The 1,153,433-nt window shown below is 43.5% G+C and overlaps 1 protein-coding gene and 1 long non-coding RNA gene across 2 annotated transcripts; one reads left to right on the top strand and one right to left on the bottom strand.

The window, feature by feature from the left end:
• Positions 1-267,124: 267,124 nt before the first annotated feature.
• GRIN2B (glutamate ionotropic receptor NMDA type subunit 2B) lies at positions 267,125-1,061,172 on the bottom strand. The gene is made up of 14 exons (XM_073644181.1): positions 1,061,016-1,061,172; positions 1,060,035-1,060,447; positions 799,748-800,161; positions 533,981-534,579; positions 442,120-442,234; positions 391,655-391,863; positions 377,766-377,937; positions 367,056-367,209; positions 366,732-366,857; positions 364,305-364,534; positions 316,038-316,198; positions 311,359-311,546; positions 282,038-282,276; positions 267,125-276,785 (listed from the first exon to the last, which is right to left on the bottom strand). The coding sequence occupies exons 3-14, from the start codon at positions 800,141-800,143 to the stop codon at positions 275,025-275,027; spliced, it is 4,350 nt and encodes a 1,449-aa protein (XP_073500282.1). The 5' UTR covers positions 800,144-800,161; positions 1,060,035-1,060,447; positions 1,061,016-1,061,172; the 3' UTR covers positions 267,125-275,024.
• Positions 665,692-671,163, top strand: LOC141157202 (uncharacterized). Its single transcript, XR_012247755.1, has 3 exons — positions 665,692-665,951; positions 669,462-669,637; positions 670,928-671,163. It is a non-coding gene; the product is annotated as an uncharacterized lncRNA (long non-coding RNA).
• Positions 1,061,173-1,153,433: the final 92,261 nt, after the last annotated feature.

Raw genomic sequence — 1,153,433 nt, 5'->3', positions numbered from 1 at the left:
GTGTCTGACCAGTCAGGGAGACACTATTACTGTTTTTTCTTTACAGCAAAAAATGCCAAAAGCAGGATAATACAGAGATTTGACACGTGGAACTGCAAAACCACAGTTCTATTTTTCTGGCCTACACCAGACTCTTTTAAACAGATATATTGGTGTTTGAGGGGGGGGGGTATACCAAAAGGTTAATAAGATGCGTATTTCTACTGTCTGACTGAGGGGAAAAAAAAGGATTTAGAAGAAAAAAAAAGGATTTTTCCTGGCCCCTGAGACCGGGGGATAAGTCTAGCAATTTGACCAACAGGAGCACACAGGACTGTAATGCAGCGTTTGCTGGTATAACCACTGCGTCTCCTATACAGCCTGCCTGCCTGCCTGATATCTGGGATGGATATTAGTCCTGAGAAGGACTGTTTGTTTGATTTGGCAGGCTTTAGAGACCCTACACTAACTATTTCGGAGTATAAATCTCTCCCTAGCTCAGCAGCACTGACCCTATACTGGCTGATCCGGAGCGACTGTGTCCAAGATGGCGGTGCCCGGTTTTAAATAATCGAGGTGACGCTGTGCGGCCAGCCAATCACTGTAATGCCCACAAACAACATGTCTGCGGCATTACAGTGACTGGCTGGCAATCCCTGCATGTTCATTGGCTCTGTAAAGAGTGCCAAATGTGTAGGACGGAGACCCGAGCTCCCGCTCGAGTAACCCGGAAATGCTCGGTGCTCGCCGAACATCCCGAGTAGTGAGATGCTCGGGCAAGTAACGAGCAGTGTCGAGCATGTTCGCTCAACACTAATAATTATATATATTTATTTCCATATATATGCATGGCCTCATAATACAACGATATGATACTATAGCATAATAATAACAGACAATAGCATAACGGTACAATAGCAAGATGCCATATAAAGCAACCGCATAAAACACAAACATCCCACCGACCCCTCCAGTCCCTAACTCCACCTAACTACACCCCCCTCCCTTGAAACCAGCCTCCAAGTTCCAGAGAAAGTCCTCCAAGCTTGGGACCCCCAAAGTCCAGATGGGGCCGGGGCCAGTCCAAGGTAACACATCCAACCCCTCAAACACCCCACCCTACCTACCTAAAGCCCCCCAAGATAAAACAAAACAATAACAGCCTCCCAAAGGGCCAACATGCTATAGCCCATATCCTTGCACCAGTTCGGTGCTTGCAAACCCTTTTCCATCATATTTCTGCTTCCTAAACAAAAAACTATAGTGAGAGCTTAGCCCACCACCAGGAAGTTTGGCGTACTCCAGAACTAGGGCATTCGGAAGTAAAAACCCCTCCAGAAATCAAATGCCCCCCGCGCACCCAGTCTTTCATACTCCAAAGAGCGCACTTTCACTAGGTCACCAAGGATGTTGCTACATACCTCACCCATTGGGAGGATTTTACTGCCCGTCGACACTAAGCACCGTGCATTCCAGGTGAAAAACTTAACCACTACGCTAACTAGAAAAAGAGAGCACTGGTCCTATACACCAAGGTCTCTGAACACCTCATAGGCCCACTCAGCATAGGAGAGACCTGCCAGCCTAGGCCAGCCAATGGAAGCGCCCACCCTGCTATATACCTCTGTATTAAAGGGGCATCGAAGCAGGAAGTGCTCCATGGTTTCAAGCATGTCAGCACAACTTTCACGAGGACAATTCCTATCCTCGGAGTTCCTGTACTTTAGATTGTACCTCGCTTACAGCTTACCCCGAAAGCAGCGCCAATTCAAGTCCCAATACTTCGAGGGGATCCGTTTCAAATTCAAAAGACGTAACTCAACCTCCAGACCCCCACTTGGGCAGTCCCTGAGGGCCAATGGTTTTTAGAAATGGGTTGACAAGATCCTCTCATCGAGGAGTTTCCTCGTCAGAGTCCTCACCTCCCACACCCCTAAACCCCACCGGCGGATCACTTTCAAAACCGGGGTAACGTAAGTCGGGAGATACCCATGTGGTGAGCGAAGATCCTTCACACTCCCTCCTGTCTCCCATTCCTGGAAGAAGGGCTGCAGCCACCCCCTACAGGAGTTTACCCACAGAGGAGCCCTCTCTTTCCAGAGTTTTGATACATTCAATATAAGAAAGGTGCATACCAAAAACACCTCTGGGTTGACCATATTCAACCCCCCTAGTCTCCTCTTACGGTAAGTAACCTCCCGCTTAACCAGGTTCAGCCTGTTCCCCCATAACAGCTGGAAAAACAGGATGTAGACCCGCATCCAGAGAGGCTCTGGCAAAATACATACACTGCCCAGATAAATTAACAATGGGAGCAGGAAACCTTTGCACAAGCTTATCCTTTCCCTCAGGGTCAAAGACCAACCCTTGCATTGATCCACTCTCTGGGCAGCACTTTTCAGCCTACCTTCCCAATTTTTTGTTGGGTAATCACCCTGGCCAAATTCAATGCCGAGGTCCTTTGCATACTCCTGGGGCTCTGGGAGGGTGTCCGGGAGATCAAAACCAGGATCTCCTCCACCCAGCCAGAGACTCACACACTTGCTCTGATTGACCATGGATCCGGACGCTCTGGAGTAGCTTTCCACTTCAGACATCACTACCCTCACCTCCTCTTCCAAGGAAACAAAGACAGAGACATCGTCAGTGTAGGCCACCACCTTCAGGGAGGCCTCATGTTCGCCCGCCTGGTCCATCCTCACCCCCGCCAACGGTCCACGATCCACCCTCCTTACAAAGGGATCAATCATGAACACATACAGCAGAGGACTGAGAGGACATCCCTAGCGAACGCCGGAGTCCACCGCAAAAGCCCATCTAATCCAACCATTCACAAGTGGGAAACTCTCAGCCCCCCTGTCTTCAGCCAGTCCACAAACCCCCCTGGCAGACCATACCTCAGGAGAGCGGACCACAGGTACTCATGATCAACCCGGTCAAAAGCTTTTGCCTGGTCCAAGGACAGCAGAAACCCCTTCCATAGACCCACCCTACCCTGCTCCACAGCCTCCCGGACACCGAGAACAGCAATAAAAGTGCTACGGCCTGGAACACAGCAGTGCTGAGACTCCGAAAGAAGCCTTGGCGCAAACTTCACCAACCTGTTAAAGAGTACTTTAGCCAGAACCTTTCTGTCCACATTGAGAAGTGCTATCGGCTGCCAGTTCTCAATGTGTGACGGATCTTTCCCCTTTGAAAGAAAGATCAAAGCTGACTTCCTCATTGAACTTGGAAGAGTGCCCGAGGAAAGACACTCATTAAATACCTGAGTCAGCAGGGGGACAAAAAGGTTCCTAAGGGTTTGTAAAATTCGGACGTTAAGCCATCCCGACCTGGCGACTTTTTGAGCCGAAGCCCATCAATAGCCAATTTCACTTCCTATTCTTTGATTTCATCTACCAAAATGCCAAGCGAAGGGTCTACCCCTGCTTTAGATCCTTCCTCCCCAAGAGATGCGAGTCAAATGATCTGACTACCTCCAGAATCCCTGATCTGGACCTTACCAGGAATCCTGTACTGTCCTTCAGACCCACCACAACCTTACTACTCACTGACATCCTACAGTTTCTGTAGGGGTCGGGCGAGCGATACCTCCCTAAATCCCTCTCAAAAACCAAGGATGTGTGCCTATCATACTGGCATCTCTTTAGTAAGATTTTCACCCTGGTGATGTCCTCTCAGCCACCCCCAGTCGAGACCAGCTGTTCGAGTTTCCTCCTCAGGCTCTGATACAGGCGATCCCTGTTCAGGCTTCTGAGGTTAGAAAGCTGGTGGAACAATCTCGCTACCCAATGTTTGAAGATCTCCCACCACTCCGACTTAGAGTTACTAAGGCCCAGTAATGGTACCTGACTTTGAAAAAAATCCTCAAAGGACCGTCTTACAGCTGCTTCCTTAAGGAGTGACAAATTCAAATTCCAAAGACCTCTTCCCATCCGAAGAGTTTCTGTAACATTCAGAGAAAACATAATCAAACAGTGATCGGAGAATTCAACCTCCACCACCGATAAAGGTGAAGAGATTGCCTCCTCCTTTAAATAAAACCAGTCTTTTCTAGACCTACTCTGACTACCTCTAAAATAAGTGTAAACCGAGTGGCCTGTGGTGTTCCGGATGTGGACATCCACTAGGCGAGCCTCACTAACTATGCTATTCAAAGTGACGCAGTCATAGGCCACCCAGTCTCTGGAACCTCCTCTGTCCTGGGGCCTCGAGACATTATTGAAGTCCCCTCCAAAGACCACCTGTCGGCTACAAAACAGAAAGGGTTTAATACTCATAAAAAGATATTTACGATCCCGGTTAGTCTGGGGACCATAGATATTTATGAGCCGAAGCTCCTGTCCCCTCATGAGGACATCTAAGATCAAGCACCTCCCCATTTCCAACTCAATAATCCGTCGGCATACTACATCTGCGGTTTTGAAAAGGAGCGCCACCCCGCTATATGGCTCAGCCGCAAGAGACCAATAGGAAGGCCCATACACCCACTCCCTCTTTGCTTTTTCGAGGGATGTGAGGTCCGCCAACCTGGTCTCCTGCAAAAACAAAATGTCGGCATCAAGATAGCCAAGAAAATGAAAGGCTGTAAACTTAGCCGCATCAGACTTTATGCTGGCAACATTAATGACTGCCAACATCAATGGGGTGAGTTCTGCCATCATCAATGATCAAGTTGGACAGCAAGCTTCTTCCCTCCACCTTACCCTTTACCTGTATAGCACCCTCCTCTTCAGAGGAAGAAATGACTCGCTTCAGACATACAGACACATCCATACCAGTATTGCCCTTATTAGGCACACTTTTAGCTGCCACCCTTTTGTCTTTATCAGGCACACTTTTGCCTTTATCAGGTGCCCCCTTACCATTGTCAGGCGGCCCCGGGACGACCCCCCCCCCACCAGGGACCCAGTTCCTTCGACCCCCGATGCAGAAGGCCCTGCGTCCCCTGCAGCCCCGACCTCCTTGTCCGCAACCATCAGCACCAGACCCTCCTCCTCCCCCCATCCGAAGAAAGGGGAGATTCACTTAGGGCCTGGTACTGATTTGAGAGCTCCATCAGAGGAAGGGTGGATGAACCTTTCTTTGACATTTGGCCCCGGGTGGTTTCTTCCCTCTGGTTACTCTGCTTCTTCACCTCTTTTTTTTCCCTCTTTCTTTGCTGTTGCCACCCATCCTTACCCAAACCTTCCCTGGATGAGGATAAACAAGCAGCGACCCCATCCTCTCTAACCATCCTCCTGACCTCCTCATTTATTTCGCTGTATGGGTCCTCAGCTGCAAGCTCCCCCAAACTAGGGACCAAGGGCAGGGACATAACCTCTTGCTCCCCCTCTGCCAGTCTCCTCCAGCACTGCACCTGCTTTCTCTCCTCAGGGGGAGGTCTGCTCCTCATCAGTCCCCCGCTTGAGCTGCCGCTGCCAGTACCTTCACCAGCTAGGTTGGTCCTCTCTTCCTCCTGACCAACACCCCCTGGATTCAAACCAACATTGGCATAGGAGCGTGGACAACGATTAAACGAGTGCCCTAAGACACCACACAGTTAACAACGAATATCCCGACAGTATGCAGCCAGATGACCCACACCCCCACACATTGCACACTTCTCCACCTTACACCCAGCGCTGAAATGTGAGGGGCTACCGCACCTGTGACAGAGCTTCGGCTGCCCCTGGTAGAAGATCAGGATTCGGTCTCTTCCCAAGAATGTTGAAGTGGGAATATGAGTAACCGAGTAGCCAAAGACCTTTAGTTTTACCATAAAGGTTTTTCTTAGGCACCTGGTCCACCTCACCATAAATACTGAGCCAGGTCATGATGTCAATACCAGAAAGAGATTCGTTACTGGTCAGAACGGTCACTTTCTTTACCGAATTCTGGCGAGAGATAACCTGGACAATGAACTATCGCCACTCAGGGCAACTCCGAGCCAGCTTGTACTGAGACCAGAAGAGCTCCAGGTCCTCCGGCCTCACAAAACTGACATCGAATAAAGTGGTGCCGTAGGGATGAATCAGGGCATAGATGTCATTCGCCCCAAAGCCCATCCCCAGAAGAAGCTCCACCACCTTGTCCCTGGAAGGGCATGCATTACTGCCTTCCCACCAGAGGACTGCATTCCTATGGACACCACCTTGCCCCCTCTCGGCAGTGACCACCTGATATTCTCTGCCCCTGTCTCGGAAGGCTGACAGCCCGTGACGGTCTATCCAGAATGACAAATCAACCCCCCTATCATCCACAGTGATGGATTCTTCACCCCTCCTCAGGGCCTCCAGGAGGCGCCGTTGCAAGCCACCACTCCTAGGGCCACCTGACAAGGGCTCACCACTACTCCCAGCGGCAACTCTCGCAAAAGTGTGAACATGCGAGCCTGTTGCCAATGAGGGTGCGAAGGAACCAGCCCCCTTATTTTTGGGACGCACACTCTGCCCCTCATGCACACTCTCACTCTGGCCCATACTCACATCCACATCCCCTCCAACCGCACCATTCACTTCAGCCACACCATCCACTCCTCCCATATCCATATCCTCACCTTCAGCATCACACCCTACACCACCCGCACTCACACCAGTCAGAGCAGGTGGGGAACTGTCAACAATATTTCCTGCAGTTGTCCCGGCATCACTGGGGGCAGGTTTCAAGACAGCTACCACAGACACCGCAGTGCTGTCCTTACTCCCTCTTCTTCCCTCCGCCATCTTGGGCTTATTACCAGTAACACCAGCACTATTACTATTAGCAGCATTAGCAACATTAGCATCCTGAGCTTCACTGGGGCCCGAACTCAGGGTGCCAGATTTCACAGACCACTTAGGCCCAAGCCCAGTGTCCCATTCGCCCCGACACCTCCACTCTCGGTACCCAGCCCCTCTGCTTTTTGTTTGGCTGCAACCATACCACCAGAGCCCGTAGTATCAGAGTCCATAACACCAATGTCCTTTACTCTGGCAGATGGAACCGAGACAGTAGCTCCCTCCTCCTAAACCATCCGCCTAACCACAGCCAAGATTACAGCATCCGAAGCATTAACAATTCCTGCCCCCTGTCTACCTGTGACACAGAGACCACCAGAGACAGGGATGGGAACTCTGCTTTGCTAAATATGTTTGGCGCCTCCGCCTGTACTGACACCTCGCCACCCCCACTGTTACCCGTGGGGATCGCCACACCATTACCCTTCTTAATTTTTTCTCCCCATCAGAACTGCGCCTCGGATCTACTGCAAGATCCAGGCACCCATGCCCAGCGGGAGTCACACAAGAGGCAGCAGCCATAGTACTAGTAGTACTAGCAGACACATAACGCAGGCTTACCACCTCCTGTGCCGTCTTCCTCTGCTTCCTCTTTCCTTTTCCAGGACCGGAATCCTCATCACCGAACATGAAGTGCTGGAGGTCAACAAGGGACTCCAAAGACTTAATGGCCCTCAGGAGCCCCCCGGGCCCCGATGACTCCTCCATGTCCTCCTCTTCTGCTGATGAACCTGATGATGCAGGTAAGGCCACTTGCTCTGGCCACAGACCGGTGTATATTATCTCCTGGGACTCCATGGCTGGCTGCGCTCACGGGGTCTCATCCACTGCCTCCTCCATGGCTTCCCCAGCTGCCTCCATAGCTGACAGCGGTTCCTCACCACCTCCCACAGGGCAACGCCCACCCCCCTCCTTCCTCTCAGCCCCCTCAGCCCCCACCATATCCTCAGCCCCTTCCTTTCCCTCAGCCCCCTCCTTTCCCTCCTTCCCCTCAGCCCCCTCCTTTCCCTCCTTCCCCTCAGCCAAAGAAACTCCCCTGCCTGCACCAGATACCGGTGGGAGGAGCACGGAGTGGAGCGCTGGGCGAGGTTTCGGCATTGGGCTGGGTTTCGCCAGCCAGACTTTCAACACTGGATGGAGCACTAGGCGGGATACAGGGCACACCGTTGGGTGGGGTTTTGTCGCTAGGCAGGGCCTCGCCGGCCCGGAACCCGGTGCTGGGCGGAACACTAGGAGGGACATAAGGCTCTGAACAGGAGTCTCGCGGCGTGTCCTCGCCCTCTGATGGGCCTCCTGCACTCGCCCCCGCTTTTCAATGCCAGGTTAACCCCTTCATAGCTGAAAAACGCTGGTCATTAGCAAACTTCTCTAGGAAAGGACCTGCGTTTTTTTCAATTTCAGCCTGCCGCTCCTCCACCTCAGCGATTCTCCCTCTTAGCTTCTGTATATGCACAGCTATCCCAGGGCGTTTTTCTGGACAGCATTGTTATACTGCACTTTAGCCTGCCGCAATTCCTCTTGTAATTTGGACAGTGCGGCTTTTCCCTTTTCATGGCACCTCGGCATATCCACTACTCTTGCGGTATAGGTTTCCATCGTCTTCCCAGGGATTTTTACTGCCCATGAGGCTACACCTTTTCCCGTTGACTCACCGCCTTTCTGTTTGCTTGAGCCACTCTTGTCAGACGCCTTACCAGCTGGAGTCGGCATGTTCTTCACCGCAGCTGCCTCTCTCTTGGACAGCCTTTCAGACCTCCGCACACTGTCCTCCTGGGACTCCACGGACCTTCCGTCCCCACCCGGCCCAGACCGGGAGGGCCGGAGCCCAAGGCCTTTGTTTGACACCCCTGCCTCTTCCTGGGTAAGCAGCGAGACAAGGTCCTGAGCTTGGTTTCCTCACTGGAGCCTTCAGAGAGCTCCACACCACACACCACATGCACTGCTTCCTTGGCCACGCCCCCAACAAACTTCTCCTGTTGCTGCTGACAGCAGACAGAACTGGAATGGAAGCTCTTGCTATATGCACTGCAGTCTGCCACATACACTGCCTGCCTGACTAGCACTGATATCTATGCAGCTGGATTAGTCCTCAGAAGTACTGTTAGTTGAGATGGATATGTGTATAATATATGGTGGTATACCTACACTAACTAAGAAACAAGCAAATCTCTCCCTAGCTCAGCAGCACCTCTCCCTACACTGCCTGATTAGAGAGTAGACTGTGACGAGCATGGCGGCGCCAGGTCTGATATAGACCTGATGACGCTGTGCGGCCAGCCAATCACAGTAATGCCACAACCAACATGGCTGTGGCATTACATTGTGTGGCAGACAATCCCTGCATGTTCATTGGCTCTCTAAAGAGCGCCAAACATGCAGGGAGGGGACCCGAGCTCCCGCCGAAGAACCCCAGAAATACTCGGCGAGCGCCGAGCATCTCGAACAGTGAGATGCTCGGGCGAGTACCAAGCGGTAGTGAGCATGCTCGCTCATCACTAATCATAACCCCTTTACTTAAAAAGCCATCCTTGGACCAAAACTGCACTGCTAACTACAGACCAGTCTCTAATCTTCCTTTCATCTCTAAACTCCTGGAACGCTTGGTCCACTACCGTCTAATCCGCTATCTCTCAGATAACTCTCTCCTCGACCCTCTACAATCTGGTTTCCGCTCTTCACACTCCACTGAAACTGCCCTCACTAAAGTTTCTAATGATCTACTAACAGCTAAATCCAAAGGTCACTGCTCCCTTCTGATTCTCCAGGATCTCTCTGAAGCATTTAACACTGTGGATCACCAGCTCCTGCTCACTATGCTCCGTTCTATAGGCCTCAAGGAAACCGTTCTCTCCTGGTTCTCCTCCTACCTCTCTGAGCGCTCCTTCACTGTATCTTTCGCCGGCTCCTCTTCCTCTCCTCGTTCCCTTACTATCGGGGTTCCACAGGGCTCAGTCCTAGGCGCCCTCCTCTTCTCTTTATACACTGCCCCTATTGGACAATCAGCAGATTTGGGTTCCAGTATCATCTCTATGCTGACGACACCCAATTATACACTTCTTCCCCTGATATCACCCCTACCCTAATGCAAAATACCAAGGATTGTCTGTCTGCTGTCTCTAACATCATGGCCTCCCTCTATCTTAAACTGAATCTCTCCAAAACTGAACGTCTTGTGTTTCTCCCCTCTACTAACCAAACTCTAACATCGAAATTACATTTGAGGGTTCAACCATAACTCCCAAGCAGCACGCCCGCGGTTTTGGGTTCATATTCGACACTATCCTTTTGTTTACTCCCTATATCCGATCACTCACTCACTCTTGTCACCTGCATCTTAAAAACATCTCCAGAATCTGACCTTTTCTCACTTTTGAAACTGCTAAAACTCTTACTGTGGCACTTATTCACTCTTGTCTGGAATACTGCAACTCTCTTCTGATCGGTCTCCCTCTTACCAAACGTTCTCCTCTTCAATCCGTCCTGAATGCGGCAGCCAGCGTCGAATTTCTGTCCTGCCGCTTCAATGATGCCTCCATCTTGTGGCGGTCATTACACTGGTTGCCCATTCACTACAGGTTCCAATATAAACTCATCGCTCTCACCCACAAAGCTCTCCACAGTTCTGCACTGCCTTATATTTCTTCTCTCATCTCTGTCTATCGCCCTACACGTGCCCTCCATTCTACAAATGACCTAAGGCTAACATCCCCCGTAATCCGAACCTTGCACCTCTGTCTCCAAGACTTCTCTTGTGCTGTGCCAGTTCTCTGGAATGCACTACCCCAGACGATCTGACTGAAGCATAGCCACCACGTCTTTAAGCTCGCTTTAAAAACCCATCTCTTTAAACAAGCCTACCACCTCAACTACTCAGTAAACCAACTTTCCCCTGTTCCCTCCTTCTAAATATTATTCAGAATCTGCACTCTACTAGTCATCTGTCTCCTCACCCTCCATGCACACGATAACTGCACTCGATTATTGCACTTAAACATACTGGCTGATGACCGGATTATGCATCTTTATATGAAAATCCCTACTTATTATAATTGCCATACCTGAAATAACAAGCACTTTTCACCTATTGTGTCCATCCATTTCCTTGTAGAATGTAAGCTTGCAAGCACGGACCTCACTCCTAATGTAACTGTTTTACCTTTTATTGAATTTATTGTATGTTAATGTCCCCTCTTAATTGTAAAGTGCTGCAGAATATGTTGTTGGCGCTATATAAATTAAAATAATTATCTTCTTTCTCCTGTGACCACATCTGCCCAGGACTCAAACCAGAAACTCAGTGTCCAGAGGATGCAGCTCTAACCACTGAGCTACAGCTCTCAATGGTTATATAGGAGGATTTAGTTAACTTGACTCTACAATACAGTCAATGAATCCAGAAGCAGCTCATACAAGTCCATAGAAATACATTGTGTATAACAATGTATTTTTATGGTGCCTGTTTACTGAGAAAATGATTTTTTTGATCCTATAAATAAAAGTAGTGCATTTGTAAGCAATTACAAAAATGTGTTTTTTTTCTGTAAGTCTCTGGTCTTGAACCCACAACCTTAAAATATTACTAACACAGACACCTGCAGAGCCACAAGCTGAAGTGATGTCATTGCTAGAATTCTGTCTACTTGATCTGTACTGCTGGATCTGACTAGGCTGATAGAAATACACTACTGTGTATAATGAATGTATTTTTATACATTGTACACAGCAGAATATGAGATTTTTTCAGCCTATAAAACTGCTAAAAAATAATAAAGAAAAACATTTGATAATGAAAAAAATAGTAATTTTTAATGTGTTTTGTAAAAAATCACAAATCAGCAGATAACACGGACATATTTGATGTCCCTGTAATCGTAACAACCCGCATAACAAAGCAATCAGATTATTTATGGGGATCGTTAAATGACGTAAAAAAAATGGCGTAATTGATATTTTTCTCCATTAAACCCATAAAAAATCTAATAAAATTAATGCTGACGCCGTGTTCACACGTATCTTTAATGCTGCGTTCTTTCTGCTGCTTTTTTCTGCAGGTGTTCTCACCACACGACACAATAACAATCTTCTATGACTATTGTGTGTTTGCTGCGTTTCTTTTATGCGTTTTCCCGCTTATTTGATGTGATTTTGGTGCAGATATGAAGCAGAGTTTTTAACACTTTTTAATAGTACAGGAAAACTTTGATTCTGCGCTTAAAAATGCAGCGGCTTTTTTTTTCTTCATGCGCTTTTTTCAGAAGAAGCCTATAGAGAGAAATGGCCCAAAACCGCAGAGTAGTGATGAGTGAGCGTGTGTTGTAAACCTTTTCGGCGAGCATGCTCGGGGGTTCGCCGAGTATTTTCGGCATGCTCAACATATACGTTTGAACCGCGGCGGTTGCATGTGTCATGACTGTTAGACAGATGTGACTACTGCAGCCACGGTAGCACTAACATACATGCCGAGCACGCCAAAAATACTCGGCAAGCACCCAAGCGTGCTCGCCGAAAGGGTTAACAATACACGCTCGCTCATCACAACCGCAGAGTTCAGCAGCGTCTTCAGACGCTTCTATGTGGAGCCTAAAAAAAGGCAGATACTTGATTAAGTGCAAAATCAAAGCTTTTCTGTACAATAAGGCTATGTGCCCACGTTGCATTTATGAAGCAGAAAATTTCTGCTTCATTTCTGCAAGTCCTCTCCCGGAAAAACGCATGCGGAATTCCGCACGCGTTTATCGCGCATTTTTCGCGCGTTTATCACGCGTTTTCCACATGCGGAATTGCCTTGCGTTTTTTATGCATTGGACAAAGGCAATTCTGCTTGCGGAAACGCAAAATTAAATGACATGCTGCGGATTTTTGAACGCAGCATAAACGCTGCGGAAAAATCCGCAGCATGTGCATAGAACTTGCGGAATCACATTGGGGACCATGGGGTGCGGGTTACCAAGCGTTTTACAAGCGTTTCCGCTGCGGAAATTCCGCATCAAAAACGCTTGAAAAACGCTACGTGGGCACACAGCCTTAAAAGCACCTTAAAAACGCGGCTTCACATCTGCACCAAAACGCATCAAATAAAGGGGAGAAGATTGTTCTTGTGTAGTTTGCTGCAGACATCTGCAGGACACACAGATAACGTTGCGCTGCCCCGGAAGATAAGAGATTGCGGCCTCCCTCCAGTCGCCAGGTAGCACTGAACTAAACGCTGGACCAGAGACCCGGGAATCCATCCACTCATCTTTAGTAGAGATGTGCTGTGTTCGACTAGAACTATTCGCCAATCTCAAATTCGAGATGTTTTGGGAAAATTCTCCTGCTGAAGCGCTGAGCGCTGAGAATTTTCCCACGCTGTCAGTGACATGCAGGAGGTGAGCCGAGTTCATTGGACATGAGCTCACCTCATGCACGTCACTGACAGTGTTGGAAAATTCTCCTGCACTCACCGCATGCGCAGGAGAATTTTCCCACGCTGTCAGTGACGTGCATGAGGTGAGCTGAGTTCATTGGACATGACCTCGGCTCATCTTTATGCCGTCACAGCCAGACACTGCAGAGCGCAAGCATGCCTGCGCTTCTCAGTGTCTGCTGCATGGCAAGCTGGATGGCAGCGTTCTGCTGCGGTCCAGCCTGTCATGTCAATGTAGCAGAGCTGAAGCTGTCGTGGGAACCATGGAAAGGTAAGGATGAGCTTGCTTTATTATTTTACTTTTATTGCAGGAGATCGTTGGCTTCAGCTGGAATGGGCGTGATGGTAAGTATGGTTTAATTTAGAACAATAAAGAATTGTGTGTTTATTTCAATTAAAGGACTTTATTTTGGGTGTTTGTGTTTTTTTTAACTTTGACTATGGGGTTAGTAATGGGGGTGTCTTATAGACGCCTCTCCATTACTAACCTGGGCTTGATGTCAGATGGCATTATAAGCTGACATCAACCCCAGCCCTATTACCCCACTGCCACCGCTACAGGGCAGTGGGAAGAGCGAGGCTAAGTGCCAGAATTGGCACATCCTATGGATGCGCCATTTCTGGGGTGGCTGACGGCTGGTGTTTCTAGCCTGGGAGGGGGCCAATATTCATGGCACTCTTCCTGGGCTATTAATATCAGCCCCCAGCTGTCTGCCTAGCCTTTGCTAGCTATTAAAATAGGGGGGACCTCACGTCATTTTTTTTGGGGTCCTCCATTTTAATAGCTAGTAAAGGCTAGGCATTCAGCTGGGGGCTGATATTAGTAGCCTGGGAAGCTCCGTGGGTATTACCCCCTTCCCAGGCTTCAAACATCTACCCCAGCCGTCTGCTTAACCTCCGCTAGAGACTAAAATTACGGGGAACCCCACGCCAATTTTTTTTTAATAAATCCTTTATTTTAACACTAAATGACAAGCACTGTAATCAACACTATCATTGTACTTCTTATATATGTGACTGAAATGTTTCTATCTATCTAATCTATGTGTGATGCTCTATTCTTTCTGTTATAAATTGTCGGGTACCGCTGCTGAATTGCCGGCCGGCTTTTTTAAAGAGACGGTGCATGAAAACACTATTATTTTTTTTAATAAATCCTTTAACACTAAATGACAAGTACAGTAAGCAACACTGTCACTGTACTTCTTATATATGTGACTGACATGTTTCTATCTATCTAATCTATGTGTGATGCTCTATTCCTTCTTGTCTAAATTGTCGGGTACCGGTGTATGTGACGCGCCCCTGGGCCTGTGTCGCGCAGCGTTGCGCACGCGGGAGCTTACCCGGAGCCGGATCTGTTGAGGGTTGTAGTCTTGTGGCGGTGATCCGGTCCGTGCCCAGGGAGTCAGACTAAGTGGCGCTGTATCAGCGGTAGATGTTGGACGACTACGCCACCCGTTGAGTACAGCTAAGGAGCTGCTGCTGCAGGGCAGACCGCTGAGGCCGGTGGTAGGATTGTGCAGCGTGATAGTATAACCCCCAACGGGAGGGGTATGGCCTCAGGGCAGCCGACGTGGATGATGGGGGTAGCAGGAACCACTCGGAGACGGTACGGTGTAGTTCAGGGTCTTTACTGGTGACAAAGATAGACCCTCCCGGAGTACTGGCTAGCGATTGGGGCCTGGTCAGTCCTTGAGCAGATGGGATCTCCCCTGGCCAGGCGGAGTTGTAGGCCTCCCAAACTAACGACACTCTTCTGGCTACCTTGCTAGAGGCGGGTATAAGTAGCCCACGTCCCTGAGTGTACCGTGTGGTGCTCACCCGTATGGCCGGTGACTCGGGGCCTTCTAGTAGCTTTCGCTCCACGACGGCGGTGCTGGTCCCACGCGTGTGACCGTGCCTTCGGGTTTCTGGGCCAGAGGACCTGCAATCCCCTGCCGGTCGGTTTCTGCTGCTGGATAGGAGTTAATCCCCACAGCCTCGGACTCCGGGTCCGGTGATAACTTCTCAGTCAGGGCGAGCTCTGCAGCTGCCAGCCCCTGACTCCTTGTAGCACTGCTCCCACAGAGCTCCTGTTGTTTCTTCCTATGCTGCTTCTCTTCTCTACTTCTTCTCTACTCACTAACCCTGCCTCAGCCCTAGGTTTATCTAGGGGAAGTTCTTCCCCTCCCAGGACTGGGCAGGAGGTGTGGCATGCATAGGATCCCTGACCAAGAGACCTCCCACCTGCTCTCAGACGTAATATCTCTATCACTGTGGCAACCAGACCCCTGGGGTGTCACATTCCCCCCTAGTGAAATTTAGTACTCCGGGACTAAACATATTTTTAGAAAAACATAACAAGGTATAAACAATAATAATACAATAAGAAAAACACATAAAGATGGTTACGGCGTGTCCGCAACCGGGTGCAGTTTTGAAGAAAACAAAGGTGTCCATTTCACCAAAACAGGGAGACGTAACCAGGTAGGGGTCTGTCCTGCCCCGAGTCCTTATCAGTCTTTTAGTCCATCCTGGGTTACGCTCCAACTAATTGTACAAGGATTCCCGGTAAATCCACCAAGGACTCCTAAAAATAACTAGAAACACATAATTATTTACAAGCAACAAGAAAAACAGGTAACCACAAATAAAACAATTTATACATTTCAAATCCTCCAACGTGCAGGTAACTGGCCTCTAGTGGCCCTAGTGGACCTACGGAGCTGACTGTCTAGCCCTGAACTACAGGGTGTAGGAGCTGTCAAGGGTAAACTGGGCAGCTGTCTACCGGCTCTTTGGCTCACTAGGGGTACGGCAGGCTCACTATAAGCAGAGGGTTGATCCTCCTGTTCTGCTTGTGTGGAGTCTTCTGCCTCCTGGACCGGCTGTTCTTCCAGCTCTACCTGTTGCTCCGTAGGTGCTTGGGATGCTGGTTGGAGGAAGGTGAGTACGGGTACCACAACTGCGCCATTGACTTGAGTCCAAGACCGAGGGAAGTCTCCGAGCACAGTACTAACCATGTCTTCCCTTTCCTCTACGGGTCGAGGGTCTTCTTGTTCCTCTTCAGGGTTCCGTAGCTGTTCAGGACACTTCTTCAGGTGATCCCGGGATACAATGGTTGTGGTTTCCCCTCCGTCTTTACTGATGGTACAGACCTTTGGGTTGTCGTGGCTTGAGGGCAGTACGATGTACGGGTCCTTCTCCCACTGGTCGTCCAACTTGTGGAGCCGCCTTTTCCTCTTCAAGACCTGCTCTCCGGGTACCAGGGGAACAGCGGGAGCATACTGGTTGTAAGTTTTCTCTTGTCTTTCCCTAGCTTGACAGAGACTTCGCTCCACGCTCTCCTGTACTTTCCGGTACTGCTGCTGCCTCTCTGTGTCCCAGTCTGCTTCTGGTGAAGTGTCCTCGGGTGTCAGGACTCCCATCTCCAGGTCAACAGGTAGCTTACCAGGCCTTGCCCTCATCAGGTAAGCCGGTGTGTAGTTGGTGGAACCTACCGGGATGTGGTTGTATAGATCCACCAGATCGGGCAGCTTCTCAGGCCACAGACTGCGTTCTTCCAGGGGCAACGTTTTCAGAAGATCCATTACCACCTGGTTCATTTTCTCACAAAGTCCATTAGTTTGCGGATGATAGGGTGTCGTCCTTATCTTCCGGCAGCCATACAGATTGCAGAATTCCTGGAAGACCTCCGCTTCAAAGGCAGGTCCCTGGTCCGTCAGCACTTGGTCCGGGTACCCGTGTGGACGGCAGAAGTGCTGCTGGAAGGCTCTAGCTGCTGTTCGAGCTGTTAAGTCCTTGACGGGGACGACAACCAAGAACCGGGAGTAGTGATCCACGATGGTTAGTGCGTAAACGTAGCCACTTCTGCTTGGGGTCAGTTTTACATGATCCAAGGCTACCAGTTCCAACGGCTGCCGGGTGACGATGGACTGCAGGGGAGTCTTCTGGCTGGCACGGTCCTTCCTTCTTAGGTTGCACGGGCCACAGTCTCTGCACCACCTCTCGATGGTTCCCCTCATGCCTACCCAGTGGAACCGCCCGCGCAGCAGGAACTCCAGCTTCTTCCATCCGAAGTGTCCAGCCCCGTCGTGGTATGCCTCCATCACCATGGCTGCGTCTCTCCGTGGCACTACTACTTGCCAGATTAGTTCATGCGTCCGGGAGTTAACCATTCTGCGGCACAACTTCCCCTTGTAAAGGAACAGTCGACTCTTCTCAGCCCACAGTTGCTTGGCTTCCTCCGGAGCGTCTGGGTCAAGGCGAGCCTCTGGCCGAGTCAACATCTCCTTCACCAGTCGGACGGCAGGGTCACTGTCTTGCGTTTCCTCCCAGTTGTAGTGAGGCAAGGGGTTAAACGTAGCGGCTTGCTTACTCCTTACCCGATGGGAATACTGGATAGTCCCATGACGGTGGAACGCAGGGAGTTCAACTTCTTCCAGTCCCTCTGGATCTTCTTCTACGTCCGGTAGGTTTGGCATCCTGGACAGGGCGTCCGCGTTGGTATTGGAGCGTCCTGCCCGGTATTTGATTGTGAATTCGTAGTTGGACAGACGGGCCATCCATCTCTGCTCTAGGGCACCGAGTCTTGCCGTGTCCAGGTGTGTCAACGGGTTGTTATCCGTGTACACGGTGAACCGGGAAGAAGCGAGGTAGTGCTTAAAGCGTTCGGTGACTGCCCACACCACTGCCAGGAACTCTAGCTTAAATGAGCTGTAATTCTCAGGGTTTCTCTCGGTGGGTCGCAGTTTTCGGCTGGCGTAAGCGATTACTCGTTCTTTCCCCTGCTGGATCTGGGACAGCACGGCTCCTAGCCCGATGTTACTTGCGTCGGTGTAGAGGATAAAGGGCTGGCTGTAATCAGGGTACGCCAGGATTTCATCCCCCGTGAGGGCCATCTTCAGCTGGCGGAAGGACTCTTCTTCTAACTTCTCCCATCTGAAGGGTGGCTTCTGGTTCTTGGCCTTCCGGGACTGGCCTATCAGGAGGTCCTGCATAGGAGCTGCCTTTTTGGTGAAACCGGGGATGAATCTGTGGTAATAGCCTACCAACCCGAGGAACTGCCGCACTTCCTTTACACTGGAGGGACTTGGCCATTCCTTAATTGCGGTGATCTTATCAGGGTCGGGAGCCACTCCATCAGCGCTCACCACGTGTCCCAGGTACTGCACCTTTGGTTTCAGGAGGTGACACTTGGAGGGTTTCACCTTTAGGCCGTAGCTTGCCAGAGCTTCGAACACTTCCGCCAGGTGTTTCAGGTGGTCCTCATACGTCTTGGAATATACGATGACATCGTCCAGGTACAACAAGACCGTCTCGAAGTTTCTGTGGCCCAGACAGCACTCCATTAATCGTTGGAAGGTTCCTGGTGCGTTGCAGAGTCCGAACGGCATGCAGGTAAACTCGCTAAGTCCCATCGGGGTGGTGAATGCGGTCTTCTCCCGGTCCGCCTCTGCTACAGGAACCTGCCAGTACCCACTAGTGAGATCCAAGGTAGAGAAGAAGTTAGCAGATCTTAAAGCAGCCAAAGACTCCTCTATCCTTGGTAAGGGGTACGCATCCTTGTGTGTGATACGGTTGATTTTCCGGTAATCTACACACATCCTCATGGTGTTGTCTTTCTTTTTGACTAAGACTAGTGGAGCTGCCCAGGGGCTACAGCTATCCCTGATCACCCCAGCCTCCTTCATGTCTCTAAGCATCCCCTTGGTGTGTTGGTAGTGTGCAGGGGGTACGGGTCGATACCTCTCTTTTATGGGAGGATGGTCTCCCGTGGGGATGTGGTGTTCTACCCCCTTGACTCGCCCGAAGTCTAACGGGTGTTTACTAAACACTCTCTCGTACTCTTGAACCACCTGATAGACTCCCTGTTTCTGGTGTGAGGGAGTGGAGTCAGTACCCAAATGTAGTTGCTGACAACAGTCCTCCATTGTTTTCTTAGAGCCGTTACCTTCCTCCGGGGAAGATGGAGGCAAGGGTTCTACGGACTGTATGGAATCTTGATTGATGGTATACAATTTGGCTAGCGTGGCATACCGGGGCAGGTACACTTCCCTCTTCCCGATATTTATTATGCGAACGGGCACCCTCCCATGGCGTACATTGACCACCCCCCGTGCTGTCAAAATGGTGGGCCTACTGTCTGAGTAAACTGGTTCTACCATTGCCTGGTAATCTCTACCTCTCAGACCAATAGCTGCCCGGCACCAAATCATCATTTCACTTTTCGGGGGCATGGCAATAGGGAAAGGGTCACACATTCGCACGCTACCAATCTCACCACCGGAGAGTTCTAGCTGTTGCCGTCGCATCAGTGCCCGGATCTCTTTCTGGAGCACTCGCTGCTGGCCGGAGCTGGCGTTCTTGGCAACCTGCTGTAAAAGGAAAATCACCTCTGCAAGACAATTTTCAATTACATTAGTTCCTAGAGTTATCTTTGGGTGACTCTCGTGTTTGTCAATGTCTACAATGATCAGTCCCTGTGCTGCCAATTCGACTCTACCGATTTTAATGGTCACCTCTTTAAATCCAATCTGTGGCACGGGCTGACCATTGCTGGCGATGATACTCAAGTCGTCGTCAGGGTAGCGGGTGATATCCGAGTCATTCCAGTACTGCTTGAAGAGCACGTACGGGATGGTGGTGACCTGTGACCCGGTGTCCAGTAGGGCACTCATAGGAATACCATCCAGTACCACGGGTAAGACTGGACGTCCTCCCACATATTTGTCGCGCCAGTTCGATGGGCCTGGTGATCTTTTTCCTGGGGGTTGGCCCTCTACCCCAGGTTGTGCCAGTTTAAAGGACAGTACCTTGCCATATGTCCGGGTTGATTGCAGCGGCGGCAGATGGGTCGTCCGTCCTCGTTGTATCGGTCGCTGGGTCTTCCTCTGGCCGTTGGGGTCCTCCTTGGTCGACGCCACGGGATGTCCTCCGGTCCGGATGCCAGCTGGATCTTCCCTGGAGTGGAAACCTGTAAAGACTGTACAGTTCGGGTTAGCGCAGCAACGCTTTTAGCTAGCTCTTGGACCTGATGGTGCAGGTCTGGAGCCGGGTCATTGTTCAAAGCCTGCGCATCAGCTCCCACAGGCCCTGCCGACAAGGGCGCCGCCTCCTGGTGGTAAGTGGTAGTGGGGCGTCTGTGGGTCACAACGCCACCTGGTGCCGGTTCTCGAAGCACCCGGATGGCTCTGTCCTTGAACTGTGCAAATCCCAGATGAGGGTTCTGTAAGGCCATTGCCCGCAACTGGGTTCGGTGGACATTGCAATATAAACCCTCTATAAATTGTTCAGTCAACAGCCTGTCCTCGTCTCCCACGCCGTCAGGGTCGGTCTGCTTAATGGCTCTCAGGGCCTCTTGTAGGTTCAGGGCATAGTCCCTTATACTCTCATGTGCCCGCTGTTTGCACCCGTACAATCTAAGCTTGATCTCGGCTGAGGTGCGGGTATCAAAGGTGTCCCTCAGCCGGGTTAGTATCCCTGCGACAGTCCTCCCCCCAGGTGGCCAGGACTTTACCTCCCTTTGGGCTGCCCCGGTTAATTGGGCCACCAGGATGCTCACTTTTTGCTCCTCTGTGAGGGGGTACACCTGGAAGAGGCTATCCAGCTTTTCTCTAAAGTCATGCAGGGTATGTGACTCCCCTGAGTACTGGGGTAGCCAGGCTGCCCCCGGGATATAGGGCATGGTGAAAGGCATGACCGCAACAGCGGTGGCGCTGGCGTGGGTTAAAGCGGTGAAGCTCTCCTCCGTATCCGACATCCTTCTCCCCCCTAGTGGACCGTGGCCTACCTTGCGATGATCCTCTTCCGTAGGCCGCGGCTCAGCAGTGGATCGTCAGGGTTGAGGACCTTCCGTCGCGCTCCTGTGTCGTCGGCGTCTGCTGGGCTCCTTCCAGGACCTTACGCAACGTTGGGACGTGAGGCGGGGCTTCAGTTCTCGCGCGCTTTCGGAGTCCACGCCCCTCTTCTTCCCGCGCGGCGTCCTCAAGATGGCGTCCAATGGCGGGAAAACTCCACGTGTGGCAGGAAGAAGGCTGAAGATGGCGCCGGATGGCGGGAAAACTCCACCGATGGCGGGAAGGAAGCGGAAGATGGCGCCGGATGGCGGGAATCTTCACCACAGGTAAGTTTGAACAGTCTTTTTCAGGCACGCAGTACCCGGTGGATGCGGGCACGAGATCCTGCCGACTACGCCAAAAGTTGACGCGCCCCTGGGCCTGTGTCGCGCAGCGTTGCGCACGCGGGAGCCTACCCGGAGCCGGATCTGTTGAGGGTTGTAGTCTCGTGGCGGTGATCCGGTCCGTGCCCAGGGAGTCAGACTAAGTGGCGCTGTATCAGCGGTAGATGTTGGACGACTACGCCACCCGTTGAGTACAGCTAAGGAGCTGCTGCTGCAGGGCAGACCGCTGAGGCCGGTGGTAGGATTGTGCAGCGTGATAGTATAACCCCCAACGGGAGGGGTATGGCCTCAGGGCAGCCGACGTGGATGATGGGGGTAGCAGGAACCACTCGGAGACGGTACGGTGTAGTTCAGGGTCTTTACTGGTGACAAAGATAGACCCTCCCGGAGTACTGGCTAGCGATTGGGGCCTGGTCAGTCCTTGAGCAGATGGGATCTCCCCTGGCCAGGCGGAGTTGTAGGCCTCCCAAACTAACGATACTCTTCTGGCTACCTTGCTAGAGGCGGGTATAAGTAGCCCACGTCCCTGAGTGTACCGTGTGGTGCTCACCCCTATGGCCGGTGACTCGGGGCCTTCTAGTAGCTTTCGCTCCACGACGGCGGTGCTGGTCCCACGCGTGTGACCGTGCCTTCGGGTTTCTGGGCCAGAGGACCTGCAATCCCCTGCCAGTCGGTTTCTGCTGCTGGATAGGAGTTAATCCCCACAGCCTCGGACTCCGGGTCCGGTGATAACTTCTCAGTCAGGGCGAGCTCTGCAGCTGCCAGCCCCTGACTCCTTGTAGCACTGCTCCCACAGAGCTCCTGTTGTTTCTTCCTATGCTGCTTCTCTTCTCTACTTCTTCTCTACTCACTAACCCTGCCTCAGCCCTAGGTTTATCTAGGGGAAGTTCTTCCCCTCCCAGGACTGGGCAGGAGGTGTGGCATGCATAGGATCCCTGACCAAGAGACCTCCCACCTGCTCTCAGACGTAATATCTCTATCACTGTGGCAACCAGACCCCTGGGGTGTCACATATGCCGCTGCTGAATTGCCGGCCGGCTTTTTTAAAGAAAGTGTCTTCTGAGCAGTTTGTCAGCTTTTGGACACCTTTGAAGGTGTTTTCTATGTGTTTCTATGTGTCTTTGTTTGCCTGCCATTGGTTTTAATGGTGTTTAACGGTGTTCGACGGTGTTCGAAGGTGTTCGACGAACAGTTCCACGAACATCCCGGTGTTCGACGAACCGAACCGAACCCGAACACTACGGGGGTGGCTCAACACTAATCTTTAGTCCCAACTGTCCTGGATACAGCGGACAGTCCTGGATTTGGGTCTACGACCTGCAGTCTCGGCCGTCTACTGAATTTCCCTCACTACCACTACTAATCTCATCCTATATACATCATATGAGTGCAAGGTTGTGTACAGAGGTGTATTAGGCTACGTTCCCACAATGAGTTTTTTTACGCTGCATATTTTCAAAAAATTGCTAGTAACCTATTTTAATTAATAGATGCAGAAAAACTGCAACATCAACAACTCACCAAAAGCTCATTGTAGGAACATAGCTTTACTGTTCTGTAATTCCTCTGACCTGTGTGAAGCGGTAACATAGCTCATGTAATATATCAGCATTATCATTCTTTAGGGCCTAAAATGTGATTTCATGAAAAGTTCTGACCTGAAGAGAGCTGGGACCACAGTCTCAAACATTACCGTTACTAACACACTACGCTGTCATGTATTAAAATCCTGCAGAGCACGCAAGTTCCCCTGCTCACACCATGTCCAGGCCCTTTTGAAGTTCGCCAATGACCATCTGGATGATCCAGAGGAGGCATGGGAGAAGGTCATGTGGTCAGATGAGGCCAAAATATAACTTTTTGGTATCAACTCCACTCGCTGTGTTTGGAGGAAGAAGAAGGAGGATTACAATCCCAAGAACACTGTCCCAAACGTGAAGCATGGTGGAGGAAACATCATATGTTGGGGCTGATTTTCTGCAAAGGGGACGGGACGACTGCAGCATATTGAAGGGAGGATAGATGGGGTCATGCATGGAGAGATTTTGGCCTAAACCTCCTTCCCCCACTAAGAGCATTGAAGATGGGTCGTGGTTGCATCTTCCAGCATGACAATGACCCGAAACACACAGCCTGGGCAACTAAGGAGTGGCTCCGTAAAAAGCATTTCAAGGTCCTGGAGTGACCTAGCCTGTCTCCAGACCTGAAACCCATAGACAATCTTTGGAGGGAGCTGAAACTCAATGTTGCCCAGCGACAACCCTGAAAGATCTGGAGAAGATCTGTATGAAGGAGTGGGCTCCCTGCTGCAGTGTGTGCAAACTTGGTCAAGAACTACAGGAAACATCTGACCTCTGTAATTGCAAACAAATGTTTCTGTACCAAACATTAAGTTCTGTTCTTCTATTGTATCAAATACTTATTTCATGCAATAAAATACTAATTAATTAAGTAAAAATTGTACAATGTGATTTTCTGGGTTTTTTTTAGATTCTGTCTCTCACAGGTGAAGTGTACCTACAATAAAAATTACAGAATTCTCCATTCTTTGTAGGTGGAAAACTTGCAAAATTGGCAGTGTATCAAATACTTATTTTCCCCACCATATATGCACTTGCACTTTATTAAATGATTGTATCTACACAATATTTTCTATGGAAGATTCAGTGCACCTTGTATTATTTTTAACTCTTTAGAGCAGCAATATGACTGCCTCATGGAATAAGAGTATGTAGAACCTCTTCATGGCACATGTATTCATAACATGATCATTATCTCCATTTCTATATATTTTATCATGTTTTTATTGGAACACCACTGTAATCACTAATAAAGTTATGCTTTTAATCATTGATTGACTGTTGTCACTTTGTTTTTAATAGCATTGAGCTTTGTGTGACGACTCTTTTATCTAGCTATTAATGCTCCCCTGACCATGTGTTTTACCAAAAATTGTAGGTTGGCAAATTCAATTTTTCCATATTGTGCATCTTCAAATGTAATTTATCTCATAGAGTGCATTTGCAGTTTGCAGACTGCGCATGCGTGAGCCTCGGTGGCCATATTGTGGGATGTAATTTTTCAGTTTTGAACTGAAATTACACAGGCAATATTTAAAACAGTAGGCAGGTCACTGAAAGCACAGTGACCTGCCAGAAGGCACAGATAGGAATACATGAATACATAATGAGAGCACCAGAGGACATGCATATCATTATGGCAGAACTGAAAATAAAGATTACAGAATCACCACTGGACGGATTTCATCATCAAAGGTATCATTTTACTGAGTGTAATGGCGCCCACCTGACAGTGTATGTAGTTTACTAAGCACAATCCTGCTGACAGGTGCGCTTTAAGGGACCCGCTAAGAATTCAAAGACTTTTTAAGACACATCTTTGGTTCCATTTTCTTTCTCACTGTTTTTTTTACCAAATTCAGTTTCATATTGACTGAACAATCCCAGCATCCCTGAATGTATACTTTCCAACTCTATACCATTAGTGTGTTCAGTCATGTAGAAGCTGTAGAACAGTGGGGGTATGTCCGCGCTGCCAACGGTATCAAATGCAGAGAGAATGTAAAAATTCAAATTTGAAGCCCACCTGCTTTTTCCTCAGGACAAACCACAGAGATCTCTGTGGTTTGTTCTGAGGAAGTAGCGGGTGTGCTTCGAAACACGTTGAATAAAAACCGCATTTGAATTTCTACATTCTCTCTGCATTTGATACCGTTGGCAGCGTGGACATACCCCCACTTTTCTCCAGATTCTACATGTTATACCATTGTGGATCTGCAGCAGCCTATACCTTTCCAAACTAACACAGGGGCTGTGACTTTCACAATCCCGCCAGATGAATATTTCCTCTGCCTTTGATTTTCTTTTTAACCCGGATAAGATCCTATTGCGATCTTTATCTTTCAAGATTCCTTTATAATTGTCGAATTATCAGTGTGTCCAGACCATCGCCCATCACTCAGCAACGCAAGACACAGGCACTACAGCTGCTAGTCACATTATACAGTCACATTGTGTATGCGCTCTGCCTGTAATCTCTGGGTTACTAAGCAATGCGCTGAGATGGAATAAAAAAATTTAAAAAAACTACCAAGCAACATTTTTAACATCCAATTTTGTCATTGACTATTTTGTAACTTGTCTGTTTTACATTTACATTTTTGTTGTATAAGTAAATAACCCGTTTTGTGCTTTGATCTGTAAAGCCATTTAGTGGCACCTAGTGAGCAGTACCACAAGCTTTTGACGCGGTTTTATTGTATTCAAATCTCTTGTTCTGAAATTATCTACTCTACTTGTTCTTGTTCTGAAACATTTTCTCTCCAACTTGAAAAAGGGGCCGGAGAACCCTGAAATATGTTGTATTAGGAGACTTTCTCAATAAAACTACTTCATCACTGTCATTGACGGATTCTCATCACTGGATGTGAGCTCCCTTATTGTCTAAGACGCAGACTTAGGTCAATTGTAACCTCGTCTAAGTATATATCTTCATTCCAAGTATAAGGCGGTTGCTATCCCACTGGTAAAGGACATCAGCATCGCATCAGCTCCTTCCAGTATTCATGTTTATACTGGAGTTATAGCCATCCCTGAGTAATCCTTTAAGCTGAGCGCTTTATTATTCATCATTACAGTTTTACATTGTTGTAACTTGTTTACCTGATGAGAAATTTTTTCTGTGTTTTTTTTTTCGCTATTTACTTTTGATTTATCAAGGTGTTTTCTTGGTCTGCAATTTAACTAGATCTCCAATTGAGTATCTGTGAGATGTGCTTGAAAAAGAAGTTTAATTCTCATGGAAACCCTAACAATTTGCAGGACTTAAATGATCTGTTATCAAAGTCTTACTGCCAGATGTCACATGGACACCTTTACAAAATGGTTATTTTGGTTTATCTTTAATTTTGGTGCACATACTTTTGTCCTCTCAGAACCTATACATATCAGTTACCACTGGTCATATTCAAAAATTATCAAGTTTATTTTACTGTGTCATTGCAATTTCTAATAAATTTGTGCTTTTTAATTATTGTTTGTGTGTTGTTACTTTGTAGGTTTTAGTAAAAGTTTTAATTTGATTTGTCTCACCTGTTTGTGTGGTAGTAAAAATATGTGCACAATTTGCTATATTGATTCTGTAGGAATACGGCACTCCTAGATATAGTCGATGTTCGGATAAGGTCCTAACCCATATGCAAAAATTAAATATAGTAAAATATAAATGTAATTTTCTTCTGAATACCATGTTGACATTTTCTCTTATATTTTGTAACTCTTATTTACTAGTTTAGTTTACATAATTTTTTCTAAGTTTGATTTTTTTTTCATTTACAGTATTTTTCGGACTATAAGACACACCGGACCATAAGACAGACCCCAAATTTTGAAGTGGAAAAAGGGAAAGAAAGATAAAAAAATATTATTTATAAGATGGAGGTCCGTCTTATAGTCCAAATAGGTATCTTTCTTGGGGAACGCTTGAGCCTCACAAGAGGCATGGGGGGGTTGCGGCGGTGGTGGAGTGGAATCGCAGGAAGCAGGGTCCCTCCCTCAGGAACCCGGCAGCGGCAGAAGTGGTGAGATGCTGCAGGGCCAGCGTAAACGGTGAGGCAGAGCGGAGTGCATTCTTTTTCCAGCGGACATCTTCCTGAAGCCATGGTCTACAGGGAAATGGCTGCGCAAGCTGGCACATGCACAGACTGGGATCTCAGCGGCCTTTCCCCCGAGGCCCACAGCTTCAGGAAGATGGCTTCCTGAAGTGGCTCATGCACAGCTAAGATCTCGGCTGTGCTGAGATCCCAGTCTGCGCATGCGGCCAACGACTTCAGGAAAATGGCCACGGGAAAGCTCTGCCTGGCCGCCGATATTGAGCCCACAGATGCATCACATCGCTTCTGCCGCCGCCGGGTTTCTGAGGGAGGGACCCTGCTTTCTGCGATCCAGCTCCACCATCGCAACTCACATTACATTTCATTCGGTCCATAAAATGCACCCTCCATTTTCCTCCCAAATTTGGGGGGTGAAAAAAAGTGCTTTTTATGGTCCGAAAAAACAGTATGTTACTTCTACAGTGTATGTTTGACAAAGGTCGATGCAAAACCAGAATGTCACGTATTGTGCACACTACTTGGACCACATAATAAATTTCTCATCTGATTTCACGCAATTCCCATTCGAGTGCCGAATTATTTATATGGTAATTTATCAATTTGCTGTATTACCCTTCATGTCTGGAAAAAAATAAAAAGAACAAGTTTTATCCTTTCTAGGTTTGTTTCTGAATTTACTTGGTGTGATTGTATTTTTAAAGGTATTGAATTTACGGCATGTAAGTCTAGATCTTTTGGGAATAATACCCTTTAAGGTATCCAAGATAGACCAATGTTTGACAAGAATTTTTATGATCTTAGGAAGTTGATATAAAATGTAGTTATAAAGTTCACATGATATGTATTTTATTATGTCTTTTTGCATAATGATATTTTTTCATCCATTAAGGCAATTGTGTAAGGGTGCTTGCTGTAGCCTAGGCTCGTACCACCAGTAACCTGAGGTACGCGTCTTATAAATATCTTTGTTTCAATATTGCACTTCAAATGATATATTGATCATCACCAGTGCAATTTCACCTGATGTGCTTGAATTGGCTAAATGGTACATTGTTTTTCCATTGTTTGTAGTGTGCGCTTTTGTAAGGTAACTGGTAGGTAATGTCTACCATCTTGAAAAATGTTTTTTTTAATAAATCTCTGATCAATGTACTATATTAATGGCAGATATTCAATTCGTACATCAGAGGGAATACTGGTAAATGACAAACCTTAATGGCTACTAATGGGTAATGAGATGTTTGATGAAATCACTCCTATTATTTAGTTTGTTTGTCACAAATAACGATTAGGTCATCGACATATATCTTTTGTAAAAAGATTATCTCTCTAGACCAGGGGTTTTCCTGACATATAATGTTCTTCAAAGAGGCCTAAATATAAATTTGTGAAACTCTGGGCAAACCAAGTGCCCATCGCGGTTCCTTCTGAGTTTGTCTATACATGGAGCATTCAGCAGTGAATACATTATGAGTAAGCATGAAGTGTATAGTATGCAGAGGAATTGACTCTGGAGGGCAGGCATAGAAAGATCGTTCTTAAGAAATTGCATGACATAATTAGAGATGAGCGGTGTTCGACTAGAACTGTTCACCAATCTCAAATTCGAGCTGTTTTGGGCGGTGTTCGAGTTGTTCGATGAACCCGAACGATTTGCAAAAAATTCGGCTGTTCGAGGTTATGTTCGATAACTGTTCATGCACCAAAAGCTTGTCCTGCATGTCTGGCGCTATTTAGAGCACCAATCATGCAGGGATTGTCTGCCACTCACTGTAACGCCACAGCCATGGTGGTTGTGGCATTACAGTGATTGCCCAAATCGATGGGAACAGTGCCAACAGTGAAACATGAAAAGCCGGCAATTCAGCAGCGGCATACACCGATACCCGACAATTTAGAACCGAAAGAATAGAGCTTCACACATAGATTAGATAGATAGAAACATGTCAGTCACATATATATGAAGTACAGTGACAGTGTTGCTTACTGTACTTGTCATTTAGTGTAAAGGATTTATTAAAAAAAATAATAGTGTTTTCATGCACTGTCTCTTTAAAAAAGCCGGCCGGCAATTCAGCATCTGTACCCGACAATTTACAACAGAAAGAATAGAGCATCACACATAGATTAGATAGATAGAAACATGTCAGTCACATATATATGAAGTACAGTGACAGTGTTGGTTACTGTACTTGTCATTTAGTGTAAAGGATTTATTAAAAAAAATATTAGTGTTTTCATGCACTGTCTCTTTAAAAAAGCCAGCCGGCATTTCAGCATCTGTACCCGACAATTTAGAATAGAAAGAATAGAGCATCACACATAGATTAGATAGATAGAAACATGTCAGTCACATATATATGAAGTACAGTGATAGTGTTGATTACTGTACATATCATTTAGTGTTAAAATAAAGGATTTATTTAAAAAAAAATTGACGTGGGGTTCCCCGTAATTTTAGTCTCTAGCGGAGGTTAAGCAGATGGCTGGGGCAGATGTTTGAAGCCTGGGAAGGGGGTAATACCCACGGAGCTTCCCAGGCTACTAATATCAGCCCCCAGCGGAATACCTAGCCTTTACTAGCTATTAAAATGGGGGACCCCCCCAAAAAAATGACGTGGGGTCCCCCCTATTTTAATAGCTAGCAAAGGCTAGGCAGACAGCTGGGGGCTGATATTAATAGCCCAGGAAGGGTGCCATGAATATTGTCCCCCTCCCAGGCTAGAAACACCAGCCGTCAGCCGCCCCAGAAATGGCGCATCCATAGGATGCACCAATTCTGGCACTTAGCCTCGCTCTTCCCACTGCCCTGTAGTGGTGGCAGTGGGGTAATAGGGCTGGGGTTGATGTCAGCTTATAATGCCAGCTGACATCAAGCCCAGGTTAGTAATGGAGAGGCGTCTATAAGACACCCCCATTACTAACCCCATAGTCAAAGTTAAAAGAAAACACAAACACCCAGAATAAAGTCCTTTAATTGAAATAAAGACACAATCCTTTATTGTTCTAAATTAAACCATACTTACCACCACGCCCATTCCAGCTGAAGCCAACGATCTCCTGCAATAAAAGTAAAATAATAAAGCAACATCATCCTTACCTTTCCATGGTTCCCACGACTAGAGATGAGCGTTGTTCTACTCGAACTGTTCGCCAATCTCAAATTCGAGCTGTTTTGGGCGGTGTTCGAGCCGTTCGGCGAACACGAACAATTTGAGAAAAATTCGGCTGTTCGAGGTTATGTTCGATAACTGTTCGTGCACCAAAATCATAACTGGATTTTTTCTCAGTAATGATGAAAATTAATGTTAATACGCAGTTTGAGTGTACAGCGGGGTGCGGGGAGGGGCAGGGGATGGATCTCTGCAGGAACAATGAAGATCTCCATTTTTTTTTCTCTTTCCCGCATTTGCAGTGGGGAGGTGCAATCTGTCAGCCTATCAGCAGTGCACACACGGAGCGAAGTGCTTTTTTTCACACAAGCAAGGGCATGTGTCATTGGCAGTGTATGTCACATGTCCTTGCCCTATAAGACCAAGCCATTTTCCCCGTCGCCACCATTTTCTCACTGCTGCAGCTGCGTGTTAGACGGCACCGCTGTTGCTGTGTGCGCTATACCTTGTTAATTTCAAGCCAATTTTCGCACAAATCTACAGATAGCTTGGGAGTAGGGAATAGTTGTGATTGCAGTCCTTTTAAGGACTAGGTTACAGCATTTCCTACGACTTTTATCAGGCAGGTCTGTGCTCTTAAATAGATAGATTGTGGGAGTAAAGACTAATTGTAATTGGAGTCCTTTTCAGGACTAGGTTACATCAGTTCCTATCAGTTTTTGCCAGGCAGGTCTGTGCCAGTGCTGTGCAAGTTTTTTTCACAGCATTTGGCTGAATCTAGCAAAGCTAATCCTTTTTGGCCTATTGCAGAGTGTGTTAGTCAGTGGAGTAGCCTATCTGTGTTGCAAGATATACCACCTGTGTATAGAATACCAATTTTTTTACTGCACCTAGTGAAGTAAAATCTTTTGGGCATAGCATCATTCTATTAGTCCATCTATACTGACCTCCATCAGGTTGCAAATTGAATATAATTTTTTTCTGCATCTAGCTCTGAAAAAATATTGGGCTTCTAGCTGTGTGTGGGACTTGTTCTATTAATCCATCTATACAGACCTCCATCAGGTTGCAAAATGAATATATTTTTTTCTGCATCTACCTCTGAAAAAATATTGGGCTTCTAGCTGTGTGTGGGACTTGTTCTATTAATCCATCTATAGAGACCTCCATCAGGTTGCAAACTGAATATATTTTTTTCTGCATCTACCTCTGAAAAAATATTGGGCTTCTAGCTGTGTGTGGGACTTGTTGTATTAGTCCATCTATACTGACCTCCATCAGGTTGCAAACTAAATATATTTTTTTCTGCATCTACCTCTGAAAAAATATTGGGCTTCTAGCTGTGTGTGGGACTTGTTGTATTAGTCCATCTATACTGACCTCCATCAGGTTGCAAACTGAATATATTTTTTTCTGCATCTACCTCTGAAAAAATATTAGGCTTCTAGCTGTGTGTGGGACTTGTTCTATTAATCCATCTATACAGACCTCCATCAGATTGCAAACTGAATATATTTTTTTCTGCATCTAGCTCTGAAAAAATATTGGGCTTCTAGCTGTGTGTGGGACTTGTTCTATTAATCCATCCATACAGACCTCCATCAGGTTGCAAACTGAATATATTTTTTTTCTGCATCTACCTCTGAAAAAATATTGGGCTTCTAGCTGTGTGTGGGACTTGTTGTATTAGTCCATCTATACTGACCTCCATCAGTTTGCAAACTGAATATATTTTTTTCTGCATCTACCTCTGAAAAAATATTGGGCTTCTAGCTGTGTGTGGGACTGGTTCTATTAATCCATCTATACAGACCTCCATCAGGTTGCAAACTGAATATATTTTTTTCTGCATCTACCTCTGAAAAAATATTGGGCTTCTAGCTGTGTGTGGGACTTGTTCTATTAATCCATCTATACAGACCTCCATCAGGTTGCAAACTGAATATATTTTTTTCTGCATCTACCTCTGAAAAAATATTGGGCTTCTAGCTGTGTGTGGGACTTGTTCTATTAATCCATCTATACAGACCTCCATCAGGTTGCAAACTGAATATATTTTTTTCTGCATCTACCTCTGAAAAAATATTGGGCTTCTAGCTGTGTGTGGGACTTGTTCTATTAATCCATCTATACAGACCTCCATCAGGTTGCAAACTGAATATATTTTTTTCTGCATCTACCTTTGAAAAAATATTGGGCTTCTAGCTGTGTGTGGGACTTGTTCTATTAATCCATCTATACAGACCTCCATCAGGTTGCAAACTGAATATATTTTTTTCTGCATCTACCTCTGAAAAAATATTGGGCTTCTAGCTGTGTGTGGGACTTGTTCTATTAATCCATCTATACAGACCCCCATCAGGTTGCAAACTGAATATATTTTTTTCTGCATCTACCTCTGAAAAAATATTGGGCTTCTAGCTGTGTGTGGGACTTGTTCTATTAATCCATCTATACAGACCTCCATCAGGTTGCAAACTGAATATATTTTTTTCTGCATCTACCTCTGAAAAAATATTGGGCTTCTAGCTGTGTGTGGGACTTGTTCTATTAATCCATCTATACAGACCTCCATCAGGTTGCAAACTGAATATATTTTTTTCTGCATCTACCTCTGAAAAAATATTGGGCTTCTAGCTGTGTGTGGGACTTGTTCTATTAATCCATCTATACAGACCTCCATCAGGTTGCAAACTGAATATATTTTTTTCTGCATCTAGCTCTGAAAAAATATTGGGCTTCTAGCTGTGTGTGGGACTTGTTCTATTAATCCATCTATACAGACCTCCATCAGGTTGCAAACTGAATATATTTTTTTTCTGCATCTACCTCTGAAAAAATATTGGGCTTCTAGCTGTGTGTGGGACTTGTTGTATTAGTCCATCTATACTGACCTCCATCAGGTTGCAAACTGAATATATTTTTTTCTGCATCTACCTCTGAAAAAATATTGGGCTTCTAGCTGTGTGTGGGACTTGTTCTATTAATCCATCTATACAGACCTCCATCAGGTTGCAAATTGAATATAATTTTTTTCTGCATCTAACCCAGCCAATAGTTTTGGCCTAATACCACAGTTTGGCCACTCAGCTCTGCTCGGTTCCCATCCATTGTTTTTTTGTGCAAACAACTCCAGAGTTGTGAATTAGTTAACCACCAAAATGAGTGGAAAAAGGCCTGCTGCTGGTGGAAAGGGGAATAGGCGTGTTGGGAAGGGGAAAAAAGGTTGTGTCCGTGGGGTAGGTGTTAAAGCAACAGTAACATCTGCAGAAGAAAGACCATCTTCCAGCCAAACTAAAATGTCTACTTCTTTTAGCGGACAATGTGATAAGATCCCTTTCTTACGGCCACACCAATCGCTACAAATTCCAGATGAGGCACAAAAACAGCAGGTGCTTCAACGGATATCAAGTGCTCCTTTAAGTGGGCTCTCCTCCACATCAACTTCAACATCACAAATACTCCAGTCCTCAAAGGTGTCACCCCAATCGCACTTGCTTCCTCACAGCTCCCAAATCTCCAGCTGCCCGTCTGAGTATGAGGTAGAACAGATGGTTGAGTCTGCAGAGCTGTTTACTCATACTATAGCCTGGGAATCAGAGGTCGACTCCAGCGCTTCTGTGAATCCAGACGAGGAAATGATCTGCACTGATGCCCAGAATCTTTATGAGTCGGATCCAGGACCAGACGCAGAAGGTTCTGACCATAATGTAGACCCTCATTCCCAAACTGTAACTCCTGTTGGTGGCGACAATGAGGAAGACGATGATAAGACTCAAATAACTGATTGGAGCGACAACTTTAGTTTTTTGTCAGGGCAGGAACAGGTTGGCTCTGAGGACGACGGGTGTGATAACGCACAGGGTGATGATGATGAGGTTGGAGATCCCACTTACTGTCAACCCACAGTCAGCCAAGAGATGAGGTCAGCAGAGGAGGTGGAGGAAGATGCTAGTGACGACGAGGTCAGGTTGCGCCTTCCTGGACAGAGACGTCATACTGGAAGCACGTCAACAACTGCATCCTCAAGCACAACTCTGCCTCTCACCACAAGTCGTGGTGGCTCTTCAGGTCGCATGGGTGCTAAGCCTTGCATAGCCTGGGCATTTTTTCAGATCGATAAAGATGACCCAACTCGTGTTATCTGTAACATTTGTCAGCAAAAGCTAAGTAGAGGCCAAAAAATACATAGTTTGAGTACTTCATGCATGAACCGGCACATGGACATGAAGCATAAGTTGCAGTGGGAAGCTCAGTGTGCTACAATGCGGCCTAGCCGGCCGGGCCAACCACCGTCTGCCATATCTTGTGCATCCGCGGCCTCTTCATCCTCTGTGACTGGGGGGACAGCAGTCACACCTGTTTTGGGGCGCAGACCTGCCACCTCTTTACCCGCAACAGCCAGCGTGATTGGCAGGTCATCATTTTCTTTGGAGGTGGTAACACCAGCTGGTGTTGAGCGCTGTCCGACATCGATAGCACCACCTTTGGATCAAGGCAACCTAACATGTCCGCCTGCATCTTCCTCACAGACCGGCAGTTTGCCGGGGACACCCTTATCAACCCCGTCTAAGCACAATAGCCAGCCCTCGGTCCCTCAGATGTGGACAAGTAAAAGACCATTTCCTCCTAGCCATGAGAAAGCTAAGAGGTTGAATTTCACCATCTGCAAGCTCTTGGCTACAGAAATGCTGCCTTTCCGCCTGGTGGACACAGAGGATTTTCGAGACCTTATGTCCGTCGCAGTGCCCCAGTACCAGATGCCCAGTCGGCACTACTTCTCAAAGAAAGGTGTGCCTGCGCTCCACCAGCATGTCGCACACAACAACACCGCTTCTTTGAGAAACTCTGTGTGTGACAGGGTGCATTTCACCACAGACACTTGGACGAGTAGGCATGGACAGGGGCGTTACATGTCTCTGACTGGGCACTGGGTAACTATGGTGACAACAGGACAAGGGGCTGCTGTCCAAGTCTTGCCGTCCCCACGAGTTGTGCGTCAATCCTCTTTATGTCAAAGTTCCTCCACTGCTTCTGCCTCCTCAACCTCCTCTCGGTCTTCCACCTGCACCCAAAGCCTGTCTGGTCATGCCACAAGCTTTCTAACTGCGCAGAAGGGATCCTGCACACCTCCTTACTATGCTGGCAGTAGGGCTCAACGTTATCAGGCGGTTTTTACATTGAAATGTCTGGGAAATGTGAGTCACACAGCTGAGGAGTTGTGGTCAGCTCTGGAGAACCAATTTCATGAATGGTTGTCTCCACTGGACCTGAAACCAGGGAAGGCCGTGTGCGACAATGCTGCAAACCTGGGTGCGGCCCTTCGCCGGGGCAATGTCACACACGTGCCTTGTATGGCTCACGTGTTGAACCTGGTTGTCTAGCAATTTTTAGCCCACTATCCCAGACTAGATGGCCTTCTGCAGAGGGCACGGTCGCTGTGTGCTCACTTCCGCCATTCGCATCCCGCAGCTCAGCGACTTACATCTCTACAGAAGTCGTTGGGCCTGCCACTTCACCGGCTAAAATGCGATGTGCCTACCCGGTGGAATTCAACTCTGCACATGTTGCAGCGACTGTGGCAGCACCGACAAGTCCTGGTGCAATACGTTCTGACGTATAGCCTGGGCCAACGAGATTCAGAGGTGGGGCAAATCACGCTGGAGGAGTGGTCTCAGATCAGGGACCTATGCACCCTTCTGCACAGTTTTGAAATGGCGACGAAGATGTTTAGTGCTGACGATGCCATTATCAGCATGACTATTCCGGTGATTTACATGCTGGAGCACATGTTAAACAGAATTCGGAGTCAGGTGGTGGCACAAGAGGAGGTGGAGGAAGTAGAGGAGGAGGATTTGTATGCGGAAGGGCTAACATCTGCAAGGTCCAGACGGTCGGCAGCACCAAGGCGGCAGGCATGTGAGGGTGGGGGAGATGGTTTTACCAGGGCGCATGGTAGCAGCCAAACTAGTGAGGAAGGTGCAGGAGCCCAGGAAGAAGTGGAGGACGAACTGATGGAAGACTCATCAGATGAGGGAGACCTTGATCACATTTCTGTTGTGCGAGGTTGGGGGGAGAGGACAGAGGAAGGAAGCATGATTGTTACCTCGCCACCAACACAACAGGGACTTGGTGCTCCTGGATGCGCAACACACATGAGTGCCTTCTTGCTGCACTAGCTGCAACATGACCCTCGAATTGTGAGAATTAGAAATAATCCTGACTACTGGGTTGCCACACTGTTAGATCCCCGGTACAAAAGTAAATTTGCAGAAATTATTCCTGCCATAGAAAGGGATGCACGCATGCAGGAGTATCAGCAGAGACTGTTGCAGAATCTTACATGTGCTTTTCCACAAAATACCAGTGGTGCACGTAGTGAATCTCACATTTCCAACTTGCCAACCGTGGAACCGTCAAGTGTTCAGCACTCAAACCGTAACAGAACCACAGTATCTGCTGGTAACATCAATTTTGCGGAATCATTTCACCACTTTTTTAGCCCATCCTTTGCAAGGCCACAGGAGACAAGAAGTCTGACACATAGTCAACGCCTAGAGACGATGGTAAAGGAGTATCTACAAGTAAACATTGAAGCCACGACTGTGTCACTGGACCCTTGCTCTTTTTGGGCTTCCAATCTGGATAAATGGCCGGAGCTAGCCACTTACGCCTTGGAGATCTTGTCATGCCCCGCAGCCAGCGTTCTGTCTGAACGTGTGTTCAGCGCTGCTGGTGGTGTGCTGACAGATAAGCGCACGCGGCTCTCCACTGATAATGTAGACAGACTCATGTTCATAAAGATGAACAAATCATGGATCCGAAACGACTTTTCTACCCCTGTGTCATCCTGGGGAGAGTAAAAGCTTGATGATTGGTTAAAATCACCCTACCAACTGTTTTAAGCTTTCAAATTACTAATCATGTTTATCTGTATCTTGGCTGGAAAATAATTTGGGCTTTGTAGCAGTGTGCAGCACTGATTCTATTAGGCCATCTATAATAAGCTCCACCAGATTTAAAATTACTAATCATGTTTATCTGTATCTTGACTGGAAAATAATTTGGGCTTTGTAGCAGTGTGCAGCACTGATCCTATTAGGCCATCTATACTAAAGCTTCACCAGATTTAAAATTAATAATAATTTTTAGCTGCATCTAGCCCAGAAAATAATTTTGGGGCTCCGAGATGCGCAAGACACATAAGTGCCTTCTTGCTGCACTACCTGCAGCATGACCCTCATATTGTCAGAATTCGAAGTAATCATGACTACTGGGTTGCCACACTCTTAGATCCCCCAAACTTTTCGATCAACCTTTTCATTTTAATAAAGACCAAAAAAATGGTCATTTTTGAAATTATAAGCATTAGCAGGTTGTTAGAAACTGAAATCAAACAGTTTTCAACTCAAAATTTTATTCTAGGTGATGTTACATTTTCACATAGGACCCCTTGTTCGAAAGGAGCTTCTGAACTCTCTCGTCCATTGAATTTGTCAGGTTTTGGATGGTTTCTGATTCAATTGTTTTGCATGAGGACAGAATACCCTCCCAGAGCTGTTGCTTAGATGTGAACTGCCTCCCGCCATCATAGACACTCCTTTTAATGATGCTCCAAAGGTTCTGAATGGGGTACAGGTCAGGGAAGCATGGGGGTCACACCATAAGTTTGTCCCCTTTTATGCCCATATCAGCCAGAGATGCAGATGTTTTATGTGCAGCATGAGATGGTGCATTATCATGCAGAAAAATGATCTTGCTGTGAAATACACGGTTCTTCTTCTTGAACCATGGCAGGAAGTGCTGTTTGAGAAAATCCACATACATTATGGAGTTCATCTTTAGCGCCTTCAGGGATCCTAAAGGGGCCGACAATCTCTCTCCCCATGATTCCAGCCCAAAACATTACTCCACCTCCTCCTTGTTGGCGCTGTAGCCGTGTTTGCGTGGGGTGTCCATCAACCAGCCATCCTCCACTCCATCCATCTGGACCATCGAGCGCTGCACGGCACTCATCCGTGAACAAAACAGTTTTGAAATCAGTCTTCATGTAATGTTTGGCCCACTGGGGCCGTTTCTGCTTGTGTGAAGTGGATAGAGGAGGTCGACAGGATGGCGTATGCACAGCTGCAAACCTCTGAAGGACCCTGCATCTTGTTGTTCGGGGGACGTTGTAGGCACAAACAGCTTCAAAAACTTGTCTGCTGCTATGACAAGGCTTTTTTGCCGCAGTTCTTTCAACCTGACGTAATTGCCTGTAGGAAAGAGTCCTCAATTTGCCCTTATCAGCACGCACACGTGTGTACTGTGAATCAGCTACATACTTCTTGATTGCCAAGACACTTCATCCTGATCATCGCACAATGTTGATTGTAGTCATGCCTTGACCTAAACACTCCACAATTTGTTGCTTCTCAGCAGCCGACACATCCTTTTTCTTTCCCATTTTGGCAGAAAATGTAGGCTGCTTAATAATGTGAGACAACCTTCTTAAGTAGTCTTGCCTTTCATTGGACACACCTGCCAAACTAATTAGCACAGGTGTCTGCAATTGCTTACAGTGATATAAAGAGCCCTGACACACATCACCATCAATGAGTTTAACTGACAAACAAACAAATTCTTCCCTTATCACTCCTAAACACTTTTTGCATAATAATTTGGAACGCAGTGTACATGTGCTTTTCCACAAAACACCAGTGGTTCACGTAGTGAATCTTACAGTTCTAACTTGCCAACCGTGGTCTGTATGGAGTTGTTCAATAAAGGGCCCAAAATTAAGATAACATAGATGGGAGAGGTCTCTATGAATAGGAATTCCTAAGTATTTGATACCCTGTGAGGGCCAGGCAAAGGGAAAGTTGGACTGGATGGAATCCTATATGGATTTGGGGAGGGAGACATCAAGGGCCTCAGACTTCGCTGCATTGATTTTAAAATTTGACCATGTAACAAAGTGATCTATTTCAGCCATAACAGCATGGATGGATATATGTGATTGAGTGATATATACTAGGACATCATCAGCAAATAGAGAGCACTTGTACTCGGTGCCTCCCACCTCAATCCACCTAATATTGGGGTTATGGCGAATTGATGAGAGCAGGTGCTCCGTCACTGGGATGTATAAGAGAGGGGACAGAGGACATCCCTGCCTTGTCCCATTGGTGATTGTGAAAGGTGATGAAAATGTTCTGATGCACCCCCTGGGCCTTGGGACACCCGGAGCCGGACCCTTTTTGGTGGATGCTGGTGGTTGTAGTCTTCGTGGCGGCGACCCGGTTCCTTGGCTCAGGGTGGTCAAACCAGTGGCGGAACTATTTATGTGGTTTTGATGTTTAAATGTCCGACTACGCCACCCGTGGATTGCGGTCAGAGTGAACCGCCGCTGCAGGGCAGACCGCTGAGGCTGGTGTTGTGGGTGCAGCAGAGCGTAGCATAACTCCCCACGGGAGGAGTATAGCCTCAGGGCAGTGTATGCGGAGGATGGGGGTGATGGTGCAGGGCAGCAGCAGTAACGACACGGAGTCAGTGATGCAGTCCAGGGCCTTTACTCACAGTTCTTATTATCCAGACCACGTCTGCAGGTAACGGCTGCCCACGTCGTACTGTGCTCACCAGGTGAGGGGCTCAGACAACTCCCAGATAACTTTGGAGCGCTTCACAGGACCCCCTTTGTGTGTCCTTTGTCTGGCCTTTCTTACCAACCCTTCTGTCCGGCTGCCTCGGGCCTCCTCTTGGTAAACTTGGCGCCAGTTTCCCTGACCCTATGTGGTGCCTTCCTAGCGGGTGTAGCGAGGGGCTGCGCCACATAAAATGTCACAGCCTCCGGTTTCTAGCTGAGGGTCGTTTCCTGCCTCCACTAGTTTCGGGGACCGGTCTCCCCCTTTGGCCTGACCCCTCCACGCAGGTGGATTCGGGCGTGCGGTGGCGACTTGCCCGTCCGCACCCCTGGGATCCCTTCATTCCTCGTTCCTGGAGCCTTCTCCGCTCCTCTTCCTTCCTTCTCCCTCTTCCAGGCCTGGGCCTCTGTTACTAGGCCCGCCTCCGGAGCAGAGCTCATGCAGAGCCCCTGTTCCCTGCCACTTCTGCTCAGACTTCTCTGCACTGAACTAAGATGGTGCCCACCTTTTATACTCCCTTCTCAATGCACCCAGGAACTGCTTCCTCCCTGCTCCTGCACTACAGGGTTCCCCTTCCTCAGTGTTCCCTACCCCCACTCCAGCCAGGGACAGGGACTGTCGTGCCCATCTCAGAGGCATATTGGTCGCCCTGCCCCACGGCAATGTGGTGTAATGCATGCAGGTGTCGGGTCCTGATCCATACTCCATCCTTACCTGAGAGTGAGATATCACACCTCTGGGTGAGGTGCAATACCTCTGTAGCAGCCGAGCCCTCAGGGTGCTACAGTTCCATTTATCTTCAGCCTAGGTGACGTATTGTGATACAGGGCCGTGATTTTGGCTATAAAAGGGTCCCCTAGACCAGAGGTCCCCAACCGCCGGTCCGCGGACCAGGACCGGGCCGTTGGGGTTTTTCAGCCGGTCCGCGGGGAGAGGGGGCCCCTCCAGCCTCCAGCAGGGCCGCCATCAGGGCATGACTGCCCTGACTCCAGTATGGGGCCCGGCCGGTAGGAGCCCCCTCGGAGCCCCCCTCTTGTGCGTCTCTCTCCTCATGGGGCCCCCGGCCGCATGCTAAGCTCCGGGGCCGGGACATCTTAGCGCTGCGCTGCTGCGGCAGCACCTTCATGATTCCCCTGACTTCCGGTCATGTGACGGCGCCGTCACATGGCCGGAAGTCAGGACAACCTGGTGTCAGCGATTTGGATGAGCGCCAGGATTCTGCAGGGATCGCATGGGGGTAAGTATAACAAGTTTTATTTTTTTTTAAATACAATTAACTAGGAGTGGGGGGAATGGGAGATGCACATGGGGGGAGGGGAGAGATGAGAGATGCACATGGGGGAGGGGAGAGATGAGAGATCCACATGGGGGGGAGGGGAGAGATGAGAGATGCACATGGGGGAGGGGAGAGATGAGAGATCCACATGGGGGGGAGGGGAGAGATGAGAGATGCACATGGGGGGGAGGGGAGAGATGAGAGATGCACATGGGGGGAGGGGAGAGATGAGAGATGCACATGGGGGGAGGGGAGAGATGAGAGATGCACATGGGGGGAGGGGAGAGATGAGAGATGCACATGGGGGAGGGGAGAGATGAGAGATCCACATGGGGGGGAGGGGAGAGATGAGAGATGCACATGGGGGAGGGGAGAGATGAGAGATCCACATGGGGGGGAGGGGAGAGATGAGAGATGCACATGGGGGGAGGGGAGAGATGAGAGATGCACATGGGGGGAGGGGAGAGATGAGAGATGCACATGGGGGGAGGGGAGAGATGAGAGATGCACATGGGGGGAGGGGAGAGATGAGAGATGCACATGGGAGGGAGGGGAGAGATGAGAGATGCACGGGGGGGTTGAGAGATGCACGGGGGGTGGATGAGAGATGCACGGGGGGGTTGAGAGATGCACGGGGGGTGGATGAGAGATGCACGGGGGGTGGATGAGAGATGCACGGGGGGTGGATGAGCGATGCACGGGGGGTGGATGAGCGATGCACGGGGGTGGATGAGCGATGCACGGGGGGTGGATGAGCGATGCACGGGGGGTGGATGAGCGATGCACGGGGGGTGGATGAGCGATGCACGGGGGGTGGATGAGCGATGCACGGGGGGTGGATGAGCGATGCACGGGGGGTGGATGAGCGATGCACGGGGGGTGGATGAGAGATGCACGGGGGGTGGATGAGAGATGCACGGGGGGTGGATGAGAGATGCACGGGGGTGAGCTGCACATGGGGGGGTGAGAGATGCACATGGGGGGGTTATGTTTACATAACTTTGTTGCCTTATGAAGGGCGGGGGGGGCCCCCAAAAATTTCTTGCACAGGGGCCCACTACAGTCTGTGTCCGCCCCTGGGATGAAGTAAATGCAGCTGAACAGCAGCTGTCAGGACAGCTGCCCTGTCCTGCTGCAGGGCGTGATGGGGCCTCAGTGATGCGGCTCCTGGCACAGCACATTATGTGGGGCTCCTGGCATAGCTCCTGGCGGGGACCTGGTCTACACTATATGATAAGTATGCACTAAACTCCAAATCCCTCCATTACCCCGCCCCCATATGACCAAAGCCCCGCCCACCCCACCCCCTCCTTGCTGGGCCATGGAAAAATGATCTTGCTTCAAGCCGGTCCCTGGTGCAAAAAAGGTTGGGGACCACTGCCCTAGACCCCTACCCCAAGCTTTTTAAGAGAATCATATATGGCGTGCCAGGAGACTCTATGGAATGCTTTCTCAGCATCCAACGAGAGTATCTAATTACAAATTTTTAACTGCATCTAGCCCAGGAAATACTTTGTGCCTAGTAGCAGTGTCTGCTAGTCAGCGGATTATCCCGGCTGTTAAGCAAGCTACACCACCTGTAGTTTAGACACTTAATTTTTTCAAAGGAAATGATTCGGGACCATGGGATACTCAGTGAAGAGCATCAGGCGGCACCCCAAGGCATAGGGGCTGGGACTGGCAGTAGGATGCCTTGCGGTGGACAGCCGAGCTCGATCCTTATAAAAGCTTTTTAACTGCAGCAGCTTTAGTGGACGCTACTGGAGCTGGAATTACGCGGCTGCTGGCATGAGACTTGCCCTCCAATAGATCCTTGTAAATGGATTTAAAGTGTATTCATTCAAATTAGAGAGACAATTTAAATTAAAAAGCTTAGAGCTGCCTCCACCACAGGGGGGCTCGCTCGACCCACCAGCGGACAGGCACCAGTATTGGGAGAGGGGGGCTGGCCATCCGGGTTCACCGCGGCTCTGGCACAAACCCGGCGACACGGAGGTGGCACGGGCAGGAGCGGACTGGCCGTGTCGGCTTCTCACTTTTTGGATTTTAGAAGGGCATGACATGCCTATATCTGTGTCTCCCCCTCCTTTTACTCCTCCACCTCTTTTATTTTCGCATGACTATATGTACTTGTCACTTTTCCATGTGTTAGTTATGTCTTCTGAGCAGTTTGTCAGCTTTTGGACACCTTTGAAGGTGTTTTCCATGTGTTTCTATGTGTTTTTGTTTGCCTGCCATTGGTTTTAACGGTGTTCGAAGGTGTTCGACGAACAGTTCGACGAACAGTTCGGCGAACACACGGGTGTTCGACGAACCGAACCGAACTCGAACACTACGGGGGTGACACTACCCACGACAGCTTCAGCTCTGCTACATCGAGATGACAGGCTGGACCGCAGCAGAACGCTGCCATCCAGCCTGTCATCCCGCAGACACTGAGAAGCACAGGCATGCTTGCACTCCTCAGTGTCTCGCTGTGACGGCATAAAGATGAGCCGACAATGAACTCGGCTCACCTCATGCACGTCACTGACAGCGTGGGAGAATTCTCCTGCACTCAGCGCTTCAGCGTGAGAATTTTCCCACGCTGTCAGTGACGTGCATGAGGTGAGCCGAGTTCATTGGACATGAATGAGCTCACCTCATGCACGTCACTGACAGCGTGGGAGAATTCTCACGCTGAAGCGCTGAGTGCAGGAGAATTCTTCCACGCTGTCAGTGACGTACATGAGGTGAGCTGAGTTCATTGGACATGACCTCGGCTCATCTGGATGCCGTCACAGCGAGACACTGAGGAGCGCAAGCATGCCTGTGCTTCTCAGTGTCTGCGGGATGACAGGCTGGATGGCAGCGTTCTGCTGCGGTCCAGCCTGTCATCTCGATGTAGCAGAGCTGAAGCTGTCTGGGAACCATGGAAAGGTAAGGATGAGGTTGCTTTATTATTTTTCTTTTATTGCAGGAGATCGTTGGCTTCAGCTGGAATGGGCGTGACGGTAAGTATGGTTTAATTTAGAACAATAAAGAATTGTGTGTTTATTTCAATTAAAGGACTTTATTCTGGGTGTTGTGTTTTTTTTAAATACTTTACTAGAAATTCATAGTGGTCATGTCTAATATTGGCGTGACCCCATGAATTTCGGGCTTAGGGCCAGCTGATAATGCCAAGCTGGCCCTAACCCCTTTATTACCCAGTGAGCCACCGCACCAGGGCCCTGGATGAGTTGGGTATAGCGCCAGAAGATGGCGCTTCTATAAACGCGCCATTTTCCGGGGTGGCTGCGGACTGCAATTTGCAGCTGGGGTGACCCAGAAAGCTTGGGCCTCCCTGCGCTGCAGATTCCAGCCCCCAGCTGCCTAGTCGTACCTGGCTGGACACAAAAATAGTGCGAAGCCCCACGTATTTTTTTTTTTAATTATTTCATGAAATTCATGAAATAATTAAGAAAAAAAGGGCTTCCCTATATTGTTGTGTCCGGCCAGGTACAAATAGGCAGCTGGTGGTTGGGGGCAGCCCGTTCCTGCCTGCTGTACCTGGCTGGACACAAATATAGTGCGAAGCCCCACGTCAATTTTTTTTAAAATTATTTCATGAAACTAGATGGTGGCCCGATTCTAACGCATCGGGTATTCTAGAATATGTATGCGGCAGACCCGGCGCAATCAGCAGAGCGGTGTTTAAATTTGGCGCCAAAATCGCTGACTGGTCGCGGCCAGCAACCGCGACCAATCAGCAAAGCGGTGTTGAAATTTGGCGACTATATCACTGATTGGTCACGGCCGGCGATCGCGACTAATCAGCAGAGCGGGGTTTAAATTTTGCGCCAATAATGCTGATAGGTTGTGGTTGCGACCAATCAGCAAAGCGGTGTTTAAATTTGGCGCCAATAATGGTGATTGGTCACGACCTCGACCATTCAGCAGAGCGGTGTTTAAATTTGGCGGCAACAATGTTGATTAGTCACGGCCGGCGGTCGCGACTAATCAGCAGAGCGGGGTTTAAATTTTGCGCCAATAATGCTGATAGGTTGTGGTCGCGACCAATCAGCAAAGCGGTGTTTAAATTTGGCGCCAATAATGGTGATTGGTCATGACCTCGACCATTCAGCAGAGCGGTGTTTAAATTTGGCGGCAACAATGTTGATTAGTCGCGGCCGGCGGTCACGACCAATCAGCAGAGCGGGGTTTAAATTTGGCGCCAATAATGCTGATTGGTCGCAATCGCCGGCCGCGACCAATCAGCAGAGCGGTGTTTAAATTTGGCGTCAAAATCGCTGATTGGTCGCGGAAGGCAACTGTGACCAATCAGCAGAGCGGGGTTTAAATTTGGCGCCAATACTGCTGATTGGTCGCGGCCGGCAACCGTGACCAATCAGCCGAGCAGGGTTTAAATTTGGCGCCAATACTACTGATTGGTCGCGGACGGCGACCGCGATCAATCAGCAGAGCGGTGTTTAAATTTGGCGCCAATAATGTTGATTAGTCGCGGCCGGCATCCGCGACCAATTAGCAGAGCGGGGTTTAAATTTGGCGCCAATCTCGCTGATTGGTCGCGGCTGGAGTCCGCGACCAATCAGCAGAGCGTTGTTTAAATTTGGCGCCAATCTCACTGATTGGACGCGTCTGTTGTCCGCGACCAATCAGCAGAGCGTTGTTTAAATTTGGCGCCAAGCTCGCTGATTGGTCGCGGCCGCTATTTAAATGTGGCGCCCAAATCGGTGATTGGTCGCGGGCAGCGTCCGCGACCAATCAGCAGAGCGGTGTTTAACTTTAGCGCCAAGATCACTGATTGGTCGCGTGCGGAGAGCGCGACCAATCAGCTAATCGTATTGGTGAGGACCGGGGAGCGCCGCTGCCTGGTCGGATACTTCCGTTGCGAGAAGCCGGGAGATGAGCGACTGCTCGCAGCAGATGTATCCCGACCCGCAGCTCCGCTCCCCAGTCCTCCCTTGACACCCTAGCCGCTGATGTCCCCACAGTATCCGCATAGTACATAGTACATAGTTAGTAAAGCCGAATAAAGACTTGCGTCCATCAAGTTCGACCTGTTAGTTCTGTAATTGCTAAGGTTGATCCAGAGGAGGGCAAAAACCCCAAATGATTTGGCCAATCTTCACCTGAGGAAAAATTCCCTCCCGACTCTGAAACCAGCAGTCAGAATAAATCCCTGTATCAACCTACTATTTTATTTTATTTTTAAGTATACGCTGAAATCTGCCTGGTATCTAGAAATGCATCCAGTCCCCGCTTGAACTGGTTTAGTGAATCCGACATTACCGTCTCCTCACTCAGTGAATTCCATATTCTCACTGCTCTTACCGTAAAGAACCCCTTCCTATGCTGGTGCTGAAACCTTTTCTCTTCCAGTCTTAGTGAATGCCCTCTTGCTACCGTAATATCCCTCCTTTTGAACAAATCCCGGCCAAGGTCTCTATACTGTCCCCTAACATATTTGTACACATTTATTATGTCCCCCCTCAACCTTCTCTTTTCCAGGCTGAATAGTCCTAGTTTTGCCAACCTCTCTGGGTATTGCAGTCCCTCCATTCCCTTTATTAATTTTGTTGCCCTCCTTTGTACCTTTTCAAGCTCATTTATATCCTTTCTATATATTGGGGCCCATAACTGGGCACAGTATTCCAAGTGTGGTCTGACCAGTGCTTTGTACAGTGGAAGAACAATGTTCTCCTCCTTTGCAGCTATACCTCTTCTGATACATCCCATTACCCTGTTTGCCCTTACAGCAGCTGCCTGACTTTGGGCACTCCAATTTAGTTTGCTATCAATCAAGATGCCCAAGTCCTTCTCCATCTCTGAATTCCCCAATGATTTCCCATTCAGTGAGTACTGGTGACTTCCATTTTTCCTTCCCATATGTATGACCTTACATTTCTCCTCGTTAAACCTCATTTTCCATTTAATGCTCCACCTACCCAGCTTATCCAAATCCCTCTGTAGGTCTGCACTGTCCTCTTTTGTATTAATTGTTTAACATAACTTTGTGTCATCTGCAAATATTGATATTTTACTATTTATCCCGTTGACTATGTCGTTAATAAAGATATTAAATAACATTGGGCCTAGTACAGACCCCTGTGGTACCCCACTAGTGACGCTAACCCAATCTGAGTATATTCCATTTATAACCACCCTCTGCCTTCTATCCTTTAGCCAGTTAGCTACCCACTTGCAGACATTTTCCCCCAGCCCCATCATTCTCATTTTGTATACCAACCTATTATGTGGCACGCTATGGAACGCTTTTGAGAAGTCGAGATACACGACATCCACTGGTTCCCCCTGATCTACTCGAGAGCTAACCTCCTCGTAGAAGTCAATCAGGTTTGTTTGGCAGGAGCGATTCCTCATGAATCCATGTTGGTTCGGGGTTAATAGATTATTAGCATCAAGATGCTCCATGATTGCCTCATTAATAAAGCCTTCCAAAATTTTGCCCACAACGGACGTCAGACTTACCGGCCGATAGTTTCCGGCGTCACTTTTCGCTCCCTTTTTGAATATTGGCACTACATTCGCCTGTCGCCAATCAAGTGGCACAGACCCAGTCTCAACAGAGTCCTTAAATATAAGATATAATGGTCTGTCTATCACATTACTTAGTTCCCTTAGTACCCGTGGGTGTATGCCATCAGGTCCTGGTGATTTGTTTATTTTAATGTTACTGAGGCGTTTCTGTACCCCAGCTTGGGTTAGATTTGTCATACTTAGTGGAGGATTAAGTTTGTCACTTCTCATTTCGCCTGTTAGTTCTTTTTCCTTTGTGAAAGTTGACGAAAAAAATTTATTTAATAGATTAGCTTTATCCTCATCTTTCTCTATGATTTTGCCTTCATCACTTTTTATCGGTCCAATATTATTCGATTTAATCCTTTTACTATTTATATACGTAAAGAACAGTTTGGGATTTGATCTACTTTCCCTAGCAATACGTCTCTCTGTTTCCTCCTTTGCTATTTTTATTTGTTTTTTGCAGGTTCTCGTTTTTTCCTTGTAACACATTAGTGCCTCCTTGCTGTTTTCCTGTTTTAATCTCTTGAATGCCTCTTTTTTGCTATTTAACGCCCCTTTTACGCTCTTATTCAACCATATTGGTTTCCTCTTATTTCTGGCCCTTTTATTCCCATACGGTATATACCTCTCGCACTGAGTATTCAGAATTCTTTTGAAGGTTTCCCATTTACTATTCGTATTCCTTTGATTAAGAACTTTGTCCCAGTCTATAAGTTGAAGGTTTTCTTTCAGCTGATCAAACTTCGCCCTCCTAAAGTTTAATGTTTTAGTTGTTCCCTTATTGATAACCCTACTGAAGGGCATTTTGAAATTGATAATATTATGATCGCTATTACCTAGGTGCCCCCCTATCTGTACCTCAGTTATTCTATCAGGCCTATTAGTCAATATTAAGTCCAACACGGCCTTCCCTCTCGTTGGTTCCTGCACTAGTTGGGAGAGATAATTATCCTTGATATTTGTCAAGAACCTTTTTCCTTTCTGCGATCTACAGGTTTCTGTTTCCCAGTCAATATCCGGGTAGTTGAAGTCCCCCATTACAATCACCTCATTATGTTTTGCTACTTTGTCTATTTGTCCTAATAGCAGTTTCTCATTCTCCTCTGTTATATTGGGTGGCTTATAGCAGACCCCCAGTAATATTTTATTATTATTTTTTGCCCCCTCTATCTCTACCCACATGGACTCGACCCCCTCTTCTCCCTCTCCTATATCTTCCCTTAGTCTGGGCTTTAGACATGACCTTACATATAAGCAGACTCCTCCGCCCTTCCCCTGTTTCCGGTCCCTTCTAAATAAACTATAATCTAATAAATTTACCGCCCAGTCGTAGCTATCGTCTAGCCAAGTCTCTGTTATACCTACGATGTCATACCTCTCCTCCGATATAAGCGCCTGCAGCTCATCCGCCTTATTGGTCAGGCTTCTTGCGTTGGTCAGCATGCAAGATAAAACTTTGGGGTTATTTAGCATCCTATTCTTCTCTAACGATCTAACTGTACTATCCCCACCCCCCTCTCCACCTTCATTATATTCACTTCTCCCCTTCCCCCTTGCTTGCCTCACATCCCACCTATTTCCTTGGTTTCCCCCCCCGTCTCTAGTTTAAAAACTCCTCCAACCTATTAGCCATCTTCTTCCCCAGCACCGCTGCACCCTCCCCATTGAGGTGCAGCCCGTCCCTACGGTAGAGCCTGTAGCCGACAGCGAAGTCGGCCCAGTTCTCCATGAACCCAAACCCTTCTGCCTTGCACCAACTCTTTAGCCACTTATTCACCTCCCTAACCTCCCGTTGGCGCTCCTGTGTGGCTCGCGGGATTGGTAGTATTTCTGAGAAAACTACCTTGGAGGTCCTTGCCCTAAGCTTCCTACCTAGATCCCTGAAATCATTTTTAAGGACCCTCCATCTACCACTCACTTTGTCATTGGTGCCAATGTGGACCATGACCGCTGGGTCTTCGCCAGCCCCACCCAGTAACCTGTCAACCCGATCCGCGATGTGCCGGACTCGAGCGCCAGGGAGGCAGCACACCGTTCGGCGATCCCGGTCTTTGTGACAGATTGCCCTGTCTGTCCCCCTAATAATAGAGTCACCCACTACCAGGACCTGTCTAGCTTGCCCTACACTTCCCCCCTCCCCCTCATTACTGGAGCATACACTCCCCCGGCGGTCAGAGGATCTGTCGTGCTCCAATAATGCCGGTTCTGAACCAGCCTTCCTATACTTCTTCCCTCTATCCCTTCTAACTGTTACCCAGCTCCCTGCCTGTTCAGCCTGCGCTTCCCCACTAAGCTCCACCCCCAGTGTTGACCCATTGAGTGTCTGCTCGGTGAGCAGCAAACTCCGTTCCATGTTGTCGATGCTCCTCAGTACCGCTATCTGAGCAATTTATCTGATATTTAAATTTGGCGCCCAAATCGGTGATTGGTCGTGGGCAGCGCCAGCGACCAATCAGCGATTTTTAACACAAATGTCCGGACCTTTGTAACACCATGCGGATACTGTGGGGACATCAGCGGCTAGGGTGTGAAGGGAGGACCGGGAAGCGGCGCTGCGGGTCGGGATACTTCTGCTGCGAGCGCCCGCTCATGTCCCAGGTTCTCGCAGCGGAAGTATCCGCACAGGCAGCGCCGCTGACATCCATGCGGCTAGGGTGTGAAGGGAGGACCGGGGAGCGGCGCTGACATCCAATTGGTCGCGGTCGCTATTTAAATGTGCGGCACAAATCGGTGATTGGTCGCCGTCTTGACCGCGACCAATCACTGATCTTGCCGCCAAAGTTAAACACTACTGTGCTGATTGGTCACGGACGCTGCCCGCGACCAATCACAGATTTGTGCGCCAAATTTAAATATAGGCCGCGACCAATCACCGATCCACATTTAAACAACGCTGTGCTGATTGGTCGCGGCCGATATTTAAATGTGGCGCCCAAATCGGTGATTGGTCGCGGACGCTGCCCGCGACCAATCACCGATTTGTGCGCCAAATTTAAATATCAGCCTCATGCACGTCACTGACAGCGTGGGAAAATTCTCCTGCACTCTGCGCTTCAGCGTGAGAATTCTCCCACGCTGTCAGTGACGTACATGAGGTGAGCTGAGTTCATTGGACATGAGCTCACCTCATGCACGTCACTGACAGCGTGGGAAAATTCTCCTGCACTCAGCGCTTCAGCGTGGGAGAATTCTCACGCTGAAGCGCTGAGTGCAGGAGAATTTTCCCACGCTGTCAGTGACGTGCATGAGGTGAGCTGAGATCATTGGACATGAGCTCACCTCATGCACGTCACTGACAGCGTGGGAAAATTCTCACGCAGAAGCGCTGAGTGCAGGAGAATTCTCCCACGCTGTCAGTGACGTGCATGAGGTGAGCTCATGTCCAATGAACTCAGTTCACCTCATGCATGTCACTGACAGCGTGGGAAAATTCTCCTGCACTCAGCGCTTCAGCGTGAGAATTTTCCCACGCTGTCAGTGACGTGCATGAGGTGAGCCGAGTTCATTGTCGGCTCATCTTTATGCCGTCACAGAGAGACACTGAGGAGCTCAAGCATGCCTGCGCTTCTCAGTGTCTGCGGGATGACAGGCTGGATGGCAGCGTTCTGCTGCGGTCCAGCCTGTCATCTCGATGTAGCAGAGCTGAAGCTGTCGTGGGAACCATGGAAAGGTAAGGATGATGTTGCTTTATTATTTTTCTTTTATTGCAGGAGATCGTTGGCTTCAGCTGGAATGGGCGTGATGGTAAGTAGAGTTTAATTTAGAACAATAAAGAATTGTGTGTTTATTTCAATTAAAGGACTTTATTCTGGGTGTTTGTGGTTTTTTTTGTAACTTTGACTATGGGGTTAGTAATGGGGGTGTCTTATAGACGCCTCTCCATTACTAACCTGGGCTTGATGTCAGCTGGCATTATAAGCTGACATCAACCCCAGCCCTATTACCCCACTGCCACCGCTACAGGGCAGTGGGAAGAGCAAGGCTAAGTGCCAGAATTGGCGCATCCTATGGATGCGCCATTTCTGGGGCGGCTGACGGCTGGTGTTTCTAGCCTGGGAGGGGGCCAATATTCATGGCACCCTTCCTGGGCTATTAATATCAGCCCCCAGCTGTCTGCCTAGCCTTTGCTAGCTAATAAAATAGGGGGGAGCCCACGTCATTTTTTGGGGGGGGTCCCCCATTTTAATAGCTAGTAAAGGCTAGGTATTCAGCTGGGGGCTCATATTAGTAGCCTGGGAAGCTCCATGAGTATTACCCCCTTCCCAGGCTTCAAACATCTGCCCCAGCCATCTGCTTAACCTCCGCTAGAGACTAAAATTACGGGGACCCCCACGCCAATTTTTTTTTAAATAAATCCTTTATTTTAACACTAAATGACAAGTACAGTAACCAACACTGTCACTGTACTTCATATATATGTGACTGACATGTTTCTATCTATCTAATCTATGTGTGATGCTCTATCTTTCTGTTCTAAATTGTCGGGTACAGATGCTGAATTGCCGGCCGGCTTTTTTAAAGAGACGGTGCATGAAAACACTATTATTTTTTTAAATAAATCCTTTACACTAAATGACAAGTACAGTAAGCAACACTGTCACTGTGCTTCTTATATGTGACTGACATGTTTCTATCTATCTAATCTATGTGTGATGCTCTATTCCTTCTTGTCTAAATTGTCGGGTACCGGTGTATGCCGCTGCTGAATTGCCGGCCGGCTTTTTTAAAGAGAGCGTCTTCTGAGCAGTTTGTCAGCTTTTGGACACCTTTGAAGGTGTTTTCTATGTGTTTCTATGTGTTTTTGTTTGCCTGCCATTGGTTTTAACGGTGTTCGACGGTGTTCTAAGGTGTTCGACGAACAGTTCGACGAACAGTTCCTCGAACATCCCGGTGTTCGACGAACCGAACCGAACCCGAACACTACGGGGGTGGCTCAACACTCTATTCCTTTGTCATTTGGGTTATTGGAATAGAAATCAGGGCAGATGAGGTCTTCCATAATATGTTGTGCAACAGACTTGCAGAATTTTTTAAGTGGGATTTGAGAATAAGCATGCATCCACAAAATGAGAAAAATTGCATATCAAAGATGATATGCCATACATGATAGGTCTATAAAAACTCACTTTTCTCACGTAACTTAGTGAACGTATGATAAATTGCATAGATGATGATCAATATATAATTAAAAGATGTGGTACTGATAAAAAAAAATCTTTCTATCAAGTGGGTAACCTAAGACACTGGTGGAGCAAGCAAAGGCTAGAGCGGGCACCATTACACAATTTTATTGCCTTGCGTGGATGTAAAAATATCATGCAAAGTAAAGCCCCATCTAAAATGTATAAAGTATGACATTTATAACTACCTTTATGTTAAATATCAATTACCCTAAGATCACCAATTGATCAAATTCCAGAAAACAGATATGACTATTTTGTGGTACTGTGCAGATGAGAAATGTTTTGGATTCATAAGCTAAATTTTATATCCCATTTAGGTTAAATGAATGGCTTGAAAGCTTTTTTAATATTTTTTTAAATTTTCCTCTTAAAGGAAACCTGTCACCAGTTTTGATATAGCACCTAAAAATATCACCTTATTCAGCATCTGCTCTGCATTCTTTAAATCCTTATATAACCCACTGACTCCCCCTCTATTCCCCCGAAAAACTTTTTTAATGTCTCACGCTGTATGCTAATCTTCTTGGTCCAATCCGATGGGCGATGCTTCGTGCCTCTCCATCCCTTCCCTGGCTGCTGCTTGCCGTGCTCCTGCTTTGATTTACGTGGGTGACGCCTCCTGTGTCATCCAAATAGCTGGGTGAAATCCCACGCTAGCACAGAGAAATCGCCGGCTCGCGCCTGGGCAGCATGCTTTGCCCAGCTGCGGGCAAAGCTGAGAAACAGAAGTGCACATGTGCTGGCACACGTATTTCCGACTCAAGTACCGGAAGTATTCTGCGGCCATTGCTGTGCGCATGCGCACTGATGTTTTCAGCTCTGCCCGCAGTAGGGCAGACCATAGTGTGCAGGCATGAGTGGAATTTTACCCAGCTATTTGGATGGCGCAGGAGGCGTCAACCATGTAATATTCCCTGTGATATTCCCACTCTCATCATGGAGGATTTTAACATCCCCATTAATGAGCCGCTTTCCCCATCTGCCTCTCATCTCTTTTCTCTAACCGCCTCATTCGGTCTCTCACAGCTTACTAACTCTCCTACACCTGAAGACAGGAATACTCTGACCGGGTCTTCTCACAACTCTGCTCCCTGCTTGACTTTACTAACTCCCCTCTCCCACTCTCTGACCACAACCTTCTTTCCTTATCTGTCAAGAATGGTCTCAACACCTAAGACATCCCCACTTACCATACACACAGAAATCTACGTGCCATCAATGCCCAGCAGCTTATGAATAATCTACAGTTATCTTTAGCTCCCATTACATCCAGACTCAGCGTTGTCACACCATAACAACACATTGCAGAGCGCCTTGGATGAAGCAGCACCTGCTACATGCTGAATGACCTGGCATAGACTGCAGCCCTGGCACACGCTGCAAACACGTTTTCTCCAGCGCTGCTCAAGGTGCGCTGAGTGTCTGTGTAGAAAATCATTTTCAACAGAAGACTTCATCCACTATAAGTATGTGCTCAAACTTATAACTCTGCTCTCCATCTTGCTAAACAAGCCTACTTCACCACCCTCATCACGTCTCTAGCCAACAATCCTAAAAGATTTTTTGAAACCTGCCACTCCCTCCTGAGCCCTAAAGTACAGACCCACGTCACCAACCTAAGTGCTGACGATCTGGTCACTTATTTCCTACAAAAAATCAATCATATCCATCAAGACATCTTTGCACAATCCCCTCAGAACCAGGATCTCCTTACATCCCACACCTCAAGTTCACTTTCCATCTTCGAGCCTGTCACAGAAGAAGTGACCAGACTCCTCTCTTTCTCTCACCCTACAACCTGCAACAGTGACCCTATTACCTCACATCTCCTTCAGTCCCTTTCCCCAGCTGTCACTACCCACCTAATTAAAATATTTAACCTCTTTCTTTGGGTATATTTCCCTCTTCATTCAAACATGCCATCATAATCCCTTTACTTAAAAAGCCATCCATGGACCAGAACTACGCTGCTAACTACAGACCGGTCTCTAATCTTCCTTTCATCTCTAAACTCCAGGAACTCTTTGTTCACTCCTGTCTCATTCGCCATCTCTCCGATAACACTCTTCTCAACTCTTTACAATCTGATTTCCGCTCTTCACACTCTACTGAAACCGCCCTCACTAATGTCTCTAATGACCTACTAACAGTAAAATCCAATGGTCACAACTCCCTGCTGTTTTTACTGGATCTCTCTGCTGCATTTGACACTGTGGATCACCAGCTCCTCCTCACTATACTCTGCTCTATAGGCCTCAAGGACACCGTTCTCTCCTGGTTCTCCTCCTACCTCTCTGACTGCTTCTTCATAGCATCTTTTGCTGGCTTTGCATCCTCTAACCTTCCCCTTAATATCGGGGTTCCGCAAGGCTCAGTCCTAGGCCCCCTCCGCTTGTATACTCCTTGTATACTGCCCCTATTGGACAAACCATCAGCAGATTTGGTTTCCAGCATCATCTCCATGCTGATGACACCCAACTATACACCTATTCACCTGTCATCGCCCCCACTCTAGTACAAAATACCAGTGCTTGTCTTTCTGCTGTCTCTAACATCATGTCCTCCCTCTTATCTAAAACTGAATCTCTGCAGAACTGAACTCCTTGTGTTTCCTCCCTCTACTAACCTACCTACACTGTATGCCTAATTATTAGGCAAATGCATATTTTGATTACTTCGATACTTTTCATACATGTTGTCCTACTCCAAGCTGCATAGGCTTGAGAGCCAACTCCCAATTAAGTAAATCTGGTGACGTGCATCTCTGTAATGAGGAGGGGTGTTGACTAATGACATCAACATCCTATATAAGGTGTGCTTAATTATTAGGCAACTTCCTTTCCTTTGGCAAAATGGGTCAGAAGAGAGATTTGACTGGCTCTGAAAAGTCCAAAATTCTGAGATGTCTTGCAGAGGGATGCAGTAATCTTGAAATTTCCAAACTTTTGAAGCGTGATCACCGAACAATCAAGCGTTTCATGACAAATAGCCAACAGGGTCGTAAGAAGCGTGTTGTCCAAAAAAGGCCCAAAATAACTGCCCATGAATTGAGGAAAATCAAGCGTGAAGCTGCCAAGATGCCATTCGCCACCAGTTTTACCATGTTACAAAGCTGCAATGTTACTGGAGTATCAAAAAGCACAAGGTGTGCGATACTCAGGGACATGGTCAAGGTAAGGAAGGCTGAAAAACGACCACCTTTGAACAAGAAACATAAGATAAAACGTCAAGAATGGGCCAAGAAATATCTTAAGACTGATTTTTCAAAGGTTTTATGGACTGATGAAATGAGAGTGACTCTTGATGGGCCAGATGGATGGGCCAGAGGCTGGATCAGTAAAGGGCAGAGAGCTCCACTCCAATTCAGACGCCAGCAAGGTGGAGGTGGGGTACTGATATGGGCTGGTATCATCAAAGATGAACTTGTGGGACCTTTTCAGGTTGAGGATGGAGTGAAGCTCAACTCCCAGACCTACTGCCAATTTCTGGAAGACAACTTCTTCAAGCAGTGGTACAGGAAAAAGTCGGTATCGTTCAAGAAAAACATGATTTTCATGCAGGACAATGCTCCATCACATGCATCCAACTACTCCACAGCATGGCTGGCCAGTAAAAGTCTAAAAGAAGAAAAAATAATGACATGGCCCCCTTGTTCACCTGATCTAAACCCCATAGAGAACCTGTGGTCCATCATAAAATGTGAGATCTACAGGGAGGGAAAACAGTACACCTCTCGGAACAGTATCTGGGAGGCTGTGGTGGCTGCTGCACGCAATGTTGATGGAAAACAGATCAAGCAACTGACAGAATCTATGGATGGAAGGCTGTTGAGTGTCATCATAAAGAAAGGTGGTTATATTGATCACTAATTTTTTTGGTTTTGGTTTTTGCATGTCAGAAATGTTTATTTCTAAATTTTGCGCACTGATATTGGTTTACCTGGTGAAAATAAACAAGTGAGATGGGATTATATTTGGTTTTTATTAAGTTGCCTAATAATTCGGCACAGTAATAGTTACCTGCATAAACAGATATCATCCTAAGATAGCCAAATCTAAAAAACACTCCACTCCAACTTCCAAAAATATTAAGCTTGGATATTTATGAGTCTTTTGGGTTGATTGAGAACATAGTTGTTGATCAATAATAAAAATAATCCTCTAAAATACAACTTGCCTAATAATTCTGCACACAGTGTATACCTGACTTTTCAATTTCCTTGTGTGGTGCCACCATAACTCCCAAGCGGCAAGCTCGCTGTCTTGGAGTCATATTTGACACACAACTTTCCTTTATTCCCCATATACAATCACTCACTCGCTCATGTCACCTGCCTTAAAAACATCTCCAGAATCCTACCTTTTCTCACCTTTGAAACTGCAAAAACTCTTACTGTCACTCTTATTCACTCTCATCTGGACTACTGCAACTCTCTTCTAATCGGTCTCCCTCTAAACAAATTCTCTCCTCTCCAATCGGTCCTGAATGCAGCAGCCATGGTCGTATTTCTATCATGCCGCTTCACCGACGCCTCTACCCTGTGCCAGTCATTGCACTGGTTACCCATTCACCATAAAATACAATACAAACTCATCTCTCTCACCCACAAAGCTCTCCACAGTTCTGTACTGCCCTATATCTCATCCCTCATTTCTATCACCCTTCCCATGCGCTCCGCTCTGCAACTGATCTAAGACTAACATCCTCCATAATCTGAACCTCACACCTCCGTCTCCAAGACTTCTATTGCGCTGCACCAGTTTTTTGGAATGTACTACCCCAAACTATCGGACTAATGTCTAGCCCCCATGTTTTTAAGCATGCTTTAATAACACATTTGTTCAAGCCTATCATGTCAGCTCACTAACCTAACTCTCCCCTGTTCCCTCCTAAATGTTCATCTTAATCTGCTCCTGCCAATTCATCTGTCTCCACATCCTCCATGCACCCAATAGCACACGGTAACTGCACTTAGACAGATACTGGCTGATGATCATGTTCTCCTATTATGTCCCCCTATTTCCATATACTGTAGATTGTAAGCTTGCGAGCAGGGCCCTCACTCCTCATGTAACTGTTGAAATGTGTTACATTGTATTGTTTTTATTGTCTGTACATCTCCCTACTTAATTGTAAAGCACTGCAGAATATGTTGGCGCTATATAAATAAAAATTATTATTATATTATCATGTGAATTAAAGCAGGAGGACGGCGAGCAGCAGCTGGGGGGAGGGATAGAGAGGCCAGAAGCATCGCCCATCGGACCGGACCAAAAAGATTAGTATACAGTGAGAGACATTAAAAAGGTTATTCGGGGGTATAGAGGGGGAGTCAGGGGGTTATATAAGGATTTAGGGAATGCAGCGCAGATGCTGAATAAGGTGATATCTTTAGGTGCTATGTCACAAAACTGGTGACAGGGTTTCTTTAGGAGGAAAATTTAAAAAAATATCAAAAAATGCTTTCAAGCCATTAATTTAACCTAAATGGGATATAAAATTGAACTTATAAATCCAAAACATTTCTCATCTGTACAGTACCACAAAATAGTCATATCTGTTTTCTGGAATTTGATCAATTGGTGATCTTATGGTAATTGATATTTAACATGAAGGTAGTTATAAATGTCATACTTTATGTATTTTAGATGGGGCTTTCCTCTGCATAATGATATTTTTACATCCACGCAAGGCAATAAAATTGTGTAATGGTGCCCGCTCTAGCCTTTGCTTGCTCCACTAGTGTCCTGGGGTATCCACTTGATAACAAAAAAAATCTTTCTTTCAGTACCGCATCTTTCAATTATATATTGATCATCATCTATGCAATTTATAATAAGTTCGCTAAGTTACATGAGAAAGGTTAGTTTCTATAGACCTATCATGTATGGCATATCATCTTTCATATGCAATTTTTCTCATTTTGTGAAGGCATGCTTATTCTCATATCTCACTTAAAAAATTCTACAAGTCCAGCCCGAGAAGATTAACATACAGCGCGAGAGACATTAAAAAGGTTATTCAGGGGTATAGAGGGGGAGTCAGGGGGTTATATAGGGATTTAGGGAATGCAGCGCAGATGCTGAATAACGTGAAAATTTTAGCTGCTATGTCACAAAACTGGTGACAGGTTCCCTATAAGTTGTGTTGTCTTCATTTAACTTTCATTTTCAACAATGGTTCTAAGTAAAGATATGCCATGTATACAGTAGTTTTGTAGAGTATTCATTTACTACACATAAATGCCTACTTACTCTAAATAAAAGCAATCAACAAAATCTACATTTTTTCAGCGGAACTCAGTTGTTCTTCTAGTTTTTGCTTACTAACTTATGAAATACAGTTTTAACATTACTCTTATCATCTTCACCATGACCAGTCACCCAGAAGAGATTGAGCTAATAAATAGTGTTGAGCCACCCCCGTAGTGTTCGAGTTCGGTTCGGTTCGTCGAACACCCGTGTGTTCGCCGAACTGTTCGTCGAACTGTTCGTCGAACACCTTTGAACACCGTTAAAACCAATGGCAGGCAAACAAAAACACATAGAAACACATAGAAAACACCTTCAAAGGTGTCCAAAAGCTGACAAACTGCTCAGAAGACATAACTAACACATGGAAAAGTGACAAGTACATATAGTCATGCGAAAATAAAAGAGGTGGAGGAGTAAAAGGAGGGGGAGACACAGATATAGGCATGTCATGCCCTTCTAAAATCCAAAAAGTGAGAAGCCGACACGGCCAGTCCGCTCCTGCCCGTGCCACCTCCGTGTCGCCGGGTTTGTGCCAGAGCCGCGGTGAACCCTGACGGCCAGCCCCCCTCTCCCAATACTGGTGCCTGTCCGCTGGTGGGTCAAGCGAGCCCCCCTGTGGTGGAGGCAGCTCTAAGCTTTTTAATTTAAATTGTCTCTCTAATTTGAATGAATACACTTTAAATCCATTTACAAGGATCTATTGGAGGGCAAGTCTCATGCCAGCAGCCGCGGTAATTCCAGCTCCAGTAGCGTCCACTAAAGCTGCTGCAGTTAAAAAGCTTTTATAAGGATCGAGCTCGGCTGTCCACCGCAAGGCATCCTACTGCCAGTCCCAGCCCCTATGCCTTGGGGTGCCTCCTGATGCTCTTCACTAAGTATCCCATGGTACCGAAGCATTTCCTTTGAAAAAATTAAGTGTCTAAACTACAGGTGGTGCAGCTTGCTTAACAGCCGGGATAATCCGCTTACTAGCAGACACTGCTACTAGGCACAAAGTATTTCCTGGGCTAGATGCAGTTAAAAATTTGTAATTAGATACTCTCGTTGGATGCTGAGAAAGCATTCCATAGAGTCTCCTGGCACGCCATATATGATTCTCTTAAAAAGCTTGGGGTAGGGGTCTAGGGGACCCTTTTATAGCCAAAATCACGGCCCTGTATCGCAATACGTCACCTAGGCTGAAGATAAATGGAACTGTAGCACCCTGAGGGCTCGGTTGCTAAAGACGTATTGCACCTCACCCAGAGGTGTGATATCTCACTCTCAGGTAAGGATGGAGTGTGGATCAGGACCCGACACCTGCATGCATTACACCACATTGCCGTGGGGCAGGGCGACCAATATGCCCCTGAGATGGGCACGACAGTCCCTGTCCCTGGCTGGAGTGGGGGGAGGGAACACTGAGGAAGGGGAACCCTGTAGTGCAGGAGCAGGGAGGAAGCAGTTCCTGGGTGCATTGAGAAGGGAGTATAAAAGGTGGGCACCATCTTAGTTCAGTGCAGAGAAGTCTGAGCAGAAGTGGCAGGGAGCAGGGGCTCTGCATGAGCTCTGCTCCGGAGGCGGGCCTAGTAACAGAGGCCCAGGCCTGGAAGAGGGAGAAGGAAGGAAGAGGAGCGGAGAAGGCTCCAGGAACGAGGAATGAAGGGATCCCAGGGGTGCGGACGGGCGAGTCGCCACCGCACGCCCGAATCCACCTGCGTGGAGGGGTCAGGCCAAAGGGGGAGACCGGTCCCCGAACTAGTGGAGGCAGGAAACGACCCTCAGCTAGAAACCGGAGGCTCTGACATTTTATGTGGCGCAGCCCCTCGCTACACCCGCTAGGAAGGCACCACATAGGGTCAGGGAAACTGGCGCCAAGTTTACCAAGAGGAGGCCCGAGGCAGCCGGACAGAAGTGTTGGTAAGAAAGGCCAGACAAAGGACACACAAAGGGGGTCCTGTGAAGTTCTCCAAAGTTATCTGGGAGTTGTCTGAGCCCCTCACCTGGTGAGCACAGTACGACGTGGGCAGCCGTTACCTGCAGATGTGGTCTGGATAATAAGAACTGTGAGTAAAGGCCCTGAACTGCATCACTGACTCCGTGTCGTTACTGCTGCTGCCCTGCACCATCACCCCCATCCTCCGCATACACTGCCCTGAGGCTATACTCCTCCCGTGGGGAGTTATGCTACGCTCTGCTGCACCCACAACACCAGCCTCAGTGATCTGCCCTGTAGCGGCGGTTCACTCTGACCGCAATCCACGGGTGGCGTAGTCGGACATTTAAACATGAAAACCACATAAATAGTTCCGCCACTGGTTTGACCGCCCTGAGCCACGGAACTGGGTCGCCGCCACGAAGACTACAACCACCAGCATCCACCAAAAAGGGTCCGGCTCCGGGTGTCCCAAGGCCCAGGGGGTGCGTCAGAACATTTTCATCACCTTTCACAATCACCAATGGGACAAGGCAGTGATGTCCTCTGTCCCCTCTCTTATACATCCTAGTGACGGAGCACCTGCTCTCATCAATTCGCCATAACCCCAATATTAGGTGGATTGAGGTGGGAGGCACCGAGTACAAGTGCTCTCTATTTGCTGATGATGTCCTAGTATACATCACTCAATCACATATATCCATCCATGCTGTTATGGCTGAAATAGATCACTTTGTTACATGGTAAAATTTTAAAATCAATGCAGCGAAGTCTGAGGCCCTCGATGTCTCCCTCCCCAAATCCATATAGGATTACATCCAGTCCAACTTTCCCTTTGCCTGGCCCTCACAGGGTATCAAATACTTAGGAATTCCTATTCATAGAGACCTCTCCCATCTATGTTATCTTAATTTTGGGCCCTTTATTGAACAACTCCATACAGACCACGGTTGGCAAGTTAGAACTGTAAGATTCACTACGTGAACCACTGGTGTTTTGTGGAAAAGCACATGTACACTGCGTTCCAAATTATTATACAAAAAGTGTTTAGGAGTGATAAGGGAAGAATTTGTTTGTTTGTCAGTTAAACTCATTGATGGTGATGTGTGTCAGGGCTCTTTATATCACTGTAAGCAATTGCAGACACCTGTGCTAATTAGTTTGGCAGGTGTGTCCAATGAAAGGCAAGACTACTTAAGAAGGCTCTCTCACATTATTAAGCAGCCTACATTTTCTGCCAAAATGGGAAAGAAAAAGGATGTGTCGGCTGCTGAGAAGCAACAAATTGTGGAGTGTTTAGGTCAAGGCATGACTACAATCAACATTGTGCGATGATCAGGATGAAGTGTCCTGGCAATCAAGAAGTATGTAGCTGATTCACAGTACACACGTGTGCGTGCTGATAAGGGCAAATTGAGGACTCTTTCCTACAGGCAATTACGTCAGGTTGAAAGAGCAGCGGCAAAAAAGCCTTGTCATAGCAGCAGATAAGTTTTTGAAGCTGCTTGTGCCTCCAACGTCCCCCGAACAACAAGATGCAGGGTCCTTCAGAGGTTTGCAGCTGTGCATGCGCCATCCTGTCGACCTCCTCTATCCACTTCACACAAGCAGAAACGGCTCCAGTGGGCCAAACATTACATGAAGACTGATTTCAAAACTGTTTTGTTCACGGATGAGTGCCGTGCAGCGCTCGATGGTCCAGATGGATGGAGTGGAGGATGGCTGGTTGATGGACACCCCACGCAAACACGGCTACAGCGCCAACAAGGAGGAGGTGGAGTAATGTTTTGGGCTGGAATCATGGGGAGAGAGATTGTCGGCCCCTTTAGGATCCCTGAAGGCGCTAAAGATGAACTCCATAATGTATGTGGATTTTCTCAAACAGCACTTCCTGCCATGGTTCAAGAAGAAGAACCGTGTATTTCACAGCAAGATCATTTTTCTGCATGATAATGCACCATCTCATGCTGCACATAAAACATCTGCATCTCTGGCTGATATGGGCATAAAAGGGGACAAACTTATGGTGTGACCCCCATGCTCCCCTGACCTCTACCCCATTCAGAACCTTTGGAGCATCATTAAAAGGAGTGTCTATGATGGCGGGAGGCAGTTCACATCTAAGCAACAGCTCTGGGAGGGTATTCTGTCCTCATGCAAAACAATTGAAGCAGAAACCATCCAAAACCTGACAAATTCAATGGACGAGAGAGTTCAGAAGCTCCTTTCGAACAAGGGGTCCTATGTGAAAATGTAATATCACCTAGAATAAAGTTTTGAGTTGAAAACTGTTTGATTTCAGTTTCTAACAACCTGCTAATGCTTATAATTTCAAAAATGACCATTTTTTTGGTCTTTATTAAAATGAAAAGGTTGATCGAAAAGTTTGGGGGATCTAAGAGTGTGGCAACCCAGTAGTCATGATTACTTCGAATTCTGACAATATGAGGGTCATGCTGCAGGTAGTGCAGCAAGAAGGCACTTATGTGCCTTGCGCATCTCGGAGCCCCAAAATTATTTTCCGGGCTAGATGCAGCTAAAAATTATTTTTAATTTTAAATCTGGTGAAGCTTTAGTATAGATGGCCTAATAGGATCAGTGCTGCACACTGCTACAAAGCCCAAATTATTTTCCAGTCAAGATACAGATAAACATGATTAGTAATTTGAAAGCTTAAAACGGTTGGTAGGGTGATTTTAACCAATCATCAAGCTTTTACTCTCCCCAGGATGACACAGGGGTAGAAAAGTCGTTTCGGATCCATGATTTGTTCATCTTTATGAACGTGAGTCTGTCTACATTATCAGTGGAGAGCCGCGTGCGCTTATCTGTCAGCACACCACCAGCAGCGCTGAACACACGTTCAGACAGAACGCTGGCTGCGGGGCATGACAAGATCTCCAAGGCGTAAGTGGCTAGCTCCGGCCATTTATCCAGATTGGAAGCCCAAAAAGAGCAAGGGTTCAGTGACACAGTCGTGGCTTCAATGTTTACTTGGAGATACTCCTGTACCATCGTCTCTAGGCGTTGACTATGTGTCAGACTTCTTGTCTCTTGTGGCCTTGCAAAGGATGGGCTAAAAAAGTGGTGAAATGATTCCGCAAAATTGATGTTACCAGCAGATACTGTGGTTCTGTTACGGTTTGAGTGCTGAACACTTGACGGTCCCACGGTTGGCAAGTTGGAACTGTGAGATTCACTACGTGCACCACTGGTATTTTGTGGAAAAGCACATGTAAGATTCTGCAACAGTCTCTGCTGATACTCCTGCATGCGTGCATCCCTTTCTATGGCAGGAATAATTTCTGCAAATTTACTTTTGTACCGGGGATCTAACAGTGTGGCAACGCAGTAGTCAGGATTATTTCTAATTCTCACAATTCGAGGGTCATGTTGCAGGTAGTGCAGCAAGAAGGCACTCATGTGTGTTGCGCATCCAGGAGCACCAAGTCCCTGTTGTGTTGGTGGCGAGGTAACAATCATGCTTCCTTCCTCTGTCCTCTCCCCCCAACCTCGCACAACAGAAATGTGATCAAGGTCTCCCTCATCTGATGAGTCTTCCATCAGTTCGTCCTCCACTTCTTCCTGGGCTCCTGCACCTTCCTCACTAGTTTGGCTGCTACCATGCGCCCTGGTAAAACCATCTCCCCCACCCTCACATGCCTGCCGCCTTGGTGCTGCCGACCGTCTGGACCTTGCAGATGTTAGCCCTTCCGCATACAACTCCTCCTCCTCTACTTCCTCCACCTCCTCTTGTGCCACCACCTGACTCCGAATTCTGTTTAACATGTGCTCCAGCATGTAAATCACCGGAATAGTCATGCTGATAATGGCATCGTCAGCACTAAACATCTTCGTCGCCATTTCAAAACTGTGCAGAAGGGTGCATAGGTCCCTGATCTGAGACCACTCCTCCAGCGTGATTTGCCCCACCTCTGAATCTCGTTGGCCCAGGCTATACGTCAGAACGTATTGCACCAGGGCTTGTCGGTGCTGCCACAGTCGCTGCAACATGTGCAGAGTTGAATTCCACCGGGTAGGCACATCGCATTTTAGCCGGTGAAGTGGCAGGCCCAACGACTTCTGTAGAGATGTAAGTCACTGAGCTGCGGGATGCGAACGGCGGAAGTGAGCACACAGCGACCGTGCCCTCTGCAGAAGGCCATCTAGTCTGGGATAGTGGGCTAAAAATTGCTGGACAACCAGGTTCAACACGTGAGCCATACAAGGCACGTGTGTGACATTGCCCCGGCGAAGGGCCGCACCCAGGTTTGCAGCATTGTCGCACACGGCCTTCCCTGGTTTCAGGTCCAGTGGAGACAACCATTCATGAAATTGGTTCTCCAGAGCTGACCACAACTCCTCAGCTGTGTGACTCACATTTCCCAGACATTTCAATGTAAAAACCGGATGATGACGTTGAGCCCTACTGCCAGCATAGTAAGGAGGTGTGCAGGATCCCTTCTGCGCAGTTAGAAAGCTTGTGGCATGACCAGACAGGCTTTGGGTGCAGGTGGAAGACCGAGAGGAGGTTGAGGAGGCAGAAGCAGTGGAGGAACTTTGACATAAAGAGGATTGACGCACAACTCGTGGGGACGGCAAGACTTGGACAGCAGCCCCTTGTCCTGCTGTCACCATAGTTACCCAGTGCCCAGTCAGCGACATGTAACGCCCCTGTCCATGCCTACTCGTCCAAGTGTCTGTGGTGAAATGCACCCTGTCACACACAGAGTTTCTCAAAGAAGCGGTGATGTTGTGTGCGACATGCTGGTGGAGCGCAGGCACACCTTTCTTTGAGAAGTAGTGCCGACTGGGCATCTGGTACTGGGGCACTGCGACGGACATAAGATCTCGAAAATCCTCTGTGTCCACCAGGCGGAAAGGCAGCATTTCTGTAGCCAAGAGCTTGCAGATGGTGAAATTCAACCTCTTAGCTTTCTCATGGCTAGGAGGAAATGGTCTTTTACTTGTCCACATCTGAGGGACCGAGGGCTGGCTATTGTGCTTAGACGGGGTTGATAAGGGTGTCCCCGGCAAACTGCCGGTCTGTGAGGAAGATGCAGGCGGACATGTTAGGTTGCCTTGATCCATAGGTGGTGCTATCGATGTCGGACAGCGCTCAACACCAGCTGGTGTTACCACCTCCAAAGAAAATGATGACCTGCCAATCACGCTGGCTGTTGCGGGTAAAGAGGTGGCAGGTCTGCGCCCCAAAACAGGTGTGACTGCTGTCCCCCCAGTCACAGAGGATGAAGAGGCCGCGGATGCACAAGATATGGCAGACGGCGATTGGCCCGGCCGGCTAGGCCGCATTGTAGCACACTGAGCTTCCCACTGCAACTTATGCTTCATGTCCATGTGCCGGTTCATGCATGAAGTACTCAAACTATGTATTTTTTGGCCTCTACTTAGCTTTTGCTGACAAATGTTACAGATAACATGAGTTGGGTCATCTTTATCGATCTGAAAAAATGCCCAGGCTATGCAAGGCTTAGCACCCATGCGACCTGAAGAGCCACCACGACTTGTGGTGAGAGGCAGAGTTGTGTTTGAGGATGCAGTTGTTGACGTGCTTCCAGTACTACGTCTCTGTCCAGGAAGGCGCAACCTGACCTCGTCGTCACTAGCATCTTCCTCCACCTCCTCTGCTGACCTCATCTCTTGGCTGACTGTGGGTTGACAGTAAGTGGGATCTCCGACCTCATCATCATCACCCTGTGCGTTATCACACCCGTCGTCCTCAGAGCCAACCTGTTCCTGCCCTGACAAAAAACTAAAGTTGTCGCTCCAATCAGGTATTTGAGTCTTATCATCGTCTTCCTCATTGTCTCCACCAACAGGAGTTACAGTTTGGGAATGAGGGTCTACATTATGGTCAGAACCTTCTGCGTCTGGTCCTGGATCCGACTCATAAAGATTCTGGGCATCAGTGCAGATCATTTCCTCGTCTGGATTCACAGAAGCGCTGGAGTCGACCTCTGATTCCCAGGCTATAGTATGAGTAAACAGCTCTGCAGACTCAACCATCTGTTCTACCTCATACTCAGACGGGCAGCTGGAGATTTGGGAGCTGTGAGGAAGCAAGTGCGATTTGGGTGACACCTTTGAGGACTGGAGTATTTGTGATGTTGAAGTTGATGTGGAGGAGAGACCACTTAAAGGAGCACTTGATATCCGTTGAAGCACCTGCTGTTTTTGTGCCTCATCTGGAATTTGTAGCGATTGGCGTGGCCGTAAGAAAGGGATCTTATCACATTGTCCGCTAAAAGAAGTAGACATTTTAGTTTGGCTGGAAGATGGTCTTTCTTCTGCAGATGTTACTGTTGCTTTAACACCTACCCCACGGACACAACCTTTTTTCCCCTTCCCAACACGCCTATTCCCCTTTCCACCAGCAGCAGGCCTTTTTCCACTCATTTTGGTGGTTAACTAATTCACAACTCTGGAGTTGTTTGCACAAAAAAACAATGGATGGTAACCGAGCAGAGCTGAGTGGCCAAACTGTGGTATTAGGCCAAAACTATTGGCTGGGTTAGATGCAGAAAAAAATTATTTTGAATTTGCAACCTGATGGAGGTCAGTATAGATGGACTAACACAAATAGTCCCACACACTGCTAGAAGCCCAAATATTTTTTCAGAGGTACTGTAGATGCAGATAAAAATTATTTTTAATTTGCAACCTGATGGAGGTCAGTATAGATGGACTAATAGACCAAGTCCCACACACTGCTAGAAGCCCAAAAATATTTTTTCAGAGCTAAATGAAGAAAAAAAATATTTTTAATTTGCAACCTGATGGAGGTCAGTATAGATGGACTAATAGACCAAGTCCCACACACTGCTAGAAGCCCAAATATTTTTTCAGAGCTAGATGCAGAAAAAAATTATTTTTAATTTGCAACCTGATGGAGGTCAGTATAGATGGACTAATAGACCAAGTCCCACACACCGCTAGAAGCCCAAATATTTTTTCAGAGCTAGATGCAGAAAAAAATTATTTTTAATTTGCAACCTGATGGAGGTCAGTATAGATGGACTAATAGACCAAGTCCCACACACTGCTAGAAGCCCAAATATTTTTTCAGAGCTAGATGCAGAAAAAAATTATTTTTAATTTGCAACCTGATGGAGGTCAGTATAGATGGACTAATAGAGCAAGTCCCACACACCGCTAGAAGCCCAAATATTTTTTCAGAGCTAGATGCAGAAAAAAATTATTTTTAATTTGCAACCTGATGTAGGTCAGTATAGATGGACTAATAGACCAAGTCCCACACACTGCTAGAAGCCCAAATATTTTTTCAGAGCTAGATGCAGAAAAAAATTATTTTTAATTTGCAACCTGATGGAGGTCAGTATAGATGGACTAATAGACCAAGTCCCACACACCGCTAGAAGCCCAAATATTTTTTCAGAGCTAGATGCAGAAAAAAATTATTTTTAATTTGCAACCTGATGGAGGTCAGTATAGATGGACTAATAGACCAAGTCCCACACACCGCTAGAAGCCCAAATATTTTTTCAGAGCTAGATGCAGAAAAAAATTATTTTTAATTTGCAACCTGATGGAGGTCAGTATAGATGGACTAATAGACCAAGTCCCACACACCGCTAGATGCCCAAATATTTTTTCAGAGCTAGATGCAGAAAAAAATTATTTTTAATTTGCAACCTGATGGAGGTCAGTATAGATGGACTAATAGACCAAGTCCCACACACTGCTAGAAGCCCAAATATTTTTTCAGAGCTAGATGCAGAAAAAAATTATATTCAGTTTGCAACCTGATGGAGGTCAGTATAGATGGACTAATAGAATGATGCTATGCCCAAAAGATTTTACTTCACTAGGTGCAGTAAAAAAATTGGTATTCTATACACAGGTGTTATATCTTGCAACACAGATAGGCTACTCCACTGACTAACACACTCTGCAATAGGCCAAAAAGGATTAGCTTTGCTAGATTCAGCCAAATGCTGTGAAAAAAACTTGCACAGCACTGGCACAGACCTGCCTGGCAAAAACTGATAGGAACTCGTAACCTAGTCCTGAAAAGGACTCCAATTACAATTAGTCTTTACTCCCACAACCTATCTATTTAAGAGCACAGACCTCCCTGATAAAAGTCGTAGGAAATGCTGTAACCTAGTCCTTAAAAGGACTGCAATCACAACTATTCCCTACTCCCAAGCTATCTGTATATTTGTGCGAAAATTGGCTTGAAATTAACAAGGTATAGCACACACAGCAACAGCGGTGCCGTCTAACACGCAGCTGCAGCAGTGAGAAAATGGTGGCGACGGGGAAAATGGCTTGGTCTTATAGGGCAAGGACATGTCACATACACTGCCAATCACACATGCCCTTGCTTGTGTGAAAAAAAGCACTTCGCTCCGTGTGTGCGCTGCTGATAGGCTGACAGATTGCACCTCCCCACTGCAAATGCGGGAAAGAGAAAAAAAAATGGAGATCTTCATTGTTCCTGCAGAGATCCATCCCCTGCCCCTCCCCCCGCCCCGCTGTACACTCAAACTGCGTATTAACATTAATTTTCATCATTACTGAGAAAAAATCCAGTTATGATTTTGGTGCACGAACAGTTATCGAACATAACCTCGAACAGCCGAATTTTTCTCAAATTGTTCGTGTTCGCCGACCGGCTCGAACACCGCCCAAAACAGCTCGAATTTGAGATTGGCGAACAGTTCGAGTAGAACAACGCTCATCTCTACTAATAAACTGTTGTGGATGGAATTTGAATACCATTTACATTGACTCTTTTTTTTTTTATTTGATCTGATTTTACGTGTCGATACTCCTTTCAAACCATCCAGTCATTCAAGAAAGAGAAATCATAATTCTACCCACATTCTTCCTGGTAGATTACTCAATTAATTATCTTCACTAGTTACTCTGATTATCAGGAGACTGAATTTTGTGAGTTATAAGTAATCTAGTGATAGAGAATCTATAACTGGCTGAAAGAGGTTGAACTTGATAGATCTATGTCTTATTTCAACCTACAGTGCCTTGAAAAAGTATTCATACTCTATAAACTTTTTCACATTTTTTCACACTTGGGCTAAGGGCAAAATGCAAAATGTCACGGAAAACTAACTTTGCAAATCCCCCTGAAAACACCATCTCGACCGTCAAACATGGTGGTGGCAGCATCATGCTGTTGGGGTGCTTTTCTTAAGCAGGGACAGGGAAGCTGGTCAGAGTTGATGGAAAGATCGATGGAGCTAAATACACTAAATACAGGGCAATCATGGAGGAAAATATGTTAGAGGCTACACAAGACTTCAGACTGGGGCGTAGGTTCATCTGCTAGCAGGAAAAAGACCCTAAACATACTGCCAAAGCTATAATGAAAAGGTTTAGATGAATGCATATTCATGTGCATGAATGGCCCAGTCACAGTCCAGACCTAAATCCCATTGAGAATCTGTAGCAAGACTTGCAGAGAAAAATGGGCAAAAATTTCAGCCTTTAAATGTGCAAGACTGGTAAAAACATATATAGCAAAAGACTTGCAGCAGTAATTACAATGAAAGGTGGTCCTACAAAGCATTGACTCAATGTACGTCACAATTTTCAGATTTATATTTTTAATATATTTAGAAAACTATGTATCATTTCCTTTATTACACTGCACAAATAATTGCTACCAAATGTTTGTATATAAGAAAAGAGAAAAGAACAACCGAACATACGGTCCCTAGATCAATAGAAAACAATTGAATAATGGCTAAGAATAAAAAAGCCTTTATTTGATATGTAGAAACAATGGTACACCATACAAGAGAAGAGTATGTGCGCAGCACGTGACATGTGTTACATTAATAATTAATAATACATATTCAACATTATGATATCACAGGGCAGGCAATTGATATATAGTGATCTAAGCTATACCATGGTGCCTAGATCTCACCCCAGCGCTCCACCAAAAAAAAGGAGTAATATGTGTTTGGTATGAGTCCGGATTAGTGTCACCAGCCGCAGAGAAAAGAGGGGACAGGTAAATGCACCACAGGCTAATAAGATTTGAATGACCTCTGAATAAAGGACAAACTATATAGACCATTGTATGTATGCCTAATAGATGTGTGCAGAGCCCTTATCTCCAATTGCATCCATGCCGGATCAACAATCAAATGGGTGTAAGAAAAACGAGGGGGAATGGAATCAATAATAACCAATGTATCTAAATGTACAATGACATACCTGTGTATCAGCAAACCACTGCGCAACGTACACCCCGATGCGCGTTTCGGACCGCCGTTCCTTATGTATCTTTACTAAATGGTCTGCCATTCTATGGTCCTTGTGCTGACTTCCATAATTTGGATTTCATGCCGGAGACTGGATTCCAATACATTCTCATACCTGTATAGTTTTCCAGTGTTTTTTTCTTACAAATGTTTGTATATCATATAAAATCCCCCAAAAATATAGTTGTTTGTGGGTGTAATGTGAAAAAAATGCAGAAAAGTTCATGGGTTAGGAATACTTTTTCAAGGCACTGTATATAACTATGTAAGGGTATGGGCAGACTATCCGGAGCCGGCTGCGGCCCTGAGACTGCGGAGAAGCTTACTATACAAATGAGCGGCGGACGTTTTTTTTTTTTCTCACATGCAGACTTTCCCCATAGAGATTAGGTCTATGGGGAAAGCCCTCATGCGGACCCGCCGGAGAAATTGACATGCTGCGGTCTGGAAAGACATGCCACGTGTCAGTTTCTGCAGGTGATCTGCAGACGTATAGTGGGCATGGGATTTGTATAAATCCCATCCACTATGCTGTAACATCTGCCCGCTGTGGGTTGCACGCAGCATAATTGCGCTGCATCTAATCCACAGTGAACACTGTTCGTGTGCACAAACCCTAACTATAAATTTGTGCATAGGATCAGTTCTCGCTTCCCCACTCAAAGTCATATTCTCACTCACCACTGTCGATGTGGCCATAGTGTCACCTATCACCAAGCAAAGTATGATGATAATTACATCATGTTGTCATATTCAAAGACTCGGTCACTTACATTTTAATCCACATCTCTTAGGTTCTATTTTATTCCTTGTTTTTTACCAAATGTTGTTTTATATTGAATGAACAATCCCTGCTTCTCTGCACATATACATTGCAATTCAATACCATCATAGTGGCCAGAGCATTGTCCGTCACCCAGCAATGCATGACACAGCTGCTTCAGCTTAGTACATAATACAGTCTCATTATGCATATGTAAGAGGGGGGACAAGGAGTCTTGTGCCCCTCAAGAAGATGTTGTGACCAGTGTGTTGAAGAATATCTTAGTATGAAATTATATTTCTGCTTACAATATATAAAAATGTATTTTATCCCTATGGCTGGTGTGTGTGTCAGGTTCCTATAGGGTTAACGACAAGGGAGTGTAGAGGGCAGCCCTATAGGGGAACCAATGGGAAGGTTATAGTGATATAGTAAGCATTCAGTGTTGAATAGGCTGTGTATTGGGAAGGAGGAGAAAGAAGGAGGGCAGGTTTAACGGTTGTGGAACTACAAGGCTCAGCATGAGAAGAAGCTAGTTACAGAGGCGGCAGGACAGCACAGGTAAGGAGGGACCCCTTCAGAAAGGAAAGCTTATAAATCAAGGATACATATGGTCCAGTGGAAAAGGGGGAGCTTAGGAAAAAGGTAGCGCCCTGCTGTGAGTGCTGAAACAAGGAGCATTGTCTCAACGAGCGGCTCCTGCGACTGACACAGCTAAAGACTCCGGGTACTAGGGTCATAGCAATACACGTGGATCAGTATGACCCTACCCCTTTGAAAATACAGGCAATTCGAACTTCTCCCCGTGCCCTCTGTGGTACCTGTTGCCGGGAACAAAATGCAAACTGTAACTCTGGAAGTAGAGCCGGTGTATTGTGTGGAAGATGGAAAATGTATAACCTGTTATCCCTTGTTCACCAGATTGGACATTGTTTTTAAGGACTGGTCTGGCTTATTGATTGAAAAGGTAAAAGGGAGTGGGATTGCACTAAGTGCATAGGAAACGATGGTGCAGCGGATCCAGGTACAATGCCTCACACACCCACCAACAACACTCAATTTTCTGTAACAGGTCCCAACGTGGAAAAGGCGGTCCACTCACACGACTACCGCCAGGGGCCAGCTTACACATGCGTACTGCTATTGGCATTCTCTGGGCTATTAAGTGACCCAGTGAGATATTAACAAATCCAACCACTAACTGTTTAGCCAACATTTTCAGTTTACAATTTTGTTCTTCTCTTTTGTCACTTGTTTTACATTGAAAGTTTTATTGTCTAAGTCAATAAATAATCAGTTTTACATTTTGAACTTTAAGACCATGTAGTGCTGCCCAGTGGACGGCACCACAGACCTATGACGAGGATTTATTGTATTTAAATCATTTGTTTTGAAGCATTTATACTTGTCTATCCTATTTGAAAAAGAGGCAAGAGAGACCTAAAATGTGTTGTATTAAGAGACTTTTTCAAAAAAACTAACGACATTGACGGATTCTCATCCCTAGTTGTTAGCTCCCTTATTGTCCATAAAGTGGACAAAGGTCAGTTGTAACCCTGTCTCAGTGTATATCTTCAAGTCCTCATCTTGAACTCTTTGTCACGTTCCTCAATCCTTTTCAGGACATTTTTTTCATTGTTGGAGGGGTTTATTATACTGCTAAAAGGGACCACTGCCAATAGGGAATACTCTTGCCATAAAGGCTTGCACTTTGTCTGCAAAGATGTTAAAGTAGTACAGTAGGTAGCATATGTACTGTGCTAGTAAGGTCCATGTGAATGTCAGGACCTAGGGTTGCCCAGGACAGCATTCTTCAAAGCTTCTAATAGCCTCTATCATTTCAATGTCTGCTGTCATCTGTCTTGCAGATGACACACTCATTTATTCTGGTACAGAAAGCTAGGCTCCTGCAGCAATGTTTGGGATTAGAGATTACCTCTTAGATGCAAAGGTATGGCTAGAGGTCCAGCTCAGGGTGGATGCAACATTTGAGTGGGTGCCTAACAGGTAACCCTGATTACAACTATGGTGGCACATCCTAATCATGGGTATAGGGGAACCTCAGCAGATGACCACACTGTTGCTGAAAATAAATCTACAAAAAGACCAACACCAATATTACTATCATATGATAACCATATACAGTTGTGCTTTACATACTCCGGCAGAATTTTTCCTTTCTTGATTTTGTTTCAGAGAAATATGAATGATAGCAAAAAAACTTTTTCTCCACTCATGGTTATTGGTTGGGTGAAGCAATTTATTGTCAAACTACTGTGTTTTCTCTTTCTAAATCTTAATGACAAACAAAAACATCCAAATGACCCTGATCAAAAGTTCACATACCCCAGTTCTTAATACAGTGTATAGCCCCCTCTAACATCAATGACAGATTGAAGTCTTTTGTGGTAGTTGTGGATGAGGTTCTTTATTTTCTCAAATGGTAAAACTGCCCATTCTTCTTGGCAAAAAGCCTTCAGTTCCTGTAAATTCCTGGGCTTTCTAGCATGAACTGCACGCTTTAGATCTCCCCAGAGTGGCTCAATGATACTGAGGTCAGGAGACTGAGATGGCCACTCCGGAACCTTCACTTTGTTCTGCTATAGCCAATGACAGGTTGATTTGGCCTTGTGCTTTGGATTGTTGTCATGTTGGAACGTCCAAGTACATCCCATGCGCAGCTTCCGGGCTGATAAAAGCAAATTTGCCTCCAGTATTTGCTGATAACGTGCTGCATTCATCTTTCCTTCAACTTTTACCAAGTTTCCTGTACCTTTGTAGTTCACACGTCCCAAAACATCAGCAATCCACTTCTGTGCTTTACTGTAGGAATGGTGTTCCTTTCATCATAGACCTTGTTGACCTCTCTCCAAGTGTAACGTTTAATTTTGGTCTCATCACTCCAAATTACCTTGTTCCAGAAGTTTTGAGGCTTGTCTCTGTGCTGTTTGGCGTATTGTAAGCGAGATACTTTGTGGCATTTGCGCAGTAATGGCTTTCTTCTGGCGACTCGACCATGCAGCCCATTTTTCTTCAAGTGCCTCCTTATTGTGCATCTTGAAACAGCCACACCGCTAGTTTTCAGAGAGTCCTGAATTTCAGCTGATGTTATTTGTGGGTTTTTCTTTCCATCCTGAACAATTTTCCTGGCAGTTATGGCCGAAATTTTTCTTGGTCTACCTGACCGTGGTTTGGTTTTTACAGAGCCACAGATTTTCCATTTGTTAATTACAGTTTGAATGCTGCTGATTGGTGTTATCAATTCCTTGGATATTTTTTTGTATCCTTTTCCTGTGTTATACAGTTCAACTACCGTTTCCCGTAGATCCGTTAAGAATTCTTTTGCCTTCCCCATAACTCACAATCCAGAAAAGTCAGGCTGGATAAAAGATGCAAGAGTCTGTCTGGATCCCAGAAACTCACTCAGCTTTTATGCACACACCCTGATTACAAGCAAACCGGTCACAGGTGAGGATGTTACCTTTAGTAGCCATTCAAACTCATTTGTGCCAAATTCTGTGCATGTTATCAGGCCAAAATCACCAGGGTATGTGAACTTTTGATCAGGGTCATTTGGATGTTTGTGGTTGTTATTAGGGTTGAGCGAGTATGTTCTGTCCGAGTATGCTCGGGCTGAGCTCCGAGTATTTATAGAAATAGACATTCCTCACATGTAATAAAACTGTTAAACAGTTGCAAATCATGCACACGGGAGCGATTCAACCATATCACCGAGAAGCTATAAATACTCGGAGCTTGGCCAGAGCATTCTCGCCAAAAGGGTTAATAGAACATACTCGCTCAACACTAGTTGTTATTAAGATTTAAAAATAGAAAACACAGTAGTTTGACAATAAATGGCTTCACTCAACCAATAACCATGAGTGGATAAAAAGTTTTTTTTGTTATCATTCACATTCTCTGAAACAAGGCCAAGAAAGTAATAAATTCTGCCGGCGTATGAAAACTTTTGAGCACAACTGTAATAGTAGATATCAGTCCTGCAGAGGATATAAGAGAATATAAGAGATTACAGTACAGTTATCGATAGTAACTTACAACTGACATTATTTCAGATGGAGTTGTTCACTTTTCCCATGTTTTCCATCTTGCCCAGACAGACTGCTTCCAGCCACGACTTGTCTGCAGAAATTATCACAAATACACATCTGATTTCTCACATTTCCAGCCCCATCCCCATCTATTCTCAACCTGCACAAATCACTGATATCCCAATGTTGAGTCATTGCTGCCATATGTGTCCGTATTACTGCACCTGATGTTTTGCACAATGCCAATGCTCCTCTTACTGCCCCACATAGCACTGCCCACCATTGTGCTCCTTACATAGTAATAATGCCTCATTTGTGCCCTTTAGATGGTAAAATCGCCCCCTAGAAAATATTATTGTCCTGTGCAAATGGAAGTCATGTACCGGGAGTGTTCTTCAGAACACTGCGGAGCAACGGGCTAGAAAACCAACTGTTAGGCTGTGTGCCCACTATGTGTTTTTTAAGCGTTTCCGCAGTGGCAAAAACGCTGCAGAAACGCTTAAAAAACGCATGGTAGAAGGCCTGCTATGTTCCCCAATGATAATCCGCATGTGCTGTGCACATGCTGCGGAAATTTCCCCTGCGGATTATCATTGCGGAAAAAACGCAGCACTACCAATTATTTTGCAGAAGCGCTGCGTTTTCGCCACCATTGGCTTGCATTAGAATGCGCCAATTCCGCAAGACTGCATCTGTACTTGCGTAATTGGCGAGTTCTAATGTGCGGATGGTACCCGGGTGTGGAGGACAGGAGACTCTCCTCCGGACCCAGGTACCATAAAAGCTGTAAAAAAAAGAATAATATAAAAAATAAAGATTATATTCACCTTCCGACGGCCCCCGGACTCCATCCCTGTGCTTGCTGATAGATCGCGCATGACTGAAGGATCTGCGGTGACGTCATAGTCATGTGACGGCAGGTCCTTCAGTACAGCGTACCGCGATCTGCTGGCAGCCAGCACAGGAGCGCAGCAATACTGCAGGGGCCATCGGAAGGTAAGTATAGGTTTATTTTTTATTTTTTGACACTCTATCGAGTCACGCTATATAAATCCATGCCGTTTGCATAGATTTATATAGCGTGAAAGAGTTGTCAAGCACTTTCCAAGTGATGCTAAAATCGCTTGGAAAACGCTTGTCAACCCGCGTGCGGAAATGCATGTGAAGAACGCTTCACATCCGCATGTCCCTGGCAGGAAAAACGCATGTACAATCCGCATGTACAATCCGCATGCGTTTTTTCTTCCAGGGAGATGCAGAAACGCTCAAGAAAAAATCCGGAGCATTTCTGCATCGTGGGCACATAGCCTTACACAGTTTGATTCCAAAAGAACTATTTTAGTTGTTTAAGTGAATATTTTCACCCAGACAATACAAAACATTTAAATATTATGCAAACATTAGTCAACAACTGGAACCTCTGTGCTATACAGCGTGGCACCTTCCTCTTCCTCTATTTCCCCAGCCAAATTTCCCTTTCCCTTCCCGTAGTGTTTACAGAGGAACAGTCCGTCCACAACTGTATCAAAAATACCCAAAACAAACTACGGTGATGGCTGTTTAGCCGTAAATATAGTCGTATGCAGTTGAATACCTGTCCAGTACTAAAATGCTGTGCAGAAACTTTCTCCTCTAACAAAATGGAGTTTAAGTATAGTCCGGAGTCTGTTGTGTGCCGTGTCGGCACCTCAAAGTGCATTGGGATTTTCTTAGTTATTAAACCAGCATAAACCGTGGCAGCAAATCCAAAAGTTCTGGACGCTGGTATTAGGAACAAACGTTGGTTGTGTAAAGAAGTTAATATACCTAACTACAGGCTATATCTTAGCCTTGAATATTTAGGCGCCAAAATGTTATATTATGCGTGAACAGTTACTCACTGTGAGGCCCGTTTAACAGGTGAGCGGTACCATTGATGCTTGTAGCTTAATTTCTCAGTGGTGTCCAACACCGGGCCTTTCTCATCTCTGGACAGCGTTTCTGACAGGAATTTCCTCAAACTTGGACAGGTTCCGGTCGTGAGCAAGCTCAGCTCCAATATGCTGGTTTTCTGGTGTCAATGGGGTGTTCTCACTAGCAGATGCTGTTGAGTTCCCTTCCAGTGCGTCCTCTTCAGTTCAGGACATATTCCTGACTACCCCCAAGATGGCAGCTCCACTTATTCCTGTCATGTACTTTTCAACTGTCCACTGGGAATTCCCCTGAGCACAGTAACTAAGCCCCTCCCACACTGGAGCTAGACCAATAACCAACTGTTTCCGTTGGTTGCTGGGCAAACTTCATCTTTCACTCTACTGCAGTCACTACACCTTAACAACCTGCACTGAACTTTTTATAATCAATACATTAACTGCTTATTCTCCTTATATAATCATGTAATACAATGCATTTTAAATCATTCACAGAGTTAAAACCTTACATCACAATATATATACAGTCTTTCAACAAGTACACTGTTATACTGGTGTAGATACTGATTTACACAATCATATCACCCTGGTGAACCGACACACATCTCACATAAATGCCCTAGAAAACAATGTCCACATTTTGCCCCTAGAAAGTAATAATGCCCCTGTACACCTTTGACAGTCACAATACTCTGAGTGGCTCCATAAAAATAATGCTTCTTAAGTGCCCACTTAACATTTAATAATGTCCCCTGAGTCCCCCATATACAGCTCCTCTGTATAGTATGGTTGGCCCACAGCTCCCCTATACACAGTACATTGCCCTCACAGCTTCATTATACACAGTATAATGGACCCACAGCTCTCCTATACACAGTATGGTGGGTCCACAGCTCCCTTACACAAAATATGTCTCCACAGCTTCCCTATGTACAGTATAATGCCCCCAATGCTCCTCTATACACAGTATAATGGGCCAACAGCTCCCCTATACACAGTATAATGGGTCAACTGCTCTCCTATACTCAGTATTGTGGGTCCACAGCTCCCTTACACAAAGTATTATGTCCCCAGAGCTCCTCTATACACAGTATGATGGGCCCACATCTCTCCTATACACAGTATGATGGGCCCACAGCTCCCCTATATACGGTATAATGTCCCCAATGCTCCCTTATACACAGTTTAATGGGCCAACAGCTCTCCTATACACAGTATAATTCCCCCAATGCTCTCCTATACACAGTATGATAGGCCCACAGCTCCCCTATATACAGAATAATGGGCCAACAGTTCTCCTATACATAGCATAATGTCCCCATAGCTCCACTATACACACCATGGTGGGTCCACAGCACAGCTATACACAATGATACCCCCACATCTTCCCTATACATAGTATGATGTCCCCACTGCTGCCAAAAATGCAGTATAATGACCCCCACTGTAGCCCTCATACTGTATAATGGCCCCCACACTGTATAATGGCCTCCACTGCAGTCCCCAGTAGTGTTGAGCCACCCCCGTAGTGTTCGAGTTCGGTTCGGTTCGTCGAACACCCGTGTGTTCGCTGAACTGTTCGTCGAACACCTTCGAACACCGTTAAAACCAATGGCAGGCAAACAAAAACACATAGAAACACATAGAAAACACCTTCAAAGGTGTCCAAAAGCTGACAAACTGCTCAGAAGACATAACTAACACATGGAAAAGTGACAAGTACATATAGTCATGCGAAAAAAAAAGAGGTGGAGGAGTAAAAGGAGGGGGAGACACAGATATAGGCATGTCATGCCCTTCTAAAACCCAAAAAGTGAGAAGCCGACACGTTCAGTCCGCTCCTGCCCGTGCCACCTCCGCGTCGCCGGGTTTGTGCCAGAGCCGCGGTGAACCCTGACGGCCAGCCCCCCTCTCCCAATACTGGTGCCTGTCCGCTGGTGGGTCGAGCGAACCCCCCTGTGGTGGAGGCAGCTCTAAGCTTTTTAATTTAAATTGTCTCTCTAATTTGAATGAATACACTTTAAATCCATTTACAAGGATCTATTGGAGGGTAAGTCTCATGCCAGCAGCCGCGTAATTCCAGCTCCAGTAGCGTCCACTAAAGCTGCTGCAGTTAAAAAGCTTTTATAAGGATCGAGCTCGGCTGTCCACCGCAAGGCATCCTACTGCCAGTCCCAGCCCCTATGCCTTGGGGTGCCTCCTGATGCTCTTCACTGAGTATCCCGTGGTCCCGAAGCATTTCCTTTGAAAAAATTAAGTGTCTAAACTACAGGTGGTGTAGCTTGATTAACAGCCGGGATAATCCGCTGACTAGCAGACACTGCTACTAGGCACAAAGTATTTCCTGGGCTAGATGCAGTTAAAAATTTGTAATTAGATACTCTCGTTGGATGCTGAGAAAGCATTCCATAGAGTCTCCTGGCACGCCATATATGATTCTCTTAAAAAGCTTGGGGTAGGGGTCTAGGGGACCCTTTTATAGCCAAAATCACGGCCCTGTATCGCAATACGTCACCTAGGCTGAAGATAAATGGAGCTGTAGCACCCTGAGGGCTCGGTTGCTACAGAGGTATTGCACCTCACCCAGAGGTGTGATATCTCACTCTCAGGTAAGGATGTAGTGTGGATCAGGACCCGACACCTGCATGCATTACACCACATTGCCGTGGGGCAGGGCGACCAATATGCCCCTGAGATGGGCACGACAGTCCCTGTCCCTGGCTGGAGTGGGGGGAGGGAACACTGAGGAAGGGGAACCCTGTAGTGCAGGAGCAGGGAGGAAGCAGTTCCTGGGTGCATTGAGAAGGGAGTATAAAAGGTGGGCACCATCTTAGTTCAGTGCAGAGAAGTCTGAGCAGAAGTGGCAGGGAGCAGGGGCTCTGCATGAGCTCTGCTCCGGAGGCGGGCCTAGTAACAGAGGCCCAGGCCTGGAAGAGGGAGAAGGAAGGAAGAGGAGCGGAGAAGGCTCCAGGAACGAGGAACGAAGGGATCCCAGGGGTGCGGACGGGCGAGTCGCCACCGCAAGCCCGAATCCACCTGCGTGGAGGGGTCAGGCCAAAGGGGGAGACCGGTCCCCGAAACTAGTGGAGGCAGGAAACGACCCTCAGCTAGAAACAGGAGGCTGTGACATTTTATGTGGCGCAGCCCCTCGCTACACCCGCTAGGAAGGCACCACATAGGGTCAGGGAAACTGGCGCCAAGTTTACCAAGAGGAGGCCCGAGGCAGCCGGACAGAAGGGTTGGTAAGAAAGGCCAGACAAAGGACACACAAAGGGGGTCCTGTGAAGCGCTCCAAAGTTATCTGGGAGTTGTCTGAACCCCTCACCTGGTGAGCACAGTACGACGTGGGCAGCCGTTACCTGCAGACGTGGTCTGGATAATAAGAACTGTGAGTAAAGGCCCTGGACTGCATCACTGACTCCGTGTCGTTACTGCTGCTCCCCTGCACCATCACCCCCATCCTCCGCATACACTGCCCTGAGGCTATACTCCTCCTGTGGGGAGTTATGCTACGCTCTGCTGCACCCACAACACCAGCCTCAGCGGTCTGCCCTGGAGCGGCGGTTCACTCTGACCGCAATCCACGGGTGGCGTAGTCGGACATTTAAACATCAAAACCACATAAATAGTTCCGCCACTGGTTTGACCGCCCTGAGCCACGGAACCGGGTCGCCGCCACGGAGACTACAACCACCAGCATCCACCAAAAAGGGTCCGGCTCCGGGTGTCCCAAGGCCCAGGAGGCGCGTCAGAACATTTTCATCACCTTTCACAATCACCAATGGGACAAGGCAGGGATGTTCTCTGTCCCCTCTCTTATACATCCTAGTGACGGAGCACCTGCTCTCATCAATTCGCCATAACCCCAATATTAGGTGGATTGAGGTGGGAGGCACCGAGTACAAGTGCTCTCTATTTGCTGATGATGTCCTAGTATATATCACTCAATCACATATATCCATCCATGCTGTTATGGCTGAAATAGATCACTTTGTTACATGGTCAAATTTTAAAATCAATGCAGCGAAGTCTGAGGCCCTCGATGTCTCCCTCCCCAAATCCATATAGGATTCCATCCAGTCCAACTTTCCCTTTGCCTGGCCCTCACAGGGTATCAAATACTTAGGAATTCCTATTCATAGAGACCTCTCCCATCTATGTTATCTTAATTTTGGGCCCTTTATTGAACAACTCCATACAGACCACGGTTGGCAAGTTAGAACTGTAAGATTCACTACGTGAACCACTGGTGTTTTGTGGAAAAGCACATGTACACTGTGTTCCAAATTATTATGCAAAAAGTGTTTATGAGTGATAAGGGAAGAATTTGTTTGTTTGTCAGTTAAACTCATTGATGGTGATGTGTGTCAGGGCTCTTTATATCACTGTAAGCAATTGCAGACACCTGTGCTAATTAGTTTGGCAGGTGTGTCCAATGAAAGGCAAGACTACTTAAGAAGGCTGTCTCACATTATTAAGCAGCCTACATTTTCTGCCAAAATGGGAAAGAAAAAGGATGTGTCGGCTGCTGAGAAGCAACAAATTGTGGAGTGTTTAGGTCAAGGCATGACTACAATCAACATTGTGCGATGATCAGGATGAAGTGTCTTGGCAATCAAGAAGTATGTAGCTGATTCACAGTACACACGTGTGCGTGCTGATAAGGGCAAATTGAGGACTCTTTCCTACAGGCAATTACGTCAGGTTGAAAGAGCAGCGGCAAAAAAGCCTTGTCATAGCAGCAGACAAGTTTTTGAAGCTGCTGGTGCCTCCAACATCCCCCGAACAACAAGATGCAGGGTCCTTCAGAGGTTTGCAGCTGTGCATACGCCATCCTGTCGACCTCCTCTATCCACTTCACACAAGCAGAAACGGCTCCAGTGGGCCAAACATTACATGAAGACTGATTTCAAAACTGTTTTGTTCACGGATGAGTGCCGTGCAGCGCTCGATGGTCCAGATGGATGGAGTGGAGGATGGCTGGTTGATGGACACCCCACGCAAATACGGCTACAGCGCCAACAAGGAGGAGGTGGAGTAATGTTTTGGGCTGGAATCATGGGGAGAGAGATTGTCGGCCCCTTTACGATCCCTGAAGGCGCTAAAGATGAACTCCATAATGTATGTGGATTTTCTCAAACAGCACTTAATGCCGTGGTTCAAGAAGAAGAACCGTGTATTTCACAGCAAGATCATTTTTTTGCATGATAATGCACCATCTCATGCTGCACATAAAACATCTGCATCTCTGGCTGATATGGGCATAAAAGGGGACAAACTTATGGTGTGACCCCCATGCTCCCCTGACCTCTACCCCATTCAGAACCTTTGGAGCATCATTAAAAGGAGTGTCTATGATGGCGGGAGGCAGTTCACATCTAAGCAACAGCTCTGGGAGGGTATTCTGTCCTCATGCAAAACAATTGAAGCAGAAACCATCCAAAACCTGACAAATTCAATGGATGAGAGAGTTCAGAAGCTCCTTTCGAACAAGGGGTCCTATGTGAAAATGTAACATCACCTAGAATAAAGTTTTGAGTTGAAAACTGTTTGATTTCAGTTTCTAACAACCTGCTAATGCTTATAATTTCAAAAATGACCATTTTTTTGGTCTTTATTAAAATGAAAAGGTTGATCGAAAAGTTTGGGGGATCTAAGAGTGTGGCAACCCAGTAGTCATGATTACTTCGAATTCTGACAATATGAGGGTCATGCTGCAGGTAGTGCAGCAAGAAGGCACTTGTGTCTTGCGCATCTCGGAGCCCCAAAATTATTTTCCGGGCTAGATGCAGCTAAAAATTATTATTAATTTTAAATTTGGTGAAGCTTTAGTACAGATGGCCTAATAGGATCAGTGCTGCACACTGCTACAAAGCCCAAATTATTTTCCAGTCAAGATACAGATAAACATGATTAGTAATTTTAAATCTGGTGGAGCTTATTATAGATGGCCTAATAGAATCAGTGCTGCACACTGCTACAAAGCCCAAATTATTTTCCAGTCAAGATACAGATAAACATGATTAGCAATTTGAAAGCTTAAAACGGTTGGTAGGGTGATTTTAACCAATCATCAAGCTTTTACTCTCCCCAGGATGACACAGGGGTAGAAAAGTCGTTTCGGATCCATGATTTGTTCATCTTTATGAACATGAGTCTGTCTACATTATCAGTGGAGAGCCGCGTGCGCTTATCTGTCAGCACACCACCAGCAGCACTGAACACACGTTCAGACAGAACGCTGGCTGCGGGGCATGACAAGATCTCCAAGGCGTAAGTGGCTAGCTCCGGCCATTTATCCAGATTGGAAGCCCAAAAAGAGCAAGGGTCCAGTGACACAGTCATGGCTTCAATGTTTACTTTGAGATACTCCTGTACCATCGTCTCTAGGCGTTGACTATGTGTCAGACTTCTTGTCTCCTGTGGCCTTGCAAAGGATGGGCTAAAAAGTGGTGAAATGATTCCGCAAAATTGATGTTACCAGCAGATACTGTGGTTCTGTTACGGTTTGAGTGCTGAACACTTGACGGTCCCACGGTTGGCAAGTTGGAACTGTGAGATTCACTACGTGCACCACTGGTATTTTGTGGAAAAGCACATGTAAGATTCTGCAACAGTCTCTGCTGATACTCCTGCATGCGTGCATCCCTTTCTATGGCAGGAATAATTTCTGCAAATTTACTTTTGTACCGGGGATCTAACAGTGTGGCAACCCAGTAGTCAGGATTATTTCTAATTCTCACAATTTGAGGGTCATGTTGCAGCTAGTGCAGCAAGAAGGCACTCATATGTGTTGCGCATCCAGGAGCACCAAGTCCCTGTTGTGTTGGTGGCGAGGTAACAATCATGCTTCCTTCCTCTGTCCTCTCCCCCCAACCTCGCACAACAGAAATGTGATCAAGGTCTCCCTCATCTGATGAGTCTTCCATCAGTTCGTCCTCCACTTCTTCCTGGGCTCCTGCACCTTCCTCACTAGTTTGGCTGCTACCATGCGCCCTGGTAAAACCATCTCCCCCACCCTCACATGCCTGCCGCCTTGGTGCTGCCGACCGTCTGGACCTTGCAGATGTTAGCCCTTCCGCATACAACTCCTCCTCCTCTACTTCCTCCACCTCCTCTTGTGCCACCACCTGACTCCGAATTCTGTTTAACATGTGCTCCAGCATGTAAATCACCGGAATAGTCATGCTGATAATGGCATCGTCAGCACTAAACATCTTCGTCGCCATTTCAAAACTGTGCAGAAGGGTGCATAGGTCCCTGATCTGAGACCACTCCTCCAGCGTGATTTGCCCCACCTCTGGATCTCGTTAGCCCAGGCTATACGTCAGAACGTATTGCACCAGGGCTTGTCGGTGCTGCCACAGTCGCTGCAACATGTGCAGAGTTGAATTCCACCGGGTAGGCACATCGCATTTTAGCCGGTGAAGTGGCAGGCCCAACGACTTCTGTAGAGATGTAAGTCGCTGAGCTGCGGGATGCGAACGGCGGAAGTGAGCACACAGCGACCGTGCCCTCTGCAGAAGGCCATCTAGTCTGGGATAGTGGGCTAAAAATTGCTGGACAACCAGGTTCAACACGTGAGCCATACAAGGCACGTGTGTGACATTGCCCCGGCGAAGGGCCGCACCCAGGTTTGCAGCATTGTCGCACACGGCCTTCCCTGGTTTCAGGTCCAGTGGAGACAACCATTCATGAAATTGGTTCTCCAGAGCTGACCACAACTCCTCAGCTGTGTGACTCACATTTCCCAGACATTTCAATGTAAAAACCGCCTGATGACGTTGAGCCCTACTGCCAGCATAGTAAGGAGGTGTGCATGATCCCTTCTGCGCAGTTAGAAAGCTTGTGGCATGACCAGACAGGCTTTGGGTGCAGGTGGAAGACCGAGAGGAGGTTGAGGAGGCAGAAGCAGTGGAGGAACTTTGACATAAAGAGGATTGACGCACAACTCGTGGGGACGGCAAGACTTGGACAGCAGCCCCTTGTCCTGCTGTCACCATAGTTACCCAGTGCCCAGTCAGCGACATGTAACGCCCCTGTCCATGCCTATTCGTCCAAGTGTCTGTGGTGAAATGCACCCTGTCACACACAGAGTTTCTCAAAGAAGCGGTGATGTTGTGTGCGACATGCTGGTGGAGCGCAGGCACACCTTTCTTTGAGAAGTAGTGCCGACTGGGCATCTGGTACTGGGGCACTGCGACGGACATAAGTTCTCGAAAATCCTCTGTGTCCACCAGGCGGAAAGGCAGCATTTCTGTAGCCAAGAGCTTGCAGATGGTGAAATTCAACCTCTTAGCTTTCTCATGGCTAGGAGGAAATGGTCTTTTACTTGTCCACATCTGAGGGACCGAGGGCTGGCTATTGTGCTTAGACGGGGTTGATAAGGGTGTCCCCGGCAAACTGCCGGTCTGTGAGGAAGATGCAGGCGGACATGTTAGGTTGCCTTGATCCAAAGGTGGTGCTATCGATGTCGGACAGCGCTCAACACCAGCTGGTGTTACCACCTCCAAAGAAAATGATGACCTGCCAATCACGCTGGCTGTTGCGGGTAAAGAGGTGGCAGGTCTGCGCCCCAAAACAGGTGTGACTGCTGTCCCCCCAGTCACAGAGGATGAAGAGGCCGCGGATGCACAAGATATGGCAGACGGTGGTTGGCCCGGCCGGCTAGGCCGCATTGTAGCACACTGAGCTTCCCACTGCAACTTATGCTTCATGTCCATGTGCCGGTTCATGCATGAAGTACTCAAACTATGTATTTTTTGGCCTCTACTTAGCTTTTGCTGACAAATGTTACAGATAACACGAGTTGGGTCATCTTTATCGATCTGAAAAAATGCCCAGGCTATGCAAGGCTTAGCACCCATGCGACCTGAAGAGCCACCACGACTTGTGGTGAGAGGCAGAGTTGTGTTTGAGGATGCAGTTGTTGACGTGCTTCCAGTACTACGTCTCTGTCCAGGAAGGCGCAACCTGACCTCGTCGTCACTAGCATCTTCCTCCACCTCCTCTGCTGACCTCATCTCGTGGCTGACTGTGGGTTGACAGTAAGTGGGATTTCCAACCTCATCATCATCACCCTGTGCGTTATCACACCCGTCGTCCTCAGAGCCAACCTGTTCCTGCCCTGACAAAAAACTAAAGTTGTCGCTCCAATCAGGTATTTGAGTCTTATCATCGTCTTCCTCATTGTCTCCACCAACAGAAGTTACAGTTTGGGAATGAGGGTCAACATTATGGTCAGAACCTTCTGCGTCTGGTCCTGGATCCGACTCATAAAGATTCTGGGCATCAGTGCAGATCATTTCCTCGTCTGGATTCACAGAAGCGCTGGAGTCTACCTCTGATTCCAAGGCTATAGTATGAGTAAACAGCTCTGCAGACTCAACCATCTGTTCTACCTCATACTCAGACGGGCAGCTGGAGATTTGGGAGCTGTGAGGAAGCAAGTGCGATTGGGGTGACACCTTTGAGGACTGGAGTATTTGTGATGTTGAAGTTGATGTGGAGGAGAGCCCACTTAAAGGAGCACTTGATATCCGTTGAAGCACCTGCTGTTTTTGTGCCTCATCTGGAATTTGTAGCAATTGGCGTGGCCGTAAGAAAGGGATCTTATCACATTGTCCGCTAAAAGAAGTAGACATTTTAGTTTGGCTGGAAGATGGTCTTTCTTCTGCAGATGTTACTGTTGCTTTAACACCTACCCCACGGACACAACCTTTTTTCCCCTTCCCAACACGCCTATTCCCCTTTCCACCAGCAGCAGGCCTTTTTCCACTCATTTTGGTGGTTAACTAATTCACAACTCTGGAGTTGTTTGCACAAAAAAACAATGGATGGGAACCGAGCAGAGCTGAGTGGCCAAACTGTGGTATTAGGCCAAAACTATTGGCTGGGTTAGATGCAGAAAAAAATTATATTCAATTTGCAACCTGATGGAGGTCAGTATAGATGGACTAATAGAACAAGTCCCACACACAGCTAGAAGCCCAAATATTTTTTCAGAGGTAGATGCAGAAAAATTTTTTATTCAGTTTGCAACCTGATGGAGGTCTGTATAGATGGATTAATAGAACAAGTCCCACACACAGCTAGAAGCCCAAATATTTTTTCAGAGGTAGATGCAGAAAAAAAATATATTCAGTTTGCAACCTGATGGAGGTCAGTATAGATGGACTAATAGAGAAAGTCCCACACACTGCTAGAAGGCCAAATATTTTTTCAGAGCTAGATGCAGACAAAAAATTATTTTGAATTTGCAACCTGATGGAGGTCAGTATAGGTGGACTAATAGAACAAGTCCCACACACTACTAGAAGGCCAAATATTTTTTCAGAGCTAGATGCAGAAAAAAATTATATTCAGTTTGCAACCTGATGGAGGTCTGTATAGATGGATTAATAGAACAAGTCCCACACACAGCTAGAAGCCCAAATATTTTTTCAGAGGTAGATGCAGATAAAAATTATTTTTAATTTGCAACCTGATGGAGGTCAGTATAGATGGACTAATAGAGAAAGTCCCACACACTGCTAGAAGGCCAAATATTTTTTCAGAGCTAGATGCAGATAAAAATTATATTCAATTTGCAACCTGATGGAGGTCAGTATAGATGGACTAATACAACAAGTCCCACACACAGCTAGAAGCCCAAATATTTTTTCAGAGGTACTGTAGATGCAGATAAAAATTATTTTAAATTTGCAACCTGATGGAGGTCAGTATAGATGGACTAATAGAGAAAGTCCCACACACTGCTAGAAGGCCAAATATTTTTTCAGAGCTAGATGCAGAAAAAAATTATATTCAGTTTGCAACCTGATGGAGGTCAGTATAGATGGACTAATAGAGAAAGTCCCACACACTGCTAGAAGGCCACATATTTTTTCAGAGGTAGATGCAGAAAAAAATATATTCAGTTTGCAACCTGATGGAGGTCAGTATAGATGGACTAATGCAACAAGTCCCACACACAGCTAGAAGCCCAATATTTTTTCAGAGGTAGATGCAGAAAAAAATATATTCAGTTTGCAACCTGATGGAGGTCTGTATAGATGGATTAATAGAACAAGTCCCACACCCAGCTAGAAGCCCAATATTTTTTCAGAGGTAGATGCAGAAAAAAATATATTCAGTTTGCAACCTGATGGAGGTCAGTATAGATGGACTAATACAACAAGTCCCACACACAGCTAGTAGCCCAATATTTTTTCAGAGGTAGATGCAGAAAAAAATATATTCAGTTTGCAACCTGATGGAGGTCTGTATAGATGGATTAATAGAACAAGTCCCACACACAGCTAGAAGCCCAATATTTTTTCAGCGGTAGATGCAGAAAAAAATATATTCAGTTTGCAACCTGATGGAGGTTAGTATAGATGGACTAATACAACAAGTCCCACACACAGCTAGAAGCCCAATATTTTTTCAGAGCTAGATGCAGAAAAAAATTATATTCAATTTGCAACCTGATGGAGGTCAGTATAGATGGACTAATAGAATGATGCTATGCCCAAAAGATTTTACTTCACTAGGTGCAGTAAAAAAATTGGTATTCTATACACAGGTGGTATATCTTGCAACACAGATAGGCTACTCCACTGACTAACACACTCTGCAATTGGCCAAAAAGGATTAGCTTTGCTAGATTCAGCCAAATGCTGTGAAAAAAACTTGCACAGCACTGGCACAGACCTGCCTGGCAAAAACTGATAGGAACTGATGTAACCTAGTCCTGAAAAGGACTCCAATTACATTTAGTCTTTACTCCCACAATCTATCTATTTAAGAGCACAGACCTGCCTGATAAAAGTCGTAGGAAATGCTGTAACCTAGTCCTTAAAAGGACTGCAATCATAACTATTCCCTACTCCCAAGCTATCTGTAGATTTGTGCGAAAATTTGCTTGAAATTAACAAGGTATAGCGCACACAGCAACAGCGGTGCCATCTAACACGCAGCTGCAGCAGTGAGAAAATGGTGGCGACGGGGAAAATGGCTTGGTCTTATAGGGCAAGGACATGTGACATACACTGCCAATGACACATGCCCTTGCTTGTGTGAAAAAAAGCACTTCGCTCCGTGTGTGCGCTGCTGATAGGCTGACAGATTGCACCTCCCCACTGTAAATGCGGGAAAGAGAAAAAAAAATGGAGGTCTTCATTGTTCCTGCAGAGATCCATCCCCTGCCCCTCCCCCCACCCCGCTGTACACTCAAACTGCGTATTAACATTAATTTTCATCATTACTGAGAAAAAATCCAGTTATGATTTTGGTGCACGAACAGTTATCAAACATAACCTCGAACAGCCGAATTTTTCTCAAATTGTTCGTGTTCGCCGAACGGCTCGAACACCGCCCAAAACAGCTCGAATTTGAGATTGGCGAACAGTTCGAGTAGAACAACGCTCATCTCTAGTCCCCAGACTTTATGATGGCCCCTGCATTAGCTCACACACTGTATAATTGTCCCCGCATTAGCTTCCACACTGTATGATTGCTCCCATGGTAGGCCCCAAACTGTATGAGAGCCCCTACAGTAGCCCTCAAACTGTATAATGAACACTACAGTATCCCCCAAACTGTGTAATGGCTCTGACATTAGCTCCCACATTATATAAAGGCCCCCAAAGTAGTCCACAAACTGTATAATGATTAGTGTTGAGCCACCCCCGTAGTGTTCGAGTTCGGTTCGGTTCGTCGAACACCCGTGTGTTCGCCGAACTGTTCATCGAACTGTTCGTTGAACACCTTCGAACACCGTTAAAACCAATGGCAGGCAAACAAAAACACATAGAAACACATAGAAAACACCTTCAAAGGTGTCCAAAAGCTGACAAACTGCTCAGAAGACACAACTAACACATGAAAAAGTGACAAGTACATATAGTCATGCGAAAAGAAAAGAGGTGGAGGAGTAAAAGGAGGGGGAGACACAGATATAGGCATGTCATGCCCTTCTAAAATCCAAAAAGTGAGAAGCCGACACGGCCAGTCCGTTCCTGCCCGTGCCACCTCTGTGTCGCTGGGTTTGTGCCAGACCCGCGGTGGACCCTGACGGCCAGCCCCCCTATCCCAATACTGGTGCCTGTCCGCCGGTGGGTCGAGGCCCCCCACGGTGGGGGGGGGGGGAGTAACATCTGCAGAAGAAAGACCATCTTCCAGCCAAACTAAGATGTCGACTTCTTTTCGTGGACAATGTGATACGATCCCATTCTTACGGACACGCCCATCGCTACAAATTCTAAATGAGGCACAAAAACAGCAGGTGCTTCAACAGAGTGCTCCTTCAAGTGGGCTCTCCATCACCTCAATTTCAACATCACAAATACTCCAGTCCTCAGAGGTGTCACCCCAATCGCACTTGCTTCCTCACAGCTCCCAAGTCTACAGCTGCCCGTCTGAGTATGGGGTAGCACAGATGGTTGAGTCTGCACAGCTGTTTACTCATACTATAGCCTGGGAAACGGAGGTCTGCTCCAGAGCTTCTGTTAATCCAGATGAGGAAATGATCTGATCTGATGCCCAGAATCTTTATAAGTCGGATCCAGGACCAGATGAAGAAGGTTCTGAGCATAATGTAGACCCTTGTTCCCAAACTGTAACTCCTGTTGGTGGAGACAATGATGAAGACGATGATGAGACTCAAATACCTGATTGGAGCGACAACTTGACTTTTCGGTCAGGGCAGGAACAGGTTGGCTCTGAGGACGACGGGTGTGATAACACACAGGGTGAGATAACACACAGGGTGATGATGACGAGGTTGGAGATCCCACTTACTGTCAACCCACAGTCAGCCAGTCGATGAGGTCAGCAGAGGTGGTGGATGGGGATGACTCGGTACCCGGGCATTTGCCTGGCCTTGGGGATGTCGCGGTGGTCGGCTCCCTGGCCCGTACCCTGGGGTCTCTCTTTAAAAGGGTGGATAATTGTTAATTTTATAAGAGTTCATGACGCCACCTGTGGTATCTGGTGACAAGCACCAGCGCTGCAGCAGTCCACTGAGGCCGGTGATAAGGCAGCTCGATTGTATAGCTCCCCACAGGTGGACCTAGGTCTCAGGGCAGCGTATGCAGGGGGAATGCAGGACAGGCGAGACCCAGCTGGGTCAGAGCAAGAACGGGAACGGACACGGTAGTCACTTCAGTACCTTTTACTGGTGGAAATTCAGGCACATCCCGGAGCAATGTAGGGTGAAGGGTGCATATCAGGATCCTCCCCAATGAGCGGGTGTAGGGCCTCCTGTTTCTTGCCTCTGCGTAGTAAGTTTCTGACCTGCCTGGAGCTAGGCCTAACTTTGTCTCTGTCCTGCGCTGGCTGACCTTGTGGTAGGGCCTTCTCTTGGAGTTCACGCTCCCAGTATGCGGGGCCTAAGCGTCTCCTGGCTCTGTTACATATCAGCACCTTAGCGATCCTGGGACTTGTAGTTCTCCAGGGATTCCGGTTATGCCTTACTGGGTCATAGAGATACCGGTAAGCTTGGATCCTGTGTCCGGTAAATGCTTCGGGGTGAGCTGGTTAAGCTCCTCTGCCCCTTATGTACTAACTCGCCACTCGCCTTCGGCCTACTCGGGCCCTCACTAGGCTATAAACACTAACGGCAGCTTGCCGCGCTTCACTGATCTTACGGCACCGGCACACCTTAAGCTCTATCTGGGCTCCCTGAATCTAGCAAGCAGGAGCCTCGTGCTCCACTGCTGAACTATTAACTGCGTTCTCTAGACTAGACTGAGCTCCACTGCAGACTGACCTCTCTTAGGCTTCTCTACTGCAGGAACTCTTCAGAGGAACTGAACTGCCTAGCTCCACCTTCCCTATTTATATCCCTAACGGGCTCCCTCTGCTGGTCTGAGGTGGAAGGTGGAGATGTGTGAATGTTTATGGGGGCCTCTTGTGGAGGATTCCATCAATGCACTCTTCTAGGATCTGTGATACCAAGCGCAGTGGGGCATCACAGATGCTATTGACGACGAGGTTAGGTTGCGCCTTCCTGTACAGAGACGGAGTACTAGAAGCACGTCAACAACTGCATCCTCAACCACAACTCTGCCTCTGACCACAAGTCGTGGTGGCTCTTCAGGTCACATGGGCTCTAAGCCTTGCATAGCCTGGGCATTTATTCAGATCGATAAGGATGACCCAACTCGTGTTATCTGTAATATTTGTCAGCAAAAGCTAAGTAGAGGCCAAAAAATCCATAGTTTGAGTACTTCATGCATGTACCGTCACATGGATATGAAGCATAAGTTGCAGTGGGAAGCTCACTGTGCTACAATGCGGCCTAGCCGGCTGGGCCAACCACCGTCTGCCTCATCTTGTGCATCCGCAGCCTCTTCATCCTCTGTGACTGGGGGGACAGCAGTCACACATGTTTTTGGACGCAGACCTGCCACCTCTTTACCCGCAACAGCCAGTGTGATTGGCAGGTCGTCAGTTCATTGGGAAGTGGAAACACCTGCTAGTGTTGAGCGCTCTCCGACATCGAGAGCACCACCTTTGGATCAAGGCAACCTAACATGTCCGCCTGCATCTTCCTCACAGACCGGCAGTTTGCCGGGGACACCCTACTCAACACCGTCTAAGCACAACAGCCAGCCCTCGGTCCCTCAGATGTGGAAAAGTAAAAGACCATTTCCTCCTAGCCATGAGAAAGCTAAGAGGTTGAATTTCACCATCTGCAAGCTGTTGGCTACAGAAATGCTGCCTTTCCACCTGGAGGACACAGAGGATTTTCAAGACCTTATGTCCGTCACAGTGCCCCAGTACCAGATGCCCAGTCGGCACTACTTCTCAAAGAAAGGTGTGCCTGTGCTCCACTAGCATGTCGCACACAACATCACCGCTTCTTTGAGAAACTGTGTGTGTGACAGGGTGCACTTCACCACAGACACTTGGACGAGAAGGCATGGACAGGGGCGTTACATGTCGCTGACTGGGCACTGGGTAACTATGGTGACAGCAGGACAAGGGGCTGCTGTCCAAGTCTTACCGTCCCCACGAGTTGTGCGTCAATCCTCTTTATCTCGAAGTTCCTCCACTGCTTCTGCCTCCTCAACCTCCTCTCGGTCCTCCACCTGCACCCAAAGCCTGTCTGGTAATGCCACCTGCTTTCTAACTGCGCAGAAGGAATCCTGCACACCTCCTTACTATGCTGGCAGCAGGGCTCTACGGCATCAGTGTTTACTTTGAAATGTCTGGGAAATGTGAGTCACACAGCTGAGGAGTTGTGGTCAGCTCTGGAGACCCAGTTTCATGAAAGGTTGTCTCCACTGGACCTGCAACCAGGGAAGGCCTTGTGCGACAATGCTGCAAACCTGGGTGCGGCACTTCACCGGGGCAATGTCACACACGTGCCTTGTATGGCTCACGTGTTGAACCTGGTTGTCCAGCAATTTTTAGCCCACTATCCCGGACTAGATGGCCTTCTGCAGAGGGCACGGTCGCTGTGTGCTCACTTCCGCCGTTCGCATCCCGCAGTTCAACGACTTACATCTCTACAGAAGTCGTTGGGCCTGCCAGTTCACCGGCTGAAATGCGATGTTCCGACACGGTGGAATTCAACTCTGCACATGTTGCAGCGACTGTGGCAGCACCGACAAGCCCTGGTGCAATACGTTCTGACGTATAGCCTGGGCCAACGAGATCCAGAGGTGGGGCAAATCACGCTGCAGGAGTGGTCTCAGATCAGGGACCTATGAAGTTGACGCGCCCCCTGGGCCATGGGGTACCCTGAGCCGGGCCGGTAGACGCTGGGGGTTGTAGTCACTGTGGCGGTGACCCAGTCCGTGACCCAGGGCAGTCAATCCAAGGGTAATTTGTATATATGGATTTTTGTCACGCTGTCTCTGTATACTGGAGGTAGGGGGCCTAAGCTGACCCTAAGCTGGGGCCCTGACTAATCCCTCAACCTGGAGGTACTGTTAAAGGTACAGAGGTCCAGGCCGCCAGCGTAACCCCTACCTCCTGAGGATCCCTGCACCTAAGTAATCTAGTCCTGAGAAGGACCCCAATCACAACAAAAGAGGACAAGTAATAATATGCCCACACACAGTACTTAGACGAACGAGACAGTACAAGGGAAAAACCAAAACCACCTTGCATACAAAAACTACACAACTACAACAGAGGGAACACCAACGGGAAAGGAGATAAATGATAAAGCGAGGAAGGGAAAAAACACTCCAAATACACTTATCTCAGAAACTCCAAATACCACGATCCGCTCTGTAAGTCTGTATGAAATGCTTTCACCGACACTTCCCAAACAGACCAGCAGGCATTTGAAGGAGACTCACTACAGCAGCATTGATTGCAGCTGGGCGAGGCTGGACCTCGTCTAGCACAGAGAGAGAGAGAATTAACTCCCTCACTGCCGAAAACACAAAGCACCAAAAAGTCAGCTGCGAGAAGTCAGGCTGTGTAATCGTGACGATCTTCGTGGCGACACACCCGTGACAATTTTATAATGTCTGACTACGCCACCTGTGGAGTGCGGCCAAAGGGGCCGTCGCTGCGGAACAGTCCTCTGAAGCTGGTGGTTTTGCAGCAACGGTATTATTACTCACCACAGGAAGAGTGTAGCTTCAGGGCAGTGTGGGTGGATTATGGTGGTTGTAGTGCAGGGAGTCAGTAATGAACACAGAGTCCGTGTGATGCCGTCTCAAGATATTACTCACAGTTGTTGTAGTCCAGATTACAGGTACCAGAGCAATCTCCCCCGTCGTGCTGTGCATACTCAGTGAGGGGCTCAGTCCACCCCCAGATAGCTCCGGAGTACTTAGCAGGACCCCCTTCTGTGTGTCCTTTCTCTGGCCTTCTCCCTGCACCTCACACCCAGTGACACTTCTATCCGGTATCCTCGGGCCTTGGCGGGTGACGTGTGTTCCGTCCCCTGGGTCCTATGTGGCTTCCTTCTTAGTGAGACTGGTGTGGACTTTGGCCTGCAGTACATGAAATGCAGCAGCCTCCGGTTTCTAGTTGAGCCTTGCTGTTTCTCCGCTAGTTGAGGGACCGGTTCCCCTTATCTGGCCTGACCCCTCTACCTCCTGGTAGCAGCGGGAGTACGGGTGGCCTTCTGCACGGCCCGTAGCCGTAGGGTCCCTTCGGTTCCTGGAGCCTTCCAGCTCCCACTCCTCTCTTCTCTCCTTCAGTCCTGGGCCTCCCAGGCTAGGCCCGCCTCCGGAGCAGAGCTCATGCCTAGTCTCTGCTCCTGTCACTTTTCCTCCTCTATCTGGCTTGCTCTTTCTAAGATGGCTTCCTATTTATACTCTCCTTGTCATGTGCTCCCCTAAGCTGCTCCCCTAAGCACCCACTACATAGGACCCTCAAACCAGCTAGGGACCTGGGACTGTGCTCTCCCTTAGGAGCAATCTCGCCCTACCCCCACTGCGGGTATGTGTTGGATGCAGGAGTCAGGGTCCCGAGCCATACGCCTTCCTTACCTGAGGGTGAGATACCACACCTCTGGGTGAGATGCAGTAACTCTGTGGCGACTGAACCCTCAGGGGCGCCACACACCCTTCTGCACAGTTTTGAAATGGCGACGAAGATGTTTAGTGCTGACGACGATGCCATTATCAGCATGATTATTCCGGTGATTTACATGCTGGAGCACACATTAAACAGAATTCAGAGTCAGGTGGTGGGACAAGAGGAGGTGGAGGAAGTAGAGGAGGAGTCGTATGCGGAAGGGATAACATCTCCAAGGTCCAGACGGTTGGCAGCACCAAGGCGGCAGGCATGGGAGGGTGGGGGAGAGGGATTAACCAGGGCGCATGGTAGCAGCCAAACTGTTGAGGAAGGTGCAGGAGCCGAGGAAGAAGTGGAGGACGAACTGGCGATGGGCATGGAAGACTCATCAGATGAGGGAGACCTTGATCACATTTCTGTTGTGCGAGGTTGGAGGGAGAGGGCAGAGGAAGGAAGCATGATTCTTACCTCGCTACCAACACAACAAGGACTTGGTACTTCTGGATGCGCAAGACACATGAGTGCCTTCTTGCTGCACTACCTGCAACATGACCCCCGGATTGTCAGAATTTGAAGTAATCCCGACTACTGGGTTGCCACACTCTTAGATCCCCGGTACAAAAGTATATTTGCCGAAATAATTCCTGCCATAAAAAGGTATTGACGAATGCAGGAGTATCTGCAGACGCTGTTGCAGAATCTTACATGTGCTTTTCCACAAAACACCAGTGGTGCACGTAGTGAATCTCACAGTTCTAACTTGCCAACGGTGGGACTGTCGAGTCTTCATCACTCAAACAGTAACAGTAACACAGTATCTGCTGGTAACAGCAATTTTGTGGAATCGTTTCACCACTTTTTTAGACCATCCTTTGCAAGGCCACAGGAGACAAGAAGTCTGACACATAGTCAATGCCTAGAGAGGATGGTACAGGAGAATCTCCAAGTGAACATCGAAGCCATGACTGTGTCACTGGACCCTTGCTCATTTTGGTATTCCAATCTGGAATAATCGCCGGAGCTCGCCACTCACGCCTTGGAGATCTTGTCATGCCATGCAGCCAGCGTTCTCTCTGAACGTGTGTTCAGCGCTGCTGGTGGTGTGCTGACAGATAAGCGCACGCGGCTGTCCACTGAGAATGTAGACAGACTCACGTTCATAAAGATGAACAAATCATGGATTCGCAAGGACATTTCTACCCCTGTGTCATCCTTGGGAGATTAAAAGCTTGGGGATTTCGTAAAATCACCTCACCAACCGTTTTAAGCAACAGTGGGGCAATTGATGCCACTTAACCCTAGAACGCATGACCATAAAAATCTACACTTTCACATACCTGGGGCCCTTTAGGCCCGTGTGCAAATAACATGGAATAACTCAAACTCAAATGACAAACAACTATATACATGAAGAATACCTAGAGTTTCAAAATTCTAACTAAAGTAATCTTGCAGAAAATAGAAAACAATTAACTGGGCGGGCCTGCAAGGCCACAGGTATGCGTTCTAGGGTTAAGTGGTGTCTGTGCCACAATTTTGGGAGTCCCCTTGCTGTGTCTTACGTGACGTTGGCATCGTCAATTCCAGGTGGGTTGGGTCGCACCCCCCCCCTTTTAACTGTAAGAAACTACATACACTATGGCTTGGGGTAACACAGATGGTTGAGTCTGAAGAGCTGTTTACTCAGAGGTCTGCTCCAAATCTTCAGTGTCTGCTAGTCAGCGTAGAATTTTTAACTGCATCTAGCCTAGGCAATACTTTGGGCGTAGTAGCCCAGCTGCGAAGCAAGCTGCACCGCCTGTGTATCTAATAAGAATTTTTAAATGAATCTAGCCTAGGCAGACTGTAGGGACCCCCAACCAAACCCAGACGCTCAGCCCCCCTACCGCCCCCCTTTCATGGACAATACAATAATGTAACTCTTACAACTGGATGGGTGAGGATCGGTCACAGCTTTATTAACTCTTTATACTCATTCCATTAGAAAGGCATTTTATTTCTAAAATAATTCAGCTTGTTGCAGCATGCCCTGGGTCCCCACTCCGGCAAGTTGGCCAACAAGTGTAACTCTCCAACATGTCCTTTCTATTTCCAGGCCACGGAGGATCCAGCGTACTCTTATGCAGGACTCTGATCCCCACCCATCACTCTTAACGCTTGTTCCACTCCGTCCTGGAGTCCTGACAGGAATATGTCCAGTCCAATATCTATTAAGTGAACACCGTCGGGCCGTATGAGGCCTGCTTTATCTCCTTCCAGTTGTCGGTGTCGTATCACTACACCGCCTCTGTCTCTTCTAAATTTTGCCATCCGAATATTTATTACCCGCCTTGTCCATTCGATGGCCGTGATGTCTCGCGCACCTTGCCATACCGCTATCGGCACAATCTCTGACCATACTATAGCTAATTTTGTGAAAAATTCTCTGAAGCGCTCAGTGTCTAGTTTCATTATTGCCATTAGTTATGCGCTCTTGTGATGACCTAGGTTGTTTCCCCCGGCCTGTATAACTAAGATGACCGGACCTCTTGCCTCTCTCCCTACCTTGATTACCTCCATTAGTACCTGTGGCCATAGCAGGCCTCTAATACCTCTCCAGTTGAAATATGTGTTATGAAACTCTAATTTCCTCCCGCCTGGGCGGGCTTTCGCCCGTTTTTGTGCCCAATATATATATGAGTGGCCTATCACTCACACTGTTGGCTTAGCGTCACCTGTAAAAGAAACAAACCACGTTAGGATAACAAGTCCGGTCTTATGTATCTCGCCAAACACGTGGATCGCCATCTCCCTATCCTCTGAACTTCCGTTTCTGACAGTCCTGCTCTTGCTGCTTCCATGGCCGCACCTATGCAGAATGAGTGTGTCCCGCAATCTTTGGGGTGGTTCCCTGCCGATGTTATGCATTTATTAAATATAGCTTGGAACAGGTATCTTGATAATGGCGTTCCATCAATGTGTGATAGGAAGAAATTACTTTGTGATCTGATGGTTAGATATGTTTTTACTATTGTTACCCGACTCAGTATACCGTTTGTGGGTGGTAGAAGTACCCAAGTACCCCTGCCCGCTGGAACCGTTTTCGATTGGTGTATGCGTAGACGTATTGCATTATTGGCTATGACTACGTCCTGGTGTAATAAGCCTCCACTGGTGGTAATTTTGGATTGAGGGACTAATTCGCTTATACATAGCGCCCCGAAGAAGGCGATCACAAATGCAGTAGACATTAGTGTTGCTTCAAATTGTGAGTGTCATGTTAATGGTGTTAGGGATATGATGTGAGAAATCAGTTTTAGTGACACGGGACGGGACGTCTACATTACTGACTTGGCTGACCCCTTTTCCACCCTTTTATGGATTGTCTGATGATGAATCTTTGTCACATCTCCCCAATTCAGTAGTTGGAAGTGAAATGCTACTCCGGTCAGACACCGCTGCGCTGACGCTCCTGATATGCCCCTCATCATTAGCTGGTGGAGAAATTCTATGGTGACTTGTGATCTGGCTTGTTCACATTGGTCAACCCATCTGCCTGCTACTAGTCGTGTCCACTCTTCCCATGCCTTACCGTATGCTTGCCACGTTGACAGGGCAACTGACGCTCTGATTAATGGCATCAACTATTCGCCACTAGATCCCATAGGGAGGGTGGGCAACTGTTGCCCGATGGGTGGGCGTTGTGGAAGAGCTCTGTGAAAATCTGCCAATTGAATTGTTATAAAGCGTTAGCAGCAGCTTTATACCCCTCAGCATAGTGGCTAGCGCGGACCCATACATTGTGTTTTAGGCACAGGAATGCTAGCCTGCGTAGTAGGCCTAGCACTGGGAGAGACGATGATGCCATCTTATTAATGCAGTGCGCTAGGCTGGTGTTTTGTGTTATGAAGCGTATATTTTTGTTAGCCAGGCGCGCGCCCCATATTTCTATTGCTACCACTATTGGGAAAAATTATTTTCAGGGCTAGATGCAGCTAAAAATTATTATTAATTTCAAAGCTGGTGGAGCTTGGTATAGATGGCCTAATACAATGAGTCCCACACACTGCTAGAAGCCCAAATATTTTTTCAGAGCTAGATGCAGATAAAAATTATTTTTAATTTGCAACCTGATGGAGGTCAGTATAGATGAACTAATAGACCCAGTCCCACACACTGCTAGAAGCCCAAATATTTTTTCAGAGCTAGATGCAGAAAAAAATTATATTCAATTTGCAGCCTGATGGAGGTCAGTATAGATGGACTAATAGAACAAGTCCCACTCACTGCTAGAAGCCCAAATATTTTTTCAGAGCTAGATGCAGATAAAAATTATTTTTAATTTGCAACCTGATGGAGATCAGTATAGATGGACTAATAGACCAAGTCCCACACACTGCTAGAAGCCCAAATATTTTTTCAGAAGTAGAAGCAGAAAAAAATTATATTCAATTTGCAACCTGATGGAGGTCAGTATAGATGGACTAATAGAACAAGTCCCACACACTGCTAGAAGCCCAATTTTTTTTTCTGAGGTAGATGCAGAAAAAAATGATATTCAGTTTGCAACCTGATGGAGGTCAGTATAGATGGACTAATAGAACAAGTCCCACACACAGCTAGAAGCCCAAATATTTTTTCAGAGCTAGATGCAGATAAAAATTATTTTTAATTTGCAACCTGATGGAGATCGGTATAGATGGACTAATAGACCAAGTCCCACACACTGCTAGAAGCCCAAACATTTTTTCAGAAGTAGATGCAGAAAAAAATTATATTCAATTTGCAACCTGATGGAGGTCAGTATAGATGGACTAATAGAATGATGCTATGCCCAAAAGATTTTACTTCACTAGGTGCAGTAAAAAAATTGGTATTCTATACACAGGTGGTATGTCTTGCAACACAGATAGGCTACTCCACTGACTAACACACTCTGCAATAGGCCAAAAAGGATTAGCTTTGCTAGATTCGGCCAAATGCTGTGAAAAAAACTTGCACAGCACTGGCACAGACCTGCCTGGCAAAAACTGATAGGAACTGATGTAACCTAGTCCTGAAAAGGACTGCAATTACAATCAGTCTTTACTCCCACAATCTATCTATTTAAGAGCACAGACCTGCCTGATAAAAGTCATAGGAAATGCTGTAACCTAGTCCTTAAAAGGACTGCAATCACAACTATTCCCTACTCCCAAGCTATCTGTAGATTTGTGCGAAAATTGGCTTGAAATTAACAAGGTATAGCGCACACAGCAACAGCGGTGCCGTCTAACACGCAGCTGCAGCAGTGAGAAAATGGTGGCGACAGGGAAAATGGCTGGGTCTTATAGGGCAAGGACATGTGACATACACTGCCAATGACACATGCCCTTGCTTGTGTGAAAAAAAGCACTTCGCTCCGTGTGTGCAATGCTGATAGGCTGACAGATTGCATCTCCCCACTGTAAATGCGGGAAAGAGAAAAAAAAATGGAGATCTTCATTATTCCTGCAGAGATCCATCCCCTGCCCCTTCCCCCACCCCGCTGTACACTCAAACTGCGTATTAACATGAATTTTCATCATTACTGAGAAAAAATCCAGTTATGATTTTGGTGCACGAACAGTTATCGAACATAACCTCGAACAGCCGAATTTTTCTCAAATCGTTCGTGTTCGCCGAACGGCTCGAACACCGCCCAAAACAGCTTGAATTTGAGATTGGCGAACAGTTCGAGTAGAACAACGCTCATCTCTAATAATGATGTCCACATTAGCTCTTAGACTGTATAATAGCCCCCAAACTTTATAATAGCCCCCATGCTGTAAGATAACCCCTTACATTTTATTATGACCCCCCCCCCAGATGTGCCTACAATGTATGAGAGGCCCACTGTACGATGGGGCTCAGTTAGGCCTGGATACTTGGTTCCAGAGTCCTATTCTTAGGATTGCATCTTTTAGCATCACAGTAATAAAGGAGGTAAGTGGCTCTCTTATCATATCGTCTCTAAGAATACGCTGTACAGCTGGGATCAGCAATCCCCTGGGAAGAAACAGAAGTGAACAGCAAGTCAGGAGCAGGGAGCCTGTTTACCCAGTACTTTTATATTTAACTAGCTATTGAGCCCGTTCTATGCCCGGATGGCGAGCATTTTTATTGGTATATGGTCTCCCATGCTGGTATTTGTGCTGCCCCCATCCTGGTATTTGTGCTCCCCAATCCTGTTCCCCCATCCTGTTATGTGCTGCCTTCATCCCTATACTGGTATGCATGGCACGCCTCATCCCTATCCTGGAATGCATGGCACCCTAAAATAGAGAAGAAAAGAGGACATGCACTACAGCAGTGATCACCACCAATAATCAAAGTTCAGATAATGATTATGTAATATCAAAATTTTTTATTCAACACATGGACATACCAACAAAAATCTTAAAACACCATTAAAAAAGGAATGAAGGATATGGCACCTTCCATTTCTAATCAATCCCACTACTTCAATAACCTTTTATGATTAAGACAAATCTTGGATGCAAAGCAGTACACATACTGTACATAGAATGAAAACAGGCTTTATGGTGACACTGTGATGGTCAATATTGCACTGGCCCGGGTAATTACTGCCCAAAATTGATGTATGAGTGATGCAGCAGTTAAACACTGTTTGAGATATACTAACCCTTAATTCAAAACCATATATTTAAAAATATCCCCGCGACTGAAAACATGAGTATGCAATGGTGAATATCCAATCCAAGAGACCCTAACGGTCTTCAATAATACAATCAAGAATAATGTTACTGTTATGTAAAAGCTGTTTTAGACACAAAATGCTGCATGAGCCCAATACATCCTAATCCAGGGATATAACCAGGCAATAGTGTCCGAAGTTGGAAAGGCCTATTTGGCCAAGAGGTGTGGAGGGATCCTAATGTCCCTCTGACCCACCACTACAGGGACCCTTCATGATTGAAACAATTTTTATAAACATGATATTGTACATTCATCAATAGAGCACAGGCTTTGTAAAAGCTCTGTGACGATCAATATTGCACTAGCCCGGAATATATGGTAAGAGGTAAACAATACAGGATATGATTCAACAAATAGCAGCAATATTAGGGTTCACACGTTCTTAATATCAGGACATGCATATGAACAAGCCACTGTAAATATACACATAAATGTGCAGTGGTTGATCCTGACCTCAAATAACCCTAATACTACCAAATAGCTCAATCAAAGGGGGTGTCCCTATTATATATGAGTTGCTGTAAAGTGCAGGGTGCTGCATCAACCCAATTCAAACCCAACCAAAGATATACCTAGTGAACAATGTCACATGCTGGAAAGCCTGTTGCACCGAAAGGTGTAAAGGGGTGCTAGTAACCCAACGCGTATCGCCACACACGGTGGCTTTGTCAGGGGTCTATACGATGTAAGTCCATGTGTTAGTGTATAAATACATTCAATAATAGCCAATTACCAGGTAGTCAGCTGATGCTCGGGAAGCGCTGAGACTGCGCGCATAACGAAGTAGCGGTGTGGAAGCCGGAAGTCTGAGACAGCCACGCAGGCGCACTGTGCGCCCCCGGACCGCGTGAGGTGTTCACTAGCAGAGATGAGCGGTGTTCGACTCGAACTGTTCGCCAATCTCAAATTCGAGCTGTTTTGAGCGGTGTTCGAGCCGTTCGGCGAACACGAACGATTTGAAAAAAATCGGCTGTTCGAGGTTATGTTCGATAACTGTTCGTGCACCAAAATCATAACTGGATTTTTTCACAGTAATGCTGATAATCAATGTTAATACGCAGTTTGAGTGTACAGAAGGGCATGGGGGAGGGGCAGGGGATGGATCTCTGCATAAATAATGAAGATCTCCATTTTTTTTTCTCTTTCCCGCATTTACAGTGGGGAGGTGCAATCTGTCAGCCTATCAGCAGCGCACACATGGAGCGAAGTGCTTTTTTTCACACAAGCAAGGGCATGTGTCATTGGCTGTGTATGTCACATGTCCTTGCCCTATAAGACCCAGCCATTTTCCCCGTCGCCACCATTTTCTCACTGCTGCAGCTGCGTGTTAGATGGCACCGCTGTTGCTGTGTGTGCTATACTTTCAGTGTTAATTTCAAGCCAATTTTCTCAGAAATATACAGATAGCTTGGGAGTAGGGAATAGTTGTGATTGCAGTCCTTTTGAGGACTAGGTTCCAGCATTTCCTACGACTTTTAGCAGGCAGGTCTGTGCTCTTAAATAAATAGGTTGGGAGTAGGGTCTACTTGTAATTGCAGTCAGTCCTTTTGAGGACTAGGTTACAGCATTTCCTATGACTTTGAGCAGGCAGGTCTGTGCTCTTAAATAGACAGCTTGGGAGTAGGGACTAGTTGTAATTGCAGTCCTTTGGAGGACTAGGTTACAGCATTTCCTATGACTTTTTGCCAGGCAGGTCTGTGCCAGTGCTGTGCAAGTGTTTTTCACAACATTTGGCTAAATCTAAGCAAATCCTTTTTGGCCTCTTGCAGTGTGTGTTAGTCAGTGGAGTAGCGTATCTGTGTTGCAAGCTACACCACCTGTGTATAGAATACAATTTTTTTTTTACTGCAGCTAGCCAAGTAAAACCTTTTGGGCATAGCATCATTCTATTAGCCCATCTATACTAAGCTCCACCAGCTTGCAAATTATTAATAATTTTTATCTGCATCTAGCTCGGAAAATAATTTTGGGCTTGTAGCAGTGTGTGGGACTTATTCTATTAGTCCATCTATACTAAGCCCCACCAGCTTGCAAATTACAAAAAAATTTTAGCTGCATCTTGTCTGGAAAATAATTTTGGGCTTGTACCAGTGTGTGGTACTCATTCTATTAGGCCATCTATACTAAGCTCCACCAGCTTGCAAATTACTAATAATTTTTATCTGCATCTAGCTCGGAAAATAATTTTGGGCTTGTAGCAGTGTGTGGGACTTATTCTATTAGTCCATCTATACTAAGCTCCACCAGCTAGCAAATTACAAATAATTTTTATCTGCATTTAGCTCGGAAAATAATTTTGGGCTTGTAGCAGTGTGTGAGACTTATTCTATTAGTCCATCTATACTAAGCTCCACCAGTTTGCAAATTACAAATAATTTTTATCTGTATCTAGCTCGGAAAATAATTTTGGGCTTGTTGCAGTGTGTGGGACTTATTCTATTAGTCCATCTATACTAAGCTCCACCAGCTTGCAAATTACAATTAATTTTTAGCTGCATCTAGCTCGGAAAATAATTTTGGGCATAGTAGCAGTGTGTGGTCCTCATTCTATTAGGCTATCTATACTAATCTCCACCAGCTTGCAAATTACAAATAATTTTTAGCTGCATCTTGTCTGGAAAATAATTTTGGGCATAGTAGCAGTGTGTGGTACTCATTCTATTAGGCCATCTATACTAAGCTCCACCAGCTTGCAAATTACAAATAATTTTTAGCTGCATCTAGCTCGGAAAATAATTTTGGGCTTGTAGTAGTGTGTGGGACTTATTCTATTAGTCCATCTATACTAAGCTCCACCAGCTTGCAAATTACAAATAATTTTTATCTGCATCTAGCTCGGAAAATAATTTTGGGCTTGTAGCAGTGTGTGGGACTCATTCTATTAGTCCATCTATACTAAGCTCCACCACCTGTGTATGTAATAAAATTGTTTTACTGCATCTAACCCAGCCAATCCTTTTGGGCTAATACCACAGTTTGGCCACTCCGCTCTGCTCGGTTCCCATCCATCGTTTTTTGTGCAAACAACTCCAGAGTTGTCAATTAGTTAACCAGCAAAATGAGTGGAAAAAGGCTTGCTGCTGGTGGAAAGGGAAATAGGCGTGTTGGGAAGGGAAAAAAAGGTTGTGTCCGTGGGGTAGGTGTTAAAGCAACAGTAACATCTGCAGAAGAAAGACCATCTTCCAGCCAAACTAAGATGTCTACTTCTTTTAGCGGACAATGTGATACGATCCCTTTCTTACAGCCACGCCAATCGCTACAAATTCCAGATGAGGCACAAAAACAGCAGGTGCTTCAACGGATATCAATTGCTTCTTTAAGTGGGCTCTCCTCCACCTCAACTTCAACATCACAAATACTCCAGTCCTCAGAGGTGTCACCCCAATCGCATCGAGCTTCTGTGAATCCAGACGAGGAAATGATCTGCACTGATGCCCAGAATCTTTATGAGTCGGATCCAGGACAAGATGCAGTAGGTTCTGACCATAATGTAGACCCTCATTCCCAAACTGTAACTCCTGTTGGTGGAGACAATGAGGAAGACGATGATGAGACTCAAATACCTGATTGGAGCGACAACTTTAGTTTTTTGTCAGGGCAGGAACAGGTTGGCTCTGAGGACGACGGGTGTGAGAACACACAGGGTGATGATGACGAGGTTGCAGATCCCACTTACTGTCAACCCACAGTCAGCCAGTCGATGAGGTCAGCAGAGGAGGTGGAGGAGGATGCTAGTGACGACGAGGTCAGGTTGCGCCTTCTTGGACAGAGACGTAGTACTGGAAGCACGTCAACAACTGCATCCTCAAACACAACTCTGCCTCTGACCACAAGTCGTGGTGGCTCTTCAGGTCGCATGGGTGCTAAGCCTTGCATAGCCTGTGCATTTTTTCAGATCGCTAAGGATGACCCAACTCGTGTTATCTGTAACATTTGTCACCAAAAGCTAAGTAGAGGCCAAAAAATACATAGTTTAAGTACTTCATGCATGAACCGTCACATGGATTTGAAGCATAAGTTGCAGTTCGAAGCTCACTGTGCTACAATGCGGCCTAGCGGGCCGGGACAACCACCATCTGCCCCACCTGTATCATCCTGGGGAGACTAAAAGCTACTGCATAGTCTTTTCCATAAATTTGAGGAAATTACCACGGGAATGGTTTGGAAGAGGTATAAGAGTTTAGGTAGGAGGTTCATTTTTAGTATACTTATTCTGCCGAACAAGGAAAAATCCTTCACCGTCCAAGAAGTAAGATCTTTATGGAGTTGTTCAATAAAGGGCCCAGAATTAAGATAAAATAGACGGTCTCTATGAATAGGAATTCCTAAGTATTTGATACCCTGTGAGGGCCAGGCAAAGGGAAAGTTGGACTGGATGGAATCCTGTATGGATTTGGGGAGGGAGACATCGAGGGCCTCAGACTTCGCTGCATTGATTTTAAAATTTGACCATGTAACAAAGTGATCTATTTCAGCCATAACAGCAGGGATGGATATATGTGATTGAGTGATATATACTAGGACATCATCAGCAAATGCAGAGCATTTGACTCCCACCTCAATCCACCTAATATTTTGGTTATCGCGAATTGATGAGAGCAGGTGCTCCATCACTAGGATGTATAAGAGAGGGGACAGAGGACATCCCTGCCTTGTCCCATTGGTGATTATGAAAGGTGATGAAAATGTTTCATTTATCTTCAGCCTTGCTGACGGATTGCGATACAGGGCCATGATTTTGGCTATAAAAGGGTCCCCTAGACCCCTACCCCAAGCTTTTTAAGAGAATAATATATGGCGTGCCAGGAGACTCTATGGAATGCTTTCTCAGCATCCAACGAGAGTATCTAATTACAAATTTTTAACTGCATCTAGCCCAGGCAATACTTTGGGCCTAGTAGCAGTGTCTGCTAGTCAGCGAAGTAGCCACCGCCTGTAGATCTAATTGCAAATTTTTAACTGCATCTAGCCCAGGAAATACTTTGGACCTAGTAGCAGTGTCTGCTAGTCAGCGGATTATCCCACCTGTTAAGCAAGCTACACCACCTGTAGTTTGGACACTTAATTTTTTCAAAGGAAATGCTTCGGGCCCCCGGGACACTCGGTGAAGAGCATCGGGGAGGCACCCCAAGGCACAGGGGCTGGAACTGGCGGTAGGACGCCTTGCGGTGGACCGCCAAGCTCGATCCTTATAAAAGCTTTTTAACTGCAGCAGCTTTAGTGAACGCTACTGGAGCTGGAATTCCCGCGGCTGCTGGCATCAGACTTGCCCTCCAATAGATCCTTGTAAAAGGATTTAAAGTGTACTCATTCAAATTACAGAGACAATTTAAATTAAAAAGCTTAGACCTGCCTCCACCGCAGGGGGGCTCGCTCGACCCACCAGCGGACAGGCACCAGTATAGGGAGACGGGGGCTGGCCGTCAGGGTCCACCGCAGCTCTGGCACAAACCCGGCGACACGGAGGTCGCACGAGCAGGAATGGACTGGCCGTGTCAGCTTCTCACTTTTTTGGTTTTAGAAGGGCATGACATGCCTGTATCTGTGTCTCCCCCTCCTTTTACTCCTCCACCTCTTTTATTTTCGCATGACTATATGTACTTGTCACTTTTCCATGTGTTAGTTGTGTCTTCTGAGCAGTTTGTCAGGTTTTGGAAGGTGTTTTCTATGTGTTTCTATGTGATTTTGTTTGCCTGCCATTGGTTTTTAACGGTGTTCGACGGTGTTCGACGAACAGTTCGGCGAACATACGGGTGTTCGACAAACCAAACTGAACTCGAACACTACGGGGGTGGCTCAACTCTATTCACTAATGATGAGCGAGCACTAAAATGCTCGGGTGCTCGAAGCTCGGGTCGAGCACATTGGAATACTCGGGTGCTCGACCCGAGCAACAAGCCCAATGTAAGTCTATGGGAAACTCGAGCATTTTTCTTGTGGTTCCCCCCGGCGGTCTGCAGAAGGTCAAAAATTGCCCAAATCGATGGGAACAGTGCTCAATTAAATGTCAGACAGGCAGAATATATAGGCAGACAAGCAGGCAGGGTATATAGGAGGGTACATGAAAAACATAGCAGGGCACTTGGAACACATTAGTGCCCTCCGATTTTCATGCACCCGTCTCTTTAAAAAAGCCGCCGGCAATTCATCAGCGGCATACACCGTTACCCGACAATTTATAACTGAAAGAATAGAGCATCACGCATAGATTGCATAGATAGAAACATGTCAGTCAAATATATAATAAGTACAGTGACAGTGTTGGTTACTGTACGTGTTATTTAGTGTTAAAATAAAGGATTTATTAAAAAAAAATAATAGTGTTTTTGTCTCTTTAAAAAAGCCGGCTGGCAATTCATCAGTGGCAGACATCGGTACCCGACAATTTAGAACAGAAAGAATAGCGCATCACACATAGATTAGATAGATAGAAACATGTCAGTCACATATATAAGTACAGTGACAGTGTTGGTTACTGTACTTGTCATTTAGTGTTAAAATAAAGGATTTATTAAAAAAAAATTGGCGTGGGGTTCCCCGGAATTTTAGTCTCTATCGGAGGTTAAGCAGACGGCTGGGGCAGATGTTTGAAGCCTGGGAAGGGGGTAATACCCACGGAGCTTCCCAGGCTACTAATATCAGCCCCCAGCTGAATACCTAGCCTTTACCAGCTATTAAAATGGGGGACCCCCTCCAAAAAATGACGTGGGGTTCTCCCTATTTTAAAAGCTAGCAAAGGCTAGGCAGACAGCTGGGGGCTGATATTAATAGCCCAGGAAGGGTGAATATTGGCCCCCTCCCAGGCTAGAAACACCAGCCATCAGCCGCCCCAGAAATTGCGCATCCATAGGATGCGCCAATTCTGTCACTTAGCCTCGCTCTTCCCACTGCCTTGTAGCGGTGGCAGTGGGGTAATAGGGCTGGGGTTGATGTCAGCTTATAATGCCAGCTGACATCAAGCAGAGGTTAGTAATGGAGAGGCATCTATAAGACGCCCCCATTACTAACCCCATAGTCAAAGTTAAAAAAACACAAACACCCAGAATAAAGTCCTTTAATTGAAATAAACACACAATTCTTTATTGTTCTAAATTAAACCATACTTACCATCACGCCCATTCCAGCTGAAGCCAACGGTCTCCTGCAATAAAAATAAAATAATAAAGCAACCTCATCCTTACCTTTCCATGGTTCCCAGGACAGCTTCAGCTCTGCTGCATTGACATGACATAACAGCCGAAAGCTGCCATCCAGCTTGCCATGCCACAGACACTGAGAAGCGCAGGCATGCTAGCGCTCCACAGTGTCTGGCTGTGACGGCATCCAGATGAGCCGAGATCATGTCCAATGAACTCAGCTCACCTCATGCACGTCATTGACAGCGTGGGAGAATTCTCCTGCTCAAGCGGTGCCGGCAAATAACGTCACCGCTTGAGCAGGAGAATTCTCCCATGCTGGGATGGCATTGAGATGACAGGCTGGATCGCAGTTGAGCGCTGCCATCCAGCATGCCATCCTTCATAGACACTCCAGAGCGCAGGCATGCTTGCGCTCTGCAGTGTCTCTGAAGGATGGCATGCTGGATGGCAGCGCTCAGCTGCGATCCAGCCTGTCATCTCAATGCCATCCCAGCGTGGGAGAATTCTCCTGCTGAAGCGCTGAGCGCAGGAGATTTCTCCCACGCTGTCAGTGACGTGCATGAGGTGAGCTGAGTTCATTGGACATGATCTCGGCTCATCTGGATGCCGTCACAGCCAGACACTGAGGAGCGCAAGCATGCCTGCGCTTCTCAGTGTCTGCAGCATGGCAAGCTGGATGGCAGCATTCGGCTGCGATCCAGCCTGTCATGTCAATGTAGCAGAGCTGAAGCTGTCCTGGGAACCATGGAAAGGTAAGGATGAGGTTGCTTTATTATTTTACCTTTATTGCAGAAGACATTGGCATCAGCTGGAATGGGCGTGATGGTAAGTATGGTTTAATTTAGAACATTAAAAAATTGTGTGTTTATTTCTATTGAAGGACTTTATTTGCAGTGGGTGGGGCCCAGAAAGCTTGGGCCTCCCTGCACTGCGGATTCCAGCCCCCAGCTGCCTAGTTGCACCTGGCTGGACACAAAACTAGAGCGAAGCCCCACATATTTTTTTTTTATTATTTCATGAAATTCATGAAATAATTAAAAAAAACTGGCTTCCCTATATTGTTGTGTCTGGCCAGGTACAAATAGGCAGCTGGTGGTTGAATTTCATGAAATAATTAAAAAAAAAATTGACGTGGGGCTTCGCCCTATTTTTGTGTCCAGCCAGGTACAGCAGGCAGAAACAGGCTGCCCCCAACCACCAGCTGCCTATTTGTACCTGGCCGGACACAACAATATAGGGAAGCCCTTTTTTTTTTATTATTTCATGAATTTCATGAAATAATTAAAAAACAAAAAAATACGTGGGGCTTCGCCTTATTTTTGTGTCCAGCCAGGTACAACTAGGCAGCTGGGGGCTGGAATCCGCAGCGCAGGGAGGCCCAAGCTTTCTGGGCCCCCCCGCTGCAAATTGCAGTCCGCAGCCACCCCAGAAAATGGCGCGTTCATAGAAGCGCCATCTTCTGGCGCTGTATCCAACTCATCCAGGGCCCTGGTGCCGTGGCTCACTGGGTAATAAAGGAGTTAGGGCCAGCTTGGTATTATCAGCTGGCCCTAAGCCCGAAATTCATGGGGTCACGCCAATATTAGACATGACCGCCATGAATTTCTAGTAAAGTATTTAAAAAAAACACAACACCAAGAATAAAGTTCTTTAATTGAAATAAACGCACAATTTTTTAATGTCCTAAATTAAACCATACTTACCATCACGCCCATTCCAGCTGAAGCCAATGTCTTCTGCAATAAAAGTAAAATAATAAAGCAACCTCATCCTTACCTTTCCATGGTTCCCAGGACAGCTTCAGCTCTACTACATTCATATGACAGGCTGGATCGCAGCCGAAAGCTGCCATCCAGCTTGCCATGCCGCAGACACTGAGAAGCGCAGGCATGTTTGCGCTCCTCAATGTCGGGCTGTGACGGCATCCAGATGAGCCGAGTTCATGTCCAATGAACTCAGCTCACCTCATGCATGTCACTGACAGCGTGGGAGAATTCTCCTGCGCTCAGTGCTTGAGCAGGAGAATTCTCCCCCGCTGGGATGGCATTGAGATGACAGGCTGGATCGCAGCTGAACGCTGCCATCCAGCTTGTCATCCTTCAGAGACACTGCCTGCCTGCGCTCTGGAGTGTCTATGAAGGATGGCATGCTGGATGGCAGTGCTCAGCAGCGATCCAGCCTGTCATCTCAATGCCATCCCAGCATGGGAGAATTCTCCTGCTCAAGCGAAGTCGATCGCAGCATTGCGGTGGCTAAGGGGAGGTGATTGCAATACTCACCTCCTCTTCCGGCCTCCAGCGCTGTCTGCCGCGGCTTCCCGGGTGTTGCCATGACGACCCGATGTCGTCATGACAACATCCGGGTCACCAGACAGCAGGAAGATTGTTTGGTCATGGCAAGTGCATGACCAAACACTCTTCTCACTGTGCAGCGCTGACTGCCTGCATAGCACACGGATGGTGCTCCATCCCTATGCTATGCAGGCGATCAGAATAAAAGAAGTGAAAGTCCCAGAGTGGGACAAAGTAAAAAAGTAAAAAAAACTTTCAGAAAGAAAAAAAATGAATTCAAAAAAATTTGTAAAAATATAAAAAAAAAAAGAAAAAAAAGAATCCACCAAAAATAAAAATATAATGTACCCATCAATAAATATTATTATGAAAAAAACAAACAAACAATAAAAGTACACATATTTGGTATTGTCACGTCCGTAAAGACCTTACCTATAAAACTGTCTCACTAGTTAACCCCTTCAGTGAACACGGTAAAAAAAAAAAAAAAAAAACGAAGCAAAAAACAATGCTTTATCGTCATACTGCCAAACAAAAAATGGAATAACATACGATCAAAAAGACAAATATAGATAAAAATGGTACCGCTGAAAACATCATCATGTCCCGCAAAAAACAAGCCGCCATACAGCTCCATCATCCGAAAAATCAAAAAGTTATAGCTCTCAGAATAAAGCGATGCAAAAAAATATTTTTTTCTATAAAATAGCTTTTATTGTGTAAAAGCGCCAAAACATAGAAAAACTGTATAAATGTGGTACCACTGTAAACGTACTGACCCGAAGAATAAAGCTACCTTATCAATTTTACCACACGCGAAGCAGAATAAAAAAAAAAAAAAAAAACAATTCCTGAATTGTTGGTTTTTGTGTATTCTGCCTCCCAAAAGCTGGAATAGAAAGCGATCAAAAAATGTTGGGTGCCTGAAAATGGCACCAATAGAAACGTCAACTCATCCCGCAAAAAACAAGCAGTCACATGACTGTCGGCCAAAATATGGAAAAACTATAGCTCTCAAAATATGGCGATTTTTAAAACTAGATTTTACAAAATATGTGTCTTTTAGTATGTGACAGCTGTCAATCATAAAAACCCGATATGATTCTGGTATCTCTGTAGTCGCACCGACCCAAAGAATAAGGTCGTCTAATCACTTATACCGCACTAGGAACGGCGTAAAAAATAAACGCTAGGGCTGGGGTTGGGGTTAGGGTTAGGGTTGTGCTAATGTTACGGTTGGAGTTAGGGTTGTTTTTTTTTCAAAAGTGAAAAAAAAAAAAAATGACGATATGGCAACTAGTGTTGAGCGCAAGTGCCCGCTACTTGAGTTTGCATCGGGTGCTAGGGTATGCATTGAGTATCGCGGGTGCTCGAGTCTCCGCCCCATAGGCTTTGCGGCCCAAAAAAACTCGCGGGGATTGCCTGCCATGCACGAGCGATCCCCGCATGTTTTTTTTGGGGTGTCTAATAACCGTGAAACATGCGGGCGGGGACTCGAGCACCCGCGATACATGGTGCATACCTGAGTACCCGATGCAAACTCAAGTAGCGAGCACTTGTACTCAAGACTAATGACTAGTGTTGAGCCAACCCCGTAGTGTTCGAGTTCGGTTCGGTTCGTCGAACACCCGTGTGTTCGCCGAACTGTTCGTCGAACACCTTCGAACACCGTTAAAACCAATGGCAGGCAAACAAAAACACATAGAAACACACAGAAAACACCTTCAAAGGTGTCCAAAAGCTGACAAACTGCTCAGAAGACACAACTAACACATGGAAAAGTGACAAATACATATAGTCATGCGAAAAGAAAAGAGGTGGAGGAGTAAAAGGAGGGGGAGACACAGATATAGGCATGTCATGCCCTTCTAAAATCCAAAAAGTGAGAAGCCGACACGGCCAGTCCGCTCCTGCCCGTGCCACCTCCGTGTCGCCGGGATTGTGCCAGAGCCGCGGTGAACCCTGACGGCCAGCCCCCCTCTCCCAATACTGGTGCCTGTCCGCTGGTGGGTCGAGCGAGCCCCCCTGTGGTGTAGGCAGCTCTAAGGTTTTTAATTTAAATTGTCTCTCTAATTTGAATGAATACACTTTAAATCCATTTACAAGGATCTATTGGAGGGCAAGTCTCATGCCAGCAGCCGCGTAATTCCAGCTCCAGTAGCGTCCACTAAAGCTGCTGCAGTTAAAAAGCTTTTATAAGGATCGAGCTCGGCTGTCCACCGCAAGGCATCCTACTGCCAGTCCCAGCCCCTATGCCTTGGGGTGCCTCCTGATGCTCTTCACTGAGTATCCCGTGGTCCCGAAGCATTTCCTTTGAAAAAATTAAGTGTCCAAACTACAGGTGGTGTAGCTTGCTTAACAGCCGGGATAATCCGCTGACTAGCAGACACTGCTACTAGGCACAAAGTATTTCCTGGGCTAGATACAGTTAAAAATTTGTAATAAGATACTCTCGTTGGATGCTGAGAAAGCATTCCATAGAGTCTCCTGGCACGCCATATATTATTCTCTTAAAAAGCTTGGGGTAGGGGTCTAGGGGACCCTTTTATAGCCAAAATCACGGCCCTGTATTGCAATACGTCACCTAGGCTGAAGATAAATGGAACTGTAGCACCCTGAGGGCTCGGTTGCTACAGAGGTATTGCACCTCACCCAGAGGTGTGATATCTCACTCTCAGGTAAGGATGGAGTGTGGATCAGGACCCGACACCTGCATGCATTACACCACATTGCTGCGGGGCAGGGCGACCAATATAACCCCTGAGATGGGCACGACAGTCCTTGTCCCTGGCTGGAGTGGGGGGAGGGAACACTGAGGAAGGGGAACCCTGTAGTGCAGGAGCAGGGAGGAAGCAGTTCCTGGGTGCATTGAGAAGGGAGTATAAAAGGTGGACACCATCTTAGTTCAGTGCAGAGAAGTCTGAGCAGAAGTGACAGGGAGCAGGGGCTCTGCATGAGCTCTGCTCTGGAGGCGGGCCTAGTAACAGAGGCAAAGGCCTGGAAGAGGGAGAAGGAAGGAAGAGGAGCGGAGAAGGCTCCAGGAACGAGGAACGAAGGGATCCCAGGGGTGCGGACGGGCGAGTCGCCACCGCATGACCGAATCCACCTTCGTGGAAGGGTCAGGCCAAAGGGGGAGACCGGTCTCCGAAACTAGTGGAGGCAGGAAACGACCCTCGGCTAGAAACCGGAGGCTGTGACGTTTTATGTGGCGCAGCCCCTCGCTACACCCGCTAGGAAGACACCAAATAGGGTCAGGGAAACTGGCGCCAAGTTTACCAAGAGGAGGCCCGAGGCAGCCGGACAGAAGGGTTGGTAAGAAAGGCCAGACAAAGGACACACAAAGGGGGTCCTGTGAAGCGCTCCAAAGTTATCTGGGAGTTGTCTGAACCCCTCACCTGGTGAGCACAGTACGACGTGGGCAGCCGTTACCTGCAGACGTGGTCTGGATAATAAGAACTGTGAGTAAAGGCCCTGGACTGCATCACTGACTCCGTGTCGTTACTGCTGCTGCCCTGCACCATCACCCCCATCCTAAGCATACACTGCCCTGATGCTATACTCCTCCCATGGGGAGTTATGCTACGCTCTGCTGCACCCACAACACCAGCCTCAGCGGTCTGCCCTGCAGCGGCGGTTCACTCTGACCGCAATCCACGGGTGGCATAGTCGGACATTTAAACATCAAAACCACATAAATAGTTCCGCCACTGGTTTGACCGCCCTGAGCCACGGAACCGGGTCGCCGCCACGGAGACTACAACCACCAGCATCCACCAAAAAGGGTCCGGCTCCGGGTGTCCCAAGGCCCAGGGGGTGCATCAGAACATTTTCATCACCTTTCACAATCACCAATGGGACAAGGCAGGGATGTCCTCTGTCCCCTCTCTTATACATCCTAGTGACGGAGCACCTGCTCTCATCAATTCGCCATAACCCCAATATTAGGTGGATTGAGGTGGGAGGCACCGAGTACAAGTGCTCTCTATTTGCTGATGATGTCCTAGTATATATCACTCAATCACATATATCCATCCATGCTGTTATGGCTGAAATAGATCACTTTGTTACATGGTCAAATTTTAAAATCAATGCAGCGAAGTCTGAGGCCCTCGATGTCTCCCTCCCCAAATCCATATAGGATTCCATCCAGTCCAACTTTCCCTTTGCCTGGCCCTCACAGGGTATCAAATACTTAGGAATTCCTATTCATAGAGACCTCTCCCATCTATGTTATCTTAATTTTGGGCCCTTTATTGAACAACTCCATACAGACCACGGTTGGCAAGTTAGAACTGTAAGATTCACTACGTGAACCACTGGTGTTTTGTGGAAAAGCACATGTACACTGTGTTCCAAATTATTATGCAAAAAGTGTTTAGGAGTGATAAGGGAAGAATTTGTTTGTTTGTCAGTTAAACTCATTGATGGTGATGTGTGTCAGGACTCTTTATATCACTGTAAGCAATTGCAGACACCTGTGCTAATTAGTTTGGCAGGTGTGTCCAATGAAAGGCAAGACTACTTAAGAAGGCTGTCTCACATTATTAAGCAGCCTACATTTTCTGCCAAAATGGGAAAGAAAAAGGATGTGTCGGCTGCTGAGAAGCAACAAATTGTGGAGTGTTTAGGTCAAGGCATGACTACAATCAACATTGTGCGATGATCAGGATGAAGTGTCTTGGCAATCAAGAAGTATGTAGCTGATTCACAGTACACACGTGTGCGTGCTGATAAGGGCAAATTGAGGACTCTTTCCTACAGGCAATTACGTCAGGTTGAAAGAGCAGCGGCAAAAAAGCCTTGTCATAGCAGCAGACAAGTTTTTGAAGCTGCTGGTGCCTCCAACGTCCCCCGAACAACAAGATGCAGGGTCCTTCAGAGGTTTGCAGCTGTGCATACGTCATCCTGTCGACCTCCTCTATCCACTTCACACAAGCAGAAACGGCTCCAGTGGGCCAAACATTACATGAAGACTGATTTCAAAACTGTTTTGTTCACGGATGAGTGCCGTGCAACGCTCGATGGTCCAGATGAATGGAGTGGAGGATGGCTGGTTGATGGACACCCCACGCAAACACGGCTACAGCGCCAACAAGGAGGAGGTGGAGTAATGTTTTGGGCTGGAATCATGGGGAGAGAGATTGTCGGCCCCTTTAGGATCCCTGAAGGGGTAAAGATGAACTCCATAATGTATGTGGAGTTTCTCAAACAGCACTTCCTGCCACGGTTCAAGAAGAAGAACCGTGTATTCCACAGCAAGATCATTTTTATGCATGATAATGCACCATCTCATGCTGCACATAAAACATCTGCATCTCTGGCTGATATGGGCATAAAAGGGGACAAACTTATGGTGTGACCCCCATGCTCCCCTGACCTCTACCCCATTCAGAACCTCTGGAGCATCATCAAAAGGAGTGTCTATGATGGCGGGAGGCAGTTCACATCTAAGCAACAGCTCTGGGAGGGTATTCTGTCCTCATGCAAAACAATTGAAGCAGAAACCATCCAAAACCTGACAAATTCAATGGACGAGAGAGTTCAGAAGCTCCTTTCGAACAAGGGGTCTAATGTGCAAATGTAACATCACCTAGAATAAAGTTTTGAGTTGAAAACTGTTTGATTTCAGTTTGTAATAACCTGCTAATGCTTATAATTTCAAAAATGACCATTTTTTTGTTCTTTATTAAAATGAAAAGGTTGATCGAAAAGTTTGGGGGATCTAAGAGTGTGGCAACCCAGTAGTCAAGATTACTTCGAATTCTGACAATATGAAGGTCATGTTGCAGGTAGTGCAGCAAGAAGGCACTTATGTGTCTTGCGCATCTCGGAGCCCCAAAATTATTTTCCGGGCTAGATGCAGCTAAAAATTATTATTAATTTTAAATCTGGTGGAGCTTAGTATAGATGGCCTAATAGAATCAGTGCTGCACACTGCTACAAAGCCCAAATTATTTTCCAGCCAAGGTACAGATAAACATGATTAGTAATTTTAAATCTTGTGGAGCTTATTATAGATGGCCTAATAGAATCAGTGCTGCACACTGCTGCAAAGCCCAAATTATTTTCCAGCCAAGATACAGATAAACATGATTAGTAATTTGAAAGCTTAAAACGGTTGGTGAGGTGATTTTAACCAATCATCAAGCTTTTACTCTCCCCAGGATGACACAGGGGTAGAAAAGTCGTTTCGGATCCATGATTTGTTCATCTTTATGAACGTGAGTCTGTCTACATTATCAGTGGAGAGCCGCATGCGCTTATCTGTCAGCACACCACCAGCAGCGCTGAACACACGTTCAGACAATGCTGGCTGCGGGGCATGACAAGATCTCCAAAGTGTAAGTGGCTAGCTCCGGCCATTTATCCAGATTGGAAGCCCAAAAAGAGCAAGGGTCCAGTGACACAGTCATGGCTTCAATGTTTACTTGGAGATACTCCTGTACCATCGTCTCTAGGCGTTGACTATGTGTCAGACTTCTTGTCTCCTGTGGCCTTGCAAAGGATGGGCTAAAAAAGTGGTGAAATGATTCCGCAAAATTGATGTTACCAGCAGATACTGTGGTTCTGTTACGGTTTGAGTGCTGAACACTCGACGGTCCCACGGTTGGCAAGTTGGAACTGTGAGATTCACTACGTGCACCACTGGTGTTTTGTGGAAAAGCACACGTAAGATTCTGCAACAGTCTCTGCTGATACTCCTGCATGCGTGCATCCCTTTCTATGGCAGGAATAATTTCTGCAAATTTACTTTTGTACCGGGGATCTAACAGTGTGGCAACCCAGTAGTCAGGATTATTTCTAATTCTCACAATTCGAGGGTCATGTTGCAGGTAGTGCAGCAAGAAGGCACTCATGTGTGTTGCGCATCCAGAAGCACCAAGTCCCTGTTGTGTTGGTGGCGAGGTAACAATCATGCTTCCTTCTTCTGTCCTCTCCCCCCAACCTCGCACAACAGAAATGTGATCAAGGTCTCCCTCATCTGATGAGTCTTCCATCAGTTCGTCCTCCACTTCTTCCTGGGCTCCTGCACCTTCCTCACTAGTTTGGCTGCTACCATGCACCCTGGTAAAACCATCTCCCCCACCCTCACATGCCTGCCGCCTTGGTGCTGCCGACCGTCTGGACCTTGCAGATGTTAGCCCTTCCGCATGCAACTCCTCCTCCTCTACTTCCTCCACCTCCTCTTGTGCCACCACCTGACTCCGAATTCTGTTTAACATGTGCTCCAGCATGTAAATCACCGGAATAGTCATGCTGATAATGGCATCGTCAGCACTAAACATCTTCGTCGCCATTTCAAAACTGTGCAGAAGGGTGCATAGGTCCCTGATCTGAGACCACTCCTCCAGCGTGATTTGCCCCACCTCTGGATCTCGTTGGCCCAGGCTATACGTCAGAACGTATTGCACCAGGGCTTGTCGGTGCTGCCACAGTCGCTGCAACATGTGCAGAGTTGAATTCCACCGGGTAGGCACATCGCATTTTAGCCGGTGAAGTGGCAGGCCCAACGACTTCTGTAGAGATGTAAGTCGCTGAGCTGCGGGATGCGAACGGCGGAAGTGAGCACACAGCGACCGTGCCCTCTGCAGAAGGCCATCTAGTCCGGGATAGTGGGCTAAAAATTGCTGGACAACCAGGTTCAACACGTGAGCCATACAAGGCACGTGTGTGACATTGCCCCGGCGAAGGGCCGCACCCAGGTTTGCAGCATTGTCACACACGGCCTTCCCTGGTTTCAGGTCCAGTGGAGACAACCATTCATGAAATTGGTTCTCCAGAGCTGACCACAACTCCTCAGCTGTGTGACTCACATTTCCCAGACATTTCAAAGTAAAAACCGCCTGATGACGTTGAGCCCTACTGCCAGCATAGTAAGGAGGTGTGCAGGATCCCTTCTGTGCAGTTAGAAAGCTTGTAGCATGACCAGACAGGCTTTGGGTGCAGGTGGAGGACCGAGAGGAGGTTGAGGAGGCAGAAGCAGTGGAGGAACTTTGAGATAAAGAGGATTGACGCACAACTCGTGGGGACGGCAAGACTTGGACAGCAGCCCCTTGTCCTGCTGTCACCATAGTTACCCAGTGCCCAGTCAGCGACATGTAACGCCCCTGTCCATGCCTACTCGTCCAAGTGTCTGTGGTGAAATGCACCCTGTCACACACAGAGTTTCTCAAAGAAGCGGTGATGTTGTGTGCGACATGCTGGTGGAGCGCAGGCACACCTTTCTTTGAGAAGTAGTGCCGACTGGGCATCTGGTACTGGGGCACTGAGACGGACATAAGGTCTCGAAAATCCTCTGTGTCCACCAGGCGGAAAGGCAGCATTTCTGTAGCCAAGAGCTTGCAGATGGTGAAATTCAACCTCTTAGCTTTCTCATGGCTAGGAGGAAATGGTCTTTTACTTGTCCACATCTGAGGGACCGAGGGCTGGCTATTGTGCTTAGACGGGGTTGATAAGGGTGTCCCCGGAAAACTGCCGGTCTGTGAGGAAGATGCAGGCGGACATGTTAGGTTGCCTTGATCCAAAGGTGGTGCTATCGATGTCGGACAGCGCTCAACACCAGCTGGTGTTACCACCTCCAAAGAAAATGATGACCTGCCAATCACGCTGGCTGTTGCGGGTAAAGAGGTGGCAGGTCTGCGCCCCAAAACAGGTGTGACTGCTGTCCCCCCAGTCACAGAGGATGAAGAGGCCGCGGATGCACAAGATATGGCAAACGGTGGTTGGCCCGGCCGGCTAGGCCGCATTGTAGCACAGTGAGCTTCCCACTGCAACTTATGCTTCATGTCCATGTGCCGGTTCATGCATGAAGTACTCAAACTATGTATTTTTTGGCCTCTACTTAGCTTTTGCTGACAAATGTTACAGATAACACGAGTTGGGTCATCTTTATCGATCTGAAAAAATGCCCAGGCTATGCAAGGCTTAGCACCCATGCGACCTGAAGAGCCACCACGCCTTGTGGTGAGAGGCAGAGTTGTGTTTGAGGATGCAGTTGTTGACGTGCTTCCAGTACTACTGTAGCACCCTGAGGATTCGGCTGCTACAGGGGTATTACACCTCAAGCCAGAGGTGTGATATTCCACTCCCGGGTAAGGATGGAGTGTGGAACTGAGCTCAGTAGGCTGCATGCACTACATACATCCCATTTCCGGGGGACAGACCAATGGTACTCCCACTAGAGAAATGTGCAGGTACGACAGCGTCTGTCCCTGGCTGGAGTGGGAGGGGGGTGGAACATCCCAGTAGTGTAGGGGCAGATAGGGGGAGCAGTCTGGGTAATGCTAGGAGCTCATTGGGTGCTGGTCACCTGAGCTCACACATAGAGGGAGTATATAAGGTGGGAACCATCTTAGAACAGGGTCTTTTGTAGAGGTTTGGTCAGACAAGCAGAGCAGCTCAGCCAGCTCCAAGGCCAAGAGAGTGAGAGAGAGGAGAAAAGAAGGACCCAGAGGGGGAGAAGAGGGAACTCCAAGAACCCAAAATTAGACCAGAGGGTGAAGAGTTGGCACAAGGGTACCGGATCCCAAGCTGGTGGAGGGCACTAATCCTTAGCCAGAGACCGGAGCTCGTGGGCAGGATCTGCCACGACCACCCACTAAATCCACCCGGAAGGCAAACCAAGAATACGGTCAGGGAACCCAGAGACAAGGGTGTACCCACCAAGAGACCCGAGGGAGCCGGACATAGGTGGATCCCTGGTGGGGAAGGCCAGAGAGAAGGACAAGTCAGAAAGGGAGCTCAGGAACACGCTCCTGAATCACCTGGGGGTTGGCCGAGTCCAGGACCTGGTGGACGCAGCACGGCTCGGGTGGTCACTCAAGGCCGGAGTGACCAACACAAAAGCAGTAAGTAAAAACCCTGAACTGCACAGCCCGACTCTGAGTTTCATTACCATCCTCACTGCACCTCCACAACCACCATCCTCTGCAACTGACCCCCTGAGGCTATACCCCTCCCGTTGGGGGTTATACTACCAGAAGCTGCACACACACCACCAGCCTCAGCGGACCCTGCTGCAGCGGCGGCCGTATTGACCACAAATCAACGGGTGGCGTAGTCGACACTAAAGAACATCCAGTAACATCTGTAGGACTGCCACACACTGAGCTTGACACCCTGGGCACGGACCGGGTCACCGCCACTCGGAGACTACAACCCCCATCTGATCCGGCTCCGGGTATCCCCCAAACAACACTGGCCCAGGGGGCGCGTCAACTTTGGCGTAGTCGGCAGGATAACGTGCCCGCAACAACCGGGTACTGCGTGCCTGAAGAAAAGTTCACCGTTACCTTAAAAAGAAGTCTCCCGCCGGTTCCGGAGGGTCCCCGCCAACGGACCCCATCACAGGTCGTTTCCCGCCTGTTGTCCGCCATTTGCAGCTTTTTCCCGCCATCCGTGGAGTTTCCCGCCACTGGGAGACGATTCCCGCCATTTCCAAAGATTTCCCGCCTTGGAAGAGCGGACGCCATTATGGGCGTGCCAGAGGGTGGCAAGAGGCCACCTCCCATCGTGGGCCAGGTCGAAGAATGGCGCCAAAAGCGGAAACCGCGCCCACCAACAGAGACTGTGATGCTGGAAGTGTCCATCAGCGTGAGAGAACTGCCCCTGGAACTGACAATCACAAAGTTGCCCCGGGACCACCTTCAATGTGGGCGGAGACAGAACAAGAGAACGAAGATGGGTGTCGCCTGGAGCAGTCTGGAGAGAGCGCACCCGGAGACAAGAAGTCTGGAGAGGAGTCCAGAGAAAGCCTACCCGGAGATGGAGGGAGAGTCAGGCAGCACCGACCCAGTGGTCAGGAGCCTGCTACAAGCCACAACCCCACTAGGCCTAGTGGAGGTCCTGGCACAGCTCCCCCGAGACCGGGAGTGTGCACAGACTGCGCTGGAGGGCCTCGCACGGAGGATGGCCCAGGTGCAGCGAGAGACGTTGGCGGAGTGGAGCCGAGAGATGGCCCAGCGGACCGAAACCCGTCAGCGGAGCACGCCACCCGAGACGAGGAGACAGACCGCCTCTGAGGATGGTGCAGGAGGACTCAAGGCCAGAGACGGCGCCGAGAAGGGAGCTGAACGAATGGAGGCAGGTAAAGTGGACGTCTCTACCCCGAGCCGGGAAACCGCGTGCCTGCCCCAGCTCCCCGTCGCAGAACCCGAAATTTCCCCTGCCGTGCCCGTCGCTGCATCATCACCGCCGCAGACTAGGCCTCAACCGGAAACCGCGGCCGCGACCCCTGTGACGTCACGCGCTTCGACCCTGAGCGCGGCAAAGCAGGAAATACCATCGGCCTGGTCGCAAGGCCTAGTACACCCGGGCGCCGCCATTCCAACAGCGCCCCCTACCTCCGCGGAGCCACCAGCCTGGTCGCAGGGCCGAGTAACCACGGGCGCCGCCGTTCTTACGGTGCCCTTTTCCTTTAGCGTGCCCCAAGCCTGGTCGCAAGGCCTGGTCAACCTGGGCGCCGCTACCACCACAGCGCCCATAACACCTAAAGTACCGCACCTGGGTGAGGACCTGTTCGCCCAGCATACGTGCCCGGATGGGCAGCCCTTCATATGGCCCCAGGAGTACTACCAACTGGAACTCCAAAGGGCAAGGCCCCTGTGTGAGCGCCTGATTCCGACTCCGAAGCCCGTCAGGAGGACCCAGCCCCCGCTAGAGGAGGCACAGTTTGAGTGGGACCCCACAGGAGGAGACCTCATGGGGTTCACTCAGGAGACTCGGGCGGCCGCAGCGGAGCGTGCAGAGTGCTGCCGCCAGCAGCTCGAGGTCTTCGAGAAGGAGCGGAGAGAGAGGCGGGTCCGGGAACAGCAAGCACAGATAAGGAGCGCGGAGCAGAAGAGCCGGACCAGGAGGAACCCCCGTGCAGCTCATGGTCCCCGTACCACCGGGACTGTGATTAAATTCAACCTGCAGCATGGGTGGGGCTTCATAAGAGACCATCATACCCCCGGCGACGTCTTTGTAACCCGCAGAGACGTAGAGAGCCATCTGCCGGAGGGACACAGAGGTCGTGACCTGTACGTAGGGGACGAGGTCACGTTCACCCGGCACAAGTGTGCCAAAGGACCCTACGCCCTCCATGTACATCGCCTGACGGAGGAGGAGCTGCGGTGTGAGGAGGAGCAGGAGGACCCGGACGGGTCTGAATCCAAAGAAGGAGCAGGAGGACGCCGTCGTTAAAGTACGGTAAAGAGACTGTAAATAGTTACCCATCGGGGTACAGTGAACTGTTGCTGCTTTAAATATGTCCCCGTTGGGACAAGAGTGAACTGTTAACCCATGTGTCCCTATTCCCATTACCTGGCCGAGGACTGAGAGTGGCCATATTCCCCCTGTATATAGTTGCGCTTTCTAAGGCGCCCTCTACAGGTTTTATAGGAAAACCGTGTTTCTAAAGGAGACTGTCGCACTTTTCCCGGTCACAAGTTGCACCGTGGCCGGAGGAGCAAGAGTGTTTACAAGGATGTTATTTATGAAAAGTTTTATATGAAAAGTTTTATTGCTGATAATATATGTGATGTTTTATATGTTTATGTTTATGAAAAAAATTGTATGTTTTGGATGTTTTTTATATCTTACAGCCCGAGGACGTGCTGTGGTTTACCAGGGGGGAATGTAGCACCCTGAGGATTCGGCTGCTACAGGGGTATTACACCTCAAGCCAGAGGTGTGATATTCCACTCCCGGGTAAGGATGGAGTGTGGAACTGAGCTCAGTAGGCTGCATGCACTACATACATCCCATTTCCGGGGGACAGACCAATGGTACTCCCACTAGAGAAATGTGCAGGTACGACAGCATCTGTCCCTGGCTGGAGTGGGAGGGGGGTGGAACATCCCAGTAGTGTAGGGGCAGATAGGGGGAGCAGTCTGGGTAATGCTAGGAGCTCATTGGGTGCTGGTCACCTGAGCTCACACATAGAGGGAGTATATAAGGTGGGAACCATCTTAGAACAGGGTCTTTTGTAGAGGTTTGGTCAGACAAGCAGAGCAGCTCAGCCAGCTCCAAGGCCAAGAGAGTGAGAGAGAGGAGAAAAGAAGGACCCAGAGGGGGAGAAGAGGGAACTCCAAGAACCCAAAATTAGACCAGAGGGTGAAGAGTTGGCACAAGGGTACCGGATCCCAAGCTGGTGGAGGGCACTAATCCTTAGCCAGAGACCGGAGGTCATGGGCAGGATCTGCCACGACCACCGACTAAATCCACCCGGAAGGCAAACCAAGAATAGGGTCAGGGAACCCAGAGACAAGGGTGTACCCACCAAGAGACCCGAGGGAGCCGGACATAGGTGGATCCCTGGTGGGGAAGGCCAGAGAGAAGGACAAGTCAGAAAGGGAGCTCAGGAACACGCTCCAGAATCACCTGGGGGTTGGCCGAGTCCAGGACCTGGTGGACGCAGCACGGCTCGGGTGGTCACTCAAGGCCGGAGTGACCAACACAAAAGCAGTAAGTAAAAACCCTGAACTGCACAGCCCGACTCTGAGTTTCATTACCATCCTCACTGCACCTCCACAACCACCATCCTCTGCAACTGACCCCCTGAGGCTATACCCCTCCCGTTGGGGGTTATACTACCAGAAGCTGCACACACACCACCAGCCTCAGCGGACCCTGCTGCAGCGGCGGCCGTATTGACCGCAAATCAACGGGTGGCGTAGTCGACACTAAAGAACATCCAGTAACATCTGTAGGACTGCCACACACTGAGCTTGACACCCTGGGCACGGACCGGGTCACCGCCACTCGGAGACTACAACCCCCATCTGATCCGGCTCCGGGTATCCCCCAAACAACACTGGCCCAGGGGGCGCGTCACTCCGTCTCTGTCCAGGAAGGCGCAACCTGACCTCGTCGTCACTAGCATCCTCCTCCACCTCCTCTGCTGACCTCATCTCTTGGCTGACTGTGGGTTGACAGTAAGTGGGATCTCCAACCTCATCATCATCATCACCCTGTGCGTTATCACACCCGTCGTCCTCAGAGCCAACCTGTTCCTGCCCTGACAAAAAACTAAAGTTGTCGCTCCAATCAGGTATTTGAGTCTCATCATCGTCTTCCTCATTGTCTCCACCAACAGGAGTTACAGTTTGGGAATGAGGGTCTACATTATGGTCAGAACCTTCTGCGTCTGGTCCTGGATCTGACTCATAAAGATTCTCGGCATCAGTGCAGATCATTTCCTCGTCTGGATTCACAGAAGCGCTGGAGTCGACCTCTGATTCCCAGGCTATAGTATGAGTAAACAGCTCTGCAGACTCAACCATCTGTTCTACCTCATACTCAGACGGGCAGCTGGAGATTTGGGAGCTGTGAGGAAGCAAGTGCGATTTGGGTGACACCTTTGAGGACTGGAGTATTTGTGATGTTGAAGTTGATGTGGAGGAGAGCCCACTTAAAGGAGCACTTGATATCCGTTGAAGCACCTGCTGTTTTTGTGCCTCATCTGGAATTTGTAGCGATTGGCGTGGCCATAAGAAAGGGATCTTATCACATTGTCCGCTAAAAGAAGTAGACATTTTAGTTTGGCTGGAAGATGGTCTTTCTTCTGCAGATGTTACTGTTGCTTTAACACCTACCCCACGGACACAACCTTTTTTCCCCTTCCCAACACGCCTATTCCCCTTTCCACCAGCAGCAGGCCTTTTTCCACTCATTTTGGTGGTTAACTAATTCACAACTCTGGAGTTGTTTGCACAAAAAAACAATGGATGGGAACCGAGCAGAGCTGAGTGGCCAAACTGTGGTATTAGGCCAAAACTATTGGCTGGGTTAGATGCAGAAAAAAATTATATTCAATTTGCAACCTGATGGAGGTCAGTATAGATGGACTAATAGAACAAGTCCCACACACAGCTAGAAGCCCAAATATTTTTTCAGAGGTAGATGCAGAAAAATTTTTTATTCAGTTTGCAACCTGATGGAGGTCTGTATAGATGGATTAATAGAACAAGTCCCACACACAGCTAGAAGCCCAAATATTTTTTCAGAGGTAGATGCAGAAAAAAAATATATTCAATTTGCAACCTGATGGAGGTCAGTATAGATGGACTAATAGAGAAAGTCCCACACACTGCTAGAAGGCCAAATATTTTTTCAGAGCTAGATGCAGACAAAAAATTATTTTGAATTTGCAACCTGATGGAGGTCAGTATAGGTGGACTAATAGAACAAGTCCCACACACTGCTAGAAGGCCAAATATTTTTTCAGAGCTAGATGCAGAAAAAAATTATATTCAGTTTGCAACCTGATGGAGGTCTGTATAGATGGATTAATAGAACAAGTCCCTCACACAGCTAGAAGCCCAAATATTTTTTCAGAGGTAGATGCAGATAAAAATTATTTTTAATTTGCAACCTGATGGAGGTCAGTATAGATGGACTAATAGAGAAAGTCCCACACACTGCTAGAAGGCCAAATATTTTTTCAGAGCTAGATGCAGACAAAAATTATATTCAGTTTGCAACCTGATGGAGGTCAGTATAGATGGACTAATAGAGAAAGTCCCACACACTGCTAGAAGGCCAAATATTTTTTCAGAGCTAGATGCAGAAAAAAATTATATTCAGTTTGCAACCTGATGGAGGTCAGTATAGATGGACTAATAGAGAAAGTCCCACACACTGCTAGAAGGCCAAATATTTTTTCAGAGCTAGATGCAGACAAAAAATTATTTTGAATTTGCAACGTGATGGAGGTCAGTATAGATGGACTAATAGAACAAGTCCCACACACTGCTAGAAGCCCAAATATTTTTTCAGAGCTAGATGCAGAAAAAAATGATATTCAGTTTGCAACCTGATGGAGGTCAGTATAGATGGACTAATAGAACAAGTCCCACACACTGCTAGAAGCCCAAATATTTTTTCAGAGCTAGATGCAGAAAAAAATTATATTCAATTTGCAACCTGATGGAGGTCAGTATAGATGGACTAATAGAATGATGCTATGCCCAAAAGATTTTACTTCACTAGGTGCAGTAAAAAAATTGGTATTCTATACACAGGTGGTGTAGCTTGCAACACAGATAGGCTACTCCACTGACTAACACACTCTGCAATAGGCCAAAAAGGATTAGCTTTGCTAGATTCAGCCAAATGCTGTGAAAAAAACTTGCACAGCACTGGCACAGACCTGCCTGGCAAAAACTGATAGGAACTGATGTAACCTAGTCCTGAAAAGGACTGCAATTACAATTAGTCTTTACTCCCAACCTATCTATTTAAGAGCACAGACCTGCCTGATAAAAGTCGTAGGAAATGATGTAACCTAGTCCTTAAAAGGACTGCAATCACAACTATTCCCTACTCCCAAGCTATCTGTAGATTTGTGCGAAAATTGGCTTGAAATTAACAAGGTATAGCGCACACAGCAACAGCGGTGCCGTCTAACACGCAGCTGCAGCAGTGAGAAAATGGTGGCGTCGGGGAAAATGGCTTGGTCTTATAGGGCAAGGACATGTGACATACACTGCCAATGACACATGCCCTTGCTTGTGTGAAAAAAAGCACTTCGCTCCGTGGTGCGCTGCTGATAGGCTGACAGATTGCACCTCCCCACTGTAAATGCGGGAAAGAGAAAAAAAAATGGAGATCTTCATTATTCCTGCAGAGACCCACCCCCTGCCCCTCCCCCCGCCCCGCTGTACACTCAAACTGCGTATTAACATTAATTTTCATCATTACTGAGAAAAAATCCAGTTATGATTTTGGTGCACGAACAGTTATCGAACATAACCTCGAACAGCCGAATTTTTCTCAAATCGTTCGTGCTCGCCGAACGGCTCGAACACCACCCAAAACAGCTCGAATTTGAGATTGGCGAACAGTTCGAGTCGAACAACGCTCATCTCTACTAATGACAACTTATTCAATATGATGACCTAATGTCATCAAATTCTGTGTCGTACCTCTGGGTTCAAAATGTTCACTATACCCCTTGATAAAATCCTTGAGGGGTGTAGTTTCCAAAATGGGGTCACTTGTGGGAGGTTTCAACTATTTAGGCACATCAGGAACTCTCCAAACGCGACATGGCGTCCGCTCTCGATTCCAGCCGATTTTGCGTTCAAAAAGTCACACAGTGCTCCTTCCCTTCTGAACTCTGCCGTGCGCCCAAACACTGTATTTTCCCCACATATGGGGTATTGGCGTACTCAGGGGAAATTGCACAAAAGTTTTTGGGGTCCATTTTCTCCTCTTACCCTTGTGAAAATAAAAAAATTGGGGCTAAAACATCATTTTTGTGGAAAAAGTTTGATTTTTTTATTTTCACGGCTACATGTTGTAAACTTCTGTAAAGGACTTGGGGGTTCAAGGTGCTCACCACACATCTAGATAAGACCCTGAGGGGTCTAGTTTCCAAAATGGTGTTACTTGTGGGGGATTTCCACTGTTTAGGCACATCAGGGGCACATCCGCTAATTATTCAAGCAAATTTTACAATCAAAAATTCAAATGGCACTCCTTCCCTTCCGAACCCTGCCGCGCGCCCAAACAGTGGTTTTCCCCCACATATGGGGTATCTGCTAACTCAGGAGAAATTGCACCCTTATGAAAATGCAAAAGTGGGGGCTGAAAAACATTTTTGTGGGAAAATGTGAAAATTTTATTTTTACAGCTGAATGTTATAAACTTCTGTGAAGCACATGGGGGTTCAAGGTGCTCACCACACATCTAGATAAGTTCCCTGATGGGTCTAGTTTCCAAAATGGGGTCACTTGTGGGGGTTTCCACTGTTTAGGCACATCAGGGGCTCCCCAAATGCAACATGGCGTCCGCTAATTATTCAAGCAAATTTTACATTCAAAAAGTCAAATGGCGCTCCTTCCCTTCCGAACCCTGCCGTGCGCCCAAACAGTGGTTTTCCCCCCCATATGGGGTATCTGCTTACTCAGGAGAAACTGCACAACAAATTTTGTGGTCCATTTTTTCCTGTTACCCCTGCGAAAATAAAAAAAATTGGGTCTAAACATTTTTGTGAAAAAAGTTAAATGTTAATTTTTTTCTTCCACATTCCAAAAATTCCTGTGAAGCACCTGAAGGGTTAATAAAGTTCTTGAATGTGGTTTTGAGTACCATGAGGGGTGCAGTTTTAGAATGGTGTCACTTTTGGGTATTTTCTGTCATAAAGACCCCTCAAAGTGACTTTAAATATGATGTGGCCCCTAAAAAAATGGTTTTGTAAATTTTGTTGGAAAAATGAGAAATCGCTGGTCAACTTTTAACCCTTATAGCTCCCCAATAAAATAAAATTTTGGTTCCAAAATTGTGCTGATGTAAAGTAGACATGTGGGAAATGTTATTTATTAACTATTTTGTGTGACATATCTCTCTGATTTAAGGGCATAAAAATTAAAATTTTGAAAATTGCTAAATTTTCAAAATTTTCACCAAATTTCCATTTTTTTCACAAATAAACGCAAGTGATATCGAAGAAATTTTACCACTATCATGAAGTACAATATGTCACGAAAAAACAGTCTCAGAATCAGGGGGATCCGTTGAAGAGTTCCAGAGTAATTACCTCATAAAGTGACAGTGGTCAGAATTGTAAAAATTGGCCTGGTCATTAACGTGCAAACCACCTTGGGTTGTAAAGGGGTTAAAGTTGCGTCTGAGTCTCCCTACGCAGAGGGAACCTAAACAGTTATCCGTACCAGTCTATGTTTACGAACTGTCCCCATCCTGTGAGTGAACTCCTGTCTCATAAGGAGTCCTGAGCCATGACCTCGTAGAGATGTCCAAACAAAGAATGGGGAATTGTAGCAGACACCATTTTAGAGCTAATACCGATTGTGCGGCAATGCACCATTATACTAAGATCAACGCAGAGGGCACATGGCCTCCATATCACAGTTTATAGTGCATAGCAGCATACAAAAAGTTCTGCTGCTAAGCTCACATCTCTAATTGTTTCACTTAGAGGTATGTTTATATAGGCAGGAAGTTGTGTTTTGGAGGCGACAGCATATAATGACATAGGTGATAAAAGTACAGTGTGATGCTATCAAACCATCCCGCACTTGGCAATTGACAGAATAGTAAATGTGGAAATAACTGGGCTTGTATTCTCTCATATATTGAGCCAATTGCAAGAGGCAACCGAAACTTTAGCAATTAGTATAGTAGTGATGATTTAAACCCGCGCCACATGTTGGTCTATGGGCGCGTGAAAAGCATCAGGCTGCACTCGGATGTAATCCGAGTGCAGTGCGGTTATCAAGCCCAAGCAGTAGGAGCTATGTTTTAATGCCTACTCCCAGTGCTCTGCACCAGTGTCCGGATACTCTTGAACAAAGAGCCAGAGCCCAATGCAATGGCGCCTTGATCAAGTGTTATCCGAATCTGGCACCGAAACGCATATCCGATCAACCCCGGTTCTGTTGCCTGTAAAAATCGGCAACTGTATGTCTCAGGCACCATGAACCAATTATCCAACAAATTGTAACCCCAATCTACAGCCGTGATCAAATAGAGGGGCACGTCACAATTGCTGGGCCAAGCAGTTGTGGATCCCCCAGACGGGTGATGCCATGTGGTACCGCAGTTAGGTAACCCAGTCAGAGGAAAGCAATTACCCTAGCCAGTCCAAAAAGATTGTGGCTCCCTAGCGTCTCAGAGGGGTACAGGTCCTGAATCCCTCCACGACCGGAAAATGCAGCAAGGTATGAATAAAGGGGCGCCATGCTCCCATTTGCTGGACCATACGGAGCTAAATGCTCCGATAATCTTCAAACAACCTTGGTCTATGTGCAGATATAAAATCTGGCATCACCAATAACTATCCACATATGCCTTGATTTTATTGAGCACCATCATAGTGCATAGATGAAATACACGATCCTGGGGAGGGGTGTTATGCTAAATCCCCCTACCAACCTGGATCTAGAAGGGAAAAGGCCCAAAATATAGGGGGCCAGCTGTTAAACATTGACCACCACAGAGATATACAATGTCCAGGGAGTGGAATCCAAGCCACAGATTTTTCTTGAGCGGAATGAGGGATATCGGAGCAAAGAGTTCTGAAGGTCATTTTCTTCTGTGGTCCCATAGTCCAATGATGTATCCTTCTTGCTGGGGGATATTAGGATAGGGTTCTGATTTAGTCCAAAGAATGATACTCATCTCTCATCCACTGTTCGGACCTGGTCCACGATATAAAACACCGGATGTCACCTCATGTTTTCCTTTATTCTTGGGCCACCCCATGGCCTTCTATCACCACCTCTTCCAAATGGCTCGACTATGGTTGGTTCACAGGATCCAAAGAACATTGTGAAACAGGTATTGCGTGCTTGATCTCAACCGATATCTCTCGGCATGTCCACCCTATAAGAGAGACACCCCTCACCCCCAATCCTGGTACGCATGGCACCCCTCACCCTCAATCCGGGTACGCATGGCACTCCTCACCCCCAATCCTGGTATGCATGGCACCCCTCACAGTCAATACTGGTATGCATTGCACCCCTCATCCCTATCCTGATATGCATGGCACCCCTCACCTCCATGTTATGTTCTGCTACCAAAGCTAAGGAAAGAGAGGAGATCTGTCCCTACTATAAGACTCAGCTGAATCCCTACGATGTAACAGGGAACCTGATCCTGCGATCAGACCTGCTAAAGTCCTAATCTAGTCTGTACGAAGACCTATAGATGTGGGGAGGGAATCCCTACAAGTACTAAGGACTGGGAGGAATATGGGACACCTCCTAACAGAAATAGTAGCAGACAGACGAACAAACAAAATAGATAGAACATAGAGGTCCGTAGACCAAGCAAACTAACAGAGTTAGATACAGAGCACAGGCTAGCTAGAAAGTAGATATACAATGAAGTCCAGCAAAGCCAGAAGGGCGGAGCAGGATTAAATAGGCCAACAAGGTCATGTGACCAGCAAAGGAAAAAAAAACTAACAGCAAGGTTCTAACAGTACCCCCCCTTCTAAGAGGATCCTCCGGATCCCCTAGGACCAGGCTTATCAGGAAATCTCCTGTGAAACGCTCTGATAAGTCTGGACGCGGAAACATCATCTGACCTCACCCAAGAGTTATCCTCGGGTCCGAAACCTTTCCAGGCAACAAGATACTGCAAACTACCTCTATACCGTCTAGAGTCAAGGATGCGAGAAATTTCATATTCCCCGTCCTCCACCACCGGAGGAACAGAGGCAGAGGCGTCACCATCCGACACAACAGCTTTTTTTAACAGAGAGACATGAAAGACCGGATTAATTCTCCAGGAGGTAGGAACCTCCAACCTAACAGCAGATTGGTTGACAACCTGAAGCACCTTAAAGGGCCCTACAAACTTGGGACCCAATTTCTTAGAAGGAATCCTCAACCGCAGATTCCTAGAGGACAACCAAACCATGTCACCAACAGCGAACAAAACCTCCTGTCGTTTCCTATCAAAGTAGTCTTTAGATTTTCTGTTGGCCTCCTGAAGATTACCACGCACATCCGTCCAAACTCTTTCCAAATCACCGGAAAAATTCTCCTCCTCAGGCACGGCAGATCCCAACTTGGAGAACGACCCAAACGACGGATGTCTCCCAGAACAACAAAAAAAAGGCGAACAACCAGCAGAAGAAGATGTATGATTGTTCAGAGCAAATTCAGCAAGTGGCAGAAACTCAGACCACCCCTCTTGATTGTCTGCCACAAAACAACGCAAGAACTGCTCAACATCCTGGTTTTTCCTTTCTGTCTGGCCATTAGATTCAGGATGATATCCGGACGAAAACGACAAATGAATTCCCAACCTGTCACAAAAGGCACGCCAAAAACGAGCCACGAACTGAGGACCCCTATCAGAAACAATGTCAGTAGGAACGCCATGAAGTCTGACAATTTCCTTGACAAAGGCCTTAGCGAGAGTTTTAGCGCAGGGCAGTTTGATGAAGGGAACCAAGTGACACATCTTACTAAAACGGTCCACGAGCACCCAGATGACAGTAAAACCCTCAGAGGGGGGAAGGTCAGTTATAAAGTCCATAGCCAAATGTGTCCAAGGAGCACTGGGGACCTCCAAAGGACAAAGCAACCCCGCAGCAGGAGTATGTGAGGACTTAGATCTAGCACATACAGTACATTGGCGTACCCACTTAATGACTTCCTTCTGCCATCCAGGCCACCAAAAACTGCGACCCACCAGTCTCTTGGTCTCAGAGATTCCGGGATGACCTGCCAACCGAGATTCGTGACACTCAACAAACAAATCTCTCCTAAAGGTCCCAGGCACAAACAACCTCCCATGAGGAGTGTTAGATGGGGCATTCTCCTGAGCTTTAAGAATCTCATCTTCCAAAACGGAGTCTAAAGCAGCTATCACAACACCTTCTTGTAAAATGTTTTCCTCTTTCTCAGCACCGACTATGGGAGAAAAACTGCGAGACAAGGCATCCGCCTTAACATTCTTAGTACCAGGGATGTAAGTAACGGAGAAATTAAACCGCGAGAAAAACAGTGCCCACCTAGCCTGACGGGCATTCAGGCGCTTGGCAGCGTCAAGATATATCAGATTTTTATGATCCGTAAGAACCTGAACGGGAAATTCCGCACCTTCCAAGAAGTGGCGCCAGTGTTCAAATGCGAGTTTAATAGCCAATAATTCCCGATTACCAATATCGTAATTCAATTCAGTCTCCGAAAATTTTTTTGAAAAAAAGGCACAGGGATGTAATCCATCCCCGTTATCCTGAGACAATACTGCGCCAACCCCCACAGAGGAAGCATCAACCTCAACCAAAAACGGCCTAGTAACATCAGGCTGCATAAGGATGGGAGCAGAGGTGAACCTCTCCTTGAGATACACAAAAGCTTCAATGGCCTCAGAAGACCACTGAACCGCATCAGCACCTTTCCTGGTGAGATCAGTCAGAGGTTTGACAATACTAGAAAAAATTTTTATGAATTTTCTATAGTAATTGGCGAAACCCAAAAACCTCTGTATCGATTTCAAACCAATAGGCCTAGGCCATTCCTGCACAGCCTGAACCTTAACCGGATCCATCTCAAAACCTTTGCTGGAGATAATGTAGCCCAAAAAACTAATTCTCTGTACAGCGAACTCACATTTCTCCAGCTTAGCAAAAAGCGAATTGTCCATTAATAACTGTAATACCTCACGCACGCTCCGCCAATGAGACTCCAGATCTGGCGAATAAATCAAAATGTCATCCAAATACACAACCACATTTTTACCGATCAAAGGTCTAAGGATGTCATTAATCAGATTCTGAAAAAATGCAGGAGCATTAGTAAGACCAAAAGGCATAACCAGATTCTCAAAATGACCCACAGGAGTGTTAAAAGCAGTCTTCCATTCATCACCCTCCTTCATGCGCAACAGATTGTATGCCCCCTTAAGGTCAATTTTAGAGAACCACTTGGCCCCCAATAACTGGTTAAACAGATCAGGAATCAATGGCAGTGGGTAAGGATTGCGTACCGTAATTTTGTTAATCTCACGAAAATCCAGACAAGGACGTAAACCGCCGTCCTTTTTTTTTACAAAAAAAAATCCAACCGCCACAGGAGACTTAGAGGGCCTAATGTGACCGGCGGCCAAACTTGTCTGTATGTATTCCTCCAAAGCCTTCCTCTCAGGAATAGTAAGGTTAAATTAAACGACTTTTAGGAAGAGTCGCTCCAGGCACAAATTCAATAGAACAATCATAGTCTCTATGGGGAGGCAAAACCTGCGATTCCTTCTCAGAAAAAACTCTCCAAAAATCCTGAATAGGAACAGGCAATTCTCCCCTATCCAAAGCTGCAATACGCCCGTTACAACACTTGTCATAACATTTATGGCTCCAGGATTTAATTTCACTGGTAGACCAATCCAGTACAGGATTGTGACATTTTAACCAGGGCAATCCCAATATTACTGGAGAAGGCAAGTTATTCAACACTACCAAATCCAATTTCTCATGGTGAACACCATTAATAGTGAGAGGAAATTCACAGACCTTGAGAGTAATATTCTTCAAAGGGGAGCCATCCACAGAAACCACAGCAATGGGGGATGATAAAGGTTCAGGTTTTAAATTGAGTTTTTCCACGAATCCCCCATCAATTACATTCAGTGTAGACCCGCAATCAACAAACACCCGAAATTCCATTAATTTTTCCTGAGCAATCGTGGAAGCAGCTAAAAATACACCCTTGGAATTTAAACAGGCAATACGGGCATGACTGACCATTTTTTTTTCTTTCTTCATACGAAGCTCACAGCCTTTAATCAAATGACCAGATTTTCCGCAATAGAAACACAAGCCTTTCGAAAAACGACGGTCTTTTTCTTGAGAGCGAGGTGCCACCGATCCAATCTCCATCGGTTCACCACTGTTAGTACACACATTATCATAACCAGAAACTGACATAGCAGAGGATTTGCTCTCATTAACCCTAGCACGCAGTCTTCTATCCACCCGTATAGCTAATTGCATAGCCTGTTGCAAATCCTCAGGTGTAGGATAAGCAATTAGCAGGTCTTTAACCCTTTCACTGAGCCCAGCAAGAAATAGACTTTTCAGAGCAGAATCGTTCCACCCTGTTTGAGTGGACCAACGACGAAAATGTGTACAATATTTTTCGACATTACCTGATCCTTGTTTTAAACGTCTCAACTCAGTCTCAGCTGATGCGACACGGTCAGGATCATCATATAATAGTCCCAAAGCAGAAAAAAAACTATCCACTGATCTGAAGCATGTATCACTAGGTTGCAAAGAAAAGGCCCACTCCTGAGGCTCTTTGCGCAAAAGTGACATTATGAACCCTACGCGCTGGGTTTCATCCCCAGAGGACTTGGGTCTCAAACGAAAATACAATAAGCAAGCATTTTTAAATGAAAAAAATTCTCGATGTTCACCAAAAAATAAATCCGGCAAACATACCTTAGGCTCCAAGAAATGTGCTCCAGAACAGTTACTCACGTGCTGACGGACCTCGGTCACTTCCAGAGAGAGGCCCTGCAGGCGATGAGCCAAATCCTGAACCGACACCATGATGGAACAGAAAAATCTTTCCTTAGAGAATTTGCTGGCTGGACTTACTGTTATGTTCTGCTACCAAAGCTAAGGAAAAAGAGGAGATCTGTCCCTACTATAAGGCTCAGCTGAATCCCTACGATGTAACAGGGAACCTGATCCTGCGATCAGACCTGCTAAAGTCCTAATCTAGTCTGTACGAAGACCTATAGATGTGGGGAGGGAATCCCTACAAGTACTAAGGACTGGGAGGAATATGGGACACCTCCTAACAGAAATAGTAGCAGACAGACGAACAAACAAAATAGATAGAACATAGAGGTCCGTAGACCAAGCAAACTAACAGAGTTAGAAACAGAGCACAGGCTAGCTTGAAAGTAGATATACAATGAAGTCCAGCAAAGCCAGAAGGGCGGAGCAGGATTAAATAGGCCAACAAGGTCATGTGACCAGCAAAGGAAAAAAAACCTAACAGCAAGGTTCTAACACTCCAATCCTGGTATGCATGGCACCTCTCACCACTAATCCTGGTATGCATGGCACCCCTCATCACTATCCTGGTATGAATGGCACGCCTCATCCCTATCCTGGTATGCATAGCACCCCTCACCTCCAATCCTGGTATGCATGGCACGCCTCACCTCCAATTCTGGTACGCATGGCACCCCTCACTTCCAATCCTGGAATGTATGGCACCCCTCAACCCCAATCTTGGTATGCATGGCACCCCTCAACCCCAATCTTGGTATGCATGGCACCCCTCACCCCCAATCCTGATATGCATGGCACCCCTCATCCTCAATACTGGCATGCATGGCACCCCTCAACCCCAATCCTGGCATGCATGACGCCCCTTATCCTAGTATGCCTGGCTCCCTCATCCCTCATCGTGGTATGCATGATACCCCTCATCCCTGTCCTGGTATACATGGTACCCCTCATCCCTATCCTGGGTATGTATGGCCCCTCATCCAAATCCTTGTATGCATGGCCCCCCCTGATCCCTATCCTGGTATGCATGGTACCCCTCATCTCCCAATCCTGGCATTCATGGAACCACTCATCCCCAAATCCTGGTATGCATGGTACCCCTCAAACCCTCAATCCTGGTATGCATGGCACCCCTCTTCCCCCAATCCTGATATACATGGCACCCCTCATCCCAAATCCTGGTATGCATGGCACTCCTCGGCCCCCAATTCCGGTATGCATGGTACCCCTCATCCCCCTATCCTGATTTTCATGGTACCGCTCATCCTCCAATCCTGGTATGCATGGTACCGCTCATCCCCCAATCCTGGTATGTATGGTACCCCTCATCCCCCCATCCTGGAATGCGTGGCCCCCTCATCCCCCAATCCTGGTACGCATGGTACCCCTCATCCCTCAATCTTGGTATGCATGGTCCCCTCATCCCCCATTCCTGGTATGCATGATCCCCTCATCCCCCATTCCTGGTATGCATGGTCCCCTCATCCCCCCAATCCTGGAATGTGTGGCCCCCTCATCCCTCAATCCTGGTATGTATGGTACCCCTCATCCCCCAATCCTGGTATGTGTGGCCCCCTCATCCCTCAATCCTGGTATGTATGGTACCCCTCATCCCCCAATCCTGGTATGTGTGGCCCCCTCATCCCTCAATCCTGGTATGTGTTTCTCCCTCATCCCCCAATCCTGGTATGTGTGGCCCCCTCATCCCCCAATCCTGGTATGTGTGGCCCCATCACCCCCCAATCCTGATATGCATGGTACCCCTCATCCCCCAATCCTGGTATGTGTGGCCCCTTCACCCCCCAATCCTGGTATGCATGGTACCCCTCATCCCCCAATCCTGGTATGCATGGTACCCCTCATCCCCCAATACTGGTATGTGTGGTACCCCTCATCCCCCAATCCTGGCATGTGTGGTCCCCTCACCCCCAATCCTGGTATGTATGGTACCCCATAACCCCCAATCCTGGTATGTATGGTACCCCATAACCCCCCAGTCCTGGTATGTCTGGTACCCCTCATCCCCCAATCCTGGTATACATGGCCCCCTCATCCCTCAATCCTGGTATGCATGGTCCCCTCACCTCCAATCCTGGTATACGTGGCCTCCTCATCCCCAATCCTGGTATGCATGGCCCCCCTTTCCCCCAATCCTGGTATGTATGGCACCCCTCATCACCCAATCCTGGTATGCATGGTACCCCTCATCCCCCAATCCTGGTATGCATGCTACCCTTCATCCCCCAATACTGGTATGCATGGTACCACTCATCCCCCAATCCTGGTATGCATGGTCCCTTCGCCCCCCAATCGTGGTATGCATAGTCCCCTCATCCCCCAATCCTGTTATGCATGGTCCCCTCACCCCTCAATCCTGGTATGCATGGTACCCCTCATCCCCCAAACCTGGTATACATGGTAACCCTCATCCCCCAATCCTGGTATGTATGGTACCCCTCACCCCTCAATCCTGGTATGCATGGTACCCCTCATCCCCCAATCCTGGTATGCATAGTATCCCTCATCCCCCAATCCTGGTATGCATGGTACCCCTCATCCCCCAATCCTGGTATGCATGGTCCCCTCACATACCAATCCTGGTATGCATGGTACCCCTCATCCCCCAATCCTGGTATGCATGGTACCCCTCATCCCCCTAATCCTGGTATGCATGGTATCCTCTGCACACATACAAAAATAATAAACACTTATACTCACCTTTCTTCCCTGTGCTCCAGCGCTGCTGTGTCTTCTTTTACTGGAGGCCGGGGGAGGAGTGCGACGCTGGAGCACTGTGCTGTCCGGCGCCATTTTGCTGAAGACACACTGTAAATGTGTCTTCAGTAAAATGGCGCCGGATAGCAGTATGCGCATTCGCCGATTCCGACGCCTTCACTCCTCCCCCGGTCTCCAGCCAGAAGAGAGGCGCCGCGGCAACGCTCCTCCTGGTCAGGTAAGTATGTAAGTATGGCGCCGGAGATCGCAGTATACATTCAGTGTCTACGCATACTGCGATCTCCGGCGCCATACACTATTCCTCTTACCTGTAACGGCTCCATGCGTTCTTCTGTCTGGATCCAGACTGCGCGTTGCGCATGCACAATTTGTGGGGCCTTCAGACAGAGGGACGCTTGGCCGATTATATTATAAATGATATAAGCACTTTTTGTTATGTACTTTGCTGGTTATATATTTAATGTTTTATGCATTTGGCTAATATATAAGCCTCAATATCTGACCAATATAGTACCTTTAACATATCTATATAATGTGTACTGTGTTTCATGGAATCTAACCTCCGACTGTTTTTTTTTTCAGTGAGCTTTTCCCACCTTTATTTATATTTGTTTGTTTTATACAACTAGTTATGAAACTATTTCATAAAATTACTATTTTATTATGATGTATTTATTGTATGGTATTTGTTTGTTTTTTGTTTGTGTTTAAGCCAGTACCAGAGGTGTCTCTTAAACAGATTTTTATCCTTTCCATTGGATTAAAATAAATGTTTAAAACTGTCATCTCTTAATGCACTTAGAAAAAGTAATAAAATATTTAAAGGGTGCCTGTCATCAGATTCATATTGCCCGAAACATGGGCAGCATGCATTATAGATTTAGCTTTATGATTTCTGCCAGATTCATCAATACCACAACATTTCGGAGAATACATACTGTGAAAAGTCATTTGGGGAATATAGGGAGAAACCTGACTAGTCCAATACAATCCCCAGCTTGCTTTTCCCCTTAAAGATCCTTACGACTGACAGATCTCTTCCCATGTAGATACACAGAGAAAGACCTGTGAATTAACTGTAACAGGGTGCGGATAAGATCGCATTGGACTAGTCAGGTCTTTCCCAATAGTCCCAGCTTTTCTCTGAAACGCCCCAGCATTTAAGAGTAGAACCTACCTGAAAGCAATTATGCAGTCAAGCTATGATTCATGCTGCCTGTGGTCCAGGCAGCATGAATCCATTGCTAGGTTCCCTTTAATTAAGAAAAATATATATTTATTATAAAATACCTTTTATTGTACATACATAACACCTAGATAAACATTAATCAATGAATTTATAAAAAGTTCTACAACATTCTAATGTACTTTATGTTTGAATTCCTCATCATTTCAATATATTAGTATGCCATCTGGAAAGAGAAGATCCCTTGCTTACATCTAGAGCTGAAATGTGGAATCAATTGTATTAGTATAGGCCATGTTCTGTGGATTAAGCATCAGACTCCAGACTGATACATTGTAGCAAAGTCACAGAGATTTTTGCTGCTGCTAATGTATACCTGGGCAAAGTATGGGCTTCGGGTGCATGTGGCTCTTTGGTTGTTCCAGTTCAGTCCACGGACCGGGCTTTATGCAGTAGTGTACCACAAGGCAAATCATCTCACTTTCACCGGTATCTGCATCTTCAGGATGCAGATACCGGTATATATAATTAGCTATTGAGCCCATTCTACGCCCGGGTGGTGAGCATTTTTATTGGTATATGGTCTCCCATGCCGGTATGTGATGCCCCCATCCTGGTATTTGTGCTCCCCAATCCTGTTCCTCCATCCTGTTATGTGCTGCCCTCATCCCTATCCTGGTATGCATGGCACCCCTCACCACTAATCCTGGTATGCATGGCTCCCCTCACCCCCAATCCTGGTATGCATGGTACCCCTCACCCCCAATCCTGGTATGCATGGCACCCCTCACCGCCAATCCTGGTATGCATGGCACCCCTCACCCCCTATCCTGGTATGCATGGCTCCCCTCACCCCCAATCCTGGTATGCATGGTACCCCTCACCGCCAATCCTGGTATGCATGGCACCCCTCATCCCCAATCCTGGTATGCATGGCACCCCTCATCCCCAGACCTGCTATGCTTGGCACCCCTCATCCCAAATCCTGGTATGAATGGCACCCCTCATCCACAATCCTGGTATGCATGGCACCCCTCATCCCCAATCCTGGTATGCATGGCACCCCTCATCCCCAATCCTGGTATGCATGGCACCCCTTATCCCCAATCCTGGTATGTATGGCACCACTCATCCCCAATCCTGGTATGCATGGCACCCCTCACCCCCAATCCTGTATGCATGGTACCCCTCACCCCCAATCCTGGAATGCATGGCACCCCTCATCCCCAATCCTGGTATGCATGCACCCCTCTTCCCCAACAGTGGTATGCATGGCACCCCTCATCGCCAATCCTGGTATGCATGGCACTCCTCATCCCCAATCCTGGTATGATTGGCACCCCTCATCCCCAATCCTGGTATGCATGGCACCCCTCATCCCCTATCCTGTTGTGCATGGCACCCCTCATCCCCAATCCTGGTATGCATGGCACCCCTCACCCCCAATCCTGTATGCATGGCACCCCTCACCAACCAATCCTGGAATGCATGGCACACCCCATACCCAATCCTGGCATGCATAGCTCCCTCATACCCAATCCTGGTATGCATGGTACCCCATCCCTCATCCCTATCCTGGTATGTATGGTACACCTCATCCTGATATACATGGTACCCCTCATCCCTATCCTGTTATACATGGCCCCTCATCCGAATCCTGGTATGCATGGCCCCTCAGATCCTTATCCTGGTATGCATGGTTCCCTCATCCCTATTCTGGTTTGCATGGTACCCCTCATCCCTATATTGGTATTCATGTCACTCCTCATCCAAAATCCTGGTATGCATGGCACCCCTCATCCCCAATCCTGGTATGCATGGTACCCCTCACCCCCAATCCTGGTATGCATGGCTCCCTCATACCCAATCCTGGTATGCATGGTACCCCATCCCTCATCCCTATCCTGGTATGTATGGTACCCCTCATCCTGGTATGCATGGCACCCCTATCCTGGTATGCATGTCACCCCATCCCTCATCCTGATATACAGGGTACCCCTCATCCCTATCCTGGTATGCATGGCACCCTTCATCCCCAATCCTGGTATGCATGGCACCACTCATCCCAAATTTGATATACATGGCACCCCTCATTCCCCAATCCCGGTTTGTATGGTACCCAATCCCTCATCCTGGTATGCATGGCTTCCTCATCCCCAATCCTGGTATGCATGGTACCCCTTATCCCCAATCCTGGTATGCATGGTACTCCTCATCCCTATCCTGGTATGTATGGTACCCTTATCCTGGTATACATGGCACACCTCATCCAAATTCTGGTATCTATGGCACCCCTCATCCTCCAATCCTGGTATGTATGGCCTCCTCACCCCCCAATCCTGGTATGGATGGCCCCCATCATCCCCCAATCCTTGTATGCATGGTCCCCTCATCGCCAAACCTGGTGTGCATAGTCCCCTCACCCCCCAATCCTGGTATGCATGGTACCCCTCATACCTATCCTGGTATGCATGGCACCCTTCATCTCCAATCCTGGTATGCATGGCACCCCTCATCCCAAATTTGATATACATGGCACCCCTTATCCCAATCCTGGTATGTATGGCACCCCTCATCCCAATCCTGGTATGTATGGCACCCCTCATTCCCCAATCCCGGTATGTATAGTACCCAATCCCTCATCCTGGTATGCATGGCTTCCTCATCCTCAATCCTGGTATGCATTGTACCCCTTATCCCCAATATTGGTATGCATGGTACTCCTCATCCCTATCCTGGTATGTATGGTACTCCTCATCCTGGTATGCATGGCACCCCATCCCACATCCTGGTATGCATGGTACCCCGCATCCGTATTCTGGTATGCATGGTACCCCTCATCCTGGTATGCATGGCACCCCATCCCTCATCCTGGTATGCATGGCACCCCATCCCTCATCCTGGTATGCATGGTACCCCATATCCCTATTCTGGTATGTATGGTACCCCTTATCCTGGTATACATGGCACCCCTCATCCAAATTCTGGTATCTATGGCACCCCTCATCCTCCAATCCTGGTATGTATGGCCTCCTCACCCCACAATCCTGGTATGCATGGCCCACCTCATCTCCCAATCCTGGTATGCATGGTACCCCTCATCCCCCAATCCTGGTATGCATGGTCCCCTCACCCCCAATCCTGATGTGCATAGTCCCCTCACCCCCCAATCCTGGCATGCATGGTACCCCTCATCCCTATTCTGGTATGCATGGAACCCATCATCCTGGTATGCATGGCACTCCATCCATCATCCTGGTATGCATGGTACCCCACATTCCTATCCTGGTATGCATGGTACTCCTTATCCCAAATGCTGGTATGCATGGCACCCCTCACCCCCCAATCCTGGTATGCATGGCACCTCTCATCACCCAATCCTGGTATGCATGGTACCCCTCATCCCCCAATCCTGGTATGCATGGTACTTTTCATCCCCCAATCCTGGTATGCATGGTACACCTCATCCCCCAATCCTGGTATGCATGGTCCCTTCACCCCCCAATCCTGGTATGAATGGTCCCCTCACCCCCAAATCCTGGTATCCATGGTCCCCTCACCCCTCAATCCTGGTATGAATGGTCCCCTCACCCCTCAATCCTGGTATGCGTGGCCCCCCTCATCCCCCAATCTTGGTATGTAAGCACCCCTCATCCCTTTCACGCTGCACACATACAAAAAAAAGCACTTATACTCTCCTTTCTTCCCTGTGCTCCAGCGCAGCGGTGTCCTGTTTTGCCAGAGGCCAGGGGAGGAGTGTGGCGCCGGAGTACCATACCGCGCTGCCCGGCGCCTTTTTGCTGAGGACACACTGCAAATGTGTCTTCAGTAAAATGATGCCAGATAGCGCTATGCGCATGCACCGACTCTGACGCCTTCACTCCTGCCCCGGTCTCCAGCGAGAAGAGAGGCGCCACGGCAACGCTCCTCCCGGTCAGGTAAGTATGTAAGTATGGTGCCGGAGATCGCGGTATGCGTTTAGTGTCTACGCAAACCGCGATCTCCGGCGCCATACACTCCTCTTACCTGTAACTGCTCCATGCGTTCTTTTGTCTGGAGCCAGACTGTGCATCGCGCATGCGCAGTCTATAGAGGCTTCAGACAGAGGGACGCTTGCAGAGTTATATTATAGATCATGAAACAGGGAGCCATTAGCTCCCTATTCCATCATTGAGCCTGTATGCCTGAGAAAATGCAGCAGCAATGATGTCACTACATTGCACCAGCAGTCCCTCAGTACACAGCGCAGACAGGAGCTATAGAGAAAAGGGGTTAGGTGAATAGCTCTTTTTATTACATCATTCTCTGTGAAAATGGGGAGGGGGCATAATATTGCGCAAGAGGGCTGTTTGGGGACTTCAATCTGCATGGGGACTGTGTATGACATTATACTGTGCAAGGGGGCTGTGTGGGGAAATCTTTCTGCATGGGGACTGTGTGGGACATCATGCTGTGCAAGGGGGCTTTTTGGGGACATCTTTCTGCATGGGAACTGTGTGAGGGACATATTACTATGCAAGGGGGCTTTGTGGGGATATCTTTGCATTGGGGTTGTGTGGGGACACCATAATGGTGTAAGGGGACTGTGTGGGTACCTCTTTCTGCACGGGGGTTGTGTGGAGACATAAAACTATGTAGTGAGGCTTTGTGGGCACTTCATATTGTTTAGGGGGCTGTGTGGTGACATACTATATGGGGTGTAACAAAATCACTGGCAAAGGATTGGAGGGGAGATATGCTTCACTGAGACTATTAGCTTCAGTGATCTGAAACCTTGTAGTTTTCTCCAGCATATTCTGTGCTGAGGGGGTTAATCAGCCATTTTAAAAGGGCTTGGTTTTTGGTGAATGACCATAGTGCGGGTGGGATGTTTTTCACCATATCTCCACCCCAGGGTGTGGTCTGGGATATGAATAGCCAGCCTTTTGAACCATGTTTTGTTCAGTGTACGGAGAGGCTAGCTCCAGAGAGAGGAGCTTGTGGTTTGGTGCTAACCTGGACTGTGTGCTTCTGTTAACCTGAGTGGCCAGATCCCAGCTGATGGAAGGACTGTGCTATACCTTTTCTTTTGCTTTCCCGTTATGGCAGAAGGGCTGAGTTTGATTTGATGAACTGTCCATTGGTTTATGCTGCACTTTAAATAAATGACTGCGAGATTTAAAGAGACAGCATTCCGTGTCTAACTCCGTGTGCAACCGAGTAAGCCGATCTACCACAGGGGACATAATACTGTGTTTGAGAACTGTGGGCATCTTATTGTATTGGGAGCTGATGATCAAAATACAGGTAATGAATATTAGGAGCAATATAACTTACTGATTTATATAAACTTTATAAAAAGCAGTAAGTTATATGTTTCGGATTAGCTGCTACAGATAAATTTATCTATTTGGTTTGGCCCTCCACAACAGTCACAGTCTCTCATGCGGCCCCTTGGAAAAGTTAATTGCCCAGCCCTGTGCTAATGCATTTACAGTGGGTATGGAAAGTATTCAGACCCCTTTAAATTTTTCACTCTTTGTTTCATTGCAGCCATTTGGTAACTTCTAAAAAGTTCATTTTTTTCTCATTAAAGTACACTCTGCACCCCATTTTGACTGAAAAAAAATCAGAAATGTAGAAATTTTTGCAAATTTATTAAAAAAGAAAAACTGATATATCACATGGTCATAAATATTCAGACCCTTTGCTCAGACACTCATATTTTAGTCACATGCTGTCCATTTCCTTGTGCTCCTCCTTGAGATGGTTCTATTCCTTCATTGGAGTCCAGCTATAAAACTGATAGGACTTGATTTGGAAAGGCACACACCTGTCTATATAAGACCTCACAGCTCACAGTGCATGTCAGACCAAATGAGAATCATGAGCTCAAAGGAACTGCCCAAGGAGCTCAGAGACAGAATTGTGGCAAGGCACAGATCTGGCCAAGGTTACCAAAGAATTTCTGCATTACTCAAGGTTCCTACAAGCACAGTGGCCTCCATAATCCTTAAATGGAAGAAGTTTGGGACCACCAGAAGTCTTCCTAGACCTGGCCGTCCAGCCAAACTGAGCAATCGTGGGAAAAGAGCCTTGGTGAGAGAGGTAAAGAGGAACCCTAAGATCACTGTGACTGAGCTCCAGAGATGCAGTAGGGAGATGGGAGAAAGTTCCACAAAGTCAACTATCACTGCAGCCCTCCACCAGTCGGGCCTTTATGGCAGAGTGGCCCAACGGAAGACTCTCTTCAGTGCAAGACATATGAAAGCCCGCATAGAGTTTGCTCAAAAACACATCAAGGACTCCCAGACTCTCTGGTCTGATGAGACGAATATAGAATTTTTTGGTGATAATTGTAAGCAGTATGTGTGGAGAAAACCAGGCACTGCTCATCACCTGCTCAATACAATCACAACAGTGAAAGATGGTGGTGGAAACATCATTCTATGGGGGTGTTTTTCAGCTGCAGGGACAGGACGACTGGTTGCAATTGAAGAAAACATGAATGCTGCCAAGTACAGAGATAACCGGGAAGAAAACCTCTTCCAGAGTGCTCTGGACCTCAGACTTGGCCGAAGGTTCACCTTCCAACAAGACAATGACCTTAAGCACACAGCTAAAATAACAAAGGAGTGGCTTCAGAACAACTCTGTGACCATTCTTGACTGGCCCAGCCAGAGCCCTGACCTAAACCCAATTGAGCATCTTTGGAGAGACCTGAAAATGACTGTCCACCAACGTTCACCCTCCAACCTAATGAAACTGGAGAGGATCTGCAAGGAAGAATGGCAGAGGATCCCCAAATCCAGGTGTGAAAAACTTGTTGCATCATTCCCAAGAAGACTCATGGCTGTACTAGGTCAAAAGGGTGCTTCAACTCAATACTGAGCAAAGGGTCTGAATACTTATGACGATGTGATATTTCAGTTTTTCTTTTTTAATAAATTTGCAAAAATTTCTACATTTCTGTTTTTTTTCAGTCAGAGTGTACTTTAGTGAGAAAAAAAATTAACTTTTTAGAATTTACCAAATGTCTGCAATGAAACAAAGAGTGAAAACTTTAAAGAGGTCTGAATATTTTCCGTACCTACTGTAGTTCATAGAATATACTGCTTGAATTGTATCCTCTTCTCAGCAACTGAAGGACAAGGTATGTGTGGTGCCCCTGCTGCGCATTGGTGCCACAAATCCCAGAGGGGTGCATCCATGGAATTCTCCCCAGTGGCCTCAATACATACAGACGCCTCCACCAAGTCCACCAGATGGAGCCCTGTCAGGTATATAAATACTGGGGGGTGAAGTTCAGGAAGTCAGTCAGTGGGAAGCAGACAGTGTGACACCATGCTGAAGCCCCAGACTAGCTGAAGTCTGTGTGGCTGAAGGCCAGGCTAGACCCAAGCTGCAGGCTAGTCTGGCCAGTGAGAGCCTGGAGCGGGCTAGAAGGCAAGTGAGAGTTCCTGTCAGGCACAGACAGGGACAGAACTCAGAGAGTCTGCTCACGGAGTCTGCATGAGAGAGTCTGCAGACTGAGGAGAAGGAGGAGAAATGCATAGGGTGCAGAGGAGCATAACAGGCTCACCCGAACCATATACCGGACACCGGGTCCGAGCCTACAGGGATCTTTATGACCAGTAGGAACTACCGGAATCCCTGGAGAACTACAAGTCCCAGGTTAACCAACCGCTGACCACAGCAACAGGGTTAGGTACCACTAAGGCTCCAGCGACCAGGAATAGTAGGAACCAGGAGAAAACACTACCGCCAGGTCAGTAGGTACAAGAAGGAAGCAGCAAGCAAGTCAGGCATAGCTCCAGGCAGGCCCGAAGCTCAGAGAGTAAAAGACACAGATCAGGAGGCCTTACACCCGCTCACAGGGGAGAGTCCAGAAGTGTACCCTTTGCCCTGAGTGCCCTGGACCGTACCTGCATCACCGCCAGTAAAGGTATTGAAGTTTACCCTTGTGTGTGTGCCTGTACTTCCCCTGGGACCGTCCTGCCGTCTCCCTCCTGCTTCCACCATCTTTCTACACCTCTACACTGCCCTGAGGCCTGCTCCACCTGTGGGGAGCCGTCCCATCATAGCTGCCCCTAACATCAGCCTCAGTGGACTGTCGCAGCGCTGGTAACCTTTTACCACAATCCACAGGTGGCGTCACAAATTATTCTAAAACCCCTATTAATATAATCATTCCCCATTTCACTGACCGCTCTGGGTCACGGACCGAGCCAGCCACCGTGATATCCCCCGGCAACCAGAGGCCCAGCTGCCGAGTACCCCACGGCCCAGGGGCCAAGTCATCCAATTGGCGTCACGAACAGGATCACGTGCTCATTGCCACCGGGTACTGTGCGCCTTTAATAAGAACTGTTTGTTTAACTGTGGCGAAGATCGCCGCCATTACTGTGTTGCCGCGCAGGAAGAAGGGCGTAACCGCGGGAAACTGAGAGGCATGCCTGCTGAAGCGCGCGAAGCCCAGGACACGCCCCACACCGCGACGACGAACCAGGAAGCGCAAGGTCCTGGAAGGAGTCCAGTGAGCGCCCTGACGTCAGACACGAGCGACGCAAGGTCCTGGAAGGAGACCGTCGCTTGCGGAGCTGCAGCCTACCGGAAGAAAAGTAAAGAAGGTAGGCCACGGTTCACTAGGGGGTGCAATGATGTCCGAAGCCCAGCAGAACACCGCGGCCCTCGACAACGCCCCCGCAGGAGAAACTTCGTCCGGTGCTGCTCAGGCAAAAGCAGTCGCCGCACCAGCAGGAGCTGTGGCACGGATAGTGCCCATGGCTCTACAGCATGCCCTAAAATGTTCAGAGGGTGAGGGAACTGTTGGAACAGGACACCCTGACTGAACGGGAGGATGACCAGGACGGGTCACCCACCTCCCATAACCAGGCTAAGCCCAGGAGGGGGCGCCCTTGAGCTACTAGTTTCCCGGTAGCTCTCATGTAACCTGAACTTGGAGTACGTGAACTATGAACGGTCCCACCATTGTACATAGTTTGCACCTCCTGAGGTGCCCCCTGGTAGTTTTCACAAGACCACCACCACTAAAACCTGCTTGGTGTGGCCAAACAAGTGGTCCTACACCAGTCCTGCAGCCCGCCCAGGACCTTCGTTGGGGGTTTGGAGCAGGTCCCCCACAAGCCAGCTTACCCGGATGAGAGGGACACACTCGAGGAGGGATCTCATCAAAACTGGTCATTGCAGAACGTAAAGTTGTGTTGCTGCTAATGTGCATGTGCAGCCCACAAACTGTTTCCTTGTACATAATTGCACTCCCTGGAGTGCCTCTAAAGCTACCTATGCAGTGAAATGGACATCCTGTTAGGGGACTCACTGACATTTGCTCAAAAACTTTAACTATTGTATATATGTGTATTATTGATTATGTTTTTGCAACGTTCAAGAAATGTGCCTCCCATAAAGAGAAGAAATGTTATTGTTAACCTGTTTTTGAAAATTGCTTCAGTCCAGGAGTACTGAGTTTTACTAGGGGGGAATGTGGCACCCCTGCTGTGCATTGGTGCCACAGATCCCAGAGGGGTGCATCGATGGAATTCTCCCCAGTGGCCTCAATACATACAGACACCTCCACCCAAGTCCACTAGATGGAGCCCGGTCAGGTATATAAATACTGGGGGGTGGAGTTCAGGAAGTCAGTCAGTGGGAAGCAGACAGTGTGACACCATGCTGCAGCCCCAGACTAGCTGAAGTCTGTGTGGCTGAAGGCCAGGCTAGGCCCAAACTGCAGGCTAGTCTGGCCAGTGAGAGCCTGGAGCGGGCTAGAAGGCAAGTGAGAGTTCCTGTCTGGCACAGACAGGGACAGAACTCAGAGAGTCAGCTCAGGGAGTCTGCATGAGAGAGTCTGCAGACTGAGGAGAAGAAGGAGAAACGCATAGGGGGCAGAGGAGCATAACAGGCTCACCCCGAACCATATACCGGACACCGGGTCCGCGCCTACAGGGATCTTTATGACCAGTAGGAACAACCGGAATCCCTGGAGAACTACAAGTCCCAGGTTAACCAACCGCTGACCACAGCAACAGGGTTAGGTACAACTAAGGCTCCAGCGACCAGGAATAGTAGGAACCAGGAGAAAACCCTACCGCCAGGTCAGTAGGTACAAGAAGGAAGCAGTAAGCAAGCCAGGCCTAGCTCCAGGCAGGCCCGAAGCTTAGAGAGTAAAAGACACAGATCAGGAGGCCTTACACCCACTCACTGGGGAGAGTCCAGAAGTGTACCCTTTGCCCTGAGTGACCTGGACCGTACCTGCTTCACCGCCAGTAAAGGTATTGAAGTTTACCCTTGTGTGTGTGCCTGTACTTCCTCTGGGACCGTCCTGCCGTCTCCCTCCTGCTTCCACCATCTTTCTACACCTCTACACTGCCCTGAGGCCTGCTCCACGTGTGGGGAGCGGTCCAATCATAGCTGCCCCTAACATCATCCTCAGTGGACTGTCGCAGCGCTGGTAACCTCTTACCAGAATCCACAGGTGGCGTCACGAATTATTCTAAAACCTCTATTAATATAATCATTCCCCATTTCACTGACCGCTCTGGGTCACGGACCGGGCCAGCCACCGTGATATCCCCCGGCAACCAGAGGCCCGGCTGCCGAGTACCCCACGGCCCAGGGGGCGAGTCATATGTACCAGCTTTCCACCTCTGAATGTCAGCAACAATCTTCTCATTCACTGACAGCAAACACATCTATTGAGCATAGTGAGAGAACAAAGCACAATTCATATTGGAAAGGTGTGGAACTCTTAAGGATTAAGAATTATTAAGATAAGACCACAACACCGCTATAAAAGACATACCTTCAGGCAATTTTTTTATATATATACTTAAATACATGTATTTTAGGGTTAAAAATACTTTTTTCAATTGGTATATGACCACATCGATGTCAAACTCAATTTGGATATGATTCACAGTCATAGAACGGCATAGAGGAATTCAGAAAAAGACTGATAGAAGAATTACAAACTCCCCATCAGAACAAACTCACTTATTGCTTCTCACTTACAAAAAAAACAAGAACCCAACAGCAAAATTATTTTTAGCCCATATTACTTGCATTTGATTAAAAAAAATGCCCCTGAAGGAGTCCATACACATTTAAGCTTAGATATTATTGTTAAATTCACAGTCCTGAGACTTATACTTTACTGTCTTGATTATACAGTTATTTGACATGCCTCTATAGCATTTGGGAGGGGTTGAAATTTTTGATAGATTAACCCTTTTACCCCCAAAGGTTGTTTGCACTTAATGACCAGGACAATTTTTACAATTTTGACCAGTGTCACTTTATGAGGTAATAACTCTGAAACTCTTCAACGGATGCCCCTGATTCTGAGACTGTTTTTTCATGACGTATTGTACTTCATGATAGTGGTAAAATTTATTTAATCTGACTTGTGAATGATTTGTGAAAAAATCGGAAATTTGGCAAAAATTTAGAAAATTTTGCAATTTTCAAACTTTGAATTTTCATGCCCTTAAATCAGAGAGATATGTCACACAAAATAGTTAGTAAATAACATTTCCCACATATCTACTTTAAAAAAAATTTGTTTGGAAGTTATAAGGGTTAAAAGTTGATCAGCGATTTCTAATTTTCTAACAAAATTTACAAAACCATTTTTTTAGGGACCACATCACATTTAAATTGACTTAGAGGGGCCTTTATGACAGAAAATACCCAAAAGTTACACGATTCTAAAAACTGCACCCCTCAAGGTGCTCAAAACCACATTCAAGAACTTTATTAATCCTTCAGGTGCTTCACAGGAAGTTTTGGAATGTGGAAGAAAACAATGAACATTTAACTTTTTCACAAAAAAAGTTACTTTAGACCCAATTCTTTTTTATTTTCGCAGGGGTAACAGGAAAAAATGGACCCCAAAATTTGTTATGCAATTTCTCTTGAGCACACCGATACCCCATATTTGGTGGAAAACCACTGTTTGTGCACACAGCAGGGTTCGGAAGGGAAGGAGCGCCTATTTAAATTTGCTTGAATATTTAGGGGATGCCATGTCGCATTTGGGGAGCCCCTGATGTGCCTAAACATGTAAAACCAAACCCCACAAGTGATGCCATTTTGTAAACTAGACCCCTCAGGGAGCTTATCTAGATGTGTGGGGAGCACCCTGAACCCCCAGGTGCTTCACAGAAGTTTATAACATTAAGCCGTAAAAATAAAATTTTCACATTTTTCCCGCAAAAATGTTTTTCAGCCCCCAATTTTGCATTTTCATAAGGGTAACAGGAAACGTTGCACCATGCCATTTGTTGTGCAACTTCTCCTGAGTAAGTCGATACCCCATATGTGGGAGAAAACCACTGTTTGGGTGCACAACAGGGTTTGGAAGGGACAGAGAGCCATTTGACTTTCTGAATGCAAAATTTGCTTGAATAATTAGCGGATGTCATGTCACGTTTGGGGAGCCCCTGATGTGCCTAAGTAGTGGAAAACCCCCACAAGTGACACCACTTTGGAAACTAGACCCCATAAGGAACTTATCTAGATGTGTGGTGAGCGCTTTGGACCCCCAAGTGTTTCACAAAAGTTTATAACGTAGAGCCGTGAAAATCACAAAAATGATCTTTTAGCCCCAATTTTTTATTTTCACAAAGGTAACAGGAGAAATTCGACCCCAAAACTTGTTGTGCAATTTCTCCCGAGATACCCCATATGTGATCAAAAACGAATTTTAGAGGCACAGTGCAAAGCTCAGAAGGGAAGAAGCACCATATTGGAGTTCATATTTTGCTTGGCTGGTTGGACGGTGCAATTTCACATTGGCAGAGCCACTAAGGTTCAAGAACAGTAGAACCCCCTATAAGAGACCCCATTTTACAAACTACACCTCTCAATGAATTCATCTAGGGGTGCAGTGAGCATGTTGACACCACGTGTGCCTCACAGAATTTTACACCATTGGGCAGTGAAGAAAGAATAATTACATTTTTACCACCAAAGTTTTGTTTTAGCCCCAGATCTTACATTTTCACACTGGGAAATGGGTAAAAATGGCACCAAAATTTATCACAATATTTTGCTGAATGTAGAAATACCCCATATGTGACTGTATAGTACTGCTTAGCCACACGGTGAGAATCGGGAGGGACGGAGCGCTATCTGCCTCCTGGAGAGCAGATTTTCCTAGAGTAGTATGCAGACTCCATATACACAGCTCCTACATAATTCAGATGAACGCCCGAGAGATCCATTCACTATAATGAGGCAGCAGAGTTAGGCCTTTCTCCCACGTCAGTGTGTCCAGTACCTGTGCTGACAGTTTCCACATGTACCGGAGACACATACACACGCAGACCCATTCAAATGAAAGGGTCTGTGCACATCAGTGTGTTTCCACGGACTGTGTGTCTGTGGGCAAAACACATTGACATGTCTATTTTTTCACACTGCATGGGCCGCTAAATGTCCCACACTGATAATGTCATCCGTGTGTCATCAGTGTGACACGTACCGGTGCCTGGGAATCACTGTACAGTTAGCGCTGTTTCCAAGTACCGGGTGCTGAACGCTGCCCTCATGATTGTCTCCTGTTTGCACTGAAATCAGTGCGAGCAAGGGACAATAATGAGAGTAGCATTCTGCTCCCGCTATGTCCTGGTGTAAAAATAAGAATAAAATAAATAAATCCTTATACTTACCTGTCTGAAGATGTCCCCCACTGTAATCCACCTGACCGCTCACGCAGAGGAGCCTGGGAGAATGACTCACTGCAGCGAGCCCCGAAGCTGCACTGAGCTCAGGGACAGGACACGGCTCGCTGATCGTAGCTCTGGGTCCCGCTCGCTGGAGCGAGTCATTCTCCCCGGCTCGAGCAGTCAGATAAGTTACAGGGGGAACATCCTTCGAGAGGTGAGTATAAGGTTTTTTTTATTTTATTCTTATTTTTACACTAGGACACAACGGGAGCAGAATATTACTCTCAACATTGACCCTTGCTCGCACTGATCGCAGCGCCGGCTGAGGGCAGTGTTCAGCAACTGGCGGTTGGGAACAGTGCTAATTGTACCGCTGATTCCCAGGTGCCAGTACGTGTGCTCCTGATGCGGCACACAGTTGCCACACGTATCTTTCACACGAACACGGACATGTCCGGTACTGTTTTTTCCTGTACCTGAAATATCAGGATGTGTGAAACTCTGGACTCCGCCTGGCCTATAGTGGTTTTCTTTTTTTCAGAGGCTCACAAAACTGTGGCCAACGACACTTTTATGTACCACTAATAAAAAGAAGGACACCGTGGGATCACAGGCCAGACGGCATCCACGGTGCCTCCATCTGCCTCCTTACAGGGAATCTTCTGCCTTGGGTTCCGTCTGAATCACATACAGGTGCTTCTCACAAAATTAGAATATCATCTAAAAGTTAATTTATTTCAGTTCTTCAATACAAAAAGTGAAACGCATATATTATATAGAGTCATTACAAACAGAGTGATCTATTTCAAGTGTTTATTTCAGTTAATGTTGATGATTATGGCTTACAGTCCATGAAAACACAAAAGTCATTATCTCAGTAAATTAGAATACTTTATAACAACAGTTTGAAAAATTATTTTAAAATCCGAAATGTTGGCCTACTGAAATGTATGTTCAGTAAATGCACTCAATACTTGTTCGGGGCTCCTTTTGCATCAATTACTGCATCAATGCAGGGTGGCATGGAGGCGATCAGCTTGTGGCACTGCTGAGGTATTATGGAAGCCCAGCTTGCTTTGATAGCAGACTTCAGCTCGTCTCCATTGTTGGGTCTGGTGTCTCTCATCTTCCTCTTGACAATACCCCATAGATTCTCAATGAGGTTAAGGTCAGGTGCGTTTGCTGGACAATCAAGCACAGTGATACTGTTGTTTTTAAACCAAGTATTGGTACTTTTGGCAGTGTGGACAGGTGCCAAGTAGTGATGAGCGAGCAAGCTCACAACTGCTTGGTGCTCGCCCGAGTATCTCACTGCTCAAGATGCTTGGCGCTCCCTGAGTATTTCCGGGGTTGCTCGGCAGGAGCTCGGGTCTCCTCCCTGCATGTTTGGTGCTCTTTACAGAGCCAATGAACATGCAGGGATTGCCTGCCACTCACTGTAATGCTGTAGCCATGTTGGTTGTGGCATTACAGTGATTGGCTGGCCGCACAGCGTCATCAGGTCCAGGGGCGGACTGGCCCACCGGAGGATCGGGAAAACCCCCGGTGGGCCCCCGGGTCCCGATGGCCACGCCCCCAAGCCACGCCCCTACCCCCCCTGGGCCCTGTACAGAAAACAGAGGGCCCCCCGGTTCGATAATCATATCGGCAGCACTGCCGATATGATTAGTGATGGGCACTATTCAGCGGCAAAGCAGGGAGAGCGATCTCCCTGCTCTGCCTGCTGCCGCAGTGCCCCTCTGCCTCCTCTGCGCAGCGCGACTCTGCCGGCGCGTGCGCAGGAGGTCAGTCTCAGGGCGATGACCTCATCGCCCTGGGACTGCTTCCTGTGCGCACTGTGGAGGACGGAGCCGGCGTCGCCCAAGGCAGCGGCAGCAGAATCTATGGGCTTCTACCAGGTATATATAATTGGAGCCAGCAGAATCTTTGGGCTCCTACCAGGTATATATTATTGGAGACAGCAGAATCTATGGACTCCTGTCAGGTATATATTATTGGAGGCAGCAGAATGTATGTGCTCCTGTCAGGTATATATTATTGGATGCAGCAGAATCTATGGGCTTCTGTCAGGCATATATTATTGGAGGCAGGAGAATGTATGGGCTCCTACCAGGTATATATTATTGGAGCCAGCAGAACCTATGGGCTCCTACCAGATATATATTATTGGAGGCAGCAGAATGTATGGGCTCCTATCAGGCATATATTATTGGAGGCAGCAGAATCTATGGGCTCCTGTCAGGTATATATTATTGGAGCCAGCAGAACCTATGGGCTCCTGTCAGTTATATATTATTGGAGGCAGCAGAATGTATGGGCTCCTGTCAGGTATATATTATTGGAGGCAGCAGAATGTATGGGCTCCTGTCAGGTATATATTATTGGAGCCAGCAGAATCTATGGGCTCCTTTCAGGTATATATTATTGGAGGCAGCAGAATCTATGGGCTCCTGTCAGGTATATATTATTGGAGGCAGCAGAATGTATGTGTTATGATCTGCTACAAGAACTAAGGAAAGATAGGAAAACTGTCCCTACAATAGGACTAAGCTGATTCCCTACGATGCAGCGGGCAGCCTGTTCCTTGTGAACAGACCCGCCTTCGTCCTCAGCTAGTCTGAACGCAGATCTATAGATATAAGGGAGGGGTCCCTAAAAGTACTAAAGTACAGGGACAAAATTGGACACCTCCTGGCAGAAGTTGTAGCGGAGCAAAAAGACAAACAGACAAAAATACTTAGAGGTCCAAGGACCAAGCAAACTATAGAGATAGGTACAAAGCACCTGGCTAGATTAAGAGTCAAAGTAACATTGAAGTCCAGCAAAGCCAGAAGGGCGGAGCTGGAATAAATAGGCAGCAGGTCACGTGACCACAAAATAGAAAAAACTAACAGGAAGGTTCTAACAGTACCCCCTCTTCTATGAGGATCCTCCGGATCCTCCAGGCCCAGGCCTATCAGGAAACCTCCTGTGAAACGCTCTGATAAGTCTAGGAGCAGAGACATCATCTGCCCTTACCCAGGAGTTATCCTCAGGACCGAAACCTTTCCAAGCGACGAGATACTGCAATCTCCCTCTATGCCTTCTGGAATTCAGGATACGAGAAATTTCATATTCACCGTCTTCCACCACCGGAGGAACTGTGACAGTGGCATCCCTATCCGATACATCAACTTTTTTCAACAAGGAAACATGAAACACCGGATTAATCTTCCAGGAGGAGGGAATCTCCAACCTAACAGCAGACTGGTTAACCACCTGAAGCACCTTAAATGGTCCCACAAACTTTGGACCCAATTTCTTAGAAGGAATCCTCAACCGCAGATTCTTTGAGGACAACCAAACCATGTCACCAACAGTAAACAAAACCTCTTGACGTTTCCTGTTAAAATACTTCTTAGCCTTTTTGTTAGCCTCTTGAAGGTTACAACTTACATCAGTCCAAACTCTCTCCAAATCATTGGAAAAATTCTCCTCCTCCGTCACAGCCGACACCAATTTGGAGAACGAACCAAACGACGGATGTCTCCCAGTACAACAAAAAAACGGAGAACACCCAGCAAAAGAGGATGTATGGTTGTTAAGAGCAAATTCAGCAAGTGGCAGAAACTCAGACCACCCCTTTTGATTGTTACATAGTTACATAGTTACATAGTTTATAAGGCCGAAAAAAGACAAGCGTCCATCCAGTTCAGCCTATTTCTTGTGCACTGCAGCTATTCTGCAGCGTTGATCCAGGCGAAGGCAACAAAAAACCATGCGGTATAGGCCAATTTACATAATTGAGGAAAAATTCACTTCCCGACACCAATCTGGCAGTCAGATTAAATCCCTTGATTAATTAACTAAGCATAAGATGTAATTTTATTGTTCTCAAGAAAGGCGTCCAGGCCTCTCTTGAACTCTTTAAGTGAGTTGGACATCACCACTTCCTCTCCCAGAGAGTTCTAGAGTCTCACGGCTCTGACCATAAAGAATCCCCTTCTATGCTGGTGCAGGAACCTCCTTTCCTCCAGACGCATAGTGTGCCCCCTCGTCTTTGTCACCATCCTTGGTATAAACAGGTCATGGGAGAGATCTCTGTACTGCCCCCTGATGTATTTATACATGTTTATGAGGTCTCCCCTAAGCCTTCTCTTTTCCAACGTAAATAGGCCTAATTTTGACAACCTCTCTGGGTATTCTAGTCCCTCCATTCCCTTTATTACCTTAGTCGCCCTCCTTTGTACCCTCTCTAGCTCCAATATGTCTTTCCTGAGCACAGGAGCCCAGAACTGTGCACAATATTCTAAGTGCGGCCTTACCAGCGCTTTATACAGAGGAAGAACAATGTTCTCATCATATGCCCCTATTCCTCTTCTGATGCATGCCATGACTCTATTTGCCTTCGCAGCTGCTGCCTGACACTGGGCACTCCAATTTAATTTGCTATTAACCAAGACGCCCAGGTCCTTCTCCATGTCAGATTTTCCCAACGGTTTCCCATTTAATATGTATGGGTGACTGCTGTTTTTCTTTCCCATGTGCATGACCTTACATTTATCGGCATTGAACCCCATTTGCCATTTTTTGGCCCAACTCCCCAATTTATCTAAATCCTCCTGTAGCTGTGCCCTATCCTCATCTGTATTAACTACTTTACAAAGTTTAGTATCATCTGCAAATTTGCTATTTTACTATGCAATCCTTCCACTAGATCATTAATAAATATATTAAATAATATAGGGCCCAAGACAGACCCTTGAGGCACCCCGCTAGTAACCCTGACACACCCTGAGCTTACTCCATTGATAACCACCCTCTGCTTTCTATCACTCAGCCAGCTATTTACCCACTTGCACACATTATCCCCCAGACCAAGCATTCTCATTTTATATACCAACCTTTTGTGTGGCACGGTATCAAACGCTTTGGAGAAGTCAAGGTATACAACATCCACTGACTCTCCCCGGTCCAGCTGTAAGCTCACCTCCTCGTAGAAGGCGATCAGGTTTGTTTGGCAGGAGCGATCCCTCATGAATCCATGTTGATATGGAGTTATGCAGTTATTATCATTAAGATATTCTACAATAGCATCTCTAAGAAATCCTTCAAACAATTTACCCACAACAGACGTTAAGCTGACTGGTCTATAGTTCCCAGGGTCACGTTTAGACCCCTTTTTGAATATTGGTACCACATTTGCTTGGCGCCAGTCTAGTGGGACAGTCCCTGTCCATAAAGAGTGCTTGAATATAAGATACAGCGGCCTGTCTATCACATTACTTAATTCTTTTAGTACCCGGGGGTGTATGTCATCTGGGCCTGGTGACTTGTCTATTTTGATATTATTTAGGCGTTTCTGAACTTCCTCCTGGGTTAGGTGGGTGATATTTAGCGGAGGGTTTACTTTATCACTCTGCATTTCCTCCGATAAATTGTTTTCTTTTGTGAAAACAGTGGAGAAGAAGCTATTGAGTAGGTTTGCTTTACCCTCATCGCCCTCTATGATTTTACCCAGGTTATTCTTCAATGGGCCAACTCCATCAGTTTTAATCCTTTTACTGTTTATATAGTTAAAGAACAGTTTGGGATTCGTTTTACTTTCCTTGGCAATTAGTCTCTCTGTCTCCTCTTTTGCTATTCTTATTTGCTTCTTACAGATTTTGTTTTTTTCCCTATAAGATATTAGCGCTTCCTCGCTGCCTTCTTGTTTAAGTTTACCAAAAGCCCTTTTTTTGTTTTTTATTGCCCTCTTGACTTCCTTATTTAGCCACATTGGCTTCCTCCTATTCCTAGCCCTTTTATTCCCATAAGGTATGTACCTTCTACAGTGACTATGTAGGATTGTTTTGAAAATTTCCCATTTTCTATCCGTGCTCCTATTACTGAAGATACTATCCCAGTCTATAAGGTGAAGGGCATCTCTTAGCTGATCAAACTTTGCCCTCCTGAAGTTCAGTGTTTTTGTGACTCCCTTGCTGGGCACCCTACTGAAGCACATGTGGAATTGTATAATGTTGTGGTCACTATTTCCCAGGTGCCCCCCGACCTGCACCTCAGTTATTCTGTCTGGCCTGTTAGTTAATATTAAGTCTAAAAGGGCCGTCCCTCTAGTTGGTTCCTGCACAAGTTGTGACAAATAATTGTCTTTGATAATTGACAGAAACCTGTTTCCTTTCTGAGATCTACAGCTTTCGGTTTCCCAGTCTATATCGGGGTAGTTGAAGTCCCCCATAATAATCACCTCGTTATTTTTTGCTACTTCGTCTATTTGTCTCATTAATAGACTTTCCGTGGCTTCTGCTATATTTGGTGGTTTATAACAGACTCCTATGATAATTTTATTATTGTTTTTTGCCCCATGTATCTCCACCCATAAGGACTCGACCTCCTCATTTCCCTCCCATACATCCTCCCGTATTGTAGGCTTTAGACATGTCTTTACATATAGACAGACTCCACCCCCTTTCCGACTTCTTCGATCCCTTCTAAACAGACTGTAACTCTGTAAGTTAACTGCCCAGTCATAGCTTTCATCTAACCATGTCTCGGTTATTCCCACTATGTCATAGTTACCTGTAGATATTTCTGCTTCCAGTTCATCCATCTTGTTTGTCAGGCTCCTGGCATTTGCTAGAATGCAGTTTACATGATTTTGTTTTGTTCCAATCTTCTCCCTGTGGATTGTATTAGAAATTTTCTTACCTCCCTTCCAAGTATCTTGTCTTGGACCTTCTTTGTCGCACTTCATATCTTTCATTAGTATGTTCTCTGGTTGCATGTTCGTGTCTGGCGTTTTTCTTCCCATCCCCTCTTCTTCTAGTTTAACGCCCTCCTGATGAGTGTCTGCCACAAAACAACGCAAAAACTGCTCAACATCCTGGTTCTTTCTTTCTGTCTGTCCATTAGACTCAGGATGATACCCAGATGAAAATGACAAATGGACTCCCAACCTGTCACAAAAGGCACGCCAAAAACGAGCCACAAACTGAGGTCCCCTATCAGAAACAATGTCGGTGGGAACGCCATGGAGTCTGACAATTTCTTTGACAAAAGCCTTAGCGAGTGTCTTAGCGCAGGGTAGTTTAATGAAAGGAACCAAGAGACACATCTTGCTAAAACGGTCCACGACCACCCAGATGACAGTAAAACGCTCGGACAAAGGAAGGTCAGTAATAAAATCCATTGCAAGATGCGTCCAAGGTGCACTAGGAACCTCCAGAGGGCAAAGCAACCCCGCAGCAGGAGCATGTGAAGCCTTTGATCTAGCACACACCGTACATTGACGCACCCATTTAATGATTTCCTTCTGCCACCCAGGCCACCAAAAACTGCGACCTACCAGTCTCTTAGTCTCAGAAATTCCTGGATGACCTGCCAACCGAGACTCATGATACTCCACAAACAACTCTCTCCTAAAGGTCCTAGGTACAAACAACCTCCCATGGGGAGTGTTAGATGGGGCATCCTCCTGGGCTTTCAGAATCCCATCTTCCAAAACGGAGTCCAATGCTGCTATCACAACTCCTTCCTATAAAATGCTCTCCTCCTCCTCGGTACCAACCATGGGAGAAAAGCTGTGAGATAAAGCATCAGCTTTAACATTCTTAGTACCCGGGATGTAAGTAACAGAAAAATTAAACCGTGAAAAAAACAGTGCCCACCTAGCCTGCCGGGCATTCAAGCGCTTGGCAGCATCTAGATAGATCAGATTCTTATGATCAGTGAAAACGTGAATGGGAAATTTAGCACCTTCCAAGAAATGACGCCAATGTTCAAATGCGAGTTTGATAGCCAGCATTTCCCGATTACCAACATCGTAATTAAGTTCGGTTTCAGAAAATTTTTTCGAAAAAAAAAGCACAGGGATGAACCCCATCCTTGTTCTCCTGAGACAAAAACGCACCGACCCCCACCGAAGAAGCATCAACCTCGACCAAAAAAGCTTGGTCTCATCAGGCTGCATAAGGATGGGGGCAGAACTGAACCTCTCCTTGAGGAACACAACAGCTTCAATGGCCTCAGTAGTCCACTGGACCGTATTCGCACCGTTCCTGGTGAGATCGGTCAGCGGCTTAACAATTATAGAAAAATTCTTAATGAATTTTCTGTAATAATTGGCGAAACCCAAAAATCTCTGTATCGATTTTAAACCAATAGGCCTAGGCCATTCCTGCACAGCCTGAACCTTCACCGGGTCCATCTCAAAGCCCTCGCTGGAGATAATGTAGCCCAAAAAATGAATTCTCTGCACAGCGAACTTGCATTTCTCCAGCTTAGCAAAAAGTGAATTGTCACTTAATAACTGCAATACCTCACGTACGCTCTGCCAATGAGACTCCAGATCTGGCGAATAAATCAAAATGTCATCCAAATACACCACCACATTCTTACCAATCAAAGGTCTCAGGATGTCATTAATAAGGTTCTGAAAAACCGCTGGTGCATTGGTAAGACCAAAAGGCATAACGAGATGCTCAAAATGACCCACCGGAGTGTTAAAAGCAGTCTTCCATTCATCACCCTCCTTCATTCGCAACAAACTGTATGCCCCCCGGAGATCAATTTTAGAGAACCACTTGGCCCCCACTAACTGGTTAAACAAGTCAGGAATTAACGGCAGTGGGTAGGAATTGCGTACGGTAATTTTATTAATTTCGCTAAAGTCCACACATGGACGTAAACCGCCGTCTTTTTTTTTTTCAAAAAAAAATCCAACAGCCACAGGTGACTTAGAAGGTCTAATGTGACCAGCAGCCAAGCTCGTCTGTATGTATTCCTCCAAGGCTTTTCTTTCAGGGATAGTAAGATTAAATAAGCGACTCTTGGGAAGAGTAGCTCCAGGAACAAACTCAATGGTGCAATCATAGTCCCTATGAGGAGGTAGAATTTGCGACTCCTCGTCTGAAAAAACCTTCCAAAAATTCTGAATAGGTACAGGTAATTCCCCTCTTTCCACAGCAGCAATGCGACCATTACAACATTTATCATAACACTTAGGACTCCAAGATTTAATCTCATTAGTAGACCAGTCCAGTAAAGGATTGTGCAGTTTTAACCAAGGCAACCCTAACACTACTGGAGAAGGTAAATTATTTAATACCACTAAATCCAAATTCTCTTGGTGAATACCATTAATAGTGAGGGGAAATTCAAAAACCTTGTGAGTAATACATTTCAAAGGAGTGTTATCAACAGCAACCACAGAAATAGGAGATGACAAAGGTTTAGGTTCCAATTTAATTTTTTCCAAAAATCCCTTATCAATCACATTCAATGTAGAACCACAATCCACAAAAGCCTGAAATTCAATCAACTCATCCTGCAATGAGGTACTCCCTGAAAGAAATACTCCCTTAGAGTTTAAACAAGCAATACGGGCGTAACTGACCTTTTTTTTTTTCTTTGCTTAACAGAAGCTCACAATTCTTAACAAAATGGTCAGATTTACCACAGTAAAAACACAATCTCTTGGAAAACCTGCGATCTTTTTCCTGAGAGCGGAGTGGCATCGCCCCAATCTCCGTCGTCCCAGCAGACCCTCTGATGACTAGGAGCTGCCATAGCAGGAGTTTTCTCCTCATTAACCCTGGCACACAGTCTCCTGTCCACCCGTATAGCTAATTGCATGGCTTCTTGCAAGTTTCCAGGTGCAGGGAAAGCAATCAGCAGATCCTTAACCCTTCCACTTAGACCAGCAAGAAACAAACATTTTAACACCGAAACATTCCATCTCACTTCAGAAGACCACCTTCCGAAGTGTGTATAATAATTTTCAACATCACCTGACCCCTGCTTTAAACGTCTCAGTTGTGTCTCAGCAGAAGAGACTCGATCAGGCTCGTCATACAACAACCCCATAGCAGAAAAAAAATCTTCCACTAATCTAAAACACGGATCATTAGGTTGGAGAGAAAAGGCCCACCCCTCTGGTTCCTTGCGCAAAAGTGACATGATAAACCCAATGCGCTGTAATTCATTCCCAGAGGACCTGGGACTCAAACGAAAATATAATAAACAAGCATTTTTAAAGGAAAAAAAATCTTGTTGTTTACCATAAAAAAAATCAGGCAGTTCTACTTTCGATTCAACAAAATGCGCTCCAGGACAGCTACTCACGTGTTGCTGGAGCTCAGCCACCTCAAGAGACAATCCCTGTAGGCGTTGAGCCAATTCCTGAACAGACACCATGCTGATCTCCGGATCTCGTTCCTTAGGATTTTTTTTTCTTTTGGTTTTGGGCTGGACTTACTGTTATGATCTGCTACAAGAACTAAGGAAAGGTAGGAAAACTGTCCCTACAATAGGACTAAGCTGATTCCCTACGATGTAGCGGGCAACCTGTTCCTTGTGAACAGACCCGCTTTCGTCCTCAGCTAGTCTGAACGCAGACCTATAGATATAAGGGAGGGGTCCCTAAAAGTACTAAGGACTAGGACAAAATTGGACAACTCCTAGCAGAAGTTGTAGCAGAGCAAAAAGACAAACAGACAAAAATACTTAGAGGTCCAAGGACCAAGCAAACTACAGAGATAGGTACAAAGCACCTGCCTAGATTAAGAGTCAAAGTAACACTGAAGTCCAGCAAAGCCAGAAGGGCGGAGCTGGAATAAATAGGCAGCAGGTCACGTGATCACAAAATAGAAAAAAACTAACAGGAGGGTTCTAACAGTATGGGCTCCTGTCAGGTATATATTATTGGAGCCAGCAGAATCTATGGGCTCCTGTCAGGTATATATTATTGGAGGCAGCAGAATGTATGGGCTCCTGTCAGGTATATATTATTGGAGGCAGCAGAATGTATGGGCTCCTGTCAGGTATATATTATTGGAGGCAGCAGAATGTATGAGCTCCTGTCAGGTATATATTATTGGAGGCAGGAGAATGTATGGGCTCCTACCAGGAATATATTATTGGAGGCAGCAGAATGTATGGGCTCCTGTCAGGTATATATTATTGGAGGCAGGAGAATGTATGGGCTCCTGTCAGGTATATATTATTAGAGGCAGCAAAATGTATGGGCTCCTGTCAGGTATATATTATTGGAGGCAGCAGAATGTATGAGCTCCTGTCAGGTATATATTATTGGAGGCAGGAGAATGTATGGGCTCCTACCAGGAATATATTATTGGAGGCAGCAGAATGTATAGGCTCCTGTCAGGTATATATTATTGGAGGCAGGAGAATGTATGGGCTCCTGTCAGGTATATATTATTGGAGCCAGCAGAATGTATGGGCTCCTGTCAGGTATATATTATTGGAGCCAGGAGAATTTATGGGCTTCTGTAAGATATATATTATTGGAGGCAGCAGAATATATGGGCTCCTGTCAGATATATATTATTGTAGGCAGCAGAATCTATGGGCTCCTGTCTGGTATATATTATTGGAGCCAGCACAATGTATGGGCTCCTTTCAGGTATATATTATAGGAGCCAGCAGAATCTATGGGCTCCTGTCAGGTATATATTATTGGAGGCAGCAGAATCTATGGGCTCCTACCAGGTATATATTATTGGAGTCAGCAGAATGTATGGGTTCCTGTCTGGTATATATTATTGGAGGCAGGAGAATGTATGGGCTCCTGTCAGGTATGTATTATTGGAGGCAGGAGAATGTATGGGCTCCTGTCAGGTATGTATTATTGGAGGCAGCAGAATGTATGGGCTCCTGTCAGGTATACATTATTGGAGGCAGCAGAATCTATGGGCTCCTGTCAGGTATATATTAGGTATATATTATTGGAGGCAGGAGAATGTATGGGCTCCTGTCAGGTATATATTATTGGAGGCAGCAGAATGTATGGGCTCCTGTCAGATATATATTATTGGAGGCAGCAGAATGTATGGGCTCCTGTCAGGTATATATTAGGTATATATTATTGGAGGCAGGAGAATGTTTGGACTCCTGTCAGGTATATATTATTGGAGGTAGGAGAATGTATGGGCTCCTGTCAGGTATATATTATTGGAGGCAGGAGAATGTATGGGCTCCAGTCAGGTATATATTATTGGAGTCAGCAGAATGTATGGGCTCCTGTCAGATATATATTATTGGAGTCACCAGAATGTATGGGCTCCTGTCAGGTATATATTATTGGAGGCAGTAGAATCTATGGGCTCCTGGCAGGAATATATTATTGGAGGCAGCAGAATCTATGGGCTCCTCTCAGGTATATATTATTGGAGTCAGCAGAATGTATGGGCTCCTGTCAGGTATATATTATTGGAGGCAGGAGAATGTATGGGCTTCTGTAAGGTATATATTATTGGAGTCAGCAGAATGTATGGGCTCCTGTCAGATATATATTATTGGAGGCAGCAGAATGTATGGGCTCCTGTCAGGAATATATTATTGGAGGCAGCAGAATCTATGGGCTCCTCTCAGGTATATATTATTGGAGTCAGCAGAATGTATGGGCTCCTGTCAGATATATATTATTGGAGGCAGCAGAATGTATGGGCTCCTGTTAGGTATATATTAGGTATATATTATTGGAGGCAGCAGAATGTATGGGCTCCTGTCAGGTATATATTATTGGAGGCAGGAGAATGTATGGGCTCCTGTCAGGTATGTATTATTGGAGGCAGGAGAATGTATGGGCTCCTGTCAGGTATATATTATTGGAGGCAGGAGAATGTATGGGCTCCTGTCAGGTATATATTATTGGAGGCAGCAGAATCTATGGGCTCCTGTCAGGTATATATTATTGGAGGCAGGAGAATGTATGGGCTCCTGTCAGGTATGTATTATTGGAGGCAGGAGAATGTATGGGCTCCTGTCAGGTATGTATTATTGGAGGCAGGAGAATGTATGGGCTCCTGTCAGGTATATATTATTGGAGGCAGCAGAATCTATGGGCTCCTGTCAGGTATATATTATTGGAGGCAGCAGAATCTATGGGCTTCTGTCAGGTATATATTATTGGAGGCAGCAGAATGTATGGGCACCTGTCAGGTATATATTATTGGAGGCAAGAGAATGTATGGGCTCCTGTCAGGTATGTATTATTGGAGGCAGGAGAATGTATGGGCTCCTGTCAGGTATATATTATTGGAGGCAGCAGAATCTATGGGCTCCTGTCAGGTATATATTATTGGAGGCAGCAGAATCTATGGGCTTCTGTCAGGTATATATTATTGGAGGCAGCAGAATGTATGGGCTCCTGTCAGGTATATATTATTGGAGGCACCAGAATGTATGGGCTCCTGTCAGGTATATATAATTGGAGGCAGCAGAATGTATGGGCTCCTATCAGGTATATATTATTGGAGGCAGCAGAATCTATGGGCTCCTGTCAGGTATATATTAGGTATATATTATTGGTGGCAGGAGAATGTATGGGCTCCTGTCAGGTATATATTATTGGAGGCAGCAGAATGTATGGGCTCCTGTCAGGTATATATTAGGTATATATTATTGGAGGCAGGAGAATGTATGGGCTCCTGTCAGGTATGTATTATTGGAGGCAGGAGAATATATGGGCTCCTGTCAGGTATATATTATTAGAGGCAGCAGAATGTATGGGCTCCTGTCAGGTATATATTAGGTATATATTATTGGAGGCAGCAGAATCTATGGACTCCTGTCAGGTATACATTATTGGAGGCAGCAGAATCTATGGGCTCCTGTCAGGTATATATTATTGGAGGCAGCAGAATCTATGGGCTCCTGTCAGGTATATATTAGATATATATTATTGGAGGCAGCAGAATGTATGGGCTCCTGTCAGGTATATATTACTGGAGGCAGCAGAATGTATGGACTTCTGTCAGGTATATATTATTGGAGGCAGGAGAATGTATGGGCTCCAGTCAAGTATATATTATTGGAGGCAGCAGAAACTATGGGCTCCTGTCAGGTATATATTATTGGAGGCAGCAGAATGTATGGGCTCCTGTCAGGTATATATTATTGGAGGCAGCATAATCTATGGGCTCCTACCAGGTATATATTATTGGAGGCAGCAGAATGTATGGGCTCCTGTCAGGTATATATTATTGGAGGCAGCATAATCTATGGGCTCCTACCTGGTATATATTATTGGAGCCAGCAGAATCTATGGGCTCCTGTCAGATATATATTATTGGAGGCAGCAGAATGTATGGGCTCCTACCTGGTATATATTATTGGAGCCAGCAGAATCTATGGGCTCCTATCAGATATATATTATTGGAGGCAGCAGAATCTATGGGCTTCTGTCAGGTATATATTATTGGAGGCAGCAGAATGTATGGGCTCCTGTCAGGTATATATTATTGGAGGCAGGAGAATGTATGGGCTCCTGTCAGGTATGTATTATTGGAGGCAGGAGAATGTATGGGCTCCTGTCAGGTATATATTATTGGAGGCAGCAGAATCTATGGGCTCCTGTCAGGTATATATTATTGGAGGCAGCAGAATCTATGGGCTTCTGTCAGGTATATATTATTGGAGGCAGCAGAATGTATGGGCTCCTGTCAGGTATATATTATTGGAGGCAGCAGAATGTATGGGCTCCTGTCAGGTATACATTATTGGAGGCAGCAGAATCTATGGGCTCCTGTCAGGTATATATTATTGGAGGCAGGAGAATGTATGGGCTCCTGTCAGGTATATATTATTGGAGGCAGCAGAATCTATGGACTCCTGTCAGGTATATATTATTGGAGGCAGGAGAATGTATGGGCTCCTGTCAGGTATATATTATTGGAGGCAGCAGAATGTATGGGCTCCTGTCAGGTATATATTAGGTATATATTATTGGAGGCAGGAGAATGTATGGGCTTCTGTCAGGTATATATTATTGGAGGCAGCCGAATGTATGGGCTCCTGTCAGGTATATATTATTGGAGGCAGCAGAATGTATGGGCTCCTGTCAGGTATACATTATTGGAGGCAGCAGAATCTATGGGCTCCTGTCAGGTATATATTATTGGAGGCAGGAGAATGTATGGGCTCCTGTCAGGTATATATTATTGGAGGCAGCAGAATCTATGGACTCCTGTCAGGTATATATTATTGGAGGCAGGAGAATGTATGGGCTCCTGTCAGGTATATATTATTGGAGGCAGCAGAATGTATGGGCTCCTGTCAGGTATATATTAGGTATATATTATTGGAGGCAGGAGAATGTATGGGCTCCTGTCAGGTATATATTATTGGAGGCAGCAGAATGTATGGGCTCCTGTCAGGTATATATTATTGGAGGCAGCAGAATGTATGGGCTCCTCTCAGGTATATATTATTGGAGGCAGGAGAATGTATGGGCTCCTGTCAGGTATGTATTATTGGAGGCAGGAGAATGTATGGGCTCCTGTCAGGTATATACTATTGGAGGCAGCAGAATGTATAAGGCTCCTGTCAAGTATATATTATTGGAGGCAGCAGAATCTATGGGCTCCTGTCAGGTATATATTATTGGAGGCAGCAGATTGTATGGGCTCCTGTCAGGTATATATTATTGGAGGCAGCAGAATCTATGGACTCCTGTCAGGTATACATTATTGGAGGCAGCAAAATCTATGGGCTCCTGTCAGGTATATATTATTGGAGGCAGCAGAATCTATGGGCTCCTGTCAGGTATATATTAGATATATATTATTGGAGGCAGCAGAATGTATGGGCTCCTGTCAGGTATATATTACTGGAGGCAGCAGAATGTATGGACTTCTGTCAGGTATATATTATTGGAGGCAGGAGAATGTATGGGCTCCAGTCAGGTATATATTATTGGAGGCAGCAGAAACTATGGGCTCCTGTCAGGTATATATTATTGGAGGCAGCAGAATGTATGGGCTCCTGTCAGGTATATATTATTGGAGGCAGCAGAATCTATGGACTCCTGTCAGGTATATATTAATGGAGGCAGGAGAATGTATGGGCTCCTGTCAGGTATATATTATTGGAGGCAGCAGAATGTATGGGCTCCTTTCAGGTATATATTACTGGAGGCAGCAGAATGTATGGACTTCTGTCAGGTATATATTATTGGAGGCAGGAGAATGTATGGGCTCCAGTCAGGTATATATTATTGGAGGCAGCAGAAACTATGGGCTCCTGTCAGGTATATATTATTGGAGGCAGCAGAATGTATGGGCTCCTGTCAGGTATATATGTGGCACCCCAGGGGTCTGGTTTCCACAGTAATGTAATGTTATGTCTGAGAGCAGGTGGGAGGTCTCTTGGTCAGGAATCCTATGCATGCCACACCTCCTGCCCAGTCCTGGGAGGGGAAGGACTTCCCCTATATAAACCTGGGGCTGAGGCAGGGTTAGAGAGTTCAGAGGGAGAGTTCAGCCAGGAGGGCTGACAGGGAGCTGTGGCTCCGGCTGGGCCCAGCTCCTGGGCCATGCCAGAAGTAGAGACAGAGAAGAGAAGGAGCTATGGGAAGAAACAACAGGAGCTCTGTGGGAGCAGTGTTACAAGGAGTCAGGGGCTGGCAGCTGCAAAGCTCGCCCTGACTGAGAAGAGTTATTACCGGACCCGGAGTCCGAGGCTGTGGGGACTAACTCCTACCCAGCAGCAGAATCCGTCAGGCAGGGGATTTCAGGTCCTCTGGCCAAGAAACCCGAAGGCACGGTCACACGCATGGGACCAGCACCGCCGTCGTGGAGCGGAAGCTACTAGAAGGCCCCGAGTCACCGGCCATACGGTTGAGCACCACACGGTACACTCAGGGACGTGGGCTACTTATAACCGCCTCTAGCAAGGTAGCCAGAAGAGTACAGTTAGTTTGGGAGGCCTACAACTCCGCCTGGCCAAGGGGGATCCCATCTGCTCAAGGACTGACCAGGCCCCAATCGCTAGCCAGTACTCCGGGAGGGTCTATCTTTGTCACCAGTAAAGACCCTGAACTACACCGTACCGTCTCCGAGTGGTTCCTGCTACCCCCATCATCCACGTCGGCTGCCCTGAGGCCATACCCCTCCCGTTGGGGGTTATACTATCACGCTGCACAATCCTACCACCGGCCTCAGCGGTCTGCCCTGCAGCAGCAGCTCCTTAGCTGTACTCAACGGGTGGCGTAGTCGTCCAACATCTACCGCTAATACAGCGCCACTTAGTCTGACTCCCTGGGCACGGACCGGGTCACCGCCACGAGACTACAACCCTCAACAGATCCGGCTCCGGGTAAGCTCCCGCGCGCGCGATGCCGCGCGATGAAGGCCCAGGGGCGCGTCAACTTTTGGCGTAGTCGGCAGGATTACGTGCCCGCAACCACCGGGTACTGCGTGCCTGAAAAAGACTGTTCAAACTTACCAGTGGTGAAGATTCCCGCCATCCGGCGCCATCTTCAGCCTCCTTCCCGCCATCGGTGAAGATTCCCGCCATCCGGCGCCATCTTCAGCCTTCTTCCCGCCATCCGTGAAGATTCCCGCCATCCGGCGCCATCTTCAGCCTTCTTCCCGCCATCCGCGAAGTTTTCCCGACATCCGGCGCCATCTTCTGCCTTCTTCCCGCCATCCGTGGAGTTTTCCCACCGTTGGACGCCATCTTGAAGACGCCGCGCGGGAAGAAGAGGGGCGTGGACTCCGAAAGCGCGCGAGAACTGAAGCCCCGCCTCACGTCCGGACGTTGCGTAAGGTCCTGGAAGGAGCCCAGCAGACGCCGACGTCACAGGAGCGCGACGGAAGTCCTCAACCCTGACGAACCACTGCGGAGCCGCGGCCTGCGGAAGAGGATCATCGCAAGGTAGGCCACGGTCCACTAGGGGGGAGGAAGATGCCGGATACGGAGGAGAGCTTCACCGCTTCAACCCCCGCCAGCGCCACTGCTGTTGCGGTCATGCCTTTCACCATGCCCTATATCCCGGGGGCAGCCTGGCTACCCCAGTACTCAGGGGAGTCACATACCCTGCATGACTTTAGAGAAAAGCTGGATAGCCTCTTCCAGGTGTACCCCCTCACAGAGGAGCAACAAGTGAGCATCCTGGTGGCCCAATTAACCGGGGCAGCCCAAAGGGAGGTAAAGTCCTGGCCACCTGGGGGGAGGACTGTCGCAGAGATACTAACCCAGCTAACCGAGGAGGAGCTGCAGTACTACAAATACGAGGAAAGCCAAGAGGACCCGGACGGGTCTGATGACTACCCTCAGGAGGGAGCACAAAGAGGACATAGCTACTGAAGGGAAGTAGCGTGAATAAAGAGCTGTACATAGTTACCCGTTAGGGTACAAGGACTGCTGCTAATTAAAATATGGTCCCCGTTGGGATTAGTGAATTGTTCCCCGTGTGTCCCTATCCCTTACCAGGCTGAGGACTGTGAGCAGCCATCCCCTATCCCTTACCAGGCTGAGGACTGTGAGCAGCCAATCCTTATCCCCACTGGCCGAGGACTGAGAGCGGCCATATCCTGTAAATAATTATGTGTTTCTAGTAATTTATAGGAGTCCTTGGTGGATTTACCGGGAATCCTTTGTACAGTTAGTGGAGCGTAACCCAGGATGGACTAAAAGACTGTTAAGGACTCGGGGCAGGACAGACCCCTACCTGGTTACGTCTCCCTGTTTTGGTGAAATGGACACCTTGCTTTCTTCAAAGACTGCACCCAGTTACGGACATGCCGTGACCACCTTTATGTGTTTCTTTATTGTATTGTTATTGTTATATCTTGTTATGTCTTTCTAAAAAAAAAATATGTTTAGTCCCGGAGTACTAAATTTCACTAGGGGGGAATGTGGCACCCCAGGGGTCTGGTTTCCACAGTAATGCAATGTTATGTCTGAGAGCAGGTGGGAGGTCTCTTGGTCAGGAATCCTATGCATGCCACACCTCCTGCCCAGTCCTGGGAGGGGAAGGACTTCCCCTATATAAACCTGGGGCTGAGGCAGGGTTAGAGAGTTCAGAGGGAGAGTTCAGCCAGGAGGGCTGACAGGGAGCTGTGGCTCCGGCTGGGCCCAGCTCCTGGGCCATGCCAGAAGTAGAGACAGAGAAGAGAAGCAGCTATGGGAAGAAACAACAGGAGCTCTGTGGGAGCAGTGTTACAAGGAGTCAGGGGCTGGCAGCTGCAGAGCTCGCCCTGACTGAGAAGAGTTATTACCGGACCCGGAGTCCGAGGCTGTGGGGACTAACTCCTACCCAGCAGCAGAATCCGTCAGGCAGGGGATTTCAGGTCCTCTGGCCAAGAAACCCGAAGGCACGGTCACACGCATGGGACCAGCACCGCCGTCGTGGAGCGGAAGCTACTAGAAGGCCCCGAGTCACCGGCCATATGGGTGAGCACCACACGGTACACTCAGGGACGTGGGCTACTTATACCCGCCTCTAGCAAGGTAGCCAGAAGAGTACAGCTAGTTTGGGAGGCCTACAACTCCGCCTGGCCAAGGGGGATCCCATCTGCTCAAGGACTGACCAGGCCCCAATCGCTAGCCAGTACTCCGGGAGGGTCTATCTTTGTCACCAGTAAAGACCCTGAACTACACCGTACCGTCTCCGAGTGGTTCCTGCTACCCCCATCATCCACGTCGGCTGCCCTGAGGCCATACCCCTCCCGTTGGGGGTTATACTATCACGCTGCACAATCGTACCACCGGCCTCAGCGGTCTGCCCTGCAGCAGCAGCTCCTTAGCTGTACTCAACGGGTGGCGTAGTCGTCCAACATCTACCGCTAATACAGCGCCACTTAGTCTGACTCCCTGGGCACGGACCGGGTCACCGCCACGAGACTACAACCCTCAACAGATCCGGCTCCGGGTAAGCTCCCGCGCGCGCGATGCCGCGCGACGAAGGCCCAGGGGCGCGTCATATATTATTGGAGGCAGCAGAATCTATGGGCTCCTGTCAGGTATATATTAGGTATATATTATTGGAGGCAGCATAATCTATGGGCTCCTACCAGGTATATATTATTGGAGGCAGCAGAATGTATGGGCTCCTACCTGGTATATATTATTGGAGCCAGCAGAATCTATGGGCTCCTGTCAGATATATATTATTGGAGGCTGCAGAATGTATGGGCTACTGTCAGGTATATATTATTGGAGGCAGCAGAATGTATGGGCTCCTGTCAGGTATACATTATTGGAGGCAGTAGAATCTATGGGCTCCTGTCAGGTATATATTAGGTATATATTATTGGAGGCAGGAGAATGTATGGGCTCCTGTCAGGTATATATTATTGGAGGCAGCAGAATGTATGGGCTCCTGTCAGGTATATATTAGGTATATATTATTGGAGGCAGGAGAATGTATGGGCTCCTGTCAGGTATGTATTATTGGAGGCAGGAGAATGTATGGGCTCCTGTCAGGTATATATTATTGGAGGCAGGAGAATGTATGGGCTCCTGTCAGGTATATATTATTGGAGGCAGCAGAATGTATGGGCTACTGTCAGGTATATATTATTGGAGCCTGCAGAATGTATGGGCTCCTGTCAGTTATATATTATTGGAGGCAGCAGAATCTATGGGCTCCTGTCAGGTATATATTATTGGAGGCAGCAGAATCTATGGGCTCCTGTCAGGTATATATTATTGGAGGCAGTAGAATCTATGGGCTCCTGTCAGGTATATATTATTGGAGGCAGCAGAATCTATGGGCTTCTCTCAGGTATATATTATTGGAGGCAGCAGAATGTATGGGCTCCTGTCAGGTATATATTATTGGAGGCAGGAGAATGTATGGGCTCCTGTCAGGTATGTATTATTGGAGGCAGGAGAATGTATGGGCTCCTGTCAGGTATATATTATTGGAGGCAGCAGAATCTATGGGCTCCTGTCAGGTATATATTATTGGAGGCAGCAGAATCTATGGGCTTCTGTCAGGTATATATTATTGGAGGCAGCAGAATGTATGGGCTCCTGTCAGGTATATATTATTGGAGGCAGCCGAATGTATGGGCTCCTGTCAGGTATATATTATTGGAGGCAGCAGAATGTATGGGCTCCTGTCAGGTATACATTATTGGAGGCAGCAGAATCTATGGGCTCCTGTCAGGTATATATTAGGTATATATTATTGGAGGCAGGAGAATGTATGGGCTCCTGTCAGGTATATACTATTGGAGGCAGCAGAATGTATGGGCTCCTGTCAGGTATATATTAGGTATATATTATTGGAGGCAGGAGAATGAATGGGCTCCTGTCAGGTATGTATTATTGGAGGCAGGAGAATGTATGGGCTCCTGTAAGGTATATATTATTGGAGGCAGCAGAATGTATGGGCTCCTGTCAGGTATATATTACTGGAGGCAGCAGAATGTATGGACTTCTGTCAGGTATATATTATTGGAGGCAGGAGAATGTATGGGCTCCAGTCAGTTATATATTAGATATATATTATTGGAGGCAGCAGAATGTATGGGCTCCTGTCAGGTATATATTACTGGAGTCAGCAGAATGTATGGACTTCTGTCAGGTATATATTATTGGAGGCAGGAGAATGTATGGGCTCCAGTCAGGTATATATTATTGGAGGCAGCAGAAACTATGGGCTCCTGTCAGGTATATATTATTGGAGGCAGCAAAATGTATGGGCTCCTGTCAGGTATATATTATTGGAGGCAGCATAATCTATGGGCTCCTACCAGGTATATATTATTGGAGGCAGCAGAATGTATGGGCTCCTACCTGGTATATATTATTGGAGCCAGCAGAATCTATGGGCTCCTGTCAGATATATATTATTGGAGGCAGCAGAATGTATGGGCTCCTGTCAGGTATATATTAGGTATATATTATTGGAGGCAGCAGAATGTATGGGCTCCTGTCAGGTATAAATTATTGTAGGCTGGAGAATGTATGGGCTCCTGTCAGGTATACATTATTGGAGGCAGCAGAATCTATGGGCTCCTGTCAGGTATATGACGCGCCCCTGGGCCTGTGTCGCGCTGCGTTGCGCACGCGGGAGCTTACCCGGAGCCGGATCTGTTGAGGGTTGTAGTCTCGTGGCGGTGATCCGGTCCGTGCCCAGGGAGTCAGACTAAGTGGCGCTGTTTTAGCGGTAGATGTCGGACGACTACGCCACCCGTTGAGTGCAGCCAGGGAGCTGCTGCTGCAGGGCAGACCGCTGAGGCCGGTGGTAGAATTGTGCAGCGTGATAGTATAACCCCCAACGGGAGGGGTATGGCCTCAGGGCAGCCGACGTGGATGATGGGGGTAGCAGGAACCACTCGGAGACGGTACTGTGTAGTTCAGGGTCTTTACTGGTGACAAAGATAGACCCTCCCGGAGTACTGGCTAGTGATTGGGGCCTGGTCAGTCCTTGAGCAGATGGGATCTCCCCTGGCCAGGCGGAGTTGTAGGCCTCCCAAACTAACGATACTCTTCTGGCTACCTTGCTAGAGGCAGGTATAAGTAGCCCACGTCCCTGAGTGTACCGTGTGGTGCTCACCCGTATGGCCGGTGACTCGGGGCCTTCGGGTTTCTGGGCCAGAGGACCTGCAATCCCCTGCCCGTCGGTTTCTGCTGCTGGATAGGAGTTAGTCCCCACAGCCTCGGACTCCGGGTCCGGTGATAACTTCTCAGTCAGGGCGAGCTCTGTAGCTGCCAGCCCCTGACTCCTTGTAACACTGCTCCCACAGAGCTCCTGTTGTTTCTTCCTATATTTGCTTCTTTTCTCTGCTTCTTCTCTACTCACTCACCCTGCCTCAGCCCTAGGCTTTTTATAGGGGAAGTTCTTCCCCTCCCAGGACTGGGCAGGAGGTGTGGCATGCATAGGATCCCTGACCAAGAGACCTCCCACCTGCTCTCAGACATAACATTGCTGTTACTGTGGAAAACCAGACCCCTGGGGTGCCACATTCCCCCCTAGTGAAATTTAGTACTCCGGGACTAAACATATTTTAGAAAAACATAACAAGATATAACAATAACAATAAAGAAACACATAAAGGTGGTCACGGCATGTCCGTAACCGGGTGCAGTCTTTGAAGAAAGCAAGGTGTCCATTTCACCAAAACAGGGAGACGTAACCAGGTAGGGGTCTGTCCTGCCCCGAGTCCTTAACAGTCTTTAGTCCGTCCTGGGTTACGCTCCAACTATGTACAAAGGATTCCCGGTAAATCCACCAAGGACTCCTAAAAATAACTAGAAACACATAATTATACACAAGCAACAATAAACAGGTAACCACAAATAAAACAATTTATACACTTCAAATCCTCCAACGTGCGGGTAACTGGCCCCTAGTGGCCCTAGTGGACCTACGAAGCTGACTGTCTGGCCCTGAACTACAGGGTGTAGGAGCTGTTAAGGGTAAACTGGGCAGCGGTCTACGGGCCCTTTGGCTCACTAGGGATATGGCAGGCTCACTGCAAGCAGAGGGTTGATCCTCCTGGTCTGCTGGTGTGGGGTCTTCTGCCTCCTGGACCGGCTGTTCTTCCAGCTCTACCTGTTGCTCCGTAGGTGCTTGGGATGCTGGTTGGAGGAAGGTGAGTACGGGTACCACAACTGCACCATTGACTTGAGTCCAAGACCGAGGGAAGTCTCCGAGCACAGTATTAACCATGTCTTCCCTTTCCTCTACGGGTCGAGGGTCTTCTTGTTCCTCTTCAGGGTTCCGTAGCTGTTCGGGACACTTCTTCAGGTGATCCCGGGATACAATGGTTGTGGTTTCCCCTCCGTCTTTACTGAGGGCAGTACGGTGTACGGGTCCTTCTCCCACTGGTCGTCCAACTTGTGGAGCCGTCTTTTTCTCTTCAAGACCTGCTCTCCGGGTACCAGGGGAACAGCGGGAGCATACTGGTTGTAAGTTTTCTCTTGTCTTTCCCTAGCTTGACAGAGACTTCGCTCCACACTCTCCTGTACTTTCCGGTACTGCTGCTGCCTCTCTGTGTCCCAGTCTGCTTCTGGTGAAGTGTCCTCGGGTGTCAGGACTCCCATCTCCAGGTCAACAGGTAGCTTACCAGGCCTTGCCCTCATTAGGTAAGCCGGGGTACAGTTGGTGGAACCTACCGGGATGTGGTTGTATAGGTCCACCAGATCGGGCAGCTTCTCAAGCCACAGACTGCGTTCTTCCAGGGGCAACGTTTTCAGAAGATCCATTACCACCTGGTTCATTTTCTCACAAAGTCCATTAGTTTGCGGATGATAGGGTGTCGTCCTTATCTTCCGGCAGCCATACAGAGTGCAGAATTCTTGGAAGACCTCCGCTTCAAAGGCAGGTCCCTGGTCTGTCAACACTTGGTCCGGGTACCCGTGTGGACGGCAGAAATGCTGCTGGAAGGCTCTCGCTGCTGTTCGAGCTGTTAAGTCCTTGACGGGGACGACAACCAAGAACCGGGAGTAGTGATCCACGATGGTTAGTGCGTAGACGTAGCCACTTCTGCTTGGGGTCAGTTTTACATGATCCAAGGCTACCAGTTCCAACGGCTGCCGGGTGACGATGGACTGCAGGGGAGTCTTCTGGCTGGCACGGTCCTTCCTTCTTAGGTTGCACGGGCCACAGTCTCTGCACCACCTCTCGATGGTTCCCCTCATGCCTACCCAGTGGAACCGCTCGCGCAGCAGGAACTCCAGCTTCTTCCATCCGAAGTGTCCAGCCCCGTCGTGGTATGCCTCCATCACCATGGCTGCGTCTCTTCGTGGCACCACTACTTGCCAGATTAGTTCATGCGTCCGGGAGTTAACCATTCTGCGGCACAACTTCCCCTTATAAAGGAACAGTCGACTCTTCTCAGCCCACAGTTGCTTGGCTTCCTCCGGAGCGTCTGGGTCAAGGCGAGCCTCTGGCCGAGTCAGCATCTCCTTCACCAGTCGGACGGCAGGGTCACTGTCTTGCGTTTCCTCCCAGTTGTAGTGAGGCAAGGGGTTAAACGTAGCGGCTTGCTTACTCCTTACCCGTTGGGAATACTGGATAGACCCATGCCGGTGGAATGCAGGGAGTTCGACTTCTTCCAGTCCCTCTGGATCTTCTCCTACATCCGGTAGGTTTGGCATCCTGGACAGGGCGTCCGCGTTGGTATTGGAGCGTCCTGCCCGGTATTTGATTGTGAACTCGTAGTTGGACAGACGGGCCATCCATCTCTGCTCTAGGGCACCGAGTCTTGCTGTGTCCAGGTGTGTCAACGGGTTGTTATCCGTGTACACGACGAACCGGGAAGAAGCGAGGTAGTGCTTAAAGCGTTCGGTGACTGCCCACACCACTGCCAGGAACTCTAGCATAAATGAGCTGTAATTCTCAGGGTTTCTCTCGGTGGGTCGCAGTTTTCGGCTGGCGTAAGCGATTACTCGTTCTTTCCCCTGCTGGATCTGGGACAGCACGGCTCCTAGCCCGATGTTACTTGCGTCGGTGTAGAGGATAAAGGGCTGGCTGTAATCCGGGTACACCAGGATTTCATCCCCCGTGAGGGCCATCTTCAGCTGGCGGAAGGACTCCTCTTCCAACTTCTCCCATCTGAAGGGCGGCTTCTGGTTCTTGGCCTTCCGGGACTGGCCTATCAGGAGGTCCTGCATAGGAGCTGCCTTTTTGGTGAAACCGGGGATGAACCTGCGGTAGTAGCCTACCAACCCGAGGAACTGCCGCACTTCCTTTACACTGGAGGGACTTGGCCATTCCTTAATTGCGGTGATCTTATCAGGGTCGGGAGCCACTCCGTCAGCGCTCACCACGTGTCCCAGGTACTGCACCTTTGGTTTCAGGAGGTGACACTTGGAGGGTTTCACCTTTAGGCCGTAGCTTGCCAGAGGTTCGAACACTTCCGCCAGGTGTTTCAGGTGGTCCTCATAAGTCTTAGAATATACGATGACATCGTCCAGGTACAACAGGACCGTCTCGAAGTTTCTATGGCCCAGACAGCACTCCATTAATCGTTGGAAGGTTCCTGGTGCGTTGCAGAGTCCGAACGGCATGCAGGTAAACTCGCTAAGTCCCATCGGGGTGGTGAATGCGGTCTTCTCCCGGTCCGCCTCTGCTACAGGAACCTGCCAGTACCCACTAGTGAGATCCAAGGTAGAGAAGAAGTTAGCAGATCTTAAAGCAGCCAAAGACTCCTCTATCCTTGGTAAGGGGTACGCATCCTTGTGTGTGATACGGTTGATTTTCCGGTAATCTACACACATTCTCATGGTGTTGTCTTTCTTTTTGACTAAGACTAGTGGAGCTGCCCAGGGGCTACAGCTATCCCTGATCACCCCAGCCTCCTTCATGTCTCTAAGCATCCCCTTGGCGTGTTGGTAGTGTGCAGGGGGTACGGGTCGATACCTCTCTTTTATGGGAGGATGGTCTCCCGTGGGGATGTGGTGTTCTACCCCCTTGACTCGCCCGAAGTCTAACGGGTGTTTACTAAACACTCTCTCGTACTCTTGAACCACCCGATAGACTCCCTGTTTCTGATGTGAGGGAGTGGAGTCAGTACCCAAATGTAGTTGCTGACACCAGTCCTCCATTGTTTTCTTAGAGCCGTTAACTTCCTCCGGGTGAGATGGAGGCAAGGGTTCCACAGATTGTATAGCATTTTGGTTAATGGTATATAATTTGGCTAGCGTGGCATACCGGGGCAGGTACACTTCCCTCTTCCCGATATTGATTATGCGAACGGGCACCCTCCCATGGCATACATTAACCACCCCCCGTGCTGTCAAGATGGTGGGCCTACTGTCTGAGTAAACTGGTTCTACCATTGCCTGGTAATCTCTACCTCTCAGACCAATAGCTGCCCGGCACCAAATCATCATTTCACTTTTTGGGGGCATGGCAATAGGGAAAGGGTCACACATTCTCACGCTACCAATCCCACCGCCGGAGAGTTCCACCTGTTGCCGTCGCATCAGTGCCCGGATCTCTTTTTGGAGCACTCGCTGCTCGCCGGAGCTGGCGTTCTTGGCAACCTGCTGTAAAAGGAAAATCACCTCTGCAAGACAATTTTCAATTACATTAGTTCCTAGAGTTATCTTTGGGTGACTCTCGTGTTTGTCAATGTCTACAATGATCAGTCCCTGTGCTGCCAGTTCAACTCTACCAATTTTAATGGTCACCTCTTTAAATCCGATCTGTGGCACGGGCTGACCATTGCTGGTGATGATACTCAAGTCGTCGTCAGGGTAGCGGGTAATATCCGAGTCATTCCAGTACTGCTTGAAGAGCACATACGGGATGGTGGTGACCTGTGACCCGGTGTCCAGTAGGGCACTCATAGGAATGCCATCCAGTACCACAGGCAAGACTGGACGTCCTCCCACATATTTGTCGCGCCAGTTTGATGGGCCTGATGATCTTTTTCCTAGGGGCTGGCCCTCTACCCTAGGTTGTGCCAGTTTAAAGGACAGTACCTTGCCATATGTCCGGGTTGATTACAGCGGCGGCAGATGGGTCGTCCGTCCTCGTTGTATCGGTCGCTGGGTCTTCCTCTGGCCGGTGGGGTCCTCCTTGGTCGACGCCACGGGATGTCCTCCGGTCCGGATGCCAGCTGGATCTTCCCTGGAGTGGAAACCTGTAAAGACTGCACAGTTCGGGTTAGCGCAGCAATGCTTTTAGCTAGCTCTTGGACCTGATGGTGCAGGTCTGGAGCCGAGTCATTGTTCAAAGCCTGCGCATCAGCTCCCACAGGCCCTGCCGACAAGGGCGCCGCCTCCTGGTGGTAGGTGGTAGTGGGGCGTCTGTGGGTCACAACGCCACCTGGTGCCGGTTCTCGGAGCACCCGGATGGCTCTGTCCTTGAACTGTGCAAATCCCAGATGAGGGTCCTGTAAGGCCATTGCCCGCAACTGGGTTCGGTGGGCATTGCAATATAAACCCTCTATAAATTGTTCAGTTAACAGCCTGTCCTCGTCTCCCACGCCGTCAGGGTCGGTCTGCTTAATGGCTCTCAGGGCCTCTTGTAGGTTCAGGGCATAGTCCCTTATACTCTCATGTGCCCGTTGTTTGCACCCGTAGAATCTAAGCTTGATCTCGGCTGAGGTGCGGGTATCAAAGGTGTCCCTCAGCTGGGTTAGTATCCCTGCGACAGTCCTCCCCCCAGGTGGCCAGGACTTTACCTCCCTTTGGGCTGCCCCGGTTAATTGGGCCACCAGGATGCTCACTTTTTGCTCTTCTGTAAGGGGGTATACCTGGAAGAGGCTATCCAGTTTTTCTCTAAAGTCCTGCAGGGTATGTGACTCCCCTGAGAACTGGGGTAGCCAGGCTGCCCCCGGGATATAGGGCATGGTGAAAGGCATGACCGCAACAGCGGTGGCGCTGGCGGGAGTTGAAGCGGTGAAGCTCTCCTCCTTATCCGACATCCTTCTCCCCCCTAGTGGACCGTGGCCTACCTTGCGATGATCCTCTTCCGTAGGCCGCGGCTCCGCAGTGGATCGTCAGGGTTGAGGACCTTACGTCGCGCTCCTGTGACGTTGGCGTCTGCTGGGCTCCTTCCAGGACCTTACGCAACGTCCGGACGTGAGGCGGGACTTCAGTTCTCGCGCTTTCGGAGTCCACGCCCCTCTTCTTCCCGCGCAGCGTCCTCAAGATGGCGTCCAATGGCGGGAAACCTCCACGGATGGCGGGAAGAAGGCCGAAGATGGCGCCGGATGGCGGGAAAACTTCGCGGATGGCGGGAAGAATGTAGAAGATGGCGCCGGATGGCGGGAATCTTCACCACTGGTAAGTTTGAACAGTCTTTTTCAGGCACGCAGTACCCGGTGGTTGCGGGCACGAAATCCTGCTAACTACGCCAAAAGTTGACGCGCCCCTGGGCCTGTGTCGCGCTGCGTTGCGCACGCGGGAGCTTACCCGGAGCCGGATATGGTGAGGGTTGTAGTCTCGTGGCGGTGATCCGGTCCGTGCCCAGGGAGTCAGACTAAGTGGCGCTGTTTTAGCGGTAGATGTCGGACGACTACGCCACCCGTTGAGTGCAGCCAGGGAGCTGCTGCTGCAGGGCAGACCGCTGAGGCCGGTGGTAGAATTGTGCAGCGTGATAGTATAACCCCCAACGGGAGGGGTATGGCCTCAGGGCAGCCGACGTGGATGATGGGGGTAGTAGGAACCACTCGGAGACGGTACTGTGTAGTTCAGGGTCTTTACTGGTGACAAAGATAGACCCTCCCGGAGTACTGGCTAGCGATTGGGGCCTGGTCAGTCCTTGAGCAGATGGGATCTCCCCTGGCCAGGCGGAGTTGTAGGCCTCCCAAACTAACGATACTCTTCTGGCTACCTTGCTAGAGGCGGGTATAAGTAGCCCACGTCCCTGAGTGTACCGTGTGGTGCTCACCCGTATGGCCGGTGACTCGGGGCCTTCGGGTTTCTGGGCCAGAGGACCTGCAATCCCCTGCCCGTCGGTTTCTGCTGCTGGATAGGAGTTAGTCCCCACAGCCTCGGACTCCGGGTCCGGTGATAACTTCTCAGTCAGGGCGAGCTCTGTAGCTGCCAGCCCCTGACTCCTTGTAACACTGCTCCCACAGAGCTCCTGTTGTTTCTTCCTATATTTGCTTCTTTTCTCTGCTTCTTCTCTACTCACTCACCCTGCCTCAGCCCTAGGTTTTTTATAGGGGAAGTTCTTCCCCTCCCAGGACTGGGCAGGAGGTGTGGCATGCATAGGATCCCTGACCAAGAGACCTCCCACCTGCTCTCAGACATAACATTGCTGTTACTGTGGAAAACCAGACCCCTGGGGTGCCACATATATATTAGGTATAAATTATTGGAGGCAGGAGAATGTATGGGCTCCTGTCAGGTATATATTATTGGAGGCAGCAGAATGTATGGGCTCCTGTCAGGTATATATTAGGTATATATTATTGGAGGCAGGAGAATGTATGGGCTCCTGTCAGGTATGTATTATTGGAGGCAGGAGAATGTATGGGCTCCTGCAGGTATATATTATTGGAGGCAGCAGAATCTATGGACTCCTGTCAGGTATACATTATTGGAGGCAGCAGAATCTATGGGCTCCTGTCAGGTATATATTATTGGAGGCAGCAGAATCTATGGGCTCCTGTCAGGTATATATTAGATATATATTATTGGAGGCAGCAGAATGTATGGGCTCCTGTCAGGTATATATTACTGGAGGCAGCAGAATGTATGGACTTCTGTCAGGTATATATTATTGGAGGCAGGAGAATGTATGGGCTCCAGTCAGGTATATATTATTGGAGGCAGCAGAAACTATGGGCTCCTGTCAGGTATATATTATTGGAGGCAGCAGAATGTATGGGCTCCTGTCAGGTATATATTATTGGAGGCAGCATAATCTATGGGCTCCTACCAGGTAAATATTATTGGAGGCAGCAGAATGTATGGGCTCCTACCTGGTATATATTATTGGAGCCAGCAGAATCTATGGGCTCCTGTCAGATATATATTATTGGAGGCAGCAGAATGTATGGGCTCCTACCTGGTATATATTATTGGAGCCAGCAGAATCTATGGGCTCCTGTCAGATATATATTATTGGAGGCAGCAGAATGTATGGGCTCCTGTCAGGTATATATTAGGTATATATTATTGGAGGCAGCAGAATGTATGGGCTCCTGTCAGGTATAAATTAATGTAGGCTGGAGAATGTATGGACTTCAGTCAGGTATATATTATTGGAGGCAGCAGAATGTATGGGCTACTGTCAGGTATATATTATTGGAGGCAGCAGAATCTATGGGCTCCTGTCAGGTATATATTAGGTATATATTATTGGAGGCAGGAGAATGTATGGGCTCCAGTCAGGTATATATTATTGGAGGCAGCAGAAACTATGGGCTCCTGTCAGGTATATATTATTGGAGGCAGCAGAATGTATGGGCTCCTGTCAGGTATATATTACTGGAGGCAGCAGAATGTATGGACTTCTGTCAGGTATACATTATTGGAGGCAGCAGAATCTATGGGCTCCTGTCAGGTATATATTATTGGAGGCAGCAGAATCTATGGGCTCCTGTCAGGTATATATTAGATATATATTATTGGAGGCAGCAGAATGTATGGGCTCCTGTCAGGTATATATTACTGGAGGCAGCAGAATGTATGGACTTCTGTCAGGTATATATTATTGGAGGCAGGAGAATGTATGGGCTCCAGTCAGGTATATATTATTGGAGGCAGCAGAAACTATGGGCTCCTGTCAGGTATATATTATTGGAGGCAGCAGAATGTATGGGCTCCTGTCAGGTATATATTATTGGAGGCAGCATAATCTATGGGCTCCTACCAGGTAAATATTATTGGAGGCAGCAGAATGTATGGGCTCCTACCTGGTATATATTATTGGAGCCAGCAGAATCTATGGGCTCCTGTCAGATATATATTATTGGAGGCAGCAGAATGTATGGGCTCCTACCTGGTATATATTATTGGAGCCAGCAGAATCTATGGGCTCCTGTCAGATATATATTATTGGAGGCAGCAGAATGTATGGGCTCCTGTCAGGTATATATTAGGTATATATTATTGGAGGCAGCAGAATGTATGGGCTCCTGTCAGGTATAAATTAATGTAGGCTGGAGAATGTATGGACTTCAGTCAGGTATATATTATTGGAGGCAGCAGAATGTATGGGCTACTGTCAGGTATATATTATTGGAGGCAGCAGAATGTATGGGCTCCTGTCAGGTATACATTATTGGAGGCAGCAGAATCTATGGGCTCCTGTCAGGTATATATTAGGTATATATTATTGGAGGCAGGAGAATGTATGGGCTCCTGTCAGGTATATATTATTGGAGGCAGCAGAATGTATGGGCTCCTGTCAGGTATATATTAGGTATATATTATTGGAGGCAGGAGAATGTATGGGCTCCTGTCAGGTATGTATTATTGGAGGCAAGAGAATGTATGGGCTCCTGTCAGGTATATATTGTTGGAGGCAGGAGAATGTATGGGCTCCTGTCAGGTATATATTATTGGAGGCAGCAGAATCTATGGGCTACTGTCAGGTATATATTATTGGAGGCAGCAGAATCTATGGGCTCCTGTCATGTATATATTATTGGAGGCAACAGAATCTATGGGCTCCTGTCAGGTATATATTATTGGAGGCAGTAGAATCTATGGGCTCCTGTCAGGTATATATTATTGGAGGCAGCAGAATCTATGGGCTTCTGTCAGGTATATATTATTGGAGGCAGCAGAATGTATGGGCTCCTGTCAGGTATATATTATTGGAGGCAGGAGAATGTATGGGCTCCTGTCAGGTATGTATTATTGGAGGCAGGAGAATGTATGGGCTCCTGTCAGGTATATATTATTGGAGGCAGCAGAATCTATGGGCTCCTGTCAGGTATATATTATTGGAGGCAGCAGAATCTATGGGCTTCTGTCAGGTATATATTATTGGAGGCAGCAGAATGTATGGGCTCCTGTCAGGTATATATTATTGGAGGCAGCCGAATGTATGGGCTCCTGTCAGGTATATATTATTGGAGGCAGCAGAATGTATGGGCTCCTGTCAGGTATACATTATTGGAGGCAGCAGAATCTATGGGCTCCTGTCTGGTATATATTAGGTATATATTATTGGAGGCAGGAGAATGTATGGGCTCCTGTCAGGTATATATTATTGGAGGCAGCAGAATGTATGGGCTCCTGTCAGGTATCTATTAGGTATATATTATTGGAGGCAGGAGAATGTATGGGCTCCTGTCAGGTATGTATTATTGGAGGCAGGAGAATGTATGGGCTCCTGTCAGGTATATATTATTGGAGGCAGCAGAATGTATGGGCTCCTGTCAGGTATATATTATTGGAGGCAGCAGAATCTATGGACTCCTGTCAGGTATACATTATTGGAGGCAGCAGAATCTATGGGCTCCTGTCAGGTATATATTATTGGAGGCAGCATAATCTATGGGCTCCTGTCAGGTATATATTAGATATATATTATTGGAGGCAGCAGAATGTATGGGCTCCTGTCAGGTATATATTACTGGAGGCAGCAGAATGTATGGACTTCTGTCAATTATATATTATTGGAGGCAGGAGAATGTATGGGCTCCAGTCAGGTATATAATATTGGAGGCAGCAGAAACTATGGGCTCCTGTCAGGTATATATTATTGGAGGCAGCAGAATGTATGGGCTCCTGTCAGGTATATATTATTGGAGGCAGCATAATCTATTGGCTCCTACAGGTATATATTATTGGAGGCAGCAGAATGTATGGGCTCCTACCTGGTATATATTATTGGAGCCAGCAGAATCTATGGGCTCCTGTCAGATATATATTATTGGAGGCAGCAGAATGTATGGGCTCCTGTCAGGTATAAATTATTGTAGGCTGGAGAATGTATGGACTTCAGTCAGGTATATATTATTGGAGGCAGCAGAATGTATGGGCTACTGTCAGGTATATATTATTGGAGGCAGCAGAAAGTATGGGCTCCTGTCAGGTATACATTATTGGAGGGAGCAGAATCTATGGGCTCCTGTCAGGTATATATTAGGTATATATTATTGGAGGCAGGAGAATGTATGGGCTCCTGTCAGGTATATATTATTGGAGGCAGCAGAATGTATGGGCTCCTGTCAGGTATATATTAGGTATATATTATTGGAGGCAGGAGAATGTATGGGCTCCTGTCAGGTATGTATTATTGGAGGAAGCAGAATGTATGGGCTCCTGTCAGGTATATATTAGGTATATATTATTGGAGGCAGGAGAATGTATTGGCTCCTGTCAGGTATGTATTATTGGAGGCAGGAGAATGTATGGGCTCCTGTCAGGTATATATTATTGGAGGCAGCAGAATCTATGGACTCCTGTCAGGTATACATTATTGGAGGCAGCAGAATCTATGGGCTCCTGTCAGGTATATATTATTGGAGGCAGCAGAATCTATGGGCTCCTGTCAGGTATATATTAGATATATATTATTGGAGGCAGCAGAATGTATGGGCTCCTGTCAGGTATATATTACTGGAGGCAGCAGAATGTATGGACTTCTGTCAGGTATATATTATTGGAGGCAGGAGAATGTATCGGCTCCAGTCAGGTATATATTATTGGAGGCAGCAGAAACTATGGGCTCCTGTCAGGTATATATTATTGGAGGCAGCAGAATGTATGGGCTCCTGTCAGGTATATATTATTGGAGGCAGCATAATCTATGGGCTCCTACCAGGTAAATATTATTGGAGGCAGCAGAATGTATGGGCTCCTACCTGGTATATATTATTGGAGCCAGCAGAATCTATGGGCTCCTGTCAGATATATATTATTGGAGGCAGCAGAATGTATGGGCTCCTACCTGGTATATATTATTGGAGCCAGCAGAATCTATGGGCTCCTGTCAGATATATATTATTGGAGGCAGCAGAATGTATGGGCTCCTGTCAGGTATATATTAGGTATATATTATTGGAGGCAGCAGAATGTATGGCTTCCTGTCAGGTATAAATTAATGTAGGCTGGAGAATGTATGGACTTCAGTCAGGTATATATTATTGGAGGCAGCAGAATGTATGGGCTACGGTCAGGTATATATTATTGGAGGCAGCAGAATGTATGGGCTCCTGTCAGGTATACATTATTGGAGGCAGCACAATCTATGGGCACCTGTCAGGTATATATTAGGTATATATTATTGGAGGCAGGAGAATGTATGGGCTCCTGTCAGGTATATATTATTGGAGGCAGCAGAATGTATGGGCTCCTGTCAGGTATATATTAGGTATATATTATTGGAGGCAGGAGAATGTATGGGCTCCTGTCAGGTATGTATTATTGGAGGCAAGAGAATGTATGGGCTCCTGTCAGGTATATATTATTGGAGGCAGGAGAATGTATGGGCTCCTGTCAGGTATATATTATTGGAGGCAGCAGAATCTATGGGCTACTGTCAGGTATATATTATTGGAGGCAGCAGAATCTATGGGCTCCTGTCAGGTATATATTATTGGAGGCAACAGAATCTATGGGCTCCTGTCAGGTATATATTATTGGAGGCAGTAGAATCTATGGGCTCCTGTCAGGTATATATTATTGGAGGCAGCAGAATCTATGGGCTTCTGTCAGGTATATATTATTGGAGGCAGCAGAATGTATGGGCTCCTGTCAGGTATAGATTATTGGAGGCAGGAGAATGTATGGGCTCCTGTCAGGTATGTATTATTGGAGGCAGGAGAATGTATGGGCTCCTGTCAGGTATATATTATTGGAGGCAGCAGAATCTATGGGCTCCTGTCAGGTATATATTATTGGAGGCAGCAGAATCTATGGGCTTCTGTCAGGTATATATTATTGGAGGCAGCAGAATGTATGGGCTCCTGTCAGGTATATATTATTGGAGGCAGCCGAATGTATGGGCTCCTGTCAGGTATATATTATTGGAGGCAGCAGAATGTATGGGCTCCTGTCAGGTATACATTATTGGAGGCAGCAGAATCTATGGGCTCTTGTCTGGTATATATTAGGTATATATTATTGGAGGCAGGAGAATGTATGGGCTCCTGTCAGGTATATATTATTGGAGGCAGCAGAATGTATGGGCTCCTGTCAGGTATATATTAGGTATATATTATTGGAGGCAGGAGAATGTATGGGCTCCTGTCAGGTATGTATTATTGGAGGCAGGAGAATGTATGGGCTCCTGTCAGGTATATATTATTGGAGGCAGCAGAATGTATGGGCTCCTGTCAGGTATATATTATTGGAGGCAGCAGAATCTATAGACTCCTGTCAGGTATACATTATTGGAGGCAGCAGAATCTATGGGCTCCTGTCAGGTATATATTATTGGAGGCAGCAGAATCTATGGGCTCCTGTCAGGTATATATTAGATATATATTATTGGAGGCAGCAGAATGTATGGGCTCCTGTCAGGTATATATTACTGGAGGCAGCAGAATGTATGGACTTCTGTCAGGTATATATTATTGGAGGCAGGAGAATGTATGGGCTCCAGTCAGGTATATATTATTGGAGGCAGCAGAAACTATGGGCTCCTGTCAGGTATATATTATTGGAGGCAGCAGAATGTATGGGCTCCTGTCAGGTATATATTATTGGAGGCAGCATAATCTATGGGCTCCTACAGGTATATATTATTGGAGGCAGCAGAATGTATGGGCTCCTACCTGGTATATATTATTGGAGCCAGCAGAATCTATGGGCTCCTGTCAGATATATATTATTGGAGGCAGCAGAATGTATGGGCTCCTGTCAGGTATATATTAGGTATATATTATTGGAGGCAGCAGAATGTATGGGCTCCTGTCAGGTATAAATTATTGTAGGCTGGAGAATGTATGGACTTCAGTCAGGTATATATTATTGGAGGCAGCAGAATGTATGGGCTACTGTCAGGTATATATTATTGGAGGCAGCAGAATGTATGGGCTCCTGTCAGGTATATATTAGGTATATATTATTGAAGGCAGGAGAATGTATGGGCTCCTGTCAGGTATGTATTATTGGAGGCAGGAGAATGTATGGGCTCCTGTCAGGTATATATTATTGGAGGCAGCAGAATGTATGGGCTCCTGTCAGGTATATATTATTGGAGGCAGCAGAATCTATGGACTCCTGTCAGGTATACATTATTGGAGGCAGCAGAATCTATGGGCTCCTGTCAGGTATATATTATTGGAGGCAGCAGAATCTATGGGCTCCTGTCAGGTATATATTAGATATATATTATTGGAGGTAGCAGAATGTATGGGCTCCTGTCAGGTATATATTACTGGAGGCAGCAGAATGTATGGACTTCTGTCAGGTATATATTATTGGAGGCAGGAGACTGTATGGGCTCCAGTCAGGTATATATTATTGGAGGCAGCAGAAACTATGGGCTCCTGTCAGGTATATATTATTGGAGGCAGGAGAACGTATGGGCTCCTGTCAGGTATATATTATTGGAGGCAGCATAATCTATGGGCTCCTACCAGGTATATATTATTTTAGGCAGCAGAATGTATGGGCTCCTACCTGGTATATATTATTGGAGCCAGCAGAATCTATGGGCTCCTGTCAGATATATATTATTGGAGGCAGCAGAATGTATGGGCTCCTACCTGGTATATATTATTGGAGCCAGCAGAATCTATGGGCTCCTGTCAGATATATATTATTGGAGGCAGCATAATCTATAGGCTCCTACCAGGTATATATTATTGGAGGCAGCAGAATGTATGGGCTCCTACCTGGTATATATTATTGGAGCCAGCAGAATCTATGGGCTCCTGTCAGATATATATTATTGGAGGCAGCAGAATGTATGGGCTCCTACCTGGTATATATTATTGGAGCCAGCAGAATCTATGGGCTCCTTTCAGATATATATTATTGGAGGCAGCAGAATGTATGGGCTCCTGTCAGGTATATATTAGGTATATATTATTGGAGGCAGCAGAATGTATGGGCTCCTGTCAGGTATAAATTATTGTAGGCTGGAGAATGTATGGACTTCAGTCAGGTATATATTATTGGAGGCAGCAGAATGTATGGGCTACTGTCAGGTATATATTATTGGAGGCAGCATAATCTATGGGCTCCTACCAGGTAAATATTATTGGAGGCAGCAGAATGTATGGGCTCCTACCTGGTATATATTATTGGAGCCAGCAGAATCTATGGGCTCCTGTCAGATATATATTATTGGAGGCAGCAGAATGTATGGGCTCCTACCTGGTATATATTATTGGAGCCAGCAGAATCTATGGGCTCCTGTCAGATATATATTATTGGAGGCAGCAGAATGTATGGGCTCCTGTCAGGTATATATTAGGTATATATTATTGGAGGCAGCAGAATGTATGGCTTCCTGTCAGGTATAAATTAATGTAGGCTGGAGAATGTATGGACTTCAGTCAGGTATATATTATTGGAGGCAGCAGAATGTATGGGCTACTGTCAGGTATATATTATTGGAGGCAGCAGAATGTATGGGCTCCTGTCAGGTATACATTATTGGAGGCAGCAGAATCTATGGGCACCTGTCAGGTATATATTAGGTATATATTATTGGAGGCAGGAGAATGTATGGGCTCCTGTCAGGTATATATTATTGGAGGCAGCAGAATGTATGGGCTCCTGTCAGGTATATATTAGGTATATATTATTGGAGGCAGGAGAATGTATGGGCTCCTGTCAGGTATGTATTATTGGAGGCAAGAGAATGTATGGGCTCCTGTCAGGTATATATTATTGGAGGCAGGAGAATGTATGGGCTCCTGTCAGGTATATATTATTGGAGGCAGCAGAATCTATGGGCTACTGTCAGGTATATATTATTGGAGGCAGCAGAATCTATGGGCTCCTGTCAGGTATATATTATTGGAGGCAACAGAATCTATGGGCTCCTGTCAGGTATATATTATTGGAGGCAGTAGAATCTATGGGCTCCTGTCAGGTATATATTATTGGAGGCAGCAGAATCTATGGGCTTCTGTCAGGTATATATTATTGGAGGCAGCAGAATGTATGGGCTCCTGTCAGGTATATATTATTGGAGGCAGGAGAATGTATGGGCTCCTGTCAGGTATGTATTATTGGAGGCAGGAGAATGTATGGGCTCCTGTCAGGTATATATTATTGGAGGCAGCAGAATCTATGGGCTCCTGTCAGGTATATATTATTGGAGGCAGCAGAATCTATGGGCTTCTGTCAGGTATATATTATTGGAGGCAGCAGAATGTATGGGCTCCTGTCAGGTATATATTATTGGAGGCAGCCGAATGTATGGGCTCCTGTCAGGTATATATTATTGGAGGCAGCAGAATGTATGGGCTCCTGTCAGGTATACATTATTGGAGGCAGCAGAATCTATGGGCTCTTGTCTGGTATATATTAGGTATATATTATTGGAGGCAGGAGAATGTATGGGCTCCTGTCAGGTATATATTATTGGAGGCAGCAGAATGTATGGGCTCCTGTCAGGTATATATTAGGTATATATTATTGGAGGCAGGAGAATGTATGGGCTCCTGTCAGGTATGTATTATTGGAGGCAGGAGAATGTATGGGCTCCTGTCAGGTATATATTATTGGAGGCAGCAGAATGTATGGGCTCCTGTCAGGTATATATTATTGGAGGCAGCAGAATCTATAGACTCCTGTCAGGTATACATTATTGGAGGCAGCAGAATCTATGGGCTCCTGTCAGGTATATATTATTGGAGGCAGCAGAATCTATGGGCTCCTGTCAGGTATATATTAGATATATATTATTGGAGGCAGCAGAATGTATGGGCTCCTGTCAGGTATATATTACTGGAGGCAGCAGAATGTATGGACTTCTGTCAGGTATATATTATTGGAGGCAGGAGAATGTATGGGCTCCAGTCAGGTATATATTATTGGAGGCAGCAGAAACTATGGGCTCCTGTCAGGTATATATTATTGGAGGCAGCAGAATGTATGGGCTCCTGTCAGGTATATATTATTGGAGGCAGCATAATCTATGGGCTCCTACAGGTATATATTATTGGAGGCAGCAGAATGTATGGGCTCCTACCTGGTATATATTATTGGAGCCAGCAGAATCTATGGGCTCCTGTCAGATATATATTATTGGAGGCAGCAGAATGTATGGGCTCCTGTCAGGTATATATTAGGTATATATTATTGGAGGCAGCAGAATGTATGGGCTCCTGTCAGGTATAAATTATTGTAGGCTGGAGAATGTATGGACTTCAGTCAGGTATATATTATTGGAGGCAGCAGAATGTATGGGCTACTGTCAGGTATATATTATTGGAGGCAGCAGAATGTATGGGCTCCTGTCAGGTATATATTAGGTATATATTATTGAAGGCAGGAGAATGTATGGGCTCCTGTCAGGTATGTATTATTGGAGGCAGGAGAATGTATGGGCTCCTGTCAGGTATATATTATTGGAGGCAGCAGAATGTATGGGCTCCTGTCAGGTATATATTATTGGAGGCAGCAGAATCTATGGACTCCTGTCAGGTATACATTATTGGAGGCAGCAGAATCTATGGGCTCCTGTCAGGTATATATTATTGGAGGCAGCAGAATCTATGGGCTCCTGTCAGGTATATATTAGATATATATTATTGGAGGTAGCAGAATGTATGGGCTCCTGTCAGGTATATATTACTGGAGGCAGCAGAATGTATGGACTTCTGTCAGGTATATATTATTGGAGGCAGGAGACTGTATGGGCTCCAGTCAGGTATATATTATTGGAGGCAGCAGAAACTATGGGCTCCTGTCAGGTATATATTATTGGAGGCAGGAGAACGTATGGGCTCCTGTCAGGTATATATTATTGGAGGCAGCATAATCTATGGGCTCCTACCAGGTATATATTATTTTAGGCAGCAGAATGTATGGGCTCCTACCTGGTATATATTATTGGAGCCAGCAGAATCTATGGGCTCCTGTCAGATATATATTATTGGAGGCAGCAGAATGTATGGGCTCCTACCTGGTATATATTATTGGAGCCAGCAGAATCTATGGGCTCCTGTCAGATATATATTATTGGAGGCAGCATAATCTATAGGCTCCTGCCAGGTATATATTATTGGAGGCAGCAGAATGTATGGGCTCCTACCTGGTATATATTATTGGAGCCAGCAGAATCTATGGGCTCCTGTCAGATATATATTATTGGAGGCAGCAGAATGTATGGGCTCCTACCTGGTATATATTATTGGAGCCAGCAGAATCTATGGGCTCCTTTCAGATATATATTATTGGAGGCAGCAGAATGTATGGGCTCCTGTCAGGTATATATTAGGTATATATTATTGGAGGCAGCAGAATGTATGGGCTCCTGTCAGGTATAAATTATTGTAGGCTGGAGAATGTATGGACTTCAGTCAGGTATATATTATTGGAGGCAGCAGAATGTATGGGCTACTGTCAGGTATATATTATTGGAGGCAGCAGAATGTATTGGCTCCTGTCAGGTATACATTATTGGAGGCAGCAGAATCTATGGGCTCCTGTCAGGTATATATTAGGTATATATTATTGGAGGCAGGAGAATGTATGGGCTCCTGTCAGGTATATATTATTGGAGGCAGCAGAATGTATGGGCTCCTGTCAGGTATATATTAGGTATATATTATTGGAGGCAGGAGAATGTATGGGCTCCTGTCAGGTATGTATTATTGGAGGCAGGAGAATGTATGGGCTCCTGTCAGGTATATATTATTGGAGGCAGGAGAATGTATGGGCTCCTGTCAGGTATATATTATTGGAGGCAGCAGAATGTATGGGCTACTGTCAGATATATATTATTGGAGGCAGCAGAATCTATGGGCACCAGTCAGGTATATATTATTGGAGCCTGCAGAATGTATGGGCTCCTGTCAGTTATATATTATTGGAGGCAGCAGAATCTATGGGCTCCTGTCAGGTATATATTATTGGAGGCAGCAGAATCTAAGGGCTCCTGTCAGGTATATATTATTGGAGGCAGTAGAATCTATGGACTCCTGTCAGGTATATATTATTGGAGGCAGCAGAATCTATGGGCTTCTGTCAGGTATATATTATTGGAGGCAGCAGAATGTATGGGCTCCTGTCAGGTATACATTATTGGAGGCAGCAGAATGTATGGGCTCCTGTCAGGTATATATTATTGGAGGCAGCCGAATGTATGGGCTCCTGTCAGGTATATATTATTGGAGGCAGCAGAATGTATGGGCTCCTGTCAGGTATACATTATTGGAGGCAGCATAATCTATGGGCTCCTACAGGTATATATTATTGGAGGCAGCAGAATGTATGGGCTCCTACCTGGTATATATTATTGGAGCCAGCAGAATCTATGGGCTCCTGTCAGATATATATTATTGGAGACAGCAGAATGTATGGGCTCCTGTCAGGTATATATTAGGTATATATTATTGGAGGTAGCAGAATGTATGGGCTCCTGTCAGGTATAAATTATTGTAGGCTGGAGAATGTATGGACTTCAGTTAGGTATATATTATTGGAGGCAGCAGAATGTATGGGCTACTGTCAGGTATATATTATTGGAGGCAGCAGAATGTATGGGCTCCTGTCAGGTATACATTATTGGAGGCAGCAGAATCTATGGGCTCCTGTCAGGTATATATTAGGTATATATTATTGGAGGCAGGAGAATGTATGGGCTCCTGTCAGGTATATATTATTGGAGGCAGCAGAATGTATGGGCTCCTGTCAGGTATATATTAGGTATATATTATTGGAGGCAGGAGAATGTATGGGCTCCTGTCAGGTATGTATTATTGGAGGCAGGAGAATGTATGGGCTCCTGTCTGGTATATATTATTGGAGGCAGCAGAATGTATGGGCTCCAGTCAGGTATATATTATTGGAGGCAGCAGAAACTATGGACTCCTGTCAGGTATACATTATTGGAGGCAGCAGAATCTATGGGCTCCTGTCAGGTATATATTATTGGAGGCAGCAGAATCTATGGGCTCCTGTCAGGTATATATTAGATATATATTATTGGAGGTAGCAGAATGTATGGGCTCCTGTCAGGTATATATTACTGGAGGCAGCAGAATGTATGGACTTCTGTCAGGTATATATTATTGGAGGCAGGAGAATGTATGGGCTCCAGTCAGGTATATATTATTGGAGGCAGCAGAAACTATGGGCTCCTGTCAGGTATATATTATTGGAGGCAGCAGAATGTATGGGCTCCTGTCAGGTATATATTAGGTATATATTATTGGAGGCAGGAGAATGTATGGGCTCCTGTCAGGTATGTATTATTGGAGGCAGGAGAATGTATGGGCTCCTGTCAGGTATATATTATTGGAGGCAGCAGAATGTATGGGCTCCTGTCAGGTATATATTATTGGAGGCAGCAGAATCTATGGACTCCTGTCAGGTATACATTATTGGAGGCAGCAGAATCTATGGGCTCCTGTCAGGTATATATTATTGGAGGCAGCAGAATCTATGGGCTCCTGTCAGGTATATATTAGATATATATTATTGGAGGTAGCAGAATGTATGGGCTCCTGTCAGGTTTATATTACTGGAGGCAGCAGAATGTATGGACTTCTGTCAGGTATATATTATTGGAGGCAGGAGAATGTATGGGCTCCAGTCAGGTATATATTATTGGAGGCAGCAGAAACTATGGGCTCCTGTCAGGTATATATTATTGGAGGCAGCAGAATGTATGGGCTCCTGTCAGGTATATATTATTGGAGGCAGCATAATCTATGGGCTCCTACCAGGTATATATTATTGGAGGCAGCAGAATGTATGGGCTCCTACCTGGTATATATTATTGGAGCCAGCAGAATCTATGGGCTCCTGTCAGATATATATTATTGGAGGCAGCAGAATGTATGGGCTCCTACCTGGTTTATATTATTGGAGCCAGCAGAATCTATGGGCTCCTGTCAGATATATATTATTGGAGGCAGCATAATCTATGGGCTCCTACCAGGTATATATTATTGGAGGCAGCAGAATGTATGGGCTCCTACCTGGTATATATTATTGGAGCCAGCAGAATCTATGGGCTCCTGTCAGATATATATTATTGGAGGCAGCAGAATGTATGGGCTCCTACCTGTATATATTATTGGAGCCAGCAGGATCTATGGGCTCCTGTCAGATATATATTATTGGAGGCAGCAGAATGTATGGGCTCCTGTCAGGTATATATTAGGTATATATTATTGGAGGCAGCAGAATGTATGGGCTCCTGTCAGGTATAAATTATTGTAGGCTGGAGAATGTATGGACTTCAGTCAGGTATATATTATTGGAGGCAGCAGAATGTATGGGCTACTGTCAGGTATATATTATTGGAGGCAGCAGAATGTATGGGCTCCTGTCAGGTATACATTATTGGAGGCAGCAGAATCTATGGGATCCTGTCAGGTATATATTAGGTATATATTATTGGAGGCAGGAGAATGTATTGGCTCCTGTCAGGTATATATTATTGGAGGCAGCAGAATGTATGGGCTCCTGTCAGGTATATATTAGGTATATAATATTGGAGGCAGGAGAATGTATGGGCTCCTGTCAGGTATGTATTATTGGAGGCAGGAGAATGTATGGGCTCCTGTCAGGTATATATTATTGGAGGCAGGAGAATGTATGGGCTCCTGTCAGGTATATATTATTGGAGGCAGCAGAATGTATGGGCCACTGTAAGTTATATATTATTGGAGGCAGCAGAATCTATGGGCAGCAGTCAGGTATATATTATTGGAGCCTGCAGAATGTATGGGCTCCTGTCAGTTATATATTATTGGAGGCAGCAGAATCTATGGGCTCCTGTCAGGTATATATTATTGGAGGCAGCAGAATCTATGGGCTCCTGTCAGGTATATATTATTGGAGGCAGTAGAATCTATGGGCTCCTGTCAGGTATATATTATTGGAGGCAGCAGAATCTATGGGCTTCTGTCAGGTATATATTATTGGAGGCAGCAGAATGTATGGGCTCCTGTCAGGTATATATTATTGGAGGCAGGAGAATGTATGGGCTCCTGTCAGGTATGTATTATTGGAGGCAGGAGAATGTATGGGCTCCTGTCAGGTATATATTATTGGAGGCAGCAGAATCTATGGGCTCCTGTCAGGTATATATTATTGGAGGCAGCAGAATCTATGGGCTTCTGTCAGGTATATATTATTGGAGGCAGCAGAATGTATGGGCTCCTGTCAGGTATATATTATTGGAGGCAGCCGAATGTATGGGCTCCTGTCAGGTATATATTATTGGAGGCAGCAGAATGTATGGGCTCCTGTCAGGTATACATTATTGGAGGCAGCAGAATCTATGGGCTCCTGTCAGGTATATATTAGGTATATATTATTGGAGGCAGGAGAATGTATGGTCTCCTGTCAGGTATATATTATTGGAGGCAGCAGAATGTATGGGCTCCTGTCAGGTATATATTAGGTATATATTATTGGAGGCAGGTGAATGTATGGGCTCCTGTCAGGTATGTATTATTGGAGGCAGGAGAATGTATGGGCTCCTGTCAGGTATATATTATTGGAGGCTGCAGAATGTATGGGCTCCTGTCAGGTATATATTATTGGAGGCAGCAGAATCTATGGACTCCTGTCAGGTATACATTATTGGAGGCAGCAGAATCTATGGGCTCCTGTCAGGTATATATTATTGGAGGCAGCAGAATCTATGGGCTCCTGTCAGGTATATATTAGATATATATTATTGGAGGCAGCAGAATGTATGGGCTCCTGTCAGGTATATATTACTGGAGGCAGCAGAATGTATGGACTTCTGTCAGGTATATATTATTGGAGGCAGGAGAATGTATGGGCTCCAGTCAGGTATATATTATTGGAGGCAGCAGAAACTATGGGCTCCTGTCAGGTATATATTATTGGAGGCAGCAGAATGTATGGGCTCCTGTCAGGTATATATTATTGGAGGCAGCATAATCTATGGGCTCCTACCAGGTATATATTATTGGAGGCAGCAGAATGTATGGGCTCCTACCTGGTATATATTATTGGAGCTAGCAGAATCTATGGGCCCCTGTCAGATATATATTATTGGAGGCAGCAGAATGTATGGGCTCCTGTCAGGTATATATTAGGTATATATTATTGGAGGCAGCAGAATGTATGGGCTCCTGTCAGGTATAAATTATTGTAGGCTGGAGAATGTATGGACTTCAATCAGGTATATATTATTGGAGGCAGCAGAATGTATGGGCTACTGTCAGGTATATATTATTGGAGGCAGCAGAATGTATGGGCTCCTGTCAGGTATACATTATTGGAGGCAGCAGAATCTATGGGCTCCTGTCAGGTATATATTAGGTATATATTATTGGAGGCAGGAGAATGTATGGGCTCCTGTCAGGTATATATTATTGGAGGCAGCAGAATGTATGGGCTCCTGTCAGGTATATATTAGGTATATATTATTGGAGGCAGGAGAATGTATGGGCTCCTGTCAGGTATATATTAGGTATATATTATTGGAGGCAGCAGAATGTATGGACTCCTGTCAGGTATATATTATTGGAGGCAGGAGAATGTATGGGCTCCTGTCAGGTATATATTATTGGAGGCAGCAGAATGTATGGGCTCCTGTCAGGTATATATTATTGAAGGCAGCAGAATCTATGGACTCCTGTCAGGTATACATTACTGGAGGCAGCAGAATCTATGGGCTCCTGTCAGGTATATATTATTGGAGGCAGCAGAATCTTTGGGCTCCTGTCAGGTATATATTAGATATATATTATTGGAGGTAGCAGAATGTATGGGCTCCTGTCAGGTATATATTACTGGAGGCAGCAGAATGTATGGACTTCTGTCAGGTATATATTATTGGAGGCAGGAGAATGTATGGGCTCCAGTCAGGTATATATTATTGGAGGCAGCAGAAACTATGGGCTCCTGTCAGGTATATATTATTGGAGGCAGCAGAATGTATGGGCTCCTGTCAGGTATATATTAGGTATATATTATTGGAGGCAGGAGAATGTATGGGCTCCTGTCAGGTATGTATTATTGGAGGCAGGAGAATGTATGGGCTCCTGTCAGGTATATATTATTGGAGGCAGCAGAATGTATGGGCTCCTGTCAGGTATATATTATTGGAGGCAGCAGAATCTATGGACTCCTGTCAGGTATACATTATTGGAGGCAGCAGAATCTATGGGCTCCTGTCAGGTATATATTATTGGAGGCAGCAGAATCTATGGGCTCCTGTCAGGTATATATTAGATATATATTATTGGAGGCAGCAGAATGTATGGGCTCCTGTCAGGTATATATTACTGGAGGCAGCAGAATGTATGGACTTCTGTCAGGTATATATTATTGGAGGCAGGAGAATGTATGGGCTCCAGTCAGGTATATATTATTGGAGGCAGCAGAAACTATGGGCTCCTGTCAGGTATATATTATTGGAGGCAGCAGAATGTATGGGCTCCTGTCAGGTATATATTATTGGAGGCAGCATAATCTATGGGCTCCTACCAGGTGTATATTATTGGAGGCAGCAGAATGTATGGGCTCCTACCTGGTATATATTATTGGAGCCAGCAGAATCTATGGGCTCCTGTCAGATATATATTATGGGAGGCAGCAGAATGTATGGGCTCCTGTCAGGTATATATTAGGTATATATTATTGGAGGCAGCAGAATGTATGGGCTACTGTTAGGTATATATTATTGGAAGCAGCAGAATGTATGGGCTCCTGTCAGGTATATATTAGGTATATATTATTGGAGGCAGCAGAATGTATGGGCTCCTGTCAGGTATAAATTATTGTAGGCTGGAGAATGTATGGACTTCAATCAGGTATATATTATTGGAGGCAGCAGAATGTATGGGCTACTGTCAGGTATATATTATTGGAGGCAGCAGAATGTATGGGCTCCTGTCAGGTATACATTATTGGAGGCAGCAGAATCTATGGGCTCCTGTCAGGTATATATTAGGTATATATTATTGGAGGCAGGAGAATGTATGGGCTCCTGTCAGGTATATATTATTGGAGGCAGCAGTATGTATGGGCTCCTGTCAGGTATATATTAGGTATATATTATTGGAGGCAGGAGAATGTATGGGCTCCTGTCAGGTATGTATTATTGGAGGCAGGAGAATGTATGGGCACCTGTCAGGTATATATTATTGGAGTCAGGAGAATGTATGGGCTCCTGTCAGGTATATATTATTGGAGGCAGCAGAATGTATGGGCTACTGTAAGTTATATATTATTGGAGGCAGCAGAATCTATGGGCACCAGTCAGGTATATATTATTGGAGCCTGCAGAATGTATGGGCTCCTGTCAGTTATATATTATTGGAGGCAGCAGAATCTATGGGCTCCTGTCAGGTATATATTATTGGAGGCAGCAGAATCTATGGGCTCCTGTCAGGTATATATTATTGGAGGCAGTAGAATCTATGGGCTCCTGTCAGGTATATATTATTGGAGGCAGCAGAATCTATGGGCTTCTGTCAGGTATATATTATTGGAGGCAGCAGAATGTATGGGCTCCTGTCAGGTATATATTATTGGAGGCAGGAGAATGTATGGGCTCCTGTCAGGTATGTATTATTGGAGGCAGGAGAATGTATGGGCTCCTGTCAGGTATATATTATTGGAGGCAGCAGAATCTATGGGCTCCTGTCAGGTATATATTATTGGAGGCAGCAGAATCTATGGGCTTCTGTCAGGTATATATTATTGGAGGCAGCAGAATGTATGGGCTCCTGTCAGGTATATATTATTGGAGGCAGCCGAATGTATGGGCTCCTGTCAGGTATATATTATTGGAGGCAGCAGAATGTATGGGCTCCTGTCAGGTATATATTATTGGAGGCAGCAGAATCTATGGGCTCCTGTCAGGTATATATTAGGTATATATTATTGGAGGCAGGAGAATGTATGGGCTCCTGTCAGGTATATATTATTGGAGGCAGCAGAATGTATGGGCTCCTGTCAGGTATATATTAGGTATATATTATTGGAGGCAGGAGAATGTATGGGCTCCTGTCAGGTATGTATTATTGGAGGCAGGAGAATGTATGGGCTCCTGTCAGGTATATATTATTGGAGGCAGCAGAATGTATGGGCTCCTGTCAGGTATATATTATTGGAGGCAGCAGAATCTATGGACTCCTGTCAGGTATACATTATTGGAGGCAGCAGAATCTATGGGCTCCTGTCAGGTATATATTATTGGAGGCAGCAGAATCTATGGGCTCCTGTCAGGTATATATTAGATATATATTATTGGAGGCAGCAGAATGTATGGGCTCCTGTCAGGTATATATTACTGGAGGCAGCAGAATGTATGGACTTCTGTCAGGTATATATTATTGGAGGCAGGAGAATGTATGGGCTCCAGTCAGGTATATATTATTGGAGGCAGCAGAAACTATGGGCTCCTGTCATGTATATATTATTGGAGGCAGCAGAATGTATGGGCTCCTGTCAGGTATATATTATTGGAGGCAGCATAATCTTTGGGCTCCTACCAGGTATATATTATTGGAGGCAGCAGAATGTATGGGCTCCTACCTGGTATATATTATTGGAGCTAGCAGAATCTATGGGCCCCTGTCAGATATATATTATTGGAGGCAGCAGAATGTATGGGCTCCTGTCAGGTATATATTAGGTATATATTATTGGAGGCAGCAGAATGTATGGGCTCCTGTCAGGTATAAATTATTGTAGGCTGGAGAATGTATGGACTTCAGTCAGGTATATATTATTGGAGGCAGCAGAATGTATGGGCTACTGTCAGGTATATATTATTGGAGGCAGCAGAATGTATGGGCTCCTGTCAGGTATACATTATTGGAGGCAGCAGAATCTATGGGCTCCTGTCAGGTATATATTAGGTATATATTATTGGAGGCAGGAGAATGTATGGGCTCCTGTCAGGTATATATTATTGGAGGCAGCAGAATGTATGGGCTCCTGTCAGGTATATATTAGGTATATATTATTGGAGGCAGGAGAATGTATGGGCTCCTGTCAGGTATATATTAGGTATATATTATTGGAGGCAGCAGAATGTATGGGCTCCTGTCAGGTATATATTAGGTATATATTATTGGAGGCAGCAGAATGTATGGGCTCCTGTCAGGTATATATTATTGGAGGCAGGAGAATGTATGGGCTCCTGTCAGGTATATATTATTGGAGGCAGCAGAATGTATGGGCTCCTGTCAGGTATATATTATTGGAGGCAGCAGAATCTATGGACTCCTGTCAGGTATACATTACTGGAGGCAGCAGAATCTATGGGCTCCTGTCAGGTATATATTATTGGAGGCAGCAGAATCTATGGGCTCCTGTCAGGTATATATTAGATATATATTATTGGAGGTAGCAGAATGTATGGGCTCCTGTCAGGTATATATTACTGGAGGCAGCAGAATGTATGGACTTCTGTCAGGTATATATTATTGGAGGCAGGAGAATGTATGGGCTCCAGTCAGGTATATATTATTGGAGGCAGCAGAAACTATGGGCTCCTGTCAGGTATATATTATTGGAGGCAGCAGAATGTATGGGCTCCTGTCAGGTATATATTAGGTATAAATTATTGGAGGCAGGAGAATGTATGGGCTCCTGTCAGGTATGTATTATTGGAGGCAGGAGAATGTATGGGCTCCTGTCAGGTATATATTATTGGAGGCAGCAGAATGTATGGGCTCCTGTCAGGTATATATTATTGGAGGCAGCAGAATCTATGGACTCCTGTCAGGTATACATTATTGGAGGCAGCAGAATCTATGGGCTCCTGTCAGGTATATATTATTGGAGGCAGCAGAATCTATGGGCTCCTGTCAGGTATATATTAGATATATATTATTGGAGGCAGCAGAATGTATGGGCTCCTGTCAGGTATATATTACTGGAGGCAGCAGAATGTATGGACTTCTGTCAGGTATATATTATTGGAGGCAGGAGAATGTATGGGCTCCAGTCAGGTATATATTATTGGAGGCAGCAGAAACTATGGGCTCCTGTCAGGTATATATTATTGGGGCAGCAGAATGTATGGGCTCCTGTCAGGTATATATTATTGGAGGCAGCATAATCTATGGGCTCCTACCAGGTATATATTACTGGAGGCAGCAGAATGTATGGGCTCCTACCTGGTATATATTATTGGAGCCAGCAGAATCTATGGGCTCCTGTCAGATATATATTATGGGAGGCAGCAGAATGTATGGGCTCCTGTCAGGTATATATTAGGTATATATTATTGGAGGCAGCAGAATGTATGGGCTACTGTCAGGTATATATTATTGGAGGCAGCAGAATGTATGGGCTACTGTCAGGTATATATTTTTGGAGGCAGCAGAATATATGGGCTCCTGTCAGGTATACATTATTGGAGGCAGCAGAATCTATGGGCTCCTGTCAGGTGTATATTAGGTATATATTATTGGAGGCAGGAGAATGTATGGGCTCCTGTCAGGTATATATTATTGGAGGCAGCAGAATGTATGGGCTCCTGTCAGGTATATATTAGGTATATATTATTGGAGGCAGGAGAATGTATGGGCTCCTGTCAGGTATGTATTATTGGAGGCAGGAGAATGTATGGGCTCCTGTCAGGTATATATTATTGGAGGCAGCAGAATGTATGGGCTCCTGTCAGGTATATATTATTGGAGGCAGCAGAATCTATGGACTCCTGTCAGGTATATATTATTGGAGGCAGCAGAATCTATGGGCTCCTGTCAGGTATATATTAGATATATATTATTGGAGGTAGCAGAATGTATGGGCTCCTGTCAGGTATATATTACTGGAGGCAGCAGAATGTATGGACTTCTGTCAGGTATATATTATTGGAGGCAGGAGAATGTATGGGCTCCAGTCAGGTATATATTATTGGAGGCAGCAGAAACTATGGGCTCCTGTCAGGTATATATTATTGGAGGCAGCAGAATGTATGGGCTCCTGTCAGGTATATATTATTGGAGGCAGCATAATCTATGGGCTCCTACCAGGTATATATTATTGGAGGCAGCAGAATGTATGGGCTCCTACCTGGTATATATTATTGGAGCCAGCAGAATCTATGGGCTCCTGTCAGATATATATTATTGGAGGCGGCAGAATGTATGGGCTCCTGTCAGGTATATATTAGGTATATATTATTGGAGGCAGCAGAATGTATGGGCTCCTGTCAGGTATAAATTATTGTAGGCTGGAGAATGTATGGACTTCAGTCAGGTATATATTATTGGAGGCAGCAGAATGTATGGGCTACTGTCAGGTATATATTATTGGAGGCAGCAGAATCTATGGGCTCCTGTCAGGTATACATTATTGGAGGCAGCAGAATCTATGGGCTCCTGTCAGGTATATATTAGGTATATATTATTGGAGGCAGGAGAATGTATGGGCTCCTGTCAGGTATATATTATTGGAGGCAGCAGAATGTATGGGCTCCTGTCAGGTATATATTAGGTATATATTATTGGAGGCAGGAGAATGTATGGGCTCCTGTCAGGTATGTATTATTGGAGGCAGGAGAATGTATGGGCTCCTGTCAGGTATATATTATTGGAGGCAGCAGAATGTATGGGCTCCTGTCAGGTATATATTATTGGAGGCAGCAGAATCTATGGACTCCTGTCAGGTATACATTATTGGAGGCAGCAGAATCTATGGGCTCCTGTCAGGTATATATTATTGGAGGCAGCAGAATCTATGGGCTCCTGTCAGGTATATATTAGATATATATTATTGGAGGCAGCAGAATGTATGGGCTCCTGTCAGGTATATATTACTGGAGGCAGCAGAATGTATGGACTTCTGTCAGGTATATATTATTGGAGGCAGGAGAATGTATGGGCTCCAGTCAGGTATATATTATTGGAGGCAGCAGAAACTATGGGCTCCTGTCAGGTATATATTATTGGAGTCAGCAGAATGTATGGGCTCCTGTCAGGTATATATTATTGGAGGCAGCATAATCTATGGGCTCCTACCAGGTATATATTATTGGAGGCAGCAGAATCTATGGGCTCCTGTCAGATATATATTATTGGAGGCAGCAGAATGTATGGGCTCCTGTCAGGTATATATTAGGTATATATTATTGGAGGCAGCAGAATGTATGGGCTCCTGTCAGGTATAAATTATTGTAGGCTGGAGAATGTATGGACTTCAGTCAGGTATATATTATTGGAGGCAGCAGAATGTATGGGCTACTGTCAGGTATATATTATTGGAGGCAGCAGAATCTATGGGCACCAGTCAGGTATATATTATTGGAGCCTGCAGAATGTATGGGCTCCTGTCAGTTATATATTATTGGAGGCAGCAGAATCTATGGGCTCCTGTCAGGTATATATTATTGGAGGCAGCAGAATCTATGGGCTCCTGTCAGGTATATATTATTGGAGGCAGTAGAATCTATGGGCTCCTATCAGGTATATATTATTGGAGGCAGCAGAATCTATGGGCTCCTGTCAGGTATATATTATTGGAGCCAGCAGAATCTATGGGCTCCTGTCAGGTATATATTATTGGAGGCAGCAGAATCTATGGGCTCCTGTCAGGTATATTTTATTGGAGGCAGCATAATGTATGGGCTCCTGTCAGGTATATATTATTGGAGGCAGCAGAATGTATGGGCTCCTGTCAGGTATAAATTATTGTAGGCTGGAGAATGTATGGACTTCAGTCAGGTATATATTATTGGAGGCAGCAGAATCTATGGGCACCTGTCAGGTATATATTATTGGAGCCTGCAGAATGTATGGGCTCCTGTCAGTTATATATTATTGGAGGCAGCAGAATCTATGGGCTCCTATCAGGTATATATTATTGGAGGCAGCAGAATCTATGGGCTCCTGTCAGGTATATATTATTGGAGCCAGCAGAATCTATGGGCTCCTGTCAGTTATACATTATTGGAGGCAGCAGAATCTATGGGCTCCTACCAGGTATATATTATTGGAGGCAGCAGAATGTATGGGCTCCTGTCAGGTATAAATTATTGGAGGCAGCAGAATGTATGGGCTCCTGTCAGGTATGTATTATTGGAGGCAACAGAATGTATGGGCTCCTGTCAGGTATATATTATTGGAGGCAGCAGAATGTATGGGCTCCTGTCAGTTATGTATTATTGGAGGCAGGAGAATGTATGGGCTCCTGTTAGGTATATATTATTGGAGGCAGCAGAATGTATGGACTCCTGTCGGGTATATATTATTGAAGGCAGCAGAATGTATGGGCTCCTGTCAGGTATATATTATTGGAGGCAGCAGAATCTATGGGCTCCTGTCAGGTATATATTATTGGAGGCAGCAGACTGCATGGGCCCCTGTCAGGTATATATTATTGGAGGCAGCAGAATGTATTGACTCCTGTCAGGTTTATATTTTTGGAGCCAGCAGAATGTATGGGCTCCTGTCAGGTATATATTATTGGAGGCAGGAGAATGTATGGACTTCTGTCAGGTATATATTATTGGAGGCAGGAGAACGTATGGGCTCCTGTCAGGTATATATTATTGGAGGCAGCAGAATGTATGGGCTCCTGTCGGGTATATATTTTTGGAGGCAGCAGAATGTATGGGCTCCTGTCGGGTATATATTATTGGAGGCAGCAGATTGTATGGGCTCCTGTCAGGTATATATTATTGGAGGCAGGAGAATGTATGGACTCCTGTCAGGTATATATTATTGGAGGCAGGAGAATGTATCGGCTACTACCAGGTATATATTATTGGAGGCAGCAGAATCTATGGGCACCAGTCAGGTATATATTATTGGAGCCTGAAGAATGTATGGGCTCCTGTCAGTTATATATTATTGGAGGCAGCAGAATCTATGGGCTCCTGTCAGGTATATATTATTGGAGGCAGCAGAATCTATGGGCTCCTGTCAGGTATATATTATTGGAGGCAGTAGAATCTATGGGCTCCTGTCAGGTATATATTATTGGAGGCAGCAGAATGTATGGGCTCCTGTCTGGTATATATTATTGGAGCCAGCAGAATCTATGGGCTCCTGTCAGGTATATATTATTGGAGGCAGCAGAATCTATGGGCTCCTGTCAGGTATATATTATTGGAGGCAGCAGAATGTATGGGCTCCTGTCAGGTATAAATTATTGTAGGCTGGAGAATGTATGGACTTCAGTCAGGTATATATTATTGGAGGCAGCAGAATCTATGGGCACCTGTCAGGTATATATTATTGGAGCCTGCAGAATGTATGGGCTCCTGTCAGTTATATATTATTGGAGGCAGCAGAATCTATGGGCTCCTATCAGGTATATATTATTGGAGGCAGCAGAATCTATGGGCTCCTGTCAGGTATATATTATTGGAGCCAGCAGAATCTATGGGCTCCTGTCAGGTATATATTATTGGAGGCAGCAGAATCTATGGGCTCCTGTCAGGTATATATTATTGGAGGCAGCATAATGTATGGGCTCCTGTCAGGTATATATTATTGGAGGCAGCAGAATGTATGGGCTCCTGTCAGGTATAAATTATTGTAGGCTGGAGAATGTATGGACTTCAGTCAGTTATATATTATTGGAGGCAGCAGAATCTATGGGCTCCTGTCAGGTATATATTATTGGAGCCTGCAGAATGTATGGGCTCCTGTCAGTTATATATTATTGGAGGCAGCAGAATCTATGGGCTCCTATCAGGTATATATTATTGGAGGCAGCAGAATCTATGGGCTCCTGTCAGGTATATATTATTGGAGCCAGCAGAATCTATGGGCTCCTGTCAGTTATATATTATTGGAGGCAGCAGAATCTATGGGCTCCTACCAGGTATATATTATTGGAGGCAGCAGAATGTATGGGCTCCTGTCAGGTATAAATTATTGGAGGCAGCAGAATGTATGGGCTCCTGTCAGGTATGTATTATTGGAGGCAACAGAATGTATGGGCTCCTGTCAGGTATATATTATTGGAGGCAGCAGAATATATGGGCTCCTGTCAGTTATGTATTATTGGAGGCAGGAGAATGTATGGGCTCCTGTTAGGTATATATTATTGGAGGCAGCAGAATGTATGGACTCCTGTCGGGTATATATTATTGGAGGCAGCAGAATGTATGGGCTCCTGTCAGGTATATATTATTGGAGGCAGCAGAATGTATGGGCTCCTGTCAGGTATAAATTATTGGAGGCAGCAGAATGTATGGGCTCCTGTCAGGTATGTATTATTGGAGGCAACAGAATGTATGGGCTCCTGTCAGGTATATATTATTGGAGGCAGCAGAATATATGGGCTCCTGTCAGTTATGTATTATTGGAGGCAGGAGAATGTATGGGCTCCTGTTAGGTATATATTATTGGAGGCAGCAGAATGTATGGACTCCTGTCGGGTATATATTATTGGAGGCAGCAGAATGTATGGGCTCCTGTCAGGTATATATTATTGGAGGCAGCAGAATCTATGGGCTCCTGTCAGGTATATATTATTGGAGGCAGCAGACTGTATGGGCCCCTGTCAGGTATATATTATTGGAGGCAGGAGAATGTATGGACTCCTGTCAGGTATATATTATTGGAGGCAGGAGAATGTATGGGCTACTACCAGGTATATATTATTGGAGGCAGCAGAATCTATGGGCTCCTGTCAGGTATATATTTTTGGAGCCAGCCGAATGTATGGGCTCCTGTCAGGTATATATTATTGAAGGCAGTAGAATCTATGGGCTCCTGTCAGGTATATATTATTGGAGGCAGCAGAATGTATGGGCTCCTGTCAGGTATATATTATTGGAGGCAGGAGAATGTATGGACTCCTGTCAGGTATATATTATTGGAGGCAGGAGAATGTATGGGCTCCTGTCAGGTATATATTATTGGAGGCAGCAGAATGTATGGGCTCCTGTCGGGTATATATTATTGGAGGCAGCAGAATGTATGGGCTCCTGTCGGGTATATATTATTGGAGGCAGCAGAATGTATGGGCTCCTGTCAGGTATATATTATTGGAGGCAGGAGAATGTATGTGCTCCTGTCAGGTATATATTATTGGAGGCAGCAGAATGTATGGGCTCCTGTCAGGTATATATTATTTTATAATCATGCCCATTGCCCAGCTCCCGCCATATGTTGATCGCCAGCCAGATAAAACAAGGCTGCTGGGGGCTAGGATTCGCAGCATGGTAAGGCCCAAGCGTTCTTGGCCCCCCAGGCTGAAAATCGCAGCCCGCAGCCACCCCTGAAAATGGTGCGTTCATCATAGCACCATTTCCAGGTGCTTTACCCCGCTCTTCCAGCGGCCCTGGTGGTGAGTGGCACCCTGGGTAATAATAGGGTTAGTACCAGGCCAGCTTTGTATTATCAGCTGGTATTAAGCCCGAAATTCATAGTGTCACGCCAAATTAAACATAGCCACCATGAATTTCTAGTAAACAGAAAAAAAAAGACAGAATTTTTTTTTTTATTAAAAATAAAACACATTTAGGGACTCCATCTTTAATAAAGAAAAATCCTCACTCCAACGTAATCCATAGGTCTTCTGTCTTCACGTCTGCTACATCTTTGCCATCAGACAAATATGTCTGCTGACAGATGAGCAGGCACAGAATGACACTGGAGCACTGTTACTGTGTAGTGCGGCACTAGGTTTCTTTTTTTGTCATTTCATGCAGTGTAGAAATCTTGTGAAAAGTATGGATTGTGCTCTGGAAGTGATCAGTTATAGCTAACTATGTTATTTTCTGCAGAGATAAGTCCTGCATAGAAGATGTGATATATCGGTCTGCAGATAAAGAACTTCACCTAGAGACATCACTGGTGAGTATGTGTATTACCTATACACACACACTGACACTATATACAGAGCTCCTGTGTGTAATATCACTGGTGATCACTATATTACCTCTACACTGACACTATATACAGAGCTACTGTGTGTAATGTCACTGGTGATCTCTGTATTACCTATACACACACACACAGACACTATATACAGAGCTCCTGTGTGTAATATCACTGGTGATCATTGTATTACCTATACATACAGACTGACACTATATACAGAGCTCCTGTGTGTAATATCACTGGTGATCACTGTATTACCTCTACACTGACACTATATACAGAGCTCCTGTGTGTAATGTCACTGGTGATCACTGTATTACCTATACACACACACTGACACTATATACAGAGCTCCTGTGTGTAATGTCACTGGTGATCACTGTATTACCTATACACACACACTGACACTATATACAGAGCTCCTGTGTATAATGTCACTGGTATTTCACTGTATTACCTCTATACGGACACTATACACAGAGCTCCTGTGCATAATGTCACTGATAATCTCTACATTATCTGTACACTGACTCTATATACAGAGCTTTTTTACATTTTCATTATCAGTCACTATCCGGTGCCATTATGTGTCATGGTCATGGCGTGGCGGTATTTGTCCCTATTATTCGGACAGTCACTATGTGGTGGTAATATGTGGTCTTCTCATGGTGTGGCAGTATATATACCTTGTACTTGGTAGTATTTGATCACTATGTGGTGGTATGTGTTCTGGTCATGGTGTGGCGGTATTTCTCTCTTCTATATGGTATTATTAGTCTAGGTATAGTGGATTGTTGTCAGTCATTTGTTTTTTGGGATATTAAGAATGGGAACATTCTTTATTTGCAATACATATTAAATACTTGGATGTTTAACCTCTCCCTGTGTTGTGACTACTACACAGCAGCAGAGATGGACGTCAGCTCAAGACGCAAAAAATAAGCCGTCACACAGCCCCAGATCCAAAAAAATGAGAACACTACGGTGCGCAGAACATGGCGTGAAAAGTGTGATTTTTTTTTTCAAACTTTGAATTTGTTTTCACCACTTAGATACCAGTAAAGGTATACATGTTTGGTATCTACGAACTTGTACTGACCCGAGGCATCACACTGTCATGTCGGTTTTACCATATAGTGAACATGGTGACTAAAAAACCCAATAAACAAACGTGTAATTGCACTTTTTTTGCAATTTTACTGCACTTGGAATTTTTGTTGCCATTTCCCCGTACACTATATGGTAAAATAAATGATTGCATCTGAAAGTACAACTAGTCCCCCCAAAAAACTGTCTTTCCTGCTGCTACAGACTTTTATATGACTACAATTTACATTCTGCTGCTTACACAAACATTTTTGCAGTTTACAAGACACTTCTTACACTTGCTTGCACCCAGGTTTCATGTGAAAGAGTGTTCTCAAAGCTGAAAATTGTAAAAAATCGTCTGAGGTCTTCGATTGGACAGGAGCTTTTAGAGTCACTCCTTCTGTTGAACATTGAGTATGACATTTCAAGGAACTTAGACTATGATGACATTATTAATACGTATGCAATGTCATCTTCTGTTCTGAAAAAAAAAACTTTAGCAATTTTGCTGCTGAATGACTGTAAGGCTGTGTGCCCACGATGCTTTTTTAATGCGTTTCTGCAGCGTTTTTGCAGCTGCGGAAACGCATTAAAAACGCATGGTAGAAGGGCAGCAATGTTCCCCAATGATAATCCGCATGTGCTGTGCACATGCTGCGGAAGTTTCCGCTGCGGATTATCATTGCGGAAAAAAACGCAGCACTACCAATTATTTTGCGGAAATGCTGCGTTTTCGCCGCCATTGACTTGCATTAGAACGCGCCAATACCGCATGACTGCATCTGTACTTGCGTAATTGGCGCGTTCTAAAGTGCGGATGGTACCCGGGTGTAGAGGAGAGGAGAGTCTCATCCACACCCAGGTACCATTAAAAAATCAGTAAAAAGAATAAAATAAAAAATAAATGTATATTTACCTTCGGGCGGCCCGCGCTGCGCTCCTCCTTGCTTCCCGGCACTTCGCGGTGGATTGAAGGACCTGCGCTGACGTCAGAGTCATGTGACGGCTCACGCGACGCTGACTTCGGCAGATCTTTCAATTCACCGCAGCCGGGACCGAGCGAAACAAGCCAGCGCGGGCCATCGGAGGGTAAGTATAGATTTATTTTTTTATTTTTAACCACTCTCTCGGTCACGGTATATAAATCCATGCCGTTTGCATGGATTTATATAGTGTGACCTAGTTGTCAAGCACTTTCCAAGTGATGCTAATCGCCTGGAAAGCGCTTGTCAATCTGCATGCGGAAATGTCAGTGAATAACACTCCAGATCCACATGTCCCTGGCAGGAAAATGCATGTACAATCCGCATGTACAATCCGCATGTACAATCCGCATGCGTTTTTTCTGCCAGGGAGATGCAGAAACGCTCAGGAAAAAATCCTGAGCATTTCTGCATCGTGGGCACATAGCCTTAGTGTGTGTTTATTTGTTGTTTTGGGCCTTTCACTAACAATTGAATGGTACTGTATTATAGAGGAGAGGAAAACGTGCAATACAAACTTACAAAATGCTTACAGAATTCTTTAAGTTTTCCCAGTGGGCCAAGTTTGGTGCTGCTACAATGATGCTGGCTGCTGGGATGCTAGATAGATGCAGGTTCAATTTGTGGCTCTTATACTTTAAGACAATGTACCTTGAAAGTATTTATTGTTATTGTTCTGTTATGGCACTTTATCACACACTGATGTGAATAAGATAACAGTGTTTCTCTTTTGCCAGGAGTGTTTCTTTAGTTTATTTATTCATTATATTGGTTATTTATTGGTTAATAAAGTTGATTCATTTTGAAAGAGTTTGTGGACTTATGTTATTCCTATATACGGTAACTGCATGGTGCTGGTGGGCCCCAAGATTGATTTTTTTCCTGGTGGGCCCCAGGTACTCCAGTCCGGCGCTGATCAGGTCTATATCAGACCTGGTGCCGCCATGCTCGTCACAGTCACTCCGGAATCAGACAGTGTAGGGAGAGGCGCTGCTGAGCTAGGGAGAGATTTGCTTGTTTCTAGTTAGTGTAGGTGTACCAAACTATATTAGAGACACATATCCATCTCAACAAACAGTCCTTCTGGGGACTATTCCATCTGCAGAGATATCAGGCAGGCAGTGTATATAGGCAGGCAGGGAATATAGCAGACTGCAGTGCACATAGCACAAGAGGCAGCTGCTGCTGTTAGATATTTCTAGAAATAGGCCCAGGTCTCAGGGGCCAGGAATAATTTTTTTTTATCTTAATCCTCATTATTTGCTTAAAAAGCAATCCAGAGAACACCGTTGTTCTGCGCCATTTGCTTGTTGGCACTGCAGAATACAGCCAGGTCCTTTCCATATTACAGAGCTAAAAATCCAGCTATTTAAAACTGTAGTTTGTCCGTCACATGGATCACATATAACTGCGCTGAAAATACTGCCATTTCTGGCATTCATTAAAAATTTGTTTCAGTGTGTCAGTGAAGCAATTGACACCAGTTTGCTGTTCAAAATAGTTAACTACAAGCCAGGTATTTAAAGCTGTGGTTTGTCCGTCACACGGATCACATATATGTTTTCAGAAAATACTGCCATTTCTGGCCTCCATTACATTTTTTTTTCAGTGTGTCAGTGAAGTAATTGACACTAGTTTGCTGTTCAAAATAGTTACCTACTGGCCAGGTATTTAAAACTGTGGTTTGTCCGTCACATGGATCACATATAAGTTCACTCCAAATTCAGTCATTTGTAGTGAGCGTGGAAGATATTATCCTCCATTTAAAATGGGCAAGGCACATGGCAAGGGACGGGGAACTGGACGTGATTATGATGGTGCATGCAGAGGCCAAGGCCGTGGGCAAACTGAAATTGTGCCACAACAAACACCCACATCTTCTCGCCCAGTTAATAGGGGACCGCAGAACACCGCTATTGAACACAGAGTTGTGTCAAAAGGTTATTGGTTGGATAGCAGATAATGCTTCCAGTCACTTAGCCACCACCACAATCACCTTGTCTTTCACACGGTCAAGTCTCAGTAGCTGTGAGTCTGGACCGCATATTCCTCACCCTGAACCTCCTTCCTTCCACCATGCCGAGTGCCCGGAAACAACTGATTCCACACTTGGACACTCTGAAGAGCTTTTCACTTTTCCATTTATAGAATCAGGCCTCTTATCTGGTCCACTTGAAGTGAGGCAAGAGGAGATCGCATGTAGCGATGCCCAAATATTTGAGAAGCCACGGTCACACGAAGGCGACAGTGGGAAAGTGTCACAAGAGGTGGACGATGATGACACACAATTGCCAGAAAGTCAAGAGGAGGACCAGAGTGCGTAAGTGGAAGACAAGGTGGTGAATGATATAGTAACTGACCCAACCTGGCAGGAGGACATGCAAAGCGAGGAGAGCAGCACACAGGGGGAGGGAGGCAGTGTTAGAACCCTCCTGTTAGTTTTTGCTATCTTGTGTTTTGCGGTCACGTTACCAGCTGCCTATATATTCCAGCTCCGCCCTTCTGGCTTTGCTGGACTTCAGTGTTTTCTAGACTGTCTTTCTAGCCAGGTGCTTCGGTGCCTATCTCTGTCGGTTTGCTTGGTCCTCTGGGAACTCTAGTACTTTTTGTCAGTTTGTCTTTTTGCTCTGCAACAACTTCTGTTATGAGGTGTCCCTTTTTGTCTCAGTCCTTAGTTCTTTTAGGGACCCCTCCCTTTATTCTATAGTAGAGATGAGCGTTGTTCTACTCGAACTGTTCGCCAATCTCAAATTCGAGCTGTTTTGGGCGGTGTTCGAGCCGTTCGGCGAACACGAACGATTTGAGAAAAATTCGGCTGTTCGAGGTTATGTTCGATAACTGTTCGTGCACCAAAATCATAACTAGATTTTTTCTCAGTAATGATGAAAATTAATGTTAATACGCAGTTTGAGTGTACAGCGGGGTGGGGGGAGGGGCAGGGGATGGATCTCTGCAGGAATAATGAAGATCTCCATTTTTTTTTCTCTTTCCCGCATTTACAGTGGGGAGGTGCAATCTGTCAGCCTATCAGCAGCGCACACACGGAGCGAAGTGCTTTTTTCACACAAGCAAGGGCATGTGTCTTTGGCAGTGTATGTCACATGTCCTTGCCCTATAAGACCAAGTCATTTTCCCCGTCGCCACCATTTTCTCACTGCTGCAGCTGCGTGTTAGACGGCACCGCTGTTGCTGTGTGCGCTATACCTTGTTAATTTCAAGCCAATTTTCGCACAAATCTACAGATAGCTTGGGAGTAGGGAATAGTTGTGATTGCAGTCCTTTTAAGGACTAGGTTACAGCATTTCCTACGACTTTTATCAGGCAGGTCTGTGCTCTTAAATAGATAGATTGTGGGAGTAAAGACTAATTGTAATTGCAGTCCTTTTCAGGAGTAGGTTACATCAGTTCCTATCAGTTTTTGCCAGGCAGGTCTGTGCCAGTGCTGTGCAAGTTTTTTTCACAGCATTTGGCTGAATCTAGCAAAGCTAATCCTTTTTGGCCTATTGCAGAGTGTGTTAGTCAGTGGAGTAGCCTATCTGTGTTGCAAGATATACCACCTGTGTATAGAATACCAATTTTTTTACTGCACCTAATGAAGTAAAATCTTTTGGGCATAGCATCATTCTATCAGTCCATCTATACTGACCTCCATCAGGTTGCAAATTGAATATAATTTTTTTCTGCATCTAGCTCTGAAAAAACATTTGGGCTTCTAGCAGTGTGTGGGACTTGTTCTATTAGTCCATCTATACTGACCTCCATCAGGTTGCAAACTGAATATAATTTTTTTCTGCATCTAGCTCTGAAAAAATATTTGGCCTTCTAGCAGTGTGTGGGACTTTCTCTATTAGTCCATCTATACTGACCTCCATCAGGTTGCAAACTGAATATATTTTTTTTCTGCATCTACCTCTGAAAAAATATTGGGCTTCTAGCTGTGTGTGGGACTTGTGCTATTAATCCATCTATACAGACCTCCATCAGGTTGCAAACTGAATATAATTTTTTTCTGCATCTACCTCTGAAAAAATAATTGGGCTTCTAGCAGTGTGTGGGACTTGTTCTATTAGTCCATCTATACTGACCTCCATCAGGTTGCAAACTGAATATATTTTTTTTCTGCATCTAGCTCTGAAAAAATATTGGGCTTCTAGCTTTGTGTGGGACTTGTTCTATTAATCCATCTATACAGACCTCCATCAGGTTGCAAACTGAATATAATTTTTTTCTGCATCTACCTCTGAAAAAATATTTGGGCTTCTAGCTGTGTGTGGGACTTGTTCTATTAGTCCATCTATACTGACCTCCATCAGGTTGCAAACTGAAAATAATTTTTTGTCTGCATCTAGCTCTGAAAAAATATTTGGCCTTCTAGCTGTGTGTGGGACTTTCACTATTAGTCCATCTATACTGACCTCCATCAGGTTGCAAATTAAAAATAATGTTTATCTGCATCTACCTCTGAAAATATATTTGGGCTTCTAGCTGTGTGTGGGACTTGTTCTATTAGTCCATCTATACTGACCTCCATCAGGTTGCAAACTGAATATAATTTTTTTCTGCATCTAGCTCTGAAAAAATATTTGGCCTTCTAGCAGTGTGTGGGACTTTCTCTATTAGTCCATCTATACTGACCTCCATCAGGTTGCAAATTAAAAATAATTTTTATCTGCATCCAGCTCTGAAAAAATATTTGGCCTTCTAGCAGTGTGTGGGACTTTCTCTATTAGTCCATCTATACTGACCTCCATCAGGTTGCAAATTAAAAATCATTTTTTGTCTGCATCTAGCTCTGAAAAAATATTTGGCCTTCTAGCAGTGTGTGGGACTTTCTCTATTAGTCCATCTATACTGACCTCCATCAGTTTGCAAACTGAATATATTTTTTTTCTGCATCTACCTCTGAAAAAATATTGGGCTTCTAGCTGTGTGTGGGACTTGTTCTATTAATCCATCTATACAGACCTCCATCAGGTTGCAAACTGAATATAATTTTTTTCTGCATCTACCTCTGAAAAAATATTTGGGCTTCTAGCTGTGTGTGGGACTTGTTCTATTAGTCCATCTATACTGACCTCCATCAGGTTGCAAACTGAAAATAATTTTTTGTCTGCATCTAGCTCTGAAAAAATATTTGGCCTTCTAGCAGTGTGTGGGAGTTTCTCTATTAGTCCATCTATACTGACCTCCATCAGGTTGCAAATTAAAAATAATTTTTATCTGCATCCAGCTCTGAAAAAATATTTGGCCTTCTAGCAGTGTGTGGGACTTTCTCTATTAGTCCATCTATACTGACCTCCATCAGGTTGCAAATTAAAAATAATTTTTATCTGCATCCAGCTCTGAAAAAATATTTGGCCTTCTAGCAGTGTGTGGGACTTTCTCTATTAGTCCATCTATACTGACCTCCATCAGGTTGCAAATTGAATATAATTTTTTTCTGCATCTAACCCAGCCAATAGTTTTGGCCTAATACCACAGTTTGGCCACTCAGCTCTGCTCGGTTCCCATCCATTGTTTTTTTGTGCAAACAACTCCAGAGTTGTGAATAAGTTAACCACCAAAATGAGTGGAAAAAGGCCTGCTGCTGGTGGAAAGGGGAATAGGCGTGTTCGGAAGGGGAAAAAAGGTTGTGTCCGTGGGGTAGGTGTTAAAGCAACAGTAACATCTGCAGAAGAAAGACCATCTTCCAGCCAAACTAAAATGTCTACTTCTTTTAGCGGACAATGTGATAAGATCCCTTTCTTACGGCCACGCCAATCGCTACAAATTCCAGATGAGGCACAAAAACAGCAGGTGCTTCAACGGATATCAAGTGCTCCTTTAAGTGGGCTCTCCTCCACATCAACTTCAACATCACAAATACTCCAGTCCTCAAAGGTGTCACCCCAATCGCACTTGCTTCCTCACAGCTCCCAAATCTCCAGCTGCCCGTCTGAGTATGAGGTAGAACAGATGGTTGAGTCTGCAGAGCTGTTTGCTCATACTATAGCCTGGGAATCAGAGGTCGACTCCAGCGCTTCTGTGAATCCAGACGAGGAAATGATCTGAACTGATGCCCAGAATCTTTATGAATCGGATCCAGGACCAGACGCAGAAGGTTCTGACCATAATGTAGACCCTCATTCCCAAACTGTAACTCCTGTTGGTGGAGACAATGAGGAAGACGATGATGAGACTCAAATACCTGATTGGAGCGACAGCTTTAGTTTTTTGTCAGGGCAGGAACAGGTTGGCTCTGAGGACGACGGGTGTGATAACGCACAGGGTGATGATGATGAGGTTGGAGATCCCACTTACTGTCAACCCACAGTCAGCCAAGAGATGAGGTCAGCAGAGGAGGTGGAGGAAGATGCTAGTGACGACGAGGTCAGGTTGCGCCTTCCTGGACAGAGACGTAGTACTGGAAGCACGTCAACAACTGCATCCTCAAACACAACTCTGCCTCTCACCACAAGTCGTGGTGGCTCTTCAGGTCGCATGGGTGCTAAGCCTTGCATAGCCTGGGCATTTTTTCAGATCGATAAAGATGACCCAACTCGTGTTATCTGTAACATTTGTCAGCAAAAGCTAAGTAGAGGCCAAAAAATACATAGTTTGAGTACTTCATGCATGAACAGGCACATGGACATGAAGAATAAGTTGCAGTGGGAAGCTCAGTGTGCTACAATGCGGCCTAGCCGGCCGGGCCAACCACCGTCTGCCATATCTTGTGCATCCGCGGCCTCTTCATCCTCTGTGACTGGGGGGACAGCAGTCACACCTGTTTTGGGGCGCAGACCTGCCACCTCTTTACCCGCAACAGCCAGCATGATTGGCAGGTCATCATTTTCTTTGGAGGTGGTAACACCAGCTGGTGTTGAGCGCTGTCCGACATCGATAGCACCACCTTTGGATCAAGGCAACCTAACATGTTCACCTGCATCTTCCTCACAGACCGTCAGTTTGCCGGGGACACCCTTATCAACCCCGTCTAAGCACAATAGCCAGCCCTCGGTCCCTCAGATGTGGACAAGTAAAAGACCATTTCCTCCTAGCCATGAGAAAGCTAAGAGGTTGATTTTCACCATCTGCAAGCTCTTGGCTACAGAAATGCTGCCTTTCCGCCTGGTGGACACAGAGGATTTTCGAGACCTTATGTCCGTCGCAGTGCCCCAGTACCAGATGCCCAGTCGGCACTACTTCTCAAAGAAAGGTGTGCCTGCGCTCCACCAGCATGTCGCACACAACATCACCGCTTCTTTGAGAAACTCTGTGTGTGACAGGGTGCATTTCACCACAGACACTTGGACGAGTAGGCATGGACAGGGGCGTTACATGTCGCTGACTGGGCACTGGGTAACTATGGTGACAGCAGGACAAGGGGCTGCTGTCCAAGTCTTGCCGTCCCCACGAGTTGTGCGTCAATCCTCTTTATGTCAAAGTTCCTCCACAGCTTCTGCCTCCTCAACCTCCTCTCGGTCTTCCACCTGCACCCAAAGCCTGTCTGGTCATGCCACAAGCTTTCTAACTGCGCAGAAGGGATCCTGCACACCTCCTTACTATGCTGGCAGTAGGGCTCAACGTCATCAGGCGGTTTTTACATTGAAATGTCTGGGAAATGTGAGTCACACAGCTGAGGAGTTGTGGTCAGCTCTGGAGAACCAATTTCATGAATGGTTGTCTCCACTGGACCTGAAACGAGGGAAGGCCGTGTGCGACAATGCTGCAAACCTGGGTGCGGCCCTTCGCCGGGGCAATGTCACACACGTGCCTTGTATGGCTCATGTGTTGAACCTGGTTGTCCAGCAATTTTTAGCCCACTATCCCAGACTAGATGGCCTTCTGCAGAGGGCACGGTCGCTGTGTGCTCACTTCCGCCGTACGCATCCCGCAGCTCAGCAACTTACATCTCTACAGAAGTCGTTGGGCCTGCCACTTCACAGGCTAAAATGCGATGTGCCTACCCGGTGGAATTCAACTCTGCACATGTTGCAGCGACTGTGGCAGCACCGACAAGCCCTGGTGCAATACGTTCTGACGTATAGCCTGGGCCAACGAGATTCAGAGGTGGGGCAAATCACGCTGGAGGAGTGGTCTCAGATCAGGGACCTATGCACCCTTCTGCACAGTTTTGAAATGGCGACGAAGATGTTTAGTGCTGACGATGCCATTATCAGCATGACTATTCCGGTGATTTACATGCTGGAGCACATGTTAAACAGAATTCGGAGTCAGGTGGTGGCACAAGAGGAGGTGGAGGAAGTAGAGGAGGAGGAGTTGTATGCGGAAGGGCTAACATCTGCAAGGTCCAGACGGTCGGCAGCACCAAGGCGGCAGGCATGTGAGGGTGGGGGAGATGGTTTTACCAGGGCGCATGGTAGCAGCCAAACTAGTGAGGAAGGTGCAGGAGCCCAGGAAGAAGTGGAGGACGAACTGATGGAAGACTCATCAGATGAGGGAGACCTTGATCACATTTCTGTTGTGCGAGGTTGGGGGGAGAGGACAGAGGAAGGAAGCATGATTGTTACCTCGCCACCAACACAACAGGGACTTGGTGCTCCTGGATGCGCAACACACATGAGTGCCTTCTTGCTGCACTACCTGCAACATGACCCTCGAATTGTGAGAATTAGAAATAATCCTGACTACTGGGTTGCCACACTGTTAGATCCCCGGTACAAAAGTAAATTTGCAGAAATTATTCCTGCCATAGAAAGGGATGCACGCATGCAGGAGTATCAGCAGAGACTGTTGCAGAATCTTACATGTGCTTTTCCACAAAACACCAGTGGTGCACGTAGTGAATCTCACAGTTCCAACTTGCCAACCGTGGGACCGTCAAGTGTTCAGCACTCAAACCGTAACAGAACCACAGTATCTGCTGGTAACATCAATTTTGCGGAATCATTTCACCACTTTTTTAGCCCATCCTTTGCAAGGCCACAGGAGACAAGAAGTCTGACACATAGTCAACGCCTAGAGACGATGGTACAGGAGTAAATCCAAGTAAACATTGAAGCCATGACTGTGTCACTGGACCCTTGCTCTTTTTGGGCTTCCAATCTGGATAAATGGCCGGAGCTAGCCACTTACGCCTTGGAGATCTTGTCATGCCCCGCAGCCAGCGTTCTGTCTGAACGTGTGTTCAGCGCTGCTGGTGGTGTGCTGACAGATAAGCGCACGCGGCTCTCCACTGATAATGTAGACAGACTCACGTTCATAAAGATGAACAAATCATGGATCCGAAACGACTTTTCTACCCCTGTGTCATCCTGGGGAGAGTAAAAGCTTGATGATTGGTTAAAATCACCCTACCAACCGTTTTAAGCTTTCAAATTACTAATCATGTTTATCTGTATCTTGACTGGAAAATAATTTGGGCTTTGTAGCAGTGTGCAGCACTGATCCTATTAGCCCATCTATACTAAGCTCCACCAGATTTAAAATTAATAATAATTTTTAGCTGCATCTAGCCCGGAAAATAATTTTGGGGCTCCGAGATGCGCAAGACACATAAGTGCCTTCTTGCTGCACTACCTGCAACATGACCCTCATATTGTCAGAATTCGAAGTAATCATGACTACTGGGTTGCCACACTCTTAGATCCCCCAAACTTTTCGATCAACCTTTTCATTTTAATAAAGACCAAAAAAATGGTCATTTTTGAAATTATAAGCATTAGCAGGTTATTAGAAACTGAAATCAAACAGTTTTCAACTCAAAACTTTATTCTAGGTGATGTTACATTTTCACATAGGACCCCTTGTTCGAAAGGAGCTTCTGAACTCTCTCGTCCATTGAATTTGTCAGGTTTTGGATGGTTTCTGCGTCAATTGTTTTGCATGAGGACAGAATACCCTCCCAGAGCTGTTGCTTAGATGTGAACTGCCTCCCGCCACCATAGACACTCCTTTTGATGATGCTCCAGAGGTTCTGAATGGGGTAGAGGTCAGGGGAGCATGGGGGTCACACCATAAGTTTGTCCCCTTTTATGCCCATATCAGCCAGAGATGCAGATGTTTTATGTGCAGCATGAGATGGTGCATTATCATGCAAAAAAATGATCTTGCTGTGAAATACATGGTTCTTCTTCTTGAACCATGGCAGGAAGTGCTGTTTGAGAAAATCCACATACATTATGGAGTTCATCTTTAGCGCCTTCAGGGATCCTAAAGGGGCCGACAATCTCTCTCCCCATGATTCCAGCCCAAAACATTACTCCACCTCCTCCACCTCCTCCTTGTTGGCGCTGTAGCCATGTTTGCGTGGGGTGTCCATCAACCAGCCATCCTCCACTCCATCCATCTGGACCATCGAGCGCTGCACGGGACTCATCCGTGAACAAAACAGTTTTGAAATCAGTCTTCATGTAATGTTTGGCCCACTGGAGCCGTTTCTGCTTGTGTGAAGTGGATAGAGGAGGTCGACAGGATGGCATATGCACAGCTGCAAACCTCTGAAGGACCCTGCATCTTGTTGTTCGGGGGACGTTGGAGGCACCAGCAGCTTCAAAAACTTGTCTGCTGCTATGACAAGGCTTTTTTGCCGCTGCTCTTTTAACCTGACGTAATTGCCTGTAGGAAAGAGTCCTCAATTTGCCCTTATCAGCACGCACACTGTGTACTGTGAATCAGCTACATACTTCTTGATTGCCAAGACACTTCATCCTGATCATCGCACAATGTTGATTGTAGTCATGCCTTGACCTAAACACTCCACAATTTGTTGCTTCTCAGCAGCCGACACATCCTTTTTCTTTCCCATTTTGGCAGAAAATGTAGGCTGCTTAATAATGTGAGACAGCCTTCTTAAGTAGTCTTGCCTTTCATTGGGCACACCTGCCAAACTAATTAGCACAGGTGTCTGCAATTGCTTACAGTGATATAAAGAGCCCTGACACACATCACCATCAATGAGTTTAACTGACAAACAAACAAATTCTTCCCTTATCACTCATAAACACTTTTTGCATAATAATTTGGAACACAGTGTACATGTGCTTTTCCACAAAACACCAGTGGTTCACGTAGTGAATCTTACAGTTCTAACTTGCCAACCGTGGTCTGTATGGAGTTGTTCAATAAAGGGCCCAAAATTAAGATAACATAGATGGGAGAGGTCTCTATGAATAGGAATTCCTAAGTATTTGATACCCTGTGAGGGCCAGGCAAAGGGAAAGTTGGACTGGATGGAATCCTATATGGATTTGGGGAGGGAGACATCGAGGGCCTCAGACTTCGCTGCATTGATTTTAAAATTTGACCATGTAACAAAGTGATCTATTTCAGCCATAACAGCATGGATGGATATATGTGATTGAGTGATATATACTAGTACATCATCAGCAAATAGAGAGCACTTGTACTCGGTGCCTCCCACCTCAATCCACCTAATATTGGGGTTATGGCGAATTGATGAGAGCAGGTGCTCCGTCACTAGGATGTATAAGAGAGGGGACAGAGGACATCCCTGCCTTGTCCCATTGGTGATTGTGAAAGGTGATGAAAATGTTCTGATGCACCCCCTGGGCCTTGGGACACCCGGAGCCGGACCCTTTTTGGTGGATGCTGGTGGTTGTAGTCTTCGTGGCGGCGACCCGGTTCCGTGGCTCAGGGTGGTCAAACCAGTGGCGGAACTATTTATGTGGTTTTGATGTTTAAATGTCCGACTACGCCACCCGTGGATTGCGGTCAGAGTGAACCGCCGCTGCAGGGCAGACCGCTGAGGCTGGTGTTGTGGGTGCAGCAGAGCGTAGCATAACTCCCCACGGGAGGAGTATAGCCTCAGGGCAGTGTATGCGGAGGATGGGGGTGATGGTGCAGGGCAGCAGCAGTAACGACACGGAGTCAGTGATGCAGTCCAGGGCCTTTACTAACAGTTCTTATTATCCAGACCACGTCTGCAGGTAACGGCTGCCCACGTCGTACTGTGCTCACCAGGTGAGGGGCTCAGACAACTCCCAGATAACTTTGGAGCGCTTCACAGGACCCCCTTTGTCTGTCCTTTGTCTGGCCTTTCTTACCAACCCTTCTGTCCGGCTGCCTCGGGCCTCCTCTTGGTAAACTTGGCGCCAGTTTCCCTGACCCTATGTGCTGCCCTCCTAGCGGGTGTAGCGAGGGGCTGCGCCACATAAAATGTCACAGCCTCCGGTTTCTAGCTGAGGGTCGTTTCCTGCCTCCACTAGTTTCGGGGACCGGTCTCCCCCTTTGGCCTGACCCCTCCATGCAGGTGGATTCGGGCGTGCGGTGGCGACTCGCCCGTCCGCACCCCTGGGATCCCTTCGTTCCTCGTTCCTGGAGCCTTCTCCGCTCCTCTTCCTTCCTTCTCCCTCTTCCAGGCCTGGGCCTCTGTTACTAGGCCCGCCTCTGGAGCAGAGCTCATGCAGAGCCCCTGCTCCCTGCCACTTCTGCTCAGACTTCTCTGCACTGAACTAAGATGGTGCCCACCTTTTATACTCCCTTCTCAATGCACCCATGAACTGCTTCCTCCCTGCTCCTGCACTACAGGGTTCCCCTTCCTCAGTGTTCCCTCCCCCCACTCCAGCCAGGGACAGGGACTGTCGTGCCCATCTCAGGGGCATATTGGTCGCCCTGCCCCACGGCAATGTGGTGTAATGCATGCAGGTGTCGGGTCCTGATCCACACTCCATCCTTACCTGAGAGTGAGATATCACACCTCTGGGTGAGGTGCAATACCTCTGTAGCAACCGAGCCCTCAGGGTGCTACAGTTCCATTTATCTTCAGCCTAGGTGACGTATTGTGATACAGAGCCGTGATTTTGGCTATAAAAGGGTCCCCTAGACCCCTACCCCAAGCTTTTTAAGAGAATCATATATGGCGTGCCAGGAGACTCTATGGAATGCTTTCTCAGCATCCAACGAGAGTATCTAATTACAAATTTTTAACTGCATCTAGCCCAGGCTACTAGTGCCTAGTAGCAGTGTCTGCTAGTCAGCGGATTATCCCGGCTGTTAAGCAAGCTACACCACCTGTAGTTTGGACACTTAATTTTTTCAAAGGAAATGCTTCGGGACCACGGGATACTCAGTGAAGAGCATCAGGAGGCACCCCAAGGCATAGGGGCTGGGACTGGCAGTAGGATGCCTTGCGGTGGACAGCCGAGCTCGATCCTTATAAAAGCTTTTTAACTGCAGCAGCTTTAGTGGACGCTACTGGAGCTGGAATTACGCGGCTGCTGGCATGAGACTTGCCCTCCAATAGATCCTTGTAAATGGATTTAAAGTGTATTCATTCAAATTAGAGAGACAATTTAAATTAAAAAGCTTAGAGCTGCCTCCACCACAGGGGGGCTCGCTCGACCCACCAGCGGACAGGCACCAGTATTGGGAGAGGGGGGCTGGCCGTCAGGGTTCACCGCGGCTCTGGCACAAACCCGGCAACACGGAGGTGGCACGGGCAGGAGCGGACTGAACGTGTCGGCTTCTCACTTTTTGGATTTTAGAAGGGCATGACATGCCTATATCTGTGCCTCCCCCTCCTTTTACTCCTCCACCTCTTTTCTTTTCTCATGACTATATGTACTTGTCACTTTTCCATGTGTTAGTTGTGTCTTCTGAGCAGTTTGTCAGCTTTTGGACACCTTTGAAGGTGTTTTCTATGTGTTTCTATGTGTTTTTGTTTGCCTGCCATTGGTTTTAACGGTGTTCGAAGGTGTTCGACGAACAGTTCGGCGAACACACGGGTGTTCGACGAACCGAACCGAACTCGAACACTACGGGGGTGGCTCAACACTATTCTATAGGTCTCCATTCAGACTAGCCGAGGACAAAGGCACAGGCAGCCCGCTACATCGTAGGGATTCAGCTTAGTCTTATTTTAGGGACAGCTTTCCCTATCTTTCCTTAGTTTATGTTGCAGATCATAACAGTAAGTCCAGCCCAAAAAAAAAAAAAACTAAAAAGGAAAGAAATTCGGGAATCAGTATGGTTTCCGTCCAGGAGTTGGCTCAACGCCTGCAGGGATTGTCTCTGGAGGTGGCCGAGCTTCAGCAACACGTGAGTAGATGTCATGGAGCGCATTTTGTCGAACCGAAGGTAGGACTGCCTGATGTTTTTTATGGTAAACAGCAAGATTTTTTTTCCTTTAAAAATGCTTGTTTGTTATATTTTCGTTTGAGACCGAGGTCCTCTGGGAATGAATCACAGCGTATTGGTTTTATTATGTCACTTTTGTGCAAAGAACCACAGGGGTGGGCCTTTTCTCTCCAACCTAATGATCCTTGTTTAAGTTCTGTTGAAGAATTTTTTTCTGCTATGGGGCAATTATATGACGATCCTGATAGAATCTCATCTGCTGAATCAAAACTTAGACGTTTGAATCAGGGGTCAGATGATGTTGAAATTTATTGCACACACTTCAGGAGATGGGCTTCAGAAGTTAAGTGGAATGATTCAGCGTTGAAAAGTTTATTTCTTGCTGGTCTGAGTGAAAGGGTTAAGGATTTGCTAATTGCATTCCCTGCACCTGAGACACTGCAGGAGGCTATGCAGTTAGCTGTTCGTGTCGACAGGAGAATAAGGTCCAGGGTCAATGATGTAAAAACTCCTGTAACTTCAGGTCCTAGTTTCCCGAAGATCTGCTCTGACAGCGGAGAACCAATGGAGGTTGGGGCGACGTCACTCCGCTCTCAAGATAGAGATCGGAGATTCGCCGAAGGTTTGTGTCTTTATTGTGGTAAAGCTGATCATTTGATTAAGTATTGTGAGCGTCGTTTAAGTAAAGAAAAAAAAAAGTCAGTTACGCCCATATAGCTTATTTACTCTCTGCAGGAGTGTTTCTTTCTGGGTGTACTACTCTGCGGGGAGATTTGATTGAATTTCAGGTATTTGTGGATTGTGGTTCAACACTTAATGTGATTGATAAAGGGTTTTTGGAAAAACTTAAATTGAAATCCAAACCTTTGTCATCTCCTATTTCTGCGGTTGCAATTGATAACACTCCTTTGAAATGTATTACTCACAAGACTGCTGCATTTCCTCTCACTATCAATTGTGTTCACCAAGAAATTTTGGACTTGGTTGTTTTGGATAATTTGCCCTCTCCAGTTGTTCTAGGATTGCCTTGGTTAAAACTGCACAATCCTTTGTTGGACTGGTCTACTAATGTGATTAAGTCTTGGAGTCCTAAGTGCTATGATAAATGTTGTAATGGTCGCATTGCGGCTGTGGAAAAAGGGGAATTACGAGTACCTATTCAAGATTTTTGGAAGGTTTTTTCGGAGGAGGAGTCGCAAGTTTTACCTCCTCATAGGGATTATGATTGCGCCATTGAGTTTGTTCCGGGTGCTACTCTTTCCAAAAGTCGCTTGTTTAATCTGACTATCCCTGAAAGAAAGGCCTTGCAGGAGTACATAGAGACTAGCCTGGCTGCTGGTCACATTAGACCTTCTAAGTCGCCTGTGGCAGTCGGATTCTTCTTTGTTAAAAAAAAGGACGGCGGTTTACGTCCATGTCTGGATTTTTGTGAAATTAATAAGATTACCGTACACAATTCCTACCCATTGCCATTAATTCCTGACTTGTTTAACCATTTAGTGGGAGCCAAGTGGTTCTCAAAAATTGATCTCCGAGGGGCATACAATTTGTTACGTGTGAAGGAGGGTGATGAATGGAAAACTGCTTTTAACACTCAGGTAGGTCATTTTGAGAATCTGGTGATGCCTTTCGGTCTTACCAATGCACCTGCATTTTTTCAGAACCTTATTAACGACATCCTGAGACCTTTGATTGGTAAGAATGTGGTTGTGTATTTGGATGACATTTTGATTTATTCACCAGATTTAGAGTCCCATTGGCAGAGTGTACGTGAAGTTTTGCAGTTATTGAGTGATAATTCACTCTTTGCTAAGCTGGAGAAATGCGAGTTCGCTGTGCAGAAAATTTAGTTTTTTGGGCTACATTGTCTCCAGCGAGGGCATTGAGATGGACCCTGTGAAGGTTCAGGCTGTGCATGAATGGCCTAGGCCTATTGGTTTGAAATCTATACAGAGGTTTTTGGGTTTTGCCAATAATTACAGGAAATTCATTAAGAATTTTTCTGTAATTGTTAAACCTCTAACCGATCTCACCAGGAAAGGTGCGATTACGACCCAGTGGACTACTGAAGCCATTGAAGCGTTTGAGTATCTCAAAGAGAGGTTCAGTTCTGCCCCTATCCTTATACAGCCTGATGAGACCAAACCTTTTTTGGGCGAGGTCGATGCTTCATCGGTGTGGGTCGGAGCAGTTTTGTCTCAGGAGAACAAGGGTGGAGTACATCCTTGTGCCTTCTTTTCGAAAAAATTTTCAAAAACCGAACTGAATTATGATGTTGGAAATCGGGAGTTGCTGGCTATTAAACTTGCGTTTGAACACTGGCGTCATTTTTTGGAAGGCGCTAGATTTCCTATTCAGGTTTTCACTAATCATAAGAATTTGATCTATCTGGATGCTGCCAAGCGCTTGAATGCCCGTCAAGCTAGGTGGGCACTTTTTTTTTCTCGGTTTCATTTTTCTGTTACCTATATCCCTGGTACTAAGAATGTTAAAGCCGATGCTTTATCTCGCAGCTTCTCTCCTACGGTCGGTGCCGAGGAGGAGGAGAGCATTTTCCACAAAGGTGTTGTGGTGGCGGCATTGGACTCCGATTTGGAGAATGGGATTCTGAATGCTCAAGATGATGCTCCATCTAACACTCCCCATGGGAGGTTGTTTGTGCCTAGAGCCTTTAGGAGAGATTTGTTTGTGGAGTGTCATGAGTCTCGGTCGGCAGGTCATCCAGGAGTTTCAGAGACTAAGAGACTTATCAGTCGCAGTTTTTGGTGGCCTGGATGGCAGAAGGAAGTCATCAAGTGGGTGCGTCAGTGTACTGTGTGTGCTAGGTGAAAGGCTTCTCATACTCCTGCTGCGGGGTTGCTTTGCCCTCAGGAGGTTCCTTGTGCGCCTTGGACGCATCTCACTATGGATTTTATTATGGATCTTCCTGTGTTTGAGGGTTTTACTGTCATCTGGGTGGTCGTGGACCGCTTTAGTAAGATGTGTCATTTGGTTCCATTCATTAAGTTGCCCTGCGCCAAGACACTCGCTAAGGCGTTTGTTAAGGAGATTGTCAAGCGCCATGGCGTCCCCACAGATATTGTTTCTGATAGAGGACCTCAGTTTGTGGCTCGCTTTTGGCGTGCTTTTTGTGACAAGTTGGGAGTTCATTTGTCATTTTTGTCTGGTTATCATCCTGAGTCTAATGGACAGACTGAAAGAAAGAACCAGGATGTTGAACAGTTTTTGCATTGTTTTGTGGCAGACAATCAAGAGGTGTGGTCTGAGTTTCTGCCTCTCGCAGAATTTGCTCTTAACAATCATACATCCTCCTCTGCTGGGTGTTTTCCTTTTTTTTGTTGTACTGGGAGACATCCGTCTTTTGGTTCGTTCTCCAAATTGGGGTCGGCGGTGCCGGAGGAGGCGAATTTTTCCGGTGATTTGGAGAGAGTTTGGACTAATGTACGTTGTAACCTGCAAGAGGCTAACAAGAAGTCCAAGAAGTATTTTGACAGAAAACGTAAAGAGGTTTTGTTTACTGTGGGTGACATGGTTTGGTTGTCCTCGAAGAACCTGCGGTTGAGGATTCCCTCTAAAAAACTGGGTCCTAAGTTTGTGGGTCCATTTAAAGTGCTTCAGGTTGTTAACCCATCTGCTGTCAGGTTGGATGTCCCTACTTCCTGGAAGATTAATCCTGTGTTTCATGTTTCCTTGTTGAAAAAGGCTTACGTTTCTAATAGGGACGCCACTGTCACAGTTCCTCCTGTGGTGGAAGATGGTGAATATGAAATTTTTCGTATTTTGAATTCAAGATGGCATCGAGGGAAATTACAGTATCTTGTCTCCTGGAAGGGTTTCGGTCCCGAAGACAACTCCTGGGTAACGACAGATGATGTCTCTGCTCCTAGGCTTGTTAAAGCTTTCCACAGGAGGTTTCCTGATATGCCTGGGCCTGGAGAATCCGGAGGATCTTCATAGAAGAGGGGGTACTGTTAGAACCCTCCTGTTAGTTTTTGCTATCTTGTGTTTTGCGGTCTCGTTACCAGCTGCCTATATATTCCAGCTCCGCCCTTCTGGCTTTGCTGGACTTCAGTGTTTTCTAGACTGTCTTTCTACCCAGGTGCTTCAGTGCCTATCTCTGTCAGTTTGCTTGGTCCTATGGGACCTCTAGTACTTTTTGTCAGTTTGTCTTTTTGCTCTGCAACAACTTCTGTTAGGAGGTGTCCCTTTTTGTCCTAGTCCTTAGTTCTTTTAGGGACCCCTCCCTTCATTCTATAGGTCTCCGTTCAGACTAGCCGAAGACGAAGGCGGGTCTGTTCACAAGGAACAGGCAGCCCACCACAATCACCTTGTCTTTCACACGGTCAAGTCTCAGTAGCTGTGAGTCTGGACCGCATGTTCCTCACCCTGAACCTCCTTCCTTCCACCATGCCGAGTGCCCGGAAACAACTGATTCCACACTTGGACACTCTGAAGAGCTTTTCACTTTTCCATTTATAGAATCAGGCCTCTTATCTGGTCCACTTGAAGTGAGGCAAGAGGAGATCGCATGTAGCGATGCCCAAATATTTGAGAAGCCACGGTCTCACGAAGGCGACAGTGGGAAAGTGTCACAAGAGGTGGACGATGATGACACACAATTGCCAGAAAGTCAAGAGGAGGACCAGAGTGCGGAAGTGGAAGACAAGGTGGTGAATGATATAGTAACTGACCCAACCTGGCAGGAGGACATGCAAAGCGAGGAGAGCAGCACACAGGGGGAGGGAGGCAGTGTTAGAACCCTCCTGTTAGTTTTTGCTATCTTGTGTTTTGCGGTCACGTTACCAGCTGCCTATATATTCCAGCTCCGCCCTTCTGGCTTTGCTGGACTTCAGTGTTTTCTAGACTGTCTTTCTAGCCAGGTGCTTCGGTGCCTATCTCTGTCAGTTTGCTTGGTCCTCTGGGACCTCTAGTACTTTTTGTCAGTTTGTCTTTTTGCTCTGCAACAACTTCTGTTATGAGGTGTCCCTTTTTGTCCCAGTCCTTAGTTCTTTTAGGGACCCCTCCCTTTATTCTATAGGTCTCCGTTCAGACTAGCCGAGGTCGAAGGCACAGGCAACCCGCTACATCGTAGGGATTCAGCTTAGTCTTACTTTAGGGACAGCTTTCCCTATCTTTCCTTAGTTTATGTTGCAGATCATAACAGGCAGAGTACCCCAACAGGCAGGAAGAAGCAATGTGGTGGCCGCAGAAAGAAGGCAGGCAACCGTTCCCCATAACACCAACACGAAGGAAGTTGCCAGTACAACTGTTAGGTCTTCCCGATTCTGGTTGTTTTTTAAAGACTCTGCCGATAACCCCAAAAAGGCCTTTTGCACCACCTGCCAGTGCAGCATCAGCAGGGGTGGCAAACCGACCAGCCTGACCACCACCAGCATAATCAGGCACATGGCAGCAAAGCACCCGACTTTGTAGGCCAAACCCCAGGGTCCAGGAGCAGTGTCTGCAGGTGGCACCACTGCTTCTTCCGCTGTTGTGCATTCAAGCCAATCCCCTGTCCATGGTGCATGTAAAGATACCTCCTGCCCTGCACCTGTCATTGCACACTCTCAAGTAGCAGCATCAGGAAGCACGTCCTGGCAACATTTTTATGAGGCCCTCTAAGTCTCTTTCAAGGGGCTTTGGAGGGCCTCCCAATTTTTGGCAGCCCTTGCATTGTTGTTACTGGGTCCCTGCTTTATGTGTCTTTAAATTGCTAGTGGGGTTTTTCCTAAATTTGGTCAGCCGTTGGACTCACTGCATACCCTATAACTGTATAGCAGAATCTCTCCTTTCTAATGGGAACATGTCGTACTTGTTAACTGTGGCCCTGCTCTGTGTGTCTTTAAATTCTTAGTGGGGTTTTTCCCAAATTTTGGCAGCCCTTGCAGTCACAGCATGGGCATTACCACTATAGGAGACCCGCTCCTTTATTATGGGAACATTATTTTTACTGAGACCCTCCTCTATGTCTCTTCAAAGGGGTATTGGGTTGCGTTCGAATTTTTGGCAGCCCTTGCAGTCACTGCATAAGCAATAATAGTATAGGAGACCCACTCATTAATAATGGGAACAACAAAGCATAGCCGGCTGATGGCTCTCTAACAATAGCGAGGGCCGACTACTGGCCTTTTAAGAATAGTAAGGGCCGCCTGATGAGTCCCTCCATCATAAATGAAACAGGATGTGTCTGATGATGTGTCACACACCACATTGCCAGATAAGGTTGTAAAATGTTAAAATGACATTGCCCGGTGAATGCATTTGTCTTAAAAAATAACGTAGAAAAAAACAGTAGGATCTTTCTTTAGTATAAAAACCAGAGTCGCCAATGTAACCTCAATGTAATGACATTGTTCAGCTCCTGCACCTCTTCCTCCATCTCCAAAATGACCACATCAGTCACAAGCTGAAAGCACTGTAGCACTGCCTTGGCCAAGCGGCAACAAGCTGTGCTGATGATAACATGCTTAATGCTTAGGTGACAAACCGCACAATGCTGAAGAGTTGTGGACAGCTCTGAAAGAGCAGGCAGTTCAGTGGCTCTCACTGCTGAACATACAGCAAGGCATGGTCGTGTGTGACAATGGGCTGTTGACTGGCTCTGTACCATCCCTGGCCACATTCACCTGTCCACGTGTTTGTGGTTAGGTGATACTTCACAGTAAGTGCACTGGGGAGGGCACGGGTAATGTTGTGGGACCCGTGCTTGTGGAAGGCGGAGACAATACCGGGAGAAATAGTGGCGGTATGGACATGCCGCCGGCATGAGATTGTGAAAAGCTTCCGCCTCCACGAGCCTAAAAGGCTACATTTCAAGTGAAAGCAGCTTTAGAGGACTTCCTGGAAGAAATGACAGCTGGAGTCGATATGGTTTCCCAAGTCTTTCACCAAGCTAAAGAATATGGCTGTGGTGAAATACAACCAAGCAAAAAAAGCTGTGGACTGCCTCCATACCGTCCCTGGCCACATTCACTTGACCACGTGTTTTTGGGTAGGCGGTCCTTCCCAGTAAGTTCACTGGGGAGGGCACGGGTAATGTTATGGGACCCATGCTTGTGGAGGGCGGAGACGACACCAGGACAAATAGTGGCGGCTGGGGACCGAGTATGGATACCCGGTCACCACCGCCATAAGATTGTGGACAGCTTTCGCCTCCATGAGCCTAAAAGGCCATATTTCAAGTGCAAGCAGCTGTTAAAAATTTGGTAGTATAGTATTGCAGCCTGTGGGTGGGTGGGTGGCTGGCTGCATACTTGCGCTTGCATTCCAAGGAATGGGGTAGGGACAACTGAATGCTGCACTAGGACAAGGACGTGGATGGTGATTGCTGCAAGTCTGCAATGACTGGTGCATGGTGGGAGGCATCTTTGCATGTGCCAAGGATCACTTATGATGGGCACACTTTTAGGCAGTGACCTGGGAGTCAGAGATGCTTCCAGAGGTCTTCCCCATGCTGTTCCCATGTCTTTTCAGCACTGTATGCATGTGTCTGATGATGTGTCACACACCACATGGCCAGATAAAGTTGTAAAATGTTAAAATGACATTTCCCAGTGAATGCATTTGTCTTGGTTGAAAGCAATGCAAAAGTGCAAAAATGCATCAAAAACGCTACGTGTGAACATAGCCCAAGGTGTGGAGGAGTATTTTTGGCTTTGGTTATTTATTTAGCCTTATATACAAGTCATTACCCTGGAAAGGATGTTCCTTAACATATTTCCCAGGAAAATCCATTTTGGATTCGTTTTTGTATGCTTTATTGTGAGTCCGTAAAAGTGGCGTAATAACTCTGACAACGTTGTTGACAGCAGTGACCTGGGAGTCAGAAATGCTTCCAGGGGTCTTCCCCATGCTGTTCCCATGTCATTTGAAGACTGTTCCCATCGATTTGGGCAATTTTTAGGCCCTCTGCAGACCGCCAGGAGGAGTCGCGTGAAAAATGCTAGAGTTTCCCATAGACTTACATTGGGCTCGTTGCTCGGGTCGAGCACCCGAGTATTCCAATTAGCTCGACCCGAGCAACGAGTACCCGAGCATTTTAGTGCTCGCTCATCACTAGTGCCAAGTCCTGCTGGAGAATGAAATTTCCATCTCCAAAAAGCTTGTCGGCAGAAGGAAGCATGAAGTGCTCTAAAATTTCCTGGTAGACTGCTGCGCTGACTTTGGTCTTGATAAAACACAGTGAACCTACACTAGCAGATGACATGGCTCTTCAAACCATCACTAATTGTGGAAATTTCACACTAGACCTCAAGCAGCTTAGATTGTGGCCTCTCCACTCTTTCTCCAGACTCTGGGACCTTGATTTCCAAATGAAATGCAAAATTTACTTTTATCTGAAAACAACACCTTGGACCACTGACCAATAGTCCAGGTCTTTTTCTCCTTGGCCCAGGTAAGACGCTTCTGGCATTGTCTATTGGTCATGGCTTGACACAAGGAATGCGACACTTGTAGCCCATGTCCTGAATACGTCTGTGTGTGGTGCCTCTTGAAGCAATGACTCCAGCAGCAGTCCACTCCTTGTGAATCTCCCCCAAATTTTTGAATGGCCTTTTCTTAACAATCCTTTCAAGGCTGCGGTTATCCCGGTTGCTTGTGCACCTTTTTATACCACACTTTTTCCTTCCACTCAACTTTCCATTAATATGCTTGGATATCACACTCTGTGAACAGCCAGCTTCTTTAGCAATGACCTTTTGTGGCTTACCCTCCTTGTAGAGTGTGTCAATGACTGCCTTCTGGACATCTGTCAAGTCAGCAGTCTTCCCCATGATTGTGGAGCCTACTGAAACAGACTAAGGGACCTTTTTAAATGCGTAGGAAGCCTTTGCAGGTGTTTTTTGTTCATTATTCTAATTTACTGAGATAATGACTTCTGAGTTTTCATTAGGTGTAAGCCATAATCATCAACATTAACAGAAATAAACACATGAAATAGATCACTCTGTTTGCAATGACTCTATATATGAGTTTCACTTTTTGAATTGAAGAATGAAATAAATTAACTTTTTGATGATATTCTAATTTTGTGAGAAACACCTGTATTTTAGAGATTTACACGGAAATCCCGGTGTAAGCGCTCAGCAGAGAGCGCAAGTTAATATGAGCCAAGCCATACTGCGATCTTTGGGAGGCAGAATGAACAAATCAGCAGCAGGTGAAGAATTGGTTTTATTTATTTTCACGCCGTTCCTCGTGCAGTATAAGTGATTAGATGACTTTATTCTTCGGGTCGGTGCGATTACAGCGATACCAGATTTATAGCGGGTTTTTATGTTTGGCAGCTATCACACACTAAAAAACTTTTTTTTTTTTAAAAGACTAGTTTTTGCATCGCCATATTTTTAGAGGTATAATTTTTCCATATTTAAGCCAACAGAGTCATGTGAGGGCTTGATTTTTGCTGGACAATTTGAAGTCTTTATTGGTACCATTTTCAGGCGCATGACCTTTTTTGATCACTTTCTATTCCGTTTTTTGGGAGGTAGAATAAATAAAGACCAACAATTCAGGAATTACAAAATTACAAAATCCTGCTGACAGGTTCTCTTTGAACATATTCCTTTAAAAGAGTGGTGCACATGACAAAATTATAGCACTGCTTGTACAGATATGTAATAGGTTGCCTACTGTAGAGTCCATGAACACTGTGATTTCATGATTTTGGACAAATTCTTTGTAGAAGTATTAGGTTCATACATTAGGCATACAATAGATGCAGAGTATTTGTTAATAAAGGGGTAGTTTTATCAAGGAATATGATTGAGTACTGCTTGGCTGTGAGCCCACCAATCCTTGTCCTGGTGCCACTTCTTTTTAGCAAGAAGTAGTGGCTGTGATGGAGAAATTGCTGTCAGCAGGACAATAATGACACATCCAATCCATATGTTCCTATATGTCTATGATGAGATAACTACTTCAATAAAGACTGTTGGTAGAGGGAACTGCTGAATTGTCAGGAGTTTCAGAAAATATTTTTTCTCCCTATGATAAGTTAGTCTATGACATTAAGAGTATTTTTTTTTCATTTTAATCAATTGGTATTTGTGGTTACAAAGTGGGAATTTGGCAAACATGTGTCATGAGTTCACAGTTTCTTACCTTTTTTTAATTGAAAGATCATTCCATAAGCAATCTTCAGGATTCATGTGTCTTCCACTTTCCATTGCCGGTCAGAGATCCACTTTGAATTCTTTTAGTTTAGTGTGTAATGATTTCTTTCATTCCAGACTATAGTAATTTCAGGCTGAGATGTGTGCAAATCTCAAAGGCACATACCATATACACCAATATTTCAGCAACTGTTCATTTTATGTAGTGATGCAGGCTAGAGAGTTCCTCCATAGCATTTTGTAGAACACCGATGAAAAAGCCGCTTCAAACTCCTCTTAGTGGCACATGCAGGTGCTTCTCACAAAATTAAAATATCATCAAAAAGTTTATTTATTTCAGTTCTTCAATACAACAAGTGAAACTCCTATATTACATAGAGTCATTACAAACAGAGTGATGTATTTCAAGTGTTTATTTCTGTTAATGTTGATTATTATGGCTTGCAGCCAATGAAAACACAAGTCATTATCTCAGTGAATTAGAATAATTAACAAAAAACACCTGCAAAGGCTTCCTACGCATTTAAAAAGGTCCCTTAGTTTGTTTCAGCAAGCTCCACAATCATGGGGAAGACTGCTGACTTGACAGATGTCCAGAAGGCAGTCATTGACACACTCCACAAGGAGGATAAGCCACAAAAGGTCATTGCTAAAGAAGCTGGCTGTTCACAGAGTGCTGTATCCAAGCATAATAATGGAAAGTTGAGTGGAAGGAAAAAGTGTGGTATGAAAAGGTGCACAAGCAACCGGGCTAACCGCAGCCTTGAAAGGATTGTTAAGAAAAGGCCATTCAAAATTTGGGGTAGATTCACAAGGAGTGGACTGCTGCTGGAGTCATTGCTTCAAGAGCCACCACACACAGATGTATTCAGGACATGGGCTACAAAGTGACGCATTCCTTGTGTCAAGCCACTCATGACCAATAGACAACGCCAGAAGCGTCTTACCTGGGCCAAGGAGAAAAAGACCAGAACTGTTGCTCAGTGGTCCAATGTGTTGTTTTAAGATGAAAGTAAATTTTGCTTTTCATTTGGAAATCAAGGTCCCAGAGTCTGGAGGAAGAGTGGAGAGGCCACAATCCAAGCTGCTGGAGGTCTAGTGTGAAGTTTCCACAATCAGTGATGGTTTGGGAGCCATGTCATCTGCTGGTGTAGGTCCACTGTGTTTTATCAAGACCAAAGTCAGCGCAGCCGTCTACTGGGAAATTTTAGAGCACTTCATGCTTCCCTCTGCCCACAAGCTTTTTGGAGATGGAAATGTCATTCTCCAGCAGGACTTGGCACCTGTCCACACTGCCAAAAGTACCAATACCTGGTTTATAAACAACAGTATCACTGTGCTTGATTGGCCAGCAAACTCGCCTGACCTTAACCCCATAGAGAATCTATGGAGTATTGTCAAGAGGAAGATGAGAGACACCAGACGCAACAATGCAGACGAGCTGAAGGCTGCTATCAAAGCAACCTGGGCTTCCATAACACCTCAGCAGTGCCACAGGCTGATCCCCTCCATGCCACGCCGCATTGATGCAGTAATTGATGCCAAAGGAGCCTCGACCAAGTACTGAGTGCATTTACTGAACATACATTTCAGTAGGCCAACATTTCAGATTTTAAAATCATTTTTCAAGCTGGTAATATACAGTATTCTAATTTACTGAGATAATGACTTTTGTGTTTTCATTGGCTGTAAGCCGTAATCATCAACATTAATAGAAATAAACACTTGAAATAGATCACTCTGTAATGACTCTATATAATATGAGTTTCCCTTTTTGTGTTGAAGAACTGAAATAAATTAACTTTTTGATGATATTCTAATTTAGTGAGAAGCACTTGTAGGTGTTTATTCATACAGTGTAACCAAGTATAACATGGTAAAACATCTTAGCAGGAAAAGTAGGCAGATGTTTCAGGCAATCCAATAAAAATGTCCACATTAGTGTAATAGCTGGATTGATTTTCAAACATCCCAACAAATTCTGATGGATGCTATTGACTAATAAGCATATTGTAGATATAAAGAGTAACCCTCGTTTTATTTTTATTTCTTAAACCAATAATATATGTGTAGACTGTGACCCCTCGTGGGCAGGGTCCCTTCTCCTCCTGTACCAGTCGCCGACTTGTATTGTTCAAATTTATTGTAATTTTTTGTGCTATGTACAGTACAGACCAAAAGTTTGGACACACTTTCTCATTTAAAGATTTTTCTGTATTTTCTTGACTATGAAAATTGTACATTCACACTGAAGGCATCAAAACTATAAATTAACACACGTGGAATTATATACTTAACAAAAAAGTGTGAAACAACTGAAAATATGTCTTATATTCTAGGTTCTTCAAAGTAGCCACCTTTTGCTTTGATGACTGCTTTGCACACTCTTGGCATTCTCTTGATGAGCTTCAAGAGGTAGTCACCGGAAATGGTTTTCACTTCACAGGTGTGCCCTGTCAGGTTTAATAAGTGGGATTTCTTGCCTTATGAATGGGGTTGGGACCATCAGTTGTGTTGTGCAGAAGTTTGGTGGATACACAGCTGATAATCCTACTGAATAGACTGTTAGAATTTGTATTATGGCAAGAAAAAAACAGCTAAGTAAAGAAAAACTAGTGGCCATCATTACTTTAAGAAATGAAGGTCAGTCAGTCCGCAAAATTGGGAAAACTTTGAAAGTGTCCCCAAGTGCAGTTGCAAAAACCATCAAGCGCTACAAAGAAACTGGCTCACATGAGGACCGCCCCAGGAAAGGAAGACCAAGAGTCACCTCTGCTTCTGAGGATAAGTTTATCCGAGTCACCAGCCTCAGAAATCGCAGGTTAACAGCAGCTCAGATTAGAGACCAGGTCAATGCCACACAGAGTTCTAGCAGCAGACACATCTCTTCAACAACTGTTAAGAGGAGACTTTGTGCAGCAGGCCTTCATGGTAAAATAGCTGCTAGGAAACCACTGCTAAGGACAGGCAACAAGCAGAAGAGACTTGTTTGGGCTAAAGAACACAATGAATGAACATTAGACCAGTGGAAATCTGTGCTTTGGTCTGATGAGTCCAAATTTGAGTTCTTTAGTTCCAACTACCGTGTCTTTGTGCGACGCAGAAAAGGTGAACGGATGGACTCTACATGCCTGGTTCCCACCGTGAAGCATGAAGGAGGAGGTGTGATGGTGTGGGGGGCTTTGCTGGTGACACTGTTGGGGATTTATTCAAAATTAAAGGCATACTGAACCAGCATGGCTACCACAGCATCTTGCAGCGGCATGCTATTCCATCCGGTTTGCGTTTAGTTGGACCATCATTTATTTTTCAACAGGACAATAACCCCAAACACACCTCCAGGCTGTGTAAGGGCTATTTGACCAAGAAAGAGAGTGATGGGGTGCTACGCCAGATGACCTGGCCTCCACAGTCACCAGACCTGAACCCAATTGAGATGGTTTGGGGTGAGCTGGACCGCAGATTGAAGGCAAAGGGCCAACAAGTGCTTAGCATCTCTGGGAACTCCTTCAAGATTGTTGGAAGACCATTTCTGGTGACTACCTCTTGAAACTCATCAAGAGAATGCCAAGAGAGTGCAAAGCAGTCATCAAAGCAAAAGGTGGCTACTTTGAAGAACATAGAATATAAGACATATTTTCAGTTGTTTCACACTTTTTTGTTAAGTATATAATTCCACATGTGTTAATTCATAGTTTTGATGCCTTCAGTGTGAATGTACGATTTTCATAGTCATGAAAATACATAAAAATCTTTAAATGAGAAGGCGTGTCCAAACTTTTGGTCTGTACTGTATACCCCTTTTCACATGTAAAGTGCCAAGGAATGAATGGTGCTATAATAATAAATAATATGTGAACATAAGAAACTTTGTCTTATCTTATTATAGAAACATGCTTATATCTTCAAACATCTCAATTCATAGGAAAAGTCTGTATTCAGTGAAGAGATATTTGGAGAAAGGAGACGACAGTTGCTGACAATAAGATTCTATGGAGGGAGAGGAGCTAGAGGCAGACATATACACTCTGCTGCAGTCTCCTGAAAGGTTCCTGGATTCTTGTGAATATAATGGTAGGAAGTATGTCTGCACTCAAACTGCATATTCCCTAATGTGAATAAAACTTAAGAAAATGGCTTTAAAGAGAATCTGTCACCAGGATTTTGCTACCTCACCTGAGAGCAGAATGGTGTAGGGGAAGAGAACCTGATTCCAGTGATGTGTTCCTTACTGGGCTGCATGATGTAATTTGGATAAAATTCCTGTTTTATCTGCTGCAGATCTATCAGTTCTCTGAATGCTGAGCTGTGTCTAACCCCGCCCACACCACTGATTGACAGCTTTCTGTGTACACTGTCATTAAGTAGAAAGTGGTGGGAGCAGAGTAAAGGCTCGCTCACACTAGCATATAAATCGGACTAGTGTAATCCGATAAAAAATCGGATTGTACTTGGATCAATTCTATTCAATGAGGCAGTGCAGATATGAATATTTTTTTTCTCAGTTTTATTCAGCATGAGAAAAAAGTTGCAGCACGCTGAGATTTCATTCCGAAATCGGACAGCGCGAAAAAAAAATTGCATGTCATACGGACCATCATTATGACATCCGATTTTTATGGATACATTGCAATTCCGTAGCATAGAAAACTGTAAAAGGTCTTGTAAATGATTAATACCTGCTGAGTAAAAAAACAGATTGTATAAAGCACACAGATGACAAGTTAGAAAAAATTGTCCCATTCTACTGGGTGAGAGTAGGGCTGATTATACAGGTCTGCAAGGATAAAATTGTTTGAAAAGTAAGAGGTGATTTTTATATACTTTCAATCACTGAACTCAGCAAAATTATCGAAAAAATTCCATCAAGTACAGTTTTTTCACAAATATGGACTCCATAGGCTTTTTCTTGCACCATAATTTATCCCTTTGAGTAACCTTTAGTGGATGATTTTGGTGTCATTAGATTGGTTAGAAATGGTTTTTCTTGGTACAGAAGCAGAAAGAAGTAATTCCTTTGATACTTTTCTCAAGATGGTGCTCTAGTGTATTGCAGTGATGTTCCTGGGCTGATGGAGAAATTTAACATTGAGTGCAATGTGAGAGAGAGGAGACTCTTTACTGATTCATCCAAAAAAAGTGTGTCAAAGCTGTGCTACTGCACAATGGCAGCAAGTATGTTTCAGTGCCTGTAGGACATTCTGTGCACTTGAAGGAAAGCTATGAGAATTTAGACTTTATTCTTAAGAAACTTAACTATGAGAATCAAGAATCATCAATATGTGGTGATCTGAAAATACTCTCTTTGCTCCTTGGGCGGCAAGAAGGATGCACAAAGTACCCATGCTTTTTGTGTGGATGGGACAGCCGGTATACAACTCATCACTGGAGCCAAAAAAGTTGGCCAACGAGAACATCTTTGCAACTTGGACTCAAGAACATAGTTGCGGAAAGTTTAATTGATCCCACTAAAGTTCTCCTGCCACCACTCTACATTAAACTTAGACTGATGAAGCAGTTTGTGAAAGCTCTACCATAAGGAGAGACTTTTAAAGTTACATAGTTAAATAGGTTGAAAAAAGACCTAGGTCCATCAGGTTTAATCTTTCTCCACCAATTGTACATTTTGGCACTAATTTAACTATAACCCACAATGTTGTGTGTACTGAGGAAATAATTTAGACGTTTTTTTAAAAGCTGCTGTATTGTCTGCCATTACTACCTCTTGTGGTTGGGCATTCCATAGTCTCACTGCTCTAACTGTAAAAAACCTTTTCCTACTTAGCTGCCGGAATCGCCTATCTTTCACCCGTAATGAGTGCCTCTGGTCCTTAGTATGGTCTTGGGTAGGAATAAGTCATGTGCCAGTACTTTGTACTGACTGCACATATAGTTATACATATAAATGAGATCTCCTCTGAGGTATCCTTTTTCTAAGCTAAACAAGCCCAACTTTTCCAACCTCTCATCATATGAGAGGCCTTTCATCCCATGTAATAATCTAGTTGCGTGCTTTTGAACTGAATCTAGCTTCTGAATATCCTTTTTAAAATGTGGAGCCCAAAACTGGACCTCATATTCTAAATGTGGCCTCATGAGTGATTTATTAAGGAGTAACAATACGTCGGGATCGCTGGATTTTATCTCTTTTTTTTTTTTATACACCCTAAAATCTTGTTTGCTTGTGCAGCTCCTGCTTGACATTGAGTACTGCTGCTCAGCTTACTTGTAACCAGAATACCCAAGTTCTTCTCCTGTTCTGTAGTCCTGAGTATACTCCCATTTAATGTGTATGCAGCAATAGGATTACTCCGTCCTAGGTGAATTACTCTACATTTATCTACAGTACATTAAACCTCATCTGCCAAGTGTTTGCCCATTCAGTCATCTTATCCAGATCGGTTTGCAATATTGTAATGTCAAGGAGATTTTAGTATCCTACATAGTTTGGTGTTATCAGCAAAGACTAACACTTTACTCTCAATCCCATCCACTAGGTCATTGTGGAAAGTTTAGTTGATCCCACTAAAGTTCTCCTGCCACCACTCCACATTAAACTTGGACTGATGTAGTAGTTTGTGAAAGCTTTACCAAAAGAAGGTGAGATTTTATGTATCTGTGTACAAAGTTTCAGGGACTGTCAAAAGCAAAACTGAAGGGGGGAATGTTTGTGGGTCTGGATATTCGGAAACTCATGAAGAACGTCATGTTCGAAGCAAAAATGAAAGCTGTTGAGAAAAATGCTTGGGGTTCTTTTAAAGAAGTGGTGAATACATTTCTAGGTAACATCAAAGATCCAAAATGGAGAGTCCACTATGGAGAACATGCTGTAACGTTTCAACGCATTGGGTTGTCTGATGAATTTGACGTTACATTTTTTACATTCCCATTTGGACTACTTTTCTGAAAACCTTGGTGCTGTTAGCGAAAAGCAAGGAGAAAGATTTCATCAGGATATCAATGATACCAATACCAAGGTAGACGGAACGAGAACATAGTGGGGGGCTAGTGCTGGATGCTTCACAGAGAAGATCTGCAGGCCTTCTATACGAGCAAAGGTGTCAAGCTCTGAAGAGAAAAGGAAAAGGCGTAAGAATTACTTTTCAATAAGGCAGAATGAATGTTCAATACATTTTTATATATAATATGTTGTACATTTTCTTGTTCATCTCACTCAACATAATTTCACACGTCCTTTGTGCAAAATCCCTACGTGATGGTTAAAAAATAAAAGTGTTTTTTTTTTTTTTAAATCAGGGCATAAGAAAACATAAGAATCAGTCATAGGATTTGAACATTTTTTCATAAATTCAAATTTTGCATACTTGTGTTATTTATAAGCATATGTGAGCAAACCCTTATACAGAGCTCATGAATGTGGAGGATAGCATGGGCTTATTAGTCCTATAGTGATAATCTCCTGCTGAAAAAACTATGATTCTATTGAAACTGCAAAAAGCAGCCCAGTAAGTGACTCGTGGCTTGAACCAGGGAATCTGTCTCTACTGCTCTAAGATTATCTGGAAAAAAGCATAGTGAGAAATTCCTTTTAAGGAAAGAGACTGGTAAATCAAACTTTCTGTAAAGATTATCACTCATTTTTCATAAATGTTGCTAAACTGATACTTAGTATTTGTGCACATGGAGGTTTTTGGTTATGTGCACACAGTCTTTTTGAGGCAGGTTCTACCAGAAAACCACCTGAAAAAGCACTGCAAAAGCACCCCATGAAATAAACATACATTGCTGTACAGATGTTCCTGAGGTGGATTTGCCTGGGAAAACTCAGAGGCTGTACCGGTGTCTAAATTAGGTGGTGTGCACATAGCCTTTTTTTAGAGCAGATCAACAAAAAAAAAACACCATAAAACCAACTTAAACATGCTCAGACTCATCCTATTTACTTCTATTTTAACCCACTTTGTTGTACATATCTTCAGCATTTTGAGATTTTTTTTCCGCTTCAGGTTTTAAAAAAATACTTGGAAAGGACAAATGTGCAAGCCATTTCTTTGAAGTGGATCCTGATGGAATCCACTCCAAACTAGGCACTGTCCAATTAAAAAGCTTTAAAAACACTCCTGGAAAAAACTCTTCCAAAATGGTCAGGAAATGAAAAACTTCAAAACTATCCAAAGATGATCGTTTTTTAAAGTTGTTTCCAACAGAAAATCCATTGTCTTTGACTGCTTCAACAAATAGGTTCCCTTTAATGCGTGTACATGTCAAATGGATCTATATCTTAAATGTAATAGGAGTGCTTTATCAGGCTTTCAATAACTCTTTCAATCATGTCTTTAAGTGACTGTTAGTGCATTGTGTAATAATAATATTTAATCCTGGTGCTTGAGTACTCAGACTAGTCCAGAACTGGCACCACTCATTTATGCATTTCTCTTGTATCACTCCCACAGCGGAGTGATTGACAAAGCAGTATGAGCTGAGAGGAGAAGAAGAGGGACTTCTTTTCCTTTCCCCCTGCTCATGTTGGTTTGTCCATCACTCCGCTGTGGACATGACACAAGTGAAGGGCAGTGATGAATGACAGCACTTCTGAACTAGTCTGGGTACTCAAGCGCCAGGATTAAACATTGTTTTTAAACACACTATACAAACATTTAGGTGAAAAAAAGTAATGACTAAAAATATTATTTGGGTGACATAATTGAATTTTTGGATAATTGAATTCACCTAGTTCAATTAGTTTAAAAAAAATATTTGCTGCAAATTTCAATACTGTACAAATTTCAATACTTTCAAATCTCCTATTGTCATAGAAAGATATGTGTAACAATCTGAGGTCTCATAGAACTGGATCTAACTAGTGTTGAGCCACCCCCGTAGTGTTCGAGTTCGGTTCGGTTCGTCGAACACCCGTGTGTTCGCCGAACTGTTCGTCGAACTGTTCGTCGAACACCTTCGAACACCGTTAAAACCAATGGCAGGCAAACAAAAACACATAGAAACACATAGAAAACACCTTCAAAGGTGTCCAAAAGCTGACAAACTGCTCAGAAGACATAACTAACACAAGGAAAAGTGACAAGTACATATAGTCATGCGAAAATAAAAGAGGTGGAGGAGTAAAAGGAGGGGGAGACACAGATATAGGCATGTCATGCCCTTCTAAAATCCAAAAAGTGAGAAGCCGACACGGCCAGTCCGCTCCTGCCCGTGCCACCTCCGTGTCGCCGGGTTTGTGCCAGAGCCGCGGTGAACCCTGACGGCCAGCCCCCCTCTCCCAATACTGGTGCCTGTCCGCTGGTGGGTCGAGCGAGCCCCCCTGTGGTGGAGGCAGCTCTAAGCTTTTTAATTTAAATTGTCTCTCTAATTTGAATGAATACACTTTAAATCCATTTACAAGGATCTATTGGAGGGCAAGTCTCATGCCAGCAGCCGCGGTAATTCCAGCTCCAGTAGCGTCCACTAAAGCTGCTGCAGTTAAAAAGCTTTTATAAGGATCGAGCTCGGCTGTCCACCGCAAGGCATCCTACTGCCAGTCCCAGCCCCTATGCCTTGGGGTGCCTCCTGATGCTCTTCACTAAGTATCCCATGGTCCCGAAGCATTTCCTTTGAAAAAATTAAGTGTCTAAACTACAGGTGGTGCAGCTTGCTTAACAGCCGGGATAATCCGCTTACTAGCAGACACTGCTACTAGGCACAAAGTATTTCCTGGGCTAGATGCAGTTAAAAATTTGTAATTAGATACTCTCGTTGGATGCTGAGAAAGCATTCCATAGAGTCTCCTGGCACGCCATATATGATTCTCTTAAAAAGCTTGGGGTAGGGGTCTAGGGGACCCTTTTATAGCCAAAATCACGGCCCTGTATCGCAATACGTCACCTAGGCTGAAGATAAATGGAACTGTAGCACCCTGAGGGCTCGGTTGCTAAAGACGTATTTGCACCTCACCCAGAGGTGTGGTATCTCACTCTCAGGTAAGGCTGTAGTGTGGATCAGGACCCGACACCTGCATGCATTACACCACATTGCCGTGGGGCAGGGCGACCAATATGCCCCTGAGATGGGCACGACAGTCCCTGTCCCTGGCTGGAGTGGGGGGAGGGAACACTGAGGAAGGGGAACCCTGTAGTGCAGGAGCAGGGAGGAAGCAGTTCCTGGGTGCATTGAGAAGGGAGTATAAAAGGTGGGCACCATCTTAGTTCAGTGCAGAGAAGTCTGAGCAGAAGTGGCAGGGAGCAGGGGCTCTGCATGAGCTCTGCTCCGGAGGCGGGCCTAGTAACAGAGGCCCAGGCCTGGAAGAGGGAGAAGGAAGGAAGAGGAGCGGAGAAGGCTCCAGGAACGAGGAATGAAGGGATCCCAGGGGTGCGGACGGGCGAGTCGCCACCGCACGCCCGAATCCACCTGCGTGGAGGGGTCAGGCCAAAGGGGGAGACCGGTCCCCGAACTAGTGGAGGCAGGAAACGACCCTCAGCTAGAAACCGGAGGCTCTGACATTTTATGTGGCGCAGCCCCTCGCTACACCCGCTAGGAAGGCACCACATAGGGTCAGGGAAACTGGCGCCAAGTTTACCAAGAGGAGGCCCAAGGCAGCCGGACAGAAGTGTTGGTAAGAAAGGCCAGACAAAGGACACACAAAGGGGGTCCTGTGAAGTGCTCCAAAGTTATCTGGGAGTTGTCTGAGCCCCTCACCTGGTGAGCACAGTACGACGTGGGCAGCCGTTACCTGCAGACGTGGTCTGGATAATAAGAACTGTGAGTAAAGGCCTTGAACTGCATCACTGACTCCGTGTCGTTACTGCTGCTGCCCTGCACCATCACCCCCATCCTCCGCATACACTGCCCTGAGGCTATACTCCTCCCGTGGGGAGTTATGCTACGCTCTGCTGCACCCACAACACCAGCCTCAGTGGTCTGCCCTGTAGCGGCGGTTCACTCTGACCGCAATCCACGGGTGGCGTAGTCGGACATTTAAACATGAAAACCACATAAATAGTTCCGCCACTGGTTTGACCGCCCTGAGCCACGGAACTGGGTCGCCGCCACGAAGACTACAACCACCAGCATCCACCAAAAAGGGTCCGGCTCCGGGTGTCCCAAGGCCCAGGGGGTGCGTCAGAACATTTTCATCACCTTTCACAATCACCAATGGGACAAGGCAGTGATGTCCTCTGTCCCCTCTCTTATACATCCTAGTGACGGAGCACCTGCTCTCATCAATTCGCCATAACCCCAATATTAGGTGGATTGAGGTGGGAGGCACCGAGTACAAGTGCTCTCTATTTGCTGATGATGTCCTAGTATATATCACTCAATCACATATATCCATCCATGCTGTTATGGCTGAAATAGATCACTTTGTTACATGGTAAAATTTTAAAATCAATGCAGCGAAGTCTGAGGCCCTCGATGTCTCCCTCCCCAAATCCATATAGGATTCCATCCAGTCCAACTTTCCCTTTGCCTGGCCCTCACAGGGTATCAAATACTTAGGAATTCCTATTCATAGAGACCTCTCCCATCTATGTTATCTTAATTTTGGGCCCTTTATTGAACAACTCCATACAGACCACGGTTGGCAAGTTAGAACTGTAAGATTCACTACGTGAACCACTGGTGTTTTGTGGAAAAGCACATGTACACTGCGTTCCAAATTATTATACAAAAAGTGTTTAGGAGTGATAAGGGAAGAATTTGTTTGTTTGTCAGTTAAACTCATTGATGGTGATGTGTGTCAGGGCTCTTTATATCACTGTAAGCAATTGCAGACACCTGTGCTAATTAGTTTGGCAGGTGTGTCCAATGAAAGGCAAGACTACTTAAGAAGGCTCTCTCACATTATTAAGCAGCCTACATTTTCTGCCAAAATGGGAAAGAAAAAGGATGTGTCGGCTGCTGAGAAGCAACAAATTGTGGAGTGTTTAGGTCAAGGCATGACTACAATCAACATTGTGCGATGATCAGGATGAAGTGTCTTGGCAATCAAGAAGTATGTAGCTGATTCACAGTACACACGTGTGCGTGCTGATAAGGGCAAATTGAGGACTCTTTCCTACAGGCAATTACGTCAGGTTGAAAGAGCAGCGGCAAAAAAGCCTCGTCATAGCAGCAGACAAGTTTTTGAAGCTGCTTGTGCCTCCAACGTCCCCCGAACAACAAGATGCAGGGTCCTTCAGAGGTTTGCAGCTGTGCATGCGCCATCCTGTCGACCTCCTCTATCCACTTCACACAAGCAGAAACGGCTCCAGTGGGCCAAACATTACATGAAGACTGATTTCAAAACTGTTTTGTTCACGGATGAGTGCCGTGCAGCGCTCGATGGTCCAGATGGATGGAGTGGAGGATGGCTGGTTGATGGACACCCCACGCAAACACGGCTACAGCGCCAACAAGGAGGAGGTGGAGTAATGTTTTGGGCTGGAATCATGGGGAGAGAGATTGTAGGCCCCATTAGGATCCCTGAAGGCGCTAAAGATGAACTCCATAATGTATGTGGATTTTCTCAAACAGCACTTCCTGCCATGGTTCAAGAAGAAGAACCGTGTATTTCACAGCAAGATCATTTTTCTGCATGATAATGCACCATCTCATGCTGCACATAAAACATCTGCATCTCTGGCTGATATGGGCATAAAAGGGGACAAACTTATGGTGTGACCCCCATGCTCCCCTGACCTCTACCCCATTCAGAACCTTTGGAGCATCATTAAAAGGAGTGTCTATGATGGCGGGAGGCAGTTCACATCTAAGCAACAGCTCTGGGAGGGTATTCTGTCCTCATGCAAAACAATTGAAGCAGAAACCATCCAAAACCTGACAAATTCAATGGACGAGAGAGTTCAGAAGCTCCTTTCGAACAAGGGGTCCTATGTGAAAATGTAACATCACCTAGAATAAAGTTTTGAGTTGAAAACTGTTTGATTTCAGTTTCTAACAACCTGCTAATGCTTATAATTTCAAAAATGACCATTTTTTTGGTCTTTATTAAAATGAAAAGGTTGATCGAAAAGTTTGGGGGATCTAAGAGTGTGGCAACCCAGTAGTCATGATTACTTCGAATTCTGACAATATGATGGTCATGCTGCAGGTAGTGCAGCAAGAAGGCACTTATGTGCCTTGCGCATCTCGGAGCCCCAAAATTATTTTCCGGGCTAGATGCAGCTAAAAATTATTTTTAATTTTAAATCTGGTGAAGCTTTAGTATAGATGGCCTAATAGGATCAGTGCTGCACACTGCTACAAAGCCCAAATTATTTTCCAGTCAAGATACAGATAAACATGATTAGTAATTTGAAAGCTTAAAACGGTTGGTAGGGTGATTTTAACCAATCATCAAGCTTTTACTCTCCCCAGGATTACACAGGGGTAGAAAAGTCGTTTCGGATCCATGATTTGTTCATCTTTATGAACGTGAGTCTGTCTACATTATCAGTGGAGAGCCGCGTGCGCTTATCTGTCAGCACACCACCAGCAGCGCTGAACACACGTTCAGACAGAACGCTGGCTGCGGGGCATGACAAGATCTCCAAGGCGTAAGTGGCTAGCTCCGGCCATTTATCCAGATTGGAAGCCCAAAAAGAGCAAGGGTCCAGTGACACAGTCGTGGCTTCAATGTTTACTTGGAGATACTCCTGTACCATCGTCTCTAGGCGTTGACTATGTGTCAGACTTCTTGTCTCCTGTGGCCTTGCAAAGGATGGGCTAAAAAAGTGGTGAAATGATTCCGCAAAATTGATGTTACCAGCAGATACTGTGGTTCTGTCACGGTTTGAGTGCTGAACACTTGACGGTCCCACGGTTGGCAAGTTGGAACTGTGAGATTCACTACGTGCACCACTGGTATTTTGTGGAAAAGCACATGTAAGATTCTGCAACAGTCTCTGCTGATACTCCTGCATGCGTGCATCCCTTTCTATGGCAGGAATAATTTCTGCAAATTTACTTTTGTACCGGGGATCTAACAGTGTGGCAACCCAGTAGTCAGGATTATTTCTAATTCTCACAATTCGAGGGTCATGTTGCAGGTAGTGCAGCAAGAAGGCACTCATGTGTGTTGCGCATCCAGGAGCACCAAGTCCCTGTTGTGTTGGTGGCGAGGTAACAATCATGCTTCCTTCCTCTGTCCTCTCCCCCCAACCTCGCACAACAGAAATGTGATCAAGGTCTCCCTCATCTGATGAGTCTTCCATCAGTTCGTCCTCCACTTCTTCCTGGGCTCCTGCACCTTCCTCACTAGTTTGGCTGCTACCATGCGCCCTGGTAAAACCATCTCCCCCACCCTCACATGCCTGCCGCCTTGGTGCTGCCGACCGTCTGGACCTTGCAGATGTTAGCCCTTCCGCATACAACTCCTCCTCCTCTACTTCCTCCACCTCCTCTTGTGCCACCACCTGACTCCGAATTCTGTTTAACATGTGCTCCAGCATGTAAATCACCGGAATAGTCATGCTGATAATGGCATCGTCAGCACTAAACATCTTCGTCGCCATTTCAAAACTGTGCAGAAGGGTGCATAGGTCCCTGATCTGAGACCACTCCTCCAGCGTAATTTGCCCCACCTCTGAATCTCGTTGGCCCAGGCTATACGTCAGAACGTATTTACCAGGGCTTGTCGGTGCTGCCACAGTCGCTGCAACATGTGCAGAGTTGAATTCCACCGGGTAGGCACATCGCATTTTAGCCGGTGAAGTGGCAGGCCCAACGACTTCTGTAGAGATGTAAGTCGCTGAGCTGCGGGATGCGAACGGTGGAAGTGAGCACACAGCGACCGTGCCCTCTGCAGAAGGCCATCTAGTCTGGGATAGTGGGCTAAAAATTGCTGGACAACCAGGTTCAACACGTGAGCCATACAAGGCACGTGTGTGACATTGCCCCGGCGAAGGGCCGCACCCAGGTTTGCAGCATTGTCGCACACGGCCTTCCCTGGTTTCAGGTCCAGTGGAGACAACCATTCATGAAATTGGTTCTCCAGAGCTGACCACAACTCCTCAGCTGTGTGACTCACATTTCCCAGACATTTCAATGTAAAAACCGCCTGATGACGTTGAGCCCTACTGCCAGCATAGTAAGGAGGTGTGCAGGATCCCTTCTGCGCAGTTAGAAAGCTTGTGGAATGACCAGACAGGCTTTGGGTGCAGGTGGAAGACCGAGAGGAGGTTGAGGAGGCAGAAGCAGTGGTGGAAAAATGACATAAAGAGGATTGACGCACAACTCGTGGGGACGGCAAGACTTGGACAGCAGCCCCTTGTCCTGCTGTCACCATAGTTACCCAGTGCCCAGTCAGCGACATGTAACGCCCCTGTCCATGCCTACTCGTCCAAGTGTCTGTGGTGAAATGCACCCTGTCACACACAGAGTTTCTCAAAGAAGCGGTGATGTTGTGTGCGACATGCTGGTGGAGCGCAGGCACACCTTTCTTTGAGAAGTAGTGCCGACTGGGCATCTGGTACTGGGGCACTGCGACGGACATAAGGTCTCGAAAATCCTCTGTGTCCACCAGGCGGAAAGGCAGCATTTCTGTAGCCAAGAGCTTGCAGATGGTGAAATTCAACCTCTTAGCTTTCTCATGGCTAGGAGGAAATGGTCTTTTACTTGTCCACATCTGAGGGACCGAGGGCTGGCTATTGTGCTTAGACGGGGTTGATAAGGGTGTCCCCGGCAAACTGCCGGTCTGTGAGGAAGATGCAGGCGGACATGTTAGGTTGCCTTGATCCAAAGGTGGTGCTATCGATGTCGGACAGCGCTCAAGACCAGCTGGTGTTACCACCTCCAAAGAAAATGATGACCTGCCAATCACGCTGGCTGTTACGGGTAAAGAGGTGGCAGGTCTGCGCCCCAAAACAGGTGTGACTGCTGTCCCCCCAGTCACAGAGGATGAAGAGGCTGCGGATGCACAAGATATGGCAGACGATGGTTGGCCCGGCCGGCTAGACCGCATTGTAGCACACTGAGCTTCCCACTGCAACTTATGCTTCATGTCCATGTGCCGGTTCATGCATGAAGTACTCAAACTATGTATTTTTTAGCCTCTACTTAGCTTTTGCTGACAAATGTTACAGATAACACGAGTTGGGTCATCTTTATCGATCTGAAAAAATGCCCAGGCTATGCAAGGCTTAGCACCCATGCGACCTGAAGAGCCACCACGACTTGTGGTGAGAGGCAGAGTTGTGTTTGAGGATGCAGTTGTTGACGTGCTTCCAGTACTACGTCTCTGTCCAGGAAGGCGCAACCTGACCTCGTCGTCACTAGCATCTTCCTCCACCTCCTCTGCTGACCTCATCTCTTGGCTGACTGTGGGTTGACAGTAAGTGGGATCTCCGACCTCATCATCATCACCCTGTGCGTTATCACACCCGTCGTCCTCAGAGCCAACCTGTTCCTGCCCTGACAAAAAACTAAAGTTGTCGCTCCAATCAGGTATTTGAGTCTTATCATCGTCTTCCTCATTGTCTCCACCAACAGGAGTTACAGTTTGGGAATGAGGGTCTACATTATGGTCAGAACCTTCTGCGTCTGGCTCTGCAGACTCAACCATCTGTTCTACCTCATACTCAGACGGGCAGCTGGAGATTTGGGAGCTGTGAGGAAGCAAGTGCGATTTGGGTGACACCTTTGAGGACTGGAGTATTTGTGATGTTGAAGTTGATGTGGAGGAGAGCCCACTTAAAGGAGCACTTGATATCCGTTGAAGCACCTGCTGTTTTTGTACCTCATCTGGAATTTGTAGCGATTGGCGTGGCCGTAAGAAAGGGATCTTATCACATTGTCCGCTAAAAGAAGTAGACATTTTAGTTTGGCTGGAAGATGGTCTTTCTTCTGCACCTACCCCACGGACACAACCTTTTTTCCCCTTCCCAACACGCCTATTCCCCTTTCCACCAGCAGCAGGCCTTTTTCCACTCATTTTGGTGGTTAACTAATTCACAACTCTGGAGTTGTTTGCACAAAAAAACAATGGATGGTAACCGAGCAGAGCTGAGTGGCCAAACTGTGGTATTAGGCCAAAACTATTGGCTGGGTTAGATGCAGAAAAAAAATATTTTTAATTTGCAACCTGATGGAGGTCAGTATAGATGGACTAATAGACCAAGTCCCACACACTGCTAGAAGCCCAAATATTTTTTCAGAGCTAGATGCAGAAAAAAATTATTTTTAATTTGCAACCTGATGGAGGTCAGTATAGATGGACTAATAGACCAAGTCCCACACACCGCTAGAAGCCCAAATATTTTTTCAGAGCTAGATGCAGAAAAAAATTATTTTTAATTTGCAACCTGATGGAGGTCAGTATAGATGGACTAATAGACCAAGTCCCACACACCGCTAGAAGCCCAAATATTTTTTCAGAGCTAGATGCAGAAAAAAATTATATTCAGTTTGCAACCTGATGGAGGTCAGTATAGATGGACTAATAGAATGATGCTATGCCCAAAAGATTTTATTTCACTAGGTGCAGTAAAAAAATTGGTATTCTATACACAGGTGTTATATCTTGCAACACAGATAGGCTACTCCACTGACTAACACACTCTGCAATAGGCCAAAAAGGATTAGCTTTGCTAGATTCAGCCAAATGCTGTGAAAAAAACTTGCACAGCACTGGCACAGACCTGCCTGGCAAAAACTGATAGGAACTCATGTAACCTAGTCCTGAAAAGGACTCCAATTACAATTAGTCTTTACTCCCACAACCTATCTATTTAAGAGCACAGACCTCCCTGATAAAAGTCGTAGGAAATGCTGTAACCTAGTCCTTAAAAGGACTGCAATCACAACTATTCCCTACTCCCAAGCTATCTGTATATTTGTGCGAAAATTGGCTTGAAATTAACAAGGTATAGCGCACACAGCAACAGCGGTGCCGTCTAACACGCAGCTGCAGCAGTGAGAAAATGGTGGCGACGGGGAAAATGGCTTGGTCTTATAGGGCAAGGACATGTGACATACACTGCCAATCACACATGCCCTTGCTTGTGTGAAAAAAAGCACTTCGCTCCGTGTGTGCGCTGCTGATAGGCTGACAGATTGCACCTCCCTACTGCAAATGCGGGAAAGAGAAAAAAAAATGGAGATCTTCATTGTTCCTGCAGAGATCCATCCCCTGCCCCTCCCCCCGCCCCGCTGTACACTCAAACTGCGTATTAACATTAATTTTCATCATTACTGAGAAAAAATCCAGTTATGATTTTGGTGCACGAACAGTTATCGAACATAACCTCGAACAGCCGAATTTTTCTCAAATTGTTCGTGTTCGCCGACCGGCTCGAACACCGCCCAAAACAGCTCGAATTTGAGATTGGCGAACAGTTCGAGTAGAACAACGCTCATCTCTAGATCTAACCCCTTTCAAGCTCAATGTTTTTTTATTTTTTTTAAAAACAAAATACGGTCCAAAATGTATCCCTCTTTATCATATGTGATCAAGGTAGTTCTGTGCAGAATGATGACTCAAAATGATGGTGTCGCCATCAGAGGTAACATCATTCTGCTGTTATTGAAATGAGTGATGTACAGTGCAGGCAAAAAAAATCTTTACAAGTTCAATGAAACCACAAAATCTTAATATTCAAGTGGATTCAAGTGTTTTATTGTGGATATTTTATTACAATTAGTATTTTGTCATGTCACCCTTACATTTTATCACCATCTGCAGTCGTTTAGGCATGGACTCAGCAAGGCTGGCTAAGTAGGTGGAGTCCATGTTTACCCACAGTGTCTTCAGCACCTCCTTTAGATTGTTTATGTTGCTGGGTCGGGGCTCTTGAACCTTGTTTTTCATTAAATTCCAGGCATTTTCTATGGGGTTAAGGTCAGGGGAATTACCTGGCCACTCTAAAATGTTAATGTTATGGTCACTGAGAAACTTTCTCACGGCCTTGGCTTTGTGGACAGGGGCTCCATCACGCATAAAGTAATCACACTGATGTATGACCCAAAAAGTAAGCATGTGTTCTTCCAAAACAGTAATATAATTGCTTGCTTTCATAGTTATAATCTTAGGAAGGAAGTACAAACCTGCCCTGCCCATGCTTCCACTAAATGCACCCCACACCATCACACTGTCAGGGTGTTTAACAGTCTTAACTGTATATTTTGGGTCATAACGTGACACTGTACTCGGGCGACACACAACCTTTGAGCCTCCCCTGACCAGCCTGAAAGTGCTCTCATCACTAAACATCACTTTCTTCCACTCTTCAGATGTCCAATCTTGATATTTCTTACAAAAGGGCAGCCTTTTCTTCTTCATTGCTGCTGTGAGCAGGGGCTTCTTTGAGGCACGGCAACTTGGTAGACCCAGGTCCTTTTGCAGCCGGTGACGAATTGTCCTAGTTGCGATGTTCTGGAGGAGTATAGGGTACTTTTTTTTTATTTCAACGGCAGTTATAGAAGGATGTGACATCACTTCATGCTTCAGAAACTTATCAGTCCTTGGTGAAGTCTTCTTAGGTGCGCCAGAGCCTGACTTCCTCTGCGGTACCATCCCAGGACGCAATGATGCCGCCAACCGCTTCAGTTGAAAATTGCTTCTCTTGACACTCCCAGATCTCTAGCTACAGCAATCACCGAATCCCCCTTCTCGAGCAGAGTCAAGGCACGGGATTGCTCTTCCATTTTAAGCTTCTTTCGACCCATTGTGGGAGATAATATAAAACTGAGGGAAATAATAAAAGACTGCCTAATAGCAAAACTGGCTGAGCTGCACATAACAACCAATCAGAGTGCAGCTTTCGCTTGAACAGAGAAGTGAACACTGAGCATTGATTGGTTGATATTTGCAACAAAGCCAGCTTTAATATTAGACAGTTTTTTATTATCTCCCCCATTGTGTACACTTTTAAAAAGTGAAATTATGATGTGGATTTTATATGTAAAGTTTTTTTTTGCTGCGCAAGTGTAAAGATTTTTTTTGCCGGCACTGTATCATATATTCCATAATGCCTTCTGCTTCTTCTCTACCAATGTGTCCATTTATGGACTGTGTTTGTTAGTTCTACTGCCTGTTGTGGTGGCGGTGCTTCTGCTGCTTCTATCGGCTCCTATATTAATACATTTTGACAAAGTAAGTTACAAGAAATGCTAGGTAGGTAGGTACACATAAAGAAAAATGTGGCAGCAGACCGCAGTATAGGTTTAGTATGCAGGGTACATTTGCTAAATTTAACTAGTAAAAACAGGTGTGCAAAAACAGACATGCAAAGTTAAATGTCTACAAAATTCAACCCTTTTCAAGAAAATTCAGTACCAACACATGCTACATAGGTACATATCCAAAATGCTAGCATCTGAGAAAAGGGCGCTGTAATGGTGAGGTGTGAATAGATACAACATTTGGCTAATAAAACAGATGTGCAGAAAACAAATTTTGTGCGGTACACAAACTTTTTTTGAGGTAGACAATCACAGTTAAATGTCTGTATTTTGGAGAATTTTCTTTGGTATTTAAAAAAAACATTCCTCTTTCTCAAAAGAATTATGCAAGAAATGCAAAAACTCAGCACTGGGACAAGCAAACACACCTTCTCTGACTGGCACTGATTTCAGGTTTTCTTTTCTGTAAAAATATTATGCTGGCTTGCTGCTTTCTAGTGCATTATGATATTGAAGAAAAAGCAGGACATGGGCGCTGCTGATAGTAATTGTCCAAAGAATAGTGGTTCCTTTTATAGTAAGACATTCAACATATGCATTTCAACATTGAAATGGAATCTCCAGCAGTTCATTATGTGGGAGCATTGAGAATGAGGAAAAAAATGAATAATTGTAATTCAAATACGGCATAACAAATGCTATCTACATAATGTCATTGATCAATTATACTGAGTTTGGCAATGCTGCTGACACCTCTTCTATCTCTCTCCTCCTATTGATTCCATCTCTCTAGACTACTACACTCATCTTCTTCACTGCTCCAGTTGTACAAAACACACTGTCTGGAGTATTCATGTTTTAGGGCTTTCTCTTCCTACCTCTACAGCTAAACTGTGAGCTCTGACATCCTCTCACTATCCTAAATCCCCATAAAACGGGTGCTGCATTCCCTTCCTTGGATTTTATACAGGCTAAGATAGTCCCTCTTGTTTGGCTGTACTATACTATGTGATATGATAGCAACAAGGAAGCCTGCATGATTGAGCCTAATGTCATATTTTGTGCTATTTGTAAGTTGGAAGACATCTTTTTCCTGATTCACCCAAATAAAATTGCAAAATGTTTAAATTTGCCAGAATTTGCACATATCATAAATTTTGACACAAATTTGATTTGCATCACTTCACATGTCACCATGTCACTGATCAATTACACTGAGTCTGGCACTGCTGCTGACACCTTTCTTATCTGTCTCACCTATTAATTGAATATCTGTAGACTACAACACTCATCTTCTTTACTGCTGCAGTTGTACAAAACATACTATCTGAAGTATTTGTCCATTGTTTTAGGGCTTTCTCTTCCTACTTCTACAGCTAAGGTGTGAACTTTGACATCCTCTCACTATCTTGAATGACCACAAAATGTCTGCTGCATTTCCTCCTTTGCATTTTTTTACAGGCTATCATAGTCCCTCCTAGTTGGTTGCGCTATACTGTGTGATGTGATAGCGGCAAGGAAGCCTGTGAGGTTGAGCATGAAGTCCAATTCTGTGCTGATGTAATCTTCTGCTACATGTAAAATTGTAGAAGGAGGCATTTTTTGACAATTCATCCAAAACGAATCGCATCTTGTTCAAATTTTCCAGGATCTGCCCATTTAAAAGTGTTTGAGACAAATTTGATTTGCATCAATTCGCTCATTATTTGTATTATGAGGAGCCTTATGAAGTACTCCTATTACATTATAGGGGTTAATTCCTTTGACAAGTTTCCTTTAAATAAATTGTATAAGTCAGAGGAAAGAATTCACTTTTATTGAGTGAAGCCCAGCACATCTAGTCAACATGCAGCTGCAAGTATGCAAATCTCATACTTGTGGTAACATGACCTGCCATTTAGGCAGCAATGCTGGAGAATCCTGACCACATGCAGCAAGCATGCTTTAAATATTCAGAAGTTTGCAGTTACATAGCATGACTTTCATCTCAAGGCTGGACAACCCCTTTAACTGAGAATATCTGCAAAGAAGTGAGGCATTTAGCTCAGAAAGGGGGGTCATGCCCCTGTTTGTACAAAGTACAAGAGATTACAGCAAAACCAAAGGAATGAGCCAGACTATGAGATGGTACAATATATGTGAGGAGCTGCCCACTTTCTAAAGACTATGATACTTTTCCAGCAATGGACCACCATTTTTGTTAATATTATTATTGTGTTTTATTAGTGATTTACTTGTTATGTTTTATATAGTTCTGCTAACTTGTCAGCATGTGCACTAGATTCACTTGTAAAATGTCCAGCATTCCACTAATCTGTATCTCAGGATATCTGTATCTCAGGAGTATCTAACCATTGTTCCAATAGCCGATAATCTCATTATGTGTGTGTAGATTGTAGACACAGTGGAGCCATCACCACAGGAGGTCTTATATGCAGTCTCAGATGAAGGCTTCTAGAATATTCTTCATTGTTTTAGCGAACAGTGAATGTTTAAGGGGGAGGATGTGATCACTTCTGACCTGGGAGGGGACTGATCCTAGTGGAAGAAAGTGAAGACATGTTTTAGAGAGTTGTGTGGAAGGATTGAAGGAAGAGGATGGAGACCGTGGACTTGGAAGGATAAATGGATAAACATGTTACCATTATGGATTATGTCATTTGGATTTACACTTTCTTAAAAGGACTGCTACTACTGGATACCTGGGCTTTCATCGTTTTATCTGCCATCTAGAGGATCATGGACTGTGGCTACAGACTATACTGGCTGGAGATACGAAATCTGTGGGCCAACCAAAAGTTGGGAGACAGTGAGTATGGCCTTATACAAAGCCAGTGGAACTATTGAACCCAGATTGGGAACTTGAGGACTGAGAGAACTGTATTTTGGCCATTTACCTGGAACTGCTTTATTACCATGGCTGTGATCAATAAAACATTGCTGCATTGTTAACCTGCCTAGGTGTTTACTTACAACCCACAACCTCAGATCTTTACAGTATAAGTGCAAAAAAAGTATACCGGCTTACAGTCCAGCCCATTTATTTGGATTTGCTGAGAGAAGAGAGAGGGTTAAACAAAATAAATATACTATAAATGTGTTGCATTTGGATTGAGATGTTCAATCATTTAAAATGACTATGATCATATATGTTTGCTTCATGATGTGTACCTCATTAGGCATCATTCCTTCTACGCAGGATACAGATCCTCTGGGTACTGGCTGCAGTGTTTTTAAATCTTCTCTAATACCTGTCAAAATAAACCTTCTGAATAAATACAGCAAGGACAGAGCAGGCAGAAAAGACTGAAGCCAGTAACACGAGGATTCGTTGCTCTCTAAAAATAGAATGAGCTCAATGATGTGTCTTACTGACATGCAGGACCACTCTGGCAATGTAATGAAAAAGTAAAAACAAATATAATAAAACCTATATGGTTTGTATGTATCATGAAGACATACATCTTACATTGCACCAAAATAGTTCATTTGGAAAAGATATCCTTGAGTAAAATATCTTATCTCTTTGCTAGAAATAAGAAACAAAAAGAGGATTATACACATGGCTGCATTATAGTCCCATGATGCACTGATCCATAATTAAAAGTCCACAGACTCCTATGTGCCTCAACAGAGGTTTTCTTATGGATTCATATTTCATATAGAACTGTGTGTTCAAACCACATACCATAAAGGCAGCCCACCCCTCTCGTATGGCGCACAATGTTGGAATTGTCTCTTACTGTATACAGTCATGGCTGGAAGTGTTGGCACCCTCGAAATTGTTACAGAAAATGGAGTATTTCTCCAACAAAATTATTACAATTACACATGTTTTGTTATACACATGTTTATCTCCTTTGTGTATATTGGAGTAACACAAAAAACTGAGAAAAAAAGTCAAACTGGACATAATCTCACGCAAAATCCCCAAAATGGGCGTGACAAAATTGTTGGCTCCTCTCCAAAATTATGGGTAAGCAACTTTGTTTCAAGCATGTGATGCTTGTTCAAACTGAACAGTGGCAAGTAACAGGTGTGGGCAATATGAAAATCACTCCTGAAACTAGATAAAAAGGAGAGAAATTGACAATATTTGCATTGTGTGTGTGTGTGCCACACTAAGAACAGAAAAAGGAGAAGAGAACTGTCTGAGGACTTGAGAACCAAAATTGTGCAAAAATATCAACAATCTCAATGTTACAAGTCCATTTCCAGACATCTTGATGTTTTTTTGTCCACTGTGCGCAACATAAACAAGAAGTTTAGAATCCATGGCACTTTAGCTAATCTCCCTGGATGTGGATGGCAGAGAAAAATTGATGAAAGGTTGCAATGCAGGATAGTCCCGATGGTAGATAAGCAGCCCCAATCAAGTTCCAAAGAAATTAAAGCTGTCCTGTAGACTGAGGGTGCATCAGTGAGCGTGAACTATCCGTCAAAAATTGAATAAAATTAAATGCTATAGCAGCAGACCCAGCTAGACTGCAGTTTGACAAAATGTACGTAAGAGAAAAAAACTTTTGGGAAAGCGTCTTGCGGATAGATGAGACTAAGACAAAGATTTTTGGTAAAACACATCACTCTACTGTTTACCGAAAATGGAATGAGGCTTACAAAGAAAAGAAGACCGTACCTACAGACAAATATGGTGGAGGTTCAAAGATTTTTTGAGGTTGTTTTGCTGCCTCTGGTACTGGATGCCTTGACTGTGCGCAAGGCATCATGAAATCTGAAGTTTACCAAAGGATTTTGGGTTGAAATGTGGTGCACAGTGTCAGAAAGCTGGGTTTGCATCCTAGGTCATGGATCTTCCAGCAGGACAATGACCCCAAACAGTTTAAGAAGCACCCAGAAATGGATGGAAACAAACCACTGGAAAGTTCTGAAATGGTCAGCAATGAGTCCGGATCTAAATCCCATTGAATATATGTGGAGAGAACTTAAAATTGCTGTTGGGAGAAGGCACCCTTCAAATATGAGAGGCGTGGAGCAGTTTGCATAAGAAGAGTAGTCCAAAATTCCAATTGAGAGGTGTAAGAAGCTTGTTGATGGTTTTAGGAAGCGATTGATTGTAGTTATTTATTCCACAAAGTGTGCAACCAAATATTAAGTTGAGGGTTCAAACAATTTTGTTTGGCCCATTCTGAGTGTTTTGTGTGAAATTATGTCCAATTTGCCTTCTTTTCTCTGTTTTTTTGTGTTGTTCCAAGACACACAAAGGAAATAAACATGTGTACAACAAAACGTGTGATTGCAATAATTTTCTGTGAGAAATACTTCATTTTTTGGAACAATTTCAAGGGTGCCAACACTTTCAGCCATGACTGTAGGTGCTGAGAATGCATGAAGGGATCTCCTCTTCACAAACATATGTGAAATTAACCCAGTGTTAAGTATGTAAGGGTGATTATAGCTCCAAGCATAAAAAGGAAGGGCCACTACCAAGTATGCTACCTGACCCTGGAACCTCTACAATAGTGCTTAAAAGTTTGGGAACTCTTTAGAATTGATATATTTCTGCCTAACACTATATCAGATTTTCACTCAAGGCCTCAAAGTAACTAAAGAGAACTAAATCAAAAAGAATGAGTCTCAAATATTAGACTGACATTTTTTAAATGAGCAATATGATTCAATATCGCATATCTATGTGAACCTTGGATTTCAGTATCCAGTGTGATTCTACATGATTAATACCAAGACTATGATTTGGTAATTCCAAAATGTTAACTTAATTCCTCTTTAACCATTTTTTGTAGAACAAATTGTTTAGTTTGGTTAGTTGTCTTGCTGTATGAACCACATTCTCTTGAGATTGAGCTCTTGAACAGATGTCCTGAAATTTCTCTTTAGAATTTGCTGGTTTAATTCTGAATTCATTGCTCCATCAATAATGCAGAAAAATAGGTCCAAACCATTGTACTACCACCGTGTTTCACAGATGGTATGAAGTTTTTTTTATCTGCAATGCATAGCTTGTTTCTCCAAACATAATGCTTCTCAACTAAACCAAAAAACTCTATTTTGGTTTCATATGTCTACAAAGCATTCTTCCTTGCTTTCTGTCTTGTCCAAGTGATCTTTAGGAAATTGAAAACTGACAACAATATTTCTTCTGAAGAACAGTGAGTTTTGAGTTTTTCCTTGCAATCCTGCTGAGCACACCAATGTTGTTCAGGTGGAGCCCTTGTGGCAGAGGATTCATTAAATTAATATTAGCTATTATCTTTAGTTGCTCAGTGGTTACCTCGGGTTCCTTTGTGAACTTATTCACCTTGGAGGATAATAACAGACTTCAATTTCCTCTCTTTGTGCACAATCTGTCTGAAAGTGGATTGGTGGAGTCCAAACTCTTTAGAGATGGTTTTGTAAAAATTTCCAGCCTGATGAGAATCAACAACTCTTCTTCTGATGTCCTCAAAATTATCCTTTGCTTGTGTTATGATACACTTCTGCATGCCTATGTTTTGAAAATCAAACATTGATAGAGCCTTGTTCTTTGAATAAAACAGGTTACACAGTCACACCATCCCTTCGATTGAAACCACCAAAGTCTAATTTACCTTTCAAATTATCTGATAATCACAGAGGTTAAGATTTTTCACTTTTCCTCATGCATTATTTTCCTCATTTAAAAAAGGAGAAAGTGTAATATTTTTGAATCATATCTTTGATTTCGTTCTCCTCACTCCGTACTTTTAGGACTCATCTGGAAATCTAATGTAGTTTTAGGTCAAATATGTTCAGAAATATGGAAAATTTTGAAGGGTCCACAAACTTTCAAGCACCACTGTATGTATTCGGCTAGTTTCAAGACAAGCTTTAATGGGAAAATATGTTCACTCGGAAAGGCATCATATGGTAGTACACAGTGTGCCTACTGGTTCGAAATATGGCATCCAAGTGAAACCCAAATGCAAGGTTTTGAACTCTTAACTCATATTACCTTTGAGTGTCCTATTACTGGATTCATATATGTCCATTTCTCTTTCTGTAAAGCAAATAGGCAAACAAATAACACCAAACTAAAAATGTATAATGACTTCCTTGACATAATAACAGTATATTTTGTTTTATTTAAAAATTCCCATCGTTAGATTGTAAGTAGAACTTCTCATAGAACAGTAATGAGCATATCAGGAATGTTCCTGTATATATCTTATAGCTGAGTGATTTGTAAAGTTTGTGACCTTTATCGTGTTGTTTTTTTTACAGACAATTTTGTAAATGTATAAAATGAAGATATTTTCATTGAAATAACACAAAACAATTCTTTTCTTATATAAGTGTATAACTCATAAGTCGCAAAGTCTCTGGCAAAATTCCATTGAGTCCTTTATTTTTTTTTTCTTTTTATTATAGCAGTTAAGAGGCGTGAAAAATTGCCTTCAAAATTTGTTTGTTCGATTTTACACACATATAAACAACATGAAAGTCAGAGAGAATTTTGACCTCTTATTTTTTTTTTTCTTTAAACATTTGACTTAAAAAAAACACCCTGTTTCATAATGTAAAACGCCTGTGAATTACTTTCAATTAATATATATATGTACATATATATAGGTTATTTTTCATTTAAAGTTTTTGTCCCTTTAAAACTTTTATTTGTAAACAGCAGAGGAGGAATTATAGTAAACATTTTTTTTAATTTTTTTTTTTCTTGTTCATGAACACATTTGAAAAAAAATAATAAAATAAAACCTTAAAAAATTTAACACAACAGGGAAAAAAATATCACAGTTCTGGCTTTCTGTACACCACAATTAGCTGCTTCCATTTCTCTCCTGAGCTGTGATGCACATCACTGTGTGAATGAACTAGGTTTTCCGATTTCCAAATACCAGCATGGAAATGTTAAGTCACTGTCATTCTGCTCTCTGTATATATCCAATGGATGTAACGATTTCCCCATTTGTTTTTTTCGCATCACTCATATAACAAAGCACTAAAAGTGTTGACTTTGTAATAGAAGCATGATAATATTTGATACTGAATTGAACTTGGGCAGCAATAATGGTAGTGATTATTTACTTGGGCACGTCCATATAGCAGCTTAGAAGGAGGTGATATGTACAATGATCTCTACATGGATGTGAGTAAATGAGTACTGCAGGTCAGTAAATTTAGTGCTAGTGTTATATGAGCAATTTTTGGCTAAGAACATCATTACACAGCAATTCATTGGAATATCTACTGCTCGGTATCTCAAACTAATCTACCCATATCTTAGACGTCAAGTTCAATGAGGGACTTGTAAATGAATGCAAGCAGTGTTGTGTTTCATGTACTATAGAATGGATTATTTTATTAACAGTTTATTGGCCAAAATTTAGTGAACCACACAGTTAAAAAGTTGTCACCTTACATTAACTCCCAGAATAAAAAATAATACTGTGATAACATTACTCTACAAAGTATTTTCTACCCTATAGAGTTCTTATAGTTTAATCTGTTAAACAGAGATTCTTTTTTTTAATAATATATTTTATTAGACTTTTTAGATTTGCGAACTGACCTATTTCTGCCATTTATGTTCCCAACCACATCTCGACCTCCTTACTAAAGTTGTAGACCTATTTTCTATTATGGATAGACAGTAAGCTGAAAAAGCTACCTCTGTTTAAAACTTCTGAAGTTCTCATCGGTAGACATTCTTGCTCAAATTCCTATAATCTTTTATACATTAACTCTGAGCTAGCAGCTGAAGAAGCCAACATTTACATGGGTGTTTCTCCCTCTTTATTTTAGATATCTCTGGTAGTCTATGCTCTTCGATTCCTACTTTTTGTTTCTAAAAAAAACTTTGCCAGAAGTTTTCTAAATGTAGAGGTAGACTAACCAAGAAGTTGTTTTGATTTTTTTTCTTTTTACATTCATCTCTTTCCCTTCTTAAAACACCTTGCCAGAAGTTTTTTTCTTTAGTGTATATAAAATTGCTGGAGTCCTCTTCTTTGTTTCTATTGAAGGAGTTTTATGTAAATGAGTGCAATCATCACACAATGAAAAGTTCCACAACTTTTAAAATGTATTTGTATCTTACGTTTTCTCTACTTTAAGATCTGCACTTGCTATCCTAGAATGGAGACATTATTTTTTATATCCAAATGATCTAATATTAAGACTCTGCTACAAATCTATCCAGCTTTTGGGAAAAAGTGCCTGGACTCTCGAGAAATACATTTTGTGTAAACTTAAATATTAGAAAAAAGAATCTGAATAAAATACATATTTTTGCTTCTGATCTTGAAAATGATAAGAAATCAAAACACAAAACTCCTGATTCATCAAAGTGTTTTTGCCAGAAATCTGGTGTAAAAGACTTTGATAAGTTCCAGAATTTTGTGACTTTTGGTATGTTTACTCCAGTTTCGCCAAACTCCCTCAAAATCAGCAGAGCCGGGGTGTGACTGGGGGCGGAATTGTGGTGCAACACCACAGCTCATCTAATTCATGACGAGTTGTACCATACCCTACACTGGAAATATTGCTCCTGTCCCTGACTTGGGTAAGATTTATGCCGAGGCACACGGAGGTGCACCACACTTTATATGCATGTCTTGATGAATCAGGGCCAATGTGTATGGGAAAGTTGCAGAACTTTTTATCATGAATGAGCAGCTTTATTTTACTTAAAACCAGATAGCTCCTTTATAAGAGTGAACACTACGAGGCTTCTGAATGCTGAGCATTGACGGTGACTGCCCTAACAGTATTAGAAATCTTCAAGGATTACTTCTCCTATATGTTTGAACCTGTGCACCCATTGGCAAAACATGACTTAGATCATGTGTTTGGCACTGAATATTGACCTAACTACAAGTTGGTCAAGTGTTTCCACAAATGAAATTCTTTGAAAGCACAAGTCCATCTGGTGGCAAATCCAGAAAGCTTATCATGAAGTTTATCAGGTATATGGTAGCAGCATCTAGAGAGAATGAAATTCAGCCAGAAAAGCAGCTGAGATTGTGAAGAAGAAATAAAGGAAAAAAAATAACCAAATGAGCAGATAGAGCCAACCACACAAGAAAAAGCTACTCAAGAAATGAAGTGTTTCCTATACATCAACAGCAAACATTTCTACAGCCAAAAAGTGGAAAACCACAAAGGATAGAAGAAATTACACGCTTGAAATTACATATTAGGCTGACTGTATCATTATCTGTATCCCTGAAATACCTAATCCTCTTCAATCTTTATCTGGGCTACAAGTCTCTAGGGAATTTCAGACACAAATGTGAGAAAAAATATATGCATAAACTGGATTTTACAATTTTCCCATTCACTTAATGGCATATGTATCAAGGAGGGATTGGACTTCAAATGAATTTCAATGACATTATTTGTACTAAATGAATGTAACATAGAATTGTAAACCTCACATGTCTTGAGATAAAGTTGGATGTCGTATTAGTCAGCAGTACCTTGCGATGGTTTGTTATTGTCAGGACCAAAATAACAATATTAATCTCAATAAACTATATGTAGCTTAGAAAACTTCTGTGAAATTCGGAAACACCCAGCAAACTCACCTGATGCGGTTCCTTTGGACTATTACATGTTTCCTAAAGTAGGACACATCTCAAGTCTGCAGAAGGACACATTAACCAAGGATGAATAGAATCAAAAAAAATTTCTTGAGCGGGAACAACAAAGTCATGCCATAATTTGTTGCTTTCCGACTTTATTATGATTTCATTTCAGTACATAGTGGTGGCTGTTTACTAGTGGTTGTACATTACTATGGGCATTTTACAATTGGTCCCCATGTACCTTGTATTTTATAAGTAATTTACTACTCTATAGTATAGGAAATTATCAGTAAAATGGGCATTATGAGAAAGGTTAGCACACCGCATATTTAGTTCTCCCATGGGTGTCGACTATTGCTTTTACTTATTTACTTACAGCGAGGTATATGTTTATTTTGTTTGTCTTAGGTTTTGTCTGTTTAATGGCCAGTGTGAACATGCTTCTATTTTGCATGTATACCAGCTTATACTCCAGTTCTTTTTTTGGTTAAGTTTCAGGTTTCTGTATTTAGTGCAGGTTAGGGCATGGCCTCCCTTTCTTTGAGCTGGACATAACGTTTATATAGCTTCCCATTTGCTGGGTATCCGTTCAGGACCCGATCCTACTTTGCCCTTATTCACATTGACGTTATTTTGACAAATAATAAGGTTTTAATATTAGAGGTTAGGACCATGCCGATTGCGGTAAACCTTGACACTGGTGCGATGGCTTTTACACTTTGATCAAAAACGGTGTTTACTAAGTACCCAATGTTATTTGTATGCACTATTGCTTTTACTTATTTACTTACAGCAGGATATATGTTCATTTTGTTTCTGTCTTGGACTTTTTAGGAAATTATAAGTAAAATGGGTATTAGGAGAAAGGTTAGCACAGCGCATGTTTATTTCTCCCCTAGGTATTGTCTAGTATATCAGCTACAAAAATGACATCAATATCATTTAGGATATCCTAAATGATACCCTAGACGACACTTAGGGGAGAAATAAACATGCTCTGTGTTTACAGTGGATCCATTTCAAAATCCACATCAAAGAGTATTCAAGGCATTTTTGAAGTGTTTTGGATGTGAATTTTGAAGCATATATGTAAAAAATCTGTGTGAACATACCCTTAAAGCCATTCACTAATAGTTCTATAGCTTAAGTGCGTTTATATCTATATCCATCTATATGTATGTATTGTGATTTACAGGGTAAATACCATGTCTACCGATGTCCTGACTTTTCAATTCATTTTTAATTTGAGTGGACTAAATAATATAGACGTTTAATACAAATTAATATTATTTAATGCATATGTATTACTTAGTGGCAGACACAGTCAGAAAACAGCCTCTGTGCAAGAAAAATACATAAGCCCTTTGTAATCCAATAGCTCATCAAAGTACTAAATTCCACCTGTTTTGGCGGTGGTAGTGGGCACCATTACTTTGGCCCCCATGCGGCTGCACAGGTTTCACTAATGATATGTTCACTCCTGTGTATACAGCTATAGACAAAGACTATTTGGTCAGGTCTGTGTATTTCATCAGAAACACTAATTTCAGTCATATATTAAAGTGCAGAAATAAGCTACTTTGCCTGTATCCTCTTTTTAATGTGTCATGTGCTTGAATGAAGTAACATAATTAATGACCAAGTTCTTTGAATGTGTTATAAGCCAATACACATGACATCATAGTCAGCGCTCAGACTGACACTGCAATTACAGCATCACACTTGCAATTATCCTTTGAATACATGATTACATAAAGATAAATGCAATGAATGTGTAATTGCAGCTAAATTGCACACAGAAGCTCTTGCCATGTGAAGTACCTTCTACCAAAGCAAGTGGGTTTTTAGGATCAGAATTATCTATACATTCATATTGGGCCAGATGATGTGCTGCATTTGTATAGTGTGCAATGCTATGTCCAGCTCCTTAATCTATGTTTAAGTATACATAACTGTGGCGCCCTGCAGCGCCACATAACCATGATACATACGTCATGTACTGGCACACTGCACCACACGTATAGTGAATAGTTATGCAGCAAAATGTCTGATGGCTGTTTACTGATGGGAATAACGAAGCAACATTCTAACCTTAAAGGGGTTGTCCAGTCTTAAGCTACAAGTCTACTGTCATTCAATAGGACTGCAGACTTGTGAATCCTGACATCGCGCGCACTGCGGATTCTCCGGTGCCAGCTGCGGGTGACTATGTGACTAGACTGTATCTGGCCTCGCTCAATACACCTGCATTGAGCGAGGTTGCGCCCATCTAGTCGGCATGTGACCGCATGTTTGCAAATCACATAAATGCGGTCACGCACCCGGCACCGGAGAATCCTCAAGGCGTGCAGCGTGTGCTGTGTGACGATTCACAAGTCTGCAGTCACATAAAGACTTGCAGCTTAAGAATGGACAACCCCTTTAAGTACTTTATGTTCTTTACATGACATAAATTAATGTTTATTGTCATTGAAAAAAAGCCACATTCAACTGGATAAATTAGAAAAGTAAGGAAATACTTATAGCTAGAACAACTTATAGGGATATCTAGTAAACTGTAAGGAAAGAAAACTGCCAAAGATAATTAATAAAATGAATACAATAAAGCAGTTTTTTCACTAAATACATTTTTCACCTACCTATAATATAGGTGACAAATGTCTGATCCATGGGGGACTGGATGCTGAGACCCCTACCAATCATTGGCATGGATGTCTTGATTCCCTTTTCCTTTTCCCTATAGTTGGGATTGCATGGAGTGGCATGAGTACTAAAACTCTATTCACCATCTTTGTGAATAATGAAGACAGATGAGGTTATGATTCACATTTTATATCTTGCTTTGATAATCATTTACATAATTTATTTTGATATGTCTATGTTTATTATTGTATGGTCCATACACGTTGTATGAACAGGATTTTGGTTTTCTGATAAGCTGTTGAAGACACTTGGAATAAGGTTTAAGCCAGAAGTGAGTCAGCTTTTTCTGTAACTTACATATCCTTTTGTGATAATGTACTATGATTTCCTCTTTTCTGAAGACAATAAAAACCAAATACATTTGGGGATGGGCCAGTCGGGCTTTGCGCACAGACAAACTCATATATATGCTTTGTCTCTGATCGATCGTCACCTTGATTTTGACAACACTGGCAAATGTGTGAGATCCCTTGTGTCTCCCCTAAAGCTCTCCCTACAGAGGGGTTTCCACGACACTGAGCACTGTACATGTCTGTGTTCGTCATTCACAAGGATAATGAATGAAGTGGCAACATGCACAAGAAACCATGTAGTTCCTTTTAATCTTGGCCACAGAGAGGAGGATCAGAGGATTGGAGACACCATTTTAGTAATAGTGGAGGTTCCATCCGTCAGACCCTCCACTGGATAGGCGATAAATATATTTCACAGGGAAACTCTTTTAACTTCAAAAATAAAATACTTAAGATCATATATTATGCACCAAAACACTGATACATGAAGTAAATTACTTACATCTTTCATATATCGATTTTTGCATTACTTTTAACAAAATAGTCTCTTAAAGAACTATATAACAGTGAGGAGGATACACCACGTAAGGTACTGCTTACTAAAATGCATCTCCCTAAATCATTTTGTTGCTTTCCATGTAGCCATACTATTAGTCACCAAGTATATTTAATATACAACTTAATTTACCTACTGTACATATAGAACAGATCATTCAGTGTCAGGTTTAAAGAGTGGGTTCAGTTCTATAGAACTGAGTCATTGTCCTTTATATATGCAAAAATCACTGCAGTACTAACTCTACAAACCAAACTGAACCTTGATACACATGCCCCAAAGTGTTCATTGGACCTCAAGAGATATCTTTCATTTCTACACCTTTTAAAGAGTTAACTGAGGAACAACATGGCAGAGAAGGGGTTAAATAATGTTCTATCAGCGACTCCACCATATAACAACATGGATAAAATACCAGTTTCACATTCTGGTTGAATGGCTTCATAGATGTGTAGGCTATTAAGTCAGGGTAAAAGTTGATGAGAGTCTCATATCTAAGGTGGCTTCAGTATTTTGGCACATGGATTTTGAGCCTGGCATTGGACAACTCAAAGCAATTGGCACATAAAAGAGCTTCTCACCCCTCCAGGACCATGCTCTATAAATTGGCACATGAAGTTGATTAAAAAAAAAAGAAATAAGAACTATGATCCAGAAGCTCAGGGAAATGGCACAGGGATACAGAGCCTTGAAACCTATAAAAATAGGTGTCTCAGGGGAAGGACACGCAGCCATCTCCCTCTGTGTCACTATAAATTCATTTATAAGTCTATTCAAAAAAGTTTCAACCACATATTTACAAAAAAAAGAGAGAGAGAGAAAATAAATTAACTATGGACAGTGTGATTCCATCCTGGTTTTCTGATGACCGAAGCGGCACCCTGATTTCTCTCCCCTCACATTCAATGTGACGGAAGGACTAATTGGAGGCTAGGTTGACGCTTCCCTTTATCTCTAGCTATAACCAAGTATCATCTAAGAGAAATGAAGATTAATGCCCTTGTTGTCATAGCTCTTGTGCTAGGGTACTGCCCACAATCACCACATCAACCATACCATTTCCAATACAATCTTCCCATTGTCCATCCATTCAGCTTCTAATGTATGACTTTGCTTTATAAAATGTAATGATTATACGTAGGTGAACCTATCACTACAGACTGAGATGCAGCTGAATCAAGATACCATCATGGTAACGTCATACTTGATCCTTGTTAGCAATCATTGCTTGCTACCTTAATTCGAGCTGCTCATGCATCCATGACCATTAAAACATAGGTTTCCGTAAGAATGTGATTGCCTATCTGTAAAGACAAATAGCATTTTGTGGAACTATTTTAAAGACGTTTAAACTGCCCCCATTTCTTCCTTCACTATGAAGGACATTATTAGTTTTTAGCCCAGACTGGTGCTATACAGTATGTTTCTGAAAAGACAGTGCCATGCTAGGAAGCCCTTGGATCCTGATGTCATTTGTATCATATAGTTATACATGTTTATTTCCATTGTCTATGTCTAATTTACTAAAACAGTCAGTTAAATTATGTTTATTATGACTGAAAATACTGAAATAATGAACTGCTGGACCGTAAAATCTAGAATTTTTTACAGCCAACTAAATATAAAAAGTTATAAAAACTATCCTAAGTTTACATTGCTGGATTTAATGTAAGAGTTTACTATTTATAATGTAGTTTTTGCTTATGGATTAAAATGTTCATGCGCAGTTATGTCAACAGCCTTGAATATTATAGCGTTGTTGTCTTCCTGAGCAATCGGCAAACATTAATTTTAGGTTATTAAAGAAAATATTAATTGTTTTGTTAGCAGTGAATATATATTTATTATAACCCTAAACAATTAGTGACTAGAGAGACTATATGTGATAGATAAATGGAAGGAACCTGAATCAGATGTGCAATGTGTACCAGCAAAATCAGTAAATGTGAGTTTAATATGGACAAGTGGATATGTCTTCCTTTATGATGCATAAATCATAGACATCTGGCTAGCAGTGTCTTCAGACATCCTCAGTACAAACATACATTATCACTTACAATGGGCAGTTCCCAGTAACCCTTTCGATAGATATAACAGATATCATTGGCTCAATATCAGGGATGCTTACTGTGCACCCTTATTCCCAGAAGGTTTGTGGAAGCTTCCTATAATGTAAGCAGTGCCCTCTGTCATACTATATCTTTCCCTGTGCCACCATCTCTTTATTCTTTGCAAAAAACCTTCCTCCTCCTGGAACTTAGTCTTCTCCCAGCTCTTCATTTCTTGGTTTTGGAAGAAAACTCAGGAATGTCTGTATATACTGTATTCATTCCTCCTCCCTCCCTTACAGCGCTCAGCCCAAGTCTTTTGTGAATTAAAACAGATTCCCCACCCCATCTGATGTCATCTTGATGCTTCTTCAGGCTGGGATATGAACTTCACATGAAATAGAAATACTAGATGGCCCCAGAAAGAAGAAATATGAGAGGGAATAAAAAGGTTGCATCTTATCCCACTCCAACAGCATTCAGGAACACCTCTGTCCTGTTTCACTGTAAGAATAACATTTTGTAATTGGGAAGGGGAGAATTTAGGTCCCAGCCCACCTCCCCCTCAGACATCAGATTCAATGCTGGATAACTTCTCATACACATGGCCATTGGTAGAGTTGTTGAAAGATCTGGGGTTCTTATTGTTTGCAACGCAGGCATTGGGTTGGTTCCCTATACAAATGTCTTTTTGGAAACGTCCTGGGGGACCTGCATGTAGAGAAGTGAGTGATTTACCAGTCCCTCGGAAGTCCGACCTTCCCTTCAAGCCACCAATAGCAGGCTGCCTAAAATAGTAGGGCTTGCTCCCATGCAGCAGACATTGGTCATCCCCAAATGTGGGAATAAATGGGTTATCGGTGACTCGGTCAGGGTAAAGGGAGCGGCTGAGCATGTATCCCCCAGGATTGTGGCTTTGGCCATGGGACTTGCTGGCAAAAGAGGATTCATTGGGCATTTCAAACATGTGGGCATATGGGCTACCATCCAGGAAGCGTTCCTTATCCTTTAAGCTGACACTGCGGGGTGCTAAGGTCACATCTTCTTTCTGAAGGTCTACAAAAGTGTCATAAGAATGCTGGCGATGAAGTTTACTTCGGTTACGCTTCTGCGCTTTGCCATTCGATGGACTTTGAGGATATTTAGAATTGGCAGGTGGAATTGGTCTGGCATCCAAATCTTGTAGAGAATTATCCTCACTGATGTCATAAAGGTTTCCTGCTTTCTTGCACACCTCACAACGAATACATGCTGAGCGATTAGCATTTTGCCCTGTGTAGTTGTGCATCTTTGAAGGGCAATTGCGACAGAAGTTGGTTGAAGTTCTGTCCTCCCACTCCATATTACCAATATTTTTCTCCCAAGCATTTCCTCCGGTTCCATGTTTACGTTCATTCTGCCCAAACTCACCAGTATGTTTCTGATGTTGCCTGTTAGAACAAGAACTTTCATGTTTAAAATCCTCCCCTCGCTCTTTGTAGATATCTGTTAGGTCTACATGTTCCCAATGTGGATTGTTCTCCTTTGTCCGGAACTGATCCAGATAAAAATCTCGCAGTCCCTCCTTGTCTCTAAAGTAACGCTTGTGATCAGGAGATCTTGGGCGTCTACGATAGGCTAACTCTATCTCATCAAATTCTCTACGTGATTTAGCTGATGCTGGACGTTTCTTTAAACTATCTTTATATTGTTTTCTCCTTTTTGCATTACCTTCAATATTGCCGTAGGTGACCGTATGTGTAGATATATCTGAAACATCTGATCTAATTAAGTCATCATGGGCTCCATACCGATCATTTTTAATTGAAAATTTTCCATAAAGATCCCCTATTTGTGGAGTTGGGTGTTTGGATGGTAAGCCTATATCTAAAGGTTTCTTTGACAGTGATCTTGGCTGTGTTGTGAAAGGAGCATTATCACAGTCATACAGCCCATCGATAGAACTATTACTTCCTATACTGTGTGGTCTATGATGATGGAAATGATCTTGGTACACATTGCTGTCTTTAAGTTGAAGGTTACCAAAGGTCCTTTCCACTTCAGAGATGTAGTCACTGAAAAGATTCTCCTCTGGCTGAAAGGATTTACAGTCGGAATGAGTAAAACTCCTCCGGTGTTCAGAGATATCATATACTGAAGATTCTCGTCTTATGAAGTCTAATGCACTCTGTGGAGAACCATTCACTCCGGAAAGATTGGCCATATTTTTGGCAGTACGTAGAAGACGAAGTATATTAGAGTGAGTGTTATTCATTGTGGCTGATGGAGAGTTCATGGTAGACTGTCGATCTTCAATAGGAACTCCATGAATACAGCTGTATATGCCCTAAAGTGCAAAAACAAATTAGCTTTAGAATACACCCCCATCATTTTTTTAATGAAAGAACATCATAGTAAACATTTTCATATCACTTACTTATCCTAATATTCTATGTTTATTGTTGTAACTAGAGATGAGCGAGTATGTTCTGTTAACCCTTTTGGTAAGCATGCTTGGGTGTTCGCCAACTATCTTCAGCGAGCTCGGGTGTTATGTTTTAGTCACGCCATGCGCATGATTTGCGGTTGTTTGACAGCTTTAATACATGCGAGGAATGCCTAAGAAACAGGCATTCCTCACATGTATTAAAGCTGTTAAACAGTCGCAAATCATGTGCACAGCGTGACTCAACCATAACACCCGAGAGTGCTGAAGATACTCTGAAAACACCCGATCATGCTCATAAATCTCGAGTAGCGAGCATGCTTGCTCATCACTACTTGTAACCAAATATATAGTATACAAAGAAGTAATAACAGTATATTCAAGAAAATGAACAAAGAACAGAGCAAGCTGTAGATTGTAATCTGATGATTATAATCATTTCTTCATTTAGAAAGATGTCAGAGTTCTAAACCCTATAAAACACCAAAAGCTGATCACTGCCTAATTTTTTTCTTTTGGCCTAAACATAATACAACTTTACTGTACACTAAAAATACACTAAAAGATTTCTTTTTTTTACATTTCTTCAAATGACACCAGCTAACAACTAGAGTAGATTTGGGAGGAGACTGGCAGAATTGCCTATATCCCCTATGCCAGGAGCACCGGCCAAGTGCTATAATTTGTGAACAGTTTTGCCAGCTCAGCTTGGTTTGATACTAACTAAATGCTTGTGACAGTCTGGTAACGGATTTTAGCTGCTGAAATCAATTATGCGTTTATAACTGACTTCTGTGGCTCATGCTGTAACACTGTAACTACAGCCAGTGCAATCCTAGAAAATAGCCACTAGATTTTATTGGAAATCTCCATAGCGTTGGTCTAGTGGGTAGCAGCTGGTGTGCATTTTGCATTGCCATTTGCATTTAACTCTAATGATAACATGAAAGAAACATAAATGGAACAAAATAATTCACAGTTCCTTCTTCGAATGATTTTCTGCTGACCTCCCTGCGTTCAGCTGACTGTCACCATAACTTTGTCTCAATTCTGCAGCTCATAAAATGCTATTATCAACTGTATTACCAAGCACATGCTCAATATATTTTACAGCAAATCGTATATTTTATACCAATATAATGCCAGTAAAACATTTCTGAATTAAAATCCAATTGCAAAAAAATATAAAACTTTATCATTGAAAATATGCAATACTCAAAAACAGGAGAACCGCGAGCCATAACTCTATTTAGAGATATATTATTTTATTCACATATTAAAAACAATAGGATCAATTCTAAAACAATCCACTCAAGATACAACTATAATAATAAAGTGACATGAGATATCTAAACAGGTTGCTTACATCCGCAAAGGCATCCACTATAGTAACCGATGCTACCTGTAGCTTTATTCGGGTGGTTGTATCTTACATTAATTGTTTTTTATTGATCATACTGTTTTTTTTTAAATAATATTTGCATATTTTTAAATAGCTTTAAGACTTGAGGTTTTCCTGTTTTTGAATACAATGTGTACAGTATCTACCAGAGGTCCATTCACTGTGTTCGCCAGCTTTACCCTCATTAGGCATTTTTTCAGTTCAGGGGACAGGAAAAAATACTAGAGCAGTTTTACGTATATATAAGATGCAACTTGCAGATGTTAAACAGATGGTAATGAAATCTGTAGATTTCTCACTCGGTTCAACGTTGTTTTGTTCAACCTTTAAAGGGTTATTCCCAAATTCACAATGTGATCTTATAATAACGTACACATACATTCATTGATTTTTAAATCTGCCCCGTCCTGCACATATCACCCACCTAAGGATAACACTCTAGGCTCTATTTACTATTCAGTTGCCATTGGAACCATACTATAATTTCAGGGGCCCTAGTCGATCATGCACATTGAGGTCACTCCTAGCCAGCATCCAGTCAGCATAGCTGTGCTGGGTCTAGAATAGAGCTTCTGCCATGATGGATGATGTCACAGAAGATAGTGGAGCCTCCTTCATTACAGTACTGGAGCTCATACCAGGAAGCAATGGTGTTTGTGTGCTGATAACTAAGAAGAGCGATGTGCGGAAGGATGCGCTACATACAGGGGCTGTGAGGAGAGATATATTGTAGTATGGGACTCTGTATACAGGCGCTGAGATTAGTTAAGCTGTGTTTTTTGCCTGTTGTTGATAGTTCAGTGATGTGAAACCACAAATGCCTCTCTATTTATACATATGGTAGAGGATTATCTTCTGCTATATGCATCAATATAGTGGCATGTGTAGGTTTGCATCACTGATCAGTCGGATGCAGGCAACAAATAAAAATCTGTACTGTCGTTATGGACATGTATTGGACTATTGAGTTTTGTTAGTGTAGAGAGATGAGTATAGTTGATGCCTAGCTGAATAACTGCAAACAAACACTGCCATCTGCTGGTCAAAGGTGAAACAGAGTAAAGGAAGAATTACAGTAGTAGGAACTAAATAGGGGAATTCTATTTTCCGAGAGGAAGAGTTGAAAGATGACACCCAGGTAAGGTGACACCTGTGTCGCAGTGACTAATTATAAAAGGCCAGGCTGGGCTGAGAAGGGCAGTTGGCGCCAGAACTTGGACCAGGACAGGTCATGTGGCTGCTATATGGGCTTACAGTCACCATCGCCACAGAAGAGCCCGGTACTGATGAGATGTCAGAGAAGGCCTGAGCTGAGAGGAAGATCGGTGACCTGAGCTGATGAGAAGATCCGTGACCATAAGTAGCACCAGTAGAAGATCCGTACCCCGCGCCAGTAGCAGATTCATACTCTGCACCACTAGAAGATTCATACCCCACGCAAGTAGAAGTCTGTGACCAGATTCAAACCGGGTTCAGGAGACGATCTGGCTGTAGCATAGGACCGTTCCTGTGCGCCATTACTTCCAGCGCAGACGTATGATACAGGGTTTTGGCTGGAGAAGAGAATGGAGATGGCCAGTGTGACGAGCATACTGTATACCCAGTGACTCGCATATCTTGTCCTACTTGCGGCCTAGCAGGACATACCGGTGACCCGACGCTAGGGCCAGTGCAATGATCAGAGGTGTTTATAGAGACTTTGACGGAGACGGGCCCAGTACGGAGAGTGATGCCCGTGAAGTTGAGACATAAAGGCATTAACAGTCGTTTAACTGATAGATATTGTATTCAGTTGTATTGCTGTCATAATATATTGTATTGACCCTGTTCCTGTAACCCGCCATATAGTGCTTACTTGCATATACATACTTATAAATAGATTTTCCTTTTTGTGTTAAATAGTGTTGGTTAAGTATCACGGTCTCCTCATTATCTGCATCCACGCAACATGCTTACATTAGAACCAGCTAATATTTTAAAACCATACTTCAGCTATTATGATGTAGATGGAAGAAGTTAAAATTGGTCAGGCAGGATACTGTACAGGAGCAGAGAGTGCACAGAGGTGAATAGTACACTTAGGGGGCTAGTCAGGAGCACCTTGGAGACAGAGGGAGGGGTCTGCAGCACTGAGGAGAAGCAATGTTGTTGGGAAGTTTAGTTTTAGCAGATAAAAATAAGGCTGACCATTCTGTTATGTGAAGCTGGATGCACAGAGGGGCAAACAAAGATGAAAAAAGACACAAAGGTAAAAAAAAAAGAAAAGTTATCTTGGGTTTAGTCTATATATTAAGAATAAGAAAGCATTTACTGTGCTTTGTGAAAAATAATGCTATTCTAGGAATAACCCTTTTATAGTGTTATTAAAGTGCCTACCATTATAAAGCCTTGTGCACATTACTGTAATACAGATCCTTTCGGTAAGATTACATATTATACAAAGGAATGTACAGCTGCTGTATCCTATCCCTCTGTTCTGTGACCTGTGCAGCGCTAGTGACATTAACCCTTTCTTCCTTACAAAGTTTTAATTAGTAAAAATAATTTTTTTCCTGTTTTCTGTAATCTAAAACCTGCATCGGATACATCCTGAAGTCCAAAAAATGCAGTATTTGAAGGCCCGTAATAAGAACTCATTGGGTATTATGGTGTTTTACAGGGTCCATTTACCCAATAATGATTTTTTTAGACTTATTCATACTTGTATCTTATACGTTAGTCTTTTAAATATTGTATCGGACTTCAATATTACTTACAATAACTGTAATCCATTTTCATCTCTTCAAAACCTGCAGATACTTAATTATTACAATTAAGTAGAGTCCATAGTTATCAGTTATGGAATGTATCTATCATTAAGTTTATTAAATATAAAATGGCATAAAAGGACATCTAGATACTATATTACTAACGTCCATTCTGTAGTTTGAAGAATAAAGACACTTTAATGCATTATTTTCGCATTAAGTGTACTTTTAATGATACTGCTCCTTTGCATAGTATGGTGTGCTGCCTTCTAATGTCTTTAATGGATTTCTTTTATTTTACACTGCTCACCATTCCTGTTATATATATATACATTTTTCTTATTTGGCATCATTATTCATGTTTTTAATTATACATGCTTTGATACTTCTCTGGTATTCCTGCTTATATATATATTCTTAATAAAGTGTCAGATGATTTTTAAGCAAAGTAGTTGTCTTTCTGTTTTGGATCACTGCATAATTCTTAGTACTTTTATAAAAAAAATGTCACAGCATGACCAAAGTATAATGTTGGCTAGTATTTGAAAATATAAGGCATTTTTCATGCTACGGGCTCCAGTGATATTTTTGCTGTCAAAAATAAAGGGACCCTGACAGAAATGTGATGAGCCTTGGGATTTGCAGGGACATAGATAAAGTATATTTAGATTAAAACAAAATAATAATATATATATATATGCACCTTGAGAATGTCATTCAAGAAAATGCAGTTCTGTAATGAAGGACAAAAATAAATTGGCAGAAGGTTTTTTTTTTTTTTTTAGCTACCTGCTCTATATCTACCGTGTTGGCCAAGATAGCAAGACTACTAAGTATTATGGGTAACTGCAGTAAATTTCTCAGCAATTCCACATCAGTAACTGAAGTTGTATTCTTGACTGCCTTACAATCTGTGGGAAAAATCATGTCCTATACATTGTAATACAATCTATTGAACTAAGAATATGATGGACAATAAAATATCTGATATGTTTTGTACTTACCCTGCTGACAGAAAATACCAGGCCTGGCTTTCCAGAACAAACTCCCATAAAGCAGTGACGGAATTGCCAAAAGAAGAGGTGCTCCATGATGAATGTGATGAGACTCAGAGCCATAGCGGCGCCCAGCATGTAAAAGACTCCAGCCATGTTGTCAATATCCAGCTGACTGCTCATAACCTCATTCTTCTCATTATGGCAAATGCCAGTTAACCAGAGGGCTTCCAGCTCCTCCATTTCCCCTAAAAATGTAAAAATCATGCCATATTAAAAATGGAAAACCAGTCTTTAAATTTAATGTCCATTATTAAGCTCTGGAGTCAGAGAGGTGAGCGCTAAGGTGAGTATAAGGATTTTTTGTATTTTTTTAACCTTTTGACTGCCCTTTATGGTCAATAACGGACAGTACCAGCCATTTTGCCTTATCTGAGTGGAAGCGCATTACAAAAAGTCTACACTTTGGCTAATGCAGATTTTTGTAAAATTCGTGAAGAATTCAATCACGCTCTAATTTATTTACTCATCTCTAATATCTATATTTAAATATATATACATACATACACACACATATATACAGTTATATGAAAAAGTTTGGGCACCCCTATTAATCTTAAGCTTAATGTTTTATAAAAATTGGTGTTTTTGCAACAGCTATTTCAGTTTGATATATGTAATAACTGTTGGACACAGTAATGTTTATGCCTTGAAATGAGGTTTATTGTACTAACAGAAAATGTGCAATCTGCATTCAAACAAAATTTGACAGGTGCATAAGTATGGGCGCCTCACCAGAAAAGTGACATTAATATTTAGTAGATCCTCCTTTTGCAAAAATAACAGCCTCTAGTCGCTTCCTGTAGCTTTTAAAGATTTCCTGGATCCTGGATGAAGGTATTTTTGACCATTCCTCTTTACAAAACAATTCCAGTTCAGTTAAGTTTGATGGTCGCCGAGCATGGACAGCCCTCTTCAAATGATCCCACAGATGTTCAATGATATTCAGGTCTGGGGACTGGGATGGCCATTCCAGAACATTGTAATTGTTCCTCTGCATGAATGCCTGAGTAGATTTGCAGCAGTGTTTTGGATCATTGTCTTGCTGAAAGATCCATCCCCTGCGTAACTTCAACTTTGTCACTGATTCTTGAACATTATTCTCAAGAATCTGCTGATACTGAGTGGAATCCATGCGTCCCTCAACTTTAACCAGATTCCCGGTGCCGGCATTGGCCACACAGCCCCAAAGCATGATGGAACCTCCACCAAATTTTACTGTGGGTAGCAAGTGTTTTTCTTGGAATGCTGTGTTTTTTTGCCGCCATGCATAACACCTTTTTGTATGACCAAACAACTCAATCTTGGTTTCATCAGTCCACAGGACCTTCTTCCAAAAAGAAATTGGCTTCTCCAAATGTGCTTTTGCATACCTCAGCCGACTCTGTTTGTGGCGTGCTTGCAGAAACGGCTTCTTTTGCATCACTCTCCCATACAGCTTCTCCTTGTGCAAACTGCGTTGTATAGTTGACCGATGCACAGTGACACCATCTGCAGCAAGTTGATGCTGCAGCTCTCTGGAGGTGGTCTGAGGATTGTCCTTGACTGATCTCACCATTCTTCTTCTCTGCCTTTCTGATGTTTTTCTTGGCCTGCCACTTCTGGCCTTAACAAGAACTGTCCCTGTGTTCTTCCATTTCCTTACTATGTTCCTCACAGTGGAAACTGACAGGTTAAATCTCTGAGACAGCTTTTTGTATCCTTCCCCTGAACAACTATGTTGAATATTCTTTGTTTTCAGATCATTTGACAGTTGTTTTGAGGAGCCCATGATGCCACTCTTCACAGGAGATTCAAACGGGAGAACAACTTGCAAGTGGCCACTTTAAGTAGCTTTTCTCATGATTGCATACACCTGGCTATGAAGTTCAAAGCTCAATGAGGTTACAAAACCAAAAAAAAGTGCTTTAGTAAGTCAGTAAAAAGTAGGTAGGAGTATTTAAAACAAGAAAATGATAAGGGTGCCCATACTTATGCACCTGTCAAATTTTGTTTGAATGCAGATTGCACATTTTCTGTTAGTACAATAAGCCTCATTTCAAGGCAGAAACATTACTGTGTCCAACAGTTATTACATATATCAAACTGAAATAGCTGTTGCAAAAACACCAATTTTTATAAAACATTAAGCTTAAGATTAATAGGGGTGCCCAAACTTTTTCATATAACTGTATTATATATATATATATATATATATACACACATACATACATACACATACACACACACACACACACACACACACACACACACACACACACACACACACACACACACACACACACATATATATATATACCCACACATATATGTAAGTATATAAACATAGATAGATGTATATAGATATATCAAAACTTACTACTGGGATAACGTAGCATGCCTATTATATATATGTTTAAGACATTTCTAGTAAAATGATTATCATGCAGTCATATAGTAGGATTATTATAAAATTCAAGGACAGATTGCATAAATATATCAATGCAAACGCAAGGAAGAAAACAACGATCAATTGTCCTAAGTACAGTGGGTACGGAAAGTATTCAGACCCCTTTAAATTTTTCACTCTTTGTTTCATTGCAGCCATTTGGTAAATTCTAAAAAGTTAATTTTTTCTCATTAAAGTACACTCTGCACCCCATCTTGACTGAAAGAAACAGAAATGTAGAAATTTTTGCAAATTTATTAAAAAATAAAAACTGAAATATCACATGGCCATAAGTATTCTGACCCTTTGCTCAGTATTGAGTAGAAGCACCCTTTTGAGCTAGTACAGCCATGAGTCTTCTTGGGAATGATGCAACAAGTTTTTCACACCTGGATTTGGGGATCCTCTGCCATTCTTCCTTGCAGATCCTCTCCAGTTCCATCAGGTTGGATGGTGAACGTTGGTGGACAGCCATTTTCAGGTCTCTCCAGAGATGCGCAATTGGGTTTTGGTCAGGGCTCTCGCTTGGCCAGTCTAGAATGGTCACAGAGTTGTTCTGAAGCCACTCCTTTGCTATTTTAGCTGTGTGCTTAGGGTCATTGTCTTGTTGGAAGGTGAACCTTCGGCCAAGTCTGAGGTCCAGAGCACTCTGGAAGAGGTTTTCATCCAGGATATCTCTGTACTTGGCCGCATTCATGTTTCCTTCAATTGCAACCAGTCGTCCTGTCCCTGCAGCTGAAAAACTTCCCCATACCATGATGCTGCCACCACTGTGTTTCACTGTTGGGATTGTATTGGGCAGGTGTTGAGCAGTGCCTGGTTTTCTCCACACATACCACTTGGAATTATCACCAAAAAGTTCTATCTTCGTCTCATCAGACCAGAGAATCTCATTTCTCATAGTCTGGGAGTTATTCATGAATTTTTGAGCAACCTCTATGCGGGCTTTCATATGTCTTGCACTGAGGAGAGGCTTCCGTTGGGCCATTCTGCCATGAAGGCCCGACTGGTGGAGGGCTGCAGTGATAGTTGACTTTGTGGAACTTTCTCCTATCTCCCTACTGCATCTCTGGAGCTCAGCCACAGTGATCTTGGGGTTCTTCTTTACCTCTCTCACCAAGGCTCTTCTCCCACGATTGCTCAGTTTAGCTTGACTGCCAGGTCTAGGAAGACTTCTGGTGGTCCCAAACTTCTTCCATTTAAGGATTATGGAGGCCATTGTGCTCTTAGGAACCTTGAGTAATGCAGAAATTCTTTTATAACCTTGGCCAGATCTGTGCCTTGCCACAATTCCGTCTCTGAGCTCCGTGGGCAGTTCCTTTGAGCTCATGATTCTCATTTGGTCTGACATGCACTGTGAGCTGTGAGGTCTTATATGGACAGGTGTGTGCCTTGCCAAATCAAGTCCTATCAGTTTAATTAAACACAACTGGACTCCAATGAAGGAGTAGAACCATCTCAAGGAGGATCACAAGGAAATAGACACCATGTGACTTAAATATGAGTGTCTGAGCAAAGGGTCTAAATACTTATGACCATGTGATATCAGTTTTTCTTTTTTAATAAATTTGCAAAAATTTCTACATTTCTGTTTTTTTTTCAGTCAAGATTAGGTGCAGAGTGTACTTTAATGAGGAAAATAAATTAACTTTTTTAGAATTTACTAAATGGCTGCAATGAAACAAAGAGTGAAACATTTAAAGGGGTCTGAATACTTTCCGTGTCCACTGTATTTATCAAATAATTAAAAATTTAATTGAGAGACCAAAAGTTGGGGGGAGGGGTGGTATACATACACATAAAGAAAAGGACGCACATTCCATAGTAACATATGAACAATTGTACAAAATATTTTGTCATAGGGAGTAATATGCATAATCCACACACGAAGGCTGAGCACTGAAAACGCGTGTCAGGGTGGATGCCATTCCAAAGAGGAGTCTTTTTACAATATTGCTTCCAGGTAACTGACCATCTAATTGTGCACAATAATATACTGACATTTCAGGCTACATGTATAGATAAGGCATAATATAATACAATTGTGGTGAATGAACGCTGGGGCTTTGCCACTGTGTATGGGTTATTTATATTACTCCCTATGTGAAAATATTTTGTACAATTGTTCATATGTTACTATGGAATGTGCATCATTTTCGTATATAGATATTCTAGATATACAAAGATAAATATTTTCTATTTCAATAGAAGTGAAATTGCATAAACCTGGTACATTTCAATACAATATACAGTTTTATACACTCACAATGGCTTCTGAATTATGTTGTTTTTTTCTACCCAAGACAGAAGGAGCTCCTGTTTGTTTTCAGTCCCATACCGTGACCCCCTTCCTTGTTAAAAATGCAGTGACTTTGGAGAGCGAAGACCATGGATGAGCGCTAAGCTCCATCTCTCCAGGAGCCTCATACCAGCCACATTTTCTGCATCTATGGTATGTACAGTACGCCCTTTGTCAAGTAAATGTAATACAGCATCCAATAATATCTATAGCCACAAATCAAGTAGATTTTTACTAGTCATTTAAGAGGTAAACCTACTCTTGCAATGAATTGCAGAAAGCCTGGCTAGGTATAATATTATGCAGTACAATGAAACATTCTGGACTGCAAATTGCACTTTTCTATTAAAGCCCACACTAATCTCTTTTACACTTCAGTCCACCCCAACATGTTTTACACGGGTAGTGAATTTTCATCAAAACTTTTTTTAGGTATTTATCTACATAATAGTAATCTATTTTATTATTGTGATTTACCAATCATTTATAGATGAATGCACACAGAATAGTGATGATGCTTGCCTCCAGCTACATTCATTAACAGGTCCCTTAGTAAAGCTATAAATTATTTCATAACACTGTGCTACATATTTTCAAAAGTTGTCAGGCTCAGTTATGAAACCGGCCATTTCTTAATGATTTTGACCTCCTGAATTCAAATTTGACAATGACAATTTTTAGTTGTCTCTTGTTTCTATGATATCAAAGAGTTTGCCTTTTACTGCTACATATAATTAATGCATAAAAGTTTCAGTACTTGAAACATTAATTTTGCAAATATAAAGATGCAGAGTATTTTTGTGACAATTTTCTGCTATTTAGAGGAAATTTAGCAACCATTCATATAAGTAAAACATGTCTAAACACTATTGCGAATTATAAATAATTACAGAACTTACACTACAAAATTTGGTCCTCATTCAGTGACTTTTTACTTGTAATACAAAAAGCAGAGAGGCGCACCCTAAGAAGCACCCGGTGGTCTAGTGGGGAAATGTGTTAAGGTGGGGAATTATCCGCTCACCTGGTGCGGTTGTGCACCCTTGCACAACACTGGCAACGGCACGATATTAAGAGGCTTCGGGCTGCTGCAGGATCACTGCCCCATCCTCCTTCCCGGTGAGGTCATGTGGTACGGAGTCCCGGTCAACTGACGTCGGCGTTTCCGGATAATTGTCATTTAAGGTCCTGGAAGGCTCTTGAGAGCTCACTAACAGCTCCAAGCAGCTCCAACCACAATCCCAAGGTCGGGAAAGGCAAATTTTGAAACAAACAATTTGTGGTCAGGAACAGAGCGCTAGGTAGCAAAAATACTCTCAGAGAGGAGATGTTATACAGACCTGTTTTTTACACAATCACCGCGTTTCGACAGTGGCCTGCTGTCTTCCTCAGGTGGTTTTAAGCCCACCTGAGGAAGACAGCAGGCTGCTGTTGAAACGCGGTGATTGTGTAATTAACAGGTCTGTATAACATTTCCTCTCTGAGAGTCTCCTTGCCACCTGAGGAAGACCGCAGGCCGCTGTCCAAACGCGGTGATTGTGTAATAAACAGGTCTGAATAACATCGCCTCTCTGAGAGTCTCCTTGCTACCTAGCGCTCCGTTCCTGACCACAAATTGTTTGTTTCAAAACTCTTTTTACTAGTCTCTTGTACTCCTGCTTCGTATCATCTCTTACAATTGCCCAACAGTAATCTGCAAGCATTGATGGATTCCAGTTTCCGTGATATATTTTCTCCATAGCCACAATATCTTGATAAAATCTCTCATCGTGCTTGTTGCTCACTGCTCCGCAATTTGGAGGAAAAAAAGTCTAGATGCGAATGTAAGAAATTAATCTTTGAGGACATGTTTCAGCCAAGATCCTTATAAGTTTTGAGGAGATTTTCCACCAACTTTTCATAGTTATCTTCTCTTGAGTTTCCCAAAAAATAAGTTACCGCTGATGCAAATGCTACCCATGGAGCCTTTTTTTTAACCCTGTAAAAACTGAGAGACTCCTCATCTTAAAGAAGCTTACGAATCTGAGGTCCAATAAAGACTCCTTCCTTTAACATTGCTTATCATTGAATCATAAAAATGTAGAGTTGGAAGGGACTTCCAAGGTCATCTGTTCCAACCCCTTGCTCAATGCAGGATTCATTAAAACATTTCAGACCGATGTCTGTCCAGCCTCTTTTTGAAGATTTCTATTGAAGGAGAACTCACCACCTCTCATAGCAGCCTGTTCCCCTCATTAATCACCCTCACTGTCAAAAAGTTTTTTCTAATATCTAATCTATATCTTCTCCCACTCAGTTTCATTCCATTGCTTCTAGCCTTTCTTCCTGCAAATGAGAATAAAGCCGATCCCTCTACAGTGCGAAAGTCCTTGAGATATTTGAAGACAGCTATTAAGTCTCCTCTCAGTCTTCTCTTTTGCAAGCTAAACATTCCCAAATCATCTAGCCGTTCCTCATAAGACATGGTTTGCAGACCAATCACCATTCTGGTCGCTCTTCTCTGAACTTGCTCCAGTTTGTTTTTTCATGTCATTTTTAAAATGTGGTGCACAGAACTGGACACAGTATTCCAGATGAAGTCTGACCAAAGAGGTGTAGAGAGGGATAACTACTTTACGTGATCTTGACTGTATGCTTCTGTTAATGCAATCCAGAATTGTGTTTGCGTTTTTGCTGCTGCATCACACTGTTGACTCATGTTCAGTCTGTGATCTATTAGTACACCCAAGTCTTTTTCACATGTGTTGTTGCTTAGCCTTATTCCTCCTATTCTATATATGCATTTCGCCATGTTAAAAACCATTCTGTTCGTTGCTGCCAAAAGTTCCAGATCTTTTTGAATCCTCTCTCTCTCTTCTCTAGTATTAGCTATCCCTCCTAGCTTTGTGTGATCAGCAAATTTAATCGGTTTACCCTCAATTCCTTCATCTAACTCATTGATGAAGATGTTGAACAACACAGGGCCCAGGACAGAGCGTCACTCAGCCTTGGAAATTTATCAATGAGATACTTAAATGCTTTTGTAATTTTATCTATTGCTTTTATAAAGGTCTTTATTAGGCCCAACTTGATATACAATGGTGGTAAAATCTTATGTGGGTCAACAAGTGATGCAGGACATTTTTACTTTGTGACTGAAGTGAATGTCGGAGAGGCTGGTCTATTTAATTGTAGTGATTTTCTCTTGCACGACTATCCCCCACATACAGAAAGCAGCAACACTTTGTGTATCCACCCTGGAGACCAAGTAAGAGGACAACCACCTTTAAGTCACCACAGCGGGGCCACAAATTTTTGCTCATAGTTCAGGCACCTCAACAGCTATATCATGTTGTCATAGGTTTCTTTCATGTGGACTGCATAACCAACTGGGATTGAAGGTATCGCATTGCTATTATGCAGTAAGAGAGCTTTTAGGCTTGCTTTGAACGAAACGATGAAGAGCCTCCATTCCTCTAGATTATGATTTATCTTCAGTGTTTCCATTAAACTGTTGATTTTGTTGCATTCCACAAGATCGCCCTCCATGAAGAAATATTGGACAAGATCTTTATCACGGTTGCGGAACAAAGAAATCTGAGCATGGCCCGCTAGGAGATTCCACTGCTGTAGCTCTTGGGCATATCCAAATCTCTAACAAGATCATTTAGTTCACTTTGAATTATAAGGTGTGGTTCAGTTGAGGTTGCTGACAAAGTCTGAGTCATGATAGGAAGATGCTTCATGACACCAAGCGCCCTCTTGTTCCTCACTTGACTCGACTGAGAATGTTTCTGGTGCTTTTGGAACAGGTAGTTCTTCTGTATGTGGCACTGGGCGTATTGCAGATGGAATATTTGAATACTATAGAGTCCACTTCCTCTTCCTTGAAACTCCTGAGCCCGCATCAAAGGCAAGGACACGACATAACATGTAAATATACGTCACACAGTATGTTGTGAAGGGGTTATGAAAGTTTCTTTGTGAAATGCAATCTATCAAGAAAACTACAACATCCAGCAGGTCTTGAAGGTCGGCAGTTATCAGGGCGTGATGGGAGTTACATCTCTCCATGGAGTGATGACAGGAACTTAAAAAAAATAAATGGCTCTATTTGTCCTATGAGGTGAACTGTGCCAACCACTGCTCATCTACTGGGGTGGGGGATGTACAGTTGAAACCAGAAGTTTACATACACTATATAAAAAGGCACATGTGCATGTTTTTCTCTATATCTGACTTTTTGGGCATAATGACCATTGTTACGTTTTGAGGAAAAAGGAAGAAGCTTGGAAGCGTAAGAACACCATCCCAAACTGTGAAACACGAGGGTGGCAGCATCATGTTGTGGGGTTGTTTAGCTGCAGAAGGGACTGGTGCACTTTACAAAATAGGAAGCAGGAAGTTAAAGCTTGGGTGGAAATGGGTCTTCCAAATGGACAATGAGCCGAAGCATACTGCCAAAATAGTAACAATGTTTTGGAGTGGCCATCACAAAGCCCTGATCTCAATCCTATTGAAAATTTATGGGCAAAGCTGAAAAGGCAGGTGCGAGCAAGGTGACCTACAAACCTGGATCAGTTACACCAGTTTTGTCAGGAGGGATGGGCCCAAATTCCGACCAACTATTGTGAGAAGCTTGTGGAAAGATATCCTAAATGTTTGACTCAAGTCATTCAGTTTAAGGGCAATGGTACCAAATACTAATGAAATGTAAGTAATAAAAATGCCTTAAAACATTCTCTCTCTCATTATTCTGGCAATGGCAAATATTAAAAATTATGGTAATCCTAATTGGCCTAAAATGGGAAAGGCTTATTCAGATTTCATCTCAGATATTGAGGAAAACATGCATATGTGTCTTTTTATATAGTATATGTAAACTTCTGGTTTCAACTGTATATGAATGTGTATGTATATGCATACCGTATATAATATATATATATATATATATATATATATATATATATATATATATATATATATATATATATATATATATATATATATATATATATATATATACAGTACAGACCAAAAGTTTGGACACACCTTCTCATTTAAAGATTTTTCTGTATTTTCATGACTATGAAAATTGTACATTCACACTGAAGGCATCAAAACTATGAATTAACACATGTGGAATTATATACTTAACAAAAAGTGTGAAACAACTGAAAATATGTCATATTCTAGGTTCTTCAAAGTAGCCACCTTTTGCTTTGATAACTGCTTTGTACACTCTTGGCATTCTCTTGATGAGCTTCAAGAGGTAGTCACCGGAAATGGTTTTCACTTCACAGGTGTGCCCTGTCAGGTTTAATAAGTGGGATTTCTTGCCTTATAAATGGGGTTGGGACCATCAGTTGTGTTTTGCAGAAGTCTGGTGGATACACAGCTGATAGTCCTACTGAATAGACTGTTAGAATTTGTATTATGGCAAGAAAAAAGCAGATAAGTAAAGAAAAATGAGTGGCCATCATTACTTTAAGTAATGAAGGTCAGTCAGTCCGAAAAATTGGGAAAACTTTGAAAGTGTCCCCAAGTGCAGTTGCAAAAACCATCAAGCGCTACAAAGAAACTGGCTCACATGAGGACCGCCCCAGGAAAGGAAGACCAAGAGTCACCTCTGCTTCTGAGGATAAGTTTATCCGAGTCACCAGCCTCAGAAATCGCAGGTTAACAGCAACTCAGATTTGAGACCAGGTCAATGCCACACAGAGTTCTAGCAGCAGACACATCTCTATAACAACTGTTAAGAGGAGACTTTGTGCAGCAGGCCTTCATGGTAAAATAGCTGCTAGGAAACCACTGCTAAGGACAGGCAACAAGTAGAAGAGACTTGTTTGGGCTAAAGAACACAAGGAATGGACATTAGACCAGTGGAAATCTGTGCTTTGGTCTGATGAGTCCAAATTTGAGATCTTTGGTTCCAACCACCGTGTCTTTGTGCGACGCAGAAAAGGTGAAAGGATGGACTCTACATGCCTGGTTCCCACCGTGAAGCATGGAGGAGGAGGTGTGATGGTGTGGGGGTGCTTTGCTGGTGACACTGTTGGGGATTTATTCAAAATTGAAGGCATACTGAACCAGCATGGCTACCACAGCATCTTGCAGCGGCATGCTATTCCATCCGGTTTGCGTTTAGTTGGACCATCATTTATTTTTCAACAGGACAATGACCCCAAACACACCTCCAGGCTGTGTAAGGGCTATCTGACTAAGAAGGAGAGTGATGGGGTGCTACGCCAGATGACCTGGCCTCCACAGTCACCAGACCTGAACCCAATCGAGATTGTTTGGGGTGAGCAGGACCGCAAAGTGAAGACAAAAGGGCCAACAAGTGCTTAGTATCTCTGGGAACTCCTTCAAGATTGTTGGAAGACCATTTCCGGTGACTACCTCTTGAAGCTCATCAAGAGAATGCCAAGAGAGTGCAAAGCAGTCATGAAAGCAAAAGGTGGCTACTTTGAAGAACCTAGAATATAAGACATATTTTCAGTTGTTTCACACTTTTTGTTAAGTATATAATTCCACATGTGTTAATTCATAGTTTTGATGCCTTCAGTGTGAATGTACAATTTTCATAGTCATGAAAATACAGAAAAATCTTTAAATGAGAAGGTGTTTCCAAACTTTTGGTCTGTACTAATATTATATATATATATATATATATATATATATATATATATATATATATATATATATATATATATATATATATATATATATATATATATATATATATATATATATTAGCAGCCCGAGTTCCGAAACAAATTCGGAAGCTAGAAAAGTGTGCTCTACATTATAAAAACTAACTCAAATTACCCATGTCTAATCACTTTCAGCCTTTTTACAAGATACACAACAAAGTTGTCATAATTAATAAATTAGTAAATGGCATTACGGAAATCAAAAATACAATTTAGAGGATTACAGAGACATTTGCCAATTGAGAAAATGAATTGCCCAGGGCAGATGGCGTGGAAATCTCTCTGTAAGCCTTATCACCTGCAGCTGATCCTGTTAAAATCTCGGCCCCAAGAACATTTCTATTCAATGATGTTACAACTAATCTTGTACCATTGCAGAGTCCTCATTTTGTAATCAAATTTCTCAACAACATAATAATGCTGCCCACCTCAAGTCTAAGGCAATGACTTGGCATGCCTGATGGGGTTAAGCTATTTAAAAATTCAGTAGGAAAATGTCCCCTTTCATTGTCGTCATCTACAATAACAGTCATCGCTCCAACGTCAGCTGATATTTTTCTCAAACACACCTCAACATTAAGCTCTTTATGTAGTAAGATACCACTACATTACATACTATTTACATAGCTCCTGTTTATAATGTCACTGGTAATCACTGTACTATTTGTAGCCCTTAAATTATATACTATATACTTCTACAGAGCTCCTGTGTATAATGTTACTGTGATCACTGTATTACTTGTACACTATATACTATTTACAGAGCTCATGTGCATAATGTCACTGGTAATCACTGTACTATTTGTATACTTACAATATACAGGGTGGTCCAAAAGTAGGAGGCCAGAAAATAATAACATTTATTTTGATTTATATATAAAATTATATTTACTAACACAAGCATAACATTGATAATTAAATTTTATTCTGAACAATAATACAGAAGCCCTTACATTTTATCAACGCAGGTGCTCAAACTGTTTTCCATTACAATTTGCACAGCTTTGAAGTCTGCCTCTTACGCTTCGACAAACTTTTTTGCACAAGTCTCTTTGGGTATTAATTTTTTGAAATGCATCTCTTATGTAATTTTTCAAATCACTGACACTTTTTGGTTTTCGACTATAAACTTTGTCCTTGAGTACTCCCCAAAAGAAAAAATCCATTGGGGTCAAGTCTGGTGAACGTGCCGGCCAATCAAGTGGGCCTCTTCGGCCAATCCATTTATTAGGAAATGTTTCATCAAGATACTCGCGGACTACTCTTGAATAATGTGGAGGAGCCCCATCTTGTTGGAAATAAAGGTAATTTGAATTAGGCTGTTGCTGTAACTGGGGAACAACTTGATTCATTAGAATTTCAAGATACTTATCTCCTGTGACTGTTCCATCAAAAAATATTGGCCCTATAACACCAAAACTTGAAATACCACCCCAAACATTGACACCAGGCTCATTTTTTTGTTGCTCTAATGTTAAATACATGTTCTCATTATACCAGTAAATACAATTATATCTGTTAATATGGCTGGAGAATTTGAAAGAAGCTTCATCACTCCACATAATCACTTTACACCATGTTTGATAAATCTCCCCCTTCATAACCTTATTACACTTTCTGTCCACCTACTTTTGGACCACCCTGTATACTATATACAGAGCTTCTGTGTATGATGTCACCGTGATTACTGTATTACCTGTACACTATATACAGAACTTCTTTGTATTCACTGGTGATCCCTGTATTAGCTGTACACTTATACTATATACGATCAACAGAGCGACAGTGTATAATTTTACCGTGATCAAATTATTATCTGTACACTATGTACTATATTCTATCTACACAGCTCCAATTTATAAGGTCACCCATGATCATTGTATTACTTGTACACTTACAATATCCACCAGGCTTGGATTGGCCTACAGGGGACATTTGATTCACTATGTACAAACAAATTTGTGTTTGTATCCTGAAGAAGAAGTTGGATAACTTTGAAACGTGTAGATTTAATAACCATAAAATAAAAAAAGGTTTTATTTCATCTTTATCTCTTGAGTCCATTCGTGGGATATCACCAGCAGCGCAGAAAAACCGCCTATTTCCATACAACTATGTAAAGACAAACGCAGCATCTCATCTTTAACCATTCATTTAAAATCAATCCAGTTTATTATTGTTATATAGAAGCATAAGTAGTTTGTGAATGAGGGTAATGTATTATTTGCATGTGACTGAACAGTGGGCCCCCAGAGTCAATGTTGGTAGTGGGTCTTTCGTACCCCATTCCAACACTGCTATACAATATGTACGATCTACAGAGCTCCTGTGTATAATGTCACTAGTGATATTAGTATTAGTACTGTGCTTTTTGTTAATGATCAATATGGTAGTATGATCTAGTCACTATGTAGGGCTAATATGTCTTCTGGTCATGCAGTGGCGGTATGTGTACCTTGTATATGATATTATTCGGTCACTATCTGGTGGTAATATGTGGTCTGGTCATGGTGTGGTGGTATTTGTTCCTTATATATGGTATTATTTGGTCACTATGTGATGGTAATATGTAGTCAAGTCTTGGTGCGGCAGTATTTTATTTCATTATTAGTTGGTCCCTATGCGACAGTAACATCTGGTCCGGTCATGGCGTTGCGGTATTTGTCGCTTGTATGTTGTATTATTTGCTCACTAGAAGGTAGAAATATGTGGTCTGGTCACGGTGCGATAGTATTTGTCACTTGTTTGTTGTATTATTCGGTCACTATGTGGTGGTAAATTGTGGTCTGGTCACGGTATGTTGATATTTGTCCCTTGTATGTTGTATTATTCGGTCACTATGCGGTGATAATATGTGGTCTGGTCATGGTGTGGCAGTATTTGTCCCTTGTATGCTGTATTATTCAGTCACTATATGGTGGTAATAGGTGGTCTGGTCATGGTGTAGTGGTATTTCTATCTTGTCTGTTGGATTGGTCTAGGTATTTCTTAGTATTGTGGATTGTGATGTGTATGGAGGTCACTTGTTCTCTCTGATATCAATAAGGAGAAGATTCTTTATTTCAATTAGAGATTAAAAACTTTAAATTTAACCCCTATCTGTCCTGTGACATTCTATTACACTGTGGCGGAGATGCACTTACAGGGGTTCTCTGGTGAAATCAAGTTATTTGTTGACAGGACAGGATAGGCTGGAACCTGCACTGATCGACAGAATGGGTATCTTTTATCCCAGATAGAATGGATTGGCATGTTTGACCACCACTTTATTTATACCCTATGTGGCTGCCGAGCACTGTGCTTGTCTTTTTTTGGCAGCCCAATAGGGAATGAGAAGAGCAGCGGTCAGACATCCAACCTGTCATTCCATCTTGAAACGGGGATAAAAGTGTCCTGTGGGAGATAAAAGTTTTGTGTTCTTCCTATTGGTTTGGGTTCCAGTAGTCGAACACCCCACTGATCCTACAAACCAGCCATAATTGCACATCCCAGTTATGGTGTGGTAGATGAACAGGAGCCATCCGTATTTTATAGTCCAATCTAACGAGGACAGTGAGTAAATGGTATTTGCATATGGCGGTAATGTGGGCAACTAGAGTCAATTCTACCTGTGGTACCAGGCACACCAGTCCGACACTATACATATCTATATGATATTATAGTATTTCTGTGTATGTACAGTACAGACCAAAAGTTTGGACACACCTTCTCATTTAAAGATTTTTCTGTATTTTCTTGACTATGGAAATTGTACATTTAGACCGAAGGTATCAAAACTATGAATTAACACATGTGGAATTATATACTCAACAAAAAAGTGTGAAACAACTGAAAATATGTCTTATATTCTAGGTTCTTCAAAGTAGCCAGCTTTTGCTTTGATGACTGCTTTGCACACTCTTGGCATTCTCTTGATGAGCTTCAAGAGGTAGTCATCGGAAATGGTTTTCACTTCACAGGTGTGCCCTGTCAGGTTTAATAAGTGTGATTTCTTGCCTTATAAATGGGGTTGGGACCATCAGTTGTGTTGTGCAGAAGTCTGGTGGATACACAGCTGATAGTCCTACTGAATAGACTGTTAGAATTTGTATTATGGCAAGAAAAAAGCAGCTAAGTAAAGAAAAACGAGTGGCCATTATTACTTTAAGAAATGAAGGTCAGTCAGTCCGAAAAATTGGGAAAACTTTGAATATGTTCCCAAATGCAGTTGCAAAAACCATCAAGAGCCACAAATAAACTGGCTCACATGAGGACCGCCCCAGGAAAGGAAGACCAAGAGTCACCTCTGCTTCTGAGGATAAGTTTATCCGAGTCACCAGCCTCAGAAATTGCAGGTTAACAGCAGCTCAGATTAGTGACCAGGTCAATGCCACACAGAGTTCTAGCAGCAGACACATCTCTACAACAACTGTTAAGAGGACACTTTGTGCAGCAGGCCTTCATGGTAAAATAGCTGCTAGGAAACCACTGCTAAGGACAGGCAACAAGCAGAAGAGACTTGTTTGGGCTAAAGAACACAAGGAATGGACATAAGACCAGTGGAAATCTGTGCTTTGGTCTGATGAGTCCAAATTTGAGATCTTTGGTTCCAATCACTGTGTTTTTGTGCGACGCAGAAAAGGTGAACGGATGGACTCTGCATGCCTGGTTCCCACCGTGAAGCATGGAGGAGGAGGTGTGATGGTGTGGGGGTGCTTTGCTTGTGACACTGTTGGGGATTTATTCAAAACTGAAGGCATACTGAACCAGCATGGCTACCACAGCATCTTGCAGCAGCATGCTATTCCATCCGGTTTGCGTTTAGTTGGACCATCATTTATTTTTCAACAGGAAAATGACCCCAAACACACCTCCAGGCTGTGTAAGGGCTATTTGACCAAGCAGGAGAGTGATGGGATGCTACGCCAGATGACCTGGCTTCCACAGTCACCAAACCTGAACCCAATCAAGATGGTTTGGGGTGAGCTGGACCGCAGAGTGAAGGCGCAAAAGGGCCAACAAGTGCTAAGCATCTCTGGGAACTCCTTCAAGATTGTTGGAAGACCATTTCCGGTGACTACCTCTTGAAGATCATCAAGAGAATGCTAAGAGTGTGCAAAGCAGTCATCAAAGCAAAAGGTGGCTACTTTAAAGAACCTAGAATATAAGACATATTTTCAGTTGTTTCACACATTTTTGTTAAGTATATAATTCCACATGTGTTAATTCATAGTTTTGATGCCTTCAGTGTGAATGCACAATTTCCATAGTCAAGAAAATACAGAAAAATCTTTAAATGAGAAGGTGTGTCCAAACTTTTGGTCTGTACTGTATACACATATATATATATATATATATATATATATATATATATATATATATATATATATATATATATATATATATATATATATATATATATATATATATATATATATATATATATATATATATATATATATATATATACACACACATATACACACATACATACACACTGCTCAAAAAAATAAAGGGAACACTTAAACAACAGAATATAACTCCAAGTAAATCAAACTTCTGTGAAATCAAACTGTCCAATTAGGAAGCAACACTGATTGACAATCAATTTCACATGCTGTTGTGCAAATGGAATAGACAATAGATGGAAATTATTGGCAATTATCAAGACACACTCAATAAAGGAGTGGTTCCGCAGGTGGGGACCATAGACCACATCTCAGTACCAATGCTTTCTGGCTGATGTTTTGGTCACTTTTGAATGTTGGTTGTGCTTTCACACTCGTGGTAGCATGAGACGGACTCTACAACCCACAGAAGTTGCTCAGGTAGTGCAGCTCATCCAGGATGGCACATCAATGCGAGCTGTGGCAAGAAGGTTTGCTGTGTCTGTCAGCGTAGTGTCCAGAGGCTGGAGGCGTTACCAGGAGACAGGTCAGTACACCAGGAGACGTGGAGGGGGCAGTAGGAGGGCAACAACCCAGCAGCAGAACCGCTACCTCCGCCTTTGTGCAAGGAGGAACAGGAGGAGCACGGCCAGAGCCCTGCAAAATGACCTCCAGCAGGCCACAAATGTGCATATATCTGCACAAACGGTTAGAAACCGACTCCATGAGGGTGGTATGAGGGCCCGACGTCCACAGATGGGGGTTGTGCTCACAGTCCAACACCGTGCAGGACGCTTTGCATCTGCCACAGAACACCATGATTGGCAAAGTCGCCACTGGCGCCCTGTGCTCTTCACAGATGAAAGCAGGTTCACACTGAGCACATGTGACAGATTTGACAGAGTCAAGTGGAGAGCGATCTGCTGCCTGCGACATTCTTCAGCGTGACCGGTTTGGCAGTGGGTCAGTAATGGTGTGGGGTGGCATTTCTTTGGAGGGCCGCACAGCCCTCCATGAGCTCGCCCGAGGTAGCCAGACTGCCTTTAGGTACAGAGATGAGATCCTCAGACCCCTTGTAAGACCATATGCTGGTGCGGTTGGCCCTGGGTTCCTCCTAATGCAGGACAAAGCCAGACCTCATGTGGCTGGAGTGTGTCAGCAGTTCCTGCAAGATGAAGGCATTGAAGCTATGGACTGGCCCGCCCATTCCCCAGACCTGAATCCGATTGAGCACATTTGGGACATCATGTCTCGCTCCATTCACCAACGTCACATTGCACCACAGACTGTCCAGGAGTTGGCGGATGCTTTAGTCCAGGTCTGGGAGGAGATCCCACAGGAGACCATCCGCAACCTCATCAGGAGCATGCCCAGGCGTGGTAGGGAGGTCATACAGGCACGTGGAGGCCACACACAATACTGAGCCTCATTTTGACTTGTTTTAAGGACATTACTAGTGTTGAGCCACCCCCATAGTGTTCGAGTTCGGTTCGGTTCGTCGAACACCTTCGAACACCGTTAAAACCAATGGCAGGCAAACAAAAACACATAGAAAACACCTTCAAGGGTGTCCAAAAGCTGACAAACTGCTCAGAAGACACAACTAACACATGGAAAAGTGACAAGTACATATAGTCATGCGAAAAGAAAAGAGGTGGAGGAGTAAAAGGAGGGGGGAGACACAGATATAGACATGTCATGCCCTTCTAAAATCCAAAAAGTGAGAAGCCGACACGTTCAGTCCGCTCCTGCCCGTGCCACCTCCGCGTCGCCGGGTTTGTGCCAGAGCCGCGGTGAACCCTGACTGCCAGCCCCCCTCTCCCAATACTGGTGCCTGTCCGCTGGTGGGTCGAGCGAGCCCCCCTGTGGTGGAGGCAGCTCTAAGCTTTTTAATTTAAATTGTCTCTCTAATTTGAATGAATACACTTTAAATCCATTTACAAGGATCTATTGGAGGGCAAGTCTCATGCCAGCAGCCGCGTAATTCCAGCTCCAGTAGCGTCCACTAAAGCTGCTGCAGTTAAAAAGCTTTTATAAGGATCGAGCTCGGCTGTCCACCGCAAGGCATCCTACTGCCAGTCCCAGCCCCTATGCCTTGGGGTGCCTCCTGATGCTCTTCACTGAGTATCCCGTGGTCCCGAAGCATTTCCTTTGAAAAAATTAAGTGTCTAAACTACAGGTGGTGTAGCTTGCTTAACAGCCGGGATAATCCGCTGACTAGCAGACACTGCTACTAGGCACAAAGTATTTCCTGGGCTAGATGCAGTTAAAAATTTGTAATTAGATACTCTCGTTGGATGCTGAGAAAGCATTCCATAGAGTCTCCTGGCACGCCATATATGATTCTCTTAAAAAGCTTGGGGTAGGGGTCTAGGGGACCCTTTTATAGCCAAAATCACGGCCCTGTATCGCAATACGTCACCTAGGCTGAAGATAAATGGAACTGTAGCACCCTGAGGGCTCGGTTGCTACAGAGGTATTGCACCTCACCCAGAGGTGTGATATCTCACTCTCAGGTAAGGATGTAGTGTGGATCAGGACCCGACACCTGCATGCATTACACCACATTGCCGTGGGGCAGGGCGACCAATATGCCCCTGAGATGGGCACGACAGTCCCTGTCGCTGGCTGGAGTGGGGGGAGGGAACACTGAGGAAGGGGAACCCTGTAGTGCAGGAGCAGGGAGGAAGCAGTTCATGGGTGCATTGAGAAGGGAGTATAAAAGGTGGGCACCATCTTAGTTCAGTGCAGAGAAGTCTGAGCAGAAGTGGCAGGGAGCAGGGGCTCTGCATGAGCTCTGCTCCGGAGGCGGGCCTAGTAACAGAGGCCCAGGCCTGGAAGAGGAAGAAGGAAGGAAGAGGAGCGGAGAAGGCTCCAGGAACGAGGAACGAAGGGATCCCAGGGGTGCGGACGGGCGAGTCGCCACCGCACGCCCGAATCCACCTGCGTGGAGGGGTCAGGCCAAAGGGGGAGACCGGTCCCCGAAACTAGTGGAGGCAGGAAATGACCCTCAGCTAGAAACAGGAGGCTGTGACATTTTATGTGGCGCAGCCCCTCGCTACACCCGCTAGGAAGGCACCACATAGGGTCAGGGAAACTGGTGCCAAGTTTACCAAGAGGAGGCCCGAGGCAGCCGGACAGAAGGGTTGGTAAGAAAGGCCAGACAAAGGACACACAAAGGGGGTCCTGTGAAGCGCTCCAAAGTTATCTGGGAGTTGTCTGAGCCCCTCACCTGGTGAGCACAGTACGACGTGGGCAGCCGTTACCTGCAGACGTGGTCTGGATAATAAGAACTGTGAGTAAAGGCCCTGGACTGCATCACTGACTCCGTGTCGTTACTGCTGCTGCCCTGCACCATCACCCCCATCCTCCGCATACACTGCCCTGAGGCTATACTCCTCCCGTGGGGAGTTATGCTACGCTCTGCTGCACCCACAACACCAGCCTCAGCGGTCTGCCCTGGAGCGGCGGTTCACTCTGACCGCAATCCACGGGTGGCGTAGTCGGACATTTAAACATCAAAACCACATAAATAGTTCAGCCACTGGTTTGACCGCCCTGAGCCACGGAACCGGGTCGCCGCCACGGAGACTACAACCACCAGCATCCACCAAAAAGGGTCCGGCTCCGGGTGTCCCAAGGCCCAGGGGGCGCGTCAGAACATTTTCATCACCTTTCACAATCACCAATGGGACAAGGCAGGGATGTTCTCTGTCCCCTCTCTTATACATCCTAATGACGGAGCACCTGCTCTCATCAATTCGCCATAACCCCAATATTAGGTGGATTGAGGTGGGAGGCACCGAGTACAAGTGCTCTCTATTTGCTGATGATGTCCTAGTATATATCACTCAATCACATATATCCATCCATGCTGTTATGGCTGAAATAGATCACTTTGTTACATGGTCAAATTTTAAAATCAATGCAGCGAAGTCTGAGGCCCTCGATGTCTCCCTCCCCAAATCCATATAGGATTCCATCCAGTCCAACTTTCCCTTTGCCTGGCCCTCACAGGGTATCAAATACTTAGGAATTCCTATTCATAGAGACCTCTCCCATCTATGTTATCTTAATTTTGGGCCCTTTATTGAACAACTCCATACAGACCACGGTTGGCAAGTTAGAACTGTAAGATTCACTACGTGAACCACTGGTGTTTTGTGGAAAAGCACATGTACACTGTGTTCCAAATTATTATGCAAAAAGTGTTTAGGAGTGATAAGGGAAGAATTTGTTTGTTTGTCAGTTAAACTCATTGATGGTGATGTGTGTCAGGGCTCTTTATAGCACTGTAAGCAATTGCAGACACCTGTGCTAATTAGTTTGGCAGGTGTGTCCAATGAAAGGCAAGACTACTTAAGAAGGCTGTCTCACATTATTAAGCAGCCTACATTTTCTGCCAAAATGGGAAAGAAAAAGGATGTGTCGACTGCTGAGAAGCAACAAATTGTGGAGTGTTTAGGTCAAGGCATGACTACAATCAACATTGTGCGATGATCAGGATGAAGTGTCTTGGCAATCAAGAAGTATGTAGCTGATTCACAGTACACACGTCTGCGTGCTGATAAGGGCAAATTGAGGACTCTTTCCTACAGGCAATTACGTCAGGTTGAAAGAGCAGCGGCAAAAAAGCCTTGTCATAGCAGCAGACAAGTTTTTGAAGCTGCTGGTGCCTCCAACGTCCCCCGAACAACAAGATGAAGGGTCCTTCAGAGGTTTGCAGCTGTGCATACGCCATCCTGTCGACCTCCTCTATCCACTTCACACAAGCAGAAACGGCTCCAGTGGGCCAAACATTACATGAAGACTGATTTCAAAACTGTTTTGTTCACGGATGAGTGCCGTGCAGCGCTCGATGGTCCAGATGGATGGAGTGGAGGATGGCTGGTTGATGGACACCCCACGCAAACACGGCTACAGCGCCAACAAGGAGGAGGTGGAGTAATGTTTTGGGCTGGAATCATGGGGAGAGAGATTGTCGGCCCCTTTAGGATCCCTGAAGGCGCTAAAGATGAACTCCATAATGTATGTGGATTTTCTCAATCAGCACTTCCTGCCATGGTTCAAGAAGAAGAACCGTGTATTTCACAGCAAGATCATTTTTTTGCATGATAATGCACCATCTCATGCTGCACATAAAACATCTGCATCTCTGGCTGATATGGGCATAAAAGGGGACAAACTTATGGTGTGACCCCCATGCTCCCCTGACCTCTACCCCATTCAGAACCTTTGGAGCATCATTAAAAGGAGTGTCTATGATGGCGGGAGGCAGTTCACATCTAAGCAACAGCTCTGGGAGGGTATTCTGTCCTCATGCAAAACAATTGAAGCAGAAACCATCCAAAACCTGACAAATTCAATGGACGAGAGAGTTCAGAAGCTCCTTTCGAACAAGGGGTCCTATGTGAAAATGTAACATCACCTAGAATAAAGTTTTGAGTTGAAAACTGTTTGATTTCAGTTTCTAACAACCTGCTAATGCTTATAATTTCAAAAATGACCATTTTTTTGGTCTTTATTAAAATGAAAAGGTTGATCGAAAAGTTTGGGGGATCTAAGAGTGTGGCAACCCAGTAGTCATGATTACTTCGAATTCTGACAATATGAGGGTCATGCTGCAGGTAGTGCAGCAAGAAGGCACTTATGTGTCTTGCGCATCTCGGAGCCCCAAAATTATTTTCTGGGCTAGATGCAGCTAAAAATTATTATTAATTTTAAATCTGGTGGAGCTTAGTATAGATGGCCTAATAGAATCAGTGCTGCACACTGCTACAAAGCCCAAATTATTTTCCAGCCAAGATACAGATAAACATGATCAGTAATTTGAAAGCTTAAAACGGTTGGTAGGGTGATTTTAACCAATCATCAAGCTTTTACTCTCCCCAGGATGACACAGGGGTAGAAAAGTCGTTTCGGATCCATGATTTGTTCATCTTTATGAACGTGAGTCTGTCTACATTATCAGTGGAGAGCCGCGTGCGCTTATCTGTCAGCACACCACCAGCAGCGCTGAACACACGTTCAGACAGAACGCTGGCTGCGGGGCATGACAAGATCTCCAAGGCGTAAGTGGCTAGCTCCGGCCATTTATCCAGATTGGAAGCCCAAAAAGAGCAAGGGTCCAGTGACACAGTCGTGGCTTCAATGTTTACTTGGAGATACTCCTGTACCATCGTCTCTAGGCGTTGACTATGTGTCAGACTTCTTGTCTCCTGTGGCCTTGCAAAGGATGGGCTAAAAAAGTGGTGAAATGATTCCGCAAAATTGATGTTACCAGCAGATACTGTGGTTCTGTTACGGTTTGAGTGCTGAACACTTGACGGTCCCACGGTTGGCAAGTTGGAACTGTGAGATTCACTACGTGCACCACTGGTATTTTGTGGAAAAGCACATGTAAGATTCTGCAACAGTCTCTGCTGATACTCCTGCATGCGTGCATCCCTTTCTATGGCAGGAATAATTTCTGCAAATTTACTTTTGTACCGGGGATCTAACAGTGTGGCAACCCAGTAGTCAGGATTATTTCTAATTCTCACAATTCGAGGGTCATGTTGCAGGTAGTGCAGCAAGAAGGCACTCATGTGTGTTGCGCATCCAGGAGCACCAAGTCCCTGTTGTGTTGGTGGCGAGGTAACAATCATGCTTCCTTCCTCTGTCCTCTCCCCCCAACCTCGCACAACAGAAATGTGATCAAGGTCTCCCTCATCTGATGAGTCTTCCATCAGTTCGTCCTCCACTTCTTCCTGGGCTCCTGCACCTTCCTCACTAGTTTGGCTGCTACCATGCGCCCTGGTAAAACCATCTCCCCCACCCTCACATGCCTGCCGCCTTGGTGCTGCCGACCGTCTGGACCTTGCAGATGTTAGCCCTTCCGCATACAACTTCTCCTCCTCTACTTCCTCCACCTCCTCTTGTGCCACCACCTGACTCCGAATTCTGTTTAACATGTGCTCCAGCATGTAAATCACCGGAATAGTCATGCTGATAATGGCATCGTCAGCACTAAACATCTTCGTCGCCATTTCAAAACTGTGCAGAAGGGTGCATAGGTCCCTGATCTGAGACCACTCCTCCAGCGTGATTTGCCCCACCTCTGGATCTCGTTGGCCCAGGCTATACGTCAGAACGTATTGCACCAGGGCTTGTCGGTGCTGCCACAGTCGCTGCAACATGTGCAGAGTTGAATTCCACCGGGTAGGCACATCGCATTTTAGCCGGTGAAGTGGCAGGCCCAACGACTTCTGTAGAGATGTAAGTCGCTGAGCTGCGGGATGCGAGCGGCGGAAGTGAGCACACAGCGACCGTGCCCTCTGCAGAAGGCCATCTAGTCTGGGATAGTGGACTAAAAATTGCTGGACAACCAGGTTCAACACGTGAGCCATACAAGGCACGTGTGTGACATTGCCCCGGCGAAGGGCCGCACCCAAGTTTGCAGCATTGTCGCACACGGCCTTCCCTGGTTTCAGGTCCAGTGGAGACAACCATTCATGAAATTGGTTCTCCAGAGCTGACCACAACTCCTCAGCTGTGTGACTCACATTTCCCAGACATTTCAATGTAAAAACCGCCTGATGACGTTGAGCCCTACTGCCAGCATAGTAAGGAGGTGTGCAGGATCCCTTCTGCGCAGTTAGAAAGCTTGTGGCATGACCAGACAGGCTTTGGGTGCAGGTGGAAGACCGAGAGGAGGTTGAGGAGGCAGAAGCAGTGGAGGAACTTTGACATAAAGAGGATTGACACACAACTCGTGGGGACGGCAAGACTTGAACAGCAGCCCCTTGTCCTGCTGTCACCATAGTTACCCAGTGCCCAGTCAGCGACATGTAACGCCCCTGTCCATGCCTACTCGTCCAAGTGTCTGTGGTGAAATGCACCCTGTCACACACAGAGTTTCTCAAAGAAGCGGTGATGTTGTGTGCGACATGCTGGTGGAGCGCAGGCACACATTTCTTTGAGAAGTAGTGCCGACTGGGCATCTGGTACTGGGGCACTGCGACGGACATAAGGTCTCGAAAATCCTCTGTGTCCACCAGGCGGAAAGGCAGCATTTCTGTAGCCAAGAGCTTGCAGATGGTGAAATTCAACCTCTTAGCTTTCTCATGGCTAGGAGGAAATGGTCTTTTACTTGTCCACATCTGAGGGACCGAGGGCTGGCTATTGTGCTTAGACGGGGTTGATAAGGGTGTCCCCGGCAAACTGCCGGTCTGTGAGGAAGATGCAGGCGGACATGTTAGGTTGCCTTGATCCAAAAGGTGGTGCTATCGATGTCGGACAGCGTTCAACACCAGCTGGTGTTACCACCTCCAAAGAAAATGATGACCTGCCAATCACGCTGGCTGTTGCAGGTAAAGAGGTGGCAGGTCTGCGCCCCAAAACAGGTGTGACTGCTGTCCCCCCAGTCACAGAGGATGAAGAGGCTGCGGATGCACAAGATATGGCAGACGGTGGTTGGCCCGGCCGGCTAGGCCGCATTGTAGCACACTGAGCTTCCCACTGCAACTTATGCTTCATGTCCATGTGCCGGTTCATGCATGAAGTACTCAAACTATGTATTTTTTGGCCTCTACTTAGCTTTTGCTGACAAATGTTACAGATAACACGAGTTGGGTCATCTTTATCGATCTGAAAAAATGCCCAGGCTATGCAAGGCTTAGCACCCATGCGACCTGAAGTGCCACCACGACTTGTGGTGAGAGGCAGAGTTGTGTTTGAGGATGCAGTTGTTGACGTGCTTCCAGTACTACGTCTCTGTCCAGGAAGGCGCAACCTGACCTCGTCGTCACTAGCATCTTCCTCCACCTCCTCTGCTGACCTCATCTCTTAGCTGACTGTGGGTTGACAGTAAGTGGGATCTCCAACCTCATCATCATCACCCTGTGCGTTATCACACCCGTCGTCCTCAGAGCCAACCTGTTCCTGCCCTGACAAAAAACTAAAGTTGTCGCTCCAATCAGGTATTTGAGTCTTATCATCGTCTTCCTCATTGTCTCCACCAACAGGAGTTACAGTTTGGGAATGAGGGTCTACATTATGGTCAGAACCTTCTGCGTCTGGTCCTGGATCCGACTCATAAAGATTCTGGGCATCAGTGCAGATCATTTCCTCGTCTGGATTCACAGAAGCGCTGGAGTCGACCTCTGATTCCCAGGCTATAGTATGAGTAAACAGCTCTGCAGACTCAACCATCTGTTCTACCTCATACTCAGACGGGCAGCTGGAGATTTGGGAGCTGTGAGGAAGCAAGTGCGATTGGGGTGACACCTTTGAGGACTGGAGTATTTGTGATGTTGAAGTTGATGTGGAGGAGAGCCCACTTAAAGGAGCACTTGATATCCGTTGAAGCACCTGCTGTTTTTGTGCCTCATCTGGAATTTGTAGCGATTGGCGTGGCCGTAAGAAAGGGATCTTATCACATTGTCCGCTAAAAGAAGTAGACATTTTAGTTTGGCTGGAAGATGGTCTTTCTTCTGCACCTACCCCACGGACACAACCTTTTTTCCCCTTCCCAACACGCCTATTCCCCTTTCCACCAGCAGCAGGCCTTTTTCCACTCATTTTGGTGGTTAACTAATTCACAACTCTGGAGTTGTTTGCACAAAAAAACAATGGATGGGAACCGAGCAGAGCTGAGTGGCCAAACTGTGGTATTAGGCCAAAACTATTGCCTGGGTTAGATGCAGAAAAAAATTATATTCAATTTGCAACCTGATGGAGGTCAGTATAGATGGACTAATAGAGAAAGTCCCACACACAGCTAGAAGCCCAAATATTTTTTCAGAGGTAGATGCAGAAAAAAATTTTATTCAGTTTGCAACCTGATGGAGGTCTGTATAGATGGACTAATAGAACAAGTCCCACACACTGCTAGAAGGCCAAATATTTTTTCAGAGCTAGATGCAGATAAAAATTATTTTTAATTTGCAACCTGATGGAGGTCAGTATAGATGGACTAATAGAGAAAGTCCCACACACTGCTAGAAGGCCAAATATTTTTTCAGAGCTAGATGCAGATAAAAATTATATTTAATTTGCAACCTGATGGAGGTCAGTATAGATGGACTAATAGAACAAGTCCCACACACAGCTAGAAGCCCAAATATTTTTTCAGAGGTACTGTAGATGCAGATAAAAATTATTTTTCATTTGCAACCTGATGGAGGTCAGTATAGATGGACTTATAGAGAAAGTCCCACACACTGCTAGAAGGCCAAATATTTTTTCAGAGCTAGATGCAGAAAAAAATATATTCAGTTTGCAACTTGATGGAGGTCAGTATAGATGGACTAATACAACAAGTCCCACACACAGCTAGAAGCCCAATATTTTTTCAGAGGTAGATGCAGAAAAAAATATATTCAGTTTGCAACCTGATGGAGGTCTGTATAGATGGATTAATAGAACAAGTCCCACACACAGCTAGAAGCCCAATATTTTTTCAGAGGTAGATGCAGAAAAAAATATATTCAGTTTGCAACCTGATGGAGGTCAGTATAGATGGACTAATACAACAAGTCCCACACACAGCTAGAAGCCCAATATTTTTTCAGAGGTAGATGCAGAAAAAAATATATTCAGTTTGCAACCTGATGGAGGTCTGTATAGATGGACTAATAGAATGATGCTATGCCCAAAAGATTTTACTTCACTAGGTGCAGTAAAAAAATTGGTATTCTATACACAGGTGGTATATCTTGTAACACAGATAGGCTACTCCACTGACTAACACACTTTGCAATAGGCCAAAAAGGATTAGCTTTGCTAGATTCAGCCAAATGCTGTGAAAAAAACTTGCACAGCACTGGCACAGACCTGCCTGGCAAAAACTGATAGGAACTGATGTAACCTAGTCCTGAAAAGGACTCCAATTACAATTAGTCTTTACTCCCACAATCTATCTATTTAAGAGCACAGACCTGCCTGATAAAAGTCGTAGGAAATGCTGTAACCTAGTCCTTAAAAGGACTGCAATCACAACTATTCCCTACTCCCAAGCTATCTGTAGATTTGTGCGAAAATTGGCTTGAAATTAACAAGGCATAGCGCACACAGCAACAGCGGTGCCGTCTAACACGCAGCTGCAGCAGTGAGAAAATGGTGGCGACGGGGAAAATGGCTTGGTCTTATAGGGCAAGGACATGTGACATACACTGCCAATGACACATGCCCTTGCTTGTGTGAAAAAAAGCACTTCGCTCCGTGTGTGCGCTGCTGATAGGCTGACAGATTGCACCTCCCCACTGTAAATGCGGGAAAGAGAAAAAAAAATGGAGATCTTCATTGTTCCTGCAGAGATCCATCCCCTGCCCCTCCCCCCACCCCGCTGTACACTCAAACTGCGTATTAACATTAATTTTCATCATTACTGAGAAAAAATCCAGTTATGATTTTGGTGCACGAACAGTTATCGAACATAACCTCGAACAGCCGAATTTTTCTCAAATTGTTCGTGTTCGCCGAACAGCTCGAACACCGCCCAAAACAGCTCGAATTTGAGATTGGCGAACAGTTCGAGTAGAACAACGCTCATCTCTAGACATTACATCAAAGTTGGATCAGCCTGTAGTGTGTTTTTCCACTTTAATTTTGGGGGTGACTCCAAATTCAGGCCTCCATTGGTTAATAAATTTGATTTCCATTGATGATTTTTGTGTGATTTTGTTGTCAGCACATTCAACTTTGTAAAGAACAAAGTATTCGATGAGAATATTTCATTTATTCAGATGTAGGATGTGTTATTTGAGTGTTCCCTTTATTTTTTTGAGCAGTGGATATATATATATATATCTACATATATTGTGACAAAGTCACTGGTAGTGTGTCAGAAGGGAGGCATGTGTCGCTGAGACTCTTAACCTCAGTGATGTGAAAACATGCAAGTTTCTCCGGCACATTTGGTGCACAGAGTGTTAATAGAACCACATTTACAAGGGAATGATTTTAGTGGATAACGAAAGTGCTGGGCGGGACGTTATCCACCATACCTCCCAATCAGGGTAGTGTCTGGGCTTTAAATAGCCAGCCCTGACACTCAGGTGTGTTCAGTACCTGGGGAAACATTGCTTCAGGAAGGAGCTAGCATGAGGTGTACTGAACCTGTGTGTGGCTAACTTGTGAGTGGCCAGACCTTGGCCAAAACACGGCCTGTGCAGCAAGTTTTGTATTTTGTTTTGTCTCTTTTGTCAAATAAGGCTGTGTTTTCTTTATGGACTACCGGGTAGTTTATGCCTACTAAATAAATTAACCCGAAAATTTAAAGAGACAGTATCCCGTGTTTTACATCCGCATACAGCCGAGCTTGTCGCTATACCACAATATACAGTATATACTGTACATGTATGCTACAACATCATATAGATATACTGTATATTACAAAGTTTTTAAATACACGTACAGAGAACAGAGAATAAGAAATATGTAATACATACTTAAAATCATCTCGCCTCTACAGTTACTGACAGCCGCGAAGAACTACATACCATCACCAAATAGTTGCAGGATTGCCAGGTCAATCTGCCTTTTCCATCCAGAATCCTTTTGGATAGCAATACCATAACCAGTGGATGCAAAGACTTTGCCGCTACCAATAGTCACTAGTTTACAGCCTTCATCCCTCCCGGCCATGTAGTTCAGTACAGCAGCATCATAAATAAAGGCGTCCAGTTTACTATAATATGAGAAAAGACATGAAATTGTCATTACAAACGTTTTAGTATGGATTTACTAGAAGGCAATATTTTCCTGCTGAAATAATTCTGTAAATTATTTAAAAACAATTGATAAAAATATTTGGAACCCGACTTAAAATCTATGTGATTTATTGTGCAATTTACCATTATGACTTACACTGACTGATATGGTTTTAAAATTCAGCTTTAACAGTTAATACAAAAGAAATCCTGAGATTTGTAATATATTCCATCAGCGGATTATTCTTCGGTTACAGCTGGACTAAGAACCATCTCAGCTGCATGCCGGACAGAAACTGCACTCCTGTATTCCACATAGGTAGCCTTGCTACAATGCTACTGATTACTAATAGTGATGAGCGAGCATGCTTGTTACTTGAGATTTACGAGCATGCTCGGGTGTTTCCTGAGTATCTTCAGCGTGCTTGGGTGTTATGTTTTAGTTGAGCTGTGTGCATGATTTGCGACTGTTTGACAGCTTTAATGCATGTAAGGAATGCCTATTTCTAAGGCATTTCTCACATATATTAAAGCTGTCAAACAGATGCAAATTATGAGCACTGAGTGACGAAAACATAACACCCAAGTACGCTAAAGAAAAGGGTTAACAAAACATACTCGCTCATCACTAATTACTATATCTGTCAGCACAAGTATAATCCACTGATAATATATGAAGTACCGCAAGGGGAAGATGTAACATTTATATCTTAGGCCTCATTCACACATCCGTGTTGCATGTACATGCACAGATACCACACATACCCATTATAATCTCTGCTGCTGTTCACATGTTTGTGTTTTTCACAGATCGTGTGTCTGCGCAGAACTCACGGAGACAGGTTTGTTTTTTTCCGGCAGCAAGGAGACAAGGGCCAATACAAGTCTATGGGTCACTGAAAAACACGTACCGCACATGGATGGCATCAGTGTACCAGCCATGTACTGTCCATATACGAACATTGCAGAGGATAGGAGAAGCTTTGTCATTCATTTGTGTTGAGCGAGTGTGCTCGTTTAACCCTTTAAATGAGCACCCTCGGGTGCTCGACCGAGTATTTTCAGCGTGCTCGGCATCTAGGTTTGATCCACCGTGGCTGCATGTGTCATGGCTGTTGGACAGTTGTGACACATGCAGGGATTGCCTAACAAACAGGCAATCCCTGCATGTGTCGCAGCTGTCTAACAGCCATGACACATGCAGCCGCGGCAGATCAAACCTAGATGCCAAGCACAACGCAAATACTCAGCGAGCATCCGAGCTTGCTCGTTTAAAGGGTTAAACGAGCACGTTCACTCAACATTATTATTTATCCATCTGTGAAAAACACTGATGACTGGTGGTAAAAATGGACCCAAACTGAAGACAAACCGATGGTAATAACGGACACATGGATGATACACCGATGGTAATAACGGACACATGGATGAGACACCGATGGTAATAACGGACACAAGGATGACACACTGATGGTAATAACGGACACAAGGATGACACACTGAAGGTAATAACGGACACAAGGATGACACACTGATGGTAATAACGGACACAAGGATGACACACTGATGGTAATAACGGACACAAGGATGACACACCGATGGTAATAACGGACACAAGGATGACACACCGATAGTAATAACGGACACATGGATGACACACCGATGGTAATAACGGACACATGGATGACACACCGATGGTAATAACGGACACATGGATGACACACCGATGGTAATAATGGACACATGGATGACAAACCGACGGTAATAACGGACACATGTGTGGCGCCCCTGCGGGTTCAGTCACCACAGATGTACTGCATCTCACCCAGAGGTGTGGTGCCCCACTCTCGGGTAAGGAGGGAGTACTGCCAGGGACCCACCCACCTGCATCCAACACTACATCATTCCAGACCAGCAGGCGGGGCAAGCAAGATGCACTTGTTCACTGCTGAGCCCTGTCCCTAGTTGGAAGTGGGGGGAACCGAGAGAGGGGGAACCATGTAGTGGGTGTGGGTGGAGTAAGTAGTTCAGGGGAGCACCTTCAATAGGAGAATAAGAAGGGAACCATCTTGAAGGAGACAGTTCAGTCTGAGAGGAGAAAGAGTGGGAGCAGGAGCTCTGCTCAGGAAGAGAGGAGAGAGGAGCGGGCCTAGACTGAGAGGCCCAGGAGGACAGGCTGGAAGAGGAAGGGAGCAGAGGGAAGGCTCCAGGAACAGAGGGGATCCCGGGGGCACGGCGAGTGCGGAAGCCACCCGTACGCCCGAATCTACAAGGACGTGGAGGGATCAGGCCGCAAAGGGGACCGGCCCCTAACTAGTGGAGAACAACCAGGCTCCGCTAGATAACCGGAGGCTACTGTACTTTCAGGGTGCAGCTGCCCACTACCATAATTATATCGCCGAAAAGGTGGCCGCATAGGATTCAGGGGACTGCATGATGCCCGCCAAAATCCAAGGCTGCCGTCTTGGGACACTGAGTGTGAGGCGCAGGGCAGGAGGGTGAGATCCAGCGCAGGAAGACAACCGAGGAAGGCACACAGAAAGGGGTCCCGTTAAGTATCCCTGAAATAACTGAGAGATTGCTGAACTCCTTCCTTGGTGAACACAGGACGACGTGGGAGGTTACCCTGGTACTGGGAACCTGGAGTCTGACAACTGTGAGTAAATCTGAAGAATGCACCCCACTGTGTCCTAGAATTATTATCTGCACCATCACCTGCATTACACCGCACTGCATCTACACTATAGTATCACTACATCCTGCCTTGGAGCTAAGCTCTGCCTGTGGAGAGCTGAACCAACTCTGCTGTGTCACCATCAGCTCCAGAGGATCTGCACCGCAGCGGTGGCTCCATATAGCCGCATACCACAGGTGGCGTCACGAACATTATCTATAAAAACTTTATTCCCTTTCACTTCATTCCCCTTTTATTGACCGCACTGGGTCACGGACTGGGTCACCGCCACTGTGACACCCCCAGCATCGACCGGCCCGGCTACCGAGTACCCCACGGCCCAGGGGGGCGCGTCACATGGATGACACACCGATGGTAATAACGGACACATGGATAACACACTGATGGTAGTAACGGACACACTGATGGTAATAAAGGACACATGGATGACACACTGATGGTAGTAACGGACACACTGATGGTAATAAAGGACACATGGATGACACACTGATGGTAGTAACGGACACACTGATGGTAATAAAGGACACATGGATGACACACTGATGGTAGTAACGGACACACTGATGGTAATAAAGGACACATGGATGACACACTGATGGTAAAAACGGATACACTGATGACTGGTGGTAAAAATGGACACACTGAAGACAAACCGATGGTAATAAAGGACACATGGATGACGTTGATGGTAATAACGGACACACGGGTGACACGTTGATGGTAATAACGGACACACGGGTGACACGCTGATCGTAATAAGGGACACACGGTTGACACGCTGATGGTAACAAGGGACACACGGGTGACACGCTGATGGTAATAACGGACACACGGGGTGACACGCTGATGGTAATAACGGACACACGGGGTGACACGCTGATGGTAATAACGGACACACGGGTGACACGCTGATGGTAATAACGGACACACGGGTGACACGCTGATGGTGATAACGGACACACGGGTGACACGCTGATGGTGATAACGGACACACGGGTGACACGCTGATGGTAATAAAGGACACACGGTTGACACACTGATGATAATAACGGACACATGGATGACACTGATGGTAATGGACACACTAATCCAAAACACTGATGACACTGCTACCATTATTTGCACGTACATGATTAAACACAGATGTGAATGAGGCCTTATATTGAAAGATTAAAGGGAACCTGTCACCAGAAAAATTGGTATTAACCTGCAGTTATGGGATTAATCTGCAGGTTACTAATGTTACTAACCTGACCGGCGCCTGCACTTAGCCGAACACTGTGGGGAGAAAATTAACTTTATTCTCCCCAACAGCATTTGGTTTCAGTCACGGGAGCGGTGCCAGCACTGGTTCAGTCACTGCACTGACAATGCAGAACAGTGGCTGTAACGGCGCCCCAGTCCAGATAGACTGCTTAGCCCCAATGTAGAGCCAGTGTCAGTCAGGGCCGGGGATGCAGTTACAGCGGCAGCTCTGTATTCTCAGAGCGATGACTGAACCAGCGCTGACATCGCCTCCATGACTGAAACCCGAACGCTTCGGGGGGGAATAAAGTTCATTTTCTCCCCACAGCATTTGGCTAAGGGAAGGCGCCAGGTGGGTTAGTAACGCTATTACCCTGCAGATTAACCCCATATCTACAAGTTGATAGAATTTTTTCTGGTGACAGGTTCCCTTTAAACAGTCAAATTAGTCAGAATTTAGGCCCTAGATTGCAGAAAGTCTCTGTTTTCCTTTATTTTCTGGCTCCATGGTACACTAAACACAACTTACCCAGTTTTTAAAGAAAGTAAAGCATCTTGCACTGATCGCTGGTTAAATTTCACCATGTACGTATGCATCTCGAGGTAGTTGTTACGGATATTTCTTTCTGTGCTGCCATTCGGGACCGTGCCAAATCGGAAAGCGGGGGAGAAATCATTGGGTCTTTGAAACTGTAACAAAATGAGAAAAGTTCATCAGTCCGTATCAGAGGAAAAACTGATATAAAAAAGTAGTTACACTATTTCCATATTTCCATTAAAGGGAATCTGTCAGCAGGTTTTTGCTATGTGACCTTACAATAGCATGAGGTAGGGGCAGAAGCCCTGATTGTCACTGAATGTGTTTCTGTATCAATAAATTCAGTGTTTAATCAGCAGGAGATGATCACTATCTGACTAGCTGCCTCATGCCTCCTGGTCCAGCCACAACCCACCACTCTTCAGCAGCTCTCTGTCACTGTACAATGTACACATAAAGCTGTGGTGTGGGCGGGGTTATACAGAGCTCAGCATTCTGAGCTCTGCTAAATCCGCAGCAGAGAAAACTGGGATTCTGTCATAACTACTGCACCCAATAAACTAAATGATATATCACTGGAATCAGGGTCTCTGTTCCTACATCATGCTGTTGTCAGATTACATAGCAAAACCTGCTGACAAATTCCCTTTAAAGAGAGCAATTAGGAATGAGAAACATCATTAATACAACCGAACATTTTTAGATTTTCCATCCAGAGTATTAGATTTAGACTAGATTCCCTGACAAAGATCACAGTGTTGCATTTTAGGACTGCATCAAATTATTGGGGTCATGTTGAGACCCACAACTTACTGAGACCATGATTCAATTACTGAATTTGGATAATTGCATGCAATGTTATTCCTGTAGACTGAAGTGCAAGCTGCGTAGAACCAGACTGCATTGATGTGTCCATGCATACATATGTACAGAATGTAGATTTTTTTTATACATTAGGGAGAAGACACAGAGAGAAAAGAGCCCCTGTGCAAGAACAGTATATGGGCCCTTTGCAGCCCAATAGCTCCTTATAATGCACAATTCCACCAGCTTTGGGGGAGATAGTGGGCCCCCTTCCCTCTTGGGCCCTGTGGGGCTTTACTGGTTGCACCAATGGTGAGTCCGCCCTGAACACACTAGTAGATCAAATAAAATCCATTATGGCTCATCTCCAAAAATGAAAATATGGAGATCCCGCTTGTCTCCGGCAAGATAACCACAGTGCTATAATTATGACCTACAGTAATATATTTTGTAATGTTTTCATTCATGATCATAAAATGATTGATAAAGATCCATTTATATCGCAAAGTGCACATGTATGACCTTACTGTATTTCTATAAAAAATGCATTACTTTTTTTGTCTTTTTATTTTGGATTCTATTTTTCAATGCTATTGTTTAAAATTAGGCCATGGTTATTACTTGTATAAATGCATTATTCATTAAAAAGCCAAACTACAGCTTTCCAACAAAGCATGAAATTCTACTGAAATTAAATTAGGATTTCATTAAAGATAATATTCCCACAATCCTCTGCTCATGCAGGGAAGAATAATTGGTTCAGAAAGTCTTTTACTGGCAATAAATCTGGTCATTTTCTCTTGTTAATCTATGTGAGGTTGTAAAATTTTAACCTCCTTGTTTTATAGTAGATGCTGTCAATTCCAGATTCTTTATAATCAATAGACGTGTTAAAGATTTATTTGACTGATTTGCACTCCAAGAACGATTAATGAGGGATAGTTTCTCAATTTAAAGCCGTTTTCTGGTCTATGATAAAAAATCTGCTTAACGCTGACTGCTAAATTGTGACACTGTGCACTGTACACACTACCACAATTCCCCTGTATTCCCCATGTGAGTTGGTGGTCATAAGACCGCATGTAGGCAATTTGCGTACTTACAGTCACAAGCCGACTAGCCTCATCTGGCTTCACTCCTTTCTCTTCTATTGAGAGAAACTAGCCAGTACATTGGCCTACGAAAGGACAAGGGTGTGACGCCACAGCTCACCTAATTCATGGCATTGCTTATGTCAGAATCTTACTCCAGTCAGTGACTGGAGTAAGATTTGTGGTGCAGTGCATGGATTAATGAATTCATGGATTAATGAATGAGAAGCATCTGACACTGTCACACTCACTCATCAGGGCAAGCGAGAAAATTGCCGGTTTTGATGAATTAGGGCTGATAAGTTTGATATCAAAATAGCTTCATTCAGTCTTTATATGGCAGCTTTATTTTACAGTCACTGTATGCTGGTATTATGCAGGCACTAAATGGTGGTATTATTAGTTAATAGATTGAACCCATTGAAATAGTCCCATTTACAGTGTCTGTTTTTGGCCACTGACATGAGATTTTTGACTCAGTGCCACATCTTTTCTGGTTACAATTTTTTATAAGGAAACTAAGCCTTAGTTGTCCCGGTACCTAAGCACTGGGGCATGCCCTGCGTATCTCAACATATTATCTTGACAGCGTATGTAGGGAATGCATAGAAGAGCAATCAACCAATAACGTCTCCTTTCTCCTCGCTGGTGGACACCGACATAAAAGGGTCCCTATGCAAGAACAGTATATGGGCTTTTACAGTCCAATAACTCATCATAATGCACAATTTTTCCTTCTATGGAGGTGGTAGTGGCCCCCTTATCTCTTGGGCCCCTGTGCGGCTGCACAGATTGCATCTACTTCTCCTTCTTGCTGCCATATTTTATTACAAAGACACATGCCTTCATTCAGTGATACGCTGCATACTATTAACAGCAGGCGCACAGTTTACTCTTTCCACATTGTTATTGCATTTTCCAAACAGACTGGCCCTGATGTGCGGATTCCTGGTCCCATTATCCATCACTGCGCCTACTCATCTGGATTGCTGCTGTGTGTCAAATAAAATCTTGTTCTCCTCCAAAAGCTTTTTACGTGGCACTCTATAGCAGAGCGGAGCCATTGTTACAGGTGCACAAGATCAATCTCTTTTTTTGCAGCGCATTCAAAACTACAGTACATTGTACATGACTCCTTTTAGCTCACAAATACGGCTTCTTCCATAAATCTTCGTGATGGACACTGACGTCAGAAGTTTTTTTTTTTCTTCTTCTTTCAAATCCATGAGGCCCCTAGCCTTGTTAAAATGTAACAGAATAAAAATGAATATGCAGCGGGTCAGAGAGCCGGTATTCCTGCAGCCTTAGTGCAATTACAATAGACGCTGGGTAAACCTTGGTTATAAGGTCACTGTCACACAGTAAACCCAGAATCTGCCTCTGCTGCCGCAGACTGATTAGTAGTTTGGAGATGTGCAGCAGATGAAGGCTTTGGAGGGAACTATTGTTAGGAGCTTGGAAGTACAATTTACATAATGAAGTAGCTAAAAGCATCTGTTGATTGGCCAGAATCAAGCTCAGATTCTGACTGGCTACAATTAAAGAGACATGCTGACTCTGTGCCTCCGTAGCAATGTCTCATGGGAGAATTGGCTTCTTCAAATTTTCTATTACTCTTCTCCCAGTAAAGATAAAATCAATGTAGAGTATGTTCTGCAATAAGATATCGAATTGCAGGACTAAAGGAATTAGATGATCTATATAAATGAGGGGAGACGCAAGCATTTATTTATAACAGCAAACAATTAGTAGCATTATACCCACCTCACTGTTTTATTTAGCTACAATTCTGCAGTCACTCTATGTTACTGGAGACTTGTGAGTCTTCACATTGCGCGCACTCTCCGGTGCCAGTGGTGGGAGCGAGCGGTCATGTGACCTCAACTATATGACTTACTGTACATACATGCGGTCACGTACTGACTAGACACTCCGTGCAAGTCTATTGATCGAGGCTGGATACAGTCTTGTGGGATATTGGAGTATGTAAATCACTTACTTGCAGTCACATGACTGCCAGCTCCTGGCGCCGGAACCGGAGAACCCCCCACAGCATGCAGTGCGCACTATGTGAAGATTCACAAGTCTGCAGTCACATGGAGTGGCAGCACACTTGAAGACTGAGGCTGGACAACCCATTTGAAGCATCTACTAAAGAAAGTTACAAAACCAAAACTGACCAGCGCCAAAATGAGTAAAATATGAATAGGCACATATTGTTGTGACTACAAACAAAGAAATGCCGCAGGACATTGAATGCGTCAAGGTTGACACTGACTACCATATATTTCACTCCCCCCCCCCCCAAATTTGGGAGGAAAATGAAGATTGCGTCTTATAGTCAGAATGTAGCATACCAGGGAGTTGTGGTGGAGCGGCATTGCAGGAAGCAGGGTCTTAGCCTCGCTTAGGAACCCGGTGGCAGAAGTGGTGAGATGCTGCGGGGCTGGTGTCGGCGGTCAGGCAGAGCGGAGTGCATTGCTTTTCTGGCAGCCATGGACATCTTCCTGAAGCCGTAATCTACAGGGAAATGGTTGTCCAATCTGGCGCATGTGCAGACTGGGATCTCGGCGGCCATTTCCCTGAGGCCCACGGCTTCAGAAAGATGGCCACCGAGATGGCCACTGACTGCTCGGTTAGCTATTTCTCTGTAGATCATGGCTTCAGGAAGATGGCCGCAGCCTCCGGAAAAGCAATGCATGCCACTTTGCCTGACCACCGACACCGGCCCCGTAGCATCTCACCGCTTATGCCACCGCCGAGTTCCTGGAGGAGGGAGGGACCTTGCTTCCTGTGATCCCGCTTGACCACTACCGCAACCCCCCGCTACTAGGGCTCCCCCTTCTCCCACCCACGGTCCGCAGCATTGTTCCACTTCTGCCACCGCCGGCTTCCTGAGGGACCCTGCCTCCTGTGACCCCAGTTCTACTGCCCCCAGGTAAGATAACTATAGGAACTATAAGACGGACCCCCATCTTATAAAAAAAAAATTTTCTATTTTCCACCCCAAAATTTGGGGTGCGTCTTAAGGTCCAGGGCGTCTTATAGTCCAAAAAATATGGTATATGATTTGAAATATATATGTAGTCTGTTAGCAGCAATTCAGTTCAACATTCATATTTTCTATATATTTATATATGAATTTTGATCTGCAATACTGCTACATATTGGTGCATTTCCAAAAATGACATATAGTGGGGAAAATAAGTATTTGATACACTGCCGATTTTGCAAGTTTTCCCACCTACAAAGAATGAAGAGGTCTGTAATTTTTATCGTAGTTACACTTCACCTGTGAGAGACAATCTAAAAACAAAAATCAGAAAATCACATTGTATGATTTTTAAATAATTAAATAGCATTTTATTGCATGAAATAAGTATTTGATTACCTACCAACCAGCAAGAATTCTGGCTCTCACAGACCTGTTAATTTTTCTTTAAGAAGTCCTCCTACTCTACACTTATTACCTGTATAAATTGCACCTGTTTGAACTCGTTACCTGTATAAAAGACACCTGTCCACACACTCAATCAATCACACTCCAACCTTTTCACCATCGCCAAGACCAAAAAACTGTGTAAGGACACCGGGGACAAAATTGTAGACCTGCACACGGCTGGGAAAGGCTACAGGACAATAGACAAGCAGCTTGGTGAGAAGGCAACAACTGTTAGCACAATTATTAGAAAATCATAAGTTGTGAATGCAAGAAAGTGCCAATGATTCTGCGCTCCTCCGGGTCAGAAGAAGGGATGCATTACCCAGTGCTTGGTTAAGAGTCCATTTATTTAGAAGCTAAAATCAGACACATTTCGTGGACGTCCTGTCCACTTCATCAGTGCATAGCTTGCGTCAGGTATAGCAAGGAGTGGACATATATATATACAAAAAATGTGAAAAAAACTGGTGCCAAACCAAGGTGGTCATTAAGTCAGAAAAGTACAATCAATAAAAAGGCGTAAATTTGAGTATCCATCAATGTATATATGCGTCGGGAATAAAATATTGTTAGCATGATTAAAAAATAATTAAGAACCGATAAAGTTCAATGCAAAAAAATAAATAAATAATTAAACAAAAAAAAATATATATATATATATATATATATATATATATATATATATATATATATATATATATATATATATATATATATATATATATATATATATATATATATATATATATATATATATATATATATATATAACAACTCCTGAAGTGGGAATTGAACCTCATAGGCACAATGTTGCTACAGGTTTTTTAAAACATGGTTTATCACGACATATGGCAATCCATCACAATAAAGACTTTGGGTGTCTTAAAATCTTGCCCATAGAGCATATTCCGTGCACCACTCCCAGTAGAATTCAGTGTCTCATTAGGAAAGAGATATACTGGATATATCAACTAAATACTTTGAAACCTCGGGGTCTCAATGAAATAGCAGAGGTTTTTATTTGAAAGCACTGGCAAATATGATCTACCTCTACATGGTCCGGAACATATGTCTAGGCTTATTCTTGATCCACTGTCCTGATCAGGTTTTGACTGAGTTAAGTTTCCTTTTCTTCTTATGATCATTGCGTTCTGTTCCCAGTAGTCTGCAGCATTCCCTAGGACACTTTCAGTGCTCATCATACCACCTGGTGGACATTAATGCGCACGACTATTCTCTAGTACTACACCGGTAATATGGACACACTCCTAAAGAAATCATTCATGTTCTGCAAATAATTCTGGTTGCAGATACGATCACATATTCTATTATAAGAAGAATAAAAAAAAAAAAAATTGGTGAACAATTGATTGTATGTGAGTACACATTTCATGCATTTGGGCTGTATAATACAGACAAGGGTGACTGGTACATCTCTGAATACGTATTATCCATAAGACACATTCTGTTATTAGGCACTGTCTTTTGGATCTTGACATACATTTTTATTTTGTTTCGTATGTACACATAAGTTAGAAATATCTTTTAATATTCGTTTATTACCTCCTATCAGAACAAGATCAATATACATGACCACCCATATCTTAGAGGGTTGCATCACAATTAGGATCTAAACATGATCCAGTTGATTGCAATACAACAGGTTCAATTCCCACTTCAGGAATTATATATATATATATATATTTTTTTTTTTTTTTAAATTATAATTTTTTTTTTTTGCATTGAATTATATTGGTTCTTAATTATTTTTTAATCATGCTAACAATATTTTATTCCCGACGCATATATACATTGATGGATACTCAAATTTACGCCTTTTATTGATTGTACTTTTCGGACTTAATGGCCACCTTGTTTTGGCGCCAGTTTTTTTCACATTTTTTGTATATATATGTCCACTCCTTGCTATACCTGACGCAAGCTATGCACTGATGAAGTGGACAGGACGTCCATGAAACGGGTCTGATTTTAGCTTCTAAATAAATGGACTCTTAACCAAGCATTGGGTATTGCATCACTTCGTTTGACCCGGAGGAGCACGGAATCATTGGCACTTTCATGCATCCACAACTTATGGTACTCGGACCCTTGAGGTTTGGTGTCTACTGCAGCACTCCACTATACCATCATATGAGTTGTGCATTTCACAACTTACCAAGGTGAGCATCCTTTTTCCTTTATACCACTACTTGTCTCGGTAACAGCACTATTGGCGCCCCCTCTCCATCTTATTGCAATTATTAGACAATGGAAGAAACACAAGATGACACTCAATCTTCCTCGGTCTGGGGCTCCATGCATGATCTCGCCTCGTGGGGTAAGGATGATTATGAGAACAGTCAGGAGTCAGCCCAGAACTACACTGGAGGACCTGGTCAATGATCTGAAGAGAGCTGGGACCACAGTTTGAAACATTACTGTTAGTAAAACACTACACCGCCATGGATTAAAATCCTGCAGGGCACACAAGGTCCCCCTGCTCACACCAGCACATGTCCAGGCCCATTTGAAATTCACCAATGACCATCTGGAAGATCCAAAGGAGACATGGGAGAAGGTCATGTGGTCAGATGAGACCAAAATAGAACTTTTTGGTATCAACTCCACCAACCATGTTTGGAGGAAGAAAAATCATGAAGGGGGGGGGGGGGGGACATCATACTTTGGGGGTGCTTTTCTGCAAAGGGGACAGGATGACTGCACAGTATTGAAGGGACAAGTTAAGAGAGTCATTTACCTAAATTTAGCAAAGGTGCCACATCCCCAACGCGTGTTTCAGCGGGCGTGCCTTCTTCCGGGGGATACATTAGATTATATAGTTATTTTGGCATTATGCTCCATGCTCTTGTTGCATAATACTATATTTTTGGCTCACTACATTTTCATCACTTCATATTTGGTATAACAGGATTGTATATATCTGTATTTATCTACCAACCATTGTTACTGTGATCATGTAATGCCACCAGCTTTATTTATTATTTACTTCTCTGTATGTTGTATACATTTTTTGTAGACCTGGTTGAGATTTGGTGCCATCTTTCTGGCTTTTTACCATGCATCACCTGCCCATCATTTTATCAGATTTTCTCCATGTTTGTCTTTGTATTCAATAAAATTGGTTTATTTTTAATATAGTTCTGTATGCGCAAATTTTTTCATATATGATCTCATGCCTCTGCATGCGCTGAACTTTTTGCTTGTTTGACGTTCTCACAGGTACCAGAAAGATTTTTAGACTTTTATATTTTAGGTTTAAATATTGGTACTTTAGCCAACTGCTGTACTTTTGATTTATCAAATTCATTGATGTCTTGTTTCCTTTTGGGCCTTCAGAAAAAATGAGAAAGGAGTTCAGCAGTTCGTTTAACTCTCGGGTTACCGGAGAGAAGAGAATAATGGGCCCAAGATAAGACTTTACGTTGGAGGGTTTTTGAGACAAGTTATCTTCAAGTTCGAGAATTGGAAGATACAATCAGGTTCAATTACATATGAGGGCGCATTTTCAAAGGCATCAGAAGGTTTACAGGACCTGGATAGGGCATCATCCTTCCAATTCTTCTTGGCTGTACGGTAGGTGAAGATGAAGTAAAACTGACTACTTAACTCAGTGGGAAATCAGCCTACATACAGGCCGACTTAAGATGTTCCAGATATTTGTGGTCAGTCCAGATGGTCAGCGGGAGATTAGCTCCTTCAAGTAGATGTCACCATTCTTCAAAAGCTAATTTTAGTCCTAAGAACTCATGGTTGCAAATGGAATAATTCTAATATGCTGGAAAAAATATCTTTGGGAACAAGTTTGCAGAGATGATTTCTCGTTTTACGGGAATTTTATTAAAGAATGATCACTACACCAAATGCAAAGGCATTCACTTCAAGGAAAAATGGTCGGCTGACATCAGAATGGTGTAGGACAGGAGCAGTGGAAAAAATTATTTAAGTTGTTAGAAGGCTTGAAAAGCAGAATGCGACCAGGTCCGAGAAGTTGCGCCTTTCTGAGTTATGGCCGTAAGAGGAGCAACCATTTGAGGGTAGTTTTTAATGCACTGGCAGAAAAAATTTGCAAGGCTGAGGAATCTCTGGAGAGCTTTGAGATAAATAGGTTGTGGCCAATGTAAAATAGCCAAAAGATTTTCCTTGAGATGAGATAACAACTGAAAAACAGCAGTTCATGGTGCTTAAAGTGACATTTTTGAAGCTTGGCATAAAGATAGCTTTGTCGCAATCACTTTCAAACGGAGTGAACATAAAGAAAGTGAGAGTCTAGGTCTCTAGAGAAGATTAAGATATCATTCCAGAATAGCACATACTAATACAGAACATCACAAAAGATCTAATTAACAAAGTGCTGGAATGTAGCCAGTGTGTTGCATAATCCGAAAGGTACAAATAGATATTCAGAGTGACTATCACAGATGATAAACGCGGTCGTCCATTCATCTCCCTCTTTAATACGGATTAGGTTATAAATAGTGATGAGCGAGCATGCTCGCCACTGCTCGGTACTCGCCCGAGCATCTCAGTACTCGAGATGCTCGGAGCTCGCTGAGCACTTTCAAGATGTTCGGGCGGGAGCTAGGGTCCCCGTCCTGCATGTTTGGCGCTATTTAGAGCACCAATCATGCAGGGATTGTCTGCCACTCACTGTAGTGTCACAGCCATGGTGTTGTGGCATTACAGTGATTGCCCAAATCGATGGGAACAGTACTCACAGTGAAACATGAAAAGCCGGAAATGCAGCAGCGGCATACACCGGTAGCCGACAATTTAGAACAGAAAGAATAGAGCATCACATAGATTCGATAGATAGAAACATGTCAGTCACATATATAAGAAGTACAGTGACAGTGTTGGTTACTGTACTTGTCATTTAGTGTTAAAATAAAGGATTTATTAAAAAAATAATAATAGTGTTTTCATGCACCCGTCTCTTTAAAAAAGCCGGCCGGCAATTCACCAGCGGCAGACATCGGTACCCGACAATTTAGAACAAAAAGAATAGAGCATCACACATAGATTAGATAGATAGAAACATGTCAGTCACATATATAATAAGTACAGTGACAGTGTTGGTTGCTGTACTTGTCATTTAGTGTTAAAATAAAGGATTTATTAAAAAAAAAAAATTGGCGTGGGGTTCGGCGTAATTTTAGTCTCTAGCGGAGGTTAAGCAGACGGCTGGGGCAGATGTTTGAAGCCTGGGAAGGGGGTAATACCCACGGAGCTTCCCAGGCTACTAATATCAGCCCCCATCTGAATACCTAGCCTTTACTAGCTATTAAAATGGGGGACCCAAAAAAAAATGATGTGGGGTCCCCCCTATTTTAATAGCTACCAAGGGCTAGGCAGACAGCTGGGGGCTGATACTAATAGCCCAGGAAGGGTGCCATGAATATTGGCCCCCTCCCAGGCTAGAAACACCAGCCGTCAGCCGCCCCAGAAATGACGCATCCATAGGATGCGCCAATTCTGGCACTTAGCCTCACTCTTCCCACTGCCCTGTAGCGGTGGCAGTGGGGTAAAAGGGTTGGGGTTGATGTCAGCTTATAATGCCAGCTGACATCAAGCCCAGGTTAGTAATGGAGAGGCGTCTATAAGACACCCCCATTACTAACCCCATAGTCAAAGTTAAAAAAAAACACAAACACCCAGAATAAAGTCCTTTAATTGAAATAAAGACAATTCTTTAATGTTCTAAATTAAACTCTACTTACTGTCACGCCCATTCCAGCTGAAGCCAACGATCTCCTGCAATAAAAGTAAAATAAGAAACCAACCTCATCCTTACCTTTCCATGGTTCCCAGGACAGCTTCAGCTCTGCTGCATTGACATGACAGGCTGGATCGCAGCAGAACGCTGCTATCCAGCTTGCCATGCCACAGACACTGAGAAGCTCCTCAGTGAAGCTCCTCAGTGTCTGGCTGTGATGGCATCCAGATGAGCCGAGTTCATGTCCAATGAACTCAGCTCACCTCATGCACATCACTGACAGCGTGGGAGAATTCTCCTGCGCTTGCGGTGTCGGCAAATTACGTCACCGCTTGAGCAGGAGAATTCTCCCATGCTGGGACAGTATTGAGATGGCAGGCTGGATGGTAGCAGAACGCTGCATCTAGCATGCCATCCTTCAGAGACACTGCAGAGCGCAAGCGTGCCTGAGCTCCTCAGTGTCTCTGAAGGATGGCATGCTGGATGGCAGCATTCTGCTACCATCCAGCCTGCCATCTCAATGCCGTCCCAGCGTGGGAGAATTCTCCTGCTCAAGCGGTGACGTCATTTGCCGGCACCGCATGCGCAGGAGAATTCTCCCACGCTGTCAGTGACGTGCATGAGGTGAGCTGAGTTCATTGGACATGAACTCGGCTCATCTGGATGCCGTCACAGCCATACACTGAGGAGCTTCACTGAGCAGCTTCTCAGTGTCTGCGGCATGGCAAGCGGGATGGCAGCGTTCTGCTGCGATCCAGCCTGTCATGTCAATGTAGCAGAGCTGAAGCCATCCTGGGAACCATGGAAAGGTAAGGATGAGGTTGGTTTCTTATTTTACTTTTATTGCAGGAGATCGTTGGCTTCAGCTGGAATGGGCGTGACGGTAAGTAGAGTTTAATTTAGAACATTAAAGAATTGTGTCTTTATTTCAATTAAAGGACTTTATTCTGGGTGTTTGTGGGTTTTTTTTAACTTTCACTATGGGGTTAGTAATGGGGGTGTCTTATAGACGCCTCTCCATTGCTAACCTGGGCTTGATGTCAGCTGGCATTATAAGCTGACATCAACCCCAACCCTATTACCACACTGCCTCCACTACAGGGCAGTGGGAAGAGCGAGGCTAAGTGCCAGAATTGGCGCATCCTATGGATGCGCCATTTCTGGGGTGGCTGACGGCTGGTGCTTCTAGCCGGGGAGGGGGCCAATATTCATGGCACCCTTCCTGTGCTATTAATATCAGCCCCTAGCTGTCTGCCTAGCCTTTGGTAGCTATTAAAATAGGGGGGACCCCACCATTTTTTTTTTAGTCCCCCATTTTAGTAGCTAGCAAAGGCTAGGTATTCAGCTGGGGGCTAATATTAGTCGCCTAGGACGCTCCGTGGGTATTACCCCCTTCCCAGGCTTCAAACATCTGCCCTAGCCTCTGCTTAACCTCCGCTAGAGACTAAAATTACGGGGAACCCCACGCCAATTTTTTTTTTTAATAAATCCTTTATTTTAACACTAAATGACAAGTACAGTAACCAACACTGCCACTGTACTTATTATATATGCGACTGGCATGTTTCTATCTATCTAATCTATGTGTGATGCTCTATTCTTCCTGTTCTAAATTGTCGGGTACCGATGTATGCCGTTGATGAATTGCCGGCCGGCTTTTTTAAAGAGAAGGGTGCATGAAAATCGGAGGGCACTAGTGTGTTCCAAGTGCCCGGCTATGTTTTTCATGCACCCTCCTATATACCCTGCCTGCCTGTCTCCCTATATATTCTGCCTGCCTGACGTTTAATTGGGCACTGTTCCCATCGATTTGGGCAATTTTTGACCTTCTGCAGACCGCCGGGGGGAATCGCCAGAAAAATGCTCGAGTTTCCCATAGATTTACATTGGGCTCGTTACTCGGGTCGAGCACCCGAGTATTCCAATGTGCTCGACCCAAGCTTCGAGCACCGAAGCATTTTAGTGCTCGCTCATCACTAGTTATAAACTGAACGCAGGTTTAATTTGGTGAATATGGTAGTATCTTTAATAATTCAGAGATATGGAGCAATGGATAACGATCCTTCAGCTTCATTTTATTCAAACCCTGATAGTCTGTGCAAAGCCCAGGAGACCCATCTTTCTTTTTTTACAAAAAAGAAGCCTGCACAAGATGAAGATTTTGGGGTGAATCCCCTTTCCAGATTCCTCTTGATGTTGGAAGGTATCACCGCAGTCTCAGGGAGAGATAAAAGACATACTCTCCCTCAGTGTAGTTCTGCACCAGGAAGAACAGGAATAGTGCAGTCAACCGGCCACTGTGGAGGTATAGATTTGCAAAGGATAGTCAAAAAATAAAATACCTGGCGCCATTTCACACATGTTGCACACACAGTGAGCAGGTTAACGGCATCAGGTGTGGCAGCGCAAGCTTCCTCATAAAGCCCTGCAGCAATTCAACCACATGGTATAGCATAGCCAATTGGAGGGGGAGGTAGCGCACTCAATATAAAATACAGGGGCCAGCCAAGGAATGACATTTTATGCCTGTACAGTCTAGGGATAAGAGTACTCAGAACACACAGCATAGGGATAGATAAAGGCCTAATGTCATTGTGGTGTACTACTTCAGTACTGATGTACCAGATTGAAAAAGGGAGTGATAGTCTCTGTCTGTGAATAGAAATCCAAAATTCAAGTGATATATGTAGGGGGGTGGAAAGGGAGATGAAGACGCCGTGGCAGCAGGAGAGTTGTGTGACTTGATATATACACTGCTCAAAAAAATAAAGGGAACACTTAAACAACAGAATATAACTCCAAGTAAATCAAACTTCTGTGAAATCAAACTGTCCACTTAGGAAGCAACACTGATTGACAATCAATTTCACATGCTGTTGTGCAAATGGAATAGACAATAGATGGAAATTATTGGCAATTATCAAGACACCTTCAATAAAGGAGTGGTTCTGCAGGTGGGGACTACAGACCACATCTCAGTACCAATGCTTTCTGGCTGATGTTTTGGTCACTTTTGAATGTGGATTGTGCTTTCACACTCGTGGTAGCATGAGAAGGACTCTACAACCCACAGAAGTTGCTCATGTAGTGCAGCTCATCCAGGATGGCACATCAATGCGAGCTGTGGCAAGAAGGTTTGCTGTGTCTGTCAGCATAGTGTCCAGAGGCTGGGGACGCTACCAAGAGACAGGCCAGTACACCAGGAGACGTGGAGGGGGCCATAGGAGGGCAGCAACCCAGCAGCAGAACCGCTACCTCCGCCTTTGTGCAAGGAGGAACAGGAGGAGCACGGCCAGAGCCCTGCAAAATGACCTCCAGCAGGCCACAAATGTGCATGTGTCTGCACAAACGGTTAGAAACCGACTCCATGAGGGTGGTATGAGGGCCCGACGTCCACATATGGGGGTGGAGCTCACAGCCCAACACCGTGCGGGACGCTTGGCATTTGCCACAGAACACCAGGATTGGCAAAGTCGCCACTGGCGCCCTGTGCTCTTCACAGATGAAAGCAGGTTCACACTGAGCACATGTGACAGACGTGACAGAGTCTGGAGACTCCATGGAGAGCGATCTGCTGCCTGCAACATCCTTCAGCATGACCGGTTTGGCAGTGGGTCAGTAATGGTGTGGGGTGGCATTTCTTTGGAGGGCTGCACAGCACTCCATGTGCTCGCCAGAGGTAACCTGACTGCCATTAGGTACCGAGATGAGATCCTCAGACCCCTTGTAAGACCATATGCTGGTGCGGTTGGCCCTGGGTTCCTCCTAATGCAGGACAATGCCAGACCTCATGTGGCTGGAGTGTGTCAGCAGTTCCTGCAAGATGAAGGCATTGAAGCTATAGACTGGCCCGCCCGTTCTCCAGACTTGAATCCCATTGAGCACATCTGGGACATCATGTCTCGCTCCATCCACCAACGTCACGTTGCACCACAGACTATCCAGGAGTTGGCGGATACTTTAGTCCAGGTCTGGGAGGAGATCCCACAGGAGACCATCTGCAACCTCATCAGGAGCATTCCCAGGCATTGTAGGGAGGTCATACAGGCACATGGAGGCCACACACAATGCTGAGCCTCATTTTGACTTGTTTTAAGGACATTACATCAAAGTTGGATCAGCCTGTAGTGTGTTTTTTCACTTTAATTTTGGGGGTGACTCCAAATCCAGGCCTCCATTGGTTAATTAATTTGATTTCCATTGATGATTTTTATGTGATTTTGTTGTCAGCACATTCAATTTTGTACAAAACAAAGTATTCAATGAGAATATTTCATTCATTCAGATCTAGGATGTGTTATTTGGGAGTTCCCTTTATTTTTTTGAGCAGTGTATATACACTGTGTGCAGAATTATTAGGCAAGTTGTATTTTAGAGGATTATTTTTATTATTAATCAACAACTATGTTCTCAATCAACCGAAAAGACTCATAAATATCCAAGCTTAATAGTTTTGGAAGTTGGAGTGGTTTTTTTTTTAGATTTGGCTATCTTAGGAGGATATCTGTTTGTGCAGGTAACTATTACTGTGCAGAATTATTAGGCAACTTAATAAAAACCAAATATAATCCCATCTCACTTGTTTATTTTCACCAGGTAAACCAATATCAGTGCACAAAATTTAGAAATAAACATTTCTGACATGCAAAAACAAAAAAATTAGTGATCAATATAGCCACCTTTCTTTATGATGACACTCAACTGCCTTCCATCCATAGATTCTGTCAGTTGCTTGATCTGTTTTCGATCAACATTGCGTGCAGCAGCCACCACAGCCTCCCAGACACTGTTCCGACAGGTGTACTGTTTTCCCTCCCTGTAGATCTCACATTTTATGATGGACCACAGGTTCTCTATGGGGTTCAGATCAGGTGAACAAGGGGGCCATGTCATTATTTTTTCTTCTTTTAGACCTTTACTGGCCAGCCACGCTGTGGAGTAGTTGGATGCATGTGATGGAGCAGTGTCCTGCATGAAAATCATGTTTTTCTTGAACGATACCGACTTCTTCCTGTACCACTGCTTGAAGAAGTTGCCTTCCAGAAACTGGCAGTAGGTCTGGGAGTTGAGCTTCACTCCATCCTCAACCCGAAAAGGTCCCACAAGTTCATCTTTGATGACACCAGCCCATACCAGTACCCCACCTCCAACTTGCTGGAGTCTGAGTCGGAGTGGAGCTCTCTGCCCTTTATTGATCCAGCCTCTGGCCCATCCATATGGCCCATCAAGAGTCACGCTCATTTCATCAGTCCATAAAACCTTTGAAAAAATCAGTCTTAAGATATTTCTTGACCCATTCTTGACATTTTATCTTATGTTTCTTGTTCAAAGGTGGTCGTTTTTCAGCCTTCTTTACCTTGGCCATGTCCCTGAGTACCGCACACCTTGTGCTTTTTGATACTCCAGTAACATTGCAGCTCTGAAATATGGCAAAACTGATGGCGAATGGCATCTTGGCAGCTTCATGCTTGATTTTCTTCAATTCATGGGCAGTTATTTTGCGCCTTTTTTGGCCAACAAGCTTCTTGCGACCCTGTTGGCTATTTGCCATGAAACGCTTGATTGTTCGGTGATCACGCTTCAAAAGTTTGGAAATTTCAAGACTGCTGCATCCCTCTGCAAGACATCTCACAATTTTGGACTTTTCAGAGCCTGTCAAATCTCTCTTTTGACCCATTTTGCCAAAGGAAAGGAATTTGTCTAATAATTAAGCACACCTTATATAGAGTGTTGATGTCATTAGTCAACACCCCTCCTCATTACAGAGATGCACATCACCAGATTCACTTAATTGGTAGTTGGCTCTCAAGCCTATGCAGCTTTGAGTAGGACAACATGTATAAAAAGTATCAAAGTGATCAAAATACGCATTTGCCTAATAATTCTGCACGCGGTGTAGTGTGATGTGATATGTTTTATTTATATGTGTAATAAAAAAATGTTATATTTTATCCCTATTACTGGTGTTATATTTAGGTTCTCCCCTAGGCTTTGCCTTAAGGCCATCCCTGAGTATGCGGGAGGTCTGTCCACTAGGGGAACCATACAGTACATACGGATAAAGTTTGCACTAGAGAGTAAACAGTTAATAGTGTTGGGATTAGCCCACGGTTTGAGAAAGGTTAGTGGAGTTTTATAGAAAATATTTTTTTTCTTGGGTCAGTGGAGTCAGTTCAAGGTGGAGTCTAGTCAGTGAAGGAGAGTGGAGTGGAGAGAAGGAAGGCTAGACATCACAGGAAAACAGGTTCTAAAAAGTAGATGCAGCAGAACTGGAAGGGTTCTATCTGTGCAAGTCTCCCAACAGAATGAGGACACACCTGAAGCCTCACCGGGACGGTCTTGGGCCTAATGTCTAGAAGAGGTATTGAGAGTCATACTTCGGTCTCCCTGATAAGGAAAATGTCGACCGTGTTGTAGAGAAAGGGGAAGATGGTGGGTCTTAGGACAGGACAGTTGCAAGGACTGGTACGACACAGAACCAAGGGAGCATCACTAAAAGTAGACTCTGTCTTAATCTGTATGCTACAGTGATGTGTAAATGAATTGCACAGTACAGCCGAACCTGTTAACCTGGACCCAAGATCTCCTGTCTGGTTTGTAGCCGGAACTGGTCCCAAGGATGAGGAGGTAACGAGGACTCCCGAATTAAAAGTGAGTAAAGAACAAACTCCACCACACAACACACTTCACTCTCATTCCTGTTTAGAAGAGGGGTTTAAGGGCAAAGAGAATTCAGTTTCAGCCCACAGCAAACCGGCCCTGTGCCCCTCTTCATATACAGTGAACTGTTGTAGGGTCTCATCATCACCACTCGGTGTGCGACTGTGAATTAATACATATGTGACATACTGCAGGAACAACACCTTAATAGCTGTATTTTTTCATGCAGTGCCAGCAAGTAAGGGTAGTATTAAACCACTCATTGCAGATTTTGCAACTAAATAAATATTCTGAATTCAAAGCTTGTTTCTGTTTGCAAGGCTGGGGTCACACAAGCACGGATTGATTACGCTAATGACACCTATCTCAAACTCTGAACAGAGATTGAGCCGAGGGTCACTTTGCTGTGATCTGATTGTCTTGCAGGAGAAAAATCATATTACAGGTGCAGAGAAGATGGACAACTTAATTTCTCCATTGTCTGTGTTGGTGTAAATCGGATTGCCCTTGGATGACATCCTAGTGCAGTCCAATGTTTTACACACACCTATAGACTTGAATGGGTGCGCATGCTCCGATTTGCAGAGCCACTCGTAGTATTCTGCAATGTTGTTTCTCATGCCGAATCGGTAAGAGAAAAAAAAATGGCAGATCTGCACTGACTCATAGCATAATGTGGTGGAGGGCTACCCGATAAAATATTGTATAGCACTAGTTATACACTTGTGTGAGCAAGCCCTAAATGAAAGGGTGATCCCTGTGTTTTGAGACGCACATTTTTTTAGAGGAATACTTATAATTCTGAAACTTAAACACAGGTGTTTACCTACTAATGTGTGCACTTTGTTTTAAAGTCTCTTCATTGCTCCATTAGTCTAATATTAGACGCGTACATATGCCGATTGAATACAGCACCAAGTTACAGGTGCTTGCTTGTGGGAAGCAATTATACTTATATTTTCTGGTTCCATCCTATTTTGTAAAGGAGCATTTACTTTATAGTTTTCTTCACCTTCAACATAAATGTTCTCTTTTCATTTTTGGAATACCTGTTTTCATTGTCTTCTCTAGATACTGTCCACCCCATGATTATACTGCTGTTTTTGCCGCATGTTGGTCTTCAGCCGTTAACCAACGTATAGCGACCTGCAACCTTGCATTTAAGGTTTCATTAAATTATTTCATTTTGGTTGAAAGTCATTATTTAAAAATAAATAAAGAAACAAAAAACAAGAATAAGAGGTTAACGTTTTGCAACTGCTTGACTAGTCACATTTATCAATTGCCACAACAATACTGCAGGCAAATTGTGTACTCATGTAGCTTCCTCTTTATTTAGGATTAAAGGGAACCTGTCAGGTCCTCCATGTCCTCCAACCTAGCAGCATTCACCTATGTATGAGTAAATTCCCTTCCTAACCAGCATTTATAATTTCCGTTTCCTATGCTAATAAATGCCTTGACTAGTCGATGGGGCGTTAGATGCCCCAGGCTAGTCAGCCCTCTTTCCGTGTTATCATGCCCCTGTGGGAGTGATAACATAATTTGCACAATCTAGTGTCATTGCCAGCTCATGCAAATCTTGCGCATGCACGCCGCTCAATTCGGCAGCTTCACTGCATCTCTGCAGCCAGGTGTGTGCTTCACAGCTTCAGAGGCGCACTGTACATGACCAGAAGTTCAGAAGATGACTTCCGGTCAAGAGCAGTGTGCATCTGAAGCCGAGAAGCGTACACCGGGCTGCAAAGATGCAGTGACACTGCCAAAGTGAGCAGCACATGCTTGAGATTTGCATGAGCGGCGATGACGCCAGTTTGTGAAGAATATGTTATCACGCCAACAGCGGCATGATAACATGGAAAGAGGGCTGACTAGTCAGGGGCAACTAATGCCCCATCGTCTCGTCAAAGTCTTAATTAGCATAGCAGACATTATAAATGCTTTTTTTATACCTCATTTTCACTGAATAGCATTATACAGGGCTCGTTAGGCAGGGAATTTACTCATATATAGGTGAATGCTGCTAGGTTGGAGGGCATTGGGGACCTGATAGTTTCCCTATAAAGGGAACCAGTCACCAGAAAAAATGCTATTAACCTGCAGATATGAAGTTAATCTGCAGCTTAATAGCTTTCTGAACCTGCCCGGCGCCAGCACTTAGCCAAACGCTGCTGGGAGAAAATTAACTTTATTCCCCCCGGCAGCATTCCAGTTTCAGTCACGGGGGCGGCTCCAGTTCTGTCACCACTCTGAGTATAGAGAGAGGCAGCTGTAACCGTGCCCCTATTCCTCTGCTTTGGAGCCAGTTGTCAGTCAGTGCTGGGGGCGCGGTTACAGACACCGCTCTGTATACTCAGAGCGGCAACTGAGTCTGCGCCGGCGCCACGCCGTGACTGAAGCTGAATGCTGCCGGGGGGGGGGGGGGGATAAAGTTAATTTTCTCCCCGAAGCGTTCGGCTAAGTTTGGGTGATATGCCGGTTAGTAACACTATTAACCTGCTGATGAACCCCATTATCTGCAAGTTAATAGCGTTTTTTCTGGTGACAGATTCCCCTTAAACTTTTTCTATGAGGAGTGGGGAATTTTAAACCAAAGTTTGTCGCCAAAATTTATAAACAATTTAAACATTATACTATTGTTTAAAATGTGTGCTGAACCGTAACATGGCACAAGTGACAGATGTGGCAAGCTGATAGAGGGAAAACCTAATATCAAGGATAAGAATGTGATTACCGCTAGCAGCAGCTGTAACACCACCGGTAGTGCTGGCAGTAACCATCCTGGTAGTAGTAGTACCAAAAACAAGTCAAATTTGTCCTCTTTTGCCTCTGGCAGGGAGGAAGCAGAGGGCAAAATGGAGTATATGTCCCATCGCTCATTACAATCACAGCATGATAATGTTGTCTCTGACAGCAACACCATCAGATGGAGTCAGTGTTCTGCTCAGCCTACTTCCTTCACCACCATAACTGTGTTGTATGTAGGGGAATTTCCAATTCATCAATAACACCTGTTTCTACTCTGTCCCACAGTCCCCTAACACACAGCACCTTGGGGCGCTAAGGAATAGAGATGAGCGTTGTTCTACTCGAACTGTTCGCCAATCTCAAATTCGAGCTGTTTTGGGCGGTGTTCGAGCCGTTCGGCGAACACGAACAATTTGAGAAAAATTCGGCTGTTCGAGGTTATGTTCGATAACTGTTCGTGCACCAAAATCATAACTGGAGTTTTTCTCAGTAATGATGAAAATTAATGTTAATACGCAGTTTGAGTGTACAGCGGGGTGGGGGGAGGGGCAGGGGATGGATCTCTGCAGGAACAATGAAGATCTCCATTTTTTTTTTTCTCTTTCCCGCATTTACAGTGGGGAGGTGCAATCTGTCAGCCTATCAGCAGCGCACACACGGAGCGAAGTGCTTTTTTTCACACAAGCAAGGGCATGTGTCATTGGCAGTGTATGTCACATGTCCTTGCCCTATAAGACCAAGCCATTTTCCCCGTCGCCACCATTTTCTCACTGCTGCAGCTGCGTGTTAGACGGCACCGCTGTTGCTGTGTGCGCTATACCTTGTTAATTTCAAGCCAATTTTCGCACAAATCTACAGATAGCTTGGGAGTAGGGAATAGTTGTGATTGCAGTCCTTTTAAGGACTAGGTTACATCAGTTCCTATCAGTTTTTGCCAGGCAGGTCTGTGTGGAAATTAGAGTTTCATAACACATATTTCAACTGGAGAGGTATTAGAGGCCTGCTATGGCCACAGGTACTAATGGAGGTAATCAAGGTAGGGAGAGAGGCAAGAGGTCCGGTCATCTTAGTTATACAGGCCAGAGGAAACAACCTAAGTCATCACAAGAGCGCATAACTAATGGCAATAATGAAACTAGACACTGAGCGATTCAGAGAATTTTTCACAAAATTAGCTATAGTATGGTCAGAGATTGTGCCGATAGCGGTATGGCAAGGTGCGCGAGACATCACGGCCATCGAATGGACAAGGCGGGTAATAAATATTCGGATGGCAAAATTTAGAAGAGACAGAGGCGGTGTAGTGATACGACACCGACAACTGGAAGGAGATAAAGCAGGCCTCATACGGCCCGACGGTGTTCACTTAATAGATATTGGACTGGACAAATTCCTGTCAGGACTCCAGGACGGAGTGGAACAAGCGTTAAGAGTGATGGGTGGGGGTCAGAGTCCTGCATACGAGTACGCTGGATCCTCCGTGGCCTGGAAATAGAAAGGACATGTTGGAGAGTTACACTTGTTGGCCAACTTGCCGGAGTGGGGACCCAGGGCATGCTGCAACAAGCTGAATTATTTTAGAAATAAAATGCCTTTCTAATGGAATGAGTATAAAGAGTTAATAAAGCTGTGACCGATCCTCACCCATCCAGTTGTAAGAGTTACATTATCGGGTTGTCCATGAAAGGGGGGCGGTAGGGGGGCTGAGCATCTGGGTTTGGTTGGGGGTCCCCACAGTCTGCCTAGGCTAGATTAATTTAAAAATTCTTATTAGATACACAGGCGGTGCAGTTTGCTTCGCAGCTGGGCTACTACGCCCAAAGTATTGCCTAGGCTAGATGCAGTTAAAAATTCTACGCTGACTAGCAGACACTGAAGATTTGGAGCAGACCTCTGAGTAAACAGCTCTTCAGACTCAACCATCTGTGTTACCCCAAGCCATAGTGTATGTAGTTTCTTACAGTTAAAAGGGGGGGGTGCGACCCAACCCACCTGGAATTGACGATGCCAACGTCACGTAAGACACAGCAAGGGGACTCCCAAAATTGTGGCACAGACACCACTTAACCCTAGAACGCATACCTGTGGCCTTGCAGGCCCGCCCAGTTAATTGTTTTCTATTTTCTGCAAGATTGCTTTAGTTAGAATTTTGAAACTCTAGGTATTCTTCATGTATATAGTTGTTTGTCATTTGAGTTTGAGTTATTCCATGTTATTTGCACACGGGCCTAAAGGGCCCCAGGTATGTGAAAGTGTAGATTTTTATAGTCATGCGTTCTAGGGTTAAGTGTCATCAATTGCCCCACTGTTGCTTAAAACGGTTGGTGAGGTGATTTTACCAAATCCCCAAGCTTTTAGTCTCCCAAGGATGACACAGGGGTAGAAATGTCCTTGCGAATCCATGATTTGATCATCTTTATGAACATGAGTCTGTCGACATTCTCAGTGGACAGCCGCGTGCGCCTGTCAGCACACCACCAGCAGCGCTGAACACACGTTCAGAGAGAACGCTGGCTGCATGGCATGACAAGATCTCCAAGGCGTGAGTGGCGAGCTCCGGCGATTTTTCAAGATTGGAATACCAAAATGAGCAAGGGTCCAGTGACACAGTCATGGCTTCGATGTTCACTTGGAGATTCTCCTGTACCATCCTCTCTAGGCATTGACTATGTGTCAGACTTCTTGTCTCCTGTGGCCTTGCAAAGGATGGTCTAAAAAAGTGGTGAAACGATTCCACAAAATTGCTGTTACCAGCAGATACTGTGTTACTGTTACTGTTTGAGTGATGAAGACTCGACAGTCCCACCGTTGGCAAGTTAGAACTGTGAGATTCACTACGTGCACCACTGGTGTTTTGTGGAAAAGCACATGTAAGATTCTGCAACAGCGTCTGCAGATACTCCTGCATTCGTCAATACCTTTTTATGGCAGGAATTATTTCGGCAAATATACTTTTGTACCGGGGATCTAAGAGTGTGGCAACCCAGTAGTCGGGATTACTTCGAATTCTGACAATCCGGGTAGTGTTGCAGGTAGTGCAGCAAGAAGGCACTCATGTGTATTGCGCATCCAGAAGGACCAATTCCTTGTTGTGTTGGTAGCGAGGTAAGAATCATGCTTCCTTCCTCTGCCCTCTCCCTCCAACCTCGCACAACAGAAATGTGATCAAGGTCTCCCTCATCTGATGAGTCTTCCATGCCCATTGCCAGTTCGTCCTCCACTTCTTCCTCGGCTCCTGCACCTTCCTCAACAGTTTGGCTGCTACCATGCGCCCTGGTTAATCCCTCTCCCCCACCCTCCCATGCCTGCCGCCTTGGTGCTGCCAACCGTCTGGACCTTGGAGATGTTATCCCTTCCGCATACGACTCCTCCTCTACTTCCTCCACCTCCTCTTGTCCCATCACCTGACTCCGAATTCTGTTTAACATGTGCTCCAGCATGTAAATCACCGTAATAGTCATGCTGATAATGGCATCGTCAGCACTAAACATCTTCGTTGCCATTTCAAGACTGTGCAGAAGGGTGCATAGGTCCCTGATCTGAGACCACTCCTCCAGCGTGATTTGCCCCACCTCTGGATCTCGTTGGCCCAGGCTATACGTCAGAACGTATTGCACCAGGGCTTGTCGGTGCTGCCACAGTCGCTGCAACATGTGCAGAGTTGAATTCCACCGTGTCGGCACATCGCATTTCAGCCGGTGAACTGGCAGGCCCAACGACTTCTGTAGAGATGTAAGTCGTTGAACTGCGGGATGCAAACGGCGGAAGTGAGCACACAGCGACCGTGCACTCTGCAGAAGGCCATCTAGTCCGGGATAGTGGGCTAAAAATTGCTGGACAACCAGGTTCAACACGTGAGCCATACAAGGCACGTGTGTGACATTGCCCCGGCGAAGTGCCGCACCCAGGTTTGCAGCATTGTCGCACATGGCCTTCCCCGGTTGCAGGTCCAGTGGAGACAACCTTTCATGAAACTGGGTCTCCAGAGCTGACCAAAACTCCTCAGCTGTGTGACTCACATTTCCCAGACATTTCAAAGTAAACACTGATGCGTTGAGCCCTGCTGCCAGCATAGTAAGGAGGTGTGCAGGATTCCTTCTGCGCAGTTAGAAAGCAGGTGGCATTACCAGACAGGCTTTGGGTGCAGGTGGAGGACTGAGAGGAGGTTGAGGAGGCAGAAGCAGTGGAGGAAGTTCGAGATAAAGAGGATTAACACACAACTCGTGGGGACGGTAAGACTTGGACAGCAGCCCCTTGTCCTGCTGTCACCATAGTTACCCAGTGCCCAGTCAGCGACATGTAACGCCCCTGTCCATGCCTTCTCGTCCAAGTGTCTGTGGTGAAGTGCACCCTGTCACACACAGAGTTTCTCAAAGAAGCGGTGATGTTGTGTGCGACATGCTAGTGGAGCGCAGGCACACCTTTCTTTGAGAAGTAGTGCCGACTGGGCATCTGGTACTGGGGCACTGTGACGGACATAAGGTCTTGAAAATCCTCTGTGTCCTCCAGGTGGAAAGGCAGCATTTCTGTAGCCAACAGCTTGCAGATGGTGAAATTCAACCTCTTAGCTTTCTCATGGCTAGGAGGAAATGGTCTTTTACTTTTCCACATCTGAGGGACCGAGGGCTGGCTGTTGTGCTTAGACGGTGTTGAGTAGGGTGTCCCCGGCAACTGCCGGTCTGTGAGGAAGATGCAGGCGGACATGTTAGGTTGCCTTGATCCAAAGGTGGTGCTCTCGATGTCGGAGAGCGCTCAACACTAGCAGGTGTTTCCACTTCCAAATGAACTGACGACCTGCCAATCACACTGGCTGTTGCGGGTAAAGAGGTGGCAGGTCTGCGTCCAAAAACATGTGTGACTGCTGTCCCCCCAGTCACAGAGGATGAAGAGGCTGCGGATGCACAAGATGGGGCAGACGGTGGTTGGCCCAGCCGGCTAGGCCGCATTGTAGCACAGTGAGCTTCCCACTGCAACTTATGCTTCATATCCATGTGACGGTACATGCATGAAGTACTCAAACTATGGATTTTTTGGCCTCTACTTAGCTTTTGCTGACAAATATTACAGATAACACGAGTTGGGTCATCCTTATCGATCTGAATAAATGCCCAGGCTATGCAAGGCTTAGAGCCCATGTGACCTGAAGAGCCACTACGACTTGTGGTCAGAGGCAGAGTTGTGGTTGAGGATGCAGTTGTTGACGTGCTTTCAGTACTCCGTCTCTGTTCAGGAAGGCGCAACCTAACCTCGTCGTCAATAGCATCTGTGATGCCCCGCTGCGCTTGGTATCACAGATCCTACAAGAGTGCATTGATGGAATCCTCCACAAGAGGCCCCCATAAACATTCACACATCTCCACCTTCCACCTCAGACCAGCAGAGGGAGCCCGTTAGGGATATAAATAGGGAAGGTGGAGCTAGGCAGTTCAGTTCCTCTGAAGAGTTCCTGCAGTAGAGAAGCCTAAGAGAGGTCAGTCTGCAGTGGAGCTCAGTCTAGTCTAGAGAACGCAGTTAATAGTTCAGCAGTGGAGCACGAGGCTCCTGCTTGCTAGATTCAGGGAGCCCAGATAGAGCTTAAGGTGTGCCGGTGCCGTAAGATCAGTGAAGCGCAGCAAGCTGCCGTTAGTGTTTATAGCCTAGTGAGGGCCCGAGTAGGCCGAAGACGAGTGGCGAGTTAGTACATAAGGGGCAGAGGAGCTTAACCAGCTCACCCCGAAACATTTACTGGACACAGGATCCGAGCTTACCGGTATCTCTATGACCCAGTAAGGCATAACCGGAATCCCTGGAGAACTACAAGTCCCAGGATCGCTAAGGTGCTGATATGTAACAGAGCCAGGAGACGCTTAGGCCCCGCATACTGGGAGCGTGAACTCCAAGAGAAGGCCCTACCACAAGGTCAGCCAGCGCAGGACAGAGACAAAGTTAGGCCTAGCTCCAGGCAGGTCAGAAACTTACTACGCAGAGGCAAGAAACAGGAGGCCCTACACCCGCTCATTGGGGAGGATCCTGATATGCACCCTTCACCCTACAGTGCTCCGGGATGTGCCTGAATTTCCACCAGTAAAAGGTACTGAAGTGACTACCGTGTCCGTTCCCGTTCTTGCTCTGACCCAGCTGGGTCTCGCCTGTCCTGCATTCCCCCTGCATACGCTGCCCTGAGACCTAGCTCCACCTGTGGGGAGCTATACCATCGAGCTGCCTTATCACCGGCCTCAGTGGACTGCTGCAGCGCTGGTGCTTGTCACCAGATACCACAGGTGGCGTCACGAACTCTTATAAAATTAACAATTATCCACCCTTTTAAAGAGAGACCCCAGGGTACGGGCCAGGGAGCCGACCACCGCGACATCCCCAAGGCCAGGCAAATGCCCGGGTACAGAGTCATCCCCATCCCCAGGGCTAGTCACATCCTCCTCCACCTCCTCTGCTGACCTCATCGACTGTCTGACTGTGGGTTGACAGTAAGTGGGATCTCCAACCTCGTCATCATCACCCTGTGTGTTATCACACCCGTCGCCCTCAGAGCCAACCTCTTCCTGCCCTGACCGAAAAGTCAAGTTGTCGCTCCAATCAGGTATTTGAGTCTCATCATCGTCTTCATCATTGTCTCCACCAACAGGAGTTACAGTTTGGGAACAAGGGTCTACATTATGCTCAGAACCTTCTTCATCTGGTCCTGGATCCAACTTATAAAGATTCTGGGCATCAGATCAGATCATTTCCTCATCTGGATTAACAGAAGCTCTGGAGCAGACCTCCGTTTCCCAGGCTATAGTATGAGTAAACAGCTGTGCAGACTCAACCATCTGTGTTACCCCATACTCAGACGGGCAGCTGGAGACTTGGGAGCTGTGAGGAAGCAAGTGCGATTGGGGTGACACCTCTGAGGACTGGAGTATTTGTGATGTTGAAATTGAGGTGATGGAGAGCCCACTTGAAGGAGCACTTGATATCCGTTGAAGCACCTGCTGTTTTTGTGCCTCATCTAGAATTTGTAGCGATGGGCGTGTCCGTAAGAATGGGATCGTATCACATTGTCCACGAAAAGAAGTCGACATCTTAGTTTGGCTGGAAGATGGTCTTTCTTCTGCAGATGTTACTCCCCCCCCCACCGTGGGGGGCCTCGACCCACCGGCGGACAGGCACCAGTATTGGGATAGGGGGGCTGGCCGTCAGGGTCCACCGCGGCTCTGGCACAAACCCGGCGACACAGAGGTGGCACAGGCAGGAACGGACTGGCCGTGTCGGCTTCTCACTTTTTGGATTTTAGAAGGGCATGACATGCCTATATCTGTGTCTCCCCCTCCTTTTACTCCTCCACCTCTTTTCTTTTCGCATGACTATATGTACTTGTCACTTTTCCATGTGTTAGTTGTGTCTTCTGAGCAGTTTGTCAGCTTTTGGACACCTTTGAAGGTGTTTTCTATGTGTTTCTATGTGTTTTTGTTTGCCTGCCATTGGTTTTAACGGTGTTCGAAGGTGTTCAACGAACAGTTCGGCGAACACACGGGTGTTCGACGAACCGAACCGAACTCGAACACTACGGGGGTGGCTCAACACTACTAAGGAACATACTAAACCAGAAAAACATCATTGATATTTTAGAAGACATGAACAGTCAGCCTAGTGGTGTAACTAGAGTTCGATGGGACCCAGTGCAAAATTTGGACATGGGCCTCCACCTGGATATTGGTTAGATGTATCGGCCTATGCTGCATTCTATAGCCTATAAAAAAATGTGTTCACTTCCCCATGCAATTAAGTAATTATGTGCCCATTCTGGCTCCTCCTTGTAATAATGTCCAATATCCTGGGTCCCTTCCGGTAATGTCACCTGTCCTGGGTCCGTTCCTGGTATAATATCTCCCATCCTGGGCCTCTTCCTCGTCTAATGTCCCTGTTCCTGGGCCCCTTTCTGGTGTAATGTCATTCATTCTGCCGCTCTTCTCCAACACATTTAAACAATAAATAAACTAATTTTCATACCTTCCCACGCTCCCACGACATGCAGAATCTCCTTTAATAGCGGGCGCAGAGGTCGGCAGCAGACTTCGGAATGCCCGCACGTGATGGCCAAACCAAAGTCAGCAGCTGTCCTCTGATTGGGCAGTGGCATGTACTGTAATACAGAGAACTGGTGGGTCCCTGCACCACAATACATTTCAGTTAAATGTGTGATCTCGGTTGGGAGTCCCCTTCCTGCTTGGGCCCAATCGTGGTCACACCCTTTGTGACAATAGTTGTTACACCCCTGGTTCAGCCTTTGTTGTCAGAAAACATGGTTCTGGAGGAGATGGACAACACAATTCTAATGCCAATATGTGTTACAGGCTCTGCTAGCCGAGGTGGTAGGAACCCTGTCTTTGCTAGTGGCTCTCTGAGACAGGGCGAATTTTCAGGTGGGAATCATATGGGAAGTCAAGTGGCACTGGCCATTTTACACACAGGCATCGGTCAGCCAAATTATGGATGATAATGACGATGATTATGATGATTCTGTGTTGGACAAAACTTGGGAACCAATCAATGGTGAAGAGGAGTTGAGGTCATCAGAGGAGGAGGTTCCTATGGGGCCAATCAGATTTTCCTGCGGTCAGATCTGGAGCATGGAATGCCATGCATGCTGTTGTTGGCAGAGGCTCTACAGCACCTCAAAGGTCTGATCACAATGGTGGCCAATCGTAAGTGAGGAAATCTGTTCTATTGTGTAGCCAAAGCTGTTGGAAAATAAGCCGGGTACACTCTGGCACACATCAAATAGGAGCTGCATTACTCCATAAGCACATGATACGGCATCACCTGTTCATGTGGGGAAAGCAAACTGACCAGCAAGATGAGCAAGGCCAAGCTGTCTTCCTTCCTCTCTTTGTGATTGTCTAGTAAACAGTCTGCACCCACAAGTAGTGTCTTATCACTAGCCTCATCATCATCATCCTTTTCACCTACTGTTGTCCATACACTTCCTCCTCTAACTCCATTATATCATCAGTTCTCCTTTTGTGTGCCCAAAAAACATGCATTTAGTCATCCAATAACATGGAAATTGTACTCCCATATATTCAAGTTCACCACAATTGATGGCCGACCACCTGGATTGTTTTACCTATTGCGAAAGATTCGCATGCGCTCAGACTGGGCACAAAACTGAAAATTTTTTCAACAACAAAGTTTAAGTCAAATATTATTGCGATTACACCAGGCTTGAATTTTCTTGGTAGCACCCTGATCAAGATTGTGAGAAAGGGCAAAATTGTTAAAAAGTATCAAACCAAAATTCTTTGAACTTGATAAGTTAATTTTTCTGGAAAAAAAAAATTGCTATTTTTTTTTTAAATTGTTAAGAATTTTTTGGGTTGGTGAAATTGGCATATTATTAGGAAAATCTGTGTTTCCAAATCAGTGTAACGCACAGCAAACAGTTGCTGACCATGTCTTACCAGGAGAACCATTTTTACACTTTGCGAAGTCAACACGTTCCTGCAACTCCAGCACAAGGCAGTTCAGTAAGAAAAAAAAAATTGCTAGAAAAAGCAAAATTGTTTACAATTATCAAACCAAAATTATTTGACTTCCTTGAATGCAATCTTCTTTACCAAAATAATATTTTTTTCCCCAAAAGGTTAATAATTTTTTGGAGTTTGGTAACTGGTGTATTACCAAGAGAATCTGTGTATCCTAATTGTTGAAGCCCTTGCAAAACAGACAGTTGCTGACCACATTTCTGAACAGGTGACCGATATCCACTCACTGTATAGTTAACACTACCCACATGTGCAGCCCCTGTGCAAGGGCAGGTCAAAAAAAAGAAATGGTTTAAAATGATCAAACCAAACATTTTGACTTCCAGAACTGCAACTTTCTTTACTAAAATTATGATTTTTTTTCCAAAATTGTTAAAAAATGTTTGGGGTGGGAGAATTGGTATTTTATCATGAAGCTTTGGTAAAGCTGATTGAAAATTTCATGTGTGACCAGGTAACTACCATCAGCTTCTACATCATCAACTCTTTCTCGCTAGTGCATTCCATATGTAGCTCATATCAGAAAGGGAAAAATTGTCAGGAAGGCTAAGTAGTATAAAATTATCAAAACACAATTCTTTTAACACACAAGTGTCATTTTTCTTTCACAAAATTAAAAAAAATTTAAGAACAACCATGGCAGCAGCAGCACCACTTTAATACATATGACATGATGGACCAGATGGTGGTGCAACAAACTGATGCAAGTCAGCAAACAGAGTTGCACTGATTGAACAGCCATATTAAATCACACTTGCACTTCATCCTTTCTCTAGCAGATACCTTAAGCTCTGAACTCATGGACTTCTGGCTCAGCAGATTGGACCAGTAGAAAGAAGTGAATGAAACAGGCATGGAACAGTACCAACTTTCATTTATTTATGGCTGATGCCAATTATGTCTGCCTTACTGTCCATTGCCTGTCTTCAATCCCAAGCTCAGACAGACATCAACTCTCAGTCTATCAAGTCATCTATTCTGTAATGCTGCTGCTGGGACTGCCATTGCTGGTCCTTCACTGCCACACATTTCCTTGTCTGTCCCATCTTAATTCTAAACTGTTTGGGTTTTGCCACAGCCATACACCTCGTGGCTGCACCCCTGTGTTTCATAGTGCTAGAATGTACTGCTTCTGGGGCTGCTGTTTCTGGCAGCAAACTGCCAAGCATTTCTTTACCTGCCCGATCCTAACTTTTTACCATGCTGCTCCTGTTGCAGCCAATGCACTGCCACGCCAATCACAAATACCCTGGCTGCCCTCTCTGTTTTGTAGTGCTGGACAGTAATACTGACGCTGGGAAACAAAGAACCATGTATTTGTGTCATATCGGTAACTCTCACCATGGTCACTGTGCGGTGTCTCCTCACATCAGGTCGGTTAGCTGAGGTTTGCTTCTTGCAGCACTCCTCTGCACGTTTGCTACAGTATGGTGTTTCCATTTGGCCTTAGGGGGGCATGGCCGGTCTCTGCAGGAATTTAACCTGCTGTGTCCTGCAGAGATCTTGTTCCCTGGTCTATCTCATGCGAGCAGGCACTGTATCAGTAAGCTCTTCCCATCACTCCTTGCTTGAACGTTTTGTTCCTACCCTGTAGTCCATTGTTCATGCTCATCTCTGTCATCTGTTTCCCGTTACTGACCTGGCTAGTTTTCCGTCGTGCCTGACCTCTCCACCCCAGATCTCGGCTATACCTTCTGATCCTGTGCTGCCTGCCCTGATATCGGACCGTCTGACCACATTTTGCCTGTGTCCTCCTATACCGCGTACCCATGCCTCTGACACTTTGGTCAGCTGCTGCGGTTCCGGGGACTGCCCTGCCCTGGAGAGGTACCTGGTGACTACCTGTGGCTAAGCCTAACTCGCCATCAGAGGCTCTAACGAAAATAAGGTAGTCGTTTAGTCTCGCCGCTCCAGGGTAAGTCCGGCCCGTGGTGCAGTGGGTTCATACACACAGAGCTATACAATTTGTACCCTCAAGAAACAGCTCTCAGAATAGAGCATAACTTCTTCAGTTTCAAAGCAGCACTCCTGTTTTGTCGACAGAAAAAAGGGATAATTTTTGGAAGGAAAAGAATTGCCTAATCATTTTGTGAAAAAGGGTTAACTTCCCACTCCTGGTTGAGAATCCATAAAGTTTTCTTGTTTAAAATAGTGCAATTGTTTTGTCTGCAGGAAAAATGAGGATCATTTTTGGATGGCTTGATAAAAAGCCTTTGTAATTGCCTAATCATTTTGTGATTATCAAACCAGTTGCAGACCCCTAAAAAGGGATTTCTTTTCACTTCTATTCAACAAGCTATTAATTCTTCACACTAAAAACAATACTGCACACCTGTTAAACACAATTGTGTGACACCATGAATGAAATGACAATGTAGAAAGTTTATTGTAATAAATGAATAATTAACAATAGTGGAATAAATAATTAAGAATAAATAAATCCCTCAGTAGAATTCAAATAAACAAACAAAACCACATAATATATAAGAAGTAAAACATCTAATACATAAATAATGAGAAGAGTACACGAAGGAGCTATGAAAGAGGAAACCCGACAAAGGTAGCACAGCTCGCACTTCCTCTTACACAGCTTCTATCTGTAGGCAGTAAAATCCTAAAATGACTGCTGCTTTTCCTGACCTGATCTGGGAATTTTTTTTGCTGATCCTAGGATTGCCAGGATCTGCGAATTTCAGGACATTCGACTCCAAATCAATTTGCAGCAGATTGATCGGCTCTTCTGTAGTAAAAAGGAAGTGGGCATTTTCTGACGATTTATGTCAATTGAATCACAAATTGTTCAAACTTGCCGGGACATCTAAATTCCATAAAATATGACATGAATTCGATTTGCATCGAATGTACTCTCTCATCTCTAGTGAAAAGGCTTTATGAGCACAGGACCTGGGCACTTTGGCTTCACTGCACTGAGCCATGAATTTGACACTGTACCAGATATTTCTTAATGAGATATACATGTTCATGAGCTAAATTCCATTTTTTTTCATAAATTGTTATTAAGAAGTTATGATTTGTCCATGTCCTGTATGACAGGGTTGAAATATGGAGTTCCTACATACAGTAAATACAGTTATAATTACTATTAAAGGGGTTGTCTGAAACTTAATAGCCAACCTAATACTTAATGTCTATTTAATTCTAAAAACGAAGCACTTGTAATTTTCATGAATGAAGCTTTTCCTCCCATTCCCTCTCTACTCTACGCCTACTCTTTCCTACCATTCTTACCATTCTGCCCTCAAACGGGTCATCGGTGACGTCCGTTTCAAGGGCTGATCTGGTCTTTGTTGTACTGAGCATACACAGGTTGCCAATTCTGACGTAGTATTAAACCAAAGTTGGCTGAATTAGGTTTCAGACAAACCCTTTACTTACTGTTATCTTGCAACTTGCTTAAATACTCAAAGGGGTTCTCCGGTCAAAAGGGATAAGTCTGCAGTCACACTGTGTGACTGAAGACTTATGAATCCCTCCAGCACACGCACTGTGCTCTGCGGAGATTCACAGGTTTCAAACCCGGGACCAGAGGTTATGTATAAGTTATACATACTCCCGGCCAGTCAACGCCGCCTCGCTCCATACACTTGTCTAGTGATGAGGACGGCCAGTGGGCGCTCTGTGTGACTGCAGACTTATGAATCCCTCCAGTGCACACAATGTGCACTGCAGGGAGGAACCAGGAGCTATTAGTTATTTATACATACCCTCATCGAGTCGGTGCCGCCTTGCTCTATACACTTGTATTGAGCAAGGCCACGCCCCTGTCTAGTGATGCGGACGCCCAGTGGGTGCGCCCAAATACAAGGCGCGGCCTCGCTCAATACAAGTGTATGGAGAGTGAGGCCACGCCCACTGGCCCGGGGGTATGTATAATGCATGCATACCCTCCGGTCCCTGGTCTGAAACCGGTAAAACCCTGCAGCACACAGTGCGTGCGCTGGGGGGATTCATATGTCTGCAGTCACACACAGTGACTGCAGACTTATCACTTTTAACTGGACAACCCCTTTAAAGCCATCAACCCCCGGGCTATTTTCCATTTTTTCTCTCCTTCCTAAAGCCATAACTTTTTTATTTTTCCATCAATATGACTATGTGAGGGCTTGTTTTTTTCAGGACGAGTTTTACTTTTGAACAAAATCATTGATTTAACCATATAATGTACTTGCAAATGGGAAAAAAATCCAAGTGCAGTGAAATTGCAAAAAAAGTGCAATTCCACAGTTGTTTTTTGGGGTTTTTCTTTTACCACGTTCACTAAATGCTAAAACTGACCTACAGTACCATTATGATTCTCCAAGTCATTAAGAGTTTGTAGATACTAAACATGTATAAGTTTGTAAAAAAATAAATAAAGTCGCCATTTTCTGAGACCCATGGCGTCTCTTTTCTGGGATCTGGGGCTGATTGGGGCTTATTTTTTGCGAGCTGACCTGAAGTTTTTATTGTTACCATTTTGGGGTAGAAATGATGTTTTGATCACCCGTTATTGCATTTTAATGAAATAATTCTGGCGTTTTGATTTTTTTCTCATTACGCCGTTTACCGTATGGATTAATTAATTGCATTTTGATAGATCGGGCAGTGCAATACTAAATATGTGTATTTTTCATTTTTTATTGTTTTATTTTGAAGGGGGGGATTTGAACTTTTATATTTTTTTAATTTTTTAAATATTTTTAAAAACATTTTTTTTTACATGCTTCAATAGTCTCCATGAGAGACTAGAAGCTGCGGTCATATGATCGCTTGTGCTACACATAGCAGGGCTGCAGCTCTGTTATGTGTAGCAGAATTGATCATCTGCAGTGGATGGCACTCATAGCAGATCGGCAACGACAACCACAGGGGTCTCCTGCAGACCCCGGGTTGTCATGCCAACCCATCGGCGCCCCGCATTCATATGACAGGGGTGCCAATTGGCGGAGTTAGTGACGCTCATGCGGTTTGCGTAAGTTAAATGCAGCTGTCAGAGATTGACAGCGGCATTTAACTAGTTAACAGCCACGGGTAGATTGCGATTCCACCCGCGGCTGTTAGGGGCACATGTCAGCTGATGAAATCAGCTGTCATGTGCCTGAAACGATGCGGGCTCAGCACCAGAGTCTGCAATCAAAGGGGAAGACATGACATGTGAGGTAACTATACATCATATGTCGTGAAGGGGTTAAGACTAATAAAGTTATAATAATACACATGGGGGCAGCAAAGATTTTTTCTTCTTAGAACTATATATGGTAGGATAATGAGTATATACCTATATGTTTATTTGTGCCATTTTGATCTACTAGACATTTCGGAGAAAACAAAGTTTGTGGTTTTATTGACGATTAAAACATATTTTATTGGTGATTAAAACATTTTTATTTTGTAATGAATGAACATATAATTAAAAATGTAAATGGATTACAAAACAAAAGTTTTAAATGACCAATTCTTGGATAATATAACTTTATACCACCCAGGTACAGTGATAGTGAAACTCAATACTTTGATTCCCCAAAGATATCTATAAGACCATGGTCCAGCAAGGCGATCAGGTGACAGCAAACCCTAAATATATGCTATGCCTATAAACAAAGCTCCTAAAGTGACTGCATACATTTTTTGCAAGCTGGACCACCCGATAACGGAGAAATCTGTATTTCACAGTATTGAGGACACCTATAATCCTGTTTATACATTATTTACTTCACAGGTAATACATGTAGTCAACTAAACAGTCTGATCTGCTGAGATATTCAATTGCTAATGACTAAAGTATGAGTGTAAAATGAAGGAGACCATTAATCCTGACCAAATTGCCAACATAATTTGCTGAAATACAGCCCCAAACTTGTAAGGAACCTCCACCATACTTTACTGCTGCCTGCAGACATTCATTATTGTACCGCTCACAAGCCCTTCGGTGAACAAACTGCCTTCTGCTACTGCCAAAAATTATGAATTTTGACTCATTATTCCAGAGCACCTGACGCCATTTTTCTGCACCCCAGTTCCTATGTTTTCATGGATACTGTAGGTGAGTCACTTGGTTCCATGTTGAAGGTATGACTTTTTTCCCACAATTCTTTCATAAAGACCACTTCAGGCCAGGCTTCTCTGAACAGTAGATGGGTGAAGCGGAGTCCCTTGGTTTCTGCCAGTTCTGAGATATTGACACTGATGGGTATCTTCCGATTTTGAAGGGCAGTATGCATGTTGTGTCCTTCATCTGCTGCACTAAGTTTCCTTGGGCGACCACCCAATCTACAGTCTTCAACATTGCCCATTTCTTGGTGCTTCTTCAAGAAAGTTTGAATAGCATATCTTGTAACCCAAGTCTGTCTTGAAATGTTTGCCTGGGAGAGACCTTGATGTTGCAGCATAATTATGTTGTGTCTTGTTACTGTGCTCATCCTTCGTCTTGCCATGGTGTATGACCTGTGACATGAAACGGTCTTCTGCAATCTCACCTTTGTAGCAGAGTTTGTCTGTTCCTCATCCTGTTTTAAGCCTCCTATACAACTCTTTCTGTTTCAGTTAATGGCTATTTTTCAACCTACATATGAAAATGATGATTATTATCACCTGTTTTGTATAATTGGTTACTTCTACACCTGACTACAATCGTATGTAATACCCCAGAGTTGGGTATTATTATAATTTTGTGTATTGTTATTCATAATATTGGAGTTTAGTATTATTTCATGTAAGAATTGGTCTAAGTGTCACTGTATTTCAACACTCCTTGCAGTAGCCCAGATAGTGATAAACCAGGATCCCCGGTTGGGGACCAGCCAGTGACCCAGCCAGAAAACATGTCAGGGGATTCATTTTCCCTTTCCAGTGGGCCGAATAGGGATGGACTGACCCGAATAAACCTGTAGGATAGCCTGAGGACTAGCACCCTTGCTCTACACAGCACCCTAAGCCTACCAGAATACCACGCTGTGTACGCAGGAGGCGTGCGGGCCTGAAGGGTAGTCCCCCATGATGAAGATGGATATCCGGAGTCCTGCAATATAATGAAGATCAGAGGAAACAGGGATATGGGGGTCTGCTGGGGAAAGTCACTCCAGTGGGATAGAAGAAGACTATCCTGTCAGCTTGGATAACAGGATAGGCTCTGTTCACACTTGCTGTTTACCATGCCTCACATATGCCGTTTCCTGCATCCATTACCAAGTGCCCGTCTGAGGAACTTTGTCATCTACGCGTGTTATGTTGTAACCCCTATGGCTGTAATCCATCTATCTGGCTGTGATCCTTTGTTAAGGCTGAACATTTCAAGTAAAAGTCTCATCTGTTTTTAAAGTACACCTGCCTCCTGACTCTCCTGTTACCCTCCGCACCAACATCACGGGGAACGCTGCCATTACCACCACACAAAGAGGGAACAGTAACAGCGGCATTTAACCCCCACACACCCTTAGCCGTGTGTCATCTAAATGTGACCTCTGCAGCGCCAGACGTCTGGAATGGCCACCAGCGACCTTGTGACCAGGGACCGCAGAAAGGATCTGACCTATGCCCGGCATACTGGAGGGTCTAGGCCCTGCGCTCCGTTGTGTATCACACTTACAAAATCCCTCACTGTGTGCAAGTGTACCTAGAAGAATTAACTATTTTAAATAAAATATGGTGATTGCAGCAAATATTGTTTTGTTTAGATTTCTTTTTTGTTCAATCACTTTGCATTTTGTTTATTGATAAACAAAAACCACTCACATTATTTTTGAAACCATTCTTACGTTGTAGAATTTTTTTCACACCTGCCTAAAACTTTTGCCCAGTATTGTATATAAAGTAATTGTATGACTTAAGTGACAGTATGTTGATCACAATTCCAAATACAGTATGATACTGCAAATAGTTCAAGCTCCTAAGCCCATCCTTTACTGATGCTGAACACTAGAGGACTTCAAGAGTACAACTACAGAAGATTAGATTTGAAGGAAATATGTGTGAATTAAGGCACAGCAACCAAGCACAAAAATACAGAGTTTCCAGGTTGTCACATACAAATAAGTGGGAAAACACTGGTCTAAATAAGCGTTTGACAATATTTTCTAGTCTAACTTTGTGGCATCCACGTTTTCAGCAATGAGCTGATAAGCCTGAAGATGCTCTGATCTGTCAGGATGGATTTAGATCTGGCAGAACACTCCGTCTCTGCTGCGTTGAGTCAGAAGGTCTCATCAGGTCGTGTCTGTCCACATCGCTTCTTGGGGCTGAGGGATGAGTCAGGTTTCATAGGAGCCTTTTTAGGAAGCCCAGTATCCTGCATCGTTCACGCTTTGTCACTTCCAGTTCCCTTGGCACAGAGTTTGACGGCCATCCAAAGATTCTGTGCCTCTACCCTTTGGGAATTTTTACCTTCTCTAGAGTTTATTTTAGATGCAGTGAAGAATCACCAAAGCATGCTTTTGTGCATTAAGAAATTAAAATGATGGAAACATTTCTAGGATTTATCATGGCTTTATAATGACAGAATAAAACCGCCGTCACAAAGCTTAAACCCAAGTGATTGCTGTGTTACGTTTCTATTATCTGGAGTATAAAAGGCACTTTTTCTACAGGCACAAAGCTGAACATTTAAGATTTCTTTCAGCACACTATGCTTTCTATTTTACTGGTAACTGTGGGCTTGATATTGCAACTGCAAGAATGAAAAAAATTTGATTCCTCCTAAATGTTACTTTCTTCTGCTTTCTAGAAAAAAATATGAAGTATAGAGCAAGACCGTTCAAAACACTGGCTGACGGGGCTCCTAGGAAACAGCTTTAAAGCTTCCCAATAAAGACAGGGCTATTGGCAATGTAACTGCTGAAACCCTCTGTAAACAGCCATTATCAGGGTAAGCTGCTAGTGCGAACAGATTTAACCTGTAGTGATGCCACAAAAACATTTACACCATGTTTCCATTTCCTTTTCTCCTACAGGTGTCCACACCAAAAAACACAAAATCTTGCTAACATTCCTGCTGCTTTTTTTAAGCATTTTCCCCTTTTTTGGTGACTTTAGTGCAGATTTGACGCAACTTTTTTAGAGCCGAGAAACTCTGGTTTTGGACTCAAAAAGTATGTTTTTTTTAATTAGCATTTTTTATGTGGTATATTTTAAGGGAATAGCGCAACAAACAATGCAGAGTTCAAGAGAGTTATTTAAAGCAAAGAGAATGAGTTTTCATGAAATCAAATCCACTTTGCTTGAACTGTTAAATGCAGCAGATTTTGTACAAAAAAAACACAGGAAAAAAAAAAACACAGAGCTTGAATTACATGGGGAACATGACCTTAAGAATATATAGTGCACATTAAAGGGCACGAATGATTACGTAACATAGCAATTATCCAGTTGAGCGGAGTCTGTAGTGTGAAAGCTTTAAATGGTTTCCAGCTTTTACGTTCAAACCTTCCCTGCTTATTCTGTGCCTCATCACAACTTGCTCTTGTGATCTATAGTCTAGAATCTTTACACCAGCATACTTACTGATGTTTTGATCTGAAAATCCAAGACTTTTAAAGCTGTGGTTTGAAACTAATATTGATTTTCATCCTAAATGTCTCTCTATTTATTTTAATAATATAATAGTTTTTCTAATATGGTTTAATTAAAAAACCCTATCCTTCCTTCTCTCTATTTTATTTTTTGATAATGCTTTAAGAACCCCCAGTGCATGCTGGGGTGTCATCAGGGGGCAGAGCGGTCACTTTCATAGCCTCTATCCCCACTTTGAAACGAAGCGTCAGTGATGTCCGTTTCAGGGGCTGGGCAAGTCCCAGCTCTACTGAGTATGCATCGGTTGTCAATTCCAACGTATGCTCAGTACGAGTTCCCTTCTTACTGTGCACTATTCTTCTCAGTGCACAGTGACAGTGCGCTCCCTCGCCGTCTCTAATTGAAAGTGATGAGCAGGCAACAGAGCACACTGTCAGTGCTCATTGTAAAGAGATAGACCAGCGAGCAGAGATAACCCTGCAACAGACATTTTTCTCATGACTTTAAACAATATGTAAACACTAATTGTCACGCATAGTAATTAATTGGGTCTATTAAGAGGAATTCAGGTTCCAGGAAAGTTTAACATGCCCTGTGTTTTTCTTCATGGGACAACCCCTTCAAGCAGTTAGACAACTTGTCATTGACCTAACTAGATGAAGGGGTTGTCCCATGAATATAGTGCATTTTTATCAGTAGATCTTGGAATAAAAATAAGTTCCACAATTGAATATATTAAAAATAAATGTTCCTGTGCTGAGATAATAATTGTACACCTGTTATGTACTGTGTAATGGCTGTGTCTGACCGTACAGGAACATGTTGTGCACACACCACATCTCCTGGCCAGAGGATGAAGGATAAGTGATTATACAGATGACATAGCAATGACGCTTTCTCTGAGGTAAAACGTTTCCCTGCCTGTTTTGTCTGGGCTGAGACGCTCATTCTGCCTCGGTTTTATGCTTACACTAGGGATCCAGTCTCTTTGCCCTTGTCCATATGTATGTCACTTGACAAATGGTAAGGTTTTCAATATTAGAGTTAGGACTGTCCCATAAGGGTTGCCGTGAAGTGGCGGATGGCTTTTACATTATTTTGATCAAAATTATGTTAACTAAATACCCTTTATTATTTATTATTATTTTTGCACTGTGTGATCTATACATTTACTTTCAGTTATTTGGGTATTTTTCTTGTCTTTGGTTTCTCTCTGTTTAATGGCCTTGTGTGAACATGCATTTACACTTTGCATGCACATCAATTTACGTTTCAGTTCAGACCTTCACGTTTTTTTCTGTTTTGTTTCTGCCATGTCTCCAGTCCTGTGAGCTCATCATAAATCAAATCAGTGAAGTAGGAGCTCCGCCTGCCGCTAAGCTTTTATATCGCTGACTTGATTAATGATGAGCTCAGAGTGCTGGAGACATGGCAGACACATATCCTGTGATAAAACATGCAGGGAAATTCTTTACCTCACAGAAAGATGAGGCTGTGAGCCACTAATATGTCATCTGTATAAACACTTATTCTTCTTTTCCTAGCCAAGAGTTGTATGATCAGACCATGTCCCTGTACGGTCAGACACAGCTATTACACAACAAATAGGAGAGGCACATTTATAAGATTATCTCAGTGCAGGAACATTTTTTTAAATACATCCAATTTTAGAATTAATTAATATGTACTTCATTCATGAGACAACCCCCTTAATGCTGAGACACAATAGACATTCTTACCACCACTTGGATGTCTAGTATATCTGAGATCTCACTTTTCCTGCTAAAAATGTATAAATTTGTGCATTAAATGTGACAAATTAATTCACTTTTTTTATCCTGAGTGTATTTTTTTTCAGTGGACTTACTTAATAAAAAAATTTAGCTAAATGGGGGTATCTTTAGTCTCAGTGCCAAGGGCAACATGGAGATTTATACAGGCCATATAGTTATTACATGACAATCAGTGTGACTGATCTATATTTATACTGTATCTTACACAGAGTTAGGGCTCACTGTAATTCTGTGCAATAAGAGTTAAAGTGCGCGCTAACTCTTATTACACAGAGTGAGAGTGAGTGACTTATCAAAGAAAGGGCAACTAAACTTTGTGCACCATGCACAATAGGGAGTCAAGGGGACCCCCGAAGACTTTGTGTCAGTGGCTTGCCAGTTGTCCTTTCTTTGAGCACTTTTGGTAGGTACTAAACACAGGGGACACCACACAAGACCTGGAATGTTAAATATTTTCTGACCCAGTCACCTAGCTATCCCGATTGGCCTTTATGAAGTGGCTTGCTTCTCCATTGTTCCTGATTCTAACAAATCAACAAGTTGCTGCAGTATAAAATGACCACCATTCCCCAGATATTATTACTTCCAGTTTTATCCATGGTGTACAGCTTCAGATGGCATCTCAGACTGAAAGCTATCAATGACGTTTATGGCAATACTGGTTCTTCCTCCTAATGTACGAAGCCTCACATCACAGGCACCATGGCAAGTAGATGGCTTTTATTTATTGAGAATGTGGAACACGGCTCAGAGTAAGCTTACTCCGTGCACAATGGGGGTGCATTAAGTTTCATGTGTACTTTAAACACTGGATTGGATGGAGTGAAACTGTTTTTTTTTTGCTATCGATTTAGTGAACAGTGAGCAAGCTTCCTGGGACCGGCACTCACTAAATATTGAGAATAGTGCTGCTTTCATTAGGACAGAGAGATGATGGATAGATAGATAGATTAGATAGAAAGAAATAGAAAAAGCAGGCAGCACTCCAATATTTACCAAAAGCAAAGTGGACTTTATTTAGCCCATGTGGCATGGAGACGTTAAAGTTGCAGTGACCTTTTTTCTTGAATGTTCACTGCAACCAAAACGTTGCCATGCCACATGGGCTAAATAAAGTCCACCTGCTTTTTCTATTTTTATATATTTTCGCAAATAGCAGATATTTTGCATGGGAGACCCTGCACCCATTATATTTAGTATAAAGTGAGCTGTTCCAATTCTCTATTTTAGATACAGTGTGGAATATAAGTATTTGATACACTGTCGATTTTGCAAGTTTTCCCACCTACAAAGAATAGAGAGGTCTGTAATTTTTATCATAGGTACACTTCACCTGTGAGAGGCAGAATCTTAAAAAAAAAATCCAGAAAATCACATTGTATGATTTTTACATAATTAAATTGCATTTTATTGCATGAAATAAGTATTTGATCACCGACCAACCAGAAAGAACTCTGGCTCTCACAGACTTGTTAGTATTTCTTTAAGAAGCCCTCCTACTCTGCACTCATTACCTGTATTATTTGTACTTGTTACCTGCATAATATACACCTGTCCACACACTCAATCAATCACACTCTAACCTCTCTACCATGGCCAAGACAAAAGAGCTGTCTAAGGACATCAGTGACAAAATTGTAGACCTGCACAAGGCTGGGATAGGCTACAGGACAATAGGCAAGCAACTTGGTGAGAAGTCAAGCAACTTGTTGAGAAAGCAACAACTGTTAGCGCAATTATCAGGAAATGGAAGAAACACAAGATGACTGTCAATCTTCCTCGGTCTGGGGCTCCATGCAAGGTCTCAACTCGTGGTGTAAGGATGATTCTGATTAAAAGCCAGGAATCAGCCCAGAACTACACGGGAGGACTTGGTCAATGACCTGAAGAGAGCAGGGACCACAGTCTCAAACATTACCGTTCGTAACACACTACACCATCAAGGATTAAAATCCTGCAGGGCAAGCAAGGTCCCCCTGCTCACACCAGCACATGTCCAGGCCCGTTTGAAGTTTGCCAATAATCATCTGGATAATCCAGAGGAGGCATGGGTGAAGGTAATTTCAGACCAAAATAGAACTTTTTGGTATCAAGTCCACTTGCCGTGTTTGGAGAAGGAAGAAAGATGAGTACAACCCCAATAACACTGTCCCAACCATGAAGCATATTGGGGGAAACATCATACTTTGGGGGTACTTTTCTGCAAAGGGGACAGGATGACTACACCGTATTAAAGGGAGGATTGATGAGGTCATGTATTGCAACATTTTGGCCAACAAGCTCCTTACCTCAGTAAGAACATTGAAGATGGGTTGTAGCTGGGTCTTTCAGCATGAGAATGACCCGAAACACAGAGCCAGGGCAACTAAGGAGAGGCTCCGTAAGAAGCATTTCAAGGTCCTGGAGTGGCCTAGTCAGTCTCCAGACCTGAACCTAATAGAAAATCTTTGGAGGGAGCTGAAACTCAATGTTGCCCAATGACAGCCCGGTTTCTGTACCAAATATTAGGTTCTGTTTTGCTATTGTATCACATACTTACTTCACAGTTGAAGTGTACCTACGATAAAAATTACAGACTTGTCCATTCTTTGTAGGTGGGAAAATTTGCAAAATCTGCAGTGTATCAAATACTTATTTTCCCCACAATAGATAGGTAGAGTGGCATGTAAAAGTTTGGGCAGCCGTGGTCAAAATTACTGTTATTGTGAACAATTAAGCAAGTTGAAGATGAAATGATCTCTAGAAGGGCTAAAGTTAAAGATGACACATTTCCTTTATATTTTAGGCAAATATATATATATATATATATATATATATATATATATATATATATATATATATATATATATATATATATATATATATATATATATATATATATATATATATATATATATATATATATATATATATATATATAGTCATTTTTTTCCCCATTTTAAAATTTACAAAAAGGAAAATGGGAGGATGCAAACGTTTGGGCACCCTTGCAGATTTGTGCGCTCACATAACTTTGACCAAGGTTTTCAGACATTAATTAGCCTGTTAGGGTTATGGTTTGTCCTCCATCATCCTTAGGAAAAGCCAGGTGATGCAAATTTCCCAGCTTTATCAAAACCCAGCCTCCTCTAACTTTGTGCCAAAAAACAGCAGCCATGGGTTCTTCGAAGCAGCTGCCTAACACTGTGAAAATAAAAATGGTGGAGACCCACAAAGCAGGAGAAGGGCTATGTTGCCCTTTTCTCAGTTGGAAATGGAATTAAAAAATGGCAGTTAACCGTAACAGTGGAGGGCAAGAAAAGGTCTAGAAGACCAAGCAAAATTTCAGTGAGCTGCTCGTAGGATTGATAGAAAGGCAAATCAGAACCCCCAATTGACAGCAAAAGACCTTCAGAAAGATTTAGCAGACTCTGGATTTGTCGTACATTGTTTTACTGTTCAGAGACCCCTGCACAAATACGGCCTTCATGGAAGAGTCATCAGAAGAAAATCTCTGTGGCATCCTTACCATAAAATTCAGGGTCAGATGTATGCAAAAGAACATCTAAACAAACAATTTTGAAAACACGTCCTGTGTCCTGTGAGGTTAAAATAGAACTCTTTTGCCACAATGATCAAAGATATGTGTGAAGAAAAAAGGGCACTGAATTTCAGGAAAAGAATACCTCGCTAACAATTAAGCATGGAGGTGGATCAATCATGCTTTGGGGTGGTGTTGCAGGCAATAGCACATGGAACATTACACAAGTAGAGAGAAGAATGGATTCAATGAAATTTCTACAAATTTTGGATGCAAACAAAACACCATCTGTAAAAAAGCTGAAGTTGAAAAGAGAATGGCCTCTACAAATGGATAATGATCCTAAACACACATCAAAATCCACAATAGACTACCTCAAAAGGCTCAAGCTGAAGGTTTTACAATGGCCCTCAAGGTCCCCTGATCTGAACATCATTGAAAATCTTTGGTTACATCTCAAAAGAGCAGTGCATGCAAGACAACCCAGGAATCTCACAGAACTGAAAGAATTTTCCAAGGAAGAATGGATGAAAATCCCTCAAACAAGAACTGAAAGACTCTTGTCTGGCTACAAAAAGCATTTACAAGCTGTGATACTTTCAAAAGGGGTGCTACTAGGTACTAACCATGCAGGGTGCCCAAACTTTTGCAATGGCCCATTTTACTTTTCGTAATTTTTAAAAAGTAAAAGATGAATATATATATTTGTTGCCTATAATTCAAAGAAAATGTGTCATCTTTAACTTTAGGCCTTTTAGAAATCATTCCATCTTCAACTAACTTAAGGCTATGTGCCCACGATGCAGAAATGCTCAGGATTTTTTCCTGAGCGTTTCAGCATCTCCCTGGCAGAAAAAAACACATGTGGATTGTACATGCGTTTTCCTGCCAGGGACATGCGGAAGTGAAGCGTTCTTCACTTGCATTTCCGCATGCGGGTTGACAAGCGCTTTCCAAGCGATTTTAGCATCACTTGGAAAGTGCTTGTCAACTTGGTCACACTATATAAATCCATGCAAACAGCATGGATTTATATAGTGTGACCAAGAGAATGTCAAAAAATAAAAAAAATAAATGTATACTCACCCTCCGATGGCCCGCACTGTCTTGCTTCACCGTCCCGGCTGCCGGCAGCGGTGGCTTGAAGGACCTGCCGACGTCAGCGTCGCGTGACCCGTCACATGACTCTGACGTCAGCGAAGGTCCTTCATTCCATCGCGAAGTGCCGGGAAGCAAGGAGGAGCGCAGCGCGGGCCGCCGGAAGGTAAGTATATATTTATTTTTTATTTTATTCTTTTTTTACAACTTTTTTAATGGTACCTGGGTGTGGATGAGACTCTCCTCTCCTCTACACCCGGGTACCATCCGCACATTAGAACGCGCCAATTACGCAAGTACAGATGCAGTCTTGCAGAATTGGCGCGTTCTAATGCAAGTCAATGGCGGCGAAAACGCAGCACTTCCGCAAAATAATTGGTAGTGCTGCGTTTTTTTCCGCAATGATAATCCGCAGCGGAAATTTCCGCAGCATGTGCACAGCACATGCGGATTATCATTGGGGAACATTGCAGGCCTTCTACCATGCGTTTTTAATGCGTTTACGCAGCTGCAAAAATGCTGTAGAAACGCATTAAAAACGCATCGTGGGCACACAGCCTAACTGCTCACACTAACTAATTTTGACCAGGGGTGGCCAAACTTTCACATGACTCTGTAGATAGATAGATACATACAGTGCTGGCCAAAAGAATTGGCACCCCTGCAATTCTGTCAGATAATACTCAGTTTCTTCCTGAAAATGATTGCAATCACAAATTCTTTGGTATTATTCTCTTCATTTAATTTGTCTTCAATGAAAAAAAACACAAAAAGAATTGTCCTAAAGCCAAATTGGATATAATTCCACACCAAACCTAAAAAAGGGGGTGGACAAAAGTATTGGCACCCTTTGAAAAATCATGTGATGCTTCTGTAATTGGTGTAATTAACAGCACCTGTAACTTACCTGTGGCACCTAACAGGTGTTGGCAATAACTAAATCACACTTGCAGCCAGTTAACATGGATTAAAGTTGACTCAACCTCTGTCCTGTGTCCTTGTGTGTACCACATTGAGCATGGAGAAAAGAAAGAAGACCAAAGAACTGTCTGAGGACTTGAGAAACCAAATTGTGAGGAAGCATGAGCAATCTCAAGGCTACAAGTCCATCTCCAAAGACCTGAATGTTCCTGTGTCTTCCGTGCGCAGTGTCATCAAGAAGTTTAAAGCCCATGGCACTGTGGCTAACCTCCCTAGATGTGGACGGAAAAGAAAAATTGACGAGAGATTTCAACGCAAGATTGTGCGGATGGTGGATAAAGAACCTCGACTAACATCCAAACAAGTTCAAGCTGCCCTGCAGTCCGAGGGTACAACAGTGTCAACCCGTACTATCCGTCGGCGTCTGAATGAAAAGGGACTGTAAGGTAGGATACCCAGGAAGACCCCACTTCTTACCCCGAGACATAAAAAAGCCAGGCTGGAGTTTGCCAAAACTTACCTGAGAAAGCCTAAAAAGTTTTGGAAGAATGTTCTCTGGTCAGATGAGACAAAAGTAGAGCTTTTAGGGAAAAAGCATCAACATAGAGTGTACAGGAAAAAAGAGGCATTCAAAGAAAAGAACACGGTCCCTACAGTCAAACATGGCGGAGGTTCCCTGATGTTTTGGGGTTGCTTTGCTGCCTCTGGCACTGGACTGCTTGACCGTGTGCATGGCATTATGAAGTCTGAAGACTACCAAAAAATTTTGCAGCATAATGTAGGGCCCAGTGTGAGAAAGCTGGGTCTCCCTCAGAGGTCATGGGTCTTCCAGCAGGACAATGACCCAAAACACACTTCCAAAAGCACTATAAAATGGTTTGAGAGAAAGCACAGGAGACTTCTAAGGTGGCCAGCAATGAGTCCAGACCTGAATCCCATAGAACACCTGTGGAGAGATCTCAAAATGGCAGCTTGGAGAAGGCACCCTTCAAATATCAGGGACCTGGAGCAGTTTGCCAAAGAAGAATGGTCTACAATTCCAGCAGAGCATTGTAAGAAACTCATTGATGGTTACCGGAAGCGGTTGTTCGCAGTTATTTTGGCTAAAGGTTGTGCAACCAAGTATTAGGCTGAGGGTGCCAATACTTTTGTCCGGCCCTTTTTTTGGAGTTTTGTGTGAAATGATCAATGATTTGATTTTTGCTTCATTCTCTTTTGTGTTTTTTCCTTGCAAGCAAATTAAATGAAGAGAATAATACCAAAGAATTTGTGATTGCAATCATTTTCAGGAAGAAACTGAGTATTATCTGACAGAATTGCAAGGGTGCCAATACTTTTGGCCAGCACTGTAGATACATAATAGATAGATACAGTAGATAGATAATATACACAAACATTTTCCCTTCTTTCATGACCCACCTTTTTATCACTGAGACCAGACACCTGGTCCACATACTCTTCTTGAATCATGAAGGCAGCAAGGTTGGCTGTATAACTGGCCAGAAAGATCACAGCGAAGAAGGCCCAAACCGACACCATAATCTTACTTGTAGTTCCCTTTGGATTTTGCACAGGCACAGAATTGTTGAACACCAAGCCCCAAAGTAGCCAGATGGCTTTGCCAATTGTGAACGAAGGACCACCCGGCTCTGAAGATGAAATAGAATATAAGATTAGAAGTTAGATACTTTTAAACTGAATGTGATTATTATTCTCCAAACTAAAGTTTATACTTAGAGGTAAGTTGAAAGGGTTTTTCCTCATATCAATCACATATCACCCTGGTTTTACAATTAAAAATGCATTACGACGACCCTACTGCTTAGTTATTTTTCACATTTCATTACTTTACAGACCATGACCTGTACAACATTAATGATGCATTTAATTTAATACCAGCCCAACAAAGCACAGTAAGAGCCTGATACACATCTATAATGTGACTGCATAAAATTATTTATTAGAACTTCACACCCAAAAATAAGGAACTCATATTTGCTGTATTTAATACACTGAGTCCTTCTTGTAAGGGTAGGTTCACATACGGTGTTTTTTATATAGAAATTATTGCAACTGTCCGATACATCTCAATGTGACTGTCTGCAATACATGTACTTGCTGCAAAACAACCCTTAGGCCACAGCCCCACTATCAGTATTTGGTCAGTATTTTTTCTCAGGAGTGGGAGCCAAAACCAGGAGTGGGTGATGAATGCAGAATTTGTGACTTGTTTCTAATATACCTTTTCTCTGATTGTTCCTCGCCTGGTTTTGGCTCCCACTCCTGAGAAAAAATACTGATCGAATACTGACCAAATACTGATAGTGGGGCCGTGACCATATAATGTAACTGAGAGGAACAGCCTGCCACGAGAAGTGGTGAATTCTCCTTCAATGGAGGTCTTCAAACAGAGGCTGGACAGACATCTGTCAGATGGTTTAGTGAATCCAGCATTGAGCAGGAGGTTGGACCAGATGACCCTGGAGACCCCTTCCAAGTCTAACATTCTATGATTCTATGATTCATCAAAAAAATGCAAAAACAATTTTGAACTTTTTAGATGCAGTCTATTGGCTTTATAAAGCTCCAACAAAGAAACTACAGACTACTGACTGCATGTCAACCTGAGGCTACGTTCACACAATGAGTATTAGATTTTCTGTATCATTTCTGCACTTATTGGGTAAACTAGATTACTTGTGTTTTGTTTTTTTTATTGTGTTTGCAAGTGCGTTTTTTTACTTGCGTTTTTGACGCTGCCGATTTGGTCTCTTGTTGGTTTTGTCATGATTTAGTTAAAGCTGCTTTGTCCTATTATTTGGCTTTGACAAGATTGTATTGGCAGTTGTGTGCAGATTATATGTCCAAAATGGAAACAGACTAAGAACTCATATGTGTTTTTTTACTTGTTTCTTTACTTGTGAATTTCCCGCATCTAATGCAAATCTATGGTGAAAATCAGCACATAAAACTTAGTGTACCCACAAGAGAAATTGACATGTTGGAGATTTCAGACACGTACTGCAGGTCAGTTTACGCAGCATAAATATGCCTTTTTAGATATATTTTCAGAATGCTGCTTAAAAAAAATAAGGTTGACAACACGCGTTAAAGGGGTTGTCCAGGACATTTTATTATTTTTACTATGGGCCTAAAAACTAACAGGCTGGTAGTTGCTAACAGGGGCAACTACCGTATTTGCTCGTTCAACCTGCTACCGGCTCAGAGAGAGCACAGACCGCTTCTGCCAGTGATTCAGCTGCTCAACGCCAACAGAGCAGCTGTTCTTCTTCTGGGCTGCTCTGTCGGCAGGGCGTGACTGACGTGACATCATGCTGGTTGACAGCCGGCTTCCCACAGTTAGGCCGCAGGGAGCCGGCTGTCAATCAGCATGATGTCGGCAGTCACTCCCTGTCAATAGAGCAGAGCAGATGAGAAGCCTTTGCTCTGCAGACACGATATCAGTAGAAGCCTGCAGGAGCAATATATGACCGCTTTGTGCCGGCAGAGATCGGTGCCGGGCACAACAGGCAGAGTGTTCGCAACCGCCTGTCTGTTAGTTCTTCAGACCACAATAAAAAAATAATAGTTCTGGATAGCCCCTTTAATTAAATGTGTGCTTTTCAAATATTTGTTTCCTAATGATATATTATACAGTTATATATTTGCTTCAGTTTGTATGTAATTGGTTGATCTTCTAAACTGCATACCGGTGATAAATGTGAGAAAATGCTTCCTCTGTAATGAAAAACAATTTGTAGGATTTTTGATAAGAATACTGTATTAGATAAGAACAATTAAGTCACAATAAAAGTTTAATTAATTAACAGTAAGTGTTCTTCTCACCTCGGCCATCTGCAAGGCACCTGTTGTACCCCACCGGACTGAAGTACTCAAATACAAACACCGCCACCGCAGACACTATCAGGAGCATCACAAACATCATGACCCAAACATCGGCACTGAAGGGCTCTATAGAAGAAAGAGAACGTTTTCCATTAGATGATTATAGGTTAAGAGTAGATAGAGGAATGGAGTAAGGAAAGAGCTGGAAGGAAAAAGTATGGTGAAGGTTGAAGAAGTCAAGAACGTGGGCATATTAGGATAGAGAAAAGATAACAAAAAATATAAAAGCATAATATTACAAGAAATGTATCTTCTGTGAATTACCAAGAAAAGCGGACGGAGAAACTGTTCCATTGCTTCTTGATACCATGACACTTATACCAGTCTCTATAAATGGCACTGAAAAATCCACTACTTCTGAGCGCTCCTCATTGATGGTAAGGGACCCAACAGCCATGTATGCTCGTTTCGTCACCACCTAATGGATAAAAAAAGATGATGAAGCTATAAGAAACATAATGTGATGAACAGAAGTAATCCAGAGGAGGTAGAGACGTCTAAGCTGGACTATGAGTCACAGGGTTCCCTCTCCAGGAAAAAATAATTTACCAAAAAGTTAATTATTACAATTAGAAGACCGAAGTGATCCGTTCCATATCAGAAAGTGGTGGCACTTTGCTAGGATACACCATCTCTAAATGGGGTTCAGTGACCTGTAAGACCCCCACCGTTAGAGAATTGAGGGACGACAGAGTGCAGCACCACCCTTACAGTTTTACCTTTGCACAGGGGTGTTCACTAGTCACCCTTTGTATTGCAGCTCTTTTAAAATCAATGGGACCAGCTGCAGTTACCGGCACAGGCTGAAATTGGCTGAAAGCGCTGTGCATGGGAAAACTGAAGTAGACACAGAGCTAAAGACGCACTGTGACCCCTTCATTATCAGAATCAGAAGATATGGACCTTTTTATTTGGTGCTAATTTTTATGGTCTTTGCCAATACGGTGTACTTCTCAGGATCCCCTGGGGCGTGTCTTTAGGATGCTCTGTATTATTTTCCTGTTAGCTTTGCCCCTTTGGTAAAGACCATACAAATTAGAACAAAAAGCCCATATCTCTAGAACTGTACGGTGGATTTTAAAATTTTGAAAACTTGAAAACTCATCGGAGCAGCAAAAATAAGAGAAAAAACACTTTTGACAGGTTCTTTTTAAATAATGACATATATTAGCGGTATGTCATCACTTACTGAGATGAGAATCTCTTGTCAGGGGTGCAAGACTTGTCTACATGCATTTTGGCTTCCTTATATTCTTATATCCAGTATTATTTTCTCATTGACACAATGTGTTTCTTTTCAAATGAGTTGTGCATGGATTTAATAGTAAAAGATCTTGCAGCTCAGAAGTATATAGTAACAAGAAATATACAGGACAGGAGAAGTCCTGATGCCTCTATCACTTGGTGTAGGACAATGATCGACTACTTACATATGAGTGGCTCTAAGATTAAACCAGTGAAAGAACAATTGACCAAAATAAACCTGCATAAATTTAGTACAAAAATAAGACCCAGAAAAAGTTAATTGGAAATATCATTATGGATGAAAGACAAAGAGGAAGCGGAAGAGCAGCAGATGAATGGATACAATCACATAAATCAGGAACGTGCCAATGAGGAGTCCACAGAGAATACACCATGTTCTTTTTTTGTGTGATGCAATTTAATAAAATTTACAATTTTATTGAATTAGGGGTAAATTAAATAATATCTTAAGGGAAACTTGCCTTAGTAATCAATGTTAGCATTCTGCCATCGCCAGATGTATTACTGTATAAATCTAAAATGGGTTGTCCACTCCTGGGCAGCTTCTTCTTAATTGCTTAAATGACCCACATAAATTAAAAAACCCGTATACTTACTTTCCAGACTAACACCACTCCTGCGACATCGGCATTAGGAGTCCGGTGGTGATTGGCTACAGCAGCCAGTTGCCATAATAATCTGCTGACATCATAGGAGCGGTGTCATTCCAGGAGGAATGAATATACTTTTTTATTTTATGTACGACATTTAAAAGTGCTGGCCCCTGCTTTTTTTTTATTGATGGCTTATTCTTATGATTGGCCATCAATACATGATCAGTGGGGGTGTGACACAAGGCACTCCCGCTGTTCCTGGTGCCTGGAAGTTCAGCTTCTCCATCATTTTATTGAGGCTGTGGCCGGGTACTGCACATCCATCCCCTATTTTTTTGAATAGGGAGTGGATCTGTAGTACTCGGTGGTGGCCACTTTAGTTTTGATAGAGCTGCTGTGTTCCGGCAGCTTCAGAGAATGTCTGGCCTCTGTCAGCTCCGATAACTGAAGATCGGCAGGCAATCAATAAAAAAAGGCCATCAATAAAAAAGTAGAGGCCAACCTCTTTCAGCAATGAAAAAGGCGTTGTCCAGTAGTTGACAACCCATTTAAGAATGGGATGTACAGTGCCTACAAGTAGTATTCAACCCCCTGCAGATTTAGCTGGTTTGATAAGATGCAAATAAGTTAGAGCCTTCAAACTGCAAACGAGAGTAGGTTTTATGAACAGAAGCATAAATCTTACAAACCAAAAAGTTATGTTGCTCAGTTGAATTTTATTAAATTTTAAACATAAAAGTGTGGGTCAATTATTATTCAACCCCTATGTTTAATATTTTGTGGAATAACCCTTGTTTGCAATTACAGATAATAATCGTCTTTTATAAGACCTGATCAGGCCGGCACAGGTCTGTGGAGTTATCTTGGCCCACTCCTCCATGCAGATCTTCTCCAAGTTATCTAGGTTCTTTGAGTGTCTCATGTGGACTTTATTCTTGAGCTCCTTCCACAAGTTTTCAATTGGGTTAAGGTCAGGAGACTGACTAGGCCACTCCAACACCTTGACTTTTTCCCTCTTGAACCAGGCCTTGGTTTTCTTGGCTGTGTGCTTTGGGTCGTTGTCTTGTTGGAAGATGAAATTACGACCCATCTTAAGATCCTTGATGGAGGAGCGGAGGTTCTTGGCCAAAATCTCCAGGTAGGCCGTGCTATCCATCTTCCCATGGATGCGGACCAGATGGCCAGGCCCCTTGGCTGAGAAACAGCCCCACAGCATGATGCTGCCACCACCATGCTTAACTGTAGGGATGGTATTCTTGGGGTCGTATGCAGTGCCATCCAGTCTCCAAACGTCACGTGTGTGGTTGGCACCAAAGATCTCGATCTTGGTCTCATCAGACCATAGAACCTTGAACCAATCTGTCTCAGAGTCCTCCAAGTGATCATGAGCAAACTGTAGACGGGCCTTGACATGACGCTTTGAAAGTAAAGGTACCCTACGGGCTCGTCTGGAATGGAGACCATTGCGGTGGAGTACGTTACTTATGGTATTGACTGAAACCAATGTCCCCACTGCCATGAGATCTTCCCGGAGCTCCTTCCTTGTTGTCCTTGGGTTAGCCTTGACTCTTCGGACAAGCCTGGCCTCGGCACGGGAGGACACTTTCAAAGGCTGTCCAGGCCGTGGAAGGCTAACAGTAGTTCCATAAGCCTTCCACTTACGGATGATGCTCCCAACAGTGGAGACAGGTAGGCCCAACTCCTTGGAAAGGGTTTTGTACCCCTTGCCAGCCTTGTGACCCTCCACGATCTTGTCTCTGATGGCCTTGGAATGCTCCTTTGTCTTTCCCATGTTGACCATGTCTGAGTGCTGTTCACAAGTTTGGGGAGGGTCTTAAATAGTCAGAAAAGGTTGGCAAAAGAGATCTTTAATCCACACATGTGAAGCTCATTATTCTTGGTGCCTGAACTACTTCTTAATACTTTAGGGGGACCAAACAGAATTCTTGTGGTTTGAGGGGTTGAATAATAAATGACACTCTGAATTAACTTTTAACGTTTTAAAAAACAAAACAAAAAAAAAACAAAAACAATATTAGCTGCAGTGCATTTCCCACTTCCAGGCTGATCTACAGTACAAATGTCACAATGCCAAGTTAATTCCGCATGTGTCAACCAGCTAAATCTGCAGGGGGTTGAATACTACTTGTAGGCACTGTATGTTAATAAAGATCCAATGGATAATGTTTCTCCTGGTGGAGAGCGACATGCCGGTGTGAGAAGACTTATAGGTCATGCATAGTCCTCTGGGAAATTAAATATGCAAATTGTCTCTTCAGAGAGAGGAATTGAACTCTAGCACCACCTACTGGAAGTAACAACCCTAAAAGTCAATAACTTCACTTTAAGGAGAATTGCCACATGACTTAGGATGAAAACCAAACCAGAATTTCTATTTGCAGACACATGTTTTGGGGTGTTAGTCCTCCTCAGTCATTAATTCCTTCCTACCAGCATTTTTCATTTCTTCACTTTCTTGTTTTCCTTTCAATCTTCCAAGAGCCAAAACTTGTAGCTTTTTTCCTTACCATTGCTGCATTATGGATTGTTTTCTGTTACACAAGTAATAGTTTTGAATGTCCCCATTTATTTATCACATGATATACTAAAAATTTTAAAATATATATTTTTGGGGGGCATTGGAAGAAAAAACATAATTTTACCATTATTGCTTGGATTTCTTTTTTACAGAATTCACCGAGTAATAAAATAGAGGGGTAAAAAATTACATTTTAAATTTATTCTGCAGGTCAGTACGATTATGGCGATATCAAGTTTTGTGTGAAATTATGTCCAATTTGCCTTTTTTCAGTTTTTTTGTGTTGTTTCAATACACACAAAGGAAATAAACATGTGTATAACAAAACGTGTGTAATTGCAATAATTTTCTGGGAGAAATACTTAATTTTCTGAAACAATTTCAAGGGTGCTAACACTTTCGGCCATAACTGTAATGCCTTGTGACATGGTCTCCATCATGGTGGAAAAAAGCATTGTTTATCACCAAATTGCTCCTGGATTGTTGGGAATAGCTGCTCTTGTTGAATGTTTAGCTTCCATTCTTTATTCATGACAGTAGAGTTGGGTGAATTTATTTGAATGGAATTAAATTCTACTTGAATTTTACAAAAATCTATATTCTTCAGAATGCTGGTTTTGGGAATTTGTAGAAAAAATATAATGAAAAACTAATTCTCATCTCACTGCTCACCTACTGATGACCTTCACTGCACGCTCTCCCCCATGTGGTCCTCTGCATCTTTTTTTACCGCTACCGCGTGCTGAAATCCTGAAATAAATTTGCTGCAAATCAAATTTCCTATTAAAATCCAGCAGATCTAGAGAGTTCTGCAAATCTGCTCATCTCTGCCTGGCAATATTCTTGTGAGTCCACTCCCTTGGATGAAAAGTAACCCAACACATGAGTTGTCTCAGGATGCTTTACTATCGGCATAGCTAAGGACTCATGGTAGCGCTTACCTTTTCTTCTCTGGACAATCATTCTTAGAGATGTACCAAATAGTCTGAAGGGACATTCATCAGACAAAATAACTTTACCCCTGTCCTCTAAAATCTACTCCCTGTACTTCTTGCAGAATGTCAGTCTGTCCTTGATGTTTTTCTTGGAGAAGTGGCTACTTTACCACCCTTCTTGACACTAGGCGACTTCTCACTGTGCATACAGATACACCTGCTGCTGCCATTCATGAGCAATCTCTGGTGTTGAACCAATCCCATAGCTGAATCCTCTTTTGGATACAGTCCTGGCACTTGTTGGACTTATTGAGCACACTGAATCCTTCTTTGCCACAATTGAACCTCTTTCTTTGAACTTCTTATTGATCCAGTCAGTGGCGTACCGCCAATGGCGGAAGGCCACGCGACTGCTATGGGGCACGTGAGCCGGGGGGGCCCCCGCCACCACTCCTGCATCGGGCCCCCGCCGCCCCTCCTGCATCTGCCCTTTCCCTTCTCTGGCCAGTCAGCGTTGCACCCCCCGCTCCGCATTCAACTGTATCGGCGGGCAGATGCAGATACAGTTGAAAGCAATGATGGGAGGAGGGAGCGTCATCTGACACTCCCTCTCCCATCATTCCACCTCTGCATCTGATGCAGGTCACCGCAGGTCCGGGCGCTGGTATATGCGGTGCTGGGACCCATCGTGATGAAAGCCAGGGAGACAAAAAAGGAGCTCCAGCAGGTGAGACAGTGCGGCAGACTACAGGACCCAGGAAGGCTCCGAGCATCTAGCACCAGGAGCGACCGGAAGCGGCATGTCCCAGAATCAGGAGGATGACACCGGGGGCAGCAGAGCCGAGCTTGTCCTAGCACTGTAGCCGCCTCCACTCTGCTGCATCTGCCTGACTGCATCATCCGCTGCTGCCTGCAAACTCCCGGCAGCTTCTACTGCCCCCTGCCTACACTGCACTGCTTCTATACTGGGGTCACACAGGGCGCAGGGTGGGGAGGAGGGATCGCACACCTGCTGACAGCACTCACAGGCGGCAATCCCCAGAATATCCCCCTCTAAAAAAAATATACAGCGGAACTGTGTGTGTGTGTGTGTGTGTGTGTGTGTGTGTGTGTGTGTGTGTGTGTGTGTGTGTGTGTGTGTGTGTGTGTGTGTCTGATGTGTCTGCTGCTAGAACTCTGTGTGGCATTGACCTGGTCTCTAATCTGAGCTGCTGTTAACCTGCGATTTCTGAGGCTGGTGACTCGGATAAACTTATCCTCAGAAGCAGAGGTGACTCTTGGTCTTCCTTTCCTGGGGCGGTCCTCATGCGAGCCAGTTTCTTTGTAGAGCTTGTTTCGTAAAGTAATGATGGCCACTCGTTTTTCTTTACTTAGAATTTGTATTATGGCAAGAAGAAAGCAGCTAACAGTCTATTCAGTAGAAATATCAGCTGTGTATCCACCAGACTTCTGCACAACAGAACTGATGGTCCCAACCCCATTTATAAGGCAAGAAATACCACTTATTAAACCTGACAGGGCACATCTGTGAAGTGATAACCATTTCCGGTGACTACCTCTTGAAGCTCATCAAGAGAATGCCAAGAGTGTGCAAAGCAGTCATCAAAGTAAAAGGTGGCTACTTTGAAGAACCTAGAATATAAGACTATTTTCAGTTGTTTCACACTTTTTTGCTAAGTATATAATTCCACATGTGTTAATTCATAGTTTTGATGCCTTCAGTGTGAATGTACAATTTTCATAGTCATGAAAATACAGAAAAATCTTTAAATGAGAAGGTGTGTCCAAACTTTTGGTCTGTACATATATATATATTTATATTTATATTTATTTCTCTTTCTCTCTCTCTCCCTCTCTTTTTATCTTTCTCTCTCTCTCTGGCACAAGAATGGGCATTATTGAAAGGGTTAAGTGACTTTGGGCCACTGATTTTACACTGCAGACACACAGATCATGATGCCCCACATCGCAGTGCACTATACTGGTGGAGGACCATGGGGAGTGCATTATACTCTGTGGAGTGTGAAGGTTTGTGTGGGGGCCATTATACTGTTTGGAGGGCTAGTTCGGGCCATTATAGTGTATGTAGGCCCATTATACTGCATGGAGGACTGTGTGGGGGTCACAGTTGGGGTCACCATTCTTTGCCTTGGGAGTTGCGGTGGGTACAGTAGGGTCATTATACTGTGCATGTGGAGGAATTCACCATGGGGGTATAATACTGTGTTTGGCAGGCACTTTTGTTGGCATCATACTTTATGGGACAATGAAAAAGGGATCTGGGACTTCAGCAGGGGGGAAATAACTTTGTAAAGGTAGGAGAGATATGGTATTCTGTGACCCCAACAATTATTTACATTTTTTTGTTGGGGGGGGGGCCCCCAATTAGAACTTCTGCTATGGGGCCCCATGATTCCTATGTACGCCCCTGGATCCAGTAAATGGTTGATGTAGGACAATCTTACAAGCAGCAATGCCCTTGCCTATAAATCCCTTTTGATGCAAAGCAATGATAACCGCATGTGTTTCCTTGTAGGTAACAATGGTTAACAGAAGTAGACAATGATTTCCAGCCCCAGCCTTCTTTTTCAGCAAACTTTAAAATCTACCAGTCAGTTTTTATAATTCAATCAAAATGACAGTGATGTCAGCTGCCTTGTCCTTGTTAACAGTTTCTCCTGAGTTAAAGAGAAGATCACTGAAATTATGTAAGCAGGTCATTTTGTGGCAGCCCTGAAATTCAGTGGCATTGGTGTTTTTGTGACTAAGTCAATTTTCATGGTAGGGAATGGCTTTGGAATTTTTTTTCACCTCATCTGCTCACTCTTCATAACACTCTACAGTTAATGCAAATTGCCACTATAAAAACTGAAAAGGAAACTTTGTGAAAACCAAACTTTGTGTCTCAAAATTTTTGGCCAGGAGTGTATACCCAAAGTTGTCCACAGGTACTAATCCTCCACACCTGCCATAAATACAGCAGTCAGTAACCTGTGTACAGCCAGCACCATACACACCACAGAAGGACCCAATATATGGCCAGCACTATGCACACTGGATACACAAAACCTGCATTATATGCAGTATACGACCAGTATTCCAGCTTGTACCCATCCCCTAAAGCCATCACATATACAGCAGCCAGAAAACCATGTCTAATTCATACCATGCATGGCCACAAGGCAGAAAACATGGTCAGCACCACTTACAGTACAGACCAAAAGTTTGGACACACCTTCTCATTTAAAGATTTTTCTGTATTTTCATGACTATGAAAATTCTACATTCACACTGAAGGCATCAAAACTATGAATTAACACATGTGGAATTATATACTTAACAAAAAAGTGTGAAACAACTGAAAATATGTCTTATATTCTAGGTTCTTCAAAGTAGCCACTTTTTGCTTTGATGACTGCTTTGCACACTCTTGGCATTCTCTTGATGAGCTTCAAGAGGTAGTCACCGGAAATGGTCTTCCAACAATCTTGAAGGAGTTCCCAGAGATGTTTAGCACTTGTTGGCCCTTTTGCCTTCACTCTGCGGTCCAGCTCACCCCAAACCATCTCGATTGGGTTCAGGTCTGGTGACTGTGGAGGTCAGGTCATCTGGCGTAGCACCCCATCACTCTCCTTCTTGGTGAAATAGCCCTTACACAGCCTGGAAGTGTGTTTGGGGTCATTGTCCTGTTGAAAAATAAATGATGGTCCAACTAAACGCAAACCGGATTGAATAGCATGCCGCTGCAAGATGCTGTGGTAGCCATGCTGGTTCAGTATGCCTTCAATTTTCAATAAATCCCCAACAGTGTCACCAGCAAAGCACCCCCACACCATCACACCTCCTCCTCCATGCTTCATGGTGGGAACCAGGCATGTAGAGTCCATCCGTTCACCTTTTCTGCGTCGCACAAAGACACGGTGGTTGGAACCAAAGATCTCAAATTTGGACTCATTAGACCAAAGCACAGATTTCCACTGGTCTAATGTCCATTCCTTGTGTTCTTTAGCCCAAACAAGTCTCTTCTACTTGTTGCCTGTTCTAAGCAGTGGTTTCCTAGCAGCTATTTTACCATGAAGGCCTGCTGCACAAAGTCTCCTCTTAACAGTTGTTGTAGAGATGTGTCTGCTGCTAGAACTCTGTGTGGCATTGACCTGGTCTCTAATCTGAGCTGTGATTTCTGAGTCTGGTGACTCGGATAAACTTATCCTCAGAAGCAGAGGTGACTCTTGGTCTTCCTTTCCTGGGGAACTCCTCATGTGAGCCAGTTTCTTTGTAGCGCTTGATGGTTTTTGCAACTGCACTTGGTGACACTTTCAAAGTTTTCCCAATTTTTCGGACTGATTGACCTTCATTTCGTAAAGTAATGATGGCCACTCATTTTTCTTTACTTAGAATTTGTATTATAGCAAGAAAAAAGCAGCTAACAGTCTATTCAGTAGGACTATCAGCTGTGTGTCCACCAGACTTCTGCACAACACAACTGATGGTCCCAACCCCATTTATAAGGCAAGAAATCCCACTTCTTAAACCTGACAGGGCACACCTGTGAAGTGAAAACTATTTCCGGTGACTACCTCTTGAAGCTCATCAAGAGAATGCCAAGAGTGTGCAAAGCAGTCATCAAAGCAAAAGGTGGCTACTTTGAAGAACCTAGAATACAAGACATATTTTCAGTTATTTCACACTTTTTTGTTAAGTATATAATTCCACATGTGTTACTTCATAGTTTTGATGCCTTCAGTGTCAATGTACAATTTTCATAGTCATGAAAATACAGAAAAATCTTTAAATGAGAAGGTGTCCAAACTTTTGGTCTGTACTGTACACTGGATGTGGCAACCCTCCACTGTATTCCTAGAGTTCCCTTATCACATACAAAAGGAGATACACTTCAAATTTAAAGTAAAAAAAGAGAAGGAGATTGCCGAGAGCACACATTGAGATGTGAATTGAGCTGGTGGAGTACGATCAGGCACCCTTCCATCTCTAGTGTTCTTTGAATTCCTTACTTTTGCACTGCCTATTCACTAGTTCACATCTACGCTAGAACTTGATTATTTTATTTTGCTGTAAAAAAAATAGTATGGGATGCTTTGCTATTTATCTGATTAATATAACTAAATATGTAGACAATTATTTTTTACTATGCATGTATCTGGGGCTAAAAAATCAGATTTGCCTTTCAGTTTCATTAAAAATGTTTGCTTTTATAGTCTATTTGTTTCCCTGTATATGCAAGGTAGATGTAGTCAGTGACCAAAAATAAGTTGATAAGAGCCCAAAAAGGCCAGATGAGAGTTACAATCTATCCCATTAGATCGTAAGAACGAGTTCACTGACATGTTCTTGGGTAATTCTTTCTGCAGCAAAAAGTAGGCAGTGCAAACAGAAGCTATAAAACGCAAAGGGTGCAAAATTATTAATAAAAACTAATTACAACAATTATTATTAGCCAAAAATACATACATTTAAGTAAGAATAAAAAATCATCCCCAAAAGTGGATAAACCCTTTTCCTACACATCTGTTAAACCTTCCACCATCAGTCATGAATCTCTAGTAGTGAACTGGGCAGAAAACTTTTGTAATGCATAGGACAAGGCGATCAAGAAATATATACTACATAGCTAACATCTTACCTCGCCAATCATTCCGTTCCACGTGCCATTAATCTTCTTTCCATGCTTGCCATTAGTTACCAGATAAAGATCATAGGTAAATTTCACAGTTTTAGCTATTTTCTTCAAGATATCAATGCAGAACCCCTTGCAGCATCTCTTGATGTAGTTTCCTCCTTCTTCTGTGCGGTTCCTAATGATCAAAACAAGATCAACATAAAGAACTGGAAGACTGACAAGTTCCCCTGAGTCACAGAAACTTTGTTTTCTAGGGACTTCCAGCAAAAGGTCCCTCTTACAGCAAGCTCATAAAACAGCGATTCTATTCAGAATTTAGTTTATTTTTTCCTTGCTCTTTACCTCTCACTATAATTATTCATTTTCAAGACAAAAACATTCATCCAACCTACAAAAAGGCTTCTCAGATGAAAATAAAAAATACTTTTATTAGGCTAAGTGCCCACGCTGCGGAAATGAAGCATATTTTTTACGCTTCTCCCTGGCAGGAAAAAAGCATGCGGATTTTACATGCGGTTTTCACGCCAGGAAGAAGCGTTTGTCAAGTGTTTTTGCATGCATTTCCGCATGCGGATTAACAAGCGCTTTTCCAAGCGATTTTAGCATCACTTGGAAAAGTGCTTGACAACTTGTTCACACTATATAAATCCATGCAACCGGCATGGATTTATAGTAGTGTGACCAAGTTAGTTAAAAAAAAGAATAAGAATGGTGAAAAAAAAAAAAAGTTTATACTCACCTTCTGATGTCTTCCCGGTGTTTTGTCTGCTCCGTCAGGTGTCTAGCATTGCTTGCGGTAGTGTGAAGGACCTGCGGTGACGTCATTGAGCCATGTGGTGGGTCACATGACTCAGTGACGTCATGGCAGGTCCTTCACATCAACGCGAACATTGCAAGACACCGTCCCGGAGCAGACAAAACACCGGGAAGACATCGGTAGGTGAGTATAAACTTTATTTTTTATTTTAAATTCTTTTTTTACAGTTTTCTATGGTACCCAGGTCTGGATGAGAGTCTCCTCTCCTCTAGACCTGGGTACCATCCGCACATTGAAACGCATATAATCCGTGAGTACAAATGTAGTGACACGGATAATATGCGTTTCAATGCAAGTCAATGGCGGCGATTACGCTGCGTGTCCGCAAAATTAATGGACATGCTGCGGATTTTTGAGCACAGCATAAACGCTGCGGAAAAATCCGCAACATGGGCATTGAAAGTGCGGCTTGTCATTGGGGACCATGGGGGGCGGATTACCAAGCGGTTCCCAAGCGTTTATGCTGCGGAAATTCCACAGCATAAACGCTTGTACCTCTGGATGTCTTCATTTGTCTGAAAGAGAGGAGCGTGAAGCCAGCGCCGATTGTCCTCAGGGATCACGTGACATAACAATGTCATGAGAGCTCCGGGAGAACCAGTGCTAGAACAGCGCTGGCACCGGAGATGAGTATAAGTATTCTTATTTTACTGGGGGGAAACAGAGATTCAGAAGGGGTTGTCTGAGTAGTGGACTACCCCTTTAACTTAGGCTTTAAAGAAATGGCAGCACAACCTCCAATTTGCATGAAGTTGTAAAAGGGCTCTCTTAGACCACTATGAGGCACTACTACAGTATACTTCATCTGCCTCCAATTTAATACAAAAACATACATAGTAGAGATGATAGAATCTTTTCAACTTCAAATATGCCAGCGTAGGCAAATTTTTCACAAAAACTCGATTTGTAATTAATTTATTTGTGGCAAATTGCAGATACTTTAATTTCACTGAAAATACTTGTATAATACTTTGAAGTCTTCTAAGACCGTACCAACATCTTTCAAGCTTTTAATGAAAACACAACCTTAGTAATATCAAAGTGACCTCCACATATACTTTAAGGCTCTTCACTTCTGGTTTGTCACATACTATTTGTATTCAGAGGTTTTTTATTTTCTTTTTTTCCTTTTTTCTATTGGTAAATTGTGAGCTGTGACATCCTCTCACTAAATAGATTTACTCCAAAATGGTTGCTGCATTAAGTGCCTCTGCTTTTATACAGGGTATGATAGACTGTTCTGTACTATGTTATATGCTATGCTATACTATGTGATGTGACAGATGCAAGGCATTTTGGGAAGCCTTCCGGTCACACTCAAACTTTGGGGATCCTTCTCTGGCTGATGCAAACTTAGTCATTGTGTAAAACAGCAGTGGACATTTAGTTCATTCGAATTGTTCAATTTTGCCAGATCCAGCAAATTTCTTAAAATTTGACACATATTAAATTTGCATCAAAATGATTCGCTCATCACTAAACAAAGAGTTTTAATCTAGAGGATTAAGTATAAATCTGTAGTACAGAGCTCTACGGAACTTGGTTGACCTCTTCCAAATAATTTACCCAACTTTGCTGTGTTCATGAGCCCAAATTGTGTAATTTGAGACATGTAGAATGTACATACTAGCTATAGGTAAAAAATAGGTAAAAAAATGAATACTGTACAGTCATGGCCAAAAGTATTGAGAATGAGACAAATAGTAATTTTTCCAAAGTTTACTGCTTCATTTTTTGTAATGGAAATTTGCATATACTCCTGAATGTCAAAGAGTGATCAGCTTAACAGCAATTACTGTACTTGCAAAGTCAATATTTGCCCAGAAAATGAACTTTAACCCCCAAAACACATTTCAACATCATTGCAGTCCTGCCTTAAAAAGGAGCAGCTAACATCATTTTAGTGAGTGATCCATTAACACAGGTGTGGGTGTTGATGAGGACAGGGCTGGCGATCAGTCATGATTAAGTAAGAATGACATCACTGGACACTTTAAAAAGGAGGCTGGTTCTTGGTATCATTGTTTCTCTTCAGTTAACCATAGTTATCTCTAAAGAAACACGTGCAGCCATCATTGCATTGCACAAAAATAGCCTAACAGGGAAGAGTATCGCAGCTACAAAGATTGCACCTCAGTCAACAATCTATCGCATCATCAAGAACTTCAAGGAGAGAGCTTCCATTGTTGTCAAAAAGGCTCCAGGGCGCCCAAGAAAGACCAGCAAGCGCCAGGACAGTATCTTAAAACTGTTTCAGCTGCGGGATCGGAATACCAGCAGTGCCGAGCTTGCTCAGGAATGGCAGCAGGCTGGTGTGAGTGCTTCTGCACGCACTGTGAGGCGGAGACTCTTTGAGCAAGTGCTGGTTTCAAGGAGGGCAGCAAAGAAGCCACTTCTCTCCAGAAAAAACATCAGGGACCGACTGATATTCTGCAAAAGGTACAGGGAGTGGACTGCTGAGGACTGGGGCAAAGTCATTTTCTCTGATGAATCCCCTTTGATTGTTTGGGACATCTGGAAAACAGCTTATTCGGAGAAGAAGAGGTGAGCGCTACCACCAGTCTTGTCTCATGCCAACTGTAAAGCATCCTGAAACCATTCATGTGTGGGGTTGCTTCTCAGCCAAGGGAATCGGCTCACTCACAGTCTTGCCTAAAAACACAGCCATGAATAAAGAATGGTACCAGAATGTCCTCCAAGAGCAACTTCTCCCAACCGTCCAAGAGCAGTTTGGCGCCCAACAATGCCTTTTCCAGCATGATGGAGCACCTTGCCATAAAGCAAAGGTGATAACTAAATGGCTCATGGAACAAAACATAGAGATTTTGGGTCCATGGCCTGGAAATGCCCCAGATCTTAATCCTATTGAGAACTTGTGATCAATCATCAAGAGACGGGTGGACAAACAAAAACCAACAAATTCTGGCAAAATGCAAGCATTGATTATGCAAGAATGGACTGCTATCAGTCAGGATTTGGTCCAAAAGTTGATTGAGAGCATGCCAGGGAGAATTACAGAGGTCTTGAAGAAGAAGGGGCAACACTGCAAATATTGACTTGCTGCATTAACTCATTCTGTCAATATAACCTATTGGTACTCATAATATGATTGCAATTATATTTCTGTATGTATGTGATATAAACATCAGACAAACACTAATAAAAACCAGAGGCCAGCAGATCATGTGAAAATATAATTTTGGTGTCATTCTCAAAACTTTTGGCCATGACTGTATATTTTGAATCTATGGAATTCCAAACTTTACAAATTATGCAATTGATTTCAGAACAAGTGTGTGCATAGTTCCCAAGTAATTACGGTAGTAACATGTGTAACCCATGTTTATGAAGCCATTCAATGCCTACATTTTCCTTCTAATTAATATACCAGATGATTCAATCACACCTCATTTGGGGGTTCCCTTCCTTTACACTCCTATGTCAGTGCTGACATCAGTGAATCACGATATACAATTGTGCTCAAAAGTTTACATGCCCCGGTAGAATATTTCCTTTCTTGGCCTTGTTTCAAAGAATATAAATGATAACAAAAAAAACTTTTTCTCCACTCATGGTTATTGGTTGGGTGAAGCCATTTATTGTCAAACTACTGTTTGCTCTTTTTAAATCTTAATGACAACCAAAAACATCCAAATGACCCTGATCAAAAGTTCACATACCCTGGTGATTTTGGCCTCATAACATGCACAGAATTTGACACAAATGGGTTTGAATGGCTACTAAATGTAAAAGTTGAGTGGGGTTCTGGGATCCAGACAGACTCTTGCATCTTTCATCCAGCCACTGACATTTCTGGATTGTGAGTCATGGGGAAAGCAAAAGAATTGTCAATGGATCTACGGGAAAAGGTAGTTGAACTGTATAACACAGGGAAGAGATACAAAAAAATACCCAAGGAATTGATACTACCTGTCAGCAGCATTCAAACTGTGATTAACAAATGTAACAAATGGAAAATCTGGGGCACTGTAAAAACCAAAGCACGGTCAGGTAGACAAACAAAAATTTTGGCCACAACTGCCAGGAAAATTGTTCAGGATGCAAAGAAAAACCCACAAATAACATCAGCTGAAATTCAGGACTCTCTGAAAACTAGCGGTGTGACTGTTTCAAGATGCACAGTAAGGAGGCACTTGAAGAAAAATGGGCTGCATGGTCGAGTCGCCAGAAGAAGGCCATTACTGCGCAAATGCCACAAAGTATCTTGCCTATAAAAGCCAAACAGCACAGAGACAAACCTCAAAACTTCTGGAACAAGGTAATTTGGAGTGATGAGACCAAAATTTAACTTTTTGGCCACAACCATAAATGTTACATTTGGAGAGAGGTCAACAAGGCCTATGATGAAAGGAACACCATTCCTACAGTAAAACACGGAGGTGGATCACTGATGTTTTGGGGATGTGTGAGCTACAAAGGCACAGGAAACTTAGTAAAAGTTGAAGGAAACTGAATGCAGCACGTTATTAGCAAATACTGGAAGCAAATTTTCACTCATCAGCCCTGAAGCTACGCATGGGACATACTTGGACATTCCAACATGACAACGATCCAAAACACAAGGCCAAGTCGACCTGTCATTGGCTACAGCAGAACAAAGTGAAGGTTCTGGAGTGGTCATCTCAGTCTCCTGACCTCAATATCATTGAACCACTCTGGGGAGATCAAGCGCGCAGTTCATGCTAGACAGCCCAGGAATTTACAGGAACTGGAGGCTTTTTGCCAAGAAGAATGGGCAGCTTTACCATCTGAGAAATTAAAGAACCTCATCCACAACTACCACAAAACACTTTAAGCTGTCATTGATGTTAGAGGGGGCAATACACGGTATTAAGAAATGGGGTATGTAAACTTTTGATCACGGTCATTTGGATGTTTTTGGTTGTCATTAAGATTTAAAAAGAGAAAACACAGTAGTTTGACAATAAATGGCTTCACGCAACCAATAACCATGAGTGGAGAAAAAGGTTTTTTGTTATCATTCATATTCTCTGAAACAAGGCCAAGAAAGGAAAAATTCGGCCGGGGTATGAAAACTTGAGCACAATTGTATATAAGACCCAACAATCTTAGTGAAATCATTTCTCATGTGCTGGCCTCCTAGCACTATGTGATAGATATTACCCACGACTATTGAATGAAGGGTAGTACCTTACTATTGAGTCAACTAGACAAGGTGATTGAAACATCTCCCTTTCCCTTCCAAGTGCATATGTGTAACGTGTCTATGTGATGTATGGCACCGATCATACGGAATGAAATCTTCACTTTGCCAATCTGCTCATCCTCTTGCTACCTTTCCCTTTTTGCTGTCATGTATACAATAATAAATATCTCTGATGCCCATCACAGACAAGATGAAGATTACAGATCCTATGGGTAATCTTTGATATTTCCAAGGTGATATACAGAACAAGTGATAGCCTCGAATTTGGAACAAAGTTGTTTGTCACTTCACATACTGGCATATGCCTCCTGATATGATAACATCTCCGCCATGACATAGGGCATGTCTGTTACTGTCAGCCTGATTTCTCCAGTGTTCAGAACACAGAAAGAAGTCTCTCTCATACAGTCAGAGTGAAAAGACGGTGCAAAGGTCAGCTTTATTTCTTATAGTGAAAGGAACACAGATTGGAGCTATGAAAGTCTCTGCGGATGTCACACAGTGAAGCATTCCCATCTACATTAGCAGCTATTTAAAGCAGCAATCCATCAAAGACTTGAAAAATGTAAGACTTTCATGAAGCACACTCACAAGCCAGTATGGGCGCATTTGCAATTCTGAGATAAAAGCATCAAATGAACATTGCAATGAGTCGTCCATATATGTATTTTAGTTTAGTTTATTACATTTTTAGCTTTAGATTGTGTAACTACTGCAAAATGTATAGACCATTTTAAGGGAATTTTGAAAGATTTTTTTAATAAAGGCACATTTAATGAGCTTTGAGCCAATATTTATCCTCTATGCAGTGTGCACCACATTCATTAATAGGGCTCTGTAAGACCAGGATAAGAACAAAGCCAAACAGATTTGGGGAAGCCGGGGTCTTGGGTGGGAAAATGACAAACGAAGTCTAACGCAGGGTAAGACATTTAAATTAAAGAAGCACTCCTCCTCCCATCAAAATTGTTATCCTCTTAATATATTGCAATCATCATATTATATAGCACTGTGTACTTACAATTGCTCATTTTGCCTTTCTGCCCAGTTAAGTCTTCTGTTTTCCATTAGGTCTATGACATCACATGATTAAAAACTGACTGGCTGAATCCTTCTAAGCTCTAGGTAGAAACTGGAAGTCAATTTTTCCTGTATGAGTCATGAATCACTGCAAAAGTCTATGGCATGGGGGAGGAGGGAGCACCTAGGTCAGGAGTTGAATTGGGGAATGATAAATACAGGGACAAGACTTCCTGTTGCTACATAGAGCAGAGAAAAGAGAATAATTAGCTGAGTAGAAGGGAAAAATGAGCAATTGTAATTAAACAGTACTATATAATATGATGATTGCAATATATTGGGAGGATAAAAACTTTGATGGGAGGAGTGCTTCTTTAAGGTTATGCAATGGGACTGACGTTGCAGAAGTAAAGTGGGTGTAGAAGATGCCTCCAGGGTAATTAAGAGACTGGGTGGAGTGCAGTACTAAGACAGGCTATTGATTTTGGAAAATTATGTATTGGGGGTGATTTTCTTACAATGTTTAAATATATGTAATGCCTGCAACAAAGACAAAGGGTAAAACCCTCTAGATCTACTGAAAATAAGGTTACACCATTATCATAGATGAGGATTCATTACCTCCAGAACAGAGAAACTATGGAAATTTTTTCCAGAAAATGTTGTGATGGTCAAGTCATTGAACAAGGCAAATATACTTCTCACAAAATAGGGGATAGATTGTTGATTCAGGGATGTACAGGGAATATAAAAAATTTACACACCCTTGTTAAAATACTATGATTTTGTCATGTAAAAAAATCATACTAAGCAGAATCATTTCAGATCATTTTTCCACTTTTAATCACTCCAAAATAAATTGTACAAATTGAGAAACATACTGAAATCAATTTGAGGGGGGAAATAAAAATAGAAAAACTAAAATAGTGTAGTGACCACCCTCTTATATTTGGGGATGTAGCTGTGTTCAGAATTTGCCAATCACATTTAAACTAATGTTAAATAGTAGTCAGTACACAGTTGCCATCATGTAGAGTGATTCTGGTCAACCCCATATAAGGTTTAGATGTTCATTTTGTAGTTGCATTTTACAGCAAAAGTCATAGCCTGTAAACAGCTTACAACACAGCAAAGGGATTTAGTGGTTAAAAGTGGTCAGTCAGGAGAAGGGTAATAAAAAATGTAAGGCATTAGATATACCATGGAAAACTGTGCAGATGATCATAAAGAAGAGGCTTAAATTTAGTATAACATTGACACAAGAACTTGACGCCCCTCAAAAGCTGACGAAAAGACAAGAAGAAAATTGGTCTGAGAGGCTGCCAAGATTTTCTGACAAGTACTGGCATGTGACAAGAATCTCCTGTTTTCTTTATATGTCTGACCTGTGAAGTAGAGTTGCAATTTAGAGGTCTTTTATTACAAAAAAAAAAACATCCAAGCCCAGCTATGTTTTGCCAAATCTACATCAAGTCTGCCAAAAGCCAGCAGGAATATGTGGAATATGTGTTATGGTCTGATGAAACCAAGGTTGAACTTTTTGGACATAATTTCAAAAGGTATGTTTCCAATTGAAAATTGACCTTTAGAGTATTGACCTGAGGAGAGTGCTGTACACAGAAGTCCTAACAATCTGACCGACTTGGAGCGCTACTGCAAGGAGGAGCGAGCAAAGATTTCTCAGCCATGCTGATATATTCCTACCCAAAAAGACTGAACGCTGTTATGAATTAAAAGGGTTTTTAAACAAAGTATTAGTTTAAGGGTGTGTATATTTATGCAACCACATTATTTTAATTCTTTATTTTTCTTTTTCCACCTGAAAAGATTTTAGATTGTTTTTTTCAATTGAATTGTACAGATTATGGGTGACAATAAAGGTGGAAAACGTTCTGAAATTATGCTTCTTGGTATAGTTTTTTACATGGCAAAAACCTGTAATTTTAACAGAGATTTGTAGGCTTTTAAAATCCATTGTATGTGAAGTTAGGGGATAATTTTTCCCCTGTCATTGGGAAATTGTCATCTGCCCTGAGATTTTTGCTTTCATATAAAACAACTTGATAACAGTTTTAGTCTCCAACTGACAGAGTTGTACACTTTTTTCCAACCTTACCAACTATGTCACACTGTAATATTTTTAAAGCGAACTTGACAGGTGAACTTGAGAGGTGATACATGCTGTCTTTACAATCACAGCAATGTATATTTGACTCTAAGATGCTGCAGAGTTTTAGAGAAGAACATACATTTAATAGCTGCCTCTGCCTACTGATAGTTACTTACAAGCCTCTGCCTACAGTGGCATATAAAAGTTTGGGCACCCCTGATCAAAATTACTGTTATTGTGAACAGTTAAGCAAGTTGAAGATTAAATGATCTCTAAACGGGCTAAAGTTAAAGATGACACATTTCCTTTGTAATTTAGGCAAAATAGTCATTTTTTACATTTTAAAAATTACAAAAAGGAAAATGGGCCGATGCAAAAGTTTGAGCACCCTGAATGGTTAGTTTTGTGCAATTCTAATACTAAGCAATCACCCCCTCCATGAATTGGTAGGTTGTGAGCAGTTGTCTCATCAGTATTTTGCACCTGTTTTGACGTCATTTTTACTATATGGGTTTGCTGCATCCTGATAGTGCATTAGTTCTGAGACCTGGGCAGGTAAATACTGCTGCCCCTTTTTTTTGGCTGTGTTAATTCACCCTGCATGGCTAGTACCTAGTAGCACCCCCTTTTGCAAGTATCACAGTTTTTTGTAGCTAGACAATTGTCTTTCAATTCTTGTTTGAGGGATGTTTATCCATTCTTCCTTGGAAAACTCTTCCGGTTCCCTGAGATTCCTGTGTCGTCTTGCATGCACTGCTATTTTGAGGTGTTGCCACAGATTTTCAATGATGTTCAGATCAGGGGACTGTGAGGGCCATTGTAAAACCTTCAGTTTGCACCTTTTGAGGTAGTTTATTGTGGATTTTGATGTGTGTTTAGGATTATTATCCATTTGTAGAAGCCATCCTCTTTTTAACTTCAGCTTTTTTACAGATGGTGTATCAAGAATTTGCATCAAGAATTTGTTGATATGTATTAAATCCATTCTTCCCATGAAATGTTCCCCTGCAACACAACCCCAAAGCATGATTTATTCACCCCCATGCTCAATGGTTGATGAGATGTTCTTTTTCTGAAATTCTGTGCCCTTTTTTCTCTACACATACCTTTGATCATTGTGGCCAAAGAGTTCTATTTTAACCTCATTGGTTCACGGGACTTTCCAAAATGCATCAGGCTTGTTTAGTGGTTCTTTTGCATACTTCTGACACTGAATTTTACGGTGAGAACGCAGGAAAGGTTTTCTTCTGATGAATCTTCCATGAAGGCCATATTTGTGCAGGTGTCTCTGAACAGTAGAACAATGTACCACAACTCCAGAGTCTGCTAAATCTTTCTGAAGGTCAAGTAGGGGTTCTGATTTGTGTCTCTAGCAATCCTACCAGCATTTCTCACTGAAATTTTGCTTGGTCTTCCAGACCTTAGCTTGATCTCTACTGTATCTGGTAACTATCATTTCTTAATTACATTTCGAATCTGAGGAAGTTAACTTGAAAACGCTTTGCTATTTTCTTATAACCTTCTCCTGCTTTGTGGGCCTCCACCATTTTCATTTTCAGAGTGCTAGGCAGCTGCTTAGAAGAACCCATGGTTGATTTTTTGGCACAAGGTTAGAGGAGGCTGGGTTTTTATAAAACTGGTAAATTTGCATCACCTGGCCTTTCCTACTGATGATAATGAACAAGCTATAACCTTAACAAGCTAATTAAGGTCTGAAACCTTGGTCAAAGTTATTGGAGCACAAAAATCTCCAAGGGTGCCCAAACTTTTGCATCGGCCCTTTTTGTAATTTTTAAAATTTAAAAAATCACTTCTTTTTTTTTTGCTTAAAAAGGAAGGAAATGTGTCAATTTAACTTTAGCTCTTTTAGAGATCATTTCACCTTCAACTTGCTAAACCGTTCACTATAACAGTAATTTTGATCACGGGAGCCCAAACTTTTACATGCCACTGTATGTGCATGTACAGGAAGAGGCTTGTCAGTCATTGTCAATGGGCAGGGAGAAGCTACTATATTTGCTACAGTATTCTTGACTGATAATTAAAGCCGCTGATTTTCTTGTAGCCTTCACCTTTTTTGTATAAAGAAATTATTTCCATTCTCAGTAATTATTGCATTTCTCTTCCATGTGGTGCCATTGCTGAAAGCATGAAATAGGAAGGGGTTTTCTTTGTTATGTAATATCCTTTTTTAGTTAACTGTCTGCTGGACACATGTTTAATGAATAATTAGACATACTGATGATTGAATTCTTATTAATTAGAATTTTGTAGTCTAAACTTTGCTCTCAAGACTTTCATTGGGGTGTACTCTTTTTGCAACATGATCTTGAAGGAATTTAATAGGAATATTACTTTTTGGGTGTGCAAAATACAAATTTTGTTAGCAATCAATGGCAAACATTTGTGTGAATATTATGTAGTATGGTATCCTCTAGAAAATGTTGATTCTGAAAGGAAACACTTTTTCTGACAAAGCTGTTTGGTTGTACTCATTTATCCTGAGCACTCACTGTATATAGATATATTTTAACAATGTAAAATGTCACGCTAATATATTTTATGTAGCTGGATTTAACTTTTTCATTCCAAAGAAAAGTCAAACTTGCTTCACTGCAAACACCTATGGTGCGCCTAGAATATTATTGACTTTGTACTGAAAAGGTTAATCGATAGACCTTATGGTTACGCTCTGTTAGCTGCTGTTGAGGAATTGTTAGACCGCTTGACAAAATCCATGAATTTTAAAGCAGAACCTCACTTTGAAAAAAAATAAACAAATTGCAAAAAATGTTTAGAATTGTAAAATATAATATTATGTAAGTAACACGTGGAATTCTTTAACTAGAACAGGTTAACTGTATTATTCAGTACTTAAAATAGACTATTAATGTTTGACCATCAGGGATTTGACCTGCAGGACCCCACCTATCAGCACAATAGAGTCCCTTTTGTTGTTTACATAGACACAGTCTCTCATCTATATGGGCAGCTCTGTTACTGCAGTGTTTTCTATTTATATGAATGGCACTGGATGGGACAAGCGGCAGCACCAGACACAGCAACAGCAGTACTATACAGCCAAGCTACTGTGCTGGAGTAGATAATTAAGAACCTGACCCCCATCAATCAAACAATTGTCACTTCTTAGAGGGGTGGTCTAAAACTAACATTGATTTAATCCTAAATGTTTACCTATTTATTGTAATAATCTAATCTCTATTCTAATATACTTTAATTAAAAAGTCCTTACCATTACCTCAATATTGGTCCAGTAGTTGAGGCCTCAATCCTGCTTGGCCCTTATTCACATTTACATAATTTGACACATGGTAAGGTTTTAATACTAGAGGTTAGGACCATCTTGAGTAGGGTCACCTTGACGTGGTGGGATGACTTTTACTTTTTTTTATCAAAACAATGTTAACTAAGTACCCTATGTTATTTTCATGCACTCTTTCTATGTATTTACTTATGCAAATAATATTTTCTCAGATTTTCCCAAATTACCTATATGAATTGCAGTCAGTTATTTTCCAGTCAAATAACTATTAGAGTACAACTGAAAGGTTTTTGTACAAACTGCCTATGATAACAGTATATTTTTTAAAAAATAAAAAACTCAAACTGCACTCAAAATGCATGTTCCAAATTATTATGCACAGCAGAGTTTTCAACCTTTTCATTTTAATAAAGAACAAAAAAATGGTCATTTTTGAAATTATAAGCATTAGCAGGTTATTACAAACTGAAATCAAACAGTTTTCAACTCAAAACTTTATTCTAGGTGATATTACATTTGCACATAGGACCGCTTGTTCGAAAGGAGCTTCTGAACTCTCTCGTCCATTGAATTTGTCAGGTTTTGGATGGTTTCTGCTTCAATTGTTTTGCATGAGGACAGAATACCCTCCCAGAGCTGTTGCTTAGATGTGAACTGCCTCCCACCATCATAGACACTCCTTTTGATGATGCTCCAGAGGTTCTCAATGGGGTTGAGGTCAGGGGAGCATGGGGGTCACACCATAAGTTTGTCCCCTTTTATGCCCATAGCAGCCAGAGATGCAGATGTGTTATGTGCAGCATGACAAATTCAATGGACGAGAGAGTTCAGAAGCTCCTTTCGAACAAGGGGTCCTATGTGCAAATGTAACATCACCTAGAATAAAGTTTTGAGTTGAAAACTGTTTGATTTCAGTTTGTAATAACCTGCTAATGCTTATAATTTCAAAAATGACATGCATTTTGAGTGCAGTTTGAGGTTTTTATTTTTTAAAAAATATACTGTTATCATAGGCAGTTTGTACAAAAACCTTTCAATTGTACTCTAATAGTTATTTGACTGGAAAATTACAATGACTGCAATTCATATAGGTAATTTGGGAAAATCTGAGAAAATATTATTTGCATAATAATTTGGAACACAGTGTAATGCCCAAAGAAGAATCAGTTTGATGAATTGGGGCCTCTATATGTGTGAAGTAGAGACTAAAGAAGAATGAGCAAATTTTCTAAGTAGCTTTGCTAAATGGTTGATACTGATTGCATAGGGAAGTAGAGACTTGAAATAGGCTTTATATTGACCTACTCTATCCTTTTATAATTTTGTTAAAAAAAATTCAATAAAAACTATTACAAAATTAGTTTTCAGAACATACAGCAGCTGCTACAAAACATTTATAGCACACAATAGCATAGTAAACCCAAATTTATAGAGTAGCAGTGGTTAAACAATGAAGAAAGCGTTTCCTACATACTCAATGCGTATCTGCTTGCGGCAGGGAACTGTATTTCTCATGCAGGTGCCACTCAAGGGATCAACATCTTCTACAATGACAAAAGGAGCTTCCTCCAGTGTAACAATGCTCAGATGTTCATCTTTATGTTCCTCTGAGTTTGGATACAGTTCAAACACTGGCCACACATAATACTTCATTTGTAGACTACGGTCCTTGTATTTGCCAACCTAAAAAATAATAAAAAAGAAAAGATGAATGAAATTAATAAACCATGTGATCATAAAACGCTTCAAATAATCCACAGCATAAATACATGTACAGGGAGAATAGGGGAATCCTAGGGAACAATGAAAGTAAAACATGTCCAGGAAACGAAAATGTTGTTAAATCTGATGGCAATGACATCTTCCTAATTTTATTTTCAAGCACCAAAACGCCTGTTCTGACAGTTAAAACTGATCTACGATGTGCAGAAGTGCGCAGGTCGGATCATTAATTAAGCAGTAGAGTGGTTTAAATTAAAATCTCATGTAAAAATAATGTAGCTCAAAACATTAAGGGATGTTTTATGCCATAGTGGTTTTGACTCCAAATCCATTGCTTTGTGTTTTAAAGGGAGCACATTCCAAAAAGCGCTAAAGTAAATGTCTTCAAGTCATAGGAAACATTAATGCCCTAATTATATACAGTTGCATTTTATTGCATGAAATACAGTTATATGAAAAAGTTTGGGCACCCCTATTAATCTTAAGCTTAATGTTTTATAAAAATTGGTGTTTTTGCAACAGCTATTTCAGTTTGATATATGTAATAACTGTTGGACACAGTAATGTTTCTGCCTTGAAATGTGCAATCTGCATTCAAACAAAATTTGACAGGTGCATAAGTATGGGCACCTCACCAGAAAAGTGACATTAATATTTAGTAGATCCTCCTCTTGCAAAAATAACAGCCTCTAGTCGCTTCCTGTAGCTTTTAATGATTTCCTGGATCCTGGATGAAGGTATTTTTGACCATTCCTCTTTACAAAACAATTCCAGTTCAGTTAAGTTTGATGGTCGCCGAGCATGGACAGCCCTCTTCAAATGATCCCACAGATGTTCAATGATATTCAGGTCTGGGGACTGGGATGGCTATTCCAGAACATTGTAATTGTTCCTCTGCATGAATGCCTGAGTAGGTTTGGAGCGGTGTTTTGGATCATTGTCTTGCTGAAAGATCCATCCCCTGCGTAACTTCAACTTTGTCACTGATTCTTGAACATTATTGTCAAGAATCTGCTGATACTGAGTGGAATCCATGCGTCCCTCAACTTTAACCAGATTCCCGGTGCCGGCATTGGCCACACAGCCCCAAAGCATGATGGAACCTCCACCAAATTTTACTGTGGGTAGCAAGTGTTTTTCTTGGAATGCTGTGTTTTGTTGCCGCCATGCATAACACCTTTTTGTATGACCAAACAACTCAATTTTGGTTTCATCAGTCCACAGGACCTTCTTCCAAAAAGAAATTGGCTTCTCCAAATGTGCTTTTGCATACCTCAGCCGACTCTGTTTGTGGCGTGCTTGCAGAAACGGCTTCTTTCGCATCACTCTCCCATACAGCTTCTCCTTGTGCAAAGTGCATTGTATAGTTGACCGATGCACATTGACACCATCTGCAGCAAGTTGATGCTGCAGCTCTCTGGAGGTGGTCTGAGGATTGTCCTTGACTGATCTCACCATTCTTCTTCTCTGCCTTTCTGATGTTTTTCTTGGCCTGCCACTTCTGGCCTTAACAAGAACTGTCCCTGTGTTCTTCCATTTCCTTACTGTGTTCCTCACAGTGGAAACTGACAGGTTAAATCTCTGAGACAGCTTTTTGTATCCTTCCCCTGAACAACTATGTTGAATAATCTTTGTTTTCAGATCATTTGACAATTGTTTTGAGGAGCCCATGATGCCACTCATCAGAGGAGATTCAAACAGGAGAACAACTTGCAAGTGGCCACTTTAAGTAGCTTTTCTCATGATTGCATACACCTGGCTATGAAGTTCAAAGCTCAATGAGGTTACAAAACCAAAAAAAGTGCTTTAGTAAGTCAGTAAAAAGCAGGTAGGAGTATTTAAAACAAGAAAATGATAAGGGTGCCCATACTTATGCACCTGTCAAATTTTGTTTGAATGCAGATTGCACATTTTCTGTTAGTACAATAAACCTCATTTCAAGGCAGAAACATTACTGTGTCCAACAGTTATTACATATATCAAACTGAAATAGCTGTTGCAAAAACACCAATTTTTATAAAACATTAAGCTTAAGATTAATAGGGGTGCCCAAACTTTTTCATATAACTAAGTATTTGATCACCTACCAACCAGCAAGAATTCTGGCTCTCACAGACCTGCTAGTCTTTCTTTAAGAAGCCCTCCTACTCTGCACTCATTACGTGTATTAATTGCACCAGTTTGAACTCGCTACCTGTATAAAAGACACTTGTCCACACACTCAGTCAATCACACTTCAACCTGTCTACCATGGCCAAGATCAAAGAGATGTCTAAGGACACCAGTGACAAAATTGTAGACCTGCACAAGGCTGGGCTACAGGACAATAGGCAAATAGCTTGGTGAGAAGGCAACAACTGTTGGCACAATAATTAGAAAATGGAAGAAACACAAGATGACTGTCAATCTTCCTCGGTCTGGGGCTCCAGGCAAGATTTCACCTCGTGGGGTTAGGATGATTCTGAGAAAGGTCAGGAATCAGTCCAGAACTACACTGGAGAACCTGGTCAATGACCTGAAGAGAGCTGGAACCACAGTCTCAAACATTACAGTTAGTAACACACTACACCGCCATGGATTAAAATCCTGCATGGCATGCAAAGTTCCCCTGCTCACGACAGCTCATGTCCAGGCCCATTTGAAGTTCGCCAATGACTAATGACTATTTGGATGATCAAGAGGAGGCATAGGAGAAGGTCATGTGGTCAGATGACACCAAAATAGAACTTTTTGGTATCAACTCCATTTGCCGTGTGTGAAGGGAGAAGGATGAGTGCAACCCCAAGAACACCATCCCAACTGTGAAGCATGGTGGGGGAAACATCATACTTTGGGGGTGCTTTTCTTCCTTCAATACTTTGCTTCACAGTATTGAAGGAAGGTTAGATTGGGTCCTGCATCGCAAGATGTTGGCCAACAACCTCCTTCCCTCAGTAAGAGCATTGAAGATGACTCACGGCAGTGTCTTCCAACATGACAATGACTCGAAAAACACAGCCAGGGCAACTAAGGAGTGGCTCCATAAGAAGCATTTCAAGGTCCTGGAGTAGCCTAGCCAGTCTCCAGACCTGAACCCAATAGAAAAGCTTTGGAGGGAGCTGAAACTCAATGTTGCCCAGTGATAACACCAAAACCTGAAAGATCTGGAAAAGATCAGTATGGAGGAGTGGGCCAAAATCCCTGCTGCAGTGTGTGCAAATTTGGTCAAGAACTAAAGGAAGCATCTGACCTCTGTAATTGTAAACAAAGGTTTCTGTACCAAATATTAGGTTCTATTTTTCTATTATATCACATACTTACTTCATGCAATAAAATGCAAATTAATTATGTAAATATTATACAAATGTTATTTTCAGGATTCTTTTTTAAGATTCTGTCTCACAGTTGGAAGTGTACCTACGATAAAAATTACAGACTTCTCCATTCTTTGTAGGTGGAAAAACTTGCAAAATCGGCAGTGTATCAAATACTTATTTTCCCCACTGTATCAGGGCTTGTAGTCATTATACAGAGGTCTTTATTCAAGAGGCTATCATCAAAAAATTATATATTGTTTTAATCAAGTTTTGTGTTAAATGTATTTTTTTATTTTTGATAATTGCTTTCTTCCCTTATCACAATTTGCATAAAAAATTAGAAATCTTGAAATTTTTACACCTGCCTTTTTAAGGTATAACATCCTGTTGTTTCAGGAAACAACACATGTACATTGGCCACAATTAGCCTTGCTCAAAACTCTTCAGGAAGGAAATATTAGACTAAGAAAGCCCTAATGGTCACTGTGAAGATTGCAAGATCACCAAGTTTGGTTTGTATTAAAATAATGATAGGAAAACAAATTGCTATTTTTTAATACATGTAAGAATAGGTAATTTTCTAATGATGGCTTTGTCACGGGTGTGTCGCCACGAAGATCGTCACGAGTACACAGCCTGACTTCTCGCAGCTGACTTGTTGGTGCTTTGTGTTTTTCGGCAGTGAGGGAGTTCATTCTCTCTCTCTCTGTGCTAGACGAGGTCCAGCCTCGCCCAGCTGCAATCAATACTGCTGTAGTGAGACTCCTTCAAATGCCTGCTGGTCTGTTTGGGAAGTGTCGGTGAAAGCATTTCATTCAGACTAACAGAGCGGATCGTGGTGTTTGGAGTTTCTGAGATAAGTGTATTTGGAGTGTTTTTTCCCTTCCTCGCTTTATCATTTATCTCCTTTCCCGTTGGTGTTCCCTCTGTTGTAGTTGTGTAGTTGTTGTATGCAAGGTGGTTTTGGTTTTTCCCTTGTACTGTCTCGTTCGTCTAAGTACTGTGTGTGGGCATATTATTACTTGTCCCCTTTTGTTGTGATCGGGGTCCTTCTCAGGACTAGATTACTTAGGTGCAGGGATCCTCAGGAGGTAGGGGTTACGCTGGCGGCCTGGACCTCTGTACCTTTAACAGTACCTCCAGGTTGAGGGACTAGTCAGGGCCCCAGCTTAGGGTCAGCTTAGGCCCCCTACCTCCAGTATACAGAGACAGCGTGACAAGCTTACCCTTAAGGGGGTTGGTTCTTTTTAGACAACCCCAGTCTACATGCCCTATTTTAAACTATAAATACTATGATATAAAAGCTTTACACATATCATATGATCATAAAGGTCTAATCATTTATTTTTTCATTTAATCAATAAATTAACTCCAAACATAGCTTCAAATGGAGTTTTTTTTATGTTGGACCTTTGTGCCCCATTACATCAGAGCAGACACTCCTTCAAATGGATTCTGGTTGTAATAGAAATGTAATGACTGCATTTGGTTTTCAATTTCAACACACTATACTCTATATTGTTCTGGTAGGTCTTGCTTTAAAGTGGATTTGTCAGATATTATAACACAAGCGGCATACATTATAAAATAGTTCTTTTAGACTTGATACGAATGATGTATTTACTTTAAAAGCCATGTAAGAATGGCTGTATATTCCTTAATGAAGTTTAAACTTAATCTCCACCCACCTATCCTGACTGACAGCTCCTCAGTGTCTCTCCTGCTGCAGAGACCTCACACTGCTCAGTACAAGCTGCAGCTGTAAGTCAGGCTGGGTGGGTGGGAGGACATAATTTGAATACATATAGATTGATAAGCTATTTCATTATATCGCTGGACTGAAAAAATGCTGTTCTTGATTATTTCAGGGTCATAAAGCCATTCTTACATGGATTTTCAATTGAAATACACCACACTCTTAAGCTCTAAGAAAGTTTTTTGATAACATTTGCAGCTTGTATTGTGAAATTTGGGGATAGATCTTCTTTAACTAACATCCTTTAACCAATTAAGAACATATGTTATAAGTTATAAATATAAAAAACATATTACAGACTTTTTCAGAGTTGTAGAATTAAAAATATGAATAATTGCTGGGGACCCCAACCAATCAGTAGAAGAAAGGGTCTTAAAATGGGGTCTCGGTCAGAGGAGGTCCCACTAAAGGATCCTTAGTGATTATGCATTTATCTCATGTATTGTGGATAGGTGATCAGGGTGGGTGTAGGAGTTGCACCTTGGCCCTAAAGCCTAAGGAGGAGCAAAAGGTCCCTTTGGTGCATATGAGAAGACCCGTGATAGTTTGGGGTCTTGTTTGGGAATTAGTTCACAAGATTCAAGTTATGCAGGTGTAGGTGATTAATGTTTCTATTTTTTTGTAAACTAACCACTTTAAACTCATGCTATAGAATATGTATAGTTCAACTAAATGCACTGTTTATACTATTAACATAATAGAGGTTCCCTTTAGCATTTGGATATAATACAAAGCTGAAAGCTACAAGTATACAATGTACCCATTATTCTCAAATATTTTAAATTCATAAATAGCTTTTGTAAACATGATATACTTTGCATCATATTCTATTAAAGGAAAATGCCCATGTTTCTACTTATTAGATACCTCTTTCTCCGTATTTTTGGATATAGTATTGCCTCTAGCTGTTTAGAAATTCTGCACTCACTGAAAAAAATTTCAATTGTGAGGCAATACCTTAATGGGGCTAAGGGATTATTTTACCCAGAAAAGGACTACAGAGAGTATGTGCAAGAGAGAGAACATGAAGAATAGAGAAAGGGGAGTCAGTCTGCTAGTGGACGCACGCACACACATGTAACTGCAGTGGGACAGTTAGCCATGGACTTCATATTTATTAGCAAAGTCATAGCATAATTTTAAAAGTTATTACTGACTCATAAGACGTAACCATAATTTTTTTTTATAAATCAATAGTACACATGAAAATAGGTAACTTTGTAATATATCTTATCAGAGAAATCTGCTTCTTTCTCCTTCTGGATTGATCTTTCATTCTCAATTCAGGTTTAGATGACAGTCAGTGATTATTAAATTCTATAGAGAGAAGAGTGGGGAGTCGGAGAAGCTAGAGATAGAGAGAAGAGTGAGGAGTTGGAGAAGCTACAGACAGAAGAGTGAGAAATCAGAGAAGCTAGAGATAGAGAAAAGAGTGGGGAAGTTGGAGGAGATAGAGAGAAGAGTGGAGAATATGAGAAGCTAGAGAGAGAGGAGTGGGGAGTCTGAGAAGCTAGAGACAGAGAAGAGTGGGGTATCTGAGAAGCTAGAGAAATCAGAGAAGCTAGGGATAGAGAGAAGAGTGGGGAATCTGAGAAGCTAGAAATAGAAGAGTGGGGAGTCGGAGAAGCTAGAGATAGAGATAGCGAGAAGAGTGAGGAGTCAGAGAAGCTAGAGAAAATGAGAAGAGTGGGGGGTTGGAGAAGCTAGAGATAGAGAGAAGAGTAGGGAGTCACAGAAGCTAGAGGGGTATCTGAGAAACTAGAGATAGAGAGGAGAGTGGGGAATCTGAGAAGCTATAGATAGAGAGAACATTGGAAGTTAGAGAAGCTAGAGATAAAGAAAAGAGTGGGGAGTCGGAGAAGCTAGAGATAAAGAAATGAGTGGGGAGTCAGAGAAGCTAGGGATACAGATAGAGGTCCTGCTGCAAGTTCTCCTGAAATAACAGTTACAGTGTAATTTTTTTTTACCATAGATCTAATGTGGAACTGTAATTTCAGAACTTGCAGCAGCATGTCTGTGCCTCCAGCTCATCCTCACTGAATACAGATTTTACAGCTTTTACCTCTGAATTGAGTATGAATGACCAGTCTATGAGGAGAAAGAAGGGGATTGCTCTGATATATTACAAAGTTACTTCTTTTCATGTTTACTATTGATTTATGAAATTTACATGACAGTCACTTTTTAATTTTGAACAAAATAAAATATAACATAAAAATAGTAGCATCTCTGGGAATTTTCGTAAAGGATTAACATCAGTTTTAGATATATAACAAGTCTCTTTTTATAACACCACTGGACCTATTTCTGGAGAATATAGTATCTGCTATCCAAACATGTATATTCTAACAAACCATATCCTGTCACTGTTGAATTATCTCCTTCTACGTAGATTCCGTAGTGCATTAGAACCTGTTGCAGATGTTACGGTTCTCTAATGGGTCTGATAACAGTCTTGTTTGAAGAATGTCCCAGGAGAAGCAATTAAAATTAACAGGGAACAGCTTGTTAGGAGTCTGTGCCAGACTGGAGAAGCAAGAGAGGCAATATGAAGCAGGTATGAGGTTATGGCAGCAGTTATGGTAAGGAAACAAGCAGTTTAAGTATAATGTTGCAAATGCGTGTTCTGGTTCTCCTATGTTTGTGTAACCGAAAGCTATAAAATAGACCATGTCAGGAGGCAGCAGTCATGTTCACATAGCTCCAATTATATCCCATATACATGCAAGTCTATTATTATGAAGCTATATTATTCAGAATGAGTCTGCTTCATCTATACTAAGGTATGATTACTCGCTTATCTGAACTGCATAGAATCTTTTTTTGTACATGTCTTTGCTGTTTCCATTGAACCACATACGATGTGCAAGGATTTAAACATAATAATCATGCCTTCTTCTAAAGCCAGGGCCGTATTTACAATTAGGCATACAAGGTCACATGCCCAGGGCGACATAAAGTAGGTGGTGGTATATTGCTATATCCAGATAACATTAAAATCTGGTGAAACAAGGCGGGGATGAAGAGAATGTCTGCGATAGATGCAGGACTAGATCGCTGGACAGCTGTATATACCGGTAGTTTTTGAGCCAGTGAGCAGTTGCTAACATTAAGCAATCACCCAGCAGTTCTGTACTGCACTTACCTGGCAGCATTGATGTATACATGCCAACAGCATACAGTATACTTCAATAAAAAGTCTGCCTGATAACTAGGTTTGCCCCATCCTCAGTCAAAGAAATCAAACCATAGATGTCCATAAATTAAGTTATGTGTAATCATGAGAAATGGCAACGGGAAACAGTATTGAACACATGAAGAAAGAGATGCAAAAAGCCTTGGAAAGTCTTGACACCAGCTGAAATCTATCAGTAATTAGAAAGTAATCCTGCCACTTAGTAAAAAATAATATCAGCTGGTTCAACTTATGGCCTATAAAGAGTTGTCTCATTACCAAGGTGCCACACAAGAAACACCTCATGATGGGTAAAACCAGTGAGCTGTCTCAAGACCGTTGTAACCTTATTGTTGCAAAACATACTGATGGCATTGGTTAGAGAAGAATATCAAAACTACTTAAGGTTCCCGTGAGCACTGTTAGGGCCATAATCTGGAAGTGGAAAGAACATCATTTCACCATAAACCAGACATGACCAGGTGCTTCCCGCAAGATTTCAGATAGAAGAGTGAAAATAATTATCAGAAGAGTTGTCCAAGAGCAAACGACCACCTGCGGAGAGCTGCAGAAGGACCGGGAATCAGGTACAATTGTTCCAAAGAAAACTATAAGAAATGCACTCAACCCCCATGGCCCGTATGCACGCTCAGCATATAAGACTCTATTGCTGAACAAAAAGCATGTTCAAGTACGTTTAAAGTTTTCTCATTTAGACAAGCCTGTGAAATACTGGGAGAATATAGTCTGGTCAGATGAGACCAAAATTGAACTCTTTGGATGCCATAAATACACACGATGTTTGGAGGCCAAAAGGCACTGTATATTACCCCAAAAACATTATACCAACAGTGAAGTTTGGAAGTGGGACAATCACAGTTTGGAGCTGTTTTTCAGAATATTGCACTGGCAAACTTCCTATGACTGAAGGGAGGATGAATGGACAAATATTTTAAGATATTCTTGATAAAAATCTGCTGCCATCTATCAGAATTATGAAGATATCAGCAAGACAATGATCCCAAAGATACAGCCAAGGAAACTCTCAATTAGTTTCAGAGAAAGAAAATAAAGCTGCTCGAAAGGCCTAGTGTTACATGCACGCCGCTAGGTTCAGATAAGGGTGAGACAGGTTACATGAATTCTTTGGAATCCTGGGGGAACCGTTACTCAGGGTGACCATAGACCATGTGCTGCAGCTTCTCTCAGGCACACAAGGGTATTGACCCTCAGGCACAGACACGTAGGTTGTTTCACTTGCTGACCAGACACACTTGACAAGAGTCCTCGTAAACTGTAGAACAGTAGCATTTAATAAGAAGTCGCACAGCCAGTGCAAGTTAAGTCTTATGAGCAACAGGCTCCAGTGGCAAACAGTACAGTTTCCTTAGCAGCACAGCAGTTCACAGTCTTCCCAGTAGTACAGGACAGTGCAGTTCTAATGCAAAGGCACATTAATGAACACAGCATTCTTTACAGCACAGTGAGATGGAGGAGGGGGGGGGGGTTTGCTGAGGGAGATGATCCCCGTGACACAATTTTTTCCAGTCCTTATCTTTCTGCCTGACAATACTCTGCACTGCTAGTTCAGGAACTCTACCTGACCTGAGCTTCACTCCTGACTTGAATGCTTTTCACTTGCAGGGGTGCGTCTGTGAGATACAGAACACACACCACCTTTCTCTTCAGCTTCAGCCAGACAGAAACAGCTTCCCCACAATCCTCCTGGGGCTCTGCTAAAACACTCTCCTTCTCCTTTGACTGTGTTAACCCCTCTAGTTGCTGGATGCTTCTGGATAACAACACTTCCTGTCTCCTGTGCGTGTGTTACTTCTAAAAGTTGCCGAATGCTTTTAAAGCAACAGCACTACTTCTCCATGTCACATCAGCCAATCACCTGACCTAAATCCAATAGAAAATTTATGGAAGGAACTAAAGATCACAGTTTATAGAAGGAGCCCACAGAGGATTCAGGATTTGGTGAGTGTGTGTGGAAGAATAGGCCAAAACCAAACTTGAGTAATGAATAGTTTCACCAAATAGGAGGCATCTTGAAGCTGTCATCACGAGCAAAGGCTTTTGTATGAAGTATTAAATAATCAGTAAGCATGTTCAATACTTTTTTTCTGTGTCATTTGTCATTATTACAGATTATGGACATATATGGTTTGACTTCTTAGCCTGTGTGGATTGGATGTGTTGTTACCGACATCTGGTCTGGTGAGAATAGCATCACGTCAATAGCACCTTTAGAAATATATTTACTTAAAAAATTGATGACGTGTTCAATACTTATTTCACCCACTGTATATGTGAATATATATATATATATATATATATATATATATATATATATATATATATATATATATATATATATATATATATATGAATACATACATACATACATACATACATACATACATACATACGCACACACACACACACACACACACCAAAAGTTTGGACACACCTTCTCATTTAAAGATTTTTCTGTATTTTCATGACTTTGAAAATTGTACATTCACACTGAAGGCATCAAAACTATGAATTAACACATGTGGAATTATATACTTAACAAAAAAGTGTGAAACAACTGAAAATAGGTCTTATATTCTAGGTTCTTCAAAGTAGCCACCTTTTGCTTTGATGACTGCTTTGCACACTCTTGGCATTCTCTTGATGAGCTTCAAGAGGTAGTCACCAAAAATGGTCTTCCAACAATCTTGAAGGAGATCCCAGAGATGCTTAGCACTTGTTGGCCCTTTTGCCTTCACTCTGTGGTCCAGCTCACACCAAACCATCTCGATTGGGTTCAGGTCTGGTGACTGTGAAGGCCAGGTCATCTGGCGTAGCACCCCATCACTCCCCTTCTTGGTCAAATAGCCCTTACACAGCCTGGAGGCGTGTTTGGGGTCATTGTCCTGTTGAAAAATAAATGATGGTCCAACTAAACGCAAACCGGATGGAATAGCATGCCGCTGCAAGATGCTGTGGTAGCCATGCTGGTTCAGTATGCCTTCAATTTTGAATAAATCCCCAACAGTGTCACCAGCAAAGCACCCCCACACCTCCTCATCCATGCTTCACGGTGGGAACCAGGCATGTAGAGTCCATCCGTTCACCTTTTCTGCGTCGCACAAAGACACGGTGGTTGGAACCAAAGATCTCAAATTTGGACTCATCAGACCAAAGCACAGATTTCCACTGGTCTAATGTCCATTCCTTGTGTTCTTTAGCCCAAACAAGTCTCTTCTGCTTGTTGCCTGTCCTTAGCAGTGGTTTCCTAGCAGCTATTTTACCATGAAGGCCTGCTGTACAAAGTCTCCTCTTAACAGTTGTTGTAGAGATGTGTCTGCTGCTAGAACTCTGTGTGGCATTGACCTGATCTCTAATCTGAGCTGCTGTTAACCTGCGATTTCTGAGGCTGGTGACTCGGATAAACTTATCCTCAGAAGCAGAGGTGACTCTTGGTCTTCCTTTCCTGGGGCGGTCCTCATGTGAGCCAGTTTCTTTGTAGCGCTTGATGGTTTTTGCAACTGCACTTGGGGACACTTTCAAAGTTTGCCCAATTTTTCGGACTGACTGACCTTCATTTCTTAAAGTAATGGTGGCCACTCATTTTTCTATACTTAGAATTTTTAATATGGCAAGAAAAAAGCAGCTAACAGTCTATTCAGTAGGACTATCAGCTGTGCATCCACCAGACTTCTGCACAACACAACTGATGGTCCTAACCCCATTTATAAGGCAAGAAATCCCACTTATTAAACCTGACAGGGCACACCTGTGAAGTGAAAACCATTTCCGGTGACTACCTCTTGAAGCTCATCAAGAGAATGCCAAGAGTGTACAAAGCAGTTATCAAAGCAAAAGGTGGCTACTTTGAAGAACCTAGAATATAAGACATATTTTCAGTTGTTTCACACTTTTTTGTTAAGTATATAACTCCACATGGGTTAATTCATAGTTTTGATGCCTTCAGTGTGAATGTACAATTTTCAAAGTCATGAAAATACAGAAAAATCTTTAAATGAGAAGGTGTGTCCAAACTTTTGGTCTGTACTATATAATAATAATATATATATATATATATATATATATATATATATATATATATATATATATATATATATATATATATATATATATATATATATATATATATATATATATATATATATATATATATATATATATATATATATATATATATATATATATATTGGAGTTTGGAGTGTGACTGTTTGAGGTTGCGGACAGGTGTCTTTTATACTGATAACAAGTTCAAACAGGTGCCAGTACTATACGTAATGAGTGGAGGACAGAGGAGCCTCTTAAAGAAGAAGTTACAGGTCGGTGAGAGCCAGAAATCTTGCTTGTTTGTAATTGACCAAATGCTTATTTTCCACAAAATTTGAAAAAAATTTCTTTCCAAATCAGACAATGTGATTTTCAGGATTTGTTTTCTCATTTTGTCTCTCATAGTTGAGGTCTACCTATGATGTCAATTACAGGCCTCTCTCATCTTTTTAAGTGGGAGAACTTGCACAATTGGTGGCTGACTAAATACTTTTTTTCCCCCCACTGTATAGAGACAGTGCAGACAGTGCAAAAAGGACATCAAATACCAATGAATCAAACAGCCACTACCAATGATGAAAAACAACTTTTATCATAACATTATGGATCTTACATTTTTCCAAAAAAAGAAAGCCCACCATTTGGATTTTGAAACCACAAAAACAGTTATGCCAATTTATTTGAAGGTAATGGATGTCTGACAGGTAAATACAAAGCAGCATGCAAGAAATGTGCCTGTAGCTTTAAAGCTATCACTTAAGAGGTATAACAGCACCAGTACAGGAAAGAACAGACTGAATGCAAAGTAAGGTTAGAGTAAAGAAACCATTGAGCAAGTTAAGAATATGGTATGTATCGATCTGAAGCCACTGAACAAGGCACTAAAAAATCATTATCCAATGCGTACAACAGAAGACATCCTGCCAGACTTGTCGTATCCAAAAATATTTTCTGTATATGATATGAAAAAGGATCTAGAACTGTATGAAAAATTAAGTGTATTATCATTGATAAAATAATGTTTTTTTTTTCTTTTGGATTCTATAGATGGTTGGCAATGCCCTTGGGTGTAGGTCATGTCCTATAGTTAATGAAAGCATCTGAAAGTCTCAGGAGTAAAAACACAAGGAATCCTTGAGTGAGTGAGGTGAGTGCCAGACTCAGAAGTTTAGTTTTAGAGGACACAGATTTTATTATCCAGCTGAGCAGAAGATGTGCTTAGTGCACTTATTTATGCTTTAATGTTGTTATGTTCCTTTTTATGAATGCATTCTGAGTGTGCTTTGTGCCTGAGCGCTGAGTGACACCAACACTGCGGTAGCCCAGTCAGTTAGGGGTTATCTGAGTGTGATTGGGCAGGTATTATATAGGTTACTTAGAAGCAGTTTCCAGTCACTGCATCAGTTGCAGAGAGAATGTGGAGTGACGAGGAGTTCCAAAGAGATTGCCTCTGTGACTGTCTGGATCAGAGGAGGCTATTCCCACCCTTAAAAGAGTAGCCCCGTCTACAAATCTGCAGTCACTCTATGTGACTGCAGACTTGTAAATCCTCACTGTGCGGATTCCCCAGGGCTGGAGCCGTGAGTGGTGGTCATGTGACAGAGAGAGAAGGCGATATGCATACTCCCTGCCAAATTCTGACTAGATTGGCGCAGCCTCGTTCACTTCAAGTGTGTTGAGCTAGACTGGAAACAGTCTAATGGGAAAGTGGTCAAAAGTATGCATATCGCAGTGCGCGCAATGTGAGGATTCACAAGTCTGAAGTTACATAGAGTGTCTACAGACCTGTACCACAAGGTCAGACAAACCTTTTAAGATGTAGAAGACCTGGGGAGACAAGCAGCTGTAGCCGCCAGGAGAGAGGTTACTGTAACAGTCAACGTTTGAATGAGCAGAGCAATAGAAAGAGTGAGTGTAGAATGTCCGCCGCATGAAGTAGCTTACAAAGTCAAAGCCAGGTGGGGAAGAAAGAAGCCGATGCGAGGACTGTACGATGAGCAATGAGAAAGCCACAGCGGGAATGGAGGAACTGATAAGAGATGTGCAGAGTACGAGTAAAGATCTGTTTACATAGACCATCTAGCAGTATGATATGATGGCCGATCTGTACAGTTTTACCAAGTGGCGGTCGTGTATATGCCTGTTTGCACAAGCAGACCAAAGCAAACAATTTGCACTGAACAAGCTGCAATTGTTCGCTCAGTGCACACAGGCTGCCATGGTTCTCGGCAGCATGAGTTCTTTCTACACAGGACCATGTGTAAGAGGGAAGACCGGGGTGTAAGTACTTTCAGAACAAGGGATCCAGAACTGCCGGGGCCGTACCTCTGGTTGCAGGGAGAAGACAGACTTCCAGCACAGGAGTCAGGTGACTGGAAAGCTGGGGGCATGTCCAGAGTGAGAGCGGGGAGGTCAGGTGACCATAAAACTGGTGGCGTGGCTAGAGAAAGGGAGAGACGAGGACTTTTGCGCGGGAAAGCGAGAGCAGAGTCCCGCTCAGGAGAGCAGTGTGAGAGGGTCCAGGCTCCTGGCTCCAGTACTGGGAGCAAGATCCGAGTGCAGTGGACTGGAGGAGTCAAGCCGGCTAGAGGGAGAAGAGACGCAGGGTCTGTGGAGCAGAGCACGTGAGGTGCCGTGTTATGGACTAGGGGCTCAGCGGGTAAAACCGGAGACCGCCCGCTGCCGCCAGAAGACGGGGCATTGTTTGGGCGGGGAAGCCTGAAGAAATCAACACCGGCATCAACTGGCAACTGCCTTGTGGAGGAAAAGAGTCAGCTAAGTGTAAAAACTGTCGATTACAACCGGTTCGACTCTGCTACATCTAATTAAACTGTGAACTGTCAGTTAAAGACTTTTACCTGCTACTTCCCTGGTTTTCCCCCTGTTACTCCCTGCGTGGAGATTGACCCGGTTATCATAAACTTCCCCTGTTTATTAACCCAGTATTGGCTGCTCTGTGTTTGTGTCACTGCATCTAAAGTACCCGTGTTACACATGCACGGCCGAGAACAATGCTGCACAAAAGATCATTTCAACCGATAAACAAGCATTTTGCTGATTCAACAGTTGGTCGGCAGTCTGTTTACATGGCACGATAGTCATCAAACAAGCGTATTTAACAACGTTTCTTCACAATTATCTTGCAGTTTAAATGCTTCTAAAGCCTCATTGAGCAAATTGGACCAATGAGACAGGAATTAAGGTCTTCTACATGAGAACGGAGTGATGTGAGCACAGGCACACCCTGGACTGACTATAAAGAAGGGTCTACAAGAAGCCAGCACGGTGACCGGAAATATTTACACTGATGCCTTTTCCGGCTCGGTGCCTCCTGATGGACATTGAAAATGATACACTTTGAGCTGTTTGCTCATGTCGACTTCTTGTTGAGGTTCTCAGTGTAGTGCTCAGTCCTGACCACAGGAGGGCATCTCAACATCGGATGCCTCCTCCCCTTACACTGAAAAGGTGACGGCAATACAAGTCATGCCTATGCCTACAGATTTACATGGACTACAGTTATTCCTGGGTATGGCACATTTGTGTGAGACACTGAAACAACTAAAAAAGATGAACTCTGGAAAAGGACAGAAACCAGAAAAGAAAGATATTGCTGGCACAGCAAGCCAAAAATACTGTGATCCAGATGAAGCATTGGTAGAACACTGTGATGCCTGGAAAACAGGTGTTGAAGCTACAGTGTAAACAGTAGGCCAAGTAGGAGGAGGTCTTTATTGCTTGGAATGTATGACTACATAAGAAATTTTATAGCAAAATGTAAAGTATAATACTGTAATGGGCAACAAAGAGACATTGCAAATACCTACAGCTACAAAAAGGTTGTGGCTGAAAACAGGAAAAGACAAAGAAATCCTGATAACCATGGACAATTTTTCCAACTTCTTGGCAGGATCCTATTTACAGCACATGAGCAAAAAATATAGTTAAAAACACCAACCCCGTTTTGCACGGATTGTCATTCCTAATTGTGTGTTATCTGACACTGCTCAATTTAGCTCTGAAGATTTAAAAAAATTCACTGATATGTGGACATTTTTATCAGCAAACATCATTTAAAGGATGTCCTTAACCCTTTTACGACCTTGGGATTTTCTGTTTTTGCATTTTCGTTTTTTGCTCCTCTTGTTCCTAGAGCCATAGCGTTTTTATTTTTTGGTTAATATGGCCGTGTGAGGGCTTATTTTTTGTGGGACGAGTTGTACGTGTAAACGCCATTACTAGTTTTACCATATCATGTACTGGAAAACGGGAAAAAAATTCAAAGTGTGGTGAAATTGCAAAAAAATGCAATTCCACAGTTGTTTTTTTAACCAGGTTCACTGAATGCTGAAACTGACCTGCCATTATTATTCTCCAGGTTATTACGAGTTCGTAGACGCCAAACATGTATAGGTTCTTTTTTATTTAAGCGGTGAAAAAAAATCCAAAGTTTGCTAAAAAAAAATAAAATAAAATGGCGCCATTTTCCGAGATCCGGAACATCTCCATTTTTCGGGATCTAGGGCCGGGTGTGGACTTTTTTTTGCGTGCCTGCCTGACGTTTTCATTGATACCATTTTGGGGTAGATCCATTGCTTTGAGCGCCCGTTATTGCAATATTGTGGCGACCAAAAAAAGTAATTCTGGCGTTTGGAATTTTTTTCTCATTACGCCGTTTACCGATCGGATTCTTTTTTTATATTGATAGATCGGGTGATTTTGAACGCGGCGATACCAAATGTGTATGTGGGGTTTATTTTTTATTATTTTATTTTGAATGGGGCAAAAGGGGGGTGATTTAAATTTTTTTAAAACATTTTTTTTTCACTTTTTGCTTGCTTCTATAGTCTCCATAGGAGAATGCCTCTGCTACATAGAGGAGATGAGCAGATCACATCTATGTAGCAGAAATGCTCCTGTACTATGAGTGCCAACCAGTAGGTGGTGCTCATAGCGATCTTTACATGACAACCACTGGGGTCTGCTGCAGACCCCGGGTTGCCATGCCCATCCATCAGTGACCCGCGATCACGTGACGGGGTCATCGATGGGCGGGTTAAGTGACGCGCTTCCGGCGTGGCGCTGTTACATGCCGCTGTCAGAGATTGACAGCGGCATTTAACTGGTTAACAGCCGCGGGTGGATCGTGATTCCACCCGCGGCTGTTGTGTGTACACTTCAGCTGTAAGAATCAGCTGACATGTGCCCGATTCAGTGCGAACTCAGCACCGGAGCCCGTGCTGAACCGGAGATGATGGCCCGGGGCGTGCTAATACGCCCCAGGCCAATAAGGGGTTAAAGTAATGGCAAAGGAGAGTTGGAAATGAAAACAGCCAAATGGCTCCTGTAGAGTGCAAGATCGGCAGGTACAGATATCTGACTATGTACGGTGGAAGAAATAAGCACATGAGCTTGGCCTAACCAGCAGTCCAGCACAAAAACCCATGAGTCAGCATACCAGGACTCTCCAACCAACTGCTAATAAACCTGTAAAGTCAAAGCTCTTGGGAAATGTTAAAACTCCAATGAACAAGCTGCCAATATCGACAGGTTTCAGCCAACGGTTTAATGTGTAGGAGGGCCACCGACACTACCTCAACACATCAGAGGAGATAAGGATCCAACATGTCTGATGTCTGGCAGCGGTTATCTCATCTCATAGAGAACATAAAGTATGGGGGCTTAAGAGTCAAAGTGAAGGGGATTCAAGGTTATCTGGAATCTCAGACTTCGGACCTATGAAAATGTATAGAATAGAAAAAATATTCTTGTTCATGTTATATTACCTTCACAGAGACTACAATCTAGCTAACACGGTCTCACATCTCACTCCTACTCTTAGGGCATTCTCTCCACTCCAGCACCCTTGTACCTGGGGCCTTCTCACTCTTTACTGCTGCCTCTATATCTTTAAAGAAGTCGGTCACCAACAAATCGACAAAACACAATTTAAACTACTTGTAAAGCCCTAAGGGACTTAGGCCCCACAAAACTCATGTACAGAAAAACGGTTTCATTGTATATGTACCTCATGGAGCAGCAGTGCACCCTTGTCTTGGTCAAGGTCTTAGTACCGCCCCTTCAATCACCATGCCGCGCATCCCACCCCCCTTTAGCTTTAATGCAGCCACATGCTATTGTATGATGTAGTGTATTTTTTCTAAAACTGTCATCAGAGTAGAGGGGGGTACTTTAAGGAATCTAAGGTTGAAGACATATGCTGTGTCCCTTCACAGTTTTGCTGCCTTCAGTCTGAATCTATAATGTGCACTTTACAATAAGAACAAGGAAAGTTATTACATGAACAGTTGCGTCCAAACTTTTGACTAGTACTGTATATACCCCAAAATTATATCAATAAAAATGTCAGCAAAAAATATTTTACAAACTTCAAAAAAAATTGTAACCACTAAAATATAAATAAAAATCTTATAAGTCTGCTATCCCTGCCCTCATACTGACCGAGAGAATCATAAAACCAGGTAATTTTTACTGCATAGTAAATGCCATGTAATCAAAAGTCAAAAAATAATGTCAGAATTGCGGGGGTTTTTACCATTTTACCGTATTTGGAACTTATTTTTTCCATTTTTCAGTATATCATATGGCAGTATGAATGGTGGCATTCAAAACTACACTTCATTGAACAATGCCCTCAAACGGTTATGCAAAAGGAAAAATTAAAAAGTTATCGGTCTTGGAAGAAAGGGATGAAAAAAAAAGTGCAAAAATTACGAAAAAAGTACCCAGTCTATAAGGGGATAAATAATGGCCCCGATTCAACATCTGCATTCTTTTTCGTCAGTTTCCTTTTTTGTCCTGTGGTATTAGTTGTCGTTTTTAGTGCCAAATTCATCAAAAAAAGTGCATGCAATTCATGAATTTGGCACAAAGTCAAAAATGGGCTTTTTCACAAAAATTTGCACCAAAAGTTTATCATACTCAAAAATACACCATGGAAGACTGTGCCATATCTTTTAAAAAAATTGCAATTGATGAATCAGGCAACCCTGGCTAAACTCCGGCCACAAAACAGAAAACAAACAAAAAAAAAAACAATTAAAAATTAGGCGAGTGCATGTAATATAGACATTAAAAGGGAGCAAGAAAAAAGGGGGTGTAAAACACGCAAAAGTAGACAAAAAAACAGGAATACTGAATTGGCAATTTGTAACCAAATCCTCATCAATTTTGCTAAATTTCAGCATCCACTTTGAGTAGAGGACTTCATACTCACATGCACTGGAAGAAACTTCTGCACAGTTTTCAGCTAGCTTTACACACGTGGAGTATTCAGCTTGGAAACCTTATTGAATAACAGTGGGGATTAACCTCTAGCAGAGAGTCATGCTCAGATTTGTGCCGCAGATTCTTACAATTTTACAATTTTTAATTCTATAATTTACCTGTTAGTCGATACCACTTTAATGCACTAAGGGAAAGTTTACAAACGTAAGTGGAATAAACATGCCAAATGGAAAATGAAATCTGCTCTCAGGTAAGGAGGCGGCGGCTGGCACCGCTCTAAATGGTGTTTCTATGTTCCTGGTGTTATTTTTACTCTTTTAAGCAGTAATCTCCTGAATTATTTACAGCCTCTGAAAGGGCATTTAGTGAATAAAAGCCGAGAGCCAGCTGGATTGTCAAAATGCTGAGCATCCAGCTACATCAGAGGTGTATAATGTCAAAATTGACGCTATAGATATATTGTATGTTATGCATGCTTGTATGGAGATCAGTAGGAGTATGTTATTTGTCTCAACCAGTCAGAAAATAAAAGTAGACAAGTACAATAGCAGTACAAACACAATTCTAGACCCACACTTGTATTATTTCCAATTTAAAAGCAATTTCCAGTTAACGTTGCGTTTACCAAGCTATGGTAAAGTATTGGTATAGGATCAGATGGCTTCACCCAATAGGTCATAGGCACTGGTGTATTCTGCAACATTAGGAGCCTCTCTTCACATGTCACCACCTTAGTGAGAGACCTGATGAGTACCATAATAAGTCAGTGAAGCCTATTGGACACCTCGTGTATCCGTCACATTACCGTCCGATCAACCACAACGTTGTAGGTTCCATCATGCAAAGAACATTAAAGAATGTTAGGCCTCGCTCACACCATCGTAAACCCGGACGAGTGCAATCTGATAAAAAAGGAATTGCACTCAGACCAATGTTATTCCATGAGGCAGTGCAGATCTGCGGGTTTTTTCTCAGCTGTATTCGGCATGAGGAAAATTTTGCAGCATGCTGCGATTTCACTCCTAAATCGGTGTGAGAAAAAAAATCACATGTCATATGGACCATCAGTATGGTATCTGATTTTTACGGATACATTACAGTTCTGTAAGATGGGACACTGTAAATGGTTCTGTAAATGTTTACTAGCTGCTGAGTAAAAATATTGATTTTACACTGCCAGAATTACGGATGACAAGTGAGAAAAATCGTCCCACTTTTCTGGATGAAAATTAGACAGATACTGGAATGTGACCCTAAACTAAGGACATGTTCACACGTTCAGTATTTGGTCAATTTTTTACCTCAGTATTTGTAAGCCAAAAGGAGGAGTGGGTGATAAATACAGAAGTGGTGACAGGTTTCTATTATACTTTTCCTCTGATTGTCCCACTCCAGATTTTGACTTATAAATACTGAGGTAATTACTGATCAAATACTGAACGTGTGAATGTGGCCTAATAGTTAGACTCTAATGACTGCCATGTTCTCAATGGATTTGTGGGAAGAAAATGTGGAACCAATATTTAAAACACGGCTCTGGGTCTACTCCAGGTAATTATTCGCCAGTAAGTTTAACATTAATTGTTGGAAAACTGGTTGATGGCTTTAAATGGACTAAGCACTTAACGGGAATCTGTCACCACATTTCATATATCTAAACTAATAATATGGGCATACAGGTTATAGACGGCTGAGGACAGTGATACCTGTATGCCTCATATCTGATGTCTTGTTGTTGAGAAATCATCTTTTACCACTTTATATAAATGACCTTTTACAGGCTATGGGGAGGACACTGCCTGGAAGATACCGCTGTCTCCAGAGATTATTATACATGAAGGGGAGATACCAGTGTGATGTGTAATGGCCGCTCTCTGCTCTCCTGATCTCACTTCAGAGTTGTGTGTGACTAAGACCATTTGATGCAATATGCTAATGACACTCGGCTCAAACTCTGCTGCGAGCGTGAGCCCAGGGCTGGAGTCACCACCCGGCGCACCCAGGCAAGCACTGGGGCCCTGAGCAAGCCATCACCACTATAGGGCCTGTGAGTTGGGGGGGGCGGTGCTCCCCCTAAACTGTTTGAAATACTCACCTCTCCCTGTTCCTCTTCAGCTCCGGTCTCTTCCGCGTCTTCTGGCTGTGACGTCTCAGTGCAGAGGGAGCGATGACATCACTACAATGCACTCTCCGCTCTGAGCAGCGCAGAGAGCCAGAAGACGCAGAAGAGACCAGAGCTGCAGCTAGCAGGGAATGAAGAAAAGGGAGTATTCGATTTTTTTTTCCGCAAACCTAGTGTGAGGGTCAAAGGGAGATCATTTGTAGGATGAGATTACACAGCTTTTTCATCTTGTCATGGAGATGTGTACTTTACAGTGCATGCTGCTGAAAAGAAGGAAACGTTGTTCTCCTCCCCCACTATATACAGTACAGACCAAAAGTTTGGACACACCTTCTCATTTAAAGATTTTTCTGTATTTTCATGACTATGAAAATTGTACATTCACACTGAAGGCATCAAAACTATGAATTAACACATGTGGAATTATATACTTAACAAAAAAGTGTGAAACAACTGAAAATGTGTCTTATATTCTAGGTTCTTCAAAGTAGCCACCTTTTGCTTTGATGACTGCTTTGCACACTCTTGGCATTCTCTTGATGAGCTTCAAGAGGTAGTCACCGGAAATGGTCTTCCAACAATCTTGAAGGAGTTCCCAGAGATGCTTAGCACTTGTTGTCCCTTTTGCCTTCACTCTGCGGTCCAGCTCACCCCAAACCATCTCGATTGGGTTCAGGTCTGGTGACTGTGGAGGCCAGGTCATCTGGCGTAGCACCCCATCACTCTCCTTCTTGGTCAAATAGCCCTTACACAGCCTGGAGGTGTGTTTGGGGTCATTGTCCTGTTGAAAAATATATGATGGTCCAACTAAACGCAAACCGGATGTAATAGCATGCCGCTGCAAGATGCTCTGGTAGCCATGCTGGTTCAGTATGCCTTCAATTTTGAATAAATCCCCAACAGTGTCACCAGCAAAGCACTCCCACATCATCACACCTCCTCCTCCATGCTTCACGGTGGGAACCAGGCATGTAGAGTCCATCCATTCACCTTTTCTGCATCGCACAAAGACACGGTGGTTGGAACCAAAGATCTCAAATTTGGACTCATCAGACCAAAGCACAGATTTCCACTGGTCTAATGTCCATTCCTTGTGTTCTTTAGCCCAAACAAGTCTCTTCTGCTTGTTGCCAGTCCTTAGTGGTTTCCTAGCAGCTATTTTACCATGAAGGCCTGCTGCACAAAGTCTCCTCTTAACAGTTGTTGTAGAGATGTGTATGCTGCTAGAACTCTGTGTGGCATTGACCTGGTCTCTAATCTGAGCTGCTGTTAACCTGCGATTTCTGAGGCTGGTGACTCGGATAAACTTATCCTCAGAAGCAGAGGTGACTCTTGGTCTTCCTTTCTTGGGGTGGTCCTCATGTGAGCCAGTTTCTTTGTAGCGCTTGAAGGTTTTTGCAACTGCACTTGGGGACACTTTTAAAGTTTTCGGACTGACAGACCTTCATTTCTTAAAGTAATGATGGCCACTCATTTTTCTTTACTTAGCTGCTTTTTTCTTGCCATAATACAAATTCTAACAGTCTATTCAGTAGGACTATCAGCTGTGTACCCATCCGACTTCTGCACAACACAACTGATGGTCCCAACCCCATTTATAAGGCAAGAAATCCCACCTATTAAACCTGACAGGGCACACCTGTGAAGTGAAAACCATTTCCGGTGACTACCTCTTGAAGCTCATCAAGAGAATGCCAAGAGTGTACAAAGCAGTCATCAAAGCAAAAGGTGGCTACTTTGAAGAACCTAGAATATAAGACATATTTTCAGTTGTTTCACACTTTTTTTGTTAAGTATATAATTCCACATGTGTTAATTCATAGTTTTGATGCCTTCAGTGTGAATGTAAAATTTTCATAGTCATGAAAATACAGAAAAATCTTTAAATGAGAAGGTGTGTCCAAACTTTCGGTCTGTACTGTATGTGGCCCATTCTGTATGGAGCACTATATGTGGCCCATTCTGTATGGAGTATTATATGGGGCCCGCTCTGTGTGGAGCATTATATGGGGCCCATTATGTATGCAGCATTATATGGGGCCCATTCTGTATGGAGCATTATATCATCATAGAATCATAGAATGGTAGAGTTGGAAGGGACCTCCTGGGTCATCTGGTCCAACCCCCTGCTCAAAGCAGGATTCACTAAATCATCTCAGACAGATGTCTGTCCAGCCTCTGTTTGAAGACATCCATTGAAAGGGAACTCACCACCTCTCGTGGCAGCCTGTTCCACTCATTAATCACCCTGTCAAAAAGTTTTTTCTAATATCTAATCTGTGTCTCCTCCCATTTAGTTTCATCCCATTGCTTCTAGTCTTTCCTTGTGCAAATGAGAATAAAGATGATCCTTCTACAATGTGACAGCCCTTGACATATTTGTAGACAGCTATTAAGTCTCCTCTCAGTCTTCTTTTTTGCAAGCTAAACATTCCCAAATCCTGCAACCGTTCCTCATAGGACATGGTTTGCAGACCAGTCACCATTCTGGTCGCTCTTCTCTGAACTTGTTCCAGTTTGTCTATGTCTTTTTTAAAATGTGGTGCCCAAAACTGTACACAATATTCCAGATGAGGTCTGACCAAAGAGGAGTAAAGACCGATAATGACTTCACGTGATCTAGACTGTATGCTTCTGTTAATACATCCCAGAATTGTATTTGCCTTTTTTGCTGCTGCATCACACTGTTGACTCATGTTCAGTCTATGATCTATTAGTATACCTAAGTCTTTTTCACATGTACTGTTGCTTAGCTCTATTCCTCCCATTCTGTATATGCTTTTTTCATTTTTATTGCCCAGATGTAGTACTTTGCATTTTTCCCTGTTAAAAACCATTCTGTTGGTTGCTGCCCACTGCTCCAGTTTATTTAGGTCTTTTTGAATCCTCTCTCTCTCTTCTCTAGTATTAGCTATCCCTCCTAGCTTTGTGTCATCAGCAAATTTAATCAGTTTACCCTCAATTCCTTCATCTAAATCATTGATAAAGATGTTGAACAATACAGGTCCCAGGACAGAGCCCTGTGGTACCCCACTTGAGACATTCATCCAGCTGGATGTGAAGCCATTTACAACCACCCTTTGAGTCCGATCACTAAGCCAGTTATGAATCCACCTAACAGTTGCCTGGTCCATTGCATACTTGGTCATTTTTTCAATAAGGATGGTGTGAGATACTTTGTCAAATGCTTTGCTGAAGTCAAGATATACTATATCTACAGCATTTCCCTGATCCACCCAGTCAGTGATTCTGTCATAGAAGGAAATTAAGTTAGTCTGACATGACTTGTTAGTTACAAACCCATGCTGACTCTGGTTAATCACTTCATTCTTATCCATGTACTTACATACATGTTGTTTAATAATTTGTTCAAAGATCTTTCCTGGTATAGAAGTCAGACTCACCGGCCTATAGTTCCCTGAGTCCACCTTCTTCCCCTTTTTGAAGATAGGAACAACATTTGCTCTTCTCCAGTCTTCTGGGACTTCTCCTGTTCTCCAAGAATTTTCAAAGATTATGGAGAGTGGTTCTAAAATTTCTTCTACGATCTCCTTCAGTACTCTGGGGTGTAATTCATCTGGACCTGGAGACTTGAACTCATTTATGTTAGCTAAATATTCCCTCACAATCTTTCTGTTTACAGATAACTTGGATTCCTCTATTCCTTTAAAAGGACAGTGAAGATCAGTTGATGTTACATTTTCTTTCTGAGAGAAAACAGATGCAAAATAGGAATTAAAAAGTTCGGCCTTCTCAACATCCTCTCTTACCATTTCTCCATTTTCATCCTGTAAAAATCCTATAGCATCTTTGACTTTTCTTTTACTTTTGACATACCCCCAAAATCCTTTTTTATTGCTTTTGACATCTCTTGCAAGCCTTAATTCATTGTCAGCTTTAGCTAACCTGATACGTGCCCTGCAGGATCTGCAGACTGCATTATAATCTTCTTTAGATATGCCTCCCTCTTTCCATTTAATAAACATTTCTTTCTTTCTTTTTAGCATGTGTTTAAGTTCTGTGTTCATCCATGCTGGTTTCCTTAAATGCTTCCCATTCTTCCTACTTTTTGGGATTGTTAACGATTGTGCTTTGAGAATCTCATTTTTAAAAATTTCCCATCCTTCCTGGACATTTTTGTCCTTAAGGACATCCAGCCATTGGATCCCTCCTATTCTCTTTCTGAGTCTCTTAAAATCTGCCTTTCTAAAATCTAACCTTGAAGTTTGAGTCTTCACATGTCTTCCTCCTCTAGTTATCCAAAATTCTATAATAGCATGATCGCTGCCTCCTAGGGTCCCAGCCACCTTTACCTCCTCAACCATTTCCTCCCTGTTTATAAGGATTAGATCCAAAGTAGCAGATCCCCTTGTTTTCTCCCCTACCTTTTGGAAGATAAAGTTGTCAGCAAGAGAGGATAAGAATTTGCTTGACCTGTTAGTTTTACTTGAGAGAGATTCCCAACAAATGTCTGGATAGTTGAAATCTCCCATGACCACTACGTCATATTTTTTGGAGAACTTGGTCATTTGATACATAAAGAGTTCATCCATATCTTCAGCTTGCCCAGGTGGCCTGTAGTAAATGCCTACAATGGTGTCCTTTCCGTTGTTCTCTCCTTGTATTCTTACCTAAACAGTTTCCACAGAACTCCCAGTCTCTGAAGCTTCAATCTCTGTGCAGATATACGCTTTTCTAACATACAATGCGACACCTCCTCCTCGTTTATCAAGTCTGTTTCTTGCAAATAAGTTGTATCCTTTTAGCCTTTTATTCCAATCATGTGTATCGTCCCACCAAGTTTCAGTGATTCCAATGACATCATATTTCTTTTCCTGCATTAGTAGTATGGGGTCCATTATTCCGTATGGAGCAATATATGGGGTTCATTACTCTGTATGGAGTATTATATGTGGTCCATTATTCTGTATGGAGTATTATATGTGGTCCATTATTCTGTATGGAGTATTATATGGGGTCCATTCTGTATGGAGAATTATATGGGGCCCATTAAGTATGTGGTGCCTATAATACTGTATGGAGCATTATGTGGTGCCCATAATACTGTATGGAGCACTATGTGTTGCCCATAATACTGTATGGAGGACTATGTAGTAGCCATTACTGTATAGAGCATGGAGCCCTATGTGGTGCCCTTAATTCTGCATGGATCACTATGTGGTGACTATAATACTGTATGTAGGACTATGTGGTGCCCATAATGCTGCATGGAGGACTATATTGTGTCTATTATACTGTATGGAGCACTATGCGGTGCCCTTAATACTGTATGGAGCACAATGTGGTGCCCATAATACTGTATGGAGCACCATGAGGCACCCATAATACTGTATGGAAGACTATGTGGTGCCCATAATACTGTATGGAGGACTATGTGGTGCCCATAATTCTGTATGGAGCACTATGTAGTGACTATAATACTGCATGTAGGACTATGTGGCACCCATAATACTGTATGGAGCATTATGTGGTGCCCATAATACTGTATGGAGGACTATGTGGTGCCCATAATTCTGTATGGAGGACTATGTGGTGCCCATAATTCTGTATGGAGGACTATGTGGTGCCCATAATACTGTATGGAGGACTATGTGGTGCCCATAATACTGTATGGAGGACTATGTGGTGCCCATAATACTGTATGGATGACTATGTGGTGCCCATAATACTGTATTGAGCATGGAGCACTATGTGGTGCCCATAAATCTGTATGGAGGACTATGTAGTACCCATAATAATAATAATAATCATTTTTATTTTTATAGCGCCAACATATTCCGCAGCACTTTACATTTTAGAGGGGACTTGTACACACAATAAAAGACACAACAGAATAACGATAATCACATAAATCAACAGATACCAGGAGGAGAGAGGACCCTGCTCGAAAGCTTACAATCTATGAGAAAATAGGGGAGACACAAAAGGTGGATGGTAACAATTGCTTGTATTGTACAGTCAGCCATCAATGTAATAAAAAGGGTATTCAGATAATGCTAAATGAACGAGTCACTAACCAGTATTAGAACAAGTACAGACACAGTAGTCTTAAGTGATGGGGTGTGTGAACAGAAGATACGAGGGACCTGATTTGGAAGGAAGTTTTGTATGGGGGGAAAAAAAAGGGGTAGTTAGGTAGGTGAGGTAAGGTGATAGGCCAGAACAAAGAAATGCGTTTTTAGAGCACACTTAAAACTGTGGGTATTGGGAATTAATCGAAAAGTTCCAGAAATGGTGCGCACGTATCAAGTTTTGGAGACAGGAGTGGGAGGCCCGGATTATTGAGGATGTTAATCTTAGGTCATTAGCAGAACGGAGGGCACGGGTACAGTGGTAGACTGAGACAAGAGAGGAGATGTAGGGTGGTGCTGAAGCATGGAGCTCTTTGTGGGGGAGATTGATGAGTTTATATTGAACTCTGTAGCGGATGGGTAACCAGTGCAACGACTGGCACAGGGAAGAGGCATCAGTGTATCGGTTGGTAAAAAATATGATCCTGGCTGCTGCATTTAGGACAGATTGGAAAGGGGAAAACTGGTGTTTTGTAATAATTCAGGGGTGAGGTCAGGAGACGATGTGTATAATTGGATGTCATCAGTATAGAGATGGTACTGAAAACCAAATCTACTGATTGTTTGTCCAATAGGGGTGGTATATAAGGAGAAGAGGAGGGGGCCTAGGACCGATCCTTGAGGGACCCCAACAGTAAGGGGAAAAGAGGAGGAAGAGGAGCCGACAAAAGACACAGAAGGAGCGGTCAGATAGGTAGGAGGATAACCAGGAGAGAGCGGTGTCCTTGAGGCCGATAGAGCAAAGCATAGTGAGGAGGAGCTGGTGAGCCATATTGTCGAATGCTGCAGAGCGATCCAGGAGAATCAGCAGGGAGTAGTGACGATTAGATTTAGCTGTTAGTAGATCATTAGAGACTTTAGTGAGGGCAGTTTCAGTGGAGTATAAAGAGCAGAAACCGGATTGTAGAGGGCCAAGAAGAGAGTTATCTGAGATGTAGCGGATTAGACGGGAGTGGACCAAGCGTTCCCGGAGTTTAGAGATAAAGGGAAGATTTGAAACAGGTCTGTAGTTAGCAGCAGAGTTTTGGTCGAGGGATGGTTTTTTAAGTAATGGATGTATGCTGGAATGTTTAAATGAGGAGGGAAAGATACCCGATGAGAGAGAGAGATTAAATATTTTAGTTAGGTGAGTGGTGACATGGTGACAGCCGGGGAAAGGGACTGAAGGAGATGTGAGGGAATAGGGTCACTGCTGCAGGTGGTAGAGTGAGAAGATGCAAGAAGTCTGAGCACTTCCGTGACTGGTTCAAAGACAGAGAGTGAGCTAGATGTAATGGGAGAGGGAGGATGGTGCATGGTAGTAGGGGATTGGGAGAAAATTTCCTGTCTGATATGGTCAATTTTTTTCTTTGAAATAATTAGCCAGATCGTCAGCGCTGAGGTCGGTAGTTGGGGCTTTCACTATTGGTTGGAGGAGGGAATGAAAAGTGTCAAAGAGGCATTTAGGATTTTTGGAAAGTGAGGTGATGAGGGTATTGAAATAGGTTTGTTTGGAGAGGTGAAGGGCGGAGCTGTATGTTTTAAGCATAAACTTATAATGGATGAAGTCTTCAGCCAGATTAGATTTTCTCCACAGACGTTCAGCACACCTGGAGCACCACTGTTGAAGACGTGTTTGCAGCGTGTGCCAGGGTTGTCGCCATCTGTGCCGAGTTGTTCTAAGTGTGATACTGTATGGAGGACTATGTGGTGCCCATAATTCTCTATGGAGGACTATGTGGTGCCCATAATACTGTATGGAGCACTATGTGGTATCGCATTGCACTCCTCCGTATTATACGTATGTGTGAGAGAGCTCTAAAACTGACACATCTGCAGGCTCCTCTCAGCTTCAGCTTCCATCTCACAGACAGGTCTGCAATACTGTTTCAATACAGCAGAGCTCAAGAGAGAAACAATAAATGTGTTTGCAAGAAGACAAAGCTCTGTTCTGTATTAGTTACTTGTCTCACACTGGTAACTCCCCCTTGATTCCAAAATAATCTCTAGAGGAGGAGTTATTTTTCTGGAAGTGTCCTCCCCATAGTCTGGAAAAGGTCATTAACATAAAGTGATAAAAGATGATTTACCAACAAGGCATCTGATAAGAGGCATACAGGTAGGAGTTTTTTTCAGCAGTCTATAACCTGTATGCCCATATTAATAGTTTAGATAGCTCAAATGTGGTGACAGTTTACATTTAAATGGAACCTGACAGGTCCCCCATGCCCTCCAAACCACAAACATTTGCATATTCCTTTTCAAAATCCCTGACTAACAAGCCCTGTATAGTGTTTGACACAAACAGATGTTTAAAAAAAAGTATTTTTACAGTCCGTTTTTAATATGCAAATTTACTTTTCAGTAGTTGATGGGGTGTTTGTGACGCGCCCCCTGGGCCTGTGCTGTGCAGGGGATACCCGGAGCCGGATCGCTGGTGGGATGCTGGGGGTTGTAGTCTCCGTGTGGCGGTGACCCGGTCCGTGCCCAGGGTGGTCAAACCAGTGGCAGTCTATTTGTGTTGTAATAAGTGTCCGACTACGCTACCCGTGGATTGCGGTCAGTGGGGACCGCCGCTGCGCTGCAGACCGCTGAGGCTGATGTTATATGCGCAGCCAAGAATGGGATAACTCCCCACGGGAGAAGTATTGCCTCAGGGCAGCTAGAGTAGATGATGGTAGTGATGGTGTGAGCGTCCCAGTACTAATGGTGCTAGTGCGGCGATGAAACACAGAGACGTGTGGTTGCAGTTTCCAATGCTTTACTCACAGTTCTTTACTGGTCCTAGTCACCTCGGTACCGGCGGTGACTGCCCAAGCCGTGCTGCGTCCACCAGGCAAGGGGCTCAACCAACTCCCAGGCAATTCCAGAGCGTGGCACAGGACTCCCTTCCTTTCCTTTCTCTGGCCGTCCCCACCAGTGACCCAGCTTTGTCCAGCTTCCTCGGGCCTTCTGTTGGCGAAACCTCTCCCGGTTTCCCTGACCCTATGCGGTATGCCTTTCTGGTGGATGTAGTGAGGGGTCGCACCAAGATGTGGTCACAACCTCCGGTTTTGGCTGAGGATTAGTCGCCTCCACCAATTTGGGTTCCGGTACCCTATTCTGCCAACCCTTCACCCAGTATCTCCTCTGGGCATATGGGGTTCCTTCTGCCTTCGTGTCTCTGGGCCTTTCTCTGTGTTCCTTGCTTCCTTTCTCCTCTGTTCCAGTTCCTTTCTTACTTTCCTTTCTGTTCCTCCTCCTCTCTCTCTCTCTCTGCTGCTTCTGGCCTCCACTCCAGGCCTGCCTCTGGAGCTGGGCCCAGACTGAGCCACAGCTCCCTGTCAGCCCTCTCTGGCTGAACTCCTCTCCTCTTCTCCTCCTGCCTGAACTGAACTCTGTTCTAAGATGGTGCCCACCTTATATACCTCCTTCTGACACCCGAGCCCAGGTGACTAGCAACCAATGGGCTCCTATCTATGCCCAGAAACCCACCCCTATCTGCTCCTACACCACTGGGTTTTCCTCCCCCTCCCCACTCCAGCCAGGAACAGAAGCTGTCGTGCCTGCACTCTGTCTAGTGGGAGCACCGTTGGTCTGTTCCTCGGAAATGGGGTGTGTGTGGTGCATGCAGCTTACGGAGTCCTGGTCCACACTCCATCCTTACCCGGGAGTGGAATATCACACCTGTTATGTTCTGCTACCAGAGCTAAGGAAAGAGGAGATCTGTCCCTACGATAGAACTCAGCTTAATCCCTACGATGTAACAGGGAACCTGATCCTGCGATCAGACCTGCTAAAGTCCTAAGCTAGTCTGTACGGAGACCTATAGATGTGGGGAAGGAATCCCTACAAGTACTAAGGACTGGGAGGAATATGGGACACCTCCTAACAGAAATAGTAGCAGACAGACGAACAAACAAAATATATAGAACATAGATGTCAGTAGACCAAGCAAACTAACAGAGCAAGACACAGAGCACAGGCTAGCTAGAAAGTAGATATACAATGAAGTCCAGCAAAGCCAAAAGGGCGGAGCAGTATTAAATAGGCCAACAAGGTCATGTGACCAGCAAAGGAAAAAAAAACCTAAGAGCAAGGTTCTAACAGTACCCCCCCTTCTAAGAGGATCCTCCGGATCCCCTAGGACCAGGCTTATCAGGAAATCTCCTGTGAAACGCTCTGATAAGTCTGGACGCGGAAACATCATCCGACCTCACCCAAGAGTTATCCTCGGGACCGAAACCTTTCCAGGCCACAAGATACTGCAAACTACCTCTATACAGTCTAGAGTTAAGGATGCGAGAAATTTCATATTCCCCGTCCTCCACCACCGGAGGAACAGAGGCAGAGGCGTCACAATCCGATACAACAGCTTTTTTCAACAGAGAGACATGAAATACCGGATTAATTCTCCAGGAGGAAGGAACCTCCAACCTAACAGCAGATTGGTTGACAACCTGAAGCACCTTAAAGGGCCCTACAAACTTGGGACCCAATTTCTTTGAAGGAATCCTCAGCCGCAGATTCCTAGAGGACAACCAAACCATGTCACCAACAGCGAACAAAACCTCCTGTCGTTTCCTATCAAAGTAGTCTTTAGATTTTCTGTTGGCCTCCTGAAGATTACCACGCACATTCGTCCAAACTCTCTCCAAATCACCAGAAAAATTCTCCTCCTCAGGCACGGCAGATCCCAACTTGGAGAACGACCCAAACGACGGATGTCTCCCAGAACGCCTTTTTTTTGTTGAACAACCAGCAGAAGAAGATGTATGATTGTTCAGAGCAAATTCAGCAAGTGGCAGAAACTCAGACCACCCCTCTTGATTGTCTGCCACAAAACAACGCAAGAACTGCTCAACATCCTGGTTTTTCCTTTGTCTGGCCATTAGATTCAGGATGATATCCGGACGAGAACGACAAATGAACTCCCAACCTATCACAAAAGGCACGCCAAAAACGAGCCACGAACTGAGGACCCCTATCAGAAACAATGTCAGTAGGAACGCCATGAAGTCTGACAATTTCCTTGACAAAGGCCTTAGCGAGAGTTTTAGCGCAGGGCAGTTTGACGAAGGGAACCAAGTGACACATCTTGCTAAAACGGTCCACGACCACCCAGATGACAGTAAAACCCTCAAAGGGGGGAAGGTCAGTTATAAAGTCCATAGCCAAATGTGTCCAAGGAGCACTGGGAACCTCCAAAGGACAAAGCAACCCCGCAGCAGGAGTATGTGAGGACTTAGATCTAGCACATATAGTACATTGACGCACCCACTTAATGACTTCCTTCTGCCATCCAGGCCACCAAAAACTGCGACCCACCAGTCTCTTGGTCTCAGAGATTCCGGGATGACCTGCCAACCGAGATTCGTGACACAACAAACAAATCTCTCCTAAAGGTCCCAGGCACAAACAACCTCCCATGAGGAGTGTTAGATGGGGCATTCTCCTGTGCTTTAAGAATCTCATCTTCCAAAACGGAGTCCAAAGCAGCTATCACAACACCTTCTTGTAAAATGTTCTCCTCTTTCTCAGCACCGACTATGGGAGAAAAACTGCGAGACAAGGCATCAGCCTTAACATTCTTAGTACCAGGGATGCAAGTAACGGAGAAATTAAACCGCGAGAAAAACAGTGCCCACCTAGCCTGACGGGCATTCAGGCGCTTGGCAGCATCAAGATATATCAGATTTTTATGATCCGTAAGAACCTGAAAGGGAAATTCCGCACCTTCCAAGAAGTGGCGCCAGTGTTCAAATGAGAGTTTAATAGCCAATAATTCCCGATTACCAATATCGTAATTCAGTTCAGTCTCCGAAAATTTTTTTGAAAAAAAGGCACAGGGATGTAATCCATCCCCGTTATCCTGAGACAATACTGCGCCAACCCCCACAGAGGAAGCATCAACCTCAACCAAAAACGGCCTAGTAACATCAGGCTGCATAAGGATGGGAGCAGAGGTGAACCTCTCCTTGAGATACACAAAAGCTTCAATGGCCTCAGAAGACCACTGAACCGCATCAGCACCTTTCCTGGTGAGATCAGTCAGAGGTTTGACAATACTAGAAAAATTTTTTATGAATTTTCTATAGTAATTGGCGAAACCCAAAAACCTCTATCGATTTCAAACCAATAGGCCTAGGCCATTCCTGCACAGCCTGAACCTTAACCGGATCCATCTCAAAACCTTTGCTGGAGATAATGTAGCCCAAAAAACTAATTCTCTGTACAGCGAACTCACATTTCTCCAGCTTAGCAAAAAGCGAATTGTCCGTTAATAACTGTAATACCTCACGCACGCTCCGCCAATGAGACTCCAGATCCGGCGAATAAATCAAAATGTCATCCAAATACACAACCACATTTTTACCGATCAAAGGTCTAAGGATGTCATTAATAAGATTCTGAAAAAATGCAGGAGCATTAGTAAGACCAAAAGGCATAACCAGATTCTCAAAATGACCCACAGGAGTGTTAAAAGCAGTCTTCCATTCGTCACCCTCCTTCATGCGCAACAGATTGTATGGCCCCTTAAGGTCAATTTTAGAGAACCACTTGGCCCCCATTAACTGGTTAAACAGATCAGGAATCAATGGCAGTGGGTAAGGATTGCGTACAGTAATTTTGTTAATCTCACGAAAATCCAGACAAGGACGTAAACCGCCGTCCTTTTTTTTTTTTTACAAAAAAAAATCCAACCGCCACAGGAGACTTAGAGGGCCTAATGTGACCGGCGGCCAAACTTGTCTGTATGTATTCCTCCAAAGCCTTCCTCTCAGGAATAGTAAGGTTAAATAAACGACTTTTAGGAAGAGTCGCTCCAGGGACAAATTCAATAGAACAATCATAGTCTCTATGGGGAGGCAAAACCTGCGATTCCTTCTCAGAAAAAACTCTCCAAAAATCCTGAATAGGAACAGGCAATTCTCCCCTATCCAAAGCTGCAATACGCCCATTACAACACTTGTCATAACATTTATGGCTCCAGGATTTAATTTCACTGGTAGACCAATCCAGTACAGGATTGTGAAATTTTAACCAGGGCAATCCCAATATTACTGGAGAAGGCAAGTTATTCAACACTACCAAATCCAATTTCTCATGGTGAACACCATTAATAGTGAGGAAATTCACAGACCTTGAGAGTAATATTCTTCAAAGGGGAACCATCCACAGAAACCACAGCAATGGGGGATGATAAAGGTTCGGGTTTTAAATTGAGTCTTTCCAAGAATCCCCCATCAATAACATTCAGAGTAGACCCACAATCGACAAACACCCGAAATTCCATTAATTTTTCCTGAGCAATCGTGGAAGCAGCTAAAAATACACCCTTGGAATTTAAACAGGCAATACGGGCATGACTGACCTTTTTTTTTTTCTTTCTTCATACGAAGCTCACAGCCTTTAATCAAATGACCAGATTTTCCGCAATAGAAACACAAGCCTTCAAAAAAATCGACGGTCTTTTTCTTGAGAGCGAGGTGCCACCGATCCAATCTCCATCGGTTCACCACTGTTAGTACACACATTCTCATAACCAGAAACTGACATGGCAGAGGATTTGCTCTCATTAACCCTTGCACGCAGTCTTCTATCCACCCGTATAGCTAATTGCATAGCCTGTTGCAAATCTTCAGGTGTAGGATAAGCAATTAGCAGGTCTTTAACCCTTTCACTGAGCCCAGCAAGAAATAGACTTTTCAGAGCAGAATCGTTCCACCCTGTTTGAGTAGACCAATGACGGAAATGAGTACAATATTTTTCCACATTACCTGATCCTTGTTTTAAACGTCTCAACTCAGTCTCAGCTGATGCGACACGGTCAGGATCATCATATAATAGTTCCAAAGCAGAAAAAAAACTATCCACTGATCTGAAGCATGTATCACTAGGTTGCAAAGAAAAGGCCCACTCCTGAGGCTCTTTGCGAAAAAGTGACATTATGAACCCTACACGCTGGGATTCATCCCCAGAGGACTTAGGTCTCAAACGAAAATACAATAAGCAAGCATTTTTGAATGAAAAAAATTCTCGGTGTTCACCAAAAAATAAATCCGGCAAACATACCTTAGGCTCCAAGAAATGTGCTCCAGGACAGTTACTCACGTGCTGACGGAGCTCGGCCACCTCCAGAAAGAGTCCCTGCAGGCGATGAACCAAATCCTGAACCGACACCATGATGGAACTGAAAAATCTTTCCTTAGAGAATTTGCTGGCTGGACTTACTGTTATGTTCTGCTACCAGAGCTAAGGAAAGAGGAGATCTGTCCCTACGATAGAACTCAGCTTAATCCCTACGATGTAACAGGGAACCTGATCCTGCGATCAGACCTGCTAAAGTCCTAAGCTAGTCTGTACGGAGACCTATAGATGTGGGGAAGGAATCCCTACAAGTACTAAGGACTGGGAGGAATATGGGACACCTCCTAACAGAAATAGTAGCAGACAGACGAACAAACAAAATATATAGAACATAGAGGTCAGTAGACCAAGCAAACTAACAGAGCAAGACACAGAGCACAGGCTAGCTAGAAAGTAGATATACAATGAAGTCCAGCAAAGCCAAAAGGGCGGAGCAGTATTAAATAGGCCAACAAGGTCATGTGACCAGCAAAGGAAAAAAAACCTAAGAGCAAGGTTCTAACAACACCTCTGGACTGAGGTGCAATACCCCTGTAGCAGCCGAGCCCTCGGGGTGCTACATTTGTTTCTCCAGACTAGTAGTCCACCTCAGCATGTTATCACAACCCTGTGGGTGTGATAACATGATTTGCAAGAGCTAGTGTCATCTGCCTGCTCTCTGCAAATTTCGCACATGCTCATGGCTTTCTTCCACCCACTGCAAATGTCGAGAAGTGAAGATCTGTTCCAGTGGCTGATCTTTGGCTCCTAAGTGGACATCAGACGTCTTCTATGCTTCTGGACATGCGCAGTGCGCCTCTAATGCCAGGGAGCATACACCCATCTTCAGAGGCACAATGATGCATAGACAAGAAAGTCACGTGCAAAATTTGCAGAGAAACGTAGACCATGCACTCCATTCATTTACTATTGCAGTGAAGATGAATGGGGATGGTGACCCTGTGCTAGTGATTGTCACAATTCCTCCACTCAGTGTGGCGAGAGCAGCTCAGCTGACCAATCTGGGACAGGGACATGCTGAGCTGTCAGTGTGGTGAGTGGCAGTCGAGTTGCCCAATCAGGGCCGGGACGTGTTGGGTTTCCTACAGGCGTGTCCTGTTCGGTATGATTCTCAGTTTATTTAGCTGGCTGTCTGATGACTGCCAGTTGCAGCTTAGCTTAAATGGTGTGCGCTTGCTCTATTCTCTGTGTTCCTGTATTTGATCTTTGTTGCCCGACCTTGGATCTTGCCTTTAACCCTCCGTCACATACAATAGGCCTGACAGGCACATCTCTTTTACTTTCATTTCTCCTTCCTCACCAGATTGTGAGGAAATCCCCTCCCTCCAGGTTAAGTAAATGTTTTTTTTGCACCTGATTATGTGTAGTCTCTTTTATTACATCCCTATGAAGGTCACTGATCACTTTTAGAGCACTGAAATTGCAAACATTAGATATTATAGGTATTTTTCTAGCCTGCGCCTGACAGTCACATTGTATGTGAACTCGTTAGAACCAATATTGTATGTGACGGAGGGTTAACCATCCATTTGCCATGCCCTTTTGTCTTGATCTGCTACCTTCCCAGAATTCTGACCTCAGACTTTGACCTGACTACGCCTTTGCCTTACCTCTTTGTTTATGATGAGCCCTCTTGACATCTGACCATGGACCTCTTGACTACCCAGCCTCGTGGCTTGTCCGTGATTAGTGACTAGCGGCACATGATCGCTGGGGGTAATAAATTCCCTAAGCCATTCAGAGTTTAAGAAACTTTTTGCACATTGCTTCATGGGCAGACATATCATCGGTGCAATCTGTGCAGGCTCACAGGGGCCCAAGACGTATGGGGGCCCACTACTACCTCGGAAGCAGGTGGAATCATGCATTATGAGGAGCTATTGAACTGCAAAGGACCAATATATTGTACTTGCACAGGGGCCCTTTGCTGTCCACCAGTGCATTGCTTGACAGGGAGATGTGGCTTAGCAGAAAAAGCTCATGGATTAGTGGCTTTTGACTGTATGGATGGATGCAGTATAAAATTAGAGAAAGGTGCCTGAAAATGCACTTAAGTCAAATTTATCATCTGGCAGAAGCTAAATTTGGCACTTCTATGCTACTCCTAATGTGTGTAAATTGAGGACAACACTAATAAATCTGCCCCGATCAGTTTATTTTTAATATCCTTGAACTCAAAACTGCACCAAAAGGGTAAAAATGGCCATAAGCCACAAAGATGGACAACAGTACAGCAAATGGGCTCTGTGGATGTGGCATAACAATGTTTTAATTCTAGACTGAGACATATTAAAACAAGCAATTTTCAAATTAATATTATACATTTTATACAGTGTGAAGTCATTGCATGTAATAGCTGGGGGGTCGGCTATCGATTCTCCGTCATGGCCAGTGATCAACACCTCTGCAAATAAGTGGAGTAATAAATAATTTGTGCTTGTTTTTCCCTCCCCTGAAGCTAATAGAGAGCTACACAAACCCTGATGGTGTGATGGGCAGGAAGGGCTAAGTGATGTGATGTGTCTCCACAGCTTCTGTTTCAGCCTCACTGATAATGTAATTCGCTGGCTCCTCTCTGTAGACTTGGTGGTAAATTTTGTTCTCCTTGGCTGCTTTTTCAGGAGAGCATTGATGAGTTGTGGAGTTGAGAGACATGCCAGCTTTCTACCACCCACCAGACACATTTCTATATTTCCCTCCTACTTTAGAAAAACAGCACACTATGTTCTCTCCATCACAAGACTGGGAGGCATTTTACTTGACATGTATAAAACCATTCACATATCTAGAGGAAGGGGTTACGATGGAGCGATATGTCTTCAGAATTAGGATGCACCATGCATTGTATCTCCTATATCAGGATTTTATGTCTGACACCTTATCCATTATTTACTCTTATCTAAGCAATGGATAATGTGTTCTTGGCTGCTGTTTAGCTTCTGTGCAGTTTAGCAGAACAACATATAGGGTACGTGCTGGTTATACTGGATCTGCTCTAAATTTACAGCTCACTGGTTGAGAACTTTGGGGAATATGGTAAATGAAGTCGGACTCATAATTTGTTCTTTAGCAAAGTCAATAGTCATAGTTTTCTTATATATCTGACTACATGGTTATTTACAAAGTAATTTTTTCTGTGTCTTAACATTTAAGGGAATCTGTCGCCAAGTTTTTGCTACATTACCCGAGAACAGCATAATGTAGGAAAAGAGACCCTGATTCCAGTGATGTACCATTTAGTTTACTGGGTGCTGCAGTTGTGATACAATCAGAGTTTTTAGATGTAACATACAGTGGAAAGCTGACTGCACCCATACCAGGTTCTCCGTGTACATTGTCTATTGACTATAAGCTGCTCATCAGTTCTGGGGGTGTGGTCAGACCATGTCTAAAGAGGGTACCAGTCCGGGCAGTGATAATCTCCTGCTGATAAAACACACATTGTATTGAAACAACAGCACACAGCCTAACAAGTAACACATCACTGAAATCAGTGTCTCAGCCCCTACCTCATGTCACCCTCAGATTACACAGCAAGAACCTGCTGACAGATTCCCTTTAAGGGTTACTGCACACAAGAGATATGCTGAAGATTTTCCCTTATGATTTCATGTGCAGAAAATTAGCAGTATATTGCAGTACCAACAAAGTGAATGAAATACAAACAAATCCTGTCCACACAACGCATAAAAACTTTGCATGGACTCCACATAGTAATTGAGCGATGCTGTGGATTTTAAATCCACAGCGCTACAGTCTGTCTATGGAATTTTACCTTGTTTTTTTTTTACACTTTGAATTGTATAAGGTGAAATCAGTTGCAAATCTAACTCAAAATTCCTGAAAGTCATATGACTATTGCTATGGCTGAGGTTGCTGATAGAGATGGTGTGAATAGAGTTGTAGGGCCCAGTTCAGCAAGTAAGTCAGTAATCTGTGGTTACTAGACAGAAGCCCAACAAACATCCTCCTATCTGCCAACATCTATGGCTGTTCATTTGATTGGTTGGCTTGGTGCAACATCATCATTTCTGCGTGATGAACAAGGACTACACATCAAAAGAAGAGCCAAGAATACCATCAAGTAAGAGGCAGTTTATTGGGCTCCCATCCAGCAGCCACAGATTACAGACTAAAATCACAATGGATGTCTAGTGTAAATGTACCCTGAGCAGGGCCGGTGTATGGAGGGGTGGAAAGACTGGGCAATTGCCCAGGGCCCCCATCACCTTGGGGGCCCCAGCATCTACAGCAGGAGGTACACTGCTGTGTAGTTTCCAATGTGGAAATTGCTTCAGAACCTTTGGTGACATCACAATCATGTGAGCGGTCATGTGACCGTGATGTCACCACAGGTCCTGCACTCTCTGGGAGTCAGAAAAACTGAAGAGGAGATGAACTGTTGGTAAGTCCTCTATTGTCTGTCTGAGTCTGTCTGTCTGTGTGTGTGTTCCTTCCTCATAAATTCTACATCTGCACTGCCAAAATTATATGGTAGAGTTCTACATCAATATATTAGACCAACCAAAATAGAAAGGCCATATAGTAACAAAGAGGAGACATAAAAAATATTTTTTTTTTTATTGAGAACAAACAATATGCCATGGTTAAAACCAATTAAATTCAAAATGTACAAGACACTAACAACCCTTTAGTTAGAGAAATATAATCGAGTCTACTCCAATATGAGACAAAAAAAATCTGAAAAGTATATTTTGGTGCATATACTATACATCCAAAATGATATAATGTCATACAATATTCAAATGAAGCACTATCAGTCAAAATACAAACTGTATAAACTGTGAATACTATATATGCTTATAAGCAATAAAGGTGCAAATAATGTGGGTATATGTACACTAAACCAATAAAAAGAAATATATATAACAAACCCTAAATATGGCACCGGAGTAACCTGAAAAACAATACGGATGTCAGTGGGAAAAGAACCACACGCGTATCACTGCTCGAGAGACAGCTTCATCAGGGGAAAGACCTTTCTTTTTGCTTTATATTTCGACTGATAGCACTTTATCTGGATATTGTATGACATTATATCTTTTTTGGATGTATAGTATATTCACCAAATATATACTTTTTTTATTTTTATTCTCTCATGTTTGAGTATATTGTAAACTCAATTATGTATCTCTAAATTAAAGGATGTCAGTGTCTGGTAGATTTTTGTTTTAATTGGCTTTAACCACAGCATATTGTTTATTCTCAATAATAATTTATATTTGGTATAGATGTGCTCATTGCTACTGTATTGCTTTTCTTTTCTTTGTTGTGTTCCTTCCTCATCACCCTGGAGCCAGAGCCGTCTAGAGACTTGGCCATCCTTGGGGTCAGCATGCTGTTTGCCCGATGCAGTCTATGTGCAGTATTCTGGTGAAGTATCTGTAACAAGTGCACACAGTGTCGGCGGTCGGGTGCTTTGTCGCATTTATTTGGTTGAAAATTTTAGAAAATGTTGCATATTGAAGGGTGCGTCATTTTTTGAGATTGAGATTTATCCTCTGCCAAAGTCTGTGGATCGTACAATTCAGATATAGCAGAGTGGAGTGTGTTATATGATTAGACTACACAGATGTAGCAGAGCGGAGGTTTCTGGGCACATGCTGATTAAGTGACAGAATCACTACTCAGCTCTGCTACATCTGTACAGGTTAGATACAGAACATATACAGATGTAGCAGAGTTAAGTGTGTTTTTGCTATATTTCCTGTATTGTTAGACTGTTCTGATGTAGCACAGCAAAGTCTGTTTTCAGTCACCTTATTACCTGCATGATCATGGATGATGTTGGGGGGGGTGTGGCACTTGCATACAGATGAAGCAGAGCAGAGTTTCTTTTTCTCTTTATATTACTTATACAATGAGACTATATGATTGTAGGAGAGCTGAGTTTGTTGTACGATCAGATTATATCACTATTGAATAATCCTTTAAAGCTTTACCTAAAGTCAAGACAGATTTGAGCTTGGTATTGCCCATCATGGTACTTGTATGATGAGACTATGGATATAGCAGAGCTGAAATTGGTGTTTACACATTGTGTCTGTATGTCTGGATTTGCTCTGTGTATATATGTCTATGTATATATATGCTCTGTGTGCATGTATTTGTGTATATGTTTGTGCTCTGTGTATGCATGTATGTGCTCTGTGTATGCATTCATCTGTATGTAAGTGCTCTGTGTATGTTTTCATATGTGTGTATGTGTGTATGTGCATTTATCTGTATGTATGTGTTCTTTCTAAGCACTTATATGTATGTGCTCTGTGTATGCATGCATCATCTGTATGTATGGGCACTGTGATTGCATGTATCTGTATGAAAGTGTTGTGTATACACATGTCTTTGTACACATATATGTCTATGTATGTGCTCTTTGTATGAATGTGTCTGTATGTATGTGCTCTGTGTATACATATATGTATGTATGTGTTCTGTGTATACATGTGTGTATGTGCTCTGTGTATACATGTGTGTATGTGCTCTTATACTTATTTATGTGTGTATGTATGTGCTCGGTGTATGCATCCGTGTGTGCTATGTGTGTATAACATGGAGCTGGGGGACACATTCTCAGTCCTGTTTAACATCAGGGTGGCTGGTGATGCCGCCATGCCTGGTAATTTATGTCTTATTGCAGAGTGCTGATTGTTGTTGTAATTACCTCTTTGCTGTGAGCCTTGGGTGGGGCCATACCCTACTCACACCACCAGCAGCTTGCTTTAAGTTGCTAGTTATAATTTGTTACTTACCGTGGTCTACTGCTTACTTTAGCCTGCAGAAAAACTGCTATGGCTTCCAGTATAGAGGGAATAATTGCTAAAAGTGCAGGACACAAGTCATATAGTGCCCAGAAACACATCACAGCTTATTTTGTAAAGTCATTTGAAAGAGCAATTCCACATTAAATCCTTTTTAGGTGTCATAATCTAAAGCTGAGATCGACATCATATCATCAAGCAAAATGGTTTTATGTATAAGTTCCTTATTCTGTTAAATATAGCTCATTAGTAGATTCCAAACGAAGACACTGGGAATAACCTCCGAGAATACAGCACATAGGCAATGTGTATTTGACAGTTACATTTCAGACTGCCATATACATCATGTTTGCATGTCACTGTTACAAGGACAGATCTGTTCAGCATGTAAAAGCGACTGAGCAAGGTCTTATGGGATTGAAGTCCTGTTATTCAACTCTGAATGATCTGATAGAGCATTAAGAGCCGTCAATTAAAGGCTTTTCAAAGTGTCAATCCTGACGACTGCCAATTGGCAAGACAAATCCTATAAAAAAAACACACAGCCCTGTGAGTTACTAAGAGCACATATGCAGGCTGGGAATCCTGCCAAGTGTGAGAAAGAATGGAAACTGCAGAATAAAAGGTAGGTGTGGAGAATCACTAAGACAAGTGGGGGCTGGAGCTTTACTTAACACCATAAGAACTAGAAAAAATACCACAAATGCAAGAATAGGTAGGTTCAGGTTATAAAAACATAATCAGCATTCATGTCTGTCATTACACTCAAACAGATGCAAATTGATATTATGCAGTTACACTGCCAAAGACTTGCAAAAATGGGCATTAACATAAAGGAGCAATGCAATCTGTAGAAATAGGGCAATCAAACATTTGCATTTCAAAGAAATAGAAAACTGTGCGCTCTATACACTACAAGCAAATATAGGAATTTACGGTCATAGTTCATATACTTAGAATTTAAGGCTATTTCTCAATATGACCATTTAAAAATTGACATTATCATTATTAGACACTTGTGGAATTCCCCTCTACTTGGCTGCAAGTGCTTAGAAACAGTACCAGAGAGACGTGGCCAAACTGTGCACAGAGCCGCCAGTGCACGGCCAATTAGATCTGAATAGGGCCACCTTACGGCACGTCTAACCAAGAGGGACACATTACTGGCACCATCATTTACTGTTTGATTCATTTTGTATAGGATTAGTTTAAAAATTGTCACTTAAAACCTAGAGCACTCTCACTGTAGCCCGTTATTATATTCCTGGACTTCAAAGGGTTTGGGCTCATTTCTGTAGTTCCAATCCATTTTCAGAGCTTCGATAAATGCAGAAAAATATAGCTTATAATAATGTACATAATAATTTCCTTCTGAAACTTTGATATCATGGATTATGGCGCATAGCAGCCTATCCTGCAGCATTTCATGTGTTCAATGCTGATTTTGATCATTACATGTACCTTTTTACAACTTGCTCCTTTGGTATTGATATGTGCTTCTAGTACTAGACCAGCTTTATCTCCTCATTCTGACATTTAGGCCACGGCCCCTCTATCAGTATTTGGTCAGTTTTTTTTCTCAGGAGTGGGAGCCAAAACCAGGAGTGGGTGATAAATGCGTAACTACTCTCAGACAGAACCACTGTACTTCAAAGGGCCCATATACTGTTCTTTCACAGGGGCCCTTTTCTGTCTGTGTCCGCCAGTGCCCATCTTGGAAATTACACCCTCAAGGAATTTGTGGATGGATGTGATGATCATATTGAACCCACAGGTGCTTTAGATAATTTTATAATAATGGACCATGAAGAAAATTAAATAATCCTTTTGTTCATGAAAATGTTGATTTAGCTCAAATTTCTCCTTTTCGGAAGCGTTACAGGAGAAATTGTACAAAAAGATTATGGGATCCATTTTCTCCTGACTACGATGATACCCCACAGGTGATCACAAATTACTTTTTGACACACAGCAGGGCTCAAAAGGGAAGGAGCACCATTTGAAGAGCACCTGATATGTCAAAAAAAAAACTGAACCATCCTACAAGTGATCCTATTTTGGAAACAGCACTTCAAGGAATTTATCTACAGTTATAATAATGTAAGTTTTAAACCCACAAGTGATTTGATGAATTTTATAACTGTAGAAATGAAATATTGTGGGTTTTTTTCCACAAAAATGTTGCTTTAGGCCAAAATTTCTCATATCATCGGTATCAAGAAATAATTGACCCAACAGTTTATTTTGCAATTTCTCTTGAGTACAGCAATACCCCATACATGTTCGGACACTAGTGTTTCGGCACACAGCAGAGCTTGGAAGGGAAGGTGCGTTATTTTGCTTTTGGATCACAATTTTGACTGGAATAGATTGTGGACGTCATTTCTCATTCGGAGAGACCCTGAGATGTCAAAATATCAGAAACCCTCACAAATGACCATATTTTTAGAAAGTACACCCATCAAGGAATTCATGAAAGGGTGTAGTGAGTATTTTAATCCTACAGTTTATTCACAGAATTTTATAGCATTAGCCACTAAATGTTGCTTTAGCCTCAAGTTTTTAACTTTCAAAAGGCTAATAGGAGAAAATGGACCACATGATTTGTTACACAATTTCTCCTAAGTACACCGATACCCCATATATTGTCAGAAACTACTTTTCAGACACAGTGTAAAGCTCAGAAGGGAAGACGTGCCATATTGGAGTGGAGATTTTGCTGGAATGATTTGCAGGTGCCATGCAACATTGGCAGAGACGTTGAGGTGCCAGAACAGAAGAAATCCCCCACAACTGACCCCATTTTACAAATGACACCCCTCATTGAATTCATCAAGGGGTGCAGTGACACAGGAGTGTCACAAAATGTTATACCATTGGGTGGTGAAGAAAACATAATTACATTTTTACCACTAAAATTTTGTTTTAGCCCTAGATTTTACATTTTCACTAGAGAAAATAGGTGAAAATGGTCTCATAATTAGTTAGCCAATTTTTCATGAACACGGAAATACTCTACATAAGGTTGTAAAATTCTGATTGGATCCACAGCAGGGCTCGGGAGGGGAGGAGTACTATTTGACTCTTGGAGTGTAGAACTTCCTAGAATAGTTTGCAGACTCCATTTGTAGAGACTTTAAGTGCTAGAGCAGCAGAATCCCCACTCAAGTGACCGCATTTTGGAAATTACACCTCTCTGGGAATTCATCTACAAGTGTAGTCAGGATTTTGATTGCATGGATGTGTTCCAGAAACAATCAGCAATGGATGTTACAGATTGAAAATTGCAAATATGCCAGTGTAAGTGCCCTGTACTTTGTGCCCAGCTCATGCTTCTGGAGACATGGACACCGAAAATTGTAAAAAGGGATCAGTTATTTGGTTTTTGTTACCTGTTCTGAGAGAAGCATGATGTTGGAGGAGAAGAGACTATGATTTCAGCACTGTATCACATCCTAGGCTGCGTTCTACAGTTTTAATAAGAACCTTGATTTAAAATAATCTCTAGAGGCAGATTCTCATGGAGATCAATGTCCGGCCCATAGTCCTGAGCAGCTCATTTACATACAAGAAAAATGTGGATTTCTCTGGAATAAGACATCAGATCGCAGATATCAAGGTATCATTTTATTCAGCTTCCTATGACCTACATGCCCATATAGATAGCGGAGGAGGGTTATTCCTACTGACAGATCCCCTTTAAATAAAAAAAACTGCATATTTGGTATTCCCATGATCATACTGATCTGGAGAATCATATCGCTGGATAATTTTTGCCACAAAATGAACACTGTAAATAATAAAAATACACTATTGTGGAATTGTCATTTTTTCTCAGTTTTGCTGCACTTGGCATTTTTTTCCTCTTTCCAGTACAGAACATGATAAAATTAGTAGCATCATTGAAAAGTATAACTCGTCCTGGAAAATTAAGCCCTCGGATGGTTGTGTTGATGGTCAATTAAAAAAACGTATCATATTTTTCGGACTATAAGTCACACTTTTTTCCTGCAAAATTTTGGAGAAAAGTGTGTGTGTGTGGGGGGGGGGGGGGTGTCTTCTAGGCCAGATAATACATTCCGGCTGTAGATGGTGGGGTGTGGGCTTGGAGCGGTGGCGATCTTAGGGTAGGTGCAATTACCATGATACCAGATTTATATATTTGCCAGTTTTGATACTACCACACATTGAAAAATGTTTTTTTTGTTTTACAAACAAATTTTTTTGCACCAAATAATTTTTTTATTTTTCTGTCAACAAAAAAATCATCCAATCAGATAAGTTGAAGTTTTTATTGGTACCCTTTTGGGGTACGTAACAGTATTTGATCACTTTCTATTCTTATTTCTGGGAGTCAGACTGAACAAAGAACAGCAATTCAGGAATTGTTATTTTTTGTATTTACAGCATTGCCCGCATAGTCTACACACCAATCTCTGGCTGTCATTACATTCAAGAGAAAAGTGTGACTCATAACTGAAGAGGATTGATTTCTTTTCCAGCCTCCATTGCCAACTTGATCTGCACCATAGCCTATGACAGCAGTGGCATAAGGTCACTGAACACCTGTAGCTGGACGACTGACCCATAGCCCTATGTCATGCAAATGCCTTTTGATGGTTTGTGAAGACACTGACACCTTAGGCTTGGTATTTGATGTTTAATTTCACTTGCAGAACAGAATGGATCAATCATGGCACCAGTGGTATGGCCATTTTTTCAAAGTGTGCCAGGAGCCACTTTTTGACATGATAATGTCAACAATGTATTTTCCTTGTGCTATTGTGAGCAACCTGCATGACCTAAGCTTGCTACCATGGCCTGCAGCATTTCCGGAGTGGTCTCCTATCAAGCACATCTGGGATGCCATTAGTCAGCAATTGAAAAGAAAGCTGCCAGCAGTGGATCTTGATGATTCCATGCCCGAGTGCATTCAGCGTGGCAGAACATTCATCAGACATCCTTTAATAACCTCATTGATAGCAGCCAAGGTGTGAGAGAGTGCATATATTTCTGAGTGTGGCACTCATACTTGATACTAAATAAAATGCAATGCTTTGAAAGGTTTTCATTTTTCGTAATTTGCACATCATTAACATGTCCAATTTCCATAATTTCACATCATTTCATTCTTGGTGTTACAATTTAAATATTGAGGAGTGAGTGTATATTATATATATATATATATTACACATACATATATATATTTATATTACACATACATATATATACATACACACACATACACGGTATATAGAAATACTGTATACATATATTGTACAAGTAATGGTGGCTCAAGATGTAATATTTTAATAAGAAATGGGTAAAAAACTGTCCTGACCCTCAATTGTGTGCTTCTGGCAATGACTGTACTTTTAGAAACAGCCCCGAAACTAATTAAATTAAATATAATCATAACTTTACCAATTTTAGGGTACAGGAAAATGGACAGTTGAATTACAAGAACACATTGAGTAAAAGCTAGATAATTTAAAGACGTTTTAACATAAAATATCTAAAAAATATTATTTATATTTATTAAAATATTTTTTTCTGCAATACTTCTTTCATTTAAGTTTGTGCAGAGCATGATTTTGAGAAATTATGATTACTGATAGAATAATAGATCATCACAAACGTGCCATAAATACAGAAGTACGGTTGTCAAGGAAAAGATAAGAATTAGAAATCAGCAAGGTGAGACTGTAAGAAAAGAGATTATCTGCTTACATGTTTTCAAGATCACAATATAACAAAAAATATAACAAAATGGAAATTATCACTGTAAAACCAGAAGGGAGCAACTTCCGATAGATGCTCAGACCTGTAAAGCAACGTCATCTTCTCACTGTTCTCTTTTTTCCTTCCTTCCTTCTTTCCCGCTGTCCTCTTTAATCACCCTCGCTCTTGTTTGAACTGTATGAGCCTGTGCTGATGACAGGAGAGTTTGCCGGTGATGGACAGTTTAAAGAGATGCAATAAACAGATGCACAACTATTTGGGTCATGTTTCTTGAAGAAACGTGAGCTGGGAAATCAGACTGTTGAAACAGACTTGTACTGAACAAAACCAGATTGCTGCACTATATAAACGAGTTTAGCAACATTACAGAACAGCCACAATTGAAGAAACTATCAGGTAATTTGTAACATCTATCTTCTCAAGTCCGAAAAGTCCACATTTCCAATCTGTTGGTCTGACCAAGTGCCACTTATGAAGGTAAAACCAACCCAGATTTGTCCAAATACACATTTTTAGGTTTTCTCTCCAGCTATTTCAGGCTATTAGGTGATTACTTATTGAAATTATTTGGTCAGCTATGATGTCTAAAGGGTAAAGTTTCTCCTTGTGTAGAGAGCCAAGTCGGCGTAGGAAGACTTCTAGGCCATGCAATCCTCCGCTGGGAATTTAAATATGCATATAGTCCCGGAAGAGATCAAAAACTCTAGTGCCACCTACTTAACATAGTGATAATAAAAGACAATATCAACCCTTTAAAGGGGGCTTGCCACAGGGCTAAGGATCAGAAGCCAAACCAGAAACTCCAATTGCAGATACATGTTTCTGGTTCTTTGCCCCTTATTAGTGCAAAGCAGAATTGATATGGCTGAGTGAGAAACCTCCAACAGGGAGTCTAAAGGTTTCTCCTTGTGGACAGTGCCAAGTCTGTGTAAGGAGACTTAAAGGCCCTGCAATTCTCCTCTGGAAATTTAAGTATGCAAATAGCCACTTGAATGAAGAAAAGAGGAGGGACTCAGTGCTACCTATTGAAAATAACAACACTAAAAGTCATTATCGGCAGCTATAAAATTGATGGTCAGCTATGGGCATGATGATGCAGTAATATTGAAATATTTATGTACCTCAAACATATTCCCCAGGGCTTTTCAATCAGTTGAAGCAGTAAACGCACAATATGACGAAAACTTAAGCTTACAATCAGTAAGTGCAAAGTGCTGATTTTGTCCAGAGTACTAGCTATTTAATCACAAAATAGGAAAGAAATTGATTAATCTGTAACTACTACAACTACTATTACTAGAATGTCTTCTATTATCAGAAAATGAACATTAATTATTATTATTAATTATTTGCACTAGGCATCATAGTGATAGTGACATGTTAGAAGTTTCATTTAGTAGGATGTTGGTGCCAAGACCCCTATTGATGTGATGGGGTATACGCAACAGATCCTGGGAGAGGCATGGTTATTGGTATGCAGGCCACAGGTTTTCTAGGAGCGTATATAGCTCCATTAGGTTCTCTGGAATATCAGAACAAGCCCAAGAGGAACAGCACTAAACTGAGTGTTTCTGCCCCTTCATCCCACTATGACAAAGCTCTGACCAGTGCTGTGTGGAAAGATAAAAGTGTTAATAAGTCTCATAAGCTACAGGTTAGGTAGATTTGCTTCACGTAATCCTTACATGCCTTCCAAATGTGACTGTAACATGTCCATCACACCATAAAAGCTGTAGACTGGGAGTCACCAGAATGTCAACATGAAGTTCAAATAAGTCAACAAGTAATAAGAAGTTTGTTTCCGGAACGTACCCTTTCCCATTTTCTTTCCTGGTTAAGAAGAATAATGACCAATTTCGGATGCATCTGGTATCCATCTTCACTAAACGAGAGGTTCCGTCCTTCAAATGTTACATTAATTAAGTACCTATAAAAAGCAAAGAAAAATGTCACTACACATAAAACATTAGTCTATTAAAAATGTCAAGGTTGCATAACAATTCCCTGATGGGCAGATCATGGTGTAAAATAATAAATTCTATATTCCAAAGTTTGAACCCCCATGGATCTAGTGCAGGTCTCTCTGGTGACCTTAATTGGAACTAGATGTAATGACGTCCCTTTCTTTGGACACTTGAACGCTTAGGTCTGTGCTTGGCTGCAGCGGTAAGGTATGTGGTACCGCCTGTCATTGGCTAATGAAGTCCTGTTCTAGTCACCTCATTGGCTAATGAAGTCCTGTTCTAGTCCCCTGACTGTTGCAGCCAATCACAGGCCTCACCGATCAAGTGACCAAAGAATGGGACAACATCACTTCCATCCCAGGACAATAGCACTGGAGTGTTCTGCTTGGAGCCACAAGGGTTCAAGCTGGTGAGTATAGTGTCATTAATTATTTTAGCTGTTAACTGCTTGTTGGGGAAATTTTATTTATCCTGGACAACCCCTTGAAGCAACAACTTCAATGTCCTTCCTGCGCAGTAATATGAGAATACTTTCTACAATTATGATACTGCATTGCTGAAAATTACGGTACATAATTAAGGTATGGTACAAGTGTCACTTTATCTAGTAATAACTTTGGAATGATTCTTCCAATTCCAACGATTTTAAGACCGTTTTTCAGGATACGTTGTACTTTATGTTAGTGGTAAATTGACATGATTTGCATTTATTTTCAAAATTTGATTTTCGACAAAAATGTTTAAAAATTAGCAATTTTTTAAATATTTGAATCTTTCTAACATTAAAGATGATATTTATAGCACACAAAGTTAATAACATTTACCAACATCTACATTATGTCAGCATCATCTTTTAAATGGACATTGAGGGGCCTATTGGAATACTGTGTACAGTTTCGGTCTCTGGTGTATAAGAAGCACATTGATGAAATAGAGTGGGTGCAGAGAAGAGCGACCAAGGTTATTAAGAGAACGCGGTGGACTACAATACCAAGACAGGTTATCAAGGTTGGGATTATTCTTTGGATAAACAAAGACTTAGGGTCGATCTTATTGCAATGTACAAATTTATGAGGGGGACAGTACAGAGGTCTTTCTAATGAGCTCATTCCACCTAGACCAGCAACGGTGACCCTTGGGCATCCGCTACGTCATAGTTAAAACCATAATGTATAAAAAAACAAATCCTGTATGGTAATTAAATAAAATTGATGTCCTTTGTGTACCATGACTGAGACAATGTACAAACTGATGTCATAGTACAGGGATAAAGGACATTGTAACATAAGTTTTAAAGGATCTATAATGAATATGAAATTGCAGAATAAATGTTCAATAATTTTTTATATATAATATTGTGTACATTTTTGGCTACAATTTCACGCTCATTTTGTGCAAAATCCATACGTGATGGTTAAAAAAAAAATAAGCGTTTTTTTTAAATCAGGGCATAAGAAAACATATAGACCAGTCATTGGATTTGAAAAAAATGTAATAAACTCAAATTTTGCATATCTGTGTGATTTAATGGCATTGCAGTACAAGATGCCACACAGTGACGTCACGGTACTGGGATGTAGTACACATACATGTCACAGCAAGATGATAAATCACAGAGGGATGTTGCAGTGTAGAATAATCTACTACCGAGGAGCCGCAGCACAGAAACAACAGAAAAGGGATTTCACAATACAGGGATAATGCACAAAATGTCACAGTGCAGGGGTAATGCATATGATTAGATTACAGCACCGGAATACACATGCACAAAAATATGAGCATGCTTGTAGTGACATCATAGCACAGAAAAATTCACATAATGATGTCACTGCACAGGAATAAGGGAAAAGTGATGCGCAGAAGAAGGATAATGCTCACAGATAAATTACTACACAGCTAACTTGGCAAATTTCTCCTCTCTGGACATTGAAAGTTTATTCCCAAAAAATTATGGAACTGCAGGGAATATAAAAACATAAGGACTGAGCACCACCCATGTAGTATGGAAAAATACGGTAGGTACTACAAGCCAATATAGCAGCAAAGCCTGTATAGCAACACACACATAGAAAAAGGATAGGTAGCTACATTAAGGGGGTAATCTACATTGAATAACAATTAATGTAGTTTATTGGGTAAATCAGTACAGATAATTAGCTAAAAATATTTAAAGAGGCAATTCTCCTCCCATCAAAGTTTGTAAGTTTCCTCTTAATATATTGCAATCATATTATACAGCACTGTGTACTTACAATTGCTCATTTTGTCTTTCTACCCAGCTTATTCTTCTCTTTTCCATTAGGTCTATGACATCACGTGATTAAAAACAGTCTATTGAATCCTTCTAAGCTCTATGTAGAGACAGGAGGTCACTTTTCAACACAAGATCCAGCTGCTCCACTCCTCCCCTATGCCAGGGACTTTCAGTGATGACTCATACAGGGAAAAGAGACTTCTTGTTTCTAGAGCTTAGAAGGATTCAGACAGTCAGTTTTTAATCACGTGATGTCATAGACCTACTGGAAAAGCGAAGATTTATCTGGGTAAAAAGGCAAAATGAGCAATTGTAAGTACACAATGACATCTAAAATGATGACTGCAATATATTAAGAGGATAACATTTTTGATGGAAGGAGTGCTGTAAAAAGTTCATGACAGCACAAAGATAAATACAAGATCTACCAAAACACAATGATAAATGTAGGGATCAAAAATATCCCCTATCTCATCATATATGATGTCAAATCTGCTAGCATAGAAAGTACAACATATCACATACTGTGCGAAGTATCACGTGCAAAGAAATGGTGCTGCAATGTTTGAAAGTCCAAGATAATAAATAAACCAATAAAGTATACCAAGAAATAATATAGCAATACATTAATAAATAATTATAAATATTACCAAAGTGAATTCTACAAGCTAAAGAGGGCTGCAAAAAAGAAGGGGCTATGTGGTAACCCCTTGCATACTGTTACAAATGACACTCAGGGGTCGCACTTCTGTTTCAGTCAAGACGTTGTGCTGCCGAGCGGCTGGGACAGGGGATAAGGTTTTATTTGGGGAGTAACCCTTTAGATATATAAATGATATCTTAAAACCTACAAATAATATCCTCTTGTCATGTTACTGTCCATGTATTATGTCTTACTGTAGGTTATGTTAGTGTAATAGAATTACTATGAGGATCCCCTGCCCCCATCGCCAGCACTGGCCTTTCTGCTAATAGCAGCTGGAACGTAAATGAGATGGAGAATGGAACTTTTGTTTACATTCAGTAATTTCGCTTGTGACGCTAAAGAAGATGCAATTTGATGAGCGTCTCCTGAGTTCAACATTTCCAGCATTTGGGCTCCTGGAATCACACAAGGAAGCTGCAGCCATTTAAACAATTACTCCCATGTGGCTGTCTTCATTAGTTGCAGTTGCTTATGAGGGTGAAGTGGGATGATTACTTTACAATGAAGGGAACAGTAAATGAGATACTGTGCAGAGCAGCTTCTTATGCAGAAGGGGAACTGCAATAACAAACAGTCTCACTCTTTTAATAACATGTCAGGCCCAAAATGGGATACACTTGCTGTAATAAATTATTGCAGGTGTGTACTACAACGTAACATTCTATCCATGTTTGTAGGCATTAAAGAAGCACTCCTCCTTCCATCAAAGTTATCCTCTGAATATATTGTAATCGTCATATTATATAGCTCTATGTACTTACTATTGCTTATTTTTCCTTTCTACCCAGATAATTCATCTCTTTTCCATTAGGTCTACACTTGATTAAAAACTGACTAGCTGAAGCCTTCTAAGCTCTATGTAGAAACAGGAGGTCAATTTTACCAGCATGAGGCATCACTGCAAACGCCCCTGACAGGAGGGGAAGGGAGCAGCTAGGTCAGGAGTTCAAGAGGGGAATGATAAATGCAGGGACAAGAGACTTCCTGATTCTACATAGAGCAGAGAAAAGAGAAGAATTAGCTGGGTAGAAAGGCAAAATAAGCAATTGTAAGTACACACTGCTATATAATATGATGGCTGCAATATATTAAGAGGATAAAAACTTTGATGTGAGGAGTGCTTCTTTAATATGAGAGGCAGTAGAAATCTGGGTTTGCGTCTCAAGATAACCTTTAGCACTACTGATAATCAATGACACTGTTTAAAAAAGTGTATTCCTGCCAACCAAAGCTCTACACAAAATGAAATTGTCATGTTAATTCACATCCCCCTAATAGTGAAGCTTGTCTGATCTCACCTCCTGCCAGTATAGACAGAATACTGGCAGATGTCCAGATCTACAGGGAATGTGCCGGGTTATGGAAAGTGTCCTTGAGGTTTTGGTTCTTTAAAATATCCCTTTTTTTCTTGGCAAGTTTGACCAACATTAAAACAATTACATTTACACATTTAAGGACAATTTTAAGACGCAGTCTGCATGAAGTCGGCAAGTATAAACATACGTCCGTGAAACGTACACCATTAGATGGGTGTCCCAAACCCAGCAGGGTACAAGTATAAACACCACGTAAAAATGCTGTAAACTGAAACACAGTATACAGCTAATTATTGTCATTTTTAGCAACATTTTTTAGATGTTTTTCTAAACATTTTTGAAGTTACAAGGAACATCCAATGTGGGAAAAATGACCCAAAAAACTTCATACCTTCAAAAAGCACCTTTTTTAAAAAAAAAAAATAACTGTCACCTCTCCGCTGTTTCTATAGATGTTTTATGATGTGCAATAAATTCTGCCCTCAGCAATTTATCACAAAAAACAACCAAGGTGCCCTCTTAGTTACATAATGTTATGATTATATAGATGGGTTGTAGAAGAGCCATTAGACAGGACCTGTCTCCTGGCCAAAAGTAACCAGTTTTTTGCTCTTATTTTATTCCTGTTGCTCCTCTCAGTATTCCCCTTTTTTGTATTTTTGAATTCCACCATATGGTTCCAGAGATACGGGTGTTTATTTAGTGCAAATTTTTTTATCTTTACCAAGGGGCTGAGGTCACAGGATTGTATGGAGCATGTCTTTAGGCTGCTCTGCATTATTACCCTGTTAGTCACGCCCCCTTAGTAAAGACCATAAAATTAGCACCAAATAAAAAAGGCCAATATCTCTGAAACTTTATGGCAGATCTCAAAAATACAATAAATGTAATAGTTATACGGGCAGCACGGTGGCTCAGTGGTTAGCACTGCTGCTTTGCAGCGCTGGGGTCCTGGATTCAAATCCCACCAAGGACAACATCTGCAAGGAGTTTGTATGTTCTCCCCGTGTTTGTGTGTCACCCTGGCCTGGATGCCACAAAATGTAATAAAGCTGTGTCTGAGAGCAAGGGGGAGGTTCTCTAGTCAGGGGAACATTAGCATGCAATGCCTCCTGTCTCAGGCCAGTAGGGGAAGCTGGCTGCCCCTATAAAAGCTGGTACTGGGGGCAGGGTTAGAGAGAACTGGATGACCTGTCTCAGGATTCAGGTCCCAGAGCAGAGAGGGACAGTTGTATTGCACCTAAGAGGAAGTGTGGCAGTAGGAGAGCCACAAGCCAGAGACAAGAGGCGAAGTGAGCCTGTCTTGGCAGATAATGGACTTAATTTACCAGACTTTGGTGTCTGAGGCTTTGAGGATTCTACATCCCCCAGCAGATAACCAGTTTGCAGGGGACTGTATATTCCTTGGCCTAAGAAGCCTGGAGGCCCTGCCACAACAGAAGGGACCAGCAAAGCCGTACAAGGCTGGGAGCAGAAAGGAACCCACGTCCCAGGCCATACAGGCGAGAGTACATGGAAAGCTTGGAAACGTGGGCTGTTACCCTATAACGAGGAGATAGCCAGAAGGAGCACAGAAAGCACGGTAGGCCTACACCCTCACCCTGACCAGGGCCAATTTCCCCATTGCTCTCAGACATCCAGGTCCCCTCCTAGCTGGGACTGTTTGTGGGTCAATTTACCTGTTCTAGTAAAGACCCTGGACTGCAACCTGTTGTCTGCGTGCTCCTTGCTCCTCCAGCACTATCAGCACTGGGACTCTCACTACCATCACTCTCAACATCCACTACACTGCCCTGGGGCCGCACTCTTCCCGTGGGGAGTCACACCATCTCAGCTGCATACATCAGCCCCAGCGGTCTGCCTTGCAGCGGCGGTTCCTAATGACCGCAAATCCACGGGTGGCATAGTCGGACATAATAGCACATAACGGACTACCACTGGCCTGACCACCCTAAGCCACGGAACCGGGTTGCCCCATCGTCTCCCCTATTGCCCGGATCCAAGTGCCCCACGGCCCAGGGGACGAGTCATTTGCGTGGGTTTCTTCCGGGCTCCCTGGTTTCCTCCCACACTCCAAAGACATACTGATAGGGCATAAAAAACCAAGCAATGTGAATTGAGGTCTAAAATGGTACACATGCTAGAAATAGGAGCATGTTCACACTAGCAAAAAGAAGCAAAACCTACAACAGACAAAAAATATTAGGTGGTCTGATATTTGTCTACCCTTTTATATGCAGTACTTCAACTTTGATATACAGTAAGGTTTTTAATATAGACAGTGTAGGAACCGTCCCAATTTAGGGTCACCTTGTCGCTGGCGGGACGGCTTGTATACTTTTTTTGATCAAAAATAGTTCACTAAGTACCCTATATGTCATATGCAACTTTGCTTTACATTTATATATAATGATGGTAGGGTATGAGATATTTTTTGTCTTTTGTAGGTTTTGATAGGGAATGTAGATTGTGAGCCCCAATGGGGACAGTGCCCATAAAGCGCTGTGGAATTAATGGCACTATATAAGTGAGTAAAATAAATAAATAGTTAGGGGAACAGCGGGAATAAATAAGAGTAAACACTGGTTACTTTTGACCTGATATAGTTTGAATTGAATAATACGTATATCCAATTTATTTTTCTTTGTAAGGCTATGTTTACACGTTGCATTTTTGCTGATTTTTTTATGCAAATTTTAATCTGCATTGTACAGTACCAGCAAAAGCTATTTCAGAAATCTCATGCACACACTTTTTTCCCTGACTGAATTGGAAAACGGCTGTGTTTTTGAAAACTGCAGCATGTCATTTCTTTCAGCATTTTTTGCAGCGTTTTTTCACCCATAAAAAGCAATGAGTAAGTGCAAAAATGCAGCAAAAGACGCAGGTATCAGCTTTTGCTGCATTTTTAGTGAAAAAAGCAAGTACCGCAGTATGTGAAATGCATTTATTTTTGTGATTTTCCCAACTTTAAACCATAATGCCTTGGTCTCATAACCTGAAAATGACAGGATAGTTAGGATTAGTACAGTTTAATTAAATTAGTGATCTGTGTAAAGTAAACATTGGCCGACCAAGGTGTGAAACTGAACAATACCTGGTCACCTCAAGGGCTGAGCAAAGTGTGAAAGTAAACAGTGTCCTACAAACTCAATGCTCTGCCAATGTCTTAGGTAAACTATTCCCAACCAATTCTCCTCCTTACGTTTTTACCTTTGTAATTGTGTATATTTTCATGAACTCATGTGAACTTTTTAGTTCAGAATAGTCACTATTTGAGACATAAAAATCTTTTTCCACTAAATAATTTGATCAAATTGCCCTTTTTGCCAAAAATGGTTTTATGGTTTCACATATGTCTTGCATTGGTGACCTGTGTTCATGCTTCTGTGGTGGAAATTAAGCTGAACTTTCGGATCCTGAAAAACGCAGCAAAAAATGCAGAAAAACCTGCTTTTTTGTAAGCAGATTTTTTACTATCAAGAGAGCAGGTTTTGTCTGCCGAAAAAACGCAGCAAAAGCACAACGTGTGAACCTAGCCTTAAGGCTCATTGAGGCGAGGATATCGGTCTTCAGCTGTCTATGTGTGCCACTGACAGTACACGGAGAGCACACAGCCACATTACAGCCAATGAGCCAGGTGGCCTGCGTAAAAAAAAATTGCAGCACTCTCTATTTTGGTTCATTTTACGCAGCTACTTATTTAATGCAGCTACAGCACCCAGCTGCAATGTGAACGAGCACAAGGAGCCAGTTACGTCACTTACGAGCAATTTAGATGCCGTCGTATGTTGAACTTGACTGATTTGCTTTAAAAATATAAATTATTATTTGATGGTTGTCATTTCTCTATTAGTGAAGGCTCAGATCTAGCCTGGAGTACTGAATTACTACTGCGTCTGGCTGTGCTGGAAACTGCAGCAAGGCCCCATTCACTTAAATAAGTCTGTGCTGCAATCCCTTGTACAGCATGTGGCCAAGGCACAGCTGTGCAAGACAGAAAAATAGTAGATGCAGCACTTGACTAGTCTTCTGGTCCCTTTACTCTCAGACCTGGTAGGGGTCCCCCCTCCGGGCATATCTGAGTATAATCATCCCTTTTTAAGATGGTAATAATCCTATATTGGAAGGTGTTTTAGGAGCAATTCTCACTATTGTCAGCTATGGTGGGATGGTTCTCCTAGTCCTAGGGTCAGTGATCAGTAGAAGTCTTTATATTTCTGTGCTGCCATATTGAATTCTCCTATATAGTCAGGGTCGGACTGGGCTGGCAGGGTACCGTGGATTTCCTCGGTGGGCCCTGCCCCCTGCTGCAGATGAAAGGGGGGAGAATGTGGGAAGAAAAAAAAAAAAAACACCTGTGGTTTTAAGGGGCACGGGCCCTTTAAAAGCGCAGGCAAAGTGTATGCAGGGACACGGGCACGTGGCGTTCACTACGTGAACCGTCGCGGCGCACGTCCCAGTGAAGCAGCTGAAGCTGTGCATCTCCATTTGCCAGCCGGCGTACGATGTCATCGTCATGCGCCTGCTGTGAAGGAAGCGCGCAATTCAGACGCCAGAGAAGGAGGACACCGCACGGGAGCGCAGGAAGGTAAGAGGAATCTGTGTGTGAATATGTGTATGAATGAATGCAGAATGGGATGGGGCCCTGGCTAGACACACAAAGGAGGGAGGGAGCCCCGGCTGGACACACAAAGGAGGGAGGGAGCCCCGGCTGGACACACAAAGGAGGGAGGGAGCCCCGGCTGGACACACAAAGGAGGGAGGGAGCCCCGGCTGGACACACAAAGGAGGGAGGGAGCCCCGGCTGGACACACAAAGGAGGGAGGGAGCCCCGGCTGGACACACAAAGGAGGGAGGGAGCCCCGGCTGGACACACAAAGGAGGGAGGGAGCCCCGGCTGGACACACAAAGGAGGGAGGGAGCCCCGGCTGGACACACAAAGGAGGGAGGGAGCCCCGGCTGGACACACAAAGGAGGGAGGGAGCCCCGGCTGGACACACAAAGGAGGGAGGGAGCCCCGGCTGGACACACAAAGGAGGGAGGGAGCCCCGGCTGGACACACAAAGGAGGGAGGGAGCCCCGGATGGACACACAAGGAGGGAGGGAGCCCCGGATGGACACACAAGGGGGGAGGGAGCCCCGGATGGACACACAAGGGGGGAGCAGGCTGGACACATGGAGGCCAGGACTGATATATGGCGGGGCAGGCTGGACACATGGAGGCTAGGACGGATATATGGGGGGGCAGGCTAGACACATGTAGGCCAGGATGGATATATGGGGGGGAAAACGGGACACATGGAGGCCAGTATGGATATATGGGGGGGCAGGCTGGACACATGTGGGGCTAGGATGGATATATGGGGGCAGACTCGATACACGTAGGCTAGGATAAATATATGGAGGGGCCACGCTGGACATATGGGGGCCAGAAGGGATATATAGGGGGGGCAGGATGGATATATGGGGGTGCGGCAGGCTGGACAAGGGACGTAATTACTGTTTGGGGGCCAGATTGAGGAACATACTTTATTAGTTTATGGTGGCGAGTGGGGAACATTATTACTTTAGAGTCCAATTAGGGACATTATTACTTCTGTAATATAATTTACTTTAGGAAACTGTTTTCCATGGGAGGGGACAAAAGGGAGGAAAGGGGTCTTGTTACTGTGTAGGGCGGCACTATGTCGCTTTTTTTCTTCAACTGGTGTAGTGCAGAAGTCGGGGGGAAAAGTGGGAATGTGCTCTAGAAGAGATCAGTTATTGATAACTTATTTTCTGCAGAGATGATTCCTGGCTGGAAGAAGTGATGGCCGTCTGTGCCAGGTGAAGAAAAAAAGCGAAAATGAAGGACTTCACCTAGAGACGTCACTGGTGAGTCAGTGTATTACATGTACACTTACACTATATAGTATATACAGAGCTCCTGTGTATGTCACTGGTGACCACTGCATTACCTATACACGATATACAGAGCTCCTATAATGCCACTGGTGATCACTATTACCTGTACACTGACACTATATACAGAGCTCCTGTGTATAATGTTGCTGGTGGTAATAACAGTGTTGTTAGTATTGTGGTTTGTATTCATGATCAGTATTGTAATATTTGGTCCAGTCATGGTGTGGCAGTATTTGTTCCTTGTATGTGGTATTATTTGTTCACTTTGTGTTGGTAATATGTGGTCCGGTCATGGTGTGGCCGTATTTGTTCCTTGTATGTGGTATTATTCGGTCACTGTGGTGGTAATATGTGATCTGGTCATGGTGTGGCGATATTTGTCCCTTTTGTATGTGGCATTATTGGTGTTGGTATAGTGGATTGTGTTGTGTGTGGCGGTCATTTATTCTCGCTGACATTAACTAGATAAAGATTTTTCCACTAGGACACAGCCCCACTAGCACTATTTGGTCAGTATTCGGTCAGTATTTTTTCTCAGGAGTGGGAACCAAAACCAGGAGTGGTTGATAAATGCAGAATTGCTGACTTGTTTCTATTATACCTTTTCTCTGATTGTTCCTCACCGGGTTTTGGTTCCCACTCCTGAGAAAAAATACTGACCGAATACTGACCAAATACTGATAGTGGGGCCGTGGCCTTAGAGATTAAATACTTGGACCAGAGCGGCAGAGATGCACTTGCAAAGGTCTCGGATGAAAACAAGTAATCACCTCTCCACAGGATAAGTGATAACTAGTGTTGAGCGAGCACTAAAATGCTCGGGTGCTCGAAGCTCGGGCCGAGCTCGCCGTGATACTCGGGTGCTCGACCCGAGCAACGAGCCCAATGTTAGTCTATGGGAGACTCGAGCATTTTTGTGGTGGCACCCCCGGCAGTCTTTTAAAAGCCTAACAAGTGCCCAAAACGATAGTGACAGTGCTCAAATGACATGGGGACAGCATGGGGATCGCCCCAGGAAGCATTTCTGACCCCCAGGTCACTGCTGTCAACAACGTGGTCAAAGGTATTAAGCCACTTATACAGGCTCACAATAAAACGAAAGTGAAACTTTTTTCCTGTGAAATATGTTAAGGAACATCCTTTCCAGGGAAAAGACTTGTGTATAAGTTAAAATAAATGACCAAAAACAAAAATACTCCTCCACACCTTCGGCTATGTTCACAAGTAGCATTTTTTATGCGTTTTTGCACTTTTGTATCGCTTTCAACTATGACAAATGCATTCACCGGGAAATGTCATTTTAACATTTTACAACCTTATCTGGCCATGTGCTGTGTGATACATGCATAAAGTGCTGAAAAGACATGGGAACAGCATGGGGAAGACCCCTGGAAGCATCTCTGACTCCCAGGTCACTGTCTAAAAGTGTGCCCATCATAAGTGATCCTTGCCGCATCAGAAGATGCAGACTTGCAACTATCCCCATGCAAGTTCTAGTCCCAGGGCAGTGTTCAATTGTACCTCCCCCATTCCTTGCAATACAAGCGCAAGTAAGCAGCCTGCCACCCACCCACCCCCAGGCTGCAATACCATACTGCTTGCTTGCTTGAATTTGAAATTGGGCCTTTTAGGCATGTGGAGGCGGAATCTGGCCACCACGTCATGGCTGTGTTGGCGGCCTGGAATCCATACTCAGTCCCCAGCCGCCCCGCGGCCGAGTGTCCACACGGTCCCCAGCCGCCTGGGGGCAGTCGGGTGTCCATAAACGGTCCCCAGCCGCCCCCATTTCTCCTTGGAACATCCCCCCACACACTTTTCTCAGCCCGGCCTGCTTTAGGCAGCATTGGACGAGCCCACCAGAGAACCAGACTCCTCCGGTGGGCCCTGACTTCTCCATCGGTGGAGTTGAGAGTGCCAAGGTGAGGAGCATGATGATGATAATAGAAGTTAGCATCTGCTAGGTTTTCTTTTAATGCAAGTGTAAGTGTAAGTGTGAAGCCTGCCACCCACCCAACCCCAGACTGCAATTCATACTGCTAGCTTGCACTTGAAATGGGGCCTTTTAGTTTAGAGGAGGCCGAAGCTGGCCACTACCTCATGGCTGCTTCGGCAGCGAGGTATCCATACTCAGTCCCCAGCCGCCCCTATTTGTCCTGGTGTGCCTTACACACAAGATTAAGTGCGTATACCAAAACATTACCTGTGCCCTCCCCAGTGCATTTAGTGGGAAGGAGAGCCTATTCCGCTGTAGTGTGTGCATGCCAAACCCCTGTTCATGGTACATGCGAAGATGCCTCCCACCTTGCACCTGTCCTTGCAGACTTGCAACTATCCCCATTCAAGTCCTTGTCCCAGGGCAGTGTTCAATTGTACCTCTCCCATTCCTTGCAATGCAAGCGCAAGTATGCAGCCTGCCACCCACCCACCCCCAGGCTGCAATACCATACTGCTTGCTTGCAGTTTAAATTGGGCCTTTTAGGCATGTGGAGGCGGAATCTGGCCACCACGCCATGGCTGTGTCGGCGGCCTGGTATCCATACTCAGTCCCCAGCCGCCTGGTGGCCGGGTGTCCCTGCTTGCTCCCCAGCCTCCAGGGGGTGGCCGGGTGTCCATACTCGGTCCCCAGCCACCCCTATTTGTACCGGTAACTTTTCCCACACTTTTCTTAGCCTGGCCTGCTTTAGGGCAGCATTGGCCGAGCCCACCGGACTATCAGACTCCTCCGGTGGGCCCTGGCTTCTCCATCAGGGGAGTTGAGAGTGCCAAGGTGAGGAGCATGATGAGGATGATAGAAGTTAGCATCTGCTTTGTTTTGTTGTAATGCAAGCACATGTATGTAGTAGCGGCTAGGCCTGAGGAGGTCAGCGTTTTGGCGCATATCCTACCTCCTCCAAGGATTGCTAGATGTTTTCCTGCTACTATCCAAGTTCTATGACTCCCGTTAAAACAAAGCTTCAGGTGATAAATGATGGATGAGGTAGTGGCAAAGGAGAAAGAGCAGGAGGAACAGGGACCATTCACATCAATATCAGGCCAGTCAACCAGATATGTCTTGTAGGATATGTTTCTGTAACAAAAGGAGCGGTTCGGCTACACAGTTATAGGGCATACAGTGAGTGCAATGCCTACCAAAAATTTCGAGGCACTCCAATGCCCCTTGGAAATGATATGGAGGTCAGAGGGCGTTAACTAAACCTTTTTTTCCATTTATAGCAACTGGGTCTCCTGTGCACTGTTGGCCTAAGCAGTGAATGGAAAGCTTTCCAAAAATTATGAGGTACTGCAATGCCCCTTACAAGAGCCATGTGTGGCACCCCAGGGGTCTGGTCACCACAGTAATAGAGATTACGTCGGAGAGCAAGTGGGAGGTTTCCTGGTCAGGATCCCTTAAACATGCAACATCCTCCTGCCCCAGTCCTGGGAGGGGAGAATTCTGCCCTTATAAACTGGATCTGGGGCGCGGTTGAGTGAGTCAGAGAACAGTCAGAGTCAGAGTGAGAGCAAGGGAAAGTAACAGCAAGGAGCTCTGTAGGAGCTAGGAGCTAAAGACGAGGGGCTGGAAGCTGAGCAAAGCTCGCCCTGGCAGAAGACCATAGGAACCGGACACAGGAGTCCGAAGCTGTGAGGACTTTTATATCCAGCAGCAGAAACTAGCCGGCAGGGGATTTCAGGTCCTCTGGCCATAGAAGCCCGGAGGCTCAGTCACAAGCAAGGGACCAGCACCGCCGTCGTGGAGCAGAGGCTAACAGAAGGCCCCAAGTCACCAACCATACGGGTGAGCACTACACGGTACACTCAGGGACGTGGGCTACTTCTACCCGCTTACAGCAAGGTAGCCAGGAAGAGTGCAGACAGACGGGGAGGCCTACAACTCCACCTGGCCAGGGGAACTCCTGCTTGCTCACAGACTGACCAGGCCTCTTATGCTAGCCAGTACTCCCGGGAGGGTCTACCTTATAATCATCAGTAAAGACCCTGAACTGCACTGCAAAGACTCTGAGTCATTCCTGCTGCGCTCGTGCACCATCACCCCCATCATCCACACTCACTGCCCTGAGGCTATACTCCTCCCGAGGGGAGTTATCCCATTCTATGCTGTGCACACAACACCAGCCTCAGTGGTCTGTCTCGCAGCGGTGGTACTCCCTGACCGCAATCCACGGGCGGCGCAGTCGGACAATTAACCTCAAAACCTAAGAAAGATTGCCACTGGTTTGACCAGCCTGAGCCACGGGACCGGGTCACCGCCACGGAGACTACGGACCCCAGAGACCCGGCACCGGGTATCCCACTCACGTGTACACACGGCCCAGGGGGCACGTCACATGCAGTACAGCATATTACAAACATAAGTCCCATTATTGGGGAGTGGGTCTCCCATAGTATTTGCTTATGCTTTCCCAGCAAAAGCTGCCAAAAATTAGGACGGAGCAACTTGCAATGCTGGCACCCTGGTGGTATAGTGGTGGTGGAGGCTGAGGATAAGGAGAAGAAGATTAAACAGCTGAAACGAGGAAGCGTATACCCATGTGTGGGTGTGAAGCGGTGCATGTGAATACACCTCCCGAAATAACACAGTGGATTTGACTATGTTACTCTGCTGTCATTTGGTGGTGATGAGAAGTCTGGCCCAATCCAGCCCTTGTTCATTTTGATAAGGGTCAGCTTGTCAGCATTGTCAGTTGACAGGCGAGTGCGCTTATCAGTTATAATTCCCCCAGCGGCACTAAAACCACGCTCTGATAACACACTAGCGGCAGGGCAGGCCAGGACCTCCAAGGCGTACAGAGCGAGTTCATTCCAAGTGTCCAGCTTGGATACCCAATAATTAAAAGGCACAGAGGAATCACGGAGGACGCTGGTACGATCGGCAAGGTACTACCTCACCATCTTTTAAAACTTTCCACTCCTTGTGAGAGTACCCCGCGCCTCAGGGCCTGTAAGCTGGGCGGGTGTCAGAAAACTGTCCCAGAACGTTGACAGTGTTCCCCTGCCTCTGCTGGATTGGAGTTGCATCTCTCTCGCCTGTACGCCTTGGTTGGGCAACGAACTGTGACCTCTGCCGCTAGCGTGTTCAGATGGGAATTTTTTTTAGAGTTCCGCAGCAAGGGCCTTCTGGTATTGCCCCATTTTTGTAGACCTCTCCACCTCAGGAATAAGAGAGTGAAAGTTCTCCTTGTAGCGGGGGTCTACAAGTGTCACCAACCAGTAATGACTGTCACCCAACATTTTGACAACGCGGGGGTCATGGTTAAGGCAGCGTAACAAAGTCAGCCATGCGTGCCAGACTGGTAACGGGCAAGATTTCCGTGTCCTCACCAAGATGACGACTGACCATGCTCTCCTCCTCCTCCTCTCCCTCATTGTCCCCCAATGCACGTTGGGATGGGATGAGATGAGGCTGGGCTGTGTGTAATCGCCCGCTACGGCTTCTTGATCCATCTCATCATACTCTGGCTGCAATGCCTCCTCTTTAATTCTCTGGAGAGAGCGTTGCAAAAGACAGACAAGTGGGATGCTGACACTAATGATGGCGTCATCGCCACTCACCATCTTGGTGGCCTCCTCAAAGTTTGTCAGGATGGTACATATGTCAGACATCCAGGTCCACTCCTGAGGTCTTATGTGTGGAGTCTGACCTGAATATCGACGGCCTTGTTGCAGCTGGTACTCCACAACTGCTCTCTTCTGCTCACAAATCCTTTGCAACATGTGGAGGGTAGAGTTCCAACGTGTGGGGACATCACACACCAGTCGGTGTGCCGGAAGCTGCAAACGCTGCTGCAACACAGCAAGGGCGGCGGAAGCTGTAGCCGACTTGCGAAAATGAGCTGACAGGCGGCGTACTTTCACGAGCAGATCTGGCAACTCAGGGTACGATTTAAGAAACCGCTGAACCACGAGGTTAAGCACATGAGCCAGGCATGGTACGTGTGTGATCTCACCTCAGAGCCGCCACCAGGTTACGGCCATTGTCACACACGACCATGCCGGGATGTAGGTTCAGCAGTCTCAGCCACAGATCTGCCTGCTCTTTCACAGCTGTCCACAACTCACAAGCAGTGTGAGGTTTATCACCTAAGCTTATGAGTTTCAGCACAGCCTGTTGCCGCTTGGCGGAGGCAGTACTGCAATGCTTCCAGTTTGTAACTGATGTGGTGATATCTGAGATGGAGGCTGAACATGAGGAGGAGGAGGATGCGCAGGAGCTGTACACTGTGGGGGCAACTCTGACTGACATAGGGCCCGCAATCCTCGGTGTGGGGAGGATGTGTTCCGTCCCAAGGTCCGACTGGGTGCCGGCTTCCACTATGTTTATCCAGTGTGCCGTCAGAGAGATGTACCGTCCCTGGCCACAAGCACTTGTCCACGTGTCCGTTGTCAGGTGGACTCTCCCAGTAACTGCGTTGTTGAGCGCACGGCAGATGCTTTGGGACACGTGCTTGTGTAGTGCGGGGTTGGCACACCGGGCAAAATAGTGTCGGCTGGGGACCGAGTACCGAGGGACGGCCACCGCCATAAGATTGCGGAAGGATTCCGTCTCCACCAGCCTAAAAGGCAGCATTTCCAATGCAAGCAGTCGTGAAATGTGCGAATTTAGGACTGTGGCCTGTGGGGCGTTAGCTGCGAATTTCCGCTTTCGTTCAAAGGTCTGGGATATGGACAATTGAATGCTGCGGTGGGACGTGGACGTTGATGCTGTTTCTTGAGAAACTGCCATAACAAGTGAAGACTGAGAGGAGGGGGCATCTTTACATGCAGTATGGACAGGGGATTGCCTTGCACACACAACAGGGGGTTCTATTGCATGCACAACAGTGGAAGAAGCAGTGGTGACACCCGCTGACACTGGTCGTGGACCCTGGGTTTCGCCCCACAAAGTCAGGTGCTTTGCTGCCATGTGCCTGATCATGCTGGTGGTGGTCAGGCTGGTAGTTTTGTCACCCCTGCTGATGCTGGCATGGCAGGTGGACCATATGGCCTTTTTGGGGTTATCAGCAGAGTCTTTAAAAAAATTCCAGACTCTGGAAGACCTACCGCTTGTACTGGCAACGTCCCTCGTGTTGGTGTTACGGGGAAAGGTTGCCTGCCTTCTGTCTGCGGCCACCACACTGCTTCTTCCTGCCTGTTGGGGTACTCTGCCTCCCTCCCCCTGTGTGCTGCTGGCCTCACTCTGCATGTCCTCCTTCCACGTTGGGTCAGTTACTAGATCATCCACCACCTCCTCCTCTTCCACTTGCGCACCACGATCCTCCTCCTCACTTCCTGGCAATTGTGTCTCGTCATCGTCCACCTCTTGTGACAGATTGCCAACGTCGACTTCCTGTGGCCGTGGCTGTTCAAATATTTGGGCATCGCAACATGGGATCTCCTCTTCCACCACTTCAAGCGTATCAGGCGAGGGGCCCAAATATGGAAATGGACCAGTGAACAGCTCTTCAGAGTGTCCAAGTGTGGGATCACTTGCTGTCTGACGACACTCGGCATGGTGGGAGGAAGGAGCATCAGGGTGAGGAGGAGTATGCGGTCGAGACTCACGGCTACTAAGAGTTGACCGTGTGGAAGACAGACCGGAGGTGGTGGTGCCCAGGTAACTGGAAGTATTGTCTGCTATCCAATTAATAACCTGTTCACACTGATCAGTTCTCAATACTGGTGTTGTTCTGTGCTTCCCTAGTAATTCGGTCAAGAAGTGGGAGCAAGTAGATGTGGCTGTTGGTTGTGGCACATTTTCACCTTGGCCACGGCCCCGTCCTCTGCACGAACCATCACCAGAACGTCCACTTCCACGTCCCTTGCCACGCGCCTTGCCCATTGTAAATGAAGTAAAATAGCTTACACTTGCACCATCAATGGAAAAAGGGTAATAAAGAGTAGATTAGAACCGTGGAAGAGGAAAACCAGTTATTGTTTACTGGGGTATACCACACTTTTTTAAATAGAGATATTTGCGGCTGAACAGTGAGCGACACACTCAAACTGCTTTTTTTTTTTAGATACCAAATGCCCAAAACTGGATAGTACAGCGATTTGACCCGTGGAACTGCGAAACCACACTGGGATGTCGGGCCTACACAAGACTATTTTCAACAGATATATTTTTGTAAATAAATCCAAGAAAACAAGATAATGGGTGACCAGATATCCCTTATTAAATAAAGAACCTATAAATGTGACTCATGGTCAATATAAAAATATATCCTGGTAAAAGCCTACGGCGAAACGCGCGTCGGACCTGTGTGGACTCTGAGGGACTTTCAGGTAGCTCATTCGATATACTTATGTCTCTTTTCTAGTACCTTTGACCCCTGTACCAGCTGTCTTACCTATTAACTTATTGACCCCTTTTCTATATGGTCTGTGTATTTACCCACTTGGGACATCTTTGATGCACTTTTGCACTTTACTTGAATGATGGTCCCCATATGTATTTTTACCTCAGGCCGACTTGGGTCACTGTGTGACATGATTTATTTATTGATTTATGCTTCTACCTTCCCTCAGATGCCCATTTTTCTGTTTACTTTTTTCCTCGTTTGTATTATTGGTCTTTATGTGTTTTTATGAATTCTTCAATAAATGCTTATTTTATATTGACCATGAGTCACATTTATAGGTTCTTTAGATATATTTTTGTGTCACAACAGTCAGGAGACACTACTGTTTTTCTTTACGGAAAAAACTACCAAAACATGAATAATAGAGATTTTTTACCATGGAACAGCAAAAGCACACTTCTGTCTCTCTGGCCTACACCAGACTATTTTCAACAGATATATTTGTGTCTGAAAAATCAGAGGCACACTTTTTTTTTGGGGGGGGGGGGCACCAAAAGGTTAATAAGATGGGTATTTGTACATTGTGAAGGAGGAAAAAAAAAAAAGAGGATTTAGATTAAAAAAAAAGGATTTTTCCTGGCCCCCGGGACCTGGAGCTAAGTCCAGCAATTTCAGCAACAGGAGGAGCACACAGGACTGTAATGCAGCGTTTGCTGGTATAACCACTGCGTCTCCTATACAGCCTGCCTGCCTGATATACCTGGGATGGATATTAGTCCTGAGAAGGACTGTTTGTTTGATCTGGCAGCCTTTACAGACCCTACACTAACTATTTTGCAGGATATATCTCTCCCTAAATCAGCAGCGCTGTCCCTACACTGTCTGATCCGGAGCGACTGTGTCCAAGATGGCGGCGCCCGGTTTTAAATACTCGAGGTGACGCTGTGCGGCCAGCCAATCACTGTAATGCCCACAAACATGGCTGCGGCATTACAGTGACTGGCTGGCAATCCCTGCATGTTCATTGGCTCTGTAAAGAGCGCCAAACATGCAGGGCGGAGACCCGAGCTCCCGCCCGAGTAACCCGGAAATGCTCGGTGCTCGCCGAACATCCCGAGTAGCGTGATGCTCGGGCGAGTACCGAGCAGTGTCGAGCATGTTCGCTCAACACTAGTGATAACTTATTGATTGGTGGGGGTCTGACTGATGGCACACAATCGGCAGAATGTGGAGCTTTTCTCCCCATTAGACTGGAGCTCATGTGCGACTTGACCACTGATCCATTCATTCCCTCAGTGGCTGTGAGCGCTGCTCTTTTTTGGAAGCCCCCAAGAGAATGAATAGAGCTGCGGTCAGACGTCCCACCTGTTGCTGCGTTTTAAAATGGGGATAAGTGTCCTGTCAGGGATAAAACTTCCCCATTCTTCCGATAGGTGCAATTTCCAATGTTTGGACCCAAACGGTCAATAATTGACCACCTATCCTGTAGAGCCCATGGATCGGTGATAACTTGTTTTAACCAAAGAACCCCTTTAATGCAAACTACAGTAATTGTACATCCAAGTTATAGTATGTGCATGGTAGATGTTTAGGAGCCGCCAGTCAATGCTCCATTATAACAGGGATAGCAGATAACAGATATGTGCATATTCCTGTAGGTGGGCCCCTAGAGTCAATTCCCCCTGTGGACCCCAGACACCCCAGTGTGGCCCTGTATATATTTATTTGTGATTAAAAAAGTTTCCCTAATAACTATTAATACCACTGCTCATAAAGTAACGGTCTCGTCCCTCTTGATTGTACCACTGCAGCCTCATGAGCAGCACTTTCCCTGACATAATTTTATATACACATAAAAGAACCCATTCTGGTGCAAATTGTGCCCCAACTGCTCCCATAATGTCCGCTTCTATTGAACTCTCCCCAAGATTCTCAGACATTACTTCTAGTTTGGTGTCCAAAACTGGTTTCCATATTTCTGATATTGGTATATAAGTGTGAATTCAATTGAATCATACATTTTATCTCTTTATATGCCCTGGACTGTATTCGCTTTGGTGTCTGGAGACTCTGATTGCATGCTGAAGCAATGTACTCCATTATTCCGTATGCCCAATGTTTGCCAACTGCATGTCAATTAATGTACAGATAGGCAGCCATACTTTAACTGTGTCTAATGTGCATATCTGTTGTGCTGAAGGGGATCTCCAGGGTTCCCTATTGAGTCTCATTTGCCTCAGTACATTTGTGACAATTAGTTTACAATCTTTTTCTCACTGGTAGATTAGCTCTTGGTAGTTTATAATTATTCTGCCCTTGTTATAATTGAAATGAGCACTTGGTCGTGAGCTGGTGCTTATAGAAGGCAGAGCTGCAGTGTAAAGGATTGAAAGGACTGAGAACGGCGGTCTGATGTAGTATCACTCCACTAGAAAATGTAGCTACGCCGAAGTAAATGATCATAGTTGTGAGTGACTTAACGGAGCAGAACCAACAACACTTGTAAGAGTGTCACCAGAGAAGAAACACTCTCCAGTTCCCTGAAGAAACATATGTATTTTTCAAGGTACAGTATAATTTGAAATATTGTTTACTTTCTACTGTTTAATATGATTTTATGTAATGTCTCCCGTTGGGGTGGTAGCTGGGAATGAAAGATAGCAGTCAATAGTGATGGGTCATTCGTGACTAATCCAAGACAATGAGCCGGCTCTCTTCTGGAAATGATGGGAGCTAGTACCTCAGTGAGAGCCACTCAATTCTCTGAATGGTTCTCATTGGGAATGAAATGATGTTCGGAGGCGAAAATCCCACCCATTGTCTACAAGTAGGCAGCGTTTTGGCCATGGGTGGTCGAGGTTTCAACTGGGTACACTTCATCTTACATGTGTTCACCTATGGTGAACACATTTAATGGGGATTCATTTAAAATCCAAAACAGCCATCTCTTTTTGGTGTGCTAAGCCAAGTGATCCAGATCACCAAAAAGAGCCAAACTACCCATCACTACCAGTCAGCCCAGGTTGTGGGAGGAGATGCTAGGAACAAAACTAGAACTAGTTCCCATTTTTTTTCAATTATAAAAAAGGAAGTGAAAGACAGGATGATCCAAGATGTAGCCGTACAGTGTGTGTGTATGCAGGAAGGATTTTCTGAAGGTAGCAAGCCCTTAGAGAAAGTAACTGGAGAAGTGGCAGTTCAGATCTAGACAGGACCGGAACATCAGAGAAACTGGATGTTTATATAGAAGAGGGGGCCCATCCTAAGTCAGTAAGGCCAGAAGGTAAAACTACGGGTTTGTGGGGACCCTGGACAGCTAGAGAAATGGGCTGAGGAGGCCATGTGTAGAATGTACCTGGAAAGTATAGTGAAGGAAGGAAAAACACAGCAAAAAGGTAAACCGAATTTACCAAAACAGGTCAGAAACTACATGCACTTACAGAATGCAGCAGCCATCATTGATAAGGGTGGAGGCAACACAGGTGCAAAATACTGATGAGACAAACACTAACACACCTACCAACACACAGCCTTTATCTGCTGCATCCTGTAAGTGCATTAGTTTTCTGACCTGCATTGGTATAACTAAGGAAGATTACACTTGCCAGGCCAGGGCACAGGTATCGAGCCGATGTGCAGTAGTGTGAAGGGAAAGTGTTAGATGGAGCACCCGAATCATATGTACAATGTATTTGAAAAGTGCTTTGCAAGTTTTATGCCGCCACTTATAACTATGAAGCCTTTGCCAATGCTAAATGCAGATGTGAATGCTGCCTTGTGTACCTGCTACATGTTCACTTTGGTTCTATAGAATGGACTGAAACCATCCTTGAATATTTGAGGATATTGGGGGCGGTTTATAAATATTTGAATTTAAAGGGGTTTCCCCGTGAACAAAGTTTCTTTTAATCAATAGATCTTGGAATAATAATAATTTCCACAATTGGATGTGTTTAAATAAAATGTTCCTGTGCTGAGATAATGTTATAAGTGTGCCCCTGCTGTGTACTGTGTAATGGTTGTGTCTGACCGTACAGGAACATGGTCTGATCATACCACAGCTCCTGGGCAGAGGAGGAGCAAAAGAGTATACAGACATTACAGCAGGGGATCGCAGCTGATTCTTTCTTTCTTTGAGGTAAAGCATTGTTTAAAAAAGGCAGTGAAATGTTTATCCTTACAAAAAGAATCAGCTGTGATCCCGCGCTGTAATGTCTGTATACTCTTTTGAGGGACAACCCCTTTAAAAGGAATCTGTTACCATGTTTTTGTTACTCCATTTGAAAACAGTATGATGTAGGGGCAGAGACCCTGATTACCGCAATATGCCACTGGACTTTAGTGTAGTTTTGAGAAAATCACTGTAAACAGAGATGGGAGAATGGTTTTGTGAGACTGTGGTCCAGCAGGCAGGTCTATATTCTGTGGTTGTCGGACAGGAGGCTTGTGAATTGTGGCTTACCCAACGCCAACCGTGGCTTCTCTTTTGATCAGCCAGGCTAGTTGGTGAACCTAGTGACAGATTCCCTTTAAATTCCCATATTTACAAACCTTTTGAAAGGCAAAGCCAGGACATTTAGATCCCTCCCCAATGTCCTCAAATGAACCAGGAGCACGGTTTGCATACCCAAGATTTTCAGCCCAACCTGCTGGAGTATCATAACTTTGCCATTTGAGATTTAATTATCCGCGCCGCTTATATTTACGAGTGCAAACAAGTGTAACAATAAATGTGATGAGTGCAATGATATTTTGGCATACAATTAAATAGTGCTAAGTCTACATATAATATTTATCAGTTAATTTAGTGCAGCATTTACACAGAATAATGCAGCAAAATGAAAATATTAGTTGCATAATTGTGACAATCATGATATATGATGCATACGCACAATAACCCTACAGTTTTACAGGACCCAAAATCCTATGCTGCTTATACCTTAATAGGTTAACAATTTAAAGAGCGTGTAATTTCAGAAGCATAAAGGATAGAGTTGCCATGGAAACATCTACCCACAGAGGGCGAGATGCAGAACACAGGAAGAAGAGAAGAATGAGGATGCAAGAATGTTGCCCGTGGATGTCATGGTCCAATGATCAAACCGAGATTTTTCAGGTTTAGAAGTTATGTTTCATAACACATACCCACACACTCCAGAATGTACAAATACTGGGCTTTTATGACACAGAATTAGTGCTCGGAGACCTCAGAATAAATTCCCCTTGTATATATGGTCCGGGCGGAGAGCATGAGCATAATAAAGCGTGATACTGACATGTAACACTAAGTGCGCGCATAGTGCATGAGATGATTGCTGGATGTGAGCAAAGAACCATTCTGCTGTCACAAGACATTGACAGTAAATCCAAAAAAACTGGTAAGATTTTACAATATTAACAATCCTCAAATGATCACACTTTCCAAAATCTATTTCATCAAAAATCATAAATGAACAAGCAGAGAAAAACATAAAAAGGTGCATAAATTAAGTGATCGCATGGATACTTAATATGATCTTATATGATGAGATAGGGGATATTTTTGACCCCTACACGTATCATTGTGTTTAGGTAGATCTTGTATTTAGCTTTGTGCTGTTATGACCTTTTTAAAGCACTCTTTACATCAAAGTTTTTATCCTCTTAATATTCTGCAATCATCATATCATGACTGTGTACTTACAATTGCTCAATTTGCCTTTCTACCCAGCTAATTCTTCTCTTTTCCATTAGGTCTATGACATCATGTGATTAAAAACTGACTAACTGAATCCTTCTAAGCTTCATGTAGAAACAGGTAGTCTGTTTTCCCTGCATGAGAAGCTGAGGGAGGTAGCTAAGACCCTGGAGAACACGATCAGGGCCGTTTATTTTCGGTCCTCAATCATATGATCACTGTTATTTTGTGAATAATGGCCATCACAGAAAATAAAAGTAAGATCCGATGTAAAAATCATTTCTCTCTCCTCAGACATGATCTAACATGTCAGAGGAGAGAGAAATGGTGTCCCCAGGACCCCTCTGGTACCTTAGTACTAGAACCACCATCCCCCGGCCCTCCTCCTCCTGTTCTTGAAGCTCATGCGCAGTGTGCCCTTCGAGATCTGCTGGTTGGCACCTGGCAACTGCAGGAATTAACCCCATTGGTTTCTGACTTTTGATCACTGTTATAGACCTTATCACAGTGATTAAAAGACCAACAATTAATAAATATGGTAGCACTTGGGCTATACCTCGCTGCGCACCCCCTCGATCATCCCCACCTGTGTCATTTCCCTAGTCAGATTACATTTTTTTATTTTATCATTTTTATTTCTTTCATTCTTTGCAGTTAGGGTTGGGCTTCGGCTTAGGGTTAGGCTTAGGGTTTTTTCAAAAGTTTAAAAAAAAATTATGACAACATAATCAATATGACGACCTAATGTTATTAAGTTCTGTGTAGTACCTGTGGGTTAAAAATGCTCGCTATACCCCTAGATAAAATCCTTGAGGGGTTTAGTTTGCAAAATAGGGTCACTTTGGGGTGGTTTCTGCTGTTTAGGCACCTTAGGGCTCTGCAAATGCGACATGTCGCCCGCAATCTATTTTAGCCAAATTTGTGCTAGAAAATTTAAATATTGCTTTCATTCAGAGCCCTGCCGTTTGTCCAAACAGAACTTTTTGACTACATGTGGGGTATTGCTGTGCTCAAATGTAAGTGGGTAGCAAACTGTTGGGTCCACTTTTTGGCATTATTTCTTACAAAAGTGAAAAAATTGGGGCTAAAGCAACATTTTAGAGGAAAAATTAAGTTTTTTTCCATTCCACTTTGCATTAATTGTGTAATACCTGAAGAGTTACAACATTTCCTGGCAACAGTTTTAAAGTATCTGTGGGGTGCAGTTTTTAAAATGGTATTACTTTTGGGGGAGTTTCCAATATATAGGCCCCTTAAAGTCTATTGAAATCTGAATAGATCCGTAAAGAAACAGGTTTTGTAAATTTGTTGAAAAAAAATGAGAAATTGCTGCTAAAATTAACCCCCCTAACATCCTAACAAAATAAAATGACCTTTGAAAAACAATGCAGATGTACAGTAGACATATGGAAAATGTTTTTTATTAATTATTTTGTACAGCATGACTAACTGGTTTAAGGATATATAGATTCAAAGTTTGAAAATTGAGATTTTTTTCAAAATTTTCACCAAAATTGCGGTATTTTCACAAATAAAGTGATATCGAATTTTTTTTTACCACTATCATGAAGTACAATATGTCTCGAAAAAACAATCTCAGAATCACTGGGATCCGTTGAAGCATTCCAGAGTAATTACCTCATAAAGTGACACTGGTCAGAATTGTAAAATTTGATTTGGTAATTCTGGTCAAAATTAGCTCCGTCACTAAGGGGTTAATCCCCAACTATAGAGATGATGCGCTGTCTATAACAATGATATCATATCATAATTATTCTGTGCACATAAAGTTGTGGTTGGACTATTTTGATTAATTCCTTCCATAACTTTATTTTTCCATCGATATAACGATATGAGGACTTGTTTATCGCAGAACAAGTTATAGTTTTGAACGGCACCATTCATTTTAGCATTAATTGTACAGAAAATAGTGAAAAAAATGTCTAAGGCGAAGGAAAAAAAAAAAAAACACAATTCTGGCGTTTAGTTTTTTTTTCTTTTGACCGTGTTTACTGATTGGACTTTTACGGATACATCCATACCAAATAAGCTTTTTTTCTTAATTCAGTTTTTAGTTTTCTTTATTTATCATGGGGGAAAAGTGGATGATTCAAATTTTTATGCCTTTTTTCATATTTAGAAAAAGTTTTTGTTTTACTTTAGTTTTAGTCCCTCTAGGGACTTGAACCTGTGATTGTTTGATCGCTTATACTATATGCTGCAATACTATAGTATTTCAGTATTAAGTTAAAAGATCCTGCCATGACAACCCATCGGATCTCCGTAATTCTGTCACGGGGGGGGGGGGGGGGGGGGGGGGGGAGGTAGAAGCTGGTGACCGTGCTTGATGGCCCTAACATTTAAATGCTGGTGCCAGAGATTGAATAGCGGCATTTACGTGATTAAACTACAGTGATCAAAGTGCGCTCTGGCCACTGAAGTTTCAAGCAGATGCCGGCTAAGTGACTATGACTGCAGACTTGTGTGATGCCCTCCCTGAGCAGATGGCGGAGGGGGGGGGGAGGGGTACTCAGAGCCGGGCCTTGCGGATGTTGTGGGGATGCAGTCGTGGCCTAGACCCGTTCCGTGCCCAGGGCTGTCACATGAAAAATGGGCTTCTGGTTGAGTGGTTGTTCGACTATGCCACCTGTGGTTTCTGGTGAAGGCCACCAGCGCTGCAACAGTCCTCTGAGGCGGATGTTCTGGCAGCTAAGTTGGTGCTACTCCCCACAGGCGGAGTAGGCCTAAGGGCAGTGTTTGAAGAACTGTGTGGAGGTATGATGGGTGCAGTGCCGTGCAGGAACAAACAAGCGGAGGCGGTACATGAAGTCATCCAGGTCTTTACTCACTTTAGATGCTCTTTCAGCCGCAAAGCTTCTCTCTGCTACACACGGCGTACTGCGACCACCGGGAAGGGATTCATTACTCCCCAGGTAGACCAGGAGCACCTGTCAAGACCCCGCTGGTGTGTTCCTCTCCTTAGTAATTTCTCCCACTGAGTCTTCTCCTGACTGTGTGGTATGAACGTGGTGTAAGGCCGGGTCCCACTGTGTAAACGCAGGTTGAGAGATACAGGTGGTGACTCCGCTCCGTCCGTATCCCCCTGGGATCCACTAAGCCTCCGGGGTTTTCTGACTGAGACGTGAAGTGACAAAGTCAGATATCGGGGGCCGGTTACCCCTTTTGCAGCAGGAGTCCCTCTGGCTAGGCCAGAGTGAAGAATACAGGTGGCGACTCCGCTCCGTCCGTATCCCCCTGGGATCCTTTTGCCTGTGGAGCCTATCTCCTCTGCTCCCCTCCAAGGCCTTCTTAGAACGGGACCTTGACTGGGCAGAGACACTTGTTAACTCTGACCCGCTCCTCGCCTCAGGCCCGAGAGCGAGGACCGCAAATCTTCAGCCAGCTACAGACTCTTGCTGGACCCTGACAGAAGACCTAAAATCAAAGACCTTGAACTAAAGATGGCCAAATATTATATATGACTCTATAAGTGCTTCCTGTAAGTGTTTCCTCCTCCCTCACCCACTACTTGGTTCCCCCCCCCCCCCCCCATCTCCTCTATCCCGGGCCGGGGCAGCACCCTGGTGCATTTAGACCCCCTACAGAGGTGCAGTACCCCTGTGGTGACTGAACCCTCAGGGGTGCCACACTTGTAAATCTTAACATTCTGTGCACTGTGCACTATGAGGATCCTCCAGAAGCAGGTGGTCATGTGGCAAGTACAGTAAGCGATTTGCATACCTCTGGTCACATTCTGACTAGACATGTCCGGCCTCATTCAATACACTTGCACTGAGCCTGGTCTCGCCAATCTCATTGGCACGTGACCACATGTAGGCAAATCACATACTTACGATCACATGCCCGCCACCGGAGAATCCTCACAGCGTGCAGTGCACTGAATGTGAGGATTCACAAGTCGGCAGTCACTTAGATTAATTAGCAAAAGGACAAACAACCCCTTTAAACTAACACATAAAAAAGATATCATGGTGCAGAAAGTTAACTTAACACAACAAAGCTGTCTCGGGTGTGTCGGAAGTGACAGACAGTTGCCCTGCAGTTGGTTGCAGGAGATCTCTACATTTGGCATTACAGACATCTTCTTAGAGGCTGGCTGTCTCTAGGACCCAGCAGCTACCTCCCTCTGGTTAATTAACTCCCTGGTCTGGGTGTATAAATACCTGGTGTGTCAGAGGGAGGTGCCGGTGATATTCATTACTCCTTGTGAGACTTTAGCAAGAGCAGTACTTGTGTTTGAGGACGTGTGCGCATTTGTCTGGAGTCGTCTAAAAGCTAAGCGATTTCCCCTGTTTGTCCTTCCTTTTTGTCTTTAGAGTTCAGTGGAGATCAATTAGTGCTCATCTCCTCCCTTCCCTAGCCTGAGTCTAACGCCAGGGAAAGGCAGTGCGAAAAACGCGTGCGGCGATTGGTTAAGAGCTAATATAGGGACGATAGTTGAGACAGGGAGACACTAGACCAGACTAGAAGGTCTCCACTTCCCCCTTTCCCTAGTGTCTGGGCTCCCTTTCCCTCTTCCCTCTGTGTTGCACTAAGTCTTTCCCACACCTTGAGTGACAAAAGCCATTGAACTTGTATTGTCAGGTGATGAATTCCACTCCTCTGCTCCAGGATATCTTTCATCATCTTGTGATCTTTCTGCATTGTGACATCTTTGTCATTTTAAGAATGGCTACATCTGCAGGTCATTTATCATCCATAGCCGGCTCGTCTAAATGGCCACTTCTTGGGAAATTTTTCTTGCAATATTGTGAAAAATAATTTGCACCCCCCAGACACTAGGCCATCAGGATGGATTGGATTAAATAGTCATTGCTGATGTATTTCAGTATTCCAATACACAGGAATGATCAGGCCCCATAGCAAGAAATAGGACCCAATCTGCCTCCAAAGTATACTTTTTTTTATATAAATTTAATGCTCATCATTTGGGGGTTTTGGATAAAAAACTCCTCTCCTGTTCCCCGATTCATAGCCATCTAGTTACATAATAAAATTCTGTCTGTCTGGGGGGCCGCTAACAACATACAGGTTTCTGGATGAAGTATTCAATGTGGTACCGGCTGTGAAAGTCTCTGTAGAATATGGCTGTCCAGTGCATTTCTGTAATAAGTTGCTACACTCTGCCACGTACACCGGCCATTTACCACTTTTCACTTGAAGTTTGATGATTTATCATCTTAAATTATCCTCTTTTGCTAATTCATATTGATCGCAGTTTACGCTGTATGATAAAGGCATGAGAATAACCCCGGGGTAACCTTTCTTTGGGTCAGTAATAATTGTATCGATCTAATGATCTGTTTCTTAGAAAGATCAATATCGGAGAAGGCTGAAGTGCTTTTGTTAGCGCAACATCTCACATCTGCATTGCTGAATTTTCTATCATATGAAAAGACCAGCATAGTGGGGACACTACCGTAGGTGAATGTAATATGTGTAGGGCTGTAGTTTACTCAATAGTGTGGATATATATCACTGTCATTCTCTATTTGATGAGAGCAGATCTGTAAAATAAGCTTATGTATTGCAGTCCCTTTACGATCTGCCAGGAATTACTGTGATGTGGCGTAATGGTCCGAAAAAAAAATCCCTTTTAAAAATGCAAAACATCACAGCCTACAGTATGAAGACATGTAATTCACCTCCATACTTTGTAATGTCCAGAGATTGGAGAACTACCCTCAGATTTAACATTTAAAGCTAATTTTAAGGGCCAAGGTTCATGGGCTGTTGGGGACCACCAAGACAATATTCCAATTATGAAGCGACCCCACAAATATACAACTGGGCTTTCATAGTTTTTTTTTAAAAAGGTGTTATCCTCTACTGGACAAGGTCTGCTTACTCGCTCCAGTGGCCCAAATAACAAAAAATATCGCTGCTCACCTCCCGCAGCAGTGGCGTTCCTGCAATGTGGGTGCTGCTATTTTTGACCGGTCACATTAAATTGTTGTGTCACTTGACCATTGCAGCCAATCAATGACCCCTGATTGGCTGCAGCCCTTCTGTATTCCATCATTGTGGATATCCACTTTGATAGAAGAGAAAAGTCAGCACAGCAGCGCCAACATTGCAGAATGGTGTAGATGCGGGAGGCAAGTATTGATTTTTATTTTTTATGGGGTCCAAAGTGACTGAGCGGGGCTTGTCCCCTTAAGCCTGAGCTGAATACAACTAATGCAATGTTGTGTATTTTGTGCAGATCCCTTGTAGAATCAGATCTGGCTCTGAAGTGCCAGGTAAACGAGAATGATCCCATCCAGTGTTTTTCTCTCCAATTTTTAAGAAAAAAAAGCAGGATGGTCGGATATGTGGAAAAGAGACCTAGCCTGACTTGAGGCATTTACTGCATATTACAGATCTTCTTTGCCATTTTGGTTAACCCTAAATATGTGTTGAAGATCTTTTAAAATAGTGTGATTTTGCATCTCTCTCTCACGAGATGCCCCTGATCTGTGTCTCTATGTGTGGCCACCAATAGTTGTGATGTCAACTGTAACCTGTCAAGGGGCTTGCTAACATCAGAGTCCTTGGCCAAATTCACTGAGCGCACACATCTGTAGCGCTGGCCCAAAACCCCAACGTACATCAGGCAGATAAAAGCAAAGATTGCGAGTCACAGACATACAAACAGGTTCTTATAGGGTTTTTCTAGCAGAGATCTTGGCCTTGTGGATAGTTGTGATCTGGAAGTGCATAAGTGAAATACAGTGCTGATATTATTAGTCATGTGAAGTCCTAATGATGGGGCTCCCCAGCTAGTAAATGATGCTAGGCGGGGACCCGATAGGCACGTCCAATGCACACAGCTGGAACGGCACCGGCACCAGATTAGAGTATAAGAATTATTATTTTTCTGGGATGAAACATAAGGATTCAGAAGGGGATGTCTGAGTAGTGGACAACCCCTTTAATCAGAGTTGGGACTTTTTATACTGTCCAGGGCAGATTCTTTCTAGAAAGTGCAATTGCAGGTCAGCCTGTGACTGAAGCGGACTCACAGAATAATGGCTGGTATAAAGAGTAGTCTTTATTCTGCTGAAGGGACTTGTAAGAAAACATTCGACCTTCGACTGTATTGTGATAGATTTTTCGCGAACAAATATTTTACAATCGAAAATAAGACCATGATAAAGCTGTCTAATCACATGTCCCGGGGGGACTAATGGCCCGAATGGTAACTCATTTATGTACACAATGGGTTAATTGTTTCATTTGAACAGAAGGGTTTTATCTCAAACAGTTTTGACGAAACTACAAAAAAAAAAAAAAAACACCGAAGTCTTAAAACAGTAGAACAATTTTGATTCAAAGAAACTCTTAACCCAAAGCAAAAGGAATATATAAACTAAAATTTCCTTTCTCAGACAAATAGATTAGGCTTGTTGCTTGTTAGTTAGAAAATAGCTCGTGTTCCCATTCCCCCGGAGGAACTCTGCATGAGGGGAATAGATATAATGAGAATGCATTTAATGAAACCAGTCTGTTGGAATTTCAAAGACTGCTTTAAAATGCCACATAAAACACGAGCCTCATTCAAGCCCGTCTCTGACTTTGAACTTGTTTCCGTATACAGAATGTGCAGATGAGAGACAGAATTTTACACACTGCCGAAAATGAATTTATTGTGTTACAATGAAAAAAAAGTTACATTCTGTCAAAGTTTTATGCAGACATTGGTATAAGGAGTACAGCTCCGAAAATATATGTGGTTTGGCATGTCGTGATGTCTAAGGACAATGATGTTCTTTGGGGGGAGGGTAAAAAGCAGGAAGACACTCCGGTGTGGGATAAGATGGCTACACAAAGACCTAAGTGATCTTATTCCAAAGTTTTGAGAAGGGGGGGGGGGGTTTAAGTTAGTCACTCCTCACCAGGAGGATGGCAACATTTACTTGATTAAAAATGTCAACTTTCTATACAAGATTCACATATTTCTAAAGCTGGATTTATTCTGTCCGATTATCGTCAAAGAGCAAAACGCTGGACAAATTAGCAAAACACTTGTTCGTCGGGTGAAATGATTTTTAGGCAGACTTAATGGGAATATGTCAGCAGTTTTCTTCTAGGTCATCTGAGAGCAGCCCGATGTAGGGACAGAGACCCTGGTTCTAGAGTTGAGTCACTGTTTACTGGGTGAAGCAGTCATGATAAAAATCACAGTTTCCTCTGTAGCAGATTTAGCAGAGCTCTGAATGCTGATCTGTATATAACCCCCGCACCACTGATTGGCAGCTTTCTGTGTATATTGTATATTGACAGATTGCTACTAATCAGTGTGTGGGGTGTGATTGGACTAGCAGGCATGATGCAGCTTGTCCTGTAGTGATAATCTTCTGATAAAACACTGATTAATTTGAAACAGGAAAACAAATCCTCATAAGTGACACATCACTGGAATCAGGCTCCCTTCCCCTACATGATGCTGCTGTCAGGTAACATACAAAAAAACTGATGACTGATTCCCTTTAAAAATCATAATTTTCAGCATCACTTTGTATTATGTAAATAAGAAATGTGCTGCTGAGAACAAAGAAAGCGGATGCGCACAGAATGATAGGTAATTGATAAGGTATGCGGTCTGCCTGTGTATACAGGCTATTAATTGATCCCCGCATGTTTTTTTGGGGGTGTCTAACAATCGTGAAACATGTGGGGCATATCACTTGAGCACGGGCGATACATGGTGCATACCCGAGTACCCGATGCAAACTCCAGTAGCGAGCACTTGCGCTCAAGACTAATGACAACTTATTCAATATGATATCCTAATGTTATCAATTTCTGTGTCGTACCTCTGGGTCCAAAATGTTCACTATACCCCTTGATAAAACCCTTGAGGGGTATAGTTTCCAAAATAGGGTCACTTGTGGGGGGTGTCCATTATTTAGGCGCATCAGTGGCTCTCCCAACGCATCATGGCGTCTGCTCTCGATTCCTACCAATTTTGCGTTTAAAAAGTCACACAGTGCTCCTTCCCTCCTGAACTCTGCCGTGCGCCCAAACACTGTATTTTCCCCACATATGGGGTATCAACACAACAGTTTTTGGGGTCCATTTTCTCCTCTCACCCTTGTGAAAATAAAAATTTGGGGCTAAAAGACTATTTTTGTGGAAAAAGAGTTTGATTTTTTTATTTTCACGGCTCTACGTTATAAACTTCTGTGAAGCACCTTGGGGGTTCAGGGTGCTGACCACACATCTAGAGAAGTTCCTTGAGGGGTCTAGTTTCCAAATGGGGTCAGTTGTGGGGGGTGAGGTTTCCACTGTTTAGGCACATCAGGGGCTCCTCAAACACGACTTGGCGTCTGCTAATTATTCAAGCAAATTTTACATTCAAAAAGTCAAATGGCGCTCCTTCCCTTCCTAACCCTGCCGTGCGCCTAAACTGTGGTTTTCTCCCACATATGGGGTATCGGCTTACTCAGCAGAATTTGCACAACAAATTTTGGGGTCCATTTTTTCCAGTTACCTTTGCAAAAATAAAGAAATAGGGGTCTAAAGTAACATTTTTGTGAAAAAAAGTTAAAATGTTCATTGTTTTCTTCCAGATTCCAAAAATTCCTGTGAAGCACTTGAAGGGTTAATAAACTTCTTGAATGTTTTTGAGCACCTTGAGGGGTGCAGTTTTTAGAATGGCGTCACTTTTTTGTATTTTCTTTCATAAAGGCCCCTCAAAGTGACTTCAAATGTGATATGGTCCCTAAAAAAATGGTTTTGTAAATTTTGTTGGAAAAATGAGAAATCGCTGGTCAACTTTTAACCCTTATAAGTTCCTAACAAAAACAAGTTTTGGTTCCAAAATTGTGCTGATGTAAAGTAAACATGTGGGAAATGTTATTTATTAACTATTTTGTGTGACATCTCTGATTTAAGGGCATAAAAATTCAAATTTTGAAAATCGCGAAATTTTCAAAATTTTCACCAAATTTCAGATTTTTTCACAAATAAACGCAAGTTATATCGAAGAGATTTTATCACAATCATGAAGTACAATATGTCACGAAAAAATAATCTCAGAATCAGCGGGATCCATTGAAGCGTTCCAGAGTAATTACCTCATAAATTGACTGGTCAGAAACTGTAAAAATTGGCCTGGTCATTAACGTGCAAACCACCCTCGGGGGTAAAGGGGTAATGCTGACTATTTTTAGCAGGCTAAAGCGATGATGCTGGTTATTACACACAACTACATAGTTGAATTACAGAATTATCATCCTTATAGAAGATAGCATGCTGAGAGAGTTTATGTACTGTACATATTCACCTAAGTCCCGGATAACCCCTTTAATTAGACAGGCACAAAAAGGTGGAAGGAGAAATGTCCATAAAAATCTCCAGCCACTGGCTGTAGGGCAGAGGAGTAGAGAAGTCCAGACTAGCAAGATGGCTGAGACTGCAGGGATCCAGAAAGTGTAGTCCAGCAAGGCTGTTTACACCACAAGGAGGAGGATTTTGTGACCCAATCTCAACTGTCATTGATGTCACCCCCTCAATGAGGAGGACTGTCTGCCCTAATCCCCGGCTGAACCCAGACCCAGCTGAGATGGATGCAGAGGAAGCCTATGGATTGCAGCACATGGCGATAAGGGTCATGCCAACCTACACGCAGTAACGTCCTGCAAGGTAAATGGGATTTTGGAGACCCAATGGGGAGTATCTACCCTGTGTAGAGTATAGGAAAAAGGTGAAGCATGTATTTCAGTCTTCCAGAGGATAAAGAGATTCATAGGACTATCCTGGAAGCCATTGCGCTGTACACTATATGTATCCCACAACGCCTGCCTCTGCTGTTGTAAGATAAGACTGCATGAATGTGATGTGTAACCAACAAGATTATGCACCATCTTTTGTCTGACAGTAAAGCTAGCTTTCTTTCAGCTACCACTACTCTCCAGTTCCCTCATTATTTCCATCATGTGGTGCGCCACCGCTAGACATTCAGCTGTGAGGGGACAGTAATGGCCGGCATTATCCCCGCACATGTATAACTATATGCCCACTACTGCAGCAGAGCCCAAGGCACCAGGCCCGGCCACCACCAGAGGCACATAGGATCTGAACCATGCCCCATGTACTTGGTACTGTGCACTGCATTCGCGCTATTGAACAAAGCTTATCATTTCTTTACGGAAGTTTCATTGTAAAATCCCATAGCGCCCAATCTATTATTTAGGGATATAAAACTAATTTTAGCTTGAACAGTAGGGAGCACTTCAGGGCTGAGCTCACAGTAACAGGACCGGGTACAGATCACACACACACCATGACATACAGATGGGAACAATCATTGGAAGTCTAATAACTAGAGATGTGCAAATTGACTAGAAGGGCAATGGACTAGATCAATACTTGATTGGCGCTGTGCATCTGACAGCATTGCACTAACTTACAAATAAATACATAGAATACCAAATAATTGCATAGAATATGTCTCCCAGTAGGTGAACGACTGATAACTAGATATTTAGATGTAACAGCTTGGCTTTTTTTGCTGTTGTGCTCCAATCTGTGCATCCTCCCATCTTTAGTAACAGGACAAAACATGACACACTTATAAATAATTTCATTGAGTCGCTTCTCAATACACAAGGAAAATAATTTATTCTCAATCAAAAGAAGCCTGTAAGATTAAATTACTTCCTTACAATTTGACTGTATTCATTTTCTCACAATCAGCAAAATAGGCCCAAGGGATTTCTTTGTATCTCAGAGACCCTGGAGCTGGAGCCCGGACAATGCATGTTCCATGGAGCTTCTCTATTGCCGATAAACATTTGGAATGGAATTTCAGCAGTTTTATAAACTACTGCTTATGATTTATCCCGGGGATTTCTGCCTGTGTCAGAAAAATGTTGTGTCATTTCCAACTTCTCTTAAAAGGCTGGGATGGTGTTAAATGTTATGTCATTTGATTTGCCGCTCGTGAATGAACATAAATGTTTACCACCTCCAACAGTTGGTCCAGTTCATCACTGAAAACAATAAACCATAGAAGCGTTACCCATTGATTTGATGTACAGGAATTACATATTTGTAGCACAAATCTTCTGAGGATAATCATAATTGGTTCTTAAAGAATCACCATCATTGTAATTGTTATTTCATAAACAAATAGTACACTTGAGAATAAGAAACTTTGTAATGTATCTTATCCAAGAGATCTGCTTCTTTCTCCTCCTGGACTGATCATGCATTCTTAAAATTCTCAGTTATATGGGTAAAATCTGTATTTAGTGACGACAGATTTTATATTACTGAAATAGGAGATGGCAGTTGGTGCTCATAAGTGTAATGATTCCACCTCTCAGTGTAGAGCTGTGCAGTGATTGGCAGCTCAATTGTCCTGTCTGGTGGAGGGGCATGCTCACCTCATTCAAGCCATATCTGACCTCCACACCACCTGTTATGACCTAGATTAGCACCAAAAAAGAACCCTCTCGTAACTGACCAAGATTCAAGAAACATAAGAGCAGGTGGACAGGCTGTTCTTAGGCCCTGGGGCCATAGGACTGTAAGCTTATGCAGCTCTTTATTTCTCTTAAAAGGGGTACTACACCATGTAACATCCCTGGCGGCATGCTGGCATGGTTTACCACCTCCCACCATGCAAGACTGCCATCTTACCTATCAGTCCAGGCTGCACACTTTGCTCCAGTACCTGCTGTGTGCATGTCTCTTGTCTGATTGCTTAGGGCGGCAGCGCGGTTACTGCCTGATTCTTATAATTACTGTTTGTGCACTCCTAATGCGTCCCCAGCCTATTGTTGTGAGTCACTGGATACTTAAACGCCCTCCACCCAGTAGGAGGTGCCTGAGCAACACTTTCTTTCAGTGTGTTCTTGCAACGGAGTTGCCAGGTCCTGTTCTGTATCTTGTCTGTTTCCGCCACCCTAGGGGCTGAGTTCCCAGGCTCGTTTCTGCATCTTGTTCCTGGTTCAGTTTCTGTCTGAACAGTGTACTAGCCCGTTACTTGTCTCTATGTTCATATCTTTCCTTTTCCTGCAGTGTCTGAACCTGCACCCAACTCCAACTCGTTGTCTCTGCACTTCTGTTTGTGAGTTTAGTGTCCACTGGCTACGTCATTGTAAGTACCTTGTGTGTATCCGCTCTGCTCGTCTACCGCACCTGCGGGTTTTGCTCCGCTCTGCTCGTCTACCGCACCTGCGGGTTTTGCTCCGCTCTGCTCGTCTACCGCACCTGCGGGTTTTGCTCCGCTCTGCTCGTCTACCGCACCTGCGGGTTTTGCTCCGCTCTGCTCGTCTACCGCACCTGCGGGTTTTGCTCCGCTCTGCTCGTCTACCGCACCTGCGGGTTTTGCTCCGCTCTGCTCGTCTACCGCACCTGCGGGTTTTGCTCCGCTCTGCTCGTCTACCGCACCTGCGGGTTTTGCTCCGCTCTGCTCGTCTACCGCCGGCTCTGTTCCTGTATCCCAGTCTGTACTGGTCCCTATCCTGCCTGCGTTCCTACCTGCCAGTACCCACCTGTCTGTATACCAGTCGTGCCTGCCAGTATCCACCTGTCTGCATACCAGCCGTGCCTGCCAGTACCCACCTGTCTGCATACCAGCCGTGCCTGCCAGTACCCAACTGTCAGTATGCCAGCCTAACCTGCCAGTTCCTGCATTCCCTGGTGTGGGTCAACAGCTGTGAACGGGGTCTGACCTGGAGTAGCACCTGGTCCCTCTGCTCGGTTCCACCCTGGTTCACGGAGTCAACTGAGCCGCCGTGCGACCTTGGTCGGACCGAGTTGATACTTAGTCACGCCGCTCCAGGCACTCCTCAGTTCATGGTCTAGTGGGATCACTAATACACCACAACCCCTTTTCCAAAGCATTCTCACCAATCAAGGCACTCTAAAACCCCCATGTGATATAACTAACTGCCCCTCACCCCACCCATCTGTCCTTAAAGAGGCCCTATCATGAAAACTTACCCTTCCCTTTTTATTTGATTATATTGCTGGTACAGAAACAAACTAAATGCTAAATATAAGTTATTAAAAAATCTGTGAGAAAAGGGCTTTTATTAATGGAGGGGAAATATGCAAATGATATGCTAAATCAACTTTTAATAACAAGTCGCCATTATTTCTCGACATGTATAGCGGTGCTATGTCACTCCGCAGCACAGAAGTGATGTATGTACCCTGAGCAGTGTGACCTCACTTCTCAGATTCCATGTTCAATGTTGGAGTGAGTGTGTGAGCAGCGCCAGGGGACATATTACTACTTTATTAGGAGACTTTTCCATGCCTGTCATCAGCTTCACCATCTACCATTGTCACATTGGTCTGTGCCGTGGGAAAATGCTCCAATCAGAGCAAAGACCAGTGTGATAGTGATAGAAAAGCTGCTGACAGCCAGGGATAACTGTAATATACTTTTCGCTGGTGGAGGATAGAGGAGCAGCGGTGATCGGTCTTCTAATAAAGTGCAGCAATGTCATCAAGAGCCACATAAATGATAACACTGTCTGGTCTCTCTCCTCACTAAGTATCGCAGGATCTTTGCTTAGCAAAGAGAGAGACCAGGAAGTGTTATCATATGTGCTGCTGCCAGGGACATTGCTGCACTTTATTAGAAGACCGATCACCGCAGCTCCCCTGCACTTCACCAGCGATAAGTACAGTTGTCCCAGTCTGTGAGCAGCTTCCCTGTCTATCACTATCACACTGGTCTTTGCTCTGATTGTAGCATTTTCACAGAGCACAGACCAGTGTGACAGTGGTAGACAGTGAAGCTGCAGATAGGCAGGGAAAAGTCTTCTAATAAAGTGTGTCCTCCGGAGCAGCGTGCTTCTAGTCTATCTGCCTGAGGACGCGCATTTGAAGCATGCGTAATGCAGAAGGATGAGTATGAAGCCATGCCATCCACAAGATGGCAGCCTGCTTCCACTGAAAAATAGGTAAAAAAAAAAAATGAAGGTTCTTAGATGGATACTGTTTTGAAAATCATTATCTAAAATAATTAAGCACAAGCATATAATCATATTTTTGCTTTTTAATTAAACTAGATTTTTGGTGATAGGTCCTCTTTAACTTGCTAATTAACCCCTTAATTGCTTATCCCTCTAAACCCTGTCATGTCCATGCTTACACTTCACCTGCGCCCGTTAAGGCCCTCTCTTAAGACATCTACCAATGTGCAAGAGCATGTGAATAGACCTCAAGGTTACCAATTTTCCGTAATTTGTAGAGTTCATAAAAATTTGTGAAGAGTCTGTAATTATAATGGTCAATAATTACTGTTTTACAGACCATTAAAAAAAGTGTTGATATCTGTATTCTGAGTTGTAACCCTGTATAAAATGTATTTCTATCATTATAGTTTTCCAATTTGCCAGTAAAAAACGTTAGCTGCAAGATAATTTGCCCAGAAAAAAAAAATAAACAGGTGGACATGGTTGCACAAAGCGATTAGGGAGAAGTCATTCATAGAAAGGATCATGGAGACACAGACGAATGAGAAGACACCAGGTGCCACCATAAATATTGCTAGAAGGTCCCAGCTGTGGAGATGCTGCACGTACACTAAGCGGTGTAGACTTGTTACGGCTTTCTAGGTTAAAAAAACTTAGTATGACTATTTGGTTATACATTTACCTGCAACCTAATCATCTGCTGTAACATATCTTTCCTTAATTACCAAGCTCAGGAAATGTGCATTTTTCTCATCTTACTTTCAACTACAAAATCCTCCTTTTCCACACAGAGATCCTGTAAGGCTTGAATGCTTAGCAAGAACTGATCAGTTAAAGTTACTTTGCATAAGCTTTATGTCTTGGCTATGTTAGAAAGCCAAATATTAACTTATCTTTTCTACACTATGTATATAAGACTATATCATTCTATGAATATATTTGAGGTTGCAATACACAAATACCTTAAAGGAGTTGTTCAACTACCCGGACAACCCCTTCTAAATCTTTCTTGTAAAATAATAACAACTATACTCACCTCCGTTGCCATTCCAGCGGTGTCAGCACTCACTTTCCCAGGAATCGCGTGATCGTGTGACCAATCAGCAATGGCTTTGTAGCACCCTGAGGATTCGGCTGCTACAGGGGTATTGCACCTCAACCCAGAGGTGTGATATTCCACTCCCGGGTAAGGATGGAGTGTGGAACTGAGCTCGGTAGGCTGCATGCACTACATACATCCCATTTCCGAGGAGCAGACCGACGGTACTCCCACTTAGAAATGTGCAGGTACGACCGAGTCTGTTCCTGGCTGGAGTGGGAGGGGGGTGGAACATCCCAAGTAGTGTAGGGGCAGATAGGGGGAGCAGCCTGGGTAAAGTTAGGAGCTCATTGGGTGCTGGTCACCTGAGCTCACACATAGAGGGTGTATATAAGGTGGGCACCAACTAAGAACAGGGTCAGATGCAGAGAGAAAGTCAGGAGCAGAGGAGAAGAAAGACCCAGAGTGAGAGAGGAGAAGAGAGAGACCCAGAGGCACAGAAGAAAAGGACTCTAAGATCCCAAATTAAAACCCCGGGTGAAGAGTCGGCATCAGGGTACCGGAACCCAAGCTGGTGGGGGTAAAAACATTCCCCAGCCAGAGACCGGAGACCGTGGGCAGCGTTTGCCACGGTCACCCACCACATCCACCCCGAAGGCACACCACATGAAGGGTCAGGGAACCCAAGGCCAAGGGTGTCCCAACAGAAGGCCCGAGGGAGCTGGACCTAGGTGGATCACTGGTGGGGACGGCCAGAGAACGGGACAGAAGGAGAGCTCAGGGCCACGCTCCAGACTTGTTTGGGGGTTGGCTGGATCCAGGACCTGGTGGACGCAGCACGGCTCGGGTGGTCACTCGAAGCTGGAGTGACCAGTACAACATCTGCAGTAAGTAAACACCCTTAACTGCACAACCCGACTCTGTCTTCACTGCCGTCTGCACTGCACCACCACAACCCCCATCCTCTGCACCTGTCCCCCCTGAGGCTATACCCCTCCCGTTGGGGGTTATCCCACCAAGCTGCGCACCCACCATCAGCCTCAGCGGACCCTGCTGCAGCGGCGGCCACAGTGACCGCATCACAACGGGTGGCGTAGTCGACACAAAAGAACTCTTAATAACATCTGTAGGACTGCCACATAACACTGAGTTTGACGCCCTGGGCACGGGCCGGGTCACAGCCGCTCGGAGACTACAACCCCCCCCCCCCCCCCCCCCATCTGATCCGGTGCCGGGTATTCCCCTCAAAAAGGAATATGTCCCAGGGGGCGCGTCAGCTTCGCTCTCCCTTCCTGCAGACGTAACTGACATCCAGAGGTAGTGAGAGCTGCAGCTGCTCTCACTTCTTCCAGATGTACAGTATGTGATATGTCTGAAGGCGGGAGAGTGAATCAGCCGCTGGTTGGTCCGCAGGGATCGCAGGACATAATGTCACTCCATCCCTGGGAGAGCCAGTGCAGACACCGCTAGAATGGTGACAGCACCAGAGGTGAGTACAGGTGTTATTAATTTACAAAGGAGAAACATAGGGATTGAGAAGGAATTGTCTGAATAGTGAATAACACCTTTAAATCATGTCAGTTGGGGTTATTTTATGATTATCTAAGTCATGTGTGGGGAGCCTTTTTTCTGCCATGGGCCATTTGAATATTTATACCATCATTCGAGGGCTGTAGGAAATCAACTTGATATTTATCCTGCTATATAAACATTTAATTAACTAACCCATAATGGAACTGCTTCTCTTTGATGCGGCTGTGATGTTAGGTGGTATTGATGTTGCTACTCAACTGATTTTCCAGATTTGGGTCGGTCTGGAGTGCAATCGACTCTTTGCGATGAATTTTGAAAAGAGGGGCTAGGGGCACATACATGTCACAGGAGGGGCTGGGGGCATACACAAAACAAGAGACATGGGGACATACACATCACAGGAGACATGGGGAAATACACATCACAAGAGCGGCTGGGGGCTGTAGCGAAGCCAGGTAGGACAGGGTTAAATCCCAGCTCTGCAGGGTTTGATTAGAGGCACCTGCATAGCTTTTTATTAGAAGCAGGATGATCACTTGGTGTTCAGTGTGCTGGAGAACTGAGCAATGTGTGGATTATTCTGGGAGCTGCAGAATATCTTTGTTGCAGACTAAATTGAGCCAGGTGAGGTGCCAGTATTGCCCCATGGGTGAGAGATTGTGGTCTGTCTGGGAGGAGAGGTGAGAAGACCTCTATGTGCTGGTCTCTCTGACAGAACGTGAGACAGCTGGACATTTATCCTGTCCTATTATCCTATTTGCCTGTATATGGAGTGTTTATTTTGTTGAGAAAGGCTGTTTGTTTTCTGTTCTGCCCTTCAATAAACCTCCCTGTTTGACCCAGAAACTATGTGCCTGTGTGAATGCTACCAGCTGCCTAAAAGCCAGTAAATCCCTACAGGGCATACACATCATAGAAGGGGCTGGGAGACACTGGGACTGTTACGGAGGTCTTCATTGGTGGGACGGGATTGCCCAATGCACTGGCTCAGCCTACAAAGTATGTCCTCTTGCTGGCACTCGCACTCCTGATTTTGGCTCTAAATACTGATGTAAAATACTGACCACATACTGAAAGTGTGAATGTGGCCTTACTAAAAACGCTGTGTTTTCTTGCAGCTAAAGAGTGAAACACGGCAAAAATGCAACTTGTGAACATACCCGTACACGGAAAAGAAAAACCCAGGGGTGAGTTTATTTAGACATTTCCAGGAGAAATAACTTAAGAAGAACACAATACAGACTTCTAAGACACTAGATGGGGGCCCGATGCTATCGCATCGGGAGGGCGGTAGTGTCACGATGGGGGCAGGCTTTGCAGCGATGGGAATCTCCCCCCCCCCCCCCCCCCCCATGTGCTTGCCCACCTATCCACTCTCTCTCCCCCATGTGCTGACTTCTCCCGTCTGTGCTCTCTTCATTGACCTGTCTACCCCATGTGCTATCCCCTTGTCTGCTGTCTCTCTCCTTCCTGTGCTGTGTTCTCCCCTCATGTGCTGTCCCGTTTGAGCTGTCTTCCCTCTGTGCTCTGTCTCTCTCCCCGCTGAGCACTTTCTCTCTCCCCCCCATCTGCTGTCTTCTCCTCTCATGTGTTCTCTCGTTTGAGCGGTCTCCCCACGCAGTAAATCAGACCGCCGCCATCTTTGTGCAGGCAGATAGCGTCAGTCACATTAAAACTGCGCATGCGCTCCTCCTGTACAAGGATGGCGGCGGTCAGTGAATCATTCAGCTGATCCCGGCGGCGGGGTGTAAGGCGTGTTCCGCAAGAGGTTGGTACCACCAGCGGTTTCCATATTGAGACACCCATCACTTGGGTGTCCCAATATGGCGGTCGATAAACTTCCGCCACTTTGAATTCTGAGATCCGGACGGAACAGGATGTGAAGACATTACAAGGTAAGTATATTATAGATTATGCTGGAGCTTAATACAATTAAGTGAAGAACTACTGTGAATATCTGGTTGTCCTCTGCAGTCTGTTTCTACCACATCTCTTTTGTTCCTCCTTTTCTTTCCATTGTACTTCCTAGTCTCTGGCACTGCCAAATCTCAAAGCCCCAAGCTGCAAATTACAGATGTACATTAACAGACCTCCTGACATTGCTAAGGGGAGAAGTGAAGGTATCACAGGAGGATCATCTCTATTCAGCAGCACTAGACAAATATATCAGCTCAAAGACAATAGCCCCCGGAGACGATCTGTACAAGCCAAGCACAAAAGATCTTCAGTGTGCCTAACTAATTATATAAATGAGTGTAATTATAACTAAAGGAAATTCTGCTTGGAGCTGCTCAGTGGGAAAACCTACATTCAAAGTGTGACTTGTCCATATTAGTTGTTTTAATTTGCTACACAGAGTAAAGGTTGGAGCAGTGGAAACACCAAAGTCTCTTTCTGCTTTGAGAATAGATTCGATTGAAACTTAATAAAAAAAACTACAATATAAATTAATATAGAACAAACTGGAAGGTGTAACACAAGGACATTATGGAATTTTATAACTGACAGAAATCATTTACTCTATTAAAGTCTAATTAAGTATGAATGTATTGTCTGTACATTTATATCTGGAGTTATTATGCATTAAACAGAAATGGTTTGCGAACAAAAGAGATTTGAAGGTGTTGACTCACATAGAAAACTTTCTGCATTTGATATTTGTAAAACAAACGAAGGATAGGACACCCACATTACTCACAGCACCCAACACTTGGTGTACGAAACTTAAAGGAATTATCCAAAACTTTTTTTTTTTTTTACTACGGGTCTAAGAACTTATAGACAGGTAGTTGCTAACTACCTGCCTGTTGTGCTCAGAGCCGATCTCTGCTGGCATAGAGAGGTCTCAGACTGCTCCTGCCGGAGATTCATCAACTTCCAGTGACGTCACCGACAGAACAGCAGCTTCTCTTCTACTCTGCTCTGTTGACGGGGCATGGATGCGATATCATGCTGACTGACAGCTGTCTTCTAACTGCAAGGAGCCGGCTGTCAATCAGTATGACGTCGGCAGAGCAGCCCAGAAGAGGAAGAGCTGCTCTGTTGATGTGGAGCAGTTGAATTGCCGGCTGGATTGGTCAGTGATCGCTCTGTGCTGGCGCCGGATAGAACAGGCAGGGAGTTAGCAACTACCTGCTTGTTAGCTTTTAGGTCCATAGTAACAAAAAAAAGTCCTGGATAAACTCTTTAAAAATGTCAATTAAACAGAACTTGAAATTCTATTCATGAGGCCCAAACCACAGGCAGTAAAAATGAAAGCCTGGCTGAACAATTGCCACCAAGTATGTTTTTCTCTGAAACGCCCCAGCGTTCCAGAGTGGGCATAGATTAAAGATCCATCCGGGGACTATAGGGAGAGACAGACTGGTCCAGCGCTGTCTCCGGCTGACATCTCCACGCTCTGCTCTGGTTGATTCACAAGTCTCTGGCTATGTGCACACACACGGGAGAGCTGTCAATCACTTGGAGCAGAGAAGGGAGAAGCCAGACGACAGAGGCACCGTACTAGTTTAGTCTGTGCCCAGAGTTCCCAGCTGAATCTTCAAACTATGTTTTCTCTGAAATGCCAGAGTGTCCTAGAGAAAAACATACCTGGCTGCAATCAGGCTCTGAGTCCTGCTGCCCCTGGCTGAGCAGCATGAATTCACTGGCAGGATCCCCTCAAAGTGTAACTGTCACTAAATAAAAGTTTTTATATATATGACAGGGGCTGCACAATACTGCTGATCAGCGGGGGTCTGGGTCCTGAGACCCCCACCGATCAGTCAAAACACCGCTATGAAGTCCTCAGCTTCTGAATGACCTGCACGCACAGACATGACTACAGGCTCAATAGTTTATGGGTACATACACGGTTATGTGAGTGAGCGTATGGATTCAAACACCCCGATTCATCAAAGTGATTATGAAAGACATAAATTGGTTTGAAAAGTCGCAACATTTTTTTGTGCAACACAGAGTTGTACAAAAATTGTGCAACTTTTGCCATTTCCACACCAGTTTTGGCCAAATGGGTGGAGCTGTGGTGGGACAGTACATGGCGACACCCACACTGGTTAAATTCATGAGAAGCTGTGGCATACAATATGCCACATACCTCATTCCAGTCTATGACTGGAGTAAGATTTGTGGGAGGCCCGGAGGTGCACAAAACTTTTAAGATGCGGTTTCCTCCCATGCTCCAAAGACATACCGATAGGGAATGTAGATTGTGAGCCCCAATGGGGACAGTGATGATAATATCTGTAAAGTGCTGCGGAATTAATGGCGCTATATAAGTGAGTAAAAAAATAAATGCTGCCTCTGCAGAGTCTGCGCAAGGTAGCTATATAACTGTATTTAAAAGTGGGGCAAATATACTAAAATACTCATGTTGGTATTATTTAAAGAAAATCTGTTAACATAGAAAATCTGAGCTCCTGGGCCTAATGCAAAAGTTGCAACAAGGTCCCCGCCTATGATAGGCCATTTATAACACCGGTGTGCCGAGGTGCAGCTCCTATCACTGCAAACCTTATAGTTTGGTTAAACATTTACAATTTAACATATCTATTTTAAATGAACACATCTTTTTTCCACAATCTTGCCATAATAGTAGAGATTGGGGCTGAGGATGGAGTTCCAGTTGAATTTCCTAAAATTGGTGGTTTTAGACAAATTCAAACATTGAGATTCTATTCACGATTCCCCAAAAAAACCAAACTTGTCCAACACCATTTCCCACACTGTTTTAGCATCAGAAAGCAGACTAACGTCATTTTGGGATGCCATGCGGGCCTCCCCATAATGCCCTGTGGAGATGACATCTTAGGGACTATCATACCTTGTACATTGGTGTACAATATTATAACAACTCTCTAGAAATGATTCTCCGGCAGCTGCCACAAAACATCTACCACCGCTCGTATTGTTGCACAAGGGCTGAAATCTTTGTAAATGATACAGAGAAGAAGAAAGAAAATGAAGAAAGCACATCTCATCTTTATTGTCACCTAGAGGATATGAATGACATAACGTTCAGTGGACTCTTAGAAGCCAGTAGATCTTCATTCACTCCTTTACTTATGTTAGGTTTCCTTGGAGAATAATAATTTGCTGTTCCCTGTCTAAAAGAAGAATATTCAGTCTCAGAAGCAGATACTCTCTTGTAATCTTGTTCCTAAAAATGACAATTTTTCACGGCTTTTATATTTGCACATGCAGAAAAGACCTTGGAGGTGATACTATGAGAAAGCAAACTCATTCAGCTGCTGTGAGAATGGGTTTCTTCATACTCTGAGCTTCGAGCATGTAAAATGACGTGCACGATTGGAGAAAATGCTATGCGCTCAGCACAGACAGGGATACTAAGGTTATATTTATGAGGCCCTATAGATTTGTAACACTGAGAGATTACTATAATTAGAGTCTTAATAGCAAGGCTCACAATCCAAAATAAAAGCTATGGGCAGTAACCCCATCGTCACAGGTAATGATGTGTTCTGCTGACTGTGCTGCCAAGTATTTCATACATTCATCTGTGATCTGTGGTAGTCTACATGTAGTCTGCTGTCACCCTCAAAAGCCACAAGTCATACGTTATTATATATGTATATATGCTATGTGAGATTAGACTAAAGTCTGACATTTTTCATCCACAAACAGCACCATCTTTGATCATGGGTTGTGTAGGTAATTATAACAACCCCACTTGGTGGATTTTATTCTCCAGAATAGAAGGGTTTTCAAACCCTTGAAATTATGCCGGAAACTGATATGGCAGGTAAGAAGCCGCCTGGAGTCTTAGAGGCAAAGAGGTAATCTTAAAAAAACAATGCTTATTTTGTAAGGAACTTTGTTAATATTTACAATGGCTCAAAACTACAGGTAGACAGCATTCAACCAGAGAATTAGGGAATTGTTAGAAAGCAATGATAGCGATGCTCTAGGACAAATGTCTTGTTCTCTCCAAATTTGAAATGCAATAGAAAACTAATTGCCCACATACGATACAATGTGGTTTTGCCTCATATCAGATTTCTGAATATAATGAGAGAATGTAAATCAATGGAAGTGGACATGAGCTTTTAAGGGATTCTGTTTGAAATCTGTATGACAGCAGCATAAATCGGGGCAGTGACCTTGATTCAAGTGCGGTGTCACTTACTAGCTTTCTAGCTATAGACTTGATGAAAGCACTGTTTAATCTGCTGTAGCCCTACTAGTCTTTACATTGACGAGCTCTGTCTAACATGCCTACACCATTGGTTGACTGCATTCTGCCTATACTTTGCATAGGCAGAAAGTTACCAATGATGAGGTGCGGTGAGAGCAAGACCTCACGAATATCGAGTACTACATAGCGGAAGCTTATCATTGAGAAGACTAGCAGAGCTGCAGCAAGTGAAATAGTGTTTTATCAAAACTACATCTTAAAGCTCAAAGTGAAACACAGAAGGAATCTGGGTCTCTGCCTCTATATTATGCTGCTCTCAGATGGGCTAGCAAAAACCTGGTGACAGATTCTTTATAGGTCATAGTATTGGTCCTAAAGGGGTATTCTGATAAGTATCATTAGTATTTGACTTGTAAATACAGATAATATCTACAGCACAGACAAGAATCCAGGATTTATGGTAATTTTTTTTTTTTTTTTTTTATTTATTTTACTCAGCTATATAGCACCATTAATTCCATAGCGCTTTACAGACATTATGGGCACTGTCCCCATTGGGGCTCACAATCTAGATTCCCTATCAGTATGTCTGGAGTGTGGGAGGAAACTGGAGAGCCCAGAGGAAACCGACACAAACACGGGGAGAACATACGGACTCCTTGCAGATGTTGTAATTATTGCAATGTGTCTACAAAATAACACAATCATATGAATATAAGTACTATTTGATATCAACTTTGAGATTTTATTATTACTTATTACTAGAGATGAGCGAACCCGAATTGTAAAGTTCAGGGCTCGTACCGGATGGTGCTGACCTCCAAACATGTTCTTTTCCTGGAAATCAATTTCAGTGTTTGGAGTTTCAGGAGAGCGGTGTTACAGAGGGAGAGAGAGAGAGAGGGGGGGGGGGGGGGGAGAAAGTCCCTTAGCCTCTGCGGCTACGGGTTTAAGTTTGGGTAGATTTCTGGTAACCAAACTGAACTTTGTACAAAAGTTTGTTCGAACCCGATGAACCCAAACATCCACGGGTCCGCTCATCCCTACTTATTACTTATTTACTCATGTATATATCTGTTTGATTGGCAGTTATATGATAGTGGCAAGCTATAAGACACCTGCATGCTTCAGAAAAAGCCTACAGGGTGAAACCCATGATATGGCAGATGTATGGAGTGCTGTTGTGTTTTTATTTATCTGATAGTCATGTACAGTAGTTCCAATCACTTGTGGTCATAATAAAAACCTTTGTACTAATTGTGAGATTGTAGTTACATTAGGTTGGGATTTTTCTCTTATGCACAGCTCTAAAATGTTCACATTATGTAGGTGTATCCAAAAATTCCACATATTGCCCCTGTATTTGGTGGGAAAGTAGCATTTATATTAGAGCCAGTACTGTGGTAGAAGAGAGCATTTCACAATGGTATACAATACAAGTATGCTTTGTTCTGGAGGAGAGGAAGAGGCCATCAAAAGGTAACACCGTTGACTTGTCTGATCCCAAGCTCCATGCTGAGGAGTAATATTATATATTTACTGTATATATAAATAGGTTATCTGGAAAGATGGTGCTCAATAGTGAACATTTCTATCATTTTTATTTTCAGAGTCTGTCCTATAAACAATATATAACACCAACCCACAAATAAGAAGATATTATACATATGATCATCATTGCCAAGAATCTGACTCCACTGATTCCAATAACAATGGGTGGTCAATGTTCCCTGTGTGAATAGTGTGACCACCACTCCTATAAGCTGCGGATTGAACACACATGTTGGCCACACATGCCCACTACTGCTTTCTTCACATTGGGGTCTTTAGAACCCCCGTCGTCATGATCTGTGGTGTTCCCAAGCAATGACACCTTTATCACCTATTCTGTAACTAGGTAATATATACTGTTCCTGGGACAACTTTCAATGCTAACTTGACAATTTAATCATAAATTGTAGTTTATTGTAGTCGCGTCTCTGTACATTACTAGTCATGTATCTGTCTACAATTCAATGAAATCAGCCTATTATATAAATAATGCTGTTTTTTTTTCTTGCTGTAAGTCTATATTGTCGTAGCTGCCAACTCTCAGGTTATTCTTAATTGTTTGTTTTTAGTTCTTTAGGTTTTTGATTCTATTTGTAAACTCTTTCCTAACAAGAATCATTTATAAAGCACGACTGTAAATTAAGACTTGATTAGAACATTTTACTTGGCCGCAAACACCTCCTCCGTCAGAGCTCTTCTTCTATTCCACGTAGTTGTCGTGAATGTATCTGCAGGTATGAAATAGTCTGCCACAGGTAGAAAATGTGTCGGCCATGTACCTAACTTACCTCTCCTTATCTGCCTCTACACTATGCAAATCCTTTCACTGGTTTCTTATTCCTTCCTGAATCAAATGTGAAATCCTCGGTCTTACACCTAAATCCCTTAATCATAATCACCCTGCCCTCACTTACTGCTGCCGTTATGTCCGAACCTCTGCACAACCATTTCCAGCTGCACGAACGCCTTGTTCTTCTGCCTCATCATCCATTTCTAGTTTCAAGACCACTACAGCGCCCGACCTCTGGAGCTTGTAAGCGGAGATGGGAAGATACTGGAACCATACGCTAAATCGTCACTTTTTTATTTAATTTACAGCCATTTATTTTCATTTATCTTACAGCCATTAAAAGGTATCAACCATTGAGGACTCAATTTTTAATATATATTTTTTTCATTTATTTAATTTTCTTTTGCTAAAACCTCTAAGAACTAAATCCTGGGCCATTATTGATCAGCCCTCTATACATATACTGTACTCATTCTATCCTATAAATATGCTGGCAATGTAATTTACAATAAAAGTGAATACCTAATTATGCTAAAATTATAATTTAGGACATAAAACCCCAAGGCACAATGATTTTGGATGTGCACCCCATGATAGGAAAATATTAAGCTGCATAATGTCTATAGACAAGTCACATTTCACTGGATGTATCCAACATTTACTTTACCTTCAAATTACGGTACATCATTAGCAAAATAAAAAAAGCAAATACTCTCCTTCCAATCTGCTGCCACTCCAGCATCCCTGATTTTTCCCTGCCTCATGTGCCTTGCTTACTAAGATCATCACTGTGGCCAGTAATGGACCAGTGCAGACAAGTGCGGATGTATCACAACTAGTGATGGGCGAGTATGTTCTGTTAATCCTTTCGGCGAGCATGCTCAAGTGCTCGCCGAGTATCTTCAGCGTGCTTGGGTGTTATGTTGGTCACACTGTGCATGATTTGCGACTGTTTGACAGCTTTAATACATGTGAGGAATGCCTAAGAAACAAGCATTCCTCACATGTATTAAATCTGTCAAACAGTCGCAAAGTCATGCACACAGAGAGACTAAAACATAACACCTGAGCACGCTGAAGATACTCGTGAAACACCTGAGCATGCTCTTAAATCTCGAGTAACGAGCATGCTCACTCATCACTAATCACTACACTAGCCAATGTGAAAGACTGGAAGGAGACAGTGGACTGGTGGCATTAGGAAAGCAGGAGATTATTAAATGGGTATTTGTTTGTTTTTTTGCTAAATTATACCATTTGAGGGTAAAAGTAATTTTGTGTAATGCCTTAATACCTCTTTCACCCTTGTTTCCTTTGTTCTTAGTAGATAGGTTGTTCTATGCTTGCACTAATGTGCTGACTACACACAGCTATCATTAGTGGGAGCAATCTCAAGATAAATCTCTATGGGCTCACTAAGGGTCCGTTCACATGGACCTGTCGGCAGCGCAACACGACCGCTGATCGGTAAACTCTCATTGATCGGCAGTCATTTAAATGCCGGCGTACACAGGCAGACCAAAGTAAGTGATGTGCACTGGGTGATCTATACCAGCTGCCATTGCTCTTGGCAGTGTGACTCCCGTTTATATCGGACGATGCAGCGCCAAGAACGAGCAAGATCTTCTGCGCTGTACAACAGATCATTTCACCCAATAGAGCATTTTGCTCATTCACAGGGTGATCGGCAGTTTTTCTACGTGGTACAAAGTTAATTTACGATTATCTCGCAGCGTAAATGCAACTTAGGCCACGGCCCCACTATCAGTATTTGGTCAGTATTTTTTCTTAGGAGTGGGAGCCAAAACCAAGAGTAGGTGATAAATGCAGAATTGGTGACTTGTTTCTGTTATACCTTTTCTGATTGTTCCTCACCTGGTTTTGCCTCCCACTCCTGAGAAAAAATACTGACCGAATACTTATAGTGGGGTCGGGACCTTAAAGAAGCACTCCAGAGATTTTATCCTCTTAATATATTGCAATCATCATATTATATAGCACTGTGTACTTACAATTGCTCATTTTGTCTTTCTACCCAGCTAATTCTTCTGTTTTCCATTAGGTCTATGACATCACATGATTAAAAACTGACTAGCTGAATCCTTCTAAGCTCTAGGTAGAAACAGGAGGTCAATTTTCCCTGAATGAGTCATCCCCCTCTTCAACTCTTACCTGACCCAGCTTCTCTCTCCTCACCTCTGCCAGGGACTTTGCAGTGATGTAGAATTGTAGTTCTAATGAGAACGCATGCAGGGAAAGAGAGGCTTCCTGTTTTTATATAGAGCTGAGAAGGATTCAGCCAGTCTGTGTTTAATCACATGATGTCATGGAACTTATATAAACGAGAAGAATTAGCTGGGTCGAAAGGCAAAATGAGCAATTGTAAGTACACAGTGCTGTATAATATGATGATTGCAATATATTAACCCATTTCCGGCCCAAGGCATACTAATACATATCTGCGCCCAGGGACTTAAGAGCCTGATACATATTAGTACGCCTCGGCGATTTCACCTGCACACAGGCTGTGCGGGCGCGTTCGCTGCCGGGTGTCAGTTGATTGTCACAACTGACACCCGGTGCTATGTGCAGGGAATGGTCCCGCACCGCTCCCTGCACATTAACCTCTGAAATGTTGCGATCGGGTAGGTAAGCGCCGATACCTGCCTCCTCTCCGGTCCCAGATGTTATCATGGTGACCCGATGTCATCATGGCAACATCCGGATCACCAGGAGGCAAGAAGCAACTTTGGTCATGCCCAGTGCGCAACCAAAGTAACTTCTCCCTGTGCAGCGCTGACAGGCTGTATAGCACAGGGATGGTGCTGCTGTTCTCTATGCTATACAGCCGATCAGAATGTAAAAACTGTAAAAGTAAGAACACTTCAGAAAGTAAAAGAAAAAAAAAAAAATTGTAAATTTTTTTAAAAAAAATAATCCAAAAAATAAAAATATATTGTACCCATAAAAAAAATAATCTTATGAAAAAAAAATAAACCAATAAAAGTACACATATTTGGTATCGCCGCGTCCGGAACGACCTGACCTATAAAACTGTCTCACTAGTTAACTCCTTTAGTGAACACGGTAAAAAAAAAAAAAAAAAAACGAAGCAAAAAAAACTTTTATCATCATACCGCCAAACAAAATATGGAAATGCTAGGGTTAGGGTTGTGCTAGGGTTAGGGTTGTGCTAGGGTTAGGGTTGTGCTAGGGTTAGGGTTGTGCTAGGGTTAGGGTTGTGCTAGGGTTAGGGTTGTGCTAGGGTTAGGGTTGTGCTAGGGTTAGGGTTGTGCTAGGGTTAGGGTTGTGCTAGGGTTAGGGTTGGGATTTTTTCAGAAGTAAATAAAAAAAATTACGACGATATGGCGACTAGTGTTGAGCACAAGTGCTCGCTACTTGAGTTGGCATAGAGTGCTCGGGTATGCACCGAGCATAACGGGTGCTCGAGCGCCATGTTAGAGTCCCCGTCCCATATGTTTTGCATCTGTTATACAGCTAAAAAAACTTGCGGGGATTGCCTGCCGTGCACGAGCCATCCCCGCATGTTTTTTTTGGGTGAATCATGCGGGCGGGGACTCGAGCATGTCACTCGAGCACACGCGATACATGGTGCATACCCGAGTACCCGATGCAAACTCAAGTAGCGAGCACTTGCACTCAAGAATAATGACAACTTATTCAATATGATGACCTAATGTTATCAAATTCTGTGTCGTACCTCTGGGTCCAAAATGTTCACTATGCCCCTTGATAAAATCCTTGAGGGGTGTAGTTTCCAAAATGGGGTCACTTGTGGGGGGTTTCCACTGTTTAGGCACATCAGGGGCTCTCCAAACGCAACATGGCGTCCGCTAATTATTCAAACAAATTTTACATTCAAAAAGTCAAATGGCGCTCCTTCCCTTCCGAACCCTGCTGTATGCCCAAACAGTGGTTTTCCCCCACATATGGGATATCGGCTTACTTAGGAGGAATTGCACAACAAATTTTGGGGTTAATTTTTTAATGATACCCTTGCGAAAATAAAAAAAATTGGGTCTAAAGTAACATTTGTGAAAAAGTTAAATGTTCATTTTTTTCTTCCACATTCCAAAAATTCCCGTGAAGCACCTGAAGGGTTAATAAAGTTCTGGAATGTGGTTTTGAGCACCTTGAGGGGTGCAGTTTTTAGAATGGTGTCACTTTTGGGTACTTTCTGTCATAAAGGCCCCTCAAAGTCACTTCAAATGTGATGTGGTCCCTAAAAAAATGGTTTTGTAAATTGTGTTGTAAAAATGAGAAATTGCTGGTCAACTTTTAACCCTTATAGCTCCCTACTAAGGGTGCTATATGTGCTGATGTAAAGTAGACATGTGGGAAATGTTATTTATTAACTATTTTGTGTGACATATCTCTCTGATTTAAGGGCATGAAAATTCAAATTTTGAAAATTGCAAAACTTTCTACATTTTTGCCAAATTTCCATTTTTTTCACAAATAAACGCAAGTGATGTTGAAGAAATTTTACCACTATCATGAAGTACAATATGTCATGAAAAAACAATCTCAGAATCAGGGGGATCCGTTGAAGCGATTCAGAGTAATTACGTCATAAAATGACAGTGGTCAGAATTGTAAAAATTGGCCTGGTCATTAACGTGCAAACCACCCTAGGGTGTAAAGGGGTTAAGAGGATACAAAACTTTCATGGGAGGAGTGCTTCTTTAACTACCACCCTACTAGAAGCTTGCATAACATCAATTATTAAATTTCACTATTACAAAATTTGTATTATCTGAGTTACATGGGACCGTCCCTTATATAATACAAAGTGAATGATAGTAATATTGAATGCTTTCTAATGTCAGAAATATACAATGTATTTATTATAGGGTGATTACTAAACCCTATTCTGTGTTTGCAGTTATGGAATGTTTTACTCCCATATAATTCTTGGCTTTGACTTTTAGAATGGGCTTGATTGTTTTTTTTGGGGTATTTTTTTTTACATAATATGTGTCGCTTTTTAATAAACTTTCAAGCAGCATACCTAGACAACATGCTATAATATATATGTGGCCACCACATGTCCTGAATAATTCGTCCATTTGAGTCCATTGTGAGAGATGGGTAATAGAAATGTTTGTTCTTGTTGCTTGAAAATCAATATAAATTAGTATTCAGAGAACAAGATAAAAAGTATGAATTTGACATAAAAGTCCTTCTTCCTCTCATTTTAGCCAAATATGTTGCTTTTAAATCCAGAGTTTATATTGAAGAACGGCTTCATTTGCCTGATTTTTGGCTACAAAAAGAACACAAGTATTAAACTGATATTGTGCGGGGAATGATTGTAGAGATTGAGGACAGTGCGGTGTAGTGGAACCTTTATTACATTGCCTTGATCACAACTACTACTAATGCTCAAGCCTCACAACTACAGAAAGAAAAGCTGCTGTTCTGCAGACTCTGAAGCGCCATTGTATGACATGGGACAAAGACTCTGTACTGTGCTCCTTTATATGACTGTCCCTGAGCAGAAATAAGAAAGAAACACAAACATCAGCACTGAAAAGCCACAGAACCCTCCTCACCTAGTCCTTGGGACTGCGAGGAACACTCTCATATTCCTGTGATTTACTTGTTTCCATCTTTCTCTTTGAATTGAAATATGAATAGAAATAAGGGATGAGAAGGTTCAAGATTCACAATGGTCAAAACTCCCGGAAAAATCAGTGTAAAAAGAGCCACAACGGGAAAACCCCTTTAAGGCCTCCTTTAGACATGAGTGAATCAAGAACATGCTCTGCCTGTGATTTTCACACAGCCTATAATGGGTACGTGTCCTATGGTGCTATTCACATATCCTTGTTTTTTTTCAGACTTTGTGCAATCAGAAAGCACCATGATGTAGTGGAAGAGACCCTGATTACAGCAAAATGTCATTTATGGGCAGTGTTTTGCTGTTTCAATACAGTGTTTTATCAGCAGGAGTTTTTCACTACAGGACAACTGGCCTTGTGCCCCCTAGTCCAACCACGTCTCAGCACTGATTAGCAGCTATACAGTGTACACAGAAAGCTGTGGTGCGGGGTTATCACAGCTCAACATCCGAGCTCTGCTACATCTGCAGCAGAGAAAATTGTGACGCTATCACAGCTGCTGCATCCAGTAAACTAAGTGATACATCCCTGGAATCAGGGTTTCTGTCCCTAAATCATTCTGCTGTCAGATTACATAGCAAAATCTGATGATAGAAAAAGTTTATGGTACAGAGAATCTATTAGAGGAGTAAGAAGATCAGTAAACATGACTAATTATACACTATTACAAAATGTTTCATTTTGATTCCAAATTGCATTAAGGTGCCTAAGTGCATAAGCAGAACGAGTTTGACTAATTCTGTATTTCCCTGAAGAGTGACCAGACAAGCATAGCCACCACCCACAGGGGAATGGATGGCTAAGCTCCATCATTCTTCTGATTTGCAGTTATTTATGACACATAGATTTGAAATACCGTAAATGCATTTCAAGTGAAACCCATTCAACTGTCCTTACTCATTTTCACTCTGTATCCTATATTAATTTTATAGCCACTAAGTACAGTGCCTAAATAATTTAAAGAACACATTTTATCAAGTGCACACCTGTTTTACCAGTCCAATTTGATAATTGTACATGACAAAATTATGCTGCGGCTTGTTGCCACGTTCTACTTTTGCCCATGTACCTACCTACCTAGCATTTCTTGTTACTGTATATACTCGAGTATAAGCAGACTTTTTCAGCACATTTTTTAGGCTGAAAAAGCCCCCCTCGCTTATACCCAGGTATATACATTCCGGTGGTGGGGGTGGTTGCGTCAGTGGAGCAGCGGGCACAGGTAGTAGCCGGCTGCTGCAGCTACCACGTGTGCCCGCTGCTAAAGGAAAATTAATATTTACTCATCTCCACGCCCATGGGAGTGGAGAGAATATTCATTTCTTTAGTAGAGGGCGCAAAGTGTCAGCAGCGCCGCAGCGATCCTCCGTGCCCACTATTAAGAGAGTATGAATATTCACTCCTCCCCACTCCCATGAGAGTGGAGAGGAGTGAATATTCATTCTCTTTAGTAGCGGGCACAAAGAATCGCTGAGCCGCAGCGGGAGCTGTGGCGCTGCTGACTCTGTGCACCCTCTATTAAAGCACATGGATATTCACTCCTCCTTTCCACTCCCATGGTTTTGCGGTGGAGAGGAGTGAATATCCCGGCAGCTCATCTCAGCGTCTGAGGGCGCATGGCAGTGACGTCATGCGCTGCTCAGATACTGAGATCAGCTGAGAACAGAACGCAGCTCTGGAGCAGAGGGAAGAAAGGTGAGTAGAAGTGTTTATTTTTCTTTTTTCAAAAGATTTAATTAGCTCCAGTTTTCTGCTAGGTAGGGCAATGCTGTGTGAATATACATAATATCTCAGGTGCTATGTACAGACTGTAAAAAAACCACCAAACCAATAAGGGGGCAGCTAAAAAAAAATATTAAACTAATGCGGTATATTCCCTATATAACAGTGCCACACACTGATAAGATTTAATACTACCCTGTAGCGTATGCCAGCAGAGGCAGTCGGTTCATGTATGGCATACCTGTACAACTTACATGATGTAATCTATTGGTAGACTGTCTGGGTATACGAGCACTGAATCACAATACTGTCAGCACCATGTTAATATTAAAAGACTAATTAATTAAAGTATTTAAAACAGTGAGATGCTTAAAGGGTTTTCCTGGGAATACATAAATATAGCTTAATTAACTGAGCACTATACATCCTCTAACTTCCTAATAAACTTAATTAAAATTCAGTGCCTCAGTTATATTGGGAGCTGAGGCTTCTAGGAGGCCACATTTGTCTTCATACACAGGTCTAAGAACGTGGGATAAATATCTCAGATTTGTGGTTAAGTGTAGCCTCTGAGATATGAGTTTGGAGACCAATTTCTAGCTGTTTATTAGAAAGTTGGACAATGATAAATTATCCATACACATACACCCATTATCCTCCATATAAGATTTACAATTTATATACTTTTAACAAATACATACAAACAACGCAACATAGCAACCATTATATAACAAGGTAAAAGGAGATGATCAAGTTCTACCTTACAATATACGGGACATACATGGTAGATACAAACGTTTGGAGAATGTGTATAAAGAGTAGCTGATTCCGGTGGGTCGAATGCAGCATACGTAGGGCTCAGACACTGGACATCTGTGGGTTTGATGCATTTTGGTTGAGTTTGGGATAAGTGGGAGGCCAGAACAGGATTTCACACTTCAGGTAATTTTTCATTTCCAAACCTAATCAGTGGTCTAAACATACCGAGAAGGTGAAGAACAACAAGGTACTACAATGTTTCTACAATAGTATAATGCAGGTCAAAGGCTGCTTTAGACACCAGTTTTTCTCTTCGGAGTTTTATCCATGTTTTTTACAGATAGAACACAAGCCCCTTATATCTGTTCATATGTCCAAGTATTTTTGCAGACACAGTGATCCGCACCAATACCAGAATGAGCCTGTGAAACACGTTGAGGTACAAGCAATGAATGATAAGTTATTATCTCCATATCTATAATTACGTTGTAGACTGTGGACTCTCAGTTGTCTACTTGTATGTCTTGCACCACTGTTGCCATTATCTCTAATCAGCTATATGGATTTCCTTCATTACAGCAGGGTTTACTAAGGTTATCTCATCCTATATAGGGTGCCAAGCTCTGCGATTAGGCAACATCAGTTTAGGCCACCAGATCAGGGACTCACAGGGTCATTGGTGTTTACAGGTGGAGTCATCTATATCCATATTTCTCTGGACTACGATATCGTAGGTCCATTAAGACTATTTTGAGTTCTTTTTTTCATGGCTATTAGTAGCACAGTCTTTTTTTGTGTATTTTAAATATATTTAATAAATCACTAATTTCAGGCTATGTACCCACGATGCAGAAATGCTCTGGATTTTTCCTGAGCATTTCTGCATATCCCTGGCAGAAAAACGCATGCGGATTGTACATGCGGTTGTGAAGCGGTCTTCACATGCATTTCTGCATGCGGGTTAACAAGTGCTTTCCAACTTGGTCAAACTATATAAATCCATGCAACAGGCATGGATTTTATATAGTGTGACCAAGTTAGTTAAAAAAAAAAGAATAAAAATGGTAAAAAATTTAAAAAAAAAAAAAAAACATTCTGCTCACCTTCTGATGGCCCCCGGTCTCCTGTATGATGCGTCCGGTCTTACCGGTGTCTCACGGTTGTGTAAAAGGACCTTCCATGATGTCATTTAGTCATGTGACGGGTCACGCGACCGCCGACGTCAGCGGTCGCGTGATCCGTCACATGACTAAATGACGTCATGGTTGGTCCTTTTAGACCATCGTGAACGGCCGGGAAGCATCATACAGGAGACCGGGGGCCATCAGAAGGTGAGCAGAATGTTTTTTTTAAAAATTTTTTACCATTTTTATGCTTTTTTTTAACTAACTTGGTCACACTATATAAAATGTATATTTGAATTCTCTCTTTTTTTTTTTTTTTTTTTTTTTTTTTTACAGACCCGGGTACCATCCGCACATTGAATCGCTTAATATATGCATGTGTACGTGTAGTCATGTGGATATTAAGCGATTCAATGCAAGTGAATGGTGGCGAAAACGCCGCGATTACGCAGAATAATTCGTAGTGCTGTGGATTTTTCCGCAATGATAATCTGCAGTGGAAATTTCCACAGCATGTGTAAAGTACATGCGGATTATCATTGGGGAACATGGCAGGCCTTCTACCGCTTAAAAAATAGGAATTATCTGCTTCACTGCATCAATACTTGGAGACAAGTCCAGTTTTGATCATGGATCAAGCTTGTCTATGGGTCTGTGAAAATATTCAGACAGCACAAGATGCCATCTATGTGCTGTCCACCTTTCATGTTAGTTTGATAGTAGAGGCTTGGTAAAACTTCCAAAAAAACCAAATACACTGCACATAACACATCTGCATCTCTGGCTTCTATGGGCATAAAAGGGGACAGACTTATCGTGTGGCCCCCCATGCTCCCCTGACCTCAACCCCATTCAGAACCTCTGGAGCATCATCAAAAGGAGTGTCTATGATGGCGGGAGGCAGTTCACATCTAAGCAACAGCTCTGGGAGGGTATTCTGTCCTCATGCAAAACAATTGAAGCAGAAACCATCCAAAACCTGACAAATTCAATGGACGAGAGAGTTCAGAAGCTCCTTTCGAACAACGGGTCCTATGTGCAAATGTAACATCACCTAGAATAAAGTTTTGAGTTGAAAACTGTTTGATTTCAGTTTGTAATAACCTGCTAATGCTTATAATTTCAAAAAGGACCATTTTTTTGTTCTTTATTAAAATGAAAAGGTTGAAAACTCTGCTGTGCATAAAAATTTGGAACATGCATTTTGAGTGCAGTTTGAGTTTTTTATTTTTTAAAAAATATACTGTTATCATAGGCAGTTTGTACAAAAACCTTTCAATTGTACTCTAATAGTTATTTGACTGGAAAATTACAATGACTGCAATTCATATAGGTAATTTGGGAAAATCTGAGAAAATATTATTTGCATAATAATTTGGAACAGTGTAAATGATGAAACTCTGATGGTAAAAACTGACACAAGCAAATACTGATGAAAAGAAGATCCAAAACACTAATGAAAATACGTCATTTTTTGAGTATGAAAAAAAATCACTGGCATCTAAATGAGCCCTAATAATGTTTTAGGTAAAAATCATCTCACTATTCAACTGTAAAGACAATGTCCCAGGGCTTTCTTTCTCTTCTAACAATGACGTTCCAAAAATGTCTAATGTATTCTTTATCTGTTGAACGTTAAAGACTCTTGTAAAGGAGAAGAAGCTGTTGACAACCCTTGAAGATCCGATAGTGATATAATGCACGGTCATGGTTTGAATGTTGTTTTATCTATTTTGTGGCTACGGTTAACTATTGGGGTCAGACCATGGTGGGAGAAGCTAAGTGGGCATATGAAATTCAGTTTCCTGTTGGTTAGGCAGTTAGTGGAAAATACTGGATAGAGGAGGACCTATGGTCCTATTGTTAACACCCTTTTCAATGCAGGTCTGTGATGTGTGAAGAAGGGTGACCTTATTCAGAAAGCAAAGTTCTAGAGTGAACAAGTATGGAGAAGCAGAAGAAACCTTATCTCAGGCAAGTGGGGGTCTACAGCAAACATCTCTTCTAGAGAAGAAGTGGAAGTGTAGCCAGACGTGAAGGTCATAGAGAAGACGATGACCAGGCTGGGACACATGTTAACCTATAGGAAACTGAAGATGCAATGGCACACCAAGGGGCATGTGGCACACATCAATTGGAAGTTGAAAATGGTTGTGAGGGGTCGTAGCAGGACACCTAAAGGAGTGCGGCCTACTCAAGGAAAGATGGAGGTTCCCATTGTGATTTGTTTGTATAGTGCGACATGTAATGGAAGAATTGTATTGTCACTTGTAACCGTGAAGTTCCTGCCTCTGGATTGTCCAGAAGATGTATTCTTTAAGTGTCATGAATGCCATCTTATGTGTATACTTTTCAGCAGTTTGTTCAGTAAAGAAGATTTTTTTTGGAATTCTGGTCTTCATTATTCACCTCTACTTCATCAGGTCCTGGCCTGCCATGTCAAGTGGCAGCACGCGGTCTGCAATGGTATTGCTAAGGTAAAAGCGCACACACACCCAGCTAGGGTTCCCATATTTCTGTAATGTCCGGGAATATGGAAAAAACCCTCGGACAGGGGGTCTGCCGGCGTTAAACACTGTCTGCTTTTTTAAAAAAAGGATCATCCAACAATGGTCTGATGATCACAAGATGGCCTGCTTATTTGTGGTAAAAAACAGCAAATGTACAAATTCCCTGCAGGCACCATGTAGTTGTCTCGTCTGTGGTAGATGTGTTTCCAATATGGAAGACCTTCTTTATTCATTCAGAATCCCCTTGTAGTGCATGTCAAATTGGATTTTCTGACTCCATTTCTAGAGTATAAACTAAAAAGAATCTAAGAAACCGAAAGCAAAAATTGTCTTCCAGGACTTTACCATGTGTAACATCTGTCTACCCCTAGACAGTATAGTACCGTATAGACATGTGCATATTGTACCGCACTACATGAGACACACCAAGACCAGGTGGACCTCTGCTAATGTTTCCTTCTGCAGCTGTCAGGTCCTATATTCTTGTACTGTACAAATCACAGCGAGGACTATGCTTGATGAGAAAATCAGAAGAAAATATGTAACGTTTCACATGTCTGCAGCCTACGATACAGTATCACATTTTGCAACATAAGAGTTAAAGGCCTCTCAAGACTGCACTGCTGTGGGTATCCAGGTGGCACGGAGATGCCATCCTAGCATTATGCTGAATAGATGTTATTTTTAGAGCTGCAAATTTTAATGGGTTTATCAAGTTAAAATTCTCTGTGCATAGAAGTTGCTGACTTTCCCAGCGTTTCTAGGCAGCAAACATTAGACAATCGATAGGTTAAAGTGTGTATCTCATCTACCAACAGGTAATCCGGAGGATTATACACTCTCAGGGTCAATCACCTGAAGAACTCAAAGGATTAGCATAAAAACACTAATTCTCCTGTAAAGGCTTGTGGCGCTGAGCTGCAGTCTAAACAATATTTTACATACATAATTGATATGATCTGCAGATTGTAGAGAACCGGAACCATTATGGTCTATAAGAATCTGTCCAGAAAGCAGCTCTACCTGGGCAGGAAAAACCTACCGACTCGCGCACCGGAGGATCGTGTGCTCCAAGGTTTGGCACAACATTGGGGATCCGGCATAATTAGGGTATTTGCACGCGGCATCTATTAGATGTCGGCGTACCTGTAATATTTTTGAGGCAGAAGACGATTCAGGAAAATGATTGTTTTCTGATTTTTTTGGACTCCTTTTGAGGTGGCTTTGCCCCCAGTGTCTTTTAATTTCCGTATATAACATTGTGGTGGCTTCTAAGCAGAACCCACCAGGATAACAGATCAATCACTTCTTCTAGCTGCTTCAAGGGTTTCAAAGCCAGAAGTGGTTAAAAGAAGTTACAAAGTACGGAACATATGCAGAAGTCATTTTGACATTGCTGTGCATATCTTCCTTCTTTCTGGCACTTTTTCAGGAGAGTTCTTGGCAGCAACTGCCTTTAAATGATGCTATACCCTTCGGGTTAATCAGTAGACAAGGTTACATGAAGTTAAAGGGAATCTATCAACAGGTTTTTGCTACACCATTTGAGAGCAGCATAGTGTGGGGGCAGAGACCTTGATTGCAGTGATTTATCATTTACTGGGCTGCATGCTGTAGCTTTGATGAAATCACTGTTTTATTTGCTGCAGATCCAACAGTTCTCTAAATGCAGAGTTCTGTATGACTGGAGTAAAATTTGTGCTGCGGCGCATAAAGGTGACGCTCATTATTTATTAAAATGCTTAAAGGCAATCAAATCTATCAGCAGGTTTTTAGCTATGTAATCTGAGAACAGCATGACGTAGCAGCTGAGACACTGAATTCAAGGATGTATCATTTATTAGGCTGTGCGCTGTTTACTTACAATGAAGGTTATATCACTAGGAGATTATCATTGCCAAGTCTGATGTGCACGTGACTGCTAGTCCGACTCCGCCCCCCTCCTGTGATAAGCAGATCACTAGACTATGTACATACAGAGCCTGGTGTTTGCGGGGGCAGCTTTCTCAGCTCTGCTACATTTAGGAACTCTAATTGTGTCACAACGGCTGCACCCAGTAAACTAAGTGACATCGCTGGAATCGGGCTCAATGGCCCTACATTATGCTACTCTCAGATTAACAAAATCCTGGTGACAAATTCCCTTTAATGAATCAGGAAGATCTGACTCCGCCATGCCCCCTCACCATGAACGTCTACAAGGGTCTTGATGAATCGGGCCCATAATTGCCTCACAGCCTGCTACCCAGAAGGCAGGCTATAGAGGTAGTATGGCCACAGGAGCAGCAGGAGCTTGATCAGGGGGTATACAGCTTTTTTTGCATGTAGTGGATCAGCTGTAAATCCCCCTCACTATCTGCCCAGTATGGCGTGGACTTGCTGCTGCAGACTCTCCTGCACATTTCAGCAGACATGTTGCAGTAAATCTGATCGATGTGAACGTACCCTGTGCGGTCCTGACCACAGGTGAGGTGTGGAAGCACACGGACGAGCACACGGAGAGCTGAACACTTCGTGTACTCGTACAGGTGCTGCAAAGCAGGAGTAGCCATCTCTGCTCACCGATAAGACTACACATGTTCCCATCACGTGCTCCACTACACATATCTATGTAGCAAGAAGCTGGGACTGAGCGCTCAGTACTGCAGAGCAGCATATGGCTCTTTCATGATAAGCTGCATTTCCCCTCTCCGCCACTAGGAGCAGACAGTGACCACGAGGCGCACACTGCTGCATTCCCATGAATCTCCAAGAGTTAAATAGTAGAAAGGAGGCGCTTCCCAGACCCAATCCTGCCAGCAACGGAATGTGGGAGGGGGTTACCTAGCAACAGTCTCTCCATCTTGGTTACCTAGGAGACAAGCCATACAGTAGGACCGTATCTTTTCTTTTCAGCAGAACAAGAATGCCTTAATAACGGGCTGAAAACACAAGACGCAATCACACTTAATATTCCCGGATCCAGGCCACATGGCCAGATAATGGGACGATGAGAGCGGCAGCTTGTCTGTAGATGCAGTTAGGCTCCACGCCCGGGGGTGACATGGTGGATATGGGACGTCTCATCTACAGCTCTGCTGCTTTATTCACCTTCCAGAGAATACAGGGAAGACGTCCCTGTGTAGCCTGCTATACACAGCTGTGTAATGTGGAAACGCTGTGGATTCACCTTACATGAGGACGGAGATGGTGCAGAAAGGACACGTAGAACAATACATACATCTGACAGCGTGGGAACGTGCCACTAGTGGCTCCATGTGACGGCTGTCCTCCCCTAAATCCAACATATTCCTCATTTCTAATACTTTCCATCATTAGTAGGGGCTGATCATCTTCCATGATCTATGGGGCAGCATGTCCTGCAATATGTCCTGGGTGATATACATTCATCCCTCACACATGGGAGTGAATGTGGCACCTTTGTTGAGATACAGAAGCGTATGTGCCCCCGCCTCCCTGGATTGGCACTCCAGGGGGACCGTCTTGTAGGCAAAACCGTTCCTGTAAAGTTCTATGTGGCTTTATTATCTGGATTGGAAAATGCCTTAAAGATGCGTCTCTCAGGCTGCGATCCCACAACCGCTTTCTCTCATCCAAGAAAATTGGTCCAATTATGCTAATCACACTCTGATCAGAGATTGATCAGAGTGATATGACTTTCTTGGAGGTGGAGAAAAAAAAAGTTTCTCTATCTTCTCTGTTCAGTCTGTCTGTAAAATCAGGCTGCACTTGGATGTCATCCAAATGCAGTCCGATGTTATCCATTGAACCAATGACTTGAATAGTTGAGTGCAATCCAATTATCGGAGGTAAATCGTGCATGCCACAAGGTCCGAGGAGAAAATCGGACATGTGCGCGGCTTCATTGAATAACATGGGGATGAGTACCATCTGCCAAAACGACAGGTGGCACTCGTCCGAGTTATACCGTTGTCCGCTCGAGCCCATGTAGAGAACATAGTTAATTCCTTGGCCTCGATGCATCTTTGTTGTTTCTCCTTTCTGGAGTAATTTGCTCAATTCTTAGTGGTTTTAGTATTTGCACCTCATTCTTTATATGATATTCACTCTTTTTTAAGTTGTCTTTCTATTTTAACTCTAAAGACATACTGATGGGGAATTTAGGTTGTAAGCCCCAATGGGGACAGTGATGATGATGTTTGTATTTCAATTTTGCTAATCCAGATTCATGAAATGAGACATTTATCAAATGTCACATTTTTGGGGGCACTTCTCACGCCAGTCTACTCCTAGAGTAAAGTTTCTGGAGACATTGTCAATTTGGTGCATTTTCAGATGAATGTGTGACTTTTTAAAGGATATGCAGCTAAAAAAAATCCTGAAAAAAATGTTTAACCCCTTCACGACGACATATATTTACATCATATGTCATGTCCCCGATTTTGATGTGAGCCCGCATCTTTCCCCGCACATGATGGCAGATTTAATCATCTGTCATGTGCCTTTAACAGCCACGGGTGGATAGGAGCGCCACCTACGGCTGTTAACCAGTTAATTCCTGCTGTCAATCTCTGACAGCGGGATGTAATATGCTCCAGCCAGAAGCATATCACAAATTCTGCCAATTGTTGCACGTGTCGCGTGATCGGGGGCGCCGATGGGATGTCATGACAGCCGGGGGTCTGCAGAAGACCCCCGTGCCGGTCATTGTGAATCTCCTGTGAATGTTTGCTCGTAGCTGGCATTCATAGGAGATTGTGATTTTTGCTATACATAGCAGCTGAAGCCCTGCTATGTATAGCACAGGTGATCGGAGGATCGCAGCTTCACGTCTCCTAAGGGGACTATTAAATACAGTAAAAAAAAAGTTTTAAAAAAAAAACAAAAAAAAAAAAAAAAAACACAAGTTCAAATCATCCCCCTTTTGTCCCATTGAAAATAAAACAATTAAAAAAATACACATACTTGGTATTGCTGTGCTCCGAAATGTCCAATCTATCAAAATATAAAGTAAATGAATCCGATCGGTAAATGGTGCAACGGGAAAAAAAAAAAAAAAAAAAACACCAGAATTGCAATGTTTTTGGCTGACAGAAGATTGCAGCACTAAAATGCAATAAGAGGCGATCAAAAGATTGTATCTACCCCAAAAAAGTATCACTAAAAAAATCAGTTCAGTGAGCAAAAAATAAGCTCTTATCTGGCCCCAGTTCCCTAAAAATGGAAACGCTACCGGGCTCAAAAAATGGCAACAAACACAAAAACTTTGTTTCATACAAATACAGGAATTTGTTTTCACTGCTTAAATAAAAAAGAACCTATACATGTTTGGGATCTGCTTACTCGTACTGATCTGGGGAATCATAATGGCAGGTCAGGTTTACTATATAGAGAACATTGTAAATAAAAAACCCAAAATACAATTGTGGAATTGCACTTATTTTGGAATTTTTTTCCAGTACACTATATGGTAAAATCAATGGAGCTATCCAAAAGTACAACTTGTCCCGCAAAAAACAAGCCCTCATACTGCTATATTGACTTCAATAAGTAACTTCAATAAATCGCAAATGATGAATCAGGCCTTTGTAAATTGTAAATCGCTAATATAACTAAACGAGGATCATGATGCCTATATTTACAGTAGGTATCTCCACCTGTTAGACACTTACAGCATTTTCTATGAAGATCTCCTGTAAAGGCAGAGTACTTGCATTAGCTTTGCACAGAGCATTAGGCTAAGGGTACGTGCACAGTCTTTTTGCAGAGTTTTCGGAATACCAGAACTTTCAAGTTTTTGAGGAGTAATTGGAGTTTCCACTCAGTTTTTGCCCCAAAACCTCCTAAAAAAACCTCTGTGTGCTCTTATCCTAAGGGTATCAGCATACATTGTAGTTTTAACACAGATTGCAAAAAGTGCCGCAGAGCCACCCCAAAAAATCTCCATAGTGGACAGCAATGTAAATGATATTGCTGTGCACATGTTCCACCTTTTGCTACTTCTTCAAGCTACTGGCTACTATAGTAAAGTCGCTTCTGAAAAAAGACTGCCGGCGTTTTGCCTAGAAAACCTTGATGGTTCGGCCAATGGAAAAATGACGTAGTGTGCACATAGCCAAAGAGTGGTTACGTACCAGCCAGATGGCACAGCTTTTTCCAAGCTGACTATTACCTAGTAAGTTGCAGGCGTTTTATATGGCGGCCGTTTGCCATACACTTTTGTCTTCTGTGGTTCTACAGGTGACAAATTCTTTCACATTCTTTAATCTGTAATAGCTGCGTGGGCAAAAAAGAAGGTATTTTTTCTGACGGTAATTGTCCTCACAGCTGGAGCACAGTGCCCCCTTAATCAGTATATACTAATGCTTAATACCGAACTATAATGGCTATTTGGTTTCTTATAACTAAAAGCAATAGAAAGTATTAGAAAACAGTGGAATATCAAGAAGTGAGATAAGCAAAAGACAAAAATATTACCTGGCCCTGATTTCTCCAAATAATCCAGCAGAAATCAGTGCAAGAATTACGACATCACTGCAGGTAATTACAGAGGCCTCCAGCAACATGAAAGAGAAGCAACGTAGATAAAATGACTCTTTAAGTAATAATTAATAACATCTTTTCTATGGAATATTGCTGTAATTACTTAAAAAGCCAAAGATCTTTCTGGAATCATAAGTAGAACTGCTAAAAGCTTCAGAGAGTGAAGAGTAAAGTTATAAAAGGGGAAACTCTCGACTTCATTTATTATTTTTTACCTTTCTGTTTCATTGGAATGCCATCTAAAGGGAAGTGGCGGTATCCTCCGGAAAAGCAAAGTGGTAATGGCAGCGGCTTGTGGCCCTCTCATTATGAGAGCACGTGCACTTTTGGATGAGCTTGGTAGAATAAAAGCAGTCAACTGCATGTGCATTCAACCGACAACTAAGATGTAGGTTCACATTTATGGATATGGAGTCATATTACAGCACCCAAAGCATTTTATGGGGTCCTGCTGTCCAAAGCCGGTATAGGCTGCACCTGCACAGTGTGGCCACAGTCAGAAGGACGCATCTAGCATTAATACACCGGCGGTCCAGTGCCTCGAGGTGACAGGGAGAGGAAAAAAGCTGGAGGAGGAGTGTGGCGCCGTAGTCAGCGCCTATCCCCTCCCCATCACCATTATCCCTATGGCTGGCGCGTGCGCACTGCTATGTTAGTACATTACTTCAATAAAATGGTCCCGGAGTCAGCGCATGCAATCTCCAGTGCCAATTTATTGAAGACACTGTATATGCGAATTCACAGACACAGTGTCTTAAAAAATGGCACCGAAAATGTACCATTGAAAATGCTTGCCACCCAGGCGTAGAACGGGTTTAATAGCTAGTACATTTTAAATAGTGACATACAGAGTTTTTCTGTTGGATTTTGTGTGAATCTTTAAAAAAAGAGAGGAATGTCTTGTCAAATGCTGCATTATGGTATGTGTTATGAACTGACCTGGGTTGGAGTAGTGGTATTGCAACCACTAGGGGCAGCACCGGCAGGTAGTGTAGTCAGAAAAAGCCAGGAATCAGTACACAGGAAAAGCAGTATAATCTTGTATGAGGCAGCAAGTGAAGGGAGAGCTTGACTAGAGGTTGGGAGCTCAATAATCTCAGAAGGAAGGAGGTGCCAAGCTAGGTTTAAATAGGGTGTTCAATCAGGAACTCACAGGATGTAGCTAATCAGGAACAACACAGGGTGGAGCCGCTCAGGAACAACACAGGTACTAGAATCTAGGTTAGCCAGGAACTGTCTAGCAAGCTGAATAGCTCAGAGGGAAGAGCTGCTGCCTGGTGCACAAGAGCTGCTGGGTTTGAGTCCTGACAGTATGGTTCCACAGAAAAATGTAAGAGAATGTGGAAAACCATTTGTGAAGTGTTTGGTGCTATTACAGTTCTATTATAAGGTTGAAGTCTTAGACTGCTCATCTGCACTTTCTTGCAAATACTAGATGGGCCAGTGCCATAAATAGGCCACTTATGGACTACAGTTGCAATTTTTTTCTTCAAATAGTTAGTCTATGAGCCTCCCTTGACAGGCTCTTGAAGTGCATGCTGCAGTGTCAGCATAAAGGCTCATTCAGACGTCTGTGCAAATCGGTCCGAGATTGGACTACTATTGCAAGGACTAGCCGTGGGTCTACCGACCCAAGTGTGACAGTTTCATGTATTTCTTCAAGGTTTTCCTGCTCAGGTTGGGAGAGCCTCTGCCAGTCCATGCATTATGGTCCGACCTTGGACTGATGTGCACGGACATCTGAATGAGCCGTAAGAGAGAAGTGTGCTCTGCATGCAGGGAACATGCAGCACCCTTAAAAGGAAATCTGTCACATCCAAAACTATTTAGATATTTGTATAGGGTTAGCCCCTATACAGTGGCGTACATAGAAAACATGGAGACCCACAGCAGAAGTCCTATTTGGACCCCTTCACAAAAAAACACAATATTCAGCATTGTCACAGATGAGCATAACTCACAACTTTGCAGCCCTTAAGCTATTTTGCTCCTATTGAAGCCCAATAGTATTCCCATGCACCTTTCATCGCCCCTTTAAAGTATTTTGCCAACAAAAGTGCCCCCCAAACTCAGTATGATACCCACCACAGTACATTTCTCAACAGTACCTTCTACACACTCAGTATGTTGACCCTATAGTACCCCAACAAAGTATCATGCTCTCACAGGGACCCACACACTGTATGATGACACCAACAGTCGCTCACACACAGTAGAATGGCCCGTACACAGCCCTCCACACAATATGATGGCCCCCACACAGCCATCCATACAATATCATGGCCCTCCATACAGGTTAATGGTCCTTTATACAGTATAATGGGCTCCACACTATATAATGGCTCGCACACAATATATTGGCCCTTGCTAGCCCTTCAAACAGTATATTTGCCCCCCATATAGAGTTTCAAACAGTAAAATGGCGCCCACATGACCCTCCAAACAGTATAATTGTCTCCAAATAGCCCTCCAAACAGTAATATTGTCCCCCATATAGCCCACCAAACCGTATAATTGGCCCCTATATAGCCCTCCAAACAGGGTAACTGGCCCTCACACAGCTATCCAAACAGTATAATTGCCGCCCTCACAGCCCTCCAAACAGTATAATTGACCCCACACAGCTCTCCAAACAGTATAATTGACCCCACACAGTCCTCCAAACAATATAATTGGCCCCCACAAATCCCTCCAAACAATCTAATTGGCCCCCACAAAGCCCTGCAGACAGTATAATAACCCCCACACAGCTCTCCAAACAGTAAAATGGCCACCACACAATATGAAGGCCCCCACATAGCCCTCTAAATAGTATAATGACCTCCACATAGCCCTCGAAATAGTATAATGGCCTCCACATAGCCCTCCAAATAGTATAATGGCCACAACATTGCCCACCAAATAGTATAAGGGCATCCACATATCCCCCCAAACAGTATAATAACCCCCACATAGCCTTCAAAATTGTATAATGCCCCCACATAGCCCTCCAAATAGTATAATGGCCTCACATAGCTATTCAAATAGTAGAGTGGCCCCCTTATAGCTATTCAAATAGCATAATGGTTCCACATAGCCTTCCGAATAGTATAGTGGCTCTCATATAGCCCTGCAAATATGTTTGTGGCCACGAAAAGCTCTCCATTGGGGACATTAAATATTTGGAAGGCTATATGGAGCCACTATACTATTTGGAGGGCTATGTGGGGGCCATTATACTGTTTGTGTCATGGTTAACTGGAGCTTATTGTATTTGTACTCTATCATGTAGCACCTGAAGCATACACAGAGTGTAAAACCATATTTTGCTTTACCTGGCAATTTAGTGCAGGCAGCGTTCCAAAGTCAGTGCTGTCAATCAAAATAAGGTGAGGGGATGGTAATTGAAGGGGTGGTACAGAGCAGTGAGCCCTTGGCCATGTCAGGGGTGCATCTAAGACCCCTCATTTACACATGTAATAAAACTTTTTATATCAAATGAAATTAGTAAACTCTTCAATAGCAGTATGGTTTTTATAGGGCTCTATATGAATGTCTAAAAAGTTCAATTTGAGTTTTGGTGTGAAAGAATCCCTTTAAACCCATTCCCATCGTTCGCACTCCTAAGGAATCTTGCAGTCTTTCCTCACGTACAGACTGTCCCTGTCACTACACATCAGCTCCAGTGAGCCCTGAAATTCTGCTCCTAGGAGTATTTATTACAAGATTATTCTAGGACATTGGGTTCCAATGTGTATTTATTTATTAGTAGGCCATGCTGGGACCTGTAGTAGCTCAACCCCCCCCCCCCCCTTCATATTACCAGTTTCCACTGGGTAATAATTCATTGCTAGTTTATGCTGGGACTAGTGATGAGCGAGTATGTTCTGTTAACCCTTTCAGCGAGTATGCTCGGGCAAGCACCGAGTATGTTCCCCGTGCTTGGGTGTTATGTTTAAATCACTCCGTGTGCATGATTTGAGACTGTTTAACAGCTTTAATACATGTGAGGAATGTCTGCTTCTTAGGCATTCCTCACATGTATTAAAGCTGTCAAACAGTCGCAAATCATGCACACGGGAGTGACTGAAACATAACACCCGAGCACGCTGAAGATACTCGGCAAGCACCCGAGCATGTTCGCCGAAAGGGTACACAGAACATACTCGCTCATCACTAGCTGGGACTTGTAGAGTCTCGGTGTTTTATTGAACCTCAGTGTTCCAGCTTGTAATTACTCCTTTTTAGAATTATATTCTAACATTTCAGAAGGTGAACAGACGATGGTGAGCAAGGACAACAGCTACATTCACTCAAATGGAGCATCTTAGACTACCAGCCTCAACAGGAACCTGTGGGCTTAGAGGTAAAACGATATTAGATTACATACTACCAAGATCAAGGCCAAACTACTCCCAAAGAACTCCTTCAGTATGGCATAGCCCATTTTTCTGCTAAAAGAAGCAACTAACCTGATGAGGTAGGCTTTGCGTCACACGTGCATCAATGAGTCTTGAGCATCCATGTCCATTTCACAGGTTCAGTGGTTTTCCTTCCTTGGTCCACCTTTGGTACTAACCACTGCATACTAGGAACACCCCACAAGACCTGCTGAATTGGAGATGTTCTGATCCTGTTATCACAGTTTGGCCCTTGTCAAAGTTACTGAGATATCTATGTATCCTGCTTCCAACACTTCATTGTCAAAGACTGAGGGCCCAATTTCGGCCCAGTGTTTTCCCAGCCTTTGCCATGCACCATTGTAACAAGATAACCAATGTTATTCACCTTTAATTTTACAGTTGATTGAAATGTTGCTGCACAGGAGGGCAGATCACATCCATTCCATCCCCGCAGCGTTTCCCCTATATGTGACCCAGGAGTGGACCGAAGAGGCCCTTATGCAATAAGAGTATGTGGGCCCTTTGCAGTCCAATATCTCATCACAATGTACATTTCCACCTGCTCTGGAGGTGACAGTGGCCCCCATTACCTCGTGAGCCCCTGTTTGGCTGCACAGGTTTCACCAATGGTTTCTCCACCCATGATGTGACCTGAATACGAAAGCTTCGGAGCTTTGGAGCCTTGACTATCTCACTGTGGCGATTATGGTGAAAATGTACCTATCTTCCTTGAACTTGAAAGTGGAATATACAAGATATATCTTTGATAGCAGAACCTGCCTGACCAAACTGAGGTGTCAGATGATTTACATGAAAGTGCTGAGAGAACTGTTTCATGTATTCCTGTGATGACCAGACTCTGGTTAGCCTTCATAGAAGACCATGATTAGAATAATATGCTAATACCAATAATATACTAATGTTCACAGGTTCAAGTCCCCTGGGAGTGGGACTAAAAAAAAGTGCAAAGTAAAAAAGAATTAAATCTCCCCACTTTATCTATATTAAATATAAAGACATTTTCAAAATAAAAAATAGGCATATTTGGCATCACCGAATCCATAAAATCCAATCTATCAAAATATACTGTAAATTTTTTTATCCTGTATGGGAAATGGGGTAACAGCAAAAAAAAAATTGAAAAACTAGAATTGCCGATCCATTATTTTGTCACTGCGCCATTCAGAAAAAAAAGCAATAAAAAGCGATCAAAAACAGTATGTACCTCAAAACTCTATTGATGGAAAAATAAAAAGGTAGTAGTCTTGGAAAATGGAAACACAAACTATTTATTTTTTTAACGCTCAGAAAGTCACTCAAAGGGAATCTGTTAGTGGGATTTTGTTATGTAATCTGAGAGCAGCATAATGTAGGGGCAGAGACCCTGATTACAGTGATGTGTCACTTACTGGGCTGCTTGTTGCAGTTTCAATAAAATCAGTGCTTTATCATCAGGAGATTATCGCTAGAGGTCTAGTTGTCTCATGACATGTAGTCCTCCTGCTCTGTGTAACCCCGCCTCCATTACTGATTGGATGCTTTCTGCCTATGCACAGTGTATACAGAAAGCTGCCAATCAGTGGTGTGGGCGAGGTTATATAGAGCTCAGCATTGAGAAAACTGGTAGATCTGCAGCAGAGAAATCTGTGATTTTATCAAAATGACAGCAAGCAGCCCAGTAAGTGATACATCATTGGAATCAGGGTATTCTTATATACAACGGATCACATAGCATAAACCTGGTAAAAGATTCCCTTTAAATAGCAAAACACTACTCATGGTTGGTATCGGTATATTCATACTGACCTGGAAAATCATGTTGCCAAGTTATTTTTACTGCACAATTAATGCTGTAAAAATGACCAACCCCCTTAAAAAAGATGTATATGTATGTATATATTAGAGATGGATCCTTTGAAATTCGAATTTGCCGACTTTGCTGTATTTACCTCAAAACTTTGATTCATTGCAAATAAATTCATGCGCATTTCAATACTTGAAAGCTTGTAATTGATCGTAAAATACACAGAGGAAGAGGAGAGAGGAACCTGCTGACCATAAGAGCTTACATTCTACAGAAGACTGAAAAGACCCCGCTGACCATAAGAGCTTACATTCTACAGAAGACTGAAAAGACCCCGCTGACCATAAGAGCTTATACTCTACAAAAGAGAGAGAAGATCCCACTGACCATAAGAGCTTACATTCTACAGAAGAGAGAGAGAGAGGACCCCGCTGACCATAAGAGCTTATACTCTACAGAAGAGAGAGAGAGGACCCCACTCACCATAAGAGCTTGCACTCTACAGAAGAGAGAGAAGACCCCGCTGACCATAAGAGCTTACATTCTACAGAAGAGAGAGAGAGAGGACCCCGCTGACCATAAGAGCTTACACTCTACAGAAGAGAGAGAAGACCCCGCTGACCATAAGAGCTTACATTCTACAGAAGAGAGAGGGGAACCTGCTGATCATAAGAGCTTACACTCTACAGAAGAGAGAGAGGACCCTGCTGATCATAAGAGCTTGCACTCTACAGAAGAGAGAGAGGAACTCGCTGACTATAAGAGCTTACACTCTACAGAAGAGAGCAAGCTGCGGACCATAAAAGCTTACACTTTACAGAAGAGAGAGGGGAACCTGCTGATCATAAGAGCTTACACTCTACAGAAGAGAGAGAAGACCCCACTGACCATAAGAGCTTGCACTCTACAGAAGAGAGAGAGGACCCTGCTGATCATAAGAGCTTACACTTTACAGAAGAGAGGGGAACCTGCTGATCATAAGAGCTTATACTCTACAGAAGAGAGAGAAGACCCCACTGACCATAAGAGCTTGCACTCTACAGAAGAGAGAGAAGACCCCGCTGACCATAAGAGCTTACATTCTACAGAAGAGAGAGAGAGAGGACCCCGCTGACCATAAGAGCTTACACTCTACAGAAGAGAGAGGGGAACATGCTGATCATAAGAGCTTACACTCTACAGAAGAAAGAGGGGAACCTGCTGATCATAAGAGCTTACACTCTACAGAAGAGAGAGAAGACCCCGCTGACCATAAGAGCTTACATTCTACAGAAGAGAGAGGGGAACCTGCTGATCATAAGAGCTTACACTCTACAGAAGAGAGAGAGGACCCTACTGATCATAAGAGCTTACACTCTACAGAAGAGAGAGAGGAACTCGCTGACTATAAGAGCTTACACTCTACAGAAGCGAGAGAAGACCCCGCTGACCATAAGAGCTTACACTCTACAGAAGCGAGAGAAGACCCCGCTGACCATAAGAGCTTACACTCTACAGAAGAGAGAGAGAGGACTCCGCTGACCATAAGAGCTTACACTCTACAGAAGAGAGAGAGAGGACTCCGCTGACCATAAGAGCTTACATTCTACAGAGGAGAGAGGGGACCCTGCTGATCATAAGAGCTACAGAAGAAAGACTTACCCAATGACCTTGGAAATGGAAAACGACCCTGCCGTACAATCTGAGCCCCACTGGGAACCTCTGATTGGTGATGGCCCCGGTACTGACCACCACTGTACAAGGTATGATAATCCGTAAAATGCCATAGCTGCAGGGCATTATGGGGAGCCCCACGTGGAAACCCGAAATGACATTAGCCCACTCTCTGAAGTTTCCGCAGTCTGGAAAACGGCACCGGGCAAGGTTTTGGTTTTTATTGCGAACAGTGAATTGAACGTCAAAAGGGTTCGAAGTCGCATTAAACCATAAATTTCAGGAAATTCGACTCAAAATCAATTCTTTTCGAATTGATATTTTTGTTACTAATATTACTATATCATAATATCACAACCTAATGATATGCTTATGATTATATCATTTACATTGAGAACTTGATTTATTCAGTTTTCCTAAATTGTTAAATTGTCATTTTATACCTTTTTTTTTTTTTTTTTTAGGAAAGTAAAATGGTCGTTTTCTATAATAATTTATATGTAAGTAACGCAAGATTTTCTGTGCGAAAAATGATATCTGTTTAATAATATTTAGAGACGATTCCCATGAGTATAATGCCATTATGAACAGCTTTAACAATGTAATGGTGGATGTTATGGCTCCGTTCAGATACAGAATACAGTTCTATCCTCCATTATAGGAACATGATCTGGTAGAAAATGAAGTGTTTAATCATAGCCATTTGCAGCGACCACATGGGAGGCAGGCAGCTGCTGTCCATGGTGCTGGAATAATAAAGCCTCCGCCGCTCAGCAGGCGCTCTCCATGCACTCGGCGCACTCGACTCTCCCTGGTGCTCAATGGGAATATGCATTGCAAGGACAAAGAAGAGAGCGAGCCATGAAATCTTTTGATTATAGGTGCATTTACTCTATACTTTACTTTTAACCCTTTTTCGGCTTTACTTTATGTTCAACAACTACTTTTAAGGTTCATTTCGGCCACAATTCACTGAGATTACAATGTCCGTAGAATAAGTCTGCATTATTATTATTGCGTAATAGAGTAAATATAACATTACACAATCTGATACATAGTGTATAAGTGTTCACATTTCCAGATCTCCATCACACTGTACACTACCCCCAACGAACCCCGCAGCCCTGCCGCAATCATGATCATGTGAGAACCTACAGACAGTGAGATCAGATTGGTGGCAACTGATGGAGAAAATGTCGTATTGCAGAAATAGTTAAATGTGCATAATAACGTTTAGCAACATTAAATAAAAGCTCGCTCAAAGTCACATTGTCATGGAAACAGATCTTATAACCAATCAAAATGATAGACAACTTCAAGTCCCCGATTAGTGGGACGGCCTTGAACCAGTTTATAGGTGTTTCCAGGAATTATTCATTCCTATGGAGACCAGTTTCCATAGTGAGACATTTCCAGCCAATCCAGTTCCATAAAGATCGGTCTTGAAAAGTCTAATTGATTGTTTTCATACAATGCTGTCTTTCATTATGCTGAAAATATATAGTTATCCGCATAGGCAAACATAACATGGATGTGTGAGTAAATGTATTGCATATATAGAAATATTTACAGAAACAAATATAGGAGCCAGCACCCTGTCTTGGGGACACACTTATACAGCACAATACTTGAAAGAGCCACATTGTGGCATCTACTTTAACAAAAATGTAATTATTTTAAATTAATCTTTCAGCAGGTTTTTGCTATGTAATCTGAGATCAGCATAATGTAGGGGCAGAGTCCCTGATTCCAGCAATGTATCACTTACTGGGCTGTTTGGTGAAGTTATTATAGAATCCCTGTTTTCTCTGTAGTAAATGTAGCAGTGCTCAGAATGCTGAGCCAAGTATAACCTCACCCCCACCACTGATTGGCAGCTTCCTGTGCACACTGTATACTGTCAGCAAATGGCCTATCAGTGTTGGGTGTGTGGTTATAAGGATTAGCTAGACTGGTCTGTAGGAGACCTAGTCCTGCAGTGATAATCTCCTGCTGATAAAATATTGATTTTATTAGCACCCAGCCTAATAAGTGACACATCCCTGAAATAAAGGTTTCTGCCCCTATATTATGATGCTCTGAGATTAAATAGCAAAAACTTGCTGACAGATTCCCTTTAAACAGGTTGGCCAGTTTACCTTTATTTTAACATATGTATTGAGAAGATGATTTATTGGCATAAAGTATTACAGGTTCTCCTCCTTCAACACAGAAGGCACAGCTCATCTGCTGCAAAATTGTTGCTAATGGAGAAGGATGTGACCACACCTGTCCATCAGTCTCCTCCAACTGAAGAAGAGAATTTTCTGCACAGAATTGTTCAATTTTTCGATAGACTGACATTTTATGTACATGAAAGCTGTGCGGTCTGTGAGAAAGGAGAACGTGTAATACTGCTACATTACTAAGTGCCACAAAATCCTGTCCTCGACATATTCCAAAAAAAGAAGGAAGAAGTGTCTAACCTCTTTAAAGAGGTTTGTACAACCTAATCAGCAGGGCAGCACGGTGGCTCAGTGGTTAGCAGTGCAGCCTTGCAGCACTGGGGTCCTGGGTTTAAATCCAACCAAGGACACATCTGCAAGGAGTTTGTATGTTCTCCCTGTGTTTGCATGGGTTTTCTCCCACACTTAAAAGATATACTGATAGGGAATTCAGATTCTGAGCCCCAATGGGGACAGCTATCCTTTATAAATAAAAAAAATAATCAGAAAGCAGCATGATGTAAAGACAGCATCCTTGATTCCAGTGATGTGTCACTTACAGGGCTGCTTGCTGTAATTTTGATAAGATCACTGTTTTATCAGCAGGAGATTATCACTAGAGGACTAGTAAACCTGCTACCAGCTAGTCCTCCATTCATGAGCTTTGTAATACCCCACCCCCACCACTGATTGGCTGCTTTCTGCCCATGCACAGTGTACACAAAAATCTGCCAATCAGGGGTGTGGGTGGGGTTACACAGAGCTCAGCATTCAGAGAACTGCTAGGTCTGCAGCAGATAAAAGTGTGATTTTATCAAAACTGGGAACAGATTACCTTTAAATACACTTTAAGCAACTAAAGCTGACAGTATTCTGAAGCTAAAAAATGTTGATGATTATGGATTCTCTGAATGTAAAATAGTCTAGTTTGAGGCTACAATACACAATATTTTTGTACACCTAAAGATATAACCTTAATAGAATCATGGTGGCTTACAATAATAATAGAAAACTCAAATTATGCTGCAACATACTGTCATAGCATGGAATCATGAGAACAAGGTGATTCTATTTGTTATGTAGTCTTTCCTAAATAAATATCGATTCATACTTCTGTTATGACGTTTGTTGTCCTGCAATGCATATATGGCAAATATGATTTAATACATGGCTTTAAAAGGAATATATTAGCAGGATCACCGCCTCCTAAGCCGTCTATATGGGCATGCAGGTCATAGGAAGCTGAATAACATGACACCCTGATATCTGTGATCTGATGTCTTATTCCAGAGAAATCCATGTTTTTCTTATGGCGTTACCAGTGTGATGTGTAATGGCCGCTCTCTGCAGAGCTGTGTGTGATTATCCCTGACACATCTGCAGGTGAACTCTCAGCTTCCATCTTAGGCCATGTGCCCATGATCAGGAATAGCAGCGTTTTGGACACAGCGTATTTTCACTGCGTTCTAACCACACACTTAAATCCGCATGTGTTCAGTGAAAATGCATATTTACCGCATCTAATGACTGACTGTTGGGAAAACTACACAGCTGTGACCAGCGTCTGCATTACAGAAATTGACATGCTGCGGCTAGTAAACCCACGCCGCGGGTGAGTTTACACAGCGTTAAAAAGTAGCACAGTTGGTGTGGGATTTCTATAAATCCTATCCACTGTGCTTGCAATTTAGAACGCAGCATTTTGGACGCATAAAAATACGCTGCGTCCAATACACTGCTATTCTTGATTGTGGGCATGTAACCTTACAGGCAGACAGGGTTGTAATACAGCAGAGTTGTGAGAGCTGCAGAAAATGTGTTTGTAAGGAGACAAAGTTCAGTTCTACTGTTTTGTGTTAGTTACATACCTCACACTGGTAACTCCCCCTTCATGTAAAATAAGCTCTGTAGGCAGATCAGTGTTCGGCCCATAGATCTTAACAGCTCATTGACATATAAGAAAAACGTGGATTTCTCTGAAATAAGACATCAGATCACAGATTTCAAGGTATCTTGTTATTCAGCTTCCTAGGACCTACATGCTCATATAGACGGCTTAGGAGGGGTGATCCTACTGGCACATTCCCTATCAAAATGGTTGTAGAATATTATAGCTACATCACATACGTAGTTGCAGAGAATTTATTTGTGTGTCCATTCAAACAGATGCATGCCTATGTCATAAGAGTATAACCTTAATATATGTCCTGTCACTGACATATAATCTGTGTGTAGTTACTTCTGGATAAATCAATGCTTAGCAAATTAGCAAATTCCCAAATGGGGATCCAAACATTAATGATGTAATCATTAGGATAAAGACTGTATGGGTAGGAGTAGAATAAACAATTTTAATAATCGACAATAGATAAGAGTGGGGTAGGGGCTGTACAAATAGCATAGGAAAAACAACACACAGATGATAAAATAAAGTGCAAAAAAACACCAGTGCCGAATAGAAAGGTTTTTATCTCACCTAATGGGTGACCAAAGTATGCCGTCCAAGGCCAGGAGGGGATGATGACTACAAAGGCACTATTCAACTCCCTGTCCTGCCCCGTGTGAAATCTCTGTCCTGAGGACAGTGCTTAAGTGTGGTCCTGTCCCGCTAACGTGTTCTTAAATTCCCTCCTGACGCGTTTCGTCCAACAGCATTGGAGGACTCATCAGGGGAGCAAGGATATATGCAGGGATTAATGTATGGGTTGAGCTGAATGTTAGAACCCTTAGTGGAATCATGGGGACAATACATGGATGCCGGCGGGGACAGGAGCCCTGTAAGAAGGCAGAGGGCTGCGCGGCTGCAGAGATAAATGGCTGACTTTACTTTATCATCTGTGTGTTGTTTTTCCTATGTTATTTGTACAGCCCCTGCCCCATTTATTATCTATTGTTGACTATTAAAAGTTAGGTTTTATTACTCCTACACATACTTATTCTTGCTGATTACAACATAAATCAATGCTTACACACAAACATGGTAAGTCTATGGTTTTTTTTTTTCATGCACCAAAAAATTTCACAGGCGTCTCACAGGCAGTGGCTTTTTGTGCAATTCTTGTAACAATTTATATTTGGGGAGAAAAATGCATTGGGTGTTGGCACTTTGTTATCATCCTGTAGACCAATATTGCCATGGCTGAGGGTCTTTCCATAGAATGGCAGTATCATTTGAGAAATTAAAGCAACTTTCTTTTTTTGCCATAGTTTTGCCTCAACTGCATCTATTGTCTTACATGAGAATACAGCAAATGATGACAAATATTAGGAAACCAATATATTTATCCATGTATCAGGCCTCTATGGATTTTATAGTTTATTTATAAAGATTGTATAATTGGTCATTTATAAATGATTTTATGTGATTAGAAAACAGTTTATAGATATGATAAATAATTATCAGTTTTGAGCAGGATCCATCAACAATGTGGATTTCTCTCTTCTGTTGGTGGACAAGAGAAATGACGGCAACAGTGAGAACCATGGGAGGGGAAGTCCACCGGGAGAAATACACTGTGAAAACAAACAGCAAAAAAGACAAGAGGGTTTCCCCAGGGATACACCATGGAAATGCTGCTAAATAGGGCTGGATGACAAGATGCAGGGTCAGGGCGGCTCAGCTGCTATGTGCAGACTTCTCACACCACACACACTTGCAGGAAAAGCATTTCATTACATCAGCTCCACTGGTGACATTGCCTGGATATACCGGACGTCCATCATTTGTTTGGAAAAGCACATTAATCCAACTATAAAAAAGACTTTGTATCTGATGTGACATTTTCCAAAATATAACAGAATGTAACTGAGTACGTTTATTGCGATCAAATATTGAATACTCTTAACAATAGTTTTGTGATGCGTACTGAATGAAAAAAAAAAATGCCTTAACCCCAGGGAAAAATACGCTGTATTTATATTTGACCAGGGTAAACCAGCATAGTTCAATGAATGCTTACGGAAACTTCCGGCATAGCTAAAGTGATCCCTTTAAGAATTATTACAATAGAATACAATACAATAGTTGCAGAGTTTGATAATGTAACTAAAAAGTTGATACAATTCCAGTACCTGGTGTAAACATTCATTCCTACATCAAATCATAGTTAAAAAGCACATGCAGCTGTGTGCCACAATCATAAGCAGAGCTTTTGCCCTTCAAGTGTGTCCACACTTAGTCATAGCTATGATTAAAGGGGTTTTCCAGACTCGGGACTCAAGTCTGCAGCCAATCTATGTGACTGCAGACTTGTGAATCCTCACAGCGCGCAGTGCGAATGCTGTGAGGATTCTCCAGTGCTGGCACTGGGACCTGGCAGGCGCGTGACCACAAGAATGCAATTTACATGGCCACCCGCTCCCGACACCAGCACTGGAGAATCCTGACAGTGCGGACTGTGTATACTGTTAGGATTCACAAATGTGCAGCCACATAAGGGAACACATAAATCACTTATTGAAGCTCGATGAAGTTGAAAGTTTCAAGCTGAAATCCCTTACTGATATAAATTGTGTAATTCATTGAGAACAAACTGAGATATAAACTGTCAATGAAAACCAAAGTTATCAACCAACTCAGGTCTGGATTACAAATCATTTGAATATCCCAGTAAAATAAAAATTGAAATCACAGGCAAATCCAATTTGTGTGAATTTCATGATGGAAGCTTATAATGTATTGTGTATATCCCCACTTGCTTTTATGCACGCCCAACAAAATCTGGGCATACTCCTGAAGAGATGGTGGTTTGTGTCCTAGGAGACCAGGGATCTGCTCCCAGACCTGGATCAGAGCACCAGTAGAAACTACTTGGCGGCAGATGCGCTGATAAATAATATCACCAGTGGTTATCCATTGGATTCAGGTCTTTGGGAACTTGAGTCAGTCAATCTAAGTGCTGCCTCTAGCCACATGAGGCCGGGCGCTGTCCTGCACCAAGAGGAACCCATGGTCCACTGCACCAACATAAGTTCTGACCATGGCTTTGAAGATTTCATCCTGGGTACTGAACAGCAGTCAGGGTCCTCCTCAGACCATCATTGACCCACCAGGAAACCACTCATGCTAGATGATGATGCATGCAGCATACCATTCACACTGTGTTTCCAGACTCTTTTCTATCTGTCACCTGCTCTATGTGAACTTACTGTCCTCCGTGAAAAGAACAGGACACCTTTGACCGATCTGCCAAACCAGTTGTTCTTTGGTGAATATCAATCCAGCTGCATGGTGCTGAGTGGTGAGCACAGGTCCTGATAAAGTCCATCAGGCCCTCATGTCACCCTTATGGAGTATGGTTCTGACAGTTTTGCAATACATAAGCCCACCAGTAGCTCATTGGAGGTCATTTTGTGGCACTCTGGCAGTGCTCCTCTTGTTCCTCCTTGCACAAAAGAGCCAATACCAATACTACATCCTCTAAATTTATTTATTTAAAGACATACAGTACAGACCAAAAGTTTGGACACATCTTCTCATTTAAAGATTTTTCTGTATTTTCATGACTATGAAAATTGTACATTCACGCTGAAGGCATCAAAACTATGAATTAACACATGTGGAATTATATACTTAACAAAAAAGTATCAAACAACTGAAAATATGTCTTATATTCTAGGTTCTTCAAAGTAGCCACCTTTTGCTTTGATGACTGCTTTGCACACTCTTGGCATTCTCTTGATGAGCTTCAAGAGGTTGTCAATGGAAATGGTCTTCCAACAATCTTGAAGGAGTTCCCAGAGATGCTTAGCACTTGTTGGCCCTTTTGCCTTTACTCTGCGGTCCAGCTCACCCCAAACCATCTCGATTGGGTTCAGGTCTGGTGACTGTGGAGGCCAGGTCATCTGGCTTAGCACCCCATCACTCTCCTTCTTGGTCAAATAGCCCTTACACAGCCTGGAGGTGTGTTTGGGGGTCATTGTCCTGTTGAAAAATAAATGATGGTCCAACTAAACGCAAACCGGATGGAATAGCATGCCGCTGCAAGATGCTGTTGCAGCCATGCTGATTCAGTATGCCTTCAATTTTGAATAAATCCCCAATAGTGTCACCAGCAAAGCACCCCCACACCATCACACCTCCTCCTCCATGCTTCACGGTGGGAACCAGGCATGTAGAGTCCATCCGTTCACCTTTTCTGCGTCGCACAAAGACACGGTGGTTGGAACCAAAGATCTCAAATTTGGACTCATTAGACCAAAGCACAGATTTCCACTGGTCTAATGTCCATTCCTTGTGTTCTTTAGCCCAAACAAGTCTCTTCTGCTTGTTGCCTGTCCTTAGCAGTTGTTTCCTAGCAGCTATTTTACCATGAAGGCCTGCTGCACAAAGTCTCCTCTTAACAGTTGTTGTAGAGATGTGTCTGCTGCTAGAACTCTGTGTGGCATTGACCTGGTCTCTAATCTGAGCTGCTGTTAACCTGCGATTTCTGAGGCTGGTGACTCGGATAAACTTATCCTCAGAAGCAGAGGTGACTCTTGGTCTTCCTTTCTTGGGGCGGTCCTCATGTGAGCCAGTTTCTTTGTAGCGCTTGATGGTTTTTGCAACTGCACTTGGGGACACTTTCAAAGTTTTCCCAATTTTTCGTACTGACTGACCTTCATTTCTTAAAGTAATGATGGCCACTCGTTTTTCTTTACTTAGCTGCTTTTTTCTTGCCATAATACAAATTGTAACAGTCTATTCAGTAGGACTATCAGCTGTGTATCCACCAGACTTCTGCACAACACAACTGATGGTCCCAACCCCATTTATAAGGCAAGAAATCCCACTTATTAAACCTGACAGGGCACACCTGTGAAGTGAAAACCATTTCCGGTGACTACCTCTTGAAGCTCATCAAGAGAATGCCAAGAGTGCGCAAAGCAGTCATCAAAGCAAAAGGTGGCTACTTTGAAGAACCTACAATATAAGACATATTTTCAGTTGTTTCATACTTTTTTTTGTTAAGTATATAATTCCACATGTGTTAATTCATAGTTTTGATGCCTTCAGTGTGAATGTACAATTTTCATAGTCATGAAAATACAGAAAAATCTTTAAATGAGAACGTGTGTCCAAACTTTTGGTCTGTACTGTATATGTGAATAGACAAAGAGGTTACAAACAAAGGAATCGCGCAGTGTATGCCAGACCAAGCAGGATGAGACAATACATAATAAACATGTATAGAAATGTAGAATATTAAACCACTAAAATGCTACAATAGTACCATGGACAAAATATTGAAACTATCAGAGTACAATGCAATGGTGATCTAGAAGTTATGTGGGTATAGATGATGTACAATGCACTGTACATCAAATCGTAACAGACACACAATGGCCACCCTGAAACCACAGATCTATATGTGGGCTAAAGAGTCATAAATATAGCAAGAAATAACAGGCTTACAACTACATAGCAAACAGTATCTGTGTCCTCCTCTTGGAATGACGCTGGACCCCGAAACGAATTTCAGCAGAAGGCTTCATCAGGGAGTGGTGCCAGACCAGCAAATGGCTCTTATACGGTACCTCCGGGCCAGCAAATGGCTCTTATACGGTACCTCCGGGCCAGCAAAGGGCTCTTATACGGTACCTCCGGGCCAGCAAAGGGCTCTTACACAGTACCTCCGGGCCAGTAAATTGTAACGACCGCTATTATTAGTGAATGGCAAATCATAATGCAATGGAAACAGAGCAAGGACATCACAGAGGGCGTCAACCAGAGCACAATGCGAGTTCACATCCGACACAATAAGGCAACATGGCGCCACACAAAGCCAGCAGACAACGCTGTCCAAGATGCCTCCACACACCCCACAAGAAGCATGCAGACGATTCTTCAAACAGCAAATAGTAAATGGCCAAATAAAAAGACCAGAAAGGGTCAGCAAAGCAGAGCAATGTATGTCATTAACCAGTAGTAGACTGGGTCATTTACCTCATTTTTGACCAGGCACATTTTCAGGTTTTTTTTTCGCACATATGGTTTAAAGAGCTATACATTTTTAGATATTCAAGTAATTTTTGAGTCTCTTTTTCGTGATACATAAAGCTTTATTGTCACATTCTCTTTTTTTTTGCTGATATTGGGCGATATTGGTGGAAAAAAATAAGAAAAATAAGTGTCTGTTTTTCCCTCTTTATATTTTTTGTATGACCACAAAAGACCACTAAAATACATTTAAAAATTGCTCCCCATTCTGTCCTAATTATTTTTATATATTGGACCCCCTTTTTCTTTTACAGGGGAAGGTCCAGTAACAGCAACTTGGATTGACTGTGGCCTTTTATTTATTTATTAATTTATTTACTTTTTGTTATTTTTGGTTATTTTTTTATTCTTCATTCATTTTACACATTGTTCCCCTATAGAGCCATAAAAGAACTTTGGGGGTGGGAGGGTTGTATTTAAATATTGAAACATTTATTATTTTGATCTTATTTCTCTTGTAACTGGGGCTGGTATATCACAAGGGAAATGCAGCTCCTGCTTCCCCCTATACACAGTGATCACAAGACCACTGTATGTGGAGGAGAAAGTGCCAGTAGTGCTTCCTATTACTGCATACACAGCTCTTCATTAGCGCTGTGTATACAGGGATGGAGAAGGCACAGATGGTAATAAACCATCTCTGTCTGCTCTATGGGGACTGCGGCTCTCTGTGACATCTGTAATCCCATTTCAACAGCTACATAATCGTATGTAGTAGTGCTCTTTTTCAGTGACATTTTATTCTATGGGCGGTCCAAAAGCAGGAGTGCAATAAACAGGAGTGCATCGAAACAATGATATAGAATAAAAGAATAAAAATAAATCAATAGATAATAATGGATGGAATATATCGACATGTGTGAGAATTAAAATGAAATAGAGTAAGAGGCTAATGACAGTTGAAAAATTTACAAGTAGGAATGGTGAAAAAAATACACAATATGAATATGGGCTAAACAATATATACAATATTAAGGAATAATGGGAGCTATAAACATGATTGGAATATATAATGATGTACCGTAACAGCATGTGTGACATGCAGAAGTAGTGCTGTTGCTTCCAAAGCATCCAGCAACTGTCACAAATAACACAAGCACAGGAGACAGGAAGTGTTGTGCGTCAAAATAATCCAGCAACTAGAGGGGTTAACACAGTCACAGGAGAGAGGGAGTGTTTTAGCAGAGCCCCAGGGGGCTTGTGGGGAACTTGCTATTATAGTCTGGCTGAAGCCGAAGAGAAAGGTAGTGTGTTACCTGGATCTAACAGAAGGCAACTGAACAGGATTCAGATCAGAAGAGAAGCTAAACACAGGTCAGATAAACTCCCTGAACTAACAGTGCAGAGTATTATCAGGCAGGAAGATAAGGACTGGAAGGAATTGTGTCACAGGATAATCTCCCTCATCAAACCTCCCCTCCTCCATCTCCATGCAGGATAAAGAATGCTGTGTACTACTGTGTCCTTGTGAAGGAAAAGCCTGTGGTTTTGTATGCATAGAAGTGTGCTGCTAAGAGATCTAATCTATGCTGAATTATGCTAATGAAGAGACTGTAATACTGTGCCTTGTGAAGAAACTACTGTATTGTTACTGAAGCCGGTTGCTCAAGAAACTCAGACTGTACTGTAATGAAGATTGTTGCTGTAACATCTCTGAATTGCACTGCTCATGCTTCAGATTAAACTCCGTTAAACTTTTGAAAAAGATTCTCGTCAGATGTGTCTGGTCAGCAACTGAATCTACTATGTGCCTGAGAGAAGCTGCAGCCTATGGTGGCCCTGAGTAATGGTTCCCTCAGGATTCCAAAGAATTCATGAAACCCGTCTCGCCCTATCTGAACCTAGCGGCGTGCGTGTAACACATGCCCTATACCACAGTCTAACCAACAAAAAGAGGAGGCGGGATGAAGGCAAAGACAAAATGGGTATTGAAACACACACATAAAAATATGTAGGTATAGTGTGGAAAACCACATAATATGGTACCAATCCTGCAAATGGACCAATGCCCTTAGACGTCCCTTTCTGACTCTCCTTGTGGAATGGTACATGCACCGGTCTCGGCTCAATGCCATTGAGACTGCTCTGGGAGACACAGAAAATCTTCTTGAGACAACAAATGTAGATGTGCCATTGTGAAGGAGCTGGACTACCTGTGCACCGCCTCATGCTACCAGAAGTGACAAGGACAATGGCAAAACGCAAAGCAAGAGAAGAATCAGGAAGGAGGAGTGAGTAATTGTCTGTGGCCACCTCCTGCAAAACCAGTTCTTTTTTAGAATCTGACTGGTGCCTCCCCAGCGCACCCATTGTCACTATCATTTGTGCCCCAGGGCCTAGTTAGAACCTTGGGCAATGCACATTGTAACATTGTGGCATTACGACGTGCATCGTGTCATCGGAGGCCTACTCGGTGCTCGAGGAAATGCAGAAAGGAAAGGCAAGATGGCAGGCTGAACAGGCGAGCGGTGAGGTGACTATTCATCTTTTTTTTACACCCTACATTTATGATTTTCTGAGATCTGGAGAGAACCAAAAGCATAAGAAGGAGCAAAATCTAATTTCCCTACCAAAATCGAGCAATCTCCCGAATTCAAAGCTCAGCAGATTGGTCCATCTTTAATGAAGATTGTGAGATCACTGGTCAGTTCTAAGCTCACAAGTAGTGAGAGTCATAGGGCTGACTGTGTATTGCACTGTGCTCTGTATATAGAATTTACCGTGTACAGAAGAAGACAGGGGGCATTTAAAGTCATGTTCACACGTGCAGTCTTCACTGTGGTTTCCATCATAGGAGCAGAATAAGGACACTGATGGCAGTATCGCTTCCATGTAATTATGGACGCCAAGCTATCTTGACAGACGCCACTGACTGTAAAGGGGTATGTCGGGTTTCTGTCATGGTTTTATGATGACGTTCAGGGTCTTTACTATTATGTATTTTTGGCTGCACAAAGCCCCCAATGCAGATATCAACGGAGCTAGAGAAAAAAGGGGCAACAGAAGTAAAGTAATATAAGAGGCACATAGTCGTTTCAGTCTTTAGGTGGATGTACTGATTATAAGAAAAACAGGAAAAATGATAGTAGATAAAATGATAAGACTTTTGTCCATTATATATAACTAGCAAATCAGATGATTTCTCTCAGTATAACAGGGATATAGGTTTTACTTTCACTTTACCAAAGTGAGGGCCAAATCTGGGGCGACTATCTTCTCTGGGAGGAACCAGTTGTGAAGGGGGAGCTGATTCTCTCCAGCATCTCTATGGTAAAGTGGAGCACTGTGCTAAGATCTGGCCAGATTTGGCTGTTTTGCTATTTTGTTGATCCATAAAATATAATGAGAGAATTAATCCACTTATTTTTTCCATAAAGTCACCAAAAGAAAATCAATGAAGGGACCAAAACCAATGAGGCTAAAAAGTACCTCCCCTTTAACAAGGAGCATAAACTTTACCTCACACTGAATATTATTATTTATCAGCTACATCCAATATATAGATAACACCGCCTCCCCTGTATTTATATGCTCCAGTCCTGTCCCCCCCTACACACAGTGGAACCTCCCAATTGAAAAGCAGGAAGTCTAATAAAGCTGTCAAACAGTGAGACAGCAGAGAGACCCCACTTCAGTGTTTATTAAAGGGCCAGAACTATTAGCAATTTATCAATAAATTGGGAATTTGTTTAGTTTTACCAATTATAACAAAGCTGTGCTAAAGTTTTAGGCAGGTGTGGAAAAAATTCTGCAAAGTAAGAAAGAGTAGAAGGATTTATTTTTAATCAATTACTAAAATACAAAATGAATGAATAAAATAGGAATCTGCATTAGATCAGTTATACAAAACAGGTGATAATGATCAGCATTTTCATATGTACATTGAAACACAGTCATTAATTAAAACAGAAACAGCTGTGTAGGAGGCGTAAAACTTGGTGAGGAATAGCCAAACTCTGAGGTGAGGTTATGGAAGACAGTTTCATGTCACAGGTCAAAGACCATGGAAAGACTTATCACAGCAACAAAACACAAAGTAATTATACCGCAAGATCTCTGCCAGGCAAAGATTTCAAAGTATGCTGGGGTTTCAAGGTTTGCTGTTCAAGATTTTTTGAAAAACATCAAGAAATGGGCAATATTGAGCACCACGGACGCAGTGACTGTCCAAGGATACTTAGTGCAGGAGATAATAGACCTATTATGATTGATTACTTTCCTTGGAAATTGCAAGATGACCAGCAGTGCTAACAGCTCAGAACTGGTATTAACAAGTGATACCCAGTGGTATTCATGGAAAAATTGTGGCAAAAAAGCCACACCCTTGACATGGCTACAAGGCCAAGTGACTCAACTATACAGGGAAATATATCAACTGGGGTGCAGAAAATTGGCAGCTGTGCTCTGGACCAATGAGTAAAAATGTAAATCATTTGGGTTTTAACAGATGGCAGTTTGTTTGCTAAAGGGCTTTAGAGAGGTACATTAATGAGTGTCTGCAGGCAACAATCAAGCATGGTGTCCTTTATTTTAAGAAATACAAGCAGATAATTATCCATCATATAATACCCCCAGAGAGGCAACTGATTGGCTTCAAATTTATTCTTCAGCAGGACAACGACCCCAAATATTCCACAAATATCATTAGGAACAATCTTCAGCGTAAAGAAGAACAGGGATTCCTGGAAGTGATATGGCCTGCACAGAGCCCTGATCTCAATATCATCAAGTATGTCTGGAATTACATGAAGATACAGAAGGATTTGCACAAGCCTCATACACAGAAGATCTGTGGTTACTTCTCCAAGATGTTTGGAACAACTTCCCTGTTGAATTCTTTTAAAAACTGTGCAAGTGTACCTAGAATAATTGGTGCTGTATTGAAAGCTAAGGGTGGTGACACCAAATACCGATTTTGTTCATTCACTTTGCATTTTGATAATTGATAAAAATAAACTTCTAACAATTCTACTTTTGAAAACATTCCGTGCAAGCATTTTTTTCCACATCTACCTAAAATTTTTGCACAGTATTCTATATTTGAGAAAGGTTTAATACTTTGGTCTATTTTATTATGGGGACATATTCCAGAATGTGTTAGATCCTCGTTAAAGATTTCGGTTCACTCAGCCTAATATATTGTAACACGTGTATGTAGAATAGATATTGGCCACAGTTTTCATTTCTGCAAACTTCGGACAATGATTTTTCAGTCTTTCCATTGTATTGTTTTTAAACGCCATTATACAAGATGTCATGCTTCACAAGCTTACCTGTTTAGCACATGGGCATCGTCGTGTCTACTCTCCTGAATGTTGTAGCAGCTGCTCTTGGACTGTGGAATGGATTTGTGCTCAGACAACATGGTAGAAGCTGCAGTGGTGATTATCGCAATCCCATCTCTCACCCGAGCAGGAAGGTCATAGTCCCACTCATCATAGGACACAGAGATGAGTCCTGTAGGGAACTCAGCTGGCACAGTGTCAGTGTCTCCAGCCACCAAGCTGGGTACAATCCATGTGTAGCCATAACCAGTCAATCCCACTGAATGGGCCACTTCAAATATATAGGTGGCTTCTTCTTTTGTGCAATACAGCAGGATGACAGGACTCTGGAGCTTCTTAAGTTGGTTTTGGATCTTAGAGTCAATGTCTTCTAAAGACATATCCAGATGTATAACTTCTTCTAGTTCCCAACCTACAAAGCTATTTTCAATGGTGCTCCGCACCTTAGTCTCAAAGTCTTGGTATCCAGGGAAGTAGGTAGTAACAATGGAGAAAATGTACCAGTCATATTCCTCCATGATGTTAAGCATTACAGAAGCCTGTTGTTCAATCGAGGGCCCAAACTGGAAAAACATTGAAGATTCTTCCTGTAATGAAAAGAATTTTCTGCAGTGAATAATAATGCACACATTTCATATTCAAAGTCACATATTCATGTAGCTAGTGAATAGAAAAAAAGATCTAAGTATATCAAGGTTAACCATTTTTTTTACAAATCCTCTATAAAAGGCAATAGGTCAGTCTACAATCATCAGAATGCAAATGGGGAAAAATGCATATTTGCACAAGCCTCCATCCACAGAAGATCTGTGGTTTGTTCTCCAAGATGTTTGGAACAAACTCTCTGACGAATTCTTTTAAAAACTGTATGTTACTTAGAAGTGTTGACGCTGGCCGCTCACAGGCATCACGTGACCCGCCACTGATGTCACGTCAAGTGAGACGTGACATCAGTGGCGCGGCCCCCGCGGTGGATGCTGGGCTGTGGGCAGGGTTACCCCACCGCGTCACACCCAGCATCCACTGCGTGCTTTCCCAATGAATGGGGAGAGGGAGAGCGCGCGGTGGATGCTGGGTGTGAGGCGCGGGGTAACCCCGCCCACAGCCCAGCATAAACCGTGGAGCGCAGCACTGAGTCACACCCGGCTGCAGCCGGAACTTGATGTGACATCAGCGGATGTCAGAGCCGGCTGCAGCCAGGGGTCACATGATGCCTGTGAGCGGCCAGTGATAGCGCCGCTCACAGGCAGTAACTGCAATTCGAGGTATTTACAAAAACCCTTATAGGCCCCAGGGGAATACATTAGGGGGATAATAAAAAGTAGTGGACAACCTGTTTAATGGCATTTTTTTTGCTTAATTTATTAGGTGGGCACCTCCACGCCCCATCCCACCCATGCTCTACCTCCTTTTGGGGAGGTGGCCATGACTGGCGTGAAAATGCCAACAGTCACAATATTTTTGTGCAACTTTGCATTGTGCAAAAAAATAAAAGTTTTCAAAGTGTTTTAAGCCAGACAATTGGCATAAACACTTTGATGAATCAATCCGATAATATCTGATGCTTTTACATCTGCTGCTGGACCCCAGCAATTACATCAATGACGGCTTCCATTTCTTTGGACATCTAGTGAGTTCCAATGTGAAGAAGATCATCAGTATTGTTTCCAATGTGTATTACAGCTAATAATTATTCCTTGGCACTGACCGAAGACCAAAGAATGAAACGTTGATGCTGGTTTATATGTACAATATGAAAAAGATAAGTATGAAAGAAAATAATAAGAATGTTTTACATTTATCCACTTTTCCTACTTGATCAACATTTTGATGCTTGTTTTTTATGTTTTCTTGTTTTTGCATAAAGATCTTTTTTTCTTCTATGACACTAGATGTCAGCTCAACAGATGCACACTTGGGGCTGGTAAACCAAGGACATGTTACTTTCCAGCCTGTTGTGATGACTGAATGTGACATTTCATTACCACAAGTAGGTGGAGATTAGAATAACATAACAATGCTTCTCTTCTCTTGTGGCAGCATAGACAGGCTGGCCATACATGGAGAACATTTGTACCACTTCACTCACTCCTTCGGCATAAAATTTGAAGATATATTATGTTTTTATTTAAACCATTTAAATATCAACCGGTCCCTAAACCAGTACAGTTACTATGAGAGATGAGCGAAACAGGAAAAATTCTAATTTGACTATTTGCCCGATTTTTCCCAGGATTTGCGGAGAAGTTATTCTCCATGAACTTAATGTCCCTCTTTATGATCTGGGGTAATAAATATAAAATGTAAAAAATAAAAAAAATCTTTATACTCACTTTACCGCTCACCTCTCCGGCCCCTCCGCTCCTCACCAGCATTAATTCGGTCCTCGTCACGTCTTCGGATTGCCACCGCTCCTGCTGAATTCCCCGAGCTCTCACATTGAGCTGGGACTTCCGACTCTAATGAGACCCGGGGTGGTTCTGTGCATGCGCGCAAAAAGCCATGACGTCATGAAATCATGATGTGCACCGTCACGTGGCTCGCGTAGCTGCAGAACCACCCAGGATCTCATCAGAGTAGAAAGTCCCGGCTGAGTGTTAGAGGCCCATGGATTTCAATGCTCATGCCGGAAATCAGAAGATGTGAAGAATACTGGATGCATGGCAGTGAGGAGCAGAGGGACCGGATAGGTGGGCACTACGGTGCATATAATGATTTTTTTTATTTTTTTTTAACCTTTTGATGGTCCTTTAGACATCAGAAGAATTCTGAATTCACAAGGAAGCATATAACTAAAATTCACATTTTGGCAAATGCAGATTTTTGGAAAATTTGAGTAGAATTCAATTTCACTTAAGTTAATTCGCTCATCTTTAGTTATGATGTAACAGATCTCCCCATGTCTATGTGGGTTTCCTCTGGGTTCTCTGGGATTGTGAACCCCAATGGGGACAGTGATGATGATGTCTGTAAAGTGCTGCGTATATAAGTGAGCATAATGAATAATAAATATATAGATTGTAGCACTGTCATTGATTAACTGGGTCAATGTTAAGGAACACAAGTGTTTTCCACAGTACACAAAATCCAAAGATTCCCCCACCATAATCTTTCAAAGCGACTATTTTATTTGGTGGAAGCTGATGCTCTGCTTAACTTCTGGATTTTTTAGGTCTCACTCTAAAGGTACTGTAGGTCTCAATGCCTTGCCATAACCCAGAGCTACATGATACATAACAAGAGTGAAGAACCTCTGAAGATGAGGCCGATGCAGGCAATGGCAAATGGGTGAGGCATGAGGTTACACAAAAGAATCAGTAACAAGAAACCAGCTCATCTCTGATATATATATATATATATATATATATATATATATATATATATATATATAAATATACATACAGTATATATACAGTACAGACCAAAAGTTTGGACACACCTTCTCATTTAAAGATTTTTCTGTATTTTCTTGATTATGAAAATTGTACATTCACACTGAAGGCATCAAAACTATGAATTAACACATGTGGAATTATATACTTAACAAAAAAGTGTGAAACAACTGAAAATATGTCTTATATTCTAGGTTCTTCAAAGTAGCCACCTTTTGCTTTGATGACTGCTTTGCACACTCTTGGCATTCTCTTGATGAGCTTCAAGAGGTAGTCACCGGAAATGGTCTTCACTTCACAGGTGTGCCCTGTCAGGTTTATTAAGTTGGATTTCTTGCCTTATAAATGAGGTTGGGACCATCAGTTGTGTTGTGCAGTAGTCTGGTGGATACACAGCTGATAGTCCTACTGAATAGACTGTTAGAATTTGTATTATGGCAAGAAAAAAGCAGCTAAGTAAAGAAAAACGAGTGGCCATCATTACTTTAAGAAATGAAGGTCAGTCAGTGTGAAAAATTGGGAAAACTTTGAATGTGTCCCAAAGTGCAGTTGCAAAAATCATCAAGCGCTACAAAGAAACTGTCTCACATGAGGACCGCCCCAGGAAGGGAAGACCAAGAGTCACCTCTGCTTCTGAGGATAAGTTTATCCGAGTGACCAGCCTCAGAAATCGCAGGTTAACAGCAGCTCAGATTAGAGACCAGGTCAATGCCACACAGAGTTCTAGCAGCAGACACATCTCTTCAACAAGTGTTAAGAGGAGACTTTGTGCAGCAGGCCTTCATGGTAAAATAGCTGCTAGGAAACCACTGCTAAGGACAGGCAACAAGCAGAAGAGACTTGTTTGAGCTAAAGAACACAAGGAATGGACATTAGACCAGTGGAAATCTGTGCTTTGATCTGATGAGTCCAAATTTGAGATATTTGGTTCCAACCACCGTGTCTTTGTGCGACGCAGAAAAGGTGAACGGATGGACTCTACATGCCTGGTTCCCACCATGAAGCATGGAGGAGGAGGTGTGATGGTGTGGGGGTGCTTTGCTGGTGACACTGTTGGGGATTTATTCAAAATTGAAGGCATACTGGACCAGCATGGCTACCACAGCATCTTGCAGCGGCATCCTATTCCATCCGGTTTGCGTTTAGTTGGACCATCATTTATTTTTCAACAGGAAAATGACCCCAAACACACCTCCAGGCTGTGTAAGGGTTATTTGACCAAGAAGGAGAGTGATGGGGTGCTACGCCAGATGACCTGGCCTCCACAGTCACCAGACCTGAACCCAATCGAGATGGTTTGGGGTGAACTGGACAGCAGAGTGAAGGGAAAAGGGCCAACAAGTGCTAAGCATCTCTGGGAACTCCTTCAAGATTGTTGGAAGACCATTTCCGGTGACTTCCTCTTGAAACTCATCAAGAGAATGCCAAGAGTGTGCAAAGCAATCATCAAAGCAAAAGGTGGCTACTTTGAAGAACCTAGAATATAAGACATATTTTCAGTTGTTTCACACTTTTTTGTTAAGTATATAATTCCACATGTGTTAATTCATAGTTTTGATGCCTTCAGTGTGAATGTACAATTTTCATAGTCATGAAAATACAGAAAAATCTTTAAATGAGAAGGTGAGTCCAAACTTTTGGTCTGTACTGTATACAGTATATATTTATATTTATATATATATATATATATATATATATATATATATACAGTAAGTATATATATATATATATATATATATATATATATATATTTTATATACAAAAAATCTATCATGAAAACAAAGACATAATTTGTGTTATTACTATTGGTAATGTCACATTACTATTATGGACTGGGAACAGTATCTGGAGAACATACTCTACTGTGGCATGGCGGTGTTATATGGGGACTACTGTGTTGGCACTATGGAGTATTTATCTACTTTTTGGCAGGAATTGCTACGTGGCACTGCTGTGTGAGAACAATTTCTCTGTGGGCATTACTTGATGTGAACTTTGTTTGGATCTAAGGTAGCACGAGTTTCTTTAGCAATCATTTAGCAGTAATTCACTTGTGCGCAGGGCTGACCTTTTCTGTTTCAGATTTTAGAAGCAGTTGTTGCTCGAGCCATGGGAAAAGGTTTCTAAGTTACGGATATACATGATAAATTAGCAAGATGAATATATACTAACTAGTGTTGAGCATTCCGATACTGAAATATCGGGTATCGACCGATATTCGCGGTATCGGAGTTCCGATACGGAGTTCCGATACTTTTAGAATATCGAATACCGGAATCGGAAGTTCCCATAATGCCTGCGCTCTGCAGAGTCTCTGAAGGATGACAAGCTGGATGGCAGCGCTCAGCTTACTGAATTCTCACGCTGAAGCGCTGAGTGCAGGAGAATTTTCCCACGCTGTCAGTGACATGCATGAGGTGAGCGGAGTTCATTGGACATGAAATCGGCTCATCTGGATGCCGTCACAGCCAGACACTGAGGAGCGCAAGTATGCCTGCGCTTCTCAGTCTCTGTGGCATGGCAAGCTGGATGGCAGCTTTCTGCTGCGATCCAGCCTGTCATGTGAATGTAGCAGAGCTGGAGCCGTCCTGGGAACCATGGAAAGGTAAGGATGATGTTGCTTTATTATTTTACTTTTATTGCAGGAGATCGTTGGCTTCAGCTGGAATGGGCGTAATGGTAAGTATGGTTTAATTTAGAACAATAAAGAATTGTGTCTTTATTTCAATTAAAGGACTTTATTCTGGGTGTTTGTGTTTTTTTTTTTAACTTTGACTATGGGGTTAGTAATGGGGGTGTCTTATAGACGCCTCTCCATTACTAACCTGGGCTTGATGTCAGCTGGCATTATAAGCTGGCATCAACCCCAGCCCTATTACCCCACTGCCACCGCTACAGGGCAGTGGGAAGAGCGAGGCTAAGTGCCAGAATTGCCACATCCTATGGATGCGCCATTTCTGGGGTGGCTGACGGCTGGTGTTTCTAGCCTGGGAGGGGGCAAATATTCATGGCACCCTTCCTGGGCTATTAATATCAGTCCCCAGCTGTCTGCCTAGCCTTTGCTAGCTATTAAAATAGGGGGGACCCCAAGTCATTTTTTGGGGGGTCCCCCATTTTAATAGCTAGTAAAGGCTAGGTATTCAGCTGGGGGCTGATATTAGTAGCCTGGGAAGCTCCGTGGGTATTACCCCCTTCCCAGGCTTCAAACATCTGCCCCAGCTGTCTGCTTAACCTCCGCTAGAGCCTAAAATTACGGGGAACCCCACGCCAATTTTTTTTTTCATAAATCCTTTATTTTAACACTAAATGACAAGTACAGTAACCAACACTGTCACTGTACTTATTATATATGTGACGGACATGTTTCTATGTATCTAATTTATGTGTGATTCTCTATTCTTTCTATTCTAAATTGTCGGGTACCGCTGCTGAATTGCCGGACGGCTTTTTTAAAGAGACGGTGCATGAAAACACTGTTATTTTTTTTAATAAATCCTTTACACTAAATGACAAGTACAGTAACCAACACTGTCACTGTACTTCTTATATATGTGACTGACATGTTTCTATCTATCTAATCTATGTGTGATTCTCTATTCTTTCTGTTCTAAATTGTCGGGTACCGGTGTATGCCGCTGCTGAATTGCTGGCTTTTCATGTAATATATTCTACATTATTCTTAGTTGTTTTCCTTCATGTAGAATTAACCTACAAGGAAAGGAAGGGTTTATTTTTATTCCGATATTTGTGTCCCATTGACTTGCATTGGTTTCCGGTATCGTCCGATCCAATCCGATCCGATAATTCCTGATATCGGAAGGTATCGCTCAACACTGATACTAACCCAAGTGTCACTGCCTTAAATACCCAGCTGATAACGGCACTATACACTATTATTCATTTATGGAATCATGAAATCAAATCGGGAAGTCACAATTTTCAGACAAGATAATACAGACATTAATAGTGACACGACACAAGGAAAAAAGTATGGAGAAAGCATTGCTGCTATTAATAATTACTCCTTAGCTCTAAATTTATAGGTAAATTGTAGTCCCTCTATCACCTGACACAGGTGTCTATCCTTTTGTGAACTGTGCACGTGCTACTTGTATAAGTGCACTGTATGTATAGAAGTGTGGTTACTGTGTGTATATGTGCACTGTATGTATAGAAGTGTGGTTACTGTGTGTGTATATGTGCACTGTATGTATAGAAGTGTGGTTACTGTGTGTGTATATGTGCACTGTATGTACAGAAGTGTGGTTACTGTGTGTATATGTGCACTGTATGTATAGAAGTGTGGTTACTGTGTGTATATGTGCACTGTATGTATAGAAGTGTGGTTACTGTGTGTATATGTGCACTGTATGTATAGATTTGTGGTTACTGTGTGTGTATATGTGCACTGTATGTACAGAAGTGTGGTTACTGTGTGTATATGTGCACTGTATGTATAGAAGTGTGGTTACTGTGTGTATATGTGCACTGTATGTATAGAAGTGTAGTTACTGTGTGTATATGTGCACTGTATGTATAGATTTGTGGTTACTGTGTGTATATGTGCACTGTATGTATAGAAGTGTGGTTACTGTGTGTATATGTGCACTGTATGTATATTATTGTGGTTACTGTGTGTGTATATGTGCACTGTATGTATAGAAGTGTGGTTACTGTGTGTATATGTGCACTGTATGTATAGAAGTGTGGTTACTGTGTGTGTATATGTGCACTGTATGTATAGAAGTGTGGTTACTGTGTGTATATGTGCACTGTATGTACAGAAGTGTGGTTACTGTGTGTGTATATGTACACTGTATGTATAGACGTGTGGTTACTGTGTGTATATGTGCACTGTATGTATAGAAGTGTGGTTACTGTGTGTATATGTGCACTGTATGCATAGAAGTGTGGTTACTGTGTGTGTATATGTGCACTGTATGTATAGAAGTGTGATTACTGTGTGTGTATATGTACACTGTATGTATAGAAGTGTGGATACTGTGTGTATATGTGCACTGTATGCATAGAAGTGTGGTTACTGTGTGTATATGTGCACTGTATGTACAGAAGTGTGGTTACTGTGTGTGTATATGTACACTGTATGTATAGAAGTGTGGATACTGGGTGTATATGTGCACTGTATGTATAGAAGTGTGGTTACTGTGTGTGTATATGTGCACTGTATATATAGAAGTGTGGTTACTGTGTGTATATGTGCACTGTATGCATAGAAATGTGGTTACTGTGTGTATATGTGCACTGTATGCATAGAAATATGGTTACTGTGTGTATATGTGCACTGTATGTATAGAAGTGTGGTTACTGTGTGTATAAGTGCACTGTATGTATAGAAGTGTGGTTACTGTGTGTATATGTGCACTGTATGTATAGAAGTGTGGTTACTGTGTGTATATGTGCACTGTATGTATAGAAGTGTGGTTACTGTGTGTATATGTGCACTGTATGTATAGATTTGTGGTTACTGTGTGTATATGTGCACTGTATGTATAGAAGTGTGGTTACTGTGTGTATATGTGCACTGTATGTATAGATTTGTGGTTACTGTGTGTATATGTGCACTGTATGTATAGAAGTGTGGTTACTGTGTGTATATGTGCACTGTATGTATATTATTGTGGTTACTGTGTGTGTATATGTGCACTGTATGTATAGAAGTGTGGTTACTGTGTGTATATGTGCACTGTATGTATAGAAGTGTGGTTACGGTGTGTATATGTGCACTGTATGTATAGAAGTGTGGTTACTGTGTGTATATGTGCACTGTATGTATAGAAGTGTGGTTACGGTGTGTATATGTGCACTGTATGTATAGAAGTGTGGTTACTGTGTGTGTATATGTGCACTGTATGTATAGAAGTGTGGTTACTGTGTGTATATGTGCACTGTATGTACAGAAGTGTGGTTACTGTGTGTGTATATGTACACTATATGTATAGACGTGTGGTTACTGTGTGTATATGTGCATTGTATGTATAGAAGTGTGGTTACTGTGTGTATATGTGCACTGTATGCATAGAAGTGTGGTTACTGTGTGTGTATATGTGCACTGTATGTATAGAAGTGTGGTTACTGTGTGTATATGTGCACTGTATGCATAAAAGTGTGGTTACTGTGTGTGTATATGTGCACTGTATGTATAGAAGTGTGATTACTGTGTGTGTATATGTACACTGTATGTATAGAAGTGTGGATACTGTGTGTATATGTGCACTGTATGCATAGAAGTGTGGTTACTGTGTGTATATGTGCACTGTATGTACAGAAGTGTGGTTACTGTGTGTGTATATGTACACTGTATGTATAGACGTGTGGTTACTGGGTGTATATGTGCACTGTATGTATAGAAGTGTGGATACTGTGTGTATATGTGCACTGTATGTACAGAAGAATGGTTACTGTGTGTGTATATGTGCACTGTATATATAGAAGTGTGGTTACTGTGTGTATATGTGCACTGTATGCATAGAAATGTGGTTACTGTGTGTATATGTGCACTGTATGTATAGAAGTGTGGTTACTGTGTGTATATGTGCACTGTATGTCTAGAAGTGTGGTTACTGTGTGTATATGTGCACTGTATGTCTAGAAGTGTGGTTACTGTGTGTATATGTGCACTGTATGTAAAGGAGTGTGGTTACTGTGTGTATATGTGCACTGTATGTACAGAAGTGTGGTTACTGTGTGTATATGTGCACTGTATGTATAGAAGTGTGGTTTCTGTGTGTATATGTGCACTGTATGTATAGAAGTGTGGTTACTGTGTGTGTATATGTGCACTGTATGTATAGAAATGTTGTTACTGTGTGTGTATATGTGCTCTGTATGTATAGAAATGTGGTTTCTGTGTGTATATGTGCACTGTATGTATAGAAGTGTGGTAACTGTGTGTATATGTGCACTGTATGTATAGAAGTGTGGTTACTGTGTGTGTATATGTGCACTGTATGTATAGAAGTGTGGTTACTGTGTGTGTATATGTGAACTGTATGTATAGAAATGTTGTTACTGTGTGTGTATATGTGCTCTGTATGTATAGAAATGTGGTTTCTGTGTGTATATGTGCAGTGTATGTATAGAAGTGTGGTTACTGTGTGTATATGTGCACTGTATGTATAGAAGTGTGGTTACTGTGTGTATATGTGCAGTGTATGTATAGAAATGTTGTTACTGTGTGTGTATATGTGCTCTGTATGTATAGAAATGTGGTTTCTGTGTGTATATGTGCAGTGTATGTATAGAAGTGTGGTTACTGTGTGTATATGTGCACTGTATGTATAGAAGTGTGGTAACTGTGTGTATATGTGCACTGTATGTATAGAAATGTTGTTACTGTGTGTATATGTGCAGTGTATGTATAGAAGTGTGGTTACTGTGTGTATATGTGCACTGTATGTATAGAAGTGTGGTTACTGTGTGTATATGTGCAGTGTATGTATAGAAATGTTGTTACTGTGTGTATATGTGCACTGTATGTATAGAAGTGTGATTACTGTGTGTATATGTGCACTGTATGTATAGAAGTGTGGTTACTGTGTGTGTATATGTGCTTTGTATGTATAGAAGTGTGGTTAATGTGTGTATATGTGCACTGTATGTATAGAAGTGTGGTTACTGTGTGTGTATATGTACACTGTATGTATAGAAGTGTGGTTTCTGTGTGTATATGTGCACTGTATGTATAGAAGTGTGGTTACTGTGTGTATATGAACACTGTATGTATAGATTTGTGGTTACGGTGTGTATATGTGCAGTGTATGTATAGAAGTGTGGTTACTGTGTGTGTATATGTGCACTGTATGTATAGATTTGTGGTTACGGTGTGTATATGTGCACTGTATGTATAGAAGTGTGGTTACTGTGTGTATATGTGCACTGTATGTATAGAAGTGTGGTTACTGTGTGTATATGTGCACTGTATGTATAGAGGTGTGGTTACTGTGTGTATATGTGCACTGTATGTATAGAAGTGTGGTTACTGTGTGTGTATATGTGCACTGTATGTACAGAAGTGTGGTTACTGTGTGTATATGTGCACTGTATATATAAAAGTGTGGTTACTGTGTGTGTATGTGCACTGTATGTATAGAAGTGTGGTTACTGTGTGTATATGTGCACTGTATGTATAGAGGTGTGGTTACTGTGTGTATATGTGCACTGTATATATAGATTTGTGGTTACTGTGTCTCTATGTGCACTGTATGTATAGAAGTGTGGTTACTGTGTGTGTATATGTGCACTGTATGTATAGATTTGTGGTTACTGTGTCTCTATGTGCACTGTATGTATAGAAGTGTGGTTACTGTGTGTATATGTGCACTGTATGTATAGAAGTGTGGTTACTGTGTGTATATGTGCACTGTATATATAAAAGTGTGGTTACTGTGTGTATATGTGCACTGTATATATAGAAGTGTGGTTACTGTGTGTGTATGTGCACTGTATGTATAGAAGTGTGGTTACTGTGTGTATATGTGCACTGTATGTATAGAAGTGTGGTTACTGTGTGTGTATGTGCACTGTATGTATAGAAGTGTGGTTACTGTGTGTATATGTGCACTGTATGTATAGAAGTGTGGTTACTGTGTGTATATGTGCACTGTATGTATAGAAGTGTGGTTACTGTGTGTGTATATGTGCACTGTATGTATAGAAGTGTGATTACTGTGTGTGTATATGTACACTGTATATATAGAAGTGTGGTTACTGTGTGTATATGTGCACTGTATGTATAGAAGTGTGGTTACTGTGTGTATATGTGCACTGTATGTATAGAAGTGTGGTTACTGTGTGTATATGTGCACTGTATGTATAGAAGTGTGGTTACTGTGTGTATATGTGCACTGTATGTATAGAAGTGTGGTTACTGTGTGTATATGTGCACTGTATGTATAGAAGTGTGGTTACTGTGTGTGTATGTGCACTGTATGTATAGAAGTGTGGTTACTGTGTGTATATGTGCACTGTATGTATAGAAGTGTGGTTACTGTGTGTGTATATGTGCACTGTATGTATAGAAGTGTGGTTACTGTGTGTGTATATGTGCACTGTATGTATAGAAGTGTGATTACTGTGTGTGTATATGTACACTGTATATATAGAAGTGTGGTTACTGTGTGTATATGTGCACTGTATGTATAGAAGTGTGGTTACTGTGTGTATATGTGCACTGTATGTATAGAAGTGTGGTTACTGTGTGTATATGTGCACTGTATGTATAGAAGTGTGGTTACTGTGTGTATATGTACACTGTATGTATAGAAGTGTGGTTACTGTGTGTATATGTGCACTGTATATATAGAAGTGTGGTTACTGTGTGTATATGTACACTGTATGTATAGAAGTGTGGTTACTGTGTGTATATGTGCACTGTATGTATAGAAGTGTGGTTACTGTGTGTATATGTGCACTGTATATATAGAAGTGTGGTTACTGTGTGTTTATGTGCACTGTATATATAAAAGTGTGGTTACTGTGTGTATATGTGCACTGTATATATAGAAGTGTGGTTACTGTGTGTTTATGTGCACTGTATGTATAGAAGTGTGGTTACTGTGTGTATATGTGCACTGTATGTATAGAAGTGTGGTTACTGTGTGTATATGTGCACTGTATGTATAGAAGTGTGGTTACTGTGTGTCTCTATGTACACTGTATGTATATAAGTGTGGTTACTGTGTCTCTATGTGCACTGTATGTATAGAAGTGTGGTTACTGTGTGTGTATATGTGCACTGTATATATTGAAGTGTGGTTACTGTGTGTATATGTGCACTGTATGTATAGAAGTGTGGTTACTGTGTGTATATGTGCACTGTATGTATAGAAGTGTGGTTACTGTGTGTATATATGTGCACTGTATGTATAGAAGTGTGGTTACTGTGTGTGTATGTGCACTGTATGTATAGAAGTGTGGTTACTGTGTGTATATGTGCACTGTATGTATAGAAGTGTGGTTACTGTGTGTATATGTGCACTGTATGTATAGAAGTGTGGTTACTGTGTGTGTATGTGCACTGTATGTATAGAAGTGTGGTTACTGTGTGTATATATGTGCACTGTATGTATAGAAGTGTGGTTACTGTGTGTATATATGTGCACTGTATGTATAGAAGTGTGGTTACTGTGTCTCTATGTGCACTGTATGTATAGAAGTGTGGTTACTGTGTGTATATGTGCACTGTATGTATAGAAGTGTGGTTACTGTGTGTATATGTGCACTGTATGTATAGAAGTGTGGTTACTGTGTGTGTATGTGCACTGTATGTATAGAAGTGTGGTTACTGTGTCTCTATGTGCACTGTATGTATAGAAGTGTGGTTACTGTGTGTATATGTGCACTGTATGTATAGAAGTGTGGTTACTGTGTGTATATGTGCACTGTATGTATAGAAGTGTGGTTACTGTGTGTATATGTGCACTGTATGTATAGAAGTGTGGTTACTGTGTGTATATGTGCACTGTATGTATAGAAGTGTGGTTACTGTGTGTGTATGTGCACTGTATGTATAGAAGTGTGGTTACTGTGTGTATATATGTGCACTGTATGTATAGAAGTGTGGTTACTGTGTCTCTATGTGCACTGTATGTATAGAAGTGTGGTTACTGTGTGTATATGTGCACTGTATGTATAGAAGTGTGGTTACTGTGTGTATATGTGCACTGTATGTATAGAAGTGTGGTTACTGTGTGTATATGTGCACTGTATGTATAGAAGTGTGGTTACTGTGTGTATATGTGCACTGTATGTATAGAAGTGTGGTTACTGTGTGTGTATGTGCACTGTATGTATAGAAGTGTGGTTACTGTGTGTATATGTGCACTGTATGTATAGAAGTGTGGTTACTGTGTGTATATATGTGCACTGTATGTATAGAAGTGTGGTTACTGTGTCTCTATGTGCACTGTATGTATAGAAGTGTGGTTACTGTGTGTATATGTGCACTGTATGTATAGAAGTGTGGTTACTGTGTGTATATATGTGCACTGTATGTATAGAAGTGTGGTTACTGTGTCTCTATGTGCACTGTATGTATAGAAGTGTGGTTACTGTGTGTGTATGTGCACTGTATGTATAGAAGTGTGGTTACTGTGTGTATATGTGCACTGTATGTATAGAAGTGTGGTTACTGTGTGTATATGTGCACTGTATGTATATTATTGTGGTTACTGTGTGTGTATATGTGCACTGTATGTATAGAAGTGTGGTTACTGTGTGTATATGTGCACTGTATGTATAGAAGTGTGGTTACTGTGTGTGTATATGTGCACTGTATGTATAGAAGTGTGGTTACTGTGTGTATATGTGCACTGTATGTACAGAAGTGTGGTTACTGTGTGTGTATATGTACACTGTATGTATAGACGTGTGGTTACTGTGTGTATATGTGCACTGTATGTATAGAAGTGTGGTTACTGTGTGTATATGTGCACTGTATGCATAGAAGTGTGGTTACTGTGTGTGTATATGTGCACTGTATGTATAGAAGTGTGATTACTGTGTGTGTATATGTACACTGTATGTATAGAAGTGTGGATACTGTGTGTATATGTGCACTGTATGCATAGAAGTGTGGTTACTGTGTGTATATGTGCACTGTATGTACAGAAGTGTGGTTACTGTGTGTGTATATGTACACTGTATGTATAGAAGTGTGGATACTGGGTGTATATGTGCACTGTATGTATAGAAGTGTGGTTACTGTGTGTGTATATGTGCACTGTATATATAGAAGTGTGGTTACTGTGTGTGTATATGTGCACTGTATGCATAGAAATGTGGTTACTGTGTGTATATGTGCACTGTATGCATAGAAATATGGTTACTGTGTGTATATGTGCACTGTATGTATAGAAGTGTGGTTACTGTGTGTATAAGTGCACTGTATGTATAGAAGTGTGGTTACTGTGTGTATATGTGCACTGTATGTATAGAAGTGTGGTTACTGTGTGTATATGTGCACTGTATGTATAGAAGTGTGGTTACTGTGTGTATATGTGCACTGTATGTATAGATTTGTGGTTACTGTGTGTATATGTGCACTGTATGTATAGAAGTGTGGTTACTGTGTGTATATGTGCACTGTATGTATAGATTTGTGGTTACTGTGTGTATATGTGCACTGTATGTATAGAAGTGTGGTTACTGTGTGTATATGTGCACTGTATGTATAGATTTGTGGTTACTGTGTGTATATGTGCACTGTATGTATAGAAGTGTGGTTACTGTGTGTATATGTGCACTGTATGTATATTATTGTGGTTACTGTGTGTGTATATGTGCACTGTATGTATAGAAGTGTGGTTACTGTGTGTATATGTGCACTGTATGTATAGAAGTGTGGTTACGGTGTGTATATGTGCACTGTATGTATAGAAGTGTGGTTACTGTGTGTGTATATGTGCACTGTATGTATAGAAGTGTGGTTACTGTGTGTATATGTGCATTGTATGTATAGAAGTGTGGTTACTGTGTGTATATGTGCACTGTATGCATAGAAGTGTGGTTACTGTGTGTGTATATGTGCACTGTATGTATAGAAGTGTGGTTACTGTGTGTATATGTGCACTGTATGCATAAAAGTGTGGTTACTGTGTGTGTATATGTGCACTGTATGTATAGAAGTGTGATTACTGTGTGTGTATATGTACACTGTATGTATAGAAGTGTGGATACTGTGTGTATATGTGCACTGTATGCATAGAAGTGTGGTTACTGTGTGTATATGTGCACTGTATGTACAGAAGTGTGGTTACTGTGTGTGTATATGTACACTGTATGTATAGACGTGTGGTTACTGGGTGTATATGTGCACTATATGTATAGAAGTGTGGATACTGTGTGTATATGTGCACTGTATGTACAGAAGAATGGTTACTGTGTGTGTATATGTGCACTGTATATATAGAAGTGTGGTTACTGTGTGTATATGTGCACTGTATGCATAGAAATGTGGTTACTGTGTGTATATGTGCACTGTATGTATAGAAGTATGGTTACTGTGTGTATATGTGCACTGTATGTCTAGAAGTGTGGTTACTGTGTGTATATGTGCACTGTATGTCTAGAAGTGTGGTTACTGTGTGTATATGTGCACTGTATGTAAAGGAGTGTGGTTACTGTGTGTATATGTGCACTGTATGTACAGAAGTGTGGTTACTGTGTGTATATGTGCACTGTATGTATAGAAGTGTGGTTTCTGTGTGTATATGTGCACTGTATGTATAGAAGTGTGGTTACTGTGTGTGTATATGTGCACTGTATGTATAGAAATGTTGTTACTGTGTGTGTATATGTGCTCTGTATGTATAGAAATGTGGTTTCTGTGTGTATATGTGCACTGTATGTATAGAAGTGTGGTAACTGTGTGTATATGTGCACTGTATGTATAGAAGTGTGGTTACTGTGTGTGTATATGTGCACTGTATGTATAGAAGTGTGGTTACTGTGTGTGTATATGTGAACTGTATGTATAGAAATGTTGTTACTGTGTGTGTATATGTGCTCTGTATGTATAGAAATGTGGTTTCTGTGTGTATATGTGCAGTGTATGTATAGAAGTGTGGTTACTGTGTGTATATGTGCACTGTATGTATAGAAGTGTGGTAACTGTGTGTATATGTGCACTGTATGTATAGAAATGTTGTTACTGTGTGTATATGTGCAGTGTATGTATAGAAGTGTGGTTACTGTGTGTATATGTGCACTGTATGTATAGAAGTGTGGTTACTGTGTGTATATGTGCAGTGTATGTATAGAAATGTTGTTACTGTGTGTATATGTGCACTGTATGTATAGAAGTGTGATTACTGTGTGTATATGTGCACTGTATGTATAGAGGTGTGGTTTCTGTGTGTATATGTGCACTGTATGTATAGAAGTGTGGTTACTGTGTGTGTATATGTGCTTTGTATGTATAGAAGTGTGGTTAATGTGTGTATATGTGCACTGTATGTATAGAAGTGTGGTTACTGTGTGTGTATATGTACACTGTATGTATAGAAGTGTGGTTTCTGTGTGTATATGTGCACTGTATGTATAGAAGTGTGGTTACTGTGTGTATATGAACACTGTATGTATAGATTTGTGGTTACGGTGTGTATATGTGCACTGTATGTATAGAAGTGTGGTTACTGTGTGTATATGTGCACTGTATGTATAGAAGTGTGGTTACTGTGTGTATATGTGCACTGTATGTACAGAAGTGTGGTTACTGTGTGTATATGTGCACTGTATGTATAGAGGTGTGGTTACTGTGTGTATATGTGCACTGTATGTATAGAAGTGTGGTTACTGTGTGTGTATATGTGCACTGTATGTACAGAAGTGTGGTTACTGTGTGTATATGTGCACTGTATATATAAAAGTGTGGTTACTGTGTGTGTATGTGCACTGTATGTATAGAAGTGTGGTTACTGTGTGTATATGTGCACTGTATGTATAGAGGTGTGGTTACTGTGTGTATATGTGCACTGTATGTATAGAAGTGTGGTTACTGTGTGTATATGTGCACTGTATATATAAAAGTGTGGTTACTGTGTGTATATGTTCACTGTATATATAGAAGTGTGGTTACTGTGTGTGTATGTGCACTGTATGTATAGAAGTGTGGTTAATGTGTGTATATGTGCACTGTATGTATAGAAGTGTGGTTACTGTGTGTGTATATGTACACTGTATGTATAGAAGTGTGGTTTCTGTGTGTATATGTGCACTGTATGTATAGAAGTGTGGTTACTGTGTGTATATGAACACTGTATGTATAGATTTGTGGTTACGGTGTGTATATGTGCACTGTATGTATAGAAGTGTGGTTACTGTGTGTATATGTGCACTGTATGTATAGAAGTGTGGTTACTGTGTGTATATGTGCACTGTATGTACAGAAGTGTGGTTACTGTGTGTATATGTGCACTGTATGTATAGAGGTGTGGTTACTGTGTGTATATGTGCACTGTATGTATAGAAGTGTGGTTACTGTGTGTGTATATGTGCACTGTATGTACAGAAGTGTGGTTACTGTGTGTATATGTGCACTGTATATATAAAAGTGTGGTTACTGTGTGTGTATGTGCACTGTATGTATAGAAGTGTGGTTACTGTGTGTATATGTGCACTGTATGTATAGAGGTGTGGTTACTGTGTGTATATGTGCACTGTATGTATAGAAGTGTGGTTACTGTGTGTATATGTGCACTGTATATATAAAAGTGTGGTTACTGTGTGTATATGTTCACTGTATATATAGAAGTGTGGTTACTGTGTGTGTATGTGCACTGTATGTATAGAAGTGTGGTTACTGTGTGTATATGTGCACTGTATGTATAGAAGTGTGGTTACTGTGTGTGTATGTGCACTGTATGTATAGAAGTGTGGTTACTGTGTGTATATGTGCACTGTATGTATAGAAGTGTGGTTACTGTGTGTATATGTGCACTGTATGTATAGAAGTGTGGTTACTGTGTGTATATGTGCACTGTATGTATAGAAGTGTGGTTACTGTGTGTATATGTGCACTGTATGTATAGAAGTGTGGTTACTGTGTGTATATGTGCACTGTATGTATAGAAGTGTGGTTACTGTGTGTATATGTGCACTGTATGTATAGAAGTGTGGTTACTGTGTGTATATGTGCACTGTATATATAGAAGTGTGGTTACTGTGTGTTTATGTGCACTGTATATATAAAAGTGTGGTTACTGTGTGTATATGTGCACTGTATATATAGAAGTGTGGTTACTGTGTGTTTATGTGCACTGTATGAATAGAAGTGTGGTTACTGTGTGTATATGTGCACTGTATGTATAGAAGTGTGGTTACTGTGTGTATATGTGCACTGTATGTATAGAAGTGTGGTTACTGTGTGTCTCTATGTACACTGTATGTATATAAGTGTGGTTACTGTGTCTCTATGTGCACTGTATGTATAGAAGTGTGGTTACTGTGTGTGTATATGTGCACTGTATGTATAGAAGTGTGGTTACTGTGTGTGTATATGTGCACTGTATGTATAGAAGTGTGGTTACTGTGTGTATATGTGCACTGTATGTATAGAAGTGTGGTTACTGTGTGTATATATGTGCACTGTATGTATAGAAGTGTGGTTACTGTGTCTCTATGTGCACTGTATGTATAGAAGTGTGGTTACTGTGTGTATATGTGCACTGTATGTATAGAAGTGTGGTTACTGTGTGTATATGTGCACTGTATGTATAGAAGTGTGGTTACTGTGTGTGTATGTGCACTGTATGTATAGAAGTGTGGTTACTGTGTCTCTATGTGCACTGTATGTATAGAAGTGTGGTTACTGTGTGTATATGTGCACTGTATGTATAGAAGTGTGGTTACTGTGTGTATATGTGCACTGTATGTATAGAAGTGTGGTTACTGTGTGTGTATGTGCACTGTATGTATAGAAGTGTGGTTACTGTGTCTCTATGTGCACTGTATGTATAGAAGTGTGGTTACTGTGTGTATATGTGCACTGTATGTATAGAAGTGTGGTTACTGTGTGTATATGTGCACTGTATGTATAGAAGTGTGGTTACTGTGTGTATATGTGCACTGTATGTATAGAAGTGTGGTTACTGTGTGTATATGTGCACTGTATGTATAGAAGTGTGGTTACTGTGTGTGTATGTGCACTGTATGTATAGAAGTGTGGTTACTGTGTGTATATATGTGCACTGTATGTATAGAAGTGTGGTTACTGTGTGTATATGTGCACTGTATGTATAGAAGTGTGGTTACTGTGTCTCTATGTGCACTGTATGTATAGAAGTGTGGTTACTGTGTGTATATGTGCACTGTATGTATAGAAGTGTGGTTACTGTGTGTATATGTGCACTGTATGTATAGAAGTGTGGTTACTGTGTGTGTATGTGCACTGTATGTATAGAAGTGTGGTTACTGTGTGTATATGTGCACTGTATGTATAGAAGTGTGGTTACTGTGTGTATATATGTGCACTGTATGTATAGAAGTGTGGTTACTGTGTCTCTATGTGCACTGTATGTATAGAAGTGTGGTTACTGTGTGTATATGTGCACTGTATGTATAGAAGTGTGGTTACTGTGTCTCTATGTGCACTGTATGTATAGAAGTGTGGTTACTGTGTGTGTATGTGCACTGTATGTATAGAAGTGTGGTTACTGTGTGTATATGTGCACTGTATGTATAGAAGTGTGGTTACTGTGTGTATATGTGCACTGTATGTATAGAGGTGTGGTTACTGTGTGTGTATATGTGCACTGTATATATAGAAGTGTGGTTACTGTGTGTATACGTGCACTGTATGCATAGAAGTGTGGTTACTGTGTGTGTATATATGTGCACTGTATGTATAGAAGTGTGGTTACTGTGTGTGTATGTGTGCACTGTATGTATAGAAGTGTGGTTACTGTGTGTATATGTGCACTGTATGTATAGAGGTGTGGTTACTGTGTGTATATGTGCACTGTATGTATAGAAGTGTGGTTACTGTGTGTGTATATGTGCACTGTATGTATAGAAGTGTGGTTACTGTGTGTATATGTGCACTGTATGTATAGAGGTGTGGTTACTGTGTGTATATGTGCACTGTATGTATAGAGGTGTGGTTACTGTGTGTGTATATGTGCACTGTATATATAGAAGTGTGGTTACTGTGTGTATACGTGCACTGTATGCATAGAAGTGTGGTTACTGTGTGTGTATATATGTGCACTGTATGTATAGAAGTGTGGTTACTGTGTGTGTATGTGTGCACTGTATGTATAGAAGTGTGGTTACTGTGTGTATATGTGCACTGTATGTATAGAAGTGTGGTTACTGTGTGTATATGTGCACTGTATGTATAGAAGTGTGGTTACTGTGTGTGTATATGTGCACTGTATGTATAGAAGTGTGGTTACTGTGTGTATATGTGCACTGTATGTATAGAGGTGTGGTTACTGTGTGTATATGTGCACTGTATGTATAGAAGTGTGGTTACTGTGTGTGTATATATGTGCACTGTATGTATAGAAGTGTGGTTACTGTGTGTGTATGTGCACTGTATGTATAGAAGTGTGGTTACTGTGTGTATATGTGCACTGTATGTATAGAAGTGTGGTTACTGTGTGTGTATATATGTGCACTGTATGTATAGACGTGTGGTTACTGTGTGTGTATATATGTGCACTGTATGTATAGAAGTGTGGTTACTGTGTGTGTATGTGCACTGTATGTATAGAAGTGTGGTTACTGTGTGTATATGTGCACTGTATGTATAGAAGTGTGGTTACTGTGTGTGTATATATGTGCACTGTATGTATAGACGTGTGGTTACTGTGTGTGTATATATGTGCACTGTATGTATAGAAGTGTGGTTACTGTGTGTGTATGTGCACTGTATGTATAGAAGTGTGGTTACTGTGTGTGTATATATGTGAACTGTATGTATAGACGTGTGGTTACTGTGTGTATATGTGCACTGTATGTATAGAAGTGTGGTTACTGTGTGTATATGTGCACTGTATGTATAGAAGTGTGGTTACTGTGTGTATATGTGCACTGTATGTATAGAAGTGTGGTTACTGTGTGTGTATATGTGCACTGTATGTATAGAAGTGTGGTTACTGTGTGTGTATATGTGCACTGTATGTATAGAAGTGTGGTTACTGTGTGTATATGTGCAGTGTATGTATAGAAGTGTGGTTACTGTGTGTGTATATGTGCACTGTATGTATAGAAGTGTGGTTACTGTGTGTGTATATGTGCACTGTATGTATAGAAGTGTGGTTACTGTGTGTATATGTGCAGTGTATGTATAGAAGTGTGGTTACTGTGTGTGTATATGTGCACTGTATGTATAGAAGTGTGGTTACTGTGTGTATATGTGCACTGTATGTATAGAAGTGTGGTTACGGTGTGTATATGTGCACTGTATGTATAGAAGTGTGGTTACTGTGTGTATATGTGCACTGTATGTATAGAAGTGTGGTTTCTGTGTGTATATGTGCACTGTATGTATAGAAGTGTGGTTACTGTGTGTATATGTGCTTTGTATGTATAGAGGTGTGGTTACTGTGTGTATATGTGCACTGTATGTATAGATTTGTGGTTACTGTGTGTATATGTGCACTGTATGTATAGAAGTGTGGTTACTGTGTGTATATGTGCACTGTATGTATAGAGGTGTATATGTGCACTGTATGTATAGAAGTGTGGTTACTGAGTGTGTATATGTGCACTGTATGTATAGAAGTGTGGTTACTGTGTGTGCATATGTGCACTGTATGTACAGAAGTGTGGTTACTGTGTGTATACGTGCACTGTATGCATAGAAGTGTGGTTACTGTGTGTGTATATATGTGCACTGTATGTATAGAAGTGTGGTTACTGTGTGTGTATGTGTGCAGTGTATGTATAGAAGTGTGGTTACTGTGTGTATATGTGCACTGTATGTATAGAAGTGTGGTTACTGTGTCTCTATGTGCACTGTATGTATAGAAGTGTGGTTAATGTGTGTATATGTGCACTGTATGTATAGAAGTGTAGTTACTGTGTGTATATGTGCACTGTATGTATAGAAGTGTGGTTACTGTGTGTATATGTGCACTGTATGTATAGAAGTGTAGTTACTGTGTGTATATGTGCACTGTATGTATAGAAGTGTGGTTACTGTGTGTATATGTGCACTGTATATGTAGATTTGTGGTTACTGTGTCTCTATGTGCACTGTATGTATAGAAGTGTGGTTACTGTGTGTATATGTGCACTGTATGTATAGAAGTGTGGTTACTGTGTGTATATGTGCACTGTATATATAGATTTGTGGTTACTGTGTCTCTATGTGCACTGTATGTATAGAAGTGTGGTTACTGTGTGTGTATACGTGCACTGTATGTATAGAAGTGTGGTTACTGTGTGTATATGTGCAGTGTATGTATAGAAGTGTGGTTACTGTGTGTGTATATGTGCACTGTATGTATAGAAGTGTGGTTTCTGTGTGTATATGTGCACTGTATGTATAGAAGTGTGGTTACTGTGTGTATATATGTGCACTGTATGTATAGAAGTGTGGTTACTGTGTGTGTATATGTGCACAGTATGTATAGAAGTGTGGTTACTGTGTGTGTATATGTGCACTGTATGTATAGAAGTGTGGTTACTGTGTGTATATGTGCACTGTATGTATAGAAGTGTAGTTACTGTGACTCTATGTGCACTGTATGTATAGAAGTGTGGTTACTGTGTGTATATGTACACTGTATATATAGAAGTGTGGTTACTGTGTGTATATGTGCATTGTATGTATAGAAGTGTGGTTACTGTGTGTATATGTGCACTGTATATATAGAAGTGTGGTTACTGTGTGTATATGTGCACTGTATGTATAGAAGTGTGGTTACTGTGTGTATATGTGCACTGTATGTATAGAAGTGTGGTTACTGTGTGTGTATGTGCACTGTATGTATAGAAGTGTGGTTACTGTGTGTATATGTGCACTGTATGTATAGAAGTGTGGTTACTGTGTGTATATGTGCAGTGTATGTATAGAAGTGTGGTTACTGTGTGTATATGTGCATTGTATGTATAGAAGTGTGGTTACTGTGTGTATATGTGCACTGTATATATAGAAGTGTGGTTACTGTGTGTGTATGTGTGCAGTGTATGTATAGAGGTGTGGTTACTGTGTGTATATGTGCACTGTATATATAGAAGTGTGGTTACTGTGTGTATATGTGCACTGTATGTACAGAAGTGTGGTTACTGTGTGTATATGTGCACTGTATATATTGAAGTGTGGTTACTGTGTGTATATGTGCAGTGTATGTATAGAAGTGTGGTTACTGTGTGTATATGTGCACTGTATATATAGAAGTGTGGTTACTGTGTGTATATGTGCAGAGTATGTATAGAAGTGTGGTTACTGTGTGTGTATGTGCACTGTATGTATAGAAATGTGGTTACTGTGTGTATATGTGCACTGTATGTATAGAAGTGTGGTTACTGTGTGTATATGTGCACTGTATGTATAGAAGTGTGGTTACTGTGTGTGTATATGTACACTGTATGTATAGAAGTGTGGATACTGTGTGTATATGTGCACTGTATGTATAGAAGTGTAGTTACTGTGACTCTATGTGCACTGTATGTATAGAAGTGTGGTTACTGTGTGTATATGTACACTGTATATATAGAAGTGTGGTTACTGTGTGTATATGTGCATTGTATGTATAGAAGTGTGGTTACTGTGTGTATATGTGCACTGTATATATAGAAGTGTGGTTACTGTGTGTATATGTGCACTGTATGTATAGAAGTGTGGTTACTGTGTGTATATGTGCACTGTATGTATAGAAGTGTGGTTACTGTGTTTGTATGTGCACTGTATGTATAGAAGTGTGGTTACTGTGTGTATATGTGCACTGTATGTATAGAAGTGTGGTTACTGTGTGTATATGTGCACTGTATGTATAGAAGTGTGGTTACTGTGTGTGTATATGTGCACTGTATGTGTAGAAGTGTGGTTACTGTGTGTGTATATGTGCACTGTATGTATAGAAGTGTGGTTACTGTGTGTATATGTGCAGTGTATGTATAGAAGTGTGGTTACTGTGTGTATATGTGCACTGTATATATAGAAGTGTGGTTACTGTGTGTGTATATGTGCACTGTATGTATAGATTTGTGGTTACTGTGTCTCTATGTGCACTGTATGTATAGAAGTGTGGTTACTGTGTGTATATGTGCACTGTATGTATAGAAGTGTGGTTACTGTGTGTATATGTGCACTGTATGTATAGAGGTGTGGTTACTGTGTGTATATGTGCACTGTATGTATAGAGGTGTGGTTACTGTGTGTATATGTGCACTGTATGTATAGAAGTGTGGTTACTGTGTGTATATATGTGCACTGTATGTATAGAAGTGTGGTTACTGTGTGTGTATATGTGCACTGTATGTATAGAAGTGTGGTTACTGTGTGTATATGTGCACTGTATGTATAGAAGTGTGGTTACTGTGTGTGTATATGTGCTTTGTATGTATAGAGGTGTGGTTACTGTGTGTATATGTGCACTGTATGTATAGAGGTGTGGTTACTGTGTGTATATGTGCACTGTATGTATAGAAGTGTGGTTACTGTGTGTATATGTGCAGTGTATGTATAGAAGTGTGGTTACTGTATGTATATGTGCACTGTATGTATACAAGTGTGGTTACTGTGTGTATATGTGCACTGTATATATAGAAGTGTGGTTACTGTGTGTATATGTGCACTGTATGTATAGAGGTGTGGTTACTGTGTGTGTATATGTGCACTGTATGTATAGAAGTGTGGTTACTGTGTGTATATGTGCACTGTATGTATAGAAGTGTGGTTACTGTGTGTGTATATGTGCACTGTATGTGTAGAAGTGTGGTTACTGTGTGTGTATATGTGCACTGTATGTATAGAAGTGTGGTTACTGTGTGTATATGTGCAGTGTATGTATAGAAGTGTGGTTACTGTGTGTATATGTGCACTGTATATATAGAAGTGTGGTTACTGTGTGTGTATATGTGCACTGTATGTATAGATTTGTGGTTACTGTGTCTCTATGTGCACTGTATGTATAGAAGTGTGGTTACTGTGTGTATATGTGCACTGTATGTATAGAAGTGTGGTTACTGTGTGTATATGTGCACTGTATGTATAGAGGTGTGGTTACTGTGTGTATATGTGCACTGTATGTATAGAGGTGTGGTTACTGTGTGTATATGTGCACTGTATGTATAGAAGTGTGGTTACTGTGTGTATATATGTGCACTGTATGTATAGAAGTGTGGTTACTGTGTGTGTATATGTGCACTGTATGTATAGAAGTGTGGTTACTGTGTGTATATGTGCACTGTATGTATAGAAGTGTGGTTACTGTGTGTATATATGTGCACTGTATGTATAGAAGTGTGGTTACTGTGTGTGTATATGTGCACTGTATGTATAGAAGTGTGGTTACTGTGTGTGTATATGTGCACTGTATGTATAGAAGTGTGGTTACTGTGTGTGTATATGTGCTTTGTATGTATAGAGGTGTGGTTACTGTGTGTATATGTGCACTGTATGTATAGAGGTGTGGTTACTGTGTGTATATGTGCACTGTATGTATAGAGGTGTGGTTAATTTGTGTATATGTGCACTGTATATATAGAAGTGTGGTTACTGTGTGTGTATATGTGCACTGTATGTATAGAAGTGTGGTTACTGTGTGTGTATATGTGCTTTGTATGTATAGAGGTGTGGTTAATGTGTGTATATGTACACTGTATGTATAGAAGTGTGGTTACTGTGTGTATATGTGCACTGTATGCATAGAGGTGTGGTTTCTGTGTGTATATGTGCACTGTATGTATAGATTTGTGGTTACGGTGTGTATATGTGCAGTGTATGTATAGAAGTGTGGTTACTGTGTGTATATGTGCACTGTATGTATAGAAGTGTGGTTACTGTGTGTATATGTGCACTGTATGTATAGAAGTGTGGTTACTGTGCGTATATGTGCACTGTATGTATAGAAGTGTGGTTACTGTGTGTATATATGCACTGTATGTATAGAAGTGTGGTTACTGTGTGTATATGTGCACTGTATGTATAGAAGTGTGGTTACTGTGTGTATATGAACACTGTATGTATAGATTTGTGGTTACGGTGTGTATATGTGCAGTGTATGTATAGAAGTGTGGTTACTGTGTGTGTATATGTGCACTGTATGTATAGATTTGTGGTTACGGTGTGTCTATGTGCAGTGTATGTATAGAAGTGTGGTTACTGTGTGTGTATATGTGCACTGTATGTATAGATTTGTGGTTACGGTGTGTATATGTGCAGTGTATGTATAGAAGTGTGGTTACTGTGTGTATATGTGCACTGTATGTATAGAAGTGTGGTTACTGTGTGTGTATATGTGCACTGTATGTATAGAAGTGTGGTTACTGTGTGTATATGTGCACTGTATGTACAGAAGTGTGGTTACTGTGTGTATATGTGCACTGTATATATAGAAGTGTGGTTACTGTGTGTATATGTGCACTGTATGTATAGAAGTGTGGTTACTGTGTGTATATGTGCACTGTATATATAGAAGTGTGGTTACTGTGTGTATATGTGCACTGTATGTATAGAAGTGTGGTTACTGTGTGTATATGTGCACTGTATGTATAGAAGTGTGGTTACTGTGTGTATATGTGCACTGTATGTATAGAAGTGTGGTTACTGTGTGTATATGTGCACTGTATATATAGAAGTGTGGTTACTGTGTGTATATGTGCACTGTATATATAGAAGTGTGGTTACTGTGTGTATATGTGCACTGTATGTATAGAAGTGTGGTTACTGTGTGTGTATATGTGCACTGTATGTATAGATTTGTGGTTACTGTGTGTATATGTGCACTGTATATATAGAAGTGTGGTTACTGTGTGTATATGTGCACTGTATATATAGAAGTGTGGTTACTGTGTGTATATGTGCACTGTATGTATAGAAGTGTGGTTACTGTGTGTGTATATGTGCACTGTATGTACAGAAGTGTGGTTACTGTGTGTATATGTGCACTGTATGTACAGAAGTGTGGTTACTGTGTCTCTATGTGCACTGTATGTATAGATTTGTGGTTACTGTGTGTATATGTGCACTGTATGTACAGAAGTGTGGTTACTGTGTGTATATGTGCACTGTATATATTGAATTGTGGTTACTGTGTGTATATGTGCACTGTATGTATAGAAGTGTGGTTACTGTGTGTATATGTGCACTGTATATATAGAAGTGTGGTTACTGTGTGTTTATGTGCACTGTATGAATAGAAGTGTGGTTACTGTGTGTATATGTGCACTGTATGTATAGAAGTGTGGTTACTGTGTGTATATGTGCACTGTATATATAGAAGTGTGGTTACTGTGTGTATATGTGCACTGTATGTATAGAAGTGTGGTTACTGTGTGTTTATGTGCACTGTATGAATAGAAGTGTGGTTACTGTGTGTATATGTGCACTGTATGTATAGAAGTGTGGTTACTGTGTGTGTATGTGCACTGTATGTATAGAAGTGTGGTTACTGTGTGTTTATGTGCACTGTATGAATAGAAGTGTGGTTACTGTGTGTATATATGTGCACTGTATGTATAGATTTGTGGTTACTGTGTGTCTCTATGTACACTGTATGTATAGAAGTGTGGTTACTGTGTCTCTATGTGCACTGTATGTATAGAAGTGTGGTTACTGTGTGTATATGTGCACTGTATGTATAGAAGTGTGGTTACTGTGTCTCTATGTCCACTGTATGTATAGAAGTGTGGTTACTGTGTGTATATGTGCACTGTATGTATAGAAGTGTGGTTACTGTGTGTGCATATGTGCACTGTATGTACAGAAGTGTGGTTACTGTGTGTATACGTGCACTGTATGCATAGAAGTGTGGTTACTGTGTGTGTATATATGTGCACTGTATGTATAGAAGTGTGGTTACTGTGTGTGTATGTGTGCAGTGTATGTATAGAAGTGTGGTTACTGTGTGTATATGTGCACTGTATGTATAGAAGTGTGGTTACTGTGTGTATATGTGCAGTGTATGTATAGAAGTGTGGTTACTGTGTGTGTATATGTGCACTGTATGTATAGAAGTGTGGTTACTGTGTGTATATGTGCAGTGTATGTATAGAAGTGTGGTTACTGTGTGTGTATATGTGCACTATATGTATAGAAGGGTGGTTACTGTGTGTGCATATGTGCACTGTATGTATAGAAGTGTGGTTACTGTGTGTGTATATGTGCACAGTATGTATAAAAGTGTGGTTACTGTGTGTATATGTGCACTGTATGTATAGAAGTGTGGTTTCTGTGTGTATATGTGCACTGTATGTATAGAAGTGTGGTTACTGTGTGTGTATATGTGCTTTGTATGTATAGAGGTGTGGTTACTGTGTGTATATGTGCACTGTATGTATAGATTTGTGGTTACTGTGTGTATATGTGCACTGTATGTATAGAAGTGTGGTTACTGTGTGTATATGTGCACTGTATGTATAGAGGTGTATGTGTGCACTGTATGTATAGAAGTGTGGTTACTGAGTGTGTATATGTGCACTGTATGTATAGAAGTGTGGTTACTGAGTGTGTATATGTGCACTGTATGTATAGAGGTGTGGTTACTGTGTGTATACGTGCACTGTATGCATAGAAGTGTGGTTACTGTGTGTGTATATATGTGCACTGTATGTATAGAAGTGTGGTTACTGTGTGTGTATGTGTGCAGTGTATGTATAGAAGTGTGGTTACTGTGTGTATATGTGCACTGTATATATAGATTTGTGCTTACTGTGTCTCTATGTGCACTGTATGTATAGAAGTGTGGTTACTGTGTGTATATGTGCACTGTATGTATAGAAGTGTGGTTACTGTGTGTATATGTGCACTGTATATATAGAAGTGTGGTTACTGTGTGTATATGTGCACTGTATGTATAGAAGTGTGGTTACTGTGTGTGTATATGTGCACTGTATGTATAGAAGTGTGGTTTCTGTGTGTATATGTGCACTGTATGTATAGAAGTGTGGTTACTGTGTGTGTATATGTGCACAGTATGTATAGAAGTGTGGTTACTGTGTGTGTATATGTGCACTGTATGTATAGAAGTGTGGTTACTGTGTGTATATGTGCACTGTATGTATAGAAGTGTGGTTTCTGTGTGTATATGTGCACTGTATGTATAGAGGTGTATATGTGCACTGTATGTATAGAAGTGTGGTTACAGTGTGTGTATATGTGCTTTGTATGTATAGAGGTGTGGTTACTGTGTGTATATGTGCACTGTATGTATAGATTTGTGGTTACTGTGTGTATATGTGCACTGTATGTATAGAAGTGTGGTTACTGTGTGTATATGTGCACTATATGTATAGAAGTGTGGTTACTGTGTGTATATGTGCACTGTATATATTGAAGTGTGGTTACTGTGTGTATATGTGCAGAGTATGTATAGAAGTGTGGTTACTGTGTATGTGCACTGTATGTACAGAAGTGTGGTTACTGTGTGTATATGTGCACTGTATGTACAGAAGTGTGGTTACTGTGTGTATATGTGCACTGTATATATTGAAGTGTGGTTCCTGTGTGTGTATGTGCACTGTATGTATAGAAGTGTGGTTACTGTGTGTATATGTGCACTGTATGTATAGAAGTGTGGTTACTGTGTGTTTATGTGCAGTGTATGTATAGAAGTGTGGTTACTGTGTGTATATGTGCACTGTATATATAGAAGTGTGGTTACTGTGTGTATATGTGCACTGTATGTATAGAAGTGTGGTTACTGTGTGTATATGTGCACTGTATGTATAGAAGTGTGGTTACTGTGTGTATATGTGCACTGTATGTATAGATTTGTGGTTACTGTGTCTATATGTGCACTGTATGTATAGATTTGTGGTTACTGTGTCTATATGTGCACTGTATGTATACAAGTGTGGTTACTGTGTGTATATGTGCACTGTATGTATAGAAGTGTGGTTACTGTGTGTATATGTGCACTGTATGTATAGAAGTGTGGTTACTGTGTGTGTATATGTACACTGTATGTATAGAAGTGTGGTTACTGTGTGTATATGTGCACTGTATGTATAGAAGTGTGGTTACTGTGTGTGTATATGTGCACTGTATGTATAGAAGTGTGGTTACTGTGTGTATATGTGCACTGTATGTATAGAAGTGTAGTTACTGTGTCTCTATGTGCACTGTATGTATAGAAGTGTGGTTACTGTGTGTATATGTGCACTGTATATATAGAAGTGTGGTTACTGTGTGTATATGTGCACTGTTTGTATAGAAGTGTGGTTACTGTGTGTGTATATGTGCACTGTATGTATAGAAGTGTGGTTACTGTGTGTATATGTGCACTGTATGTATAGAAGTGTGGTTACTGTGTGTATATGTGCAGTGTATGTATAGAAATGTGGTTACTGTATGTATGTGTGCACTGTATGTATAGAAGTGTGGTTACTGTGTGTATGTGTGCACTGTATGTATAGAAGTGTGGTTACTGTGTGTATATGTGCACTGTATATATAGAAGTGTGGTTACTGTGTGTATATGTGCACTGTATGTATAGAGGTGTGGTTACTGTGTGTGTATATGTGCACTGTATGTATAGAAGTGTGGTTACTGTGTGTGTATATGTGCACTGTATGTATAGAAGTGTGGTTACTGTGTGTGTATATGTGCACTGCATGTATAGAAGTGTGGTTACTGTGTGTGTATATGTGCACTGTATGTGTAGAAGTGTGGTTACTGTGTGTGTATATGTGCACTGTATGTATAGAAGTGTGGTTACTGTGTGTATATGTGCACTGTATGTATAGAAGTGTGGTTACTGTGTGTATATGTGCAGTGTATGTATAGAAGTGTGGTTACTGTGTGTATATGTGCACTGTGTGTATAGAAGTGTGGTTACTGTGTGTGTATATGTGCACTGTATGTATAGAAGTGTGGTTACTGTGTGTATATGTGCACTGTATGTATAGAAGTGTGGTTACTGTGTGTGTATATGTGCACTGTATGTGTAGAAGTGTGGTTCCTGTGTGTGTATATGTGCACTGTATGTATAGAAGTGTGGTTACTGTGTGTATATGTGCACTGTATGTATAGATTTGTGGTTACTGTGTCTCTATGTGCACTGTATGTATAGAAGTGTGGTTACTGTGTGTATATGTGCACTGTATGTATAGAGGTGTGGTTACTGTGTGTGTATATGTGCACTGTATGTATAGAAGTGTGGTTACTGTGTGTATATGTGCACTGTATATATAGAAGTGTGGTTACTGTGTCTCTATGTGCACTGTATGTATAGAAGTGTGGTTACTGTGTGTGTATGTGCACTGTATGTATAGAAGTGTGGTTACTGTGTGTATATGTGCACCGTATGTATAGAAGTGTGGTTACTGTGTGTGTATATGTGCACTGTATGAATAGAAGTGTGGTTACTGTGTGTATATGTGCACTGTATGTATAGAAGTGTGGTTACTGTGTGTATATGTGCACTGTATATATAGAAGTGTGGTTACTGTGTGTGTATGTGCACTGTATGTATAGATTTGTGGTTACTGTGTGTCTCTATGTACACTGTATGTATAGAAGTGTGGTTACTGTGTCTCTATGTGCACTGTATGTATAGAAGTGTGGTTACTCTGTCTCTATGTGCACTGTATGTATAGAAGTGTGGTTACTGTGTCTCTATGTGCACTGTATGTATAGAAGTGTGGTTACTGTGTGTATACGTGCACTGTATGCATAGAAGTGTGGTTACTGTGTGTGTATATATGTGCACTGTATGTATAGAAGTGTGGTTACTGTGTGTGTATGTGTGCAGTGTATGTATAGAAGTGTGGTTACTGTGTGTATATGTGCACTGTATGTATAGAAGTGTGGTTACTGTGTGTATATGTGCAGTGTATGTATAGAAGTGTGGTTACTGTGTGTGTATATGTGCACTGTATGTATAGAAGTGTGGTTACTGTGTGTGTATATGTGCACTATATGTATAGAAGTGTGGTTACTGTGTGTGTATATGTGCACTGTATGTATAGAAGTGTGGTTACTGTGTGTATATGTGCACTGTATGTATAGAAGTGTGGTTTCTGTGTGTGTATATGTGCACTGTATGTATAGAAGTGTGGTTACTGTGTGTGTATATGTGCACTATATGTATAGAAGTGTGGTTACTGTGTGTGTATATGTGCACTGTATGTATAGAAGTGTGGTTACTGTGTGTATATGTGCAGTGTATGTATAGAAGTGTGGTTACTGTGTGTGTATATGTGCACTGTATGTATAGAAGTGTGGTTACTGTGTGTGTATATGTGCACTATATGTATAGAAGTGTGGTTACTGTGTGTGTATATGTGCACAGTATGTATAGAAGTGTGGTTACTGTGTGTATATGTGCACTGTATGTATAGAAGTGTGGTTTCTGTGTGTATATGTGCACTGTATGTATAGAAGTGTGGTTACTGTGTGTGTATATGTGCTTTGTATGTATAGAGGTGTGGTTACTGTGTGTATATGTGCACTGTATGTATAGATTTGTGGTTACTGTGTGTATATGTGCACTGTATGTATAGAAGTGTGGTTACTGTGTGTATATGTGCACTGTATGTATAGAGGTGTATGTGTGCACTGTATGTATAGAAGTGTGGTTACTGAGTGTGTATATGTGCACTGTATGTATAGAAGTGTGGTTACTGAGTGTGTATATGTGCACTGTATGTATAGAGGTGTGGTTACTGTGTGTGCATATGTGCACTGTATGTACAGAAGTGTGGTTACTGTGTGTATATGTGCACTGTATGTATAGAGGTGTGGTTACTGTGTGTGCATATGTGCACTGTATGTATAGAAGTGTGGTTACTGAGTGTGTATATGTGCACTGTATGTATAGAGGTGTGGTTACTGTGTGTGCATATGTGCACTGTATGTATAGAAGTGTGGTTACTGTGTGTGAATATGTGCACTGTATGTACAGAAGTGTGGTTACTGTGTGTATATGTGCACTGTATGCATAGAAGTGTGGTTACTGTGTGTGTATATATGTGCACTGTATGTATAGAAGTGTGGTTACTGTGTGTGTATGTGTGCAGTGTATGTATAGAAGTGTGGTTACTGTGTCTCTATGTGCACTGTATGTATAGAAGTGTGGTTACTGTGTCTCTATGTGCACTGTATGTATAGAAGTGTGGTTACTGTGTGTATATGTGCACTGTATGTATAGAAGTGTAGTTACTGTGTGTATATTTGCACTGTATGTATAGAAGTGTGGTTACTGTGTGTATATGTGCACTGTATATATAGATTTGTGCTTACTGTGTCTCTATGTGCACTGTATGTATAGAAGTGTGGTTACTGTGTGTGTATACGTGCACTGTATGTATAGAAGTGTGGTTACTGTGTGTATATGTGCAGTGTATGTATAGAAGTGTGGTTACTGTGTGTGTATATGTGCACTGTATGTATAGAAGTGTGGTTACTGTGTGTGTATATGTGCACTGTATGTATAGAAGTGTGGTTTCTGTGTGTATATGTGCACTGTATGTATAGTAGTGTGGTTACTGTGTGTATATATGTGCACTGTATGTATAGAAGTGTGGTTACTGTGTGTATATGTGCACTGTATGTATAGAAGTGTGGTTACTGTGTGTATATGTGCACTGTATGTATAGATTTGTGGTTACTGTGTGTATATGTGCACTGTATGTATAGAAGTGTGGTTACTGTGTGTATATGTGCACTGTATGTACAGAAGTGTGGTTACTGTGTGTATATATGTGCACTGTATGTATAGAAGTGTGGTTACTGTGTGTATATGTGCACTGTATGTATAGAAGTGTGGTTACTGTGTGTATATGTGCACTGTATGTACAGAAGTGTGGTTACTGTGTGTATATATGTGCACTGTATGTATAGAAGTGTGGTTACTGTGTGTATATGTGCACTGTATGTATAGAAGTGTGGTTTCTGTGTGTATATGTGCACTGTATGTATAGAAGTGTGGTTTCTGTGTGTATATGTGCACTGTATGTATAGAGGTGTATATGTGCACTGTATGTATAGAAGTGTGGTTACTGTGTGTGTATATGTGCTTTGTATGTATAGAGGTGTGGTTACTGTGTGTATATGTGCACTGTATGTATAGATTTGTGGTTACTGTGTGTATATGTGCACTGTATGTATAGAAGTGTGGTTACTGTGTGTATATGTGCACTGTATGTACAGAAGTGTGGTTACTGTGTGTGTATATGTGCACTGTATGTATAGAAGTGTGGTTACTGTGTGTATATCTGCACTGTATGTACAGAAGTGTGGTTACTGTGTGTATATGTGCACTGTATATATTGAAGTGTGGTTACTGTGTGTATATGTGCAGAGTATGTATAGAAGTGTGGTTACTGTGTGTGTCTGTGCACTGTATGTATAGAAGTGTGGTTACTGTGTCTCTATGTGCACTGTATGTATAGAAGTGTGGTTACTGTGTGTATATGTGCACTGTATGTACAGAAGTGTGGCTACTGTGTGTATATGTGCACTGTATATATTGAAGTGTGGTTACTGTGTGTATATGTGCAGAGTATGTATAGAAGTGTGGTTACTGTGTGTGTATGTGGACTGTATGTATAGAATTGTGGTTACTGTGTGTGTATATGTGCACTGTATGTATAGAAGTGTGGTTACTGTGTGTATATGTGCACTGTATGTATAGAAGTGTGGTTACTGTGTGTTTATGTGCAGTGTATGTATAGAAGTGTGGTTACTGTGTGTATATGTGCACTGTATATATAGAAGTGTGGTTACTGTGTGTATATGTGCAGAGTATGTATAGAAGTGTGGTTACTGTGTGTGTATGTGCACTGTATGTATAGAAGTGTGGTTACTGTGTGTATATGTGCACTGTATGTATAGAAGTGTGGTTACTGTGTGTATATGTGCACTGTATGTATAGAAGTGTGGTTACTGTGTGTGTATATGTACACTGTATGTATAGAAGTGTGGTTACTGTGTGTATATGTACACTGTATGTATAGAAGTGTAGTTACTGTGTCTCTATGTGCACTGTATGTATATAAGTGTGGTTACTGTGTGTATATGTACACTGTATATATAGAAGTGTGGTTACTGTGTGTATATGTGCACTGTATGTATAGAAGTGTGGTTACTGTGTGTATATGTGCACTGTATGTATAGAAGTGTGGTTACTGTGTCTCTATGTGCACTGTATATATAGAAGTGTGGTTACTGTGTATATGTGCACTGTATGTATAGAAGTGTGGTTACTGTGTGTATATGTGCACTGTATGTATAGAAGTGTGGTTACTGTATGTATGTGTGCACTGTATGTATAGAAGTGTGGTTACTGTGTGTATGTGTGCACTGTATGTATAGAAGTGTGGTTACTGTGTGTATATGTGCACTGTATATATAGAAGTGTGGTTACTGTGTGTATATGTGCACTGTATGTATAGAGGTGTGGTTACTGTGTGTGTATATGTGCACTGTATGTATAGAAGTGTGGTTACTGTGTGTGTATATGTGCACTGTATGTATAGAAGTGTGGTTACTGTGTGTATATGTGCACTGTATGTATAGAAGTGTGGTTACTGTGTGTGTATATGTGCACTGTATGTGTAGAAGTGTGGTTACTGTGTGTGTATATGTGCACTGTATGTATAGAAGTGTGGTTACTGTGTGTATATGTGCAGTGTATGTATAGAAGTGTGGTTACTGTGTGTATATGTGCACTGTATATATAGAAGTGTGGTTACTGTGTGTGTATATGTGCACTGTATGTATAGATTTGTGGTTACTGTGTCTCTATGTGCACTGTATGTATAGAAGTGTGGTTACTGTGTGTATATGTGCACTGTATGTATAGAAGTGTGGTTACTGTGTGTATATGTGCACTGTATGTATAGAAGTGTGGTTACTGTGTGTATATGTGCACTGTATGTATAGAGGTGTGGTTACTGTGTGTGTATATGTGCAGTGTATGTATAGAAGTGTGGTTACTGTGTGTGTATATGTGCAGTGTATGTATAGAAGTGTGGTTACTGTATGTATGTGTGCACTGTATGTATAGAAGTGTGGTTACTGTATGTATGTGTGCACTGTATGTATAGAAGTGTGGTTACTGTGTGTATATGTGCACTGTATATATAGAAGTGTGGTTACTGTGTGTATATGTGCACTGTATGTATAGAGGTGTGGTTACTGTGTGTGTATATGTGCACTGTATGTATAGAAGTGTGGTTACTGTGTGTATATGTGCAGTGTATGTATAGAAGTGTGGTTACTGTGTGTGTATATGTGCACTGTATGTATAGAAGTGTGGTTACTGTGTGTGTATATGTGCACTGTATGTATAGAAGTGTGGTTTCTGTGTGTATATGTGCACTGTATGTATAGAAGTGTGGTTACTGTGTGTATATATGTGCACTGTATGTATAGAAGTGTGGTTACTGTGTGTGTATATGTGCACAGCATGTATAGAAGTGTGGTTACTGTGTGTGTATATGTGCACTGTATGTATAGAAGTGTGGTTACTGTGTGTATATGTGCACTGTATGTATAGAAGTGTGGTTTCTGTGTGTATATGTGCACTGTATGTATAGACGTGTATATGTGCACTGTATGTATAGAAGTGTGGTTACTGTGTGTGTATATGTGCTTTGTATGTATAGAGGTGTGGTTACTGTGTGTATATGTGCACTGTATGTATAGATTTGTGGTTACTGTGTGTATATGTGCACTGTATGTATAGAAGTGTGGTTACTGTGTGTATATGTGCACTGTATGTACAGAAGTGTGGTTACTGTGTGTATATGTGCACTGTATATATTGAAGTGTGGTTACTGTGTGTATATGTGCAGTGTATGTATAGAAGTGTGGTTACTGTGTGTATATGTGCACTGTATATATAGAAGTGTGGTTACTGTGTGTATATGTGCAGAGTATGTATAGAAGTGTGGTTACTGTGTGTGTATATGTGCACTGTATGTATAGAAGTGTGGTTACTGTGTGTATATGTGCACTGTATGTATAGAAGTGTGGTTACTGTGTGTATATGTGCACTGTATGTATAGAAGTGTGGTTACTGTGTGTGTATATGTACACTGTATGTATAGAAGTGTGGTTACTGTGTGTATATGTACACTGTATGTATAGAAGTGTAGTTACTGTGTCTCTATGTGCACTGTATGTATATAAGTGTGGTTACTGTGTGTATATGTACACTGTATATATAGAAGTGTGGTTACTGTGTGTATATGTGCACTGTATGTATAGAAGTGTGGTTACTGTGTGTATATGTGCACTGTATATATAGAAGTGTGGTTACTGTGTATATGTGCACTGTATGTATAGAAGTGTGGTTACTGTGTGTATATGTGCACTGTTTGTATAGAAGTGTGGTTACTGTGTGTGTATGTGCACTGTATGTATAGAAGTGTGGTTACTGTGTGTATATGTGCACTGTAGGTACAGAAGTGTGGTTACTGTGTGTATATGTGCAGTGTATGTATAGAAATGTGGTTACTGTATGTATGTGTGCACTGTATGTATAGAAGTGTGGTTACTGTGTGTATGTGTGCACTGTATGTATAGAAGTGTGGTTACTGTGTGTATATGTGCACTGTATATATAGAAGTGTGGTTACTGTGTGTATATGTGCACTGTATGTATAGAGGTGTGGTTACTGTGTGTGTATATGTGCACTGTATGTATAGAAGTGTGGTTACTGTGTGTGTATATGTGCACTGTATGTATAGAAGTGTGGTTACTGTGTGTATATGTGCACTGTATGTATAGAAGTGTGGTTACTGTGTGTGTATATGTGCACTGTATGTGTAGAAGTGTGGTTACTGTGTGTGTATATGTGCAGTGTATGTATAGAAGTGTGGTTACTGTGTGTATATGTGCACTGTATATATAGAAGTGTGGTTACTGTGTGTATATGTGCACTGTATGTATAGAAGTGTGGTTACTGTGTGTGTATATGTGCACTGTATGTATAGAAGTGTGGTTACTGTGTGTATATGTGCACTGTATGTATAGAAGTGTGGTTACTGTGTGTGTATATGTGCACTGTATGTGTAGAAGTGTGGTTACTGTGTGTATATGTGCACTGTATATATAGAAGTGTGGTTACTGTGTGTGTATATGTGCACTGTATGTATAGATTTGTGGTTACTGTTTCTCTATGTGCACTGTATGTATAGAAGTGTGGTTACTGTGTGTATATGTGCACTGTATATATAGAAGTGTGGTTACTGTGTGTGTATATGTGCACTGTATGTATAGAAGTGTGGTTACTGTGTGTATATGTGCACTGTATGTATAGAAGTGTGGTTACTGTGTGTATATGTGCACTGTATGTATAGACTTGTGGTTACTGTGTGTGTATATGTGCAGTGTATGTATAGAAGTGTGGTTACTGTGTGTGTATATGTGCAGTGTATGTATAGAAGTGTGGTTACTGTATGTATGTGTGCACTGTATGTATAGAAGTGTGGTTACTGTGTGTATATGTGCACTGTATATATAGAAGTGTGGTTACTGTGTGTATATGTGCACTGTATGTATAGAGGTGTGGTTACTGTGTGTGTATATGTGCACTGTATGTATAGAAGTGTGGTTACTGTGTGTATATGTGCAGTGTATGTATAGAAGTGTGGTTACTGTGTGTGTATATGTGCACTGTATGTATAGAAGTGTGGTTACTGTGTGTATATGTGCACTGTATGTATAGAAGTGTGGTTACTGTGTGTGTATATGTGCACTGTATGTATAGAAGTGTGGTTACTGTGTGTGTATATGTGCACTGTATGTATAGAAGTGTGGTTACTGTGTGTATATGTGCACTGTATATATAGAAGTGTGGTTACTGTGTGTATATGTGCACCGTATGTCTAGAAGTGTGGTTACTGTGTGTATATGTGCACTGTATATATAGAAGTGTGGTTACTGTGTGTGTATATGTGCACTGTATGTATAGATTTGTGGTTACTGTGTCTCTATGTGCACTGTATGTATAGAAGTGTGGTTACTGTGTGTATATGTGCACTGTATGTATAGAAGTGTGGTTACTGTGTGTATATGTGCAGTGTATGTATAGAAGTGTGGTTACTGTGTGTATATGTGCACTGTATATATAGAAGTGTGGTTACTGTGTGTATATGTGCACCGTATGTCTAGAAGTGTGGTTACTGTGTGTATATGTTCACTGTATGTATAGAAGTGTGGTTACTGTGTGTATATGTGCACTGTATATATAGAAGTGTGGTTACTGTGTGTGTATATGTGCACTGTATGTATAGATTTGTGGTTACTGAGTCTCTATGTGCACTGTATGTATAGAAGTGTGGTTACTGTGTGTATATGTGCACTGTATGTATAGAAGTGTGGTTACTGTGTGTATATGTGCACTGTATGTATAGAGGTGTGGTTACTGTGTGTATATGTGCACTGTATGTATAGAAGTGTGGTTACTGTGTGTATATGTGCACTGTATGTATAGAGGTGTGGTTACTGTGTGTATATGTGCACTGTATGTATAGAAGTGTGGTTACTGTGTGTATATGTGCACTGTATGTATAGAAGTGTGGTTACTGTGTGTATATGTGCACTGTATGTATAGAAGTGTGGTTACTGTGTGTATATGTGCACTGTATGTATAGAAGTGTGGTTACTGTGTGTATATGAACACTGTATGTATAGAAGTGTGGTTACTGTGTGTGTATGTGCACTGTATGTATAGAAGTGTGGTTACTGTGTGTTTATGTGCACTGTATATATAGAAGTGTGGTTACTGTGTGTATATGTGCACTGTATGTATAGAAGTGTGGTTACTGTGTGTGTATATGTGCACTGTATGTATAGAAGTGTGGTTACTGTGTGTATATGTGCACTGTATGTATAGAAGTGTGGTTACTGTGTGTATATGTGCACTGTATGTATAGAGGTGTGGTTACTGTGTGTATATGTGCACTGTATGTATAGAAGTGTGGTTACTGTGTGTATATGTGCACTGTATGTATAGAAGTGTGGTTACTGTGTGTATATGTGCACTGTATGTATAGAAGTGTGGTTACTGTGTGTATACGTGCACTGTATGCATAGAAGTGTGGTTACTGTGTGTGTATATATGCACTGTATGTATAGAAGTGTGGTTACTGTGTGTATATGTGCACTGTATGTATAGAAGTGTGGTTACTGTGTGTATATGTGCACTGTATGTATAGAAGTGTGGTTACTGTGTGTATATGTGCAGTGTATGTATAGAAGTGTGGTTACTGTATGTATGTGTGCACTGTATGTATAGAAGTGTGGTTACTGTGTGTATATGTGCACTGTATATATAGAAGTGTGGTTACTGTGTGTATATGTGCACTGTATGTATAAAGGTGTGGTTACTGTGTGTGTAATTGTGCACTGTATGTATAGAAGTGTGGTTACTGTGTGTATATGTGCACTGTATGTATAGAAGTGTGGTTACTGTGTGTGTATATGTGCACTGTATGTGTAGAAGTGTGGTTACTGTGTGTGTATATGTGCACTGTATGTATAGAAGTGTGGTTACTGTGTGTATATGTGCACTGTATGTATAGAAGTGTGGTTACTGTGTGTGTATATGTGCACTGTATGTGTAGAAGTGTGGTTACTGTGTGTGTATATGTGCACTGTATGTATAGAAGTGTGGTTACTGTGTGTATATGTGCAGTGTATGTATAGAAGTGTGGTTACTGTGTGTATATGTGCACTGTATATATAGAAGTGTGGTTACTGTGTGTGTATATGTGCACTGTATGTATAGATTTGTGGTTACTGTGTGTGTATATGTGCACTGTATGTATAGAAGTGTGGTTACTGTGTGTATATGTGCACTGTATGTATAGAAGTGTGGTTACTGTGTGTATATGTGCACTGTATGTATAGAAGTGTGGTTACTGTGTGTATATGTGCACTGTATGTATAGAAGTGTGGTTACTGTGTGTGTATATGTGCACTGTATGTATAGAAGTGTGGTTACTGTGTGTATATGTGCACTGTATGTATAGAAGTGTGGTTACTGTGTGTGTATATGTGCACTGTATGTATAGAAGTGTGGTTACTGTGTGTATATGTGCACTGTATGTATAGAAGTGTGGTTACTGTGTGTATATGTGCACTGTATGTATAGAAGTGTGGTTACTGTGTGTATATGTGCACTGTATGTATAGAGGTGTGGTTACTGTGTGTATATGTGCACTGTATGTATAGAGGTGTGGTTACTGTGTGTATATGTGCACTGTATGTATAGAAGTGTGGTTACTGTGTGTATATGTGCACTGTATGTATAGAAGTGTGGTTACTGTGTGTATATGTGCACTGTATGTATAGAAGTGTGGTTACTGTGTGTATATGTGCTTTGTATGTATAGAGGTGTGGTTAATGTGTGTATATGTACACTGTATGTATAGAAGTGTGGTTACTGTGTGTATATGTGCACTGTATGCATAGAGGTGTGGTTTCTGTGTGTATATGTGCACTGTATGTATAGATTTGTGGTTACGGTGTGTATATGTGCAGTGTATGTATAGAAGTGTGGTTACTGTGTCTATATGTGCACTGTATGTATAGAAGTGTGGTTACTGTGTGTATATGTGCACTGTATGTATAGAAGTGTGGTTACTGTGTGTATATGTGCACTGTATGTATAGAAGTGTGGTTACTGTGTGTATATGTGCACTGTATGTACAGAAGTGTGGTTACTGTGTGTGTATGTGCACTGTATGTATAGAAGTGTGGTTACTGTGTGTATATGAACACTGTATGTATAGATTTGTGGTTACGGTGTGTATATGTGCAGTGTATGTATAGAAGTGTGGTTACTGTGTGTGTATATGTGCACTGTATGTATAGATTTGTGGTTACGGTGTGTATATGTGCAGTGTATTTATAGAAGTGTGGTTACTGTGTGTATATGTGCACTGTATGTACAGAAGTGTGGTTACTGTGTGTATATGTGCACTGTATGTATAGAAGTGTGGTTACTGTGTGTATATGTGCACTGTATGTATAGAAGTGTGGTTACTGTGTGTATATGTGCACTGTATGTATAGAAGTGTGGTTACTGTGTGTGTATATGTGCACTGTATATATAGAAGTGTGGTTACTGTGTGTATATGTGCACTGTATATATAGAAGTGTGGTTACTGTGTGTATATGTGCACTGTATGTACAGAAGTGTGGTTACTGTGTGTATATGTGCACTGTATATATTGAAGTGTGGTTACTGTGTGTATATGTGCACTGTATGTATAGAAGTGTGGTTACTGTGTGTATATGTGCACTGTATATATAGAAGTGTGGTTACTGTGTGTATATGTGCACTGTATATATAGAAGTGTGGTTACTGTGTGTGTATGTGCACTGTATGTATAGAAGTGTGGTTACTGTGTGTTTATGTGCACTGTATGAATAGAAGTGTGGTTACTGTGTGTATATGTGCACTGTATGTATAGAAGTGTGGTTACTGTGTGTCTCTATGTACACTGTATGTATAGAAGTGTGGTTACTGTGTCTCTATGTGCACTGTATGTATAGAAGTGTGGTTACTGTGTCTCTATGTGCACTGTATGTATAGAAGTGTGGTTACTGTGTGTCTCTATGTACACTGTATGTATAGAAGTGTGGTTACTGTGTGTATATGTGCACTGTATGTATAGAAGTGTGGTTACTGTGTGTATATGTGCACTGTATGTATAGAAGTGTGGTTACTGTGTGTGTATATGTGCACTGTATGTATAGAAGTGTGGTTACTGTGTGTGTATATGTGCACTGTATGTATAGAAGTGTGGTTACTGTGTGTATATGTGCACTGTATGTATAGAAGTGTGGTTACTGTGTGTATATGTGCACTGTATGTATAGAAGTGTGGTTACTGTGTGTATATGTGCACTGTATGTATAGAGGTGTGGTTACTGTGTGTATATGTGCACTGTATGTATAGAGGTGTGGTTACTGTGTGTATATGTGCACTGTATGTATAGAAGTGTGGTTACTGTGTGTATATGTGCACTGTATGCATAGAGGTGTGGTTTCTGTGTGTATATGTGCACTGTATGTATAGATTTGTGGTTACGGTGTGTATATGTGCAGTGTATGTATAGAAGTGTGGTTACTGTGTCTATATGTGCACTGTATGTATAGAAGTGTGGTTACTGTGTGTATATGTGCACTGTATGTATAGAAGTGTGGTTACTGTGTGTATATGTGCACTGTATGTATAGAAGTGTGGTTACTGTGTGTATATGTGCACTGTATGTACAGAAGTGTGGTTACTGTGTGTGTATGTGCACTGTATGTATAGAAGTGTGGTTACTGTGTGTATATGAACACTGTATGTATAGATTTGTGGTTACGGTGTGTATATGTGCAGTGTATGTATAGAAGTGTGGTTACTGTGTGTGTATATGTGCACTGTATGTATAGATTTGTGGTTACGGTGTGTATATGTGCAGTGTATTTATAGAAGTGTGGTTACTGTGTGTATATGTGCACTGTATGTACAGAAGTGTGGTTACTGTGTGTATATGTGCACTGTATGTATAGAAGTGTGGTTACTGTGTGTATATGTGCACTGTATGTATAGAAGTGTGGTTACTGTGTGTATATGTGCACTGTATGTATAGAAGTGTGGTTACTGTGTGTGTATATGTGCACTGTATATATAGAAGTGTGGTTACTGTGTGTATATGTGCACTGTATATATAGAAGTGTGGTTACTGTGTGTATATGTGCACTGTATGTACAGAAGTGTGGTTACTGTGTGTATATGTGCACTGTATATATTGAAGTGTGGTTACTGTGTGTATATGTGCACTGTATGTATAGAAGTGTGGTTACTGTGTGTATATGTGCACTGTATATATAGAAGTGTGGTTACTGTGTGTATATGTGCACTGTATATATAGAAGTGTGGTTACTGTGTGTGTATGTGCACTGTATGTATAGAAGTGTGGTTACTGTGTGTTTATGTGCACTGTATGAATAGAAGTGTGGTTACTGTGTGTATATGTGCACTGTATGTATAGAAGTGTGGTTACTGTGTCTCTATGTGCACTGTATGTATAGAAGTGTGGTTACTGTGTGTCTCTATGTACACTGTATGTATAGAAGTGTGGTTACTGTGTCTCTATGTGCACTGTATGTATAGAAGTGTGGTTACTGTGTGTATATGTGCACTGTATGTATAGAAGTGTGGTTACTGTGTCTCTATGTGCACTGTATGTATAGAAGTGTGGTTACTGTGTCTCTATGTGCACTGTATGTATAGAAGTGTGGTTACTGTGTGTATATGTGCAGTGTATGTATAGAAGTGTGGTTACTGTGTGTGTATATGTGCACTGTATGTATAGAAGTGTGGTTACTGTGTGTATATGTGCACTGTATGTATAGAAGTGTGGTTACTGTGTCTCTATGTGCACTGTATGTATAGAAGTGTAGTTACTGTGTGTATATGTGCACTGTATGTATAGAAGTGTGGTTACTGTGTGTGCATATGTGCACTGTATGTACAGAAGTGTGGTTACTGTGTGTATACGTGCACTGTATGCATAGAAGTGTGGTTACTGTGTGTGTATATATGTGCACTGTATGTATAGAAGTGTGGTTACTGTGTGTGTATGTGTGCAGTGTATGTATAGAAGTGTGGTTACTGTGTGTGTATATGTGCACTGTATGTATAGAAGTGTGGTTACTGTGTGTGTATATGTGCACTGTATGTATAGAAGTGTGGTTACTGTGTGTATATGTGCAGTGTATGTATAGAAGTGTGGTTACTGTGTGTGTATATGTGCACTGTATGTATAGAAGTGTGGTTACTGTGTGTGTATATGTGCACTATATGTATAGAAGGGTGGTTACTGTGTGTGCATATGTGCACTGTATGTATAGAAGTGTGGTTACTGTGTGTGTATATGTGCACAGTATGTATAGAAGTGTGGTTACTGTGTGTGTATATGTACACTGTATATATAGAAGTGTGGTTACTGTGTGTATATGTGCACTGTATGTATAGATTTGTGGTTACTGTGTGTATATGTGCACTGTATGTATAGAAGTGTGGTTACTGTGTGTATATGTGCACTGTATGTATAGAGGTGTATGTGTGCACTGTATGTATAGAAGTGTGGTTACTGAGTGTGTATATGTGCACTGTATGTATAGAAGTGTGGTTACTGTGTGTATATGTGCACTGTATGTATAGAAGTGTGGTTACTGAGTGTGTATATGTGCACTGTATGTATAGAGGTGTGGTTACTGTGTGTGCATATGTGCACTGTATGTACAGAAGTGTGGTTACTGTGTGTATACGTGCACTGTATGCATAGAAGTGTGGTTACTGTGTGTGTATATATGTGCACTGTATGTATAGAAGTGTGGTTACTGTGTGTGTATATGTGCACTGTATGTATAGAAGTGTGGTTACTGTGTGTATATGTGCAGTGTATGTATAGAAGTGTGGTTACTGTGTGTGTATATGTGCACTGTATGTATAGAAGTGTGGTTACTGTGTGTGTATATGTGCACTATATGTATAGAAGTGTGGTTACTGTGTGTGTATATGTGCACAGTATGTATAGAAGTGTGGTTACTGTGTGTGTATATGTGCACAGTATGTATAGAAGTGTGGTTACTGTGTGTGTATATGTGCACTGTATGTATAGAAGTGTGGTTACTGTGTGTGTATATGTGCACTATATGTATAGAAGGGTGGTTACTGTGTGTGCATATGTGCACTGTATGTATAGAAGTGTGGTTACTGTGTGTGTATATGTGCACAGTATGTATAGAAGTGTGGTTACTGTGTGTGTATATGTGCTTTGTATGTATAGAGGTGTGGTTACTGTGTGTATATGTGCACTGTATGTATAGATTTGTGGTTACTGTGTGTATATGTGCACTGTATGTATAGAAGTGTGGTTACTGTGTGTATATGTGCACTGTATGTATAGAGGTGTATGTGTGCACTGTATGTATAGAAGTGTGGTTACTGAGTGTGTATATGTGCACTGTATGTATAGAAGTGTGGTTACTGTGTGTATATGTGCACTGTATGTATAGAAGTGTGGTTACTGAGTGTGTATATGTGCACTGTATGTATAGAGGTGTGGTTACTGTGTGTGCATATGTGCACTGTATGTACAGAAGTGTGGTTACTGAGTGTGTATATGTGCACTGTATGTATAGAAGTGTGGTTACTGTGTGTATATGTGCACTGTATGTATAGAAGTGTGGTTACTGAGTGTGTATATGTGCACTGTATGTATAGAGGTGTGGTTACTGTGTGTGTATATGTGCACTGTATGTATAGAGGTGTGGTTACTGTGTGTATACGTGCACTGTATGCATAGAAGTGTGGTTACTGTGTGTGTATATATGTGCACTGTATGTATAGAAGTGTGGTTACTGTGTGTGTATGTGTGCAGTGTATGTATAGAAGTGTGGTTACTGTGTGTATATGTGCACTGTATGTATAGAAGTGTGGTTACTGTGTCTCTATGTGCACTGTATGTATAGAAGTGTGGTTACTGTGTGTATATGTGCACTGTATGTATATAAGTGTGGTTACTGTGTGTATATGTGCACTGTATGTATAGAAGTGTAGTTACTGTGTGTATATGTGCACTGTATGTATAGAAGTGTGGTTACTGTGTGTATATGTGCACTGTATGTATAGAAGTGTGGTTACTGTGTGTATATGTGCACTGTATGTATAGAGGTGTGGTTACTGTGTCTCTATGTGCACTGTATGTATAGAAGTGTGGTTACTGTGTGTATATGTGCACAGTATGTATAGAAGTGTGGTTACTGTGTGTGTATATGTGCACTGTATGTATAGAAGTGTGGTTACTGTGTGTGTATACGTGCACTGTATGTATAGAAGTGTGGTTACTGTGTGTATATGTGCAGTGTATGTATAGAAGTGTGGTTACTGTGTGTGTATATGTGCACTGTATGTATAGAAGTGTGGTTACTGTGTGTGTATATGTGCACTGTATGTATAGAAGTGTGGTTTCTGTGTGTATATGTGCACTGTATGTATAGAAGTGTGGTTACTGTGTGTATATATGTGCACTGTATGTATAGAAGTGTGGTTACTGTGTGTGTATATGTGCACAGTATGTATAGAAGTGTGGTTACTGTGTGTGTATATGTGCACTGTATGTATAGAAGTGTGGTTACTGTGTGTATATGTGCACTGTATGTATAGAAGTGTGGTTTCTGTGTGTATATGTGCACTGTATGTATAGAGGTGTATATGTGCACTGTATGTATAGAAGTGTGGTTACTGTGTGTGTATATGTGCACAGTATGTATAGAAGTGTGGTTACTGTGTGTGTATATGTGCACTGTATGTATAGAAGTGTGGTTACTGTGTGTATATGTGCACTGTATGTATAGAAGTGTGGTTACTGTGTGTGTATATGTGCACTGTATGTATAGAAGTGTGGTTACTGTGTGTGTATATGTGCACTGTATGTATAGAAGTGTGGTTACTGTGTGTGTATATGTGCACTGTATATATAGAAGTGTGGTTACTGTGTGTGTATATGTGCACTGTATGTATAGAAGTGTGGTTTCTGTGTGTATATGTGCACTGTATGTATAGAAGTGTGGTTACTGTGTGTATATATGTGCACTGTATGTATAGAAGTGTGGTTACTGTGTGTGTATATGTGCACAGTATGTATAGAAGTGTGGTTACTGTGTGTGTATATGTGCACTGTATGTATAGAAGTGTGGTTTCTGTGTGTATATGTGCACTGTATGTATAGAGGTGTATATGTGCACTGTATGTATAGAAGTGTGGTTACTGTGTGTATATGTGCACTGTATGTATAGAAGTGTGGTTACTGTGTGTATATGTGCACTGTATGTATAGAAGTGTGGTTACTGTGTGTGTATATGTGCACTGTATGTATAGAAGTGTGGTTACTGTGTGTATATGTGCACTGTATGTACAGAAGTGTGGTTACTGTGTGTATATGTGCACTGTGTATATTGAAGTGTGGTTACTGTGTGTATATGTGCAGTGTATGTATAGAAGTGTGGTTACTGTGTGTATATGTGCACTGTATATATAGAAGTGTGGTTACTGTGTGTATATGTGCAGAGTATGTATAGAAGTGTGGTTACTGTGTGTGTATATGTGCACTGTATGTATAGAAGTGTGGTTACTGTGTGTATATGTGCACTGTATGTATAGAAGTGTGGTTACTGTGTGTATATGTGCACTGTATGTATAGAAGTGTGGTTACTGTGTGTATATGTGCACTGTATGTATAGAGGTGTGGTTACTGTGTGTATATGTGCACTGTATGTATAGAGGTGTGGTTACTGTGTGTATATGTGCACTGTATGTATAGAAGTGTGGTTACTGTGTGTATATGTGCACTGTATGTATAGAGGTGTGGTTACTGTGTGTATATGTGCACTGTATGTATAGAAGTGTGGTTACTGTGTATATGTGCACTGTATGTATAGAAGTGTGGTTACTGTGTGTATATGTGCACTGTTTGTATAGAAGTGTGGTTACTGTGTGTGTATGTGCACTGTATGTATAGAAGTGTGGTTACTGTGTGTATATGTGCACTGTATGTATAGAAGTGTGGTTACTGTGTGTATATGTGCACTGTATATATAGAAGTGTGGTTACTGTGTGTATATGTGCACTGTATGTATAGAAGTGTGGTTACTGTGTGTATATGTACACTGTATATATAGAAGTGTGGTTACTGTGTGTATATGTGCACTGTATGTATAGAAGTGTGGTTACTGTGTGTATATGTGCACTGTATATATAGAAGTGTGGTTACTGTGTATATGTGCACTGTATGTATAGAAGTGTGGTTACTGTGTGTATATGTGCACTGTTTGTATAGAAGTGTGGTTACTGTGTGTGTATGTGCACTGTATGTATAGAAGTGTGGTTACTGTGTGTATATGTGCACTGTATGTATAGAAGTGTGGTTACTGTGTGTATATGTGCACTGTATATATAGAAGTGTGGTTACTGTGTGTATATGTGCACTGTATGTATAGAGGTGTGGTTACTGTGTGTGTATATGTGCACTGTATGTATAGAAGTGTGGTTACTGTGTGTGTATATGTGCACTGTATGTATAGAAGTGTGGTTACTGTGTGTATATGTGCACTGTATGTATAGAAGTGTGGTTACTGTGTGTGTATATGTGCACTGTATGTGTAGAAGTGTGGTTACTGTGTGTGTATATGTGCACTGTATGTATAGAAGTGTGGTTACTGTGTGTATATGTGCAGTGTATGTATAGAAGTGTGGTTACTGTGTGTATATGTGCACTGTATATATAGAAGTGTGGTTACTGTGTGTATATGTGCACTGTATATATAGAAGTGTGGTTACTGTGTGTATATGTGCACTGTATGTATAGAGGTGTGGTTACTGTGTGTGTATATGTGCACTGTATGTATAGAAGTGTGGTTACTGTGTGTGTATATGTGCACTGTATGTATAGAAGTGTGGTTACTGTGTGTATATGTGCACTGTATGTATAGAAGTGTGGTTACTGTGTGTGTATATGTGCACTGTATGTGTAGAAGTGTGGTTACTGTGTGTGTATATGTGCACTGTATGTATAGAAGTGTGGTTACTGTGTGTATATGTGCAGTGTATGTATAGAAGTGTGGTTACTGTGTGTATATGTGCACTGTATATATAGAAGTGTGGTTACTGTGTGTGTATATGTGCACTGTATGTATAGATTTGTGGTTACTGTGTCTCTATGTGCACTGTATGTATAGAAGTGTGGTTACTGTGTGTATATGTGCACTGTATGTATAGAGGTGTGGTTACTGTGTGTATATGTGCACTGTATGTATAGAAGTGTGGTTACTGTGTGTATATGTGCACTGTATGTATAGAGGTGTGGTTACTGTGTGTGTATATGTGCAGTGTATGTATAGAAGTGTGGTTACTGTGTGTGTATATGTGCAGTGTATGTATAGAAGTGTGGTTACTGTATGTATGTGTGCACTGTATGTATAGAAGTGTGGTTACTGTGTGTATATGTGCACTGTATATATAGAAGTGTGGTTACTGTGTGTATATGTGCACTGTATATATAGAAGTGTGGTTACTGTGTGTGTATATGTGCACTGTATGTATAGAAGTGTGGTTACTGTGTGTATATGTGCAGTGTATGTATAGAAGTGTGGTTACTGTGTGTATATGTGCACTGTATATATAGAAGTGTGGTTACTGTGTGTATATGTGCACTGTATATATAGAAGTGTGGTTACTGTGTGTGTATATGTGCACTGTATGTATAGAAGTGTGGTTACTGTGTGTATATGTGCACTGTATGTATAGAAGTGTGGTTACTGTGTGTGTATATGTGCACTGTATGTATAGAAGTGTGGTTACTGTGTGTGTATATGTGCACTGTATGTATAGAAGTGTGGTTACTGTGTGTATATGTGCACTGTATGTATAGAAGTGTGGTTACTGTGTGTGTATATGTGCACTGTATGTATAGAAGTGTGGTTACTGTGTGTGTATATGTGCACTGTATGTATAGAAGTGTGGTTACTGTGTGTATATGTGTAGTGTATGTATAGAAGTGTGGTTACTGTGTGTATATGTGCACTGTATATATAGAAGTGTGGTTACTGTGTGTATATGTGCACCGTATGTCTAGAAGTGTGGTTACTGTGTGTATATGTGCACTGTATGTATAGAAGTGTGGCTACTGTGTGTATATGTGCACTGTATATATAGAAGTGTGGTTACTGTGTGTGTATATGTGCACTGTATGTATAGATTTGTGGTTACTGTGTCTCTATGTGCACTGTATGTATAGAAGTGTGGTTACTGTGTGTATATGTGCAGTGTATGTATAGAAGTGTGGTTACTGTGTGTATATGTGCACCGTATGTCTAGAAGTGTGGTTACTGTGTGTATATGTGCACTGTATGTATAGAGGTGTAGTTACTGTGTCTCTATGTGCACTGTATGTATATAAGTGTGGTTACTGTGTGTATATGTGCACTGTATATATAGAAGTGTGGTTACTGTGTGTATATGTGCACCGTATGTCTAGAAGTGTGGTTACTGTGTGTACATGTGCACTGTATGTATAGAAGTGTGGTTACTGTGTGTATATGTGCACTGTATATATAGAAGTGTGGTTACTGTGTGTGTATATGTGCACTGTATGTATAGATTTGTGGTTACTGTGTCTCTATGTGCACTGTATGTATAGAAGTGTGGTTACTGTGTGTATATGTGCACTGTATGTATAGAAGTGTGGTTACTGTGTGTATATGTGCACTGTATGTATAGAGGTGTGGTTACTGTGTGTATATGTGCACTGTATGTATAGAAGTGTGGTTACTGTATGTATATGTGCACTGTATGTATAGAGGTGTGGTTACTGTGTGTATATGTGCACTGTATGTATAGAAGTGTGGTTACTGTGTGTATATGTGCACTGTATGTATAGAAGTGTGGTTACTGTGTGTATATGTGCACTGTATGTATAGAAGTGTGGTTACTGTGTGTGTATGTGCACTGTATGTATAGAAGTGTGGTTACTGTGTGTATATGAACACTGTATGTATAGAAGTGTGGTTACTGTGTGTGTATGTGCACTGTATGTATAGAAGTGTGGTTACTGTGTGTATATGTGCACTGTATGTATAGAAGTGTGGTTACTGTGTGTTTATGTGCACTGTATGTATAGAAGTGTGGTTACTGTGTGTATATGTGCACTGTATGTATAGAAGTGTGGTTACTGTGTGTATATGTGCACTGTATGTATAGAAGTGTGGTTACTGTGTGTATACGTGCACTGTATGCATAGAAGTGTGGTTACTGTGTGTGTATATGTGCACTGTATGTATAGAGGTGTGGTTACTGTGTGTATATGTGCACTGTATGTATAGAAGTGTGGTTACTGTGTGTATATGTGCACTGTATGTATAGAAGTGTGGTTACTGTGTGTATATGTGCACTGTATGTATAGAAGTGTGGTTACTGTGTGTATATGTGCACTGTATGTATAGATTTGTGGTTACTGTGTGTATATGTGCACTGTATGTATAGAAGTGTGGTTACTGTGTGTGTATATGTGCACTGTATGTATAGAAGTGTGGTTACTGTGTGTATATGTGCACTGTATGTATAGAAGTGTGGTTACTGTGTGTGTATATGTGCACTGTATGTATAGAAGTGTGGTTACTGTGTGTATATGTGCTCTGTATGTATAGAAGTGTGGTTACTGTGTCTCTATGTGCACTGTATGTATAGATCTGTGGTTACGGTGTGTATATGTACACTGTATGTATAGAAGTGTGGTTACTGTGTGTATATGTGCACTGTATGTATAGAAGTGTGGTTACTGTGTGTATATGTGCACTGTATATATAGAAGTGTGGTTACTGTGTGTGTATATATGTGCACTGTATGTATAGAAGTGTGGTTACTGTGTGTATATGTGCACTGTATGTATAGAAGTGTGGTTACTGTGTGTATATGTGCACTGTATGTATAGAAGTGTAGTTACTGTGTGTATATGTGCACTGTATGTATAGAAGTGTGGTTACTGTGTGTATATGTGCACTGTATGTATAGATTTGTGGTTACTGTGTCTATATGTGCACTGTATGTATAGAAGTGTGGTTACTGTGTGTATATGTGCACTGTATGTATAGAAGTGTGGTTACTGTGTGTATATGTGCACTGTATGTATAGAAGTGTGGTTACTGTGTGTGTATATGTGCACTGTATGTATAGAAGTGTGGTTACTGTGTGTGTATATGTGCTCTGTATGTATAGAAGTGTAGTTACTGTGTGTATATGTGCACTGTATGTATAGAAGTGTAGTTACTGTGTGTATATGTGCACTGTATGTATAGAAGTGTGGTTACTGTGTGTATATGTGCACTGTATGTATAGAAGTGTGGTTACTGTGTGTATATGTGCACTGTATGTATAGAAGTGTAGTTACTGTGTGTATATGTGCACTGTATGTATAGAAGTGTGGTTACTGTGTGTATATGTGCACTGTATGTATAGATTTGTGGTTACTGTGTCTATATGTGCACTGTATGTATAGAAGTGTGGTTACTGTGTGTATATGTGCACTGTATGTATAGAAGTGTGGTTACTGTGTGTATATGTGCACTGTATGTATAGAAGTGTGGTTACTGTGTGTATATGTGCACTGTATGTATAGAAGTGTGGTTACTGTGTGTGTATATGTGCACTGTATGTATAGAAGTGTGGTTACTGTGTGTGTATATGTGCACTGTATGTATAGAAGAGTGGTTACTGTGTGTGTATATGTGCACTGTATGTATAGAAGTGTGGTTACTGTGTGTGTATATGTGCACTGTATGTATAGAAGTGTGGTTACTGGGTGTATATGTGCACTGTATGTATAGAAGTGTGGTTACTGGGTGTATATGTGCACTGTATGTATAGAAGTGTGGTTACTGTGTGTATATGTGCACTGTATGTATAGAAGTGTGGTTACTGGGTGTATATGTGCACTGTATGTATAGAAGTGTGGTTACTGGGTGTATATGTGCACTGTATGTATAGAAGTGTGGTTACTGTGTGTATATGTGCACTGTATGTATAGAGGTGTGGTTACTGTGTGTATATGTGCACTGTATGTATAGATTTGTGGTTACTGTGTCTCTATGTGCACTGTATGTATAGAAGTGTGGTTACTGTGTGTATATGTGCACTGTATGTATAGAAGTGTGGTTACTGTGTGTGTATATGTGCACTGTATGTATAGAAGTGTGGTTACTGTGTGTGTATATGTGCACTGTATGTATAGAAGTGTGGTTACTGTGTGTGTATATGTGCACTGTATGTATAGAAGTGTGGTTACTGTGTGTGTATGTGCACTGTATGTATAGAAGTGTGGTTACTGTGTGTGTATGTGCACTGTATGTATAGAAGTGTGGTTACTGTGTGTGTATATGTGCACTGTATGTATAGAAGTGTGGTTACTGTGTGTGTATATGTGCACTGTATGTATAGAAGTGTGGTTACTGTGTGTATATGTGCACTGTATGTATAGAAGTGTGGTTACTGTGTGTATACGTGCACTGTATGCATAGAAGTGTGGTTACTGTGTGTGTATATATGCACTGTATGTATAGAAGTGTGGTTACTGTGTGTATATGTGCACTGTATGTATAGAAGTGTGGTTACTGTGTGTATATGTGCACTGTATGTATAGAAGTGTGGTTACTGTGTGTATATGTGCACTGTATGTATAGAAGTGTGGTTACTGTGTGTATATGTGCTCTGTATGTATAGAAGTGTAGTTACTGTGTGTATATGTGCACTGTATGCATAGAAGTGTGGTTACTGTGTGTGTATATATGCACTGTATGTATAGAAGTGTGGTTACTGTGTGTATATGTGCACTGTATGTATAGAAGTGTGGTTACTGTGTGTATATGTGCACTGTATGTATAGAAGTGTGGTTACTGTGTGTATATGTGCACTGTATGTATAGAAGTGTGGTTACTGTGTGTATATGTGCTCTGTATGTATAGAAGTGTAGTTACTGTGTGTATATGTGCACTGTATGTATAGAAGTGTGGTTACTGTGTGTATATGTGCACTGTATGTATAGAAGTGTGGTTACTGTGTGTATATGTACACTGTATGTATAGAAGTGTGGTTACTGTGTGTATATGTGCACTGTATGTATAGAAGTGTAGTTACTGTGTGTATATGTGCACTGTATATATAGAAGTGTGGTTACTGTGTGTGTATATATGTGCACTGTATGTATAGAAGTGTGGTTACTGTGTGTATATGTGCACTGTATGTATAGAAGTGTGGTTACTGTGTGTATATGTGCACTGTATGTATAGAAGTGTAGTTACTGTGTGTATATGTGCACTGTATGTATAGAAGTGTAGTTACTGTGTGTATATGTGCACTGTATATATAGATTTGTGGTTACTGTGTCTCTATGTGCACTGTATGTATAGAAGTGTGGTTACTGTGTATATGTGCACTGTATGTATAGAAGTGTGGTTACTGTGTGTATATGTGCACTGTATGTATAGAAGTGTGGTTACTGTGTGTGTATATGTGCACTGTATGTATAGAAGTGTGGTTACTGTGTGTGTATATGTGCACTGTATGTATAGAAGTGTGGTTACTGTGTGTATATGTGCTCTGTATGTATAGAAGTGTGGTTACTGTGTGTGTATATGTGCTCTGTATGTATAGAAGTGTGGTTACTGTGTGTATATGTGCACTGTATGTATAGAAGTGTAGTTACTGTGTGTATATGTGCACTGTATGTATAGAAGTGTGGTTACTGTGTGTATATGTGCACTGTATGTATAGAAGTGTGGTTACTGTGTGTATATGTGCACTGTATGTATAGAAGTGTAGTTACTGTGTGTATATGTGCACTGTATGTATAGAAGTGTGGTTACTGTGTGTATATGTGCACTGTATGTACAGAAGTGTGGTTACTGTGTGTATATGTGCACTGTATATATAAAAGTGTGGTTACTGTGTGTGTATGTGCACTGTATGTATAGAAGTGTGGTTACTGTGTGTATATGTGCACTGTATGTATAGATTTGTGGTTACTGTGTCTCTATGTGCACTGTATGTATAGAAGTGTGGTTACTGTGTGTATATGTGCACTGTATGTATAGAAGTGTGGTTACTGTGTGTGTATATGTGCACTGTATGTATAGAAGTGTGGTTACTGTGTGTGTATATGTGCACTGTATGTATAGAAGTGTGGTTACTGGGTGTATATGTGCACTGTATGTATAGAAGTGTGGTTACTGGGTGTATATGTGCACTGTATGTATAGAAGTGTGGTTACTGGGTGTATATGTGCACTGTATGTATAGAAGTGTGGTTACTGTGTCTCTATGTGCACTGTATGTATAGAAGTGTGGTTACTGTGTGTATATGTGCACTGTATGTATAGAAGTGTGGTTACTGTGTGTGTATATGTGCACTGTATGTATAGAAGTGTGGTTACTGTGTGTGTATATGTGCACTGTATGTATAGAAGTGTGGTTACTGGGTGTATATGTGCACTGTATGTATAGAAGTGTGGTTACTGGGTGTATATGTGCACTGTATGTATAGAAGTGTGGTTACTGTGTGTATATGTGCACTGTATGTATAGATTTGTGGTTACTGTGTCTCTATGTGCACTGTATGTATAGAAGTGTGGTTACTGTGTGTATATGTGCACTGTATGTATAGAAGTGTGGTTACTGTGTGTGTATATGTGCACTGTATGTATAGAAGTGTGGTTACTGTGTGTGTATATGTGCACTGTATGTATAGAAGTGTGGTTACTGTGTGTGTATATGTGCACTGTATGTATAGAAGTGTGGTTACTGTGTGTGTATATGTGCACTGTATGTATAGAAGTGTGGTTACTGTGTGTGTATATGTGCACTGTATGTATAGAAGTGTGGTTACTGTGTGTGTATATGTGCACTGTATGTATAGAAGTGTGGTTACTGTGTGTATATGTGCACTGTATGTATAGAAGTGTGGTTACTGTGTGTATATGAGCACTGTATGTATAGAAGTGTGGTTACTGTGTGTATATGTGCACTGTATGTATAGAAGTGTGGTTACTGTGTGTATATGTGCACTGTATGTATAGAAGTGTGGTTACTGTGTGTGTATATGTGCACTGTATGTATAGAAGTGTGGTTACTGTGTGTATATGTGCACTGTATGTATAGAAGTGTGGTTACTGTGTGTATATGAGCACTGTATGTATAGAAGTGTGGTTACTGTGTGTATATGAGCACTGTATGTATAGAAGTGTGGTTACTGTGTGTGTATGAGCACTGTATGTATAGAAGTGTGGTTACTGTGTGTATATGAGCACTGTATGTATAGAAGTGTGGTTACTGTGTGTATATGTGCACTGTATGTATAGAAGTGTGGTTACTGTGTGTATATGTGCACTGTATGTATAGAAGTGTGGTTACTGTGTGTATATGTGCACTGTATGTACAGAAGTGTGGTTACTGTGTGTATATGTGCACTGTATGTATAGAAGTGTGGTTACTGTGTGTATATGTGCTCTGTATGTATAGAGGTGTGGTTACTGTGTGTATATGTGCACTGTATGTATAGAAGTGTGGTTACTGTGTGTATATGTGCACTGTATGTATAGAAGTGTGGTTACTGTGTGTATATGAGCACTGTATGTATAGAAGTGTGGTTACTGTGTGTATATGTGCAGTGTATGTATAGAAGTGTGGTTACTGTGTGTATATGTGCACTGTATGTATAGAAGTGTGGTTACTGTGTGTGTATGTGCACTGTATGTATAGAGGTGTGGTTACTGTGTGTATATGTGCACTGTATGTATAGAAGTGTGGTTACTGTGTGTATATGTGCACTGTATGTATAGAAGTGTGGTTACTGTGTGTATATGAGCACTGTATGTATAGAAGTGTGGTTACTGTGTGTATATGTGCAGTGTATGTATAGAAGTGTGGTTACTGTGTGTATATGTGCACTGTATGTATAGAAGTGTGGTTACTGTGTGTATATGTGCACTGTATGTATAGAGGTGTGGTTACTGTGTGTGTATGTGCACTGTATGTATAGAAGTGTGGTTACTGTGTGTATATGTGCACTGTATGTATAGAAGTGTGGTTACTGTGTGTGTATGTGCACTGTATGTATAGAAGTGTGGTTACTGTGTGTATATGAACACTGTATGTATAGAAATGTGGTTAGTGTATTTGTATGAGAAATGTGGTCATTAATCGCTGACCCCAGAACATGTTAACCAAACAATAATATGAAAAAATCCCTGAAACATAATAAAACAATATTAAAAAATCCGACCATGATAAGAAAGTGATTTTGCTATTGTAGACATTTCTGTCAGTATTTTATGATTTTAAGTGGTTTTTTTTTATTACAGGTTTCTCGGATTTTTGTTGGAAGGGATTTAGAGGAGTGTGGAAGAAAAGTAAAATGGAATTGGCCAATAATATCATCCTCTTCCCCAAACCACATATATATGGACATGCAGGTCTTTGAAATGTAAATCCATTGAGACCTTTATATCTTGTATCTGTTGCTGCATTCTCAAGTAATTAGTGTTTTCATACTTAGACAAATGAGGCATTAAGTGCTCTGGGCATGACAGAGTACTAAACATACCTTTCCCTCCCACAGTTGATTTTCCTCCAGTACTTTGATTGATAGCTCACTACCTGTGTAATGCCAGGTTCTAGGCTAGGAAATCAAAGAGAAAGATATCATTCAAGCAAAAGGAGCTGGTGCTGGGTGGGTACATAACCTGGGAGGCAGAGGCATGTTAAGTACTTTGAGATGCTCAGAACACTAAACTCCTTATTTGCATTTGAATGAAAACGGTAATTATCTGGGAATTCAGCTGCAACAGATATAAGATATAAAGGTGTCAACGGATTTACATCTCAAAGACCTACATGCCTATTATATGTGGGTTGGGGAAGTGGATCTTATTGAGAGATTCCCCTTAAGGAAAAGCTGCCTTTTGCTATTATTGCTAAATATCACTTTTTCTTAATAGAGCAAGATCTAAAGCTGAGATGCTCAAAGGCATAGTGGAAAAGAAAGGTATACTGTGTACATTTTTTAAAGTGAGAGCCTATTGGCGACACAAGTCACTGTGTTCCTATACAGCTGAATACCTCAGCCTCACAATGGAGGATTGCATTATATGGGGACTGGTGGGTATTCTCTTGATGTATCCCTTCAATGTAGTCTTAACCCTACAGGTACAATGCGGTTTATCTTTCCTAAGTACAATGGGGATTTCCAGGTCCTTGTTATTATATATGAATTTTTAGTTCCACTTCCTTCAGTTAAACAATGTGGAAGGTGTCTAAAGTCAATTTATTAAGTTGTTCTCGAGTTCTTCAAGTCAGCTAAGCAAGAAGGCTTCCCACAATTTAGAATCTAGAAACAATGGATCATTGCAGTCTACATTTAACAAGCATCCCTAGTGCAGGAAAAGAGCTGTTATCTCTAGGGACAGGAGGTGTAAATGACTTCTCATTGAGATCTATCTGATTACAGAAGGGCATTAAGCATTGAGGGATCCTACTATGAAGTCCTGATACTGCTGTGTGTGTCACTAGAATGGGAAGCTGGTAATTCATTAGTATGACAAGTAGTAATTTATATGTCCGACCAAGGCTTATATTCTTCACGCACATTCAATTTAACATAAACCTGTAACCCACATGTTTATATATCCTCGTTCTAATTGACTAAATCTGATCAGCAACATTAATCATTTTCAACCTAGTAGACAATTTCATCAGCTGCTCGATCCAATCCCAGCTGCAGTGGCATTGCACTCCATTTTACAAGAATGTCAAAGAGTTCAAGAAGTTGTCCGGTACTTTTTTAAATTGCCCAATGTATTCAGCATGTGGGCATAAGTATTTTTGTAATTACCTTGCCTTGCTGATACTGCCTGTGACCAGCGCTATCGGTGGCCGCTCACAGGCATCACGTGACCCCGCGCTGACGTTACGACAATTGAAGCGTTACTCAGCGCTGGGGTCCCCGCGGTGGCTGCTGGGCTGTGGGCGGGGTTACTCCCCGCGTCACACCCAGCATCCACCGAACGCTTTCCCAATGAATGGGGAAAGGGAGAGCCAGCAGTGGATGCTGGGTGTGACGCAGGGGAATAACCTCGCCCACAACCCAGCAGCCACCGGGGGAACGCGGAAGAGGGACCCTCGGCTGCAGCCTGGACTTGTCGTGACGTCAGCGGATATCAGCGCCGGCTGCAGCGGAGGGTCACGTGATGCCTGTGAGCGGCCAGTGATAGCGCCGCTCACAGGCATTATCTGCAACACAAGGTATTTACAGAGATACTTATTATGCCCACATGCTGAATACATTGGGCAACTTAAAAAAAAGCACCGGACAACCCTTTAAGTAGTTAAGAATAACTACAGAAACTGCATTGCTGTTAGTGAAGGCAGTCACCCAAAGTAGATAAATGTGAAAGAGGTTGTCCAGGCCTGAGACAAGGTCTGCAGTCACTCTAGGTGACCGATGGCTCCCGAATTGTGACAGCGTGTGGTGCAGTCACGTGACAACATATATCTGATTTGCATACTTTTGATTATGTGCTGAGTAGTCTCAACCTTATTATTATTAACGGCCTACAGATTGATCTCGAGCCATGGCGACTTGATGGATGAACGTTCTGTAGAAGATCGATCTTGTGCATGCCTAGATAGGTCCACCAGCATCAAGTCTCATCCTGCTTCTTTCAGCTATCTTCTACTGAGAGGAGCTGGACTTGATTAGTCAGCATATGGCTGCAAGTATGCAAATCACATACATGCAGTCACCTGACCACCTTGTTTCCCCAGGAATACAGAGAAACGGAACAGTGTGCGTACCACATGCTTTCATGATTCGGCACTCTGTAGTCATATAGTGTGCCTGCAGACTTTTTCCCCAAGTCTGGACATCTCATTTAAGGCCCACTTACACGCGAGAATAAAGTTTGCCAAACCCACCAATGTCAGTGGAATTGTCCAACAGTCTACAGTACTGTGTTTGGGAGGTTCTCTCCCAACAGGTGGGTCAGACAGTATGAATTTTAATGCCCACCCCTCTTTTTCTTCAGGAGATAAGCCGCAGATCCTTGTGGCAGAGTCTTTTTCCGCTCTCTTCTTTAAAAACACATGGACAATCAGCCAAGCTGTACAGTACAGACTAAAAGTTTGGACACACCTTCTCATTTAAAGATTTTTCTGTATTTTCATGACTTTGAAAATTGTACATTCACACTGAAGGCATCAAAACTATGAATTAACACATGTGGAATTATATACTTAACTGAAAATATGTCTTATATTCTAGGTTCTTCAAAGTAGCCACCTTTTGCTTTGATGACTGCTTTGCACACTCTTGGCATTCTCTTGATGAGCTTCAAGAGGTAGTCACCGGAAATGGTTTTCACTTCACAGGTGTGCCCTGTCAGGTTTAATAAGTGGGATTTCTTGCCTTATAAATAGGGTTGGGACCATCAGTTGTGTTGTGCAGAAGTCTGGTGGATACACAGCTGATAGTCCTACTGAATAGACTGTTAGAATTTGTATTATGGCAAGAAAAAAGCAGCTAAGTAAAAAAAAACGAGTGGCCATCATTACTTTAAGAAATGAAGGTCAGTCAGTCCGAAAAATTGGTCAAACTTTGAAAGTGTCCCCAAGTGCAGTTGCAAAAACCATCAAGCGCTACAAAGAAACTGGCTCACATGAGGACCGCCCCAGGAAAGGAAGACCAAGAGTCACCTCTGCTTCTGAGGATAAGTTTATCCGAGTCACCAGCCTCAGAAATCGCAGGTTAACAGCAGCTCAGATTAGAGACCAGGTCAATGCCACACAGAGTTCTAGCAGCAGACACATCTCTTCAACAACTGTTAAGAGGAGACTTTGTGCGGCCTTCATGGTAAAATAGCTGCTAGGAAACCACTGCTAAGGACAGGCAACAAGCAGAAGAGACTTGTTTGGGCTAAAGTACACAAGGAATGGACATTAGACCAGTGGAAATCTGTGCTTTGGTTTGATGAGTCCAAATTTGAGATCTTTGGTTCCAACCACCGTGTCTTTGTGCGACGCAGAAAAGGTGAACGGATGGACTCTACATGCTTGGTTCCCACCGTGAAGCATGGAGAAGGAGGTGTGATGGTGTGGGGGTGCTTTGCTGGTGACACTGTTGGGGATTTATTCAAAATTGAAGGAATACTGAACCAGCATGGCTACCACAGCATTTTGCAGCGGCATGCTATTCCTTCCGGTTTGCGTTTAGTTGGACCATCATTTTTCAACAGGACAGTGACCCCAAACAAGCCTCCAGGCTGTGTAAAGGCTATTTGACCAAGAAGGAGAGTGATGGGGTGCTACGCCAGATGACCTGGCCTCCACAGTCACCAGACCTGAACCCAATCAAGATGATTTGGGGTGAGCTGGACCGCAGAGTGAAGGCAAAAGGGCCAACAAGTGCTAAGCATCTCAGGGAACTCCTTCAAGATTGTTGGAAGACCATTTCCGGTGACTACCTCTTGAAGCTCATCAAGAGAATGCCAAGAGTGTGCAAAGCAGTCATCAAAGCAAAAGGTGGCTACTTTGAAGAACCTACAATATAAGACATATTTTCAGTTGTTTCACACTTTTTTGTTAAGTATATAATTCCACATGTGCTATTTCATAGTTTTGATGCCTTCAGTGTGAATGTACTATTTTCATAGTCATGAAAATACAGAAAAATCTTTAAATGAGAAGGTGTGTCCAAACTTTTGGTCTGTACTATATGTTTATCTGTATGTGAAAATTGGTAGAGATAGCTGATGTCAAAATGAGCTCTCACCCCTCAGCCACTGAATGTGTATGGTCAGCATTACCTATACCATACATCTGTGACCTAGTCTCCCGATATTTACCTGCACGCATCCTCCGATCCTCACAAGATCTCCTTATCCACTCCCCTCTTATCTCCTCTTCCCACAATCGCATACAAGATTTCTCCCGTGCATCCCCCCTAATCTGAAACTCTCTACCCCAACACATCAGACTCTCGCCTACCGTGGATATCTTCAAAAGGAACCTAAAGACCTACCTCTTCCGACAAGCGTACAACCTGCAGTAACAACGGTCCAACATACCGCTGCATGACCAGCTCTACCCTCACCTACTGTATCCTCACCCCTCCCTTGTAGATTGTGAGCCCTCGTGGGCAGGATCCTCTCTCCTCTTGTACCAGTCGCTGACTTGTATTGTTCAAAATTATCGTAATTGCTTGTGCTTTGTATATCCCTTTCACATGTAAAGCGCCATGGAATAAATGGCGCTATAATAATAAATAATAATACCGACTGATTTGGACAAACTCATCTACTATGTACTAGGTAGTGCTAGCTTTACCCTCAATAGAATCTCACTGGAGATAAGTCAACGTCACAGATGTTGGGCAGTGTCTTCCTCCTCTTTCCCTATTGAGAACGCATGCCTTCCCTATTAGGAAACTGCATTTCTGCATTCATATGCTGCCGATTTTGCCACCAAGCATTTGAAAAATGCTTCAACAAGGGACATGACTTACTGAAATAGTTTCCATGAGGATTCCGCATGGAAACTCTGTTGGATAGGTACAGGCGATGTAGATCCTTGAACAGGGCTAATCCATATGAACTCCCACAGCAGTTCAATATGCAAATTTGCATCCGAAACCTTTGGGGCAATCTTAGATTTCTGCAATGAAATCAATAATCAATTCATATGGCTCCAAAGCTCCCCCTACTGGTGGCTGCAGAGAAAATTAATTCTAATCTCAAATCTCTTCAAGGGAGATATGTGTGTGTAGTGTGTACAGGTTACTGTACAGTAATGTAGTACAGCATAGTAGTACTAGAAATGAGTACATCACTTATCGGATCGGATAATGCAAGTTTCGGAAACCATTCACAGCTGAGTCCTTTTTAAGTCACACTTTCAAGTTCTTGCTCTTTTTCGAACAGCGCTACATGTATATTTATGCCTTTAAGAGAAAACCCCACTTGTTAATATTGTCCCTTGTGATTATGGTCCAGCTGCTGACATATGTTATGTGCTTGCAGGCTACGGTCAGAGAAGCAGCTGCTGCTTGTGTTGTGTCCCAGCTTGTCACAATGAGATCAGGGAACGAAACCATTGCGAAATAGTAGGGGTAATGAGATGAGCGGAAAGCCCGACAGGCTAGGTGGGGGTCGTCACTGGATTTTTAAGCTCATTTCCTCGGCTGCAGATGGACTCAATTGTCCTCAATTTGCTCGGTGATTCCTCTGCAAAATTGCCAAGTCAGAGCAAATACCAAGAGTGTTGTCAACAGCTATCAATTGTGCAAAATGAACGTCTAGAGCTGCTAATGGACAGTATTAGATTTAGACAGCTTATAATAGCACTGATGGGATTATACAGTCACAGAATGAACCAGAGAAAGTTTAGACATGCACTTTAGGTCCAGCAATTGAATATCTTCTCCAATTGGCCCTCTAAACCAAACTCCAGACATTGTGAAGGTTTGTATTTTATTATTGTTAATATGTTTAGATTTTTTATTCAACATTTATGATGAAACATTGAACAATACACTATGAAAACGAAAGGTAATTCTGAACACATGAATAAGTTATTGTTCACATCAGCCTGGTTAAGTTCCATTGCTTTGTGGCCAGCGGTACAGAATATACAGCTGTGCTCACCTCTTACGTGCTGGACACCAACAACACCCTGAAGATCTCATGGACTGCCAAAGAGTCTGTTAGTTTTTTCTTGTGGTGTCCAGCGCTTTAATGGACAAAATAGTACGGCATCCTTCAAAGGCAAATGTTGTAGAATGTTGCCTTAGTTTACTTGTCAGCAAGAATTAGGATTCATGGACATGGCAAAGCAACATTGTTGGGTTTCACAAGGAATTCCAACAGTTTGCTTCTCCGTGTCACTTCTCAGTCTAATGTTTTTAGGGGGAAAATATCGACATAAGCATAGTAACAAGTTACTGTGCGGATCGTGCTCAAATGTTCCAAGGCACCAAATAGTAGAAAGTGTCTACAGCAGTCCAACATTACATTTAGATGTGCTGATCAAGTTGATTAGTGTTCGTAAGCTGGCCAGTGTACAGAGGTCCGTCAAATACTAACGGGGACAGAACCATGGTAGCAAGCTACTGTGCGGATCATGCTCAAATGTTCCAAAGCACCAAGAAGTACAAAGTGTCTACAGCAGTCCAACATTACAGTTAGATGTGCTGATCAAGTTGATTAGTGTTTGTAAGCTGGCCAGTGTACAGAGGTCCATCAAATACTAACGGGGACAGAACCATGGCAGCAAGCTACTGTGCGGATCATGCTCAAATGTTCCTAGGCACCAACACGTACGAAGTGTCTATAGCAGTCCAACATTACATTTAGATGGGTTGATCCATTTTCGTAAACTGGCCAGTGTACAGAGGTTCATCAAATACTAATGGGGACAGAACGCTCGTGAATATGATTGTTCTGTTTCCATGCAGTATCATGTTATCAGCAGCACATCCCTTGATCCAAAGATGCTACAAGGACCGGATGGGTGGCGGTGTGGAGCAGAGGGGCCTGGAGGTGAGCGGTGAGGTGACTATAAGGATTTTTTTTTACATATTAGGTTTATTATGATCTAGAGTCTGGAGAAAACAACCACGCAAACAGGCGAATTCAAATTTTGTTTTATTCGCTCAACTGTAATGTGTGGCCAATAGCGCTGATTTTTACACCGACATAAAATATCCGAACACTTGATGAGCAAGTTGTGATGATACAACTTAAAATCTTAATTAGCCAGACGATTAGATTTGTTAATCCAAGAGAAATACCTTATTGTATTTTATTAGAGATTGCTGGCTGTGTTTTATTAATGTTCTGCTTGCTGGTCAGTTTATGTACACTAATTTAACTTGTAAAGTTTCCAGCATTCCACTAATCTCATTAGTATCTCAGGAGTCTCTAACCATTGTTCAAAAATCATCTAGACCCATTGTGTAAGTGTTGAAAGAAGATCCGGCGAAGCCTTCACCACAGTGAGTCTCACATGTAGACCCAGGTGATGTGGTCGACCTGAGAAAGATACCTCCACTAATGCACACTTAGGTTTGGGGGAGAGGCTGAGAGCAGTTCTGCCATTCAGGGGGCTGAGCCCAGAGAAGCAGATAGGACATGCGTTTTTGTAGCAGTCAGACTTGGGAAGCAGAATCAAGAAACATCAGCAAGACTTTACAAGGAGAATGAGAGACATCCTTCAGGACAGTAGATGGATTGCATGGAATTACCCAAAGAGACACAGATTTGTATTCTACATGATTCTAGCCTAAGGGTACAGCCCTGACTGGAAAGATTCGGATCTGCTCCATTGACCATCAGAGAGACATGGATACATTTTGGGGAGACCAGGGTGAACGAGGAAGTCACCTGGCCCCATGGATATGTTGTTTGGGGTTGCCAGGAGGGACCCACCGGTCTCCTGCAACCCACGGAAACTCTCGGAGAGGCCAGGGTGGGACTCTCGGGTCTCCTGGCCTTGTACCTCGATGGACTGCTAGCTTCCTAAGCTTGCTGCAACCTTCTCTTTGTGGGAGCCCACCAGAAGAGGGGGACCACTGGTTGAGGTAGTCGGCCCTGGAAGTCTAGAAAGTTGCAGCTGTTCTATCCCAGGCGGGTGGAGAAGGAAGGGTGAGACTGTGTAATGTTGTACCATCTTGAGTATTTGCTGGGACTGTTCTGTGTGTTTACTGTCCGCTTTGTGGTTCAATAAAGTATTGCCACGCTGTTTTACCCTCACCCTGTGTTGTCTGAGTAGTGTTACGCCCACGGAAGACCCCGGGTCTTCACATATTGGTGGCAGAGGTGGGATACTACTCAGCCCAGCAGAGCTGGGGGAGCTGCAGGGGACTGGTGTAAGCACACACCGTTCAAAGGGCTCCACAACCAGGGAGGCATATAGACAGACCTAGAAGACCATAGGTGAGGCATACACAGCGGGTTTCGGATGCTACCATGTCCAACCCCACCAGCCTGGCCTTGGGAGGAGGACCAGAGAGGATGTATAACAGCAACAAGAAACGGCAACTACAGATGCTGTGCCAGCTTCAACGGAGTGAATACCAGGCCACCGACACTCATCGGATTTAATTTGTGTTTATTGTCCGCTCTGTGGTTCAATAAAGTATTGCCACGCTGTTTTACCCTCACCCACCCTGTGTCTAAGTAGCGTTACGCCCACGGAATACCCTGGGGCTTCACACAAGCCTTTTTGGGTGACCTTTGGCACCTTAACTAGAGCTGATAATGGGGAATGAGAATTCATACGATTGGCGGCCCCTCTAGATGCAACTTTAGGGCTCGTGCAGACTACCGTTTTAATTGAACAAGTGCTATCCGTGGTTTTTACAGGTAACACTCGTACCCATGTTATTCTATGGGGCAATGCACATGTCCAATTTTTTTGTCAGACCAAGCGGTCTGAGGAAAAAAATTGCAGAATTCATAATAATATGACTCTGAGAACCCATTCACGTCTACGGGTCTATGAAAAAAATCTGACCGCACTCAGATGACATCTGAGTGCAGTCTGATTTTAACCGAATGACATAATGGAGAAGGTGGAAAAGCATTTTTTTTCTCTTTCCCCTTCCAAGAAAATCGGATCGCATTCTGATCACCATCTGATCAAACAATTTCAAACTTTGATCTCAAATATATAAAAAAACAGTCCTTTGCACCTACAGATCCATTTGTGGAAATTTCTTTACATACCATTTCTATTTCTATTTTTTCTGCTTTCTGTTTCCATACATAAAATACATTTTTTTTTTTAGCAAAATGTGCATTTTTTCAATTAGGTCCATAAGTTTATGTACTTGTAATCTATATGAGTGTAGCACCCTGAGGATTCGGCTGCTACAGGGGTATTGCACCTCAACCCAGAGGTGTGATATTCCACTCCCGGGTAAGGATGGAGTGTGGAACTGAGCTCAGATAGACTGCATGCACTACATACATCCCATTCCAGAGGAGCAGGCCGACGGTACTCCCACTTAGAAATGTGCAGGTACAACCGAGCCTGTTCCTGGCTGGAGTGGGAGGGGGGTGGTACATCCCATGTAGTGTAGGGGCAGATAGGGGGAGCAGTCTGGGTAGTGATAGGAGCTCATTGGGTGCTGGTCACCTGAGCTCACACATAGAGGGATATATAAGGAGGGCACCAACTTAGATCAGGGTCAGACGCTGAGAACAAGTCAGTTGGAGAGGAGAGAGAAGGAAACAGCAGCCCTGGAGAGAGAGAGAGGAGAAAGAAAGAGAAAGACCCAGAGGGGGAAGACTGAAGGGACCCAAGAACCCAAATTAGAGCACCGGGTGAGGAGTCAGCACAAGGGTACCGGAACCCAAGCTGGTGGGGGCAAAAACATCCCTAGCCAGAGACCGGAGGCTGTGGGCAGCATCTGCCACGGCCACCCACTACATCCACCCTGAAGGCATACCACATGGAGGGTCAGGGAACCTAAGGCCAAGGGTTGCCCAACAGAAGGCCCGAGGGAGCTGGACCTAGGTGGATCACTGGTGGGGACGGCTGAAGAAAGGACAGAGGGAGAGCTCAGGGCCACGCTCCGGACTTGTTTGGGGGTTGGCTGGATCCAGGACCTGGTGGACGCAGCACGGCTCGGGTGGTCACTAGCAGCTGGAGTGACCAGTACAACATCTGCAGTAAGTAAACACCCTTAACTGCACAACCCGAGTCTGTCTTCATTGCCGGCTGCACCGCACCACCACAACCCCCATCCTCTGCGCCTGTCCCCTCTGAGGCTATACCCCTCCCGTTGGGGGTTATCCCACCAAGCTGCGCATCCACCATCAGCCTCAGCGGACCCTGCTGCAGCGGCGGCCACAGTGACCGCATTACAACGGGTGGCGTAGTCGACACAAAAGAACTTTAGTAACATCTGTAAAGCTGCCACATAACTCTGAGTTTGACGCCCTGGGCACGGGCCGGGTCACAGCCGCTCGGAGACTACAACCCCCCATCTGATCCGGTGCCGGGTATTCCCCTCAAAAAGGAATATGTCCCAGGGGGCGCGTCAACTTTGGCGTAGTCGGCAGGATTACGTGCCCGCAACACCCGGGTACTGCGTGCCTGAAGAAAAGTGCAAGTTTACCTCAGAAAGAAGTCTCCCGCCGGTTCCGGAGGGTCCACGCCATCGGACTCCATCACCAGTCGTTTCCCGCCGATTGTCCGCCATTTCCAACTTGTTCCCGCCATCTGCAGAGTTTCCCGCCACTGGGCGACGCTTCCCGCCAAAACCGCAGATTTCCCGCCTTGGAAGAGCAGCGGACGCCATTATGGGCGTGCCAAAGGAGGGCAAGAGGCCACCTCCCATCGTGGGCCAGGACAGAAAATGGCGCCAAAAGTGGAAACCGCCCCCACCAACGGAGACTGTGATGCTGGAGGTGTCTGTCAGCGTGAAAGAACTCCCCCTGGAGCTGACAGTCACCGAGTTGCCCCGGGACCGCCCTCGAAGTGGGAGGAGACGAAAGAGAAGAGAAAAGATGGGTGTCGCTTGGAGCAGTCTAGAACGAGCGCACCCGGAGGCAAGGTGTCCAGAGCGAGAGCACCCGGAGTCGAGGAGAGGAAGAATAGACCCGGGAATGGAGCGGCAGCAGCGCAGCACCGGCCCGCTGGCCAGGAGCCTGCAAAAGGAAGAAAGAGGAGAGCAGAGCAGCACCGACCCGATGGTCAGGAGCCTGCTGGAGTCAACAACCCCGCTAGGCTTAGCGGAGATCCTGGCGCAGCTTCCCCGAGATCGGGAGTGCGCGCGGAGTGCCCTGGAGGGCCTCGCGGGAAGGATGGCCCGAGTGCAGAGGGAGATCCTGGCGGAGTGGGGCCGGGAGATGGCCCAGCAAGCTGGAACCCGTCCACGGAACCCGCTCCCTTGGAAGAAGACACCGACTGCCTCTGCGGATGACGCGGGAGGACCCAAGGCCGGAGACGGCGCAGAAGAGGGAGCGAGATGCATGGCAGCAGGTAAGGGGGACGCCTATACCCCATACCGGAAGGCCGCTTATCTGCCCCAGCTCCCCGTCGCAGAGCCGAAGGTCCCCCGGCCGTACCCGAGACCGCCATGACACCGCCACCGACTAGGCCCCGACCGGAAGCCGCCGTCGCGACCCCGGTGACGTCACGCGTCGTGACCCGGAGCGTGGCGAAGGAAGAGGAGCCTCCGGCCTGGTCGCAGGGCCTAGCGTTTCCGGGCGCCGCATCCCCAGCAGAGCCATCTACCTCCGCGGAGCCTCCGGCCTGGTCGCAAGGCCAGGTAGCCCAGGGCGCCGCCGTGTTAACAGTTCCATTTACCTTCCAGATGCCCCCGGCCTGGCCGCAAGGCCTGGGTAACCTGGGCGCCCCCACCATCGCGCCCGCACCCGAAACACCAAGGGTGCCATATCTGGGAGAGGACCCCTTCAGCCAGCTAGCGTGGCCGGACGGGCGGCCTTTCATCTGGCCCGAAGAATTCTTGGAACTGGAGCGACAAAAGAAGTTAGGTCCCCTGTGTGAGCCCCTGATTCCGGCTCCAAAGCCCGTGACTCGGGTCTCGCCTCCACTAGAAGAAGCCCAATTCGTGTGGGACCCCACGGGAGAAGATTTGATGGGGTTCACCGGAGAGACTCGGGCAGCTGCAGCTGAACGCACAGAGTGTTGCCGTCAACAGCTGGCAGAGTTTAAGAGAGAACGGGAGGAGAGGCGGGTCAGAGAGCAATGGGCCCAGACCCGCAGCGCGGAGCAAAAGAGTCGGACCAGAAGGGACCCCTGTGCAGCAAATCGTCCCCGTACCATCGGGACGGTAATAAAGTTTAATGCGCAGCATGGGTGGGGCTTCATAAAGGACCGGAACACCATGGATGACGTCTTCGTTACCCGACGGGACGTCGAGTCCCACCTGCCAGAGGGTCACAAAGGCCGTGACCTCTACGTCGGTGACGAGGTAACGTTCACCCGGCACAAGTGTGCCAAGGGACCTTACGCCCTCCACGTGCATCGCCTGACAGAGGAGGAGTTGCGGTGTAGGGAGGAGGAGCCAGAAGACCCAAACGGGTTCAAGGCTAGAGGGTACTATGACTGAGATAGTACAAAGGACTGTATATAGTTACCTGTCGGGGTACCCAAGTAACCGTGGCTGCTTTAAAGTTTAGTCCCCGTTGGGACCAGTGAACAGTTCAACCCGTGTGTCCCCTACCCAAACCAGGCTGAGGACTGTGAGCAGCCATCCCTTTCCCTTTACTTGGCCGGGGACTGAGAACGGCCAAATTCCCCTGTAAATAGTTGCGCGTCCTAAAGCGCCCCCTACCGGTTTTATAGGAGAAACCATTTTTCTAGAAAGACTGTCGCACTTTTCCCGGACACACGTTGCACAGTGTCCAGAGGAGGAACCTGAAACCAGAGACGACGAGAATGTTTATATGAAAAAGTTTTATATATATATAATGTTTTATATGTTTTATATGTTCATATAAAAATTTTGTATGTTTTGGTGTTTTTGTCTTTACAGCCCGAGGACGTGCTGTGATTTACCAGGGGGGAATGTAGCACCCTGAGGATTCGGCTGCTACAGGGGTATTGCACCTCAACCCAGAGGTGTGATATTCCACTCCCGGGTAAGGATGGAGTGTGGAACTGAGCTCAGATAGACTGCATGCACTACATACATCCCATTCCAGAGGAGCAGGCCGACGGTACTCCCACTTAGAAATGTGCAGGTACAACCGAGCCTGTTCCTGGCTGGAGTGGGAGGGGGGTGGTACATCCCATGTAGTGTAGGGGCAGATAGGGGGAGCAGTCTGGGTAGTGATAGGAGCTCATTGGGTGCTGGTCACCTGAGCTCACACATAGAGGGATATATAAGGAGGGCACCAACTTAGATCAGGGTCAGACGCTGAGAACAAGTCAGTTGGAGAGGAGAGAGAAGGAAACAGCAGCCCTGGAGAGAGAGAGAGGAGAAAGAAAGAGAAAGACCCAGAGGGGGAAGACTGAAGGGACCCAAGAACCCAAATTAGAGCACCGGGTGAGGAGTCAGCACAAGGGTACCGGAACCCAAGCTGGTGGGGGCAAAAACATCCCTAGCCAGAGACCGGAGGCTGTGGGCAGCATCTGCCACGGCCACCCACTACATCCACCCTGAAGGCATACCACATGGAGGGTCAGGGAACCTAAGGCCAAGGGTTGCCCAACAGAAGGCCCGAGGGAGCTGGACCTAGGTGGATCACTGGTGGGGACGGCTGAAGAAAGGACAGAGGGAGAGCTCAGGGCCACGCTCCGGACTTGTTTGGGGGTTGGCTGGATCCAGGACCTGGTGGACGCAGCACGGCTCGGGTGGTCACTAGCAGCTGGAGTGACCAGTACAACATCTGCAGTAAGTAAACACCCTTAACTGCACAACCCGAGTCTGTCTTCATTGCCGGCTGCACCGCACCACCACAACCCCCATCCTCTGCGCCTGTCCCCTCTGAGGCTATACCCCTCCCGTTGGGGGTTATCCCACCAAGCTGCGCATCCACCATCAGCCTCAGCGGACCCTGCTGCAGCGGCGGCCACAGTGACCGCATTACAACGGGTGGCGTAGTCGACACAAAAGAACTTTAGTAACATCTGTAAAGCTGCCACATAACTCTGAGTTTGACGCCCTGGGCACGGGCCGGGTCACAGCCGCTCGGAGACTACAACCCCCCATCTGATCCGGTGCCGGGTATTCCCCTCAAAAAGGAATATGTCCCAGGGGGCGCGTCATGAGCAACCTAGATATTCACTTTCATGACAGCTTTTAACTGATTTGTTGCCAACTGCAGCCAGTGGGCTACAATCTAAAATACATTATTGTATCTCATGTAGCTTTCAAAAATTCTTCCATCCATACAGGAGAGGTCTGACGAGGAGGGTTGTGCTACCGGCACATGGATGACAGAATACCTTGCGCTGCACTGTCAATGCATCAAGTAAACACTCGGCTCTGTAGTTGAAACCTTTAGAGTCAGCAGCACTGGGCTGTGAAATTAACTTTTCATGTTTGTGGTTAGAGTGTATCTTATAAATGAAGGAGAGAGGTCATATTAACCCCATACTTGCTGCTTTTTTATTGCCTTTGGAATGGAATAACTCGACTACTTGCTATCTAAATGCATTTCCGGGACAATTAATTGAATTAAAAGTGCAATAATGGATCTGAAGTAGGCGATGTACAGCACATGAGGAGCTGACCCTGGGCAAGCAACTTGTGTGCAAGCAAAAGGCAGACGTTTTCCATCTGTCAGTTTCTTCACAGTTTTTGTTAAAGATCTCAACTTTGGAATTTGCTCGTACATAAGATTAAACCAATATGACTTTATGCTGCCATTATGTTGTTATAGGCCAATCTTCGGTCCAGTAAGGTGTAAAAAGTAATATGGCGACATAATGGTCAAAATCCATTTTCTTAAGGGATTATGGATTTGTACTGTGACCCTTTATTTCAACAATCAAGATAAATTTTTCATTTCCAAAGTCTATAATTAACCTCTTTTCAAACACAATGACCTACAGAATAAAGTCATTTAGATAATATTGAATGAGTTGCGTTATCACATTGTACCAACTTCTACCATGGAGCCGCATAACAGAGTGTTATCCTGACATAATCAGAAGTAGGGAGATTTAACGGTAGAGTATAAGGGCATAAAGGACAAGAAGGCCGGAAATTACAGGTTAATTTAAATTAAACATAGGAAGAAACTTTTAGAAGAGAGAAGCTGATTCATATAGACGTGTGGCGAGCACCTTGAACCGCAGGTGCCTCACAGAATTTTATAACGTTGAGCCGTAAAAATAAAAAATCAAATTTTTCCAACAAAAATGTTTCTTTAGCCCAAATGTTTTATTTTCACAAGGGTAACAGGAGAAAATGGACCATACAATTTGTGCAATTTCTCATGATTACACCATCCTCCATATGTGGTGGAAAACTACTGTTTGGGTGCACGGCAGGGCTTGGAAGGAAAGCAGCACCATTTGATATTTGGAACGCAAAATTAACTGGAATCCAGAGCAGATATCATGTCACGTTTACAGAGCCCCTGATGTGCCTACACAGTGGAAACCCCCCACAAATAACCTCATTTTGGAAACTACACCCCTCAAGGAATTCATATAGAGGTGTTGTGAGCACCTTGAACCCACAGGTGCTTCGCAGAATTTTATAACGTTGAACCGTGAAAATTAAAAAAAAATCTATTTTTCCTACAAAATGTTGCTTTAGCCCCAATTTATTTATTTTCACAAGGGTAACAGGAGAAAATGGACCATACAATTTGTTGTGCAATTTCTCCTGAGAATGCCGATACCCAATACGTGGTAGACAACTACTGTTTGGGCACACGGCTTGGAAGGAAAGGGATGCCATTTTGGCTGGAATAGGTTGCGGACGCCATGTCACATTTGAAGAGCCATGTCAAAACAGGAGAAGCCTCCACAAGTGACCCCATTTTGGAAACTAGACCTTTCGAGAAGTTCATCTAGGGGAGTAGTGAGTATTTTTTAACCTCAGGCGATTCACAGACTTGTATAACATTGCGCTGAGAAAATGAAAAATTACTATTTTTCCACTGATAGTTTGCTTTAGCCCTAAGTTTGTAATTTTCAAAAGGGGGTAATAGGAGAAAATGAACAGTACATTTTGTTGCTTTGGCCCTACGCAATTTCTCCTGAGTACGCCAATACCCCATAAATGGTCGAAAACTACTTTTGAGTAGTAGTGCAAATCTCAGAAGGGATGAAGCGCCATTTTTCAGGGAAGATTTTTCTGCTATGTATTGCGGGTGCCATGTCACATTGGCAGAGACCCTGAGGTCTGAGAACAGTGGAAGCCCACATAAGTGACCCCATTTTACAAAATACACCTCTCAATGAATTCATCTAGTGGTGCAGTGATCATATTGACACCACAGGTGGGTTACAGAATTTTATACCACTGGGAGGTGAAGAAAAAATAATTACATTTTTACCACAAAAAAATTGTTCTAGCCCCAGATTTTACTTTTTTACAAGGGAAAAAAGGGAAAGTGGCAACAAAATTTGTCACACAATTTCAGCTGAACATGGTTATACCCTATATGTGACTGTACAGTGCTGCTTAGCCACACGGCAAGACTCGGGAGGGACAGACATCTATTTGACTATTGGAGAAGAATAATTTGTTGCGGACATTATGCCCAGCTCGCGCTTCTGGAGACACTAACCCCGTAAATTAAGCGAACTCTCATCGTCACAGAAATGCCAAACATGTGGACGCTAAATGTGGTTTAGGCACACTGTGCGGCTCAAAAGGGAGGGGGACATTTGGATTTGGGAGTGCAGAATTCGGTGGATTTTTATTTTTTGGGGGGGTGGGGGGAACCATAGGATTTTTCCAGTGCCTTTGTGCTAACAGTAATGTGGAAGCCCCCTATATTTCCATTAACAGATGAAGCTTTTATTGGGACCATTTTACATAACGTTTGGGATCACATTTACCCTGTGCTCTATGCTGAGCACTTATATCAGGGTTTCCATGTAAATATCCGAATGACGTAATTCAGATGAAACTCCCGAGGAATCCATTCACTTTAATGAGGCAGCAGAGTTACTCACAGCGTGGATTGCTATTTCGCTAAATATTATATTCTGCTGCTTTGATCATGGAAGATTTTTTTTCACTTATGTTATATATTTGTTGTGTTTTTTGTTGGGTATTAGTAAATATATATGTTTTTGATGTTTTTAAAGTGAGGTCTAATAAAACTTGCATTTTTATACTATTTGTGGATTGAAGGTGTGCGCATTTGTATATGTACCATCTTTTCTTCTCCTTTTGTGATTACTTGCAATTGGTACATTATGTCGCATCCTAATTTATTATATAGGTTGTGCATCCATTTCCCTCAGTTTTCCTAAGCGCTCAGCATAGAGCGCAGGATAATGTGAGCTGAACCTCACTATGACCTTTGGGAGGCAAAATGAACAAATCAATAGCAGGTGAAGAATTGGTTTTATTTACTTTTTACGCTGTTCCTCGTGCGGTATAAATGATTAGACGGCTTTCTTCTTTGAGTCGGTGCGATTACAGTGATACCACATTTATATAGTTTTTTATGTTTGGCTGCTGTCACACACTAAAAAACACTGTTTATACAAAAAAGTACAATATTTCTGCCGACAGAGTCAAGTTTTTATTGGTACCAGTTTTGGGCTCGTAATATTTTTTGATTGCTTTCTATTCAGAATTTTGAGAGGCAGAATGAACAAAAACCAACAATTCAGGAATTTTTTTTTTTTGATGTGTTTTTAATGCCCTTCACTGTGTGGTAAAAGTGATAAGTCAGCTTTATTCTTCGGGCCAGTACATTTACAGCGATACTACATCTATGTAATTTTTTTTGTGTTTTGCTGCTTTTACAGAATAAAAAATATTTTATAGAAAAAAGAAGGGTTTTTGCATTGCTATATTCTGAGATGTAGAACTTTTTAATGCCTCCATAGACAAAGCTGTATGGCGGCTTGTTTTTTGCAAGGCAAGAAGATGTTTTCAGCGATACCATTTTTCTTTACATTTGACTTTTTGATCGCGTTTTATTTCACTTTCTGTTCAGCAGTATGATGAAAAAGCATCGGTTTTTGCCATGTTTTTTATTTTATTTTTTTACGGTGTTCACTGAATGAGTTAAGTAGTGAGACAGTTTTAAAGATCGGGTCGTTTTGGATGCGACGATACCTTATACATTTTTTGTTTATTTTGGTTTTTACATAAGTATTTATTGGTTTAAAGAAGTTGTCCACTACTTTTACATTGATGCCCTATCCTATCAATATATGATCAGCCGGGGTCCCCGCCGATTAGCTGTTATCGGTGACGGCGGCAGCGGCCGCCGGGAGGAAGTGCTCACCTGCGGAGCTCCGCCGTCAAATGGTAGTGACTGCCGCGGTGTACTGCAGATTTGTCTCCCATTCAATTGAATGGGAGGCGGATGTGCAGTACAGATAACGCTGATTGGCGGGGGTGCATCCTATATCCTATGGATAGGGCATCAATGTAAAAGTAGTGGACAACCTCTTTACTATTTTAAATTTTTTTCATTTATTTTGTGATTTTTTTAAATAGTTTTTAAATATATATATATTTTTTTTTACTTTTTTACTTACTGTTCTCATTCATTGCAATACATATGCATTGCAATGAATTAGAACTGTCAGCTTTACACTGGCAGAATGAATATTCTGCTGGTTGAGCCTAACAGGCCACCGTAGCTGATCTCTGGCTGCCATGACAACCCTCAGCTCCCCCATGATCACGTCGCTGGGGTGCTGGAGGGTTGGGAGAAGGAGCCCACTCCTTCTCACAAACTTCTAAGTGCAGCAATTGCTATTGATCGTGGCATCTAAAAGATAACACAGGGTTAACCTCATCGGGACCTGAGACAATTAGGTCCCAATGATGTCGCCAGTCAGAGCTATTGCTCTGCACCAGAATCTCAGTGGTTGTAGGACTCTGGGGGTCCCGAGCGATGCAAGACCGCCGACTGCAGAGAAACGTCAATGCTGCACAAAGCAGGATGTCGTGAAGGGGTTAATTACAGGTAAAGATGATTAAACCATTTGAAATTCTAATTCGACAGCTTTGCCTAATTTTCCCAAACAATTTGATTTGCAGCAAATAAATTTGCCTTGAATCTCAATAATGCAAAGCATTTAATTGCCCTGAAAATAGGTGTATAACCCTCTGAGGTCTCATAGGAGTCAATTAAAATCCCTTTTGAGCTCTTTAATGCAAACACAGCCTTATTAATGTACAAGTGACCTAACCTATCTGGCAGAGGAAAATAGAAGGCAAGTGCTGGTAACCAGCAATGGTATTTGGGTGGCATGGAAGGGTCTAGTATTGAACTGCTAAAACAAAGAAGTGTGTAAAAAAAAGAACATTTGTAAAACAACATGCACACATTGTAAGGTAAACAGTTGATTTAAAATTTCTGGATTCTGGGGGTTTACATATATGGCCCTCTGCTTGTGATACACAAGCCTAAGTATCAAGATTCTTTTTTACTAGCAAAATTAGTACTTGGGGTATCAAACTGCCATCTTTGTTTCCAGTGTGTAAAGAATAACTAAAAAGACTGTTATTAAAGGGGTTGTCCACTAATCAGAAAACCCCTTATCAATCCTCATGTTTCCCCCCAGTAAATTACTAACATTGATACTCACCTCTTGTGCTAGCGCTGTTGCAGCAGTGTCGGCACTGGCTTTCCCGAGGATACAAGCAGCCGCTGTTGCTCTTTTGCTTCCTCCAGATGTATGTGATTTATCCAGGGGTGGGAGAGTGAGTCAACCGCATATTGTGTAACATTGTTATGTCCCTGGGAGATCCAGTGCTAACACTGCTGGAAAGGCGCTGACACCGGATGTGGGTCGAGGTGTTATTTTACTGGGGCGAAACGTAGGGATTGAGTAGTGGACAACCACCTTAAGGTGTGTTCTGCAGTATATCACAGATCAATGATTTTACCATTACACTGACTCTGCAGGTACAGAACCTCCCTTGTTCACCTGAATCTGTGGATTAATATTCATAGACTGAATACAACTTCCATTGTCATTGTACTTCAGCACCAGTGCAGCACTGCAACACAATACAGTTTTGGCATTTGTCTGACCCTATGTGAATGAGCTGTGCACTCTGACCTCCTAACCCTATCATGTAAAAGCATAACATGGCGCTACTTGTCCGGCCACCATCTTTTATACAGGATGTCATAGTCCCCACTGATTGGCTGTGCTAGACCTTGTGATGTGGTAGCTGTAGGGCATCATGTGGAGCCTGACATGATTAGCCAGCTCTGCTCAGCAGTGTGTGAAATTTTTTTGGGCAACGCGTGTAAATAAACTCATGGAGACCTGTGAATTTCAGGAAATTTGACTTGAACTCGATTCTCCGCAGATTGATTCAATAATCTCTCGTAACAGGTGTAACTTGAAGCTCTAGGGTCCTAACACACATTCAGTATCAGGTCCACCCACACCACATATGTACCATTTACAATTATCCTGACTTCATAGTAGAGTTTGGGGCCCTCTTAGGCACTTAGACCAGGGGACAGCTGTTGCAACCCCTTATAACTATGTCCCGGCTGTTAGTAAATGTACTCTAAATCTGCATTTACAGTAATGTGCAGATATACAGTACAGACCAAAAGTTTGGACACACCTTTTCATTTAAAGATTTTTCTGTATTTTCATGACTATGAAAACTGTACTTTCACACTGAGGGCATCAAAACTATGAATTAACACATGTGGAATTATATACTTAACAAAAAGGTATGAAACAACTGAAAATATGTCTTATATTCTAGGTTCTTCAAAGTATCCACCTTTTGCTTTGATGACTGCTTTGCACACTCTTGGCATTCTCTTCATGAGCTTCAAGAGGTAGTCACCGGAAATGGTTTTCACTTCACAGGTGTGCCCTGTCAGGTTTAATAAGTGGGATTTCTTGCCTTATAAATGGGGTTGGGACCATCAGTTGTATTGTGCAGAAGTCAGGTGGATACACAGCTGATAGTCCTACTGAATAGACTGTTAGAATTTGTATTATGGCAAGCAAAAAGTAGCTAAGTAAAGAAAAATGAGTGGCCATCATTACTTTAAGAGATGAAGGTCAGTCAGTCCGAAAAATTGGGCAAACTTTGAATGTGTCCCCAAGCGCAGTTGCAAAAACCATCAAGCGCTACAAACAAACTGGCTCACATGAGGACTGCCCCAGGAAAGGAAGACCAAGAGTCACCTCTGCTTCTGAAGATAAGTTTATCCGAGTCACCAGCCTTAGAAATCGCAGGTTAACAGCAGCTCAGATTAGAGACCAGGTCAATGCCACACAGAGTTCTAGCAGCAGACACATCTCTACACAACAACTGTTAAGAGGAGACTTTGTGCAGCAGGCCTTCATGGTAAAATAGCTGCTAGGAAACCACTAAGGACTGGCAACAAGCAGAAGAGACTTGTTTGGGCTAAAGAACACAAGGAATGGACATTAGACCAGTGGAAAACTGTGCTTTGATCTTATGAGTCCAAATTTGAGATCTTTGGTTCCAACCACTGTGTCTTTGTGCGATGCAGAAAAGGTGAACGGATGGACTCTACATGCCTGGTTCCCACCGTGAAGCATGGAGGAGGAAGTGTGATGGAGTGGGGGTGCTTTGCTGGTGACACTGTTGGGGATTTATTCAAAATTGAAGGCATACTGAACCAGCATGGCTACCAGAGCATCTTGCAGCAGCATGCTATTTCATCCGGTTTGCGTTTAGTTGGACCATCATTTATTTTTCAACAGGACAATGACCCCAAACACACCTACAGGCTGCGTAAGGGCTATTTGACCAAGCAGGAGAGTGATGGGGTGCTACGCCAGATGACCTGGCCTCCATAGTCACCAGACCTGAACCCAATCGAGATGGTTTGGGGTGAGCTGGACCGCAGAGTGAAGGCAAAAGGGCTAACAAGTGCTAAGCATCTCTGGGAACTCTTTCAAGATTGTTGGAAGACCATTTCCGGTGACTACCTCTTGAAGCTCATCAAGAGAATGCCAAGAGTGCAAAGCAGTCATCAAAGCAAAAGGTGGCTACTTTGAAGAACCTAGAATATAAGACATATTTTCAGTTGTTTCACACTTTTTTGTTAAGTATATAATTCCACATGTGTTAATTCATAGTTTTGATGCCCTCAGTGTGAAAGTACAGTTTTCATAGTCATGAAAATACAGAAAAATCTTTAAATGAGAAGGTGTGTCAAAACTTTTGGTCTGTACTGTATATTTGCTTTTGGTTATTCCCAACAGGAATGTTATCAGAAAACAGGTGGCACTTACGGATCCCATGTTGTGTTTATAAGAAATGGGGAGAAGATGCCGCTGGCTCTCAGGACAGAGTGCATTCTACTAACGACACGAGCAGAACACTTGTGCGGAGCAGGATCCAGTGCTGATACTTTTCTTTAAGGCTAAATGCCCACGATGCAGAAATGCTGCATATTTTTTCCGCTTCTCCCTGGCAGGAAAAGCGCATGTGGATTTTACATGCGTTTTTCCGCCAGGTAGAAGCGTTTGTCAAGCGTTTTTGCTTGCATTTCTGCATGTGGGTTATCAAGCGCTTTTCCAAGCGATTTTAGCATCACTTGGAAAAGTGCTTGACAACTTGGTCACCCTATATAAATCCATGCAATCGGCATGGATTTATATAGTGTGACCAAGTAATAGTTAAAAAAAAAGAATAAGAATGGTAAAAAATAAAAAATAAAGATTATACTTACCTTCCGATGGCCCCCCGGTCTTTTCTCCGCTGCGTCCGGTCTGTTGTATGGGTCGCAGTGGTGTGAGAGGACCTGCGGTGACGTCATTAAGTCATTAATAAATAAAGACCAAGCTCAACTTATGAAGAAGGGTGCCAGGAATACAACACATGTATCCGTTTAGATAAAGATTCCGGCACACCAAATAATGTAGAAAAGTCTCATATGGGTGATATAAAAGTAGATGCTTTATTTCTCCAACAATAACTGGTTCAAATCCTTGTCAATATAGTTGCCCAACGTTTCAACCCCAACGGAGTTTTCCTCAGGGGCATCAGAAGAGCTAGTTACTATACTCTGCTAAATTTCTGGGGATCTTCCCACGTAACTTGAGAGTCTTTCAGGAATAATTACTATGAAAAGCACCAGTTGTTGCTGTTGTAGGGGAAATGTGTCTACCGGCAATAGTAGCTGTGAACAATTGTAGTAGTTGTGACCGAGGGGATATTCCTCTAGGATATGGCAAGTGTGCCTGTGTACCTCTGGGTTAGCGTGTCCTGCCGGTGGTGGACAATAGATTATGTCTGTAGGATAGGATATAGTTAATGGATAGAACTAGCCCAGTTGATGGGGTCTAGTGTTAGTGAAGAGTGGGCACTTCCTGGTAATGGGTCAGATAGGGAAGTACCGTGACAAGGTCAAGTTCAAAAACAGTGAGCTGCAAGGCCGGCATGTACCAGTCGTTCAAAGCAATGGGAGGCCCTACTGGAATCCCTGTCGTGTCTGAAGCCCAAGGTCTGTCATAGGGGCTGACGGGCACATTGTTTCCTCTGGTGTACAAGGGAAGATGGACAGAGACTGTGTAGACGGAAGGTGAAGGATCCTGGGTGCACTGCTGAAGTGGACTGGAAATTCCTGGGGCTGACTGAGTCAGTGGGCTTAGGAATAGTCCAGGACAAATGATTGGCAGAGCTGAAGATACATTGGAATAAGGAAGTAAGAAACATGAAGTGCTGTGTCCTATCCCACTTGTTACACCCAGATGAGCTTGAACTGACCAGTAAACTTTTGCTTGTTACAATGAACTTTGTGTCCCCTGAATTGTGTGCGGTGGCTCCTGAAGATGGAGGCCTGGAGACAGTGGAGGCCCACGGCCTACAAGTGAGTGTGATGCTCCTCACACCTGACAGCACACTGGGACTGGGACACTGTTTTCCTGTAAAGTGCCAGAGCGAAAGCGGAGACCACGGATACAGAGAATTGAGAAGATGGAGAAATCATGTCTTCCCTGCACCTGCGATACGCTTCTCTCATGCAGGAGGATCGTATCACACTAAGACGACTCTCAGATCAAACTTTCACAGAGTTTGAGCCTAGTGTCATTAACATAATCGGCACCATACTCTTTCATGAGAGAATCTATGTCTGTGTGAGCGAGCCCATACACTGAGCTTCAAAAGACACTGCAATTTATAGCAGAAGCAATTGGACAATTGCAGGTTCAAGTAAAAAAGAGGTTTTAAAAAAATAAATAAAAATGCATTAAAATTCAAATTACTCTCCTTTTTTGAGTTGAAAAATAAAGGAAAAAAAAAGTTCTCATATTGCTACTTCCATAAAAATCTGATCTATCAAAATCCATAATTAATTAACCAGAAAAACAAATGTCGCAAGACTCAAAATGCCAAAAATGTCAGATGTACCCCAAGAGACCCAGCGATATTCCAGCAATGTAGGTATCTGTAGGTAGATATCTGTTATCTTTATTTTACAAGGGGACAATTTCATTTAAAAGGGGGGTGCCCAGGTAGTGGACAACCCCTTCTATAGTCCATGTGTACATCTAGCTTAAAATAGCTAGTAGCGTTTTCTTAAAAAGGATGTCCTCTGCTTTGAATGACTGCTGCTGGCATCGCTTATTAGTCTCCTGCCTTCCTCTTCGGGTTGAGGATGTCAGATGACCACTGCAGCTAATCAGTGTCAAGTGATGGGCTGCAGCAGTTTTGATGTTTCATCTGAGCCAGGAGAAATAGTCTCCTTTTGTAGCTTGTATGAATGATAAGGTTGATGTCCCCTGCCAGAAGAGACCTGTGGGGGACTATGTGGCCCCCAGAGACAGAGGAAACCATTTGGACTGGGGGACATTGGCAGCAGTATGGTACCAGTCCGGTATGTGAGGACTTTTGCAGCAGTATGGACCCATTAAAAAGCTTTAAAAGTAGTTAACAACCCCTTTAAAATACAATTCACAAGACCACAACTGATGCGGCTTTTCATTCATGCAATCAGTTTTTGTTGTGTCAGCGGCACAAATAATGCTTTTTAATATAAAGCAGAATATCATCTGCTGCTGGAATCAGAAATGTTGTGTATAAAAGTTGCTGATCGCAGCATGAAGGAGACATACTACATACTGTATATATTACTTCTGCCTACGCTGTGCTTCTCACTCATCCGTAATGTGCAACAAAACAAATTTTAGTATCTTGTCACATCGGACGGCTTCATATATTAAATAAGCAATTCGATGTATATTCAGATATTATGTTACGCCCTTTGTGACCCCTGGTTTGGTACAATATGGCCACAACCATACTCACATGCTCTGCTTTAGCTTTTAATGTCATATGAATCTTTTCATAAAATCTAGATTCATGGCAAATATACTTTGAATAAAGAACCATCAGCAAATGCATCACCCAATGTCTCGCTCAAAACTGCCAGGAGGGTTTGAGAAAATAAAGGGAATCTGTAATCAGATTTTTGCTACACTATCTGATAAAGGGGCAGAGACCCTGATTCCAACAATGTGTCACTTACTGAACTGCTTGCTGCAGTTTTGATACAATCCCTGTTTTCTCTGCTGCAGATCTACCAATTCTCTGAAAGCTGAGATCTGCATAACCCCACCCACACCACTGATTGGCAGTTTAATGTGTAGACTGTGCATAGGCTGAAAGCTTTGCGGGCTGTACAGAGCTCATGAATATGGAGAACTATATGGCAGCAGTTTTACTAGTCCAGTCTAGTGATAATCTCCTGCTGATACACGATTGTTTCAGAGCTAAGCAAGCAGGCCAGTAAGCAACACATCACTGGAATCAGGATCTCTGCCCCTACATCATGCTGTTCTCAGATTAGGTGGCAAAAGCTTGATGATAGATTCCCTTTAATATTAATCTTGTTTTAAATAAGAACCCAAAATGCAGAGAAACTGGTTTTCTAGTGGACATTCCTATGGTATAAAAGGGTGAATAATTATAGGGTGCAAATAGGGTTAAACAAAGATTGCTCAAGGGCAAACATTTTTTATGGGAGGCGCATCACAACATGTCTATAGTGTATAAATATACCTTTAAAGAGAAGCTGTCAGCAGGTTTTTGCTATGTAATCTGAGGGCAGCACGGGGTAGGGGCTGAGACACTGATTTCAGCAATGTGTCACTTTCTAGGCTGTGTGCTATAGTTTCAATACAATTAGTATTTTATCAGCAGGAGATTATCACTGCCTGCCTGATCCAGGTCCAACCCCGCCCCCACTACTGATTAGCAGTTTACTGTAAATCTACTATGTACACAGCAAGCTGTTAATCAGGATGTGGTTGGGGTTAGCCTTTGAGCTCTGCTACATCTACAGCAGAGAAAACTCTGATTGTATCACAACTCATGCACCCAGTAAACTAAGTAACACATCACTGGGATCAGGGTCTCTTTTCCTACATTATGCTTCTCTCAGATGGTGTACAAGAAACCTGCTGATAAATTCCCTTCAAGGCAATTGACGACTGCACCGCCTTAAGCTACAAGCAAGTGAACTGATTGGCATGTATCTAGCCAGATTTCCATGCTTTACTATAGTAGAACATGGATATACTGTCAGTGTGACCATTTTGCATATTTCCCTATATATTCCCATATTTTCAAATATCTTCCATTTTGCATCATTTTTGCATGTCACTGTGCTATTACTCTTTCTTGCATAGTGTAATGGTTTAACCAGCAGAGTCAGCAGTGATCAGACGTTTCGCTGGCCTTGTGCTGAGTTAGGGGGACGTAAAGGGCATTTACACTGTACAATTATCGTGAACAAGTGCTCCTAGGAACGATAATTGTGCAGTCTAAACAGGCTGCCGATCACCTGATGAACAAGAAAAACTCACATAATCTTTTGGTTTGCCCACAACATCTTCATTCTCGGCAGCTCATCGTCCTGTGTAAACCGGATTACCGCTGCCGAGAGCAGTGCAGCGTGTACACAAGGAATGATCTATTACAGATTCTTCAGTGCTCATCCGAAGCGTAGTCTGCCTGTGTAAACAGCCTGTTCAGTGTCTTTAAATAGCACATATTGTACAATGTAAAAGCCCCCTTATATAGTGATAACCAACATTATTGACCATGAGCAGTGGGCAGCAACCAACAGAATGGTTTTTAACAGGGAAAAATGCAAAGTACTACATCTGGGCAATAAAAATGAAAAAAGCATATACAGAATGGGAGGAATAGAGCTAAGCAACAGTACATGTGAAAAAGACTTAGGTATACTAATAGATCATAGACTGAACATGAGTCAACAGTGTGATGCAGCAGCAAAAAAGGCAAATACAATTCTGGGATGTATTAACAGAAGCATACAGTCTAGATCACGTGAAGTCATTATCGGTCTTTACTCCTCTTTGGTCAGACCTCATCTGGAATACTGTGTACAGTTTTGGGCACCACATTTTAAAAAAGACATAGACAAACTGGAGCAAGTTCAGAGAAGAGCGACCAGAATGGTGACTGGTCTGCAAACCATGTCCTATGAGGAACGGTTGCAGTATTTGGGAATGTTTACCTTGCAAAAAAGAAGACTGAGAGGAGACTTAATAGCTGTCTACAAATATGTCAAGGGCTGTCACATTGTAGAAGGATCATCTTTATTCTCATTTGCACAAGGAAAGACTAGAAGCAATGGGATGAAACTAAATGGGAGGAGACACAGATTAGATATTAGAAAAAACTTTTTGACAGTTAGGGTGATTAATGAGTGGAACAGGCTGCCACGAGAGGTGGTGAGTTCCCCTTCAATGGATGTCTTCAAACAGAGGCTGGACAGACATCTGTCTGAGATGATCTAGTGAATCCTGCTTTGAGCAGGGGGTTGGACCAGATGACCCAGGAGGTCCCTTCCAACTCTACCATTCTATGATTCTATGATTCTATGAGTCTGCTTTATGTGTAAGTGCATGTCTTTTGTCATTTATAGGGAATCTGTCAGTAAGATCAAACCTCACAATCCACATATATGGGCATTCAGATCTTTGAAATGTAAATTCATTGACGTCTTTATATTTTCTATCTGTTGCAGCGTTCCTAAGTAATTATTTTAAGTCGCAAGCAATTGAAGCGTTACAGTATGTGCTCTGAAAATGATAGAGCACTTAAGAAGTCACTAACTCCTGAAGTTGTTTTTCTGCACAGCACCAACCTCTTTAGCTTCTCTGATAGCTCACTGTCCTGATTTCCTTGCCTTCCTCCAGACAGTGAACTATCAATCAAACTGAAGAGGCTGGTGCTGGGCAGGAAAACAACCTTGGGAGGTAGAGATTAAGTGCTATCACGCCCACAGCACATAACGTCTCATTTGCATGAAATGCTAATTACTCAGGAATGCAACAACAGAGAAAAGATATAAAGGTGGTAATGGATTTTACATTTCAAAAACCTGCGTGCCTATATATATCTGGTTTTGATCTTACTGAGATTCCCTTTAAAATTCAAAAGTAACCTACAGTGTCCAAAAACCTTCCAAAATGTTTTTTTTTTCTAAAAGTCTTTACAAAAGGGTAGACTACATTAAAATATTAACATGTTAGGGGTGCTTGACTGCAGTTATTGCTGGTAAGAAGCTGTCAATGTGTTGAAGAGGACACTTACTTTTTTAAGTAATGCTGGTATTAGATATCTATTCATAAAAACAAATACAGAACCGTGTTTTTTCGCTGATTTTACATCTATTCTGAAGATAAAAAATGACGGCGTGCTGGATTCCTCACACCAAAGGCTCCTGACTTGATCCCCTTTGAGTTATAATGGGGTCAGATGGGTTCCGTTGTGATGTCCATCATTTTGATGAATAGAATAAAGCTGTATGCTATTCTTGGCGTCAAATAACATTTGAGGACAATTTAAGACATTAATAATGAGCAGTGGACATACCAAGTTTATTCAGCTGCCAGCATGGTGGAGCCACGTGTAATCAAACATTCCCTACTAAAGGTGCAGCGCATAAAATCTTTATGTCACGTCTTGTGCAGTACTAAGTAGCTGTCTTACAACACAGGTGTTACTGCTCAAAAATTTTGTTTAAAAGGGGTTATCCACAACTATTTAATTATTTTACTTCGAGCCTAAGAACTTACAGTCAGGTAGTTGCTAACTCCTTACCCATTCTGCTCGTCGCTGGTCTTTGCTGGCACATACCGGTCGGAGACTGCTCCTACTAGCGATTTAGTGACTTCTGCTGACATCAAGTTGACAGTGCAGTGGCTTCTCTTCTGCTCTGCTCTGTTGTCAGGGTGTGACTGCCAATGTTATGCTGATTGACCGCCAGCTCCCTGCAGCCTAACTGCTGAGAGCCAGCTGTCAATCAGAATGATGTCTGCAGTTACATCCTGTCAACAGAGCAGCCCAGAAGAAAAAGAGCTGCTCTGTTGATGTGGAGCAGCTGAATCACTGGCAGCAGCGGTTGATGACTACACTGAGCAAGCGCCAGGTAAAGCAGGCAGGTAGTTGCCTCTGTTGGCAACAACCTTTTTAGTTTTTAGGCCCATAGTAAAAAAAAAAAAAAATAGACAAGCCTTTTAACAATAATTGTAAACTAATTAAAAAAACCTCACTCAACTGCTAAAAAATAACACCATTAGCTTACAGCAACCAATCCCATGACAGCAGGTTTGAAACTGTACAAGGGGATCATAATTCATATTTCACAATTTCTAAAAAGAAGTATACATTTTCCATTTATAGTTGAAAAAAAAAGATTACTCTGGCATGGGTGGTATACACTACGTGTCGCTGCTTCATCCGACCACTTAAATAACTAAATAACCTTGTAAAATTTGCAGTCACTTTTAGAATTGCTTTACATAACATAATTGTGTGATGATTTGGCACCACCACCTGGCACAGTCTGCAATATCACCCGTAAGAAATGCAATAGTTAAGTGTTTCTGGGCTGTCATTCCGAGATATTACCTAATCAAATATGTTACTGAAAAATGTACTGGAGAATTGTAACATACAGCGATAGATAGAGAGATATATAGATAGAGAGATATATATATAGAGAGAGATAGATAGATAGATAGATAGATAGAGAGATATATAGATAGAGAGATATATAGATAGAGAGATAGATAGAGAGATAGATAGAGATAGAAAGATAGAGAGAGATAGAGAAATAGATAGATAGAGAGAGATAGATAGATAGATAGATAGAGAGATAGAGAGATAGATAGAGAGAGATAGAAAGATAGAGAGAGATAGAGAAATAGATAGATAGAGATAGATAGATAGATAGATAGATAGATAGATAGATAGATAGATAGATAGATAGATAGATAGATAGATAGATAGATAGATGAAGCAGCACAACTTGCAAAAAAAAAATCAAGAAACTCACGGTACAAGCCTCCTGGACCAACAATCCCATAATCCGTCAGATATATAAAAATGTAAAGAGGCAGCACTCCATTAATAAGCAGAAATTGTGGACTTGATTAGCCCATGTGGCGACATTTTGGACCTTGCTTCACAAAGGTTCTGTGATAGGACCGAAACGTCACCATATGGGCTAATAAAGTCCACACTTTCTGCTTATTAATGGAGTGCTGCCTCTTTTTGTTTTTAGATAGATAGATAAGTCTCTGTTCACATCTGCGTTTTGAGTTCTGTTTCTCTGTTCAGTTTTAGAAACAGAGAAACAGAATTCATAGGGAAAACAGATCAATTGCAAAAAGGGATGCAAACTATCAGGTCCGTCTGGTTGAGTGTTCATCCGTTTTATAACGTATTATTTTTTGCACATGAACTCAGGATAGCAGTGTGAATAAGAGATAGCAAGGTTCAATGTGGAGAAATGTAAAACTATGCACCTAGGCAATAATAACCTGCTGGCATAATATGTTCTAGGTGGAGTAAAACTAGGAGAGTCACTGGTAGAGAAGGATCTGAGTATACTTGAGGATCACAGACTAAATAGCAACATATCATATCAATCAATCATTTCTAAGACCAGCAGAATATTGTCATGTATCATAAGTGGCATGGACATACAGGACTGGGACGTAATACTACAACTTTTCAGAGCATAAGTGTGATCCCATGTGGAATATGCTCAATTTTATTCTAAGAGATAGTATTTTATTCTAGTGGTTCTGGGCAGAAAAACAGCTACGCTTTACTTTTTTATTTGTCTTTTGTAACTACTTTTGTCATTGTACCTATTTCTCTGGATCCAGCCCGGTTCATATAGATTCTTCCCTCAACTCTTCCTACGGGCTCAGCCACACAACCGTACTTTTGGCCAGAGTGCTATTTGTTAAAAAAAAAGATCGTACACAGAACAGTGTTATTCAATGGGGCCCTGCAAATGAACGATTTTTTTCTGAAACAAATTGCAGCATCCTCTAGTTTCCTCCGAAAATCAGATGAAATTCACCCATTCAGGTCTATGGGTGCGAGAAAAAAAAAATCGGATGCCATGCGAAACCATCCAATTTTTACGGATACATTGCAGTTCTGTAACATAGGAAACTGTAAGTGATCTAGTAAATGATTAATAGCTGCTGAGTAAATGGATTGTATATGGACTGAACACGGACGACAAGTGAGAAGAAAATCATCCCACTTTTCTGGATGAAACTCTGAACGATTTTTTACTATCCTGTTAACCTGCGCTACCAGTGTGCAGCTACTCTATGGGCACAACCAGGGGCCTCTGCACATGAGGCCATATTTCTGTATAGTGGTGGCAGGGGAAGCCAAAGAGCTCTTGTAATCTACTAAGAGAGCAGCTGGTGCGATGTCTGTCCGACAGGAGCCTTTTTACCCTTATAAAGTGGAGAACTATCACTAAGCTGCAATTGGAACCACAAAATGATTTCACGTCCTTGCTGCGAAAGGGGTTAAAATCTTGAAAACATTAAAAGGTTCAGACGTTTTATTTTAAATTAAAGACAAGCAGATATCTGCGCTGCATATCACATAGCCACGCACTACTACTGTGGACGGGTGCATTTATACTGAGTAAAATAGATTTGCATTTTATAACAGCAGCAGTTTAGACATTACAACATTATTATATTGTAACTGTAAATTATAATGATTTATTTCCCGTTGAAAGTGATGCTCCCTGCATGCAATTGTCATGTTAATAGCTTTCATAAGCTCCCGCCTGCTCCATGGGCTGTGATGAATGGATGCGCCTACCTGTTATAATCAGGTCATTTTTCAGGTTGCCCTTTGTTACATAAAAAACAACACATCAAGTCGGCTTTACTGCTCGCTCTCAGCGTTCACCTGGATGCTGGGACTTCCTGCATGTCCTCACGACAGCACATACATAAGGGTTAGTTCCTTCACCTGCTGGGAACTGGAAACATGGACTCCAACTGGATTAAAAAAGCCTAATCTTGCCCCTATTTAATGATTATTCTTCCTACCTGCTGAGGTAAGCAGGTATCAGGATTCCTGAGGTAGGTAAATGTCTAGGCAGTAGTTCTGGGTGTCATCCGGTCTGACACCAAGGTCTGCCGTCGTAGGTGTAGGTGAAATTCAAGGGTCCTGCAGGGACATTTTGTTAATAAGCAGAGCAAAAGGAAGGTGGATTGGCAGGGATTCTGTTCACCCTTTCTTGGGAATTTAGGCCGTTTAGATAACTACATAGTTAATACAGTTGAAAAAACACAATAGTCCATCAAGTTCAACTAAGGGATGAGAAAGGAAGAGGTAAATCCACAGGAACAATGCATAATCCAGTTCTGCCCCAAAAGAATTAATCTTTCCTACTTGATACTCATTGTCAATCCGCTGAACGAAACTTTCAAAAAAGAACTTTACACATTTACTGAAGTATTTAGATTATTTTCTTTAAAAAAAGAAACATCAACGTTTTTTTTTAAAACCATGAGAAAAATGGACTTGGCACTCCAATAGGATGAAATAGTAAAGTTTTATAAGATAAGATAGCAACCCAGAATGTGAAAACATTTCGGTCCAGATACTAGACCTTCTTCTGTTTGCGGATTGCTCTGGACAAACTGCATAGATTATAGCACAAATGTGGACATGCGGGGTCCACCGCAATAAGTGGTAAAGACAAGAGGCGCCACCTCATGTACACATTCGCGCTATAATCTATTCAGTTCGCCCAGAGCAATTCGCAAACTGATGAAGGTCTAGTATCTGGACCGAAAGGTTTTCCCATTCTGGATTGCTATCATATCATCTAATAAAATTTCACTAGTTCATCCTATCGGAGTGCCAAGTCCATTTTTCTCTTGAGTTACGGGACAGGATCCTACTTGAGCACCCATTTCCAGAAATTCCATGGTTGACCGCAACATTTTCTGAAACAATAAGCGGTTTCCACTGTGACCAGCTCCTGAGGTACACTATTCCAGAGGTTAATAGTTCTTATGGTAAAGAAGGCTTGTCTCCTCTGGAGATTTAACCTTTGTTTCTCAAGACGGAGGGAGGGCTCCATTACTTTGTTTACGTGAAGTTTTTGACCTTACATTTTGTAAGAGCCATTTATGTGCTTGTGCAAATTAATAATATGCCCTCTTAGATTCCTCTTCTTAAGACTAAATAAATGTAATTCTTTTCATCTTTCTTCATAACTCCATGTCCCTTATCATTTTTATGGCGATACCTTTATTGACTCCACAACATCCGTTCTATGAACTGGTGGTCAGGATGGAACTGAGCATATTCCACATGCGATCACATTAATGCTTTGAAAAGTTGTAGTATTACGTCCCTGTCCTGTGAGTCCATGCTGCTTATGATACATGAAAATATTCTGCTAGTCTTAGAAACCATTGATTAATATTGTATGTTATTATTCAGTCTATGATCTTCAATTATACTCAGATCCTTCTGTACAAGTGACTCTCCTAGTTTTACTCTCCCTAGAAAATATTATGCCAGCAAGTTATTATTGCCTAGGCGCATAGTTTTACATTTCTCCACATTGAACCTCATATACGAAGTGGATGCCCAAACAACCAGTTTGTCTAAATCATCCTGTAACTTATGGACATGACTGTACTATACTACCTAGTTTTGTGTCATCTGCAAAAAATAGAAATAACACTATTAATCCCATCTTCTAGATCATTAATAAATAAGCTGAATAATAGGGGACCCAGCACAGACCCAACGGGTGCACCACTCATAACCGGAAACCATGCAGAGCAGCAGTCATTCACCACAGCTCTCTGGGTGTGATCTTTGAGACCGTTTTTAATTAAATTATAAACCTTACTTCCTAATCTTATAGACCTTAATTTACCCAGTAGGTGTCTGTGTGGGACAGTGTCAAATACCAAATCCAAAAACGCTATAACCACAGCTACCCCTCACTTCTGTCCTTAGTAAAATCATGGGGGCTATCACTTATTATATTATTTTCTATCACATACGCCTGTATGTAAGGTTCTTGCTTCAGATGACAAGGGCCTGCTGAGGAGTTTCATAGTTTTAATGTTAAAAGAAGACACAAGTTCAACCTATAACTTAACATGTTCTTCCACAGGAAGGCAAAAACCTGATGAGGCCGATGCCAACTGCCCCACATTTGGGGAAAAACATCTTCTCAACGTCACACATGATAATCAGATTAGTTCTTTGGATCAACGTCACATCTCAGAATTTAGTACCCATAGCAGTAATATATTTCTCAAGAAAGGCATCCAGGCCCTCCATGAACTTGTTTAGTGAATCAACCATTACAACATCATGTGGCAGAGGGTTCCATAGTCTCACTGCTCTTACAGTAAAGAATCCGCGTCTGTGATTATGATTAAACCTGCTCAATAGAGACATAAACTAATGCTCAAGTACCTATTTTTCCATGACTCCAACTTTCAAGAGATCAGATAATTTGTGTCACAAAAGGTAGACATAATAGGGGAGCAAAAGCCTCTAGGTGTACAATTGCTCACTGGCTTAAGAACTGCATTGCAAATTGCTATAAAAGAGCAGGCCTTTCCCCTCCATAATGTATCTGTGGTAGTGATGAGCAAGCATGCTCGTTACTTGAGATGTTATGTTTCAGTCACTCCGTGCTCATGATTTGCGACTGTTTGACAGCTTTAATATATGTGAGGAATGCCTGTTTCTTAGGCATTCCTCAGATGTATTAAAGCTGTCAAACAGTCGCAAATCATGAGCACTGAGTGACGAAAACATAACACCGAGCACCGCTGAAGATACTCGGCGAGCACATGAGCATGCTCGCCGAAAGGGTTAACAGAGCATACTCGCCCATTACTAATCTGTAGCCATTCCAATAGGGCCAGGGTAACGTCATAGACTCATAGCTAGAAATAGTTCAGGTCTCCATTGGCAGAAATTGCAGAGTTGCATACTGAAGGTCATCTAAGGCATTCCTGGAGGTCATCTAATGCATCCACAAGGCAGGATATCATGGGCTCCCGAGCTTCTGAGCAGGCAGGATTACAGTCCTCTGTTACATTAGACTTCATCCAGGTTTGTGCTGCTGCAAAAAAACACCCAGGAAAGTGCTAAGTTACTTTAACTTTTTTTCTTCCTTGTAGACGAAGTAGCAGCATGATTTTTGTCCAATAATAGATAATTTTTTCTGACGTTTTTCATTTGGGTTCTTGAAAAGTACACAAGGGGAGGGTGACAAGATTAGACTCTAATTAGAGCCTAATTAGTCTTGGTAGCTATCCTAGCTCTCAGAAGGCTAGGCCCCATATGTATGAGCTGCTGCTGCTGCCGCTTGGACAACAGGAAGGAATTACATAAGTAAATTTGCATTTACTTTCCAGCCAACCTCTAGTGAACCAGGATCAAGAGAGTCTAATAATAGCAGCAAAAATGCCTGTCTGTAATAATGATATACCGCAGCATAAATGGCCAGTACCAATAATCTGTACAGCTACAGAAATGAATATAACAGCAACATTTCCAGAAATATGGTATATCTGACAATTACCAATCGTTAAAGGGGTTGTCCGGCCTTAGGCTAAAAGATTTGTGAATCCTCACTTTGGATGTACTGCGTGTTGTGAAGGTTCTCCGGTTCCGATGCGTGAATGCAAGTATTTGATTTGCATACATGTGGTCACGTGCCAACTAGACATGCGAGGGTGGACACGTCTAGTTGTAATGTGACCAGAAGTTTGTAAATTGCATACTTCCGGTCACATGATCGCCCGCTCTAGGAACCCGAGAATCCTGAAAGCGTATGATGCGCCCAGGGGATGGGGACGACTCGGCGCCCGGGCCTTGTTGTTGCCTGATCTTGGGGGATGTCGCAGTGGTCGGCTCCCGGGCCCGTACCCTGGGGTCACTCTTAAAAGAAGGGGGGAAGTTGTATGGGATAGGGAAATGTTCGTGACGCCACCTGTGGTGTCTGGTGAGGATCACCAGCGCTGCGACAGTCCTCTGAGGCCGGTGTTTAGGCAGCTTAGTTGGTGCGGCTCCCCACAGGTGGTGCGGGGCCTCAGGGCAGCGCAAGTGTAGGGATGCAGGACGGAGGGGACCCAGCCGGGTCAGAGGAAGAATAGGCGCACACACAACAGTTCACTTCAGTACCTTTACTGGTGGTGTTTCAGGCACGGTTCAGGGTACTTCAGGGTGAAGGGTGCATATCAGGACTCTCCCCAGTGAGCGGGTGTGGGGCCTCCTGTTCCTTGCCTTTCCTTGATAAGTTTCTGACCTGCCTGGAGCTAGGCCTAACTTGGTCTCTGTCTTGCACCTGCTGACCTGGTGGTAGGGCCTTCTATTGGAGTTCACACTCCCTGGTCTCTGGGGCCACCGTGACTCCTGACCCTGGTACGTAATCAGCTTTTGGTGTTCCTGGGACATATAGTTCGCTAGGGGTTCCGGTTGTCTCTGCTGGGTGTAAGGAATCCCTGCAGACGCGGACCCGGTGTCCGGTATATTTTCTTGGGGTGAGCGGGTAAAGCTCCTCTGCCCCCTATGTTACTCTCTTTCCACTCGCCTTCGGCCACAGTCGGGGCCCTCACTAGGCTTCACACTGCAGCAGGCACGCTGCGCTTCACCGCTCTCTGAGCGTTGGCACGCTCTAGGCTCACTAACTCGAGCTCTCTGAGTCTGGACTTGACTGACTGAGCTCCGCTGCAGTCTAGCTTCTCCAGGAGCTCCTCTCAACAGACTGACCTCCTTACAGACTGTAGACTCCAGACTGAACTGCCTAACTCCACCCTCCAGTATATATATCCCTATCCAGGCTCCCTCTGGTGGTCTGAGGTGGTAGGGTGGAGGTGTGTGAATGCTATGTGAGGGCCTCTTGTGGAGAAGTCTATCCATGCACCCCTCTGGGATCTGTGGCACCAATGCGCAGCAGGGCGCCACACGTACAGTGCGTGCAATGTGAGGATTCACAAGTCTTCAGTCACAAAGAGTGAAGGCAGAATTGTACCCCAAGGCTGGACAACCCCTTTAAGGTGTGGATCAATTGCTGATTACCTGTCTGATTAACAGATCGTCTCTATCTCTATGCGGTTTCTTGTATTAAATAAGCAATGCACATATTACTTATGGTCTAGTCTTTGAGTAAACTGTATATTTCTCAAAGGAGCTCGAGAAGTAAGAGATGTTTTTCATATTGCTGCTATGGAAACAGTTATTTCGTCAATGCTCGCTGCTTCTTGTCCTACTGCCAACTCCAGTTCTCCCGAGATACAAATCTGCTCCTGGTTTTGTAAATCTCCCCAGAACGCAGCCCCCTCCTAACATTGCAACTTACAGAAGACACTTTGCTGGCTTTTCAAGTCTCCACAGAGATGCACAGTGCGAACACTTCATTATACAAATTTGTATAAAACCCGGCTTATTATACAGACCGCATTATAACCTTCAATACTAAGCAAATGCATAATTTAAACAGAAGCAATGAAGCAGATAAGCGCTTTTAAAAGCCACTATACAAAGACAACATGAGGTACAAAAATGACATTAGATAAGGAGGGTTTGTGAGACCGTGGAGCAACACGGTGGAAATAGCATCTCCACGTCATTTACTGGTTATTAATAAAGAATACCAGGTTATTGGATTATTTCTTGTGTCAGAAAACAGAAAAGAATGTAGTGTTTTAGTAAATGCCTTTGTATGGAATTACTTATCTATACACACAAGGACTTGTGCACACGACATTGCTTTCAGTCCGGGCATCATTCGACAAAACATTGGATCATACGCTGACCAATGTTAGTCTACGGGGCTATGCACATGCCCAGTATTTTCCTTGGACTGGTCCGAGGAAAAAATTGCAGCATGCTTGAGTTTGATCCGATTATCAGATCGCACTCGTCCATACAAGTCTGAAAACTATCGGACTGCACTCGGATGACATCTGAGTGCTATCCAAATTCCACAGACTGACACAATGGAGAAGATGGAAAAAAAACATCCCATCTATTCCTCATCCAAGAAAATTGGAGCACACTGTGATTACACTCTGATCAAACTCTGATCAGAATGTGATCTCTATAATCATCCCGATTCTCTTGGATGAGAGAAAATCGTGTCACCCTAGCCTTATAGTCAGTTTCAAAGCCAATATACAGTCATGGCCAAAAGTTTTGAGAATGACACCAAAATTATATTTTCACATGATCTGCTGGCCTCTGGTTTTTATTAGTGTTTGTCTGATGTTTATATCACATACAGAAATATAATTGCAATCATATTATGAGTACCAATAGGTTATATTGACAGTTAGAATGAGTTAATGCAGCAAGTCAATATTTGCAGTGTTGCCCCTTCTTCTTCAAGACCTCTGTAATTCTCCCTGGCATGCTCTCAATCAACTTTTGGACCAAATCCTGACTGATAGCAGTCCATTCTTGCATAATCAATGCTTGCATTTTGCCAGAATTTGTTGGTTTTTGTTTGTCCACCCGTCTCTTGATGATTGATCACAAGTTCTCAATAGGATTAAGATCTGGGGCGTTTCCAGGCCATGGACCCAAAATCTCTATGTTTTGTTCCATGAGCCATTTAGTTATCACCTTTGCTTTATGGCAAGGTGCTCCATCATGCTGGAAAAGGCATTGTTGGGCGCCAAACTGCTCTTGGACGGTTGGGAGAAGTTGCTCTTGGAGGACATTCTGGTACCATTCTTTATTCATGGCTGTGTTTTTAGGCAAGACTGTGAGTGAGCCGATTCCCTTGGCTGAGAAGCAACCCCACACATGAATGGTTTCAGGATGCTTTACAGTTGGCATGAGACAAGACTGGTGGTAGCGCTCACCTCTTCTTCTCCGAATAAGCTGTTTTCCAGATGTCCCAAACAATCGAAAAGGGGATTCATCAGAGAAAATGACTTTGCCCCAGTCCTCAGCAGTCCACTCCCTGTACCTTTTGCAGAATATCAGTCGGTCCCTGATGTTTTTTCTGGAGAGAAGTGGCTTCTTTGCTGCCCTCCTTGAAACCAGCCCTTGCTCAAAGAGTCTCCGCCTCACAGTGCGTGCAGAAGCACTCACACCAGCCTGCTGCCATTCCTGAGCAAGCTCGGCACTGCTGGTAGTCCGATCCCGCAGCTGAAACAGTTTTAAGATACGGTCGTGGCGCTTGCTGGTCTTTCTTGGGCGCCCTGGAGCCTTTTTGACAACAATGGAAGCCCTCTCCTTGAAGTTCTTGATGATGCGATAGATTGTTGACTGAGGTGCAATCTTTGTAGCTGCGATACTCTTCCCTGTTAGGCCATTTTTGTGCAGTGCAATGATGGCTGCACGTGTTTCTTTAGAGATAACCATGGCTAACTGAAGAGAAACAATGATACCAAGAACCAGCCTCCTTTTAAAGTGTCCAGTGATGTCATTCTTACTTAATCATGACTGATTGATCGCCAGCCCTAGGTGGTCTGGAGTTGGGACCCGGTCCTATTTGTCTACCCTTTTATATGCATTACTTCAACTTTGATATACAGTAAGGTTTTTAATATAGACAGTATAGGTACCGTCCCAATTTAGGGTCACCTTGCCGCTGGTGGGACGGCTTGTATACTTTTTTTGATCAAAAATAGTTCACCAAGTACCCTATATTTATTATGCAACTTTGCTTTACAATTATATATAATGATGGTAGGGTATGAGATATATTTTTTGTCTTTTGTAGGTTTTGCTTCTTTTTGCTAGTGTGAACATGCTCCTATTTCTTGCATGTCTACCATCTTAGACCTCAGTTCACATTGCTTGGTTTTTTGTCTTGTTTGCATTCTGTGCAATTTAAGGGTGTGGCATCCCCTTTGTTGAGCTGATTAGTATATATGTAGCTTACCACGGGCCTAGGAGGTCTGGAGTTGGGACCCGGTCCTATTTGTCTACCCTTTTATATGCATTACTTCACTTTGATATACAGTAAGGTTTTTAATATAGACAGTATAGGTACCGTCCCAATTTAGGGTCACCTTGCCGCTGGTGGGACGGCTTGTATACTTTTTTTGATCAAAAATAGTTCACTAAGTACCCTATATTTATTATGCAACTTTGCTTTACATTTATATATAATGATGGTAGGGTATGAGATATATTTTTTGTCTTTTGTAGGTTTTGCTTCTTTTTGCTAGTGTGAACATGCTCCTATTTCTTGCATGTCTACCATCTTAGACCTCAGTTCACATTGCTTGGTTTTTTGTCTTGTTTGCATTCTGTGCAATTTAAGGGTGTGGCATCCCCTTTGTTGAGCTGATTAGTATATATGTAGCTTACCACGGGCCTAGGTGGTCTGGAGTTGGGACCCGGTCCTATTTGTCTACCCTTTTATATGCATTACTTCAACTTTGATATACAGTAAGGTTTTTAATATAGACAGTATAGGTACCGTCCCAATTTAGGGTCACCTTGCCGCTGGTGGGACGGCTTGTATACTTTTTTTGATCAAAAATAGTTCACTAAGTACCCTATATTTATTATGCAACTTTGCTTTACATTTATATATAATGATGGTAGGGTATGAGATATATTTTTTGTCTTTTGTAGGTTTTGCTTCTTTTTGCTAGTGTGAACATGCTCCTATTTCTTGCATGTCTACCATCTTAGACCTCAGTTCACATTGCTTGGTTTTTTGAGGTGCAATCTTTGTAGCTGCGATACTCTTCCCTGTTAGGCCATTTTTGTGCAGTGCAATGATGGCTGCACGTGTTTCTTTAGAGGTAACCATGGTTAACTCAAGAGAAACAATGATACCAAGAACCAGCCTCCTTTTAAAGTGTCCAGTGATGTCATTCTTACTTAATCATGACTGATTGATCGCCAGCCCTGTCCTCATCAATACCCACACCTGTGTTAATGGATCAATCACTAAAACGATGTTAGCTGCTCCTTTTAAGGCAGGACTGCAATGATGTTGAAATGTGTTTTGGGGGTTAAAGTTCATTTTCTGGGCAAATATTGACTTTGCAAGTACAGTAATTGCTGTTAAGCTGATCACTCTTTGACATTCAGGAGTATATGCAAATTGCCATTACAAAAAATGAAGCAGTAAACTTTGGAAAAACTACTATTTGTCTCATTCTCAGTACTTTTGGCCATGACTGTATTCTCTGTCTCACTTCCCAACGTAATTGACAAGCTAATTTGTCTATTTGACAAAAGTTCTCAGATTCTTCCCTTTCCAGACCCTACTACACCACACATTTTAATTTGACTCTCCAAAACTTGAGAATGTCACCAAAGAAACCCACACCAAAGCCAGATACTTTAGAAAGGAAATGCAAGGGCCAGGTACAGACATACAATGAGTGCAAACTGTGCAACCGCTAGAGGTAAGAGGGCTCACTTCCAGCTCCAAAGGAGGTGGAATTGGGCATTATGATGAGCTATTAGACTAAAAAAGGCCCATGTCATGTTCTTGCACAGGGCCCTCTCCCGCCTGTGCCCACCCCTGCATGGCGTTCCGATGGTGGATGAATGAACCCACTACTATTTACTAATCAATGATTTCAGAAATGCTATTATTCTACCCCAACACTCAGTTTTCCAAACCATTGCTCACTTTTCTTTTATCATTGTATTTTAAACTCTACTCTAATTGACCAATTAGTTTGGATTTCATACAAAAGTATAATTGGTTGCTATGTTCATATTTACATTTAAAGAGGACTTTTCACCAAATGTTTCAAGTTGAACTGGACACACAATGTAATAGGTACTGAACTACAGAACAAAACTTTTTTTTTTTATTTCACCTCTCCGCTGGGGAGATATCAGCAATCAAAGTATCTGGCACCTAAATAGTGAATTTGTTATTCAAGTCCAAGTGGGCATTAACAGAGAGATTTCACTGGGGGCGTGTACTTCTTCCTCGTTCTGACGCTGACCCATCATAAGAAAACACTAGAGAAAGAAGAGCACATCCCCACAAATGGCCTACTCTCCTCACTGCAGTTATGATGACGTGCTGGAGCACAGCAGACCTGACTGTGATTAACTGACAGTTTTCATCTCTTATCTTTGGCAGTCAGTGTGGGGAAATGGGCAATAATGCAGAAATTTAGTCTCGTTAAAAACACTTCCAGTAGCTCTCCTCTTAATTTAAATAAGCTTTATTGACGGGACCAAATAAATATTAGCATTACCAAAGCAAGTGTAGTGCTGCCAACTCTGCTGTACTGGATCTGCCCCTTACACTGCTGGAGATGAAAGCTGTTAATCAAACTCAGGTCTGCTGTGCTCCAGCACATGTAATCACTCTGCATGGAGGAAAGCAGACTGTGTCATTATATCTCACATGTAGTTTGTTCTAAGCTATAGTGGTGGTGTGTTCCCCCCACCCCCATGTATGTGAGTGCCGGCTTATGATTAACAGGGCTGGTAGCACTATAGGATGAGAGCTACTAGAAGTGTTTGTAATGAGAGCTGAGAACCAGAGATGAGAGATGAAAGCTGTCAGTTAATCACACTCAGATCTGCTGTGCTCCGACATGTCATCATTGCAGCGAGGAAAGCAGACTATTTGTCAATGCTGTTGTGTTCTTCTTTCCCCAGTGTTTTGCTGCCTACTTATAATCAATCAGCATCAGAAAAAGGAAGTACCCACCCCCAGTGAAATCTCTCTGGTAATGCCCAATTCAACTTAAAAAAAAAACCTGTTTAAGTGGCAAATACTTTGATCACTAATAACTCCACCACAGACATGCAAAACAAAGACTAAAAAAAAGTTGTATTCAGCTCTGCAGCGGCTATTACATCGTGTGTCCACTTAAACATGAAAAATTTGGTGAAATGTTTTCTTTCAGTATCACTTGGCAATAAAATGTTTGTTACCATACATTAAAAGGATTAGCAACTTTATCTTTATTGCAACAAATGTGTTGGAGACATGATTTTGTGGCACTTACCAATATATACTGCATGTATTACCTCTTTTTCATCTTTTTGAAACTCTTTTTGTTCGTGCAGCCTTCCCCACAGACAGCATATTCTCCTGTTCTTAAAAGTAAAGTTGTTTGAGGAGAACGTCACCAGACCCGTCCACAGGTCTCCTCAACTTGAAGAAAGGTGTCCATGTACAGTATTTTTCATCAGGAAGAAGCTATTGCACAAGTCTGCTTACATGCTCCTCTACTAACTTCCATTTTGATAACAGGAGCCCTGTGCAGGTTGTGAGGAAAGCTGCACTAATGCACTTCACAAAGCAGACAAAGTGCATTTTTTAAATGAAGATAAAGTGATCAGGGATATTCTCAAGTTTTTAAATTGCTTTTATTAGTTAGACAGAAAGAAAATAAGCTAGTTTGTAATTGAATTGCTTTTTCTGTCTGCTGCCTGCAATGACAGTTTTATCTTTGATAGTGTACAGCTGGTTTCCATGGAGCTTGGCCTCCAGGCCCTGGCTGAGTGTGTGCAGTAGCTACATTGCAAGGAAGGAGTTAACTCTTAACATCCATGTCAACTCTCTCTAGTCCATTGATTTCTATTCAGCAGTGGTTCTCATCTTCCTCCCCCTCCCTCTCATCTTCTGAAGAAATACACTTTTAAGGAGAATGTTTTACCGAGTAAGCTTCAACAATCCACACTTAGAGAGTGCTTGACCCATCCTATGTCCCTTCTGTGAATCCAATTTGCAAGGAGATAGGTTGAACTACTTGGAGTGCAAGTTTTTATGCTTTCTAAGTAAGAGTATTATACTTTATTTTTCCTCTGTCTATTATTCTCTTGGCTTCTTTTTGTATGATTTTTTTGCTTGGTTACTTTATAGATATGTCACCATTTCTGCTCAATATGGCCTCTGAATAGCTACGTCTGAAATCAGTCTGGGAAATGATTAAATTAAATTTATACAAGATACAAAAAATATATTTTGCTATCCAAATTAAAATTAATATAACTTACTTATGCACTTTATTTTTTAGTATTGAACTGTTGGCCCAACTGCATACCTCCTTTTTTGACAGAAAGCTGCCTCCTTTTTGTGTGTCCTTGAAATGCTTGCTTGGGGTTGGCTATCAGGCTCAGTTCATCATTGTAGCTGTCTCTGCAGTGGCAGTAATAGATAAGTGGGCTGGCTTAGCTAATAAAGTCAGCATCACAGTCTGTACCCGACATCATGGCACAGACACAAAGAGGGGAAGGACAACTCTGCAGGTGTCGGAAAAACACTAGAAGTAGTGATGAGATGAGAGAAGGTCAGAAGTGGGCCGATAATGAATTAAAGTACTTTGTTAAGTTCTATTCGTTTCCATTTGGACAATAATAAAAATCACTGTTTATTTAACTAAACAGCCACTTTATTATAGTTTTATTCACTGCTTGACAATGCCTTTTGAATGTTGCTAAATAAAACAAGAAAAAAATGATCCCTGGTGAATTAGTGACATTGTTTATGTGATGCGAGTGCTACAGACTATTATTGGCCATTGATGGACTGCAGTTTTTTGCTACTTAAACTGAGAGCAGCATGAGATAGCAACAAAGAGTCTGATTCCAGGGATGTGTCACTTGCTCAGCAGGTTGTTGTAGATTCAATACAATCAGTGTTTTATCATCAGGAGATTATCACTACCTGACTAGGTCTCACATGCAGGTCAGTCCAGATAATCAGTGTAACCACCAGCTATTGGTAACTTGATGACAATGTACAGAGAAAGCTGCCAATCAGTGGAGTGGGCAGGGTTATATACAGCTGAGCAGTTATAGCACTACTACTTCTACAGCAGAGAAAACAGGGATTCTATCAAAACTGCACCAAGCAGTACAGTAATCGAAACATCACTGGAATCAGGATCTCTGCCCCTACATCATGCTGCTTTATATTACATAGCAAAAAAAACTGCTGACAGATTCCCTTTAACTATCTGTCTTGGATTCCTTAAGGGGTCTGACTATCCCGCATTACTCTTGTGCACCTACTAGCCCTTCCTGGACACCCCTAATTGGAGAAGGTGAGCACAAATTTAAAAATATTCTATTGCTCTTTTGATTTATTTTTGTATCGTTACTTAGTTTAGAAGCAATCATAGGTAACAATGAAATCAGGACTGAAGGTGGAAGAAACATACATAATTGATATTAGGAATCTGAGGATTCATTTCCCTTTTTCCTGTCTAAGAAATTTCATCTAACAATACATCAACTGCGCAATGGGAGCCGCAGACACCGGACAACACTGGAAGGGTCAGATGTTTCTCTAAAGTCTTTGGTGAGTGAAGAGGAAAAGGGAGTTGAGGGGGTTCTGGAGAACATAGAAAAATGTAGCTAGGAGAAAATGTCCTAATTTAGAGAGACAAGTTTTGTTGCTACAGCAACGTTAGTCTAAAGGCAGCAGGGTGTTGAGTTCTTTTCAGCTTCAAAATTTCAAGAAAAAAGAACAGAAGGAAGAAATTTTTGACAGGCATGGAGCGGTCAACAACTGAAGCAGCTTGAAATAAGGGGAAAAAGCAAATGAAAAAACTGTGAAACATATCCTGCGAAGAATACATCAAAATGCACACGACCTGAGGATGGATAAGCATTGACACAATCCGGTCTCCCATTCCTACAATCTTTGCATTATACCAAGAAATGCTTCATACTATGTCCCATCTCACATGCAGTTACATTTATGTTTATCCTCATTACATTTCCTGAAATATTGCACTCTACTTGCTTCAAAAAAGGTTAAGAGGCCAGTTTTACATAATACAGGTTTATTATGTTCCCCATATTGTGTCCACAAAGCAGAATCTGACTGCGCTCTAGTGACGAGGCCTAACGCATTAGTGCCCTACGAAAAGAGATCACATTCATACCATCAATTAGAAATTGCCCATGGCTGGTGACGATAACCAAGTATATGCTTACACCACATTGGATAGAAGTGTTTGAGGTATGCAATGATTGGCCTATTAGGGTTTCATGGAATTACTAATGATGAGAAAATCTTTTAAAATTTGAATTTGCTAGATTCTCCAAAAAAAATCACTTGCGGCAAAGTGCACTACTTTCAAAGACTGAAAAGCCTTGAAAACCTATGTGTGATGCTCTGAGGTTTCCCAGGGCTGTGTCCAACCTCTTTTAAGCTCTTTAACAATGGCCAAACAACAGCAAAGTATTCTAGGAGTGATACCTTTATAGGCTATCCGGAAAAATTATATTTGCAAGTTTTCAGAGCACAACGGCTCCTTTAACATGAACACTCTTTAGTACTGTCAAAGTGACCTCAACATATATCGCTATGGGTGAAAAAATGGTAACTGGTGGTAACCAACAGTCTGCACTGGGGGAGTTCTTACGCTATTTAAAATTTAAAAACGTTCCAAAAATGATCAGATGCTTGCCTTGCCGGTGTTTATACATGTTTTGCATACAGTCTTTTTGACAAACGGTGAACCAAAAATGACTTTTTTAGGGAGTAGTAACAGGTTTAATGTTGAAAAATTGAAGAATCAAAGGATTGGCTTCTAAAAAATTATCACCTTTTGTGGAGTAACAGCAAGTGAATAAGCAATGGGGAAGCACCAATCCAGGGTCAAGACACCAAATAGTCCATTTCAACTTGGTCTTGGGAGAAACAAAAGGATAAAAAAGCCATGGAATGGCCTCTGCCTTATGATGTTGTAATAGTTGATCCAGCATTATGAATATTTGAGCCATGACAACAAACTAATTTTTTTTTTTTGCCAGCAATAACATTTTGTTGCAAAAATTGTAACATTTCTTGTCCACTGCATAAAGCCTGTAAAAAAGCAATGGCTTTTAATAAATCATTCAAATTTATTTTTCTTTTTTTTTAGGTGAGCAACAGGATTGTTGTCTGGAAAGTGAAGAAGTAGAGGCTTTTTAACAAGACTTCCTGTAATTATTCTTTTTATTTGGGATCAGGAACAGGTTGGTTGTTTGAAAAAATTAAGAAGAAATGGCTTTTTAACAAGCTTTCCAAAATGTTTCCTTTTTGGCAGCAGAAATAGGTTTCCCCTATAGAAAATGTAGACGCAATGGCTTATAAAAACGCCATTCCAAATTATACCTTTTTGGGAACAGTATAATGTTTCTAACATATACCTTGTGCAGAGTACGGTTCCCAGCCGCAGTACAGTACCAATGTAAAACACAACAGAAATGCAGTAGACTTGTGGCTATCTATTGGCACTGGCGGCAACAGCACAGTATAGAATATGATGGTGTAGGAAGGACACCCTGGCTGTGTATGGGCAACACTGGCAACCTTGGCAGCAGCAGTAGTGCAGTATAGATATAGAACACAATGGAAAAGTATTACCCCATGAGCAACTTGACCAAGTAGGAGTTGAGCTGGCACACTAGCATATTATTGTTTGCTGATCACATAATCAGGTATGGATATCTGACGGTATGACAGAGAAGGAGGATTAGGAGTGCCAAAAGCAGTAGATGGTGACACTGACCAGCTACTACTTGACAATGTGGCCTGACTACCAGAAAGACCATCATGGAGAAGGAGGATAGTTTGAGCCATGCTTATATTGATGGCCAGTTTTCTAAGTAAGCAGGTGATGCCGCTTCATGTGCTGACGAAGAGCCATCATTCCTAGTCAACTTGTGCTGGGATGTCAATGGATTATTTTTCTTTTGCAGAGAGTGAACACTGCAAAAGATTTGTTGGCCAGTAATGTGCAAAAGAATTCTCACACCACCATGACCCTGACCAGAGCCTTCAAGTGCTGTTCAGCCTCCTTAGCAGTTGCAGCATTGCTTGCTCCCGTTCTGACCACACAAGAAACAGATCTTTGGCTTGACATTAGCTCTATTCTATTTCAATGATGCCACCACCTTCCTTCACTGATGACATCACCCCATCTACACCCCAATCTGGTTCCCAGGTCCTGTCCACCACAACATCATCAACATCATCATCCTTGAGTTGGCTGACAGTTATCTCAGTATGTAAAATGTCCTAAGCTCTTTACCCTTCATCCTGATTGCCACCTCTAGATTTGCCCCTACTCAGAGTGCCATTAATCCATTAACTTTCACTGGCAGTCCCCCCATCACCACAGCTGCCCCTGCTAACACCACCAACATAGCTAGCTCATTAAGTCAAATCTTACACCGCCTCCTCTTCCCCATCTCATCCAAGCCCAAATGCTGACTCTTGTCATCCAAAACATCAACTGGAAGAAGTTGTTATGAAATATATTTTTCACCATTCAGAGTGCTGTGGCTTAGGGGACTCGCGTTAGATAAGACAGACATGTCATAAAAAGAACTGAAAGTCTATACCCGCCTCAGTGAAAAAAACAGATGCAACTGGAATTACTTCTAAACAAATCTGTCCTTTTCTCTCGTATTGTAACACTCACATGCAGCCTTGAAGTGAGCCTCAAAACCAAAACTGGAAATGTTCCTTTTGCTTAATTACATGTTACCATGAAATTGCTGTTTCGACTTTACCGTTTAACTATGCGGGAGCCGGAATATCACCAGCGAGTACCTGCGAGTCTACGTACAAAGGAGTCAGATGATTGGATCATGTTCTGTTAAGCAGAGGAAGATTTCCTAATCACTCTCACAGTTGGCTCATGTCAACTCCACTAAGTTGTCAAGCAGCAGCGTTGGGCAGAGGTAAGTCCTCAAGTAAGCAGACATCTTGAATGGTGGTACATGACCTATGGATCTCTCATTGAAAGTTTCATCCCGGTTTGGGCCTAGTCTGCTCTTTGAAAAACAGATTTAGGAAGCCGTTTTGATGATGAATGTATGTACAAGCTAAGAAGGATTGACTTTCAGAGTATTACTTTTTCATAGTCAATAAAAATAGAGCAATCTACAAAGAGATGGCCATTGGAGACGTAGTGGGACATCATTCGTTTAATGGTGTAGAAATGCAGAGAATGGCAGAGTGATACAACATTATGCCTCCTGCACAGGTGACAGGGGCACAAATAATCAGAAATATTTCACTCCCATAAAAGCTGCTTAGTGAACTCGGGAGCAATGCGGAAGCCATTCTGCTGGTGAATTCTTGATGTATACAGAAAGAGCACACGATCGCTTTGAATGATGAATGAGGCTGCACTGCAAGGTAATGAGCCCCAGACGTGTCTGTGAATAAAGCCCTGTAGCTGTGAATGAGACAGATAATGGGAGAGGCCTTATCTCTGTCAGTGTTATGAGTAAGTGAAAACTCATTGCAGCAAAAATTTTCAGCAGAGGAATAAATAAAACACCTTGACAACCAGGAAGGCGGGAACAGAAGGCAGTAATATATGTGTGATTCCCATACACACCGTGCACAGAACCATACAAATGTACAGCATGCTGCTATGAGTATACATAGCTAAAAGCGGACTGGCCCACGGGAGGACAGGTAAATCCTCCGGTGGGCCCCTGTGCAGGAGTTGGTCCTCAAACACCTTATATGAGCAGTAATTTGCACAACAAACTTAATTCACTAAAGTATAAAGGCAGCATCTCATCATTCATTTAACAAACTGTCCAGTTTATTACATGGTAAATTTGTCAGTGCAGATAATGTAATATATGTATGTATATGTATAGTGGGCCACCAGAGACAATGTGACTGGTGAACCCTTGGTTTTCAAGTCACACACTATTACATATCCCACAATAACTGAATGGATAAAAGTGGTATGCAGTTAACTTTTACAACACAACACTTTACAGATATTGTTTTCCGGGTTCAAAATTAGATTTTTTTCAATCAACAAAATGACTGCCTTGTATTATTTATTTTAAAGACAATTTAAATGGTTTGTCCATTATTGTTGTCAAAATGTCTGTTATTGAGAAGTATACAATATCCCCTTATCACAAATTCCGTGTGCTTCCAATTGTCTCAGTACCGATACTAAATGGTTGGACATTGTGCAGTCAACACACATGTTACACACACACCGCTAGGTTCAGATAGGAGCGAGACAGGTTACACGAATTCTTTGAAATCCTGGGGGAACCGTTACTCAGGGCGATCGTAGACCATGGTCGCGCTTGCAGGGGCGCTTCTGTGGGATACAGAACACACACACCACCTTTATCTTTTGCTCCAGCCAGACAGTAAACAACAGTATAAAGTAGACAACTTCCCCAAAATCCCCCTGGGGCTCTGTTAAAAAAACACTCCCCTTTTCCTGTGACTGTGTTAACCCCTCTAGCTGCTGGATGCTTCTGGAGCACAACACTTCCTGTCTCCTGTGCTTGTGTTACTTCTAATAGTTGTTGAATGCTTTGAAAGCAACAGCACTTCTTCTGCATATCACACACAGCAAGATGCTCCACATTCCTTCTATGTTAACTTATTATAGATTGTGATGATGTCCCCCACAACCACAGCAACCCCCTCTGCTACACACTGTACTATGACACGTCCCATCACCGCCACAGCACTACCCCCGTGATGGTGTGTCCCCCTCAACCATGGCAACTCATCACTAAAAGCTGAACCCTGGCATGCCTCACACTGCCACGTCACTACCCACGTGACGTTACCACATGAGATTGTCACACGATGTGAAGCACTTCCGGTCCTGCGGCCGTGGACTACAAATACCAGCACATTACTATGCTACATGCCAGACGAGCTGATTTACATACATACATGTAAACCAGATGTGCGCCTAGAGCTGTGGGATATAAATATTTATACCTCAAATAGTTATACCTCATACGGTTATCTTAAGTGAGGTTCCTGCATTGGCCGTCTCTATGCTCCTTATTCTTTATACTTTAGACAACATGTTTATAAACAAACAGGTCCGTAAGCGATGTGAGACCCAAGTAATAGACTTACTTTACATCTTGTTTTCTATGGATAACACCATAGATCTATATATGAGGTATATAGTGTATGACCACATGTATTTTCTTGTTTAATAGTTTTATCTGATCACTTTGTATATATTACACTCAACAAGTGTTCTCCTTTTCTCCCGAGCGACATTGTGAACAAGACCCAGGAAGGGTCGAAATATTATAACAGTATTGTCACATTCCCTCCTGCACCGCTATGTCACATTCCCTCCTGCACCGCTATGTCACATTCCCTCCTGCACCGCTATGTCACATTCCCTCCTGCACCACAATGTCACATTCCCTCCTGCAGCGCTATGTCACATTCTCTCCTGCACCACTATGTCACATTCTCTCCTGAACCACAATGTCACATTCCCTCCTGCACCGTTATGTCACATTCCCTCCTGCACCGCTATGTCACATTCCCTCCTGCACCGCTATGTCACATTCCCTCCTGCACCACAATGTCACATTCCCTCCTGCACCACTATGTCACATTCCCTCCTGCACCGTTATGTCACATTCCCTCCTGCACCACAATGTCACATTCCCTCCTGCACCACTATGTCACATTCCCTCCTGCACCGTTATGTCACATTCCCTCCTGCACCACAATGTCACATTCCCTCCTGCACCACTATGTCACATTCCCTCCTGCACCGTTATGTCACATTCCCTCCTGCACCACAATGTCACATTCCCTCCTGCACCACTATGTCACATTCCCTCCTGCACCGTTATGTCACATTCCCTCCTGCACCACAATGTCACATTCCCTCCTGCACCACTATGTCACATTCCCTCCTGCACCATTATGTCACATTCCCTCCTGCACCACTATGTCACATTCTCTCCTGCACCACTATGTCACATTCCCTCCTGCACCGTTATGTCACATTCCCTGCTGCACCGCTATGTCACATTCCCTCCTGCACCACTATGTCACATTCCCTCCTGCACCGTTATGTCACATTCCCTCCTGCACCGCTATTTCACATTCCCTCCTGCACCGTTATGTCACATTCCCTCCTGCAGCGCTATTTCACATTCACTCCTGCACCACTATGTCACATTCCCTCCTGCACCGCTATGTCACATTCCCTCCTGCACCGTTATGTCACATTCCCTCCTGCAGCGCTATGTCACATTCCCTCCTGCACCGTTATGTCACATTCCCTCCTGCAGCGCTATGTCACATTCCCTCCTGCACCGTTATGTCACATTCACTCCTGCACCGCTATGTCACATTCCCTCCTGCACCACTATGTCACATTCACTCCTGCACCGCTATGTCACATTCACTCCTGCACCACTATGTCACATTCCCTCCTGCACCACTATGTCACATTCCCTCCTGCACCGTTATGTCACATTCCCTCCTGCACCGCTATGTCACATTCACTCCTGCAACCGCTATGTCACATTCCCTCCTGCACCGCTATGTCACATTCCCTCCTGCACCGTTATGTCACATTCCCTCCTGCACCGCTATGTCACATTCCCTCCTGCACCGTTATGTCACATTCCCTCCTGCACCGTTATGTCACATTCCCTCCTGCACCGTTATGTCTCATTCCCTCCTGCACCGTTATGTCACATTCCCTCCTGCACCGCTATGTCACATTCACTCCTGCACCGCTATGTCACATTTCCTCCTGCACCGATATGTCACATTCCCTCCTGCAGCGCTATGTCACATTCCCTCCTGCACCGTTATGTCACATTCCCTCCTGCAGCGCTATGTCACATTCCCTCCTGCACCGTTATGTCACATTCACTCCTGCACCGCTATGTCACATTCCCTCCTGCACCGCTATGTCACATTCCCTCCTGCACCACTGTCACATTCCCTCCTGCACTGTTATGTCACATTCCCTCCTGCACCGTTATGTCACATTCCCTCCTGCAGCGCTATTTCACATTCCCTCCTGCACCGCTATGTCACATTCCCTCCTGCACCACTATGTCACATTCCCTCCTGCACTGTTATGTCACATTCCCTCCTGCACCGTTATGTCACATTCCCTCCTGCACCGCTATTTCACATTCCCTCCTGCACCGTTATGTCACATTCCCTCCTGCAGCGCTATTTCACATTCCCTCCTGCACCACTATGTCACATTCCCTCCTGCAGTGCTATTTCACATTCCCTCCTGCACCGCTATGTCACATTCCCTCCTGCACCGTTATGTCACATTCCCTCCTGCACCACTATGTCACATTCCCTCCTGCACTGTTATGTCACATTCCCTCCTGCACCGCTATTTCACATTCCCTCCTGCACCGCTATGTCACATTCCCTCCTGCACCGCTATGTCACATTCCCTGCTGCACCGTTATGTCACATTCCCTCCTGCACCGCTATGTCACATTCCCTCCTGCACCGTTATGTCACATTCACTCCTGCACCGCTATGTCACATTCACTCCTGCACCGCTATGTCACATTCCCTCCTGCACCACTATGTCACATTCCCTCCTGCACCGTTATGTCACATTCCCTCCTGCACCGCTATTTCACATTCCCTCCTGCACCGTTATGTCACATTCCCTCCTGCAGCGCTATTTCACATTCACTCCTGCACCACTATGTCACATTCCCTCCTGCACCGCTATGTCACATTCCCTCCTGCACCGTTATGTCACATTCCCTCCTGCAGCGCTATGTCACATTCCCTCCTGCACCGTTATGTCACATTCCCTCCTGCAGCGCTATGTCACATTCCCTCCTGCACCGTTATGTCACATTCACTCCTGCACCGCTATGTCACATTCCCTCCTGCACCACTATGTCACATTCACTCCTGCACCGCTATGTCACATTCACTCCTGCACCGCTATGTCACATTCCCTCCTGCACCACTATGTCACATTCCCTCCTGCACCGTTATGTCACATTCCCTCCTGCACCGCTATGTCACATTCACTCCTGCAACCGCTATGTCACATTCCCTCCTGCACCGCTATGTCACATTCCCTCCTGCACCGTTATGTCACATTCCCTCCTGCACCGCTATGTCACATTCCCTCCTGCACCGTTATGTCACATTCCCTCCTGCACCGTTATGTCACATTCCCTCCTGCACCGTTATGTCACATTCCCTCCTGCACCGTTATGTCACATTCCCTCCTGCACCGCTATGTCACATTCACTCCTGCACCGCTATGTCACATTTCCTCCTGCACCGCTATGTCACATTCCCTCCTGCAGCGCTATGTCACATTCCCTCCTGCACCGTTATGTCACATTCCCTCCTGCACCGTTATGTCACATTCCCTCCTGCAGCGCTATGTCACATTCCCTCCTGCACCGTTATGTCACATTCCCTACTGCACCGTTATGTCACATTCCCTACTGCACCGTTATGTCACATTCCCTCCTGCACCGTTATGTCACATTCCCTCCTGCACCGCTATGTCACATTCACTCCTGCACCGCTATGTCACATTTCCTCCTGCACCGCTATGTCACATTCCCTCCTGCAGCGCTATGTCACATTCCCTCCTGCACCGTTATGTCACATTCCCTACTGCACCGTTATGTCACATTCCCTACTGCACCGCTATGTCACATTCACTCCTGCACCGTTATGTCACATTCCCTCCTGCACCGTTATGTCACATTTCCTCCTGCACCGCTATGTCACATTTCCTCCTGCACCGCTATGTCACATTCCCTCCTGCACCGCTATGTCACATTCCCTCCTGCACCGCTATGTCACATTCCCTCCTGCACCGCTATGTCACATTCCCTCCTGCACCGCTATGTCACATTCCCTCCTGCACCGCTTTGTCACATTCCCTCCTGCACCGCTATGTCACATTCCCTCCTGCACCGCTATGTCACATTTCCTCCTGCACCGCTATGTCACATTCCCTCCTGCACCGTTATGTCACATTCCCTCCTGCAGCGCTATGTCACATTCCCTCCTGCACCGTTATGTCACATTCCCTCCTGCACCGTTATGTCACATTCCCTCCTGCACCGTTATGTCACATTCCCTCCTACAGCGCTATGTCACATTCCCTCCTGCACCGTTATGTCACATTCCCTCCTGCAGCGCTATGTCACATTCCCTCCTGCACCGTTATGTCACATTCACTCCTGCACCGCTATGTCACATTCCCTCCTGCACCACTATGTCACATTCACTCCTGCACCGCTATGTCACATTCACTCCTGCACCACTATGTCACATTCCCTCCTGCACCACTATGTCACATTCCCTCCTGCACCGTTATGTCACATTCCCTCCTGCACCGCTATGTCACATTCACTCCTGCAACCGCTATGTCACATTCCCTCCTGCACCGCTATGTCACATTCCCTCCTGCACCGTTATGTCACATTCCCTCCTGCACCGCTATGTCACATTCCCTCCTGCACCGTTATGTCACATTCCCTCCTGCACCGTTATGTCACATTCCCTCCTGCACCGTTATGTCTCATTCCCTCCTGCACCGCTATGTCACATTCACTCCTGCACCGCTATGTCACATTCCCTCCTGCACCGCTATGTCACATTCCCTCCTGCACCGCTATGTCACATTCTCTCCTGCACCACTATGTCACATTCTCTCCTGCACCGCTATGTCACATTCCCTCCTGCACCACAATGTCACATTCCCTCCTGCACCGCTATGTCACATTCCCTCCTGCACCGCTATGTCACATTCCCTCCTGCACCGTTATGTCACATTCCCTCCTGCACCGCTATGTCACATTCCCTCCTGCACCGCTATGTCACATTCCCTCCTGCACCGCTATGTCACATTCCCTCCTGCACCGCTATGTCACATTCCCTCCTGCACCGCTATGTCACATTCCCTCCTGCACCGCTATGTCACATTCCCTCCTGCACCACAATGTCACATTCCCTCCTGCACCACTATGTCACATTCTCTCCTGCACCGCTATGTCACATTCCCTCCTGCACCACAATGTCACATTCCCTCCTGCACCGTTATGTCACATTCCCTCCTGCACCGCTATGTCACATTCCCTCCTGCACCGCTATGTCACATTCCCTCCTGCACCACAATGTCACATTCCCTCCTGCACCACTATGTCACATTCCCTCCTGCACCGTTATGTCACATTCCCTCCTGCACCACAATGTCACATTCCCTCCTGCACCACTATGTCACATTCCCTCCTGCACCACTATGTCACATTCCCTCCTGCACCACAATGTCACATTCCCTCCTGCACCACTATGTCACATTCTCTCCTGCACCGCTATGTCACATTCTCTCCTGCACCGCTATGTCACATTCCCTCCTGCACCACAATGTCACATTCCCTCCTGCACCGTTATGTCACATTCCCTCCTGCACCGCTATGTCACATTCCCTCCTGCACCGCTATGTCACATTCCCTCCTGCACCACTATGTCACATTCCCTCCTGCACCACTATGTCACATTCCCTCCTGCACCGCTATGTCACATTCCCTCCTGCACCGCTATGTCACATTCCCTCCTGCACCGTTATGTCACATTCCCTCCTGCACCGCTATGTCACATTCCCTCCTGCACCACTATGTCACATTCCCTCCTGCACCGTTATGTCACATTCCCTCCTGCACCACAATGTCACATTCCCTCCTGCACCACTATGTCACATTCCCTCCTGCACCACTATGTCACATTCCCTCCTGCACCACAATGTCACATTCCCTCCTGCACCACAATGTCACATTCCCTCCTGCACCATTATGTCACATTCCCTCCTGCACCGCTATGTCACATTCCCTCCTGCACCGCTATGTCACATTCCCTCCTGCACCACTATGTCACATTCCCTCCTGCACCACTATGTCACATTCCCTCCTGCACCGCTATGTCACATTCCCTCCTGCACCGCTATGTCACATTCCCTCCTGCACCACTATGTCACATTCCCTCCTGCACCGTTATGTCACATTCCCTCCTGCACTGCTATTTCACATTCCCTCCTGCACCGTTATGTCACATTCCCTCCTGCAGCGCTATTTCACATTCACTCCTGCACCACTATGTCACATTCCCTCCTGCACCGCTATGTCACATTCCCTCCTGCACCGTTATGTCACATTCCCTCCTGCAGCGCTATGTCACATTCCCTCCTGCACCGTTATGTCACATTCCCTCCTGCAGCGCTATGTCACATTCCCTCCTGCACCGTTATGTCACATTCACTCCTGCACCGCTATGTCACATTCCCTCCTGCACCACTATGTCACATTCACTCCTGCACCGCTATGTCACATTCACTCCTGCACCACTATGTCACATTCCCTCCTGCACCACTATGTCACATTCCCTCCTGCACCGTTATGTCACATTCCCTCCTGCACCGCTATGTCACATTCACTCCTGCAACCGCTATGTCACATTCCCTCCACCGCTATGTCACATTCCCTCCTGCACCGTTATGTCACATTCCCTCCTGCACCGCTATGTCACATTCCCTCCTGCACCGTTATGTCACATTCCCTCCTGCACCGTTATGTCACATTCCCTCCTGCACCGTTATGTCTCATTCCCTCCTGCACCGTTATGTCACATTCCCTCCTGCACCGCTATGTCACATTCACTCCTGCACCGCTATGTCACATTTCCTCCTGCACCGATATGTCACATTCCCTCCTGCAGCGCTATGTCACATTCCCTCCTGCACCGTTATGTCACATTCCCTCCTGCAGCGCTATGTCACATTCCCTCCTGCACCGTTATGTCACATTCACTCCTGCACCGCTATGTCACATTCCCTCCTGCACCGCTATGTCACATTCCCTCCTGCACCACTGTCACATTCCCTCCTGCACTGTTATGTCACATTCCCTCCTGCACCGTTATGTCACATTCCCTCCTGCAGCGCTATTTCACATTCCCTCCTGCACCGCTATGTCACATTCCCTCCTGCACCACTATGTCACATTCCCTCCTGCACTGTTATGTCACATTCCCTCCTGCACCGTTATGTCACATTCCCTCCTGCACCGCTATTTCACATTCCCTCCTGCACCGTTATGTCACATTCCCTCCTGCAGCGCTATTTCACATTCCCTCCTGCACCACTATGTCACATTCCCTCCTGCAGTGCTATTTCACATTCCCTCCTGCACCGCTATGTCACATTCCCTCCTGCACCGTTATGTCACATTCCCTCCTGCACCACTATGTCACATTCCCTCCTGCACTGTTATGTCACATTCCCTCCTGCACCGCTATTTCACATTCCCTCCTGCACCGCTATGTCACATTCACTCCTGCAACCGCTATGTCACATTCCCTCCTGCACCGCTATGTCACATTCCCTCCTGCACCGTTATGTCACATTCCCTCCTGCACCGCTATGTCACATTCCCTCCTGCACCGTTATGTCACATTCCCTCCTGCACCGTTATGTCACATTCCCTCCTGCACCGTTATGTCTCATTCCCTCCTGCACCGCTATGTCACATTCACTCCTGCACCGCTATGTCACATTCCCTCCTGCACCGCTATGTCACATTCCCTCCTGCACCGCTATGTCACATTCTCTCCTGCACCACTATGTCACATTCTCTCCTGCACCGCTATGTCACATTCCCTCCTGCACCACAATGTCACATTCCCTCCTGCACCGCTATGTCACATTCCCTCCTGCACCGCTATGTCACATTCCCTCCTGCACCGTTATGTCACATTCCCTCCTGCACCGCTATGTCACATTCCCTCCTGCACCGCTATGTCACATTCCCTCCTGCACCGCTATGTCACATTCCCTCCTGCACCGCTATGTCACATTCCCTCCTGCACCGCTATGTCACATTCCCTCCTGCACCGCTATGTCACATTCCCTCCTGCACCACAATGTCACATTCCCTCCTGCACCACTATGTCACATTCTCTCCTGCACCGCTATGTCACATTCCCTCCTGCACCACAATGTCACATTCCCTCCTGCACCGTTATGTCACATTCCCTCCTGCACCGCTATGTCACATTCCCTCCTGCACCGCTATGTCACATTCCCTCCTGCACCACAATGTCACATTCCCTCCTGCACCACTATGTCACATTCCCTCCTGCACCGTTATGTCACATTCCCTCCTGCACCACAATGTCACATTCCCTCCTGCACCACTATGTCACATTCCCTCCTGCACCACTATGTCACATTCCCTCCTGCACCACAATGTCACATTCCCTCCTGCACCACTATGTCACATTCTCTCCTGCACCGCTATGTCACATTCTCTCCTGCACCGCTATGTCACATTCCCTCCTGCACCACAATGTCACATTCCCTCCTGCACCGTTATGTCACATTCCCTCCTGCACCGCTATGTCACATTCCCTCCTGCACCGCTATGTCACATTCCCTCCTGCACCACTATGTCACATTCCCTCCTGCACCACTATGTCACATTCCCTCCTGCACCGCTATGTCACATTCCCTCCTGCACCGCTATGTCACATTCCCTCCTGCACCGTTATGTCACATTCCCTCCTGCACCGCTATGTCACATTCCCTCCTGCACCACTATGTCACATTCCCTCCTGCACCGTTATGTCACATTCCCTCCTGCACCACAATGTCACATTCCCTCCTGCACCACTATGTCACATTCCCTCCTGCACCACTATGTCACATTCCCTCCTGCACCACAATGTCACATTCCCTCCTGCACCACAATGTCACATTCCCTCCTGCACCATTATGTCACATTCCCTCCTGCACCGCTATGTCACATTCCCTCCTGCACCGCTATGTCACATTCCCTCCTGCACCACTATGTCACATTCCCTCCTGCACCACTATGTCACATTCCCTCCTGCACCGCTATGTCACATTCCCTCCTGCACCGCTATGTCACATTCCCTCCTGCACCACTATGTCACATTCCCTCCTGCACCGTTATGTCACATTCCCTCCTGCACTGCTATTTCACATTCCCTCCTGCACCGTTATGTCACATTCCCTCCTGCAGCGCTATTTCACATTCACTCCTGCACCACTATGTCACATTCCCTCCTGCACCGCTATGTCACATTCCCTCCTGCACCGTTATGTCACATTCCCTCCTGCAGCGCTATGTCACATTCCCTCCTGCACCGTTATGTCACATTCCCTCCTGCAGCGCTATGTCACATTCCCTCCTGCACCGTTATGTCACATTCACTCCTGCACCGCTATGTCACATTCCCTCCTGCACCACTATGTCACATTCACTCCTGCACCGCTATGTCACATTCACTCCTGCACCACTATGTCACATTCCCTCCTGCACCACTATGTCACATTCCCTCCTGCACCGTTATGTCACATTCCCTCCTGCACCGCTATGTCACATTCACTCCTGCAACCGCTATGTCACATTCCCTCCACCGCTATGTCACATTCCCTCCTGCACCGTTATGTCACATTCCCTCCTGCACCGCTATGTCACATTCCCTCCTGCACCGTTATGTCACATTCCCTCCTGCACCGTTATGTCACATTCCCTCCTGCACCGTTATGTCTCATTCCCTCCTGCACCGTTATGTCACATTCCCTCCTGCACCGCTATGTCACATTCACTCCTGCACCGCTATGTCACATTTCCTCCTGCACCGATATGTCACATTCCCTCCTGCAGCGCTATGTCACATTCCCTCCTGCACCGTTATGTCACATTCCCTCCTGCAGCGCTATGTCACATTCCCTCCTGCACCGTTATGTCACATTCACTCCTGCACCGCTATGTCACATTCCCTCCTGCACCGCTATGTCACATTCCCTCCTGCACCACTGTCACATTCCCTCCTGCACTGTTATGTCACATTCCCTCCTGCACCGTTATGTCACATTCCCTCCTGCAGCGCTATTTCACATTCCCTCCTGCACCGCTATGTCACATTCCCTCCTGCACCACTATGTCACATTCCCTCCTGCACTGTTATGTCACATTCCCTCCTGCACCGTTATGTCACATTCCCTCCTGCACCGCTATTTCACATTCCCTCCTGCACCGTTATGTCACATTCCCTCCTGCAGCGCTATTTCACATTCCCTCCTGCACCACTATGTCACATTCCCTCCTGCAGTGCTATTTCACATTCCCTCCTGCACCGCTATGTCACATTCCCTCCTGCACCGTTATGTCACATTCCCTCCTGCACCACTATGTCACATTCCCTCCTGCACTGTTATGTCACATTCCCTCCTGCACCGCTATTTCACATTCCCTCCTGCACCGCTATGTCACATTCCCTCCTGCACCGCTATGTCACATTCCCTGCTGCACCGTTATGTCACATTCCCTCCTGCACCGCTATGTCACATTCCCTCCTGCACCGTTATGTCACATTCACTCCTGCACCGCTATGTCACATTCACTCCTGCACCGCTATGTCACATTCCCTCCTGCACCACTATGTCACATTCCCTCCTGCACCGTTATGTCACATTCCCTCCTGCACCGCTATTTCACATTCCCTCCTGCACCGTTATGTCACATTCCCTCCTGCAGCGCTATTTCACATTCACTCCTGCACCACTATGTCACATTCCCTCCTGCACCGCTATGTCACATTCCCTCCTGCACCGTTATGTCACATTCCCTCCTGCAGCGCTATGTCACATTCCCTCCTGCACCGTTATGTCACATTCCCTCCTGCAGCGCTATGTCACATTCCCTCCTGCACCGTTATGTCACATTCACTCCTGCACCGCTATGTCACATTCCCTCCTGCACCACTTTGTCACATTCACTCCTGCACCGCTATGTCACATTCACTCCTGCACCGCTATGTCACATTCCCTCCTGCACCACTATGTCACATTCCCTCCTGCACCGTTATGTCACATTCCCTCCTGCACCGCTATGTCACATTCACTCCTGCAACCGCTATGTCACATTCCCTCCTGCACCGCTATGTCACATTCCCTCCTGCACCGTTATGTCACATTCCCTCCTGCACCGCTATGTCACATTCCCTCCTGCACCGTTATGTCACATTCCCTCCTGCACCGTTATGTCACATTCCCTCCTGCACCGTTATGTCACATTCCCTCCTGCACCGTTATGTCACATTCCCTCCTGCACCGCTATGTCACATTCACTCCTGCACCGCTATGTCACATTTCCTCCTGCACCGCTATGTCACATTCCCTCCTGCAGCGCTATGTCACATTCCCTCCTGCACCGTTATGTCACATTCCCTCCTGCACCGTTATGTCACATTCCCTCCTGCAGCGCTATGTCACATTCCCTCCTGCACCGTTATGTCACATTCCCTACTGCACCGTTATGTCACATTCCCTACTGCACCGTTATGTCACATTCCCTCCTGCACCGTTATGTCACATTCCCTCCTGCACCGCTATGTCACATTCACTCCTGCACCGCTATGTCACATTTCCTCCTGCACCGCTATGTCACATTCCCTCCTGCAGCGCTATGTCACATTCCCTCCTGCACCGTTATGTCACATTCCCTACTGCACCGTTATGTCACATTCCCTACTGCACCGCTATGTCACATTCACTCCTGCACCGTTATGTCACATTCCCTCCTGCACCGTTATGTCACATTTCCTCCTGCACCGCTATGTCACATTTCCTCCTGCACCGCTATGTCACATTCCCTCCTGCACCGCTATGTCACATTCCCTCCTGCACCGCTATGTCACATTCCCTCCTGCACCGCTATGTCACATTCCCTCTTGCACCGTTATGTCACATTTCCTCCTGCACCGCTATGTCACATTCCCTCCTGCACCGTTATGTCACATTCCCTCCTGCACCGCTATGTCACATTCCCTCCTGCACTGCTATGTCACATTCCCTCCTGCACCGCTATGTCACATTCCCTCCTGCACCGCTTTGTCACATTCCCTCCTGCACCGTTATGTCACATTCCCTCCTGCACCGCTATGTCACATTCCCTCCTGCACCGCTATGTCACATTTCCTCCTGCACCGCTATGTCACATTCCCTCCTGCACCGTTATGTCACATTCCCTCCTGCAGCGCTATGTCACATTCCCTCCTGCACCGTTATGTCACATTCCCTCCTGCACCGTTATGTCACATTCCCTCCTGCACCGTTATGTCACATTCCCTCCTGCAGCGCTATGTCACATTCCCTCCTGCACCGTTATGTCACATTCCCTCCTGCAGCGCTATGTCACATTCCCTCCTGCACCGTTATGTCACATTCACTCCTGCACCGCTATGTCACATTCCCTCCTGCACCACTATGTCACATTCACTCCTGCACCGCTATGTCACATTCACTCCTGCACCACTATGTCACATTCCCTCCTGCACCACTATGTCACATTCCCTCCTGCACCGTTATGTCACATTCCCTCCTGCACCGCTATGTCACATTCACTCCTGCAACCGCTATGTCACATTCCCTCCTGCACCGCTATGTCACATTCCCTCCTGCACCGTTATGTCACATTCCCTCCTGCACCGCTATGTCACATTCCCTCCTGCACCGTTATGTCACATTCCCTCCTGCACCGTTATGTCACATTCCCTCCTGCACCGTTATGTCTCATTCCCTCCTGCACCGTTATGTCACATTCCCTCCTGCACCGCTATGTCACATTCACTCCTGCACCGCTATGTCACATTCCCTCCTGCACCGCTATGTCACATTCCCTCCTGCACCGCTATGTCACATTCCCTCTTGCACCGTTATGTCACATTCCCTCCTGCACCGCTATGTCACATTCCCTCTTGCACCGTTATGTCACATTCCCTCCTGCACCGTTATGTCACATTCCCTCCTGCACCGTTATGTCTCATTCCCTCCTGCACCGTTATGTCACATTCCCTCCTGCACCGCTATGTCACATTCCCTCCTGCACCGCTATGTCACATTCCCTCCTGCACCGCTATGTCACATTCCCTCCTGCACCGCTATGTCACATTCCCTCTTGCACCGTTATGTCACATTTCCTCCTGCACCGCTATGTCACATTCCCTCCTGCACCGTTATGTCACATTCCCTCCTGCACCGCTATGTCACATTCCCTCCTGCACCGCTATGTCACATTCCCTCCTGCACCGCTATGTCACATTCCCTCCTGCACCGCTTTGTCACATTCCCTCCTGCACCGTTATGTCACATTCCCTCCTGCACCGCTATGTCACATTCCCTCCTGCACCGCTATGTCACATTTCCTCCTGCACCGCTATGTCACATTCCCTCCTGCACCGTTATGTCACATTCCCTCCTGCAGCGCTATGTCACATTCCCTCCTGCACCGTTATGTCACATTCCCTCCTGCACCGTTATGTCACATTCCCTCCTGCACCGTTATGTCACATTCCCTCCTGCAGCGCTATGTCACATTCCCTCCTGCACCGTTATGTCACATTCCCTCCTGCAGCGCTATGTCACATTCCCTCCTGCACCGTTATGTCACATTCACTCCTGCACCGCTATGTCACATTCCCTCCTGCACCACTATGTCACATTCACTCCTGCACCGCTATGTCACATTCACTCCTGCACCGCTATGTCACATTCCCTCCTGCACCACTATGTCACATTCCCTCCTGCACCGTTATGTCACATTCCCTCCTGCACCGCTATGTCACATTCACTCCTGCAACCGCTATGTCACATTCCCTCCTGCACCGCTATGTCACATTCCCTCCTGCACCGCTATGTCACATTCACTCCTGCACCGCTATGTCACATTTCCTCCTGCACCGATATGTCACATTCCCTCCTGCAGCGCTATGTCACATTCCCTCCTGCACCGTTATGTCACATTCCCTCCTGCAGCGCTATGTCACATTCCCTCCTGCACCGTTATGTCACATTCACTCCTGCACCGCTATGTCACATTCCCTCCTGCACCGCTATGTCACATTCCCTCCTGCACCACTATGTCACATTCCCTCCTGCACCGCTATGTCACATTCCCTCCTGCACCGTTATGTCACATTCCCTCCTGCAGCGCTATGTCACATTCCCTCCTGCACCGTTATGTCACATTCCCTCCTGCAGCGCTATGTCACATTCCCTCCTGCACCGTTATGTCACATTCACTCCTGCACCGTTATGTCACATTCCCTCCTGCACCGTTATGTCACATTCCCTCCTGCACCGTTATGTCACATTCCCTCCTGCACCGCTATGTCACATTCACTCCTGCACCGCTATGTCACATTTCCTCCTGCACCGCTATGTCACATTCCCTCCTGCAGCGCTATGTCACATTCCCTCCTGCACCGTTATGTCACATTCCCTCCTGCACCGTTATGTCACATTCCCTCCTGCAGCGCTATGTCACATTCCCTCCTGCACCGTTATGTCACATTCCCTACTGCACCGTTATGTCACATTCCCTCCTGCACCGTTATGTCACATTCACTCCTGCACCGTTATGTCACATTCCCTCCTGCACCGTTATGTCACATTTCCTCCTGCACCGCTATGTCACATTCCCTCCTGCACCGTTATGTCACATTCCCTCCTGCACCGCTATGTCACATTCCCTCCTGCACTGCTATGTCACATTCCCTCCTGCACCGCTATGTCACATTCCCTCCTGCAGCGCTTTGTCACATTCCCTCCTGCACCGTTATGTCACATTCCCTCCTGCACCGCTATGTCACATTCCCTCCTGCACCGCTATGTCACATTCCCTCCTGCACCGCTATGTCACATTCCCTCCTGCACCGTTATGTCACATTCCCTCCTGCAGCGCTATGTCACATTCCCTCCTGCACCGTTATGTCACATTCCCTCCTGCACCGTTATGTCACATTCCCTCCTGCACCGCTATGTCACATTCCCTCCTGCACCGCTATGTCACATTCCCTCCTGCACCGTTATGTCACATTCCCTCCTGCACCGCTATGTCACATTCCCTCCTGCACCGCTATGTCACATTCCCTCCTGCACCGCTATGTCACATTTCCTCCTGCACCGCTATGTCACATTTCCTCCTGCACCGCTATGTCACATTTCCTCCTGCACCGCTATGTCACATTCCCTCCTGCACCGTTATGTCAAATTCCCTCCTGCACCGTTATGTCACATTCCCTCCTGCACCGCTATGTCACATTCCCTCCTGCACCGTTATGTCACATTTCCTCCTGCACCGCTATGTCACATTTCCTCCTGCACCGCTATGTCACTTTCCCTCCTGCACCGCTATGTCACATTCCCTCCTGCACCGCTATGTCACATTCCCTCCTGCACCGCTTTGTCACATTCCCTCCTGCACCGTTATGTCACATTTCCTCCTGCACCGTTATGTCACATTCCCTCCTGCACCGTTATGTCACATTCCCTCCTGCACCGCTATGTCACATTTCCTCCTGCACCGTTATGTCACATTCCCTCCTGCACCGTTATGTCACATTCCCTCCTGCACCGCTATGTCACATTCACTACTGCACCGCTATGTCACATTCCCTCCTGCACCGTTATGTCACATTCCCTCCTGCACCGTTATGTCACATTTCCTCCTGCACCGCTATGTCACATTCCCTCCTGCACCGCTATGTCACATTCCCTCCTGCACCGCTATGTCACATTCCCTCCTGCACCGCTATGTCACATTCCCTCCTGCACCGTTATGTCACATTCCCTCCTGCACCGTTATGTCACATTCCCTCCTGCACCGTTATGTCACATTCCCTCCTGCACCGCTATGTCACATTCCCTCCTGCACCGTTATGTCACATTCCCTCCTGCACCGCTATGTCACATTCCCTCCTGCACCGCTATGTCACATTCCCTCCTGCACCGCTATGTCACATTCCCTCCTGCACCGTTATGTCACATTCCCTCCTGCACCGCTATGTCACATTTCCTCCTGCACCGCTATGTCACATTTCCTCCTGCACCGCTTTGTCACATTCCCTCCTGCACCGCTATGTCACATTCCCTCCTGCACCGTTATGTCACATTCCCTCCTGCACCGCTATGTCACATTCCCTCCTGCACCGCTATGTCACATTCCCTCCTGCACCGTTATGTCACATTCCCTCCTGCACCGTTATGTCACATTCCCTCCTGCACCGTTATGTCACATTCCCTCCTGCACCGCTATGTCACATTCCCTCCTGCACCGTTATGTCACATTCCCTCCTGCACCACTATATCACATTCCCTCCTGCACCGCTATGTCACATTCCCTCCTGCACCGCTATTTTTACTGATTACACGTCTCATCTAATAAAGATATTTGCATTTTTGAAACAAAGAGTGTGCGGTGAATTACTCCACATCCCGTCCACCAGCACCTTGCACCACAGACTGAGTGCACGTCAATCCACCTTCCTTCCAATTTCATACTAGACACTAAAATATTTTATTGTGATTAATTAATACAGAGACATATTTCCCCAGATATGACAATGGAGGATAAAATCTGCATCTATTTTTCAGAATTTCATGTCTCCAATGCCCTGAATGTGGAATTACCAGTCTCTAATAAGAAGTTCTTTTGTCAGCAAAACTTCATTCACAAAGTGAATTTTCACAGATTTGTTCATCATTATTCCAAAGTTTGCCTAACCCTGAAACTACACCTTAGATGAAGGAACGCCAACATTGCTACCATAGTAATAACACAACCATTGGGTTTCATGCACTACACTACATTGTCCCTGGCCTGTTATAGGATGCCATTCTCCATTATCACTGTGATAGACGCAGCCTTGTTTGAAGAAAATAGTAAAAGTGTCAATTCTGGATTCTTTTTTAGATCTGTCTGTTGACGTTATATTCAGATATTCAGTCAAGGGCATTTGGTGAGGGGATTGGTATCCATACAGTTTGATTATTCTATAGTCTTAAAGAAAATCTAGCACAAACCACCCCCTTCATACCTCTATTGATCTACATGGTCATGTTGCCCTATGAAAGATACGGTCATCCACAGCTTTACTGATGCAATCTGTAGCTCCCTGACTGAAAAATTGCTGTTTAAATTCATATGCAAATGAGGCTTAAGTGCTCTGGCTGTGTCAAAGCACTTCCCAAACCTCTGTTTCCCTGTTTCTATTACCCTCCCAGCCCCACCCTCTTCTGCTTGACTGACAGATCACTGGATGACCTGACAGATTCCTTTTACACTACTTATAATAATTTGGATTTGGATTGTATCAAAATTATGAGATATAAGTGTGAAAATATGATTTTTTTCTTGATAAATTTCTCCATTCCTATATATATATATGATTTATCAACTGTAGCTCTTTCATTCCAGTTTCTTTGGAGAGGAGGTTTGTATGGAGTCAGAGACGTAATCTCATTTTGTATGTGGGTGCAAACCTCATGGATTGCTAGGCAACGAGTTTTAGTTCTTTGTACTGTTTGGGAACATAGCACAGCCCATGTGTTCACAGTTGGACACACATTCTGTTTTTTAAGCAATGGAAATAATAGCTGGATGAGCAGAAATTGTACTGTAGTCAGGTCTATTGGTGATTTAATGATGAACTTGCATGAATCTGCATAGGCATTAGCTTGCATGTACTGCATAGTCATCTAACATGTCATTAAATTGGCTAAAACATTTAACAATGTAAAACAAACAAGCGCTATGATTCCTTTTTTTTCAGAGAAAAAAAAAAGAATCCATAGGATATAGTTTCCATTTAGCTGTATTTCTTCAGCCTCTGCAAGCTCTGTGTGTATGCAGTGACTCAGTTTAACCCTTTATAAGCAGCTATGACCTATTCTAGCAAATTAACTCTTTATGAGCAGCTATGTCCTCCTCCAGCAGATTTACTATTTAAAAGCAATTATGTCCTCCTCTAACAGATGTGGAGAAAGTTTATTGACATTGGCTCATTATTATAAGAGGCCTACGTGAGGAAAGATGAACTTAAATAGAAAAAAAAAGAAAGAAGGAAATAAACAGTGTGCTTCATAGTGCTGGAGACATACTGTCAGGTAATGCACTCACCTTGGTTAGTTGTGCATATGTCAGGCACACCTCTATTGCAGGTACTCAGCTGCTGCTACTTCTTTACAGCCAGTTGGCTAGACCACCATAATATCAGTAAGAAAATTTACAAATAAAATAAAGAAATTGCTGCCGATTAATAGCAGGTACCGTATACGAAAAAGCTTTCAGAAACACTGAATGTTTATTGCTGTTAAAACAATAAATTATGTGGCAAATAAAAAGCATCGGGTTTCTACATCTCAATGATGTCTTCCTCAGTCCAAGTGTGTGTAAGGGTATGAAAGAGACTGTCGTGTACCTACCCCTGAAGACAACAGTTGTAAAGTGTGTACTGTGACATGCGGCTTGATTGCGGTTTATGGTGTAATGTAAAATGCAATATGTTATAAGTACTGGTGCTGCTGTGTGGTTACTGTATTTGTAATGCCTAGAGTAGCTCTATACACTCAACTCAGGTTTAGGGAAAGAATAGGATATAAGTTAGTATTGAGGTAGTGAATAGTTAGGAACTTTAAGACCCAGAATAGTTACAGATAGATTAAGATAGGTAGTGGTGGGCCTATTAGTGTGTTAGTATAAGTATTGTTAGTATAGTGTTAATGTAGGAAAGTAATGCAAGCTGTGTGCTGGAATGTAGGTGAAAGGTTAGACTGTTCCAGCAACAGACTGCAGGAACAGATACAGTTAAATGTTTGGGACCAGCCCAGCATGGGAGGGAGAGGTCAAGCAAGAAGGGGATTCATTTCCTGGTTTAGTCAGTCTAAGTTAGTGAGAGGTTCGTGTCATGTTCAGATTGAAATGGCAGTGGGCTGGAGGCACATGGAGCACATAGTCAGCATGAGGTTGTCCAGAATTTCCTGCTGACACTGTTGTAGCACCTGAGGCCTACTGCACAAACTAGGCATTGGGAAGTGTGCCTTAATCCCTTCCATACAGAGGAAGCTGTACGGGGAACCATGTGAGGGAAACATAGCGGGTCTCTGGAGTGCTGTGGGGTCGGACAGGAAATTCCTGAGGCTCACAAAAGGATCAAACATAGGGATAATCCGAGCTGAACGTAAGTAGAAGCTTGAAATGTGCTGTGTTGATGAAACTGGAACTAGAGGATGCTGTCCCTGACACTACATGTTAAAAAATGTTATATCTTAACTGTCCAGTAAAGTTGAATTTGTTATAAAAAACCGGGTGTCCCCTTATGTGTATGCGGCTGTTCCTGGACCAAAGGACGTGGATGCATCGAGGCCTCCAACCTGAAAGTGAGTACGCTGCATTGTACACAGCACAACATTGGTGGACTGGGACTTAAATTAAAGCAATGTCGACTACATGATAATAATCCATAAGATGTTAGTAATATATTGCTTTACAAAGCTAAAAAACAACAACAAAGGAGAGAGTGGGTGTGTGTATGGGGCTGGAGACAGACAGTAACATTGTGGTTTTGGACCGGTAACCATAAAGATGTCAGAAAAACAGAATTTGCACCAATTGTAGATTGCACATGGGCAATGCAAGTGAGCTGAGCATACAGGATGAAAACAGGGTTTAGATATTATAAAACAAATTTAAGCGTAGGACAGGCAACCCCAAAATCCATTTGTGTTCAGACGAGCCTCGTTGTCATCTACTCATCATTCAGTCTTTATCGACCCCAGACCTAGAGACCTATCTGTCACGGGTGTGTCAGAGGTGACAGACAGTCGTCTTGCAATTGGTTGCAGGAGATCTCTACGTTTGGCATTACAGACATCTTCTTAGAGGCTGGCTGTCTCTAGGACCCAGCAACTACCTCCCTCTGGCTAATAAGCTCCCTGGCCTGGGTGTATAAATACCTGGTGTGTCTGAGAGGGAGGTGCCGGCGATATTCATTACTACTTGTGAGGCTTTAGCAAGAGCTACGTCCTTTCTGGTGCTTGAGGACGTGTGCACATTTGTTTGGAGTCGTCTAAAGCTAAGCAATTCTCCTCTGCTTGTCTACCCTTGTTGTCTATAGAGTTTAGTGAAGATCAACAAGTGCTCATCGCCTCCCTTCCCTAGCCTTAGCCATGCGCCAGGGAAAGTCAGGGCGAGGCACGCGTGCGGCGATTGGTGAAGAGCCTATATAGGGACAGTAGTTGAGACAGGGTGACACTAGACCAGAGTAGGAGGTCTCCATGCCCCCTTTTCCCTAGTGTCTGGGCTCCCTTTCCCTTTTCCCTCTGTGTTGCACTAAGTCTTTCCCACACCTTGCATGACACTATCTCAGAAGTCAGACCCAAATCCAGTTTCTATCCCTTACATCACAATGGTCCAGCAGATGAAACCTTCTCCAGCCTGGTCATAAATGACAAACATAAGTTGGAAAAATCCATCAAACACAATACATTTCACACTCACTAAGCAACATGCCATTTAGTCCCTCTCTAATAACACCAATCTAGTTATATGGGCAACAGACAAGGTGGCGGCATTATCCTCCAGGATAAAAAAAATGACAATCTGGCTGATGATAACTGTATTCTTTCAGACCAAGAAGTCTATGATCAACTTGACTATTACCCACTCAAGGAATATACCAAATATTATAAAACACCTACCCGATGAATAGAGCCTCCTTTCAAGAATACAAAAAAGAAGGCTCTTTCCTCCTTAATAAGTTGAAAGTTCTTTTATCATCTTCCCTAAGATACATACTGTAAGTGATTTTCCAATCTGCCGAACCAGTCCAGTTATTTCTGGCACTGGCTCTTTAACAAGTAATTTGTCACACAACATGGATTTGATCTACAGAGATGGGTGCTATCCCTTCCACCTTATCTAATAGACCCCACATAACTTTTCAATACTTTACTTCTACTTGGCTTGGACATTCTGGCAAATGCTACTTTTCTCACAGCATACTGTATGTAAATGCTTTATACTTTAACCCACCAGCAAGGTTTACAAGCTGTTAACCATTTTCTATCTCTCAAGACGGAAATGCTCGTTGCATAATGTGATTTTTTTTCCTTCAAGCCATTGAATTCAACCTCTACAATAAAATACTTAAATTAAATTCACAACTATACAAGCAAACCTGTGGCAGTTCAGTGGGCAATCGTTTTGTACCATCATTTGCCAACCTCTACATGGACAATTTTGAACAGCACTATATCTAATCAAATAATTGTAAGGGGGATGGACGCCACCACCCCTTTAAGAAGGACTTTTCTCTGTTATTATTCCCACGTGCAGCAGTAGTTGTCCCTGTGTGAGTGTAATGTCTAATGTAATGTTGATGCTTTTATGTGTTCTCCCTGTATTGTACAGTGCAGTAGTTGCCTAGTGACAGCAGCATGGCAGAACTGGCCGGGGAGAGCAGCATAGCAGGGAGGAGCAGAGGCAGTGAGCTTAGAGACAGGAAGTCAAGGAGCAGTGTCCGGGCGGCCATGCCCAGGACAAGGTGTTAGAGAAGAGCTCCAGAGAAAGGGAGCTTGTGTGAAGACGGGGGTGTCCCCGCAAAGAAGGAGTCGAGGCAGTGGGGGCCGTAAGCCCACGAGAGAGGACCTGCTCGTGACAGGTCGGGACCGAGGACAGGTCGAAGCAGTGGGGCCGTAAGCCCATGAGTAAGGACCAGTGATAGTGTAAATGCACTCAGAGAAGAGGCCAGTACATGAGACATCAAGGGTCCAGGTGAGTACCAGAGAGTCCGGCAGCCAGAGACCTGAGCCAGGGTTAGAAGGTGCGCGGATCCGAGGACAGAGACTAGGCACTAAGCAGAGTGCGGCAGCCATAGACCCAGGCCAGGGTTAGAAGGTGCGGATCTGAGGACAAAGACTAGGCACTAAGCAGAGTCCAGCAGCCATATACCCAGGCCAGGGTTAGAAGGTGCGCGGGAGAGAGAGGGAGTGCCGACAGCCCTCAGCAGGAGCTGAGGACCGAACAGAGGCTGTGGAAAAGAGATGTACATATATATCTATATCCGAGCAGCACAGCGAGAGAGAACAGGGACTGTGGAAAAAGGGATAGCAGCCTTATCCGAGTAGCACAGCTTCCCTAGGACAAGCGGCAACCAGGACAGAGGGTGTACTGAAGGTGAAAGTCTGCCTGCTGTGATAAACTGAGTCGGAAGGTACAGAAACGGCTTACTGTCCCTGCATAAGACCTGGGCCTGAGAATATCTGCTGCATCAGCCTGTACACTGCAATCTGTCAGTAAAGTTGGTTTTATTTAAAAGCACTGACTCTATCCGTGTATTCATGTGCGAGGTGCCGGGGTGCTCGCTGAAGGTTGCTCAGTAGACTCGCCCACGACTACCAACCCATGCCACCTCGTTACACTATCCTCTCAGCCAAAACATCATACTCTTCCGTCATTACATTGATGACCTATTTTTCTTATGGCAAGGTAATGATAATGAAGCAAAACTATTTATCAATTAATCATAATATATTTGCTATTTCATTCTTGTATCATTTTTCTCTACTTCCACCATTGATTTCTTGGATATGACAATCTCCATCAATAGCAACAAGCAGATTAAAACTAGCGCATTCTGTCGATGTAAAGAGTTATTTGGGTTATAATAGTTCTCTCCACCCACTCTGGCTATAAGAAGTCCTTTTTGGTCATAACCAGCAGATAAGAAAGAACTGCAACAATAATTTTATGTTTTACAAACAGGTGAAGATTCTCAAGACTTGCATTAAGCAAAAAAAGCTATCTAAATTTATTGAAGTAGCATATTGCAGAATCATACAACTCACTCAGTCCCAATGTCTTACAACTATTCCCTCACCCCAGGACAAGAGGCCACAACACATAGAGCTTAACACATGGTCTATAACTTACCATACTTAGAGTAACTGGCCACAATCCATCACCAGTACTGCATCAACACTTTGCAGCCCCACCCTCTGCAACCTTCTATAGAGCCCCAACATTAGCTTTGCCTTCAAGGGCAGGGCTAACATTGTTAAGGCCCCGTCACACTTAGCGACGCTGCAACGATCCCGACAACGATACGACCTGTCAGGGATCGTTGCTGCGTCGCTATGTGGTCGCTGGTGAGCTGTCAAACAGGCAGGCTCACCAACGATCAGGGGAGCAGTGACATCGTGGAAAGAATCTTTCCACGATGTCCTGTTCCTGGTTACGAGCCTGCTGAAGCAGGAGCAGGCTGGTAACTATGGTAAACATCGGGTTACTAGGGGCACACGCGCTCCTAGTAACCCATTGTTTATCATGGTTACCACTCTGCTACAGTGAGCGGGAGGTTACCGCTCACTTTAGCAGGCTCGTAACCATGATAAACAACGGGTTACTAGGTGCGCGTGTGCCCCTAGTAACCCGATGTTTACCATAGTTACCAGCCTGATCGCTGCTCCCGCTGGTCACACACAGCGATGTGTGCTGACCTGCGGGAGAGCAACGACCAAAAAATGGTCCAGGACACTTTGCAGCGATCAGCGACCTCACAGCAGGGGCCTGATCGTTGCAAAGTGTCACACATAGCGACATCACTGGTGAGGTCGCTGTTGCGTCACCAAAACCGTGACACAGCAGCGATCTCGCTATGTGAGACGGGACTGAGCAGCACATGCAAGGCCTCTTCACCTTGCAAAACACACAGACAAAGTGAGACAGGCGCAGCTGCCTTAAATCAGCCCTTCCAAGACCTGGACTGGGGGTAAGTGAGCAGCAGTCCCCCCCCCCCAGTTCTTTCAGCTGCTCTTAAAACCTGGACCCATAATCCGGGCCCATTAACTCCCTCTCAGCACTATGTGTGCTGGAGCCTGCTTCTCCAGGTCCTACATCACTGAGGCTTGGCACCTCGGGGATACATACCTCCCATCCACAACCTGTCCAGCTGCCACCTTACACTATGTACAGAAGTTTCCCTTGGGCCTGAACAAGTGCAGATTTATGAGCTTAAACATCCCATCCACATTAATAGGTGTGATTTGCACACAGGCACATAATTCTTGTTTGACTTTATATTTATCCGTTCACATAATACAAGGCTCATCTTTTCACGTTTTGCACCTCTGCCTATGAATCTGGATATTTGCACTAAATTTAAAGCACATTTCAAAATAATTAAAGTACTAATCAGGATGAACAACAAAATTGCTTGTTTAAAATCCCATGTCTCTGCTTTCTTTTCATGCAGTTATGCCTCCGGCTGCCAGCTATATTGATTTCTATTGAAATCCTAGTAAGAGGAAAAGCTGGTAAATTTTTCCCTCTTGGTGTCATTATTTAACTTCACTTCCAACTTCCACAGGATTTTTTTTAAATAGAATGCTAGTTACCTTATGCTGCTTGGTGGAAAAATATAAATCTGGTACGGAAGCCACATTGTGTTCCACATTCTGTAGATCTACAGTTGGCTCAATTAAAGGCAACCTGTCACCAGGTCATCCTGTAAGGCAAAAAAAAGCACCTTCTATTATACTCCCCTAAGGAGCGGTCGTGTCTGATGGAAGTGTCTGGTCTTGATCCAGCGCCTCTTCTCTTCTTGTGATATCGTCCTTCTTACATCCTAAGTCATCCACACAGGGTTCCCCTTCACACTCCTATGCCTGCGCACTTCTCGCTGCCCTGTCGAGAATAGATCAAAGTACTGTGATGCGCATGCGCAGGTACTCTTTAGCCTTTCCCCGCGCATGCGCAGAACAGTACTTTGCTCTGCACTCGTCAGGGTGGAGAGAAATGCACCCATGTAAAAGCGAGAAAGGGAACACTGTGTGGATGACGTAGGACGCGTCATCCACACAAAGCAGAGAAGGAGGACGCTGCCATTAACAAGATAGCTTTTTTTTTATTCTTTATGGGAGAAATTGAGTTTGCATACTTTTTTCCCAAAAAAGCATTGCCAATAAGGACTCCATAAAAATCAGACCTCCTTAAGAAGTGCCAACCATATTCCCTCATTCGAGATACATGAAAAATCTTCACAGGGCCCACCTACAAACAACACTTATAGCATATGTCTACTTTCCAATGGTTAATAGGTCATTTGTCAATCAACGCGAGATAAGACGTAGACTAGCAATGTGCTGTAAAGTAGGGTGTGTGCACACGGTGGCGTTTTCAGGCGGATTACGGTAAGCGTTATAAAGAATGAACATATGCTCAGTAATGTCCAATAACTTGTTCTGCGTATGATCTGTCTTTTGTAACGTCCTTTAAAAACTTCAGGCTATGAAAATGGTCAAAAGTAATGAGCAGTCCATTCTTCTGAGGACTTCCACCTGGAAACTACCACTATGTTATATATGGAAATACAATAAAAAAAGCTTGATAAAAGGCATCAAAGAAGACACTTCTACAAAAACACCGCCAGCGTTTTCCTAACAGCTTAAAAAATGATGAAGGTATGCCGGCATCTATAAGACACCGTGTATATGTACCCCAAGGTTCTGTTTGCAAAACCTTGAAAAGAATACAAACTTTGACCCGCATGATGATCTGGTACACTAGTGTGAGATACTACTGTATAGCCCTAGGCATATCCATAAAACATAATTGACTTTCATATGATATTTTAACATTTATAGCAACATGTTTATATCAACCTCCATCTTAGAACTAATACAGAAATCTGTGCACTTGACTGCATAGTAAAAGTTAAGAGATGTACAGAACTGCTCAATCAAATTAAAAGGAATCTGTCAGCAAGTTTTTGTCATTTATTTTGAGAGCAGCATGATACAGGGGCATAGAGCCTGTTCCCGGAGATGTGATACTTGCTCAGCATCTTCCCGTAGTTTCAATACAATCAGTGTTTTATCATCAGGAGATTATCATTGCCTGACTAGGTCTCACATGCCAGCCAGTCCAGTTAGTGTTTGTAACCCCGCCCCCACCACTGATTGGCAGCTTGCTGAAAGTGCACAGTGTACACAGGAAGCTGCCAATGAGTGGCGCTATACACAGCTCAGCATTCTACATCTACAGCAGAGAAAACAGGGATTCTATCAAAACTGCACCAAGCAGTCCAGTAAGGGAAGAGTCACACAGCCGTATAACTCTCATGAGGATTGCAACGCGATGCTTGGACTGGCTGTTGGCTGTCCGAATCCCATTATATATTTCTATGCAGCTGTCAATCTCGGGTTTGTAGAGCCGCTGGCCAGTCCGAGCATTGCGTTGCGATCCCCATCCGAGTTATACTGCCATCTGACTTTTCCCTTAGTGACACATATCTGGAATCAGGCTCTCTGACTCTACATCATGCTGCTCTCAGATTACGTAGCAAAAACCTGCTGACAGATTCCCTTTAAAGATTTCCTCCTCTAAGGTTAGATTTTGGTTTTAATACAACCAGATGACAATAAACCAGTAGCATTTTTGTGACTCCCAATATAACTTTGATGCTTCAGGTAGTGAAATAGGGGAAGCAGAACATATTTCTCAAGGAAATAATTGGAGGTTCTGCATATGAGTCAGGAGTCGGATTCTCTGGGGAGTTTCGGTCAATTTCTATAAATGAACTCTTAAGGTGTCTCTGCGCTCTTCACCCGGTGGATTTTTCTAATATGGAAACTTCCCCCAGGCTGGCAGTTTCTTGAACTACTGTAGAAAAACTCATTGACCAAAGAAAAAAGGAACGTCTTGTTGAGGTCCTATAAAGGACTTCATATTACCATTTGTCCTGCTTTTAGATCCCCTGTGAACTGTTCTCTTTTGCCATCCGTCTCAACGACCTAAAAAATGAGATCCTGACAAGACTGTGCTTGAGAAACAGAAAAAGCTGCAGACAAGTCTCCTGTGAGATATAAACTGTAATTTTAATGAAGGCTACAAAGGAACTGACAATTTTTCAATTCAGAGAAAGAACACCTCTGTCAAGGAGGCAAGCCAGCAACACCCGCAGCGATGTGCTACAGGACCGTACATTGATCAGTTGAGGCTGGCTCCTTTATACATCTGTTAATGATTATGTGTAACGGAATTAATTATTAATGAACTGGTAATGTGGGACCAAGTCACGCTGACGTCTATAAATACGGTCTCATCTCCATGTAGTGTTGAGGTACGGTAGATTGTAAGCAATACACTAGCTGAGAGTTGTATTTCTTTTCTATTTCCAGGACAAAGAGGTTAGCAAAATACCGAGCACCTCCGAGTTTGGTTCTTTAAATAGCTGCTTATGCCAATGCAAAGTGTCACAAATGGAAGATTGTGCAGCCTTTCTACCCTGGCAGTCGGAAGGTGCGCATGGCTATTTATAGAGAAGTAGCTGCCCACAGGGCTCCAAGCACAAATGCAGCTTCTTCTGATACTTCTTGATGAACTTTTCTGAGCCAAATCCAGGAGTAAATCCATAAAGCGGGAAGAAATAAAGGAACGACTGATACTTCTTTCTTTTTGTAAAACAAAACGTAAAAATCTGGCGGAAAATAAGAAATCTTGGTTCCCAAATTTAGGAGGAGAAGGGGGTTGCGTCTTATAATCTGAAGGTACAGTATTTTCACCTGGCTGGTGGCAGCAGCGGTGGAGCGGGGTCACAGCTTCAGGAAGTCGGCGGCAGGACGATGCTGCGGGCCCCGTCCTCTCAGAAGATGTTGGCGGAGGTCTTCTCTCCTGTACATATCCCTGTGGTGGGCTTTGGAAAAATGGCTTGAGCAGATCGAGATCTCGGGAGGAGAGATCTCAGGAGACGAGTTCTCATCTCTCGAGATCTCAATCTGCGCATGTGCTGCCTCCAGTGGCCATTTTCAAAAAGCCCACAGCAGGAATATGTACAGGAAAGGAGACCTCCGCTAACATCTTCTGAGAGGATGGGGCACGCAGCATTGCCCAACTCCTGCCGCCACCGCCAACCTCCTGTTGCAGTAACCTTGACTCCTGTGACCCTGCTCCATCGCCCCTCAGGTAAGCTACCGATAAAAAGGATTATAAGGTGCACTATTTTATTTAAAAAAATCTTTTTTCCTATTTTCCAACCCAAAATTTGGGGTGTTTCTTATAAACCGATGCATCTTATAATCCGCAAAATACGGTATTTCATGTGATACACCTATACACAATTAATTACAATATGTAGCTTAATATATAAAATAAAATACATTATTATATGACTTTATCACTGGTGTATACAATATGTGGAGCATATTTTTGCTATATAAATTATATTCTTGTCACTAAAGCACTTTATGTATTTAACTATATTTAATTATTGTCAATTGTGGAACGCTGTAATTGTTGCACTATTTAAGTTACTTTGTACACCAGAACACTGCTTGAAAAAGGTTGCATAATAAATCACCTTATTTTATTTCTTGGAGTACTACCAATTTTTAATATTAGGCACAAAATCAATTATTTTCTGCATATCAGGAGTACCCATATCACACCGGGTGGTGGTAGCTTGGGGACAGTCATAAATGTCAGAATAGAATGATGGCATATTCCAACTTTCCTTCAGTCTATCAGAACGAGATGACGTGACCCATCATGACAGACCACATTTTAGTCACCGACTATGTGGATAACTATGCGGATAAAAAGAAAGCACTAGAAACTGGCAGAAGTTATAGGAACAGGCAGAAGCTCCAGACTCAGGCAGAAGCTCCAGACTCAGGCAGAAGCTCCAGACTCAGGCAGAAGCTCCAGACTCAGGCAGAAGCTCCAGACTCAGGCAGAAGCTCCAGACTCAGGCAGAAGCTCCAGACTCAGGCAGAAGCTCCAGACTCAGGCAGAAGAGCAAAAACAGAAAAAAAACAACCCACCAGATTCAGCTCCTGGATCATAAGTAGACCCAGATCTTTATCCAATATGCTAATAAGTATCATGCATGTTTCCTTTATAAAAACTATCATACTTCATATATCACCATACATGTCCTAACCCATTGTGTTTGCATATACCCTAACCATTTATGTGCTACTCTAATAACCCTAACTGGGTTTGTGTTGCACGCCTGAGTCCCCTTAGAGACAGGCATAGTCAATACTGTCAAGTGGAGGGGAGTACGCTTGTGTATGCATACAGTATGCATGTCTTTATAAGTGGGTGGGTGAAGGTACTTTTACTGGTGTTTTCATATATTGTAAATATGTATAAATTATTATACAGATATCATATTGATTAGCATGTGCTAATATTGGACTGTTTTATATGTTGTGATGAAACTGTGTGAGGTCAGCCAATAAACCTGTTATATAACATAAAGTGTTGGGAACAAGTGCATTCACATATAACAAAATGCTAGGAAATAGAAATATTTTAACACAAGAAAAAAGGAGGGAAACCAGGTAATCCACTCTGAAACTAATAAAGTGAGAGGTTATTAGTAAAACATAATAATCAAATAAGCCCCAACATTTGCAAAGGGTGAGATACGTCTTTATTTATTGCTAATATTTATCTCTGACAATGGTGAGGGAGCCAGGAGTGCTTTAGTCTCCTCTTACATTGGCGAGCCTGCCGGGAGTGTATTTATCTCCTTTTACACTTTTGTGTCCTCTGTGGCTACAAATACTGCTAGAAAACAACATGTGGCATTTTTGCAGTAGCCTATGCAAATTGTCTCTTTAGAGAGGAAGAGGACTTGAACTCTAGTGCCAGCTATAGGAAGTAGCAATCCTACAAGTCATTATCGACCCTTTAACGAGCCTTGTCACATGACTTAGGATAAAAGCCAGAACCAGAATCTCAATTTGTAGACACGTTACCCCTTAGATCCCAGTCTTAGCCTGTCACCCAGCCAAATTAGATCTCATGCTTTGTACTGACGAGGGGCAATACCCCAAAACACGGTGTATATTTCAAGGCTCGTTAAAGGGTCGATAATGACTTTTAGAATTGCTACTTCCTATAGGTGGCACTAGAGTTCAAGTCCTCTTCCTCTCTGAAGAGAGAATTTGCATATTTAATTTCCCAGAGGAGCATGCAAGGTTTTTAAGTCTCCTCATACTGGCGTGCCAGACTTGGCATGTCACTCTCCGCAGGGAGAAACCTTACCCCTTAGATTGCATTAGCCTAGACACACTCATGCAGTTTTTGATCATTTTTTCATGTGTGCTTTTTTAGCTAATGACAAGAAGAACTATACATCTTTACATATCCCATTCCTTGTGAAAGCACTTCTAGCTTTGACTCAAAAAACTGCAACAAAACAAGGAATGTGTGATTCAAGCCTCAATGTTGTATCTAAAGGTGTTGTCCACAATGGGCGATCCCCCAACAATAAGTGGATCACGCGGCCTCTCCCTGCTGAGACCCCCAGCAGTCAACTCTAATCAGTGGAAGGATTTTTCAGCAATTGTTCAATTTTTTCCGTGACGTCACGGCACGCAGTTCATTGTTAGTAGAAATACTTTCTGGGTTCTCCAGAAACAGAGGTGTTCTCTGCTAATAAATAAGTGTCCTCAATGGGTGTACTCAACTCTTCTTACTCAAAATTCCCTAGTGGGTTATTCAAAAATAGGTCTGTTTTCTAGAGCAGATAATCCCTTTATCTGGTTTATAAAGTGTTAAATGACAAATTCAGCAATACAATATGTGTACATCATGGAATTGCCCATAAATCTAATTGCCTAATAATGAAAACAAAAGGGATGAAAGCGCCAATTATGAGGGTATTTGTCTATGTAGAGCTTAGGAGCTGAGTGGTTCATAGATAAGCAACAGCGGAAGCAGCTTCTGCATTAAACCGCCATTTACACAATGGTCCAGATATTCCTATAAGTGATTGTCTACGTAAGTGTTCTAAATTCATCAATTTGACACCATGTTACTAATGTCGCAGGTTACCTATCAATCTCATCATTCATGTTACACACTAGCTGTTGTGTTAACCTACGGTCATTGTTATGTTCACAAACGATTATTCACACAATCAACAAGCATTTTATTGTTCATGTGAGTTATTTTTTGCTCTTATATAGCGTCATTAATTCCACAGTGCTTTACAGACTTCATCATCACTGTCCCCATTGGGGCTCACAATCTAGATTCCCTACCAGTATGTCTTTGGAGTGTGGGAGGAAACCCACGCAAACACAGGGAGAACATACAAACTCCTTGCAGATGTTGTCCTTGGGGGGATATGAACCAAGGACCCCAGAGCTACAGGGCTGCACTGCTAACCACTGAGCCACCGTGCTGCCCTGTTTCACCTTTTTATCGCATATGCTCTCGCTTGTTTGTGTTCTTTTTGGGCTGAATATATCCACTCGTGTAAATCGGCCATATTTAGAGTTGAGCAAAAGATTTCCAGCAATTGTGGCCATCAGACCCGAGCACTGCAAACCTTCTACTATATGTGCCATCCCTGGTGGCACTTCTGATTAGTATACCTCCCCACCCCAACATCACACGTGTGCTGTGCTGCAATATGTTGATGTTGAGTGACCCACTAATCAGAAGAGGTGCCGGGGATGCCGCAGGTGGTATGAGGTTTGCAGTAACATGGTCTGGTAGCCATGGACTATTAACGTGGTCATTGGACCAGGGTCCTGAAAATCTGTTTGATCAACTCTAACCATAACTTTTTGCTGCTTTGCAGTCCATGGATAACACGGATACTCATACACGGATCTAACTCTATATAGACGCCCTCAACTCTATAAACTATATCAAAATCCACAAACGGGCGTATACAAGCCCACATAGCCAGAGTATTTTTCAACCAAAAATATTTTATTGTTCACATACATAAAACAAAAATGTATTAAAACAACATAGTACTACTGAAAATTAGGATCAATACTCCATACAACAATCCAATTGATATTACTTACATACAGTACAGACCAAAAGTTTGGACACACCTTCTCATTTAAAGATTTTTCTGTATTTTCATGACTATGAAAATTGTACATTCACACTGAAGGCATCAAAACTATGAATTAACACATGTGGAATTATATACTTAACAAAAAAGTGTGAAACAACTGAAAATATGTCTTATATTCTAGGTTCTTCAAAGTAGCCACCTTTTGCTTTGATGACTGCTTTGCACACTCTTGGCATTCTCTTGATGAGCTTCAAGAGGTAGTCACCGGAAATGGTCTTCCAACAATCTTGAAGGAGTTCCCAGAGATGCTTAGCACTTGTTGGCCCTTTTGCCTCACTCTGCGGTCCAGCTCACCCCAAACCATCTTGATTGGGTTCAGGTCTGGTGACTGTGGAGGCCAGGTCATCTGGCGTAGCACCCCATCACTCTCCTTCTTGGTCAAATAGCCCTTACACAGCCTGGAGGTGTGTTTGGGGTCATTGTCCTGTTGAAAAATAAATGATGGTCCAACTAAACGCAAACCGGAAGGAATAGCATGCCGCTGCAAGATGCTGTGGTAGCCATGCTGGTTCAGTATGCCTTCAATTTTGAATAAATACTCAACAGTGTCACCAGCAAAGCACCCCCACACCATCACACCTCCTCCTCCATGCTTCACGGTGGGAACCAGGCATGTAGAGTCCATCCGTTCACCTTTTCTGCGTCGCACAAAGACACGGTGGTTGGAACCAAAGATCTCAAATTTGGACTCATCAGACCAAAGCTCAGATTTCCACTGGTCTAATGTCCATTCCTTGTCTTATTTAGCCCAAACAAGTCTCTTCTGCTTGTTGCCTGTCCTTAGCAGTGGTTTCCTAGCAGCTATTTTAACATGAAGGCCGGCTGCACAAAGTCTCCTCTTAACAGTTGTTGAAGAGATGTGTCTGCTGCTAGAACTCTGTGTGGCATTGACCTGGTCTCTAATCTGAGCTGCTGTTAATCTGCGATTTCTGAGGCTGGTGACTCGGATAAACTTATCCTCAGAAGCAGAGGTGACTCTTGGTCTTCCTTTCCTGGGGCGGTACTCATGTGAGCCAGTTTCTTTGTAGCGCTTGATGGTTTTTGCAACTGCATTTGGGGAGACTTTCAAAGTTTTCCCAATTTTTCGGACTGACTGACCTTCATTTCTTAAAGTAATGATGGACACTCGTTTTTCTTTACTTAGCTGCTTTTTTCTTGCCATAATACAAATTCTAACAGTCTATTCAGTAGGACTATCAGCTGTGTATCCACCTGACTTCTGCACAACACAACTGATGGTCCCAACCCCATTTATAAGGCAAGAAATCCCACTTATTAAACCTGACAGAGCACACCTGTGAAGTGAAAACCATTTCCGGTGACTACCTCTTGAAGATCATCAAGAGAATGCCAAGAGTGTGCAAAGCAGTCATCAAAGCAAAAGGTGGCTACTGTGAAGAACCTAGAATATAAGACATATTTTCAGTTGTTTCACACTTTTTGGTTAAGTATATAATTCCACATGTGTTAATTCAAAGTTTTGATGCCTTCAGTGTGAATGTACAATTTTCATAGTCATGAAAATACAGAAAAATCTTTAAATGAGAAGGTGTGTCCAAACTTTTGGTCTGTACTGTATGTCAATTAGAGCTATTCTGATTATGCTGCCCCAAATTGATCAAAGACCAAAATATTTATAAAGTGTCGAGTGCAAGGTGCAATAGATCATGTATTTTTAATCCTGGTAGATAATGTGATTATAGCTCTGTAAAATAATACAATCCACTGATCTACTTGGTCCCGTCATCTCCAAATATATTACAATAAACAGTCTGTCAAAGTGACAAGTGCAGAGTCAAGGTTATGGGGGAGTATTATTCTCTTTTTGTAAATATAAATGCCAATAGCACTAATTAGAAAGCCATTGGAGTGGGCATAGAAAGTACATAATCTATTAGTCACAATATTTCAACTAGGCGATCAAAAGCTTGTAGAGAAATACATGCACTTACATATCAGTAGAGGGTCTGGAGTGAGTGTCCTCGCGCCCCAACGCGCGTTTCACCCTTTCTTCGTCAGGGGGCGTGTTTATGGGCAATGAGAATTTTCTTTAAATAGGGCACATTGCCCAATCATGATGGCATTCAAGTAGCACCTCCGGTGTGTGTAGTGATGCAGAGAGTGCATAACGCATACAGCGTCTGTCCCGGTCGGCGCGTGCGTCACTGCGGGTCACTTTTTAGGGGATCATAATCATGTCCATGATAATACATATGTAATTAATATCAATTGGATTGTTGTATGTAGTTTTGATCCTCTTTTTCAGTAGTACTATGTTGTTTTAATAAATTTTTGTTTTATGTATGTGAACGATAAAATATTTTTGGTTGAAAAATACTCTGGTCATGTGGGCTTGTATACGCCCGTTTGTGAATTTTGCAGTACATGGACCTGTTAGCCACATATAAATAAAAGAGTGCAGTATTCTGGACCTCAACGGTTAATCTACATTCTATAAATGGCTTCCGTAAAGGCAATTGAAGCTAAGTGTGCAAAATATTTAAAGGGAATCGGTCACCAGGTTTTTGCTACCTAACATGAGAACAGTATAATGTAGGGACATAGACCCTGATTCCAGTGATGTGTCACCAGACCTTTCTCTGCTGTTGATGTAGCATTGCTCAGAAGCTGACCCCATCTACACCACAGCGTTCTGTGTATATTGTATTGGCAGTAAGCTGGGATGTGATTTGACCAAGGAGCACATGGGCATCCAGTCCAACATTAATAATCTCCTGCTAATAAAACTTTCACTGTATGGAAACATAATCAAACAGCCTAGTAAGTGACACATCCCTGAAATCAGTGCCTCAGCCTCTACCTCGTGCTGCCCTCACATTACATAATAAAAACCTGCTGACAGATTCCCTTTACGTTTGACAGCAGAGAAGTCCCTTTCCTTCTTACTATTTGTGGTTTTGAACTATTTCCCTTTTTTGAATATACACAATAGACAGTAGATCATATAACATTTCTCTGTTTGCACTGTGTGGGGAAGATGACAAACTATATTTTGAAAGGTGCTGACAAAGCAGATAGAATAGTATTAAACTGTACCTGTCCACGTGTCCTGTATAAAGCACAGTCATCTCCCACAAGTTAAAAGTGATTTTGGTGCATATATCCATCTAAAATATACAGGAACTATCCTGATTCTCATGCACTGTATCATGTCATTCACTCTTTTTGAATGAGCGGTACTCTGATAGCACTATAAGTGCTGGAACACCACCACCGCTCCCAGCATTCATTGCTCCAATTATTGTCTAATGCCTTGCTTGGTCCATACTGAAAGGCTGCTTCTCGATTATTTTTGGGTGTAGTTTACCAGACAGGAGAGCATGAGCAGAAGTCATTTTTCAGGAGAATGACCACATACAGAAATTCTTAAAGTGATTTGCGCATTGCTATTTAGCACATTATATAGTACTAGATGGTGGCCCGATTCAAACGCATTGGGTATTCTAGAATATGTATGCGGCCGACCAGGCGCAATCAGCCGAGCGGTGTTTAAATTTGGCGCCAATATCGCTGATTGGTCGCAGCCAGCGTCCGCGACCAATCAGCGAACTCTGTTACTGAGGACCGGAGAGCGTGTTTAAATTTGGCGCCAAAATCGCTGATTGGTCGCGGCCGGCGGTCACGACCAATGAGCAGAGCGGTGTTTAAATTTGGCGCCAATATCGCTGATTGGTCGCGGCCGGCGTCCGCAACCAATCAGCGAATCGTATTAGTGAGGACCGGGGAGCCGCGCTGCGGGTGCGGGTACTTCCGCTGCGAGTAGCCGGGAGATGAGCGACTGCTCGCAGCAGAAGTATCCCGAAAGTCGGCGGCTAGAGCCGGTCATCTCCCGACTGCATCGCCGCTGACCTCTGTGCAGCAGATGAGCCGCTAACGGCCGCCATCTTTTTCCGAAATCCCGCGTAGCTGATTGGCCGCGGCCGGACCAATCAGCGACGCGGGATTTCCTGGACAGAAGGACAGACAGACAGACGGGATAAGACGATTATATATATTAGATATCGAGTGAGATTAAGTTTCCTGAAATACAGGAACCATTTCAATATTCTCAGCCTGTAATAAATGATACACACACTCTATGGCCCTTGCAGTTGTTGAGGAAAACTTATATTGGATTTTTTATAGAATAAAATCGCTGTAATACAATAAATATCACCTACAACTAAAGTATACCTGATTTATATACAAGACAATGCCTACAGGAATATATGAGAAAGATAAATCCATCTTGTGACCAATTAACCATATAATGCCTTCATGCTGCAGCTTTATGCTTTTATGTTTTTCTGCACTCAGCCGAGAGTGAAGGGTTAAAAAATCCCTCGGAGACTAATTAAGTCCATAACTGCAAACATCCCAGCAGCTCTCCCTATGGATGTCTCCATTACTGGATTGCTTATCTTAAAGACCCACAGACAGCACAGGGGTCAGCAGGTTAAAAGACAGAATGCTTAGATCCCAGGCTCTGCAGCTTCCTGGAGCTGCACTTATTGTCTTGGCAGTAATATGATGGAAGGATTGGTGTGCGGATCATACAGCGCATGTATTTATCATCCATCCAGAAAATCACAGTACCAAAATCCATGCTGAGACCCTTTTCCCCTGCACTGTCGGGGCAGAAACCCCAGTGCACTTTATAATGTTTGCCTATGGGAATCAGCATGAAATAAGAGAAAACTGCATTCTCTGCACTTCAAGAAATGTTCCATAATTCAGAAAAATACAAAATAACTCTTCAGAATCTCGATTTCTTTACTTTCGCAACTACAATTTAATTTAATTATACTGATGAACCATTAAGACAAACTTACACCACTTTCAGATGGTCATTATACAGACACATTTTACAGAGGAAAAGCCTGGACCTCCCATGGATATACTGAATTCAAATTAGAGGTTCATAGGGTACTATGGTGATTTAAAGGGATTGTCAGAAAAGGTTTACTCCAGCTGCATTTTGTTAAAAACAACAAACCACGCTGTGCTCACCTTCCCCAGGTCCACAGGTGAGTCTCCACCACTGCTCCTGATGTGTGGCATTGGCTATAGCTCTGATGTCATGTCAACCAGTGAGCTCAGTGGTTCTGAAGGAGTGAAGGTGGTGCTCCATCTACAGGGGCAGAGAAACGGAGCTCAATGATTGGCTGCTCTGCTGTCGATGTGACTTCAGCACCGCAGCCAATGCCAGATGCCAGGAGACCTGGGGAAGGTGAGTACAGAAAATTTGCTGTATTTTTTTTTAACAAACTACAACCAGGGCAAAACATTGTCTGAAAAAGGCACAACCCCTTTAAGTCCGGTTTGTCAGTACGGTAGAAAGCCTAAGCAATTATTTTTATTTTTTGCAAAATGCTCTGAATGGTACACAATTAACTAAGGAAGTAGTAATCCCCTTACCACCCTCATTGCTCCCGTTCCACCAATTCCAGCTCCACCTGTTTGGTGCGGTGGTCACATTGCCCCCCCCCCCTCTCCCGAAAGGCTCTGTAGTTACTTCCATATGGGCAAACAATAGTGATTGGCCAATGCAGTCACAAATCTGTCCAGATAGAAGTATAGGGACCAGCATTGGACCAGGGAAGTTCCGATATGATAGGGACCAGCATTGGACCGGGGAAATCTCAATATGATAGGGACCAGCATTGGACCAGAGAAGTCTCGGTATGATATGGACCAGCATTGGACAGGGGAAGTCTCGGTATGACAGAGACCAGCATTGGACCAAGGAAGTCCCGATATGACAGGGACCAGCATTGGACCTGGGAAGTCTCAATATGATAGGGACCAGCATTGGACCGGGGAAGTCTCGGTATGATAGGGACCAGCATTGCACCGGGGAAGTCTCGGTATGTTAGGGACCAGCATTAGACCGGGGAAGTCCCGATATGATAGGGACCAGCATTGGACCGGGGAAATCTCAATATGATAAGGACGAGCATGGGACCGGGGAAGTCTCGGTATGATAGGGACCAGCATTGGACCGGGGAAGTCTCGGTATGATAGGGACCAGCATTGGACCGGGGAAGTTCGGTATGATAGGGACCAGCATTGGACCTGAGAAGTCTCGGTATAATAGGGACCAGCATTGGACCGGGGAAGTCTCGGTATGATAGGGACCAGAATTGGACCTGGGAAGTCTCGGTATGATAGGGACCAGCATTAGACCAGGGAAGTCTCGGTATGATAGGGACTAGCATTGGACCGGGGAAGTCTCGGTATGATAGGGACCAGCATTGGACTGGGGAAGTCTCGGTATGATAGGGACCAGCATTGGACCTGAGAAGTCTCGGATTGATAGGGACCAGCATTGTACCTGAGAAGTCTCGGTATGATAGGGACCAGAAATGGACCAGGGAAGTCTCGGTATGATAGGGACCAGCATTGGACCTGGGAAGTCTAGGTATGATAGGGACCAGCATTGGACCTGGGAAGTCTCGGTATGATAGGGACCAGCATTGGACCGGGGAAGTCTCAGTATGATAGGGACCAGCATTGGACCGGGGAAGTTTCGGTATGATAGCAACCAGCATTGGACCGGGGAAGTCTCGATATGATAGGGACCAGCATTGGACCGGGGAAGTCTCGGTATGATAGCGACAAGCATTGGACCGGAGAAGTCTCGATATGATAGGGACCAGCATTGGATCGGGGAAGTTTCAGTATGATAGCGATCAGCATTGGACCGGGGAAGTCTCGGTATGATAGGGACCAGCATTGGACCTGGGACGTCTCGATATGATAGGGATCAGCATTGGGCTTGGGAAGTCTCGATAAGATAGGGACCAGCATTGGACCGAGGAAGTCTCGATATGATAGATATCAGCATTGGACCGGGGAAGTCTCAGTATGATATGGACCAGCATTGGACAGGGGAAGTCTCGGTATGATAGGGACCAGCATTGCACCGGGGAAGTCTCAGTATGTTAGGGACCAGCATTGGACCGGGGAAGTCCCGATATGATAGGGACCAGCATTGGACCGGGGAAATCTCAATATGATAAGGACGAGCATGGGACCGGGGAAGTCTCGGTATGATAGGGACCAGCATTGGACCGGGGAAGTCTCGGTATGATAGGGACCAGCATTGGACCGGGGAAGTCTCGGTATGATAGGGACCAGCATTGGACCGGGGAAGTCTCGGTATGATAGGGACCAGCATTGGACCTAGGAAGTCTCGAAATGATAGATACCAGAATTGGAAAGGGGAAGTCTCGGTATGATAGGGACCAGCATTGGACCGGGGAAGTCTCGGTATGATAGGGACCAGCATTGAACCAGGAAAGTCTCGGTATGATAGGGACCAGCATTGGACCAGGGAAGTCTCGGTTTGATAGGGACCAGCATTGGACTGGGGAAGTCTTGCTATGATAGGGACCAGCATTAGACCGGGGAAGTCTGGGTATGATAGTGACAGGGGATCAGTAAGATGAGTATTCTTTATTTTATTCACAAGCAAGAATAGAATTCTATTCTTGCTTGTGATTGAAATATTTCTTGGATGTGCACCACCGTTTAAGTCTTGAAGCACACAGTCTGAATTATGTCCTGGTGATTGATCCTTTGAAAAAACAGCGTGGTGCCAGAATGATTCTCTTACATTTGAATTCTTTATTTTATTATTTACACATTACTGAGCTATTTTTTGTTATTCTTGATGGCTTGATAATCCTTGATAATAAAATCATATAAGTATACTTTTTCTCACAAAGCCATTATAGTAAGCAGAGAAAACCTGTTTAAACAGTTTTTAAAGAGTTTATTTAGGATTATTTGACTCTGTCCAAGAGTTTTGGTATTTTAATCCACTTCTACACAAATTATTTGACATAGGTCATGGGTGACACGTGAAATAATATACAATAATAAATACCTAACTATATGGTCCATCAAGTTCAGCTGAGAAATGGGAGATGATGAAGGATCCGGTATAGGTACAAATATAATGCATGATACCCCAAAAAGGTTTCCTTTTCTCAACCCAAGAGTCCATCTACTGAATCACTGTGAGAATATTAATAATTAATGGTACTTTGTAGAATGTAAGTATCTGAAGTGCTAAGGTTCAATGAGTTTAGACTTCTGTAACTTCTTGAAGTTTATCTATTTAATGACTGTGACATAACCGTGGATATTCAGTGTGTCGATATCTTCTGCCGCGTTTCGGATCAGTATAATCTATCTCAGCCTTTGAGTGTTCTTTATGGCCTACATGCAAATGTAAAGAATAGAAAATCATTGGTGCTCTATGGGAGGTACATAACCTAAGCTTTTTAAATACACTTTATGGAATCAAATCCTTCAGAACAACACTTGGCTTTGACTCTCTCCCACAGAGCTTGGATATATATATAGAGAGACATCTTTACAATCAACTCCATTCTTCTGACTTGAAATGTCACCAAAAAGTAACACTAAAGTTATCAGCTACGAACAAGTTCAGCTCTGCACAAATCTCCTTACTTTCTCAAGAAGAGAGAAATGTACGCGTCTTGGTTACTTTGGGCAATTCTTCTATTTAACTTGTGCCCCAAAAGTAGACTGAACACAGAAAATCTCACTGACTAGATTCTCATCCGATTCTCTCAATAGAGCACTAATAGAAGCACATAAGAATATAGTCGGCACATGTGTTTTGTATACTGGCGATCTAATGATGTGGAGATTGAGGGTAATCCTGATAGAGTGCATAATGACACCGTCATTACTGGCTAATCCGCAGCCAGGTAGTGACCTCAAGCCCAGAAGACCCCTTATTGTCAGCCTCATAGACATTGAGTTGAGCATGACCATGACACCAGTGTTCGGAACAATGCCACTCCATTCAATATTCTTTTCACTGTGGTTGTACAATCAGGAGAAATGGTAGGTTTGGGACAACCGTTCTAGTGATCGTGGGCGATGAAACAAGCAGACATGTATCACACTTCATCGTGTGCAAACCCTTATAGGATACATTTTTGAGACACTCCAATGGTCACATCATGTACCTTCTTCTGTCAAAAGCATTGTTGTATTCATATCACTATATAGAGAAATGTACACCTGGCTTAGATATAGCCAGCTATGCAGAAATCAGAAATGTAATCATTAGAAACCCAGTAATGCTTGCGTACATAGGGCCATCATATTCCACTGCATTTTACAGACACCAGCATCACTGTGCCCATCGGGGCTCACAATCTACATTCCCTATCAGTATGTCTTTGGAGTGTGGGAGAAAACCGAAGAACCCCAAGGAAACCCACACAAACACAGGGAGAACATACAAACTGCTTGAAGATGTTGTCCTTGGTGGGATTTGATCCCAGGACCCCACCACACCATCATGTTAGTTTGTGTTTTAAAAATCCTGTTTTTGTATTTTTTAAAGCCAAGAACAATGAGTTGGATGTTTGCTGTTAATCCAAAGAAACCAATTGATATTTCTAGAAAAATAGTTTCTTATTTGCGTCATTCTTTTTATTTTTCAGTGCAGTACGCTATAAGTGTGACGGGGATGTTATTTTTTATCTATGTAAAGATTACTATAACTTTTAATATGCCATAAAGTTCAAAGAAGTATAAAAAGTCACATCATTTCACAAATACAACAAAACAACATAAAACAACTTTAGATCACCGCAGATAGTTTTGTAGGCGTTTTTGTAGAAAGTCCTGTTTGAACCCATCCTAATACTTTCGGACGGTAAATTCCATTGATTGTATCTCAGTGAAAATGTCAAAGATTAAAACATGGTTTTCAGATTTTTAGTCTGTACTAAATCAGGTTTTTATCATTTTATTTTGAGAGAACATCTTTACATTTTATAATACTTATCAAAAACCATACATGACAAAGTGTCCAGAAGGCTCCCAGAATAAAAATAAGAGGAGACAGTAAAATTGTATTTCTTCCCAGAAAGTAGCGGTTCTGAATGGCACCACACGATTTAGGGAAGGGTTCACTGACTGAAGCAGCCGGGTCTCAAGAGGCACAATAGAGTTCTTAAACCAAAATTGGCTTACACTATTTCTCTGATGCTTGGAAGATGTTCTAGAGGTGATATCTCTGGGTGAGGGTCAGAGGTCCGTGTAGGGGTACACGTACTCCTCCTTGGCGGTTGACGGTTACTCTGGAAGTGAAGTGGTGAACTGGAAGGCAGATTTGCTCACCAGGAGTCCAGCGACTGGCATATTTGCTTCAACTATAGTTATAATTTACATGATACGTTAACTGGTTTCATGGTTGGATTTTAATTAAGAGCTATGGCCGACCTCATCCAACAAAAGAGTTCATTTGTGTTGTGTGTTATTAGGTCAAGGTCAGCCGGAGGGCCACATTTGTTAGGTTAAAAATGTTGGTCTCTGCAGTCTAGAAGGTTTCTTGTACAAGATACAAGGATTATCTATCATGAAATGGATTATCCATCAAGAAATGGAGCATCCCGCGCCTAAACACACAATGAGGGAGGGTGGAATCAGACAGAAACTTTCTGCACCGCTCCCCAAGGCCATCTCTTTAAAAGTTGGAAATTATGCTTTAAACTATAAAGACTTTAAAAATGACTGCAGCATATCTGCAACATCCATCCAGCGTCAGACTGGCTCAACGGGACACTGGATGATCCTCAGGTGGGCTCTCTAGATGGATATACAGGTAAGGTAAGGCTATGTGCCCACGATGCAGAAATGCTCCGGATTTTTCCTGAGCGTTTCTGCATCTCCCTGGCAGAAAAAACGCATGTGGATTTTACATGCATTTTTCCTGCCAGGGACAAGCGGAAGTGAAGCGTTTTTCACATGCGATTTCGCATGTGGGTTGTCAAGCGCTTTCCAAGCAATTTTAGCATCACTTGGAAAGTGCTTGACAACTTGGTCACACTATATAAATCCATGCAACCGGCATAGATTTATATAGTGTGACCAAGTTATAGTAAAAGAATGGTAAAAAATAAAAAATAAACATTATACTCACCTTCCGATGGCCCCCGGTCTCCTCCGGTGCATCCGGTGTGTTGGGTGGCTCACGGTGGTCTAAAAGGACCTTCCATGACGTCATTTAGTCAAGTGACAGGTCACACGACCACCGACGTCAGCGGTCGCGTGACCTGTCACATGACTAAATTACGTCATGGAAGGTCCTTTTAGACCATCGCGAGCCGCCGGAAAGCCAGGACGCACCGTAACGGAGACCGGGGGCCATCAGAAGGTGAGTATAATGTATTTTTTTTATTTTAAATTCTTTTTTTTTACAGGTACTATGGTACCCGGGTCTGGAGGAGAGTCTCCTCTTCTCCAGACCCGGGTACCATCTGCACACTGAATCGCTTAATATCCGCATGTGCACATAGTCATGCGGATATTACGCGATTCAATGCGAGTCAATGGCGGCAAAAACGCTGCGATTACGCAAAATAATTGGTAGTGCTGCGGACAATTGGGGAACATGGCAGACCTTCTACCAAGCATTTTTTAAGCATTTCTGCAGCGGAATTGCCGCTGCTGAAACGCTTAAAAAATGCATAGTGGGCACACAGCCTAACTGCGGTTGTTAGAACAACCACAGGCCTATCAGAGGCTGCGCGTTTCAGCACATGGTGCATAGTAGTGACGATAAGCTGGCCAATCAAAAGCAGCGCATATCAGCATGTGGCCTCTGATACGCCATCGGCCATTGAACGTTACTGCTATGAGCCGGGCGCATAGGCTGATGGCCATATAATGTTACTGCTATCAGAGGATGCACGCTGACGTGCATGGCCATTGATAGGCTAACAGCCTTTCAATGTCACTGCTGTGCCCTGCACACTGGTGTCAGTGCGTGGCCTCTGATGGGTCGGCGGCCACTTTAACAACCGCGCCAGAAATGAAGCCGCAAGAGGATACTGGAGGAGCGCAGGAAGGTGAGAAGATTCTTTTTCCCTCTGTGAGTGAGCAGGGTAGTGGACATAGGGGCTCAGGATGGGGCAGTATAGAGGCCCAGAATGGTGGACATAGGGGCCCAGGATGCAGGAATATAGTGGCCCGGGACGAGTGAACATAGGGGCCCAGGATGGGGCATCTTAGAAGCCCAGGATTGGGTGACATAGGGGCCCCAGATGGAGGAACATAGGGTTCCGGTATGGAGGAACATTTGGCCCCAGGATGAAGGACATAATTACTCTCTTATTTTCTGCAGAGATGAGTCCTGGCTGGAAGAAGTGATAGTGGTCTGCACCAGATGAAGAAGAGAAGTAACAATGAATAACTTCAACTAGAGACATCACTGTTGAGTCACTGTATTACACATAGGCGCACCCTATGCACTATTTAAAGAGCTCCTATGTATAATGTCACTGTGATCACTGTATTACCTGTATACTTTATATACAGGAGCTCTGTGTATAGTGTAAGTGTACAGGTAATACAGTGATCACCAACGATATTATATGCAGAAGCTCGAAGTATAGCGTCAGTGTACAGGTAATACTGTGATCACCAGTGACATTACACACAGGAGCTCTGTATATAGCGTCAGTGCACAGGAAATACAGTGATCACCACTGACATTATACACAGAAGCTCTGTATATAGTGTCAGTGTACAGGTAATACAGAGATCACCAGTGACATTATACACAGGAGCTCTGTATATATTGTATAGTGTACAGGTAATACAGTGATCACCACTGACATTATACACAGGAGCTCTGTATATAGTGTCAGTGTACAGGTAATAGAGATCACCAGTGACATTATACACAGGAACTCTGTATATATTGTCTGTGTACAGGTAATGCAGGGATCACCAGTGACATTATACGGAGGAGCTCTGTATATAGTGTTAGTCTACAGGTAATACAGTTACCACCAGTGACATTATACACAGGAGCTCTGTATATAGTGTCAGCATACAGGTAATACAGTGATCACTAATGACATTATACACAAGAGCTCTGTATATAGTGTCAGCGTACAGGTAATACAGTGATCACCAGTGACATTATACACAAGAGCTCTGTATATAGTGTCAGCGTACAGGTAATACAGTGATCACCACTGACATTATACACAGGAGCTCTCTATATAGTGTCAGTGTACAGGTAATACAGAGATCACCAGTGACATTATACACAGGAACTCTGTATATATTGTATAGTGTACAGGTAATACAGTGATCACCACTGACATTATACACAGGAGCTCTGTATATAGTGTCAGTGTACAGGTAATACAGAGATCACCAGTGACATTATACACAAGAGCTCTGTATATAGCGTCAGTGTACAGGTAATACAGAGATCACCAGTGACATTATACACAGGAGCTCTGTATATCGTGTCAGTGTACAGGTAATACAGTGATCACTAATGACATTATACGCAAGAGCTCTGTATATAGTGTCAGCGTACAGGTAATACAGTGATCACCACTGACATTATACACAGGAGCTCTGTATATAGTGTCAGTGTACAGGTAATATAGAGATCACCAGTGACATTATACACAGGAGCTCTGTATATATTGTATAGTGTACAGGTAATACAGTGATCACCACTGACATTATACACAGGAGTTCTGTATATAGTGTCAGTGTACAGGTAATACAGAGATCACCAGTGACATTATACACAAGAGCTCTGTATATAGCGTCAGTGTACAGGTAATACAGAGATCACCAGTGACATTATACACAGGAGCTCTGTATATCGTGTCAGTGTACAGGTAATACAGTGATCACTAATGACATTATACACAAGAGCTCTGTATATAGTGTCAGTGTACAGGTAATACAGTAATCACCAGTGATATTATACACAGGAGCTCTGTATATCGTGTCAGTGTACAGGTAATACAGTGATCACTAATGACATTATACACAAGAGCTCTGTATATAGAGTCAGTGTACAGGCAATACAGAGATCACCAGTGACATTATACACAGGAGTTCTGTACACGTTCACTATTTGGTAAGTATTTTACATCAGTGAGTGAATAATGCAGAAGTGGTGACGTGTTTCTATTATACTTTTCCTCTGATTGTTCCACTCCTGGTTTTGGCTTACAAATACTGTGTTAAAATACTGAACAATTAATGAACGTGTGAACGTAGCCTTTGGATAACTGATAAGTTATTAATTGGAGGGGGTCTGACTGCTGGGACCTGCACCGATTGGCCAAATGTGCAACATTAATCCCCATTAGTATGAAGCGGCATGGTCGACTCATCCACTGATCCATTCATTCCCTCAGTGGCTGCGAGCACTGCACTTGGCTTTTTCTGTAATCCCCAAAGTGGATGAATGGAGCTGCGGTCAGACATCCCACCTGCCGCTGCATTTTATAAAGGGGATAAAAGTGTTCTGTCAGGAATAAAAGTTCCCCATTCTTCCAATATGTGCGGTTTCCAATGGTCGGATTCCACCGATCAATAGGATATCCCCTACCTAACCTGTGGATCGATGATAACTTGTTTTCATCAAAGAAGCCCTTTAATGCAAACTACCGTAATTGTACATCTCAGTTATGGTGGCGCACAGTAGATGTGCAGGAGCTGCCAGTGTTTTACAGTCAATGCTCCACTATAACAGGAATAATGGCTAACAGGTATTTGCACATAGCTGTAGGGTGGGTCCCTAGGATCAATTCCCCCTGTGGGCCGCAGACACCCCAGTCCGACCCTGCATCCATCAATCCATCCAACTGCTGCACAGATGGCAGCTGATCAGGTATGATCATTTTGAACAAATTCTGGTTTCTCATTTAGACACCTGTTCCTGTGAAGTCTGCGGTGCAAAAAAGTCAACATATATTATGTCCTGCACAATATAACAATTAACTAGCAGCTATGTGAGGAGTAAACCCCACAGATAACACACAGTGATAACTCTCTGGGTACATACAGTACAGACCAAAAGTTTGGACACACCTTCTCATTTAAAGATTTTTCTGTATTTTCATAACTATGAAAATTGTACTTTCACACTGAAGGCATCAAAACTATAAATTAACACATGTAGAATTATATACTTAACAAAAAAAGTGTGAAACAACTGAAAATATGTCTTATATTGTAGGTTCTTTAAAGTAGCCACCTTTTGCTTTGATGACTGCTTTGCACACTCTTGGCATTCTCTTGATGAGCTTCAAGAGGTAGTCACCGGAAATGGTTTTCACTTCATAGGTGTGCACTGTCAGGTTTAATAAGTGGGATTTCTTGCCTTATAAATGGGGTTGGGACCATCAGTTGTGTTGTGCAGAAGTCTGGTGGATACACAGCTGATAGTCCTACTGAATAGACTGTTAGAATTTGTATTATGGCAAGAAAAAAGCAGCTAAGTAAAGAAAAACGAGTGGCCATCATTACTTTAAGAAATGAAGGTCAGTCAGTGTGAAAAATTGGGAAAACTTTGAATGTGTCCCCAAGTGCAGTTGCAAAAACCATCAAGCGCTACAAAGAAACTGGCTCACATGAGAACCGCACCAGGAAAGGAAGACCAAGAGTCACCTCTGCTTCTGAGGATAAGTTTATCCGAGTCACCAGCCTCAGAAATCGCAGGTTAACATCAGCTCAGATTAGAGGCCAGGTCAATGCCACACAGAGTTCTAGCAGCAGACACATCTCTTCAACAACTGTTAAGAGGAGACTTTGTGCAGCAGACCTTCATGGTAAAATAGCTGCTAGGAAACCACTGCTAAGGACAGGCAACAAGCAGAAGAGACTTGTTTGGGCTAAAGAACACAAGGAATGGACATTAGACCAGTGGAAATCTGTGCTTTGGTCTGATGAGTCCAAATTTGAGATCTTTGGTTCCAACCACTGTGTCTTTGTGCGACGCAGAAAAGGTGAACGGATGGACTCTACATGCCTGGTTCCCACCGTGAAGCATGGAGGAGGAGGTGTGATGGTGTGGGGGTGCTTTGCTGGTGACACTGTTGGGGATTAATTCAAAATTGAAGGCATACTGAACCAGCATGGCTACCACAGCATCTTGTAGTGGCATGCTATTCCATCCGGTTTGCGTTTAGTTGGACCATCATTTATTTTTCAACAGGACAATGACCCCAAACACACCTCCAGGCTGTGTAAGGGCTGTTTGACCAAGAAGGAGAGTGATGGGGTGCTATGCCAGATGACCTGGCCTCCACAGTCACCAGGCCTGAGCCCAATCGAGATGATTTGGGGTGAGCTGGACTGCAGAGTGAAGGCAAAAGGACCAACAAGTGCTAAGCATCTCTGGGAACTCCTTCAAGATTGTTGGAAGACCATTTCCGGTGACTACCTCTTGAAGCTCATCAAGAGAATGCCAAGAGTGTGCAAAGCAGTCATCAAAGCAAAAGGAGGCTACTTTGAAGAACCTAGAACATAAGACATGTACAATTGTCATAGTCATGAAAATACAGAAAAGTCTTTAAATGAGAAGGTGTGTCCAAACTTTTGGTCCATACTGTATAATGTAGTAGATGTTACCTGCAGTCCTATGTAGCACCACAGGTAACACAGAGTGATAACTCTCTGGGTACAGATAATGTAGATGCTACCTGCAGTCCTATGTAACACCACATCTAACACAGTTTTAACTCTCTGAGTATAGGTAATGTAGTAGAGGTTATCTGTAGTTCTATAAAACACATATTCCTGTATAGTGATTGGGTCAGGTACAGCAGACAAACCAACAAGACACATGTCAGAATGGAGCAGTGGACTTCTAGCTTCCTATTAGAGCTAGCAGCACAGTGTGGAGGAGCTAAGCCCACTGACACTGCTGTGACCTGTAAGTCATTGTAAGACAGAAGACCACTGTGATGAGAGTGCTGAGGAAGGTGTGGCAGCCCAACAGCACTAATCTTACTTCCTGCAGGGATTCGCACATACACTTACTATCTAAGAGCTTCACAACACCTCTGATAATGCACAACCATATATTTCAGTGAACCAAACATATCTCCATAGGATTTTATAGGGTGGGTCTCCTGATCCAAATTTGATGGCTTCATATAAGCCTATGAGGCTGTCAAGTTTCAGATCAAGAAAGATCCAAAACACAAATGTGTGAAAATAGCCATAGGCTTTATTCACCCAACTGTAAGAGTATATTACAATTTTTTAAAGAGGGCCTGTCACTTGCTCAAAATATTGAGCTAAATAGCTTGTAAAACTCCCTGGGCTCCCTTGATTTTACAACTTTTTTCCATTTTTCGCTGCGCCGCTCCATTGCAGAGATATTCACATTCATTTTTTTTGGAGCATAGTATGTGAAATCTCTGCTTGTATTTCAACTGGGCGTTTCTTCAGAGTCTTCTCTAGCGGCGTGCACCTTCTCCCCTACTCCCATATGCTGCTAATCACAGCTAAGCTGCATCTGAGACTGACACACTGCTTGATCAGCTGCCAAGCGGTGTTTGGGTGTGTCTGGGAGGAAAGGGAACAAGCGCACATCCTGAGAGACGAGGAAACACCCAGATGAGCTACCAGCAGAGATTTCAAATACTGCGCTCCAAAAGTAACAAATGTGAATATCTTTGCAAGGGAGCAAAGCTGCGCAAGACGGATAAAAATAGACAGAATCTGGGAAGCTCAGGGATCCTAACAAGGTGTTTAATTACATTTTTTGAAGCAAGTAATCAGTTTTCTTTATATCTAAGGCCAAGAGTGGACTCAGAAATATAAGTCTTAGTCTTTCCTTTATATGTATACTCCAGTTATTATTCGCGCTGGCTTTGTATTTATTCTCTGCATCATAAAACCTGGGGAACGCACCCTTATAGTGCCATGTTTTAGACTTGGTGCTACAGCAGTTCAACCAAAGACATTATAGATATTATAAAAAGGCCACATTCAAGGAGCCTGAATAAGTCTAAGGCTATGTTCACATTAATACAGTGCTCTCTATGGAGCACTATGTCCCGGTTTCTGTTGGAACCCCCAAAAATGTTATTCTGATGGGAACCCCAAAGAAGGGATTTACTTTAATGAAGCCAATGGAGTCACCATGGACACTGTGTGACCTCCATCATGGTAATATTTTTGTTATTCAGACATTCACAAAAACATATTTTTTCTGACCACCTATCCAGATTGTTCTCAAGATTGCATCTTAACGCTCTTATTTTGCGCTTTCTTGACAACAACCAGTCTCCACCTGCTTAAATCCTTATGCTTAGATCAGCGTGACTAATAAACAAGTGTTCACACTGATCTAAGGATTCAAGCAGTATTTCCCTGGAAGTTTCAGTATCCAAATAAAATACAACAGAAGTCTTGTCTTTGAAGCAGCCGATGACTTTTTTTCCCAATGGCAGCGACCTTTAAAGGGGTTTTATAACCACATACATTTCTGAGTTAATTACAGCTGATTACGACTGATTAGATGCTAACATCAAGGAGATAAGTACACCTGAAGCTCGTAAAAAAAAAAAGAAAAGAAAAAACGCACAGTAAGTCTTGTGCCGGCAGATCTTTTACAGAACATTGTAAATACCACTGTCACCTGCAAAAGACTCGCCTGGCCGCAAAAGAGTAATAGGATCAAAATCGAATATATGTGAGGGTCATGAATAGTTTTACATAAATATCCCCTTAAAAATATAAACACCAACATAAAACATAAACATATAATATCTGCCATATCTGAGAAGTGCTTGTATCTCTGTGCAGTGATTATATACAGTATATATTCATGGTTTTGTACATTGGAACACATATTGCATATATTGCAGTTTATTGCCTGATGATCCTTAAAGAGGTTGTCTACTTCTTGAACAACTTCTTCTCATACCCCACGCTTGGCCCCGATAAATAAAAAAGCCTATACTTACCTACCATGCTGGCGCCGGTCCTGCGGTGTCGGCACTCACAGTCCTGGGGCTCCCATGCGGTTGTTGTGACACGTGGTGCCCAGCGCCCAATCAGCGCTGGCGTCACTGCCCCCGCATCTTGTCGAATTGAACATGAAATGGACGTCAGATCAGCTTCAGACCTGGCTTCCTCTTCCTCATGTTCAATTTGTCCGAAGGGGAAGACAGTGACACCAGCGCTGATTGGGCATCATCTGTCACAACAACCGCACGAGAGCCCCAGGGAGAGCGAGTGTCAGCACCACGGGCACAGCGCCAGCAAGGGAGGTGAGAATAGGCTGTTTTATTTTATTGGGGCCAAATATTTAGATCAAAAAGGGATTGTCCAAGTAGTTGATAACCCCTTTAATTGCCTGGCAAACATATGTTATAAGGGACCCTTTTATCGTAGACTAGACAGAATTCAATAGGGTCGGCCACTGGTGAGTGGGGGCGTTACTTGGGTATATGTAATGGTTCCAACCTCTGCGTTCAGGCAGTATCGAGAGCAGGGAATGCATTTAGGGCACTGATAGTGACAGCATTGTGTTGATGTATCAGAAGACAATACTTAGCCCTCTTTTTTATATATATATGTTATGTTGGTGTTTGTTGGTGTTTGTTTTTAACATTTGATCAATAAAAAATATATTTTTAAAGGGAACATTTATATAAAACTAAGATGTTTTAGGTTAAATTCCCACAATGAGTTTTTGATGAGCTTGTGACGCTATATATTTTCAATACTTTTGGTGAGTTTTTGATGTTGCAGATTTCTTGCACCATTTCTGCACCTATTTTTTCAAAAATCTGCTACATCAAAAACTCCCCAAAAGCTCATTGTGAAAACATAGCCTTACAGTTCCAGCAAAGTGGATGGGATCTATAGAAATTCTCATGCCCACAGTGCTTTTTTATACTCAACACAAATGTTTTGAGTTTATTAAAAAAAAAAAAAACTGAAATACACAAAAAATTTGTAAAAAAACATTGGCAGTTTTTAAACTTAAATTTTTGCATCCATAATCCCTTTTCTCCACAACCAATTTTCATTTTTGCTCTTGTTTTTCGCTTCCTTTCTTCCAAAACCCATAATTGTTTTATATTTCTTTCAGCATAACATCAACATAACCATCATTTTTTTACTTTTAAATGGAGAAAAACAATTCAGAAACTTGTAAAAGAATGTTTTTCATGTTTTGTGACTCCTTTTTCCGAGATCTGAAACATTTTTATTTTTCCCACGATTGAGCTACTTGAAGACTTAATGTAAGAAGCTGACGATTTTATAGATGGGGTACATATTACATTTTGGTCTGTTTGTATTAAAATTTCTTAGGTGAGATGACCAAAAAAATGTAATTTTGTTGGTTTGATTTTTTTCTAGTTACCATGTTTTCCAGTTGGGATAATTAATTTTATACTTTCATAGATTGGACTTCTATAAATGCAGTGATACCAAATATGTTTAACTTTTTATTTTTAATGGGGAAAAGGTGGATGATTCAAACTTTTATTTTTTTTTATATTTTAATAACATTTATTTTTATTTTTCACTTTGTTAGTGCTCTTAGGGGATTTGAGCCTGCGATTATCCAGTCACTTATACTATATACTGCAATACCACAGTACTGTAGTATATAGTATAAATATCAGTCTCCTTTGAAGCTCAGCATATAGTTGAGCTTCAGAGAATGACCAAGATGGCAGCGACCAGCGATGGGGGCTCGGCTATCATGTCATGGAATGGTGATGGGAATCGGTATCCACAAGCAAGTTGTCAGAGATTGTTATATCATAAAATTAGTTAATAATTAACTTTTGCCATATGTTTATTTTATCTTGGCATTATTTTTTATATATCCATTTATTCTTGGGAGACATTACATGGCTTATAAGTTTAGCTGAAATTTTCCATATTTTCGATAAACTTACAGAAACCTTTTTTTAATGACCAGTTCAGTTTTAAAGTGCCTTTGTGTATGTATTAGAAATCCCACCACCCACAAATTACCCCACTTTAAAAAGTGCACCCCTTAAATATTCAAAATCATGTTTAGGATGGAAGTGTTTTAACTGGACTTGAGCAAATCTCCCAACATTCAATTCAGGAAAATTCACTCAAATCCAAGGGAAAATCAGATTTGCATCAAATAAATTTGATGCAAATTGAATCAGCTGGGAAGGGGTAGAAAGAAAATGTTATACTCACCTCTCCTCTGCAAACTGCCACCATTGATACTCCTATGGACTCTTCTGTCTTCCTTTTTCCATCTTTCCTCTGATTGGAAATTGGAAGAAATGCAAGAGCACAATAGAGTCTTATTCACATTAAAAAAAGGTTGATGATTAAAGGTAGAACCCCTCAACCTATATGGTTGTGTGAGACACAACACTTATTGAGCCTGAAAACCAGATGCAGCAGCTTCCATGAAAAAGTAGATTAAAGTAGAAAGATTGGAAGTGTTTCTGTGCTCTCCAGAATATGACACAAAATATGTTAAAATAAAATTGTAGTCTCAATGCGTTTCGGAGTCCACTGACTCCTTCTTCAGGACAACCTTCTTCAGGACAACCATACATAAATAACTCATTATTTATGTATGGTTGTCCTGAAGAAGGAGTCAGTGGACTTCCAATCCTGCTACTTTAATCTACTGATTGGGTCTTTCACTCACTAGGTACCACGTTGTTACGTGGGGCACAATGTACATCATTGACATGCGTCTTGTCCCACAAGAAGATTTGGGACCTAGTGAATGTAAAACCTGTCTGGAAGAAAAATAGAAGATAAAAGAACTGACTGGAGGATGGCGGCCAACAAGGTACAAGGAGGGCAGAGGAGAGGAGGGCATAAGAAATTTTTTAACCGTATCTCTGCGTTTAACAATAACAAAATAGCAGCTGGCCATTATTCTGGATTCATCCAAAGCGAATAGGAAAACATTATGTTCGAAAAAATATCAGCTTACCATCTTTGAAAGAACTTGTTTTTTGGGTGCACGGCCATAAGGAGGGACAAACACCAAAGTCCTACTTTTCGGTATTAGGGAATATCTTGCTCTTTGTTCAGTTCCAGAAAGGTTATAAGAAGATACCATGCAGCATTACGTTTCAAACACACAGTTCTAATTCAAAGAAAGATTCAAAATGCGTTGCTCTGTTGCTTTAAAACCTCTTTGGAACAATATAATAATAAAGAGCAAGAAAGTGGGGTACTGGTGTTTTGTCTCTTTCAAACATTCAAATTTAATGTATTTTTTTCTGCAATGGAGCAGGTCAACTCTGGGAAATGTAACTCAATATATACTGTATTACCCTGTTTTTGCAGTTTTTAAAAATAACCCATTCATGGCCCCAGTGTGTTATTTTACAAAAATATGGGCTTCAGAATTGAAGGAGAGCCTCATGAATTTTGGGGCCTCATTTTTATTAGGATTTTTTCAGGCACCATTTTAGTTTGCAGAGGATTTAAAGGGCCAAGACAAAATTTCTTTCAAGGAATATATCTTGTTTGTGTAATAATAAGGCTATTTAAAAAAATCATTTTTACATCACCATATTCTGGGAGCCATAACTTTTTATATGAGTGGTTATTTTCATGGGAAGAGCAGAGCTGTGGATCCACAGAGCTACTATTGAGCTCAAACATCACGTGCGTGCGCAGCTTCAGAGCTACTTTGGGCTATCGCTAAAAGGTAAATTTTTTCACCAAACGTACCGTATATACTAAAATTTAAGCAATAGAAAAAATTAACATACTTGGTATTTCTGTATGCATAAATATAGAAATATATGGTTAATAACAATAGCAAAAGAATCAAATCACCAGAATTAGTTGTTGGTCATCGAATTTCCCCTAAACAAAAAAAATAAAAAGCAAACAAAATATTGCATGTACCCCAAAATAGTATCTATAAGAACACAAGCTTAGAGCCCAACAAAAGCCCCCACGCAGGGCCATTAACATAAAATAAGAAAGTTATGGATTTCAGAAAATGGTGACACAAACCACGTTTTATCTTACAAAGTACTGATTTTTTTTTACTATAAAAATATTTTAAAAGGTTTTAAAAATTTGTTATCACCATACTCGTACTGACCCGGAGAACTATTCTGTGAGGTCACTTTTACCCTACCCTATAATAAACGCTGATACAACAAAACCTAAAAACAATGGTGGAAATGCTATTTATTTTCACCATTTCCCTGTACTTGGGAGTTTTTTTGTGTTTTTTAGTACTTTTATATTGTAAAATGAATGGTAACATTCAAGACTACAACTCATCCTGCAAAAAAAACCTCATATGGCTGAGTAGATGGAAAAATAAAGTTATGGCTGTTGGAAGAAAAGAAAAAAAACCCTGAAAGAACAGGAGGAAAAAATCACTTTGTGGTTAAAATGCAAGAGAGGGATATTTACTTTTTTAAAAGGCTTTTTTATTGTTTCTTTTTCTATAACATTTTTATTTGCTTTCTTTTTATTTTTATTTAGTCTCAATATGGGACTTGAATATATCACACTTTGATCACTGGTGTCTTACAACTGTCAGTTTTATGGTTGCTTTGATGGGCTATCGCCTGGGGTCTCAGGACCTGAAATTCCCTACAGATCAGCAACATTTTGCAGCATGTAACATAATGTTAGTTATGATAGTTACCATTTAAGACAAAAATAATACTTTCTTCTTTTGTCAAAAGGGTGTCCTTTTTTTGGAGAATGAAGTATAGTTTACGTTGGTATAGTTTTTGGGTTCATGTGACTTTTTGAACACTTTTTATCCAATATTTGGAAGAAAGATGACAAAAAATATAAATTCTTTTTGACCATTATTATTATTTTATTAATTCATTATTTATTGATCACCGGTCAGATTAAGTGTTTTATAGCTTAGGCTGTTATGGACATGGCAATAACAAATATGTCCAGTTTAATAATATGGGACTGCTCAGGTACAGGTGCATGTATGGTGGCTGTGTACTATCACTATACGGGGCTGGCTCAGTAGCTGAGCCCACTCCATAAAGTGTGGGGTGCTGGCTGCATTACACAGCTGGTACATGACAGCTGAATTTAAAAGGTTAAAATGATAAAATCAGAGCTGGCTCTAATCACATCAGTTTTTTCTTAAATGCTTAAAAGTGTGACAGCAGCATTTAAAGGAAATCTGTCTGCAGGTTTTTGCTACCTTATCTGAGAGCAGCATAATGTAGGAAAAGAGACCCTGAATACAGCGATGTATCAGCTAGCTTACAAGGTGCAGCCGTTCTGAGACAATCAGAGTTTTCAGCTTTAGCAATGCAGCAGAGCTAAGAAAGCTAACCCCGCCCACACCACAGCTAACCCTGCCCACACCAGGCTTTCTTTATAGACAGTGAGCTGCTCATCACAGAAAGGGGCAGAGTTGGACCAGGACTCACACAACCAGTTAGTCACAGCAATGTTAATCATAAGGTGATTAACCCCTTTACAATCTATGGCGTATACAGTCATGGCCAAAAGTATTGAGAAATAGACAAATAGTAATTTTTCCAAAGTTTACTGCTTCATTTTTTGTAATGGCAATTTGCATATACTCCTGAACGTCAAAGAGTGATCAGCTTAACAGCAATTACTGTACTTGCAAAGTCAATATTTGCCCAGAAAATGAACTTTAACCCCCAAAACACATTTCAACATCATTGCAGTCCTGCCTTAAAAGGAGCAGCTAACATTGTTTTAGTGATTGATCCATTAACATAGGTGTGGGTGTTGATGAGGACAGGGCTGGCGATCAATCAGTCATGATTAAGTAAGAATGACATCACTGAACACTTTAAAAGGAGGCTGGTTCTTGGTATCATTGTTTCTCTTCAGTTAACCATGGTTATCTCTAAAGAAACACGTGCAGCCATCATTGCACTGCACAAAAATGGCCTAACAGGGAAGAGTATCGCAGCTACAAAGATTGCACCTCAGTCAACAATCTATCACATCATCAAGAACTTCAAGGAGAGAGCTTCCATTGTTGTCAAAAAGGCTCCAGGGCGCCCAAGAAAGACCAGCAAGCGCCAGGACCCTATCTTAAAACTGTTTCAGCTGCGGGATCGGACTACCAGCAGTGCCGAGCTTGCTCAGGAATGGCAGCAGGCTGGTGTGAGTGCTTCTGCACGCACTGTGAGGCGGAGACTCTTTGAGCAAGGGCTGGTTTCAAGGAGGGCAGCAAAGAAGCCACTTCTCTCCAGAAAAAACATCAGGGACCGACTGATATTCTGCAAAAGGTACAGGGAGTGGACTGCTGAGGACTGGGGCAAAGTCATTTTCTCTGATGAATCCCCTTTTCGATTGTTTGGGACATCTGGAAAACAGCTTATTCGGAGAAGAAGAGGTGAGCGCTACCACCAGTCTTGTCTCATGCCAACTGTAAAGCATCCTGAAACCATTCATGTGTGGGGTGGCTTCTCAGCCAAGGGAATCGGCTCACTCACAGTCTTGCCTAAAAACACAGCCATGAATAAAGAATGGTACCAGAATGTCCTCCAAGAGCAACTTCTCCCAACCGTCCAAGAGCAGTTTGGCGCCCAACAATGCCTTTTCCAGCATGATGGAGCACCTTGCCATAAAGCAAAGGTGATAACTAAATGGCTCATGGAACAAAACATAGAGATTTTGGGTCCATGGCCTGGAAACTCCCCAGATCTTAATCCCATTGAGAACTTGTGGTCAATCATCAAGAGACGGGTGGACAAACAAAAACCAACAAATTCTGGCAAAATGCAAGCATTGATTATGCAAGAATGGACTGCTATCAGTCAGGATTTGGTCCAAAAGTTGATTGAGAGCATGCCAGGGAGAATTACAGAGGTCTTGAAGAAGAAGGGGCAACACTGCAAATATTGACTTGCTGCATTAACTCATTCTAACTGTCAATATAACCTATTGGTACTCATAATATGATTGCAATTATATTTCTGTATGTGATATAAACATCAGACAAACACTAATAAAAACCAGAGGCCAGCAGATCATGTGAAAATATAATTTTGGTGTCATTCTCAAAACTTTTGGCCATGACTGTAGGTATGTCATAGATCACCTCCCCTCTTTGGTGCGGGCCCCAGCACTGAGCCTGCACTTTTTCCGGCACATGACAGCTGATCTGATCAGCTTTCATATGCCCGTAACAGCCGCATGTGGAATCGCGATCCATGTTAACATGTAAAATGCCGCTGTCAATCTCTGACAGCGGCATTTAACTTGCGCAAACCGGATGTGTGTCATTGGCTCCGCCCATTGGCACACCTGTCACATGATCGTAAACCACCGATGTGTTGGCATGACAACCCAGGTTCTGTAGGAGACCCCTGTGGTTGTCATGGCCAATCTGCTATGAGCGCCGCCTAGCAGTCGGCTTTCATAGCAGATGCGCATTTTTGTCACACATAGCAGGGCTTCAGATCTGCTACATGTAACACAAGTAATCAGATTATCTCAGATTCAAGTCTCCTAAGGAGACTATTGAAGCATGTAAAAAGTAAAAAAAAAAGTTTTAAAAATAAAAAATATAAAAGTTCAAATCGCCCCTCTTTTGACCTATTCAAAATAAAACAATTAAAAAAAATCAAAAATACACATTTGGTATCATTCATAATCGCCCGATCTATCAATATATAAAAAGAATTAATCTGATCGGTAAACGGCGTAACGAGAAAAAAAATTAAAACGGCAGAATTACATTTTTTGGGTCGCCGTAACATTGCAATAAAATGCAATAACATGTGATCAAAACATCGGATCTACCCCAAAATGGTATCAATAAAAGCATCAGCTCGGTGCGCAAAAAATAAGCCCTCACTTGGCCCCAGATCTCGAAAAATGGAGACGCTACAGGTCTCGGAAAATGGCGCTATTTTTTTTTTCTTCAAACAAACTTTGGATTTTTTTTTCACCACTTAAATAAAAAAGAACCCATACATGTTTGGTGTCTACGGACTCGTAATGACCTGGAAAATAATAATGGTAGGTCAGTGAACGTGGTAAAAAAAAAATAAATAAATAAACAATTGTGGAATTGGACTTTTTTTGCAATATCACCGCACTTGGAATTTTTTTCCCGTTTTCCAGTACTTAATATGGTAAAACCAATGAGTACAACTCGTCCCGCAAAAAACAAGCCCAAACATGGCGATATTGATGGAAAAATCAAAAAGTTATGGCTCTGGGAAGAAGGGGAATAAAAAACTAAAACGGAAAAACCCAAGGTGGTGAAGGGGTTAATGCTTTAGTCTAAGTAAACAACAGCACGCAGCCTGACATGTGACACATCATTGCATTCATATTACACAGCAAAAACCTGCTGACAGATTCCCTTTAGAAGGTCTCCAAGATGGCTGCTGTCCGTTCACAGCCCATCAGTCCCCTCACGCAATGCAACGTATTTGCGGTGGCCTTCTGAAGGCCTCCATGTTAGCCAAGGTATCATTTCTTTGAAGCCCAGTCTGTTGAGAACAGTAATTTTATAATACACTGCAATACTGCAAAATTGCTGTGTATTGTATGAACAGATCACTGGTTTAATTCTCAGAAAAGGATTAATAAAAAGTGCAAAAAAAAAACCTATTAAAAATACTTAAATAAATGATAAAAGGTAAATTTTTTCACCAAACGTACCGTACATACTAAAATTTAAGCAATAGAAAAAAATAACATACTTGGTATTTCTGTATGCATAAATATAGAAATATATGGTTAACAACAATAGCAAAAGAATCAAAACACCAGAATTAGTTGTTGGTCACAGAATTTCCCCTAAATAAAAAGCAAACAAAATATTGCATGTACCCCAAAATAGTATCTATAAGAACACAAGCTTAAGATCTCAACAAAAGCCCCCACGCAGGGCCATTAACATAAAAATAAGAAAGTTATGGATTTCAGAAAATGGTGACACAAACCACATTTTATCTTACAAAGTACTGATTTTTTTTTACTATAAAAATATTTTAAAAAGGTTTTAAAAATTTGTTATCACCATACTCGTACTGACTCGGAGAACTATTCTGTGAGGTCACTTTTACCCTATAATAAACGCTGATACAACAAAACCTAAAAACAATGGTGGAAATGCTTTTTATTTTCACCATTTCCCTGTACTTGGGAGTTTTTCCGTGTTTTTTTAGTACTTTTATATTGTAAAATGAATGGTAACATTCAAGACTACAACTCATCCTGCAAAAAAACAAAACCTCATATGGCTGAGTAGATGGAAAAATAAAGTTATGGCTGTTGGAAGAAAGGAAAAAAAAAACCCCGAAAGAACAGGAGGAAAAAATCACTTTGTGGTTAAAAGGCAAGAGAGGGCTATTTACTTTTTTAAGAGGCTTTTTTATTGTTTCTTTTTCTATAACATTTTTATTTGCTTTCTTTTTATTTATTCTCAATATGGGACTTGAATATATCACACTTTGATCACTGGTGTCTTACAACTGTCAGTTTTATGGTTGCTTTTGATGAAGGTGGGCCTCCTGGATGAAGGTGGGCCTCCTGGGTGAGGTGGGCCTCCTGGGTAAGGTGGGCCTCCAAATCCTCTGCTGTTAGTATCTCTTCCAATTCCTATTCTACTAGGTTGTTCTATAATTTTGTCAGTCATTTGCCTTTATATTACATTTGTCTTTGATGCAGTTTTAGCACTGTTAGAATAACTACCATTGCAAGCCTGATATTAGGAAAGGTGTGCTTTATATAATGGAGACATTCCTGTTGATATACAGTGGTGTGAAAAAGTTTTTGCCCTCTTACTGATTTCTTATTCTTTTGCATGTTTGTCACACTTAAATGTTTCAGATCACAAAACATATTTAAATATTAGACAAAGACAACACAAGTAAAGACAAAATGCAGTTTTTAAATGAAGGTCTTTATTATTAAGGGGAAAAGAAGTTCAAACCTAGAGGACCCTTTGTGAAAAGTGATTGCCCCTACACCTAATAACTGGATGGGCCACCCTTAACAGCAACAACTGGAATCAAGCGTTTGCGATAACTGGCACTGAGTCTTTTACAATGCTCTGAATGAATTTTGGCCCACTCATCTGTGCAAAATTGTTGTATTTCAGTCACACTGGACCGCCTTTTTAAGGTCATGGCACAGCATCTCAATCGGATTAAGGTCAGGACTTTGACTAGGTCACTCCAAAGTCTTAATTTTGTTTTTCTTAAGCCATTCACAGGTGAACTAGCTGGTGTGTTATGGATCACAGTGCTGCGTATAACCCAAGTGTGCTCCCAGCTTGAGGTTATAAACAGATGGCCAGACATTCTCCTTCAAGATTTTTTAGTAGAAACCAGAATTCATGGCTTCATTTAACACAGCAAGTCTTCCAGGTCCTGAAGCAGCAAAACAGCCCCAAACTATCACACTACCACCACTATATTTTACTGTTGGTATGATGTTCCTTTTCTGAAATGCTGTGTTACTTCTACGGTAGATGTAATGGGACATATACTGTACTTTCAAAAAGTTCAACTTTTGTCTCGTCAGTCCACAGAGTATTTTCCCAAAAGTCTTGGCGATCATCAAGATGTTTTCTGGCAAAACTGAGATGAGCCTTTATGTTCTTTTTACTCAGCAGTGGTTTTTGTCTTGGAACTCTGCCATGCATGCCATTTCTACCCAGTCTCTTTCTTATGGGGGAATCATGAACACTGACCTTAACTGAGGCAAGTGAGGCCTGCAGTTCTTTGGATGTTGTTGTGGGGTCTTTTGTGACCTCTTGAGTCGTCACTGTACTCTTGGACTAATTTTGGTCGGCCAGCCACTCCTGGTAAGATTCACCACTGTTCCATGTTTTTGCCATTTGTGGATAATGGCTCTCACTATGGTTCACTGGAGTCCCAAAGCTTTGGAAATGGTTTTATAACATTTTCCAGACTAATAGATCTCAAATACTTTGTTTCTCATTTGCTCCTGAATTTCTTTGGATTGCAGCATTATGTCAAGCTTTTGAGGATGTTTTGGTCTACTTCACTTTGGCAGATAGGTCCTACTTAAGTGATTTCTTGATTGGGAACAGGTATGGCAGTAATCAGGCCTGTGTGTGGCTAGAGAAATTGAATTCCGCCTCCCAAAGATGTGATAAACCACAGTTACAGTCTAGGTGTGGTCGCTATTGACTGCGGCATCTAGAGGCAGTGTCAGACTGGGATGCTTAGGGCCCACCAGTAACAATGGCTCTGGGGTCCCACTTTTCAGGCACATTCAAATATTGCATTACCCTCATTCACAAATGTATATAATAAAAAACTGGGGAGTTTGTTACATGAATAAGGAGATGCTTTCCCAGTACATAGTGAATCAAGTGTATGGTGCCAAGCACTGCTCATACAGGTGGATGGGAGGCCCACTCATTCACAGGGGCCCATCAGGGAATTCACCTGCTTCTTTGTGGGCCAGTCCCAACCTGTCTAGGACAGTCAGGATTGGAGCTAGCAGGGTGACAGCTGTATATGTATATTACATCTGTCACTCCTTCAAGTTCGGGCCCTGCTCTTGTGCCAGCACAATGTGGCTGCCGTAACAGTAAGTAATGGAATAGGAATTAATTACAGAGTTATTCCCATCCTGGACTTTTGCAGGAATGAACTGAATGGAGAGAGCTACCTACTTATAAGCAGCGCTCTCCCCACACCCAGAGGTGGAAACAAGCCCTCTTTTCAAGATTGGTGATAGATGCCTGTCCCATCTCTGAGACTATCAGACATTTTCCGACCATTTTCCGACATTCTTTGGATATGCCATAAAATGTTCCAGATGGGAATTTGTATATCCATTATAGCCTCTTTCTGAATACTGTCTGGAATAATTGTAGAATTATGCCTGTGTTCACATACATTTATGTGCTTACATATCTGCAAATATTCAAGGAGGGAAGTAGGTTCTGTCGGGTACCGGGCAAATTACAAAAGGTGACCGATGACTACTGGAGGCTGACATATGGATATGAAAAGATCCAAAAATCCAAGGCACCAGAGATTCATATAAGACTTTACTTTTATTTATTGTGTCTGATTAAAAATGAATTTCAGCAACATTTCAATCAGTTTGGCCTTTAGTCTGCGTGCCCACTATGCGTTTTTCAAGCGTTTTTGCCGTGGAATTTCCGCAGCGAAAATGCTTAAAAAACGCTTGGTAATACGTGCTCTATGGTCCCCAATGATAATCCGCATGTCCTGTGCACATGCTGTGGAAATTTCCGCTGCAGATTATCATTGCGGAAAAATCCGCAGCATGTCCATTAATTTTGCGGACACGCAGCGTAATCGCCGCCAATGACCCATTGACTTGCATTGGACCATGTGACATCCGCATCACTGCATCTGCACATGCGGATATCACACGTTTCAATGTGCGGATGGTACCCGGGTGTGGAGGACAGGAGACTCTCATCCCGACCTGGGTACCATAGTACCTGTAAAAAAAAGAATTTAAAATAAAAAATAAAGATTATACTTACCTTCTGATGGCCCGCGGTCTCCTCAGCGATGCTTCCCGTCTGTTGTATGGGTCGCAGTGGTGTGAAAGGACCTGCCATGACGTCATTTAGTCATGTGACAGGTCACGCGACCGCTGACGTCGGTGGTCGTGTGACCTGTCACATGACTAAATGATGTCATTGCAGGTCCTTTCACACCACCGCGACCCATACAACAGACCGGACGGAGCGGAGAAAACACCGGGGGCCATTGGAAGGTAAGTATAATCTTTATTTTTTATTTTTTACCATTCTTATTCTTTTTTTTTTTAACTATTACTTGGTCACACTATATAAATCCATGCCGGTTGCATGGATTTATATAGTGTGACCAAGTTGTCAAGCACTTTCCAGTGAAGTAGTGACACCCATCCAGGAGGTAAGTAGGCTTTTTTTAATTTGATAGACACAATAGGGCCATTGTAAAGGGATTGTCCAGTAGTGCACAACCCCATTAAGATTTTTAAGCAAATTGTGTTGGATTCTGAACTTTGAAAAATTGTCAGGTTTGAGGCCATATATGTCGATATTAATTTGTAATTTTCTGTATGTCTCCTGGTAAGAAGATTTATTACAGAACAGCTTCATAATAACATCGCACACAGATGAAAAGGGGACAATTGCATCACCATAAGAACGGGCTTTCATTTGGATTATTTTATAGCTCTACCAGGGTGATGTACAGGTAAAGTACAGATCATACCAGTAGAGAGGCTGTCATACTTATTGACATTAACTCCTGTGAAGACAATAGCTTGGCAGGACCCAGGGTCATTTTAAGTTCTGTTCACCGCTAATGGCTTTTCCCGCATAATGCAGCTCAGCTCCTATAGAAGTGAATAGGTATTAATGTTAGGTCAGCAATATCATAAACCTGGAAATCCCCTATAAAAAATAATCATCATTTTAACGTTTTTATGTTCCTAAAACACTAGTAAATGAAAAAAAAAGAAACTTTGTAATATTTTATTAGAGAATTCTGCTTCTTTCTCCTCCAGGACTGATCTTTCATTCTCAAAATTTTATTTCAATGGGTAAAATCTGTCTTCAGTGAATACAGACTTTCTCATTACTGAGATAGACGATTACAGTTGGTGCTCATAAAGTTATATGGAGAACTGCAACTATCATTTTAGGAGAACTTGCAGCAGAATGTCTGTCTGCCTCTCGCTCCTCCTCACTCCCTCTCCATAGAGTTTTAAAAGCACTTTTCTCAGTAATAGGAAAATCTGTCTTCACTGAATAAAGATTTTGCAGATTTAACCCATAAATAGAGAGTTAAAGATCAATCCAGGAGGTGAAAGAAGCAGATTTCTCCTATAAGATATATTACAAAATTGCTCATTTTCATGTGTACTATTGATTTCTGAAATACAAATTAAAATGCTGGTTACTTTTTGAGCTGAGCTTTTTGCAGTGGTCTATAGAAGTATGACTGAGATTTACACAAAAATATTACAGCAAATCAAAAAGTACAGACCAAAAGTTTGGACACACCTTCTCATTTAAAGATTTTTCTGTATTTTCATGACTATGAAAATTGTAAATTCACACTGAAGGCATCAAAACTATGAATTAACACATGTGGAATTATATACTTAACAAAAAAGTGTGAAACAACTGAAAATATGTCTTATATTCTAGGTTCTTCAAAGTAGCCACCTTTTGCTTTGATGACTGCTTTGCACACTCTTGGCATTCTCTTGATGAGTTTCAAGAGGTAGTCACCGGAAATGGTTTTCACTTCACAGGTGTGCCCTGTCAGGTTTAATAAGTGGGATTTCTTGCCCTATAAATGGGGTTGGGACCATCAGTTGTGTTGTGCAGAAGGCTGGTGGATACACAGCTGATAGTCCTACTGAATAGACCGTTCACCTTTTCTATGTCACATAAGGCACGGTGGTTGGAACCAAAGATCTCAAATTTGGACTCATCAGACCAAAGCACAGATTTCCACTGGTCTAATGTCCATTCCTTGTGTTCTTTAGCCCAAACAAGTCTCGTCTGCTTGTTGCCTGTCCTTAGCAGTGGTTTCCTAGCAGCTATTTTACCATGAAGGCCTGCTGCATAGTCATGAAAATACAGAAAGATCTTTAAATGAGAAGGTGTGTCCAAACTTTTGGTCTGTACTGTATAAGCCTGTAACCTACATATTATTTAAAAAAAAGGCCATTAAAGCATAGAAAATACTTTATTATTCACTCTCCTTGCTTTGATGGTTTCCTTCTAATTCACTACTATTCAGCAAAACAACTACATTACATTTTTTTCTAGTATTGGAAGAATTATAATGGCTTTTTGTTAATATTTTATACAAAAGGAGCAGAACAGTGAAGTGATATCTAATTACTCTGCAGTGTGAAATAAAATGCAACAAGAAATAGTGTCCTATGTACTTCTTAATTTTGCTAGTCAGCCCGCCTATACATAGGACAGTCCCAAAGGAGAGGCAAGAGGCAGCTTTTAAAAAGCAGCCTCTCCTAATTAAGAAAAAGCTGATGGTCCCTGCCTGTTCCACGAGGCGAGAGTTGTAGCCTTGTGGGAACATAGTTTCCACAATTAATATGCTCCAATTTGGAGAAAAGAGTATGTTTTAGAAAATCCTCAAGTGACTATTGGTGGCTAGGTACTGCTTGAAAAATTCATTGTCTCTGAGAGCCAAAGCTGGGCAGGGACTATAAAGTAGCCTTGATCGACAAAGGATGACAAGCGTTTATGGTCTAGCTTTCACATATCAGCTATAACAATAAAATGACCTTCCTAACATTTCGTTGGTTCTCAATATAATGCCAAAAAACACTGACCCATCAAGGCATGGACTGTAAAGGTCCTCTAAAAATGCCCTCTGGTATCTGGCACCAAGACGTTGGGAGCAGTTCCAGTAAGTTTGAGGTTGGGCTTCCACTGGACTTTTTTCTCAAGCACATCCCTCAAACACTTGATTAAATTGTGATCGAGGAGGACGTGGATCACAGGAAAGGGCTGATCGTGGCCATCTTGGAAAGAAGAAGATGAAAGCTAGAAGAGGGAGGTGCATCTCCATCCAGTGCCATCCGCGCAGCCGTGTGTTCTAGGGTGACGAAGACTGCACCGGATAACAGAGGATTCCCTCCCATTCCAATTCCACCGACGGGAGAAGTTTACAGTGATGACATCAGCAGGAGAGAGCAGAGCCAAATCCCCAGGAACCAGTATCAGAGAGGCAGCTGGAGGGCCTTCCAGCAAGTCAGCAGTGGTATCACATGCCGGCTGGAGACCCTTCATCCCCTGCTCACACAGTCTTTGGCCAGGCAGACGCAACTCTGCAGTGTTACAGTGACCAGACCCAGACCGGTAAGTCCTCAGTTCAGTCCCACTGCAAGGATCACAGTGGGAGTGTGCACGCACGCACAGTTAGTTTGGCGCCAAACTTAGTTTCAATATTTGCAGATGACACTAAACTCTGCAGGGTAATCAATACAGAGGGGGACAATTTTATATTACAGGAGGATCTATGTAAACTAGAAGCTTGGGCTGATAAATGGCAAATGAGCTTTAATGGGGATTAATGTAAGGTAATGCACTTGGGCAGAGGAAATAAAATGTATAATCATATGCTTAATTGTAAAACACTGAGCAAACCGGTAACTGAAAAAGACCTGGGTGTATTGGTGGACGACAAGCTCACTTTTGGTGGCCAGTGTCAGGCAGCTGCTGCAAAGGCTAATAAAATAATGGGAAGCATTAAAAGAGGCATAGATGCTCATGAGGAGAACATAATTTTACCTCTATACAAGTCACTAGTGCGACCACACTTAGAATACTGTGTACAGTTCTGGTCTCCGGTATATGAGAAAGACATAGCTGAACTAGAGCGGGTGCAGAGAAGAGCGACCAAGGTTATTAGAGGACTGGGGGGGGTCTGCAATACCAAGACAGGTTATTACACTTGGGGTTATTTAGTTTGGAAAAACTAAGGCTTAGGGGTGATCTTATTACCATGTACAAGTATATGAGGGGACAGTACAAAGACCTTTCTACTGATCCTTTTACTTTGAGGCCTGAGACGGGGACAAGGGGGCATCTTCTACGTCTGGAGGAAAGAAGGTTTAAACATAATCACAGACGGGGATTCTTTACTGTAAGAGCAGTGAGACTATGGAACTCTCTGCCGCATGATGTTGTAATGAGTGATTCACTACTAAAATTTAAGAAGGGCATGGATGCCTTTCTTGAAAAGTATAATATTACAGGTTATATATACTAGATTCCTTGATAGGGCATTGATCCAGGGAACTAGTCTGATTGTCGTATGGAGTCGGGAAGGAATTTTTTTCCCCAATGTGGAGCTTAGTGTTGCCACATGGGTTTTTTTTGTCTTCCTCTGGATCAACATGTTAGGCTATGGGTTGAACTAGATGGACTTAGTCTTCCTTCAACCTTAAAAACTATTTTACTATGTACCTTGATAACACCAGTGTCCACCAGACTCGGCTTCCTGAGCCACCAGTGCCTTTTAGAGACCCCAGCAGTAAAGCAGAATATACCAGAGTATACAATGGTGTCCGGTGAGAAGCCCCATCGTGCTGAAGTGGTTCTTAAAGTGAACACCACATTATATAAATCGTTCTTGATGTGAATTTACCCACACTTAAGATGTCTTTCATTGGGACACATAGTTGAATGCAGTACTAAATCAATAACTGCATTCTACCTAGGAGGTCCCCCCCCCCTTCCCCATGTGTGCCAACTCCGGCTGAGCAGTACTCGTTTAGCCACCAGTGGATAGAAGTAGGTTTAGAGTCTTTTCGTTAAGTTTTTGCTCTGCTGTGCTGCATCACCAATAAGCCATCCCTGACATTCATTTGATTGTTCCAGAGTTCCAGGTAAACGCTCGGTAACTGCACTCAGCGGGTGCACGACTAGGTATATTATAGCATCGTAGTCGCTACTTCTGGGCCTACTGAGTGGGGCAGCGTAGTGGTCCTGGTCAGTCCTGACTGGGTGTGTACCGGTTAACTTGTTTCTTTTTTTTGGTTGTTGGAAAAGGACTCTGTCTAAATTTGTCAGTAAAAGTTCATCTGGCATATTTAGAGTTAGCTGCTTTTCTTGTCCATGGCTTCGTTGTATCCTGGAGATCCCACCCCATTACATGGTATACACATTACCCTGCTGAAAGTGGCTAGTGACATTACTTAGTGGCTGCTATTTCTATTCTTCTGGGCTTGTTTAGCACAACTGCAACTTCATTGGGCCAGCTGAACAGAAAGGCATCTCTCCTAGAATAAGAATCAAGGTCCCAAGACTGGAGTTTGAGTGAAAAAACAACTAATATACTATAGCATTTGGACTTAAATATTGAAGACATGGATATTAGTTGTGGTCTCAACTGACTTCACACATCTGGTGGGTTTACTGCTTATCTGGTGTCCACCTTTCATTCAATCTTTGGATCCATTGAGAAACATTTCTTTGCTGTTGTTTAAAACTCTGCTTAGTGCATGTCCTTTCCAAAATAAGGGACACTTGGTCTCCACCAGTATTTTGGTAGATCGGATGTGTCAATGCCAGGACTCAAAATTTCCCAGTAGAAGGTTGCCCAGAGCATCACACTGCTGGCTTGCCTTCTTCCCATAGCACAACATGCAGCTGTCCATCCTCACGATGTAAAGGAAAACGTGAATCACTGGACCAGAAAGGCTACATGATCTAAGAAACAAGTCAAACAGTTACTGTAACTCTCTAAGAGAACCTGTCAGATGATTCATGATGTCCAAACCACCGCAGCCTGAATCACGGCCTGCCTGCATGATTGCAGCCCAGTATGATTTTCTCTGAAATGCTCCAGTGTTTTGGAGAGAACATAGTTTATAGATCCAACCGGGTGCTAAAGGCAGAGACAAGTCAAATCCAGCATGGAGGCCATGCTGGACTCGTCTCTCTTCTGATTATGGTGCCAAGTGAGATCTATAAACTATGTGACGCGCCCCCTGGGCCAGTGTTGTTTGGGGGATACCCGGAGCCGGATCAGATGGGGGTTGTAGTCTCCGAGTGGCGGTGACCCGGTCCGTGCCCAGGGTGTCAAGCTCAGTGTGTGGCAGTCCTACAGATGTTGCTGGATGTTCTTTAGTGTCGACTACGCCACCCGTTGATTTGCGGTCAATACGGCCGCCGCTGCAGCAGGGTCCGCTGAGGCTGGTGGTGTGTGTGCAGCTTCTGGTGGTATAACCCCCAACGGGAGGGGTATAGCCTCAGGGGGTCAGTTGTAGAGGGTGGTGGTTGTGGTGGTGCAGTGAGGATGGTATTAAGACTCAGAGTCGGGCTGTGCAGTTCAGGGTGTTTACTTACTGCTGTTGTTCTGGTCACTCAGGCCTTGAGTGACCGCCCGAGCCGTGCTGCGTCCACCAGGTCCTGGACTCGGCCAACCCCCAGGTAATTCTGGAGCGTGATCCTGAGCTCCCTTTCTGACGTTCCTTTTCTCTGGCCTTCCCCACCAGGGATCCACCTATGTCCGGCTCCCTCGGGTCTCTTGGTGGGTACGCCTCTTCTGGGTTCCCTGACCCTATGCTTGGTCTGCCTTTCAGGTGGATTTAGTGGGGGGTCGTGGCAGATCCTGCCCACAACCTCCGGTCTCTGGCTGAGGATTAGTGCCCTCCACCAGCTTGGGATCCGGTACCCTTGTGCCAACCCTTCACCCTGTTGCTTGTATTTGGGCTCTTGGGGTTCCCTCTTCTTCCCCTCTGGGTCCTTCTGACTCCTCTCTCTCTCTTCTTTCAGGACTGCTTGACCCTCTACAACAGACTGACTAGTAGCTGTCTGCCTGTCTGACCCTGATCTAAGATGGTTCCCAGCTTATATACTCCCTCTATGTGTGAGCTCAGGTGACCAGCACCCAATGAGCTCCTAGCATTACCCAGACTGCTCCCCCTATCTGCCCCTACACTACTGGGATGTTCCACCCCCCTCCCACTCCAGCCAGGGACAGACACTATCGTACCTGCACATATATTGGTGGGAGTACCGTCGATCTGTCCCCCGGAAATGGGATGTATGTAGTGTATGCAGCCTACTGAGCTCAGTTCCACACTCCATCCTTACCCGGGAGTGGAATATCACACCTCTGGCTTGAGGTGTAATACCCCTGTAGCAGCCGAATCCTCAGGGTGCTACATTCCCCCCTGGTAAATCACAGCACGTCCTCGGGCTGTAAGAGAACAAACATCCAAAACATACAAATTTTTTTCATAAAACATAAACATATAAAACATAATAAACATTCTTGTTCCTCCGGCCACGGTGCAACTTGTGACCGGGTAAAGTGCGACAGTCTCTTCAAGAAAAACAACAGTTTCCTATAAAACCGGTAGGGGGCGCCTTAGAAAGCGCAACTATATACAGGGGATATGGCCGCTCTCAGTCCTCGGCCAGGTATAAGGAAGGAATGACCGCTCTCAGTCCTCGGTCAGTTGGTTTAAGGGACAAACAGGTTAACAGTTCAATTTGCTGGTCCCAACGGGGACTATATTTTAACTAGCAGCAGTAACAGTTCACTGTACCCCGACGGGTAACTATATACAGTCTCTTTACCGTACTTTAACGACGGCGTCCTCCTGCTCCTTCTTTATCTTCAGACCCGTCCGGGTCCTCTTGCTCCTCCTCACACCGCAGCTCCTCCTCCGTCAGGCGATGTACATGGAGGGCGTAGGGTCCTTTGGCACATTTGTGCCGGGTGAACGTGACCTCGTCCCCTACGTATAGGTCACGACCTCTGTGTCCCTCCAGCAGATGGCTTTCTACGTCTCTGCAGGTTACAAAGACGTCGCCGGGGGTATGATGGTCTCTTATGAAGCCCCACCCATGCTGCAGGTTGAATTTAATCACAGTCCCGGTGGTACGGGGACCATGAGCTGCACGGGGGTTCCTCCTGGTCCGGCTCTTCTGCCCTGCGCTCTGTTCCTGCAGCCGCTGCTCACGGATCCGCCTCTCTTTTCGCTCTTGCTCAAAGGCTGCCAACTGCTGGCGGCAGCACTCCACTCGCTCTGCTGCAGCTGCCCGCGTTTCTTGAGTGAACCCCATGAGGTCTCCTCCGGTGGGGTCCCACTCGAATTGTGCTTCTTCTAGCGGGAGCGGGGTTCTCCTGACGGGCTTCGGAACCGGAATCAGGGGCTCGCACAGGGGCCTTGCTCTTTGGAGTTCCAGTTGGTAGTACTCCTGGGGCCATACAAAGGGCTGCCCATCCGGGCACGTGTGCTGGGCAAATAGATCTTCGCCCAGGTGCGGCACTCTAGATGTTGAGGGCGCGTTGATGGTAGCGGCGCCCGGGTTGACCAGGCCTTGCGTCCAGGCTTGGGGCACCCTAAAGGAAAAGGGCACCGTAAGGACAGCGGCGCCCGGGGTTACTCGGCCCTGCGACCAGGCCGGTGGCTCCGCGGAGGTAGAGGGCGCTGTTGGAATTGCGGCGCCCGGGGGTACTAGGCCTTGCGACCAGGCCGTTGGTATTTCCTGTTTGGTCGCGCTCAGGGTCGAGGCGTGTGACGTCACAGGGGTCGCGGCCGCGGCTTCTACTTGAGGCCTAGTCCGGCACGGTGACGATGCAGCGACGGGCACGGCAGGGGGAATTTCGGGCTCTGCGACGGGGAGCTGGGACAGGTACACGGTTTCTCGGCTCGGGGTAGAGACGTCCCCTTTACCTGCCTCCGTCCGTTCAGCTCCCTCCTCGGCGCCGTCTCCGGCCTTCACTCCTCCTGCACCATCCTCAGAGGCGGTCTGTCTCCTCGTCTCGGGTGGCGTGCTCCGCTGACGGGTTCCGGTCTGCTGGGCCATCTCACGGCTCCACTCCGTCAGCGTGTCTTGCTGCACCTGGGCCATCATCCGTGCGAGGCCCTCCAGCGCGGTCTGTGCACACTCCCGGTCTCGGGGGAGCTGTGCTAGGATCTCCACTAAGCCTAGTGGGGTTGTTGCTTGCAGCAGGCTCCTGACCACTGGGTCGGTACTGCCTGTCTCTCCCTCCATCTCCGGGTACGACTTCTCCGGAGTCCTCTCCAGACTTCTTGTCTCCGGGTGCGCTCTCTCCAGACTCCTCCAGGCTGCACCCATCTTCGTTCTTTTCTTCTGTCTCCGCCCACATTGAGGGTGGTCCCGGGGCAACTTTGTGATTGTCTGTTCCAGGGGCAGTTCTCTTACACTGATGGACACTTCCAGCATCACAGTCTCTGTTGGTGGGCGCGGTTTCCGCTTTTGGCGCCATTCTTCGACCTGGCCCACGATGGGAGGTGGCCTCTTGCCACCCTCTGGCACGCCCATAATGGCGTCCGCTCTTCCAAGGCGGGAAATCTTTGGAAATGGCGGGAATCGTCTCCCAGTGGCGGGAAACTCCATAGATGGCGGGAAAAAGCTGCAAATGGCGGACAACCGGCGGGAAACGACCTGTGATGGGGTCCGTTGGCGGAGACCCTCCGGAACCGGCGGGAGACTTCTTTTTGAGGTAACGGTGAACTTTTCTTCAGGCACGCAGTACCCGGTTGTTGCGGGCACATAATCCTGCCGACTACGCCAAAGTTGACGCGCCCCCTGGGCCAGTGTTGTTTGGGGGATACCCGGAGCCGGATCAGATGGGGGTTGTAGTCTCCGAGTGGCGGTGACCCGGTCCGTGCCCAGGGTGTCAAGCTCAGTGTGTGGCAGTCCTACAGATGTTGCTGGATGTTCTTTAGTGTCGACTACGCCACCCGTTGATTTGCGGTCAATACGGCCGCCGCTGCAGCAGGGTCCGCTGAGGCTGGTGGTGTGTGTGCAGCTTCTGGTGGTATAACCCCCAACGGGAGGGGTATAGCCTCAGGGGGTCAGTTGTAGAGGGTGGTGGTTGTGGTGGTGCAGTGAGGATGGTATTAAGACTCAGAGTCGGGCTGTGCAGTTCAGGGTGTTTACTTACTGCTGTTGTTCTGGTCACTCAGGCCTTGAGTGACCGCCCGAGCCGTGCTGCGTCCACCAGGTCCTGGACTCGGCCAACCCCCAGGTAATTCTGGAGCGTGATCCTGAGCTCCCTTTCTGACGTTCCTTTTCTCTGGCCTTCCCCACCAGGGATCCACCTATGTCCGGCTCCCTCGGGTCTCTTGGTGGGTACACCTCTTCTGGGTTCCCTGACCCTATGCTTGGTCTGCCTTTCAGGTGGATTTAGTGGGGGGTCGTGGCAGATCCTGCCCACAACCTCCGGTCTCTGGCTGAGGATTAGTGCCCTCCACCAGCTTGGGATCCGGTACCCTTGTGCCAACCCTTCACCCTGTTGCTTGTATTTGGGCTCTTGGGGTTCCCTCTTCTTCCCCTCTGGGTCCTTCTGACTCCTCTCTCTCTCTTCTTTCAGGACTGCTTGACCCTCTACAACAGACTGACTAGTAGCTGTCTGCCTGTCTGACCCTGATCTAAGATGGTTCCCACCTTATATACTCCCTCTATGTGTGAGCTCAGGTGACCAGCACCCAATGAGCTCCTAGCATTACCCAGACTGCTCCCCCTATCTGCCCCTACACTACTGGGATGTTCCACCCCCCTCCCACTCCAGCCAGGGACAGACACTATCGTACCTGCACATATATTGGTGGGAGTACCGTCGATCTGTCCCCCGGAAATGGGATGTATGTAGTGTATGCAGCCTACTGAGCTCAGTTCCACACTCCATCCTTACCCGGGAGTGGAATATCACACCTCTGGCTTGAGGTGTAATACCCCTGTAGCAGCCGAATCCTCAGGGTGCTACATATGCTCATCAAAACCAGCAAACGCCTGCCTCAATGAGGGAGCACGAGTGAGATGTGCCTGGTTCATTAAGAAGCGAGTGCCTTCATATATGGTACTGCAGACAGGGCTTGGAGCAGCATTGGCTGCATAAGTTACGCCACAGCTAGTTAGACAAGCGAGCATTGCCATGCCCCATCCTGCCCGAACTAGACACAAAACTGGCATGAAAACGGCAAAAGTCATCAAATTTTTGGGCAACTGTGTGTTTGGCAAAAACTCTTGTGACTTTTCAAAGCTTTTTGCACATAATTTGCTTAGATGGATCTGGGCTAAAGGGTTTATTCCTCCCTGTAGTGTAGTAAATAGACCCCACAGATCACTCCTCCCATGTTTTTAACTATGTATAGAAAAGTCAAACATTGTCATTTAGCTTGTCACAAGCTTGGAAGCCATTATCAGAGCAAGATACAGAACTGTGGCTTTAATATTTCATCTACGTATTTTCTCTCATAAAACTATATATTGAAACACAGCCTTTTTTAATATTTTTTTTCCTATGTAATTAAATAATTTTTAATTCTGCAGTAGTTTCTGTATACGATTATAATGACTGCCATCATGTCTGAAAAGCATTCAGAAATATGTTCTACAGCAGCTACATAGACTATAAGTATTAAAAGACAGGAGATATATATTCACATCTATGAGAAAGCTTTCTAGGCGTGCTCTGTACTCAGTGCAGAGGTCAATGCGCAGAGAGGGAGAGCTATGGTCATCTATTATGGTGGATCCTGTGTTACCTATATAGGTGTTAACTTTCATTGTAATCTTTCCTGTGAATATAATCGGATAAGTACTGAAAAATCACCTGTAAAGAAGATAAAGGGCCTGATTCATTAAGGTGTATATGCTAGAATTTTGTTTTAAAACACCCTAAAAAGTTGCAAAATTTTGGTGCAAATCAGAAGTTGTTACGACTTTTGGGGTGTTCGCGGTAGCTCCAGCCATCCTGCCCAAAATAGGAAGAGCATGGACAGGGCAGGGCACGGCTACATCCAGCCATCTAATTCATGAAGTTACGACAGATGACTGGGACTGGACTACATCTTTGGCCGAGATGCACAGCACTTCTAAGATGCCCCATTTCATTAAAATGGTTGTCTTGTCTTTTTTCCTATTCTGAGTGTGTAGCTAGGCTGCGGAATGCTGACAGTGTGTATTACACTCCCTGTCAGGATTCTGTACTGTTGCCTAGATACCACACTTAGACATGTGACCAGCTCTCTCTTGATTCTGGAGTAGCTGGTCACATCCAGACTAGAGGCCCGGCTCCAGCAAGCACTCCTCCTGCAGAACAGCTCTCTGACAATGCTGATAGGCCTGATCTGTCCAATCAGCTGTAAGGAGGAGGGACATCCCAAGTATATTCACATCAAGTGGACAGATCATTCTTATCAGCTGTGTCAGCGCTGACATGAGGATGGTATCCATGACTGGTGCATATGACAGTGAAGTGACCGCTGCCTCCGCTCCTCCATACTAGGTTCTGTAGAACAGGCAAGAAAGCTTGTAAAAGAACTGCAACATGACATTTCAAGGATGGAGTGAGACTGCCTTCTACTGGCCAGATACAGTCAAGCGGAACCAAAATATACAAAGGAAGTTGCAGGGAGAGCAGGTTCAGACGCTGGACCCGATCAGGTGACTTCCAGGAAGGAGTTCAGGGAGATAAGAGGCCAGCGCGCCAAACCTGAGGGGTCTTTGGCGCCAAGCAGCAGAAAGGAGCAGACGTGCTCCCTGCGTCCTGAGAAACCCCGCGTGGCAAGCCAAATCCAGAGGCCTGAGAGGTGCTCCAGCCGGGCACCGGTAAAAGAGCTCCGGATCCCTCACAGTTGTGACTCGAGTGCTGTGCCTGCTGAGGAGACTAGGAACCTGATCGCGGTGCTGAGTGAGCTCGCGGAACCCGACGTCGCCCGCCGACAGACGAGGCCTGGATCCCCCTATCCAAGGCTCGAGAGACTGCATACGTGAGCAGGGCCGTCACTTCCACTGCTCACCCACGGTATCGGGGACAATTGGGTTTAAGTACTCAGGTTGGGAGGGGAACGGTTGGGGCTACAGTTGCACAACGTGATTTGATTGAATTTATCCGGAAGAGACTCACGGCCTAGCGGGAATAACCGATGACCCCCGCTAGGGCCAAATTCACAGTTAAAGAACTTGTGTGGTGTCTCTCATGATTGAGGGCACCACCTTACTTTAAGAGACTGCGCCTTATTTTAAGAGACTGCGCCTTACTTTGAGAAATTTCGTATTTTTCTGATATTTCAAACCACTGTTCATTACCCTTGTTGCTAATCCCTTGTTTCAGTATACCTGTTGTATAAAACTGTTTACAAACATCTCTGACTGTTCTCGCCTTGTGTCTCTGTGCGTTGCATTCCGGCACCTGCATTACAGTTCCATAGCCTCAGGCAGGTCAGGGAGTGTTACCAGAGCTGTCACCACAGCAGTGCCCCCTCTCCAGTGCTCAGCCAGCTTCTGTCTCCATCCCACAGGGGGAGATGCACTGGAAACCGCTCCTAAATCCATGGAGTGAAGTTGGGACCAGAAGAGAAGAGGGAGGAGTGAGCTGGAAGGAGAGGGTGACTTCCTGGGCTACTTCTGATCTCTCCCACAGACACATTCCTTCTCTCACTGCCTCACCAGCCCTAAGCTCCTCCTGATTGTCTCTCTTGGCAGTGAGGTGACTGACCCTCCCCCACCCCCTCCATGGTTGCTGTGACCCCCTGTCAGGTACTATAAACACTGCAGAGAAGCTTGTAAATGGCCAGACTTCCCTATAACAAATCTGCCCTGCCATGCAGAGTTTGGAGGGACTGCGGTCTCTCTATTAATTTAAGAATAGAAGGCTGGAAGTGCAGTGATCACTGACACCAAAGTGCACAGTAATCAGGGGACAAGATTTAAATTACATTCAGGACCCGAGGAAAGCTGGGTATTAACTGGTATAGGTATTGTAATGATCAGTGTATGTTATCTACCTCACATGCAGGCTTAGATACAGTGTTTCTGCAGACAGTACCACACAATACTGTGTTGTAAGATAGTATCATATATGAAATACTTAGCCTAGGTTCACACTTGCTTTGGAGCCACAGTAAGGAAGTAGCAATGCAAGATGGATTCGATCCATTGAGTGAAAACTGGCACCCGAAACACTGCTATGTTTGGCAGTGTGACTTGCTATGACCAAAATTTCATGTAGCCTAAACATAAATTTTAAAGATGTTGTACAGGTTTTTCACGAAATTCTGCAGTCACTCCATGTAACTGCAGCCTTGTAAATCTTTACACAGCACACACCGCGCACTGTCAGAATTATCCGATGCCATCACCGAGAGTGGGAAGTCATGTGACTGCAAGTGTGCGATATGCAGACTTCCTGCCACATTTCAACTAGATGTGACCGGCTAAATACAAGTGTATTGAGCAAGGCTACGCATGTCTAGTTGGAATGTGGCCGGGCGTATACATATCACATATTTGCGGTCACATGACTGTAGGCTCCCGGCAACAGAAAATCCTCACAGTGTGTGCGATGTGAGGATACATAAGTCTTTAAGATTTGTTTTGGTAGTAACATAAGTCACACTGCCAGACATTGCAGTATGTCACTGCTACATTGTAGTGTGATGCAGGCCAGTAATGTGGCATTCAGTTCAGTACCGCTAATAGCCTCTCCCTTCCAGTGTCACGCTTTCAATGGTATCTGCATCCTGGATGCACATGCACAATGATGGAACAAAGAGCAGAGTTGCCAACCGTCCAGAAATTCCAGGACTGTCCCTAAAAATCAGGCACTTTTTTGCTCTGTGCAAAAAAAAAATCTAAAGTGTCGGTGATTTTTTTTGAAGCTGAAGAAACTTATACAGATTATTTTAACTCTAATTATCAGCATTTTACAGTTTACAGTGAATGCAGCTGATGTCTTCATATCAGAATTATGGGCTTTCAACACGTATTATTTATAATCATAATGATTTAATATGGCTTTTCGATGTGTCTGTAAAAATGTTGTCTGTCTGTGATTTTTGGATAAGTTGTCCAGAAAAAATAAAAAGTCAAGTTGGCAACCCTGACACGGAGCCATAAGCTCCCTGTACCATCACTCACCCCATGCATCTGAGCCTCGGCATAGCGGACAAAATAATGTCTCTATAACCCCTTTAAATAAAATGTATATGTGTAAATATATATACTTATCTGTATAATTATATAACTACATGAAGGAAAAATTATAGACTAGATATATGCACGTCTTAAAAAATAGATGCATGCATGTATAAATCATTACCCATATATTGTACACCCATGGTATATATATCTACTATAGACTCATATTAGGTGCTATATATAGTTTTCATTACACAGTATTCCTATGTCAGGGGGACATGTGAAGGATGTCACCACTGTGGATGTGATGTAGGGGACATGTGACCCTCTATCACCACTATGGATGTGATGTAGGGGACATGTGACGCTCTATCACCACTGTGGATGTGATGTGGGGGGACATGTGACGCTCTATCACCACTGTGGATGTGATGTGGGGGGACATGTGATGCTCTATCACCACTGTGGATGTGATGTGGGGGGACATGTGACGCTTTATCACCACTGTGGATGTGATGTAGGGGACATGTGACCCTCTATCACCACTATGGATGTGATGTAGGGGACATGTGACGCTCTATCACTACTGTGGATGTGATGTGGGGGGACATGTGACGCTCTATCACCACTGTGGATGTGATGTGGGGGGACATGTGACGCTCTATCACCACTGTGGATGTGATGTGGGGGGACATGTGACGCTTTATCACCACTGTGGATGTGATGTGGGGGGACATGTGATGCTCTATCACCACTGTGGATGTGATGTGGGGGACATGTGATGCTCTATCACCACTGTGGATGTGATGTGGGGGACATGTGATGCTCTATCACCACTGTGGATGTGATGTGGGGGACATGTGACGCTCTATCACCACTGTGGATGTGATGTGGGGGACATGTGATGGCTGTCACCACTGTGGATGTGATGTGGGGGGACATGTGAAGGATGTCACCACTGTGGATGTGATGTGGGGGGACATGTGACGCTTTATCACCACTGTGGATGTGATGTGGGGGGACATGTGACGCTTTATCACCACTGTCGATGTGATGTGGGGGACATGTGATGGCTGTCATCACTGTGGATGTGATGTGGGGGGACATGTGACGCTTTATCACCACTGTGGATGTGATGTGGGGGACATGTGATGGCTGTCACCACTGTGGATGTGATGTGGGGGACATGTGACCCTCTATCACCACTGTGGATGTGATGTGGGGGACATGTGATGCTCGATCACCACTGTGGATGTGATGTGGGGGGACATGTGACGCTTTATCACCACTGTGGATGTGATGTGGGGGGGACATGTGACGCTCTATCACCACTGTGGATGTGATGTGGGGGACATGTGACGCTCTATCACCACTGTGGATGTGATGTGGGGGACATGTGACGCTCTATCACCACTGTGGATGTGATGTGGGGGACATGTGACGCTCTATCACCACTGTGGATGTGATGTGGGGGACATGTGATGGCTGTCACCACTGTGGATGTGATGTGGGGGGACATGTGAAGGACGTCACCACTGTGGATGTGATGTGGGGGGACATGTGACGCTTTATCACCACTGTGGATGTGATGTGGGGGACATGTGACGCTCTATCACCACTGTGGATGTGATGTGGGGGACATGTGACGCTCTATCACCACTGTGGATGTGATGTGGGGGACATGTGATGGCTGTCACCACTGTGGATGTGATGTGGGGGGACATGTGAAGGACGTCACCACTGTGGATGTGATGTGGGGGGACATGTGACGCTTTATCACCACTGTGGATGTGATGTGGGGGACATGTGATGGCTGTCACCACTGTGGATGTGATGTGGGGGGACATGTGACGCTCTAACCATTGTAGATGTGATGTTTGGGAATATGTGACGCTCTATCACCACTGTGGATGTGATGTGGGAGACATGTGATGGCTGTCACCACTGTGGATGTGATGTGGGGGGACATGTGACGCTCTAACCATTGTAGATGTGATGTTTGGGAATATGTGACGCTCTATCACCACTGTGGATGTGATGTGGGGGACATGTGATGGCTGTCACCACTGTGGATGTGATGTGGGGGGACATGTGACGCTCTAACCATTGTAGATGTGATGTTTGGGAATATGTGACGCTCTATCACCACTGTGGATGTGATGTGGGGGACATGTGATGGCTGTCACCACAGTGGATGTGATGTGTAGTGATCGGTGCTGCACCGCCACAGATGAGAGTATCAGGGTCCCTGCTCTGTCACCTCCAATGTTGGGAGGAATGACAGAGGTCACTGCTGGGGCATATTACTGACAGATAATGAGTGTGTAGTGGGTGGGCAGAGGGTGGAGCTGGACACTGAGGCCGGGGCGGGGCTACCTCTGGCCATGAGCTTAGAGAGAAAGCCCAGGGAGCATGTAAACAGACTGGGTACAGGCAATGAAGATGGAATTTAGGAGGAACGAAAGGTAGAAACAAAAACAAAATTTATAGGGGTGTTATATATTACAATATAGCACAGATTGGCTGACAAATTTTTTGAGGGGATTTCTTGGTCAGACAACCTCTTTTAAGTGGCATACGTCTCTTAATGAATTAGGCACAGCTTAAGACACATCTTTACCCCACTACAAGTACAACGTCATTCCTAATGATTCAGACCTATAACGAGAATCATTTAAAGAGTGAAAACTGTGAGATTTCAGGATTAAAAAAATCAATAAATACCAACATGGAAAATTCTTAAAGTACCTAATAAATATGGTTAAAGTTCTTGTCTTGTGGTGAAAATCTTCAGTCACTTTTTGTGACTGCAGATTTCTTAATCCTTACAACCTGAGCACTGCATGTTATCAGGATTCTTTGATGTTGCGAGCGAGAGCGGGCGGTTACCTGATTACAAGTTTGTGATTTGCATATCTCCAGCCACATTCTGACTAGACGTGCCGCTGTGAGAGCGAGCCATCACGTGAAAGCAAGTATAGGATTTACATACATGCAGTTACGTTACGACTAGACGTGATCAAATTCACTCAATGCAAGTAAATTGAGCAAGGCCAAGCACGTCTAGTCAGAATGTGGCTGGAGATATGCAAATCACAAACTTGTAATCATGTAACCACCCGCCCGCTCTCACCCGCAACATCAGAGAATCCTGATAGCAGGAGGTGCACAGGTTGTAAGGATTCACAAGTCTGCAGTCACATAGTCAAATAGGTCAAACAGAGCTTCTGGCTCCCATTGTAAGACATATAACAGGCCTTCATCTACAGTGGTGGCCAAAAGTATTGGCACCCCTGCAATTCTGTCAGATAATGCTCAGTTTCTTCCTGAAAATGATTGCAATCACAAATTCTTTGGTCTTATTATCTTCATTTAATTTGCTTGCAAGGAAAAAACACAAAAGAGAATGAAGCAAAAATCAAATCATTGATCATTTCACACAAAACTCCAAAAATAGGCCAGACAAAAGTATTGGCACCCTCTGCCTAATACTTGGTTGCACAACCTTTAGCCAAAATAACTGCGAACAACCGCTTCCGATAACCATCAATGAGTTTCTTACAATGCTCTGCTGGAATTGTAGACCATTCTTGTTTGGCAAACTGCTCTGGGTCCCTGATATTTGAAGGGTGCCTTCTCCAAACTGCCATTTTGAGATCTCTCCACAGGTGTTCTATGGGATTCAGGTCTGGACTCATTGCTGGCCACCTTAGAAGTCTCCAGTGCTTTCTCTCAAACCATTTTATAGTGCTTTTGGAATTGTGTTTTGGGTCATTGTCCTGCTGGAAGACCCATGACCTCTGAGGGAGACCCAGCTTTCTCACACTGGGCCCTACATTATGCTGCAAAATTTGTTGGTAGTCTTCAGACTTCATAATGCCATGCACACGGTCAAGCAGTCCAGTGCCAGAGGCAGCAAAGCAACCCCAAAACATCAGGGAACCTCCGCCATGTTTGACTTTAGGGACCGTGTTCTTTTCTTTGAATGCCTCTTTTTTTTTCCTGTACACTCTATGTTGATGCTTTTTCCCAAAAAGCTCTACTTTTGTCTCATCTGACCAGAGAACATTCTTCCAAAACGTTTTAGGTTTTCTCTGGTAAGTTTTGGCAAACTCCAGCCTGGCTTTTTTATGTCTCGGGGTAAGAAGTGGGGTCTTCCTGGGTATCCTACCATACAGTCCCTTTTCATTCAGACGCCGACGGATTGTACGGGTTGACACTGTTGTACCCTCGGACTGCAGGGCAGCTTGAACTTGTTTGGATGTTAGTCGAGGTTCTTTATCCACCATCCGCACAATCTTGCGTTGAAGTCTCTCGTCAATTTTTCTTTTCCGTCCACATCTAGGGAGGTTAGCCACAGTGCCATGGGCTTTAAACTTCTTGATGACACTGCGCACGGAAGACACAGGAACATTCAGGTCTTTGGAGATGGACTTGTAGCCTTGAGATTGCTCATGCTTCCTCACAATTTGGTTTCTCAAGTCCTCAGACAGTTCTTTGGTCTTCTTTCTTTTCTCCATGCTCAAGGTGGTACACACAAGGACACAGGACAGAGGTTGAGTCAACTTTAATCCATGTTAACTGGCTGCAAGTGTGATTTAGTTATTGCCAACACCTGTTAGGTGCCACAGGTAAGTTACAGGTGGTGTTAATTACACGAATTAGAGAAGCATCACATGTTTTTCAAACAGTGCCAATACTTTTGTCCACCCCCTTTTTTAGGTTTGGTGTGGAATTATATCCAATTTGGCTTTAGGACAATTCTATTTGTGTTTTTTCATTGAAGACAAATTAAATGAAGATAATAATACCAAAGAATTTGTGATTGCAATCATTTTCAGGAAGAAACTGAGTATTATCTGACAGAATTGCAGGGGTGCCAATACTTTTGGCCACCACTGTACAATGTAGTATTAGTAATAGTGTTGTCTTGTTTAATGAAGTAGGGGACCATAGCCCGGATGCTGATGCCACCTCCACAGCCCTCTATAGCCAAGTGCTCTGGTTTAAGAGATCTCCATAAAGAGCTACATTACTATAATAGTAAAGTGGTAAAAATAAATTACAAATGGAGATATCCAATGAAATAATTACAGATACATTTTGGCATTATACTGATATTGATAAACTAATAAATATTGCTTACTTATATTACTGTACTTTCTTCTCAATCACCATGACACACAGGAATGTTGGTGTATAAGACAAGATGGTGGAGTTTATTGATTTAATCCGCAATGTTTATTGTGCAAAATACAAATATAAGCAAAACTTGTATCATACTGTACTGGTGAAAAGAGGCATCAATAGAAAAGCTTATAAATACTCTATGGAAGCAGCGAATTTCGGAACTCTGGTATCCTGGCACCTGGAAATTATCCGGCTGCGACTGAATAGCCTGTACAAATCATGAAGATTTTCGCGAACAGCTGGTGTTTGAAAGGCAGAGACATGTGTAACAGGCATTCAAAGAAAAGCTGACATTTGATGAAAAATAGCCCTGTAGTTATTTTGCATTGTTCTGTGTATTTCACCCCCTCTTCTCAGTATGAATTTATTAAAGTTCCTCTTGTGTTAAAATGCTGTACAATATTTAATGCAGTATACTGGCGTAACTGATTCACTTTTTGCATTAGTTACAGCGTGCGTCCCTATTCAAGTAAACAGCTAAAATGCCAGGACTGCTATGCGTCATTATGTTCTAGCATTAAGCATTTTAGCAAAGATGTATAACAGCATGCAGCGAGCTTGTTTAGAAAATGCTGGAACTATTGGTGGAAGCAGTTCAAGCAGCACTTCTGTAAAAGGGGTGCACATAGCGAAGGCTCAAAGGGACCCCTTGTACTTTTATAAGGACTTAATCCCTACAAGGAGGTATAATCCTAGCAGCTAAGGAATTGCCAAGCCAGAAATTAATGTAAAAAATCAGTATGCCAATAGGTTTAGTGTATTACTGATAAATATTTTGTTTTGTTTTTTTAATGAAAGGTAAAGGGGTTGTCTACTTTCAAAACAACATTTTTTTGAGTTAAGGATGAGTTAGGCACAGTTTGTTTAAAAACGCTTTAAATTAGTTTACCAAGGTTGTGTGCGGTATTGAAGTGCAAGGGAACCTGGTAGGTGATTCATGCTGCCCAAAATCAAAGGCAGCACAAAACACAGCTCTACTGTATGATCGCAGCCCGGTATTTTATTCTTTGAGATGCTCTTGCTTTCAGAGAAACTATACTTTGAAGATCTGGCCTGGGACCATAGCCAGAGACCAAACTAGTCTGGCGCTGCTTGCCCCTGGCCTACTCTTCCCTGCGCTTACCCAGGTGATTGACAGGTCACCCTGTCAGTCACCAATTGCGGTGCTGAGAGGAGTCGACCAGGGGCATCGCTGGACCAGTCTCATCTCCATCTATGGACTCCAGTTGTTTCTTCAAATTATATCATCTCTGAAATGCTAGAGTGTTTGATAAAATAATAGAACTGGTTGCTATTCATGCTGCCTGTGGCTTGGGCATCATGAGTAAGGACAGATTCCCTTTAGGCCCAATATTGAAAATTATCATCTATCCACAAAGGGTAACATTTCTCCTTGTGGAGAGTGACATTCCAGGCCTGGTATGCCAGTGTAAGGAGGCTTATAAGCCAAGCAATGCTTCTCTGAGAAATTAAATAGGCAAATTACCTCCTCAGAGAGGAAGAGAGCTAGAATTCTAGTGCCATCTATTCTAAAAAGCAATCCTAAAAAAAATATCGACCCTTATCGAGTCTTGCTCCTAACTCATGCAGCAAGGCTCTTTAAAGAGTCGATACAGCCTTCAAGGATTGCTACTTCCAATGGGTGGTGCTAGAGTTCTCACCCTCTTCCTCTCTGATGAGATAATTTGCACACCTATCCACAAACTGCTCAATATAAAGATAATCTATAATCACTCGATATAGGAATAGTCATTTCATTTTTAGAGCTCCATTCTCTGGATTGATGGAGGTTCCAGTGGTCGGACCCTCACCAAACAGAAAGCTATCACCTAACCTATGGATAAGTTATAACTTTTAATGTTGGGAATACCAGACTCAACCCATAAACAGGTGTGGCACAGTTTTTAGAAGAAGGTCACTTATAATGAAATCACATTTCCTATAGACAATCTACTTATTGAGCGGTTTGTGGTTATCGGCACACACCAGTCAAACCATTTACAGCACAGACTAGTTGTCTCTCATAATGTAATTAAATGCAGTAAATATCTGCTTTGCTCGGAAGGAAGGCAGGTAATTGATCACCCGGAAAGTGATTTATGCATCTTTCTTAACATTGAATCTATGTTATTCAATTGACTTCATTGGATGACCAAGGTAAGTCATAAGTTACACTAAAGATTTGGAAGTGGCCAGTCTCCAAGCCTAGAGATTGATCAGTACTGTCACAGATACACTTCCATTGACAATAATGTATGTAAAGCGCTGCGGAATATGTTAGCGCTATATAAAAATAAATATTATTATTATTTGTTGTCTCTGCATTCCTAGCTGCACAGTCGGGATCTGAGGATGTGATCACAATTACAACATGATGAGAGAACACGTAAATGTCTCCTATCTGGTCCTATCACAATTACATATCACACTGAGTTTATCCACAATGCAGACAGAATAGGACAAGATTATATTAATTGAAGACAACAAAGTACATTTTCAGAAGACTATAGAGTAGATATTGAAATGATGCCCTTCCAACCGGGACAGTGACAAATCACTGCGCAAAATTCATGTACAGACAATTGCAATGAGGCCGCCAGCCCGAATGTGCGAAATGAGTCCTGAATAATAAGCATTTGTGCGTGTACATAAGAGATCCATGGCCTTAATGAATTGGAAATAATACAAACAAGGTCACAAGGTTCCTAATTAAGCGGACTCGTTCAGACTGGAAGAGGTGGAAAATCTATTTTTTCACCGATATCCAAAAATATGTTAAGAAAAGGACACCGAGTGTTTGCTAAACAGAATGAGCGGACATGCACGTCCCTCTACAGCCCCGTAATATAATAGGACATTAAGGCTGCGTGCCCACTATGCGTTTTTTAAGCATTTCCGCAGCGTAATTTCCACCGCGGAAATGCTTAAAAAAACGCTTGTTAATAAGTCTGCAATGGTCCTCAATGATAATTCGCATGTGCTGTGCACATGCTGCGGAAATTTCTGCTGCGGATTATCAAAAAAATCCGCAGCACGTCCATTATTATTGCGGAATCGCTGCATTATTATGCCGGTTGCATGGATTTATATAGTTTGACCAAGTTGTCAAGCACTTTCCAAGTGATGCTAAAATCGCTTGGAAAGCGCTTGTCAACCTGCATGCAGAAATGCATGTGAAGAACGCTTCACTTCCGCATGTCCCTGGCAGGAAAAACGCATGTACAATCCGCATGTACAATCCGCATGCGTTTTTTCTGCCAGGGAGATGCAGAAACGCTCAGGAAAAATCCAGAGCATTTTGCTTCGTGGGCACATAGCCTTAACCTTATCAGGTGGATAGTTTGGCAGTGAATGTAACAAAAAGGAGCACTGGTCATTCTAGCAATCCTTGTTACATTTATTTTATGTTTCCATGATCAACACCAGAAATTATACAGCAACCTGCTTTCCTATTAATGTCCCGTTCTTACAAAGAACACAATTGTAATGGATGATTTTAATTCTTGCATATGTTTTGAGGCATAATTCTCCAGAACTTTCCATAAATAACAATCTACAATAAAATAACAATGCTCATTAAGACTAAAACAAAATGTTACTATTTCTTTTTGTAATTTAAACTCTGTCTCTAGCCAAAAACTGCTGAAAAACAGAATAGGACTAGTGAGTAATCCTTGAATATGGAGCAGGGCAGCAGGAGGCGAGGTGATTTCAATTATAGGAAGGATCTGATAATTATAAATAAAAGTTAAGTCATCATGTATTTGGTTAAAAATAAATTGAAACTGCTCAGTGTGAACCCAATGTAGGAGAGATTTTGGATCACTAATACACAATAGTCACAACAATCTAGGACTGACCCACTGGGGAATAGGTGAATTCCCCGGTGGGCCCCCACTCGTCCTATATGAGTAGTTGCTGGCACAATTCACTTGTTTCAGTATGTACAGACAATAGAAGCATTTACAATCAATTTACAAACTATCCAGTTTATTATTATATAGAAGCATAAGTAATGAGGTTAATGTAATATTTGTATGTAGCTGAACTGTGGGTCCCAGATTTAACGTTACTGGTTGGTCCCTGGCAGTTTTTTTTTTTGTTATGTGCATCACTCATTGGTTATGAAGTATAGATGAACCTTATGGGACCTTTTAAAACATGTTAGGAAAATAGTGTTCTTATGTAGCGTTTTTACTGTATTGGTTTGTTAGTTGTATTGAATATGTCCACTCTATAGCATCTTTTCTCTAGCTGTCAGTCACATTGCCGGCATCACAGAATACCTGCCTTGTTTATGCCAGAATATATATATTTCCTGCCTCAGAATTGTTCTCATGCACTGTATGTTTAGCATAATTCCATTTTCATAAGCACATGCTGTTCATCCTCTTGGTCCTATCAGAAAGGATTTATAAAAGGAAAAGACCTTGTGGTTGTATAAGTGGTGCACTAGGTAAAGCTGGTTAGATATGTGTTTTCCTTTTGCGGAATGAAGACCTAAAACATTGTGGTTTAAGCTAAAAATTTGCTATATTTAGAGTTAAAGCGCACCTGTCAGCAGGATTGTGCTCAGTAAACCACATACACTGTCAGGTGGGCGACATTACACTGATTAAAATGATACCTTGGTTGATGAAATCCGTACTGTGGTTCTTGTGTAATCTTTACTTTCAGTTTGGAGATAATGATATGCTCGTGCTCCGGGGTGGCCTGTGGGGGGCGCTCTATCTGGTGCTTTGCTTATATATTCATCTGTATGCTCTTATGACAGCTCCCTGTGCCTTCACTGACCTGCCTCCTATTTTACATAATGCATCTAGTGGTGCGGGGCTAGGTAAAATAGGAGGCAGGACAGTGAAGGCACAGGGAGCTGTCATAACAGCATACAGATGAATATGTAAGCAGAGCACCAAATAGAGCACCCCCCCACAGGCCACCCCGAAGCACGAGCATATCATTATCTCCAAACTGAAAGTAAAGATTACACAAGAACCGCAGGATGGATTTCATCAACCAAGGTATCATTTTAATCAGTGTAATGTCGCCCACCTGACAGTGTATGTAGTATATTGAGCACAATCCTGCTGACTGGTGCGCTTTAAACTTAATTATACACTGAATCATCCATAACCCCTTCACGCTGCGGCCCTTTTCCATTTTTCGCTTTCATTTTTTGCTTCACTTCTTCCCAGACACATAACTTTTTTATTTTTCAATCAATATGGCCGTGTGAGGGCTTGTTTTTTTGCAGGATGAGTTGTACTTTTGAACGACACCATTGGTTTTACCATATCTTGTACTGGAAAATGGGAAAAAAATTCAAAGTGCGGTGAAATTGCAAAAAAAAATTTATATCGTGTTCACTAAATGCTAAAACGGATCTGCCATTATGATTCTACAGGTTATTACAAGTTCATAGATACCAAACACATATATGTTGATTTTTATTTAAGTGGGGAAAAAAAATTTCAAACTTTGTTAAAAAAAAAAATAAAAAAAAATGGTGCCATTTTCCGAGACCCATAGCGTCTCCATTTTTCGTGATCTGGGGCCCGGTGGGGCTTATTTTTTTGCACGCCGAGCTGAAGTTTTTGATACTATTTTGGGGTAGATACAATGTTTTTATCGCCTGCAATTTAATTTTATTGCAATATTGTGGCGCCCCAAAAAACATAATTCTGGCTGTTTTATTTTTTTCTCATTACGCCATTTGCCGATCGGATTAATTATTTTTATATATTGATAGATTCTGAAAGTGGCGATACCAAATATGTGTATTTTTTGTATGGTTTTATTTTGAATGGGATGATTTGAACTTTTATATTTTTTACATTTTTTAACATTTTTAAACTTTTTTTTTCTTCATTTTACTTGCTTCAATAGTTTCCATGTGAGACTAGAAGCTACGATCTTCTAATCGCCTGTGTTACATATAGCAGGGCTGACAAAAGTGCTCATCTGCTATGAGCGCCGACCGCTGTTAATATGTTAACAGCTGCGGCTGGATTGCGATCCACCCGCGGCTGTTAGGGGCACAAGATAGCTAATGAGATCAACTGTCATGTGCCCAGAAAGGTGCGGACTCATCGCCGAAGCCCGTGCCAAAGAGGGAGACACGACATGCACCGTATATATACGGCGCATGTCGTGAAGGGGTTAAAATATATCTTACAAAGAACATCTCTGCCAATATGGCCTGTTAGAGCACATGGACAACGTACAAAGACCCCTACTTCTATGAGATAGCTGCTAATACAATGGTTCTCACTTTGATGGACTTGACATGTCCATATCCAATACGGATATATTTTATTTTCCTAGCACAGATTTAGAGGTGGAATCATGATGTAATCTAGGCCTGAAAGCGTAAATGCATTTTATAGGTAGGAAAAAACAGTAATTTGTAGATATCTTCATTTAGAGGGTCATTTCCAATAAATCAAGTTACCCCCTATTCCTTGCTGATCTCTTGGGGTTCCAACTGCTGGGATCCTCAGTGATCCTGAAATCGGGGGTTCATTCACAATTCTTGGTCCTCCAATGATCCATTACATTAGGGCGCTAGATCCCAGAGAATGGGGTTCTGAAGCCCCATCCTAAATGAAGCAGAGGTGTGCAAGCTTGGCCACTCAGTTATTTCCAGAAGTCCCTTAGACAATGAAGAGTGCAGAGGCTGAGCATGCACACCTCTGCTTCATTTACGACAGGGCTTCAGAACCCCATTCTCTGAGATCCAGCACCCTGATCTTGGGATCGTTGGGGGTCCAAGCAGTCTGATCCCCAGCAATAGGTAAGTTACTTAACTTTATTTTTTTAAAATAACATTATGTTACATTTACTGTACATTGGCTAACAATTGGGAATGAGTTTTCCTAGGACCATTAGTTTCCCAAATAAACAGGCTGCTGTTCACTTAATGAACAAGCTAAACACTTGTTCCTTGGGTCAAATGATGTTTAATCTTGTGTAAACAGGACAGAAGCTGCTGAGAACAATGATGCTCTATGCACGCAGAACAATAAAACTAACGCTTGTTCTGTGCTCATGAAGGTGCAATTGGCTTATCTAAGTAGGCTATTAAACGACCCCTGAATAGCTTACATGTAGCCGACTGGCAGTTGTTTCAATTCTGCGATTAGTCTTACTCTACAGCTATGATACGCTTTATCTCCCAATATGCTTCTAACTCTCACAGTGTGAGTGATATACAGTAACAAGACGACCACATATACTAATGCTTTAATTACCCAGGTTGTCCATGCTGAAAACCTTTGTTAAAGTGGTTATCTGGGTGTCACGCTAGGAATGGAGAGAACCCAGCCTATAACGATGGGAAGAGGGAAAGGAGCCTAAATCTAGGGAAGGAGAGAGTGGAGACCCCTAATTAAAATGATAGACAAACCCTAACTTCCCTATCAACCCTAAATAGGTTCTGCACCTATCGCAGAGCAAGAAACCTGGCCCTAGTAGACCCTAAGGCTAGGCCCTAGGAAGGGAGTGGGAGGGGTGAGCACTAAGTCAGCCCCACTAAAAACTAAAGAAAACACAGGGAAAACAAACATGGGAATATACTTAGCTCCAAGCTGACACCGAAGAAAGCACAGCAAATATCCACGATGAAACGCCAAAGTAATTCTAGTCGACTACTAGAATCCCAGGCCTGAATAGGTATAACACGCTATCACCAGCAACTCTCGGAGGGTCTGAGTATATTTAAGGACACAGAAAGGAAGTGCTGATTAACAGCAGAAAGGTGAGGTTAACTCATGGTCCTAAAGGGAAAGGTATAATCCCCAAGCAAAGTGTGGCTCACCACTGGTTCCTAGAGAGAAATGTATAATAAAAGGATCAGGGAGATGTTTGTAAGGCCAAAAGCTGCAACCTTCTACAGCTGGACACCATATGACTGTCTGTCAACCCTGACACACCCGTGACACTGGACCTCAGGGTTGGTTTCCTATTGGTTAAGAACTTATTAACTGCCTGTTCAGCCCTGTGGAGATTCCTCCTGGCTCAAGTGGCGATTACCCAACTTCTGTTGATCTCACATCAACAGAGCACCTTCTCTTCCAGGCTGCTCTGTCGACGGACCTTCACTGCCGACATAATGCTGATTGACTGCTGGCTCCCCACAGTTAGGCAGCGGGAGCCGGTGCATTACATAAGTAGTCACGCCCCATCAACAGAGCAGAAAGGAAGAGAATAAGCTCCTCTGTCGACAGACTGTCACTAGAAGTAGAAACACCCTGCAGGAGCAGTCCGTGACTGTTCTGGACAGGGGCAGATCGGCGCCAAGCAAAACAGGCAGGTAGTTAGCCTGCTAATAAGTTCTTTGCTCTATAGGAAAAAAAAGCCCCAAGCCATGTTTTTTTATATTTTACACATCCCTTTTAATATTTATATTTTTGCTACCCACTTTACAGTGTTCACATTAGACTGCATAGGATACAATGGTGTAAAACTGAAGATTCAGTACAAGCTCTGTTCATCAAATTGCTATATATCAGAATACTGCCACAAATCTACAGTAAATGAGTATAACAGCATAGAATCAGTCTATAAGTTTAGTATGCATAGAAGCTCAGCCCTGTTTACTTCAATGAGGCTGAACTGCAATACCACATACCACTCCTAGACATGTGTGGCGCTGTGTTTGGAAGAAAGTAGTCATGTTTTTCTAATCCTGTACTACCCCTTTAAATTGATGCTGTAAACTCCTTTAATCAGACACTTGAAGATGAAGAGTGTTATATTATTTGGAAAAAGTGTCACTTTTGTCCATGGTCTCTTGCTTCACATCTCATCCCCACTAATGTTATAGGAACTGAGCTGTTACCCATCACAGTCTCTGGACAGTTCCTATTAAAAAGACCCTTTTTCTATTTCTGGACAATCCCTTTATTTTTTTCACTGGCTTTTCATTGTGCAACAGAAGCTCCTAACGGATTGTAAATCTATAATTTTTTTTGTGATTCACAATTTTCAAGGTTCATACCCTGGAAGTTCAGTTCAACCTCATCTCGCGGCTCCAGAAGTGATCTGGTAACACAGACTTTAGTCTGCCACTGCAGAAGTCCTCAGAAAGCAGGGCTGTCTGGACTCTGAGCACCCTGCTGTCATGATCTCTATGTGCATCAGATCATTCAGCATTTCTAGTCGTACATGTCGAAAAACGGATCAATGTTCTGTACGGAAATAAGAAAAAACGCATGACCATGAGCAATTAAAAATGATAACCCAAGAAGTGACAGTGCAGCAATGTAAAGTAACCCAGAACGCAGCCATCCTGCATGCAGATGGAGGCCAGCTCTCACCACGGCTAGGCAGCACAAGCACTGAGAATTCTGCACACGTGTGCCATGCTGCCTTGGGACTCTTGCTCTCTTTCCATTGATTTGTAAATTAAAATGCACAGATCTTGAAGCGCGGTGTCTGACTGCAGCGCTGAGAACACTCTGTATGCAGCCCCTGACCCACCACTACTGCACCAAGGACAGATCCTTGTTTAGAGCCTGCAAAAGTGCTGTGCTTCCCAACACAGAATCTACATAATGTAGAAAATCATTGCACAAAACAATAAACAGCTCCACAGATTACAAGTATGCCATTGTAATTGCTCGCTTTATTATTAGAACGCACCATCTATAGAAATACACCCATTTTCTGGTGCACAGTCGAGGTCTAAAAATCAGACATTACCAACTTGAACGTGATGCTGCATGATACAAATACTGACTGAATACAAAGGGGATTTATTCATATATGCAGATTAGAAAGTACATCGGAACAGAGCGATCACTGCGTCACAGTTCTAATTAAGAGGGTCCTTATAACTGTCTCAGGTGACATACTACGTATGTGCCAAACAGCTGCCACAATGTTAAAAGGGTTATCCGTGACTATTTTATTTTTTCTTATGAGGCTAAGCATTTACAGGCAGGCAGTTGGTCACTAACTGCCTGTCCGGTCTGGTGCCGATCTCTGCCGGCTGAAAGCAGTCACGGACCGCTCCTGCGGCTTCTGATGATGTGATGCCAACAGAGCAATTGCTTCTTTTCTGCTCTTCTGTTGATGGGCCGTCACTACCAATGTCATGTTGATTGACAGCTGCCTAATTGCAAGAACCCGTCTGTCAACCATCATGAAGTTGGCAGTCACACCCCATTGACACAGTAGTCTGGAAGAGGAAGCACCTCCCTGTTGGCGGGAGTTCAAGTGAAGCAGCAGAATTGTTGGCAGGAGCGGTCTGTGATCACTCTGAGCAGATGTGGGGCAGAACAGGCATGAAGTTAGCACTTCCTAGCTGTCAGTTTTTTTTAGCCCCATGAGAAAAAAATAAAATAGTCACAGAATACCCTTTTAAAGGCTACTCACAACTGGAGATGGGTGAATTTATTTGAGTGGAATTGAAAGCTATTCAAATTTTAAATAAAACCTTATTTTCCAAAACGTGGATTTTCTGTAATGCACTCCGCACTAATTCAGCAAGTTGTCATCTGACTGGCAGCCATTTTGTTGATCCATAGGGGGCTGGCAAAAGGTTAAAAAAAGATAAACTAATAGCTCTTTGCTCACCCCTCCAACCACCTCCATTGCTCGCGCTCCGTCATATTAACCTTTACAAAGCATTAAACATGCCGGAATTGAGTATTTTCAGTCACCACACCTCCCTAAAAAAATTAAAAGAGGTCAAAAAGTCTTATGGATCCTAAAATGGTATAACAGCTCGTAATGCAAAAAACAAGCCCTCACACAGCTTCATTGATGAAAAATTATGGTGGTGACACACAGAACAATTTTTTTTCTTTTTTATAAATGTCTGAATTTTTTTCACTACCTGAATAAAAACAAATATGCAGGTTTGGTATCCCCATAATTGTACAGACGTGGAGAAACATGTTTCTTGTTAATATTTACCATACAAATGATGGCAGAAAAACAAAACCCCAAAAACAATGGCAGAATTACATATTTTTCACCATTTCAAAACACATGAAATTTTTTTTCCTGTTTTTCTTTACATTATACAGTAAAATTAATTTTTGTATTCAAAATCATTACTCCTCCTGCAAATAATAAGCCCTCAGACAGCTATGGTGACGGGAAAATAAAAAAAGTTATGGCTCATGAAAGAAGGGAGGAAAAAACGAAAGTTTGAAATCAAAAAATTGCCTGGCAGTGAGCGGGTTATTATTATTTTTTTTAATGGAACGATGCTAATTATAAGGGGGCCGAAGGAACGTTAATACATTAATATGATCATTCGATCGCTATACAGTTTGCACTGGGAAATTTTTAGGATTCAATCAGCTGTGGAACAAGTGTGCTCATTTGTCGGCTGATCACTGCCATGTATACATGGGTCAGCTGTTATACTATCCATGTACAGTAAAGAGCCTTTATAGTATGTGTAGTCTATATTATAGTGTTTATTGCTTGTCTTTTTGTCAAATGTAACAAACTACCCAATATGCATGGATTTAAATGGCCCCACAAAGAGTCTGATGTTGCTCCTGCTGCATATAAAACAGCATTAATGAAGTTGTGCGCACAGAGCAGTGTATGGGCTCAATAGTGACTCTATGGAGCCGTCCACCACGCTTTGCACAGAGTAAGGCAAAGTTTTCACTTAGACTATACTATTTGTATGCGGTGTTAAAGTGATCCTGTCAGCTGACTGATGCTTCCCGAACAATGGCAGCATCGATTCAAAACCACTCCGGCATTACAAACATTATATGTTTTCATTTTTTAGAGAAAAGCATGGCCTGAGATGAGTTGGTAACTCCAAGAGGTCCTTTCTCAGCCATCTTCTCCATGACTGATCAGCTAGACGGAGGAGCTAGGAGCTAGGTGTTTCCCTATACACCCATAAAGAGAAACTTGTAAGTACCTGAACAGGTGGGTACATGACTAGTCACCTCATCCCCGATCATGCTATCACCTTGTTTTTTTACTGAAATGCTACGGCATTTCGGAGAAAAACACAGATGTTTGTAAGGAAGGAACCGGTCTATGATTCATGCTTTCCGAGGTCTGGGCAGCATTAATCAGCTGATAGGTTCCTTTTAAACTGAAATAATGCTGATTTTTAAGGATTTCTTCCATAAACAGCTCAGTGTCATGAACCTTTATGTATTTTAGGAGCTGTCCAAGACGATATTGCAGTGTTTACAAATCTTTTCCGCAGCCCATATAACACACACTGCATTAAGTGTGACTCTTTGTTATCGAATGGTCCATTTATCAATGTGGTAACAGTCTTCAATTTATCTCCTGCAAAGTAGCTGCAGGATAAAATGCTCTTAGGATTGTGGTAGACAAGCAAGATATTGACCTTGTTCCGCTGTGTTAAATCACTTTTCTGAGTGCCTATCAAGGATATGAAAGTTTATGTCACAGTTGCACTGTGGCACCATGCCAGGGATCACAATCCATAAGAAATAGGTCATAGTGTCAAAACTATACCATAAAGTACATGAATATCTTTAAAACTGAAAATATACATTTCTTAAGAGCTTATAATTAATCACATACCTGACTTTACTATACACAGTCACATATTTTTAATTTAATAAATATATACAGTATATACAGTAGAGACCAAAAGTTTGGATACACCTTCTCATTTAAAGATTTTTCTGTATTTTCATGACTATGAAATTTGTACATTCACACTGAAGGCATCAAAACTATGAATTAACACATGTGGAATTATATACTTAACAAAAAAGTGTGAAACAACTGAAAATATGTCTTATATTCTAGGTTCTTCAAAGTAGCCACCTTTTGCTTTGATAACTGCTTTGCACACTCTTGGCATTCTCTTGATGAGCTTCAAGAGGTAGTCACCGGAAATGGTTTTCACTTCACAGGTGTGCTCTGTCAGGTTTAATAAGTGGAATTTCTTGCCTTAAAAATGGGGTTGGGACCATCAGGTGTGTTGTGCAGAAGTCTGGTGGATACACAGCTGATAGTCCTACTGAATAGACTGTTAGAATTTGTATTATGGCAAGAAAAAAGCAACTAATTAAAGAAAAATGAGTGGCCATCATTACTTTAAGAAATGAAGGTCAGTCAGTCCGAAAAATTGGGAAAACTTTGAAAGTGTCCCCAAGTGCAGTTGCAAAAACCATCAAGCGCTACAAAGAAACTGGCTCACATGAGGACCGCCCCAGGAAAGGAAGACCAAGAGTCACTTCTGCTTCTGAGGATAAGTTTATCCGAGTCACCAGCCTCAGAAATCGCAAGGTAACTGCAGCTCAGATTAGAGACCAGGTCAATGCCACACAGAGTTCTAGCAGCAGACACATCTCTTCAACAACTGTTAATAGGAGACTTTGTGCAGCCGGCCTTCATGGTAAAATAGCTGCTAGGAAACCACTGCTAAGGACAGGCAACAAGCAGAAGAGACTTGTTTGGGCTAAAGAACACAAGGAATGGACATTAGACCAGTGGAAATCTGTGCTTTGGTCTGATGAGTCCAAATTTGAGATCTTTGGTTCCAACCACCGTGTCTTTGTGTGACGCAGAAAAGGTGAATGGATGGACTCTACATGCCTGGTTCCCACTGTGAAGTATGGAGGAGGAGGTGTGATGGTGTGGGGGTGCTTTGCTGGTGACACTGTTGGGGATTTATTCAAAATTGAAGGCATACTGAACCAGCATGACTACCACAGCATCTTGCAGCAGCATGCTATTCCATCCGGTTTGCGTTTAGTTGGACCATCATTTATTTTTCAACAGGACAATGACCCCAAACACACCTCCAGGCTGTGTAAGGGCTATTTGACCAAGAAGGAGAGTGATGGGGTGCTAAGCCAGATGACCTGGCCTCCACAGTCACCAGACCTGAACCCAATCGAGATGGTTTGGGGTGAGCTGGACCGCAGAGTGAAGAGAAAAGGGCCAACAAGTGCTAAGCATCTCTGGGAACTCCTTCAAGATTGTTGGAAGACAATTTCCAGTGACTACCTCTTGAAGCTCATCAAGAGAATGCCAAGAGTGTGCAAAGCAGTCATCAAAGTAAAAGGTGGCTACTTTGAAGAACCTAGAATATAAGACATATTTTCAGTTGTTTCACATTTTTTTGTTAAGTATATAATGCCACATGTGTTAATTCATAGTTTTGATGCCTTCAGTGTGAATGTACAATTTTCATAGTCATGAAAATACAGAAAAATCTTTAAATGAGAAGGTGTGTCCAAACTTTTGGTCTGTACTGTATATATTTTTGCATTTAATTATTTATCCTTGGCCTTGATAAGGCGGAGCATAGTGAGGAGGAGCTGGTGATCCACAGTATCAAATGCTGCAGAGAGATCCAGAAGAATCAGAAGGGAGTAGTGACCATTAGATTTACTGTAAGTAGATCATTAGAGACTTTAGTAAGGGCAGTTTCTGTAGAATGTAGTGAGAAGAAATCTGATTGTAGAGGATCAAGAAGAAAGATACCTGAGAAATCGCGGATTAGATGGGAGTAGATTAAACTTTTCAGGAGTTTAGAGATGAAGGGGAGATAAGAGACAAGTCTGTAGTTACTAAGCAGAAACCCATAAGGAACAACGAAACCATATTGAAAGAGTCAAAAGGGAATCAATGTCCCAAATGACCTTCGAAGCAACTCCATATACATGAATATGAAACAAAGGAGAATACTGGAGTCTTAAATTGCTTCAAAGTTAAGAAAATTTTTAATTAGTACAAATACTAAAAAACATACATCACATAGAATGACAATAAAGTGTATGACAGACACAAGAATTAAGCTGAAAGCAACAATTGGTGCCAATATTACCTGGAACTAAGTCCACATAGTAACCGAAACTGGGAAGTTAAACAGTGAATCGGAATCAACTACATCAACAAACCTGAACATCATAACAAAGACGACAATAATGTTTTATGTAGTTCAAAAAGCACATGGGATTTCATAGTGTCACAATTGAACCATGGTCATGATCCCATACAAGGTGAATGCCCGTGTGTTTATAGATAAATTTCCATCTTACTAAAAAATTCCCAGAACATATGAAAGATAGAAGCAGGCACCAAAGGAGCAATCAGCCAAAAAAGAAGACCCCCAAGGGGTGTTTTTTCAGTTAAGGACTTATAATGGCATGTTTGAAGAAGGAGGGAAAGATACCAGATAAAAGATTCTGGTTTAAGGTTTGAGTTAGGTGCCAGGGAGAGGTACTGGAGAACGTCAGAGGGAACAGAGATATTGGTGCAGGTAGTAGGGCGAGAAGAAGCAGGGAGCCTGGTAACCTCTTCTTCTGTGATCAGTTAAAGAATGGAAAGTGAACTTGATGAAGTGTGAGAGGGAAGAGGATCCATGCAATTAGTGGATTGGAAGAAAATGTCCTCTCAGATATGGTCAATGTTTTCTTTGAAATAAGTGGCCAGACTGTTAGGTTGGTGATAGGGACCTGTACTTTCGGGCTGAGGAGGGAGTAAAAGGCGTCAAAAAGTCATTTTGATTGTATGTGTTAGAACCCTCCTGTTTGTTTTTTCTATCTTGTTTTGTGGTCACGTGACCATCTGCCTTTATATTCCAGCTCCGCCCTTCTGGCTGTGCTGGACTTCAGTATTTGACTGTTTCTCTAGCCTGGTGCTTCAGGTGCCTTTCACTGTCAAGTTCGCTTGGTCCTCTGGGACCTTTAGTACATTTTTGTCAGTTTGTCTTTTTGTGTTCTGCAACAACTTCTGTTTAGGAGGTGTCCCATTTTTGTCCCAGTCCTTAGTTCTTTTAGGCACCCCTCCCTTAATTCTATACATCTTCGTTCAGACTAGCCAAGGACTAAGGCGGGTCTGTTCACTAGGAACAGGCAGCCCACTACATCGTAGGGATTCAGCTTAGTCTTACTGCAGGGACAGCTTTCCTTCTTTCCTTAGTACATGTTGCAGATCATAACAGTATGCATGAAGAGCCATATCATATATATATATATATATATATATATATATATAAACCTAGATAGTTTAAATTTCCCTCTCCAGCTACACTGCTATAATCTACTTCTATGAGTTGTCCTATGTTCAGCTTGTCTTGACATTAATCTTATACCATGAAAGGCTCAGATCTCATTCCAAAATTGCAGGAGATCTTTCCATGAAATAATCTACAATATATGAGTTCTGTACTAACCTCAAAAGGGTTAAATTGCATTACAGTAATAAATGTTTCACAGCTCATTAGGCCACAGGGTGATGAGAAGGTTAATCTTGGAGCATGCAGGAACAGAGGAGGAATGTTGTCCAAGCCTGATGGATTCTGTATTAGATCAGGGGAGGTGGAGTGACCTTTTCCATCAGGCTGAAACAAATTCTCATTCTCTGAGTCAATACCATGATGTTGGCTCTTAAAAAATTGCCAGCGAACTGAAGCCTGTCCATTATAATAGAAGCAAATGTGACAGCAAAGAAACAGCATGTTCCACATAAATGTCCGCTGCCCCATTCACCATCCGCGTATGAGAACACAAACTGATTTACACCAAACTGGATCAGTAATTGCTGGCATTGTGTATGGATTGTAACACATACAGAAGGTCTGTGTTAGACTAATGAATGCACTATTTACTTGTTTCAAAGAAGAAAAAAGAAATTCACTTCAATACGTGCTGGCAGATATAGGCTGTTCAGGCAATTTAGGCCAGGAAATAGTTGACGATACACTGACATGAGACAAGTATAGGAAGCCCAACAGCACCCAATGGCCGGACACACGTCCAAAGTCTCCAAGGAACCCACTCGGAAAACATCAGTCAGGGTACAAGATAGACCGCGTCCAATCCAGGGTGTTTCAGTCAATAAAAAAGAGTATTTATTCTGCCACCATATAAAAAATATGTTTTGACCTACAGTATTACAGGTCTTTATCAAGTACTTACTTGATACTTTATAAAGACCTGTAATAGGACGAAATGTTGTATTTTTTTACATGATGACAGAATAAATACTATTTTTTATTGATTGAAACACCCTGGATTGGATGCTGTCTATCTTGTACCTTGACTGTTACACGGGCATGAGATTCCCCACAAAGCTAAATTTTTGGGTATTGCAAAAATATGTAACGGAGCTTTTATCTGCATGAAACAACTAACAGATGATAAAATGTAGTCTTTGTAGAGAAGAGGGCATAAGCAAATACTAATCCTGACGCCATTAGAAAGCTTTAACTCTTCACTTTATCCCTGATGGGCAGGTGACAGTAAATTCTGCTCTCAAAAGATGTTAAAAGCCTTCTAAATAAGTATAAATAAGCAATATAAGCAGATTTTAGATATAGTGGTATTCTTAATCAGCAGCAAGATATACTTCCACCAAAGGGGGCTCTAAATGTGTGTATCCCCCCTACACAGCCCCTTTCCATATGCCTAATTAATGAACATGTAGGGAAATCAGGGGGACATTAAAAAGTGATTAATGTCCAAGGTTTACTCCGAACGTGCTCTGTCTCTGCACACTTGTGACGATGAGACTGTTCTATTTCACTAAAGGATCAACTCTTCCGTTCCGACCAAAGACTGGACCATTTGATGTCTTTACACCCAGCGCCTTTATGAAGTCACTCCATCTGGTGTTGTAACAATATCACCACCGGGGTCCTTCTCTAATAACGAGAGTGAACAAGGCTAATCGATTAACAATATTTTGCAGAGAGTGAAAAAGAAATGAACTTGGAAAGGGGTCAACGTCTTCACTTCTGTTTTGAGAAATGTAGATTATACTGTTAGGAAACTATCCATGGAATTGTGTTAAAATAGTAAAATACTTTATGCATGTCTGATAAAGCTCCATAAAAAAACAGGTCCAGATCCAAAACCTATAAATAAATGAAATGTATGACTCTCAGCACCACACATTATAAGTAGGCAGCAAGGTATTTATTCTGTGCTGCAGAGGATCCCAGGGGATTTAATAGTGAATTAGAGTGACCTTTAAGAGCAGGAGATTATCGCCTCAGTAATTACCCTGCACCGTAGTGGTGGACAGCACACGTTTTTTTCTCTTTATAGCTCAGTTTTCGATTAGAACCATTCATCCTCTACCATGTGATGTCTATTTACTGGTGGTTAGCCAAGCCGGTCTCGTGCCCACTGCACCAACCATCACTGATATAAAGCAGTATATTACAAGACACATAGTCAGTCCACTACCCATCCTTACAGAACTGCTTTACATCGGTCTCAGCAGAATTCAATAAATTACCACTAATCACAAAAATATTGTTGGAAACAGAGCAACTGTTAATTATTGTAAAATTCACAATAACACAAATTACTGTCATATTTACTTATCATCATTGGCACCACTAATCTCCTCTTATGTTCTCACCAGTATCGGAGTCACTTCCAGACCTGTACTATCTTGCCTCTCCAATCAATTAGCTTAGTGACGTTTAACCAGATGAGTGATTAATTCTCCCAGAGCATCACAGGAACCTGTTACTTACTGATCACAAGCTGCACATCAAGAGTACAAATTAATTTCTGCTGCATCTTTCACACACTTTTTCCTCCCATGAGGACTGATGCTTAAACAAAACTGACAGCATCACAGGAAGAACCCTCACAAGCCACATCTATATAGGCCAAGAATCGCTCTTCCCAATGTCACAAGCAAATGTATAGAACGAGGTTTCCATCAGTATTCCTGACAGCATGCTTTGGTACATGCTCACTCCCAAAATTACACTGCACTGATTTAGTGTCCATTCAGTCGCCTAACCCAGGAGAGGACATATCAGTAGAGCAACCTGTGCAGCAGCACAGGGGCCCAAGGTGGAAGGGGGTCCATTTTCCCCTTCAAAGCAGGTGGAATTTTTCATTATGTTGGATTGCAAAGGGCCAATATTCTGCTCTTGCACCAGGGACCTTTTTTGTCCATGTCCACCAGTGCCCTAAAGGAGTGGTGACTTGTTGCAGTATCGGGTGTTACCTATGACTGTAATCCCTCCTATGAAGAAACTGTAAACTATTCCTGAAACAGCAAGAAGTATGAGCCTAAAAAAGCCTCAGTTGCCAGTGTGTGAAAATTGCAAGATAGCTAATTTAGTTTTTTTTTTTAGTAAATAATGATATGAAAGAAAGAAAAACACACATTGGCAAAAATTTACAAAAAATACAAAGTAATACAAATATAGGTTTCCTTTAATACATACTATTGTTGTCCCTGCCAAGAATGGATGTGATAACGTCTCGTCCATTCAATAACCTCACCACTGAGGCCACAAATTGTTAGCTGACAGATGGACTAGGTATCACCTCCATACACAGGATCCACCAATCACAATAGGTGATGTCACAGCTGACCTGCTCCTCCTCCTTTCACAATGATCTTTGCGCATGCTCAATAGGTGCCTCAATATAACAGATAGTCTGAGTCTGTACATTGTGGCTATGTACATATGTGGGCTTCTTGAAACAACAGGAAGCTACAGACTAAAAAAAGCCAGAGTGAAAATTGCAAGATTTATATTTTATATTGTCACTACAGATTGTGGTAATAAAAACAAAATCACACACACATTATATATATACACACCGTGTTTTTCAGACTATAAGATGCACCGGACCATAAGACGCACCCCAAATTTTGTGGTGGAAAATAGGAAAAAAAAATTTGTTATAAGATGGGGGTTTGTCTTATATTCTGAATAGGTATCTTACCTGGGGGGCGGTGGAGAGAGAGTCACAGGAGCCATGGTCCATGAGGAAGCAATGCTGCGGACCCTGAGTGGGAGAAGGGGGTGCCTCAGCAGCGGGGGTTGCGGTGGTAGTCGAGCGGGATCGCAGGAAGCAGGGTCCCTCGCTCAGGAACCTGGCGGTGGCAGCAGAAGTGGTGAGATGCGGGGCCGGTGTCAGCAGTGAGGCAGAGCGGCATGCATTGCCTTTCCGGCGGCCGCAGCCATCTTCCTTTTTTCCTTAACAATGCAGACCTTCATTTAAAAACTGCATTTTGTGTTCTACATGGCTTGAAGAAGATGGCCGCTGAGATCCCAGTCTGCACATGCGCCGGCTCGGGCGGCCATTTCCCTGTAGATCACGGCTTCAGGAAAAGCAATGCACGCCGCTCTGCCTAACTGCCAACAGCCCCACAGCATCTGACTGCTTTCGCTGCCGCCGCCAGGCCCCTGTGGGGGGGGGAACCTGCGACCCCGCTCCACCACCGCCGCCGCAACACCCAGGAAAGCTACATTCAGACCATAAGATGCACCCCCCATTTTCCTCCCAAATTTTGGGGAAACAATGCGCTCTATGGTCCGTAAAATACGGTATATATGGTGGTATCAATAATTGTTTGCTCCCTTCCCGATTTCTTATTCTTTTGCATGTATGCCACACTTAAATGTTTCAGATCACAAAACATATTTAAATATTAGACAAAGACAACACAAGTAAACACAAAATGCAGTTTTTAAATGAAGGTCTTTATTGTTAAGGGAAAAAGAAATCCAAACCTACAGGGCCCTGTGTGAAAAAGTGATTGCTCCGAACCCTGTTAAAACAGAAATTAACTGTGGTTTATCACATCTTTGGGAAGCACAGTTCAATTTCTCTAAGCACACATAGGCCTGATTACTGCCACACCTGTTCTCAATCAAGAAATTAATTAAATAGGACCTGTCTGACAAAGTGAAGTAGACCAAAAGATCCTCAAAAGCTTGATATCCTGCTGTGATCCAAAGAAATTCAGGAACAAATGAGAAACAAAGTATTTGAGATCTATTAGTCTGGAAAAGGTTATAAAGTCATTTCTAAAGCTTTGGGACTCCAGTGAACCACAGGGAAAGCCATTATTCACAAATGGCGAAAATATGAAACAGTGGTGAATGTTCCCAGGAGTGGCCTGTCTAACAAAATTACCCCAAGAGTGCAGCGACGACTTATCCAAGAGGTCACAAAAGACCTCACAACAACATCCAAAGAACTGCAGACCTCTGTTAAGGTTCTTGACTCCACAATAAGAAAGAGACTGGGCAAAAATGGCATGCATGGCAGAGTTCCAAGACGAAAACTACAACTGAGTGAAAAGAACATAAAGGCTTGTCTCAGTTTTGCCAGAAACCACCTTGATGATTGCCAAGACTTTTGGGAAAATACTCTGTGGACTGACGAGACAAAAGTTGAACTTTTTGGAAGGTGTATGTCACATTACATCTGGCATAGAAGTAACACAGCATTTCAGAAAAGGAACATAATACCAACAGTAAAATATGGTGGTGGTAGTATGATGGTCTGGGGCTGTTTTTCCGCTTCAGGACCTGGAAGACTTGCTTTGGTAAATGGAACCATGAATTCTGCTGTCTACTAAAAAATCGTGAAGGAGAATGTGTCAGGCCATCTGTTTGTGACCTCAAGCTGAAGCAGACTTGGGTTATGCAGCAGGACAATGATCCAAAACACACCAGCAAGTCCAGCTCTGAGTGACTTAAGAAAAACAAAATTAAGACTTTGGAGTGGCCTAGTCAAAGTCCTAACCTTAATCTGATTGAGATGCTGTGGCATGACCTTAAAAAGGCGGTTCATGCTCAGAAACCCTCATGTGGCTGAATTACAACAATTACAACAAAAGTGAGTGGCCAAAACTCCTCCATAGCATTGTAAAAGGCTCATTACCAGTTATCGCAAACACTTGATTGCAGTTGTTGCTGCTAAGGGTGGCCCAACCAGTTATTAGGTTTAGGGGGCAATCAATTTTTCACACAGGGCCCTGTAGGTTTGGATTTATTTTTCCCTTAATAATAAAAAAATATTTAAAAACTGCATTTTGTATTTATTTTTGTTATCTTTGTCAAATATTTAAATTTGTTTTGTGATCTGAAACATTTAAGTGTGACAAATATGCAAAAGAATAAGAAATCAGTAAGGGGACAAACACTTTTTCACACCACTGTATATGTAAATTCAACATAAAGATCTGATTTAAATAATATATCATTCTGATTTCTGACACTGGTTTCCTTTTTATTGTTTCTTTCATTTTAATAACTTTTCCTCTGGTCAGTTTGAACGAATAATTTTGCAATTTTTATCTATGCAAAGATGATGGGAACGAAAGGATTAGGGGTGAGAAGAAGGACCAGTTACATAGGGATCACATAGAACCAGCTTGGCAGTTGGTTACATGAGAAGTGCTGCTAAGTGATCCACACTGTTTCTTTATATTGTGGGATCATGAAGTTTTGTATATAAAAAAAGAATGTGTGGATGCATTCATCGTTTAATGGCCTGTCTTCTCAGGAAGATTAAAATACGATGCGCACTGAACAATCAGTAATAGATCACTCAGTACACACAAGCCGCCATGGTTCTCGGCAGTGAGAGTCCTGTTTACACAGAACAATGCGCCGTTGAGAATGATGATCTTTTTGTGCTGCTCAAAAAATCATTTCACCCAATGAACGAGCCTTTTGCTCTTTCATTGGGTGATTTCTCTATTGTCTATTAGTGTAAATGTAACTTTCCTTCTTGACATGGTTTATCTGGCTAGTTCCAAATATTTTACCTTTTTAAAAGAGTTTTGTATTAATGTCAGTTTTATTGGTTTGGTGTTGAATTTAATGCAATTTTTTTTATAGATTGTAAAATGAATCCACTTCAGTCACATACCAGAGCAGGGGTATTTATTATACCCCTAATATTTATTTATTGATTTATTTTACTCACTTATGTAACACCATTAGTTTCCACAGCACTTTACAGATATTGTCATTTATTTCCCCATTGGGGCTCACAATCTACATCCCCTATCAGTATGTCTTTGGAGTGTGAGAGGAAACCGGAGAACTCGGAGGAAACCCACACAAACACGGGGAGAACATACAAACTCCTTGCAGATGTTTTCCTTGGTGGGATCTGAACCCAGGACTAATATACCCCCAAATGCCTGTTATCTAGCTGTTGCATACACCACAGAAAATAACAAAATGGCTGTATGTTCCTAGGAGAAGTTGCCAAAGATGATGCCCTCTTTCTGGCACCTCAGAGCACTGCAGCAGTTGGATGAAGCCTCGCTGACTTCCTGCTCCGTTTGCTCCCTGCACATGATCATTTACCACTGAGAGTTCTCTGCTCATTGTAGCTTTTTCTTTCTGTATTTGAACTGGAAAGCAAAGTGATTATCTGAAACTGAGCAAATTTACAAATGATTTTTTGTGTTTTAGATGCACTGGAACAATACAAAGTGTTTACAAATGGGTGAATATTCTTTATCCTGCCTAGAAATTCAGCTGCTCAGAGGTTGCCTGCAGTGCTCAGAGAGGTAACGAAAGCAAGTTCCCAAGGTGCTGTGTTTGCCATGTTGCAGAGAAACAAAGCTGCTGCATGTTACTGAACTGTACAGAAGTTGTAACAACAACAACGCTCCCTTCTCTGACATCGATCAGTCAGTGCTGCGCATCTACTAGAGAAGCAGCACTTCAGAGCTAGCTGGACCAAAAATAAGAAAGAACCATTAAAAGGAAGTCTGTCCGCCTAAACTGACAGTTTGAAGTAAGCACATCCCAATCGTATTCTTAGTGTTTCCTACATAAAATGTAGATTTATTAGATATACTACTTAGAGTCCCCTTGAGAAAGTCACAGCGCTGAAACGCGCGTCGGGGAAACACGTGCTGATGCAGGTTGATGTGGTGCTTTTCTATTTATACTAAGGTAATTACGGCCTATGGTGGCTATGTATGATGTGAAGGACATTGATATGTATGCACAATAGTATGCTATTCACTATCTGCTGTCCACATGCGGTTATCTCATGTGATGCTTCTCTTCTTTATTTACCAGCACCCCTATATCCCATATTATTTATAGATACGGCTTAGTATTATTGTATAGGGGCCCTATAGCTGCATCTTGCATGTTGTGTATCTGCTTTTAATATGTAAAAACACTGCAAAAACGCTTAAAAAACGCGTGTAAAATCCGCAAGCGTTTATACTGCCAAAGACATGCAGAAACGCTGCAGAAATTTTCTGCTTCAATTCTGCATCGTGGGCACATAGCCTAACACTCTCCTCAGCCCTCAGGTTCCAGTGCCCGCCAGTCTGTCTATCAGCCGTGCCCTCCTGCCTGTCTATCAGCCGTGCCCGCCAACCTGTCTATCAGCCGTGCCCGCCTGCCTATCAGCCGTGCCCGCCAGCCTGTCTATCAGCCGTACCTGTCGGCTTGCCTACCTGGATCACCTGTCAGGTTACCTGCTGTGCCCGTCTGCTTGCCTACCCGGATCACCTGTCTGGCTACCTGCCGTGCCCGCCTGCTTGCCTACCCGGATCACCCGTCAGGCTACCTGCCGTGCTCATCCGCTGTATCTGTCAGCCTCAGCCATCTGACCCGTGGGAGTTGCCTGCTCTCACACAAGGTCGATCCCAGAGTGGCACCAGGTCCACCTGCCCGTTCCCTCCCTGGTTCACGGAGTCGACTAAGCCACCGTGTGGCCAGGGTCGGCCTGAGTTGGCACTTAGTTATGCCCCTCTGGTCTCTCCTTGCATCTCAGCACAGAGGTTCCACCACCCGGATCCGTAACACATACAATAAATGGATGGAAAAAGCACTGTGTACAGGAGGACCTAAATAATATGAGGCAGTTTTGTAATTTCTGTGGTATTAAAGGGAACCTGTCAGCAGGCTTTAGCTGTGTAATTTGAGGACAGCATAAGGTAGAGGTTAAAACACTGAATTCAGCGGTGTGTCACTTATCAGGCTGTGTGCTCTTGTTCATGTAGAGTGAAGGTTTTATCACCAGGACATTATCATTGCTGTGGCTAGCTGGCTTGTGAGCAGTTGTCTGACCACGCTTCCTCCTGTGATAAGCAGCTGACTATATCAATAGACAATGTACAAAGAAAGCTGAGATGTGGGCGGGGCTAGCTTCCTCAGCTCTGCTTTGTTACATCTAAGAACTCTGATTGTATCAAAACTATTGCACCCAGTAAACTAAGTGATACATCCCTGGAATCAGGGTCTCTTTTCCTACATCATACTGCTCTCAGATGAGGTCGCGAAAACCTGCAGACATATTCCCTTTAAGGACCTTGAGTGTACGGAGCACCTTGATAGAAAGGGATATAAAGACGAAGCAACTTTGCATATATGTTTTATTAAAAAAGTTCCTACGTGTCTCCATGGTTACAGACTATAATCAAACTTGTCCTATATGTAGTGTGAAGGCTATCCATACTAACGGCATACACAAAATGGAGGGATGCTTCTATTAAATGAAAATTATTTGCAAAGTTACTTTATTTTTTTAGATGCAATAAAGTACGTATGACCCCAAAAGTTTACTCATTGCCCCCTTCTCTACCACTTCTATGCTATTTTCCAACAGTCACTACTATTAAAAGAAAATGCTTAGCCTCCATAAGATTAGTAATGACTATTAGAAAGGCAATACAATCCGGCAGCGATGTTAGGAGAAGTAATACAAATGCCCTAAATTACCAGGACGCGGCATATGCCCCATTAGTCACCGCTGCCTGTTGTGTCACGTGGAGCGACACCAGTGCAGTCAGACATAATGAACTGATGTTACAATCTGAACAGGCAATTTGACACGAGCAGTGATCTCACAGCAATGCCAAAAATAGAAAGATACTGGAGCTGAATGCTGTGTCCTGCTGCTGGGATTCCCTCCGACGTCAGAGGATGCTTGGAGCATGGTCTTACATCTCCTCCCCTCACAAGCACACACACACATTCATCTGGCCTCCTGCATCACAATATCTTGGTGTCACAAATTCCCACCTGTTTCTTCCTCACTTCCTTTTTTTTTCTTGTTTTATGTTTCTCAAGGTCGCCCACACTATTCCCACCCCCGGCCTGTCTTCCTGAGGAACGTGGGGTTTCCATGGCAACACAATCACTGTTTCCTGCTAAGACGATAACAATCTATTCAATTAGCAGATAGTGGATGCTCATGTTGAAATAGAAGGGAAATCATGTCTTACAGAAAAAAGTGGAAAGAAAATTTCCCTGGTATTAGCTTTTTGCTGACATTCTCATCTGCGCTGCTTGGGACCTGTCTTTTGCTCTTTCCTGATTCTGCATTTCCACCGATCCACACTTCTCCCTTTTTTCCACATTGGAAGGTACAATAGTGAGTGGGGCACATTACGTCACCCTAGGCACCACTGATGAGCTACCTGGAAGTCACTGCAGGTCAACAAACCAATAAGTCATCAGTGGCACCGGCCTATTAAGGGTGCTTTCACACTGCGCTCTTCCCCACATTCAGTGGTCCCATCAGGGCTTACGTCCGAACCCCCGGCAAAACGGGATTTGGGCTTATTCGCAGACGAGGCCATTGACTATAATGGTGAAGAATGAGTCACCGTGTACTCTGTCATGCATCATTTTTGGGTGTCCACCTCCAGTAGGCGTATATGCCCAAAAATGGTGCATAACAAAGCACACGGGAACTCCGTCTGCACTATTATGGTCAATGGCACCATCGGCACATATGCCCAAATCCTGTTTTGCAGGGGATTCGGATTTAAGGCTGGATGTATCCACTGAACGTGGCGAAGAAGCAGTGTGAAAGCACCCTAACAGTTCACACATTTCTTGACTTATTTTTCTGATCATGAGTCAACAAGCGATACATAAAGTCAGGGGCGAACATACTATTGGTGCAACCTGTGCTGCCGCACAGGGGCCCAAGAAGCAAGAGGGCCCCTCTCCACCTCTAAAGCAGGTGGAATTGTGCATTATGATAACCTATTGGACTGCAAGGGGCCCATATATTGTTCTTGCACCGGGCCCCTCTTTTATCTGTAAAGCGAAAAGGATTAGTCGGCACTCTGTGGTTATATGGTGGTGCACGTGGAATATTCCAAGGAAAAAGCACATTATTCCACATATCAAATGGCAAGAATAGCAAAACGTTTGAGCCCCTCCAAAAAAGCCCAGGAGGGGCTGAAACATTTTGCCATTCTTTCCATTTGATATGTGGAATAAATTAATCAGTTTTTTAATATGTGAGTACCGGGACCTGCTTTTTCCTCTTCTATCTGTGTCTGCCAGTGCCTAAAGTCACATGCGTTTGCATTACTTATTGTAACGGGTCTGGGAGGTGGAACCTCTGAGCAATTATACAAAGGGGAAGTCTTTGTAAGGAGGCAGGTGGCTCCCAGGGAAGGCGGGAAGGTAGACACGGCAGGTGACAAGAACAGTCTCAGGGTAGAGGGACAGAACGGACACGGCAAGTGACGGGAACAGTCTCTTGACAGGCGGGTGGTCACGGCAAGTGACAGCAGAGCCTCCAGGTAGGCTAGCAGGCAGGTAACAGGTGAGCGCTCCCAGGTGAGTGGGCAAGAGTCTCTGGACAGGCAGGTGGTCACAGCAAGTGACGGCTAAGCCTCCAGGTAGGCTAGCAGGCAGGTAGCAGGTGGGCGCTCCCAGGTGAGCGGGCAAGAGTCTCTGGACAGGCAGGTGGTCACAGCAAGTGACGGCTAAGCCTCCAGGTAGGCTAGCAGGCAGGTAGCAGGTGGGCGCTCCCAGATGAGCGGGCAAGAGTCTCTGGACAGGCAGATGGTCACAGCAAGTGACGGCTAAGCCTCCAGGTAAGCTAGCAGGCAGGTAGCAGGTGAGCGCTCCCAGGTGAGCGGGCAGACTGATCCATAGACAGACTGGCAGGTGCTGGTAGGCAGACTGTCGGACCGCAGGAATGCAAGCAGATAGACAGGAATCAGGCAGGAATCAAGCAGGAATCTGGCAGGTAACTGGCAGGTATCTGGTAACGGGACCTGAGGGCTGAAGCAGAGTTGAAAGGCTTTGCAACAACATTGCTCGGGCACCTCCATTTTGGAGGAGGTGCCTTATATATGGTGAGGTCCTCTGGCTATTGGCAGGGGACTCCTTAGGACGGCGCGTGCGGCCCCTTCAAGAGAGAGGGAGCACGCGTGCGCGCGCCCTAAGCACAGTGACCGGGAAGCAGCGCGCGCTGCCAGCAGAGCGGGAGGAAGACGCCGGGCACGGAGCGGAGAGGTGAGGGGAACGGCATCCCTGCCTAGCAGGAGGCAGGGATGCCGACGCTACACTTATCTAATTCCTCTGCTGTCTTTTTCATTACTAGACCTAAAGGCACAGCACCTTGTACCCAGCAACTCATGGTTCAAACTGATGAGTATTGCCAATCATTTGAATCCCAAAGAAATGAAGCAGGAAAATTATATATCTTTGCACCATGTTAGCCAGTAGACAGAAAAATATTTAGATTTGAGAGTCCTCAGTGGTTGATACCTTTTAATGGTTAACTGAAAAGATGGTAACAAATTGCAAACTTTCGAGACTACTCGGGTCTCTTCATCAGGTATATGAGTAGTCTCGAAAGCTTGCAAACATTTTTTTTGCTTGCTTGGTTTTTCCAAAATACATGCCAATAGTAAGGGAAGTTACTGGTTTGGATGAAGTCAAACACAGTTATATGTTGAAGTGTATACAAAAAGAGTATATAGTGCAAGCTAATAATATATTTTCATGACAATATTATCATACAAATGGACAAACATTGGGTAGATATACAGTATGGAACTAGCTAAAAGAAAAAGTGCCTGTGCAGCCCATAGCAATGAACGCACAAGAGAGCAGATTTCATTTTTTAAGAGCAGCTTACAAAATGTGTTAAAAGGGTGGACAAGTATATACATTTTTTTTCAAAAAGTTAAGGAGAGTAATAAAGCAATAAAATAACTAAAACTCATCCCTTTAAGCCCCATCGCACTGCTCCCCGCTGGTCAGCGGCTTAGATGGTTTAGCTACCAGGAATGAAACTGAGACAGGCAGGATTTAGAATGGTGTAGCTTAAAGGAGTAACTACTGCTTATTTTATTATTTTGTCTCATAACTTGCCTTTTGAAAAAGACATGAGTTGGTCTTTCTTTAAAGTCTTTGTGACCTCATTGGGCATTGGGAAAGGGGTTTTGAAACGTCGGTAATCTGAAGCCAAGTGTCCCTTGCCTATATCTTATAACATTGAATGTTCTGCCTGATTGCTAAGCTTCCTCTTTCATGCATGGGTATTGATGGTCGAAAAGAATAGCTGCTAATAGAGTGTTCAGCAAATAACCACTAAATGTTTATGGCCATTTTTAGTTGTGATATAAGATAAAGTGCAGTTGAATGCAGTATACATATTAAGACCACGGCCCCACTGTCAGTATTCGGTCAGTATTGAGTCAGTATTTTTTCTCAGGAGTGGGAGCCAAAACAAGGTGAGGAACAATCCGAGAAAAGGTATAATAGAAACAAGTCACCAATTCTGTATTTATCACCCACTCCTGGTTTTGGCTCCCACTCCTGAGAAAAAATACTGACCAAATACTGTTAGTGGAGCCGTGGCCTAAGTGCTTAATTCAAAGCAAAAATTGTGGTGCACTGCTAGCTCTGTACAGCTGTGGGCAAAAGTTTTGAGACTGACACAGATTTTGGTTGTTTGCAGCTTCAGTGATTTTAGATCTTTTAGTCAGATGTTTCTATTCTTACTGAAATACAATTATCAGCATTTCATAATTTTTCAAACTTTTACTGACAAATACATCAAGTTTATATAAAGACTTAATATTTACAGCGAAGACCCTTATTTTTTCAAGACTTCTACAATTCGCCATGGCATGGTGGATATTAGTTTCTGGGTCAAATCCTGACGGATGGCCGCCCATTCTTGCCTTATCAGTGCTTGGAGTTTATCACAATTTTTGTGTTGTTTGTCCCTTTGCTTTTTGAGGATTGACCACAAGTTTTTAATGGGATTGAGATCTGGGGAGTTTCCTAGTCATAGAGCCAAAATAAAAATGTCAATCTTTTATTCACCAAGCCACTAAGTTATCACTTTTGTCTTTTGATCCGGTGTTCCATCATAATGTAAAAGACATTGTTTATCACCAAATTTCTCCTGGATCATTGGGAGAAGTTGCTCGTGGAAGATGATTCTTTATTCATGGCAATGTTAGGAAAAATTGTAAGTGAGCCCACTTATTTGTATGAAAAGTAACCCTACACATGAATGGTGTCAGTATGCTTTAGTGCTGGCAGCAGTAGGCAAAGGGTGGGTTTCTTTTAGCACTCATTTTTTCTTCTCCGGAGAATCATCTTTTCAGATGTTCCAAACAGACTGAAAGGAACATCATTAGCAAAAATAACTTTACCCCAGTCCTCTACGGTCCAATCATTGTGTTTTATGCAGATTGTCCTTTTGTCCATTATGTTTTTCTTGAAGAGGAGTGGCTTCTTTGCTATTCTTTTTGACACTAAGCCAGTCTCTAAAAACCTTTGTCTCACTGTCCTGGCTGCTGCCATTCTTGAGCAAGCTCTGCACTGACGTTAAACTGCTCCAATTGCTGAATCCTCTTTAGGAGATGGTTCGAACTCTTATTGGACCTTTTTGGTCTCCCTGAATCCTTTTTTCACAGTAATTAAAGTTCTCTCTTTAAAGTTCTTGATGATTCAATAAATTACTGATTTATGAGCAATCTTAAAAGTAGCAATGTCCTTTCCTGTAAATATTTTCTGATGCAAAGCAATGATGATAGCATGTGATTCCTTGGAGGTAACCATGCTCAATAGAAAATAATGATTTCACGCACCAGGCCCTTTTAAAGCAACTAGTCTGCTCTTATCTTCAGCATGAGAGAATGATATCAGATGCCTTGTCATGTTATTACCTTTTCCTGAGCAACTGAGAACACATAAATAATGTAAGCAGGTCATTGTCATTTTGTTGCAAAACTAAAACCCAGTAGAAATTGTTTTTATGATTTAGTTTATTTTCATAAGGAATGACTGCAAATTTTTACAATTCATCTGATCACTCTTATTAACAATCTGAAGTTAGTCCATAGTGCCACTCTAAAAACTGAAGCAGCAAACATTGTGACAGTCTCAAAATTTTTGACCACAACTTTATATACTGTACCAAACATTTAGAAGGCAAATAATCAAAAGTGGCATTGGGCAAAACGCCAGTGGAAAATCTGTCTTTTTAAAAACTAAAGCTGCTTGAAATTAAATCTGTTTAGTTGCTATCATACATTTCAACTAATGATAATAATGTCTGTAAAGTGCTGCAGAATATGATGACGCTGTATTAGCAAAGCATAATAATAATAACTTTGTAATAGTTTTCATACATCTAAACCATTGTGTGGCTACTTTTTATGAGCAGGTGAATTAATATCGGATAGAAAGCACAATGCATGGTATGGTATGGTTACATCAGTAGAGCTCCTATACAAACGAAGAAAAACCATCAATAGAGGGCAGAACGGTGGCTCAGTGGTTAGCACTGGGGTCCTAGGTTCAAATCCCACCAAGGACAACATCTACAAGGAGTTTGTATGTTCTCCCCGTGTTTGCGTGGGTTTCCTCCGGGTTCTCCGGTTTCCTCCCACCCTCCAAAGACATACTGATAGGGAAGGTAGATTGTGAGCTCCAATGGGGACAGTGCCCATAATGTCTGTAAATTGTCTGAATTGTAAAGCACTGCAGAATATGTTGGCACTATATAAATAAAAAGATTATTATTATTTATTAATAGATGTCTGACAAGCGTTCTTTATGGAAAAATATATATATATTTTTTAATGGTACTGCCTGCAAAAAGCATTTGCTTTTCTGCCATCAATAGAGGAATGTTAAGGCTTGCTTTATTATGCCTACTGTAATTAATCAAGAGCAGAGATGTGGAAAGTAACACAAAAAAGAATACATCGCAAGTCTACACAAAAAAGGATACATCGCATGACTACACAAAAAAGAATACATCGCATGTCTACACAAAAAAGGATACATCGCATGTCTACACAAAAAAGGATACATCGCATGTCTACACAAAAAAGGATACATCGCATGTCTGCTATGATGTAAAGAAGAGGTCTTTGTCCCAGAAGACGTAATCAGTGACTAACTTTGAATAAAAATATAGAGGGTAAGTGCAATATCTTGGTTTTTCATGCCACTAGCCACATCTCTGCTCTATAGGTGATCCAATTTGGAGGCAATTTGTATACTTACATTAAGTTCCCAAGGTGAGTTTTGCAAACTTTTTGATTCATAGAAATCTCATGTCCACTGTGCTTTTTTATGCTGCGTAGCCCGACCAGCGGTGTGTTTGTGAAATCTACAACATGTCAATTTCTCTAATTTACCTAATAGGTAAATGTTAATTTAACCTAATTTACCTAATAGGTACAGAAATGCTGCAGAAAATCAGCAACATCAAAAACTCACCAAATACTCAGCGTGGGAACATAGCCTGTAACTGCCTTTCCAGCGACTCTAGCACCAAAAATTTTTGAAACAGGTTTCTAAATTGTTGTTTCAATACACAACCTCAAAATTGAAGTAGCTTTCCTTTAGGAACTTCCGGTGGATTATCCCCATAATAATGGTACTACGCAAGGGAGTTCTTAGTCTCTATTTTTGTAGTAGGATACATCAAAATAAACAGGCAGCTTACAAATGATCATTTCATGATGTCTTAATATGCTAATTAACACGAATCACATTAAAAAGGCTGCAGCAGATTAGAAAAATAGATTTGGTCCAATTTCCTAACACAGTGCAAGCCTTTGCTGGGTCTTGTATGTAAGTTTTTTTCTTGATCACATGCAATCCCCTTAATGGGCTCGTATAGGATATGAGTGGGCATTGTGTCATTAAAATCGATGTCATTTTGTGATTGTAGATTCTCAATTATGGCATTTCCTGATCAATATATATAAGAGAAGACCTCCACTCTTATTAGAGATAGCAGCTATTGATTTCCACTGTACTGCAGCAATGCATTTATCATGACACCATTCTCATTACGTTCCTATTTGGCTATGTGTAACACATTTCATATGAGCAAAATAATCCTGAGGATGATAAGAGAATAAACAATTAGCACAAAGTCCCATAATTAAAAGATAAACGTAGCATTGTTAATTTGCGATAAGGAAATTTCACTGACATCAAAGCTCTTCTAGTGTTAAAAGTTAATGTTACTGAAACTCAATTAATAGCTACATTCCTGTAGTGCAAATGAAGAGAGATAAAAGCGCAGGTCAACCTGGGATCCGGCAGTGGAGAACACTTGTCTGGGATCTGATGGCGACTTCCACTTACTGTTGAAATGGATGATCTGCACAATTAGATTTGCATCCCATGATAACAAATACTCTTTACCTTATTATGTACAATAAGGTGAACAACTAATTATTGTTATTACATTTTAATGGTCACTATTGTTATATTTCCTATTCTTTATTACTGCTAGTATTGGAATAGTTCATAACTTCATGTTTAGTGACACATTGGGTCTTCACAGAACCAGGTCCACAGATAGAAAGCTTCACTTAAGTGCAAGAAATATTATTATATTATATATCACTGACATAGCACCATCATATTCCGCAGCGCTTTACAGATATTGCCATCGCTGTCCCCATTGGGGCTCACAATCTAAACTCCCTATCATTATGTCTCTGGGGTGTGGGAGGAAACCCACGCAAACATGGGGAGAACATACAAACTCCTTGCAGATGTGTCCTTGGTGGGATTTGAACCCAGAACTCCAGTGCTAACCACTGAGCCACCGTGCTGCTATTCACAAGCTTCAAAAATGCTTGTCATGACAAACAATTCTACAAGTCATGTTACGCTTTTTTTGCCTTCATACTGACGGTCTCTGATCGGGGAATACTAGTAATGAGCAGGTCTTGAATTTGGCCATGAAAGTCTCCCACTCCTGAGAAAAAATACTGACCGAATACTGACCAAATACTGATAGTGGGGCCGTGGCCTTAGTCATGTAATTCACTTCTGTAAGGAAATGAAGCAATTCATTAAAGCGAACCTGGCAGCAGGATTTTGCTAAGGAAACTACAGACAGTATCATGTTGGGGCTGCTGCACTGATTAATATGATACCTGAGGTGAAATCCATCTTGTGGTTCTTGTGTAATCAGTGTTTGCAGTTTTGAGTTAATGATATGCCCGTGCTCCGGGGCGGGACTGTAAGCAGGGTCTGATCCTGGTGCTCTAGGCCAGATCAGCAAGAAAAGACCTGCCCACAGGCCCAGACCCAGGAGATAGGGGCTGAAACACAGATTTTAGTGATGTGTCACTTATTAGGCTGTGGTAAACAACACTTGGCACTCTAAATGAGTAATTTAGATACATTTTTTTAAATTTCAGTGCAGCACAGGTGAGAAAACAGACGTTTCAGTCGGCGAGACCTTCATCTGCATGTGCAGACTGTGTAGATAGAGGAGAGTGAATACGGATTCAGTGTCCCAATCAAAGAGGGGAACGCCCCATGAGGAAAGTGGTGCAGGAGGCAAGGCATAGAACTCGGAGTCCACATGGCAGCTCCTGGACAAGCAGTGGACACCACGTTCTACGCCTTGCCTCCTGCACCACTTTCCTCATTGGGCATTCCCCTCTTTGATTGGGACACTGAGTCCGTATTCACTCTCTTCTATCTACACGGTCTGCACATTCTGATGGAGGTTTCGCCGACCGAAACGTCTGTTTTCTCACCTGTGCTGCACTGAAATTGAAAATTTTTTTTATTAAATTACTCATTTGGAGTGCCAAGTCTTGTTTACAATATGACTGGTTTTGGACCCTACTTGAGCACCCACCCGGCAGCGCTACATTTTTAATATACTTATTAGGCTGTGTGCTGTTGTTTACTTACAATGAAGGTTTTATCGCCAGGCTATTATCACTGCCACAGGTGTCCTGTGCCTGCTAGACCGACTCCACCCCCTCATGTGATAAGCAGCTCACTGTCTATAGGCAATATACATGGAGAGCCTGGTGTGGGCGGGGGCAGCTTTCTGAGCTCTGCTACATGTCACAACTGTTGCACTCAGTGAACTAAGTGATACATCGTTGGAATCAGGGTCTCTTTTCCTACATCAGGCTGCTCTCAGATGAGGTAGCAAAAACCTGCTGACAGATTCCATGTAAGTGGAATTGGGTGAGTGTACACATTGGGTGTTGATATTTCTCCTTACTGTAAGAATACCTGGAAAATAAAGAAGTTTCAAATGTTGCCACTGTGTGAGAACACATCGATATTCCTCCCAGTACTGTGCCAACTCCAGCATGTACAATCAGGAGCTATAGACTGGTAGCGGTCACGGTAGTTTAGTTTTAACCAAAACTGCTCAAGGGTGTAGAAGCTATTAAATTATTTCTTTTGTGGCTTTTAACATGTAATTTCTTCTGACTAATTTATTATTGTGCACACACTGAGACTGCCTAGAAAATGCATTGATTTATGAGTTATAGATAAGAACTATAGTTCATATATCTTACAGAAATGGTGTCTCATTGTATACAAAGTTAGAATTATGGTAAACTCTGCTCTTTTAGAAATCACTGCATGTAAAAACTATACGTACCTCAACTGTTTTACTGGAGCATTAAAAGGGTCTGCCTTTTTAGTCCTGCTTTGACCATTTGAAATATTAAGGCTATGTTCACACATTGTTTTTGCAGCGTTTTTTTCTGCAGATCTACAACATGTGAACATAGCCTAAGATCTCTGATGATGAGTCTATATAAAAGATACAGTGTGAATACTGCAATACCTAAAACTATGAAACATGGCGTTTTTTCACATAAATAACATTTTCATTCCAGGTATAATGATTTTCTTCTTTCCATTCAAGTAACAATCATTGTGACCCCTAGAGGAAGCTCATTTACTCTTTGTTAAATACAAATGGCTTTACAGTATGTAAGACTGAACGCTTATGGGGCAGCGGAGTCAAATTCACTGATGCAAATCACGAAAAAATAAGAAAAGTTAAGATCAATGGCAGCAAAGGTCAAAACCTGCTTGTTTTATTTTACAAGCTTAGTGCGGACTAGAAACATATGATGTTTGAGAGGCGTATACAATGGAGGCAATGGGCAATGCTATATCCTTTACTTCATCTCAGATGTTGTAGACCATACATGTCAAACTCTGGCCCGGGGGCAAAATCTGGCCCACAGACTGGTTATATTTGGCCCACGACACAAGGACCGCCACCTCTCTGTGGGGCCATTATAATGTATGAGGACTATGTGGGGCCCATTATTCTGTATAGAGGACTATGTGGAGTCCATTATTCTGTATGGAGGACTATGTGGGGCCCATTATTCTGTATGGAGGAATATGTGGGGCCCATTATTCTGTATAGAGGACTATGTGGGGCCATTATTCTGTATGGAGGACTATGTGGGGCCATTATTCTGTATGGAGGACTATGTGGGGCCCATTATTCTGTATGGAGGAATATGTGGGGCCCATTATTCTGTATAGAGGACTATGTGGGGCCATTATTCTGTATGGAGGACTATGTGGGGCCCATTATTCTGTATAGAGGATTATGTAGGGCCCATTATTCTGAATGGAGGACTATGTGGGGCCATTATTCTGTATGGAGGATTATGTAGGGCCCATTATTCTGAATGGAGGACTATGTGGGCCTATTATTCTGTATAGAGGACTATGTGGGGCCCATTATTCTGTATGGAGGAATATGTGGGGCCCATTATTCTGTATAGAGGACTATGCGGGGTCCATTATTCTGTACGGAGGACCATGTGGGGCCCCTTATTCTGTATGGAGGACTATATGGGGCCAATTTTCTGCATGGAAGACTATGTAGGGCCCATTATTCTGTATGGAGGACTGTGTGGGGCCCATTATTCTGTATGGAGGACTATGTGGGGCCCATTATACTGTATGGTGGACTATGTGGGGCCACTATTCTGTATGGAGGACTATGTGGGGCCAATTATTCAGAATAGAGGACTATGTGGGGCCCATTATTGTGTAAAGAGCACCATGTGAGGCCCATTATACTGTATGGTGGACTATGTGGGGCCCATTATTCTGTATTCAGGACTATGTGGGGCCCATTATTCTGTATAGAGGACTATGTGGGGCCCATTAATCTGTATGGAGGACTATGTGGGGCCCATTATTCTGTATAGAGGACTATGCGGGGCCCATTATTCTGTACGGAATACTATGTGGGGCCCATTATTCTGTATGGAGGACTATGTGGGGCCCATTATTCTGTATGGAGGACTATGTGAGGCCATTATTCTGTATGGAGGACTATGTGGGGCCCATTATTCTGTATGGAGAACTATGTGGGGCCCATTGTTCTGTATGGAGGGCTATGTGGGGCCATTATTCTGTACGGAGGACCATGTGGGGCCCATTATTTTGTATAGAGGACTATATGGCACCCATTTTCTGTATGGAAGACTATGTAGGACCCATTTTCTGTAAGGAAGACTATGTAGGGCCCATTATTCTGTATGGAAAACTATGTGGGGCCCATTATTCTGTAAAGAGGACCATGTGGGGCCCATTATTTTGTACGGAGGACCATGTGGGGCCCATTATTCTGTATGGAGGACTATATGGGGCCCATTATTCTGTATGGAGGACTATGTGGGGCCATTATACTGTATGGAGGACTATGTGGGGCTTATCATTCTGTATGTTGAGGCCCATTTTCTGTATGGAGGACTATGTGGGGCCATTATTCTGTATGGAGGACTATGTGGGGCCCATTATTTTGTATGGAGGACTGTGTGGGGCCCATAATACTGTATACTAATTGGCCCGCTACTTTGTCCAGGTTTTTCATTTTGGCCCTCTGTGTGTTTGAGTTTGACAGCCCTGTTATAGACTTATGGTCAAATAGAATATTTCTGCAGTCTGGTGCAGCATTTTTATAGCAGAAATATGGATATCTTGTTTAAAATGGACATATTTTAGGAAAAAACATTACCGATAGTTTCCTGACAACAACTATCACTTTGTACTCAATAAGACAAGTGAGCAATTTGCAGCAGGTACGTGTTCACACTATTAGAAGTTTGACAGCCTTTTTTCTGACCATGTGTCCCTCCCATTCAGTCACAGGTGGTTTTAACTAGCTCTACCAGCCCATACATTGTAGGTTAAAAGCCCAAGCAGAGACATATTGTCCATACAGGCTTACAGCCCAAGAGTGGCATATCCAGTGGTAGCGTAGTTTCCCATCATACGAAGGTGACCTTGTCGTGGTTGATGGGCACACATAAATTGGCCAACTTATGCGCAAAAAACCTTCATTTTTCAAAGTGACATTAGTCTAGATACAATATTTCTTATATATTCATGTATGGAGTGCCGAAGTTCTTTTTGCAATTGAGATTACTCTTTTCTTCAGAGCACCCGAATAGACCAGTGAGCGACCCCTCTCTTTTTTTCTATTAATCATTTTTGGGATCCCGCTCCTGGAGCATTGCAGCAGGTACGTGTTCACACTATTAGAAGTTTGACAGCCTTTTTTCTGACCATGTGTCCCTCCCATTCAGTCACAGGTGGTTTTAACTAGCTCTACCAGCCCATACATTGTAGGTTAAAAGCCCAAGCAGAGACATATTGTCCATACAAGCTTACAGCCCAAGAGTGGCATATCCAGTGGTAGCGTAGCGTAGTTTCCCATCATACGAAGGTGACCTTGTCGTGGTTGATGGGCACACATAAATTGGCCAACTTATGCGCAAAAAACCTTCATTTTTCAAAGTGACATTAGTCTAGATACAATATTTCTTATATATTCATGTATGGAGTGCCGAAGTTCTTTTTGCAATTGAGATTACTCTTTTCTTCAGAGCACCCGAATAGACCAGTGAGCGACCCCTCTCTTTTTTTCTATTAATCATTTTTGGGATCCCGCTCCTGGAGCATTGCAGCAGGTACGTGTTCACACTATTAGAAGTTTGACAGCCTTTTTTCTGACCATGTGTCCCTCCCATTCAGTCACAGGTGGTTTTAACTAGCTCTACCAGCCCATACATTGTAGGTTAAAAGCCCAAGCAGAGACATATTGTCCATACAGGCTTACAGCCCAAGAGTGGCATATCCAGTGGTAGCGTAGTTTCCCATCATACGAAGGTGACCTTGTCGTGGTTGATGGGCACACATAAATTGGCCAACTTATGCGCAAAAAACCTTCATTTTTCAAAGTGACATTAGTCTAGATACAATATTTCTTATATATTCATGTATGGAGTGCCGAAGTTCTTTTTGCAATTGAGATTACTCTTTTCTTCAGAGCACCCGAATAGACCAGTGAGCGACCCCTCTCTTTTTTTCTATTAATCATTTTTGGGATCCCGCTCCTGGAGCATTGCAGCAGGTACGTGTTCACACTATTAGAAGTTTGACAGCCTTTTTTCTGACCATGTGTCCCTCCCATTCAGTCACAGGTGGTTTTAACTAGCTCTACCAGCCCATACATTGTAGGTTAAAAGCCCAAGCAGAGACATATTGTCCATACAAGCTTACAGCCCAAGAGTGGCATATCCAGTGGTAGCGTAGCGTAGTTTCCCATCATACGAAGGTGACCTTGTCGTGGTTGATGGGCACACATAAATTGGCCAACTTATGCGCAAAAAACCTTCATTTTTCAAAGTGACATTAGTCTAGATACAATATTTCTTATATATTCATGTATGGAGTGCCGAAGTTCTTTTTGCAATAGCAATTTGAAGAACACCTAAACCTAGAAATGAATATCTAGATTAAACAAAGCATATTGTTGCCTTGGATAGTTGTTTACTAGTCTGCAACATTTTCCGCATGATCCTGAAGTAATCATCCTTGTAGAATTACGGCAGATAACAGAGGGGTTATTGATACTAATCAGTTATTGATCAGTCCCATCTTTGGCTGGCAGCTGACAGAACCCCGGTCCTTAGTCATGGGCCTAGCAATCATTTGTCCTACTCCGACCAGAGCACAACAGGAAGGATTCTGCTACAGTAAGTTGTCTTATAGCCAGATTCCAGAGGACGAGGGGAGGCACATGGCTGACATCCTGAGACAAAGAGAAGATTTCTTATATAGTTTGCAAATTTAATTGTAATCAAAGTAGAATTAAAGAAAATGAGAGTATTTAGTAAGGAAGTGCTTGGATATATTTTTCTTTTTGTGCATTTTCGGTGTTTAGTGTTTTTTTAAGTATGCCACCATGTAATTGCAGAGGCTTAGTAACTATCTAGCCTGCACATGGCCATGTTTCCGACAATACAAATATTTCAGTTGCTAGAGAAACGGTAGCACCATCAATATGCAGCAAGCGATGTGGGCATATTGGCTGATTGTTAAATTTAGTGCTTATCGTGCTGTATTTTTAGGTTGCTATTTTTTCTGTTAAAGGTAATTTATGGGGAAGTTCTCATTAAGAGAAAGTACATTTGCATACAAGGACCATTATTTAGTGTTCTTCACGGTACACAACTACAAAGTAGTTGCCAAATATTTCCTTAAAGGGGTTATCCAGGTCTATATAATTTTTTTATTATGGGCCTAAGAACTAACTAGCAGGTAGTTACTAAGTACCTGCCTGTTCTGTCCAGCTCAGATCTCTGCTGGTACAGAGCAGTCATGGACCACTCTTGCCGGCGATTCAGCTGTTTCACGTCAGGCTGCTCTGTCGACAGGGCATGACTGCCAATGGCATGCTGATTGACAGCCGGCTTTACACAGTTAGACAGCGGGGAGTCAGCTGTCAATCAGCATGACATCAGCAGTCACAAGCCATGAACAGAGCAGAGCGGAAGAGAAGATGCTGCTTTGTCAATGTGACGTCAGCAGTAGCCGCAGAATCGCTGGCAGGAGCAGTCTTTGGCAGCTCTGTGCCGGGAGAGATCAACTACCTGCCTGTACGTTCTTAGCCCCAAAGTCCTGGATAACCCCTTCAACTCTATATGATTAAGTGGGAACCAAAGGCGAATGACTATTCAGGGAGAGTTTTCGATCTATCCTGGGTCTTTTCCGCTCAGTCGCTGTGCCTAGTGTGGAGAAAAGGGTGAATAAGGTGTATACACCTATCGCGCCTGTGTATACACCTCAATAGTCACCTTTTGTTTCCACATAATCATATACTATGTGCTGGATACACCAATAAAGTATCTTCTTTTTGAGCATCATAAAGAAAGAGTGTGGTTGATTCTACTTTCCACTGATTATCGGGACCATTCTTAGTTGAACCAGAACCCATAATTAATGTGGGGTGCACACCAATGCCCTACAACCTCTTCAGCCCTGACACCACCCATTGTTCTGCTGCAATCAGCAGAAACCAAACGTCACAAGCTCCAGCTTTCCTGTCTACTACATCTTGGTTGTGCTTTTTAGAGCTTTGCTCATTTTCAGCTTCAAAATGCAGAAAGCAATGGAAAGGGAGCAGGGCGCTCTCATTATAAACTCTTGGTGACCACATGAATAATGTTTCTTCTGTTCCTTCAAAACTGTCTCCTCTTGTGTTTGCATTTTCAGGCTACTCAGTGCCGAGTTAAGGCAAGATTTAGTCATGTGATCACTGAGCAGGAAAATACATGCAAGCCGTTGGCACAGGAGTCCGGCGAGGGCTGTCTACAGCAATGAGAGCCATTCTAACAGAACTGAAACAAAATATTCAGTTTACCTTTGATTCATTTTTAATGAATTCTATTGCTTGGGAAATATTTTTATGTAGGTATTATAACCTTACATTACAAGGATAAATAGAGACGATCTGTCCTTTCAGTTCTCTTCTCACCTCCCTCTAATTGCCATTTTAAGCAGCATGTTATCGTATCTCCCACAGTGGTAAATATCTATACAGCATCTCCTATGTTCTTAACTATTATGTCAGCCCTTTCACCCGCTGCTCCTTTCCACTTGAACAATGTCTGCGCTTGCTACATCAAGGCTTTTCATGTATACTTTATGCAGCACCTTTCTACTAGACTTTCTCGTAGCAATACTTAACTGATTTTTTTTACTTGTGATATCATACAAAAATGGATTATTATGCCATGTGTTAGATAGTTCTGATACCTTGGGACCTTCACCAGGAATACAACTAATTTTCTAGTATCAATTCATTTTCATAGTTACATAGGTTGAAAAAAGACCTAGGTCCGTCAACCTTTCTCCACCAATTGTACATTTTTTGTCACTAAATTATCTATAACCCACAATGTTATGTGTACTGAGGAAATCATCCAGCCCTTTTTTGAAAGCTGTTATAGTGTCAGCCATTACTACGTCTTGTGGTCGGCATTCCACAGTCTGACTGCTCTAACTGTAAAGAACCCTTTCCTGTTTGTGCTGGAATCGCTTTTCTTCCACCCGTAATGAGTGCCCCCTGGTCCTTAGTATGGTCTTTGTAAGGAATAAGTCATGTGCCAGTCCTTTGTACTGACCACACATATATTTATACATGTAAATGAGATCTCCTCTGAGACATCTTTTTTCTAAGCTAAACAAGCCCAACTTTTCCAACCTCTCGTCAGATGAGATGCCTTCCATCCCTTGTAATAATCTAGTTGCCGCCTTTGAACTGACTCTAATTTCTGAATATACTTTTTAAAATGTGGAGCCCAAAACTGGATCCCATATTCCAGATGTTGCCTCACCAGTGATTTATAAAGGGGCAACAGTACATTGGGATCGCAGGATTTTATTCTCTCTTTTTATACACCCTAAAATCTTGTTTGCTTTTGCAGCTGCTGCTTGACATTGAGTACTGCTGCTCAGCTTACTTGTAACCAGAATACCCAAGTCCTTCTCCTGTTCTGTAGTCCTGAGTATACTCCCATTTAATGTATATGCAACAATAGGATTACTCTGTCCTTGGTGTATAACTCTACATTTATCAACATTAAATTTCACTTGCCAATTGTCTGCCCTATTAATAAATCTTATCCAGATTGTTTTGTAATATTGTACTATCAATGTCAGATTTTAATATCCTACATAGTTTGGTGTCATCAGCAAAGACTAACACTTTACTCTCAATCCCATCCACAAAGTCATTAATAAAGAGGTTAAAAAGAATCGGTCCTAGCACAGATCCCTGTGGCACCCCACTGCTGACTATATCCCATTTAGAGAATGTACCAATTATGACGACTCTTAGTTTCCTGTGATGTAGCCAATTCCTTACCCATCTACATATAGTTCTCCCAAGTCCCTGCATCTGTAGCTTCAGTATAAAGCTGTTATGTGGTAAAGTGTCAAATGCCTTTGAAAAATCCAGATAGATCACATAAGCCGCATTACCAACATCCAGATTTGCACTTACCTCCTCATAGAAACCCAAACCCAACATGTTGGTTAGACACAACCTATCTTTTATGAATCCGTACTGGTTGTCAGTTATTATATTATTTTCTGTGATATAATTCTGCAGGTCATCTCTTATGATGCCCTCAAAAACCTTGCACACTACTAATGTAAGACTTAATGGATGGTAGTTACCTGGATCCACCTTTTTACCTTTCTTAAATATCGGTACCATATAGGCTATCCTCCAATCCTGTGCCACCAACCCTGTTATAAGAGAGTCTAAGAATATGAGATACAGCGGTGTGTTAATTACTGAGCTCAATTCCCTCAGTATCCGTGGATGAATGCCATCTGGGCAGGGAATTTCTCAATGTTTAATTTGCTCAGACACAGACGTACATCTTTTTGTGTAAAACTAGTTATATCAGGTGATGAACTTTGATTTATGCCTTGTTGAATGATACCTGGAACAGTCAGTTCATTGATGAACAGGGATGAAAAGTGCCTGTTTAACATCTCAGCCTTTACTTTGTCCTCTATAATTATCTTGGTATTATCATCTTTTAAAGGGGCCAATACCATCCATTTTTCTTTTGCTGGCATTGATGTATTTATAAAAAAATGTTGGACTTATTTACATGTTGCTGGCGATTTGTGTTTCTCTGTAAATAACTTTGCTAGCTTGATTTCTTTTTTACATTTCCTATTAAAAAAGATCTTTATACTCCTGAAATGCTATTTGTGCATTCTCAGCCTTCAAAATTTTGAAAGCCCTTTGTTTTTGTCTTGTTATACTTTGTACTGTCTTATTTATCCATAATGGTTTCTTTTTATTCCTGGACATTTTAATACCAGAGGGTATAAGTTTTCTACGGGATTCTAGTAGTATATCGTTAAACATGCCCCATTTATGTTCGGTATCCCCAGTTACCATGACATTGTCCCAGTCTACACGATTAAGCTCTTCCCTTAATTTGTTGAAATCAGCTTTTCTAAAGTTCCAGGTGTTTGCATTTACCCTTTGAAATTTCAATGTAATATTCAATAAAACATTTAACATATTATGGTCGCTGCATCCCAAACGCTTCCGGACCTGTAGATCTAAAATTGTATCTGGTCTATTTGACAGTACCAGATCCAGCAGATTACCTCCCCTGGTTGGTTCATCTACCAGCTGAGAGAGGTAATTGTCCAGAACTGTGGATAAGAACTTGCAGATTCTAGCACAGCCAGAAGATTCTATGTTCCATTGAATGTCTGGATAGTTAAAATGACCCCTAATAAGGACCTTATTATTATTTGCTGCCTTTTTAATTTGTTGCAGCATTTCATCCTCTACCAGTTCAGCTATATTAGGTGGCTTATAGCAAACTCCAATTAGCAGCTTTCCTTTATTACTATTGCCATACTAACTCTACATTGTCGCAGCTCCGCCAATTTCGTCATTGAGCACAAGTCTTAAAGGGGTATTCCCATCTTCAAGATCCCATCCCAACATGTAATAGGTGTAATAATAATAATAATAATAATAATAATATTAGCAAATACCTCCAATTAGAAATGTTGCATAGTACTTTTGATTCACTATCTCTCTTTCCTCATGTGCAGGCATTGCAGAACCTTAGGTATCCATGGTTACGTCCACTGATAAAGTCACAGTTAGTTAGCTAGTTGCTAGTGGACGTAACCAGGTCCTGCAATGCCTGCACATGAGGAAAGAGAGATTGTGAATCAAAAGTACTATACTACATTTCTAATTAGAGATATTTGATAACATTATTATTATTACACCTACTACATATTGGGATAGGATCTTGGACATGGGAATACCCCTTTAAGTTTTTGTAAGTTGGATTTTAATAAAAATACACACCCATCCACCTTTTTTTTGTCTTTCCTATCCTTTCTGAATGTAGTCTAACCCTCAACGGTGGTCACCCAGTCATGGCTTTTGTTGAGCCAGGCTTCAGTAATGCCCACCACATCGTAATCTATGGATGGCATGAGACTCCAATTCATTCATTTTGTTTGCAAGACTTCTTGCATTTGCAAGCAGACATTTAATGCTATTAGCACATTCATTACTGCTACTCACCTCCCTACTTTCTTTGCATGCCCCAGACCCCCTAAATTCTCATTGACCCCTATTGTCTGCCTCTCTCTGTCTTATCTATCTACATCCTTATTTGCACAACTACCCTCCCTCCCCCCAGATCCTAGTTTAAAAGCTCCTCAATTCCTCTGGCCATTTTCCCCCAGCACAGCTGCACCCTACCCATTGAGGTGAAGTTAGTCCCTACCGTAGAGACTGTAGCCGACAGATAAGTTGGCCCAGTTCTCCATGAACCCAAACCCTTCCTTCCTGCACCAATTTCTAAGCCACTTTTTTATCTTCTTAGGCTCCCTTTGTCTTTCTAGTGACACTCATGGCACTGGCAGTATTTCTGAAAACACCACCTTGGAGGTCCTGGACTTCAGCTTCTCTCCTAGTTCTCTGCAATCATTTTTAATAACCTTCCATCTCCCTCTAACTTTGTCATTGGTACCAATGTGTACCATGACCACTGGGTTTTCCCCAGCCCCATTCAACAATCTGTCTATCTGATCTACAATATGCCGAACCCGAGCACCCAGCAGACAACACACTGTCCGGCATTCACGGTCTCGGTGGCAGATGACCCTGCCTTTCCGCCTAATTATAGAGTCCCCAACCACCAACATCTGTCTGGCCTTTGCTGCACTCCTATTTCCCTCCTTCCTACAGCAGTCATTTTCCTGGTTTCTTGGAGTAACGTCCTGCTGTAGTGATACTAGTATAGGGTTTGCATTCCTACCTAATATCAGCCAAACAGGCATATTTACTAGGTTATGGCAGATCATGGCTGATAGGCTCTCTGATAATCATTCTCCGAACTACAGAAGCACGTGCTTCCTGGTTCGACTCTACTCTTTTTGTGATAAGCATGTTACTGTCTATAGTCAATGTACATACAGAGCCTGGTGTGGGCGGGGTTAGCTTTCTCAGCTCTGCTGCACTTTACATCTAAGAACTCTGATTGTGTCAAAATGGATACCCAGTAAACTAAGTGATACATCGTTGGATTCAAGGTCTCTTTGCCTACATCATGCTGTTCTCAGATGGGGTAGAAAAAACCTGTTGACAGATGCCCTTTAACTCTTAAAAGGTTTGTTTTATGAAATGAACCCTTTGTGCTATTAGGGATCCATTGTATGAGCCAGAATGGTGAGTAGCTCTGTACAAAAAGTTCCCATTGTAGGGGACTAGCCATCTTTGTATTAGGTCCCTTTTTACATAGGTATAGTAATCAGCTAAAGGGGGTTAAAAGATCTTGTATAATGTATGATATACAGTACAGACCAAAAATTTGGACACACCTTCTCATTTAAAGATTTTTCTGTATTTTCATGACTTTGAAAATTGTACATTCACACTGAAGGCATCAAAACTATGAATTAACACATGTGGAATTATATACTTAACAAAAAAGTGTGAAACAACTGAAAATATGTCTTATATTCTAGGTTCTTCAAAGTAGCCACCTTTTGCTTTGATGACTGCTTTGCACACTCTTGGCATTCTCTTGATGAGCTTCAAGAGGTAGTCACCGGAAATGGTTTTCACTTCACAGGTGTGCCCTGTCAGGTTTAATAAGTGGGATTTCTTGCCTTATAAATGGGGTTGGGACCATCAGTTGTGTTGTGCAGAAGTCAGGTGGATACACAGCTGATAGTCCTACTGAATAGACTGTTAGAATTTGTATTATGGCAAGAAAAAAGCAGCTAAGTAAAGAAAAACAAGTGGCCATCATTAATTTAAGAAATGAAGGTCAGTCAGTCCGAAAAATTGGGAAAACTTTGAATGTGTCCCCAAGTGCAGTTGCAAAAACCATCAAGCGCTACAAAGAAACTGGCTCACATGAGGACCGCCCCAGGAAAGGAAGACCAAGAGTCACCTCTGCTTCTGAGGATAAGTTTATCCGAGTCACCAGCCTCAGAAATTGCAGGTTAATAGCAGCTCAGATTAGAGACCAGGTCAATGCCACACAGAGTTCTAGCAGCAGACACATCTCTACAACAACTGTTAAGAGGAGACTTTGTGCAGAAGGCCTTCATGGTAAAATAGCTGCTAGGAAACCACTGCTAAGGACAGGCAACAAGCAGAAGAGACTTGTTTGGGCTAAAGGATACAGGAATGGACATTAGACCAGTGGAAATCTGTGCTTTGGTCTGATGAGTCCAAATTTGAGATCTTTGGTTCCAACCACCGTGTCTTTGTGTGACGCAGAAAAGGTGAACGGATGGACTCTACATGCCTAGTTCCCACCGTGAAGCATGAAGGAGGAGGTGTGATGGTGTGGGGGTGCTTTGCTGGTGATACTGTTGGAGATTTATTCAAAACTGAAGGCATACTGAACCAGCATGGCTACCACAGCATCTTGCAGCGGCATGCTATTCCATCCGGTTTGCGTTTAGTTGGACCATCATTTATTTTTCAACAGGACAATGACCCCAAACACACCTCCAGGCTGTGTAAGGGCTATTTGACCAAGAAGGAGAGTGATGGGGTGCTATGCCAGATGACCTGGCCTCCACAGTCACCAGACCTGAACCCAATCAAGATGGTTTGTGGTGAGCTGGACCGCAGAGTGAAGGCAAAAGGGCCAACAAGTGCTAAGCATCTCTGGGAACTCCTTCAAGATTGTTGGAAGACCATTTCCGGTGACTACCTCTTGAAGTTCATCAAGAGAATGCCAAGAGTGTGCAAAGCAGTCATCAAAGCAAAAGGTGGCTACTTTGAAGAGCCTAGAATATAAGACATATTTTCAGTTGTTTCACACTTTTTTGTTAAGTACCGGTATATAATTCCACATGTGTTAATTCATAGTTTTGATGCCTTCAGTGTGAATGTACAATTTTCATAGTCATGAAAATACAGAAAAATCTTTAAATGAGGTGTGTCCAAACTTTTGGTCTGTACTGTATGTATAAATACACGTCCTGCATGTATCTCAAGATCATGAGCCACTGTAGGTGGTGTAGTAGTTGGAATTTGCATGCATTTGTATGGGAATGCCAACCACCTCTCCAGTTATAACAACACAAGATAGGTCCCATTGTGGGACCTACATCTACCCATACTATACATTTATATTATATCATGTAGCTATGCCATAAATGTAAAAGATGGGTAAACTCCTTTAACATGTAGAGTGCATAAGAAAACGAAACAACAATTAACACTGCACCGATCAGCCGAAGACAGACGATCAAACGCTTGTTCGGTGGTTGAGTGCATCTCTTATGCAGGCATAAAATCATTGCTGTTGGCTGCACATCTTTTTTTGTAAAAAAGGAATGTGCTGCCAACAATATGAAAACTGTATGGGGATCGAACAATGGTACTAACGATTTTTCGTTCCCATAAAGTTTTCATCATCCCATGTACAAGGGCCTTTAAATGAGCATTGATCGATTTGTTTTATCATGTTAACCATTCCTTACAATGACGACCATTCATCTGTATGGCTGACATTTAATACATGGCTTCCCCTCGGCAAATCAACTGTGTACAGGATCTGAGTGATCAACTTTAAAATAAAAGATTGTTTTGTTGGGTATAAACAATAAAATGCGATAAATGATATAAGGGTATTCAAAAATATACAACAACAAAAATAGCAACAGAAAAATTACCCCTTTAAAAATGTGGAAATATTTATTAGATAGATTCATTAAAAACACCCAAACACCGCCACAAATCTACACACACACAATGAGGGGGAACAAGAGGATCTACTCAAAAAACAATAGGGTAGGAAGTTGAGAGGGCACCTACAGTATCCCTGTAAGACTCTAATACTCACTTGCCCCTACCTGAGCCACGGAGGTTGGAGTCCTGAAATCATATAATTGTGTCCCACCTCAATATAGACTAAACTCTATTATTAGCAATACATTTTAAGTCTATTGATAATGCTATGGGAATAACTAACAGGATATCATACAGTATACAGTAATCATAGATAGAAAATATATCCATACTATAAAAAGGAGTACATTTTTACAAAACCATGTTACCGCTTCTACACTTTTCCCCCATGATACATCAGGTTCATTAGGAGGCCAGGAGGTAAGTCTTCAGTCCTGAATAGGATGATGCATAGGAACGCCAGATGAGGAGCGTTTCCATTGTGATAAAGTTAAGTTTCTCAAAAGTGTCTAAAGTCACTTTTTCTAGAAGTTAAAAGGTTGATTTAAAGCAGGGCTCCCCAACCTGCAGCTCAGGAGCCACATGTGGCTTGAGGGTCCATGATGTGTGGCTCGCGGCTGTATGCCAGCTTGGTGCAATAGCACTAGGTCTGATAAAAAGTTATGAAGAGCAGGTCTACAGATGTTGACTTTTCTGAGTAGCCCACACAGAAGAGCAGATCTGTAAGTACATATGCAGGACTTTGGGTTGGTATGGTAAGAATGAGGTAGGATGCTACTGCCAGTTAGGGAGGTGTCTGAAGCTGGATGCGATAGTGTGGTGGCAGTGCCTGTTGCAAGAATACCAAATGGGCGTAAGGTGGGAACCCCTAGATGTAAGTATACTGCCTCGGTATGATTTTTTATGGGGAAGCTTTCACTGTAATTATTCCAGTATTGGGGGTCTCTGGGTGTCACTATTGTGGGTGGGAAGCAGGACCTGGATGTCACTGTTTGGGTCGCTCTGGATTTAGCTTGTGACCCTCTCTGAGAGCAGAATGTGGCTCCCAAGTTAAAAAAGTTGGAGACAACTGGCTTAAAGGATTGGTGCAAAAATAACTATTTAGCTTTTCAGCTAGAATGAGACTATTCGGACAATAGCCTGTTATACAGACAAATCTTTAGACTTTGATCATAATCTGATCAATTATTTATAAAAAATATTCGCAGCATTAAATCTATATATATAATTTGGTGGGATGAATAAAAGAAATTAAAATACAGTAATAAAACTATAGGGGATCAGATCTTGCCTCATGCTACCAACTGGATAATGTTTTGTACATTACAGCTGTGTACAGAATGGCTAATGCTGATAATTGGACACATACATTTTATAAAATACAAGGTCATCCGATTATGTTTCTATTAATCTAAAGGATAATTGGTTTAGCGGTGCTTTTTCTATTGATCTTTTGGAAACACTCTACTAATCTGCCTCGGGCACATACATTATAACTCTCTCCATCGTACTGTAGTGTTGTTCATTGATTAATATAAAATAATTCTATTAGGTTCTTTGGTACAAATTAAAAAGGCACTGTCATTTCTTAAAGAATGCCAGGATTTAAAGGTCAGGCGTCACTTGCCATTTCTTGAAAATTTACATAAGGATCTATAAGTGACAACCAACTCTTTAAAAAAATCAGTTTTAAAAAAAATAGTTTTCATGGCAAAATGATAATCCTCCAGAGTGTGCCAAAGGCATGCACTGAAAAGCCTGGCACGTTACATGTATTGACGCGCCCCTGGGCCTGAGTCGCGCAGCGTTGCGCACGCGGGAGCCTACCCGGAGCCGGATCAGATGGGGGTAGTAGTCTCGTGGCGGTGACCCGGTCCGTGCCCAGGGAGTCAGACTAAGTGGCAGTCTATTAGCAGTAGATGGTGGATGACTACGCCACCCGTTGAATGCAGCTATGGAGCTGCCGCTGCAGGGCAGACCGCTGAGGCCGGTGGAAGGATGGTGCAGCGTGGATGGTATAACCCCCAACGGGAGGGGTATGGCCTCAGGGCAGCCGACGTGGATGATGGGGATAGCAGGGACCACTCAGAGACGATGCGGTGTAGTTCAGGGTCTTTACTGGTGACAAAGATAGACCCTCCCGGAGTACTTGCTAGCAATCGGGGCCTGGTCAGTCCTTGAGCAGATGGGATCTCCCCTGGCCAGGCGGAGTTGTAGGCCTTCCCAACTAACTGTACTCTCCTGGCTACCTTGCTAGAGGCAGGTAAAAGTAGCCCACGTCCCTGAGTGTACCGTGTGGTGCTCACCCGTATGGCCGGTGACTCAGGGCCTTCTAATGGCTTCCGCTCCACAATGGCGGTGCTGGTCCCACGCGTGTGACCGTGCCTTCGGGTTTCTGGGCCAGAGGACCTGCAATCCCCTGCCGGTCGGTTTCTGCTGCTGGGTAGAGATTAGTCCCCACAGCCTCGGACTCCGGGTCCGGTGATACTTCTCAGTCAGGGCGAGCTCTGCAGCTGCCAGCCCCTGACTCCTTGTAACACTGCTACCACAGAGCTCCTGATGTTCTGTTCCTATATTTGCTTCTTTTCTCTGTCTCTACTTCTTCTCTACTCACTAACCCTGCCTCAGCCTTAGGTTTTTATAGGGGAAGTTCTTCCCCTCCCAGGACTGGGCAGGAGGTGTGGCATGCATAGGATCCCTGACCAAGAGACCTCCCACCTGCTCTCAGACGTAATATCTCTATCACTGTGGCAACCAGACCCCTGGGGTGTCACATATCATATAGTCAGGTGCAAGAAAAATACATTTACATATATTAAGGAACTCAGAAAAGTACAAGGCAATGTAATTCAGAGAGCTTTGAGATCTGTTAAGATGAACAGTGGCAGGTTTAGAAACACTTATGATCCCAGCACAGGTAGCTGATATAGGTCAATGAAGGGTAGATGAAACACAAACTGACATTATGTAGTAAAAGACTAGAGAGACCATGAATTCTTCAAATGGAATGGATTGCTGACGCTAAATAGTGATAATAATCATTGGTAATCTTCATTTTATTCTAATACTTTGTACATGGTGCTGCACATCATTTTATTTTAGGCCTCCGTTTTGGTAAACTCTTCTTCTAAAGTATTTTAGGGTTCTTTTTTCTGCAGAAAGAAAAAGTTTTGGTTTTGTGCTCCAAAAGGAGAGAGGCAAAGTCAACTTTGTTTAGGTGGCCATTCACTTGTGGAAGCAGTCCTTACATTCTCCATCTGGCACTAAAAGTCTACCACTCGAGAGACCGAGATACATTCTTAGAAAGCGCAGCTGGTAGGATCTACTGATCTGACCATGTACTTGGGGTATGAGAGTTGGGTTCTCATGAATATATCCGAAACAAGATTCCTACAAACAAGTGAGGTAATTTGTAGAGTTGAACAAAAAGATTTGCAGGACCCTGGTTCTCCGGACACATCAGTAGTCTGTAACCAAAGCCCTGTGAACATAGATGGGCAGATCAATCTGTGGACGATTGAGTTTGAGCCAAAACTCCTGAAATGTGCAGATTCACAAGAATTGGAACACTTTGAGATTTGATTTGCTGTTTGCAAAAAAAAGCAAAACACTTTTCCACACCGCTGAAGCATCTGAGAGTGGTATAATGTAATTTTTTGCTGTACATGGACCTCCCCATAATGTCCTGCAGATATGACCTCTTACAGAATACCATACCTTATACAATGGTGGTCAGTACCTGGGCCATCACAGGTCAGAGGTTCCCAGTGGAGCACAGTTTGTACGGCAGATTCATTTTCTATCTCCAGAATCACTGAGTAAGCTTTTTTCTCTGCTGTAGAGTGTAATCTCTTATGGTCACTGGGGTCCCCCCTCTCTCTCTAGCTCTATCTCTCCTGTAGAGTGTAAGCTTTTATGTTTAGCAGGGTCCCCTCTCTCCTGTAGAGTGTAAGCTTTTATGATCAGCAGGATGCTCTCTTTCTCTCTCTCCTGTACGTTGTAATATCTTATGGTCACCAGAGTCATCTTTCTCTCTCTGTCTATCTCTCCTGTACAGTGTAAGCTCTTAAGATGAGCGGGGTCCCCACTTTTTCACCTGTAAGGTGTATGATCTTATGGTCAGGGGGGTCCTCTCTGTTTCTGTTCTGTAGAGTTTAAGCTCTTATCAGCAGGGTTCTACCTCTCTCTTTGTCTCTCTACTGTAGAATGTAAGCTCTTATAGTCAGTGGGGTCCTCTCTCTCTCTCCTGTACAGTGTAACCTCTTATGGTCAGAGGTGTCCTCTCCTTCTCATCTGTACAGTGTACAGTACCTTCTTAGGGTCATCTCCTTCTCACCTGTAGGCTATGTTCACACGTTGCGTTTTTGCTGCTTTTTTTTACAGGCAAAACCTGCTCTCTTGGCAGTAAAGAAGATGCTTACAAAAAGCAGATTTTGCTGTGTTTTTGGTGCATTTTTATATGCGTTTTTCAGGATCCCAAAGTTCAGCTTTGCTTCCACCACAGAAGCATGAACACAAGTCACCAATGCAAGACATATGTGAAACCATAAAACCATTTTTGGAAAAAAGGGCAATTTAATCAAATTATTTAGAGGAAAAGGATTTTTAAGTCTGAAAAAATAGTGACTATTCTGAACAAAAAAGTTCATATGAGTTTATGAAAAAAATACACAATTACAAATGTAACAGCGGGGGTAGGTGAATTGGTCAGGAATAGTTTACCTAAGACATTGACAGAGAATTGAGTTTTTAGGACACTGTTTATTTTTACACTTTGGTCAGCCTTTAAGTTGATCAGGTATTATTCAATTTCACACCTTGGTCGGCCAATGTTTACTTTTCACACATCACTAATTTAATTAAACTAATCCTAATTAGATTGTACTAATCATAACTGCCATTCTCAGGTGTTGAGACCAAGACATTATGGTTTAAACTTGGAAAAAGGCACAAAAATAAATGAGTTTCATATACTGCTATTTTTTTTTCACTAAAAATGCATCAAAACCTGATATCTGTGTTTTTTGCTGCATTTTTGCACTTACTCATTGCTTTTATGGGTGAAAACACGCTGCAAAACTCAGAAAAAAAACGCTGACAGAAGTGACATGCTGCAGTTTCAAAAGGGCAGCAGTTTTCCAATACAGTCAGGAAAAAAAAAACAATGTGTGTGCATGAGATATCTGAAATCTCATAGCTTTTGCTGGCACTGTAAAACGCAGCTTAATGTTTGAATAAAAAGACTCAGAAAAAAAACACAGCAAAAACGCAACGTATGAACATAGTCTTACAGTGTAAATTCCTACGGTCATCAGGGTCCTATCTCTTCTGTAAACTGTAAGCCCTTATGGTCATCAGGGTTGTCTCTCCCCTCCCCCACGTGTATTTACAAAGAATTACAAGCTTTCCAGTATTGAGATTATCACAAATTTATTCACCGCAAATTTTGGTTAAAATTTGGTGAATTTCAAAAGATTCGCTGATCCCCACTTGTGAATCTTCTCCTACCTGCTAGCATCTATGGTGCTTCTTCTGACTACTAGGCCAAGCATTGTCATCATTGTGGTGACATCTTGTCAGTAGTGTTGAGCGATACCTTCCGATATCAGGAAATATCGTATCGGATTGGATCGGGCCGATACCCAAAAAGTATCGGATATCGCCGATTCCGATACCGGAAACCAATGCAAGTCAATGGGACACAAATATCGGAATGAAAATAAACCCTTTCTTTCCTTGTAGGTTAATTCTACATGAAGGAAAACAACTAAGAATAATGTAGAATGACATGAAAAGCCGGCAATTCATCAGCGGCATACACCGGTACCCGACAATTTACAACAGAAAGAATAGAGCATCACACATAGATTAGATAGATAGAAACATGTCAGTCACATATATATGAAGTACAGTGACAGTGTTGCTTACTGTACTTGTCATTTAGTGTAAAGGATTTATTAAAAAAAATAATAGTGTTTTCATGCACCGTCTCTTTAAGAAAGCCGGCCGGCAATTCAGCATCTGTACCCGACAATTTAGAACAGAAAGAATAGAGAATCACACATAGATTAGATAGATAGAAACATGTCAGTCACATATATATGAAGTACAGTGACAGTGTTGATTACTGTACTTGTCATTTAGTGTTAAAATAAAGGATTTATTTAAAAAAAAATTGGCGTGGGGTTCCCCTTAATTTTAGGCTCTAGCGGAGGTTAAGCAGACAGCTGGGGCAAATGTTTGAAGCCTGGGAAGGGGGTAATACCCACGGAGCTTCCCAGGCTACTAATATCAGCCCCCAGCTGAATACCTAGCCTTTACTAGCTATTAAAATGGGGGAACCCCCCCCAAAAAATAACGTGGGGTCCCCCCTAATTTAATAGCTAGCACAGGCTAGGCAGACAGCTGGGGGCTGATATTAATAGCCCAGGAAGGGTGCCATGAATATTGGCCCCCTCCCAGGCTAGAAACACCAGCCGTCAGCCGCCCCAGAAATGGCGCATCCATAGGATGCGCCAATTCTGGCACTTAGCCTCGCTCTTCCACGCTGCCCTGGTGCGGTGGCAGGGGGTAATAGGGTTGGGGTTGATGTCAGCTTATAATGCCAGCTGACATCAAGCCCAGGTTAGTAATGGAGAGGCGTCTATAAGACACCCCCATTACTAACCCCATAGTCAAAGTTAAAAGAAAACACAAACACCCAGAGTAAAGTCCTTTAATTGAAATAAAGACACAATTCTTTATTGTTCTAAATTAAACCATACTTACCATCACGCCCATTCCAGCTGAAGCCAACGATCTCCTGCAATAAAAGAAAAATAATAAAGCAACCTCATCCTTACCTTTCGATGGTTCCCAGGACAGCTCCAGCTCTGCTACATCGAGATGACAGGATGGACCGCAGCAGAAAGCTGCCATCCAGCCTGTCATCCCGCAGACACTGAGAAGGCAGGCATGCTTGCGCTCCTCAGTGTCTCTCTGTGACGTCATCCAGATGAGCCGAGTTCATGTCCAATGAACTCAGCTCACCTCATGCACGTCACTGACAGCGTGGGAAAGTTCTCCTGCACTCAGCGCTTCAGCGTGAGAATTCTCCCACGCTGTCAGTGACATACATGAGGTGAGGTCATGTCCAATGAACTCAGCTCACCTCATGCACGTCACTGACAGTGTGGGAAAATTCTCACGCTGAAGTGCTGAGTGCAGGAGAATTTTCCCACGCTGTCAGTGACGTACATGAGGTGAGCTGAGTTCATTGGACATGACCTCGGCTCATCTTTATGCCGTCACAGCCAGACATTGAGGAGCACAAGCATGCCTGTGCTTCTCAGTGTCTGCGGGATGACAGGATGGATGGCAGCGTTCTGCTGCGGTCCAGCCTGTCATCTCGATGTAGCAGAGCTGAAGCTGTCGTGGGAGCCATGGAAAGGTAAGGATGAGGTTGCTTTATTATTTTACTTTTATTGCAGGAGATCGTTGGCTTCAGCTGGAATGGGCGTGATGGTAAGTATGGTTTAATTTAGAACAATAAAGAATTGTGTGTTTATTTCAATTAAAGGACTTTTTTCTGGGTGTTGTGTTTTTTTAAATACTTTACTAGAAATTCATGGTGGTCATGTCTAATATTGGCGTGACCCCATGAATTTTGGGCTTAGGGCCAGCTGATAATACCAAGCTGGCCTTAACCCCTTTATTACCCAGTGAGCCACCGCACCAGGGCCCTGGATGAGTTGGGTACAGCGCCAGAAGATGGCGCTTCAATGAACGCGCCATTTTCTGGGGCGGCTGCGGACTGCAATTTGCAGCGGGGGTGGCCCAGAAAGCTTGGGTCTCCCTGCGCTGCGGATTCCAGCCCCCAGCTGCATAGTTGTATCTGGCTGGACACAAAAATAGGGCGAAGCCCCAAGCATTTTTTTTTTTAATTATTTCATGAAATTCATGGAATAATTAAGAAAAAAAGGGCTTCCCTATATTGTTGTGTCCAACCAGGTACAAATAGGCAGCTGGTGGTTGGGGGCAGCCCATTCCTGCCTGCTGTACCTGGCTGGACACAAATATAGTGCGAAGCCCCACGTCAATTTTTTTTTAATTATTTCATGAAATTCATGGAATAATTAAGAAAAAAAGGGCTTCCCTATATTGTTGTGTCCGGCCAGGTACAAATAGGCAGCTGGTGGTTGGGGGCAGCCCGTTCCTGCCTGCTGTACCTGACTGGACACAAATATAGGGCGAAGCCCCACATAATTTTTTTTTAATTATTTCATGAATTTCCTGAAATAATTAAAAAAAAATTGACGTGGGGCTTCACACTATATTTGTGTCCAGCCAGGTACAGCAGGCAGGAACGGGCTGCCCCCAACCACCAGCTGCCTATTTGTACCTGGCCAGACACAACAATATAGGGAAGCCCTTTTTTTCTTAATTATTCCATGAATTTCATGAAATAATTAAAAAAAAAAAAACGTGGGGCTTCTCCCTATTTTTGTGTCCAGCCAGGTACAACTAGGCAGCTGGGGGATGGAATCTGCAGCGCAGGGAGGCCCAAGCTTTCTGCCCCCCGCTGAAAATTGCAGTCCGCGGCCGCCCCGGAAAATGGCGCGTTCATAGAAGCTGGATGCTGTACCTGGCTGGCATACAAAAATATGGCGAAGCCCACGTCAAAAGTTTTGGGAAAAATTTATTAAAAAATAAATAATAATTTAGGGACTGCATCTTTATTAAGTCCTCAAATGTCATTTAGTGTTAAAATAAAGGATTTATTTTAAAAAAAAATGGCGTGGGATCCCCCATAATTTTAGTCTCTAGCGGAGGTTAAGCAGACGGCTGGGGCAGATGTTTGAAGCCTGGGAAGGGGGTAAAACCCACGGAGCTTCCCAGGCTACTAATATCAGCCCCCAGCTGAATACCTAGCCTTTACTAGCTATTAAAATGGGGGACCCCCCCAAAAAAAATGACGTGGGGTCCCCCCTATTTTAATAGCTAGCAAAGGCTAGGCAGACAGCTGGGGGCTGATATTAATAGCTCAGGAAGGGTGCCATGAATATTGGCCCCCTCCCAGGCTAGAAACACCAGCCGTCAGCCGCCCCAGAAATGGCGCATCCATAGGATGCGCCAATTCTGGCACTTAGCCTCGCTCTTCCACGCTGCCCTGGTGCGGTGGCAGGGGGTAATAGTGGTGGGGTTCATGTCAGCGCCAGCTGCCATGAAGCCCAGGTTAGTAATGATGGGTGTCTATAAGACACCCCCATTACTAACCTACAAAGTGTTAAAAAGAAAAAACACACTACACCCAGAAAAAAATAATTTATTTGAAATAAAACACCATTTTATTTAATTCTTAGTTTACTAAAAATAAATAGTTACCTGTCCACGTTCCTGCGCTGATCTCCCATGCACAGCTGTCACATCTGGAGATGGTGACAGCTGTGCATGGCTGCTGTAAGCTCACGCTGCCGGGAACACGTCCGCTCCCGGCAGCGGGAGCCACTGACTGAGGTTACCGGAGTGCATTCAGGCAGCGCAGCTCCGGAGACCTCCTTTACGGCAGTGCTGTACCGTGGGAATTTCTCACGATACAGCAGTGCCGTAAAGCAGCTAACCGGAGCAGCGCTGCCTTAACTCTGGTGAACCCTTACGGCCCCGTCATTCTAGCGGCGGCAGCGGTTCAGAGCGGTCACATTCTATGTGGCTGCTCTGAACTGGAGATCTTCGTGGGACACTCGTGGACTGCTACGGAGGGGTAAGGATAAGGTTGTGGTTTATTATTTTATATTTTATTACAGGAGATCGATGGCTTCGGGGAATTAGGTGTCTAGGTGAGTATAGGTGTAGTTTTTTATTTTTTACTTTATTTTAGGTGACGATCGGCGGGGACAGGTAATGTATAAACTAATTTCTTTTAGGTAACCACTGGCCACCAATGACATGTATCTAACATTTATTGGGGACACAGTAGGGCAATTTATATAGCAGGATCAGGCTGATGGGAACTACTGCTCCCATCGAGCTGATCCTGCTGGCACGAGTGGACGGGGGACAGACATAGGCCGATGGGAGTAGTAGTGTCACATCGGCCTATGTCTGCCTGCACGCACAGACACCCCGCACACACACCCCGCACACACACACACCCCGCACACACACACCCCGCACACACACCCCGCACACACACACACCCCGCACACACACACCCCGCACACACTAATCATGACGGGTCTGGGAGGTGAGGCTGACCTGTGCGGCCGTGGGAAAGTTCATGTGAGTTCATGCAGTCAAGCATGAACTCACATGAACCCTCTGAGGGCACCGCGGCTACTTCAAATGAACAGCTGATCGGCATCACCTGATACCTCAGCTGTTCATTTGAAATAACCGGCGGGAAAGCGCAGCACAGAACGGGAAAGCCGGCGGTGAAGTCTTTTCACTGCCGGCTTCCCCGCCCGGGTCCTTCGCTCCTTGGTGCTGCGCTCCCCGCCCGGTCCTAATTTACGATTGGGATGGGAGGTGGCGAGGGGAGCGGAGGATCGGGGTGGGAGGCTGCGGGGAAGCAGTATGGGGCTGTGTGATTGTTTAAAAGCCGGCGGCTTTTTACCGCCCGCCGGCTTTTAAACAATCAGGAGAATTCTCCCACGCTGGGATGGCATTCTGATGACAAGCTGGATCGCAGCTGAGCGCTGCCATCCAGCTTGTCATCCTTCACAGACACTGCAGAGCGCAGGCATTATGGGAACTTCCGATTCCGGTATTCGATATTATAAAAGTATCGGAATTAAGTATCGGAATTCCGATACAGTGAATATCGGCCGATACCCGATATTTCAGTATCGGAATGCTCAACACTACTTGTCAGGCCTACTAATCAGAAGAGGGGGTGGTTATGTGGGCATGTAGGAGATTTGCAGGACTCTGGTCCAGCATCCATGGATTACCCATGGGCGGCTGAATCAGGTCCCTAATATCCTTTTGCTGAACTCTAGTAATTTCTGATCCATTAATAATATGTAGACATTTTGGTGCCACAGATTTAATAGAGGTCCTTAAAATCACTAATAGCTTAGCTAAGAAACTAGAGGTTTTTGTGTTCTACATTTATTATGACACATTTACATCATAGGAAGGTCATTGTCATTGACCCTTGGAGATATGGCGCCACCCCGGTGGGATCATTAATAATGGGATTGTGAGGATTATATATTTTAGCTCTGTTCACCATTCTGCACACTGATGAGGTTGTATCTGTAGCTTGTCTAACTATTTGTGTGCTTTAGGCCTTCTGATCTAACATGTCTTGACTGTAGGCAGTCTCCTGTATAAATACGTATGTCTGGCTGCACTGTTAAATTTGACTTTGCAGAAACAGCTGGTGACAAAAGCCTGCACAGTCCAGCTCCTAAAATAAAAACCTCTGACAGCTGTGTAGCAGCACGCACGATAAATGAATACGAATCCTTGTCAGTCGGAATGACCTTCGCTTCCTCTCAATATGAACACTGCATTTTGTATGCATGGGAGACGCTAAGTTGTGAGCGCTGAAGAATGAATTGCTTGGTGCAGACTGTTTGCAATCCCAGCATTAATAGAAAGAATATATTTTATTAACAAGGGCATAGAAAAAAATATCCACTTATCTTATTTATGTGCGAAGCCAGTGTCAACACTAGGGGGCCCGATTAATTAAGACTAACATTTTGCATGCCAGTCTTAATGAACGGACCGCTGGAGTAAGATGTGCCTAATTCATCAGAAGCACACCACTTAATGAATAAGGCGCATCTTACAAGTGCCGTCGCCAAAAATGTTACTATAATTAGGGACTGGTAATAATTTCTGGTGTAAGTTACAACACTAAAATACAAGGAAGATATTATTTTTAGGACAATGTTGATCAAGGTCAACATCTGCATTTGCAGTACTTACCTCTCCCTGTTCCACCACAGCTCCGGTGTCTTCCGCGTCTTCAGACTCTGTGATGTCTCAGGGAAGAGAGCGCGATGACCTCACTACAGCTCGCCCTCTGCTCTGAGCAGTCACAGTACAGAGAGCCGGAAGATGCTGAGGAGTCCGGAGCAAAGCAGCAGCCAGCGAGGAAAGGTGAGTATTTGATTTTTTTTAATGTATGGAGCATAATATGGGGCCCATACTGTATGGGGCATTATTTGTGGGGCCCATTATGTATGGACCAATATATGGGGCCCATACTGTATGGGGCATTATATGTGGGGCCCATTATGTATGGAGCAATATATGGGGCCCACACTGTATGGAGCATTATAATGAGGGGGCCCATTATGTATGGAGCAATACATGGGGCCCATATTGTATGGAGTATTATATGGGGCCCATTCTGTATGGAGCATTTTATGGGGCCCATTCTGTATGGAGCAATATATGGGGCCTGTTCTGTATGAAGCAGTATATGGGGTCCATTCTGTATGGAGCATTATATGGGGCCCATTCTGTATGGAGCAATATATGGGGCCTGTTCTGTATGAAGCAGTATATGGGGTCCATTCCGTATGGAGCATTATATGGGGCCCATTCTGTGTGGAGCATTTTATGGGGCCCATTCTGTATGGAGCAATATATGGGGCCTGTTCTGTATGAAGCAGTATATGGGGTTCATTCAGTATGGAACAATACATGGGGCCCATTATACTGTATGGAGGACTATGTGGTGCCTATAATACTGTATGGAGGACTATGTGGTGCCCATAATACTGCATGGAGCAATATATGGGACTCATTATACTGTATGGAACAATATATAGAGTCCACTATACTGTATGGAGGACAATGTGGTTCTCATAATACTGTGTGGTGCCCATAATACTGTATGAAGACTATATATTATCTCGTCTTAAAATGAAAACTTATGAATCCCCCCAGGGCCCACACTGTGCGCTGCGAGGATTCGCCGGTATCTGAGCTATTGTAGAATTTACAATAGATATCACTCATGTGATGTAAGAAGTCAGTGAAATCTTTGGCATTGTACTATATATATATTTCTCTGCTGTATTTGTACATCATGAATTGTGATATGTGTTAAAGGGGCCAACTGAGACTCTTTCGCCCAGGGCCCATGAAAACCTAGAGCCGGCCCTATGCATCAGCCATGACAGGAAAGAGGACTGATTCAGCTACTGAAATCAGTTGCAGATATCCAACCCTCTTCATACACAGCTCTGCTCATGGGCTGACACAGGAAATGCTGTCATGTGCTAAACACAAGGTCGGAAATGAATCCGCCAAAGACAGGCACCGGAGAAGCTATGAGAGTACTGGGCCATCTGTTACAATTTAACTATACTAATTGGTTGTATTACTCATTTATTCTCATTTATTTTGGGGACTGGACAACTCCTTTAAAAGGTAACCAAACTTTTTTTTTACTTAAAGGGAATTTGTCAGTATAATCAACTCATGTAGGTCATAGAAAGCTGAATAAAATGAAACCTTGATATCTGTGATCCGATGTCTTATTCCAGAGAAATCCCTGTTTTTCTTAATATGTAAATGAGCTGTTTAGATCTATGGGGCAGACACTGATTTGCTTGAGAATCTGCCTCCAGAATTCATTTTAAAGTAAAGGGGCGTTACCAGTGTGAGACCTGTAATGACTGACAATCTGCTCTTCTGATGTACATGTCTCACACTAGTAATGCCCCCTTTCATTTAAAATTAGCTTTGGACACAGATACTCAGAGAGATCAGTGTCCGGCCAATAGATATAAACAGCTCATTTACATATTAAGAAAAATGTGTATTATCTTATTCAATTTTCTATGATCTGTGTGCCCATATAGATGTCTAAGGAAGGTTGATCATACTGGCAGATTCCCTTTAATTAACGATCAGCCTTTATAAAGTTATAAATATTTGTAATAAACTTCATTATCTTATTTTGTTTCCTTTCTTTTTTAAAGAGTAACCACCATTATTATTTTCATTTCATAAACCAATAGTACAGATGAAAATAAGCAACTTTGTAATATATCTTATCAGAGGAATCTGGTTCTTTACCTACTGGATTGATATTTCACTTTCAATTAATAGGTAAAATCTATAAAATCTGTATTCAGTGAAGACAGATTTTTACATGACTGATTCAAGAGATGCCAGTTGCTGCTTTTAAAATTCTATGGAGAAAGGAGGAGCGGCATTCTGCGGCAAGTCCTCCTAAAATGAGTTACAGTTCTCCAGAGAACGTTGTGATCACCATCATCTTCTATCCCAATAATGGGAAAATACTGAATACAGATTTTACCTGTGAATTGAGAATTTTGAGAATGAAAGAGCAGTTCAGGTGGAGAAAGAAGCAAATTTCTCTAGTAAGATATTTTACAAAGTTTATTAATTTCTTGTATACTATTGATTTATGGATTAAAAAATATAGTAAAACACGGTTACGCGAAAATGTTGGCTTGTCTTTCTAGTTCATACCCTTAGTAGTTGATTTGAACTGCAGAGATCCGTACTTAGAGACTAAGCTTCTCTACTCCCCTTCCCCATACTTACATGTCTGAGCATGGGGGAGAGGAGCAGAGAAGCTAAAGGTCCGTTTACATGGAGCGACCAGTGGCACTATGCAACCACTGATCTGTAAACTTTTACCAATCAGTGGTTGTTTAAATGCCTGTATAAACCAAAAGACCAAAGTAAATGATGCACACTGAGCCGCGATGGTTTTTGGCAATGTGAATCTTGTTTACACAGCAAGATGCACTGTGTAGTGCAGTGGCCAGAGTCCCTGCATGGTGTCACCTTATCCCTCCATGCAGGGACACTGGCTTATTCAACAGTCCTCTGTGCGTCCCATGTTTTGTGCTCTGTATTGAGTCCCGGCGGTGCTTCTAGTGTGTGCGCCCCCCTGCTGGTAAAGGGGCAGCGTGCATATGGTAAATGCCCTTAGCCTGTTGCTGTTCTGTTGCTGATACAGAAAAATCTTTAAATGAGAAGGTGTGTCCAAAGTTTTGGTCTGTACTGTATATATTCTATGTCTGTGGTCTCTGCTTAAAACTTGCGTCATGGAATGTCTGACTAAGATACTGGTTTCCTGTGAATTCCCTGACAAGAAGGTTTTACATTGGGCCAAGGGAAGTGTGTTATCACTGATTGTCTATTTCGGTTTCCTGTTCAGTTGTATGTAACAATTGTAGTTCCGTTTTGTCTAGCTAATAAATGTGGTGAGTCTTAGCTGCCGCACAGAAGACTCTACCTGCTGACAATGCATGTCGCATGTATTTTGTCTCTCTCCCTACATCGATGAAGTATTTTAATTTGAATCTCACTGGCAATGTGAAGACCTTTTGCTGTCTATTCCAAAGTTCTCCCTAAGAAAGAAGGGTCACCACAACAATAGCAAGATTTGTTGTTTGGGACTGTGTCAAGGAGTAGAGAAATTTATCCTTTTCTTGAAGAACGTTTTCCCTGGAGACTGAGGACCTGAGATAACACACAACACTGCGTGTCAGCCATTTCTGCGAGAGTGAAGCAAGGAAAAGACTCAAGTGAATTCATCCAGCTCTTTCCCACCAGGAACAAGCGGCGGCCGCCATCTGTACCTGATCTGTGCAAACATGAGTGACCCATTGATGTGAACTATGCTAGGGTTTAGCGTAGTTTTCTGTAGCTAGAACGCTGTAGCAACGTGGCCCTAATAGCGGAAAAACAGATAGGGGATTAGAACAGAGTAGTTTGTGAAACTGGTTGTGCACTGTTTATTCTGAGCTTTCATTGCCATAGCTGGAGCATAGTTTGTGACTTGCTCCAGCTATATCTACATATGTTCATGTTGGTAATATCATTATTGTTATTCTCATCTCCCGGCATATAATTCCTTTGTATATAATAAAGCCGGAGTTTTGTTTCAGTCTTTTCTTCTGCTGTGCCGTATTTGAATCCTGCCTTGCGGTGTTCTTTGGACACCACTACACATTGTTCCCTGGTCCTGGTGTGGCCAGTCCTGTCCTGAAGTTCCCTAGTCCTGGTGCGGCCATTGCCTAAACATTGTCCCGTGGTTCTGGTGCTGCCAGTTCTGTTCCCGAAGTCCCCTGGTCCTGGTGCAGCCAGTATCAGATAGTTTCCCTATCTGAATCTCCATGTCAGTAACCGTTCTGCAGTGCTCCTGAACTGAACCTATTAGACTGAACGGAGCCCTAGTCTGTGTCAGCTAATCTGCCCCCTGGGGTCTGCTGCAGTACCGGCATTTGCCTAGGGGTGGTACCTGGCGGCTACCTGCAGCTCAGCATGTCTCCACCATCTGGAGCTGCAGTGAACATTAGGTAGCCTCTCAGCTATGCCCCTACCTAGCAGACCCGGCCTTGTGGCAAAGTGGGTCCACTAATCCACATGCAAAAGATAATTTCACCCAATGAACAAGCGTTTTGCTTGTTTTGCTCCTTCATCGGGTGATCGGCAGCCAGTTTACATGGCAAGATAATCGTTTTTACCAACGCTCATTCACGATTTTCTTGCAGTGTAAATGTAGAATTACTGTCAGAGTACAGACATGAGCCAGACATGCAGTTTCAGCATAGTGTTAAATACAGAAAAAGCAAAAAAATAATCAAAAATCACCTAAGAAAAATAGATACTCTAAATTTCTGGAAACATCTACGTAGTAGCTTTTGTACGTTTATCTGGCCGACTGGTTCCACGTATTCATGGTGATATATTAGTCAGGTCTAAACAGATGGGATGCCTCGGTCTTCCGGATTTTAGAAAATACTACATGCCAGTCCATGCCAGAATACTCGATTATTTTCACCATCAACATGGGAAGCTTTGGGTTCATATAGCACAAACTATATGTCCAAGGGCATTAACTACACTCCCCTGGAACCCACATCCCTCAGTCCTTAAACCCTCTCAACAATCCTAAAGCACATACTGTACAATCCTATCCCTACGTCAAGACAATAAGAAGATCTCTCTAATTGACCCACAGGGCCCATTATACCCTCTCTCATACAATCCCACCTTTTTACCGGGGCTATCTTCCAATCGATTTCTGGGTAGAAGTAAATATCGCCCTCTTCACTTTGCTCATGTACTATCTAACGCATCTTTAATAGCACTCAACGAGATATTTCAGGACTGCTCTATCCCTCCAAGAGCCAACTATGACTATAGACAATTGCAACATTTCTATTCCCATGTTAGAAAAGATAGACAGCTCAATAAGGATCTTACAAATTTTGAAAAACTGTGCCTGTCGTCATCTTTAACCTTGCACTCCATCTCATTGCTCTACAAACACCTAATAGCCCATACTACAACTATCAAACCACCCTATTGCGATGCATGGGAAAGAGAACTGGGCAAATCTTTTGAAGACTTACAATGGGCTAAATGTTTTCAATTTCTCACCAAACATCAGTTGCAATCAAAGCTCAAGAGACCTCCTTTAAGATAATCTCCAGATGGTACCGGGTTTCTATATCCCTTCATAAGTGGTTTCCCACAGTATCATATAGATGCTGGAGATGTGAAGAGGAAGAGGGGACGATGACATACATTTGGTGGAGCTGTCCCATAATAAGAGGTTTCTGGACTCCGGTAATTCAGACTTTTAAACAAATGACTAGTCTCTCTGTGCTCGATTCTCCTGAATCTCTTCTGCTCTTTATTATCCCAACTACTCTCACCAAATACAAAACGTCTTTAATAAGCTACCTTATACAGGCTGCTAAGAATGTCATTCCTCGCCACTGGAAAAGTACTTCACCTACTCTGGAGGAGTGGTTCTGTGAAACAGCCCTTCTAAATAGGATGGAACATTTGACTGCCCAATCCCCCACTGATTGTGATAGATACTGTGAGACTTGGAGAGACTGGATTGAATTCCAGGAATCTGATGTCTACCGTCTTACATCAGACTGATGTGACCCATCCTTTTCTCTGGTGCGTTTCTTCTCTGTCCGGATTGTGCTCCGTGTTGGTTTGCGCCTGGCTGCACTATGTATGGTTTCCATTGGATTTTAGTAACTTCATAATTGTAATACTGATGGCCTAAAATGTTCCCTTCCTTCCTTTTTCTTCCTATAACTGGATGTTTTATTGGACGTTATACTTATATTCTATGATATATTGATGCTGATATTGTCCTGATAATTCCTTTTTTTGTATTTTTGTAATTGAAAATGATTTAACCTTTAAATAAAAGTAGTAGTCCTAGCTACTACAGGTGCATCTCATTAAATTAGAATATCATCAAAAAGTTAATTTATTTCAGTTCTTCAATACAAGAAGTGAAACTCATATATTATATAGAGTCAATACAAACAGAGTGATCTATTTCAAGTGTTTATTTCTGTTAATGTTGATGATTATGGCTTACAGCCAAAGAAAACACAAAAGTCATTATCTCAGTAAATTAAAATAATTAACAAAAAACACATGCAAAGGCTTCCTACGCGTTTAAAAGGTCCCTTAGTCTGATTCAGTAGGCTCCACAATCATGGGGAGGATTGCTGACTTGACAGATGTCCAGAAGGCAGTCACTTACACACTCCACAAGGTCCCAGAGTTCCAATTTCATTTGGAAATCAAGGTCCCAGAGTCTGGAGGAAGAGTGGAGAGGCACACAATCCAAGCTGCTTGAGGTCTAGTGTGAAGTTTCCACAATCAGTGATGGTTTAGGGAGCCATGTCATCTGCTGGTGTAGGTCCACTGTGTTTTATCAAGACCGAAGTCAGCACAGCCGTCTACCAGGAAATTTTAGAGCACTTCATACTCCCCTCTGCCGACAAGCTATTTGGAGATGGAAATTTCATTCTCCAGCAGGACTTGGCACCTGTCAAAAGTACCAATACCTGGTTTAAAAACAACAGTATCACTGTGCTTGATTGGCCAGCAAACTCGCCTGACCTTAACCCCAGGAAGATAAGAGACACCAGACCCAACAATGCAGACGAGCTAAAGGCTGCTATCAAAGCAACCTGGGCTTCCATAACACCTCAGCAGTGCCACAGGCTGATCGCCTCCATGCCACGCGGTATTGATGCAGTAATTGATGCCAAAGGAGCCCTCGCCAAGTATTGAGTGCATTTACTGAACATACAGTACAGACCAAAAGTTTGGACACACCTTCTCATTTAAAGATTTTTCTGTATTTTCATGACTATGAAAATTGTACATTCACACTGAAGGCATCAAAACTATGAATTAACACATGTCGAATTATATACTTAACAAAAAAGTGTGAAACAACTGAAAATATGTCTTATATTCTAGGTTCTTCAAAGTAGCCACCTTTTGCTTTGATGACTGCTTTGCACACTCTTGGCATTCTCTTGATGAGCTTCAAGAGGTAGTCACCAGAAATGGTCTTCCAACAATCTTGAAGGAGTTCCCAGAGATGCTTAGCACTTCTTGGCCCTTTTGCTTTCACTCTGCAGTCCAGCTCACCACAAACCATCTCGATTGGGTTCAGGTCTGGTGACTGTTGAGGCCAGGTCATCTGGCGTAGCACCCCATCACTCTCCCTCTTGGTCAAATAGCCCTTACACAGCCTGGCGGTGCGTTTGGGGTCATTGTCCTGTTGAAAAATAAATGATGGTCCAACTAAACGCAAACCGGATGGAATAGCATGCCGCTGCAAGATGCTGAGGTAGCCATGCTGGTTCAGTATGCCTTAAATTTTGAATAAATCCCCAACAGTGTCACCAGCAAAGCACCCCCACACCATCATACCTCCTCCTTCATGCTTCACGGTGGGAACCAGGCATGTAGAGTCCATCCGTTCACCTTTATTGCGTCGCACAAAGACATGGTGGTTGGAACCAAAGATGTCAAATTTGGACTCATCAGACCAAAGCACAGATTTCTACTGGTCTAATGACCATTCCTTGTGTTCTTTAGCCAAACAAGTCTCTTCTGCTTGTTGCCTGTCCTTAGCAGTGGTTTCCTAGCAGCTATTTTACCATGAAGGCCTGCTGCACAAAGTCTCCTCTTAACAGTTGTTGAAGAGATGTGTCTGCTGCTAGAACTCTGTGTGGCATTGACCTGGTCCCTAATCTGAGCTGCTGTTAACCTGCGATTTCTGAGGCCGGTGACTCGGATAAACTTATCCTCAGAAGCAGAGGTGACTCTTGGTCTTCCTTTCCTGGGGCGGTCCTCATGTGAGCCAGTTTCTTTGTAGCGCTTGATGGTTTTTGCAACTGCACTTGGGGACACATTCAAAGTTTGCCCAATTTTTCGGACTGACTGACCTTCATTTCTTAAAGTAATGATGGCCACTCGTTTTTCTTTACTTAGCTGCTTTTTTCTTGCCATAATACAAATTCTAACAGTCCATTGAGTAGGACTATCAGCTGTGTATCCACCAGACTTCTGCACAACACAACCGATGGTCCCAACCCCATTTATAAGGCAAGAAATCCCACTTATTAAACCTGACAGGGCACACCTGTGAAGTGAAAACCATTTCCGGTGACTACCTCTTGAAGCTCATCAAGAGAATGCCAAGAGTGTGCAAAGCAGTCATCAAAGCAAAAGGTGGCTACTTTGAAGAACCTAGAATATAAGACATATTTTCAGTTGTTTCACACTTTTTTGTTAAGTATATAATTCCACATGTGTTAATTCATAGTTTTGATGCCTTCAGTGTGAATGTACAATTTTCATAGTCATGAAAATACAGAAAAATCTTTAAATGAGAAGGTGTGTCCAAACTTTTGGTCCGTACTGTATATTCTGTATACTAGTAGTGTGTGTAGCACAGTGGCAGAAGATCAGATCATTTAATATTACACACAGTCATGTTATAATGAAAGGAGGAGGGCTGTTCTGTTCTTTGTTAGTTTGCAGATAAAGGTGCCCTGAAGTGTTTTACCCTCTCAGTGCTGATCGTAATAGATGCGTCACTGATTGACTTATATAAAGCAGAGTTTATTATTTGCCTTCCTAACTAGGATGACATTGTGATTGTACATTTTTCTCTAAAGGGGTTTGTCCATGACTTTGATATTCATAGCCTATTCTTAGGATAGGTCATCATCAGTAATAGATCAGAGGGAGTGTGAAAAACCCCTAGACCTGTTGTTAGCAGGAACTGCAGCCTGCAGTACCCAGGAACAGCCACTATGCAGTGTAGAGAGTTGTGGTGATCCAGCTCCACAAACTAGGCATATCCCGTTCCTATACGAGCTGTTAACAACTGATCAGTGGGAGCGTCAGACCCCACCGATCAATATTGACGACCTATCATAAAGACAGGCCATCAATTTCAAAGTCCTTGTAAACCCCTTAAGCTTAAACATTTTTTGTATTCTGTCATATCTTGAGTTACAATAACAATATGTTTACCTATAGTCTTTTGGGAAAACCCTAGATAACACAAGGCGATGAAACAATAAACAGGTTGAACATTCTTTTTTTTTTTAAATAGCTCATATTGCTTAAAAAAATAATAGCATTTAATCACCTTACTGATCCCCCTCCAATTCTGGTCCAGTGCCGCCATTGCTGTGCATCACTTTTCTGGACTTACAAGCATGTGACTGCTGCACCGCTGCTGCCAGTGTATAGAAGCAATGTCACAAGCCTGTCTGGCCAAAAGAGGGAGCATGGACACTAGTGGGAGACCTGGCCAGACATTAAAAAGGGTTTGCAGGGGAAAGTAAGGCCAGTGTAATGAGATATGTATCACTAATCATGCGAGCAAACCTTTCTCCAACATTATTCTTCCAAAATGTTTCTTCCTTTCCAAATCTGTCACATAATCAGGATGGGTTTTCATCGTCTGAATTTCAGTTTATGAGCCATATTTTGAATAAAACATTAATTTTATTTAATTAAATACTTAATTATAATGGTCATGGAGTACCAGCTGCATCTAATTGAACAAGTGACTGTATACATGGTAGCGAACCAATATTGTGACTCTCAGTCCATTTACTAGTATCCTATTACAATGCTGGCTTATAGGGAACCCCAAACCACCAAAATGTATTTATTGATCCCTTTGTACCCTTCCTATCAAGCCCTTTTAGTGGCTCACTGATTTCTGCATATGGCTAAAATCAATTTTATATCTGCGGTGATGATATGCTAATTAGTGGGTGACTAGTTGTGGGGGCATTGTTTACCCCAGACTAAATCTTCCCACTAATCATGTTATTTCTCCCCTGTTGGCATGAGTCTCTGCGTTCCTGGCAAGGTGCAGTAAAGCCGGGTGTGTGCTTCCCGGTTTCATTGGTGCAGGGAAGCAGTAGTGATGCAGGACTCAGCTACGAGAGTTGCGGTGCCCTCAGTAACGGCTTGCTGAGACCTGCGTCACTGCTCCCCCCCGGGCATGCACAGAGCGCTGATTAAGCCAGGGTACGTACAACCTGCTTACAGCATATTGCCAGGGAGGCAGATATTCACAAAGACCTAGCAGTGACACAACTCATGTCATTCACACCCACAGGGGTGGGATAACATGATTATTGGAATGATTAGTCATTGCCCATTGTATATCGTGAGCCCGGTTATAAAATTGATTTTAGCCATATGCTGAAATCAATGAGCCACCTAAAGGGGCTTGTTAGGAAGGGTATAAAGGGATCAATAAACATATGGTGGCAATACAGGGAGTCTGAGGAAACTAATAGGTTGCATATAAAGATTACAATTAAAGATGAGCAAATCGATTCAATGTGAATCAAATTCGTATTTAAGTTTTAGGAATTCATTGATCCTGGCGAATTTTAAAAATTTACAATTCAATTTGTGTGGATAGCCTAAAATACCCGCCGTCATTTTACACACTGAGAAAAAGATTGTATCCGCCAGAGAAGGCTCACATGATCTCAAGCATTGACAGTCAGACTTCCCTATAATGTCTTACAACCATCACATTGTATAGTACAGCCTATCAGGAGGGACTATCATAGCCAGTATAAAAGCCAAAGATATGAATTTAGCAGCCATTTTGTGCCGAATCTATATAGTGAAAAGACGTCCAAGTTCAGCAACAGAGAAAGCCATAAAACACTAAATAAACATTACAGCTAGTAGGTGACTGGACAACAGTGAAGAACAGTTACTACCTATAGCCATCTACCTATAGCCATATATGTGGAGGTCACTTTGATACGTTGGATACAGTCCTAGGAGACCTCAGAATGTTATACATGTCTTTTCAGGGCAACTGAAGTACTTGCTATTCGATGTGAGCTGATTTTCCGCATATCAAAGTTTGGGGAAAATTTCATTGAAGTTGGATATTTGTACATTGGAAAAATTTGCTCATCTCTCATTATAATGTTTTAAGTTTTATCAGGATTATGTCAGTGCTCCTTAGCATCAAATTATAATTTTCTTACAATTCACTAGTAGAAATTTAAATGACATGCGGCAAATTTCATTGAAGATATAAAACACATTTTAACTAGATCATGGTCCAAACTGGTTTGCAATAATAAACAAGAGAAATAAAGTACTTTACCTTATCAGCCATTATCATTGATGATCCACCATGAATGCCTAGGATGGGAGTGAGGGTCTGAGCAGAAATAAAGTCCAAAATTTGAGCAATAGCTTCCTGGTCAGTGTCATCACCAAATACAACCCCTTGCACCTTCTTGTCTGACATGAGGTCACAGATTCTCGTGATGATACTCTTAGGATCTGATTCATTCATAGTAACCAAAGCAACCCTTGGTGTCACTGATAAATTGTGGAAGTCATCTTTTTCGTGAACATCTTTGATGGCTACCTCGTCTGAGGTGCCTACCAAGATTACAGCTATGTCCATACTGGGGTGTTTCTGAGCAAAGCAACCCACATAGAAAAGAATCAGGAGGCTGATTTTTAAGAAGTAGCAGGCTTCTGTAGGCCTCATCTTCAACTCTTACTCTCCCTGAAAGACAAGAAAAATATACATGACAGATCAGTATGAATTCTCAGTTCTGCACATAATCTGTGAAATATTAATAAAATACATTTGTGCATAAATCACAAAGTGCATATTAATACAAGAGCTACAATGACATGCTCAATATTCCAATACTCCAAATATAAAGTAACAGACACACTGACTGCTATACTGTAAGATATACAGATAAAGCCCATCTTGTATACAGATAGTGGCCTCCCTTAACCTCAGAATAATGAGGATTTAGAAACTGATGTAATCAAGTAGATAAACCTTCAGCAACTAGACATGATGATGTGCATTATCATTTGATACATGCTTAGAAGTTCATGAATTATAATAAAAATTATAGGAATTGACCTAATAATGCATTTTTATAATCAGCAACATCAAATAATCAAGAGATTCAACTGCACCCTACAAGAAACAGCTGAAATCAGGCCACAATGAGGAATATTTACTGCGTATAATTATCAGTGCTCTCTATTATCCCAGCAATGCCATAAGCGCGGCACGGAAGTCTGAGAATGGACACATCACCATCAGTCAGGCATTCTGGACACCTGTGGACAGCTCTGCAGGTACTAACATGTAAGAATCAGTATTAAATCCAAACATAATGGCCTTTTCACATGTAGTTTTTAGGTCCAAAATTTGGTCTAATTTTATAATGTGTATACATTTTAAGAATATACAAATGAAGAAAAAATGGGAAAAAACTGTTTGCCTGATATCAATGAGATTATTAATGATTGAGAAACGTTTTGCCACACTAAATGCACTTGGGCACACAAATTATCAAGATCCGCTGCTGGCAGCTCCCTTTGCAATTGCTGACCAATGATGTCCCAGAAGTTCTCTATTGGAGACTAGTCCGGAGATGCTGCAGGCCACTGTAGCAAGTTTAGGCCACACAGGCTTCTCATAGTAGCACGAGCAACATTCAGCCTGTCATGTCAGCGTTGTCATGTTGAAAAATGGCTCCTGTGACACAAATAAATTAATGAGAGTTTAACTGGAATGTTAGTGTACCTGGAATGAAGACTAAAGAGTTTCAGCTACCATAAATTATGCTACCCCACATCATAATCCTGGGATGACCAGTGTTACTTTCCTTGTGAAGGCATCTTCACTGAGTTACCTCATGATCTCCAGACCAAACTCAGACTATAAATGAATCTGAGACAAAAGCAGGACTCATCACAGAAGAAGATAGACCTCTATTCCAGCCTCCATTGTGGTTTTGCTCTGCATCATGATAACCTTTGAGAGTGGTAGTGAAGTGACCGCGGGCAAGGCCGCGCATTGGTATCTATGATCTGGCCAAGCAAGCTCCCCACACACAGACTCCATCTTGATAACCGTATCTTTACTCGTATACATTTTTAACACAGCAAAGAAAAAAAACAATAAATGACAACCGTAAATATGCACAGTAATAACGTGTAGTGATAAGCTGACCCTCACTGTCCCTACTCACACGTTACCAGTCCTTTACTCCAGAAGGATGTGTCCCCCGTCGCAGGCCTGTCTGTCTTTGCAGGAAGGGGTCCCAGCCGGAGAAAAAAACAGGAACAACAAATTACGCTGAAAGGAGGGAATACTTCGGCCTCTCGCCAGAGGACCCGCTTACAGTCTCTCTGATCCGGATAGCAGCTTTGGTGGATCTCTTATGTAGTCCACACTCCAGTAGCAGGGAGTGTAATAGCTGTATCCCTCAGCAGTGAAGAAGCTGGGGAAGGCCCCGAGGATATGGTGTCAGGTAAAAGAAATCCTGTTGAGAGTCTCTCCTGTGCCACGCACGAGGGCCTGCACACCGTCCTGGCTCTTTTCACAGACCACAGCAAACTCCTCGCGCGCTTTTTCCTGCTTCCCACTTTGGTCACGTGACTCTCTAGGGCGGGACACAGGAGGCTCAGTCTTTTTCTCTGTCATCACACCCTGCGCAGGTGCAACCTCTGGCCACAAGGTGGCAACATCAACCTGCGTAATCACTTCTGTAACAGACTCTATTTCAATGATCACAGAACGGCCAGAGCCTGCCAGCTCACTACAGTAGCATGAGGTTCATAACCCAATGTGATGCAAACACCTGATGGTTTGTGGAGACACTGACTCCTAAAGCCGGCCATACACATTAGATAGCTGTTGGGCGAATGATGCTTGGGCCAATCGTTTGGCCGACAGCCATCTCAGTCAAACTTCCCATACACAGGAGTGCTCACTCATTCCTGTGTTTTCTATGAGAAAGTCGCCAGCTGACACTTCGGCCGGCGGCTTATCTCCATGAGAACAATGTGATTGGCAGTCTGAAACTTGACATGTCAATCGACATCACCTCTGACTTGCAATCGGCTGGCACCTCCATACACATTTGATAGTCGGCTGAATCCGTTGATACCGGCAGGCTCAGATGACATTAGTCTAATAGATATAAAGGCCTTAAAGTTTGATATGTGACATCCAATTTCCCTTGCAGTACAGAATGGATCAATCATGGAATCAGTGATATGGTCATTTCTCCAAATTGTTCCAGAACCAGCATGCTACCATGGCTTGCAGCGTCTCTGGCCTTTTCTCCATCTGGGATGCCATTGGTCAGCAATTGCAAAGGGAGCTGCCCGCAGCAAAACTTGATTAGTTGCGTGTCCAAGTGCATTCAGCATGGCAGACCATTCCTCATAAAACCATTAATAACCTCACTGATAGCAGCCAAGGCGTGTATGTGCGAGGATTTCTGCACATCTTACCCTATAGTGAATGAATCGAGACATTTTGAAAATTTGTTTCCATTTTTTCATCATTTGCATATAATTATCATGCATATCCATCCTGTGATTTCTTAAACAACTTTTCCTTCTTGGTGTTACAATTTCAGTGTTGAGGGGTGTATTTTCATAAATTGTAAGCTTGCAAGCAGGGCCCTCACTTCTCTTCTTAATTGTTGAATTATGTGTTATTCCATAATGTCTGATATTGGGCTCAGGGGTGGATTAAGAGTAGCAAGGACCCCGGGCAGTTTAGAAGGCGCGCCCCCCCCCCCACACACACACAAATCCGGAGCATTTCTGCATCGTGGGCACATACAATTAATGTAAGGCTATGACTCAATATTGAGCACACATAGCCATCTATACACAGCAGAGGACGCACGTAGCCATCTATACACGGCAGGAGGCCGCACGTAGCCATCTATACACGGCAGGAGGCCGCACGTAGCCATCTATACACGGCAGGAGGCCGCACGTAGCCATCTATACACGGCAGGAGGCCGCACGTAGCCATCCATACACGGCAGGAGGCCGCACGTAGCCATCCATACACGGCAGGAGTCCACACGTAGCCATCCAAAACACGGCGGGAGGCCGCACGTAGCCATCCATACACGGCGGGAGGCCGCACGTAGCCATCCATACACGGCGGGAGGCCGCACGGCGCCATCCATACACGGCGGGAGGCCGCACGGCGCCATCCATACACGGCGGGAGGCCGCACGGCGCCATCCATACACGGCGGGAGGCCGCACGGCGCCATCCATACACGGCGGGAGGCCGCACGGAGCCATCCATACACGGCGGGAGGCCGCACGGAGCCATCCATACACGGCGGGAGGCCGCACGACGCCATCCATACACGGCGGGAGGCCGCACGACGCCATCTATACACGGCGGGAGGCCGCACGTAGCCATCCATACACGGCAGGAGGCCGCACGTAGCCATCCATACACGGCAGGAGTCCACACGTAGCCATCCATACACGGCGGGAGTCCGCACGTAGCCATCCATACACGGCGGGAGGCCGCACGTAGCCATCCATACACGGCGGGAGGCCGCACGTAGCCATCCATACACGGCGGGAGGCCGCACGGCGCCATCCATACACGGCGGGAGGCCGCACGGCGCCATCCATACACGGCGGGAGGCCGCACGGCGCCATCCATACACGGCGGGAGGCCGCACGGAGCCATCCATACACGGCGGGAGGCCGCACGGAGCCATCCATACACGGCGGGAGGCCGCACGACGCCATCCATACACGGCGGGAGGCCGCACGGCGCCATCCATACACAGCGGGAGGCCGCACGGAGCCATCCATACACAGCGGGAGGCCGCACGGAGCCATCCATACACAGCGGGAGGCCGCACGGAGCCATCCATACACAGCGGGAGGCCGCACGGAGCCATCCATACACAGCGGGAGGCCGCACGGAGCCATCCATACACAGCGGGAGGCCGCACGGAGCCATCCATACACAGCGGGAGGCCGCACGGCGCCATGCATACACAGCGGGAGGCCGCACGGAGCCATCCATACACAGCGGGAGGCCGCACGGAGCCATCCATACACAGCGGGAGGCCGCACGGAGCCATCTATACACAGCGGGAGGCTGCACAGTGCCATCTATACACAGCGGGAAGCCGCAAGGCGCCCCCCCCCAAAGACAGCAGGAGGCTGCACGGCGCCAACTATACTCAGCAAGAGGCCGCACGCAGTCACACACACACACAAACATATACAGACATATACACACACACACACGCATAAACACATTTGAAACACAAAAATACATATAAACAGACATCACACAATGATATCTGCCTGCACACACATACATACATACATATACACACACACACACACACACACTCACCATCCCCCTGCTCGGCTCCAGTCCTCCTGGCTCCTGCTCCTCTCCGGTGGTAAGTAGCAGTGCAGGCCGGGCGCACACTGCGTGACGTCACAGCTGGGAGACACGGCCGCGCACAGGGCCGTGTCTCCTAGCAGTGACGCGGCCGGGCCAGCACAGGGAAGTTAACTACTGCAGTGCTGCCCGGCCGAAGCAAAAGCAGCGGTCGTGCACCGCTGCTGGGGGAGCGGTCCGGGGGCCCTCCCCGCCACTGCTACCGGTATGTGCCGCGGGGCCGCACATATAATGAGGGCAATCCGGCCATAGACACCCCGGGCCCCCTGGAGACCCGAGGCCCCGGGCGGTAGCCCGGATTGCCCTCATTATAATCCGCCTATGATTGGGCTCATGCAGACGAGCGTATAACTCGGACGTGTGCTGGCTGATTATTATTCAGATAGCACACGGACAGCCATTAGTGCGGTTCTTATGAATTATTTTTTTCTCGATCTGTCCATGAGAAAAAAATCACAACATACATTTCTTTCTTCCGAATCTCAGAAGAGATCCATTCAAGTCGCTGAAAACTAACACCTGACAATTGCACTTTAAATAATAATATATTTCACCAACATTACCTACTATGTATGGGCAGCTTCATTTACAAAATCAGCTACAACAAAAGGTGTCATTTTATCAGCAGACCTTAGTCCGTGACATCTAGTTGATTGCCGTGCATATAAAATGTTTCTGTACACTCCATAATATACTAATTTTGTAAAACATGTTGAACGTCTGTTTATCATATATGTATATTTTATGTACAAGTATATTTAGCATATGTGAACATGTTAAAAATATTAATAAAGAGGTCATTTATTTCCAGGGAATATTTCAAATTAATTTAGAAAATAATTCGGCAGCCAAGCAAATATTGCTATTTTCAGCCAGTTAGAAGACCCAACTGGTCTGTTCTTTGATCACTGGACATGATGCTAATTCACTGATACTGAAATCAGAACATGCATCTGTTAAGAGTTTATGTAACATACAACACAAAACAGATACATAAAAATGCATTTTGCAAATCACAAAAGTAAAAATACTACAATGCAAGAGACAAAATTTTCCAGAGGCAAAACTTCAAAACCTTGAACTGTCCATCTGGCAAGCGTAGCGCATGTTCTGTGTGCAGATGAAAATCTCGGCTCTTCTGATTTAGCATTCTGTTTAACTTAAGGTTAAGTGAAGTATGATAATCAATTTCAATAGTCAGTGATGTAGCAAACATGTCAGATACCTACAGATAAGACGGCACACAAACCTCTTGATAGAGGCCTTCAGCCCGAGTATATAGGGTTATGTCTCATACAAATGGCAGAAATTACAGAGTCGTGAACAACCCCTTGAGAAAAAAAGAATTGCAATTTGTTGCTTTACTATAATTATTTTTGCTTGGTGGTAACAATGAACCTGAAAGTATTTGCAATGAACATGCTACACCAACAGTTATGGCCAGCTTATAACTGGACAGTGCCGTAGCTATCTATATTTCTCCGAACATTAAATTTTCATGTTTTAATAAAGATTTTTTTTTTATTCTAGATGCATACAGCTATTAACAGCAGGGTTAAGTTATAAAGAACCAAAACGGTCAAATACCTTCGAGCCTCCATTATTTGATGACCTCTACAAGGACAATTCACAGTGGGGTGTAATCACAAGTCAGTTATGCTTAGCATGGAAGTCAGCAAGCATTGTTCAGCTTCTGAAGTGAATGGAGTGTTTATTACAGCACAATAAAGTACTGGGATTTGGGTACTGTGGTAGCATTATTTAGGCAGTACAGTTATTTGTGGTCGATAAAAATATAGTGATCGTCTTTGCAACTTTTTACATATTCATTTTTTTTTAATACAGCTTTAGAGATCCTTTAAAAGAGGTCTCTAAAGACATATTTTGATCCTGTTTTGGAGGACAATGCAAGTTATTTTTTCTGCTGACCTACCCATGCCAAATTATAATAATCTTAATATAATTTGAATTTTTTTCCATTAAAATTAGATTGTAATGTTATCACTTAGTTTGCAATGCAACTTAAACATTGTAGGTTTTGTTGCTGAAGGTTTAAATTCAAAGTGACCGTCAGTCTAACAATAGAAAATCCACAAAGAGAGCATAATACTCATTTAAAATACATGTGTCACATCTTTTTGATCTTTCTATTGCAGTTCCTATTCCCTTCTAACATTTAATAAATTATCTGCCAACTACTCTTTGCACATTAGCTTTGATAGTCCATCCAAGAACAGGGGCATTATCTTAGGGTAGACTGTGCACAATCCATTTTTGTAGCCTAAGACACCCACTACTGACTACTCTAAGCTGGTCCATCCGAGTACAGGTGGAGTGTCTCAGGATAGACCGTGCACACTGTGGTTTGGTAGTCTGAGACACCTCCTAATGCTCTAAGATAGTCCATCCAAGAGCAGGTTGAGTGTTTCAGGGTAGACTGAACACACTGTGGTTGGTAGTCTGGAACACTCCACAGTGCTCTAAGCTGGTCTAAAAGTAGAGGGAGGGCCTCAAGGTAGATTGTGCACACTGTTCTAAACTAGTCCATCGAAGAGCAGGGGGAGTGTCTCACGGTAGACTGTGCACACTGTGGTTTGGTAGCCTGAAACACCCTCCACTGCACTAAGCTAGTCCATTCGAGAGCAGGGGTGTGTTTCAGGATAGATTGTGCACATTGCTCTAAACTAGTCCATGCAAGAGCAGGGGGAGCGTCTCAGGATAGATTGAGTACACTGTGGTTGGTAGTCTGGGACACTCCCTACTGCTCTATGCTGGTCCATCTAAAAGTAGGGGGAGTGTCTCAAGGTAGATTGAACACACTGTGGTTTGGTAGTCTGAGACATCCCCTAGAGCTGTCAGCTGGTCCATCCAAGAGCAGGGGAGGTTGTTTTATATTTTCTAAATAAAAAAACTGCAGGGAATAGACTCAGGGGGTTAGAAGTTATTCCCCATGAATAATATAGTGGACAACTTCCCTATCACTGAGAATCTGACCCCAGCAACCCCCATTGATCATAAAATCTGGAGCTCTGAAGACCCCCTTATGAATTGGTGGTTGATTGTGTGCACTTCCATTCCATTCATTCTTAAGGCCCCGTCACACTTAGCGACGCTGCAACGATACGACCTGTCAGGGATCGCTGCTGCGTCGCTATGTGGTCGCTGGTGAGCTGTCAAACAGGCAGGCTCACCAACGATCAGGGGAGCAGCGACATCGTGGAAAGAATCTTTCCACGATGTCCTGCTCCTGGTTACCAGCCTGCTGAAGCAGGAGCAGGCTGGTAACCATGATAAACATCGGGTTACTAGGGGCACACGCGCACCTAGTAACCCGTTGTTTATCATGGTTACCACTCTGCTACGGTGAGCGGGAGGTTACCGCTCACTTTAGCAGGCTCGTAACCATGATAAACAACGGGTTACTAGGTGCGCGTGTGCCCCTAGTAACCCGATGTTTATCATGGTTACCAGCCTGATCGCTGCTCCCGCTGGTCACACACAGCGATGTGTGCTGACCAGCGGGAGGGCAACGACCAAAAAATGGTCCAGGACACTTTGCAGCGATCAGCGACCTCACAGCAGGGGCCTGATGGCTGCAAAGTGTCACACATAGCGACATCGCTGGTGAGGTCGCTGTTGCGTCACCAAAACTGTGACTCAGCAGCGATCTCGCTAGCGATCTCGCTATGTGAGACGGGGGCTTAAGTGCAACCACTGGAAATAGCCAAGTGCTGCTTTCAGCTCTACATTATACATTAAGTGCACTCAGCCTTTACACAAACTATAGCCCATGAAAGAATAACACAGAAGAGATGTGTAAACCAGTATACATTTTTAATGAAAGATCATTCATCTTTTTGTTCAGGGTCAATGAAAACGTATGGTTTCTTTGAACAACTGTATCAGCCAATATGTACGAAAAAACTTCTATCTAATGTGCATGGCCTCCATTATACAGGGGTAGACAATTCCACAATTTGCTAAACTGTGTGACCCTTCAATCCTCTGCAAGGGTTGTGCTTACACTTACTGGTCATGGACTTCTTTAAAAACAAAGCAACTACAATTCGAGTTTTAGTGAACTTTTGACACGTATGTTTGTATATAACCTGCAAAATGGTGTTAGAAGGTGGCAGATGCTGTTCTCAAGATCAAACAGCAAATTATATATAAAAAAAGGAATTTATTGTAAATGAATTACAAATATGCAAGTAAGAAATGACAACTGAACTATTACAGTGTGAGCCCAGTTGCCTTGAATTTAAAGAGTAACCGAAAATCAATAGTACACTTGAAAATAAGTAATTTTGTAATAATAATACAAATTTTTATTTATATAGCGCCAACATATTCCGCAGCGCTTTACAATTAAGTAGGGACATGTACAGACAGTAAAAACAATACAATGTATCACAATTCAACAGTTACATGAGGAGTGAGGGCCCTGCTCGCAAGCTTACAATCTATATGGAAATAGGGGGACACAATAGGTAGAACATGATCATCAGCCAGTATCTGTCTAAGTGCAGTTACCGTGTGCTATTGGGTGCATGGAGGATGTGGAGACAGATGAAGATTAAGATTAACATTTAGGAGGGAACAGGGGAGAGTTAGGTTAGTGAGTTGAGGTGATAGGCTTGTCTAAACAGATGTGTTATTAAAGCATGTTTAAAAACATGGGGGCTAGATATTAGTCGGATAATTTGAGGTAGTGCATTCCAAAAAACTGGCGCAGCACGAGAGAAGTCTTGGAGACGGAGGTGTGAGGTTCAGATTAAGGAGGATGTTAGTCTTAGATCAGTTGCAGAACGGAGGGCACGGGAAGGGTGATAGACAAAAATGAGGGATGAGATATAGGGCGGTGCAGAACTGTGGAGAGCTTTGTGGGTGAGAGAGATGAGTTTGCATTGTATTCTGTGGTGAATGGGTAACCAGTGCAATGACTGGCACAGGGTAGAGGCGTCGGTGAAGCTGCCTGACAGACCGATTAGAAGAGATTTGCAGTAGTCCAGATGAGAGTGAATAAGAACGACAGTGAGAGATTTTACAGTATCAAAGGTAAGAAAAGGTCGGATTCTGGAGATGTTTTTAAGGTAGAGGTGACATGAGCGAGTGAGTGATTGTATATGTGGAATAAAGGAAAGTTGTGTGTCAAACATGACTCCAAGACAGTGAGCTTGCTGCTTGGGAGTTATGGTGGCACCACACAAGAAAATTGCAAAGTCGGCTATAGGTAGGTTAGTAGAAGGAGGAAAAACAAGGAGTTCAGTTTTAGAGAGATTCAGTTTCAGATAGAGGGAGGACATGATGTTAGAGACAGCAGAAAGACAGGCACTGGTATTTTGTATTTGAGTGGGGGTGATGTCAGGTGAAGAGGTGTATAGTTGGGTGCCATCAGCATAGAGATGATACTGAAAACCAAATCTGCTGATGGTTTCTCCAATAGGGGCAGTATACAAGGAGAAGAGGAGGGGGCCTAGGACTGAGCCTTGTGGAACCCCGCTAGTAAGGGGAAGGTTAGGGGAAGAAGATCCGGCGAAAGATACTGTGAAGGAGCGGTCAGAGAGATAGGAGGAGAACCAGGAGAGAACGGTGTCCTTGAGGCCTATAGAGCAGAGCATAGTGAGGAGGAGCTGGTGATCCACAGTGTCAAAAGCGGCAGAGAGATCCAGGAAAATCAGCAGGGAGCAGTGACCGTTAAATTTAGCTGTTAGTAAATCATTAGAGACTTTAGTGAGGGCAGTTTCGGTGGAGTGTGAGGAGCGGAAACCGGATTGTAAAGGGTCGAGAAGAGAGTTATCTGAGAGATAGCAGATTAGATGGGAGTGGACCAAGCGTTCCAGGAGTTTAGAGATGAAGGGAAGATTAGAGACCGGTCTGTAGTTAGCAGCGGAGTTCTGGTCCAGGGATGGCTTTATAAGTAAAGGGGTTATGATGGCATGTTTGAATGAAGAGGGAAAGATACTCGAAGAAAGAGAGAGGTTAAAAATTTTAGTTAGGTGGGTAGTGACAGCTGGCGAAAGGGACTGAAGGATATGTGAGGGAATAGGGTCATTGTTGCAGGGTGTAGGGCGAGAAGAAGCGAGGAGTCTGGTCACTTCTTCTTCTGTGACTTGCACAAAGATGGAAAGAGCACTTGAGGTGCGGGAGGGAAGGGGATCCAGACTCTGAGAGGATTGTGCAAAAATGTCTTGATGGATACAATTGATTTTTTGTAGAAAATAAGTGGCCAGATCGTCAGCACTTAGGTTGGTGACAGGGGTCTGTACTTTAGGGCTAGAGATGTTGGCTAGAGATGTGATAAGGGTGGTAAAGTAGACTTGTTTAGCCGATGGAGAGCAGAGTTATAAGTTTTGAGCATGAACTTATAGTGGATCAAGTCTTCTGCGGAAAGTGATTTTCTCCACAGACGCTCAGCGCATCTTGAGCAGTGCTGGAGAAAATGTGTTTGAACCGTGTGCCAGGGTTGCTGTCGATGCTGGGTCATTTTGCGTGTAGCAGGTGCTACTTCATCCAGGGCACTCTTCAATGTGTTGTTATAAAGTGACAATGCTGAGTCTGGAAAGGAGAGGGAGAGGATGGAAGCCAAGGATGACTGTAGATTGTTCATAATCTGCTGGATATAGATGGCACATAGATTTCTGTGTGTATGTTAAGTGGGGGTGTCCCGGGTGAGGAGGCAGTCCTTAACAGAGAAGGAAAGAAGGCTGTGTTCAGAGAGTGGTAGAGGGGAGTTCATAAAATCATGCAGAGAGCAGAGTCGTGAGAAGACCAAGTCCAGAGTATTCCCATCTTCATGTGTAGGAGAGTTAGTAAGCTGTGAGAGGCCGAATGAGTTGCTAAGAGAAAGAAGATGAGAGGCAGATGGGGAAAGCGGCTTATCAATGGGTATGTTAAAATCCCTCATGATGAGAATGGGAATATCACAGGATAGGAAGTGTGGAAGCCAGGTGGCAAAGTGATTCAGAAACTGACAGGAGGAGCCTGGAGGGCGATACAAAACCGACAATCGCAGGGAGAAGGGTTTGAAGAGTCCAATAGTGTGGACTTTGAAGGAAGGAAACACAAGTAAGGGAATTAGGTGGATGACCTGGAAAGCACATTATGGTGTAAGGAGCAAACCAACACGGCTACCTTGTCTGCTCTCAGGTCTGGGGGTATGTGAGAACTGTATCCCGTCGTATGACAGAGCAGCTGTGGCAGTTGTCAGACTGCTGGATCCATGTTTCAGTGATAGCCAGAAGGTTAAGGGAATTTGAAAGGAAGAAATCTTGGATGTAGAGAAGCTTATTGCACGCTGAGTGTGAGTTCCAACGGGCACAATTAAAAGAGACAGGATAAGGTGAGAAACGAATGTTTATAAGATTGGCAGGACTTCTATGTGCAGCAGGATGAGAGTTATGTATGCTAGTCTGTGGAGACCCAGGGTTGGGAGAGATGTCACCAGCGACTACGAGGAGGAGGCAGAAGAGAAAGAGCAGGTGGTTCAATGATTTGTGTGAGTGTTTTGTGCGCTGTATGGTGGTAGTGGATGGTTTGGAGTGATTAAGAAATGTCAGTAAGGCCTCAGTGTTGTACATTGGGGAGGGGAGGAGAGAGGGACTGATGTAGAGAGAATGTGTCGAATATGTCAAAGGGCGGTAGAGATGAGAGTAAACAGCAGTTAGAACATATATGAAGCAAAGAGATATGGAAATTAGATGGTGTAGTACAACTGAACAAAGAGCATGTTTGTTTGAATATCTGGTATAGCTGACCCATCTCCTACTCTGTCCACTTGCCATGTTTATCTGGAGAGACACCTTGAATATTTTGGACATAGAATTAATTCCACAAGTGCCCCCGCACACGTGTTCTCTTTAAGCCAGATCTGGATATATTGGAAGTATATGCTGGGATGTAGGACCAGTTTGCCTTCTTGAATAGGCAATTAGCAAGAGACTGCAGCAGGCATTACTATGCAAAATATATAAACATCCACGCTGGACAGACAGACCACAAATCATCAAGTGAAATAAAACAGAAAAGAAGTAAAGCAAGCACCTAAGTGAATAATCCCTTCTGGTCACTTCTGGGACATTTCCGGGATATTTCCGTTAGCTACTTTGGAAATTGCTACTTCCGATAACTGCTCAGAGACCATGGTCAGAGACCATGCCCTCTAGAGTTATACCTCTTAACTAATTACACATGAAAGAAGCCAGGTGTGAATAGAAAGGAGGAGGCACAGGGAGACAGGTAAGAATTCAACAAATGGAATAAATTAACAGACAGGAGATAAGAGAAGTTTGCTACCAACACAGCAGGGAATTTAATAGGATGAAAACATACTGGCAAAGACAGACACACAGTTTTGAATGGGGTGTTCAATGAATATGCAGGCTATTGCAGGATGAAAACATACCAGCAAAGACAGACACAAAGTTGTATCTTATCAGAGAAATCGGCTTCTTTCTTTGCCAGGACTGATCTTTCATTCTCAAAATTCTCAACTCAAGGGTAAAATCTGTATTCAGTGAAGACAGATTGTTACATTACTGATATAGGAGATACCAGTTGTTACTGATAAGATTGTAAAAAAAGGTAGGAGGAGGGAGGAGCTAGATGCAAAGTTCCCCCAATCTACAAAGAATCTTATCCGTAATAACTATCATCTCTTATCTCAGTAATGTAACGATTTGTCATCATTGAATACAGATTTTACCCATTAATTCAGGGTTTTGAAAATAAAAGATCAGTCCTGGAGAAGAAAGAAGCCGATAAATTACAGAGTTGCTTATTTTCAAGTGTATTATTGATGTATTAAATAAAAATTACACTTTAAGTTATCCTAAGTCATATTGCAAGACTCATTAAAGGGTTGATTGTAACTTGTTGGATTGCTGCATCCAATAGGTGGCGAAATAGAGTTCAAGTCCTCTTTCTCTCTGAAGAGGCAATTTGCACTTTAAGTTAGGGGACTTAAGCATGGAGGTTGTCCCTAATGCCTGTTAGACAGCTGTGACACATGCAGAGATTGACTGACGGACAGTCAATCTCTGCATGTGTTACAGTCAATCTCTGCATGTGTCACAGCTGTCTAACAGCCGTGACACTTGCAGCTGCGGTGACAATAAAAGAAATCCTGAGCACGCCGAAATACTCGACGAGCACCCAAGCATGCTCGCCGGAAACGGTTAATGAAACATACTCGATCATCACTACTGTTAATCTGTCTTTTAGACAGAGTCCATCTTTATTTCTTCTCTTGTATTCGTTCCCCATAAAAAGGTTTAATACAGCAAACAGAAAAACTACCATTATTCCTATAATTCCTGTGCAATATTTAAAGGGGTTGTCCACTACAACTCTGGTGGTCACTGTTCCAGCAGTGTCAGCACTGGCTCTCCCAGGGTTCGCGTAAGATTTTAATGTCTCGCGATCCCAGCGGCAAATCAGCACTGGCTTCACTCTCCCCGCCTTTGGTTGTATCACATACATCCAGACGAAATGAGAGAGACCCAGATCTATTTCCTCCGGATGTTTGTGATTTTTCTGAAGGCAGGAAGAGTGAAGCCAGTGCTGATTGGCCGCAGGAATCATGAGACATAAAAATGTAACGAGATTCCCAGGAGATCCAGTGCTGACAAGGCTGGAATGGCACTGGCACCAAACGTGAGTATACGTGCTATTATTTTACAAGGGGTAAACATGAGGATTGAGAAGAGGTTTTCCGAATAGTGGACAACCCTTTTAACCCTTTTGGCACTGACTTACTTTGGGCCTTCTGGATGAAGTTTTCAAATTCAAAGAGCCATAACATTTTTATTTTTCCTTAAACATCACTATCAGAGGAATTGTTTTTTTGTGGGATGAGTTGCATTTATTGGTGGCACCATTTGGGGGTACAAATAACATAATAACCAATTTTTTATTAACCGTTGTGAGCATGAAGAGAAAACAAACAATTCTGCCATCGAGCTGTACAAATCAAGTGTTATCTCCTTTCCGTGGGTCAGTATGACGCCAAATTTTTACTGTTTTATTTTTGTTTTATTACTTTTGCGCAATAAATACACTGTATGAAAAAAAAAATTGTTTTTGTATCACTATATTCTGAAGCAAGATGTTATATTTCAAGGCAAGATGTAGTTTACACTAGTACCATTGTATGGTATGTACAACTTTATGATACTTTTTTATTACACTCTGTGAAAGGTGGAATGAACAAAAATCTTAAATTCAAGAATACATTTATATTTTCAAACACCAAATTGATGTTGTTTTCTTATGTTTTACTTCTTTTGAACAGAAAAACACACACAAAAAATAATCACTTTTTTTGTTGATCGCCAAATTTTTCTGTAGACAACGTATTTTATAATTAATTGTTTTTCTGGCACAAACTGTACTTTCACTGGTACCAATTTTCTAAACTTTTAACTTATTGATTTCCTTTAATTCAATCTTTTTTTTCCCAAGGATGAATAATAAGCAATAAATCTGGAAAATATTTTTAATTCCATTTTTTCAATATTCACTATGCAGTAAAATTAACACGTTTGTTTCCTTTATTCTGCATGTCTATAAACTTTCAGTGGTACCCTATTTACAGATTTTTTTATATTACTGCACTGTGTGCAGAATTATTAGGCAAATGAGTATTTTGATCACATGATACTTTTTATGCATGTTGTCCTACTGCAAGCTGCATAGGCTTGAGCCAACTACCAATTAAGTAAATCTGGTGATGTGCATCTCTGTAATGAGGAGGGGTGTTGACTAATGACATCAACACCCTATACAAGGTGGGCATAATTATTAGGCAACTTCCCTTCCTTTGGCAAAATGGGTCAGAAGAGAGATTTGACGGGCTCTGAAAAGTTCAAAATAGTGAGATGTCTCACAGAGGGATGCAGCAGTCTTGAAATTTCCAAACTTTTGAAGCGTGATCACCGAACAATCAAGCGTTTCATGGCAAATAGCCAACAGGGTCGCAAGAAGCGTGTTGGCTAAAAAAAGCGCAAAATAACTGCCCATAAATTGAGGAAAATCAAGCGTGAAGCTGCCAAGATGCCATTCACCACCAGTTTTGCCATATTTCAGAGCTGCAACGCTACTGGAGTATCAAAAAGCACAAGGTGTGCGATACTCAGGCACATGGCCAAGGTAAGGAAGGCTGAAAAATGACCACCTTTGAACAAGAAACATAAGATAAAACATCAAGAATGGGCCAAGAAATATCTTAAGACTGATTTTTCAAAGGTTTTAAGGACTGATGAAATGAGAGTGAGTCTTGATGAGCCAGATGGATGGGCCAGAGGCTAGATCAGTAAAGGGCAGAGAGCTCCTCTCCGACTCAGACGCCAGCAAGGTGGAGGTGGGGTACTGGTATGGGCTGGTATCATCAAAGATGAACTTGTGGGACCTTTTCGGGTTGAGGATGGAGTGAAGCTCAACTCCCAGACCTACTGCCAGTTTCTGAAAGACAACTTCTTCAAGCAGTGGTACAGGAAGAAGTCGGTATCGTTCAAGAAAAACATGATTTTCATGCAGGACAATGCTCCATCACATGCATCCAACTATTGCACAGCGTGGCTGGCCAGTAAAGGTCTAAAAGAAGAAAAAATAATGACATGGCCCCCTTGTTCACCTGATCTGAACCCCATAGAGAACCTGTGGTCCATCATAAAATGTGAGATCTACAAGGAGGGAAAACAGTACACCTCTCGGAACAGTGTCTGGGAGGCTGTGGTGGCTGCTGCACGCAATGTTGATCGAAAACAGATCAAGCAACTGACAGAATCTATGGATGGAAGGCAGTTGAGTGTCATCATAAAGAAAGGTGGCTATATTGATCACTAATTTTTTTTGTTTTTGTTTTTGCATGTCAGAAATGTTTATTTCTAAATTTTGTGCGCTGATATTGGTTTACCTGGTGAAAATAAACAAGTGAGATGGGATTATATTTGTTTTTTATTAAGTTGCCTAATAATTCTGCACGGTAATAGTTACCCGCACAAACAGATATCCTCCTAAAATAGCCAAATCTAAAAAAAAAACCACTCCAACTTCCAAAAATATAAGTCTTTTGGGTTGATTGAGAACATAAGTTGTTGATCAATAATAAAAATAATCCTCTAAAATACAACTTGCCTAATAATTCTGCACACAGTGTACTTTTGCAGCAGAAAATCTTTATACAACAAATTTTGGGGGGTGTGGGGTTCATCATTTTGTGAGAACTATAATGTTTTCATTTTCCTTGCTTGCAGAGCTGTGTAAGGGCTCGCTCCCACTAGCGATTAAATCGGACAAATGCAATCCGATAAAAAATCGGATTGCGTTTGGTCCAATGTTAACCTATGATGTTGTGCTAATATGCATTTTTTTTAGCTCCATTTGGATTGAGATCGGACAGAAAAAAAAATGTAGCATTACTTTCTCCATCTCCTCCGCAGCTGTACTCTGATTCTCTCATGCCAGAGGACTGGAGCGCAGGGTACTGACACTCGGATCAGACTCGCAGCAGAGCAGGAGCCGAGTGTTATTAGAATATCGCATCCCATGCTCTTGCACCGGATGCTATATGCTAACAGGACTCCGGCCTATAGGCTTGTATTTGTGCAACAATTTGTGCTTTTTATTGGTACCATTTTGGGGTGCAGTTAAGGCCCACGATGCAGAAATGCTCCGGATGTTTCCTGAGCGTTTCCGCATCTCCCTAGCAGAAAAAACGCATGCGGATTTTACATGCGTTTTCCCAGCCAGGGACAAGCGTTTATCACGCGTTTTGCAAGTGCAATTTCGCATGCGGGATATCAAGCGCTTTCCAAGCGATTTTAGCATCACATGGAAAGTGCTTGACAACTTGGTCACACATTATAAATCCATGCAACTGCCATGGATTTTATATAGTGTGACCAAGTTAGTTAAAAAAAAGAATAAAAATGGTAAAAAATAAAAAAACATTATACTTACCTTCCGATGGCCCCCGGTCTCCCTGGTAGCTCGTGATGGTGTAAAAGGACCTTCCATGACGTAATTTAGCCTTGTGACAGGTCACGTGACCACTGACGTCAGCATCACATGACTAAATGACGTCACGGAAGGTCCTTTTAGACCATCGCGAGCCGCCGGGGAGCCAGGACGTATCACTAAGCAGACTGGGGGCCATCAGAAGGGGAGTATAATGTTTTTTTTTTATTTTAAATTCTTTTTTTAACAGGTACTATGGTACCCGGGTCTGGATGAGAGTCTCCTCTTCTCCAGACCCGGGTACCATCCACACATTGAACCGTGTGATATCCGCATGTGCACATGTAGTGATGGGGATATTAAGCGATTCAATGCAAGTCAATGGCGGCAAAAACGCCGCACTTACGCAAAATAATTGGTAGTGCTGCGGATTTTTCCGCAATGATAATCCACAGCAGAAATTTGTGCACAGCAGACCTTCTACCAAGCATTTATTTAAGCGTTTCTGCGGCGGAATTGCCGCTGCGGAAACACTTAAAAAACTCATAGTGGGCAAACAGCCTTAATCTTGGTTTGGTTACTTTTTATTTTAGATTAATGTGAGGCGAGATAAATATACAAAAATAATACAGCATTGTTTTTCAAAAATGTTTTTGCAGTGCTCTCCAACTGAGATAAATAATGAAATTGTTTTATAACGTGTCGTACGAATACGGCAATACCAAATATGTGTTGTTTTTGCAGGTTATATTGTTTTTACAAATAAACCATTTTGTATGATTAAAACTGGGATTTGGGGCTTTTTAGTTACATAGCCGTCATATTCCTGTAACTACAGCAACCAAGGTTTGCTCCAATCGCTGCAGTTTAACCATTAAAATGCTGCTGTCAATTTCTGACAGAGCCACCAGCTTCCATTGGCACCACGTAATGCAATCACAGGGAGCCAACAGCTTACCATTGTAGCCATAACTGCAGTCTTAGTCCACAAGCTGAGCTTCATAGGGGAACCCTAATTTCTCTATTAGCTACAATACTGTGGTATTGCTGCAAGTAGTATAAACAATCAAAGGTTCAAGTCCCCTAAGAACATTAAAAAATACCTTGCTTTAAAAAAATAAAAAAGTTATGAGATTAAATCAGCCCCTTTTCCCTCCTTCAAAATTAAAGAAATTAAAAGTAAAAAAAACAAACATATGTGGTATTGTCATGTCTGAAAAAGTATTTAAATGCCAAAAAACACTAGATTTGCTGTTTTTTTGTTTGTTGTACTTTCCCCCAAAAAATACAATAAAAAGCAATATAAATGTCACATGTACCCCGAAATAGTATCAATAAAAACGTCAGCTCAGAGCACAAAAAACAAGCCGTCACGCATCTCATCAATAGAGAAATTTAAAAAAAAAACGTATGGCTTTAAAAAAACAAGTAACATTTTTTACAAGGTTCTGAATTTTTTTAACCACTAAAATCTTTAAAAAAAATGCATGTTTGGTATCATGGCAATTGTACTTTCCCGGAGAATCATATTACCAGGTCATTTTTACAGCAGAATAAATGCTGTAATACCGAAAACAGAAATGACAGAATTGTGGTTTTTTTTCACCAATTTCACCACACTTGGATTTTTTTTTCCTGTTTTTGTGTACATTGTTTGGGGTCTTCCAAAACTACAAAAAAAAAAAAAATCACTCCTTCACATGGCTAACTCAATGGGAAAATCAAAGTGATGTCTCTTTAAACAACGAGACTTAAAAATTAAAGTGCAAACACTAAAAATGTACGGCCCCTCATCGGGCTCATGTAAATGGAACACATTTAAGAAAAATACAAACAAGCAAAAACCACATTTTTGGAAGGAGTATCTCATTGGGCACCACCATCACCTCCATAATTAGTGGAGGTGCGAGGCGCAGAGGCTGTTGGTGCTTACTATACAGTTCTGTCACCATACTAGAACTTGTAAAGTATTTTTTATTATGTATATGGACGGTCTTATTTATGAATATTTTTTATGCATTTATGGCTTACATTTATTTTATTATAAATACCTTTAACCCTATAAATGTTTTATCCATGGACCATTTTTAAACTGTGAATGCGTTTATTTTTTATAGGTAACTCTGCTACATAATAAAGCTTTATTCCTGTACTGCTTATTAGCATGACTCCTCTAATACCCCCCTTTTTTTTTTTTTTGCACCATTTTTTGTATTTAAACTGCTGTCCGCAAACTATCTGCATCTCAGCCATCTGAATAAATGCCAAAACAACACACTTTAAATGCCTGATACCTAATAAAGATCATGATTATTTCACCTCCGTAGTCTCAGGTTTCCATAGAAGGATGATCCTGGTCCGGGTTCTCCCTTTTGCTCTTATTGTATCGCTGATGATCCTGTCTGTTGAAGATGATCCTGAGATGATGGCACCTTCCTTTCATTGTAAGATCATTTATAGGTTGCTCAGTCTTTCACACTAATATAAGGGTTGAGCATGTTTGACACTGACACTGCACTGTGCAATGAGGGCCTCTGCCTTTGTTTTTTAGCTATAGTGTCTACTCCATCAGTCATGTCATGAACTACTGAGCTATCTCACCTTTATTTGTATTCTACATCACATACTATAGAATCTGAAGTCATCTCAAGTATGGCAAGCAAGTTCTATAGAGCCAATCGTTCTTCTACAAGGCCAGGAAGATGCTACTACAACATCTTCCCTTATTAAAGACTGTTACCATGGAAACACATAGGTTTGAATAAGAAATGTATGTACATAAGGGATCATTCACACAACAGTATTTTAGGTCCGAGTGACATCTGTGAAAAATCCGGACAGCACTCAGACCAATGTTATCCAATGGGGCAGTGCATACAGATTTTTTTTCACTGACCCAATCTGCGTGTGAAGAAAACCTCCCAGCATGCTCTAGTTTCTTTTACACATTGGATGAGACTTATCCATTCAAGTCTATGGGTGTATAAAAAAAGTCAAATGTCATATAGAGACACTTTATAATATCTGTTTTTTTACAGATACATTGCAATTCTGTGAATAGAAAACTGTAAAAGGTCTTGTAAATTATTATAATTGCTGCTGTAAAAAACGGATTGCACACAGATGGCAAGTGAGAAAAAAATTGCCCCAGTTTTCTGGATGAAACTCTGAGCTATTTTATATACGCTATGAACCTACCCTTGCAGTAAGATTTTAGATCAAGACTACTTGCAGCATATTTATTAATTGAAATTCACTTTGGATTTCAAAGAAACTTTGAATACATTTTTATTAAAAATATCCCTTTTGGGTCTGCAGCTCCCATGCATTGCTATATTTCTACATTGATAGAGAATGTACACAATACCTGAGGACTCTAATCTTGCATTCTCACTATATATGTCCCCTACTTGTTGGTCATCTATGGTGGATTGTTAAGAAAGAAGTAAAGAATAGAAGGAGGCGAGTATAATTGCAGGATCAGATTAATTAGATTGTATTAGCCTATAAGCACAAATACACATGGGACTGCATAGGAGCTGTGGGCGAAAAACTGTAAAATCAAACCTACGGTAGGTATAAAAGTACTGTTTTCAATTATACATCCACTCAAGTTAAAAAGAATTAGGGTACACCCTTAAAAAGGAACCCGTCACCAAAGTACTGTAATGGGCATGTGCCAGCTTTTCCTCTGGGTCATCGGCGCTCTATGGTCTCTCCTGGCGCATGCACAGTACATAACTTAGATCTGCCCTCAGCAGGGAAGACCGAAGTATGGAGCTTGATTGGTGGACACTGTGTGGATGACATAGGACACGTCAGCCACATGAAGCAAGCTGGAGACTGCGACAAGAGAAGCAGCACCGAAGCAAGATCAGCGATGCCCATCGGACTGGACCGTGCCGTATGGGGGATTATAAAAGTTTTTTTGGTGCTTTGCAGAGGGGATTGGGGACATACATCCAGCTTACTAGAATCCCATAAAAGAGGCCTTAAAGGTGGTGGCCGTGGTTTATATTGGGAAAACCTGGTGAGAGGTTCCTTTTATCTTAGTGGCCGGCAAAACAAAATCTGTTGATAGATGAATATGCCCTACAGTTTCAAGCCCAAATGGACCAAGCAATGCCACATCTTGTGCACAGCCTCAAAATGGTCTCAACAGAAAGAACTGCAGTGTTCATTTATCCAATGGTCATCTTCCTAAGGAAACCTCCTTATAACATTTTCACCATTGATAGGTTGATTCTAGAATGTGAAATGATTACTACGCAAATGCCAAGGTATATTAATCTGAAGCCAAGCCAGATACTGTCCATGTGGAACAATTAACTATTACAGCATTGTCAGTGACTGATAAATATAAATGTAAAAGAAAGTGCTATTAAAAGAAATAGAACAGAGACACTTGATGGCGTGACTTATAGAGTAATTAGAATTATATTAGCACAACTTCCATTATTATAATACAGCGTGTGAGTGAAATGCTACATATGTGTTCATTAACCTTGACATTTTTATGGCAATCCACTTTATTCCCTCCTACTCTCTACACAGGAAACTGCAGGAGAATGGTTTATTTTCTGTCTCTACTTCTTTTCTTTCTCCCACTCCATGCACGGGAAATGCAGAAAGAATGGAAGTCTGTGTGTTCTTATACATTATTGCCTCCCACTTCCCAACAAAGGCCGCTGCAGGGAATAGGACTGAGTGCTTGCAATGTTTGTCACTGTACATAATCAGTCTTATTGACTGAGAAAAATTACATTTCCAGTAAGTAAGCTTCTAGCATATTAAAAAAAAACTCATGCATTCAATTTGATAAACTCAGACATTTAAGTGTTTGCAGAAGATGAGCCTCGAGAGCTTCAAAAATTGGGATTCAAAAATAACAGATCAAATTTTGCAATTGATCGAACCCTCCCTTCTCCAAGGGAACCAAAAGCAAAACTTTTCATGCATTTGATATTTATGGCAAAAATCCTCATTTTGACAAGGCCAGATATTTCCCTTGTCGAATCACAATAAAGAATGTCTCTTATTCAGCTTCTGTTGCCTTATATTAGGACATTATTTTTCACAGAGTAGAACTAAGAACTGTCACAATATCCTGTGCAAAAGATTTATTTTACACTTAAGTATAAATACGGATATGTGTCCTGCCATCAGAATTATTTTACAGCAGCATATGCTCCAAATTTTACTTTCCATTCCAGTCATATTGAATAAGTTCTACAGTTTTACTTTTATGTTCGTGTGAAAGTTTTTTTAGATAACTTTTTCCACGTCTAAAAACTACACCCATGTAGGAAGAGATGTCACATAAGGAGAGTGGGATGAGGAGAAGCCATAGAAGATTTGACTCTTGTACTAGTCACTTGAGCCACATGGCTCCTGGCCAGCTTTTACAAATGTTTCTCTGAAGAACCACAGCATTTCAAAGGAAAAAACATCAGGCTGAAATGATGGTGCCAGTGCTTGATTCATGCTGCCCGTGGTTCAGACACCATGAATCAGCTTTCAGGTTCCCTTTAATTTTTTGTATATATAGTGGTGTTGATGCTTAAGAATGTTAGTTTTATTCCCTGTTCCTTATTAACAGTGGCAAAAACAGAGCTAGCTGATCTGACCTGAAATGTTATTGTGTCCAAGCACAAGCAGTCTAAAGGGTTCAAGACAGTCTCTAAAGGGTTTAACCTTGGCACCACACCGCCGCCACACCCCTGACCCGACCCAGCTCTGCCCATTTTGGCAGAGCTGAGAGAAACTGGCATGAAAACATTAAAAGTAGCAATATTTTGCTGCACCTCTGAATTGCACCAAAATTTTGCAACTAATTAAAGCTTTAACGCCACTTTTTTTGGCATAAAAGCTTTGATGTTTCTACTTTATAAGTTGACTGCATTTATGTTGACAGGTCCATTTTTGTTGAATGTATTTGGAGATACTACCAAAATATTATAATTAGGGATAAGTGGACCTGTGGAAGTTCGGGTTCTGGTACAAAACTTTACCTAAACTTACACCAGAACCCGAATCCCAATGAAATGTATAGGGACCCGAACTTTAGAACTGGAAAATACTCTCTCTCTCATGGACTTTCCCTGGAACTCAAAACATTGCAACAGACTTCAGGGGAAAGTCAGTGTTCAGCGTTTAGCACTGGACACTAACTGTCTGGTATGAACGCCAAACTTTTAAGTTCGAGTTCTCTCATCTCTAATTTTAATATTACACAATTGGAGCATAGCCTCTTATTTCTTAAGTTATTGGCTTGCTTTCATAATAAACAATCAAGGAGGTCCATTATGTTGACCTGAACTGTATGCTCTATTGGGGTATTTAACCTTCATCACTTTCTACCTCGCACATCTACTAGTAAGAATAGCATATCATTTACTATTTCATTTATAATTTAATTTTACTATCATTGAATTTTAATGAGAGTAAATGCATGGACTTATGTATACCTACTGTTTGCATGACAATTTACTCCCTCTTTAGAAAATGTTGCTGCCTTTGCAGGAACCTAATCTTCATTCATGAAATGCTTCCATGTATATTAGCAACACCAGATCATACATGGTAAGGTTTCATTAATATTCATTTCCCACTAATGTGCAACAGGATGATTTAATTGTAGCAGACATTTCTCATGGCCTCATGTTAACTAACAGCGGAAACACCAGGTGAATAAAGGATTGGACACACAATTAAGCAGAGGTCTGACTCTACCATATCTAGATGGTGTTCGGCATCCTTGCAGCACCCCTTATCCTATTCAATTCTATGGTCCTTACCCAGGGACTCCCTAAGGATATAAATGTACATAAAAATCCTAAAAAGTTTCCATAGAAGAAAATCCTCAGCCAAATCCACAGTGGTGAACAGACACTACACATTTTATTGCAGAAATGCTATGGACTGACCACACCTTTCATCTTTGGAAGTAGAAAGGGTAAAATCCATATTGAAATGCACTGAATAATTTAACATGCTGAGGATTTCAAATTTGCAGTGTCAACTTAATTTAATTAATGCAGATTTTCTATGATTTTTCTAAGTGACAATGCTGCTACTGTAATATGCCTTGTAAATTTGGACAGAAAATATTCTACGTATACAACCCACTGTGCACATACCATTTTACTGCACATTATTCATTTTTTTTCTTGAACAGTTACTGTATGTTTAAGTGCAAATTTGACTCAGGAAATGTACTAATGTATAGACATCCTATTGCCTAACCATAGTGTCCATATAAATTATACACTGATATTTACTATATTATGATATTTTGGCACTTTGTATATGGCTGGAAGTTTGTTTCTCTAATGTATACGAAATATACCAGAAATTCACCTGTGTGACATTTTTCATGCAGTTTTTTTTGCCTTTTTTGCATTCAGTAGTTCCATAAAAATATATCGTAAAATATAAAGTACACCCTATAAAATGCATTTCATTTGTAAAGTTTTGTGGGTTTTTTTTTTTTTTGGGGGGGGGGGATCAGTGGTGTTTTTTCCAAGTATCTAAGGGGGTAACATCTCTCCTAGTAGGAAGTTACATGCCTGACATGCCGATATGAGAAGACTTGAAGGCCATGCAATGCTCCTCTGATAAATTAAAGGGCTTGTCCACTACTTTGACATTGATGCCCTATTCATAGGTATCAAGGTATGATTGGCTGGGGTCCCACACGTGACACCCTTGCTGATCAGCTGTTATCGGTGCTGGTGGCAGCGGGCGCCGGTTGGAAGTCTTTACCTGTGGTGCTTAGCCGTCAAGTTGTAGTGACTGCCGCTTGTAACTGCACATCTGCCTGTCATTCAATTGAACGGGAGGCGGATGTGCAGTTATAAGGGGCGACCACTACAGATGGACGGCCAGGCACCGCAGGTAAGGACTTCCAGCCGACGGCCGCTGCAGCCAGCACTGATAACAGCTGATCGGCGGGGGTGCCCCGTGCGGGAACCCGGCCGATCATACATAGGACATCAATGTTAAAGTAGTGGACGACTTCTTTAACATTGCTTTTTCAGAGAGAAAGCAGTTTCGCACACTAGTGCCACCTACAGGATGTCACAATCTCACAAGTCAATATTGACTAAGCACTGGGAATGATACTTTTTCTGGCGTTCTTCAAATGAGATTCTATATTGAATTCTGTTTGAAGTCTTCAAACAGGCTGGACAGACATCTGTCTGAGACGGTTAAGTGAATCACGCACTGAGCAGGGCAGGGGATTGGACACTACGACCCTGGAGGTTCCTTCCAACTCTAACATTCTATGTTTCAAAGTACTTGTATTTAATAATAATACAAAGAAAAACATCAAAAACAGTTGTAAAACATGCAATGAAAAATTCCTAAAATTCATGTTTTTTATACAAGTGTTTTTCAACATTTTTAAAATGTGTTTAAAGGAGCCTTAAAATAACAAAATACAGGACAGATACAATGTAACTAGTAGTTGGTATCCATGGGAACACACAGAAAAGCATAGGAGCTGCAGACACAAAATAGTAAAATTACTTGAATCAAGAGTATTTATAAAGTTACATATTTTTAATTTTAGATTCTCTGGAGGAATAAAATAATAGTGAAGTGAACATACCACTTAACCTTTTATTACATATGACACAAAGCGTGTTCAGTCTTGTGTGAAACTCTCAGTGTCACTGTACAAGCATGTGACATGTGTCCACTGTATCAGAAGTGTCAGAGGTCACTGCTTTCCACAGGATCAGTTTGATCACTTAGTTCTGACATTAATGTTGTTTGTCTACTGATTGCTACATCCAAGCAGGAGACACCAAAGTAGAGAAGGCTGAACACAATGGAGTAACATAGAGATGAGCGAATATATAGAGACTAGAATTGAATTCTGCTTGAATTTTAAAAAAAATGCAATCACTGATTTTTTGTCATTTGCTTCCGTGCAGATTCAGAAAAATAGCCGCGCTTGACCGCCATTTTTCTAAACAATAAAGGTCCCTCAAAAAGTCCTTATATTCACGTTAGCGTTCATGTTTCTGCCCCTTCCGCTCCTCACTGTCACCCATCTGGTCCTCAACATGTCTTCTAATCCCCACTGCTGCGAGCGCTAAAATTTGTACATTGTGATGTCATGCCATCATGACCTTTCATGAGTTATCACAGAACCCTCCCGGGCCTCATCAAAGCTGGTAGTCCCAGTTCACTGTGATTTCAGCACTTGCGGTGGGGGGATTTCAGCATTGCAGCAGTGATCAGAAGATGCAGCAAGGGAAACTATTATCAGAAAATTACTTATTGCTTAAAGCGTTCCCGACATTAGCTGTATGTCCAATGTCGGGTCCCTGTCTTTGATGCGGGCTCAGTAGTTGAGCCTGCATCATTGCTGGCAGATGATGGCTGTGTTACATAGCCAACATCTACCTCTAACAGCACAGCTGTGTTTGGCCCAATGCTGTTAACTTATTAAATGGTGCTATCAATCTCTGACAGCTACACTTACAGCGCGGACACCAGCATGATTGTGGAGCACAGATGGGTTGCTATTAAACTTGAGGACTGTGTGGCTGGCTTCATAGTGGACTGTGATTGCTGCAATATTGTGGTATTGTAGTATATAGCACAAGTGATTGGATGATAGCAGGTTTAAGTCCCCTAAGGGGACTAAAAAATACAATAAAAATGAATGGAAAAATGGAAATCATTCATCTTTTTCCCTCCATTAAAGATAAATAAATAAAAAATACATATATGTAGCATTGCTATGTCTGTAAAAGTCCAACCTATCAAAGTATAACATTAATTAAACACTGCAAAAAGAAAAAAAATCAAAACCCCAGAATTGAGGTTCTTCGGCAGCTGCAACACCGCAAAAAAATGCAATAGGAAATGTATCTACTGGTATCAATAAAAACAACAGCTCACCATGCAAAAAATAAGCCCTCAGAGTACCAATGGCAAAATGCTTTATTAACTAATTGCCATAAAGCAAATTATCCCTAACTCAAGATTCTCTATTAATACATAACTTTTATTTACCATTAACAATAAAAGAAAAATTGTGCAATTTTAATATTACAGTGAATGTGTGGTCTTTATATTGTCTTGATGTAAAGTGTTCTAATTTATTGATTTGTCATCAGTGAGAGAAATTGTATTATCTTTTCCAAGGTATCACCTATATTCATTGATAATGAACACGTCCACTAGAGGACATCTCCTACTAGTTCAACGTTGTCTCACTGCCAATATTTCCCATATAATGAGGAACTAAACAATTATTAATAAACTCTCAATGCTAACAGTTTGGTCAACGTTAACCATTCACATATATATATATATATATATATATATATATATATGTAGCACCCTGAGGACTCGGTTGCTACAGGGGTATTGCACCTCAAACCAGAGGTGTGGTATTCCACTCCCGGGTAAGGATGGAGTGTGGAACGGAGCTCAGTTAGCTGCATACACTACACTCACCCCATTTCCGGGGGACAGATCAACGGTACTCCCACCAGATAGATGTGCAGGTACGACAGCGTCTGTCCCCGGCTGGAGTGGGGAGGGGGGAGGAATATCCCAGTGGTGTAGAAGCAGACAGGGGAGGGACTCTGGGCATAGGTAGGAGCCCATTGGTTGCTGGTCACCTGGGCTCGGGTGTCAGAAGGAGGTATATAAGGTGGGCACCATCTTAGGAGAGGTCGGTCTGTCTGTCGGTGCAGAGAGGAGCTCAGCCAGAGAGGGCTGACAGGGAGCTGTGGCTCAGTCTGGGCCCAGCTCCAGAGCCAGGCCTGGAGTGGAGACCTAAGGCAGAGAGAGAGAGAGAGAGAGAAGGAAGAAGAAGTAACAGGAACATCAGGAAAGGCCCAGAGACACAAGAAAAGAAGGAACCCTAAGATCCCACGGAATAACGGGTGAAGGGTTGGCAGAACAGGGTGACGGATCCCAAACTGGTGGAGGCCAATTATCCTTAGCCAGGAACCGGAGGTCGTGGTCAAGTTTTGGCGCGACCCCTCGCCACATCCACCAGGAAGGCATACCATATAGGGTCAGGGAAACTGGGAAAGGTTTCACCACCAGAAGGCCCGAGGGAGCTGGACAAAGGTGGGTCCCTGGTGGGGACGGCCAGTAGGAAGGAAGAGAGGGGAGCTCAGGACCACGCTCTGGAACTGCCTGGGAGTTGGCCGAGTCCCGCACCTGGTGGACGCAGCACATCTCGGGTGGTCCTAACTGTGCACAAGGGACCTGATAAAGAACTGTGAGTAAAGCTGTGAAAACTGCAATTGCACGTCTCAGTGATTCCTCGTCGGACTGGCACCATCAGTGCTGGGACATACACACCATCTCTCCCAACATCATTCTCATCCTCTGCCCTGAGGCCATACCCCTCCCGTTGGGGGTTATACCATCCACGCTGCACATCCGTACCACCGGCCTCAGCGGACTGCCCTGCAGCGGCGGCTTCATAGCCGCATTCAACGGGTGGCGTAGTCGGACACTAATACCATCATACCAATAACGCCACTTAGTTTGACACCCTGGGCACGGACCGGGTCACCGCCACGTGGACTACTACCCCTATCGGATTCGGCTCCGGGTATTCCCGCGTGCGCAACGCTACACAACATGGCCCAGGGGGCGCGTCATATATATCCAGGTATAGTCCAGTCCCATATAACGTATGGACTAGCTGTCTACACTGGTAATTACGCTTGTTAACTTTAGCTATAGAGCTTATTGCTCTAGTATCACTCTGCTTGATGTGGCTGCTTATTTCTTTGACCAAACACATCTATTGCTTTCTTAAAAGACATAACCATCTGCCTCCCCAACATGTTTCGCCATAACTGGCATCTCCAAGGGAATTGCGGCCTCAATTGCACTGATTTTGCAATTTCACTTCACTTAAAAAGTTTTTTTCCTGTTTTCCAGCACATAATATGGCAAAATGAATAGTTTCATTCAAAACTACAATTTGTCCTACAAAAATCAAGCCCTCACATGGTTAAGGCAAACACGGAACAATAGCAAATGTAATGGTTTTTGTAAGAAGTGGAGGAAAAAAGAGAACAACGAAAAATCACCAGGTTGGGAAGTAAACCAGGATGTTATGTTCTATGGGGGGAGGGGTGTTATCATAATGTTTTTTTTCATATCATAATTTGTATTAAAAATAAAAAAAAATGTTGATATCTTGTAATTTTCACTTTGGCCATTGGGCTTTTTTCTAGACTCTTAATTTCCTGCTTCATGAAACAACACATGTAGATTAGTCACAGCGAACAGACTATCTTTTATATTGAAGGATCTAATGAGTACGTGCAAATGTCAATGTGTAAGGAAGGGGAGCAGGTTCAGCTGTGACATTGCCTATTGTGATTGGTGGATCCTCCATTACCAGCCAGTTACAGGTCATTGTAATCCAGCCTCTGCTGATAAGGAGCCTGCTGAAAACTGTTTAGGAAAGCATAGGAAGTATGAGCCATTAATAGCCCTAGTGGCCACTATAAAATTGCACAATTACTGATTTTGCTTGTTACTAAAGTTGTAATAAGAACAAAAAAATTGCAAAAATGGTAAAAAAAAATATATGTAGCAAAAATACTAATTTAAACACTAGGCTGTTTTCTGATGACAGCTTCCCTTTAAAAGATCTAGTATTTAATTTAACTGTTCGTACAGCCCAACAAGTTTGTGCCATCATGCTGGCAGCAGATAACGCAGCCTGTTCCATGCACAATCTAATCTTTTTGTGATTCTCTCCCAGAATCCATTCATCCTATAAAATCAATCAGCTCTACCCAACGTCGTTCTACTAAATTCGGCCCATGGTTATGTAACTTTCTATCTAAATTTAACCCAAGCCTTGTCATCTCCTATTGTCAAACTGCCACACTGAAACGTCTTATTATACAATCTTCCTCAGGTTCTTCCAAATCATTCAATATTGTTGGTTTTAGGGCAGTCTATTTTTTTTTTCACTTCATTTAATGTAAATCATTGAAACACTAGGCATTGCTTTACAATTAAATGCATTGATTCAGACAGTGTGTGTCTCCTTTTTGCTGATGCATGCATAAGCCCGCACAGAACTTGCTCTGGGTCAGGCCCGAGTCTCATTTTTATCTGATGATATTTCTGAAATGTAGAACAACACAATGCTTCCGAGGTGTAATATCACGGCGATCAGATGTGAAATGTGCTATATATTTAGGGATTATAAGAATTAAATTATTAAAATTAAGTAATTATTTAAAAATGTAATAAAGTCAAATATCTCCAAAAGAAAGGAATTACTTGCTGATGCTCTATATACTTGTCAGGAGCTGCAGGTTGTTATAAGGGTCTCCTGTAAGGGCAGCACAATGGCTAACACTTTAGCCTTGCAGCACTGGGGTCCTGGGCTCAAATCCCACATCTGCATGTAGCTTATACTTTCTCCCTGTGCTTCCTCTGGGCTCAGTGGCATAGCTAGAGTCCAATAGGTCCAAGTGCAAAATTTGTACCTGGACCCCACCTACATTTTTGGTCAGATGTATGGGCCCTTGTAGCATTGTATAATCTATAAAAACATATGTATCCCCCCATGTAACAATGTCCATCCTTCTTCTCCACCAAATTTTAAAAAGAAGTAACTGATTATTATTACCTTCCACAGCTCCCACCACGTGAGGCGTCCTCTTCTATGATGTTGCTGTCTATAACAAGCAAGAAAATATCAGCTGCCGGCCTCTGATTCCACCACGGATGCACATCCAGGCGGAATAGGTACTGGCTGGCTCCCCTCCTATACAGGCTAGGTCGTGGTCGTACCCTCTGTGACCACGATCGTTATGCCCTTCTCCGGTTTCCTCCCACACTCCAAAAACATAGTAACAGAGAATTTAGAATGTGAGCCCCAATGGGGACAGTGATGATAATATTTGTAAAGAGCCGTGGAATTAATGGCGCTATATAAGTAAGTATAATAAATAAGTAACAACATAACATGGTAATGTATAAAGCTTTGTTCCCACTTGGAACATGGTTTCTGTTGATAACTGTGACAGATCCATTTTCTAATGAATCCAAACAGAAACTGATGGACATTACTGATTTTATTAAGGACCATGGGCATCTGTACTGTCAGATCCAATAGCAATAAATGGAGCATGGGCACAGCAGTGGGGGTCCCAGGGTTGGGGTCCTCTGGTAAAAAGATGCCTATAAGCATTGCTTGCAACTTTGGAAGAACAGAAAGAGGGACAGATTATTCGCTGTGCTACAGCAAATTTTGGCCACGCCATGGGCACACCCCAATCCACACCCATTTACTATTTCTTTCTACCCTGGCAGGAGGAGATGTCAGTGGGGCTGTGGTAGTGACGGAAAATCAGCAGGCACCCGAGAGCCGAGACAGCAGGGCGTAGACCCAAATCTGGGACTGTCGGCTGTATCTGGAACAGTTGGGACTAGAGATGAGCGAATCGATTTTCGGTCTCTGGTCCAGTGTCCAGGTCAGTGGTACTTGGCGGCTGGAGGGAGGCCGCAAATCTCTAACCTTCCGGCATCCTCACCACAGCTTTTGATTAGCCAGAGCTGGCGGGACATCATCTGTGCGTCCAGAGCTGTGCGTTGGAACCTGTGAATTTATTTTTGTTCTTTCATTCACAGTCGGAGCAACCAAAACTTTCTCATCTCTATGTAGCTTCACTATACGACATCTGGCTTTTTTGTGTTTGTAATGCCGTGTTCACATGTAGCAGAAATACTGTGTTTTTTGTTTTCTGCAGATATCCGCACCAAACTACACAAGAACAATCTTCTCTGATTATAGAATTTTTGCTGAATTTTTAGGCCTTTTCCCCCTTATTTGATGCATTTCTGGTGCAGATGTGAAGCTGCGTTTTAATGTGTTTTTTTATAGTACAGAAAAGCTTTGATTCTGCATTTAAAAAAGTAACTGCAGCTTTTTTTAAGCTCCACATAGAAGACAAGAGAGTAAAAAAAGCACCAAAACTGCACAGCGTCTTTAGTCGCACAGGGGGCACAGTTTTCATGAAATTACATCCACTTTGTTTGAACAGTTAACCGATTCCCGACCGTCCACTGTAGATAAACGTCGGCGCTTGCTGGGCTCTGTGCAGCGCCGACGTTTAAAAATGGTGGGTGGTCTCGCAGCGCTCAGGACCTCCAGGGTCCTGCAAGCGCTGCGATTCCGGTGCAGAGCATTAGCTCTGACAGGGGACATCATCGGGACCTGATTGGATCAGGTCCCAGTGATGTTAACTCTTTGCTATGTTCTATATGCCGCGATCTATAGTGATCGCGGCATATAGAAGATAGAAGGAGGAGAGGGGGTCGTCTTACATACCTCTCCGACGACCCCTGATAGCTTCCAGGACCTGGGGTTGCTATGGCAGCTGGAGGTCACATGACCGCCTCCAGATCTGCCATATATGGTGTCCTGCCTGTGTCAGCCTGCAGCTGAAGCCAGGCAGGAGACTGACTGTGAAACAGTCAGCGAAGATCTTATGTAATGTAATACATGCCTATTACATTACATGAGATCAGAAAAATAAAAATTAATGTCCCATACAGGGACTAAGTAAAAATGTAAAAAAAAAGTAAAAAAAAAGTTTTTAAACTGTTAAAAAAAAAAAATCACAAAATAAATAAAAATAAATAAATAAAATATTAAACCAATAAATCCATATATTTTTACAAAACCAAAAAAAGTACACATATTTGGTATCGCCGCGTCCCAAACAACCCGAGCTATAAAACTGTCACACTAATTAACTCCTTCTGTGCACACCGTAATAAAAATAAATAAAAAACGGAGCAAAAAAATATGCTTTTTCATCATATTGCCAAACAAAAAGTGGAAAAAAAATGCGAAAAATAAAAAAGTTCTAGCGATCAGAATAAAGCAATGCAAAAAAAATATTTTTTTCTAGAAAATTGTTTTATTGTGTAAAAGCGCCAAAACATAAAAAAAAATACAGTAAGTATAGTATCACTGTAAATGTACTGACCCGAAGAATAACGCTGCCTGATCACTTTTAGCACACGCAGAACGGCATAAAAAAAACCTCAAAAAACAATTCCTGAATTGTTTGTTTTTGTTAATTTTACCTCCCAAAAAACGGAATAGAAAGCGATCAAAAAATGTCACGTACCCAAAAATGGTACCAATAAAAATGTCAACTCGTCCCGCAAAAAACAAGCCGTCACATGACTCTGTCGGACGAAATATGGAAAAATTATAGCTCTCAAAATATGGTGATGCAAAAACTAGATTTTGCAAAAAAAAGCGTCTTTTAGTGTGTGACAGCTGTCAGTCATAAAAACCCGATATAAATCTGGTATCTCTGTAATCGCACCGACCCGAAGAATAAAGTAATCTCATCACTTATAACGCACGAGGAAAGGCGTAAAAAATAAATAAAACCAATTCTTCACCTGCTACTGATTTGTTTATTATGTCTCCCAAAGATCACAGTAAGGCTCTGCTCACATTTATCCTGCGCTCTGCGCTGAGCACTTACACCAGAGTTTCCGTGTAAATCTCTGAAATACATGATTCAGCCAGAATCCATGACGGAAGATTCCCTGTAATGAAGCAGATATAGGCCACTGTGGATGCTGTGTGGCCTGTGATCCCACGGTGTCATTTGTTTTAGGCGTGCATAAAAGTGCGGTTGGCCACAGTTTTGTGTACTTCTGAAAAAAAGGACACCGCTAAACAGAGGCCAGACAGAGTCCAGAGTAACTCTGCTGCCTCATTACAGTGAATGGATCCCGCAGGGGTTTCATCTGAATTATATCACTTGGAAATTTAGATGGAAACCCCGATGTAAGTACTCAGCCTAGAGCGCCGGATAAATGTTACGTAAAATGTTCCCAATAAAAGCTTCAACTCAGTCCTCAAAAAAAGCTAGTCCCCACTCAGGTCCGTCATCTGTTAAAAATATAAGGGACTTCCAAGTTACTGGTAGCAGAAAGGCTCTGGAAAAGCAAAATGGCCCGTGTCCCCCAAAAGAAATTCAGAAAATCCAAATGCCTATTCTACAATAATTTGTTCTCCAATTGTCAAATAGCACTCCGTCCCCCCCAGATCTCGCCGTATGGCAAAGCGGTACGATACAGCCACATATGGGGTATTGCCACTTTTATAACAAATTGTGTGACACATTTCGGCACCATTTTTACCCATTGCCCTGTGTGAAAATGTAAAATCTGAGGGTAAAACATTTTTTTGTGGTAAAAATATAATTATGCTTTTTTCACTGCCCAATGGTATAAATTTAAAAATGTAAAAATACTCACTACTTCCCTAGATGAATTCCTTGTGAGGTGTAGTTTACAAAATGGGGTCACTTGTGGGGGTTTCTGCTGTTTCGGCATGTCAGCGACTCTTCAAATGTGACATGGTGTCTGCTGCCTATCCCAGCCAACATAGCGCTCCTTTCTCTTCCGAACCCTGCCGTACACCAAAGCAGTGGTTTTCCCCCACATATGGGGTATTGGTGTACTCAGGAGAAATTGTACAACAAACTTCATGGTGCAATTTATCCTGTTACCCTTATGATAATACAAAATTAGGGAATGAAAAACATTTTTTGTGGGAAAAATGTGAAAATTTTATTTTTACGGCTCAATATTATAAACTTCTGTGAAGCAGCTGGGGGTGCAAGGTGCTCACCACACATCTAGATATGTTCCCTAAGGGGTCTAGTTTCCAAAATGGTGGCACTTGTGGGGGGTTTCCACTGTTTAGGCACATTAGGGGCTCCCCAAATGCGACATGGCGTCTGCTAATTATTCAAACAAATTTTACATTCAAAAAGTCAAATGGCGCTCCTTCCCTTTCAAACCCTGCCATGCGCCCAAACAGTAATTTGCCTCCACATATGGGGTATCAGCGTGTTCAGGAGAAATTGCACAACAAATTTCATGGTGCAATTTATCCTATTACCCTTATGATAATGCAAAATTAAGGGATGAAAAACGGTTTTGTGGGAAAAATGTGAAAATTTTATTTTTACAGCTCAATATTATAATCTTCTATGAAGCACCTTCGGGTTCAAGGTGCTCACCACACATCTAGATAAGTTCCCTCAGGGGTCTAGTTTCCAAAATGGTGTCACTTGTGGGGGTTTCCACTGTTTAGGCACATCAGGCGCTCTCCAAACGCAACATGGCGTCTGCTAATTATTCAGACAAATTTTACATTCAAAAAGTCTAATGGCGCTCCTTCCCTTCCAAACCCTGCAGTGCGCCCAAACAGTGGTTTTTCCTCACATATGGGGTATCAGAACGCTCAAGAGAAATTGCACAAAAAAATTTGGGGTCCATTTTTTCCTGTTACCCCTGTGAAAATAAAAAAAATTGGGTCTAAAGTAACATTTTTGTGAAAAAAGTTAAATGTTAATTTTTTTCTTCCACATTCCAAAAATTCCTGTGAAGCACCTGAAGGGTTAATAAAGTTCTTGAATGTGGTTTTGAGCACCTTGAGGGGTGCAGTTTTTAGAATGGTGTCACTTTTGGGTATTTTCTGTCATAAAGACCCCTCAAAGTGACTTCAAATATGATGTGGTCCCTAAAAAAATGTTTTTGTAAATTTTGTTGGAAAAATGAGAAATCGCTGGTCAACTTTTAACCCTTATAGATCCCTAACAAAAAAAAATTTTGGTTCCAAAATTGTGTTGATGTAAAGTAGACATGTGGGAAATGTTATTTATTAACTATTTTGTGTGACATCTCTCTGATTTAAGGGCATGAAAATTCAAAGTTTGAAAATTGCAAAATGTTCAAAATTTTCGCCAAATTTCCGATTTTTTCACAAATAAACGCAAGTTATATCGAAGAAATTTTACCACTATCATGAAGTACAATATGTCATGAAAAAACAGTCTCAGAATCAGGGGAATATGTTGAAACGTTCCAGAGTAATTACTTCATAAAGTGACAGTGGTCAGAATTCAAAAAATTGGCCTGGTCACAAAGGCAAAAACAGGCTCTGGCGCAAAGTGGTTAAATAAAGCAGCATTTTTGTGCAAAAAAAGCATCAGAAAATATGCAGCATTTACGCTACATGGGAACAAGGTCAAAATTTCATGCGATTCCATGAAATCTCTGCCCTCTGTGGTCTGGAGAAGCTGCTGAACTCTGTGGTGTTAGTTTAGGTGCATTTTTTCTTTATAGGCTTCTTCTGAAAAAAACGCAAGTCAAAGCTTTTCTGTACTATTAAAAGAGTGTTAAAAACTCTGCTTCATATCTGCAAAGCCTGCACTACAGATGAAGTACACAAAATTCTCTCCATTACATCATGAGAGCTTGTGGCTCAGCAGCTTAAGTGCCTGTCAGCAATGTTAAGGCTAGGTTTGAGACCTGGGAAGACTTGCAGAAAAAAAAAAAAATTGTAATTTTTCTTCATCTCAGTATACATGGACCATAAAATATGCATTGTTATACATATTATATCTCCATGGAAATGTATAATCTGCTTCTGGGTTCAGTGTCTGCAATAGAGGTCAAGATTACCACATTCTCCGACTTACGTCATTGTGGGCTGTGACTCCTGGATAGAGCATCAGTCTGAAAACACATAGATGCGAGTTCAAGTTGGGAGACCTGATCACAGGAGGGAGAAGTAAATAATACAGTTTCATTTGTGCACTGAGCTGAGAGCAACCCTGTCCCTCGAGGAGAAGGAGCTATGGAGCGATGAAGACATCGAAGAGGAGAGGTAAGTATAGAAGTGGGATAAAAGTTCTGGCGTGATGGGATGCAGGACTGAGTCTTCAATTCGGGACAGTCTCGCTGAATCCGGGATGGTTGGGAGCTATGCTTATCAGTTATGCTCTTAAAAGGGGATGAGTAATTGAGTGACAACCCCATTACTACCAAAAGACAAAGTGTAGTCTTGATAATCAGTGAATATGAATAGCGGTACCAGAGCGCCAATAACAGGGCAAAAATATTAAAAGGACTGGTTTATTAATACACACAACGCGTTTTGGTGGACACAGCCACCTTCATCAGGTGTGTCCCTTTCCCCCTGTTGGGGTGCGGTAGAGCTGCCTTTAATCTATTGTTCTTTCACCTGTGGGAGCAATTTAATTAGAATTACTACCCTGGTTTTCCAAGCTGCGCTGCCCTAACCCCTCGGGAACGCTGCCGGGGGTGTTGGTGAAGCCGGGCGTCCATCTCGGCGTTACATGCTACTAACCTGACCACGTGATCCACCACCAAGAGATCAGGATCTGTGAACGCCGCTGGAAATAGATGACAGCCACCAACAGAGCGGAGCTTGTGGAGCTTTACACTGGGGGTTGTGCAGAGGTGCACAACTTCATAAGGTTAGTAGCCATCCCCACACTCCTCTAACAATTGCAATACTGAGTCACTCATTGCGCCTTGTTCTCTCCTCTCTTTACAAAGTGTAGTCTTGAGCACAGATACTAACATAAGCTAGGTGTGAATACCCCAGATTACTGTTATGCTCCCAGCATATAGCTGCACACTCTTGCATTACACTTGTACAGATGCATAAGGCGACATCTTCAGATATAAAGCAAAATTTAAAGTAAACCTGTCAGCTGGATTACTATCACCGCTGAAGTCACCCCAGCACATTAAATGGTCACTGTCACTTAAATCTATTAAGAGCTGCCAGTCTACACTGAACTGAGCTACGTTACAATAGGGTACAATACGGTGCAGACAGATAACTGGAAATCTTGTTGGGGAAAGTCTCATCGCTACATCTACTACCAACGTTGTATGAAGTAAACATGGCACAAGTCATTTTTGTAATCAATTACAGACTGCTTAAAACAATATAACATTTTTTTACACCATTACATAGGTTGACGAAGAAGGGAACATTAATCCTACACTGAGGTAGGATCACCCACATGACAGCCCACAGGCACAGTGACTGCAAGGACTTTAAGTCCTACTCCCACAGTGGCTTTAACCCCTTCATCCCCGGGCCATTTTCCATTTTAGTTTTTTCCTCCCCTTCTTCCAAGAGCCAAAGCTTTTTTATTTTTCCATCAATATAGCCGTATGAGAGCTTGTTTTTTTGGGACGAGTTGTACTTTTGAATGACATCATTCATTTTAACCTTTGTTGGGTGAAGAGAATGGGGCATCAGACTGCGCTGCTCACCTGTCAGAATAATGTACCAGAGGAATCCAAGTCGATGTAATGATGAAATAGACTTTATTTCTACGCGTTTCGTGGTGATCACACCACTTCCTCAGGACAGTCTATACACATACACATACATGGTCTGTTACTTATAGCAAAAGAATGCACATGGAGACGCCTCCCTTCAAAAAAAATCACCACACCTAGTGGGTGGGTAATCAGACTAAATGCAAGTATACACCATAAAGCACACACAAAACAATCATAAAGCATAATGGAGTATATCACTTAAAAACATTACTCATACATTTAAAAATATAAATGCAGAATTTTTTTTTTTTTAAATATGTTAAAAAAGTAGTTAAATGAATAAATAAATTTTACAAGCTAGGGGGGTGCTTGAACCTATGATGTTGACCCATTCATTCTTTGTCAGTACCCTGCTGCTGCTGTTTTAAGCCATTGAGCCATGGGTGAATTTGATTTGAGCTCTTTATTTGGTGATAGTTTCACAAGAATCTATGAGATCAAAAAAAATAAAATGAATAATAATAATAATGGATAAAAGAAGCTCCAAAGCTCTTGGACTAGTTTAAAAGAAGGAATGTTTAATATTATGAGAGATTGCAGTTAGGTGATCCTTATAAAAATCACAAAGCAATTGATGGGTCAAAACTAATGGAAAATCGGGGGTTAAAAAAAAGGAAGGAAAGACAAAACCACAATGAAGGGATGAAACCCCTTCATAGAAACAACGGATGTTTGTCAGTAACATTCATCATTACAAGATACAGAGAAAAAGGAGGTGGATTGTACAGAGGAACAAAGCAGAATCCATAGATATATCTCAATTAATTGAACAAATCATAATATTGAACATTCCCTCTTTTAAACTAGTCCAAGAGCTTTAGAGCTTCTTTTATCCATTATTATTATTATTCATTTTATTTTTTTTGATCTCATAGATTCTTGTGAAACTATCAACAAATAAAGAGCTCAAATCAAATTCACCCATGGCTCAATGGTTTAAAACAGCAGCAGCCGGTTGCTGACAAAGAACGCAAAAAAACAAGCCCTCACACGACTCTTTTGTCAGAAATCTAGAAAAATTATAGCTATCAAAATATAGCGATACAAAAATTAGTTTTTGCAACAAAAGGTGTCTTTTAGTGTGTTACAGCAGCCAAAATAAAGAAAAACTATATAAATCTGGCATTGCTGTAATCGCACCAACCCGAGGAATAAAGTCTTCTAATCACTTATACCGCACGAGGAACAGCGTAAAAAATAAATAAAAATAATTCTTCACCTGCTTTTTATTTGTTTATTCTTCCTCCCTAAGACTGCAGAAAGGCTTGACTCACATTTATCCTGCACTCTGCACTGAGCGCTTACATTGGGGTTTCCGTGTAATGAAATAAGTGATTCAGATGGAACCCCCGGCTGGTGGAAAATTCCTTATAAAGAGGCAGATGGAGGAACTGTGAACTCTGTCTGGCCTATGATCTGGCAGTGTCTGTCTTTTTAGACATGCATAAAAGTGCCGTCGGACACAGTTTTGTTCACTTCTGAAACGGAGGACAGCGCTGAACAAAGGCCAGATGGAGTCCAGAGTAACTCTGCTGCCTCATTATAGTGAATGGATCCTTCAGCGGTTTCATCTGAATCACGTCACTCTGAGATTTAGATGGAAACTCCAGTATAAGTGCTCAGTGTAGAGCGCAGGATAAATGTGATCCCAAATGTTATGTAAAATGTTCCAAATAAAAGCTTCAAATCAATCCACAAAAAAAGCCCCCACTCAGGTCCGTCATCTGTCAATGATAATATAGGGCCTTCCACGTTACTATTAGCACAAAGGCTGTGGAAAAGCAAAATTGCTTCTTGCCCCCCAAAACAAATTCAGCAAATTCTGAGTTCCCAAATAGTTTAATTTCCCATTAACATGAATTGAAATGCTATTAATCAGTTCCAACCCCCCAAAAAACACACAATTTTTTTTGTTAGATGGCTTACAAATACTGAGGTAAAATACTCACCAAATGCTGGTCATATAAATCGGACCGAGATCATACCGCAATGCTCGTACTCACCGCTGATCTCCTGACCCAAGCATATATTTCTATGCAGCCGTTATGTTTGGGTCAGAAGAGCCACCGGACAGTCCGTGTATAGTGATTCGATTTCGGTCCAATTTATTTGTGGCCGTAGGGAATTGATAATAGTTTCTTGTGGGTTCACCAGGCATACTTTACCGTTAGGATAGCCACTATGTTAAATTTTTGCCCCCATGAGTTCTACTTCTCAGAAGACAAAGCCAAGACAAATAAAAGATTGTATCAGTTTTTATAGATACATGTGTAATGATGCACAGTGAGAGGGAAACAAATGCAGACATAGTGTTATGCTTCTAGCTCGGTTAGACAGGATTATGGAAGCTAGTTAAACTGATAAATGTGCTGCAAAGGGATGTTTTCTGTGTGATTGCAGCTGAACCTTTTCACAGGGCACCGTTATTCATTTGGCAGTTCACCTTTATAAAGCATTTTGTGATTACAGTACAAGTCCATGATTCCTGTCTCTCTTTGTTTAGAGTTAATGACCAGTAAATGGCAGGGGTCCCTCACTGATTTCAATCTGCTTTCACACTACATTAGAGAAGTGCAGCAGACCATACCTACTTTGACAGGCTGTTATGGTCCCATCTACTGGATCTACATCTGGGCATCACCAGAATCTGACCTCCTCTAACAAACACTTAGCATATTAACATCACCTAATTCCAGTCTGTAATGGGGTAAATGGCGATGCTGGAATAATAAAGAGGTGCCTTGCTGCAGACCACAAACACACACCTTGCTACATGCCATTCTGCTACATTGATATCCAGAGCAGGTACAGATTCTGCAGTTGGAAACCATGACCCACAGGAGAAGATAAAACAGGCTGCAGCAGAAAGAAAATCTGAAATGCGTTCTGCTCTTCTGCAGTCGTAGCGATTTACAGCACAAAATACTTAACATTTTAGGAAGCACAACTAAATACTCATTGACTAGAAAAACTACTGAACGCCAAATATGCCATTCTAGATTTCAGATAAAGAAGCAGCAGAGCTTAGTGTAGCAAAAAGACACTGTCGGGATCAGCTGACTTTCTAGATCTGATAGGATAAAAGCTGAAATTTGCAAACGCACCGTTAAATGGTCAATTCCAGATAAGGAATTAAGTTTGCTCCATCTGTATAGTCACTGGCGATTCAGAAATATAGAGCTATTGCAATAGAAGAAAACCGATTAACAATGCAAATTAGTAGGAGAGTAAAAGTAAAGTATAAATCCTACAAATAATGTAACTCCCTCCAATTAACGCAATATATTATTTGTTTATTAGAAATATTAAAACCCATTATATCAGTTAAAGTAAATGTGTACTAGAAAAATTCATTACATATAAGCGGACATAAAGGGTTAAGGGTATAATAAGTTGTCTCATCACAAAATCTATGTAAATATGCTGCTATTAGTGTTGAGTGAGCATGATCAACACTGCTCATTACTCGCCCGAGCATCACGCTACTCGGGATGTTCGGCGAGCACCGAGCATTTCCGGGTTACTCGGGCGGGAGCTCGGGTCTCCGCCACGTTTAGCGCTCTTTACAGAGCCAATGAACATGCAGGGATTGCCAGCCAGTCACTGTAATGCCGCAGCCATGTTGTTTGTGGGCATTACAGTGATTGGCTGGCCGCACAGCGTCACCTCGAGTATTTAAAACCGGGCGCCGCCATCTTGGACACAGTCGCTCCAGATCAGCCAGTGTAGGGTCAGTGCTGCTGAGTTAGGGAGAGATATATAGTGCAAAATAGGTAGTATAGGGTCTCTAAAGCCTGCAAAATCAAACAAACAGTCCTTCTCAGGACTAATATCCATCCCAGATATCAGGCAGGCAGGCAGGCTGTATAGGAGATGCAGTGGTTATACCAGCAAACGCTGCATTACAGTCCTGTGTGCTCCTGTTGGTCAAATGGCTAGATTTATCACCCCGGTCTCAGGGGCCAGAAAATTTTTTTTTTTTTCATCTAAATCCTGTATTTTTTTTTTCCTCAGTCAGACTGTCCAAATACGCGTCTTATTAACCTTTTGGTATCCCCCCCCCCCCCCCCCAAAAAAAATAAATTGAGTGTGTCTGAGACTGTTCAGACACTAATATATCTGTTTAAAAGAGTCTGGTGTAGGCCAGAAAAATAGAACTGTGGTTTTGCAGTTCCACGGGTCAAATCTCTGTATTATCCTGTTTTTGGCATTTTTTGACGTAAAAAAAACTGTAATAGTGTCTGCCTGACTGGTCAGACACCAATATATCTGTTTAAGGCTATGTGCCCACGTTGCGGACCTGAAGCATATTTTTTACGCTTCTCCCTGGCGGGAAAATCGCATGCGGTTTTCCCGCCAGGTAGAAGCGTTTGTGAGGCGTCTTTGCATGCATTTCCGCATGCGGGTTATCAAGCACTTCTCCAAGCATCACTTGGAAAAGTGCTTGACAACTTGTTCAGAATGGTAAAAAATAAAAAAATAAACTTTATACTCACCTTCTGATGCATTCTCTGCCCCGTCCGGAGGCTTGAGCGGCTCACGCTGTTGTGTGCAGGACCTGCGGTGACGTCATTGAGTCATGTGGTGGGTCACATGACTCAATGACGTGGCAGGTCCTTCAGACAACAGCGCGACGGAGGGAAAACATCAGAAGATAAGTATAAACTTTATTTTATTCTTTTTTTCTTTGGTACCCAGGTCTGGATGAGAGTCTCCTCTCATTCAGACTTGGGTACCATCCGCACATTGATTCCGCTGCGCTTCCGCAAAATTAATGAACATGCTGCGGATTTTTGACCGCAGCATATACGCTGCGGAAAAATCCGCAGCATGGGCATTGACATTGCGGAATGCCATTGGGGACCATGGGGTGCGGATATACATGCGTTTTTCAAGCGTTTACGCTGCGGAAATTCCGCAGCATATACGCTTGAAAAACGCTACGTGGGCACACAGCCTAAGAGAGTCTGGTGTACACCACATAACTATAACTGTGGTTTTGCAGTTCCACAGGTCAAATCTCTGTATTATCCCGTTTTTGGCATTTTTTGCCATAAAAAAACGGTAATAGTGTCTCCCTGACTGGTCAGACACCAATATATCTGTTTAAAAGAGTCTGGTGTACGCCACATAACCATAACTGTGGTTTTGCAGTTCCACGGGTAAAATCTCTGTATTATCCAGTTTTTGGCATTTTTTGCTGTAAAAAAAAACAGTAATAGTGTCTCCCTGACTGGTCAGACACCAATATATCTGTTTAAAAGAGTCTGGTGTACGCCACATAACTATAACTGTTGTTTTGTGGTTCCACGAGTCAAATCTCTGTATTATTCTGCTTTTGGCATTTTTTGCCTTAAAAAAAAACAGTAATAGTGTCTACCTGACTGTTCAGACACCAATATATCTGTTTAAAAGAGTCTGGTGTAGGCCAGAAAAATAGAACTGTGTTTTTGCAGTTCCACGGGTCAAATCTCTGTATTATCCTGTTTTGGGCATTTTTTGCCGTAAAAAAAAACTGTAATAGTGTCTCCCTGACTGGTCAGACACCAATATATCTGTTTAAAAGAGTCTGGTGTAGGCCAGAAAAATAGAACTGTATTTTTGCAGTTCCATGGGTCAAATCTCTGTATTATCCTGCTTTTGGCATTTTTTGCCGTAAAAAAAACTGTAATAGTGTCTCCCTGACTGGTCAGACACCAATATATCTGTTTAAAAGAGTCTTGTGTACGCCACATAACTATAACTGTGATTTTGCAGTTCCACTGGTCAAATCTCTGTATTATCCTGTTTTTGGCATTTTTTGCTGTAAAAAAAAACAGTAATAGTGTCTCCCTGACTGGTCAGACACCAATTTATCTGTTTAAAAGAGTCTGGTGTACGCCACATAACTATAACTGGTTTTGCAGTTCCACGGGTCAAATCTCTGTATTATCCTGCTTTTGGCATTTTTTGCCGTAAAAAAACAGCAATAGTGTCTCCCTGACTGTTCAGACACCAATATATCTGTTTAAAAGAGTCTGGTGTAGGCCAGAAAAATAGAACTGTGTTTTTGCATTTCCACGGGTCAAATCTCTGTATTATCCTGTTTTTGGCATTTTTTGCCGTAAAAAAAACTGTAATAGTATCTCCCTGACTGGTCAGACACCAATATATCTGTTTAAAAGAGTCTGGTGTAGGCCAGAAAATAGAACTGTGGTTTTGCAGTTCCACGGGTCAAATCTCTGTATTATCCAGCTTTTGGCATTTTTTGCCGTAAAAAAAAGAGGAATAGTGTCTCCCTGACTGTTCAGACATTCATATATCTGTTTAAAAGAGTCTGGTGTAGGCCAGAAAAATAGAACTGTGGTTTTGCAGTTCCACGGGTCAAATCTCTGTATTATCCAGCTTTTGGCCTGTTTTACGCAAAAAAACAGTAATAGTGTCTCCCTGTCTGTTCAGTCACAAATATATTTGCTTAAAAGATTCTGGTGTAGGCCAGACAAATAGAACTGTGGTTTTCCTCTTCCACGGTTCTAATCTCCTTTTTATTACCCTTTTTCCATTGATGGTGCGAGTGTAAGCTATTTTACTTCATTTACAATGGGCAAGTCGCGTGGCAAGGGACGTGGAACTGGACATTCTGGTGATGGTGCGTGTAGAGGACGGGCCGTGGCCAAGGTGAAAATGTGCCACAACCAACAGCCACATCTTCTCGCTCCCACTTCTTGACCGAATTACTAGGGAAGCACACTACAACACCAGTATTGCGAACTGATCAGTGCGAACAGGTTATTAATTGGATAGCAGATAATACTTCCAGTTACCTGGGCACCACCACCTCCGGTCTGTCTTCCACACGGTCATGTTTTAGTAGCCGTGAGTCTCGACCGCATACTCCTCCTCACCCTGATGCTCCTTCCTCCCACCATGCCGAGTGTCGTCAGACAGCAACTGATCCCACACTTGGACACTCTGAAGAGCTGTTCACTGGTCCATTTCCATATTTGTGCCCCTCGTATGCACCACTTGAAGTGGTGGAAGAGGAGATCCCATGTAGCGATGCCCAAATATTTGAACAGCCACGGCCAGAGGAAGTCGACGCTGGCAATTTGTCACAAGAGGTGGATGATGATGAGACATAATTGCCACGAAGTGAGGAGGAGGATCATGGTGTGGAAGTGGAAGAGGAGGAGGTGGTGGATGATCTAGTAACTGACCCAACGTGGCAGGGGGACACGCAGAGCGAGGCCAGCAGCACACAGGGGGAGGGAGGCAGAGTACCCCAACAGGCAGGAAGAAGCCGTGTGGTGGCCGTACACAGAAGGAGGGCAACAGTTCCCTGTAACACCAACACGAGTGACGTTGCCAGTACAACCAGTAGGTCTTCCAGAGTCTGGAATTTTTTTATAGACTCTGCTGATAACCCCAAAAAGGCCATTTGTACCACCTGCTATGCCAGCATCAGCAGGGGTGACAAAACTACCAGCCTGACCACCACCAGCATGATCAGGCACATGGCAGAAAGCACCTGACTTTGTGGGGGGCGAACCCCAGGGTCCACGACCAGTGTCAGCAGGTGTCACCACTGCTTCTTCCGCTGTTGTCCGTGTGATAGAACACCCTGTTGTGCGTGCAAGGCAATCCCCTGTCCATACTGCATGCAAAGATGCCCCCTCCTCTGAGTCTTCACTTGTTATGGCAGTTTCTCAAGAAACAGCATCAACGTCCACATCCACGTCCTACCGCAGCGTTCAATTGTCCATATCCCAGAGCTTTGAACGAAAGCACAAATTTGCAGCCAATGCCCCACAGGCCACAGTCCTAAATTCGCACATTTCACGACTGCTTGCGTTGGAAATGCTGCCAACTGGTGGAGACGGAATCCTTCCGCAACCTTATGGCGGTGGCCGTCCCTCGGTACTCGGTCCCCAGCCGACACTATTTTGCCCGTTGTGCCATCCCCGCACTACACAAGCACGTGTCCCAAAACATCTGCCGTGCCCTCAACAAGGCAGTTACTGGGAGAGTCCACCTGACAACGGACACGTGGACAAGTGCTTGTGGCCAGGGACGGTACATCTCCCTGACAGCACACTGGGTAAACATAGTGGAAGCCGGGACCCAGTTGGACCTTGGTACGGAACACATCCTCCCCACACTGAGGATTAAGGGCCCTATGTCAGTCAGAGTTGCCCACACAGTGTACAGCTCCTGCGCATCATCCTCCTCCTCATGTTCAGCCTCCATCTCAGATATCACCACATCAGTTACAAGTTGGAAGCACTGCAGTACTGCCTCAGCCAAGTGGCAACAGATTGTGCTGAAACTCATAAGCTTAGATGATAAACCTCACACTGCTTGTGAGTTGTGGACAGCTGTGAAAGAGCAGGCAGATCTGTGGCCGAGACCGCTGAACCTACATCCAGGCATGGTCGTGTGTGACAATGGCCGTAACCTGGTGGCGGATCAGAGGCAAGGCGAGATCACACACGTACCATGCCTGGCTCATGTGCTTAACCTCGTGGTTCAGCGGTTTCTTAAATCGTACCCCGAGATGCCAGATCTGCTCGTGAAAGTACGCCGCCTGTCAGCTCATTTTCGCAAGTCGGCTACAGCTTCCGCCGCCCTTGCTGTGTTGCAGCAGCGTTTGCAGCTTCCGGCACACCGACTGGTGTGTGATATCCCCACACATTGGAACTCTACCCTCCACATGTTGCAAAGGATTTGTGAGCAGAAGAGAGCAGTTGTGGAGTATCAGCTGCAACAAGGCCGTCGATATTCAGGTCAGACTCCACACATAAGACCTCAGGAGTGGACCTGGATGTCTGACATATGTACCATCCTGACAAACTTTGAGGAGTCCACCAAGATGGTGAGTGGCGATGACGCCATCATTAGCGTCAGCATCCCACTTATCTGTCTTTTGCAAAGCTCTCTGCAGAGAATTAAAGAGGAGGCATTGCAGCCAGAGTATGATGAGATGGATCAAGAAGCCGTAGCGGGCGATTACACACAGCCCAGCCTCATCTCATCCCAACGTGCATTGGGGGACAATGAGGGAGAGGAGGAGGAGGAGGAGGAAGAACAGGAGCTTGTATCATGCGCTGTAGACGGTAGTACCTGTACAACTGTCATACCGTCGCTTCAGCGTGGGTGGCCTGAGGACAGGGGGGAGGAGGAGGAGGAAGAGAGCATGGTCAGTCGTCATCTTGGTGAGGACACGGAAGTCTTGCCCGTTACCAGTCTGGCACGCATGGCTGACTTTATGTTACGCTGCCTTAACCGTGACCCTCGCGTTGTCAAAATGTTGGTTGACAGTCATTACTGGTTGGTGACACTTTTAGACCCTCGCTACAAGGAGAACTTTCACTCTCTTATTCATGAGGTGGAGATGTCTGCAAAAATGGGGCAGTATCAGAAGGCCCTTGCTGCAGAACTGTTAAAAAAATTCCCATGTGAAGACGCTAGCGGCAGAGGTCACAGTTCGTTGCCGAACCAAGGCGTACAGGCGAGAGAGACGCCACTCCAATCCAGCAGAGGCAGGGGAACACTGTCAACGTTCTGGGACAGTTTTCTGAGACCCGCCCAGCTTACAGGCCCTGAGGCACGGGGTACTCTCACAAGGAGTGGAAAGTTTCAAAAAATGGTGAGGGAGTACCTTGCCGACCATGTCAGCGTCCTCCGTGATTCCTCTGTGTCTTTTAATTATTGGGTATTCAAGCTGGACACTTGGAATGAACTCGCTCTGTATGCCTTGGAGGTCCTGGCCTGCCCTGCCGCTAGCGTGTTATCGGAGCGTGTTTTAGTGCCGCTGGGGGAATTATAACAGATAAGAGCACTTGCCTGTCAACTGACAATGCTGACAAGCTGACCCTTATCAAAATGAACAAGGGCTGGATTGGGCCAGACTTCTCATCACCACCAAATGACAGCAGAGTAACATAAAGTCAAATACACTGTGTTATTTCGGGAGGTGTATTCCCATGCACCGCTTCACACCCACACATGGGTATACGCTTCCTCATTTCGGCTGTATTTTGCTCTTCTCCTTATCCTCAGCCTCCACCACCACTATACCACCAGGGTGACCTTGGTCCGTGTTGCCAGCATTGCAAGTTCCTCTGTCCTAATTTTTGGCAGCTTTTGCTTGGAAGGCATAGATAGGCAAAGACTATGGGAGACCCACTCCCCAATAATGGGAATAATGTTTTTGAGATGCTGTACTGCATGGCTCTTCCAAGGGGCATTTAAACCGTCTTGTTAAGCTACTGCAATCTCCACGTCTCTTCCAAGGGGCATTAAAACCGTCTTGTTAAGCTACTGCGACCTCCACCACTTTTCCCAGGGGCATTGATATTGTCTTTTTATTCCACTGCGACCTACACCATTCTTCCAAGGGGCATTAAAACCGTCTTGTTAAGCTACTGCAACCTCCACGTCTCTTCCAAGGGGCATTAAAACCGTCTTGTTAAACTACTGCAACCTCCACGTCTCTTCCAAGGGGCATTAAAACTGTCTTGTTAAGCTACTGCAACCTCCACGTCTCTTCCAAGGGGCATTAAAACCGTCTTGGTAAGCTACTGCCACCTCCACCACTTTCCCCAGGGGCATTAAAACCATCTTGTTAAGCTACTGCGACCTCCACCATTCTTCCAAGGGGCATTAAAACCGTCTTGTTAAGCTACTGCAACCTCCACGTCTCTTCCAAGAGGCATTAAAACCATCTTGTTAAGCTACTGCAACCTCCACGTCTCTTCCAAGGGGCATTAAAACCGTCTTGTTAAGCTACTGCGACCTCCACGTCTCTTCCAAGGGGCATTAAAACCGTCTTGTTAAGCTACTGAGACCTCCACCACTTTTCCCAGGGGCATTGATATTGTCTTTTTATTCCACTGCGACCTCCACCATTCTTCCAAGGGGCATTAAAACCGTCTTGTTAAGCTACTGCGACCTCCATCACTTTTCCCAGGGGCATTGATATTGTCTTTTTATTCCCCTGCGACCTCCACCATTCTTCCAAGGGGCATTAAAACCGTCTTGTTAAGCTACTGCGACCTCCACCACTTTTCCCAGGGGCATTGATATTGTCTTTTTATTCCACTGCGACCTCCACCATTCTTCTGGCTGTCTATAGCCACTGCAGATGTAACTGGGGTCTCATTTATGAGGATTGCCTCACAGTAAGATCGTTCTGGCTGTCTATAACCACTGCAGATGTAACTGGGACCTCACTTATGAGAACTGCCCCACAGTAAGATCATTCTGGCTGCCGCTCCTTTTGGTACAGAAACATATCCTACAAGACATGTGTGCTTGACTGGCCTGATATTGATAGGAATGGTCCCTGTTCCTCCTGCTCTTTCTCCTTTGCCACCACCTCATCCATCATTCATCACCTGAAGCTTTGTTTTAACGGGAGTCATAGAACTGGGATAGTAGCAGGAAAACATCCAGCAATCCTCGGAGAAGGTAGGATATGCGCCAAAACGCTGACCACCTCAGGCCTAGCCGCTACTACATACATGCGCTTGCATTCGAAGAAAACAAAGCAGAACGCTAACTTCTATCATCATCATCATGCTCCTCATCTTGGCACTCTCAACTCTCCTGATGGAGAAGCCAGGGCCCACCGGAGGAGTCTGGTTCTCTGATGGGCTCGTCCAATGCTGCCCTAAAGCAGGCCAGGCTAAGAAAAGTGTGGGGGAAGTTTCAAGGAGAAATAGGGGCAGCTGGGGACCATTTATGGACACCCGGCCGCCCCCAGGCGGCTGGGGACCGTGTGTGGACACCCGGCCGCGGGGCGGCTGGGGACCGAGTATGGACACCTGGCCGCCCCCTGGCGGCTGGGGTCCGAGCGTGGACACCCGGCTGCCGGGCGGCTGGGGACTGAGTATGGATACCTCGCTGCCGAAGCAGCCATGAGGTAGTGGCCAGCTTCGGCCTCCTCCAAACTAAAAGGCCCCATTTCAAGTGCAAACAAGCTAGCAGTATGGTATTGCAGCCTGGGGGTGGGTGGGTGGCAGGCTGCATACTTGCGCTTGCATTGCAAGGAATGGGGTAGGTACAATTGAACACTGCCCTGGGACAAGAACTTGCACGGGGATAGTTGCAAGTCTGCATCTTCTGATGCGGAAAGGATCACTTCTGATGGGCACACTTTTAGGCAGTGACCTGGGTGTCAGAGATGCTTCCAGGGGTCTTCCCCATGCTGTTCCCATGTCTTTTCAGCACTATATGCATGTGTCACACAGCACATGGCCAGATAAGGTGGTAAAATGTTAAAATTACATTTCCCGGTGAATGCATTTGTCACGGTTGAAAGCAATACAAAAGTGCAAAAACGCATAAAAAATGCTACTTGTGAACATAGCCCAAGGTGTGGAGGAGTATTTTTGTTTTTGGTTATTTATTTTACCTTATACACAAGTCTTTACCCTGGAAATGAAGTACCTTAACATATTTCACAGGAAAACCGTTTCAGTTTCGTTTTTGAACGTTTTATTGTGAGCCCGTTAAAGTGGCTTAATACCTCTGACCACGTTGTTGACAGCAGTGACCTGGGGGTCAGAAATGCCCATGCTGTCCCCATCTCTTTTGAGCACTGCCACTATCGTTTTGGGCACTTTTTAGGCTTTCTGCAGACTGCCGGGGGTGCCGCCGCAAAAATGCTCGGGTCTCCCATAGATTAACATTGGGCTCGTTGCTCGGGTCGAGCACCTGAGTATCACGGTGAGCTCGGCCCGAGCTTCGAGCTCCCGAGCATTTTAGTGCTCGGTCAACACTAGCTGCTATATAATATATTATCTTAAGGGCGCAGTCAGATGGACATATAAATCAAGCCAAGACCTGACCGCAATGCTTGGACTGACCGCGTCTCTCCCAACCCGAGCATATATTTTAATGCAGCTGTCACGCTTGGGTCATGAGAGACACCGGCCAGTCCGACCATAGCGATCCGATCTCAGCCCGATTTATACAGCCGTCTGACTGCAACATAATAATTGAATCCAGCCAGTCAAGGTAGGTAAGTATATGCATATGTGATGGTCTATATCCTACACAAATATAGTCAGCACAGTAAATGGAACAAACATAAAGGCAATATCCATAATATAAACATTAGTTACCCAAACATCTCAATAATTGACCACGCCCTGACTTATGTTTCGCACTCTGCTTTCTCAAGGGGATTTATACTATTATAATAGGTAAGATTTACTGAACGTGTCTGGAAAAAAATAGATATATTCACTGGTTCCTGGAAGTAATTCAAATCAAATTGGAGGCCCCACCCTCTCATACAATAAGAGTACAGGTCTGGTCACCCCATAATAAATTAATCTGCACAAGGTAACTGATATTTATGTGAGAGCTTCAACAAGATGATCAGATTATGGTGAGACTGTGAATCATTAAGATCAATAGATCATTTCCATGAAAGGGACATTAGGCAATGAATATTAGACAGGGCTTTTCAGGGAATAAAACAGCAAAGATTAGCCTCCTAGCAGTACCTAAAGGGATACATATTCAATGCCTACATTTGGCATATTAATAAATGATTAGATTATAAAAAGAAAAATACAATATATGCTCTACAGAACACCATCTGTGCCTTCTGTACTGCACGGTTCCACCAAGCACTCTATAAATACCAGCTTTGTTTTTTTCACTTAAGCATATACAGATTATAAGAGCCAAAACTTTTTTACTTTTCTTTGTCATGAGCATATGAGGGCACAGGTTTTTGCAGATTGAGTTGTAGTTTCTAATGGCACCATTTAATTTATCTTATAATGGAACAGCAAAATAATGGAAGCATTATATGGGTCAGTAAAATTGCAACAGTAAATTTATATTGGTACCGTATTTTTCGGACCATAAGATGCACTTTTTTCCCCCAAATTTGGGAGAAAAATGGGGGATGCGTCTTATGGTTCGAATGTAGCTTACCGGGGAGTTGCGGTGATGGTGGAGTGAGATCGCATGAAGAAGGGTCTCTCTCTCAGAAACCCAGTGGCGACAGAAGAGGGCCCAGGATTGGCGGTCAGGTATTGGCAGTCAGGCAGAGCTTTCCCGGCGGCCATTTTCCTGAAGCCATAAGCCGCATGTGCAGACTGGGATGTCGGCCCAGTTGAGATCTCAGCCGCACATGCGCCGCCTTCGGCAGCCATCTTCCTGAAACCATGGCCCTCAGGGAAATGGTCACTGAGATCCCAGTCACGGCTCAGGCGGCCATTTCCTTGTAGACCACAGCATCAGGAAGATGGCCACCGGAAAAGCAATGCAGTCCGCTCTGCCTCACCAGCCCCGCAGCATCTCACAACTTCTGCCGCGGCCGGGTTCCTAAGGGAGGGACCCTGCTTCCTGCGATCTCGCTCCACCATCGCAGCAACCCCCTGTTGCTTGGGCACCCCCTTCTCCCACCCAAGGCCCGCAGCATTGCTCTACTTCTGCCACCGCACATCTCATCTTTAACACCAGACTAAAAATACTGCGATCATGACAACTCAAAATCTCCCCATTTCATGAGATTTGCCCCCCCAAATTTAGGTTCTATAGAAATAAAGGCGAAAATGAGTGTCTGTGTGTTGAATGCAAAACCACAGATTTTGCCCAAAGAGTCTTAAAGAATTAAAGCGACAGCGCCAAAAGTGTCGCTCTTAAAGGGGCAGCAACCACATAGTCGCTAAAGTGGTGCAACCTGATAAGTCACTCTAAAGTTTGTAATTATAGGAACGACTGTTGCATATGTAACTGGGGCCTCATTTATGAGAATTACCTCACAGTAAGATAGACCTGGCTGCCTATAGCCACTGCAGATGTAATTGAGGCCTCATTTATGAGAATTACCTCATAGTAAGATAGTCCTGGCTACCTATAGCCACTGCAGATGTAACTGAGGCCTCATTTATGAGAATTGCCTCACAGAAAGATCATTATGGCTGTCTATAGCCACTGCAGAAGTAATTGGGGCCTCACTTATGAGAATTACCTCATAGTAAGATCGTTCTGGCTGTCTATAGCCACTGCAGAAGTAATTGGGGCCTCACTTATGAGAATTACCTCATAGTAAGATTGTTCTGGCTGTCTATAGCCACTGCAGATGTAACTGGGGCCTCATTTATGTGAATTGACTCACAGTAAGATCGTTCTGGCTGTCTATAGTCACTGCAGATGTAACTGAGGCCTCATTTATGAGAATTACCTCATAGTAAGATAGTCCTGGCTACCTATAGCCACTGCAGATGTAACTGAGGCCTCACTTATGAGAATTACCTCACAGTAAGATCGTTCTGACTGTCTATAGCCACTGCAGAAGTAACATGGGCCTCATTTATGAGAATTGCCTCACAGTAAGATTGTTCTGACTGTCTATAGCCACTGCAGATGTAACTGGGGACTCATTTATGTGAATTGCCTCATAGTAAGATAGTCCTGGCCACCTATAGCCACTGCAGATGTAACTGAGGCCTCACTTATGAGAATTACCTCACAGTAAGATCGTTCTGACTGTCTATAGCCACTGCAGAAGTAACATGGGCCTCATTTATGAGAATTGCCTCACAGTAAGATCGTTCTGGCTGTCTATAACCACTGCAGATGTAACTGGGGCCTCGTTTATGAGAATTGCCTCACAGGAAGATCGTTCTGGCTGTCTATAGCCACTGCAGATGTAACTGGGGCCTCATCTATGAGAATTGCCTCACAGTAAGATCGTTCTGGCTGTCTATAACCACTGCAGAAGTAATTGAGGCCTCACTTATGAGAATTGCCTCACAGTAAGATCATTATGGCTGTCTATAGCCACTGCAGAAGTAATTGAGGCCTCACTTATGAGAATTGCCTCACAGTAAGATCGTTCTGACTGTCTATAGCCACTGCAGAAGTAACTTGGGCCTCATTTATGAGAATTGCCTCACAGTAAGATCGTTCTGGCTGTCTATAGCCACTGCAGAAGTAACTGGGGCCTCATTTATGAGAATTGCCTCACAGTAAGATCATTCTGTTTGTCTATAGCCACGGCAGAAGTAACTGAGGCCTCATCTATGAGAATTTCCTCACAGTAAGATCGTTCTGGCTGTCTATAGCCACTGCAGATGTAACTGGGGCCTCGTTTATGAGAATTGCCTCACAGGAAGATCGTTCTGGCTGTCTATAGCCACTGCAGATGTAACTGGGGTCTCATCTATGAGAATTGCCTCACAGTAAGATCGTTCTGGCTGTCTATAACCACTGCAGAAGTAATTGAGGCCTCACTTATGAGAATTGCCTCACAGTAAGATCATTATGGCTGTCTATAGCCACTGCAGAAGTAATTGAGGCCTCACTTATGAGAATTGCCTCACAGTAAGATCGTTCTGACTGTCTATAGCCACTGCAGAAGTAACTTGGGCCTCATTTATGAGAATTGCCTCACAGTAAGATCGTTCTGGCTGTCTATAGCCACTGCAGAAGTAACTGGGGCCTCATTTATGAGAATTGCCTCACAGTAAGATCATTCTGTTTGTCTATAGCCACGGCAGAAGTAACTGAGGCCTCATCTATGAGAATTTCCTCACAGTAAGATCGTTCTGGCTGTCTATAGCCACTGCAGATGTAACTGAGGCCTCATTTATGAGAATTACCTCATAGTAAGATAGCCCTGGCTACCTACCACTGCAGATGTAACTGAGGCCTCATTTATGAGAATTGCCTCACAGTAAGATCATTATGGCTGTCTATAGCCACTGCAGAAGTAATTGAGGCCACACTTATGAGAATTGCCTCACAGTAAGATCGTTCTGACTGTCTATAGCCACTGCAGAAGTAACATGGGCCTCATTTATGAGAATTGCCTCACAGTAAGATCGTTCTGGCTGTCTATAACCACTGCAGATGTAACTGGGGCCTCGTTTATGAGAATTGCCTCACAGTAAGATCGTTCTGGCTGTCTATAGCCACTGCAGATGTAACTGGGGCCTCATTTATGAGAATTGCCTCACAGTAAGATCGTTCTGGCTGTCTATAACCACGGCAGATGTAACTGAGGTCTCATTTATGAGAATTGCCTCACAGTAAGATCATTATGGCTGTCTATAGCCACTGCAGAAGTAATTGAGGCCTCACTTATGAGAATTGCCTCACAGTAAGATCGTTCTGACTGTCTATAGCCACTGCAGAAGTAACTTGGGCCTCATTTATGAGGATTGCCTCACAGTAAGATCGTTCTGGCTGCCTATAGCCACTGCAGAAGTAACTGGGGCCTCATTTATGAGAATTGCCTCACAGTAAGATCGTTCTGGCTGTCTATAGCCACTGCAGAAGTAACTGGGGCCTCATTTATGAGAATTGCCTCACAGTAAGATCATTCTGTTTGTTTATAGCCACGGCAGAAGTAACTGAGGCCTCATCTATGAGAATTGCCTCACAGTAAGATCGTTCTGGCTGTCTATAGCCACGGCAGAAGTAACTGGGGTCTCATCTATGAGAATTTCCTCAAAGTAAGATCGTTCTGACTGTCTATAGCCACTGTAGAAGTAACTGGGGCCTCATCTATGAGAATCTCCTCACAGTAAGATCGTTCTGGCTGTCTATAGCCACTGCAGAAGTAACTGGGGCCTCATCTATGAGAATTGCCTCACAGTAAGATCGTTCTGGCTGTCTATAGCCACTGCAGATGTAACTGGGGCCTCATCTATGAGAATTGCCTCACTGTAAGATCGTTCTGGCTGTCTATAGCCACAGCAGAAGTAACTGGGGCCTCATGTATGAGAATTGCCTCACAGTAAGATCGTTCTGGCTGTCTATAGCCACTGCAGATGTAACTGGGGCCTCATTTATGAGAATTGCCTCGCAGTAAGATCGTTCTGGCTGTCTATAGCCACTGCAGATGTAACTGGGGCCTCATCTATGAGAATTACCTCACAGTAAGATCATTCTGGCTGTCTATAGCCACGGCAGATGTAACTGAGGCCTCATTTATGAGAATTGCCTCACAGTAAGATCGTTCTGGCTGTCTATAGCCACTGCAGATGTAACTGAGGCCTCATTTATGAGAATTGCCCCACTGTAAGATCGTTCTGGCTGTCTATAGCCACTGCAGATGTAACTGAGGCCTCATCTATGAGAATTACCTCACAGTAAGATTGCTCTGGCTATCTATAGCCACTGCAGATGTAACTGGGGCCTCATTTATGAGAATTGCCTCACAGTAAGATCGTTCTGGCTGTCTATAGCCACTGCAGATGTAACTGAGGCCTCATTTATGAGAATTGCCTCACAGTAAGATCGTTCTGGCGGTCTATAACCACTGCAGATGTAACTGGGGCCTCGTTTATGAGAATTGCCTCACAGTAAGATCGTTCTGGCTGTCTATAGCCACTGCAGATGTAACTGGGGCCTCATCTATGAGAATTGCCTCACAATAAGATCGTTCTGGCTGTCTATAACCACGGCAGATGTAACTGAGGTCTCATTTATGAGAATTGCCTCACAGTAAGATCATTATGGCTGTCTATAGCCACTGCAGAAGTAATTGAGGCCTCACTTATGAGAATTGCCTCACAGTAAGATCGTTCTGACTGTCTATAGCCACTGCAGAAGTAACTTGGGCCTCATTTATGAGAATTGCCTTACAGTAAGATCGTTCTGGCTGTCTATAGCCACTGCAGAAGTAATTGAGGCCTCACTTATGAGAATTGCCTCACAGTAAGATCGTTCTGACTGTCTATAGCCACTGCAGAAGTAACTTGGGCCTCATTTATGAGAATTGCCTCACAGTAAGATCGTTCTGGCTGTCTATAGCCACTGCAGAAGTAACTGGGGCCTCATTTATGAGAATTGCCTCACAGTAAGATCATTCTGTTTGTCTATAGCCACGGCAGAAGTAACTGAGGCCTCATCTATGAGAATTGCCTCACAGTAAGATCGTTCTGGCTGTCTATAGCCACTGCAGATGTAACTGAGGCCTCATCTATGAGAATTACCTCACAGTAAGATTGCTCTGGCTATCTATAGCCACTGCAGATGTAACTGGGGCCTCATTTATGAGAATTGCCTCACAGTAAGATCGTTCTGGCTGTCTATAGCCACTGCAGATGTAACTGAGGCCTCATTTATGAGAATTGCCTCACAGTAAGATCGTTCTGGCGGTCTATAGCCACTGCAGATGTAACAGAGGCCTCATTTATGAGAATTGCCTCACAGTAAGATCGTTCTGGCTGTCTATAACCACTGCAGATGTAACTGGGGCCTCGTTTATGAGAATTGCCTCACAGTAAGATCGTTCTGGCTGTCTATAGCCACTGCAGATGTAACTGGGGCCTCATCTATGAGAATTGCCTCACAATAAGATCGTTCTGGCTGTCTATAACCATGGCAGATGTAACTGAGGTCTCATTTATGAGAATTGCCTCTTAGTAAGATCATTATGGCTGTCTATAGCCACTGCAGAAGTAATTGAGGCCTCACTTATGAGAATTGCCTCACAGTAAGATCGTTCTGACTGTCTATAGCCACTGCAGAAGTAACTTGGGCCTCATTTATGAGAATTGCCTCCCAGTAAGATCATTCTGGCTGTCTATAGCCACTGCAGAAGTAATTGAGGCCTCACTTATGAGAATTGCCTCACAGTAAGATCGTTCTGACTGTCTATAGCCACTGCAGAAGTAACTTGGGCCTCATTTATGAGAATTGCCTCACAGTAAGATCTGTTATGTTCTGCTACCAGAGCTAAGGAAAGAGAGGAGATCTGTCCCTACGATAGAACTCAGCTGAATCCCTACGATGTAACAGGGAACCTGATCCTGCGATCAGACCTGCTAAAGTCCTAAGCTAGTCTGCACGGAGACCTATAGATGTGGGGAAGGAATCCCTACAAGTACTAAGGACTGGGAGGAAAATGGGACACCTCCTAACAGAAATAGTAGCAGACAGACGAACAAACAAAATATATAGAACATAGATGTCAGTAGACCAAGCAAACTAACAGAGTTAGATACAGAGCACAGGCTAGCTAGAAAGTAGTTATACAATGAAGTCCAGCAAAGCCAGAAGGGCGGAGCAGGATTAAATAGGCCAACAAGGTCATGTGACCAGCAAAGGAAAAAACCTAAGAGCAAGGTTCTAACAGTACCCCCCCCCTTCTAAGAGGATCCTCCGGATCCCCTAGGACCAGGCTTATCAGGAAATCTCCTGTGAAACGCTCTGATAAGTCTGGACGCGGAAACATCATCTGACCTCACCCAAGAGTTATCCTCGGGTCCGAAACCTTTCCAGGCCACAAGATACTGCAAACTACCTCTATACCGTCTAGAGTTAAGAATGCGAGAAATTTCATATTCCCCGTCCTCCACCACCGGAGGAACAGAGGCAGAGGCGTCACCATCCGACACAACAGCTTTTTTTAACAGAGAGACATGAAATACCGGATTAATTCTCCAGGAGGTAGGAACCTCCAACCTAACAGCAGATTGGTTGACAACCTGAAGCACCTTAAAGGGCCCTACAAACTTGGGACCCAATTTCTTAGAAGGAATCCTCAACCGCAGATTCCTAGAGGACAACCAAACCATGTCACCAACAGCGAACAAAACCTCCTGTCGTTTCTTATCAAAGTAGTCTTTAGATTTTCTGTTGGCCTCCTGAAGATTACCAAGCACATCCGTCCAAACTCTCTCCAAATCACCGGAAAAATTCTCCTCCTCAGGCACGGCAGATCCCAACTTGGAGAACGACCCAAATGACGGATGTCTCCCAGAACAACAAAAAAAAGGCGAACAACCAGCAGAAGAAGATGTATGATTGTTCAGAGCAAATTCAGCAAGTGGCAGAAACTCAGACCACCCCTCTTGATTGTCTGCCACAAAACAACGCAAGAACTGCTCAACATCCTGGTTTTTCCTTTCTGTCTGGCCATTAGATTCAGGATGATATCCGGACGAGAACAACAAATGAACTCCCAACCTGTCACAAAAGGCACGCCAAAAACGAGCCACGAACTGAGGACCCCTATCAGAAACAATGTCAGTAGGAACGCCATGAAGTCTGACAATTTCCTTGACAAAGGCCTTAGCGAGAGTTTTAGCGCAGGGCAGTTTGTCGAAGGGAACCAAGTGACACATCTTGCTAAAACGGTCCACGACCACCCAGATGACAGTAAAACCCTCAGAGGGGGGAAGGTCAGTTATAAAGTCCATAGCCAAATGTGTCCAAGGAGCACTGGGAACCTCCAAAGGACAAAGCAACCCCGCAGTAGGAGTATGAGAGGACTTAGATCTAGCACATATAGTACATTGACGCACCCACTTAATGACTTCCTTCTGCCATCCAGGCCACCAAAAACTGCGACCCACCAGTCTCTTGGTCTCAGAGATTCCGGGATGACCTGCCAACCGAGATTCGTGACACTCAACAAACAAATCTCTCCTAAAGGTCCCAGGCACAAACAACCTCCCATGAGGAGTGTTAGATGGGGCATTCTCCTGTGCTTTAAGAATCTCATCTTCCAAAACGGAGTCCAAAGCAGCTATCACAACACCTTCTTGTAAAATGTTCTCCTCTTTCTCAGCACCGACTATGGGAGAAAAACTGCGAGACAAGGCATCCGCCTTAACATTCTTAGTACCAGGGATGTAAGTAACGGAGAAATTAAACCGCGAGAAAAACAGTGCCCACCTAGCCTGACGGGCATTCAGGCGCTTGGCAGCATCAAGATATATCAGATTTTTATGATCCGTAAGAACCTGAACGGGAAATTCCGCACCTTCCAAGAAGTGGCGCCAGTGTTCAAATGCGAGTTTAATAGCCAATAATTCCCGATTACCAATATCGTAATTCAGTTCAGTCTCCGAAAATTTTTTTGAAAAAAAGGCACAGGGATGTAATCCATCTCCGTTATCCTGAGACAATACTACGCCAACCCCCACAGAGGAAGCATCAACCTCAACCAAAAACGGCTTAGTCACATCAGGCTGCATAAGGATGGGAGCAGAGGTGAACCTCTCCTTGAGATACACAAAAGCTTCAATGGCCTCAGAAGACCACTGAACCGCATCAGCACCTTTCCTGGTGAGATCGGTCAGAGGTTTGACAATACTAGAAAAATTTTTTATGAATTTTCTGTAATAATTGGCGAAACCTAAAAACCTCTGTATCGATTTCAAACCAATAGGCCTAGGCCATTCCTGTACAGCTTGAACTTTAACCGGGTCCATCTCAAAACCTTCGCTGGAGATAATGTAACCCAAAAAACTAATTCTCTGTACAGCGAACTCACATTTCTCCAGCTTAGCAAAAAGCGAATTGTCCATTAACAACTGTAATACCTCACGTACGCTCCGCCAATGAGACTCCAGATCCGGCGAATAAATCAAAATGTCATCCAAATACACAACCACATTTTTGCCGATCAAAGGTCTAAGGATGTCATTAATAAGATTCTGAAAAAATGCAGGAGCATTAGTAAGACCAAAAGGCATAACCAGATTCTCAAAATGACCCACAGGAGTGTTAAAAGCAGTCTTCCATTCGTCACCCTCCTTCATGCGCAACAGATTGTATGCCCCCTTAAGGTCAATTTTAGAGAACCACTTGGCCCCCATTAACTGGTTAAACAGATCAGGAATCAATGGCAGTGGGTAAGGATTGCGTACAGTAATTTTGTTAATCTCACGAAAATCCAGACAAGGACGTAAACCGCCGTCCTTTTTTTTTACAAAAAAAAATCCAACCGCCACAGGAGACTTAGAGGGCCTAATGTGACCGGCGGCCAAACTTGTCTGTATGTATTCCTCCAAAGCCTTCCTCTCAGGAATAGTAAGGTTAAATAAACGACTTTTAGGAAGAGTCGCTCCAGGGACAAATTCAATAGAACAATCATAGTCTCTATGGGGAGGCAAAACCTGCGATTCCTTCTCAGAAAAAACTCTCCAAAAATCCTGAATAGGAACAGGCAATTCTCCCCTATCCAAAGCTGCAATACGCCCGTTACAACACTTGTCATAACATTTATGGCTCCAGGATTTAATTTCACTGGTAGACGAATCCAGTACAGGATTGTGAAATTTTAACCAGGGCAATCCCAATATTACTGGAGAAGGCAAGTTATTCAAAACTACCAAATCCAATTTCTCATGGTGAACACCATTAATAGTGAGAGGAAATTCACAGACCTTGAGAGTAATATTCTTCAAAGGAGAACCATCCACAGAAACCACAGCTATGGGGGATGATAAAGGTTCGGGTTTTAAATTGAGTCTTTCCAAGAATCCCCCATCAATTACATTCAGAGTAGACCCACAATCAACAAACACCCGAAATTCCATTAATTTTTCCTGAGCAATCGTGGAAGCAGCTAAAAATACACCCTTGGAATTTAAACAGGCAATACGGGCATGACTGACCTTTTTTTTTTCTTTCTTCATACGAAGCTCACAGCCTTTAATCAAATGACCAGATTTTCCGCAATAGAAACACAAGCCTTCAGAAAATCGACGGTCTTTTTCTTGAGAGCGAGGTGCCACCGATCCAATCTCCATCGGTTCACCACTGTTAGTACACACATTCTCATAACCAGAAACTGACATAGCAGAGGATTTGCTCTCATTAACCCTTGCACGCAGTCTCCTATCCACCCGTATAGCTAATTGCATAGCCTGTTGCAAATCTTCAGGTGTAGGATAAGCAATTAGCAGGTCTTTAACCCTTTCATTGAGCCCAGCAAGAAATAGACTTTTCAGAGCAGAATCGTTCCACCCTGTTTGAGTAGACCAACGACGGAAATGAGTACAATATTTTTCCACATTACCTGATCCCTGTTTTAAACGTCTCAACTCAGTCTCAGCTGATGCGACACGGTCAGGATCATCATATAATAGTCCCAAAGCAGAAAAAAAACTATCCACTGATCTGAAGCATGTATCACTAGGTTGCAAAGAAAAGGCCCACTCCTGAGGCTCTTTGCGCAAAAGTGACATAATGAACCCTATGCGCTGGGATTCATCCCCAGAGGACTTGGGTCTCAAACGAAAATACAATAAGCAAGCATTTTTAAATGAAAAAAATTCTCGGTGTTCACCAAAAAATAAATCCGGCAAACATACCTTAGGCTCCAAGAAATGTGCTCCAGGACAGTTACTCACGTGCTGATGGAGCTCGGCCACCTCCAGAGAGAGTCCCTGCAGGCGATGAGCCAAATCCTGAACCGACACCATGATGGAACAGAAAAATCTTTCCTTAGAGAATTTGCAGGCTGGACTTACTGTTATGTTCTGCTACCAGAGCTAAGGAAAGAGAGGAGATCTGTCCCTACGATAGAACTCAGCTGAATCCCTACGATGTAACAGGGAACCTGATCCTGCGATCAGACCTGCTAAAGTCCTAAGCTAGTCTGCACGGAGACCTATAGATGTGGGGAAGGAATCCCTACAAGTACTAAGCACTGGGAGGAAAATGGGACACCTCCTAACAGAAATAGTAGCAGACAGACGAACAAACAAAATATATAGAACATAGATGTCAGTAGACCAAGCAAACTAACAGAGTTAGATACAGAGCACAGGCTAGCTAGAAAGTAGTTATACAATGAAGTCCAGCAAAGCCAGAAGGGCGGAGCAGGATTAAATAGGCCAACAAGGTCATGTGACCAGCAAAGGAAAAAACCTAAGAGCAAGGTTCTAACAAGATCATTCTGTTTGTCTATAGCCACGGCAGAAGTAACTGAGGCCTCATCTATGAGAATTGCCTCACAGTAAGATCGTTCTGGCTGTCTATAGCCACTGCAGATGTAACTGAGGCCTCATTTATGAGAATTACCTCATAGTAAGATAGTCCTGGCTACCTATAGCCACTGCAGATGTAACTGAGGCCTCATTTATGAGAATTGCCTCACAGTAAGATCATTATGGCTGTCTATAGCCACTGCAGAAGTAATTGAGGCCTCACTTATGAGAATTGCCTCACAGTAAGATCGTTCTGACTGTCTATAGCCACTGCAGAAGTAACTTGGGCCTCATTTATGAGAATTGCCTCACAGTAAGATCGTTCTGGCTGTCTATAACCACTGCAGATGTAACTGGGGCCTCGTTTATGAGAATTGCCTCACAGTAAGATCGTTCTGGCTGTCTATAGCCACTGCAGATGTAACTGGGGCCTCATCTATGAGAATTGCCTCACAGTAAGATCGTTCTGGCTGTCTATAACCACGGCAGATGTAACTGAGGTCTCATTTATGAGAATTGCCTCACAGTAAGATCATTATGGCTGTCTATAGCCACTGCAGAAGTAATTGAGGCCTCACTTATGAGAATTGCCTCAGAGTAAGATCGCTCTGACTGTCTATAGCCACTGCAGAAGTAACTTGGGCCTCATTTATGAGAATTGCCTCACAGTAAGTTCGTTCTGTTTGTCTATAGCCACGGCAGAAGTAACTGAGGCCTCATCTATGAGAATTGCCTCACAGTAAGATCGTTCTGGCTGTCTATAGCCACGGCAGAAGTAACTCGGGCCTCATCTATGAGAATTTCCTCAAAGTAAGATCGTTCTGGCTGTCTATAGCCACTGTAGAAGTAACTGGGGCCTCATCTATGAGAATCTCCTCACAGTAAGATCGTTCTGGCTGTCTATAGCCACTGCAGAAGTAACTGGGGCCTCATCTATGAGAATTGCCTCACACTAAGATCGTTCTGGCTGTCTATAGCCACTGCAGATGTAACTGGGGCCTCATCTATGAGAATTGCCTCACTGTAAGATCGTTCTGGCTGTCTATAGCCACAGCAGAAGTAACTGGGGCCTCATATATGAGAATTGCCTCACAATAAGATCGTTCTGGCTGTCTATAGCCACTGCAGATGTAACTGGGGCCTCATTTAAGAGAATTGCCTCGCAGTAAGATCGTTCTGGCTGTCTATAGCCACTGCAGATGTAACTGGGGCCTCATCTATGAGAATTACCTCACAGTAAGATCATTCTGGCTGTCTATAGCCACGGCAGATGTAACTGAGGCCTCATTTATGAGAATTGCCTCACAGTAAGATCGTTCTGGCTGTCTATAGCCACTGCAGATGTAACTGAGGCCTCATTTATGAGAATTGCCTCACAGTAAGATTGCTCTGGCTATCTATAGCCACTGCAGATGTAACTGAGGCCTCATTTATGAGAATTGCCCCACTGTAAGATCGTTCTGGCTGTCTATAGCCACTGCAGATGTAACTGAGGCCTCATCTATGAGAATTACCTCACAGTAAGATTGCTCTGGCTATCTATAGCCACTGCAGATGTAACTGGGGCCTCATTTATGAGAATTGCCTCACAGTAAGATCGTTCTGGCTGTCTATAGCCACTGCAGATGTAACTGAGGCCTCATTTATGAGAATTGCCTCACAGTAAGATCGTTCTGGCGGTCTATAGCCACTGCAGATGTAACTGAGGCCTCATTTATGAGAATTGCCTCACAGTAAGATCGTTCTGGCTGTCTATAACCACTGCAGATATAACTGGGGCCTCGTTTATGAGAATTGCCTCACAGTAAGATCGTTCTGGCTGTCTATAGCCACTGCAGATGTAACTGGGGCCTCATCTATGAGAATTGCCTCACAATAAGATCGTTCTGGCTGTCTATAACCACGGCAGATGTAACTGAGGTCTCATTTATGAGAATTGCCTCACAGTAAGATCATTATGGCTGTCTATAGCCACTGCAGAAGTAATTGAGGCCTCACTTATGAGAATTGCCTCACAGTAAGATCGTTCTGACTGTCTATAGCCACTCCAGAAGTAACTTGGGCCTCATTTATGAGAATTGCCTCACAGTAAGATCGTTCTGGCTGTCTATAGCCACGGCAGATGTAACTGAGGCCTCATCTATGAGAATTGCCTCACAGTAAGATCGTTCTGGTTGTCTATAGCCACGGCAGAAGTAACTGAGGCCTCATCTATGAGAATTGCCTCACAGTAAGATCGTTCTGGTTGTCTATAGCCACGGCAGAAGTAACTGGGGCCTCATCTATGAGAATTTCCTCAAAGTAAGATCGTTCTGGCTGTCTATAGCCACTGCAGAAGTAACTGGGGCCTCATTTATGAGAATTGCCTCACAGTAAGATCATTCTGTTTGTCTATAGCCACGGCAGAAGTAACTGAGGCCTCATCTATGAGAATTGCCTCACAGTAAGATCGTTCTGGTTGTCTATAGCCACGGCAGAAGTAACTGGGGCCTCATCTATGAGAATTTCCTCAAAGTAAGATCGTTCTGGCTGTCTATAGCCACTGTAGAAGTAACTGGGGCCTCATCTATGAGAATCTCCTCACAGTAAGATCGTTCTGGTTGTCTATAGCCACTGCAGAAGTATCTGGGGCCTCATTTATGAGAATTGCCTCACAGTAAGATCGTTCTGTCTGTCTATAGCCACTGCAGATGTAACTGGGGCCTCATCTATGAGAATTGCCTCACAGTAAGATCGTTCTGGCTGTCTATAGCCACTGCAGATGTAACTGGGGCCTCATTTATGAGAACTACCTCACAGTAAGATCATTCTGGCTGTCTATAGCCACGGCAGATGTAACTGAGGCCTCATTTATGAGAATTGCCTCACAGTAAGATCGTTCTGGCTGTCTATAGCCACTGCAGATGTAACTGAGGCCTCATTTATGAGAATTGCCCCACTGTAAGATCGTTCTGGCTGTCTATAGCCACTGCAGATGTAACTGAGGCCTCATCTATGAGAATTACCTCACAGTAAGATTGCTCTGGCTATCTATAGCCACTGCAGATGTAACTGGGGCCTCATTTATGAGAATTCCCTCACAGTAAGATCGTTCTGGCTGTCTATAGCCACTGCAGATGTAACTGAGGCCTCATTTATGAGAATTGCCTCACAGTAAGATCGTTCTGGCGGTCTATAGCCACTGCAGATGTAACTGAGGCCTCATTTATGAGAATTGCCTCACAGTAAGATCGTTCTGGCTGTCTATAACCACTGCAGATATAACTGGGGCCTCGTTTATGAGAATTGCCTCACAGTAAGATCGTTCTGGCTGTCTATAGCCACTGCAGATGTAAGTGGGGCCTCATCTATGAGAATTGCCTCACAATAAGATCGTTCTGGCTGTCTATAACCACGGCAGATGTAACTGAGGTCTCATTTATGAGAATTGCCTCACAGTAAGATCATTATGGCTGTCTATAGCCACTGCAGAAGTAATTGAGGCCTCACTTATGAGAATTGCCTCACAGTAAGATCGTTCTGACTGTCTATAGCCACTCCAGAAGTAACTTGGGCCTCATTTATGAGAATTGCCTCACAGTAAGATCGTTCTGGCTGTCTATAGCCACTGCAGAAGTAACTGGGGCCTCATTTATGAGAATTGCCTCACAGTAAGATCATTCTGTTTGTCTATAGCCACGGCAGAAGTAACTGAGGCCTCATCTATGAGAATTGCCTCACAGTAAGATCGTTCTGGCTGTCTATAGCCACGGCAGAAGTAACTGGGGCCTCATCTATGAGAATTTCCTCAAAGTAAGATCGTTCTGGCTGTCTATAGCCACTGTAGAAGTAACTGGGGCCTCATCTATGAGAATCTCCTCACAGTAAGATCGTTCTGGTTGTCTATAGCCACTGCAGAAGTATCTGGGGCCTCATTTATGAGAATTGCCTCACAGTAAGATCGTTCTGTCTGTCTATAGCCACTGCAGATGTAACTGGGGCCTCATCTATGAGAATTGCCTCACAGTAAGATCTTTCTGGCTGTCTATAGCCACTGCAGATGTAACTGGGGCCTCATCTATGAGAATTGCCTCACAGTAAGATCGTTCTGGCTGTCTATAGCCACTGCAGATGTAACTGGGGCCTCATTTATGAGAATTGCCTCGCAGTAAGATCGTTCTGGCTGTCTATAGCCACTGCAGATGTAACTGAGGCCTCATCTATGAGAATTACCTCACAGTAAGATTGCTCTGGCTGTCTATAGCCACTGCAGATGTAACTGGGGCCTCATTTATGAGAATTGCCTCGCAGTAAGATCGTTCTGGCTGTCTATAGCCACTGCAGATGTAACTGGGGCCTCATCTATGAGAATTACCTCACAGTAAGATCATTCTGGCTGTCTATAGCCACTGCAGATGTAACTGAGGCCTCATCTATGAGAATTACCTCACAGTAAGATTGCTCTGGCTATCTATAGCCACTGCAGATGTAACTGGGGCCTCATTCATGAGAATTGCCTCACAGTAAGATCGTTCTGGCTGTCTATAGCCACTGCAGATATAACTGAGGCCTCATTTATGAGAATTGCCTCACAGTAAGATCGTTCTGGCTGTCTATAGCCACTGCAGAAGCAACTGGGGCCTCATTTATGAGAATTACCTCACAGTAAGATCATTATGGCTGTCTATAGCCACTACAGATGTAACTGAGGCCTCATTTATGAGAATTACCTCACAGTAAGATCATTATGGCTGTCTATAGCCACTGCAGATGTAACTGAGGCCTCATCTATGAGAATTACCTCACAGTAAGATTGCTCTGGCTGTCTATAGCCACTGCAGATGTAACTGGGGCCTCATTTATGAGAATTGCCTCACAGTAAGATCGTTCTGGCTGTCTATAGCCACTGCAGATATAACTGAGGCCTCATTTATGAGAATTGCCTCACAGTAAGATCGTTCTGGCTGTCTATAGCCACTGCAGAAGCAACTGGGGCCTCATTTATGAGAATTGCCTCGCAGTAAGATCGTTCTGGCTGTCTATAGCCACTGCAGATGTAACTGGGGCCTCATCTATGAGAATTACCTCACAATAAGATCATTCTGGCTGTCTATAGCCACTGCAGATGTAACTGAGGCCTCATTTATGAGAATTGCCTCACAGTAAGATCGTTCTGGCTGTCTATAGCCACTGCAGAAGCAACTGGGGCCTCATTTATGAGAATTACCTCACAGTAAGATCATTATGGCTGTCTATAGCCACTACAGATGTAACTGAGGCCTCATTTATGAGAATTACCTCACAGTAAGATCATTATGGCTGTCTATAGCCATTGCAGATGTAACTGTGGCCTCATCTATGAGAATTACCTCAAGTAAGATCTTTCTGGTTGTCTATAGCAACCAGAGTGCAGCTTTCAGCATTGAAGCTGCTGAGGTAAAGTGAAAGCTGAGCTCTGATTGGTTGCTATGGACAACTAGAACAGTCTGACTGTGACTGAGATTTGACTTAACTTCTATCAAATGTTACCTGCTCTTAAAGGAGCAACACCAGCAGACAAGCTGAACGCCTGTTTAAAATCTTATTTATGGAGACATATTCAGAAGCCAATTCTGAGTACTAATATGCGGGTTCACTTGATGGGAGATATTACTGCCGACTATGCCTCGCAAACGACAGGTTCCCTACAGATTCCACTACTGGCGTAATTTCCTTCCTGGAAGACTTTTGCAAACTGACGTCCTCGGTACTGGAGGTTATTGATCAAGTTTTGCTGGATATTTGTAACAATTTTAACAACCATCAGTGGCTTTGTGAACGCACAATCCTAGCGCCTAAAAATGATAGTGTTGACTCCATAAATCTACAAATACAGGGAAGACTGCCCGGTCCAGCAACCACATACAGGTCCATTGATCCAGCCATCGATAGTGAACAAGCCGTAATGTACCCATTGGAGATTCTGAATTCTCTGGAGCCTCCTGGATACCACCACATAGACTCACTATAAAATAGGAGCCACTTAATGTTGCTTAGGAACCTTGACCCACCAAAATTGTGTAACGGCACAAGGTTGAGTGTTAAGAGTCTTATGCCCAACGTTATTGAAGCCACTATCCTTACAGGAAACTCTAAGTGAGAAAATGATAACATTCCGCGTATCACCTTGCTATCAAGCGACATGCCCTTCCAATTTAAGCGTCTGCAGTTCCCAATCCAACTTGCATTTGCTACGACTATAAACAAAGCACAAGGTCAATCACTTAAAATAGTCAGCATTAATTTGGAGAGCAAGTGTTTTTCACATGATCAACTCTACGTTGCTTGCTCTAGGGTGAGCATCTCCAAAAATCTTTTCATATATGTACCTGAAGGTAAAAAAGCACTACAATAGACAGTGGCGTATCTGTAAATCAATCTTACTCCTTTGTCCGTTAACCACTGGGGGGGGAAGGGTTGCACAATGCTGTACCCTTCTTAATTTTCTTGCGTGTTTGTGAAAGGAGAGTACATTTAACCCCTGTACAACCTTGGACGTATGAGTACATCCAAGGTCGTATCCCTGTACTCCATGCGGGCTCCGGCTCTGGGCCCGTATGTTTTCGGGCACATGACAGGTGATCTGTACAGCTGACATGTGCCCCTAACAGCCGCGGGTGGAATCGCATTCCACCAGCGGCTGTTAACATGTTAAACACCACCGTCAAACTCTGACAGCGGTATTTAATATACACGTGCTGGAAGCGCGTCACTAGCGTCACTAATCCCGCCCATCGGAGCCCGAGCCACATGACTGCGGGTCACAGATGAGTTGGCTTGATTACAGCGTCTAGTCTCCCATGGAGACTACTGAAGTCAGTGAGAAGTGAAAAAAAAACTCTACGGGTCTCGGAAAATGTCGACTTTTTTTTTTGCCACTTAAAAATGAACCTATACATGTTTGGTATCTACGAACTCGTAATGAACTGGAGAATCATGATGGCAGGTCAGTTTAGCAGTTAGTGAACATGGTAAAAAAAAACAATTTTCAAATTGAACTTGTTTTGAAACTTCAAAGCACGTTTCTTTCCCATTTTCCATTACACGATATGGAAAAAACCAATGGTGTCGTTCAAAAGTACAACTCATCCCACAAAAAATAAGTCCTCACATGGCCATATTGACCGAATAATAAAAAAAGTTAAGGCTTTGGGAAGACGGAGCAAAAAACGAAAACACAAAATCGACAAACCCAACATGGTAAAGGGGTTAATATTTAATAAAAATTAGTTCAAAATTTAGTTGTTGTTTTCCTCAGTGTTATGACAAATTTGTAAAAATAAACAACTAACAAAAGAGAAGAGTTTAAAAAACTAATTTTAAATGCTGAAGATGTCAACCAGAGTGATACTGAAAATTTACCTTAGTTAGTGTAACCAACAATTTGACATATCATTCTTTGCGAGTGAAGCTGCGGGTATTTTGCTAGTGTTTTATATATATTTATATACTCAGTCAATAATTCACAGAAAGGGTGTTCACAGAAATACTGGGGCTCAATAGCATTAGTCCATATTGGGCACAGTCACAGGAGATCATACATTCCAACTTTTAAACACAGGGAGAGGGACATGTATTGCAGCAGATACTCAGAAATAATGCCCCTATTGAAGCCCTTAGCTTTCTCATCCACTACAATACCCCTTTCATAGCCTCTATACAGTTTGATAAATGCCACACACACAATATGATACCCCACAGTGAATACCACCACATGACCCCACAGTATCATACCCCAATAATCCTCTACACAATATGAGGGTTCCTACAGTCCCCTGACATAGTATGATGTTACCATAGTCCACCACACACAGTATGATGGCTCCCACAATCCTGCCCAACCAGGATGATGGCCCCCACAACTCCTCATACAGTATTATACCCACATAGTCCCCTCATACAGTATGATGGCCACCACAAGTAGTAAAAGTATTAAAAATAAATGCCCTGTTTCCCTGGCACGCTGCTACTGTCTGAGGCGCCGCTCAGCAGGCGTGATCTAGTGACATCATTGCACCTGCTGCACTGAGTCTCAGACGCATAGGCTGAATGGTGGAAGACAGAGCATTGAAATCAGAATGCCTGACAGAAGAGTGAGTGCCACTCAGCACTGGGCTCTTCAGCTCACAGGCCCTATAGAAGTCCCCTGGTCTGTCACTATGGGCAGTATGCCAATTTTCATGAACATTGGCTATTTTCATGAATAACATGAAGACAAATGATACTTCCCATGAATGTCAGCAGAAATTGCACATTGAAGGAGATCGTTGCATATCTTAACCATTGAAAGAAATGCTTATGTAACTCAAATAACATGTAACTAAAGTCATATGGCACAAGTCCCCAAGGTGGTGATGGCTCTGCGGATATTGCCAGGGTTGCCAACTGACTGCTCACAGTAAATGCTGTTAATGACTTCATTCATATCAGTGCGCTGTAGATACATAGCTATAATCTTACAATCACCTTTAATCTGCATAACACATTACGATTTTCCAAAGTGTGTGTAAGAATGTTAAGTGTCATTTTTTGACAAGTGTTCCTGAAAAATAATCAGATTGGCAACACTGGTACATGCCCGTGTGCTCGTCCTATAATCACACAAAATTGTGAATGTAGATCAGCTGCACTCATCCTCGTGACTGCAGATTGCTTTGACGAGTTCTGATGGGTTCTTAAGTTAGGAACAAGTATCTCTGTGTTTTGAAGAAAAAGCTCACACAAGACAGCTCACAGTAGTAGAAAAGGCTTGTGTATAGAGAAGCTGCGAGAGAGAACACAGAGTGAGAGAGCTCAGATCAGACCGCTGCCAGGAATACTAAAAGATGGCAGTGCAACAATCTAGTGCTGTTCTTTATTCTCTAACCAGGAAAGTGGATAAAGCAGGTAGCCTGAGCTTTAAAAAAAGGAAAAAAAACACCCTTTTTCTTTTTGTTTTATTTGACCACAAGCAACGATTTTGTGTAGCTACTGTGTATGAATATGTGTAAAATTTCTTCTTCTTTGATTGAGACAGTTTTACATTGGCCATACACATGAACTAGCTGTCGGCAGACCCTAGTTTAGATGACCGCTATCTCCCCTGACTACACTATCAACATGCATGCTCAGATCAGCTGTGCGCATAGGTTTACCATTACAGGTAGAAGGGGATAAATCTCAAGGCTTTATTTCTTAAATGTACACCGGCACAAAAGGGTTAATCTAAACCATCTTATAGGGCTGCTCTGCCCATCTGTCAAGTGTCAGATGGGCCAGTGTGGGCATATTTGTTTATTTTATTTTTTTACTCACTTATATAGCGCCATTAATTCCACAGCGCTTCACAGACATTATCATCACTGTCCCCATTGGGGCTCACAATCTAAATTCCCTATCAGTATGTCTTTGGAGTGTGGGAGGAAACCAAAGTATCCTGAGGAAACCCGAACAAACATGGGGAGAACATACAAACTCCTTGCAGATGTTGTCCCTGGTGGGATTTGAACCCAGGACCCCAGCGCTTCCTCTCTTTCCTCCCTGGCAGACCTATACATCCACCACGTAGGCTGTTAATGTAGGTAAGTGACTGTCTGTATGTTACGGTGATATTACTGTAACATCTGTGCTGATTTCCGGTCCACTCTATATCCACTAAGGCCATTATGTAGACCGTTATCTTGTTGCAAGCGACACGTGACAGCGACAGTCCTGTTTTATTCCTGAGACTTTTGATGCAGCTAAATCAGGAAGCTATTGGGATAGTTTTTGTCTGGTTTAGATTACATCTTCCTGAGAGCCCAGGCAGGACTGTCTTCTATTTATACCCTATGATGAACAAGATGGATGAACTGGAAGCAGAAATATCTACAGGTAACTATGACATAGTGGGAATAACCGAGACCTGGTTAGATGAAAGCTATGACTGGGCAGTTAACTTACAGGGTTACAGTCTGTTTAGAAGGGATCGAAGAAGTCGGAAAGGGGGTGGAGTCTGTCTATATGTAAAGACATGTCTAAAGCCTACAATACGGGAGGATGTATGGGAGGGAAATGAGGAGGTCGAGTCCTTATGGGTGGAGATACATGGGGCAAAAAACTATAATAAAATTATCATAGGAGTCTGTTATAAACCACCAAATATAGCAGAAGCCACGGAAAGTCTATTAATGAGACATAGACGAAGTAGCAAAAAATAACGTGGTGATTATTATGGGGGACTTCAACTACCCCGATATAGACTGGGAAACCGAAAGCTGTAGATCTCAGAAAGGAAACAGGTTTCTGTCAATTATCAAAGACAATTATTTGTCACAACTTGTGCAGGAACCAACTAGAGGGACGGCCCTTTTAGACTTAATATTAACTAACAGGCCAGACAGAATAACTGAGGTGCAGGTCGGGGGGCACCTGGGAAATAGTGACCACAACATTATACAATTCCACATGTGCTTCAGTAGGGTGCCCAGCAAGGGAGTCACAAAAACACTGAACTTCAGGAGGGCAAAGTTTGATCAGCTAAGAGATGCCCTTCACCTTATAGACTGGGATAGTATCTTTAGTAATAGGAGCACGGATAGAAAATGGGAAATTTTCAAAACAGTCCTACATAGTCACTGTAGAAGGTAATACCTTATGGGAATAAAAGGGCTAGGAATAGGAGGAAGCCAATGTGGCTAAATAAGGAAGTCAGGAGGGCAATGAAAAACAAAAAAGGGCTTTCGGTAAACTTAAACAAGAAGGGAGCGAGGAAGCGCTAATATCTTATAGGGAATAAAACAAAATCTGTAAGAAACAAATAAGAATAGCAAAAGAGGAGACAGAGAGACTAATTGCCAAGGAAAGTAAAACGAATCCCAAACTGTTCTTTAACTATATAAACAGTAAAAGGATTAAAACTGATGGAGTTGGCCCATTGAAAAATAACCTGGGTAAAATCATAGAGGGCGATGAGGGTAAAGCAAACCTACTCAATAGCTTCTTCTCCACTGTTTTCACAAAAGAAAACAATTTATCGGAGGAAATGCAGAGTGATAAAGTAAACCCTCTGCTAAATATCACCCACCTAACCCAGGAGGAAGTTCAGAAACGCCTAAATAATATCAAAATAGACAAGTCACCAGGCCCCGATGGCATACACCCCCGGGTACTAAAAGAATTAAGTAATGTGATAGACAGACCGCTGTATCTTATATTCAAGCACTCTTTATGGACAGGGACTGTCCCACTAGACTGGCGCCAAGCAAATGTGGTACCAATATTCAAAAAGGGGTCTAAAGGTGACCCTGGGAACTATAGACCAGTCAGCTTAACGTCTGTTGTGGGTAAATTGTTTGAAGGATTTCTTAGAGATGCTATTGTAGAATATCTTAATGATAATAACTGTCTAACTCCCTATCAACATGGATTCATGAGGGATCGCTCCTGCCAAACAAACCTGATCGCCTTCTACGAGGAGGTGAGCTCACAGCTGGACCGGGGAGAGTCAGTGGATGTTGTATTCTTTGACTCCTCCAAAGCGTTTGATACCGTGCCACACAAAAGGTTGGTATGTAAAATGAGAATGCTTGGTCTGGGGGATAATGTGTGCAAGTGGGTAAATAGCTGGCTGAGTGATAGAAAGCAGAGGGTGGTTATCAATGGAGTAAGCTCAGGGTGTGTCAGGGTTACTAGCGGGGTGCCTCAAGGGTCTGTCTTGGGCCCTATATTATTTAATATATTTATTAATGATCTAGTGGAAGGATTGCATAGTAAAATAGCAATATTTGCAGATGATACTAAACTTTGTAAAGTAGTTAATACAGATGAGGATAGGGCACAGCTACAGGAGGATTTAGATAAATTGGGGAGTTGGGCCAAAAAATGGCAAATGGGGTTCAATGCCAATAAATGTAAGGTCATGCACATGGGAAAGAAAAACAGCAGTCACCCATACATATTAAATGGGAAACCGTTGGGGAAATCTGACATGGATAAGGACCTGGGCGTCTTGGTTAACAGCAAATTAAATTGGAGTGCCCAGTGTCAGGCAGCAGCTGCGAAGGCAAATAGAGTCATGGCATGCATCAGAAGAGGAATAGGGGCATATGATGAGAACATTGTTCTTCCTCTGTATAAAGCGCTGGTAAGGCTGCACTTAGAATATTGTGCACAGTTCTGGGCTCCGGTGCTCAGGAAAGACATATTGGAGCTAGAGAGGGTACAAAGGAGGACGACTAAGGTAATAAAGGGAATGGAGGGACTAGAATACCCAGAGAGGTTGTCAAAATTAGGCCTATTTACGTTGGAAAAGAGAAGGTTTAGGGGAGACCTCATAAACATGTATAAATACATCAGCGGGCAGTACAGAGATCTCTCCCATGACCTGTTTATACCAAGGATGGTGACAAAGATGAGGGGGCACACTATGCGTCTGGAGGAAAGGAGGTTCCTGCACCAGCATAGAAGGGGATTCTATACGGTCAGAGCCGTGAGACTCTGGAACTCTCTGGGAGAGGAAGTGGTGATGTCCAACTCACTTAATGAGTTCAAGAGAGACCTGGACGCCTTTCTTGAGAACAATAAAATTACATCTTATGCTTAGTGATAGTTAATTAATCCAGGGATTTAATCTGACTGCCAGATTGGAGTCGGGAAGTGAGTTTTTCCTCAGTGATGTAAATTGGCCTATACTGCATGGGGTTTTTTTGCCTTCCCCTGGATCAACACTGCGGAATAGCTGCAGTGCACAAGAAATAGGCTGAACTGGATGGACGCTTGTCTTTTTTCGGCCTTATAAACTATGTAACTATGTAACTATGACTTCCACTGCCAGTCAATAAGTTCAGCTCACCTGGTCTAAAGCCCTATTCCTTGCTATTGATTACCTTGATTATCCTGTTTTCTGACATCAGCTTGAATTTTGACTATATATTTATCTTATGATGTTATCACTGACTTGACTTTGTGGTTATGACCCTGCATGATGACCTTTATTGCTGTCAGCTCGCACCACCAGGCAGCAGTCCAGATCACTGTACAGGTGTTAAAGAATGAAGGCCAGGACAACCCTTGGGATCTGGTAAACGGAGTGGCTAGCACAAAACCTGTCCCTGGAGGCCCTCTTTAAAAGCTGCCAGATGACTATGAAGAGTGTCTCCCATGACAATTAGATTCTATGACTAGCACTGAGTTCGAGATTAAAGATAAGATAGTGGGACTACATATCGATATTCATCCCTGATATCATACATTTTGTATTTTGACTTTTCTTGACAATCAATAAACTATTGTAAATTTTGAAAATATTTTTAACATATAAATAATAAAAATCCTTCACTTAGGGAACTAGTTGTAGGGAGAAGTACAGTGGGGAAAATAAGTATTTGATACACTGCCGATTTTGCAAGTTTTCCCACCAACGATGAATGGAGAGGTCTGTAATTTTTATCATAGGTGCACTTCAACTGTGAGAGACAGAATCTAAAATTAAAAACCAGAAAATCACATTGTATGATTTTTAAATAATTGAATTACATTTTATTGCATGAAATAAGTATTTGATCACCTACCAACCAGCAAGAATTATGGCTCTCACAGACTTGTTAGTTTTTCTTTAAGAAGTCCTCCTACTCTACACTTATTACCTGTATAAATTGCACCTGTTTGAACTTGTTACCTGTATAAAAGACACCTGTCCACACACTCATTCAATCACACTCCAACCTCTCCACCATGGCTAAGACTAAAGAGCTGTATATGAACACCAGGGACACAATTGTAGACCTGCACAAGGCTGGGATGGGCTATAGGACAATAGGCAAGCATCTTGGTGAGAAGGCAACAACTGTTGGCACAATTATTAGAATATGGAAGAAATACAAGATTACTGTCAATCTTCCTTGGTCTGGGGCTCCATGCAGGATTTCACCTCATGGGGTAAGGATGATTCTGAGAAAGGTCAGGAATCAGCACAGAACACTGGAGGACCTGGTCAATGACCTGAAGAGAGCTGGGACCACAGTCTCAAACATTACTGTTAGTAACACACTAAGCCTTCATGGATTTAAATTCTGCAGGGCACACAAGGTCCCCCTGTTCACGCCAGCACATGTCTAGGCCTGTTTGAAGTTCACCAAGGACCATCTGGATGATCCAGAGGAGGCATGGGAGAAGGTCATGTGGTCAGATGAGACCAAAATAGAACTTTTTGGTATCAACTCCACTCGCCGTGTTTGGAGGAAGAAGGATGAGTACAACCCGTAGAACACAGTCCCAACCGTGAAGCATGGTGGGGAAAACATCATACTTTGGGGGTGCTTTTCTGCAAAGGGGACAGGGCGACTGCACTAAGAAATGGCTCCGTAAGAAGAATTTCAAGTTCCTGGAGTGGCCTAGCCAGTCTTCAGACCTGAACCCAATATAAAATCTTTGGAGAAGCTGAAACTCAATGTTGCCCAGCGACAGCCCCGAAACCTGAAAGATCTGGAGAAGATCTTTATGGAGGAGTGGGCCAAAATCCTTGCTTCAGTGTGTGCAAACTTGGTCAAGAACTACATGAAACATCTGACCTCTGTATTTGCAAACAAAGGTTTCTGTACCAAATATTAAGTTGTTTTTCTATTGTATCAAATACTTATTTCATGCAATAAAATGCAAATTAATTATGTAAAAATCATACGATGTGATTTTCTGCATATTTTTTTAAGATTCTGTCTCTCACAGGTAAAGTGTACCTATGATAAAAATTACAGACCTCTTCATTCTTTGTAGGTGGAAAACCTTGCAGAATCGGTAGTGTATTGAATACTTATTTTCGCCACTGTATGTGCTTAATTGTTCTTTGTCTGCATGTAATAGAGACCATGGTGGTATTTATCAAAAAATGGCCTTGTCTCCTATTAACATCAATGGAGATTGACCTGGGTGAAAATTTAACTTATATATGATATCATCCCAGTTTTGTCTGCGGATCGTTTATGGCAGCTTGCATTCTGTAAATATGACATACATAGGGCCAGCCTTAGACCGAATTGTGCTGTGTGCCCTTTGGTGCGCCTACCCCACTGTTTGTTTACTCAATACACATGAGTGGACAGGTTTGTACATGATCTGTACATTGTCTCTTCATTTTCAGCTGCCGCAGGGTCTGTGAAGAGCTGAACATGGGAGGTGACAGGTGTCAGACCCAAAAATAGTCCGATACTGATGACCTATCCAAAGTATAAGGAAACGCCATCTATATCTAAGATCTTGGATAAGTGCATGTGACTATTGATGAGAATTTACAAATACAGGCCTTCTGATGAGAATAACAGTTTGGTGTCAACCCTAATTTCATGTGTGATTCTGTTAGAGGAGACGATGCTTCTAAGCTCACCTTGTATGAAACCCGGGGAGGGTGAATAGGCTTTTTTTTTTTTATAATGGACTGCGGCTGGGAACACAGTTTTTCTGAAGATGGAAAACCCCTTTAAAGTGAACCTGACAGTGGATACATGCTGCCCAATTTGTAGGCAGTATGTATCAGCACTGGCTGTATTAGCTGAGCCAGGTATGATTGACTCTGAAAAGCTAGAGTGTTTCAGTGAAAAGCATATTTTAAAAGCCGCCGGGAATTGAGACCGCCCCATAGACTAGTCAGACAGGTGGGTCCCCGGTATCTTCTCCCCACCTTCTCCCCTCCGCTGCTCTGGATTGACATGTCTCTGCTTACGTGACCTGTCAATCTTGGCCAGCGGATGGGGTGAAGCCGCGGAGACACACTTGTTCGACTAGTCTCCTTCGTGTTTTGGTCCCTGGTAGCTATTAAAATATGTTTTTCAAACATACCTGGCAGAGATACCATCAGTACAGGAATAAATCACCCGACTTATGAACAGTACATGCATACATAACCAGAACCGTCATCAATATATGCATACATAACGAGAACCACCATCAGTACATGCATACGTTACCAGAACTACCCTCAGTGTATGACATCATCAAATCCACCATCAATACATGAGTACAGCACCAGGACCACCATCACACACGTATACACATGCACATATTAGAAGAGCCAATATTGGGTGTTATTTTATGACCAGTTAGTATATGATTATATTCCAGGAGAGCATTATGGTGGTGTGGGGGCCTTATTCAACCCCTTACAAACATATGACATACTGTTATGTCATATGTTGGCTCCCTAAGGAACTGCGCCCTTTGCCAGCAGATGATAGCTATGTTATTCAGCCATCATCTGCCTTCAATAGCAGCTAGTGGAGCTCCGCTCATGGCTTTTAACCTGTTAAATGTCACTGTCAATTTGTGGTACTGACATTTACAGCATGCGGGGAGGTTTCGATGGGTGGTTAGAATAGCACACCCCCACGACACGATCATAAGGCGCCAATGGGATGACAGCCGGAGGTCTGCTGAAGACCCCTGTGCCTGTCATGACAGTACTCCCATGAAAGGCAGCCTATGGCTGGCAATCATAGGAGACCGTGGTAATAGTCTGATTTATCAAAATATAAAATTAATGAACCTGATCAATAAATGGTGTAATGAGAAAATAAATGAAAATCCCTGAACTGCGGTTTTTCAGCTGCCCAAACACTGGGAAAAATGCAATAAGAAGCTATTAAAAATTGTATTAAAAATGGCAACTCAGGCACAAAAAAACTTAGTTAAAAATAAATAAATAAATTTGCATGTTGATATCACCCTAACTATACTGATGAGGAGTATCATATTGCCTGGTCATTTTTACAGTCTAATGAGTGCTGTAAATACAAAGCCCAAAAAACTATTTAGGAATTGCGCTTTTCTCGCAATCTTGATGCACTTTGAATTTTTTTCTAACTTTCCAGTACATAACGTGATCAAACGGATGGTGTTATATAAAAGTACAACTTTATTTCACGATAATAAATTAAGGTGGCTTAATTCTTTGATTATTTCAGGAATGGAGGCGTTATTGTTTGCTAACAAGCTGGAAGGGGGTGGTTATTTTATTGATTATACTCCGTGGATGAGGGCATTATGTTATTATTATACTCTAGGAGTTTGGGTCGATTTTCTATTATTATACTCCAGGGGTGGGGACGTTATTTTATTTTTATACTCCAGAGGTGAGGGTGTTATTATTATACTTCAGTGGTTGGGGCGTGTTTCCATTATTATACTCCAGGGGTTGGGGTGTGTATCTATTATTATACTCCAGAGGTGGGGGCATTATTTTATTATTATACACTAAGAGTGGGGGCATGTTTCTATTATTATACTCTAGAGGTGGGGCCGTTATTTTATTATTATACTCCATGTGTGGCAGAGTTATTCTATTACTATACTCCAGGGATGGGGCACGTTTCTATTATTATACTCCACAGTGGGGGGTGTGTTTCTATCATTACTCTAGGGATGGGGGCATTATTTCATTATTATACTCCAAGGGTGGGGGCGTTATTTTATTATTATACTCTAGGAAGGGGGGCGTTACTTTACCATTATACTTCAGGGATGGGGGGCATTATTTTATTATTATACTCCAGGGGTAGGGGCGTTGTTTTATTATTATACTCCAGGGGTGGGAGGAATGTTTCTATGATTACAATTTTGGGGAGGTTGCGTTATTTTATTATTATACACTAGGGATGGATGTGTTACTTTATTATTATACACTAGGGATGGGGGCGTTAATTTATTATTATTATTATACACCACGGTAGGGGGCATAATTCTATTATTATACACTAGGGATTGGGGTGCTATTTTATTATTATTATTATTATTATTCTCTAGAGGTGGGGCATTTTATTATTATACTCCAGGGGTGGGGTGTTATTTTACTATTATAGTCCAGGAGTGGAAGGCGTGTTTCTTTGATTATAATCCAGGGGAGGTCACTTTATTTTATTATTATACTCAAGGGGCGGAGGCGTTATTTTATTATTATTATACTCAAGGGGTGGAGGCGTTATTTTATTATTATACTCAAGGATTGGAGGCGTTATTTTATTATTATACTTCACTGGTGGGGGCGTTATTTTATTTTAATACTCCAGGGGTGGGGGAAGTATTTTATTATTATACAGCAGGGGTGGGATGTTATTTTCTTATTATACTCCAGAGGTGGGGTGTTATTTTATTATTACACTCCAGCGGTGGGGGCATTATTTTATTATTATACACTAGGGGTGGGGGCATTATTTTACTATTATATTAAAAGGGTTTATTTCATAATTTTTAATTAAGGGGCTGTCATTTTACAACAATGGGTACATGTGATTATACTGCTGTGTGGCTCTGATGTATGTGATTCATACACACAACACCCCTTGCAGTAAAATAAAGACCCCCAACTCCATGGACGTAATCATATGATTAATGATCTTCAAATAAACTGCCCCTCTCTCCGCATTAAAGTATAAGCACATGAAATTCCCGCACTCTCCCAACTGCATCTATATTTTAATATTATCTGAAGAGTAATGGAGCCCCCTCTACACCCCTCACATCTCTCCCCTGTGCCCCTGCTAGTGACCTCACACACACAACAGAGCAGTGCGGTGTTACCCACACAGAAGACGTCCTGTGGGTCCTTCTATTACAGACAGCATCACTTATGGACTGTCAGGCAAAGGCTTAGTCTGCAGCAGGACACCCGGCTGGGGCGCAGCAAGTCATTCAGGAGATGGTTTTCCCGCTCTCACACTCCTCTGCTACTGCTGAGTGACTGTGTGACAGGCAAACGTGCAGTGAGGGGAGCAAGAGCAACAAGTGACACAGTCTTGCTGTCTCTCTGCGGTGCCCCCTCTTTAGTCTGATGGCTGCGCTGTTCGCACATAGGTAAGGCCGGCCATGGATATACATATTGTAGGGATTGTACTCACTTGGGTGCGTTTGGAGGCAAACAAGAGACATGTTCCTTTAAATGTCCATAACGGTTTATTTGCTTCATAAACAGGTCAAAAGCAGAATGCAAACAAACAGCCTTTAGTGAAGGAAAAAACAAAGAAAACGGTCCTTTGAGCAAAGTCTCTGGTCAGCCAGTCCTGTGGTCACACTGGCTGGCAGGCATCCAGTTCACGGCCCAGTCTGGAGACAACCACACACAGGAGGCCTTCTCCCTCCAGACACACAGGCCATGTGCCAAACAACAGCCTCCATTTTATAGGTTGTTAACCACACCCAGAGGTGAGGTATGTGGGGAGCTGGACCCACCCATCTCTCTAAGCTACCCGTAACCTGGTCCCAGGTGCACCAAACAGGCTCTTAGTGCTTACATGCACTAGAGAAACACTCCGGGTTATATCACAGAGGGCAGCCATCTCTGTGACACATACCTCACATCGACTATGCGACCATTAGCCACCTTACAACATTAATCAGCCATAACCCACAAGCACTCAAGTATATTTCACACTAATCACAACACAAGAGGGCTTATGTCAGGGCTGACTTTGAGGGTGATTTGGGCTGTGCAGTGATACTATATGTCAGTCTGACAATGGTACAGCATCAACCACAATGTGCTCTTAGATTTATGTTGACACCTAACCTTCAATATAAAAGCCAAATTAATATATTTCTTTTATATATGATTGCATATGAAATCCAAGGTTACCCTCTGCCGTACAAAACACACTATAACACCCACACTCGCTCAGTCCTGGGTAGAGATGCCAAGGTGGCTGTATGCCTCATCAAGCACCAGATCGAATAGATATAATACATCTGAGTAAGTTTCAAATTAGTGGCTAGATGCCATGTCTTGGGCTATTTGAGATGGTCACTCTGCCTGCGCCCCCACACTCCTTACGGAGCTCGAGATGGAGTGTGGGGCAACAATTTTCTTTCCATATCATCAACCCAGATCATTAGTGACATAATAAGTACAACAATGGTTGACATTATCGGCAGTAAAGCATTACTTAGTACATCAATTGCCACACTTAACATTTTTACCAGGTTCATCATCAGCAATAGCACATATTTTTACTTACTGGTGTTCTTTATACTCCTAAACCCCCATCAAGTTTTTAATGCATCCTGTTATACATGTTGTTTTTACACATCCATTAAATCAAGTGAGCGCAATGAAGACATTATCTTGATATATGTACTTACGTTGACTAATTGTTTGTAAATAAAGAGTGCAGTCATGGCCAAAAGTATTGAGAATGAGACAAATAGTAATTTTTCCAAAGTTTACTGCTTCATTTTTTGTAATGGCAATTTGCATATACTCCTGAATGTCAAAGAGTGATCAGCTTAACAGCAATTACTGTACTAGCAAAGTCAATATTTGCCCAGAAAATGAACTTTAACCCCCAAAACACATTTCAACATCATTGCAGTCCTGCCTTAAAAGGAGCAGCTAACATCGTTTTAGTGATTGATCCATTAACACAGGTGTGGGTGTTGATGAGGACAGGGCTGGCGATCAATCAGTCATGATTAAGTAAGTATGACATCACTGGACACTTTAAAAGGAGGCTGGTTCTTGGTATCATTGTTTCTCTTCACTTAACCATGGTTATCTCTAAAGAAACACGTGCAGCCATCATTGCACTGCACAAAAATGGCCTAACAGGGAAGAGTATCGCAGCTACAAAGATTGCACCTCAGTCAACAATCTATCGCATCATCAAGAACTTCAAGGAGAGAGCTTCCATTGTTGTCAAAAAGGCTCCAGGGCGCCCAAGAAAGACCAGCAAGTGCCAGGACCGTATCTTAAAACTGTTTCAGCTGCGGGATCGGACTACCAGCAGTGCCGAACTTGCTCAGGAATGGCAGCCGGCTGGTGTGAGTGCTTCTGCATACACTGTGAGGCGGAGACTCTTTGAGCAAGGGCTGGTTTCAAGGAGGGCAGCAAAGAAGCCACTTCTCTCCAGAAAAAACATCAGGGACCGACTGTTATTCTGCAAAAGGTACAGGGAGTGGACTGCTGAGGACTGGGGCAAAGTCATTTTCTCTGATGAATCCCCTTTTCGATTGTTTGGGACATCTGGAAAACAGCTTATTCGGAGAAGAAGAGGTGAGCGCTACCACCAGTCTTGTCTCATGCCAACTGTAAAGCATCCTGAAACCATTCATGTGTGGGGTTGCTTCTCAGCCAAGGGAATCGGCTCACTCACAGTCTTGCCTAAAAACAGCCATGAATAAAGAATGGTACCAGAATGTCCTCCAAGAGCAACTTCTCCCTACCGTCCAAGAGCAGTTTGGCGCCCAACAATGCCTTTTCCAGTTCCAGCATGATGGAGCACCTTGCCATAAAGCAAAGGTGATAACTAAGTGGCTCATGGAACAAAACATAGAGATTTTGGGTCCATGGCCTGGAAACTCCCCAGATCTTAATCCCATTGAAAACTTGTGGTCAATCATCAAGAGACGGGTGGACAAACAAAAACCAACAAATTCTGGCAAAATGCAAGCATTGATTATGCAAGAATGGACTGCTATCAGTCAGGATTTGGTCCAAAAGTTGATTGAGAGCATGCCAGGGAGAATTACAGCGGTCTTGAAGAAGAAGGGGCAACACTGCAAATATTGACTTGCTGCATTAACTCATTCTGTCAATATAACCTATTGGTACTCATAATATGATTGCAATTATATTTCTGTATGTGATATAAACATCAGACAAACACTAATAAAAACCAGAGGCCAGCAGATCATGTGAAAATATAATTTTGGTGTCATTCTCAAAACTTTTGGCCATGACCGTAGTCAGGTTCCGTAAATAAGATTGGTGCTGGTAATGTAGAAAAGGGGTCTTTAATTTTACTCCTAGCAGCTCCTTTACATATTCTGCATTTTTGAGAGAAAATGTCTTTAGAAAAAATCAAGATCTTCTCTTTCTTCAGACTTAAAAATATTCTTAAGTGTTTTTATTCAAGCTTCCAATATGAGAAGACTATATATGCCTCCTATAAATGCATTTATCTTTATTTTTCGTTTTTCATTACAATTACTTTATCACCACTTGTTAGTCACCTAAAACAACTGATTGATTTTAAATCCCCTATAGTAGTAAACATAATGGTTACTGCCAAAATTCCTGGGTGTACAGAACTGTTAACAATGTGATGGGACAATACAAGAACTTACAACTACTCCTCAATACCAGAGCTTTGCTATGAGCGTCTTCTAACCTTGCCATGGCTTTGTAGTGTAGATGAGACTCTAACTTCCTTTTTTCCAAGGCGATGATATTATGTGATCTACATAAAAATGCAAAAGACCTCCTTAGAGTGATAGAGAGACTCTTGCACCCGACATGCTGAGTCGATATCCACTCCGGGCTCAATTTAAGCCCAGGGTAGCTAGTGAATATTGATGAATGTGGGCATCCTGCCAGTACAAGAGAACCTTCCTTTTTTGAGCATTATGGAAATCTTGCAGCTTTTAGAACTCATTCTGTGAAGAATTCTGGATATTCTTCAGTAAACAAAACCATACTAAAGATTACTTTACATAACCTGTCTATTTTACGATAGCCCATATTCTGTACAAGCATTTACGCCAACTAGACAGGGGTAGGGCGACTGGTGGGATATTTACTTTAAAGAATAAACTATAATAAATTACCAAGTTTTTGCTGCCCCATTTGAGATATGCATAATTTATTGGCAGAGACTATCATGCCAGTGAAGTATCACTTACTGGGCTGCTTGTTGTAGTTTTGATAAAATCGCCATTTTATTTGCTGAACATCTACCAGTTCTCTGAATACTGAGCTCGGTATAACCTCCACCACCAGCAGTGATTGGCAGCTTTCTGTGTGTACACTGTGCTGCCAATTAGTAATGGGGGGCAGGTATAGCCAGAGCTCATGAATATTGAGGATTACATTGCTACAGGTCCGCTAGACCTCTCAGTGATAATTTCTCCAGCTGAGAAAAAAAGTAATTTAATCAAAACTACAGCAAGCAGGCCAGCAAGTGACATATCACTGGAATCAGGTTCTCTTCCTCTACTTTATTATGTTTTCAGATGAGATAGTAAAAACCTGGTGACAAAGTATCTTTAAATGACCTACCTACTAAAGTTGAGCAAATTGATTTGATGCTACTTAAATGCATATGAAATTTTATAACATTTGCTGTGCCCAGCAAAATTGCCTGAAAAATACCCAGCGCCATTATACACAAAGTTCCTGTATCAGGCACAGAAGGCTCACTTGATCTCAAGAACGACCATGAGGGCTTCCACGTAATGTCTTGCAGCTATCAAATCACATGGTATAGCTGTCAAGCAAGTTGTGGGAAGGAACAAGTCTACAACACTGGGAAGAGGAGGAAGGGAGCCCAACAAATAGGGAAAGGGGGAGTGGAGACCACTAGGCAGATCTAATTACCCTATCGTCCCTATATAGGTTCCGCACCTATCGCCGAGCAGGAAACATAATCCCTGAATGTCCTTAAAGCTAGGCCCTAGGTAGGGAGGGGGCAGGGTGAACACTAGTCAGGCCCTACTGTAACTAAAAACAACAAGGTAATCAAACAAAGGGGATACACTTAGATTGAGAAGACACCAGAGAGATAACACCAAATGTCCTTTAAGGGAAGTCCAAGAAGAAACTAGCCGACTACCAGTACTCCAGGCGTGGACAGAGGAACATAGAACTATCAACGGCGACTCTCTGGCGACCCTGAGAGTTTTTAACTACCAAGCAAGGGTGTGTCAATTAGCAGCAGAAGGTGGAGGTCGCGGCTGGGTCCTAAAGAAAGAAGGATATCACTACACTACAGAGATGAGAGAATCAAGAAGGCATCTGCAATGCCAAGCGCAGTGACCTTCTACAGCTGGATCCAGACCGACTGTCTGTCACACTTGATACACCCGTGACAATAGTACAGCCAATTAGAAGGAACTCTCTTAGCCTGTATAAAAGCCAAGGCAGGGAATGCAGCAGCCATTTTAGATTCATTCTGAACCACCATCATGATCATTATTTACTACTTTCTCTCCTTTTCCTCCTCTTACTTCACTTACTCATAGTTATGCTCTGCAAACAAACATCCAGTTTTCTGTTTTTATGGAAACTCAACTCCCACATGTTCAAGTTCACCACAATCACTGCTATAACATGCATTTTGTGCTGCTTTTTGTGAAATGATGGCATGCACTTGACCTTGATGAAAAAAAAACCTAGTTGCCATTATTTTTTAAGAAAGCCATCCCTGCTTTGTACTGCTATGTGGTAGAGTCAGTGGTCCGCTTCTTGAAAAACTAAGGTTGTGCTGCAAAGTGCACTCCACTATCAACAACAGTAATTGTAGTCAGGTACTTCACATCACCATTGAGTAAATGTTTTAAACAGCGTTAATGCACAATTGCAAGCCGGCCAGGTGTTTACTGCTGGAACATCTATACCAGGTGATGCTAATAAACCTCCTCAATGGACAGATCCCGTGACTCCCAGCAACAGGGCAAAATGTATCAAATATCACACTAGATGGCTCCTCGTCAACTACAAGTGAGCAACTTAATACCAAAAATAGAAAGCAACAATACCAGAAAAATCATGACGGCCATGCGTTTGGGTAATGTAACACATGATAGCAGCATGGCGCATGTCTTCAAATTCATTCTGCACAAAAAGCAGAAACGTTTTCAAGCAAAACTGTATGGGCTTCCAATCTTCTTTACCATCATCATTTTTAGTAAATGTCTGCACAGGATTGGCCCTTCTTAAGGATGGACACAAAAGGCAAACTTTTTTGTGAAACAAACATTTATTGGCCATCTTCACCTTTTATCGGAGCCACTGCGGCCAGAGCCATCTTTTGACCGCAACTTCTGACTGTCCGGAAGTCAGAAGAAACGGTCACAAGTTCTCAATGTGAGTGTATGAGAGCCAGAACAAGGTTCTCATAGACTTTCATTGAAAACTGACTTCCAGCTCACCGAGCAAACACTGTAGAGATCAAGAAGGTCACAAACTGCTGGAGACCGATGAGAGCGGCGGCGATTGGAGGTGAAGATGGTGGATGGTGAATATAAGACAAGGGTTGGGGACCTTAGATTAGAAGTATCACTCCAGAGCTGCAATAAAAAAAAAACGCTGGGGTATTTTAATTCCCCTGGTAGATCGTTGTGCAGATTGGGCCCCTGCTCAGGACTGGGAACATAAAAATTTGATTTTTCATCACTAAACTCACATGTTTGGAGATGGTAATTGAACCAAGAACTGAACCCGGACTACGTTTCCCATGATCTGAACAGCATAAAAAGACACAAAAAGCAACATACAAAGGTGATAGGACAGACAGTGACACAAGAATGGATGGTCGCGATCAAGTCCTGGTCACTGCATACATTGTGCATTAAATGAAGGGTCAAATTAGGTTTGGCGTGGAACAAAGGTCTAGGAATGTGACTTTTTAGTGGGCTCCTGCGCAGATAATTTCAGTCTTCGTGTTGGACTTACAGGCAGTGAAACAGTGATCTGCCTAATCATAAAAAGCTAAGAGCGATAGTTTATCAATGGTTATGTAATAAAAAAAAAATACCGTAACTGAAAGTCTGTGAGGGCGCTGCATCATTAAATGGGCTGTTGATTACTACCAGTTTACCATCGTTTCTAAGGGGAGGTCACTTTGACATTACTAAGGCTATGTTTGTGTTAAGAGGATCGGTCACCAGCCCAAAAGTTCCCAGTACTTGTTCTTATTTTATTTGATTTTATTATTTTTGCTTTTTTAAATCTACCATTTGGTTCCGGAGATACGGGTCTTTATATTTAGTGCTAATATTTCTGGTATTTAAGAAAGGGGAGGGGCTCACAGGATTCTCGGGGGGGTGTGTTTTTAGGTTGTACCGCCTTATTACCCTGTAAGCCATGCCCTCTTGCAAAAAGAATGAAAATTGACACTAAATAAAAAGAGCCATACGTCTCTGGAACTGATTGAAAAACAGAAAAAATATATAGCGACAAAGCAGCAGGAATAAAATAAGGACAACGTTTGGCCACTTTTGACCTGGTGACAAGTCCTCTTTAAAGCGTTTTAAAGGGATACAATCCTAGGAAACTTAAAAGTGTTATACACGTCTTTTTAGGGCAGTTCAAGGATTTGGAGTATCTGTGATTTGCCATGAATTGAATTTTAGGGAAAAGTTTGTCAAACCTGGTGCATTCGAATCTCTAAAGATTTTCTCATCTCTAATACCTACATTATGTGGGGAATAGATAGAATTTACTGTATGCTGTATATAGTAAGTTCTATTTGGAAGATCTTTTTTTAATTTTTCATTATGATGAATGGTCAGTTATTTTCCCCCATGATTTTTAATACCACAAACCCAATAATATTTACTGTGACTCACTGTTCCAGGAGATATTCATGTCTACAAAATGTGTGTGCTCAGCAATATATGAATGCAGGGCAAGGACAAGGGCGATGAAGGAAACGTCTGCAGGAAGTGGACCAGCCTTTTATCTTTATGGTACTTTACCATCTACAGTGTGAGATGCAATGATTACTAAACATAAAGATGTATTCACACTGAAAGATTATGGTGAATAAAGGTTTTTAAGAACACTCGATTCACGATAGTCTTTCAGTGTAAACAGGCTGAAGATCACCCGATGAACGACCAAAGTGCTCATTCATCAGGTGAAATGATCTTTTGTGCTGCATAAATGATCATCGTTCTCGGCAGTGCAACGTCCTGTGTAAACAGGATTCACATTGACGGGAACAATGGCAGCCTGAACAAAGTGCTCTGAATGATTTATTACAGATCACTCAGAGCACATCATTTACCACGCTCTGCCTATGTAAGCAGGTTATTAAACCACTGCCGATTGGTAACAATTTACCGAGTGGTGGTCATTTAGATGGTCCATGTAATTCAAAAATATGGAGTTTACCAAAAATGCCACCTTTTTTTATGGCAGAAAACTACTGTAAAGTCAATATTAAATCTTAGAGGGGCCTTCCAGGTTTATCGCAAACGTCTGCAGGTACTCTATGTGTGACTGTCACATTGAACACAGTGCGTACTGCGAGGAATCTCTGGTGCCGGTGGCGAGAACAAGTGGTTATGTGACGGCAAGTATGTGATATGCAAACATTAAAGATTTTTATGTTTTTTATATATAAGTTTTTATCCAATGAGTATTCACAATAAAGTACTGTGGCAAGAAAAAAAGTAAATCCTGCAAAGTGTTGTTTCTTCTCCTTCATTTTTAAATAGGTGTTATAGGACATCCACACATCTGCGTGTCACAGTCTGAGCATGGACTATGATGCACGGACTGTCCATAGGTCTTCTGACCCGAACGTGACAGCCCCAAATATCTAGGCGTCTGTCAAGATCAGGTCAGGAGACCCGCGGACAGTGTGTGCATCATGGTCTATGATCGGACAGTGATACATGGATGTGTGAATATCGCATTAACACCGATTTTTTCCTTGGATCAAGTGGTCAGAGGAAAAAAATAGCAGCATGCACTATTTGCCTCCGATAATTGAATCACACTTGGCCATTCATGTCTATGGGTCTGTGGAAAGCATCGGACTGCACTCTGATGACATCCAAGTGAGATCTGATTTTCAAGGACAGACTGAGTGGAGAAGATGGAGAAACTTTTTTTTAATTCTCTACATCTGAGAAAAATAGTTCCCACTCTCATCACACTCTGGCCCAGGAATGGACACAGACTGTAGAGGGCCCCTGTGCAAGAAATATGTATGGGCCTCCCTTCATACCACAATGATGTTATTGAAACGTATACAAGACTGTATAGAACACAAGTTTCAAACCTAAACAATAAACTGAAGTTCCATATTTGACAGAATATAACACACAGCACTCATGCAATCTGGATATAATATGTGCATGTATTTAGCAGTACTAACAGTCAACTACTTATTGGGGGCACAGTTATGTATAAAATGGAGCCGAGTCATTGGAGGTACTCTGTCCCACCCAGAGCATTTCCAAACTCATTTGCATACCACTTCTAAAGTGGATTCCATTGCAGCAGATCAACGTTTTGTTTAATACGGTTAAGGATTCATTTTGACACACGTCATCAGTTTGGTAGCAGGGGTAAAATTAGCTAAAATATTCCCTTTAAAGGGCTTGTGCCTTTAAAAATGTATTGCATGATAAGGTAGCAGAGCTGCTAGGCCCCCAGCTGCCATGAAAGCCACCAACAGTCTGCAGTTTGCAGTCCCGTGACGAGGGCACCGCTTGGGTGACAAAGGTAGCTCCCGTCTTCTTTCTAGACCAGGGATGTCTAATTCAAAACACACAGAGGGCCAAAATGAAAAGCTTGGACAAAGCCGCAGACCAACCAGTGTACAGGATACTAGGCCCCACATAGTCCTCCATAAAGAATAATGGCCCCACATAGTCCTCCATACAGAATAATGGACCCCACATAGTCCTCCATATAGAATAATGGGCCCCACACAGTCCTCCATACAGAATAATAGCCCCACATAGTCCTCCATACAGAATAATGACCCCACAAATCTTTCCATACAGTCTAATGGGCCCCACATATTCCTCCATACAGAAAAATGGGACCCACACAGTCCGCTGTACAGAATAATGGACCCCACATAGTTCTCCATACAGGATAATGGCCCCACATAGTCCTCCAAATATTATAATGGCCCCACATAGTCCTCCAAACATTATAATGGCCCCACATAGTCCTCCATACAGAATAATGGCCCCACATAGTCCTCCAAACATTATAATGGCCCCACATAGCTTTCCATACAATATAACTGACTCCACATAGTCCTCCATACAGTATAATGGGCCCCACAGAATCATGGACCTCACATAGGGGTGGCGGTTCTGGTGTCGCAGGCCAAATATAATCACCCCGCGGGCGAGATTTGGCCCATGGGCCAGAGTTTGCCACGTGTGTTCTAGACACTTAGTGTCAGTTGCTGCTGCACCTGTTACCTAAGTGGTTAAAAGGCTGAGAGCAGCATGTGATAGCAGATGCAAAGAAAAAATAGATTATCAGCTCACCCATCCAAAAGTGCAAGGATCCAAATTCCAAAGGAAACAGTCCATGTAAAGAAGGGAATTGATCCAGCACTTCAGGTAAGGGATCACACCCATATCTGTGAATAAAAATGTTCCGATATCTGGACCGAAAAAACGGACGAGTGTCATGCGACTTTCATTTAATGTGAGAACAATGCAATTTTCTCACCTAGCATCCGATTTACATCCGATTGTCATGCGTATGCGATCCGATTGCAATGCGATTGTAACATGGGCTTTTACATAGAGAATTCCTCTATGTCATGTACACATAGTTTTCCAAGGAAATATATATATAGATAGATAGATAGATAGATAGATAGATAGATAGATAGATATAAAAAAAACAAAAAAAAACAAAAGCAGCACAAAAATTGTAGCAGGAGATGCTCAGTCACCCAGGTACATACCAGTCCTATGAATATTCACAAAAAATGGAGGCAGCACACAAATAGAGACTGAAAAATGTATTAGCCCATGTGGCTGTGGCGACGTTTCGGTCAATATTGTGGACCTTTCTCAAGCTTGAGAAAGGTCCACAATATTGGACCGAAACGTCGCCACAGCCACATGGGCTAATAAATTGGATATTTTTCAGTCTCTATTTGTGTGCTGCCTCCATCTTTTGTGGATATATATAGATATATATATATCTATATCTATATATATATATATATATATATATATATATATATAATTATATATATATATGATAGCTAGATACGTACATGAATATAGAAATATATACAGTACAGACCAAAAGTTTGGACACACCTTCTCATTTAAAGATTTTTCTGTATTTTCATGACTATGAAAATTGTACATTCACACTGAAGGCATCAAAACTATGAATTAACACATGTGGAATTATATACTTAACAAAAATGTGTGAAATAACTGAAAATATGTCTTATATTCTAGGTTCTTCAAAGTAGCCACCTTTTGCTTTGATGACTGCTTTGCACACTCTTGGTATTCTCTTGATGAGCTTCAAGAGGTAGTCACCGGAAATGGTCTTCCAACAATCTTGAAGGAGTTCCCAGAGATGCTTAGCACTTGTTGGCCCTTTTGCCTTCACTCTGCGGTCCAGCTCACCGCAAACCATCTCGATTGGGTTCAGGTCTGGTGACCGTGGCGGCCAGGTCATCTGGCGTAGCACCCCATCACTCTCCTTCTTGGTCAAATAGCCCTTACACAGCCTGGAGGTGTGTTTGGGGTCATTGTCCTGTTGAAAAATAAATGATGGTCCAACTAAACGCAAACCGGATGGAATAGCATGCCACTGCAAGATACTGTGGTAGCCATGCTGGTTCAGTATGCCTTCAATTTTGAATAAATCCCCAACAGTGTCACCAGCAAAGCACCCCCACACCATCACACCTCCTCCTCCATGCTTCACGGTGGGAACCAGGTATGTAGAGTCCATCCGTTCACCTTTTCTGGGTCGCACAAAGACACGGTGGTTGGAACCAAAGATCTCAAATTTGGACTCATCAGACCAAAGCACAGATTTCCACTGGTCTAATGTCCATTCCTTGTGTTCTTTAGCCCAAACAAGTCTCTTCTGCTTGTTGCCTGTCCTTAGCAGTGGTTTCCTAGCAGCTATTTTACCATGAAGGCCAGCTGCACAAAGTCTCCTCTTAACAATTGTTGTAGAGATGTGTCTGCTGCTAGAACTCTGTGTGGCATTGACCTGGTCTCTAATCTGAGCTGCTGTTAACCTGCGATTTCTGAGGCTGGTGACTCGGATAAACTTATACTCAGAAGCAGAGGTGACTCTTGGTCTTCTTTTCCTGGGGCGGTCCTCATGTGAGCCAGTTTCTTTGTAGCGCTTGATGGTTTTTGCCACTGCACTTGGGGACACTTTCAAAGTTTTCACAATTTTTCGGACTGACTGACCTTAATTTCTTAAAGTAATGATGGCCACTCGTTTTTCTTTACTTAGCTGCTTTCTTCTTGCCATAATACAAATTCTAACAGTCTATTCAGTAGGACTATCAGCTGTGTATCCACCTGACTTCTGCACAACACAACTGATGGTCCCAACCCCATTTATAAGGCAAGAAATCCCACTTATTAAACCTGACAGGGCACACCTGTGAAGTGAAAACCATTTCCGGTGACTACCTCTTGAAGCTCATCAAGAGAATGCCAAGAGTGTGCAAAGCAGTCATCAAAGCAAAAGGTGGCTACTTTGAAGAACCTAGAATATAAGACATATTTTCAGTTGTTTCACACTTCTTTGTTAAGTATATAATTCCACATGTGTTAATTCATAGTTTTGATGCCTTCAGTGTGAATGTACAATTTTCATAGTCATGAAAATACAGAAAAAGAGAGAGCAGAGGGGCTACATGGTGACTGCTCAGTGTAACCGCTCTCCCTGCAGCACCGCGCGTCTCCTGCACAGCTCCTGTTAGCGGCGGCTCCATCAGTAACAGGAAAGGCAGGGACCCTTCACTGCAGAGTGAAGCAGAGAGGGCCCCCTCTGTCTGCAAGTGACAGCAGAGTGGGCTGCTGTCTCTAAGATGTACCAAGCATTGTCCGTAGTTGTTTGGTCCCCCCTCCTTCAGGGCCCCGGTGCAGCAGCACCGGCGGTATGTCCACCCCTGCTCTGGCCACACTCCGATTAGTATAATTAGATAATTTTTCTCTGATGGAGAACATAGGGTGGTCTGCATCTGCCCCTACAGAGCTACGCCATTTTGGAGTTCCAAAACTACCTCTGATGTGTATATTTGCGACTCTAGCAGAACGCCAGAGACCTGTATTTTTTTAACATCAAAACGTAATTAATCATTGGATTTCTATCTGAAATATACTAAACATTATTCATCTAACAAAATATCATTGAACAGATTATAAAAATAAAAAAATAATAAAAAATGTGTTGATTTTCTGTATCTGTCATTTTTCTCCCTTCATAAGATCTAGATAATAAAAGATAGCTGATGTCCCACATAAAAATAAAATAATGAATCACTCAACTAAGAAATAAAAATAATGAAAGCCCAACCCATACTCCTACTTAGTGAGGCATAAAGAGCTCGATCTGCCTGGTGAGGGCTGACTTTTGGTTTTTGTATAGCTAAAGAGTTACAAAGGTGCAAGGATTCATTTTGTTGTAAATCTATATCTATATAAGAAAAATCCTAAGAAAGTTGATGTTCTTGATGCGGGTAAACGAAGCTCCTGATTACAGAACGCTGCCCAGGATCTTCAAACGTGCAGTGTGAAAGGCATGGATGCATCCCACAGAAATACAGGCACCTCAATTGGAAGCTATGACGACGTGCAGATTGAAGTCGCCCACGGCTACCAGCCGTTAACAAGAAGCAATCTGCACAAGAAGAAGATCTGCAAGCAATGAATTCTGCCTGCACTATAGAGCCAATTTATGACACTTGCCTGACTCTTACTGTATAATATCATAGCAGCCACAATGCACAAACTAAACAGCCAACACCGGCGCATTAGCGGAGATAGCTCAGAATCCGTTATTCTATTGAAGGATGAGAAAAACGAATGCTCCAGATAATGCTATTCATCAATCATTCATGGAATATAGACCCTGCTTTTATTATTATTAATTATTATTATTCCAGTATCTACAACTGCATAAATAGTTCCAATATATTCTTGTACCGTGTTAGCCAGTAGATAGAAAAATATTTAGATTTGAGAGTCCTCAGTGGTTGATACCTTTTAATGGCTAACTGAAAAGATGGTAACAAATTGCAAACTTTCGAGACTACTCGGGTCTCTTCATGCCTGATGAAGAGACCTGAGTAGTCTCGAAAGCTTGCAATTTGTTACCATCTTTTCAGTTAGCCATTAAAAGGTATCAACCACCGAGGACTCTCAAATCTAAATATTTTTCTAAATAGTTCCAGTGTGTGTTTACCCAGAGGTTATTTACATCAGACTATATGATGTTTTTGGAGCATAACCTATGGCAGTAATCTGAGGCTGGCCGTGTGCTTTCTGCCATGGTGAACTGCAGCCGGTCACTCATCGAATAGGGCTAATCCACATGTGGCTACCCACTGAGGTGTCCAGGAGATATCCAAGCGAAATCCACTTCAATAAGTAATGTGACATTTCTCGATATTCCAAGCGACTAAGGAAAAATCTTTGGGGTGTAAGAAAGGAAATGAAGATGGCCCAACGGGAGGAATTTTGTGGGGTATGAACTAAAATTCTCTTGAATAAAAGTTAAATGTAAACATAACCTAATATAATAAGTTACATATTAAGAAAGTATTCAAAATGATAACAGTACACCAAAAAAGTCATCCCAAAGTAAAACACAAGGATGGTCTTGTCTGCAGGGGGATGTGGTCTTCACAAGTGGGAGCGAACAAGGAATTAGAAAATATCCTGAAATCACAAGATCGGACCTCCTGATGATGACATTGAAATTCACCTGCATTTTATATGCTATTATTCAGCTTAAGTATGGCCCAAATGTATGGAAAAGGGCGAGATCAGTCAGGTGATGTAATGATAAACTGCTGCCAATGGATCCTGGACAATATATAGTATTAGTAATCCTAAGGGCACATGTCCTGGAATACAGCAGGTAGGGGATCTAAAAGGAAACCGGACATATTGAAGATGGAGTCTGATCCGCCATCGTATAGAGCGGGAGAAGCTAAGCAGACTGATATATAGCTTTGAGGGAAAAGATTCATGATGTATTTTCTACATTAAAATCCTGCTCATTCTGAGCTTTCGGGCTCGCTTACACGAGTGTATACATCGGCGCATGCTATTCCATGTTCAATCAGATAGCACTCGGCCCAATGTTATTCTATGGGCCAGTGCTCATCAGTGCTTTTTTCTCATGCCAATTCGGCATTCTACGAGTGGCTCCGCAAATCGGATCACGTGCACCCATTCAAGTCTATGGGTGCGTGGAAAACAACGGACTGCACTCGGATGACATTGGAGTGCACCCTTATTTCCGCGGTCTCACACAATGGAGAAGATGGAGAAATTTTGTTCTCCATCTTCTCCTCACCTATGCTGTGATTCTACAGGTTTAGGGTGAGCATGCCTGTTACATTAAAAAAAGGCAGTTAGTGCCTTCTTATACTAATCTTATTATGATCTATGTTCTACAATGGGTTAAATAGATTGTACACTTGTTGCTGATTTTGAAACATATAAGTCTATGATCAGTGCCCACTGATAAAGCTCTTTAGGTCTCAATCCAAATACGGGACTTATAGAGTCCAATGGGACCCCACTATACCTCCATACGCCTCCTATTTCATATGAAGGCATAGAGTTTCATGCTACATCATTGTTAGCTAAGCATCTCCATGTCGTACACTCGCAGCCTGCGCTGTCAGTGCCATCCTTGGAATATGACATTTACAACCAAATATTAGAATGGATTCATGTGACTAAGGGTCAGCACTACATTTGCTCATGTTAGGTAATCCATTTTGGTATTATATAAAAGTGTAAAAACCTTTCAGATTTCACAGTGCATTTTTCTATTTGACATGTATGTCAGTGTCAGCCACCAAACTGACTTCAATCTGGCTTCATTTTTAGGTCATTAACTAATAAATGAAATTAACTTGTGAACTTTCTGGTACTTCACATTCAACCTGTCAAATTGGAAAAGGTTATAAGCATATCAAGTAATTGAGTAATGCTCGAATTTAACTAATTAATGATGATAATATTGACCTTTCACTCGGTACTCCAAGGTAATGTACATATACTGTATATATATATATATATATATGTATATATATATATATATATATATATATATATATATGTATATTCTGTATATGCCGCTAAGAATACTCTGTACCAACTCCTGAAATGTTAAACGTCAGAGAATTTCTGCGCGTCCAAAGATCATAATCTGATATTACACAGCTATCAACCAGGGTAAGGCTACCACTTACTCATTTTTTGTGAACCTTCTGACCAGTGGTGTAACTTGTAGCTCGAGGGGCACAATGTAAAATTCCCAACAGGGTGCCCCAACTATTGCAGGTCATATACTGTATAGCAATGATCTTTTTGTATGGGCCAAAGAGATCTTTTGGGTCCCCTAGCTTCAGGCCCAGGGTGTGAATGCAACCCCCGCGCCTATTATAGCTACGTCAATGCCTCCAAATGACAAGTAAAAGGAAGCAGATTATTTCAGATTATATGCAATTTATATGCAAATTGGCCCTATTCTGTCAATGAGACACTTTTGGTTCTTATGTGTCTAAGAGACATATCTTGGTTTAACGCATCAATGTCAAAGTGTATTTTACATACAGCCATTTGCTAATATTTGACATATTAAAAGGGAATCCGTCAGTAGGATCACCCCTCCTAAGCCGTCTATATGGGAATGTAGGTCCTAGGAAGCTGAATAACAAGATACCTTGATATCTGCAATCTGATGTCTTATTCCACAGTAATCCCCGTTTTTCTTAATATGTAAATGAGCTATTAAGATCTATGAGCTGGACACTGCTCTCCTGAGAATCTTCCTCCAGAGATTGCTGTAAAAGAAAGGGGGAGTTACCAGTGTGAGACATGTAATGACTGACAGTTTGCTCTCCTGATATACATGTCTCACACTGGTAACTCCCCCCTTTATTTATAGCAAACTCCGGAGGCAGGTTCTCTGAGAGATCAGTGTTCAGCTCATAGATCTTAACATCTCATTTACATATTAAGAAAAATAAGGATTTTTCTGGAACAAGACATCGGATTGCAGATATCAAGGTATTATTTTATTCAACTTTATATAACCTACATGCCCATTTAGACGGCTCAGGAGGGACGATCCTATTGATGGTCTCCCTTTAATTAACATTCATGATTTCTTTCTGCATTTAAAAAAAAAAAGTAACTGACTCAAGAATCGCACCACTAATAAGGAAAATACAGTATTTTATGTGCACTTTATATTTCTCTATTAACTTACTGTATAGCTAACACATGGTTGTATGAAACCGCAGTATGCAATGTGAACGAGGGGTGATGTACATTGTTCATTGTACTGTACATATAGTAAATGGCAATAATATGCTGCATATACCTAGAGAAGAGAATTCTTTGAAGGATTGATACAGGCTTATACTTGCTTTTACTTACAGCATGTATTTTGTTACTTACTGAATGCACGGCCTTTCTTCAGAAAGAGGAGTTGGCATCACCTCGATCAAACACCCACTGCAATCAGTCACACAGTGAACACAAACCATAGCTTCTGCTCTAATGGCACTGCATGGTAGCGCTAGCCCGGTGGTTGGCAGAGGTCCACTACATCTTTGTACACTAACACTGGCAGACAATATTTAGGAAGAAAACGCTTCTTTTTCTTTTTCTTCTGTAACTGACTCATTTTTGTTTTGTTTTGGTTTCAATACTGTTTTTGGTATCTTCAGAAATTTACAAAAGAAAAAAGCTAAACTAGAAGCAACGGTAACAACCACAGTGTAAATTCAGCCCGTCGGAGCATAGGGTGGTTTCATTATCAGGAAGTGGGGGCCAAAAGTGACTTATGATGTCTACTGAACAAAAGGAGGGAGTGAATGGGTCAAGAAACAGATGGGCACAAGATACATAAGGGTCCCAGATTTACAGGAACTTTTGGTCGGGTGTCCCTAAATACACTTCATTTCTGAAGGTTCCTTCTCACAGCCTATGGATAAAATGATATATGGAATACTACATACTTATTACATACTGTATACTGCTCAGGGGGGGCTATGTGAGATGTCACTGGTTTGTTACATTGTCCTTTTTACCCAGAAGATAATCTTTTTTCAGTATATTGCACTAATTGTCACCTTAGACCACAAATTCATAGAAAAAGTTGCTTCCAGGGATGAAACATAACTGTAATGTATGATTGACCAGACTGGAAGTACAAGGGCTTGTACTGGATAAAAGTAAATAAATAAAAAATATCACAAATATATATATATATATACTAGATGGTGGCCCGATTCTAACGCATCGGGCATTCTAGAATATGTATGCGGCCGACCGGGCGCAATCAGCAGAGCGGTGTTTAAATTTGGCGCCAATATCGCTGATTGGTCGCGGCTGCATCACGGCAGCGAACCGTGTTAGTGAGGACCGGAGAGCGTGTTTAAATTTGGCGCCAAAATCGCTGATTGGTCGCTGCCGCCGCCGGCCGCGACCAATCAGCAGAGCGGTGTTTAAATTTGGCGCCAATATCACTGATTGGTCGCGGCTGCATCTCCCGGCTGCATCGCCGCTGACCTCCATGCGGCTACAGTCAGGAGATCAGCGGCTAGGGCCGCTGATCTCCCGACAGCAAGTGTGAAGGGAGGACTGGGTCGGGGTACTTCTGCTGCGAGTAGCCGTGAGATGACACGTTAGCACCGCTCATCTCCCGGCTGCGTCGCCGCTGATCTCCCGACGGTGGCCTGCATGTTTCAAATCAGGCGCCAATTCGCGGCCGGACTGTGACAGCCGCTCATTGGTCACGGCCGGTGGCCGCGACCAATCAGCGAACCGTATTAGTGAGGACCGGGGAGCGGCGCTGCCTGTGCAGGCACTTCCGTTGCGAGCAGCCGGGAGATGACTGGCTAGCGCCGGTCATCTCCCGGCTGCATCGCCGCTGACCTCCGTGCGGCAGATGAGTCACTAACGGCCGCCATCTTGGTCTGAAATCCCGCGTCACTGATTGGCCGCGGCCGGACCAATCAGCGACGTGGGATTTCCTGGACGGACAGACAGACGGGATAAGACGATTATATAGTAGATATAGTCACAAGTTGCATATGGACTCCTTTCTGGGGATCAGAGCCCTTTTTCTGTGAATGCAGAGATGGCTGAGCATGAGCAGCTCTGTCTATTCTCATCTTTCCGAGTGCGGAGCATGGTTGCTTGCCTATCTTCAGAACTGCCATAGAAGTCAACAGAGAGGGGCATGCATGCACGTTCACATTTCCACTGACAGAGGTATGAGACAAGGCCCTGTATTTCAGGATGTGAGGGCCCTATATTTTTTCTTTTTTTGTAGTACATATTGAGGTGTGGCCCCCTCCAGGGCTCAGGACCCTTATCCACTCATCTTTCCCACACAAGGTTTTCATAGAGATACGCCTGGTTTTCTTTCACTTCCCATTCAGATGAGGCCTGGTTTGGCGCATGGAGAGATAGGACATTAGTAATAGAGACCATCCATTATGGCATATACTACAAATATTCTACAAATGCCTGAAATAGTAATATCCCTTTATTATAGGTAAATAAACCACTAAATAGACCTTATAAATATGCACGTCCTCCTATTTATGCCAGGTGCCGCTTCCTCCTAAAGCTTCAGAAAGGGCAGCGTGCCTGCAACGTGGATATTTTAGCTGATGACATTTGTGCTAAAATTAAATTCATTAAATTCACTTTACTTACCTGACATTTTGGAACACTTTGGTCTAAATTTCTTATCATCGCTGGGCAATTTCCCTTCTAAGTAAGCGGTTGATTCAGTCGTTTATATTTTGATATTTCTACTTTTACCCTCATGTACAATATCACCATAATGGATTTAGCTTTTAGAACAAAAATAAAAATCTCTTGCTTATTGAGATTTACGTTGCTAGGCAACCCGTGCTATTCCGACCCCTAGAAACTACACAATAACGTCAAACTCGCCAGATTCCAGCTCCTACACTACGGCTGGTGAAAAGAGCTCCGCGGTCAGATTTATCCATGTGTGCTCACTATATATTACAGACATCCATCGCTCTGGATGTCTTCAGGGTTCCACGTGCTTAAAAAGCAGCAGAATGTAGCTGCCATACAGAGGAGTGATTCATTGTCTTGTCGCTTCTTGTCATTATTTATCACTTGTCCATTCCATCATAACACTTCATAGTTGATTAAAAGGTCAATGGGTTTATATTTTGGCAGTTTGGAGGCAATTATGGAATGACAAGTGTGTTTAGGGTTGATCTCTCAGTTTATAGGATAGTTGGGAAAGGCACAGGAAGTAGATTGTTCTACCAGCCAATCAGGGATATGATAGCGGCTGATATTTGCTTTTATACCATGACCTACTTGGTCTTTTTTGGGTGTCAGTGGTTGTAATGTTCATTTGTGGCAGAGGTTTTCTAGTTTGCCAAACTAATATCTTGGGTTTAATAAAATCTGAAAATGGAGCAAAGAAGCAATGGTGAATTTAGGGTGCATCTGTCACTGTTTTTGAGTTAAAGTTATTATGTTATATATAGCTATATTACACGGTGGCTCAATGGTTAGCACTGGGGTTCTGGGTTCAAATCCCACCAAGGACAACATCTACAAGGAGTTTGTATGTTCTCCCCGTGTTTGTGTGGGTTTCCTCCTACACTCCAAAGACATACTGATAGGGAATGTAGATTGTAAGCCACAACAGGGATTGTGATGATAATGTCTATAAAGCGTGGGGAATATCATGGCGCTAGATAAGACATGCATAATAATTATTGCTATATTTATATATAGTACAGTACAGACCAAAAGTTTGGACACACCTTCTCATTTAAAGTTTTTTCTGTATTTTCATGACTATGAAAATTGTACATTCACACTGAAGGCATCAAAACTATGAATTAACACATGTGGAATTATATACTTAACAAAAAAGTGTGAAACAACTGAAAATATGTCTTATATTCTAGGTTCTTCAAAGTAGCTGTGGCACCCCAGGGGTCTGGTTTCCACAGTAATGCAATGTTATGTCTGAGAGCAGGTGGGAGGTCTCTTGGTCAGGAATCCTATGCATGCCACACCTCCTGCCCAGTCCTGGGAGGGGAAGGACTTCCCCTATATAAACCTGGGGCTGAGGCAGGGTTAGAGAGTTCAGAGGGAGAGTTCAGCCAGGAGGGCTGACAGGGAGCTGTGGCCCCGGCTGGGCCCAGCTCCTGGGCCATGCCAGAAGTAGAGACAGAGAAGAGAAGCAGCTATGGGAAGAAACAACAGGAGCTCTGTGGGAGCAGTGCTACAAGGAGTCAGGGGCTGGCAGCTGCAGAGCTCGCCCTGACTGAGAAGATTTCTTACCGGACCCGGAGTCCGAGGCTGTGGGGACTAACTCCTACCCAGCAGCAGAATCCGTCAGGCAGGGGATTGCAGGTCCTCTGGCCAAGAAACCCGAAGGCACGGTCACACGCATGGGACCAGCACCGCTGTCGTGGAGCGGAAGCTACTAGAAGGCCCCGAGTCACCGGCCATACGGGTGAGCACCACACGGTACATTCAGGGACGTGGGCTACTTATACCCCCCTCTAGCAAGGTAGCCAGAAGAGTACAGTTAGTTTGGGAGGCCTACAACTCCGCCTGGCCAGGGGAGATCCCATCTGCTCAAGGACTGACCAGGCCCCAATCGCTAGCCAGTACTCCGGGAGGGTCTATCGTTGTCACCAGTAAAGACCCTGAACTACACCGTACCGTCTCTGAGTGGTTCCTGCTACCCCCATCATCCACGTCGGCTGCCCTGAGGCCATACCCCTCCCGTTGGGGGTTATACTATCACGCTGCACAATCCTACCACCGGCCTCAGCGGTCTGCCCTGCAGCAGCAGCTCCTTAGCTGTACTCAACGGGTGGCGTAGTCGTCCAACATCTACCGTTAATACAGCGCCACTTAGTCTGACTCCCTGGGCACGGACCGGATCACCGCCACGAGACTACAACCCTCAACAGATCCGGCTCCGGGTAAGCTCCCGCGTGCGCAACGCTGCGCGACACAGGCCCAGGGGTGCGTCATAGCCACCTTTTGCTTTGATGACTACTTTGCACACTCTTGGCATTCTCTTGATGAGCTTCAAGAGGTAGTCACCGGAAATGGTCTTCCAACAATCTTGAAGGAGTTACCAGAGATGCTTAGCACTTGCTGGCCCTTTTGCCTTCACTCTGCGGTTCAGCTCAACTTAAACCATCTCGATTGGGTTCAGGTCTGGTGACTGTGGAGGCCAGGTCATCTGGCGAAGCACCCCATCACTCTCCCTCTTGGTCAAATAGCCCTTACACAGCCTGGAGGTGTGTTTGGGGTCATTGTCCTGTTGAAAAATAAATGATGGTCCAACTAAACGCAAACCGGATGGAATAGCATGCTGCTGCAAAATGCTGTGGTAGCCATGCTGGTTCAGTATGCCATCAATTTTGAATAAATCCCCAACAGTGTCACCAGCAAAGCACCCCCACACCATCACACCTCCTCCTCCATGCTTCACTCTGGGAACCATTCATGTAGAGTCCATCCGTTCACCTTTTCTGCGTCGCACAAAGACACGGTGGTTGGAACCAAAGATCTCAAATTTGGATTCATCAGACCAAAGCACATATTTCCACTGGTCTAATGTCCATTCCTTGTGTTCTTTAGCCCAAACAAGTCTCTTTTGCTTGTTGCCTGTCCTTAGCAGTGGTTTCCTAGCAGCTATTTTACAATGAAGGCCTGCTGCACAAAGCCTCCTCTTAACAGTTGTTGTAGAGATGTGTCTGCTGCTAGAACTCTGTGTGGCATTGACCTGGTCTCTAATCTGAGCTGCTGTTAACCTGCGATTTCTGAGGCTGGTGACTTGGATAAACTTATCCCCAGAAGCAGAGGTGATGCTTGGTCTTCCTTTCCTGGGGCGGTCCTCATGTGAGCCAGTTTCTTTGTAGCGCTTGATGGTTTTTGCAACTGCACTTGGGGACACTTTCAAAGTTTGCCCAATTTTTTGGACTGACTGACCTTCATTTCTTAAAGTAATGATGGCCACTCATTTTTCTTTACTTAGCTGCTTTTTTCTTGCCATAATACAAATTCTAACAGTCTATTTAGTAGGACTATCAGCTGTGTATCCACCAGACTTCTGCACAACACAACTGTTGGTCCCAACCCCATTTATAAGGCAAGAGATCCCACTTATTAAACCTGACAGGGCATACCTGTGAAGTGAAAACCATTTCCGGTGACTAACTCTTGAAGCTCATCAAGAGAATGCCAAGAGTGTGCAAAGCAGTCATCAAAGCAAAAGGTGGCTACTTTGAAGAACCTAGAATATAAGACATATTTTCAGTTGTTTCACACTTTTTTGTTAAGTATATAATTCCACATGTGTTAATTCATAGTTTTGATGCCTTCAGTGTGAATGTACAAATTTTCATAGTCATGAAAATACAGAAAAATCTAAATGAGAAGGTGCGTCCAAACTTTTGATCTGTACTGTATTTCAAATAATATACATAATAATATATTTTATAATACTGTGCAAAATTTCTAAGCAGATGTGGAAAAATGCACAGCATGGATGCTTTAAAAAACAGAAGAGTTACTGTTTTTTGTCAGTTAACAAAATGCAAGGTGAATGAACGAAAGAGAAATCTAAATAAAAATCAATATTTTATGTGATCACCCTTTGCCTTCAAAACAGTATCAATGCATCAATTCTTCTAGGTGCATTTGCACACAAAGTTTGAAAGAACTCAGCGGGGAGGTTGTTTCAAACATCTTGGAGAACTAACCACAGATCTGTGGATGTAGGGTTGTGCAAATTCTTCTGTCACTTCATGTAATCCAAGACAGGCTTGATGGTGTTGAGACCAGGCCTCTGTGGGGCCATACCACTTACAGAGTTAATGATATTCGCTGTATGTTTAGGGTGGTTGTTCAGCTGCAGAATAAATTGACACCTCCCTGATGGTATTGCATGATAAATGAGTATCTGTCTGTATTTCTCAATTTGCTGAATTGCAGCCCCAAACTTGCAAAGACCCTCCACCATGCTTCACTGTTGCTTGCAGACACTCATTATTGTCCCACTGTCCAGCCCTTCGGCAAACAAACTGCCTTCTGTTACACCAAATATTTCATATTTTAACTCATCAGTCCAGAGCACCTGCTACTATTTTTCTGTAAATCAGTTACTATGTTTTCATTCATAATTGAGTCATTTGGGCTTACTTCCATGTCAAAGCTATGGAGTTTGGCCACAATTCTTCTACGAAGACCACTTCTGGCCAGACATCTCTGATCAGTAGATGGGTGATCCTTCTGGTTACAGCCAGTTCTGAGCTGATGACACTGCTGAACATTTTTGGTAGTATAATAGCCTCATATAAAAAAAAAATAAGTTCAAATCTTTAGATTTTCACGCTTAAGAAAAGGATCTGTCCCAAAACGTCACGGATGTGCCAATCTGCCTCCACGATGTCTTCATAAGCTCTATCTGTGCATGCTGCTTGTTTTTCTCCCTCCATAGATTCAATATTATCTGGTATGACCACATGAATCTGTGAAGATATCATATGAAGACTAATGCACTTTAAATTAGATTTTTGAACCATTGAAGACTTGTGGTATATTTGCTATGTTTTGTCATCAATGTAGTGTTTTGTCTATTCATTATATATGATATTCATGTACATGTATTTGAGGAAAGATATAATATAAGCAATATTCTAAAAATCTCAAGTTTTGAACTTGTTTTTGTTATATGCGGCTATTTTACTATCTAGAACTATGGAGAAACCAATCAGCTTGTGTTCTACATTCAGCTGCCATAATCACTGCTTATTTTTGACTGCTGGATATCGTCCAATTCTGAAAGGAAGTAAGCATGATTTCGTTCATCTGTTGCACTAAGTTTTCTGGATTGATGACTGCATCCATGATCCTAAATGTTGCCCATTTCTTGGTGTACTCAGTGCTGAGAAATGCAGGCAGATATTTATTCATCATGCAAAACCATCAAGTAGGTTCCAAGGCAAGAGAGGAAAACGACAATGACACCAAACATACAGACAATTTCATTAAGAATTCAGCGTAAAGAAGAACTAGGAGTCCTGGAAGTGATAATATGGTTCCTATACAGCCCTGATCGCTACCTCATTGAATCTGTCTGGAATTAAATGAACAGAATGAAGAATTTTCACAAGTGACATTCACTAAAGATGTGTAGTTAGTTCTCCAAAATGTTTGGCAAAACTTCCCTTCTGCGTTCCTTCAAAAACTGTGTGCAAGTATACCTAGAACACACATGTCAAACTCTGGCCCGTGGGCCAAAGCTGGCCCTCAGTGTGATTATATTTGGCCCATGACACAGCCGGGGACTATATTGGGCCTTTATACTGTATGGAGGACTATGTGGGGCCAATTATAATGTATGGAGGACTATGTGGAGCCCATTATATTGTACAGAGGACTATGTGGGGCCTATTATACTGTCTGGAGGACTATGTGAGGCCCATTATACTCTCTGGAGGACTATGTGAAGCCCTCTATACTGTCTGGAGGACTATGTGGGGTCCATTATACTGTCTGGAGGACTATGTGGTGTCCATTATACTGTATGGAGGCTATGTGGGGCCCATTATACTGTCTGGAGGACTATGTGGGGTCCATTATACTGTCTGGAGGACTATGTTGGGTCCATTATACTGTATGGAGGACTATGTGGGGTCCATTATACTGTATGGAGGACTATGTGGGGCCCATTATAATGTCTGGAGGACTATGTGGGGCCCATTATACTGTCTGGATGACTATGTTGGGACAATTATAATATTATAATGTGCTAATTTTATTTTAACCTCTATTAATTGGAATGTTCTTTGTTCGTGGAACAAGCCCTTTAAGTTTGTTTCCATATGAAAAGTTTCATCGTTATATTTGATGGTAAGGAAAAACTTCCTTAATTGTAGACATTTTATTAATAAATATCAAGGTTGGCCTGCGACTTTGTTCAAGGTATTAAAGGGGTTGTGCGGTACTTTAGATTATCCCCCCATGCATTCCCCCCCAGGTCCCTAAGACTTTTTGTAAATACCTTCTGCTGTTGATAATGCCTGGGAGCAGCGCTATCGGTGGCCGCTCACAGGCATCACGTGACCCCCGACTGCAGCCGGCTCTGACATCTGCTGATGTCACGTCAAGTGCTGGCAGCAGCCGGGGGTCACAAGCTTCCTGGTTCCAGGTGGGTGCCAGGCTGTGGACGGGGTTACCCCCCCGTGGGAGGGTAATCTAAAGTACCGCACAACCCCTTTAATTTTGGCTGTCTGTGTATTTGAATTTGGCATCCCTGACCTAATTGATGCAGTTTTGAATGCAAAGGGCGGTCAGGTCACAGCATATATTGTTTTATTTTAGATTTCTCTTTTAATTCACTTTGCATTTAGTTATTTGGTAAAAGTAAACTATTAACACTCCTATTTTTTTAAAGCATTCTTACTCTGCATCATTTCTTCCATGCCTGTCTAAAACTTTTGCACAGTGCAGTATATCATATAGTATATTATTATGTTATATTACAATTAAAAGCATGATTTGGTCAGAATTGAGTTAGATGACTACCAGAACACAGTAGCAGCCGGAGACCAAGCTGTCAGGTGAGCTACAGTGCATTGTGAAAGTATTTGGCCCTCTTGAACTTTTCTACCTTTTGCCACATTTCTGGCTTCAAACATAAAGATATAAAATTCAAATTTTTTGGGGAAGAATCAACAACAAGTGGGACACAATCGTGAAGTGGAACGTAATTTATTGGATATTTTAAACTTTTTTAAAAAAAAATAAAAAATGAAAAGTGGGGTGTGCAATATTATTCGGCCCCTTTACTTTCAGTGCAGCAAACTCACTCCAGAAGTTCAGTGAGGATCTCTGAATGATCCAATGTTGTCCTAAATGACTGGTAATGATACATAGCATCCACCTGTGAGTAATCAAGTCTCCGTATAAATGCACCTGCTCTGTGATAGTCTCAGGGTTCTGTTTCAAGCGCAGAGAGCATCATGAAGACCAAGGAACTCACCAGGCAGGTCCGAGATACTGTTGTGTCGAAGTTTAAAGCCGGATTTAGATACTAAAAGATTTCCCAAGTTTTAAACATCTCAAGGAGCACTGTGCAAGTGATCATATTGAAATGGAAGGAGTGTCAGACCACTGCAAATCTACTAAGACCCGGCCGTCCCTCTAAACTTTCATCTCGAACAAGGAGAAAACTGATCAGAGATGCAGCCAAAAGGCCCATGATCACTCTGGATGAACTGCAGAGATCTACAGCTGAGGTGGGAGAGTCTGTCCATAGGACAACAATCAGTCGTACACTGCATAAATCTGGCCTTTATGGAAGAGTGGCAAGAAGAAAGCCATTTCTCAAAGATATCCATACAAAGTCTCGTTTGCAGTTTGCCACAAGCCACCTGGGAGACACACCAAACATGTGGAATAAGGTGCTCTGGTCAGATGAAAACAAAATCTAACTTTTTGGCCACAATGCAAAACGATCTGTTTGGCATAAAATCAACACAGCTCATCACCCTCAAAACGCCATCACCACTGTCAAACATGGTGGTGGCAGCATCATGGTTTGGGCCTGCTTTTCTTCAGCAGGGACAGGGAAAATGGTTAAAATTGATGGGAAGATGGACGGAGCCAAATACAGGACCATTCTGGAAGAAAACCTGTTGGAGTCTGCAAAAGACCTGAGACTGGGACGGAGATTTATCTTCCAAAAAGACAATGATCCCAAACATAAAGCAAAATCTACAATGGAATGGTTCAAAAATAAACATATCCAGGTGTTAAAATGGCCAAGTCAAAGTCCAAACCTGAATCCAATCGAGAATCTGTGGAAAGAGCTGAAAACTGCTTTTCACAAACGCCCTCCATCCAACCTCAATGAGCTCGAGCTGTTTTGCAAGGAAGAATGTGCAAGAATTTCAGCCTCTCGATGTGCAAAAACTAATAGAGACATACCCCAAGCGACTTGCAGCTGTAATCGCAGCAAAAGGTGGCGCTACAAAGTATTAACTCAAGGGGGCTGAATAATATTGCACGCCCTACTTTTCAGTTTTTAATTTGTTAAAAAAAGTTTCAAATATCCAATAAATTTCGTTCCACTTCACGATTGTGTCCCACTTGTTGTGGATTCTTTCCCCAAAAATTAGAATTTTATATCTTTATGTTTGAAGCCAGAAATGTGGCAAAAGGTAGAAAAGTTCAAGAGGGCCAAATACTTTCACAATGCACTGTATTTGACGGATTTGACAGAGAATGGACTCAGCAGTTTGCTACATACTATTGTACAAAAAAGCTGCAAAAATTTTTAAAAAAGCTATTATAAAAGGTGCATTTTAGCTCAATATAGCGGATCTGAATAAAAAAAAGTCCCTCACAGCCTTTAATAAAGTTGTTTTTCCACTGCCACTTTCCCCTTCTGACAATATTTGTACTTTTTCAATTCTAATCCTAGCTATTTATTAGTTTGGACAGAAAGCACTTATCTAGATTTAGCAACCAGCAGAAGCATTGTGGTCATGGTTTACTTTCTGCACTTCATTTCTGAGTATTAGATTTTACCAGCAGTCTTGCAGCTGGGCAGATTTTTTTTCTGATTTCTGCCTAGTGTTGAAATTGTTATATAATATTTTCCTAAAGATGCCATTTATTGACCATTTAATCAACTGTCTGTCTGACCACTTCGCGGATAAAGTATAGTCTTCCTAAGATGATTGGGTCATGGTGTTAGTGGAGCTGAAGAGTGGCTATTATGTGCTGACAGATAAGAGGTCACATTCTGGCCACTTCATTCTTACAATGTAAAAAAATAAAATAAATAAAGATAACAAATTCCTGGTATATGTTGGTGTAAAGAACGAACAGATCTTAAAAAAATATTGGGTAATATATTCAATAGGTTTTAGACTGAGCAAATCCATCATATTTTTAGCTGAAGTTAACAAAACTTTGATTTGTAAGTGTTAAAACTTGGACTTGATGGACATCGCATTCCCATTCAGAACTGAGGCTCTAATTCATCCAAGTAGTTTTGCCAGAATTCTGACGTAAATTGACTTGAAAAGTTGCTAAATTATGTATTTTGGTGCTTTCACACCAGATTCTCCCAGTTCCGCCATAATGGGGTGCTGATTCAACAGCTTGTCTAATTCATGATGAGCTGTGGTGTTCCTTATGCTAGAAAGGTTTCATCAGTAAAGAACTGGAGTAAGGTTTCCAGTGTGGCACACAGAGGCGCACCCCACTCTTTAGACGCTCCTGATTCATGAAAAGGCGTGCACCCCTTCATGAATCAGGAGCATCTGACTCCACCATGATGTCATAGAACTAATGGAAAGTAGAAGAATTAGCTGGGTAGAAAGGCAAAATGAGCAATCTCTCCACCGTGAGAAAATCTCCGGTCTTGATGAATCGAAGCCTATATGTTTAATTATGAGACAATAAAAATGAGTATGTTTTTCAGATCATACAAAGCATCCCAGTCTTAAATATCAGAAAATTCAAGAGAAATATGTCAAATTAATTAAAAGTGCCTTGGTAGTCTAAAAAAGCAAAAAAGTTAAAATCGCTGTTCTTTAGTGTTCTAGGCTAGAACTCGTGGTGAGGTGGAAAGGGGGATATTGTATGTCTTAATACAAGTGGGTAGTTGGCCATTGTGGTGACATGAAGAGGCTGTTTAAAGAAGCTCTCCCATCAAAATTTTTACCCTCTTAATAGATTACAATCATCATATTATGTAGCACTGTGTACTTACAATTGCTCATTTTGCCTTTCTACCCAGTTAATTCTCTTTTCCATTAGGGGTATGACATTACGTGATTAAAAGCAGACTAGCTGAATCCTTCTAAATGCTATGCAGAAAGTCTGTTTTCCCTTCATGAGTCATCATTAGAACTACAATTCAACATCACTGAAAAATCCCTGGCATGGGGGAGCGGAGAAGCTGGGTCAGGAGTTGAAGAGGGGGATGACTCTTACAGGGAAAATTGACCTCCTGTTTCTACCTAGAGCTTAGAAGGATTCAGCTAGTCAGTTTTTTAATCACATGATGTCATAGACCTAATGGAAAACAGAAGAATAAGTTGTGTAGAAAAGCAAAATGAGCAATTTTAAGTACACAGGGCTATATATGATGACTGCAATATAGTAAGAGGATACAAACTTTGATAGGAGGAGGAGTGCTTCTTTAATTGAGGAAGCTGTCAAGTGGACTCATGAAACCCCCTGACTGCGGACAATAAGAAGAAGCTGGGAATTTTTGCAGATCTAAAAAGATGTAAAAATACATTACCACATTGCAGCCAAATAGCTAAAACAGAGAAATTGTACCAACGGCAGTAGACTGCAGAACAAAACGTAGTGCACTGCTGATGAGAATTCAGAACTTTTCATTTTTGACTTCATATCATTAGTCACCCAGGTATGGCACTTTGTAGCTGACTACCAAAAATAACTGGTATACTGAGTGTACGCTGTGTTGTCTTCAATCATTTTATATCTGGTGTTCAGACAAGTCTCGATAGTGCGAGTTCTGAGCATAAATAACATAATGATAAGGCGCTACCGAGACATTATTACCATAACAATGGATAATTTACATTTATGATTATTCATACCTGTAAAGCAAGTTGCAGACTCTGTTTCTGTTATCTGAATGTCATAAACGTCCCTTCAATGAGCAGGTATATTCTCTGCAACTATTTTGTTACGTCTCAATGCATTGTCAAATTATTCTAGAAAATAGATGGTTCAGTCTTACGATCGAGCAAATAAAATTGCATGCAGAGTGTTCTGTTTAGACATGTATCGAGATATCACAATGAGATGCCACCAGGTAAGCCATAATGACTGCACTGGATATTATGTGCTTTGGAACCTAAAATTAATCCTTTTAACCCCTTCACGACTGCCGATGGTAAATAAATGTCGGCGCTTGCTGGGCTTTGTGCAGCACTAACGCTTCTCTATGGTCAGCGGTCTTGCAGCGCTCAGGACCCCCAAGTGCTGAGATTCCGATGCAGACCATAGCTCTGACCAGTGACATCATCGGGACCAATTGGCTCAAGTCCCGATGATGTTAACCCTGTGTTATCTTCTTAATGCCACGATCAATATCAATCATGGTATTTTGACGTTTATGAGAGGGAGGGGGCTGCTTCTCTCACTCTTCTGGCACCCCCGCAACGTGATCATGGGGGCGCCGAGGGTTGTCATGGCAGCCAGAGGTCAAATAATGATCTCCGGGTCTGCCAGCTAAGATGGTGTGTTAGGGCTTGCTCACATGAGCAAATAAATCGGACGAGTGCAATCCGATAAAAAAATCGAAATGCACTCAGCCCAGTGTTACACTATGGGGCATCTCACATCTGCGATTATTTTCACATGCCGATTCAGCATGCGAAAACAATTGCAGCATGCTACGAATGGATGTGAGAAACAGATTGCACGCACCCATACAAGTCTATGGGTGCATGTGAAACATCGCACTGCACTCGGATGTCACCCGAGTGCAGTGTGATTCCCGCAGACGCCGGAAATAGAGGAGATGGAGAAATTAATTTCTCTGTCTCCTTCGCAGCTGTGGTGAGATCCTCTCATGCGAGAGGATCAGAGCACAGAGCACTGACACTCAGCTCACACTCATAGCCGAGATTGAGCCAAGTATCATCAGCATATCACATCCGATGTTCTCGCATCGGATGCTATACACTAATGTGACTCCGGCCTTAGACTCAGCCAGCAACGGGCATTCTGATGGTGTAAAACTGACAGATCTCATGCATTACAATATATGTGCCGAACAGGTCCTTGAGGGGAGATATGTATCATCGAGGTTAGTGGATTTGGTGATGTAAGCCCGGGAAAGCATGCTCCAGCATGTACAGTGCTGAGACAGCTAATAGGGCGTATCAGGGCTGGGTTTTGCAAGCAGTCGAAGAGATGGGTGGGAGTGGCTGCTCACATATCCCCACCCGGGGACGTGGTTTGGCAGATAAAATGGAGACCAAGTGTCTCATGTGGTGTCTGTGACTGGAGGTGTGGAGACCTCCAGTGTGTTTGCTAAAGGACACTGACCTGAGTGGGTGAACCCAGCATACTGTATCGACTGTTTATTCTCTGTTTTTCCACTCTGTGCCGGAAAAGGCTGCCATTTTGTTTACTTCTGAAGTGCGGTTTATGCAGTTATAATAAACCAGTCAAGACATTTTAATGAAACCGCTTCCTGTGCCTACCTCAACCGCAGTTGAGTGAGTACAAAACTCTGCAATACGTATATTATGTAAAAACAAAAATAAACAAAAAAATACACATATTTGTATAACCGCATCAGGAATGACCCAATCTATAATTCTGTCACACTAGTTAACCCCTTCAGTGAACACCATAAAAAAATGAATGTGGCAAAAACAAGCCCTCGCATGACTTTGTCAGCAGAAATATAGAAACATTTTAGCTCTCAAAATATGGAGATACAAAAACTATTTTTTTTAATAAAAAAGGCATCTTTTAGTCTGTGATAGCAGCCAAGCATGAAAAAACTATATAAATCTGGCATCGCTGTCATCGCACCGTCCCGAAGAATAAAGTCGTCTAATCAATTATACTACACAGTGAACAGTGTACAAAAAAAAAACAATTCTTCACCTGCTATTGGTTTGTTCATTCTGCCTCCCAAAGATCGCAGTAAGGCTCGGCTCCCATTTATCCTGCGCTCTGCGGTGATCGCTTACACCGAAGTTTCCATGGAAATTTCTGAAATATGTGATTCAGACGGAACCACCGATGAAAGATTCCCTATAATGAGGCAGATGGAGGCACTGTGGATGCCGTCTGGCCTGTGATCCGGTGGTGTACGTCTTTTTAGGCATGCATAAACGTGCCGTCGGCCACAGTTTTGTGCACTTCTGAAAAGGACAATGCTGAACAAAGGCCAAACGGAGTCCAGAGTAACTCTGCTGCCTCATTATAGTGAATGGATCCTTCAGGGGTATCATCTGAATCAAGTCACTCAGAGATTAGGATGGAAAACCCAAAGTAAGTGCTCAGCATAGAGCGCAGTATAAATGTGATCCAAAATGTTAATGTAAAATCTTCCCAATAACAGTTTCAACTCAATCCACAAAAAAACAAGTCCCAACTCGGGTCCATCATCTGTTAATGGAAATATAGGGGGCTTCCATTTAACTGGTAGCGCAAAGGCCCTTGAAAAGTGCTATGGCCCACCCCCCAAAAAAAGAAAAAACAGAAAATTCTGTGTTCCCAAATCCTAATGCCCTCCTCCCTTCTGATCCCCTCAGTGTGCCTAAACTAGATTTAGTGTCCATGTTTGGCATTTCTGTAGCAATGAGAGCCTGCTTTAATTACGGGGTCCATTTCTCCAGAAGCAATAGCTGTGCACAATGTATGGGCACTACAACTTACTGGGCACTACAACTTACTGGGCACTACACCAGCATATTTGCAATTTTCGTTAAGCAACATCCCTTGCTGCTTTTTTCTGGAAAACACCCATGGAGTCAAAATCGTCACTACACAGGGGTGCAATTTCCACAATTTGGTCACATGAGGGAGGTTCTGCTCTCCAGCACTTAGGGGCTCTGTATATGAAGTCTGCAAACTATTCTAGGAAAATCTGCTCTCCAGGAGGCAAATAGCGCTCCGTCCATCCTGAGTCTCACCGTGTGACTAAGCAGCACTGTACAGCCACAGGTTATTGCCACGTTCAGCAGAAATTACATGGCAAATTTTGGTGCCATTTTTACCCATTTCCCAGTGTGAAAATGTAAAATCTAGGGCTAAAACTTTTTTTTTTCTTAAAAATGTAATATTTTTTTCTTTAATGCCTAATGGTATCAAATTTTGTGATACACTTGTGGTGTCAATATGATCACTGCACCCTTAGATGAATTAATTGAGAAGTGTAGTTTGTAAAATGGGTCACTTATGGGGGGGTTCTGCTGTTCTTGACCCTCAGGGACTATGCCAATGTGACATGGCACTTCAAACCATAACGGCAAAATCTGCACTCAAATATGGCACTCCTTCCCTTCTGAGCTTTGCACTGTACCTCTAAAATAGTTTTCGATCACTTATGGGGTATGAGCGTAATCAGAAAAAATTGCATAACAAATTGTACTGATTGTTTTCTCCTGTTACCCCTTTGGAAAATTGCAAACTTGGTGTCATGACTCCTACCCTGTCCCTAACGCTAGGGGTGCCCTAGCTGGCCCTGTTCCCTGGATTACTACTGAAGGTGAAGACGCCAGGGCCATGTACTTTGTCTGAGCTCCTCAATCCGCTCTCAGTCTGTTCCCTTCTCCCACCCAGGGAAGAGGGGAGTAGTAGTGTACACCAACCAGACTAACAAGGTAATACAAACAGGGCAAAAGGAAAATACCAATTATACAAATATATGCACACAAACAACAGAGGTTAACACCACGAAAGTGGAAGTTCGGGATGAAACCAAAATAGGAGAAGAATCAGATTAACACACAGCCTAAACCACACAACAGTCTTATCTTAAATCCACCAAACACCTTCTCAAACAACAACTCTCCACCACACTCCTAGTACCAAGCAGCATGAAGCTAGCTCTGGCAATGACAGTTTGGCAAAGCCCAGAATATATAGGAGCGGGGAGTGGCTAACAATGAACAGCTGAAAGCCTAAATAAAGGTAAACTTCCAGGAGCTCACAACTGAGCAGATTAACCCCTGCACTGCTAAAAGAAACCTGCACCATTTAATATAAAGGTGAAAGGCTTCTAATGTGTGCAGGAGTGGCAGGAATCAGACGTTGCGGTCCTCTGACTCCTCTCTGTCGCGGTAAACCCGTGACACTTGGTGCCAAAGCAACATTTTAGTGGAAAAAAATGGTAATATTTAATTTGCTCAGTCCAATGTTATCCAATTCTGTGAATCGCCTGAGGGTTAAAAATACTCACTACTTCCCTAGATGAATTCCCTGAGAGGTGTATTTTCTAAAATGGGGTCACTTGTGGAGGTTTCTGTTATTTTGGCATGTCTGGATCTCTTCAAATGTGACATGGCGTCCACAACCTATTCCAGCCAAAATGGTGTCCCTTCAGAGACATGCCGTGCGCCCAAACAGTAGTTTTCTACCATATATGGGATATCGGCATACTCAAGAGAAATTGCACAACATATTGTATGGTCTATTTTCTCCTGTTAACCTTGTGAAAACAAAACAATTTGAGCTAAATCAGCATTTTTGTAGGAAAAATGTGATTTTTTTATTTTCACGGTTCATCGTTATAAAATTCCGTGAAGCACCTGTGGGTTCAAGGTGCTTACCACACCTCCAGATGAATTCCTTGAGGGGTGTAGCTTCAAAATGTAGTCACTTGTGGGGGGTTTCTGTGGCACCCCAGGGGGTCTGGTTGCCACAGTGGTAGCAATACCATGTCTGAGAGCAGGCAGGAGTTTCCTAGTCAGGAGTGCTTTACATGCATCACCTCCTGCCGCAGGCCAGGAAGGGGAGGATCCTGCCCTTTATAAACTGGATCTGGGGCGGGGTTAGGGAGTAGTTCCAGAGACAGGGACAGAGCAGCAAAGCAAGGAGCCTGTAGCGCCGGCGTCCCTGCCCTCTGCTAGGCAGGGACGCTGTTCCCCTCACCTCTCTGCTCCGTGCCCGGCGTCCTCCTCCCGCTCTGCTGGCAGCGCGCGCTCCTTCCCGGCCACTGTGCTTAGGGCGCGCGCGCTCTCCCTCCCTCTTAAAGGGGCCGCGCGCGCCGTCCTAAGGAGTCCCCGGCCAATGGCCGGAGGACTTCACCATATATAAGGCACCTCCTCCAAAATGGAGGTGCCCGAGCAATGTTGTTGCACTGTTCACTACTCTGCTTCAGCCCTCAGGTCCCGTTGCCAGTTACCTGCCAGTTACCTGCCAGATTCCTGCCTGATTATCTGCTACCTGCCTGCTAGTCTGAGGTCCGACGGTCTGCCTTACTACTCCTGTCAGTCTGTCTAAGGACCAGCCTGCCCGCTCACCTGGGAGCGCACATCAGCCACCTGCCTGCTTGCCCGAGGTCCGACGGTCTGCCTTACTACTCCTGTCAGTCTGTCTATGGACCAGCTTGCCCGCTCACCTGGGAGCACACACCTGCTACCTGCCTGCTAGTCTACCTGGAGGCTCCGCCGTCACGTGCTGTGACCACCTGCCTGTCCAGTGACTCCTGCTCGCTCACCTGGGAGCGCTCATCTGCTGCCTGTCTACTAGCCTACCTGGAGGCTCTGCCGTCACGTGCTGTGACCACCCGCCTGTCCAGAGACTTCTGCCCGCTCACCTGGGAGCGCTCATCTGCCGCCTGTCTGTTGGTCTTCCTGGAGGCTCCGCCGTCACATGCTGTGACCACCCGTTCATCCAGAGACTCTCGCCTGCTCACCTGGGAGCTCATGTCTGTCATCAGCCGCCACAGGTCGTACCAACCCTTTACCTAGAGACTGCCCCGGTCACTTGCCGTGACCATCTGCCCGTTCATCCAGAGACTGCTCCGGTCACTTGCCGTGACCATCTGCCCGTTCATCCAGAGACTGCCCCGGTCACTTGCTGTGACCATCTGCCCGTTCATTCAGAGACTGCCCCGGTCACTTGCCGTGACCATCAGCCCGTTCATCCAGAGACTGCCTCGGTCACTTGCCGTGACCTCCAGCCCGTTCACTCAGAGACTGTCCCGGTCACCTGCTGTGACCTCCTGCCCGTCTTCCCTGGTCGCCACCCGCTCCCTTACAAGGACTGCCCCCTTGTATAGTAGCTCAGAGGTTCCGCTTCCCAGACCCGTTACAGTTTGCTCGGGCCATGGAACCCGGTGGCACCCAAGCTCCCTCGCTCTCGGACCTGTGTCATGAACTGTCCCGTCAAAGGTCCCAACAGGAGTCCATCCTGGGTCACCTGCGGAATGTCAATACTCGCCTGGACACTCTGACTGCTCCACCAGCAACCTCCGCCAGTGCCATGTCTCGCAATCCGGCAGCTCCGCTGCCCACTAATACCATGGTATCCTACCCCGGACCCCGGCTTTCTGCACCTCCTCGCTTCGGAGGCGACTCCGCCCAGGCTCGGGGCTTCATAAATCAGTGCACCCTGCACTTTGAACTATTGTCCCACCAGTTTAACTCCAACCGGGCCAAAATTGCATTCATCATGTCCCATCTCACCGGGGAGGCCCTGGCCTGGCTAAATCCTCTATGGGAGAGAGGAGACCCCCTGGTGTCCAACTTGCCTGCTTTTCTCACGGCTTTCCGGAAAGTCTTCGACGAACCCGGACGGAAGACCTCATCCGCATCATCTCTGCTACGCCTCCGTCAGGGAAGTCTCACCGTGGGCCAATATGCCATACGGTTCCGTACCCTTGCCACGGAGCTGGCCTGGGATAACGACGCTCTGGTATCCGTCTTCTGGGAGGGTCTGTCCGGCCGTATTAAAGATGAACTTGCCGGTCGGGACATTCCTACCACTCTCGATGACCTAATAACTCTTGCCACCCGGATTGACCTACGGTTCCAGGAGCGTGCCAAAGAGGTCACCCGTGAGAGGAGGTTACCATGTCTAGCTCCTACTTTTCAGAAACCCGTCACTCCCTCCGTCTCTACCCAGGTACACTCTCCTGAGTCTATGCAGGTCGACCAGACCAAGATGGTCAAAACCCGTCAGGACTTACGCCGTGCCGAGGGGAGCTGCTTCTACTGTGGCAGTAAGGAGCACCGGATCCGTGCCTGCCCGGAGAGGTCGGGAAACGCCTGTGTCTAGGTTCGCTCAGAGAGGTCAACCTAGACAAGAATAAATCCTCTCCATCTCTGCTGCTGTCAGTCTCAATCGTCTGCGGGGAGAACCGTTATTTCGAACTAGCCCAACTAGACTCTGGAGCAGCCGGGAATCTTATTTCACAGTCCCTGGTAGAGAAATACCGCATCCCCACCAAACCTCTGGCTGTACCCTTGTCTGTTGCTGCCGTGGATGGGGGCCTCTTACCACGCCCCATCCAACTCATCACCGAATCCATTACTCTGCAGGTGGGAATGCTGCATTCTGAGAGTATCTCCTTTCATGTTCTGCCTGGACTCTCTCACGCCCTCTTGCTAGGCCTACCTTGGCTCCAGAGACATGCACCCGTGCTTGACTGGCAGACCGGAGAAGTCCTTCGCTGGGGACAGGACTGCCATAAGACCTGTCTGGTTCCCGTCCATCCCGTCCGTCCTTCTCCTACCCCAGCTAATCTACCTGGACTTCCGATTCCTTATTGGTCTTATGCTGATGTCTTTAATAAAAAGGAAGCAGAGACACTACCTCCTCATAGACCATACGACTGCCCTATCGACCTGTTACCTGGTACTACTCCTCCCCGTGGGCGTATTTATCCTTTATCCGCTGCTGAGACCCGGTCGATGTCCGAATATATTGAGGAGAATCTGGCCAGGGGATTCATCCGGAAATCTACCTCCCCGGCGGGAGCAGGCTTCTTTTTCGTCAAAAAGAAGGACGGCTCTCTCCGTCCCTGTATAGACTATAGAGGCCTTTACCAGATCACGGTGAAGAATAAGTACCCCCTTCCGCTCATTCCAGAGTTATTTGATCGTCTGAGGGGGGCTAGGATCTTCACCAAACTGGACCTCCGTGGGGCGTACAACCTGGTTCGTATCCGTCAGGGGGATGAATGGAAGACGGCATTCAACACCCGGGACGGCCACTATGAATATCTGGTAATGCCCTTTGGTCTCTGTAACGCTCCTGCCGTCTTTCAAGAGTTGGTCAATGACATCTTCCGGGACCTTCTCTACTCCTGCGTAGTGGTGTACCTGGACGACATCTTGGTCTTCTCTCCGGATCTCCAGACTCACCGGAGGGACGTTCGTCAGGTCCTGCTCAGGCTCAGGCAGAATCACCTCTTCGCTAAATACGAGAAGTGCCTCTTTGAGCAGACCTCGCTTCCGTTTTTGGGCTACATTATTTCTCAGACCGGCCTACGAATGGATCCAGAGAAACTGTCTGCCATCGAGAAATGGCCTCGACCGGAGGGGTTGAAGGCCATTCAGCGATTCCTGGGCTTCGCCAACTACTACCGCCTCTTCATACCACACTTCTCTTCCCGGACTGCCCCAATTTCCGCGCTCACCCGTAAGGGTACTAATCCCAAAGAGTGGCCGCCCGAAGCAGAGGAGGCCTTTCTTTCCCTAAAACAGGCCTTCTCTTCCGCCCCGGTGCTGCATCGCCCGGACGGCAACAAGCAGTTCTTCCTGGAAGTTGACGCCTCCTCCTCTGGAGCCGGAGCGGTACTTACTCAAAAATCATCTTCTGGGAGAATGGTAACTTGTGGCTTCTTCTCCAAACTCTTCTCCTCTTCTGAGCGCAACTATTCCATAGGAGACCGAGAGTTATTGGCCATCAAACTGGCATTGGAGGAGTGGCGTTACCTTCTCGAGGGGGCTCTTCACCCGGTAATAATTTACACTGACCACAAGAACTTGGCTTACCTCCAGCATGCCCAGAGACTTAACCCGCGCCAAGCCCGGTGGTCCTTGTTTTTTGCTCGCTTTGATTTTGTTCTTCATTTTCGCCCGGCTGACAAAAACGTCAAAGCAGATGCCTTGTCCCGATCCTTTCTGGTGTCCGATCTCGAGGAAGAACCTAAACATATCATCGATCCCGCCAGAGTAATGCAGGTGGCTCCCGTGAGCCTAAATCGTCTCCCTCCCGGTAAGACGTTCGTATCAGTACCTGATCGGGAGAAGATCCTACACTGGGGTCACTCGTCTAAACTAGCTGGCCACGCCGGTCAGAAAAAGACCCTCCAGCTTATTGCCCGGCACTACTGGTGGCCTACCCTGCACAAGGACGTAATAGACTTTGTTTCTGCCTGTGTGTCCTGCGCCGGCAACAAAGTCCCGAGACACCTGCCAGCGCTTCCTGTGCCTGCTGCCCCCTGGCAGCATATTGCTATGGACTTCATAACTGATCTCCCCGTCTCTGCCGGTTGTACGGTCATTTGGGTGGTCGCTGACCGCTTTTCCAAGATGGCTCACTTTATTCCCCTGCCTGGCCTCCCGTCTGCACCCGAGCTGGCTAAAGACTTTATCCGCCACATCTTCCGTCTTCATGGCCTGCCCCTCCACATTGTGTCGGATCGTGGGGTACAGTTCACCTCACGTTTCTGGAGAGCCACTTGTAAACTGCTAGACGTCACCCTGGACTTCTCCTCCGCTTACCACCCACAGTCCAATGGTCAAGTGGAGCGGATCAATCAGAACCTGACCAGTTACCTCCGGCACTTCGTTAATGCCCATCATTCTGACTGGGTGGATCTCCTACCTTGGGCCGAGTTCTCCTATAACAATCACGAGAGCGAATCCTCCTCCAAATCCCCGTTTTTTGTAGTCTTCGGTCAGCATCCTCGGATTCCTTTTCCTGTCTCCACCTCTGTGGACAACCCGGCTGCGGAATCTCTCGTTAGCAAATTTTCCTCCATTTGGGAGAGTACCCGATCCGCACTCCTTCAGTCGTCCGAACGGATGAAAAGACACGCTGACAAAAAACGCCTGGATCCTCCACAATTTCGTCCCGGAGATAAAGTCTGGCTCTCATCTAAATATGTCCGACTCAAGATACCTTCTTACAAGTTAGGGCCTCGGTTCATCGGTCCTCTGGAGGTCATCAGTCAGATCAACCCGGTGGCCTATAAATTAAAACTCCCGGCCAACTTACGGATCCCTAACTCCTTCCATGTATCTCTCCTCAAACCTGTGGTACTTAACTCTTTTTCCAAGTCTACAGGTACGCCTCCTGCTCCGGTTTCTGCTGAGGACGAGTTTGAGGTAGAGAACATTCTTGCCACCAAAAGGGTAAGAGGAAAGACTTTTTTTCTAGTAGATTGGAGGGGGTTTGGTCCTGAGGAGAGAACGTGGGAGCCCCGGGAGAACATCCATGCCCTTCTTATCCTAGCTAAATTTCTGTCTGGTCTAAAAAAGGGGGGGCCTAAAGGGGGGGTACTGTAGCGCCGGCGTCCCTGCCCTCTGCTAGGCAGGGACGCTGTTCCCCTCACCTCTCTGCTCCGTGCCCGGCGTCCTCCTCCCGCTCTGCTGGCAGCGCGCGCTCCTTCCCGGCCACTGTGCTTAGGGCGCGCGCGCGCGCTCTCCCTCCCTCTTAAAGGGGCCGCGCGCGCCGTCCTAAGGAGTCCCCGGCCAATGGCCGGAGGACTTCACCATATATAAGGCACCTCCTCCAAAATGGAGGTGCCCGAGCAATGTTGTTGCACTGTTCACTACTCTGCTTCAGCCCTCAGGTCCCGTTGCCAGTTACCTGCCAGTTACCTGCCAGATTCCTGCTACCTGCCTGCTAGTCTGAGGTCCGACGGTCTGCCTTACTACTCCTGTCAGTCTGTCTAAGGACCAGCCTGCCCGCTCACCTGGGAGCGCACATCAGCCACCTGCCTGCTTGCCCGAGGTCCGACGGTCTGCCTTACTACTCCTGTCAGTCTGTCTATGGACCAGCTTGCCCGCTCACCTGGGAGCACACACCTGCTACCTGCCTGCTAGTCTACCTGGAGGCTCCGCCGTCACGTGCTGTGACCACCTGCCTGTCCAGTGACTCCTGCTCGCTCACCTGGGAGCGCTCATCTGCTGCCTGTCTACTAGCCTACCTGGAGGCTCTGCCGTCACGTGCTGTGACCACCCGCCTGTCCAGAGACTTCTGCCCGCTCACCTGGGAGCGCTCATCTGCCGCCTGTCTGTTGGTCTTCCTGGAGGCTCCGCCGTCACATGCTGTGACCACCCGTTCATCCAGAGACTCTCGCCTGCTCACCTGGGAGCTCATGTCTGTCATCAGCCGCTACAGGTCGTACCAACCCTTTACCTAGAGACTGCCCCGGTCACTTGCCGTGACCATCTGCCCGTTCATCCAGAGACTGCCCCGGTCACTTGCCGTGACCATCTGCCCGTTCATCCAGAGACTGCCCCGGTCACTTGCCGTGACCATCTGCCCGTTCATTCAGAGACTGCCCCGGTCACTTGCCGTGACCATCAGCCCGTTCATCCAGAGACTGCCCCGGTCACTTGCCGTGACCTCCAGCCCGTTCACTCAGAGACTGTCCCGGTCACCTGCTGTGACCTCCTGCCCGTCTTCCCTGGTCGCCACCCGCTCCCTTACAAGGACTGCCCCCTTGTATAGTAGCTCAGAGGTTCCGCCTCCCAGACCCGTTACAGAGCCCTGTAGGCAAGACAGGAGCAGAGAGCCAGGGACGGGAGCGATTAGAGCTCGTCCTGCCTGGAGACACCACAAACCGGACACCAGAGTCCGAGGCTGTGGGGATTATACGCCCAGCAGCAGAAACCTCTGGCCATAGGAAGCCCGGAGGCTCAGCCACACGAAGGGGACCGGTACCGCCACAGAGGAGCGAGGAATACCAGGGGCCCAAGTCGCCAGCCATACGGGTGAGCACCACACGGTACACTCAGGGACGTGGGCTACCACACGACTACAGCAGGGTAGCCAGAAAGTACTACAGCAGGGTAGCCAGAAAGAGTACAGTCAGAACGGCAGGCCTACAACTTCACCTGGCCAGCGGAACTCTTAGTTTGCTCTCAGACCGGCAGGCCTCCACTGCTAGCCAGTACTCCCCGCGAGGCCTTAATAATTGCCATCAGTAAAGGCCCTGAACTGCTTGTGGGGAAAAAGTAAAATTTTCAGTTTTTCCTTCCATATTACTTTAATTCTTGTGAAGCACCTAAAGGGTTAAAAAACTTCTCAACTGTAGTTTGAGCACTTTAAGGGGTACAGTTTTAAAAATGGTGTTACTTTTGTGTATTTTATATCACATAAGCCCCTCAAAGTTGCTTCAAATGTGATGTGGTCCCTAAAATAATTGGCTTTGTAAATTTTGTTTGAAAAAATGAGAAATTGCTGATAAACATTTAACCCTTCTAACTTCTTAACCCCAAAAAAATGATGTTTCAAAAATGATGCTGATGTAAAGTGGACATGTAGTAAATGCTATTTATTAACTATTTTGTGTGATATAACTAGTCTAGTTCAAGGGTATAAAAATTTAAAGTTTGAACATTTTCAAAATATTCACCAAAATTCCAATATTTTCACAAGTAAATGCAAAAAATATCGACCTAAAATGACCAATAACATGAAGTAGAATATGTCATGAGAAAACTGTCTCAGAATCATGGGGATATGTTGAAGCGTAGAGTTATTACCACATAAATCTACACTGGTTAGAATTGAAAAAAATTGGCCTGGTCAGGGAGGTGTAAACAGGCTCTAGTATGAAAGGGTTAAAGCACCACTCCAGAATTTTTTATTGCAGCACTGGAGTGGTGCTTCTAATCTAAGTTCCCGTTCCCAGTCTTAGACCCCCCCTGCCACTGTCTTCTTCTATCGGAGGTGCTCACATCGGTCTCTAGCAGTTTGTTACCTGCCGGATCACTAAAATGTTTGCTGAAGTTAGCTGGAGGTCACTTTTCAATGCAAGTCTTTGAGAGCCTTGTTCTGGTTATCATAGACTTGCATTGAGAGCTGATGACGTAACTGGTCTGTCGGAAGACCTGTCAGAAGTTTCAGTCATAAGATGGCACCGCTGGACTGGAGCGGCACCTTTAAAAGGAAAAATATAAGTCTTCAGCACTGAAAAAACTCGCTGGAATGGTGCTTTAATCCCAGAATTATTAAACTGTTCAAAGTATTGTTGTCATTACAATACAAGCTTTTCCTAAATTATTTTGGTCACCATTCTCTTCACCCACTCTGGTTTAGCTTGGTCTATATTATACATATGTGGCCAGAACTGTGCACAGTATTTCATTTGTGGCCTGATAATATTTCATTTGAATTATGTACAGTATTTATTGGCTGAACCAAATGTATGAATGTATGTAGGAAAGACCACAGCACTTCTTACTTGCAGTGAACAAAATGTTATTGATCCATCAGCATGCCATGTTTTAGGGTACCCTACTTTACAAGAAAGCCAATGTTTAGGACCTCCCAGACCATGATCATAGCCTGGTAGGACCAGTGTGGTGGACACTCAGTGGAGAGGCTGACAACACACTCGGCGTGAGCACATTGAGTGTACTGTCAGCCTCTCCACTGGGTGTCCACCACACTGCTCCTAAAAGGCCGCGATCAAGATCCGGGAGGACCAAAATGTTGGTCATCTTGAAAAGTGTGGTTCTCTTTAACATGACATGCTGACGGTTCATAATAATTTTCTATACTACAACATTATTGTCTGGATATCTATCCTACCACTGAGCACCACAATCCATCCATGACTATAACGTTTATCCCGTTGATTATCCTAGGGTTTACGTAGGTAGGAGGAAGAGCCATTACAGTCCTGATTAAGCATAGTTTGGACAGCTGTGTGAGTTCAGGAGAAATTGCTAATTATTAGTAGCTGTTAGCCCTAGAATTTTCCCCTACAGCAACAGCTTTTATCAGGGTTATTTTCTAACTTCAGGTATTTAACCTCTCAATGCTAACAACGGTGCCTAATTGACTTTGCAGCAGGAAGAAGCTCCCACTCTAAGACACTCAACGCACCCTTCAATGTCTTGCTAAGCTTATTAGTGGCTCTCTTAGATTAAACCTAGTAGGTTGTCTATATAAGGCCAAATTCAGAAATCCAAGTACAGACTGCGATGTACGGTTCAGCTGTGAGTCTCCGGACCCTAACTCGACAGCCTCAAAAATTCCTATGAGGCTGTTAATATCACATCCAGCGACCCCGGGTCAGTTCAGGTCTCATGGTCCTCACGTGGTCAGACAGTGATACGTGAATGTCTGAATTCATCCTAATACTGACAGGACTAGTACACTGCAGTATGGAGTATTTAGTTTTTTATTTTTACACAGTTTTGACTAGGTAAAAAAAATAGTTTTGCCTTAGAAGACAGTTTATTCATGCAAAAAAAAAAGAATAAACAATCTACACATTGGCATTGTCGCATCTGTAATGACCTGTACAATAAAATTAACATAGTTTCATAGTTTTAAAGTACCACTCTAGTGATTTCTAAAATGCTTCTCTCAGCTAGGTATCATGTGTGTAAATGTTGTGAAAGTAGTAGCATAATCAATCACCAGTCACCATCTTCTCCCGGTTTCAGCAGCATGCCAGTCTATTGTGGCACCACTTGACTACATTTGTGACCTGCCGAATCACACAGTAGTTGCTGTGTGGAACAGAGGCCACATTTTGAATTTTCTCCTTGCAAATCTATGACACTCAGAACGTGGTTAGAGTTCCTCGTTCTGAGTCTCTAGACTTACAGTAAGAGAGTAATGGGCAATCAACACAGTTATCCGGCAGGTTACAGATGTGGTCAAGTGGTGCTGCAACGGACAGGAGCACCGTTGAAACTGGGAGAAGACATTGACTGGTGAGTAGGCTACTACCTTCAGGATACTTACACCCATGATACTGAACAAAGGGTAAATAAAAAAAATCACATAACTGGAGTACTGAATTAAGTTTGAAAGACCCAAATCCATTAAGTTCAACCTATAATCTAACATGTGGATCCAGAGGAAGGCAAAAATCCCATGATGCAGATGCTAATTGCCTAATATTAAGGGAGAAATTATTTCCATATATTCCACATATAGCAATCAGACTAGATCTCTGGATCAATGACCCATCACAGAGTCTAGTACGTATAACCTGTAGAATTATTCAAGGAAGGAATCCCGGCCCTAATTGAATTTGTTTAGTGAATCAATCATTACAACATTATGTGGCAAAAAGTTCAATAATCTCACTGCTCAAACATTAAAATATCCCTGTCTGTGATGATTAAACCTTCTTTCCTTTAACCAGAGATCACCCTATCATAATTACAGATCTAGGTGTAAAAAGATTCTCTTAATAGATAGGTAGCTCTTCGCAGCATCCACTCAGGTTCAGCTATGTACTTCTTATATACTGAAGGCCAAAATTGTACACAGTATTCTAAGTGTGGCTGTACTAGCGACTTGTATAAAGGCAAAACTATGTGCCTCTTTTAATGCAGGGTTCCCCAACTCCAGTCCTCAAGGCCCACCAACAGGTCATGTTTTCAGGATTTCCTTAGTATTGCACAGGTGATAATTCCATCACCTGCACAGGTAATAATTCCATCACCTATGCAATACTAAGGAAATCCTGAAAACATGATCTGTTGGTGGGCCTTGGGGACTGGAGTTGGGGAGCCCTGTTTTAATGCATCCCATGATTTTATTTGACTTTGTAGCAGCTGCCTGGCACTGGTCACTAAAGTTGAGTTTGTTGTCCACCAATACACCCAAGTCTTTTTCAGTGGCAGTTTTTCGCAGGGTTTTACCATTTTTTACAGAATTTTTTTTTTTACTCACTTATATAGCGCCATTAATTCCACACCGCTGTTCAGACATTATTGGCATTATCCTCCACTGTGTTATTGAGTTTAGCATCTTCTACAAATATTGAAATTCTACTATGTATGCCTTCTACAAGGTTATTAACAAATATGTTAAAAAAAAGAGGGCACAATACTGATCCCTCGGGTACCCAACTGATTATTATGACCTAATCACAATTTGTCCTATTAACAGACACCCTCTGTTCCCTATCACTGAGCCAGTTGTTAATCCAATTACAACATATTCTCCCTAGTCCCATTCTTCTCATTTTATTTCCAGCCTTTCACGTGGCACTGTATCAAACACCTTTGAAAACAACCACGGCCTTTCCCTGGTCAAGTCTGGAACCTTCCTCCTAATAGAAGCTGATCAGATTAATCTGACTTACTGGATCCCTCAAAACCCATGTTGATGCTGTGTTATGATGTCACTTTTATTGAGATACTCCAGGATAGTATTTCTTAGAAAACCTTCAAAGATTTTGCTGACAATCAAGGTTAAACTTACAGACCTACAGATTCCATTTTCAGTTATTGGCCCCTGTTTGGGTATTGGTGGCAGATTTGCTATGTACCAGTCTTCTGAAACAGACTCTGTTTTATGGAGTCCTTGAATATTAGAAAGAATGGTACGTCTATCATGGTGCTTAATTCCTGTAGTACTCAAGGTTGACTGCCATCCAGGCCCAGTGATTTGTCTACTTTAGTGTTTTTGTGCCGTTATACTCTGAAAGCTATGTGTTTTACAATTTTCCTTCAATGGAGCAGTACAAGTGGTTATTTTTGGAGTGGCTTGATGTAGTTTTCAGGGGAATTGGATGTTTCGCCCCCAGCAATTCGCCCCGGGTAAGTTTCGCCCCCGCACATTTCGTCCCCAGCATTTGGCCCCCAGGATGTTTTGCCCCTGCACGTCTCACCCCCACACATATCGCCCCAAGTTCGCCCCCGCCCAGGGGCGAAACGTGTAGGGGCGAAATGTGCGGGGGCGAAATGTACCTGGGGGTGAACAGATGGGGGCGAACTGCTGGGGGCAAATTGCTGGGGGCGAAACTTCCTATAACCAATTTTCAGTGGTACTGTTTTCTGGTACAAACCTCTTTTCAATTAATTTTTATTAAAACACAATTTTTTAGAGGAGAAATGTACAAATGAAACAAGAATTCTGGATTATTTTTTCCTTTTATTTAACCAACAATTACTCTTCAGCTTTATTTACATATTAACTTTATTTATAACACCCAACTTCGATTTTTTTAATATTTTACTAGTCTCACACGAAAAAAAAATCAATTTAAAAAATATTTTTTTTGAAAGGTTTGCCATGTTTTGAAACCCATGACTTTTTAATTTTTCTGTAGACAGAGCAATATGAATGTTTTTTTTTATTGCGGGAAAAGCTTTAGTTTTTACTTGTGCTATTTTTGAGTATATATGCAAATTGCCTCTTAAGAGAAAAAGAGGACTTGTACTCTATAGTGCCACCTATTGGAAGTAGCAATCCTACAAGTCACAATCAACCCTTTAACGAGTCATGCAATATGACTTAGGATAAAAGCCAAATCAGAATCTCAATTTGCAGACACTGTGTTTCGGGCTGTTGGCCCTCGTCAGTGCAAAGTATGAGAACTGATTTGGCTAGGAGAGAGGCTCTGGACTGAGGTCTAAGGGGTAGCGTTTCTCCTTATGGGGAGTGACACACCAGCTCTGGCACGTCAAGGTAAGGAGGCTTATTCGCCATGCAATGCTCCTCTGGGAAATGTAATATGCAAATTGCCTCTTCAGAGAAAAAGAAGACTTGTACTCTATAGTGCCACCTATTGGAAGCAGCAATCCTACAAGTCACAATCAACCCTTTAACGAGTCATGCAATATGACTTAGGATAAAAGCCAAATCAGAATCTCAATTTGCAGACACGGTGTTTCAGGCTGTTGGCCCTCATCAGTGCAAAGTATGAGAACTGATTTGGCTAGGTGAGAGGCTCTGGACTGAGGTCTAAGGGGTAGACGTATTGCACCATGCAGGATAAATGTATAGTTTTATATTATGGTTCGATACTATTACAGTAACAATTTACACAAATATTTTACTACTTTTACAGAAGAAAATCACATTTTTACAATTAACTTTTTTTGTGTCTGAGACTCATAATTTTTCATTTTTTTAAATTTATTAGCTGAATGAGGTTTTTTTTGCATAACATAGTATTTATGGGCAACATTTTAGGATATGTACAACATTTTGATCACTTTTTTATAATGAGGTGGGTAGAACAAAAATGGTAGTTTATGTGATTTTTTCTAACCTTTATTTTTCTGAAGCATTTGCCAAGCAGGATAAATGATTAATGACATAATGTTATAGTATGAGTCCTTACAGAAGATACAATACCAAGTATGTGATGCTTTAAGGTTTGTTTATTTTTCCAGATTAAACAATTTTTAGGATTTGGAAAACCTGGGATTTTGGGAAGGGTGTTTTTTAATTTTTAAATAAAAAACTATTGAACATGCAATCTCAAGACAGCATTAGTATTACACTATCCTGTCAGTGCTTGACTGATCTGGTAGGGTAGACATTTTTGTCAGGCCTGTGGTTGCCAAAGCAACCCATCAGTGCGATGGGCAAAAGTATTATGAACTAACTGATAGAGTGCCCTCTTTCTCTGCAAACTCTTCATGTCCTCCTGCCACTATTTAAAGGGGCACATTAGGGATTCAACTGCTAGGATTGGCATTCTCGGTGCGCTTTCCACATTGTCAATGGATCTCAGTGTTGCAAGTTGCTCAGATAGATCTAGGATCTGGGTTTCCATCTGCTCGACAACATGTCCACATCTTGCACATCAGCATGCAATCTCAAATGGGCAACTCAAAGAAAACATACACATGACAACATGTATACCGAATGGCATTGTTAAAAGTAAATCACATGGTCACTGAATCTCGTCACACAATTAAGATAAAACACTCACAAGCTCGCTCACTCTCTTTTTCAGGCGCTTTTAAAGATTCTTCCTTGTTCTTAGCTGTAATAAAGCCTGAATCTCACTGCAATGTATGCAACAGAACTGTAGGCCTCAAGCAGCTGCTATTGAATTATTGCTAAATAGGTACTCCCACCTCCAATTCATTACCTATGCAACACCCTTGAAGCTGATCTGTCTAATAAATCTTTGTGATTATTTCTATACTTCAGAAAGTATCTTTAACCCCTTAATGACCACAGATACATTTTTTTTATGGCAGTCATTAAAGAAGCAGTCGCATAAAAGTTTTTACCCTCTTAATATATTACAATTATCATATTATATAGCACTGCGTACTTACAATTGCTCATTTTGCCTTTCTACCCAGTCAATTATTCTCTGCTCTATGTAGAAACAGGAATTCTCTGCATTTATCATTCCCCTCTTCAACTCCTGACCCAGACACTCCCTCCTCCCCCTGCCATTGACGTTTTCCCTGACTTATGACTTGTGCAGACAATAGAGATTTCCTATTTCTACCTAGAGCTTAGAAGGATTCAGCCAGTCAGTTTTTAATCATGTGATGTCGTAAGACTAATGGAAAACAGAAAAAATAGCTGGTAACGCAAAAGGAGCAATTGTAAGTACGCAGTGCTATATAACATGATGAGAGCAATATATTAGGAGGATAAAAATTATAATGAGAGCGCTTTTTTCATGGGTCTAAGTCCTCCATGCCTCCTTTTTGACAGCACTGAGGAATAAGTAAACAGTGCCCCTCGAAAAGGTAAAAATGCAACAGATGTCGGTTATCGACAACCTACTGCATTGGTCATGGTTGGTTTTAGCACCGATCGTGGTAGTTTAACTTTCTAGATGCCACTGTCAATCATAACCATTGCATGTAGATGTGTAACAGAGAGAGAGGGATTTCTCTATAACCCTATCAGCATCCAGGATTGGACATGTGCAAGTGCGGACACCGCTGGAATGGCGCCAGCACGGGAGGTGAGTGTAAGCTTTTTTATTTTAATCGGGGCCAAACATTTAGTTAAAGAAGGGGTTGTCCTAGTAGTGGACAACTCCTTTAAGTCCAAAATTGGCTGTGTCAATAAAGGGTTAAACACAATATGATTAACCTTTCAACAAAAACAGACATACCTACGATAATCAGATATAGGTACCGTAAGGTAAAAGACTGCTGTGAACTGAAGAGAGAGAAAGGACAATTAAAAAGTTAGGTAGTAATGCAGCCAACAATGCACATAGGTATTTGTTAAAGAATTCCCAAATACTTCTTTACAAAATCTCAAGTCATACACTTAAGACAAAACACACTTTAGACACAGCACTCGCAAGCTTGCTCACTCGCTTTTTGAGATGCTTTTAGGCTATGTGCCCACGTTGCGGAACTGAAGCATATTTTTTACGCTTCTCCCTGGCAGGAAAATCGCATGCAGATTTTACATGCGGTTTTCCCGCCAGGTAGAAGCGTTTGTGAGGCGTCTTTGCAGCGTCTTTGCATGCATTTCCGCATGCGGGTTATCAAGCACTTCTCCAAGTGATTTTAGCATCACTTGGAAAAGTGCTTGACAACTTGTTCACACTATGTAAATCCATGCAACCGGCATGGATTTATATAGTGTGACCAAGTAATAGTTTAAAAAAAAAGAATCAGAATGGTAAAAAATAAAAAACTAAAGTTTATACTCACTTTCCGATGCATTCTCTGCCCCGTCCGGAGTCTTGAGCGGCTCACGCTGTTGTGTGCAGGACCTGCGGTGAAGTCATTGAGTCATGTGATGGGTCACATGACTCAATGACGTGGCAGGTCCTTCAGACAACAGCGCGACGGAGGGAAAACGTCAGACGATAAGTATAAACTTTATTTTTTCTTTTTTTTACAGGTTCTTTGGCACCCAGGTCTGGAGGAGAGTCTCCTCTCCTCCAGACTTGGGTACCATCCGCACATTGATTCCGCATGTGGAAACGCAAAATTAATGAACATGCTGCGGATTTTTGACCGCAGCATATACGCTGCGGAAAAATCCTCAGCATGGGCATTGACATTGCGGAATGCCATTGGGGACCATGGGGTGCGGAAATTCCGCAGCATATACGCTTGTAATACACAACGTGGGCACGCAGCCTTAAAGTTATTTTCTTATTTTCTTGTCCTTAGCTGTAATACAGCTTTGCAAAATATGCTATTTATCCCTCATGTACACAGAAAAACAAAAAAAAAACAGAAAAGCTGTTTTTTGTTAATTTTGCCTCCCAAAAACAGGAATAAAGAGAAACTAAAAAGTTATATATATATCCCAAAATAGTACCAATGAAAACTACAAGCCTTGCCGTAAAAAAATAAGCCCTCATATGGATCCCTTAGAGGAAAAATCAAGGGGTATTTCTAGTATTTAAAGTTATCCCATAGCCTACCATGGGATAGGGATTACTTTAATAAATGCTGAGTCCCAGCAATATTAAGAACAGGTCTCTGAATTCCAAGAACAGGAATGGAAGTGCACATGGCCGACCTCCACGCCATTCATTGTCTATGGAACTGCCAAAAATACCAGAGCATTATTTCTCTGGAAGTCCTAAACACAATTAGTGGAGTGAAGGTCAAGAATGTGCTCCTCTACTCCATTCAGAACTTGTTCTTGATGCCATAGCACCATTCTCAGGATTGATTTTCAGTTGTGGGACTACCCCTTTAAATAGATTACACTTCTTGGAATGCTGTAGAATAAAAACAAATTATTTTTTAAAACAAGGTGTTTTTTTTGTTCAAAAGAAGTAAAAGATAAAAAAACTAATATGCATTTGTTATCGCCAAAATCTTAACAACTTGCATTAAAATGGTAGCATTTGGTAAACACCAAAAGAATAATTTTCCCAAATACAAAGCAAAATTGCTGTTTTTTTTCCATTCCTCCCTCTGGGTATGTGCATACAGTTTTTTTTTCAGGAATCTTTTGGAGCAGGTCCGATCCAAAAAACACTTGAAAGACTATCACTATTCATTTTGATTGTAAATTGCTGGTCATATGTGCAGTCTTTTGAGCATTTTTCTTCTGCTTCAAGATTTGACAAATGCCTGGCGGGAATAAAAACAGTACATGCCACTTCTTTGAAGTGTCTCTTGATGAAAAATGCTCAAAACTAGACAGTGTCCAATCAAAAACAAACTTAGGAAAAAAATATTTCACAAACATTTCAAAAACTCTTCAAAACAACTTCAGGAAATGAAAAGTTCCCCAAAACACTCCCCAAAGTTGTGTTTCCTAAAGTGATTTCCACTAAAAATTACGTCTTTGACTGCTTCAAATGAACTTTTTGTGCACATATCCTAAAAGTTTAATAATAGTTTTCAATGCATTATATGCACCCTAAAATGTTTCCTAATAAAATCTCCAATTAGTCCTCAAAATACCATGTTTCATACATCTACAATGAATAAAAACTAAAAAGATTATGACTGGTGGAACACAAAGGGGGAAAAAGAGTATTCCCATCCCATATCATAGCAATATGACATCAACATATGCCTGTGGGGGTTCAGCCTCTGAAACCCCCTACCTGTTATGATCTGCAACAAGTACTAAGGAAAGATAGGGGAAAGCTGTCCCTACTGTAAGACTAAGCTGAAAACCCTATGATGAGCGGGCACTGTTCCTAGCGAACAGACCCGCCTTAGTCCTCAGCTAGTCTGAACGAAGACCTATAGCATAAGGGGAGGGGTCCCTAAAAGAACTAAGGACTGGGACAAAAAAGGGACACCTCCTAAACAGAGAAGTTGTTGCAGAACACAAAAAGACAAACTGACAAAAAGGTACTAGAGGTCCCAGAAGGACCAAGCGAACTGACAGAGAAAGGCACTGAAGCACCTGGCTAGAGAAACAGTCAAACACTGAAGTCCAGCACAGCCGAAAGGGCTGAGCTGGAATATAAAGGCAGATGGTCACGTGACCCCAAAACACAAGATGGAAAAAACAAACAGGAGGGTTCTAACAGTACCCCCTCTTTTATGAGGATCCTCCGGATCCTCCAGGCCCAGGCCTATCCGGAAACCTCTTGTGGAAAGCTTTAACAAGCCTAGGAGCAGAGACATCATCCGTCTTTACCCAGGAGTTGTCTTCGGGACCGAAATCCTTCCAGGAGACAAGATACTGTAATCTCCCTCTAAGCCATCTAGAATTCAAGATACGAGAAATTTTATATTCGCCGTCTTCCACCACAGGAGGAACTGTGACAGTGGCATCCCTATCTGATACATCAGCCTTTTTCAACAAGGAAACATGAAACACAGGACTAATCTTCCAGGAAGTAGGGACATCCAACCTAACAGCAGATGGGTTAACAACCTGAAGCACTTTAAATGGACCCACAAACTTAGGACCCAGTTTTTTAGAGGGAATCTTCAACCGCAGGTTCTTTGAGGACAACCAAACCATGTCACCCACAGTAAACAAAACCTCTTTACGTTTCCTGTCAAAATACTTCTTGGACTTCTTGTTAGCCTCTTGAAGGTTGCAATGTACATTAGTCCAAACTCTCTCCAAATCACCGGAAAAATTCTCCTCCTCCGCCACCGCCGACCCCAATTTGGAGAATGAACCAAAAGACGGATGTCTCCCAGTACAACAAAAAAAAGGAGAACACCCAGCAGAAGAGGATGTATGATTGTTAAGAGCAAATTCTGCGAGAGGCAGAATCTCAGACCACACCTCTTGATTGTCCGCCACAAAACAACGCAAAAACTGTTCAACATCCTGGTTCTTTCTTTCAGTCTGTCCATTAGACTCACGATGAAAACCAGACGAAAATGACAAATGGACTCCCAACCTGTTACAAAAAGCACGCCAAAAGCGAGACACAAACTGAGGTCCTCTATCAGAAACAATATCCGTGGGAACGCCATGGAGCTTGACAATCTCCTTAACAAACGCCTTAGCGAGTGTCTTGGCGCAGGGCAACTTAATGAATGGAACCAAATGACACATCTTACTAAAACGGTCCACGACCACCCAGATGACAGTAAAACCCTCGGACACAGGAAGATCAGTAATAAAATCCATTGTGAGATGCGTCCAAGGCGCACTAGGAACCTCCAGAGGGCAAAGCAACCCCGCAGCAGGAGTATGTGAAGCCTTTGACCTAGCACACACAGTACATTGACACACCCACTTGATGACTTCCTTCTGCCATTCAGGCCACCAAAAACTGCGACTGATAAGTCTCTTAGTCTCCGAAATTCCTGGATGACCTGCCAACCGAGACTCATGACACTCCACAAACAAATCTCTCCTAAAGACTCAAAGCACGAACAACCTCCCATGGGGAGTGTTAGATGGAGCATCATCTTGAGCTTTCAGAATCCCATTCTCCAAAACGGAGTCCAATGCCGCCACCACAACTCCTTTCTGTAAAATGCTCTCCTCCTCCTCGGCACCAACCATAGGAGAGAAGCTGCGAGATAAAGCATCTGCTTTAACATTCTTAGTACCAGGGATATAGGTAACAGAAAAATGAAACCGAGAAAAAAAAAGTGCCCACCTAGCTTGACGGGCATTCAAGCGCTTGGCAGCATCCAGATAGATCAAATTCTTATGATCTGTGAAAACCTGAATAGGAAATCGAGCGCCTTCCAAAAAATGACGCCAATGTTCAAATGCGAATTTAATAGCCAGCAACTCCCGATTTCCAACATCATAATTCAGTTCGGTTTCCGAAATTTTTGTCGAAAAGAAGGCACAAGGATGTACTCCATCCTTGTTCTCCTGAGACAAAACTGCTCCGACCCCCACCAATGAAGCATCGACCTCGGCCAAAAAAGGCTTGGTCTCATCAGGCTGCATAAGGATAGGGGCAGAACTGAGATTCTATCAGGATTGTCATATAATAGCCCCATAGCAGAAAAAAATTCTTCTACAGACCTTAAACACGGATCATTAGGTTGGAGAGAAAAGGCCCACCCCTGTGGTTCATTGCACAAAAGTGACATAATAAAACCAATGCGCTGTGATTCATTCCCAGAGGACCTTGGTCTCAAACGAAAATATAACAAACAAGCATTTTTAAAGGAAAAAAAAATCTTGCTGTTTACCATAAAAAACATCAGGCAGTCCTACCTTGGGTTCCACAAAATGCGCTCCAGAACAGCTACTCACGTGTTGCTGTAGCTCGGGCACCTCCAGAGACAATCCCTGCAAGCATTGAGCCAAATCCTGGATGGAAACCATACTGATCCCTGAATTTCTTTCCTTTTAGTTTTTTGGGCTGGACTTACTGCTATGATCTGCAACAAGTACTAAGGAAAGATAGGGGAAAGCTGTCCCTACAGTAAGACTAAGCTGAATCCCTATGATGTAGCGGGCTGACTGTTCCTAGCGAACAGACCCGCATTAGTCCTCGGCTAGTCTGAACGAAGACCTATAGCATAAGGGGAGGGGTCCCTAAAAGAACTAAGGACTGGGACAAAAAGGGACACCTCCTAAACAGAGAAGTTGTTGCAGAACACAAAAAGACAAACTGACAAAAAGTACTAGCGGCCCCAGAAGGACCAAGCGAACTGACAGAGAAAGGCACAGAAGCACCTGGCTAGAGAAACAGTCAAACACTGAAGTCCAGCACAGCCAAAAGGGCGGAGCTGGAATATAAAGGCAGATGGTCATGTGACCGCAAAACACAAGATGGAAAAAACAAACAGGAGGTTTCTAACACCACCGATCCAAGAAAATTTAAGGCTGTTGCCACTAAACAGTCCATCTTTTCACAGTTGTGGCCTTGGCCAGCTGCACTTCCATGAATATCCATGAGTACAGGAGTGCTACTTTTCAGGTATAAACAAGCGGCCGCAATGTTTCATTTTTTAGGATTTGTAGGAATCTGAGAGGTCGGACACCCACCGATTATAAGGTAAAGCTTTATCCAAACTTTATGCCATCACTTTATAAAATAGGAAACCTTTCTCAGGCTTATGTAATAAGGGGTAGAGACAAATTCAAAACCTACAATAAAAAGTGGCATTTTATAGAAGGTTTTATCAGTTTTATTCTGTTAGAGGGTTAAATATCAGTGTATATAGACTAGTACACTCTACTTCTCAAGTTCCCGACATCTACAAGCATTTGTATACAAGATAGAAAATGTGATTAAAATGTCAGCACTAGAAGGACAATTGGCAGTAAAACCAGATCAGATCCATGTCCTCTATCGTAAAAGCATAGTAACCGAATGACCAAAACAACACCGATGGCTCAGATGAGCAGAACAATCATCCACACTTCTTGCTTTACATTATTTCATTTTTGCAGCAATATAATGTGAAATAAATATGAGATACCATACAGCTTATAGAACAAAGTATTGTCCGAGGGGTTGAAAGGAATGTATAATGCATTTCTAGAAAGTGATAACAAGAATTACATTATCCATTGGAGACCAAGCAAGTCGACATTTTGTTTGGCAAATGCAATTTTTATATTATTTCAAATAATATAACCCTTCTGATTTACTGAGAAATTCTAAGCCTATTCTATATTAATAAAGCACTTTTAGTATAGTTATTAGAGAGCCAATGGTTTCAGGGTCTGTATACCTCTTCCCTAACCCCCCCACCCACAAAAAAACATACAAAAAACTGCACAAACTAAAAAGCATTTTACTTTAAATAAAATCACCAGTCAATGTATTTGATTTGTATTTTATGAGTTTCTAATTCTATTTAGTTCTCCAACTTATCTCTATCTGAGCATCATTGCCATAGAGGTGAAACAAGAGTTAAAGGGGTTGTCCGGTCCAAATCGATAATCTGTAGTCACTCTGTGTGACTGAAGACTTATGAATCTCCCTAGGACAGGCACTGTGCGCTGCGGAGATTCGCAGGTTTCTGACCCAGGACCGGAGGCTATGTATGAGTTATACATGCTCCCAGCCAGAACCCGTCTAGTGGGCGCAACCTCACTTCATACACTTGTATAACATGAGGCCGCGTCCGAAGCAGGCCAGCGGGCCGGCCAGTGGGCACGACCTGCCAGAGTGACTACAGACTTATCGATTTGGACCAGACAACCCCTTCAAGGAGGGTCAGAATTACACTTTGTAGACATGTGTCAATGGTTTCTATATAAAGATTACTGGCAAAATCTTGGAAAGAGGGAAGGCCAGCTTTGGCTACTGTGGAAAGCATCTTTTAAAGGGGCTGTCAGGGAATTAAAAAAAAATAACTGAAGGAAATATTATTAGAATTAAATTCCTAAAGACTTTTATTAGAATGTCACAATCATTTTGTCAAGGGAGGCAATCAGTATAGATTTAAAATGGCAGCCGCCTTGTTACACTGACAAAAACCTTCCTACAACCAACAAATCAGCTCAAAATAAAAAAATCTTTATTGAAATTGAAAAATATAAATACATAGATAAATGACTTACTAATACATACACAACCATCCCAGACAAAACAAAGACAAGCCCCTAAAGACAATGCAGACCTTCCCCAGAAACCTCCTCTTACATAGACATCATCCCACAATGGGATCTACAGGTTGCCGATAAAGTAGGAAAAGATTGTGTCAAATCAATATATACAGATCCATAAACTAGTAATCAATACATTATCCCCACATAGCATCAGTACCTGCAGATATTGTGAGGCAGGAAAGGGAAATCAGAAACTTGTCCTAGAATGCTAAGACACCTCAGTCTAAGTCGGAAGCTCTACTGCAGTGACCTTAAGATATCTTATACCATGTTTTTTCATTCAGAATGATAGTGTGGGCAGCAGTATGAACAGCCTCTTCTTATCTCAGTACCCTTGTATCTACAGTATTAGATTAGATAGAAAGGGTGGACAGCAGTGTGAGCAACTTCTTCTTTCATCAGCATCCCTGGTACCTCCAGCAATGTGACCAGCCCCTTCTTCTCTCATCATTTCTGAAATTTCTAGTATTAGATCAGATAGACAGAATAGATAGCAGTATGAGCAGCTTTTTCTTACCTCAGCACCCCTAGCATCTCTAATATTAGATCAGATAGACTGGTTGGACAGCAGTGTGAGCAGTGTCTTCTTACCTCAGCACCACTAGTATCTCCAGTATTAGATCATATAGACAGGGTGGACAGCAGTGTGAGCAGCCTCTTTTTACCTCAGCACCACTATTATCTCCAGTATTAGATCAGAAAAACTGTTATGTTCTGCAACTTAGAATTAAGGAATAGGAGGGAAAAGCTGTCCCTGCACTGAGACTCAGCTTAACCCTACGCTGGGGTGGGTGCCCTATTCCTTGTGAATAGCCCCACCGAAACTCCTGCACTGAACTCAAACAAAGACCTGAAGGAAGGGGAAAGGGGTCCCTAAAAGATCTAAGGACTGGGAGCAAAAACAGGAAACCTCCTAACAGAAAATTTAGTTGCAGAAACGAAGATTAAAGGGAACAAAACTGGTGGAACAAGAAGTCCCAGGATATCAATTGTCCAAAGCACAAAGAATTTAACAAGGCAACTTAGCCAGAGCACAAACATAACAACACTGATGTCCAGTGGGGAATGGGAGACAGGTGCTGAGTAATAAAGAGTGAAGAGATCACGTGACCAAGACACCCAGCACCAAAGGAAAAGACTAGAAGCCAGCAAACCACAACAAGATGGCCGATAGATAAACAACATAGATTCTAGCAAAAAAAATGGTGGATAGCAGTGTGAGCAGCCTCTTCTTACTTCAGCATCTCTGATATTTCCAGTATTAGATCAGACAGACAGAGTGGACAGCAGTGTGAGCAGCTTCTTCTCACCTCAGCACCTCTGCTATCTCCAGTATTAGATCAGACAGACTGGTTGGACAGCAGTGTGAGCAGCCTCTTCTTACCTCAGCACCACGGGTATCTCCAGTATTAAATCAGACAGATTGGGTGGACGGCAGCACCCCTGATATTTCCAGTATTACATAAGATCGATAAGGTGGACAGCAGTGTGAGCAGCCTCTTCTTACCTCAGCAACCCTTGTATCTCCAGTTTTACATCAGAAAGACATGGTGGACATTGCTAGGGCAATGGGCTGCTGTGACTACAGGGAAAAGTTTGAAACTGTCATTGAAAGCAATTATTCAGTTGTGAGACTATTTAAAGTGCTTCCTTCTTGCTATTAATTTTGTTCATTCTCTGGCAGCTTTAAACGTCAGTTCTATTCACTCAGAACTGTGAACTGTGACTACTGTTTAGATGTAGTGCCTTCGGGGAATCTGTGGTAGTGTGAAACACCCCCGTCTTAGCATTGGCTCAGGCTGCTGCCCTTTCCCTCCTCTCTGCAGTTCTCCCTCCTCAGATTGGTGCTGTGTATAAAGACAAATGTGTCACAGGCTCACCAGGAAGTCCGTGCATGGAAGGCCATTTTCTAATTCTTCCATGAGAATGATTATCAGGCACACATTACTGAACCGCCAGTCAAATACAGATCATTATCAGGTAATTGCCACACATATACTTAGGCAAATTAGCCTTAGTAAGGGGATGTCTGGAGAATCGCTTTAATTCTGAGGGAGGTAGAGCACTGGCATCATTTTTGCAGACAAATGGGGGAGAAGCTGTGATAACTGTTTCTCAATTTTAATTGGTCCCAAATACAGAGGAATCGCTAGTGAAGTACGACTGCGGTGACAATATAATCGTAAGCCGAATTTCAAATTTATGACACCTGGCTTCAAAAAGTACCGCCTCATTTTATTATACTGGCACCTAGTACAATGGTAGAGTTTAGGCTGCTGAATGGATTCATTCCTTCCCCCCTCACACAAATAAGGAGACATATGCATTGGGGCCGTAATAGGATGTAAAGCATTGCTTGCAGACATATTGTGGCAATAACAGGTGTTTTCCACCTAAGGGTATGTGCAGATTTTAAGCAGAAATTTCCTGAGCATTTTTACCTCTCCCTGGCAGAAAAAACACAGGCAGATTTTACATGCGTTTTTTCTGCCAGGGAGAAACGTTTTTAAGTGTTTTTACATGTGTTTTTGCATGCGTTTTTTCAAGCGCTTTTCCAAGCGATTTTGAGCATCACTTGGAAAAGTGCTTAACAAGTTGGTCGCACTATATAAATCCATGCAACCGGCATGGATTTATATTGTGTGACCGAGATTTCTGCTAAAATACTGCACCTATAGTAAAAAAAAAAGTGTTCTGCCAGGACCTGCGGTGACGTCATTTAGTCAGCTGATGGTCACGCAACCATTACCTGACTTCTGACGTCAGCAGTCGCGGCAGAACACTGCGGGCCGCCAATATTTTTTTTATTTTTCACTTTATAATCCTTTTTTAACTTGCAGGTTCTATGGTACCCGGGTCGGATGAGAGTCTCCTCTTCTCCAGACCCTGGTACCATCCGTGCATCGAACTGCATAACATCTGCATGTGTACATGTATACATGCAGATGTTATGCGGTTTAATGCAAGTCAATGGCGGCAATTACGCTGCGTGTCTGCAAAATTAATGGACATGGTGCGTACTTTTCCCAATGGAAATTTCCGCAGCATGTGCACAGCACATGCGGATTATAATTGGGAAACATGGTAGATATCTTAACAAGCGATTTTAATGCATGTCCGCGGTGGAAATACCGCATTGTCGGCACACAGCCTAATACCCAAGTAGAAAGATGTAACAACTTTTCAAAAGTTTCTATGTATTTATGTTTGTTGTGTTCTGCATATGTTATATGCCATTTACTGTATTAACATCAGTAAGGTAAAAACAATGTAAAATATATAAAGTATAATGTAAAGTATTGTAAAATAAAGCATACTATTATCATACTAAGTGATAGGACATCCAAGCAATCACCTATCTGCTGACTGACCTATCACGCTGATCCCTAGAATAAATGGTGACTGAGCTGCTGCACCTGCACGATGCCTGGTTATTAAAGGACATAAAATAAGACAGGGCTCCCGCAGACGACTTTATTTTTGGTCCGAGTGCAATCTGGCAAAATATCGGATTACACTCAGACCAATGTTATTCTATGGGGTGGTGCACATCAGGGCCGGCGTCAGCACCCGGCGCACCCGGGCAAATGCCGGGGCCCTGAGCAGGCAGAGGGGCCCACTGGCGGTCGCGCACCCCGCTGGGCTATGGGCGGAGGAGAGCGGTGTCAGCGCCCGCCCTTCTCCGCCGCTTGCTCAGGGCCCCGGCAGCCGGATACTTACCTCTCCCCGTGCCTCCGCAGATCAGCTGTCTTCCTGCTCTGCGCTCCCTGTGACGTCTCAGGTCAGAGGGCGCGGTGACGTCTTTACACCACGCCCTCCCCTGAGCCGTCACAGGGAGCGCTGAGCGGGAAGACGCCGACAACGCTGGAGTTCGGACCCGAGCAGCGGGCAGCAGGTAGCAGGTGAGGAGAAGGGAGGTGAGTATTTGATTTTTTTTTTTAAATGTATGGAGGCATGGGGCAGTATAAAGAGAAGGGGGGGGGCATCCTCCATGGAGCATTATAAAGAGAGGGGGGGACATCCTGCATGGGGCATTATAAAGAGGGGGGGGTGACATCCTGCATGGGGCATTATAAGGTGGGGAACAGCCTGCATGGGGAATTATAAAGGGGGGGGGGCAGCCTGCATAGTGCATTATGTGGGGGGGAACAGCCTGCATGGAGCATTATAAGGGGGGGACAGCCTGTATGGGGCATTATGTGGGGGGTAACAGCCTGCATGCAGCATTATATGGGGGCCAGTATTCTGTATGGAGCGTTATAAGGGGACCGGTATCCTGTATGGAGCATTATATGGGGGCCAGTATCCTGTATGGAGTTTTATAAGGGGACCGGTATCCTGTATGGAGCGTTATATGGGGGCCAGTATCCTGTATGGAGCTTTATAAGGGGACCAGTATCCTGTATGGAGCGTTATATGGGGGCCAGTATTCTGTATGGAGCCTTATATGGGGGCCAGTATTCCGTATGGAGCCTTATATGGGGGCCAGTATTCCGTATGGGGCCTTATATGGGGGCCAATATTCCGTATGGAGCCTTATATGGGGGTCAGTATTCCGCATGGAGCCTTATATGGGGGCCAGTATTCCGTATGGAGCCTTATATGGGGGCCAGTATTCCGTATGGAGCCTTATATGGGGGTCAGTATTCCGCATGGAGCCTTATATGGGGGCCAGTATTCCGTATGGGGCCTTATATGGGGGCCAGAATTCCTTATGGGGCCTTTTATGGGGGCCAGTATTCCGTATGGGGGCCAGTATTCCGTATGAAGCGTTATATGGGGGCCAGTATTCCGTATGGAGCCTTATATGGGGGCCAGTATTCTGTGTGGAGCGATTCGCCGGATTCTGAGCTATTGTGAAATTTACAGTAGATATCACTCATGTAATGTAAGAAGTGAAATCTTTGCATTGTACTATATACATATATATATATATATATATATATATATATATATATATATATAATTTCTCTGCGGTATCTGCGCATCATGAATCGTGGTATGTGTTAAAGGGGCCACTGAGACTCTTTCGCCCGGGGCCCAGAAAAACCTGGAGCCGGCCCTGGTGCACATGTTCAATTTTTTTCTCGGACCGAGTTTTTCCCGAGGGAGTAATTGTAGCATGCACGATTTGCATCCGGAAATTGAATCACACCCTGATCAGAGTGTGATTAGCATAATCAGGCAGATTTTCTCAGATGAGAGAAAATACTGTGGTGTGACCCTAGCTTTACAGTTTCACTTCACAGGCATTTTCCGCAGGCTCTCTCTAACTTCCCATTATCTCTGATCTAATAGATGGACACTGGTTGGTATGATGTCCCCCATAAACATTACAGAGGAGATCCTGCTTCTCTATCTTTCTGTAGCATTCCCACAGAAGAAAGAGCTGGAGCACGGATGAAATTATACAGTAGCATTGGGATGAGAAAAAACACTTACTAGGAAGCAACAGCTAAAATTGATCTCTGATTTTAGAAGTATTTTAAAGTGAATGGCGCGTTCAGGAGATGGGGAGGAGAAAAAGTGGCAGTTAAATGGAAAAAGTGGCATTTTTTATAAAGTTTATGAAAAGTAATTTCTATTCCTTGTGCTGCTGAATAATACGCGGTTTCTTGAAATGACAGTTGACCATTTAATAATCAGACCTCAGACAGGAATCTACTTCTGAAATACCCCAAATGACCAAATGAGAGCTACTCATTAGCCCTTCATCTTCTTAGAGTTTGCATAATTTTTGATAGTGATAATTGTAAAAGCAAAATGTTTAACCCCTTCCCAAAGTGTGCCATACATGCAGATCACACACTGAGTGCCAGTTCCTGAACATTTAATAATTTAGATGCTGACATTCACTGACAGCAGCATTTAAATGACCAATTGCTCATGCTCGCGTGCTATGGCCCTCATTAGCCCCCTAAAATGTGACCATGGGGTGGCTTATATACTGTCAAGAAAACAAAAAACTACTGTGGAATTGCATTTTTTTAAATGATTTCACCCACACTCCAAAGACATACTGATAGGGAATGTAGAATGTGAGCCCCAATGGGGACAGTGATGATAATGTCTGTAAAGCGCTATGGAATTATTGGCGCTATAGAAGTAAAGCATAATAAATAAAAGGATTTCAAGTGCATTTTCTGGCATATGAGAAAGATTTTAACATGCAAAAGTTTAGATTAAGGAGTGCAACACAGCCTGAAGCTGGTCATATATATTAAGCTTTCGGCAGAAGAGACATTTCCATCTCCCCCGACTCCCCCATAAACACACACAGATGGGTCGAGCGTGCATGTTCACTGCCTAAAAGCCTGAAGCAGTTAGGGTATGTGCACACGAAAATTTCTGCATAATTTCTGCATCTCCCTGGCAGAAAAAACGCATGCAGATTGTTCATGCGTTTTTCCTGCGGAATACATGCGGATTCACATGCGTTTCCGCATGTGGATTAACAAGCGCTTTCCAGGCGATTTTAGCATCACTTGGAAAGTGCTTGACAACTAGGTCACACTATATAAATCCATGCAAACAGCATGGATTTATATAGTGTGACCCGAGAGAGTGTATATACCTTCCTCCGCTGGCCCTCGCTGTCCTGCTCAATCCATTCTCCCTCGCCGGCAACATTGAATTGAAAGACCTGCCGACGTCAGCGTCACGTGACCCGTCACATGACTCTGACGTCAGCGCAGGTCCTACAACTCACTGCAAAGTGCCGGGAACCAAGCAGGAGCGCTGCGCGGGCCGACAGAAGGTAAGAATACATTTATTTTTTATTTTATTCTTGTTTTACAGCTTTTAATGGTACCTGGGTGTGGATGAGACTCTCCTCTCCTCCACACCCGAGTACCATCCGCACATTAGAACGCGCCAATAACTCAAGTACAGATGCAGTCTTGCGGAATTGGCGCGTTCTAATGCAAGTCAATGGCGGCGAAAACGCCGCGTTTACGCAAAATTAATTGACATGCTGCGGATTTTTGAGCGCAGCGTTTACGCTGCGGAAAAATCCGCATCATGGGCACAGCACATGCGGATTTCAATTGGGGAACATTGCTGCCCTTCTACCATGCGTTTTAAATGCGTTTCCGCGGCGTTTACGCAACTGCAAAAACGCTGTGGAAACGCATTAAATGCGCATCGTGTGAACTCAGCCTTACTGTTATGAGTCATATGTTTGTAAACCAATGGAACAATAACTGCTCAGTATGAATGTACAAAATAATGTAATATTAAAGCTGATCATTCATACGTAAGACAGCTATGACAAAGAGAGTTAACATATTAGATCAATAGATCCGGACATCATTGATCTAATGGACAGCTGTAGACAGATCTCTGACATGTCTAGCACAGACTAAAAGCCCCCATCCACATTAGATGGCTGTGAGAGAATGATGCTTCAGCTCATCGTTCAGCCGACAGCCATCTTAGCAGACTCGCCCATGTACAACAACACTCGTTCAGTGTTCTCTATGGGAAAGCATCTGGCTGACACGTCAGTTGTCATCTTATTTCTGAGCGATCGACAGTCTCAAATCAGACATGCCTGATCTACATCTCCACAACCATCATCTCCCCAACCACGCCCTCATACACATTACATTGTCAGCCGAACCCATCAGTATTGGTGGATTCGGATGACAGTACTCTAATGTGTATGGGGACCTTTTCTCAGAAATGATATCTTGCAATCCAATCTGTAGTCAGCTCCACCTCATAAATGTAACTCTTGCGTGGAAATTACTCAATACCTTAGGAGACTTAGCTAAAGGCTCATGAACCCTGATACAAAAGTTCTCCTTACCGTACAGCCTTCTCATAAATTTTAGATGCATTAGTGGTTTAGAGTCATGGCTGAAAGTGTTGGCACCCTTGAAATTGTTCCAGAAAATGAAGCAGTTCTCCCAGAAAATTATCGCAATTACATGTTTTGTTATACATGTTTATTTTGTTAATGTGTATTGGAACATCACAAAAAAACTGAGAAAAAAGGGCAAATTGGACATAATTTCACACAAACCCCCCAAAAATAAGTTGGACAAAATTGTTGGCACCCACAACTAAATATTTGGTTGCACACCCTTTGGAATAAATAACTGCAATCACATCCTATAACCATCAACAAGTTTCTTGCCTTTCAACTGGAATTTTGGACCACTCTTCTTTTGCAAACTTCTCCAGGTCTCTCATATTTGAAGGGTGCCTTCTCCCAATAGCAACACAATTAAGGTACTCAGTGCCAGAGCCAGCAAAACAACCCCAAAACATATTTGAACCGCCACCGTATTTGACTGTAGCTACTGTGTTCTTTTCTTTGTATGCCTCATTCTATTTTCGGTAAACAGTATAATGATGTGCTTCACCAAAAAACTCTATCTTAGTCTGATCTGTCCACAAGACGCTCCCTTCTGTCCCAGAAGGATTTTGGCTTGCTCACGTTCATTTTGACAAACAGCAGTCAAGCTTTTTTATGTCTCTGTGTCAGCAGTGGGGTCCTCCTGGGTCTCCTGCCATAGCGTTTCATTTTATTTATATATGTTGACGGATAGTTCATGCTGACACTGATGCACTCTGAGCCTGCAGGGCAGCTTTAATTTGTTTTGAACTTGATTGGGGCTGGAGATGGACTTGTAACCTTGTTTTTCACCAATTTTGGTTCTCAAATCCTCAGACAGTTCTCTTCTCCTCTTTCTATTCTCCATGCTTAGTGTGGCACACAGACACACAATGCAAAGATTGAGTCAACTTCTCCCCTTTTTATCTGGTTTCAGGTGTGATTTTCATATTGCCCACACCTGTTACTTGCCGCAGGTGAGTTTGAACGAACATCACACGCATGAAATAAAGTTGTTTAACCACAATTTTGCAAAGGTGCCAACAAATTTGTTTGGCCCATTTTGGGGGTTTTGTGTGAAATTATGACCAATTTGCCTTTTTTCTCTGTTTTTGTGATGTTCCAATACACACAAAGGAAATAAATATGTGTATAACAAACACAGTGGTAATTGCAATAATTTTCTGGGAGAAATACTTCATTTTCTGGAACAATTTCAAGGGTGCTAACACTTTCGGCCATAACTGTAAATGAGAATTGTACTTTCATCAAACTTTGCGCAAATCAATAATACAGTTGCAATATAAGAAACCTTTTAATATATCTTTTCAGAGAAATGTGCTTCTTTCTCCACTTATGATCCATTTCTTCCCTTTCTTCTGCTTTCTGAACTTATTATTCAGGCTGGAAAAACAGCAGAGTTAGGTGTCAATTTACACAGCATATTGAAGTCTACAGAGAGAGAAGGGGGAGGAGGCAGATAAATATATCCTGGAAATCTATCTAGCTCACTTCAATGCTGGATTCCCAACTACTCTTCTCAGTACTACTGTATAATTCCATCGGTGCGCTACCAAAGGGAAAAAAGAGCTGGAATCACTATTTATGTGTGTTAGTGTATGGGAGACATTAAAGCAGCTAGTCTCCACCTACTAACAAAGAAAGTTGAATAATGCAGGATACAAGTCATATAATTCCCAGAAATAGAGTTATTCCTTAATTACACACATGACAACTTATTCTACAAAGATGCTTTAAAGTATTGTTCTCCTTTAAAGGGAACCTGTCACCAGTTATGTCATATAAGGCGCACGTTCAGAATTTGAATGCCGAAATTTCTGTAGCTTTTCTGCATCACTTGGCAAGAAAAACGCTGCGGATTTTTAATGCGTTTTTTTATGCATTTTTGGACATCAATGAATGCCTTTTGGAGCTAAATAAAGATATTTGAAAAAGAAACGTGGGACATTGCTTAAATCCTTGGATTACCATCATACCTGGGGTGAGTATATCGGTTAATTTAAATGATTAAAAAATGTGTCTGTTGTATTTCAAATAAAGTGTTTACTCTGTGTCTGTGTGTTTATTTAACTCTTTACTTTACTTTAATTAGCTTTTAATAATGAAAGGGTCTGATTGACATCTTGTCATCACCAAATAAAAGGGCTAGGTGTCAGCTAATCCCATACACCCTATCTCATTAGCATTCCATTCAAGTCATTTTTGGGGCAGCTGAGATGTGCCATTTTTAGCCTAGGAAGGTGCCATTAGGCAAACATGTTCTGTGGCTATTAATAACAGCTCACAGCTGTTTCATTAGCCGCTATGTCCCACCCGATCAGCAACAAGCTTTGGATGCAGCATATTTTCGCTGCGTCCAAAATGCTGTGTTCTAATGCCGTACTTTTGTTGTCAATACATGTGGATCCACCACATCTAATGACATTTCAATTGATCAAAATCTGCAGTGTCTCCGCTACAGAAATTGACATGCTGCGGGTGAGTTTGGGTATGTGGCCACGTTCAGGAGCCGCTGCAGGTTTGAAGCTGCGTGTTTATGCAGCGCCAAACCAGCAGCGTCCAGATGTTACTGTATAATGGATGGGATCTCTATAAATCCTAATTCCACTATGCGTGCATCTGAGGCTGCGAATCGCCCGCGGACTGACATGCGGCGCGTCTTTCAGGACCGCAACATGTCAAATTCTCTTGCGGAGTCACTAGCCTCCGCAACAGAAATTTGACCAATAGAATGTATTGAATGCGGTAAATCCATATGGTTAAGTGAACCTGCGTTCAATAGAACGCAGAGTTTTGGACGCAGCAAAAATATGCTGAATCTAAAGCGCTACTACGTCCGGATCGTGGGTATATAGTCTAAAAAATGTAAAAAAAAAATGGCATGGGCTCCCTCATCATTTTTATAACCAGTAGAGGGTAAGCTGACTGCTGGGAGCAGATATTAATAGCCAAAAATGTTCCCTGGCTATTAATAACAGCCAACAGCTGTTTGCTTAGCCTTTACTGGCTAGATTACAGGGGGACCCCAGAAAAAAATTGACGTAGGGTTCCCCTATAAAATCTAACCAGAAAAGGCTAAACAGACAGCTGTGGGCTGATATTAATAGCCAGGGAAGGGGCCATGGATACTAGCCCCCTCCGTGGCTAATAATATCACCCCTCAGCAGTCCTAGAAATGGTGCATCCATAAGATGCGCCAAATCTGGCTCTTAGCCTCTACTCTTCCCACTGCCGTCTAGCAGTGGTGAGTGGGGTGATGGGTTCATGTCAACCTTGTATTGGCAGCTGACATGAAGCCCAGGTTAGTAATGGAAAGGCGTCTATAAGATGCCCCCATTACTAACCCCTTAGTAACGTTTTCAACACTTTTTCAATAATGACACGACCAGAATAAAGTTTTTTATTGAAATAAAATGACACATGGTTTTAATATTTTTTTTATTGTGCTCTCAATCCCCGATGACTTTGTCTCCTGAAGAAAAAAAACAACCATATCCCTCACCTGTCCGCCGTTACGACATAATCCAGATTGTCCCACGGTGATCTGGGTCACTTCTACAGCAGCCACATCAATCACTGATGTGGCTGCTGTAGAAGACAGCACTGTACACTGACAGGAGTGTAAAATCACTCCTGTCAGTGTACATGGCTGTGCTGCAGGCTGAGGTCAGGTGAGTTCATTAGCTGAAGATCAACTAATCAGCTCTGGTGACCTCATACTGCATCAGTGGTACGTGGGAACATTCTTGAGAAAGTTCCCACGCAGCATCGGTGCCGTAAAGTGAGGTCCCGGAGCTTTCAGCTGATCTCCAGCTGGTGAATTTGCGTGACTTCTGCCGACACTGCAGCGATGTACACTGCTGGGAGCAAGCACGCTCCCGTCAGTGTATCACCGGCCGCCGGGATGATTGCGTCGCCAGGGGACATCAGGAGGAAGGCAGGACACCAGGGGACGCCGGACAGATGAGGATAAAAGTTGTTTTTTATTTTAATAATGATTTTTACTTTTTTCTTTACACAGCGCACAGCCCTCGCTCGGTTGATGAGACTACTTCTCCCCTCAGTCGCGCCGCTGTTGCTGTTATCAGCGGGAGCGGTGGTCAGATGATGGGAGAAGTAGTCTTCTCCTCCGACCCAGGTACCATTCTTTGAGCGTTTTTGCGCTGCAGAAACGCTACAAAGAATGGACATGCTGCATATTTTAACGCAATGACAATCCTGAGCGAAAAATTCAGCATCATGTGCGCAGCACATCAGGATTGTCATTGCATTAGCTGGCAGACAGATTACCTAGCATTGTTGGTGCATTTCTGCACGAAAAAAACACTGCGAAAACGCATCAAAAACGCTCAGTGTGCACTTAACCTAACAACTAAAGCTATGACCTTATTCAGCGCCTGTGCTGCACTCCTTAAATGCTTATATAACCCCCTAACACTCACTGTATACTCCCCAAAAACCTTTTTAAGTTCTCCTGCGCTGTAAGGGAATTAGGTCCGTCTGGTCTGATGGGCGTGGATTTGGGCCTCGCCATCTCTCCCCCCTGCTGCTGCTCACCGTCCTCCTTCTTTAATTGATGTGGATGATGCCTTACATCATCCACATTGCTGGACGAAATATTGCGCCTGTGCACAGAAATCGCAGCTTGTGCCTACGCACTATTCTTTGCTCTACATGCTCACTTATGTTTTTGACTATGCCTGCAGTAGGGCAAAGCATCGTGCGCAGGCGCAAGCAGCGATTTCTGTGTGAATGTGCAAGACTATGCCCGGCTAAGTGGATAATGCAAGGCATCATCCATGCCAATTAAAAAAGGAGGATGATGAGGAGCAGCCGGGGAGGAGGGATGGCCAAAAACACTTCCATCAGACCATACCAACCCAATTTCCATACAATGCGTGAGAACTTAAAAAGGTTTTTGGGGGTATACAGTGGGAGTCCAGGGGTTATATATGCATTTATGGAGTGCAGCAAAGGCGCTGAATAAGGTCATAGTTTTAGTTGTTATATAACAAAACTGATGACAGGTTCCCTTTAAGGGACCAATTGATGCAACAGTATTAACCAATTCAGGCCTATGAGCAGTCCTGGCTATGGAGGTAACCTAAAGTTCTTGTGCGACAATACAATATCTGTATCAGGGCCACGCACCGACCATTTACTACTACTAATACTGGCACCATCTTATATGGTGCTTTGGGTTATATCAAACTCCAGGATTTGTGTACAATGGCTACATCTGCACCTTACCATAGCTATACCCTTCACTTATACCCATCTGCAAACCTGAGCTGCCATGTAAATCATGAAAGAGGAAGAAGGCAGCAGCGTGTGCTTAGAATACTGTATCATCTGTCCTTACTGAAAATACAACCAAGCAAATACAGCAGCCTCTGTAAGCGCTAAGATGGATGCAAACATTGAATATATGACATTTGAACTGCATTACTGCTATATAGAATATACTTATAAAAAGGAAGGTACTTAGTGCATAAATTGGCAAATTCATGAGTGCCCATTAGCCATGAAGAGGTGACCTTTTCTGATGGGACCCTAAACGTAATATTTATCAAATATGCCTCTCCCCTGCTCAAAGCCTCCTGAAAACAGCTCTACCCTAATGGATCATGCAGCTTGCATATTATTAACCATTTAGCCGTGAGTACCTGCAAATCTGACAAATGATATATTTTTCATGCCATCATTTGTTGCATGAAGTACTGCTCCCCTAGAACCAATGCTGAAAATACAGCCATGACAGATCATATGCAGCAGCACATAGGCCGCCAGTGTGTGAAGGGGTCTGACGCATGTACGAGTCCTAATACCGTGTGTGTTTCTTATATTGCAATTAAAAAAAAAGCATTCCTTTATCTCCAGCTTCTATATTCTCATGCGCACCCTTGCAAGATATTCTCCATTACTTGCTTCATGAGTGCAGGATTTCTGCTTGAAGAGATCAATGTGCATATTTAAATGTTTTATTCAGGAGATCAGTGGGCATGTGTGAATGTTTTATTCAGCAGATTATTAGGCTGTATATGTGCTTCAGGAGATCAGAGTTTTAATATTACATGATAAATTGCTTCTTCTTTAAGAATGGATTGTGCAAATGTTTATATTTAATACGTTGCAGAGTCTTTCGAAGACAAGGTGGGAAACCTAGTAATACTGGCCACGGTCTGAAAATTCATCATGCATCAGTGTCATCTACATGGGTAAGCACTGTTAATGATTACGGGGCCAAAAGTGTCCCGCTGGTAAGTGTTCATTGAGTTGTGCTTAAAATAACTCTTAAAGTGTAACCATTGTTTTCATTCGTATTTCATAAATCAACAGAACACAAGAAAATAAGCAACTTTGTATTAATTTACCAGATAAACCTGGTTGTTTTTTTTTCTCCTCCTTCACTCAAAATTCATGGGTAAAATCTGTATTCACTGAAGACAGATTTTCTGATTTCTGAGATAGGAGATGGCAGTTGGTGCTTATAAGATTATATGGAGAAGGGAGAGGACACAAGGAAAGAGGAGCTAGAGACATTCTACTGAAATGTCAGTTACGAACCTCCATAGTAATTTATGAGCACCAACTGTCATCTATCTGAGTAATGGGAAAATCTGTATGCACTGAAGTAATTATCAATTCAAGAGGATACATAAGTACAATAAGATAAAAGAAGAAATAGAAGCGCCTACTGGTGCAATTCATTTGGTATAATTGAGAAAAAAAAGGAGTTTGCTGAGGGCGCAACACCAGAACTGACATATACAGTAAATCAACCAACCATTGCTTTCCCACTGCATCCACTTGTGGCCAAAAAAGTAATATAAACAGGCATTGTTGATATGCACCTAGTGCAAAAGGAGCTTTCAGAGTAACGGACTAGGACCTGGGTGTAGATGCGCTGAATGAATGCAATAGCTCTAGATGAATTCCTGGAATGCTACGACCTTATGGTCTAAACTTACTACAACAAGTGGTAAAAAATGTATTTAATAAAAACTGGTGCGTGTTTCAGCCACCATCCCCCTTGTCTTCATAAGTTTGATGAAGACCAGAGATGCTTGAAACATGTTGCTGTATCTGTTTTAATCCATTAAATATATTTTTTACCACCATTTTAGACCATAAGGTCCTAGCATTTCAGCAATTCATCTAGAGCACATATGGCAAACTCCAGCCCGTGGGCCAAATCTGTATATTGGGCGGGTCCCGCAAGTATATTTGGCCTGCGAAGCAAGGCGGGTAACCCACCCGGCATAGCATTTTCAACTACTGTATATATTGGCTTCCTAGATGCAGATACAGTTGACAGCAATGATGGATTAGGGAGCGTCCGCCGACATTATACTGTATGGAGGACTATGTGGGGCCATTACACTGTGTGGAGCACTATGTGGGGCCATTACATTGTATGGAGCACTATGTGGGGCCCATTATTCTGTATGGGGGACTATGTGGGGCCATTATTCTGTATGGAGGACTATGTGGGCCCATTACACTGTATGGAGGACTATGTGGGGCCATTACATTGTATGGAGCACTATGTGGGGCCCATTATTCTGTATGGGGGACTATGTGGGGCCATTATTCTGTATGGAGGACTATGTGGGGCCATTACACTGTATGGAGCACTATGTGGGCCCATTACACTGTATGGAGGACTATGTGGGGCCATTACACTGTATGGAGCACTATGTGGGGCCCATTATTCTGCATGGAGGACTATGTGGGGCTTATTATACTGTATGGAGCACTATGTGGGCCCATTATACTGTATGGAGCACTATGTGGGGCCATTACACTGTATGGAGCACTATGTGGGGCCATTACACTGTATGGAGGACTATGTGGGGCCATTACACTGTATGGAGGACTATGTGGGGCCCATTATTCTGTATGGAGGACTATGTGGGGCCCATTACACTGTATGGAGCACTATGTGGGGCCCATTATTCTGTATGGGGAACTATGTGGGGCCATTACACTGTATGGAGGGCTATGTGGGGCTTATTATACTGTATGGTGTACTTTTTGTGGCCATTATACTGTATGGAAGACTATTTGGGGCACATTATACTGTATGGAGTATTTTGGGGCCATTATACTATATGGAGCACTATATGGGGCCATTATATTGTATGGAAGGCAATACAAGATCCCGATATACTGTTTGGAACACTATGTGGGGCCATTATACTGTATGGAGCAATTTTTGTGGCCATTATACTGTATGGAGGGCTGTGTGGAGATTACATTTGGAGAATCATACTGTGATGGGGTCACCCTTCGTTGGCGGGATTGAGCGAGGGCTTACAGTAGGGTCATTATATTGTGCATGTGGACAGTACTGTGGAGGAATTCACTGTAGGGGTATCATACTGTGTTTGGGGGCACGTTTGTTTGCATCATACTTCATTATCTGTATTATTCAAGGTTTTTTATCCTTTGTTATTACATATTAAGTTAGGCCACTGGACCATATACTTTTTACATATTATATTATTTCAATATTTTATTTTAAGATCTATTAATTAAAATATACTTTATTTGTGAGACAACCCCTTTAAGTTTGTTTTCATATGAAAAACTTCATAGTTATATTTGATAAGGAAAAACTTCCTCAATTGTAGAATTTTTTTTAATGAATATCAAGGTTGGCCCACGTCCAAGCTTTTAATTTTGGCCCTCTGTGTATTTGAGTTTGATATTCCTGATCTAGAGCTATTTCGTTGTGGTGTACTACTTGATTTATGAAAAACATGCTAATGATAATACTCTATAAGCCCAGTCCATTTTATCCACACATATTTGTTTTATCTCGATAGCTTGTCTAGCTATTATGAAAATGAATAAAAGTCAAAACACTACAGACACTAATATGTACTAAGACTGAGGAGACTACAATATTTTTTTATGAAGACAAAATTTATATTGCTCCTGAAAAATTTTTTAAAAAAACATAAAAGTTCATATAGGGAAAAAAAATAAGTCTTGTCCATAACAAGATAAATCGTCGATCTGATAATTACTCCTCTCATACACTCATGGGATAATTTTTAGGTCAACACTTTCTGCTATGGTTCGGTTTAAGGCCACTTTCACACAGGTGTACTTTGGTCAGTATTTTCTTTTTAATATCCGGCAAAATCAAGATTGAAACATAAATGTAGAAACGGTGTAATGGAAAGATTTGTACCTTTTTGTGTAGGTTTCAAATACTGACACAAAATACTTTAGTGTGAAAGCAATGTAAAGGTCACCATACACATAAGAAATCAGTAGGAAATCGATTGGAAAACCAAGCATATCACCAACAGTGCAGATAAAAGTAGGCAGATGTAGCAGGGAGTAAAAAAATGATTAACCAGAATAAATACAGTTGAAGAGGAGAGAGTGACCACTATTACATGCTTTATTCTTTTGAATGGGTATCAAGAAATGCTTCATATTTTTTTAGCATGGCTGTAGAAGAAATATGTGGCTGCCCACAGCTCACGGTAGTATTGAGTGACTGCTCTCCTCATTCAGAAAAGTTAGAATACAAGTAATAGAAAAGGATTTGTTCCACTATAATAGGTCTCAGCAGTGTTGGACTGGGGCGCCAAGGGCCAACCGGTAACATAGACTCTGGAGGTCTATTGTTCAGCTACCTGCAAATATTACATTACGCTCATTCACAACCTATGCTTCTATGTATTTATAAAATGGGTATTTTGTTAATTGAGTGATGAGATTCTTCCGATATCTGTACATAGTTAGAGAATTTTGCCATCTACTGCTCATATAGGTTGCTTGGTGGGTCCACACTTGCACAGGGGCCCACCAGGGGATTCACCTGTTTCTCTGTGGCCAGTCTGAGCCTGGATCCCAGCAAGTCAATGCAAAAATCCGTCCATACAGGTGGTTCACACCTCCCTCTTCAAATCAATGAAATAATCATGTCTTCATCCTTCTTTTATTCAGACATAAAAAAAATTTAGAGACAATTTTAAAAGTTCATGTTTTTATGCCTGAATAAAAGAACCTTGAAGAAATATTGACCTCTCTGATTACTTCCATGGATTAAGAAAATAAGTAGTGGAGAAGCGTTACCTTGAAATTGCAATTATATATGAATATGGACTTCTATTTCAACTTTATTCTCTTAAATAATAACTCTACTTTCAAGAAACCTTTCACATAGAGACATGACAGAATTTTTAATGATTGGGGGGAGGTTGGGTACTGAGACCACAAATGATTGTTAAAAAAAGTGACTGAAGCACTGGGCAGAGTGTGTTTTCCCTTCAACATAGAAGATGAGTCTATACACTTTCTAATCTGCCCATCTTCCATCTATCTCTGAGGAGAGCAGCATTTGCTAAGCGCTTCTGACCCTTTATTTTAGTTATCGATGGAGGTATCAGAGCCTGGACCCATACCAATCAAAACTCTGACATGTCTCTATATCAATAGAGAAACAAATGCTGGACACAGGAGCAGCTGATCATGACCATCCAGTGAATAGGGAATGAACTCAAGGTTCCATTCTTGGTAAGATATTCAGGCTATACATTTCAGCACCGAACTGATGATATCTTCATCAGGCCAAGAACCTGACGAAACTACTAATTCGGTACCGAAATGCGTAGCCTGAATATATTACCAAGAATGGAACCTTGAGTTCATTCTCTATTCTTTGGATGGTCATTATAAGCAGCACCCGTGTCCTGCATTTTTTCTATATTGTTTTGTATCCTATGGTATCTTTTGTCCACCATCGCTCAGGAAAGGAGCAGCCATTGACAGAACAGAAGTCTATAAACCTTTACTAGGGTTATGTCTTTAATTCCACAACCCCAGAAGATGAGCGCATCCTCTACTAATCTGACAATGAATCTGCATTGTACTGGGTCTCTTGCGCTAGGAGGCGACATGTCTCTATTTTATCTTTTGCATCAACTCTTTGTTGAAATTGCTGGTACTACTTAAAGGGATGTTTCCATCCTTATGGAATATTCAAGTCTCCAGGAAAGAAAATAATTAAATACAACGCAGGAAGCATAGATTGAAATAGTTTTAGCCCTTCAAGTACTAGGTTTTGATCTTGGAAGATTCGATTAATATTCTAATGGTCTACCATCTGAAACTAAATCAAAATGTAGCTGATCTGTGTTGTTGGTGGTGTAGTTAAGTAAACCTGGCACACTTTTGTCTTTTTGGAGGCCAAAGGAGATTGTTATTCTCCATTAAGAAGTATCTAGTTTTATTTCTATGCATCTTTGTTCTCAAAATTTGGATCAGTAGCATGCTAACCTCCGAATTCTTGCCCATGGGAAGGGAGCAGTGATTGTTTCATAACAAATTATCCAAAGCTTTCAGTTGGCAGACTCCTTGCCATCTATAAACCATTCTTATGTTTCTGCCTCCTGCTCGGACTGTCATTGAGGACGATTTATAATTAGAAGTGTTCATCAATCAGGAGTCTGTCATCCTATACCAGGCTTCTGGAAGGGAACACCTTTACATTTATATCTACACTTAGCTTGACAAGGAAACTTCAGAAGTGATTCTTATGCCTTGTTCCTATACATTCAGTTTAAGCAAGATCTAAGTTTTGATCAGTGGGGGACCATGTGCCGAGCCCCCCAGAAAATACTAAAACAAAAAGGACAGCATAGGTCAGCTGTTCACTGCCCTAATACCAGACTGAAGACAGATTCATAGACTTTGTATCAAGCCCTTCTTCAGGTAGGCACTTCTGCTCCTATGTTTTAGCAACGGTCAGGAGGGTCTCTATAAACAAAGTGCCAAGTCTGGAATGTCTAAAGAGATTGTAATCAGTGGAGCTGTTCAGTTTCTGCAATATTTGTGAGCAATCATAATAAAGGACATGGTAATGCGAATATTGTGTCAGTTATGCCAAAAAAGCAACACAAATTCATAAGGAAGTTATCAGCAAATAAAACAATACTGTATAAAACAGATAAATACTTATCACCTCAGCTTAAATTTGACTTATCAATAAAAGTTAGCATATACAGTACAGACCAAAAGTTTGGACACACCTTCTCATTTAAAGATTTTTCTGTATTTTCATGACTATGAAAATTGTACATTCACACTGAAGGCATCAAAACTATGAATTAACACATGTGGAATTATATACTTAACAAAAAAGTGTGAAACAACTGAAAATATGTCTTATATTCTAGGTTCTTCAAAGTAGCCACCTTTTGCTTTGATGACTGCTTTGCACACTCTTGGCATTCTCTTGATGAACTTCAAGAGGTAGTCACCGGAAATGGTTTTCACTTCACAGGTGTGCCCTGTCAGGTTTAATAAGTGGGATTTCTTGCTTTATAAATGGGGTTGGGACCATCAGTTGTGTTGTGCAGAAGTCAGGTGGATACACAGCTGATAGTCCTACTGAATAGACTGTTAGAATTTGTATTATGGCAAGAAAAAAGCAGCTAAGTAAAGAAAAACGAGTGACCATCATTACTTTAAGAAATGAAGGTCAGTCAGTGCGAAAAATTGGGAAAACTTTGAAAGGGTCCTCAAGTGCAGTTGCAAAAACCATCAAGCGCTACAAAGAAACTGGCTCACATGAGGACCGCCCCGGGAAAGGAAGACCAAGAGTCACCTCTGCTTCTCAGGATAAGTTTATCCGAGTCACCAGCCTCAGAAATCGCAGGTTAACAGCAGCTCAGATTAGAGACCAGGTCAATGCCACACAGAGTTCTAGCAGCAGACACATCTCTACAACAACTGTTAAGAGGAGACTTTGTGCAGCAGGCCTTCATGATAAAATAGCTGCTAGGAAACCACTGCTAAGGACAGGCAACAAGCAGAAGAGACTTGTTTGGGCTAAAGAACACAAGGAATGGATATTAGCCCAGTGGAAATCTGTGCTTTGGTCTGATGAGTCCAAATTTGAGATCTTTGGTTCCAACCACTGTGTCTTTGTGCGACGCAGAAAAGGTGAACGGATGAACTCTACATGCCTGCTTCCCACCGTGAAGCATGGAAGAGGAGGTGTGATGGTGTGGGGGTGCTTTGCTGGTGTCACTGTTGGGGATTTATTCAAAATTGAAGGCATACTGAACCAGCTTGGCTACCACAGCATCTTGCAGTGGCATGCTATTCCATCCGGTTTGCGTTTAGTTGGACCATCATTTATTTTTCAACAGGACAATGACCTCAAACACACCTCCAGGCTGTGTAAGGTCTATTTGATCAAGAAGGAGAGTGATGGGGTGCTACGCCAGATGACCTGGCCTCCACAGTCTCCAGACCTGAACCCAATCGAGATAGTTTGGGGTGAGCTGGACCGCAGAGTGAAGGCAAAAGGGCCAACAAGTGCTAAGCATCTCTGGGAACTCCTTCAAGATTGTTGGAAGACCATGTGTTAATTCATAGATTTGATGCCTTCAGTGTGAATGTACAATTTTCATAGTCATGAAAATACAGAAAAATCTTTAAATGAGAAGGTGTTTCCAAACTTTTGGTCTGTACTGTACATACTGTATGTTTCTACTAACTTCACTGAAAATCGTAGAGGCATATGCCCTCCCTTCACCCAGAAAGTGTATATATGATATATATAAAGTTTGGACACACCTTCTCAGTTAAAGATTTTTCTGTATTTTCATGACTTTGAAAATTGTACATTCACACTGAAGGCATCAAAACTATGAATTAACACATGTGGAATTATATAATTAACAAAAAACTGTGAAACAACTGAAAATATGTCTTATATTCTATGTTCTTCAAAGTAGTCACCTTTTGCTTTGATGACTGCTTTGCACACTCTTGGCATTCTCTTGATGAGCTTCAAGAGGTAGTCACCGGAAATGGTCTTCCAACAATCTTGAAGGAGTTCCCAGAGATGCTTAGCACTTTTTGGCCCTTTTGCCTTCACTCTGCGGTCTAGCTCACCCCAAACCATCTCGATTGGGTTCAGGTCTGGTGACTGTGGAGGCCAGGTCATCTGGTGTAGCACCCCATCACTCTCCTTCTTGGTCAAATCTGTGAAATCAAGCTGTCCACTTAGGAAGCAACACTGATTGACAAGCAATTTCACATGCTGTTGTGCAAATGGAATAGACAATAGATGGAAATTATTGGCAATTATCAAGACACACTCAATAAGGGAGTGATTCTGCAGGTGGGGTCCACAGACCACATCTCAGTACCTTTGCTTTCTGGCTGATGTTTTGGTCACTTTTGAATGTTGGTTGTGCTTTCACACTCGTGGTAGCATGAGACGGACTCTACAACCCACAGAAGTTGATCAGGTAGTGCAGCTCATTCAGGATGGCACATCAATGCGAGCTGTGGCAAGAAGGTTTGCTGTGTCTGTCAGCGTAGTGTTTAGAGGCTGGAGGCGCTACCAGGAGACAGGTCAGTACACCAGAAGACGTGGAGGGGGCAGTAGGAGGGTAACAACCCAGCAGCAGCCTTTGTGCAAGGAGGAACAGGAGGAGCACTGCCAGAGCCCTGCAAAATGACCTCCAGCAGGCCACAAATGTGCATGTGTCTGCACACACAGTTAGAAACCGACTCCATGAGGGTGGTATGTGGGCCCGACGTCCACCGATGGGGGTTGTGCTCACAGCCCAACACCGTACAGGACGCTTGGCATTTGCCACAAAACACCAGGATTGGCAAAGTCGCCACTGGCGCCATGTGCTCTTCACAGATGAAAGCAGGTTCACACTGCCTGCAACATCCTTCAGCATGACCGGTTTGGCAGTGGGTCAGTAATTCTGTGGGGTGGCATTTCTTTGGAGGGCCGCACAGCCCTCCATGTGCTTGCCAAACTTAGCCTGACTGCCATTAGGTACCCAGATGAGATCCTCAGACCCCTTGTGAGACCATATGCTGGTGCGGTTGGCCCTGGCTTCCTCGTAATGCAGGACAATGCCAGACCTCATGTGGCGGGAGTGTGTCAGCAGTTCCTGCAAGATGAAGGCATTGAAGCTATGGACTGGCACGCCCGTTCCCCAGACCTAAATCCGATTGAGCACATCTCAGGACATCATGTCTCGCTCCATCCACCATCCAGTTGGCGGATGCTTTAGTCCAGGTCTGGGAGGAGATCCCACAGGAGACCATCCGCAACCTCATCAGGAGCATGCCCAGGCATTGTAGGGAGGTCAAACTGGCACGTGGAGGCCACACACAATACTGAGACTCATTTTGACTTGTTTTAAGGACATTACATCAAAGTTGGATCAGCCTGTAGTGTGTTTTTCCACCATAATTTTGGGGGTGACTCCAAATCCAGGCCACCATTGGTTAATAAATTTGATTTCCATTGATGATTTTTGTGTGATTTTGATGTCAGCACATTCAACTTTGTACAGAACAAAGTATTCAATGAGAATATTTCATTCATTCAGATCTAGGATGTGTTATTTGAGTGTTCCCTTTATTTTTTTGAGCAGTGTATATCTACACATACAATTGTGTTACTGGGTAAAAGTTTTAAACTTGTGTGGAAATTCTACAAAGTAAGAATGATTTAAAGAATAGAAGAGTTTATAGTTTATTTCTATCAATTAATGAAATTCAAAGTGAATGAACAAGAGATAACTCTAAATTCAATCAATATTTGCTGTGACCACCCTTTGCTTTCTAACAGTAGTACTACCGTAGGGGTAATTTTGACCCTTTTGCGATTTATTTTTCTTATAATTTCTTAAATTTTAACAAATGAGTTCTGAGTTTTTGTGACTTTTATTTATTCCTGGTAGTGTATATTTTAGAATACAAAAATAAATTGTAATTTTTTTCAGAGGCCCAGATTTTACAATTCATACCTATAAGTACCAAAGGGGTCAATTTGACCCCATACTTCTGAAATCTTACAGGTCCCTTTTCGCCACGTATATTTGAAGCATGAGTAAGCAGAGGGGTCTTACAAATGACAACATTTTGAAATGTCTTTAGAATTTATCAGAAAATGAGTCAGAAGAAGAAAGTCAGGAACAAATAGACTCAGAGTCTGATGAAGAATATTTTCCTCATGACATTTCCAAAGAATCAGAGTCAAGGAGTAACAGTGATATAATTGATGATACCAAAGATTATGGAGCAGATGACGGACATCCTACTACGTCAACAAGATGTACGGCAAAAGTTCTTTAATTTATTGGCAAAAAAAAGTTATTTTTATTTCAGAGTCAGTACTTTTGAATGGGGGTCAAAATGACCCCAATGGTAGTTATAGGTATTATGAAACATGCGGTAGTTCTAGTGCTAAATAGCATCAATTCCTCTAGTTACACTTGCAAATAATTTTAGAGGGAACTCGGCAGGGAGATTGTTCCAAACATGTTGGAGAGCTAACCACAGGTCTTTTGTGGATATATGTTTGCACAAATCCTTCTGTCTCTTCATGTAATGAAGAACAGACTCAATAATGTAGAAATCAGGGCTCTGTGGGGACCATATCACATTTCAAGGACTCCTTGTTCTTTTTACTTAAGATAGTTCTTTATGACATTGACTGTATGTTTGGGGTCGTTCTCCTGCTGCAGAAGCAATTTGCAGCCAATGAGATGACAGTTAGCACTTCTGCAGCATGTCAATCCCCTAGTGGATCCTAGAGTTAGGCTATATTCACACATCCTGGTGCTACCATCCAGGAAAAAAGGACTGATTTTTTCTCAGGGTCATCCTAGTTACATCAGTTTTTTTCTCATCCCTTATTTTCCACTGAAGCAGGCAGACCATCTGAACCTTTTTATCCATTGGCTCTTAACTTTGTATCAGTTAAAAATGGATGAAACTCGGAAGCACAAAGTCTGTCTTCCTAGCATCCATGTTTTATAAATCCATCTAGACTTTAATGGCGAAGTCTGTCTCGCAAAACAGATGACCCTCTGTGAGCCTCATGGGCTGAAGACATGGACCCATTTTTAACACTGATGTGTGTATGGCTTATGATGGTTGCAAACAAGGTTATGAAAACTCGTCCGAGTTTCATCCAGAAAACGAGGACAATTTTCAACCAATTTTCATCCGATTTTCATTTTTGTGCCATGTGTGTGTCCATGTGACATCTGTGTGACGTCCATGTGACATCCATGTGCAATCCATTTTCATACATCTATATTAAAAAAATGTATTATTAGTATTGTCAAAGGATTATCATTTCAAGTCCTCTTGTGGGTAAGCATTGTAAAAGAAATACAAAACAATAACAAAAAGAAATATTTTTAAATGTCTAAAAAAGGAAACATTAAAGAACCAAAAATCAAACTTTTAATAATAAAAAAGTGATATATTTCGAAAATAAACAACCCTGTAAATATAACACAAAGTATAAAATTCTAATAATTTGTATCATGTACTCTGAAGGTCGCTAAAAAAATCAGAAAAATTATGCCATAATTGCTGTTTTTGTTCATCTTGGCTCAAAAAATTAAATAAAAAATGAGATCAAAAAGTCGTATGTATTCCAGAATGCTGACAATAAAAATGACAGCTCGTTACATGGAAAAACAGAAAAGTGAAAAAGTTAGGGTTCTTACAATATGATGACCAAAGTAAGAGCAATTTTTTTTTTGTTTGTAAAACATAAAGGTTTAAATTGGGTATGACTGTGACCGTATCAACCTGCAGAATAAAGGTAATATGTCCGTTTTTCTGCTCATTGAACAGTTTCAATAAATTTAATTTAAAAACAATTTTTGTTCATGCCTACAGTCATGGCCAAAAGTTTTGAGAATGACACCAAAACTATATTTTCACATGATCTGCTGGCCTCTGGTTTTTATTATTGTTTGTCTGATGTTTATATCACATACAGAAATATAATTGCAATCATATTATGAGTACCAATAGGTTATATTGACAGTTAGAATGAGTTAATGCAGCAAGTCAATATTTGCAGTGTTGCCCCTTCTTCTTCAAGACCTCTGTAATTCTCCCTGGCTTGCTCTCAATCAACTTTTGGACCAAATCCTGACTGATAGCAGTCCTTTCTTGCATAATCAATGCTTGCATTTTGCCAGAATTAGTTGGTTTTTGTTTGTCCACCCGTCTCTTGATGATTGACCACAACTTCTCAATGGGATTAAGATCTGGGGAGTTTCCAGGCCATGGACCCAAAATCTCTATGTTTTGTTCCATGAGCCATTTTGTTATCACCTTTGCTTTATGGCAAGGTGCTCCATCATGCTGGAAAAGGCATTTTTGGGCGCCAAACTGCTCTTGGACGGTTGGGAGAAGTTGCTCTTGGAGGACATTCTGGTACAATTCTTTATTCATGGCTGTGTTTTTAGGCAAGACTGTGAGTGAGCCGATTCCCTTGGCTGAGAAGCAACCCCACACATGAATGGTTTCAGGATGCTTTAAAGTTGGCATGAGACAAGACTGGTGGTAGCGCTCACCTCTTCTTCTCCGAATAAGCTGTTTTCCAGATGTCCCAAACAATCGAAAAGGGGATTCATCAGAGAAAATGACTTTGCCCCAGTCCTCAGCAGTCCACTCCCTGTACCTTTTGCAGAATATCAGTCGGTCCCTGATGTTTTTTCTGGAGAGAAGTGGCTTCTTTGCTGCCCTCCTTGAAACCAGCCCTTGCTCAAAGAGTCTCCGCCTCACAGTGCGTGCAGAAGCACTCACACCAGCCTGCTGCCTATCCTAAGCAAGCTCGGCACTGCTGGTAGTCCGATCCCGCAGCTGAAACAGTTTTAAGATACGGTCCTGGCACTTGCTGGTCTTTCTTGGGCGCCCTGGAGCCTTTTTGACAACAATGGAAGCTCTATCCTTGAAGTTCTTGATGATGCGATAGATTGTTGACTGAGGTGCAATCTTTGTAGCTGGGATACTCTTCCCTGTTAGGCCATTTTTGTGCAGTGCAATGATGGCTGCACGTGTTTCTTTAGAGATAACCATGGTTAACTGAAGAGAAACAATGATACCAAGAACCTGCCTCCTTTTAAAGTGTCCAGTGATGTCATTCTTACTTAATCATGACTGATTGATCGGCAGCCCTGTCCTCATCAACACCCACACCTGTGTTAATGGATCAATCACTAAAACGATGTTAGCTGCTCCTTTTAAGGCAGGACTGCAATGAAGTTGAAATGTGTTTTGGGGGTTAAAGTTCATCTTACGGGCAAATATTGACTTTGCAAGTACAATAATTGCTGTTAAGCTGATCACTCTTTGACATTCAGGAGTATATGCAAATTGCCATTACAAAAAATGAAGCAATAAACTTTGGAAAAATTACTATTTGTCTCATTCTCAATACTTTTGGCCATGACTGTACTACCTTAAAAAGTAATTAAAAAGTTATCAAAAGCTGTATGTATCCAAAAATAGTACAAGTATAATGTACAGCTTGTCCCACAAAAAACAAGCTCTCATACTACAGAACTCCATCTACAGAACAATAAGAAAGTTATGAGTGACCCCCTACCAAAATAAAATAGATTTTTTTAAAAGTTGGTATTGTGCAAAAGTAGCAAAATGTTAAAAAGCCTTATGTCAATTTGGTATTGGCGTAATCAACCCACAGAAGAAAGATAACATGACAATGATACTTAATGATGAATTGTGTTGAAAAATATACAGTAAATAAACAAAATATAGTACTGCTTTTTTGTTCATTTTGCCTTCCAAAGAGTAATAAAAAAATATTTTAAAAATTATCAAAATGTTTCAGGTACCATAAAATAACACCAATGAAAACTACAGCTTTTCACGCACAAATAAGCCTGATGAAAAATTGTGAAATTTATGGCTCTCAGAATATGGCCACCCTAAAAACAAATGATTATCTTTTCAAAGAGAGTATTTTTTCTACATAAATAATAATAAAAAATAACTAAAACCACAGAAATTTGGTATTACCATCATCATGCTGACCCACATAGTAAAGCTTTCACTTTATTTGTATAGCACGGTGAATAGCGTAACATTTAAAACTCATAGTCAGAATTGCTGTTTTGTCATATTTCTTCCCGTAACTTATTAATAAAAGTTTATAAATAAGTTCTGCTTACCCCAAAATTAAAATGATGCTACTGAAAAACACAACTCATCCTGAAAAAACAGGCCCTGACATGACTATGTCACCGAAGAAATAAAAAAACGTATGGCTCCTGGAACGCGTTAATAGTAAAGTCGAAAAAAAAGATCTGTCATTAAGCCCAAAACTGACTGTGATGCTAAGGGGTTAAGCTGGTTTTATAAATGCTCCAACTAGAGAAACCGTTTTCTATCAGTCAGAATTGTCAGTCATTGCTACTGCAATATTAGCTCAGCTCCAGTCCCCTGCTGCTACTTGTGTGTCTGAGAGACTGAGAAGATGAAGTATTTCCATAATATGTTTAGGAGACCACCTGTTACGGGTAACCATTCAACTCAGTCATTGCTTTTACAAGCAGATGATGGAGGCATGTCTTCAAACACAATTTTCTAATTCTGTGAACATACTTCTTGTGCACTAAAGGACAGAGAGATTGGCTGGCATATACCAAGCACCATTTCCTATTGTTCCACCATTGACTGCTTAGATTTCCATAATTACAGCAGATTTCCAGCCACAACTCATTTTTATTGCATACAACTATGGTGTGGGTATAACACTATTATCAAAATGTATGTAGCGTCAGTGTCCCTGCACACTTCTCCCCACCTCCCGGCAGGGACGCCAACTCACTCTCCACCGCGGCCCGCTTCCCGCACTCCCTCCTTCTCCGGCTGCTGTCCAGGGTCTGCACATTGCGTGCAGTTTCCCGGGTACTGCGCTTAGGGTGCGGTGCGCTCCCTCCTACTTAAAGGGACCGTGCGTGCCATCCTAAAGTATCCCCAGCCAATGACTGGGAGACACTTATTTAAGGCACCGCCACCTGAATGGAGGTGCCTATGTAATGCGTATAGTTAGTCTCCTGAACGCTTGCTAGTGGTCAGGTCCCCAGTACCTGGCAGTCAGTCTACCAGTCCAATATCTGTCTGCCCGTACTTGCCTTTTGTTCTTGTATTTCAGCCTTGCCCACCTGCCTTTATATCAGCCGTGTCCGCCTGTCCGCATAGCAGCCTGCACCTGCCAGTGTCTATCTGTATAGCAGCCTGCACCTGCCGTGCCCATCCATATACCAACCCATACCTTCCAGTGCCTATCTGTAGTCCAGCCATACCAGCCTGCACCTGGCATTGCCTATCTGCAGACTAGCCTTACCCACCAGCATCTGTGATTCCAGTGTTCCCGCTGTGTCTGCCAGCACCAGCTGTACTCTCCTACTGGGCCGTTCCAGCTGCCTGTCCTTTGTGGGTCAGATGCTGTGCGTTCGAGATCTGACCTGGAGTAGCACCTGGTATACATCGGGAGCCAAGCCTAACCTCACCATCAGGGGCTTCTAGTGAAGAGTCTGGTGTTCAACTAGTTACGCCCCACCAGGCTCTCCTCAGACCACGGCAAAATGGTTCCACCACTCCCGTTACAACGTATACCTACAATAACCTGACTGTGCCATGCTGTGAAATCTGCAGATATTTACATTTCAGTAGCTAGTGTCAGCAACAGCAGAAGAACTGACTATTCATCTTGTAGGTGACAGTCAACCTGATATCAGGAAAAAATCCTAAACTATCTAACAGGGAGACAATTTTGTCATTCAGTGGATTAGATGGGTCTTGAAACTGTTTATATTGCTGAAAATATCCTCAAGAGAAGGTATCCTCAAATGAAACAGTCAGTAGGCTCATCTCATCTCATCTTGAAATTGTAAAGAAACATGCTGGTATTTTGCCAAACTTAAATTATATAGCTCTTTATACGGTTACTAGATTACTGATGGCTCATCTCTGGGTTGTAATATTGACAGATGAGACTCGGATGTTATAACTCCTAGCAATATCCCTTTGCCAGGAGAAAAGAATTTGGAGTTGGTGTTTTATATATAGAGGGCTCATCCGGCGTCCTCACTTGCCTCCGTTATTCAGAACTTGCAATCTCCATAATAATACAATTATGGAGCATCTTTTCTTACAACTCTGTATCGTGCTGTTCCTTCTGCAAGAAATGTATGAATAAATGACAACTGGGTGTTATGAGTCTTCTTCTCAGTAGCGTATGCCCCTGCACAACGTGCCCCTGTGCGCTCTGGTTGGACTTTGTGAGTGTTTGCAGGGACACCCTTCCAAATGGAAACACCCAGGTAACAATCTTCATAAATTTATAGTAGGAATAACAGAGGAACAACATCAGCTTACGTTCTGTTCAAGCAATCTCCATTTATAACATAATTTATAGAAACTTGGCACTCAAATGTGATAAATAAAAATGCAATTTTATTTGTGGTAATATCCAGACAAAGAAAAAACGTTTCAGTCTACAACTTGACCTTCATCAGTCAGCTTGATTGAAGAGTAACTGATTGTACAGCGCAGGGTAAAGCTATGCGGTGTCCACCGCTATGCAGGAGAGGTGCTCTATTATATGATGGGATAGGATCCGACTTCTGCACCAACCCACTGGAAGTGCTGTGTCTACCTTTCTGCTTCCATTTAGAACATAACTATGACATCTGTGGGGACTTTGTTTTTACCTGCAACTATATGTGTCTGATTTAAGGTATTTTTTTTGCCAATAGTATCACTGTAGACCACAGAATTCATTTAAAAAGCCAACAATCCTAGTGTGAACCAAGCCAGAAAGCTGAGATCATTACCAAACACATCATCACCACATGCGTTAGCTTTACAATTTCCTTTCTGTATTTTTTAAAGGAAATCTGTCAGCAGATTTTTGCTATGTAATCAGAGAATAGCATGAAATAGTGGCTAAAACACTGAATTCAGCGATGTGTCACTTATTAGGCTGTGTGCTATTGTTTGCTTACAATAAAGGTTTTATCACTAGTATATTATCATTGCTGGGACTAGCTGCCAAGTGGTCTAACCACGCCCCCTCCTGTTATAAGCACCTCACTGTCAATAGACAATGTGTTATGATAGGCTACAAGCACTAAGAAAAGACAGGAGATCTGTCCCTACAATAGAACTAAGCTAGATCCCTACGATGTAACGGGGAACCTGATCCTGCGATCAGACCCGCTAAAGTCCTCAGCTAGTCTGAACGAAGACCTATAGATGTGAGGGAGGGATCCCTACAAGAACTAGGGACTGGGAGAAAGATGGACACCTCCTAGCAGAAATTGTAGCAGTAAAAAGACAAACACACAACATAGAACATAAAGGTCAAAAGACCTAGCAAAACTGACTGAGAAGGATTACAAAGCACCTGGCTAGCTAAAGAGTAGAAAATACAATGAAGTCCAGCATGGTCAGAAGGGCGGAGCAGGATTAAATAGGCAAAAAGGTCATGTGACCAGCAAAATAGAAAAAACCTAACAGGAGAGTTCTAACACAATGTACACAGATAGCCTGGTATGGGCGGGGTTAGCTTTCTGAGCTCTGCTTTCTTACATCTAAGAACTCTGGCTATGTAACAGCTGCTGCCCCCAGTAAACTAAGTGATACATCACAGGAATCTGGGTCTCTTTTACTACATTATGTTGCGGTCAGATAAGGTAGCAAAAACCTGGTGACAGATTCCCTTTAAGGGTATGTGCACACGATGCAGAAATGAAGCAGAAAATTTCTGCATCATTTCTGCATCTCCCTGGCAGAAAAAACGCATGCGGATTGTACATGCGTTTTTCCTGCGGAATACATGCGGATTCACATGCGTTTCCGCATGTGGATTGACAAGCGCTTTCCAGGCGATTTTAGCATCACCTGGAAAGTGCTTGACAACTAGGTCACACTATATAAATCCATGCAAACAGCATGGATTTATATAGTGTGACCCGAGAGAATGGTAAAAATAAATGTATACTTTACCCTCCGATGGCCCGCGCTGTCCTGCTCAATCCGTTCTCCCTTGCCGGCAACATTGAATTGAAAGACCTGCCAACGTCAGCATCACGTGACCCGTCACATGACTCTGACGTCAGCGCAGGTCCTTCAACTCACTGCAAAGTGCCGGGAACCAAGCAGGAGCGGTGCGCGGGCCGACAGAAGGTAAGTATACATTTATTTTTTATTTTATTCTTTTTTTACAGATTTTTTAATGGTACCTGGGTGTGGATGAGACTCTCCTCTCCTCTACACCCGGGTACCATCCGCACATTAGAACGCACCAATTACGCAAGTACAGATGCAGTCTTGCGGAACTGGCGCGTTCTAATGCAAGTCAATGGCGGCGAAAACGCAGCACTTCCACAAAATTAATGGACATGCTGCGGATTTTTGAGCGCAGCATAAACGCAGCGGAAAAATCCGCAGCATGGGCACAGCACATGCGGATTTCCATTGGGGAACATTGCTGCCCTTCTACCATGCGTTTTTAATGCGTTTCCGCAGCTTTTCCGCAGCTGCAGAAACGCATAAAAAACGCATCGTGTGCACACAGCCTAAGTGCTAACATCATTAACATCATCATTAGTAATTTATACCAGGAAAATGTAATTTGGTAAAACATTCTGAACAGTACTGTTAATTTAATAAATGTTTTAGATTCTGATGAACCTTCTGGATTATTATGAAAAATGTCCCAGAAAAACCTGACATTGTCCTGAGCAGCCAGTATCTTTGTATGCAATGTTCTCCCTAACCTGCCATTGTTTTTTAGAGGTCAGTCCCTTTGTATGCACAGTGTCCTCTTTGGATGGCTGAAATGTGCTTCTTCTGAATCTAAAATGATATCCTTTCCTAGTCGGCTACATAAAAGTGAAATGGAGGATGTTTGATTTATGAGAATCTGGAAAAATAAGATGTTGAAGGACAGGGAAGAAGTGATGAGCAGGTAAGTGAGATTGAAGAAAGCTGAACGGTTTGATGAAAGGAAACCATTTATATCAGCTGTATAAATAAATAATGGAATGGAGCATGTACAGGCTAATAATAAAATATGGGATAGGACACACAGGCGCATGACATGAAGATGAAGAAGGCTTCTAGAAAATGCTCAAGGGCATAATCAAGAAAATATATTATTTTTTTGTTATTTATTTTTTTAACGTTACATGTGGTAGAAACGGAATAAGAAATATATATAGTATTTTATATATGGAGAGAACCTTTCCAATAATCTACAGCATAGTTTACTTGATATGACCAACAGGTTCTGCTCTTAATAGTTCTCCATTGACTAGCTGACCCAAACGAGACCTTTAAATTGCAGAATTTTAGCAATTATTATCTTAATGCCAATCCAGTTTAGAAGAAACATTTGTTAAGCAGAGAATTGCCTTCATGAGGTTGTAAAAAGTTACTGTATGTTTTTTTTGCTTCCCCAGAAATAGTATAACGTATGTCTATGGGCTGTGTCTAATGTCGCTTCCCATCCCCATTTCCTTGAATGGGGAAAAATGTTAAATACCAGCCAATCTGATGGACAAATGTGGCACAATTTCGGAAAAAAAGTATACCTTATTTTGTAATTCAAGACAACTTTATGAGGTCAGATATCCTCCCCCTTATTTTTGTTGTCTATCTTCAGTAGAAGCATGACAATACTGTTTCATGTATTGCTCTCAAAGTGTAACTGACATTTTAATTTTTTACCGTAAATCAATAGCACAAGTGAATATAAGAAACTTTGTAATGTATTTTATTATATAAATCTCCTTTCTATACTTTTCCTCCAAAATTGATCTTTCACTCTCTGTTCCCTGGAAAAAATGTTTCTTCAGTGAATGCCGATTTTTCCAAAAGCTAAGATAGGAGATGACAGTTATAAAATTCTATGGAGTGCGGAGGGAGGAGAGAGAGACAGAAACACTCATTATGTTACAAGTTCTACTCAAACGGAAGTAAAATTTGGAAAAACAGAATAAATGTATCACTTCCATCTCTACCAAACTAATTATCATTTAGCCTGGCACAAACTGTATGCGTACATACTGTCTTTGAGTTAATGATTAACCTCTTTAATTTGAAATATAAGTTATAGCCCCCACATACATTAGACTAAAGCTGTCCGAGAAGCCACCAATATCAGCAGGATTGGCCAACAGTCTAATGTACAGTGGCATGAAAAAGTGTTTGCCCCCTTCCTGATTTTTTAGTCTTTTGCATGTTTGTCACACTTAAATGTTTCAGATCACAGAACAAATTTAAATATTAGACAAAGACAACACAAGTAAACACAAATGCAGTTTTTAAATGAATGTCTTTATTATTAAGGGAAAAAGAAATCCAAACCTACAGGGCCCTGTGTAAAAAAAATGATTGCCCCTACACCTAATAACTAGTTGGGCTACCTATGTGTGCGTATAGACCAAGGCTGGCCAGTCACTGTCAGTGGGCGGGGAGAAGCTGCCGGGGACCTGCCTTTATGACTAGTCAATAGCTCGGTTTGTCCCTTTTCTTTGAAACACCACAGCGTTTTAGAGACATACATGGCTGTGATACAACAGCCAGTGGCTGATAAATGCTGCCCACAGTTTGGGCACCATGTATCAGCTGGCAGGTTCCCTTTAGCAAAGTTTGTAGAAAGTTAAGGGTTGGACATACATATATGTATATATTGTGACATGATTAGGAGATTAGCTCAAGGGATCGTCTCCTGGGTTAGATAGGCACTTCAAACACTACAAAGGCACAGTCCACAACAGGCAGGTTTGATACAACTGTCCACAACAAGTTGTACTGGTTTCGTACAACAACAAAACAAGATATAAAGGATACAAGGAGTCTCTGGCAACTTATTAACCACTTCGCGCCAGAGCCTGTTTTTGCCTTCGTGACCGGGCCAATTTTTTCAATTCTGACCACTGCCAGTTTATAAAGTAATTACTCTGGAACGCTTCAACGTATTCCCCTGATTCTGAGAGACTGTTTTTTCGTGACATATTGTACTTCATGACAGTGGTAAAATTTCTTCGATATAACTTGTGTTTATTTGTGAAAAAATCGTAAATTTGGCGAAAATTTTGAAAATTTAGCAATTTTCAAACTTTGAATTTTCATGCCCTTAAATCAGAGAGATATGTCACACAAAATAGTTAATAAATAACATTTCCCACATGTCTACTTTACATCAGCACAATTTTGGAACCAAAATTTTTTGTTGTTAGGGAGCTATAAGGGTTAAAAGTTGACCAGCGATTTCTCATTTTTCCAACAAAATTTACAAAACATTTTTTTAGGGACCACATCATATTTGAAGTCACTTTGAGGGGTCTTTATGACAGAAAATACCCAAAAGTGACACCATTCTAAAAACTGCACCCCTCAAGGTGCTCAAAACCACATTCAAGAACTTTATTAACCCTTCAGGTGCTTCACAGGAATTTTTGGAATGTGGAAGAAAAAAATTAACATTTAACTTTTTTCACAAAAATGTTACTTTAGACCCAATTTTTTTTATTTTCACAGGGGTAACATGAAAAAATGGACCCCAAATTTTTTTGTGCAATTTCTCTTGAGCGTGCTGATACCCCATATGTGAGGGAAAACCACTGTTTGGGCGCACGGCAGGGTTCGGAAGGGAAGGAGCGCCATTAGACTTTTTGAATGTAAAATTTGCCTGAATAATTAGCAGACGCTATGTTGCATTTGGAGAGCTCCTGATGTGCCTAAACAGTGGAAACCCCCCACAAGTGACACCATTTTGGAAACTAGACCCCTTAGGGAGCTTATCTAGATGTGTGGTTAGCACCTTGAACCCCAAGGTGCTTCACAGAAGTTTATAATATTGAGCTGTAAAAATAAAATTTTCACATTTTTCCCACAAAAACGTTTTTCATCCCTTAATTTTGCATTATCATAAGGGTAATAGGATAAATTGCACCATGAAATTTGTTATGCAATTTCTCTTGAGCGTGCTGATACCCCATATGTGGAGGCAAATTACTGTTTGGGCACATGGCAGGGTTTGAAAGGGAAGGAGCGCCATTTGACTTTTTGAATGTAAAATTTGTTTGAATAATTAGCGGACGCCATGTCACATTTGGGGAGCCCCTAATGTGCCTAAACAGTGGAAACCCCCCACAAGTGACACCATTTTGGAAACTAGACCCCTTAGGGAACTTATCTAGATGTGTGGTGAGCACCTTGCACCCCCAGCTGCTTCACAGAAGTTTATAATATTGAGCCGTAAAAATAAAATTTTCACATTTTTCCCTCAAAAAATGTTTTCATTCCCTAATTTTGTATTATCATAAGGGTAACAGGATAAATTGCACCATGAAATTTGTTGTGCAATTTCTCCTGAACACGCCGATACCCCATATGTGGAGGCAAATTACTGTTTGGGCACATGGCAGGGTTTGAAAGGGAAGGTTCGCCATTTGACTTTTTGAATGTAAAATTTGTTTGAATAATTGTGTGATATAACTGATTAGATTACTTTATTCTTCGGGTCGGTGCGATTACAGAGATACCAGATTTATATCGGGTTTTTATGACTGACAGCTGTCACACACTAAAATACGCTTTTTTTGCAAAATCTAGTTTTTGCATCACCATATTTTGAGAGCTATAATTTTTCTATATTTCGGCCGATAGAGTCATGTGACGGCTTGTTTTTTGCAGGACGAGTTGACATTTTTATTGGAACCATTTTTGGGTACGTGACATTTTTTGATCGCTTTCTATTCCGTTTTTTGGGAGGTAAAGTTAACAAAAACAAACACTTCAGGAATTGTTTTTTGAGTTTTTTTTATGCCGTTCTGCGTGTGGTAAAAGTGATCAGGCAGCGTTATTCTTCGGGTCAGTACGTTTACAGCGATACTACACTTACTGTATTTTTTTATGTTTTGGCGCTTTTACACAATAAAACAATTTTATAGAAAAAAAAATATTTTTTTGCATTGCTTTATTCTGAGCGCTATAACTTTTTTATTTTTCGGCTGATGGAGCTGTATGGCGGCTTTTTTTGCGGAACAAGATGAAGTTTTCAGTGGTACCATTTTTATTTCTATTCTGCTTTTTGATCGCATTTTTTTCCACTTTTTGTTTGGCGATATGATGAAAAAGCATATTTTTTTGCTCCGTTTTTTATTTATTTTTATTACGGTGTGCACAGAAGGAGTTAATTAGTGTGACAGTTTTATAGCTCGGGTTGTTTCGGATGCGGTGATACCAAATATGTTTACTTTTTTTGGTTTTGTAATAATATACGGATTTATTGGTTTAATATTTTATTTATTTATTTTTATTTATTTTGTGATTTTTTTTTTTAATAGTTTAAAAACTTTTTTTTCACTTTTTTTTACATTTTTACTTAGTCCCTGTATGGGACATTAATTTTTATTTTTCTGATCACTGATCTCATGTAATGTAATAGACATATATTACATTACATGAGATCTTCACTGACTGTTTCAGTCAGTCTCCTGTCTGGCATCAGCTACATACAGGCTGAAGCCAGACAGGAAGGACACCATATATGGCAGAGCTGGAGGTGGTCATGTAACCTCCAGCTGCCATAGCAACCCCAGGTCCTCAAACGAAACGGAGGTCTTCGGAGGTAAGTAAGACGACCCCCTCTCTTCCTGCTGTCTCCTATATGCCGCGATCACTATAGATCGCAGCATATAGAAGACAGCAAAGGGTTAACATCACTGGGACCTGATCTAATCAGGTCCCGATGATGTACCCTGTCAGAGCTAACGCTCTGCACCGGAATCGCAGTGCTTGCAGGACCCTGGGGGTCCTGAGCACTGCGAGACCACCCACCGTTTTTAAACGTCGGCGCTGCACAGAGCCCAGGAAGCGCGGACGTTTATCTACAGTGGGCGGTCGGGAACCGGTTAAACAGGCAAAGTCCTGACTCACCAAAGCTGAGACTAGTGCTCAGCTCCTAACCAAACAATTGCTTTACTCACAGCTCTTTTGCCTGGAGCAGAGAGAGACATCAGTTTGTGGATTCTCTGGCCTTTTATACCATTCCTGAGCATTGCAGGGGATTAGCCAGTGTGGCTAAATAGATCAGGAAAAATACACAGTTCTCTGCTATTAAATTGCCTGGATGGTTTATCGACACAGTTTAAGATAGGATCCTAGGAGAAATGTAGACACCATAATTCACTTTTCCCCTATTTCTTCTATTTCTTATTATATATATACAAATACATGACAAACGTGGTCAAAATTGTTCGTACCCCTCGTTTAATGAAAGAAAAGCCCACAATGGTCACAGAAATAACTTGGATCTGACAAAAGTAATAATAAATTAAAAATCTAGGAAAATTAACAAATGACAGTCAGACATTGCTTTTCAACCCTGCTTCCGGAGAATTTAAAAGAAAATTAAACTCATGAAATAGGCCTGGACATAAATGATGGTACCCCTGAAAATAATGTGACAAAAGGGACATGTTAAATCAAGTTGTGTCCACTAATTAGCATCACAGGTGTCGACAATCTTGTAATCAGTCAGTGGGCCTGTATATAGGGCTACAGATACTCACTGTGCTGTTTGTGACATGATGTATACCACACTCCACATGGACCAGTGGAAGCAAAGGAAAGAGTTGTCTCAGGAGATTAGAAAGAAAATTATAGACAAGCATGTTAAAGGTAAAGGTTATAAGACCATCTCAAAGCAGCTTGATGTTCCTGTGACTACAGTTGCACATATTATTCAGAAATTTAAGATCCATGGGACTGTAGCCAACCTCCCTGGACGTGGCTGCAGGAGGAAAATTGATGACAAATCAAAGAGACAGATAGTATGAATGCTAACAAAAGAGCCCAGGATAACTTCTAAAGAGATTAAAGGTGAACTTCAAGCTCAAGGAACATCAGTGTCAGATCACACCATCCGTCGTTGTTTGATCCAAAGTGGACTTCATGGGAGACAACCAAGGAGAACACCATTGTTGAAAAAAATCATAAAAAAGCCTGACAGATTTGCCAAACTACATGTTGACAAGCCACAAAGCTTCTGAGAGAATGTCCTATGGACAGATGAGACAAAAATAGGAGTTTTTGGCAAGGCACATCAGCTCTATGTTCACAGACAGAAAAATGAAGCATATCAAGAAAAGAACACTGTCCCTACTGTGAAACATGGAGGAGGCTCTGTTATGTTCTGGAGCTGCTTTACTGCATCTGGCACAGGGTGTCTTAAATTTGTGCAGGGTACAATGAAATTTCAAGACTATCAAGGGATTCTAGAGAGAAATGTGCTGCCCAGTGTCATAAAGCTTGGTCTCAGTCGCAGGTCATGTGTCTTGCAACAGGAAAATGACCCAAAACACACAGCTAAAAGCACCCAAGAATGGCTAAGAGGAAAACATTGGACTATTCTGAAGTGGCCTTCTATGAGCCCTGACCTAAATCCTATTGAGCATCTTTGGAAAGAGCAGAAACATGCCGTCTGGAAAAGGCAACCTTCAAACACGAGACAACTGGAGCAGTTTGCTCATGAGGAGTGGGCCAAAATACCTGTCGAGAGGTGCAGAAGTCTCATTGACAGTTACAGGAATCGTTTGATTGCAGTGATTGCCTCAAAAGGTTGTTCAACAAAATATTAAGTTAAGAAGAGTACCATCATTTCTGTCCAGGCCTATTTCATGAGTTTAATTTTTTTTAAAATTCTGTGGAAGCAGGGTTAAAAAGCAATGTCTGACTTTCATTTGTTCATTTTCATAGATTTTTAATTTATTATTACTTTTGTCAGATTTAAGTTATTTATGTGATCATTGTGGGTCTTTCATTCATTAAACGAGGGGTACCAACAATTTTGACCATGTGTGAATATATATACAGTATCTCTATATATATTTATGTATACATATAGATAGAGAGCTATATATGTATATATATGTCTATATACATATATATATGGTGTTCACTATCATGACAATTGTGTATCCTGTGTACATAAAGGCATTTCATTCCTTATCCTTACATGCAATCAAAAAATCCTTTGAAATGATTAGAAGATTCAAAAATAAGGAAATATGAAATGTCTCTTCACACTGAATGCCAACATAAAGGTATGTAAAACGTCAGTGACAGATACAAAGACTTACACATACCACTTGCTGTAAGGCGCATATAAATACTGTCAGATAAGTACAAAGTTAAAAGATAAATACACATGTGCTAGATTTCTGACTGTTAAAGAAATGACAGCCCCTACAGAGGCAGCATCTAATCCAGTAGAGACAGTCAAGTTGTCAACTTGGAGCAAAGGGATGAAAAGGTCTCATGCCCAAAGGAAATAGAGGTGAAAAAAAGACAGAAAATGACAAATCTGCCCTTTGGTAGACTTCAGCTTAGTTGCTATACTCTGTGAGACCCCACTACACTTCATCTGTCATATTAGAAAGCGATAAGGTAAAAAAGCATTGTATGTGTTTGACAGGTCAACAACCATACTGAAATAACACTTAAGAAGCCTTATTCCATATGGGTGGTCCATTATAAAGATTACTGTGGGGTCCTCTAGCGATGCTGGAGCAATTTCTTACATCTGTATTGCAGACCTCTTAATGGCAGTGTTACACTACAGGTAAACTTATCTTTTCCAGCCAATTTTCACTATTTTCCATGAAGGCACAGTGTGCGTCATTTGAATGGAATGAAATCTTACTGGCACTTTTATTACTGAATAGACACTTTGGTTGATACTATTTTATGACCATTATATAGAGTACAAAGTATTATTATGTGAACACATCTATGTATGAATATACTATAGGTACTACTATTTGTTGAATTATATAGAATATTTAGTATTATTGTATAGAAAGTAGTGCTGGCATATTAAAGCTGCACTCATATGGATGGTTATGGCAGATAAATTATGTGAGCTCTCTATGGCAGGCACTATTATATTGTTACTGTATACAGCATTCTATGGATGATGCACAGCACTACCTTAAGGTGAAATGCAGCAGCATTATATGCATACTGTTGTACTGTATTATCTGCACAATGGCTACAATTCATGGCAACTCTATGGCACTAGAATTATATTACTTTACGCCACTATTATTCATGTATGTATGTCAATGCAGTGTTTTTTAGGTATTATATTGTTACTGTACACAGCATACTATGGATGATGCATAGCACTACCTTAGGGAGAAATGGAACAGCATTATATGGGTGCTGTAGTACCTTATTATCTGCATAATAGCAATAATTCATGGCAACTATATGGCACTATAATTACATTACTTTACGCCACTATTATTTATGTACAGTACAGACCAAAAGTTTGGACACACCTTGTCATTTAAAGATTTTTCTGTATTTTCATGATTATGAAAATTGTACATTCACACTGAAGGCATCAAAACTATGAAGTAACACATGTGGAATTATATACTTAACAAAAAAGTGTGAAACAACTGAAAATATGTCTTATATTCTAGGTTCTTCAAAGTAGCCACCTTTTGCTTTGATGATTGCTTTGCACACTCTTGGCATTCTCTTGATGAGCTTCAAGAGGTAGTCACCGGAAATGGTTTTCACCTCACAGGTGTGCCCTGTCAGGTTTAATAAGTGGGATTTCTTGCCTTATAAATGGGGTTGGGACCATCAGTTGTGTTGTGCAGAAGTCTGGTGGATACACAGCTGATAGTCCTGCTGAATAGACTGTTAGAATTTGTATTATGGCAAGAAAAAAGCAGCTAAGTAAAGAAAAACGAGTGGCCATCATTACTTTAAGAAATTAAGGTCAGTCAGTGCGAAAAATTGGGAAAACTTTGAAAGTGTCCCCAAGTGCTGTTGCAAAAACCATCAAGCACTACAAAGAAACTGGCTCACATGAGGACCGCCCCAGGAAAGAAAGACCAAGAGTCACCTCTGCTTCTGAGGATAAGTTTATCTGAGTCACCAGCCTCAGAAATCGCAGGTTAACAGCAGCTCAGATTAGAGACCAGGTCAATGCCACACAGAGTTCTAGCAGCAGACACATCTCTACAACAACTGTTAAGAGGAGAATTTGTGCAGCAGGCCTTCATGGTAAAATAGCTGCTAGGAAACCACTGCTAAGGACAGGCAACAAGCAGAAGAGACTTGTTTGGGCTAAAGAACACAAGGAATGGACATTAGACCAGTGGAAATCTGTGCTTTGGTCTGATGAATCCAAATTTGAGATCTTTGATTCCAACCACCGTGTCTTTGTGCGACGCAGCAAAGGTGAACAGATGGACTCTACATGCCTGTTCCCACCGTGAAGCATGGAGGAGGAGGTGTGATGGTGTGGGGGTGCTTTGCTGGTGACACTGTTGGGGATTTATTCAAAATTGAAGACATACTGAACCAGCATGGCTACCATAGCATCTTGTAGCGGCATGCTATTCCATCTGGTTTGTGTTTAGTTGGACCATCATTTTTCAACAGGACAATGACCCCAAACACACCTCCAGGCTGTGTAAGGGCTATTTGACCAAGAAGGAGAGTGATGGGGTGCTACGCCAGATGACCTGGCCTCCACAGTCACCAGACTTGAACCCAATCGAGATGGTTTGGGGTGAGCTGGACCGCAGAGTGAAGGCAAAAGGGCCAACAAGTGCTAAGCATCTCTGGGAACTCCTTCAAGATTGTTGGAAGACCATTTCCGGTGACTACCTCTTGAAGCTCATCAAGAGAATGCCAAGAGTGTGCAAAGCAGTCATCAAAGCAAAAGGTGGCTACTTTGAAGAACCTAGAATATAAGACATATTTTCAGTTGTTTCACACTTTTTTGTTAATTATGTAATTCCACATGTGTTAATTCATAGTTTTGATGCCTTCAGTGTGAATGTACAATTTTCATAGTCATGAAAATACAGAAAAATCTTTAAATGACAAGGTGTGTCCAAACTTTTGGTCTGTACTGTATGTATGTAAATGTAGTGTTTTTAGGGTGGTCTATATATTTATTGTGTGTGGCTAAAGTAAGGCATTTGCAAATCATATAGCAAGATTCTGCAAGTCTTAGATAAATTAATTATATTTAAATGGAATGTGTCAACAGAAAATTAACAACTTTTAAATTTTTTTTTTTAAATGTTTTTTAGTTTACAATTTTGGTAGTTTATTTTCTTATTTTTCATATCACAATCTGTATTAAAAAAAAATCAGAAATCTTGTAATTTTTCATACTGTTTGAGGAAAATCACATGTAGATTACCAGCAATGGACATAGTGACACCTATATTTTGCATTGAAGCATCTAATGAGAGGGTGCAAAGATCATTGTGAAGTGAGGGGAGCAACATCAGCTGTGACTTCTATTGTGAATGGGTATCAACTGTATATAGAGGTATTACCTGTGTGGTATAGCGACTTGCTTGGCTGTTTGCGGAGAGAGACACAGGACACTGTCTGTTTACATTTCGGGTTAGTTTATTAGGCGTCATAAACTACCCTGGAGTCAATAAAGAAAAACACAGCCCATATGGCTAAAAATGGCAAAACAAAATACAAAGGCACACAAGGGTCAGCACACCATGTGCACGCTCCTTTCTGGAGCAGGTTTCTCCAAACACTGACCAACACCTGAGTATAAAGGCTGGTTATATAAAGCCCAGACCACTCCCTGGATTGGAGACATGGTGGATGGTGTCCCGCCCTGCACTTCGCCATCCACTAAAAACATGCCCTTGTAAACCTGGGCCGTTAACCCTCTCTGCACCTAATGTGCAGGAGAAACTTCCATGTTTCACATCACTGAGGCTAAGAGTCTCACTGACACATATCTCCCTTCCGACACACTACCAGTGACTTTGTCACACCTGTCATTGTAATCCTGCCAGCAATGATAATGAGACTTCTAAAAACTCTTCCTAGAAGAATAGAAAGTTTGAGTACGTGTCTAAAATAGCTCCAGTGGCCAGTATGATACTTGATAAAATGTTTTAAACAATACATTTAACACAATTGATTTAAACAAATAGTCATTTTCTGACACATTACCTTTAACATCTTGTGCCGTTATACATTTATACTTATTGAAATCTGAAGGAAATCTGAAGAAAGGGGAATCCTGACATTGTGCACTTTGCACACTGTAATGATTTAGGAGTCTGAAGACACAGAAATTATGTTGAGCCCAGAAAAGTCCTTTACATTATATTAATTTTACATATAATGAAAAAGGTTAATAAAGCACTAGTAACAAAGCTGATATAATTATGCACCATGTATGTGATAGGCTGTGTGCCCACTATGAGTTTTTTAAGCATTTCCGCAGCGGCAATTCCGCCGCAGAAAAAAAACGCTTGTTAGTAGGTCTGCTATGTTCCCCAATGATAATCCGCATGTGCACAGCACATGCTGCGGAAATTTCCTCTGCAGATTATCATTGCGGAAAAATCCGCAGCACTACCAATTATTTTGCGTAATCGCTGCCATTGACTTGCATTGAATCGCTTACTATCTACATGACTACATGTGAACATGCGGATATTAAGCAATTCAATGTGTGGATGGTACCCGGGTCTGGAGAAGAGGAGACTCTCATCCAGACCCGGGTACCATAGTACCTGTAAAAAAAAAAAGAATTTAAAATAAAAAAACACATTATACTCACCTTCTGATGTCCCCCGGTCTTCTATATGGTACATCTTGGCTCCCCAGTGGCTCGCGATGGAGTAAAAGGACCTTCCATGACGTCATTCAGTCATGTGTCACGTCACGCGACCGCTGACGTCTGCGGTCCCGTGACCTGTCCCATGACTAAATGACGTCATGGAAGGTCCTTTTACACCACCGCGAGACACCCGGGAGACCGGACGCATCGGAGAAGGAGACCGGGGGCCATCGGAAGGTGAGTATAATGTTTTTTTTTTTTTTACCATTTTTATTCTTTTTTTTAACCAACTTGGTCACACTATATAAAATACATGCCATTTGCATGGATTTATATAGTGTGACCAGACTGTCAAGCACTTTTTCAAGTGATGCTAAAATTGCTAGGAAAGCGCTTAACAACTCGCATGCGAAATCGCACGTGCAAAACGCGTGACAAACGTTTGTCCCTGGCTGAAAAAACGCATGTACAATCCGCATGTACAATCCGCATGTACAATCTGCATGTACAATCCGCATGTACAATCCGCATGTACAATCCGCATGCGTTTTTTCTGCCAGGGAGGTGCAGAAACGCTCAGGAAAAATCCAGAGCATTTCTGCATCGTGGGCATATAGCCTTATATTACTGATTTACAACATGTAAATGCCACTTCACTTATATGTCACGTTAATTTCCCTACACATCATATGATAAACATGTTAATATTCATGGGGACAACTGCTATTAATATCTATGCCATAGACACTGCAATCATTTGTCAAGTCATTGCCAAGAGCTTTTCATTTTATTTTATGTATCGTGACATCTAATTTTCAACTCATTTTCAATACTGATTTTTATTTATAGGGTATGTGCACATTTTACAAACAGGTATTTAGGCGACTATAAATTACAGTGCCATTTACATTTATCATGATTAAACTAAAAATACAGGCAAGTGTAATTAAACATTTAAAATGAAAGAAATATGATATGTAATATATTCTTTGACCATCCATGCTTCATCGCAGCTAACCTACAAGGGTTTTGAACAGTGGCGTAACTAGAGTATGATGGGCCCCGGAGCAAAATTTGGATCTATGCCTCCACTTACATGTTGTTTAGATGTATTAGCCCTTGTAGCATTCTAAAGCCTATAAAGACATACGTGATTCCCCCCATAGTATAATAATGTCCCCCATTCTGTACTCATATCACTCATTCAGAAACCCTTCCTGGTATAATGTCCTCCCTCCTGTTCCCCTTCCAGGAATAATGTCGCCTATCCTGTGCCCCTCCCAGTAATAATGTACCCAATCCTGATGTGATGTCCCCATCCTGGCTCCTTCCAGTAATATATGTCCCCATCCTGTGTCCCTTCCTGTAATATGTGTACCCCATCCAGGGCCCCTTCCAGTAATAATGTCCTCCATCCTGGTGTAATGTCACCATCCTGACACCTTTCAGTCATATATGTCCTTCATCCTGGGCCCCTTCATGATATAATGTCCCAGATTCTGGGCCCATCCTGTAATTAGTGTTGAGCCACCCCCGTAGTGTTCGAGTTCGGTTCGGTTCGTCGAACACCCGTGTGTTCGCCGAACTGTTCGTCGAACACCTTCGAACACCGTTAAAACCAATGGCAGGCAAACAAAAACACATAGAAACACATAGAAAACACCTTGAAAGGTGTCCAAAAGCTGACAAACTGCTCAGAAGACACAACTAACACATGGAAAAGTGACAAGTACATATAGTCATGCGAAAAGAAAAGAGGTGGAGGAGTAAAAGGAGGGGGAGACACAGATATAGGCATGTCATGCCCTTCTAAAATCCAAAAAGTGAGAAGCCGACACGTTCAGTCCGCTCCTGCCCGTGCCACCTCCGTGTCGCCGGGTTTGTGCCAGAGCCGCGGTGAACCCTGACGGCCAGCCCCCCTCTCCCAATACTGGTGCCTGTCCGCTGGTGGGTCGAGCGAGCCCCCCTGTGGTGGAGGCAGCTCTAAGCTTTTTAATTTAAATTGTCTCTCTAATTTGAATAAATACACTTTAAATCCATTTACAAGGATCTATTGGAGGGCAAGTCTCATGCCAGCAGCCGCGTAATTCCAGCTCCAGTAGCGTCCACTAAAGCTGCTGCAGTTAAAAAGCTTTTATAAGGATCGAGCTCGGCTGTCCACCGCAAGGCATCCTACTGCCAGTCCGAGCCCCTATGCCTTGGGGTGCCTCCTGATGCTCTTCACTGAGTATCCCGTGGTCCCGAAGCATTTCCTTTGAAAAAATGAAGTGTCCAAACTACAGGTGGTGTAGCTTGCTTAACAGCCGGGATAATCCGCTGACTAGCAGACACTGCTACTAGGCACAAAGTATTTCCTGGGCTAGATGCAGTTAAAAATTTGTAATTAGATACTCTCGTTGGATGCTGAGAAAGCATTCCATAGAGTCTCCTGGCACGCCATATATGATTCTCTTAAAAAGCTTGGGGTAGGGGTCTAGGGGACCCTTTTATAGCCAAAATCACGGCCCTGTATCGCAATACGTCACCTAGGCTGAAGATAAATGGAACTGTAGCACCCTGAGGGCTCGGTTGCTACAGAGGTATTGCACCTCACCCAGAGGTTTGATATCTCACTCTCAGGTAAGGATGTAGTGTGGATCAGGACCCGACACCTGCATGCATTACACCACATTGCCGTGGGGCAGGGCGACCAATATGCCCCTGAGATGGGCACGACAGTCCCTGTCCCTGACTGGAGTGGGGGGAGGGAACACTGAGGAAGGGGAACCCTGTAGTGCAGGAGCAGGGAGGAAGCAGTTCCTGGGTGCATTGAGAAGGGAGTATAAAAGGTGGGCACCATCTTAGTTCAGTGCAGAGAAGTCTGAGCAGAAGTGGCAGGGAGCAGGGGCTCTGCATGAGCTCTGCTCCGGAGGCGGGCCTAGTAACAGAGGCCCAGGCCTGGAAGAGGGAGAAGGAAGGAAGAGGAGCGGAGAAGGCTCCAGGAACGAGGAACGAAGGGATCTCATGGGTGCGGACGGGCGAGTCGCCACCGCACGCCCGAATCCACCTGTGTGGAGGGGTCAGGCCAAAGGGGGAGACCGGTCCCCGAAACTAGTGGAGGCAGGAAACGACCCTCAGCTAGAAACAGGAGGCTGTGACATTTTATGTGGCGCAGCCCCTCGCTACACCCGCTAGGAAGGCACCACATAGGGTCAGGGAAACTGGCGCCAAGTTTACCAAGAGGAGGCCCGAGGCAACCGGACAGAAGGATCGGTAAGAAAGGCCAGACAAAGGACACACAAAGGGGGTCCTGTGAAGCACTCCAAAGTTATCTGGGAGTTGTCTGAGCCCCTCACCTGGTGAGCACAGTACGACGTGGGCAGCCGTTACCTGCAGACGTGGTCTGGATAATAAGAACTGTGAGTAAAGGCCCTGGACTGCATCACTGACTCCGTGTCATTACTGCTGCTGCCCTGCACCATCACCCCCATCCTCCGCATACACTGCCCTGAGGCTATACTCCTCCCGTGGGGAGTTATGCTACGCTCTGCTGCACCCACAACACCAGCCTCAGCGGTCTGCCCTGGAGCGGCGGTTCACTCTGACCGCAATCCACGGGTGGCGTAGTCGGACATTTAAACATCAAAACCACATAAATAGTTCCACCACTGGTTTGACCGCCCTGAGCCACGGAACCGGGTTGCCGCCACGGAGACTACAACCACCAGCATCCACCAAAAAGGGTCCGGCTCCGGGTGTCCCAAGGCCCAGGGGGCGCGTCAGAACATTTTCATCACCTTTCACAATCACCAATGGGACAAGGCAGGGATGTTCTCTGTCCCCTCTCTTATACATCCTAGTGACGGAGCACCTGCTCTCATCAATTCGCCATAACCCCAATATTAGGTGGATTGAGGTGGGAGGCACCGAGTACAAGTGCTCTCTATTTGCTGATGATGTCCTAGTATATATCACTCAATCACATATATCCATCCATGCTGTTATGGCTGAAATAGATCACTTTGTTACATGGTCAAATTTTAAAATCAATGCAGCGAAGTCTGAGGCCCTCGATGTCTCCCTCCCCAAATCCATATAGGATTCCATCCAGTCCAACTTTCCCTTTGCCTGGCCCTCACAGGGTATCAAATACTTAGGAATTCCTATTCATAGAGACCTCTCCCATCTATGTTATCTTAATTTTGGGCCCTTTATTGAACAACTCCATACAGACCACGGTTGGCAAGTTAGAACTGTAAGATTCACTACGTGAACCACTGGTGTTTTGTAGAAAAGCACATGTACACTGTGTTCCAAATTATTATGCAAAAAGTGTTTAGGAGTGATAAGGGAAGAATTTGTTTGTCAGTTAAACTCATTGATGGTGATGTGTGTCAGGGCTCTTTATATCACTGCAAGCAATTGCAGACACCTGTGCTAATTAGTTTGGCAGGTGTGTCCAATGAAAGGCAAGACTACTTAAGAAGGCTGTCTCACATTATTAAGCAGCCTACATTTTCTGCCAAAATGGGAAAGAAAAAGGATGTGTCGGCTGCTGAGAAGCAACAAATTGTGGAGTGTTTAGGTCAAGGCATGACTACAATCAACATTGTGCGATGATCAGGATGAAGTGTCTTGGCAATCAAGAAGTATGTAGCTCATTCATAGTACAAACGTGTGCGTGCTGATAAGGGCAAATTGAGGACTCTTTCCTACAGGCAATTACGTCAGGTTGAAAGAGCAGCGGCAAAAAAGCCTTGTCATAGCAGCAGACAAGTGTTTGAAGCTGCTTGTGCCTCCAACGTCCCCCGAACAACAAGATGCAGGGTCCTTCAGAGGTTTGCAGCTGTGCATACGCCATCCTGTCGACCTCCTCTATCCACTTCACACAAGCAGAAACGGCTCCAGTGGGCCAAACATTACATGAAGACTGATTTCAAAACTGTTTTGTTCACGGATGAGTGCCGTGCAGCGCTCGATGGTCCAGATGGATGGAGTGGAGGATGGCTGGTTGATGGACACCCCACGCAAACACGGCTATAGCGCCAACAAGGAGGAGGTGGAGTAATGTTTTGGGCTGGAATCATGGGGAGAGAGATTGTCGGCCCCTTTAGGATCCCTGAAGGCGCTAAAGATGAACTCCATAATGTATGTGGATTTTCTCAAACAGCACTTCCTGCCATGGTTCAAGAAGAAGAACCGTGTATTTCACAGCAAGATCATTTTTCTGCATGATAATGCACCATCTCATGCTGCACATAAAACATCTGCATCTCTGGCTGATATGGGCATAAAAGGGGACAAACTTATGGTGTGACCCCCATGCTCCCCTGACCTCTACCCCATTCAGAACCTTTGGAGCATCATTAAAAGCAGTGTCTATGATGGCGGGAGGCAGTTCACATCTAAGCAACAGCTCTGGGAGGGTATTCTGTCCTCATGCAAAACAATTAAAGCAGAAACCATCCAAAACCTGACAAATTCAATGGACGAGAGAGTTCAGAAGCTCCTTTCGAACAAGGGGTCCTATGTGAAAATGTAACATCACCTAAAATAAAGTTTTGAGTTGAAAACTGTTTGATTTCAGCTTCTAACAACCTGCTAATGCTTATAATTTCAAAAATGACCATTTTTTTGGTCTTTATTAAAATGAAAAGGTTGATCGAAAAGTTTGGGGGATCTAAGAGTGTGGCAACCCAGTAGTCATGATTACTTCGAATTCTGACAATATGAGGGTCATGCTGCAGGTAGTGCAGCAAGAAGGCACTTATGTGTCTTGCGCATCTCGGAGCCCCAAAATTATTTTCCGGGCTAGATGCAGCTAAAAATTATTATTAATTTTAAATCTGGTGAAGCTTTAGTATAGATGGCCTAATAGGATCAGTGCTGCACACTGCTACAAAGCCCAAATTATTTTCCAGTCAAGATACAGATAAACATGATTAGTAATTTTAAATCTGGTGGAGCTTATTATAGATGGCCTAATAGAATCAGTGCTGCACACTGCTACAAAGCCCAAATTATTTTTCAGCCAAGATACAGATAAACATGATTAGTAATTTGAAAGCTTAAAACGGTTGGTAGGGTGATTTTAACCAATCATCAAGCTTTTACTCTCCCCAGGATGACACAGGGGTAGAAAAGTCGTTTCGGATCCATGATTTGTTCATCTTTATGAACGTGAGTCTGTCTACATTATCAGTGGAGAGCCGCGTGCGCTTATCTGTCAGCACACCACCAGCAGCGCTGAACACACGTTCAGACAGAACGCTGGCTGCGGGGCATGACAAGATCTCCAAGGCGTAAGTGGCTAGCTCCGGCCATTTATCCAGATTGGAAGCCCAAAAAGAGCAAGGGTCCAGTGACACAGTCGTGGCTTTAATGTTTACTTGGAGATACTCCTGTACCATCGTCTCTAGGCGTTGACTATGTGTCAGACTTCTTGTCTCCTGTGGCCTTGCAAAGGATGGGCTAAAAAAGTGGTGAAATGATTCCGCAAAATTGATGTTACCAGCAGATACTGTGGTTCTGTTACGGTTTGAGTGCTGAACACTTGACGGTCCCACGGTTGGCAAGTTGGAACTGTGAGATTCACTACGTGCACCACTGGTATTTTGTGGAAAAGCACATGTAAGATTCTGCAACAGTCTCTGCTGATACTCCTGCATGCGTGCATCCCTTTCTATGGCAGGAATAATTTCTGCAAATTTACTTTTGTACCGGGGATCTAACAGTGTGGCAACCCAGTAGTCAGGATTATTTCTAATTCTCACAATTAGAGGGTCATGTTGCAGGTAGTGCAGCAAGAAGGCACTCATGTGTGTTGCGCATCCAGGAGCACCAAGTCCCTGTTGTGTTGGTGGCGAGGTAACAATCATGCTTCCTTCCTCTGTCCTCTCCCCCCAACCTCGCACAACAGAAATGTGATCAAGGTCTCCCTCATCTGATGAGTCTTCCATCAGTTCGTCCTCCACTTCTTCCTGGGCTCCTGCACCTTCCTCACTAGTTTGGCTGCTACCATGCGCCCTGGTAAAACCATCTCCCCCACCCTTACATGCCTGCCGCCTTGGTGCTGCCGACCGTCTGGACCTTGCAGATGTTAGCCCTTCCGCATACAACTCCTCCTCCTCTACTTCCTCCACCTCCTCTTGTGCCACCACCTGACTCCGAATTCTGTTTAACATGTGCTCCAGCATGTAAATCACCGGAATAGTCATGCTGATAATGGCATCGTCAGCACTAAACATCTTCGTCGCCATTTCAAAACTGTGCAGAAGGGTGCATAGGTCCCTGATCTGAGACCACTCCTCCAGCGTGATTTGCCCCACCTCTGGATCTCGTTGGCCCAGGCTATACGTCAGAACGTATTGCACCAGGGCTTGTCGGTGCTGCCACAGTCGCTGCAACATGTGCAGAGTTGAATTCCACCGGGTAGGCACATCGCATTTTAGCCAGTGAAGTGGCAGGCCCAACGACTTCTGTAGAGATGTAAGTCGCTGAGCTGCGGGATGCGAACGGCGAAAGTGAGCACACAGCGACCGTGCCCTCTGCAGAAGGCCATCTAGTCTGGGATAGTGGGCTAAAAATTGCTGGACAACCAGGTTCAACACGTGAGCCATACAAGGCACGTGTGTGACATTGCCCCGGCGAAGGGCCGCACCCAGGTTTCCAGCATTGTCGCACACGGCCTTCCCTGGTTTCAGGTCCAGTGGAGACAACCATTCTTGAAATTGGTTCTCCAGAGCTGACCACAACTCCTCAGCTGTGTGACTCACATTTCCCAGACATTTCAATGTAAAAACCGCCTGATGACGTTGAGCCCTACTGCCAGCATAGTAAGGAGGTGTGCAGGATCCCTTCTGCGCAGTTAGAAAGCTTGTGGCATGACCAGACAGGCTTTGGGTGCAGGTGGAAGACCGAGAGGAGGTTGAGGAGGCAGAAGCAGTGGAGGAACTTTGACATAAAGAGGATTGACGCACAACTCGTGGGGACGGCAAGACTTGGACAGCAGCCCCTTGTCCTGCTGTCACCATAGTTACCCAGTGCCCAGTCAGCGACATGTAACGCCCCTGTCCATGCCTACTCGTCCAAGTGTCTGTGGTGAAATGCACCCTGTCACACACAGAGTTTCTCAAAGAAGCGGTGATGTTGTGTGCGACATGCTGGTGGAGCGCAGGCACACCTTTCTTTGAGAAGTAGTGCCGACTGGGCATCTGGTACTGGGGCACTGCGACGGACATAAGGTCTCGAAAATCCTCTGTGTCCACCAGGCGGAAAGGCAGCATTTCTGTAGCCAAGAACTTGCAGATGGTGAAATTCAACCTCTTAGCTTTCTCATGGCTAGGAGGAAATGGTCTTTTACTTGTCCACATCTGAGGGACCGAGGGCTGGCTATTGTGCTTAGACGGGGTTGATAAGGGTGTCCCCGGCAAACTGCCGGTCTGTGAGGATGATGCAGGCGGACATGTTAGGTTGCCTTGATCCAAAGGTGGTGCTATCGATGTCGGACAGCGCTCAACACCAGCTGGTGTTACCACCTCCAAAGAAAATGATGACCTGCCAATCACGCTGGCTGTTGCGGGTAAAGAGGTGGCAGGTCTGCGCCCCAAAATAGGTGTGACTGCTGTCCGCCCAGTCACAGAGGATGAAGAGGCCGCGGATGCACAAGATATGGCAGACGGTGGTTGGCCCGGCCGGCTAGGCCGCATTGTAGCACACTGAGCTTCCCACTGCAACTTATGCTTCATGTCCATGTGCCGGTTCATGCATGAAGTACTCAAACTATGTATTTTTTGGCCTCTACTTAGCTTTTGCTGACAAATGTTACAGATAACACGAGTTGGGTCATCTTTATCGATCTGAAAAAATGCCCAGGCTATGCAAGGCTTAGCACCCATGCGACCTGAAGAGCCACCACGACTTGTGGTGAGAGGCAGAGTTGTGTTTGAGGATGCAGTTGTTGACGTGCTTCCAGTACTACGTCTCTGTCCAGGAAGGCGCAACCTGACCTCGTCGTCACTAGCATCTTCCTCCACCTCCTCTGCTGACCTCATCTCTTGGCTGACTGTGGGTTGACAGTAAGTGGGATCTCCAACCTCATCATCATCACCCTGTGCGTTATCACACCCGTCGTCCTCAGAGCCAACCTGTTCCTGCCCTGACAAAAAACTAAAGTTGTCGCTCCAATCAGGTATTTGAGTCTTATCATCGTCTTCCTCATTGTCTCCACCAACAGGAGTTACAGTTTTGGAATGAGGGTCTACATTATGGTCAGAACCTTCTGCGTCTGGTCCTGAATCCGACTCATAAAGATTCTGGGCATCAGTGCAGATCATTTCCTTGTCTGGATTCACAGAAGCGCTGGAGTCGACCTCTGATTCCCAGGCTATAGTATGAGTAAACAGCTCTGCAGACTCAACCATCTGTTCTACCTCATACTCAGACGGGCAGCTGGAGATTTGGGAGCTGTGAGGAAGCAAGTGCGATTGGGGTGACACCTTTGAGGACTGGAGTATTTGTGATGTTGAAGTTGATGTGGAGGAGAGCCCACTTAAAGGAGCACTTGATATCCGTTGAAGCACCTGCTGTTTTTGTGCCTCATCTGGAATTTGTAGCGATTGGCGTGGCCGTAAGAAAGGGATCTTATCACATTGTCCGCTAAAAGAAGTAGACATTTTAGTTTGGCTGGAAGATGGTCTTTCTTCTGCAGATGTTACTGTTGCTTTAACACCTACCCCACGGACACAACCTTTTTTCCCCTTCCCAACACGCCTATTCCCCTTTCCACCAGCAGCAGGCCTTTTTCCACTCATTTTGGTGGTTAACTAATTAACAACTCTGGAGTTGTTTGCACAAAAAAACAATGGATGGGAACCGAGCAGAGCTGAGTGGCCAAACTGTGGTATTAGGCCAAAACTATTGGCTGGGTTAGATGCAGAAAACAATTATATTCGATTTGCAACCTGATGGAGGTCAGTATAGATGGACTAATAGAGAAAGTCCCACACACTGCTAGAAGGCCAATATTTTTTCAGAGGTAGATGCAGAAAAAAATATATTCAGTTTGCAACCTGATGGAGGTCAATATAGATGGATTAATAGAACAAGTCCCACACACAGCTAGAAGCCCAATATTTTTTCAGAGGTAGATGCAGAAAAAAATATATTCAGTTTGCAACCTGATGGAGGTCAGTATAGATGGACTAATACAACAAGTCCCACACACAGCTAGAAGCCCAATATTTTTTCAGAGGTAGATGCAGAAAAAAATATATTCAGTTTGCAACCTGATGGAGGTCTGTATAGATGGATTAATAGAACAAGTCCCACACACAGCTAGAAGCCCAATATTTTTTCAGAGGTAGATGCAGAAAAAAATATATTCAGTTTGCAACCTGATGGAGGTCAGTATAGATGGACTAATACAACAAGTCCCACACACAGCTAGAAGCCCAATATTTTTTCAGAGGTAGATGCAGAAAAAAATATATTCAGTTTGCAACCTGATGGAGGTCTGTATAGATGGATTAATAGAACAAGTCCCACACACAGCTAGAAGCCCAATATTTTTTCAGAGGTAGATGCAGAAAAAAATATATTCAGTTTGCAACCTGATGGAGGTCAGTATAGATGGACTAATACAACAAGTCCCACACACAGCTAGAAGCACAAATATTTTTTCAGAGGTGGATGCAGAAAAAAATATATTCAGTTTGCAACCTGATGGAGGTCTGTATAGATGGACTAATACAACAAGTCCCACACACAGCTAGAAGCCCAATATTTTTTCAGAGGTAGATGCAGAAAAAAATATATTCAGTTTGCAACCTGATGGAGGTCAGTATAGATGGACTAATACAACAAGTCCCACACACAGCTAGAAGCCCAATATTTTTTCAGAGGTAGATGCAGAAAAAAATATATTCAGTTTGCAACCTGATGGAGGTCTGTATAGATGAATTAATAGAACAAGTCCCACACACAGCTAGAAGCCCAATATTTTTTCAGAGGTAGATGCAGAAAAAAATATATTCAGTTTGCAACCTGATGGAGGTCTGTATAGATGGATTAATAGAACAAGTCCCACACACAGCTAGAAGCCCAATATTTTTTCAGAGGTAGATGAAGAAAAAAATATATGCAGTTTGCAACCTGATGGAGGTCAGTATAGATGGATTAATACAACAAGTCCCACACACAGCTAGAAGCCCAATATTTTTTCAGAGCTAGATGCAGAAAAAAATTATATTCAATTTGCAACCTGATGGAGGTCAGTATAGATGGACTAATAGAATGATGTTATGCCCAAAAGATTTTACTTCACTAGGTGCACTAAAAAAATTGGTATTCTATACACAGGTGTTATATCTTGCAACACAGATAGGCTACTCCACTGACTAACACACTCTGCAATAGGCCAAAAAGGATTAGCTTTGCTAGATTCAGCCAAATGCTGTGAAAAAACTTGCACAGCACTGGCACAGACCTGCCTGGCAAAAGCTGATAGGAACTGATGTAACCTAGTCCTGAAAAGGACTCCAATTACAATTAGTCTTTACTCCCACAATCTATCTATTTAAGAGCACAGACCTGCCTGATAAAAGTCGTAGGAAATGCTGTAACCTAGTCCTTAAAAGGACTGCAATCACAACTATTCCCTACTCCCAAGCTATCTGTAGATTTGTGCGAAAATTGGCTTGAAATTAACAAGGTATAGCGCACACAGCAGCAGCGGTGCCGTCTAACACGCAGCTGCAGCAGTGAGAAAATGGTGGCGACGGGGAAAATGGCTTGGTCTTATAGGGCAAGGACATGTGACATACACTGCCAATGACACATGCCCTTGCTTGTGTGAAAAAAAGCAGTTCGCTCCGTGTGTGCTCTGCTGATAGGCTGACAGATTGCACCTCCCCACTGCAAATGCGGGAAAGAGAAAAAAAAATGGAGATCTTCATTGTTCCCCTGCCCCTCCCCCCACCCCGCTGTACACTCAAACTGCATATTAACATTTATTTTCATCATTACTGAGAAAAAATCCAGTTATGATTTTGGTGCACGAACAGTTATCGAACATAACCTCGAACAGCTGAATTTTTCTCAAATTGTTCGTGTTCGCCGAACGGCTCGAACACCGCCCAAAACAGCTCGAATTTGAGATTGGCGAACAGTTCGAGTAGAACAACGCTCATCTCTACCTGTAATAATGCTCCCTGTTCTCCTGCTACTTTCTAACACATGTAAAAAAAAAAAAAAAGCAATTTTTCTCATCTTCCCCCGCTACCACGATGCACAGTGTCCTCTTCTGTGGCCAGCACAGAGGCCGGCAGCTATCTTCAGGGTACCTGCTATGGGCAATGCACGATGTCACTGCTGTGCAGCACCTGTGACTGGGACGCCAACTACAGCTTCCGGCCTCCAACTGGCAGGTGGCATCTCTTGTGGTGAAATGACTGGCAGGTCTCTGCACCACAAACAGTTCAGCTGAATGTGGGTCCTCGGTCACTGCTGTCGGCGGGCCCACTTCTGCACGGTCGCGATCGCACCATCTACGACCACGATCGTAACGCTCCTGGTTTTCACTTTGTATAGACTTGCAGAAGATGGCAATATCATGTTCAACCTTCCTCACAGTAGAAAGAAAAAAAAATGTTCTTTAAAGACCAAATATCAGCTATATTATTTCAGAATAATTAAAAATAGTCAGTGAAACACACTTAGAGGTTACAGAATGCATAAAATACCCGCCGTCTTCATCTGACAATCAACGCCTAGACAGTATGTGCAAACATCTGTAGTGTTACTTTAGTGCTAGTGCTTACACTAAGCATGGAGGACATGGTTCTGCTTCCATGGACAGACTATTTCTACGTCCACTTGTTAACTGACGTTAGATGAATTACCTCTGTATCCATGCCAACCATTACATGGTGCATATTGCATTTATGATGCGTCCAAAATGAATCCATACATAACAATAAAAGCATGAGAAAAACTCATACAGCGCGTAGTATCCAAAAAGATCGCATTAAATCACTCTAAATACTGTTCCAGATTTAATCTCTGCAGAATCATCAGCACTCAGACATTGTCATAGTAATATACTTAGGACATACAAACATTAGTTATGTTATCACAACATGGAGGAGTAGCACAATCTCAACTGAGAGGTCATACAATAGAGCAGGCCTGCACAACATATGAGCCACATGTGGCCCGCCGAGGGATGATGTGCAGCCCATGGAGTTGTCCTGGAGACGCCGCTCCCTTCTTCCTATATTCAGATGTATTTGTGTCCAATCTGATGTCACAGAACATAGATAGATAATAAACACACTGATAGACGGAAATAGCTCCTGCACATAGTGATGTCATTGTGATGTCACAGTGCTGGTATGAGACAAGGTGATGTCACAGAACATAGATAATAAACACACTGATAGACGGAAATAGCTCCTGCACATAGTGATGTCATTGTGATGTCACAGTGCTGGTGTGAGACACGGTGATGTCACAGAACATAGATAATAAACATTAATGACAGGAAATAGTTCCTGCACACAGTGATGGCATTGTCATGTCACAGTGCTGGTGTGAGACACAGTGATGTCACAGAACATAGATAATAAACATTAATGACAGGAAATTGTTCCTGCACACAGTGATGGCATTGTCATGTCACAGTGCTGGTGTGAGACATGGTGATGTCACAGAACATAGATAATAAACACACTGATGGCAGGAAATAGTTCCTGCACACAGTGATGTCGTTGTGATGTCACAGTGCTGGTGTGAGACATGGTGATGTCACAGAACATAGATAATAAACACTCTGATAGCAGGAAATTGTTCCTGCACACAGTGATGTCATTGTGATGTCACAGTGCTGGTGTGAGACATGGTGATGTCACAGAACATAGATAATAAACACACTGATGGCAGGAAATTGTTCCTGCACATAGTGATGTCATTGTGATGTCACAGTGCTGGTGTGAGACATGGTGATGTCACAGAACATAGATAACAAACACACTGATGGCAGGAAATAGCTCCTGCACACAGTGATGTCATTGTGATGTCACAGTGCTGGTGTGAGACATGGTGATGTCACAGAACATAGATAATAAACACACTGATAGCAGGAAATTGTTCCTGCACACAGTGATGTCATTGTGATGTCACAGTGCTGGTGTGAGACATGGTGATGTCACAGAACATAGATAATAAACACACTGATGGCAGGAAATTGTTCCTGCACATAGTGATGTCATTGTGATGTCACAGTGCTGGTGTGAGACATGGTGATGTCACAGAACATAGATAACAAACACACTGATGGCAGGAAATAGCTCCTGCACACAGTGATGTCATTGTGATGTCACAGTGCTGGTGTGAGACACGGTGATGTCACAGAACATAGATAATAAACATTAATGACAGGAAATAGTTCCTGCACACAGTGATGTCATGATCTTTTTATCCAGTTATTGAATATGCGGTGTGATGCAGATGTGTTCCCCATCACAGTAAAATCAACAAAGATTGGTCATTTAAAAAAAATCCCCAAAAATAAAATTGATTGAAATACCACTGTGAGCAGACAAATATGGAAGGTACGGTAGGCTAATCTTTGAGTTGAGGTCAGTGCAGCTGGTTTTGCTATAGACCAATGATGCTTAGCTGTGACGTGTGGTAATGGCTGACGGATATGCGTTTTCGCTTCTGAATGTTCCTGCAGCCATTTGCTCGCTTCCTCCCATGTGCAATGTCTATGAATACTGGTGTGTAGGCGAGCTCGCCGTGAATGCATTTCTGAGCTTGCAGTTCAGTGACAAGCTTTCCAAGGGTCTGCAATCACAGAGTATAATTATACACGAGCTTACCAGGGCGGACAATGGCAGTTTAGAAAGGCACAGCTGCCCTCCCCCTGTCCTCTGTTCAGCACACTGTAATGACAACAAGATGATTCAGCTCCCAACTAGAATTCTTGATGAACTCACCATGGAGACAGAAGAAGGCAGATACTACATACATGCCAACAGTATAGAAAAAGCTTCGCTGAAATACACCCACTCATGTTCAACAAGCCCTCCCCTATACACATCAGCTGTCCCAAGAAGACTTCAATGGTAGATACTTCTTAAAAAAAGAATACCCTTAATTAAACACTGTACTCGCAGTACTTACAGTCTTACACATCAATGGCATCATCCTCTTACACACATCATTAGATTTTAGTGGATTTACTTTCCTACACAGATTAGTATCCTTTAAATAATTCAAAGTGATCGCCTGCATACACACGCTACATTACAAGAGATTTTCAAACAATCTCACCTCAGTTTGTGCAGCCGCTTACGAAAAAAAAAAGGAGAAGCGGCACATTACTTTAACCCATTAGCTTCCAAATGTTATTGCCAAAATGTACCGTAATTGTCGTAACAATGGTCTTTAAAACATACAATTTGTTCTGCTTAAAAGTTTTGACAGCTTCATTGCTCATTCATTCCAAAATATCCTAAACGGGAGTTACTCATATGTTCAATATTGGCTTCTGCCCCAGTGAATCCTGCGATCTAATCCAGGCAGACGCACATTACGGTCTGTGTAATAAGAGGGCAATTATGAAGTAAAGTGAAGAAAATAAAAGTTTAGCATTTCACTTCCAACTTTTCTCAGTTTTCATCACCATCAGGATCCAGCACTCATGGTGAAAGGCTGACCCAAGCATCAGTATTATTGAAACATTGTAGGCTCACAAGTTTTCTTTTTTGCAAAGGATGGAAATTAGTTTCTTTATTTTCTTTAATATTTACAATTTCCAATCTACTAAGAGGAATGCCTGGCCACACGTTTTTGTCTTATCAGTAGATGTGTTATTCTTTCGGTGTTCTTTCATACTTTCAATATTTACTTCTAAATCTCATTCACATTTTGTGAAAGAAATCCACAGCAAGAATTGACCAGCGCATTGGATATAAAATGTGTCAATTTATGATGTGGATTTCAACCTTTGATAAGCAAATGCTGAGATGTGCAGAAAATCAGCAACATTTCCATATTGAAATCCACAGTGGTTTTTGCTCACATGGGCCCTGAAACATTAATTCTCACTTTGTGCATGCTGGTTTTAATGAAGGGGCCAGTGGAGTAAGATGTGACTAATTCATGGAGACTGTCTCTTCAGAGAGGAACTCTAGCGCCACCTATAGCAAGTAGCAATCCTAAAAGTCAATATCGAAGTAAGTGATGCCACTAAACTGGACGAGACTAGCATAAAAATGCCACGAGTCGCAATATTTTTGCAATTGCAACATATTAAGGTGTTTTTACCCCAGAAATCTGATGTAAACACCTTCATGAATTTGCCCCACACATCCGTGATGGTGTATTGATTTTGCCCATCATTCTCCTGCTGGGTGCACCCCTAAACTAGAATATGTTTATGGCATATTCTGTGAATATTCTTTTAAAGAAGTATGTATTTTTTTTAATTGTTTGAAAAAAAATGATTTAAAAAATTCTATAAAAATAATGGCAAATATAGGGCTGAAAGAGAAGAGTTATACTTCTGATATAGTAGCAACATAGCAATTTACAGCTCTGATGTCATCATACACATCAGTCCCTATCCCCAATGGGGTTCATATTCTAGTTTCCCAATATCAGACATACACATAGAGGCCCTTTTGATTGGACGCTAATAAATCTACTACAATGTTTGTTTGGATTGTGGAAATAAAGCCACACACATAGGGAGGAGATACAAACTCCACACACATGATGGTCTTGGTCAGATTTAAAGCCAAGACCTTACATCACAATTTATATATGAATTAACACTACAGAATATGGTAACATTATATATAAAATATTCTGCATCAGCATGAAGGAGCCCGGCATACGGGAGACATCTACTGTGGCTGCAGCAGGGTTTGGACAATGTAAAGGCGAGCTTTATTTCTAAAAAGCTGCCAATCCTTGTCTTTGTCTACAGGGCTTTAAAAAGTCACAGCTAAGGGAAAAGAAATGATGTTTCTTGTCAATTGAAATAAATGGTGCTGCTGTGCTTCTCATTTCTATGGAATGAGATGTAGTTAGGTGAGGAATACACCGAAATACCGGGTGTAGGCAGCGCAAGTGATTAATGCCCCAAGGGACACATTTGCTGAAGGCAAAGACCAAAATAGACTAAAGTGAGCTGTGTTAGACTATGCAGAAGAGTTTGGTCATGTGAGAGGAGCGCTGATTCCCCAACCTTTCATTCCCAAGACAATCCAGCTCATGCCATATGGCAACAGTTAGTTCAGTCTTCTTATTAGCTCTGCCCAATAAGGTTGAGATGTTTGCCTGAAAATATTAGTATTTCCTATAGAATAAATTCACAAGAGAGACCTGTTCTACCTGCAAATTATACCGCAAGATCATTCCCATCTTAAAACTTATTGCAAATTACTGTAGTAATGTATGGTATAGAGGATCCACTCCTGGGTTATTACTTTGGCTGATTGTATTTAGTTTTATTGTAATGTAATAATTGCATTTGTTCCTTTTATAAAACTGGAAATATGGCAATGTCCTTGTAAAAAAGGAAAAGATATCCCTTGCTATGCTTAAATAATGCCATGCATAAATGAAACGGAACCTGGCTGCTGAAACCGGCTGCGTGATCCACAAAATTATTTCAGCCAGTTATGTTCAACTCTGGAACACTGCTGCGTTTCAGAAACAAATATAGCTTAACAGCTGTCGGGACTAAGCCGCACAAGACACTAGTCGGACAGGCTTCTCCCTACAGAGAGAGAGACCTGTCACTCCAATGCAGCAGGCCGGGAAAAGCTTCCGGGGATCCGCCTGTCTGACTTGTCTCCAGTGCGGCTCGGTCCCAGGTGGACTATATTTTTCTCTGAAATGCCGCAGCTGAATTTTCACCTTTTATCTGGATTATTACTTAAGGATATGTGCACATTGGTCCTATCCACATCAGACCTCCCATAAAGAAAAAGTTTACTGCAGTTTTTGTTGCGGGAGTGCACTGCAAAGTCCACAGCCCCACTAGCTATAACCAGGAGTGGGTGATAAATGCAGAATTGGTGACTTTTTCTATTATACCTTTTCCTGATTGTTCCTCATCTGGTTTTGGCTCCCACTCCTGAGAAAAAATACTGACTGAATACTGATAGTGGGGCTGGGGCCTAAGAGTGTATTCTGTGGTGATAGCCAAAGAATTATTTTACATGTTGAAAATTTCAAATTCGCAGCTCGGGTTAATTTACGATGCAGATTATTTAAAGGGTGTGAATGAGAATTAAGATTTGCGATATCTCGTTCACATCACTGCTGTTATAATCTGCAGCAACTTTCTGAATTTACAATCCGGATGGAAAGTCTACTGAGTTCATGACCCATGTGATGAGAGTGTAGGCCTGAACACCATCGTCCTGTATCTGTAGCTCATGTCCTATTTATCATGTTCACTTTTGTACGGTATACTGAGCAAGAAAACAGTGTTACAAGGAGACATAATGGTAGGTCATTGTGTACAGTTTATTTTTACTTGGGGGCTAATCTCTAAAAATACGAGAATTGACCAGGTTCTTTTTTGTTTGCCATGCAAGTCTAGATACCACAAAGGGCTGGATTTACACTGATAACTACACATCTTCTGGTTCTTTAAACACCATTATTTATACTTTTAAGGAATTTATAATTATTTGAGAAACTTACAATGTTTATAATTCATGCCAAAACAGATCCATTCTGACACTTTCCCCCCCAAACCTATGAACACTTGTGCCTTCACCACCATGCTATGTACAGTCATGGCCAAAAGTATTGAGAATGAGACAAATAGTAATTTTTCCAAAGTTTACTGCTTCATTTTTTGTAATGGCAATTTGCATTTACTCCTGAATGTCAAAGAGTGATCAGTTTAACAGCAATTACTGTACTTGCAAAGTCAATATTTGCCCAGAAAATGAACTTTAACCCCCAAAACACATTTCAACATCATTGCAGTCCTGCCTTAAAAGGAGCAGCTAACATCGTTTTAGCGATTGATCCATTAACACAGGTGTGGGTGTTGATGAGGACAGGGCTGGCGATCAGTCATGATTAAGTAAGAATGACATCACTGGACACTTTAAAAGGAGGCTGGTTCTTGGTATCATTGTTTCTCTTCAGTTAACCATGGTTATCTCTAAATAAACACGTGCAGCCATCATTGCACTGCACAAAAATGGCCTAACAGGGAAGAGTATCGCAGCTACAAAGATTGCACCTCAGTCAACAATCTATCGCATCATCAAGAACTTCAAGGAGAGAGCTTCCATTGTTGTCAAAAAGGCTCCAGGGCGCCCAAGAAAGACCAGCAAGCGCCAGGACCGTATCTTAAAACTGTTTCAGCTGCGGGATCGGACTACCAGCAGTGCCGAGCTTGCTCAGGAATGGCAGCAGGCTGGTGTGAGTGCTTCTGCATGCACTGTGAGGCGGAGACTCTTTGAGCAAGGGCTGGTTTCAAGGAGGGCAGCAAAGAAGCCACTTCTCTCCAGAAAAAACATCAGGGACCGACTGATATTCTGCAAAAGGTACAGGGAGTGGACTGCTGAGGACTGGGGCAAAGTCATTTTCTCTGATGAATCCCCTTTTCGATTGTTTGGGACATCTGGAAAACAGCTTATTCGGAGAAGAAGAGGTGAGCGCTACCACCAGTCTTGTCTCATGCCAACTGTAAAGCATCCTGAAACCATTCATGTGTGGGGTTGCTTCTCAGCCAAGGGAATCGGCTCACTCACAGTCTTGCCTAAAAACACAGCCATGAATAAAGAATGGTACCAGAATGTCCTCCAAGAGCAACTTCTCCCAACCGTCCAAGAGCAGTTTGGCGCCCAACAATGCCTTTTCCAGCATGATGGAGCACCTTGCCATAAAGCAAAGGTGATAACTAAATGGCTCATGGAACAAAACAGAGATTTTGGGTCCATGGCCTGTAAACTCCCCAGATCTTAATCCCATTGAGAACTTGTGGTCAATCATCAAGAGACGGGTGGACAAACAAAAACCAATAAATTCTGGCAAAATGCAAGCATTGATTATGCAAGAATGGACTGCTATCAGTTAGGATTTGGTCCAAAAGTTGATTGAGAGCATGTCAGGGAGAATTACAGAGGTCTTGAAGAAGAAGGGGCAACACTGCAAATATTGACTTGCTGCATTAACTCATTCTAACTGTCAATATAACCTATTGGTACTCATAATATGATTGCAATTATATTTCTGTATGTGATATAAACATCAGACAAACACTAATATAAACCAGAGGCCAGCAGATCATGTGAAAATATAATTTTGGTGTCATTCTCAATACTTTTGGCCATGACTGTACAGAGAAATAAACTTCTCTGCTACTGCCACCTATTGGCTCAAGCCTAGATAAAATCCAGGATTACTAGGACAGCTGAAGCACGCTGGTAATGTGAGCAACCATGTTGTGTATAAGCTGGGGAACATATTGTAGATGCCCTGCTTGTCATACTTGGAATCACCTAAAAATATCATATTTCTAATCTATGAAAGACGATGGCACTTTTATTGATTAGTCTATTGCTTTGCAGCCAGCTACAGTGAAGTGGGATTGTTGTCACTAATGCCCCCTTGGTATAAGCAGTGTACCAATGTATCCAGGGGGCATACACCCATCTTCATTGGCATGATCTGGAAGGCAGAACGTTGTGCTCATGCATGAGAGCTGAAGAATTCTGATGGTGACATCACCTTGGGTGTAAATTTGGGAGAATCATTGCCCCACCGAATTAGTCCTGGCTAATTTGCAAACCACAGGCTAGATTTCTAGCTTGATTTTTCAGACCTTCTTATAATCATGCAATAGGCTTATATAAAGTTATTGTGGTGGTTCAGGAGGGGTTGGGAAGCTGGCAGGTTCACTTTAAAGAGGACGTCTCAAGTTTGGAAGTTTTCCCCTATTCATTGGATAGGGGATGATTTCCTGATTGTTAGGGGTCTGACCTTTGAGACCCCCACCAATCCCAAGAACCGTAGCTCTTCTGTGTGAATGGAGCAGTGGTTGATCATGCGTACTGCTGCTCCATTCATTCTTAATGGAACTGATATCTGAGCGCTGCATCCAGGTGGCCTTCGGCATTCCCATGAGCGGCAGTTACATGATCAACCTCCAATCCATTCAAGAGCCCTGGTTCTAGAGATTGCTGGGGATCCCAGCAGTCGGACCCCCAAAGATCGAGAAGTTATCCCCTATCCATTGGATAGGGGTTAACTTTCAAATTTAAGATGACCTCTTAGAATAAATCAATATGTTAAGTAGACTTGCTCCTCTTTTACCATAGTGACCTGTAGAATCTTCTTTGTTCTGCATTGGCCTTAGGGAAATACAGGTGAATACAAACACACTAAATAGAACCAGATACAGAATCTTTTTTTTTCTTATCCATTTAGATGAATTTCTCATTGTAGATGATTTTTTTCTGTATGTTTTGTCTGATTTGCTGTTAATAGCACACAGAAATATTCTGCTCAGCAGCCAGATGGACCATTGGCAATAATAATCTGGAAATGTCCAATGACTTCTATGGGACATTTTAGGCATTAGCATAGGTCATTGTTTAGGGAGGGGGAAAAGTTGAGTTGTCTCAATCACCTAGTGAGAATAGTATGAGTTTGTGATATCTTTATAAAAGTGTCAGTTTATTATAAGGCTCAGTCCCAGAGAGAAAACTGCAAGATATCAGGATTTTTTAAATGTTTTTTTTTCCATTTTTCTCTCTAGTATGATATTGACAACTAATCCTTAAAACAGGTCAATATCAGCTAGTGGGGGTCCTACACTCAGCACTCCCATCGACCTACTGTTACTATGTGAATTTGAACTTCCTTGAGGAGTCTTTAAAATGACCATAAGTGTATTATTCTGAAAAATATTTAACCGCTTCACGCCATGGCCATTTTCTGTTTTTTTCCTCCTATCCTTCCAAGAGCCATAACTTTTTTATATTTCCATCAATATAACCGTATGAGGGCTTGTCTTTTGCGAGACAAGTTTTACTTTTGAATGACACCATTGATTCTACCATATAGTGTACTGGAAAATGAGAAAAAAATTCCAAATGCCCGTGAAATTTTTATTTAAGTGTTATTTGTATGAAAAAGTTTTTGCGTTTGTCATAATTTTTGGAGACCCATAGCGTTTTCATTTTTTTGGGAACTGGGCTAGGTGAGGGCCTATTTTTTGGGCACCGAGCTGTTTTTACTGATACCATTTTGGGGTAGACACAATATTTTGATCGCCTGTTATTGCATTTTATTGCAATGTTAAGGGGGCCAAAAACCATAATTCTGGCATTTTAATTTTTCTCATTTACCATTTACTGATCGGATTAATTTACTTTATGTTTTGATAGATTGGACATTTCGATATCAAAAATGTGTCTATTTTTATTTTTATTTTTAGTTTTACTTTCAATGGGGCAAAATGGGGGGATTTGAACTTGTGCTTTTTTATTTCTTTTTCATATTTTTTAAACTTTTTTTTTTTTACTTTTTACTATCTTTATTAATCCCCTTAGGAGACTTGAAGCTGCGATTGTCCGATCACCTGTGCTACACATAGCAGTGCTGAAGCACTGTTATGCATAACAGAAATCACGATCTCCTATGAACGACGGCCACGAGCCAGCCTTCACAGGAGTATCATAATGACAGGCACAGGGGTCTTCAGCAGACCCCCTTTTGTTATAACAACCTCATGTGATGGGGCGCCATTGGGTGGAATTTATAACGTGCTTCTGGCCAGCGCGTGTTAAATGCTGTCAGTGATCGACAGCAGGATTTAACTAGTTAACAGCCGTGGGTGGACCTGTTAAATCAGCTGCCATGTTGGGGGAAAGATGCGGGCTCAGTTTCAAAGCCTACATCAAAGTCAGGGACACGACATAAGACGTAAATATATGTCATATCTCGTGAAGGGGTTAAAGCACCACTCCAGTGTTTTTTTATATTGCAGAGCTGGAATGGTGCAACTAATCTAAGCTTCCTGCCACTGTCTTCATCAGTTCTCGGCTCCGCTGGTGACTCTGTCTGCATCCGTCTGGAAGTTATGGGCTTCCATAACACCTCAGCAGTGCCACAGGCTGATCGCCTCCATGCCACGCCGCATTGATGCAGTAATTGATGCAAAAGGAGCCCCGACCAAGTATTGAGTGCATTTACTGAACATACATTTCAGTAGGCCAACATTTCAGATTTTAAAAACATTTTTCAAGCTGTTGTTATAAAGTATTCTAATTTACTGAGATAATGACTTTTGTGTTTTCATTGGCTGTAAGCCATAATCATCAACATTAACAGAAATAAACACTTGAAATAGATCACTCTGGTTGTAATGACTCTATATAATATGAGTTTCACTTTTTGGATTGAAGAACTGAAGTAAATTAACTTTTTGATGATATTTTAATTTTGTGAGATACACCTGTATCTAGAATAATGAGCACTACATGTAAAATCCAAAAACACAGGTCATTGCACCAATGTATGTAAATGATCTAGTTACATGAATTGCTGCAATGACTGGTGTCTATTATTTATACAAGCTTATTTTGTTGATATTTACTGTCGAAGAGCGAATTTGTCCATTCTCATTCTGATGGGCTAAGTTTTCTTCAGAGATCAGAGCTTAGCCAGTAATGAAAAAAATATCACCCATTAAACTTAAAAATATCTTTTCTGCTGTTCTTATATTGTCTTGTGGAAAGGCTGGATGAAAGCTAAAATAGATGGTGTTTACAGATTCCATAGGTTGTTTTTTTCAAGAATTTCACACTGGCAAATTTGTTTTGTTATTTAATGTTAAATTCTGTCTCCAGTGTCATCACAACTGCAAGAAAAGTTGGATTATGACTCCTATGGGAGCAGTTGTGAAGGTCAAGTAGTTTGAGGTCTTACCTGGATGGAACGTAAGTACAGGGGAGCAATACAGCAGTTTAGCTGCAGCCCTGCTCATCTTGTGTTTTGGTAATGTCGGCTTGTTAGTAGGGGCCAGGCTCGGACTGGCCACAGGGGAACAGGAGAATCCTCCGGTAGGCCCCTGCGAAAGAGTGCTAAAAGGCCTTTACTCTTGATTCACAATTTGCAGAAAAGGATATCATCTCACCATTAAACAAGCTAGCCAAATTAATATTACATAGAAGCAAAAGTAAATTTGTGTATTAGGGTTAGGTTATCTTTACATGTAGCTGAACAGTGGGTCCTAAGAATCAATGTTACTGGTGGGCCTTTGCCAACCCAGTCCAACACTGGTAGGGACTAGTTTGAATCAGACTGCATGAAGTGGCAAATAGATTATTACAGTATGGCAACAATCTGTACTACAAGCCTCATTATATAGTTTGCATGTTTGGACCATGTATGAGTTCATCAGCTTAACTCGGTAGGCAAAGGCTCGTAATGTCACTCATTAGTATGGCCATCAACTCCACAATGAAGCCCATACCTATGGAAAATGGAGCTAGAGGGCACTAAGACTCAGTATGTATTATTTTATTAGAAAATAAAATTGTCAATGTATTTGATTTGCCAAGAATCTGCAGGTCATATATCTGTGATCTATTTTTACAGTACATAGTAATTCTTTAGATAAGAGTTTTACCATAAGATAAACCTAGAATGAACACATCATTAAGGCCCCCATACACATTAGACGGATATTCTCTTATTCTGACTTTTCTCTAGATAGTAATCTCTTCCAATATTGCTGTAAATGTTAAACACTAATGTACTACCTCTCAATGTGCCAAACTAGGGCCCATCTGCATGAAAAGTGGAAGGAAACCAGGCATAGCTGGCAACTAAAACCTTGCGTGGGAAGTAAGGTTGGATAAGGGTGTTGAGCCAAACTTGTCTACAGTGGTGTTACTATAACAGAGGCAGGGAATGCAATTGCTCCCAGGCACTGGAGCCTAAGGGGCCCAAAAGGTCCTTTTGGCCTATATGAAAAGACCATTTCTATTGAAGATTTGCAATAATTAGGGCCTGGCAAAGCTTTTGCATTAAATGGGTTGTCCACTACTTTTAATATTTGGCCATTCTATTTTTATGTTGAAAATAAGTATCCTAGTAAACACCTTGCTTTGCAGTTACTGCCTGTGAGCGGCGCTATCGGTGGCCGCTCACAGGCATCACGTGACCCCGCGCTGATGTCACGACAAGTGAGGCATGACATCAGTGATGGATGCTGGGCTGTGAGCGGGGTTACCCCGCGTGTCACACACAGCATCCACCACGCATTTCCCAATGAATGAGGAGAGGGAGAGCACGCGGTGGATGCTGGGTGTGAGGTAACCCCGCCCACAGCACAGCATACACCGTGGAATGCAGAAGAGAAACCCCCGGCTGCAGCCAGAACTTGACGTGACATCAGCAGATGTCAGAGCCAGCTGCAGCCGGGGTCACGTGATGCAGTAACTGCAAAGCAAGGTATTTACAAAGATACTTATTTTCAACATAAAAATAGAATGGCCAATTATTATTAATAGTAGTGGACAACCCCTTTAAGGCCCATGAACTTCACGCCACTGCCCATCTATAGTGGTGGTAGTGGCCGACATTAGTCTAATGTGTAGGGAGGGGAAACAAACCCTTACTTGAGTGTCTTTGTGAGCAGAGGGAGGGTATTAAGGTAAGAGTGTGTGTGTGGAGGGGCAGCAAGAAGGAGCAGGGTGTGTGGCCTCACACCTGCTTAATTGGAACCTGTCTCATTGTACACACAGTCTAATATGTGGTTTAGAGAAGCTTAGCAGAATGATATAAAGGATTGCTGGAAAAGATTCAGTATAACTTGTATTTTCTTCATTGAGATTCCTGGTGTATGTATATATAGGAGTCCAGCGGGTGGTCCTAATCAGTGACTGACAGTCTTCCCTTTATGACTTTGCATCCAGAGTTAGCTGTCAGTCACTAGTAGGACCACCCGCTGAACTCGTATGCACCAGGAATGTCAATGAATAAGGTGTAAGTTTTACTGAAACTTTTCCCACGAAAATATATATATATATATATCAATCTATCAGCTCCTCCTGCTCTATAACATCCTGCCTGCAGATCAGATACCATTTTCAACATGACAGGTTCCCTTTAATTAAGCCATAGTGTTAAGTTTGTGCTAAAAGGAATGGTGATTGGAACTTATATTCCCTCTGCTGTATAAAGACTGTCATGGTGGCATCTCCATACGATCTCTGAGATTCAGAAGTGTCACTTATCTGCTGTATAGAGACTGTCATGGTGGCATTGTGGCACCCCAGGGGTCTGGTTGCCACAGTAATAGAAATATTATGTCTGAGAGCAAGTGGGAGGTTTCTCTGGTCAGGAGCCCTAAGCATGTAACACGGCCCACCCATACCTGGGAGGGGAGGAATCTGCCCTTATAAACTGGGTCTGGGGCGGGATTAAGAGAGACAGAGACAGAGCCTGCAGAACAAGCAGAGCAGTCAGAGCTTAGAGTGAAGTCCCAGACAGACGCAGTCAGGTCTGGAGGACAGCAGACAGAGGGAAAGCAAGAACTAGGAGCTCTGTAGGAACAGGAGCGAGTGCCAGAGGCTGGAAGCTAGAAAGCTCGCCTTGGCTGAAGACACTAAACCCGGACACGGAGTCCGAGGCTGTGGGGACATCCAGGTCCAGCAGCAGAATCCAACCGGCAGGGGATTCCATGTCCTCTGGCCATAGAAGCCCGGAGGCACGGTCACAAGCAAGGGACCAGCACCGCCATCGTGAAGCGGAGGCTAAAGGAAGGCCCCAAGTCACCGGCCATACGGGTGAGCACCACACGGTATACTCAGGGACGTGGGCTACTTCTACCCGCATAGAGCAAGGTAGCCAGGAAAGAGTGCAGATAGTCGGTGAGGCCTGCAACTCCACCTGGCCAGGGGAGATCCTACTTGCTTTCAGACTGACCAGGCCCCTACTGCTAACCAGTACTCCCGGGAGGGTCTGCGTTATACCATCAGTAAAGACCCTGAACTGCACCACACGTCTCTGTGTTTCATCTCCGCACCAGCACCATCAGTATTGGGACGCTCACACCATCACTCCCATCATCCACACTAGCTGCCCTGAGGCAATACTTCTCCTGTGGGGAGTTATCCCATACTTGGCTGCGCATACAACATCAGCCTCAGCAGTCTGCAGCGCAGCGGCGGTCCCCACTGACCGCAATCCACGGGTGGCGTAGTCGGACATTGTTATTACCTAAGACTGCCACTGGTTTGACCGCCCTGGGCACGGACCGGGTCACCGCCACACTGAGACTACAACCCCCAGCGATCCGGCTCCGGGTATCCCCTGCACAACACAGGCCCAGGGGGTGCGTCAGCATCTCCATACGATCTTTGAGATCCAGAGGTGTCACATCTCTGCTGTATAGAGACTGTCATGGCGTTATCTCTATGGGATCTCTGAGATCCAGAGGTGTCACTTCTCTGCTATATAGAGACTGTCATGGTGGAATCTCCATAAGATCTCTGAGATCCAGAAGTGTCACTTCTCTGCTGTATAGAGACTGTCATGGTAGCATCTCTATGGCATCTCTGAGATTCAGAGGTGTCACTTCTCTGCTGTATAGAGACTGTCATGGTGGCATCTCCATGGGATCTCTGAGACCCAGAGGTGTCACTTCTCTGCTGTATAGAGACTGTCATGGTTGTTGGTATGTGCAAAATGGTATAGAGCATCAAAAGACTGTTCCATACATACCTGAACAAAATGGAGTAACAGAAAGGAAAAACAGAACTCCGACTGAAATGATAAGGTGACAGATTCCAAAATATCAGAGAAATATTGGGGCGAAGCAGCAATGACAGCTACATATCTACAGAACAAACTTTTTTCTAGAAAACTGAAAAAAAAAACATATGAACTGTGGCAAGGTATGAAACCAAGTGTAAATCATTTAAGAGTTTTTGGTTGCAAAGTTTTTGTATTCATTCCAACAGAAAAACGTTCCAAACTTCAAAATAGGTCCATGGAAGGAATATTTGTTGGATATAGTGAAAATTGCAAAGGATATAGAATCCTAGATCCCAAAACAGACAGAGTTATGGTGAGTAACAGTGTGACATTCATTGAGGAACTAAATGAAGACACTATGATTTCACTGGAAACAAAAAATGAGAAACACAGCAATGATATAGCTGAAGGAATATCTGATGAAAAAGAAGTTGAAATGAATAAAAAACAGAATACTGAAAGTGAAGAGAAACAACTACAAACAGACACAGAGCCAAGATGTTCAATGAGAGAAAACAAAGGAAAACCACCAATACGCCTTTCATACAAGGCAAGTACAAGTAAAATTTATGAGCCTACCTCTTGGGAAGACATATCTCGACTTCCTGAAGAAGAAGCCAATAAATGGATAGAGGCAACAGAAATAGAAATAAAATCCATGCATGACTCAAAAACATGGACCCTAACAGAATTACCAGAAGGAAGAAAAGCAATAGGATGTAAATGGGATTTTAAAGTAAAGTACCGAACAGATGGCACAGCTGAACGATACCGAGCAAGACTCGTACTAAAGGTTATTCTCAAAAATATGGAGAAGACTATGATGAAACATTTGCTCCAGTTGTCAAACATACTACAATAAGAACTTTGTTTGCAGTTGCAGCAATGAAACAAATGGAACTGAAACATCTGGATGTAAAGACAGCATTTTTAAATGGAAGTTTAACAGAAGATATTTACATGGAACAACCTCCAGGATTCAAAGATGAAAGTAACCCAAACATGGTTTGCAAATTACATAAAAGTATATACGGTTTAAAACAAGCTGCTAAAGCATGGAATGATAAAATCACGGAGGTGCTCACAAATGAAAAATTTAAAAGAAGCGAAGCTGATCCTTACCTGTACACAAAAAGACTAATGAACAGATGGATCTATGTACTTATATATGTTGATTGTAGCAGGATGAAGTAGGTGCCGGGAAAAAATCCGCGCTCCTCCGTAGTTTTTTTACCACGTGTTGTTTTATGTATATAAGACCGTTTGATAAATCGGTCTACATCAGCTATGTACCTGAGGAAGTGGGTGGGACGTCCATGAAACGCATAGTAATCGTAGCTTTTAGCAATAAACTACAAGATTGTATAATTAAACAATCTCTAGTCAAATTTCTTCACTACGGAGGAGCGCGGATTTTTTCCCGGCACCTACTTCATCCTACTACAGACAACCTTACAAGATCCCTAAGGATTCTGTGCGGGCTGCAGCCCTTCGCTACAAATTCTTACATGAGTTGTGCATTACACAACTTATAAAGGTGAGCACATTTTCTTTTTACCTACTTGGTTGTTGTTGGATAACAGCGCTATTGCGCCCCTATCTTTCTACTTATTTTTTTATATATGTTGATGACATTTTAGTTTGTTTTGAAAAAGAAAGGGATAAAGAGGACATACTAAAAATCCTGAATCAACATTTCGAGATCAAAGACTTGGGAAATGTGAAACAGTACTTAGGAATACAGATAGAAAGAGAAGAAGATGGAAGTTTCCTACTTAATCAAAATCACATGATTCAAGACATAACCGAAACATTTGGATTGAAGGATGCAAAACCAGCAAAGTCTCCAATGGAAACTATCTTAAAGAGATGAGTAGTGAGAAAAATGTGTTAACCAAATAATGAAGAGTACAGAATGGCGATAGGAAAATTACTGTATATAGCGACTGTTACAAGGCCAGACATTGCAGCAGCAGTAGGAATTCTGAGTAGAAAAGTGTCCAAGCCAAATAAAGCAGATTGGAATGCTGTGAAGAGAGTAATACGTTATTTGAAAGGAACCAGCAATGTTAAACTGAAACTGCCTACAAGTGATAAATGCATTTTAACTGGATACGTTAATGCAGATTGGGCTGGAGATCCAACTGACAGTGGCTATCTTTTTTCTCTCAGATGGACCAATTAGTTGGACTAGTAAAAAACAATCAATAGTAACGCTGTCGCCAACAGAAGCAGAATATGTTGCAGCAGCACATGTGAGTCAAGAAGTTCTATGGTTAAGACAATTGCTAACAGACCTAGGACAAGCACAGTTGGAACCAACAAAAATAAATGAGGACAATCAGGGATGTCTTGTTCTTGCTCAGATGGAAAGAGTTAACCCAATAACCAAGCACATTGATGTGAAGTATCATTTCTTGAGGGACCATCAGGAACAAGGAATCCTGAAATTAGAATATTGTCTAACTGAAGCTATGACAGCAGACATTTTCACAAAGGCATTGAATGCTGAAAAACATCAGAGACTAATGAAGAAATTAGGTTTCACTGAATAAGTCCTTACTGTTGAGAAAGGGTGTTGGTATATGCAACAGTTGTGGACTTCTTTGTTTGTGTGAAGGAGGACTTTATGCTGATCTGACAGTAGATGGCGATGTTGTGTAAAGTTTCCTTGTTTACTGTATTGTAAAAGAAAAAAGTCTCTCTTGTATTTTCTGTTTTGTTCTTACTTCCTGGTGCAGTACTGTGTGACCGTGCATTTTTTCCTCTACCTCATGTTCTGAGAAGTAAAAGCTTGTTATCCCATGTAATCTGCTCTGTGAAGTTTCTAACGCAACTGTGGGTATCCAGAAGCTGTGCAACAATGGTGGCATCTCCATAAGAACTCTGAGATCCAGAGGTGTCACTTCTCTTGCTGTATAGAGACTGTCATGGTGGCATCTCCATAAGATCTCTGAGATCTAGAGGTGTCACTTCTCTGCTGTGCACAGACTGTCATGGTAGCATCTCTATGGCATCTCTGAGATCCAGAGGTGTCACTTCTCTGCTATATAGAGACTATCGTGGTGGAATCTCCATACGATCTCTGAGATTCAGAAGTTTCACTTCTCTGCTGTATAGAGACTGTCATGGCAGCATCTCTATGGCATCTTTGAGATCCAGACGTGTCACTTCCCTGCTGTATAGCTACTGTCATAGTGGCATCTCCATGGGATCTCTGAGATCCTGAGGTGTCACTTCTCTGCTGTATAGAGACTGTCATTGCGGCATCTCCATGGGATCTCTGAGTTCCAGATGTCACGCTGTCTCTGTATACTGGAGGTAGGGAGCCTAAGCTGACCCTAAGCTGGGGCCCTGACTAATCCCTCAACCTGGAGGTACTGTTAAAGGTACAGAGGTCCAGGCCGCCAGCGTAACCCCTACCTCCTGAGGATCCCTGCACCTAAGTAATCTAGTCCTGAGAAGGACCCCGATCACAACAAAAGAGGACAAGTAATAATATGCCCACACACAGTACTTAGACGAACGAGACAGTACAAGGGAAAAACCAAAACCACCTTGCATACAAAAACTACACAACTACAACAGAGGGAACTCCAACGGGAAAGGAGATAAATGATAAAGCGAGGAAGGGAAAAAACACTCCAAATACACTTATCTCAGAAACTCCAAATACAACGATCCGCTCTGTAAGTCTGTGTGAAATGCTTTCACCGACACTTCCCAAACAGACCAGCAGGCATATGAAGGAGTCTCATTACAGCAACATTGATTGCAGCTGGGCGAGGCTGGACCTCGTCTAGCACAGAGAGAGAGAGAGAATTAACTCCCTCACTGCCGAAAACACCAAGCACCAAAAAGTCAGCTGCGAGAAGTCAGGCTGTGTAATCGTGACGATCTTCGTGGCGACACACCCGTGACACCAGAGCTGTCATTTCTCTGCTGTGTAGACACTGTCATGGCGGCATCTCCTTGGGATCTCTGAGATCCAGAGGTGTCACTTCTCTGCTGTGTAGAGACTGTCATGGTAGCATCTCCATAAGATCTCTGACATCCAGGTGTCACTTCTCTGCTATATAGAGACAGTCATGGCAGCATCTCCATAGGATCTTTGACATTCAGGAGTCACTTCTCTGCTGTATAGAGACTGTCATGGCGGCATCTCCATAGGATCTTTGACATCCAGGTGTCACTTCTCTGCTATATAGATACTGTCATGGCGGCATTTCCATAGGATCTCCGAGAGCCAGGTGTCACTTCTCTGCTGTGTAGAGACTGTCATGGCAGCATCTCCATAAGATCTCTGACATCCAGGTGTCACTTCTCTGCTATATAGAGACTGTCATGACAGCATCTCCATAGGATCTCTGAGATCCAGGTGTCACGTCTCTGCTGTGTAGAGACTGTCATGGTGGCATCTCCATAAGATCTCTTACATCCAGTTGTCACTTCTCTGCTACATAGAGACAGTCATGGCGGCATTTCCATAAGATCTCTGAGATCCGGAAGTGTCACTTCTCTGCTATATAGAGACTGTCATGACTGCATCTCCATAGGATCTTTGACATCCAGGGGTCACTTCTCTGCTATATAGAGACTGTCATAGCAGAATCTCCATAAGATCTCTGACATCCAGGTGTCACTTCTCTGCTGTATACAGACTGTCATGGCGGCATCTCCATAGGATCTTTGACATTCAGGTGTCACTTCTCTGGTATATAGAGACTGTCCTGGCAGCACCTCCATAGGATCTTTGACATTCAGGTGTCACTTCTCTGCTGTGTAGAGACTGTCATGGTGGCATCTCCATAGGATCTCTGACATCCAGGTGTCACTTCTCTGCTATATAGAGACTGTCATGGTGGCATCTCCATAGGATCTCTGACATCCAGGTGTCACTTCTCTGCTATATAGAGACTGTCATGGTGGCATCTCCATAAGATCTCTTACATCCAGTTGTCACTTCTCTGCTACATAGAGACAGTCATGGCGGCATTTCCATAAGATCTCTGAGATCCGGAAGTGTCACTTCTCTGCTATATAGAGACTGTCATGACTGCATCTCCATAGGATCTTTGACATCCAGGGGTCACTTCTCTGCTATATAGAGACTGTCATAGCAGAATCTCCATAAGATCTCTGACATCCAGGTGTCACTTCTCTGCTACATAGAAACTGTCATGGCGGCATCTCCATAGGATCTTTGACATCCAGGTGTCACTTCTCTGCTGTGTAGAGGCTGTCATGGCAGCATCTTCATAGGATCTTTGACATTCAGGTGTCACTTCTCTGCTGTATACAGACTGTCATGGCGGCATCTCCATAGGATCTTTGACATTCAGGTGTCACTTCTCTGGTATATAGAGACTGTCCTGGCAGCACCTCCATAGGATCTTTGACATTCAGGTGTCACTTCTCTGCTGTGTAGAGACTGTCATGGTGGCATCTCCATAGGATCTCTGACATCCAGGTGTCACTTCTCTGCTATATAGAGACTGTCATGGTGGCATCTCCATAGGATCTCTGACATCCAGGTGTCACTTCTCTGCTATATAGAGACTGTCATGGTGGCATCTCCATAGGATCTTTGACATTCAGGTGTCACTTCTCTGGTATATAGAGACTGTCATGGCAGCATCTGCATAGGATCTCTGAGATCCAGGTGTCCCTTCTCTGCTGTATGGAGACCGTCATGGCAGCATCTCCATAGGATCTTTGACATTCAGGTGTCACTTCTCTGGTATATAGAGACTGTCTTGGTGGCATCTCCATAGGATCTCTGAGATCCAGATGTAACTTCTCTGGTATATAGAGACTGTCATGGCAGCATCTCCATAGGATCTCTGACATCCAGGTGTCACTTTTCTGCTATATAGAGACTGTCATGGTGGCATCTCCATAGGATCTCTGACATCCAGGTGTCACTTCTCTGCTATATAGAGACTGTCATGGTGGCATCTCCATAGGATCTTTGACATTCAGGTGTCACTTCTCTGGTATATAGAGACTGTCATGGCAGCATCTGCATAGGATCTCTGAGATCCAGGTGTCCCTTCTCTGCTGTATGGAGACCGTCATGGCAGCATCTCCATAGGATCTTTGACATTCAGGTGTCACTTCTCTGGTATATAGAGACTGTCTTGGCGGCATCTCCATAGGATCTCTGAGATCCAGATGTAACTTCTCTGGTATATAGAGACTGTCATGGCGGCATCTCCATAGGATCTCTGAGATTATAGAGACTGTCATGGTGGCATCTCCATAGGATCTTTGACATTCATGTGTCACTTCTCTGCTGTATAGAGACTGTCATGGCGGCATCTCCATAGGATCTCTGACATCCAGGTGTCACTTCTCTGCTTTGTAGAGACTGTCATGGCAGCATCTCCATAAGATCTCTGACATCCGGGTGTCACTTCTCTGCTATATAGAGACTGTCATGGTGGCATCTCCATAAAATCTCTGAGATCCAGAGGTGTCACTTCTCTGCTGTGCAGAGACTGTCATGGTGGCATCTACATAGGATCTCTGACATCCAGGTGTCACTTCTCTGCTTTGTAGAGACTGTCATGGTGGCATCTACATAGGATCTCTGACATTCAGGTGTCACTTCTCTGCTTTGTAGAGACTGTCATGGCGGCATCTCCATAAGATCTCTGACATCCGGGTGTCACTTCTCTGCTGTATAGAGACTGTCATGGTGGCATCTCCATAAGATCTCTGAGATCCAGAGGTGTCACTTCTCTGCTGTGTAGAGACTGTCATGGTGGCATCTCCATAGGATCTCTGAGATCCAGGTGTCACTTCTCTGCTATATAGAGACTGTCATGGCGGCATCTCCATAGGATCTCTGAGATCCAGGTGTCACTTCTCTGCTATATAGAGACTGTCATGGCGGCATCTCCATAGGATCTCTGAGATCCAGGTGTCACTTCTCTGCTATATACTGTCATGGTGGCATCTCCATAGGATCTCTGAGATCCAGGTGTCACTTCTCTGCTATATAGAGACTGTCATGGCGGCATCTCCATAGGATCTCTGAGATCCAGGTGTCACTTCTCTGCTATATACTGTCATGGCGGCATCTCCATAGGATCTCTGAGATCCAGGTGTCACTTCTCTGCTATATAGAGACTGTCATGGCGGCATCTCCATAGGATCTCTGAGATCCAGGTGTCACTTCTCTGCTATATAGAGACTGTCATGGCGGCATCTTCATAGGATCTCTGAGATCCAGGTGTCACTTCTCTGCTATATACTGCCATGGCGGCATCTCCATAGGATCTCTGAGATCCAGGTGTCACTTCTCTGCTATATACTGTCATGGCGGCATCTCCATAGGATCTCTGAGATCCAGGTGTCACTTCTCTGCTATATAGAGACTGTCATGGCGGCATCTCCATAGGATCTCTGAGATCCAGGTGTCACTTCTCTGCTATATACTGTCATGGCGGCATCTCCATAGGATCTCTGAGATCCAGGTGTCACTTCTCTGATATATAGAGACTGTCATGGCGGCATCTCCATAGGATCTCTGAGATCCAGGTGTCACTTCTCTGCTATATAGAGACTGTCATGGCGGCATCTTCATAGGATCTCTGAGATCCAGGTGTCACTTCTCTGCTATATACTGTCATGGCGGCATCTCCATAGGATCTCTGAGATCCAGGTGTCACTTCTCTGCTATATACTGTCATGGCGGCATCTCCATAGGATCTCTGAGATCCAGGTGTCACTTCTCTGCTATATAGAGACTGTCATGGCGGCATCTCCATAGGATCTCTGAGATCCAGGTGTCACTTCTCTGCTATATAGAGACTGTCATGGCGGCATCTCCATAGGATCCCTGAGATCCAGGTGTCACTTCTCTGCTATATAGAGACTGTCATGGCGGCATCTCCATAGGATCTCTGAGATCCAGAGGTGTCACTTCTCTGCTGTATAGAGACTGTCATGGCGGCATCTCCATAGGATCTCTGAGATCCAGGTGTCACTTCTCTGCTGTATAGAGACTGTCATGGCGGCATCTCCATAGGATCTCTGAGATCCAGGTGTCACTTCTCTGCTATATAGAGACTGTCATGGCGGCATCTCCATAGGATCTCTGAGATCCAGGTGTCACTTCTCTGCTATATACTGTCATGGCGGCATCTCCATAGGATCTCTGAGATCCAGGTGTCACTTCTCTGCTATATAGAGACTGTCATGGCGGCATCTCCATAGGATCTCTGAGATCCAGGTGTCACTTCTCTGCTATATACTGTCATGGCGGCATCTCCATAGGATCTCTGAGATCCAGGTGTCACTTCTCTGATATATAGAGACTGTCATGGCGGCATCTCCATAGGATCTCTGAGATCCAGGTGTCACTTCTCTGCTATATAGAGACTGTCATGGCGGCATCTTCATAGGATCTCTGAGATCCAGGTGTCACTTCTCTGCTATATACTGTCATGGCGGCATCTCCATAGGATCTCTGAGATCCAGGTGTCACTTCTCTGCTATATACTGTCATGGCGGCATCTCCATAGGATCTCTGAGATCCAGGTGTCACTTCTCTGCTATATAGAGACTGTCATGGCGGCATCTCCATAGGATCTCTGAGATCCAGGTGTCACTTCTCTGCTATATAGAGACTGTCATGGCGGCATCTCCATAGGATCCCTGAGATCCAGGTGTCACTTCTCTGCTATATAGAGACTGTCATGGCGGCATCTCCATAGGATCTCTGAGATCCAGAGGTGTCACTTCTCTGCTGTATAGAGACTGTCATGGCGGCATCTCCATAGGATCTCTGAGATCCAGGTGTCACTTCTCTGCTGTATAGAGACTGTCATGGCGGCATCTCCATAGGATCTCTGAGATCCAGGTGTCACTTCTCTGCTATATAGAGACTGTCATGGCGGCATCTCCATAGGATCTCTGAGATCCAGGTGTCACTTCTTGGCTGTGGCCCTTTTTACTTAGCAGCTACACAATTACCTCTTTGTAATTCTTTTACTGATTTAATAGCATTGATTCAAGGACTAACTTAATTATACATAACTATATTTTACATTTTGTCTTTATGTCTAGCATTTTCAAAATGGCCAACCTTAATCTACGCTCTGATGTTTCCATGGTGATGGCAGCGGAGGTTTCAAGCTAACAATTTACAATATAAAAGCTTTGAACTAAAACATAAAAGCCAAATTCTGCAATGGCTGGTGGTGTTAATTGTAATGGTTGGAGGCCTTTACATTTAAAATGTTCAGAATTCAGAATTAACTACAAAAAAAAATGCCACCCACTAAATGCAGTCTCTGCGGGTTGCTATGGTGATATAAGTAACGGCAGGTTTAAGGCCTTTAATTTACATTCTAAAAGCCTGGAAGAAATAAATAAATAAAAACAAGATTCTGCTGGTTTCCATGACACAGGACTGAATGTAGTATGGGGAGAAAATATAACGGGGAGAGACAGGACACGTAGAGTGTGAATCTGCCCTCGCTGCTCACTGCCATCTGCATCATTCATCCATCATTCATCCATCATTCATCGATCATTTATCGATCATTCATCAATCATTCATCGATCATTCATCGATCATTCATCGATCATTCATCCATCATTCATCGATCATTCATCGATCATTCATCCATCATTCATCCATCATTCATCCATCATTCATCGATCATTCATCCATCATTCATCCATCATTCATCCATCATTCCTAAAATCCATACAAAAATATCAAACAAGAAGATTTGCAATATAAAACTTTCAAATGACACTCCGTAACACTGAAATTGTACCACCAAGAAGGAAAAATCGTGGAATTATGGAGATCACAGGATTAATAGACATGTTAATAAGATGCAAATAATGAAAAAATGAGAATAGCATTTTAAAAACATATCGATTTATTCAGTATCAAGTATGAGCGTCACATGCAGAAATAGACACACTTACACGCCTTGACTGCTATCAGTGAGGTTATAAGTGGGAATCTGTCTCAAGATTTTTCTCTTCCATCTGAGAGCAGTATGATGTAGGGGCAGAGACTGATTCCAGTGATTTATCACTTACTGGGCTGCTTGCTGCAGTTTTCATAAAATCCCTGTTTTTTCTGCTGCAGATCTACCAGTTTTCTGAATCCTGAGCTCTGTGTAACCCCGCCCACACCACTGATTGGCAGCTTTCTGTATACACTGTGCATAGGCAGAAAGCTCAATGAGGGGGACGGGATTATACAGAGCTCATGAATGGTGGACTATATGGCAGCAGGTTTACTAGTCCTCTAGTGATAAAATCACAGTTTTTTTTCAGCAGGAAACTATAGTAAGCAGCTCAGTAGGGACACATCACAGGGATCACCATCTCCATCTCTACATTAAGCTGCTCTCAGATTAGAAGGCAAAATCCTGGTAACAGATTCCTTTACTGGCTGTCTGAGGAATATTCTGCCATGCTGAATGTACTTTGTCACATAAATCATCCATATCCGCTGCTGGCAGCTCCCTTTGCAAATACTAACCAATGACGTCCCAGATGTGCTCAAAGTCCAGAGAAGCTGCAGGCTACGGTAGCACATTTAGACCACACAGGCTGCTCACAGTAGTACGAGCAACATGCTGCCTGGTGTTGTTATATTGAAAATGGCTCCTGGAAAGCTTCGGAAAAACACGTACCACTGGTTCCATGAAAAATCAATGTATCGCTGAACTGTAAATGTACCTGAAATGAACACTAGAGGGGTTTGGCTACCATACAATATTCCACCCCACACCATAATCTGTCGTTACATTCAATCGTGAAGGTTTCTTGCCCACGTGTTAATACTTACAGGGGATTTTACCAAGATCACATCTTTGACATATTCACAGAATAGATGATAACTGTGTAATTACTGGGGGTCTAAATGCTGAGACCCCAACCGATCATGAGAATAGTGGTCATTCACATTGTCACTTAAGTTAAAGTCCAAGGGACTGACATAGATAGTGAGTTTAGCCAAAAAGGGCCCATATACTGTAGCATCAAAGCAATCAAGAGGTGTTAAAGGGACACTCATGATAAAGCCAATTGTGTGCCTGAATCCTCACCTATAGTGACTGTGTCTTACATGATGAGTTTTAATATAAATGTGGGCAATATCACACATCTTCTACCCGTCCAGACTGCCAGGATAACTTACCCTTTGAATCAGGTATTCATTGACCTGTACCACAGTTACTGGCCCATGAGACCGTCCTGTAAATGTATTTAGACTACACCTTTAATTGATGAATCTCGGAGGTCTGGTCTCCGCTCCAGAGATGCATTTAATGTGTGGCACAGCTAGGTTTTAAAGGCCATATTTTATATGATTTTTCTTGTAACTGCTCTATAAATCGTGAACATCTTCTCCTTGCTCTAGCAGTTACTAGGCAATGCTGAAGGCCTGGCTCAGCCCCCAGTGTTTGACAGCAGAGTTGGTGGTGTCAATGCCTGCTCAGTATTGTGCCTTTCTAACCTACAGAGGCCGAAGCCAATAAAAGTCATCAGCCAACGAGTGCAGACATTTCACAATGAAAAAAGGCAGATTGAAGCCACTGACTGAATGCCGACACCCCACGACCTCCCTCAGATAAATAGAACGTGTACCCTCAGATGTTCAACATTTTGTATTATAGCATTAGTCTATATGGGCTTTACCAATCACATACAACAAACATTGTGGCCATAACCCCTAATAAGGCAATGTGAAGTGCTCCTAAGGCGGTCCGTCGATGGAAAATGCTCTTGGCTCTCTGCATATTGGTCTCTACAAGTCTTCCCCTCAGCTCTTGAGTGACAGCTCCTTGGATAGACACTACAGCCGTCACTCATGCAGGGAGCCAGAAGTTGCACTTGAGGGATAATCTTTGGAGCACTTGTGGAAGCAGCACTTGGTGGAATAAAACTTCATTTTCCCATTAAAGAACTGCTATGTAATCCGATCTGAGAGCACCATGATGTAGGCGAAGGGAATCGGATTCCAGCAATGTGGCACTTACTGGGCTTTCTTTTGCTGTTTCAATACAATCAGTTTAATCAGCAGGAGATTATCATTACAGGACAAGCTGCCCTCGAGCCTGCTAGTCCAACCCTGCTCCCACCACTCATTAGCAGCTGTATACAGAATATTGGTGTGTACATTGTATACAGAAAGCTGCCAATCAGTGGTGTGGACGGGGTTATACACCGCTCAGCATTCTGAATTCTACTATATCTGTAGCAGAGAAATCTGTAATTGTATCACAACTGCTGCACCCAGTATGTGAGGTGATGGGGAATATGCCGCTGTTACCCACCATTAACCGTTTGCATTATACTAACATTCGATTTACAGCAGCTGTTCTGTTTCAATAACAATGGATATGGCAGAGCTCGGCATGGACATTGAGAACACTAGTTGCCTGCAGAACTAACCACCGGCCACAGGGGGGCACTATTTCCCCTGTTACGCCTCTATAGACTCTTGTTGGAACTTGTGTACAGGGCAGATACATCCATACCTCCCAACTTTTGAAAAACAGAAAGCGGGACAAACTATACAGAACGCTATGCGCGCCATGGCAAATTTGGGCCACGCCCCAGGCCACACCCCAATTCATGCCCATTTATCATTATATTTCTCCCCTGGCAGGAGGAGTTGTCAGAGGGGCGCTGGTAGTGAAGAAAATTCAGCAGATGCCGGAGACTGCAGGCTGTAGACCCAAATCCAGGACTGTCCCCTCTATCCAGGACAGTTGGGACTAGAGATGAGCGGATGGATTCCCGGGTCTCTGGTCCAGCATCAAGATCAGTGCTACTTGCAGCTGGACTGGAGGCTGCAAATCTCTTATCTTCTGGGGCAGCGCGACATCATGTGTGCATCCTGCAGATGTCCGCACCAAACTCCATAATAACAATCTTCTCCCCTTTATTTGATGCGTTTTGGTGCAGATGGGAAGCCGCGTTTTTAGGTGCTTTCTATAGTACAGAAAAGCTTTGATTTTGCACTTTATCAAGTATCTGCCTTTCTTTTAGGCTCCACATAGAAGCGTCTGAAGACGCTGCTTAACTCTGCGGTTGTGATGAGCGAGCGTGTATTGTTAACTCTTTCTGCAAGCATGCTCGGCATGTATGTTACTGCCGCCGCAGCTGCATGTGTCACGGCTTCCTGCCTGTGTCATGGCTGTTGGGCAATCCCTGCATGTGTCATATCTGTCTAACAGCCGCGACACATGCATCCGCTGCGGCTCAAACGTATATGCTGAGCACGCCAAAAATACTCTGCGAGCACCCGAGCATGCTTGCTGAAAGGGTTAACAATACACGCTCGTTTATCACTACTCTGCGGTTTTGGGCCATTTCTCTCTATAGGCTTCTTCTGAAAAAAACGCATGAAGAAAACAAACTCCGCTACATTTTTAAGCGCAGAATTAAAGTTTTTCTGTACTATTAAAAAGGGTTAAAAATTCTGCTTCATATCTGCACCGAAATCACATCAAATAAGCGGGAAAACGCATAAAAGAAACGCAGCAAACACACAATACTCAGAAAAGATTGTTACTGCGTCGTGTGGTGTGAACACCTGCAGAAAAAAGCAGCAGGAAGAACGCAGCATTAAAGCTACATGTGAACACAGCGTCAGCATTATAGTTTCATTACATTTTTATGGGTTTAATAGAGAAAAAATAGACTGCAGCAGTAAAGAGTAATCTACCGGAGTATACAGAGGTGCTCCAGGAAGAAGCCCCATCGTGCTCACGTGCCTCTTGAAGTGAACACCATGGTACATAAATCGTTCTTGATTTGAATTTACCCGCACTTAAGACGTTCTTCATTGGGATACACGGTTCAGGGCAGAACTAAATCCATTACTGGACTCCACCTAGGAGGGTTCCCCCCCTCCACCATGTGTGCCAACTCCGGCTAAGCAGTACTCGCTTGCCCACCAATGGGGAGAGGTGGGTTTAAAGTCATTTTGTTAAGTTTCTGAGCTGCATCACCAATAGACCATCCCTGACATTCATTTGATTGTTCCAGATGCTCGCTCATCCCTAGTGTTGAGTATTTAAAACCTCGGTCTTGTCTAGTTTAACCAGAATACTTTCAAAAGACCATTCAAAGTGCTTATGCCTAAAATGTCCGTCACATCTATATAAAGAACTCTGGATAAAGCCTTATAGTGCGAAGAATGACTAAGATGTTAGATTCCCATCATACCTTCTCATACTAAACAAAAAACACAAGTATACAACAATCACCAATAATACAATGTGTCAGGGTGACCCAGTTAGGAGCACTGAGGACTGCAGCACCTGAGGCTTCTAACTTTGAATTTGGCACACATACGCGTAGGTCTGCTTGGGCCTCTTGCATTTCAATAGGTTTCCTCTCAGTTTTCCAATTTTAATAACTTTTTCAGTTCCATATTGCTTATCTTGTTAGTCTGTAAAAATATTATACCAGTGATGTTAAAGGGAACTTGTCATGTCCCCAAATGCTATTAACTTGCAGATATAAGGTTAATCTGCAGGTATGTAGCGTTACAATGCTGTCTGGCCGCCTTACTGAAAGCTCGGCTAACGGGAGGAAATTAACTCTCTTCCTCCTGGGAAGCACCAGCTTTATGTCACAGATGTGTGCCTGTGTGGTGACAGTCATCACTCACTACACCGTAACTGGTGGCTATAAGCCCGCCCCGCCACTGTGATTGACAGCTTGCTCTGCAGTGCATTCGTGGAGAGCGAGCTGTCAATCAAAGCAGTGAGGCATGCTGTGAGCGGGGACCGAAGCCGCGCTGGGCATGTTTGTATAACTTAAAGCTGGCGGCTTCATAAACTGCAGTATATCATACTAGTCTGCGGAACTAATACTGAATTCATGGCTATTCTTTAAGGAAAAAATAGAGAATATTCAGTATTCTCCAGCGTGGCCATTAATAATACATAGCTTAAGGTTAGTTTGTCCTCAGGCATATTGAAAATAAGGACAGCTATAATAGCTGCATTATTTTTAAGACCCTTACGTATTTCCTTTTTCGGTCATTTTGTCTCACATGCCAAAATCAAATCTGCACCCCTTTTTGTCACAGATATAAAGAAATGTATAAATCTTGTATACCTGCAAGCACACACGTACTCATGATATGTGTTTTACGGCACACAGAAGCAGGCTTCAGGCTCGCTACACAGCACAAGTGCAGGCTCCGTCACATCACCTAGGAAACAGTGGGAAAGAACGGGGCTTTCAGAGACAGTCCATCAAAAGCTGGATCTGTCCGCAGCAGTCGATATATTGCTGCTTTATCCGCACAGTGGCATAGTGATGGACTGAGGCACCCAGAGCACACTGTCTGCACTGCTGACGTTAGGAAAGGAGCCTGCATAATCCACCTGAACTACTCAACATCTGTAAATTCCATGATTTTATTTTTTCTAGTTATGTGTGAAGGGTCCTGACAGTGAGCACTTAGTAAAAATTAAAACCAGAGGAAGTGCTTTACTATATTCCACGATTTGCAAATATCCTCTTCAGAGAGGAGGAGGGTTTAAACTCTATCACCACCAGCTGGATGTGGCTGTCCTAAAAGTCAATACCGACATTTAACAAGCCTTGCCACATGGCTTTGGATAAGAAGCTGAACCAGAAACTCCATTTGTAGGCAAATGTTTGAGGCGTTTCCCCCTCCTCAGTGCAAAGCAGTAGATCTGATTTGACTAGGTGAGTGACCTCTGATTGGAAGTCTGACAGTACAGTGTCCATTTTAGGACATGATCAGATATCAAAATCAAATATCAGAATGATGTCAGTTTGAGGCTAAATACCCTGTCTGACAAGTGATCCTGACTAGTGATTTTGACAAGCGATTCTGACAAATGATTCTGACAAGCGATCCTAACAAGTGATTTTGACAAGTGACTTTGATAAGTGACTTTTGCAACTGTAATAATAACAAAAAGAAAGTCACTGTTCGCTGATGGGACTTGAACCCAAAATTCTGTGCCCAAAAGCCAGTGCTCTAACCACTGAGATATGAACTCTGTTGTTAAAACCTACGAGTTATATTTGGTTATATGATTTTCAGTGCAAACCTGTCTGAAACTGATTGGGACTTTCAGAAATACCTCCCCAAGGCAAATTCAAATGATGTTTGATTTTGATGTGTGAGTCTGATGTGTGACTTTCTTCAAACATCAGAATCAGAATCACAATGATTTTTAGTCACCCTGAGTATTTTCATGGTGAATCTCATAAGACAAGAAAAGCTACCTCTTGCTCTCACATGGCTGGATAGCTCAATGGTAAGGCATCCGGCTCTAAAACTACAGTGTCAGGGCTCAAATCCCAATCAGCTTGTTATTATTATTTTTTTTAATTATGCCTATTTAGCTCACAAACTACAGGGGTGTTTTACTTCTAATATCTGACATTCAGATTGTCATCCTGACGTATTAAGAGTTTCAGACACGCTGTCTATTTGCATGGTAAATTACATAGCCAAAGTAAATTGGGAGGCACTAATTTACTACATATCTATTTCCAAGAGACTGTACATTTGCATAATTTCTTACAGGGGGCTAATGATAACATTTCTTTATTGTAAATTTTTCTTTCCATCCACCCAAGAACTGGCTGCAAACTCCCAATTTACTTTTGCTATGTAATTATTATTATATATCACTACCTAAATAATCAAACAATCAACCTACAGTTTAATGGTAAGCCATCTGTGTCACACATAGTTTTGGTTTGAAAGGATAATAATAATAGTAATAATAATAATAATTAATAATAAAAAGTTCAGTGTCCCTACAGGTTTTTCTTGGCTTATGAGATTAACCATGATAATACTCTGGGTATCTAAAAGTAATTGTGATTCTTATTCTGATGTGTGAGAAAAGTCAGATATCAAAGCCAAGCATCACTGAAGTTTGTGTGCTCGCCAGCATAATTTAAAAAACAAAAGCTTATTTTTCTGCAGCAGGGATTTGAACTTAGAACTTCCATTCTGTGAGGCACGAGAGCTACCATTCTGCTATAAGCTCAAATGATTCAGCATAATGTTTTTTCTTGCTTTATAAGATTTACCATGCAAATACTCATGGTGTCTTTGATTCTGATGTGTGAAGAAAGTCAGGTATCAAACTCATTCATCAAACTCATACATCATTTGAATTTGGTTTGGACAAGGTCTGTGTAAAAGTCATGATTGCACTGGAAATAAGATAACCAAGTATCATGCCTCCTTTTCGTTAATGAGTATATAGCTCAATTGTAAGTGTGCTGATTGTGAAGTATATGCTTTTGGGTTAGAGTCCCAGTAGGCACACTGAACTTTTTATTATTAATAATAATGTATTATTATTATTATTATTATTATTGTTATCCTTTCAAACCAAAACTATGTGACACAGATGCCTTACCATTAAACTGTAGGTTTGTATGTTCATTATTTTATGAAAGTAAATTGGGAGTTTGCAGCCAGTTCTTGGGTGGATGGAAAGAAAAATTTACAATAAAGAAATGTTATTATTAGACCCCTTTAATAAATTCTGCAAATGTACAGTCACTTGGAAATAGATATGTAGCAAATTATTGCCTCCCAAGTTACTTTGGATATGTAATTTACCATGCAAATAGACAGCATGTCTGAATCTCTTAACACGTCAGGATGACTATCCGAATGCAAGATATTAAAAGTAAAACACCACTGTAGTTTGTGAGTTAAATAGGCATAATTAAAAAAAATAATAATAATAATAATAACAGTCCGATTAGGATTTGAGCTCTGACACTATAGCTTCAGAGGCTGATGCTTTACTACTGAGCTATCCAGTCAAGTGTTAGTAACTTTAGCTTTTCTTGTCTTATGAGAGTCACCATGAAAATACTCAGGGTGACTAAAAGTCATTGTGATTCTGATTCTGATGTTTGAAGAAAGTCACATATCAGACTCACACATCAAAATCAAACATCATTTGAATTTGGCTTGGGGGAGGTATTTCTGAATGTCCCAATCAGTTTCAGACAGGTTTGCACTGAAAATCATAGAACCAAATATAACACCTAGGTTTCATCAACTGAGTTTATAGCTCAGTGGTTAGAGCACTGGCTTCTGGACACAGAATTTTGAGTTCAAGTCCCATCAGCGAACAGTGACTTTTTTTTGTTATTATTATTACAGTTGTAAAAGTCACTTATCAGGATCACTTGTCAGAATCACTTATCAGACAGGGTATTTAGACTCAAACTGACATCATTCTGATGTTTGATTTTGATATCTGATCATGTCCTAAAATGGACATTGTATAACAGGGACCATTTCTCATGTGGAGAGCACAAAGCCAGCTTAAGGAAATTTATAAGCCATGCAATGTTCCTCTGGGAATTAAAATATGCAAATAGCCTCTCCATAGAGGAAGATGACTTGAACTCTAGTGCCATCTATTAGACCTTCTGGCAAAGGCCTCCGACCTGGCCAAATCAGACCTCCTGCTTTGAACTGAGAAGGGGCAAACATCCTGAAACACGTCTGCAAATGGAGTTTCTGGTCTGGCTTCTTATCTGAAGTCATGTGACGAGGGTCGTTAAAGGGTTGACATTGACTTTTAGGATTGTTCCATCTAATAGATTGCACTAGAGTTCAAGTCCTCTTCCTCTATGAAGAGGGTAGATGCTTTGCATTGCCTATAAGGCTCCTTACGCCGGCTTGGCACTCTCAACAAGAAGAAACATTTCCCCTTCATAATCCTCATACAAGCTCATTTTCTGTCCCACACTTCTACATCATACTGGAAAAGTAAGATGGAATAATAGCATTACCCACTAATGTGGAACTGCTATGAAATGTAATGGATGTTAGCATAATCCTTATATAGTAATCTTCATATAGGGTAACTAATTTGTAGCTGCTACTAGTAGTGTTTTTTACCTTCTTATTTGTCACCCTACAGCACAGATTCATTTTGTGCATTTCTAATTACGGAGACATAAAATGTTCTACAATATTATTACAAGTGTGATGAATATTTGTATTATAATCATTTTAATAAAATGCTGCATCAACCTTTTTTATATAATTGGCTGTCTAAAATTCAAATATTTGAGGCACAGAAGTTATGCAGCGCCTTGGGCCAATTAGCCCTATCCACTTCAGCCTGACACATTATGTTAAACATAACTTCAATACAATAATTAGGAGAGTTACTGAGATGTATGAGCGATCCCATAGCAGTATTGTCAGTCATTTCTGTTCACTGTCATCAGGTTTTGAAATCCAAAATGTACCATAGTGGATAATATAGGGATTGTCTGATTATGAAATTGGTTTTGAAAGAAAGCGCCCTACCAGTCACTTTGCATACTGAGGGAGCCCATCTAGTGATACTGCAGAGGAAATTAAAGGGAATCTGTCAGAAGGTTTTTACTACCTCTTCTGAGAGCAGCATGATGTAGAGACAGAGACCCTGATTGCAGTGATGTCACTTACTGCGTTGCTTTATCTAGTTTTCACAAAAACATTATTCTATCAGCATGAGATTATCACTAGAGGATTACATGGCCTGCTGACATATAGCCCAACCCCAACCCTACCATTGATTGGCAGCCTTCTGCCTATGCATAGTGTATGCTGAAAGCTGCTAATCAGTGGTGTGGGTGGGGGTATTCAGGACTCGGCATTTAGAGAACTGCTAGATCTGCAGTAGATAATAGATTTTAATCAAAACTGCAGCGAGCAGCCCAATAAGTGACACATCGCTAAAATCAGTGTCTCTTCTACTACATGATGCTGCTCTCAGATAGGGGAGCAAAACCCTGCTGGCAGATTCCCTTTAAGCATTACACATTGCCATTAGCCACTGTACCTGAAAAAGATGACACGTGCCTTTGCCACTTCTACAAATTATATTTATGTGGCAGCAAATAGGAAGAATTTCATTCACAGAGATTCTTCAATATAATTAGGGAAATATTGCTTCCAATGCCAATATACATTTTAAATGTAATTTATGAGGCTTAGCACACGACTGATTTTCTCGTACGAGTGCTATCCATGGTTTTCATGGATATACTCATACCTATGATAGTCTATGGGGCTGTGCACATGTTTGATATTTTCCTCGGACTGAGTGGTCTGTGGAAAAAACGGAGACATGTCTAATTTTGATCGGAGGGGTCAAATCAAAATGGGCAATGCAAGTCTATGTGACCGTAAAAAACCAGACCACCAGAAACAAGCACAATACCATGAGGGTAGGATGGACAGACTACCAGGAACAAGTACAATACCATGAAGGTAGGGTGGACAGACCACCAGGAACAAGCACAATACCATGAAGGTAGGATGGACAGACCACCAGGAACAAGCACAATACCATGAGGGTAGGATGGACAGACCACCAGGAACAAGCACAATACCATGAAGGTAGGATGGACAGACCACCAGGAACAAGCACAATACCATGAGGGTAGGATGGATAGACCACCAGGAACAAGCACAATACCATGAGGGTAGGATGGACAGACCACCAGGAACAAGCACAAAACCATGCAGTTTACTATAATGGAAAAGGAACCAATGAACAAACTTCTTGCCAGAGACAAAACATAAAAATATGTGGCTGCAAAATTCTTGTGTAATGCAAATGGTCTGCAAACTGCAATCATATAACTCCCTAGTCACTAATCTAGTGGATGGGGAAGGCAGGGAAGATATAATCACTGCAGCCAAGATTGGCACAAATGGGTGTAGAAATACTCATTTGTGGATGAATCGGGTACTTCATTGCCCTGCAGTATCATTGACTGTGTGTCATTTTTTAGCACTTCTTCATGGCGTCATTATGTAGGAATAGTGTCTAGTCTTTTTGCTGAGGGAGCCAATCAGTGAACAGGCGTGCTGTGACACATTTAACAGAACATGGTGTTTTGTGTTTGTATGTGTTTTATACCCTAGGAAAATTGATTGAAGCTTTCTTCACATTTAGGCCCCTGTTCATTGAGATTGGCATTTTGTACATTTTGTAGGCCAGTCCTAATGAATAAAGAACTGGAGTGCAATGCACCTAATTCATTAATGTGTTGCTCCAATACTTTTACATTGATATTCCTAAGAATAGGTCATCAATATTAAATTGCTGGGGTTCTGACCCCTAGCACCTATACCGATGAGTTGTTCTCAATGCCAGCGTCCGGATGTTAGCAGTTTTGGAGCGGAAGAGCACGACTTCTTCAACTGAACAGTGACCATGGCTGAGTACTGCAGATTCATTCCTATTCGCTTGAATTGGAGTGGGTCGGCAGTACCTGCCAGCAGTCACTACAGAGTAGATAAAGATGTAGTGTTCTGATCTGCACCTGCTAACATCCAGCCGCCGGCACTGAGAACCGCTGAGGTCGAAACCCCCATCGAACAGTAAAAGTAATGGAGCAACCCCATAACAGACGTGTTCATCTTAATGAATTAGGAGTACTGCTTCACTGCAAATATAAGTCAAGCCACGGGCTGCAGTTCATTTCTGGTATAATTTACCCCACCTTTGTGGCATAAATTATGAGGAAATCTGATCAGTGGGTTTCGCCACTTACCACACACTCCATATTGCAAACATACCACACGCAGCCCTCACATACTGGCTGTATACCGCACATAGAGCTCACACACTGGCCATATATCACACACAGCCCTCGAACACTGACTGTATACCACACATAGAGCTCACACACTGGCCATATACCACACGCAGCCCTCACATACTGGCCGTATATCGCACACAGCCCTCGCACACTGACTGTATACCACATATAGAACTCACACACTGGCCATATATCACACACAGCCCTCACATACTGGCCGTATATCACACACAGCCCTCGCACACTGACTGTATACCGCACATAGAGCTCACACACTGGCCATATATCACACACAGCCCTCACATACTGGCTGTATACCGCACACAGTCCTCACACACTGACTGTATACCGCACACAGAGCTCACACACTGGCCATATATCACACACAGCCCTCACATACTGGCCGTATATCACACACAGCCCTCGCACACTGACTGTATACTGCACATAGAGCTCACACACTGGCCATATATCACACACAGCCCTCACATACTGGCTGTATACCGCACATAGAGCTCACACACGGGCCATATATCACACACAGCCCTCACATACTGGCTGTATACCGCACACAGTCCTCACACACTGACTGTATACCGCACACAGAGCTCACACACTGGCCATATATCACACACAGCCCTCACATACTGACTGTATACCACATATAGAACTCACACACTGGCCATATATCACACACAGCCCTCACATACTGGCTGTATATCGCACACAGCCCTCGAACACTGACTGTATACCGCACATAGAGCTCACACACTGGCCATATATCACACACAGCCCTCACATACTGGCTGTATACCGCACATAGAGCTCACACACTGGCCATATATCACACGCAGCCCTCACATACTGGCCGCATATCGCACACAGCCCTCACACACTGACTGTATACCGCACATAGAGCTCACACACTGGCCATATATCACACGCAGCCCTCACATACTGACTGTATACCGCACATAGAGCTCACACACTGACTATAAAACCATACACAGCATACACACTCTAACCATATATCACACACTGGCCATTTACCGCACATATATACTTTCTGTATACCACACACAGCCCTCACACACCTGCTGTATACCACACACATCACTTGCACACTGGCTATACTGTACACCGCACACGACACAGACACGGGCCATATACATCACACATGCACTGGACATATTATATATCGGACACAGCCTTCACACCCTGGCCATTTACCGCACAGAGCACTTATATACTGGCTGTATATCGCACACAGCACATGCGGACTGGCCATATGTCGTACACAGCCCTTACATACTAGCTGTATACCACACACAGCACTCATATACTGTCTATGCCGCACACAGCACTGACACACTGGATATATCCCACATACAGCCATCACACACTGGGCATATCCCACATACTGCCCTCAAAAACTGGACATATCCCACATACAGCCCTCACACACTGGACAGATCTCATATACAGCCCTCACACACTGGACATATCCCACATACAGCCCTGACACACTGGACATATATCACATACAGCCCTTACACACTGGACAGATACCACAAACAGCCCTCACACACTGGACATATACCACATACAGCCCTCACACACTGGACATATCCCACATACAGCCCTGGCACACTGGATATATCCCACATACAGCCCTCACACACTGGACATATCCCACATACAGCCCTCACACACTGGACATATCCTACATACAGCCCTCACACACTGGACAGATCCCACATATAGCCCTCACACACTGAACATATACCACATACGGCCCTCACACACTGGATATATCCCACATACAGCCCTCACACACTGGACAGATCCCACATACAGCCCTCACACACTGGACATATCCTACATACAGCCCTCACACACTGGACAGATCCCACATATAGCCCTCACACACTGAACATATACCACATACGGCCCTCACACACTCGACAGATCTCATATACAGCCCTCACACACTGGACAGATACCACATACAACCCCCACACACTGGACAGATCTCATATTCAGCCCTCACACACTGGACAGATACCACATACAGCCCTCACACACTGGATCCACATACAGCCCTCACACACTGGACAGATTCCACATACAGCCCTCACACACTGGACATATACCACATACAGCCCTCACACACTGGACAGATCTCATATACAGTCCTCACACACTGGACATATCCCACATACAGCCCTCACACACTGGACAGATACCACATACAGCCCTCACACACTGGATCCACATACAGCCCTCACACACTGGACAGATACCACATACAGCCCTCACACACTGGACAGATATCACACACAGCCATCACACACTGGACAGATATCACACACAGCCCTCACACACTGGACAGATACCACATACAGCCCTCACACACTGGACATATACCACATACAGCCCTCACACACTGGACAGAACTCATATACAGCCCTCACACACTGGACATATCCCACATACAGCCCTCACACACTGGACAGATCTCATATACAGCCCTCACACGCTGGACAGATACCACATACAGCCCTCACACACTGGACAGATACCACATACAGCCCTCACACACTGGACAGATATCACACACAGCCATCACACACTGGACAGATATCACACACAGCCCTCACACACTGGACAGATACCACATACAGCCCTCACACACTGGACATATACCACATACAGCCCTCACACACTGGACAGATCTCATATACAGCCCTCACACACTGGACAGATACCACATACAGCCCTCAAAAACTGGACAGATACCTAAATACAGCCCTCACACACTGGATAGATCTCATATACAACCCTCACACACTGGACAGATCTCATATACAGCCCTCACACACTGGACATATCCCACATACAGCCCTCACACACTGGACATATACCACATACAGCCCTCACACACTGGACATATACTACATACAGCCCTCACACACTGGACAGATCTCATATACAGCCCTCACACACTGGACATGTGTCACCCAGGGGGATATATGGGGGAGACTCGGTACCTGGGCCTTTACCTTCTTTGCAGGATATCACGGCAGTCGGCTCCCGGGCCCGTCCTCTGGGTCACTCTTTAAAAGGGGTTTTAGTGTTTTTGTTAACAGTTTGTCTCGTGATGCCACCTGTGGTTTCTGGTAATAGTTTCCAGCGCTGCTGCAGACCTCCGGAGGTGATGGGATTGCAGCTGGGATGTTTCTGCTCCCCACAGGCGGAGCCGGCCCCGGGGGCAGGGTTGATAGAAGGGATGCAGGTGAGGGATGGCCCGGTTGGGTCAGGGGGAATGACGGACACACACACTGGGGATTCAGTACCTTTACTGGTGTAAAGGCAGGTATGGTCCAGGGTACTTGCTAGGAAGGGTGCACTTCAGGACTCTCCCCAGTGAGCGGGTATAAGGCCTTCTGATCCGTGTCTTCCTCTCTCTAAGCTTCTAGCCAGCCTGGAACTTGGCCTAGCTTCTATGTTGTGTTGCTCTCTCACCTGACCGCTTGGTAGTAGGACTTTTCCTTGGCAACCACTATCCCTGGACGCCGGGGACATTGTGGTTCCTAGGCTTGTTATTGCTGGTAGCTTCAGGATGACCAGGGGTCTGGAAGCCTCCTGGTATGCCGGTTGTCCCTACTGCGTATAGAGGACCCTGTAGGCGCGGACCCGGTGTCCGGTTTGTGTCTTGGGGTGAGCCTATGATGCTCCTCTGCCCCCTCAACTCCTCTCTCCTCTCCTTACTGCCTCCGGCCACACTCGGGGCCCTCAACCCAGCAGCGGACATGCTGCGTCTTCTCTGCTCTCAGTGGCAGTACACTCTCTGAACAACTAACTAACTGAGCTGCCTGGCTCCACCTTCCATATATATATCCCTAACAGGGCTCCCTATGGTGGTATGAGGTGGAAGGGTGGAGGTGTTTGCATGTAATGAGGGCCTCTTGTGGAGAAGTCCATCCATGCACCCTTTTGGGTCCTGTGGTACCTGTGAACAGCAGGGTGCCACAGACACATCTCATATACAGCCCTCACACACTGGTCAGATCTCATATACAGCCCTCATACACTGGACAGATTTCATATACAGCCCTCACACACTGGATAGATCTCATATACAACCCTCACACACTGGACAGATCTCATAGACAGATCTCATATACAGCCTGGACATATACCACATACAGCCCTCACACACTGGACAGGTCTCTTATACAGCCCTCACACACTGGACAGATCTCATATACAGCCCTCACACACTGGACAGATACCACATACAGCCCTCAAACACTGGACAGATACCACATATAGCCCTCACACACTGGACAGATCTCATATACAGCCCTCACACACTGGACAGATCTCATATACAGCCCTCACACACTGGACAGATCTCATATACAACCCTCACACAGTGGTCAGATCTCATATACAGCCCTCACACACTGGACAGATCTCGTATACAGCCCCCACACCCTGGACACTGGAGTCACTAATACATCAGATATATGGTGTGTATATACACTGCTCAAAAACATAAAGGGAACACTAAAATAACACATCCTAGATCTGAATGAATTAAATATTCCAATTGAATACTTTGTTGTGTACAAAGTTAAATGTGCTGACAACAAAATCACACAAAAATCATCAATAGAAATCAAATTTATTAACCAATGGAGGCCTGGATTTGGAGTCACCCCCAAAATTAAAGTGGAAAAACACACTACAGGCTGATCCAACTTTGATATACTGTCCTTAAAACAAGTCAAAATGAGGCTCAGTATTGTGGGTGGCCTCCATGTGCCTGTATGACCTCCCTACAATGCCTGGGCATGCTCCTGATGGGGTTGCGGATGGTCTCCTGTGGGATCTCCTCCCAGACCTGGACTAAAGCATCCGCCAACTCCTGGACAGTCTGTGGTGCAACGTTGGAGGATGGAGCAAGACATGATGTCCCAGATGTGCTCAATCGGATTCAGGTCTGGGGAACGGGCGGGCCAGTCCATAGCTTCAATGCCTTCATCTTGCAAGAACTGCTGACACACTCCAGCCTCATGAGGTCTGGCATTGTCCTGCACTAGGAGGAACCAGGGCCAAAAGCCCCAGCATATGGTCTCCCAAGGGGTCTGAGGATCTCATCTCGGTACCTAATGGCAGTCAGGCTACCTCTGGCTAAGCACATGGAGGGCTGTGCAGCCCTCCAAAGAAATGCCACCCCACACCATTACTGACCCACTGCCAAACCGGTCATGCTGAAGGATGTTGCAGGCAGCAGATCGCTCTCCACGGCATCTCCAGACTCTGTCACGTCTGTCACATGTGCTCAGTGTGAACCTGCTTTCATCTGTGAAGAGCACAGGGCGCCAGTGGCGACTTTGCCAATCCTGGTGTTCTGTGGAAAATGCCAAGCGTCCTGCACGGTGTTGGGCTGTGAGCACATACATAGTGATGTATAGATAACATGCGGTTTTTATCCATTTCCACCATGGAAATACACTAAAGATGCATTTGCGTTTTTTACTTCTGGATTTTCCGCATCTAATGCAAGTCTATGGGGAAAATCTGCAGATAATCCTCAGCGTACCGGCAAGAGAGATTGACATGTTGTGGATTTGAAACTCGCACCGCAGGTCAGGTTACGCTGAGTAAAATAGAAGCACAGCGGGCATGAGATTTCTATACATCCCATCCACTTTGCTGGAACGGTAAGACGCTGCGTTTTTTAAGCAGCATCAAAATTCATTGTGGGCACACAGCCTTAGCCCTCCTTCGCATGTCCGTGTTTCCTGTACATGTGGTATCTGTTCTTTTCACAGATACAACACATACCTATGATAATTTATGGGGCTTCTCATATGTCCGTGTTATTCCATAGACCGTGCGTCCGTGCAACCATATGGACACATGTCCGCCTTTTTCCTGCAGTACTGATGACAAGGGCCAGTACACGTCTATGGGACTGTGAAAAACATACCCAACACATGGATGGCATCAGTGTATCATCCATGTGCTGTACTTGTTTAACATTGCAAAATAAAGGAGATGCTTTGTAATTTCGTTATTAATTGGTCCTTCTGTGAAAAACACTGATTAAAAAACACACACGCGGATGGCACACTGATCCAAGACACTGATGACACCAGTTCCGATATTTCACGGACGTATGAATGAGGCCTTAGGTTCAGACTTTGCGACAGAGAACACAAATTACTGCTTTCTACAAAAGATCTTAACTGTAACTGAGTCAAAGGATACTCATTAGATCACGGCCCCACTGTTAGTATTCAGTCAGTATTTTTTCTCAGGAGTGGGAGACAAATCCAGGAGTGGGTGATAAATACAGAATTGGTGACTTGTTTCTATTATACCTTTTCTCGGATTGTTCCTCACCTGGTTTTGGCTCCCACTCTTGAGAAAAAGACCAAATACTGATAGTGGGGCCGTGACCTTATTGTTATAATCAGAAATTTCCAACATCATTTCTCTGTCAAGCCATTCAAAAATGGAGTACCAACCAATGTGATATATTATCCCATATACAACACTAAACGGCAACATACAAATGCAAAATATGATTTGTGGCAGAGCAATTTTTTCATGCAATTCCTAATATAAATCAGCAGTTTCTCATTAAAATGTAATTTTCCTTTGCAGGCTCCTATATCTCATTGATTTTGCCTCTTGGATGCAGACATCTGTGTCCAAAGCGAGACACTTAATTACCAGGCGTGCACCACGCTAGGCATTCATAGCCAATGGGCAGAGTGGAAACGGTGCATAGATTTCAAGGTGTATTGGAAATACTGATGGTCGGATGGTGGTGGAGAACATCATTTTGTGTGTGACTAAGCGGCTACATTCCTGCACACAATCTGGATGTGGCTCCACAATAAGCCCAGCTCCCTCCATCCTGCTATGCCAATAATGCACCCCATAAAGCACGCCACATATTTACTTTTGTGTTCTTCCATCCACCTCTTACTCCTCTGCTTTTGCTTTGTGTAAACCCACTTGCTGCTTGCGAGTGTATAATAGCTGAGCGGACCTGCAGAGCCTCCTGTGTCTCTGCAATGAGTTACTATGGAGATAGCGTATCAGGGCTAACTCCGAATGCAGCAAGCCTCGTGTGGGAGGGAAAGACAGCCTGTGCCTTGGCTTTCGCAGCACCTGAATCCCTACCACCATTATCCTCAGCTAAAGGAGTCCTAGTGAGAACACATTAACCCCTTCACTGAGCAATTACCTGACACACTGCAAATAAGGCAAGGAAGCGGCACACAACGACGTGGCCATTTTTGTGCATCATTTCCTCTGTCCTTTATTACGTGAAATCAGAATGTAAAAAAAAAGATGCGACTGCGAATGGAAAATAATTATGACCGATACATATAAAATAATCTGCAGAAATGCCGGGTGACTGCTAATGGCGTAGATAATACCACATTTTAGTCCCTCAGATGTTAGGGCACACAGTTTTGTTCTATGAATTCTACAGTGTGGAAATGTTCAACCCTAATTATTGCCTAACATTTACATGTGAGCGAGGGGGTGTTAGTAAAAGTATCTGTATCACGCCTACATGGCAAAACTGTTTAGTCAGAATTTTTAAGCATGTAACAAAAATATTTCGATTTGAGAGTCCTCGGTGGTTGATATCTTTTAATGGCTGGCTGAAAAGATGGTAACAAATTGCAAGCTTTCGAGATTACTCTGGTCTCTTCATCAGGCATAGAATAACACAAAATACTATGGCTGATGAAGAGACCTGAGTAGTATTGAAAGCTTGCAACTTGTTACCATCTTTTCAGTTAGCCATTAAAAGGTATCAACCACTGAGGGCTCTCAAATCTAAATATTTTTCTATCTACTGGCTAACACGGTACAAGATATATATTTTCCTAAGCATATTACAACATCAAAAATGCATCGATTCGCACAATCGCAATTAGAGTATGTGCACTGCACATGTCTTTTTCAAGCGGACTCTGACCGAGATTCCCCTGAAAAAGCATTTCAAAAGCCCCTCTTAAAATAAAAATAATGCACAGCAATTTCAAAGCGACATTGATGTGTACACGTTCCGCCTTTTTCACTTCTTTTAACCACTTCAGGGAAATCTTGCGGCAGTTAAAATAAGTGACATGCTCATATTTTGGGTGGCGTGTTCTATATACTTCACAATACAGAATAAAAGTCACTGGTGGCAAAATAGACGTCAAAGCTGCTTCAGAAACCTACTACCAATGTCTAAAAGACACTGTGTGCACATACCGTAACCAACCTCCAGTCTACTGAGTGTTATTTAGAGCACTTAATGCCATATGAAGGCCACCTCAGGGTAAATACAGGTCATTTTTGTTGCTCTTATACAAATGTAGAGTTCAATTCATGAAGACTGATGCTGTACATGCCAGTCATAAAGCACAACGCCATCGTTTTTTTTACTGCTGCGTTGGAGTCGTGCTACTACTGTAAGTTCCCTGCTCCCAGTCTTCAGCCACCATCTTCATCTGTTTTCTCCGCAGCTGCAATCGGTCTCCAGCAGTTTGTGGCCTGCTGGATCGCTTCAGTGTGTGCTGGGCGATCTGGAAGTCACAACTCAGTGTAAGTCTAGGAGAGCCAGAACGAGGGTGTCATAGACTTACAAATGCTTCTCACTAAATTAGAATATCATCAAAAAGTGAGTTTATTTCAGTTCTTCAATACAAAAAGTGAAACTCATATATTATAAAGAGTCATTGCAAACAGAGTGATCTATTTGAAGTGCTTCTTTCTGTTAATGTTGATGATTATGGTGCACAAGCAACCGGGATAACCGCAGCCTTGATAGGATTGTTAAAAAAAGGCCATTCAAAAATTTGGGGGAGATTCACAAGGAGTGGACTGCTGCTGGAGTCATTGCTTCAAGAGCCACCACACACAAACGTATCCATGGGCTACAAAGTGGCGCATTCCTTGAGTCAAGCCACTCATGACCAATAGACAATGCCAGAAACGTTTTACCTGGGCCAAAGAGAATATGACCTGGACTGTTGCTCAGTGGTCCAAGGTGTTGTTTTCAGATGAAAGTAAATTTTGCATTTCATTTGGAAATCAAGGTCCCAGAGTCTGGAGGAAGAGTGGAGAGGCCACAATCCAAGATGCTTGAGGTCTAGTGTGAAGTTTCCACAATCAGTGATGGTTTTGGCAGCCATGTCATCTGCTGGAGTAGGTCCACTGTGTTTTATCAAGACCGAAGTCAGCACAGCCGTCTACCAGGAAATTTTAGAGCACTTCATGCGCCCCTCTGTCGACAAGCTATTTGGAAATGGAAATTTCATTCTCCAGCAGGACTTGGCACCTGTCAAAAGTACCAATACCTGGTTTAAAAACAACAGTATCACTGTGCTTGATTGGCCAGCAAACTCGCCTGACCTTAACCCCCAGGAAGATAAGAGACACCAGACACAACAATGCAGACGAGCTAAAGGCTGCTATCAAAGCAACCTGGGCTTCCATAACACCTCAGCAGTGCCACAGGCTGATCGCCTCCATGCCACGCCGCATTGATGCAGTAATTGATGGCAAAGGAGCCCTGGCCAAGTATTGAGTGCATTTACTGAACATACATTTCAGTAGGCCAACATTTTGGATTTTAAAAATTTTTTCAAGCTGTTGTTATAAAGTATTCTAATTTACTGAGATAATGACTTTTGTGTTTTCATTGGCTGTAAACCATAATCATCAACATTAACAGAAATAATCACTTGAAATAGATCACTCTGTTTGTAATGACTCTATATAATATATGAGTTTCACTTTTTGTATTGAAGAACTGAAATAAATTAACTTTTTGATGATATTCTCATTTAGTGAGAAGTACTTGTATATTGAGTGCTTGAGACCATTACCTCTGACTCCAGATCAGACAGAAGTTGCAGTCACAAGATGGTGGTGCAGGACCAGTGCGGTGCCAGGAGAAGCTGAAGACAGCAGCTTGTAAGCATAATACAGAGGGGCAGGGAACTTAGATTAGTTACACCACTTCAGCGCTGAAATAAAAAGAACACTGGAGTGGTGCTTTAGTGAAGGCAACTCTGGAGTAAGCAGCGCCTAATTCATGGAAGGCTACATTCCCACGATGAGTGTTTAATGGGTTTTTGATGCTGCATTTCTGTACCTATTAGCAAAGTTAGGGTACTTGGGTTTTTTCTTTATGTTCCTGGGTGCATTTTTCCATGCGATTTTCTAGTGTTTTTCTTTTTCAGCTGCATTTTTTGCCTCTTATCGTGTTTTAAATAAAACTGCTTTGTTTGGCATCCTTCCTGTTACCTAACTTTGATAAAACTTTATAAGTAATTGGATATTGGTTATGTGCAGAAATGCACTAAAAATGCATATGAGCTGTTTTATCTGCGCATTTTCCTCATCTCATTCATGGATATGGGGAAAAACCACATATAAAACGCTAATTTACCGTAACAAAAATTGAAATGCGGACATCAAAAACATACGGCAGGTCAGCTTACGTAGTGTTGAAAAAAAGCACTGTGGGCATGAGATTTCTATAAATTCCATAAACTTTCCTGAAACTGTAAGATGCTTCATTTTTTGAGCAACGAAAATACAGCAAATACTCATAGTGGGAACTTATCCTAAGAGCTGCCTCTTAATGAATTAGATGCATCTTACAACTGCCGTGAACGTCTGCCAGACTTGTTACTCCGGTCAGGGACCACAGCACATTTCTGGCGTATTTTATGCCACACAAGTGGCTGATTGTTAGATTTGCCAGGCAAGCTTAGCCAAGCCCAAGCCCATAGAAAGCTCCATCCACTTCTATCCCCAATAAAAAAAAGAAAACTCGCCAAAAATGTACAACATGCTTCATTTTTTAACTTGTACTGTAAAAATCAGCTTTCCTGAAGAAAATGAGTGGTGCTGAATGTGCGCCTCAGGAATCAGCTAATCATGGGCAATCACTCTGTGGTTTATAAATACATGCAAATAACCGAGATATAGGGCTCTATTTGCAGAATAGCTTACTCCCCAGAGTTACTCTGAAAATTACAACTGCTTCTTTAGGTTTGTCTAAATTATCTAATAGTTTTTACTCACTGAATTAACCAAGTCAAGTTTAAAGCCAGTTTCCAATATACAGCCTTTACATCAACAATTTTTTTATGTTTATGATTTAGGTAGAAAAACATATTTTCCTACCTCTTTTCTCTTGACTATCTACAGCTTTTTTTGAAAAAAAAAACGCAGCAAAACCAGCACCAAATCTGCAATGTGTGAGTTTGTCCTTGTGGGCACATTGCAATACAGGTCTTGGTACATTAATAGGTTGAGATAAAAGCAGACTTATGACTGAGTAAAAGAATTTACTGAGCAATATGAAAATCATACACAAGGCTGTATTTCCAGCTCACGCTGCCCTAGGTACTAAACCTGGATATCACCACCACCATAAAAGTCACTCACAGAGGAATTTTTATCAATGACAAAATGTTTATTCATGATGCAATAAAAATCATTGTTGCTGGTGACATCATTGAGAAATGTAAATGACGCTTAGTGCCACACAGTAACGTCATGGCATTTGGTTGGGTGGACAGGACAGTACCTGGCAAGACTCATATGCTCTATTAGGAAGTACAGTGCACACTATTGGGTGTCAGATTCTGGAATCTGTTTACCAGGAGAGGACACAGACTGAAGCAGGACCCTGTGCAAGAACAGTATGTGGGCCCTTGGCAGCCCAGTAGCCATCATAATGCACAATTCTAGTGGGTTTAGCAGAAACGGGCCACCTTACCTCCTGGGCCCCTGTGCAGCTGCACAGGTTGTACCAATGGTGTGTCTGTCCTTGCTGTTTAAATACATTAGCCCTACCCCTAAATATTAGTAAACATGCCTCTTTGTTGTGACTGAATAAGAGTCCATTTATATAAAGTTTTTAGTGAAGAAAAGGTCCCAATGAATATATTAAATGGATGCCTGTGACAAATGCCATACAGTAGCAAATATCACTTTGGACTATCATCTTACAAAAACAAACTGTGGTGATACAGCCTATAATCTTAATAAGCCAGACGTTTAGATTTGTTAATCCAAGAGAAATACACTATTGTGTTTCTGTTGACTTGTGAATGTATGTGCCTGGTCAATAAGAACAGACCAGTATTTGTATAACCCTGATTGTTGTCTCCTCTTTGATTCTGAAACAAAGATGTTGATTTAAAGAGCCCCTGCTATACCAGCTATGTAAATTGATTAGCTCAAACAATGAGACCTGAGTGAGCCCTGCAACTTTACCTCTATCCCTGACCTGTGACTGATGACCTTTATATGTAAATAGAAAAAGGGTTTATCTATCCTGCTGAAGAGAGACTTGGGACAGAGAATCAAGGAGAAACAAGAGGACACTCAGACTCTCTTCACACCATCAGCTTGGTAGTATGGCTTTACCCAAAGAGACACAGATTTGGATTCTACATGACTCTAGCCTAAGGGTATATAGCTCTGACTGGAAAGATACGGATCTGCTCCATTAACCATCATAGAGCCCATGAATACATTTGGGGAGACCAGGTTGGTATAATGAAGTCACCTGCCCCATAGATATGTTGGTTGCCAGGAGGGACCCACCGGTCACCAGGAACTCATGGGACATTCGGAGAAGCCAGATTGGGACCCGCCGGTCATCTGGCGCCGTGGAAACTCTCGGAGAGGCCAGGGTGGGACCTTCGGGTCTCCTTGCCTTGTACCTCGATGGACTTCTAGTTTCTTAAGCATGCCACTACCTTCTCTCTGTGGGGGCCCGCCAAAGTGGGAGGCCGCTGGTTGAGGTAGTTGGCCCTGGAAGTCCCAAAGTCGCAGCTGTTCTATCCCAGGTGAGCGGAGCGGAAGGGTGAGACTGTGTTGTACCATCTTGGGTATTTGCTGGGACTGTTCTATGTGTTTATTGTACACTTTGTGGTTCAATAAAGTATTGCCACACTGTTTTACACTCACCCTGTATTGTCTGAGTAGCGTCACGCCCACACAAACACTATTATTTTTTATGGTCTCTACTTTGAGGAACAGTAGAGAATATTAACTAATGCATTCACCTTATACTAAGCTCAGTGATTGGCTGCTGCACTTGACGTCAACACTGCAGCCCATATCAGCAACCTGGGGCAGTGGTGGAGACTCAGTGGAGGACCTGGCCACAGTTGGTAAAGCGCAATTTGTTTGTTCTTTTTAATAACAAACTGCACCTGGGAATCAGGATTTTAGTAAAAGGGGACAAGCCCTTGTCTATTGCCCATACTCATTCCTCTCAGTGCGCCTGTCTATCTCCATTATATCTATATTCATTCCTAGTGCTTCCCCTGAAGTGGCAGTAGCTGATTGATAAATTATCTGTGGGAGGCATGTAGGTCCATATGCAACTGAAAAGACAATGGATTTCATAGTAATTTTTTTCATTTACCCCAGCAGAGTGCCGCCCTAGGCACTGGCCCTCAAGTGCCTAGTGAATAAATACGGCTCTGCCCAATATACCTCACATATATGCCATATACTTGATTCAATAATATGTTTCTGATGGGGAGAAGGGAATAGACTACTGACACTTTCCTCTGACAATAGCTTATCTCCCACAAGATCAAACAACTGGGCATATTAAAAGCAAACATGACTTATCTTTCTTTTACCTAATATCTGTCATTGGAGGGAGAATCAGAAGACCACCTAACACATTAGATAAGTCTAACCTTGCCATAGTTTGTGGGTTCAGCTTAAGTTTTTTTAATGTGCATAACCACCTTACTCGAGAAACTAGTGAGCTCAATGTGACTCTTGACCCATCATTTAAAAAACTTCTTACACTTTCCTAGCACTCAATATATTCTATTTGATTCTATATGAAGAATGTCTAAAAAAAGAATACAATCCCAAATGACTGAAATGGACCATGAAATGTTAAGGGTAATATTTAGAGCTATTCACACAAGATTAACTTAAAAAGGTTGTCCACTACTATAGAGATTGCTCCCGTCGATTTAAAAGGTGGAAATAAGATTTTTTGTATGTACCCTGTGTTGTGATTCTTGCCTGTGTGCGGAGCTATTGCTGACCGCTCACCAGGCATCACGTGACCCATATGAAGCCGGCACTGGCATCCGTTGATGTCATGTCAAGTTGCAGCCGGGCGTGACCCAATGACGCGCTCCCCACTGATTGATGGGCTGTGGGCAGGGTTTTACCGCGCGTCACATCCCAGTATCCACAGCACGCTTTCCCTCTCCACTGCTTTCATTGGGAAAGTGCGAGGTGGATGCTGGGCTGTGACGTGCGGTGAAACCCTGCCCACAGCCCATCAATCAAGGGGGAGCGCCTCACTGGATCACACCCGGCTGAATTTGGAATTTGATGTGATAGCAGATGCCAGAGCCGACTGCAGCTGGGGGTCACGTGATGCCTGGTGAGCGGTCAGCAATAGTGCCGCTCACAGGCAAGAATCGCAACACAAGGTACATACAAAAAATCTTATTTCCACCTTTTAAATCGACGGGAGCATTCTCTATAGTAGTGGACAACCTCTTTAATGGGTTTACTTCATCCTCCCTCTAATACTGATTTGTCTACACTGTTAGTAACATTAATGCAAAGAAGAGGTTAATGCTGAATCAACATGGCACCCTTTAGGTGGCATTTACACACTACATGATTTTATTTAAAGCCAATGCTTATGACGAGATTTTAAATGGCCTGGCAATTCCCATGGCACAAGGATTGTTTCAACCAAGAGGCAAAGTTGTTTCAAGATAATAACATACTATTTACACAGCATTGTGAGATTGGGGAACATGAAGACAAAACTCCTGTGGCCAAAACAATCACCAGGTCTGAGCCTCTCTGAGCCATTGAGAACAAAAATACAGGAAAACTGGAATTCTTCTTGCTTAAGAATAAGAACAAATATTTTGTTTAGTAAATTCTCTATTTCATTTACTACAGTTCCCCGGTTTTGGATACATTTACTTTTAACCATAATAGAATAAAACACATTCAGTGATAATTATAACTGGATACATTTTCATGATGAAAAATTATCAGTTAATGGTAGACTTGTATTAAAAATGGTGGGATTGATTTTTTTTTTCTTTTTAATTGCAGACACTGGAACAAATTGTACAATTGTATAGTAAATGCACCCACTTCAGGATGAACACACCCATGAATGGCTGACTTATAATTAAATGATCACTTTTATTTCATCTCCTTGAATACATTCAATTAAATATTAAAAAGGACCGGTCACTATTAAATAATTGTTTCTAATTGAAAAACACATTTGGGTTAGACACTTAATTTGATTTTAGTCTTGTCTTTTCTTTCAGGTAGTTCTAAATGCCAGTGGCATTGTAAGAACATATAATAATGAATATTATGAAGATATTGTATAGTAATATTTAGAGGATATTCCATTAGCTTAAAGAACTTTTATTTCTCAAAACTTGCACTAAACTAAATACACAGAGTAAGGAAACTTTTTACTGCATACATCTCATCTTTATAGACAGCAATTATATTCACATTGTCAGCTATCATTTGTAAAAAAGGTCTACCACTTTTGATATATGTATATTGTGTGTATACATTTTTAATCTTCTTAAATGATAGATGACAATGTGACTATGTGAATATAAATACTGGCTATAAAGATGAGATGTTAGATGTGGTTTAAACTAGCCATTTCTCCAAATTGTCCCAGGAGCCATTTTTTAACACAACAACGCAAGGTCGCATGCTACTGTGAACGGCCTCTGTGGCCTAAACGTGCTACTATGGCCTGCAGCTGTTCCAGACTTGTCCTCATTGAGTACATCTGGAATGTCATTGGTCGGCAATTGCAAAGGGAGCTTCCAGCAGCGAATCTTGATGATTTGTGTGGCCAAGTACATTCAATATGGCAGAATATTCCTCAGACAACCATTAGTAACCTCATTAACAGCAGCCAAGACATGGAAGTTTGGGGATTTCTGCATGTGCTGCTCATATATGATAATGAAAAGATCGAGATGCTTTGAAACATGATTTTTTCATCATTTGCATATCAATAACATGCCTACTGATCCTGTGATTTCTATCATTCCACGACTTTTCCGTCTTAGTGTTGCAATTTCAATGTTGAAATTGAAATTGTATGATACCGGTATGTGTATGTGTCATATAGTTGTCCTGTGCATGTGTATATATTTAAATCACTCTTGGGGCATACATTGTGATAGTTTTACAGAATATATTGTCTTCAGTTGGTGATCAACATGTTACTCTAAACTGACAGATCAATGAATTATCTTACAAAACAATACTATAGGAAACTTGGTAGAATTGATCATTTTTTTATGAACGTGCCAGCCCACCACTGTTAAAAAAAAGTCCAAGCAGACAAATCACATTTTTCTCAGGCAATAACCTGATCATCCATATATAAAATAAGCCATTTCAGCCATCATTTATCTTATGTATATTATGCGTATGGGCAGGCCTCATTCAAATGTCTAATTTCCATGTGTGCGCTGGATCAGATTATTATCATCATGTTTGGGCAATTTGTCAGTTTTTATCATGAGTGTTTTATCAGTTTTTCTCATATGCAAAGAAAATTGATGGAGGTTTCCAAGTTTTTCCAGCCAGTCAATGAAAAACAGATAGCACGAGAATGCAATTAGGATACCATCCAAGTGCTGTGTGACTTTTTCATGAACCCGTAGATCTGAATGTATGACTTTAATACATGACACAGAAACCTGGATATGTCTCTGTTTTTTTGGGCAAAAAACATGGACATGTGAACAGCCCCATAGAGTGTAATTTGTATGTGTGCTATCTATGACAAACACAGACAGAACATATACGTGATATATGGAAGTCTGAATGAGATGTTAGTGTGCGGTTCTGTGAAACTTTACTGTAGTCTAAATCCACTACTATATTCTAAATGTTGGAGACATGTATTAAACCAGAATGTATATATATTTGAAAAAATGTAACAAATCAAATTTTTTCTAGGCCTACTTTTAGAAAGAAGCATTCAAAATTGCCAGCTATGCCATGAGTTGATTCACCGCGAATTGCAGATTTGGAAAGCTTTCAACTGCCCAGAAAAGACGTGTGTAACACTCTGAGGTCTCTATTGAACCTCTTTTAAGTTCTTTAATGCAAACACAGCCTTAGTATTGTTGAAAAGACCTAGCTATATAAACAGATGGTAACTCAGTAGAAACTGACAGCCCATTTAATAGCACAGTGCACTGACAGACTTTTTATGTTTTTTACAATCAAAAAATGGTCCAAAAATTATCCCATTTAGTTTTTTTATGATCAGGCAGATTGCTTTGTCACTGCCTGTAAGTCTCAGAGAAATTTCCTGCACAGGAGCCTTTAAAGAACGCTTAGGCCTGTGGTCTACTCCAAACCAAACCTGGTTGACCCTGCAGTTTGTGAATGATGCATGCAGGGGCTGGGACTTCATGACAACAATCTATTCATGTGGTTATCCAAAAGAAAAAAGGGGGCTGACAGCACTCACTAACCACTCCAACCAACTTGGAGGATCAACAGCATACAAGTAAACAAACAGCGTCCAATCCAGGGTGGTAAATTCCAAAAAAAATAAAGTTTTACCCCCCCCCCCCCCATCATGGAATTTACCAGCCTGGATAGGACAATGTTTTTATACTTTTAAACAATGTAAACAATCTATTCATGTGTCACTGACACTGAGTCCTAGCAACTATGTATATTACTTTCTGTGCTTAACATGGTGTCCAGACCTCAAAAAACATAGAATGAGGGTTAGACTCTCTCTCTCTCGAACCATGTGAATTAGTGACAAAAAATAACACTACAACAGACTTTTATGTTCTTAGTTCTGAGCAGAGGCCCAATCCTGCAGTGGGTTCTACTGAGGAACTTCGTACCAGTTGAAACACAAAAAAAAATCCTCATTTTTATTTAAATGAGAATTTGGTTGAAGAAAATTGCAGTCACAGAAAATAAAATCAATTTGTTTAAAGAGAACCTGTCAGCACAATTTTGTAATGGTGCTGTAATACGATTAAATTAAAGCATTTGGTGAAGAAATCCGCTTTGTTTTTCTTTTTTAATCACCATTTAATTTTTTCTGCTAATTAGATTTCGGTGCACAGGGGCCGAACTGTGCACTGGGTCTTCTCCTCCCTGTCTGTGATTCCCGGCCCCTCCACCTTCCTCCAGTATTTGAATGACAGGTCACTGCTGAGATTTCAGAGGAGGAAGGTCATTCACAGACCAGAGGAAGGCGGAGGGGCCGGGGAGTCACAGACAGGGAGGAGAAGACCCAGTGCACAGTTCAGCCTCTGTGCACCTCAATCTAATGTATGCAAGGTTATACAAAGCTCACAAGTATGCTTGATTATTTCACAGCAGCTTTACTAATCCTCTAATAATAATCTCATGGCTGATAAAACAGTGATTTTATCAAAACTACACAGCCCAATAAGTGACACACAGCTGGAATCATATTAGGTAGCAAAAACCTGGTGACAGATTCCCTTTATTTATGTTTTATAACCAGTTAATAAAATTAAATCTTATATACCAAAAAGGACGTAACAAAAAATGGCAAGTAGGTACATACCCAAAAATCAAAACGTGGCAAAAGGCAGCAATATTGTTGTGTACTGCACAGTTATCAAATTGGACCACTAAAACAGGTATGCGAAATGGTAAATGTGTAGATTTTTTTTATAGTTCTTTTAAAAATTTTAACACTATTTTCCCTCAACTTGACAAAACAGCCATAATAAAAATAAAACAATGTTGGTAGATACGCACAAAAGGGGTCTACAGCCCATGGTATTGTTGTAGCTGTAAGGTTGGTAAATTGCACTAGTAAAATAGGTATGTAAAAAGGTAAACGTGTCGTTGTTTTTTTTTACATTTTTTAACAATATTCTGCCAACCTTGTCAAAAGGGACTCAACAAGAACAAGCAAGGAAAGAAAGAATGGAATGTTAGATCTTTCTATAGCCAGTAACAGCCATAACACTCTAAAATAGTTGCTGCATTCCCTGCCTCAGCTTTTATAGCGGCTCTAATTCTTATTGTCCTTTCTGATGGGCTATGTTATATGTGTTATGTAATAGCTGCACAGCATTATGGGGAAGCCCGCATGGCCACATCTGAGCTCATGCGAGCCCTTTTTGGCTGATGTAATCCTTGACAATGGGTAAAATAGCATATTTTTAGTGTTTTAATTATTTTTTTCCATTTGGAATCGCAAATTGTTTAAATTCATTGGGACCTGCAGATTTCATAAAATTTGACACAAAAATCGACTCGTATTAAGTCAATTCACTCATCTTTACCTATTTACCAAATGTCAGCTGTTTATCCTAAATTAGAGTTTCAATGAATATTTCGTTAACAGAAGAAACCCATACTTGTTTGTTTACCTGCAACCTACAACAAACACACAGTAATTGATAGCCCCCTTGTGGATTTTCAAAAGGTATTGTGTCTGTAAGTGATTTTAATAGCCTGTGTCCCTACAGAGTCATGATCTGTGTTATTTCATTAGGCCAAGCCACACCACAAGCATTAGCATTCTGCATTAATGGGATAATTAAAGGATTTCATGGTCCACTTTCATTCACAATGAGGACAAACTAGAAAGAACGGAATATTAGTTCATTATTTCATATTAATTAACTTTGCTTGTTATCCATATTCAGGACAATATGGAGCGGTAAACACATCCAATGTCACAGCCAGTTTAGTAACCGATATAAACTTTTTAATAAATCTACTGTAGTATCTTGTAAACTATTTTTCTCACTTTTCATTTCATGTATTCTAAAAATTGTTGGACCATATCATAGACTCAGATTATACATACTAGCGGGTGCATAATCTACCACCAATGTGACGCTCCTGTGCCCTGTCAATTCTTCTCTGCAGCCCTTTCGTTTATTTCTTGGTATGTATAGACAGGACTATGATGGACTGCATACTCTTATTGAAATGACTATACATACACTTACTTTGGCACTTTATTGACTAGTGGTAGATTATGCACCCGCTAGTATGTGTATTGATTGTCAATATTTGTTTACATACATGTATCTTTTCAATTGTGGATTAGATGTTTAATGCTGCACTTAGTGGAGCAATCTCTTTTTTCAAGGTTCGGAATGGCTATATTTACATTTATAATTATCCTAAGGGTATGTGCACACGATGCAGAAATGAAGCAGAAAATTTCTGCATCATTTCTGCATCTCCCTGGCAGAAAAAACGCATGCAGATTGTGCATGCATTTTTCCTGCAGAATACATGCGGATCCACATGCAGATTCACATGCGTTTCCGCATGCAGATTGACAAGCGCTTTCCAGGCGATGTTAGCATCACCTGGAAAGTGCTTGATAACTAGGTCACACTATATAAATCCATGCAAACAGCATGGATTTATATAGTGTGACCCGAGAGAGTGTATATACTTACCTCCGATGGCCCGCGCTGTCCTGCTCACTCTGTTCTCCCGGCTGCCGGCAACTTTGAATTGAAAGACCTGCCGACGTCAGCGTCACGTGACCCGTCACATGACTCTGACGTCACCGCAGGTCCTACAACTCACTGCAAGTGCCGGGAACCAAGCGGGAGCGCTGTGCAGGCCGACAGAAGGTAAGAATACATTTATTTTTTATTTTATTCTTCTTTTTACAGATTTTTTAAGGGTACCTGGGTGTGGATGAGACTCTCCTCTCCTCCACACCCGGGTACCATCCGCACATTAGAACGCACCAATTACGCAAGTACAAATGCTGTCTTGCGGAATTGGCGCGTTCTAATGCAAGTCAATGGCGGCGAAATCGCCGCGTTTCCGCAAAATTAATTGACATGCTGCGGATTTTTGACCGCAGCGTTAACGCTGCGGAAAAATCCGCATCATGGGCACAGCACATGCGGATTTCCATTGGGGAACATTGCTGCCCTTCTACCATGCGTTTTTCATGCGTTTCCGCGGCGTTTACGCAACTGCAAAAACGCCGCGGAAACGCATGAAATACGCATCGTGTGAACACAGCCTAAATCATGCTTGTTGCTATTTATAATAAAGTTTATTGAACTATTTTTCTAAATATTGGCTTATTGATCGTTTTCTTGCTTGTATGTACTATCTTGTTTGTACGATTTAGCCTATAATAAGTCCATTAAATTGGTAGTCCTTATTGAAGTTATTAATAATTGTATATAATATAGACTTTCTCCCTGTTTTGGGATAATTGTACTACCTGTTCTTTCCATGAATTGTATGTACTTTGTAATATACTGTAGATATAATACCTATAGTTATATCACTTACAGTTTATTTGGGGGATGTTAGGAGACTAATGGTTTTATAATTAAAATGGTGGTCCGAAACTAACATTTATTTTAATCCTTAATGTCTGTCTATTTAATGTCATAGTCTAATTTCTAATATACTTTCATTAAAAAGTCCCTATCGTTCCCTCACTATGCTATGTAACTGCTTTAATATTTTTTCTTTTACCTATTTCCTGTTTCATGATGCTTCCTCAATTGCAGGGTGGCGCTGGTCTCTGCTTGCTGGGGTCTCTCCTTACAATGTGCACTGACATTTCGCTCTCTTGCTGGCTCGTCACTTCTCATCAGAGCCGGTGAGAGAGCGCAGTGTCACTGTACACTGAAAAGAATATTGCACAGTGAGAAGATTCTACTGAGCATATATTGGAACTGACAACCTACGCATGCTCAGTAGAGTAGGGACTGGTCAAGACCCTGAAATGGACAGCACTGATGAAGCTTTGTCTCAGGGTCGGGGCATATGTTGTGGCAGTGTCTGCAGCCTCTGCTCCCTGATAACTTGTTTGAGCATCCAATCATGGACTGAGGAGTCTCAAAAGAAGTGTCATTAAACAGAAAGTAGGTAAAAATAAATAAAACAGTGAGATAGCGTAGTAAGGGAACAATAGGAAATTTTTAATGAAAGTATACTAGAAAATAGATTAGATTATGACATTGAATAGACAGACATTTAGAATTAAATGAAAATTCAGGCCACCCCTTAAAGTCCATCAAAAGACAGACAAGCCCATCAGAGGTTCTCCAAACCAAAGAGCAGCTCAAACTGTAACTAAAAACCTATTTCTGAATAACGTCCTAGTCTGAGATGTCATCCAACAAATTCTGATGGAGACGTACTACCAACAATACCATGAAAAGAAGGTTTATTTCAGATCCTCTTACCCAGGGGAACAATAAGATTCATCCTTTTCTTTTTTTGTAAACCACTAAAATATGTTCTAAAAAATATTAACCCAGGTCACAAATTGATTGTTTCTACAAGCACTGACATGTCTGGAATAAATGTACGCTGAATGTAATTCCCTGGTTCACATACAAGTACAGGTACATATTATTACAGGCGAGCTCACAAGTAGACAGTTTCCATGATTTATGGAAATTATACACTACAGTTAATGGTAGAATTAAAAGTTGGGTAAAGAGTAGTCAAAGTAAAAAAACAAAAATCACGACCCCACTACAATGGACTGCATTCAGAATAAAACATGCTGAAAATGGAATGAGATGGCACAGGTGATACGGTAGCATCTTCACACCTCCATGCTGATGGTTTTCTACTCTTGAAAACTCAAATCTTCAAAGCATTTGTCTCTACAGTAAAACAATCAAGTTCTTGAGTTGCCTTCTTCTTAGTTATATCTGTTTCTGGCGAAGGTAGTGGATGACTCATGTAACTTATAGCATGATAAATGGAAGTAGATGAAAGACACTATGCAAGATTTTGCATTGGGATCAAGGAGTTTTGCCTCTCTACGTCAGTGTGTGTAAATTGTCATACTAGTTGTCACCCTACTTTCCCAGAAACATATAGCAAAGGGACAAGCGCATTTTCCACAGCTCTATTCTTAAAGGATATTTGCAAGATTTTTTTTTCCTTCTAGAATATAGTATCCACATGTTCTTACTGTCACAGATAATAGAATATTAAATGTATCTTCTCACACACAGGGTAATAGCGTAAGGCCTTCTTTCAGCATATGTAAAGTATCTGTCACCCCCGGCACTCGGCAGTCTGTGCATAAAGCGAATCCTGCTGATGTGTTAAAATCCTCTCTATATGGGGCGACTATATGAAGACTGTGATATAGGAGGATGTCAGGGAGCATCTGTTACTGTAGTTACAGCACTTTCTGAATTGGCTTATTGGCTTCTTTAAACCAAATCGTGTGGTCGTGACTTGCTGGCTGCTGTTCTGCTGCCACTGAATGGAAAATGGATGGGAGAAAAATGAGGGGCACACGAACGATTTCTCACAAAAGATACATTCATAACCTCACATATACAATATAAATAAGATAAGATTCTGATTGAGGGTTTAGGTCCTTCTGATGATTCTGGTGGCAATTAATATATGACCACTATTAATCCTCTAATATTACTTAACATTGAAACTACCGTACATAGCAAACACGACAATTTTTGATATATAGAGAAAGATAATAAATATAATAAGAACATATTCAAATACATTTCCTATTTGTTGCATTTCCATAAAGCCTGAACCCTGGGGATAATTTGTGTGCATTACTATACTGAATCTAATGCTGTCACTTCCAAGGAGATTCTGAGATAAGTAACTACAAATCAAAGAGCATTCTAGAATTTACCGTATACATTTGATTTCATTAATACGTATAATGACATCTACGTCATAAGCAATGGCTCATTTTGGAAACGACAATTCTTATGATACCTCATTATCACAAGTGCTTCATTATAATTATTACTATACCTCCTTTTCTATATGTACCGTATAGTGATTATTGTGGATAAAGGATCTGTATCTAGCACATCTACAACTCCTTGTACACCTGTATGAGTGGAGAGTTATTTTCTAGGAGAAGCTTGGCCTACCATTAGAGTAACTCATCACTTAAAAAAAAAATCCACAATTTATCAAGTGTACCCATGAAAACAATTGATTATTTTCCTACATCTCCACAAAACAGAATGATAATATCTCCGGCAACAGCCACAAAACTGAAAAATTGCTATCTAAATACGAGAAGACTTTGACGCTGAGTGGATGGGTAGAGGCCATATTTGATAAAAAATACAAGGTATAGTATAGGATGCGCGCACCCCTAGTTTCAGTGCAGTGTACTACAGATATCTGCTTATATAAAAGAAAATAGATATATTGTTTGTATGTATAGTATTATCTGATTTATAAAAATACAATAAAGAAGACTTTTCCCTATGTGAGATTTCTAAGTGCCATTTAATACAATGGGTATAGTAAATGTATCCAGAGTGTTCAACAGGTCATTTACACACCTGATGTCAAAATGCCATCCAAATAATGGCAGATCTGGATGGCAGATGCTGTACCATGTAATTCTCTCCCAATATTCTGCCACTGATGAAAAGTCACAAAGGCCCAACTGATAGGTTATAGTGACGGGGTGATCTCGGACAGGTGATACTACATGTATATGTACATAGGTGGCTCGTTACCTGTAGTGTAGGCACTCGTTACAAGATAACTAATGACTTCATGACTCTATAACATCATTATATTTCATTTATGCTGTATTCTGGTAATTACATAGATATGAAACGTAGCAGCTGTGACGTCGTTTGTAGGGAAGGAAGTGAAGATGTATACGTATATATTTAGTATATGCTTAGATAATACCTAGGATCCATGTTAACGGTATATGTCTATATATGATGTACTGTTCAGTGGTACACACTATTGCCAATGCCTCATATTGATCACACTTCGCAATAAATTGCTTTCATGGAATTAAAAATATGGCTGTGGCAACTGAAGCCTGTAAAATATATCTGACATAGGTAAGAAAAATACATTCAGTCATATACAGAGGCCATTGCACCATTGTCCATTCTGTGATAAAACGCATCAATGAAATGGAATAAATAACCAAATTCAACCCAAAAGTCTTTCATGTTCTGCATTATTCCTCAAGATGGTGAAATAAGAAGTAAAATCAGTGAAGACATGCCAAGCCGTGGTGGTATCTGCATACAGACAGGTGGGATTTACTGAACACTTGTGTGATGACACCTCTGACATGTAAACTATACAGTTATTTCTCCATATATATCAGACATATATCTATTTCATGAACATTCATTGCATCTGTATCTAATGCAGGGGCCTCCTTCACTAACCAGGCCTGAAACCTGCATTTTACCACTGCTCTGCATCAGTATGTGACCCGACTATTGGAAGGCCCATATTAAACACCACAACACTGTACACATGTAGTGCACAAATGACAAGAAGAATGACGTATATACTGTACATACTATAGTACATAATGACAAGCACATCACCTTCTATGCAGGTACCAATGCCCAGGGTAATGCTATACTAGTGCAGGGCTATGCACATGGCAGCAAATAGACATTTAAATGTAAATATTATGACTGTGAGGGAAGTTCTGCGTTCAATACAAACTACATAGTATCATGACTATATTCAATGGATAAACATTTACTATTCTGGTGTCTATGTCTAGATCCGGCACCTGATGACAATCCCGAACATTACAGCAGAAAGGTGATTCTAAATGGAAATCATAGTCGAAATCGACAGAACAGGTTTCTTCACAATGGCCATGCAGAGACTGGAGAATGCAACAGCTACTACAGGTATGAGGCACGTTGCATGTTCATGCAAAGCAGATACAAGGCTAGCATGGGGAGCACAATTCCAGACTGCAGTTTATGCTGTTTTCCCATAAGATGATGGATAAATATCGAAACACTGATATCGGAGCACATACCTGGGCTTGAAGACACAGTTCCTTTAGTCTGCTGGGTTAAAGCACTGGACATGGTGGGATTATGCTCTCCTTTCTTCTACCTTGCATATCCACATAAGCAAACAGGGTGCAGAAATACATAAAAATCAAACAAATCAAGACGATTGGGGATGCGAGGGTGACAAGTGAAATCCTTTTGTGTTGCAGGCAATATCCTTCCTAGCTTTGAGCAGCAAAGGCAAAAATTTCGGGAATAAGATGAACAAATGAGGGATTCTTCAGTAAAGCACAATTCAAGGCAAGGATGAGAGGCTCCTTCTGTGGTCAGATCCTGGAGCTTTGGAGAGGTGGCTCGAGAAGGCTTATTTGTTTCTTAGCTGATCAGTGCTGTTGCTATCTGCAGCATACTGGTCTCCTTTACAACACCCCCCATCCTATAGAGGAGAAAGAAGATTCAATCAATATTTTATTAGAGAGAAGACGCTGAAAAGGGGAGATCTGGCATCTAGATTTTCTAAACCCCAAAAATCCATAGAAGAGAGCAAGGGAATTGGAAAAAAATGGTCATGTATTATTCATCAGACATGTTCAGCCATATCATACTCTGAATATGCATACTGCTAAAGATAGGCAAGGAGAGAGGCGAATTCACACACACACACACACACACACACACACACACACACACACGCACACACGCACACACACACCTATTGTAAATGCCACAAGTCATTCCTATAAAAGCCATTCATACTGTACATATGTTGTGTGTATACATATATATAGATACACATATCTGATTAACCCTGTACATGACACTATGATGTGCATTGTGCATATGATCATCATTCACATACGGTTAAATGACACAGCTATGGTGGTATACATGGATGGAATGTGTCAGACATCGGGGATGATGAGTACCTTATACATATTGCAATTTACACTTAATGATAAATCAGAATTGACAAATGGCATAGAGAGGTGCAATGATGTACTTACAGATATGTCATTCACTTCCAACCCTGTATTGCAGAGACCTGATTTCTTATCCCATCCACGCTATACACACTGCCAGGATCTGGAAGAAGGGAGAATTTCCCTGTTAAGAATCCCTTCCCTGTGACTTGTGCTGAAACTGATTGGATCTCCAACGTCATGTTCTGTAATAAGGGAGAAGGAGCTCCCCCTAATGGTGAAATTTAGAACTGTAGCAAAGTTTTCTAGTGGGACCTGCTGAAAATACAGTTGAAGCATTTAAACCAACAGGGCTGCTCTTTTAATGGCTTAAAAGATTTCGAATGTTACCAGCACTAATTACGTGAACAGTTCTGACCCTGCAGACTTGAGAATGAAAGAGATGCATGTGTTTGCAGGGAGTACACCACCCAAATAAAGTAAGGGAGAGGTATACCTGAAATAAAATGATTTACATGCTATTAATGTGTGCTTTCAACTGTTAATAAGAAACTTCCTAGAACAGTGAAATTTGAAATGCTAATACAGGTGATGTAATGGGTGGTGAAAAAAAATGCTGAAAAAATGCACAAAAAAAATGCAGGTGTCAAGTTTTTCAGCGTTGTTTGTGCCAAAACCAGAATGAGATTTTTTTTTTCACTGAACTTTATGTACATGCATAAAAAAGACAAAAGGAGTGTGAAAAAAAACGCAGAAAAAAGGCATAAAAAACGCACCAAAAACAAGCAAAAAAGCAAGAAAAATTCTGAACAACCTCCTGGCAAGAGATCAGGTTTTGCTGCAGAAAAAAAATGCTGAAAAAACCATGACATGTAAACATAGCTTTACAGTGAGAAAAGAATAGCTTTCTTATTTCCATACTCTAACCATGATACAACTTTTCCAATTACGAAAGATAAAGCCACTTTAAAAACATAAATTGCTACAATAATTATTAAAATGCTATTTACAGCTGGAACAAGTATTGCTAAAAAGTATAGCTTGCAAAAAAGTATAATATATTGAAAAAAGAAACATGATAATGAGTGTATAAGGAAAAGACATAAATTCATAATTTTGGATTCACAGTTAAAATTGTATTGGTTTCAGGGCGTAATAAAGGCTAATGTTTAACTTGGCAATCTTGACATGTTTGCGGATAAGTGGTCTTAAAAAGGCTTAATCCCATCAAGTGTAATCTTTTATACTTACAGACGCTAGTTTATCCAGGGGATTTAAAAAAAACAATTTATCATAAAATGAAAAAAAAAAAAAAACATTTTTGGCCCCTGCTAGCAATGAAACATATCCATGAATCAACATGCTACATTGACTCACCAGTAGCACCAAGTAGTCATACACCTTACACAGCTGTGTTGGCCGAATGCTGGTGTGGCAGACCGCTATTTTTCCAGATCCCTCCCCATAAAGATGCATGTTGGCTGAGTGTGAATGTGTTTGAAATAGAGAGAGGGGAAGAAACCACCAGCAAACAACTCTTTTTTCTTTCAAAGTAAAGGATTTGAATGCTGTCGGATGAGAAGGTGGTGGGGTCAAGGCACCACCTTAAATATTCTATTGTGACCAATATCCAGTTAATTTTTCATAATTTTAGGCTGTGTGCCCACGATGCGTTTTTTAAGCATTTCCGCAGCGGCAAAAACGCTGCAGAAACGCTTAAAAAACGCATGGTAGAAGGCCTGCCATGTTCCCCAATGATAATCCGCATGTGCTGTGCACATGCTGCAGAAATTTCTGCTGCGGATTATCATTGCGGAAAAAAATGCAGCACTACCAATTATTTTGTGGAAGTGCTGCGTTTTCGCCGCCATTGACTTGCATTTGAACTCGCCAATTCCGCAAGACTGCATCTGTACTTGCGTAATTGGTGCGTTCTAATGTGCGGATGGTACCCGGGTGTGGAGGACAAGAGACTCTCCTCCACACCCAGGTACCATTAAAAAAGTTGTAAAAAAAGAATAAAATAAAAAATAAATGTATACTTACCTTCTGGCGGCCCACGCTGCGCTCCTCCTTGCTTCCCGGCACTTCGCGATGGAATGAAGGACCTGCGGTGACGTCAGAGTCATGTGACTGGTCACGCAACGCTGACGTCGGCAGGTCCTTCAGTGTACCGCTGCTGGCAGCCGGGACGGTGAAGCAAGCCAGCGCGGGCCATCGGAGGGTAAGTATACATTTTTTTTTTTTTTTTTTTTGACATTCTTTCGGTCACACTATATAAATCCATGCTGTTTGTATGGATTTATATAGTGTGACCAAGTTGACAAGCACTTTGCAAGTGATGCTAAAATCGCTTGGAAAGCACTTGTCAACCCGCATGCGGAAATGCATGTGAAGAACGCTTCACTTCCGCATGTCCCTGGCAGGAAAACGCATGAACAATCCGCATATGTTTTTTTCTGCCAGGGAGATGCAGAAACGCTCAGGAAAAAATCCTGAGCATTTCTGCATCGTGGGCACATAGCCTTACAGTTCAGACCGTCGAAGGGGTTGTTTACTTTATCTTTAGTTTAACAAATGTGTTTGGAACATAATTTTGTGGCACTTACTGATATATACAGCGGGTAAAATAAGTATTAAACATGTCACCAATTTTTTACATAAATATATTTCTAAAGGTGCTATTGACATGAAATTATCACCAGATTTTGGTAACAACCAATCCAATCCACACTGGCAAAGAAATCAAACCAAAGATGTCCATAAATTAAGTTATGTGTATTAATGAGGAATTACACAGGGAAAAAGTATTGAACATGCTTACTGAAATTATATTAATACTTCCTACAAAAGCCTTTGTTGGTGATGGGCGCTTCAAGATGCCTCCTGTATGAAGAAACTAGTCACATGCATTTCTCAGGTGTGATTTTGGCCCATTCTTCCGAAACAGTCTTCAAATCCTGGAGGCTCCATGGACTTCTTTTATGTAATCTGAGCTTTAGCTCCTTCCAGAAATTTTCTATTGGATTCAGGTCAGGTGATTGGCTGGGCCATTCTAGCAGCTTTATTTTCTTTCTCGGAAACCAATTGAGAGTTTCTTGGGCTGTGTGATTGGGATCATTGTCTTGCTGAAATGTCCACCCTTGTTTCATCTTCATCATCCTAGTAGATGGCAGCTGATTTTTATCAACAATGTCTCGGTACATTTGTCCATTTATCCTTCCTTCAAGTTACATCAAGTTTGCTAGTGCCGTATACTGAAAAACAGCCCTACACCGTGATGTTCCCACCTACGAACATTACTGTTGGTATGGTGTTTTTGGGGTGATATGCAATGCCTTTTGGCCACTAAACATGGTGTGTATTATGGCATCCAAAAAGTTTAATTTTGGTCTCATCTAACCAGACTATATTCTCCCAGTATTCCACGGGCTTGTCTAAATGTTGTTGAGCAAACTTTAAAGGGAACCTGTCATATCCTATCTACTATCTACACTGCCCCCATTGCTTTGTTAGTGATGCAATGTGCATCACTTAGAAGCTTTTTTCATAAAAATTGGTGGTGTTATAATGATTCTATAACATTGTATTACTTACAGTTATATGAAAAAGTTTGGGCACCCCTATTAATCTTAAGCTTAATGTTTTATAAAAATTGGTGTTTTTGCAACAGCTATTTCAGTTTGATATATGTAATAACTGTTGGACACAGTAATGTTTCTGCCTTGAAATGAGGTTTATTGTACTAACAGAAAATGTGCAATCTGCATTCAAACAAAATTTGACAGGTGCATAAGTATGGGCACCTCACCAGAAAAGTGACATTAATATTTAGTAGATCCTCCTTTTGCAAAAATAACAGCCTCTAGTCGCTTCCTGTAGCTTTTAATGAGTTCCTGGATCCTGGATGAAGGTATTTTTGACCATTCCTCTTTACAAAACAATTGCAGTTAAGTTAAGTTTGATGGTTGCCGAGCATGGACAGCCCTCTTCAAATGATCCCACAGATGTTCAATGATATTCAGGTCTGGGGACTGGGATGGCCATTCCAGAACATTGTAATTGTTCCTCTGCATGAATGCCTGAGTAGATTTGGAGCGGTGTTTTGGATCATTGTCTTGCTGAAAGATCCATCCCCTGCGTAACTTCAACTTTATCACTGATTCTTGAACATTATTGTCAAGAATCTGCTGATACTGAGTGGAATCCATGCGTCCCTCAACTTTAACAAGATTCCCGGTGCCGGCATTGGCCACACAGCCCCAAAGCATGATGGAACCTCCACCAAATTTTACTGTGGGTAGCAAGTGTTTTTCTTGGAATGCTGTGTTTTTTTGCCGCCATGCATAACACCTTTTTGCATGACCAAACAACTCAATCTCAGTTTCATCAGTCCACAGGACCTTCTTCCAAAAAGAAATTGGCTTCCCCAAATGTGCTTTTGCATACCTCAGCCGACTCTGTTTGTGGCGTGCTTGCAGAAACGGCTTCTTTCGCATCACTCTCCCATACAGCTTCTCCTTGTGCAAAGTGCGTTGTATAGTTGACCAATGCACAGTGACACCATCTGCAGCAAGTTGATGCTGCAGCTCTCTGGAGGTGGTCTGAGGATTGTTCTTGACTGATCTCACCATTCTTCTTCTCTGCCTTTCTGATGTTTTTCTTGGCCTGCCACTTCTGGCCTTAACAAGAACTGTCCCTGTGTTCTTCCATTTCCTTGCTATGTTCCTCACAGTGGAAACTGACAGGTTAAATCTCTGAGACAGCTTTTTGTATCCTTCCCCTGAACAACTATGTTGAATAATCTTTGTTTTCAGATCATTTGACAATTGTTTTGAGGAGCCCATGATGCCACTCTTCAGAGGAGATTCAAACAGGAGAACAACTTGCAAGTGGCCACTTTAAGTAGCTTTTCTCATGATTGCATACACCTGGCTATGAAGTTCAAAGCTCAATGAGGTTACAAAACCAAAAAAAGTGCTTTAGTAAGTCAGTAAAAAGTAGGTAGGAGTATTTAAAATAAGAAAATGATAAGGGTGCCCATACTTATGCACCTGTCAAATTTTGTTTGAATGCAGATTGCACATTTTCTGTTAGTACAATAAACCTCATTTCAAGGAAGAAACATTACTGTGTCCAACAGTTATTACATATATCAAACTGAAATAGCTGTTGCAAAAACACCAATTTTTATAAAACATTAAGCTTAAGATTAATAGGGGTGCCCAAACTTTTTCATATAACTGTATATCCTACCTGCTTGTTTTCAGTCATAGGGGTGTGATCCTCATATTCAGTCATGGGCGGATGCAGCATTCAGTCACTGCTGGCGCTGCCCACGTATTTGAAATTTGCTCCCAGTCAACGCTGATAATTGTGGGGCGCATGCGCAGTTTTACATGTCTGACCCTGGGTCCCCGCGCGTGTGCAGTGAGGCTGTGTAGTTCGCCGCTTCACTGCGCATACGCTATGACCTGCGGCTCCCCATGCATGTTAACTACACAGTCTCACTGTACATGCACGGGGAGCAGCGGGTCATAGTGCATGCACAGTGAAGCTGCAAAGTACACATCCTCACTGCGCACGAGCGGGGACCCTAAACCGGACATGTAAAACTGCGCATGCGCCCCACAAATATCAGCGCTCGCTGCGAGCAAATTTCAAATACATGGGCGGCGCCAGCAATGACTGAATGTTGCCCCCGTCCCTGACTGAATATGAGGATCACACCCCTATGACTGAAAACAAGCTGGTAGGATATAAGTAATAAAATGTTATAGAATCATTATAACACCACCAATTTTAATTAAAAAAGCTTGTTAGTGATGTACATTGCATCACTAGCAAACCAATGGGGGCAGCGTAGATACTAGAAAGGACATGACAGGTTCCCTTTAACCCCTTTACTCCCGAGGGTGGTTTGCACATTAATGACCAGGCCAATTTTTACAATTCTGACCACTGTCACTTTATGAGGTAATTACTCTGGAACGCTTCAACGGATCCCCCTCATTCTAAGATTGTTTTTTCGTGACATATTGTATTTCATGATAGTGGTAAATTTCTTCAATATCACTTGTGTTTATTTGTGAAAAATTGGAAATTTGTTGAAAATTTTGTAATTTTCAAACTTTGAATTTCCATGCCCTTAAATCAGAGAGATATGTCACACAAAATAGTTAACAAATAACATTTTCCACATGTCTACTTTACATCAGCACAATTTTGGAACCAAATTTTTTTTTGGGTTGGGAAGTTATAAGGGTAAAAAGTTGACCAAGCGATTTCTCATTTTTCCAACAAAATTTACAAAACCATTTTTTTAGGGACCACATCACATTTGAAGCGACTTTGAGGGGCCTTTATGACAGAAAATACCCAAAAGTGACACTATTCTAAAAACTGCACCCCTCAAGGTGCTCAAAACCACATTCAAGAAGTTTATTAACCCTTTAGGTGCTTCACAGGAATTTTTGGAATGTGGAAGAAAAAAATGAACATTTAAATTTTTCCACAAAAATTTTATTTAGACCCCAATTTTTTTTATTTTTGTAAGAGTAATAGGAAAAAATGGACCCATGAATTTGTTGTGAAATTCCTCCTGAGCACACCGATACCCCATATGTGGGGGAAAACCACTGTTTGGGCGCACAGCAGGGTTCGGAAGGGAAGGAGTACCATTTGACTTTTTGAATGTAAAATTTGCTTGAATAATTAGCGGATGCCATGTTGCATTTGGGGAGCCCCTGATTAGAGTTAAGCCACCCCCGTAGTGTTCGGGTTCGGTTCGTCGAACACCGGTGTGTTCACCGAACTGTTCGTCGAACACCGTTAAAACCAATGGCAGGCAAACAAAAACACATAGAAAACACCTTGAAAGGTGTCCAAAAGCTGACAAACTGCTCAGAAGACACAACTAACACATGGAAAAGTGACAAGTACTTATAGTCATGCGAAAAGAAAAGAGGTGGAGGAGTAAAAGGAGGGGGAGACACAGATATAGGCATGTCATGCCCTTCTAAAATCAAGAAAGGCTGGAGTAAAAATCTAAAATCAGCCTACCAACACCCAGACGTCGTGACAAGAAAATTAAAAAAAGAAATATCTTTAGGTAGAATGGCGGTTCCATTCAGAACACTTTCCTTACAAGACGTAGTGGTATCCCCGATGTGAGTTGTGCCAAAAACGGTACCCAATACATTCGGACTAATCCACCATTTGTCATATCCAAGGGGCAGGTCAGTAAACGACAACATCGACGCGGAACCAAGTACAGTAGTATATACTGTACATCCTTTAACAAGGCAATCAGGCGGATCAAGAAGTTGGGAAGGGTCACCCTAATGGCCAAAACAGACATTGATGTGGCGTTCCGGTTACTTACTACCTGTGCCTCTGAATAGTGTCCACCTATTGGGCTGCTTCTGGGAAGGAGAATACTATATAGATCACTGTTTGCCAATGGGGTGGTCCAGATCCTGCTCACTATTTGAGGCGTTTAGTTGCTTCCTCGAATGGGTTGTAATGGACGTTTCTAAGGGGGCACATATTATCTATTACCTCGACAACTTCTTATGCCTGGGCCCAAAAGATTCGCCACAGTGTGAATACACGTGGTAGTCCACCTGTGAGAAGGAGAGAGCTGGAGGGAGAGCGGACACCACAGAGCCGAGGGGTTAGATGGAGAACGGAAGAAGGAAAGAGGGCGAGGGAGGTAAGGGAGTACAGTGGAAGGCCGACCTGAGCTCCCCCACGTTCCTGCTGGGCGGGGAACAGCCCTGGGAAGAAAAGCTGCTTGCGCATCCCTTTGGGGTTACGAGCGCGAGTGGGCAGAGGAACTACGCTGGAATGCGAAGCCGACACGGCCAGTCCGTTCCTGCCCGTGTGACCTCCGTGTCGCCGGGTTTGTGCCAGAGTCGCGGTGGACCCTGACGGCCAGCCCCCCTCTCCCAATACTGGTGCCTGTCTGCTGGTGGGTCGAGCCCCCCCACGGTGGGGGGGGGAGTAACATCTGCAGAAGAAAGACCATCTTCCAGCCAAACTAAGATGTCTACTTCTTTTCGTGGACAATGTGATACGATCCCTTTCTTACGGAAATGCCCATCGCTACAAATTCCAGATGAGCCACAAAAACAGCAGGTGCTTCAACGGATATCAAGTGCTCCTTCAAGTGGGCTCTCCTCCATCTCAACTTCAACATCACAAATACTCCAGTCCTCAGAGGTGTCACCCCAATCGCACTTGCTTCCTCACAGCTCCGAAGTCTCCAGCTGCCCGTTTGAGTATGGGGTAACACAGATGGTTGAGTCTGCACAGCTGTTTACTCATACTATAGCCTGGGAAACGGAGGTCTGCTCCAGAGCTTCTGTTAATCCAGACGAGGAAATGATCTGCACTGATGCCCAGAATCTTTATGAGTCGGATCCAGGACCAGATGAAGAAGGTTCTGAGCATAATGTAAACCCTCGTTCCCAAACTGTAACTCCTGTTGGTGGAGACAATGATGAAGACGATGATGAGACTCAAATACCTGATTGGAGCGACAACTTAACTTTTCGGTCAGGGCAGGAAGAGGTTGGCTCTGAGGACGACCGGTGTGAGAACACACAGGGTGATGATGACGAGTTGGAGATCCCACTTACTGTCAACCCACAGTCAGCCAGTCGATGAGGTAAGCAGAGGAGGTGGAGGAGGAAGCTATTGACGACGAGGTTAGGTTGCGCCTTCCTGGATAGAGACGGAGTACTGGAAGCACATCAACAACTGCATCCTCAACCACAACTCTGCCTCTGACCACAAGTCGTGGTGGCTCTTCAGGTTGTATGGGCTCTAAGCGTTGCATAGCCTGGGCATTTTATCAGATCGATAAGGATGACCCAACTCGTGTTATCTGTAATATTTGTCACCAAAAGCTAAGTAGAGGCCAAAAAATCAATAGTTTGAGTACTTCATGCATGAACGGTCACATGGATATGAAGCATAAGTTGCAGTGGGAAGCTCACTGTGCTACAATGCGGCCTAGCCGCCTGGGCCAACCACCGTCTGCCCCATCTTGTACATCCGCGGCCTCTTCATCCTCTGTGACTGGGGGGACAGCAGTCACACATGTTTTTGGACGCAGACCTGCCACCTCTTTACCCGCAACAGCCAGTGTGATTGGCAGGTCATCATTTCATTTGGAAGTGGAAACACCAGCTGGTGTTCAGCGCTCTCCGACATTGAGAACACCACCTTTGGATCAAGGCAACCTAACTTTTCCGCCTGCATCTTCCTCACAGACCGGCAGTTTGCCGGGGACACCCTACTCAACCCCGTCTAAGCACAACAGCCAGCCCTCGGTCCCTCAGATGTGGACAAGTAAAAGACCATTTCCTCCTAGCCATGACAAAGCTGAAGTTGAATTTCACCATCTGCAAGCTGTTGGCTACAGAAATGCTGCCTTTCCGCCTGGTGGACACAGAGGATTTTTGAGACCTTATGTCCGTCGCAGTGCCCCAGTACCAGATGCCCAGTCGGCACTACTTCTCAAAGAAAAGTGTGCCTGCGCTACACCAGCATGTCGCACACAACATCACCGCTTCTTTGAGAAACTCTGTGTGTGACAGGGTGAATTTCACTACAGACACTTGGACGAGTAGGCATGGACATGTCGCTGACTGGGCACTGGGTAACTATGGTGACAGCAGGACAAGGGGCTGCTGTCCAAGTCTTGCCGTCCCCACGAGTTGTGCGTTAATCCTCTTTATCTAGAAATTCCTCCACTGCTTCTGCCTCCTCAACCTCCTCTCGGTCCTCCACCTGCACCCAAAGCCTGTCTGGTAATGCCACAAGCTTTCTAACTGCGCAGAAGGAATCCTGCACACCTCCTTACTATGCTGGAAGCAGGGCTCAACGGCATCAGACGGTGTTTACTTTGAAATGTTGTGGTCAGCTCTGGAGACCCAGCTTCATGAATGGTTGCCTCCACTGGACCTGCAACCAGGGAAGGCCGTGTGCGACAATGCTGCAAACCTGGATGAGGCCCTTCGCCAGTGCAATGTCACACACGTGCCTTGTATGGCTCACGTGTTGAACCTGGGTGTCCAGCAATTTTTAGCCCACTATCCCGGACTAGATGGCCTTCTGCAGAGGGCACGGTCGCTGTGTGCTCACTTCCGCCATTCGCATCCCGCAGCTCAACGACTTACATCTCTACAGAAGTCATTGGGCCTGTCAGTTCACCGACTGAAATGCGATGTGCCGACACGGTGGAATTCAACTCTGCACATGTTGCAGCGACTGTGGCAGCACCGATAAGCCCTGGTGCAATACGTTCTGACGTATAGCCTGGGCCAACGAGATCCAGAGGTGGGGCAAATCACGCTGCAGGAGTGGTCTCAGATCAGGGACCTATGCACCCTTCTGCACAGTTTTGAAATGGCGACGAAGATGTTTAGTGCTGACGATGCCATTATCAGCATGACTATTCCGGTGATTTACATGCTGGAGCACACGTTAAACAGAATTCGGAGTCAGGTGGTGGGACAAGAGGAGGTGGTGGAAGTAGAGGAGGAGTCGTATGCGGAAGGGAAAACATCTCCAAGGTCCAGACGGTCGGCAGCACCAAGGCGGCAGGCATGAGAGGGTGGGGGAGAGGGATTAACCAGGGCGCATTGTAGCAGCCAAACTGTTGAGGAAGGTGCAGGAGCTGAGGAAGAAGTGGAGAACGAACTGGCGATGGGCATGGAAGACTCATCAGATGAGGAAGACCTTGATCACATTTCTGTTGTGCGAGGTTGGGGGGAGAGGGCAGAGGAAGGAAGCATGATTCTTACCTCGCTACCAACACAACAAGGACTTGGTCCTCCTGGATGCGCAAGTCACATGAGTGCCTTCTTGCTGCACTACCTGCAACATGACCCTCGGATTGTCAGAATTCTAAGTAATCCCGACTACTGGGTTGCCACACTCTTAGATCCCCGGTACAAAAGTAAATTTGCCGACATAATTCCTGCCATAGAAAGGGATTCACGCATGCAGGAGTATCAGCAGAGGCTGTTGCAGAATCTTACATGTGCTTTTCCACAAAACACCAGTGGAGCACGTAGTGAATCTCACAGTTCTAATTTGCCAACCGTGGGACTGTCGAGTCTTCATCACTCAAACCGTAACAGTAACACAGTATCTGCTGGTAACAGCAATTTTGTGGAATCGTTTCATCACTTTTTTAGACCATCCTTTGCAAGGCCACAGGAGACAAGAAGTCTGACACATAGTCAATGCCTAGAGAGGATGGTACAGGAGTATCTCCAAGTGAACATTGAAGCCATGACTGTGTCACTTGACCCTTGCTCATTTTGGGCTTCCAATCTGGAAAAATGTCCGGAGCTCGCCACTCACGCCTTGGAGATCTTGTCATGCCCTGCAGCCAGCGTTCTCTCTGAACGTGTGTTCAGCGCTGCTGGTGGTGTGCTGACAGATAAGCGCACGCAGCTGTCCACTGAGAATGTAGACAGACTCACGTTCATAAAGATGAACAAATCATGGATCTGCAAGGACTTTTCTACCCCTGTGTCATCCTGGGGAGACTAAAAGCTTGAGGATTTGGTAAAATCACCTCACCAACCGTTTTAAGCAACTCTTGGGCAATTGATGCCCCTTAAGTGGTGTCTGTGCCACAATTTTTGGAAAAAATGGAGACTATTTTTGGTGTCCCCTTGCTGTGTTTTATGTGACGTTGGCATCGTCAATTCCAGGTGGGTTGGGTCGCTCCCCCCCCCTCTTTTAACCATAAGAAACTACATACACTATGGCTTGGGGTAACACAGATGGTTGAGTCTGAAGAGCTGTTTACTCAGAGGTCTGCTGCAAAGCTTCAGTGTCTGCTAGTCAGCGTAGTAGCCCAGCTCTGAAGCAAGCTACACCGCCTGTGTATCTAATAAGAATTTTTAACTGCATCTAGCCTAGGCAATACTTTGGGCGTAGTAGCCCTGCCGTGAAGCAAGCTGCACCGCCTGTGTATCTAATAAGAATTTTTAACTGCATTTAGTCCAAGCAATACTTTGGGCGTAGTAGCCCAGCTGCGAAGCAAGCTGCACCGCCTGTGTATCTAATAAGAATTTTTAACTGCATCTAGCCTAGGCAGACTGTGGTGACCCCCAACCAAACCCAGATGCTCAGCTCCCCTACCGCCTCCCTTTCCTTGACAATACAATAATGTAACTCTTACAACTGGATGGGTGAGGATCGGTCACAGCATTATTAACTCTTTATACTCATTCCATTAGAAAGGCATTTTATTTCTAAAATAATTCAGCTTGTTGCAGGATGCCCTGGGTCTCCACACCGGCAAGTTGGCCAACAAGTGTAACTCTCCAACATGTCCTTTCTATTTCCAGGCCACGGAGGATCCTGCGTACTCGTATGCAGGACTCTGACCCCCATCCATCACTCTTAACACTTGTTCCACTCCGTCCTGGAGTCCTGACAGGAATATGTCCAGTCCAATATCCATTAAGTGAACACCGTCGGGCCGTATGAGGTCTGCTTTATCTCCTTCCAGTTGTCGGTGTCGTATCACTACACCGCCTCTGTCTCTTCTAAATTTTGCCATCCGAATATTTATTACCCGCCTTGTCCGTTCGATGGCCGTGATGTCTCGCGCACCTTGCCATACCGCTATCAGCACAATCTCTGACCATATTATAGTTAGTTTTGTGAAAAATTATCTGAAGCGCTCACTGTCTAGTTTCATTATTGCCATTAGTTATGCGCTCTTGTGATGACCTAGGTCGTTTCCCCCGGCCTGTATAACTAAGATGACCGGACCTCTTGCCTCTCTCCCTACCTTGATTACCTCCATTAGTAACTGTGGCCATTGCAGGCCTCTAATACCTCTCCAGTTGAAATATGTGTTATGAAACTCTAATTTCCTCCCGCCTGGGCGGACTTTCGCCCTTTTTTCTGCCCAATATATATACGAGTGGCCTATCACCCACACTGCTGGCTTAGCGTCACCTGTAAAAGAAACAAACCACGTTAGGATAACAAGTCTGGTCTTATGTATCTCGCCAAACACGTGGATCGCCATCTCCCTATCCTCTGAACTTCCGTTTCTGAGAGTCCTGCTCTTGCTGCTTCCATGGCCGCGCCTATGCGGAATCAGTGTGTCCCGTAATCTTTGGGGTGGTTCCCTGCCGATGTTAGGCATTTATTAAATATAGCTTGGAACTGGTATCTTGATAATGGCGTTCCATCAATGTGTGATAGGAAGAAATTACTTTGTGATCTGATGGTTATATATGTTTTTACTATTGTTACCCGACTCAGTGTACCGTTTGTGGGTTGTAGAAGTACCCAAGTGCCCCTGCCCGCTGTAACCGTTTTCGATTTGCGTATGCGTAGACGTATTGCATTATTAGCTGTGACTACGTCCTGGTGTAATAAGCCTCTACTGGTGGTAATTTTGGATTGAGGGACTAATTCGCTTATGCATAATGCTCCGAAGAAGGCGATCGCAAATGCAGTAGACATTAGTGTTGCTTCAAATTGTGAGTGTCATGTTAATGGTGTTAGGGATATGATGTGAGAAATCAGTTTTCGTGACACGGGATGGACGTCTACACTCCTGACTTGGCTGAGCCCTTTTCCACCCTTTTATGGATTGTCTGATGATGAATCTGTTTGTCACATCTCCCCAATTCAGTAGCTGGAAGTGAAATGCTACTCCGGTCAGACACCGCTGCGCTGATGCCCCTGATATGCCCCTCATCATTAGCTGGTGGAGAAATTCTATGGTGACTTGTAATCTGGCTTGTTCACATTGGTCAACCCATCTGCCTGCTACTAGTCCTGTCCACTCTTCCCATGCCTTACCGTATGCTTGCCACGTCGACGGGGCAACTGACGCTCTGATTAATGCCATCAACTATTCGCCACTAGATCCCATAGGGAGGGTGGGCAACTGTTGCCTGATGTGTGGGCATTGGGGAGGAGCTCTGTGAAAATCTGCCAATTGAATTGTGATAAAGCGTTAGCAGCAGCGTTAGACCCCTCAGCATCATGGCTAGCGTGGACCCATACATTGTGTTTTAGGCACAGGAATGCTAGCCGGCGTAGTAGGCCTAGCACTGGGAGAGACAATGATGCCATCTTATTAATGCAGTGCGCTAGGCTGGTGTTTTTTGTTATGAAGCGTATATTTTTGTTAGCTAGGCGCGCGCCCCATATTTCTATTGCTACCACTATTAGGAAGAGTTCCAGGAGTGTCTGTTTTTTTGTCAGCACTTGTTCTGCCCAATACGGAGGCCATAAGCTTGTGCACCATTGGTTATTTAGTATAGCTGCATTTCTGTACAGATGGGCTACTCCAATGAGTAACAGACACTGCTACAGGCCCAAAAGGTTTTACTTGGCAAGATGCAGTAAAAAATTGTTATTAAATACAAAGGTGGTGTAGCTTGGTACAGATGGGCTACTCCAATGAGTAACAGACACTGCTACAGGCCCAAAAGATTTTACTTGGCTAGATGCAGTAAAAAAATTGTTATTAAATACAAAGGTGGTGTAGCTTGGTACAGATGGGCTACTACAATGAGTAACAGACACTGCTACTATGCCCAAAAGGTTTTACTTGGCTAGATGCAGTAAAAAATTGTTATTAAATACAAAGGTGGTGTAGCTTGGTACGGATGGGCTACTACAATGAGTAACAGACACTGCTACAGGCCCACAAATATTTACTGGGCTAGATGCAGTAAAAAATTGTTATTAAATACAAAGGTGGTGTAGCTTGGTACAGATGGGCTACTCCAATTAGTAACAGACACTGCTACTATGCCCAAAAGGTTTTACTTGGCTAGGTGCAGTAAAAAATTGGTATTAGATACATAGGTGGTGTAGCTTGCTACACAGATAGGCTACTCCACTGACTAACACACACTGCTAGAGGCCCAAAAGGATTGGCTTAGCTAGATTTAGCCAAATGCTGTGAAAAACACTTGCACAGCACTGGCACAGACCTGCCTGTCAAAAAGTGCTATGAACTGCTGTAACCTAGCACTCAAAAGGGCTGCAATTACAACTAGTCCCTACTCCCTAAACCTATCTGTCTATTTAAGAGCAAATTCGCTTGCAATTCACACAGTTACAAAGTATAGCGCCCACAGCAGCAGCGGTGCCGTCTAACACTCAGCTGCAGCAGTGAGAAAATGGTGGCGACGGGGAAAATGGCTGGGTCTTATAAGGCAAGGACATGTGACATACATAGTCAATGACACATGCCCTGGCTTGTGTGAAAAAAAAGCACTTCGCTGCGTGCGTGCGCTGCTGATAGGCTGACAGACTGCACCTCCCCACTGTAAATGCGGGTGCACGAACAGTTATTGAACATAACCTCAAACAGCCGGATTTTTTGCAAATCGTTCGGGTTCGTCGAATGGCTCGAACACCGCCCAAAACAGCTCGAATTTGAGATTGGCGAAAAGTTCGAGTCGAACACCGCTCATCTCTACTCCTGATGTGCCTAACCAGTGGAAACCCCCCACAAGTGACACCATTTTGGAAACTAGGCCCCTCAGGGAACTTATATAGATGTGAGATGAGCTCATTGAACCCCTAGGTGCTTCACAGAAGTTTATAACATTGAGCCGTAAAAATAAATTTTTCACATTTTTCCCACAAAAATGTTTTTCAGCCCCCAATTTTGCATTTTCATAAGGGTAACAGGAGAAATTGCACCATACCATTTGTTGTGCAATTACTCCTGAGTAAGCAAATACAACATATGTGGGAGAAAACCACTGTTTGGGCACACAGTAGGGTTCGGAAGGGAAGGAGAGCCATTTGACTTTTTGAATGTAAAATTTGCTTGAATAATTAGCAGGCGTCATTCCACGTTTGGAGAGCCCCTGATGTGTCTAAACAGTACGCCGATACCCCATATGTAGGGAAAATACACTGTTTGGGCGCACGGCAGGTTTCAGAAGGGAAGGAGCACTGTGTGACTTTTTGAACGCAAATTGGCTGGAATTGAGAGCGGACGCCATGTCGCGTTTGGAGAGCCCCCTGATGTGACTAAATAGTGGAAACCCCCCACAAGTGACCCATTTTGGAAACTAGACCCTTCAAGGATTTTATCAAGGGGTATAGTGAACATTTTGAACCCAGAGGTACGACACAGAAATTGATAACATTAGGTTATCATATTGAGTTGTCAAAAAAAATGATGACGATATGGGGACTAGTGTTGAGCGCAAGTACTCACTACTTGAGTTTGCATCTGGTACTTAGGTATGCACCATGTATCGTGGGTGCTCGAGTGACATGCTCAAGTCCCCACCCCGCATGTTTCACGGTTGTTAGACACTCAAAAAAAAACATGCGAGGATCACTCATGCATAGCAGGCAATTCCCGCAAGGTTTTTTTGGCCGCGAAGCATATGGGGCGGAATCTCGAGCATGTCACTCCAGCACCCGCGATACTTGGTGAATACCTGAGCACCCAATGCAAACTCAAGTAGCGAGCACTTGCGCTCAACACTAGTCCCCATATCGTCATCATTTTTTTTTCTTTACTTTTCAAAAAACCCAACCCCAACCCTAACCCTAGCACAACCCTAACCCTAGCACAACCCTAACCCTAACACAACCCTAACCCTAGCACAACCCTAACCCTAGCACAACCCTAACCCTAGCACAAACCTAACCCTACCCCTAGCACAACCCTAACCCTAGCACAACCCTAACCCTAGCACAATCGTAACCCTAGCACAACCCTAACCCTAGTACAACCCTAACCCTAGTACAACCCTAACCCTAGCACAACCCTAACCCTTGCACAACCCTATTAACCCTAGCAAAACCCTAAACCTAGAGTTTATTTTTTACGCCTTTCCTCATGCGGTATAAGTGATTAGACGACTTTATTCTTCGGGTCGGTGCGATTACAGTGATACCAGATTCTTATGGGGTTTTTATGATTGACAGCTGTCACACACTAAAAGACGCTTTTTTTTGCAAAGACTAGTTTTTGCATCGCCATATTTTGAGAGCTATAATTTTTCCATATTTCGACCAACACAGTCATGTGACGGCTTGTTTTTTGCAGGACAAGTTGACGTTTTATTGGTACCATTTTCAGGTATGTGACATTTTTTGATTGCTTTCTATTCCGATTTTTGGGAGGCAGAATAAAAAAAAAAAAACAATTCAGGAATTATTATTATTTTTTATGCCGTTCCGCGTGTGGTGAAATTGATAAGGCAGCTTTATTCTTCGGGTCAGTACATTTACAGCAGTACCACATTTATATCCTTTTTTTATGTTTTGGCTCTTTTACACAATAAAAACTATTTTATAGAAAAAATATTTTTTTTTTGCATTGCTTTATTCTGAGAGCTATAACTTTTTTATTTTTCGGCTGATGGAACTGTATGGCGGTTTGTTTTTTGTGGGACAAGATGACGTTTTCAGCGATACCATTTTTATTTACATTGTCTTTTTGATCGCGTTTTATTCCATTTTTTGTTTGGCGGTATGATAATAAAGCATCGTTTTTTGCTTTTTTTTTTTACCGTGTTCACTAAAGGGGTTAACTAGTAGGATACTTTTATAGGTCAGGTCGTTCTGGACGTGGCGATACCAAATATGTGTACTTTTTTTTTTTTTTTTCATAATAATATTTATTGATGGGTACATTATATTTTTATGTTTTGGGGATTATTATTTATTTATTTTTTTTATATTTTTACAATTTTTTTGGTGACCCGGATCTAGTGACATCTGGTGACCCGGATGTTGTCCTGACGACATCCGGGTCACCATCACAACCATGGGACCCGGCCTCAGACAGCGCGGGACGCCGGGGAAGAGGTGAGTACCGGCGCTTACCTCCGGAATGCTGCGATCGACTTTAATCGCAGCATTTCGGGGGTTAATGTGCAGGGAGAGGTGCGGGACCGCTCCTTGCACATAGTACCGGGTGTCAGCTGTGACGATCAGCTGACACCCGGCGGCGATCGCTCCCAGACAGCCTGTGTGCGGGATGGGGAGAGCAAAAGATCCATTGGGAGTGGGGGTGGGGAGAGAAAATGATGAATTGGGAGTGGGGGGAGAGCAAATAATGAATTGGGAGTGGGGGGAGCAAATGATGAATTGGGGCTGGTGGAGAATAAATGATGAATAGAGGGTGGGGGTGAGAGAGAGAGGACATGACAATGATTTGGGACGGAGGGGAGCATGTAAATATAATGAATCGGGGGAATGGGAGGAACAGAGTGAGGGACGTTGAGGATGCTGAAGTGTGACTGATAATGAACTGGGGGAAACAGTACAGGTTCTAATTAATTCATATATTTATTGGGTGGGGAAAGTGGCTATTTATAGTTTTAGTGGAGGTGCAGTGGTGGATTACAATTTATATTTGGAATGGTCGGTTGCATAATAACTAACTATATATTAATGGTTGGTGCACGTCTGTATCCAGTTGCTTAGTGTAGAAGTTGGGGAGTGCGCTCTGGAAGCGGTGCTGTAGATAACTGTGTGTTATTTTATGCAGAGACGAGTCCTGGCTAGAAGAAGTGATGGCGGTCTGCGCTGTATGAAGGTGAAAAGCAAAGATGAAGGACTTCAACTAGTGACATCACCAGTGAGTCAGTGTGTTATCTGTACACTGACACTATACACTATATACTATGTACAGAGCTCCTGTGTATAATGTCACTGGTGATCACTGTATTACCTGTACACTACACACTATATGCAGAGTTCCTGTGTATAATGTCATTGGTGATCACTGTATTACCTGTACACTATACACTATATACAGTGCTCCTATGTATAATGTGACCAGTGATCGCTATATTGCCTGTACACTGACACTATATACAGAGCTCCGGTATATAATGTCACGTGATCACTGCATTACCTGTACACTTACACTATACACTGTATACTATGTACAGAGCTCATGTGTAGAATGGCACTTATGGTAATATTAGTATTGTGTTTTTTTATGAATGATAAGTATTGTAGTATTTGGTCACTATGTGGTGGTAATATATGGTCTGGTCACGGTGTGGAGGTATTTGTTCCTTGCATGTGGTATTATTCGGTAACTATGTGGTGGTAATATATGGTCTGGTAATTGCTTATCGGTATTTTTTCTTTGAATGTTGTATTATTTGGTCACTATGTGGTGGTAATATGTGGTCTAGTTATGGTGTGACGGTATTTATTACTTGTATGTGGTGGTAATATATGGTCTAGTCATGGTGTGGCAGTATTTGTTCCTTGTATGTGGTATTATTCAGTCACTATGTGGTGGTAATATGTTATCTGGTCATGGTGTGGCGGTATTTGTTCCTTGTACTGTATGTGGTATTATTCGGTCACTATGTGGTCTGGCCATAGTGTGACAGTATTTGTCCCTTGTATGTGATATTATTGGTCATTTTAAAAAATGTATGTGACACATTCCCTTAAAGAAAAATAAATAAAAATATATCTAAAAAGAGCATTAGGTATTATAAGAAATGATTAATAGGTTAGAGAAGAGTAGGGCCCGGCCAGAAGAGTTTCCTTATCATGGTGGCGACTTAAAAAATCTTTTGGCCAAAACAAAAGCTGATGGCTATGTATGTGATATGGTTTCAATGGGAACTGTTAATGTTTGATTGATGAGGACTTAGTGCAGAAGTGAAGTTTTTCCAAGGGCGGTGGGACTCTGGAAGGCTTGAGTGGTGGAGGCAGAGCTGGGGTGCAGCCTGGGTGGAGTCTCAAGAGGGCCCTAAAATGTTGCCAGTATAGGGCACTGAAATTCCTGGTGGCAGCCCTGTGTGTGACATGCAGTGTGTGTTTGTTTATTAGCATGCAGTGTGTATGTGGGTAACATGCAGTATTTATGTGTAATATGCAATGTGTGTAATGTACAGTTTTGTCTGTAATGCCAAATGTAGAGATCTCTTGCAACCAACTGCAGGGCGACTGTCTGTCACCTCTGACACACCCGTGACAGTAGAGTTCTGGTACCCGAACTGAACTTTGGACTAAAGTTCGCTCAAACCCGACGAACCCAAACATCCACGAGTCCTCTCATCTTTAGTGCCAACACTTTTGGCCATGAGTGTAAGTGTTAGGAGGGCGGTTGCAAACAACTTTAATTTAATGGAATGCAACCGACCCCGGAGTCCGCAATGCAGCCTGGTGGACTGCTGCCGAACACTTTCCGGGTGGAAAGTAAAGCGACAAACTTAAATATTAAACCAATCCATGTTTCTCCACACAGGAACGGATATAGCGGTACACTCTATCTCCGTTAACTGCACGGGAGAAGAGCGCCCGAGAAAGTACCTACTAAACTGATAAACCACTCCGTGTTAAAGCACACGGAGCGGGTTTCAGCGGTTTGCACAATCTCCAAGAACCGCAGGGAGACGTGCGACCGAGGGAAAAGCAGTAGCCCTGTCTGCGATACAGGCGCTACGCAGTAGGAGTTGGCGCTAGTGTGCGGGTATAACGGTTCACACAATCTCCAAGAACCGCAGGGAGACGTGTGACCGGGGAAGAAGCAGTAGCCCTGTCTTCGATACAGGCGCTATGCTATAGGAGTTGGCTCTAAGATGTGTGTGTGACTCACGCCGACGGGTACGTGCCCTCTGCCGGCGTGCTACCGGACAGAGGAGTATTTCTCCATGTGGTCCACAGGTGTCTACAGGGAGTAGGAAGTCTGCAGGCTGCTCGGGGTGAAGGCGACCCCTACTGACAGAGCCAGACTGCAAGGCGAAGCTAACTGCCTACTTTCACTAGCCTGCCTACTTTCACTAGACCTGCCTGAGGAAATTACACGTGGAGCAAGGACGTCCACACAACAGCATCATGTTCAAATGATCTGAGCGCGTCGCCATGTTTGTGGGCGGGCCTTTTAAAGACTAAGCCCTGCCCACCGATGCGCCATTGGTGACGTTACCGGTGGACCAATCAGGCGGTGCCAGGTCACCGGGTCAGGTGGGTGCCAACCCACCAATCATGATCCGCCAGGTCACGGACATGCTCAGTGTGGCAAATCCTGGACTTTGATTCCACAAGCCCTGTCTCCCTCTGCAACCCAGGCTTAACATTGCTAGGCACAACTACCTGGGGGATAAACAGTGCTTGCGGACTAGCTAGGCGTTGAGGCTGATGGTGATGCTGAGCAGCATCAGCCCTGGCTGGACTGAAATGGGAGACCACAGAAGGTTCTGGACCCATTTCAAATCCGACACCTAACAGTAAGTGTTTGATTTCTGGTTTGAATACGATCACTAGTCTCTGTGAGGTAGTGCTAAAAAATAACACTACAACTGTCTTTTATGTTCTCAGTCCTTGGCAGATGCCTAATGAGGGAATTCATGTAAAGGGACAAAAAAACCCCCTAATTTTTACAAAATATAATGATGGAATACATATAGTAGTTATAGAAGCTAATGAATTGTTTTCTTGTAGTTTACTTTTTCACCTGTGTAAGGGTCCAATCCTGCACAGAGGCTTATCGAAAAAACTCACAACAGACAATTACCTAAAAATAATATTCATCAAAAATGTGGATGATGGCACAGAAAATAGTAGTTAATAGTCATGGAAACAAATGAATTTTTAGGAAAGAAATGTTTGCCTTTTTTGCCCAGCTCTTCGTAAGGACCCTATCCTGTGCAGGGACTTACCAGAGAAATTCGTACTAGTCACAAAACCTCCTAATATTCACTAAAAATTATGATGATGGTAAAGAAAACTATCGTAATGAAAGCCAATGATTTTTTTTTCATTTTTGTATTTTGCGCCCAGGTCTTCATAGGAGCCCAGTCCTGTGCTAGGGCCTACAGCAATTCAATATAGGATTTTTTCACCAGTCTAGGCATAAAAGATACTAATTATTGTAAAAAATCATACAGATCTGTATCAATCTGTTTGTCCCTGGTACGTGTTCTGCACCTCATATCTGATATACCATTGATCCCCGCTTGTATCAATCTGTTTGTCCCTGATACGTGTTCTGCACCCCATATCTGATGTACCCATTGATCCTCGCTTGTATCAATCTGTTTGTCCCTGGTTATCACCTCACTCCTTTGATCCCAATTCACACTGGTCCCCATCTGTCTACTTTTTCTATGAATTCAGCCTCCTTCCTAATTACTCCCCACCTCCTCCCTGTGCTCTGTGTCCAGTCTCCCTGTGGCTCCTCCCTCCTGCCTTCTGATCACAGCTGATCAAACTCCATGTGCTGTTAAGAGCTTCATATATCCAGAGTCCAGAGGTCTGGTGCTGAAGGGTCGCGTTTAAGGGTCTTATCTGAAATATGCCAAAATAGGTCAGAAGTAGCCAGAAGGTAGGATTACCTATTTTCTAATTGTGCTTAGTTTCTCTCTCATTCACACTTAAACCTTCATTATGCTTACATATGCCCTTACTGTCTTTGCACCACTAATTCTTACTCTCCTTTGCTATCCCCAAACCCTAGCACCCTCTAACCAAATCATCATCTCTCCTTCCCTCTTACCTCCTCACCTGACCTCATCTGCAGACCTGCTCCTCAACCTCAGATCTATTCTACCAAAACATAAAACAAGCCAGACACTCTCCTTCTCCCACCTGCTCTCCCTCTCTCTGCTTCTCCTCACAGCTGGCGACATATCTCCCAATCCTGGACCCCCACAACTCCCACCTCCCACCAATTCCTCCTCCTATCGCTTCCAAACTACTGCAAACTACCGCAACCTCTTCTACATAAAACCCATGCCCCTGACGCCCACCCCCTCTGCTCCCTCTCTCTGGAGAACTCTGGAATTCCCGTTCTGTCTGCAATAAGCTCCTCTTTACCTCTCGTCATCTCTCCTTCCTGGGCATAACAGAGACATGGTTGACACCCTCTGACACTGACTCCTCTGCTGCGCTGTGTTACGGTGGCCTCCACTTCACCCACACTCCTCGCCCTGGTAACAGACATGATGGAGGAGTGGGTCTTCTCCTTTCTACCAACTGCACCTTTAGAACTATCCCACCTCTACCCTCCCTTACTCTCCCTGCTTTTGAAGTCCACTCTGTCCGCATCTACTCTCCCTCCAACCTCCAAGTGGCCGTCATATACCGACCACCGGACTCGGTCACTGCATTTATTGACCAATTCTCCACCTGGCTTCTTTACTTTCTTTCTACTGACATTCCCACAATCTTCATGGGCGATTTCAACATCCCCACTGACATTGGCCAGTCAATAGCATCCAAACTCCTGTCGCTTACTTCATCCTTTGGACTTACTCAGTGGTCCTCCTCAGCCTCCCAAACAGACGGACACACACTAGACCTCATCTTCACCAGACTCTGCTCCCTATCTAAGCTCACAACCTACCCCTTACCGTTATCTGACCACCATCTACTCACTTTCTCATCCCTGTCCTCCTCACCTGTCACCCATGTCCAGCAACTAGCACACCCCCGCAGAAACCTTGCACATCTAGACACTCACACACTCTCTGACTCTACCACTGACATCCATATCCTCACTCCACGACACAGACGGCGCCACTGCTTTCTACAATGCTACTCTCACATCAGCTATTGCATCGGTCGCCCCTCTTATGCATGGCAGAGCACGACGAGTCAATAGGCAACCCTGGCACAACTACCTCACTAAACATCTTCGGGAAGCATCCAGGTTTGCGGAGCGGCATTGGAAGAAAACACATTTGCAAGATGACTTCACTGCATTCAAACAAGCAACACTCACATTCAAATCAGCCCTCACCTCTGTTAAACAGGCCTACTTCACAACCCTCATATCTTCCTTATCCTATACCCCCAAACAGTTATTCAACACTTTTAAATCCCTCCTCCGCCCTCTACTGCCCCCTCCGACCTCCATCATCTCTGCTGAGAAGTTTGCCACACACTTCAAAAACAAGACTGACCAAACAAGGCAAGTCTTTACTGTCCAACCACCACAACTCCTTTGTTTCCCAGACCATTGCCCTTCCCCCATAACCTCCCTTTCCTACATCAAGGAAGGAGACCTCACTCATCTCCTCTCCAAATCACACCTCACCACTTGTGCACTTGACCCCATCCCATCCCACCTCCTCCCCAACCTCAACCTCACACTCATCCCATCCCTAACCCATCTCTTCAACCTATCACTAACTTCTGTTACCTTCCCCGCTGACTTCAAACATGCCACAATCACGCCCATCCTCAAAAAGTCATCCTTCGACCCAACCGCCTTGTCCAGCTACCGCCCCATATCGCTGCTCCCATTTGCCTCCCAACTCCAAACTCACGCTGAACTTACCTCTCACTTCTCATCTAACTCTCTCTTTGGCAACCGGCAATCTGGCTTCCGCCCCCACCATTCCACCGAAACTGCCCTTACCAAAATTACTCTTGACTTACTTACAGCCAAAGCTAACAGACAGTTCTCTGTACTCCTTCTTCTTGACCTGTCCTCTGCCTTTGACACAGTTGACCACTGCCTCCTACTACAGCTCCTCGCTTCCTTTGGCGTCAAAGACCTTGCTCTATCTTGGATCTCCTCATACCTTTCCAACCGCACATTTAGCATCTCCGACTCCCACGCTACCTCCTCATCCCGCCCCCTCTCTGTTGGAGTCCCTCAAGGCTCTGTCCTAGAACCCCTACTCTTCTCAATCTATACCCTTGGTCTGGGACAGCTCATAAAATCCCATGGCTTCCAATACCATCTGTACACTGATGACACCCAGACCTACCTCTCTGGCCCCGATGTCTCCTCTCTGTTGTCCAGAATTCCAGCATGTCTATCAGCCATATCCTCCTTCTTCTCCTCTCGCTTCCTCAAGCTCAATGTAGACAAAACTGAACTCATCATCTTTCCCCCATCTCGCGTATCTTCCCCACCTGATCTTTCTATCACAATAAATGACACCACACTTTCCCCAGTACCAGCAATCCACTGCCTCGCATTAACCCTTGACTCTGCCCTGTCCTTCAAACCCTACATCCAAGCTCTCGTCATCTCCTGTCGCCTCCAGCTCAAAAATATTTCCAGAATCCGTCCTTTCCTCAACCCTCAATCTACTAAACTGCTTGTGCATGCCCTCATCATCTCCTTCCTCGACTACTGCAACATCCTCCTCTGTGGCCTACCTGCTAACACTCTTACACCTCTCCAGTCCATCCTTAACTCTGCTGCGTGACTGATTCATCTCTCGCCTCGCTACTCCTCCACTACCCGCCTTTGCAAATCCCTTCACTGTCTCCCAATAGCCCAGCATATACAGTTCAAACTACTAACACTGACCTACAAAACCATCCATAACCTTTCCCCTCCTTACATCTCTGAACTAATCTCCCGATATACTCCCTCACGTAATCTCCGGTCCTCCCAAGACCTCTTTCTCTCCTCCACACTTATTCGTTCCTCACCCAATCGCCTCCAAGACTTCTCCCAAATGTCCCCCATCCTATGGAAATCTGTGCCTCTACATGTCTGATTAGCCTCCACATTTGGATCCTTCAGACGGAATATGAAAACCCATCTCTTCAAACAAGCTTACAGCCTGCCATGACCTTGCTTGCTGCCACCTCAACACCGGAGCTACTGCAACACTCCCAACCTACTGTCTCCTTCCCCGTTCCTGTAGAATGTAAGCCTGCAAGGGCAGGGTAATCTTCCCTCTGTATCAGTCTATCATTGTTAGTTTTGTTTACTGTAAGTGATGTCTGTATCTGATATATAACCCCTTCTTATGTACAGCACCATGGAATCAATGGCGCTATATAAATAAATAATAATGATAATAATAATACAGATGCTTATTATCATATGTAATTATAGAAACAATGGCTCATTTTATAAAGTGTGGGCCCCTGACCACACAATATTTTTTTGCAGAGCAGTAATTAAATACCTATAAATGTTACATTTTTGTCCACCATATACCAAGGAAAAGGCCCAAAGTGGTAATAATTACATTATTAAGCAATGTGAAACAGCAGGAGCAGGCCCATACCCAACAGCCCATGAAAAAGCAATAGAAGCACCATGTACCCGAAACTGACCCAGAGCGGCGGGATAAGTTTGGATGTTGCTATTCTTCTTCCATCCCTTGTTGCATCTGTAGCACCCCGAGGACTCGGCTGCTACAGGGGTAGTGCACCTCGAGCCAGAGGTGTGGTATTCCACTCCCGGGTAAGGATGGAGTGTGGGACTGAGCTCAGCTAGCTGCATGCACTACACTCATCCCATTTCCGGGGGACAGATCAATGGTACTCCCACTAGGTGAATGTGCAGGTATGACAGTGTCTGTCCCTGGCTGGAGTGGGAGTGGGAGGGGGGGTGGAACATCCCAGTAGTGTAGGGGCAGATAGGGGAGGGGCTCTGGGCATAGAGATAGGAGCCCATTGGGTGCTAGTCACCTGGGCTCACACATAGAGGGAGTATATATGGTGGGCACCATCTTAGGACAGGGCGAGGGAGTGAGTCAGTCAGTCAGTCAGTCAGTCTGAGGAGGGCTGACGGGGAGATGTGGCTCCGGCTGGGCCCAGCTCCAGGGCCAAGCCTGCAGTGGAGAGAGAGGAGGAAGAAAGGCCCAGAGACGCAGAGCCAGAGGGAACCCTTAGATCCCACAAGTTACCGGGTGAAGGGTTGACGGAAACGGGTACCGGAACCCAAACTGGTGGAGGCTAATGATCCTCAGCCAGGAACCGGAGGTCGTGGTCAAGTTTTGCCACGACCCTCACCATATCCACCAGGAAGGCACACCACGAGTAGGGTCAGGAAAGCCAGAGAAGGTTTAACCACCAAGAGGCCCGAGGGAGCCGGACAAAGGTGGATCCCTGGTGGGGACGGCCAGCAGAAAGAGAGAGAGAGGGGAGCTCAGGACCACGCTCCGGAACTGCCTGGGGGTTAGCCGAGTCCCGCACCTGGTGAACGCAGTACGGCTCGGGTGGTCACTCCCGGCCGAAGTGACTGAAGTACCATCTGTGAGTAAAAACCCTGAAACTGCACCATACGTTTCTGACTCTCCTTGCTGCACCATCACAACCCCCATCATCTACACCTGCTGCCCTGAGGCCATACCCCTCCCGTTGGGGGTTATACCATCCCCGCTGCACCATCCTTCCACCGGCCTCAGCGGTCTGCCCTGCAGCGGCAGCTCCAAAGCTGCATTCAACGGGTGGCGTAGTCATCCAACATCTACTGCTAATAGACTCGCCACTTAGTTTGACTCCCTGGGCACGGACCGGGTCACCGCCACGAGACTACTACCCCCATCTGATCCGGCTCCGGGTAAGCCCCCGTGCGCGCGATGCCGCACGACACAGAAGGCCCAGGGGCGCGTCAACTTTGGCGTAGTCGGCAGGATCACGTGCCCGCCACCACCGGGTACTGCGTGCCTGAAGAAAAGTTTATCTGTACCGCAAGAAGAAGTCTCCCGCCGGTTCCGGAGGGTCCCCGCCATCGGACGCCATCTCGGATCGTTTCCCGCCGTTTGCCCGCCATCTGCAGTCTTTTCCCGCCATCCACAGAGTTTCCCGCCATTGGGAGACGGTTCCCGCCATCTGAGAAGATTTCCTGCCCTGGCAGAGCGGACGCCATTATGGGCGTGCCAGAGGGTGGCAAGAGACTACCTCCCATCGTGGGCCTGGTCCCAGAAGAGCGCCAAAAGCAAAGACCGCCCCCACCAGCAGAGACTGCAATGATAGAGATGTCCATCAGCGTGGGGGGACTGCCCCTGGAACTGGCAATCACCAAGTTGCCCCGGGACCACCCTCAGTGTGGGCGGATCAAGAACAAAAGAGTGAGGATGGGTGCAGCCTGGGGGAGTCTGGAGAGTTCGCACCCGGAGATGGAGGGAGAGTCAGGCAGCACCGACCCTGTGGTCAGGAGCCTGCTGCAGGCCGCCACCCCAGAAGGCCTGGTGGAGATTCTGGCACAGCTCCCCAAAGATCGGGAGCATGCACGGACCGCGTTGGAGGGCCTGGCTCGGAAGATGGCCCGAGTACAGCGAGAAGTACTAGCTGAGTGGAGCAGAGAGATGGCCCTGCAGGCTGGAACCCACCAGCAAAGGACACCACCCGCAACGAGGAGCACGCCTGCCCCTGAAGCCGGTGCGGAAGGGATGAAGGCCGGAGACGACGCCGTGGAAGGAGCTGAAGAGACGGAGGCAGGTAAAGGGGACGTTACTACCCCAAGCCCAGCAACCGTAAGCCTGCCCCAGCTCCCCGTCGCAGAGCCCGAAATCCCACCGACCGTGCCCGTTGCTGCACCGCCACCGCTCCAGACTAGGCCTCAAGCAGGAGCCGCGGCCAAGCCCCCTGTGACGTCACGCGCCTCAACCCCGAGCGCGGCCAAGCAGGAGACGCCACCGGCCTGGTCGCAGGGCCGAGTACCCCCGGGCGCCGCAGTTCCAACAGAGCCCTCTATCTCCACCAAGTCACTGGCCTGGTCGCAAGGTCGAGTACCCCCGGGCGCCGCCGTCTCCGCAGTGCCCTTCACCTTTAAGGTGCCACCGGCCTGGTCACAAGGCCTGGTGAATCCGGGCGCCGCTGCCATCACCGCGCCCTCAACCCTCAAAGTCCTGCCCTTGGGTGAAGACCTGTTCGCCCAGCATGCTTGCCCGGATGGGCAGCCCTTTGAGTGACCACCGGAGTACTACCATCCCCGACTCCGGAAGGAAGGGCCCCTGTGTGAGCCCCTGATCCCGGCTCCGGCACCCGCCAAGATCACCCCACTCCCGTTGGAGGAGGCGCAGTTCGCATGGGACCCCACTGGAGAAAACCTCATCGGCTTCACCCAAGAGACCCGGGCAGCCGCAGCCGAGCGTGCGGAGTGCTGCCGGCAACAACTGGAGGTCTTCGACAGGGAGCGGCGAGAGAGGCGGGTCCGCGAGGAGCGGCTGCAAGTTCAGAGTGCGGAGCAGAAAAGCCGGACCCGGCGAGACCGCCGTGCGGCCCACGGTCCCCGCGCCACCGGGACCGTAATAAAGTTCCAACTGGAGCACGGTTGGGGCTTTATCCGGGATCACCGAACCCCCGGCGACGTCTTTGTCACCCGCAGGGATGTCGAGTCTCATCTGCCGGAGGGAAATCGCGGACATGACCTTTACCTGGGTGACGAGGTCACTTTCACCCGGCACCAGTGTGCCAAAGGACTGTACGCCCTTCATGTACACCGGTTGACGGAGGAAGAGCTGCGGTATGAGGAGAATCAAGAGGACCCGGACGGGTTTGAAGATTACCCTCAGGAAGGAGCAGGAGGACGCCGTTACTGAAGTACGGTAAAGTGGAACTGTACATAGTTACCCGTAAGGTACTTGTCATGCTGCTAGAGTAAAGTGAGTTCCCCGTTGGGACAAGTGTGAACTGTTACCTGCGTCCCCTATCCTTAAACAGGCTGAGGACTGTGAGCAGCCATTCCCCTATTCCCACTGACCGAGGACTGAGAACGGTCGTTCTTTCCCTTTACCTGGCCGAGGACTGAGAGCGGCCATACCCTGTATATAGTTGCGCTTTCTAAAGCGCCCCCTACCGGTTTTAAAGAAAAACTGTTTTTCAACAAGTGACTGTTGCACTTTACCTGGTCACAAGTTGCACGGTGGCCAGGGATCAAGAATGTTTCTTATGAAAAAGTTTTTATTATGCTAAAAGAGTTAATGATATTTTATAAATGTGTGTGTTCGTAATGTTTTATACTTGTAACGTTAAAAGAGAAAAGTACCTCCCATAAAGGGATGAGTGAAACTTAAAATATCTTATATGTAAGTGCACTTTTAAAATTTTTTTGTATGTTTGTATGTTTTGCTCTTTTACAGCCCGAGGACGTGCTGTGGTTTACCAGGGGGGAATGTAGCACCCCGAGGACTCGGCTGCTACAGGGGTAGTGCACCTCGAGCCAGAGGTGTGGTATTCCACTCCCGGGTAAGGATGGAGTGTGGGACTGAGCTCAGCTAGCTGCATGCACTACACTCATCCCATTTCCGGGGGACAGATCAATGGTACTCCCACTAGGTGAATGTGCAGGTACGACAGTGTCTGTCCCTGGCTGGAGTGGGAGGGGGGGTGGAACATCCCAGTAGTGTAGGGGCAGATAGGGGAGGGGCTCTGGGCATAGAGATAGGAGCCCATTGGGTGCTAGTCACCTGGGCTCACACATAGAGGGAGTATATATGGTGGGCACCATCTTAGGACAGGGCGAGGGAGTGAGTCAGTCAGTCAGTCTGAGGAGGGCTGACGGGGAGCTGTGGCTCCAACTGGGCCCAGCTCCAGGGCCAAGCCTGCAGTGGAGAGAGAGGAGGAAGAAAGGCCCAGAGACGCAGAGCCAGAGGGAACCCTGAGATCCCACAAGTTACCGGGTGAAGGGTTGGCGGAAACGGGTACCGGAACCCAAACTGGTGGAGGCTAATGATCCTCAGCCAGGAACCGGAGGTCGTGGTCAAATTTTGCCACGACCCTCACCATATCCACCAGGAAGGCACACCACGAGTAGGGTCAGGAAAGCCAGAGAAGGTTTAACCACCAAGAGGCCCGAGGGAGCCGGACAAAGGTGGATCCCTGGTGGGGACGGCCAGCAGAAAGAGAGAGAGAGGGGAGCTCAGGACCACGCTCCGGAACTGCCTGGGGGTTAGCCGAGTCCCGCACCTGGTGAACGCAGTACGGCTCGGGTGGTCACTCCCGGCTGAAGTGACTGAAGTACCATCTGTGAGTAAAAACCCTGAAACTGCACCATACGTTTCTGACTCTCCTTGCTGCACCATCACAACCCCCATCATCTACACCTGCTGCCCTGAGGCCATACCCCTCCCGTTGGGGGTTATACCATCCCCGCTGCACCATCCTTCCACCGGCCTCAGCGGTCTGCCCTGCAGCGGCAGCTCCAAAGCTGCATTCAACGGGTGGCGTAGTCATCCAACATCTACTGCTAATAGACTCGCCACTTAGTTTGACTCCCTGGGCACGGACCGGGTCACCGCCACGAAACTACTACCCCCATCTGATCCGGCTCCGGGTAAGCCCCCGTGCGCGCGATGCCGCACGACACAGAAGGCCCAGGGGCGCGTCACATCCATTTCTGCATTTTTTACAATATAATTAAGAAGGGAATGCCATGGCTGATTATCCCTACTAACACATTTTGTAGCCTCTTCGAAGGGCCCCAGTAAGTCATATTCCTCCCTTTTCACCAGTGAATGGCAGATCTCTAGCTTACACAAGCTCCAGTCTCTCTGCTGCATGATATAATTCCATGCCTTTCGTTGCCCACGCAAATGTTGCAGCGTTGAAATCCATCATGTTGCAATGTCTCAAATCAGATGGGGCTCAATCATACTGGTCAATCATACTGAAACTGTAAATCCTAGAGGCCATTCTTTGCCAGATAAGAATGGTTGAAGTGCTCATTCACTTTCATGACACTGATCACCACCTTGTTCAGATGGGTATAATTGTTTAAAAAAATGTTGCATGATAACATTTAGGACGTGCATCATGCAGGAAGCATGTGTTTCGTTGTTCAAATGCATTGCAGCCACAATATTTCTGGAATTGTCACTTTTTAAGTTGCCCAGTTGTAGTTGACAAGGAGCCATCCAGTGTGATATATGATAGAACGTTCCGCTAAATTGCTAGTAGAGATGTCTAAATGTCCATTGTGGAGGATATGCATTAGCGCCTTCTGGTGTGGAGGTGTCACCAATCACCACCTGTAATATCAACCAGGTGAAATGAGAGTTGTATCATATAGTCCATAAGTACCTCTGCTTCCTCCCCAAGAATATGCTTGCTAGAGACAAAGGAGAACAATTGTGACCTGCGTTTGATAGTACTACTGCCCGTATAGCTTGTTCTAGCGGTGATGTTGCCGCTGCTTGCTGCTTCTATATTGTTATTGCCAGATGCAATTCTATGGGTTTTTTATTTCTTTCACTTTACTCCATTGCAATTGCCACTTTTTCTTTTTGTGGGTCAGAAAAAATCCTCCTAATAATAAAATATATAAATCTTTATGAATACGCATTAAAACTCCATATATACCATATGTACTCGTATATATATATATATATATATATATATATATATATATATATATATATATATATTTATATAGTACAGACCAAAAGTTTGGACACACCTTCTCATTTAAAGATTTTTCTGTATTTTCATGACTAAGAAAATTGTACATTCACACTGAAGGCATCAAAACTATGAATTAACACATGTGGAATTATATACTTAACAAAAAAGTGTGAAACAGAAAATATGTCTTATATTCTAGGTTCTTCAAAGTAGCCACCTTTTGCTTTGATGACTGCTTTGCACACAATTGGCATTCTCTTGATGAGCTTCAAGAGGTAGTCACCGGAAATGGTCTTTCAACAATCTTGAAGGAGTTCCCAGAGATGCTTAGCACTTGTTGGCCCTTTTGCCTTCACTCTGCGGTCCAGCTCACCCCAAACCATCTCGATTGGGTTCAGGTCTGGTGACTGTGGAGGCCAGGTCATCTGGTGTAGCACCCCATCACTCTCCTCCTTGGTCAAATAGCCCTTACACAGCCTGGAAGTGTGTTTGGGGTCATTGTCCTGTTGAAAAATAAATGATGGTCCAACTAAATGCAAACCGGATGGAATAGCATGCTGCTGCAAGATGCTGTGGTAGCCATGCTGGTTCAGTATGCCTTCAATTTTGAATAAATCCCCAACAGTGTCACCAGCAAAGCACCCCCACACCATCACACCTCCTCCTCCATGCTTCACGGTGGGAAAAAGGCATGTAGAGTCCATTCGTTCAACTTTTCTGCGTCGCACAAAGACACGGTGGTTGGAACCAAAGATCTCAAATTTTGACTCATCAGACCAAAGCACAGATTTCCACTGGTCTAATGTCCATTCCTTGTGTTCTTTAGCCCAAACAAGTCTCTTCTGCTTATTGCCTGTCCTTAGCAGTGGTTTCCTAGCAGCTATTTTACCATGAAGGCCTGCTGCACAAAGTCTCCTCTTAATAGTTGTTGAAGAGATGTGTCTGCTGCTAGAACACTGTGTGGCATTGACCTGGTCTCTAATCTGAGCTGCTGTTAACATGCGATTTCTGAGGCTGGTGACTCAGATAAACTTATCCTCAGAAGCAGAGGTGACTCTTGGTCTTACTTTCCTGGGGCGGTCCTCATGTGAGCCAGTTTCTTTGTAGTGCTTGATGGTTTTTGCAACTGCACTTGGGGACACTTTCAAAGTTTTCCCAATTTTTCGCACTGACTAACCTTCATTTCTTAAAGTAATGATGGCCACTCGTTTTTCTTTACTTAGCTGTTTATTTCTTGCCATAATACAAATTGTAACAGTCTATTCAGTAGGACTATCAGCTGTGTATCCACCAGACTTCCGCACAACACAACTGATGGTCCCAACCCCATTTATCAGGCAAAAAATCCCACTTATTAAACCTGACAGGGCACACCACGTGAAAACCATTTCCGGTGACTACCTCTTGAAGCTCATCAAGAGAATGCCAAGAGTGTGCAAAGCAGTCATCAAAGCAAAAGGTGGCTACTTTGAAGAACCAAGAATATAAGACATATTTTCAATTGTTTCACACTTTTTTGTTAAGTATATAATTCCACATATGTTAATTCATAGTTTTGATGCCTTCAGTGTGAATGTACAATTTTCATAGTCATGAAAATACAGAAAAATCTTTAAATGAGAAGGTGTGTCCATATATAAGGCACCTCCTCCAAAATGGAGGTGCCCGCGCAATGTTGTTGCAAAGCCTTCACTCTGCTTCAGCCCTCAGGTCCCGTTTCCAGTCACCTGCCAGTCACCTGCCAGATTCCTGCCTGTTACCTGCCAGTCACCTGCCAGATTCCTGCCTGTTACCTACCAGTCACCTGCCAGATTCCTGCTTGATACCTGCCAGATATCCGTTTACCTGCTTGCAAGCCTGCGGTCCGACGGTCTGCCTTCCGACACCTGTCAGTCTGTCTATGGACCAGCCTGCCCGCTCACCTGGGAGCGCTCATCTGCTACCTGCCTGCTAGCCTACCTGGAGGCTCCGCCGTCACTTGCCGTGACCACCTGCCTGTCCAGAGACTCTTGTCTGCTCACCTGGGAGCGCTCATCTGCTACCTGCCTGCTAGCCTGCCTGGAGGCTCCGCCGTCACTTGCCATGACCACCTGCCTGTTCAGAGACTCTTGTCTGCTCACCTGGGAGCGCTCATCTGCTACCTGCCTGCTAGCCTACCTGGAGGCTCCGCTGTCACTTGCCGTGACCACCTGCCTGTCCAGAGACTCTCGCCTGCTCACCTAGGAGCGCTCACCTGCTACCTGCCTGCTAGCCTACCTGGAGGTTCTGCTGTCACTAGCCGTGACCACCTGCCTGTCCAGAGACTTTCCCTGTCACTTGCCGTGAGTACCTGCCCTTCTACCCAGAGACTGTCCCTGTCACTTGCCGTGTCTACCTGCCCTTCTACCCAGATACTGTCCCTGTCACTTGCCATGATTACCTGCCCGTCTTCCCTGGGAGCCACCCGCTTCCTTACAAGGACCGCCCCCTTGTATAGTTGCTCAGAGGTTCCGCCTCCCAGACCCGTTACAGTTTGCTCGGGCCATGGAATCCGGTGGCACCCAAGCTCCCTCGCTCTTGGACCTATGTCATGAACTGTCCCGTCAGAGGTCCCAACAGGAGTCCATCCTGAGTCACCTGCGGAGTGTCAACTCTCGCCTGGACACTCTGTCTGCTCCACCTGCAACCACCGCTAGTGTCATGACTCGCAACCCGGCAGCGCCGCTGCCCACCAATACCATGGTATCCTGTCCCGGACCCCGGTTTTCTGCATCTCCTCGTTTCGGAGGTGACTCCGTTTTAGCTCGGGGCTTCATAAACCAGTGCACCCTGCACTTTGAACTCTTGTCCCACCAGTTTATCTCCGACCGGTCAAAAGTAGCCTTTATCATGTCCCACCTCACGGGGGAGGCTCTGGCTTGGCTAAATCCTCTGTGGGAGAGAGGAGATCCCCTGGTGTCCGACCTGCCAGCCTTTCTCACGGCTTTCCGGAAAGTCTTCGACGAACCCGGACGGAAGACCTCATCCGCATCGTCTCTGCTACGCCTCCGTCAAGGAGATCTCACCGTGGGCCAATATGCCATACTGTTCCCTACCCTTGCTTCGGAGCTGGCCTGGGATAACGACGCTCTGGTGTCTGTCTTCTGGGAGGGTCTGTCCGGCCGTATTAAAGATGAACTCGCCGGTCGGGACATTCCTACCACTCTCGACGACTTAATAACACTTGCCACCCGGATTGACATCCGATTCCAGGAGCGCGCCAAAGAGGTCACCCGTGAGAGGAGGTTTCCACGTCTAGCCACCTTCCAGAAACCCGTCACTCCCTCCGTTACTCGCCAGGCACACTCACCTGAGCCTATGCAGGTCGACCAGACCAAGATGGTCAAAACCCGTCAAGACTTACGCCGTGCCGAGGGGAGCTGCTTCTACTGTAGCAGTAAGGAGCACCGGATCCGTTCCTGCCCAGAGAGGTCGGGAAACGCCTGTGTCTAGGATCGCTCAGAGAGGTCGCCCTAGACAAAAGTAAACCCTCTCCATCTCTGATGCTGTCAGTCTCTATCACCTGCGGAGAGAACCGCTATTTCGAACTGGCTCAACTTGACTCAGGAGCTGCTGGAAATCTCATTTCTCAGTCTCTGGTAGAAAAATACCGCATTCCCACCAAACCTCTAGCTGTACCCTTATCTGTCGCTGCCCTGGATGGGGGCCTCTTACCACATCCCATCCAACTCATCACCGAATCCATAACTCTGCAGGTGGGAATTCTGCATTCTGAGAGCATCTCCTTTCATGTTCTGCCTGGACTCTCTCACGCACTCTTGTTAGGCCTACCTTGGCTCCAGAAACATGCACCCGTGCTTGACTGGCAGACCGGAGAAGTCCTTCGCTGGGGACAGGACTGCCATAGGACTTGTCTAGTTCCTGTTCATCCTGCTCGTCCTTCTCCTACCCCAGTCAGTCTACCCGGTCTACCGGTTCCCTATTGGTCTTATGCGGATGTCTTCAATAAAAAAGAAGCAGAGACATTACCCCCTCATAGACCATACGATTGTCCAATCGACCTGATACCCGGCTCTACTCCTACCCGTGGGCGTATCTACCCTTTGTCCGCAGCGGAGACCCGGTCCATGTCAGAATATATTGAGGAGAATCTGGCCCGGGGATTTATCCGGAAATCTACCTCCCCGGCGGGAGCAGGCTTCTTCTTCGTCAAAAAGAAGGACGGCTCACTCCGTCCATGTATAGATTATAGAGGCCTTAACCAGATTACAGTGAAGAATAAATACCCCCTCCCGCTCATTCCTGAATTATTTGACCGCCTGAGGGGGGCTAGAATCTTCACCAAACTGGATCTCCGTGGGGCGTATAACCTGGTCCGTATCCGTCAGGGGGATGAGTGGAAGACGGCATTCAACACCCAGGACGGCCACTATGAGTACCTTGTAATGCCCTTCGGTCTCTGTAACGCTCCTGCCGTCTTTCAAGAGTTGGTCAATGACATCTTCCGTGACCTTCTCTACTCCTGCGTGGTGGTGTACCTGGACGACATCTTGGTCTTCTCTCCGGACCTTCCTACTCACCGGAGGGATGTTCGTCAGGTCCTGCTCAGGCTCAGGCAGAACCACCTCTACGCTAAATATGAGAAGTGCATCTTTGAGCAGACCTCTCTTCCATTTCTGGGCTACATAATCTCTCAGACCGGCCTACAAATTGATCCTGAGAAACTGTCTGCCATCCAGAAGTGGCCCCGACCAGAGGGGTTGAAGGCTATTCAGCGGTTCCTGGGCTTCGCCAACTATTACCGCCTCTTCATACCGCACTTCTCTTCCCTTACTGCCCCTATCTCTGCGCTCACCCGTAAGGGGACTAATCCCAGAAGATGGCCGACCGAAGCAGAGGAGGCCTTTCTTTCCTTAAAACAGGCCTTCTCCTTCGCCCCGGTGCTGCATCGTCCGGACGGCAACAAACAATTCTTCCTAGAAGTTGACGCTTCCTCCTCCGGAGCCGGGGTGGTACTTACCCAAAAGTCATCTTCCGGAAGAATGGTAACCTGCGGTTTTTTCTCCAAACTCTTCTCCTCTTCTGAGCGCAACTATTCTATTGGAGACCGTGAATTGTTAGCCATTAAGCTGGCACTGGAGGAGTGGTGTTACCTGCTCGAGGGGGCTCTTCACCCGGTAATAATTTACACGGACCACAAGAACTTGGCTTACCTTCAGAGCGTCCAGAGACTTAACCCGCGCCAAGCCCGGTGGTCCTTGTTTTTTGCCCGCTTTGATTTTGTTCTTCATTTTTGCCTGGCAGACAAAAACATCAAAGCTGACGCCTTGTCCCGATCCTTCCTGGTATCTGATCTAGAGGAGGAACCTAAGCACATCATTGATCCCGCCAGAGTAATGCAAGTGGCTCCCGTGAATCTAAATCGTCTCCCTCCCGGTAAGACGTTTGTAACTGTACCTGATCGGAAGAAGGTCCTACACTGGGGTCACTCGTCTAAGCTAGCTGGCCACGCCGGTCAGAAAAAGACCCTCCAGCTCATTACCCGGCATTACTGGTGGCCTACCCTGCACAAGGATGTAATAGACTTTGTTTCTGCCTGTGTGTCCTGCGCCCGCAACAAAGTTCCGAGACACCTGCCAGCCGGTCGCCTTCTTCCTCTTCCAGTACCTGCTGCCCCGTGGCAGCATATTGCTATGGACTTTATAACGGATCTTCCTGTCTCTGCCGGTTGTACGGTCATTTAGGTGGTCGCTGATCGCTTCTCCAAGATGGCGCACTTCATTCCCCTGCCGGGTCTCCCGTCTACACCCGAACTGGCTAAAGACTTTATCCGCCACATCTTCTGTCTCCATGGCCTGCCCCTCCACATCGTGTCAGATCGTGGGGTTCAGTTCACCTCACGCTTCTGGAGAACCACATGTAAGTTGCTTGACGTCACTCTGGACTTCTCCGCTTACCATCCACAGTCCAATGGTCAAGTGGAGCGGATCAATCAGAACCTGACCAGTTACCTCCGGCACTTCGTTAATGCCCCCCATTCGGACTGGGTGGATCTCCTACCATGGGCCGAGTTCTCTTACAATAATCACGAGAGCGAATCTTCCTCCAAATCCCCGTTTTTTGTAGTCTTCGGTCAGCATCCTCGGATCCCATTTCCCGTCTCCACCTCGGTGGACAATCCGGCTGCGGAATCTCTCGTTCGCGAATTCTCCTCCATTTGGGAGAGTACCCGATCCGCACTCCTTCAGTCGTCCGAAAGGATGAAAAAACACGCTGACAAGAAACGCCTGGATCCTCCACAATTCCGTCCTGGAGATAAAGTCTGGCTCTCGTCCAAATATGTCCGGCTCAAGATTCCCTCCTACAAGTTAGGGCCTCGGTTCATCGGCCCACTGGAAGTTATCAAACAGATCAACCCGGTGGCCTATAAATTAAAACTCCGGGCCAACTTACGGATCCCTAACTCCTTCCATGTATCCCTCCTCAAACCCGTGGTACTTAACTCTTTTTCCAAGTCTACAGGTACGCCTCCTGCTCCGGTTTCCGCTGAGAACGAGTTTGAGGTAGAGAACATTCTGGCCACCAAAAGGGTAAGAGGAAAAACCTTTTTTCCGGTAGATTGGAAGGGGTTTGGTCCTGAGGAGAGAACGTGAGAGCCCCGGGAGAACATCCATGCCCCTCTCATCCTTGATAAATTTCTCTCTGGCCTAAAAAAGGGGGGGGGCCTAAAGGGGGGGGTACTGTAGCGTCGGCGTCCCTGCCTCCTGCTAGGCAGGGACGCTGTTCCCCTCACCTCTCCGCTCTGTGCCCGGCGTCTTCCTCCCACTCTGCTGGCAGCGCATGCTGCTTCCCGGCCACGGTGCTTAGGGCGCGCGCGCTCCCCCTCTCTTAAAGGGGCCGCGCGCGCCGTCCTAAGGAGTCCCCGGCCAATGGCCGGAGGACTTCACCATATATAAGGCACCTCCTCCAAAATGGAGGTGCCCGAGCAATGTTGTTGCAAAGCCTTCACTCTGCTTCAGCCCTCAGGTCCCGTTTCCAGTCACCTGCCAGTCACCTGCCAGATTCCTGCCTGTTACCTGCCAGTCACCTGCCAGATTCCTGCCTGTTACCTGCCAGTCACCTGCCAGATTCCTGCTTGATACCTGCCAGATATCCGTTTACCTGCTTGCAAGCCTGCGGTCCGACGGTCTGCCTTCCGACACCTGTCAGTCTGTCTATGGACCAGCCTGCCCGCTCACCTGGGAGCGCTCATCTGCTACCTGCCTGCTAGCCTACCTGGAGGCTCAGCCGTCACTTGCCGTGACCACCTGCCTGTCCAGAGACTCTCGCCTGCTCACCTAGGAGCGCTCACCTGCTACCTGCCTGCTAGCCTACCTGGAGGCTCTGCCGTCACTAGCCGTGACCACCTGCCTGTCCAGAGACTGTCCCTGTCACTTGCCATGAGTACCAGCACTTCTACCCAGAGACTGTCCCTGTCACTTGCCGTGTCTACCTGCCCTTCTACCCAGAGACTGTCCCTGTCACTTGCCGTGATTACCTGCCCGTCTTCCCTGGGAGCCACCCGCTTCCTTACAAGGACCGCCCCCTTGTATAGTTGCTCAGAGGTTCCGCCTCCCAGACCCGTTACAGTATGCAGGCACGACTGACTATGTCCCTGGCTGGAGTGGTGAGGGGGGGAACCTAGTGATGTACGAACAGATAGGGGTTGGTTTCTGGGCATAGGAAGGAGCAGGTCACCTGGGCTCAGACACAGAGGAGGAGGTATATAAGGTGGGCACCATCTTAGAGTTCAGTCCAGTCTGTGAGGAGAAAGTGAGAGTGGAGGAGAAGGAGAGCAGAGGCTCCGCTGGAGTTCTGCTCCAGAGCCAGGCCCAGGGACACGGGCAGGGCGAGAGGGAGAGAGAGGAAAAAGGAACAGAACAGAAGGAGAAAGGAACAGAACAGAAAGAGAAGGAACCAAAGAATAGAAAGGCCCAGGAACACGAAGGTAGAAGGGACCCTAAGGACCCAGGAGATTACGGGTGACGGGTCAGGCAAGAAAAGGGTACCGGATCCCAAGTTGGTGGAGGCAAATAATCCTCAGCCAAGAACCGGAGGTCGTGATCATTTATTGGTGCGACCCCTCGCTAAACCTACTAGGAAGGCACCACATAGGGCCAGGGAGGCTGGCGCCAAGTTCTCCCAGAGAAGGCCCGAGGCAGCCGGACAGAAGTTTGGTCACTGGTGGGGCACGGCCAGAGGAAGGATAGAAGGGAGTCCTGTGCCATACTCCTGAATTGCCTGGGGGTTGACCGAGCCCTGCACCTGGTGGACGCAGCACGGCTTGAGCAGTCCTACTCGCGCAAAAGTGACTTGGATAACAACTGTGAGTAAAAGAACCTGAACTGCAACACTTTGTCTTTGTGCTTCCTCGTCGTGTCAGCACTAACGGTACGGGGACGCCCCGCACCATCACCCCCAGCATCCTACCACACTGCCCTGAGGCTACACTCTTCCTGTGGGGAGTTATACTATCTCAGCTGCACACACCATCAGCCTCAGTGGACTGCCTTGCAGTGGCGGTTTATAATAGCCGCAACCCACGGGTGGCGTAGTCGGACATTGCAAAACATATAGAAGACTGCCACAATTTGGTCTGACCACCCTGAGCCATGGGATCGGGTTGCCACTACTACCCCCATCAGCACCGTACACTAGAAGGCCCGGTTCCGAGTACCCCACGGCCCAGGGGGCGAGTCATAAGTACATGCTCACACTGGCTACTAGACAGACAAAACCCAAGAGAAAAACAGACTGTGAGGACCCCCAACCAAACCCAGATGCTCAGCCCCCCTACTGCCCCCCTTTCCTTGACAATACAATAATGTAACTCTTACAACTGGATGGGTGAGGATCGGTCACAGCTTTATTAACTCTTTAGACTCATTCCATTAGAAAGGCATTTTATTTCCAAAATAATTCAGCTTGTTGCAGTATGCCCTGTGTCTCCACACCGGCAAGTTGGCCAACAAGTGTAACTCTCCAACATGTCCTTTCTATTTCCAGGCCATGGAGGATCTTGCTTACTCGTATGCAGGACTCCGACCCCCATCCATCATCATTAACGCTTGTTCCACTCCGTCCTGGAGTCCTAAAAGGAATATGTCCAGTCCAATATCTGTTAAGTGAACACCATCGGGCCGTATGAGGCCAGCTTTATCTCCTTCCAGCTCACGGTGTCTAATAACTACACCACCTTTTTCTTTTACAAATTTTGCCATCTGAATATTTATTAGCCGCCTTGTCCGTTCGATGGCCGCGCTGTCAAGTGCACCTCGCCATACTGCTCTCGGCACAATCTCTGACCATACTATAGTTAGTTTTCTAAAAAATGCTCTGAAGCGCTCAGTGTCTAGCTTCATTATTGCTGTTAATTCTGCGCTCTTGTAATGACCTAGGTCGTTTCCCCCGACGTGTATAACTAATATGACTGGACCTGTTGCTTCTCTCCCTATCTCGATTACCTCCATTAGTACCTGTGGCCATCGCAGGCCTCTAATACCTCTCCAGTTGAAATATGTGTTATGAAACCCCATATTCCTGCCACCTGGGCGGACTTTCACCCTTTTTTCTGCCCAGTATATGTACGAGTGGCCTATCACCCACACTGTTGGCTTTGTGTCACCTGTAATAGAAACAAACCAGATAACAAGTCTGGACTTATGTATCTCGCAAAACACGCGGATCGCCATCTCCCTATCCTTTGCACTTCCGTTTCTGACAGTCCTGCTCTAGCTGCTTCCGTGGCTGCGTGTGTCCCGTAATCTTTGGGGTGGTTCCCTGCTGATGTTAGGCATTTATTAAATATAGATTGGAACTGGTATCTAGATAATGGCGTTCCATCAATGTATGACAGGAAGAAATTGCTTTGTGGCCTGATGTCTGTATATGTTTTTACTATTGTTACTGGACACAGTGTACTGTTAGTGAGTTGTAAAAGCACCCAAGTACCCCTGGATCCATTTTCGATTTGCGTAGGTGTGGCACCCCAGGGGTCTGGTTTCCACAGTAACGGCAATGTTATGTCTGAGAGCAGGTGGGAGGTCTCTTGGTCAGGAAATCCTATGCATGCCACACCTCCTGCCCAGTCCTGGGAGGGGAAGAACTTCCCCTATATAAACCTGGGGCTGAGGCAGGGTTAGGGAGTTGAGAGGGAGAGTTCAGCCAGGAGGGCTGACAGGGAGCTGTGGCTCCGGCTGGGCCCAGCTACTGGGCCATGCCAGAAGTAGAGAAGAGAAGCAGCATAGGAAGAAACAACAGGAGCTCTGTGGGAGCAGTGTTACAAAGAGTCAGGGGCTGGCAGCTGCAGAGCTCGCCCTGACTGAGAAGATTTCTTACCGGACCCGGAGTCCGAGGCTGTGGGGACTAACTCCTACCCAGCAGCAGAATCCATCAGGCACGGGATTTCAGGTCCTCTGGCCAAGAAACCCGAAGACACGGTCACACGCATGGGACCAGCACCGCCGTCGTGGAGCGGAAGCTACTAGAAGGCCCCGAGTCACCGGCCATACGGGTGAGCACCACACGGTACACTCAGGGACGTGGGCTACTTATACTCGCTTCTAGCAAGGTAGCCAGAAGAGTACAGTTAGTTTGGGAGGCCTACAACTCCGCCTGGCCAGGGGAGATCCCATCTGCTCAAGGACTGACCAGGCCCCAATCGCTAGCCAGTACTCCGGGAGGGTCTATCTTTGTCACCAGTAAAGACCCTGAACTACACCGTACCGTCTCCGAGTGGTTCCTGCTACCCCCATCATCCACGTCGGCTGCCCTGAGGCCATACCCCTCCCGTTGGGGGTTATACTATCACGCTGCACAATCCTACCACCGGCCTCAGCGGTCTGCCCTGCAGCGGCAGCTCCATAGCTGCATTCAACGGGTGGCGTAGTCGTCCAACATCTACCGCTGATACAGTGCCACTTAGTCTGACTCCCTGGGCACGGACCGGGTCACCGCCACGAGACTACAACCCTCAACAGATCCGGCTCCGGGTAAGCTCCTGCATGCGCAACGCTGTGCGACACAGGCCCAGGGGTGCGTCAACTTTTGGCGTAGTCGGCAGGATCTCGTGCCCGCAACCACCGGGTACTGCGTGCCTGAAAAAGACTGTTCAAACTTACCAGTGGTGAAGATTCCCGCCATCCGGCGCCATCTTCTGTCTTCTTCCCGCCATCCGCGAAGTTTTCCCGCCATCCGGCGCCATCTTCTGCCTTCTTCCCGCCATCCGTGGAGTTTTCCCGCCGTTGGACGCCATCTTGAAGACGCCGCGCGGGAAGAAGAGGGGCGTGGACTCCGAAAGCGCGCGAGAACTGAAGCCCCGCCTCACGTCCGGACGTTGCGTAAGGTCCTGGAAGGAGCCCAGCAGACGCCGACGTCACAGGAGCGCGACGGAAGGTCCTCAACCCTGACGACCCACTGCGGAGCCGCGGCCTACGGAAGAGGATCATCACAATGTAGGCCACGGTCCACTAGGGGGGAGAAGGATGTCGGATACGGAGGAGAGCTTCACCGCTTCAACCCCCGCCAGCGCCACCGCTGTTGCGGTCATGCCTTTCACCATGCCCTATATCCCGGGGGCAGCCTGGCTACCCCAGTACTCAGGGGAGTCACATACCCTGCATGACTTTAGAGAAAAGCTGGATGGCCTCTTCCAGGTGTACCCCCTCACAGAGGAGCAAAAAGTGAGCATCCTGGTGGCCCAATTAACCGGGGCAGCCCAAAGGGAGGTAAAGTCCTGGCCACCTGGGAGGAGGACTGTCGCAGAGATACTATCCCAGCTAACCGAGGAGGAGCTGCAGTACTACCAATACGAGGAAAGCCAAGAGGACCCGGACGGGTCTGAGGACTACCCTCAGGAGGGAGCACAAAGAGGACATAGCTACTGAAGGGAAGTAGCGTGAATAAAGAGCTGTAAATAATTACCCGTAAGGGTACAAGGACTGCTGCTAATTAAAATATGGTCCCCGTTGGGATTAGTGAATTGTTCCCCATGTGCCCCTATCTTAAACCAGGCTGAGGACTGTGAGCAGCCATTCCTTATCCCCACTGGCCGAGGACTGAGAGCGGCCATATCTTGTAAATAATTATGTGTTTCTAGTAATTTATGGGAGTCTTTGGTGGATTTACCGGGAATCCTTTGTACATAGTTGGAGCGTAACCCAGGACGGACTAAAGACTGTTAAGGACTCGGGGCAGGACAGACCCCTACCTGGTTACGTCTCCCTGTTTTGGTGAAATGGACACCTTGCTTTTCTTCAAAAAACTGCACCCGGTTGCGGACACGCCGTGACCATCTTTATATGTTTTTCTTATTGTACTATTGTTGTTTATACCTTGTTATGTTTAAAAATATGTTTAGTCCCGGAGTACTAAATTTCACTAGGGGGGAATGTGGCACCTCAGGGGTCTGGTTTCCACAGTAACGGCAATGTTATGTCTGAGAGCAGGTGGGAGGTCTCTTGGTCAGGAAATCCTATGCATGCCACACCTCCTGCCCAGTCCTGGGAGGGGAAGAACTTCCCCTATATAAACCTGGGGCTGAGGCAGGGTTAGGGAGTTGAGAGGGAGAGTTCAGCCAGGAGGGCTGACAGGGAGCTGTGGCTCCGGCTGGGCCCAGCTCCTGGGCCATGCCAGAAGTAGAGAAGAGAAGCAGCATAGGAAGAAACAACAGGAGCTCTGTGGGAGCAGTGTTACAAAGAGTCAGGGGCTGGCAGCTGCAGAGCTCGCCCTGACTGAGAAGATTTCTTACCGGACCCGGAGTCCGAGGCTGTGGGGACTAACTCCTACCCAGCAGCAGAATCCGTCAGGCAGGGGATTTCAGGTCCTCTGGCCAAGAAACCCGAAGGCACGGTCACACGCATGGGACCAGCACCGCCGTCGTGGAGCGGAAGCTACTAGAAGGCCCCGAGTCACCGGCCATACGGGTGAGCACCACACGGTACACTCAGGGACGTGGGCTACTTATACTCGCTTCTAGCAAGGTAGCCAGAAGAGTACAGTTAGTTTGGGAGGCCTACAACTCCGCCTGGCCAGGGGAGATCCCATCTGCTCAAGGACTGACCAGGCCCCAATCGCTAGCCAGTACTCCGGGAGGGTCTATCTTTGTCACCAGTAAAGACCCTGAACTACACCGTACCGTCTCCGAGTGGTTCCTGCTACCCCCATCATCCACGTCGGCTGCCCTGAGGCCATACCCCTCCCGTTGGGGGTTATACTATCACGCTGCACAATCCTACCACCGGCCTCAGCGGTCTGCCCTGCAGCGGCAGCTCCATAGCTGCATTCAACGGGTGGCGTAGTCGTCCAACATCTACCGCTGATACAGCGCCACTTAGTCTGACTCCCTGGGCACGGACCGGGTCACCGCCACGAGACTACAACCCTCAACAGATCCGGCTCCGGGTAAGCTCCTGCATGCGCAACGCTGTGCGACACAGGCCCAGGGGTGCGTCATAGGCGTATTGCATTATTGGCTATGACTACGTCCTGGTGTAATAAGCCTCCATTGGTGATGATTTTGGATTGAGGGACTAATTCGCTTATGGGTAGAGCCCTGAAGAAGGCGATCGCAAATGCAGTAGACAGTAGTGTCGCTTCAAATTGTGAGTGGCATGTTACTGGTGTTAGGGATATGATTTCTGACAGCAGTTTTAGTGACACGGGACGTCTACACTCCTGACTTGACTGAGCCCTTTTCCATCCTTTTAAGGCTTGTGTAATGATGAATCTCTTTGTCACATCTCCCCAATTCAGTAGTTGGAAGTGAAATGCCACTCCGGTCAGCCACCGCTGCGCTGACGCCCCTGATATGCCCCACATCCTTAGCTTGTGGAGAAATTCTATGGTGACTTGTAACCTGGCTTGCTCACATTGGTCAACCCGTCTGCCTGCTACTAGTCGTGTCCACTCTTCCCATGCCTTACCGTATGCTTGCCACGTTGACGGGGCGACTGACGCTCTGATTATTGGCATCAGCTGTTCACCACTATATCCCAGAGGGATTGGGGGCAACTGGTGCCTGACGGATGGGCGTTGGGGAGGAGCTCTCTGAAAACCTGCCAATTGAATTGTGATAAAGCGTTAGCAGCAGCGTTAGACCCTTCAGCATCGTAGCTCGCGCGAACCCATACACTATGTTTTAGGCACAGGAATGCTAGCCGGCGTAGTAGGCTTAGCACTGGGAAAGACGATGATGCCATCTTGTTTATGCAGTGCACTAAGATGGTATTTTTTGTTATGAAGCGTATATTTTTGTTCGCCAGGTGCGTGCCCCATATTTCTATATTTTCTATCTGTTGTAGTGTTACTTTTCGTACTGCGCAAAATCCTTCGATCAGGTGTAATGTTTTTTTGTTTTTTTTTTGTATTTTTTCCGTTGGGAGGCGGAACAACCTTGCCGTGGTGTCGATTTCGATGCCTAAGAACGACAGCTTTGTTGTGGGGCCTATGGTTTTTGTTGGGCATAATGGGACTCCGAACCGTTACGAAATGTTTGTGAATTCTTTGAGTAATGATTGGCATTGATTTGAATCTTTGGGTCTGACGAATAGGAAGCCATCTAGGTAATGTGTGACGGACCTATTGCCGGTTTCGTACCTCAGCACCCATTCTAGGAAAGAACTGAATAGTTCGAAGTAATAGCAAGATATTGAACAACCCATTGGGAGGCAAGTGTCAAAGAAGTATTCATTGTCCACTTGGCATCCCAACAGGTGGTAGCAATCTGGGTGTACCTGTAGTAGGCGAAAGGCGGATTCTATGTCGGATTTAGCGAGCAGCGCTCCAGGCCCCGCATAGCGTACTAACATTACTGCTCTGTCGAACGACGCGTAGGAGACCGAGGCGTCTTCAGACGAAATACCGTCATTCACAGATTCTCCTTTTGGGTAAGATAAATGATGGATAAGCCGGAATGAGCCTGGCTCTTTTTTGGGGATTATTCCCAGAGGGGAAACTCTTAGGTTACTGAATGGTGGTGTTGGGAAAGGGCCCGCTACTCTGCCTAGGGATACTTCTTTTTGTATTTTTTTTTTTTGCCTAAGTATTTGGGGGTGCTCTTTTGCCAATTTAAGGTTATTTGCAAAGGTAGGCAATTTATTAAGTTTGAAAGGGATGAAAAAACCATATGTGAAACCAAAACGTAACTGCCCCGCCGCGTCTCTCTTAGGATATTGGTCTAGCCAGGGGCCCATCGCATTTACGCTCGCCGGGGTCCTTGAATTCTGACTGTGGGAGTTTAATTGATAATTTGCTTGCGGGATGAGAACATCTTGTTGCGGGGTGGGCAGGCTGAGCATTCATGTTTGTATCTGCATAAGGGGTAAAAATGACAGTGTCCCTCGTTAAACTGCCAGCAGGCCCCTGGTGTACGTACGACCACTGAATTTTCCCCTGCTGTTGCCGGTTGTCCAGTAGCCGTTGTTGGAAAGGGATGATGTTTCTGTGACAGCATTAGTCTCAATCATACGTCCATAGCTTTCACCTCCCAGCCCAGCTGTGGTTGCAGGGCCAACCGCCTCCGGAACTCTTTGTCGTAGCGCCACCATGCTGAACCTGGTATATGAATAGTTCCGAGCAGCGTTCCGGATGCTTTTGGCCCATTATACAACCTAGCACAGAAAACACTTGTAACCAGTTACTCATTGTCTTTGCGACATTTTGCCTGTCTCTGTCGAATGGTCTGTCGGCTACGCTTCTCTCTTTGTTTATAGTATGGTGGTCCGTGGATACCAGGGACCAAATGTCGATGTAGTCATTATTCCATATTTTAATTCTTGTTTCCTTGTCTATGTGTGAACCTAGTGGGTTAATCCCGCAAAAGAATGCGTCCTTGTGTATGCTGGCTAATGGTGGAGTTGTTTTCGTAGAATTTTGTATTGCGCCTGGTGGCGTAGATAGTTGTTCAACCATGGCCTTAATGGCCGCTATTAAGTTGGTGTTATTATTTCCCATTCCAGTTATACTTATATTGCACTCACCCATTCCTGCGGCTGGAGGAGGGTCTCCGATGTGTGGAGGAACTCCGGCACCAGACTCGAGCGGGGTGAGCGGCGTGCCTCTGCTCGTAGACCTGCATGAAATCGATGCATTGTGCAGGCTGTAAGCTCTGGAGGGTGCCATTGTGTCATTTCTGTCCCCCGGAGGACGGGATCGGTGCAAGCGGCTGTTGGGGCTCGACGATGCGCTCGACATCTCTGATGCGGAGGATGGTGAGTGCCACCTTGAAAACCTTGACCTGTGACCCCTCATGTGGGATGCCGATCTCCGCTTTGTTTGGGACGACCAATTCCTTCGCCGGTGACTTGTGTGCGATGGTGTAGATCTGTTGTCGGAGGAACTACAGCGAGTTCGCCTGGAGCGAGTACGCCTGGTGTCTCTCTGTCCGTGAGGGTGTATGGGGGGTTCTGTGCCGTTTACATGCGTCCCGCCGGGACATGTTAGTGCTCTTTGTGGCCAACTGGAGGGCGTCAGGGGAACATTAACTAATAAATGATCAAATTGGCATTGCGATGCTATAGTGGTGTCAAGCTCGTGCGTCGCTGCGCTATTATAGGGGTATATGGAGGAGGCGAGGATGGGCGCTGAAGCGTTTAAGCTCCGCGTAGTGTCCATCAAGGGGTTATTGTTACTGTGAATGAGCAATAGATGGACTGCGGTGATTACAGGGGCTGCAATGTCCCCTGGTTGTGTAGTGTCTTGTGTTCTGCTTTGGGAACTTTTTCTTTTATTGTAGGGGTTTCTGGGGGGGGGTGTTTGGGGGGGAGGCAGAGCACAGCCCCCGGCAGAGGATTCCTGTCCGGAGCTCTGCTCTGCCGCAGCCCCTGCTGTGTGTTGAGGGGGCGGGGACTGATTAATGTGTGGCCGGCAGCTTCTTCTGTGAGGCTGTGGGGTGCTGTGCCTAAAGCGCTCTGGAGGGCAGGAGTGCCGGCTGGACCTCCACTCTCCAGGGCGCTCCCGGCAGGATGCAGGACGGGTGTGTTCAGGGGGGTGGGGAACAATAGACTCTGTGCTGTCCCCAGAGCCGGCGGCGGGCAGGAGCCCTGAATCAGCTCTGAGCCCGCCGCTGCCCTGCAGACAGCACACCTTCAGTTATTAGTGCAGCGGAGCCCTGCGCCGGCTGTGAGTGAGGCGCAGGGCCCGTCGCCACATGAGGAGCAGCCTCCTCCTTTGCCCCGCAGCATCCTGGACTGGGGGGCGCGGCCTGCAGGGTCACATGCGGCGCTGCCGGCTCTCTAGCCACGCCTCTCCCAGCGTGCCTCTCTGGCCCAGAGGAGTCGCGCGCCTGCTCCCCTGCACCTGCGCGCGACCGCAGAGCCAAACACTTTAACCACTCGCTGGCGTGCGCGCGAGAGCCGAACACTTTAACCCCTCGCTGGCATGCGCGTGAGAGCCGAACACTTTAACCTCTCGCTGGCGTGCATCCGCCGCTTCACCGCAGCCGCCAGCTCCCCTGCGCCGGGGTGCGTGGCCAGATGAGACATATGACGCTGTGCTGCTGCGGCGGCCGGGCGAGAAATGCAGCCCCCATCCCAGGTGACCCGACCGTCGCACTTGGAGTGATGGGAACTGCTGAACCGTGGGCAATTGCTCCTAATGGAGTGGGTGAGTGAGCCTAAGGGGCGCGGGGAGGACTGGGTCTTGGGAATAAGATGTTCCCATAAGGAGTTGAGGGCCTGGGGTAGGGTGATCCGGGAATTTAAAGCTGGGGCCAGGGGGATGAGCGCTGAGCCCTGAGCCCAGACACGAGGGCCTGTAACCAGCGCTCGACCCCCTGTGCAAACCCAGCCCGGAGGGCCTCAGCAATCTGACCTGATCCAGACTTGTCCATAGCGACGTTCGACTCCGGGACCAACAAAGAAAGGAAGGAAGGTGGGATGTCCCGGTGTTTATGTATCCATGGAACGGCTTGTGGCAGCCGTCCCTTCCGCTTCATTGGACCCTTCCGGGGACTTCAGGATCACTGGTCAGTAAGGGGCAGTGAAGGGGGGTCACCAATCGTCACGGCCCGGGGAGAGGCTACCACAGTCAGTGACTCCTTCCTTATTTAGTATGGAGTCTACCAAAATGAGCAAATACCCTGCAGTCAATAATTAAATAGCAACAGTGCATGAAAATAATATAGGGTACTTGGTTAACATATTTTTGATAAAGAAAATGTAAAAGCCATCCCACCACATCACGGTGACCCTATTCAGGATGGTCCTAACCTCTTGTATTAAAACCTTACCATGTGTCTATTGACATATGTGTGAATAAGGGCAGAGAAGGACCGAGGCCCGACTAATGGAAACCCAACTGTGGGGAGATTTTTAAATGTAATGTCCAGCTCCAAGAAAAGGGAGGCCACGCCCCTATCTGCTGACTGTACTTTACAGTGACTGGCGAAAGTATTCACCCCCCCTTGGCTTTTTACCTATTTTGTTACATTGCAATCTGTTTTTAAATATTTTTGTAATTTGATTTGTGTGTGATGCATCAGCACTAAATAGTCTAAGTTGGTAAAGTGAGAAAAAGATAGGCATAAATAAAATTTATGGGATCACATAGCAAAAAAATGGCGTGTGCATATGTATTCACCCCTTTTGCTATGAAGCCTCTAAAAATTTCTGGTGCAAGCAATTACCTTCAAAAGTCACATGCTTAGTGAAATGAAGTCCTCCTGTGTGCAAGTGTCTCATCGTCTATCAGTATATACACATATTTTCTGAAAGTCCACAGAGGCTGCAACACAATTAAGCAAGAGGCACCACTAACCAAATAACACCATGAAGACTAAGGAGATCTCAAAACAAGTCAGGGACCAAGTCAGGGTTGAGTTATAAAAAATATCCAAATCTCTGATGATCTCCTGGAGAACCATCAAATCCATTATCATCAAATGATAAACAGGCATTCTTCACATGTATTAAAGCTGTCAAATAGTCGTAAATCATGTTCAGGGAGCGACGAAGACTTAACGCCCGAGCACACTAAAGATAATAGGTGCTCGCCCGAGCATGCTCGTAAATCTCGAGCAACGAGCATGCTCACTCATCACTAAACATGTTATCACAACAAACTTGCCAAGAGAGGGCCGCCCACCAAAACTTTCAGCTTTGGCAAGGAGGACATTAATCAGAGAGGCATCACAGAGACCAAAGGTAATCCTGAAGGAGCTGCAGAGTTCCCAAAGAAGACTGGAGTATCTGTCCATACAACCACAATAAGCCATACATTCCATAGAGGGGGACTTTATGGAAGAGTGGTCAGAAAAAAAGCCTTTGCTTACACACAAAATTTGTAAGGCTCATTTTGAGTTTGCCAAAAGACATGTGGAAGGCTCCCCAAATGTATGGAGGAAGGTGCTGTGGTCAGATGAGTCCAAAATTGAGCTTTTTGGCCACCAAGGTAAACACTATGTCTGGCGCCAAACCAACACATCTCATCACCCCAAGAATACCACCCCCACAGTGAAACATGGTGGTGGCAGCATTATGCTGTGATGTTTTTTGACAGCAGGGAAAGGGAAAATAAATGGTCCAGGGCAAGGGGAAGATGGATGGTGTGAAATACAGGGTTATTCTTGACCAAAACCTGTTTCAGTCTGTCAGTGATTTGAGTCTGGGATGGAGGTTCACCTTCCAACAAGACAATGACCCAATGCATTCTGTTAAAGCAATACTCGAGTGGCTTAAGGGGAAATATGTAAATGTTTTGGAGTGGCCTAGTCAAAGCCCAGAACTTAATCCAATTGAAAATCTGTGGTCAGACTTGAAGATTGCTGTTCACCAGAGGAAACCATCTAACGTGAAGGAACTGGAACAGTTTTGACTTGAGGAATGGGCAAAAATCAAGATGTGGAAAGCTCATAGAGACTTATCCAAAGTGACTTGCAGCTGTAATTGCAGCAAAAGGAGGTTCTACAAAGTACTGACTTTAGGGGGGTGAATAGTTATGCACACTGACGTTTTCAGTTATTTTGTCCTATTTGCTGTTTGCTTCACAAAAAAAGAAAACCAAATGTTCACAGTTGTAGCATGTTCTTTACATGAACTGCTGCAAACCCTCAAGAATAACCAGTGAAATCCTAGGTTGTGAGATAGCAAAAAATGCCAAGGGGGTGAATACTTTTGCAAGCCATTGTATATTAAGAAAACCTGGAAACAGGTTCTGTCACCAGATTTAAGATTGCATGAGTTATGTGAATTCATGTCACAATGGAATTAAAATCCTAGTATTGAAATGAGAATTTTAAAAGTAATTCACATTAGCAGAAAAGAGATGTCAAGCAAAAGAGTGTGAGAGCTCATGAGTCCAAGTATATTCAGTTTCATTTCTGTCCTATCAGCTTAAATGGCAGCTGCAGCTTGTGCTGAGTAGTGTGAGTAAATTTCAGCAGCAGTAGTGAGGAAGGACACTTAGGGACTGACAATCAGGCCAGATGGGCATAGATTAATTCAAAACTTGTGTGAGACCCATCATGGTCCACTAATAATCAGCTTACTCGTGGATAAAGGAATCCCTGTTGACAGTCTTGTAGTACTTCAAGATACCACCGACAAAAATTTTTATAAATCCAGGAAAGGGTCCCATAGAAAAATTGTATTTATTTATTTAAAGTCTATTAAAATTCACAAATATTAATAACCACATAGAGTAAGGTTACATTTTCAAAAATCATTATTCAACTGTCTTGAAATAGATTTCCTAAATTAAATTTCAGCCTGATCAGGTCTAAGAGATCTGGTTACGAATTTATGCAGCTTGTATTGTAAAATCGAGTGACAAATCCACTGTATCCCCTTGACGAATGCTGATATGCCTTTTTACAGTGGTCATTAAAGGTGCTTAAATCTGTCTTTTTACAATGATTAAGGATTAAGTAACTAGTGTCTCCTCATGGGGAAAAATGCAGTGGATGTCAGCTGGATATTATAGATGAAATCCTGCTGCATCCGCTATGATCAGTTTTAGCACCAGATGTGGACATTTAGCCCCCGAGATTCATCTGTCAATTGCAACAGCAGCACCTATGTGATTGAACCCTATCAGTACCCCCACCCCAGATTAGTAATGGCTTTGAGGGTAGGTTGGCCTCTTAGGCCCTACCATAAGCAGGGTCTAACAGATTGTGTCAGTGTGAAACTGTGACAGGTCTCATGTAATACAGAAGACCTTTCAGAAGTATTGCAATAGCATTCTATGAGACCAATGATCAAAGTGAAAACTATTCAAGTCCCATAACGGGACTAAGAAAAATGTAGAAAAAAAAGTTCAATAACACTTTTAAAAACATAAAACCAATGTAAAAAACACACAAAAAGTACAAAGTATGAAAAAATGTTGAAAAACAGTTTTTCCATTAAAAACGCAGCTTTTGTGTAAAAGCAAACCTAAACATAAGAACCCCATTCACATAATTGAAATTGCTGCGTTCAGAATGACCCAAACTATAAAACAGTCACAATATGTATCCTGTACAATGAACACCATAAAAAAAATGTGTTGCTCTATTCATCATAGTAACACAAAAAATGTAATAAAAAATGATCAACACTATAAATGTGAAAAAAAAATTATATCAATGAAAACATTAACTCGCCTTGAAAAACCAAAACATCATATGGATTTGTTGGTAGAAAAGTAAACAATTTACAGCTCTCAGAATATGGCAATGCAAAAAAATATATTTTTTAGTTTGCAAAAGTACACAAATGTTGTGGGCCATTGGGGAGACGCCAGATGTTGCAGAAGGGCCCGCTGGGCTGTGTAGTCTCACTGGCAGCATGTCACAGTAGCTGAAGTGGGTCGCTGGACCCCTCAACACTTCCCTCGTGTTCACAACAATTGTCAAAAGCGGGAGATGGCACTTGGGGTTGGTATAGGACCCCCCGGGGGCACTCCTGTAACGATAGTGTCTGGGTGCAGGTTTTGGAGTGCCCGTGATGTTTGTGCAATCTCAAGCAACCAGACATGCAGGTGACCTTGTAAACATAACAATTTTACTCAAGGAGGTAACAGGGTACAATCTCTCTTAAAGGCAAAGTTCACAGTATGTTGTGCATATGAAAGTAATGGTTCTCTCCTCATGAGACAAGAGAGGTTATGGCCTCTCAGGGCGGCTGGTAAAGAGTTCTCTTCACTTGCTAGTAGAGAAAATGCTATGCACAATCCAAGAAATATTACACTGATGGAGGGACCTTCACAGATTGGCTCTCTGTGGAAACACACTAAGGTGGTTTTACTCACAGGTTTTAGCCCACCGTACCCTTTCGCAGGGGGTAAGTTTAAACAAAGTCGGTGGCGTGGCAGCCACTTGGATCTGGTCCTGGCTAGAACAAAACAGGATAACCAGCGTTCAGGAGAGCACATGTACAGCGTTATCTCTCCTGACTGGAAGAGGCTTCACTCTTTTTGTGAAGGAGATTATGTGAGGAAAAATGTCCCCCTAGCATTGACTGGCATGGGAAAACTGATCTGAGAGAAATAGTGTCTGTCCCCTATATCTTCTTTAGGCAGCTTGAACCACCCACAACTGGTTTGTACCAGTGCTCAGTAAGTGTGCGAGCCCTGAGATGGGAGACTGCTCCCAGCCGTTTCTATTGTAGCTTGTTGTGAGGGGAATAATCACTTAACTTTCATATGCAAATTGCCTCTTCAGAGAAAAAGAGGACTTGTACTCTATAGCGCCACCTATTGGAAGTAGCAATCCTACAAGTCACAATCAACCCTTTAATGAGTCATGCAATATGACAGGATAAAAGCCAAATCAGAATCTCAATTTGCAGACACGGTGTTTCGGGCTGTTGGCCCTCGTCAGTGCAAAGTATGAGAACTGATTTGGCTAGGTGAGAGGCTCTGGACTAGCAAATGGCAGGAAAGTACAATTTACAATGCAATGTATTATATCCCCTAATTCACAGTGTCCACACTGAAAGAAATCTACTGCCACACGACAACTGTCTCATTTAGCAGCAGTAGAATGGGTAACGGGATGCCACACAAACATACAAAACAATTTTAAAGCTAGTATCACGGTAATTATACTAACCTGAAAAACAAAGCTGTCATTTTTACCCCACACTGATGGCATACAAATGTAACTAAAAACAATTTTCTAAATTGCTGTATTTGTTCATTCTGTCTCCGAAAAATCAGAATAGAAAGAGATAAAAAAATTACATATCCCAAAATGATGCAAATAAAAAATTAAATTTATCTTACTAAATGCAATCGGTCATTCACCTTTATTGGCAAAGAAAAGAAAAAAGTTATAGTTCTCCTAAATATTGCAGTGAAAATATAATTTTGGATAAAAAATTGTTTTTATTGGGCAAAAAATTTCAAACCACAAAAAATAAATAAATCTGGTATCACTGTATTTGTACTGACCCGAAGAATAAAGCTTTCCCATCAGTTACAGTGGGTACGGAAAGTATTCAGACCCCTTTAAATGTTTCACTCTTTGTTTCATTGCAGCCATTTGGTAAATTCTAAAAAGTTCATTTTTTTTCTCATTAAAGTACACTCTGCACTCCTTCTGGCGGTCCTAAACTTCTCCCATTTAAGGATTAATGGAGGCCACTGTGCTCTTAGGAGCCTTGAGTAATGCAGAAATTCTTTTGTAACCTTGGCCAGATCTGTGCCTTGTCACAATTCTGTCTCTGAGCTCCTTGGGCAGTTCCTTTGAGCTCATGAATCTCATTTGGTCTGACATGCACTGTGAGCTGTGAGGTCTTATGTAGACAGGTGTGTGCCTTTCCAAACCAAGTCCTATCAGTTTAATTAAACACAGCTGGACTCCAATGAAGGAGTAGAACCATCTCAAGGAGGATCACAAGGAAATGGACAGCATGTGACTTAAATATGAGTGTCTGAACAAAGGGTCTGAATACTTATGACCATGTGATATTTCAGTTTTTCTTTTTTACTACATTTGCAAAACTTTCTTCATTTCTGTTTTTTTTCAGTCAAGATGGGGTGCAGGGTGTACATTAATGAGAAAAAAATGAACCTTTCAGAATTTACCAAATGTCTGCAATGAAACAAAGAGTGAAAAATTTAAAGGGGTCTGAATACTTTCTGTACCCACTGTACATTGTGTAAAAAAATAAAATGAAAACAATTTTTGCACTGCTATTTATTTTTTCATTTTGTCTCTCAAAAATCAATACTATAAGGTTTGGCTTTCATTTATCCTGTGCCTTATGCTGAGTACTTATGTTAGGATTTCTGTCAAAGTCCTCAAAAAATGTGATTTACATAAAACCCCCGACAGAATCACTCACTATGATAAGGCAGATGGAGTCACTTTGGAATTTGTCTGGCCTCTGTTCTGGCGGTGTCCATTTTCTAGCCATCTTTTTAGCTCATAAAATTGACCACAGTTGTATGCATGCATAAACAGACGGGACCTTGCTGGAACAGAAGCCAGACTGAGTCCAAAGTGACTACATCTGACTAATCATAGTGAATAGTTCTATCTGGGATTAAAATTTTGGGAGATTTAGATGGAATCTCCAATGTAAGTGCTCCCCATAGAATTTAGGAGAAATGTGAAGTTAGCTTTAAAAGTGCTCAAAAATTAATACTTACCCCAATATGGTGCCAATATAATCTACAACTCAATTGCAAAAAGCAAGTTCATACTCAGGTCCAATATCTGTCAATGGAAAAATAGTGGATTTACACATTGCTGGTTGCACCAACACTTGTGTAAAGTACCATGGCTCCCACCCCCATCAAATAAAATGCAGTGAAATTTGTGCCCCAAAGTCTGCATATATGGCATTAATGTAGTGGCAAAGCCTCCTTGTCAGTTGACAAGGTATGTGTCTCCAGAAGCACAAGCTGGGCACGGTATATTGGGTACTTAGTAGTGTTGAGCCACCCCCGTAGTGTTCGAGTTCGGTTCGGTTCGTCGAACACCCGTGTGTTCGCCGAACTGTTCGTCGAACTGTTCGTCGAACACCTTCGAACACCGTTAAAACCAATGGCAGGCAAACAAAAACACATAGAAACACATAGAAAACACCTTCAAAGGTGTCCAAAAGCTGACAAACTGCTCAGAAGACACAACTAACACATGGAAAAGTGACAAGTACATATAGTCATGCGAAAAGAAAAGAGGTGGAGGAGTAAAAGGAGGGGGAGACACAGATATAGGCATGTCATGCCCTTCTAAAATCCAAAAAGTGAGAAGCCGAGACGGCCAGTCCGCTCCTGCCCGTGCCACCTCCGTGTCGCCGGGTTTGTGCCAGAGCCGCGGTGAACCCTGACGGCCAGCCCCCCTCTCCCAATACTGGTGCCTGTCCGCTGGTGGGTCGAGAGAGCCCCCCTGTGGTGGAGGCAGCTCTAAGCTTTTTAATTTAAATTGTCCCTCTAATTTGAATGAATACACTTTAAATCCATTTACAAGGATCTATTGGAGGGCAAGTCTCATGCCAGCAGCCGCGTAATTCCAGCTCCAGTAGCGTCCACTAAAGCTGCTGCAGTTAAAAAGCTTTTATAAGGATCGAGCTCGGCTGTCCACCGCAAGGCATCCTAGTGCCAGTCCCAGCCCCTATGCCTTGGGGTGCCTCCTGATGCTCTTCACTAAGTATCCCGTGGTCCCGAAGCATTTCCTTTGAAAAAATTAAGTGTCCAAACTACAGGTGGTGTAGCTTGCTTAACAGCCGGGATAATCCGCTGACTAGCAGACACTGCTACTAGGCACAAAGTATTTCCTGGGCTAGATGCAGTTAAAAATTTGTAAGTAGATACTCTCGTTGGATGCTGAGAAAGCATTCCATAGAGTCTCCTGGCACGCCATATATGATTCTCTTAAAAAGCTTGGGGTAGGGGTCTAGGGGACCCTTTTATAGCCAAAATCACGGCCCTGTATCACAATACGTCACCTAGGCTGAAGATAAATGGAACTGTAGCACCGAGGGCTCGGTTGCTACAGACGTATTGCACCTCACCCAGAGGTGTGATATCTCACTCTCAGATAAGGATGGAGTGTGGATCAGGACCCGACACCTGCATGCATTACACCACATTGCCGTGGGGCAGGGCGACCAATATGCCCCTGAGATGGGCACGACAGTCCCTGTCCCTGGCTGGAGTGGGGGGAGGGAACACTGAGGAAGGGGAACCCTGCAGTGCAGGAGCAGGGAGGAAGCAGTTCCTGGGTGCATTGAGAAGGGAGTATAAAAGGTGGGCACCATCTTAGTTCAGTGCAGAGAAGTCTGAGCAGAAGTGGCAGGGAGCAGGGGCTCTGCATGAGCTCTGCTCCGGAGGCGGGCCTAGTAACAGAGGCCCAGGCCTGCAAGAGGGAGAAGGAAGGAAGAGGAGCGGAGAAGGCTCCAGGAACGAGGAATGAAGGGATCCCAGGGGTGCGGACGGGCGAGTCGCCACCGCACGCCCGAATCCACCTGCGTGGAGGGGTCAGGCCAAAGGGGGAGACCGGTCCCCGAACTAGTGGAGGCAGGAAACGACCCTCAGCTAGAAACCGGAGGCTCTGACATTTTATGTGGCGCAGCCCCTTGCTCCACCCACTAGGAAGGCACCACATAGGGTCAGGGAAACTGGCGCCAAGTTTACCAAGAGGAGGCCCGAGGCAGCCGGACAGAAGTGTTGGTAAGAAAGGCCAGACAAAGGACACACAAAGGGGGTCCTGTGAAGCGCTCCAAAGTTATCTGGGAGTTGTCTGAGCCCCTCACCTGGTGAGCACAGTACGACGTGGGCAGCCGTTACCTGCAGACGTGGTCTGGATAATAAGAACTGTGAGTAAAGGCCCTGAACTGCATCACTGACTCCGTGTCGTTACTGCTGCTGCCCTGCACCATCACCCCCATCATCCGCATACACTGCCCTGAGGCTATACTCCTCCCGTGGGGAGTTATGCTACGCTCTGCTGCACCCACAACACCAGCCTTAGCGGTCTGCCCTGTAGCGGCGGTTCACTCTGACCGCAATCCACGGGTGGCGTAGTCGGACATTTAAACATCAAAACCACATAAATAGTTCCGCCACTGGTTTGACCGCCCTGAGCCACGGAACCGGATCGCCGCCACGAAGACTACAACCACCAGCATCCACCAAAAAGGGTCCGGCTCCGGGTGTCCCAAGGCCCAGGGGGTGCGTCAGAACATTTTCATCACCTTTCACAATCACCAATGGGACAAGGCAGGGATGTCCTCTGTCCCCTCTCTTATACATCCTAGTGACGGAGCACCTGCTCTCATCAATTCGCCATAACCCCAATATTAGGTGGATTGAGGTGGGAGGCACCGAGTACAAGTGCTCTCTATTTGCTGATGATGTCCTAGTATATATCACTCAATCACATATATCCATCCCTGCTGTTATGGCTGAAATAGATCACTTTGTTACATGGTAAAATTTTAAAATCAATGCAGCGAAGTCTGAGGCCCTCGATGTCTCCCTCCCTAAATCCACATAGGATTCCATCCAGTCCAACTTTCCCTTTGCCTGGCCCTCACAGGGTATCAAATACTTAGGAATTCCTATTCATAGAGACCTCTCCCATCTATGTTATCTTAATTTTGGGCCCTTTATTGAACAATTCCATACAGACCACGGTTGGCAAGTTGGAACTGTGAGATTCACTACGTGCACCACTGGTATTTTGTGGAAAAGCACATGTAAGATTCTGCAACAGTCTCTGCTGATACTCCTGCATGCGTGCATCCCTTTCTATGGCAGGAATAATTTCTGCAAATTTACTTTTGTACCGGGGATCTAACAGTGTGGCAACCCAGTAGTCAGGATTATTTCTAATTCTCACAATTCGAGGGTCATGTTGCAGGTAGTGCAGCAAGAAGGCACTCATGTGTGTTGCGCATCCAGGAGCACCAAGTCCCTGTTGTGTTGGTGGCGAGGTAACAATCATGCTTCCTTCCTCTGTCCTCTCCCCCCAACCTCGCACAACAGAAATGTGATCAAGGTCTCCCTCATCTGATGAGTCTTCCATCAGTTCGTCCTCCACTTCTTCCTGGGCTCCTGCACCTTCCTCACTAGTTTGGCTGCTACCATGCGCCCTGGTAAAATCATCTCCCCCACCCTCACATGCCTGCCGCCCTGGTGCTGCCGACCGTCTGGACCTTGCAGATGTTAGCCCTTCCGCATACAACTCCTCCTCCTCTACTTCCTCCACCTCCTCTTGTGCCACCACCTGACTCCGAATTCTGTTTAACATGTGCTCCAGCATGTAAATCACCGGAATAGTCATGCTGATAATGGCATCGTCAGCACTAAACATCTTCGTCGCCATTTCAAAACTGTGCAGAAGGGTGCATAGGTCCCTGATCTGAGACCACTCCTCCAGCGTGATTTGCCCCACCTCTGAATCTCGTTGGCCCAGGCTATACGTCAGAACGTATTGCACCAGGGCTTGTCGGTGCTGCCACAGTCGCTGCAACATGTGCAGAGTTGAATTCCACCGGGTAGGCACATCGCATTTTAGCCGGTGAAGTGGCAGGCCCAACGACTTCTGTAGAGATGTAAGTCGCTGAGCTGCGGGATGCGAACGGCGGAAGTGAGCACACAGCGACCGTGCCCTCTGCAGAAGGCCATCTAGTCTGGGATAGTGGGCTAAAAATTGCTGGACAACCAGGTTCAACACGTGAGCCATACAAGGCACGTGTGTGACATTGCCCCGGCGAAGGGCCGCACCCAGGTTTGCAGCATTGTCGCACACGGCCTTCCCTGGTTTCAGGTCCAGTGGAGACAACCATTCATGAAATTGGTTCTCCAGAGCTGACCACAACTCCTCAGCTGTGTGACTCACATTTCCCAGACATTTCAATGTAAAAACCGCCTGATGACGTTGAGCCCTACTGCCAGCATAGTAAGGAGGTGTGCAGGATCCCTTCTGCGCAGTTAGAAAGCTTGTGGCATGACCAGACAGGCTTTGGGTGCAGGTGGAAGACCGAGAGGAGGTTGAGGAGGCAGAAGCAGTGGAGGAAAAATGACATAAAGAGGATTGACGCACAACTCGTGGGGACGGCAAGACTTGGACAGCAGCCCCTTGTCCTGCTGTCACCATAGTTACCCAGTGCCCAGTCAGCGACATGTAACGCCCCTGTCCATGCCTACTCGTCCAAGTGTCTGTGGTGAAATGCACCCTGTCACACACAGAGTTTCTCAAAGAAGCGGTGATGTTGTGTGCGACATGCTGGTGGAGCGCAGGCACACCTTTCTTTGAGAAGTAGTGCCGACTGGGCATCTGGTACTGGGGCACTGCGACGGACATAAGGTCTCGAAAATCCTCTGTGTCCACCAGGCGGAAAGGCAGCATTTCTGTAGCCAAGAGCTTGCAGATGGTGAAATTCAACCTCTTAGCTTTCTCATGGCTAGGAGGAAATGGTCTTTTACTTGTCCACATCTGAGGGACCGAGGGCTGGCTATTGTGCTTAGACGGGGTTGATAAGGGTGTCCCCGGCAAACTGCCGGTCTGTGAGGAAGATGCAGGCGGACATGTTAGGTTGCCTTGATCCAAAGGTGGTGCTATCGATGTCGGACAGCGCTCAAGACCAGCTGGTGTTACCACCTCCAAAGAAAATGATGACCTGCCAATCACGCTGGCTGTTGCGGGTAAAGAGGTGGCAGGTCTGCGCCCCAAAACAGGTGTGACTGCTGTCCCCCCAGTCAGAGAGGATGAAGAGGCCGCGGATGCACAAGATATGGCAGACGGTGGTTGGCCCGGCCGGCTAGACCGCATTGTAGCACACTGAGCTTCCCACTGCAACTTATGCTTCATGTCCATGTGCCGGTTCATGCATGAAGTACTCAAACTATGTATTTTTTGGCCTCTACTTAGCTTTTGCTGACAAATGTTACAGATAACACGAGTTGGGTCATCTTTATCGATCTGAAAAAATGCCCAGGCTATGCAAGGCTTAGCACCCATGCGACCTGAAGAGCCACCACGACTTGTGGTGAGAGGCAGAGTTGTGTTTGAGGATGCAGTTGTTGACGTGCTTCCAGTACTACGTCTCTGTCCAGGAAGGCGCAACCTGACCTCGTCGTCACTAGCATCTTCCTCCACCTCCTCTGCTGACCTCATCTCTTGGCTGACTGTGGGTTGACAGTAAGTGGGATCTCCGACCTCATCATCATCACCCTGTGCGTTATCACACCCGTCGTCCTCAGAGCCAACCTGTTCCTGCCCTGACAAAAAACTAAAGTTGTCGCTCCAATCAGGTATTTGAGTCTTATCATCGTCTTCCTCATTGTCTCCACCAACAGGAGTTACAGTTTGGGAATGAGGGTCTACATTATGGTCAGAACCTTCTGCGTCTGGTCCTGGATCCGACTCATAAAGATTCTGGGCATCAGTGCAGATCATTTCCTCGTCTGGATTCACAGAAGCGCTGGAGTCGACCTCTGATTCCCAGGCTATAGTATGAGTAAACAGCTCTGCAGACTCAACCATCTGTTCTACCTCATACTCAGACGGGCAGCTGGAGATTTGGGAGCTGTGAGGAAGCAAGTGCGATTTGGGTGACACCTTTGAGGACTGGAGTATTTGTGATGTTGAAGTTGATGTGGAGGAGAGCCCACTTAAAGGAGCACTTGATATCCGTTGAAGCACCTGCTGTTTTTGTGCCTCATCTGGAATTTGTAGCGATTGGCGTGGCCGTATGAAAGGGATCTTATCACATTGTCCGCTAAAAGAAGTAGACATTTTAGTTTGGCTGGAAGATGGTCTTTCTTCTGCACCTACCCCACGGACACAACCTTTTTTCCCCTTCCCAACACGCCTATTCCCCTTTCCACCAGCAGCAGGCCTTTTTCCACTCATTTTGGTGGTTAACTAATTCACAACTCTGGAGTTGTTTGCACAAAAAAACAATGGATGGTAACCGAGCAGAGCTGAGTGGCCAAACTGTGGTATTAGGCCAAAACTATTGGCTGGGTTAGATGCAGAAAAAAATTATTTTTAATTTGCAACCTGATGGAGGTCAGTATAGATGGACTAATAGACCAAGTCCCACACACCGCTAGAAGCCCAAATATTTTTTCAGAGCTAGATGCAGAAATTTTTTTTATTCAATTTGCAACCTGATGGAGGTCAGTATAGATGGACTAATAGACCAAGTCCCACACACTGCTAGAAGCCCAAATATTTTTTCAGAGCTAGATGCAGAAAAAAATTATTTTTAATTTGCAACCTGATGGAGGTCAGTATAGATGGACTAATAGACCAAGTCCCACACACCGCTAGAAGCCCAAATATTTTTTCAGAGCTAGATGCAGAAAAAAATTATTTTTAATTTGCAACCTGATGGAGGTCAGTATAGATGGACTAATAGACCAAGTCCCACACACCGCTAGAAGCCCAAATATTTTTTCAGAGCTAGATGCAGAAAAAAATTATATTCAATTTGCAACCTGCTGGAGGTCAGTATAGAAGGACTAATAGAACAAGTCCCACACACTGCTAGAAGCCCAAATATTTTTTCAGAGCTAAATGAAGAAAAAAATTATTTTTAATTTGCAACCTGATGGAGGTCAGTATAGATGGACTAATAGACCAAGTCCCACACACTGCTAGAAGCCCAAATATTTTTTCAGAGCTAGATGCAGAAAAAAATTATTTTTAATTTGCAACCTGATGGAGGTCAGTATAGATGGACTAATAGACCAAGTCCCACACACCGCTAGAAGCCCAAATATTTTTTCAGACCTAGATGAAGAAAATTTTTTTATTCAATTTGCAACCTGATGGAGGTCAGTATAGATGGACTAATAGACCAAGTCTCACACACTGCTAGAAGCCCAAATATTTTTTCAGAGCTAGATGCAGAAAAAAATTATTTTTAATTTGCAACCTGATGGAGGTCAGTATAGATGGACTAATAGACCAAGTCCCACACACTGCTAGAAGCCCAAATATTTTTTCAGAGCTAGATACAGAAAAAAATTATTTTTAATTTGCAACCTGATGGAGGTCAGTATAGATGGACTAATAGAACAAGTCCCACACGCTGCTAGAAGCCCAAATATTTTTTCAGAGATAAATGAAGAAAAAAATTATTTTTAATTTGCAACCTGATGGAGGTCAGTATAGATGGACTAATAGACCAAGTCCCACACACTGCTAGAAGCCCAAATATTTTTTCAGAGCTAGATGCAGAAAAAAATTATTTTTAATTTGCAACCTGATGGAGGTCAGTATAGATGGACTAATAGACCAAGTCCCACACACCGCTAGAAGCCCAAATATTTTTTCAGAGCTAGATGCAGAAAAAAATTATATTCAATTTGCAACCTGCTGGAGGTCAGTATAGAAGGACTAATAGAACAAGTCCCACACACTGCTAGAAGCCCAAATATTTTTTCAGAGCTAAATGAAGAAAAAAATTATTTTTAATTTGCAACCTGATGGAGGTCAGTATAGATGGACTAATAGACCAAGTCCCACACACTGCTAGAAGCCCAAATATTTTTTCAGAGCTAGATGCAGAAAAAAATTATATTCAGTTTGCAACCTGATGGAGGTCAGTATAGATGGACTAATAGAATGATGCTATGCCCAAAAGATTTTACTTCACTAGGTGCAGTAAAAAAATTGGTATTCTATACACAGGTGGTATATCTTGCAACACAGATAGGCTACTCCACTGACTAACACACTCTGCAATAGGCCAAAAAGGATTAGCTTTGCTAGATTCAGCCAAATGCTGTGAAAAAAACTTGCACAGCACTGGCACAGACCTGCCTGGCAAAAACTGATAGGAACTGATGTAACCTAGTCCTGAAAAGGACTCCAATTACAATTAGTCTTTACTCCCACAATCTATCTATTTAAGAGCACAGACCTGCCTGATAAAAGTCGTAGGAAATGCTGTAACCTAGTCCTTAAAAGGACTGCAATCACAACTATTCCCTACTCCCAAGCTATCTGTATATTTGTGCGAAAATTGGCTTGAAATTAACAAGGTATAGCGCACACAGCAACAGCGGTGCCGTCTAACACGCAGCTGCAGCAGTGAGAAAATGGTGGCGACGGGGAAAATGGCTTGGTCTTATAGGGCAAGGACATGTGACATACACTGCCAATCACACATGCCCTTGCTTGTGTGAAAAAAAGCACTTCGCTCCGTGTGTGCGCTGCTGATAGGCTGACAGATTGCACCTCCCCACTGCAAATGCGGGAAAGAGAAAAAAAAATGGAGATCTTCATTGTTCCTGCAGAGATCCATCCCCTGCCCCTCCCCCCGCCCCGCTGTACACTCAAACTGCGTATTAACATTAATTTTCATCATTACTGAGAAAAAATCCAGTTATGATTTTGGTGCACGAACAGTTATCGAACATAACCTCGAACAGCCGAATTTTTCTCAAATTGTTCGTGTTCGCCGACCGGCTCGAACACCGCCCAAAACAGCTCGAATTTGAGATTGGCGAACAGTTCGAGTAGAACAACGCTCATCTCTAGTACTTAGTTTGCATATTTGCAATATTCACTGTAATCATAGATAAATTCACTTAGGGGTCTAGTTTAGAAAGTGGGGTCACTTTTTTTTTTTTTCTGCAGTTCTTGGACCATGGAGCTAAGCACATGGTACCTGTAAAGTAGTCCCGCAAAATCTACATTCCAAAAGTCAAATGGCGCTCCTTTCTAATAAAGACATATAGGGTATTCCCACATTCGGGAGAAATTGCGTAATTAACTCTATTGTCCATTTTATCCTAGAACCCTTGATGAACATGAAACAAATTGCAGATAATTTAAAATATTTTTTTTATTTTCTCTGTCCAAAGTTATAAAATTCAGTGAGAATCTGTGGGTCTGAAATACACCCTACAACCCTACATGAATTCCAAACTCCTTGAGCAGTGAAGTTTCCAAAAATGGGGTCAGTTGTCTTTTTTTCTTCTCTTACACCTTAGGAGCTCTGCAAATGGTGCCCATAATCTATTTGGCAAAATCTGCATTCCAAAAGTCAAATAGCACTCCTTCCCTTCTGAGCCCTGTCTTGTGCTCAAGTAGTAGTGTACAAGCACATATTGCCACATTTAATAGAAATTCCATAACAAATTGTCTGGTCAATTTTTTCTACTGCTTGTCAGAATAACAAATAAATTTGAGCATAAATAACATTTTAGCAGAAAAAAACATACTTTTTCGTTTTCTCAGCCCAACCTTGTAAAATTATGTGAAGCACCTGTAGGCTAAAAATTTTTACCACATGCATAAATGAATTTCCTGAGTGGTTTAGTTTCCAAAATACGATCACTTATGAGTATGTTTCTGCTTTTTTAACACCTTAGGTACACTACAAATACAACATTAGATTTTCACCACATATGAGTTGTTTAGGAGAAATTGTATAATGAATTGTGAGGTTCATTTTCCCCTATCACTCCTCATGAAAATTTGGCACTAAAACAACATTTTACTAGAAATTTTTTTTCTTCATGTTCTAATGTTACGTATATTGTTCTGGGAAGAATCTGTTGATCCAATTGTTCACCACACCGCTATTTGAATTACTTGAAGGGTTTAGTTTCCAAAATGAGGTCACTTGTGTGGGGTTTCTGCTGTTTTGGTATCTCAAGGGCTCCGCAAATGTGACACGTAGTGTTGAGCGAACATGCTCGACACTGCTCGGTACTCGCCCGAGCATCATGCTACTCGGGATGTTCAGCGAGCACCGAGCAATTCCGGGTTACTCGGGCGGGAGCTCGGGTCTCCGCCCTGCATGTTTGGCGCTCTTTACAGAGCCAATGAACATGCAGGGATTGCCAGCCAGTCACTGTAATGCCGCAGCCATGTTGGTTGTGGGCATTACAGTGATTGGCTGGCCGCACAGCGTCACCTCGAGTATTTAAAACCGGGCGCCACCATCTTGGACACAGTCGCTCCGGATCAGACAGTGTAGGGACAGCGCTGCTAATTTAGGGAGAGATATAAACTGCGAAATAGTTAGTGTAAGGTCTGTAAAGGCTGCCAGATCAAACAGTCCTTCTCAGGACTAATATCCATCCCAGATATCAGGCAGGCAGGCTGTATAGGAGACGCAGTGGTTATACCAGCAAACGCTGCATTACAGTCCTGTGTGCTGCTCCTGTTGCTGAAATTGCTGGACTTAGCTCCAGGTCTCAGGGGACAGGAAAAATCCTTTTTTTTCATCTAAATCCTCTTTTTTTTTTCCTCCTTCACACTGTACAAATACCCGTCTTATTAACCTTTTGGTGTCCCCCCCCCCCAAAAAAAAAGCGTGTCTCTGATTTTTCAGACACAAATATATCTGTTGAAAATAGTCAGGTGTAGGCTAGAGAAACAGAAGTGTTGTTTTGCACTTCCACAGTTCAAACCTCTGTATTATCCACTTTTGGGCCATTTGTATCTAAAAAAAAACAGTTTGAGTGTGTAGTTCACTGTTCAGCCGCAAATATATCTATTTAAAAAAGTCTGGTATACCCCAGTAAACAATAACTGTGGTTTTGCCATCCCACGGTAAAAAATCTCTATTATTCAGGTTTTGGTATATTTTCCGTAAAGAAAAACAGTAGTGTCTCCTGACTGTTGTGACTCAAAAATATATCTGTTGAAAATAGTCTGCTGTAGGCCCGACAAATTCCAGTGTGGCTTTGCAGTTCCACGGGTCAAATCTCTGTACTATCCAGTTTTGGGCCTTTGGTATCTAAAAAAACACAGTTTGAGTGTGTCGCTCACTGTTCAGCCGCAAACCTATATATTTAAAAAAGTCTGGTATACCCCAGTAAACAATAACTGTGATTTTGCCATCCCACGGTAAAAAATCTCTATTATTCAGGTTTTGGTATATTTTCCGTAAAGAAAAACAGTAGTGTCTCCTGACTGTTGTGACACAAAAATATATCTGTTGAAAATAGTCTGGTGTAGGCTCGACAAATCCCAGTGTGGTTTTGCAGTTTCACGGGTCAAATCTCTGTACTATCCAGTTTTGGGCCTTTGATATCTAAAAAAAAAACAGTTTGAGTGTGTCGCTCACTGTTCAGCCGCAAATCTATATATTTAAAAAAGTCTGGTATACCCCAGTAAACAATAACTATGGTTTTTCCATCCCACGGTAAAAAATCTCTATTATTCAGGTTTTGGTATATTTTCCGTAAAGAAAAACAGTAGTGTCTCCTGACTGTTGTGACACAAAAATATATCTGTTGAAAATAGTCTGGTGTAGGCTCGACAAATCCCAGTGTGGTTTTGCAGTTTCACGGGTCAAATCTCTGTACTATCCAGTTTTGGGCCTTTGGTATCTAAAAAAAAAACAGTTTGAGTGTGTGGCTCACTGTTCAGCCGCAAATCTATATATTTAAAAAAGTCTGGTATACCCCAGTAAACAATAACTGTGGTTTTGCCATTCCACGGTAAAAAATCTCTATTATTCAGGTTTTGGTATTTTTTAAGCAAAGAAAAACAGTAATAGTTTCTCCCTGATTGTTCAGATTGTTTAAAAGTCCGGTCGGGTGTAGGCCAGAGAAATAGAACTGTGGTTTTCCTCTTCCACGGTTCTAATCTACTTTTTATTACCCTTTTTCCATTGATAGTGCAGGTGTAAGCTATTTTACTTCCTTTACAATGGGCAAGGCGCGTGGCAAGGGACGGGAAAGTGGACGTTGTGGTGATGGTTCGTGCAGAGGACGGGGCCGTGGCCAAGGTGAAAATGTGCCACAAACAACAGCCACATCTTCTCGCTCCCACTTCTTGACCGAATTACTAGGGAAGCACAGAACAACACCTGTATTGAGAACTGATCAGTGTGAACAGGTTATTAATTGGATAGCAGATAATACTTCCAGTTACCTGGGCACCACCACCTCCGGTCTGTCTTCCACGCGGTCAACTCTTAGTAGCCGTGAGTCTCGACCGCATACTCCTCCTCACCCTGATGCTCCTTCCTCCCACCATGCCGAATGTCGTCAGACAGCAATTGATCCCACACTTGGACACTCTGAAGAGCTGTTCACTGGTCCATTTCCATATTTGTGCCCCTCGCCTGATACGCTTGAAGTGGTGGAAGAGGAGATCCCATGTAGCGATGCCCAAATATTTGAACAGCCACGGCCACAGGAAGTCGACGCTGGCAATTTGTCACAAGAGGTGGACGATGACGAGACACAATTGCCAGGAAATGAGGAGGAGCATCGTGGTGCGCAAGTGGAAGAGGAGGAGGTGGTGGATGATCTAGTAACTGACCCAACGAGGCAGGAGGACATGCAGAGTGAGGCCAGCAGCACACAGGGGGAGGGAGGCAGAGTACCCCAACAGGCAGGAAGAAGCAGTGTGGTGGCCGCAGACAGAAGGCGGGCAACCGTTCCCCGTAACACCAACACGAGGGAAGTTGCCAGTACAAGCTGTAGGTCTTCCAGAGTCTGGAATTTTTTTAAAGACTCTGCTGATAATGCCAAAAAGGCCATATGTTCCACCTGCCATGCCAGCATCAGCAGGGGTGCCAAAACTACCAGCCTGACCACCACCAGCATGATCAGGCACATGGCAGCAAAGCACCCGACTTTGTGGGGCGAAACCCAGGGTCCACGACCAGTGTCAGCGGGTGTCACCACTGCTTCTTCCACTGTTGTGCGTGCAATAGAACCCCCTGTTGTGTGTGCAAGGCAATCCCCTGTCCATACTGCATGCAAAGATGCCCCCTCCTCTCAGTCTTCACTTGTTATGGCAGTTTCTCAAGAAACAGCATCAACGTCCACGTCCCACCACAGCGTTCAATTGTCCATATCCCAGACCTTTGAACGAAAGCGGAAATTCGCAGCTAACGCCCCACAGGCCACAGTCCTAAATTCGCACATTTCACGACTGCTTGTTCTGGAAATGCTGCCTTTTAGGCTGGTGGAGACGGAATCCTTCCGCAATCTTATGGCGGTCGCCGTCCCTCGGTACTCGGTCCCCAGCCGACACTATTTTGCCCGGTGTGCCATCCCCGCACTACACAAGCACGTGTCCCAAAGCATCTGCCGTGCCCTCAACAACGCAGTTACTGGGAGAGTCCACCTGACAACGGACACGTGGACAAGTGCTTGTGGCCAGGGACAGTACATCTCTCTGACGGCACACTGGGTAAACATAGTGGAAGCCGGGACCTTGGGATGGAACACGTCCTCCCCACACCGAGGATTGCGGGCCCTATGTCAGTCATAGATGCCCCCACAGTGTATAGCTCCTGCGCATCATTCTCCTCCTCCTCATGTTCAGCCTCCATCTCAGATATCACCACATCAGTTACAAGCTGGAAGCACTGCAGTACTGCCTCCGCCAAGCGGCAACTGGCTGTGCTGAAACTCATAAGCTTAGGTGATAAACCTCACACTGCTTGTGAGTTGTGGACAGCTGTGAAAGAGCAGGCAGATCTGTGGCTATGACCGCTGAACCTACATCCCGGCATGGTCGTGTGTGACAATGGCCGTAACCTGGTGGCGGCTCTGAGGCGAGGAGAGATCACACACGTACCATGCCTGGCTCATGTGCTTAACCTCGTGGTTCAGCGGTTTCTTAAATCGTACCCTGAGTTGCCAGATCTGCTCGTGAAAGTACGCCGCCTGTCAGCTCATTTTCGCAAGTCGGCTACAGCTTCCGCCGCCCTTGCTGTGTTGCAGCAGGTTTTGCAGCTTCCGGCACACCGACTGGTGTGTGATGTCCCCACACGTTGGAACTCTACCCTCCACATGTTGCAAAGGATTTGTGAGCAGAAGAGAGCAGTTGTGGAGTACCAGATGCAACAAGGCCGTCGATATTCAGGTCAGACTCCACACATAAGACCTCAGGAGTGGACCTGGATGTCTGACATATGTACCATCCTGACAAACTTTGAGGAGGCCACCAAGATGGTGAGTGGCGATGACGCCATCATTAGTGTCAGCATCCCACTTGTCTGTCTTTTGCAACGCTCTCTGCAGAGAAATAAAGAGGAGGCATTGCAGCCAGAGTATGATGAGATGGATCAAGAAGCCATAGTGGGCGATTACACACAGCCCAGCCTCATCTCATCCCAACATGCATTGGGGGACAATGAGGGAGAGGAGGAGGAGGAGGAAGAACAGGAGCTGCTATCATGCGCTGTAGACGGTAGTACCTGTACAAGTGTCATACCGTCGGTTCAGCGTGGGTGGCCTGAGGACAGGGGGGAGGAGGAGGAGGAGGAGGAGGAGAGCATGGTCAGTCATCATCTTGGTGAGGACACGGAAATCTTGCCTGTTACCTGTCTGGCACGCATGGCTGACTTTATGTTACGCTGCCTTAACCGTGACCCTCGCGTTGACAAAATGTTGGGTGACAGTCATTACTGGTTGGTGACACTTTTAGACCCCCGCTACAAGGAGAACTTTCACTTTCTTATTCCTGAGGTGGAGAGATCTACAAAAATGGGGCAGTACCAGAAGGCCCTTGCTGCAGAACTCTTAAAAAAATTCCCATCTGAACACACTAGCGGCAGAGGTCACAGTTCTTTGCCCAACCAAGGCGTACAGGTGAGAGAGATGCAACTCCAATCCAGCAGAGGCAGGGGAACACTGTCAACGTTCTGGGACAGATTTCTGACACCCGCCCAGCTTACATGCCCTGAGGCGCGGGGTACTCTCACAAGCAGTGGAAAGTTTCAAAAGATGGTGAGAGAGTACCTTGCCGACCGTACCAGCATCCTCCGTGATTCCTCTGTGCCTTTTAATTATTGGGTATCCAAGCTGGACACTTGGAATGAACTCGCTCTGTACGCCTTGGAGGTCCTGGCCTGCCCTGCCGCTAGCGTGTTATCGGAGCGTTTTTTTAGTGCCGCTGGGGGAATTATAACTGATAAGCGCACTCGCCTGTCAACTGACAATGCTGACAAGCTGACCCTTATCAAAATGAACAAGGGCTGGATTGGGCCAGACTTCTCATCATCACCACATGACAGCAGAGTAACATAAAGTCAAATCCACTGTGTTATTTCGGAAGGTGTATTCACATGCACCGCTTCACACCCACACATGAGTATACGCTTCCTCATTTCGGCTGTTTTATGTTCTTCTCCTTATCCTCAGCCTCCACCACCACTATACCACCAGGGTGCCAGCATTGCAAGTTCCTCCGTCCTTATTTTTGTCATCTTTTGCTTGGAAGGCATAAGCAAAGACTGTGGGAGACCTACTCCCCAATAATGGGACTTATGTTTGTAATATGCTGTAGTGCATGGCTCTTGTAAGGGGCATTGCAAGTTGCTCCGTCCTAATTTTTGGAAGCTTTTGCTTGGAAGGCATAAGCAAATCCTATGGGAGACCCACTCCCCAATAATGGGACTTATGTTTGTAATATGCTGTACTGCATGGTTCTTGTAAGGGGCATTGCAAGTTGCTCCATCCTAATTTTCGGAAGCTTTTGCTTGGAAGGCATAAGCAAATCCTATGGGAGACCCACTCCCCAATAATGGGACTTATGTTTGTAATATGCAGTACTCCATGGCTCTTGTAAGGGGCATTGCAAGTTGCTCCGTCCTAATTTTTGGAAGCTTTTGCTTGGAAGGCATAAGCAAATCCTATGGGAGACCCACTCCCCAATAATGGGACTTATGTTTGTAATATGCTGTACTGCATGGCTCTTGTAAGGGGCATTGCAGTTCCTCATAATTTTTGGAAAGCCTTCCATTCACTGCTTAGGCCAACAGTGCACAGGAGACCCAGTTGCTATAAATGGAAAAAAAGGTTTAGTTAAGGCCCTCTGACCTCCATATCATTTCCAAGGGGCATTGGAGTGCCTCAAAATTTTTGGTAGGCATTGCACTCACTGTATGCCCTATAACTGTGTAGCCGAACCACTCCTTTTGTTACAGAAACATATCCTACAAGACATATCTGGTTGACTGGCCTGATATTGATGTGAATGGTCCCTGTTCCTCCTGCTCTTTCTCCTTTGCCACTACCTCATCCATCATTTATCACCTGAAGCTTTGTTTTAACGGGAGTCATAGAACTTGGATAGTAGCAGGAAAACATCCAGCAATCCTCGGAGGAGGTAGGATATGCGCCAAAACGCTGACCACCTCAGGCCTAGCCGCTACTACATACTTGCGCTTGCATTCCAACAAAACAAAGCAGATGCTAACTTCTATCATCCTCATCATGCTCCTCACCTTGGCATTCTCAACTCCCCTGATGGAGAAGCCAGGGCCCACCAGAGGAGTCTGGTTGTCTGGTGGGCTCGGCCAATGCTGCCCTAAAGCAGGCCTGGCTAAGAAAAGTGTGGGAAAGGTTACCGGGACAAATAGGGGTGGCTGGGGACCGAGTATGGACACCCAGCCGCCCCCTGGAGGCCGGGGAGCTAGCGGGGACATCCGGCCACCGGGCGGCTGGGGACTGAGTATGGATACCAGGCCGCCGACGCAGCCATGGCGTGGTGGCCAGATTCCGCCTCCACATGCCTAAAAGGCCCAATTTAAAGTGCAAGCAAGCAAGCAGTATGGTATTGCAGCCTGGGGGTGGGTGGGTGGCAGGCTGCATACTTGCTCTTGCATTGCAAGGAGTGGGAGAGGTACAATTGAACACTGCCCTGGGACAAGGACTTGAACGGGGATAGTTGCAAGTCTGCAACGACAGGTGCAGGGTGGGAGGCATCTTCGCATGTACCATGAACAGGGGTTTGGCATGGACACACTACAGTGGAATAGGCTCTCCTTCCCACTAAATGCACTGGGGAGGGCACAGGTAATGTTTTTGGTATACGCGCTTAATCTTATGTATAAGGCACACCAGGACAAATAGGGGCGGCTGGGGACTGAGTATGGATACCTCGCTGCCGAAGCAGCCATGAGGTAGTGGCCAGCTTCGGCCTCCTCCAAACTAAAAGGCCCCATTTCAAGTGCAAGCTAGCAGTATGGCATTGCAGTCTGGGGGTGGGTGGGTGGCAGGCTGCAAACTTACACTTGCATTAAAAGAAAACAAATCAGATGCTAACTTCTGTCATCATCATCATGCTCCTCACCTTGGCACTCTCAACTCCCCTGATGGAGAAGCCAGGGCCCACCGGAGGAGTCTGGTTCTCTTGTGGGCTCGTCCAATGCTGCCCTAAAGCAGGCCGGGCTAAGAAAAGTGTGTGGGGGGATGTTCCAAGAAGAAATAGGGGTGGCTGGGGACCGTTTATGGACACCCGGCTGCCCCCAGGCGGCTGGGAACTGTGTGTGGACACCGGGCCGCGGGGCGGCTGGAGACCGAGCATGGACACCCGGCCGCCGGGCGGCTGGGGACTGAGTATGGATTCCAGGCCGCCAACGCAGCCATGACGTGGTGGCCAGATTCCGCCTCCACATGCCTAAAAGGCCCAATTTCAAGTGCAAGCAAGCAGTATAGTATTGCAGCCTGGGGGTGGGTGGGTGACAGGCTGCATACTTGCGCTTGTATTGCAAGGAATGGGGGAGGTACAATTGAACACTGCCGTGGGACTAGAACTTGCACGGGGATAGTTGCTAGTCTGCATCTTCTGATGCGGCAAGGATCACTTCTGATGGGCACACTTTTAGACAGTGACCTGGGTGTCAGAGATGCTTCCAGGGGTCTTCCCCATGCTGTTCCCATGTCTTTTCAGCACTTTATGCATGTGTCACACTGCACATGGCCAGATAATGTTGTAATATGTTAAAATGACATTTCCCGGTGAATGCATTTGTCACAGTTGAAAGCAATACAAAAGTGCAAAAATGCATAAAAAATGCTACTTGTGAACATAGCCCAAGGTGTGGAGGAGTATTTTTGTTTTTGGTTATTTATTTTACCTTATACACAAGTCTTTACCCTGGAAAAGAAATTCCTTAACATATTTCACAGCATTTTTGAACGTTTTATTGTGAGCCCGTAAAAGTGGCTTAATACCTCTGACCACGTTGTTGACAGCAGTGACCTGGGGGTCAGAAATGCTTCCTGGGGCGATCCCCATGCTGTCCCCATGTCATTTGAGCACTGTCACTATCGTTTTGGGCACTTGTTAGGCTTTTAAAAGACTGCCGGAGGTGCCACCGCAAAAATGCTCGGGTCTCCCATAGACTAACATTGGGCTCGTTGCTCGGGTCGAGCACCCGAATATCACGGCGAGCTCGGCCCGAGCTTCGAGCACCCGAGCATTTTAGTGCTCGCTCAACACTAGTGACATGGCATCTGCAATTTATTCCAGCAAAATTTGTGCTCCAAAAAGTGTTTTGTTCCTTTCCAAGCCCTGCTGTGTGCATAATCAGCAGTTTTTTTTAACATGCATAAGATATTGCCTTGTTCTGTAGAAGTTGCATTGCAAAGTGTGCTCTCCGTTTTCTCCTTTTACCCTTTGTGAAAATTACAAATTTTGGGCTAAATCAATATTTTAATGGAAAAAAAACATTTTTTTCATTCCACTTTGCATTAATCAATATAAAAAGTCTACACACCCCTGTTAAAATGCCAGTTTTTTGTCATGTAAAAAAAATGGTACGACGGATAACTTTTCCACCTATAATGTCACCCATTATCTGTACAAATCCACTGAGAAACAAGCTGCAAACATTTTGAGGGGAGAATCAAAATAACCAAACTAAAATAATGTGGTTGGATAAATGTGAACACACTCTTCTAACTTGGTATATGGTTTTCTTCTGAATTAGCTAATCATGTTTAGACTCATGTGACTAAAGAGCTTCTGATCTTAATCAGCCAGACATCTAGATTTGTTAAGCCAAGAGAAATACACTATTGTATTTGTGTTGACTTGTGAATGTACAGTATGTGTTTTTCTGTGGCTTGCCAAGAAAGATAGTGAATCCGTGTTTGGGAACAATGATGTTTGTTACTATGCTAATTGCATATTGTACTAAGCCAGCTAGTTTATTTACAGGAGCAGGGGGATTAGCTCAAACAATGAGACCTGAGCACTGCACCTTCCCCTCCCCCCCGACTTGTGACTGATGACCTTAACCACAGATGTAAATATAAAGAGGGTTTTTTATCCTGCTGCAAGGAGAATCAGAGAATCAGAAAGACTTTACAGGACAGTAGCTTGGAAGCATGGCTAGATCCAGAGAGACACAGATTTGGATTCTTCATTATTCCGGCCTAAGTGATACAGCCTTGACTGGAAGGATACAGATTTGCTTCATTGTCCATCAGAGAACCCATGGATACATTTTGGGAGACCAGGTTTGGACAATGAAGTCACCTGGCCCCATGTTGTTTGCGGTTGCCAGGTGGGATGCTCTGGTCACCTGGAACCCATGGAGACATTCGGAGAAGGCAGATTGGGACCAGCTGGTCATCTTGCCCCATGGAAATATGGCGCCCCTGAGGGTTCAGTCGCCACAGAGGTACTGCACCTCACCCAGAGGTGTGGCATCTCCTTTTCTCAGGTAAGGATGGAGTACTGCCCGGGACCCTAACACCTGCACTCAACACTACACTACTCCAGGCCGGCTGGAAGGGCATTATGCAATTCTTTTGCTGCCCTGTACCTGGCTGGAGTGGGGGGAACCAAAAGTGAGGGGGAACCAAGTAGTGGGTGTGGGTGGAGGACGAAGACCAGGGGAGCACTTAGAGAAGATATATACAGTACAGACCAAAAGTTTGGACACATCTTCTCATTTAAAGATTTTTCTGTATTTTCATGACTAGGAAAATTGTACATTCACACTGAATGCATCAAAACTATGAATTAACACATGTGGAATTATATACTTAACAAAAAAGTGTGAAACAACTGAAAATATGTCTTATATTCTAGGTTCTTCAAAGTAGTCACCTTTCGCTTTGATGACTGCTTTGCACACTCTTGGCATTCTCTTGATGAGCTTCAAGAGGTAGTCACCGGAAATTGTCTTCCAACAATCTTGAAGGAGTTCCCAGAGATGCTTAGCACTTGTTGGCCCTTTTGCCGTCACTCTGCGGTCCAGCTCACCCCAAACCATCTCGATTGGGTTCAGGTCTGGTGACTGTGGAGGCCAGGTCATCTGGCGTAGCACCCCATCACTCTCCCTCTTGGTCAAATAGCCCTTACACAGCCTGGAGGTGTGTTTGGGGTCATTGTCCTGTTGAAAAATAAATGATGGTCCAGCTAAACGCAAACCGGATGGAATAGCATGCTGCTGCAAGATGCTGTGGTAGCCATGCTGGTTCAGTATGCCTTCAATTTTGAATAAATCCCCAACAGTGTCACCAGCAAAGCACCCCCACATCATCACACCTCCTCCTCCATGCTTCACGGTGGGAACTAGGCATGTAGAGTCCATCCGTTCACCTTTTCTGCGTCGCACAAAGACACGGTGGTTGGAACCAAAGATCTCAAATTTGGACTCATCAGACCAAAGCACAGATTTCCACTGGTCTAATGTCCATTCCTTGTGTTCTTTAGCCCAAACAAGTCTCTTCTGCTTGTTGCCTGTCCTTAGCAGTGGTTTACTAGCAGCTATTTTACCATGAAGGCCTGCTGCACAAAGTCTCCTCTTAACAGTTGTTGAAGAGATGTGTCTGCTGCTAGAACTCTGTGTGGCATTGACCTGGTCTCTAATTTGAGCTGCTGTTAACCTGCGATTTCTGAGGCTGGTGACTCAGATAAACTTATCCTCAGAAGCAGAGGTGACTCTTGGTCTTCCTTTCATGGGGCGGTCCTCATGTGAGCCAGTTTCTCTGTAGCGCTTGATGGTTTTTGCAACTGCACTTCGGGACACTTTCTAAGTTTTCCCAATTTTTCGCACTGACTGACCTTCATTTCTTAAAGTAATGATGGCCACTCATTTTTCTTTACTTAGCTGCTTTTTTCTTGCCATAATACAAATTCTAACAGTCTATTCAGTGGGACTATCAGCTGTGTATCCACCAGACTTCTGCACAACACAACTGATGGTCCCAACCCCATTTATAAGGCAAGAAATCCCACTTATTAAACCTGACAGGGCACACCTGTGAAGTGAAAACCATTTCCGGTGACTACCTCTTGAAGCTCATCAAGAGAATGCCAAGAGTGTGCAAAGCAGTCATCAAAGCAAAAGGTGGCTACTTTGAAGAACCTAGAATATAAGAGATATTTTCAGTTGTTTCACACTTTTTTGTTAAGTATATAATTCCACATTTGTTAATTCATAGTTTTGATGCCTTCAGTGTGAATGTACAATTTTCCTAGTCATGAAAATGCAGAAAAATCTTTAAATGAGAAGGTGTGTCCAAACTTTTGGTCTGTACTGTATATAGGGAAGCCATCTTTTAGGGAGTTGAATGGAGGGAGAGAGAGTGAGAGGCTGTGAGGGGCAGAGGCTCTCCAGGAGCTCTGCTCGGTAGGCAGTCTCGGCCTGTCATGCCCAAGGCTGAGAGAGGAGTGGGAGCAAGGGAGGAAGGCTCCAGGAACTGAAGGGATCCCAGGGGGTACGGTGAGTGCAGGACGGCACCCGTACGCCCGAATCTGCCAGGCGTCAGAGGGATCAGGCTGCAAGAAGGGAACCGATCCCTGGACTAGCCGAGTTACTTTAGGTCTCAGCTAGAAAACCGGAGGCTTCTGCACTTTCAAGGTGCAGTTGCCACATCCGCACCTAAGCCGCCGAGAAGGGCACCAAGCAAGGTCCGGGAACTTCAAGTTGCCCAGAGGGATCTCAAGGTACCCGATCGGGACTTTGTGTGGCGGGGTGCAGGGCAGGAGGGAGAGACCCAGCGCGGGAAGTCGGCTAAGAAAGGAGCATACAGAGAGGGGTCCCGTTAAGTGCTCTTGAGATACTTGAGGGAGTGCTGAACCCCTGCCTGGTAAATGCAGCGCGACGTGGGAGACTGGCAGCTGTATAGTGCTACCTGAGGAACCTAAATAACTGTGAGTAAACTCAGATGACTGCACCTCACTGTTTCTGTCAGTTATTTCTACCACGCTATCGCTCCTGCACTACAACGGCCAGCATCACCATCTGCACCTACACTGCCTGTGGAGAGCCGCACCAACCCAGCTGCCCTAACATCTGCTCCAGAGTTCTGCAGCAGCGCCGGTACCCATTACCGGGAACCACAGGTGGCGTCACGAGACAAAACTGTTATTCATCCCTTCAAGTAACAAACCCCTTTTAAAGAGTGACCCCAGGGTATGGGCCCGGGAGCCGACCGCCGTGACATCCCAAGAAGGTAAAGGCCTGGGTACCGAGTCACCCATATCCCCCTGGGATAGTCAGAAACTCTCAGAGAGGCCAGGAAGGGACCCTCGGGACTCCTGGCCTTGTACCTCGATGGACTGTCAGCTTCCTAAGCTTGCCGCTATCTCCTCTCTGTGGGGGCCCGCCAAAAGCGGGGGGTCACTGTTTGAGGTAGTTGGCCCTGGAAGTCCCAAAGTAGCAGCTGCCATTGGGCCAGCAGAAGGATGAGACTGTGTAATTTTGCACCATCTTGGCTATTTGCTGGGACTGTTCTATGTGTTTATTGCTTGTTTTTTGGTTCAATAAAGTATTGCAACACTGTTTTACCCTCACCCTGTGTAGTGTTCTGCCCACGGAAGACCCTGGGTCTTCACAACTCATGTTACATAGTAGTTGGTACATAGCTCCCATTATTTACAGTGATTCTGACCATCTCCATATAAAGTTCATCTATTCTAGTAGCATTTTCCTGACATTTTCTAAGTTTCATTTTACTTCAAAACCCAGCAAAACAGCTTACAATACAGCAAAGGGATCTCAAGGTTGCAAAAATGTTCAAGGCATTAGAGATACCATTAAACACTGTGGAGATGGTCATCAAGAAGTAAGCAAAAGAAGGTGGCTTCAGTATCCAATGATGTTCAACTTGCTTTATTATGGCATCACAAATACGGAAACAGCAGCAACATTTCGACCCCTAGTATAAGTCTGGGTCTTTGTCAAGCTTTCAATAGCTTATTAGCTATACTAGGGGTCAAAATGTTGCTGTTGTTTCTATATTTGTGATGCTATAATAAATCAACTTGATCATCATTGCATGCTGAAGCCACATTCTTTTATTTGGATTTTTCTTGGTAAAAAGGGATCATCCCACATTTGGCATTTGTGCATCTTCATGGTATTGAAGCTTGATGCTGTCTCAACACCAGTATTTTTCGTCATCAAGAAGTGGCTTAAATCTCCTTAAAAAAATTATTAAAAGACTAGAAGAAAACTGATCCTTGAGGCTACCAAGAGGCCTACAGCAACATTAAAGGAGCAACAAAGTACTAAAAATTAACATTTTATTTATAATAAAGTTAATTTGTCCAATTACTTTTGAGCCCCTGAAATGAGGAGGCTTTGTAGAAAAATGGTAGCAAATCCTAAACATTTCACGTTATATTTTTTTTCAACCCCATTTAATTAAACTTGAAAGTCTACACTTCAAGTGCATCTAAGTTGTTTCATTTTAAATAAAAAATTGTGGCATGCAGAGCTGAAATTATGGAGATTTGGTCACTGTCCAAATATTTTTTGGACCTAACTTTACCTGCTTTTAGTATTTTATATGTCTGAATTTTGTATGTCTATTTTTATGCTTTTAATTATTTTGTTATTCAACAAAGTCTATCATTTTTTATTGATTTTGAGCCTTGCACATTTCTATATAGGTATTCTTCTATTCTTCAGTTGATTTGTACAAATTATGGGTGACATCAAAGGTGAAAAATTTCTGAAATGATACTTATTGATGGGATTTTTTATTACAAAAAAACAGCCATTTTAATATGAGGGTAAAAAGTTTTTATATCCACTGTAGGTTTCTCAAAATCACATAAAAACTGAAAAGGTCCATAAAAAGTATGATTTGTAAATTTCTTTTGTAAAAAAAGAAGAAAAAAATGTCTGCAAAATTTTGACCCTTGTAACAAAATACAAGGATAATTGAAAAATGGTGCCTTAGAAGAACAAACAGTAGCCAACTCACCCTTCCTACAGCCTTTGCAGTTCACTCGGGGCTTAGGACTCATTGTTGCCAAATGCAAAGACATAAAATTTCAAGAAGATATTGCAGCTCTTAGAGCGTGTGATAAAATCTTTACATCATTAAAATACAGAGTAGTAACAGTTGAGATAATCAACATGTTTCAAATGCTCTCAGGCATCCTTAGTCATAATGTAACTCTAAATCTAGTACAACGACAATTTAAATACTAAAATTCTTACATGGTCAGTCTGAGGAGGAGACATATAATTTAACTCCTTTATAATTAACCAAATAAGCCACATCAGTAAGGATAGTTACACATGAAAGATTAAGTGCTTGATTCATTAAAGCACCAATCCAACAATTTTTTTTCCATTTTTCCACTGGAGTGGTGCTTCAAATCTATGTCTCCTGCCCTCTGTCTTACACTCACCTTCCGGCATCTTCATCTGTTATCAGCGCCGGTGCATAAATCTGTTAACCCCTTAATGACCAGGCCAAATTTTTGAAATCTATCATGTGTCACTTTATGTAGTAATAACTCTGGAATGCTTCAACATATCCCATTGATTTTGAGATTGTTTTTTTGTGACACATTTTTGTGACATGCAGAAGTAGTGCTGTTGCTTCAAAAGCATCCAGCAACTAGAGGGGTTAACACAGTCAAAGGAGACAGGAAGTGTTTTAGCAGAGCCCTGGGGGGATTTTGGGGAAGTTGTTTGCTGTCTGGCTAGAGCCAAAGTAAAAGGTGGTGCATAATCTGTATCTCACAGAAGGCAAGGGAACAGAATTCAGGTCAGGAGGGAAGCTAAACACAGTTCAGATAGACTCCCTGAGCTAACAGTGTGGAGTATTATGGGGCAGAAAGATAAGAACTGGAAGGAATCCTGTCATTTCCCTCATCAAACCCTCTCCCCCTTCATCTCCAAGCAGGATAAAGAATGCTGTGTACTATTAAGTCCTTGTGAAGGAAAAGCCTATGGTTGTGTATGCATTAAAACTGTGCTGTACTGTGCTACTGGATAGACTGTGCATTGCTGTTCTGCGAAGGAGGTTGCACTGTTGTTACTGGAGCCTATTGCTCAAAGAGACATTTAAATTGCACTGGCCGTGCCTCATTAAATGTTACTGTTGTACCGTTTCTGAGGACTCTAGTCAAATGTGTCTGGTCAGCAATTGAATCTATCCTGTGCCTGAGAGAAGCTTCAGCCTATGGTCGCCCTGAGTAACGGTTCCCGCAGGACTCCAATGAATTCATTTAACCGATCTCACCCCTATCTGAACTTAGGTGGCGTACGTGTAACATTATACTTTATGATAGTGGTAAATTTAGGTCGATATTTTTATAAATAAACACAAAACGTCAGAAATGTGACAAAAAATTAGCAATTTTCAAACTTTGAATGATAATTCCTTTAATCCAGCTAGTCATACAACACAAAAAAATTAATAAATAACATGTCCCTCATTTCTGCCTTACATCATCAGCATTTGTAAAATATTGTTTTTTTTTGTTAAAATTTTAGAAGATTTAAAAATGTAGCAGTAATTTTTTAATTTTTTTCAAGGAAATTTACAAAACCTATTTTTTTAGGGACCTATTCAGTTTTGAAATTACTTTGGGGGTCCTATATATTGGAAATCCCCAAAAATGATACCATTTTCAAAACAGCACCTCTCAACATATTCAGAATGGCTTTCAGGTAGTTTATTAACCCTTCAGGTGCTTTTCAGGAATTAATGTAAAGAGACATGACAGGAATGAAAAAATGTATTTTTAACCACCTAAATGTTTCTAACTTCTGAACAGTTGGAAGACTTTAAGGCCGTTATTTGGCTATGAATTGCCATGGCAAAAATCAGGACCAGACAATCAAGATCTCAGGATGCCGATGAGGTTAACGAGGGAGCCCCCACACACTGTTAACCATCTAGATGCTGTAAATGGCCTTGGTTGGTACCAACACTGATCGTGGCTGATGCACCAAGTTGTCAGCTATAGTGTACGGCTGATAGCTGCTGGATTGTGACCTGTCAGAAGATGCTAGCCTCTTGTATCGCAGGTCAGTTTTAAGTCGTATTGTCGGTCCTTAAGGGGTTAATATTACTTTCAGTCTTCCCAGATCTACCACTTTTCTCGTACAAACAGCCCCCTAGTTTAAGGAATATCCTTGTTAGAAGTGTTCTCTCATTACCATTAGAGACGGGCATATTCCCCTGTAACAATAAAAAATGCAGAACGTGTACCCACATATTACCAACAAATAAAGTTCACAAATCAGGAATACAAGATCATGGATTTCTTCTCATATACATTCTCCAATGTGGTGTATATGATATAATGTACAATGCGCCCTGGAGGTACTTATATTGGGAAAACCATGCAAAAGCTACAAACGAAGATGAATTTAAAGAAATGGTGAATCCAGCTTCTCAAATGCAAAAAACTTTATTCTTCAAAAATGTAAAAACATGATAGCAAGGATTTCATAGTGATCTGCAAGCTACGCGTTTCAAACACTGTTTCTGTGTCCTTTTTCATAGAATGACTACAGATTCATCACAAACTTGTACAACCCCTTTAATGCTCATAACATGAAAAAAATATGAAAATTAGTCAGTATTGCAAAACATTTACATCCAGGTACCTGATAGATGACGTTTTCTCTGGAGTCGTTCTCTTTCTTTTCTTCTTCATTTTGTTTAGTCTCCATGATGCGTTTTCTAATCCACAGCTCGTCTCTGCAGACTTCCATCTTCTCCGCTCTTCTGCAGCACATCTCCACACGATACCTTTAAAGGTAATGGAAATTATAATGCTCTTGAATAAAAATATCTGCCCTACACTGAGCCCCTGAATAAATAATTGCCACTCATTATATTGCTTGCACAAAATACAACCCCTACACTGTCCCTCTTATGGTACATGCTCACCACACTGCCCCCTCCTTTCTGTACTGGGCCCCCTCTCACACTGTCCACTCAAACTGTGTCCCCCTTATAGGGCCCTGTCTATATACTGTGCTCCCTCACCATACTCCTCCTCCTTGGCTTACTATCCCTTCCTGGCTGTGCTCTTGCACTGTCCCCCCATGCTACCCCCCCCCCACACACACGCACACTACTCAGTCTCTATTCTGTGCCCACTTACACTTTTCTCCCCCCATACGGTCTCTTGGCACTATTCCCTTCAATAGTCTCTTGACACGTTTTCCCCTCCCACTTTCCGTAAGCCCTCCTCGCACATCCCCGCTGACCCCCCATACTGTGTCCGCACTGATACCCCCATACATACCTCCATCTCACCCCTTGCTCCACATATTGTGTCTTCAAATTTCTCCTGCTCCCCATAATGTGTCTGCACCTGCCCTTCCTTGCTCCCCAAACTTGTGTCCTCAAATCATCCTCACCCCATTATAATAAATCTCCCCCACACACATGGTAAATCTCCCCCACACAGTAAATCTCCCCAAGCCCCGTTACACTAAATTTCCCCCCACACAGTAAATCTCCCCCAGCCCTGTTACATTAAATCTCCCACACAGACAGTAAATCTCCACCAACTCTGTTGCACTAAATCATTCCCAAACAGTAAATACCCCCCACAGAGTAAATACCTCCCCCACCCACACAGTAAATACCCTCCCACACAGTAAATACCCTCCCACACAGTAAATACCCCAAAACCCCATTATACTAAATCACCCCCACACAGTAAATACCCCCCACAGTAAATTATTCTCACAGTAAATAACCCCCCACACAATAAAAACCCCCACACATACAGTAAATACCACCCAACACAGTAAATTCTCCCCATAGTAAATACTTCTCACAGTAAATACCCCCCAACACACAGTAAATACCACCCCACACACAGTAAGTATCACCCCCACACAGTAAATATTCCCCACACAGGAAAAATTTCCCACACAGTAAATATTCCCCCCCACAGTAAATATTCCTCACACACAGTAAATATTACCCCCACAGTAAAAATCCCTCAGACACAGAAATATTCCCTCCCACACAGTAAATATCTCCCCACGCTGTACATATGCCCCACACACACAGTAACCCTCCCCCCCACACACATTAAATATCCACCAGCCCCCCGTTATATTTAATCTTCGGTGTCTTCAGCACTTTCCACCAATGTTCTTCGCTCACCTCTGGCACCTTTGAGTGATGTCAGCAGCGTGGTCACATGACCTGATCACACTGCTGGCATCGCTTTGACCCGGAGGTCAGAGCTTCAATTGTACTCACGGCTGAAAAACTCGAGTACAATTGAACACTGGCAGCTGGTTCACTGCACGTTCTGTGAGCCTGCTGTCAACTTGACAACCGGCTCAGAGAACTGCCGACTCCTAGTCCAGGGGGCGGCAGAATGCAGCCGCCAGGGGAGACACTTCGGATGACCCAGACTGCTTGCCCCTTCTTGATGTGCCCGGGGCAGATGCCACGGCTGCCCCCCCTAGATACGCCTCTAAATAAAGGTATCACTCCTAGAATACTTTGGTCATTTTTGGGCATAAAAGTATTTACAGTGAAATATTTGGGTGTAACAGAAGGCAGTTTGTTCTCAATGGGTATGAAGTGATACAACAATAAAGCATGATGGAGGTTCCTTAGAAGTTTGTGGCAACATTTCAGCTAAATGAGTTGAGGATTTGATTAGAAATAATAGTGTCCTCAGTGCTGAGAAATTAAGGCAGTTGCATATCCATTATCCAAAACAATCAGAATGGTGTCTGAAAGTGTCTCAGTGGGCCCTTTAACACATACCATGATTCATGATGAACAGATGTGGCAGAGAAATATACTGTAGGTATAGTGCAATGCCAAAACTTTCACTAACCTTTTACATTACATGAGTGATATCTATTGTAAATTCTACAATAGCTCAGAAACCGGCGAATCCTTGCAGCGCACAGTGCGTGCCCAGGGGGAATTCAAAAGTTTTCATCTTAGACCGGACAGTATAGTCCTCCATACAGTATTATGGGCACCACATAGTCCTCCATACAGTATAATGAGCCCCATATATTGCTTCCTGCAGAATAATGGGCCCATATAATGCTCCATACAGAATAGGCCCTATATAATGCTCCATACAGAATAATGCACCTCATATAATGTTCCATACAGAATAATGAACCCCATATAATGCTCCATACAGAATAATGTGCCTCAAATAATGCTTCATACAGAATAATAGACCCCATATAATGTTCCATACATAATTATGGACCCCATATAATGCCCTATACCGAATAATGGGCCTCATATAATGCTCTATACATAATAATGGGCCCCATATATTGTTGATTCATACAGAATAATAGACCTCATATAAAGCTCCATACAGAATAATGGGCCTCATATAATGCTCCATTCAGAATAATGAGCCCCATATATTGCTCCAAACAGTATTATGAGCTCTATGTAATGCTTCATACAGAATAATGGGCCCAATATAATGCTACATACAAAGTAATGGACCCCATATAATGCTACATAGAGAAAAATGGGCCCCATATAATTCTCCATACAGAATAATGGACCCCATATAATGATCTATACAGAATAATAAGCACCATGTAATGCTCCATACAGAATAATGGGCCCCATTATGTGCTCCATATAGAATGGGCCCTGTCAGGAAATATTAAAAATCTCTCTCTCTCTCCAAACTCCTCACCCCCCCTCCCCTATATCATTTGCAGTAAGAAGAGCTATCAATCTAAAAAAGCTGCTTCTATGTCAAATGGCAGAGTACAAAAGAAGTGACAAACTTAATTATCCAGGCGAATTACCATATGAAATGGAGCTCCTGGTAAAAGAGACATGTGTGACCAATAGACACCTTTGAACATATGGGCCAGAGACTGAAGGAGATGTGTATGAGATAACGAGTAAGACACAAATTGAAAGGGATAGGAAACATTTCTCTAAGGAAAGGTAAAATCGCAATAAAAAATATGGCATCACTTGCTAACTTCTGCGATCATTGAGCGAGGAGATATCACAGGAATTAGAGATTTAATAAAACCATGAAGGGCGGAGACCAGCCCACGTGAGGTCATCACAGGGGAGAGTGTGGGCAGGGCCCACTTCGGCATAAAAGATCAAGCCGAATATTGACCTATGCTCATGCTGGAAGATACATATTTGTGTAAGCAGGGGTCACGTTCGCGAAACGGCCAAATCAATTGGGGTGCTCTCCTCCGACTAAACTGAATCGTCTCTGCGATCGGTATAGTAAGTTTTTCTATTAATCTCTTTTATTTTGTGTAACTGTATATGCTGTATTGTTTTGTCCCCCTTTGTAAAATCTTTTGTACATTTTTTTCATAAACACTGCCTCCCTTTGAATTAAATATAAAATTTAATAGTTCTGTTTCTTTTGCTCTGTAATCGTTCCTTCCCCGAAGCCACACGCTATCTATAAGGTGTCCAATCGCCCAGAATGATTGGTGGTGGCAGCTAATAACCTTTATTGTGTTATCGTGAAGCTAGCTGTGATCGTATGAGGGTGTATACATATATTCCATGTGTTGGAAGGAGGTGTGTATGCCATGCGCTCACTGTTATCTTTCCAATAACTAATAAATGAGAACAGTCTGTGGTCCCCTCGGTTGATCGTCGGCCAATCATGCAATTGTCCGGACGATAGGGGGCGGCAAAGATCTGTTTGCTCCGGAGATCACAGTGGGTGGTCTCTGTGAGTAATCAGGATCGTGTGGAATCCCTGACAGGCCCCATATAATGTTACATACAGTATGGGCCCCATATATTGCTCCATACAGTTTGGGCCCCATATATTTCTCCATACATAAAAAAAAAATTCAAATACTCACCTCTCCTCGTTCCCCGCTGCCACCGCAGTGCTCTGGACTCCTCAGCATCTTCCCACTCTCTGCACTGACTGTTCAGCATAGAGGGCACACGTAGTGACATCATCATGCCCTTTGCCCTGAGACGTCACAGAGTCAAAAGATGCGGAAGACAACGAAGCTGCTGGTGGAACAGTGAGAGGTAAGTATTGCAAGTGCTGGGGCCCTAAGCAAGCGGGGGCCCACTTACGGGCACTTGCTCCAGGCTCCTCTCACGGGCTCCATAGCGTGCCGGTGACCCCGACGGCGAATGGGTCCCCCACTTGCCTGGGTGCGCCGGATAGTGACGCCGGCCGTGGTCATACCTATACGAATTAGGCCACAAGGGCAGCTGGCATGATAAATAACTGCTGTTCCTATGTATCTTGCTGTATTGAGTTATTCTTTACACATTATTGAACTATATTGTGCAATATTTTTTGTATACGCTATGTTAATGCAAATTCTTTGGTCATTATATATATCTTGATATTGCTTTTACATGCCCTGCTGCATTTATCTCTATGTATTGCACAATACTTTTTATACTGCGGTGAGTTATGTATATGTTCAATGTCAAAATTTTCTCTTATGCTATATAGGATCACTATTACCAGTTAGGAGCACAGATAAAGGGGACTTTTTTGCCTCTTATTTTAGGGAATATACAATATATTCTCCCTATCTATGTTTTTAGCCTTGTTTCTTCCTTACAGTACCAATTGTTGCTATTATAATTGATGCAATGAACTTATTTTTGTTATATTTTCTGGCCCTACTTTATGTTGCTGTTTTTACATTTACCTCTCTAAATGAGGTTTACTCATTAATTGTTGCTATACATCCTCAGAGGTGGTCTTGAAGAAGCCTTTTTTTGGTTCTATATACAGGTGCATCTCACTAAATTAGAATATCATTAAAAAGTTAATTTATTTCAGTTCTTCAATACAAAAAGTGAAACTCATATATTATATAGAGTCATTACAAACAGAGTGATCTATTTCAAGTGTTTATTTCTGTTAATGTTGATAATTATGGATTACAGCCAATGAAAACACAAAACTCAATATCTCAGTAAATTATAATAATTAACAAAAAAACACCTGCTTCCTAAGCGTTTAAAAAGGTCCCTTGGTTTGTTCCAGTAGGCTCTACAATCACGGGGAAGACTGCTGACTTGACAGATGTTCAGAAGGCAGTCATTGACACACTCCACAAGGTCCCAAAGTTCCAATTTTTATTTGGAAATCAAGGTCCCAGAGTCTAGAGGAAGAGTGGAGAGGCCCACAATCCAAGCTGCTGGAGGTCTAGTGTGAAATTTCCACAATCAGTGATGGTTTGGGGAGCCATGTCATCTGCTGGTGTAGGTCCACTGTGTTTTATCAAGACCAAAGTCAGCGCAGCCATCTACCAGGAAATTTTAGAGCACTTCATGCTTCCCTCTGCCGATGGAGATGGAAATTTCATTCTCCAGCAGGACTTGCCACCTGTCCACACTGCCAAAAGTACCAATACGTGGTTTAAAAACAACAGTATCACTGTGCTTGATTGGCCAGCAAACTCGCCTGACCTTAACCCCATAGATTCTCAAGAAGAAGATGAGAGACACCAGACCCAACAATGCAGACGAGCTGAAGGCTGCTATCAAAGCAACCTGGGCTTCCATAACAACTCAGTAGTGCCACAGGCTGATCGCCTCCATGCCACGCCGCATTGATGCAGTAATTGATGCAAAAGGAGCCCCGACCTAGTATTGAGTGCTTTTACTGAACATACATTTCAGTAGGCCAACATTTCGGATTTTAAAAACATTTTTCAAGCTGTTGTTATAAAGTATTTTAATTTACTGAGATAATGACTTTTGTGTTTTCATTGTCTGTAAGCCATAATCATCAACATTAACAGAAATAAACACTTGAAATAGATCACTCTGTTTGTAATGACTCAATATAATATATGAGTTTCACTTTATGTATTGAAGAACAGAAATAAATTAACTTTTTGATGATATTTAGTGATGGGCGAGCACTAAAATGCTCGGGTGCTCGTTGCTCGGGTCAAGCAAATTGAAATGCTCAGGTGCTCGACCCGAGCAACAAGCCCAATGTAAGTCTATAGGATACTCAAGCATTTTTCCGGTGGCTCCCCCCGGCAGTCTGCAGTGGGCATAGAAATTGCGGAAATAAATGGGAACAGTGCTCTAATGACATGGGAACAGCATGGGGAAGACCCCTGGAAGCATTTCTCACTCCCAGGTCACTGCTGTGAACAATGTTGTCAGAGTTATTATGCCACTTTTACGGATTCACAATAAAACATGCAAAAATTAAGCTAAAATGTATTTTCCTTGGAAATATGTTAAAAAACATCCTGACCAGGGTAATGACTTGTATATAAGGCAAAATAAATAACCAAAAACAAAAATTCTCCTCCAAACCTTGGGCTATGTTCACACGTAACGTTTTGATGCGTTTTTTCACTTTTGCATTGCTTTCAACCAAGACAAATGCATTCACTGGGAAATGTCATTTTAACATTTTCCAACTTTATCTGCCCATGTGGTGTGTGATACATCATCAGACACATGCATACAGTGCTGAAAAGACATGGGAACAGCATGGGGAGGACCCCTGGAAGCATCTCTGACTCCCAAGTCACTGCCTAAAAGTCTGCCCATCATATGTGATTCTTGGTGCATGCGAAGATGCCTCCCGCCATGCACCTGTCGTTGCAGACTTGCAACAATCACTGTCCACGTCCTTGTCCCACCGCAGCATTCAGTTATCCCTACCCCATTCCTTGGAATTCAAGCGAAAGTATGCAGCTAGCCACTCACCCACAGTCTGCAATACTATACTGCCACATTTTTGGACAGCTGCTTGCACATGAAATGTGGCCTTTTAGGCTCGTGGAGGCGGAAGATGTCCACAACCTCATGGTGGTGGTGGCCGGGTGTCCATGCTAGGTCCCCAACTGCCACTATTTGTCCCAGTGTCGTCTCCGCCTTCCACAAGCACGGGTCCCACAACATTACCTGTGCCCTACCCAGTGGACTTACTAGGAAGGACCGCCTAACCACAAACTTGTGGTCAAGTGAATGTAGCCAGGGGCGGTACGGAGCCAGTCCACAGCTTTTTTTGCTGAGATTTGTATTTCACCACAGCCATATTCTTTAGCTTGGTGAAAGGACTTGAGAAACCATATCTACTCCAGCTGTCATTTCTCCCAGGAAGTCCTCTAAAGCTGCTTGCACTTGAAATGTGTCCCTTTATGCTTGTGGAGGCAGAAGCTTTTCACAACCTCATGCCGACAGCGGCCGGGTGTCCATACTCGGTCCTCAACCGCCACTATTTCTCCCGGTATCGTCTCCACCTTCCACAAGCAAGGGTCCCTGAACATTACTGCTGGTACTTTTCTGTTGGAATCTTCTTGCCTCCTACCAGCCTGTAATATTTCCAGTGACCTATGGTACGACACCATGGTATTAGCACTGCCCCCAGTACCAGTAGCAAAGCCATCCCCAATTTCCTTCTCAGGAATTCTATTGGGTAGACTGAGTGGCTGCCCAAATACATTAGCTTCTCACAAAGGAGCTGAAGATAGAGTGACAGCAGGTGCAAGTTCCTCCAGCCTGTTAGATATCAGAGGGTGAACGGCAGCACATTGGCTCAGTGGTTAGCACTGAAGCCTTGCAGCACTGGGATCCTGGGTTCAAATCCCAGCAAGGACAACATCTGCAAGGAGTTTGTATGTTCTCCTCGTGTTTGCATGGGTTTCCACCTCAGTAAAAATGGAGCCATAGATTGTCTGGGAACTTCCCACACACTTTTCTTAGCCAGAACTGCGTCACAGCAAGGTTGGAAAGTCCCACCAGAGAATCCTTGGGTGGGCTCTGGCTCCTCCATCAGGAGAGTTCATGATAGCGCAAACTTTGCAGCAGCTATGGGGCTCTTGAGCGGGGGAGAAAGGTGAGCCCTCAGAATCAAATTCTCTGGTGGGCCCAATGTTTTTCAGTTTGAAACTGCTTCTCAGTGGGAGTTGTATTTCACAACAGCCATATTTTTTAGCTCGGTGAAAGGACTGGAATAGTGGGAAACCATATATACTCTGGCTGTCATTTCTCCGTCACCAGGTTCCGCCTATTGTCACACACGACCATGCCTGGCTGTATGTTCAGCGGTGAGAGCCACAGATAAGGCTGCTGTGTTACAGCTTTCAACAACTCAGCAGCGGTGGGCAGTTTGTCACCTAAGCATTAAGCATGTTATCTTCACCACAGCCAGTTGCCGTTTGGCCAAGGCAGTGCTGCAGTGCTTTCAGCTTGTGACTGATGTGGTCATTTCGGAGATGGAGGCCGAACTGGAGGAGGAGGTGCAGGAGCTGATGTTACATTGGCGACTCTGGTTTTTATACTAAAGAAAGATCCTACTGTGTTTTTTTTTTTACGTTATTTTTTAAGACAAATGCATTCACCCGGAAATGTTATTTTAACATTTTACAACCTTACTGAAAGTCACAAAGCCTATTTTTATAGGGCCATCAGGCGGCCCTTACTATTCTTAAAGGGCCAGCAGTCGACCCTCGCTATTGTTAGAGAGCCATTAGCCGGCTATGCTTTGTTGTTCCTATTATTAACAAGTGGGTCTCCTATACTGTTATTATGTATGCAGTGACTGCAAGGGCTGCCAAAAATTTGGACGCAACCCCTTTGAAGAGACAT

The sequence above is a fragment of the Phyllobates terribilis genome, unplaced genomic scaffold (assembly GCF_046119375.1).
Source record: "Phyllobates terribilis strain yellow unplaced genomic scaffold, ASM4611937v1 Scaffold_8__6_contigs__length_399053987, whole genome shotgun sequence".
In the NCBI taxonomy this organism is placed as follows: domain Eukaryota; kingdom Metazoa; phylum Chordata; class Amphibia; order Anura; family Dendrobatidae; genus Phyllobates; species Phyllobates terribilis.
The sequence above is the reverse complement of the archived record's forward strand: the minus strand, read 5'-3'. Positions and strand labels throughout refer to the sequence as shown.

Bases quoted from the DNA above. Each gene is read 5' to 3' on its own strand.
- GRIN2B (XM_073644181.1), bottom strand. From the start codon at position 800,143: ATGAGGCCTACAGAAGCCTGCTACTTCTTAAAAATCAGCCTCCTGATT. The intron at 391,864-442,119 runs GTACGTTCCGGA...ATTATTTTTTAG, and splicing joins AGGAAAGAAAATGGGAAAGG to GTTGGCAAATACAAGGACCG. The intron at 276,786-282,037 runs GTAAGTACAAAA...TTTGCACTTTAG, and splicing joins TGGTATTTTCTGTCAGCAGG to GGCATATACAGCTGTATTCA.